General features: G+C 37.9%; 1 protein-coding gene across 5 annotated transcripts; it reads right to left on the reverse strand.

Moving 5' to 3' along the window:
• Positions 1–127,643: 127,643 nt before the first annotated feature.
• NAV3 (neuron navigator 3) lies at positions 127,644–726,644 on the reverse strand. 5 transcript variants are annotated; one of them, XM_081248288.1, is made up of 40 exons: positions 726,292–726,644; positions 392,603–392,720; positions 391,915–391,967; positions 363,478–363,550; positions 359,421–359,604; positions 337,054–337,122; positions 333,753–333,892; positions 320,862–321,888; positions 305,088–305,203; positions 288,820–288,928; positions 287,768–288,151; positions 276,660–276,779; positions 218,324–218,456; positions 217,393–217,663; positions 215,776–216,484; positions 213,275–213,763; positions 209,520–209,561; positions 207,959–208,119; positions 202,253–202,441; positions 200,606–200,658; positions 194,494–194,517; positions 192,225–192,302; positions 183,326–183,409; positions 168,717–168,828; positions 163,269–163,390; positions 162,280–162,300; positions 161,428–161,600; positions 159,698–159,851; positions 158,035–158,209; positions 152,995–153,092; positions 150,376–150,471; positions 149,928–150,096; positions 148,537–148,772; positions 142,110–142,264; positions 140,994–141,065; positions 140,216–140,412; positions 139,167–139,285; positions 134,802–135,005; positions 130,107–130,238; positions 127,644–128,563 (listed from the first exon to the last, which is right to left on the reverse strand). In XM_081248288.1, the coding sequence occupies exons 1-39, from the start codon at positions 726,361–726,363 to the stop codon at positions 130,119–130,121; spliced, it is 6,921 nt and encodes a 2,306-aa protein (XP_081104414.1). In that variant the 5' UTR covers positions 726,364–726,644; the 3' UTR covers positions 127,644–128,563; positions 130,107–130,118. The 5 variants fall into 5 exon arrangements, with proteins under 5 accessions (XP_081104414.1, XP_081104413.1, XP_081104417.1 ...); XM_081248287.1 differs by having other exon boundaries at positions 127,644–130,238; XM_081248291.1 differs by lacking the exon at positions 213,275–213,763 and having other exon boundaries at positions 127,644–130,238.
• Between the last annotated feature and the right edge of the window lie 426,789 nt (positions 726,645–1,153,433).

The raw sequence follows: 1,153,433 nt of genomic DNA on the forward strand, positions 1-1,153,433 counted from the left end.
TCTTAAAGTTCAGGCTCTATGAGTTACTCTGTTGCTTCTAACGAGTTACTTAAGGTCTTTAGGCCTGAACTTCCTTACGTGTAAGGTGGTGTTTCAGATGTCCGTTGCCATATAGCAAACCATCCCAGAACTCGAGGGCTCTAAATGAGTCACTGTGATCTCCCCTTGTTCTGTAGGTTGACTGGACACAGCTGGGCAGTTCTCACTTGGGGTCTGTCGTGCAGCTGCAGATAGATGTTGGCCTAGAACCGCAGTTATCTGAAGACTTCCCTAGGCTGATATCCAGCATGATTTACACACACGGTTGGCAGCTGATTCTGGCTGTGGGCAAGGACCTCAGCTAGGGCTGTCAACTTTGGCCATTCCATATGGCTTGGGTTTCTGCAGCATGGCTGCTGGGTTCTGAGAGGGAGCACATCAAGCATAATGCTCCCAGATTCCCAGGTGGAAACGATGAGCTTTCCTATGAATTAACTTTGGAAGTCCCCAAAGGTTACTTCTGCTGTGTTTTACTGACCTGATTTAACAGGATAGTCCAGATTTAACAAGAGGAGAATGAGATATCACATCTTGATGTGAAGATCAGCATGCACATATAGCTAGGGAAGGACTTGGTGATGACCATTTTGAAATTTACTGACCACAGTCTGCCCTCTGGCCACTGCAATATATTCACCCTCCTCCCAAGAGCTCCACAGGCTCATCCCATTATGGGATTGATTTGAAGCCCCGGATCTCTCATTTCAATCAGCCTCAAGTGCAATTCCTGGGGGACAGTTCTTCTCAAACTGCAGACTTATGAACCAACAAGGCTTCTTTGCTTATCTGTTCCCCACACACCCAACATACAATGGTGAAGCAAACATAGGATGACAGCCAAAGATAATCCTATTCAAAAAGGAAAGGGACGGACAGCACAGAGCTGTCATTGGTCCACAGCAGTCATTAACACCCTCCAGATTTGACTTAGGTGCCCCACTTGCATGATCATAGAGTGCCATAGGCTTATCTTCATCATTAAAATTATTAAATTCCACATAATCGCTTGTTTTCTAACCTAGCTTATCCACTAGGTGGCAAGAGTTTTGAGAGCAAGGACTGTCTTATTTATCATTGTTCACCTACTGCCTAGCACTTAATAGCTGCTTAATCAGCATTTGTTGAGTAAATTAAAACCAGAAACATGGAGTTGTCTTTGCTCCACTAATGTGTGACCTTGTATTGGTCACTTAATTTCTCCATGGTTACATTTTCTCTACTGGAAAGCAAGGAGTCTGGATTAGATCTCAAGAATTATGGCTAGTTGCATGATTCCATTCTATAATTTCTCCATTATCATGCCAGGAGCTCCAGCACCAACACTACATTCTTCTCAGATACCACAACTGGTTGGCATTTACTTCAGAGTGCTCTGACAGGGGCTGACTGAAGGAAGCAAGGTGGCTTTGAACAGTACTTCACAAAGCAATGAGAAATGAGGCTCAGGTGCACAGCCACATTGGGCAGAGGGACCACTGAAGACCATCAAGCTGAAACAATGCTCACGTTGCTCCTCAGACATCCTACACATTCATCCTAAGGCTGGAGGGCAGACCTCAGGAACACAGTCCAGACAGAAACACCCCAGCTCAGTCACCTGCAGTACTGACTCCGAGACCCCTCAGCAAGGTATGGAGACGGGAGCAATCTATGCTCATCTCTACCATCATCCCAATGCTCAGAAACACCTGAAGTTTCTACTCTTGGTTGTATTAGGAAGCAGAATGTGGGCACAAGGCCTCTTTTGACCTTCTCTTTGTGTTTTGATTTCTGTCCTTTTGCCTCTGCATTCCTCCACAATGAGGTACAAGAAGACAAATGCGCACCTTTAGAGCCCTGATAGCGTGTCTAAGTCATATCATTTCCTAAAGACTTTTTTTTTTAAGATGACCTTTCCCTTTGTTTTTCTATCACTGTTCCACTTTGTTCCTTAGAAAGAGAAAGCTCTGCAATCTCATTCATAGATCTCCCTCCTTCTCCTTCCCTTTATTTAATCGTTTGCAGCTCTAGGGCAGTGGTTTTCAAACTTTAATGTGCATCAGAATCACCTAAGGCTTGTTAAGCCTCATACTGCTGAGCCCCACCCAGAGATTTTTAGTCTATAGATGGGTCCAAAAATATGCATTTCTAACTAGCTTCCAAGAGATTCTGATGCTGCTGGCATGAGGACCACAGTTTAAGGACCCCATGGCTTTAGGGAATACACCAAGAACTGAGTTTAAAATTATTTTCTCACTCTTAAGTATATTTTTAATGACTAAATGTTTTACTGCCTCCAAAATATGGTTTGCTCAGAGCTCAGATTTTGAAAGCCTGGAATTTCTTACTTTATGTGAAAACTAGACCTGTTGGCTTACTTGTCTAAATTATCCAAAGTAACAGGATATCTGAACTGACATCAGAGATGAGCCTTGGTGAGGTAATGTCCCATCCACTTTGAATTGTTTCCCTAGGAATTTCAATCCAACAGAGAAAACAGTTCTCTGTTTTCTCATATATTCTGTTTGTTTTCTCCCCCATGACACCATTCAGAACATAATAAATCAATACATTAAGATAACTAAATTCAGAACATTAAGAAAAAATAGAAAGCCCAATTCTACCAGGTGAAACTGTTCCCCAGATTTCCTATTCATTGATTATTATCAACTCAAACTTAAACTCCGGTAAGGTGGACAGCACTTTTTTTAACCACTTAGAACCTGAAGATATTGGACAGGTTATTTAACCTCTCTGAGCCTCAGTTGTTTTGATGGGGTCCACGGCAGGCTGCCCCAGAATGTGCCACTTTGGCATGTGGATTATTTTGAGCTGAAGATAATCAAGGCTCAGCAGACTCAAGAAGAGCTTTTCACCTCCCCCTTAACTGCTAAAGAATTTAGACGGTGGGGGGGGGGTCTGGTCCAGGAAGAGAACTATCACCAGAGATAACTACAAAGAGTGTGGGATAGATGTGGTAAGGGCGGGGTGGGGGGGGGCGGTGAGCAGGCAGGGTCCATTTGTTCAAAGTCCTCTCTGTGTGCCGTTATCTCTACATAGCATGGCAAACACTGGTTTACCAAACACTTGCTCTTTCCGTCTTCTTGTGAATTGCCTTCCTTTCCTTTGAAGCCCTGACCCTTACCCCCTTCTCCTTAGCTCAGGATGGCATATAAGCCTCAGTTGCCTGACTGTCTGGGAGACTCATGTATGTGGGGCTCCCATATATATAACACTAAATTTGTTTTTCTCCTGTTAATCTGTTTTATGTCAATTCATTAGACCAGCCAAAAGAACCCAAAAGGGTAGAGGGAAAATTTTCCTCTCCTATACCTTCACTTATAAAGTGAGAGTCATGCAACTTGCCTTCTAGTATTTTTAGGACTAAATCCCTAACGGTCCCCATCGCCAAGCCCTGAAATACTGCTGATTGCTCTTTCTCTTTCTTCTCTTCCTTCTCCTATCTCTGATTATCTTAGTATTTCATAAAAACAAAGATAAAAACAAAAATTATGGAGAAGTGTTGTCTTGCTTTATCATACTTTTGTTTTATCTTGGAGTAAAGTACAACTGTTGTAAATTCAAGACCTCCATTGATTAAGTATTCTTTAATGCTATTAGCTTTCTAACTTGACTTTAATTCAGTCCTTATTTTTTATTTTTTTTTTTTGCGGTACGCGGGCCTCTCACTGTTATGGCCTCTCCCGTTGCGGAGCACAGGCTCCGGATGCGCAGGCCCAGCGGCCATGGCTCACGGGCCCAGCCGCTCCGCGGCATATGGGATCCTCCCAGACCGGGGCACGAACCCGTATCCCCTGCATCGGCAGGCGGACTCTCAACCACTGCGCCACCAGGGAGGCCCCAGTCCTTATTTTTATTTATTAGATTTTAAATTAGTTGTCACTTCATGTAAAAATCCTCTCTTCTTTTGCATCTTAATCAATTCCTTTTTCAGATTTTATTGCTTCCGTAAATTATTGTCAAGACCTTGAGAGCAGGGAAGGAAAGGCTTAACTCACACCAGTTTACCTGTTATTCTTCATCTTCTCTGGGTTTATACTAAAAATATAGTTAAGAATTTCCAAGGTTTGATACAGAGAAGAAGCAATAACACACATTTTCTGAGCACTTACTACATGACACCCATTGTTCAAAGTGTTTGCTATACACGGCCTCCTTTAATTTTTGTAACTCTTTCAGATAGGTATTATAACCATCCCAATGATAATGTGGAAAATGAGGAACAAATAATTAAGTCGGATGACACACAAGTCTAGGAATATGTTTCAGACCCAAAATTTTAATCCTATCTATCTAATTCAAAAGATCACAAGCTTAATTATTATGCAGATTCCTGTTTAAACTTAGAATAGTGCTGGATCATTAAAACAATTTCCAACTATTATGTAAGACAGCAGTTCCACAATGACCAACCACATCATTGCTAAATGGGATTTTTACCTGGTGCTACCAAAGAAAACATCAAATTTTTCATCAAACGTAGGCGCTATGCTCTATACACATAATCAAAATATGTTTCAGAAAAAATCAATTTTATCAGCTACCATATATTAAAGTCTAATCCCTGCCATTACATTTCTACATATTAGATGGTGGCAAAGGATGAAGCCATGAGAGTTTATAGCCTTGTCCGTCCTTTAAACCATTGCCATTAGAGTAATATCTCTGTCTCCTAGATGTGAAAGCAAACATGAGCAAACAATCCATCTCTTCTAAGTCAATTATTTCATGTAATGCTTCAGAAATTATATTTGCTGCTATTAAGACAAGCCAAGATCTCCTATTTTTCTATGACCAGAATCTTTCAACAGCTTTTGACCTAAAATTGCTAAAAAGAAACAAACTCACTAGTTACTGTTCATTCAGACTGCTATGATTTTTAGGAGGATGGCAGATGCTAGCCATAAAGGATATTGATAATTACAAGGGGGAAAAAAAACCACATGGATCACTAAAATCAGAAGCAAAAGAAGAGACTGCATTTGGCAGCCAGCCCTTTTCTATATATTCCATTTGGTTGACATTCCTCTATGATCAATTCTTAGTTAAACCTAGAATTTTTTGGAGGAAAGGCCAGAAGTTGCAAAAGCTGTGATTCAAAAAAAAAAAAGAAAAAAAAAGAAAAAGAAAACCTTAGAGGTTTTAAGAGACATAAACAATATTCTATCGAGAAGAAACTACATTTTATTGACATAACACCTGGCATACTGAGGTTAAAGAAGGGAAGGCAGAGAGAGGATGTAAATTAGAAGCAAAAGCCAATGATGCTAAAGTTGGTGGATTTGGAGCAGGATGATGCATAACCGCCAAAGGAGAATGTTTGCAGAAGGAAGCAGGCATAATTCAAAGCCAAAGTCAAAATGATGGCTTCCTCAATTTGTAACTAGTTTCTTCTCTCCTAGAATTCTGCACAGGCTGATATGGGGGCGGGCGTGGGAGAAGGGATGCTGGCAAAGCAGCAACCATCACATATGAGTCAGATCTGGTGATCCTCTGTGCATTAGTTTCCTGTGGCTGCTATAACAAATTACCACAAACTTGTCATCATCAAACAGACAGAAACTTATTCTTTTCCAGTTATGGAAGTCAGAAGTCTAAAATCAAGGGATCAGCAGGGTCAGCCTCCCTCCAGAGGCTCTAGGGGAGATTCTGTTCCTTGCTTCTTCCAACTTCTGGTAGCAGTTGGCATCCCTAGACTTGTGGTTGCATCACTCCAATCACCCCTACATGGTCACATCATCTTCTTTCCTGCTGTTTGTCTCAAACCTCCCTCTGTCTTTCTCGTATATAGACACTTGTCATTGGATTTAGGGTTCATGCAATAATCTAGGATGATCTCATCTCAAGATTCTTAATCACATCTGCAAAAATCATTTTTCCAATGAGGTAACACTAATTGGTTCCAAGGATTTAACATGGATGTGTCTCTTTCTCGGGGGAAGAGGGGGGCACATCACATTTCAACCAACTACACTTTGACTGAATATTCCTCACAAATAGAGTCACTGAAGAAGTGAAACAGTCTGTTCCTGGTGATGATTCTCTCTCCTTCAGATGAGTTTGAGCTTGGTCTTCTCTTCGTGTGGTCAGGGGGCTGGGGTAGAGGAATGGAATAGAGAGGTGTCCAGCTGTACTTTACACAGATGGACCTTTTCTCCAACACAACTCAAATAAAATCCTGGCTCTGTGAGAAGTATTCTAAGGATGCATACTTAATATTATTAAGGTATTACCAACAGATACTTATTCCCAACAGACAAATATTTCTTTAAAAACTTTTCCATTACCAAAAGCAATTTTCTTAGGAAAAGTTGAAGTTTACAGCAAGTCTCCACTCTTTCAAGCCACCAAAGATCTACTGAGTGTCTCTAATAGTCATAAATAATCCCAGACTTGAGCAAACAAAAAGAAAAATGTACAATATACACCCAAAACCTGGAGTAAACCATGCCCTTGAATGTCTGGCTTGATGTGATATTAAAATGTTACTGTCTATCTTTCTGCAATAGGCATACTGTATCATCACCAGGGATGTTAGAAGCTTAGTCAATTTCCCAACAATAGACGTGGAGGATTAATTTTTGCTGACCACACAAAGGGTTGCTTCTTTATTCTTATCTAACACAATATTCCTCATTTTCTTTCCTAAAGCATATGGCTAAGGGCTTCAGAAGGAGATATGAATACTAATTACAGTTAGACCCACAAATTGAGTTTTGTAAAATCAAATTATAAATAATGGAACTGACTTTATGAAAGTTACAAAGTCATATTTCATTTGCCATATTTCTTGGCAAACTGATAGTAGATATGCAGGCATAAAAATTCTAAGATTTTAACTCTTGTAACCTTTATTACATCCAGAAAGAAGCCAAAAAAAAAAAATCAAACCACAAAAATAGGAACAAGACAAAAACACCTGAGATCCACTTGCAAAACCTATGGAATATCTTGCATCTTGTCTTTTTCATCACTCATATAGGAATACCCCGAGACAAATAATTGGCAATAGAAAAAAAAAAAAAAAACCCAGTCGAGTTTAGTTCCCAGTTTAGTAATTTTTTTAATCTGCAGATGCCTTTCCTCTTGCTTCAGTATTAACGCCATCACAGAGGGCCTTTTCTATTTCACATTCACTTCATAACCTTCATCTGTATGCCTCTTTAAAGACAAAGCTAACTTACAAAAACAATTTGCTTCACTGGAGGGGATAATACAGCACATGTTGATGTAGGAAATTTCCATCTCTAACTCTAAGGGGTTAACAGTTGCAAAGAAGGCAACAACAAAGGGCTGTCTCCCTCTGTCTCTCCCGCTGTCTCTCCCGCTGTCTCTCTCCCCTCCCTCCATTCTCCCTCACTCTCTCCTTCTCAACCTTTGTGATTCCTACTCCCCTGATTCTCTGCTCGCTGCTTCCAACTGAGAACTTAACTGTCAGCCTTGTGCTACAATGCGAAGGGTGCCAAGGACATTCTACTAAAGCAATGAGCAGGAGGACCGTTGATCACTGTTTTTCCTCAGTCTTTACAGAGACTCTCTGGGCAAGAGAATTGTCTTTGCCATGCAGGAAGCACTGAGAGTGCTGCTAGGTTTTGGCTTTTCGGTACAACACAGGAAGCTTATTAAGTTTGGAATATTCAGGAGGTTAAAATAGCTGTTTGCTTTTCATCATTATTGCCTCAGTGAAAGAATATACATGTTTACATCCAAAAGCCTAAATCCAGAGTCTCTGCATAGCAAATATAGGGAAGCAAATCTTTACCCCCAACAGTTCTGTATTGAAGCCGCACAAGTGACAAAACAAAACACTCAGGCATAACCATTTTAGTCTGATAACTGCGCACTTTAGAGACAAAAAGAACAAAAGTAAAGAACACTCAAATTACCATTTGCAAAATAGCCATGAATTTTTAGCATACAGCCTGAACCATGAAAGCAATACAAGTTGCTCTTTAAAAGCTTTGGATAAGCTTTTAAAGTTATGGATCTGCAACACAAACAAATTTAAACCTAAGAAGACATCCTGTTGCCATGACAATATGATACACCAGCTCCATCATGATGGATCGTGGGCTTCAGGAATATGATCATGCCATTGTACCTCAGGATTCTCTGATAACAATGTGCTGCTTTTAAATCTTATTAATGTATTACTCAGACATTTGGTTTTGGTCTTAAAAAATAGATATAATGTCACAGGCAACTAACCTAGCATAAATAAAAAGTATTATGGATATTTCTTTCACAATATGTTTTTAACCCATGTTTGTAATAACTGAATGTACCTACGAGATCTTTAGATTAGAGAGAGAAAGGAAATCTATTGTTCAAAAGTGAGAAGTATTGTTTGTCAGAATCACTAGTTTTGAATGCTTCCATGAAAAGAAAACCATTTACTAATCTGAAGCCTCAGAAAAACTTATTGTGATATGTTATTCATTACATAATGGTGTCAACAAATATGCTTTAAAGACAAAATAGAGGCACAGAGGACAGGCCCTAAGTTGTTACAAACAACATGAATCAAAACCAATCTCTTCTGAAGCACATAACAAACAGGGAAAGAGGTTTCTTTCTGTCAAGTCTGATGGCAGCTTATCACCAGCTCCTTGCCTTCCTCCTGTTTCCTGAGTTTCCTTGCCTTCTCCTAGCCTTTTTATTTTGGAAGTGATAAGAAATGAAAAACTAAACTGCATTACCCTCATTCATTCTATCAGTAAACATTTAACAGGCATTTTTTAGGAGGAAAAAAAGACCAGAGAAGAATAAGCTCAGCCTACGGAGGAACACAAATGTGAGAAAAATAATTCTAATGGAATCTTCTTAAAGGCTGTAGTCCTGAAGTGTGAAGGATTTCATAAAATCACAAAGGCATGTAGTGTCTTGACACAGGTAATATCAAGAGAGAAAGTTATGTTTGAGGTGAGCATTTTCCCAGGCAATGAGGTGTGAAAAGGAGAAGGGTCATTTCAAGAAAAGGACATGTACAAAGGTACAGAGTTTTGGAAATCATACTCTATTTTGGGAAATCCCACCAGGTCTGTGTACCTGGGGTGAGGTGCATATGGGAACACAGTATGAAAAATGTTTGCCATAATATGGAGTTTGTACTTTGTCCTCTACAGGAACCCATCAAAACACATACGGAATTACAAACCATGTGAAAGCAAAGTCCAAAAGTATTTGAGAAAGCTCACTTAAACAGAATGTTGGATTCATTTGGGTTGAAGTGAGACTGAAGACAAAAATTAAGTGGCTCTTCCAACAATCCAAGTTGAGAGAGACTTGAACGAAGACAGCATCTATAGAGAGATCTGGGAAACATTTGAGTGGTGAATTTAACAAATCTTGGTAATCTACTGAATAGAGAAGTTAAAGAAGAAATATTTCTGGCATGAATGATTGGATGAATGCCATTACAATTTTCCACAATGAGGAATACGATTCAGGAGGCTCAGGAGACCGTCATGCCAGTGACAGAAAAATTCCAACCAGTGGGCTATAAGGAGTGAAGAAGGCAGATCAAACACCAAAGGATACTAATAGTTACACCAAAGAGATACAGAGGAAGAGGATACAATAGAGGGAAACAAAAGAGATAGTCAGAAATTGGTAGCCTTTCTTTCAACAAAGGCATTTCAAGAAGGAAAGAGCCTTCCACATTGAAATGTATTTACATGATGTTTTAGTGTGCTAAAGATATCTGCTAATATTTTTAAATGTGTATGTAATATTTAACTCTTTATAGTACATCCTTGTACAATGTATAAGCATCATTTGATCTCAACCACAAATCTATGTAGCTAGACTGGGTATTATTATTTATCTCACTATTTCATGGAAGAGAAAACTGAGGGTCAGAGAGATTAGCTAACTTCCCCAAGGTTACACAGCTGGTAACCCAGGACTGCTGAATCAATTTTCTCAAGGTATTTCATTAAATAAGCTAGTTATACCTAAACTGCATGGAGAAGGTTATTTCATTAAAGTATTTAGAAAACTATGTCATTAGCTAAAACCAATCCACGTCTTCTCAATTATAGAAATGATTTAAATAACTAAACAAAGACTATTTGGAGATAATTGTCTTCAATACAACTATAAACTCATTTTTTTGTGGAACTGAGATATGACAGTTATAAAGAGTTAAAAAAGACTAGAAGAAAGTGTCATAAACATTTTCTGTAGAAGGTATTTTTACTCAAATCAGAGAATCAATGTAATTTTTACTCTCAAGTGAATATTGCCAGCCTCAAGCTGATAATAATTATCCATTACCTGCTTCAGATATACAAACAGGATATTCAATTTTAGACTCACTAAGTAATGTGGCAACCTATTAACTGAGCCAAAAAAAAAATCAATAGAAAGAATAAAACTATTCCAAATAGTTCCTTTAAAAACATTCAAAAATAGCACACATAAGTCTCTTGCATAAATGCATAAAAGATAAATGGTAAAATGCTTGGGAAATGTGGCCCTCAAAAAGTGACACAAAAAATAATGGACAGGTCAAATGAAGAACTGAAACTAAAGCCACATATGCACAAACATCTTTCAGAACTCTGATAGATCCTGCAAGAGCCATAGAGAAGTCAGCAAGTATCCTAAGATCCATCCTTATTTCAGTGTGGTCTTTAAGAATATCTTACTCTTATGAATCCTTTGCAGTAAAGAAAATTATTACTTTTGAAGATTAACTAGTATTTTATGTCACTTTACAATTTTTTTTTAGATTTTAGCCTAAAATTTTTTTTGGTGATAGGTGAGTAGATATTGTTTCCACCATCTTCAAGATGAAGAATCAGTGGCTGAAAGAGGTTGAGGTTGATATTTGCCCGGTTTTACCAAAAGGAGAAGGAAGAAAGCCATAAAGTGAATTCATGTCTTCTGACTAAATCTATCAAGTCACTATACTACTCTATGCTCCCTTTAATAAACCTCTACTTTAACACCCCCATAAAGCCCATGAAATGATCTTTCACTAGGTAGGATTAAATCAAATCATATTGAGATGTCAACTGTCTCACAGTTTTATTTTGTTATGTTTTATTATGAGGTTACTCATCCGGTCCATAGATGGCTAATTCCTTTTTTTCTCTAAACATAAAATATGTTCACAAATAGCCGAGTGTGTGCGTCCCAGGTTGTACTAAGCCACTAGTGTACTACTACAGGACTCAGAGACTCTGCATTGATTTCATAACTCAGTCCGATGGCAAATCACTACAATAAACACTTCAAAAGAAGTCTCGTCTCTTTATGCATAATGTGAGCATGAAATACAATGACCTTTCCCATATTTGCACATTAGTCATTGTATTTTAGTAAGGGTTCTGAATTCCTTTACTTCTTGATTTGCTCCTTATTTATGTAAAATATTAATCACCTGGTATTCAGAAGTCTTTCTTTATAAGTCAAATTCTAAAGTCGCTCTGCTATAACCAAAAATATAAACGTGGAATTCTCAGATAATAACTGTGGATTCCCTAAGCTTCTTAACAATATTTCAAGTAGGCCAGTTAAAACATGCCTGCAAACAGAAAAAAAAAAGTCCACTAAGGCTTTATCCCCGGGACATTTTCAGGGAGTAGATCGGTTCTGAAAAGCTTCATTGGGCTTCTTCAGAAAGTCATATAGACTTGTGCATACCGTCATCAATGTTAGGCTTCCAGAGTGAGGCAAGTATTTAAATTATTGATTAAATTAGGTTTAGGCTGTGTTTGTGAGATGTGTATGTATTTCTGTCCATAAATCTCCCAGAATTAATGAGACCTGAGTTTGAACAGTCAATAGGTATACTGTCCAAAACAGGAGTACAGGTTCACACACTGTAATTATTATTATATGATAATTATATTTATATAATGTTACTTACATAACAATTAACTAGTTATTGTTATTCATGTCTCTATTTTTTCTTCAACAATTGTTAAGCACCTACTATGTGCACTCTGCTAGGTGCTGGAAATACAAGGACAAGGACCAGAGCCTCCTCTCAAGGAACGAACATCATTAAATATGTCTACTAGCAAGTTATTGTCATTATCAAACATATCTTTACATAAACGTAATTTTGAAAAAAGGGACTCCACACTGAAAAACAATTTCCCCACAAATAAATTAAAACATTTCCTCCTGAATTCTCAGGATTTTGGATGCAGGAGGGCATTTCTACCTATTTTCATCTTACTCCTATTAAAAATTATATTGCTCAATTAACATTTTGATGGGAGAGATCAATCCCTAAGGCCCTATATGAGAAATACAACTTCCAGGCGGGCTCCTAAATGCAATATTACAGCCAATTCTAAGAGCTGGGGAGGTAAATGACACAGAAAAACATACAGGAAAATTGCTGGACAATTTGTAGAAGTACGGAGGAAGAGATGAAGAGAGAGGTAGTAAGAAGGATCACAGAGTGTATGAAGAAAAGAAAGACATAACTAAAGTTATCAGACAGTAAAGAGACAGTCAAGTGACGTTCCCGTCAGTGGCACCATAGTCTGCCCTGTGGCTAGTCACTAGTAAGATGCAAGATGCGATGTCTCAATTCTGCTTACGCTACATTATTTATACTTAAATAAAACTTTTGCACACCTATTATTCCAAATATAGTTACTCGTAATCATTTCATAAAATTTTTAATAATAATAATTACCATTTATTGTTTTTTGTAGGTCCAGTCAACATGCTAAATGCTTTAGGTACACTACTTATTCTTAATATGCACAACTCCATGAAACACATACCACTAATATGCCAATTTACAGAGAAAATGTAAAACACAGGGCTTTCATCATATTCCTTTCCACATGTCGCTACTCTTCCCCAAAAAGCTTGACATAAGTGCCAGAGTCTAAGGTAAGGTTCAGGCAATTAACTGTGTAATTTTGGATGAGGTATTATACCTCTCTAAACCTTAATTTTTCATCTACAAAATGGATATAATAAAATTGAGTATATCATACCATGGTTGTGAGAATTAAGTAAGATAATTCACATAAAAATTTTTCTTTATATCTGGAAAATAAACAGTAAATAAAAGAAGTATTCTCATTACCATCATCATCTATTTTTTTAAATAAATTTATTTATTTATTTATGGCTGCATTGGGTCTTCATTGCTGCCCACGGGTTTTCTCTAGTTGCGGAGAGCGGGGGCTACGCTTTGTTGCAATGCGAGGGCTCGTTGAGGACCATGGCCTCTAGGTGCACGGGCTTCAGTAGTTGTGGCACGTGGGCTCTAGAGCACAGGCTCAGTAGTTGTGGTGCATGGGCTTAACTGCTCCATGGAGTGTGGGATCTTCCCAGACCAGGGATCCAACCCATGTCCCCTGCATTGAGAGGCACGTTCTTAACCACTGCGCCAGCAGGGAAGTCCTCAGCATGGCTTTTAAAGGGAGAGCTGACGAGATCTGCTGGAGGGTTCGGGAGGATGACATAAATGGTTTGACAAAGGTCTGGGACCCTTCATGCTCCTCTGCAGGTAAAGGTTTTCCACAGTAGGGGCAGAATTTGAACGTTGCTTCAATACCTTTGCCACAGTCGGGACAGGAGATCATGCTTCTCAGTTGCCCCGTGAAAACTTCCTCTTGCGCAGAAGGCGCTGTGCACGCATCCTTCTCCCCCAAGGGAAGACTGTGTCCATGCAGCCTACATGGCCTACACAGACCTCCGGACTGCCCGCCCATCATCTATTTTTATTTTTTTATTTTTTTAACATCTTTATTGGAGTATAACTGCTTTACAGTGGTGTGTTAGTTTCTGCGGTAAAACAAAGTGCATCAGCTATATATATACATATATTCCTGTTTCTCCTCCCTCTTGCATCTCCCTCCCAGCCTCCATATCCCACTCCTCTAGGTGGACGCAAAGCACCGAGCTGACCTCCCTGTGCTATGCGGCTGCTTCCCACTAGTTATCTATTTTACATTTGGTAGTGTATATAGGTCCATGCCACTCTCTCACTTCGTCCCAGCTTACCCTTCCCCCTCCCCATGTCCTCAAGTCCATTCTCTATGTCTGAGTCATTATTCCTGTCCTTCCCCTAGGTTCTTCAGAAGCTTTTTTTTTTTTTGATTCCATATATATGTGTTAGCATACGATATTTTATTTTCTCTTTCTGACTTACTTCACTCTGTATGACAGAATCTAGGTCCATCCACCTCATTACAAATAACTCAATTTTGTTTATTTTTATGGCTTAGTAACATTCCATTGTATATATGTGTCACATCTTCTTTATCCATTCATCTGTCGATGGGCATTTAGGTTGCTTCCATGTCCTGGTTATTGTAAATAGGGCTGCAATGAACATTATGGTACATGACTCTTTTTCAATTATAACTCCTTGGCCCAGTAGTGGGATTGCTGGGTCATATGGTAGTTCTATTTGTAGTTTTTTAAGGAACCTCCATAGTGTTCTCCATAGTGTTCTCCATAGTGGCTGTATCAATTTACATTCCCACCAACAGTGCAAGAGGGTTCCCTTTTCTCCACACCCTCTCCAGAATTTATTGTTTGTAGATTTTTTGATGATGGCCATTCTGACTGATGTGAGGTGATACCTCATTGTAGTTTTGGTTTGCATTTCGCTAATGATTAATGATGTTGAGCATTCTTTCATGTGTTTGTTGGCAATCTGTATATCTTCTTTGGAGAAATGTCTGTTTAGGTCTTCTGCCCATTTTTGGATTGGGTTGTTTTTTTGATATAGAACTGTATGAGCTGCTTGTATATTTTGAAGATTGATTCTTTGTCAGTTGCTTCATTTGCAAAATTTTTCTCCCACTCTGAGGGTTGTCTTTTCATCTTGTTTACAGTTTCCTTGGCTGTACAAAAGCCTTTAAGTTTCACTAGGTCCCATTTGTTTATTTTTGTTTTTATTTCCATTTCTCTAGGAGGTAGGTCAAAAAGGATCTTGCTGTGATTTATGTCATAGAGTGTTCTGCCTATGTTTTCTTCTAAGAGTTTTATAGTGTATGGCCTTACATTTAGGTCTTTAATCCATTTTGAGTTTATTTTTGTGTATGGTGCTAGGGAGTGTTCTAATTTCATTCTCTTACATGTAGCTGCCCAGTTTTCCCAGCACCACTTATTGAAGAGGCTGTCTTTTCTCCATTGTATATTCTTGCCTCCTTTATCAAAGATAAGGTGACCATATGTACGTGGGTTTATTTCTGGGCTTTCTGTCCTGTTCCATTGATCTATATTTCTGTTTTTGTGCCAGTACCATACTGTCTTGATTACTATAGCTTTGTAGTATAGGCTGAAATCAGGGAGCCTGATTCCTCCAGCTCCGTTTTTCTTTCTCAAAATTGCTTTGGCTATTCAGGGTCTTTTGTGTTTCCACACAAATTGTGAAATTTTTTGTACTAGTTCTGTGAAACATGCCATTGGCAGTTTAATAGGGATAGCACTGAATCTGTAGATTGCTTTGGGTAGTATAGTCATTTTCACAATGTTGCTTCTTCCAATCCAAGAACATGGTATATCTCTCCATCTGTTAGTATCATCTTTCACTTCTTTCATGAGTGTCTTATAGTTTTCTGAATACAGGTGTTTTGTCTCCTTAGGTAGGTTTTTTCCTAGGTATTTTATTCTTTTTGTTGCAATGGTAAATGGGAGTGTTTCCATACTTTCTGTTTCAAATTTTTCGTTATTACTGTATAAGAAGGCAAGAGATATCTGTGCATTAATTTTGTATCCTGCAACTTTACCAAATTCATTAATTAGCTCTAGGAGTTTTCTGGTGGCATCTTTAGGATTCTCTATGTATAGTATCATGGCATCTGCAAACACTGGCAGTTTTACTTCTTTTCCTGTTTGGATTCCTTTTATTTCTTTTTTCTTCTCTGATTGCTGTGGCTAAAACTTCCAAAACTATGTTGAATAATAGCGGTGAGAGGTGGCAAACTTGTCTTGTTCCTGATCTTAGTGGAAATGGTTTCAGTTTTTTACCACTGAGAACTATGTTGACTGTGGGTTTGTCATATATTGCTTTTATTATGTTGAGGAAATTTCCCTCTATGCCTACTTTCTGGAGGGTTTTTCTCATAAATTCGTGTTGAATTTTGTCGAAAGCTTTTTCTGCATCTATTGAGATGATCATATGGTTTTTCTCCTTCAATTTGTTAATATGGTGTATCACATTGATTGATTTGCATATATTGAAGAATCCTTGCATTCCTGGGATAAACCCCACTTGATCATGGTGTATGATCCTTTTAATGTGCTGTTGGATTCTGTTTGCTAGTATTTTGTTGAGGATTTTTGCATCTATGTTCATCAGTGATATTGGCCTGTAGTTTTCTTTCTTTGTGACATCTTTGTCTAGTTTTGGTATCAGGGTGATGGGTGGCCTCAAAGAATGAGTTTGGGAGTGATCCTCCCTCTGCTATATTTGGGAAGAGTTTGAGAAGAATGAGTGTTAGCTCTTCTCTAAATGTTTGATAGAATTCACCTGTGAAGCCATCTGGTCCTGGACTTTTGTTTATTGGAAGATTTTTAATCACAGTTTCAATTTCAGTGCTTGTGATTGGTCTGTTTGTATTTTCTATTTCTTCCTGGTTAAGTCTAGGAAGGTTGTGTTTTTCTAAGAATTTGTCCATTTCTTCCAGGTTCTCCATTTTAGCGGCATACAGTTGCTTGTAGTAATTTCTTATAATCCTTTGTATTTCTGCAGTGTCAGTTGTTACTTCTGCTTTTTCATTTCTAATTCTATTGATTTCAGTCTTCTACCTTTTATTCTTGATGATTCTGGCTAATGGTTTATCAATTTTGTTTATCTTCTCAAAGAACCAGCTTTTAGTTTTATTGATCTTTGCTATTAGTTCCTTCATTTCTTTTTCATTTATTTCTGATCTGATCTTTATGATTTCTCCTGCTAACTTTGGGGATTTTTTTTTCTTCTTTCTCTAATTGCTTTAGGTGTAAGGTTAGGTCGTTTATTTGAGATGTTTCTTGTTTCTTGAGGTAGGATTGTATTGCTATAAACTTCCCTCTTAGAACTGCTTTTGCTGCATACCATAGGTTTTGGGTCATCATGTTTTCATTGTCATTTGTTTCCAGGTATTTTTTGATTTCCTCTTTGATTTCTTCAGTAATCTCTTGCTTATTTAGTAACATATGGTTTAGCCTCCATGTGTTTGTATTTTATACAGATTTTTTCCTGTAATTGATATCTAGTCTCATAGTGTTGTGGTCTGAAAAGATACTTGATACGATTTCAATTTTCTTAAATTTACCAAGGCTTGATTTGTGACCCACGATATGTTCTATCCTGGAGAATGTTCCATGACCACTTGAGAAAAAAGTGTATTCTGTTGTTTTTGGATGGAATGTCCTATAAATATCAATTAAGTCCATCTTGTTTAATGTATCACTTAAAGCTTGTGTTTCCTTGTTCATTTTCATTTTGCATGATCTGTCCATCGGTGAAAGTGGGGTGTTAAAGTCCCCTACTATGATTGTGTTACTGTCGATTTCCCCTTTTATGGCTGTTAGCATTTGCCTTGTGTATTGAGGTGTTCCTATGTTGGTTGCATAAATATTTACAATTGTTATATCTCCTTCTTGGATTGATCCCTTGATCATTATGTAGTGTCCTTCTTTGTCTCTTGTAATAATCTTTATTTTAAAGTCTATTTTGTCTGATATGAGAATGGCTACTCCAGCTTTCTTTTGGTTTCCTTTTGCATGGAATATCTTTTTCCATTCCCTCACTTTCAGTCTGTATGTGTCCCTTGGTCTGAAGTGGGTCTCAGGTAGACAAAATATATACGGGCCTTTTTTTAATCCACTCAGCCAGTCTATGTCTTTTGGTTGGAGCATTTAATCCATTTACATTTAAGGTAATTATTGATATGTATGTTCCTATTAACATTTTCTTCATTGTTTTGGGTTTGTTATTGGAGGTCTTTTCCTTTTCTTGTGTTTCTTTCCTAGAGAAGTTCCTTTAGCATTTGTTGTAAAGCTGGTTTAGTGGTGAATTCTCTTAGCTTTTGTTTGTCTGTAAAGGTTTTAATTTCTCTGTTGAATCTGAATGAGATGCTCACTGTGTTGAGTAATCTTGGTTGTAGGTTTTTCCCTTTAATCACTTTAAATATGTCCTGCCACTCCCTTCTGGCTTGCAGAATTTCTGCTGAAAGATAAGCTGTTAACCTTACGGGGATTCCCTTTTACATTATTTGTTGTTTTTTCCTTACTGCTTTTAATATGTTTTCTTTGTATTTAATTTTTGATAGTTTGATTAATATGTGTCTTCACGTGTTTCTCCTTGGATTTATCCTGTATGGGACTCTCTGCACTTCCTGGACTTGATTGACTATTTCCTTTCCCATATTTGCGAAGTTTTCAGCTATAATCTCTTCTAATATTTTCTCAGTCCCTTTCTTTTTCTCTTCTTCTTCTGGGATCCCTATAATTTGAATGTTGGTGCATTTAATGTTGTCCCAGACGTCTCTAAGACTGGCCTTAATTCTTTTCATTCGTTTTTCTTTATTCTGCTCTGTGGTAGTTATTTACTCTATTTTATCTTCCAGGTCACTTATTCGTTCTTGTGCCTCAGTTATTCCGCTACTGATTCCCTCTAGATAATTTTTAATTTCATTTACTGTGCTATTCATCATTGTTTGTTTGCTCTTTAGTTACTCTAGGTCCTTACTAAATGTTTCTTGTATTTTTTCCATTCTATTTCCAAGATTTTGAATCATCTTTACTATCATTACTCTGAATTCTTTTTCAGGTATGCTGCCTATTTCCTCATTTGTTTGCTCTGGTGGGTTTTTACCTTGCCCTTCATCTGCTGTGTTGTTTTCTGTCTTCTCATTTTGCTTAACTTACTGTGTTTGGGGTCTCCTTTTCACAGGCTGCAGGTTCATAGTTCCCGTTGTTTTTGTTGTCTGCGCCCAGTGGGTAAGTTTTGTTCAGTGGGTTGTGTGGGCTTCCTGGTGGAGGGGACTGCTGCCTGTGTTCTGGTGGAGGATGCTGGATATTTTCCCTCTGGTGGGCAGGGCTGCATCCAGTGGTGTGCTTTGGGGTGTCTGTGAACTTATTATGATTTTTAGGCAGCCTCTCTGCTAATGGGTGGGGTTGTATTCCTGTCTTGCTAGTTTTTTTGGCATGGGGTGTCCAGCACTGGAGCTTGCTGGTCGTTGAGTGGAGCTGGGTCTTAGCATTGGGCTGGAGATCTCTAGGAGAGCTCTCGCCGACTGACAGTATGTGGGACCGGGAGATCTCTGGTGGTCCAACGTCCTAAACTCGGCTCTCCCACCTCAGAGGCTCTGGCCTGACACCCGGCCAGAACACCAAGACCCTGTCAGCCACACGCCTTTTGGGAAGTCTGTGGTCTTCTGACAGCATTCCCTAGGTGTTCTGTAGGAGTTCTTCCACATGTAGATGTATTTTTGATATATTTGTGAGGAGGAAGATGATCTCCAAGTCTTACTCCTCCGCCATCTTGAAGGTCCTCTCTCTTCACACCTCTTGTTGCTAGAGGATCCACATTTCCTCAGGGCCACCAGCCAGCAGATCTCACCAGGCCATCCATTTCCTGGTCAGTAGCTCTCTGCACAACTGGTACCCTGGGTCCTCATTCTTAAGAAACTTTATAAACATTTCATTATTATATTATTTCTAGTCTGGGAAGGAATGGAAGAAATAAAAGAAAAGAGCCCAAATGCCTGCTATTCCTACAGGTGATTCTGAGGAAAAAGTCCATGTTCACTGCTGCCTTCTGACTGGGCAAGTGGCATCCATACCATAGACAGCTGTGCCCTCCCCTTTAACCAAAGTTGACTGCACCTAAAATGTTTCTCCATTTTCTGACCTCCTGGGTATCTCTAAGTATTCTCTGAGGAGCCAGGAGTCAATCTGGAATGTCTTCAGCTGAATTATTTTGAATGGCTAGCCCTCACTGTCCAATTTTTCACAAGCATGTTGGCTATGCCCCCTTGACTTTACCAAAGTATAGGACAGCCACTGGTCTACTGTGACAAAAAGCCCTGCCCATCGGGTATTCCTTGAACCAGATGGTGAAGTTCCAAATGAATCAGATTCTCCTGTAACTCTAAGGCATGCAGAGAGACTCGGATAATAGTTGCAAAAACCTTGAGAAAGCAGATGCTATGATAAACATAAGCTAGAGTGATGAATAGTGAAAAAGTATTTATAGATCCCAGAATCTTAGAAGCAGAGAGACAGGGAGAACAAAAAAAAGTCACCCAAATCATAGAGCACTAGAACACCATGCAAAAATGTCTGCTTCTGAGGAATCAGTGAGTTCCCCTGAACAATCTTCCAGCTTCCAAATGTCAAACCAGTCTCCATAAGGCCTGCTTGAGAGGCAATTGCTGCCTTTCACAAAATTTAGCTGCCCTTTCCTCCTGAAAATCCTTATAATAAGCCTCCATTACATATCCCTTTTCTTTGCAACCTAAAAGATTCAAACAAAAAAGGGACACCTAGGTTTCTGAGTGAAAGAGAGAAGAAACTCAACACATTATATAAAACTTGAACATCTATATTTCTTTCCCCAACTGCCACCTACAAGCCAAGTCCTGACTCCAGACTGCTGGGCAGGAGAGCTGACTCAGCCCCACACTGTTCTGAAGGCAACTGCTTGCACCTCCAAATGTTTCTGTGTCCTATGGTGTGCAGAATGGGTTTTGGGTATATGCTGCTTACGTTCTATTCAGCTCACTTTTAGTATAAGGGTGATGAGTATATGCTGCCATTTAAATAACCAAGGACCTACTTGAACCATTAATAAAGGACAATAAATTATTATTTAAGTGTTCTTAATTTTTTTTTCCTGAGAAACTCTTTTTTTCTGGCCCACAAAGTATCCCTAACCATCTTTGGAGGACCAGGAATCAAACTTGCAGTATCTTCAGTTGCATCATCTTGAGTAGAAGCACCTCACGATCAATAATACCAACCAACAGCCTGTGATATCCATCATGTAAACAGGTTTGGGTAGGCAAGGTTATCACTTCAGGGGTCATTGCTATCTGAATTGAACACACACAGGACTCCAATGAAGTTTTATGCATTTCTTTACTCAAGGACATAGGCAATTCACCTAAGCTGTAGAGGTTTAGCAGGAGGAGAGGTGTAGGTTATTATACCGCACCCTGAGCTAGACCTCACTCCCTCCCTCCCTCCTTTATCCTGTGGTGTCATTTGAGTGTGTTGCTAATTCTGTCTCTGCCCTTTACTTCCAAAACGTATCTCTAACCCCACTTTTCTCCATAAGTCTTATTATACATTTCTGTAGACAAAGAAATCAGGTCCTACTTGCTGTTACCTTAAATTTTTCAATTTCAAGTGTTTGGTAAATATCCATACATAATTTCTGCTGGCCCTGAAGATAGAAACAGGCATTCTTTTCTCAGTCTTTCCTTGTTCTGTAAGAGAAAGAAAGTAGCGAATTCTGGTCTAGCTTGCAGGGATGAGAATGGGAGACTTTTACTCCTGGCTTTCATTGGTTTTCTTATTCTTATCCTTGATCCAATGGTGACATTGATTCATTGATGATGGCTACTGGAGCTGAGATGAGGAAGACATTGAGGTAGCCACCATTAATGAGTCAATGTCACCATCCCTGTGTAGAAAATGTGAAGAATGTCATTCTGTTTATAATAAGATAATTACATGGCTCTGATCAAGGCAAATAATGATTGCTCATTCCCATTTAAAGCATACACACTGAGTGGAGAAGCCAGCCTCAAAACATAGACCTTTTGGACCAAGTCAAAATACAAAATGAGCATCACTCCCTGGACTAGGAGTTGGCAATACAGACCACACATTTGTTTTCCCCTCAATGTTGTCATAACTCTTCTCAACACAGAGATTAAAGAGTTTACTGACCAGAGTCCTGAGGTTAGGAGCCCAAAGTTATGACTTCTCCAATTTTATTTATATCCCCCTTTTCCAGTCCCTGGCACTGATACAGTAGATAAACTTTGGTGATGTATTGTACCATGTCAGTAAGAGAATCTGTTCACTTATATCAAGAATGGCACAGCCTTCACCTTTCACAATCTAAACACAATACATGAGAATTTACAGAAGTTTCTACTGAATAAAAGTTTAGAACTTCTTTCCCAAACCTTCCCAAAGGGGGAATAAAAGCTTGAGGAAATCTGAATCATATAAACCAAAGCATTAAATAAACAGATTATCTTCTTTTCTGCATTCATCTCAGACAAAGCAACACTGGCATTTTTACTGGGGAAGATCAGGTTTTAGAAAGTAGAAGAAATTGTATCCTCTTAGATGGAGTTTGGGAAGAATAATTGCTTGTCTGTGGAAAAATTCTACTTGGAAAGAAATATAAACTAAATGCTAAATCAAAAGTTTTCATGTAGGTTTTAGCACAATTCTGATAGTGGTTGAAAAGAAGCTGCCCTTTTTATTCCTTTTAGAAAATTTTGATAGTAAGAAACGAACCATAAGAAGAGAATATTATGCAGCCCAAGGAATAACCAAGTTCACGTAAAAGAATGATACCAATATGGCCTTCCAGCATATCAAATACATGCTATAATCTAACAGACTCCAAATGGAGCAATTCAAGTAAAAAGATAATCTGAAAAATGGAACAAGGCAATATAAACAAAAGATCCTACACATTCAAATCATAAAGTACATATCACAATTTTCCTAACAACACATTTCATTATATATAAGGCTGAATGGGGGCTTCCCTGGTGGTGCAGTGGTTAAGAATCCACCTGCCGGGCTTCCCTGGTGGCGCAGTGGTTGAGAGTCCGCCTGCCGATGCAGGGGACACGGGTTCGTGCCCCGGTCTGGGAAGATCCCACATGCCGCGGAGCGGCTAGGCCCGTGAGCCATGGCCGCTGAGCCTGTGCGTCCGGAGCCTGTGCTCCGCAAGGGGAGAGGCCACAACAGTGAGAGGCCCGCCTACCGCAAAAAAAAAAAAAAAAAAAAAAAAAAGAATCCACCTGCCAATGCAGGGGACATGGGTTCGAGCCCTGGACCGGGAAGACCCCACATGCCACAGAGCAACTAAGCCCGTAAGCCACAACTACTGAGCCTGTGTGCCACAACTACCAAAGCCCGCATGCCTAGAGCCTGTGCTCCACAGCAAGAGAAGCCACTGCAATGAGAAGCCTGTGCACCGCAAAGAAGAGTAGCCCCCGCTCTCCGCAACCAGAGGAAAGCCTGTGCACAGCAATAAAGACCCAACGCAGCCAAAAATAAAATAAATAAATTTATAAAAAGACTGAATGTTCTTTAAATAATTGATTTTTCATGAATTATTTTTAAATAAAATGCTATCATTTTAATCATAAAATAGAATATGCCTATTTTAAAAAATGAAACACAAAAAGCTTAAAAAAAAGCAAAATTAGTAGAAATCTAAAAGTTCAAAAATATAATACCTGATATTTGGCTATTTTTTCAGAAAACCTTTCAAGTTTATACACTAATAATATTACATATGTTTGATCCAACAAGCAATACAATCTCTAACTTGTTTATTAAAAGTAATAATACATTATGGGCAGCTTTTAATATCCATAACTATCAATCAACATAATTATTTAAAATAGTGAGTGTTTCCCTGGTGGCGCAGTGGTTGAGGGTCCGCCTGCCAGTGCAGGGGACGCAGGTTCGTGCCCCGGTCTGGGAGGATCCCGCGTGCCGCGGAGCGGCTCGGCCCGTGAGCCATGGCTGCTTGGCCTGTGCGTCCAGAGCCTGTGCTCCGCAATGGGAGAGGCCACAGCAGTGGGAGGCCCACATACCGCCAAAAACAAAAACAAAAACAACAACAAAAAATAATAATCCCTTGTGTGAATATATCATAATATATTTAACTATTCCTCTACTGATGAACATACATTATTTTCAGATTTTATCACTATAAATTTCTGAGAACATCCAATGTATGCATTGCATGTATGTCTGATATTCTTCATGATAAATTTTGTTTAACTAAGTATAATTGACTTATAATACATATTAGTTTCAAGTACACAACATAGTGATTTAGTATTCTTATGCATCACAAAATGATCACCAAGACTAGTCTAGTTATCTGTCACAATACAAAGTTATTACAACATTATTGACTATATTCCTTATGCTGTACATGCTGTGACTTATTTTATAACTGCAAGTTTGTACCTCTTAATTTTCCTCACCTATTTCACTCATTCCTCCACCCCTCCTGTCTGGTAACCACCAATTTGTTTTCTGTTCTATGAGTCTGCTTCTGTTTTGTTATGTTTATTCATTTGTTTTTTTAACATTCCACATATAAGTGATAATATATAGTATTTGTCTTTCTCTGTCTGACTTATTTCACTTAGCATAGTGCTCTCTAGGTCCAAACATGTTGCAAATGGCAAGGTTTCATTCTTTTTCAATCAGAGTAACATTTTATTGTGTGTGTGTATGTATATACACATATATATGTGTGTGTGTCTATATAAATCACATCTTCCTTTTCCATTTATCAGTGGACACTTAGGTTGCTTCCATATCTTGGCTACTGTAAATAATGCTACAATGAACATAGGGGTACATATATCTTTTCAAATTAGTGTTGTTATTTTCTTTAGGAAAATACTCAGAAACAGAATTGCTAGGTCACTTGGTAGTTCTTTTTTTTTTTTTTTTTTTTTTTGAGGAACCTCCATACTGTTTTCCATAGTGACTATACCAGTTTACATTCCCACCAACAGTTCATGGGGGTTCCCTTTCCTCATGTCCTTACTAACACTGATTTGTTGTCTTTTTAAAACAAATCTATTCTGACAAGTGTGAGATTATATTTCATTGTGGTTGTGCATTTCCTGATGATGAATGATGTTTAGCATCTTTTCATGTGTCTGTTTGACATCTGTATGTCTTCTTTGGAAAAATGTCTATTCAGGTCCTCTACCCATTTTTTACTCAGGTTGTTTTTATTTCTTTGATGTTGAGTTGTATGAGTTCTTTGTAAATTTTTAATATTAACTTCTTATTGGATATATCATTTGCAAATATCTTCTCACATTCAGTAGGTGGGTTTATTCCTGGGCTCTCTATTCTGTTCCATTAATCTATGTGTCTGTTTTTGTGTCAGTACCATATCTTAATTACTGTAGCTTTGTGTAATAATTTGAAAACAGGGAGCATGATACCCCCAGCCTTGTTGTTTTGGCTATTCTAGGTTTCCATACAGACTTTAGAGTTATTTGTTCTAGTTTATGAAAAATACCATTGGTATTTTGATAGGGATTGCATTGAATCTGTAGGTTGCCTTGGGGAGTATTGTCATTTTTTTTTTTTTTTTTTTTTTTTGTGGTACGCGGGCCTCTCACTGTTGTGGCCTCTCCCGTTGCGGAGCACAGGCTCCGGACGCGCAGGCCCAGCGGCCATGGCTCACGGGCCCAGCCGCTCCGCGGCATATGGGATCCTCCCAGACCGGGGCACGAACCCGTATCCCCTGCATCGGCAGGCGGACTCTCAACCACTGCGCCACCAGGGAGGCCCTGTCATTTTAATAATAGAAACTCTCCCAGTTCATGACATAGTATATCTTTCCATTTGTTTCTGTTGTCTTCAGTATCTTTCATCAATGTCTTATAGTTTTCCAAGCACAGGTTTTTTACCTCCTTGATTAGATTTATTCCTAGGTATTTTATTTTGTTTTATGCAATTGTAAATGGGATTTTTTTCTTAATTTCTCTTTCTGATAGTTCATTTTTAGTGTATGGAAATGCAACAGATTTCTTTAATTTTGGATCCTGGAACTTTACTGAATACATTTATTAGTTGTAATAGGTTTTTGGTGACATCTTTAGGCTTTTCTATATAGAGTATCATGTCATTTGCATACAGTGACAGTTTTACTTATTCCTTTTCTATTTGGATACATTTTATTTCTTTTTCTTGTTGGATTGCTGTCACTAGGATTTCAAATACTATGTTGAATAAAAGTGGTGAGAATGGGCATCCTTGTCTTGTTCCTGATCTTAGAAAAAATATGTTCAGGTTTTCACGATTGAGTATGATGTTAGCTGTGGGCTTGTCACATATAGCCTTTATTATGTGGAGGTATGTTCCATTTATATACACTTTGTTGAAAGTTTTTATCATAAATGGATGTTGAATTTTATCAAAAGCTTTTTCTGCATCTATCGAGGTGTATATGATTTTTATTCTTCAAACGTTAATGTGGTGCATCACATTTGTGAATACTGAACCATCCTTGCATTCCTTGATAAATCCCACTTGATCTTGGTGTATGACCCTTTTAATGTATTGCTGAATTTGGTTTGCTAATATTTTGTTAAGCATTTTTGCATCTGTGTTCATCAATGATATTGGCCTGTAATTTTCTTTTTTGTGGTGTCTTTGGTTTTGGTATCAGGATGATGTTGGCCTTATGGAATGAGTTCAGAAGCATTCCTTCCTCTTCAATTTTTTGGGAATAGTTTGACAAGGATAGGTGTTAATTCTTCTTTAAACATTTGGTAGAATTCCCAAGTGAAGCTGTCTGGTCCTAGACTTTTGTTCGTTGGGAGTTTTTTCCTTCTGATTCATTTTCATTACTGTTAATTTGTGTGTTCTTATTATGTATTTCTTCCTGATTCAGTCATGGGAGGTCGTACATTTCTAGGAATTTATCCATTATACATTGAATCCATCTTGGCCACTCTTCGAAATATGTATTCTTTTGTAAAGTGGCAAAAATCTTGGCTGAATTATTTCCTGCTGTTGAGTGGAAAGTGGAACTTTAAGCCACAAGCTTGGATAATTAGCTGAGGAGATTTCCTAGCAAACTGTTGAGGATGTAATCTGGTTTCTCCTTGTTGTGTATAGCAAATGAGTGAGAAATAGATAAATTTTAAAAGGAACAGTTAAGCAAAAAGGAACTTTATGTTTTGGAAATTTTTCAGCTTGTTCAGATAGTGTGATCTGAAACAGGGCCAAGGTCTGACTGTACAAACTTTTGCTGGAGATATTAGACATGGATCCAATCAGTCACTTAAGCAGAAATACTGCCAGCTTGGACTGAAGGAGGCAGAGGTGGGATGAAATAAAGAAGGGTGTTGGGATGCTGGGACTCTCCAGACAGGACATGGACCAATAGATCCACTTGGCTATGAACATGTGTAATCCTTCACAAAAAAATTAAGAAGTAATAAAATATCTCTAAGGGTCACTCAGAGATCTCCTTCACTTTTATGATTATCCTCCCATTTGTGGGTTGCCTACTCATGAGTGTGGGTGTTGACTGTATCACATCCCTTCCCCTCCTACCTGTCTAATTGTGGTTCCTTCTTTATATCTTTAGTTGTGGAAAATCTTTTCTGCTAGTCTTTAGGTCATTATCATATAGTTACTCTGTAAATAGTTGTAATTATTGTTTGCCCATGGGAGGAGGTGAGCTCAGGGTCCTCCTATGCCACCATGTTGGTTACCCTTTATGATAAATTCTTAAAAGTAAAATTGCTATGTCAAATTTTATTCATTTTAAATTTGAATGTACATGCCAAATTACTCAATAGGAAAACTGGAAATAAATGTTCAAACAAAATGCTTCATCATGGGCCTCCCTGGTGGACAGTGGTTAAGAATCTGCCTGCCAATGCAGGGGACACAGGTTCGAGCCCTGGTCCAGGAAGATCCCACATGCCACAGAGCAACTAAGCCCGTGTGCCACAACTACCGAGCCTGCATTCTAGAGCCTGCGAGCCACAACTACTGAGCCCACGTGTCATAACTACTGAAGCCTGCATGCCTAGAGCCCATGCTCCGCAACAAGAGAAGCCACCATAACGAGAAGCCCGTGCACCGCATGAAGAGTAGCCCCCGCTTGCTGCAACTAGAGAAAGCTCACATGTAGCAACAAAGACCCAATGCAGCCAAAAATAAATAAATAAAATTTTAAAACATGCTTAATCATAATTTGTTAGACTGTAAATTTCTCAAACTCAGGGAGTGCTACTGTCTTGGATTTTGTCCTCTTCTCAACGTCAGAACTACATCTAGCATGCAGACAGCACACAATAAATATTAGTTGAATAAATTAATAAAGATTACATAGGATTTAAAGAATTTAACTTCTACCTAATTACTTTTATATTTGAAACTGAACCCCTTCTCTTCAGTATATCCACTGAGGACATTTTGGCTAGGAAATAAGGACAAATTCTCTCTCCTCAGACTCTACATGAATTATGTATCCATTGTACTCTACCATTTACCAGTTTGCATGACCTTAGGCTAATTGTTTAATATCTTTGAATCTCCAATTTTCCATCTGTGAGATGAGTATAATAAAACCCCACTCTGTCTGCCTGTCAGAAATATTGTGACCGCCTGGAGGGGTGGGATGGGGAGGGTGGGAGGGAGGGAGATGCATGAGGGAAGGGATGTGGGAACAGATGTATATGTATGACTGATTCACTTTGTTATAAAGCAGAAACTAATTAAAAAAATAAATAAATAAACTTAAAAAAAAAAAAGTGGAGCTAATAAGAGAATGAGTAAACTAGCCCCAGACTAGGAGAAAATATTTGGAAAAGATACATCTGATAAAGGACTGTCATCCAAACTACACAAAGAACCCTTAAAACTCAACAATAAGAAAATGAACCAATTTAAAAATGAGCTAAAGACCCTAACAAACACCTCACCAAAGAAGATATACAGATGGCAAATAAGCATATGAAAAGATGTTCAACATCATATGTCATTAGGGAAATACAAATTAAAATGACAATGAGATACCACTACATGCCTATTAGAATGGCCAAAATTCAGAATACTGACAACACTAAATGCTGATGAGGTTGTGGAGCAACAGGAAGTCTAATTCACTGCTGATGAGAATGCAAAATTGTATAGCCACTTTGGAAGACAGTTTGCAAATTCTTACAAAATTAAACACACTCTTACCACACACACACACAAAAAAAAGAAATATTGTGAGATTTAAATGATACAATGTGAGGTAAAGGCACTTTGTACAAAATAAAATGGTCTACAAATAAAAGAGATTAACAATTAAAGACAGGTTTAATGTTCTGGAAGGCATTACACTTCATTCATATTAACCTGAAAAGATTTCTGCAAACAACCTAAAGCTCTAGGCTCAAAAGCTACCTTTTCCGGTGCCCACTTGCAGATGATGCCTCATAATGGTGATTTCTTATAAGATAGGGAAATGGCATTTGTTTTCACTTTTATCTGTCATACTTAGCTAAACAATGTTTCTCATTGATTTGCGGCATCAAAGTGACTTCCCTGTTCCGAGCATGGCATTTATTATTTTCTCTTTGTAAGCACAGAAATCTAAAAGCAACACTATAAAAAAATGAAAAATAAAACACCCATAGCTTAAATATTGATTAAAAACAAGCTTGGTTCATTAAAAACACTGCTGGGATTTGAAGCACTCAGAGGTAATCTTTTCCTCAGCATTAAAAAATATAGTGATTTACAGATCTTAGTGGGTCTGAGAAGGAGTTAGTTGTTATTTAAATAAGCTTTGGATTTAAAAAAAAACAAGATTGTAAGTTAGAGTCCAAATTTCCCCTTATTCCATTTGGTACCTATATATGGGGAAGATGTTTCCCCTTAAAATAATAACAATATGTCTAATCAACATTTGTATAGCACTTTTTCTACATAAGGATCTTTCATATAATGCATCTTATTCTTTGCCTCATCCTGGAATTTCTTGGTTGTCCTCCAAAAGGGACAAGGTCAGGGATGTGGTAGAGGTAAGCTGAGAAGCCACTAGCTACTGTCTTTAGGGATCCTCCCAGAGAGGGAAAAGACCTGTGCTCCTGTCAAGAGGAAATATGTGTTCCTATCTCAACTGCCTGCATCGTGCTCCTCCTTCCAGTCAGGTGTCATCTTGGTTGGAGGGAAGAGTGGTGAGTCACAGGGTGACCCAGACCCTTTGCCCTCCTAGAAGGACATTCAGATAACACCACACTCTAGACAAAGGGAAATAAAAGACATTGTTAATTGAAATAATTCCTAAACTTGCTTAAAACTCCTTGAGAATAAGCTCTGTCATGGATTCATGTGTTTAGTTTTTTAAAAAAAAACATTTTAACACTGATTACCCTGTATATCAGTGGTCTTAATCTTCAGTTTTAACACACATCCATCACAGTGTTTTCCACATCCATGTATCAACTATATTATTACTGTCTTAATTACTTTATTTAAAATGGACAGATTTTTACTTAAATTTTATCTTAAAGGGAGTTTCAAATCTATCATCCTTTAAAACCATAAATATAGAAAAAAAGGGGAAAAAACCCATAAATATAAAATGATTATAAACAAAAATGCAACAAAACCAAAACACTGGTAAAAATCCCACTTTGTTATTATTACCTGCCCAAAGCTATTTCTCTCTCTTTTTAAGAAGGACAATGGTAGAAAAATGTTAAGAGGAATAGAGTCTCAAAAATGCTTGATCTGAGTTGATCAGAGGATTGAGAGAGAAGTGAAAATGGAGTTACGTTCTCAATCGTTGCTGTGTAACATCTTGTCCATGTACCAACTAAAATGATCTGTCTCACATGCGGTGATACTTATCTTACCCCTGGGGAAGCACAGTAATGCTGTATTTTTTTTTCATGATGTATCTTTTGAGCCTGTTTCACCTCCAAATCTGGTGCTCCTACTTAAACGGATAAGGCAGAAGACACATGACAAGCATTTTTACTGAGCAGGCAAAATATCCAAAGTAAGTTTTCCAATTTTCATCCAGATTTATTGATATTACTTAGGTGTAATCTCTGTCTATGACTAAAACACTGGAACAAAGCCCATAGGAACAAAAGGCATTTTAGGCCTATTATCCCAGAAAGATCTTCTTCAAAAAGAGCCTGGGGTGCAGAAGCAGTGTGCCATGCTTCTCAAACTTTCATGTGCATGTAAATCACCTGCAGATGTTGTTAAAATGCAAGTCTGGGTGGGGCCTGAAATTTTGTATTTCCCACAACTTTCAGAAGATGTCAGTGATGCTGCTTAGTGGACTTCCATTGAGTAGCAAGTGTGTACTTAAAGGACAGGCTGTGAATTCAAGCTCTGAAGTTATAATGTCAACTGAATGCCACATTCAAAACATTTTCAAATTGTGTGAATATGGACAAGTTATGTAATTTCTTGCAGCCTGTCCTCATATGTTAAGTGAGATAAGAAAGAGTGGGGCTACTCCACTGGATTGTCATGCAGAACAAATGAGTTCGTACATGTAAAACACATTGAGCTACACCTGGCACTTACTACTACAATTCTACTATCAACAGATCTTGGAAAACAACTGCCATATCCCATCATATTTATGGCCATCCCTTGCTACACTTCTTTAATAGCCCCACTAAGTCTACATGGTACATTCTCAATCCCTTGACAAGGTCATAAAGCTTAAGCTGGCTTGTGATTGTCCCACTAATGCTAATTTCTAGTTCTCACTCTCAAACATTCTAATCCTTTAGTCAGACCAAACAATGTCAGACTAAATAGGCCATGCTTCCTCATATCTCTGTGCCTTCAAAGATTAGAGCACTGGAAACCTAGCATTTTTGCCCAGTGAATTTTACCTTCCAGTGGAGAACTAGAGCATCTTCTATGGAATTATACCCTTACCATCTTGCTTTTTTTGCCAAAATACTCTTTATCATATGATTTTTTTAAATGGCATATTAACTCCTTGATTCTCTCATTATTATGTGTTATATACTTTGGGAGCAAGAACCATGAACCATGCATCAATGTACCACTAGCACGAGGTAATATAGTGAGAACTGTAATTTCAGCATTCATTATACTGCTTGGTGCAGTAGTACTAAATACATGCTGAATTAATGAAAATCAGGAATTAAAATGATATATGCATACTTATGATATCCTTCTTCTCACTCATTCAGACAAGCTTTCATTCACTGGGGAAAATAATAATGTTTAATAATAATGTTAACCACTGCTTGATATATATTAGAGGATCACTATTTTAAAGAATTTCTAAAAGGATCCAAAATTTACCCATTACTCATAATCAGTAATTCTCAAATTCTTCACAAAAGAACTTCTGTTGTGTCATGTTTAAAAACTTTTGTACGTTATTGCATAATATATGTTTGTGAATTTATTTTTAAATGCAAAGGTTTTATATTAATTATCATAAAAGAATTTTTAAATTTCATATCTACTTCATTAATTAATGATGCCTTTTAGTTCAGCTATCAACTCCAAAAATATGACTGAATTGAGAAAAGCCCACATTATGTATCAGATTTTTATGATAGGCAATTTTTTCTGTTTTCCAATATTTTGAGATCCCAAGTTTAATTTTAAAAAAACTATTTTTCTTATTGTATGGAACTATATATAGTTTTATAGTTCATATAGCTTCATATTGTTAACATTTTGGCATTTCTGAAATCAGGAAGCATTTTAAAATTTTGACATAATTATAACTGATAGCATTGTTTTCTTTATATTATGATATAAAACATTTTATTTCTTAAAATCGAGGTTATCTTAAACACAGTAAAATTTAGTATGTGGGAAAAAAATGGCAAGAGATTAATATGATCACACAGGAGTAATGACCAGAGAATTACTGAAAACATGATGTAAAATGGGTCACTAATACTGGAAATTTTGATGTACATCTCATAAGGAGATAAGTTACATAAAATTGCTATGAGTGTCTAGGAACCACTGACTAGTAATGTTGACTGTCTCATATAAATACTAGTTGAAGTTTTTCTTAAATGAAGAGGTAAGAGCACCACTTTTAATTCTGGCTATAATGAACTAGCTTGTATCAGACCAATCCTCTCACCAAAAACAACAGGAAAAATGGATAATATACATTAAAAACATCTGTTTGAAGAAATGGGAGAGCTGCTAAGGTACTCAAACTTATACCCAAGATCCTGATGAGAAGTGCAGAGGGATAGTCTGACATTTAATACATTTTTTTGTCCTGGCAGCATATGACTGTTCATCAGTGATGGATGAGCCACTGAGTAGCCTTTAGCAGTTTCAAAAGGCTAGAAAGAAGAAAAACAAAAGGTATATAGAGTACATCAATGAGGAGGGAACCTGGTGACATTCTCAAATTTTCAATTGGGATGCTCGAATGGCTACACCAAAGAATTAAAGGAGAATCAGAAATGGTCTTCACAATGACAGAAAGCCAATTTAATCTGTGATAGACTTAAATGATCTCCTAGTCTAAATCCTGCTACAGGCAAGAGGAAATCCTCAATGAAGAAAAACAACATCTTCAAAAGATTCAAGTTATATCTATAATTTTTCATATATAATTTTCAGCATGCAATCAAAAATAACCTGACACAGCAATAGACTACACTACATTTGACACATGAATTACCACAATCAAGAGTTTAAAAAAAATCTGGAGATTCTGATATTAGAGATATCAGGCTTTGACTTTGAGGACGCTATGATTAATATATTAAAGAAAATTGGGGGAGAGGTTAAATGGTTAATATCAGCATATAACCAGGATCTATGAAGAAGAATTACTATGGAAACTATGGAAAACCTAGATGTAAAGAATACAATAAATATCAAAAATAACTCAATGGACGGCACTGACAACAGGTTAGACACAGCTAAAGAGAAGACTAGTTGGAGATAGATAAGTTAGTACAATATATTTAGATTAAAGCAAAGACAGTAAAAGAAAGGAAAATACAGAAAATCAGTCTATACACCAAACTACAAAATATTTTTGAGAGATATTAAAGATTGCAAAAATAGTTGGAGGGATTTTCATGGATTGGAAGACTCAATAATGCAAAGATATCAATTTCCTTCAAATATATGCATACAATTTCAATGAAATTTCAATTTAAAATCCAGACTTTTTTGTGACATCTGACAAATTGATTATTAAAATGAAGTGAAGATGCAGAGAGACAAGAATAGCCAGACAATTTTGCAGAAGAAAAATAAAGAAGATATACAATGACCTTAACGTGGGTTATCATACCAGTCTGTTTTCATGCAAATTTGACAATTTTTTTTTTTTCAGTGAACAAGCTTTTTAAAGAATCAATGCCAGGGACTTCCCTGGTGGTCCAGTGGTTGAGGCTTCACCTTCCAATGCAAGGGGTGCAGGTTCCATCCCTGGTCGGGGAGCTAAGATCCACATGCCTCGCGACCAAAAAAAAACAGAACATAAAAAATCCCAGATGGGCCTCCCTGGTGGCGCAGTGGTTGAGAGTCCGCCTGCCGATGCAGGGGATACGGGTTCGTGCCCCGGTCTGGGAGGATCCCATATGCCGCGGAGCGGCTGGGCCCGTGAGCCGTGGCCGCTGGGCCTGCGCGTCCGGAGCCTGTGCTCCGCAACGGGAGAGGCCACAACAGTGAGAGGCCCGCATACCACAAAAAGAAAAAAAAAAAAAAATCCCAGAAGCAATATTGTAACAAATTCAATACTTTAAAAATGGTCCACATTGGAACTTCTCTGGTGGTCCAGTGGGTAAGACTCTGCACTCCCAGTGCAGGGGTCTGGGTTCAACCCCCAGTCAGGGAACTAGATCTTGCATGCATGCCACAACTCAAGATCCTGCATGCCACAACGAAGATCCCACATGCTGCAACTAAGACCTGGCTCAGTCTTAATTAATTAATTAATTATTTTAAATGGTCCGTATCAAAAAAATCTTTTAAAAAAATCAATGTCATCTTTATATATCCTATCTTTTTTCATCATGTAGTTTATCACCCTTCATTCTTCAAATTTTCATGTTATCACAGATATCATCATAAAATATAAATATATCAAAGACAAATAAGGGCTTCCCTGGTGGCACAGTGGTTAAGAATCCACCTGCCAATGCAGGGGACACGGGTTTGAGCGCTGGTCTGGGAAGATCCTACATGAAGAGGAGCAACTAAGCCTACGTGGCACAGCTACTGAGCCTGCACTCTAGAGCCCTCAAGCCACAACTACTGAGCCTGCAAGCGTAGAGACAGTGCTCCGCAACAAGAGAAGCCACCGATCGCAATGAGAAGCCTGCGTACCGCAAGGAAGCGTAGACCCTGCTTACCGCAACTAGAGAAAGCCCGAGCGCAGCAACGAAGACCAACGCAGCCAAAAATAAATAAATAGAATTAATTTATCCAAAAAAAGATGAATGAAATGGACAAATAATTTATATTAATAGTGTAATCCAACTGTAAAATATTCAGAATCACCATAGTCTCTCAACCGCTTGTGCCGACACATTTTTCACTACATTTAAATTGTAATTATATAGCATTGTTTAACAAAGACTATTTTTTAAAATTTACTGCTTCATTTTGACCCAAACATTTTTGTCCATTTCTATAATAGTTTAATAATAATTACAATAATAACGACCTAAGAAGGCAAACTCATATACTAATCTAGAACTTAACCATCTTAGGTAGCTCTAAAGCTGACCTTGAAATAAGATTCAAGCAATTTTTATTTGCTATTTTGATCAAGTTATTATTTTATTATATCCTATAAAAACACTTTTCTTCTTTTCCCTATATTTTGGTGATTGTCATTTAAATTCATGATTATTATGTTATGGTTATTACTACAAAAAAAGAGGTGAATTTATATAATTTTTGCTCTGGGGGATGACATTTCATTTCTTGTATTTATATTTTAAATAAGCATGTAAGTACATCCTACTCTTCATCACCACCTACCATCAAGTCTCATGTTATGATTAGAATGATGATAGTATCTTCTTTGCTATTGTCTTAATAATTTAATGCTCCTTTGAACTTTTTGTATTACGTTATATATTTTAGCAAATTCATTCTCATACTTCTGTTTTTTACTTTCTTAATTCCTGAATTATTGTTTCAAGTTAACACATATTTTTAAAATAAGGCATAGTAAAATGGTAAATTATTGATGCAACTAAATCACAACCTTGGACTATTTGGTACTGTCACTGAGAAAGTGGAACTAAACAATACAACGTGTAACCAAAAGATCTGATCTATAATAATTGCAGCAGGAGGATAGGTGGAGTTTTGAGAGTCAAGGTTTTTTTTTAAGTAATTAAAGTGAAAACCAAAATTAAACTGGTTTATAAGGTGATAAAATTTTCAAAAGAGACTTTTTAAAAATAAACTTATTTATTTATTTTTGGCTGCATTGGGTCTTCGTTGCTGTGTGCAGCCTTTCCCTAGTTGCAGCAAGCGGGGGCTGTTTTTCATTGTGGTGCACGGGCTTCTCCTTGCGGTGGCTTCTATTGTTGTGGAGCACGGGCTCTAGGTGCGCAGGCTTCAGTAGTTGTGGTGCACAGGCTCAGTAGTTGTGGCGCATGGGCTTAGTTGCCCCGCAGCATGTGGGATCTTCCTAGGCCAGGGCTTGAACCCATGTCCCCTGCATTGGCAAGCAGATTCTTAACCACTGCGCCACCAGAGAAGTCCCCAAAAAGAGACTTTCAATGTCATCCTCAGTAATTTCAATAAGCGATTATTATAACACATCCATGCCATACATTGGCATATTCTAAAATAGTATACCCTATTTACATTGATACAACTATCCCACAGAATTCCCTAGTATTACAAAAGAACGCACTGTCAAAACATATCTATGAGATTGGCTGACGTAGTAAAGTGGGATTCTACTGATGTTGCATATGAGTGAGCATTAAAATACCATTAAAGAGAATATACATTCAAAAGTATTTTTCTCTAAATATTCAGGGAAATTTGGCATTGAACTGAAATGTGCTTTGGTTATCCTACAGCTGTGAAAACTCATTGACATATTTGCATGAGTTGTCATCTGGAAGATACTCTAGTTTGAGAAGTATGACTCTGGGTGCTCTGAAATCTGCCCTTAGATGAAGCCAGGCCACGGGAGAACTAGCTACATAGAATACATTCCTCTGTTCTTCTTTGGTCTCTTTAGTCAAACTGAGCTTTGGTATGATGCCTTCCCTGAATAAACAGAGAGAGTGTGAGTATATTTTATGGATGTGTTCTAGCTAGTAATGCTCCTTGATAGAAAACTCATACTACTTTAAGAAAGTTCCTTGTAAGATATACCTGGAACTATAAGAGAGAAGAAATACCAGGGAAATCTAAGAATATAACTGGGAGGTGTTTGGTGATCAAGACTGACTTCGTTCCTTCACCCTTACTCTCTAACCCCAACTTATGCCAACTTTGAAGCATAAAATATAAATTAGTAGAGCAGATGACTGCATGTAAAATTAATACAAAAATGTTTAATTTTATAATTCAGTAGAATGACTTTAAAAGCTGGGACTATAAGGCACACATATATCAGGAGAAAATATTTAAAATTCAGTAAGATACTATTTTATTACTTGTAGGAAAAGATTCTAACAGATAAGAAAGAAAATATAAACAGAATTCAGAGTTGAATGTTTTAGAAAATATATTAGTTACATCCAAACAGTGGCATAATCACCTCACAGAGGATTACAGACTCTAACCTGACTTGTAATTTAAGCAATTTGATAAGGCTCAAACCTTTCTTTTTGGTTACCTAACCCAGTGTTCTCTTCAAATTTTGGAGTCTGTGGTAAATGGCTGTAAGAAGGGGTTCCATTAGAGCTGTCAGAAGAATGCAAAAGAAAACACCCAAATCACCCTGGTTCTGAGCATCTTTAAGTTGTATTCCCGAATTAGATCTCTGGTTGATAAGCAATATTTGTTAGCTAAGAAGGTAACCCTAAAAATATTCCTTGTGGAGACCCTCCTAAGTTAATTATAATGGATTAGAAGATTTATCTCTTAGGTAATTGAAGTACAGAAAGAAGAAATTTAATATTTTAAAGTTTATAATTACAATTTAAAATATTTAAACGGATTTAATTTTCCAAATTTAGGAAGGAGACTACATATTAATCAAAAACCCTCTTAAAAGTGATTGTTCATGTTTGTTAGACTTGCAAGCAGAATAAAAGTATTTATTGGGACTTCCCTGGTGGTGCAGTTGTTAAGACATCGCCTTCCACTGCTTGGGGTGAGGGTTCAATCCCTGGTCGGGGAGCTAAGATCCCACATGCCCCGTGGCCAAAAAAAAACCAAACAAACAAAGAAAAACCCACAACACCAAACAGAAGCAATATTGTAACAAATTCAATAAAGACTTTAAAAATGGTCCACACCAAAAAAATCTTTAAAAAAAATATTTGTAAACTAAGCTTAAATTTTTAAGATCTAGCTCTGCTAAGAAATCAAATATATATTTTAAAAACCAAAGTGGACCCCTGAATAATCTTTTGTGTCTGCAAAAGTCATTCTGAAGCCATCAAACATTTACTTTAACAATAAGAAACTTCAAAGTTGGTAAAATATTTATCATTATCATGATCTGCACCTTAAGTAACTTATAACAGTTATTGTCAAACACAGTGTGGGTTTTATTGTGCCTCTGTAGGGAAGCAAGTTTTCACATGCAATTGATCAGTCAGAAATCTTCACTGGATATGGTATGACCTATGAAAACTCATGTCGCTAATGAAAAATACTTTTGTCAATATGAAATAAAGTTACCCAATTTGCCTTATAACTAGGGATCAGGTATTTTCAATGGCATCTTTGTTACCTTATTTAAATTTCAAATGTTACATAATACAAATTCAAATTTTTAATTTTACTCTTTGTTGAGTTTTGTACATGAACACACTGGTTAGGACCAAATGTCTGTGAACTGCACAAGCCCAGGAAATATCAATAGTTTTCATATTGTAGTTTATATAAACAGTAGTACTTAAGATTGGCAGCTTGGTCCATAATCATGGTACCTTTTCAAATATGATACATTTTTCAAGAAAAAATTCATGAAGTTACTGAATTTCAAGTGTTCTTTGCTTCCTGTAGTTCATCTGAAACATTAATTTGTCCATCTAGCACATTTTACCTACAAGCACAATATTTTTGATCTCCCAATAGCATGCTGTTGTAACTAGACAGATTTTTATTCTTTTACAGCAAAGTGAATTTAGGATTATCTAATTTTGCTTGGTAATGTTATGGAAGGAATTACAGGTATTGAAGTAATGCACATTACTCTGAAATCTTTCACCTTACTGTGCAGTCAGCCAAATTATATATTTATTAATTTTGTTAAACTGGCCTCATGAGTCAATAGATTGAATAGAGTCCCCATTAATTAAGTTTGCTGATGAAATGACTAGAAGCTTGGAGAATAGCTTTGGAATTAAAAATGAGTTTAACCGGCTGGAGGCGATTTATGCATTGGATGAGGATTGGACCAGATGACCTCTGTGGTCTTTTTCAACTCTGGGATTCTATAAAAGACTGAGAAATCAATATAACAAAATTTATATGAAAGGAATTCAATATAACAAAAAGTTAGAGGGAATGAATTCATCATATATATATATATATATATATACTCACACACACACACACACACACATATATACAGAAAATCAAAATCAGAAATAAATGGTAAGCACAGACATAGCTTTGATTCTAATAGAGAGACAGTCAAGATAAGCTGACTTAATTATGATACTGAGATGCCTTGCTTTCTAAAAACCTTTCTATAGAATATTTTTTAGTATGTGCCAGAGATTGACTAAGTGTTCAAACTTATAGTCTCTACATCCTGGCTAATCAACAAGATTATAACTTCTTACAGTTAATGGAACTCCTGTAGCAAAATTAAATTTTGACCAATAGAATGTGTGGAGAAGTAACATCAATTTCAGGCCTTCCCAATAAATGCATCTTCATGCAATCCTACATTCTCTTTCCTTTCCTTGTTTTTTAATTGGCTACCATGGAGTAACTTCCAGGGCAAACTCGGATATCCTATATCAAAGGTAGACTCAGGTCTAAAAAGATACACACACGTGCACATATACATACATTTTTTTCTTACTGCACAATAAAAAACAGCAGAAGTCATGAAGAGGTATTTAAAAAGAGTATATCAAAATATCCAATAAGGGTATGAAAGGGTACTAACCTTCATTAGTAATCAAGAAAGTGCAAGTTAGAACCTCAGTGAGATATCTTTATATACTACCAGAATGGCTACAATTTTAAAATAACTTACAAGGCCGAGTCGTGGTAAGATTGTGAAAGAATAGAAATTCTTATACACTGACAATGCAGGTATGAACTGAGAAAGAGTTTGATGATACTATTGAAGTTAATCATACACATACTCTATGATCGAGCAGTCCCTCTCCTAGGTATTTCCCCAATAGAAATGTGCACATAGCTTTACGAAATGATACATACAGGAATGCTCAAAACAACTTTATTCATAATAAAATGGAAAAAAGAAAATTCATCAACAGTAGAATGAGTAAATAAATTGTACTATATTCATACAATGGAATATGATAGAACAAAAAAGTTCCTTTAGCCAAAGCTGAACTATGTAATATTGAACAAAAAAGCCCAGAAACAAAGATAAACATATATAATTACATTCAAAAATAGGAAAGTTCAAAAATAGGAAAACTAATTAATATGTCTATAAATAAGAATGGTAGTTACTTTCAGTGTGTTTGTGGGGTGATGGGGGAATACGGAATTGGAGGGAATTGAGGGCGGCTTCTGTAATGCTGAGAATGTGGTATTTTATTTTGATTTGGGTTGCAGTCCCACTATATTTATTTGTAAAAATTCATGGAGCTTTAAACCTAAAATTTGTTCACTTCACTGCAATGAAAAAAAAACAAGTTTAGGGCTTCCCTGGTGGCGCAGTGGTTGAGAGTCCGCCTGCCGATGCAGGGGACACAGGTTCGTGCCCTGGTCCGGGAAGATCCCACATGCCCGCGGAGTGGCTGGGCCTGTGAGCCATGGCCGCTGAGCCTGCGTGTCCGGAGCCTGTGCTCCGCAACGGGAGAGGCCACAACAGTGAGGGGCCCGCGTACCGCAAAAAGCAAAACAAAACAAAAAAAAAACAAGTTTACAAAAAAGTTATAGTCTAATGATTTTAGGTTAAGTGTGCCAAATACACATCTGAAATATTAAAACAGTAGAAATGTCGTACAGTTGCCTTTCTCAAAGGAGATTCAGTGGTTTAAGTGCAATCATGCCCAGAGGCAGGCTGGGAGATTAGATGACCTTTCTGGGTTCCTTTCAGCCCTATGATCCTAAGATATTGCATATGGTGTGTTGTTTTTCTCAAACCCCCCCTCGGTCTTTCTATTTCTCTAGTATTGAGTTGTCCAGGACTGAATTTAATACTCTAGGGGGTTTTTCACAAAGGCAACATAAGTAGAAAGTCTGTCACCTCCGTAATAGGTAATATGATGGAGTTGTATCCAGTGGGAAAACTCAATGGCATTTTCTGCAGCCCTGATTCAGTTGGATGGATAATGCAAGGTCATATACAATTTTCTCTCTGCTCTCAACTATGGATATTTTAACATTATTTCTTCACAAGTTTTCCTTCCTGTTGCATGCTTTGCACTAGATTTATTTTTCCCCCCAGAGGTACTAAATTGACTTCCCTTTTGTCAACTTCAGAACAATTTTTTTAAACATTCTAAGTCTGTAAATACCATATAGGAGAATACTGGTGATTTCAAGAAATTTTGTGGAAAAAAAACCAGTGGATTATTTTATCATTATGTAAACAAGAGGATTAATTGACCAAATAAATTATTTTGCTTTTAAACACATATTAGTGTCATGAGGATGCAATCGAAGAGAGAAAGCCAAAGAGATGGGAAAAAATACTTACATAAAATGCACTTATCATGATCCCTTTTGTCAACTTCAGAACAATTTTTTTAAACATTCTAAGTCTGTAAATACCATATAGGAGAATACTGGTGATTTCAAGAAATTTTGTGGAAAAAAAACCAGTGGATTATTTTATCATTATGTAAACAAGAGGATTAATTGACCAAATAAATTATTTTGCTTTTAAACACATATTAGTGTCATGAGGATGCAATCGAAGAGAGAAAGCCAAAGAGATGGGAAAAAATACTTACATAAAATGCACTTATCATGACTATAGAGATTTGAGATTTCAATTATTAAATTTTCTCTTACAGGAATTTTAAACTTTCCTATCAATGATACTAGTAAAACCCTTGATTAATTCAGCTTCAAATATTTTTTAAATGAACTAATTCACACTAAAGAATATGACAATGTGAATAAAATATTAGTGCTAAAATATTTGCAACTTGAAAATAAAATTTAATACTAATCTCCTTCTAGTTTATGAAATGCAATACATATATTTTGCTTTGGTATTGTTGAACATCCAAAGAAACAATGAAGAATTAGCTTCCTCTCAACATAGACATTTTAGGAACATTTTTAGTTGGAGACTTCACTGGGTACTAGAAGCCTATTATTTCTGGAAGTTTCCCAAGTAAAACATGTACTCTGGAGAAATAAAATCCCAGATTTGAAGACATCTACATTAATTGAAACGACACAATTTGTTCCCAGGATTTTAAGGCTCTCCAAAGGCTGTAATTTTAGGACACTCATTTAAACTTTATGCCACTGAATGGTTTGGGGCAACTACAGAAACATAGCATTCCACTGGTACTGTGCATCTGTGTACATAGCAATCTCTAAATGCAGATAATGGAATCTCAGCATGAAACCAGAAAAGATTTTTCCAAACTCATTACAGTTGCCAGTTACTCTAGTTGAAAAATTGATTTTGCACTGGAAAGTAAAAACCTAACTTCACTATGTCATCAATCATTGGGAAAACATAACTGAGACCTGAATGCAAAACTTATCCCTTCACAATTCATAGGAAACCTTCATGTCATTCAAATACAACCAAAATAGCAATATAATTTGAAAGAAAACTTACAGGGATGCAAACAGAAAATTAGTATTTGTTTCAGAGAAAAAACTTTTAAAAAATACTGGTCAATTACTGGATATTCTAGTCCCAGGAAAATTGTAAGAGAGTGCATAGTAACCAGAATTAATTTACATTCAAGGAACATCTCCTTCTTTGTATGATTAATGTCAGAGCAAAGACTCCTAAATTATACCCATCATATCAGCATGCTTAACAGGCAAATGAGTGAGTTTCATTTATTCACTCATTCAGTGATTCATTTAACAAAAATTTTTTTTTAGATTTAACTGCTTAAATTTCCCAATAAAAAATAGATTTTATAGGGCTTCCCTGGTGGCGCAGTGGTTGAGAGTCCGCCTGCCGATGCAGGGGACGCGGGTTCGTGCCCCGGTCCCGGAGGATCCCACATGCCGCGGAGCGGCTGGGCCCGCGAGCCATGGCCGCGGAGCCTGTGTGTCCGGAGCCTGTGCTCCGCGACGGGGGAGGCCACAGCAGTGAGAGGCCCGCGTACCGCAAAAAAAAAAAAAAAAAAAAAAAAAAAAATAGATTTTATAAACCTCATGGCTCTAAACATAGAGTTATGTGAAAATATTTCTAAATACACAAGGATTTTATAGACTGAAAAACACTGGTCTGGTTGATATAAGATATGTTTGATATAAGATAAATAATGATATCCTCTTAAAGAGCTTTGAGAATTTAGATTCCATAACCATGCCCAGAACCCTGCCGCCACCTGCCAATCACAGTTACCATATAAGTCAGAGAAGAATTTTTCATTAATGCTTATTGCCTTTATTTATGGACCTGGTGTCTTGGACATCTTAGACTTTAAAGTTATACCTAATCTGCTGGAGGCAGCCTCCAAGATGGCTGCCAACATCCTGCTTCCTTGTATTCCCACACTGTGTCCCATGAGTGGGGGCTAGACTCATTAACTTACTTCTAACAAATAAAATACAACAAAAGTAACAAGAATTTCATTTCTGAGATTAGGTTGTAAAAAAAGGACTGTGGCCTCCACCTTGGGTGCTTGTTCTCTCTCCTTCTCTCGCTCATTTGTTCACGTGTTGTTACATTGTGAGCTAACCTATGGCAAGGAAATAAAGAAGTTCTCTGGCCAATAAACGTTAAGGAACTAAATTCTGCCACCTGAAATGAGGAAAGTCTCCTGCTAACAAGCCATCAAACAACTGAATTCTGTGAGGAGCTCAATCCTACCAACAACCATGTTACTGAGTTTGGAAGTAAATCTTCTCCCACTTGAGCCTTCAGATGAGACCAAAAATGACAGGCTGTCTGAAACATCAGGAGAGACCTTGAAGGACAGGCACCCAGCTGAGCTGTGCTCAGATCCTAGACCCAGAGGAATTGTAAGATAATAAATGTTTGTTGTTTTATGCCACTAAGGTTTGAGGCAACTTGTTACACAGCAATAGATAATGAAATTACTTTTTTATATCCATAGCAAAGTGCAATTAGCTTGTTATATTACATCTTATGATTAGCTTCTGAGTTTTAATATGCCTCGAAAACATGCATTGTTAAAGTTGGATTATGAGTACATCGTAGTTTATGACACTCTTTACCTTAGTATATTTTAAAAAACCACAAAAGTTCTTAAAATGCTGTATATAATTAGAAAGAGATTCCACATTTCCCCTTTTTTTTCCCTCAGATAAAACATTATTTCCAGGGGTGGTGGTGGTGGTGGGATGAATTGGGAGATTGGGATTGACATATATACACTAATATGTATAAAATAGATAACTAATAAGAACCTGCTGTATGAAAAATAAATAAAATTCCAAAAATCCCTATTATTTTCTTTTACATTTTCTCATAGGAATTATTCTTTATCTTTTTAGTTAGTTTTTTCCATATATTTTAGAGTATATTGAAATAATTAGATACCTTAGCCCCAAAACATCCTGGCATTAAATGAAAAAAAGCCTTAATAGATTTTTATTAAATGTAGGATCTGTAGGGGAAAGAGATTTCTAACTCACAAGTATATGTAATAAGTACAAACTTTATAATAAAGCAAACCTGAGTTCAAAACCATGCAAGAATAGTTAATATTACTTATCTTCTTTTTTTAATTATTAAAATTGATTTAACAAAACTTGCCTCATTGGCCTGGGATAAAGAGTATTAATGTAATAGTAGCTAACATTTGGTGAGTACTTATTGTGCATCTGGCAATTGTTTTTCTTGTCTTTTTAAAATCTCATACAAACCATGAAGGAACTAATGAGATAGATTCTGCTATTTTTCCTATTTACTAACAGGGAAACTAGGCAACAAGGTGTTAAGTAACTTTCCCAAGGACAAACAGGTAATGAGTGATAAAGCTTGATAAAACTTAGATTTTGATCACTGAGCTATACTACAAATGAGATAATATGTGTTATATACCTAAAGTAGTATCTAGCACAGAGAACGCACCAGTTTAATTTCTTTCTCTTCATCATCCTCATGCAAAGATAGATTTGAGAGACAGTGAGTTAACGATCTGTATTTGTCAGGTTTCTGCTGACATATTCTGTATAACTACCCCCAAATCTCCATGGCTTAAAACAAGAATTTATTTCATGCTTATAGGTCTATAGGTTGGCTGGGAAAGCTCTATTTCAGACTGAAGGTTAGGTTCTGAACCATGTATTTGTCATTCTAGTCCACCAAGTGCCCAGGGCAAGTGCTTCTCATTTATGGGGGGAAGGATCTCCAAGAAGGGTGTGCAAAACCATTTAACATTTCTTGAGACTTCATCTTAGAGTTGGTACCTTCTCACTGCACCATCATTTCATCCCATTGCCAAAGGAAGTCACATGGCCAACACCAAAGTCAATGGCCAGGGAATTACACTAGGACCACAATGAATCACAACAGGGAGGGGGAAGGAAAGATGAGTTATAGATAAATAATAATACAGCATTATGGCAATGTTATTAAATTAACATTGAATAAATACTTGGAATAGTTGATGTTTAAATGTTATATGCTTGCATATATCCTAAAATTTTACCCTAAAATTAGCATAATTTAAAAATTGCTTCCTAGCTCATAAGTCATTCTCTGCTTAATGTGTCTATTAACACAAACCAACATTTTATTTATTTTTAAATCCAATCCTTTTTTAAATAAGGAAAACATGGATTTTAACTATTCTCAGGAAACTGTTTATTCCACAATTCCTCAGTGTAATGACTAACGGTTCTAAAGTAATAGCTATAATTACTAAATCATTTTAGAAATTATGTCCTTAGTCACTGTAAATTTAAATGTATTATTTTTTTTAGGTACCTCTGAGTAAAAGCTTTCATAATTTTAGTCTGATTTCCATGGGTAGAGTACAACTGATACTTGTCTTAATGAACTCTACATCTGACCGCTTTTGCATCAAAATTTAAGGAACCTCAAAAGACTTAGTGTTCAATTAAACCCTGTTGTTCATTATCCCTCCTTCACTATCAAGGACACAGAATTGCCATATTTGTCTTTTCCCAGGGATATCCCTCTTGGTGTTTCTATTTTACTCGTTGTTTTGTTTGTTTGTTTGTTTTAGAATGAATGGTTCTGTCTGTATCCCTCACTTACATTGTAAATCCCTTCAAAGAAGGGATTGAATATCATTTTTCTTGGTATCATTTGTGCCTGTTGCAGTACTTAAAACCTAGTAGGCACCCAATACATACATATTAAAGAAAGACTGGATGAATGAATAGACAACATAATTTTTCACTATACAGCCTGCCTCTCAAAGTTATAGTTGAAAGTTCTACTTTGAAAATAAAAGTTTTTGAGTCGGAAATATCTCATTTAGTTATGTAGAAAATATAAAGCTTGAATTATCACCAAGGAAGATGAAAAAAGACCATCATTTATAAAACCAGCAGTGCCATTTCTTATTAGGTAATACTAATCGGGTTAGAGTAGTTTGGGACCACACATCTGTGCTCAAAAGTGCTCAGAAGGAAGAAACCACCTCATTTTGTATCTATCTCTTAAGGAAGAGACCACATTTTCCAACAGCTCCAGAAAACTCTTCCCCTTTTATCACTATTGTATATTAGAGTATGTGTTTGTAAGGGAGCAAAATTTGCCACCCCAAAATACCTCTTCAGCATGAGGATTATTCCCAGCTGAAAACAATCAAGGCTAAAAGACTCAAGAAGAAGTTTTGACCTTCCCTCTAGCTGCCTAAAGAATAGAGATAGAGGACCTGTTCCAGGGAGGGAGCTGTCACCATAGATAACTATAGTATGAACTTGGGGGTGTAAACAGGGAGGAATCTAGCAAATTCTACTGCTTAAAATTCCTCTCTGTGTCCCACAGTCTCTGCTTGGCCCAGCAAACATTTGTTTACCAAACATTTTGCTTTTCCATCTCCATGTGAATTGCTTTCCTCCCCTCTGAGGTTCCAAACCATTATCCCCAACATCCTTTTTTTTGTCTTTAGCTGAAGATAGTATTTAAGGTGAGGGATTCAGCCATTTTGGTGAGTTACTCAGTTTTTCTGGATCTCTCCCATGTATATATGTTATTAAACTTTTGTTCAATTTTGTCCTATTAATCAGTCTCATGTTGATTTAATTCTTGGACCAGCCAGAAGAACCTAGAAGAGTAGAAGAAAATTTCTTCTTCCCCAACATGTCCATTCATGAAGTAATTATTGTGGCTAGGAGAATTATATGTGCCACAGGCTTAGATGTCGGTTCCTCTAGCAAGATCGATAAAGAAAAAAGTATGTAATAGTAAAAAGAAAAAAAAAGGGCTTCCCTGGTGGCGCAGTGGTTAAGAATCCGCCTGCCAATGCAGGGGACATGGGTTCGATCCCCGGCCCGGGAGGATCCCACATGCTGAGGAGCAACTAAGCTTGTGAGCCACAACTACTGAGCCTGTGCTTTAGAGCCCGTGCTCTGCAACAAGTGAAGCCACGACACTGAGAAGCCCGCATACCGCGATGAAGAGTAGCGCCCCCTTACCACAATTAGAGAAAGCCTGCTCACAGCAATGAAGACCCAACACAGCCAAAAATAAAAACAAATAAATAAATAAATTTATTAAAAAAAAGAAGGATATAAATAAACAGTATTTCTTAAAGGGGCAATATGGTGATAGTAGTCTAGAAATTGTTTTTTAATCATAAAAGAATATTATAAACCACTTTATGTCAATATATTTGAAAGGATAGATGAAATGAGCAAAACTGTATACGAAATATGTTACTAAACTTGATTTAATAAGTAGAAAACCTGAATAGACCAGTAGCCATTAAAATTTAATCAGATGGAAAAAAAAAACTTTCTCTAAAATTGTCATTCAATCCAGATCATTGCAGAGTTAAGTTTTACCAGACCTAAAAGTATAAGTAATTCCTATATTACCAAAATATTTTAAAGATAAAAAAATTGTTTAAAAAACTATCTTACTCATATTGTGACTCTAATGTAACATATATGGAAAGCAGGCAACAGCATAAAAATTAAATTATAGTTAAATCTTATCTTTAAAGAAACAAGAAGAAATAAAAAGAAATCATGGAAATCAAATTCAACCCAATAGAATATTTAAAAAGAACTCAGAAATGCCAAAAAACGTTTATTCTGGGATACAAGTTTGGTACAACACATTTTGTTTTTTTTGTTTTTTTTTGTTTTTTTGGTGGTACGCGGGCCTCTCACTGTGTGGCCTCTCCCGCTGCGGAGCGCAGGCTCCGGACGCACAGGCTCAGCGGCCATGGCTCATGGGCACAGCCGCTCCGCGGCATGCGGGACCCTCCCGGACTGGGGCACGAACCCGTGTCCCCTGCATCGGCAGGCAGACTCTCAACCACTGCGCCACCACGGAAGCCCTAACACATTTTTTTTAAATTGGCAAGTCAATATAACACATCTATTCAACTGAAAGGTTATATGATGAAGAAAAATAGGTGCAGAAAAAATCATTTGAAAAATTCTCAGCAATTTTAGAATCAAAGGGAACATTTTTCTAATAAAGTTCTAACAAAAATCTATAGGAATATTATATTAAAAGTAAAATGTAAGGATCATTCCTACTAATATCAGAAATAAAACAAATGTTTTGTTATCATTCAATTATTGAATGCTGCACTAGACGTTCTGGCCAATATTTTAATTAAAAAAATATATAAATATGAAGCATACAAAAAAAAATTTTTTTTTTTTTTTTTTTTTTGCGGTACACGGGCCTCTCATTGTTGTGGCCTCTCCCGTTGCGGAGCACAGGCTCCGGACACACAGGCTCAGTGGCCATGGCTCACAGGCCCAGCCGCTCCGCGGTATGTGGGATCTTCCTGGACCGGGGCACGAACCCGTGTCCCCTGCATCGGCAGGCAGACTCTCAACCACTGCACCACCAGGGAAGCCCCCCAAATTTTTAAAGTCACAAAATAGTTGTTATTTACACAGAAAATCCAAGACAATCCTAGACATCATTCAATCTAATAGAGAGTTTAGTAAATTTGCTGGATACAAAAACAACATACTAAGATAATTAGAATTCTTATAAATAAGCAATAACAAATTGGAAAATGCTATAAAAAATGTAAACATTCACAACAGCAATGAAAGTTATATTTATCTTTACTACCTATTAGGAGTAAATCTAATAAAAATTATGTGAGGCCTACAAAGGAAAAGTATAAAATATTAAAGAGCACAAAAGATGAATAAGTGAAGAGATACATAGAGCAAAACTTTAACATGTCAGTATTGGCCAATTTTGTATGGTGGCCACCTGGTATTTGTTATGTTACTTACTGTACCTTGCCTTTTCTTTTTTTTTTTTAACTTTTCAAAACAAAGACAAATCAGTAAAAGGAGCTTCATGTTTCTGCAGAGAAAGATATATTTTACTTCATGAATCAATGGCATAAATTTCCTACTAATGCTGTCTTATAAGTGAAATTTGAGACAAGAATTCTATTCTTAGAATGGAGACAGAAATGTTTCATCTGGGGTGCCTGCCTAAAAACACTTGCTGTTTGAGACCAGGAAATACTGAAGTCTATTTAAAGTATACAAAGAGAATTGAACAGTAGGATTAAAATCTTAGATAAAAACTTCCAAAATGATTTTCTGCTCCCTTTTTTATTAAAATGATTATGTCAACATATAGTATCAAGATGAGTATATGAAAAAATTGTGACAATTTTTTCACTCATTCAGAAAGAAACAAATAAGCTAATATGATTGAAAAGTATTTATGAAACAAAGTGAGGTGAGTTTTGAGGAAAATACTATTTTTCAAGTTTTATCAATGTATTTTTCTTAACAGTCTCTGCCCTACTGCAATGAAGTATTGCATTCATTTCTGCTAAGACACTGAATTACATATATTTCTGTTGGAAAGTTGTATTAACACCTTTCAGAGTACCCATAAAACAGGATTATTTTTTCCATGAGAATTAGTGAAGGATTTTTTTCATATCTTATTTCAAACATTATTAGATATTTGATGCTTTTGGATGATTTAAATGACTTTCGATGAGTCTGAGATACGGTTTTATCACATTGCTCTCTTGAACCAAGAGGAAAGAAAATTGCGTACTGGTTTTATTTTCTCAAGACTAGATTAAACTAATATGGGAATAATAAAGTTTTGTTTTGTTCTGTTTTTAACCAAAGAATGTATCTTGTAGGGGTCAAATACCAACATGTATGGGAACCTTGAATTTAGTTGTTCTCTTCACAAGAGCTGGGAGTTGGGAAATCATTGGTGGTTAGATACAGGATTCCAGACAGTCACACAGCAATGAACTACAAATCCTGAGTGTTTTCCTGCCTAAATGTGTAACACTATTGTCTCAACTACCAAAATTCTATGCATGATTAAAGTCTAATTTAAATTTTATTGTCTCTAAATGTTTTCCCAATTGACTAAAATTAGATATGAACTCTGAGTGAAAGCTGATTTGAGGGTATGTGTGAGCCATGCTTAGAATCACACTGTGCTAGATTTGGAGAGAACATTTGGATTATCTAGGTTAAGCTTCTTCCCAATGTATAAATGATTTCCTTACATAACAATGCTGGTAAATAGGCCAGCTTGTGCTTAAACACTGCCAAGTGCTTACAAACTTCAGCAGACACTCCACATGACTTAATACCCAATACCAATACTCCCCATTTCTCCTTATTCCCCCAAACCAAAGACTGAAGTGTCAAACAGAAACAGATCTGGACTTAGATAAGGAGAGACTTTATTTAGAAGAAAGACTATTGCAATAGGTAGAGCTCTTCAATCTCAGAAATCAAAATCTCCAAATCAAACAGAAAAAGGGCTTTCTTTAGAAGGAGGGGGTAAGCAATAAGTAAGAGAAGTCAGCAAAAAAGGAGGGAGTATGCAGTCTATGTTCTGTGAGGGTGGACAGGGAATGTGTCTCGTGGTCCTCCACTTCTCAGCGTAAGCTGATTGGTGGGAGTGTGCTGCATTTTATTGCTAGTTTAGGCTTGGAGGCAAGCTGATGTTCTGGGACTTCTGGGAAAGAGAGAAGTCTGACTAAAGTTTGGTCAAGACAAAGCAGAGGTTTAAATGTGGGAAATTATGACACTTGGTGAGAAACAATGATGTGTAGCTGGAGGGTGGTTATGTGATGTAGTCCTGCAAGCAGAAGATGATGTCTGCTTTTGCTTTCCTGATAAAAAGAGACCCACTTAGCTGGCAGACATCTTTTACAAACATGATATGTCTGTAAGTAGACCAACAATCTAAGAAGTATGAGGAACAAAAACACAAATGAAGGATGAGAGAGGGACTCAGGTCACTGTTGGCATCACTGAGTCAGCATAAATGTCTGGACTACCTTTTTTTGCAAAAAAATTAAGTGCTATTAGATTAAGTAACAGTAGTCAGATTTCTGTTGCAGCCAAACACAATCTTAACTGACATGAAAAAAATTTTTTAATAATCTATAAATTTTCCAAAAATCAACATTAATTTTTTACTTTTTAAGACACCTACAATCTCCACTGCACTATCTTTTTAGTTTTCACATGTATACATCTCTAGTCCTGTGGATTTCCAATGACTTTTCATAATTATTTTCAAAGATAAATAATTCTTATCTTTATTTTTTAATTCCTAGCCACATATTTCTTTTATGATCCTTATATTTTGCCTTTCATTTTAATTACTGACCTATATATCTTAATAAATATATATTTATATATTAATAAATGTATATTTAAATACTAATATTAATAAATATACCATGAAGCCAAATGTTTAGTTACTGTTAGTATATATTTTTTATTCTGCATTCTGCCAGTGCTTTTCATTTGGTAGATACTCCATAAATACTTTTGAATAGTTCCATGAAATTTCTAATTCTGACAAATTATAAACATTGAGAGGACTTGGAAAGCTCTCATTTAGTTTTAATGGTATTTCAAAACATCACCACTGTGCTAATAGCTACATGACAAGAATTTACCAAAACTAAATATGGATATCTTTCTGAAAGTCTTTTTTTAAGTTAATTGAATTATGTCAATTACATTAGAGAAGTACAATATTTAAAGAAATCCTGAGGTGAAACCTTTTAGAAATGTAATAAGTCTCCTTTCATTCACCCATAATTTATCTGCTGGGTTTTTGTATTGCTCTAGGCAGAATTTGGAAGACACGAGCGCTTGCTATAGTCAGTTATATAAGATTTAACCAGGATGTCAGCAAACGATTAGAAGAGTTGTCAGGGAGACAAAGGAGAGGCAAAGGGGAGCTCTGAAAAAAAGCCAAAGCTCTTCCAATCAAGAATTCTAGTAAACAAGACGATTTTAACTGGAAGCAGCTTGATTCTACTGACCAGCTTTGCCCAGGGTCAGTCTACGTACCACTTTATGGTCGATGTAAAGCTCATCCCCTTTGTAAATATGCAACTCTCCTGGCTTATTAAGATCCTCCTTGTATCTATGTAGTTTTGAATTTTGAAGATTCCTTTTTTTTTTTTTTTTTTTTTTTTTTGCGGTACATGGGCCTCTCACTGTTGTGGCCCCTCCCGCTGCGGAGCACAGGCTCCGGAAGCGCAGGCTCAGCGGCCATGGCTCACGGGCCCAGCGACTCCGCGGCATGTGGGATCTTCCCGGACCGGGGCACGAACCCGTGTCCCCTGCATCGGCAGGCGGACTCCCAACCACTGCGCCACTGCGCTACCAGGGAAGCCCCGAAGATTCTTTTTTATCAGATTTTTTCCTCCATGTATATTTTGGGGTTATCAATCTGACAGATAGAAGATCTGATTCAAGGCTTGATACCGCCTAAGATACGGTTCTGTAGGAACTGTATGGTATTGTATAAGGACAGTCAGAAAGCTAAGTCCAGACAATATATCCTATCACTGCCATAGTTAAACAAATTTCCTTAGGGAAGACACACATCAAAATAAGTTTTAAATGTGGTTCTAAATAGACTTACTTATTGCATGCTCAATGAGGAAAAAGATTAATCCAAAGAAGAGAAACTTTAGAATTTTAGCATATATCAAAAAATCATATCTTTCAAGCAAATTGAATGACTATAAAAGGTTAGCATTGTTCATTATAGGTACATGGAATACACAGAAAAATGGTTTATAATTAGGAATTCAATTATTCATAAGTAAACAAATGCTTCCAAATTTCATGTGTCTAAAAACAACATTCATTATTATATTTTAATTCTTTTAAAACATTTCCTTGACAATTAACTTTGCATAACTCATTTTGTTTAGCAAAGCTTCTAACCATGACATGCAAAGTTAAACTTCACGTTAGGTGTTACATGAAAAACAATACCTTCTCAATTAATAAAATCTCAATTTAAATATGTGTAATACTGAGTTTTCTATCAATATATTATACTGCTCTTTACATAAAGACACAAAACAATAGAAATTATTGGTGAGTAAAATTTTAAAACATAAAAAATCTATCACCAAAGCCTGGAAATAAAACTGTCAAATATCAGAAAATATCTGATTATTATTTGAAAGGCATTCTATTCTAGGCACTTATAAACAACTTCCCCCTGAAAGGAGAGATGTGTTTATTACAAGGCTTTTACAAAGAAAGTGCCAGCTGTTTTTAAACCATTTTTGTAAGCAGCATTCAACTGTTATATTGATCAAGCTACAGTACAATTTGCTCTGCATTTATAGCCAGGACTTGTGACCATAAGCACTCTGCAAATCGTCTGTATAATGTTTATTGCAGATTGAGTTTAGTGAGGAATAAAACAAAGAGTAAAGAATTGGAAGTCAACTAATAAAACACACCTGAGGTACAATAATTGTGACTGTATATTTAATATTGAACAAGTGAGAATTATTCTGTCACACCTGCAATGTTTTTGTAGATCAACTGGCAATTATTTAAGGAGAGGAAATATTCTTGTACATTTGGATTTAGTCATTATCTCTTCAGTCTGTCTCAGCTTTTATTACTTTGAAAAATCTAGGAAAATAGGCCATTTGCATTACACAAGTACATCAGTGGACTTGAGAGTTTCAGCATTGCTTCCTTGGAAAGCAGAGGGCATGTCAAGCCCAATCGGTTATGGCGACTAATGATTACAGTCCCTGTGCCTGGGCTGGCCGCCCTCAGCTGAAGACCTCCGCCACCTGTCATTATTATGGGCTGTCTACTGGCTGGCTGGCCCCAGCTTCCTTCTGCTCCCACAGCCCTTTAACACTCAATGATTAATGAACTGGAAAATAACAACCAGCCTTTGAGCAAGCCAAGATTCCTTCCCATGAATACTGAAAGGAAATGCGAAGTTTCTTCCCTGAAGTTGTCAAGATTTTATGGGCAGATTTTCCTTTTTCTTTTTTTATCCTCTAGCTCTAGTGAATGTTTTGTTGCCAATCAATGTAGAAACCAAAACTTCAAACTAGATATTCAAAGACCCTAAGGTACTGCTTATAAGTTTCCATCAGTTTATTCAAAACTGTTCCAAGTACTGTGATTCATGATTAGCTTTTTCAAAACTTCCATCTTGGGGCTGTACTTTGGAACAAGGGGCTTGGTGAAGAGAGGTAATGCAGTGAAGCAAATACTGTTTGAGAGCAGGCTGACATCCTCAAGCTTACAGAACTGAGTGAGAATGTTCGATGTGCATAGCAATGTTTTTTCTAATAATAATATTGTTTCCTCAAAGAAAGGAAAGTGCCAATACAGTGAGATCATAAGCTAAAGGGAAAAGCCACAAGCTCAGGAAAAGAGAAAATAAAACAGAAACCTAAGGAAAGAAAGATGAGACCTGGTTTAATGCTAGCACACTGATTTCTAGACATCTCATCCAAATTGCATTTCCCAGGAAACCCTTCTTGCTTAAGAATTCAATGCCAATTGATTTAAAAGATTATCATGGGACTTCCCTGGTGGCGCAGTGGTCGAGAGTCCACCTGCCGATGCAGGGGACGCGGGTTCGTGCCCCGGTCCGGGAAGATCCCACATGCCGCGGAGCGGCTGGGCCCGTGAGCCATGGCCGCTGAGCCTGCGCGTCCGGAGCCTGTGCTCCGCAACGGGAGAGGCCACAACAGTGAGAGGCCCACGTACTGCAAAAAAAATAATAATAATAAAAAATTAAAAAAGATTATCATGGATCTTGAGTATGAACAACTAAAAGCTGACTTTAGCTTTCAGTAAACTTGGATTTAGCAAACATTTTGTAATTAAGTTCTTCTATGAATGAAATAAATTTCTTCTCTTTTGCAACCATGCCTTCTCATCCTCCTTTTTATTATAGAAAAATAGTAAATGTGAAATAACTCATAATGCTCAATTAAACCCTTATAATTATATCACTGATTTATAAAGTTGCATTGGCCAAAAAACATATTTTTCATTTTTTCTTTTGCATTATATTGTATGGCTTTTGAAACATTTAAAATTCCATGCTGTATTCTTGCTTATATTTCAAGAAAAAATATTTTGTGTTCTCTGAACTGAAAATAAAATTCAAAACTCCTCAAGCATCTTAACATGAAAAAAATTTTTTATCTTCCTTCCAGCACACATTCTTCCTACCAGTAAACATATGCAGTTGACCCTTGAACAGCACAGGTTTGAAATGCATGGGTCCACTTACAAGTGGATTTTTTTCTCAATAGTAAACACTACAGTACTTCATGACCCAGGGTTGCTTGAATCCTCCATGGATATGGAACCTCAGATAGGGAGGAACCGAATATTTATGGATGGCTGACTTTAAATTATTCATGGATTTTCCACTGTGTGAAGGGTCATGGCACTACCCCTGCATTTTTCAAGGGTCAACTGTAGTAGATTATATTACTGTAAAAATAATAATTTTTTCTGAGACTTGTGAATTCACATCATGACATATCAGGATAGCTCAACATTTCGAGAGAGTACAAACATTATTTGTGAGAATTTAGAACAAACATTATTAGTTACTCCAAAAACTTTAGTCAATAGCCTTGAGATATAGTGGCCAAAGAAAGAAAGAAAAAAAAAATCTAACTACTTCAGGCATCAGAAAATATCTTAAAATTACTACTATTTATGTTTCCTAAAAATAAACTTTGTTAAAACAGAAAAAAAATTCCCATTTTTACATTCTGATGAAAGTGTAGCTTTAAATGTTCTTACCTATAGCTTTAGAGTCACAATTATTGTCTTCAACTCCTCAGTACAGTGGAAGCAGGAACATGAAACTGACAGTGATTGTGAATTGACCCATTTAGGATCAGTGCAGGTGTTTGGACTTTTAAAAACTAACATCTGTTGTAAAATTCAAGATGCCTAACAAAATAGCTAAAAATGCTAAGTATTCAGATTTTTCAAACCCATGTATTCCTCGAATGGATATGTTCCTACTGATAGGAACAGAGTATTATAAGTATTATAAGGAACGGGGCATTATAAGTAAAAAAAAAAATATGGGAGACCCCTGTAAGTTAATGATTACTTAAGAAAGGTTTGCTTAATCATGAAACCAAGCAGACTTGCTTAGCAACAAAACCATGTAACGGAAGCATGAGACATGCCCCAAAACAATAAAACAATGGTGGCATGAGACCCACATCCTGCCCAGTGAGCTCAGTAAGTTAATGACCTCTAGGACATGTTCTCTGCACACATAAAACACAATAATTTCCATAGCGCCATGATAGTCCTGGCCTGACCATGTAAGGACAAGAAAACTCCCCTGCCCAACCTGGAGGAGGAGCTAATGATGGAAGCATGACATCTACTCAAGAATGAAAAAGAAGGTAGTCTTTTCCCCCTCCCCACTTTTCCTTTGATTATAAAACTGTTGCCCAGTAAATTCTCGGGCATGGCACCCGCTCACCCACCAGCTTGTAAACCTCACAAGTGTCCTATTCTAATAAATCACTTCTTATCTACCACTTTGCCTCTCACTGAATTCTCTCTGCCCTGAGACATAAAGGACCAGGCTCCTCAGAGCCCCCCAAAATGACACTTATCAGTTTCACTACTATCATAATAGTTGGGGTACTCAAAGATATGTAACACAGGCTTAAAAGCTCTATTCAAAGTTACCAAGTTTTTCACAATTGTTTCAAGAGATGAAACACTAGAACAAAATTTTTTAAAGCTCAGCACGTTTTTTGTTTGTTTGTTGTTGTCTTTCCTTTATTTCTACCCATTCTCGGACAGCTTTCTCAGAGGACAATGCTCTACAGCCAGGGCACAAGATAACAGGAGTACCCTGGTGAATCAAGGGAACGTGGTCACTACAGCAACCACTCTCCTCACTGGGTATGTGGTATCAAGTTAAGAAAGCAACTCATTTTTTGGCCAGGTTCTCCTTGATAGCCATCGACCTACCCATTCTATACATATACCCTAGGAACAACCTATGTCAAAGCGGACAAAAATGGAAAAATCACAAAAGAGAACAACAGAAATATATTCTTTTTTACCCTTCTGTTCACTTCAATATCCTCGTATGAAAACAAAATGAGCCATATACATTGTATACTCGGTTCATATTTTTCATAAGAATATATTAAGGATTGATTTATGGGTACCAAAATTGGCCAAGGTTTAGGATTTATACCTGTCAGTTCTTCAGATAGATGTCCTGTTTATATATTCATTCATTCATTCACTCATCCAACAGTCTATTAATAATATGTGGATTCATAGGCATTCTTCTATTTGCTAAGAATAGAGTAGAATACAAAGACAAACATTGCCTAACCCCAAAGAACTTCCATCTAGAGGAAGACAGAAAATATAGAAGTTGACCAGAAAAGTGATAATTTCGTAAGTGCTCTGAATGAAAATAAAACATGGTGCTGTAAGACTGTGTCTAAGGTAGGAGAGAAACTAGTTTTTTGAGTAGTTTAGAGTAACTACTCTAAAGTGGGATACAAGAAAGGGTTTTCTAAGAACATATCATTTGATTTGTGACATGAATGTTGAGTAGGAGTTAGTCATGCAAAAGTTAAAATAATCCACGCACAAAGGGTCAGGGAGGAAGAAATTCTCCTCTACCCTTCTAGGCTCCTCTAGTCTAAGAATTAAATGGACGTGAGACAGATTAACAAGAGAAAATCAAACAAAAATTTAATAGCATGTATACGTGGAAGAGACCCAGGAGAAGTGGGCAAAGTGCTCAAATGTCCGAAATTTTAACCTTAAATACCATCTTCAGCTAAAGACCAAAAAAAAAGGATGTTGGGGGTTTTGGTTTGGGACTTCAAAGGGGAGGAAGGCAATTCACATGGAGATGAAAAAAGCAAATGTTTGGTAACCAAATGTTTGCTGGGCCACACAGAGACAATGGGACATAGAGAGGAATTTTAAGCAATAGACTTTGCTAGGTTCCTCCTGTTTACACACCTAGTTAATACTATAATTACCTATGGTGATAGCTCCCTTCGTAGAACAGATCTTCTATCTACATTTTTTATGCAGCTAGGGGGAAAGTCAAAAGTTTCTTCCTGAGTCTTTTGGGCCTAAAAAAGAATCAGCCTAAATTAATTCTCATGTCAAAGAGACATATCTTGGGGTGGCAGATTTTGCTCCCCTACAAAGGAAAGGGCTTGAGTTGAAACAAAATTGAAGAGTTCAAGAACTAAAGAAAGTTTAATATGGTGTGGCTTTTTTCTTCCTTACATGCCACAGTTTAAAATTTTGCGAAGGGAATAGGACTCAGTATGCTCTGAGCTTTTCAGGGAACAAGATCCTAACTTTCTTTTTCTTTTTTTTTTTTTTTTTTGCGGTACACGGGCCTCTCCCGTTGCGGAGCACAGGCTCCAGACGCACAGGCCCAGCTGCTCCGCGGCATGTGGGATCTTCCCGGACTGGGGCACGAACCCATGTCCCCTGCATCCGCAGGCGGACTCTCAACCACTGCACCACCAGGGAAGCCCAAGATCCTACCTTTCTTGCTTAAGGATAATAGACTATTTCAAATTTTGAAATTGATTCATCCAAAACTTTTGGTAATGACTGCTTTTACAGCAACCATTATTTTGGAAGTGAATTCTGGGCTTGGTCTTTAGCTAAGTGACCTGAGCCCAAGTTCACAGGCCACATCATTAATATTTATTTTAAATGGTGTCACATGCATAAGCACATATGAACCTCAGAACAAGCCTATGAGGTAGAATTAATTCCACTTAAAATTTGTCATGAAATGTTGGGAGTAGTTCTTAAATATTTGAATCAAGAATATTAAATCCCGAATTACTAATCTTCTAAAACCCACTCTTTTGTGTGTATATTCTTGTTCTCTCCATTTCTGTTGCATAACTTAACTCATTTTTCCTTCAGAGTGCCTTACATTTTTTTTTCTAGTCCAACTATTATTCTCTGATTTTTCATCACTTTATGTTTGTTCCTAATTTTTAATGCCTTTTCATCTGTCTCTTTCTGACTAAATCCTACTTATCTTTCAAAGCCCAGCTTAAAGCTCTCCTTACCTTGATGTCCCTCCTAAGATCTAGGCCAGAAGGAATACTGTTTTATGTCTCTGACACTTAGCACTTTAGGTATCAGTTTCCCTCCTACATGAGGTTGTTTTAGGGCCAAGGAATTTGAATGTTCTGGCTGTGCATATTTCCCAAAACTTGGCAAATCACCTGCCCAGAACAAATACTAATGGAGAGGGCAGACATGGTGGAGCTGGAACCAGTTCTCTATCCCATACGTTTCCTGCAAAGGGAGGAGAGTGGGCAACCTAGGAGAGAAAAGTGTGGAGGATCCTGGAGGCCTCTCTCTCCTTCCCAAGGAGGAGAGGCGACTTATCTCAGTGGTTAATTAGGGGCAAGAACCTGAGCCTGTCAATCCCTGCTCCTATATGTCTTGCCAGGAGTTTAGCCTCAAGATGCATGCTTTCTCTGCTTTCTGAAATCAGGCTCTGTATCTGTCAAGGGGAGATGACTGCATTTCTGAGTGAATGGATTTTATTTTGAAGGAAAAATCTTCTAGGAAGCCTGATTGGAGCTACATATCTGAAATACATTTTCCAATTCAGTTTATTAGTGATTAAGCTGTAGTATTTTGATCTCCATCTCTCTGACTCTTTTTCTATCTTTGAAAAATAAAACAACTTAATAAGGTCTTGATGAAGGAGGGAGGGAAGGAAGGAGGGAGGGAGGAGGGAGGGAGGGAGGGAGGGAGGAGGGAGGGAGGGAGGGAGGGAGGGAGGGAGGAGGGAGGAAAGAAAGAAGGAGGGAGGGAGGAAAGAAGGAAGGAGGGAGGGGGGGAGGAGGGAGGGAGGGAGGAATGTACACCAAGTAGAGGCTGATAACCCATCCACCTGTCTCAGCCTTCTATTTGGGTTTATTAAGTCACTACTCTTGGAAGTTTCACAACATAAAACAAGTCTAAATCAGTATCTCCTGTATAAGAAATACTCACCTGGCAGCCAAGATAGCACAACAGTGTGGCACAGTTATGTTTTTATATTTAAAAAAATTTTTTCCAAATAAAGGCCCTCTCAACTTTAAAGAATAGAGGGCTGAGTGCTAAATATCTTTTCAACCAACATTAATGAAAAGCTATATCAGGTAGAATACTTTATATACAAAAAGAGGCAAGTTTTCTGTATTGCTAATTAGCCAACTGTCCCCATTAATTTCAATACAACTTTGTGTGCCCAAAGAGTGACATTTTAGAAGGTAGGAGCTTGAAATTCTCAAGAAAGTGAAATAACAGTAAGTATCCCATGATTAAATAATTGTTACATAGGAAATTAATATCTAATATTCTTTCATATAAACCAGAAACGATGCATAACAAATACTTCCCCAGACCCTCATTAGGTTTATGGGAGAGCCCCTTCTGTACTATAATTTCACTCATTATGGAAGGCTCACTGGATTTGGAAAAAAAGAAAGAAAGAAATATTTAGCATCATCAGAGTTAGTTATTGGGAATAATAATTCTCAACATCAATGCAGTTGTTAAAAACAGCTCTGCCAAGAGAATTCCCTGCATCTCATCTATGTCTAAGTAGTATATTACTAAAATAAAAACCATGAGTCATGCCAAAAAACTAGAAACCTGAATTCAGCAGCAAAGCAAGGTGCAAGTGAAAATCACTTTGTCTTTTTTTAAGAAATGACTTTCAAAACTTTTCCTCTAGTGCTCTTAAAGATTTAATGTTTTCTAGTAGTGTTTCTTTTCTAGAGTGGTCACGTTTCCCTCTGTAATAAGCAACAGACAATTTCTTGGGAAGAAATATCATTCTGTTAGAATACAACAATTACCTAACAATTTAACTGTCACTGAGAAATAAATTAAAAATAAAAAATTCACTACATACAACACAATACCCTCTTTTTTCTTGCAGGACTTTAATTTAGATTTTAATTCTTGTATTCCACCCTTTAGAACTTTTCCATTTACCTCTCCATGAATCTGACATTTGGATTTGAATCCACTGGAAGGGAATTGAGGCTTAAGCCATTACAGCTGGGAGCAATTATCGTATTAACCACCAGTACACAGGCTCACCTATTAACAATTTCCCACAATGTCCGAGATGGAAACTCCACATCACAGAGGCTATTCTATTGAAGCCAGGCCCCCTTCAGCTGAGATCTCACCCTCTAATCACATTTTTCACAAGTTATAAAAAAGGCAGTGCTTGTTAGGTGAAAGAAGTAACAAGCTTTTCTGAATCTAAAAATATCGTAATCAAAGAAGAGGAAATTTATAGCTGTTAGCCACTTGCCATTGCATGAATACGACACTGCAGTAAAATATTACCTCTCAACCAAGAATCAATGATTCTTTCATAAATTTGTATACCATCACATGTTCTGAGTGCAAATCTTTACCCATCCAGACATCTGTTAGCAACCAGCCCCTGGTGAAGTCTTGGCCTTAGAGGAAAGGGATATTTTCGCAGCTTTTGGCATGACAACGTTGCTCTGAAATTTATCACTTTTTTTTTTTTTTCTTTTTGTGCGGTACGCGGGCCTCTCCCCGCTGCGGCCTCTCCCGTTGCGGCGCACAGGCTCCGGACGCGCAGGCTCAGCGGCCATGGCTCACGGGCCCAGCCGCTCTGCGCATGTGTTATCTTCCCGGACGGGGCACGAACCCGTGTCCCCTGCATCGGCAGGCGGACTCTCAACCACTGCACCACCAGGGAAGCCCTGAAATTTATCACATTTCAATGAATTTCCTAAGGAGGAAAATTCAGAACTCAGACTCTCTCTCCAACTCACCCATCTGTATTTTTCTCCATAGGATCTAGGTTCAAGACTTCCCCTGATCCTGGTCATGCAGGAGCAGAGTGGAACTCAGGCGTGTGCTCTGACCTGGCTCACCCATGGGTTTGCACTCCTCCATCATGGACAGTCCTAAGGCCGTTATGTTTTGGTGCTGTTTTCTTTATCTTTCCAAAGTCTACTTGACACCACCACTCCTCTTTTTGCTCTAAACAATGATCTACTTTTCCACCCATTACCTCGTCCATAGAAATCATCAATAAACAATCTATAATAGGAAAAGAGTTTTATTTGAGCCAAACAGGATTATAGCCCAGGAGACAGCCACTCAGATAAGATCCTGAAGAAATACTCTGGAGGAGCATGGTTTTCAGTACAGTTTTATATGTAAATTAGAACAAATAACATCAAACAAGTCAGGGATACATCATTTAAAGGTTTTAGAAAACCAGATCAGCATGTATACAACAGTCGGAGTCTTATCATCTAAGGAGTACTAGCATTGGCAACCCAGGAAGGGAGGCATTCAATCTTCATTTTTAACATGTATATTTTTACTTCTGGTCCATTCACCCTTTAATAATTAAAGCACATACACAATATATGTTTGACAACCACAAACATGCTGTTTTAGCATAAAATTTGAATTAGATCATGTATAAGCCAGAATGGCTTCCCCATACCTCAATATGTGAAAATTTCTTTCATTAACCTATATACTGAATTATGCATGTTTTGAAAATATGAAAGAAAAATCTTAATACTTTACTAGATTTAGTCCTTCAGGCTTGTTTAAAAATACTACTATGGGGGCTTCCCTGGTGGCGCAGTGGTTGAGAGTCCGCCTGCCGATGCAGGGGACACGGTTTCGTGCCCCGGTCCGGGAAGATCCCACATGCCGCGGAGCGGCTGGGCCCGTGAGCCATGGCCGTTGAGCCTGCGCGTCCGGAGCCTGTGTTCCACAACGGGAGAGGCCACAACAGTGGGAGGCCCGCATACCACAAAAAAAAAAAAAAAAAAAGAACAGATATATGAAGAGATTGTTTCAATAAGTAAAGGTCTAACTTAAGGATACACACATGGGAAAGTAAGAACTAACAGAAGTAGTTCCAACTGCCACACAGTCAAATTTCACGGAGGAATGAGATGCTGACGCCTAAAATCAGCTCCAGCAGCACCTCAATTAACTCAACTATCTTCTGCCCTACCGTAACGGTAACTCAACAGCTCCATTTCTGTTTCTCTCTCTCTCCAGGCGCTTCCTTTTTCCTATTCTGCTCCTGGTTGCCTTTACTCTTCTTCATGACTTCGGCTTTCTCTAGACATCAATTGCCTCATGACTTTTGTTACAGATGAGCCCAACTTACAACATCATTGACTTTCTGGCTCGTTCAGAGTCAAGCTGTCACAGGTTGATGGATTGTTGTCTTCATGCTTTTGACTTCATCCTACTCTCATGGTATATATACCAAGCAATTTCTTTTTCCTGGAGCAGACTTTCTTTGGCTCATCCTGAAACCTCTCCTTTGATGTCTCATCGTTTGATCCTAATTATTTCAAAGAAAGACAATGCCTTTGATGATATCCTTACTTGGTTTAGAGGCCTACAGATTTGCTGTAAGACACAGTATGTAGCCGCTTGGTTTAGTTTTTTTGACTTCAGTGTCAGCCCATCAGTTTTTCGTTTTGTTTTGTTTTTAATCATCATTGATGAGGCTGTAGTCAACTAGTGTAACATGCATTAGAATAGCCAGCACAATTATACAGGCGTAAACCTCTTTTAATCATTGTTGCATCGTAAAATTGGGAGGTACGGTTGAGCCGTCTAAGTCAAAACTATAGTTGCTTTTCTCTATGGACATATTTTCCTCCATCACTTCTTCTAGTGATACATCCCACCTTCCTATTGTTGGGGAGGGGGAAATTTCTTTCTCTTGAGTTCTTATGGCTGGACCAGTAATAAAATTGACACCAGACAGATGAACAGGAGAGAAACAAATTTTAATTCATGGGCATGGAGGTCCCATAGAAATATAACCTAAGTTGCCAAAGTAGGCAGCTTTTATACTTTTTAGAAAGAAACAAATTTGTGAGGAGTTAATAGAACAGAGAAACTTAGGTTTGGGGTGGCCAATTAGTGAAGAATCTAAACAGAGGTTGGGTTTGGGGTAGTAACTTAAAGAATTAACAAGGTATATTTATATAGGCCTCTTGGCCCCAAATCCCCTGTCTCTGGCAATAAGGGTGTCCTTCTACCTGCAGATGCAGGGAATGTACCCTTCACATGAGAGATTTACTTCCTGCTTTTAGGGAGACAGAAAGCAGAGTCAGAGTGCTTCCCATTTCTCAAGTAACTTTAATTCAAAATAATCAATATACCATTGGGGCACATTTGGGGTGGCCTACCCTGGACCCCAACACTATCCACAGAGATGGATTTTAACCAGAGTGTCCCTTGCCCCTGACGACACTGAGTGACCCAGGAATAGATCCATGACCCACACCAAATCAGTCAGAGACCTTTCTCAGACCAGATTTCATGGAACTAGCAGTTGCTCTTTAGAAAAATTCTCTAATGATGTGATTCCAAAGTTGTTCAGCAATTACCATTTTTATCACAAGAGAAAAGTTAGTCTACCATAGAAGAAAACAGGACCAAAGGGAAACAAACATGGAGAGACACAGGGACAGAAAGAGATGTGGCTGTGGCCAAGCCCCAGCTTTATTCCTCAAGCCCCCAGAACTGCCCGAGTCCTGAAGTTTTAACCACAGAAACAGCCCCATCTGGCCCCATCCTATTTCTAATGAGATACTGAGTTGTTTTTCAGAGACATAGAGCAAAACTGCAAGTCATACAACTGAAGCACGGGCAGAGGAGAAAATTTTGACTTCAAATAACACTCCCTTTTCCCCTCCACAGAATCAAAGGGCAGGCACATGACTAGAACCTGAATGCCGGAATCCTTTCAGAAGCAAAGGGTCCATTATCCAAGAAGATGTGGTTCTGGAGCCTCTTAACCATATCTTACCATAAAGGACCAAGTTCCAGAGCCCTCCAATCAAAACCTGCCCACCAGCACTTCAGCCTACCTCATTCCCTAACTCATAAAGGTTTGATGGAACCCCAGGAGGGGCAGACAGATTTGAGCCATGCCTCCTGTCTCCTTGCCAGTCGACCTTGCAATAGCTCTTTCTTTTCTCAAAAGCCAGTGCCACAGTACTGGCTTCTATGTGACTGGGCAGTGAGCCCTTGCTCCGTAACAAAGTTGTTCCTTCATTGTGTGAACTACCCGAGTACTCTCCCAATAAATCTTTATTGCTTAAACCAATTTGAGTTAGGTTTCTATCGCTTGCAACTGAAATAGTCATGATATAGCGTCCCTCTTAAACTATCACACATTTGTCCTCCCTAATCCAGAAGACCCTGATTGTGTCTCTCAAACTCTATCAAGTATAAAGCATCATTTAACAGACTTCTCATCCACAGCTACTTGAAAGTGCCTCTAATTCCCCACATGTAACAAAAATTCATTCTTTTTCTGTGATTACTTTTCCTGTGTAACTTCCTATGTGGATCAGTGATACTGTTTTTCTCAAAGAAGCTAAAAAAATCTTACCAAAGTCTTTTCCTTTGTATCTGTCTCACTTCATTCTTATCCATTTTCCAGTGTCTCTTAAATTTCTCACTTCTTGTCCATTTTCTCTAGAATTGCAGTTCAGATTGTTATACAAATCTGTGTATTTGATTTCTGTCTCCCATGTTCTTCTACAAGTCATTTTCAGAGTAATCTATTTAAAATGTCATTTTGAGCAACACTGCTCAACAACTTCAGATGAAGTTTTAAAATCTATAGGATAAACTAAACTTTTCAACTTAAAATTCAAGGCTATTTTGTATCCTATAACAACCATTTCTATCTAAACTTCCGTTGTTTTCTTTCAGAAATCCCATAATTACCCATATAATGTTTCCTAGTCTTATTATGTTTCTATCTCTTCACCATTCATTTTGCCTAGAATGCCTTCCCTATTTCCATCTTATTTTCTAAGCTTTGTCAAGCTCAAGCACTTTTTTCTCCTTGGAGAATATGTTTGCCTTGAGGCTAGATAAACTAATCAAGAGGAATTGAACCTAAATGCGATGAGGGAGGAGAAAAACATGGAGATAAATATGTACATCAATTTACTATGGAAAACAGTAGCTATAACACTGAAGGAAGGAAAACACTGTGGGTGGTGCCAGTGAGTCATATGAGAAAACAATTGGACCCAGAACCAGTCAGTATAACCCCAAATGTACCGAGAACCTCAAATGCAAATATATATCACTGTGCTGGTCCCAAGTGATGTGAATTTAAATTTTAAGAAAAAATCAATTTGTAGACATGGTAGACTTTTGTAAGAGGGGAATACAGTGTTAGAAGGGCAAATAGACCTACTAAGAAATGGAAGAGGAGTGGCATAGTTTTAGGTCCACTAGAAAACCAAGATTCTAAGAGGTAAAGATTACTTAAGAACATCTAAGAGGTAATTTTTTTAAAGAACAATAATTAACCCATGAGATTTGCTTTGGAGTTAAAGAATGGATCATCAGGGTTAGTGTTAGCGTTAGGGTTCTGTTAAGGGGTAAAATTAGGATTAGGGACACTAAATGAGAAATAAGAAACACAAGACTTAGTAGTTTGTTGAAAGAATCCTTTGATTCAAAACAGAGTGTCTGAAAATTTCTATATTAGCTTTGCTGAAAATTAAAACTCCCAGAGAGAGGGGGTATTAACTAAGGGAAATCATTTAGAAGCTAATTATGACCAATGAGGAGGACTGGATGGTGAAATGAGTAAGATGCAAAACTGCAACGAAGACCCAACACAGCCAAAACTAAATAAATGAATAATTTTTAAAAATGGTACACATAATATACACATAATTTGCAAATATATTCTGTCCAGAATATTTCCAGTTTTATATTATCTGATGCATATTAATAAAAAAGGATGCCTGTATTTACAATCATTGTATGAGGATGATAAAACCCTATACTACAAGACTAGATATGAACAACTAGATATGAACAACTGAAGAAAGAAAAGTAATGCAGGAACTATATTCATGAGTATAGATATAATAATCCTAAATAAAATATTGGCGAAGAGTGCAGCAATGTACATAAAAATATCACAAAATTTGATTTACCTTAGACATGCAAATATTATTTAATATTTGAAAATGTAAACCATGCTAAAAGATGAAAGAAAAAAGCATCATTACAATAGATATGGGAAAGGAATTCTAAAAATAAAAAATAAAGTTTTTAAAAACTATGGTCAAATGGAAAAACTTTCTTAACTTGTTAGAGGGTAACTGCCAAAAACCTACAGAAAACATTATGCTTAAAAGTAAAATATTAGAAGTATTTTCTTTAAAGTCAATAACAGAATCTTGCCATTACCACTGTAACAGTTAAACAATTGTTACAAACAAACTACCTCACAACTGAGTGCTTTAGGAAAACAATGATTATTAATTCTCATGATTCTGTGAATTGACTGGGCAGAGCTCAGATGGGATAACTTGTCTATTTCACTTAAGCCTCAGCCGGGCTTACTAATATGGCTTTAGTTTGGAACGAAGAATTCAAGATGGCCTCACTCACATGTCCAGTCCCTTATCTGGGATGGCTGGGGCGCTCTCTACTTGTAGACTTTCATCTTCCCAGACCTCTTTCCTGTCATAGGCTTTCACTCCCTGGAATCTTTTTCTCTGTGTGGCCTTTTCAGTAGGATAGCTCAAGCTTCTTTACATTGCATTTCCGGAATCTCAAGAGGGCAAAAGCAGCAACCACAATGTTTCATAAAGTTTGGGCATTTGAACTCAGACACCATCATATCTACAACAGTCTATAGCTTAAACCAAGCTAATACCCAGGCCAGATTCAGTGTAGGAGGAGATTACACAAGAGTATGAGTACAGAGAATTGTGGTTCATTGGGGGTCATTTTGTGACAATCTATCACAGATACCTCATTTCAAGTTTGTTTATGCATCATACTAAAATGAGGAGGAGGAGGAGAATGATGCTGATGGTGATAATGATGATATTAAGGATTAGAGAGAACCACATTCAGGAATTACATAATTGCCTTTAGAATACTGACACAATGGAATAGTATACAGCTGCAAAACTTAATCAATATGAGCTATGCTTATAAACACAGATAAATCTCACAAATATAAGGTTGAGAGGAAAAAATAAAAGTAAGTTGCTTGAGGGCTGTATAATTTGATACCAATTATATAATTTTTAAGTATTCAAATCAAGCAAAGTAATGCTTATATATTACCAATGTGTGTATATTTAGTAAAACTATCTTTTGAATGAATAAAATTAAAAATATTCAGCACAGTAGTTAGTTCCGTTTCAAGTATATCTATAATGCTTTATTTCATAATCTTGATGGTAGACCTATGGGTATTCTTCATAGTATTATCTAGACTTTGTGTGCATGCCCTTGAAGTATTATAAATGTTAAAAAATAGAATTATGGAGATTAAGAAACATGCTGGGAACTTGTAATTTGCCAAATGAGGATTTCCTGTTTTTAAAAAGAAAACAGATTTTTCCTTCGTTTTTTTTTTTTTAATAAATTTTAGTTTATTTATTTTTTCTTTTTGGCTGTGTTGGGTCTTCATTGCTGCATGCGGGCTTTCTCTAGTTACAGCAAGCGGGGGCTACTCTTTGTTGTGGTGTGCAGGCTTCACATTGCAGTGGCTTCTCTTTGTTGTGGAGCATGGGCTCTAGGTGAGTGGGCTTCAGTAGTTGTGGCCCTCAGGCTCCATAGTTGTGCCTTGCGGGTTCTAGAGTGCAGGCTCAGTAATTGTGGCTCACGGGCTTTGTTGCTCCGCGGCATGTGGGATCTTCCCAGACCAGGGCTTGAACCCGTGTCCCCTGTATTGGCAGGCAGATTCTTAACCACTGCGCCACCAGGGAAGTCCTGTCATTCGTTTTTTAATAAGTATGTTATACTTCCATTACATGTCAAACACTGTACTAGGCAATGGAGAAATAATAATGAAAAGTAAGGCCCAGCCTCTTTCGTAGTATTTATAATAAGCACTATATCACCTACAGAGAGTTGGCATTTATGTTGCTCTGAATCAAAAATTTTATAACCAATGTTTAAAGTGGTGGCTCATGATAAAATAGAACAAATCTTACCAGATTAACTTTATTTAGTTAAGGCTAACTTCATTTAGCTCTTTTAAGGATTATTATTATTATTATTTTTTATAGCCAAGAGAAATATGGTTGATGTAGTAAATCTGGAAATCAGCAATTCTATGACAACATATGGATTAACTGATATTTATCTAAAGTTAAGGTGTTAGGGGGAATATTGCATAGCCCAGTTCTCTACTTTCATCTATTAAGAATTTGTTGTTGTTTTATTTCTTTTTATTGGTTTGGGCAAAGCTATAGCTCATAGCTTTATCTTTATTTTTCCAAATGAAACTTGAAGAAATAGAGAATATTGATATGCTAGTTAATATCAATATGCTAGTTAATATCAATATGCTAATTGTTAATATACTAGTATACCAAATTAACCAGTAATATGCTAAAATTATATTTTTCTCTTAAATCACACTGCTTGTCATCAATTTACAAATACTCTCACAGCATAAATATGTAACCCTTCTTGGGGGAGGAACAAAATAGGGGTAGGGGATCAAGAGGTACAAACTGCTATGTATAAAATAAATGAGCCAAGTATATATTGTACAGCACATGGAATATAGCCAATATTTTATAATAATTATAAACGGAATATAACCTTTAAAAATTATAAATCACTAAGTTGTACACCTGATGCTTGTAAAATACGGCAAATCAACTATACCCCAAGTAATAAATAAATAAATAACTATGCTGTGATTATAATATATATACATAAATTTTAATATATAGCGATATATATTATATATAAATTATGTATGTAATTATATATATATATATTTTTATATATATAAAATATACTTATATATATATAAATATGGCAAATCAACTGTACCCCAAGTAAAAAATAAATAAATAACTATGCTGTGATTATAATATATATACATAAATTTTAATATATAGCGATATATATTATATATAAATTATGTATGTAATTTTATATATAAATATAAATATATAAATATATATATATATAATATATTTATATATATATAGATATAAAATCCCTTCTCTAAACTTGGTGGTCATCAATTACAGTGGCTCACATGGATTGTCTCAACTAGTTATGAGTTAAGTTGAAAGTTATATGCCTACAACAAATGATAGGCCCCAAGTTTTGAAATGATTTTCTAAAAGAGCAAAGGGAATAGATATAACATATCTCAGGAGAGAATAAATTGGTAATTGCTACCTTACAATATATATTGCTGCCACTTTTCATTTTACTTGGCTTTTGATTTCAGCTTCTTCAAAAATTTTTCTCTTACAAAAGAGAAAATTCACTTTTTAGTTACCAAAATTTAATAAAAAGAAAAGATACATAGCAGAACATTTTGGCAATCCATAAACCTTTAGTACACACTGGAACACTTCAGGACCAGTGAAAAGCGTATCACAAACAAGTCAGGTTTATGCCATGCCAAATAACGATTGTCACTTGCCATCTGCCTCTACAAGTATTAGGTCATTAGCCACTGCAGTCACTGACTTTCAACACACCCTGAAAGGAATTCAGGGTGGAGATCCCTCTGTGATCTGGTAAAAACTGGCAGAACAGGCCTTAAGATAGTTAAATATTTTCAGGAGGAGATTTTATGACCCCAAATTCTTGCATCTTCTCATATCTAAAAAAGCACTAAAATCATTAATGGAGACATCTGCTCCTTGTGACCAGCAGCCAGCCTCTGCCAAAATGTGTGCTTGATGCACGCCTCCCCCTTCACTAAAGTCATATATAATACCCACCTTTCCCCTACCTCTTTGGAGCAGTTCCTCAGAGCTATCTGAGAGGCTGCCTCCAGGGCTACAGTCTTCATTTTGCCCCAAATAAAGCTTAACTCACAACTCTCACATTGTGCTTTTTTTTTTCAGCTGACACCCAGAAATTCACGGATAGTTTAACATTGGGAAATCAATTAATGTTATTCACCATGTTTACAAAAGAGAAGGGGAAAACTATGACCATCTCAGTCAGTGTAGAAAAAACACTTTAAAAAATTTAACACTAATTCATGATGAAAACTCTCCACTAAGAGCAGACGATAACCCCTTTAAACTGATAAAGAGTATCTTAAAAAAAGAAAAAAAATTAGACTTAGCATCATGCTTAATAAGGAAAAACAAAATATTTTGCCCTAAGGTGGGAACACCAGGGCACAAGAACACCCATTTGCTATTTCATTATTCTTTGTACTGGAAGTCCTAGCCAGTGCAGTAAACCAAGGAAAAAATATGTACTAGAAAGAAAAAAGTAAAATTATCTTTTTATAGATGACATTTTTGGACTTACAGAAAATCCTAAGGAATCTACCAAAAGCTACTGAAACTAATAAATGATTTAGTAGAGTTCTGTGTTTGTATAAATTAGCAACAAACATTTGAAAAATGAAATTTTTAAATTACCATTGACAAAACATCTCAAAAATTAAATACAAAGGGGAACATTTAACAAGATATGTAAAAGAGATGCACCTCGATAAATATAAAACATTGGTGACAGAATTGGAGAAGACCTAAGTAAATGGAGAGATTTGTCATGTTTACGGATTAGGAGAAAAAGAATATTGTTAAGATATTAATTCTTCCCAACTTGATCTATTGAGTCAAAGTAAACTCGATCAAATTCCAGCAGCTTTTTTGGTAGAAATTGAGATACTTGATTCTGAAATTTATATGGAAATATAAAGTTCATAGAACAGCCAAAACTATGTTAAAGTTTTTCCAACATTAGAAGAGTTATATTACTGATTTTCAAAACTTACTATAAAGCTAAAGTACTCAAGACTGGGTGATGCTCATGTAAAGTAGATGTATAGATGATCAGAACAAATAATTCAGAAAGAGAACTGCACAAATGGTCAAGTGACAATGCAGAGTAATTCAGTGAGGAAAAGATAGACTTTCCAACGAGTTGTGCTAGAAGAGCTACATATTCATAAGGAAAAATAATGAACATTAACCCTTACATCAACCTACGCACAAAAATTAACGGAAATGGATTACAGATTTTTAAAAAAACTGTAACTACAAAATTATTAGAAGAAAACACAGAAAATCTTTGCATCCTAGAAGCTAAACAAATATTTCTTAGGAAACAAAAGGCATTTCCTACAAAGAAAAATATATATCAATAAAGTCTCACAACTAACAAACTGTAGAATTTGTACTCAAACTTACTCTGACTCCTAAAATTAAGTCTATAACGTTATGCACGTTTTCTCTTATATTCCTTTTTTTTTTTCTTTTCTTTTTTTTCTGATTCATGTGAACTTCAGGACATGCATAAGAAAAACAATTCCTGTTTGGAATAAATAACGACAAAACGGGACTTCCCTGGTGGTCCAGTGGTTAAGACTTCACCTTCCAATGCAGGGGGTGTGGGTTCAACCCCTGGTCAGGGAACTGAGATCCCACATGCCTCTCAGATGAAAAAAAAAAACAAACAGAAGCAATATTGTAACAAATTCAATAAAGACTTTAAAAATGGTCCATATCAAAATAATAATAATAATAATGACAAAACATTTTTCATTCCTCAAAAAGTCCTCTGATTTCTTTGGATTTCTAGTAAAGGTTTATTCCCACTTTGAGTTCCCCGTAAATGTTGGTGAACACAAAAGTGTTGCCAAACAATTGCACACAGTAAGTTTCTAATGATGAGTCCTACTTACGAGGGCTTACTATGTATGTACCAAGCGCAATTCCATGTGTTCTATATGTATTAACTCATTTAATCCTAAGAGTAAATCTATGAGTTTAGGTGTTTTTAACATCTCATTTTTACAGATGAGAAAACATAGAGTACAGAAAGGTAATTTACCCAAGTTGACACAGTTTAGTAAGATTCCCAAACAGGATTTGAATTCACGCAGTCTAAACCCCACAGTCTATGCTCTTAACCATCCACAGTGTACAACTGATGTTATCATACAGCTCAGTGTTCCCCAAACTTAAGCAGACAAGACAATCACCAGGAAGCCTTGTTAAAACATACCTTCTGGCCCACCGCCAGAGATTCCTCAGGTCAGAGAATTTGCATTTCTAAAAATAAAAGCTTTCAGGTAGAGCAGATTCTGCTGATCCTCAGACCATGGTATAAACCATGTTGTGGTGGAATATGGATGGTTAAAACCATCTCACTAAAGATCTTTAAAACAGGAGAAACTTTATCAGGCCAGTGTAGTAAACTATAATCTCACTTCAGGACAGCAAGATGGAATAAACCCCTTTAGATCCTATGATTCAATGAAACCCTTTCCTAAATCAACGTGGTTTAATGCTTAGAGATAACCAAAACATGGTTTATGTAATAACATTAAAAGCATTCTTTGCCTCTCAAAACACAGAGGAAAACAGTGCATAGAAGATTTTCCTTATGACCACTGTACAATGAAAAGGAAGGTAACAAGACAGTAAGCCTCCACACTTCTGAAATCTGTTGGGTTTAAGGGCTAAACTCTGTCCTCTGCTAGCTTGTGATACGAACTCTAGAACTAATATTTCAGCCAAGACTGAATTCTGCTCAGGAAACAAGATGGGCATTTTATATTAGAAGCTCCTCACATATATTTTTGTTTCTAAAAGAGGAAGTTAATTTGGGGGAAGCGTGCAAATCTTAGCTCCCAGGATGGAGTGGGGAGGCTGCTGTGAGCAAAGCCTGAACATTACATTAGTTAGGTTCTCCGGGGCCCAGGCTATCTGCAGAAAGACAGCTGCTTGAACCTAAGCCCCAATTAAAGATGTTACAGGCTTTAGTCACTTTCTTTCCCAAGAACAGTCTACTTGTGTACTTAGAAAGTAGATCAACTGAATATTCTATTTTAGGGGGCAGGGAGGAGACATATGCTGAGGGTCTTTTAACAGGAGAAGCAAATATTGATGGAAATAATTTTAAAATAAATTGGCAATACAGTTTGGATATGAAACCTCTTTACCAAGTGTCAGCTGCATGTGCCCTAAAATGGCCAACTTGTCAGCCTCCCTGAAGTAAACTAGACTTGAGAACTTGAAGGGTCATGCCTTAAAGACATAATTTTCTAGCATTCTTTGTCTTTTTCTTACTGCGATGTCTTGGCACATAGTAATTTCTCAGAAGTTAGAAAGTTGGGACTTCCCTGGTGGTGCAGTGGTTAAAAATCTGCCTGCCAATGCAGGGGACAGGGGTTCGATCCCTGGTCTGGGAAGATCCCACATGCCACAGAGCACCTAAGCCCATGCGCCACAACTACCGAGCCTGTGCTCTACAGCCCGCGAGCCACAACTACTGAGCCCACGCGCCTAGAGCCCGTGCTCTGCAACAAGAGAAGCCACTGCAGTGAGAAGCCTGAGCACCGCAACAAAGAGTAGCCCCCGCTCGTTGCTACTAGGGAAAAGCCCGCACACAGCGACAAAGACCTAATGCAGCCAAAAATAAATTTTAAAAAAATTAAAAAAAAAAAAAAGGATAAGGCTCAAAAAAAAAAGTTTAAAAGTTTGTGCATTGTTACTTCTGTTTTGGGAAAGAACTTCCTTTGAGACCCGTATTTCCCATATTTGCAGGTACAGTGAAAAATATTTCTTGACGTTTCCACTGGTTAAAAATAAACAAGAAGGGCTTCCCTGGGGGCGCAGTGGTTGAGAGTCCGCCTGCCGATGCAGGGGACACGGGTTCGTGCCCCGGTCTGGGAAGATCCCACATGCCGCGGAGCGGCTGGGCCCGTGAGCCATGGCCGCTGGGCCTGCGCGTCCGGAGCCTGTGCTCCGCGGCAGGAGAGGCCACAACAGTGAGAGGCCCGCGTACCGCAAAAAAAATAAAAAATAAAAAATAAACAAGAAAAGGGGTGGGTGTGGGGAAGGAAAATACAAGCATTAATCCGTACCAGTTCACACTATATGTCTAGTATGCATTATTCAAATGTTATTAGCTATTAAACCTGAGGAATGGGCTCTTGCTTTGGGAAACAAAATGTAGGCATACATAAAATGCTCATAAATTATATGAATGAATATTGATGAATACAAGTGCATATCTTACAAGAAGCCTATGAAAATGTTCATGCTAATGGTTAAAGGAGCTTAATGCAGCTTTGACCCTGGAGACAGTCTGCCGAAAGTCTTTTTCCACTCGATTTCTTAGACAATTCAGAATGTACCCAGATGATTCCTCCATAATCCAGTGCCAAGCCCAGGAGATGCTGTAATTCTTCTAGGTTAAATCTGTTTTATTTGTCTCTCATTACTGAGCACATAAGCACTAATAAGAGAGGAGAAAACACCTATTTAGCACTCGTTTGTGCTTACTGCCATGTCCTAGTTACCTTCAGACTGCTGTACTAGAAGACTGATTTTGAATCTTTACATCTGGGACTCCAGCAAATATCTGTTGTGAGGACTCCTGCAATATTCAGGACAACCTCTTCTGGGGAGTCCATCGAAGAGCTTTATGTCCAAGGCGGGGAAGGTTTTAAGGTGGACTTTGAAGGCCTCCTTGCCCCCTTATAGCTGCTTTAAATCGTGGCAAAAAATAGCTACATTCATCTATCCAATAAGTTTCAAAAGCTACTTAAATGCATATTTCTTGCATAAGTGCTAGAGAAGAAAATCATAGAAGTATCCAACGGAGTTGAACAAGGGCATCTTACTTGGTAAAGATGGAAGGTTTCTCTCAGGAACCGAGTTTTAATCTGAGCCTTTCTAAATGACTGCTAACTAGCTAAGGAGGGGGCAAGTGGAAAGGATAAGGCAACAGTGATCCAGCCACAGAGAACATGGGCTGTGAAGACGGGGAAGAAAGATGCAGTAGACAGAGCTTGAGAAATGGAATAAAAGTCACTGTGACGAATGTGGAGAAAGTAAGGGGAAAGAAAAGCATGACAGGAGGCTGGTAGGGGCTGGATCAAGCAGAGCTTTGTCAGAGATACTGAAGATTTCGGTCAGTACTCTAAAAGAGATGGGGAATCATTGAGGGTTTTAAGGAAGGCCAGACTATTACAGTATCTATCTCTTTAAGAAAACCTTCCTCGGGACTTCTCTGGTGGCTCCGTGGTTAACACTCTGCCCTCCCAATGCAGGGGGCCCGGGTTTGATCCCTGGTCGGGGAACTAGATCTCACATGCATGCCACAACTAGGGAGCCCACGTGCCGCAACTAAGACCCAGCACAAAAAAAAAAAAGAAAGAAAAAAGAAAACCTCCCTCCATGCTGTATGGAGAATTGATTGGACAGGCAAGGGAGGAAGCAGGGACCACAAAGTAGACTTTTCCTTAGTCCAGGGAAGATGATGGCACTGTGCGCCAATTTAGTGGGAGTGGAGACGAACAAAAATATTTATTTAGAGAGGAAAAATAGACGGAATTGAAGAATAAGGAAGGAGTTTTCAAGGATGATTCCTGTATTTCTGGCTTAAGAAACAGTAAGACATAGAAGTAATAACCTGGACCAAGAATGGGGTTTATGCATTTATTCAACAAATATATATTGAATGCTTGCTAGATGCCAAGCACCATTCTAGATGATTGGACCTGAAAAAGAGACTGTATCCAGAATAGTAATAGTAATCATATCTAATATTTATGATTCCTTAATGAGTCCCAAGCACGTGTGTGGAGGGGGGTGTGTGTGGGGGTATATATATATATATATATATATATATATATACCCCCCCACACACATATATAAATTCACTTAACCCTTAATAAGTGTTATATAATGGGAACTATTATCTCCATTTTACAGATGAGAAAAATGAGGCATAAATATTTAAGAAACACATAGTAAGTAAACATCAGAACTGGAACTAAGCATACTGGCTCCAGAGTTCACGCTTTTAAACACTAAAGTATACCACAGAACAGAATGTATCATTGCACAAATATGTTTTGAGCCGTTAGAAGTAGCAAACCCCATTCTGTGCTCTCCAGGTCTAGGTCAGGTAGGAAGAGTTAGTAAGTATTATAGTTGACACACCTATGGAGACACACTTGCAGAGCCTCCCGATTGTAGTGGAATTTCATTATGCAAATACTTAACTTTTGCAAATTCACATATATATGATTGACTCTAAAGGCGAGGAAAAGAAGCAACCAATTCAATAGTGTGGAAGATTTCTGCTGCTGTTCCAATCAACGGAGATTATCCCTGGGGTCAAGGTGAAGTGGGAGCGATGCACCCCCTGTAAACTCAGTCTCCGTTCCCAACTGTCTTCCCGAAATATGCACCTCTCCCAGAAGGGTGTGATTCTTGTGTTAGAAGCCATGCTCACTCTCCTCAAATACAACTACTGCATCAGTTGCACATGTAGAGGAACTGAGGCTGCTCACCTGATCTCCAGGCTGAGAAATCATGTATTACGACTGTGACACCTCCTTAAGTGACACTGTGCTGGATTATATTGTTGCTATTTGTACGGCAGATTTAAATTTTTTTCCTGTTATTTTCTACACTCCCAGTATTAGCATCATTCTAATGCACGATTAGTATAATGCTACGATTGCATACGACCTGCAGTGCCTTCTTTCCCAGGGGAAGAAGCGTACTTCCTATTGGCATGGACTTGATGCTTAGCCATGTGATTTGCTTGGGTCGGTGGAATGTGCGCAGGATGACACTTTCCTTAACTGAACATAATCTTTTTTTTTTTTTTTTTTTTGCTGTACACGGGCCTCTCGCTGTTGTGGCCTCTCCCGTTGCGGACGGAGCACAGGCTCCAGACGCGCAGACTCAGCGGCCATGGCTCACGGGCCCAGCCGCTCCGCGACATGTGGGATCTTCCCGGACCTGGGCACGAACCCACGTCCCCTGCATCGGCAAGCGGACTCTCAACCACTGCGCCACCAGGGAAACTCAACTGAACATAATCTTGAAGAGCCATCAATGGTTTCCCCTTTGCCCCTTTACCCTCTACCTCAAGAACGGTACTTCCTGAGAGGAGCGCTCCTGCAGTATGGATCCCAGAATGAAGAAGGCAAGTGGAGCCAATCTGAAAGCAACTCTAGCCAACAACTAACATGAGAAAGAAATAAACCTTGTGCTTAAGCTGCTGAAATTTGGGGGCTGTTTATTACTGTAGGACACCATAGTCCAAGTTGACTGATACAAAGATTATGGCTACTTTTGCCTAAATTTGAATATATGATAATTTCACTTGAAATTCTACCTTTAGAACCTAATCCCACATAAAATGCAACTCCAGGTACTTTTAGGGAGTTTCTATTACCTCTCTTACCTACAGGTGGGCTCAGATCTCATAACTGAGGCAATTAATGGAAGACCTACAAAAAGGGCAGATTCAACCCCCAAATGATAAACATTGTTTCTAGTACCCCCATCAAGAGCTTAAAATGTTCATAGGGGCTGGCCCTCCCACATGTTGACTACCAGCTCAAGTCATGTGTACTCCCGTCCCCTATCCTGATCTTCTGCCTACAGAGTCAACAGCTTTCGAAGTTTTATTGTGGAAACTTTGCTGAGGGAAAGGGACAAGCAGCAGTCACACACACACACACACACACACACACACACACACACACACATTTCTTGTCCATTTGTTCTCCCTGATCTTGGTTTCATGATGAATATCCCATTTTCACTTTTACAGACAAATGTCTGGCTGCTTACCACGTTTCTTAGACTGGAAATCTGATTTATGCTTGTATTTTGCCAGAGGTAATAAATGTTTTCCTTATGAAGTCTGTGCTAATACACCATAGACACCTTCATAAACTCAAGGTTCTTATAGAAACCGCTGGGGTTTGCTAACTTTTAGCCTTAACATCAACTAACTTCAGCCTTTGTCAGTATCTCTCTCTCTCTCTCTCTCACTCACACACACACACACACACACACACACACACAGTGAGCAAGTCCACAGGCCACCTGTCATTCAGTATTTCTGAATGTTCTCCTCAGTATCTGATGTCTGGCAGTCTACTCCAGGGGGGCACAGGTGGAAGAATTCAGATCTAGGCACGTGACAAAAGGTAGAAGTGGCATCAGTGCAACACACCTGAGAGACCGGGTCTACTTCAAGTCAGCATGAACAGCCCGAGATATGAGAAGAGGATGACAGAGGGAAGAGACTGTGGGATTTTTCTCCTGATGACTTATTACTCACTATAACAAGATGGCTAGTTGGTGGGCCTGAGCACCAATTGTCTCCTCAGCCCTTGATTTTTCTACAACACATCAAGTCACATAAAGAAACAATCCTAGGTAGGTTTACCCAAGGAAGGACGGACTGTATCCCTAGCAGTACCAGTGATTTGAAATTAAACAACCAGTCCTAAGGAAATAAGCCCAAATGAAATTATCATTTGACTTGAGCTCTGACAGAATTTTGTTCACCGCTTTTCTGGATATTGAATGGAAAGAAAGTGACTCTTTTCCTGAACACTCTTCTCCATTTGTATGCCGATCTTGCTCATGAGCTGCGTTTTTTTCCCTTAAAATTGAAACACTCTTTCCTCCTACCCAGAGGACAGAATGCCAAATGCTATTCTCCGATCAGCTATTGATGTGGTGCCATCTGTTACCTTTGAAGCATGATTTCAAGGCAACAATGGTGTGGCATCTCTTAGCTTAAATTATTCCAGGCAACCCCTCTTCCTAAGAGCTAGACACAACTTGTTTGTTCCCTGTCTGCCACCATGACTTGTTTACGAATTTTTATTTTTCATAATTTACATCTAAATGGATTCACAAAATATAAGGGAAATTTGCATTTGAGTTGATAGGTTGCACAGAAGGTTTTTAAACCATTATTTTCCTCAATCAGGAGGTTCTTATGGACAGGCCAGTCACCCAAATGAGCTTTCTATAAAACATCATTTCCTGTAAGTTTTCTCTGCTTATTTCTGGCAATGTTAACCCTTATACCCTCCTTGGGTAAAAAAAAAAAAAAATGTCAGTGAAGAAAATCTACACCATTCTTTAATTTGAACTTCACCATTTACTAAAATAGTGTGGTGTCCAAGGATACTCTTCAAACTGCTGGTCAAAATAGAAGTTTGATGTAATGTTATCATAAGAATCATAATTACACTCATTTTAAACATACAGCAATGAATGAACTGAACATGTGCTATTATTTCACATGATGTAATTTCTACTTTCCTACATCTATGGCTTTTCTCTATTTACATAACCATCTATTTTACATACATTTTCTAATTATGTTTCCTTTGTTTTCAAAGACGAGAAATATATGAAGCCAAATCAAGAAAGAAGATGTGGGGTTATTTTTATCATCATAAACATGGTAGTTTATTGAACACAGAAATAGAAACTGAAGTACCATTGTATCTACTTGGGACCAGGACAAGAAAATCAAGCATTAAGATGACTGTTTTTTTCTCTTGGGTCATACTGTCTACCACACATATATATTGAGTAACCTCTATGTGTCACACACTGTCTAGGCAGCAGAAATGAGAAATTGTCTCTGCCCTCTTGGCACTCACAGTTTTGGGGGGGGTGTCACAGGCATTAATTAAAATATTTAAAAATTAGTAATATTGTACAAAGAAGAAATATTAGACACAGAGCCCAGCTGATTTTGAGAGGATAGTAAAAGCTTCTTAGAAGTGAAGTTGAGGTTGAAATATTAAGAATAAACAGAAGGGAACCAGGTAGGTGATGCTATGGACTTTCAATTAGTACAATCGTGTGTGGCCTAAACCCCTCCTTTTGACATGTCTGCTTTATACTTCCGCCTATGCAGTTTCTTTGGCCTATTTACAAGTTTTGCAGAGATCCAAAATATAGATGACTTCAAATCTGGAAATCACACAACCATTAGGCTATTACATGTAGCCTATGGTCTCTGTTGTTAAAGTGGAGAATCTGACTGACTTAGCCTGGTCCATGCAGGGTTTGACTAACATTCAGTGCTGCCACTGGTGTGATCGGCCTCTGGAGGGGGAGTGGAGCCGGGAGGGTCTTGAAGTAAATGGCTGTGGTTGTGGATATGCAAGAAGGAATGTGGATTATAGCAGGTGAACTGGTTGACAGGTCTGGAATACAGATGATTTATGCACATACATATATGCAGAGTCTCATGGACAGTACTCTTTGTCATTTCTCACTGGTGGTGAGCAGACGTACACACCCTAATCCAGCTTTCTGAATGATTACTGTGCAGCTTGGGGCAGGAGCTGAGGAGTGGCCAGAGGCACTAAGAGATTGTTGAAATAAGACTGACTTCCTTGGGAAAGGAATTCATGACCTTGACTTGACTCGCTACAGTCTCTACTCCTATATGAATTGCTATTGCTGCTTTGAAAAGAATTATGTTGAATGTTACATGACTTGGATATGCACAATAAAAGTTCTCTATCAGTATTAAGCTAGTAGTAAATTGTTGGGTTCTAGAGCCAGACAGACCCCAATTTGAATCCAAATACTGTAAAAGTTACCTAATGTGGTTAAATCATAGGATTCTTCACTCATAAAATTGAAATAATACCTGTGTACCAGTTAAGAATTCTCTTGAATAGCATATAGTAGAGTATCTAAAGTAACAGTGGCTTAAACACATATGGATTAATCTCTCTCATAAAAGAAATACAGATAGAAGTAGTCCAAAGCTTATGGTAGGGTAGCTCCAGGAAGTCATCCAGAACCTAGGATCCTTCTATCTTTCTGCTCCCCCATGCTCAGCACTGGCTTCCATCCTCAAGCTACCATAGTCCACACTGGCTACTGAGTCATTAGACATCACATCTGCATTCCAGAGAGTAAAAAAGAGAAGGTGGGGCTAGAGGGTGGGCTCAAAATGAAGCATCTCCCAACAGCCTAAGTTCCACACAACAGCTCTGTGCACATCTCATTGGCCAGAACTCAGTCACATAGCTGCGTGAAGCTACAAAGTAGGCTTGGAAATGGAATCTTTTAGCTGACACTTTGTCACTTTAGATAAAATTGGGGTACAAAAGAGGAAAAGGAAAATTAGATTGGTAGCTAACCTGCAGTTTCTGCCACAATGTTCCTCACAGGATTACTGTGCAGATTAAATGAGTTAATCCATGTTAAATTCTTAGCACAGGAGCCTGATCCATTGTCAGCACCCAGAAGCTACCATTATTACTGTTAGCCAATGACCAGGGACATCAGATTCTATTATTTAAAACTCATTAAAAAGGAAATTATCTATAATTCTGGAATATATAAATTGCTTTATTCTATTTGGTTCTGATTAAATTTTAAAGGCAAGGATTTTTAAAAGTCATAAACGAAATATGCAGGAAAAACAGTTTAAGCCAGTAGTTAAAATTTATACTTTGGAGAGCTTGTCAATGAACACAAATTAAATAAAAGATCCAAAACTGGGAAATGGCAGAAAGCTAAATATACAGAGGAGGAAAATGGTTTCCTTGAATTCTAGAATAATTTTTATTAAAAAAATGATAATAGGGCCTCCCTGGTGGCGCAGTAGTTGAGAGTCCGCCTGCCGATGCAGGGGACACGGGTTCGGGACACGGGTTCGTGCCCCGGTCCGGGAGGATCCCACATTGCTGCGGAGCGGCTGGGCCCGTGAGCCATGGCCGCTGAGCCTGCGCATCCGGAGCCTGTGCTCCGCAACGGGAGAGGCCACAACAGTGAGAGGCCCGCGTACCGCAAAAAAAAAAAAAAAAAGTTAATAGACTTGGGGCTCTTTCTCGTACTTCCCAGATTTTCACACAGTTCAGCCCGAGTGTTACGTGGGTGGAGAAGGAAGGGGAAGCAGCAGTGTTCCCACTCTTCCTCAGACGTCTCTAGTCTCCACTCACTGACTCTTTCTAGTTTCTCCATCCTTTCCTTTTCTCCCTTTTTCTCCTATTTCTTTTCTCCTTTTCTTTACATTTTCCTCTAGGACTCTTCTGTCCTGCTACTTTGCAATGTTTTTGAGGTTTGATGCAAATCATAATCAATGTTCTTTATTCCTTTTTAGAGGATACATGATCCTAAATCACTGTTTCCAGGCAAAAGATGGTGTCAGGTTCTCTCAGTGCTAATTGTCTCTTTTAATGCTCTCTCAAAACTAAAATGGAGACATTCTGCTAGGAACCTAGTAGCAAAATAAGTTCAGTATCACACAGACCTAGGTGTGTGCCACCTTACAGGAAGCGAGTTAACTGTTATCAGCCTCAATTTCCCTTTCCCTAAAGCTGATATAATAACAGCATATGTTACATAAGGACTTCTGTTAAGGATTAAATATGGTAATGTATGTAACTTCATAGCATGACAAGAAACATGGAGCAAATATTAGCTCTGATAATGATAATGATAATAATGAAACTAGATACAGAAAAGCCATAGCCCAGCTTCTAGCATCTATACAATATTACTGTTAAATAATAATTATTCTACTATGCTATTAGATCAATAAGAATTTTCCACGTGGAGAGAAACAAATAAACAAGAACTCAAAAACAAATATGGTACATTTGATTCATCTATTGGGTAAACTTTATTACCTGATAGGACACTGCGAATTGTCCAAAGTCTGTCCTTGTGACTACAGTCCAATAGCCAATACTGTTACACATTTTCTGTATATGAAATACAATGTCGGGAGATTGGTTCAAGATGGTGGAATAGAAGGATGTGCTCTCACTCCCGCTTGTGAGAACACCAGGATCACAACTAACTGCTGAACAATCATTGACAGGAAGACACCAAAAAAGATACCCCACATCCAAAGACAAAGGAGAAGCCACAATGAGACCGTAGGAGAAGTCCAATCACAATAAAATCAAATCCCATAACTGCTGGGTGGGTGACTCACAAACTGAAGAACACTTATACCACAGAAGTCCACCCACTGGAGTGAAGATTCTGAGCTGCACATCAGGCTTGCCAACCTGGGGGTCCAGCAATGTGGAGGAATTCCTAGAGAATGAGACTGGAGGCTAGTGGGATTTTATCGCAGGACTTCAACAGGACTGGGGGAAATGGGGACTCCATTCTTGGAGGACACACACAAAGTAGTGTGTGCATCGGGACCCAGGGAAAAGAGCAGTGACCCCATAGGAGACTGAACAAGACCTACCTGCTAGTGTGGGAGGGTCTCCTGCAGAGGAGGGGGGTGGAGCTGTCTCACTGTGAGGACAAGGACACTGGCAGCAGAAGTTGTGGGAAGTACTCCTTGGCTTGAGCCCTCCCAGAGTCCACTATTGGCACCACCAAAGAGCTCAGATAGGCTCCAGTGTTGGATCACCTCAGGCCAAACAAACAAGAGGGAGGGAAACCAGCCCCACCCATCAGCAGGCAAGCAGATTAAAGCTGTACTGAGCTCTGCTCACCAGAGCAACAGCCAGCTCTCCCCACCAACAGTCCCTCCCATCAGGAAACTTGCAGAAGCCTCTTAGATAGCCTCATCCACCGGAGGACAGACAGCAAAAGCAAGAAGAACTTCAATCCTGCAGCCTGTGGAACAAAAACCACATTCACAGAAAGACAGACAAAATGAAAAGGCAGAGGGCTATGTACCAGATGAAGGAACAAGATAAAACCCCTGAAAAACAGCTAAATAAAGTGGAGATAGGCAACCTTCCAGAAAAAGAATTCAGAATAATGATAGTGAAGATGATCTAGGAACTCAGAAAAGAATGGAGGCAAAGATCTAGATGATACAAGAAATGTCTAATAAAGATCTAGAAGCATTAAAGAACAAACAAACAAAGAAGAACAATACAATAACTGAAATGAAAAATACAATAGAAGAAATCAATAGCAGAATAACTGAGGCAGAAGAACAGACAGATAAGTGACCTGGAAGACGGAATGGTGGAATTCACTGCTGCGGAACAGAATAAAGAAAAAAGAATGAAAAGAAATGAAGACAGCCTAACAGACCTCTGGGACAACATTAAACGCAAAAACATTCACATTATAAGGGTCCCAGAAGGAGAAGAGAGAGAGAAGGACCCGAGAAAACATTTGAAGAGATTATAGTAGAAAACTTCCCTAACATGGGAAAGCAAATAGCCACCCAAGTCCAGGAAGCACAGAGAGTCTCAAACAGGATAAACCCAAGGAGAAACAGGCCAAGACACATAGTAATCAAATTGGCAAGAATTAAAGACAAAGAAAAATTACTGAGAGCAGCAAGGGAAAAATGACAAATAACATACAAGGGAACTCCCATAACGTTAACAGCTGATTTCTCAGCAGAAACTCTACAGGCCAGGAGGGAGTGTCATGACATATTTAAAGTGATGAAAGGGAAAAACCTACAACCAAGATTACTCTAACCAGCAAGGATCTCATTCAGATTCGATGGAGAAATCAAAACTTTTACAGACAAGCAAAAGCTAAGAGAATTCAGCACCACCAAACCAGCTCTACAACAAATGCTAAAGGAACTTCTTTAAGTGGGAAACACAAGAGAAGAAAAGGACCTACAAAAACAATCCCAAAACAATTAAGAAAATGGTCATAGGAACATATATATCAATAATTATCCAAAAGGGGAATGGATTAAATGCTCCAACCAAAAGACACATGCTTGCTGAATGGATACAAAAACAAGACATGTATATATGCTGTCTACAAGAGACCCACATCAGACCTAGGGACACAAACTGACTGAAAGTGAGGGGAAGGAAAAAGATTTCCCATGCAAATGGAAATCAAAATTAAGCTGGAGGGGCTTCCCTGGTGGCTCAGTGGTTGAGAGTCCACCTGCCAATGCAGGGGACACGGGTTCGTGCCCCGGTCCGGGAAGATCCCACATGCCGCGGAGCGGCTGGGCCCGTGAGCCATGGCCGCTGAGCCTGCGCATCCGGACCCTGTGCTCCGCAACGGGAGAGGCCACAACAGTGAGAGGCCCACGTACCGCAAAAACAAAAACAAAAAAAAAATTAAGCTGGAGTAGCAATACTCACATCAGATAAAATAGACTTTAAAATAAAGAATGTCACAAGAGACAAGGAAGGACACTACATAATGATCAAGGGATCAATCCAAGGAGAAGATATAACAATTATATATGCACCCAACATAGGAGCACCAAAATACATAAGGCAAGTGCTAACAGCTATAAAAGAGGAAATCAACAGTAACACAATAATAGTGGGGGACTTTAACACCTCACTTACACCAATGGACAGATCACCCAAACAGAAAATTAATAAGGAAACAGAAGCTTTAAATGACACAGTAGACCAGATAGATTTAATTGATATTTAGAGGACATTCCATCCCAAAACAGCAGATTACACTTTATTCTCAAATGCGCATGGAACATTCTCCAGGATAGATCACATCTTGGGTCACAGATCAAGGCTCAGTAAATTGAAGAAAATTGAAATCATATCAAGCATTTCTCTGACCACAGCACTATGAGATTAAAAATCAATTACAGGGGAAAAAAACGTAAAAAACACAAACACATGGAGGCTAAACAATACGTTACTAAATAACCAAGAGATCACTGAAGAAATCAAAGAGGAAATCAAAAAATACCTACAGACAAATCACAATGAAAACACGACGATCCAAAACCTATGGGATGCAGCAAAAGCAGTTCTAAGAGGGAAATTTATAGCAATATAAGCCTCCCTCAAGAAACAAGAAAAATCTCAAATAAACAATCTCACCTTACACCTAGAGGAAATAGAGAAAGAACCAACAAAACCCAAAGTTAGTAGAAGGAAAGAAATCATAGATATCAAAGCAGAAATAAATGAAATAGAAACAAAGAAAACAATAGCAAAGATCAATAAAACTAAAACATGGTTCTTTGATTAGATAAACAAAATTGATAAACCATTAGCCAGACTCATCAAGAAAAAGAGGGAGAGGACTCAAATCAGTAAAATTATAAGTGAAAAAGGAGAAGTTAAAACAGACACCGCAGAAACACAAATCGTCCTAAGAGACTTCTACAAGCAACTCTATGCCAATAAACTAGGCAACCTGGAAGAAATGGACAAATTCTTAGAGAGGTATAAACTTCCAAGACTGAAACACAAAGAAATAGAAAATATGAACAGACCTATCACAAGTAATGTAATTGAAACTGTGATAAAAAATCTTCCAACAAACAAAAGTCCAGGAACAGATGTCGTCACACGTGAATTCTATCAAACATTTAGAGAAGAGCTAAAACCCATCCTTCTCAAACTCTTCCAAAAAATTGCAGAGGAAGGAACACTCCCAAACTCATTCTATGAGGCCACCATCACCCTGATACCAAAACCAGACAAAGATACTACAAAAAAAGAAAATTACAGACCAATATCACTCATGAATACAGATGCAAAAATCCTCAACAAAATTACTAGCAAACAGAATCCAACAGCATATTAAAAGGATCATACACCATGATCAAGTGGGATTTATCCCAGGGATGCAAGGATTCTTCAATATACGCAAATCAATCAATGTGATACACTATATTAACAAATTGAAGGAGAAAAACCATATGATCATCTCAATAGAGGCAGAATAAGCTTTTGACAAAATGCAACACCCAGTTATGATAAAAACTCTCCAAAAAGTGGGCACAGAGGGAACCTACCTCAACATAATAAGGGCCATATATGACAAACCCACAGCAAACATCATTCTCAATGGTGAAAAACTGAAAGCATTTCCACTAAGATCAGGAAGAAGACAAGAATATCCACTCTCACCACTATTATTCAACATAGCTTTGGATGTCCTAGCCTGGCAATCAGAGAAGAAAAAGAAATAAAAGGAATACAAAGTGGGAAAGAAGGAGTAAAACTGTCACTGTTTTGCAGATGACATGATACTATACATAGAGAACCCGAAAGATGCCACCAGAAAACTGCTAGAGCTAATCAATGAATTTGGTAAATTTGCAGGATACAAAATTAATGCACAGAAATCTCTTGCATTCCTATACACTAATGATGAAAAATCTGAAAGAGAAATTAAGGAAACATTCCCATTTACCATTACAACAGAAAGAATAAAACACCTAGGAATAAACCTATCTAGGGAGACAAAAGATCTTTATGCAGAAAACTATAAGATACTCATGAAAGAAATTACAGATGATAACAACACATGGGGAGATATACCATGTTCTTGGAATGGAAGAATCAACATTGTGAAAATGGCTATACTACCCAAAGCAATCTATAGATTCAGTGTAATCCCTATCAAACTACCAATGACATTTTTCGCAGAACTAGAACAAAAGTCTTAAAATTTGTATGGAGACACAAAGCACCCCGAATAGCCAAAGCAGTCTTGAGGGAGAAAAACAGAGCTGGAGGAATCAGACTCCCTTACTTCAGACTACACCTCAAACCTACAGTAACCAAGACAATATGGTACTGGCACAAAATTAGAAATATAGATCAATGGAACAAGATAGAAAGCCCAGACATAAATCCACGCACCTATAGTCAACTCATCTATGATAAAGGAGGCAAGAATATACAATGGAGAAAATACAGTCTCTTCAATAAATGGTGCTGGGAAAACTGGACAGCTACATGTAAAAGAATAAAATTAGAACACTCCCTAACACCGTACACAAAATAAACTCAAAATGGATTAGAGACCTACATGTAAGACCGGACACTATAAAACTCTTAGAGGAAAACATTGGAAGAATACTCTATGACATAAATTACAGCAAGAACTTTTTTGATCCACCTCCTAGAGTAATGGAAATAAAAACAAAAATAAACAAATGGGACCTAATGAACCTTCAAAGCTTTTGCACAGCAAAGGAAACCATAAATAAGACCAAAAGACAACCCTCAGAATGGGAGAAAATATTTGCAAATGAATCAACGGACAAAGGATTAATCTCCAAAATATATAAACAGCTCATAAAGCTCAATATTGAAAAAACAAATGCAATCCAAAAATGGGTAGAAGATCTAAATAGACATTTCTCCAAAGAAGACATACAGATGGCCAAGAAGCAAATGAAAAGCTGCTCAACATCACTAATTATTAGAGAAATGCAAATCAAAACTACAATGAGGTATCACCTCACACCAGTTAGAATGGGCATCATCAGAAAATCTACAAACAACAAATGTTGGAGAGGGTGTGGAGAAAAGGGAACCCTCTTGCACTGTTGTTGGGAATGTAAATTGATACAGCCACTATGGAGGACAGTATGGAGGTTCCTTAAAAGACTAAAAATAGAATTACCATATGATCCAGCAATCCCACTACTGGACATATACCCAGAGAAAACCATAATTCAAAAAGACACGTGCACCCTAATATTCATTGCAGCACTATTTACAATAGCCAGGACATGCCTAAATGCCCATGACAGACAAATGGATAAAGAAGATGTGGTACATATGTACAACGGAGTATTAGTCATAAAAAGGAACGAAATTGGGTCATTTGTAGAGATGTAGATGGATCTAGAGACTGTCATACAGAGTGAAGTAAGTCAGAAAGAGAAAAACAAATATCGTATATTAACGCATATATGTGGAACCTAGAAAAATGGTACAGATGAACTGGTCTGCAGGGCAGAAATTGAGACACAGACGTAGAGAACAAACCTATGGACATGAAGGGGGGGAAAGCGGCGGGGGTTGGGTGTGGGTATGTGATGAATTGGGCAATTGGGATTGACATGTACACACTGATGTGTATAAAATGGATGACTAATGAGGACCTGCTGTATGAAAAAATAAAAAATATATATTCCTTGGGGGGGATAAAAGTAATACAGTGTCTTATTCTCAGCCTTACACCATTTGGTACAACTCAGAAATATATCATCTCTCTGTTTAATTATTTCCTTTTATCTTAAAATTATTTCCTTATTGTTCATCATTCTACAGACAGAATAATCCAGACTTTATCAGGTAATATATACAGTTATCAGTCCTCACTGATATACCTTTAGTGTAATTAGTGTGGGTATGTTTATTCTTTGCCTGACCATATGAAATAAATGTTCCCACTCATTCACTTCCTTTCAAAGTACATATGGTGTTTTTCTGTCTAACAGTCCTTTTCCCAAGGTACTGACATATCTTGACAGACTTTCCCTATCTCTATCAAAAGCAAAGTTTCTTAAACTGTTTTGGCTGATGGATGTTTCTGAAAATCTGATGCAAAGGACAGATGTTTTATCTGGAAAAAAAAATGACCGTGTCCCCTCCGAACTTCATATGTTAAAATCTTCCCATGGTGATGGTATTAAGAGGTGGGGGCCTTTGGGAGGTCATTAGTTCATGAGGTGGAGCTCTCATACATGGAATAGTGTCCTCATAAAAGAGATCTGAGAGAACTCCCTAGACTCTTCCACCATGTGCTGATAAAACAAGAAAATATCCTGGAAGAGGGCCTTCACTGGACCATGCTGGAACCCTGATCTCAGACTTCCAGCCTTCAGAACTGTGAAAAATAAATATTTCTTGTTTATAAGTCACACAGTTTATGGTATTTTGTTATAGCAGCCCAAACAAACAAATTGCCAAGTGGCTTTTCTCCCTTCCCTTTGGACTTTTTTCTCCCCAGAAACTGTGCCTTTCAGAGACCGCCTCTTCAAATCCCACATACTTTCAAACTCCTTCCTGTTGTCTATGCGCTGATCTACCAGGCACATTTAGTATTTCCAGACCTCCTAGGGTGGCTTAGTCTTTCTGGTGGTAGGTTTGAATCAACCCTAGGCCAATTCTAGCTCCCATCTTCCCTCTCCCAGAATGGTTCTATGCCTCTTTTGCTTACTGCAAGGCCTTGCTCTAGGAGGTGCTGGATGGTAGCATGAGACCACAGGCTGGATTTTGCTGTTTCAGATGTCTGTCTTAGAATTTATATGAATTTCATTATTCTCTGTCTCTAAGTTATGCTGAAGGTATTGTTTTATTTTATCCTCCATGTTCATCCATACTGTTTTTGGAAGAAATATTAGGAAATATGGACATAGGCAGCCACCACTGTCTTCAACTACCTGGAATTCCTGAGATAATTATTCTAACAGTGTGAAGAATGGATTGGAAGAGAGGCTAAAAAGTGGAATGACACATTAGGAAGCTATTTTAATAATGTAAGTAAAATATAATGAGGGCCATAATTAACATTGTAGATGAAAAGGATATGGTGGCTTCAGATGATGTTAAGAATTTGGTAAGTGTCAAGCAGCAGGAGGAGGGAAGGGTGACCCCTACGTTTCTGGCTTAGCCATTGAATATCGTTATGGTAGAACCATTCTGAAATAAAGAAAATAGGATGAGGGGCTGATATGTGCAGATAGAAATTGTATGTAGAAGGAGTTCAATGAATTCAATTGCAGAACTAGGAGTTTGGGATGCCTGAGAAATATCCAGGTGGATTTGTTCACTGGGGATTTAGAAATACTGTATTTAAATACGGTTAACTATTGTAACTAAAGATAGAAATCTGGGAGTCCACAACATAAAGCTGTTAGGAGAAACTATGTTCATGTGAGGAGTTTTCAAGGAAAAGGGAGTAGAAAAGAGGAAAGGATGCCAAGATGAAAGCATCACTTTCATGGATGGTGTAGGCAGAGGAAGAGACCTGGAAAAGAGAAGCCAGTGACACAGGGGGAAAACAGAAGAGGCCCATCTTGGAAGCTGAGGATGAAATCAACTCCTTGATGGAAGAGTTGGTCCACCTTCTAAACACTGAACAGAAAATAAAGAAGGAAGTGAAGGTATGAACATCAAGTTGCTTGAAGACTTAAGGTCTATTGAAGTTTTCAGCATTAAGAGGTCGATGATGTTTGCAAAGCACATTTCTTAGAAGCTGGTGAGGATGAATATCAGATTACAGTGGGGTAAGGGATGAGTAAGAGGTAAAGAATGGGAGACAGAAAGTATAGACCCTTTAAATCTATAGTGCCTCATCCATTTCAGTACATGAAAAACACAATAAGGGCAACAGTGAAAATAATACAGCTAATAATATTCTCATAACATTTAGCACTCTTGATCTGTAGCACTTCTGACTATATGTGTACCTACCTTCTCTCTCATTTTAAATGGAAAGTTCCTTTATGTAAGGATACGTATCTAAATCAGAGTTTGTATCATTCAGTAGTGAGCAACCTATGATGAATTAGTAAGGATCTGTGGGCCAAATGAATGAACCAATGGAACAATTAAAGAGCCAAGACTCAACTCTGTTCCAAATCCTAGGCATAATATTTAGTCCCTGTTTCCAGGTGCCACTTCCTATAAGGATGTTTAGCTTCCAATTCGAAACAATGAAGAGATTCTGACTCTTATTTTATGACTATGTAAATGACAGTCCCTGGCAGCCACAGTAGAGAAGCCATTAGGATGCATGGAAGACTCTGACAGCCAGCTGGGGTCTGTAAATGGCCATTCTGAGAGCCTTCCTTGAAAGGGGCTTTCAAATCCTAATGTGCTTCACCATTTATCTGTTCTTGTACAAGTAAAGAAATATTTTTTCATATGTAACTACCCTAAGGCACTTATTTAATTTTATTACTGCTCTCTGTAGTGCTGCCAGGCAAATATTCTTTGAGCCTATTTTGATTAATAACACCATTTGCATTTGTTGTTTGATTTCCAAGCCTATCTCGAAGTGAGACTCCAGCGTGGACCTCCAGATCTTCTCCACATCAGCTCTGTTTTGAAAGGCTCTGACTGATATAGGTTTCAGAGAACACACCACTGAGTATGAATATAAAAGCAACAGCATGTACCCAGAGCCGCAGAAAGGAGGAGAAAGCATCCTAGAGCAAATGTGTTAGAGCTTAGTTTTTAAGGAGAAAGAACCAAAGGACAAATGTGGATTGAAATATCCAATGCATGATTTCATAATCCTTTTGACTTTAACCCCAGGTATGGTTTCCAACATAGGCCAACAATTTTTTTGAAAGCCAGATAAAGAAGTAAAACAGAAAAGTTTCCGTTACACTGTAATCCAAACATCTGGACATACTTAGTTTCTCCAGCTGGCTTTGGTGGCCATATTCTTAATATATTTGCATGAAATTAGCTTGAACGCCTTAAGTCCCCTATGATTATTTGGGTAGAGATGTGGTAGGCAAGCCCGTGTTTCTCTGTGTCATTTCAGCTTAATTCTCACTCTCCATCACCAGTTACACCTCCTATGTGTGCAATCCTTTGTTCTATGCCCCACTGACCCATTGAGTCACACGCAGATACTTTATTCTCTCAAATTCCTCCATCCCAAGGTGATGTATATTTCAGATTTGACTTAAGAATTTAGAGATAACAAGGAGAGAGGTAGGTTTACTTAGCTGTACAGCAGGACAACAACTTAACATTGACTATTAGATACCTCTGGCCTTGAAACTCCTTGAACTTACCTAGGGAATTTGTGGTGGCCATTTTTCCAGCTAGGATTTTAGCATTGCAACATGTTGCTGCCCCCATTTCTCCTCAAACCAAGCTCACTCACCTGGAGCTCCCACCCAGTGTTCAGATAATTTCTGCTGCAGAAGTGTTTAGCTATCCCTCTGTTTTATCACAAACCATCTGCTTGTGCCCAAAGGGCCTCATCCTCATATTTATGACCAAACTCAACTCTTCTCTCCCTAGAAGGAGTTCTGTGCCAACCTTTAAAGTGATACAATTTTTTTTCTTCCTCTGCTACTTCAAACTAAAGCTTGCATGACTTGGGCTCTCTGTTACAGATATTCTGTACTTACATCATCACATTCTCATAAAAAATAAAAAAGAGATAGAAGGACATATTTTACTTCTTTTGCTTTGTCCTCCGAAAGGATTTATCCTAATCCTTCCCATCTTGAACTAATCTCTCCTTCAAAAGTCCCAAGAAAATGGTTAAAGAAGGAAAAGTAGAAACCTTTAATTGTGAGCACCTCCCCTTTCAGTTCCCCAACCTCCATCTTGATTCACTATAGCCAGAGGGTTTATTATATCCTTGTGATGGTTAATTTTATGCACCAACTTTTTTTTTAAGATTTTCGCTAACATTTAGTTTTATCCATTTTTTTTTTTTTTTTTTTTTGCGGTACGCGGGCCTCTCACTGTTGTGGCCTCTCCCGTTGCGGAGCACAGGCTCCGGATGCGCAGGCTCAGCAGCCATGGCTCACGGGCCCAGCCGCTCCGTGGCATGTGGGATCTTCCCAGACCGGGGCACGAACCCGTATCCCCTGCATCGGCAGGCGGACTCTCAACCACTGCGCCACCAGGGAAGCCCAGTTTTATCCATTTTAATGTAAGATTCTTTAACAACCTAAACAACCAAAATACTTGGCATATTTTGCACCTGATTTGAAAGATACATACTTCTATTGAATAAAAAGTTTTCAAAACACACCTTTTAAATCCAGCATACCTTAACACTTTACATAAAGCTGCATTAAGATATTTAGAATTTCTTAATACTGGGAAGAATGTGGTGTCTCCTATCCATTCCCACAATGTCCAATACTGCATATCATGCATAATTTTAAAATTAAAATAAAACTCGGGGTGCCCAGATGTTGGGTCAAATATTATTCTGGGTGTGCCTGGGTGTGCTTTTTAATGAGATGAGCATTTGAGTCAGTGGATGGAGTGAAGCAGATTGCCCTTCCTAACGTGGGTGGCCCTCCTCCAATCAGCTGAAGATGCGACTAGAACAAAAAGGCTGAGAAAGAACTCAGTAAGGGTGCTCCACTCTGACCTGACAGCCTGAGACGAGACATTGACTCTCCTGGGTCTCTGGCCTTTGAAACTGAATTGAACCGGAACTTACACCAGCCACTGGAACAGCTGCATGATATTGTTATCAATCTTTATCAACATTTCTCTTTACTCCTACCCAAATCACACATACACACTCAAAATTGTCCCTATTCTAGATTCTCATAATTTGAAGAGCCAGCCTCCCCAGAATGTCTGTTCTCACCTAAAAGTATTTATTTATTATTTATTTATTTATTGTGAATAATGCCTATTATGGAAATGCCTGTTGAAGTTCTATTATCACAATGAGTAATGGCCCAGTTCAGTCATAGGTTTGCTCTGAGGGCAAGATCACCATTGCCCTTACATCACTCTTTTATCTCATCAGTTGTCTTTCCTTTTATTTTATTTATTTTTAAATTGTCTTTATTCAGATGATATGATTTTTTTTTTTTGGCCGCACTGTGCAGTTTGTGGGATCTTCGTTCCCCCACCAGAGATTGAACCCACACCCCCTGCATTGGAAGCATGTAGCCTTAACCACTGGACCACCAGGGAAGTCCCTTCACCTAGAAGTAATAAAAAGTCCTCCAATATAACAGTTGAGAGTTTCACCACTGCTTGATCTCCTCCAAGTAATACACCATGGACATTCTCTTTACAACATTATTATCTCTGCATTTCATTGCCCACTGCATTCTGTTTTTGAGCATTTGACTTACAAAGATCCTAGGTGATTGAAAAAGGGACTGGGGGAAGGAAGAAAAGGGGAGGGAGGAGTGGTCTAAATGAGGCCATTTAAATAAATGCCAGCAAATTCTCTGAGCACAGGTGGGCATCTCCTGGACAAGTTCAAGCAGCAGTTTTTGATGAAAACTCTCCTGGCATTGACAAGAACTGCTAATGAGGCCCCCCAGCACCAGGAACACAATAAGATTGCTCAAGTGGCACCAATGGCCTGCAAGCTTTGGCTTGTCTCCCTCTCTGCTTACTGGCACAGGAGACTGAGCGCTTTCAGCAGTCTCCTGGTGCTGACTATTATTTCTGATGTCACTGCCAATTTGGAAGTCAAACACTGAAACTTGTCTCTTTCTATTTGCACTCCTGGCACAACAGTCTTATTCTCCAGGCAATGTGCATGCTCTGACTGACTAGGGGAAGACTCGTGTACAAAGAAGTTCACATTCAATATTTCACTGTACTATCTCACTGTATAAAGTACCTACATTTCCCACTGCACACATTCCCCAGTAAGCAGTGGACAAGTAAGTGGCAAAATAAGTGAGAAGGAGCAAATTTAAAGACAGGAGAGTTTCCACATAGGTCTGTATAATTAAGGAGATCTTTAAAAATGGAGAGGGGAATAGAAATCTGTAAAAGTTAATTCCTCAATTATTTGGTTATTTCTACCTCCTCCTCCCCAAACATGTCTTCTGTTCTTTAAGAGTATAGATAAATCCACAGATAATCTTAGATGGCTTTTGCTTCAGGGTCTAATCCTCGGGATCGTTTTAGAGTTTCCTCTCTGTCTAGTAAAGATTCAAAACAATCTATGTCAGCAAATCACAAACCACTTATCTGGTTAGTGCTCTTAGTCTTACCCCCAAGTTTCCAACAGAGCTTTGGTTACCATTTGGCAGGGAGAGATGTGCCTATTAGGGCAGATGGGATAAAGCTGAAGGGAAGTGAAAAAAACTAGGTGTTGGGAGAATAGGGAGGCTTAGAAGTGGTTTGCAGGTCAGTACAGATATTAACTGTCACAAGAACTGCCAGCCTGCAATTGCCACCTGTTCTTTGGTGTCCTGAAGATCAGGTGTTTTGCAGTTTCAATGGGGACATGACTCATGCCATATTAACTCAGCAACAATTTTTAATATCTACTTTGGTGCCAGCCTCTGTTCGAGATATTGGAGCTCACATTCTAGTGTTTGCAGAGACATACACAGTGACTCTATTATGCTGATCCTTCTGTTCTGCACTAACATGGAGCATGGCATATTGGTGTGCAAACGTTGTTCCCCAGGACTCAACAATCCTGGGTTCTACTTCATGAACTTCCTTTAAGCAGGTCTATAGGTTATTCAGTGCATAAAGTCTCATGTTTCTTATGTGTAAAATGTGGATATTAGTTTAGCACCTTAACACTTAAGTCCTTATAAAGAGTAAATACAATAATGCATTAAAATACTCAAGGGAGAATCAACTCAAATGAAAATTTAAAGGTACATTCAAGAAATACAGGAAAACAACCAAGAGAATAAAAATGACATAAAGAAAGAAATGAAAAGGATCTGAAGGAAAGCAGTGGAATAGAAGACAGGCAAAGAAGGAATAACATACGTATAATCAGAGTCACTGAAAAAGAAAAAAACACAATGGAACAGAGTTAATATTCAAAACTCTAATCCCAGAAAACTTTCCCAAAATATAAAAAGAGACCCAAATATACACATTGAAAGAACTCAAAAAATTACCTTGAAAAGTGAACCCACATCAATCAATTCTGAGACATATTCTAGCTAAAACTATTCAATTTCAAATAATAAGATAAGATCTTCAAGACATGCAGGCAAAATGTCATATAAAGATATCTGAATTTTCAAAACATAAAAAGCAAGGCAACAGTGGGACTTCATTTTTTAAAAATTCAATGAAAGAATATATGAACCAAAAATTTTGTATCCAGCCAAGCTGTCCTTCAAATAACGAGGATGTAAAACAAAGCCAATGAGCAATTTTCAATATACAAGAACTTAGGGAATTCTGTATAAATCAGACCTTTTTGAGAAATTTACCAGAGTACTATCTGGCAAACTATGGCCCAAGGTGCTGTTGGGTAAGGTACAGTCACACTCATTCCTTTACATAGTGCCTGTATCTACTTTCACACTATGATAGAGTTGTTGTGACAGAAACAGTTTATGGCCTCTTGGTCTACATAGCTCCAAATTTTTACCATCAGGCCTTTTACAGAAAAAGTTTGCTGACCTCTGCCAACTAGAGGATGAGCTTTATTCAACCAAATAATAATGAGGAAAACTTCAGCAAAAGGACTGAATGCAAGCACTTTAAAATATAGGCATATAAGGGACTTCCCTGGTGGTCCAGTGGTTGACTCCGCACTTCCAATGCAGGGAGCACGGGTTCAGTCACTGGTTGGGGAACTAAGATCCTGCATGCCATGTGGCTCAGCCAAAAAAAAAACAAACAAACAGGAATATACATATAAGACTAAAATAATGTTGGAAGTGAGAGTGTAAGACTAATACCCAACTGTTATATATTGTGATAAATCAGAAATATTGCAAATAAAAATGGGAAGAGAGGGAAAAAGAGGAAAATATAAAAAGTTCCTTGTTGTATCGGTCATATGTGGGTGCTAAAGGATACTTACAAAATAAAATGAAAATTGATAAGCTAGGTGGTAAAGGGTAAAATAAAGAGCATTCAAAAGATTATCACTAGGTTACCACTAGACAAAAATACAGACCTTCTTGTATACTCCCCCAATTTTTTCTTTTTTTCTTTTTTTTTTTTGCGGTACGCGGGCCTCTCACCGCTGCAGCCTCTCCCATTGCGGAGCACAGGCTCCGGACACGCAGGCTCAGCAGCCATGGCTCATGGGCCCAGCCACTCCACGGCATGTGGGATCCTCCCAGACTGGGGCACGAACCCATGTCCCCTGCATCGGCAGGCGGACTCTCAACCACTGCACCACCAGGGAAGCCCTCCCCCAATTTTTTAAAATAAAAGAGCAAACTATATGTAACTTATACAGAAATACTCTCATAGGGCAACACATGTAATGAGTAAACTATGCATATCACAAAGAATTGAAATGAAACATATCAGTCACAAAAATGATTGTGAATGAGGTTAATTCACTGTATTACTTTGCTAGGGCTGCCATAACAAAACACCACAGACTAGGTGACTTATACAACAGAAATTTACTTTCTCATAGTCCTGGAGGCGAGAAACCCAAGATGAAGTTGTCAGAAGGTTTGGTTCATTCTGACCTTGGCTTGTAGGTGGCTGCCTTCTCTCTGTGCTCTCACATGGTCTTTCCTCTCTACATGTGCATCCCTGGTGTCTTTCTTTATGCCCTATCTCCTCTTTTCATAAGGACACAGTCAGATTGGATGAGGGCCCACACTTGCAGGCTCATTTTAACTTAATCTTTTACTTAAAGGCCCTATCTTCATATTCAATCCCACTCTATACAATGGAGTTTAGAGCTTCAATATGAATTTTGGGGGAACACAATTCAGCCTAAAACATTCACCTACTGAAAGAACAAAGATTTTCTAGTTGGCTCACAAAATAAAACCCCACTATTGACCCCATTCAAGTTTGAAATTTGAAACAGACACATTTTTTAGAAGAAATAGAAAAAAAAATTTTAAACCAACTGATAAAACAGCACCAGGCCTAGGGGTTTTTACAGAGGAATTTTACCAAATTTCTGAAGACCAGATAGTTCTAATACTCTAAAGTTATTACAGAGCATTGAAAAGGAAGAAAAACTTCCTAATTTCCCTTATGAAGCAAGAATAATAATCTTATTTAAACCAGAAAGAGCACAAGGGAAGAAAATTAAAGACTAACTGCACTCATAAATAATGGTGAAAATTTTTTAAACAGAATTATTAGTAAGCAGAATCCAGAACCACATTAAGAAAATAATATACCATGACCAAGTGGGATTTATTCCCAGAATGTAAGGTTTAATATTAGGAAATCTATTAATATCATACACCATATTATTAAATCTAAGGGGAATATTATTATCTTCAGAGGTGCTGAAAATATCTTTGACAAAATTCAACACCCAACTATTGCTTAAAAAAAAAAAAGCCTCAAGAAAATAAGAAGTGAGACATAGATATTTTCTTAACATATGTGTGTACCTTACTCCTTAAGCTATTATCTTATTTAAAGGGGAAATACTGCATGCATTTCCACTATCTCTTTTCCTAGTTGATATTGTACTAGAAATATTAATCAGTACAATTAGACAAAAGTAGTTGACAAGAGAATAAGAATGGAAAAGGAGTGATATTATCTTTATTTGCAAATAATATGATAGTATACCTGAAAATCACCAGAGAGTCATTGATAAACTAACTCAAACAATAAAATAATTCAGTGAAGTAACAAACGATAACATTAAGATACAGAAATCAATAGTCTTCATATAAACATGTAATAAATAGTTAAAGGACATAAAGATAGAGAAAAACCCATTTAAAATTTTATTTTAAAAGGTAGAATACTTGGGAATAGATTTAACATAAAATGTATAAGATCTCTATGAGGAAAATTGTGAAACAATCCAAAAGTCACAAAAATAGACTTGAAATAGACATTTCCTCTTCTTGGATAGAGTACCTCAACATAAAGATGTCAGTTCTCCCTCAGTTAATATATAAAATTAATACAATTCCAATAAAAATGCAAAACTGCTTTTTTGCAGTTAGACAAATTGCTATTAGAGTTCATATGGAGAAACACACATGCAAGAATTGCATGAAAAAATGGCTAAAGAAAAATTTTGAGCCCTATGCAGTTATTAAAGTCCATAATTGTATGCAAATACACATGGTGGACTTCCCTGTTGGCACAGAGGTTAAGAATCCACCTGCCAATGCAGGGGACACGGGTTCAATCCCTGGTCCGGGAGGATCCTACATGCCACGGAGCAACTAAGCCCATGCACCACAACTACTGAGCCTGTACTCTAGAGCCCATGAGCCACAACTACTGAGCCCACGTGCCTACAGCCCACAAAAAGAGAAGCCACCACAACAAGAGAAGCCACAGCAATGAGAAGCCCACGCACCACAACGAAGAGTAGCCCCCACTCGCCACAACTAGAGAAAGCCTGCGTACAGCAGTGAAGACCCAATGCAGCCTAAATAAATAAATAAATAAATAAATTTATAACAAATGCACATGGCAACTTAATATATGACAAAGACAACATTCCAAATCCCTGGGTAAAGATGGATGTTTTTAAGTAAATGGTGGTGGGTCAACTAAGGAGCCATTTGGAAAAAAAAAAAAAGATAAAATTGGACCCGTATCTCACACCTTAAATAAGAATAAAGTCCAAATGGATTAGGAGCCTAAATGAAAAAAATTAAACCACAAATAATAAGAGAAAACACAGATGAATTCCTCTTTAACTTCATCATAGAGAAAGACTTTCTAACTATGACTCAAAATTCAGAGGCAATAAGAAAAAGACAGGTAAGTCTGACAACATTTTTTTTTAATTTGCATGGAAAAAAACCACCATAAACAAAGTCTAAAGGAAACTAACCAACTATGAAAAACTATTTACAACATACACCACAGACAGACGGCTCATATCCCTAGCATATTTTTTTAAAAACCCTTAAAATTAAGGGGGAAAAAACAAAAACTCAATAAAAATGTCAAAAAATACGGAGATTTCCCTGATGGTGCACTGGTTAAGAATCCGCCTGCCAATGCATGGGACACAGGTTTGAGCCCTGGTCTGGGAAGATCCCACATGCTGTGGAGCAACTAAGCCCATGTGCCACAACAACTGAGCCTGCGTTCTACAGCCTGCAAGCCACAACTACTGAAGCCCATGTGCCTTGAGCCCAGGCTCTGACATAAGAGAAGCCACCACAATGAGAAGCCTGCACACTGCAACAAAGAGTAGCCCCTGCTGGCCACAACTAAAGAAAGCCTGTGCGCAGCAACAAAGACTCAACACAGCCAAAAATAGATAAATAAATAAATAATTTTAAAAATGTCATAAAAAATGAACAGACACTTCTCAAAAAAAAAAAAAAAAGATACAAAAAATTCTCCTCAAATAGGGAGAAAATGTTCAAGCTCACTCATAATGAGAGAATTGCAAGATGTCATTTTTGATCTATTAGAGGCTGGAAAAAATTTTAAAATACAACAGAACATTCTGTTGGTGAGACTATGGGGAAAAAGACACTCTCATACATTACTGATAGAAATGCAAATATATATAGCCCTTCTAAAATGAAATTAAAATGCCTAACAAAAGTATATATGCACATATCTTTCAGACCAACAATCCCACTTTTAGGAATCTACCCTCAAAATACACTTCCAATAATACAGAAATACATATGCATAAGGTCATTCACTGTAGCATTGTTTGTAATTACTTAATATTGAAACAACTTAAATGTTCATACATAGGAAAGTGGTTGAGTAAACTCTAGCACATCTATACAACAGAGTCTTATGCAGCTGTAATAAAAGAATTAGGAATACACTTATGAATTGATACAGAATGATTTCAAAAATATACCATTAAGTGAAAAAAACAAAGCACAAAAGAGTATGCAAACTTCACTTAAGAAGAAAAGGAATATAAGAAAATACACACATTATCTGTTCATCTGTGTGAAATAAATACTGGAAGGATAAACCAGAATTTAAAAACAACATATTACCTATAAGGACTGGTGAAAATTGTTGTAAGAAGTGGGAAATGGGAACAAGGTAGCAGGAACAGGAGGGAGTGGCACTTCTCTGAGTAGATATATTTTTTGCATAGCTCTAACCCAGAGACCCATAGTAATGTTTCACATGCTCAAAAAAGGAAACAAACAAACAAACAAAAAACAACAGTAAAACCAACCAAAATGGGTAAGAACCCAAAACCGGATACAAATACTACAAAAGAACTCTAAATGTATTACAAATGAATAGTAACCACATTCATTTGTGATAGGGAAGAAAAAAATTAACCTAGGTAACTTGGAAAACAATGTCTAAACCGGATATAGCATGACCAAAAAACTGTACCTAAGCATTGTTATCTAGTTGATAAAAATCTTTCTCACAGGGATATAAGTTAGGAGTTCAGAAACTATCTATGGGTATACTAGATTTAAACAAATAGGTAACCATATGGGAGATAATAAGAGCCAGGTTTCTCACTGTTGGAGCAAAGGGAGAAATCTAAAAATGAACACTTGTTATTAAATTGGAATTCAATATCTCAGAGAAAATTCATGGTTTTAATATATATACAAGGAGATGGATACCTATATATAGATATTTGAGTATGCCTGAATTACTATACATATATATGTATATGTGTGTGTGTGTGTGTATATATATATATATATATGACATCCAAGTAGCAATACGCACACATAGTACCCAGATCTTGGTTTCTAAACACTATCCTCCAATAAGAAGAACCAGGGATCCTTAGGGAAATAGTTGATTCCAGGACTGGGGCAGTGAAATATAAGATAAAACTAAAAATTATGTAATATCAGATAGTATGAAAGTATTCAAAAAAAATACTTCTCAAAAACAGGCACCCATCTGAAGCAATTCATAATGGCCAAAACTAGAATAATTTGAGCCCCCTCTCTCAAAAAAAACCACACAAAAATAATAGTATTAAGTTATAACCCATAAAAAATAAATATCCATGAGTTCATAGTGATACAAATATATAATCAATTAAATAAATGCATAAGGAAGAAGAGATAGCTCTTTAGTACAAAAGTCCAATTAAAAATATAAAGGGAAATATAAAATCACCACTGGCAAACACCACAGTAATAACTGTTGCAGACAAGATCAACAGATAGAAGCTAAAATTACTGATTAAACATTTGAAGAGAAAGTGGATTTGCACAGTATCAAATTAGCACCCAAAGATATTCACCATTACAAAGGAAAAAATATTAACTTTACAGTGGAGGAATCTGGCAGAAGCCACCTTAAGCAAGTGATCGAGGTCAACATCCCCAGTAAAGAAACTTATCAATATCATGAACCCCATGATATGATGCACTGAGAAGGACATATCATTTCTGTGATATTCCTGTCAAAACACATAACCTCAATTCAATCATGAGAAAACTTCAGGCATCCATAAATTGAAGAAGATTTGACAGTCATTGATCAATAGCCTTCAGTAGTATCAAGATCATGAAGGACAAGAAACGACTGTTATGAAAGATAAGGAAAAACTGAGGAACTATTACAAACTGCAGGAGACTAAGGAGAAATAAAATTTAAAAGCAAACTTGGATCCTGGATGGAATTCTGGAACAGACAGAAAACATTAGTGGAAAAACAGGTCAAATTCAAATAAGGTCTTTAGTTCAGTTAATAATCTTACACTAATGTTCATGTCCTGGTATTAGTAGCTGCAATGTAGTTAAGAGTATGGAAACTGCTATTTTTGCAAATTTTCTGTAAGTCTAAAATTATTTCAAAATAAAAGGTTTAAAACAAAAATGGACTCTTGATTTATCCCAAGAGCAATGTTCAAAAAAAATCTAATTGTTTCTTTTTGCAACCCAACATATTGGAACTATCCTATGATTTATCCTTTAAGAGTTCTGGTTGTTCAACTTTCCCTGTGAGTGTGTACACTGCTGCCCATAGCTACCCAATAAATACTTTGTTGTTGTTGTTCAAGACAGCAAAATCAAATTCTGTTTGCTGGTAGTCAAAGAAACATAACTGACATTGGAGAGTTATGTTTACAGGACAGACTTTTAAATTCTCTTCAAGGTTTAGTGTTTCCATGTACAAGTGGAAAATTTACTAAAAGAAAAAACTAAAGCAGGTTCTTACGTGAGCTTTCTTTTTTTCTTTCATTTAATATAAAATGCTCGCAAACTGCTGTCTTAAGAACAAAAACAAGCTTTGAAATTTAGGAAAATTCTTAATTATAAATACAAGGATGTCAATAAAAGAAGTGGTAATAGAAGACAAAGTTGACTTTTGATAGTAAATTTTACTGCTCTCAATTTTAATATGCCATGACTTGACTTCTGTCTGACTATGCCTGGGAGCTTCTTCTGCACTTTGCTATATAAACCCAGGAGTGATGTCAGAGTGGAAGGTATTTACTTTTCTCATTGTGAGTCTTCAAGCCCAACTTTCTCTCTTATTTTTCTCTTCACTCCTATCTCTGCATCTCTTGGCATATACTGTGGCCCCTCAAACCTTTCTGTCTCCACTGGAATTCAAGAGCATTAATTTAAAAAAAAAGTTAAAATAACTTCTACCTCTATGAGTTTCCAATAAAAATTCTCTGATTCTGATATCGGTCTGTATCAGAATGTAAATATATTTAGTGATAGGACTAGATTCAGAACGAGGTAAAATTGTGAGGAAACTGAAATTTATCCACACTTCTTACCCTCATCTTCATTTTTTATTCACTCAAACATTTATTTATTCATTTGAAAATTATATACCTATAGACAAATGAGAATACACCCACTAGGATCTCATACTTTGGCAGGAAGACAAACAAGCAAATACAGTATTATATAAGGGTTATAATATTTGTACGAATATTCTTTGATTTAAAGAATAATCTGAATAAATTATGGGCTTTTAATTACAAGGTGTGCATTTTAGCTTAATAACAGTAACAACAGCAAAAAAGAAATGATGGTCTAGACCCAGCAACCATTAATTTAAACGTTTTATTAATCCAGTTGTAATTTAAATGTTCTCTTCCAGAACACTATTATTTTTATCTTTCTTACGCTAGTCATAGCAGTCTGCATTGTCTAAAAGTTATCTTCAGGTAACTGCTTTCTCCCGTACTTTTGTGGTATTTTGAAGGTGAGGGCTATGCTGTATATATCCTCCTGTTTCTAGCACCTGGAGATATGCTATCTACACTGAGAATTTTTGATTATGCACAAATATTTCTAGACCAAGCAACAAATTTTATTTGATGAAATCATTTTGGTTTGGTGAATCTAGCCAAGCAAAGATACTGAATGGTTCCTATGTTTAATTTCCTGTTTTCTCTGATAACACATCTTTCTGTGGTGATAGGCAGAGGAACAAGGATATTTATTTACTTATTTGTTTCTACTGAGAATTCACATTGCTGTCAACATGCAGTCTAGAGCTGCCTAGAAGTCTAGAATAACTCCTAAAATTATTTCCTTGGGTTGTAACAGCTCCTCGAAACCTATAATTTTCTAAGTAATGGTTTTGCATTCCTGTGCACTTAGCCAGGAATGGGGAGTTTTATCTATTAAACATGATCATAAGTGATTAACTTTTGGAGTAACAAATTGGTGCCTATGTAAAGTGTTATAAAGAAGCCTACCATGGTGCTAAGGTATGTAGTGGTTAGGGTGGAAAAGTCACAAAAGGGGGAAATTTGAACTGTTTGGGGAACTCAAGAAAGGCTACTGGAAAAGTTAGACTTAAGCTGAGATGTGAATAGTGAAAATGAATTAACAAGACAGGAAGATGTGAGAAGTGTTCTGAACACAGGGATTAGCACTTGCAAAGGCCTAGGGTGAAAAAGAAGTTGGGGGTAGGAAGAACTTAAGGCCAATGTGACTGAAACCAATCAAGACCCTGTGGGGCCCTCCTAGGTACAAAGCCTTTCCTGTCCATGTCCCGTCCCCCCCGGCCCCCCAGACCTTCCTGAACACTAAAGAGTAAATTCAAACAGTAGCTAATCACCTAATCATGGAAGGGAGGGGCTGAATAAACAAAGGAGGAACAATCAAGAAACAATAGTGTAGCCTTGGGCCCTGGTCCCAGTTCCTCCTCAAGGGACATACATAACAATATCTTTGAATTCTTCTACAGGAACTAAGACCTCCGCCCAGGTGGAGGATGGTAACTTCAGGCTGAGCACAAGATTCCTAGAGCACCACACTGTTACCTTACCACCAACCAATCAGAAGAAAGTCACACACCCTGCAGCCCTCACCCAAAATTTTGCCTATCTTCTCTCAGAAAACTATCAAGGAGCACAGGGTTTTTGAGCACGAGCCACCCATTTTTCTTGCTTGGCCCTGCAATAAAACTTTCTCTGCTCTAAACTCTGACATTTTGTTTTATTTGGCCTCACGGTGCATTGGGCACATGAACTTGTGTTCTGTAACATAGGCAACATGTTTAAAGGCACGTAAGAGTTCATCTGATTGAATGCAAAGTTCAAGGTGGGGGCAATTAGTGTAGGATGATTTTTTTTTTTTTTTAATATTTATTTTTGGCTGTGTTGGGTCTTCTCTGCGCGTGGGCTTTCTCTAGTTGCGGCAAGCGGGGGCCACTCTTCATGGCGGTGCGTGGGCCTCTCACTGTCGCGGCCTCTCTTGTTGCGGAGCACAGGCTCCAGACGCGCAGGCTCAGTAGTTGTGGCTCACGGACCTAGTTGCTCCGCGGCATGTGGGATCTTCCCAGACCAGGGCTCGAACCCGTGTTCCCTGCATTGGCAGGTGGATTCTTAACCACTGCGCCACCAGGGAAGCCCCGGATGATTTTTGATTAATTACGAGTTATAAGTTGCCTTACTGAAACATTACGCTGGATAATTGTGAAGGCTTAGAAGACTTTTAAGAAAGGGAGTGACAAGGTCTTATGTCCATTCTAAAAAAAATAAAATCACAGAGTGAAATTTAGATAATGTATTAGAGCGGGGCTAGGGAGAGGAGTGGTTGTTTCTAAAATGATCTTGTTTACAAGAAGATAACTCTCAGTGCTACCGTGTCTTCTTAAGGAGAGATAAAAGGTCAATAACATTATGAAAGATGGGAATTTACTGTTTGTACATTAAATACAAACAAAAATTATTAGGAAAAATGTGATTATAGGTTTCTAAGACTGTGTTGCACTGAAATAAAAAGTCATTTTGAAGTAATAAACAAATATAATTGTAACAATGACTTGGGCTCAGATGAGAGCTGAGGAACTAATTATTTTCACCTTCTAAAGTGCCTACTGCTCTTTAACAAGTTTGCAAGATGAATGCTTTATTATATTTACATAAATCCCCTTGCAGTACCTTCTTTATCAGTGCACTTACAAAATGAATTGATTTTTCTAACACTTTCTAACTTTTTTCAATTAGCATATACTTAAATTTACATTTTATTAAATCTGGCTTTTCTTCAGGTAAAGTATCTTATCAACTTAGCCCAAAAAAGTGTGGATTCCAGAATGAATCAAAATTTGAACATTTCATTTCCTCCCTTATGGATAGAGTCCACCTCTTCTCACCTTCCACATGAGGGTCACTGCTTTTATTAAATCAAAACTGGTAACTCTGCCTGCATTAGATTTAGCTGCCTTCTAAGAACTGAAATATTAAATGGCAGGTTGGTACAAAAGCTCAGTATATCATGAAGAAGACTGCTGGAGAAAGTGTTTTAAAAAGATTAAACTCTTCAGGTATGAATTTTTCTAAAAGGGAATGCCTCCTCTTCTTCAGAACATAGATCTTAGTAAGTTCATTTGTAATACTACGTTTCAATCAAGAATCACAATTACACCCTTTATAGTGCTCACTAAATATATCAGACTAGCAAGTATCAGCATACACTTCTGTTCTGATTACCTTCTTTAAGCACCTCCTAGAGGAGGATGAAACGGCATTTGAGAGATGGGAGGAAGCAGCGGAAGGATGTCATGAAACCTTGAAGTACATTAAAGAAGAGGTTAGATCTACGGTGATCTATTACACAAAGAGCTCTTAGCCACCCCTAAATATTAGCCTGGACAAGAGGATAGCTGCCTCTTTCTCATTCTTTCTCCTTGGGTACAGAGTGACTCAGATTTGATTTATTGGGCTACTGTTTCTAGCCACTTCTGAGCCTTATGGGTGAGAACTGACACCACCCACCTGGGGTCTAACTCCTCAGCTTAACTAAAGTTTAGACAGTTTTCTTCCTAACTATAGGCTCCTGATATCCCTTTTCTTAGAGCATTTACTTAATCCTTTCTCTGACCCTTTAAGATATAAAATGAACCTAGAAAAATAGTACAGATGAACCGGTTTGCGGGGCAGAAATAGAGACACAGATGCAGAGAACAAACGTATGGACACTAAAGGGGGGAAAACCGTGGGGGGTGGGGGGGTGGGATGAACTGGGTGATTAGGATTGACTTGTATACACTCATGTGTATAAAATGAATAACTAATAAGAACCTGCTGTATAAAAAAATTAAAAAACAGAATTTTTTTTCTCAGGGACCTATGCAGAGCCATCCCTTTGAAATGTAATCATCAAGAAAGATGGAGCCTCACATTAAAATATGCTCAACATCACTAATTATTAGAGAAATGCAGATCAAAACTTCAATGAGGTACCACCTCACACCAGTCAGAATGGCCATCATTAAAAAGTCTGCAAATAACAAATGCTGGAGAGGCTGTGGAGAAAAGGGAACCCTCTTACACTGTGGGTGGGAATGTAAACTGCTGCAGCCACTATGGAAAACAGTATGGAGGTTCCTCAGAAAACTAAAAATAGAGTTGCCGTAGGATCCAGCAATCCCACTCCTGGGCATATATCCAGGCAAAACTATAATTCAAAAAGATACATGCACGCCTATGCTCATAGCAGCACCATGTGCAAGAGCTAAGACATGGAAACAACCTAAATGTCCATCAACGGATGGATGAATAAAGAAGATGTGGTATATATATATATATATACAATGGAATACTACTCAGCCATAAAAAAGAATGAGATAATGCCATTTGCAGCAATATGGATCAACCTAGAGATGATCATACTATGTGAAGTAAGCCAGAAAGAGAAAGACAAATACCATATAATATCACTTATATGTGGAATCTAAAACGTCACACAAATGAACTTATCTATTAAACAGAAACAGTTTCACAGACATAGAGAACAGACTTGTGGTTGCCAAGAGGGAGGGGGAGTGGGAGAGAGATGGACTGGGAGTTTGGGATTAGCAGATGCAAACTACTATATATAGAATGAATAAACAACAAGGTCCTACTGTATAGCACAGGGAACTATATTCAATATCCTGTGATAAACCATAATGGAAAAGAATATGAAAAAGAATGTATATATATGTATAACTGAATCACTTTGCTGTACAGCTCAAATCAGCGCAACATTGCAAGTCAACTATACTTCAGTAAAATAAATTTTGTAAAAAAAGGAAGAAAGATGGAGCTTCCATCTCCCAGTCTCTGTGAGAGGATAGGAGCCGAACTTCATGATAAGCACCAATTAGCAACCTTAGATGGCTTAATCACATTGACCGACTCCACCAAAAGTTCTCCAGTACTTTCCCTCTAGCTCACCTCAGTGCTTAAAACTCTCTCACCGTTTGTTTCAGTGAAATTTAGTTCATTCTCTATCCCTTCTTACAACAGTCTTGACTCCTATTGTAATAGTCTTAAAGTCATCTTTTCCTCTACCATCAGGTACAAGTTTTTTTGAAGAGGCCACACGCAGATGTCCCCCACTGAGGAAAACAGTCAGAGGCTTGTTTGAGCATAGCTTTAATGAATAAGCCCCAAAGAGTAACAGGAATACAAGACCAGAGGTTTTGAGTATGTGTGTGTTGATTGGGTGAGTGAGGGAACATGTTTCCCTTGATTTCACCTTTTCATCTGCAGGTGCTCCAGTGGATAACTCCCCTGTCCCATCCCCTCCCCTCCAGGGGAAGAGGAGTGAATTGTTTATCTGGTAACCTTGGGAATAAAAGATCTTCTTGACTACGGGGTAGACCAGCCTGAGAGAGTAAGCACTATAAAAGTATTTGTTAAATTAATCAACTAAAAAAATCAGTAAATAGGTTTCAAACTCAGGCAAGGAGCAGGTAAACCATTTTTGGCATCTTCAGACACCAAGAGTTGGTCAAGTTGGTGCTTAAAAATTGAAGATATTAAAATTATAAATTTTGTTTAAAATATTTTAGGGGATTTAATTAACGAAGTTGCTCAAGGAATTCATTGTTTAAGAGAGTTTAAACCATTAGGCTTCAGCTAATCAAATTTAACTAAAGGATAAGTAAACGAGGAGAGGTGACTGTTCTTTCTCAAATAGAATTTATTAGATTTATGTGACAAGATAAAATTTGTGAAAAATAACTTAAAGGCCAAAGGAAAACATGATTTTTGAATGTGGAACTCTAATAAATTGATTGTCAATTTAACTACAAAACGTAAGAATATATTCATTGCCAAAAGGCATTCTATGAACTCACATCAACTATTAAAATACTTTACTGATATATTCAGTCTTTCAGATATTGTTTTGAAAAGCATGACCACAGATGTGAATGCCACTAAAAGGTCAACAAAAAGACTCTGAACATTAACTGTGGGGAAATTATCTGTACAAACTCCTTTGGATAGTTTATTAAAAAGGAATCAACAATCAAAAGATATGGCTCTTTACGTGGTACCACGGTAGGAGTGATGCTGTGCCTCCAGAAGCCCATTACATAAATGGTGCTGTGGATGCCAACCTCCCACCACCCTCTGTCTCTCTGTTAAGTAACTTAATCCTGATGTAGACAAATAAAGTTGTTATTTGTACAGAAAAAAAAAAAGACATGGCCCTTTAAAATAAATCTTCTGTAATCTAAAATATCAATAGAAATACCATTTGGTGATTTTAATTGATATTTACGTTAGCAAGCATATTGTTAAAAACAAGAAAATAGGCACAAAATGGAGACGCTTATGCTAAGACCAGTGTCGCCAAACTCAGACGAGTTAGTTTCTTCTCTTCCAGAAATGGAATCTTAAACCAGTCAATTAGGAATCACCTGATAAGCATTAGGTAAGCTGCTGGATAGACCGCCGCCATTCCTTAAAGGAACATGACCTCGCAATAACCAACCTGATATTTTAGTGTAGTATAATTTTCTTGTTCCTGCTCCCTTCTGCCCATAATTCTTTCATTTCGTATGGCTCCTCAGAGCTCCTTTCTATCGGCTAGATTGCACGCTGCCCGATTCACGAATCACTGAACAAAGCCAACACGATCCTTAAATTTTCTCAGTTGAATTCTGTTTTTTAACAATATAAAATTTCAATAGATCCTTCATGCCCAGTGACCCAGTTCTACACATGGGTAGAATTTTATTTTTTAACGTTGTTGAACCAAACTAAAACACGGTTGCTTACGTCTGAGACAAAATGGAGTTGGCCATTTAAAGCAATGCGGGCGCATTAAAGAAAATGAAAGTTAACTTTACCTAACAGAAGTTGCAGGAATTTACAGCGCTTCTCAGAAATCAGCAGAGGATGCCAGCCAGTCCCCAAACGCCAAGTCTGTTTACGCCAACTCTGGACTTCCTTGCTCCCCGACTCAGCTACCCGGATCCAAATGAGGAACGAGACCACCAGGCAACCAATCAGCTGAAAAAGCCAAGTAACTTCCACGTGTATCTCATAAAAACTCCCTAGCCTGTGAGCAACTCAGAACTCATTGCTCCTGTAAGCCTTGAATTTCTCAGCTTGCAGGTTGAAACCCTTGCAATAAACTCATCTTTCTGCTTTATTTTTTTCCGCTCAGTGTGCAGAGTTTGGCTGTTGACAATATTTTAAGGAATATGAGACATCTTTGTACTAGAAACAAGCATGATTGATTCAAGTGTGCCTATTTAGAGCATTTCCACCTAACTTTACAATTTTAAATCATTATGGAGGCAGGAGGCATTATGCTAAGTACCTTAACCTAATCCACTGTTTCTATTCTAGTTATGAGTGTGGAGACACACATACAAAATATTATTTAAAAAAACTGATATGAGAGAGCTAATACTATATAACACATAGTAAGATTTCATTTCACTTCATTTCTTACTGGGGTCCCCAAAGAATCGGTTGCATTTGTTCTAACTCTTCTAGAATTGCTAGGAACTTGAATGTGACCCAAATGTGTTTTACATAACTAAGTGTCTGTTATCACCTATATGACTTACCCAGTCATACAATTGTTCCTGTGGGAAATAGGATGCATTTCAAGAAGATCTGATTTATTCTAAGTTTCAGGAAATAATTTTGTGAGAAAATGGGAACTCCTTCCTTTCAGACCTCTGAAGGCAGGCCCTGTCCCCTCTTTGAATAAACATGTCACAAAGATAACATTACCATCTAAATGGATGCCACCAGTGGGAAGTCAGCAGCACTTAATAAAAAAGCTAATTGCAACACCTTCAAAGAGGAAAAACCTGGAGAGACTTCTCAGAAGGCTAAGTGAAAAATAGATGTGGGTTTAAATTTAAAGGGAAATAAACTAAGCAAGGATGAAGAATGCAGGAACCTGGGAAGGTGACAAGGCAGAGTGGGAGATGACAGAAGACATTTGCAAGTGGATTTGAGGGAGGAGAGGAGGAAAAAAGGAACAAGTTTCACTAAACTGAGCCTGGCAGTTACTAAAGGCAGTTTGGTTGCCCCCATAAATAGCAGGGAGAGGCATTTCTCAAGGCCACTCCACGTCACAGGAAAAGAGGACACCGGAGAACACAGCATGCCCCAAGGCCAGCCTGTTTTACCCAGCAAGGGTTGACCCAGCTCTGTGAGCTCTTGCAAAGAACTGCACAGGCATAGCTGAGCGAGAAATTCAGTCTTTTTTATTTTTCATCCAGTTAAAATAAAAACCAGGACACAATCAACATAACAAAAGGTATGCCGATAACTTAATATAATGCAACTGCATTCATCAAAGCCTTTCTCTCTTTAGAAGCCTGTTCTCTGCAAGTAGTTAGGTGTCTCACAGAGCTAAATGTAATGCACCATCAAAGAAGCGCTTGTATCCACGGGCATTTGCAAAAGCGTAGGCAGGGCCACCTACTGGATATGCTGTGAAGTGCAAGGAGAGGTTCCCCATTTAAAAATACCTCCCTCATGGGCTTGTTACTGTGCAGAAAATAGGTACCCCCAGCCCGGTCATTCAGGCTTAGGTATGCTTTTCTGTGAAGGCTCGGGTAAAATGTTAAGTCTGCTAACTGAAAGGAAAACTAGACTTCTTTTCCAGGCATGATTCTCATCTCTAATGGTTAATAGCGTTGTAGATGGCAACTTGGGAGTATCTCCCCAGCTTTTCTTCTTTGTAAAGTACCTCAATTAAATGAGTTGGCCTGAGAGAAATATTTAACTAGTGTGAACCTGCCATCCTAATCATAGGTCACTGGACAAGTGGAGATACATGATTCAAGCTAGGCCAATCAGGATCTTTTGCTCAATAATTTATACTCAGATACACAGAAATTAGGAATTGCAAATTGAGATGAATGGAGTATCTCTAGGATTTTTGTTTTCCAAATCTGAGTCATGGAGGCACACTTTTTTTTTTTTTTTTTTTTTTCACGGTACGTGGGCCTCTCACTGCTGTGGCCTCTCCCGTTGTGGAGCACAGGCTCCGGACGCACAGGCTCAGCGGCCATGGCTCACGGGCCCAGCCGCTCCGCGGCATGTGGGATCCTCCCGGACCGGGGCACGAACCCGTGTCTCCTGCATCGGCAGGCGGACTCCCAACCACTGCACCACCAGGGAAGCCCAATGGAGGCACACTTTTAAAGGAGGAAAATATCATGGAATCTCAGTATGATCATAATAATTTTTTACAATGTGACAACCATGGATAAGTATAACACTACATTTGCATGTATAGCCACTATCCATTTATAAGGTCAAAGATAATTACAAATACAAACAAAATTATATAATCAATGATAGTCAAATTAAAGAGCATAAATTTCCTATGTAGAGAATGCTATTTTGCTTAAAGTGAATCACTGACTTCTCAGTGTGTTATGTTGATAAACCAATTTTCCCATGACTGAACTTTCAGTCAGCATTTTTGACACCATGGGTTGATATCACAGACATCTTAAGTGCCCATTGTTTATGGAGAGACTTAAACTCTGTTCTTTTATCAATGGCCCTCAACATTTAGAGTAGCACTGCCTGGTTGGAACTCCATTATAAACATCCAAATTCAAGGTCTTAAATCACGAACAGAAATCAGTTAGCAATATTTGGTTTTAAGACAGTTGTCCAAATGATCTGGAATGCATTTAAAAAAAATAATCATCATGCCAAACATCTCAAATATTTAAATCCAAATAAAGATCACAAAATGTATCCATGTTTTCCTAAGTCTTTGCTGGTTCCCATTTGAGCCTCATTGCTCTAGAGAAACACTAATTGAACTTTCTGTGATAATGAAAATGTTCTATATCTGCATTATCCAATACAACAGTCCCATGTGGCTATAGAGTTACTTGAAATGTAGCTAATGTGACTGGTCAATTGAATATTAAATTTTATTTAACTTTAATTCAAATTTAAATAGCCACATGTGGCGAGCAGCTACTGTAATGGCCAGGACAGTTATATGTTTTTTCTGAACCCCTGTCAAATGCTGGCTCCCATATATTACCAAAACGTCTTCTTGTGTAACAAAAATTACCCACAGAATTTAGTAACTTAAAACAATAAGCATTTTTTTGCTCACACAGTTTGCATGGGTCAGGAATTGGAGAGCACCTTAGCCAGGTGGCTCTGGTCCAGGGTTTCGTGAAGATGTTTGCTGGGGCTGCAGTCATCTGAAGGCCTGACAGGGGCTAACTCTAAAATGGCTCACTCACAAGGTTGTTGGCAGAAGGCCTTGGCTTCACACCAAATGGACCTCTCCATAGGGCTGCTTGCTGTGTTCTCACACATGGCAACTGGGTTTCTCTAGAGCATGCAATCCTAGAGAGGAGGTTGAAGTGCTTTTTATGACCTACTCTCTAAATCCAAACCCGTCACTTTCTCTTTATTTATTAAAAGTAAGTCACTACATTCAGCAGAAGCTCAACTGGAGGGAAATTGAGCTCCAACTCTTGAAGGGAAGAATGTCAAAGAATTTGTGTACATTATTTAAATCCACTATACAAGTTAACTTATCTAAAGCAATGGAGCTAATAAGTGGAAAAGCCTGCATTTGAATTTGTTTCAGTCTTTGTGTGGACCAGATGTTTTAATCACAGCTCTCTACTGCCTGGAACGTCTATACATTTGAACGCATGATCTCTTGAGGGCACATTTAGAAACCAAATGCAAGTATCTAGTTCAATTTTTGTTGACTTCAAAAGGTATGCATTTAAAACATCTATTTGTTAGTTGCCAAATGTTATTTTATAATTTCATATTTTGAAAAAAGTCCTTTCTCAAGTAATTAAATTCATATTATGCTCACAAAGAAGGTAGCAGAATCAGCATGGTGTTTGGAATTCCAGGATCCATTGCAGTACTGAATAATCTAATTAAACTGCTCCCTTCTAGGGAGGCTCAGAGTGATGTTCGTGCCCAAACTCCTCTTTGCCTGTCCCTTGTATAAGCCTATTTAAACTGTGTTCCACATGGTTAGGCTAGGGAAGTTTCACAATCAAAGAAGCATGGTTCAAATGATGTTTCCAATCTTCGCCTAATCTCTCAAAGAACAAAAAAAAGGATCCATGTACATAGTCAACAAGAATTCTTACGAAAATTCCCCATTTTCTTCTATTCTCTAATATCGTGAAACACTCCTGAGCCTCTCATTATTCTGACAGAAGAACTATTCCCATCCTCTATGCCGTTCCATGCCCCGCTCTCTCCCCTTCTCCCACGCCATCTACAATATGCTGCTTTCACAGGAGCTGTTCTTTGAGTTAACGACCCCTGAGTAAATTAGCTATTCTTTCCTCATTGCTATTGTTGAAAAGTTTGGCAACAAAGCTGTTGTCCCTTCTGTCTTTTCTCTCACAGACTCTTCATCACCACAACCTGAAGCACCAATGACCTTAAACGCAGAAGAGACAGCAAAATGATGTATTTATCTGCAACCTACCTTCACAAGCATGCAGTAGGGGAAACGCAGGCTTACAAGTGTTTTCTCTGCCATGCTAGGCACAGCTGAAAGAGCCACACTTAATGGTGATTGGGAAAACCACTCACATCTTTTCTTTTAAATTTAAATGTGAAGCACTTAGCAAGAAAATAAGTTAGTAGAGAGAACAGAAGCAAAGAGATGAAGAGCTATATGGCAGTAAGTCTTGCATAAACATTAGACCGGAGGCAGAAAGAAGCAAAATAGGTTTAAAATAAAGTCTAATTAACTGAGGCAACTCAATTGTGCCTCTTCCCAGCAACCCAGAGGAATCTAATATACATATTTAAAGGGATAAAAATTGTTATTTTCCAACAAGTTTTATTTGTGGTTTCTTATTTCCTTTTTTTAATCTCAGTGTTAGCCCCAACATGGATTGTTAGAGTAGTAGTGATGGCTAACATATCCTGGATTGTTACTATGCATCAGGCACTGTTCTAAATGCTGTAAATATATTAACACATCTTCACTGTCATCCCCATTTTACATTAAGATTTTAAGACAGAGTATATAATTTACTCCAAGTCATATAGCCAGGAAGTGGAAGAGGTGGGATTTGAACCCACATAGTCTGGCTCCAAAGGCTGACTTCTAACTACTGTACTCTTCTGTTGCCCTAAATGAGATTCCCTGGCTGCCATAAGATAATTTCTGAATGTCTTACCCTGACAAGTAGCACCTCCACAATCTCACCCACAACAACCTTTAGCTAATTCCATTACTTCAACTCTTATCACCTCCAGACTTCCCTCCCATACTCCCCCCAAAACAAGCAGCAGGCTTTGCACCACCTCTCTGTGCCTTCTGAAACTGGAAAACCTAACTGAATGAAGGTGTGATCACAGAGAGGCCAGCACACAAGCAGTGGGTCTCCCAGCTGCCACGGTTTCAGACATGTGAATTCTGAGGCTGTAGAATCCAACTTTGATGAACAATGTGATCTGTCAGACTGTTTTATAAGTGTTTGTTTAGACTCTGAGCTGAAGAATAAGGAAAATGAAGTTTAGTGCTGAGTTGTGTGAACATGGTCTGACTCTTGGATGATTTATTTTTTATGACAGATTCCATTTTCTGCTGCTGTCATGATTACACAGGAATACATTTGTCCACTGAGAGTACATTTGTGTCTTTTGCATGGGCTAACTCAGTGGTAGCATTTAATTTGTGCACTATTATTCACTTATCAGACCAAAAGATGGTACATGCTCAGAATTACTAAGCTTATTGAAATGTTATTACAAGAATCAGTCTCGAGAGGCAAAGGAACATCAGTGCCAGCTTGAGATTATCTTGTTATTGTCAAGGCACAGATATCATTGAGTTTCCAGGACAAATTTAGGTTTGAAGAGGTATGAATATGTACTCTGTCAGGAAGGTTGTGTTGCAGTATTGTTTATTTTGTAAGGCAGTTGTTGAAAACAGAAATATGTACAGAGTGAAAGAGGGTGGATGTACATGAATGGCGATTGGTGAATGCTCTTCTGAAAGAGGCCATCACTTGTCAGGTCCAGCCAATTGTAATGGTGGAATGTGACCCAATGTTGCTGGAAATTCTCCTTTTAAGAGAAACCAGATTTCTGGATATCTATGTGAAGTACCCTGATGTTTAAATGTTGGTAAATATGGCAGGCATAATTTTAAGAATGACTCCCAATGACCTTCCATGTATCATCCCATCCCCTTTGAATGTGAATAGGATCTATTAATGTGATACTTTTTCCATGACTTTTGTATCATGGAGCAAAAGGTTGACCTAATCTAATGACATAGCATCAGAGGGGGAAAGCAGGACAAGGGTAGATATGACAGCCTTTGCTGGCTTTGGAGCTATAGAAGGCCATGCCCAAGAACCCAGAAACCTCTAGGGGCTGAGAGTGGTCCCAGCGAGAAAATAGGGATGTCAGTCCTGCAACCACAAGGAACTGAATTCAGCCAACAACCTGAATGAGCTTACAAGCAAATTCTTCCTCAGATCCTTGAAGGAAGAGCTCATCTTAGCCAACACTTTCATCTCGGTCTTGTGAGACCCTAAGCAGAGAACTGAACGGAGCCCAGCCTAACTTATGACGTACAGACTATGAGATAATAAATGGGTGTGATTTTAGGTCACTAGCTACGTGGTTGTTTGTTACCCAGCAACAGAAAACTAATACAGTAAGCAATTACAATTTTTAAAAAATCATTGGTAGGTCACTTAGTACCTTATCAGTCAAGAAGGTATTAGTTTGCAGCCTCTGTTATAAGTTAGGTGAGGTGAATGAGCTCAGATGGAAGCGTTTTTCCATCTTGTAATAAACGATACAATGTGCTTCTTATGGTCATCACTTAAAAGCATCCTTAAAAGAAATAATCTTTTGATTTGAAATGCAAACAAAAATTATCCACATTTTGGATAATGGGTGAAAGCATAAGGTGATGGAATGCGTAAGCACATTAATAGACAGTTTATTGGCTTTGTGGATGTTTTCTGCCTGTGTTACTTTGAGGTCATTGAGGTAAGTCAAGGGGAAGGAAATTTTCTGTTATATTTTTTCCTAAAAATAAATTGGGAATGATTATTTTCTTAAAACTATTTGTTGAATGCATCCACAGATGTGCTTCATTTATTCTTGATTGAGGATATATCTTTAAAATAGGTGGCAAAAATTGGCATTCCCATACGTTCTCTAGCTTCAATAGCAAACAGTAAATACAGTTAACTTCAGAAATTCCGTAAGAGGTAGTTTCTCTTGTGGTAAACAAATATTGGAAGATTATTCCAAGTGGCCCTGGAAATAAACTTATTCTCATATCATGGTCCCAATAATAATGTTCTTTGGCTAAAGTGGTTTTCAAATATACAAATGATTAATTAATAAGTACCTTTTCTTGCGGCCCTTATAAGACTCTCCTTATCTATTCAGCACCTTTAATTGAACACCTATTATGTTCAAGGCACTGAATTATGAATAGAATTCTAAGAACAAAGACAACTAAAAAGATATGATAGCTAGCTGGCTTCAAGTCCCTTACTATCTACCTTTTTTTGTTTAATCTTTCTGTTGTAGTTAGAAGTGGACAAGTATGGGTTCTATTAAAGATGCTATCAAGATTTCCTAGCGACCCGTCTTCACCATCACACACATAAATGCCAATTTGAAGACAGAAGACATTTGGACTCATTCGGTTGCTGGTGGAGAAGCTGGGGAACTTCAACATCTTTCCAAAATCTCCTCCCACTGCTTGCAGAGACCCTGCCCAGGGATGCTTACTGCATAAAAGCCGGTGAACTGGATCTGTACACAAGTAGGTTTGAGACCATTCTGCTCTCCTTGGCAGATAAATGTGAGCAGCTGCTTGTATTACCATTCACATAAGTACTCCCACTTCGGGTGGGTTCAAGTAAGGGGTAGAGCTTTTAAGAGCAGGTTAGGACCCTGGAGAAAACCTGAGGGAAACCTGGCTAATAGTCTTTACATGAGGGTTTTACAAACACCACTTGTTTGGACTTTGACTTGGCCACGTCACCCCACCCCTCCTTTCCAGAATACTAGGCCATTACTTGTGCAAGGCCCTTACCTTGGGGGTGGAGATGGAGAAAGAGTCCCTCAGCAGCTCTTCCCAGGTGAAATTTCTATCCCCTATGGCCTAAGGCCAAAATGTGGGGAGAGGAGAAATGTTATCCTTTCATTAGCACGTGTTATGTCTTGAAATCAGCCATTTGTATACTCAATGCGCTCATAAGATAATGGATGGTCAATAGATAAAACAAATGTCTTACCTTTAGAAGCCACAGATGATTCTTAATATCTGTTTAGAAATGCTAAAGTGTACATAAAACTATCACAGTATCACTGTTGTTTCTTTTGGAATTTTCCAATTAGTGTCCCATACATATTAAAAAGGCATCCATTTAACTAAATTGTTCCCTTTGATTGAAAAGTAGTGTTGATTCTGGGATTCCACTTTTTCTTCAGTTTAGGTCCCTTGTTCTACATGAAGAGTAATATAAAATTACTTAATAGATATTTTTGTAGATCTTCTAAAATTGGTTACACTTCCTTGTAGACAGATCTCTATGATATTGTTAACATTGTAATATGCTAGAAGTTACAACTGTTTGGCCACAAGATATTTTCTTTCTTCAAATTAACATGGGTTAATTTCCCAATAAATGGTAATGATTTAAAATTGTTTACAGGGACTTCCCTGGTGGTGCAGTGGTTAAGAATCCGCCTGCCAATGCAGGGGACACAGGTTCAAGCCCTGGTCCGGGAAGATCCCATGTGCCACAGAGCAGCTAAGCCCATGCGCCCCAGCTACTGAGCCTGTGCTCTGGAGCTCAAGAGCCACAACTATGGAGCCCACGTGCCACAACTACTGAAGACTGCATGCCTAGAGCCCATGCTCTGCAACAAGAGAAGCCACCGCATGAGAAGCCCGTGCACCACAACGAAGAGTAGCCCCCGCTCGCCGCAACTAGAGAAAGCCCACGAGCAGCAACAAAGACCCAACGCAGCTTAAAATGAATGAATAAATAAATAAATAAAATTGTTTACAGTATTTTCCTATGATATGTTCAAACTCCTTTTCCGTTTTTGCCTTAGTAATGTTGAGACGTGATCTGCAACTTGACCTTTCTTTGAAATTAACAGTCACAATATAACTGTAGGCCGGCTTCTGGCAGTATCAATATTTGCCGGGCTGGTAAAATGTTTTCCTCTGTTTGCACATGATCTAGTTTCTAGTTTCTCTGGCGGTCCTGCATATCTTCTGTAAATCATTCTGTGAGAAGGAAATTTCCAGAGCATGCTGCAAATCCATGGTGTCCTGCAAGGAGTAACACAGGAATTGCTCTCACATAGTTACACTCGCCAACTGGCTCTTGTGACATTCTTTATTTTAAAGTCTATTTTATCTGATACGAGTATTGCTACTCCAGCTTTCTTTTGGTTTCCACTTGCATGGAATATGTTTTTCCATTCCCTCACTTTCAGTCTGTATGTGTCCGTAGGTCTGAAGTGGGTCTCTTGTAGACAGCACATATATGGGTCTTGTTTTTGTATCCATTCAGCAATCCTGTGTCTTTCGGTTGGAGCATTTAATCCATTCTCGATTAAGGTAATTATCGATGTGTATGTTCCTATGACCATTTTCTTAATTGTTTTGGGTTTGGTTTTGTAGGTCCTCTTCTTCTCTTGTGTTTCCCACTTAGAGAAATTCCTTTAGCATTTGTTGTAGAGCTGGTTTGGTGGTGCTGAATTCTCTTAACTTTTGCTTGTCTGTAAAACTTTTGATTCCTCCAACGAATCTGAATGAGATCCTTGACAGGTAGAGTAGTCTTGGTTGTAGGGTCTTCCCTTTCATCACTTTAAGTATATCATGCCACTCCCTTCTGGCTTGTAGAGTTTCTGCTGAGAAATCAGCCGTTAACAAGGGAGTTCCCTTGTATGTTATTTGTCATTTTTCCCTTGCTGCTCTCAATAATTTTTCTTTGTCTTTAATTTTTGCCAATTTGATTACTATGTGTCTCGGCGTGTTTCTCCTTGGGTTTATCCTGTATGGGACTCGCTGCACTTCCTGGACTTGGGTGGCTATTTGCTCTCCCATGTTAGGGAAATTTTCCACTATAATCTCTTCAAATATTTTCTCGGGTCCTTTCTCTCTCTCCTCCTTCTGGGACCCCTGTAATGCAAATGTTGTTGTGTTTAATGTTGTCCCAGAGGTCTCTTAGGCTGTCTTCATTTCTTTTCATTCATTTTTCTTTGTTCTCTTCTGCAGCAGTGAATTCCACCATTCTTCCAGGTCACTTATCTGTTCTTCTGCCTCAGTTATTCTGCTATTGATTCCTTCTAGTGTATTTTTCATTTCAGTTATTCTATTGTTCATCTCTGTTTGTTTCTTCTTTAATTCTTCTAGGTCTTTGTGAAACATTTCTTGCATCTTCTCGATCTTTGCCTCCATTCTTTTTCCAAGGTCCTAGATCATCTTCACTATCATTATTCTCAATTCTTTTTCTGGAAGGTTGCCTATCTCCACTTCATTTAGTTGTTTTTCTGGGGTTTTATCTTGTTCCTTCATCTGGTACATAGCCCTCTGCCTTTTCATGTTGTCTATCTTTATGTGAATGTGGTTTTTGTTCCACAGGCTGCAGGATTGTAGTTCTTCTTGCATTCTGCTGTCTGCCTTCTCAGTCAAGATCTTTCTTGTGGGGAAACATCCCAAAGTGAAATTCACATCACTTCTCATCTTTATGCTAAGGATTCCTATTTTGATCTTCCCAGTCCCCACCTGTCTTCTGGGCTCTAGCATTACATTTCCAACCTCTTGGTGTATTTTATGTCTTCCCCTAAAAAGCCCACATATTTAAATTGTGCTATATACAATAAGACGTCTTCAAAGGACTTGAAAAGCAGAAAGAAAAAAGAAAACTTGGTGGAAGGTATGTAGTACATTATATCTAAAGGGAAAAAAAAAATCCCAAGCGTGAGGCATTATTTTGTACTGGATGACACAAATCCTCAGGTTATCCTCCTCCTTCTGTGGTCATTAAACAGTATTCTAATTATTAATCTGGCTTTCCAGGGAGTTCTACCTGTAAAGTGGTTCTTCTCAAATTTAATGCTTTTGTTTACCATAAACTGAAGTTCAGTTGCTGTCTCCATGTTCAGAAATATTTTTATTCAATACATGTTTATTGAGAATGCACTATATTCTAGGCCCTGAAATGGAACATGATAAGTGACTCACAATATATACATGTGGATCTAGAAAAGCAAATAACTCAGATTTTTGACCTAGTCTGTGGGATCAGAGGGCTTGTCTAAGGTAATGGCATTGAGAATGTTTAAGGGCCTTGGGGTAAAGGGAAGTAAATTACAGTAAAAGAAATATTATTCTAAACCTGGTCTGGGACAAAATGTTATTGCTTGATAAAACTAGTAATCTTCTTTGAATAAATTAGAACATTGATAAATGTTTAGTAATTTTCAATAATTGCCTAATTACTTATGGGATTAATATTTGATTTGGGAAACCATCTACTCACCCATCCACCTGACAGTCAAAAGGCTGGGAATCTTTAAATAGGTTTTTTTTTGGGTCTAATCTACATTTTCTATAAATGTTTCTCTACTAAGAGAGAAACTTTTAAATTGGCGTACCAGAAGTTTTTTCCATACATCAAATTATACAAAAATGTTGATGCATGCTCATAGCTAAATTGTCTGGAAAACTGTTGTTAATGTTTCAACAATTACTTCTAGGTTTTACAATTAGGCTAAGGTAGAGAACAGACCAAAATGGTGGCAGGGGACATGGTGAAAAAGGAAGTCAAGGGATAAGCAAAATCCAGACTGAGCAAAGAATTGTCCTTTGACATTTGAACCTTATCCCTAAAAACAAAATGCAAAAGAGGTGAGGGAGGTAGGTGATCACATTTACGTTTTATAAAGACCAATCTTTCTATAGTAGTGTTATCCAACAGGAATAGAAATATAAAGTGAGACACAAATATGAACGTCATATTTAATTGTGGAATTTGTAGTAGCCACATTAAAAAAGGAAAAATAATTAGGTGAATTAATTTTAATCCTACAGTTAATATAATCCAATATACTGAAAGTATTTTCATTTTAACATGTAATCACTGTAAAAATTATTTACTCAGTTGTTCACCAGCTTCAACTGTACCGTGCTAGTCTAGAATATTCAGGCAAACTTTAAAAATTCCAGTGATAAATAAAATGTTTACAAGTTTTTTACAATTTTATGGAAAACAACTTGAGAACTTTCATTTTTCTCTAATGAGATTCTAGTTCAGAAAGTGCTGTGTTTAATTTCTATAAATTTGTTTTCTTGCTGATGAACTCCTGAGTAACTAAGAGATAATGTATATTTCATGTGGAGAAGAGAGCCTACAATGATTACTTATCCAAATCATCTCCACTGAACTAAAAATTAATATTGAATTCAGTAATGCAATATTTTATCTATCAGTCGGTTCCCCCACCCCTGCCCACCAAGCAAAACACCGTTGAAGCTTTTTAAACGTCTTAACTGATCAAAGACATAGATTTAGACAATTTTTAAGGTGGCTTATTTCTTATAAAAATACTGTGATTTGTTTTTTTTTAACATTAAAGTCCAAAAGTCTGAAATAAAGGTATTTGAACTTCTCCAAATTTAAACACAATCCACTGGTATTGTTGATTCTACCAGTGTCTGAATATCTTTCAGTCAGTATTCATTGGATCTCTCATTGGTCACTCTCTATAATAGAGAGCTTAGGTACTCATCAAAATAAGAAGCAGAAACCCAGTTGTACTAACTGTAAGTCACTTAGGTTTGTGGCCTGAGTGTCAATGATTCTGAGGCCTAAGAAAGTTGCTTGGCACATATTAGGTGTATAATATAAACATGTGTTGAGTAATAGTAATAGCCAACATATAGCAGTTAAGACGTGACAGACTTTTCTGAGTGCTTCACGTATTTTAAAATATTCCATCTTCCTAAAAACCACATGAAAACATGATCAACATCACTAATCATCAGAGAAAAGCAAATCAAAAGTACAATGTGGTATCACCTCACACCAGTCAGAAGGGCCATCATCGAAAAGTCTACAAACAATAAATGCTGGAGAGGGTGTGGAGAAGAGGGAGCCCTCCTACACTGTTGGTAGAAATGTCTATTGGTACAATCACTATGGAGGACAGTAGAGGTTCCTTAAAAACTAAAAATAGAGCTACCATATGATCCAGCAATCCCACTCCTGGGCATATATCTGGAGAAGACTCATGATGCACTCCAACGTTCATTGCAGCACTATTTACAATAGCCAAGACATGGAAGCAACCTAAATGTCCATTGACAGTGGAATGGATAAAGAAGATGTGGCACATATATACAATGGAATATTACTCAGCCATAACAAAGAATGAAATAATGCCATTTGCAGCAACATGGATAGACCTAGAGATTATCATACTAAGGGAAGTAAGTCAGAGAAAGACAAATATCATATGACATCACTCATACGTGGAATCTAATTTAAAAAGATATAAATGAACTTATTTACAAAACAGAAAAAGACTCACAGATTTCAAAACAAACTTACGGTTACCAAAGGGGAAATGTGGGGGGAGGGGGGAGGGATAAATTAGGGGCTTGGGATTAACACACTCACACTACTATATATAAAATAGATAACCAACAAGGACTTACTGTATAGCACAGGGAACTCTACTCAGTATTGTGTAATAACCTTATAGGTAAAGAATCTGTAAAAGAATGAATATATGTATAACAGAATCACTTTGCTCTATACATGAAACTAACACAACATTGTAACTCAACTATATTCTAACAAAATTAAAAAGTAAATATAAAAAAATAGAAAATATCTAAAATAAATAAATAAAAGATTTCATCTTCAAAGCAATCTTATGAGTAGATACTGTAACTATCCCATTTTACAGATTAGGAAACTGGATGAAAGATGTACTTTTCACAAGACTTTAATATTACCGTGAATACATTTACAAATTGAATCTTGAGAGTATTTGTTACACTACTGACATTATTAATTTACTATAATGGCAGTGCTAATACAGCAGCTGGCATTTATTCAGTTTCCTGAGTGCCAGGCATTGTTTTAAGTGCTTTACAGATCTAAACTCACTGCTACCAACAGCGCTATGAGGTAGGTAATATTACTACCCCCATGTTATAAATGAGAAAACTTGGTTAAAAGATGCACTCTTAAAAAATTTTTTAAAAATACTGTTGACCCCTGAACAACACAGTAATCTGTGAGAAATGGGTATTATTCTGATCATCATTTGATAGGTGAGGAAACTAGGCATAAAGAGGGTGAGTAAATTGGCCAAGGTCAAGGTCACATGGAGAAGAATGACAGACAGGTTGGGATTCACACTTATGCAGCCTGATGTTGCATGTGTCAGAATTATGTTCCAGTTTTGCCTTAATTCAGTGTTTATCTGGATAAGATGAGTTGTGGAAATCTCCCAATCTCCTAAATTTTAATCCATTATGGATACTAGACCCATTTTAACTAATATATATTTTTTTGCTCAATAACTGTTCTAATTTTCCTGTTTTTAGAATTAAAACCCTATTTAGAGTACCCAAATAAACATTCCAATTACTGGGGTTGGAGACTGAGGTGCTTTGAAAAAATTCTCATTTTAAAGGGGGTTCTGTTTCTTTTTATAACCTCTATTAAAAATAAAGCACCACCAGAAAAATTATTTTATGTTAAAAGCATCTTTAGAGCTAAAAGCTTAAAAAAAGAGTTAATGGAATAAAAACAAATAATTCAGTGAATATCAACATTTTATTTTATATTAATGCTTATTTTATAACCATTTAGTCAGAGTTTTCTAAAAATATTCACTGAATAAATACTTTTCATTTAAAAAGATATACTTAGTGCCTTCAATTTATTTCCTTACTTAAAAGCTATGAGGTCCTTTCTATAAGGAACGAAAAATAAAAATTCACATGCATCCCTACTTATGGCATATTAATAGTGCAAGCAACACTTTAAAGCTTGATACTTCCAGTGCATAATTATTCAATTTTCTCCATATATAGACGCCACACCATGTTGTCAATAAATAATTCCACTTTAATGGCAAAGTAATAATTTAGACAGATACAGGGTGCACATTTGCAAAAAAATATATGCAAGCTGGTTTACAAGCTAGAGGAACAATCAACCAATAGAAAATACATCACCCAGTTATGTCCACTGACACCAAGTACTTGTTGTCGGGGCTTTACAAAGACTACAAAACTTTTCAGATGATTTATTTCACTGTTTCTATTTACATGATATGTTACATCAAAAATGTACAAAATATAAAATGTATACAGACAAATGTTTCACAAACTAGTTTAAGTTGTAAACTAGGCGGACCTACTGGGATGTATTGCAGGAATTTGTTTATGACCGTGTTTGGACTGTGTTTCTCAAAACGGCAGGGAAAGATTAGCAATTTTCTTAGATCACATATTATACAAGGGCCACTAGTCACTCATCCAGCTACATATATTGATGCTTCACCACAGATGTGATCCACGTTTGAGGCTTCAAAGTCAGGGTGACCATTCTATGTGCATAAATTCAGTTCCGATTTCCCTTAGGGCAATAGCACCGTGGAGGACCTATGGACTGAGTGACATTCTGACAACTGCACAGATGTCTCGTGTTGTTATTGTTCTACAGCAACTGACCCGTGGGTGGTCACAGAGAGTAGCACCAATTGCACGTCCTGAAAGTAGCACATTTTCACATGCATGGGACAAGTCTACACCATGGCCTAGCCCTTGGGTTGATTAATTTCAAACCTGTCCCCTGTGTGTGGTGGGAACGTCTCCAATCACTCCCATCAGTTTTCATGCACTCTCTTGAAAGCCTGCCACGACAGATGCACTTTCAGACATTTTTACTTTTCCGAAAATGGATTGGCTTCATGGACAGTTTTGAAGCATGCTCACTCTAGCACTGATAGCTCCTGCATGGTCATCACAACTGTAAATACAGGACAAACACACCAGATAATAACAGTGTTGAGGGTTTGCATTCTGTATTTGCAAAGTACAGGAAATCTCAGCAAGTGAAACATCTCTTAACACCCACAGGATAAAATACAATTTTTTGTGTGTGTTTGTTTTGATTTGTGCAAGTTTTTAAAATGATTATTTACAATACCTACCCAGTAGACTGTGCAAATCTAACGTCCTTTTACAGTATAAACGCTTCCTCATCCACAGTGACTTCACTGCATCAGTGTTCTCGAATGCTGAATTTCTCATGTACAACAATATCCATCAAAACAACATGCTCAAAACTCATAATAATTAAAAAAAAGAAAAAAGCATAGGGGAGAAAAGCGGAATCGTTGTGCTCATGCTGCATCTAGTGCTTCCAGCTCTGCTGGATAAGAAATCACAATCTCCCGCCTTCTGAAACTCTTTCCCCTAGAGCTGGATGAAATTTAGCCACATGGCTTTGCTTTTAAGTGACAGTCAAAGAGGGTTTCTGGGTTTACTTGAGTAGTTTGGAGGATAGGCAAAGCAATCTATTCACAAGGTAAAAATACTGATCTTTCTCCTATCCGTTTCTTCAAAAACAAACACAAAAATAGAGAGAGATGAGGCTACTGCGTTAACCGGTGTTGTAAATGAAAAGACAGTGGAAATTACCAATGGTTTAGGATTTAAACCAACCGCTAAACTGTTGTAGAAATTGGTTTTAAGGCAGTAAGACAGCACCATAGGAAATGTTGCTTCTTTTCACTGACAAGAGGCTCAAGCAAATAAAGCCCTAAAAAAGCCTTTTATCAGTGTTGACTAGTAATTGGTATAAAACTCTTTTTAAGGGAGTGGGCAGGTGGTTTACAAAGACCACGGTGGTAAAAACAACCTTATCAAACCCGTGACTCAGACACTAAAAGTGGGTGGAGCACATCCTGCGATCATGGCAGTTGAATGACACTGGCACTTCTCCAGCTTGTCACAGCAGTGTTTCCCTGGGGGTTGCACAATTCCATTTGTGCTTGTGGAGGCCTGGCCTCTTCATTTAGGAATGGGGTGAGCGCACAACACAAACACTACTGGGGCTCCGTGACCAGCACCACGTGGCACAAAGGAGCTTGGACGGATCAGAAGAATGGACGCTGCTTGGGGAGAACAGCCCCTCAGAGGAAACCAAAGGAAGGAACAACAACGAAAAAAGGTCTGCATTGTAAACTTTTAAAGAGGAAAAACAGAAAGTCCAGTTTGGCTATCCCATGTGCAATCTATTCAGTTGCCCTGTCATTAGGGTCCTTTCCAGTTGAGTAATGGAGCCTTACATCACTCCACGGATATAAAAATGCCTAGAAAGGAAAGCAAGTTACACTTCCGGGTCAATTTAGCATCTTGGCGGTTCAAACTTAGTTCTACAGCCTCCTTGGAGACCACAGCCCTGGATCAGGGCCCTGGACAGGGTGCTTTCATATTGGCAGTGGTTTAGTGAAAATACCTTACTTTTTAACCTTTTTTTTTCCTAAAGCATAGTCTTTTCCACTAACTTTTTTCACCCTCTAGAGGGTAGATTCAAGAGACGAATCCAAAACGTCTTCATGGTGGCTGGTGCTATCACTGTCGCAGCCTTGTGTGCCCGAGTAATTGGCTGCTTCTTGGAGTTTCATTAGCATATTCATCTGAAGAAAGAAAAAGAGACATCGATGGAGGCAATGATGCATAGAGGAAGCCAGTCCCAGAAAACATACTGCCCCGAGCCACACGGACGACCCATCTCATCCCCTCCAAGGGAAACGGAAAAAAATTTTAGATTTTTACTAGTTGTCCCTGGCTCCTACACTGTTTCTCCCAAACATGACTACAACAGCAAACCATAAGGACAAAATAGGGCCTCCGGATACGTCTTTTATTTGTAGTTGTGAATGAATACAGCTCCAGCAGGGAGACTGGAAAAGAAACTGTATCACAGCTGGACATCTGGGCTCGTGGCTGGAGAGTACACCAAGCTGCCCAGCTCTTTGGCTGCGAGAAGCACAAAGCACTGAATGACAACTGAAAGTCCTGAATGTTCCTACAGGCAGATGCACACACAGGCTCCCGGACACGGTCCCTGGAGAGGAGGTGGGGATGGAGTGGAATGGAGCCCCCCACCTGCTGCTTAGGAGCTGACCTCGAGAGGTGACCAAGTGAAGCCGACCATGAACGTTGGAAGAGGGAGAAGGGAAGAATCACTGTCAAGTTTCTGTGGTTGTTGACTGTCTGGCTAAAATATGATGGATATCTCACTGAAAACTAAAACCACCTTCTGGAACAAGAGCGGCTGTCTCAAGTTTCCCAGCCTTATAGGACAATGGCAATGTTTGTTCTCATAAAAGGGACGTAGGCATGAAAGCAGCTGGGGAGAAAGACAGCTAGCATTTCCATGTATTAGAAAATAAAAGGCAGCCACCTTGCTTGGAGTTTGATAGATCTGCAGATCCACTGGTAGGGATGGAAAAAGAAAGACTGTTTAAAAGTGAATCATGAATAAATGGTTCAACAGTTTTAGACAGCACAGGAAAAATGGCACATGTCTTCGGGAGGGTAGTTTTCTTATCAAGGGTTTCTGTAAATTGTAATAATCTTCGTATTGTTTAATGCGCGCTAACTTTGTTATTTCATAATGTAATCAAAGTTTTTTGGTTTTTGGTTCCAACTTAGAAATATAGGGAATCTGATGCCAAAGAAAGGAGAAATCTACAAAGGATTCCTTAGTCATATGTGAGGCTCTGCATGCTTGTATGCTCAGCGTAACATGTGTGTTCAAAAAAGACCTGTGAAATAAAATGACAAACTGGTAATTACCGATTCCAGCAAGGATGCCTTTCGACGAAGAAGCTACAGTTATAGCATATTTTAAAGTCATTTTAATATTCTTCAGGACAACATTTTTCAATATAATTTTTTGTCTAATTCCCTGAATTTATTAACTAACTACATAAAGATATGAAATTAAAGTAGTTGGTGATAACCTCTTAATCCCAGTGAGTCAAAAAGCTAAATGTCTCCATCAATATACTGTTTCTCTCTTGCCCTCTCTCTCCTCTCTTCGTTTCTCTGTCTCTCTCGTGCGTGTGAGCGCATACACACACACACACACACACACACACACACACACACCCCTACCTTCATGCACATTCATATTCTCTTTTTCCTTTCTTTTGTCAATCCCTCCCTTATTAGTAGCTGGCTGTGTATTCAAGCGTCTGGGTGAAGATGATTTGTAAAAGAGAACTGTGTTTTGAGCACCTTCCAAGAGCAGAAATGGTTTCAAGGGTTGTGCTTCTATCTCAGTCACAAATGTTTGAAATCACTTGAATGCTGACTGTTGTAAAAGTTTTACCGTGTAATAACAGTATTATTAAAGTCTTAATTTTTGAAAATGGTGCCATAGAGTAAATATGTTCTATCTGAATAAGTTCAGAATCTCAGATTCATAATAAATACATATGAAGGCTTTACTCTGCCTTCTCATAGGGTTGCTTTGTACATTCAAGTCAAAGGAGATTACAAGAGGGAGGTAAGGTTCCATACCATTCAGTAGTCACTCGGATAGATCATTATTCTCTACAAAAGTACTTCCTTCTTCTCTTCCCGCCTCCTTCTTTCCCATACCCAGGGTCAGAAATATAATGTCTTACATTTCTAACACCTCCGTCAGGTCCTTATCATCCCTGGTATTTACACATCTGCTGGTCTCCCAGCCTCCATCCTCTCTCCTTCAATCTGCCCTCTATTCTATTATCAAGGTGATCTTTATAAACCGAAAATCTAATGAGATAAGCCCCTTGCTCAAAAACCTTTGGTGGTTCCCCATTGTCTGTGTGATAAAATTTTAACTTCCTACAAGATAAACAAGGCTTCACATGATTTTACAATTGCTGACTTCTGTAGCTGTAATTCCTCCCGTCCCTTTTGTTCTAATCCCAACAATCTGTATACAGCTCCCCAAACTCATCATTTTGACTGTACTGTTCCATCACGTTTCACATGCTATGTTCTTAATTTTGGATCTTCTCCATCCAACCCCAAGGTGAGTTTCTATTCATCCTTCCAGACCTAGCTCAAGCCTTTCCTCCTCTGGAGCTTTCTCCTAATCACTTCCTCAACAGACTCACAACTCTATCTAGGACGTATCTATCTAGGATATACTTCTATCATTATTTTACTATAATTTATATATATACATGTCTCTCTCCATGGCTGGACTGTGAGCTTCTTAAGATCAGAAATGAGATCTAATTTATTTTCTGATCACCAGGTCTTAGCTTTGAGTGCATACCTATTATTTACTAATATTTACTGAATGAATGAAATTAATGAGTTTGTTGATGATGAAGACACATTACATTTTTAAACACTGTGAGATGTGCCAAACACTGGCTTCCGTGTTCAGATTCAAAAATATATCACTGACATTAAATAGTAGATTTTTTTCTGATTTAGATTGGACTGCAAATATGTTTTTACCTATGTCAATAATTATAAAAATATAGAGCAATAAACGCGGAGAGATACTTACTTCCCTAACAGAATGTGCCTAATTCAAAGATTTTTAGATGATAAGGTTTTTGTCATTTAACATGTCAGATATCATAACCCCTTGTTCCTTAAGATGTTTAGGTGAGCAGCAGGTTAGGAATCAGAGATTATTTTTACCCAAATTCTCATTCAGAATGTGGAGATCCTGATCTCTTTTCCATACTAGAAGACAAGAGCATTCTGAGCCAGGGAAAGGAGTGATTAATGGGTTTAGCTGACCAGGGCTATGGGAATTGGGAAAATTTAGGACATCCCTTAAATGTCCCATACTCTGTAGAGTAACCCTGAAAACAAACCTTATAAACACCTCACCTTTATCAGGAACTGTTTTAAAGTCTGCAAAAGGAGAACTGGAATTTATAAAAAATTCAGAGGAAATAACCCATATTTGTCCTCTAAGGCTTAATTTTACTCTATTACATTTTAATCATCCTATCAGGAATTACTTAGTGTCTGCTCACAATTATGCAGAATTCAAACCAATTCCACCACCACTGTTGATTTCTAGCTACGTATGAGCTAAAGGGTCAGATACTTGTTATAAAAATACAGCTCCGGGCCCTTAAGAAGTTTATAGCCTAGATCAAAAGTCCTAAATAAGAGATCCCTGGGTAGGTCAATGTTTGTATCTCTGTGACTTTATGGAACTTTTTGAAATAGTATGCAAAATCTTCTGTGTGTGTGCATTTTGTTGGGAAAAAATCATGAAACTTTATCAGATGGTTCACATATAAACCCCAAAATGTTCAGAATGATCAGCTGAAATGATGACGACATATACATGTCGGGGTTGTTGGTATAAGGGTATTCCACAAGATAGCAAGTCATTTTCTTCTTTAGGTATAGTTATAGATTATGATTTTAATCATTTCCTTTTTTGTTTGTTTTAAGTAACATAAAGACCTTTATCTCAGCACGTCTTCTTTCTGTATTGGTTTCCCGGTGATCCCTTTAGTCAGAGAATGGTAAGCTAACAAACACATTACGTTTGACACCAATCTATGGAAAGTCATCTCTAAAAATAAAAAATACATACAAAAATAAAGTCATTTTACTAAGAACATCATGTACTTAATATTTTCAGAGTATTCATACTTTGGAGTTTTACTGACTTATATTAAGCCTTCCATGATTGCAAACTGAGCAAGGCAGAGAATAACGACCCTTTGATTTCAAGTCAGTTTATTCTTCTCTACTGTTGCCAACAGAGAACTAATTCTAAATTTAGTCAGATACGTGTAAAACATTCTTTAGTTCTTCAAGCATACATTAGACTATATTCTTCAGGTTTCTTTCATTTTAGAACAAAATTCAGTTTTCTCCTACATAAAAGAAAAATTATGGCCGCAGAGTTCAGCCTGGTTTCAGTGTTTTTTGATTATTTTTAAGCATATGAGTTTGGTCTTTCATTTTAAGAGTTTCACCCAATGAAAGTAGGCCAAAGGTAAAAATTTTAAAACTGAGTACCAATATCAGGACAGTTTCAAATATTACCTAGGATAACTACTGTCTCTGATGCATAAATACTGATGACCGCACACTATAGTCAAGATTGTATAGGAACACTGCCACAATTATATAAATGTGAAGTCTAATAAAAACATTTTCACACTGAAAAAAAAAAAAGATTATATAGGAAGAACCAAACATCAGCTTCTTACCAGGGGATCCCCCTCTGTGTCAGTTTGTGGAATGTGCTTTGAGGTTGTAGCTTCCTTTGTGGATATGCAGCCCTCATACCCAACATCTTCTGGTCTTAATTGAAGTAATGCTGGGCCCTCCTGAGGCAAAGATGCTGAGCTCCATGGGTATGTATCAAGCACCCACTTTGAGGGATCTTCCCAAGGTGCTCGTTTCCCATACATCTAAAAAGTGATCACAAATTTAGCACATACAAAATGCATTTCTATTCAGTACAAAAGTTAACTACTAATTGATTGATTCCTTTGCACACTGAGTTCCTATGGGACTCAGGGGAATGAAGTGTCCATACACAATTTTCCAGATTTTAAACATATATCTCTCTATATAGTTCACTTAAAACTTGAAGGCTAGACAAAATAAAGCTGGAGACAAAATAAAGCTGAACATTTGGGATAGACTGCCAACATTTGGAGGAGAGCATGAGGGAGCTTTATTTTAAATACATGAAGAAATGGCTGCCACATTTATCTTTGTTAGTAATTTTACAAACTAAAAGAAAGCTCATCATTGAGAAAGGAAAGTTCCAGTAATGGAAAAATTAAAAAGCTAGACACTAAATAGCTTTCTTTACTAAAGTGCACTTTGGAAAGATGATGAATAAAAGAGACTTCTTTTCTCTGTCCACTTCATTCTACTCAAATTTTCCTTGAAAATAAGAATCCTTTCTCCGACAACCATTTCCCTCAGATTAACTTCCTCTATAATCTCACTGCTTCCCATTAAAACTCTTTTTAGATATTTTTTATAAGGCCACTAGTAAAAGAGGAAAATCATGGGAAATGAAAGATTTGTCAAAACTCATATGGAGGGAGAAAGTTAATAGAAAGAGATTATAAAGCCTGGTTAAAGTGCTGGTAGTGGAGTAGAGGGCAGATGAATCCAAGCGACGTTAAAGAATTTATAAGCTGAAAACAAAGCCAAAACCAAACTGGGAAGGGCACACTGAGGAGAAAGAGGTTGATGGGACTTGGTAAAAAAAAAAAAAAAAAAAAAAAGTATAAGCCGCAGGGGCACAGAAAGAAAAGTTAAAATTAAGAGAAAAAAGACAGTAACATGGTTACGCTAGTTCTTTAATGGACTCTCCTATTCCACTGAGGGCAATCCTGGTTACTAGGTGTATACACATCTTGGTCCTGGATGGCACAGAACACAGTGTTAAGTGTTCTATGTGTCTTCTGGTGGTTCAGTGAGACAAAAGCAAAATGGCGGACACTGAGGCCATGAAAGCCCATGGCTGCCTTGGAACTGTCTTTTGAGTTTCTCTTGGAGAAGTTGTATGACATTGAGGCAGCTTGCCTTAAGAAAAAAAAAAAGTTCAGGTCTTGATAGCTGTGCATTTCTTTAGGGGATGATGGTAGGGGTGGCAATGGTTAGTTTTCTTTTCTTTTTTTTTTAAATAGTTCTCTTCTTTTAGAGCAGAAAATTTCTCTGTTAAAAATCTACTTTATTATAGAGGATGTAAAACATAGCTTGCTATACAACTTAAACTAATTGAAGGAAAGCATATAATTCTTGGAAAGGAAATGTTAACCAAAAAAATGTGTAAGTCTAGTAGAATCAATAGATGCCAGCCTTTTAAAGAATCATCAAGGACAGCAAAATTGGGGGTGACCAATAAAAAGCTAAACAGGCTCAATTCTATATTTCAGAGTAAAATAGATGCTATAGAAGAAGAATTGAAAGAAATGAAATTTAAACATCCAGAAGGAGATAATCTGATTGTTGACGTTTCAAGAAAGATAGAATCATCAGAATAAAAATTGGAATCCAGTGCATCACCAGTGTTTTTTTCAACTAGAACATCTGGTAAAGAGTATTCCCCATACGGTTCCCCATCAAAGCATCAGCCTTCATTTGAAGAGAGATTTTTCCGTTCCTCTCAACTCAGATTTTCATCTTTGCAACCATGCTTTGTTTTTCCACCTCTTGTTCCAATTCATGGTTTTTTGTTGCCAGGAGATCCAAGGAAATAGTTCATGACGTGTGTGATTCCTTTTTTTCCTGTTCCTCCAGAAGTCACATATGGACCATCCCAAGAACATCATCTGCCAACAGACTTCTGGTCCAGCATATCCTTCAGTAGCAATGAGAACTCTCTACTCACCAAAGGGTTTTCCTTTTTCTCTCCAAGTGCTGAATTCCTCCTGCCTCCTGCCACCAACCCCCACCAACACCCAGCTACTCCCTACATCATGGTTGAACCAGCTTTCACACTAACCTACTACTAGACATCCAGAACCACAGCAAAAAACTTGAGATCTTTTAATCCCTCCTCAAAAAAATATTTTGAAGTATCTCTCAGTTTGGGAAACTGGTATTACCTTAGTGATTATGCCTTTGTTTAAATGGAAGCTTTATCGTATGATAATTCTCAGGACAGTGTTTTAGAAATAATATTGATTTAAATATTAAAAACACTATGTACTTAAAAAAATGAGATCTAAGGATTTTTAGGTATTATGGTTTTTGAGTTTTTAAAACGCTTCTAATTCTTTCTAAACATCAGCAAATGAATACGAAATAAGGAGAATTTCATATATAAAGATTTGGGTCATAGTTTATTAATACTGAAATAGTATCTAAAGAACAAATAATTCATTTAAATATTTATTTTAAAATTATGACTGTGAATATTTTAAATACATTTTCATAAAAAATATATATGTATATATATATATATATATATATATATGTATATATATATATTTTTTTTTTTGGTAAAAATGGTTGAAACAAGAGACCTAACTCACATCTGAGATAGCATAATAGTTTTAGAGGAATCCTCACATGTGCTATGTTATACTTGAAAAATAAAAATCTTTGGTACAGTCTTTAATTTTGTTGGAGACACTTTCTGGGGCTAGTCTGGCTTATACCCTTAAAAATATGAAATTGAGTTATTTAAATATGGATTAGAACCAACTGATTAGCATTCTCTAGGATCATTACCTCTGAATGTTCAGAACATCCTCATAATATGATAGTTCTAAATCACTGCCATGCCCTTCTACTAGGTGAGGAAAGCATGATGGTAAAAGGAAGCAAAATGAAGTAAAATAGAAAATCAATTTTTTAAGACAGTAAAATAAAGACTTAACACAGTATTGCAGATGACAAAATGTGAAAAGCATGAAGTATATCTGAATTCTAGCAGCAGTTGTGATAACCAGAAATAGAGATGCCTAAGCAAAATACTGCCTAAACCTTAGCTAAATTATTGTAAAGATGACTGGATTTTTCTGCCACAAGTTTGGTAGTTATACAATATCAATCTTAAAATATTCACACGTAAGTTTTATAATTCTACAATTTCATGAAATTTCAACTTCATTATAAGGAAAAAACCAAGACTGATGGAAAAGGGATGATACATTTTATTTAAGAAAAAGGGTTTTCTTATTAGTGATATATTTTGACTTCTTAGTGAAGAGTAAATAGAAGGGGTGGTTGCAGGATCTCAGATGCAAGGTGGATGACAGGGACAGCAGGGGCGCTCCTAAACCCGCCTCCCATAGATTTTAAAAAGTCAAATGCCTTAGATTTAGAGCACTCTCATAAATAGTAAAGGATCTTACAAGTGACGTTAAAGGGCTTCAAACAACGGAATATCCTAAAGCAAGGAAACTATAAGCAAAAACTACTTGTTGCAGATTAGATAAAAAGAGAATAAATGATCAAGGTCCACATAAACATGCCTTTCTTGTAAGATGTAGAACTGTGCAATTAACTAGCTATCTAATAAGAACAGGTCTGGGGACTTGCCTGGTGGTCCAGTGGTTGAGAATCCATCTTACAATGCAGGGGACGCTGGTTCGACCCCTGATCAGGGAACTAAGATCCCACATGCTGCAGGGCAACTAAGCCCATGTGCCACAACTAGAGAGTCCTCATGCTGCAACTAATGACCCTGCGTGCCACAACTAGAGAGAAGCCTGCGCACTGCAACAAAGAGCCCACATGCCGCAACGAAAATCCCGGGTGCTGCAACTAAGACCCAGTGCAGCCAATAAATAAATAAATAAATAAATAAATAAATAAATATTAAAAAAAAAACCAGGTCTGTAAACACCTATGGCAAAAAATTTGGCCTTCAATGTGTACTTGTTAGAATAACTGTGCTTTCTCTTTCTCCTACATATTTATTCTCAGAACAGAAAAAAAGCAGTTTATACTATTTGTTCTTTCAAACTTTACCACTATATTTATATAGCTCATGCCTTTATTTTTCTGCACAAATACTCAGAGAAATGAATTATTTTTGCTTTTAAAGGATGATTTTTTTCACTGTTTTTGAAAACAGTAAAGAAAATTGAGTACTATACCTGCAGACCTTCTCTCACTGCCTCCAGAATATAAGGTACCAAAGAATAGTTCCAGAGATCCATGAACCATACTCTAGAACCTTCTACATCCATGGGGCAAGGAAGGAAAAGTCGAGGACCTGAGAAGAAACAAATAACAAAACATTTTGAAGAACCATTATATGTAGCAATCTATTTAGACACCATTTGGGGGGAATGTTTCTTAGAGGATTCTTAGAAAATTATAATCTTGGCCAGTTTGATTATTATTAAAGTGTGTTTCACTGAAGATCCAATCTCCAGGACCCTACTTTCTTTTTACACTAAAACCTTAATCTAAAACATAACATTTTAGCATTAGGAGAAACCTTAAGGGTCATAATCCAGTCAATCTGCCTCATTTTACAAATGACAAAACTATGCTGGAATGAATTTTCAAATATAAAATATGTCATTATTTGCAGAAGTGGGTCTCTGCCTTGGTCTTCTGATCACAAATATAGAATTGTTCTTTTCAATTTACACTGTGTCTTTAGTGAGTATGTATTTATGATCCACCACAATGGGAAAGGGACATTTTTTTCGTGCAATTTAAGAAGGAATACAAAAACAAACATCTTTATGCCAACTCAAGAAAATAATTCAAACAATTTTGTCTTCATGAAAAATGTAAAACACTTAAATTACCTCTAACTAAAATCTTCTCTCACAACTATATTTGATAAGAGCCATAAACTAATATTTGTTTTTAGCATAAAAAAGGTATTCTAAACAGATACAATTTATTTCAAGTGGTTATCTGATTTTTAGATATTTGTCTATATTAAACTTATTTGATGTCAGTAAAATCTTAGTAAACCAGAGTAGTCAGACAAAATGAATCTAATTAGAAATATTTATACAAAGCTTGGAAGAAGGCAAACTTTCAGAAGGAAAAAAAATGAAAACTTAAATCTTTGGAAGCTTGAAAAACATTAGCTTCACTTGTTATTTTCTGCCCTCCAATCTGGCCGTCTTTACCACGTACTCGTAGTTCCTGGAAAATGGCATATTGCAATTTTGGAACTCACCAATGGTAACATCAGAAGAACTGTGTGTTTCCAAAAAACTGTTGAGATGATGCCATGTCTTAGGAATCCAATCTATAATTTTGACTAGGTCATTATTGCGTATGTTCCTTTCAATTTCCATCTCTATCAGTTTCCTTCGAAGATACCTGCCTAAAAAGCCTTTTACTGGTTCTGTGTGGTTTGCACATAGTACCCACCTACAAAAATAGAGAAAAAAACCAAAAACTCAGAAATCTTTACATAAATTAAACTTTTATATAAATTAAACTTTAAGTCCACAGTGATTCTCTTTCCAATATAAAGTAATAATGTTCCTAATTTAATTGGTGGCCATATGCTAATGATCAAAGGGATGAGGTCTATTAGCATTAGAGCTATACTGTAACTAACTTTTCATCTTGAGCTAAAGAGAAGCTCATGTGCGTCATAGCAGTGAGTGGGCAGGTACAGGCTGAGCACTCTTCTGTAGGAGAATCACAAATCCTGAAATAGGAACCGTCTTCACATTTCTCACACTTAGAAAAACAGTGCTCTACGTTAGCCAGTGACATTGTGAGCAGAAAAAACATTTCTTTTTTCTTCTTTTTGAAAGAAACACTTCTGGTTACAGGTTGAAGATCACAAAATGTCTGCTTGAGAAAGAGTGTCAGAAGAAGTGAGAATTATTTTCACACCCCAGGTCACCACTGGCAGGATTTGTCAATGTACAAATGGAAAAAACAATAACCAAAAGCAAACAGAAAAGAGACAATATGAAAAAAATTCAATTTATCTTCACCTGAAATTGTGATGCAGCTCTAGATTTGGTGATGAAGAAACTCCCTGATTCATTGTTCCAATAATATATGGACTGGGGAAAAAAAAAGAAAATTTACATGTACTAAAGGTAAAAGAGATTAATACATTAAAATTGTCTCAGAAAACAATTTAGATAAATATGGATTTTTCCATTTTAACATTAAGCTGTAAAAGGGTAATTTTGTAGTGTTTGGTTGGAAAATGACAAAGATCACTGAACTGGAAATTAAGATTTGAGGTTCTAATTTCAGATCTGGCATCCTAAGCAAATCATTTTCCCTCTCTAATTCCACGTTTTCTCATCTATGAAATGAAAAGATTAGACAGAATAATCACAGTGATCTCACTCTACTCCAACATCTTATGATTCTTGTGCTTATAATCTAATTCACCAAGTTTTTCTTTTGTTTCATAATTATTTCAAAGGTTCTTAATAACATGAAAGAATTTGTATTCTTGTTTCAATATTTATTTTATGCTGATTAATTTTTAACATTTAAAAAATCTCTAGCAGAGATAACTGGGTTCCTTGCACCATTAAAACTAACATTTATGTTGTTCTTATATGTCCTTTTTTAGAGGCCATACTATAGTGAATCTTAAGTGGGTTTTCAGATTTTTTTTATACCCTACTTTAACCTTTTCTTTCATGTAAATAGTTAAAAATTAGAATCACTAGTGGAGAGAGGTATATCTGAATGTATTAAAATTATTTCTATAGGAAGGCTGAATTTAAACTTTAATATGGACTAAGAGTGAAACAAGAGCTCTATAGCTTCGTTCTAGTTCTTAATTTCCCTGATTCAAACATTCCATCATTGATAATGGTCTCCCAGACTTTCAGCATACCTGTAGAAGTTAACATCATCAAGTAAGTAATGTTGCCATAAAAGTGCCTGGGACACAATTGCTGAATGAATAAATAGATGTTCTAATGAACACATAGAGGTTCTTTGGAAATACGGTATAATAGTAATGAAGGCTTCTCAAATTAATAGCATCCACTATACGTCTTAAAAGGTATAAAGGCACAAGAATGCATATTTGATCACCATTTTTTTCATATCTTATCACTCGAAACATTTCACAAGCATACCATTTGTTGTATTTACAGTTGAGAAAACCATTGAAGATATCACTCAAAGAGCCCACATGATGAAGATTATCAAGAATTATTACAACTGGAAGCTCTACACCGTTATTATCAGCACTGCATTGTTCAGCCAGGTTAGCTAGATATTGTTGCAATTCCTTCAAAAAAAAAAAAGAAAACAAATATGTTAATGAGAAATTTATACCAATGGAAAACAATTCATAGTCTAGAAATGATACATTTTGTCTTCCATCCAAGTTCTTTGATTAAAACTCACAGATCATTCCATTGATATAAAACCTTACTCTACAAAGCAAAAAAACATACAATGTTGAGAGGATACACTTTTAAAGGAAAGAGAAAAGCCAGTACAGGACACCTGAAGTAAATATAAAGCTGTAAACACAAGGACATACTTCTCAGTTGTTTTCTCCCTGGAAGAAAAGTGAAAAAAAAAAAAAAATTCTGGATATGAGCTCATATGATAAACCACAAATACTGAGATTCATTCTTGTTTTTGGTATTACAATGATAAAGATGGATTTTAGCAAACCTTATAATTTCAAGTATAGACTAAATCCAAAATGGCACCCCTAAGTTTCCATTAAGACTTTAAATATTTTAATTTCAATTCATTTCGATGAGGTGCATCTGAAAATACAGCCCTGGGACTCAAATAAAACTGTGGTTGGTTGGTTGGTTGATTTGTTATTTATTTATTATCTGCTTGCAATTGTTGTAATTTATAACAACAGACAAAATGTGTTATATTTCATTGGGTCACTTGACATTAGCATTTAGCATTTATGAAGCTTCTTGGTTCTTTACAGGTATAATTCCTTTCTAATCGCTTTTAATCTAAATATGATAACCAGTTCACTGATTGCTCTCACAGATGGGTAGGCCAGAAATATAATTAGATTTCTTACAATTATCCTAATCAGTAAGAGCATTTCCATAATATTTGCATATTTACAATGACATTTTCAATTTGTACATCTTGAGCAGGGTTAAAAAACAATTTCATGATGGATCTTGAATAATGAATAGAATTCCAAATGATAAGTAGGTAGTTTTTTACTCTTTCAACATAGCTTTAGCAAGCGCCTACTATGTGCCAGGTACTCTGGCACCAAGGATTTAGAGATTACTTCTATATTCAGGCATTAGAGTTGATAGAAAGGCAGGCCAACAAGTAAGTCTCAAGGCAGTGTGATCACTGAAATGCACAAAACACTACAGAAAAACTAAAGAGAGGCATCTAATCCAGATTTAAGGTTCATAGAACAATAGGGTATGAGGGCAGGAGGTATACTTGAAGAATAAAGAGTAAATCGTAAGAGGTGGAAGATACAACTGTGTGATGTGTTGGGAGAAATATTGGTATTCTGCATTTGCAAGAGAAATGGTCCGTGGCAGTAGTGATCTCAATGAAAGGGGAAATCGAAGAGACTTTGAATCCATGCAGAGGAATTTGGATTTTACTATATAAACATGTGCACCATTCGTATGTTGTTGTTTTCCCCAGGGTAGAGAAATTTATTTATCGAAGGAAACATACATGTGAAGGATAGGATGATTAATTAGAAATGGAAAACACATTCAAGATGCTTACTGCCCAGAATAGGTTAGGCATGTATATAGATAACTAAAATTCACAGTGAAAATTAATATGTTACCTCAAAAGAATATACACCAAAGATTTTGTTCAGAGCATGTAAAGATTACTTGTAGCTTCTGGGAAAGACTTTCTGGTGGCAGTATTATTTGCTATTAATCCTTTATTTTAAAGATTAGGTAATACTGTGATGCTTAAAAGTGGAAGAAGAGCTTTCTTCATAGATGGAGAAGAACAAAGGCAGAAACATAAAAAGATGATATCCATGTAGGAAAAACCCAGCAGTATATGTTTTGTGAAAGAGTGGTAAATAAATTGGAAAGGAAAGTTTGCAACCTTGAATGGTTGCTAAGACTACTGGACTTTTCCTACTGACAGTGAAGAAACATTGACTGTTCTGGGGATCTGAGTGATGTAGTCAGAATCATGATTTCAAAGTGTGGTAAGTATATGGCAAAGGAGGAAGAGAAACCAGTCAAGAGATACTGAAATTGCTGAAGCCAAGAGACACTGTGGGACTCAAGAGGAATAGTAGAAGTATGGGAAGATTTTTGACCTAGAGCAGAAAGCAGTGGGGAAACACTGCAGGATTTTAATGTGGTCAGCTTTTAATTATGAAAGAAGAATTATAATGAATAGAAGACATTCTATTTCCATGAGGTGCAAGGATAAAGAGGCAGAGAGAGAAGGGGAATTTAATGCAAGTTGTAAATCAAGCAGTTAGTAAACAGTTGCAATAGTCCAAGTAAGTGACAGAGTGTTTATTTGGGTGGGAGGGTAATGGTAGTAGAGATGGATGAAAGAAGATGGATTTGTGATATATTTTCACAGATACATCACAAATATACAAGAATTGAAATTGGCATTCCTAAACATGTATATTTAGTATGCTAATGAAAACATACTTGTAAGCTAATAGAAATGCCTACCATATGGAAGAGTGGGCACAGCCAATAGTGTCCAATTGGAGCCAATACAAGTTGAAACAAGGGAGTTATCCAGATGAGATCAGAAGTGGGAGGGAACAGAATGTTGGGGATATTTTCATTTACTGGAAGGTAAAGGAAAAACAGTCAGTGAAAGGCACTGAGCAGCAGCTTACTAGAGGGTAGGAAGGAGACAAGGAGAGAATGATAATCATGAAAATCAGAACAATTTCTAGAAAGGGGGGATCAATTGTAGCAATTTAGTATATACGGATCAAAAGAGGGAGAGAGAGGTGGAGGCAGAGGAGGAGGAGGTGGAGGTGAAGGGGGTGGGGGAGGGGGACAAGTTTGAATTGAATTTGGTAAAGAAAAGTCACCGGGTGATTTTGGAAAAGTAGGGCCATTAGATTCTATTGTGGTTCTCTCTCATCTTGAGAAGGGTAGTAGATCCCTTTGGGAATCTAATGAAAGCTATGGACCAGTCACAAGTAGAAACAGGCATACACAAGTAATTTGGTCATACAACTTGAGTTTTCTCAAACCTCTTTGAAATCACTTCCTGATCCCCACTCTAGCTTAATCAGGGTAAAATCTTAGATTGAAGTACTGATACATTAGCATTAGAAGTTTCATGTCCAAGATCTAATCAGGCAGAAAAAAACAGGTATATCTACTAGATGGACATTGATAATGAGACGAATCCCATGCTTTGAAAATATACACAGAACACAGCAGTTATATAAAAACCATTGATCATTGCTATCTCTGATTTTGACTCCAGACACACTCAAAATGAATCTGCCAAGTCCAGCTTTCTGATCTTTTCCCACCTAACATTCCAAGTGGCTTCAGTTGGCCACATATTCTTTACTAAACCCACCTCTAGCCTTCTGGGCCCACCATATCAAATGTCACAAAGTGTAACTGTTTATGTATCCTGTTTTTAATCAAAATATTCCAGCTGGCACCTCGAGGGAGGGCTTGAGGACTGGGAAGAGGAAAAGAATGTAAAATGCAGGGGGAACAAGAACATGAAAAGATTTTTCTCATTTGATGGTTTATTATTGGATTTTTTTGGAATCAGTGAGTGATTTGTGGCTTTGTCTCTTCAGAGCTATCAAAGGCATCACAGAAAGCATGTCAGCAGTTACACAGTTCCATTTCACAGGAAAAGAATTTACTTTATACCTCATTCACCCTTTACTTAAGTAAATCTACACTTGGCAGCATCCTTCCTACAATTCCAACCTGTCATCCCTATTTCTCTATACCACTCTCACATACCATCAACCCCCCGGAAATAAAGTGTGGATTCTCTGACCATTTGGCAAGAATTGGCCAAATTCTCTGGCCATGACTTGGTATCCAACATTACTGACAGCTCATTCAAATCTTACAAACCTAAAGAAACAATAAGCATTTGTTAGTTGTAGTTTGTGCTTTCTTGGTGATGAATGCCATGTGATTTGTCCATGGATTTCTTCCTATTACTGTTTACTAGCATCATTTGTTCTGTTCAAAGGCTGTTGGCAAGCTTTATTTTTCATCAGTTTGTAATAACAAAGATTGAACTGACCTCATAATGGTACAAGTGATTTTATTCAGAAAAAGTAGAAAATAAGAGTGCTGGATATATTTGATCAAATTTTAAAGGACATATAAATTATTATTGACTAAGAATATCTCCAAGTACTAAACATTTTTTTTAACTGAAATAAAAAGAACTTACATATAACAGTATTTTTTGGAGTGATGCAAAGTTTAGAACTAATGTTACGTTACCCTACTCAATTTTAGCATGTCGAATTATATCCAAGTCAATCTATCTGACTCAAAACTTGATTTTAAGTGCTTCTCCAGCTTTATCAAAATGCCTGTTTCCTCTAATAAATCTGTTCTTCTCCTATCTTCCAACCACTTGTTCTTTTCATAACAGATGTAACTTCTAAAGAGCTCTGTCATATCAACACTGAGGGAACCAAAGAGGGCACTGAGGGTAATTAAGACATGTCCGTTCTTTCATCATTGTGGCTGAAAAGAAAACAAACTGTGCTAAAAGCTTTTAAATAAAGCTATGAGGAGACCCAGAATTCACTGCAGGCACTAAAGGTGTAGGCTGAAGCAAACAACTGTGCTCTTCCTGCTTCTGCTTAAAGAAGAGTTCAGGGCTTCCCTGGTGGCGCAGCGGGTGAGAGTCCGCCTGCCGATGCGGGGGACGCGGGTTCGTGCCCCGGTCCGGGAAGATCCCACATGCCGCGGAGCGGCTGGGCCCGTGAGCCACGGCCGCTGAGCCTGCGCGTCCGGAGCCTGTGCTCCGCAACGGGAGAGGCCACAACAGTGAGAGGCCGGCGTACCGCAAAAAAAAAAAAAAAAAAAGAGTTCAATATTCTGCCTCAGGGGCCATGTCTCTCTCTACTTGAAATGAGAATGGGTGATTCAACCACAATCCGAATAGTGTTGAGTTCCAAAGAAACATTCGGATTTCATGTGCTGTATTGAGTCCACATTAAGAGATCCCATCATGCTTTATACACACCTTTGTTCTCCTTGAAAAATACGTATAAGCCGATTTTGAACAAAGATCCGTGTATGTGATGGGGGTGGGTGGTCTGTATGTGTCTGTGTGTATTTGTGTAAGAAACCCTTACAGTAATGGGAACCAAGAGCTATAATTAATAACTGCAGGCAACCCTTACGTGGTGCTTGCTACTTGTACTATTCTCTCCCTCTCCCTGCTTCTTTCTGTCTGTCTGTCTGTCTGTCTCTCTCTCTCTCTCACACACACACACACACAGATACACACCCATTTAGTCCTTACCACAACCCCACTACTTTTTCCCATATTACAGCTGGGAAAACTAAGGCACAAAGAAATTCAACAATCAGCCCTAGGTCCCACAGTTGGTCAGTGATATGGACTTAATGAACTACTCCTTTAAGACATTTTTGTTCACTAAATTAAATGTCTTGTTTATGTCAAGAAACCAGTGGGTTTGGGTTGCTTTTGGGAGTCATGTTTCTTTGCTAAAAATTTGCAGGCCAGAGGTTTCTGTGAGACTGGGTCAGTTTCGATCATCTAACCGGGTTATCTCTGGAAAAACAACATGACCCAGTATCATCTGGATATCTTCAAGGTATTGCTTATAACAGATGTAGTTTCCTAAGAGAAACTTAGGTTGCACTGATTGAGAATGTAAATGAATAACTATAGGCAAAAATAGTCCAGTGTTAGGAATATATCAGGTATCAACTATTTCCTTCTTAGGATTCTTTATTTCACTCTAAATATACGAAAGTCCTGGCTGAGTTTTATAGCCCCTCATGCGTATTTAAGAGCTGAGAGCATTCAGGATGATTATGGTACATTAAACCTTAGTAGATGGTGAAATGGAATATTGTTCAGTTTCCTAAGGTTCCTAAGCAGAAATCCTATAGAAATATGATGTAAACAAATTGCTGCTCCCAGAATTTCTGCTTAGAATATATTAATTACACCCAAATCCCCATTGCTGCAACATCCCAGTTAATTCCTACTTATTTATTATGACCTAGACCAAGTATTGGCTTTTATAAAGCTCTGATTCCTGCAGGAAGAGTCATGGCCTCTTGTTTCTGTGGTATGGACGTCTACGAGGAATCAGACAACGGAGACTCTGTCCTTCTCTTCTGTCCATTCTCAATGCTTGTGAATACCTGATACCTGAAGGTCACTGAGCAGCCTTGTTCAAATTCATGAAATAGGGTTTAGTCATTCACCAGATTCTAGTTTTAGCCGAAGAGCTGGATATGTTTCCATGTACAATACGGAAGTTTCATATAATCTTAAAGCTTAGTTGCTTAAGACACGGATAAATAGCAGCAGTTGTCTTAGGAGTCTGCGACTTACCTTACTAGACTTGTGGTCCACATTAAAAGTGGCAATTGCATCCTCTGTCTTTTTCCTCCCAGACTTGGTTATTACATATTCAGCAAGTTTGTTTGCTAAATAGGTCTTTCCAGTACCACTAGGTCCTGAGAGTATAATTCTGTGATGCTCCATCAACAAGTTAAAGTACCTTTGGGTAATTGGTTTAGGAATCAGCGTATCAAAAACAAAACTGTCCAAACTGTTTTCTTCTACCCCTGAAGGGAGAAACAAAGGGAAGAGTGTGGCTTATTGTTCGACGTAAGCTTGAAATTAAAATATAGTGTCAACTGGCAACTGGGCTTTGTCAGCCATTGGAATGCAGTCCTTGCAAGATACTTTCCTTGACATTTCGATCCCACGTGTGTTGCTATTTTAAGACAGAAAACACCAGTAATAAGGCAGAGTGAACATCCAAATGAAAGCAGGATTTTCCTCTTTGCTTAGACTTCCCTCATCTATTTCATGCTTCTCACTTATGCTTCCACAAAGAGATGGAAGCATTACTATGAATTCTATCATAAAATCCTCCTTCTCTTTGAAGGTGGTAGTTTTGTTAAGAATAAATGTAAAAATTAAAATAAAAAGTATAAAAGTGTGTATGTTCTTCTCTTTTTCTTCCTTTTTCCTCCTTCTCTTTATTTCCCTCTAGCTCTCATTATACATCCCAGCTGTACCACCCCTTAAGCTTTTGAAAAATACAAATATAATAGGTATTTGGCAAGGAATTAAGAAGGAGAGCAACAGTTTCTCCTTTTACTCACCCAATTACCTTAATCATAAAATCAAATATTGACAAATCCCTCTATTAATCCATAGTTTATATAGATGTGTTCTGACACTTTAACATATATGAACAAGGAGTTATGGATACAAGTATACTTTAGATATTCCATTTGCCTAGAATTTGTCACATTATTCAAAGCAAAGAGAATTTCTCATCCCTGATTCTTAACTTCCATTCTCTATCCCCAGTGGGTACTTACTGGGTATACATATTTTAAAATTAAAGGTAAAAGAATGAATATATTACCTTGGAATATGCAACAAACTTTTTGCATCTCCCCTAAATCTAAGATGATAATGGAGAAAATCTAGAAAATTGAAATTCGCTACATCACATTTGTTTTTCTGAGTCTTGGAGAAACTTCAAAATTACACCTCAAAACTCAAAGAATTTCATTTACTTGGATTTTAGTGTTTTTAGTAGGATTTTAGTGTTTTAAATATAAACACAGCTCATATCACATCAAAATGATCAAAGTGGTTAACATAGTTTTCAAATATGAAAATTTGAAGGGAAACTGCAAAAACGAAAAGAAAAGAAATGTTGGTAAAAAAAATACAACTGTGCTTTTCATTTTTATTTTTACCTTTCAGGTTCACAGTGATGATATTATTATCGCCGACAAGGTATCCACAAGGCAGCAGTTCAGGCACTTCTAGGTTATGGGATCTAATTAAATCTCCTATACAGTAGCTGGCAATGCAGTCAGAGCTCAGACCAAGGCTAGTGGATGTATCAATTCGGAACACATATTCCTGAAATGGTATACACAAAAAAAACGAAAGTCAAAACAGAGGTCCAACTCCCCTACAACAAATACAAAACTCATGGGGATGTGAAGCTAGCTATCAAGAATTTTAGAAATGGGTAATATAAGAACAATTAATATCAAACATCATAAAGAGAGAAAACTTTCCTTAATATTTGAAATGGAAGAGAGGAAAAGCAGATATCTCTATGCCATTAAAGCTAAGGGAAGCATCCAAAATGAAACACATTTGAAAATTAATATCAGGATGTCTCACACAACTTACCTTAAAGAGACGTCTAATTACACCATCTAAGACATCCCACTTGGTTTTTCCACTGACACCAATGGATCCTATCAAATATGCCTGAGACTTCTGATCCTAAGTCAGGACAAAATAAAACAAGATAAAATCCAACTGTGTGTCTTTTTTTATTATGATATCTTCTACTAAAAAATATTAATATTAGTGGTGATTAACACTAAAATATATATTAAACCTATGGGTTTTATAATAACAGACATACACAGTGGATTATACAAAATACCCCAACAAACAAACAAACTAACTAACAAAGTAACAGGATAGCAACAAAAACAAGAGAGAAAGAGATTAGATGAAGTGGTATGGTCAAGGAAAACTGATTCGTGACCTGTTCAGTAGAAGGGAAAGGGCCAGGAGAGAACAAGTCTTCCATTTTAATGCAGTGGGTGCATTCCTGAAGAGAAGCAACTTGGTAGGAGGGAAATGGTGATAGAGGTGGAACAGAACTATATCATGAGTCCTAGAGCCTCATCTTAAATGTTTTTGTGATCTTATCTTTGTTAAGTCCAAAACTCAGTTTATTTTTTTATTTAGGTTATCTCTAAAATCCAATCCAGTTTTGAAAAATAAGTTATCCACGGTAGTATGGCATTCACATATTAACAACACAGGTCCCATTTTGAATTTATCAGAAAATTCAATATTTAGAAGAACTTGCCAGGGAATCCTACAGGATTCACTTTGTCAAGCAAAGAACTCCTTTATAATACAAACAATGGCCCAAATTTATCCCTTTTGTAGGATGGGATTTTGAGGAATTTCTACATATATTAGAAAAGTAAGCAATTCAGTTTATAGTCTAACTGAAGCCATTTTTATGTTGACTGGAATGGTTACATGAGATAGGGATCATGACACCAGTATATATAATTAGACAGTTGATATATCACAATCCTGATTCTAGTCACCAACTTGCATAGTCCTTAAGAGGTGGTAGAAAAATAACTGAGTCAGGTGTTAGAAGACATGGATTCTACAACACACAACATCTACCATGTAATTAAGAAATGTGATGTTAGTTCAAGTCGCTTAGCTGGCTCAGAGCCTCAATTTCTTCATCTGCAACATTTAACTTTATAAGGGTAAATGATTATCAGCACTATTTAGATATAACCTGAAGCCAATATCTGTTACAGAAAAAGTTGAGAAATTCACAGCAAACCATTCTTATTTTGTAACAACTGTTATAGACTGCATGTTTGTGTTCCGCCCCAAATTCATATATTAAAGCCTCAACCCCCAATCGATGGTATTTGGAAATGGAGCCAGCAGGAGGCAATAAGAGCTAGATTAGGCCATGAGAGTGGGTCTCTCATCATGGGATTAGTGGCCTTCTAAGCAGGGGAAGTAGGAGAGAGATCTCTTTCTCTCTCCCCAAGTACACCCACTGAGGAAAGGCCAAGTGAGGACACAGGAAGAAGGCAGTCATCTGCAGCCCAAGGAGAGAGCCCTCACCAGGAACCAAATCAGCCAGCACCTTGATCTTGGACTTAATAACTGTGAGAAAATAAATTTCTGTTGTTTAAGCCACCTAATCTATAGTATTTTGTTATGGTAACCCAAGAAGACTAAGACAACTACTTTCCAATGTTCAAAAATACTATCTTTCAGAATTATTTTGAAAAAGAAAACTTGTTTTACAGCGTTATTGTAACTGGGTCAAAATGGACATGCATACTTTTAAAAGCAGTGCTTTTAAGCAGCTGCTTTCAAATCAGAGATCATTAGACTATCTAAGCTTTACTAAGACTATTACAGTCTTTTACATAAAGACCCACTTCGGAAATTCAGGCACAGATTTGCAGCTCAAGCAGAAATTTTATGACATTAGAATTCTTGGAATATATGCTCAGTGTAAAAATTCACAATTGCTCGCTCACTTTTCAAACTTAAATACTTCAATTATCTTAAAATTCTAAAGATTTTTTTGTTTTTCTGTCTGATAAAAAATGTTTGGATACTTACAAATTTGTATTTTTGGCCACTGAACTACAATTTCAACTTGAAATAATAGTTTTAGTTTCAAGAAGAGGCTAGGGTCAGAATGGTATTGCCAATTTGAAGGCAATATTTGATTCCAGAAAAATTAGAATATTTGCCTTATCATCTAAGACCTTGCTTTAAAATGATACACACAAGTAGTGTCAATGGAATTTGTCATACCGAGTTCAATAAAATATATCTTTCCAGTTACTAGAAGAGCCATATAACTTATAGTCTCTTCTTTGTACAAAGACCATCTTGGCAGCTCTAGCAACATGTTACTATACATCATAAATATCACCTGTATTTAGTTAGACAAAATGTTAATGTCAAAGGAAGCAATGTGCTTTTTTGGTTTTAGAAATGAGGGTGGCTGACAACCAATACTGTTTTCAGTGAATGAACATGACATACTGAGACACATTTTTACCTATAGGATGATGTCATTTCTTTTGAGTCTCTAACTTTCATGCTTTTATAATAGATTAGGCCAATGCCAAGACAAACACTGCTGATAGTACATTTACGACAAATACTTATTTGGTTCATGGTCATTCTCATCTTTTAGTGATAAAGAACTTAAGGTTAAAGAAATACCTTTGCTCGACCGTAGCCCTTGCTTATGGAGACTATAATTTTCACGCTGCGGCCATCTTTATGTCCGGTTGCATCACCAGCATCATCGAGCAAAATATCTACCAAATTTTCAAAGAAACATACACAAACATACACACATACAATAGAGTCACATTAGCTTGGATTTCTTTACTGTCATCGTTTTCTCCCTCATAGTTTTACATCTTTCAATGGGAATATTCAGATTTTCTGCCACCCATGCTAACCTAACTGGTTTGAAAAACCTCAGCTTCCAAGAAGATGAGTGACTGTGTTGGGTTAAAGTTTCCATCTAAGAATTTATTTCTCCTTCCAAAGATCTTCACCCAAGTGTTGGGCACCCATTGCATTTAGATGAGGAAATAAGGGGTTCCTTTTTTCTATTATGCACAGGTCTGAGTAATACCTGAGTAATAGTCAGTTACCATTATAACCGTGACAAACTGAAAAGCAATCTGGTTTTTCTATCCAACCGAAAACATCCAAGCTCATCACCCATGTGATTATGAATGCGAAGGTGGTGAGACTGACTGTTCAACTGAAATGATTTTCAAGAATTTGGCACATTCTCTGCTATATGACTACTCACCTCGTATCTACAATTTTAGGTAATGTTTTGAATTTCAACCACAGCATTATACTTCCCCGCAGAATTATATTAATTATTGCTTTCCTGTTCTCTTTATGCTTATAGCTTCAAAACCAAAATAATACTTCTAGTAATCAGCTAAGAGTTACAGAAGCATGATAAAGCTAGCTAACCTTTAACCCACCAACCTTAAAATGTGATTAAAGATTAATTTTCAAAATATATTATATGAGATTAATGTCCAGTTTGGAGAATGATTAAGGCAAACTATCCCACATATATGTTTTCCTTTGACAAGGATGCTATTATGTTTAATATGAAGATAGTTTTCTGGGGACAAAGAAAACTTGGTTACATGTTGAAGAGCACATGTGCCTGGTGACAAGAGGACTCAGCTGCTCAAAGTGTAAAGTTAGAGAGCCAAGGACTGTGACTGTACCATTATAGAAGCAACAATTTCATCAAGTGCCTTCTGAAAATAAAATGCTTCTATTATCTTAATAATTAGGAACATGCAATTCTGCAAAGGAAGGAGTTAAAAAATGCCATAACACTATAACAATCAAAAGCACATTTAGAGTTTAAGGAATATGGAGGTTTTTTGCTAGAAATTTTTAAATTGTCAAAGACAATCTCCCTTACTGAAATTTATTTATTTATTTTTTACTAGATTAACATCCTCCCAGTCTCTCACCATTTTTCCTATCCAACTCAAACCTCTTCCTTAAGTGTCATTTTAATTCTCTTCTTGCTCTTTTTCTCAAAAGTTTAAAGTGGCTTATCGTTCACATCTAAATATCTTGTAATTCATGACCAAATTACCTCTTTAGTACTTTGCTCAATTATTCATAACTTCATAAATATTCAAAAATATTTATTTTAACTAACAGTTTATTAAGCATCACAGAAATCAGGAACTGTGGATTTCCCTGCTGGCGCAGTGGTTAAGAATCTGCCTTCCAATGCAGGGACGTGGGTTCGAGCTCTGGTCTGGGAAGATCCCACATGCCACGGAGCAGCTAAGCCCGTGCCCCATAACTACTGAGTCTGCGCTCTAGAGCCCGCCAGCCACAACTACTGAGCCCGCATGCTGGTACTACTGAAGCCCGCGTGCCTAGAGCCCGTGCCCCGCAACAGGAGAAACCACCGCAAAGAGAAGCCCACACACCACAACAAAGGGTAGCGCCCACTCGCTGCAACTAGAGAAAGCCCAGACACAGCAACCAAGACCCAACGCAGCCAAAAATAAATAAATTAATTAATTTTAAAAAAAGGAAAGAAAGAAAGAAATCAGCAACTGTGCTGGGCATTGGGAATGAATACCATGGTGAGAAGGAAGATGAATTCCCTGCTCTGTTGGCGTATACATTCTCAACAAGGTAATCTTGAATGTTTTAAGTGCTTTAGCAAAATGAATACAGTAGTTAAGAGTCAGGCACTGGAATCATCCAGATCTGGGATCAAATATTAGCTCTATCATTTATTGGATGCATAATCTTGAAAAATTATCATAATCACTTTCTTAAGTCTTGGTTTCCTCATCTATAAAATGGGGCACAAAAGCACCAGCTTTGTAGGGTTATTGAGAACATAATAGAAAACACTCTTAAAGCACTTTATCCTCCGTGTTTAGTAAGTTTACCTGTTCTAACCATTACTCCTTTTCTCTGTGTGTTTATTCTAACTCCTCGTGTTGACAGTGGAAGGAGCACATCATGACTCACTCTGGGTCCCCCCTGCCCCCCACCCAGTACATTGACGGGATGGTCACCTGAACAAACAACTCTGAGTAAAAACAAATAACAGCCAGTTTGAAATAAGGGTTCTCTGTGTTGTTTTATGGAAAATAAGTTAGAGTCCTCTGTCAACATTTTGAAAAACGATTTGCCATTCTGGTTACAGTCAAGTGAAATTCTGACAAAAACTGAAGGTTTTTCAAACTTCTGTCTTCACTGGATGTATGGAACATGCACTATTATTTCAGGAACTGGACATTTGTCAATTAGTCTCTCTCCTGCCTACTTCTTTTTTTTTAAAAAAAATAATCATGAACTCTAGAAACCTTTTCTATTAAAAAGCCTCAGCATAAAGGCACTTTTGATTTCCAATTTTGAACCCACTAAACGAGTGAAGGCAAAGAAAACTTGACTTGAAAAGTATCCTAGTCAAGTGATGTCAAGTGATTTACATTTTTCTTGCTAGTTCAGACACAAGTATCGCTATTGAAAAATAGTTGAGGAAATAAAATAATATAGGTCTAAAAATAAACCATGAAATGGGTAATTATAAAGCACATTTTTGAAAAAAAAAAAACCTCTCCTCACCAAATTGCCCCAAATTCTGAACCATGGCCATCAGTTAGATGGACACAGAAAATGTAAATTAATTTCTTTGCTTTTATATTTATCTTTATGAGTCCTAGTCTTTCCTAGACATTAATTTTGGTTTCATTTTTATATGGCTGTTCTTCCTAAACTACCTTCAGTACTAAATTTGCCTCCTTCAGACCTTATCATATTTCCATAGGCTAAACCAAAATCATGTAACAGGCAGGAAAATCCCACCATTAAGCCATCCTATAAGGTACCAGTCCTTTTCTCTCCTTAGAAGTGAAGCTCCAGGACATAGGCAGGCACTGACTGCCATTAGGTGTGGATCCTACCTCACCTCTCTCAGGTTCATCACCGACAAGCCAATGTATAGGATGTGACTCAGGACTCTCAGATTCTATACATTTAAAGTTTTTGTTCTTTCTTTTTCCCCATCTTTTGAAGAATGTGGATGATAACACTTCATAGACAATTTACACATTCAAGTTATTACTATATTTCCATAGTTTTATTTTACCTAATGATTTATAAGTTCACTTAATTATGACAGATCTATTTTTTCTTAGCTACTAATATTTCTTTTACTTGATGTGTATTCTCAAAATTCATTTTCCTTCCCCAATCCCTGCCAAATGGTATAAACGTTGTTTTCATGAACTTCAGGAAATTCCTACTTGCCTTTTAGTTTCTAGTTACCTTTTACAAGAAGAAAGCAAGTATGCATTTGGGCCATTCATTTTACACCATGAAGGGCAGATATAATTAGTAGAATTTTAAAAATTCTGACCTTTTAGAAGCAAGAGATATGATTCATTAAAATATCATCAATATCAGCTTGCTGTATTTCTGTTTCTTTTCTTTTTCATTTTCATCTTTATCTTTTTCTATATTTTGGTGTAATTTAAGGCAAGCCGTGAAGTTTCTCAATTCTATCATGGGATCTAAAATTGCCCAGGAACATGTATACATATTATTGGTTTCCAAGCGTCATCTAGTGGCTGTGCTTTGCAATCACTGCAGATCCTCATGTAAATCTTTCCTCAACTAAGTCTTATATACACAGAATGATTCGAAGCCATAGGAGCAGTTATACTTTATAACTGAATAGTTCATCAGCTATTAAGACAACATTATGCCATATGATTCTATTTGCAATTGAATAAAACTGTACCCTTGTTCCATCATTAGTACCATTGAATACAATAATAGAATCCATTGTGTTCTTTTTGTTTGCTGAAAATCTAATAGAGCTGCAGTCTGGATGATGTAGTAGCATTATGTTCGCCCTGGGTCACATCATGCAGGATCATCTAGTCAAATTTAGGGATAGGTCCTGATATACGTGTATACGGGCTTCGTACACTTAAAACACTATCAAATTGCATGGGGTTCTGAGTATTATATTCATTAGTACTAACAATCATCACTGAGAATATTACTTTTTCATCCTATTTGTAACCCTGGAGGAAGTACTTCTCAAACACAAGTAATTGTTTTAAAAAATGATATGAAAACCGTATCTCTATGTCTTTTTACTCTTTCACACAGAATGCTCTTTTAAAATGATAATGAAGGGGTTTCCCTGGTGGCACAGTGGTTGAGAGTCCTCCTGCCGACGCAGGGGACACGGGTTCGAGCCCTGGTCCGGGAGGATCCCACATGCCGCAAAGCGGCTGAGCCCATGTGCCACGACTACTGAGCCTGTGCTCTAGGGCCCATGAGCCACAACTACTGAGCCCGTGTGCCCCAACTACTGAGCTTGAACTCTAGAGCCCGTGCTCCGCAACAAGAGAAGTCACCACAATGAGAAGCCCGCACACCGCAACGAAGAGTAGCCCCCGCTCTCCGCAACTAGAGAAAACCCGTGGGCAGCAATGAAGACCCAACGCAGCCAAAATTAAATAAGTAAAAGAAATTAAAATGATAATGAAGTAAAATAAATTTATAAGAGGAAAAAGGACTATTTCTGAGAACTAGGCCGTTAACATTTTAAAGAGGGTATGGGTGAGAGCTGCAGCGGGTAAGGGTCTCCAAATTCGAGGTCTCCAGGCTTGTGAAGTCAGAGGCATGCTTTGATTCAGGCAGGCATGTGCACAAAATCACCTGAGGTAACAGACTCCGTGATGTTCAAATTGTTCAGAGAGAGTCCTAAGGACTGGCGTGAGGATGAGGAGGAAGTGCTACTTGCGGACTCAGACGGGGGCCGAGCTGGCTTCGCAGCGTTCCCCGTTTCTGCTTTCAACCGGTCGTTTTCAGCCTTCAGTATTTCAATCTCATTCTGTTGTGAAGATGGAAAACATGAAAAACATAGAGCTAGCTTGACTGAGAAAAGGGTACCAACTCTTTTAACAGGGTTAATCGGTTCATTTATTAAATAAACCATGTGGTGAGATATTAAATAAACAAACATAAATTATGAAAACAGGATTTCCTTCCAAAGAAGGAAAAGTAATTCCTTTTTCTGTCTCTCACATACACATGTTCAGCTATTCACAAATACACACACTAACCAGTAGAATTTTTTATAATTTTTAAAAAATCTATCATATATTTGAGGAGTTTTCCAAATATGACATGGTCTTATGTGAATTAAGAATAACATAATTGAAAAGTTCATACCATTCCTCATTTTAAAAGTAAACATACACACTACTACATATATAAAAATAGATAATCAACAGGGACCTACTGTATAGCACAGGGAACTATACTCAATATTTTGCAATAACCTATAAGGGAAAAGAATCTGAAAAAGAATAGCTTTTTATATCTATATCAATCTATATATGTATATATATATTCAGTTATATACATATAACTGAATCACTGCGCTGTACACCTGAAACTAACATGACATTGTAAATCAACTATACTTCAATAAAATAAAAAATTTTTAAAAACTTAAAAAAAAATTTTTAAATGAAAGTAATGTTAACATCTCATAGAAAATAATGCCGTTTGTAATACTCTGAATTCAGGGAGAGTTGAAAACCACAGTAAAACAAAAGTAATATAAATAAGGTGATTTAAAATTACCACCTCAGAATCCTAGCTAACGTCTGAAAAAGTTTTTGTTCCTTCAAAATGGGGCATTAAGCTCATAAAAACAACACAAGCCTATTGGTGAATATCCATTGGCAGATGAATCTGCTCAGCAATGAGCTTTTCCTATTTCAGTCAGCTGTGGTACCAAGTGATTACTGGTTGACCATAATAAAACGAAAACTTAGTCTGAGCACAGACTGATCCTGAATTTAGCCTTCAGATGCTTCCAAAAAATAGAAAAGCTTTACTTCTACAGATGGCATTCTACATCACATTTACTTTCATATTTAGAGAGCTTGTGTTATATTTCTGTTGATTCCTCATTACATTTGTTTTTCAATAGAAAACAGGTAAAGGTGTTTGAAAGTCAGATTTCAAAAGAATAGGAAAAAGTTACCATAAGGGTAAATCATGGAAAAGTGAAGAAGCAAGGGCTGTAGTAGTTTCTCTAAAACCTTAGCTCTCAGCGAATCCAATCACTAGTACAGTGCCTTCAATGGTCCTTGAGTGCAACTGGCCAGTTTGCACTTCCACTTCCAAACCTGGATTTGACAAAATTCTCCATCCAGTACTGAGAAATGAGGTGCAGAGACTGAATAAACAGAGTGCATTTCCAAAAAGGATTTAAACATGAGATTTGTTTTTATAATAACTAAGAGAAGAGAATAAGCAGCATTTTAAATCTCTCCTGTTTGTTCCCTGAAGGTGCTTTCGGACCGACCTGCATCCGGTTCATGGCTTCCCGGATCTGATCGAGATGATGAGCAGAGCTGAGGGCCTCCAGCCGAATATCCGTTAATTTTAATTCCTTTTCTCTGAGCTCACTCTTCAGCTGCAGAATTATCTCTGCCTCAGCCTCTGTGCATTCACAGATCCTGAAGAAAGAAACAAGCACAAAATCAGTGGCTGGGGAAGCCAGAGGATTACGAAAGGCAATGTTTCTTTTAAAAGCTGAACTGCAATATCATCCAGCAGGTACAGAGATTATTTGCTGCTGGCAATACCTAGAGAAAAGGAAAAAGAGTTTTACAGACAATAGTACATTCACAGGTTCAAAACTGAAAATAGTAGCCGTCTCTTTTAATCTTTTCTTCCTATTTTCTGAAGTTTAAAAACAATCTATCTTTACTGTATATAAAGTGATCCTCAAAATTCCCTTGTTGCTGATGTTTATGGAGCTGAAAAGTCATAATATTACTACATCTCATTCTACCATTTTTCAAGGGACTTGAGCCTCTATTTGCAACAAACATGAAATTTGTTTAAAGCAAAGTTCTTATGTCCTTAAAATGTTGACTTCTTGTTTTGTAAAATTTTGCAAAGAATAACCTTATTCGTCACAATACTATCTTCAGGTTACGATAAAATTCAATATAAATATTGTAGAAAGTAAATCAGGGAGATTAGTTTTGGACATTTAAATAATGGATGAGTGGTATATAATCCTCCTGGGAGGCTCAGCTGATTTAGGAGATCAGCTCATGAAACTGAATCACAGGTTTCAACCCCAATGAGCAGGCTAGTTGGGGGCTGCTTGAAGGTAATATACATTATATCCTATTGTTGTTCTGTAGACAGCTTCGTAGGAAGTATGTCAAAAGAATTTGTTTTATGTTACTGAATATCTTTTCCATTTAAGATGTGAGGACTAACTGCTGGTCACAAAGTGATAGTGCTATGTTCTTTCCTCTAAGTCAGGAAATTATACAGGGTGTACAAGGGTCTTAAATGGTTCTATTAGTGGCCCTGCTTTCTATGAGTTCTGGGTGAGCCCGTGTCTTGGGCACACAAGGAAATCTCATTTAAATAGTATATAGAACAAAGAGAGTTATCAGAGCGCATGTTTTACATTCTAAATGGTTTATTCTTTCTTGTAACATCAACTAGTGGGATGCTATAAAAAAACATTATGCTAGATTATCTAACACAATTAAAGGAAAAAGGATTGAAGTTTGGCTGGAGGAAACCAAATTTTACTTCCAAAACAGGAGGACAGAGAAGGTAGTCATTGTTGAAATGCATGCGAGTGATTTTAGAAAAAGCAAGAGTGAACACTGCTTAGGTTAGAACCAGGATCTTTGCAGTTCTCATGCATCACACTCCATTTTACCGGGATCTATGCTTGTAGATCACAGGGCCATTTTGCCGTTTCTTTGGTGGCCAGACAAGGGGTAACCTGCATTTAATGCACAGTTAGACAGATCCATGGACAAATGCAAGTGAAAAGAAGTGAAAATAATAACTTAGAAAAGGGGAGAATGAAATCAAGAACGCTCAATTTCTAATGTATGGAAAGCAGAAGAGAAACAAATGCTGTCTGCTATTCTAAGGAAGATCTGAAAATAATCGGTATAGAGGTGGTGCTGCAGTTCCATGTAGAACACAGACCTAGGCTTGGCCTCAAGTTGTCTTTAACAAATACTTCCGCAACCGGCAGAGACAGTGACTTACGCTGAGGCGGACTGCGAGGGCTTCATGGAGGCTGGACCACAGTCACCCGCATTGTGGGGCAACTTGGGGGACGCTGGAAGGGACGAATCAGTAAGCTCTTCAATGTCCGAATGTGAGGATGGAGGCTTGGTGGACTTTTTCTTCCCAAAGGCTTGTTTGAATGAGCTTCTCAGCTGCAAGAAGGACAGAAATTACCTTCCTTGTCTATTTGCACTGGGGGCATCTTGCTTTGGGCCGTTAGTTTGCAGGTGCCATCCTAGCCACTGCCTGGGGTCAGTATGTATAAGCAAAGGATTAACAGCTGCAGCACAGTATCTCTAAAAAAAAAAGATACCGTGTTTTGTGTTTTTGTTTTATTCTTGTATTAATCCAGCGCAGCGCAAACATGGAAGGCTTTTAAACAGTGCAGGGTCAAGGGCATGGCTGTCAGAACACTCATTTAAAACGAAGTACCTTGAAGGGATCTCCGTTCAGAAGGCTCCTCTCTTCAAGGCAATTCGTTTTAAATGGCTGCTTAGGCGCTACAGTCAAGTCAGGGCCTGCTGACAACATAAACTTAAAAAGCAAAATGAAATCAAATTCACCTAACACTTCATTAATTGTGAGTTTCTATTCAAAATTTCAGTTCCCGGACTATGAGAAACCAGAGTTGGTATGCCCTACAGCGCTATGCAGAAAGTGGTTTTACTTCTCTTTAAAACTGGAGATTAAAATGAAAAGACACAAAGAAAAGACATACAAGGTAATCTGTTTTTAAAAGGTATAAAAGCCTCCTGCCAAAATGAATAGCATTCATGCCAAGGGTGGGTATTTTTATAGATGCATGCCAAATTGTCCATGGTTTATATTCACCTCACTTCCTCTAGAGTTCACCTTGCAGAAACATGAAAGAGTGTGGAATTACAAATCAAGGGAATGAAGGCTGATCAGTATTTTAAAATATTACCTGCATAAACATTTTTTTTAAAACAGAAAAGATATTTCGCTCATTATTTACAGAAAGCACTCCAGTAAAATCCTCTGCTAGTTATATTTTGGATTTCATCAAGAGTTCTACTTATTTAAAATCTACTTTTCTTGCATGGCATTAAAATAAATCCTTTACTTCATTGTTTTGAAACATTTTGCAGTGATAGCGTCTTCCCCTCAGTTTTTCAGCAATTATTTAATATCAATTCTATCTCTAGCAAACTTAAGGGACAGTTCTGTTAAAGTACATTTCTATATTTATCCTATGTTCTTTTGATAAAAATACATATAGTTGATTTCTTATACAGTGACACTTTATTCACGCTATAAACCCTGTTGATGCAAGGGGTGGAGAGGCTTTCAAGGTCTCTTCTTTCCCTTTTACTTTTTTTATTCCATTGTTTTCTCCACTTCCTCCATCCACCAGCACCACCACCATCACCACCATCAGCATCACCATCATCTTTTTCTTCTTCTTCATCTCTACCTCCACAGTAAGCCCCTGCTCGGAGCCATTTATTTACACGTTACCCTATTTTTCTTTACAGTATCTCTATAAAGTCAGTATTGATTATCCAATTCTTACAGATGAGAAAGTTTAGTCTCCCCAAAAAGGTGAAGTCACTTGCCTAAGATCCAAATAGTAAGTGTCAAAGTTGGGATTCAAATCCAAGTTTAGTTAGTGCCAACTCCAAAACATTTGCTCTTCGGCACCATGCCGCCCTAATCTTGGTGATGAGTGTAGCCTTTGAGGTGTCAGTCACTTGAATGAGACACTGTAAACTGCTGTGGATCTCTAAAGCCCAAAAGGAAAAAGCCTGACTCACTGTGCAGTAATAAGCTTCTGAATTAGATGAATGCTAATGGCTTACCCAGTTTTTCTTTTTCTTCTTCTTGGAGTCAGCATCGTTACCACTGCCAATGCTGGAATGGCTTGTGGCACTGTTGATACTAGAAACGCTTTCGGAGGAATGCTGTCTTCTGATGCGGAGATCTAGCCACAGATAGACAGTATCACGTTTACTCATAAAAACTTGCAATCTGAACAAACAAGACTTTTAGGCTTTCTGAGAGGAAGTCCTCTAATAAATGTCAACATGGCTTTGTACAGATTATTTCGATGCAGTTTTGGTCTTATAAGCTTAATAAAGTACAACCACATTTGCTTTAATTAACTGGGTTATCTGTATTAAGATTCGATGGGAATCTCAAGTAAGTCTGTAGCACTGGTGTTTTAATGAATTCTGAGTTTTGTCCCAAAATGAACTGCTATGCTAGTGATTTTTACTGAATACCTGGATCAAACAGCACTTCCAAAATGATTTATTCCAAATGATTTGTTCCATGGAGTAAAAGGAAACTCTTAATAGCATGATAATTAATTGTGTGTTTTTAATATTTGTCCTTTGAATAAAGCTACCGAAGCCAAATATATTAACTCTCCATTTCATGGAATCATACCCAGTTAGAGCCAAAACAAACCTTGCAAGTCATCTAAGCACTTCATACCACAGATGGAGCAATTGAAGTGCAAAGAAGTTAAGTAACCTGACCAAGGTCAAAGAGCCAATGGGGCGAAGGTCCTCAAGAGAGAATGTGGGTAGACTGCATTTGTGAATTAAACAGAAATCAGACTTAAGACAGTACAATTCTTCCATCATACCCCTAACCCCTGTCCATGACTTGGAAGAGTAATAGTAGTAACAATAATAACAGGTAATAATAAAGTTAGCTTTTACTACTCTGCTCTGGGAGTACCTAATTTTAAAGCAAACCACTGAAATGAGTGTAATTCTTAAATTTTCCCTGTGGTCACGTGGCTGAAAAACAGTGGAGCCAACTTGAGACTTAGAAGTATCCTACTGTCTATTGTACTAATTGCCAGGTGATATGGCCTCTATATACTCCTAAAAAGCATGGAGTGCTTCTCTAGATAATAAGGTATTTTGAAGAGGATACCATTTGATACTAAATCACTTTTGGAACATATTCACTTACTCCATACAATCAGCTTATAATATAAGATTTATTTATAGTCATTAAAATGAAAATTGAAATGATTTCTACTCACAGTGAACTTAAGTGTTAGTGGAGACACTAGTAATTCATCAAATTATTTTAAGGTCAAATATGCTTTTAGGCCATTTCTATTGTCATATATAATTGGTATCAATGCATATTAGCCAAGCAAAAAACTCTCAGTGGAATTTATAAGATGTCAGAAATTATTATATAGCTTTCAAAAAGTTCCCATAGAAATAATAGTATATAATCAAAGCTTTGCAGTTGACTAATTTAACAGTAAAATGACTGATGGCAATGGAACTGTAACTGGTTACTTTCAAAACATACAATAAATAAGTATATGTGTGGGTGTATAATATGCATATACATGCCTCCATCCTTAATCTCATGTACATACATACCAATAAGTACTTTAAGTTTTCCATTAAGAGAATAACCATGTTGAAAAATTTTACAGGAGGGTAAAACCAGAGCTGTTTTTAAGAATCCCCAGAGTTTGGTCCAAAAGTATATATTTTTTAATGATGAGAACATTTACTGTTTTTGCATGCCCAAAACATTACCAGTACCAAAATCTAAATCAAGGTATTTATGTGTGTTGCTTTGATTCAACAATAAAGGAGCACAGTATCCCTTAATCAACTAATATGGAAATTATATGAATAAGCAATAAAAGAACATGTGTAGGTATCTGTGTTTTAAATTTCTGCTACAGTTGGCTATAAGCTTTTCTGAACAAGATTAGTATTTGCTATTTTTCCCTTCATAACTGACTTTTACAAATAAAACAGATGTATTAAGCGTTAAAGTATTCCAGAGTTTTTATCATATCCAGAATTAATAAATTTTATTTGACTTCAAGTAATCCCAAATTTTAAAAAGACAGGTAAATTCTTGTTAATCGTAGGTCAAAAGTAGTCCTTGGAGGTATTAGTTATGTTCAATTATGACCGCATTTCCAATAAAGATTGGCAAGGGCATAATTTCCATAATACCAGGAATGAAGGGAATGCATTTTACTTTTTTCTGACAATTCTTTTCTTGTGTTTGTAAGTATCTGATTGAGTACTTTTGGCATTGCAGAGCTCAGTAAAGAATGGGTGACCAAATGAATATCAACAATCTGAATGAAGGGAGCTTATTTTTAAAATATCAATTTCAGTTATATGTTTATTCATTCATTCATTTTCCACTTCCCACCTTCTGCACCATCACTGTTCTAGTTCAAGCCACCAACATCACCTACCTGCTCTAAGAAAGAACAGCTGTCCAACTCACCTTCAAACCATTCCACAAACCAGAGTTAGAGAAATTTTTTTACAGAAAAACCTCACCATCACTCCCTTACCTGAGACTTCCCAATAGATTTCCATTTTACTAAGAATAGGAAACATTTCAACTCTTAAATATGGCCCAAAGGTTCCTCAGTAATCTGGTCAGTACTTATCTCTCCAACCTGGTTCTACTCACTTTATCTTTGGCCATTATCTTCCTTGTATCAGTTCCATAAAGGCACTAATCTCTTTTCTGTCTCAAGACCCTCCTGGAATGCTCTTCTCTAAATATTTACAATATGCCTTGATATGAGTTTTAATACTACAGAAATACAATCTGAATATTCTATATACATTCAAACCTCTATAACTATTTGTTTTTGTTAGTTTTAAATCTTATAAAATTATTTTTAAATCTTTCTTAGCCAAGTTGAATATTAACTGTTATTGTTTTGTTCATTTTAGGTATCCCTCCCACATTTCTGAGCAAAGGAATTCCTATTTTTCAATTCCAGTAGATATATTAAGCTACCTGTTGCCTGAGATAAAAGGAATCTTTCCAGAAAGTTTTACTTCAGTGACTTGTACTGTGGTAAAGAAAGGATTAAGCCTTTTTAAATCCCTTCTGGACCTATTTACTGACATGAAGATTTAGAACATAAGCTGCTTTATTATAGCTCTAAGATAAGCTTTAAATATGCAGTAATTTTCCATGCCACATATACATTAACTCCCCCACATGGAAAGTTGCTAAATTCTTAACAGAAGTAGCCCCTAGAGAACTAGTTTGTCCTTCAATTTAAGTATATCTCACTTTATATAACTGTTTTTCTATAAGTTAAATTTCAAGTTATAAAAAATTGTATTAGTCCTTTCTATAAAATTTGAATAAGCCCCTTTTATGTGCAAGCCATCGTCACAGCCAGGATTAAGGATTAAGAAAACAGACCACCCTGCCATCGACCAGGAAAGGCAGACCATAAACAAATTAAGGCACCAAAGTGTCTTAATGCAAATTTTGATGAGGGAAGTACAGTTATTTCCAGAAACATATCACAGAGGGACCTCATATAGTTTAGGAGACAAGCAGGCATGTTTAGGCTAACTCTTGCAAGATCTCAAAAAGTTTTTATGCGGAACAAACAGGGTAGAAAGTTCCAAGTAGAATAAAGAGAATATATAAAGAATTTTTGAAAAACTGAAAGAAGTTCTGGATAGCTGAAACATGAAATACACAACACGACAAAATAGCAAGACATAAGGTCTAGAACAGTGTCTAGCACACAAATGGTAATATCAATAAATACTTGTTGAATGAACGAAGCTGCCGAAGAGAGATTATGTCATGTTAAGGAGTTAGTATTTCATCCAAAGGCAATGGGATACCTTTTAAGTATATATTGTTAGACAACTGCTCTGGTCTCAGTGTGAAGAATGGCATAAGGAGGTGAAAGATGAAGAGCAGGAAGGCTCCTTAAGACTAGGAGTTTGTGGTCATAGTTCAGGGGAGATATGAGGAATGGTGATAGCAGGATCAGAGAAAAGGGAATAACATATATTTAATGGATGGAATCAATAGAACTTAGTGATTTACTGTGTACGAAGAGGAGGATTTCTGGCCACATGGAAGGATGGTGATGCTGTTTACTGAGAAAGGGACACTGAAGGTAAAGCAGGTCTGAGAAGGAAGAAGACAAGTTCAAATTTGGAGATGTTGACTTTCAGGTGACAAACAGACATCCAAAGATAACCTAATGGAGTTTTCTCTTTGGCAGCTAGATATACAAATCTGTAACTCAAGAGATGAGCCTGCCCTGGAGAGATATATTTGACAGTTATCAACACATAAATAAGAATTATAGGTAGAGTACTAGATGAGCTTGTACAAAATTTTAGATAGGATGAAGAGAATCATAATGTATAAAATCATAATGGAAGACACTTTAGGACTGCATTCTAAGAAACATCAACATTTAACAAATGCATACAAACGAGTGAATCTACAAGAGAAACTGTGAAAGAAATTTCAAAGGAGCGGAAGAAAAACTAAGAATGTGGATGTCATGAGCATTAGAAGAAGTGAACGTTTCAAGTAGGATGCAGTGGACATCAGCATCAAATGCTATTTGCACAACAAATACAATAAGAATTTTAAATTTTGTACTGGATTTAGAGTCATCTAAGTCATTATTGATGCTGGAGAGAACAGTTTTGGTGGAGTAGTAGAAAGAGAAACCCCACTCCCATGGTCTGAAGTGTAACTGGCTGTTGAAGACATTGAATGATTCCATCAAGCTTTCCCAAAATTCATCTGGAACTGCGAAGAGAGATGATGACAGTGCACTCAGGATTTAGGAAACCATTTTTCAGCTGGTAAAGAGTTGAGCATATTGAACGCTACTGCAAAGAGTCAGAACAGGAATAAGTACAACCTATGTAAAGAAAACAATGGCATGACATTATCACAGAGTATTTCTTCAGTGGCAATTTAAGGAGTGGGGTGGTGGCAGAGAAGATGATTTTATCATTGCTTCCAATTGCTGAAGCATAGTAATAATTAAAAACACACCAACTTTTAGTCCATTTTCTTACTGTTTTGTAAGTTCTCTACAGAAAATGTACCTTTTTATTGCCCCCACCCAGGACGAGTTGCTCCCAGTATCCACTACTTCAGCATATTGATTATTGTATTTTTACATACAGGTCTAGATCTTCATACTCCTTCTCAGGTTTGTTTTGCTTGAAGGCAGATATGACTACATTAACCAACCTCCTCAGACCCACCTTCACCAAATCAAGTGGAGAGAAAAGTGCTGGACGGTAGAAGCAATTTCCTTAAGGTCAGTTTGATACTGAAGCCTACTGTTCTTAAATTCTGAGATTCTGACTGCCTTAGTAGCAACTTATATTGATATATTATAAAAGGCAGTGTGACTGAGTAAAAGCAGCTTTGCTCTAATTAATAAATAAAAATAGATTCCTAGTAGATTGGATGAAAAATGGCAAGATTTCTAAACATACCTTTGGGAGGGTGGTCTGGACCATTGAGCGCTCCCTGAATGGCTGCCTGGGCAGCAGAGTTCTGGGCCTTCAGCATTTCAATGGTTTCTCTTAGTTCGATCAGTTCAGACTCCTGTGAAACAAACAGAATTTAGGAGCTTTAAAAGTAAAAGATTCTTATTCACAGCTCACTATCAAATGAGTTTGATTTTATGTAGTGCTAACGTCCTGGTAGATTTAGATGCGTGGCTGACCTTTCAAGTTGTGTCTTACAACCTCTTACTTGTAAATGTAAGAAGGTAAATGCAATAGAGAATTAAAAAATAATGTCTTGGTTATTCTCTTATAAACGTGGTCTGAACAGTCTTTATTTATTTAAAAGGGTGGTACCCAGAGCTGACCAGTACCATATAAAGCAAGATATCACACTGCTCATTTTAGATACCAAACTTATTAATACTACCCATGATTATATTACATAGATAAATACTATTATTGCATTGGTACATCATATTGCATTTACTGTTAACTGAAAACCCTGAGTTTTTGTCAAATGAGTGATTTTAGATTTTCTCATTTATTTTGCACTTAGGAAATAGATTCTTTATATTCAAGAACAAAACCTAGAATTAATTCCTAACTCACTGCTATTAAATGCCATATGTCATCTTAGATTCTGGCACTTTTCACCCAACAAAATTCCTAGTATGAAGATCTAGTTTCACCAAGCCAAAGCAATACAGGAATTTTTAAAAAGTGAATAGAAATAATATGTAATGTATAGTCCTTAAAATAGTTAAATTATTTAAAAAGCTTACAAATCAAATTTTTATAAAACATCTATTTTCTTATTGAATTAAGGGTAATTTTAAGCTATATCTCAATGAAAATCCGTGTATAAATTTGATCTCCCATAGTTATTTAAATGAATATCTTTACCAGAAATAAAGGACTCACTATTAGGAAGATAAGATAACAGCACCAACACAACAACAAGGAACTGGAGTGCTGTTTCATCAGAAGCAATATTTCCAACAGGTGCACAAATACAAAGAGTATCCTTCTTGGCAGTGATAGCAATCTTAAAAATTAGAATTCTTGTCAGCCTCTGGGGGGGGCAGAATTCCTCCATAACGTGTTTGTCATTCATCATTTTCTCCATTTTCTTTCTTTGGCAGAAAGCCAAAGAATCAGGCTTGGGTTCTTCACTCTGTGGTAAGCAGTTTATCCCTACTTAATGTCTCCCAGTATATATGAAAAAAGGCAGGACAGTGACAACTGCCGCTGCAGGAAACTGCTTCATACATGAGAATGTCCAATGGCTATCCCAGCCTTAGACATTTTTTTAAAAAAAAGATAGATGGTGCTAATTGAAACGATATCCAAGTTCGGAATAGATACTTGGCATCTCATATATCTATCTTCTCTGAGTATCTGGCATATTCCTGATAAAAGACAGTTAGGTATTTTTAAAAAAACAAACCCTCTTATAGACTTTTAATAGCTTATAAGTCAAAGAATCTCATAATAGAAAATCAATAGCGACCTCCTGGATTCATAGATGGATCTTCAGATACTTGAGTATAATTTCATTTGCATTTATTTATCATAAAGGAAAAAGAACATGTTTGTGAAAACTGACAATAACATGACAAATTCAAATACAATTCATCATAATTTCTCAGTCTCTCCAAGTTTTATCTATATTCTGTCCCTTGCCCAACTAGTAATAGATTATTGTACCAAAATTGAATCTACTTCCCATTTAAAATAAATCTCCGAAGTGATGAAATATTTATTGGAAATCCATTCTGCTTTTACCAGGAATTTATTCACAAAAGAACACCTATAGTGCATACTTAGTGAATCACATAATTTAAATAGTTAATTTTATAACATATAGACTAAGATGAATGTTAAATTTTAAAAAAAGTCAGATTTTCATCCTTGAATTTAAAATCAACAGTGCTTGTACTTCGGATTAAAAATCTACTAAAACATTTGGCTTTAGGTTTAAAGAGGAAAAATGAAATTGAAATCTCATACAAATGTCTAAAAATTTAGCTTAATTTTATGGGTTGGCTGACTTATTTTACTGTCAAAATTCTACTCTTTTCTAGAGAAACCTCTTCTAAAAACTTTTTTTTTTTAATTAGAAGTAAAATGTTCAGGTAATATTGATTTTTCAGAAAACTATGTTTAATGAAATAGAAGAATGATCACTTTCTAAAATTTTAAGTATATTTTTAACAACAACAGATATTAGCAGGGTAGTTGTTACTCAGTGTGGCACAATAAGCCCAAAGGAAGAATAACTAAGTAAGAAATATATTCGTTATATAATGTGGGAAAAAAACATCTATGAAATAATTAGTTTAGCCAAATTCAGATTAGCAGTTCTTTTGGAGAACTTTGTAAGTATAAATTGTCTTTAATTAAAAAGATAGTTAAAAAAAAAAAAAGATAGTTAGAGAAGCAAGAAGAACTACAATCCTGCAGCCTGTGGAACAAAAACCACATTCACAGATAGACAAGATGAAAAGTCAGAGGGCTATGTACCAGTTGAAGGAACAAGATAAAACCACAGAAAAACAACTAAATGAAGTGGAGATAGGCAACCTTCCAGAAAAAGAATTCAGATAATGATAGTGAAGATGATCCAGGACCTCGGAAAAAGAATGGAGGCAAAGATTGAGAAGATGCAAGAAATGTTTAACAAAGACCTAGGAGAATTAAAGAACAAACAGAGATGAACAATACAATAACAGAAATGAAAAATACACTAGAAGGAATCAATAGCAGAATAACTGAGGCAGAAGAATGGATAAGTGACCTGGAAGACAGAATGGTGGAATTCACTGCTGTGGAACAGAATAAAGAAAAAAGAATGAAAAGAAATGAAGACAGCCTAAGAGACCTCTGGGACAACATTAAATGCAACAACATTCACTTTATAGGGGTCCCAGAAGGAGAAGAGAGAGAGAAAGGACCCGAGAAAATATTTGAAGAGATTATAGTAGAAAACTTCCCTAACATGGGAAAGGAAATAGCCACCTAAGTCCAGGAAGCACAGAGGGTCTCACACAGGACAAACCCAAGGAGAAACACGCCAAGATACATAGTGATCAAATTGACAAAAATTAAAGACAAAGAAAAATTATTGAGAGCAGCAAGGGAAAAATGACAAATAACATACAAGGGAACTCCCATAAGGTTAACAGCTGATTTCTCAGCAGAAACTCTACAAGCCACAAGGGAGTGGCGTGATATAATTAAAGTGATGAAAGGAAAGAACCTACAACCAAGATTACTCTACCTGTCAAGGATCTCATTCAGATTCGATGGAGGAATCAAAAGCTTTACAGATAAGCAAAAGCTAAGAGAATTCAGCACCACCAAACCAGCTTTACAACAAATGCTAAAGGAACTTCTCTAAGTGGGAAACACAAGAGAAGAAAAGGACCTACAAAACCAAACCCAAAACAATTAAGAAAATGGTAATAGGAACATACATATTGATAATTATCTTAAATGTGAATGCATTAAATGCTCCAACCAAAAGATACAGGCTTGTTGAATGGATACAAAAATAACACCCATATATGTGCTGTCTACAAGAGACCCACTTCAGACCTAGGGACACATACAGACCGAAAGTGAGGAGATGGAAAAAGATATTCCATGCAAATGGAAATCAAAAGAAAGCTGGAATAGCAATACTCACATTAGATAAAATAGACTTTAAAACAAAGAATGTTACAAGAGACAAGGAAGGACACTACATAATGATCAAGGGATCAATCCAAGAAGAAGATATAACAATTATAAATATATATGCACCCAACATAGGAGCACCACAATATATAAGGCAACTGCTAACAGCTATACAAGAGGAAATCGACAGTAACACAATGATAGTGGGGGACTTTAAAACCTCACTTACACCAATGTACAGATCATCCAAAGTGAAAATAAATAAGGAAACAGAAGCTTTAAATGACACAATAGACCAGATAGATTTAATTGATATTTGTAGGACATTCCATCCAAAAACAGCAGATCACACTTTCTTCTCAAGTGAGCATGGAACATTCTCCAGGATAGATCACATCTTGGGTCACAAATCAAGCCTCAGTAAATTTAAGAAAATTGAAATTATATCAAGCATCTTTTCTGACCACAACGCTATGAGATTAGAAATGAATTACAGGGAAAAAAACGTAAAAAAACACAAACACATGGAGGCTAAACAGTATGTTACTAAATAAGCAAGAGATCACTGAAGAAATCAAAGAGGAAATCAAAAAATACCTAGAGACAAATGACAATGAAAACTGGACGATCCAAAACCTATGGGATGTGACAAAAGCAGTTCTAAGAGGGAAGTTTATAGCTATACAAGCCTACTTCAAGAAACAAGAAAAATCTCAAGTAAACAATCTAACCTTACACCTAAAGGAACTACAGAAAGAAGAACAAACAAAACCCAAAGTTAGCAGAAGGAAAGAAATCATAAAGATCACAGCAGAAATAAATGAAATAGAAACAAAGAAAACAATAGCAAAGATCAATAAAACTAAAAGCTGGTTCTTTGAGAAGAAAAACAAAATTGATAATCCATTAGCCAGACTCATCAAGAAAAAGAGGGAGAGGACTCAAATCAATAAAATTACAAGTGAAAAAGAAGTTACAACAGACAATGCAGAAACACAAAGCATCTTAAGAGAATACTACAAGCAACTCTATGTCAATAAAATGGAGAACCTGGAAGAAATGGACAAATTCTTAGAGAGGTATAACCTTCCAAGACTGAATCAGGAAGAAATTGAAACTATGAACAGCCCAATCACAAGTAATGAAATTGAAACTGTGATTAAAAATCTTCCAACAGGGCTTCCCTGGTGGCGCAGTGGTTGAGAGTCCGCCTGCCGATGCAGGGGACACGGATTTGTGCCCCAGTCCGGGAAGATCCCACATGCTGCGGAGCGGCTGGGCCCCTGAGCCATGGCAGCTGAGCCTGCGCGTCCGGAGCCTGTGCTCCACAATGGGAGAGGCCACAGCAGTGAGAGGCCCGCGTACCACACACACACACAAAAAATCTTCCAACAAACAAAAGTCCAGGACCAGATGGCTTCACAGGTGAATTCTATCAAACATTTAGAAAAGAGCTAACACCCATCCTTCTCAAACTCTCCCAAAAATTGCGGAGGAAGGAACACTCCCAAACTCATTCTATGAGGCCACCATCACCCTGAAACGAAAACCAGACAAAGATACTACAAAAAAAGAAAATTATATACCAGTATCACTGATGAATATAGATGCAAAAATCCTCAACAAAATACTAGCAAACAGAATCCAACAACACAATAAAAGGCACATACACTATGATCAAGTGGGATTTATCCCAGGGATGCAAGGATTCTTCAATATATGTAAATCAATCAACGTGATACAGCATATTAACAAATTGAAGAATAAAAACCATATGATCATCTCAATAGATGCAGAAAAGGCTTTTGACAATATTCAACACCCATTTATGATAAAAACTCTCCAGAAACTGGGCAAAGAGGGAACCTACCTCAACATAATAAAGGCCATATATGACAAACCCACAGCAAATATCATTCTCAATGGTGAAAAACTGAAAGCATTTCCTCTAAGATCAGGAACAAGACAAGGATGTCCACTCTCACCAGTATTATTCAACATAGTTTTTGAAGTCCTAGCCATGGCAATCAGAGAAGAAAAAGAAATAAAAGGAATACAAATTGGAAAAGAAGAAGTTAAACTGTCATAGTTTGCAGATGACATGATACTATACATACAGAATCCTAAAGATGCCAACAGAAAACTAGTAGAGCTAATGAATGAATTTGGTAAAGTTGCAGGATATGAAATTCATGCACAGAAATCTCTTGCATTCCTACACACTAATGATGAAAAATCTGAAAGAGAAATTAAGGAAACACTCCCATTTACCACTGCAACAAAAAGAATAAAATACCTAGGAGTAAACCTACCTAGGGAGACAAAAGACCTGTATGCAGAAAACTATAAGACACTGATGAAAGAAATTGAAGATGATACAAACAGATGGAGAGATATACCATGTTCTTGGATTGGAAGAATCAATATTGTGAAAATGACTATGCTACCCAAAGCAATCTACAGATTCAATGCAATCCCTATCAAATTACTAATGGCATTTTTTATGGAACTAGAACAAAAAATCTTAAAATTCGTATGGAGACACAAAAGACCCTGAATAGCCAAAGCAGTCTTGAGGGAAAAAAACAGAGCTGGAGGAATGAGACTCCTTGACTTCAGACTATACTACAAAGCTACAGTAATCAAGACAATATGGTACTGGCACAAAAGCAGAAATATAGATCAAGGGAACAAGATAGAAAGCTCAGAGATAAACCCATGCATTTATGGTCAACTAATCTATGACAAAGGAGGCAAGGATATACAATGGAGAAAAGACAGTCTCTTCAGTAAGTGGTGCTGGGAAAACTGGACAGCTACATGTAAAAGAATGAAATTAGAACACTCCCTAACACCATACACAAAAATAAACTCAAAATGGATTAGAGACCTACATGTAAGACCAGACACTATAAAACTGTTAGAGGAAAACTTAGGAAGAACACTGTTTGACATAAGTCACAGGAAGATCTTTTTGATCTACCTCCTAGAGTAATGGAAATAAAAACAAAAATAAACAAATGGGACCTAATGAAACTTAAAAGCTTCTGCACAGCAAAGGAAACCATAAACAAGACGAAAAGACAACCTTCAGAATGGGAGAAAGTATTTGCAAATGAATCAACGGAGAAAGGATTAATCTCCAAAATATATAATCAGCTCATGCAGCTCAATATTAAAAAAACAAACAACCCAATCCAAAAATGGGCAGAAGACCTAAATAGACATTTCTCCAAAGAAGACATACAGATGGCCAAGAAGCACATGAAAAGCTGCTCAACATCACTAATTATAGGGAAATGCAAATGAAAACTACAATGAGGTATCACCTCACACCAGTTAGAATGGACATCATCAGAAAATCTACAAACAACAAATGCTGGAGAGGGTGGGGAGAAAAGGGAACCCTCTTGCACTGTTGTTGGGAATGTAAATTGATACAGCCACTACAGAGAACGTTATGCAGTTTCCTTAAAAAACTAAAAATAGAATTACCATATGATCCAGCAATCCCACTACTGGGCATATATCCAGAGAAAACCATAATTCAAAAAGACACATGCACCCCAGTGTTCATTGCAGCACTATTTACAGTAGCCAGGTCATGGAAGCAACCTAAATGCCCATCGACAGACGAGGGGATAAAGAAGATGTGGTACATATACACAATGGAATATTTCTCAGCCCTAAAAAGGAATGAAATTGGGTCATCTGTTGAGACATGGATGGATCTAGCAACTGTCATACAGAGTGAAGTAAGTCAGAAAGAGAAAGACAAATATCATATATTAATGCATATATGTGGAACCTAGAAAAATGGTACAGATGAACCGGTTTGCAGGGCAGAAGTTGAGACACACATGTAGAGAACATACGTATGGACACCAAGGGGGGGAAGCAGCGGGGGTTGGAGGTGGTGGCGGGATGAATTGGGCGAATGGGATTGACATGTATACACTGATGTGTATAAAATTGATGACTAATAAGAACCTGCTGTATAAAAAAATAAAATGAAATTTAAAAATTTAAAAAAAAGATAGTTAAATTCTACACTGATAGTCTGTTAAACCTGAACTAGTTATCTCTCCATATCTGCAAAAGTCCCTTCCTTTTTTCTTACTTCAGTTAATGAGATCCACCCTCACCATCATTCAAACGAGCACCACCTCTTTCTCTGAGTCTTTCCATGTGATTTCCTCCTGTGCTTTGAACATCCTTCACCCTTAAGGGCCATGGTGACACGTCTCCATCCACATGACACCTCTTAGTTTTCCTTTGAGGAAAAATGAACAGGTTCCTTCTCTATGCATCCAGACCATTTAATGCATTCAGCTTGTTTAGCTGTCCAAGAGTTTATCTTTTCACCTGATTTATGATCTGATCTCAGTAAATGTTGGGACGATTTTGTTCAAATGTCTGGTCTATGTTAAACAGGTGTTTCTTCTCTTCAAAGAATGATGTAAAACTTCAACTCCACTGCATATTTTAACAAGAGGGTGTCTGATCACTTACGATGCTATATACTAAAAACATCAATAACTTTATTATTCATTATAAAGTGAAAGTCTCAATGTGGCTAAATCAGTGGAATCACTTCCTTTGGATGGCAACAAAGTGGGTTTTCCTTTCTCTCTTTTCCAAAAGTGTATAGTGATGAATATAAAGCATTTTAGAATGAAAACTGGACTGAGACAGAAATTTCTAAATAGTTTATTTCTAGCCTTCCTTTTTTCCCCTTTGTAATTATAGTTGATTGCCCACATTTATTTTTAAGGTACATATTCTCTAAGATGTCTATAATCATGGAGCTTGCAGTGCCATCGCCAAGGACAACTATGGACTCCCTGTTTTAGTTTTGGCCGTGGCAGGGAGTGTGGATTAGAAAAATAATTAGAAGTGAGTTCCAGAGATAACCAACTATAAAATCGTTTGATAATCTGAAATATTTTCACATAGTCTTTTCATTTTAAAGGTGACCTAATAGAAGATAACTTAAGTTTTGAGAATCCCTATTAAACCTTCAGAAAGAACCTGGAAAAGGTAGATAGCATCAAGAGATGAATTTGAAGTTTGTTCCTCTAATTTAGTAGTTTTCAGTTTCCTACTCTTCTCCCAAAGAGAAGATTGGGGCTGGAGTAACTCTTCAGAGGGTCTTGGGAATAAGATGATCAGATAATATTTTATTGATATTTTCCACTTTTCAAAAATGATACTTTAAAACGTGAGAACCGAACTCAAATTTCATTTACCTACAATGAGCCATTCAAGATAATGATGCCCCAAACATAGGCTGACCACGTGAGATTCCAGTAATGTAGTCTATGTGAGTTTCTTGTGTATAAGAGGCTGGATGGAGTCAGTATCTCTTCTAACTGTTTTGTACATGCCTCTGAGGCTAAACAAGCTATCAAGGTCAGACTTGAAATGCTTCAAAATAAAGTGATCAAATGATCAAATATTGTGTCATAATACTGGCGTTGCTCCGTGTTTTTCCAATCTAACTTCCTAACGACATCTGACCTGTTTCCAAATTTCTCCTGGACACAGGCCTTATTGAGAATCTTACAGCTTGGCAACAAATCTCATCAACCAGCCTGACCTTCTACTTGACCTTCTAGGCAAGGCTCTTAAAATTTTTCCACTAAACCAGTCTTTTGCTTCCTCACATTGACACAGTTAATCTCACATTATCTAGCTATAGTTGCTTTGAACACAACCCACTCTCCAACCCTTCGTATGTGTCTTGAAATTTTGTGAAGTTTTCTGCTGAAAGAACCTGGCCAGTCCTGGTTCTAACTAAATGAACTGAATTCATCAAACCCCCGTAGCACAAGTAACTTGAATCCATAAGTAACTTACAGATTCAAATTATCCTATGCCCTAAAAGGCTAATGAATATATTTTCTGAGTCTAGTGATAAATTTTAAAAAACACTTCTAGATGATGAATATTTAACCTGAACTAGGAGTTAATGTAAAGACCCAATTCAACTAAAATTTTAGCTTCTACATTATCTATTTCCAGAGAGTTGGTTTTGAATTTTCTAAGTTTTAACATTTAAGTGTCTATTCATCTAGTCATCCAAAAAAGCAGTTTCACAGAGGTAAGCATGAGCAAACCCTAGACTTTATAGTTAGCATAGAATCAAGATCTGAGCTCCACTACTCAAACAAAAATATATTCCTCTGTCATGCTCTGACCTTCTAACAAGACTAATCTACCACACCTTAACATATGTTCTAATTGCCTCTGGCACTACAGATATAAGGAAGTGATTTGAAAGTCTTCTAATTATCAATGAGTATATAGCCTTAGTAAATTTGCAAGGATTTAGCAGTAGTTGTGTAAAAATTTCATTCATAAAAATATAGATTTGCAGAATTCTTATCATTTTGATGACCTTTATTGCAGCATAAGAAAATAAAACCCTGAACAATAATTTGAGTGACAATTTTTTCATTTCTGATACGAATGGTACGTAGCTAGTACCACTCTAGATGCACTGAAAAGAAGCCATTTCATCACATATAATAGATGCTTCAGGGCATTCAGTCTTAATTCTTTTAAAGAATCTGGGTGGAAAAGTACTAGTTAAGGGACAAGGACCTGAAATCCAGGTAAAATTCTTGATCAAACTATGTCACCATCACAGTCTGTTGAGCCTTAGGTACAGGGGATACCTAGAGATAATGTCACCCTCTGGGCAGCATTACTGACAATTATCTTAATTACTCTTATTTATAGACTTACTGTTCCATAACACATGGTCTTCTGGCAGCTACAGGGAATGCTGTTAAACTACTGGGAAATGCTGCTAGACTGATCTTCATTAACTAACTTTTATCATGTGAGCCTAGTGTCAAAAAACTTTGAATGGCTCCCTGTTTCCAAGGGCCAGATTCCTTAGATATCCTTCAAGCCTTGGTTCCACATTTCCCTCCACATTCCTTCTTTTTCCCTTAATGTCTCCCATAATTTCCCTCCTTGCTGTTCACACTCATGGTGTTCCTTCCTCTATGACACGTGGTCCTCTATCTCTCCTGAATTAATTTTTTTCATCCTCCCAGAGCCTGACAAGGCTCCTCTTGGCCACCTCTCCTCTAAAACTAATGTAAATAGACAAACAGACATAGAAAACAAACTTATGGTTACTAAAGGGGAAAGGGGAGGGGGGAAAAAATAGGAGTTTGGGATTAATATATACACATTACCATATAAAAAAGAGATAACCAACAAGGACCTGCTGTATAGCATAGGGAACTATACTCGATATTTTGTAATAGCCTATAAGGGAAAAGAATTTGAAAAAGAATAGATATAACTATTCTATAACTATATATATAACTGAATCATTTTGCTGTATACCTGAAATTAACACAACATTGTAAATCAACTATACTTCAATAAAAAACAAAACAAAACAAAAAACCACACACACAAAAAAAACCCAACCCCCCCCTCCCCCCCACCAAAGCTAGTGTGAAAATGCAATGGTTCTCTGTGAGAACACTCAGGACATTGTCCTGTTATATTTCTAATTGCACCTCATATTTTATGCCTCCTGAGTTATTCATACATGTCTTTTCTTTCTTTTATTTTTATTTGTTTATTTATTTTTACCAGGCTACAAGTATACAAAAGCAGTGTTTTGGCACATACATTTAGCAAGAGAATCGGTGTGACTTGGCATCTGGAAACAAGGAAAAAATTTAGAACATTATTCAAGGGAGTGATTTTGGTCTATAAACCTAACTAAAATTTTGATACAATTTTCAGGCTATTAATGCCATATGATTGTTGAAAATCACACACTGAAGCAGGAGTCTTGGATCTGAGTCCTAGTTTAGTTTATCTCTTTCTTTCTTTCTTTTTTTTCTAGTTTATCTATTTCTTAAGTAGATACCCAAGCACATGCACCCAACTTGGCCTTTGGTTCTTCATGTGTTAGCATCCTACCTTGCTTCCCAATATACTCATTCTTAGCTTTAAATTTTTCAGTGGTCCTTATTTTCACCTGAAATTCCCATATAGTTGAATTATATTTTTATCATAATCTGTCACCTACTAGAATATAAACTCTATTTTATATTATAACTGGTTATAAACTAGCATATAAGTATGTGTGTGTGTATGTGTGTGTGTGTATTTCACTGCTGAATTCTCAGTAGCTAGAACAGTATCTCATACACAACAGAAATTCATTATAACTTTGGTGCATAACTAAATGGACAAAGGAACCTTGGAAGTCTAGGACAGAGTTTCAAAACCTCTGCTTTATATTCTCTGCTCTTTTTTCCCAGGATTGTTGGATCACCAGAGAACAATATGCCCTTTTATCTCAGCTCCCTGAAGAAAACGGCTTTCCTGAAATATATTAAATGTTATGCCCTCAGCTTTTAGAGAAATGTCTATTTGAACAGAGATTTTGTCTTTTGTTATTTCATGACCCCAATTTAAGAAATTTTACAATAAATTTGTCCTTGAATTCAGTGTCTGAAAGTTTGTCTCTTCAATCTAAATTATGCTCTTCTGGTCAGAAAATGAAAACTAAACATGCCAAGCAATGTCCCTTTGTGCCTTAGCTTCCTTGAGATCAATTCAGTTCAGTGAATTTCTACTTTGGGGTGGTAATTACCTAGGCTCAAGCATCTTGTTATATACATTCCTCTACTGGTTTTCACTAGATTCTGTCATTGAATTGTGTTATATCATAATCCAATAAACTTTATAAGATTCTCAAAACCACTCTGGAAAAAAGCAAGTTATAAATCTCAGATTACTAAAATAAACATTGTTAAATAAATAATATAATGAAATAAACATTGTTAATAAAATATAATGCTAATGTGAATGTTAAAAAACCTAATGTTGAGAAAATAAAATAAGCATCGTTTTGTGTGTATACATATTTCAATTAAAAGAGCAACCATTCTACTTTCACTTAAAAAAATGGCAAGGGCAATTGCAGACATCATGATATCTTCTGAGAAAACTTTACAATTTTGGCAATGTTATTTCAAGGATAATGTGCAAACAATTATATAATTCTTTGTATTATGGAGATGTATTCTAAAATATTCAGGAAATTTCATAGACATTATAAATTAACAAACATGTATATATTTCCAATTTCGATGAGAAATTTGCCTACAAATAAAAAAGAGCTGAAGGAAACATGGAGAGGCAAAATATATAAATTTTGATTTTTTAAAGATATTGAGACTTAAATACTAACCATGATTTCTAGCAATATGCCTGGCATATAACCAATGATGAATTTGGTTTATCTTACATTTTTTAAGGAAAAAGAGAGAAATATAAAGAAAGGTAACATTTGTTGACTATCCACTACCTGTGGCATATTACAGTATCTCACTCCTCAGAATGATTCTACAAGGTAGTTATTATAACTCTCACTTCTATAATGACAAAATTGAGGGTTACGAAAGGGAGATTCTCCAGTTCTTGAGAGACCTCGCCGAGATTCAAACTTGACGCTACTGGACTCCAACATTTATAATCTTTCCCACCTGTATGCCCTTAAAAAGGCCTTGTAATCCTATTTGCTGAGTTCTTATGTTACATAGTGAAATGGTAAATTGTATCCCCCCCAAAAAAAAAAGATTAAGACAACATGTATGTGGTCAAAGGAGTTTGTTATCTTCTCTTTCAGAGCAGGCTTGACAGGGATGGACAGTGTTCTCTTTCATGGGCAGGGGAGAGCTATGAAATAGGAGAATGAAAGATAAGGGCAAACAGAATACAGTTCTATAATTATACCAGGCAACTATACGAATATTCGATTTTCTCTTTTGGTTTAATTGGACTGTTCAGTTTTGTTTTTTTTTTTTTAACTTTAAAAAAAGTAGTAAACTGACAAAACTCAATAACACATGCTAGTTCTTTAAAGCCAAAGCCATATTTTACAGAACTGAAGCCAAAATCGAAGCCATCCCTATGGAAAGATATAGGAACTGATTCTATATCAGTTGAAATTATCCAAAACTATTTAGATATGGATCTTTTTGAAAATTAGATGAAAACTATGGAAATCTGCTCATATTATGCACATATGCCATTTTTACAAATATTTCCACACAATTTTAGAGACTTTTTAGACACTCATCCAAGGACTCAGGTTAGGGCCACCAAATTAATGGCAGGGAGGTAAGTTACTGGTCATCATATGGAAAGTGTCCAGATCCTTTCTATCCAGTGTGGACCTTTTGATATTTCTGCCTTTGTGAACCAAATTCTCTGTTGCTTTTTTTTTTTTTTAAACCATTCCTTCTTCTACTCCATAAAATCCTTCACGTTTATTTTAAAGCTTTTGATGTAGCTTAGCTTTACTTCAAAGACAGCATCCCCAGATGCCATCTAGTCTTGTTACTCCAAAATTATGCAGGACTGTTCCTTGTCTCGTGGATACTGTAACGTAAGGCCCCTTACTTTACAGAACCCTAACTTCTGTTTCAGGCCTTCTTCATGAGTATCTCAGATCACAGCCATGGTCTATAACTGGGCTTATAGACCATGAATTTGTGAAAATTCTTGTCAGAGTGCAATTCTCATCAACTGCATTAAATTATTCCTAGAATATTCTAACTCTTCTCCTGTTTCTTTTTCTTAACATTTGGTATTCTTTCAATAGTTCCAGTCAGAAGTAAAATAACAGACTGCCTGAAAAGAACATGTGTGTGTGTGTGTGTGTGTGTGTTCCAATATAGGTTAATCTGAATCATAATTCTTTAAATTAAAATCTGAAAAGAAAAGGTATTATCTTGCCATTGTTCCAATTTACTTTAGAATGGATCCTCTCAGTATTATTTCTAAGGAGCTGCATCTCAGGTATTGTTTAAATACCCTATGCAACTTCCTATCTTATTTCAAGCCCCAGTGGCAATTCCTGAACATACCTTCTGTTCCGCTGTCATGGTTAGACTTTGCAGTCGGCCAGTCATATTCCCTAAACTCTTTTCAAAAGCTGCTACGAGGTGAGCCTGTGAACAAAACGGAAGGAACATATCTTAAATGTCAGAACCTTACGTGGATGGATGAAAACCCCTCTCTTTACAAAATGCTTAATTTCAGGTATTCTTACTCTTTAAATACTATGACTGTCATGTCTGGCTTTCAGTGCTGACTCTCCGTTAACACAAATCTTCATCTATTATTTCTAAACTTCAGCTTAAAAATCAGTGTTTCAATCTTGACATTTAATGAGTTCAACTTCTGAAAGGGAATGGCATTTTGCAAATAAAAACACCTTCTAACTTGCACATCATGGAGGATTTGACACCCAAAATACTGGATAAAGTTCTGAGTTGCCAAGTTTTTAGACTCAAAGTCCAAGAGGAGGTCGTAGCAATAGTCAATGGACGAATGTTCCTCATTTTATACCTGCATGATGACCTTTGAAGATATTGTTAGCTCCTCTGTTGAAATGATGCTCTTCCTCCAAGTGCCAGAAATCTGCTGACAGCTATAACATTATCTTTCCTCTTTTTCTACTAACAAAGAATTGAATTGAAAAGAGTTGTCTTCACTTTCCAAACTCTTTTCAATAAAAAGGGCTTTTATTCCTACTTTTTTCCCTTCCACTAAGGAAATGTAGGTAGGCCAGCTAGAAATAATATTCAGTCATATTTTATTTAAGTTTTTGTGGCTCTGGGGTTTTATTTTAAATCTCAGAGAATTATACATATTGCAGTACATAACCATAACTCTTATGATTAAGAAGTATTTGAAAATCTTATTATAGTTCTAAAATAGGCCAGTTTCTATTGACATGCCATCATGCAACAGCTTGACCCACAGAATATTATGCATGAAGAGATGCGTCAACCTTTCACTGTGGCTTGATGTAGAACCACAGGTATGTTCTCCAATTTTATCGCATCCATAGAAAGATACAAGTACAGAATGTTTTACAACCTACATCTATAATAAACTATGTGTGGGGGAAAATTTGGCAAAAGATTGTTTTTTTGAGAGAAGGGAGTGAGAGGATGCAATTAAAATAAATCGCCTTGTAACTCTAGCAGAGCTGAAAGGCTGAGGTACCGATTATCAAATGGATCACAGGAGTCCTAAGAATTAGGGCGCTAGAAGATTATTTCATTATTAGTAACAGCCAGAAGTTTATTCCATTATTGGTAACAGCTAGAATGTACAAGTTCCTTCCATTAGCATCATGATACAGAGGTGTCTTTGTTCCCAGCTCTGAGCTCATCCTGGGATGCCTTTGTTTTCCTGACACTGTAATATAGAGAAAGATAATTTATAGAAGATGCTATTAATCTTCAGTCCATCAGTAAGTAAAACTCTATTCTTTCCCACCTAGCTACAAAACAGAAACAGACTCACAGACATAGAGAATAGACTTGTGGTTGCCAAGGGGGAGGGGGGTCGGGGAGGGCAGGACTGGGAGTTTGGGGTTAGCAGATGCAAACTATTATATATAGGATGGATAAACAACAAGGTCCTATTGTATAGTACAGGGAACTATTCAATATCCTGTGATCAACCATAATGGAAAATAATATAAAAAATAATTTCTATATAACTGAGTCACTTTGCTGTACAGCAGAGATTGGCACAGCATTGTAAATCAACCCTACTTCAATAAAAAAAATTTTTTAATAACCAAAAACAGCCTCTGTTCTTTTCCACTCCCTTCTCCCTCTTTCCGCCTTTCCCTCTCTCTCAGACACACACATACACACGGCCTTGAGAACTGTACTCCAAGGTTTGTTAGCAGGTTTTATCGGATAAATAACACTCTTTTAAAAAAACAAATAGTATCTAATAGTTCAAAACGTTTCCAATGACAAGGAATGTCATTACATCAGACTTAGTACCCTCAGAAATTAGCATAAGGTTATGTCCCACTTTCTCTATACTTAACCTTCACACTATGTTAAAGGTGAATAGAATGAAAATGTACAGCTCACTGGTTCATCGTTGCGAATATTCATGCACCGGCAGCCAAGTCAAGAAAGAGGATTGGAAGACCCTGGAAGTCCTCCCTTGCCCCTTCCTCATCTCTGTCCCCTCCCCCTTCTGAAAAGATAACCACTAGAGTGACCTGTGTTATGATTATTTTCTTGCTTCCCTATATAGTTTGGCCACCTAAGCTTGCATCCCTAAACACTATGTTTTAGCTTGACCTAGTTTTAGGAATCACATGGCATGATTTTCCTGGTGACAGTTTTCTTTTGCTTAACATTGTGTTTTGAGATTCATCCATGTGGTGTGCAGCAGGAGTTAGAACTTGCTGTAAAGCACTGCTCTGTGTGATTTATAATTTATTTGTCCATGACGACCATTAGTGCTGATTCCAGTTTAGACTGTTAAAAATAATCCTGCTAGGAAGATACAATGGGTTATTAATTCTAAAGCTAAAATTGCTTGCTTTCCTCTAAAATAGAAGAACTTTGTTAATATTCACTACAAGAAATGCAAGACTCTACATAACATTGAAGAGTTTCAATTCTCCCAAATAACTGTAAGGTTTAATTGTTGGACAATGAGTCCTTGAATGTATATACTTATAGAAAATTGCTTCATTTTACCAGCTGTGAATATTTTATCAGTTTAATAGGAATTAAAAATATGACAAAGAAAGCAGGACTGTGAAGAATATGCTGCACAAATATATTGCTTATATTTGGTATCTATGAGTAAATATAAAATGTTCACCATTAGAAGGTCAGTTTTCAATCTTTGGAAAATTGTTCTTCATTAATTATTTTCAAGAACATATATAACTAGTTACAAAAGAACATTTTAATTTGAGTCACATTGTTCTCAGTGAAAAGTTGGTTAAAAGTATGTTCATGAAATGCTGCTTTAAGTTTATGTCCTCTTGACTTAGTTTATCATAATAGCTTTGTTACTTTGAAGTAAATAAAAGGGCAACTTTCGCACCAGTTGGATTCATGGAAAGGCACTACAATAGGTGAAATAAAGGAAGGCATTTATACCAGTGATAATCTTTGTCACCTTACTGGAGAAAAAAATGGAATGTAAGACTGATTAAACTAGAGGAAAATATATCTTGTCTAAAAACTTTATAAAATGATAACTTTAAAAGAACTGTGGATTTTTAGGGGGACTGTTAATCATAGTTTACATGGTTCTGACTTTTCTCTTAATTTTCTGCACAATTTTCAAGCCACAGTAAAGTTGTATCAATATGTTGATGAATATTCCCTACTTGTGTTAGGTGAAGTCTGTGAAGGTAATAAAATAGACAAGATTGAATATTAGTTAAGGGAAAATATTTTTAATACATATTGTCTTTAGTTTTGGAATCACATAACATAATCTGAATAGACATGTAAGGAACTGTGGTACTAAAAAATAAGATGGAATATCATTATGAAAAATGCCTGCATTGCATTTGTTCACTCAGAATTCAGTGACAGCCCATCAACCAAATAAAAAATACTCTTTACATAGATGTATATGGGGATAGATAGACAGATTAGATAGATAGACAGAAATAGATGACTTTACATTTGAAAATCAATAGTTAGATGAACTGAAAATGACTCTGAAACTATCATAAATAAGATTTCACATTTCTTTTACTGTATAAAATTGTCTCTTCAGTGTCTGTTATTGTTAATTATGTGCAAAATAGTTTTCCCTTAAAGGAGATGCAGAAAAACAAAAGTAACTGCCGGATTATATAAAAATATTAAATAGAGCAAAGATATAGGACACAATCCCAAGGAAAATAACACCTGAGAGATTTGTGGTTAAAAGACTTATGCACTGAAAGGCAAAAAAACAAAACACACAAAAAACAAAAAAAAACCTTTTTTTGGTTACACATTCATTCAGCGATATCTTTGAAAAGTGGTAGCAATAACTAGCCTTAGTGCCCGTTTCCAGATTACCTAAGGGCTGAGATTTGTAAGAAATACATTAAATGCATCCCACCTGGCTTGGCAGCATGAAGGTATGGGTGAGAGGCCAGGGGGCACCTGGCTGACTGTCTGATGTGACTATACATTCCCGGGGGCCTTGGACTGTGTGGCTCCCGTTCTCTTCCTGTTTGTTGGTGGGGTATTGATTCAAAGAAGGCCAGGCAATAGCGCTGGCCAACATACCCTCTCTCCTTTCTCCAGACATCCTAGTGGACACAGCTCTATAAAGAAGCTTCCCAGGCTTTCTGCAGCTCTGCTCAGAGAACTTCGCAAGGGGAGGGGAAGGCTCAACGTACCTTCTACTGAATGGAGGTCATATTCTGTCAGGCAAATGAGAGGTGAGCTGACTGAATAACTTTCTGAGTTACCACTGCCCCTTTTAACAAAGGGGGAGAAAAAGCAGAGAAACAGATGTTTCAAATTTAAATATTAAAACCCAGATTATTGTCCGGACTCCATATAAATATAATCATGCTGCCAGGTCCAAACATGTGACACATCAATTACAAAAAGAAAAAAAAAAAACCCAAAAGCCCAAATTAAGGAAAACCAATTAAGTCCTGATAGAATTATTCATATATTGAGTAAAACTGAATAGCTGGATCTTAAAATGATTACTAAATAAACGATAATAATAACAGTTAATGATATTTTCTACAGAACCAAACATTGTAATCTGTCTTTATAAATCATGGCTATTACACTTCTATACAACAATGGTCATTGTAGTGATCCCATTTCACCAAAAAGTAAAAAGTTTACTTGTGGTCTGAATAAAATAATAAATAAAAGGCATATCTTTACCTCCAAACAGGAAATGTACAAGATTAAAAAATTTTTTTCACTTACATTGAAGAAACTCTACAGAAAAAATTTTCAGTCTTATAATTAATTTCATTTCTGTACAAGTATATTAAAATATATGCATATATTACATACATCAACAGAAGTTAACTCAGAGGCAATGACGTGAAACACACTCTGAAAGAAATTTAAATGCAGTATTTCTTAGAACTGAGAAACCAAGTGTTTTCTCAAGTAAATCCTTTGATGACTTATAATGGTGCACTGAATCTAAAGTGACATTTTAAACTAAGTGCTAAAGAGAATGAGTTCAAGATGGTTTGCACCTTATAAATAATTCAAATTTCTGAATGTGTAAAGGAGATTATATCCTTAAAGATACAAACGGACATAAATATACAAGACTCCATCCCTAGTAATTATAATGATACTGTTAAATGTTTAAAATAGGACTGACCTTAAAATTATTTTGTAAACATTTATACAGGCATCCACTTACACAAGTTCTTAGTTACTGCCATAGTTTTAAAGTAAATTTTGAAAAACTGCTTTGTAAAAGAATAGAAGATACTACATATCTTCATTACCTGAATCTTCTGACTTTTATCTTTTGACAGTTTCAGCAATACATTTATCTGATGGTAAAAAGCTTTAACAATCCATATCACCACCGAATAAAAAAAGCACTAAATGGTGAAATAAGATTTAAATTCCCAAGAAATTAAAAATGAGACATCACTTTTAAAAATTGTGATAGATCTTTAGGTGTTTAATTTTTAAACCTGAAATAATTATAGATTCAAAAGAAGTTTCAAAGAGAATACAGAGAGGACTCTTGTACCCCTTTATCGAGTTTGCCTCAATGGTTACATTTTATAAAATTATAGTATAATATCAAAACCAGAAATTCATTATTGGTACACATATGAAGATTCACACATGTAAATAACCACCTTTCATCACCACAAAGCTCTTCCTATTGCTACCCTTTGTAGTTACACCCACCTCTCAGGAGAGAGGTGACCACCTTCCTTAAACCCTGGCAACCACTAAGTTGTTCTTCATTTCTATAATTTTGTCATTTGAGAATGTTGAATAAATGGAATTATATAGTATGTGACCTTTTAAAATTGGTCTTTTTTTCACTAAGCTTAATGCACTCGAGATCCAGCCAAGTTGCTGTGTGTATTAATAATTTTACTGCTGAGTGGCAGTCCATGGTATGGATGTATCTATCGGAGTTTGTTTATCCATGGACCTATTAAGAGACATTTTGGTTGTTTCCAATTTTTGCACTATTAAAAAATAAAGCTGCTGTGTACAGGTTTCTGTGTGGGTCTGAGGTGATTTGAGAATATTTCTAAAATGCATTATGAAGTAAAAAAAAAAAAAAGAAAAAGAAGCAGAACATACCAAATAGGATATATATTAAGCTCCCATCCACGCGCAAAATGTACTACTAATGATAACACAGATGTGGACAGGGAAGGCTGGAGATATTTGGATAGTTTTTCCAAGACTAGCACTTTTTAAACAAATTTATCAATTTGGCACCGATTTTTCTAATTTTATGTTTCTTACTTTTTTTTCTTTATCACCCCCTAGGGAGACATTATAGATTATTTTTTTCCTAATTGTCCCCTTCCTCCATGGCCATTTTAATGTCACAGATATGCTGGATACCTGTTTATCTACTCTCTATATATCTGTGCTTTATGCATAAAAAGAGTACTTTAAAAAAAAAAAGAGTACTTTTTTTTTCCCACCATAAGAAACACTATTCATGCTTTGACGATCATATCAATGCCCAGCTGAGAATACATAGTCCATAGTCGTGAAAACACAACAGTGAAAATAGTGTGGCATGTATGACTTGAGAGAAGTGGCAGATAGCCAATGGCTGACATCTTTGTAAAGTGTTTGGTACCTTTCAAAACAGTGGCATCGAGTTGTCCCCCAGGACTGTCCTCCTATGTTAGAACTTGGTTTCTTCTGTGTGTATATGTGTGTGTGTGTGTGTGTGTGTGTATGTGTATGTGTATAAGCCTTTGCAAATGTGTACTGTATATATGTATTCAGGGGTATACAGAAGAACAATGTTGAAAGGAAACACAAGAAATCAATAACCAAGAATGGGAATGGGAATCTCAGAGGGAAAAACAAATATATATCTTTTATTAAACACTTCTTTTAATTTCAGTTTTTCTTTTTAATACAATATACATGTACATTTGTCACTTGGTATCTGTGGGAGATTGGTTCCAGGACCAAAATCCATGGATGCTCAAGTCCCATAGTTGGCCCTCTGCATCTGGATGTTCCACATCCAAGGGTTCAATCAACCATGGATTGTGTATAGTTGACCCTTAAACAACATGGGTTTGAACTACGCGGGTCCAGTTATATGCAGATATTTAGAAATGCGTGGATCCACTTACATGCAGATTTTTTAAATATCCATGCATAAGTGGACCTGCACAGTTCAAACCTGTGTTGTTCAAGGGTCAACCGTATTACTTTTTAAATGGAGACAGTATAAACATTATTGTGTAAAAGCCCAAATTCCATTATGTATAGCAGCCATTTATTAATCCAACAACTGATATGTAAGTCCATGCAAGAGACATTTACAAAATAAAACAAAACTCTGAGTAATCATTCAAGACATTTATATCTTTACTATCCAGCGCATAGGGTCTGTCACTGAGCCTTCCTCATTGCAGACAAACACAACCCAGTGTGTTCCGGCTTTTACACTGCAACATGTCCTCTGGGTACAAATTCAGGAATCTAGACAGGAGTGCTTTATACTACTATACATATAGCCTGTAGTATAAAATTTAGAGTGGCTTCTGAACTATTTAAGAATTATTCTTAGACAAAAAATATGGGTTAAATAGTACTGTTCTCTTCCAGTATTGTCTAAACAGCTCTCTAAAACCTGCTATTATTTTAAGAATCCCCTGACAACATCTATAAAAAATAAATATAGCCAATCCCAAATTAATTTGATTCTCCCAAAGTTAAAAAGATAAAGTCAATCCAAATACAGTGCTAAAATGAATGCACTGTGAGTGAAATGACTTACTTATATACTGTGGAAGGTACTGGATTGGCCAAAAAATTCGTTTGGGTTCCTGATGGTATGGAAAAACCCAAACAAACTTTTTGCCAACCCAGTATATTGCACAATAACTTTTATTCTTAAAATATCTCCTATTTAAATCATACCCAGTGGGCCCACATTTGCTCACTCTTGCTGTGTTAAGCTTTGCTGAGCAGATGGAAGAACTCCACGAAGAGCAGAGTGGTGAGGCAGGGAACAGGCCCAAAGCCACCCAGTGGAAGTGAGCAGACTGATGTTGAGTGAAGGTGTCAGGACATATGGCAAAATAGCGGGAGCTTCCTCAGCCCTCACTGCTGCTTCTAACACTGTTGTTCTCCCTAGGACCAGGCACAATGCCACATGTTCGCCTTTATTTCTGCTCCTACTCTGAGTATACTCCAGGGCACATTGAAAGATCTTCAGGAAATGTTAATATAACTGATGGTTTTTGACATCCTCAGCTGCTTAAACTGCTATAAGGAGGCTACCAAGGTTTTTGAGAGAACTGTAGTTCATTTATAATATAGCTAAGAAACCCAAATTTAGAGAATTAACTGGCTGCTTAACTAATTGTCCAATAAATTGTGCTGAAGCAGACAGGGCACAAGAATTTTTTATACTCCACAGTTAATCACTGTCAACCCCTCATTGTCTTGGAGCTGAAGAAAGTCTTACGTATGTGGGGCTGGGCGTCGGTAACAATGAGAAATAAGAAAAGAAATAAGACTTGTAGCTTTTACTAAAGTTTCCAACTTTACATGAAACAAAAAGCCATTTTAACCACATTGTGATTCCTCATCAATGTGGATTTACGTTTGATTACCCAGCCTGCAGGAAAGTCCCACTATTCAGTGACTTAAAGTCTGTATAATTTTGGACATTTAAAGTTTGTGAGTCTGTTACTAAAATTATCCCATTTACTATATAAACATCTGTTTTAATATATCAAAAAAATCAAAAGTGACTTACATTTGCTGAAAGTTGAGATGTGAGAGTGGCAACTTTTTCTTGTGATGCAACGAGCTCTCTCCGTAGTTTATGGATTTGCTGAATGTAATTAAAAAAAATCAAATCAATATGCTAGTAGATTTTAACTTAAAACTAAGAATTCAGTCCAAAAAAGCCAATACTATAATTAGCTCATCCTACCCCCCACTAAATATACATATATATTTTTTCTGGGTCTTTTAATTTTTCTATCCATTTTTTGTATGTTTATTTTTATTTCCTATACTTTGGCAACTTCTCAGAAGCTGTAGAATATCCTGCAGTCACTGAAAGTTGGCTCCAATTCAACAGTTAATGATTCCATATTTGAAAATAATTTTATTGGCTGGAGTTTTAATTCCTAACACTCAGAGAAGCCTTCCCAAGTCTTTGTTATAATGCCCTTTATTCAGTGAGTTACTATGAGCTCTGGACAGAAATGTTGCCATAGATAATCCATAGTTTCAAAAAAGGGGAAAAATTAGTAATACTGTAAAAATGGCTAGATAAACCACCAACATAAATATGCTAAACTGTTTTCCTGTTTGGTTAGGTCTACATTCAAATAAAAGTGAACCAGAAAAAGATGAGAGAGTATATATCATACTTAAAATTTTAATTTAAGCACTTTCCACAGTTTAATCTGCATGTTTCACGTTTCCATGAAATATAAACAGTGATTAGTAAGGTTAAGATATTTATAAGCAACTGAGACTAAGTCTACAAGTATACTTCTGGTCTCAAGGGATTTTAGCTACTTAGGTGCCAAACATTCTACTCTGATGATTCTCATTTCTTCAAAAACAAGTCTTCTATTGTTGTAGTTAGACTTTCAAAACACTACCTTAGTTTGAAAGAGCATTCTTGACACAGCTCATTAACTGTCTTTTTTTTTTTCTTTTTCCTACCCATTAGATTTTTGTGGAAAAGAAATGGTGGTAAATACGGAAAAGACTCTAAAAAAGAACTAAACTTTAAACTGGAATTAGAGACAGGGGACATGTACATAATTTTAGTAAATGTGATTCCATTTGACTCTGTCCTTTAAAAAAAGAGATACACCCAGACCCAAAGAGCATTTGAGCTGCATTCAAATGATGATGACCGCAAATGGTTCCAGAAAGCAGAGAACATCTATTTTATTCTTAAAACAATACAAATTAAAAGAGGCTTTCAAAAATTGATAGTCTATTACATGATCTGATTTCCTTTAAAATAGAATCTAGGAAACCTTAAAGTAATATAAATCATTAAAAAAGAACCATAACCTACTATGGGGCATAAATAATTAAAGGGGAGGTGGATAACTACTAATACAGCAAACAGATGTGGTATTTCTATGCCTTAGTAGCTAAACGTATTGCGGTCGATGGTAGAATTTTGACATGTCTGTGAGATGTAAATAGTTTAGGTTTTTCAAAACCATATTTACTCTTTGGTCTAGCAATTATAAAGATAAAATTGATATAATTTACACTTTTCCAATTTTTTAAAAATACAGCACAAATTTTACTTTAAAAGGCTAATAAAATAAAACGTCAGAGGGAAGAGTTCCTTTGCAGAGGCTGTTACCAATGCATTTTTCTTTGCTCATGGTAAAGCCAATCAAATAGTCATTAGCACACCTTGAATAAAGGCCTAATTAAAGTCTCCCTGCTCTCCTTGGCCAGGACAACTCTTATACAAAGGGAAAGAAAAATAATGTTCTCTCCAGGCTGCAATCTGATTTGTACGTGATTGCGATGAAATATTTGTGAAATGTGCGTGATTAGAACAATATACTACACTATACATCAAGTGATTAAAAGCAGCAAAGTCCTGGCACCAAACAATAGATGGGCTGGGATACTGGTAAATTGTGTTGTGGAGGTCTAGTGCCTCAAATTCAATACTTGCCTTAATCCTATGCACTTAGTCAACAGGCAGTGGGGGAAGAGACTATAATATAATAGACCACACATTCATTCATTCATCCAAAGATTTGTAAGTGCGTACTACTAGAGACAACTTATTAGATGTTGAGTTAAGACTCCAAGCTAGAACGTGAGAAAAGAGTTTGCTTCTAAAAACTTCGTTTCATTTTCTTTTAAGAGGAAATATCCAAGACCATTTATCACTAGCTGGGTCACTTCTATTAGCAGTGTTGGAGAGTTATGGGTTGTATCACAGAGCCCTCTAGTGGTCGAAACACTCATTTCATCATAAATGTAAACGAAAACAGTCAAATGTAAAAATGCTACAAGGTTTTTACCTCTGAATGAGCCTTTTCTTCAGCCTGTAAAAGAAAAAAGGAAAAAGAATTTAACTATAAATAATTAGTGTCGATTCATTCTATAAGTATGAAAGAATAAAATAATTATACTGTGTATTTAAAATGTTACTTTGGTCTAACATAAGAACATGGTAAAATATATGATATTATTAAATTAAAACAGTAAAAACAGGAACCTGTAGGACTGCAAATGAATATTTTGTTATATACAAACCTAATGGTATTTTTAAAATATCAGTTATTTCATTTATGGATATGTACTATGTCTTGAAAGCAAAGGATAGAATTAAAAAATGGTGTTACCCTAAGATCCAGACCATAAGCAACAAAAAGAAAAGTTATAAAATTATACTTTAAAAAAGATGAGTGCAGAAAAAAATAATAGAGTAGATCTTTTTTCATACAGATTTTAGGAAATTTATACTCCAAGAAATTACAGAGATTTTTAGCCAAGACCTAGGAGTCGGAATTTTATTCTGTGATATATAGATCACAAAGAATGCCAAATAAGACTAGAGGAAAAATATTGACCTGTACTGACAACCACAGAAAATCTGCTGATTAGTTTCTATTTTATTTGCTTTTCTTAATGATCATTTAATAAGTTTATTGGGCTCCAAGTCAGCAAAACATTAAAACACCCAGTGGTAAGGCGGTAATAAAAGTGGCTGACAAACATCGGCTCCACAGATAATGGAAATGAGCACTGCTGTAGGACCTCGAGGGGTGTTTTGGCCTCAGCTGTAGAAAACTCCTAGCTCTGTTTTTCTTCCTTACATTGGGCTGCAAAATGCCAGAAAATGAATTATGTGTGCCATTGTATTTGGGAAGCTCCCTCGCTCTGGAAAAAGCTGGAGAATGCATAATATTGCTGAACATTACAAGTCTGTTCATTGCCTTGAGCAGATCCAAAGCTGAAAAACAATCTCCTATCTCCTATCTCTCCTTTTGAGACATTTACTGATTGACACAGAAGTACCTAAACCACTTTTTATCTCTTCTTTTCCTCCAGAAAACATAAACTAAAACAAAGTAAAATAACCCTCAGGATATTTTTTATGCATAAGCATCTCTTTTAAACTGGATTTTTTTCTATCCTATATTTTCTTTATTCTTAAAAAATATGTATAGTTATTAATATAGTGGTTAAATGAAGAGTGGTTAACTAGTAGAATCCTAATAGTCTTTATAAGAAAACTGTTTTAAAAACAAATTCTGACATAAAGCTTTAATGTTTTATATCTCAACTTTTTAAAGTGAAGATTCAATATTTTTTTTTTTTTTTTTTGCGGTATGCGGGCCTCTCACTGTTGTGGCCTCTCCCGTTGCGGAGCACAGGCTCCGGATGCGCAGGCTCAGCGGCCATGGCTCACGGGCCCAGCCGCTCCGCGGCATATGGGATCCTCCCATACCAGGGCACGAACCCGTATCCCCTGCATCGGCAGGCGGACTCTCAACCACTGCGCCACCAGGGAGGCCCTCAATATTTTTAAGTTATAATAATTTCAATGTTTCATATAAAGTTTGATTTTTGAATCAGACAGAATGAAGGAATTTTAAGATAAAAATTTCATGGATCAAAAGCTGGAGGTTGTTTGCCTTGAGACGTATGGCATGACTAACTTTGACGACTTGGTTTCCCTGTTATTTTGCGTATTTACTGCCAGTTTCTGTCCAAATCCTGCTTCTAGGCTTGCTAGGCTTATACAGAACTGATACTTAATAAGTAACTTGCCTATTGAAAACAGCATTGTATGCTATTTAAAAAAAATAGTCAAGAAAGACAGTCATCACATTTTTTCATTAAAAAAGCCCCGAATAAGTTACACACACTAGTTATATGCATAACCATCACATATTAATTCCATATATACTGTACAGAATGACTTTCTCTTCGCTGACTTTTCAGAACTAACTTTTTCTTTAATCTTTGCCTTCTTTCATATCCTGTGGTTAGCAATACTGGGTAGGTGTTACCATAAAGTTGAAGCAATGAGCCAGAATATTAATATTTCTTTCAGTGGGTTAGGCATGGATTGATGACATTATGATGGAATATGATTACTTGCCATTTTTAAATGATGGTTTTGAAGCTGGCCCAATGTCCTCAAGGGTGGTAAACAATACAAAACACTTAGCCTAAATAAAAATATATTAGATGATTCTTTATTCTGTAAGCCATTACTTGGCCATTCATTCATCCTTTCAAATTTACTAATCAAAAAATGTTTACTTTAGGGCTTCCCTGATGGCGCAGTGGTTGAGGGTCCGCCTGCCGATGCAGGGGACACGGGTTCGTGCCCCGGTCCGGGAAGATCCCACATGCTGCGGAGCAGCTGGGCCCGTGAGCCGTGGCCGCTGAGCCTGTGCGTCCAGAGCCTGTGCTCCGCAACGGGAGAGGCCACAACAGTGAGAGGCCCGCGTACCGCAAAAAAAAAAAAAAAAAAAAGTTTACTTTAGTATTAGCTATGTGTTAGGAAATATGCTGAAGGGCTCCACAATGAACTAACATAGCCCTCACTCACTCTTATTAAATCAATACAAATTAGATTCCAAGTACAAAACGGGTTCAATACAATTTTTAATATACAGCCACTCAGAAAACATCTATTGCAAGGATCAAAATTTTAAATGTTTAACAGGACTAGACATACAAAGAATAAAAAGAGCCCTGGGTATTAAAAAAAAAATCACACAGCCTTCCTAGGTTATCTGTTTTCCCCACTTTTCATAAAGATATGGATACTGAGGAGTATTTCTTTCCTGCAAGAAATGCAACAGCACAATAATAACTAACAGTGCAAACTCAGCTTCAGTGTCAGGAGGAGAATTGGTGGAGGCTGGGTCTTGCCTGAGATCACATGCCAACATCTAAAAGGGGCGATGCTGTAAACCTGGAGGAATTTCATCTCCGTGTTGCTAGATATTCGGATTACTTTCAAAAGGAACTGAGAAATTTGAATTTTTAGGTAAAACTCCATATTTTTTCAGTGTTGGCTTAGATTTAAAAACAAACACACAAACTCAAAGTTTGCCAAAGGTAACAGCTTGGCAGGTCAGATTGGGTCTGTGATTTCCAACCAGTGTGTAATCTCCCTGGATCTTTCTGTTCAAAAATTCTGTAAGATGATTTACTCAGCTTTATAACAAGGTACTTTGGAAAATTTTACCAAATTATAATTGGTATAATTCAAGAGTTATATGTGAAGAAACAATCCTTTCAGTTGGATTTATTATATTGTAATTTGACAGGTAAATGTTCTTTGCAACAAGTCATCTTTGTTAGTTTAATTTTTTTTTTTTTTTTTTTTTTTGCGGTACGCGGGCCTCTCACTGTTGTGGCCTCTCCAGTTGCGGAGCACAGGCTCCGGACGCGCAGTCCCAGCGGCCATGGCTCACGGGCCCAGCTGCTCCGCAGCATGTGGGATCTTCCCAGACCGGGGCACGAACCCGTGTCCCCTGCATCGGCAGGCGGACTCCCAACCACTGCGCCACCAGGGAAGCCCTAATTTAATATTTTTAAGCAAAACATATAATTCTATAAGTTGCATAATTAAAGACTTTATATTCATGGTTAGGAAGAGCAGTATATTGCCTCATAATAGCAAATAGTGTCTAATAGTCCTTTAAAAAAAAAAAGAATATTTTTTCCCTAAACACTTTAAGTTTTTTTTTTTTTCCCCCACACCGCGTGGCTTGCGGGATCTTAGTTCCCCAACCAGGGATTGAACCCAGGCCCCTGGTCGTGGAAGTGCGGAGTCCTAACCACTGGATCGCCAGCAAATTCCCTAATTATTTTTTGAAGGGATATCATGCACAACTGTGTTACTTGCACATGGCATAACTTCAAAAGGTGCAAATCACAAAGACTATGATATAAAAGGTGCTCCCATGCAGTATATAATTTTTTGTGATTTATGGTATATAATGAACCTTATCTTCTCTTAACTATTGCAGAAATCCCTTGGGACAGATGGGATAGATTTGGCTGCTGTTTGCCAACTTTATGTTGCAGGTACAGTCCAAAGAAATTTAGCAACTTGCCTGATGTCACACAATAATTCCTGATAGTCAGGCAAAAATGTAAATCAACTGATCCTTTATCCTGAGTCCTTAAGGAGGCATGAAGAAAAATGATAAAGTGATTTTTCACTTCATAGTTTGAAAAGCACTTTCACAGGTATCTTTTCTTTGCCGATTAACTATCAGTGCATGATAATGGGGGACTGGAGACAGAAATGACTCCTCTATCACCTGCGATTTTTCTCTTTATTACTCCTCCACATATGCATTTATTTTAATTGTCTTACTACAGGTTGTCAGTTCAAGTATATAATTTCCATCATTTCCAATAGAACTATTTAAATTTCTTAATTTCCTAATAATATCACCTTCTCATGTGATTTGATCACCTAATCCATTCTTTTCACACTTAACATGAGGGTCTATTTCATCACATAAATATGTGTGTATAGTCTCTTTATTTGCATCTCTGTGCCTATTTCATAGTGTACTCTTAATACTTCTCATTTATACTTTCTAATTTATCCTTATTATTTTGACATCTGCTCCTATCAATCTATAATTTTTTAAATGTACCTCCTTTGTTCCCTGTAAACCTGTAATATCTAGTATAGCAGCCACAAGGCACGTGTCTACATAAATTCAAATTACTTAAAATAAAAGATGCACTTCCTTTGTCATAGCACACACAATTCAAATACTCAATAGCCACATGTGACTAGTGGTTACTGTATAATCTAGTACAGCTATAGAATAATTTTATTATCACAGAAAGGTCTATTAGACTCTTGTATACTAATTAGCCATCTGTTTTTCCTCAACCCATGCTCTTTTTCTTCTTGAGTTTTTCTCAGGCTTCATGAAGGTAGTTTCTTATCCAAATATTGTTTTTTATATAGTTAAAATATGACTATAATGATGCCGCACCTTTTAATGTTATATATAGAGACTTCAATTGCAAGGGTTTAAGTCAGAATATCTCTCCCGTCAAGCAGTGGCATTGGCCCAATAGGAGGAACACGACATATTTCTTTTGTTTTTTCCGATACATTTTTACATTTCTCACTTCTTTATCTGTTTGCCTAAAACAGCAGATTTATCTAAACGCTAACAGTGATTTCATTATTCATAGAATCGATTGGCAATGTTAATCATTAAAAGGCGAAATGAGAAGAAAAATATTGCCTCTGCCAATGATAGTCTGATCTTGAGTAACACTTTAAAGCAATAAATATAAAAAGAGGGCCGTAACATTTGAACTTAATGAAAACGAATGAAAAAATTAGTATTGTCCTTAATGCTTAATTATTCAGTGACAGCTGAGGCTTTGAACTTTTCATGAACCTTTCGATACAGGATTAGGGATTATTCATAGTGCTCAAGACTCAGTGAGATTCATAAACTAAAATATACCCCACTCTAACCTAGGATGAAAGAACCTTTTCGTAAAATGTAACTGCCTGTAGACTATTTTTTTGAAAATGATGAAATTTTAATAAGTGGACAGAAAAATCATCTTGGCAAAAACAAAATATAATTTCACACATTGGGAAAATACGTTGATACACTGGCATTTTCTCTTAAGAAATGAAGTTTTTAAAATCACACTCTTTCAGAAGATACAGTTTAAAAAATCACCAGGCCTTTTAGGCTTTTACCCTTTGGTGTGATCTTCTCAAAAAATGAACTTATAAAAGAAAATAGAGAGAATACCATAGAACAATTACCAATCATGGCTCAGGGAACCGAACGAGGAAAAGTGGTCAGTATTATAAGATTATGGTGGATCATCATACATGGTTTCAGGGATTCCGAGTCATAGCCCATCGAGTTTTATGAGATTCAGTTTTCTATTCACTCATTGATTACAATGAGTACATAAAAGTCAAGTGGAAGCACATACAAATGAGCCATAGAAGGGCTGGGAAAGCACCCGCCACCTTATCAGTATGCTGGAGCTCAAAGTACACCCTTATTTAATTGCACGGCTTCTGTGTAAATGCCAACCTATTTAACCATTTGTGTGCTTGGCAAAGGCAAAAGCATTTTCTTAACAGTCAACACTTACCGTAGAATAAAGAGAAGAAGTGCTGGAGACCAGTGATAATGAAGAGCCATGAACTGAAGAAAGCAAAAAAGAACAAGAGGTGAAGTAATGAAGTCTGCTCAGAACCACCAGACCTTTACTGAAGAGTGAAGAAGAGGTGGTTAAGGAAATAAAAAGAACATAAGAATCTGAGAACAAGTCTGCTGTCATTTTTTAGAGATCGACACGTTGAGCCATGGAAAGGTCCCTAAAGTACCTCCTCCACCACGTTACAGAGAAGAACTGATAAGTGCAAGCCCTTCTAGCAGCTTTGCACGTATTGAAAACTAGAGTAAGCTGCCACATAATAAATAATCAGAAAATCATGGACACCTGAAGTTGCCATGAAAGTTTAAACTTTAAAAAAACTTTATGTATTTTATTTAATTTCATTTTTATACAACAAAGATCTATTTTCAATTTTTTTCTCCATAAACTTTCAGGGAAATAAGCTCTTCCAACATCATCTGTGATGAGCTGATTATACCCATTCTAATGGAGAGGTATGGTTTCCTTCATAATTTTAGTAACAGATTTTAGTTTAGATTTCACAGCTCAATTTCACAGTTCAATTATAGTCAGAAGATACTTTAAATAGGAAGGTAGAAAGAGAAGGGAACAGAACTATTCTTGACTCTGTTTTCATCCTTAGAAATTACACATACAGAAATCGGGACTAATAAAGTTACAAAACTAGCTCATGTTCATACCACAGATAAATGGATGACCAGAGGTTTAAACCCTTGGTATGCTTCAAGATCTAGAGCCCCTTTTTTTATACAGACTTACTAAGGACTAGGATAGTAGGGCTGATTACACATCTGATTTTATTCTAATCTATTTGAACTTCTGTGTTTACCTTTATTTTATCCTTAGCTGATATGCTCTATAATATGTGTGCCACAATTTTCCTTCGTGGGTACTTAAAAATCATTCATTAAATCAAAGAAGAAATTCTCTCAAATATTATCATCAAGTTTGACATTTGAGGTTATACAGTTTAGAAAATTACATACACTTGAAAATCAATTAAGCCTCCTGAGTTTTTCGAAGAGTTTTTGTTATAAAGTATTCCTGTAGAACTTTACAACTACAAAGACATTTATTAGGTCAGGTGAGAATCTTAATGTAATGGATAAGGAAATGTAACTTATAAAGCAAAAAGCAGGCACAATATGAACTCTAAAATAATATGATAATAAAAACTAACACCAGAGGGAGTTTCTGAGAATCAAAGTCGGAAGCATGTGGTTGTCTCATAAGAGAATTTTTTCTGGTTTATGTATCTTTTATGGTTTTTAAACTGAGGTGTCAAACAAAACAGTCACTTGGATATTTGGCACACCAGGGTAAATAGTCTCTAAAATTACACAGATTTCTGTATGAGAACACCAGACTTACTCTGAACTGCTCTATAGCCAAGTATTAATCGAAACAATTTCTGGCATATTTCCAAATACAGAAAGAAACAGAAGGTAATGCAGACTAAAATTTCTTCAAGCTTCAGGGCTCCCAAGTGAGAGTTATACTTATTTACTTTGTTGAGGGAATCCTTGTGATGTGAGTGCTGTGAGTTTTCATGTCTGAGTTAACTAAAGTAACTTCATCTTTATTTCCCCCGATGCCTACCTTCTTCCATGCTGTCCCTGAATGAGCCTGAATGGCTGATGGCCCGTGGCCTCTCCTCCAGAGATGTGGCACTCCCACAAAGCTGGGAGTCGTCGTAGAGATCGAAGGACGAGTCTTGGGCTGGGATGCTGTTTGAGCGCATCATGCTGGGCCCAGGAAGGTTAAATTGAGACAGATTTGTCGGGCTCACTGAAAAACAAAGCACACACAGCCTATTATTCTGGGCTGTCTGCCTCTGAAATTTTCGATAGCAGTTACAGTGGAGTCCTCTTTTTTTCTAGCACTTTCATGGCAAGCAGTATGTCCATTTTTAAAGCGGTATTAAACAAAACCATCGCGTCACCTCTACTGTTTTTTGCTAGAAATAACATGGTATTTCCTGCTGCCCATTATGAAGAAAAGATTGTGTTCCTAGAGGCTGCACATTTCTTTTTAGAGAAAAATAGATCACTTTAATGGGAAAAGCAAAAATAGAAAGGAATATAAAATACAAGAAATCTAAATTTCCCAGGAAGAAACGTTTGAAGCTTCCAACCAAAGACTTTCAGTCATTTTGAGTTCTAAATTTTTGTCCGTTCATAATCAGTACCATCATTATTATCAAAGTTAGGTTATAATAGATGCAAATAAAAATGAAATATAATCTAATGTATGTGGTATCCATAGCTCATCGTGAGGTTAATCACATAAAACTACTTTCTACTGTGTCTAAGATGGGAATGTCATGGTGAGACTGTCAAAAGTCATAAACTTGTTTTTCCAAAGCAGTACCTTAAGTCTGCAATTTGGAATATGAATTTATTTACCTAGTGCTTATTGTCAAATAGTTCTAATGACACTCAACCTTTTAGGCCAACTGATAATCATCAATTTAAAGAAAGATGTGGTTGACTGAATGTGTAATTACACTGCAAAACAATACTGCTTTAAAATTTGGAATAAAAGCAAAGCAGAAAAATTAAGAAATATATTTATCATAAATGCTCATATTTAAGAAACGCAAGTTGTTACAGGCATATGAGAAAGCAGGCAGGAAACTCTTAAGATAGGAAGAGAACTGCTGGGTACTTTAAAAGCCTCGGGGAATTTATGTCTTTGGCTTAGAAATACTCTGATATCGTTTCAAAATATGCTATTTTTTTCTGTGACACAGAGACTACATTTCTTAATGTAACTACTGGATCTCAGAACAAAGTAAAATAGGAGGAGTACATACTATGAGATAACTTAAGGAGATTATCTCCTATTTGCCAGGCACTATGCTGGATATTTTACAGGTATGAATGAATCGATACACAGAACAACTCTGATACAGCCAGCTGTGAATTACGGTAAAAAAAGACCAAGAAAAGAACTAAAAAACCTAAGAACTGTATCTATGCGTGCATCTGTGACACATAATAAAGAAAGAAAGAAACGGGATTTGCAAAGTCCCCAATCCATTGGAAGGAGGGAAGGAAGAAGAAAAGAAGAGAGAGCGAGAGAGTGAGAGAGAGAGATCTTTCAGGCACATTCCTTCAGTCAGCAGTGACAATCAATCTGATTGCTGAGGACAGCCAGAAGATACTCCAAAGGACATTCTAGACTTGAATGTTTATGTTTAAGGTATCTGGATTGGGGTAAATCAGACTCTTCTAGGTCCACAGTATGAATTGACTTTTTGCTAAATAAATGAAGTATTCAACGCAACGAAGTACATCATTTTAATATATGTATATAGCGGTTAGAAAGACATTTCATTCACTGTTTGGCTTTGCATAATTCTTACAGAATGGTTGCAGAGATATCCAAGTAAGTGTCCTTCTATAATTTTAAAACATAACACTTAGCTCATTCAAAGTGAAATAGTAATGAGGATCAGGGTAGATTTTAAAAGGAATAGTTTGTATTTATAAGCACTTCTGATAGCTTCTCCATTGGAAATGTATTCATTTTATTTAAGAGTGTTCAATTAAGTTAAAATCTGTGACGGGTCTGCTTTTTTATTATTGTGGTTGAATAGAAAGATAAATATGGCAAGATCCCTGGCTTCAAGAGTGACCTCTAGGAGAGGTGACTGAAAGGTAGAGAAATTAATAACATAGAAGAGACTGAGAAAAGTTATGCAATAGAAGACAAAAGTACGACGGACAGAGAACTTTTGCAATGGGACACAAATTAGTACAGGGTTTCTAGTGGTGGCTTTGCTTTCCATTTGCTTTAGGCAAATACCTCCATTTCTACCCTTCAGTTTCTTCATGAATTAAAAAAAAAAAATGGCAGAATAAATGTCCTCTAAGACCCATTCAAAGCCAGGAGAAGACATGTAAACATTTCTAATAGGACAGATATAGGTGTGACTATATATTAGGGAAAAGAGGACTACTGACTTTGTCTTAAGCTATATATCATACCAAAGCCACTGTTTTTATTAAATTATATGTTTATCTGTAATGATTTGAGGAGGACAGGAACTGACAGAAATATGGAGTGGGTTCTTAAATACCTCCAAGTTGCCCCCTGACTTTGCTGCCACATCTAGACCCATCAGTTAGTGAGTTTATGATGTTGTTTTAATAAGAGTTGTCATATGTAATTATTAATTTATTTTGTGGAATTTGGGAATATAACTGGGAACTAGGTGGAGATTCAAGAAATGTTTATTTGATCATTTAAAGAACTTCAAAAGTGTGATATATCTAGATTTAGGTAGTTTCTGTCATTGGTGGGTTTAGAGGAGAAGCTAGAGCTGTCGTTAGAATTTACATAATAGATGCACGATTGAACCAGATGTAGGTCTCTTCCAACTCTGAGATTCTATTCTTCCATAAGTATAGAAGAAAGGGCTTAATTCTGAATGGCTTGAAGGGTGAATATGGAGAGGGGAGTAGAAGGACATTCGAGGTAGAGGGACCTTTGGGAGTAAAGCAAAGAAACTTCCTTTACAAAGGTGTTTAAACATCACTCTATGCAAAAGGGTCCATCAAATATACAGAATTTGAAAGTGACAGGTTGATAATAATGCTTCTACATGGTAACCCTTGAGACAAGGTGAAAAATGAATCTGAGCAATTATCATCACTCGTGGGACTATGACAATGAGTCTCACTAGGTTATGGGATGCCTCCCAAGGGCTGTGACCAATAGTAAGTGAAATTGCATCCAATAATTTATTATTTTTATATAAATATATTCTGTTATGCTTTCTTGGGTAGGAATGGTTTCTAACATAGCTATCATGCCAGAAACTATATACAAACCAGAGTTTACTTCGGCAGTAGCGCACAGTAGTCTACTAATAATGACATAATAGTAGTGATCTTAAATTTTAAATGTTTGTTATATATATATATATGTGATTTTTACAGTAATATTTCTAAAAATTTTATGTATTAACATATTTTTAATGGGTAAGGATAAAAAAACATGGATACTGCAACTCTTGAATGTTAGTAATAATCACTTATCTTACTGATCATTCAGAAAAAATAATGATCAAATTGAAAACAAGTGATGACCAAAGTAAAACGTAGGACAATGCTATCCATATTCAAATTAAAGAGCTACATTTGATATATTTTTAAAATTTAATAATAAAGTAACTCTTATTTATGACTGCATTTTAATAGTATCTACTTTCTTGCCTAATGATTATAAGTTCCAGTGATCTGGAAATACAACCCAAATTCTCTAAAAGTAATTTTCATGATTTTAAAATTAGTCATCGTTTTCTCTTGTAAAATAATACAACATAGAGATCTCAGAACGCCTGACCTGAATCCACATATGCTTATAAAATATGGCTAGGCACATGAGAGTGTGTTGACATATATGGGAAGATCTTTCTTCATAAGTCCCACTGGGTGAAAATGTTGAGAGATTTGAGTAGAGGCAGTAAGATCAATTTGAAATCTACTGCAATTGTCTCTGACAGTGTAAGACATCTCTTTCCAATAAAAATGATGATGTAGCAGAGTCCACCAAATCTGATAATCTCCTGTGTCTTTGCACACATTAGTCATGCCTCACAATATAACCTAGGTATTATGAACCCATTCAACAGATGAGAAAGTTGAGGTTAAATGACTTGCTAAGATCAGACATAGTAAGTAGTGAGTTTTTTTTCTTCTCAAAGAAAGATGGAATAAATAGAGTCAGAATAACAACAATGGGAAAATAATGGAGTAGAGATTCAAATACTCAAATTAATGTCAATTAATGAAAAGACTGACAGGAGACATGAGATACCCAGCAAACTCAGCAAACTAGGTGACATGGGTTTGATTCCAATGTTGCATAAAATTAGATTTTGCTTCATATGCCTATGACTCTATAAAAACATTTTTATTTCATTTTTTGAAGTCAAAGTTTTAAGCTTCCTGCTGTGTTTTATAACTACAACTCAAAGTAAAAGTTATACCATTCTTTGCCATTGTGAGGCAAAGAAGTCTCATCATTGTGCAGGTTTAGCAACAAAAACTTGGTGTTTGATAGATATTCGTTAGTGCATGTGGAACCATGACCAAAATAATTGTTTTTTTCATTGCCAAAAGCTCTATTCTGTATAGCAGGAATAGTTACAATAGCAGAGAAATAGCTTTGACTATCCCTACAGGGTGGAAAGTTAAAAAGTCCAAATTATTAAAGAATTTGGACAATCTGTTGGTCTATCATTACAAAAAAACTTCTCAAGTGAAAAGAGAAAAAAAATGATACCATTTTAGATGTGACTTTATAGAAAAGAAATCTATTTTTGTCTTTTTTTTTTTTGTGGTACGCAGGCCTCTCACTGCTGTGGCCTCTCCCGTTGCAGAGCATAGGCTCCAGACGCGCAGGCTCAGCGGCCATGGCTCACAGGTCCAGCCGCTCCGCGGCATATGGGATCTTCCCGGATCGGGGCACGAACCCGTGTCCCCTGCATCGGCAGGCGGACTCTCAACCACTGCGCCACCAGGGAAGCCCAGAAATCTATTTTTGAAAGCATTGGATCTATTAAGTGATAACTGTCATGTTTAGACTTTATTTTGTCACTTTCCCTGTGTTTTCTATGACATTTACACAAATGATTTTATATTTCATACAAATTATGCTAAACACAAAGTAATCCAATGGCTCAAATAGTCATTTCTTTTCAGTGCATTTATCCAAAAATGTTCACAGGGTATTATCTTAATAGGAATTCTCATATGCATTTTAAGGAGAGTTTTAACTTTAAAATGATCAAAGAAGTGATCGTGGAGTCATGGAATCACATATTTTTCTTCTTCCTAATTATTTCTATTTTCTACAAAAAGATAATTCATTTTCTTATAAGGATTAAAAAAAATTAAACAGAAAATAAGGAGGTGTTTTACTGGTTTTTAAGAGGACTCTGAGAAAACCCCTAGACTTAAAGTCAGGTGTTCTGGCATCAATTACTGCCTCTGCCTCTTAAAAGGGGTGAGACTTTTTTTTTTTTTTTTTTTAAGTCAAATAATCTCTTTTTGCCTCTGGATCTTAGACTATAAAATAACAACAGTATTACCTATGTCAACTTGCTGTCATGAGCAATAAATTGCATAATGTTTGGAAATTATTTTGTGGACAGTAAGGATACAAATAAAAGGTACTGTTAAGGTGTCTTTAAATCCTCTTTAAATGAACCATTCTTATGGAGAGATGTCAGGGCTCCTGGGAGAGTAGGTGGTGAAAGGAACAAGATGAAACTGATGTTTTAAAATATTTTACCCAAGTTGGAAAAGTGGTATTTTCCCGTTGCAGAAGATGACATGGCAGAAGGGGAGACCAGGGGCGACTGATTGCCAGTGTCCTGCAGTCCTCCAGTAGAATGGGAGCGTAACCACTCTTTGCCCTCTTCTTGGTTGGCCTGCCGAGATGACGGGGTATATCTGCAAAACAGCACAGCTAAGACACTTCAGCACATCTGCAAGGGCAAGGCAATATTGAGACGAGAAAACAATTGAGAGGAGCTTACTAGTCAGACTGAGCAACATTCTCAAACAGATTGAATCTAATTATAATTGCTTAGTTCTTCCAGATGATTTGGCACCATCTGTTTGAATCTCACAGGGAAAAAAAATAAAGGATTTTGAAAAGAAAATTATGCTTCTGTGAGATATGTAGTTGAAAATCATAAGCAGTGAGCAGACAGCCAGGTTAATTGAGAAGGGCTCAAAAGCACAGTGTTTAGAAGGATATGAAGAGGGTGGAAAAACAGACTAAATATGGCGGACAGTAGTAGGCCAGAAGCCAAGGGAATTGCAGTGATGCTCACAGTAAGACATAGGAAATAGAACACAAATTGACAGATCATTTTTTTAAAAAAAGGAAAAACACTTTTTTGGTTAAAATGCCACTTGACACCATGTCTGGATCTTCTTTTAAAAAATGGAGAGAGAACTGGGCTTACTTTATTGGAAAATAAATTTCTGGAATGAAATCTTAGAATGGAATAATTGCAAGCTGTTTGCTCTTGCTAAGAAAGTGGAGAGGAGGAGGATAACAGAGAAAGACCTATTTGGCCAGAATTCACATTTTCCAGAGTAAGTCAATTCTTAGTACCAAAGAGCAGTCGACTTATGTTCATATAGTGTTGTATCTCTATTCATAGTTCCTTCCATATCTTCTCATCAGATAACAGTGTACAGTAAAGGATGGCCATGCATTCGATTTTCATTTTATTTTTTATGAGGAACTGAATAATTATTTTGATATTATGATGTAATACTAGACTAATTCATGTCTATATTGATCTGATAGATACCAGCACTCCTGAAAAATAGAAAATAAAGCTCTTCTGAGTTTTTACCAAAAGGATTCTTTAAAAATTATACCTTAATTACAGTATTTGTCATCTGATGATGAAAGTATGTTTCCTTTGATTCAAATTAGAGCATCCTTCGACTTTTCAGCATTCACTGGTCCCATCTGTAGACTATATGGGGCGAGGTTTTGCAAGCATACGCCTCCAAGATGCGAATGTTAGGAAAATTAAAATTTTGTTTTAATTTTCAGAAGTGAGTTCTGAATTCGACTAAAAGTTGCTGCCCCCCAAATAATGGCTTTTACATTAGATTTAATTTACTGAGTTTTGGCCTCTAACAAAATCTCTACCTGAGGGCCATCTCACCAACTCCTCAGGCCAGAGAAAACATCAGGATTAAAAGTGATTTCATCCTCAACGTCAGGTGCTTCTTCGCAAACAAAAAAGGAAAGAGGTAAAGAGACAGCACAAAAAGTTTACGTAACAACAGAGAAAGGCAGCAATTGTGCTCAGAGAAATATATACCTTAGTCCCTTTTTGGGTAGTGTATTTCTGTCAAGCTGCATGCTGTTAAAACAAAGAAAACCCCTAAGGACATAATGTAAACAAAATTTCGAAATTACACATCCAACATAAATGGTTCTGTTTGAATTACACAAAATCAATCTTTTTGTAACACATATTTAATGCTTAACTCATCGGAAAAGGCCAACCAAAGGAGAACAGATGTCCATTGCTGTGACACCTTCGATGATAATTTAGTGACAGGACTATGAGAAGATAGATTATATGTTAACATAATTCTCCTCTAGATTCTATTTACCTAGTCCTGTGGTAGTTTTTCCTTCCCCATGCAAATAACTAGACTTCTGCTATGATTTCACATGCAGGAGAATCATAGAGGTGGAAATAAGAAAGATCTTCTCTGCCTAAGTTCAAGTGACAACTTCCAATGGACAGAGAAGATATAAAACACCTTTTAATACTTATTTTTTGCATTTAAACTATCTTCAATAAAAATAAAGGCAGATGTAATCCCACTTACACATAAGAGAAGAAAAATAATACATAGTATCTGCTTGAAATGTAATGTTTCTGGCATCATTTAAATATTTTAAGGAAATTAAACGACGCCACCTTTTAGAAATTATAAATTAGATGTTTAAAAGGCTATAAGTTTTCAGTTTCTATTTTTAAAAACTCCCAATTGGTCTTAGAAGGGGCAGAAAGAATGTGTCTGGAGAAAATGAGAAGTGGCCTTCCTAAAAATAGAGGAAGAGGGTGTCAACAACTAGGTGGGATAAGTCTAGGAATTTCTGTTATAATCTTTGATGTGGCTAAGCAAATAATAAAATTAATTTGAATTTGCAGAATGATACATCTCTTCCATTAGAACCTCAAGTGATCAAAATTGAATACACATGATATGCATAATGGGGATGATACAACATGAATGCAAACACATTGACTTGAAATTTAATCACTCAAAATCAAAGCTAAAATGTTTTCTTCTATGTGTACTCCATTATTTAGCACTGCGATAGAAAGCATCCAAAAGCATCATACAACTTTTACTTTATGTTTTGGGAATGTCCACATAGGGTAATTACTATATTATGTAGAGGCCAGTTCTAGCATACATCTTGACTATAGATGTGTTTTTAGTAGTGTAGATAAACCAACAAACAAAAAGGAATCATACTGAACAAATATGAGAGACCTCCAAATATAAACTACACAATGCTGAAACATTAATACAGTCATAAGCCATTTTAAAAATTATCTCTTTCACGTGTGCAAATTTATTCAATTTTAACATTTCAGAGTACATTGAAAATAGGCATTGTTTTGCCCATGTTATTAATTGTATAAACATTATGTGTTTGTATGATGCAGAGAGTTTAATGAAAGAAAAAATCCGGAAAAAATTTAAGTTTACCAATATAAGTTAAAACTTTAAGCGGAAATATCTGTTTGAATCTGGATATTAATGATTTTATAGTATAGACAGTTTTCACAAACCCTGAAAAGTCGAAAACTCCTACGCCTGCATAAGCGAAGGAGGAATTTTAACCAACAGTCTGAAGAAGACAGGCACTGTTTCAGTGCACGGTTATAAAGGCAGGGGAGCCAGATCTGATAGCTAAAAGCAAGCCAGAAATTTTAAAATTTGGCTACAACTTTAAATTATTTTTAAGGTTTGGTTTGGTCACAAAAAACAAAATGAACAAAACAAATGTGAACTATTAATAGTTATAACCAAAGGCCACCAATGATCTAGAGCAGTTAGAGGAAACATTGTTAAAGAATTTGTTTGTTTGTTTATGATATTTTAATGAGAAGAAATTTAGACTAGAATTAAAATCTGAATGAAAAACTATTTAACAGTACTAGGATAATGAGTATCAATAAAGTCTTCTGAAATCGTAGATGAACAGGTAAGTCGTGAACTTACATACATCTCTATTATATCTTTCTAACTACTTTGTCTTAAATATTACACTTTGGCACATTTTCTCTTAGGCATGGCTCTTTGGTTTCCTTGATGTTCCCAACATTCTGCGGACTTAATTATGATTAAGCCAGGATCTCTGATAGGATCTAATTTTCTCTTCAAGAGACCATAAAGTTCTTGGGTGTACTTTAAAGGATTAGAATAAATTGCTATTGCTTGCAAATTTGTTCGCAAGAAAGAAAAAGCACAATTTCTTATATCAAAAATTATTTCAATCCAGTAATCTATTGGAAGAAACTAATTAAATATTTATATTATATAATATACCTATGAAGATGATTTGCTTTTCAGTTTAATATTCATCAATATATTTTACTAAGAGTCAAGGGCAGAATATTCATTTATTCAAAAGTAATTTATTTAAAATTTATTTTAGAAAAATTATTTATCTGGCTATTTATAATACAGCCACCTGTAAAACTGGTCTATTTCAAAGACTGAAAAAAAAAAGATTTGCTTAAAGAGAACATGTAACTGTATATTTGCCAGTGTATTTCTATAGTGAGACTATATATATATATACTGACTTCTGCTAAAATATATATCAAGGTAAAAAATTAACATTGAATTTATGTTGCATAAAACTCATCAATCTTAACATCCAGTTTTATTTGAGGGTTACTTGGTTACAGATAATTACTTGACCATTTTTCTGTGTTTTTAATGTATCAACGCCAAAGAAGTAGGTTGATGGTTAAATGGTCAACTTGTTGTAGTCATATTCATGATTAAAAACTAATCAGTATCTTGGAGGTTGATTCTGGGTAACAAACAATAACCTATTTGCCGTGTGCTTAGTTGGAGGTGGTATGTCAGCATCAATAATAGACTGAACAAAAGTTTGGGAAAGGTATCAGGCATTGTCAGTGACCAGTGGTGCTTTCACAAATAACTCAATTAAGATATACAGCCAAGACCGTTTCTGAAAGCTTTAGGTGTGCCAAGAAACAAACAGCATTAAGTTCATCAGGAGAAAAGGGGCAGTTTTAAGACGTGTGCCTGAGGGAAAGAGTCAGTACCAAAATATCTGAGAAAGGATTTTTTAGGGAAGAGAATCTAGAGCCATTCTGGTCGACAGAGATGCTTTCTGGTAAGTATATTAGGTAAGGAATGCCTCATTGTGGTCTTCATTTTAAGTTTAGAAGAAAACAGTAATTCATTAAATCAATGAGAAACACCTTGTAACGTGGTTTATTTTTAAAGGGCTGACTAAAAATGTCACCGGTGTTGTAATTTTCTCTAAGAATTCATATCTGACAACTGATCTTTCTTCCGCTTCAACTAGGATTCCCAGTGATCCATTTGCTATTTTTCCATAGAAATGCTAATAAAGCCAATTGAACATTTTGCTCTGAGCATGATTGTAGAATCCATTTAAATTTGGTCTTTAAAAATGCTTAAATTATCCTAAGGAGCTGTGCTGCCTGGAGCTCAAGCCAAATCATCGACATGTCTTGAGAAAACACCATTCAATACATAAATACATGCTATGAATTTTACTTAAATTGCCTATTGGGTATATATGTATGCATTCATATTAAGAAACTAATTATTCCATTTTTTATGGATCCTTAATGGTCTTTTCCTTCTACAAACTTGGTAATGAGACCAAAGAAAAGGCCCAGCCAGTCTCATCCATCTGACGTCCCTCTGCAAAGTGGCACTCCCCCTGAAATCAAGGGAATTGAGCGGGGTGTGGGGAGAAGTAGGCACAGTGCAGGGAGGGGGGGGTGAGGACTTCATCGACGCCTCCAGGAGAGCTCACCTTTCTGAAAGAGTAGATCTCACACTACCCGTTCTCATGAGCAGGCTCTGCACCTCGTGAGTGCCTGTGGTCAGTCCAGACAGGGAGCCGTGGTGGCTGAGGGGGAGGTCAATGGACTCAGAGCTCGTATGGAGGCTAGTCATGGACTGGTAACTTGGAGTGTCCTTGCTGCCAGCAGAGGAACTGCTGAGATTGGCAGCCCACACGAGACCACCTGACGTGAAAGAGTGAACCGATGCTGGGCTGGAAGCCAACGAGTGACTTAAGCTTATAACATCTGTAGTTAAGTCTGAGGGTTTATTGAAGAGAGGGCTGCAGCTGCCACTTAGCCCGCCAGCACTGCCCATGCTGCCCGTACCAGACGACGGTGATTCCAGACTGCCTTGCCGCGCTAATGTGGTACTAGGACTGGGCATTACAGAGGAGGATTTCACACCCTCAGTATTAGGTGCAGAGGCAGATTTGCCACCTGCCTTGGCACCAAACAACCTAAAAGAAAAACAAATAACAACTTCAGTTGTTCCGAGAAACTAATATCCACATTTAATATTTAGGGTTACAGTACATAGAGCCAAGTGTGCTTTGGCGGACCGAGCTACCCAGCACTTCCTGTCTCTATGCTAATGAACTTGATAAGCTTGAACTTCTAGTGCCAAAACTCTCTCATATCGCCAAAAGGGTAAGTCGGTCCCGGGCTGCCACCCCAGTGGTGGGGGGACATGGGCCAAACAAAAGGAACTGTAAATCAAACACGAAAGTCCCTGGTTTTCACAATTAAGCGATCATGAGAATCTTTTGCAAAAATTAAATAGTTTGCACGTACTGGCTGCTACCTATTTACAGAACCATTATAATGAAACAACTTCTACGCATTCGGTATATAACATGTAAATTAGTTTTCTTTTCATTTTTTTAACAGTTTATTCAAAATCTAAAAGGAATGCTTAAGGCAAGGTTTAGGGGTTATGTTGTATAGCTGGTGGCCTGATTGACTTTCAGAGAGCATTTGGTTAGAAACAATATTGGACACTGACAGCAACGTGTTGGTTTGTCCGTATTTTCCCCCAAGAAAGACCAAAGGGTTTTATGTCAGTTGCCAGTGCTATTCAAATACATATCTGTAATAGTGATTTGAAACACAGTTGGTGCTAAGTTAGATGCTGGAGTTTAGTTCAGAAAACATTTTAGTTTTGTAAATGAAGCAGATGATATAATCGAATTTATGTAAATATGGAAATAAAGTGACATGAAGTAATGGCATCACGATGACTAATTAAGTTGCAGTGGAATCCGTATTTCCTATAGTGAAACATTTTGTGACGAATATGAGAAATTGTTTCATAGGTAAGGGCCACTGGAGGGCACCACTGGCTTCTACTTAAGCAACAGAGATATTTACTCCCACTACTAGCGACTATTCTTTGCAACGCGAGGCAACATTTCAAAAAACCAGCTCTTCAGGACTAATATTGCTACTGAGAGATATAAAACCTCTAGGCTTTGCAAACAGCCATGTATCTATCTGAGATTGCCTGAAATATAAAAGTAAATGTTTCAAGACCCTTGATATCTCCCAGATTAGTCAGTATAATAAAAACATTAAAAATACTTAACATGTCATGAAAGACAAATCATACTCTATCATTTCATAGATGAGGAAACAGACCCAGAGAGGTTTGACTATTTGTCTCAAGTCTTGCACTGTATGTATTTTCCTGCCACTTAAAACACATCAGTATTTAAAACAGTGATATCTCGAAGGAGAACTCTGCATATGCAATACCAAAGACAGTCCCGGTGCAGAAACCAAGTCCTGCTGCTTATCAGAGTGATATCAAAGAGAGCTGATGAAGAGTTAGAAAACCTAGCCCATTTCTTAGTAATAATCCTGTATCGAACATCCAAAGTTTTTCAAATTCTGTCAATCATATCATACCTTGATTTTCATTCATATGTCAAGATATGGTACTATATACATCTGTCCATTGTGATCCAGTACTGTACAAGGAACACAACTTCATCCACACTCATGATCATCAGCTCATTAAGAGCCAGCAAGATAATATAAACACTAGAAATGAAAACCAATAGTCATAAAGACCTATTACGTTCTATTTTATTTTTAAGTGTGGAAAGATGAAAATCTATGGAAATTTTGCAAGCTGCTTTATCACTCCCCTTAGGTACTGCCATCTGCTTTTAAGTCTCTCATAAATGCTATTTGTGTTGCTAATATGACAATGTTAGTGAAACTACAAAGTTGAAGCATTTCCCAAAATGAGCGATATTTCTTTCACTAGCTATTTATATCATCAGCTTCATAAAACGCATTTTACTCAGAAACTGAATAAAACGTTCTAAGATATATGTGTCATAGAATATATATACTTAGGACATATATGTTTAGGATATACATCTTTTATACGATAGGATATAGGACACATATATATCCTAAGATATAGCATTTTATATTTTCTCAGCATCATTTTACGCTTTCTTACCTTCGAAATGTAGGTGAGGCAATGTCAGGATACTTGGACCCTGGCTGCCTGAGCCCTTGTGTCCCACAGGCACTAGCAGACGTGGGGCTGGATTTGGGGGAACCAGACAAAGAAACACTCTCTGAATCTGAGACTGCTACTTTTTCCTTTTCCTTGTCTGTCTGGTTGACAGTGACGGGACTCGAGCGCCCTGAGGCGATCTTCGTGGGTTCTCTCAGTTTCGAGGTAGTGGCACCAGCTGACTTACTGCTGACATTGGAATCTATACTGCTGGTGCTGGATCTGTGGCCACCTCGGCCGGGAATGCCACTGGTGCTGGATTTGGATGGGCGGGGCAAACTGCGGTATTGCAGGGAGGTCTTCGAGCTGACATGCAGCACAACATCGTCCTGATTCTGTGAACCGTCCAAACTGGTTTTTCTCCCGGCATTTGACTTCCCACCAATGGCAGCAGATTTGGGGATTTTACCCAGTGTTGCTGAGCCACTTGTTATGGTGGCTCCACTGCTTGTGATCATGGCAGATGACCCTACTCCACTTGGCTTCTTAAATCCAAAAGAGCCAGTGGCCGTTGATCTTCCAATGCCTGAGGGGGGCTTTTTCCCCTCATCACCACTGCTTTTTCCTGCATCTGAAGGAGACCTCTGTAGAGTCGATCCTTTCAGGGGAGTTTTCCCTTTCTCAGAAGCTTTGGCATCATCAGTTTTCCCTAATGAGTGAAAAATACACACATTTATGTGCCTGCACATTTTGATTTCACAATATTTCTTTAAACAAAGTGTAAAATGTGAATACATCTTTATATTGCCTCAATTCCTAAATATTCACTGTTTTAGATTTAAATAGGCATGTTCTCTTAATACATTCAGAGGATTAACTACAAAGCTATAAAAATATGGCTGTTAGAGGAAAGCGACGAGAGATCAAGGAGATAAAATGAAAACACCTATTTTAGCTATTTATTATTGCCTTCTATCTTGCAACTCCCTTCCTTTATAAAGACAGCGCTTAATCTCATCAAACTAAGTGCTCAAAAAGGAATTCATTTGAATATCTCTGAGATGATTGTATTTGGAGTACCCTGTTACATCAGCACTTCAGGTGGCACTATTTAAAATGAGGAACCATTTTTAAAATAGGGAGAGAGTCTTTTATAAAAAAAGGAGAGTACAATTTGCACAATTCTTTCACTCTCTTTTTGCATCAAGTCTAATTCAGAAATGATGTTTCAAATCTCCAGCCTTCCAAGTAGATTATAGTGACTGCTCTTGCTCTTAGAGTTGAAAGTGAAACATAGGGGCAGAGTTCACATAAATATTCCAAACTTTCATAAGAAAGTCAGAATGAAGGCAATCTTAGGTTTAGTAGTAAGTAGGCTTATTTTATTTCCACATGATCAGAAATGACTGTGGCAAAATAGACACTCACCATATTATGAGGATGCCCTCTAGAGGATGCCTGGAATGTTACATTCATGTGGATGCATATGACAAAGCATGTGAAATTTAGCATGAAGAAAAATCTGATTTAATTAAGAAAAGCTACTATGAAAGACAAAAAGATCAAATGGAAACAATAAAACAATTTGGCATAACAGCTGCCAGATGACAAGCCTACCAGGGGTCTTGAGCGCACTGGTTCCAGCTTTTTGCCTAGATGGTGCTCCTCCCTGGGCTGACATGCCTCTTCTCCAGGAGCCTGTCTGTGAAACAGACAGGGAGGCTTTCTGCCCTGCCTTGTCAGGGTCTTCAGGAAGTCCGGAGGAAATGCCCTTCCACTTGCCACCTCCATCCCCATGGCTATCAAAGTCCTCCTCTGTTTTTTTCACCTCCTCGGTACTATCCCAGGGCTCATCTGTTGCAGATCGTTTCTCTGAATCCGTCTTCAGCTATGAAGAAAATAGGACAGAAAAACTTTGTGCAGAAAAGTCTATCAAGTGTGAATTGGGCCCTGGAATGTCCTTTCAGACAACTGGTTAAAAAAAAAAAAAAAAGCAGTGATTTGTATTTCTAAACAGTTCTGAAGACTCCTCTTTTTTTTTTTTATCTCTGTCTTCATTTAAGTTTCCTTAATTTTAGCCCTATAATTCTCAATTGCACATATTAGAGAATGCCAGAAGAAATGTGTGCAGAAAACCCCAACTGAACACTCCAGAGAAGAAGGCACTTTCTATGTCAAATCCAACAAGGAAAAGTAAGACAAAATAAAACTTAATTACCTAATAATATTCATTCTCGATTCACCGTTCACAAGAGATCCAGCAATGTGTCTCAGAGATCAGTATAAAATTAATCAGGAACTATCCAAAATTAGACTATTAAAATCATTTTTGGAGTTCTAGACACACATATTATTATAAAGACAGATATGACAACATAAGGCTTTCTGGGTTAGACTGTAATCAACTGAAAAAATACATATACGTAAGCTGCTTCAGTTTATGCAGTTCCTTCAGATTAAGAGGTTGTGCTATGTTTTAATGCAATGCAACATAATTTGGGGGAAAATGTGGCAGAAGCCCTGGGGAAACAGAGAGGGCAATTCTCACCTGCACGTTCTTTCGGGACGGGGCAGTGGCGTTGGAGTAAGAGCTGACGGAGGATGTGGTGTTCAGGTCATCGGTGCTGATGTTGTCCAGGGTGTCACTGAGGCCGCTGCTCACCGAGCTGCTATCATCCCAGCTAAAGGCAAAACAGGCAGCAGTAATGAGCTAAGCACACGAGGCACGAGGCAAAAGTCACCCGCACTCCCATTTAACGTGTGTCACGCGTTGGGAAGAGAATTCTTATTTTTATAATCTTATGATGAAAAATGTGCACTTTCCATTCTTGGCAAATCATCCTGCTAAGAACTGAGCGCAAACCTGAGAGTCATCTTATCGGAGGTTTGCTAAGAATCAGTGTGTAGAGCAGATCCAGGGGAATTTTTGCAGAATGAATGAAAATACTGCTACAAATACTGCATGGCATCAGGAAAGAAGAACATTATCCATAACCTTTTTGTTCCCCTGAGAAGGCAATCAGGAGTCACATAGCATTCACCCGTTGTGTTAAAAATTAAAAACAAAACAAAAAAACCGTGCTTTGGTCAGGAACCAGAAAATCATTCCTCATTCTTTCTCCTACCAATAACCATTCCCAATCATTTACCAAATCTTGAAGATTGAGACTTATTCTATCATATCTTCCCTCCTGCCATTTCTGGCCTGGGCAACGTACAATATTCTTTTATCTGGCCTTCCTGTCTTCAGTCTTTCTCAATGAACTTCATCTGCTAAATTTGGGTCAGTGCTCGAATGTTCACATCTGATGTCATTTCCTTATGTACCACTCTTCAAAGACTTCTCTTTACCAAGGTAGTAGATTCCAAAATGTAATGCACCTGCCCGGCGAGGTGCACAAAGTAATCCCTTGGGGCATAAGAAAAATATCTGAAATTCTGAATACACCTGTTCTTCATCTAAAGAAGAAGAAGCAAAATAGGCTATATTAATATTCATGTGCAGGCTAACATAGGCACCCTCACTTAGTCAGTGTGTCAGAAGATGCATAAATAATGTAGGGTGAGCAGGGTCACCTGAATGAGAATGGGAGCTCCACAGGGTGAAGGGTTGAACCATGGTTCTCTCACTTACTGGTTGGTTCTCAGTCTCCTATGATACACTGCTGCTCACCTGCACTCTATTCATTGAATTCATGTAAACTGGATACAGATATTAGATACAGACAGAAGTTAAGTCTCATAAAATAGACAAGTGGCTTTAAAAAAAATGCCTGCAAATAATCCACACATTGAAGAGAATATTTGTAACGAAAGCGCAAGCTAACCATAAAGGAAGGGTGAACTGGTAACTCTTCCTGCTCTGCTATGTGTACTTTATGAGTCTCACCATACATTCCAAATAAAAGTGAAGTGTTGAGATCATGTAGCAAACCAACTAGAAAAGTAATTATCAAGAAGAAAATTTGAAACTTGAACTTATAGAAAATATCATTAATGATGATCTCCCCCCAGGTGAGTATTTTGCTTGAGATGTTAGCTACTGAGAGCTTAAAACATGATGACCAAACACATTTATAAATCATATTATTACCAATAATAATTGTATTTTTAATGACAGCAAAAGAGTATTTTGTATCACTGTAGCAAATACCTGCCATTTGCAGCTGCTCAGATCTTTTGAATATCTTCCCTACATCTTATTTTGATAATTTCCCACATTATGAGTCTTACCTTCCGAAGGTAGACTGCAAAAACCTCACATTTCCAGACTCCCTTATAGACAGATATGACATATAACAAAGGGCCTACAGAGTCACAAATGAGAAAATCTTCTGGCAAACACAGGAACAGTCATTCAATTTTTCTCTTGTAAACACTGGCAGCTATCTGGTCTCTATTTCCAAGGGTCAGAGGTGCCAAGTGGAGGAAGCGGTGATGCCCTAGAGCTATGGTTGGCTAAGCACCTACAAAGAGCCTGGTCCTCCAATCACCCCAATTATTCAGAGAGCCTTCTTATATCACTTCATTCCTTAAATTAGATAGTAGATTCTGTAGTTTGTAACCAAGAACCTCTATCAGTACATTCATAATTTAAAAAATATTATTTCTTCTTTAACATATCTTTACATTTTTCATGTTTATATATGCAGTGTAATACATATATTATCTTCTCATAGGAATGCATGCATACAATCATACAATTATAAATATACACACTTGGGCAATCACTAGTCTAAAGCAAGGTTCAGGCTCCTTTAAAAGACATACGAGGCTTTCCATTATGTGGCCCTAGCCTACCTCTTGAGCTTAAACTCTTTACACCCCCTGCCTCACTTTGTGCACTCTGACTTCGAGCTGTATTCAGTTCCCATCACCATCACATTATTTCCCACCTCTGTCTTCAATCAAGGTACCCCTGTGTGTACCTGATTAACTCATACTTACCTAATAATGCAGTTCTAGCATCCATCTTCTGGGAAGCCCCTTTTACTTGCCACTGTTGGGATGAATTAGGTAGCTTCCCCTCTGCACTGCCATAATACTATGCAGACTTATAGGACTGGATTTAGCACATTGTTTTATAAATCTATAAATATGTGTCAAAGTGGACCATTAGCCTGTGAGTTTTCTAAGCACAGAACTGTGGAGTAGTTTTCTTTTAATTTCGACTATTTATGGCAATGACTGACATAAATGTTGAATAAATTCTCATGTTTTATTGAGATTAAGAGAAAGGCAGTTACAGACATAATCTTTCATAGTCATATGAAATGAATTTTTAAGAAATACCACAATATATTCAGTACTCAAAGAGCAAAATTAAACAAAGAGGAAATTTTACCTTTCTTTAAAAATGAATATTTTTAAAGTAATAATTTCTCTGGCAAGGAAGATAGAATCAATATTTCTAATAATAGCTAAAAATATTTCTAAAATATTTCTAATATTTCTAATAATAATGTAAATCCCGGCATTAGCGACGAAAAGTAAATGCATCAACTCTTACTAGAATTTAAAAAACTCAGTTGTTTTAAAACCATTTAAAGACTCAGATGAACACAATGGCTTTGTAGTTAAAATGATATAAGTGAAAGAATCCAAAATAAGATATAAAGTTTCAATCTCTTGATAGAAAAATGAAAATATATCAAACTAACAAACATCATAGACATGAAGAACAAATTTCCAAATTTATCCTGGTGTAATGTAAAGCACAATGGATTCCTAAAATTAAAGACTTTCACTTGAGCCGTTTTTAGAGGGCCATAGCTAGTATATTCACTTAAACTTGCTATTCTGATCTCCCTATCTCACAGAGTAGTGTGGGAAGCAAATGAATCATTTATATGAACCATCTGATAATACTTTCCATTTTTCCATCTCCTCAAACTGCTTTACCTCTAAGATCTCAAATTTTGCAATCTCATGTTTTGATCACAGTCTTCTACACTTCCGGTGCTCTAAAATCTACTGATTTCCTAATTTTTATGTCTAGTTTATAGCTACTTCCTATTATCTATTTTTAATGGCCTTCTTGTGTTTTTTACTCCACTGAGCTCTTTACCAAATGATGCAGGATCCAAAGATGCTGGAACAACAGGATCGCTAAAGTCATAATCGAACCAGTACTCTGTTCTAGTTCTTGCCCCCATAATGGTCTTCCATACCGGTCCTGTCTCTATGTTAATTAAACATGTTTTCTCCATTATTATTTTGGAAAATGACAGCAAATTCAACTAATCAGAATGACTAATATAACAATATTATTGTATATTTCATAATACATAATAATTATGACTGAATGCATATAGATTCAAGTTATCTAACCTCAGGTGATTTCTCAGCACTACTAAGAAATTCTGCCTACTCCAAAAGTGGTTTTCTTCAAATTCCAAAGATATAGCTTTGTTTCTCTCTTCTTCCTCTGGATTCCAAGATCTTCCTCCTAATACTTTAGTGAAACTGCTTTCATTGAGGTCAATAAACCCATGGACTGAGTGCTTACTATGTGTCCTACTCTTTTAAATATTTTATATAATCTAATCCCAAACAAAACCATGGGACAGGCATTGTAAAGATAAAGGGGTTCAGGTAGTTTGAATGATGTGCCCAAGGCCCATGATGGAGCTGGGATTTGAACCCAGGAATTATGTCCCAAAGCTTGGTCAGTATTCCACTCCCTTGCCTCCCATCTTCTCACCCCTTTTACCTTGAAATACACCAATGATGTGCATTTACAGGCTCTTTGCAAACTTCACCAGTCCACAGAACCCTTTACTTTCTCCTCTTCTTTGGGATTCCTTTGAATTCCTCAAAATTCAGTACTTAATCTTAACTCACCTTAGACATTCTTTCTTGGAAATTTCTTAGTCTTTCACAACTTCAATATCACCTCCATGATTATGACACTCAAATTCACATCTCTAATCCAGACTTCTTTCCTGATTAATTGATCAGCATTTCCAGCCTTCTACTGAACACTTTCTCAAGGATGTCCTGTCAACATCTCAAATTCACTCTACCTAGATTCCATCATTTCTCGTTAACAATTCTTCTCCCTTTCAGTTACTGGCTACCTGTTTATCCTTCTGCCATAAAATATTAGTGTGATTACCTCTCTTCTCTCATCTGGATCCACTGTTAATCAAGTTGTCTCTAATCCCTGAAAATCCATCTCAGCTATAGGTGACATGGCCCTCCTTGTGTTCCACATCGCCACTCTGCACGCCTGTCCCTCCTTCCATAAAAGCTATTAGTAAGAATCTGCTCTTATTCATTAAGTGATGCATAAATTATAGCTCCTCTCCTTTGAAGAACTCACTGCTTATTGTGGAGGTCAGAAGTTTAAACAAATTGTTATAATACAAAATGGTAAGTGTTGTAATAGAGATGAATGTTAAGTGTGTGGCAGGACAGAGCCACTACCACTCATTCGAAGAATTCAAGCATTTCCTCATGACAGAGATACTGCAGAGTGATCAGAGGAAATAAATGTTAACCACTGTATTATAGCATATATCACTTGTTACAACATAACCACTATTTTGGTATTTTTCTATCTTCTTGGCCATAATCGGAATTACCTGAAGCCAGAGACTATGTGACACTTATCTTTATAATTCTAGCATGCAACATGGTGTCAACTATTGAATAGATGACTAGTAGACGTTTGTTAAATAAATGAAGCAGGTTTACTTAGGATGATGCTTCTATCCAATAAAGTTAAGTCAGATTGAATGCAATAATAAATGTAGAATTTGAGAAAAATGTGTTCAACATACTTCTCTGCTAAACAATCTTAAAGGAACAAATTTTGATTGATGACAACATCATTTTCCTTATCTTAAGGTTCTGTGTTTTGACTTTCATCTTTGGTTTTGTAGAGCCAGAATTCTCCCTAGGTAGGATGTAATTAATCTTGCTTATTATGGAACACTTAATTAAGTTAAAAACTTCATAGAAAATAGTTTTTCTAACAAAAATGTTAATTTACTCACATAATTAGCCCTGAGTAGTATGTTTCAAACCCATCAATATATTTTCTTTATCCTTTAATTTTTAAATTCCTTAAGTGCTAAGAATTCTTGACTATATTCTTTATAAAAGGTCAAGTCTTTATCACCTCCAAGTTACAGATCTATTGATCTGCTAAATTCTTCTCAACAACCTAGGACAGCTAAAAAATTACAAATCTGAGTATCTTATCCACATAGTTTGCATTTACACACTGAGTTACTGCCAGTTTTAAAATATTATGAATAAAGCTGTTAAGAACATTCACATACATTCCATTTATGTGGCATTCTAGAAAAGGCAAAACTATAGATATGTAGGAACGATCAGTGACTGCCAGTGGATGGGAGTGTGGGAAGATTTGTGGTGGCTATTACATGACGATGCATATGTCAAAACTTAGAACTGTAGAAAAAAACACTGTATGTAAAGTAAAAACAAATGTAGCCAATTTACCTGTTGATAAATTACAATTTGAATATACACTAGATTACTCATTATTCTAAGAAGAAAAGGATTGTTTTGGTATACCTTTTACTATTTATATTTTTAATGCTTAATATAACCTAATGGGGCCAGGGATCTATTTTATTTATCTGGTTGTGCATTTGTGGCTCTGACCCCTACGTTCACCCCTGGAGTTACATTTAGAAGCAGACCTGCTTGAAAACAAATGTGTTATATATTGAGAGTCTTTTTTTGTTGCTTTTTATGTTGAAGAATTCTGAAATATTAAGTAAATAAATATTAAAATAATTTTGCAGATTTAAATCTAATTCCAGAGGAAAATGCTAGTCCTGTTTGTAAGTAATTTTTCAACACACTCCTGTTTTTTGGTGTAGTAACACTTCATTTAGCAGGTATTCAATCAGGCTCTTTGATAGCTTATATTGGCAGGTCAACTGTACTACTTATACATATACATATAAAACATAGAGAGTTTCTTTCAATAAAAACTAATTTCTATACTTCAGGCGTTCAACAGTAACCTCAGTCTCAATTTGCCAGCTCATTAAATATTTCATTAATGAAATAAACAAACATGCTTCCTTTAGATGTACTCAGTTCCAACCCTAATTCAACTACAATCATGGAAATGCTGCCCACTAAGGTGATATTATCTCTGATTGCTATAAAAACACCTTCTTATACCTAAACTTTTAACAATATACTATTTTGTTAGTTTATTTTATTAAAAGATAAAATAAGAAATAGCCATATAAACAATGTTTGTGCATCTTTTAAAATTATTTGATTATACATTGCATGTTTTTTAGAAAATATGGATATTTAATATTTGTCAGTATCCGAGTGTTCTCAGGCCAATGCTGTTGGAACACTATGGAACCAAGTGCCTGAGGTTTACCATCAACATACGGTTCTTCCTCCAGGGTACCAGCATGTCTTACTCCCTCATTCACGATGATTCTTGCAATATGTACCTGATTCTTAATGCTGACAGTAATCACCTGGTCGGACTCCACATGTATCACCAACCACAGGTTACTGTACACTGCTTTAGATTTGTGGATGCCACTCTCACTTACATCTCAGTCCTCTGAATATCACTTAGATATATAGGACAGGTCTCGAAACAAGTTCTAAATCTTTCCCCACAACATCCTCATTCTGAACTCTAAATTAAAACTCATATATCCTTGGTTCCATTTTCAAGTACTTCAAGAACATAAAAAGTTTTAAAATGTTAAGCAAATTCAACATTTTTTATATATGATTTAAACGAAAATTCTGGAGTTGTTTGCCATTGGTAGATAATGCAGATAATGTAAATAAAGTGTTCATTCCAGTGCCTGAGACCTGTGGACATTCCACAAACATAGAATTTGATACACTGGAAGTATTTAGGCACTGCAGACACTTAAGACGAATGTGGAGATTCCCATTTATTCCACAAGTGTGTACTATAAAATAGGGATTTTTAAAGATGTGAGGTAGCAGAAACAGAAAGAAATCTAGAGGCTAGAAGAAAAGGAGATACATACTCCTAACAGTTCATTGGTATATTAGAGGTCCAGAGTTAAAAATCTCATAAGATAATCATACTGAGAAAAATTGCTCTCTTCCAACCTAAATATTGGAAAACATAATAAGATATGATAAAGCATAAGTTCTAAAGATTTTACTAAATATTTCTTAAGACAAATAATCATTTCATGAAAAGAAAAACGAAGTCTCCGTAGCTATCCATAAGATCACTGTGTAAAAACTTCTGGATAGGCTTCCTGTTTCTGAGGGAAAAGTAAATAACATTTGCCTAAGAAAATAAAGTCACCACTTAAAACACAACTCTATCACATTCCAGGATAGCTTTGCTTTCCATTCCCATTGTTTATGCCAATTTGAAAAATACACATAAGGAGATACAGGTATCTTAAAACTTTAGACATAATGAGCTTTGCAATAATAATTTTAAAAATACTGAGAATCAACTGTCTAGGCTTTGCACTTTGGTACTAATATGTTAAGTCAATGATATTTTCCTCAAAACTAAATGAGCACAAAACCACTTAGACCTATGCCATACATTTTTTTTTTAAATCAGCAAACACAATACACTACCTGCCACATTTGAGCATTGCAACTGCTGAAGTGTAAATTCTATATTACTTCAGGGTCATTGATAGAAAGCAATGGCGTGTATTTCAACAACGATTTATTCAACATTTCCCTGGAAAAATATTTTATTACCAAGAAAATAAGAATATCATTAGAAAAGACTTTAGAATTGTAGAAACCTAAGTATATAACAACATCAATATACATGATTTTATGTTAAAAATATTTAAAAAAATTTCCTTCTACTTTTAAAGTGTTTCGTCCTTCCACTGTTCATTAACTGTGCAGTGGAGCATAAGCAACTGGTTTATAATCCAGTTGAAACGTCATTTCCTCTATGAATCCTTCCATGATTTCCAAGGAAACATTAACTCTTCCATGTCTGTATTTACTACAAGTATGCTCCCACTGTTTTGTAAATTATCTGCTTGCAAAGTGGGTTCAGCTACAGGACTGTGGTTGAGGGCAAATAGAGCGACTTCTCTTTTGCAGTTTCAGTGCTCAGGTCGGCATCTGGCCCATGATAGGTTCCTAGTGTTTGGGGAATAAATCAATTGTGAGTGAAAACATGTTGCCTGCCATATCAGTAAACAAAGGATGTTGCAGCCATCAAGCCATCACATTAGAGCTGCCCCTCAGGATAGAAACAGCTTGCCCGCCATCAAGCCATCAGCCCTGCAGCCACCTCCCAAGGATGCTCGCTGAGGAGACTCAGGATGGGAAAACACAGGATACTGGCCCCAGATAGCTGAGGTACTTATCAAAGGAATGATTTCAATGCGCCCAGCCTTTTGCATCTTCTCATACGTAGAAAAGCACTAAATTCATTAACCTGAGATGTCTGCTTTTCTTTAATTAACGGTCATTTTTTGACGTTCTGACTACCTGATCTTTTTGCAAAAACTCCTATATATCCTGGCTCTGCCCTTATCTCTTTGCAGCAGTCCCTCAAAGCTATCTAAGAGTCTGTGTCCAGGCTTAAGTCCTCAGTTTTGTCTACCAAATAAAACACAATTTCAATGCTTAGGTTGTGCATTTTTTCAACTGACACAATAAATTATCTAGTTTTACAGTCACAAACTAGAGCCTTAATCTGTGATTCATTCACTCATTCTAACACTCAAATGTGCGTATAATTATGAACTGTGGTTAAAACTCAATGTGATTATGTGAGAGAAAAACCAATCAGAAAGACCTACTACCTCTGGGTGAATAAAGAACGGCCTGTGAGGAGGTCGTTGTAAACAGTCGTTAAGTAGACAGCTGAAGGGTGAAGGAGAGCCATCTGTGAAAAGGGTGGGGAAGACAGCAGTACAGGAAGAGGAGACGGCCAGTGTAAAGACCCAGAAGCCACACGGTCAAAGGGCAGCAGGACTGTGCAGCAGCAGGCGAGGGGAAAGTGTCAGTTCTGAGACTGGGAAGGGAGGCAGGGGCAGCCCTTCAAGGATCTTCTAGACAATGCGAAGACGTGAGAGTTCCTTAGAGATATGACAGAAATTCATCAAATAGCGCTAAGCAGTGAAACGACATGAGCAGATATAGGTTTTAAACATACTACTGTAGTGTTATGAATATATTAGAGGTCAAGAAGCGTAGAAGTGCGAAGCTCAATGAAGAGGCTACTGAAACATCCTTCAGTTTTTGATGAGGGGTTTACAAGATCATTAAAAGAAGGCAGTTTCAAGATATATTTGGAGGTAGAGAGGACAGGATTTGCTGTTGGATGGTATAAGATAATAATAAGATATATATATATTTGCTTTCTGTCCCCAGTTGCTGATTCAGAGCTACTAAAAATTTTGTAATTTTCTTAGTGATAGATGTGCTAGAACCTTTTGTTCTAATATTTTTGTTCTAATGTTAGAGACTTTTGTTCTAATATTTAGTCTTGGACTCCGGTGCCTAACACAGAGCTCCTAAATCCCTTCGAACTTCCTGGGTGATAGGAGCATCTTTTGTTCTAATAAGACAACTCTTGGTTGGCTCCTGGATAGCCCACTGGTCTTTAGTGTAAAACCACGATTCATAACTATTTGCACACTTACATATTAGAATGAGTGAATGTATCACAGATTAAGGCCTTAGTTTGTGACTTTGTAAGACTACATCATTTATTGATTTATCTCACACCTCCATCCTCTGGGAGGGAGAGAAGCTGAAGATTGAGTTAATGTATTATGCCTGAATAATGAGGCCTCCATAAAAATCCATAACTTATGGGGTTCATAGAGCTTCCAAGTGAACACAGGGAGGTGCTCGGAGGGTGGCATGCCAAGAGAGGGCTTGGATGTTCCATGCCCCTCTCTATACCTTGCTCTATGTGACACTTCAATTGGCTGTTCATCTATATCCTTTGTCATATCCTTTATAATAAACCACTAAATATAAGTAAATGTTTCCCTGAGTTTTTTGAGCCATTCTAGCAAATTTTTGAACCTGTGTAGGGGATCATGGGGGCCCCCAATTTACAGCTGGCTTAGTCAGAAATATGGGAGGTCTGGGCTTACAATTGGCATCTGAAGTGGGGCAGTCTTATGGGACTGAGCCCTTAACTTTGTGGGATCAGATGTAAACTCTGGGTAAATAGTGCCAGCACTGAGCTGAACTGAATTGTAGGGTATGCAGCTGGTGTTGAAAAATTAGTTGGTGTGGGGGAAAAAAACCCCAAACATTTGTTGTCAGAAGTATTTAGTGAGTGGGTTGTATAGAAAACAGTTTTTCTTTAGTCGGAATGTGGTAAAAGAGAAAACAAAAAGACTCTAGATCTCTTGCATAATTTTAATCTTAAATTTTGTTTGCACTTAGTACCATTATTTTCGTATATCAAGGGAAGCTTATATGAGTTTAAAATATCATAGTTTAAGTGTATAACTCTTTACAAAACTGGCAATTCACGTCAACATGGGGTTAAAGTCTCTCTATTTTCATTATTTTTAGTGTGCACAAAATGCTATATATTTATCCATGAAATATTTAGAGAGACCACCATAAATACCGTGGGGATTCTGGGTAAGGAGAGCATCAATAAACTCTATGCATTGACCTTTCATTCCCTTTTCTTTTCTCTAGAAAACAAATAATGAATATTTACGACTATTCTATTATGGTATCAGATACGGTAAGATAAACAAAAGAGAAAAAGCTCTTGTTCTTTATAAGAAAAAGCCCTATGTAGATTTAATTAAATGTGATGAATGGTGTTAGCTTGAAATGAATTTATGCAATCAGGCAGATTTTTTGTTTTAATGTTATCTGAGGCAGATAAGAAACATCTATTTTTGTGTTTATTACTATATGGGCTGAAATCACGAGATACAATAATCTTATTAAAATTACTTCGCTGAACCACATCACTGGAACGATTATTATGGTTTTGCTAGTTTATTTCAAAGCCCATTTTCACGATGCTGTTATATGGTTGAAATGTGTACAAGTTTATTTAAAGGTTTTCTATTAGTGATAAGCTGAGAATATAACATATAACTCATATGAAAGCTAACTCAGGATTCATTAAGGTCCATTTGGTATCTTTTTGTATTAATTAAAAGACCAATACGTGCTCATTGTTGAAAACTCCAAAGTCCAGAAATATATAAAAGAGACAAAGTAATTCATCTGTAATCCCACCTAAAAGTAACCACCGGTAACGTTTTATATCCAGTCATTTTCTGGATGTACAATATATACATATGTAACATACCTGGTTGAGACCTTGCTGATTATACCTGATTATATATCTGATTGTACCTTATTCATTTATTTTATATCACCTTATAATGATTTTTAATATCCTTAAATTTTCTTTGACACAAGTGTATTATATGAATTATTATATATTTTACCATTTCTGTTTTAGGATATATGAAATACTTCACAATTTTTTTTACTGTTGTAGTAATACTGCAATGAATATTTTATATATAAGTATTCAGGTTACATTTATGATTATTTTCTTAGGATAAATTCCTAGAAAGAGAATTAGTGATTCACAGAATACAAACATTTGAAACACTGAAGATGTAGCATAATAAATGAAGAACACATCATTTCACACTCCTGCCAGCCATGTGAGTGCCAATCTTACAAAACCTGGATACTTTCAGGTATGTGATTTCCTTCAGTAATTCAAAAATTTCAAAATGTGAAATAGTTGTTTAATGTAGTTTTAATTAAATTGAGCAATTGTGAGATTAAATTTTCTACAGGTTTATTTGCTATTTTTATATCCATAAATTGTCAATGTCCTTCGTGTATTTTTCTAATAGAGTTTAAACAACATATAGGTATTAGATTTTTTTTTTTTTTTTTTTTTTTTGTGGTATGCGGGCCTCCCACTGTTGTGGCCTCTCCCGTTGCGGAGCACAGGCTCCGGACACGCAGGCTCAGCGGCCATGGCTCACGGGCCCAGCCGCTCCGCGGCATGTGGGATCATCCCAGACCAGAGCTCAAACCCGTGTCCCCTGCACCGGCAGGCGGACTCTCAACCACTGCGCCACCAGGGAAGCCCTAGATTTTTATATATTTAAAGTATTTCAAATACTTCTCAATCTATTTCTTGGCTTTTAGTTTTATTTATTATATTTCAATGTATAGGGTTCAAAAAAATCAATCTTTGATCTTTTCTTCTACAATTTCTCCCAGAAAAATTTGTATATATAATCTGATTTCTCCTCCTCCTTTTTATATTCCATTGTTATGGTAAAGTAAGAAACTATTTTTTTAAACAAACAGTGAATTTCAAAGAGATCATTTATTTTATTTATTTATTTAGTTAGTTAGTTAGCGGTACGCGGGCCTCTCACTGTTGTGGCCTCTCCCGTTGCGGAGCACAGGCTCCGGACGCGCAGGCTCAGAGGCCATGGCTAACGGGCCTAGCCGCTCCGCGGCATGTGGGATCTTCCCGGACCGGGGCACGAACCCGTGTCCCCTGCATCGGCAGGCGGACTCTCAACCACTGCGCCACCAGGGAAACCCCAAAGAGATCATTTATTGGTAACTATTCCTTTCTATTTATTATTATAGTTCACTTATCAAGTCTCAATATATGCTATTTTTAAATGATTATGTATGTAATACCACATATACATGTAATAGCATGCTGTTCTAGTATAGTGAGGTCCAGAGGTTTTTTAATATTTTTTTAAAGACTAAAGACTACAACTTAAAAATATATATTTAACTAAGAATTCAGGCCTTTTAAAAAAACTTTCTCAAAATTTCCATGCATAGCTTTATTCACTAGTGCATGAAGCATTTATTGAATGGTATCATTATGGAAAATATTGAGAATACAGAAATCAAAAAGATATTATAGGGCCTCCCTGGTGGCGCAGTGGTTGAGAGTCCGCCTGCCGATGCAGGGGATACGGGTTCGTGCCCCGGTCTGGGAGGATCCCATATGCCGCGGAGCGGCTGGGCCCGTGAGCCATGGCCGCTGGGCCTGCGCGTCCGGAGCCTGTGCTCCGCAACGGGAGAGGCCACAACAGTGAGAGGCCCGCATACCGCAAAAAGAAAAGAAAAAAAAAAAAAAAAAAAAAAAAAAGATATTATAGAGACACAATTTTTCCTTTAATGTAGAAAATGTGTAATTCTCACTTTTGAGAACTCAGACTTCTTTTTTGATATCTGAACATTTAGTTATAGACATTTTACTTAATAAGTAGCAATCACAGCTACTGATCCTCAGCTAAATTGTCTCCCCTCTCTAAAACCTCCTTTATCACTTGAAATATTTTTGGCATTAGCCATCTTTCAGAAGAAGAGAAGTCCCCAAATTACTATAATCTCATGGTTGAGTGAACAAAAACGTTATGTAGAGATAAAAGAACTTAGATAAAACCCAACAACTTAGCTACAGACCTAACAGCAAACAAGGTTGAAAATGGAAATCTGTTCCATGATATCTTGCTTGAGATAGCATACATTAAAGTAACAAGAACTCAATAAAATATTTTTAAGAGAAATATTATTAACAATGAAGAAATATTTTTGCTCTGAGATACATAAAATATGTTATATAAAAACATTCCAGATTCTTCCATTCAACTTTCGGAAAACTGCCTTGGTAAAGAACATTTTTTTACAAGCCACTCCAGCAAGTGAATATCTCTAGGAGGGGGTGAAAGATAGTTCAGAGTCAGAGAGATGTTTGCCAGGAAATTCACATCCCAGCAGTGAAGAACAACAGATAGCAGCAGTAACAATGAAAACTTGCAGCAGATCCTGGCTGGCACACTTTCAAAATAGCCATTTGTATTTCCCACCACAAACAGCTAACTGCTGTCTCCTTGTATCGTATGCATGGATATAAAAGAGAAAAAAATGCAAGAATGACAGTTAAATTGCCTTGACAGGGAAAGGATTAAACCTTAAAAGCAAGAGTGAAGTGCTGATGTGACCCTGGCTAGGTGTCTGAGTCTCCTGAGATTTCCCAGGCACCTAACTCATTGCTGATGCTTTGCCTAAACTATCTCCGGGTCTGAAACGTTGCCAGCTGCTCCCAATCTACTCTCTCACTTTCCACACCCCATCTCTCTGTCTCTGAGCCCGGCTTAGTATCTTCTATTTGATTTCTGTCTTCTTCCAGATGAAGATTTCATCCACAGATTTTTGTTGCTAATCCTGGATCATAATATCTGACCAGATTCATCTTGTGTCCCACCCAGGAGGAACTGAGGATTCAGAAAAGGTGACACTTCAAGACGAGGCGGTGGTTGGTACACAGATCATCTCTCACCTCAGGCAGGTAAAGTGGAGTCAGGGCACACCAAAAAAGAGAGGCCAGAACAGAAGCAAGCAAGAGAGGTCACTGAGTCATCGCACACTGGGGAGTCAGTGGATTTATAGGAGCTGAAAGGCTCAGAACAGGAGGAAAAAAAAACGTGATACTCAGTAACAAAAAAAGATTTTGACAAATGGGTCAGTCTTCCATCTGAAACAGAGAGCATTTATATCAGCTGAGCAGAAATCAGTTTCCCAGGATTTAGTAAGGGCAAACAGAAGAGCCTGAGGGAATGATGTAAAGCCGTGGAGAAAAGCATCTCCTTTTCAGGTAGTTTGGGATGCAAGTTATGATGTTATTCCTTAGTCCTCTCAAGAGAGGAGAACTCGGTTTTATTCTATAAGCTTGGAGGAAGTCAGGTAATTTTGCTTGGGGCATGTCCTATGTGGTACTGATTCATGGGATTGATTTTGAGAATTGTATTTCTCTTTTCCACATAGTGGATTTAATACTGTCTTGTCTTAGCTTCAGGCATAAGATAGATATATGGAAGACTCTTCTCAGGCTTGCATGAGTTAAAATGTTAGGGTCAGAAAATGAATTTTTTCAGCAGTGTTTAAACCAAATTTACTGCATTTCCTATATTCCGTCTGGGTTACATCTAGGGCTGTCAATAGCCTATGTAGGACTTCCCTGGTGGCAAAGTGGTTAAGAATCTGCCTTGCAATGCAGGGGACACGGGTCTGGGAAGACCCTGGTCTGGGAAGATCCCACGTGCCGCGGAGCAAAGAAGCCCGTGCGCCACAACTACTGAGCCTGTGTGCTGCAACTGCTGAAGCCCGCGCTTCTAGAACCCGTGCTCCACAACAAGAGAAGCCACCACAATGAGAAGCCTGCGCACCGCAACAAAGAGCAGCACCCGCTCGCCGCAACTAGAGAAAGCCCGCACGCAGCAACGAAGACACAAAGCAGCTAATAAATAAATAAATAAAATAGCCTATGTAGCAAGTGTATTTATATAATTCCACAGAAGCATGGCTTTGAAAGCAGTGTGGTCTGGATTTCAGCTCCACAGTCATTCAGCTGTTTGTACAAGTATACAGCTTGTATGATCCTATATGCTCATGGAAGCATATGCCCAAGACAAAAACCTAGATTTCTCCATCTTGTACGACCTAAATCCAATTGGTCACCAAGCTCAATCTGATCTCTATTCCCTCCATTTGCATCGCTTCATCCCCATTGTCACTGTCTTAATTAATGATCTCACTACTTCTCAGTAGACTAGTACTATCTCCTAACTGTCATCTTGGCCTCTGGTCTGGTCCAGTGCATCCTACAAAAAGCCAGAATAAATTACCAAGAACTTAGCATGGTACAAAGACTCTTCGAAGTCTGCTCTTTGTGTTTTAGCCTAGGTTCCCATTGCTTCTCTACCTATAGTCATGTGGAGCTACCTTGCACTTTTTCAAGTGTTCTCTCAATTTCATAAATTCATGCATTCCTTAATGTATTTTTCTATATGTACATTTCCCCCAGACTGTTACATGTCTTTAGTTCCTTCTCAAAAACCTTCTCGAACACCTGAGGCTCTTACATAACCCTCCTGTGTATTCTGTGAGTATCCGTTCAAATATTTATACTCCTCATTATAGCACTTCTCTCACTAAATTGATATTACTTATTTTTTAATCTATCTTTTTCCTTGGGATGCGATCTGCTTGAAGGTAATTTCTGATTGCATGTATAATAAATTCTGTAACCTTGTACAAATATCATGGGTTACATTAACAATACGTTTATATAAGATTGGGAAATTTCATTCTCAGAAAGCTAAAATATGATAATCTCCCAATCTTTGCCTGTCCTTCAGACAAAATCTCTGAAAAATAAAATGCAGCAATTTGGTAATTTTTTACTCTTCAAATGTTAACACATAAAAGACTGGGTTGAGTCCAGTAAGAATTCATATAAGGCAAAAGATGCAGATTTTGGCATTCCTAAGCCGAAGTCTTTCTACTGATCTTCCTTTCTTTATCCCTAGGTGGTCTCATTCAGTCTCATTACAACATTTGCAATTTATTCATTTCAGCCTCATAGGAAGCAGCTAGGTTTTACTGAGGGGCCAAAATATATGAAAGAAACCTATCTTCAATCCTAGAATCATTGCTTGTCTCACTCTACAGACAGAACTCTCCCATTTGTGCTCACTCTGAGGTCTGGGCTCTTTGAGTGGACTGGTGAAATAAAAACACCAGGAACCCTTCAACTGTGTTTATAAACATATATGTTCATATTCTTTCTCTCTTTTACCCTTACACTTCCTTTAATCCTTGAGCTTGAGTTGATTGAGGAAGTTTACAGAAGTCACTTTCAGCAACTGGAATACCTTCCTGTGGAGCCTACTTAACTTGCAAGGCTCTCTGGGACTTTGGTATTGACAGAGGTAATGCATAGTATGAAATGCAGCAATATGCTGTCCATCATATCAAGAAATATTTTTAAATATCTTTCATGTGCAAGACACTAAAACTAGGTGTTATATGCTTCTGATTTATAATCTGGTAATTATCAATAAAAAACACATTTTCTTTACTCTTCCTCATATTCTTGAGGGTTTTTTCTAATAATAACTAAAATAGTACACATGTATAATTGTGTAGTTACAAAGTATTAAATTATGACCTTAAAAGATCAAATGATTTAGGATATTCATAATGATATGACAGGGTTAATGTCATCCTCCAAGTTTAAATATGTAATTTGCAATCATCTCAGTAATTGTTGCTACTTAATCAGGTATAGTTTTTTGATTTGGAGAATTATTTTCTTCTCATTAAAATGTTGTATTGATATCATTATATCCATTGAGTCATTTTAATTAAAAATAAACAGCCCATAACTTAACAAACCAGACATACTGTTATACCTTGGGCATTTGAAATTCGTATTTTTTAGATTGCCTTTGGGATAAGGACGAGCAGACTTCATAGCTGCATGTTGGAAGGAAATTCCAATCTGGCCCAAGTCCCCGCAAACAGTCAGCTTCCCAGTGTTTTTAGATAAACTCAAATGAATGGACATGGTATGAACGTCTCATCCTCCAACTGTACTCAAAATTGGTGCTTTAGAATTTCTATTCAAAAATTCAAATGGTAAGAAAACGATTATTAAGACGTCTTGGTAAACGACAGTCTTCTGAATATGCCCTAGAATAAGTATGTCTTCTAATGTAAAAGGAAAGATGACTTGGGGTAGGAAATAATGTTTACCGGGAAAGAAGAAACTTGTCTGTTTTCCTGCGTGATGCACCGCTGTTCTGTTTGTTTGTTTGTTTGTCTGTATTAGTTCCTAGAGTCCCTGTGTTTTGTCACACTGACACAAGGAGCATATGGCCTCTGGCCCCTACAGCTTGCTTGTCCAGTGCTTTGCAAGTCTTTATACGACGGTGATGTGTGTTTTATTTCCCAACAGTTAATAGTTGGATTTGTTGTATTATTTCCATCACCACTTCGTATACCATGAGATTTAATGGTACTTTCGATTTCCTAATCAAAGCTTAAAATGCCTCCTCTGTTCTTGTATTCCATTCTTGATGTATGAGCGCCTTCTAAATTCCAGGCTCCATACTAATTGCTGTTATAATAAACAAAAATGAGATTGTGTCCTCAATAAGCAAACAGGATGCAGAAAAATATAGATGGGTAAATATCTATAACTGAGAACCTGAATTGTAGCTTATGTTTAGTCAATGACAGAAAATTAAGAATGTGTTATGGAAAATCTACCCCTGAATTTGTTCCCCAAACAGGCAGTCACAGATGTAGCCACAGAAACTTGAAAATGTTACTCAGTGAATCATATTCATTGTTTATAAAATAATTTCTACTTTCATTTATTCATTCATGCTCCAAGGATTTGCTAGGTGCTTATTCAGTCTATGAAGATGAAAGGAACAAAATCCAGCCCCCTAGTATTTGACCAAATGGAAATTATTGTGGGAACTAAACATGACTTGGCAAGATTCTCTGGAGGATTTGACCAACCAACCAACCAGATAAAACTTAATCAATATATGAAAGCCAAATACATACCTTACTCTGCACTATGCAACAGGGAGAAATAAAATGTCTGCATCTCCTTACTATGGAATAGCCTTAGAACTTGGTTTAAGGCCCAAGTGAATATGGATGAAACAGTTGGGAAAATAATACTTTCAAAGGTTAAAATGAGTTTTTTTTCCTGGCATTAGAAAAATATTACCATACCAAGCATGAGCACATCTTTAAAGATGTATTTATCTTATACACTGTAACACTCCCTCGATATAAGCCAAGTATTACAGATGGGGCTGACCACTCCCTGCTCCCTTGTCTCCCAATTTTCACAGGCACCAATGTGAAATGTTACTTAAAATATCCTTGAACTTGAATGTGAACTCTGCATGAATTCAAGAAATCCTGCAAGAATCTGGGCTATATGGAACCTGTGCCCTGCATTACTGTATCCCCAGCTCCCCAGCACTTTGTATATATTAGGTTTGGATATTTGCTGAAATAATAATGAATGAATGTCACAGGTTGAAAAATATCAGGAAAATTAAATAAGCATTTTCCTTCTTACCCTTATGACTGCTCTTTAACTTAGAGTGAGTGGGTGCTATTTTGATAATGAACTGAGCATGACAGTGATTCTTCGTATTTTGTCCAGACTTTAAAATGAAAACTCAAAAAGGTAAAAAGGAGGAACAATAAGAAATGTAGCCAAAGAACAGATGAATTACTTGCTAGACCCTGATTAAAACACTGTTTTCACATAACATTTACCTTGAGTTAAGTTTTCGATCTCTTGAACGTGCTGAGTAATGAGGATTTATCATAGAATCATTTCCTGAATCACTAATTTTTAACAATTTTAAAACTGTCAACATTAATCAAAGAACAATGTATTTTAGCAAGAAAGGGCCAATAGTGCACCTCCAAAGAACCCATTATAATCCTCTCCTAAAACCAACTTTGTTTACAAAGCTAAGGTTATTATTAAATGTTACATCTTCAAATGAGCTTTCAAATGTCAAAACATCGGAGAGACCTTCAAGATGGCGGAAGAGTAAGACGCGGAGCTCACCTTCCTCCCCACAAATAAATCAGAACTACATCTTCATGTGGAACAACCCCTACAGAACACCTACTGAACGCTGGCAGAAGACCTCAGACCTCCCCAAAGGCAAGAAACTCCCCACGTACCTGGGTAGGGCAAAAGAAAAAAGAAAAAAACAGAGACAAAAGAATAAGGATGGGACCTGCACCAGTGGGAGGGAGCCGTGAAGGAGGAAAGGTTTCCACACACTAGGAGCCCCTTCGCGGGCGGAGACTGCGGGTGGCGGAGGGGGAAAGCTTCGGAGCCGCGGAGGAGACCGCAGCCACAGGGGTGCGGAGGGCAAAGCAGAGAGATTCCCGCACAGAGGATCGGTGCCGACCAGCACTCACCAGCCCGAGAGGCTTGTCTGCTCACCCGCTGGGGCGGGCGGGGCTGGGAGCTGAGGCTCGGGCTTCGGAGGTCGGATCCCAGGGAGAGGATTGGGGTTGGCTGTGTGAATACAGCCTGAAGGGGGCTAGTGCGCCACAGCTAGCCGGGAGGGAGTCCGGGAAAAAGTCTGGAGCTGCCGAAGAGGCAAGAGACCATTGTTTCGGGGTGCACAAGGAGAGGGGATTCAGAGCATCGCCTAAATGAGCTCCAGAGACAGGTGTGAGCCGCGGCTATCAGCGCGGACACCAGAGACGGGCGTGAGATGCTAAGGCCGCTGCTGCCGCCACCAAGAAGCCTGTGTGCAAGCAGAGGTCACTATCCACACCTCCCCTCCCAGGAGCCTGTGCAGCCCGCCACTGCCAGGGTCCTGGGATCCAGGGACAACTACCCCGGGAGAACACACGGCACCTCAGGTTGGTGCAACGTCACGCCGGCCTCTGCCGCCCCAGGCTCGCCCCGCATTCTGTACCCCCCCACCCCGCCCACCCCCGGCCTGAGTGAGCCAGAGCCCCCGGAATCAGCTGCTCCTTTAACCCCATCCTGTCTGGGCGGGAACAGACGCCCTCAGGCAACCTACACGCAGAGGTGGGTCCAAATCCAAAGCTAAACCCCAGCAGCTGTGCAAACAAAGAAGAGAAAGGGAAATCTCTCCCAGCAGCCTCAGGAACAGCAGATTAAACCTCCACAAACAACTTGATGTACCCTGCATCTCTGGAATACCTGAACAGACAACTAATCATCCCAAAATTGAGGCGGTGGATGTTGGGAGCAGCGATATATATATATATATATATATATAATTTTCCTTTTTCGCTTTTTGTGAATGTGTAAGTGTATGCTTCTTTGTGTGATTCTGTCTGTATAGCTTTGCTTTTACCATTTGTCCTAGAGTTCTCTCTGTCCGTTTTTTTTTTGGTTTGTTTGTTTTTTAGTATGGTTTTTAGCACTTGGTATCACTGGTGGATTTGTTTTTAGTTTGGTTGCTCTTTTTTTTTCTTTTTTCATTACATTAAAATGTTTAAATTTTTAATAATTATTTTTTATTTTAATAACTTAATTTTCTTTCTTCCTTCCTTCCTTCCTTCCCTCCCTCCCTCCCTCCTTCCTTTCTTTCTTTTTTTCTCCCTTTTCTTCTGAGCCATGGGGCTGACATGGTCTTGGTACTCCGGCCAGGTGTCAGTCCTGTGCCTCTGAGATGGAAGAGCCGAGTTCAGGACGTTGGTCCACCAGAGACCTCCCGGCTCCACGTAAAACCAAATGGCGAAAGCTCTCCCAGAGATCTCCATCTCAATGCTAAGACTCAGCTCCACTCAACGACCAGCAAGCTACAGTGCTGGACACCCTATGCCAAACAACTAGCAAGACAGGAATACAACCCCACCCATTAGCAGAGAGGCTGCCTAAAATCATAATAAAGTCAGACACACCAAAAAACACCACCAGACGTGGTCCTGCCCACCAGAAACAGAAGATCCAGCCTCATCAACCAGAACACAGGCACTAGCCCGCTCCATGAGGAAGCCTACATAACCCACTGAACCAACCTTACCCACTGTGGCAGACACCAAAAAAATTGGGAACTAAGAACCTGCAGCCAGTGAAAAGGAGACCCCCAAACACAGTAATTTGAGAAAAATGGGAAGACAGAGAAATATGCAGCAGATGAAGGAGCAAGGTAAAAACCCACCAGACCTAACAAATGAAGAGGAAATAGGCAGTCTACCTGGAAAAGAATTCAGAGTAATGATAGTAAAGATGATCCAAAATCTTGGAAATAGAATGGAGAAAATACAAGAAATGTTTAACAAGGACCTAGAAGAACTAAAGAGCAAGCAAACGATGAACAACACAATAAACGAAATTTAAAATTCTCTAGAAGGAATGAATAGCAGAATAACTGATGCAGAAGAACGGATAAGTAACTTGGAAGATAAAATAGTGGAAATAACTACTGCAGAGCAGAATAAAGAAAAAAGAATGAAAAGAATTGAGGGCAGTCTCAGAGACCTCTGGGACAACATTAAATGCACCAACATCCGAATTATAGGGGTCCCAGAAGTAGATGATAAAAAGGGACTGAGAAAATATTTGAAGAGATTATAGTTGAAAATTTCCCTAATATGGGAAAGGAAATAGTGAATCAACTCCAGGAAGCACAGACAGTCCCATACAGGATAAATCCAAGGAGAAACATGCCAAGACACAGATTAATCAAACTATCAAAAATTAAATACAAAGAAAACATATTAAAAGCAGCAAGGGAAAAACAACAAATAACATAAAAGGGAATCTGCAAAAGGTTAACAGCTGATCTTTCAGCAGAAACTCTGCAAGCCAGAAGGGAGTGGCAGACATATTTAAAGTGATGAAAGGGAAAAATCTAAAACCAAGATTACTCTACCCAGGAAGGATCTCATTCAAGTTCGATGGAGAAATTAAAACCTTTACAGACAAGCAAAAGCTAAGAGAATTCAGCACCACCAAACCAGCTGTACACAAATGCTAAAGGAACTTCTCTAGGCAGGAAACACAAGAGAAGGAAAAGACCTACAATAACAAACCCAAAACAATTAAGAAAATGGTAATAGGACCATACATATCGATAATTACCTTAAATGTAAATGGATTAAATGTTCCAACCAAAAGACACAGACTGGCTGAATGGATACAAAAACAAGACCCATATATATGCTGTCTACAAGAGACCCACTTCAGATCTAGGGACACATACAGACTGGAGGTGAGGGGATGGAAAAAGATATTCCATGAATATGGAAATCAAAAGGAAGCTGGAGTAGCAATTCTCATATCATGCAAAACAGACTTTAAAATGAAAACTATTACAAGAGACAGAGAAGGACACTACATAATGATCAAGTGATAAATCCAAGAAGAAGATATAACAATTGTAAATATTTATTCACCCAACATAGGAGCACCTAATACATAAGGCAGATGCTAACAGCCATAAAAGGGGAAATTGACAGTAACACAATCATGGTAGGGGATTTTAACACCCCACTTTTACCAATGGACACATCATCCAAAATGAAAATAAATAAGGAAACACAAGCTTTAAATGACAAATTAAACAAGATGGACTTAATTGATATTTACAGGACATTCCATCCAAAAACAATAGAATACCCTTTCTTCTCAAGTGCTTATGGAACATTCTCCAGGATAGATCATAACTTGGGTCACAAATCGAGTCTTGGTAAATTTAAGAAAATTGAAATCATATCAAGTATCTTTTTCTGACCCCAATGCTTTGAGACTGGATATCAATTCCAGGAAAAAAAAAAACTGTAAAAATACAAACACATGGAGGCTAAACAATATGCTACTAAATAACCAAGAGATAACTGAAGAAGTCAAAGAGGAAATCAAAAAATACCTAGAAACAAATTGCAATGAAAACAAGATGACCCAAAACCTATGGGATGCAGCAAAAGCAGTTCTAAGAGGGAAGTTTATAGCAATACAATCCTACCTCAAGAAACAAGAAACATCTCAAATAAACAACCTAATCTTACACCTAAAGCAATTAGAGAAAGAAGAACAAAAAACCCCAAAGTTAGAAGAAGGAAAGAAATCATAAAGATCAGAACAGAAATAAATGAAAAAGAAATGAAGGAAACAATAGCAAACATCAATAAAACTAAAAGCTGGTTCTTTGAGAAGATAAACAAAATTGATAAACCATTAGCGAGACTCATCAAGAAAAAAAGGGAGAAGACGCAAATCAACAGAATTAGAAATGAAAAAGGAGAAGTAACAACTGACACTGCTGAAATACAAAGGATCATGAGAAATTACTACAAGCAACTGTATGCTGCTAAAACGGACAACCTGGAAGAAATGGACAAATTCTTAGAAAAGCACAACCTTCCAAGACTGAACCAGGAAGAAACAGAAAATATAAACCAACCAATCAGAAGCACTGAAATTGAGACTGTGATTAAAAATCTTCCAATAAACAGAAGTCCAGGACCAGATGGCTTCACAGGCGAATTCTTTTTTTTTTTTTTTTTTTTTTTGCTGTACGTGGGCCTCTCACTGCTGTGGCCTCTCCCGTTGTGGAGCACAGGCTCCGGACGCGCAGGCTCAGCGGCCATGGCTCACGGGCCCAGCCGCTCCGCGGCATGTGGGATCTTCCCGGACCGGGGCATGAACTCGTGTCCCCTGCATCGGCAGGCGGACTCCCAACCACTGCGCCACCAGGGAAGCCCCACAGGCGAATTCTATCAAACATTTAGAGAAGAGCTAACACCTATCCTTCTCAAACTCTTCCAAAATATAACAGAGGGAGGAACACTCCCAGACTCATTCTCCGAGGCCACCATCACCCGATACCAAAACCAGACAAAGATGTCACAAAGAAAGAAAACTACAGGCCAATATCACTAATGAACATAGATGCAAAAATCCTCAACAAGATACAAACAGAATCCAACAACACATTAAAAGGATCATACACCATGATCAAGTGGGGTTTATCCCAGGAATGCAAGGATTCTTCAATATATGCCAACCAATCAATGTGATAAACCATATTAACAAATTGAAGGAGAAAAAGCATATGATCATCTAACAGATGCAGAAAAAGCTTTCGACAAAATTCAATACCCATTTATGATAAAAAACCCTCCAGAAAGTAGGCATAGAGGGAACTTACCTCAACATAATAAAGGCCATATATGACAAACCCACAGCCAACATTGTTCTCAATGGTGAAAAACTGAAAGCATTTCCACTAAGATCAGGAACAAGACAAGGTTGCCCACTCTCACCACTATTATTCAACATAATTTTGGAAGTTTTAGCCGCAGCAATCAGAGAAGAAAAAGAAATAAAAGGAATCCAAATCAGAAAAGAAGTAGTAAAGCTGTCACTGTTTGCATAGAGAATCCTAAAGATGCTACCAGAAAACTAATAGAGCTAATCAACGAATTTGGTAAAGTAGCAGGTTACAAAATGGAGAGAGGGCAGGGTAAGCTGGGACGAAGTGAGAGAGTGGCATGGACATATATACACTACCAAATGTAAAATAGATACCTAGTGGAGAGCAGCCGCTTAGCACAGGGAGATCAGCTCAGTGCTTTGTGACCACCTAGAGGGGTGGGATAGGGAGGGGGGGAGGGAGACGCAGGAGGGAGGGATATGGGGACATATGTATATGTATAGCTGATTCACTTTGTTATAAAGCAGAAACTAACACACCATTGTAAAGCAATTATACTCCAATAAAGATGTTAAAAAAAGTCAAAACATCAGTAGGAATCAATAGATATTATTTATATGATCTTTAACACTTCAAGCACATAACTTAAGTAGGGTCTCCTGAATTCGCTACGTTAGTAATCCATTGTATTTCAAAAAGGCATTTTAAGATATAAACTACACTCTTTTCAATTATATTATGCCATTTTACAATATAATAGTTACTTGAGTAAAAAGCTAAATTTGTATCTCTTTGGATATGTTCACACTTACACACACACACATGCCCACACAAAGCTCAGAAATAGCTCCAACTCTTTGCAAGATGCCATTCATCTTTCACTTTTATTGTTAAGAGTTTGGAAGTGAAAGGATGGACCCCATGCAGAGGGATTCTCACATCTTTTTAACTTTTATCTTTGAAATCAATGGATTTTAGAAATATGAAAGTAACTACTGTAGAATCGTCTTTATCACTTTAAAGATAGGTCATGAAGACTTATATGGGGCGTCAACCACAGCAATTTCTGTTTTAGAGAAAATTTAAAAACATATGTGGAGGTAATTTTAAGAAGAACCTATAAAAGCAGTGCCTAGGGTTACTCTGTAATAAAGTCCACAATATACTGACAACAAAGGTCTATTTAATGTCAATGGTACCATGATCAGTGGGAAAATATTCCAAGAAGCTCACTCATCATATACTTTATATTATCTAGCAGTTTGGAATCATTTAAGGCACAATTCCTACGGTGAATTCTAACAGGCATCATCAGGCAATGTGGTTGATGTTAGTAGCAGAGGCTTTAAATTCAGACAAGCTTAAATTAGAATCTTGGATAAATTTTTTTAACACCTTTGAATTTTCATAGCTTAGTATTATAACAGCCACATTTATCTGCAGTAGTGGAACCAAAGAAATATGGATATAGGAACACTTGCAATTTAATTCAACTTTCAAAATATTTTTTGAAGGGGCCTGAATACAAAGTATGTTAGTTATCGCTTGATGCGGAGGATGATGGAGATACAAAAGAAGGAGAAACCTATGTATGATTCTAATTTTGCAAAATGCTGAGTTGAATTCATAAAATAAGCAAACAAAATCATATAAAAGTTATGCAGTGCAGAGCAGAAGAAAGCTTAAGTCAGAGTTTGAGAGGGAGGTAGTTTTGCATAGATACAGAAGACAGCGCAAAGACACCAAGCGATTGAAGATACCAGCCAGGCAGGAAATCAAGGCCAAGGCTGAAGAAGAACTAGAAGGTGATGATACACTGAAACATTTGGGATCTGAAATTATTTTGGATTAGATGAGTTAGGTAGAGTAGCTACGGAAGTATTGCCAGGTAGTATATATGGAGATTGGTGACCACAAGCATCAGTCTACGTGTGGTGAGGAGGCAGAAGGGAACCAACCTCCCATAAAACACCGAGCATCTCGCATCATAGCCCCAGAGTCCTAATTCCACTGTTGACCCTGCCACTAATTAGTGCATTCAAATCGGATTAAAACCTCAGAAGTCATTCAGAATGCTAAACCTAAAAGCCATTATCCAAGCTAATAAAACAACTGAAATGAAGTTTACTTCATCTTAAAAATAAGGGAAGGAAATTAGAGAAAGGAAACCTCTGGAAAACCAAATGTAGTATATCTATGAAAAGGGTAAGTACTCTGGAGATTTATAGCTTATTTTTTGACAAATCAGAAACAACAGTTATGCCTATTTAACCAAGGCAAAGTGCCTTGGTTCTTTTAATTCGTTAAGTAAAATGGAGTTTCTTAGGTGTGTTAACATGTTTATCTGAATATTTTATTAATAATTATGGCCTTCTCCATATGGTTTAGCATTTAACTCTTTCTCATTTGTTCCCCTGTATTAGCTTTCTCTCTCCACTTGAATTAAATCTCAGAGGGAAGAAATCTGAGCTTATAAATAGGTGAATTCTATAAGGTTTTTTGTTTTGTTTTGTTTTGAGGGGTAGGGGGAAAGGGGTGGGGGGGCAGAGAATCAGCTGGTTGACTAAATCATAAATTTAAATGATCAGACCTGCCATGTTTGCAAAGAGAGTGCAATGCACAAACATGCCTCTCATGCCAATTTCAAAATATATAAAGAGTAGAATCCATTAATAATCTCAAATTCTAAGAGATCAATGTGCAGTTACTGACGATGAACTGCATAGTTTCTTATGAAAGGTCAGAAGTTAAAACTCCTAATCTAAATGCCAGTAAGAGATTTTGGGGGCTGTAATATAAAAAATTTTTTGGATCCCATCTTTGCTAGTGCAACATGTCTGTCTTGGATCCACTCTGCAGTGATATGGGACACATAGCCATCTTCCCACTCATGCTCTCACATTCTGGGTGAGCCATCCCATCTTCAAATTCTCTGGGGACCCCTGTAAAAGCGAGTAGTTGCTGCCTAAGAGAAGCAAGGCCTAGAAAGTTGCAGTGGTTGAAAAAGCCATAGCATTTACGTAGAGTTCTGGATAAAAGGATTTATTTTAGTTGCTTCCTGAGTTTCTCTCTTGAGAGGAAAACAAAAGGAGAAAGAAGTGAGATGAATAACTTTTGATCTTCTCTTCTAGAGAGGACATTATTAGCATTGCCTGTAAGTTTATGTGACAGTGAATTTCAATAAAGCACTGAACTTCAAAAGTAAAAGTTGCCAAGCTAATTTGATCATTGGGTCTTCCCCCTTTGTTTGCCTAGTTGAGATAATATTGTTTGCAGTGATAATCCATTCACACATTCTATAATGATAGAATTTTACGTTTTGTTGGAAAGGTGTTTGGAAAGAAAAGACAATGCTTGAATGAATTTTATATATTACCCTGTTATATTCTGTTGATAATACGCTACCTGTAGATTTATTTTTCTTCACATGCATTTCAGAATCACTATTTGATTTTAATGTATTTTATGTATTACATGAACTATACAGCTGTGACAATAAAGATCAATTCTAACTATCATAAGAAGCCTTACATGTTAAGTGAATAAGCAGCATATAAAATTGAATGAACCTTATACATTATCATGTAGGTAAATACAAATATGCATATGAAAAAAGATTAGAAAAGAAAAATGATAACATCAGTTGTGCTTAAACAAGAGGTGGGGATTTTTTCTATTTAGCAAAAGTTCTCTATGATGTTATATTGCTTTTGCAATAAAAAATAATAGTTCATATTAATCATGTTGATCAATAAGTGAATATTCAAATTAATTTTCTATTAGGATTTCATCTGCAAAACTAAGGAAAATCAATATATCCTTAATTAAATACAAAGTCTCTGTAAGACTATAAAAATTAATTAGCTGGCCATTTTGATTCTAAAATACTCTTGCATAATATACAGGGAAAACAGTCAAAAGAGGACAATTCATTTTAGAGGCTGCATTTTATAAACTATTATTTCTAGAAGCAGACAGGAAGGTGAGACCTTATACTTCATGATAAGTCTACTTGACCATTGCTAGATTACTTTACCACCCACTAACATGGCTGTCATTAAATTAAAAAAAAAAAGTCAAACAACATAAAACTGCATGTTAAATTCCACCCAGGTCACAACCCCACCTTCTAAACACCCATTTCTTGGCTGTGCATTGCAACTGGGAAGGGGAGGGCAGGGAGGTTATAGTGATAATGTACAGATACTTCTGGATTCCTTCTGAATGTACAACCTCCAAACGCATCTGCCCAATACAGGACAGAATACACACGTGGATACCAAGAGAACCTTTAATCCTCCCTGAGGCTGTTGATTTTCAGTTAGAAGTTTGATTTCTAGAATTAGATCATACACGTCAAGTTCTGTTACAAAACCAGCTCTCGTAGATTCATGTATCTTGGCAGCTTAGCAAAGAAATCCTCGATATCAGTGAGATCAACAGAACCATTTTTAGAAAATCACTGCCAGACCTGAAGCTAATTTCCTTTAATTCTGCAACATCTGTAAGCCTCATATGGGAGTCTGGGTTTTAATTAGCTCTGCAGTCTAAAAAATGGCTAGTGATGCTTAAAAAATATAAACACCAAAAACCATTTCACAGGAAAACCGCAAGATAGTATAAAAGAGCAATATGGGCTACAGACTCTAGAATACATATTGTTTCACTGACAACTGTTAACACTTCATAGTCAGTTAATTCAAAAAATGGGAAAAAGTGTTGGTATAAAGAGAATCTTCTTCACTAAAGAATATTTAATTTTTTTTACTAGTATGAAAGATGGCCAGTGAAGCCATGATAACCCCAACACACAGATATATCTCAGTGGAAATCACATCTCAATGGAAAGAAGTGATAATGCAGAACAAAATGTAAAGTGAATCTGGGCCACAAGTGGGCTGTAGAAATACTGACAGTAAAACAGATATATCTTTTCAAGTTTTTAATTCTAGCCAACTTTCAAGAGTTGTTTCATTTATTTCTTTGAGCTAAATGGAATAGTCCTTCAGCAATGTTTCATCCCTTCAAAATTTTTTCATTACCATGACTTCTTATGAAGCATAAAAACGTAAGAAGCTGAACATAAATAGTACCAACACCATCCAAATAGCCTTTCAGAGTGTCAATGTGATAAAAATATTGGTAGCAATAAATATGCATGCTGTACAGCCATACTCTGACAAGGAGCAAGAAGTGAGCATTTGGGTGTAATTAATTTAAAAATAAATGTTATTACTCAAAGTGCTGCACATATATTATAATTGAATTTAATCTTATTTGCATTTTCACATAATTGGATAATAATTCCAGCCATTCTTGTTAAGTTGTCAAAAGAATTATTAACACGAGTAAATAAAAAAACATATGCTTCAAGAAAAAACTTTGAGAAAAGCAAAGATAAATAAAGCCAGAGTTAATGTTTTCTTTTTGTAATTTTGTTAACAGCATTACTATCACCAGTTCAATATTTAAAACAAGCCAGGAGCTGTCTGAGCATTTTGCAAGCAAAATCTCATTTAAGCTTCTCAACCATCCTATAAGGTAAGTGTTATTGTCACTATTTTGCAGAGACGAAACAGGTTTAGGGAAGTGAAATAATTTGCCCAAACTGAAAGAGTTACAAAATGGCTGAGCGGTAAGGTAAAACTGTATCTTGGACTCCTGAGCTTATGTTTTTAATTTTTATGCCATATTGTCTTTCTGATAAATTCACAAAACTCAGAACTTACTTGCTGAGTAAGTCTAGGTGACTTGATAGTGAATCACCAATCCACACTTGTATCAGAATACATTTTACTCGGAGCTTGGATTTTTGTAATTTGGGAACCACCTACTCTATTTCTTAGAGTTAAATCCTTTATCTCCTTTTGCCAAAATGTAGGTGTTTCCAAATGATCTGTTCTTGGCTTTGTTCAGAATCTCCAGACCTGACCTTTTCCCTAAGTGCTAGTTTTCCATTTCAAACTGCCTGTCTGACATCTGCTCCTGGATGTTCAGCCTACACAAAATATGTTTCTTACTGAATTCATCTTCTTCTTTCCCCAATCCATCCTTTCTACTAGATCTTCTGTTTCTGCCCACTCTTTTCACAATCACTTAGGAGGATAGGAACTAGCAGTTTGAATTACCCCTATAGTAAATGGTATACTTGTTCACAAATATTCTATCCCCTTCTCTTTTGGTGGCTTATCCATGTTTATCCCATTGACTTTGACCTTGGCCATGTGATGGTCTTTGGCCAACTGGGTGTCAGCAGACATGACGTATGACACATCCTTTAAGTAGCAGTGCACATTTCTGCTGGCTTTCTTGTTCTTCCTCTCTGTCTTAAGAAAAGATACTCAAACAGGGGCTGCCTCTTCAGCCTGGATCTAGGAACAAGAAAACAAAGGAAAGCCAAGCCATAGCAGTCAAGCCGCAACTGTGGCATGTTTTGTAAGCAAGGAATAAATGCTTGTTATTGTAAGCCACTGATATTAGTAGGTTATTTCTTGTAACCGAAACCATACATTTTCATTTTACTCTCACCTTGACATCAAATCCATTGCAATTTCCATTAGTTCTACATTTGTAATGTATCTTCCATCCTTTTTTTTTCTTTATATTTTCACCACCACTCTCCTAATTATGTTGATCATTACCATCCCTTTTGATGATCTGCAATTCCTTAGGCCTGTCTTTTACTCTAGTTTCTATCAAGATGACTCTTCCTCAAGTGAACTTTGAGCATCTCACAAACATCATATATGATTCTCTAAGGGGCAGAGGAAGGAAAGGTCTCACAGAAGACTAAGCAACCCACTTATCAAATAGTGCTGATAGGTCAGTCAGAAGAGGAATGAGAAATGAACGCTGGATTTAGCAACATGTATTTGACCTCAATGAAAGTCATTGCTAACCCTAATAAGCAAGTCATTTATTACCTCAGGAAGAAAAGATTTGCAAGAGTGGAGTCAAGAGTCAACAGGATGAGAGAAATTGGAGATAGCAAGAGAATTTTAAAAAACATTTTTCAAGCGTTTTGGTGTAAAGAAGAGCAAAGAAGGTAGTGGCTCAAGGGCAATATGGACTTTGCAGAGGGGGCTTTGTCTTATTTGTTTATGGTGAGAGATAAATGTCAACATGCCTGTGTGCTGATAAGAATAACCTAGGGGAAACAAACAAACAAAAATCTGAAGACCCAGGCAGCTTAGAAGTAATGGAGCTAAAAGTCTGAACAGAAGATAGGGGATGGGATCCAGGACTTAACTGGAGTGTCTGGCCTTGCATAATAGCTGAGACAGACTAACAGAAGATAATATAAGTGAGGGGTAGGTAAGTAGAGACCTAAGGTGGTGAGAGTTCTATTTAAGGTGCTTCCATTTTCTCAGGGGAACGGCAGGCATGCTAACTGGGAGTCGAATCGGGAAGGGGAGATAGGAGTATGAGGAGAAAGAAGAGGGTGAATTATCTGTTAAGAGAATGGAAGGATGAGGGAATAAGGGAACACAAGGTTTCTGGGCACACTAGGAGTCCACTTGAGATCACTAGTCATGAATTTGCTATGAAATCAGTCTGCATGATTTTTGAAATTTTCTGGCCACATTCAGCTGGGCAGACGCAGAGTAGAGGAAATGTTGGATTCAACTACAGGTTGAAGTTTTTGCTAGTCAAATAAGCAAAGGGAGAAGGGGGCAGTGGAGTAGGGAGGGACATCCATAGCCAATAAAGGGATTTTTTTTTTTTTTGATGAATCATGGAATCTAACTCGCAGGAAGAAGACTATAAGGACACAGTGAAGCTGTGGGATTCTGACAAGTTTGGAATTAAGGGATTAAAGGTCCTGGTAGAATTACATTACTCTTGGGGCTGGAATAATAAAAGGAGGAAACTGGAGGAGTCAGAGTGATTGTTATCACGATACTCAAAACTGTTCCAATGCAGAGGGTGAAACTTTTATCAACAGCAAGTTCTAGGAGGGGAGAGTGGGAGCACATGGCTAAGAGAATGGAAGGCAAGACGCCTGCAAGGTAAGGTATCAAGGTCCTGAGAAGCTAGGCTGTTGGAAAGTGTGTGCAGACACTGATACCATAATGGACTATGACAGGAGTGTAAGAGAAAGTGACAAAAACTGAGTTAACATCTTGCATACCTGAGGGAGAGTGGCTTGAGGTTCTTGGAATGATAACACCAAGAAGGGGCGGCAGGGGGTCTAGACGGATAGGAGGGGCTTCAAAACTGGATGTTTGTTGGAAAGAGAGGGGAGTGGGTAGACGAGGAGGACGTGGAACCTACACCCAGGCCCAGTCGCAGGAGGTCTGTGGGCGAAGAACTGTATGGAATGAGAAGCCTGGGGGGAGAGGCAGTTTAGAGTGAAAAGACGGTGAAGGGTGTGATTCAAGAAGAGATTACTGATAGAGGCAATTTAGCTGACAGTGGTTTTAAATTCTAAGAAGTGCTGTGAAAGGATTTCAGGTATCTATCGGGAAGGTGTGGAAAAAGGAGTTTGAAACAGGATTTACAGGACTATATAGCCGTGGGGTATAGGTATGAGGGAGAAACTTAATTGTCACACTAAATGTATGTCTTGAAAAGTTTGATGTATGTAACAACACAGTTTGTAAATCAAACATCTTCTTTTAAAATGTTAACAGTAGGAGGACTACATCACACACTGCTTTTGTTTAATAATAGATGAACAGAAAGCACACGGAGCATGTCTAAAACAAAATACCAAAGTAGTCAAGGTATAACTGGTTACCCTCATGTTAAAACTTAGCAGAAAAAAAGTTAACTAACCCAAAAGAACATGTTCTCCTTAAAACTCGTGCACAGATATTTTCAAAACAGATCATTCATCTGGCAAAACAACGGAGGTAAAATAATTCATCGGCCCGTACATTTATATTTGAAAACGCGCATATGCCAGGGAATGAGATAAATTAAAGAGCACCCAGGGAAAGGACACATCCACGTGCTTGTCTTCAGGAAGTTTTGCATTTTAAAATGAAACATTATCTTTACAGGTGGTCAGAAGCAGAAACACACAGCACAGGTTACAAAAACACGGGGCTGGTGAATGTGGAGGGCTCAGCACTCAAGATGCCTGACCCTGGGGACCCTGGGGGGCGTACCAGGTAGCCCCTCTCTTGGGACTGGGAGAAACATCATCATTTGCACACAGGATGAACAGCACAGTGCCTCAGACAAACTCTCTCCCACTTCCAGCCCGGACCCTCTCAGATTTCCCAGGTGTATGAAAAGGCCTAGGCCAGGGTTTTAAGAGAGAAAGCGGCAAGAGGCAAGGAGAAGAAATGACTGTGGACAGTGAGCAAGAGATTGTCAGCAGGACAGACAGCTGACATAGCTGAGAGGAGCGTGAAGGACAGACAGCACTTCCGCCATGCATCTCCTGCCACTCACATCCCGGTAAGGTTTGCAGTCACCACCTTGGGGCCCTTAGGTGTGCTGAGCCCCAAGCTCTGCGTCTGCACCAAGCCTGCTATGAGCCTTGCAGAGCTGAAGTAACAGGCTCATTAGCTGCACCTATAAAAGGCATCAGAGTGTCTGCTGACTCTGACCAAGAGAGATTCTTTCAAGAAAAGAACATTCCTTTGAGTCTGAAAAATCAACCTCACTTTCTCTTAACATCTTATAATGTTATACAGTTTATAAGATATTAGAGATGTAACAGTGTAAGTAACTGAATGTTTCAAATACACATTGAAGGAAGACTTATAGATCTTGATGGGTTTTTCTCCTAAGGGGGAAAAAAATCAAATTCTGACGTCTCTATTTCCTGCCTCATTGCCTTTCCTCTTCATACCTGCTAGCTTGTCAAGTAGATACAATCTCTAAAATGCACCAGACCACGTTTATGATGACTAAGTTGCCTGCGGTTGACAGTACGTTGAATTAGCCTATTTGTTATTATTGTGTGCATGTGCTCAGCTAAATGAAGTCATAAGACAAACAACTTTGAGACAATTAGATGGTGGTGATTGTGCCTGCGGCATGCACTTGGCTCTCATGATTATTTCTGCAGTGAAGACTACCCATACCGCTGCATTCTGCAAAACAGAGCATCACAGTAGGAGAAAACAGTCCTGAGTCCCTATGACCATCAGTATCCATTTGAACACTATTATCTTACCATAAGTCCAATATCTTGGAAAAACTCCAAGGTAGCAGCCAATCAAGAGTTATGATCTATTTTAGATAGAAATTAAACCATAATAGGCAAAAGTGGTGGTGTGATGAATTGGGCGATTGGGATTGACATGTATACACTGATGTGTATAAAATTGATGACTAATAAGAACCTACTGTATAAAAAAGTAAATAAAGTAAAATTCAAAAATTAAAAAAGAAAAACCAGATATCTCAAGTTAAAAAATAAAAATAAAAGTCATAATCAATACTGACACCACTGTGTTAATGAGCTGCTGTCCTTATAATAACAATGCTGTCAGAAGGTTCAGAAAAGTATCTCTTCAGGGCTTTCCTGGTGGCGCAGTGGTTGAGAGTCCGCCTGCCGATGCAGGGGACGGGGGTTCGTGCCCCGATCCGGGAAGATCCCACATGCCGTGGAGCGGCTGGGCCCTTGAGCCATGGCCGCTGAGCCTGCGTGTCCGGAGCCTGTGCTCCGCAACGGGAGAGGCCACAGCAGTGAGAGGCCCGCGTACCGCAAAAAAAAAAAAAAAAAAAAAAAAAAAAAAAAAAAAAAAGTATCTCTTCAAAGTGTGCTGATTAAGCCTTTAATCCAAAGAGAACATTTACTCAGGTGAAAATTTATTTTAAAAGCATGTTTCAAGATAGAAAACATTTAGGGCCTCCCTGGTGGCGCAGTGGTTGAGAGTCCGCCTGCCGATGCAGGGGATACGGGTTCGTGCCCCGGTCTGGGAGGATCCCATATGCCGCGGAGCGGCTGGGCCCGTGAGCCATGGCCTCTGGGCCTGCGCGTCCGGAGCCTGTGCTCCGCAACGGGAGAGGCCACAACAGTGAGAGGCCCGCATACCGCAAAAAGAAAAAAAAAAAAAAAAAGATAGAAAACATTTAAAGTTAATTTAAGGCTCATTCCATATATCACACAGACAACCTAATTTTACAAAAAATTAATTAATTTTACAAAAATTTTACAAAAATTAAGTTGTCTTTAGAAAACAGGAGAAAGAGGCCAGCTCTGCTTCTGCTGCCTGCTTGCTAAGGGGATGTGATACTCTCCTTTTCCTCTTCCCACTGGTTCTTTGTACTGTTATACCTCAACCTACACCATGTGAGTACCTACTATGGAAGGGATACTTGTAAGTTAGAAAACTCTTAACTATATCCAATCCCTAAACTATTGTAGTCTGAAACAGCAGTCAAGAAAGCCCAGGTATGTGGATATAGTTTGAGATTCTGCTGTCAACGGAATGTGTGTGTGTGGGAGAGGGCAGGATCATGTTCATAAGGTATTAAAATATAAACAAAACGCTTTTGGCATATGGTAAATGTGTTCATTCTCCATGCTTCGGTTGCCTCATTTGCAAAATGCAGAATACATTACTTTGGTTATGAATATAGAACACTTGGCATGGCATCTGGCCTGTAGTTAAACAGTGTAAGTTCCCTTCCATTTCTCTACTGCCATATGCAGGAAAGGGAGTAACCATCACTTACCTTGCATGGAGTGACAGAAACTCCATTTGGTAGACAGGCCTAATCACTTCTCCAGCGTTCTCTTTGAAGATGCTTCTATTCTAGAGGTATGATCAGTGCACCAGGGTATCTAGTCATTCTCTAGCTAATTAAAGAGGTCTCATGTTTGTTTCCATATTTTTAAAGATGGGAGAGTTTTAAAAAATTAACAGTTCTCTGATGAGAAGGAAAAAGAATTGTGCTTGGCACTATATAAGATTACAACTGTCCTATTAAAGTAGGTTTGGGATGATGGAGCAGGTATCAAATGCTGAATATCAAACAACAAATACCAAAATATACTGCTTCCTTTTGCTGATAAAAATGTCATCAGTCATGAAAATAATACATGGATCAATGGAGCCTAATAAGACTTCAAAGAGAGAGAATACGATGCTCTGTTGTAAAGCACATTTCTTTCAAAATTGATGACTATGGACCAATTTTTCCAAAGACAGTTTCAGGCATATAAGCTACAAATCTGAGCTTTTATATCGAAGACCCTGACATGGTCTTTTCATTTAAACTTTGAAAAGAAACCTCTTTAGAATCCCTGTGCTAACCTACCCTTGCCCCAGCTGTATGACTCAGTGGCATCTCGGCTTTGCACGCTGTGACACAGCTCTAGTTACAAAAGGTACGACACTTCCGAACAACAAGGCACGGTCACAGTTGGGGATTTCAAAGGACACTTTTATTTTAGAGCCAATTCTGTCTGCTGCTTGGACACAGGAGGGTGTGATTGGTGTGGGTCTTCTTCTTGATATTTTTAGGGAATCACAGAGTTAAGGGTCTTAACCAGCAGAATATTTGTTAGAAATACGATGACAAGAATTTTCTTTATCATTTTATTTTTCTACATATTGCTGCCCATTTTCTCAAGTGGTTAAATATTCAGGTGACTGATACGATGTCATATTTTCTTCTGGGTGTTTTGTAGGATTGAAATGGCAAGTCTTACAGGGTCATCTTTCCAGTTTCTTGGTTCAGTTCTATTTGTTTATTATTAGCATGCAGTGTTACTGAGAGAGAAGCTATGGCTTGACATTTAGAAGGACAGAAAGAGTACTTTGTTACTCTACCTCCTGGTGGCAATCAAGTTTGATGTAGTACAAAGAGAATGAGAATGTTATGGTTGAACTGTGTGCCACTCTCCTCACCCAGCCAAAATTCACATGGCATAGTCTTATTCCCCCAGCATGTTCAGAATGGGACCTTCTTGGAGATAGGGTCTTTACAGAAGTAATTAAGTTAAAGTGAGGTGATTAGGGTGGGCACTAATACAATATGACTGATGTCTTTATAAAAAGGGGAAATTTGGATACACACACACAGAGCAAGACCATGTGAAGACATGAAGAGAAGACAGCCATCTACAAGGCCAGGAGAGAGGACTAGAACAGGTCCTTCCCTCACAGGTCTCAGAAGAAGTCAAACTTGCAGACACCTGCACTTCCTGCTTCTAGCCTCCAGAACCGGGACATTACATGTCTATTGTTTAAGGTGCCCAATTTGTGGGAGTTTGTCACAGCAGCCCTAGCAAACTAATACAGAGAATAAATGTCAGGTCTAAGAATGGTCTAGAACAGGAATCACCAAATTATGACTGTGGACCAAATTTCTGGTTTGAGTATCTTGACCAAAATATTTTTAAGTGATCACCAGCTAGAATCAAATCCACACATTTTACACCTTAAACTTACACAATGATATATGTCAATTATATCTCAATTTACAAAAAGAAGCAAATAGCAATATTCTGGATGATAACGATTTTCAAAGACATTCACACATAATAAATTCTTCCATAATGCCTTCAATGTTAACATTCTTATTTACATGCTTCTTTTTCTACCTATAGTTTTAAAACAAGCTCTCCACAAAATAAAGCATTTCATTTATTCACTCATTCAAGTAAACATTAATAGAGTACTAACAGTATATCAGGCTCTGTATTAGATGCTGAAAATATAACGTTGGATAAGACATGGAAAAAATATTTTCAATACCATGTGGAGAGTATTGTATAATACAAGAACGCACAAGATAAAATGGGGTTTCAGGACAACAGATGTATATTGACAAGAACTGTATTTGAAACTGGAGGTAAGAGGATGAATAGGACACGGTCCCTGTCTTTGGATATATCATAGTCTTGTGGGAGAGACAGACACATAACGAGAGTCTTCAAAATAATATGATGAATTTTAAGATTGAAGTACACCCAGTACACAGAGAAGGAACACGGAGCCTATTAAGGTTTTGAGGAAAGTTCACAGAGAAAAACAACACCTGAAGTAACTCTCAGCGAATGAGTAAGCATTATGAAGGAAGACAGAAGGGTTGAGTATGGAATTCCAGGCCTAAGCAAAGACATGGAACAGCTGATTTTAGTATGATGATATGTGTATATGTGTGTGGAGGGGGAAGCAATAAATAATTCAATATTTCCAAAGCATAAACTGTGAGGTCAGGCCAGGTCACATATGAGGTAAAGCTGTGGGCAAGACGCCAGGATGCCCAGCTTTGGAACAGAAGAAGGGAAGGAGTCAAGAAAAGGGTGCAGTGGTAATTGTACAGATTACGCACGTTAAGATACAAGTAAGAACTTAGGCAGTGAAAATGCTTCTTTGGCCATGGTGACTAGTTCAAGAATGTGCATACCATAACCTGCCCAAGTTTAGTGAGTCTTAGGAATGTCGCAGAAGCTTGCTTCTGCACTGAACTTGAACCTTGAATTATATAGGACTCAGATAAAGGGAACCAGATACTGTTACATGCAGCCGCATTCGAACTCTGAGATACTTAGGGACCTCTCAGTTATTGGAACAGAGCATGCTTTTTTTCTTAATTCAGTTTTAATATGACTGTCTGTCATTTACCATTAAAAGAGGCCTAAGAGTGTAACTAGTTACTACTAATAGATCATTCATTTCTGTAAGTCTAAAAATGAGGCTAAGAGAGTTATGTAACTTTCCAAAGTCACACAAACAGCCATTGTTTAGCTGCGATCTGAAGCCAGGAATCCAAACTTCAAAACCCTTTTTAATAACTAATTATGCTAAATTCTAGATCACGATACCATATTTTTTCCAAATGTATACTGCCTGTAGTGATTTAAGAATTTATAACCAGTAAGCATACGGCAGGTACATGGGGAAAGTAGAAGGTAAATGATGGTCCTCATTAGATGGACTCATACCTGTTGCCTAAATTTAGACTTAGGGTCTAAACTGGAGGAAAAGCTGGGAATCTCCATGTTTATTATGAAAACTTCATTTAATTACCCTGTGGTCAGTCCTCCTCTGTGTCCCACACAAATTCTATTTCTTTTCTCCTCCCCAGAAAATAATCTCCAGTCTTTTGCTAAGATAGAAAAGGGGCAGGTGCCCAGTTATTCACGTTTGGGTTGGGGATCTGGGGATCTGACTGCTTCTTAAAAACCTTTTAACCCAGTTCCTCATACTCACCCCTAAATCCCAAGCTAATTAATCCTAAAATTCCCAAGCCTTTTGGGGTTCCCATGGTGTAAACTGCATTGCTTCCTGCCTTCACCCTTGGCACGCTCCATGCTTTCACGGGGCTGTTAAATCAATCACCATTCTCCCTCTGTCGTGCCATTTTCCCAGCTTTCCTGCTATTGCTGCCTTCTGTGTAGTTGTCCCCTGGTATCTGCAGGGGGATTGGTTCCAGGAGCCCCCACCCACCCTCCTAAAATCCAAGGATGCTCAACTCTGTTGCATAAAATGGTCCCAGATGGGGAACCTGTGGATTCAGAGGGCCAACTGTACTCTGAGCATTGTGGCTTTATGTGTTTTAAAACTCTTTTCACTAAAATATTTGGAGAGTTTCAGTAGCAGCAGAGCTGGTATGATATCTGAATCTTAAAAATCAACTACACCAACATATTCTCAAAATGTAGTAGTTAAATGGAATTTGGGCAGAACTTCTATTGGTTTTTACTATGATCAACCTGTTCTAGCCAACAGCCAATCAAACGGGCTTAGACAAGAAGGACAGGGGACAATCAAATAACTTAGTCAAAACTAAAGCTGGAAAAGATTTAAAAATTAAAAAAAAATACTCATGAATGTTGTTTTTATAATCCACTTGTTTTGCTTCACCTGGGTTTAAATCCAGCTCTGCTATTTACCAGTGGTGTGAACTGAAGCAAATGATTAATCTCTTTGTGCTATGGATGCTTCATTTGCAAAGAGATGACAACTACTGTTCCAAATACAGAAGGTTGTTATGAGGATTAAATTAGTTAATGCATGTGAAGTATTAAAAACTATTTCACTGGTTTCTGTGCTTATGCATATTTTCTTATTTCTTTGGGTTTAATTTGCTTTTCTTTTCCTAACTCCTTGAACTGCAGAATTCCTAACTTCTTGTAAGCTTAGCTCATTGATTTTCAGCCTTTCTTGTTTGTTTTATAAATTTAAGTATTTAAGGCTATAAATTTTCCTCTAAACATGACTTTAAGCTATATCCCACAAATTCTAATATGTAGTGTTCTCTTTATCATTCAGAACAAAATATTTTCTAATTTCCATTGTGATTTCTTCTTTTACCCAAATGTTATTAAGAAGTACATTTTCTAATTTTCAAACATACAGAGATTGTCTATCTTTTTTATTAATGATTTCTAGCTTAAAGCACTGTGGTCAAAGAACATACTCTATAGTATTTCAATTCTTTGAAATCTGTGGGGACTTACTTCATGGCCCAACACATCTTTTTTTAATATCCAATGTGTACTTGAAAAGAATGAATTCTACTATTCTTCATTCTGGTGTTCTATACATTGTACATAAGGTCAACTTTCTTATTGTATATGGGTCAAATCTTCTATATATTGATTTTTTTTGGGGGGTGTCTTCTTGTTCTATTAGTGACTGAAAGAAGTATATTAACATCTCTGAAGATGAAAAAAAGAAATATGTCTAGCACTAATGAGACCCTCAATAAAGGCACTATTATTGTAATTATTTTTATTTTTATTTTATTTATTTATTTATTTATTTTTGCGGTATGCGGGCCTCTCACTGTTGTGGCCTCTCCCGTTGCGAAGCACAGGCTCTGGACGCGCAGGCTCAGCAGCCATGGCTCATGGGCCCAGCCGCTCCGTGGCATGTGGGATCTTCCCAGACCAGGGCACGAACCCATGTCCCCTGCATCGGCAGGCAGACTCTCAACCACTGCACCACCAGGGAAGCCCTATTTTTATTTTTATCTAGTAAATATTTGGGTTATCAAGTGGATGTGCCTTGTACAAACTGTCTGGGATCAGAATAGATTATATTGTTAGAGAAACAAGTGATAGGGTTTTGTTCTGTTAAGAAGTAAAGCCCCTTTGGATATTTGCTTATGTTTGAAGAAGAAGCAACACAGTTTCAGGCAATATTGCTTACCACCTATTTTGTAAGAAAACCTGGCTGACAAAGTATTTTAAAATTATATCAAACTCATGAATTCTAAGAGTTTACAAAGCCCTAAATATACACTTGAAATTTCAAAAATCTAAAGTAAAAGTAAATTATAAAACTTAATCTTAAGCAATGAGATTCGCTTGGAGAAATAAAATTAAATTCCAAATGCACCTGTGTATATACATACACACACATATATACAAATATGCACATGTGCATATGTGAGGTGTTTACCTTTTAAGAAAAAATACATATAGACAGACAATCAGATAAGTTTCTCCTAATGGTCTTGCCAATAAAATCCAAAATTTGATGTATGTCTTAAAAATTTTATGGTTGATTACACAAACTCCTTAGATAAAATTTATCCCATGTGATAGAAGAGCATACAATCATTAAAAGTCATATTTTGAAAAAATGTTTAATATTATGGGGTAGTGTTCATTACGTAAGTAGGTGAAGAAAGCAGGATAATCTATTGTATAGATGGTATAACCCAAACTGTGCAAACAGGGTGGATGAGTAAGCCTGGGAGGAAATACAATGAAGCAATATTCTTGATTGTTCTGGGGATGGGAGGATTACGAATTATTTTTAGATTCTTCTTTATACTTTTACTTATTCTGTGAACTTTCCTCAATAACCACAGAAAAGCTTTATAATAACAAAATAACTAATTCAGAGAATAAGCACTCATTTGTAATGAAAACACTTTCATTCGCAACTTATCTAAAAAAACATATGGAAGCTCTGTTGATGCTTAAAAAAAGAAAAAATACAGCTCACTGCAGATAACTTTAACCATTTCAAACACAAATTAAGTCAAGCAAGAAAAAAGAATATAAACGGAGCACATATGACTCTAATAAATGTCCATGCCACCCACTCAAACAGCTGGAATGAGGAAGGTGCAGAATTTATCAACTGCCAGAAGACCTCAGTTTAATGATCCCAAGTTGAATGTCTCACCCCATTAGTTAGCCTATAAAAAAAGAATTCATCCATAGCTTTTGAAGGGGGAAAAAAACTGTTTCATGTATAGATGCAACTCTTAAATCAAATTAAACAATTAAGTTCATTGACAAAAACCTCTCCCACTTTATTGCTCTTTGTAGGACAGAAAAATCATGTAATATAAAAGGTCCACATTGTTTTTCCCTTCATATAAGTACACTTTTATTAGTATTTTTCTGTATATAAGATGAATCATATTTCTACCCTTTCCATTTTTCTATTATTTCCTTGATGCTGTTAGAAATAGATATTTCAAAAGACATTAGATTTCAAGATTAGGATAGATTTACATGTATAAAAGAACAAAACACTGCTAAATTGCGTTACTGATGAACAAACTAGCCAGCCTTTTAGAAGCTCTAATGCATGTGAAAATATTGTTCTGTCAATCGTGTTTTTACATTTACTGACAATCTGCAGTAGAAACAGAAAATGATTACATGCTGAAGGAAATTACCAACATTTACGAAGTTGAATAAGAAAGATCTATTCATATTTTACAGGTATGTTTAGCCAGAAAGGGACAACTGAAATAATTTTAAAAATCAGAGTATGTTATCCAGGCATGATAAAACCCTTATCCATATTAATAATTTTATGAGTAACAGTAAGAGTACAGGAACTGGATTCAAATCCAACCATTACCACTTATCAACAAAGTGTCTCTAGGCAAGTTACTTGATCAAAGGACTGCCTGCCTCACTTATAAAACGGCAGTAATAAAGTCCACTTCACAGGGCTGCAGGAAAGGTAAAATAAAACAACGTACTTAACTAGTATGGTATGTTGGTTGCACTACTCGATCCTCAATACAGAGAAATACTCTGGCTGTTTTTACTGTAACAGTCATGACTCCTCCTTGTCTTCAACATCATCATCACCGTCTTCATAAGATTCATTAGCAAATTGTTTTGGAAGGAGATAATGTAAAACTACTCCATAAATAAGAGTACTGGGGACCATCTCCTCTATTGGGAGATGTATTCTGTAATGGTAAAGTTTAGCCATGGCCAAGTTTAATATCAGGGGCAGTCTTACAAAGGATGGTAAAACTTACAGCCACCTGTATGTATGTTTTAAAAGATACTAAAGGGCTTCCCTGGTGGCGCAGTGGTTGAGAGTCCGCCTGCCAATGCAGGGGACACGGGTTCGTGCCCCGGTCCGGGAAGATCCCACATGCCGCTGAGCAGCTGGGCCCGTGAGCCATGGCTGCTGAGCCTGCGCGTCCGGAGCCTGTGCTCCACAACGGGAGAGGCCACAGCAGTGAGAGGCCCGCGTACCGCAAAAGAAAAAAAAAGATACTAAAAGGTATCCCAATCAAAAATATCTACAGAGACTTCCGGGGAAGATGGCGGAAGAGTAAGACGCGGAGATCACCTTCCTCCCCACAGATACCCCAGAAATATAGCTACACGTGGAACAACCCCTACAGAACACCTACTGAACGCTGGCAGAAGACCTCAGACCTCCCAAAAGGCAAGAAACTCCCCACGTACCTGGGTAGGGCAAAGCAGAGAGATTCCCACACACAGCATCGGTGCCGACCGGCACTCACCAGCCCAAGAGGCTTGTCTGCTCACCCGCCTGGGCGGGCGGCGCTGGAAGCTGAGGCTCGGGCTTCAGTCGAAGCGCAGCGAGAGGACTGGGGCTGGCGGCGTGAACACACCCTGAAGGGGCTAATGTGCCACAGCTAGCCGGGAGGGAGTCCGGGAAAAAGCCTGGAGCTGCCGAAGAGACAAGAGACTTTTTCTTCCCCCTTTGTTTCCTGGTGCGCGAGGAGAGGGGATTAAGAGCGCCGCTTAAAGGAGCTCCAGAGACGGGCGCGAGCCGGGCTAAAAGCGCGGACCCCAGAGACGGGCATGAGACGCTAAGGCTGCTGCTGCCGCCACCAAGAGGCCTCTGTGATAGCGCAGGTCACTGTCCACGCCCCCCTTCCGGGGAGCCTGTGCAGCCCGCCACTGCTGGGATCCCGGGATCCAGGGACGGATTCCCTGGGAGAACGCACGGGCGCGCCTCGGGCTGGTGCAACGTCACGCCGGCCTCTGCCGCCGCCGCACGCTCGCCCCGCCTCCGTGGCCCTCCCTCCCCCCCGGCCTGAGTGAGCCAGAGTCCCCAAAGCGGCTGCTCCTTTAACCCTGTCCTGTCTGAGTGAAGAACAGACGCCCTCCGGCGACCTACACGCAGAGGCGGGGCCAAATCCAAAGCTGAGACCCGGGAGCTGTACGAACAAAGAAGAGAAAGGGAAATCTCTCCCAGCAGCCTCAGAAGCAGCGGATTAAAGCTCCACAATCAACTAGATGTACCCTGCATCTGTGGAATACATGAATAGACAACGAATCATCCCAAATTGAGGAGCCAGGAGTCAGTGCTGTGCCTCTGAGGTGGGAGAGCCAACTTCAGGACACTGGTCCACAGAGACTTCCCAGCTCCACATAATATCAAACGGCGAAAATCTTCCAGAGATCTCCATCTCAACACCAGCACCCAGCTTCACTCAACGACCAGCAAGCTACAGTGCTGGACACCCTATGCCAAACAACTAGTAAGACAGGAACACAATGCCACCCATTAGCAGAGAGGCTGCCTAAAATCATAAAAAGTCCACAGACACCCCAAAACACACCACCAGACGTGGACCTGCCCACCAGAAAGACAAGATCCAGCCTCATCCACCAGAACACAGGCACTAGTCCCCTCCACCAGGAAGCCTACACAACCCACTGAAACAACCTTAGCCACTGGGGACAGACACCAAAAACAACGGGAACTACGAACCTGCAGCCTGCAAAAAGGAGCCCCCAAACAAAGTAAGATAAGGAAAATGAGAAGACAGAAAAACACACAGCAGGAAAAGGAGCAAGATAAAAACCCACCAGACCTAACAAATGAAGAGGAAATAGGCAGTCTACCTGAAAAAGAATTCAGAATAATGATAGTAAAGATGATCCAAAATCTTGGAAATAGAATAGACAAAATGCAAGAAACAGTTAACAAGGACCTAGAAGAACTAAAGATGAATCAAGCAATGATTCAAAACACAATATATGAAATAAAAAATACTCTAGATGGGATCAATAGCAGAATAACTGAGGCAGAAGAACGGATAAGTGACGTGGAAGATAAAATAGTGGAAATAACTACTGCAGAGCAGAAGAAAGAAAAAAGAATGAAAAGAACTGAGGACAGTCTCAGAGACCTCTGGGACAACATTAAATGCACCAACATTCGAATTATAGGGGTTCCAGAAGAAGAAGAGAAAAAGAAAGGGACTGAGAAAATATTTGAAGAGATTATAGTTGAAAACTTCCCTAATATGGGAAAGGAAATAGTCAAGTCCAGGCGGCACAGAGAGTCCCATACAGGATAAATCCAAGGAGAAATATGCCAAGACACATATTAATCAAACTGTCAAAAATTAAATACAAAGAAAACATATTAAAAGCAGCAAGGGAAAAACAACAAATAACACACAAGGGAATCCCCATCAGGTTAACAGCTGATCTTTCAGCAGAAACTCTGCAAGCCAGAAGGGACTGGCAGGACATATTTAAAGTGATGAAGGAGGAAAACCTGCAACCAAGATTACTCTACCCAGCAAGAATCGCATTCAGCTTTGATGGAGAAATTAAAACGTTTAGAGACAAGCAAAAGCTGAGAGAGTTCAGCACCACCAAACCAGCTTTACAACAAATGCTAAAGGAACTTCTCTAGGCAAGAAACACAACAGAAGGAAAAGACCTACAATAATGAATCAAAAACAATTAAGAAAATGGCAATAGGAACATACATATCGATAATCACCTTAAATGTAAATGGACTAAATGCTCCCACCAAAAGACACAGATTGGCTGAATGGATACAAAAACAAGACCCGTATATATGCTGTCTACAAGAGACCCACTTCAGACCTAGAGACACATACAGACTGAAAGTAAGGGGATGGAAAAAGATATTCCATGCAAATGGAAATCAAAAGAAAGCTGGAGTAGCAATTCTCATATCAGACAAAATAGACTTTAAAATAAAGACTACTAGAAGAGACAAAGAAGGACACTACATAATAATCAAGGGATCAATCCAAGAAGAAGATATAACAATTGTAAATATTTATGCAGCCAACATAGGAGCACCTCAATACATACGGCAAATACTAACAGCCATATAAGGGGAAATCGACAGTAACACATTCATAGTAGGGGACTTTAACACCCACTTTCACCAATGGACAGATCATCCAAAATGAAAATAAATAAGGAAACACAAGCTTTAAATGATACATTAAACAAGATGGACTTAATTTATATTTATAGGACATTCCATCCAAAAACAACAGAATACACATTTTTCTCAAGTGCTCATGGAACATTCTCCAGGATAGATGATATCTTGGATCACAAATCAACCCTTGGTAAATTTAAGAAAATTGAAATTGTATCAAGTATCTTTTCCGACCACAATGCTATGAGACTAGATATCAATTACAGGAAAAGATCTGTAAAAAATACAAACACATGGAGGCTAAACAATACACTACTTAATAACGAAGTGATCACTGAAGAAATCAAAGAGGAAATTTAAAAATTCCTAGAAACAAATAACAATGGAGACACGACGACACAAAACCTATGGGATGCAGCAAAAGCAGTTCTAAGAGGGAATCTTATAGCAATACAATCCCACCTTAAGAAACAGGAAACATCTCGAATAAACAACCTAACCTTGCACCTAAAGTAATTAGAGAAAGAAGAACAAAAAAACCCCAAAGTTAGCAGAAGGAAAGAAATCATAAAAATCAGATCAGAAATAAATGAAAAAGAAATGAAGGAAACGATAGCAAAGATCAATAAAACTAAAAGCTGGTTCTTTGAGAAGATAAACAAAATTGATAAACCATTAGCCAGACTCATCAAGAAAAAAAGGGAGAAGACTCAAATCAATAGAATTAGAAATGAAAAAGGAGAAGTAACAACTGACACTGCAGAAATACAAAAGATCATGAGAGATTACTACAAGCAACTCTATGCCAATAAAATGGACAACCTGGAAAAATGGACAAATTCCTAGAAATGTACAACCTGCCAAGACTGAATCAGGAAGAAATAGAAAACATGAACAGACCAATCACAAGCACTGAAATTGAAACTGTGATAAAAAATCTTCCAACAAACAAAAGCCCAGGACCAGATGGCTTCACAGGCGAATTCTATCAAACATTTAGAGAAGAGCTAACACCTATCCTTCTCAAATTCTTCCAAAATATAGCAGAGGGAGGAGCACTCCCAAACTCATTCTACGAGGCCACCATCACCTTGATACCAAAACCAGACAAGGATGTCACAAAGAAAGAAAACTACAGGCCAATATCAGTGATGAACATAGATGCAAAAATCCTCAACAAAATACTAGCAAACAGAATCCAACAGCACATTAAAAGGATCATACACCATGATCAAGTGGGGTTTATTCCAGGAATGCAAGGATTCTTCAATATACGCAAATCAATCAACGTGATACACCATATTAACAAATTGAAGGAGAAAAACCATATGATCATCTCAATAGATGCAGAGAAAGCTTTCGACAAAATTCAACACCCATTTATGATAAAAACCCTCCAGAAAGTAGGCATAGAGGGAACTTTCCTCAACATAATAAAGGCCATATATGACAAACCCAGAGCCAACATTGTCCTCAATGGTGAAAAACTGAAACCATTTCCACTAAGATCAGGAACAAGACAAGGTTGCCCACTCTCACCACTCTTATTCAACCTAGTTTTGGAAGTTTTAGCCACAACAGTCTGAGAAGAAAAGGAAATAAAAGGAATCCAAATTGGAAAAGAAGGAGTAAAGCTGTCACTGTTTGCAGATGACATGATACTATACATAGAGAATCCTAAAGATGCTACCAGAAAACTACTAGAGCTAATCAATGAATTTGGTAAAGTAGCAGGATACAAAATTAATGCACATAAATCTCTGGCATTCCTATATACTAATGATGAAAAATCTGAAAGTGAAATCAAGAAAACACTCCCATTTACCACTGCAACAAAAAGAATAAAATATCTAGGAATAAACCTACCTAAGGAGACAAAAGACCTGTATGCAGAAAATTATAAGACACTGATGAAAGAAATTAAAGATGATACAAATAGATGGAGAGATATACCATGTTCTTGGATTGGAAGAATCAACATTGTGAAAATGACTCTACTACCCAAAGCAATCTACAGATTCAATGCAATCCCTATCAAACTACCACTGGCATTTTTCACAGAACTAGAACAAAAAATTTCACAATTTGTATGGAAACACAAAAGACCCCGAACAGCCAAAGCAATCTTGAGAACGAAAAATGGAGCTGGAGGAATCAGGCTCCCTAACTTCAGACTATACTACAAAGCTACAGTAATCAAGACAATATGGTACTGGCACAAAAACAGAAAGATCAATGGAACAGGATAGAAAGCCCAGAGATAACCCACACACATATGGTCACCTTATCTTTGATAAAGGAGGCAGGAATATACAGTGGAGAAAGGACAGTCTCTTCAATAAGTGGTGCTGGGAAAACTGGACAGGGACATGTAAAAGTATGAGATTAGATCACTCCCTAACACCATACACAAAAATAAGCTCAAAATGGATTAAAGACCTAAATGTAAGGCCAGACACTATCAAACTCTTAGAGGAAAACATAGGCAGAACACTCTATGACATAAATCACAGCAAGATCCTTTTGGACCCACCTCCTAGAGAAATGGAAATAAAGACAAAAATAAACACATGGGACCTAATGAAACTTCAAAGCTTTTGCACAGCAAAGGAAACCATAAACAAGACCAAAAGACAACCCTTAGAATGGGAGAAAATATTTGCAAATGAAGCAACCGACAAAGGATTAATCTCCAAAATGTATAAGCAGCTCATTCAGGTCAATAACAAAAAAACAAACAACCCAATCCAAAAATGGGCAGAAGATCTAAATAGACATTTCTCCACAGAAGATATACAGACTGCCAACAAACACATGAAAGGATGCTCAACATCTTTAGTCATTAGAGAAATGCAAATCAAAACTACAATGAGATATCATCTCACACCGGTCAGTATGGCCATCATCAAAAAATCTAGAAACAATAAATGCTGGAGAGGGTGTGGAAAAAAGGGAACACTCTTGCACTGCTGGTGGGAATGTGAATTGGTACAGCCACTATGGAGAACAGTATGGAGGTTCCTTAAAAAACTACAAATAGAACTACCATGTGACCCAGCAATCCCACTACTGGGCATATACCCTGAGAAAACCATAATTCAAAAAGAGTCATGTACCAAAATGTTCATAGCAGCCCTATTTACAATAGCCTGGAGATGGAAACAACCTAAGTGTCCATCATCGGATGAATGGATAAAGAAGATGTGGCACATATATACAATGGAATATTACTCAGCCATAAAAAGAAATGAAATTGAGCTATTTGTAATGAGGTGGATGGACCTAGAGTCTGTCATACAGAGTGAAGTAAGTCAGAAAGAGAAAGACAAATACTGTATGCTGACACATATATATGGAATTTAAGAAAAAAAATGTCATGAAGAACATAGGGGTAAGACAGGAATAAAGACACAGACCTACTAGAGAATGGGCTTGAGGAGATGGGGAGGGGGAACGGTAAGCTGTGACAAAGCGAAAGAGAGGCATGGACATATATACACTACCAAACGTAAGGTAGATAGCTAGTGGGAAGCAGCCGCATAGCACAGGGAGATCAGCTCGGTGCTTTGTGACTGCCTAGAGGGGTGGGATAGGGAGGGTGGGAGGGAGACGCAAGAGGGAGGGGATATGGGAACATATGTATATGTATAACTGATTAATTTTGTTATAAAGCAGAAACTAACACACCATTGTTAAGCAATTATACTCCAATAAAGATGAAAAAAAATCTACAACTTGGGCTAGTTGTACTGACTAAGTATCCTTTGAATCTCAATGGCTTTTTAGGCTTCATTAATCCCTATGTTTAAATTAATCAAGCCTAAAAAGCCCTTCTAATGTAAGACCTTTGAGAACAGGGTCCCCCAGGATTGAGCACAGAACTTGGCAGAGAGCAGGGTCTCAATACACGTGCACACATTGTGTACATGTGTACACAATGTGTTCACATGTGTACAGTGTGAATTAATTTTATGAGGGGTATTACTTAAAAGTATTGGAAGTTTGTAAGATTATTCACAATGGGGTCAGGTAATGCTGAGAATCAGGACACAGGAGAGAAGTTTAGCACCAGTGCATAAGCCTGCAAAGATGAGTAAGGTAGCAAAGGGAAGTTGAGGGGGGCAAATAAAACGTTTTCTACTTCTCCAGTGTTTTGCATTGGTCTCTCCCTACTTAAAGAAAGGAGGGCCAAAATGGCAGGCCATTTACTTATAAAATGAAATAATTATATTTACTTTATCTACTTTAATCTCAGCCTATTAATCTTTTTTGTGTTTGCTTTTAATTACTATGGAAAGCCAGTGAGCTAATGAAGGAAATACTTCAGATATGGGAATATACTGATTCTGTGATTATGCGGGAATAAATCAACACAGAAGAGAAGGAATTATTAGAGTGTACATAAACTAGTGACAAGCATCATGAAGCCAGACTCTGGAGATATCTGCTTGGTGGCTTAGGAGAAATCTCAGTTGCCTTCACTTCTCGTTTGGAGAAGTCGTGAAAATACCAAAGGCCTCCTACCCTTAGAAATGACTCCCCACCTGATTTTATGGGAATTTTCCATGAGCCTTTTTGTAGAGGCAGTGCAATTTTCTACACATTGATGAAAACTGTAGATTTAGGGTGAAGGGATCCAAAATATACCCCTGCAAAGAGCTTTTTCTTTCTTCCTAAACTCCCCCTGTCTGCCTGAAAGTGTCTCCCAAAAGAATTCAATTTTCATAAATCTCCTCCCTGGGAGTTTCACACCAGACAGGATTGACTCCTATCACCAGAGGAAAATGGCACCAAATAAGAAATTGCCTAAATAGACACTGTCACAAAACTATCATATCTCCCATCTCTTCTTCTATGGTCCCATTTATCTTTCCTGAAAGTCATTTGTTTTCCCAAAAGTGTCCTTCTCCCTGCCCCCTTTTCCCTATGAAGATGTCCCAATTTCTAACCATCTCCCCTTAAATCACATCTTTCTGTGATCTCCTGCATACATATGTGTATAAAAGTTTGTCTCTTGTTTTTCTGTCAGAGTAATTCGCGGGCCACCAACCACTAAACCTGAGAGAAAAGAGTTCCTCTTCCAGTAGGGGATTCACTATGACTAGATGCTTGGAACTAGACCTCCCTCAATATAGTAAGTTATAATGACTGGCAATCTAGAGACATGTAATATGATAATCCTTAATGCCTTTTGTAAACTCGTTCATCAGCTGTGATTTTAGTTTCGCGATTATAGTATCATAAATGAAATCAATTTTTCATTTAATACAATACAAAAATAATTTCTATGATATATTATGTTTTTATATTTTCAAAAAGTCATGACTAAACATGCAAAAAATCAGTAAAAATATGAATAGTTAAATTGATTCGTTTATAATTGAAATGAGCAATCACTATATTTAAGAATATACTTTAGATAACAATGTAATAGACAATCCAGAAGAGACCTGGTGAAATCTATTATTACAATTTGAGGAATTTGTCAGTATTCAATAAAGACTGGTACCTGGAGCTTTGTCTTCCTCTCTTTTTTTTTTTTTTTTTTTTTGCGGTACGCGGGCCTCTCACTGTTGTGGCCTCTCCCGTTGCGGAGCACAGGCTCCGGACGCGCAGGCTCAGCGGCCATGGCTCACGGGCCCAGCCGCTCTGCAGCATGTGGGATCTTCCTGGACCGGGGCACGAACCCGTGTCCCCTGCATCGGCAGGCGGACTCTCAACCACTGCGCCACCAGGGAAGCCCTGTTTTCCTCTCTTTTGAGACTCCTTCTGTCATCATGAGTTAATGGCCACCTGGATAAATCATCTGCATAACCGAACTTTGACTTCTACGACGATTCTACTCTAGTAACTCAGGCGATGACTTACAACTTGCTTAAATCATCCAGGAAACTTTACCTCTCAAGTGTGAAACTTCATATTATTTTACTTTATTTTTTGCATAAACTCTCTTCACGTAACTTAACCTCTCCATGTTATTTGACATTGGTGCCGATTCCCTCTTCTCTCCATTTTAAAAGCACCAGTTAACCCTATTTGTCCTCACCTTTGTGTTAGAGCTGATCTCTGCCTTCTTCAATGACTGCTCTTCCCTTATCCCCTTGTTAAATGTCAAGAGTTCATTCTCAAGGCTTGTTTTCTCTCTCTACATCACCGATCCAAATGAGCTTTTAGCCTGCACAGTGTTGATCCTCAGAGTGTTTTAAACAAAATTAACTATAGTTGCTGCCATAACAGGCCTCACAGCCTCCAGAGTGATGCTATGGCTGGGATACAGACCTTAGATTGGTCCTATCTTGTATTAAAAACTTAGAAACGTGCTCAGCTAGTTTTGCCACAATTCCTTGCACCCACCGGGCAGGCTTCTCACGAGTGGCAGCATTCTCATTCTGTACAGCAGGTATCACCACCAGCATATCTCTTTGGGAAAATTTAATGGACCTAGGAGGTTTACATGACCATATGTGAGAATGTTCATGGTTTCTTGCTTTATATAAGCTTCTCTGTGATTTCCTAGATTATCTGACTGAAAAAAATGTGTATCTTTAACTTGAAAAAAATGTGTATCTTTATCTACTGATCTCACAGATGTGCTAAGACAGTTACCAATACTTAAAAATTGGGAGAGTTCTCAAAAAAGTCTAGACTCTTGGCTGCACTTTATGGTTATCAAAGGGGAATGTGTGGGGGGGAGGGATAAATGAGGAGTCTGGGATTAATATATACACACCACTATATGTAAAATAGACCACCAACAAGGACCTACTGCATAGCACAGGGAACTCTACTCAGTATTCTGTAATAATCTATATGGGAAAAGAATCTGAAAAAGAATGGATATATGTATAACTGAATCACTTAGCTGTACACCTGAAACTAACACAACATTGTAAATCAACTATACCCCAATATAAAATAAAAATTAAATTAAAAAAATCAAATGGTTTGCAATCCTCAGCCCTCCTTTCTACATTTGTGCATTTCCACAGGCAGCGACCTCTACAGTTGAGGGTAGATGCCCACTTGGACTGGTCATGTTTACCATGTGTCTTCTGCTTCACTCATTTCATGTGATGTTCCTGATCCCTGTAGGATTTGGGCTTATGATATGCATAATACATATATTCGCTACTTTAATCCAGCACTTACAGAGAGACTGAACCTGTATCTCCAAGGATGAAACCACCTGGGAGTTACACAGTTTTATGGACCGAATTATGCCCGTCCCTTCATCCCCCATCACCACCAAATTCATATGGTGCAGTCCTAATCTCCAATGTGCCTATATTGGAGATTGTGCCTTTACGGAGGTAATTAACGTTAAATAACATCATAATGGTGGGAGGAGGCTAGTCCAATACAACTGGGGTCTTTATCAGAAAAGAAACAGGCACTAAAGATCTCTGTCTTTCACTGCAAGAGAGCACAGAGAAAAGGCCATGTGAGGACACAGTGAGAAGGTGGCTGTCTGCAAGCCAGAAAAATGCCCTCATAAGAAAATGAATTTTCCAGCACTGTAATCATGGACTTGTAGCCTCCAGAACCGTGAGAATACAAATGTCTGTGGTTTAAGCCACCCAGTCCGTGGTACTTTGTTATGGCAGTCCGAGCAGAGTACTACATACGGACCAAACCCAAGTGCCTCTCGAAATGATGCCCTGCTTTTGTTCTGCAATATCTTTGAGTAATACAGTTGGCTGCTGGAAGCCATCCTCTTTTCTTTGGGGCCATTTCAATCTGCTGAGAAGAGGAATTCAGCTATTCTCTATTGCCCGTCACATTTTCTCCAGAAGTTGATCAAAGGGGAGCGTATAACCTTCACTACAGCAACACGAACAATTCAAATCCATTGCCATACCAGCCAGCTGGGTACTTTGCCATTATATAAGTGCATTTTTCCCTGATATACCTTTTAGAAAGAATATCTAAGAAGTATGAAAACACTGCTGATTTTTTTGCATTTAAGCTTTCTTGTCAGTGAACTGTTGTAAGCCCTATTATTTACCGATTTGCTAAAATGAACCAATCACTGATACATTTTATATTATTATTATTATTTTTTAAAAACCTTGACTAAGGTAGCTGGGAAACTAGAAGTACAGGAGTAAAAGACTTAACTCCTCACTCTTTTATATCCACTAAATGAGAGCATTAGGCTAAATGAGCATTTCTTAAAATATTATAGGAACAAATTATCATTATAGAGAAAAAGGTAGGGGAATCGATGAAGAAAACTTAAGGAGCAATGAATTAAATAAAGTTAAGCAGGTTTTATTTTAAACTGCAGGACTTCTCAGTACCTTTAGCCATTCTTGTCAATCCTAGTTGGAATGGATATCAGAATTAAGAAAATTTTATGAAACGTTATCCTTTATAAATTAACAGGACTTTCACAACTTTAATATCTAAGATTATGCATTTTAAAACAATAGCATCTTGAATCACTTTCTGAATATACAATTTTAAAAGAGCTTGAGATTTAGCTATAATAAAAGAGAAAATCCTAAAACTCCTATAGTAGGATTTTCACTATAACCCTATTGCTGTTTAATATATAAAAGTGACCAAAGCATTTTTGTATTCCTCAAATTACATAATTCTTTCAAAAACCTTCTACATAATTCTCAAAATCTGAATCTGAGACAATTTATTTCAGGTGCAACACATCATTATTTGATCTAATTTAAAGATTAATGCCATTGTTATTTTGATAGTCTCTTTCACTTGACAAAGCACAGCTAATGAAGTAAAATTTTCCAAATGTTATTTTATTTATTTATTTATTTATTTTGTGGTACGCGGGCCTCTCACTGTTGTGGCCTCTCCCGCTGCAGAGCACAGGTTCCGGACGCGCAGGCTCAGCGGCCATGGCTCACTGGCCCAGCCACTCTGTGGCATGTGGGATCTTCCCGGACCGGGGCACGAACCCATGTCCCCTGCATCGGCAGGCAGACTCTCAACAAGTGCGCCACCAAGGAAGCCCCCAAATGTTATTTTTTATGTTTACATGTTTATGTTAAATGTTTACGTTTTTATAGGCCTGGCATCTATTTGTTCATTTTAAGATAGTGTTTCATTAGTTTTGGTGTATATATGAGTCACCTGGTTAAAGCTCAGATTGCTGGACCCCAGGTTCAGCAAGTCTTAGATGGAGCTGATAATTTGCATTTCTAACAAGTTCCCAAATGATGCTGATGCCGCTGATCCAGGTACCACACTTTAAGAACTATGGCTTTTGCTGGTCCCAATTTATTAGTTGAATACCTGGGTTTTTCCGTTGGTCTGAGGTTCCTCAGCCCGGCTCCAATCTGGAGCCTGGAGAGCTGGTTATCCCAAATGCCTCCAAAATAAGTCACCTTTGTACTGATTCCTAGCTTCTTCTATCATAAATATCATTTCCCAAAGACCAACAGATTTTTTCCTCTCCTTTAATGTTTTCCACTGTCAGCTAACAATGAGCTGGTCATTAGTTTCAAAATGTGGCCCACACTTTGGATTTCTTTCCCTCTAATCACTCCTTCCTATTTTCCCACATAACTCATTCCCTCTCTTACATAATATCCTTGCGGTATCTTGTCTCTTTTCCCAGTCTTATTTGTCTCTTTAGTCAACTGGAAGCTATCACTAGCCTATATGAATATATAGCCTATAGTCATTCCTTTGTTCATTCACTCCACAAGCATTTGTTAAAAGCTCAATGTATCGTAAATATGATGAAAAGTTTGCATTCCTGAGCTTACACTGTAATGGGGGAGATACAAAATAAACATGTAAACAATAATTAGGAGTGATGTGTACACTGAAGAAAATAATAAAAGATAATGGAAAAGAAAGTGACTGGAAATGAAATGTACCTTAGCTACTCTGGAAACACTTCGCTAAGAAGGTAACATTAAGCTGAAACAGAAATATGATGGAGGCAATAATGCAAGGAATGTAGGAAAGGGCATTCTAGGCAGAGGAAGCATCAGTGTGAAAGCAGAAGCCCATCGTGTTCGAAGTGAGTGAGAGTCAGTGAGGGAAAACAGCTGAAGAATAGTTCAGGTCGGGGGTGGAGTGAGCGCAATTTTTCATAAGCCTTTTGTAACCACATGCTTCACACAGACACCTAGGCTGTAGCCTAGGAGACTAGCGATTATACAGGATGAGAGCTGGCCAACAGGAGTTAAAACATCAACAGCATTTGAGTAAGGAGGAATTGATGATGAATATCAGAATTCACTGTCTAGCCTTTGGAGTTGGCTATATTAAAATGCACTATGAATTGTACACAGTTCTTATTTCAGAATGTGCATACGTTAGGTCTTACCCTTTCGTCCCCTTCATAAATGTTGAATTAAAGAACTACTCTAGGTATTGATTTACAGTAGCTCTGGAAATAGGCAATCCCTTCCTGCTTAAGAAATTAAAAATTCTGAGTGAAGAGGGAGCAAAATCAGGTCAGAAGTATGTCTCACAACATTATTTCACAAAGACAATATTGTCAAACAGCAGTGATTCTGATAAAATTGGCAAAACAATTCCCAGCAAAATAATAAGCATATGAAACACAAAAACCTGTAAGCAATTTGAAATATGAAAGAGATTAGCTTAAAGCAAGAGTTGTATGCTTTCAACAAACCCCTCCAGAAAAGCATCAAGCTTATTTTACCTGATAATTAGAATTATGTTTTAATCTTTATGTCATTAGCCCCCAGGTAGATCTGAGAGCATCTGAATTGAAAGGAATTTATCAGCCAGGGTTCTTTTCAAGTGAGGAACAGAAATCTATGTTTATAATTTTGCTTTTGCAGATATGAAAATTTGCCACCATGTAACCTGAAATTTGTTAAATGTTCTCAACAGCAATGCAGTTTCTTTTAGTGTACAGAGCTAAAAGTCTTGTAAGCAAAAGCACTTTAGTTTTCAAAATGTTCCAAAATAAGTATTATATCAAAATAAAAAGTCCTTCGGTTTAATACTGTAGAACTCCTAGGATCTCACTTATAAAATTGCTTTGTGCATTCCTCACCATCAAATACGCTGATGACATTACCTGTCTGCATCCACTGTCAGGTCATGAACCCCTCTCTGGATGACATCCCTGGAAGTCGCTGTGTCTGGTATTCGGTTCAGACTCCTAGTATACAGGTTGAGTCCTCCATCTGTCATGTACCTGAAAATCAATGCCTAATTAATCAACAGAAAATTAACTGACCTCAGCTGTATAATTTAACTTAATAAACAAATGGTGCGCAAAATTTTTAATAATTATGCAAATATGCTCTAGTATAGTTTTTTCTATATGAATACTCTACTCACCAGGAAGTATTAGAAAATCTTTTCAAGTTTATTAGGAAATTAATCTTCCTTACTGCAACAAGTAACTAGCCTATTATAAGACCTTCCTTTTTCTCCCCTTTGTTATCAATATTTTGAACAGACTTAGAGATGATGTAACTCTTAGCAAAATAAGAGCATGATTATTTCATTTTGTAAACACTCTCTTTGAAGCATTGAAGGTCACAGGAGTAATCTTAAAATTAGATTAATTTATTTGATAAATAAAATATATACAGCAATTGACCACTATCATAAAATAATTACTAAGATGTATTAAATGTTTAAGATGTTGTCAGGAACCGTTCTATATAGTTTACATGTAATAACATTATTATCCCCACCTTAGTGATAAAGAAAATAAGTAAGCACGAAATGGTTAAGGACTTACACAAGGTCACTCAACCAGTCCCAGCGGAATTGAGAATAAATCTAGAAAGTCAGCTTCAGAAACCATGACCTTAACCACCATGCACTGCTGTCTGAACTGAAGGACCACACTGCCTGCCCGTTTCCTGTCTCTGAGAACTACTTCTTTGCTATCACAGGACCACCATCATCACACAGGGCTGGTAGACTCCCATAGTCATGTTACTATTTGATAATCTTTTCTTGGTAATGGGGGATTAGAACAGGTGTTAATCTCCTACCCCATGTGGGGCTAATCAAATGTTTCTTTCTTGAGAAATGGGATTAACAGATAGCTCATCAGTCTTTCTATGTGGAAAGAGTTTATGATAATGAAAACCCAGGAGCTTTGGGTATTTATCTTCACCAGATGCAAAGAGGCACAGAGAAAGCTGATCAGCAAAGTAGAAAGAATGACACAGGTGCACAAAAAGCACACTTGGCCATGTGGTTTCAGCTTCACAACTTCTCCTGGGGTTCTAGGAGATATCCCTGCTTCCTTATAATAAGATCCCCAATTTGCTTAAACAAATTTGAGTTAATTTCACTATTTGGAATAAAAAATTTAATCATGACCATATTAAAGATCAACCAAATAGTTAAAACTACGATTATGAAGTTGGCTAATTGCTTACATGATTAGTAAATTCTGTCCTTATTAGTTGAAGGACCTTAAACAAATTTCTTAAACTGTGCCTCAATTTCTGCCTCAAAATGGGAAGAATAAAATTTACTGAAGATAGGTATTATGGTAATTAAAGGAGAAATACATAAAGCTCTTAATATGAGAACCTGATAAATAACAGTGACTTGTTATTCACAAAGTCTCTCCCAACATATGTTTAAAAGGAAATATATGAATTTTATACACAAAACAGAAAGTCGTGCTGTATTATCCTCATAAGGTACTCTACATGGTTAATTTTCCTGATAACCAAAGAATTTAATCCCACCAAAATTAAAACAGGGCTTCCCTGGTGGCGCAGTGGTTGAGAATCTGCCTGCCAATGCAGGGGACACGGGTTCGAGCCCTGGTCTGGGAGGATCCCACATGCCGCAGAGCAACTAGGCCCGTGAGCCACAATTACTGAGCCTGCGCGTCTGGAGCCCGTGCTCCGCAACAAGAGAGGCCGCGATAGTGAGAGGCCTGCGCACCGCGATGAAGAGTGGCCCCCGCTTGCCACAACTAGAGAAAGCCCTCGCACAGAAACGAAGACCCGACACAGCAAAAATAAATAAATTAATTAATTAAATAATAAAATAAAATTAGAGTTTACCAAGCGATCCACCAATTCCATTTAAACAAAAAAAAAATAAAACAGTAAAAAGAGTACTTTGGTTCCAAAATGTGCCGATGACATACTCTTTTTTTTTTTTTTTTTTTTTTTAGCGTTACACGGGCCTCTCACTGCTGTGGCCTCTCCCATTGCGGAGCACAGGCTCCGGACGCGCAGGCTCAGCGGCCATGGCTCACGGGCCCAGCCGCTCCGCGGCATGTGGGATCTTCCCGGACCGGGGCACGAACCCGCGTCCCCTGCATCGGCAGGCGGACTCTCAACCACTGCGCCACCAGAGAAGCCCCAGGGAAGCCCCAGGGAAGCCCCTGACATACTCTTTTAAACAGGGAATACTAGATATGACAACTTTGTTTGATAACTAATTCATGATTATGAGCATCAATTTCCTGTATCATATACAGTGATACTAAATGAGATAATTAAAGATTAAAGGATATTTGTCCTTCGTACTTTTTAATTTGTCAGCTGCCATATTGATGCTGTCAGTGTTCTATTGTTACTCTTACTTCCAATTTCTTATCTTATTATATTTTCCACATAGTTCTCAACCAATTCTAAATTTTTTTTTTTTTTTTTTGCGGTACGCGGGCCTCACTGTTGTGGTTTCTCCCGTTGAGGAGCACAGGCTCCGGACACGCAGGCTCAGCAGCCATGGCTCACGGGCCCAGCCGCTCTGCGGCATGTGGGATCTTCCTGGACCGGGGCACGAACCCGTGTCCCCTGCATCGGCAGGCGGACTCTCAACCACTGCGCCACCAGGGAAGCCCAATTCTAAATATTTTTATTGCTTCTTTTCTTAAGGTGGAGTATATGAAATTCCTGATAAAGTGTTTAGTGAAAAATGTTTTTCTCATTCACTCTCCTTTTGAATTTTTTTTTTCTATTTTATTTATTTTATTTTTGGCTGTGTTGGGTCTTCATTGCTGTGCACGGGCTTTCTTTAGTTGCTGCGAGCAGGAGCTGCTATTTGTTGCCGTGTGCAGTCTTCTCACTGCGGTGGCTTCTCTTGTTGCGGAGCACGGGCTCTAGGTGAGCGGGCTTCAGTAGTTGTGGCTCATGGGCTCTAGAGTGCAGGCTCAGTAGTTGTGGCACACGGGCTTAGATGCTCCGCGGCATGTGGGATCTTCCCGGACCAGGGCTCGAACCCGTGTTCCCTGCATTGGCAGGCAGATTCTTAACCACTGCGCCACTAGGGAAGCTCTGAAACTGTGTTTTAAAAGTTTGGGGATGATAGAAATTTTCTCTCCAGATAAGTGCGATACTCCTTTTTTAAAAAACTATCAACATGCTTGATCCTAAACTTAACCTCAGGAGGAAGTTAAAACAATGTATACATGTTAAGTTTTACGTCTTATTGGTCTGTCTTATTCATTGCTGTATCTCTAAAAGTGTTTAGTAAAGTGTTTTGTATATAGTTTGGTATCAACAAATATATTAAACATTTGTTCAGCTGAATTTAAAAGGCCTCCGTACTGCAGGAAGAAACCATGACAGCAGATCTCAGCATTTTAACCATAATGGTGATGCATGTGAACAAGAAATAAGATGAAGATGACTTCTATTAGAAACATAACCTTTCAATTATTCAATGCTTACAGAAGAGTAAGTTCTATAGACAAAGGTTAAATGCTTTGAAAACTAATTTTCCAAAGAAAAAAACAACTTTAAAATGTCAATGAATTAAGGAAAAAACCCAACCTTTTTAGGAAGCATTTCAAAAGATACTCATTTTCCTTTGACCCTGGGATTTTCCAGGTAATATCAAATAGGTTTACAACAGATATTAATTGAACCAAAAATAGTCATCAGTGTCTATTTCCTGTTTACAGACACTGTCTCACTGGAATGTTCGTAGGGCATTTTCATAACAGAAAAGTTTGTTATTTGAAAAATATATATGGGCATCACACAAGCAAATTTCTCATTTAAATTTTTTTCTTGAAAATTCTTCCTTCTTTTCAGTTTTCCTGAAGGATTTAAAAATCTAAAATAACATGCGTTTCATAGTTCCTCTAGAAAAATTTGCTACAATCCAGGAAATATAAATGTTAGGAGATCATTTTGAAAGAATAATGTAAAATTAAAAAAAAAGATTTCCTAATAATGTTATACCTAAACTTGTAAACCATAAGCTAAGCTGAGTTCAAGAGTTAATAGTCACAGGATGATTGGTACAAACAAAAAGTTGCAAAGGAAATTTGTGAAGGTTACTGACAGAAAGTAAAATCTCTCAAACTATGGAAGTCTTAGGATAATTTTAGCCATGTTCAAATTCTATAAGCTATAAGATGATTCACATAAAAAACGCAATAGTCTCCCAAAGCGTTTCTAACTCTTCCTCCCTTCCACTGCCATCTCTCGTCTTCCTTCTGTTGTAGAAAAACTTTGCATACTTTGGCACATTTTCTTTAGGTGTGTGTTTTCCATATTAATATTTCCAGGCCATAGTGCTCCACCCTGCACTAGAATGAAATATTAAACTGCTTCCTGTGCACAGATACGTGGATTTCCCATAACCACCTCAAATATAGCATAAACAGACCATATATTGCCTTTACCACTAAAGCTCATGCTCCTTTGGTATATGCTAATATAGTTTTAGGGAAACACACCATCCGCCTAGTTAACAATCTAGATAAATGACTTTCTTCTTGTCACTCACCACCCTCAACGACTATAGGATGGAGTCTGTTCAGACCTGTGAATCAACATCATTATGTTCTAATTATGTCTGGAATTCACTGAAATAGGAAGAAACTATAAACATCTTCTTTTTGTATGCTATTCAATCCCATTTTCTCAATCAACATAAATACATACAACTCTACCTCCACAGCAACTCCATGCTTTTTCAAAAAGAGCTTCATATTTAAATACATCATATTTTTGCAAGAGTATAAAATGTAACAGCACATTAAATAATAATTAAAAAATAATATCAGTTTTCATGTACCCATAACCTGGCTTCAGAAAGAGAACATTTCCAGTTTCTTCAGTGACCATATAGGCTCTTTCCAGTCCTACATTTCTTTTTTTTTTCTTTTTTTTTTGCAGTACGCGGGCCTCTCACTGTTGTGGCCTCTCCCGTTGCGGAGCACAGGCTCCGGACGCGCAGGCTCAGCGGCCATGGCTCACAGGCCCAGCTGCTCCACGGCATGTGGGATCTTCTCGGACCGGGGCATGAACCCGTGTCCCCTGCATCGGCAGGCGGACTCTCAACCACTGCACCACCAGGGAAGCCCTCCAGTCCTACATTTCTAAACCTCCCTTCTAGAGATATCTATTGCCCTGGATTTTGTGTTAAGCATTCCTTTACTTTTCTTTATGGTTTAACCACATGGGCATATATTCCTAAAAATACACTGTTTAGCATTTCATGCATGTGAACTTCATATAAATTGAATCACATTGTATATATTCTTTTGTGACTTCTTTCCTTCACTCAAAGTTACATTTTTGCAAATCATCTATCTTGATGTGTATTATTGTATTTTTAATGTTAGTGTTATACAGCTTCGTTTTACAAGCACACTAGTCTATTTATCCGTTTGACTATTACAGACATTTGAGCTGTTTTTAGATTTTTTTGCTGTTACAAACAACTCTGCCATGAACATCTGTATATGCACATTTCTTTATGCTCACAGGCAAGAGCTTGTCAAAGGTCTATATCTAGGAAAGGAATCATTGGGTCAAAAGGGATACATACACATATTCAAACCCTACTAGTCAATGCCAAAGAGTTTTCAAAATATTTTCAGAATAAACTTCTACTTGTCTATGAATAAGAATTCTCATGTTGGCTTTAATTTAAAAGTTCCAGATTACCAAGCAGGTTGATCATATTTTTACTTTGTTATAGGCCATTTATGTTTTGTCTGTGAAATGTGAAATGTCCGTTTATGACTTTTGCTCATTTTTCTATTGGATTCTATGTTTAGTTTTGTTTTTTTCTTTCCCCATTGATAATAATCCTTTATTAGTTGTATGTCTTGTATATGTTTGTGGCTTATGTGGGGTTTTATCCTGACATTTTTCTCTTACTTATTTTTATGTGAACTTAATTCTTCAGAATAAAAAGAAACTTGATCTAGATACCTTTCTAACCTCACACAGTAAATGCTTCTGTTATTTTTGTGTAGTGTTTTAGAATGTGATAATTAGCTTTTTTGAGATTTTTGGACTCTGTTCCCATCTCCCACTTTTATCTGGACCTTCTCTATCTTCACTTTTATTGCTACATCCTGTTCAATTTGCTTCTACTCCTGGAAGTTTTCCCTCAGTGTGGGGTCCTGTCCTGGAAGGGAGCTGTGGCTGGAGAGTTTAATGAATTCATGGGGACAAGATTGTTCCACTCCCTTCAGATATGACCTTCAGCCCTTACTGTCCCTGGTGGGTCAAGTGGTCAAAACCTTCCCAGCTTCAGTTGCTATCTTCAGATAGGCCCTGTGTGTTTTCTAGTCAGTTTCTCTGGGCTATTTTGTGGTTCTTCTGTTCTCAGTGTTATCAGACGCCCCACTACTACCTTCTCTTTCTTCGTACATAGATGCTGGTATCATTCTGCTCCTTTGGCTCTTGACTGTTTTTCCTTCATTGCTTATACTTGGGGTTTGAGGTGATACCTTGTCATCATCTTTTTTCAACAACGATCATGGTTTTTTCCCACGGTTTTGCTATCTAGTTGTTTTCTCTATTTTTGTGGGTATTTGGAAAGATTCACCTATGCCCCTACCATATCTTCCTAGAATTCCGTTTTTACATTCAATATCTTATATCAGAAATTGTATATAACAATTCGCTATTTGTTATGACATGAAAACACAGGGCATCTAAAATGTGTGTGTGTTTTTAACCTCCAAGGAACTTTAGTTCAGCACCTAGAACACAGATCATGAACACAGATAATATTAAGGATCATCCCCTTGATCAAAGGTGCTAGCTAAGAAAACTATACTAATAATGAATGATGGCTGTGAAGCTCTGTTATGTTTGTAAAAAATCAACTCCTAGGAGAGAAATGTGGACAAGTAGACATGTAGACAACTTCACAGGGTCAGTATGTCAAGATGGTTAAGAGTGCAGACTGGAGCCAGACTGCTTTTAAGTTCAAGTCCAGCACTGCATGCATCAAGAAAGTTTGAATTCTCAGAATGCCAATGAACTAACTTTCTGAGGTCTACCTAAAGTTACTTAACCTATCTATGCCTCAGTTGTTTCATCTGTAAAATGGAGATAGTAATGATATGCTTATCGCTTACAGTTATGGTGACCTAGCACATAATAAGTGCTATATAAGTGTTGACTAACGTTACTGGCTATTTTTTCCATTAGAATTTCTACATGCACTAAAAATAACTCTCATATCTTGCATATGAAATGAATAGAAGCATTGTGATTAGGAATATGTGGTTTCCCATGTACATCCTTTAACCCAACTCAAGTAACCTGCCCTTCCCGATGTCTTGAATGCTTCAGTCATCACAAAGTTTCCTAAAGGAGAATTGTGGGAGGATCAGGGGATTAAAGCAGCATTAAAGTATCCACCTCCCTTTTAAAAAATGTCATTCTCCAGAATTAAATTACTTTGCGTTTGGGCCATTTAAATCAGGATTTTAGGTTATATTCTTGGCCCAACTATTATTCACTGTGACACCTGCAGATAACTTCAATTTCCACCCAATTAAAATATGTAACTTTTCCCCCAGTTTTCCAGGGTGTTCCGTTTTTTGCTTTACACATGGAGACTTTTTCAAAGAGATTCATTATAAGTAAGAGGCCTTCCTCTGACTAATTCCTAATTACTGGCAGATTCACATCCCCAAGTGCTTAAAGTAATTTTTAGAAGAGAAGAAAGAGATAAGCCTTTGCATGCTTCAAGAAATCTCGAATTCTCAGAATGCCGATTAACTAATTTTCTGAGTTCTACCTGGAGTACATGAAAAAAATGAAAACTCCTTTCCCATTTACTTCATGACATTCCTTCTTGCATGAGAAAAAAATTCAAGATTAAACATCTTCATTCATTGCTTTGTCTTTTGAGCCTTTTTTGTCCCTTTAATCACTAAAACATACTTTAAAAAGTTGGGAACAGACAGTTAACTTTGTGATTCAGATTTTTTCATGAATTGTAGCACAGACTTTTCTATGCCCTTTTTTCTTAAAGAAAACATCAAATTAAAATTCCCCTGGGACATCCTCCTTCCTATCTTTTAACTTTAGGCTGATAAATCGGGCTGCATCCTACTGATGTTGACAATGGTACACTACATATGCTGGTGAGCAATGAGGGAGTACAGCACATCCTGGGTGTCCTCCCCATAACACCCCAGTCATCCTTGAGCTGAGGCCAGTGACACTGCCTGCTGACCACGTCTAGTCATGCTCCATCCAGGGGACAGAACTCAGTCATTCTTTAAATTTCAGTGTCCTGTACTCTACCATGGGAAAGAGAACATGTATAAGGCCAAGCAGGTAAACATCATTAGAGGAAGTTTTCAAATAGGATTTGTGTTATTTTTACTTAGTTTTTTTTTTTTCTTCTTCTTTTTCTACTTTAGATACTGAGTATGAATGACTCAACACAAAGCACGCAGACCACTAATGCGTTCTTACATGGACTCATTTGTGGGACTATTCAAGACCTCCTCTGAAAGGCCAACAGAGAACAAAACTGGAGAACAGACGTGAGAATCAGGTTTCCAGTGAGGCAGGAAACAAGTAGGAAGTACAAAGAATATACCAGTATCTTAAAAATGTCTCATTAGTTCTGCAGAGATGAGCCAGCTCTTATCAAACCAATTTCCTCTTCCTCCTGGGCACAAAGATGAACATTGGTTCCTGGCCTTGCTGTCAGTGAGATGGGGCTGCAGCAGTTCTGGGTAAGGAAATGTGGGTAGGAGTCATACCCCCCACTTCCAGACCTGGTACATATGAACTATTCTTACACCATGGTTCTTCCTCTCTTTTGTCATCTGTCTGTTGAAATCAACACCCAGGGTGACGTCGGCAGTCTGGTTGGATAATAGAAGAGTTACCTACCATCCATCTTAGTCCCCAACTGATGATCAGAAACGCCAGGATGGGTTTTATGTGAAGGAGGAATTAACTTCTTTGTGTTAAGTTACTGAGATTTTGAGATTTCTCTGTTACAGAAGTTAGTTGCCTAATACCGCTAGAGTCCTGGAAAATACAAAATGCTCCTGACTATAGGTATGCTGGTAAAATACACTACTATAAGCAGAGCTCAGTTTAAAAAAAAAAAAAGACTTTCAAAAACCCCTTATCTAAGAATGTATATACATACACATGTACATACATATGTACACATATTACTATTCATTTATTGAATAAATGAGCAACTATAAAAATATAAAAACACTAACATGTGAGTATACGTGGGCCAGTACTGTGTCTACATTGTTCACCACTGAACACACAGTGCCTAGAATGTTGCTTGGCACATAGGAAGAATGCAACAAATATTTTTGAACACATACATACATACATACGTAATTCAGCTCATGATCTCTCTTCTCTATTCTTTTCCCAGGATGCTTCACACCTCTCACAATTTCTACTATCTCCTATATAAGATCATATCCTATGATTATGAGGTTATTAATCATTAGGTTAATAATTATTACTGATAAAAATGTAATTGTGATGATGATGATAATTTACTGAACACATATTGTGACAGGCTTTGTGCTAAGTACAATTTTGTGGGTTATTTTCTTCATTCCTAACAATTTCATGAAGATTTTGCAATTTTATCCTTATTACGGAAAGGAATTTGGATACATTAAGCTCTCAAGGAGTTGGCAGATAGCAAATGGTAGAAAGAGACATAATTTAGACACTCCAACTCCAGCGGCAACTCAACTGCTTCCTACCCTAATTAACAATAACCTGTCTCCCTAATTCTAGACCTTTAGAAACTCAGAGAAGGTGGCCACCAGGAATGAACTGGTGGGTATCAGGATATCAAAGCAGAGCTGTTAAGTCTGATCAAAAGCTCTTTTGTACTTTTTAAGGTCTTGTTCCCATTCAAACAAGCTTTTCATGACTGAAGTCAGGAAAGGTTACTTGTACAGAAGAATGATTTCAGAGACCAGTCCTCTCAGATACATAAGGACAAAGAAGAGGTAAAAACCTGGACTCACATGAAAAATGTAGATAAAGTTAGTTGGGAAGCTTTTCCTTTTATTACAGAGCCTAGGTTTTGAAGTCAGATGTATCTGAGTCCTAATGCAAGTCTAGTCTTTGCTTAGCTTTAATACAGTTGGGGCCAAGTGGGATCAGTTTCCTTATCTGTAAAACAGGTATAAAAATACTTACCTCATAAGGGTTGGTGGTGGGGCGGGGGTCAAATGAATTAATGTTCTTAAAGCACTTAAAAAGAGTGAAGTAGGTAATAAATTTTCAACGTGTCAACTACAGTTATTAATAGAAGTAGTTTTAATAGAATATCCTATTTCCTCCATTGGGGCTCATCCTCAGATTGAACTAAATATTCCAAATTGCCAAAATGCTTTTGAGAGTTTTATAATTACAACTCTTTTTTGGAATGTAATAGAAAACAGAAGGAAAACAGGGGTTAACATAAAAAATCTGATGCCATCAAAAGAGAATAAATAGATTGAAATGTTCAGATCTAAAATGATTTTCTCTCAAGTTAGACCGGAGGTGTATAATTGAAGAATGCTAGAAAATCTGTGTTCCTCAGAGCAGTTACAGGCAGCTTTGACGAGCCAAAAAAAATCAAGCAGCTCAGCAAAACTCCTCCTGTCTCCTTCCCACGCCCTTCACTACAAAATCTGTTATTTAAGAAGCATGTGAAAATCACTCTGAAAAACACAGGGCACATGTGTTTCTCTGAACTAACAATAGAAAAAGTTAATGGATTATAATGAAAAGACTTTATAGAAATTTTGGACATTTTTACTGTTCATGAATGATTAGAAGAGAAGGCTGAAATACCCCCAAGTAACGTTAGATTTCTCACATTTTCTAATGACTTTATTAACTAACCTATATCCCCTTCCTACAGCTACTGCATTGTAGTAGACGACCTCTCTTTACACAATTCTGTTAGAGACCAGGGCCCAGGGCCACTTACCCACTGTTGATGTCATCAGCCCTGAGACTTTTCCCAAGGATATCACCGTCACTCATATATCCACCAACATCAACTTCAGAAGACATGTCCAGGTCACTGCTTGCTTTCTCACTCATGTCAACCTGTGACATGTTTCCCAGCCGAGAGACAGCAGCTCGACGGAGAGGCGTAGTGTACATGAACCTTGAGGGGTCTGTGTGGATGAAACGACTGGTACTGCTGCGAGGGTAGCCAGCACCCAGGGAGGGAGCATCTCCAGCCTGAAGTCTAGGACATGCCTGGCCCAACCTCCAGGTCATGGGAGTGGGTCGACCTGTCAAGTTGGGTATGGTCCTGCCATTCACTTCCGTCGTCACAGTGCTGTCAAATGTTGTCTCCAGGGTGCTGTCAAATAAAATAGAGAAATCACTATATTCTGGTTCACCTGGGGCCATGGACCCAGAATGCATGAAGACAGGAATGCCTACAGTTGAGAGTCATTTCTTAGAAGTATGTCCATTTTCATGAAAGTCAAATTATACATTCATTTTGAGATTCTAAACACCTCTGCAGGTATCAAAATGTAGGAAGGGGCATTCATCACAGATTTTTTGCTTTCAAAAGAAATGCCATCATTACAGTTTAGATAAAACAAAATATTGTTTCACATTCTCAACCAACCCTTAATTTAACCCATTGTAGCCTTCCCAGAACTTTTCTGGAAGTTAACTACAATTATGTTTGAAAGACTCTCTACCACCTCTCCTCAGATGCATTTTAATTACAACTTCCACCGTTGTTATTTGAGGCAGGCGTGAAAATCCATTTAGCAGTGATGGTGTTAGTTTCAGTAGCTAATTCAGTTTAAATGGGAAATTATACTGAAGAAGAGATGGATAGGAGAAAAAAATCACTGGGTAGGGCTGCGAAGTCACCAGTTGACTCTCATATAAAATTTAAGTGAGAAAATAGTAAAGGAAAACTAAAATTCCTTCTTTTTCATTATAAGAAGTTAAATGCTTAATTGTAATTTTTTCTTTATTGGCCCCAAAATAGGCAGAATTGAAGAAGACCTGTGACTTATCTGGGTCCCACGAAGACTGGACATAGTCTCTTCTAAATTCTGCCTCAAATCTGCTATGTTTTTAACTGTTCTCATTCTTCTTGTTTCAGGGTCTTCACCTAGAAAAGTAACATAATAATAAACTTGTTATTCATGCCATTTACTGTCCTGTGAATAATCTGAATAATTATATAGATATAGATATAGATATGAGTTCCTTTTTGTAAAGTAAAATAATAGGTAGAAAATTCCAAATGACTATTATTATCTGAAATTATAATTTTTTCTACAAATAAAATGTGAATAGAAACAAATGTAATGTTACAAGTAATAATTTGAAGTGGCAGTAATACAATAGTATTTCGTAGGTCTATGACCTTAATTACTGCAAAATGAGAGAGTCATTTGGAAATATGCTGTACTCCATGTTTCTAAGCTTAATTTAAATATCTGAAACATTTGGATCCTAATTACTTTCATAATCACCTATTTCAAAGTGTGCTCAGAATAGCTGAGATAAACTTGACTTATGTAGCAAGTATACATTTATAATCTGGGGAATCAGACAGAGGCCTTTTCTCATAGAAGCAATATCTTTTTAAGTCTTTTATTTTATTAGACTCATGAGCCAAGATCCAAGAATTGGACAGCTTTATTTTTCATTATTTCTCCACTTTCTACAGGAAACCAAAATATCCACATGTGACACCAGAGTGCCAGTAAAGTCTTAGGCATCTAATCCAGCAATAAGTCTACACATAAAATAAACAGCTCTGCCAGGGTGACAACTGTTGGCCTTGTTCAACCTCTATCTGTCATTTGGGGGCAGAGGTGCCATTAAACCATTTTGTTTATGGCCATGTAATAATTCCCAGGCCAGTGGCCATTGAAATTGGTGAATCTGGATAATAAGAACAACATGGAAAGGAAGGAGAGGAAACATAGTCTTAATTCTGTTCAATTTGGACTCAGGAGGATGTCCAGTGATGAGGAATTTTTTTTTTTTTTTTTGCGGTATGCGGGCCTCTCACTGTTGTGGCCTCTCCCGTTACGGGGCACAGGCTCCAGACACGCAGGCTCAGCAGCCATGGCTCACAGGCCCAGCCGCTCCGCAGCATGTGGGATCCTCCCGGACCGGGGCACGAACCCGTGTCCCCTGCATCGGCAGGCAGACCCTCAACCACTGCGCCACCAGGGAAGCCCGAGGAATTTTAAATAAAAAGAAAGAAGGAATAGAAAAAGGGAAGGAAGGGGAATGAATGGATTAAGGGGTGAGAAGGTACAGGAAAGAAAGAAAGGAAGAGGACGGCAAAGGAGGGGATGGTAGGGAGGGGAAAGGAATGCAGAAGGAATGGAAGGAAAAGAACAAAAGAAGGAAAAGTGAAGGTAGAAAGTGGCATGTATTAAATTCCAGTATGAAAACTGCCACATAGACAAGTCAAGATGCATATCTACCATCAGTTTTAAGAATATAGGTAGATATTCAACCTGTTCATTTTTCTTCCACAATATTCATGCCAGGTTAAAAAAACACACACACAACAAATGCACACATTTAACATCTATAATAGAATCTTAGAGTTGATGGGGACTTCAGAGATTGTCTTGCCTCACCTCTCAGCCAATGAGGGAAAACTCTTTGTGTCACTAGTGAGGTGGCCACGGGTCTCTGCCTAAAGCCTCCAAGATCGGAAAGGCTTCCTCCTCTCCAGTAAGAGGTGACTCTTTCCAATATTAGGCCAATTAGGTCTCATTATAAAAACAGTTCTGAGGACGAGTAATGATTTGCCCCCATTTAACTTCCACCCAGGGGTTGCAATGGCTCTGAAACCAAATGAATAATTTTATATCACTTTACCATGGCAGCCACTCAGAAAGACGAATGCTAATTTCTTCTTCAGCCAAACACTACTACACTGTTCATTATCCTTCATCCTGAATGGTTGCCAAAACAACCACCACTCTGCTGCCAGTCTGTAAATCTCTTCCTTTTAATTTACCAATTATTTGAATGATTGAAATGCTTAATAACTGTATTATTATTTCAGATTTAGAAAGTACTGAAAAACTTCCCTAACTTCCCTGTGTGTGTGTACACATACACACACACAAATGGAATATTACTCAGCCATAAAAAGGAATGAAATAATGCCATCTGCCATCTGTAGCAACATGGATGGACCTAGAGATTATCATACTAAGTGAAGTAGGTCAGACAGAGAAAGACAAATATCATATGATATCACTTATAGGTGGAATCTAAAAAAATGATACAAATGAACTGATTTACATAACAGAAACAGACTCACAGACAGAGAAAACAAACTTATGGCCACCAAAGGGGAAAGGTGGCAGAGGAGGGAGTAATATATACACATTACTATATATAAAATAGATAAGCAACAAGGACTTACTGTATAGCACAGGGAACTATACTCAATATTTAGTAATAACCTATATGGGAAAATGATCTGAAAAGAATATATATGTGTATGTGTGTGTGTGTGTGTGTGTGTATAACTGAATCACTTTGCTGTACACCTGAAATTAACACATTGTAAATCAACAAAAAAATAAATTAAAAAAAAGAAATAAGAATATGTTGTACATGGCACAACTTTTCTAACCCTAATTCAAGTCATACAACTTCTAACCTCATAGATTAACATTATTTTAAAATTCAGAACTGTTAATAACCCTTAAGACTCTAATTATATTTTCTCTGGAAATTCTTCCCATCCTTCTCCTCATAAATATAACACAGCATATTTGAGAGATGGCTAGAAAGAAGTCTACCTCTTATTTCCAAACAATCTGGCAGTATGCTGAAAGAAAAAGAAGGCTTTGTAAGGAAAATCTTGATGGGCAGAAAAAAAGATCATTACAGTCAAAGGAAAGGCAGAGGTGAAGAAGAGATTTTACCTAAAATGGCAAAAGTAACAGTGAAGGATGAGACCAAACCGGAGACACATTAAAGCTAATATTCAGTAGTTTATCTAAGATTTCACACAGTAGAGAAGCCTAAGATTCTAAGGGATGGTAAGAGAAAAGTCTTAAAGGAGAAAGTGCTGAGATGACTTTTATTGGAGGGAGGAAGGAAGGCAAATCATTGCCCTTACACAAGTTCCAAAAATACACCATTACAAGTTCCCTATCTCCGATCTCCTAGCCCCTTCCTTCGGGGAGAACTTTGACTTTGTAATCAAGCTGCATCTCAACTACTTGCCAATTGCATAATATTAGTAACACTGATATTTGAATTACTTTCAATATCTTTTTTACATAAACTTTAAGAACAGTGTATTTTCAGACATTCCATTTCACTCAGTATTTTTTAACACCTTCTTTTTCTCCTTTTAAATTTCCTTCTTCCAATCCAGCAGGCATCTTAGATCCTTGGATTCTTCCAATTGAATCCATTGTTTGTTTATACAGCTTCCCTCATGTTTCAGAACCATCACTCTCTCTCTCCATTGTTTTTTCTCCTCATGACATCTACTCATGACACTGCACCACTCATGACAATCAGACAGATGGACCTTTTCCTCCAACACTTACTGAGCAAAACATAATTGCTGCCTCATTCATGTCAGGAAAGATAATAACCAAATCAACATTTCTTGCAGCAAATGTTCTCAATGACCCATGAAAGGCAAGATAAAGTTAAATGCACTTACAACCCCCCTAAGGATTGCACAAGCCTGAAAGATCCTGTAAATTTGTATCCAAATCCCATAAGTAAATAGAGAAATGGGGGCAGGGAGGGAATCACAACTGTGAAAAGGCCAAATGTAAAAGCGCAAATACCATTAAATATTTAGTAACAAATAAAAGTTAGCAGACAAATGCACATGAGAAATTTAGTCACAAAAATGTATCCCCTTTCACTTTTATCATCTCAAAGTCAGCTATTATTCCTGAAAGAAGCCTCCTGTCAGACAAAATCGTAAGGGCTTACACACATTTTCCAGAATGGCATATTCTGCAATTTGCTTTGAGTTTTTGACATCAGTGCAAACATCTCTTCTATTAGGACAGAGTAACAGGCTCAGTTCGGTGCTTTTGCGTTTTTACTTAATGGCAGACGGACCATTTAATCTGTGCGGTCCTGCCCTTACTTTTCAAGCTTTAATTACACACACTGTAATTAAAACCGCCAGCCTTTGTCATCTTTTAGGAGGAAATCAAATTACATACGAATGAACCTGATTCACAAAGAATTATGTCCTCTACACCAGCTATATTACAAATGTTATTTTTTAGAGTACAGCTGCCTGATTTATTTGGAGAAATCACCCTAGTTTTGTGGATGACCCCCCAAAGGTGAGTTGGATAGAAAATTTTTCAACTCATCAGGTTAAACCAGACACTTTGGGGGAAAAATAGCAAAGTATGGCTAACAGCTTTACCACTACCTTTTAAATATTCTCCTATATAGTTATAGCACAGACCCTAGTCTGTCTGATTTATTAGGATATCCAAGAATAAAGAGTTGAACTCAGGGAACTCTGCCTAAAAACTAACTTGGAAGAAGCCATTTTGAGTCAGAAGCAGAACCTAGTCAAGCACGTAGCAGAAATCCTGCAATTCTTGTGTGCTGTGGGCTTGGATATATTTACCAACTTAACATGCATCATTATTTAGGGAATCGCATTGCAATGCTTCATTATCCTGATATGATTATTCATATCAGAGCTATTTGAATAAACTCTTCCTCTTACTTTCTCATTTGCATCTTTGAATACTGGCATATGCTGGGGGAGAAAAAAGCCTTAAGGAGAATAATCCCATAAATAAATTAGCAGATGCTCAGTTTAAAAACCATGGAATACACAGACACCTATTGAGACATGACCCTCTGACAGTAATGCTCCAAGTTATTTATGTACAAAAAGGCATATGTCATATACACACCCAGCCACAGCAGGCTATAATTTAACAGAACAACCAACACATGCTTTCAGGGGACTTTACTCTGGTCATATCTTTGAAAATACTTACCTAAGAGGTACTTAGAACAAGATAAATGCTACCATTTTCAAGGCAAAAGACAAATATTATTTGATTCTACTGTTTCAGAGGATCAAGAAACGAAAAAAGATTCTTAAGGATTAAGACTCCCTCTCTTGCCTTTGTACTGCATGCAGGGATTTTTTTTTTTTTATGAGAAGCAGTTCATCACGGAAGGCACACAATGGTGAAGAAGTGAATCTTCAGTGTCTGAGCACCTGGTGTATTCAGATTCAGAAATCACTATTCCTGCAACTGTGGAAACATTACTCTTTTAAAGCTAAACTAGCAAGAAAAATTGAGCGATATTCACCTCTGCTGTCTCTCTAAGCTTTCTTCTTCTAAAGCTGTTCACTAAGATTCCAGAAAATCTCATAAAACCTCTTGTAACAGGAGGGTCTACATAGAGAATAAAAACAAACCTATATTTGGCTTCAGTTGTATGAATCAGAAACAAAGGGATCACTGGTCTGGTTTAATTCTTTCAAATTTAAAGAGTCCTATATGAAATCCTTTGTGGAAATACACACTGACATAAAAGAGGATGTGGTCAGTGGTTTAATGCTTATGACTTTTTGAAGAAGGCACCATATGATATAATGATATAAATATGCTACAGTAGAGTGCTGAACTTAGATATAACAATTAAAACGTATACAGTTTAGCTATTCAGGCAGGTGGCAAAACTGAAGAATTACTTCAGACATTGTCATATCTAATTAATTAAAGATTATTATCAGAAGTTACTCCTAAGAATCATGTCATCAAACAGGCCTACTTTGTAAAGTATCAGAACAGTTCACATGCATCTACATAGTAATTTACGTAGTTATAATGTACACACTCAGAAGTATTTTTTGCCAAACACTTCAAAAAAAAGTAAGTGAGTAAAGCTGTCAGAAGAGGCCTCTGCATTTCAAGTATAACTAGAATGTATGGTACTTGTCACCGAGGTACAAACAAGGCCATCTCTTCAGACACCACTGAGGCAGAAGAAACCTGACTATACAACAAATTTACCCACAAGGCCCTTCACTCTTCATTCCAAATCTGTGGTGAGGTCACCTTGAGGGAAGGTGAATAAATAGGCCCCGTTAATGACTAAGTAAAAAACAAATTTGGAGTTTTAAATGTTAACACTTATTTATGGATGTCTAGAGTGTACTAGACTCCAGGCCAATAATGCCCAGGGCAGGTGGTTGCTATTTACCTTCTCCATGTACACTTTACAACTAGTTCTCACAGTTCAGTTTTCTGAAGACAATCATTTCAAGAAACAAGGAATTAAAAATTGTTTTGAGTAACTACGGTTTCGAAAACATCAGTCGGAAGAACAGAAGCTATTTGGTTTATGCAAAGAGGCAGCTTCTGAAAAGTTCATCCTCCTTTTGGGAGCAGACCCCACTTACCTAACAAGTCAGTGTAAAGGGCCTGTTCCAGGTCGCCCAGCATTGTCAGGATCACATCCTCGTCCAGATGAGCTGTGCCTTCCCGCAGGCAGCTTTCTCCCTCCTCTTCGGCCCAGCTCCTGCCGATGCTGCCAGGCCTGGAGGACACATTTTCATCTTCGGAACGGCTGTCTTCATCACTCTCACCTTCCAAGCCTTTTCTGGAAGACCACTCTTCTAAGCTCTCACCGCCTGCATGGCTGACGGGCAGCAGGTTCCAGGCCCCCGGACCACTGGTGTGGTACAGGGACTGCACGGACCTTGACAAGAATCTGGACAGCGAGCGCCTCTCTGCATAGCTGGATTCTCTCTGGCTGGCCTTGGCGGCATTTCCAAACCAGTTGGAAATGCGCACAGTGGGCCGCCTCTCCCCCTCACTGGTGAGGGACAGATTGGTCAGAGACTTTTGCTTCTGAAGACAAGCTCCCTTTGGCCTTACTGTGCTCTGAAACACAGAGAGTTCAGCTGGCCGCTGCATGGCTCTCCTTATTGGCTTCTTCTTTTTCAATTGGACTTCATATTATCTTTCTACACTGAGATGCCAACTGGCCCCTTTGATTTTAATGAACACTTGCACTTCAATAAAAGCTCAGGCAAGGCTCAAACATTCACCTTAGATTCTAGAGCTATAGTACAATCAATGAGTTGCCCACAATTCAGCTTGCCATGTCATGCCCCTCATCAGCAGTACTTACAAACATTTTGCTTGTATATATCGGAAGCAGAAAAGAGTTCATCAAAGACACTGCTCCAGCTGTAAAGTAGCACAGGAAGCCAACTACGTTTTCCAGTCTTTATCCAATCACATGTCTCAGCAGGGCGATGGGTCCACATTTCCCTCTATCGCTTCTGTATTCCCAAACGCGAGGTAGTGAAGCACCAGCAATGTCTCTGGCTTTGCTTTTTCCCTGCCTCTCACCAGCCTTTCACTGATCTATCTGGGTCTGCAGCCCTTTACTCTAGAGGAACTGGCAAGATGCAGCATGTAGAGCCTCCACATCAGAGCCCCGTTAGAGCAGATTAAGCACTGAAGCCAGCCCTGCACGCGCCTCTCGTGTTTTAGTATTCCACCTGCATTCTCAGATCTATGGCTCTTCCTTGCTGCAGTGGATGCTGCTGGCTGCCATGGCAGCAAACATCCTGCTAAATTAAAACAGAGGCACAGAAGCGGCTGTCCAGCCTAGCATGCCACAGGTTTCAAAGCCAAGCCTGGATGAGATGCTACATGATTTAACCCTATGCATGTTTAAATCACTCTTGGCTACCCCGCCTCAGATACGGAGAGACACACACACACACGACATACACACTGACTCACGTACATAACACACACTCCACGACGCTGAGAATGACAGACTAATTCTCTATAGCTGCAGGCAGCTGAAGCAGGCAGATCTGTCTTCTGAATGTTGGGATTTGTGCTGTAAAAGCACAAATCAAATTCAAGAGTGTAAAGGACCTAAAAAACGGAGCATGACACTCTCCACCGGCAGACAGATAATGCTTTAAAGGGAAAGACTTCACCTCCTCTTTTAAAGAACAAATCCAAGGGTGTTTTATTCTGAAGATATTTAGTACAATCCTAATCTGACAATAAAAATCAAGATTTATTCCTATACAAAAATAGCACACAAAAAAAACCTCAAACATTTTTTTTCTTTTTTCTTTTTGAGAAAGAATATTTTCACTCAAAGCGTATAATTGAAAGATGATGGCCAAGTGTGTTGAAGATAATGATGTGAGAAAACCCATAAACTGTATATTATTATGTTTTCTGACAGAGCATTTTTCTTAGTCTATTCCATAAACCTATTACTGTATAATCAGCTCTTTAATATTTTGATGAAAAGCAGAAAACCTAAAGGGTAAATTTCTTATATTTATCTTGTACTGGTTATAATTACCATCCTGAAATTCTGATTTTAGGAAAACTTCTAAAACACTTATCAGGCATAGTAGAGACCATGTACCACTGAGAGCTAATGAGAAGAGCATCAAGGAAAAGCTTTTCAGGTTTTTCTGCCCATAAACATTCCTCACTAAAAGGGGGCAGCATGGTGAAATAGATGAAAATATTCGTGTCATTCAAATTGATATAATTCCGTAGCATTTTCTGAGCTAATATCATCAAATTAATTCTGATTTTTCACCTCTTGTTGCTAACTTCAGCTAGGGGGAATGCTCAGTCTTTTAACTATGTAAATTAGCATTATAATGTACACTGCCTATACCTTTACATATGATAACAGCGTACTTTGCAGAGTTAATTATTCCTTCTGCTCAAGCTCAAGGGTGTATGTAAAAGGGAATTAGACGGAAAGAAGAACAATCATTTGTGATAAAAGTCTTTGCAATTGAACAAACCTGTGAATTATGAATACTGATCCTCAATTCTTCATTCTTCAAAAATAATTTATGTTTATATAAAATGTGCTTAAATAAAATGAGGGTACAAAAGCTGAATCATAGAAACTGACAATTATCCTTCTAAAAACATCATTTTATAAAGTGTTTTTCAAAAGATCAAAATGCTACCCCACTTTGGATTTTTTCTTCATTTGGAGTTATTGTGATCCAGTAAATCAACAGATTATAAGACTAGAGTAAATTTGTTAAGGTTATGAAACTTTAATGTGTTTGATCTGTATTACACTAAAGGACACATGCAGCATCCTCTAAAGTCTTACAGATTCACAAAAAATGGAATTCTTACGCTTCAGGCATCAAAAGTTAAACTTGAGCATTATAAGTGAAAGCAATAATGATGCCCTCTCCTTATACAAGGATACTTGTGTACCAGTCAGCTTAGACCAGTGGTTCTCAAACTTGAACGTTCAGAACCTCTCCGAGGGTTTAATACAACGTAGCCTGCTGGGCCCCAGCCCCATCTCTACTCATTCAGTCGGTCTGAAAGGGGCTTGAGACTCTGCATCTCTAACACATTCCCAGGTGATACAGATACCTGCTAGCTCTCGAACAAACCCCACTTTGAGAACTTCTAGAGTGAGACTAGAGACTAGTGGTTTTCTACTGGGTCCTCCCGAGGGGACATTCAGCAGTATCAGAAGATAGTTTTGGTTGTCACAAAGGGGGGTGTGGTGCTTCCGACATCTGAAGGTAGAAGCCAATGATACTGCTATACACCCTATAACGACAGGAACCCCACTCCCCAAACAAAGAATTATGCAGACTACATGTTGATAGTTCCAAGGTTGAGAAATTCTGGCTTGGACTACATTATACTGTACTTACAAATGATTTAGAAATTTCAGCGGCTTACAGAAACAAAGATGCACTTTGCTCACATTAATGTCCACTCTATGTTGGCTGCAGCTCTGATCCAGGTACCCTTTATACAAAGACCCATATTGAAAGAGCAACTTCAGTCTAGGATATATTGATATCATGATAGAGGGAAAAAGAGATAAGAAACCTAAGCTTCTGCCCAAGAATGGCCCACGTCATTTCTCCACTCACATGTCATTGGTCAAATGAAATCACATGGTCCATTCTGATTCAGTGGGGCGAAAAGTATAACACACCTGTAGGGGTGAATTGAGGAAGGGACTAAGTCCAGTGGAGACAGCAGTGAGGGGCTGGCTAGTTTGAAGATACAGCCCGAACAGAGAAAAGCACCAAAAGGGCATTTTTGCTTGTTTCTTTGTTTAGAGATATTGTCAACTTGCAGTTATAGTAGTTTTCTCCCTGGGAACAACTACATGGGTCCTTAAGTTTACCTTGAACAACAGCAGGGAACCCAATTATTGCTTCTCTAGAGGCAGTTATCTCTGCTTGCTTTGGGTGTACATTCATACATGGGTGTATTTATACTTACTTGTATTTAATTGTTTATTTATTTATTTTTAATAGATTTATTTATTTACTTATTTATTTTTGGCTGTGTTGGGTCTTTGTTGCTGCGCGCAGGCTTTCTCTAGCTGCGGCGAACGGGGGCTACTCTTCATTGCGGTGCGCGGGCTTCTCATTGCAGTGGCTTCTCTTGCTGTGGAGCACAGGCTCTAGGCGCGCGGGCTTCAGCAGTTGTGGCTCACGGGCTCCAGAGAGCATGCTCAGAAATGTATGTTACACAAGGTGGAGGAGGAAGCCTCAGTGTATGAGACACATATGCTCAATAATGAAAATGTGAATCGCTCTAATTTAGCCAAGACCTCACATAAAGTAGAGCTACTATAATGTTCTGAAAAGGAATGCTTTTGAGTTCTTTAGTAAACATAATTACAAAGTAGCTATTTAAGTAAAAGATCTAAACTGATTTAAAATGACCTGAGCTTGATCATCTTAATCTTTATAAACATCCAAGAAAAAGGCAAAATAAGTGATCATTTACACAGGTCTTAAATACCAAGTATTTCCCATTATTCAATACAAAGTCTGGGAAGTCAGAAAAAAACACATGTGGCCATTAGTTTATCTCTCTGTTCAAATTAAATTCTTACTTCTAAAATGATTTCCTGAATTCATCCAATTATTTAATTACTTTTTTACAAATGACATATTGGCTTCACTGATTCTGATTCAGTCTGGCATCTATCACCATTTTTCAGTGGAATATAAATTCTAGATAAAGGTTAAAAAGTGGATTAAATAAATGTTATACGTGTTGGTAGACAGTCTTATGCAAAACAAGGGGCATGTGTGAACCTATGTATTAAAAAAAATCTAAAAACTTTCTAAATGATTCCAGTGGAATGAAAAACAAAGCTCACTTTGCATTTGGCAGGATCTCTTGGCACTTGATGAAAGGGATGGTCTCTGAAGCCAAATTCTTTTTGTCAATGAATGAGAGAATGAAACCCAAGCCAAAGCAGTAAAATCTAAACCATCAATTCAGCTGGACTTGTAATATTGAGGTCATGGCATGAATCTTATGGATAGGCTGGAAGCAAGAAGCTCACTCGATCTTTGCCACAAATTATATAATGCATACCACCTGACTGTAATAATTAATAGCACCACCATCAACAGATTGGGTAAATATCACAGTTTCCTCCCTAAGAACATGACAAATAATGGGAAACTTGAGAGAGATACATAAAGCCTTTAGAGGGATAAAGTGTCTCCAAATTGTAAAAGTCTTGAGTTTTCTCCAGCATATGCCATTTTATTGTGTAACTCATTTCTGATACTTATCTTCACACCACAATTTAACTACGTTTTTAACTTCTGCTACCATTTAATCATGAAGACACTGTTCTTATAAATTCAAATGAGTTACTGCATAGAGGAAATGTAAAGAGCTAAGCCTCCTAACAAATCTGCTTTTCAATGTGAACTCTTCAAGTTTGCTCCTTAACAGTATCATAGATCTTTACATGTCATGCATCTCACAGGTCATGCAATAGGGATGCTTTTCACATTTGTTTAAGTACAAAAAGGGATTTCCCTGGGTAACACAACAGAAAAGTGCAGGGAAGGAGGGAGACAGAGTCTCTGACGTGGCTTGTCCAGGGGCTCAGACATTTTCTACAAAGACCTTGAGCTAATATTCTTCTGCTTTAGGTTCTGTTTTCTCTACGTTTGTTTCACTCGAGGGTGAAGGTAACTGCCAGCAGCTCCAAGCTTTCTTCTGATTAGCTTCAGGTCTAGTGGCAAAATGGAGTGTCTCTTTCCTAACAGCCAGGAAAAGTTCTGAGACTGATTCTCACTGGTTCTGATTGAACTGAATTGGGTCAGTTGTCCACTCCTGAAAGAGTCACTGTGGTCAACGGAATGGGTTGTTCTGATTGGATCTGCTTGGGTCAATTTCATTTGAACTACGTGAACAGAGATTGATGGGGCTATGGTTCCCCAAAAGAAAATCAAGGGGCTGTTATTAGCAGATTCAGCGATGGATGCTGGTCAGGCAAAACTATACCAGGACATCAAGGTACGTCTACTGTGAAGCCAGTGGTGTTTAATATACAGAGCTTCTAACTTGGTTGAGCCAATATAACTTTGTATTTTTTAAATTATTTCCAGGCTCCTCCAAATTGTATAGGCTTCAAAAATGCACAGAACCTGGATCTTATCCAGCCAAGACTAACTCCATCAGAGTTCTCTATTATTTAGGCTACTTCACTTGGGGAACAGGACAAATTTACTCCCCACTGAGGTCCCCACAGCAACCTTTAGCAATAAGCCTTCAACAGTAGCACTGGCATTGAAACTGGCATTGAAAATCACTGAGCTACCAAAATCCCAAATGTACCCAGTTTTTCAATAAGAAACAGACAAAAATAACAAGTAAAACTTTTTTTCAAATTACTTCCATTGAAGTTGTTTCTTCCTGAAATATTATTTCCTGACTTCTTTACCCATTAGAATTCTACTATACACATGTGTGATCTTCTTTTAGGCCCTGTATAAATCTTTACAGTTAAGTTAGTTGTTCCCATAAATCTAGTAATTCAATTATTTGTGGTGTTAAAGTTTATTTGTCACTTATTCCTCCATAGGAGAACTCATGTCTTAGTCATGTTTGTTTTCCCTATCCTTGGCATGCTTGGCATTTACAACGTACCTGGCAATGATTACTGAAAAGATGGATGGAAGAATAAAACCGTATCTCACAATAATCCTGAGTTTATTAAGCATCACTATAGTCACCTCACAAAAAAGAGAACTAAGGGACAATGCAAACAACAAAATAATGGCAGTGCAGAGGCCAGGATTAATTTTTTCTACTTCCTAGAACACTTACCTCCTCATATCTCATGCTGTCTTTGAAGCAATATTCTAAGGGCTAGTCTAAGACGTGGCACTAAATTCAAGTGTGTATGTGGTTTGTGGTTTCCCTAGCAGCCAGAATATAGTAGCAACAAGAGAAATTAGATAGAGAAAGAAAGCTGTGGAAGGGGTCAAGGAAGGTTGTTCTGTTTTGTTTTAAATTAAGATTGCAGAGATGGCAGCATCCTGTGGGCTAAAGAGAGTGGTTTGGTATAGAAGGAGATAAGGTAGAAAAGAAAGTAATCCAAGGAAAAGTGAAGTAAATAGGTATAAAATGCCATACATGGGTAGATATGGTGGCAGGGGTTTGTGAAATTCTTTTCTCTCTGCTTAATTTTTTTTTAGTGACATCAACATCAAGGTCATCAGTTAAGAGAAAGGATGGGAGAAGTGGCACTGTAGCTTTGTAAAGAAGAGATAAGGTATAAAATTGTCATCTAAGAACAATCTCAAGTTCTTAGATGACAAAAAAAGAGTAAATGCGCCAGAGAAATACAGAATGATTGCCGGGCAGCATTAACTACTCACTCGAAGCTGCTGGTCATGAATGTAAAGCGAATGACATCAACATGTGATGTGTTTTTCTACAGGTTCATTCATTGCTGGTATGGACTAGGTGGAGACCTGGATGTTACTAGGTCTGTGGTTTCATCCAATGAGAACAATGAAGTGAAAGAGGTGTAAGGGAGTAAAGGGTATATGTAAAAGTAAAATCACATTCAGTCACTACAGGAATTCATCTGATTAAGGAAGGAAGAAAGGATATGTAGAGTCTGGTGAGGGTAAGTAAATGGTGGTGGGATCAATAAATTGGAAATCTTAGTAGAACCAGTGTCAGAGTCAGAGAATGAAAGGAAGGGCATTGAAAGGACAGGAGGATGTCATCAGTAAGAGTGAGGTGCATGGAAGTGAGATTATAGAGAAGCTGCAGACTCCAGTGGCGCCCAGATGTAGGGTAGGAACAGGAGACTAAGTAGCTCAAGGAGGGATTAGAAGGCGAGCTCATTAGAAGAAAGGCCGGGGTATAAATGCCAGCTCTGCTCTTGTCACTGGCCTACTTCCCTATGACTGTCATCCTCTCATCACTGGTCTACCAGTATACTCTCATCTACATTTCTCCAATTATGGTACTCAATTTATAGCTTTCTAATCATAAATATCTTTCTTTCATGAAATCTCAAGTTTGCACTGAGAGAAATTTTCAGCACTCCACTATAGACTCATTTTAAACAAATGACCGTAGGAATGACATAATCAGATAAGCCTCATTTCAGCACTTATGTGCTGTTTGCTTTCTTTTATTCCTATCTAAATCATAGCTTCAAATCTATGATTCTGTATCAATACTTACTGACATAAATTAATATTATACTTTCTAATAAATCCATCAGACTATTGTATTATGTTAAAGTCTAGTTTATTTTTCACTTTCAAATATTCTATTAAAAATCAGAACAGTAAATGGAAATTAAAAATGGTTTTTTCCAGTTTTATTAAGATATAATTGGCATGTAGCAGTGTATTAGTTTAAGGTGTATAACATAATGATGTGACTTACATAAATGGAAATATTAACTGGAAGTATAAAAAATGATCAAATGGTCAAAAGAATGAGAAACTGGAGGATAAAAGATCAAACATGGGTTACTGATTCAATCAGAGATACTAAGCGATATACTGATTTCAGAAAAACAAGGTTTCTTTGTGAAAATCACATAAAAATTAGAATTCAAAGTGTGCTTAAATGCATCTTCTCCTACAGATTTGAGGTCTAGTATTTTGTAGGCATATTGATACTAATTGAAGACATGCATGAGTAAAGAAATGTGTGAAACATTCCACACTATGTTTAAATAATATCTAGTCACAATACACATACATATCATCACTCTCCAAGGGGCTATCTGGAGCTATGGAAAACCAACACTTTCTCCAAGTGCTTGAAAAATCTACAAGTATCCCTAGAGCTATGCCTTGGCATCACCATTTCTGCCCTTACCCTGAACTGGTCCACTGTAATCTCCACATGAAAACTCTGAAGCCTATGATACCACTGATGTTACTTCCAAAAGGAACCCTTGGGATGTTCTGCTGTCATTGTTGTCAATATCCATTGATGGATACTGCAGTAGCTGCTAATGCTTGCCAAAGTGTTACAAGTCTGCTGAAGTGAGGGAGTTTCTTAACCTCCAAATGTGTGATATGGCTACGCTCATGAGCTTCAGAGCAATACTTTGAGTTCTAGGAGTACTATAGTAATTTTTAAAATTTAAATAGTTCTTTTAGTTTTTTCCTTAGGAATATACAAGGGCTGAACCAGAGATTTATTGGACCAAAAGACATACCTCTACTGCCATGCATTCTTATACTTGGAAACACATAAAATGTTCCTAAACTGTCTTTCCCCTTAGGAGCAGTATATCACGTTAAGAGCCTACTTAGTTCCTATATTATATATTATATAGGTCCATATGGACCTATATATAATAAAATTATACCAAAGGCCTTCCATATGTGCCTAGGCTTATCCGGATCCTAGGAAAAATAGTGGACTAAAGCTGAGAATCTGACAAATTGGGTCTGGAGTATGTATATGTCATTTTTCTTACATTATGTATATATAATGAAATATTTCCATAATTAGATTTTTCCCAGAACACACATTTGGAGCCACTATGTAGGAATGTTCAAAATAACACAGAATTGTAGACAGAGCAGGGTTGGAGGCCTTGGAAATTTTACATTGCCATCTTATATTTTTTTAAATCTCTAGATATATTCAAGAACTGCCTTATTAACAACAGAAGATTCTCCAGGTCTTCTCTGATAGTATTCAACTAGACTGAGGGCAACCATGACTTAAAATCTCAGCCTCTGAGAGCACTACCATTCTTTACAGAATTCATTACAGAGCAACAAAGAGACCATTCTAAGCAGAATAGTCAAATACCTAAGCATCTCTGAAGCATGAAATGTACACAGTCCATTTATGCCTAAGGGAAAACAGTACAGCATAAATATGATTTAATAAAAAGACTTATGGAGAGATCATAAAAATTCTGAGTTTGACCTACCCACCAATCAGGTCACTTACCGGATATCTCCTCTAGGCACTGCTTAGCTGTCTTACTGTATGATAAATCCATCTTAGTAGGACTGGTACAGGAATCGGCAGGTGGTAAAGAGGTACCTTCATTTTCTGAATGTGCTCTGAAATTAACCAAGAAGACAGAAATACCAATTGCTGTCACCAGCGACTCATCAAAGTTCTCTAGTACAAGAAGAAATCAAGGTATTAAAAGTTTTCTGTGAAGGTAAGTGAGCATTTCTTTATGTCTGGGACATTCCAAAGCTGTCTATCTACAGGAGAATTTCCTTACTTTTCATATACAACCCAAGTGGTAGTGAGGTATTAAATCAGATTTCTTAGACTTTTTTAAGTTTGAAAGCTTGTAATTACCAATAATTGACTGCACTTTTTCTGGGCAAAAGACTAGAAAAGATTCTTTTTTTTGCTGTCTTAGAGGAAGTCTGGCTAAACTGTGTTCTTCTGAGAATAATAAAAGCACTGAAAACCCCCCTAAAATTATTTTTTCCATGCACATTCTATAAAATATATCCTAAAATACAAAGTACAAGTAAAATAAATATTGACTTTGCTATGGGCTATAAATGTCACTATGATGTCTTGATTTCAGAAAAAGTAAAGTCAATCAAAAACAAATTCTCATTCTGACAACCCCCTTTTATAATACGTTTTATAGTTGTGTATATATGTTCATGGGTATGTATTTGTGTCTGTGATTAACATGTAAAGAGTAGGTCTAATCAAATAAAAAGCACTCCACAGAGGGACTGCATACGTTTTGATATTCCAATCTTCATGCATTGCTTCTTTCTTTTATGCACAGGCAAACGTTTTAAGAGGCACTATCTTTCCTTATGCAGCTTCAAAATCTACATATATTTGGTCAAAAACACCACATCTTTAGAAAGTCCACAGCGTGAACTACAAGAGAAAGAAGGAGACAAGACAATACACCATTGTACACTGGACTTTGTTCTTTATAGTTATCTCATTTGCTTGGAGTCCCATTCCTAGTACTGAGTTTGGACCATGGCAAGTGATCACTAAATATTTCTTACTTTAAAAAAATCTAAAGAGAATATTTATATGTGAAACAAAAATTCAGTATATCTTTAAATCAATTTTCCCTTACTATGTTACTTTTATTCTAAATCCTGGTTTTGTTTGAGAGAAAATAAAGTGTAATCATTGATGCCAGAAATATTTTCTATTTATCTGATGGATCTAAAAACTCTGAAATGCTCATTAGGATTTTAATAAATCATGGAAAACTATATGCTGTATGTGTGTATGTATATAGGAATTGACATATTAAAAGAAAGAGCCATGCAAGAATTCATACAAAGCTGTGCCTTGACCTCCAGTGATTTCTGGCAGACATTCCTAGCTTATTGTAACTTAAAACTACATATAAGGAGCACAGCAGAATTCAGAAGAGGACATGCTGTTCGAATGACAGGATATACCATTAAGGCCAGTAAAAATTTCAATGGTGTGAAAATCAACAGACATTTTTAGTCTTCACCTTCCTTGATATCTTGGTAGCATTTAGAATAGCAGACCATTCCTCCCTTCATGAAACTCTCCTTCCTTGGCTTCTATAATAAAAATTTTCCAGTTTGTTCCCCATTCTCTCTGGATGCTACTTTTTTTCTCTTTGTTCTCTTTTACCCAATCATTAAATGTCATGGTTGTCGGTAGTAAAAAAGAAGGGCAAAAGTTGGGGGTTCCTCAAAGCAATATCCTAAGCTTCTTCCAGTTTGCATTGTACAGTCTCTCCAGACGATCTCAAACATACCCATTGTATTAGTGATTGCCTATCCACACATGAAGTCCAAATTCAAACTCTAACCCAAAACTTTTCTCTGAATTCCAGATGTGGATCATAACTGTCTAATTGACATTACCTCTTGATTATCACAGAGTTAACTCAAACCCATCTTGTGCAGAACTGAACTTGTGATATTTTCTCAACAAACCTGGTCCTTGTTCATAGTGTCCCTGGGTGAAACCTTTAGGTAGCCTAAGAGGTTTTGCATGGTCTGATCTCTGTCTACCTCTCCAGTATCATCTTGCACTGAACTCCCCTTATCTCTCTCCCCTGTGGTCACAAGAATCTTCTACCCACATTCTATAGCTTCTGGCCTCAACAGGTCCTTTCTACTTGAATAGTTTCCTTCCCACGACATCCAATTAAATTTCTCCCTTCAAGTCTCAGCTCAAGTGACTCTTTCTTAAAGAACCATCCCAAATTTTCAGGTGAAGTCCCATGTTACAAATACTTATTTCTCCCTGTACCTATGTTGAGCACTTCATACTCTCGTAACATGACATTTGTGTAATTATTTGATAAATGTTCATCTTCCAAACTAGAGTCCATTCTCGATGTTTAAGCTCATCATTGCACCCCAATGCCTAGCCACATGTCTAGCAGATATGCTGTACTCTGCAAATATTTGATAACTGAATGAATAAATCTTATCAGTAGTGATCATAAAATAGTGTCATTGGTGGGTAAAGCATACAGAAGGAAGCATGGTATAATGGTACATGCTTTGCATTTGGTTGTAAAACTTAGCTCTCTCGCTAAACCGTTATAACTCATGTGACCTCGCTAAGTGACGTAGCCTCTCTGAACCTCAATTCGCTTATGTGTAAAAGGCAAAGAAAAATATGTTCCTCGCAAAATAATTGTGAGCTCAAGTGTTATTACTACTAAAGGCCTGGAAAGGCATTCTCCTGAGGCATGTGGGATTCTGGCCAACGTTAAAATGTGGGGAATATATCCGGCTCTCTGGGCTGTTTCTTTTCTTCTCTGGCCCACAGGGTCTCCTATGTCCCCTGTCTATTGCCCCTCCCCACTCACTTCTAAAGTTCATTATCATCTATTCTTCCACTTGGGCTCTTTTCTTGTGAGCCACTGTACCTCCCTGGCTTATTCCTTAGCCTAATGTCCAAGAACGAGGGGAAAAAATTCCTCTGAAGTTTTCTAAGGATTGTTATTACTTGCTGAAGCCATTTAAATGGAGAGTATGTAGTAAGATAGGACACCCCAGGGAAAGCTTACTGGCTGCTGGCCAAGAAGCCTCAGAGAGGCATGGTGCCTGGATGAACTGGCTAGGAGCCAGGGTTGGCCTACAGTCATATAGGCTCAGAATTCACAGACTGGTTTCTCAGATGCTGAGTCACGTAAAGTAGTTCACTGGGATGGCTGTCTAAAGCCCAATGCCAACTGATTTTGACTAGAACAAGACCAGAGCAATTACAGGAACCAGAATACTTGTAGCCATGTTAGTTATAAAGATGCAGAGCATCTCCCTCTAGGAAAATCTCTATGGAGCAAAAGAATATTTAGAATGTGTTCTGGGAGTAGACTTTTTTCTTTGCTGCAAATATGCAGATCTTACAAATATTTCTCAGTGTACGGCTATCTTTCTCAATGTGTGAAACCTAGTACTCAATTCCATTGGCTAAGTCCCCACCCTCTGATAAAAAAGTATTCAAACTTTGGTCTTAGAAACCTTTGTTTTACTTTATTTTTTAATGTGGCAGTGAACATTTCTGGCTGATTTGTTCTTTAATTTTTTAGTTTAGGTCACAAGAGGAAATCTTATTTATACCATATTTTCAAGTTCTTTGGTGTATGTTTCACAGTGTTTCCTATCTGAGTTACCTACATTAGAAATGATAGGGCAACAGATTGATCAAAGGAAGGAACATGGTGAAGTTAAACTTCAAATAATTATAAAGAGATCTCAGAAATTATCTTTGGATTGTATTCACATGTAAATGGGTCCAGATCCCCTGCTCTATATATGTTACAAGACATCGATTTCTCCAGGATTTCTACCTCATTATTTGTTAAAGTGGAATCAGAGTTTAACTCCAGTCTCTAGAGGGACAATCAAAGGTAACTGGTAAAGATTTAACTTTTATACAAATGATCAAAGAAGTTCAGTTTAATCTCGGAAGGCTCTAAGCATGTCTTCTATTTCTGTGCATGCTTCATTCCAGTAAAATAACAGGTTTTGGGCTTGATTCATAAAACAATTTACAAAGACTTCAGAATCAATAGTGTTTTCTAACCAAAAGGTAGATATTGCAGTGGCATCATTCACCGTTCCCATGTAAACCGATACTGCATTCCTCTCATATTGACTGGGAAAAGGAAAACATGATTCAAAATATTTAGAAGATATCATCCTGTGCAGACTATCTTACCGTGCATTTACAACATGGTCAACATGATATAAGCACTTACTGAAACTGTAAGATAGGGCATTGCCAAAGCACCATTTCATTTATTTAGAGTTCTAATAAGCTAGTGCTAGTGTCTGTTACTAAGAGTCCTAGTAGCTAAAGGTCTAGGTTTCACCAATAATTAACATAAAAGCTAGTTCCTGTTTATGTGCACTTACTATGTGCCAAGTACTATGCCTAGTGTTTTATCTAGGGCATATCACTCAAACTTCACAACAACTGTGTTGCTATGGACTGAATATCTGTTTCCTCCCAAAATTCATGTGTTGAAACCTAACCCCCAATGTGATGATGCTAGGAGGTGGCGCCTTTGGGAGGTGATTAGGTCATGAGGATAGAGCCCTCATGCATGGGGTTAGTGCCATTACAAAACAGACCCTGGAGAGCTCCCGTGCCCCTCCTGCCATGTGAGGGCAGAGTGAAAAGATGGTCGTCTATGAACCGGGAAGCAGGAGCTCACCAGATACCAAATGTACTGGCACTTCGATCTTGGACTTCCCAGCCTCCGGGACTATGAGAAATGTTTGTTGCTTCAGCCACCTAGTCTGTGGTGTTCCTGTTAGAGCAGCTGAACAGACTAAGACACCTGTAATTTAGGTGCTGTGGATTAATTGAGGCTTCTAGAGGTGTAATAATTTGCCCTGTGTAACAAGCTGGGAGATACTTAACCTGTACTTAAACCTGGAAGCTTCTAAATATTGTTTTATTAACCACTACCCTACAAGTTAATTCCATCCAAATGTCTCTGGACACTGAGCATGTTAATGTATGTGATGTCTCCTTAGCTGACAGATGGCTTAGTCACTAAGTTATTAACAGGCAGTATTTGAATGTGACAATACCCAATGGCCTAACCTTAATTTTGCTCTTTACTACCTTAAATTTTTACTCCTAAGAAAAGGAAGCTATTATACATGACATTTAAAGGAATTCAGCACTACATCTAGATACTATCAATCTTCAGATTTCCAATTTCATAAATAGGGGTGTTGCATATTGGTTTATATTAAAAATATAGCCGTATGAATTCATCTTGATATGGATATACTAGACACAAACACAACTGGTTTGAGTCAGCAGCATTAACTAATGGTCTTATAGTTCCTGCTTTATAAACCCAACCTAAAAGAAAGAAAAACAAATATCTTTCCCAAACCAGCTCTCTCTTTCTTGGTGGGAAGGCAGACAGGTGACAGCCAGGGCCAAGGCCAGGAATCTGTCAGAGTGAAGAGTAGCCCAGTGTGGATGGGAGATTTGTTAGATTCGTATGCTGGGGGTCAGGGGGCTGAGCAAATAAGAAAACATATTGAGTATAATGGGAGCCAGGTTTCTCAGTTGACAAAGGAAGGTGCAAGTATGGAAAGGAGAAAGCAAGCATAAACTCTGTGTGTTGATTTGGAACTGGAGGCACTGTGAATTTACAGTTATATACCCATCTCTCTCTCTCTCTAATAGATAGCTCATTGATATTGAGATAAATATGTGTGTAGGGACTTCCCTGGTGGCGCAGTGGTTAAGAATCTGCCTGCCAATGCAGGGGAGACGGGTTCGAGCCCTGGTCCGGGAAGATCCCACATGCCGTGGAGCAACTAAGCCCGTGTGCTACAACTACTGAGCCTGCGCTCTAGAGTCCGCGAACCACAGCTACTGAGCCCGCGTGCTGCAACTACTAAAGCCCGTGCGCCTAGAGCCCATGCTCCACAACAAGAGAAGCCACCGCAATGAGAAGCCCGTGCACCGCAATGAAGAGTAGTCTCCATTCTACGCAACTAGAGAAAGCCCGCATGCAGCAACGATGACCCAACGCAGCCAAAAATTAATTAATTAATTAATTTTAAAAAAAGGAAATAGGTTTGAAAAAAATATGTGTGTGTTTCTATGAGTGTGTGTGTGTGTGTGTGTGTACCTACATATATTTTACTATTTAGGAAAGCTAGGAGCAGTGAGATCTGGTTCCTAAATATTACTCTTCACAAAAGAAATCAGGGCACCTTAGATAAAAGCTGAAGCCAAGGCAGTGAGAGAACAAGGTGAGCCTAGATTCCTTGAGCCAAAAAGAAACAGTTCTCAAAGAATAATGGGGCAGAAGCCAGCTGGAAGGGGATCCCAGCAGCCAAATCTGGGAAAGTCTAAACATCAAAATAAATAATCCTATTGATTTATTATAATCCCCTGAAGACAAGAGGAATCCATTAGTCTACAAAATTCAAAGAGAGGGAGAGGGAAAGAGTACAGGAGAAGGAAAAGGGGGAGGGGGGAGGGGGAAGGAGAAGGGGGAGGGGGGAGGGGGAAGGAGAAGGAGGGAGAGGGGGAGGGGGAAGGAGAAGGAGGGAGAGGGGGAGGGGGAAGGAGAAGGAGGGGGAGGGGAGGGAGGAGGGGGAGGGGGAGGGGGAGAAAAATAAGAAAGGGACATCATTTTCTTATAGTTGAATGGCAAGGCATAAGTGCAGAAGGAATAATGGAATGAGAAATCACATGACATCCATTGGCGTAAAGTATTAATTTAGGCAAGAAACCTCAGTGGATGCTAAAACCTATGGGTGAAAGCAGATCAACTGTGGCAAACATCATCCCAATCAAGCAATCAAATTCAACACCACCAAAATGGGGAATATCCGTAATGTTGATACCTGATAGGAAGGCAATGGAAAAAACACAGTATCATTTCTGTGACATTATATATATATATAAATATATATACATTTATATATATATATCTGCAATCACGAGAAAATATCAGACAAACCCACATTAAGAAACAGTCTATAAAATGCTCGCCTTTAACATATCAATGTCACGGAAGTCAAGGAAAGATTAAAGCACTGTTCCAGCTCGAGGGATGTTAGGAAGACATGACGACTGGGTACAACGTTCATCCTGAATCGCTAAGACTGCTACCTCTGGGACAACTTGTGAAACTTGAAAAAGGTCTCTGGGTGCTCTGAGTTAAATGTATATGGGAGTTCTTTGTACGATTCTTGCAAATTTTCTGTAACGTTAACAGCCTTTCCAAGAGAAGATAAAATACAGAAAAAAGAAACAGTTGTGGTTTGGTTGGGCAATCTGGCGCTGAACCTCGTAAGCTAAGTACAGAAAGGGCAGCTTATCAAGCTTCTCTGTGGGGAGAATGCCAACTCATAGCAGTCTTCTACACAACAGACCCTCTTCCAGCATTGGCTCTGCATTCCAGCTTAAAAATACTGCTGTGTGAGGGACGTTAAACTGCTACCCAATGCACAGATATATATCCAACCCAGCAAAAGACAATTTTGCAAGACAAGCATTCAGTAAGCTTTAGTTTGTGCTGATAACCAATTATGCCCAGTTCACATAAAACCACAACTGCAGTATAATCTGTAATAATAGCTGCAGGGCTTACAAAAGCTTTATCTGAAAGACGGTTCTACGCTCCACGTTTCAAACTTCATAGACTCACAGAGCCTCCTACTCAATCTACTGGTTCAACAAATGAGCCAAACTTAAAACCATGTGAGTAAGCATTTTCAAAACTAACGTTTTGTATTCTTTGCCTTTCAGAATATAATATATTCAAGGGCCAATTTTCCATGTCACTTTCTAGGTAAATCCGAAATCTCACAAACACTGTTACAACAAAAATCTTTCCTGAGAACCCTTGATGCTGTTATATAAGACAAATCATATTATACCAATTATATATATACATATACATAGGAGTAACAAAAGGAAATCTCTAAATTCAGACTTTCTTGACCTAATTTTACAAATCAAGTGTGTATGGAGGGTTTCTGCTTATATTTAATTAATGGGTTTAAGAAGCACAGTGATTTTCTTCTCTGTTTAACAATGTTTTGCCTTATCTAAAGGTTGGGTTCCTTTTTTTTCTTTTGTGAACTATCTTCACCCTGATTCTCTCCCTTTGCCTTTAGATGTTTGCGTTATGTCCAATGCACTGACTTCTTGACATTTACTACAAATGGTCAGAAAATAACAAAGAGCATGTAGACCTCAAACTAGCAAGTTATGAATCTGGTTAATAGCTATTTTGAAATTTATTGGGGGCTGTTAAAAACACTGAGGTTTAGAGAAAATGTGCACATCTTTCTTTCCTCCTTGACTAAGGAATCACTTCACAACTTTACTTCACATATCTCTGCAAGCACAAGAAATATAGCTGTGAAGTAGTGAAAGTAAAAACAATGGAAGGGGCTTCCCTGGTGGTGCAGTGGTTGAGAGTCCGCCTGCTGATGCAGGGGACACGGGTTCGTGCCCCGGTCCGGGAGGATCCCACATGCCGCAGAGCGGCTGGGCCCGTGAGCCATGGCCGCTGAGCGTGCGTGTCCGGAGCCTGTGCTCCGCAACGGGAGAGGCCAGAACAGTGAGAGGCTCGCGTACCGCAGGAAAAAAAAAAAAAAAAAACCAATGGAAGAAGAAAATGGCGCATCAAAAGAGGGGAGGCAATCTTGAAGGCCCAGAGGAGGTGAGGTAACAATTTTTGAACTCCAGGCAAGGAAAGCAAGTTTGAAGAATACAGCATAAAGGGCAGACACCAAGAAAGAAGAGGAACAAGGAAAAGAAGTAGCCTTTTTCTTCTTAACTATGCTCTTCCTCTTTATCTTTCTTTCCTTGCTATAATTGGTACCTAATTCAAGTCATAACAAATCAAACTCCGAAAGTCTGTAAATTTCTTCTTCATCCAGCCATTGAACCTGGTGTATCCTACCCTGACCTCTCCCACTAACAATTCATTTACACAATAAAGACATAGTAATTTTCCAGATTGTGCTGCACACACACACAAAGTCCAAGTTCTTGACATTCAAGAACTTCTACTAACACACCATTGTAAAGCAGTTATACTCCAATAAAGATGTTAAGAAAAAAAAGAAGAATTTCTACTACAATCAGGCTCCAATCAATCTTCATTTTCCAGGAAAGCTGATCTCCTTGCCAACCACCTTACACATCTTGTGTTTACCCTATTTATTTGGTTCCTTTAGTCTTACATTTCCTTTCCTGTCCCCCTCATCTTCGAATGCCCAAATCCCACTTCTCTTTCAGAATTCAGCTTAAGTGCCACTTTCTCTGATTCCAACAACTAGCGGTAATTTTCCATTTTTTGAAGTCTCGGTATACCAAATCTGGTTCACTGCTCGGGGGGTTTACATTTCCTGCTTCATTCTGTAGTTATGTTTCAGTCAGTCTCTTGCTTACTACATTGTGGACCATGGAAGGGAAATAACATATGGGATGTGTGATGTTTCACTCTAACCCTGATGCCTTACACAGTAAATGTATTTAGTAGGTAGTCGAAAGAGGAGAAGAATAAGTGAATGAAGGTCCCAAAGAGAAGATATGGTTTCATTCTATAAACATTTTAAAGCTGTTTATATTTCAACTAAACCCTACCATTTATAGGAATAAAAGACTTCTGAATTTTTCTTATTCCATTGTACATTTTTGGTAGTGTTTCTATTCTTCTATAGCAGATGAGTCTAACCCATGATGATGGTGTTTCATTCAACAATTTTTATTTGGTTCCTACTGTAGGTAGGCTCTGTCCTGGACAATTACGCTACTAAATAAAAAAAGACAAGATGCTTGTCTTACAATGAGTTTATGTTATAGTCGGAGGTGGCTGAAATCACACTTGTTAATAAGTAAACAAAAACCCAGTGGATGGTGATAAACTCTATGAATAAAATATAAGGGGACAATGGCGTATAATTCTGGCAAGAGGCATTGTGTTTTCCTTCAGACTAGATGGTTGGAAACAGCTTGTGTGAAGAAGTAGCATGTAAGCAGAGTTCTGATGAGAAGGAGGAGGCTGCTTTTTTTTTGCGGTATGTGGGCCTCTCACTGTTGCGGCCTCTCCCATTGCGGAGCACAGGCTCCAGACGCGCAGGCTCAGCGGCCATGGCTCACGGGCTCAGCCGCTCCGCGGCACGTGGGATCTTCCCGGACCGGGGCACGAACCCGTGTCCCCTGCATTGGCAGGCGGACTCTCAACCACTGCGCCACCAGGGAAGCCCCAGGAGGCTGCTTTGATCCAGAAGAGAGTCCTTATACGCAGAGAGAACATCTATGACAAAGTCCCCAAAGCAGGACAGGTTAGTTTGTTAAGAAACAGAATGAAGGCAGGGAGGCAGTGAGCGTAGTTTAAGGGCTAGAGAGAGGGCCGGATTATGTAGGAACTTGTAGGGCTTGGTAAGATGCTTAGGTCTTACTTTTCAAGTGTAATGTAAATCCAGTAGATGGTCTCATGAATTTAAATGACATACCATTTATACTTTTAGAAGATTAGAGCCTGTGCTGTGTGAAGGATGCTACTGGAAAGGACCAAAAGTGAATGCTGGAAGACTCGTTGGAAACTAGGTGAAAGTTGGTGGTGCCATGATCGGGGAAGGCAGGGTGGAAATGGAAAGAAATGCCCAATTGAGGGTATGGTTCGCAGCACAAGCCAATAGGACTAGCTGGAAATAAGATGTGTTGGGAGGGAGGGAGCGAAAGAGAAGAACAAAGTATGGATTCATTCCAAATTTTCTTCCTAGTCTCCCATTCAAGTAATCATGAATTCTAACCTCTAGTCTTGAGCAGTTTTAGTTACTAGCATTTTGCATAGCACTTCGTAATTTGCCTGTTATTTTTTCCAACATGCTTGGATTGTAAAATTGTAGAATGTTAAATTTGGATGATTCCATAACATTCCTCCTTCCACCTGACAAATTCTAACTCATCCTTTAAGTCTCATCTCTTCTCTTACCTCTTCTGTAATGCATACACTGACTCCACCCTCATGTAAGATTCAGGAAAACTCTTCTACCTTATTTGTTGCATACACTTCCATGACAGCAATGATGTTTTAAGTTCTTGATTAAATTCTTTTCATTATCACTAATAAAACTGAGCTCCCAGAGAGCAGATAATTTTTTTTTCACTCTTTGTAATTCTTATGACCTAGTATTTGCAGAATGAGTGATGAGTACATAAAAGAAAAAAATATTTGGTGAATTCCTTAACTTAAACTATGGCAACTGGTCACTGTATCGCTTCTTAACAACCTCCGGTAGCCACGTGCAGCACTTAAAAAAGGCAGGCTATTCCATTCACACAGGTCTACTTATTGGGAACTTCTTATAGTGAGTTAAAATCTTCTTAAAGTTTTCACCTTTGATTTTAGTTATATCCACTCATTAAATGGATAAAGATATGCCCAATTCAAAACTACTTTTATCACATAGTAGTGATAAATGAGTTATAAAAACTTAATATCGAATATCCTTGCACTGTGCAGGAAGTAGGAGTAAAATGAAATTCATTAACTTTCAGAACGCAACAATATATTTATAGGACTTTGAACATTCAATTTGCAAGAAAGAGTATTATGAAGCATATATTAATGTCCCAGAAGGAATAATTAATAACCAGCATGACCTAGAAGTGGGCTGAGAACTGGGGAAAAATATCAGCATCACCCATGGATCTTCCCATTATATAGAGGTTATTTAATTTTCTTTAAATATCAAACATATGTATGTTTATACATATACATACATATATATGTATTTTAAAGTTATTCTACTTAAAAGCAATTAAGTATTTCCCAATATAAATGAATTCTGATTGTGATATCTGCAAATCTGCTATTGACATTTTCCCAGCCAGAATTTTCCTAGTAACAATACCTCTTATTTCTACACATACAGCAAGAACTGCTAAGCAAAGGAGGGCACACTACAGACTCAGGCATATATGGATTCAAAGGCAAACTCCTGCCAGGCCTGTGACTGTAAGAGATTATCATTATTCTACCTTGAAATCGCTGCTTCTTCATCTCTGTAAAATGGGGTAACATTCCCTTGTCATGGGTTTATGACACAGTTTAAATGAAAAAATGAACATAAATTTTGTAATACAGACTTGTACTAAGTAAGCACTCAACAAAAACCATTATAAAATAGTAAATTATTACTATTATCGTATCAAATGATTAGCACCTCCAGAAAAGTCTGTCAGGGATTTTGCAAGAGAAATTCTTAAATGGTGTTGGAGTAGTCAGAGTGGAAAGGACATCAGGGGTCACATAAGCCAAATGACATGACTCTACGATATCGCTTTCACTGACAGTTAAGAAACTTGAATATTGACTACTCAACCTTAAGAGCACTTATATTATCATTTATAAAATTATTCTGAATTTATAAAAGACTCCAATCAAACTTTTCCTCATATGTAGACTATGATGTGACATTTCTTATTAGATGGTTTTATTTATTTTCAACTACTTTATATTATTGATAATAAAACAAATAATTACTGACATTTATAAGCAATTTATTCTGAATCTGGCTCTGTGCTAAAGACTTACACAAGATTGCCTTATTTAATCTTTAAAACAACCAAATAAGGTAGATATTCTTCTACCACATTTTACAGAATTAGAAACTGAAGTCTGGGGAAGGTCATTTACTGTGTGGCAGGTACTGTTCTGAACCCTGTATAAATATCAACTCATTTAATCTTCAAAACAGCCTTATGAGGAAGCTTCTATTATTATCATCTCCATTTTACAGATTATAAAAATTGAGTCTCAAGAGTCTTTAAATGCATTACACAAAGTCACATGACTAATAAATGGTGTCATCAAGATTCCAACCCAGGCAACCTGGTTCTTGGGGCCATTGTCTCAATAATACAAGGTGCAGTTTCTGAACCATGGTAGAGCAATCGGACTCTACAGCCTGTAATCCTAGCTACTTGGCTATATTACCTCACTTTTATAATCTCCGTTTTAAACAGGGCAAAAAGAAACTCAAAGAGGCTGGAGAATTTGGCAGTCACACGGTTGATTCACACTTTAACCTCTAAACTGTGCTGCTTCCTGTTTCAGATAGCAAAGGTTACCCTGTCAAATGAAAATCACTAAATCTGTACCCACTTGGACATGTTATTGCAAACAACCAAAGCAGTTTGCTGCTACTTACAGAAAGAAGCTTGCTAAACTGGTGGATATGTTCTTTTTGCTTAGATTTATACTTTCCTGTGAAATTCATCCATGGTGATTTGAAATAACTGATGTTCTTACAGAATACATTGGAGAGTGACAAGTGTGCTGAGTATGACATATTTTATTTTATTTATTATTATTTTTTTTTGCTGTACGTGGGCCTCTCACTGTTGTGGCCTCTCCTGCTGCGGAGCACAGGCTCCGGACGCGCAGGCTCAGCGGCCATGGCTCACGGGCCCAGCCGCTCCGCGGCACGTGGCATCCTCCCGGACCGGGGCACGAACCAGTGTCCCCTGCATCGGCAGGCAGACTCTCAACCACTGCGCCACCAGGGAAGCCCTATGACATATTTTAAACTTTATAACTTTTTCTTATATTTTTGAAACGTGGATTATGATTTTGACATCTGAAATTCTCCTTTGTCAGATAGGGTCTCTGGAGCTAGAAGGATCTGCAGACTCCCATTGTAATACAGGTGGGACAGGTGCGACCTAGAGCAGTCCCCCTCAGCCATTGGTTGGTGTCGCTCTGGGCCCCTGCCCCAAGCGAGCGACCGTTAGTGAGCAACCGTCAATGAGCAACTGACTGTTAATGGTCCCACTCAGCCATTGGCTGGCACCACAGTGGGCCCCTCCCCCAAGCAAGCGACCGTTAGTGAGCAACCGTCAATGAGCAACTGTTAATGGTCCCACTCAGCCATTGGCTGGCACCACAGTGGGCCCCTCCCCCAAGTGAGCGACCGTTAGTGAGCAACTGTCAATGAGCAACTGACGGTTAGTGGTCCCACTCGGCCATTGGCTGGCACTGCAGTGGGCCCCTCCCCTCCCTTCTCTGTAGAAAAAGAGCCCAGAGAATGCGGACTGAGGGAAAATGTTTTTTTGTGATGAGGGTGCCATCTTCTCGGTCTGCTGGCTTTCTGATTAAAGTCGTTATTCCTTGCCCCAACAACTCATCTCCCGATTTATTGGCCTGTCATGTGGCAAGCAGAGCAAGCTTGGGCTCGGTAACACCATGTGATGCAGATACAAAGGTTTTAAATGAATTTTTGCTATTAAAGGCAGAATAGCAGCCTTAAAGGAGGTAGCTATTTGAGGTAGACCTGAAATTCAATAATTATACATTTGTGTGGATGAGTATATAAAGCCCCAGAAAAAATCCCTTAAAGCACTTGGGCTTTTCACTGAGGGAAAACAAATCATTATAATTGTTTTCTTTACTTAAAAACTCACATATTTAATAAATTTAATAAAATTTGAAACTATATAATCTTGACCTTTTCCTATTTGCAGCAGATCCTACATCCTGTTTTTCCTGTTGATGAACCGTACACCTGCTGAAGTCACAGGCATTATTCCTCCCTAGCCACCTCTTCACAGAAAGGACAGTGGATAAAAATGGAGACACAGCAGCACTGACATAGTCCTGATCGAGTAAAACTTACCACAGGACAATAGGCAAAATGTGTTCTTTTTACAACTGTTTAGTAGGATATATATTTTAAAATATAGCATGTGTTATGTTTTTTTGTTTTTTTTTTTTTTTGCGGTACGCGGGCCTCTCACTGTTGTGGCCTCTCCCGTTGCGGAGCACAGGCTCCGGACGCGCAGGCTCAGCGGCCATGGCTCACGGGCCCAGCCGCTCCACGGCATGTGGGATCTTCCCGGACCGGGGCACGAACCCGTGTCCCCTGCATCGGCAGGCGGACTCTCAACCACTGCGCCACCAGGGAAGCCCTCTGTTATGTATTTTAAATGAAAAATAATATAAATATATAACAAAAAATTTAGTAAAGTTAAATATAATAATCATATAGATTATTATTTTTGCCTGGAAACAACAGGCCTAGCTGTGGAAATTAATATAAATTTTATGTTGGGAAAGCAATGCCTTATAATCAACAGTTAACAAACATGTACAATGTGCCACAATATACAATAAGCATCTTATATGCATTATGCCTGTTACTCTTCCCAACTCTACACGGTAGATACTATTATTTCTATTTGACAGCTGACAATGAGACTAAGAGATGTTAAAAATTCTTTGTTCAAAGGCATATAGCTGGTAAGTAGCAGAGCTGGGCATCAAGTCTATATCTGCCTGATCCCAGAGCGTGCCCCCTTAACCATTATGGTTTACTTTTTCTCATGGGTGAAAACAAAAATATGTCTAAACTCTATCAAAATGAGAATTATTTTAAAAGACTAATAATAGAAATAATAGTCGTAAAAGTAATAGACACAGGGAAAAGTCATGACATCTGGGTTCTATGTTGCCTTTGACGACAAGTAGGTTAACTTTCAAAGGCCTCGGTTCTTGAGTGGGGGGGAGGGGAAGGAGATGAGGACTAACAGATTGGAGGATAGGGGAGGCTTTCTTTTAAAAATTTTAATTCTAGGCCTCTCTCTCCAGAATGAAACACTGTTCCAAAATGACTACGTGAAATAGGACTCCGCAACCTTCCTTATTATGTATACTCTGAGTATGCAGACCTGTCAGTGTTTGCAGCTGTGGACCAACGGAGCTCGCCTTACCTATAAATGAATGGAGCCACGGTGGCCGTATTCGGGTGGCTGTGTTGCTGCTGCTGAGGGAGCTGGACAGCACCGTTCCCCACGCTCTGCCCACTGCCTTGCGCCGCTGACCCAGCACAGGAGCCAGCCAAGGAGGCGTGGCTAGCTTCCCTCCCTTCCAGAGGAGCAGGGCAGTTGGACGTGCTTGCTTTCTCCGTCGCTACGGGCTTAGGGAAGCACTGGGAAGGGCTTCCCTTGGTAGTCCTGAATTTTTCAGACTCTTTGCTTGTTGAGCCTCCCGGTGAGACAGTTTGTTTTGCTGTTGGCACCTTGGAGCCCGGTTTTGGAATCCCACTGGAAGAGGGGATTAAGCTTTCCTTCTTGGCGGCTGTCGTCTTGCTGCCCTTTGGGATGAAGCTTGCAATTTTAGAGGTCTTTTTTGGAGCCGTCTCCGCCACCTGATCTTTCTCGTCCTTGACTGGTTTTTCAGTGCAAACTTTATTTCTGTCCCTGTTCTTTTCCTCTTTTTCCTTTGGCTGTAGCAAAGACTTTTTATTGCTGAGATTTTTGCTTCCAGCTTTTGGAGGGGCTAATTTCGGTGACACCTTGGGGCTGCTATTTGTTGAGCCGCCGCTATTCAGACCGCTGTTAAAGCCTTCCATCTCACCAGGCTCAGAAAAGGCCTCGTCCTCCCTCCCACCATCGCTGGGTCCGGAACTGGCTGGCTGCAGGGGGCGTAAAGCCGTCCGGGCGTTGACCAGCTTGAACTTCTCGAGCATGGATTTCTGCCCCGAGGGAGCTGCTCTGCTCCCGTCCGAGGCAGGGGGCTTCAGCCTGTCTGCAGGTGGTGTGGGAGAGGGGCCTGGGCTCGACTGCTTCACGGTCAGCATGGTGGAGGTGGCGCTGTGCTTGGCATTCATGGACTTGCTGCGCCACGGCTTGCTGGCGCTCGGGGACGGGATGGCCGAGGCCGGGGGCTGCCCAGCGGCGCCGGGGGGCTGCGTGCTGCCACTCACGCCTGAAGATGGTTGAGGTCCTTTGGAGGAATCTGGACGTGGTTAAGAAGAAACATTTTAAAAAGGCTGGTTAGTTTTTGATCACTTATGTCACACCACGGAGTATTTCTAACGGTAGGCACAAGGAAATTTCTTTCCTCTGAACTGGAAACGGACATGCTATGTGGCATCAACCACGTCTGTAATGTGGTGGGTTTTGTACCATATATCAAACATTCAGCGTCTGAGGGACAGTGATGTTGGGGAAAAAACACACAACACTTTTTTTCCCTTCTAAAATTATTCATAGCCAAATGAATTTTGCTGGTCACAGAGGTCTAAAGATGAATCAAACACTATCCCTCCCCTAAGCAATTCTCTGTATTCTTCCAGCTACTACTGTAGCTCATAGCAGTGAATGTATAGTCCACCTTGCCTTATAAAAATAATGAATACTGAGAGATTGCTTTAACCTACAGGGAGCCTAGCTTATTCTTATCTGATTAAATATGTTTTTGAATCATAATTTAGCTTTTTGTTAATATTGTTTTTATTTGTACAAAATAAATATTGAAAGGGATGTTTATATGGGTCAGATCATCTACTAAGAGATATATAAAATATGTAATACAAATATGTAATACTACAAAATGTGTAATACATAATATGTATAATCCTTATAACAACCCTACAAGGTATGTATTGATATTTTACAAATAATTCTTACAAATAGTAATTTTATAAATAACTTTTAAAAATTCTACATAACTTGTCCGAAGTCACCCAGCCTGGACCTGAACTGATTTCAAAGCCTGTGCTCTTAACTAGCACACCTGCAGGCTCCTGTAGGGATCTGAACAAACTTTAAATTCTAATAAAAAAATCAAGCTACTTTTTGGGGGCTATAAGAAAATAAGGCCAATTGTCATATAAGTACTTATAATGCACAAGTGTTTACTTACTTTCCACTTAGAAATCACATTATGATATGAATTTCTATACGACTGTTATAGCACTGATTAATGCTTGATTACAAGTCTTATTTTTAAGCATGAAAAACTAAACCAAAAAGAGATTTTATAACAATGTATAGAATTAAAAAAAAATTGAGTTTGGAGTTAAGAGATCTCAGTATAAATGATGACACTGGAGAACTATATAATTCTGGTCATGTCATTTATCTTAAATTTCATCTACCATAAATACCTCCCTCTTCCATTCTCTTTTTCTTTTTTTTCTGAGAAATGGAGTGAATGATTAAATTAGATATTTATGTAAAAGAGGCAACGTTGATACTGTTAACATACCAGATATTGTCAAATAAAGGCTAAGCTGTTTTTGATGAAATGTCCAAAGGAAATATTTTATTAATAAATCCTTTCATAATATTCAGGAATTGGAGACCATTAAATTCCATTAAATATTCATAGATCTAAAACTACAATGCTTTCACTTTTAAATGTTTTTTCCAACAGTATCAAAATGCATGATAAACAGTAGGTAATTAATCCAATTGGTATAGAATACTTGTCTTACCCATTTTTCAGAAGAAGAAATTTACATTAAAAAGTTAATAAAGAAAGTTAGAGATAGGAAAACATGTTAAATTCTTCATTAAATATTTGTGTGAGTTAGGTTTTTTTTTAAAAAAATAAGTGTGCCTAAAATAATATAATAGATTTGTGAAGTTTATATTAACAATGCCAATAATATAGACAAACGTAGATAACTTCACTGTGATTGCCTGTTTCTTCTACTGCACTGTCGATACAGTCCATGAAAGCAAAGACCACACCTGTAATGCATAGTTCTACATTACACACATAGCACCTTCTGTGTGACAGGCACTAAACTAACTTTTTGAAATACATTAACTCAGTCCTTCCAACAACTGCATAAAATTTTCATTATTACCCTCAATTTGCACATGAAGAAACTGAAGCACAAAGAGGTAAAAGAACTTGGCCAAAGTTACACAATTTGTAAGTGACAAGCCTGAGAACTGAACTTAGCTTGGGATTCTAAGTTAATTCTGTCAACCACTATGTTATACTATTTTTTAAATGTACAAGAAGTTCAATGGCTTATCAGTTATAACATTATTCCTTGACTCTAGAAACACAAAAAATAGTGAATGTCAAATTCATGCCTTTAATAGAATTGTCAAGTAAACTTTATTTCTCGATTACCTAGATTCAACTGGAAACTAAGAACATCTCCAAACAAGATGCATTTTCTCAAGTTCAGTGAATTGTGTACATGCCCGTGCATTTCACACAGTGACCTTACTGTTTTGCAGATTTCTGTCCAACATATATGCCTCTATTTTTCTACTATTTCCAGAAATATTAATCAATGCTACTCAGTTCCTATAATCTCTAGGACTTGAATCTAGGCATAACATCTGTTAATATTTACTGAGTGGCTATTCTGTGCAAGACTCCCCAAGACACCTTACAATCTAGTCAGAGGAAAGAAATCAGACTCACAGAAGATGAATGGCATATATTAAATGTTAAACGAGTAGGAGGCGGGAAAGAAAATGGTAGAGATCAGAAGTGCACAAAGGGCTGTACAACATTAAATAAGATCAAGACAGATGAGCTAAGGGAGATATGCAGGCATTCAAGGCAGGAGTGGTATAGAATTTTTATATGAAACTATGTGGAAATGTATTCTATTTATTTACATTTTAAAAATATGTACATACGCATAGTGGGACACAGAGTTAGAAATAAAGTACCCCCAAAATGAAATCACAGTCTGTTGTAGTATTGTTAAGAGGAACATAATGGCCTCATATTGAATTTATCTTCACTTTCTTACATTGATCTCAAAAGTTATTTGCAATATTTCTTATTCTATAATGAAAATAATATTAATAATTATTACAAATATAATAATGCCTACTGGCATTTTATTGAAGATTCTTTAACTATATTATCTCACATTAGTGCTCACAACAGCCTGATGAGATGGGAAGGGCTCCTATTTTTTTTTTTTTTTGACAATTTCATAATCACTTTGCCTATCTTTTTTTGGAAGGGCTCCTATTTCTTTTTTTTCTTTTTTTTTTTTTTCTTTGCGGTACGCGGGCCTCTCACCGCTGTGGCCTCTCCTGTTGCAGAGCACAGGCTCCGGACGCGCAGGCCCAGCGGCCATGGCTCACGGGCCCAGCCGCTCTGCGGCATGTGGGATCCTCCCGGGCCGGGGCACGAACCCGTGTCCTCTGCATCGGCAGGCGGACTCTCAACCACTGCGCCACCAGGGAAGCCCAGGGCTCCTATTTCTAATTCACACTTGTGGAAACCCAAGCTTTGAGGGTCTAAACAACTCATTCAGTGGTGCACAGCTAGTGAGGAATGTGTGGTGTGGCTAGGATTTGATCCCACATGTGTGATTCTAGAGCCCAAGCTCTATAATTATCGTAGAATGTCTGACATTTTAAGTGTTTAACATAACAGTCTCAGACTTTAACGTGTGCTTAAGTCACTGGGGATCCTACTGAATGTACGTCACATTGTGCTTCAGCATATCTGCAGGAGGCCCCGCGATTCTGCATTTCTAACAACCTTCCACATGATACCAACGCTGCTGGTCACAGACCATGTTCGGCTTTAAAGAGTTATTTCTTATGACAGTGTCCAAATTGGCTAAATTCATAAAATGTTCCATAGCTGTGCAGCATTAATATTCTTCGCTCTGTGGACTTCTGGAACCTTGGTCAGTTCTGCATTCCCCCCGGATGCTTGGCAATCTGTGGTGAGAGATCACTAAAAACAAAAGAGGTTTTCCTAATGTCCTTTATTTCATCATTTCCGCCACATACTTAGTGTATATCTTCTGTGTTTCTGCAACTAGAAACCAGGGGACTCCTACCCCTGTAGGCCTGGGAGCTTTGGTGAGGATGAGAGAAGAGGGCAGAAAAGGACCAGTCAGGATGCTCTGTAAGTGTGCTGACATTAGCTAGATAGACTGCTATCGCAGTTCAAGTACATAGGAAATTCAACATCATCACACCCAAATATGAGACAGGAGGGACTCCAAATTATGACATCAACATCCAGCCTACAGTAACGGTCACAGCAAAATCTATAAAATCGTTCTCAGATAAGTACACACATAGAAGACACTTCTCTGAACTCAACTCTCAATCTGTGCCCAGCTCCTCTCTATAATCAGCAATGAGGTGCTTCAGGTTTCACGAAGAGTGAAAATCCTAAGTCACTGTGCATCAGGAGAGCATTAGAATAATGAGTGTCTCTCTGGACACCTCCCAAGAGAGGGTGCAGAACGACAGCTGCTGGAATGGCAGCCTCTGCGGCGTCGGCACAAATTCTGGTCTCTGTGCGACTTACATATTCAATAGTAAGTAGCCTGATACATTGCTGAGTGTTGTTAACTCAGCTGCTGACTATAAATGAACTGTTAGCTGGGTATGGTGGAAAAGCACAGGTATCTAATGCACATATTTAAGGGCATTCCTGCAACCAACCTGTATCTTGTGTTTGCAGGGCCTCTCTGCCTATAGCTGTTCCTTGTCTCTGGCCTCCAAAGAGAAAGTTTCTTCCACTCCCTCTCCCTTTCCTCCCCTCCTTCTTCCACCTCGCATCCACCACCACCAATTCCATTACAACCAAATACTATTATTTATCAACTGCTTACTTTTCCCAAGTACTTTGATACATGGTATCACATTTAGAGCTTCTACCCATATGCCTCTTATTTAAACTCATAATAATCTACAATATACTTATTATTTCTCTTGTTATAAATGAGAAAACTGAAGCTTAGAGAAAGTAACTTGCTCCAAATCATGCATAACGTAAAATTTAGAAAAGACAAAACCAGAATTGGAACCGAGGCTTATGTGACTACAAAACTTGGAGGCTTCTGACTCTGCCTTCTTCCCATATGTTTGCTTGCCCATCCAAAAATTCTGCCGGTTCAGTTCTCCAGAATGTCACATGTTTGTCACAACAGTGAAGGCAACTGGGTACCTCCCCGAAATATGGCTTCCTTCTTCCTCAATGAGCAGAATAGAAATGGGGAGAACATGATAGATACCCACTATTCAGTTACCTATGTACTATCTCCTGGGGCATCCTACTGGCACCATCCTTTTGAGTTGATGTAAGAATAGATTTTAATTCCTGCTTAGAAAACATCTAAATTCAGAGAGTTAATTTTTAGTTATTTCATATGCAAAAAAAAAAAGTAACTTTGATGACCTGGAAAAATGCCAACCTAGTTCTAAAATTAATACACGGAGGTAAATGTGGCAGTCACAACAGGCATATGGGAAGTTTAGATAAAGATGATTCTCCATGGAAATTTGGCAGGTTAGCTTCAGAGCTGAGTGCTATGTTGCCAATGGTGCTACTAGCCTGAGAAAGGACTAGGGAACATCCTCAGTTGTTTATTTCTTCTTCCTCACTGAGTAGTATGCTGTTTGCATGGAAGCAAACCAGCTTTCAGTTCACAAAGTAACAACACAGAAAGTAGCAGCAACAATAAAAATGACAATGGCACCACTCTTTTTTTTTTTTTTGGAGCCTGTGTTAATTTTATTTTTTATTTTTTTTATTTTTTTTTTATCATCCTAATAGGGATGCTTTTTTTTTTTTTTTTTTTTTTTTTAGTTTCTGCTTTATAACAAAGTGAATCAGTCATACATATACATCTGTTCCCACATCCCTTCCCTCATGCATCTCCCTCCCTCCCACCCTCCCCATCCCACCCCTCCAGGCGGTCACAAAGCACCGAGCTGATCTCCCTGTGCTCTGCGGCTGCTTCCCACTATCTATCTACCTTACGTTTGGTAGTGTATATATGTCCATGCCTCTCTTTCGTTTTGTCACAGCTTACCCTTCCCCCTCCCCATATCCTCAAGTCCATTCTCAAGTAGGTCTGTGTCTTTATTCCCATTTTACCCCTAGGTTCTTCATGACATTTTTTTTTTATTTCCATATATATGTGTTAGCATACGGTATTTGTCTTTCTCTTTCTGACTTACTTCACTCTGTATGACAGACTCTAGGTCTATCCACCTCATTACAAATAGCTCAGTTTCGTTTCTTTTTATGGCTGAGTAATATTCCATTGTATATATGTGCCACATCTTCTTTATCCATTCATCCGATGATGGACACTTAGGTTGTTTCCAGCTCCGGGCTATTGTGAATAGAGCTGCAATGAACATTTTGGTACATGTCTCTTTTTGAATTATGGTTTTCTCAGGGTATATGCCTAGTAGTGGGATTGCTGGATCATATGGTAGTTCTATTTTTAGTTTTTTAAGGAACCTCCATACTGTTCTCCATAGTGGCTGTACCAATTCACATTCCCACCAGCAGTGCAAGAGTGTTCCCTTTTCTCCACACCCTCTCCAGCATTTATTGTTTCTAGATTTCTTGATGATGGCCATTCTGACTGGTGTGAGATGATATCTCATTGTAGTTTTGATTTGCATTTCTCTAATGATTAATGATGTTGAGCATTCTTTCATGTGTTTGTTGGCAGTCTGTAGATCTTCTTTGGAGAAATGCCTATTTAAGTCTTCTGCCCATTTTTGGATAGGGTTGTTTGTTTTTTTGCTATTGAGCTGCATGAGCTGTTTATAAATTTTGGAGATTAATCCTTTGTCCGTTGCTTCATTTGCAAATATTTTCTCCCATTCTGAGGGTTGTCTTTTGGTCTTCTTTATGGTTTCCTTTGCTGTGCAAAAGCTTTGAAGTTTCATTAGGTCCCATTTGTTTATCTTTGGTTTTATTTCCATTTCTCTAGGAGGTGGGTCCAAAAGGATCTTGCTGTGATTTATGTCATAGAGTGTTCTGCCTATGTTTTCCTCTAAGAGTTTGATAGTTTCTGGCCTTCCATTTAGGTCTTTAATCCATTTTGAGCTTATTTTTGTGTATGGTGTTAGGGAGTGATCTAATCTCATACTTTTACATGTCCCTGTCCAGTTTTCCCAGCACCACTTATTGAAGAGGCTGTCCTTTCTCCACTGTACATTCCTGCCTCCTTTATCAAAGATAGGTTGACCATATGTGCGTGGGTTTATCTCTGGGCTTTCTATCCTGTTCCATTGATCTATCTTTCTGTTTTTGGCACCACTCTTTTTAAATTATTCACTGTACAGCAGGCATTGTGCTCAGTGATACGTATGGTCCCTGCTAATTATAGAACTTCAGCATCACAGATCATTATGGAAGGAAGGAAATGACTGATCAATGAGGTGATGGCAATTAGTTTGGTAAATAATTAACTTAGACTCTCATTTTACAATAATATACCAAAATACACTGAACATTTCAAAAGTTAAAAAATGTAGCATTCAAATTTGTTTTCAGTTGTTTTGTTACCAACTGGCCCCTTGTTTACCTCACCACACTGTCTCCCATTAATGATGGCTTGCAAAATGCCTCAATCATCAATTTTATGATGAACAGAAACATGGAATGCTATTACAGGGACTGTAGGGGCACTGTCCATTCTGCACATGTGTATATTGTACCATTAGTAATGTGAGAGTGACACTTTGTGGACTATTGAAAAATTTAGGGAAGCTTTAACTCACCAGCCAGATTTTTTAAAAGTATGTAATTTATGTACAGGCATATAAAATACATGTACACCTCAATATGTAAGCATGTATACATAAGTAAACAACATATATGCCCAAGTCTATTAAATCATATCACTTGACCTATGTACTTAATTGGTACCTCATAAACATCCTCAAGATTAACTTGAAATTATGTCATTATAGGTTTATATAATTATTAAGGAAATAAAGCAAAAAGTCATGGTGGAACACATAATGAAATCACCCATAAAGAGATATAATGAGTAAAACATATTTGCATTGCATTGAAAAGGAAATAAAACAGTTCAGTTCTGTGGTCTTAAGAGTAATTTCAGAGTAATTAAAAAAGTACTTAAGAACTAGATAACTATGTTTTAGCTGTCAAAACTCCATGACTAATGCAACATTCACATTAAACCTATAGTTTTAAAAAGTTCAATTTCAATTGTGCTAAATTCTCCATATCAATCACACTAAATCTATGTTGAGTGTAAATGAAAGAAAACACTTTCACACCAGAAGATACTTCATTAGAACCTAGGAGAACAGAAAGGAAATCTCCTCTTCCACAGATGTACAGGTACCATGTAAGAATCACATGGGAGAAACAATAAAGAGATGCGAGCATGCCCTCTGGTACTGTGGCATGTTTCTTAGCAACATAGAAAAACATCTCTCTGCTAAGGAACTCTGCCAAGTAATAAGTGTTTACAGATCATAATTCAGAAAGTGAATTCCAAATAGAGCTAGGGACATTTACATTCCTAATAATACTAAACTGTTAAGCCTTTTTCATATTTATCATGCCGATTTAATAAAACAAGAATTATTTCTTAAGATAATTTGCTTCAGGCATATAAAATGTGTGCCCAAATGAACCAGGCCATTTTTTTCCCCAAGATCCCTGATTTCCACTGAAAAGATATTTGATTTTTCTTTAAAGCATACATCTGTCTAGAGTAATCTCATAGGGTGCATTGGCAAATTGATAAATGCTAGTGTCGGAACATATTATTTATTCATTGTCAGTCTCTGCATGTCAGGTCACCAAGCGAAGAAACTTGGACTCCCCAAATAAATGCTTTTCTACAAACAATATACTATCTTCATTTCACCATTTGTTCTGAGAAATTTGTTCCTACATTCCATTTCAACAGAATGGTGGGGTGGCATTGCTTTCTATTTTAACATTTCTATTTCAGCCTTCTCTGCAAGTGATAATCTATGGCCATGTTCACCGATATTTTAATCCATTTGGTGAAATGAGCACACTATTTTTTGGATTATTATTAAAATGGTATTAGATGTATCTTTTGAAGTGCAGTTTGTGGTTCTCTTCTGATTTCCCTTTATTAGATAAGCCACACAATTCGTAAATAAGCTATTTTTACCATCCCATACATGTGAGAAGCTACTGTGCTTTCAACAGTATGTTTTTTAATAAGGAAGTGAAATTGTTTTAATTGTGAATAAACCTTTACTATCTATTACAAATTCTAGAGATTCCCCAATTGATTCATATAACTCATCGTTTAAGACTTCTTAAAAAAGTAGAAAGTACATTTTTACTTAGAAGCATTCAGGGAGCACATTACAGATAGCATGATTATTTCTTTTGAGTAAAAATATCTTAATTTATTAAATTTAACTGTTATACTTTCTAATAACTAAAAAGGAATGGCAATTAGAATACTCAAGTTAGTAATTTCTGAATTCTGTCATTATAATATTGTAACCTTTGAAAATTCTTGTTTAATTTTCACCTTATTTGGCCATACCTAGGATATGTATGAACTATATTGTCACAGAGATCAACCTGTCATCAGATGGAATCTTATATTTTTATATGCTATGCTAACATGAAAAATCTCCACGTCAAAGGTTAAATAAAACATTCTTATCCAAAAATATGTACCATTCGAATAGTCTAAAGAATAAATTATAAACTGTTTCATATGTGATGTCTATATTTGTTTTGTTTGCTCTATAACTTAAGCTAATATTTTGGAAATATAAAATAGCATGACACAATGATTAATTTAGAGATGATATTGGATATACTGATATGAAGTTGTAACTCCACATTAATAGAAAATGCCATATAGCATGTAAAACAAATTCCAGAAGGCTGTATTATATAATGCAATTTATGCTTTAATTATTATTGACAGTTTACAGACATTTAATGCCTACATTTGATATATAATATTATAAATATTTGTGAATGTGAGATCATACACTTTAAATGTTTTGGAATTTTACTTTGTTGGAATTAAAAGTAATGGCTAATTCACCATGAAAACTTTTGCTCTTGATACCGACCTAAGGAAATCTGCTTATGGTCAAATACCTCGTAATGTATGTTATCTGTCTCCACCTTGTGGTTATTATAAATATTGCTACTTTCTAATTTTGCACTACTTCCTAGACATACATAAGAGAGGTTGAATGGCTATGGAAAGATATGAATACTTGGCTACCTCTGGATTTTTACTTTTAGACACCAGAAATACAAAAAGTATTTCACATGATCAAAAAATACATATTGATATCAAAGCGTTGGGTCATCTAAAGCATTTCTAGGTTTCTTTGCCAATGTTATTAGTCATTTTTTGCAAAACTCTTATACAACTGTATTATCATGTAGCTAAAATCAGACACTTGAGCAGTCCACTCAGCATATCTTAATGTCTAAACGTGTTTATTTTCCCTTAGAATTTCATAGCACATATAGGCCTTTGTATGATGCTTTCTAGGAAAGTCACAAAATGAGGGAGATGTTTTTCTGATACGAAATTCTTGTCCCCTTTCTCTCCAGGAGAAGTGTAAGTCTTCAGTGACATTTCTTAGGTTCTCCAATCAAAGGTTTTATTCTTTATTTTAAAGACAAAATCCTAACTTCCAAACACATACTATTTTCTTCTTTTTCCATTCAACTCAAGAACTGGGGATATTACAGGGATCAAGATACAGTGCTTTGCTTACAGGGATTTACGGTCTGTCCAATTTTGTTTTAATGGGTAGGAAATTTTCATGAAAGTGTATAATTCATAGATCACTCCTGTCAATTCATGTCTGAGTAAGAGAAGTCTAATCAGATAACCCATATGAAACAATTGGAAATGATCTAATCTGAGCCAAAAAGTTTCTACCTGGTTCAATTAGTCAAACCAAATTTGCCAGCTATTCTACTAAGCGTATTTGTGACTTTGGAATTTCATGTCTTGTTGCATGGAGAGTTAAATACCACACAGAGAAGTTAAAGTGTTTTTGTTGTTGTTGTTGTTGTTTTGCGGTATGCGGGCCTCTCACTGCTGTGGCCTCTCCCGTTGCGGAGCACAGGCTCCGGACACGCAGGCTCAGCGGCCATGGCTCACGGGCCCAGCGGCTCCGTGGCATGTAGGATCCTCCCGGACCGGGGCACGAACCCGTGTCCCCTGCATCGACAGGCGGACTCCCAACCACTGCGCCACCAGGGAAGCCCAGAAGTTAAAGTTTTATTGATTAGAAAATACTACCTCAAAATCCCGCAACACACTGCTCCCAACAGCAGAGGTTCTTGATTGTCTCATGGTTCAGATGTAAATTACACATCCTACCGTTTGGATGCAGGCTCCACAGGGATATGCATCAAGCCAGCACCTCTTTAAATATGCACTGTGCACATTAGAGAGAACTGTGTATCATACAGTAGTTAATATATAATCTCCTTTAACACACACTTCCACTGTGTCCTTTCTTCCTGATCAATGTGTGATTGGATATCTCTATCATACACTCGTTCAAGAAAATAAAACAAACATGAATAATTTGTCTCTTATAGGAAAAACTAAGGTCATAATATTTATCTGTCCTGCTGCTGTCAAAGACTAAGTACCCTTCATAATTATGTCTTAAATTCTGATGCTCCAACCTTAACTTCCTCAAACATGTATGGCACTTAATGTTAACTAAATCCAAGGATTTGAAAACATTTCATGTAGTTTTATGATTTCAAGATAAGTGTTCATAAAACACGAGAAAACAAAAGAAAATGCTATTTACACACATCCAGGAGGAACTTTTTTTGAGAAACAGATTTTATACTTGGGGATAATCACTAACCACTTTAATATAAATGACTATATTTCCTTAAAGTGTTCTTCAGATAGAAAAGGTCCTGAAGAAAGCTGGAATTCAGGAGGAGGCACTTAGGCAATATAAGAAAGTCCACTGATAACATTTCCATTCCAAATGCTGTAATACTGCTTAAATACTAGATTTAGCATGTAATTTGTTAGGCTCATATGTTACGCTTGTGCCTTAATGATGTAATGGGCGAACACTCACCTTTTTCATTGCCATTTGCATAATTTGGAGGCTTGTTTTTATCAATGCTGTTAAAGCTCTGACTTCTCCTATTTAAATTGGAGGCTCCCTGGACCTTGCTGCTGCTGCCTGCAGCTGGCACCCTAGAGGGACCTGGAAGCCTGAAATAGTACAAGAAAAATTACATCATTACTGTACATTATAAAAAGATAGGGAACAGGAGGTTCTGAGCAGGGAAGAGTTAATGGGAAAATCAGCATTTACGACATTCAGCAGAAAATGTTGGTTTAAGTGACAAATAGCTAAAAACAAGGTTTGAAAATCTTCAGAAAAATCTTGTTTCATATGATATAACTTGCCTCCAAAGTATATTAATAATGCAGGACAATTAGAAATAAAGTAATTTTAACTAAAAAGTCATGCCTATATGCACCTGATGAATAAAACTTTGATTTAAAGGTACTGTAACAATTACATGAAAAGCAAGGGAAAAATAATACTTAACTAGAATCTATTATATTCTCAGGGTATATTAACCAGCTGCCTGCAGTTGTTGTTAAGTCGTTCTTTTCAATATACGGGACATTTGTTTTTATCTTAGGTGGCTGTATCTTAGATGAACTTGTACATTAATAAAAAGAAGAATAAAGTTACATACAAATTGCAAATAGCAAATGCTTACTGAATATCTAAGGTAGTTAATTACTCGAAAACACGGTGTGGAGACCAAGGTCATGAGTTTGTTCATACTTGACTGATCTGTCTCACATGAAAACTTTCACTCTCTTGCCAAAAGTAAGCACCTAGACTCTAGCTGGTTATCTCACAAGTGTGGCCAACTGATCACACAGGCCATGCGACAAGGATGCAGGTCTCAGAAGAAGAAAATCTATGCTAGTAGAATGACAATTTAAAATACACCTACAGTGATAGTAGCTTTAGCTACTCATTGTGTATGAAGGACAAGACATGAGGAAATGTAGGTAGACTGTATTAGAATTAGGGGAAGTTTGATAGCAGGTAATCATCTGCAGTTATTTTATTTGAACTATAATTAAACATCAGTTTGGATCATTTATTTCACTGTTTAAACAGTTTCCATATTAAAATTTCAGGTATCAATTATTTCAAGAACTGTGTGTAAAATATGCAATTACTATATTTTATTTTATACTAATACTAATGTATATTGTGTATGTATAGTAAACTCAATCCGCATAAATGAAAAACTAGAAATCAAGAATTAATATTGGCATCTTAAGACATATTTAAAAACATGATATTAAGGGTTGCCAGCATCTTTGCTAGTATTTGCTGCCACCATGTGAATGTCACTATGTACTGCTCTGATAAGTTCTATTTTAAAAGAAAAATAACAAAAACAATCCATAACTTATAAATGTAGCAAATAATTTTTTCTTGTTATACAAAATGTTTAAAATAAAAGAATGTTTATATCTATTATATTGGTACCCAACATATCACAATTTCACAATCAGTTGCTACAATATTCAAATTTTAACTCACCTTATTATACTACTTGACACATTATTTCCATAGATTATCAGGAAATCAAACTCTTAAATGTATACTATAAATATTTTATAATAGTAACAGGTATTGCGGAATGGAATGAACATCAGGAAAACACACACGCCAGCTTAGACCAGAAATGTTGATATCTTGGAATGGTTAATAGTTTCAAAATGTTGACTGTATTTTGGAGTTTAAATACATATGGCTAATAAATAGTTCCTTCAGCTATTTTGCTAATTAGAGGTTGTGTCATGCACAAGATTAGAATCTTTTCCAAATGACTGCAGCATTTAACTTTTACTCAAATGGATCTACAGGGTTTGTAAGTCTAGCACAATAACCACAGACACCAGGAATTTTGAATACCAGTGATTGCACTATGTAGAAGGAACTCAACTAATTAATTTGGCCAAATGTCCCATCATAATAAATCTGAGAACTAGTCCTATAGACACAGCCATAGACTTAGAAAGTTCATTCCAAACTCACATTTATAAACAAATTTTGTCACAAAATTTGCCCTGCTTGCAATGAAACTTGACCTGTTTCTAGAAAGCAATTGAAATACATTTTGATCTTGACTGTGACCCATGAAGCCAAGTGATCTTTAGTCCTCAGAAGAACAAATTAAAACAAATTAAAAAATCCATTTGCTCTTCTCATTACCCTAATCTGACAGTCAGCCAGAGCTCAAGATCATTCATCAAAGTAATAAAAAGAGAAATGAGAATGAAGCCAAAAAAAGAGATGTTCTATTAAATCAAAGAAGTACTTAAAATATATTTTATATTCATTAAGTCTTAGAAGTAGTAATAAAAAATGCTTACTGAACATGGCAGGTCACTGTTCTTTGCACATCCTAGTTTATATCATTTCTTTTGATTTTTAATTAAATACCCTTTTAATTTGCCTTTTCAGAATCAGTTTAATTACTATGGAAATGAACATAACTTAGGAAACCAAGGCAAGGGGAAAAGCACATAACCTCAAGTTAAGGCATCATAAGTAGTTCTTTTGGTCAAACACTGCATAATATGATTCATTATTAGAGTAGTGACTAGTAAACCACTACTGAGATACTTCCCCAGTGAGTGAGATGGCACATATAATCACATAATAATCAGGGGGGCAAAACACATTTGCTGTGGCTTCACTTAGCTGTACCATCATGCCTCCAGTAAACTAACATTAAAAAAAATCACTTTCCACACATTTTTCTATACCAGTATTTTCCAAACAGTATATAACGCACTGTCATTTACTATAATAGACTGCCTTTAAAATACATATGTCATGAAGAAGCAAAAATTTAAATGATTAAAGATAAAAGAATGGTTCAGGCTGAGCTGGTGCTAATTTCCCCACAAAAATCTGCCAATGTTTTCTCACTTCTGCTTCAAAATGTGCAATAATTAATGCGTACCCATTTCAAAAAGCAATTACAATCTTGTTTTACTTCCAGATTTGTGGCCTGGAAAGAATGGGGTCTTCAAAGTAATTTTTTTCCTTGACTTTCTCTAAGCCTAGAACCTAGACTTCAGCCCAGTCATAGCACTATGTATAACTAAACTGAATTAGAAGAACCCAAGACCCATTTCATAATCTAACACAAACATGCTCACCCCCAAGAAGGCGTATGGGAATCTACTTGGAAGAATTCTTTACTCTAACCTTTTCATCCAGAAGTATGTCAGTTTTTGAAAAAATTTAGAATGATAGGACAAAATATCACTGGGCATTTACTTTATTATCACTAACAAGCAATAAATTAGAGATATTAACTGACCTAGTAGGCTTTTTTTGACTGGTTGCAATTCCACTGTGATTAGACTGAGTTGCATATCTGGCTGCCAGACTGTATGAGGAGAAACAGAGAAATTGAATTAAAGAGATTCTTTGAACATGGAAAGAAAGTACAAACTTACAAGAAAACTATGAGTTAATGAAATGCAATTAGAACATGTATAAACATGTATAAAGAATAAATTAGAAAATTATGATAATGCAACATATATACCATGACCTTTGATTATGGACATATTATGAAATAAATAATGCTGTGGACCCCTTAATAAGTGTGTCATCAATGAATTTTAAAAAATGGTTGTGCGACAATATTAACATTTTTAAAGTAATATTATTCCATCTTAGAAAAAATTCAACCTTTGTAAATGACAGTGAAAACTTCAGGAAAGCTAAAGTTTGACTTAACACCATAGCAAGATCTCTTTCTCAGAAAGATTCAAATGCAAAAAAGAGCATGAAATGAGAGTCATTATTTTCTTTTATAAACTCTTCTAGTCTGTTGTTTTAACCTAAATACTATTTTGAAAGCCAAAAGATTAAAATATCTGGTTTCTGTGTAGTAAGTTATTGTTCATCTCTAGTCCTGGATAGAATATGTTATGGAAGTGATTAATACAAGATGTTTTTCTAGAGAAAGATCTATGCAAAAAACTAAGATTAAAATGGAGTCAAATTCTTCAAAAACAGACTGAACAACTGCTGATGACAATTTCTGGGCATTCTTGGATTACAATTCTTAATGATTTTTTAAATCACAATCTTTGGTCAAAAACACACTGAAAAGCATTATGGAAACCAAGTTTTGAAGAGCAGTGGATACTTTATAAACTAAATGAACATTTGTGCTTTAACTTGAACTGATTTCTGAATTACCTAATGGTTCTGAAATTAGTGTTCTGAAGGATATCGTAAGACTCAGTGGGCCTAAACACGTTCACATGTGCTGTGATGGTCACGAGTTGATGTGTGAGTGGAGAATCACTCTGCTGGTGAATTGTGATGACTCTACATGAACACATTTGTTGTACATGCACAGTTTCCAAGGCTTCCAAGGAAACAGGAACAACATGGAGTTGTTGGAATCAGGGTGGAAGGGTCATGTGGAGCCCTGCTGTTAATCCAGTTGCTTTGCTGCCAAGTAGAGGGTATTTAACCAAGGGAAGGATCCCTTAAGATGGTGACATGTTTCCTAAGTAAACTCTTACTCCATGCAGCCAGTCTGTGGTGGGAGTATGCAGGCCTTTGAACTGCCTGGCTAGAGAGGAATAAAGAATTCCTCATATCTAGACAGCTTTTCAGAGCACTTGTTTTTCAAGTGGACATGTGATATATTCTTATTTGCAGAGAGTGCATTCTGTATTCTAACTGTACTGGACACTGAGACAACTGGCTACCACTGGCCAAACTACCTCAGCAACAATAATATCAGAGGACAATTTAAAAGTAAAAACCAAAGCACTCCAATGAAATATTAATTCAAAAATTAAAACTAAAAGTACCCAAAGTGAAAAAAAAAGAATCTTCTGTGAACATGTCAGTCTGCTTTGTCAACCCAAGAATAAGAGAACTACCTACAGGTTCACTATGATGTCTTCTATCCTGTACCCTCCAAATTGAACACAAATATTAGCAGGAGAGATGCCAATAAAACAATGTACTTTCCCTCGGGGAACTGAAGCCACCTCATTGATTTTTTCTTCCATGATTTTAAAGATGTATCATTCTAGTATAGAAGTGGAAAACCAACAACAAAATCTAGAGGTTAATCGACTTGGTCAAAATCAATCTGATTTTATCGCCCACTTGTGTTTTCTAATTATTATGAGAATACTCTACTAGTTGCCTATATTTTTGCACCAAGCCATCCTACTTTAATTCTTTGAAACTGGGCTTCTGCTCTATACTATCCTTACAAATGTGAAACTGTTATTTGAAGAAGCGTTTGATTCAACTCTCACCATATTCTAATATTTTTGTATTTGGCCATATTTTTCCCTCTGCCTTTTTAATTTCTCTCTTTCATAGACTGTCATACTAATAAACTCACTTGACCTACCCACCATCATTCTTATCCATTTTCTCTTTCTTTCACCAGGCCCTCTTCCATTACCCATCTCTTAAAAGCATGCTTTGTCATATGTCATCTTTCCTCAAACACTTGTATGCATTCTTTCATTTGATTCTTACCTAAGATTTCAGGTGAAATCTACTAGAAACTAGAGTTAATAGCTGCATCATACTCCCAGTCATCAGTATCAACTGAATAAAAGACATCTATTTCCATGACCTTCAAAATCAATTACCACATCAAACTCACCATTTTCCTTTTTTTAATCCCCCAAGTTCTAATCAGATCCTTCCTTTCATTTCATGATTTCTGTACACAGGGGCACCATTTTCTTTAGGTCTTTGGGCTTGAAACCTCAATAGTCAACACTTTCCTTTTTCCTTCCTTTTAATTATTGTAGATGTGCAATCAATACCCTGCCACGCTGATTCAACCTCTACAAATTTATCTATGTTCTCCTTCCACCTAACTCAAGCCCCAACACTTCTCACAATGCCTCTAGCTCCTTTCTTTCTTTCTTTCTTTCTTCCTTCCTTCCTTTCTCTCTCTCTCTCTCTCTTTCTTTCTTCCTTCCTTCCTTTTTTCCCTGGCCCTGGCTCTCTACGCAGCAGAAACAAATTTCTTCCCCCGCAGTGCTTGTGATACCATGTCCCTAATTTCAGATTTACAAATGGGCTAGTAACAAAGCAGGTGAGTAGGTACAGCCAAAGCAGTTTATTAGTGAAATAGACACAAGGGACATGTAGACACAGCTCTGAGGCAAGTGGGGGTAGATAAATAGAGTCAGAACACCACTAAACTAAGGATTTGCAGACATCTGGTTAGAAGATTATGTATTCTTTTCCTGAAATGTTGTCAAATGAAAATGCTTCTAGCTAATGGGTGGCAAAAAGCATCAGAAACAAAAGCACAAAAAAATAAATATCTTGAGACACACTGTGGGTTCTACAAAAGGAAGTATCTTCTCATCTATCCTGTAAAGTAGAATATCAAGGGAAAGCTTTTTATTTCCCCTAACATGGAAGGGAAGAGGAGGAGATTAGAGAAAGTCAATTAAAAAAAAGGATGAAACTCATCTGGTGTTCAATACACAGAAGGATCCAAACTGCCAGAACTATCCAATACAGCTTCAGTGCAAATCCCCATGTAGAACTGTAATATCCATTTATTATAAGGAAAGAAAGCTTCTCAAAGTAAACCGATCCTGAATTGCAATCACCTATTTTTTTTTTTTTTTTTTTGTGGTACACGGGCCTCTCACTGTTGTGGCCTCTCCCGTTGTGGAGCACAGGCTCCGGACGCGCAGGCTCAGAGGCCATGGCTCACGGGCCCAGCCGCTCCAGCGGCATGTGGGATCTTCCCGGACTGGGGCATGAACCCGTGTCCCCTGCATTGGCAGGCGGACTCTCAACCACTGAGCCACCAGAGAAGCCCAACAATCACCTATTTTTATTAACCACCAGAGCCTCACTACTCAAGGTGTTGTCCACAGACGAACAAAATGGCATCACCTGGGTCTTGTTAGAAATACTGAATATTAGGTCTCATCCCAAATCTACTGAATCAGAATCTGCATTTTAACAGGATTCCTATGCATAATAAAAGCTGTGCTCTACAGAACATCCACAGATGTCCAAGCTTGGAAGAAAAACACTTGTTTCCAAAGTCAAAGAGCATAATCTAAACATCTCAAGCCATGCCTCATTTTCTATTCTGCTGCTGCTGCTTTAGATAGCGCTGACACCCTCCTTCCTCTAGAAATCCTCAACTCACTTAGCTTTCTTAACACAACAGCTGTCTCTTGAGTTACTCCTCCTCCTCCTTCCAAGACACAGGTCCACTCACCATCACCCCTTCTAAATTTTGTACTATGCCCATGAATATTTTCAAAACCATAACCCTAGGTATCAGCTAGTATATCCCTCCATTCTTTTTATATCAAATCTGTATTTTATAGTCCAATCTCATTTCTAAACTCAGAGCCTCTTTTCTAAGTATCTCATTATCTCCTACATATTCTACCTGGATCTATCAGCTATATTGCTCCCAGATATCCCCAAAATGTTCAAACCTTAACTCATTATTCTTTCAAATCACCTCTCTCTCTTTGACTTTGTTATTTAAATTTAGTGTCACCAACTTTTTTTTTTTCCATTGAACAAAGAAGAGTTGTCTTCTTTGACATGACCCACTCCATTTCTACCTCTGTGTCATTTCTCTCATGGACTCTAATAATGCCCCTCCACTAGTCTCTTTGTTATCACCCCTTTTTTATTGCCAACCAAATCCAATCATTCTTCTCACAGTCAACAGAACTAACTTTCCCAAGAAAGAATAGATGTCAATCTGTTTCTTTGAAATTGCTGTTGACTCCCCACTGTCTGTAGGATATAGTCCAAGCTCTGTGATCTGGTTTACTGAGTGTTTCCGTGTGTCTCCTCAGACTCTCTTACAGCTTCATCTCCTCTGCACGTCCTCCATCCCACGTTCTCCACTGTCATCACACCTCTGCTTCTGGCCTGAGACCTCTTCTCCCCCGGCTCCATGGCTTTTCTCATGAGGTTTCCTTCATCTGCAACACCCTGGCTTCTCTTCCCCACATTATGAAATCTTACTTCTGCTTTAAGATCCTGCTCAAGTGTCACCTCCTTCTTGAGGCATTTCTCAAGTCTTGTAGAGTTAGTTTTGTCCCCCATTAGTCCCCAGGTCTTTATTCATCTCTAAGGATTAGGTTAACATGGAAATGTATCAGGGTAAATGCTTATCTCCTGAACAGATTGCATTGTTCACCAGGACAGGAATTACGGTATGTTCATTTCTTCATTCTCAGTTCCTATCATGGGTTGGTATGTGTTCAGTAATTAACTATTGATTGCTAGTTACTGGGTAGTATTATCAAAAAATGGTATGTCATATCACCATCTTTTAACCAAGGGAAATTGTTTTAAGGATGGAAGTATCCGAAGTATACTAAAGGAAGACACTTGTCTTCATTGTGTCCTTATTAAGTGACAGCTTACCTTTATTTTCTCATTTATTACTCACAATAGTCCTGCAAAGGTGATACCCTACTCCTGACTAAAAAATATGAAACCGCCTTTAAACATTAAGTAACTTGTACAAGTTATACATCTGATAAATAATAGTACTGAAATTTAAACTTTCTTCTGTTGGATTCTATAAGCTGTGCTATGTTCTACTATATCATATCATTTTCTTGCAAAGTACAACTTGTGATACTTTAATGCTTCTTTTGCTATTCATTGCATTTTGGATTTGTGAGTATCTCCAAGACATTATATGATAATAACTTTATATTGCCTTCAGAGTATCATCTCTTCCAGTGTCAAATAAATCTACTTTCAATAGACACTCTTCAGCATTTAGATAGGGAATTTTAAATAATTTCATCCAACAGATGACTTTATGTAGAAATAGGAAATAAACAGTAAAACAAATTTTAAATGGTCTGATGCTTTTAATGTCCAAGCAATTCTCAAAAATCTTCCAAGTAAACACTATCTTTTAAATGTTTAAGCCACATTTTAGTAAGAGCTAGAAAATTACGGCATACTATTTATAACTTGCCACTCCCATGTTCATTGCACACATGACTAATTAATCAATCACAGAACTTTTTTCTGCTGAGTCCTGTGGTAGCCTCAAAATCCTTGGCTAGGATTCCAGCAACCCTTATTAATCAGAACACTTAGAATGAGAGTAAAAACTTACTCGATCTCTTCCTTATGCTCTCATCAAATATTGTTAAGAAGATTTTGAGTGGCTCAGTGCAAGATTTTTGTGGAAGGTTCTATTTCTGTTGTAGTTATTCTAGCAGTGGACTTCCATGCAGAAGTAAAAATTATATGATCTTATTCCTTAGCTTTCATCTTCAAAAATCAAATTGGACCCAGATATAAAGACATGTGCGTCATTAAAAGTCATCAAAACATAATATCTGAGCGTCACACGTCTATCATTCTTTACCTCCGTTGGCCACTATCAAGGTTCTTTCAAAAAAAAAAAATCTCAGTTGAGACAGTTAATATTTGAATTGCCTTAACTGGTATTTAATTCCTATGATAGTTAAAATATTCTTTTAACAACTACTAATTGCCCAAGTAAAAAGTTGGAGAGCCACAGTAACTTCCTAAGAAATTGAGCCTTTGTCATGACCACAACAGAGAATACCAAAAGGTTTAAACTGCAGAATAAATAATAAATTCCCAGATTAGTGAGAACCTTTTCTTTGATATGTAAAGAAGAAATTGGGGGGATGAAAGAGGTTGGGATATTTAGCAAGCCTGGAACCAGGAGACCACATAGGAAATCACTGCTACAATTCAGGCAAGATTTGATGAGGGCCTGAATGGAGGCAGAGGCACAGGAAATAAGAGTAAATGATTAATGAGAGAAGTTATAATCATGGACATAGGACTTGAAGGGAAAATCTAAGATGGCTCTGGGGCCTCTGGCTTGGGTTGCGCAGTACAGTTACATGGGAACAGAGGGCAGGAAAAAGAGTTTTAACATCCCTGATAGAGTGTAAAAAGAGAAAAAAAAATCAAGACTCCACTTTTAAGTTATGTCATTAGTCAAAGGGTGAATAAAGTAACAGGAAATACTAGGAAGATGGATATTCACAGGTGAATAAATCCATTTTCACAGCAGAGATAAAGTAAAGATCACTTTATGGTCATATCATAATAGCTCTTTTTTAAAGCACATAATAGTTTTGGATATTGAATAAATTAATAAGAAATTGACTTCACACCCCTAAGGTACTTAAAGTGGCAGACAGACATAGATATTGAGAAATCTGATTTAGTTTTGTGTTCCACTTATTCTAATAAGCATATATTGATTGACGTTATCCACCAATTAATAAACCATTAAAAAGGTTTTTATTGACCACCAGCATGTATCAGCAATGTGCTAGAACGATTTAATTTGGGAAAATTAGTTTTTTTTTTTTTTTTTTTTTTGCGGTATGCGGTATGCGGGCCTCTCACTGTTGTGGCCTCTCCCGTTGTGGAGCACAGGCTCCGGATGCGCAGGCTCAGCGGCCATGGCTCACGGGCCCAGCCGCTCCGCGGCATGTGGGATCTTCCCGGATCGGGGCACGAACCCGTGTCCCCTGCATCGGCAGGCGGACTCTCAACCACTGTGCCACCAGGGAAGCCCCCACCTATCACTTTTGATGCTACTACATTCTTACTCTAAGACCCACAAGCATGGACATCTCAGGACAGTGCCTGAGCTTTTAACTCTGGCTCAGTCTCCTGGTTTATAATTACTTTGAGACCCGATTTCGTGCAAGCAAATACAATTGTCTTATTCTCCCTCAAACCTCTCTGGATACTACTCACTCTTCTTGTTTTCTAAAGTCAACAATATCAAGCCCTATAGGTCCTAATCTTATAAAGAATCATCAGAAAATTGCCCCAATAGGACATCCAAGAACCAGCATTCCCAAAACAACATGCACAGGATGAGCCTTCCAGAAACTACAATTCTCAAAACTGTACATAATCCCCAAAGTATCTCAAATACAGAATTTCATAAATGTTCTGTTTTGTGATACAGTCATTAGATGAAAATATAGTTTTGATATGCTTAATGCTATAGTATATTTGCTTTAATATTTCAACCACAGTTTTGTGTTAGATTTGCACTCTAAATGTCACAACTAATTTGAAAGACAGGGGTAAAATGTGTCAGCAATTGAGGCAGTCCTCTATAACAACAACAAAAATAATTTGCCTTTAAGAAGGTAGCAAACAGGCCTCCATGATTCTGAATATATTGCAAAACAACAAAAGGAATTCTCTTGTTTGCTCACTTGACCCATAAATGTTTGTAGTCTCCAGAGTTTTGTTCTGAGCCCTCCTTTTCTTCCCTAGCTTTATACTCTCTTCCTGAGTGATCTCTTCCATTTCTATAGTTTCAGTCAACAAAACATTGCTAAGCCGATGTTCCCAGGTCCATATATCTGGCCCTGACCACTCCTCTGGGCTCCAGAGCCTCATATTAGATATCACCATCTAGAAGTCCCACTGAAATGTCAAATTCATGAAGGCCAAAGCTGAACTTCCTTCTCTGCATCTCCTTCTCATCTGTTTCCACCACAGCATTACTATTTTTTCCCTTGTTGAAATACATCACCACCAGTGAGTCAACAAAACTAGAAATGTGATGATTTCTTTGGCCCTTACCTCCAAACAGTCCCCAAATCCAGCTTCCTCAGTCCCACCCTCATGCCTATTAACACTAAATTGCTCAAACTCTTGCCTCTATAGCTATAATGTATGACAAACCCGCACCCTTTCACATTTCTCCCCAAAACACATTTTTCTCCACCCTGTCACCAAGGTCATGTTCCTAAGTTATAAGCAGCCTCATTTTCCTTCTGCTAAGGAAATTCCTGAAGCAACTTCCTTTACCTTCAAGAAAGAACTCCCAGCTCCTAGATGGAGCATCCAGAGCCCCCATGAATTGGCCTCTGCCTACTTTTCTAGCCTCCCTCTCATCATGCCCTGTGGCAATTTAAACCCAGAGCTACAATCAATTATTTGATGCTCCTGTCATTAAAAGGTGAGATCTCTATCCCACCCACCCTCCCTTTGAAGCTGGGTGGAATTGTCAGTCCTTCAACTATTGGGTCACAATACATTTGGGTCACAGTACAATGTCCCTGAGACAGCCATGCTGGTGAGGCCATATGTAGTCACTGTTCCAGACACGTGAGTGAAGAAGTCACCTCAAAAGTGGATTCTCCAACCACAGGCTGCCATGGGGCAGCCTGTGACACTCCCGCCATTCCACCCTTCCCTGTGAAGGTTGCAGAAATAGTGGAGTGGAGACAAGCCATTCCTGCTGCGCCCTGTCTGACTCCTAAGCTCACAAAATCCACGAGTATAATAAAATCGCTATTGTTTTGTGCCAATATATTTTAAACAGCAAGAGATACCCAGAACACATTTCCACTTTCACTTTCTGCTCAGCCAAAAAGTGGCAGTTTCCTGAAAATGAAATGGCATTTTCCTCACCAGTGCCTTTGTATGGGCTTTTGCACTCTGTTGAAGTAGTTAGCACACCTCACTGAACCACCTGTTTAAACATCTAGGTCCTCTGTTAGATGACGAAATAAAAGGCGAAATAAAAGGTTAAAGCATCACCAGATCTCAGCTGCACATCTAGCATAATTCCTGGCACATAGGGGGGGCTGAATCTTTATTTGTTGAAAGGTCACATCTGAACTTTCAAACCACCAGTAAGAAAGAACCCTGTGCTCTAAGGTAATATATGGAAGATCACTAGAACAATATTGTTTTTCATTAAGCCATGTGGTATTCATGGACTACGCACAGCGACTGGTTCATCAAAACATAAAAATAAGCACAAAACAGTAATTTTTTAAATGGATGTACTTAATATAAATATGATAATACACTATGTTTATCAGAGCAATCTTTCATATTCTGTAGGTTTTTATAACTCCTCATCTATATTAAGAGATTTTACAGAAAATTGTTTTAGAATCAACCATCTTTCCTCCCTTCAGTCTACTTAACTTCAGCCTTGGAATCACACAAATAGGAGTGGAAATCCCTATACAGAATCCCTCTACAGTCACACCTTTAGTACTCTTGATTCCCAAAGAAAGAGAAAAAATGCTTAATCATAAAATCACATTTGGGGCTTCCCTGGTGGCGCAGTGGTTGAGGGTCCGCCTGCCGATGCAGGGGACACGGGTTCGTGCCCCGGTCCGGGAAGATCCCACATGCCGCGGAGCGGCTGGGCCCGTGAGCCATGGCCGCTGAGCCTGCGCGTCCGGAGCCTGTGCTCCGCAACGGGAGAGGCCACAACAGCGAGAGGCCCGCGTAACGCAAAAAAAAAAAAAAAAAAAAAAAAGAAAATCACATTTGTTCTACTAACAACACTATTCCCAAGGAACCAAGGAGGAATACAAAGAAGCAAATTACACAATATGAGGTAAGAAATTTCTTGGGCATAAATTTTGGTGGAAGTTTTTTACCTCCCAATTTTACTTTTCTTTTGTAAGATGGTATGTGAAGAAGACAGGAATTATTTCCTCTCAAATTTACTAAAAATGCCTTGAGAGAAAATTAGGGATAAATTACCCAAGGTGTATTATAATTAAGTACATTGGAAGAAAGTCTTAAACTAAGGATTTTATATAAAATAACAAACATTGAAGATAGTAGAACATATTCACTAAAATTTTTAAGGCTGAGATAGATTGAAATACATTTCCTTATATATCCTATGATTGCTAGAAATAAAACCGTATCTTCAGAATTAATATTTAAATAATTCTTTAAACCAAATTCTTCCTTTAGTATATACAGTTTCCCTTCTGTAGGATCCTTGTGCAATGTTATAAAATGATAACTGACAAGCTAATAGCTCTAAAAAAGAGGAAAGTGTTCGGCCACTTCTGCAAAATATCTTTTGTACCTTAAAACTATATACACTCCTTCAAAAATATTTAAGACATTTTGTAACAACTATACTCACATCAGAGTATGTGATAAAAATATGTTGTCCCTATACATAAATTTTGCTGAGACTTCACTAAAAACAGTTATTGCCTAATCCATAAATGAGTCAGAAGCTTAGCCTTCATCCACATGTGTTTCTTTTTAGCAGCTGGGTGGCTGAAATATCATCCTGATTACATGTGAGACAGGTTACTGTGATAACTTATCCCATTAGTGAAATATGGCATGTAAATCTATTATAACCTCTGTCTTATCTTAAATTTTAACTGACAGTTAATAAGGCCACCTGCATGGTCTGCTTTTGAGGGATCTCAAAACAGTAACTAAAGAGGGAGATGCCTGGCTAGGATATTACTGCATCAAAGTCTCATGCTCTTTCAGGAATGGAGAACTTCAAGATAAAGAACTCAGGAAACCAGGCTCACATTTCTCTCACAATGTTACCATAAATTAGATTTTCACACTGCTTTTACTTACATGTAGCTCAAAACACTATGCTGCTGCATGGATCTTTTCCATTTACAACTTTCAGTGTGGAGTAAAATTATATCGCAATGCATTCAGTGCTCCATTCTAAAAGCCCATTTTAATGCAACCACCTTAAAAAAACTGGACCCTTGGGCTTCCCTGGTGGCACAGTGGTTGAGAGTCCGCCTGCCGATGCAGGGGACACGGGTTCGTGCCCCGGTCTGGGAGGATCCCACATGCCGCGGAGCGGCTGGGCCCGTGAGCCATGGCCGCTGAGCCTGCGCTCCGCAACGGGAGAGGCCACAACAGTGAGAGGCCCGCGTACAGCTAAAAAAAAAAAAAAAAAAACTGGACCCTGAATACCTCTAGACAAAACTATTTTTTTAATTTAACTTTTATTTTATATTGGGATATAGTTGACTTCAATGTTGTGTTAGTTTCAGGTGTGCAACAAAGTGATTTAGATATACATATATATATCCATTCTCTCTCAGATTATTTTCCCATATAGGTTATTACTATTTTTTAAGCTAAAAATGTAAACAAACTTTGGCAAAGACTACCCTGGTGAGTGAAAAAATCTGGATTATTTAATACTCCTGAAGATTTAAAAAGTAAGGGGACACGGGTTCAAGCCCCGGTCCGGGAAGATCCCACATGCCGTGAGCAACTAAGCCCGTGCACCACAACTACTGAGCCTACGCTCTAGAGCCCGCGAGCCACAACTACTGAGCCCGTGTGCCCCAACTACTGAAGCCTGGGCACCTAGAGTCCGTGCTCCGCAACGAGAGAAGCCACCGCATTGAGAACCCGCGCACCACAACGAAGAGTAGCCCCCGCTCGCCGGAACTAGAGAAAGCCCGTGTGCAGCAGCAATGAAGATCCAATGCAGCCCAAAATAAAATAAATAAATAAGTAAATAAATAAAAGTATTGTAGGAAGCACAGACTATGTTAAACTATTTCCTAGTACCCATGTTCATGAAAATGAACTTAATTATTATACTTATAAAATAATTATATAAATGTTTGAAGATCTAGAAGAAAGTCTATTTTAGAGAGTCCTTATAATTGGGCTCCTTTCAATTTACTCCAAAGCAAATGTAATCATTAAGACAGTCAGTTTCATATCATTTAGGGGTAACTGGGGTCTCAAAACATCTCTGATGGTGGACTCTGGTCTAGAGTCTGCCCCCACTTGTAAGGAGAGAAAGCTGATTTTATTTACACATCTTTTGAGACTGAGAAGTCAGTTAGAAAGGGGTGGGTGCTATGAGTGTGGCCAGAAGCACAAGCACAGGAAATGGGAGTGTGAAGAGACAAATGTTGACAGTGCGCTTTGTAATGAAGAAGGACTTTTAACCAATGGCAAGACTATCTCAGCTGCAGAAACATGCAAGTCCCCCAAATTCAATTCTATGCTCACCCAGTCATCCCCTGATTACAATTTGTCTTTCTCTGTAGACCTGATGACAGGAAAATATTCAATGGTCATACTGACAAAATTATTATAGTTTTTGTGACAGGTGCATTTTTCCATTGTAAGACAATAAGTTGAACCTTTGAGAAAGATTTTCGTGGAAAACAGATTAATACCTAATAATTTCATATGGTATAAAATTGCAGATATAATAATCAACTCTACATTATCAGTGCTCTATTTGAGAAGACAGTGCCCCAGAAATAGTAAAGATCAAATAGAACCAAACAATTTCTAGTGTTTGGGAGACAATGTTCATGCAATATATAAACAGGATATCAAAATGTCCTGGAGTAAAATGTTAAAGAAATAAATCACAAATTAGCTATTCTGAGTAACAGCTCTGTGATGATACATGAATCATATATTTGGTAATTATAAGAGAAAATTATGAAACATTGGCTTACCATTGTTTTTATTGAGACATTTATGTCAGAGAGCACAAGTCAAATTCTCTAAATTAGGAGTGAGTCTAATCCTTTATAATATATATTATATTCTCACAATTCCCTTGGAAAGATAGAGTATAACTGTGATGTTTGCATTTTCTACCTGGAGAAATCAAGCTCAGTTAATTGATTTTTACTTAGTTAAAGAAAAGAAAAAACAAAGTTATCAGAATGAAGAATGGTTCTGTCAATGAATGTGATGCCATTAACATGTTGATAAACAATAATTAAGGTTTAAGTTCACAACATCAAAGGATAACATGATAGATAAAAGGGGCCATCAATGACCAAGAGACTTCAGCAGCTTTTGGAGAACTGAAACTAAATGAAGTATTTTTGATGTGGAACACATAGCCTCCATGTGTTCTCCATCAAAAATGAACACAGAAGCCTCATCCTACTATACGCATGGAGGCCTCCATGTAAGAATGAGGGAGGCTGGACTAGGAAATTTCAGATAAGATGAAGGAGATATAAAAAGAGGGAGCTTAATGGAACATCCATGTCAATTACTACTGATGACCACTCCATGGCCAGACGCAAACCAATTAACCATCCAAACAAACAAGAAGCGATTTTAACTATAATAACTGAATAATCAAAGAAAAAAATGCTGGCAAAGAGGGGTCTCTCAATTTACCTGGACTGATATACCTCTAGAGCATCATTAAAGGAGCTATGGCCTATTCTTTTTTTTTTCAAACCAAAGTGTATTGCTCAGCCATTAAAAAGAATAAAATAGTGCCATGTGCAGCAACACGGATGGACCTGGAGATTATCATACTAAGTGAAGTAAATCAGACAGGGAAAGACAAATGTCGTATGATATCACTTATATGTAGAATCTAAAAAAATTGATACAAATGAACTTATTTACAAAATAGAAACAGACTTGGAGAACAAACTTCCCCCAGGGGGTAAGGGTGGGAGGGGGGGAATTGATTGGGAGTTTGGGATTGATATGTACACACTGCTGTTATTTATTTAAAACAGATAACCAATAAATTAGAATTGCTTTCTAAAACAAAAAAATAAATAAATTGAAGTGTGTAGTTGATACACAATAAGTTTCAAGTGTACAACACAGTGATTCATAATTTTTAAAGGTTATATTCCAATCACAGTCATTATAAAATACTGGCTATAGTCCCTGTGTTGTGCAATATATCCTTGTAGCTTATTTATTTTATACATGGTAGCTTGTACCTCTTAATCCCCTACCCTTATCTTGCCCCTTCCCCCTTCACTCTGCCCACTGGTAGCCACTAGTTTGTTCTCTGCATTTGTGGATCTGTTCCTTTTTCTTTATATTCACTAGTTTGTTTTGTTTTTTTAGATTCTACATGTAAGTGATATTATGCAGTATTTGTGTTTCTCTGCCTTACTTACTTCACTTAGCATAATACCCTCCAAGTCCATCCATGTTGTTGGAAATGGCATTATTTCATTCTTTTTTATGGCTGAGTAATATTTCAGTGTGTGTGTGTGTATGTGTGTGTGTGTGTGTGTGTATACATATATATACACACACAATATCTTCTTTACCCTTTCATCTCTTGATGGACACTTAGGTTACCTGCATATCTTGGCAATTATAAACAATGCTGCTATGAACACTGGGGTGCATGTATCTTTTCGAATAAGTGTTTTGGGGTTTTTTGGGATAGATACCCAGGAACGGAATTGCTGGTTCTATGACCCCCTTTGCTCAGTATCATCTGAGTGAGGACTTTCCCAGAAGCCTGTTGAAATGTGCAGAAATATGGCTCCTACACATCTTACTTCTCCTTTTCTGATTTATGCCTCTCTACCATCAGTTGTCCAATTACTAGTACATATTTAATGTTTTAATTTTTTGTCTATCACTAAATGTAAGCTTCAAAAGGGCAAGGATTCTTCGATTTCTTTTGTCTGCTGTATCTCCAACGCTTAGAAGAGTGCCTGGAACACATTAAGTGCTTAATAAACATTTGTTGAATATATTAATGGGGGATGGGAGAGATGGGAGAGTGTGTACATCAAAAGATAATGATCAAATTAATGAATAAAAATTAGTGGTAGTAGTATTTTATTTAGCTATAAGGGAATACTTACTAAAGGAAATACCTAAAATAATTAATGGGGTTACCTCTCTGTAGCTAGACCAGGCTTGGGAAGGTCTGAGCATTGGGCCGTCATTTTTAAATCATAAGGATATTATTACTTTGAATTACATTTATGTATTTAATAGAAGTTAGAAGTGTAATGGACAGAATTGATCAGAGAAAGTGAGAGAGGAAGGAACAGTGATGAGGTTGACTTGAGGTTTTTAATGTGGGTCAATATACTTCATTATATATGTGATATGACCTAGAAGTGGGAGGAGGAAAGATGAAAGTGGCTGGTTTGAGTTCCTGTTACATGCTAAGGGCTGTGCTAAGGAGGAACTTTAAACACAAATTATGTCAGGTGGTCTTCTCAATACCCTTTTGAGAAGGCTACCACTATCCTAATATAAGGTAAGAAACCTGGTATTTGAGAAGATTAAAATTACTTGCCTCATGCCACATCACTGGGAATTGGTTGGCAGAATTGAAAACCATATTTGCCTGACTCTAAAATAACCAACACTATACAGATGCTGCTTCGTCATAACGACAGAACCATGAGTGGTTGTCAAGCTTTTAAAATCATGGACTAGAAGCACAGAACATAAGCAGTGTGTGTATGTGTGTGTGTACATACTCTTAGTATTACACCCTCTCTTGGTTTCCTCGATCAGTCAATTAAAGAATAATTTCTTTCCCTTCAGTTATTTCTCTCTAGGAATAAAAAATCCTGTTATTTAAAAGGAGATTCATGAATGTCATTTTTGTTTCTTTCATTTTCTTTAAAGTTTAATTGATTCACTGTCTTTTATGAAGAGCACACTATAGGCCACAACACAGAGCTCAATTAAGCAACTAATTGAAGCCAGGTTCACGAGGGCTTAAATTACCAGAGCCTTCCTGTCATCTTAAATTAAACTTCCTTATATACTTCTCAAGATTTATAACCCCAGGCTGAAAAGCTGTAAACCATCCCAGTTTCAGAGTGAATCTCCCAGAAGGAAATGATGTTTCCTGGAAAAGAGGAAGGCAAATGTCCTCCATGGAAGAAGGCTCCAAAAGCAATGTGTGTGGCAGGGGTCATGGGAGCCTTGAGAAGGGGATGCAAAGGGAATAGACAAGTCACTCAAATAGCATATGCCCAGAGAGTTTGCAATTTGACTTGTGAGTCCTATAGGAAGGAGCAAGTTCATCTACACAGCAAGCGGACACATTCTTGGCTTTCTCCTACAAAATGAAAAGCAGAAGGGCAAATGGTTTTCTGTGGAGATCATAATCTCCCAAATTCCCCAAATAGCTCTTATTTTAGTTGAGAAAGACTTATTATCACTGCCTTTAACGCACTATCACCTATCTATGTAATTTCTTACCTACACTTTCACATGCATTTTGTTTCTTTTTTACATGTTTTAATTCTCTATAATATAAAAGTACTCGTTCATGTGATTCAAAAATCACTGTTTTGGGATTGGTACAATTCACCAACTATTTACTAACGGGATGGGAAATCATTTAATAATGTAGACAAAAATTAAGCTAAAAGGCCTGTATTCTAAGGAAAATCACCTCCTTTTTTAAAACTTTTAGCAAATAGAAAACATTTTTTATGTATACTATTACCCTAACATCTCATGTATAACCAGACCAGTACATAAGAAAAATGAATTTTCATTTTATAATTTTCCTTCACTATAATGCTTTACTAGATATTCTCAGGAAAATTAGACATTCATGACATGATTTCTGCCCAGTGCTGACTGGACTCATGTGCCAGGCACTGTGTATGGTTTTGGTGAAATTGAACTTTCTGTTACTTTTCATGTCAAGTAGAATTCTGTCAAAACACATATATGTGAAAATATGATTAGCAGAAATATCCTGAATGTCTATGACATATTTACTGATGGAAATAAATTTTCTGAGCTTGAAAATTATAGGAAGTACTATTTTCCCCATCTCCTGGTTAATGCCTATAGAAAATAACTATGATCACAACGCTTATATAAGATTTTTAGTACTTTATATTAAAACAGTTCTCATATTTTTTCCAGTTGGTTAGACAAAGGGCCTTTAATATACTCTTTTCAAAATAAAATGAAAAGCCAGAAAAATAAAAGAAATTGATTTTATATTTTATATTAAATAAATGTAAACAGGATACTTAACATTCTTTAATATAGCAAAATGTTTAAACTTTACCTATGCAAAGTCCTTCCAAAGATCACTGAAATAGAGAAATTACTTTTTATATGAAATATGTTCAAATTTTTGAGATTGCTGAAGGACTGAAGAAATTTAGAATGAGTCGCAGCTTTATTTTAATACACATACTACAAGTGGATAATTCAAGTCAAATGATAAACAGATCAGTGATCAAGGAACAAGACTGCCCTCACATATCATCACTAAACTTACACCAACCATGCCATTTTAGGGTTAATTCAGAACATAGGTCTTTCAACAGTATTTTTCCCCTTGTAATATTAGTTTATGTTGACAAGGTAAGGACTTCTGTATTAATATTATTTATTAACAAAACAAATTAGTAATTTGGACATTTTAAAGATAATACGTTCGTGTCGGATTAGTTGTGGCATTCATTTTTTTAACCAGCCTTTAATTAAAAATTTTAAACTCTGTACCAGCTGCAAATTAGAGGCATCATTTCTTAATACTAGATCAGATACCTTCTTTCGTTGTCTAAACCAAACATGACAGAGAAGACAGGAGTTATAAACATGCAAGCCTTTAAGCTATCAATGATATTTCATGGCCCAAACACTTCACTCATGTTACCTATTACTTTTTGTGGTAGCAAAATGCTAATGATCTTGGTAATCTGCTTTCTTATCCCGCAAAACAAAAACCACATATTGGTAAAGGGATGGTACTCCACAGAGGCAGCAACACTGGTAGCAGTGAATTAATGAATGACAGCCAGAAAACAAAGGGAACAAAATATTTACAATAAATAGGTAAAAGACCAAAGAGGTATATAGTCATGCATCAGTGAGGATGGAAGCAAATCGTTCCATCAGACCTGGAGAAGGTCTGATGGTTCCACTACATATCATTCTGAAACTAACTGTAGTTCAATATCATGACCACCCAAGAATCAAGAACATTTTATCTATATTATAGCAGTTTTGTAATACACACAATTCTCATTTTAAATGACGTACCACTGCAATTGTGAATGTTAGAAAGTTTTCCTACCTAAAATTAGAAGCAACTATAATAAAGGTTCATTCATTCTTACTTAACTCATTTCAGAGATCATTACTAAGGATGTACTGTGTGTAAGGTTCTGGGCTAATCCCTTGAAATACAGAAGTGGTTAAAATGTAAAAATACTGCTGTCCTCACAGTGGCAATAATAAACAATGAATATAATAAATAAATTGTAGGTTAGAGAGGGGTTAGAGCTACAGAAAAGAAGAAAAACTACAGCAACGATGATGTGGAGTGCGGATGGGCAGACTGCAGTGTTAAGAGAGAAGTTAAGGTCAGCATCAGTGAGAAGGCAACACTGGAGCAGTTGACTTGCAGGAGGTGAGAGATTCAGCCAAGTGGCTATCAGAGGAAAAGCATTCCAGGCAAAGGAATCAGCTACAGCATATTTCCTAAGTGGGGAGCAAGCCTAGCCTATTTGACACCACGGCAGGGCTTTGAGCAAAAGAGTGGCATCTAACAGGTATGTTCAAAGAGTTTTATAGATACTGACCCACTGAACCCCCAAAACGACTTCATGAAATCGATGCCATTTTTTATACCCTTTTAGCAGATGAGAACCTGAAGCATAGAGAAGTTAGGTAAGTTGCCCAAGGTCACACAGTTAGGAAGTGGTGGAACTGGGATCCAAGTGCAGGCAGTCTGATTCTAGAGGTGAGCTCTTAACAAGGAGATCTTCAGTCCTTGAACAGGACACACATTGGCACGCATGCTCGCTCACATGTGCACAAACCCCCCCACACACACACTCAAGAGTGGAGAGGAAGCTGAGAAGCCAGAAGAGGAGAGTTTGTTATCCACATTCTATGTCTCTTGGTCCACATTTTATTTTCTCTCTTGTATATTTTACTTGTTAACCTTTAGATCAAAATGTCTGTTTAAATGAAAGATGTTCAAATTGATTGAAAACATTTCGGGTTATTCTCCAAAGGGCAAAACAAATTAGCAATTCTTAATGTATAAAATAAATATTGTGGAAATATAGAGAGTTATGTCAATTTACTTTAAATAAACAAAGAGAACAAAACAAAAATACTCTCATGAAACAACGTGCACTACAATTATTTTAGGTCTACAGAGAAAAATACAAGAACATTTTTCTGGCTAAATATCCAGAATAATATAGCCACCAGTCATTTAAGCTATTCACTTGGGAAGAGCTTTGGAGTCAACAGAAAGGCTTCATAAATCATGATTTATGACTCTCATCTCATGTAAATGAAGATAATGTATCATTGAGATTATTTTCCATGTTAATTATCTTGGTTCTATTGTATAGGTACTTATTCCTTTCCTATGTATACTATCAATATAGGCTTTGAAAAATGCTTAGATACATCGTTATATTTAAGTTCACATAGATTATAATTCATACACTATTTCACTATGTCAAATCTATACAAATGTAAATAAGTATTAATGTCTGAAATATAACATTCTCCAAAACATAGAATAAATTCTGTTAAAATGAAGACTTGGGGCTCCTCTTTATCATGGTCCTAACTAAGTACTACCCTACCTTCAGTACAGTAACTACTCTGAATTTATTAAATTAACAATCCAAAAAGTAATTAAATCCTTGGGCTTCCCTGGTGGCGCAGTGGTTGAGAGTCCGCCTGCTGATGCAGGGGACACGGGTTCGTGCCCCGGTCCGCGAAGATCCCACATGCCGCGGAGCGGCTGGGCCCGTGAGTCACGGCCGCTGAGCCTGCGCATCCGGAGCCTGTGCTCCGCAACGGGAGAGGCCACAACAGTGAGAGGCCCGCATACCCCCCACCCCAAAAAAAAGCAATTAAATCCAATTTATCAAAAGAAAAAATTATTTAAGAGTCTATCTCAGAATTAAAGGACACTGGTGAAAAGAATGCTTTTCATAACCTTTCACTGAAAAAAATAAGATAGCTCTCCCCAAGATGGTATAAAATGACCATGCCTATTATATATAGGTCTATATTTTAAAACATAATACAGTTTCATAATATCCATGCATATCCAGCAAGAAGAGAAAAAAATTTCCCCCAACGGGTCATAACCACTGAGAAATGTGGGGCAAGAAACTCCACATGGCAGATACAGAAATAGAGTGAGGGAAAGCAATGACAAATGATATCTCGTCTCACTTCCAGAGTCAACATCCTTTGCACAATACCACTTCACTTCCTGTATTTTTCCAGCTACTATTCTTGCTTCTTGTCCTTTCAAATGGCTTAAACCAAACTCTAGGAAATATTATTTCTGGCAGTTCTCAAAATCTAGATCTCTTTCTACCAACCACCACTCCCCCCAAAACAATTAATAATAAAAAATTTAAAATATATATTTTATTTTTTCTCCTTCTCTATTCTTAAGGAAATCTAAAGAACTTATACTGTAAAGAATGTTTTTTTCACTTTGATTCCTGCTCAATTTCACATGACATCACAAAATACCAAGACAAGCTTAGAGAACAGAAGCACATCTGCATTACTTAGTAAAAACAACTATCTCTTATCATTCCATGGCCTTTGTAGTACACTCCATATTTTTTGGTAAAACTGTGATTTTTCTTTATTAATAATTCACTAATGAGTAAAATTTGCCAAAGGAAATGAGTTTACATGGTTGTACAGAGATAGAAATATTGCTTAATATGAAGTGAGGGATGGTTGACAGATGAAAGAACAGGGGATTTCTGAGCTGCTGAATATTTGACAATAAGTGGGAAGTGGTTTGTGGATATATCTTGGAATTTTATGTTAGCTTTCTGAGTCAATACTAATTGCCAAAAACAAACTCAAGGCAAACTGTATTATTAGGTTTTAGGCTTGGCTTCTAAGATGGAAAAAGTTAAATATTTACATATGTGTGATACAATGCGTATATTTTAGTAGACGATAAAAGAGTATTTTCATATTGGACATTCTCCCTCCTTAAGAAAAATGATCATAGCTATGTATGCCATAGAGCTAATGATCTGATAACCCGAACATTGATCAGAAACATATGAGTAATTTGCATGAAACCTGTTAACTTAATTACGTTCTGTGATCATTTTTTGATGTGTCAACTTAGCTAGGTTTATTTAGTTCCACTCAACACGAATCTGGGTGTCCCTGTGAAAGCATTTTGTGGATGTGGTTAAAGTCCATAGCAGTTGACTTTAAGTAAGGGAGATAATCCTAGATTATCACTAGGATAGTAGGCCTGACTCACTCCTTGAAAGGTCTTAAAAGCGGGAGTGAGGCCTCCTTGAGAGACGAAATTCCACCAGTTTATAGCGGTTTCAGCTCGTGCTAAGAGTGTCAGCCTGTCTTCCTGCTGGGCTGGCCTCAGGATTTCAGAGTTGCCTATCGAGCCCCCATTATCATGTGAATCAATTCTTTAAAATAAATCTGTTTGCACTCTTTCTTACTGATTCTGCTTCTCTAGGTGAATCATGACTGATATAGTTCCAAACTGGAAAAAAGCAGGAACGAAAGGTAAAGGAAGCTGCAGTGGTTTGTCAGCACCCCACACCAGCTGTGTCTACATGCATCCACAGACTCAAGGCAGACAAACAATGTGTGTATACAAACACACACATGTATACACGCACATGCATGCACAATCTCACATCAAAACGGTATGTTCCCAAACACTCACACTCCTATGTTTAACAGACCTGAAATTTTTGACAGATTTAACGATTTAATCAATCAAAAGCATCAACCAAAGAAAACTACACAACTGGAGACTAGGATTCACAAAACGCATTCTAAACAATAATTTGTAGAAGGAAGGAACTCTGATACACTACTTACAAGAAAGACATTTCACACATATTGATAGAAACCACAATCATCTTCAGAAAATAAATACAAATATTTCACCTAAAAAGTGATGTGTTGGTCATCCAACCAATAGAAAAGTGGTTTTAAATTCTATAACATTAATCAAATAATCCCATCACTTTGATACAACTATATAAATATGTTTTCCAAACTCGCAAACAAAAACTTATTAAAAACAAGCTGCATCAAGATAAATTCATTCTAAGCACATTCCCCACTTCCCTTCCTTACCTGGACTGCATATCTTGCTGGGTTTTGGCCTGACTGGCTTCTGCCTGAGGGGAGGCGTGAGTGACCCGCTGCTGAAGCTCCACCAAGGACTGGTAATACTGCTGCTGCTGATGCTGCTGCTGTTTGTAGCGAGACAAACTGAAAAACAGCCCTAGAATGGCTTTTAAGTTTCCATTTCTTATTTCTGTATCAAGTGGAAAATATAAAAACAGTATCATAGAAAATGATTATTTTTTACAAATGAAATTCTAGAAGCAAGTCTCTTAGGCTAAATCTATGGAGACAGAAATACAACGTGATTTTCTCAGTCACAGATTTAAGCAAATCTGATTTTCTGAAACATGTTAGCATTTCCAAATAGCTTGGAAATTTCAGGGAGAGAGGGAAGGGATGAAGCGTAGAGAGAACAAAGCTTACTCAAGTGATGTTCTTTGCTGACCCTGAATGACAGTTTTTCTAGAGTTAGTTTCTTCATGGAAATGGATGGGTTCTCAGTCTTGTGCTAATCATTTGGTTTAGCACTCTGCTTCCCTCACAAGCACACACATCTGTTACCAACACAGTGGTGGCTATGAGCTAGAAAAAGAAAGCCACTTAAATGCTGGTTGTCCTACATTACAAATGCTATGGGTGCACCTCATAATAGCAACTAGATTTATAACTGTTAGCACAATTCTAAATCACCCACCAACCAATTTATTTTAAAAAATATATGTATATGTCCTCCAAAAAGCAGACTACATCATAGGTATCCATTTTTAATGCTCCAATTCTTTTATTTTTAATTTATGTTACATATTAATAAATATTAAAGATCACCTTACTCGTGACTTTAGATGACATCATTGAATAAATGTAAGTGGAATTCCTAGTTCTAACACATGGGGCTCCTGTGTACGTTTTTCTAATATTGAATAAAAAATTAAATGCACTAAGTAGGCTGCAACATGAGCCTACGTTTTCCTCCTGCAGTTATAATTCTAAAATTAGAAAAATGAGATGCAAGTAAAGCTTGATATAATGCTACACAACCTATAATCATAATTTAAATGAAACTTGCTATTGGCAACAAAATATATCCTCCTTTGAGGTCAAGGTTTTATGTCTCCTTTTTGGAATTTAGAAACATTAATAAACTACTTAGATTTCTTGCTCTCTGATGGTTTATAATGCCACACACACTATGCCGTGGAATTATTCATATAAAATGAGGCTCAATTGTTATAAGCCCCCAATCCTCCTCACAGGGGTCAGAACATGTAAGTGTTGGATTGATCAATATAAAGCTACAGTGATAAAGTATTAATTTTCTCCTGTAAACCTGAATGATCTTATTGAAAGAGGTTTTTTAAACTTATTTTATTACTATGCATGTTTAATCAATTTAGAAAATCATTTTGGGCATTCATATATTTTTAGGAGATAAATAAAAAGCAAGAGGTTTATGTTAATAAAAGATATCATGTTACACTCCCTAACACCATACACAAAAATAAACTCAAAATGGATTAAAGACCTAAATGTAAGACTGGACACTAAAAAACTCTTAGAGGAAAACACAGGCAGAACACTCTATGACATAAATCACAGCAAGATCCTTTTTGACCCACCTCCTAGATAAATGGAAATAAAAACAAAAATAAACAAGTGGGACCTAATGAAACTTAAAAGTTTTTGCACAGCAAAGGAAACCATAAACAAGACGAAAAGACAACCCTCACAATGGGAGAAAATATTTGCAAATGAAGCAACTGACAAAGGATTAATCTCCAAAATATACAAGTAGCTCATGCAGCTCAATATCAAAAAAACGAACAACCCAATCCAAAAATGGGCAGAAGATCTAAATAGACATTTCTCCAAACAAGATATACAGATTGCCAACAAATACATGAAAGGATGCTCAACATCACTAATCATTAGAGAAATGCAAATCAAAACTGCAACGAGGTATCACCTCACACTGGTCAGAACGGCCATCATCAAAAAATCTAGAAACAATAAATGCTGGAGAGGGTGTGGAGAAAAGGGAACCCTCTTGCACTGTTGGTGGGAATGTAAATTGATACAGCCACTATGGAGAACAGTATGGACGTTCCTTAAAAAACTAAAAACAGAACTCCATATGACCCAGCAATCCTACTACTGGGCATATACCGTGAGAAAACCATAATTCAAAAAGAGTCATGTACCACAGTGTTCACTGAAGCCCTATTTACAATAGCCAGGACATGGAAGCAGCCTAAGTGTCCATCGACAGATGAATGGATAAAAAAGATGTGGCACATATATACAATGGAATATTACTCAGCCATAAAAAATGAAATTGATGTATTTGTAGTGAAAGGGATGGACCTAGAGTCTGGCATACAGAGTGAAGTAAGTCAGAAAGAGAAAAACAAATACCGTGTGCTAACACATATATATGTAATTTAAAACAAAACAAAACAAAACAAAACAAAACAAAAGGTTCTGAAGAACCAAGGGGCAGGACAGGAATAAAGGTGCACATGTAGAGAATGGACTTGAGGACACAGGTTTGGGGGAGAAGGGTAAGCTGGGATGAAGTGAGAGAGTGGCATTGACATATATACACTTACTAAATGTAAAAGAGCTAGTGGGAAGCAGCTGCATAGCACAGGGAGATCAGCTTGGTGCTTTGTGACCACCTAGATGGGTGGGATAGGGAGGGTGGGAGGGAGAGGCAAGAGGGAGGGGATATGGGGATATATGTATACATATAGCTGATTCACTTTGTTATATAGTAGAAACTAACACAACATTGTAAAGCAGTTATACTCCAATAAAGATGTTTAAAAAAAAAGAATATGAAAGAACAAAACAAAGCAAAACAAAAAGATGTCATGTTATACGGAAGAGACATAAAACGAATAAATGGTAACATTTCTCACCAACTTTAACCACTTCGAAAGTAAAGTATTATCCTGGAGGATTTTATCAAATTTTATTCTAAGTAACAGAACCATGAGTTAGGTTTGAACATAAGTTTTTTGCCATTAAATATGTAATTTAATATTAAACATCATGATGACATATACAGATAAAGGATTAAAGAAATTTAAAATAAAATTTAAACAGTGAAGAAAAATTGACAAATGTAAATAATTCTAGTACATGTCTGTAATATTTCAGAAGTCACACAATTCCTCTTTTTCCAATGGCAGCAAACTTTGAACAGCTTAGAATTGTCTAATATTTCTACTATCTGTGGGGGAAAAAGGCTTTTCAGAGTAAACTGACTGTAGTAGAAACAAGAAGCAACATAAATTGTCAGAAGTGTTTAATCATAAAATTCTAATTAAAAATGGTTGTTGCTAATACAGATCTCAAAGGACTTGGTATTTCATAACTTTAGCAATTGTTTTTTGTTAATAGTACTAAATTGAAAATTTTGCAAAGGCTTCCTAAAAATATATGTGGAAGAAAAAGAAATGCAGAAAAAAAAATATCAGATCTAGTTTTCTTTTTCCACTTTTCTATATTTCAATGTCAGTGATGATCTTTTAAACATTTAATAATTTTAAGGCCTTTACAAAGAACAGTTATTAATACTGGTAGTGCTAATTAAGTAAGAACTCCTGATGACTTATTTAAAATTAACAAATATTTAGACTTGGACTACCAACTTGATCAAATTATAGAATTGTTACTGATAAAATATTTGAGCATTAATTACACTATTTTAACTGTATTTATGTCCATCTACTGTATTTATCATCCAGCATTATCTATCTATCCATCCATCTACTTAAGACTCTAAAAACACTACCAACTGGTAATAACATAAAGATATTTTGTTAATATGTCCCCCTCCCATATACTCCGTAATGTAAAGAACAATTTTGGCAAAATCTGGAACATACCTACATAAGGCGTACATTAATAACCAGTGAATTTATGTTTCTATTATTTTGGAAACTTTACTGATTTCCTTTCTTGTATTAAGGGGCTATGTACTCCCACTTTACATTTACAGCGTTATAAAAAGTCTTTTACAAACATGGATGCCATTTGTGACAACTGTACTTTTTCTTACCTTCAGCGGATAGACCTTGAACATTTACTCCTCTGGCTGCTAGAAAACTAAGGCAGACATCAACATTTTCAATCTGTAACATGAAAAGCAGTGAAAAAGTAACTTAGAAGGTTATTTTTATATAAATAAATGAGCTAGAATGAAGCCAGAGAGAAAGATAAAGAAAGAATGAATACTTTACATTCATTTCATACTAGAGATCTTTAACAAGAGTTTAACTAGAATTATTTTGGCTAATTGCAGAATGAATATAAAGATTGCATTGTCCGCTTTAGTACTTACAAACAATTCATAAAGGCCTGACCAAGAATGGCATTCTTACAGATTAGCAACCCACCTACTTAACATAAAACCAGACTGATTTTGTGCTTCACAAACAAGTCTCAACTAAAGCATCCAAATAGGAGGAGACGCCTGTTTCTGTGAGTTAGAATACTAGGATGTGGGTAACTGAGATTCGAACAGTAATATTTGGTAAGTATGCCAAAAGATAAATAAGATGGAGAAAGGGTTGATATACATGAAAGAAATGAAGCATATTTTCATCCTAAATCATAGAAATTCTTTATTTTAAAAACCGTATTTGTACTTCTACAGTTGCTAATTCTCTGCTTAAACATAGGTATTGCCTTTGTAATTTAAAAGAGTGATGCCACTGCTTTTGAACCGTTCCCTGCAACATGATAGCCAGTGATTAACCATTTAGGGTGAGAAGCAAAAAAAAAAGACTAATTTATGTTAATTCATGGGTTGATTTCAGTATTAGCTATGGCATTATGTAGCAAAGTTAAATAGCTAAGACTTTTTAAAAGAATGTAGGAAACTAGAAAGTTCCAGTTCCTTGTGAGTCATCTCCCTGGGTTTTGTGGTATTCCATAAATCTTGAAATTCTAAAGTAAATAAGAGATTTAAAGTTAATACTTGGCAAGGTACTGTTTTCTGTCTTAATAAATTCTCATCAAAAGCTATGCAGGAGGACATACAAAGTTTTGCCAATGTCCTCTTTAGCTGAGCTTCATAGGAAGGTTAAAATGTCTGTTAAAGAAAATAAAAAGAAAAAAAAATATATTCCAGAATCTGTCTTTATAAAATGGACAACTGATTACGTTCCTTTTTAAATGTAATTTTGTGCAAAATTAAAGTAATAATATCCAATGAGAGGTTCTTTACTTTAAAATGATTGCAGCCAAGGTATACACATTTGCTTTGAGAAAAAAATAACTTCTTGATTCATTTCAAAATAAGTTTTACTGAATGATAGAGTTGAAGACGCTGAATGTTACATGACCAAGTGGACCTTCTCGTTCTACTTGTCAACGTCTAAATACCCAAAAAACCTATGGTTCTGGAATCCACTTCAAATTCTTTCCTTCACATTTCATTTTGCTATTAGAAAATAAGATAACGTAAAGGAAAGAAAAAGAAAAGTGTAACAAACAGAATATACTACTGTGTCTACCCAGTGTGTTCTTTAAAACATTATTTTTCAGGTTGATTAAAAATAAAAGATGCCGGGCTTCCCTGGTGGCGCAGTGGTTGAGAATCCGCCTGCCGATGCAGGGGACATGGGTTCGTGCCCCGGTCCGGGAAGATCCCACATGCCGCAGAGCGGCTGGGCCCGTGAGCTATGGCCACTGAGCCTGCGCGTCCGGGGCCTGTGCTCCACAGTGGGAGAGGCCACAACAGTGAGAGGCCCGTGTACCGCAGAAAATAAATAAATAAATAAATAAAATAAAAGATGCCAAATAATTATGGTGGCCTAATATTAAGACAGAGAATTGAGCTGAGTATTTTTGAATGTTTGCTGTAACAGTCCTGATATTATTAATTTTACACCAATTATATGAATTTTATAGAAAGTAAGAAGATTTCTGGCCCAAATATATATAATTTACTGCAAAATGTATTTTTATTATACATTAACAGATTAGTTCATTGGAAGACCAAGAAAATATTCATGAACAATGTCTGTAATTAAGTGTGTAAAATGGCTTTTTTGGCTGTTCAAACAGAATAAAAAATAAAACTGCTGTCTAGATTGGGTATTAGAGACAAACAACTCTCTCTCAATATGCACCATAAATTAGAAAGGGAAATTAAAAGGGTCCTAGTAGAGGAAAGAAAAAAATACTCAAAATATACCTTACATTCCTTTCATATCTATTTATCAGAAGCATTCAACCTTTTGTAATAGTCCTTTACAGTCATTCACTACGAGCACCAACAATTTGAGGTAGTTAATTGTTTCCCATCTTACTATAGCAGGTAAGTAACAGCAACAGAATAAGTGCTTGAATACAAAATCTCCTGTATGACTATTAAAGGATAGTTCATTACAATTTATTTATTCACCAATTTTTGTTTTCGGTCAAAATTAATTTTCCAACAATGTAACAACATAACAAACATAACTTAAGAAAATAATATCCTCTCCCTACCTAACTCCAAAGTCATCTATAAATTCAATCATGCTTGTTGGTACTACTTACATTTTTTACCCAGCGATAAGTTATAATGAAAGAAAATGGCTATGAGAAATGTTGTTAAATGTCATTTATATGTTTAGTTTCCTTGTCAGAGGCATACTCAAATAATTTGAGAATACTTTCTACCTATATAATAATATATTTTGGTTAATGATTATTTTTATTTTAATAAATTTGAGATATTAGTTTCTCATAATTCCTGCTTTAAAATAATAGACTGTCCCCTCACATTTCCCAGTTAAATATCTATAAATACTGTTTTAGTTCCTAATTTTTTTGTCATGTCAAACCTCAACTGTTCTTTGAACTAAAAACCTCTAAACATTTTTGAAATCCTAAACAGATAAAAGTGATTTTGCCATCAAATTTATCCAATTAACTGAAGTGAGTTTTATTTTTTCTCAGTATTATTTGAATCATATACCAAATAAGCTATCAGAATTCAAAGTGTAATTTTAACAGCTAATAATTTGGATCAATTTTTAATTAGAATAATTTCATGTACTTAATAAACTAATAAACAACCCAATGCACAGTTACCTAAATATAATGGAAACAAAAGTTTCATAGATCAGTACTTACACTTACTACATGAAATCGTTTGTGATGCTTTCTACTAATAACATTGTCTTCTCTTTTCATTAATTAATTAATGCTTTTTAATTGGTATTTAAGTATTGGTTAAAATCCACTAGATGAATTTCAGGATCCATTGATGGACAGTAATCCACAATTTGAAAAACACTGCCCTGAAGAAGACCAGAGCATTGACACATCTACAGTACCTTTTCTTTTGGGTGGTGGGGGTGGGCGCTATATTCAATGATTAATCAGAAAGTGGAAAATTATCCTCACAAGCGAAGTCTCTGCATGGATTTAATTACATCAGTTAACTGGCACAAAACAAAAACAAAATTTTAAAAATACTGGTTATATAATCACATGGTTTTTAGGATGTGTTTACAAATGGTGTTCAAGATCTGAAAAAGAATTTTAACTCCTTTCAATCCCCTTTAATTTGTTTAGATACCAAATCATTTTGAAAAGGAAAGCAACTGAGTTGAAATTTGAGTCAATCTTTTATAAGCAATCAGTTATTTGACCAAATTTAAACAACGATTTCAAAATTACTAGGTTATTTAACAAAGTCAATCATTTCTTGATCTCTCTCTCCTCACTCCCTCTATTTGGTTTGCAGGTAAATAGAGATGTTTGTTGAGTTTTCATAGATTTATTTATTTATTTATGTATCTATTTATTTATTTATTTATTTGTTCATTCAGGTTTTTTGTTTGTTTGTTTGTTTTTATGAAGACATGGGTTTAGCGAAGCTCTAAGCCTCTGAGAGACAGGAACTGAATTTTGTTGACTCGTGCACCTTTGGCAGCCTAGCATGGTGTTTGGTGTCCTATAGATGCACAGTACATACTTGAGGAAGAAGGGAGGAAAGGAGTGTCGGCCAATTGGTCCTTGTATTTTTGGAAGAAATGAGTCCAAGAAAAAAAAAAGAGAGACAGAGATAGAGACAGAGGGAGACAGAGAGTCATTTGATCCAGAGGCTACATGTTATATTCTCTTTGGGATCTTTTCAAATATACGACTTCCCTGTGTCTGACCCCAGACAATAAGTATCAGAAATTCTGTGAGTTGGGATTGGACATCAGTTTGTTTTCAAATTTTAGCTCCTAATCTCAGTCTACCCTCATCTTTACAGATTAAGCAACTGACCTCCAGAGAAAGTCTCAAATAAAGATGAGCAGGGCTTCCCTGGTGGCGCAGTGGTTGAGAGTCCACCTGCCAATGCAGGGGACACGGGTTCGTGCCCCGGTCTGGGAAGATCCCACATGCCGCGGAGTGGCTGGGCCCCTGAGCCATGGCCGCTGAGCCTGCGCATCGGGAGCTTGTGCTCCGCAACGGGAGAGGCCACAACAGTGAGAGGCCCGCATACGGCAAAAAAAAAAAAAAAAGATGAGCAAAAGAAGCTAACAAAAGAGTATATACTATATGATGCTCAATTTATGAAATTCAAGATCAAGACTAAACAATGAAAACAGACATTAGAATAGTGACGAACTTTGGAGGGGTACAGTCTGGAAAGTGGCACAAGGGGAACTGACATGCTGGCAGTATCCTGTGTTTTGATCTGAGCGGTGAGTACACAGGTGTAGAGATATTTAAAATCAATCAGCTATATACTTAAGACTGGAGTATTTTATACACTTTTTATGTTTGCTTTACCTCAAATTCTATTAGAGTATTTATACGCTTCTATGTATGTTTTACTTAATTTAAAAATAAAAATAAAACGATTGGTCCCTCGCTTTGTTGAGAATAGACTCCAGGCATATAAAGATAGAAGTATGGAAACTTGTCAGGTAGCTCGTGCAAGTAATTCAAGTGAAAGATGATAGTGTTTCAGACAATGGTGGCGGCAGCGAGGTGATGAGAAAGGATCACCTTCTGGATCCGAAAGGATCAGATTCTGGATATACTCTGAAGGAATCTAATGGGAAGATGTGGCATATAAGAGAGAGGATTCAAGGATGACGCCAAGGTTTCTGGCCTCAGTAGCAGGTGGATGACACCTCCAGCCATAAGATGGGAAAAGCCACAGACAGATACAAGGGGTTAATTTCTGGACCTCTTATCTAGTCTCTTAGACACCCAAAGGGATGTACAGACCTTTGGACACACAGTCTGGAGTTCAACTGAGAGGTTTTGGAACAGAGATCTAAATTTCAGGGTTATCCTCATACAGAAGGTAATTAAAGCCATGGGGCTAGATTAAATCACCAAGGGCGTGTAGCTATAAAAGAGAAGAGGAACAAACAGTGGGCCTGAGGCAACTCACAGGAAAGAAGAGGAGGGACCAGCAGAGGAAACGGAGGAAAAGCAACCAGGGACATGTCAGGCAAATTAGGAGAGTATGGGACACAGAAAGGCACCTGAAGAAAGTACATTAACTCCAAGGGAGACATGAGCTCTAGCTAAAGCAGCTGGTAAGTAAGATGAGAACTAAGAACTGACTCTTAGATTTAGGATTAACTAAATCAACTCATAAAAGCCTCAATCCTGGGCTTCCCTGGTGGTGCAGTGGTTGAGAGTCCGCCTGCCGATGCAGGGGACACGGGTTCGCGCCCCGGTCCGGGAGGATCCCACATGCCGCAGAGCGGCTGGGCCCGTGAGCCGTGGCTGCTGAGCCTGCGCGTCCGGAGCCTGTGCTCCGCAAGGGAAGAGGCCACAACAGTGAGAGGCCCACATACCGCAAAAAAAAAAAAGAAGAAAAAAAAAAAAGAAAAAAGCACCAAAAAAAAAAAAAAGCCTCAATCCTAGTACTCCCTGCCTCTCATGCTTGCTGGCACTTGGGCTCTCTCTTTCTCTTTCTCTCTCTCTTTCTCTTTTTCTCTCTCTCTCTCTGTATATGTATACACACACATAGAGAGAGTAAGAGTACCTTAGGCATGCCATCAACAACTGTTGAGGGAATGAATTAACTACACAGGGATAAAATGATGTTTTATGCCTAGATCATTCAAATAAAAAAAGACATAAACAATACTTTATAATACTATTAATAATCAAATTTAGCGTTATCTGCCCAGGCAACTTAGACTTCTTCAGCATCCTAAGCTTCTCCTCTCTAATGCCCATCACACTCATCTACACTGGAGGGGTCCAGCATCTCCCCTCTCCCATTTACCCTTCTATGGGAACTTGTTGACATTATATTTTAGGATTGATAGAAATAAATAATTTAAAAGAATTTCCGAAATTGAGGAGCCCATAAAGATCATCTTATCTGACCTTTTCAAATTAAATACTGAGATGAGAAACAGATAATATACATCATTACTTAGAGGACCCAATGAAATTGCACATAAATATGTACATAGTACAATGCACTGCACATAGTAAGAACTGTAATACACTCAAGAATAAAAAAGTAGCTGTGATTACTGTACCAGTCTTTAATATTAATAGCAGGTGGGCTTCCCTGGTGGCGCAGTGGTTGGGAGTCTGCCTGCCAATGCAGGGGACACGGGTTTGAGCCCTGGTCCGGGAGGATCCCGCGTGCCGCGGAGCAGCTGAGTCCGTGCGCCACAGCTGCTGAGCCTGTGCTCTAGAGCCCCGCGAGCCACAGCTACTAAAGCCCGCGGGCCACAGCTGCTGAGCCTGCGCTCTAGAGCCCCGCGAGCCACAGCTACTGAAGCCCGCGGGCCACAGCTGCTGAGGCCTGTGCGCCTAGAGCCTGTGCTCCTCAACGGGAGAAGCCACCGCAATGAGTGGCCCGTACACCGCAGCGAGGAATGGCCCCCGCTCGCTGCAACTGGAGGGGGCCTGCGCACAGCAATGAAGACCCAACACAGCCAAACATAATAAGTAAATAAAATAAATTAAAAAAAATTAATAGCAGGTGGTAATGGTATAAAATAGCATTATAGCATCTTTTGCTTTTGGTATTACAGCAATTTTTCTGAGAATTATCCACACTGCACAAAACCTGCTTTCCAAACTTAATTCAACAGTTTGCACACTTTGCTACACATTAGAATCGCCTGATGAACTTTAAATGTATACATGCCCAATTTACACCATCATCAGTTAAATAAGAATGTCTGTGGAGAGCAGTTATCAAAAACTGTTCAAAGTCCCCAGGTGATTCCAGTTTGCAGCGATGCCTGGAAAACGAAGCTTCCACCTATGCTCTTCAAAGAAAGTAACTGAATATAATTTCAATTTACCCCATGTGAATGCAAGAACTGCACTGTTCACACTGTAGCACTATATTGTCTTTTGTGTATTTGAACCATTATACTATATAATTCATGTGTTTTACACTTATTCCTTTGGTATTAAAATATATCTTTGCCTTTGTAGTAGTAATACAAAGAAATCCATTCTGTTCTTTGGACACCCCATTTCTCATTTGGCTCAGGTAACAGTCATATCTGCAGCTCATGGACAACTCCCAGGACTTTTACTTGCCTATTTTATGTCATGCACTATTTCTTGGGTCCTTCTGTTTGTGGCTTACATTTTATTGGCATGGAACACCTACGTTGCCTCTCTTTTTCCTGATAAATTTGAGGATGGCTAAATAACTATAAAAGTATTGACTGTATACTGAAAATAAAACCAAAAGTTTCTAAATTCTAGAAACAATCAATGCTTTCAGAAGTTTTAAAATGTTTGGGAGTAAAAAAAAAAAAAATGTTTGGGCACACTGAGCCTTCAGGTTTTTGGATTGTATGAAAATAATGTTACCACAATGGCCTAAACCAAAATACAGTTTTTCTACAGGAAGTAAGTAAATTGATAATTGCGTGTGTTTTCTTTATTAAAGATACTAAATAAATTCAACAGAAGTTGATTCATATTTTTAGACATGAATAATTTCTATTTGTATAACCAATATTAGTATCTTAAGCAATACCATTTAATTTTGTTTATGTTCAAAAAATCAAACCATTCACTGATTCATCAATTTTTAATTATTTTTATTTTTTAGTTTTTTTGGTTTAAAAATTTTTTTTACCATCTTTATTGTAGTATAATTACTTTACCATGTTGTGTTAGCTTCTGCTGTATAACAAAGTGAATCAGCTATACATATACATATATCCCCATATCCCCTCCCTCTTGCGTCTCCCTCCCACCCTCCCTATCCCACCCCTCTAGGTGGTCACAGAGCACCGAGCTGATCTCCCTGTGCTATGTGGCTGCTTCCCACTAGCTATCTGTTTTACATCTGGTAGTGTATATATGTCCATGCCACTCTCTCACTTTGTCCCAGCTTACCCTTCCCCCACAGACCCAGGGGGGTATTTTTTAGATTCCACACTTATGTGATGGCACACAGTATTTGTCTTTCTCTTTCTGACTTACTTCACTCTGTATGACAGACTCTAGGTCCATCCACCTCACGACAAATATATCAATTTTGTTTCATGTTATGGCTGAGTAATATTCCATTGTATATATGTGCCACATCTTCTTTATCCATTCATCTGTCGATGGACACGTAGGCTGCTGCCATGTCCTGGCTATTGTAAATAGAGCTGCAGTGAACATTGTGGCACATGACTCTTTTTGAATTATGGTTTTCTCAGGGTATATGCCCAGTAGTGGGATTGCTGGGTCATATGGTAGTTCTGTTTTTAGCTTTTTAAGGAACCTCCATACTGTTCTCCATAGTGGCATTATCAATCTACGTTCCCACCAACAGTGCAAGAGGGTTCCCTTTTCTCCACACCCTCTCTAGCATTTATTGTTTGTAGATTTTTTGATGATGGCCATTCTGACCAGTGTGAGGTGATACCTCATGGTAGTTTTGATTTGCATTTCTCTAATGATTAGTGATGTTGAGCATCCTTTCACGTGTTTGTTGGCAATCTGTATATCTTGTTTGGAGAAATGTCTATTTAGATCTTCTGCCCATTTTAGGATTGGGTTTTTTTTTTTTTTGATATTGAGCTGCATGAGCTGCTTGTATATTTTGGAGATTAATCCTTTGTCAGTTGCTTCATTTGCAAATATTTTCTACCATTCTGAGGGTTGCCTTTTCGTCTTGTTTATGGTTTCCTTGGCTGTGAAAAAGTTTTTAAGTTTCATTAGGTCCCATTTGCTTATTTTTGTTTTTATTTCCATTTCTCTAGGAGGTGGGTCAAAAAGGATCTTGCTGTGATTTATGTCAAAGAGTGTTCTTGGGCTTCCCTGGTGGCGCAGTGGTTGAGAGTCTGCCTGCCAATGCAGGGGACACGGGTTCATGCCCTGGTCCAGGAAGATCCCGCATGCTGCTAAGCGACTAGGCCCGTGAGCCATGGCCTCTGAGCCTGCACGTCCGGAGCCTGTGCTCTGCAACAGGAGAGGCCACAACAGTGAGAGGCCCGCGTACGGCAAAAAAAAAAAAAAAAAAAAAAAAAAAAAGAAAAAAAAGAGTGTCCTTCCTATGCTTTCCTCTAAGAGTTTTATAGTGTCTGGCCTTATATTTAGGTCATTAACCCATTCTGAGTTTATTTTTGTGGATGGTGTTACGAAGTGCTCTAATTTCATTCTTTTACATGTATCTGTCCAGTTTTCCGAGCACCACTTATTGAAGAGGCTGTTTTTTCTCCATTGTATATTCTTGCCTCCTTTGTCAAAGATAAGATGATCATATGTGAATGGGTTTATCTCTGGACTTTCTCTCCTGTTCTATTGATCTTTATTTCTGTTTTTGTGCCAGTACCATATTGTCTTGATTACTGTACCTTTGTAGTATAGTCTGAAGTCAGGGAGCCTGATTCCTCCAGCTCCGTTTATCTTTCTCAAGATTGCTTTGGCTGTTCGGAGTCTCTTGTGTTTCCATACAAATTGTGAAATTTTTTGTTCTAGTTCTGTGAAAAATGCCATTGGTAGTTTGATAGGGATTGCACTGAATATGTAGATTGCTTTGGGTAGTATAGTCATTTTCACAATATTGATTCTTCCAATCCAAGAACATGGTGTATCTCTACATTTGTCTGTATCATCTTTAATTTCTTTCATCAGTGTCTTATAGTTTTCTGCATACAGGTCTTTTGTCTCCTTAGGTAGCTTTATTCCTAGGTATTTTATTCTTTTTGTTGCAATGGTAAATTGGAGTGCTTCCTTAATTTCACTTTCAGATTTTTCATCATTACTGTATAGGAATCCATAAGATTTCTGTGCATTAATTTTGTATCCTGCTGCTTTACCAAGTTCATTGATTAGCTCTGGTAGTTTTCTGGTAGCGTCTTTAGGATTCTCTATGTATAGTATCATGTCATCTGCAAACAGACACAGCTTTATTTCTTCTTTTCCAATTTGGATTCCTTTTATTACTTTTTCTTCTCTGATTGCTAGGGCTAAAATTTCCAAAACTAAGTTGAATAACAGTGGTGAGAGTGGGCATCCTTGTCTTGTTCCTGATTTTAGAAGAAATGGTTTCAGTTTTTCACCATTGAGAATGATGTTGACTGTGGGTTTGTCATATATGGCCCTTATTATGTTGAGGTAAGTTCCCTGTATGCCTACTTTCTGGAGAGTTTTTATCATAAATGGGTGTTGAATTTTGTCAAAAGCTTTTTCTGAATCTACTGAGATTATCATATGGGTTTTATCCATCAGTTTGTTAATATGATGTATCACACTGATTGATTTGAGTATACTGAAGAATCCTTGCCTTCCTGGGATAAACCCCACTTGATCATGGTGTATGATCCTTTTAATGTGCTGTTGAATTCTGTTTGCTAGTATTTTATTGAGAATTTTTGCATCTATGTTTATCAGTGATATTGGCCTGTACTTTTCCTTTTAGGTGACATCTTTGGTTTTGGTATCAGGGTGATGGTGGCCTCGTACAATGGGTTTGGGAGTGTTCCTCCCTCTGCTATATTTTGGAAGAGTTTGAGAAGGATAGGTGCTAGCTCTTCTCTAAAAGCTTGATAGAATTTGCCTGTGAAGCCATGTGGTCCAGAGCTTTTGTTTGTTGAAAGATTTTTATTCATAGTTTCAATTTCAGTGCTTGTGATTGGTCTCTTTATATTTTCTATTTCTTCCTGGTTCAGTCTCAGAAGGTTGTGCTTTTCTAAGAATTTGTCCATTTCTTCCAGGTTGTCCATTTTATTGTCATAGAGTTGCTTGTAGTAATCTCTCATGATCCTTTGTATTTCTGCAGTGTCAGTTGTTACTTCTCCTTTTTCATTTGTATTTCTATTGATTTGAGTCTTCTCCCTTTCTTTTTTGATGCGTCTGGCTAATGGTTTATCAATTTTGTTTACCTTCTCAAAGAACCAGCTTTTAGTTTTAGTGATCTTTGCTATTGTTTCCTTCATTTCTTTTTCATTTATTTCTGTTCTGATCTTTATGATTTCTTTCCTTCTGCTAACTTTGGGGTTTTTTTGTTCTTCTTTCTCTAATTGCTTTAGGTGTAAGGTTAGGATGTTTATCTGAGATGTTTCGTGTTTCTTGAGGTAGGATTGTACTACTATAAACTTCCCTCTTAGAACTGCTTTTGCTGCATCCCATGGGTTTTGGGTCATCTTCTTTCATTGTCATTTGTTTCTAGGTATTTTTTGATTTCCTCTTTGACTTCTTTAGTTATCTCTTGGTTATTTAGTAGCATATTGTTTAGCCTCCATGTGTTTGTATTTTTAGTTTTTTTTTTTTTTACCTGGAATTGATATCCAGTCTCATAGCGCTGGGGTCGGAAAAAGATACTTGATACGATTTCAATTTTCTTAAATTTAACAAGGCTTGATTTGTGACCCACGTTATGATCTATCCTGGAGAATGTTCCATAAGCACTTGAGAAGAAAGGGTATTCTCTTGTTTTTGGATGGAGTGTCCTGTAAATATCAATTAAGTCCGTCTTGTTTAATATGTCATTTAAAGCTTGTGTTTCCTTATTTATTTTCATTTTGGATTATGTGTCCATTGGTGAAAGTGGGGTGTTAAAGTCCCCTACTATGACTGTGTTACTGTCGATTTCCCCTTTTATGGCTGTTAGCATTTGCCTTATGTATTGAGGTGCTCCTATGTTGGGTGCATAAATATTTACAATTGTTATATCTTCTTGGAGTGATACCTTGATCATTATATAATGTTCTTCTCTGTCTCTTGTAATAGTTTTTATTTTAAAGTCTATTTTGTCTGATACGAGAATTGCTACTCCAGCTTTCTTTTGATTTCCATTTGCATGGAATATCTTTTTCCATCCCCTCACTTTCAGTCTGTATGTGTCCCTAGGTCTGAAGTGGGTCTCTTGTAGACAGCATATATATACGGGTCTTGTTTTTGTATCCATTCAGCCAGTCTATGTCTTTTGGTTGGAGCATTTAATCCATTTATCTTTAAGGCAATTAACAATATGTATGCTCCTATTACCATTTTCGTAATTGTTTTGGGCTTGTTTTTGTAGGTCTTTTCCTTGTCTTGTGTTTCCTGCCTAGAGAAGTTTATTTAGCATTTTTTGTAAAGCTGGTCTTGTGGTGCTGAATTCTCTTAACTTTTGCTTTCCTGTAAAGCTTTTAATTTCCCCATTGAATCTGAATGAGATCCTTGCTGGGTAGAGGAATCTTGGTTGTATGTTTTTCCCTTTCATCACTTTAAATATATCCTGCCACTCCCTTCTGGCTTGCAGAGTTTCTGCTGAAAGATCAGCTGTTAACCTTATGGAGAGTCCCTTGTATGTTATTTGTTCCCTTTCCCTTGCTGCTTTTAACATTTTTTTCTTTGTATTTAATTTTTGATAGTTTGATTAATATGTGTCTTGGTGTGTTTCTCCTTGGATTTATCCTGTATGGGACTCTCTGCACTTCCTGGACTTGACTATTTCCCTTCCCATGTTACAAAAGTTTTCAACTATAATCTCTTCAAATATTTTCCAGACCCTTTCTTTTTCTCTTCTTCTTCTGGGACCCCTATAATTTGAATGTTGGTGTGTTCAATGTTGTCCCAGAGGTCTCTGAGACTGTCCTCAATTCTTTTTCCTTCATTCTGCTCTGTGGCAGTTATTTCCACTATTTTATCTTCCAGGTCACTTATCCATTCTTCTGAATCAGTTATTCCGCTATTCATTCCTTCTAGAGAATTTTAAATTTCATTTATTGTTTTGTTCATCACTGTTTGCTCTTTAGTTCTTCTAGGTCCTTGTTAAACATTTCTTGTATTTTCTCCATTCTATTTCCAAGATTTTGGATCATCTTTACCATAATTACTGTGAATTCTTTTTCAGGTAGACTGCCTATTTCCTCTTCATTTGTTTGGTCTGGTGGGTTTTTACCTTGCTCCTTCATCTGTTGCACATTTCTCTGTCTTCCCATTTTTCTCAAATTGCTGTGTTTGGGGTCTCCTTTTCACAGGCTGCAGGTTCTTAGTTCCCGTTTGTTTTTTGGTGTCTGCCCCCAGTGGGTAAGTTTGGTTCAATGGCTTGTGTAGGCTTCCTGGTGGAGGGGACTGGTGCCCGTGTTGTGGTGGGTGGGGCTGGATCTTGCCTTTCTGGTGGGCAGGGCCACGGCTGGTGGAGTGTTTTGTGGTATCTGTGAACTTGGTATGATTTTAGGCAGCTTCTCTGCTAATGGGTGGGGTTGTGTTCCTGTCTTGGTAGTTGTTTAGCATGGGGGGTCCAGCACTGGAGCTTGCTGGCCGTTGGGTGGAGCTGGGTCTTTGCATTGAGACAGAGATCTCTGGGAGAGCTCTCGTTGACTGATATTACGTGGGGTCAGGAGGTCTCTGGTCATCCAGTGTCCTGAACTCGGCTCTCCCACCTCAGAGGCTCAGGCCTGACATCAGGCTGGAGCGCCAAGACCCTGTCAGCCACACGGCTCAGGAGAAAAGGGAGAAAAAAAGAAAGAAAAAAAAATAATAAAAAGTAAAATAAATAAAATAATTAAAATTAAAAATATTTAAATAAATAAATACATACGTAAATAAATAAAATAAGAAGAGAGCAACCAAACCAATAAACAAATCCACCAATGATAACAAGTGCTAAAAACTATACTAAGGTAAATGTAAGAATCAAAAACAAGTCAGTCACAGACAGCAAACCCCAAGTCTACAGGTGCTCCCAAAGTCCACCACCTCAATTTTGGGATGATTCATTGTCTATTCAGGTATTCCACAGATGCAGGGTACCTCAAGTTGCTTGTGGGGATTTAATCTTCTGCTCCTGAGGCTGCTGAGAGATTTCCCTTTCTCTTCTTTGTTCGCACGGCTCCTAGGGTTCAGCTTTGGTTTTGACCCCACCTGTGCATGTAGTTTGCCCTCAGGCATCTGTTCCCACCCAGACAGGAGGGGGTTAAAGCAGCGGCTGATTAGGGGGCTCTGGCTCACTCAGGCCGGGGTGGGGGGGAGGGAGGGGTAGGGAATGCAGGGTAAGCCTGCGGCTGCAGAGGCCAGCATGACGTTGCAATAGCCTGAGGCGTGCCGTGTGTTCTCCCGGGGAAGTTGTCCCTGGATCACAGCACCCTGGCAGTAGCGGGCTGCACAGTCTCCCGGGGGTGTTTGGATAGTGACATGTGCTTGCACACAGGCTTCTTGGTGGATGCAGCAGCAGCCTTAGCGTCTCATGCCTGTCTCTGGTGTCCGCGCTGATAGCCGCGGCTTGCAACGGTCTCTGGAGCTCATTTATGCAGTGATCTGCCTTCTGTGGGCAGACAGGGAAGGAATCCCCTCTCCTCACGCACCCCGAAACAATGGTCTCTTGCCTCTTAGGCAGGTCCAGACATTTTCCCGGACTCCCTCCCGGCTAGCTGTGGCGCACTAGCCCTCTTCAGGCTGTGTTCATGCCGCCAACCCCAGTCCTCTCCCTGGGGTCTGACCTCCGAAGCCCGAGCCTCAGCTCCCAGCCCCCGCCCGCCCCGGTGGGTGAGCAGACAAGCCTCTCGGGCTGGTGAGTGCTGGTCGGCACCGATCCTCTGTGCGGGAATCTCTCCGCTTTGTCCTCCGCACCCCTGTGGCTGTGCTCTCCTCCATGGCTCCAAAGCTTCCCTCCCACCCACCCCCTGCCTTCACCAGTGAAGGGGCTCCTAGTGTGTGGAAACCTTTCCTCCTTCACGGCTCCCTCCCAGAGGTGCAGGTCCCGTCCCTATCCTTTTGTCTCTGTTTTTTCTTTTTTCTTTTTCCCTACCCAGGTACGTGGGGAGTTTCTTGCCTTTTGGGAGGTCTGAGGTCTTCTTCTAGCGTTCAGTAGATGTTCTGTAGGAGCTGCTCCACATGTAGATGTATTTTTGATGTATTTGTGGGGAAGAAAGTGATCTCCATGTCTTACTCCTCCGCCATGTTGAAGGTCTCCAATTCATCATTTATTAAACTTTATGCCTGGAATTGTACTCAGTGCTACAGATATAAATTTCAAGATATAGCCACTATTCTCGTATATTCTAAAGAGCACTGATTTCTTTCCAATATTTTCCACTATTCCCACAAAGAATGGGAGTCATTTTTCAGAAATTTCTTTGATTGTCTGATTTCATTATTGTACATTTATCTTGACCCTTATGAGCTTGCTCAGTATGAACATGGCTAATTGTTAAATCACAAACTGGATTTCAAGTGAGGAAAACAAGAGTTTTCATTATCTTCACTTATGAAAACTCTAGACAGTTATCAGTGTATATATGCTTTCACATTTTTTTTAAACCTGAGGGTCAATATGTGTTCTCAACATATTAAACACAGAGTGTGTATTGCATGTATTTGGACTTATTCATTTCAGTGTTGAATGAAGTAGTCCTAAAAAAGAGTAGTGTTCTTAATTAGCACAACTCTTTTTTTTTTCCACTGTCTACAAGAGACTCACTTTATTTATTTTTTATTGGTGTATAGTTGTTTAACAATGTTGCATTAGTTTCTACTGTACAGTGGAGTTCCCTGTGCTATACAGCAGGTTCTCATTAGTTATCTGTTTTATACATATTAGTGTATAGTGTATATATGTCAATCCCAATCTCCCAGTTATTGAACTTATGAACTTTAAGTGGCACGTTTGATGCCACCCAGCCTTTGAGTATTTTTACTACAAAACTAGGATAATCTGTTTTGGAAGATGTAATTGGAGGCATCTTTCACAATATTAACAAAATTATGCCTTGTCTATTCGTAGGTTTCTTTCATTTTTACTTATGGATATTTAATGGAAATTACATTCTGAGTATGATTAGTATCAATTGAGATCAGTGTGTGATTAAATTTTAACCATGGCACCAACACTTAACAACAAGTAATCAATTCATTCAGCCACTATTGACTGTTTACTATGGGCAAACAGCTCTACTAGATGGTTAAAGGATGTAAAAATGACTATAAAGTCTTTGCCTTTGTGAGCTTTGTGAGCTGTAAAATAGCTGAAGAGACGAAAAAAGATTCATAAATCACCATAACACAAGGCGTAATAGTCCAAAAAAGAATTATAGAGAACACTATAAGGCAGTGAAGAGAATGCATTTATCAATTTTCACTATGGATCTGGCAAAAGCTTCAAAGAAGAAGTGTCATTTGGATGCACAGGAGAAGTCTGATTCTGAGAAGGTTAAACAAGCTTCAGAAGGGGGAGCAGCCATGCCCAACAGAGCAGCTTAGAGCAACACACAATTGCTCAAAAGGATGCCTGAAACCAGACCATGCCAGCCTTTCCTTTCTGCAATTATGTTTACAGAGCTGAATTTGGCCTGGAACTGAAAAGGCTCTGATGCCCCCTGGGATCCTAAAACCACTGCAATATAAAAAGTTAAATAATTGTAAACCAGGTAGTAGGCATAATATTTCAAAGACTGAGTTCTCTCTACAGACACAATGCATCCTGGTTAGGGCATGTCTGAGGTACTGCCGCTGTGAATCATACACAGAGAATATGAAGAAGAATATAAAGCAAACGTAACTTTCATTCTCTCTGACAGTAAGTTCTTTTGTGACTTGTGCTATTTTTACTTAATGATTCTTCCTATTTGTCATGATAAACATACACTGCTAGTATCATTATATAAATTAATTACATTTGATTTCCACCAAAAATAAATAGATACGATGGCTCAGTTTGAGCAAAATCCCATCCTATCATAAAATTCAAATTATATAGATTTTAGCCAAAGATGTTAATATAACTCTTTTAAATATAAATGTTTGAAGAATTAAAGTAAAATGCAACAGTGTTTTTGCATTGGTTAAAAATTCTTAAGATGTTTGCTTTCATTCACTCCATAACAATTATTTATTCACTGAGACATGTCCAAGCTCTTAAAAATATATATAGTCTCACAGGAGAGATAATTCCAATGTAATGTGATGAATGTTATAATTAGAGAAACACAGACTCCTAAAGAAGCATGCAGAACAGTCTATTCATGATCAGAGGTAAAGGGACTAGGAAAGGAGAAAGTAATTAGTAACTAAGACTTCTCTATCATGGTTACAAAGATACCTTCTTCTGAAGTTGCCATAATTATAGCATTTTTCCAACGATAAAAGTGTTGATCAGAGAATTAAACTGAGATGTTCAAGGTTACACAGAGAGAATATGTCAAAAACAGAGCCTGTATCATTAACTCCCACATTTTTTTTTTTCTGCTTCAAGGGAAGCCTGAGCTAGTCCCTGAAAGGTCAGCAAGGGTTAACCAAATAATAGGATGTGGGGTGAAGTGAACCCAAAGAAGGAGCAATATGTGAACTGGTCAGGGTTGAGAAACACCGCTAGTTAAGGGACGGGGGAATTCAGAATAGCCAGGAATATTAAAAGTTGAACCCCACTTAAATCTTTCTCCACAACGTCTTTGTTTATCAATGCGAAAACAGGCCCCTCCAAAGGCTGGTGGCCTTCAATAGGTTTCAAGAAACTGTGTTAGAGGAGAGATCAGGCTGAAAGACTCCAGGAACAAGTATCTTGAGATCTGGAAAATCTAGTGGCAGAAGACGAGGCCATAGAGATAAACAGGGACTAGATGTGGAACATCTTCCACATCTTGCTAAGGGCCTGGGCTTGATAGTAAAGCTCAGGGCGCTAATGGTGTGTCTGATGCGAAAGAAAGAAATGGTCAGCGTTGCACTGAAGATATCTATTTTATATGACCACACAGTATATACATAGGTTTATAGATAGAAATTAATAAAAGTTTCACAAGTCAATTTCTACCCATACTATCTGCAATGCACTCTGATTTTTAAAAAGTCTATTTTAGTGTATTTAATTTTAATATGTCATTTGTAAAATATTAACTTCATAACACACTAGGTGAACAGGCCGCACTGTGATGAACTGGACACTACATGTCAAGAAGAGAAGCACGGGAAATGGTTTGAAAGCCACTTTTTCCTCCACTACTTAACAACCCAGCACAGGAAGGGAGGTCATACACAGTTTTTTGTTGTTGTTGTTGTTGTTGCTGTTTTGCGGTACGTGGACCTCTCACTGTTGTGGCCTCTCCCATTGCGGAGCACGGGCTCCGACGCACAGGCTCAGCGGCCACGGCTCACAGGCCCAGCCGCTCCGCGGCATGTGGGATCCTCCCGAACCGGGGCACGAACCTGTGTCCCCTGCATCGGCAGGCAGACTCTCAACCACTGCACCACCAGGGAAGCCCCATACACAGTTTTAAGCATGGATGTTATTTACTCCAAATGCAAAACCCTTTTTTCATCTTTACCATAGACTCTGGTAAATGTGATATTATTTTGGCCATTCAGTAGAGGCTTAGAAATGACATACTTTGTACAAGTTTACACAATTAATAAATAGCAGAGCCAGAATTCAAACTCAACCCTGTCAGTCTCCAATGAAATCACCATTTCTGCCACATTATGCTTTCTACCGCTGTAATTTAGACATTCTGACTGAGCCATTTCCAGCTTCTGACTCAAGCTCTCTACATGATCGACAGGCAGTTAGGATATAGGCCTGGCACAAGATAGGTGCTCCACAAATATGTGGTTGAATGTAAGGATGAAATTGTGTAGTGTGAAAGGAAGGACAGAAAGAGTATGCAAAATCTATTTGTTCCATACATATTCTAAGTTCATAAGGTTTAAATGATTCCAAATTATTCCACAACTAACCAATGCATTTTTATCTCCCGGTAGATGAACATACAGAATGACTGACGTGGCCACAAGCCAAGGAACGCTGGCAGCCACCAGAAGCTGGAATGGGCAAGGAATGGATTTCCCCTACAGCCTCTGGAGGAAGCACAGGACTGCTGAAGCCTTGATTTTGGCCCTGTGATACGGATTGCAGACTTCTGGCATCCAGAACAGTGAGAGATTAAAGTTCTACTGTTTGAAGCCACCACATCTGTGATAATTTGTTATAGCAGTCACAGGAAACTAATGCAGCAGAGCAGTAGATCCCAAAACTTTAGCAAGCCTAAGGGTCAGCTGGGATCTGTAAGCATGCAGAGTCCTAGGCCTTGCCCTCTGAGGTTTGATTTGTTAAGTCTGTGGGGAGGGGAGGTGAAAGGTACAGTTTAACTAGGTATTTCATGTCATCGAATGCTATGTCCCATGTTTTCCTCTCCTATCTCAAGTTAGTTTGTGTTGTGGGATAGGGAGAGGTAGGAGATAGAAATTTTGTTTAGCTCTTCAGTTTGTTTTTGTGTTTAATTGGTCTGGGGTTAGCTACAAGGAGTCAGTTCATTAATTAAGCACTGTAGTATAACTGAAAGCTTTGCAGTCAAATAAATCTGAGTTTGAATCACAGTTATGAAATTTACACACTGTTAGAAATAAAGTTTTTACTCTCCTGAAGGCTCAGCTCCCTTATCTGTGAAATGAGAATGGAAGCAGTTCCCACACAATATATTATGTGAGGATTACAGATGTTTATGAAGAGCTTACTCCATACTAGGCATATGTGTATCTATGTCTGTGTGTACGTGTGTGTATATACAAATTTTCATACTAGGAATGCTTTATACAAACACATATATAACAGAAGTGTGTATGTGACTAGATAGATAGATAGACAGATAGATAGATAAGGGTACAGATATGGAAAATTTATTAGAATTTTATCAGCTAAAAATCATCTTTTGTTTAAAATTCTATATTCTGCTTTAACTGACTTGGTGATTAGAGAATAATGAACATCATTTAATATTAGTTGCCAATTATAGATGATGTTAAATCTTCATTATAGGCTACAATTGCCAATATAAAGTGTTATAAATATAAAATTATAAAATACTATGTCAGTACTCATTGACCTGAAAATATTCTCTGTAGGTTTTTTTTTTTTTTTTTTTTTTTCTGCGGTACACGGGCCTCTCACTGTTGTGGCCTCTCCCGTTGTGGAGCACAGGCTCTGGACACGCAGGCTCAGCGGCCATGGCTCACGGGCCCAGCCGCTCCACGGCATGTGGGATCTTCCTGGACCGGGGCACGAACCCATGTCCCCTGCATCGGCAGGCGGACTCTCAACCGCTGCGCCACCTGGGAAGCCCCTCTGTAGGTTTTTAATAATTCCTGCTTCTCGGTTTGTTTCAGAGAACAAAACAAAACAAGGAATCTTACTCTTTTATTACGAAGTTATAAAACCATTCTAAACAAATAATATCTGTTTAGATATAGGGCTAAAGTTACATATAACAATTAATTATTTTCCAAATGCGTAATTTCACCACAAAGTTTATAAATCATTATTTATCTCATATGCCCACACCCTCTCCCAACCTAACCAAAGCTTTTATTCCTGCTATAGATGGAAGAAACAAGCATAATATTAAAGAAAAATGCTCATGTATATTGCAAGTTTGGAGGGAGGGTAGGGAGAGGAGGGATGCAAACTTTAAAGAAGAAGAGGAGGTGGGGAAGGAGAAGGAGGGGGAGGGGAAAGAAGAGGAAGAGATCAAAATCTCAAGACTTGAGTCCCAGGCCCTATTTTTTTAAATGCATTTGTTAATACGTTTTAAAGCAATTTGGCCTAGACTCAAATAGACATGAGGCCAAACACTGATTCTTCCACTTACTAAATAGGGACAAAGGCAGCCTCAGTGAGACAAGTTCTTTTGTAGGTTTGCTATGATGACTCAATGAAAAATGCAAGCAAAGCATCTAGTGCAGCACTGGATAAAGATGGTTGACATTCAACCTGCAGATGAATCAATAAGCGCTACTGATATGGCTGAACTCTCAGGTCCATCTCTAAAATTTGATGCTTCTATGATATGATTTCATAATATTTTTTTATGTTTGAAACAGGGCTAATACAAATCAAACGGGCAATACAATTTTTCAAAGTGTAACCAGACATGTCATGAATTTTGTCTGTGGCTATCCACACAGGTCAGTTTAATTTAATTCATATTAAAATCATTTAAATATAATATCATAAAACAAGTAGATTGGGTACATCTACTGATTTTCCAATAATTTATTTTATCAAAGATATACTTCCCAAATGATTATACTGAGATCAAGTGAACAAGATTCCCCCATTTCATTTCCTTTTTCTGTCCTATGGAAGAATTTTTTTTTTTTTTTTTTTTTTTTTTTTTTTGCTGTACGCGGGCCTCTCACTGCTGTGGCCTCTCCCGTTGCGGAGCACAGGCTCCGGACACACAGGCTCCGCGGCCATGGCTCGCGGGCCCAGCCGCTCCGCGGCATGTGGGATCTTCCGGGATAGGGGCACGAACCCGTGTCCCCTGCATCGGCAGGCGGACTCTCAACCACTGCGCCACCAGGGAAGCCCGGAAGAATTTTTTAAAAACATTGTTTAATCACCATAGGTTTTTAAGCTAAGAATATCATAGGTCATATTTAAAATGGCTTCATATCTTAGTAATATATGGTTTTCTGAACTAGGGTTTTAAAAACTGCTCTTATTTCATATTTTTTAGTACTGAGAATTAAATTTCTCAGTTAACTTTCTATTAATTTCAAGAAGGGGGTTGAAAAAGATGGAGCAGTAAGTTCTCTCTCTTTAAAAAAAAAAAAACTAGATTAGTGAGGGTAATAAAACTAAAATTATGAAAGGATTGCTACAAAATATGTTTTCTAATACAAGGTATGATGGTATTTTGTGTTTACTCAGATAGTGGCTTATCAGTGGGAAACAACTTACAGCATTTTAAGTCAAAACTATCAGGATAAATGTTTAAGAAAGTGGTTGGTATTTAAATATATAGTAGAAATATTAAGTACATTTGCAATTTTTATGTACTTTTTATGTATGCAATTTTTTATGTATGTAAAGCTTAATAACTACCTGCAAAACCAGAAATATTTTATATCTTGTCTCCAGAAAAAAGGAAAAAATTTGTATGTGGAATCTGGTGTCCAACCCAAAGGGGGTTACTTCAATTTTTATTTGTCCTACTAATGGCACAAACCAATTTAAATATTGATACTCATGAGAAAAACATTTATACTATTTATTCTATAATATAAAATTAATGTAGAAAAGCATTCTTGTATCTTCAGCATTTATTTAATTTCTGAATGGCAGACCAGATAACTTTCATAAAAATACTGTTTTTCGTTGTAAATTAGACATAATATATTCTAAGAAATGTCTTTCTTACTTCACTATGTAGTTTTAAAAAGCTATAAAGATTGAAAACCCAGGTATATCTATAAGATGAAATATTGAACAGAAACTGTGGTCTTTGGTGTTTCATTAAATCAATCTAGCAAGTTGGAGTTCTAACAGACTTTAATCAGTCTAATTTCCTCATTGCAGAAATGAGTGAAAACTCTGAGCATTTACTGAATTCTTTTTCCTGGATCATCTAATCAGAATTAGAATTCCAGTGACCACTGTCCTTTCAACATGACACACTTACTCTCAGCACCCCCATGTTATTTCAATTACTTCATTCAAACTTTACAAGTATACAGAGCAACTTCTAGAGACAAACTCAGTTTTAAAAATCATCAGGGTGATATTCTAATCATTTAATATAAATTTCCTAATACTTATAGCTTACGCTTATTCTTCTGAAGTGTGAGCCTAAATAAAGATAATGAATCATTAAGGCAACTACAAAGTAGAGATTTTCAGTTAGTATTTCTTTAGAGATCAGAGCTCTATTTGTAGGAAAGCATTTGTCTTCATTAAGCTATCTTTTTCTAGACATTCCAGAAGATGAACAGTTTCAAAATGGCAGGGGATCATGTGAATGGACTAACTTAGCAATATTCCACTCCTCTGAGTCATAGTGCTAGAATCCTGCAGCGTGCCATTTATAAGATTTTATTAAACCTTTAGAGCATTCCAATATTTTATCTCTTCCCTATTTGGTTAGGAGCCTCATCTTCTTATCTTACCTAAATAGATCCTTTAAAAGGGCAGCAGTAACAAGCAGTGGCTGAAAGAATTAAAACTTAAAAGGACAGCATAGTGATAAAAGAACAGGATACTTCTTCCGTCAAGAATAGTTTCACTGTCTGGATTGCTGTCAACTATAGCAATGAAATAAAGATGCCTGTGAAATCCATGATGGTAATTATTGTGGCAGCCATAACCCTGTGGGACATGGAATCAGAGAATTAAGGGAAGACTAAAACCTAATTTTTCATCTCCTAGGAATAGAAAAGGGTAAGAGGCACGAGTTTTCCAAAAATCCGCATCTCAGCAAATTTCAAACAATGTGATATGATAGAAAAGAAGGGAGAATGCTGTGGCTGAAAAATGCAGTCGAGCTATTAGAGTGAGGTGAAGGGAGGAAAAGGGAGGAAGCAGCGAAGAGGAAGGACAGGCTGGGAACCACACCCTCACCTCTGCCCCACTATCTAATTCTTGGGTTGAAACTATTTCACATGATCAAATTTCCTAACCCCTCCATGCATTTATGAAGATTACTAAATATCATGGCCTAGTTTATTAGCACCCCACTCTAACCAACTGAGCTAACTGGCCAAGTGCTCTAATGGTCTATTTTAAAATAAAGAAAATTTTGTTTTCAAAACAGCTTTTCCTCTACGTGTCTTACATTTTTGTCTAAGAACCCTGCACTTGTGCCTCTGCATTTCAAATACATGTTGGGCATTTTTTTTCTGCTATTTTTAATCTGTTGGGCATTCTGGATGTTCCTGGTATTTATAGTTGGCTAATTTATTTCCTCATGTAATCTCACCAGAGTTGTGGCATGCAGCATATATTTTGAATCCTGATACCACCCACCTAGAAATTACTTAACAGGTGTCATCCATATTAGTAACTTCATCTTTGGATGAGGTTAAATATAGTGTCGAATAAGCTCCTACAAACTTAGTTCTGTTTTTTTCAGGATGAGTTTGGTCTCAAACTTACTAAGGAAAGACAGCAATAGATAGCAGTTGAAACTTGGAATAAATATGAATCAACCTCTCAATAATCCTGCTAATAAAGACAAGTTCATATTTTTCTTAAATATGTGCCCTTTAGCCAATGATATTTGAAAGAATTTTTGTTGAATTTTCTTTATCTGCTATAAAATACTATAATCAATGTTTTTTCTTTATATTATAAGGTAACCATTAGAGAATGACATGGAAAAGAGCACATTAGTATTATCTAATAGTCTGAAGTCATTATCATATTGATTTGAATTCCTTCCATTTCTATGTAATCCACTAACAAATATCACCTCTTCAAGCAATCATATCCCCTTATGAAAGGGAAGAGTATCCCCATTGTTTTCCAACATTAAATCTTCCACACAGACTTCAAATTTCCTCCTCTGCCACGTCCCTGAGGATCTGGCATGGTCACTTGTCTCCCCATTCCCCTGGATCCTCCCCTCTCCCTATTGCTTCCTCCTTCTCTGCCAACTTCCGCCCTTGCAAAAACTCCCCTCACCTTGACTTCCTCTCAAACTATATATTTTTTATTCATCCTTCAACAGGAAAGTCCTGGAAAGATCATTCAAGACTCAGTGGATATCTGCACCTCTCAGCTATTCTTGAACACATGATCACTCTACAGAAGATGTTTACATGAAGGTCATTAACGCCTGTCTAATTACCAAAACTAACCCTCCTGCCTTCTGGTATACCAACCCATTGACTAGGTAGCATTTGACAGCATCTGCCACATTTTCCTCATCTTACTTTGCCCTGTCCCACGGGGTTAGTCCAAGTGTGTACTACAGCTTAAGCTACCATAGCTACCCTAAGGATTAACAATCCATATCTGTTGATCCACTCTCTCAGTGATGGGCTCACTTTCTCACCACTCTTTTCACCCTTTTCTGACTCCTTCACCTCTGCTTATCACATACATGTTGGTATTCCTCAGTGTGAGAACCTAAGCTTTCTTGCTTTCTGACTTTACACAGACCTCCTAGAGATCTCATCCTTGGCCACGGCTTCAACCATTACCTACGCAGTAGGTATATTCTAACCAATACCTTACTTCTGGCCTTAAGAATCACATGCCTAATTGCCTCCAATAACCTCCTACTTGACGTTCCAATGGGTACATCAAATTCTACTTGTCAAAATCTGAATTTGTCCTCTTCCCTTCTTCACCTTTTAGCCTGTTTTCTCCCTCCATAATAATCATCTGGTTTAATGGTAACTATTTACTCATTCAGGCCAAAAAATCGGGGACCACTGCACAGTCCCTATATTTTTCATCTCCCATACCCAACTGAAGGCCAACACTTAAGTATTCTACAATGCCCAGAAAGCACCTGGGGTGATCATTTTTAATATTTACATCAAGTCACAACACAGCCCAGCTTTAAAAGTCCTCCAAAGGCTCCTCAATCAGCTTAGAGTAACATACAAACTCCTTCCTTTGGTCCTACAAAATCAGGCTTCTGTCATCCCCCCCAATCACCTCTCACTGTGCTCAAACCACAGTGGTCTTCTGCTCTGGAACACACCAGGCTCACTTCCTTCGCATTCCTTTTGTTCTTCCCTATTAACACTGTGGCTATTATTTATTTGAATATTTGCTCCTCTGACCCTCAAGTGTCCCTACACCTGGTGTCTTATGTGCTCAGTTAATATTGCCTAAATATGAATAGCTGGCTGTTATTCATCAATATACCGTACATTCATACCATGAGAGAACTTCTATTACTAAAGGCTGAAAATAATCCAATAAAGGTTACCAAGATTGAAATTAAAAAAAAAAAGACAATTTGTAACTAGAAACAGTAGCAGACCTAGTTTTACCTTATCTTTTGTTACTAAACATGAACGCCAACCAAAGGCCATGAAAAATCAGATATATAAAAAGCATTGGCCAAGTAGTTCTATGAGTAAGGACAGTGCTCACTGTTACTAACACAGCACTGCTCGGTTGTTACACAATAAAGAAACAGGCAACATCCTGTTTGGAAAAGATATATGAAATTTATAAGCCTAGTCATGCTATCATAATTCTCTTTCCTCTACTTTCTTGTCTCAGTTAAAATCTGGAATTTTTATTCATTAATAACATAGTACCGATGCCAATTCTTAAGAACAGAGGCAAAAATAATTCAGCCAAAAAAGTTACATTTGTGTCATATGTATTCTTCTGAATCACCTTATTGAAGGCATGCCAATTTCAGGTTAGAAATTCAACCACATCAAAAAAAATGAGGTTACAAGTCATTGTTACTCAAAATTCAGTGTAATTCTGACTAAAACTTTTTGGCTGGAAAAAAAAATCACCTATTTTATAACATTTGCATTTCTCAGGTTTTGGTTTTTCTGTTTTTTTTTTTTTAAATCAGAAGCAGAAATATCAACATAACATGTATACTAGATGTTGCATGACATTTGGGGGCTAATAAGGAGCAGGAAATAATAAAATTAAGAGAGTCTTATACCCATGAGAATATTTTCAGATTTGTAGAATCTTAGGCACAGATGTTTCAGATAAATATCTAAGGACCGCATCTCTATTTATAGTTATGAGTTTTGAAGGTTTATTTGTTTATTATCTGTCATGAAGTAATAACTTGGCTATTTATTGAACTGTAATCAGAATCAAATTGGAATACCAGCAGAGAACATAAGAGTTTTAGTATCCAACATCTCTTTAGGGTTGAAATAATGAAAGTAAAACCAACAGTGTTGGGTTTGAGAAATAACATATGATATTCAGGGACTATAGAGCTTTTTAATATAAAGCCTTAAAAATTTTTAGCAGGTATTAATTCATGAATGTGCTCTTTATAAAGTTTGTAGCAATACTACTCTGCATTTCCATGTCAGTTTAGGTAGTAAAGAATGTCCATAATTATATGTTATTATCATATCATAATTAGGGTTCATTTTACAGATGAGAAAGTTGAGGCTCAGAGAAGTTACATGTCTTTCCCATCATCGTGCAGCTTTTATTATAGCAGGGCCTAAAGGTATTATAACTACTTCCAGTAAAACTTCAGGAAATAACCATAATTAATTTTAATAGAGTCGTCTTTGTGCCCAGAGTAATTAGATCAGGAAGTTTCCTTAAAACTGAAATGTTTTACAGAGAATCTTTCTTTATAGTGATTTTTTTTCACAAGAGCGACACAGAGTTCATGTCACTGTAGTAGGTCCTTAGAGGAGTGCTTAAACACACACACACACACACACACACACGCTAGTTAATCACTCTTTAAAAATAAATTATTTTTATTATTTTGGATTTCAGTTTTCTGACATTAAATAAAGCAGGTCAGCAGGTCAAAACCGTTCATCATTTTTTTCATTCTTCCAGTTTCTGTCAATTAAGTACTCATTATTTTTATTTTAAATGTCTATTCTATGCTAAAAAGAGTTTTGGAGGAAACCTCATCTTGTGGATTTTGGCTGTCATTCCTGATTATATCTGCTGACATAACTTCAGTTAAGGCATTTTGGGTTCACGTTGTCCTATAAAATAAAGTTGTGGCTATTTAATTAAGAAAGGGGTGGGGTTTTATCTCAGCAGTTTATTAATCTATTATTTTATTATAAAACTCTAGGCTTTACCAAGTGGTAAAAATAAGAGAGGGCTGGGGGACAGACAGACCTCTAGATCGACAACTTTCTAGAAAAGGCTATGAATCATATCTCCTAGTCAGTCCCTGCTCAGCAAAATTCCAGCAGCCTGCCTTTAGAGTTACTTCCAAAAGTGTTGAAGAGTCCATGTGTTTACATTGGACTTTGTTATGAGCGAAGGAAATACTATTCATATATTTTTAAAATGCACATGGCAACTTCTGTTCTTCAAACCAGTTGTTCAGACAAAAAGGCTCCACTTAAAACTGGAAATGGGATTTATTGCCACCAAGACCAGTGTTAAATTATTCAGACATCAGAACAACAACAAAACAAAGGTCAAGGATCTGATAAAACACCTGGAGATTGGTTCTTCAGGAGTCATACATATTCAACTGTATCGTTGTTACCACTTCTTCCTAAATTTCCCCCCAAGAAATATATATGATAGAATATGATCAAATGGTTTCTTAAACAAGGAGAGAGACATGCAAAAGAAACTTCTAGTTCATTTATAAATGCAGTTAACTCTGGAAGTGAAGACAAGCAATATACTTAGAATAAACATGATTCTTACCATCTGAGATTGACTCCTAGGACATCCATTGATATCTTCAACTTTTTCATTTGCTAAAGCCAAGAAATAAAATAAAAGAGAGAAAAAAAGAATGACATGCTTAAGCCATGAAGTGAAACACACAAAAAGGAGACTAAGCAAAAAAGAAAAAAAAAAAAAAAAAACACCAAGCAAAATGCTGGTGCTACATCCACTCTGCCTCCTAAGCCGTGTACAAGAAGACACTCTTGTTAGCAGCCGCCAGGTCCATATGCACAAATCAGGCAAATAGAAAAAAAAAGTGAGTGAGAAGGAAGTGGCTGCTAATTCCTTAGCTTGTGCCAAATGACTGCTGGCATGAAACCTTTCACAATTGTCCCTGCTGGATCAGGATATAGTTTCAAGGAATCTCAGAGTGTATGAGTTGCTCCAGCTAACGAAATGCACACATGGGAGACATATGGTTTAATGAAGCGTTCATTTCTGACAATTCAGTGTATGTAAAGATACAGTTTTAGCCATTTAAAAGTATGGCCAAACTGCCTTTTTCAAACATTCTCACATAAACATTTTAATTAAATCACGGGGAGAGCTGCATTAATCTCAGAGACACATGGACCAAGTTCTTAAGCATCCAAATTAAATTGTATTTTACCAAAGTGCGTGGGCGCAGAAACTTTCATGGCTTTTCTCAGAGGGCAGATCTTACCAATGATCTGGATGATTTCTGCTAGCAGTACTCCATCTGCAATGTCTTGCTGCAAATCCTTGATCAGCCGCTTGTGGCCCGATTTTGCCAGGTAGTGGTTGGCCCAGTCCGTGTAAATCTGTTGAACAGAGGGAGGGAAGAAGTGAGATGGGATGAGGGAAAAGAGAGGCAATAAAAATGCTTAAGACAAATGTTGGATTCAAAGGGAAGTTATTCTGGATCACATTCCAGCTTAAGGAGTCATAGCTCCAAAGGAAATAGTTGTAAAATAATTTTTAAACAGCCCTTTCCCCCACTTATCTCTTGTTTCAAAGGGGGATGACTCACTCTTTTTTCAAAACCGGGTACTAGTCACTTGTGACACAGCAAAACTCCCTTCCTGGATGACTACTGAGGAAGCTCCTGTTTGCAAATCAGTTTGAGTTTTTACTCTCCTGCCCCTGGTTCTATCATATTGAAAATAATCTGCCTGTCCTTGTAAAAGGAAGCCACCTGGATTGATTTATACCAGAATCTTACTATAAAAATGTGTGTTTCTCTGAGAAGGCTTTATTAAATTTGTCATGTGAGATACTGTATGTGACAATATTTTGGCATCATTTTATGAAATAATTGCAAATGCCTAAGCTATTTTATTTGAACTCTGTCATATCCCATTTCAGCCTCTTGAAATGCATTTATATAAGAGAATAGAGGAAGCAAATGCAGTTATTACACAGAAATTATAATACAGAATTGAGGAGCAGATTATGAGCCATAAGGTTGGCAATCTACATAAAGTAGAGGTGTCTCTCCAATAACAGATTATGATAGAAGAAAAAACTGAAACCGTTCAAAAACTTCACAAAAATAAAATGTGACTAATTTTTCAAATGCTATAGGCACTAACTGATGTAACGCAATCTAAATGTAAGGAAATAAATATGTTAAGACTTGAATTTCATGAATGGCTCATATGGACATATTAATACATTTATTACAAGGCAGACTATAATATGGGATATGATAGAAGAATGCAAAATTTGAAATGAGAATAGAGGAGGACAATTAACTGAGAAATATACACATAAAAATGTGTTATAGAAGCACTGGAATTAGAACTGGAAACATAATAGAACCTAAAGATAGGAAGTGAAGGAAAGGGCTTTCCCCACAGAGGGGACAAGATACAGAAAGGCAGAGGAAAAAAGGAATCAAGGGCACAGTGGTAAATTATATAATAAGGCAGGACGTCTGAAATTGTGACAAATTAGACTGGAAAGGTAAATTGAGCCTTGTAGTCATGAGCACTGAGTGCCAAGCAAAATGTAAAAAAATGCTTTTTTAAAATTTCTAACAAAACTAATACATGTTTTTATAAAAATAAAATAAAATAGAAGTGTAGAAACTGAGAAATGGAGGTTTCCCCACAACTTGCAACCCCACCCACTTTTGAATAACTTGGTATAAATAGTTCTAGAATTTTTTCTATGCCTACACACTTCACCACATGACACAATATTACACACACATACACACACATACACATACTCATGATAGAATACGTGACCAAATCTAGCTCAATTTTACTTATCACTGCATTTTTCCGTTTTTTATGTAACAGCATTTTAATAACACTTCTAAAACCATTTTGCATATATTTTCTCATTATTTTTGATGTAATATTATATATAATATCCATCTCCTGTTGAAGGATATTTAATTTTTTTAAAATGTTTCCACTGCATCTAAATTTGTAAGATACATCTTATATATGTATCTTGGCACATTCATATACTAGTATTTTTTACAGGACCAACACCTAAAAGTGGGACCATTAAGTTTTTTTAATGTGTCCTAGGTACAAACATTCCAAAATACAACATAGAAGAAAAAGAGGGTGTTTCTTTATTTTAGAAAATACAAAGTGGCATCTTAATGCATATGTAGTGGTATTAAGTGTCCTGAAAGACATAAATAATTTGAAGCATCCTGTTGCATAAGAAAAACATATATGATAGCAACACTACATCTTTCTCCATGTTCATGATCTTCTTTATACTGAAGATATTAAAGTGTGAGAAAAATCACTTGCACAACTGTCTCCTGAGTTAGAAAACAAACGCATGATTTCTAGATAGACACTTTTATTTAGTGATCATTTTCCTCAAGATTTTAGTCTGCTTGTGTTATTGTAAAATTTTAATTTTATAAGGACTTATACTGCTTAGAATATAAAAAAATTGAGCACTTTCCCTTCATCTACACATCAATCAAATGATAGCATTAATTGTTTGGTTTCTAGTAGAAAATTTCAGGGCAAGCTAGGCTTGATTTGTGCCTATCTCCTAGGCGGCGAGTTATAAGCACCGTTAATTGACTTTAAAGGAACCACAAAGATGAAGAACATGAGTTCTGCAGTCAAGCAGACCTGGCTTTGAGGCCCAGCAGACCGCTTGCCACCCCTGGGACACTGAACAAGTTGCTTATCCTTTCTAAACCTGATTCTTCATCTGCAAAATAAGGATAAGGATAATACTTACATTATAAAATTGTGTCAGGAATAAATAAGATAGCACTTGTAAAGTGCCTGTCACAGAGTTAGCCCTGAAAAAAGGTCTGCTGTTATTACCATTTTATGGCATCTAAGTGTTATTTGCTATGATGGCTTTCCAACAAATATGTTTTGATGTTATCATTTTGCAAAGGTTAAAAAATTTGAAAGTATTGGCAGTCAAAGACTTGAGAAACTGTACTCGTTGCTTTCTTACACTACTCACATCTCTGACTCCTGCTATCTAATTCACTGGGGCCACAGATCTGTCTGCCATCCAAACTCAGAGGAATGTATCCAATTTTAAGGCTGTGATGTTCTCATCCAGGCCTGCAATGCCTCCATCGTGACACAACCTCCAACAAACTCCATGTTGCATGGATTCCTCTTTTTTAATGAAGGCATTAAATTATGGAAAATATATTCATTTAACATTTATCTAAATATACACAGAATAGAATGTATTAAAAATAAAAACAATAATCCTTTTATTTTCCAAATGCATGTCAACAGTGCCTTAGCCTCTATCCAAATCCCTCCTGGGACTCAGGTGAGAAAACAGATGGGAAACCAGCTGGTTGGCTTCAAGACCTTGTTGGGATAGCCTCTGGCTGAGCTCATGGAACGCATTTTCACTTGGTCCAGGATTCCTTCTAGAGGAATCCCAAGCCCGAGTGCTTTGACTCGTCCAGCGTCTCTAACATATGAGACTTTGCTCAGATAGTAGCTCTGACTTAGCTGCAATCAGACAAATCTATTCAGACTAAATAAATGAATTTAAAAACTAAGTCCCATGCACTTTATTTACTTACTCTTTCTAACAGACATGTGTAGAAGATACCTGATTCAAGTTAATCAGTGATTTTCAAAGGGTTATAATCTAGATTAGGAAATATACAACAATTACAAAGCAACTTATACATATATTTAAAATTAAATATATATAAACTTATATTTTCCTGTCTTTTAAAAAAATAAAAAGTTAAATTTAAAAAAGTGGACATATGAACTGTGTCTTTTTTTTTTTCTTTTTTAAAAAATTTTTATTTTATTTTATTTTGTATTGGAGTATAGTTGATTCACAATGTTGTGTTATTTTTAGGTGTATAGCAAAGTGATTCAGTTATGCATGTGCATATATCTTTTCTTTTTCAGATTCTTTCCCCATTTAGGTTATTACAGAATATTGAGTGTAGTTCCCTGTGCTATACAGTAGGTCCTTGTTGATCATCTACTTGAACTGTGTCTTTAAGGAGACAGTTTTCAAGCAAAGGACACATGGTATATAAATATATTTAAAACTCATCAATAAACTTTCTGTAATAACCTGATGAGAGAAGATACAAACAACCTGTCAATCATCATTAGAATCTGTTGTTCAAGTAAACACAACAGAAGGGTGAAATCATGTCCGGATTTTGGATCTGAGCTCCAAAGTTGCCCTTGATTCATTCCCATAAAAATAATCACAGCATTTAACCTCTTAGCCTCAGTTGAATGAGTGAAATGTGTGGTACTTATTTTGTAGGATTATGGTATGAATTACAGTTGTTTTTTTTTTAGTGAAGAAACTGATATAATTGGAAATAATATCATAGCAATCGTAAATCAATATTTGGTATTTTCTACAGGATCATTAAGTGTTTAAGTCATCAAGGTTGTGACCAAAGCTTTAAATATCATTTACCTTAAAACATCTGAGGAAAGCTGGCTTCAGATGTTTAAACTTCAGTATTATGAATATAAATGTCATCTCATTATAATTATATTTCAGTTAATGCAGAAGAACTAATGATATTACATTTACCAAAGTGCTACTTAGAAACTCTAGCACAGTTGTATGTTTAATAATGCATTTACAGTAATTTAAAATAATAGAAATTAAAGGCACCATGGCATACTTTATATTTCATATTTATCAGCATGGGTTTTAGGGCCTATTGTGCAACAGCAGGTATTCTTTAAGGAACAGTCTATATGGTTGGAATTTCTACTCTGCCACTCGATATCCATGTGGATACCAACTGAACATTTATTTCCTCTCAGTGTAAGATTTTTCTCATCTGTAAAATGGCAATAATAGTATTAACTATTAATGGGATTATTGTGAGGAGTTAATAAATTTATACTTTTGGAACATGGCCTTTCACTTACTAAATATTTGTTAAATGTCAAATAGCATTATCAGTTCACATTTTCATTAATCATAATTAGTTTATTAACATTATAAAACAGTATCTTCGTCAAATCCTTAAATCTTAGTTGTCCACCCAAAGGTAGTTGACCTAACTAATTAAGGAAAACTGCTGCAAGTTGTAATGATCTCTTAATTATTTGATCTTATAATATTTCTTTTACAGTGAGTGCTAATTTTTAAATTATAAAATAATAGGGTCAAATAGAAGGCAATATTCCTGATTTCAAGCTATACTATAAAGCTATGGTCATCAAAACAATATGGTACTAGCATAACAACAGATAAATAGACCATTGGAACAGAATTGAGAGCCTAGAAATAAAACCATGCATATATAATCAACTAATATTTGACAAAAGAGCTAAGAACACTCAATGGAGAAAAGACAGTCACTTCAATAAATGCTGCTGAGATAATTAGATAGTCACATGTGAAAGAATGAAACTGGACCCATATCTTATGCCACTTAAAAAAATTAACTCAGAATGGATTAAGACCTGAAACCATGAAACCCCTAGAAACAAACACAGGAATAAATTCCTTGACATGGGTCTTGGGAATGAAGCTTTGGATATGACACCTAAAGTACAAGAAACAAAACAAAACAAAAAACAAGTGGGACTACACCAAACTAAAAAGCTTCTGCACAGCAAAAGAAATCATCAACAAAGTGAAAAGACAACCCATGGAATGGGAAAAAAATATTTGCAAACAGTATAATCTGATAAAGGAATTAGTACCTAAAATATATAAAGAAATTGTACAATTCAATACCAAAAATACAAATAACCCAATTAAAAATAGGCAAAGGATTTGAATAGACATTTGTCCAAAGAAAATACACAAAATTCCAACAGGTATAAGAAAAGATGTTCAATATCACTAGTCATTAGGGAAATGCAAATTAAAACCACAATGTGATAGCACCTCACGCCTGTTAGAATGGCTGTTATCAAAAAGACAAGAGATAACAAATGCTGACATGGATATGGAGAAAAGGGAACCCCTGTGTACTACTGGTGGAAATTTAAATTGGTATAGCCACTAGGGAAATTAGTGTGGAGGATCCTCAAGTAGTTAGAAATAGAACTACCATATGATCTAGCATTTCTACTTCTGGAAATATATGCAAAGGAAATAGAAACACTAACTCAAAAAGACATCTGCAACCCTGTGTTCATAGGAGCATTATTTACAATAGCTAAGACATAGAAAAAAACCTAAGTGTCCATCGATGGATGAATGGAAAAAGAAGTTGTGGTACATATATAGATATATAAAATATAGATATATAAATTTATACACACACACACGATGGAATGTTATTCACTCATAGAAAATGAGGAAATCCTACTATTTGCCACAATATGAATGAAACTTGAAGGCATTATGCTAAGTGGAATAAGTCATACAGAGAAATACAAATATTGTATAATCTCACTTACATGTGGAATCTAAAAACAAATGAAAAAACCTCATTGAAAAAAAGATCAGACTTGTGGTTACCAGAGGCGGAGGGTGGAGGGCGAGAGGGAATTGGAGAAAGGTGGCAAAAGGTACAAACTTCCAGTTACAAGATAAATAAGCACTAAGGATGTAATGTGTGGCATGATGACTACAGTTAATGCAGCTAATATATGATACATAGGGAATTTGTTAAGAGAGTTAATCCTGTGAGTTCTCATCACAAGAAGACTCCCCCTCCCATTTTTTTCCTTTTACTGTATCTATCTATATGAGAAGTTGGATGTTAACTGAATGTACTATGGTAATAATTTCACAGTATATGTAAACCAAACCATCAGGCTGTATGCCTTAAACGTATAAAGTGATGTATATCAATTACTTCTCAATACAACGGCAAATGAATAAATAATAAATATGGCTGTAAAAAAAATAGAAGACAAAATATAGACATCATATTGCTTTTATCCTGTTACAGTAAAACAACATCAGAAGATCTACTTTGGTTCTCCATGGAGTCTTAAACTTTTGTTTATGATGAATTTTTTTTTTTTTACTACTGACAATATAATGCACTGCTTTTGTGTATCACAGCAAACTGCTCCTGAATTTTTTAACCATAATTCAGTATTTGATGAGTGTATTATAAATAACCTGACAGTTATATAAAAATTATTATGACTGTTTTTGTTACTGCATACACTACACTCTGAGGTATACAAATGTTTCAATGAGATACAATAATTTATTTTTAATGAGTGCTAAATGATCAAAGAAATGTAGAGAAGTAGGTGGGGAACAACAGACTCTTCAGTCAAGAGCCTATTTTAACAGAAAGACACTAACTTATAACCTACTTAGAAAATATTATAAATGAAGTCAGATGATTTTAAATATTAGTTGAGCTGGTTTCAACCCTGCATTTATTTATACACATTAGTTTCTCCCCAACATTCAAGGAGTAGTGATATATTCCCGTAAGCACTGCTCTCTGGTTTATTCAAATTATAGGTTTTGAGAAGTCAAATAGGCTCTTCTAATCCATAGCAGAAAGAAACTGTTTTGAAAACCAACAATTTCAACAGTAATAATTGGGTTTTCACATTACATAAAGTAGCAAAGGACTAAGCACATAAAAGATAAGCCATAAATGGTAGATTAGGGAAGAGTGACCAGTGATGAAAATATATTTTCCCACAAAGAGAAGAATTCGTCCCGGGAAGAGAACTGGAAGGAAGGAAAGGTGCTAAGATTCGACCCAACAGGCCACCTTTCTGGGTAGAGTTTCATAGTAGCATCTGGACCTGAGAAGGACTCACAAAGCATAACATCTACCAAAAGTTTATGGGAGAGCATCCATTATTTTCTTCCAATTCCTGAGAATCATATGGGATTTTCTAAGGGAAAGCAAGTGAGCCCAGAGAGTATTTGAAATCAGGACAGGAAGGATGCTTAGACCTAATATGGGAAAGGACAAAAAGCAAGAAATATGTGAGCACAGGTTATGATAACTCCAGTCTGACAGACATCATAAATTTCACCACTTACCGGACAGTGGCACTGATGGGTACTGACGGCCCATAAGATGTGGCATCATGGTGCCGTGGTAGTAAGCACCCTTGTTCACCAACCCTCCCCAGATTATCACTTCAGGGAGAAAGATGTACAAGGGAAGGAGAAGAATCTGAAGTTGACTGGGCCTTTTCTGATAGGACTGACCTTTAAACCAGAAGTAACTGAATACTTTGAATTGGGAAAAATAAATTTTCTCCTGCTGTACAGAAATAGAAATTTGAGAGATGAACTTATATATATATTCTTTTTAAAAAAATAGAATCTCTTTGCTTATTATTATTATTATTATTTTGGTCACACTGCACAGCTTATGGGGTCTTAGTTTCCCGACCAGGGATCAAACCTGGGCCCCCTGCAGTGCAAGAGAAGAGTCCTAACCACTGGACTGCCAGGGAATTCCCTATATATTCTTTTTAAAAGCTATAATTTTGTACACCTCAGTGTATTATTCAAAAATCCATGAGTGATAGGCAATGTTGGGCAAAGGAGATTAGAAAAATTACAGTATGGAATTAAGACCTGAAACATGCTATTTTTACTCAGTTTGAAATCTGATCACAGACTGGATCTTCAGTTGCTATCACAGAACTGATATGACCAAAAGATCCATGGAGTTCAATGTCATGACTCTTGCAGACCTTCTAGAAATCTCAATACTGAGGGCTATGAGGGACTATTATAAAATGAACCCATTAAAAGTTTTTGATAATATAAACATCATCACAATATATGTAATAGATTCACCAAGTAAATGGTTCAACACAGCTAGTTTATTTCTCAGTTTTTACATCAAGGAAAATACTGTTAATGAACTTTTAAAAAAATTTTCAAGTTTGAAGGTTGATTAAAAGTGAATATTGATGAGTCAACAACCCCAGAAAATCAGAAGATCTGTGAAAGCAGGTAAATTCTAAAGTAACCATAAAATAAACTCTAATAATTTCCTTTTGCTTTTTTTCTTTATTTCTCACACCCAATCTCTGACCCAGTTCTGTTAATTCTATCTCCTTAATATCTTTTGACCCTTCGGCTCCATTACTGCTGTAATTATTCTGGTTCAGCTTTTCATCATCTCTCACCCAAATTGCTTTAAAAGTCCTAGAAACTGTCTCTAAATTAGGCAGGGTATGCACTAAAGTATTCTATACACTATAGATAGGGACTGCTTTAAAATGCAAGTCTGATAAAGTAATTTACCTTCCTACCTAAAAATCACAGGATAGCTCCCACTTGACTTCAGAATAAAAGTTTCCGTATGAAGCCAATTTACTCCAGTTCTTAAAAGTGAATTTGTTTAAAGAAAAATGGCCAAAAAAAAAAAAAAAGAGAGAAAAAAGAAAGCCACAACTATGAAGGTCCTAGAAGAATGATGAAAGATTGAGGAATGCCATCCAAAAGGATGAGCTTTGACAAGCAGAGAGAAGGGGAAAGCATATTCCATATATATATATATATATATATATATATATATATATATATATATATGAGGAGGGATAGTGAAACTTATTAAGGGGCAGAGGTGTATTTCATATTCTGAATTCTGAATCCATTTGGTCTGAATAATTCCATTTGGTCAGAGCACGGGGAAGAGGCACATGGGAAAGCTAGAGAGAAGAGGACAGGAATCAGGCAGGGGTCCTATGTAAAGAGGGCTGTATCAATATTTTAGGTAAAAGCTTATTTTTATGTAGGAGGAGGCATAAAAATGACAGATATGGCTGTATTTCTAAACTCTAGCTCTGGTGTAGCTATGAGGGATAGAGAAAAACAATAAAGGGAGACTGCTTAAGAGGCTAAGACTTAAGACGTAAGACTCCCACTTTCTGGATGGTAAAATAAAAACTTTTCCACCCTGTATTTTCTAGGAATTCTCCCTTAAGACAGCAAGAACAAAAACTGAAAGCTCCAACTCAATCTCCTATGACTGCAGTATATGAATATGGAAAGCAGCTAAAAGATGCATGATTTAGCAAAGAGGAGTAAAGGACCATCAAGCCCACAGGAGCCTGCGGAGAGAGACATCAGAGCAATGCAAAGAGATTTTCCCATAGGATCCCAGAACAGCTCAGGAAGTGTGGGCAACAGACCAAGTGACAAGTTGGGGTGGGAGAAACCAGAGACAAGAGCTACTGTACCTCTTCCTCATACCATCAAGAGCCAGGAAGTACAGACCAGGGAAAAGCCAGACTTAGAGATATCAGTCAGACAGGAGGGTGGAGGTATAGGAATGAAAATGAGGGATTAAATGAAATTATGCATCCTGATACTGAGACTCCAGCAAGTGTCTTCCTGTCCTAGGTTCTTTCTCCTTCAGAAATGCAAGATTATATCTCCCCCATCCGCATTCCAGCCAGAAATGGGAAGTCCTTCTCAGACAACAATTATCATCCCTAAGACCAACAGACATCAACATTCAAGGTACCCAGTGGATCAACCAGCTGGCCAGTGGATGACCTACAGTGAATCCCAGAGGACACTAAGAAATGTGTGGATGTGTGAACATAGCTTTTTAGTGTCTCACACTTGATACATACAGAGTTGAAGGTTACCATACAGTTGATGAAATCCTCTAAAATAAAATACAGACACCAGATGGGTAGATAAAAAAGAACAAAATAGTGTCAAAGGCAGGAGTAGAATAAGACTTCGTTATAATGTTGGTGTCTACCACTTAATAGGTCTACCCAAAAAAGCCTGGCTCACAGCCTTTTGGTCCATCTATATACAATCCATATACATAATATATACATGATATACATGATGCTTTCATTTTTAGATTTTAAGAAAATACAAATATTTCTTACTTTTAAAAAAAATATTTGATTTTTGGTTACAAAAAAGAAAACTTCTTAATGATGATTAGTATATCAAAATTCTGGTCCATGTCACATATATTACTAATAATATATTCCATGTGAAGGGATTACCAGTCTTAAGTAAACATTAAAATTCATATACATGCAAAAATATCACTTTCCATTATTACTGCATTTAACCTTTCAAGTTCTCTGAGAGTTATTTCCTACCTGAGAAAAGAATATACCTTGGCTGCCTACTGTACTTATTTTGACCATAAGCCAGATGGAGCAAATAATCAACATAAATATTCTCAACTTTCATGCTTGCAACCCTACCCATCCCAGTGACACTTCCTTGGCGTATAGCTGTCAAATGTACCACTTGATTCAAGTTTCAGATTTTATTGAAACTGAAGTTATATTGATATTTTCATTTACAACTGCATTTATCTGTTTAAATTTATAGCCCAAGTGATTACCTTGGAATGTAATGACATCTCCTTTTAGGCATACCTCGGAGATATTATGGGTTCGATTCTAGACCATCTAAATAAAACAAGTATCTCAATAAAGCGAGTCACAAGAATTTTTTGGTTTCCCAGTGTATACAAAAGCTATGTTTAAACTATGCTGTAGTCTATTAAGTGTGCAATAGCATTATGTCTAAAAATACAATGTACATACCTTAATTAAAACATATTTCATTGCTAAAAAATTCTCACCATCGTCTGAGCCTTCAGCAAGTCGTAATCTTTTTGCAATAGTAACAGCAAAAATCACTGATCACAGATCATCATAACAAATGTAATACTAATGAAAAAGGCTGAAATAGTGCATGAATTACCAAAATGTGACACAGAGACACGAAACGAGCAAATGCTGCTCAGAAAGCTCAATGCAGGGTTGCCACAAACCTTTGATTCGTTAAAAAAAAAAAAACCCAAAACACACAAAAACCGCAGTTACCTGTGAAGTGCGATAAGGTGAAACAATAAAATGAGGTAAGCCTGTATTTTCATACAGGAATAAGAAACTTTTACATGAGCAGAAAGAGACCTAAATGTAATCTAAAAGGAAAACAAGAGATAGAGTTTACTATGCTAACTACCGTATTCCTGATTTTTTTTTTTTTTTTACCTGCAGTTTATTTGTAGGGAAAATAATGAAACCAGAATACAAACTGGGGCATGCATCATCAAATCAAATCAGCCAGCACTGATTGCACAGTGCTGCGCTGGGTACTGTGGCCACATTAAAAAGGATAAAACACATAGTTTGTCCCTGAGGAGGGAAGCAAGGACTGGGCAGGCAGCAGGTTAGCCAATTTTGAGAACCCACCAGGTGTTCCTTGCAATGATGATTGCCTCGTCTCTCCCCATCTTGTCTATCTGGTGACATTCCAGCTACCTCGATCCTTTTTCCAAATCATCACTCCCCACACTCTTGTGAAGACTCCCTGGCATTTAGTTGCGGTCATATATGTCACTCTCTGATCCTTCTGACCACTCCAAATGTACTGATTGTTTTGGTTTTTGAGTCATATTTTCTCCTCTAACCTTAAGTGTCATCATCATCCTGGGCAATTTCCTCATCAGTGGACAATCCAATAAACACTCTGCCAGAAATGAAATATATAAAGAAGAACCATCTACCCTGTCTTAAATTCACAGCGCTTTTTAATGATCTTTTCTTCTACAGAGAAAATGACATTTTGTAAATTTTTGAAAAAGGAGTTGGATATTATAACCATACAGTACAATTCTGGTACTAATTTAACATTTTTTCACTTAACTTCAATCGCATTGCCACTGCTACCAGCAGCATGACCAAAAAAAAAAGGCTTTATAGTATTCTTTCTCCAAGATGTAGTATCTGCTAATAATATTGTTGAGAGTAAGGCACTATTTTAAACACGTTAAATGGTTTAACTCAGTCAATCCTCAAAGCTTCCTAAGAGGAAGATCCTATTATTCCATTTTAGATATGAGGATCTTGAAACAGAGAGGTGAGGTGTTTTCCCTAGGTCTCAACATAAGAGCGCCAAATAATCCAGATATTCTGGCTCAGAAGCTGTCCTCTTAGCTCACACAAAAGGAGGTATTTCATTTATGAGCTTCCCTAACTCCAGCCTCCTACAGTTATTTCCATTGCATCTGACATGCATCTCAAAATATGGGGGAAAGGCTCCTTTATTTGACTGCTACAACATCTGGCATTTATAGAATGCTCTATGGGGGAATCCATCCTAACTGCTTGCAAAATTCTAATAACCCAGGTGATAACATGTACCAAAGAGTATTTTAGAAAACCAGTTAAAAGAACTTTTACTTCTCATACTTTTCTAGGGAAAAAAAAAAAAGCATGATACCTGAAATTCTTTTACCTTCTTTTTATCTCAGTCTGATAATTGATGTAAGTTAAATTCAAGGTAAATATTAGCAACCGTCCTTCAAAGAAGAAATAATATGGCAGAAAAATATGTGTAAGAAAATAATATTAATGAAACACAGAGGTAAGAGAGAATAAACCTCGATTAGTCTTAGCAATTCAGTTTCTAGGCTTCTGACCTGGGTATTTCCACTCACGTACCCATAATTAGCAGTGAGGAATTGACTGTTAGAAACATTAAGCATGGACCAGTAATTCTCAAAGTATGGCCCCTGGACCAACATCGTCAGAGTCATCTAGGAACTTGTTAGAAATGCAAATTATCAGTCCTCACCCTAGAACCACTGACTCAGAAACTCTAAAGGTGGGGACAGTAATCTGAGTTTTAAAAATTCTCCAGGTGATTTTGATGTATGCTAGCTAATATTTGAGGACCACTGGCATAGACAATAATGTTCACACGTAAAAATGGATTTATTTCTAGCACTTTAAACTGTGTTTCACTGTAAAGATAAAGTTATTTCAATGTAACTTAAAAGTAACAAAAGACTCACAGCTTATATAGTATTTTCCCTTACCTCCTAAAATTCTCCTGCTACCAAAAAAAAAACACCCCAAAACTAAAAAACACCTCACAGTGAGCCCAGAAAATACTGACTACAAGTGCTCTTTGCAAACCATTCATTCCCACATTAAAAACTTTAAATTTTTAGTAATAAAGGTAGGCATCCATTTCAAAGTTTTTTCAAGGTTAAAAAACATCTATTTATTTAGAAGGAGGTGAACAGCAGGTGGTTTATATTTACTTAGGCTAAAAACATAAAACTTGGAAGCTGAGAGAGAACACACTTCCTGCTGTGCTAAAGAGCTGCAATGAAGAGTAATGGAAATAGAAGTGCATCACCCCAGGGGCACTGATACATCCAGCCAGCCACTGCTAGTCTGCAGGAGTGAAATTTCTGGGGACAAAAAGAGACTTTTAAAAATATTTGTTTTCTTGCCATCTTCTTTTTTGTCGTTGTTACATGAATTATAAGCAAACACAATACTATTTGGAAGATTTTGTTGATCCCCATGGGGCCATATCCTATTTTCATAAATATCTGAAATTTTTGAAACTATCATGAATTATAGTAACACACACGCATATATGTGTATATATACACGACACATGGTGATATGTGTCATGTAGTTTGCTGTTTGCTAAGGACACTTTGATGGATCCAATTTATATTCCAATCAGACACAATTATTTATTGGCTTCCTGCAGATGGTTTCTCTACAGTGACATGCTGTAGCTCCAGATCACCACAGGTAGGGGCTAGAGCCACATAACTCCAAGACCATCAGCTGGAGTGCATCTACTGTACAGCTTTGTCATGCTGCAAAGTAAACCTGCTCACCTAATTGGACAACCACACTAGTGGTCTCTTGACCCCGGCGAGAGCACCAAGATTTTAGAAGTCATCACACTGACAATCACCATAAAAATCTCCAAATTTCATTCTGAAATCCTTTCATTCTAAATGTACCACAACAGGTAGACTGCTAAGGATTCAATTTAAATCCCTTATAAGTTATTACACTTCATTAAGTAAAATGGAAAATAAAAATGAAAAAAAAAGGCAGACTGCTCACTATATGATTTCATACTGTATTTATATACAAATGCAAGGTAGCAAATAGAAATCAAAGATTCTAATTTGGCTAATATTTCAAGTTCAAGCCTCCAAACCAAATTTTACCATCTATTTTCTTATAAACCTATTCCAGTGATTGAAGTTGTTCCCCAAGAGGATGTGAAACATGGTCTAGAACATTCACCCAACATGGACAACTCAGGAAGTAAAACTTCTCACTAAGCAAGTAAGCTGATCTCAGCTGATGTTGTTCTCTAACTCCCAACCCCTCTGAGAAAAAAAAATAAAGTTAAATTTTTGAAGGGTTTCAGAAGTAGAGCCTGGAGTCAGAGATTCTGGGCTCCTTTCCCAGTTCCACCACTTACTACTGGATCTTGAGTTTCCTCCTCTTTAATGCAGGGATCATACATATCCTTATCTACCCTGCCTATCTCAGAGGATTATTGTGAGGATTAACTGTAATAGAAAACATTTGCAAAAGCAAAATATATTATACAAAATAAGGCATCATTATTATAATCCATGAAATGTTACCCATTAATTACGTTTAAAAACATATTCCCCCAAAACAAACATAGAATCATTTCAAAGAACTATTGCACATGCATACTGAGATCAACTATGTTTTGTTTTTTAATTGCATTAATGAGACACAAACGAATTTATCTCCACAAAATGCCCTTATCTCGAATTTCTTCTCTGCCCATATCTGATGTATTTCCTAGTCTATTCCAAGAAAGGTCATACATCAGCTATGTATTATGACAATGGATGATTTTTATGAAGAGCTGACCTAACTAGCAATGCCTTTCCAGCCGCTTCATGATTATAAGTGACCCGACTCCCATCCCTTGTCAGAAAACCTATTACATTTTAGCTACTGTTCACCAAAACTGGTGTTCCAGTTTCCACAGCATAGAGTATCCTCTAGCAAGCAGCTTCTCACACAGGAACTTCATTTCCAGCTCTCCTCTTCTTGCATTTAGGTAGGAAAATGTAGACTTCTTCTCACCAATGGGATGTGAACTAAAGTGATATTCATCTCTTCCCAGCCTGGCCCATAAAAATACCCCACACCATATTCTCCATCCTTTTTGCCCTCGGTGCAGCTGGAAGTTCATATCTAGGTGGAATATGGAAGCCACATGATGAAAATGGCAGAGCTATCATTAGTATAAGTTCTGAGTGACTGTCCAAAACAGAGCATCCCTGATTCTACAACCAACAAGCAGGAAACACCTTTCACTGTGGGAGTGAGAAATAAACAGCTACTGTGCTAAGCCCCTGGAATACAGGTGTTTGTTACAAACTGGTGTTAACTGAAATTACAGAGATATTCTCCTTGCAGCCAAAGACTCTTCACAGAACAAATCCCCTGTGTCCAAGAATTTGATGATGATGCCAATGGAGAAAAATAGGAAATATTCCTATTTCCCTTCCAGAGACCATTGCCCTGTACCCACAGTCCTTACCAAGGACTTTCTCTTCATTCCTGATAATCTTTTCATTAATTCATTTCATGTGTATCTTCTGAGCACTTACTATGGGTTCTTCATCATTAGGAATGCCTCTCTCTTCCTTGTGAAGCTCTGACCGTGGGTCCTCAGCAATTCCATTCAACTTGCTGCTACTGTCCCTGGGATGGGAATGTGGGCATACACTGGTGAAATTTCCACAACTGGAATCCTTAGAACCTGGTATAACATTTTTTTCTTTTTTCTTTTTTTTTTTTTTTCCGTACGCGGGCCTCTCACTGCTGTGGCCTCTCCTGTTGCGGAGCACAGGCTCCGGACGTGCAGGCTCAGTGGCCATGGCTCACGGGCCCAGCCACTCCATGGCATGTAGGATCTTCCCGGGCCAGGGCATGAACCAGTGTCCCCTGCATCAGCAGGCAGACTCTCAACCACTGTGCCACCAGGGAAGCCGCATTTTTTTCCTTAATGATGATTAAAAAGAGAACTAAGTATTAAATACATTTATTTATTTTTCTTTATATGATCAAATTTATTTAACTCCTCAATGTCACACAAAATGAAGTCTAGACATACTTGGTATTATGTTTCTGTTGTTCATTGTTTGTTTATTTGTTTTAAACATCTTTATTGGAGTATAATTGCTTTACAATGGTGTGTTAGTTTCTGCTGTATAACAAAGTGAATCAGTTATACATATACATGTGTTCCCATATCTCTTCCCTCTTGCATCTCCCTCCCTCCCACCCTCCCTATCCCACCCCTCTAGGTGGTCACAAGGCACCAAGCTGATCTCCCTGTGCTATGCGGCTGCTTCCCACTAGCTATCTATTTTACATTTGGTGGTGTATATATGTCCATGCCACTCTCTCACTTTATCACAGCTTCCCCTTCCCCCTCCCCATATCCTCAAGTCCATTTTCTAGTAGGTCTGTGTCTTTATTCCTTTCCTGCCCCTAGGTTCTTCATGACCTTTATTTTATATTTTTTCTTAGATTCCATATATATGTGTTAGCACATGGTATTTGTATTTCTCTTTCTGACTTACTTCACACTGTATGACAGACTCTAGGCCCATCCACCTCACTACAAATAACTCAATTTCATTTCATCTTTTTATGGCTGAGTAATATTCCGTTGTATATATGTGCCACATCTTCTTTATCCATTCATCTATCGATGGATACTTAGGTTGCTTCCATGTCCTGGCTATTTTAAATAGAGCTGCAATGAACATTTTGGTACATGACTCTATTGGAATTATGGTTTTCTCAGGATATATGCCCAGTAGTGGGATTGCTGGGTCGTATGGTAGTTCTGTTTTTAGTTTCTTAAGGAACCTCCATACTGTTCTCCATAGTGGCTGTATCAATTTACATTCCCACCAAAAGTGCAAGACGGTTCCCTTTTCTCCACAACCTCTCCAGCATTTATTGTTTGTAGATTTTTTGATGATGGCCATTCTGACCGGTGTGAGATGATATCTCATTGTAGTTTTCATTTGCATTTCTTTAATGATTAATGATGTTGGGTACCCTTTCATGTGTTTCTTGGCAATCTGTATATCTTCTTTGGAGAAATGTCTATTCAGGTCTTCTGCCCATTTATGGATTGGGTTGTTTGTTTTTTAGATACTGAGCTCCATGAGCTGCTTGTAAATTTTGGAGATTAATCCTTTGTCAGTTGCTTCATTTGCAAATATTTTCTCCCATTCTCAGGGTTGTCTTTTCATCTTGTTTATGGTTTCCTTTGCTGTGCAAAAACTGCTAGGTTTCAATAGGTCTCATTTGTTTATTTTTGTTTTTATTTCCATTTCTCTAGGAGGTGGGTCAAAAAGGATTTGCTGTGATTTATGTCATAGAGTGTTCTGTCTATGTTTTCCTCTAAGAGTTTGATAGTGTTTGGCCTTACATTTAGGTCTTTAATCCATTTTGAGTTTATTTTTGTGTATGGTGTTAGGGAGTGTTCTAATTTCATACTTTTACATGTACCTGTTCAGTTTTCCCAGCACCATTAATTGAAGAGACTGTCTTTTCTCCACTGTATATTCTTGTCTCCTTTATCAAGGATAAGGTGACCATATGTGTGTGGGTTTATCTCTGGGCTTACTATCCTGTTCCATTGATCTATATTTCTGTTTTTGTGCCAGTACCATACTGTCTTGATTACTGTAGCTTTGTAGTATAGTCTGAAGTCAGGGAGCCTGACTCCTCCAGCTCCATTTTTTTTTTTCTTTTTTTTTTTTGCAGTACGCAGGCCTCTCACTGCTGTGGCCTCTCCTGTTGTGGAGCACAGGCTCCGGATGCACAGGCTCAGTGGCCATGGCTCACGGGCCCAGCCACTCCGCAGCACATGGGATCCTCCCGGACCGGGGCACAAACCCGTGTCCCCTGCATCGGCAGGCAGACTCTCAACCACTGCACCACCAGGGAAGCCCCCAGCTCCATTTTTTGTTCTCAAGATTGCTTTGGCTATTCGGGGTCTTTTTTGTTTCCACACAAATTATGAAATTTTTTGTTCTAGTTCTCTGAAAAATGCCAGTGGTAATTTGATAGGGATTGCATTGAAATCAGTAGATTGCTTTGGGTAGTAGAGTCATTTTCACAATGTTGATTCTTCCAATCCAAAAATGTGGTATATCTCTCCATCTATTTGTATCATCTTTAATTTCTTCCATCAGTGTCTTATAATTTTCTGCATACAGGTCTTTTGTCTCCTTAGGTAGGTTTATTCCTACATATTTTATTCTTCTTGTTGCAGTGGTAAATGGGAGAGTTTTCTTAATTTCATTTTCAGATTTTTCGTCATTAGTGTATAGGAATACTAGAGATTTCTGTGCATTAATTTTGTATCCTGCTACTTTACCAAATTCATTGATTAGCTCTAGTAGTTTTCGGGTAGCATCTTTAGTATTTTCTATGTACAGTATCATGTCATCTGCAAACAGTGACAGCTTTACTTCTTTTCTGATTTGGATTCCTTTTAGTTCTTTTTCTTCTCTGATTGCTGTGGCTAAAACTTCCAAAACTATTTTGAATAATAGTGGTGAGAGTGGGCAACCTTGTCTTGTTCCTGATCTTAGTGGAAATGGTTTCAGTTTTTCACCATTGAGGACGATGTTGGCTGTGTGTTTGTCATATATGTCCTTTATTATGTTGAGGAAAGTTCCCTCTATGCCTACTTTCTGCAGGGTTTTTATCATAAATGGGTATTGAATTTTGTCGAAAGCTTTCTCTGCATCTATTGAGATGATCAGATGGTTTTTCTCCTTCAGTTTGCTAATATGGTGTATCACATTGATTGATTTGCATATATTGAAGAATCCTTGCATTCCTGGGATAAACCCCACTTGATCATGGTGTACGATCCTTTTAATGTGCTGTTGGATTCTGTTTGCCAGTATTTTGTTGAGGATTTTTGCATCTATGTTCATCAGTGATATTGGCCTGTAGTCTTCTTTCTTTGTGACATCTTTGTCTGCTTTTGGTATCAGGGTAATGGTGACCTCGTAGAATGAGTTTGGGAGTGTTCCTCCCTCTGCTATATTTTGGAAGACTTTGAGAAGGATAGGTGTTAGCTCTTCCCTAAATGGGATAGAATTCACCTGTGAAGCCATTTTGTCCTGGGCTTTTGTTTGTTGGAAGATTTTTAATCACAGTTTCAATTTCAGTGCTTGTGATTGGTCTGTTCATATTTTCTATTTGTTCCTGGTTCAGTCTCAACAGGTTGTGCATTTCTAAGAATTTGTCCATTTCTTCCAGGTTGTCCATTTTATTGGCATAGAGTTGCTTGTAGTAATCTCTCATGACCCTTTGTATTTCTGCAGTGTCAGTTGTTATTTCTCCTTTCTCATTTCTAATTCTATTGATCTGAATCTTCTCCCTTTTTGTCTTGATGAGTCTGGCTAATGGTTTATCAATTTTGTTTATCTTCTCAAAGAACCAGCTTTTAGTGTTATTGATCTTTGCAACAGTTTCCTTCATTTCTTTTTCATTTATTTCTGATCTGATCTTTATGATTTCTTTCCTTCTGCTAACTTTGGAGTTTTTTGGTTCTTCTTTCTCTTATTGCTTTAGGTATAAGTTTAGGTTGTTTATTTGAGATGTTTCTTGTTTCTTAAGGTAGGATTGTATTGCTATAAACTTCCCTCTTAGAACTGCTTTTGCTGCATCCCATAGGTTTTGGGTCATCGTGTTTTCATTGTCATTTGTTTCTAGGTATTTTTTGATTTCGTCTTTGATTTCTTGGTTATTAAGTGATCCCTTGGTTATTAAGTAGTGTATTGTTTAGCCTCCATGTGTTTGTATTTTTTACAGATCTTTTCCTGTAATTGATATCTACTCTCATAGCATTGTGGTCGGAAAATATACTGATATAATTTCCAGTTTCTTAGATTCACCAAGATTTGATTTGTGACCCAAGATATCATCTATCCTGGAGAATGTTCCATCAGCACTTGAGAAGAATGTGCATTCTGTTGTTTTTGGATGGAATGTCCTATAAGTATCAATTAAGTTCATCCTGTTTAATGTATCATTTAAAGCTTGTGTTTCCATATTTATTTTCATTTTGGATGATTTGTCCATTGGTGAAAGTGGGGTGTTCAAGTCCCCTACTATGATTGTGTTACTGTCGATTTCCCCTCTTATGCCTGTTAGTATTTGTCTTATGTATTGAGGTGCTCCTATGTTGGCTGCATAAATATTTACAGTTGTTACATCTTCCTCTTGGATTGATCCCTTGATCATTAATGTAGTGTCCTTCTTTATCTCTTGTAATAGTCTTTATTTTAAAATCTATTTTGTCTGATATGAGAAGTGCTACTCCAGCTTTCTTTTGATTTCCATTTGCATGGAATATCTTTTTCCATCTCCTCACTTTCAGTCTGTATGTGTCCCTAGGTCTGAAGTGGGTATCTTGTAGACAGAATATATGCGGTTCTTGTTTTTGTATCCATTCAGCCAGTGTATGTCTTTTGGTTGGAGCATTTAATCCATTTACATTTAAGGTAATTATCGATAGGTATGTTCCTGTTACCATCTTCTTAATTGTTTTGGGTTTGTTTTTGTAGGTCTTTTCCTTGTCTTGTGTTTCCTGCCTAGAGAAGTTCCTTTAGCATTTGTTGTAAAGCTGGTTTGGTGGTGCTGAAGTCTCTTAGCTTTTGCTTGTCTGTAAAGGTTTTAATTTCTCCATCAAATCTGAATGAGATCCTTGCTGGGTAGAGTAAAATTGGTTGTAGGTCTTTCTCCTTAATCACTTTAAATATGTCCTGCCACTCCCTTCTGACTTGGAGAGTTTCTGCTGAAAGATCAGCTGTTAACCTGATGGGGATTCCCTTGTGTGTTATTTGTTGTTTTTCCCTTGCTGCTTTTAATGCTTTTTCTTTTATTTAATTTTTGATAGTTTCATTAATATGTGTCTTGGCATGTTTCTCCTTGGATTTATCCTGTATGGGACTCTCTGTGCTTCCTGGACTTGATTAACTATTTCCTTTACCATATTAGGGAAGTTTTCAGCTTTAATCTCTTCAAATACTTTCTCTGTCCCTTCTTTTTCTCTTCTTCTTCTGGGACCCCTATAATTCTAATGTTGGTGCATTTAATGTTGTCCCAGAGGTCTGTGAATCTGCCCTCAATTCTTTTCATTCTTTTTTCTTTATTCTGCTCTGCAGTAGTTATTTCCACTATTTTATCTTCCAGGTCACTTATCCGTTCTCCTGCCTCAGTTATTCTGCTATTCATCCCTTCTAGAGAATTTTTAATTTCATTTATTGTTGTTCATCACTGTTTGTTTGCTTAGTTCTTGTAGGTCCTTGTTAAACGTTTCTTGTATTTTCTCCATTCTATTTCCAAGATTTTGGATCATCTTTACTATCATTATTCTGAATTCTTTTTCAGGTAGACTGCCTATTTCCTCTTCATTTGTTAGGTGTTGTGGATTTCTGCCTTGCTCCTTCATCTGCTGTGTTTTTTTCTGTCTTCTCATTTTGCTTAACTTACTGTGTTTGGGGTCTCCTTTTTGCAGGCTCCAGGTTCGTAGTTTCTGTTGTTTTTGGTGTCTGTCCCCAGTGGCTAAGGTTACTTCAGTGGTTTGCGTAGGCTTCCTGGTGGAGGGGACTAGTGCCTGTGTTCTGGTGGATGAGGCAGGATCTTGTCTTTCTCGTGGGCAGGTCCACATCTGGTGGTGTGTTTTGGCGTGTCTGTGGCCTTATTATGATTTTAGGCAGCCTCTTTGCTAATGGATGAGGTTGTGTTCCTGTCTTGCTAGTTGTTTGGCATAAGGTGTCCAGCACTGTAGCTTCCTGGTCGTTGAGTGGAGCTGGATCTTAGCGTTGAGATGGAGATGTCTGGGAGATTTTCACCATTTGATATTATGTGGAGCTAGGAGGTCTCTTGTGGACCAGTGTCCTGAACTTGGCTCTCCCACCTCAGAGGCACAGCCCTGACACCTGGCTGGAGCACCAAGAGCCTTTCATCCACACGGCTCAGAATAAAAGGGAGAAAACATAGAAAGAAAGAGAGAAAGAAGATAAAATGAAATAAAATAAAATATAGTGAAATAAAATAAAATATAGTAAAATAAAATAAAATAAAGTTATGAAAATAAAAAATAATTATTAAGAAAGAAAAATTTTAAGTAAAATACAAAGAAAAACAACTTGGACAGACAGAACCCTAGGACAAATGGTAAAAGCAAAGCTATACAGACAAAATCACACACAGAAGCACACACACACACACTCACAAAAAGAGAAGAAGGGATAAAAATATATATACCTTTGCTCCCGAAGTCCACCTCCTCAATTTGGGATGATTCGTTGTCTATTCAGGTATTCCACAGATGCAGGGTACATCAAGTTGATTGTGGAGATTTAATCCGCTGCTTCTGAGGCTGCTGGGAGAGATTTCCCTTTCTCTTCTTTGTTCGCACAGCTCCCGGGGTTCAGCTTTGGATTTGGCCCCAACTCTGCGTGTAGGTCGCCGGAGGGCGTCTGTTCTTCGCTCAGACAGGACGGGGTTAAAGCAGCAGCCGCTTTGGGGGCTCTGGCTCACTCAGGCCAGGGAGAGGGAGGGGTGCGGATGCGTAGCAAGCCTGCGGTGGCAGAGGCCGGCGTGACGTTGCACCAGCCTGAGGCACACCGTGTGTTCTCCTGGGGATGTTGTCTGTGGAGCCCGGGACCGTGGCAGTGGCGGGCTGCACAGGCTTCCGGGAGGGGCGGTGTGGAGAGTGACCTGCGCTCGCACACAGGCTTCTTGGTGGCGGCAGCAGCGGCCTTAGTGTCTCATGCCCGTCTCTGGGGTCTGCGCTGATAGCTGCGGCTCGCGCCCGTCTCCGGAGCTCCTTTAAGCGGCGCTCTAAATCCCCTCTCCTCGCGCACCAGGAAACAAAGAGGTAAGAAAAAGTCTCTTGCCTCTTCGGCAGCTCCAGACTTTTCCCCGGACTCCCTCCCGGCCAGGCCAGCTGTGGTGCACTAGCCCCCTTCAGGCTGTGTTCATGCCACCAACCCCAGTCCTCTCCCCGGGATCCCACCGAAGCCCGAGCCTCAGCTCCCAGCCTCGGTCCGCCCCAGCGGGTGAACAGACAAGCCTCTTGGGCTGGTGAGTGCCGGTCGGCACCGATCCTGTGTGCGGGAATCTCCCCGCTTTGCCCTCTGCACCCATGTGGCTGCGCTCTCCTCCGTGCCTCCGAAGCTTCCCCCCTCCGCCACCTGCAGTCTCCGCCCGCGAAGGGGCTCCTAGTATGTGGAAACCTTTCCTCCTTCACAGCTCCCTCCCACTGGTGCAGGTCCCATTCCTATTCTTTTGTTTCTTTTTTCTTTTGCCCTACCCAGGTATATGGGGAGTTTCTTGCCTTTTGGGAGGCCTGAGGTCTTCTGCCAGCGTTCAATAGGTGTTCTGTAGGAGCTGTTCCACATGTAGATGTATTTCTGATGTATTTGTGGAGAGGAAGGTGATCTCTGTGTCTTACCCTTCTGCCATCTTGAAGCTCCCCGGTCCTAAATATATTTAATATCCCAATTTTGCTTTATAATTTACAAGTGAGTCATCTCACTTGTTCCTCACAATACTTTTTTTTTTTTAATATTTATTTGGTTGCACCAGGTCTTAGTTGCAGCTCGCTGGCTCCTTAGTTGCAGCTTGCCAGCTCCTTAGTTGTGGCACGTGGGCTCCTTAGTTGTGGCATGTGAACTTTTAGTTGTGGCATGCATGTGGGATCTAGTTCCCTGACCAGGGATCAAACCCAGGCCCCCTGCATTGGGAGTGTGGAGTCTTATCCACTGCACCACCAGGGAAGTCCCCTCACAATACTCTTTTGAGTTGAATAGAGTAGGTGTTATAATTATAGTCCTACTTTACAGACCTACAGAAGGGGTAATATGGGCTCAGATGCACTGTTTGGGAAAATTAACCATCATTTATAACATTGTTTCTATGGCGATGGTGGTTCCAAATTTCAGTAAAATACATTTTTTAAAAATACATTTTTAAAAATTTGAAAGATGATCAATTTCGTTTTTTTTTTTTTTTTTTCTTCGCAGTACGCAGGCCTCTCACTGTTGTGGCCTCTCCCGTTGCGGAGCACAGGCTCTGGATGCACAGGCTCAGCGGCCGTGGCTCACGGGCCCAGCCGCTCCGTGGCATGTGGGTTCTTCCCGGACCGGGGCACGAACCCGTGTCCCCTGCATCGGCAGGCGGACTCTCAACCACTGCACCACCAGGGAAGCCCGGAAGATGATCAATTTCTAAATCCATCACAGCCTCTCATCTATTTTAGTTCTGGTGTGTGTGTGTGTGTGTGTGTGTGTGTGTGTGTGTGTGTGTGAAATTAAATTCAGTGTCTTATAAATTATGTAAAAAATAAGCATTTGGTTTTTAAAATTCAGAACTCTTCACTGTCATATTTTAGGTGGTAGAATTCTGGAGTAATAGAATGTTTTTGCTTTTTTTTTTTTTCTCAAATTGGCTTTAGGCTTGCCATACACCCCTGTGATATTCTTTATTCTCTTTTTAATGTGCATTTATGTGCCAAGAAAATGTCATTTGTAATATGAATTATAGTATTTAAAAATAAGAATTAAAATAAAACCCAATCGGTAAATTATTATTAGTAAATAAGGTTTATTCACCCTAGGAAATATTAAGTAGCCATGAAAAATAGAAATTATGATGCTTATATACGAAAATGCAAAAGTATTAATATGATGCAAAAAAGTTGACTATAAGACAATCTTTACATGTGCATGTAAAAATTACTAGAAGCAAATGCAGGGAATAACAGTATTTGTAATGAGGGTGATTAGATTTACAGATTTTTCTCTATATTTAACAAAATTCTGTAATATTACATTTCTCATATAATTAAAATTGATTTAAAATCATTACCTCACAGGTATAAGATGAGTAAAAATACTTTAAGAGAATTTCTTGGTCTTCTTGAAAAAAGAAGATGCAGTGAGTCTTTGAATTCAAAGCAGTAATATGAACACTCATTACTACTTATCACTCCCATAGAGAGAACTACAGGTAACCAGAGGGGTTTGGGACCACATAAAGTTGAGGGACACATACCAAGGGCACAAGAGTGAAGCCAGTTCTGGACAAATGTAGGCGCCAAAGTTGGCAAGTAGTCTGAAAGCACTTCAGGGTGGCCCATCTATGACCAACACTTCTGCAGGATAACAGCAGAAGGCGGGCACAAGGGAGCTGCAAAAGTCTGAAGAAATACTGATGAGGGAATTTCCCAGAAGTAAAGGCGTGGAGGCAATTGAAGAACTAGAAGATCAAGGGATCAGACAAGAACCAGGATGTTCATAAGAGCCCGGTGACCAGAAAAGCAATTAGGAGACTGAATACAAAGCATTAGCCTCCAAAAGGGCAGAAATCTTAAAAACAGAAATCTCTCTGGTTCACAGCTCAGAGATTTTAAAACACTGAGGCAGGGAACCACCCTAGGGTGGCTATTCTGGCACTTTCAGGAAGAGGTAATTGGAACTGATGGCTGATTTAAGGAGTGTCTTCAGGGCTGACAGAGCCAGTAGCTTTCTTTAAGCAAATGACCAGAAGCTCTTGTACTCAAGTTCACTAACGCAAATATTCAGAACAAGCTCTGATCAAACTGCCACGTTCCCACTAAGATATGAAGGACACCCGCCCCAGTACAGCATTTACTCCCACGAGTTGGGCACTTTACAGGTATTATTTCCTACATCTTCCAAAGGATCCTATGAGATGGGCATTGTTATATAGTTGGCCCTCGGCATTTGCAGATGTTGCATCCATAGACATGGAGGCTGATTATGCTATGCATTTTATACGAGGGCTTGGTGTTTGTTGAGAGTCCTGGAACTAATTCCTCGTGGACAGCGAGGGGCCACTGGATTTATTTTACACAGGAGACAAGTGAGGCTCAGACCACTTTACCAACTCGCCAAAGTCTATAAATAGTTAGTCACAGAGCCAGGTTTGAAACTGTTTCTCTCTCTCCTATACCCATATGTTTTCAATGACTCCATACCATCTTCTCTGTTGGTATAAACAAACAAAAAAGGGTAATATTAAAAATGTTCAAAATGTTTGCCCTGGTACTGCCTTTATATGCCCATAAAATAGCTGGTTCTTTTAAGAATATGTCACTTTAACCCTATGTTTTCCAGTAAATTTTTCATCTTTTCACATTAGAAGGCTCATGTTAACTCCATGGTAAAAGGACTTAGCTATGAGAAAGAACTTACTGTTGGACAGTCTTTTCTAAATCAGTTCCAAGCTGCAGCTATTAATAGCATTTTTTTGCTCTAATATATTTGGATTAATAATGATCACAATTTGTTGATTATTCCAGACTGCTAGTGTCTCTGACAGGGTATATATGGCTAATTCTGGGGTGCAGGATTATAAAGTACATTGTTGCCACATGGCTATAATTCTTCAACAGTTCTATCAATAGTAAAAATGAAATTTGAGTTTCATCTCTATGACTCCATCAACTATATGCAGTTGGTATGGACTTAGCAGAACATTTATTAGTCTCTAAACTTTCAAATTAAAGTTTGAATAAAAATTACATTTACAGAACTCCGTATCTTGAAGATACATGTCCTCAGTTACTAGATTTATGATGACAAAAAAAAAAATTCACATCTTTTCTCAAACTAGCCTAAATTTAAGGTTAAGCCTTTGTCAGAAAGTCTGCTGAATACTTCACATACCTCTACTCTTAAATTTCAACTTCTTAAAAAAAAAAAAAAAGAAAAATTTCAACTTCTTCATTGGCAGTTGAGTCTTGGGAATGGGTGTCCTTTTCATGTTCTTATGATGCAATAATTAGAAGCCCACTTTCCTAACCAAAATTCTCTACTCAGAAATGCCTACAGCCTTCCATTCCCTTTTTTGACAAGGACATATGGGCAGATAACCCAAAAGAACCTGAACAGTGACCTTTAAAAGTCTAATACTCTCCACATTCACAAGGTAAAACAATTGTCAGTGTCACCTTATTCTTTGATAATCTTGTCTTTCTCAAGACAAGAAGCATCTAATGTAATTTTTTAATATAATTTTTTGTGACAAATATTGCTGTTAATATTTGGATTTATACTTTCAAATCAAGTAGAAAAAATGGCAAATATTTGGCTGCATGAGCAAGAAGGTGTTTGAGCATTGGTACGTTTGCCAATGTACCAAATATGTACAAGTACATATTTGTACTTGTCTTTCCGATAGTTCTAATTTTCACAATATATATTTCTCTAAAACTTTAATTTTCCACAATACCGAATTAATTATGTTTCCAGAAAAATGCTATGAAGTATTTATTTGTTCTATGAACTTTCTAAGTAAAAAGGTCACTTAGGACTTACTTCATTTTACAGTTTGGGAGCTTTTCATTGTGTTTTTTAAATTTATCTTTTCCATTTTCTTCATGTCCAATGTTAGACCATTCATTCCCAAAACAAACTCCAATTTTTTTCAAACAAGAGAAAACAGCTTGAATTGGATAAAGTAACTGAGAAAATTACGTACAATATAGAGCAACGTATTCTCTATTCAAATTTGAATTACGAGTTATAGAGTGCTAATTATATATAGTTGAGTAACAGTAATAACAATAAAACATATGGATCTCTTACCATGTGCTAGGCACCGTGCTATGCTCTACACAGGGACACTTAATGCAATTCTCAGAACCATACATTAAAGACAGTGTTATTACTGTTATTTTACAGATGAGGAAGCTAAGGTTTATATACATTAAGCAATTTGCCAAAGTTCACACAGGTAGTAAGTGGCTGAGCCTAGACTCTTCACCAAGCCAAAAAAACTCTGAAACTTTTCATACTATGTTATATTTTAAATGCATTTGATAAATAACGTCTAAAACGGTGGTAAGTTCTAAACTTGCTGTATGTATAGTGTCATTGCCAAAACGAAATACAAATGATGGTTCAGCCCTCTATAGAAATCATCGCTGGTTCCCTTCAAATTCTAACCACACAGCCCAACAATGACAAAAGGTCACCAGACAATCAAAGCTCAATTAGGTTTTCATAAAGTTGAATAAACAGTGGCCCTTTGAGAGCCAGAATTCTGTTGATTTGATCAAATAAAAAGCAAAGAGAGTATAATTGCCATTGAGAACACTGTCCAGGCAGATTGTCTAGATAGAAACACATTGATTCTCCTACGAAAATAGACGTTTGATAAAATAATATGAATTCTGCCTTGAAAGATACAAAAGATGTCCTTCAGTGGTTGCTATGTAACATAGTTCAGTTTAAGAAATAACCTAAATTACAGACTTTTGAATTTTAAAAAAATCATGTATTTTGGTAAAGCAGGGCATTAAAAAGTAAGGCGCAAGGCAATGGCTTACTTAGACATGATGCATTCCTTGCTATCCCCACTTCTACTTGTGCAAAGCTGCAACAGTTCTGCCTGAGTATTTTTAGAAGTTAAGCTGGACCCCAATAGTTGAAGTCTATACCACAATATTTGAATTCTCCTCCTCCACTTCCACCCCAATAGTTGAAGTCTATACCACAATATTTGAATTCTCCTCCTCCACTTCCACCCCAATAGTTGAAGTCTGTACCGCAATATTTGAATTCTCCTCCTCCACTTCCACCCCAATAGTTGAAGTCTAAATTAACAACACTCATGTGGGTCTTCTGGTAAGGAGGTCTAAGTGACCTAATTCACATGTATTTACTCTATTTGTTGGTCCATGTTTCAATTCATGTGGACAACTGGTCAAGATTTAACAGAGCAAAGAAATCTTTGATCACACTTTAACCCCCCCTCACCTTAATTCATGATTAAGAGCCTGCATGCCAAGCATCCATTTCATTTTGCCCATAGACAACAAATGTTTGTTCTGTTTATTCTCCTTCTGTGATATGTATACTCATTCCAAACCTAAGTTTCTCTCCCTTGTTCATTCACTAAAGATTCCAATTCTTCCTCTATCTTGTTGTCTTTGAAAATATTCTTTCTCCTATGTTCCCTTCAAACCAGCTCTTGGGTTCATTCTTTCCCCTTCCTTGAAGGAATCACTTGGCCATTTGTACATATTTTCTGTGGTAGAGTGTAATAATGTTGTCCACTCTCCCCATAATGATATGGAGTCACTCTTTAACTTTGCATTGGGGTTGGGCATTTGACTTGCTTTGCCCAACATTACTTTAGCAAACATGACACAAGCAGAGCCTAGAAAAGCACTTGTGCAATAGACACTGCTGCTTGCTGCTCTTGGAACTCTGAGCTGCCATGTGAACAAGCTTGGACTATTCTGCTGGATAAGGAAAGACCATGTGGGATGAAGTCCCAGTCATCTCAGTTTTATCAGATAAGGCCACTGTGGGACAGCTTGACAAAAGCCACCCAACTCTCAAAAACAATCACTTAGCTGTCTGGCAGCTGACCACGAACATGAGTGACCCATGGAACACAGTTAAATTGCCTTGATGAGCCCAAGCCAATTTGTCGACCCACAAAGTTGTAAACTATATAAATAGTTGTTGTCTCAAGACATGGAGTTTGGGTTGGTTTTGCAGCAAAAGCTACCCGATACATCTTCCAATAACTCGAAATAGGTATGGACGTGCTAACAGAATCAGTAGCTAACAGCTCTGGACTAGCTGATGTAAAAGGTCCCCATAATATAGACTGTAATCATACTCAGCCAAATAGTTTCTATTTTTAGATCACTGGCTAACAGAATGTAGATGTCATATGCAAGATAATAGAGTCCCTAAAAGAAAACAGCCTTGATCATGAAAAGTTGTCCAAAAGAAGGGTCACAAAGTGGTGCTTAATATATCTCATTTAAGAAGAGCTCTAGGGGTTTCTCTGGTGGCGCAGTGGTTGAGAGTCTGCCTGCCGATGCAAGGGACACGGGTTCGTGCCCCGGTCCAGGAAGATCCCACATGCCGCAGAGCGGCTGGGCCCGTGAGCCATGGCCGCTGAGCCTGGGCGTCCGGAGCCTGTGCTCCGCAACGGGAAAGGCCACAACAGTGAGAGGCCCGCATACTGGAAAAAAAAAAAAAAAAGGAAGAGCTCTAATAATTAAAGCAAGGGGAATCCCTAGGATCGTGAAAGAAGAGAAAAATATCACAATTGACCATTCCATACTGAAAGACAGAATATTATTCTTTAGGTATAAGTTAATGCTTAATTTTGATTAGTTCAGTCTGGACTTCACATAGTTTGTTAGCTCTTCGGCTAGAAAACAATGCTGCTGACAATGTGCAGGTAAATGAAAGTTTTTCTAAATGCCATCCCATGCTTTCCACGTTTCAGAAGAGAAACTGCAGATTAAAAGGATCCATTTGGTCACTGCCTTTAGATGCAAAATCACAGTATGAGTCAGGGTCCGTACAGTCAGAAAAATAGAAATCACTCTAGAGAAGTAAGACTTTAAGAATCTAATCTGTGGCCACTGAACAGCCATGAAGACAAATAAAGAATGTTTAATCCAGATTTTAGCAAGAGCAGGAAACCATGATCACCTCTACAGCAAGGGGGAAAAGAGGTGTGGTACTGCTGAATCCTAGAAGCTAGACTTCACTGATGGAAGCTACAACTGACGAGATATGAGACCACAGAAGAGAAGACACACTCACTGCATAAAATGCCAACCTACCATCCACAAGTGATCAAAGATTAAAATATACTGCACACAACAGAAAAAATATATTAGGTAGATTTTGTCCTTTAGACTTTTGTTGAAATGTTCAGTAAAATCTATGGAACACCTGCCTCCCTCCTCTTTCAACTAATGCCTAATAGCCTTTACTTCTAACACAATCTTCACACCATCTGTCCCTTTCCTGGTAGGATTAACCATTCCTTCCTCTTTGCTTTGGTACCTTTTAGTTGAAGGAAATGGACTCCCACAAGGTACAACCAGAAAGGAGCCTTAGTCTTTCCCTTCAAAACAGTTTTCTGGATTTATTCTTTATTCTTCCCAAAACGAAACATTGGACCGGTAGCACATATTTTCCAAAGATTTTCAAATAATAAATAGTCTTGTAGTTGCAGCATTAAATAAAAATTGCTGCAGTTTATGTATCATATAAGTCCCATCCAGCTTCAGGGCATTGTATTCACTGTTCCTTTGGCTCATAATGCTTTTCCATCAATAAGTCGTTCACTTAACCATTCATTTGTTCCCTTAAACATTTCATTCATGTCTCTGCTCAAATCACCATCTCAGAGAGGTCTTCCTTAAATTTCTTGATAAAATACTCTCTCGCCATTGCAATTCTGTCACTGCCTAACTCCATCTATTACTTTATTTTCTTCAAGTGCTTAGTGTCATCTGATACCCTAAAGATTTGTCTCCCAATTACCTCCACACCCTCATTAGACTTTAAGTTTCATGTCATCAAGCATGGTCTTGCTCACTGCTGTATCTCTAGTCACTTGGACTAGGTCTAGCCGATAGGAAGTGCTCAATAAATACTGACGGGATAAAATGAATGAATGAGGAATGCATGTGGCCACAGAGTACACATAGCAAACATCTTACCAAGTTTACAACTTCCTTGTCTTTATAGTTCTACTGGAGAAGACAATGATGCAGTCAACTTAATTATTTCTCAGAGATAAAGTGATTATCTTCAAAGATCAGAAAAAATTTACCCTCCTGGCCCTGATCAAATTTTGCAGATGTAAAATGGCAAAAATTACATAAAAAGATGCAAAGAATACACTGTTCAGTTGAATTACTTGATTCTGGCTGGAAGATCTTTTCTTTCTTTTAACATGAAGAGACCCAGTGGGAAATCCCTGGCTTGCATGTCTGTTTTTGTCAAACATTCAACAGTAACTGATAATCTCTACATCTGTTATTTATTTGACAGATCTCCAGAGGGCCATACAAGTGGAAATTTCAGAAAAGCCCTAAACAAACTCCACAGCTCTATGCAATGTCAGGAAGAATATTTAGCCATTATATAAATGTTAGGTTTAATTTAATGTACACACAAATGGCTACTTACTGATGCATTCTTCTGCATAAAGCATGAAATGTGAAATTCTGTGATGTGTCCACTATGGTATTTTAAAAAATATTAATTACATATTGAAATTAAGCCACTTGACTCTGGGAGGGGGCAAAAGTCAAAATTTGCAGCTGGTCAGGAAGTAAATCCAGGGTGGAGAAATTTCTGCAGAGCTCAGGAAGAGAGGAGGATTGTAAGGCATGAAGGAAGACATTTAGGTTTTGTTATGGTGTTTTCAAGATTCTGACAGCTGGAATCAAAAAGATGCAAGATATCTCTTAAACATACACTGCATAACTAAACTAAATGATCTTCAGAAATTAATAAGCTGCATTTGGCTTGGACTTTTAAAAGCCATTTAAATGACTTATACTGTAAAATAATACGCATGTGCAACACACGCATTAGGCATAAAATGGAAAAACACCAGATCCTGAAACAAAGACAAAGCACCTACACATTTCCTAACCTGGTAACGGGTTTAAGTTTATTGTTTTGAGTTTTAAGTGTCTGTTTTATGAATGAGAACAGATATCTGAAAATTGCTTTCTACAAACTATTCAACATTCATTTTAGTGCACAACAGACTAGGCAAGATCCCATGGATTTTCACTCCATATTTGTGCAAGGAAAATAAAAGCAAGATATACAGGTTATCCCATAGGGCACTAGCTAACCCTGTGAGGGAATTTAATCGTACCTGTGACCATAATTTATTTTAATGGTATCCCCCAAACAAGAAGTTATCCTTCAAGTATGACTTTTAGATAAAAGCAAAATCATTTATCTTGCAATTTCATGACACAGAAACATCTGTAGCAAAACACTAGAGAGCACCCCTCACTAAGATATCAAAGTAGCTGCTAAACTCAGAGGCCAGCTGCAGTACACGCAGTAGAAATTTACCTCCCAAAACCTCCTTACACCTTCTCCCATGATTGACTGATTGGCTGCTTGATGAGTGAATAAACGACTGAAGCTTCTAATAGTGAATCAAAGGCATACTCTCTTCACATGCCAATAAGACCAATAAGCATTCATCTGCAGAAGAGATTGTTGGATGGTTCTCTCCTGAAGCAGCTTAAAAAGTTGGCATAGATACAAAATGTAAAAATTGTGGGACACATTAACCAGCTAAACATCTGCTGAAATTTTCATTCAATTAAAAGCAGAGCATCTTAAAACCTCGACTTGGCTTCCTTAAAATGTCATGGCTCAGAGGTAAAGAGGGACTTCTGCACTGCATATGATTAAGGCCCACAAAAAATTAAGAAAAAAAAAACTTAACATTCAATGAATCTGTATTATATTCTAGGCACAGTGCTAAAAAAAGCTGCCTGAGAAATCCAAGATCCACATCAGACTGAAAAAAGGATATGTACAACAGACAGAAAGAAGAGGCACAGAACTAAGAAAACACTTTAAAAATCATCTGTAAAAATGTCTGAAGCCCAGCATAAAAATTGTGTAAACATTTTAATTAGTTATATTTAAAGATAGAACTTAAGTGAGAAAAGATAAAAACATGCAAATCCTATTTTGCTTCTAGCCTCTTAAAGCCTCATTCACAAACATATTCCTTGAATTCAGAATCTAATCTGCCAATAAACTACAACCTAAGTCAAATGATCCTAACTAAAAAAAATCAATTAAATAGAGTTAATACGGTACCTACAAAACTCTTAGAATAATGCCTAGAACATGGTTAAATACTAGATAAGTGTTCTGTGATGATCATCATAATCTTACTTCTTCTTATTCAAATACATTAATCTTCTAGTGGTTTACTGGATGGAGCACCCGTTTCAGGGACTGTTGAGAGTTTTCTACCTGCAACCCAATCACCAATAGTGACTTGAGTGCCATTGGTCCTAGGCATGTTGTGGACTTTCCTCTGTTCCGTCCTTTAGTGTAGCTAAGTGGTTCTCCTCTGAGTATAAGAATTGCTGTGTACATAATATACAAAGTGAAAGTATATGTGTACGTATGACACGTACCATGTACACATGATATATTGGGGCCAATTAAACTACTTTAAGGATATTTTTTTCACTAGGCACATTTTTTTCATATCTTAAATGGACTTTGAAATTACATTAAACAAAAGAGTGATTCAAGTGTAACTTTGAAGTTACATTAAACAAAAGAGTGATTCAAATGTTAACCGGTAACCTGGAAATGGAAAACATGATTGAGGGTCACCAAAATAACTGAAGATAATAGAAAATAACAATTAAAAAAATTATCTAGACACTTTACACTAAAGTCTTAAAGTACACATTGCTATTTCCTAAAGTTCTTGGGGAAAAAAGCATGTGTTTAGACCATGATAATCATTATCACCATCTTTTAAGAAACAGAGATTGATGCAATTTTTCAAAATGGGGGAAAATGTGTATTTGCAGATCACTAGCTTGATGCAGATTTATGGAAAAATTCTAGTGTGAATTACTAAGTAATTGATTTATGAGTATTTACATAGTAAAAGATGTTTCTAGCAATCAGACTATTTACTAGGAACAAATCAAATTAACACCATATCATTGTAATAGGGTTACTAGGCATTCCTTGGCTTGTAGACCCATCACTCTATTCTCTCTCCATGGTCACATGGTGCTTTCCCTATGTGTCTGTGTCCAAAGTTCCCTCTTCTCATAAGAACACTAGTCATTGGATTACAGCCCACCCTAACCCAGTATGATCCCAACCTAACTGGATTATATCAGCAAAGATCCCATTTCCAATTAAGGTACAGTAGGTTAGGGCTTCAACATACATTTTGGGGGGGGTCACAGTTCAATCCCCAATAGTACTTTATTCCAGGTAGTTGACACTATGTTGCCTCAATTAATGGTTGCCATAAACTCTGTGGAGTAGGCATCACTCCCTCTTGACTGATGAAAAGAAAGCTCGTTAAGATTAATTTACTTTTTTGGAAGGACACAGCAAGTAAGAGGCTGAGTCTCATTTAAACGTGGAAGTGCCTGATTACAAAGCCTTTGTTTCTGAAACTGGGGTACGAACATACGAACATCCTGGAGACAATGAAATGTGTGATTGGTGGTATAAAAACCTTTCTGATTAACATGCTCTATCTTTCATGGAAATTAACTTTACCTAATGATAAGTGAGTTAAAACATTAATTTTATTTTAAAATCAACACATTTTGTAATGGAATGTTAAATTCACATAGGGTATCATAAATAATTTTAGCTTCAAAACAAGCCTGGAGAACTGATTTCTGGCACACTCTTATAAGTAAATATTCATTCCATCAGTCTCTAGATATTTTTTTTGAAATTAATTAAAAATAATTAGAGAAACATTGCCAGAATGATAGTTTTGCTTTGTTTTGTTTTTTGTTCTTATTTGTTTTAATATATAGGCTGGATCATCATTTGCCAGGCTGTTGCAGAAAGTCCTGGATAGGATTCCATTCTTTGAATCTAAATTGATAATAAACCAAAATATCTTTTTTCTCTTCTTATTAGTTAATGTTTTAACAAAAACAAAGACACAAGATTGAGTGAAAATCTTAAAACAATTCTGGTATGATAAATCAAGAGACATAAATTTTTCATGGCAAAGTTTCATGCTCTCACTAGTCAACAAGTTGGATAAGTTTTATGAAAATGCCAGATTCTAATCCCACTTCCTCAAGGAAACTCTAGAACATCTAAAGGTTAGTATAAATCCCATTTGTAACCTTCATTTGTCATGAAGTCTTGAGGTACTTCATCAGTTATCTCATCAAGATGGCTCTTCACTCTTTCTTCGGACACATGGGTATTAAGTTATTCAACAGCTAGTGTTTGGTTGAAATAACACAGTACTGCCCTAACGGATTCATTCATTCTTTCTTTCTTTCTCCCTCCTTCTCTCCCTCTCCTTCTCCATCTCCCTCTCCCCACCCCCTTTTCTCCCTTCCCTTCCCCTCCCTACCTTTCCCTTTCTTTATTTCTTTCATTTGGCATCTCTTTATTATGCCCATACTATCTTCTAGGCACTATGCTACAGGCTGATAGAAGTATAAAGAAGGTGGCCATTCAATTCTATCCCAAATACAGAAGTTTTGGGAGTTTTCCCCTCTGCTCTTCTGTTGTTTCTCTCTACTAATTAGTATCTATACTACCGCAGTATCTAGCTAGCTTGCTTGCACTCTCTCTCTCTCTCTCCCCAATCCCCGCCCCCCATGGCTTATTGCTTCCCATGTTTCTTTCATCCCTCAGCTTTCAAGCAAAATGGCATCAGAGACACACCATCAGCCTATTGGGTGCCCATTTTCTCTCTGAGCTCTAGGGGAACCTCGTGAATATAGATAATAGGGCATACTCTGTTAGAGCTTTTCAGTTCTATTCTTCCACAGAGGTCATCTGTTTGGGGTGCCCAGGACTTTCCCTGTCACCAATTTCGGGTGCAGAATGACTTGCTGGAACCACAGTTTCACAGAGATGAGGGTTTAATGCTTCTTGTGACCAGGTCCTAGCAAGTTGCTGAAGTTCAAAGCAAACATACTTAGACAACGGCAAGAGAGAGTTTTTAGATTATGATACCCTTATTAGAAATCTGTTAAACTTAAGACTACTCCAATTCTATTAAACATTAGAATAGCTAAATATTATTCATCCTCTCTAACTGAACTCCTTCTGGGGCATAGTTTAAGAATGCCTTAATAGTAAAATAGTGCTATTCCGAAAAGAACTTTAAAATAAAAAAAGTAGGAACACTGTAAAGATGTCTCAAAAATGACAACAGTGAAAACATTTAAATGATAGCTTAAATATCATGAGGTATTTTAGTCCCTAAAGGTATCCACACCACCATGGCAAATGTAAACACCTTTTAAAAACTTTTTTTATTATTATTATTATTTTTTTTTGGCCGTGCCGTACAGCATGTGGGATCTTAGTTCCCTGACCAAGGATCGAACCCACACCCCCTGCATTGGAAGCGTGGAGTCATAACCACTGGACCGCCAGGGAAGTCCCCAAACACATTTTTCGATATTCAATTCTTTGTTTAAAGTAAATTGTTATACCTTTAAAAATGTACCTAGTAACTGTAGACTTTGACGTTAATCCAATCATTTCAATAGCATCTGATATTTATAAAGATTGAAGAGACTATTCCACAATATATAAGCATTCATGAAAATTATCTGTATAAGAAAACCATAAAATAAATTTTCCATTTCCATTGAGTCATATTAGATAATGGGTGACACGTTCAAAAGGCGACAACTTCATGCCAGTAGCTGATTTTAAGAGGCAAAACACTTGTGATCATTTGAAGAACTGCTTATGCTCCACTGAAGAAGTAGTTCTACTTAAAAGATACTAAACAGGTTGGTCTCTGCCTTTTCTTCTGTGACGACAATCACTAGCATGTAGTACCACAACCTCCTCATAACATTTTTTCTCTTTTTATAGACTTTGAGTTGGCATCTCTTGTGCTCCTCCCTCTTATCTGTGAATCAGCCTAGAACCCGGGGGGAATGCAGTCATTATCTGGCTGGAAACAGGCTTAAGTTGCACCACTGTTTTAGCAAGATCAAAGGAGAAAAAGGTCCCCGAAAATTTCTCAACTATATATGTTCAGATACATTTACTGATTTGTATTTCCTGTTTTAAAGTTTATGTCATCTTTAATGATCAGATAGTTATAAAATCTTATACCTACAAATGTAACTCTGATAACAGTAGCCACATTTTGAGCACCAGCTACAGGCTAGGTACTATATTAGGGGCTTTAAATCGAGAATCTAGTTTAATCCTCCCAGCAAAACTATAAGGCAAATAGTATTAGTCCTGTTTTAGAGATAAGGAAACTGAGGCTGAGACAAGTTAAGTAGCTTGAGCAGCGTCAAACATCAAACGGATGGGGGGGCTTCCCTGGTGGCGCAGTGGTTGAGAATCTGCCTGCCAATGCAGGAGACATGGGTTCGAGCCCTGGTCTGGGAGGATCCCACATGCCGCGGAGCGGCTGGGCCCGTGAGCCACAACTACTGAGCCTGCGCGTTTGGAGCCTGTGTTTCGCAACGGGAGGGGCCGCGACGGTGGGAGGCCCGCGCACCTTGATGAGGAGTGGTCCCCGCTCGCCGCAGCTGGAGACGGCCCTCGCGCAGAAACGAAGACCCAATACAGCCAGAAGTAAATAAATAAATAAATAAGTTTATGAAAAAAAAAACATCAAATGGATGGGTCATGATTTGAATCCAGTCTGCTATTTCCACAGCTATAGTCTATGTTCTTTTCCCTGAACTATGTATGGTTTGTTTTGACTTTCAGATTCTTTAAATACAAACTGTCCAAAGCTATTTTTACAGGCAAGGATGAAGTGCTGTCATTATACAGAAGGAGCAATCTGATCTATAAATTATGCAAAGGAGAAGAAAAATCTGAGAGTGGTATGCTGAATGCTTCCCTGAAATACTGTAAATAGTAAAGCAATGGAAAAATCCAACTATTAATCAAGGTCTTTTAACTATATCTAAGCCACTAATCAAAGCAAAGTATGAATTTTTATGATGAATATTATTTTCAGAAAAAATAGTAGAAAGTCTAAACATTATTATAAAATGGAATTCATATGATCACCAAAAACTGTTTAGACACCAGAAGCTAGAGATTAACAAGGATATATTCTTTTTTTTTTTTTATATTCTTTTTAAACTGCGTTTTCTCCCTTTTAAAAATATTTGTATCATTGTTTCTTTTTCTTCTAACAAATACATTTGTGTACATTTTGCTGAGTGATGCCCATTTGGAAACTATCTTATAGTTCTAAAGTAAATAAATAAAAGACTTCCAAACTTTCCAGTGAAGCATAATATATTTAGCCCATACGAAGTCATAAACAATATGTCAGCTCCAATACTTTCTAGAAGCATATGTTGTTGGTTTTATACCATATTTACAATATGGTGATTTTAATATTTATGTATGTTTTCCAATATGTAATTAGTAGTCTATGTGGAAATAAGCAATTCTGAATACAAGTTATTTGGAATAGCCTGCTGACAAATAAATATATAATTTGTGATTGCTACTTACAACCAAGGCCTCATTATGTTTTAAAATAATGAATAAAATATAACAAAACAAGCTAAAAACCACTGCTAACCATAATTCTATAGTTTCTATGTGGGAGTGGTTTACTTCTAGCTTTTTCCAGAATATTATGGAAGAAAATATGAGAGGGTCACTGTGTTTAGTACACAGGCCAGAAACTATTCAGCCACTCACACAGTGAAAGGAAAGTTCATATAATCCACACCTACTTACAAGTATGTGGCACGCAGGTAATGTCATTCAGATATGAAATACTGCTGTCAGTTAATGTTTATTGAGCTTGCTCACTTGCTCAGCATCATGCCTATGTCCAATATACTGGATATATTAGCTGCCTCTTAGGTGTTTACAGTCTTAAGAGACGGTGCTGAAGTCTTAGCTTTCTTAACTGAAAAATCAGGTGTAATAATACCTATTATATAGAGTTGTTGTGAGGACTCACATGTGTGTGTGGGGGTGTATGTGTATATGTGTATATATATATATATATATATATATATATATATATATATATATACACATACACCCCCCCCACACACACATGTTTCCCTATCTCTATGTATATATAAAACAAATGAATACCACATATAAGTGTAAGAGAGAGATAACCAGTGACTTGCGTTACTATTCATCACAAAGCCAGAATCAGGAGAAGTCTGGAGCATGTGAGAAAAGCTGCATAGAAGAGATGGGACTGAGCAAAATCTTACGAGATGAAAGAGCTACCAACAGCTCTCATCTGGGGGCTACTAGAAACCACACCAACCAAAGCTCAGCCTGTAGAAAGACAGGGAGGAATGGCTTTCCACAGAAATGAATAAAACTCTCAAAGACTCAGACTGGGAATAATTACATGCTATCTGAATGAACGCTCATCTCTCCTGAACTCAGGCTTCTGTGCATTCTGTTCCTTCTGACTGGAAGGCCCTTTTTTGCCTTTCGATACATTCTTTGAGTCATATCTTCCCAGGGAAGATTTTCATGTCTACTGAGCCCATCTTCTCTACCCCTCCCTCTCCTCTCCTCTCTAATCAGTTATCTTGATTGTTACTCATCCACCAAAGAATCTAAAATCTGAATTCAAATCTAAAGTGCTCTGTCCAGCTTTCTGGATCCTTTGCAATCTGATTTTCAGTCACCCTCTTCTCTTATATCATGGAGCGGTAGAGAAAGCATGGACACTAGAGTTTATTGGCATGTCTACAGATGAGCTATCAAAGGGATCCTGGAAACAGGATGCCTAATCTGGGGGACACCCCTCCCTCCCATCCTCTCCCCTTAATGTCATTCTTCCTTCTTTCATGAGGGTCAATTGACTTTCTCAGCTCTGCAGGTCCATGGCAAATACAGGTTTGATGTTTTTGAACTAATGAATCCAGTGTCTAAAGCTAACTTACTTACACTCATGGTCTACAATTTCCAGGGAGAAGAAACAGAATTGGCATAGCTTGGATCAAAAACCCACCCTTTATCTAAACAGAAGTGACCAGAGGAAGCAATGTCCCAAGGCACGCTGCCTACTTAGTAGATTGTGGAAAAAGTACTCAGTGAAGTGAAGGAAGCTCCAGGTACCCATGACCTGTCTACTTCAGTATTCAATACCAATCCAAAATGTTCTAGTTAGCTCAGCAAGTTTCTACTGTGATCAACACACAAAAGTTAATTACTGTGGTAATTTTTGTGCTAATATTTTTTGGTGTCTGATCAGCCACAGTTAATATAGCTTTTATTAAACAATAAAATAATTACTATTGTTATAAAAGATAAACATATTATTTCTATACTGAGTTACATTATTATTAATTCAAAAAGCTTCCAAGAATGAGAAATGCATTAACTTTGGAGATAAAATCCAGTGGGATGTAAATATATAATTGAAAACTGAAAACATAAATGTAAACTGAAAATATAAACTTAATATATTTGAAAGTAAATGTGAAAAAGGAAAAAGAATACACACAGTTATGGCACCAAACTTCTATAACCTTGGACAAATCAATCAAGTTCTCTAGGCCCTTGCCAACCTATAATTTGACAGATGCAATTTGTAGGTCTCCCTACTTTAAAAACTATGACGCTTTTCCCCCATACACATATAATATTTGAGATAATGATATAAAATCTAGAGAATTTCTTTCAAACAAAATGACTTACTGATGATATAAAGAAATAAGTGCATGGCAAAGAAAACCCTTTTTCCCACTGGCATACAACCAGTAATGAATGCAAGTAGATATATTTGCTTTTTCCCCCAAAGTAATTTTTATAGCTTATAATATATCAATCCATTCTGAACCTGAATATTGAGACCTCAGTTGGTATTAAAAATCACCAAATCCCTGAAGACATAGATAACATTTCGCTATGCCAAAAGGTGAGTTTTTAATGAAATAATTTCAGATATATTCAAAGGCATTTACAGACCAGGGGGATAGCATATTGACTTTGCTATCACTGTAGCAGTTAGTATGAGAATAACTTTTCATTCCTTGATTTATGCATTGGCACCATTTATCCATGCTTATTTCAGATCTCTTTCTTAGTATTTTTTTTTAAAAATAAAGTACCTGATCAAATGAAAGCAACCATATGGCACGACCAGCACAGCAGGAAAACAAAACACCAACACTTGTGCAGATAAAGCATAGAAGGAAAATTAGAATAGATAGACGTATAATGAAATAATCATGAAAGCAACTTTTGGTCCTAAACCCAAAATAAGTTAGAATAGAATTCAGAGAACCTGGCAGTAGTTCTAAAGTAAATTTAATAAGTAGTGCTGTGCCTTTCTATTCCCTGTTGGCTTGGTTTTCAAGACCACTACCTTTTGGGATAATCTTTAGTGCATGTTTCACAAGCCCAGTATTACAGGGGCTGTCTACACACGTAAAAACAACACAGTGGTTCATTCAATCAAATGGCTGGGCACCAGCCAAACTACTGGTTCAGTGGGACTGGCCGCTTCATAGAGTGGGCATGATCTTCCCAGAAACCAATTTCAGGTACATCCTAATTAAAGATAATTAAGTAAGGGGGATAACTCTGAGAAATTCCACCACCAATAAAACATCTAGTCAAAGTGTCGGGAGACGATTTTTGAAAACAACATATAACAACTAAAATGTAATGCCAGAAATAAAAAATAAGAATATAAATCACTTGTTTCAGAGAGAGAAATGAGAGTAAAGATAATTACAATGAAATCATTTACTATAGGACCATCTCTTCTTCCACAAGCACCCTACCTACAATCATATGGTAGCCAACTATTGCTAAATCCAGAGGGCACTTGTACGTGCCACTCAGAAAGACACCACTGGATAATTTCAGAGCTGCATACTCAAGCAAACCCAGAGACCCCAAACAGAAAGGAAAGAAGAGAATCTTCTGCTTTAAAGAGCCAGGGTAGCTCAGCTGAGACTAGTAGAAAGGGTAGCAACAGCTCAGTCTGAATATGAAGCAGAGAAGAAGGATAGAGCTACGGGAAAGACTGATGGGTGATTCAGAGAACCAGAGAAGGAAGGATCTCCGGCAAGAATAGCCCAGATCTGGGGAGCTGTACAGAGTGAGCAATCTCCAGGTGAGCTTCGTTTTCCACATTCAGCTCAGGTGGACGTTATAACTGCTGACGTGACCTGCGTTAAATTCCCTTCATGTTCAGAATCTGTGCCTTCTCTTGCCCTCAAGAGGACAGTGCTGTGAGAGCAGAGTTAAGGACAGCATATTGAAAAAGATCAAATAAATCAAACAATAAAATGGCAAAGTTCTCCCTCTATAAAGAAGCAAAGAGGCGGGCACCAGGTCCAACCTGCATGGAAGCTTTAATGTGATTCTAACGTAGAAGAAATTCGAGAACAAAGCTGTCTATTTTTAATAGACAATATTCAATATGCTAAATAGACTTCGAGAACAAGAAGTCTATTTAGCATATTTGGAGGTGAAAGGAACAAAAGGGTCAAGATTTCAAGAAGGTAGCCATTTCAAGAAGGTAGCCAAAGAAAAGAAGGACAGTTAATACATGACAAAGAAAACATGACAACAAACAGAAGAAAAAGAGATATAAGGAAGAGAAATTAAGTTGACTGTATTACGGGACTTTTGTAGCTAGTGGATGAACAGTTTATTTTGAAAAAGATATACAACCCTAAAAAATTTGAACCATAAAATATGCTTCATTTTATGATCCAGATATCATTAAAATTTTAGACTTTGCACCCTTCCCTGCTCCAAAATTCACACTTACATCTTCAGAAACGATCAGTTTGTACCTGTCCCCTCAAGAAGCCTTGGAAAGATCAACCTGCATCCTCTAGCATCTAATCCTCATAAAACTCTGTCCATTGCATTTTATGACCCATCTTCCATTCTCCTGTACACTGCCTTTTTCAAGGTCAATAATGACTTCCAAGTGTTAAATTCATGGGTCATTTTTTCATTCTGATACACTTGACATATCAGCAGCTTTTGATGTAGTTGATCATTCTCTCCTCCTTGAGCCCTTTCCTCACATGGCTTCCAGGGCACCACATTCTCTAGGTTTTCTTCCTGCTTCCCTGACTGCTCCTTCTTGGTCTCCACATGTTTGTTGGTTTTTTTCCTGCATCTCCCTGATCCTTCAACACTGATGGTTCTCCAGTATCAGTAGTCAAACCTCTTCTCTTCTCAATTTACACTTTCTTCTTTGGAGAATCCATCAAGTTTCATGACTTTAAATACTACCTGTACATTACTGACTCCAAAATTATTAACTATAATTATCACCTCTAGGGAGATGATATATTCATCTATATTCCAGATTCACAGATCCACCTTCCAACCCACTGTCTCTACTTGGATATCCAGAAAGCATCTTGTGATGGTTAATTTTATGTGCCAACCTGACATGGCCACAGGATGCCCAGATATCTGGTAAAACATTATTTCTGGGTGTGTCTGAGGGTGTTTCCGAAGAGATTAGCACTTTGAATTGGTGCACTGAGTACACCAGATGGCCCTCCCCAAAATGGGAGGGTGGTGGGAAGCAGGGCTGGCATGATCCAATCCACTGAGGGCCTGAATAGAACCAAAAGGCAGAGGAAGGCTGATCTGCTCCCGGCCTGACTGAATAAGCTGGGACGTCAGTCCTCTGCTCTTAGCACTCCTGGCTCTCAGGTCTTCGGACCTGGACTGGAATCTACCCCATTGGCTCTCTGGCTCTCAGGCCTTTGAACTACACCACCAGATTTCCTGGGTCTCCAGCTTTCAGAGAGCAGATAATGGGATTTCTCAGCCTCCATACTATTGCAAGCCAATACCTTTTAATAAATAATAAATTTCTATAAGCAATCTCATCACATATTATATATGTGATAAAAATATAATGTATATAAAATACTCTATTGGGGCTTCCCTGGTGGCTCAGTGGTTGAGAGTCCGCCTGCCGATGCAGGGGACACGGGTTCGTGCCCCGGTCCGGGAAGATCCCACATGCCGCGGAGCGGCTGGGCCCGTGAGCCATGGCCGCTGAGCCTGCGCGTCCGGAGCCTGTGCTCCGCAACGGGAGAGGCCACAACAGTGAGAGGACCGCGTATCACACACACAAAAAAACAAAAACAAAAACAAAAAAAACTCTATTTCTCTGGAGAATCCTAATATACATCTCAAACCCAACATTTCCAAAATTGAGCCGCTGATCCCTACCTTACCGAAACTGGCTCCTCCTGCATTCTCCCCCATCTCGTGTGCCATCTCATTTTATCTTTCCAACTGGTCATTCTAAAACCCTGGTGTCATCCTTGACTCCCCTCTTCCTTTTATATCCTGTGTAGTACCATTTGTTAGCAAATTCTGATAACTTTACCTTTGTAATAGTTAACTATGTATTTAACAGGATGCAAACTTATATTCATTCAGTTTGACTAGTTTGATGATAACTGAAATGAGATGAAATGCAAATGGATTATAAGGATATTTCTGTATATGCTTGCCAGAGAATATGTGATGTAACATGATTCCAAAGAAGTACCAAAGGCCAGAAATTCAGCGTTGGTTCAAGTGTGTGTGATCTTAGTCACTTAGCTAATTTCCATAATCATCATATTCTCTAGGGACACCTAACCTGTAATGGTTATTATAAGAAACAAATGGAGTATAGATTTCAAAAGCAACGAAAAGCCAAATAAGAATAGGTACTTATAATGGAAATTATTGATGTCCCAGTATTAGGTCAGCTGAGATGTGGACCACTTGGACACCGAGCTCTAAAGAAACAGGGTTGTGAGATTGGACGTTGAGCTCAATGAGTGTAGGATCCATAATAAAATATGTACACAGATTTTGTCTCTGGAGACCTCACTGGAACTGTACAATTCCCACAGCACTTTGAACACCATGAATACCAAAGAACACAGACGTATTATATAAACATACACCCTACACACCTGCCAACCAGCCCCCGGAACAAAAAATATGCCAATATAAAAGAAAAACAGGACAAAATAGGAGCTTAGAATGGGCTGATGGAGACTACCAGTACAGTTCATGATGAAAGAAAGCAGAAGAAAGAACCACAGAAGCCAGAGCAGTACTAGGCCCAGGGCAGCCTACAGGCTTCCCATTCAAATTGCTGTGACAAAGGAACTGGAAGTTGACGTCCACAGAGGTGTACCCAAGGCCCAGCTAGGGAAAGACCACTTTGTTTCTGAGTAAAATAAATATGAGAGAGTAGATATGAGGCAAACTGGCAAGAAAGGGCAACAAAGAATGAGGTCAGAGCTCCAGGATGACACGGAGAATGCCAGTAAACACTCGAATATCCTATCAAGTTAAAGAATGATGTGATGTGACAAGAGGTACTAGTCATTTACTGAAACACCCTGAAGTGGTTTCAGAAGATTTATTTCCAGGCAAGTTAAGATGGGCTGTTCTCTAGCAGAGACCAAGAATCAACGAAAATGGTCAGTGGGCACAGAAAAAGCACCAGAAGAAATCAAAGGAAGGGGCCCAAAATTCAAAGTCACAACTTTTAGAGAAAAATCAATTTTTTTCTTTTTGATGCTTCCTAGGCCAGAGCTTGTCAAATGCTTCTGAGCCTACAAATCACTTGGGACTTATTTAAATGAAGATTCCTCCTCAGGAGATCTAGAGCAGAGCCTGAGATTTTGCATTTTTAACAAGCTCACAAGCGACAGGTTATGCTTCTACCACTGGTCCACACTTTAGCCAGTGAGGTACTGGTGTGTAAGCAACTGGAAAGCCTGACGTGGGTCTTCTGTGGCTGGTCATTGGCCTCCTGCAGCCCAAGACCTACAGCTTTGCTCTGTTTGGCCCACACAATTTAAAGTCTACAATGAGAAAGCACGAGACTATATGTAAAGATTGGGTTTCCTGGTTCTCTTAGAATCTTAAGACAGCTGGCATCACTGCACCTGTCAACCATCAGTTGACACTGGAGGGGAGGGAAAGTTACCCCTTCAGAGGAGGCATGTCCCATCCAATTGCCAACAGCCTCCTTCACTACCAAGTACATCCCTGACAGAGGCAGAGACCATTTTTCTATTCATCATGCAATTTTTATGTTGATTTTGTTTAGAAGAGCGATATTTTTCCATCCCCATGTCTGTCAAAACTGAGGAAACAAATGTAAACCTAGTTGTATCACATTGTGTACTTTTTCCATATCAATCATTTATATTATCTGCCCATCCCCTTCACATTGTTGACTTTGAAATACATGGTTGTATTCATCTATCTACTTCCAGTACCTAAGACAGAGCCTGGCAAACAGCAATATGAAATGAACTGCTAATAGAACACAGAGACTTGGAATCAACAGCCTTCTTTTGGAGCCCTTTGGCAGTACCCTGTTTTGTTACCTTAGTATTTCCACTGGCTTGGATGTACAGGCAGATCCATGAGCTATACTCACATCTGCCTACAGTGAATCTATAGATTCACAGTCAATCTTTTAGATGAAGTTTGTGGCCTGACAAACTAGAGAATAGGGCTATAGCTATCCTGAAAAAGATCTTACTCACTGTCATCAGACATGATGATAAAATTAAACGCACAACTTTACTATAAATTGCTTACTTCATTAATTTTCTAACATTAGCACCACTTTCTCAGTTTTGTGACAGATTTCCATTGTCCTAAGAATAGCATTAAAAGAATCTTTTTTTTTTTAAACTGGAAATTGAGATCAAAAGACAAACTAAATGACCAAAAAAGTTCAGAATAAAATCAAACCCCACTTTCAGTGGTTATAAATCATAACGTATACTTTTATATGAGCTCTTTGCAAAAGAGTGGGAAACATAACTCCCCTTATCAGATCTGTGTATTTTGTTTAAAAAAGAACATTTGTGTAAATGTTTCCGGACAGAATTTTTTTAAATGTGTGTGTGTGCGCATATATGTGTGTGTATATATATATATATAATGTTGGTATAGGGTGGAGTGGCGTATGGAAGGAAGGCAGATCTGAACCAGAACCATGATGCCTACTCAAAGCAGACGCTTTAAAATATTTTTTTTTACAAACGAAAACATAAAACTTAATACATTTTATACAAAGCTCTGGAGTAACATTTTGCACTGAGAACCGCTGAGAACATTAACAACATAAAGTCAAAGCCAAATAATAGAAAGGCAGGTTCTAATCAAAATACTTATCTTGTATTTGGAGACTATAAGTTTTATATTCAGGAGCACGTCCAAAACTCAAAAACTGTTCCCTTTACTGTTTATCATGAAAGCACTGACCAGAAAGTTTTGAACATTATACCATCCACAGTCTATGATTCCCTTTTTACCTCCTTCCCACAAAATGCACATGTACACGCACGCGTGCGTGTGCGCACACACGCACGCACGCACACGCATGCACACACACACTTCCCTTTTTAAAATGTGTTTTTAAAATCACGTCAGTCCCAGACAAACCAGCAAGTCTCTGCTGACTTCTCACTCTTTGTTTCTATTACTCTGTTCGTATTTCATACCCCTAATTCCTTTCATCGTACCCCATCACAAGGGTCCCAGCCATGCAGGGCAGTCATTGGAGGAATCCAGGAAAATAACATATTTTTCAAGAAACACTGCCGTACTTTTCTTATCCCTCTTTCTTTGATCAGACTCCATCATCTCACATCTCTTTCAAATGTGCCCTAATTTGCTAATATTTTAATGAGTTACTCCTGTACAGGTGAGGCATTTGGTGTCAAGAAAATAAGAATGTGTGAGAAATATCTGTGAGAGCAGAGGTAGGCAGTCAACTGGATCAAGCCCTCCAAAGATGCTTTGTTTCGCAAACACAGTGTCTTAAAAAGATTTTAGCTAGTTTTGAAAACTCAGATTATTTCAGATTTCTGGCTTCTTTTGAGAAATGGGAAGACCTAGCAGCACTAGATCCACATTCTTGCATGTCAATAATGACCACTTTTCAGTTAACCAATCCTCTTCACCGTTACCTGTAGTTTCATATCATCAGCCCTTTTCACATATTTACTCTTCTTGTCTGGTCCCCAGAGACATTTCTTTGACTTTACAATTCCCATACTAGGTATTGGCTAATCCTTTCTAATTCTGCTAGCTACAGTTGGTAGGGATGGTTAAAATAATGCAATGCCAAGGATTTGGTTTTTTTCTAATAATCAATCCTGTTCCACTTTCCGTAGATTATTGTTTTTCAAACCCAAATTACTGAAATTTTTATATTAACATGAAATACCACTTAGAGCAAGATTTAAAGATCTATAACAGATGTATATTTTCTCTAACTTTTATCTTGGCTTATAAACTATTTTGAATCTTATTTTAGAAATAGAACCTTCCTAGGTTGCGTTCATAATTGTCATGCTGAGAGGGCAGTGACAACACCACAGTGTTAGTCAACTGGAAAAATATCTAGGAAAGTGCTGGGCAAATTTCCAAAGTCAACAAACCAAAGTAAAACTGCTATAGTTTCAGGAAGTCAGGAGGTGAGAGGGGAACTGAAGTTCTGGGACCCATGAGATCAAGTCACGCATTTGAAAGGGGACAGGTAAGTGCCAAGGGTTAGAGAAAGGCAACAGATGGGCAAAAACAAGTTGCCTTTGACATCCTTGGTGTTTTCTGCAGAAAATAGGTAGCTGTTTGTCTACTCTTTAGAATATGTTAGTGTAACTAGATGTCAATTAGGAGAGCAATATTATAATTACAGCTGAAGGTTTCATTCAACAGCTAAAAGGAAGTTCTTTGCGCATCCTGAAGACGCTTCTCCAGCTCTGACAAACTCACTCTGCTTTAAACACCACTGCAAAAACTCTGATTTAAGTTGCTGAAGTCACTATTCCAAGGCCTTACTGGAGCAAGGTATCATTCTCGCCTCCTAAGTCTACGATCCTGGCCCCCTGATTTTGTCTCTGAGCAAGGCTCATCCTTTAAAAGTCAGATTAAGCTTTTGCCCACACAATTTCAGATTTTCAACCCCCCTTCACTTTTTCTTAGATTGGGTATCTGATTTTTCTTACATTAATAGTCTTTATTTTTATCAATTCACTTATAATAAGATGCTTCGTTTATTAATATGTGCATATGATCATGCCAATAGAAGTACTCTATGCAGTTCAACTCTAATATGAATACATTGGCATCATGGACTTCTCCTAGATCTTTCCTTTTTTCTTATTTTCAAGCAAGCTTATGGAAGCAGCCTAAATGTTCATCAACAGATGAATGGATAAAGAAGATGTGGCATACACACACACATACACACACACACACACGCACACACACACACATATACAATGGAATATTACTCAGCCGTAAAAAGAATGAAATAATGCCATTTGAAGCAACATGGATGGACCTAGAGATGATCATACTAAGTGAAATAAGACAAATACCATATGATATCACCTACACATGAAATCTAAAAAAAAATGATATAAATGAATTTATTTACAAAACAGAAATAGACCCACAGACACAGAAAGCAAACTGATGGTTACCAAAGAGGAAAGGAGCGGTAGGGATAAATGAAAAGTTTGGTATTAACTTATACACACTACTATATATAAAATAGATAACCAAAAAGGACCTACTGTATAGCACAGGGAACTCTACTCAATATTTTGAAATAACTTATAAGGGAAAATAATCTGAAAAAGAATATATATATATATATATTTATATATAACTGAATCACTGTGCTGTACAAGAGAAACTAACACAACATTGTCCATCAACTATAAGTCAATAAAAATAAATATGTAAATAAATAAGTAAGAACAATTTAAACAAACAATCTTAATTACTCTTCTGAGTTTTATGCTTGAGGAAAAAGCTCATGTTGAGCAGCAGAGAAAGTCTGACTTAACGGTAAACTCCTAAGAAAATGTTTAATTTGGTAGAAGGGGACCTCCATAAACTTTGACATTAGAAGATTTGCAGCATGACGTAAGTTGTAGTTTGTTATTCAGCGCATTCCTGAGGTTCTTAAAGATAACAAATTTCTTTCCTTAGTTCCTTTATGTTCCTTTGAATCCTATATTTATAAAGACATTTTCCACACCATGTAAGAAAAATGCTATAGTTAGATATAAAGTTCTTATAACTCTTCCAGTATTTCTAAGCACTGATCAGAAGACTAACATCCCCTGAGATATTAATATTTGTTACTCAATGGCACTGAATGATTAACATGAAACTCATCACTTATGATATTGCTTCCTTACTTACATAACTAATATCAAAGTTAGTTACCTACCAACTATTCATTACCCTGCTCGCCTTTCCTTTATAATAGCTACATATATTTATTCCTTTGTATCAGGTACTGTATCAGCACTTCATTCCTATTTTCTCATTATTTGCATTTTGAAATAAAGAAAATGAGGCTTATCAGGTTTAAATAATTTTCTCAAAATCATACAGTGGATAAATGGTAAAGCTGAAATTAAAACAAGAGACTCTGATTCAATTGCTTGCCTCCTTTATGAACTTAGGGAAACCTTTGGTGATCCTCTGACGTATAAAGAAATAATTTTCCATCAGCAAGAAGATATACGCAGCATTCATCAACTCACCTTTGCATTAAATGCTTCTCAGTGATTACAGGCTATGACATAGGCTTACAACTTTAGTATCTTTATTGTATTGATATATAAAATATGTCACATTTTGATAATTTATTAAGCAATTAATTTATGAGACCATTTTTGCCCTCTAATGTTAGTTTGAATTATTCCCCTCTATTATTGTATCTTGTTAATATACTAATCTAACAAAAAAGTGTAATTATAAAAGTGTTCCATGGTCAAATACACCTGAGAAATGTTGGTGTAGGTCAATGTCTCTAAACCCATGAAAGCGGCAGAGTGGATGACTAGCCTCCCAGAGGCTTCTGCTAGATTAGTAGATGAGGAAGTACACCTGCAAGGCTGTTGGTCACAGAGCAGCAAAGGGGAGAAATTGATGGAATCAATGACACCTTTCCTGTGAAGGAAAATAAATGGACAAGGGAACAGTGGCACTTAGGATGAATGTCTTGTCTCTGGAAGGCAGCATAGTGTTAAACAAGCCTATTAGACTGAAAAGCAGGGTCCAATGCCATTTCTATGGCTGCTGGCTTTTGGAGTTGTGCATAAGTCCTTCAACTCCAATTGTTTCAATGAACAAGTGTTTGTTAAATTGCTAGCTGTTTGTGATATACATGATAAAGTGCATTATATTAAGTGCATTATATCACTGAACTTAGGTTGTTCCTGTTTCAAAAAATGTAAAGGGCCAAAAATAATAGGACTAGAAATTTGTTAAAGAGTTCTTGAAAAAAAATATAGGCATACCTCATTTTATTGTGCTTTGTTTTATGGCGCTTCGCAGATATTGCAATTTTTACAATATGAAGGTTTGTGGCAACCCTGTGTTAAGGAAGCCAATTGGCGCCATTTTTCCAGTAGCATTTGCTCACTTTGCGTCTCTGTGTCACATTTTGGTAATTTTCAAACGTTTTTGCTATTATTATATCTGTTACAGTGATCTATGATCAGTGATCTCTGATGTTACGATTGCAAAAAGATTATGACTCAATGAAAGCTCAGATGATGGTTAGAATTTTTTAGCAAAATAATATTTTTTAATTGAGGTAGGTATTTTTATTTGACATAATGCTTTCCATACTTAATAGAATACAGTATAGTATAAACATAACTTTTATATTTACTGGGAAACCAAAAAATTTGTGACTTGCATTGTTGCAATATTTGCTTTATTGTGGTGGCCTGGAGCTGAACCTGCGATATTTCCAAGGTATGCCTGCATCTAGATTTGAGTGTACGAGAAACAAGACTGCATTTACCCCAAACAGACAACATACGTATATTTGTCTGCCAAGAATATAAACAAGGAGGTGAGAGACAAAAGTGCCTTCTGGAATATATTGAGTTCAACATAATATGAAATCAATGCTCACCACATAAACATTTACTAAGTTATTATCAAAATAATCTTTGGTAGTACATTTATACCGAATCACAGCATAGGTACAGAATACCCTATCTAAGTCACTGAGAAAATATATTTGATCTAAGTTATCTTGTCATTTCCGTTTGTTTCACTTACCAATTTTTAAAGCAGAAATACCAAGGAAAAGTGCTAATATTTCATCAGGAACGCTAAATTAACAAGGAGTCTTACTTATAAAACAGGACAATCTTGCTTAAGAGAAGAAAGGGCAGAAAATATTTGACTAAGCACAGGCTACTCTGGAGAACTATCTTGTGTCTAAATTATTAAATCGTTTATCATATTAGAATATTGAGCATGATTCCCTCCCTTTGAACTAGTTTCTGAAACATTATATAGGCATTTCAGATGTTGATGTGACCTGACGCTACTTTCAAAAGAACTGGAAGCTTTTCTACAGAGTTTACAGATAGCTGTTTAAGACACTTTGGGATATATTCACATTGTGGAGTACCTACTTTGGGCAAAAAGTCATCTTCATATTCAATACTTTAAATTCTAATATTATAGCTGGCATATTGAGATTTAGGGATATCTTTCTAAGTCAAAATAGAGCAGGCTATTTACCCTCTGAGGTTTTTCATAAATATCGGAGTATAACAGATGTTCTCTAAATTAAAAAGGAAAGGTAAAAAATAGACATGTTTTTCTAATTCCAACCATGGATAACCACATATGAATTAGAGATGAGCTAAGGCATAAAAATTATATTTGTTATATTTCTTTACTTCATAATTTCCTTAAAATTAAAGAAATCAAAATAGGCTATAAATAGCAAAGTTCTCAGGAAGGTCATTCACCAAAAAAATTTAACCAAGAGCTAAGATTTGATTGAATATGAATTATAATTTGTTAGAACAAGAATTTATAAAATGAAGGCTTATGAGACTAACATAACATAAAATTCAAAGATTAAGTTCTAATTCTTAGGTTTTTCTCTTATTCTACCTACCCACTGGGTTTGGTTTCAGTTATGAATAAGTAGATAGGCTTAAGACAGCTACAGGATAGGAGTGGTAACTACTGCATGTATTTATAGAGTCCAAATATATAATAGCTATTCTTCATATATCCTGGAGAAGTTACCAAATGCAGATAAATGGTATGACTATTGGACATATTTTTGTATGCTTATGTGAGGACTAGAATTTTCTTTCACCCTAAAGATATGAACTGTACTTAGGAATGATATTAAGAAGAGCCCAAAGTTATTGGTTCATGTATATCTCTAATAACAACTGGGTTTCAACAGCTCAACAGCCATTAACCCTAAACTGTAATTAATGATGATCAAGATTAATGACAAGATTCTTTAAGTTCAGTATAACATGATTTGTTGAGTTCAGTATAATATTATTTATTACAGAGTAAAAGAGTATTTACTGAGTTATCATTGAAATAATTTATGGTAGTTGAAACAGTTGCATTTACCATGGATTGTCCAGCATTTAAATTTTAATCCTAGCTAAATCCACCTGTATAAGTCAGGGTTCTCTATGGAAACAGAAGGTATACATATAATGAGATTTATTATAAGGAATTGGCTCATGTGATTATGAAGGCTGAGAATCCCAAGGTGTACAGTCAGCAAGCTGGAGACACAGGAGAGTAGGTTGTGTAGTTCCAGTCTGAGTCCAAAGGCCTGAGAATCAGGAGAACCAAAGGGGTAAGTTCTAGTCCAAGGGCAGGAAAATACTATGTCCCAGCTCAAGCACTCAACCTTTGTTGTATTTAGGTCTTTAATTGATTGGATGAGGCTCATCCACATTAGGGAGAGTATCTCTACTCAGTCTACCAATTCAAATGTCATCTCACCTGTAAACACTCTCACAGTCACACCCAGAGTAACATTTGACCAAATGTTTGGGCACCCTGTGGCCCAATCAAGTTGGCACCTAAAATGAACTATCACGCTACCCAAAAGGTGGATGTTCTTTCTAAACTACACCAATTTTTAAAGATAAAATGAGGTGTTTTATTTCTCTTAAAGTTTACTGTTTATTCTAAAATAAATTAAAGCATATAAATTGATATCTAGTATCTAAAAAAGATAAGTCACAAGTTACAGGAAAAAATGAACTCAGAATTAAAGATCACAAAAGCAGTGTAAATATCTAAATAAATCTACTGAAGGGGAAAATCACATTAACATGTAATAACTCCTCTAATCCTTCCAACAAATATTTATTGAGTTCCTATTAAGTTTTGGGCATTTTACTAAAGGCTAATGATGTAAGAGTAAACAAAGTAGATATGGTCTCTGTTATCATGGAACATAATCTAGTGGAGAAAACAGGCATCACATAATCACACAAATACAAATTTTGATAGAACTTTACTACATCCCTAAACACAGGGAGTCACTGTCTTTCCCTGGATACTGGTTCTCAAGTTACCACATAAGGCACACATTACTCACACTCAACGTTTCCCTTGAAAAATGCTGAAGTTTCCCCTAAAGTAGAAGATGCATAGTTTTAAGTATACAAGTCTATTCTATTAGTCATGTAGAAACTGAAACCAAGAAGGGATTCAACTCTTCCATCTCATGATGGAATGATGAGCTGAATTTTCCACAGCATTTGAATTAATTTCTTTCATTATCTACTCCCAATTTCTCTCTTTCACCAGTGCCTATAAATAAAGTTGTCTAAATTAAATGCACCTATAATGGGACACCACTGTGAGGGGTGCATCTGTTTCTTGAGAACAGGATCTTCTTTAAAGCAAGGTCAAATTTATATTCTTAGCATGTAACATTGTAGCTGGAACTTAAGAACTGTTCATTTAATTAGCATGGAAAACTGTTGTCAAAACTCCATGAGCCTAGAAGAGAACTTTTCTTTCTCAAAAAGCTTGGAATCCATACTAAATGAAAACAACTGAAAAATCTCACCCGAAGACATTTTAACTTGACTATGGTGACTGAAATCAAGGGGTAAGTTGTATATAAATCATGTCAAAAGGCAACACCAGACTAGAACCACAATTACATACCTCATTTCAGCCTAGTAATTATTTATGGAGAGCTGGCTACGTGGAAGGCACTGTGCTAGATATTTATTTAAGAAGAACAGATTTTTTAAAAAGTACCTCCAAGGAATAAAGATGCAGATGTAGAGAATGGACTTGAGGACACGGGGAGGGGGAAGGTTAAGCTGGGACGAAGTGAGAGAGTGGCATGGACATATATACACTACCAGATGTAAAACAGATAGCTATTGGGAAGCAGCTGCGTAGCACAGGGAGATCAGCTCGGTGCTTTGTGCCCACCGAGAGGGGTGGGATAGGGATGGTGGGAGGGAGACGCAAGAGGGAGGAGATATGGGGATATATGTATATGTATAGCTGATTCACTTTGTTATAAAGCAAAAACTCACACACCATTGTAAAGCAATTATACTCCAATAAAGATGTTAAATTAAAAAAATAAAAATAAAATATACCTCCAATTCCAGAAAGATGAAGGAAATGACATTAAACATGTAAAAAATTTAGCAGCTTTTATTCAGCAAGCTACAACAGTTAAAAACAAGAATATCAGAAAAACTGTGGGATGTAACTACAGCTTTGAGAAAGAAGAATTCAGCAACAAGTTATCCAGGGGTGGAAGCAACAAAATGCTTAAATGACATCTAAGACCAATTTGAGATATTTTCAGACAAAAAGAAATTACACCCTCATTGAAGAAATATGAACAAAGCACGGTTACTATACTTGAGGGACTTATACTCTGTGTTAGACTAAGATGAAGATAATATAAATAAACATAATACGTTAAGTCTAAGACACAGACACGCTGTAGTGATAGTGGGAAGATAAAGAAGTTCAAAGGAGCTAGAGGGAAAAAAACCTGAACCACTAAACAGCAGGTTGTGTGAGCAGAAGCCATTCAGTGTTACTAGAGCAGAGAAATGATGCCATAAATGAATGCAGGGACCAGATCATGGCTTTTTTGTATACCATGCTGTGTAGATGGGAATTCACCCTGTGGCAATAGGGAGCATTCACCTGGATGTGGTGTGGTAAAATGGACATTTCTCAGGCAACAGTTGAAAGATTGGTTGGGAGGCGGTAGACTGGATTGGGACTATCAACAGGGTGACTTCAGAGAGTACAGTTGAGCGATTACGATGATGGGAAGCAGGACGGTGATAAAGAGAGAAATGGGAGAGGGAAGGGTTGAAGAAATATTTAAGACATAAAATAAGCAGGATCTGGTGACTGATCTGATACCAGGCATGAAGAATAGATATTTGGCTTAAATAGATAAATGATGCCACTTTTAACTGGGAGGAGGAAATGCCAAAAATAACTTATTGTTTGTTTAAACAGAAATATTCTTAAACGGAAAGATTTAGTTGCTCCCATTGTCAGAAATGGTGAGAAGACTCGTGGAACTAGAGTTATATCTCGCTTCGGATTAAAATTAGTCTTAAGCAACAGGACAGTTAGGGAAGGACTCAAATTGCAAGTTGGTTCCTTCATAGCTTCAGCTATGTTCTTTCAGGAATGTGACCACTCCAATGTATTTAAGTGCATGTTAATGATCGTTAACTACTCAGCTGAGAAACTAATGCAAGGAGATGGGCATAGGCAGAGAAATTTAGAATGAATATTAGACGTCACTTCCAATTAAAGATCAGAGCATATTCTTGAAAATTCTGATTCACAAAAAAATACTCCTCTGGGGCAGATACAACCTGTAAGAAGCAAGGGAACCTTCATATAGGACCAACATAACTTTTATTTCTATGTAGATGTTTATTATACAACAAACTAATGTGCATTTATTGAGCACTGTTCTGTACAAGGTATTGTTGTGCACGGCTACATTTTTTTCTGAAAATAAGAGGCACATATGCATATATAGCTACAAAAAAACAAGTAACGGTAAAAGCTGTGACTAGGTAGTCTCTTTAGACTTCAGATTGATCATTTGTACAATTAGGCCACTGAATTCTAAGGGCCTTTCAAACTCTGTGACTCCGTGATTCTGACAAAAATCGACACACTTCACTGTAATAAATCACTAACTCCTAGAAAAAAAGCTTAAATATTTTAATTGTTTTTTCCCTTACCCTCTATAAGGATAATCTCATGTTTCCAGGAACAACCATGAGACAACTAAATGGTTACCCTCCTTTACTTTAAAGTAAATGACACAAAATTTGACAGGATATACTCTCCACGGTAGATTTACAGTCCATGAATATAGACTTTTCTAACAATAAAGATAAGATTCCAGAAATGTTCCATCCATTCATCATCATCCTTATTACTATACTTATGATAAAACATACTTAGCATTTCTGAAAATGGGGTGCATCTCATAATAATTTGGCATTGTCAACATTTATTTCCTTCTTCTAAAGTTTTACTCAATTGATGGGGAATCTGAGAATTGCAGAAATAAAGAAATAATCAGAGCTATCATTTGGAGCTGCTTCTAGGCACCATGCTAAATGGCACCCGGTTATTAAATGAACCAACTGGTTTTAGAAGCCAGCTCTGCCTTTTAGCTGAATGAGCTATAAAGTTTTAAAGCTATAGTAGGTGCTGGGCTTCCCAGAGAGGTTACTTTTGGCTTTATTTCAAATTACTACAAGATTACATGGAAAAAATATTTCAGGTGGCCAAATGTAATTTTTGTACCTCTTTTTAAAAATATGACATGAAAGTATAATCAATCTTTTCTAGGAAAGATTTCCAGCTGGACCTGTGATTTCCAATTTCCCTGTGGTATACCGAAAGTTAAAAGAGAAAGGGAAAAACCAAGTAACTACAGCAAAAACGTAATGCAGCAGAGACCATCTTTGAGGAAAAGAAAAGAGAAAAAAATTCTCTTTACTGTGAAGTATGTTAGTCAGTGCACATCCTCTCTCTCGCACTCTCTCTCCCAGTAAACATGTTAGAAGAAAATAGCTGTTTACCCAAACAGTATATCAAACGATTTTGTTGAGCAGTGGATAAAGCTGTAAAAGACTAACTGCCATTTTCCATGAATGCTGATGGATGATGAAATCTGATCCTGATACGCAGTTTATGGAAGATTCCAACTGAGCTACTAACCATTTGCAAACACTGTAATGACTTGAGATTTCACCTGGCAGCACAGTGGAGCCAAGTGTTAGAATGGGGCAGGGGGAGAGAGAGACCCATGTTAAAGCCAGCTCCTAAGGTCAAAATCACCATGACAAAAAATCCCTTTAAAAAAGGTTATGCCGATAATAAACTCATATTTATGCACGCTTATGTTTGAGATCCACAAAGGTAGCCTAAAGGGAAGCACAGCTATCTAGGCATTCTGCCTCAAAACAACTACAAAATAGCTGGTCATTAACTGGCAGGGTAGGTGGAGACAGCAACAATGCCATGCACAACTCCAGAGGATGCCATTTACATGCTGTCTATGTATCAATAGATAGTATCTACCAAAGTTGGAGCAACACAACACTGAGGCTCTGGATGGAGAAGTTTAAAGAAGTACTACTTGCCTGCAGGGTTTATCCCACTTCTAACAAATACAGAACCTCTATAAAGGAAAAGGTAACTGCATACTGACAGAATTGTCCATTTTCCTGACAATTAGGGGAAACCACGTTTTACAAGATGTGACTCCGCTATGAGACAAGCTATGTGCCAAAGAAAGATTTCCTCCCTCAGGCCTTCTCTTCCTAGAATGAGAAATACAATAAGAGGAACAGAATTATGCCAGTCACTGTGTCTTAATTACTTAGAAATGGAAGTTCAGGCATATTCTTATGAAGTGCCATTGGGAGGCCGGAAAGGCTTGGGGCTCCTATTCACTCTTTCTTACCTACTGTAGAATCGTAAAAGGAAAACTCATATCATAGTAACTACTACCATTTATTAGGTGCCTAGGATAGGCGCATTTTTACAAATATTATCACATTTACAATATTGCTGTAAGGCAGAGATTATCGCCATTATGTATCAATGAGGAAAATGAGAGTAGAGAACTTAAACCATTTATCCAAGGTCCTGACTCGTAAGTAAGAGGGCCAGCATTTGAACCCACATCTGTGGGACTTCATCATTATTGGAAAAGAGGACTTTGACTTAACAAGAGAAAGTGCTTTTTACAAAGTTATAGCTCAGTAAGTGAAACAAACTGGTTTGTGAAGCAGTAAACTCTGGTGAGCACACATAATAATTATGTACATCCATATGGAGTACTTTACAGTGAGTGGTAAAATAATTTTCACATACATGATCTCATTCAGCTTACATAGCCCTGTGGATCAAATATTCTTTTAATTCCCATTTAACATGAATTCTGTGAACATGAGTCTTGCATTATGTAGAGACTTGATTTAGATAGCTACGAAAACAACTTGCTGTTTTAAAACGCTATGGTTCTCTGAAGGTATGGAGGAGAAATTTTTGAGCCTGGGGACTTTCCAGGGTTACTTGCTTAATCTAGACTGTGTTGTAACTCCCTTCCTAACTCATAAATAGTTCCTCTGCCTCAGCTATATTTGGTGGCATAGAGCTACCGACCTCCAGGCACTGCCACGTTTTGCCCACTGAGAGCTGCTTCCTGCTACGAGTCGTTGAAAACTAAGAAATGGCTGTCTGAGACAAAGCATGTGCAGACGTAGTCACAAATATGCTCAATGGGGACTGAAAGTCTACAAATTCAGGTCTCTCCCCTGTAAACACCTTATTGAACTTTATGAGACAGAGGTGAGGGTTAGTTTTTCTCAGCCATTCTCAGACAGCAATTCAGGTCGGAATTTGATGGCCAAAAGCTACTTCGAGAGCAAAGAGTGTGTACCGTGGGAACTCTAACAACCATTATACAATTAAAGTAAAACAAATCTAACCAGAATGTCTAAGCTCCACTTGCCAGAGACCTCTTAATCAGATCACGTTACCTTTTTTTTTTGTAATAGACAGTGTTTTAGAATAGTTTTAGGTTTACAGAAAATTGAGAAGACAGTACAGAGAGTTCCCATATACCAGCACCCAATATCCTCTTTTATTAACACCTTACATTACTATGTATATTTGTTACAATCAGCAAATCAATATTAACACATTATTATTAACTAAAATCCATGTTTCATTCTTATTTCTTTAGTTTTTGACTAACGTCTTTTTTTTTTCCTGTCCCAGGATGTCATTCAGGCTACCATAATACTTTTAGTTGGTATGTCTGCTTAGGGTCCTCTTGGCTCTGACCATTTCTCAGACCATGGCTACAAAATAGTGATAGAAACATAAACCGATTGCATTTCCACATTTACTTTCATATCTATATTATTTATTTTAGAATTTTGATGGAAATAAGAACAGTAACAGCTCACAGGGCCATTGTCATGCTACCCTATGCCCTGGAAAAAGACTAACCTGAAATGCTAAGTGTTTCTCCAGTACGTCCTATTTTTCTCAGAAGATACGAGGGCAAAGAGGAAATTACTGTGGGTCTCTCTAAGTATTACCTATTGACAGAGGAACATGCAAATGGAGACAAAGAATATTATAGACTACTCATTAATAACGTGTTTGCAATGTATTATCTACCATGTAATTTACATACAGCTTAAATACGTATAGTCAATAAAATACATCACTCATATGAGCAGGGATACAATCAAAATACTGTCGATTTAATCAAATTCCATAACCAAATAAGAACTCCTTTTCTCATTATTACTAGATTCAACTTATTCATTCATTCATTCATAAACTCATTCATTTAATAAATATGTATTGTGGCTGTTCTATATGCCAGGTGACGCTTTAGGTAGTGAGAACACAATAGTGAATACTCCTTGTTCTCATACAGCTCACATTCCAATGCGGAAGTTAATTGATAATTATAATGTATTGATAAGTACTGTAACTTATCAAGCAGAACAATCAAACAGGATAATAAGGAGCAGCAAGGTGTTTTCTCGAGAAGTGTAGTCAGAGAAGATCTTTTTAATGAGGTGCCACTGGAGCAGAAAGTTGTATAAAATATATAGAGATGAGCCTTGGGTAACCTAAGGGTAACAATCACTACAGAAGTCCTGAGGCAATCATGCATGGAGTGCTTAATAGTGTAAAATAGTAATTTAAATGTTTACACTGTAGTTTGTTGCCAGTTTGAAGAAAAAGGGGCTTTCCAAAAAATACTTCTGGAGAAAATATACTTTCAAAATGTTTCTTCTGTATAAAAACCAACAAAAGACCAAAAAGACCTTCCTTTCACCTCTACTGGTGGCAGCTAACGTCTTGCCATGAAAAACTTTACTCTTGCCCAATGGCTTGTTATTTGTAAAGTTAAAATAAATGCATTCTTCCTATAAGAAAATATAAATCTGTTGTGTGACTTTTGTGAGTTTCCTCTAATGTGTATGTGTGTATATATATATATATATATATATATATATATATATATATATATATATATTTTTTTTTTTTTTTTTTTTTTTTTTTTGCGGTACGCGGGCCTCTCACTGCTGTGGCCTCTCCCGCCGCGGAGCACAGGCTCCGGACGCACAGGCCCAGCAGCCATGGCTCACGGGCCCAGCCGCTCCGCGGCATGTGGGATCCTCCCGGACCGGGGCACAAACCCGTGTCCCCTGCATCATCAGGCGGACTCCCAACCACTGCACCACCAGGGAAGCCCTAATGTATATTTTTATATATTTATCATGGAAGCTGTTAACATCAAACTGAGTAACCAAATTTATAGAGAGTACAGAGAATGAAATAATCATTTATTAAGCCAGATACCCCTGTATGCTTAATTCATTTACTCATTATAATAACATAATAAGGTAGGTATTATTAAACTCATTTTAGAGATCAAAAATCTAAAGCATCACAGCCTTTTGTAACTTGTTCCAGAGGGACTCCCAAAAGGTAATTATAGTATATAAACCCATTCTGAGAGATTCCAAAGCTTAAAACCTACACACATGAAAGCACTCACCAGTAATTAATAAAATGCAAATAAATTTGGGTGTTTTTAAAATCTACCCAACCCATTTGAAAAGATTAAAAAGAATGTTAGCACCTAGTATCCTCTAAGTTATAGAGAAACAGACACTCTTACAACATTACAACATTGAAAGAACAAATTCATACAATATTTAGAAAGGGAAATTTCATATAATATGATTTAACATGCTATAATATGATACAATATATAGCTTTTAAAATGTTAACAACATTTGGTCTTCTAGATATTTACCCTAAATAAAAAAAAGTAGTCATGGTTCTTTGCTATGACATTATAAAATTTTGCAAACAAAAATTACATGTAACAGATGTTGAACACTAGGCACGTACTGAGAGAAATTTTAACAGACCTATGGTAGGAATTCTTTCAGTCATTAAAAATCAACTTCCCAGTTCAGAAGATGCATGCACTCCAGTGTTCACAACAGCACTACTTACAAGATCCAAAACATGGAAGAAACCTAATGTCCATCAACAGACATATGGATAAATAAGATGTGGTATGTGTACATATACACATACATATATATGCCAGTGTGTGTGTATATACATACACAGTGGAATATTAACTGCAAAAAAGAAGGAAATAATGCCATTTGCAGCAATATGGATGGACAGAGATTATCATACTAAGTGAAATAAGTGAAGGAAGTCAGACAGAGAAAGACAAATATCATATGATATCACTTTTATGTGGAATCTTAAAAAAATGATACAAATGAACTTATTTACAAAACAGAAGCAGACTCACAACATAGAAAACAAACTTTTGGATACCAAAGTGGAAAGCAGGGGAGAGATAACTTAGGAGTTTTGGATTAACAGATACACACTATTTTATATAAAATAGATAACCAACAAGGTCCTACCGTATAGCACAAGGAACTATACTCAGTATCTCGGGAAAACCTATATAATGGAAAAAAATTTGGGAAAGAATATATACACACACGAACACAAGCACGCACACACACTTATAACTCAATCACTTTGCTATACACCAGAAACAACTAACATACCTTGTAAATCAACTATACTTCAATTTAAAAAAATCAACTTCCTCAAAATATGTATGGATATGGAGAAATATTTTAAAAATATTAGTTTAAAAGGATAAAATATGTACAAAATGTATATCTTCTTATATGTTAAAACTAAAGGTAATTACTCTAATAAATTTAAAAAGTAACATCTGAAAAATGGGGTTAGAGTTTTTTTTTTAACTTTCAGTTATATTTTTCAAGTTCTCTGAAATGAGCATACATTATATTTATTCAACACAATAGAAAAAGAAAAATGATATAAAAAAACAGATCCACATTGGTTAAAGCCAGAGCCATAATCACATATTTAGAGGGTTCCAAATTTTTAAAAGTCTACAAAAGAGTAATATTAATATCTTGGCAAAGATGATTTAAGTTGCAGTGGCCAAGACCTCAGCTTGAAGAAAATAAAATGCTTCAACTGACTTTTCTCAGTAGTTGTGCCTCTATTATACACTTTCTTGGTTCCCCAAGATTGTCATTAACTAGTGGTTCTGTCCTAGAACTTGGCCTTCTGTCCTAGAATCTCCAACCAGAGCTTTCTCGAGTCTGAGGTATCTTTCCCAAGACCACGGTCTTTCCCCAAGTACCAACATTTCAGGGTGTACCCTCAGCTCTAGTGTATGCAGTTCCACTAATACTCACATCGGGTTATTCTCTGAATGCTTTTGTTTCTCAGAAATTTAGAACTTAAAGTGAAGTTAAAGTATATGTAAAATGAACACAAATACCACTCAGGCAGCATCATGTATGTCATTTATTTATTTATTTTATTTTTGGGCGTGCTGCGCAGCATGTGGGATCTTAGTTCCCTGAACAGGGATCAAACTCGTGCCCCCTGCATTGGAAGCATGGAGTCTTAACCACTGGTCCGCAGGGAAATCCCTATGTCATTTATCTTTAATTTTTCGTATTAGCTGGTCTCAAATATAAGCTTACCTTATTTCATGTTCAATTAAAGAAAAGGCAATCTGCACTCATGCTTAAGGAAAAAGAAAACAATAAATTGTACGCTAGTATAGTACACAAAAGTATCATGTGCGCTAGTCTTCAATTTAAGAAAATCTCAAAGACAATTTTTACTAAAGTTTATTTTCTACTTATATGCTAATATATAGAAGTTATCTCTCATATAAGAGATATAATAAGAGATATAATGCATAAGATTCTATCTACTTAGTTCTGTATTAAAATGTATTTCACGTATTTAAATTGACTACAAGCTCCTAACAAGTGAAGCTGGGCATACACATTTTTCAATACCCTTGTAAATGATTGGATTTAAGAGCTAAAGCTATCATAAATGGACTTTCTACTATGTTCACACAGGCTTTCACCTTGCTTTTAAGTTGAGGATGATGTATATCCTTGAATTTCGTGAAAAAGGACTGGTGATTTTCAGAATTTGGTTTAAATACTTGCCCTCTCTCGGTTTGGTTTTCAAGATCCTCATGGATTAACTTTTTCTTGTCAGGTCTCCCACTATTTTCCTCTACAGAATTATCATTAAATACTGGTTATTTTTCCCACTCTGCTCACTTCCTTGCCCTTCCCCAGTGTGTGGCAGATTCCCCATCCGAACATTCTCCAGCACCTGTAGCAGAAGCACCATGACTAACTGACTCATCTACTTGATAAAATTTCATTTCCAGACCCAATATTTCTCCCTGATTTCTATTACTAAATGTCTCACTAATAGAAAGAAAATGTCCCAATTATCTAGGCTTTATTCTGACTTAATCACCTAAAATATAGTAATTTGATCTCTATACATTCTTGTCTGAAATTATATAGAGATGTGATGATTATTAGTAATTTTTGTATAGCCTATCTTTATATAGTATGTTGCAATAACATATTCAGATTTTTTTTTGGTAAACTGTCATAGATATAAAATTTGAGTTAGGTAACAACAAAAGACTATTTATGTATTTACTTATTTCCTACCCAACACAAAAATGATACACAAAACAGAATTGAACACACATCATTCATTCATTCATCAAACAGTATACACCTTGTATATGTTAAACACTAGAAATATATTGGTTGGCAAAAAAATCACAGGTTTTTCCCCCATAAAGTTTGTGGTCTAGTGGGAAAAATATATTTAATAAATAATTATACTATTAAATGTATTATGAAAAATAGAGATAAGGGCTTTGAATGAAAGGAACACGATATCAGGAGAGCATAAAGCAAAGGAAACTAATCTAAATTTGGATGGTGGAGGCAGGTGGTCCAGGAAGTTGGCCCTGAAGAAGTGAAGTTTGAACTAAAATCTGAAAATGAGTAAGAGTTAACCAGGTTAAGGGTAAGGGAAGAAAACTCCAAACAGAAACAGCACTTCCAAAAATCCTGAAGAGGGAGGGGCATGCCATGTTCAAAATGGCTGACATGGTCAGGTTCACATCCATTAAGACAAATTTTCATTTGCTCAACAAATGATCGTAGGCATAATATGTCAGTACATTAGCTGATGTGTTTCAGAAAAAATTATCACTACCAAAACATATGTTTCAATACAAACTTTTTTTGACTTGACATTTATTTCCCCAAATAGCATATTTACTTACTATATGTCAAGAACTTTATATTGTTATTTAATGGAATCCTAGTACAGCTGGGAAATCGATGCTTAGAATGGTTAGGCAATTTGCCCAAGGGCATAAGGCTGGTAAGGGGGGCAAACCTAAGAATAGAATCAGCCCTGCCCAAAGCCCAGCTTCTTGCCACTTGACCTCATTTCCACCGTATCAATTAAAACATGCATTCTCAGAAGTAGGGCAGAGAATTCTCACTCTTCTTAAATAATCATTTCAAATGGCTGGTACAGATCTGTAAGTGTCGTTTCTGCACGGTGACGTTTAAGGCTCTCATAACAATTATTTAAATTAACCAGACTTCATGCAAGAGTTGAGGTTTCTAGGAGTACCTATTTTTAGTCTATAGGAACATATTCCCCTGGCTCTGTTTCTCTCCACATTATAATCTAGCGATCCCAGCATGCTGTTTTTTCTTCTCAAGTTCTTCCAAATATTAATAGTGCTTTGAGTTAGAGCCAACTAAAAAGTTTGAAGGCTAGAAGAAAATGACAAACTTTGGTTTACAATAGAACGAGCACATCCACAATGCAGAGCCTGTGCCTGAGATGAAGGACAGTATCTGGGGCGAGCGGACTCCACTCTCTGGTTTTCCTCAGTGCTTTACCTAAACACATCCATTCTTGAGGGGCCTCAGCATCCTGCAATCTACTAGGTCAGTGCAGCCCAGAACTGTAGGCTGCCTGCTTTTTATACTATTTGGGGCCTGAGGGGGTGGGGTCACAACACCACCCTAGGGTTTACTCTATCATCATGAAGAAAGATTTTGCTATACTACAATTACTCAAACTAATTAGTGTTTTAGTTTTTATTATACCTTTGGGTCTACTCAAGGGTTGAATGTCACAGCTCTAGAAACGGCCTGCCTGCCATGCTTGGGAATGTTCACATTTTATTCTCATACTGCAGAATATTCTACAGCTTTGATTCTGTTTGAAAGCACATCATGTGTTCCACTCCATCCCTCACACCCATCTATTCATTATTTTTCAAGGGTCATTCAACACTCATCTCCCTGTAACCATCAAGCTCAGCTAAATTTTAATTTCACTTACTTTAAACAATTACCCTTAGGATTTTATATACTAACCTATATTTTAATAACTCACATATTTTTTAAATGTACGTTAGCCCTGCATATGCATTTCAGCTTAGAAATGCCAAATATTCTTTTAGAGGAAACGTTAGAGGAAATCGATATGTATTAAGAAATACAACAGTCAAGAGGAACAAAGAATAATTATGTATCTTGGACTTCATCCACTTTCAACTTGAACAATTACATTTATCATGTCTAAACACTGACTTCCTTTTAAACTGTTAAATTTATTGCTTGTTTTGACTGTCACATTACTAAATTTAATCCTTGCCATGTTATTGGCATGTTCTAAAGAATAAATGTAGCTGTTAATAATTTTATTTGGTTACACTGAAGAGGAGGCTAAGTATAAATGATACATTTTCAAGAATTTATCTTCATTGGGAATCTATGTTTCTTGTTATTTGATGGGCAAATTTAGCTATAGACCAAAGCTTTCATTGGATATTAAGAGGATTTCTTTCCTTTTATAATTATTAAATGAGCTATTCAAGTTACTCGCTGAGTTATTCAAGAAGAATATAGAGTAAATATATACCTTCTATGCCACAAACTTAAAAGAGATTTTAAATCTTAATCAAATGGCAAACTTCTTATAAATAACCAACAGAGTAAATCTGTCACTAGGCCTTTCTCAAAATTTTTCTGTGATTGTAATTAACCTTAGTTATTGGTCTTGATGTTAGATGAAGAAAATGTTTGGTTCGGTATCCTGTGGTTGCTGGATCCTCCAGCTTCTCTGAGTCAAATCAAAGTGCCCTTATGGCCCCATAGAACAGGAGGCCTGTGCAATTTGCATGAGCCAGCAGCCACTTAGGCTAACTTGTTCCTGTGGTACCAAAGTCTTTTAAAAAACTCCCTTCCCTACAAACTTCCACTTATAGAATAAATAAGTCATGGGCATGTAATGTACAGCATGAGGAATATAATCAATAATATTGTTTCAAGTTTCTATGGTGACAAATGGTAACTAAACTTATTGTGGTGATCATTTCACAGTGTATACAAATGTCAAATCACTGTTGTTCATATGAAATATTATATTGTATGTCAAATATACTTCAATAAAAAAGAAAAATAGAAAAACCCAATAAATAAAAACGCCCTTCTTCTATCCAGCAGCACTGTGTAAACCTCAAAACCATTCTAATTAAAACTTAAGCCTTATGTACTCAATCTCAATTCTCCAATAGAATGTAGAAAGATAATACTCTAACATCCCCATAATTTCTCTACCACTATTCATATTTTATCCAAGTTGACAAATAATTCAACATCAATATAACTGTGCTCAAGAATTATGTTTTTCTTTTGTGTTTGGATTTTTACTTTTTTAAAGTTAAAATGTGGTTTCAAACAATATGCTTAAAATTTTATTAATTACTCTTCATAAAATGTATTTGGTAAACAAATACTGGAAAAATGTTATCACATATTATTTTGGTGGCAAACTGACAAACTCCTATCATGTGAGGCCAATGGGAACATCCCTAAGAGCAGTGGATTGTCTTTTCATGCATCTTTAAAAAGAAATGAAAGTGTATACTGATTACTTACTAGGCACAAAGTAAAGGATCTCAAAGCTTAGGGAAAAAGGGGGAAATAGGAAAGTTTGTTTCACAGTAGTCACTAAGCAAACATATTAGGATGACAATAACAAAACATTTGTTATTACAGATTGAGATACATACCAAGAAAGAAAAAAAAAAGAAAGAAAAAAAGAAAGAAAGAAAGAAAAAAAGGTAACATGACACATAGTGGGTGGGCAGAGGGAATTTTAGATAGGAAAAGGATTGCTTAAGAGGTGAGCAGAGACTCCACTGGTATATATAGTTCGGAGGGATGTCTACTTCTATTCAGACTAGCCTTAAGAATTTCTATAATCTTTGCTCTCTCAGCCATCTCAGAAATTATAACCAACCGCCTCAAAGCTTTATAAATGCTTACTATAGAGAGTAGCTTTTGTTTAGCAAGTTACTCTGCTGCACCAGGGAAATTCTTGCAGTGAACATATGCTAGTGGACATGTGATATTTGTAAGGTAGTTAAAATAAGGATTACTTGTTATGAAAAGGACTCAAAGCCATTTCATAACGACGTATGTTTGAACAAATTTCACTATTACACTTAGATACACTGGCAAACCACTGGGCCCTACTTCTGAGAAGATGAGGGACTGATAAGGAAAGGGGAAGTATAACTTGGTAGAACTCAGTAAAGGACTGAAAATAGAAAAAGAAGATATAAACAAGGGGTGCATGAAGAAGCTGTAGCAGGATGAAAGTACAAATCAAATTTGAGATGCCCTAATCACAGTATTTAAACAAATCTTTGTATTTAGGTATCTTCTAAGCTGTACCAAAGATGTTCATTCGTCCTGCCCCCATTTATATTTATATTATAATATCTGCCAAAAGAGGCATATTTTTACAGAGACAGATGAACTGAAATATTAATATATATGTTGGAGAATTTGGGGATCTGTTACTATTAACTTGATTGCCCTGAGTGACTCCCTTAAATGATTTTTGTCCCTGTCTTCTGGTGTAATAGCCCTATTATTAAAAACCAACAAACAAAAACCACGTAAAATTAAATTGTGAGAAAACTGTCTTTAAGTATATGTCTTAGTTCTCAACTTTCCTACTTTGAAAGGTCAGTCAAATATTCATTGTAGCCTTAAAACACGACTCTTTCCGACTACAGAAAAACTTCTTTTCCCTATGTAGTCAATTCAAACTTTTTCATTCAAAAGGATAATTTAAGACTATAAGAATAATGCAAACGGAATGAATCCCATACATACTTATGCCAATGGGGAATGCAAAGGATCATGATAAAAAGAAAACTGAAGACTTAGACATATCACGACCCAAACCAATCGATTTTTTAAAATATCTTGCTAAAATGATCAGTAGAGTAACTTATGCTATTATTTATTTTAGAAAAAAAGTAGTTAAAATTCTTAATTAGGAGGCCTTCAAAAAGTTGTCTACCAAATAGTGACTATAAATAAGGAAATATGAAGTGATTAAAAAATACTTGGGTGATTTGTACAAGTTTAACCAGTAGTCAAAGTATCTTCTCAACATATCCCCTGACATCTGAAGAGAATTGAGCTTCTAGGACTTTAAATATAGATGATTCATTTTAACAGTCTTAGATAAATAAGTTAAAAGCTAACTCTGTCAAACAAGTATGTATTCTGATCTACCTATCTTTAGCGGAATTGTTATTTGTTTACACTTTGCACTTCGTTTCTCTAGTTGGCACTCCCAGCCCTTACATTTTAAATATAAACCTGTTGTATTTGGTATGAGCAGATGCAATTTAACACAGACTTTTCAAGATGTCCATTTCTTAAGAATATGAATACAATTATCAAGTCACCAGAAAAAAGTTTTCATTAGCAAAGAAGAAAGGGAATTCAGAATGGTAACATGCAGTGTTTATGATACAAGTAAAGAAAGGGAATGCTTTAGCCTTTTTTTTTTTTTTTTAAAGATGAGAAAAAAAGGAAGGCAAAGGTTTCATGACCTTCTAAAATTGAGTGTGACAGTATCCTCCTTCATCCTGTCCCCATTCAAGTCCTAAAATAAATAGTTGCTTCATCCAAGAAACTTCTGCCTGATTAATATGGAAACATTAGATAAGCTATCGTTTAATCAAAATAATGTTTTAAAAAAAGGTCACATATCACCACCAATGAAACAATACTTTCCCTTTGGGCTTTCATTTGTTTGATGAATTCCAACAAAAGGAGAATAATGATGCTGTCTTTTTAATAATTTTTTGTTATCATTTGCTTGGTACACTCACTGGACCTTGCTACGAAGGATTACAGGAAGGATTATGAATTTAATATATGTTTTCACTTTTGGTTCCATTACAAAATAGAACATCAAGCCAAAGGAAACAGTCTCAAATTATTCAACAGATTCTACAGGCTGGCCATAGTGGATTCTGCATCAGTTTCCGTTGATAGTCCAACTTTCTGTTCACCTCCCCCCAAACTCCTTTGGCATTACAAAACTGGAAACAAATTCATCTTGTTGACAAGCAGAACTGACTCAGGGAAGGCAAGATACCTTACTATCTTTGTCATTAAACTTTAGGTAATTAACATGTCACACCAAATTTTCCTTTGTTCAAAAGGCTCTTCAGGGATAACTGATGAACTGCTCGTCTCTATACACTTCACTTGAAAACATTTTAAAAACGTTATTTTAATGATATAAAAAATAAAATTAATAGGCTGTTACTTTATTCAGTACTCCTCCAAAGACCCATGAAGAGAAACATAATTCATTTTAATGTGTATCCCACATCTGCAGAAACCTCTGAAGAGCTGTATTTGCCTGTTATTTAAAATAACAATCATCACAATATTATCCACTGGAAAAATTAGAAAACATATCAGAAATCAGGCAGCAGAAAAGTATCTTTTTGTGTGTGTGGAATCCTTTCCTGACTTTTCACTGTATATTTTAAAAGTACTTTTAGACAAACACAATTTATATCAATTGATAAAAATGACTGAAATCCTACCTAATGTTTATTCACATTGATATTAGCTTGGGAAGGGAGTGACTATTTTTCTAATGGCTCAAAAAATGAACTTCGTTTGTAGAATAATGGAGTTTAAATATAATATGTAATAGAATATAAACTAGTAAACATCCTTCAGAAAAATTATTTAAGATCTCAGGACATTTTATAGTCTCCTTTAAGATTTCAGGAGCTTTTTCCCATAATCTACCTCCTCCCCAATCCCAACAATTTAAAGACAAATTGGCTTCCATGATATCCGGCCAAAAGGTAACAGGAATTCTAACTTAGACATCTTATTGCTTATATAGCAGGTTGCAAAAGTCCAGGGGATTCAGGGGGCCATATTTCATGTTATTTAACTGTCTGATTTATTTTATCAGGATACAATATGAAACTCCACTTGCAACGCTGAAGCATTTTCTTAGTGTGCTTTTAAGAGAGACATACAAACTGGTTTCATTAGAACATCATTCCAAATTTCTTAGTATTTGACCAGAATGTAAATGTTATTAATTTAACCCATTAAATATTGTTCTCTCTAATCATGACTGATGCCATATGATAATAGAAAACTGGACAAAAAGTCACAAAACTTCTTGTTGGTTGTGGTTAATTAAGAGAGTTTCATGCAGATGAATGTATAGAATCATCTGCATAAAACAGAAGAAAAAAAAGAGGAAGAAAATTTGAGTTTCTCTTTTTAAGCCAGGAAACATTTTAAACAATTATGACCCTGTAAATACCACAGGGCTATATGATATTGCAATCACTTGCTAACTTTATCTCTACTACATAAGAGACAACCATGGTTATGGCATCAAGATGAAGCATACGAATGCCCCGAACAAATGTCTCTGTGATCAAGAATGGAATTAATGGGATTTACCGATGCTCTGCTTTTAAATGACTCTTTGTCGTTTCTTCACAAACACATATCAAATGAATATTGTATCATATAGTTAAGTAATTCAGACTAAAATGATCATGCTTACCCATTCTGTGAAGAGCAGTTTTGATCCTCAAGCCCTTTATATCCCTTTTATAGGCCAATTAAAGCAGTTTGACCAAGAATTACTGAAATGCTAAGTTCACTGCCATTCGAAATTGTATGAGACACTGCCAGCATCCCTTCCCATTCAATTTGAAACCCATGTGGAGTTCTATTTAATATTTTAAACCTGACTTTAGGCATTCACATCTGCACCCAATATTTTGACAGTAAAAACTAACCTCATTCTGTTTAAATGTCAAATACAGACTTGGGAGTATTGTATTTTATTCAAATAAAATAATGGCAATTTATTCCAACCCCAAAGTAATAATGCTTTATTGAATACTCACAATTTGTGCCCTACACCCAGAAAACATTTAACAAAAGAGAAATATTTTCCTCCCTCCCTCCTACCCTCCCTATCCCACCCAAGAGGGAAGAGATATGGGGATATATGTATATGTATAGCTGATTCACTTTGTTATAAAGCAGAAACTAACACACCCATTGTAAAGCAATTATACTCCAATAAAGATGTAAAAAAAAAAAAGAAATATTTTCTAGTAACTAGAAAAATAAATATTTTTTGTTTGTTTGAATACTCATGATTGCTACTGTGCAGTACTACTTTGGAAATGGCTATTTCTAATTCAAGTATGAAAAAAGATTTAACGATTAGTAGTTAAACCTCAGCAACATTTTAATATTCTTTGATTTTAAATAATGTGCATAATAAAATTTGAAACAATACAAAGTGCATATATATATGTGTGTGTGTGTGTTTACATGTATAACTTTATATATGTAATAAGTGTATATATATACTTGTAGATATATGTGTGTTGTACATGTATATGTGTATAATTATGTGTGTACTTTACTTATATATATATAAATTATATATATAGTATATATATATAACAGTGTAACACTATATTATATTATTATATATTACAGTAAAGTAAGACCACCTCTACCCTTGAGCACTAAGCTTCTCAGTTTCCTTTCCTTCCTTGGAGGCAATCACTGTTACTATTTTCCTATGTATCATTCCAGAGCTGGTATATGCATAAATAAATACATATGTACATATACATGCAAATATATTTTGTGTGTATTTGATTACAAAAATGGAAGCATCCTATCCACCATGTTATGTATTCTACTCTTTGCAGTTAACATATCTTGAGTCTAACTCATTATCAGTACATGTAGATCAACCACATTTTTTAATGAACAGGGAAATATTTTAAATGTGCTTCACTTGTTAGCAGGAATTGATTCCACTTATGAGGAAATACAATTAAGCATAAAAAATAAAATGGTGACAGTGTAAGCAAGAGAAGGAAAAGAGAAATACAAGAATGACAAGTCATATCAGAGTTCAAATTCAAGGCTAAGTTACCATTTTAAATATTTTCTTGAATATCAGAAAGATACAGCAAGAAAGGTTATCAATTTAGTCTTTGCTATCAAAAAACTGTTCTCCCAAGAGAGCCACATCTGATTTTCCTTAAGCCTGAAAAAGTACTAACTCTGTCATAGAACCTTTGCCCTGAGGGCCAAAAGACATATCTCTAGGGACTATATATTTCTCTTAGACAAAACTGAAAAATTTGAAGACTGGAGTTATATTTTAAATTGTTTCTAAGACACATTTGCAATAATAGTTTCCAGGGTCTTACAATATAATCTCTAAGGTTGCAATCTTGGAATGTAACTGTATCCCAAGGAAAGCTTACGGGTATAATAAGATATGCTAAAAGTTTCATGAATTAAAGAAAAATCACAGCTAAACTGGAATTTTATTCTCTTCTCTAAAAGATCTCAACCAGTTTGAAAAGAGGTCTCTTGAAAAGAGATCTCAACCAGTTTTTTACAACTTCTACTTCTCATTCTTGGATAGGATGACCAAAATGATTTTACTGTGAGTGACACACCCTTACTCATTTAAAAACAAAGTAAGGAGCTACAATTTCTACAGCTGTAATGAAAATAAACTAGAAGAAATACCTGTCAATATGCAATGCCAGTCAATAAACACAAAAGGCTTATGATCTTAGGTTGGGGTAAAGAAGCTTGCATCTCTCTCAGCAGGAAACCATAACAGAATTATCTAGGGCAACTCCTCTGCTAAGCACTGCACATGCAGTTGTATACTTAATGAGATTTTGTAAGATTTTATTTGGATTGGTTTGGGTTTGGGTAAAGCAGCTATTGTTATGTGGATAAGCATGCTTATACAGCAGGATTTTCCTTTTAAATATTTTCCTGGGGTCCAACAGGAACAAACTTTTGATTTGTGAGCTTTTGCTTTCCCTGAAGAAAAGTGGTCAGACTGAAATGAGAGTAGAGAGGCTCCCCTGGTTCTGGAAGCAGAATTCCCACAGTGTGAAAAACCGCAATGAGATAGTGGTAATAAAATATGGCTGTGAGTTCCCAATCTGTCTTCAACAGAGCTGCTTTCTCACCAATTCTCCTGGTAAATCAATTGTGTATATAAACAGCCGGAGTCTTAGATATTAACTTTAACATGGTGGTTGTACGCATCATACTTCCTGAGTACCTGAGGTATTGCTGAGCCTTTGTAAATCTTAATTAACAACACAGTCTTCCCGAAACATTTCCTGGAACATATGTATTTTGAGTCAAATTCTTCATGCACATGGAACCCAATCCCCCTAAACCCCCTGTCTCCCATTTTCATTTTCTTTTCATGTTTTCCACCCCCCATGAATAGCAAATTTTTCAAGCCATACTCCAGAGCTTAAAATACTGCAATGTACTTTACAGTGTGAATGATGGATAACTTTTTGAAATATTATAAGCTATTGTGTTTTATTTCAGAAGCCACTGCCAAAAGTAAAAATCACAGGCCAGATTCCTAACTCCCTTAGAACTCTCCTATAGAAGTGACCTCTTGAAATTCCTAAACCCGCGAAATAAATATGGATTGTATTTTGTCTCAAATGTAAAATGTGTTTTTAGTCTTGGCAAGATGCATAGATAACGTTTGTTATCTAATGTGAATTTTACACTCATGTCCTTACAAAGATAGTTAAAAAAAGAAAAAAGTAAGGCAAACAAAACAACAACAAGACTCATCAACTTTGTGTCACAAAAATGTAACCAACTCCATAGCATTGTTAATATAAGAGTTTATGGGGTGGATCATTTTCCATCTACATAATACATCTACATGATACAGATTTTTATTATCCTCAGTTTTAAGACATGGCTTTGTATCTGAGCATTTAATTAAATATTTTGCAAGAACATTTAAATATGAGTAATTCCTTTGAGGAAAAGATTATCCAAGGAAGACTTTTTCCAAAACCTTGTTTTTTTCTTGTCCTTAAAAAAATCCAAGAAATGTCATACATAACTAAAGATAATGGTTTAAAATTCAGAAAAAAGGAACTGTTAGGAACCAAAATAATGATATTTTAAATTCACTATTACAAGTATTGCTGAATATTTGAAGATAACAGAATTGATTACATTTTGATTTTAGTTGCTGAATTAATGAGACTTTTAATTTTTTTAAAAAAATTTTGTCGCAACCTTCCTATTCCATGCAACCATCACCACTAAAAATAAAACAGAAATCCCACAATTATCATATAAGTTCAAAGAAAACTGAAACTAAAATCTAAGAGTATATAACAATAGCTATTATTATTATTATTATTATTATTATTATTAAAGGCTCAACTTATTCCAATCACTATAAAAAGATATCTAACACTTAAAAACTCTTCATGAATGTCATATTATGATCTCCATTTTAGAGAGAAAGGACATGGAACACAGAGAGGTTAAATGATATATTCAAGGTTACTCTTTTTTTTTTTTTTTTTTTTTTTTTTTTTGCTGTACGTGGGCCTCTCACTGTTGTGGCCTCTCCCGTTGCGGAGCACAGTCTCCGGACGCGCAGGCTCAGCAGCCATGGCTCACGGGCCCAGCTGCTCCGCGGCATGTGGGATCTTCCCGGACCAGGACACGAACTCGTGTCCCCTGCATCGGCAGGCGGACTCCCAACCACTGCGCCACCAGGGAAGCCCTCAAGGTTACTCTTTTAATAAGTGGCAGGGCTGGAATTTATATGTAAAATTGGCTGGTTCCAACTTTCATGCTTGAATTCCTCCGCAAATTTATCAGAAACATGTAGGTTTGAATTTCCCTTAATTGGTATCTCATTTTACAGATTATCAAAATGAATGCATTTGTTTTAAAAAAGTTAAAGATGTATTCTATGCAAAACTAGAAAAATAGTTTTAAATATTTGATAATGCTAAATGAAGTCTAAACAATTAGAACTTAACCATTCTTATCCTTTCACTGTCCAAAGTAAGTGTAAAAATTTTAAACCATTTTAAGATCTGTAAATATCTTATTTTCAGAAACTATCATTTCTTTTTTTTTTTTTTTTTTTTTTTTTGGCCATGCGTCATGCAGGATCTTAGTTCCCCAACCAGGGATCGAACCCACACCCCCTGCAGTGGAAGGGCATCTTAACGACTGGACCGCCAGGGAAGTCCTCAGAAACTATCATTTCTTATTTTCAACTCAAACAGTTCAAATTTTCAAATGTTTACTTTCACAATGTTTGGGGAAATTTTTTTTAAAAAGCCATTCCCTAATATTCAAATATTTAATGTTATTTTAGAAAAGAAAGTAGATAATTAACTTTATTTTTCCTCTTTTCAACTTTACATTTTAATGTCTCTTTATTTCCGCAAATTGTAAAATAATATACTAGTAAGAATTTTATTTTTACTATTTTACTTTTTATTACATCAATTTAAAACTCTGTGATGACATTCTTTCCACTACAAAATTTTCCAAGGGAAAGTTTTTCAATTATTTCTGGATTTAAGAACTTTAAACATTAAGTTAAGCCAATATAGTCTTAATTGAAACAAATCTAGATTTCCAGTGTGTATCTTTACACTTTAGAATAAAGACAACAAATTTTGGGTGGAACTTCTGTGTGAGAACATAGCCCTTGGGGCTCAGAAGATGCCAACAGCCAGCTTTCAGAATTTATGAGCAATTTATCAGTATTTACTCCTAATTTCACCCTGTCATTATCATTTCATAAACTGGTATTTATGTTCAGACTTAAACAGCTAAAGGTAACAAGAACAATAATAAGAATACTCTAGTCAATAGAAGCCCAAGATCTACAAGCCCTGCGTTTTTCCTAAAAGAGAACAAACAGCAGGGACTTAAAAGATCTTAATGTACATCCATTGGTAAAAAGAATTATAAAGCATTCCTTTGTAATCCATGGCATGCGTGCCAGAAAAAATGAATTTCAGAAAAATTATATTGATGTGAAAACTGTAATATTCCAAAATGTATAGGAAAAAGAAATTTTAATAATAAAACTTACATGGAGATAAACTGTATAACATTATTATGAAAATCCAGTACACATCAGTATCAGTTAGCATTTACTATAAAATATTATACATTACCAAAAATTTAGTAAATTGAAACAACCACCATTTTTTAGCTCATGACACTGTGTGTTGACAACGTGGGCTAAGCTCAGCTGAGCAGTTCTTCACTTGATCTTGGCTGGTCTCACTCAAGTATCTGCATTGTGCTGGTAGTCGATGTCTCACTCATTGAGTGAGTTTGGCATTAGATAGCTGTTGGCTGGATACCTGCATCATTTGCCATTCATTATCCAGTGGGCTAGTCCAGGCTTATTCACCTAGGGTTCCCAAGAGCAGCAAGTGGGAAAACCACTAGGCTCAGAATTCTTAGAGTGTCTCTTCAACTACATCCTATTGCTAGAAGTAAATTTCAAGGTCAGCCCAGATTCAAAATGGGGGTAGCATCCTGCCCCGCACTTTGATGAGAGGAGCTACGATGTCATGCAGGATTTTTATACTATACCACAAAGTCATTAAACAAAGACCTTATGAGAAAATAGGAAAATATGCAGTGCCCTTTAGGGATAGCATAGGTTCACTAAGAATAGATTCTATCAAACTAACTTTCTTTCATTTTGCGACAGTGTTACTAAGTTGGCAGCCAAGGGAATAAGTCATAGCTATTTTAATTTTAGCAGATTTTTTGGATAAAGATTTCACTAATTTTTTTTCGCAAAAAATATACTGAAATTCAGGCTATACAATAGAACAGTTTGGTAATTTATAAACGTGTGTGTGTATTACAAAGCAGCTGTGGAATATATTATACATATTCAATTTTATATCTCAAATAATGTTTTTCATTAATAACTAATTATTATTAGTGTTCTTCATGAGGTATATAATAGACCCTGAGGCCAGAATTAGAAAATGTTTTCAACATTCTAGGAAACAAATATTTAAGAGTAAGTTGTGAATTTTACCTAATCATAACATATATTCATTGTAGTTAGGTAGGAGGGAGTGTATTTTTGAGATATTAAAACAGCACATTTTTGTCCTTATTTATTTCTATTTCTTAGTTGACATATGGTTCCTCGATTCATTGAAACAATGATATTTATTACTTCAAGAAGACAGAATTCAGCATATGACAAGGAACTCATTGCTCAACTGTATTTCAAATATCTTTTTAAGCCCATAGTGACAAAATAGTTTTGAAAGTTAGGATTCATTGAATGAGAGTATTTTCCAGATTGCAAAAGCTTCCTTTTACCTACCACATTGAAAAGCTGAACATAGGGTTCACATAAAACACAATGCAGAGGATGCAGGAGATATTTTCAGAAAGACTAACTGTGATGGTGAGAATTTTTAAAAATTCCAATAGCAGGTAGGAAGCAAGGAGATTCAGAAGGGGGTATGTCTAAAATACGATACCATTAGGATCCGAGATGGAAGACCATGACTCCATACCCTGGGGAGTAGTCCCAGGATTGACTGTTGGTTAAGAAGACTTCCCAGATACGTTGAGGATCAGGGTGAAAGCTAAGAGGACTTGCATTCCATTTCCCATCTGGTAGCTGGGAGGGCTAAAATGCAGGGTGCCCCTTGCCAATAACAAGAGCCAAAGTACAGGGAAAATGGCAAGAGGACACACTTAGCCAGACAGAGCTTGAAACAGCATTCCTGATATGCACCAAATCCAGAGTTTCTATGTATGCCAGTGGGGATATGCAAAAGTGCTGAGAGGACTACGTATCCAAAGAGAGCTGGCATTACGGCAAGGCAGATGCAGAATGTAGGCAATGGTAACCAGCAGTGGGTGTCCACAGTACCTAAAGCCCAACTCTCAGCAGAAAGTGGCACAGCATGTCCAGTGACCAAGCTGTATGGGGCCATCACAGCACAGACCAGTAAGGATATAGATGGTTGCAAGCAAACCCGAGAGCCTTTCCCACTCCATCTGCTATTACCTTGAGGATACACAAAGTTCCCTAAATATACTGTGTCCATCTGTCAGATGATGCCATTTCATAAATGAGAAAAGAAGAGAGAAACCTCATAGAGAAAGGAAAACAGCACTGACAAGAAGTTTCACCTTCAAATTACTAAATATTTACTCTAATGAGGCTTTCCTAAGCAAACAAACAGGAAAAGGAGTCTAATTTAGGTTTCTCCCATCCTCACCAACCTTTACTACCACTATCAGCAGGAATGGAGGTTGGAGAGCAAGAAGAGATATGTTATAGAAGATACTGAATTATATTTTCTTATACTTTGGAGAAGTAGTGTATCTTAAAGCCCTTTAAGTCAAACATAAAAATTACAATGCACTTGGCTGAATTTACTACACTACAATGGACCTGTGATTACTTACAGGATGATCCAGATCATACATCACCCTAGGCAAGGAAAACTGTATTAACATCCATAAACCTACTCTGGCGATAGAGCATGGACATTGTTGCTGAATAGACTGATCTCATCAATTATGTTCTAACTGACAAGGAAATCAAAGAATGCCAAGATAATCTGAGGGGCTGGAGCATGCCTGGAACATCTCCCATCTCCTTACGAGTCCTCCAGCACAAAGCAATGGCTGGCTTTCTGTGAAACGATGAGTCTTGGATTTGCTGTTAAAGTCATAATCATTTTTCTCAAGCCGGATTCTTAGGGTAAACTAAGTAATAGTTAACAACAACTGGGACACTTAGGTCAAAGACTTCTATATTCACTTTTTAAGATTATATGGCTTTATGATGGTCCATTTCAATTTGCTGGGTCTTGATTTTACCAATGTACAAAAGAGATACTTGTATTAGAATACCCTCCACTATCCCTTCCACTATTAATATGATACATTTCATGATACAGATTTAGAGACATATGAAACGACCATTGAACCGGGATAGATTCACTCAAGATGGACTAGTATACTATACTAAAGCTAGAATGAGGAAGATTTTGACCTTGAATTACTCCAAGAGCAGAAATATACCAAAACAGTAGAGCCAATATTTATATCCTAGCAATCACGAACAGCCTCTAGGATAGCTCCTTTTGAAACAAAGTCATCAGGAGGCAAATCATGAGTTGAAAAAAATAAGATTACAAAAGTCATTATTGATTTTTTTAATTCAATGAATATGTTTAAATTCTTACTGTACCCAAGGCATTGTGTTAGGGATCTCAGGGGATGTAAACATGAATCAAATAGGCCTCTCCTTAAAGTAAGAGTTTAAATGAGAAAATTCATTTCAATTAGATTAGGGAGAACTTTGAAAGAATGCCAAGATTCCCCACTGTGCTGGGGAATATTAATTTGTCCACGGCATCTAGGAAGGACTAGTATCACTTTTATAGCCACAAAAATCAAAGAAAACATGGCTGTTATACAGTCATTCCTGAGAGATTCTAAACGTATGATCTATAAACCTCAGTGAACTGGCAACATAGCACAATCTCTTTTTTGGAATATATATCAAATCGAATGGCATCACGCTGAGAAGACTGAGGGCTTCAGTCTTTATTAAAGAAATTTATCTCTATTTACCTGGGTTCTGCCCCCTAAAATAAAGAACAGCAATGAAATGTAAATCATCTAGTGTTCCAGAACATATGGCAAAAGCAGCACTCATTTTGTCCAACAGATAAAAAGGCAGGTACCTCTTTAGCCTTTATGTCACTGCCAGAATAAACTGTTCCAAGTATTTAGTAAATTATGTGTTGTATTAAAAATGGTGTGAGCTCCTTATTTATTTTTTGTGGTGGAGGACAAAGTTCCTGTATGTCTCCAACTTGACTGTTTCCAGCAGAGAAAAGTTTTGATTTACTTGGACTAAAATACTTGGCATACAACGGAAGGAGGGTAAGAACTTCCCACTGATTTTTCCCATTAAGCATTCTTGGGCAAACCTGAGAAATTACTCCACAGAATGGATCTTATATTCATTCAGTGGCCCAGCTTTGCCACTAGTAGCAAAATTCATAGGCTTAACTCAGAGCAGTCCTGTTATTTTAACATGGCTGTTTCTATTTATAAAGTTACACAATCCAGTTGGTTCCTTCTTCCTCCCTGTCTGAAACACAGTTTACAGAAAGAAACCACAGTCATTACATAATTGTATTGCCAGGAAATCCTAGTGTTGTTTTCTGGTAGAGAGTATAAGACCCGCACCTTGACTTATGCCTTACTCATCCTAAATCACATCTGTTCTTTGGGGCACTTTCTCCTGGCTCAAGAATGTGCTCTGAAATTTTACTATGTTTATTAGAAGGCCGGTTTTGCTATTATGACTATTCATGTTGTGGTTTTACAGATGTCCTGTAAAGGAAAGCCCATTGTACAACAGGAACTAACCGTGGCCAAGTCCTTTGGAGAGCAGTGACACATCTACAAGAGGACCCAGGTGGTAAGACATGTGAACAAAAGTTTTACACAACTGCACTGGAGAATAAGAAAGCAAAAGACAAGGCAGCCATTGGGACTTGTTCTAACTCTCCTTTCAACTTAAAGGCAGCTGCACCAACTGGATATGTTCATGAGTCACCATTGTGATAGGGTGGTATAGACAGGAACTGTCCTCTGGAAGGTGAAACGAGCTACAAATGCAGCAGAATGAACACAGGGATATGATGTCCAAGATGTTCTTGCAACTCCTTAAAATATTAACTTTAATTAAAAGTTTACTTATTACTTGATCAAGGCTGCAGAAGAGAAAGGGACATACCAGTGCTCATGATACCCTTACTCCGCATAGCATCTTTTCTCATATTTCATGCAGAGTGAGTTGTAGATAATGTCAGCACCTGGTCCACTATCGGCCTAAAAGGACTTCTTTCCTGCTGAAACCTCTGCAGCCTTATCTTTCAGTTGGATTTTATCTTCTCGCTCTTTCAATTCTCTCAGCTTGCTTCACACAGACCAGACATAAGAGCTAAACAAAATGTGTTTAGTGCCTGAGGGAATTAATTTTCTGCCTAGGATAACTAGACAAAGTGTGATGCAATTCCTCCCCTGAATTTAAAATGCTGTGTTATTCTGAAGGCAATCTTCGTCATCCAATAAAAACAGAGACGGAAAACGGGTGACCTTAAAAAACATTTTTCTGAAACCTAAGATTCTCACACCTACACAAATGCCTCTGATAATTTTGGGTGTACACAGATGCTCTCTTCCTCTCTGAAGTTCCCCAACATTTTGTCAATGGTCTATTGTTCAAGTGTGGACTTTCTCCCAGACCACATCCTGTCTGTCTTATGGAGAAGGATGCTGCTGGAGTGAAATGAAAGTCCTGTTTTTCTGTGTAGTCTCTAAGGTGGAGAGAAAACAAATCAACCTCAAGAGAGCTCTAAATTCAACTCAGGACCTATAGGACTTATGGTGGAAATTACCTGATGAACTCTGGGAACTAAGTATGTTTGTTTTATTGACAACTCTAAGTCTTTCACACAAAAGGAAACAACAGGACATTCATTATTGCCAACACTAGTTAAAATGACACAGATAAGGAAGGACCAGGTGTTAAGTATCTGAACCTCAAAAAAAAAGTTCTTCTTTGAATAACTAAAACCTCCACAGAAACTACTTCTAATTTGAATAATTGCCATTCAAGAAAGGACATGTTCTGCTAAATCTCACTAGAGGACTGACAGTCTGGCAATGAATTTTTAATTAAATGAGGCAATGTTTTAAAATCAATAAATATAAAATACATTTTCTACTACTACAAAATTAGAATTAATAATTAGACAAAAATGCAATAAAATTAAAGAGGAACACATGAAAATCTGATTCAGAATTAGTGGGACCCACCATCCCAGTGTGCCCTGGACTGAGAGATTCCCAAAACAAGAACTTTCAGTGCTAAAATCAGGACAGTTCTGGGAAAGCCACTATAGCTGGTCACTCTATGTAGACTTAATAATTTCTTTTATTTTAATGGTTGCTTATAGAAAATGGGGGTCAGGGGAGAAAACAGTAAGTAAAATCTGGAATAAAAAAGCTATCAAGAAAATTTTTGTTTTAATTACACAGTAATGTCTCTGTATGCCCCTAGGAAATATTTCTTGCACACCCAAAAGCAGACAAAGATGTGAACCTCCTAAGCAAATATTAGCTCATGCATTGGGCACTGATTAAAACATCACTTGCTTAACCTTTACGTATCACCAACTCAAAAGCTCATATCCAAATGTGCAGATGAACCCTAGTAACTACACAAAACATTGCAGCACAAATTTTATACACCAGCTCTTTCCTCTGGCTTTATCCTATTCTATTATTCTTTTCTTCTTATAATCCTATCTTATTTGCACATGTTTTGAAATCTTATATGTTGCATTTTAAAATATTCTACTAAATCTTTTTTTCAAAAGAGACAGTATTTAAATCAGTGATACTAAACTGAGGGCAATTTCTCCCCCACCAAGGGGAGGCAACCTCTGGAGACATTTTTGATTGTCACAACTGGAGAGAATAAATCTGTTCGAAATGAAACAAACATACCTCGACTGTATAATCACAGTTACGATTATTGGAAATCTGAATAATTGTTTCTGATATTTCTAGGTAATATCAAACAGGAATTTAATGTTGCCCCATATAATAAATATAAATTCCTAAAAAGAGTCCCAGTTGTTGCTAGTATATTTCCCATAAAGCCTATCATGTCAAAATGAGCTTTCAAACATACATACACACACACACAGCCACACACACTTCCCCTTGTACACAGTAAGTAAACAATGAATAGTTGATGATGAACTAATTGATTAATAAAGATAAGAGGGACTTCCCTGGTGGTGCAGTGGTTAAGAATCCGCCTGCAAATGCGGGGGACACGGGTTCGGGCCCTGGACTTGGAAGATCCCTCATGCCGCGGAGCAACTAAGCCCGTGCACCACAACTACTCTAGACCCTGCGCTCTAGAGCCCGCAAGCCACAAGTACTGAGCCCGTGTGCCACAACTACTGAAGCCCACGCGCCCTAGAGCCCGTGCTCCGCAACAAGAGAAGCCACTGCAGTGAGAAGCCCGCGCACCGCAACGAAGAGTAGCCCCACTCCCCGCAGCTAGAGAAAGTCCGCGTGCAGCAACGAAGACCCAATGCAGCCAAAAATAAATAATTTTTTTTAAAAAAGATGATTCTTTTAAAAAAAATAAAATAAAGATAAGAAAAGTCACCTAGGATCCATGATAAGAGGCAGAAGTAGAAATTGGAAGGATTTACATTTGTGCAACAGCCACCTTGTTTTAGAATACAATACATCTAGCCTGAATGAGAGGAAAAGAGCAGAGAGAACATATTGTTGCAGATGATAAACCTTGTGTTCAATGGAAGAAGGCAACACACAAGTGTGTATATCAAAAAGTCAGCCAAAGGAAGGAAGAAAGAGCTATAAAAAGCAGATGGTTTGAAGAGAAAGGAAATGTAAAACAGAATCCAAAAAAATATATGGGTCAAAATAATAACATAAATGGTTCTGGCAAAAATATCACTCTGTAGAAATCCAACGAATTGTCAAAAAAGAAAGGCACAGCAAGATTAAAAATGTAAGCATTCGGGGGCAGTAAAGAGAAATGTCTGTTACCTGCCTACGTTTCAGAGTCTAAAAACTGAACAACTTAAATTGATCCATGCTAAAGCTAAATAGTAAACACTGTGAAAGAGAAGTAGAAACCTGAGTAGATAATCCCAGATGCACAACTAAATCTAAAGACCAATTAAGTCATTTAGAAATTTACCTTGCATTTGAAAAGAGGTTGCTTTATGCACTCTGCTTTATGTTTGCTCACCAAGGTCTGAAAGGATTGTAATATGAGTTGCTTCTTTCAATACCAGTGGTGGGTTTGTCAATGACCCATTCATACTTTCCCACTAGGTCCTTTTTGGAACCAATCCGCAATGTAGTGACAGAAGCTACATGGTGTCTCCAGGCCAAGAGAGCAGATACCCCCTCATACAACTATGCAGCCACCCATTTGACATCTAGAAGCCAGCAAATGCCTCCTTTCTGCTGTGACGCCTGACTCCAGCCTGAATCTTTAAATTTCACTTCTAGAATTCAGATCTGACACTGTCTTGGCCTTTCTGGCTCCCAGCTTGATGGAGAGTTTCCAGGTCCCACAAGAGAAGAATGCTACAAGCTGAGTAGTAAAGCGAGTAGAAACAAGGGCACAGGACCAAGAGAGAGTTGCTTTCAGGATGTGAGTTTGGATCACCAGGTTGGAACAGGAGAAACTGAAGGTGGTTAGCAAAATCATCAAGTGGGAAGCAGCCTGAGGAGTCACAATACCACAGCGAGCTTTCTGTATGATACATGTGTGTAGATGGGCCTGGTCCATTTTTTAAAAGCAGAGTTAACTACAAGATATTTTCTTTCTGTACATTGAGAAACTTGAATATAATTATGGTCTTCCAGACATTCAATGCTTTGCTGTTAAAAACATGTTCTTATAATTCAAGGCAACATTTTGACAACCTGCAAGCCACTTCTGGGCCCTTAGAATATTTTTCATATGGCAATTTTTTGCCTAATGTTGAACATCTGACTAATTAGACAGTCATGGGCTAACTAAATTCTGGCTAATAGCTCACCAAACCATTTCTGGGCACACAGCTAGACTATACTTCCTAGCCTTTCTAGCAATTAGGTATCATATGACTGGGTTCTGGCCAATAGAACTGAGTAGAAGTGATATGTGGAATTTCTAAGTCTCTTACACAATCCTCTATTTTCTCTCTTTCACTGTTGGTTAGTTAAAGGTGGGATGGTACAACCACAAGCTTAAAAAAAAAAAATCTGATTTCCTGAATTACCATACACCTGTGTCAGCAAACTTTCTGTAAAGGATCAGAGAGTAAATATTTCGGACTTTGCAGGCCACACTGTCACTATCATAACCACTCCACTCTGCTGCACAGCACAAAAGCAGCCATAGACAACACAGGAACAAATGTCCTGGCTGTGTCCCAATAAAACTTTACTTACTAAAACGGGGCGCCAACCCAGATTTGACCTATGGCCCACCGTTTATCTACCCCTGATGATACAAACAGCCAAGAGAACGAAAAATAAACTCCTACTGTGTTAAGCCACCGAGACCTTGAATCTGTCTGCTAGAAAAGTTAGCATTACCTTGACTAACAAAATGCCATTTTCACTGTTTACGAAGTTTACTCTAACTCATGTCCTGATGGGAAATTATGAGCCTGCCCACCTCAGGTTTTCAGTTTTACAAAAGAGTAAACATCAAAGAATAACTTCAAGAGTGAACATCAGTTTGACAACATCCAAATACAGCAAAAAGAGATGGCCTGCCGTTTTTGTTTCTTTGGGTTTTTTTCTTTGATGGAGATCAGATCATGTTATGTTATTGGGAAAAATTAGGTAAATTTTTGTCACTGCCTTTTCATCTGGTGCCTTTATCTCCAGGCAGACTTGTAACACTTTTTAACAAATCATTCCATTTCCCGGGAACAGTGGAGAAATTCTGCTATGTGTCCAATTAATGATCTCTCCCACAGATATTGAATTTCTCTATTGGCTCTAGTGACTAGGAGTCCAAAGGAAAGCACTCTTAAAGCAAAAATGGAGTAACAGTGGGAGGAAGAAGAATGCAAAGTGAAATCTGTCAAAGATTAATTCAGCCCCCCTGTAAGAATCCACAGTTTTCTTTGTTTTCCCATTATGTGACTCAGAACCCACAAAAAGAAGAAATAATAACATTGATTTTGACTGTGGTTTATAAACTGTTCTGAGAGAGAGACAGAGAGGGAGATTGAAAAGCAAGGACTTAAGAGTAAAATAGACCTAGGTTGGCATTCCCGCTTTATCCTAGTACCTCTCTGAGCTCAGTTTCTACATATATTTAATTGTAACAATAATAAATTGGGTATAGCATCCAGCATGTGGTAGGTACTCAGAAAGTATTAATAATTATCATTGGTTGATTGCTACTTGCTGCCAAGTTCACAAATTATCATTTCCAAATAAACTAAGTTTTGCTTGAAGAAACATGTATGTGTTCTTCAAGACACAGAATTCTGTGTTTTGCTGATAATTAATGTTAATCCAAACAGCTACAGCTTATTTCACTAGATGTGTCCCTCTTCCGTTGCTCTTGAGAGGGACATCTTAGACAAAAGTTTGGGCCATCACACACTCCTAATATTCTGATTTTTGAACTCTCCTCTTAATGGATATTTTCCACATTTCATTTCATCCTCACCCTTCTAAAATACAGACTTGATCATATCTCTTTGACATCCTTCCCCTCATCCTCTATAGACTAAGTCTAACCTCCTTACTGGGCATTTAATGTCATCTTCCCATAGCCTCATCTCAACTGCATCTCTCTTATCTAAATCCTAGGATTGCTGAATAATCTGTAGTTTTCTAAACACAGCACAGTATTTCATACCTTGATAGATGCTATTCTACCTAAGATGTTCTTTCTTCCATATTTATTTAGCTAAAAAAATTCATTCTTCAAAACATGGCTGAAATGTTACTTTACTTGTATATGGAAATTAGTCACTGTCTCCTTTGTTCTACTAACAATGCTTAATATTACTACTTTTGGTATAAACTATTAGATACTTTTATAGTATTATAATAGGTAATAAGTTGACCACCAACTACGTACAGCACTCTGCTGGCATACAGTTTATATGCAAATGTTATGTGGTTAGTTTACATTATTGTCCTCATTTTATAGATGAAGAAGCTGAGACTTAAGTATTAATTGACTTGCCACAGTCACTTTGTTAGTGAATATTGGAGCATTCTAAAATGAGAATTGTGGTCAGCAGACGTCAAGTGCTGTAAACAGGATGAAAACAAGAGGTAAATACGAGTCAAGAAACTGTGTCTTTTCCACCCCAAAACACACCACCAGACGTGGACCTGCCCTCCAGAAAGAAAAGATCCAGCCTCATCCACCAGACCACAGGCACCAGTCCCCTCCATCAGGAAGCCTACACAGTCCACTGAATCAAACTTAGCCACTAGGAGAAGACACAAAAAACAATGGGAACTACGAACCTGCAGCCTGTGAAAAGGAGACCACAAACACAGTAAGTTAAGCAAAATGAGAAGACAGAGAAACACACAGCAGATGAAGAAGCAAAGTACAAACCCACCAGACCTAACAAATGAACAGGAAATAGGCAGACTACCTGAAAAAGAATTCAAAATAATGATAGTAAAGATGATCCAAAATCTTGGAAATACAATGGAGAAAAAAAAGAAATGTTTAACCAGGACCTAGAAGAACTAAAGAGCAAACAAACAATGATGAACAAAAAATAAATAAAATTAAAAATTCTCTAGAAGGAATCAATGGCAGAATAACTGAGGCAGAAGAACGGATAAGTGACCTGGAAGATAAAATAGTGGAAATAACTACTGCAGAGCAGAAGAAAGAAAAAAAATGAAAACAATTGAGGACACTCTCAGACACACCTGGGACAACATTAAATGCACCAACATTCGGGCTCCCCTGGTGGCACAGTGGTTGAGAGTCTGCCTGCTGATGCAGGGGATGCGGGTTCGTGCCCCAGTCTGGGAAGATCCCACATGCCGTGGAGGGGCTGGGCCCGTGAGCCATGGCCACTGAGCCTGCACGTCCAGAGCCTGTGCTGCGCAACGGGAGAGGCCACAACAGTGAGAGGCCCGCATACCACAAAAAAGAATAAAATAAAATAAAAAAATGCACCAACATTCGAATTATAGGGGTCCCAGAAAAAGAGAAAAAGAAAGGGACTGAGAAATATTTGAAGAGATTATAGTTGAAAACTTCCCTAATATGGCAAAAGAAATAGTAAATCAAGTCCAGGAAGCACAGAGAGTCCCATACAGGATAAATCCAAGGAGAAACATGCCAAGACACATATTAATCAAACTATCAAAAATTAAATACAAAGAACAAATATTAAAAGCAGCAAGAGAAAAACACAAATAATATACAAGGGAATCCCCATAAGGTTAACAGCTGATCTTTCAGCAGAAACTCTCCAAGCCAGAAGGGAGTGGCAGGACATATTTAAAGTGATGAAAGGGAAAAACCTACAACCAAGATTACTGTACCTGGAAAGGATCTCATTCATATTTGAAGGAGAAATTAAAACTTTTACAGACAAGTAAAGCTAAGAGAATTCAGCACCACCAAACCAGCTTTACAAAAAGTGCTAAAGGAACTTCTCTAGGCAGGAAACACAAGACAAGGATAAGACCTACAAAAACAAGCCCAAAACAATTAGGAAAATGGTAATAGGAGCATACATATTGATAATTGCCTTAAAGATAAATGGATTAAATGCTCCAACCAAAAGACATAGACTGGCTGAATGGATACAAAAACGAGACCCGTATATATATGCTGTCTACAAGAGACCCACTTCAGACCTAGGGACACATACAGACTGAAAGTGAGGGGATGGAAAAAGACATTCCATGCAAATGGAAATCAAAAGAAAGCTGGAGTAGCAATTCTCATATCAGACAAAATAGACTTTAAAATAAAAACTATTACAAGAGACAGAGAAGGACACTATATAATGATCAAGGTATCAATCCAAGAAGATATAACAATTGTAAATATTTATGCACCCGACATAGGAGCACCTCAATACATAAGGCAAATGCTAACAGCCATAAAAGGGGAAATCGACAGTAACACAGTCATAGTAGGAGACTTTAACACCCCTCTTTCACCAATGGACAGATCATCCAAAATGAAAATAAATAAGGAAACACAAGCTTTATATGATACATTAAACAAGATGGACTTAGTCGATATTTATAGGACATTCCATCCAAAAACAACAGAATATACTTTCTTCTCAAGTGCTGATGGAACATTCTCCAGGATAGATCATATCTTGGTTCACAAATCAAGCCTTGGTAAATTTAAGAAAATTGAAGTTGTATCAAGTATCTTTTCTGACCACAATGCTATGAGACTAGATATCAATTACAGGAAAAGATCTGTAAAAAATACAAACACGTGCAGGATAAAGAATACACTACTTAATAACCAAGAGATCACTGAGGAAATCAAAGAGGAAATCAAAAAATACCTAGAAACAAATGACAATGAAAACACGATGACCCACAACCTATGGGATGCAGCAAAGCAGTTCTAAGAGGGATGTTTATAGCAACACAATCCTACCTTAAGAAACAAGAAACACCTCAAATAAATAACCTAACCTTAAACCTAAAGCAATTAGAGAAAGAAGAACAAAAAACCCTCCCAAAGTTAGCAGAAGGAAAGAAATCATAAAGATCAGAGCAGAAATAAATGAAAAAGAAATGAGGGAAACGATAGCAAAGATCAATAACACTAAAAGCTGGTTCTTTGAGAAGATAAACAAAGTTGATAAACCATTAGCCAGACTCATCAAGAAAAAAAGGGAGAAGACTCAAGTCAATAGAATTAAAAAAGGAAAAGGAAAAGTAACAACTCACACTGCAGAAATACAAAGGAACATGAGAGATTATTACAAGCAACTCTATGCCAATAAAACGGACAACCTGGAAGAAATGGACAAATTCGTAGAAATGCACAACCTTCCAAGACTGAATCAGGAAGAAACAGAAAATATGAACAGACCAATCACAAGCACTGAAAGTGAAACTGTGATTAAAAATCTTCCAACAAACAAAAGCCCAGGACAAAATGGCTTCACAGGCGAATTCCATCAAACATTTAGGGAAGAGCTAACACCTATCCTTCTCAAACTCTTCCAAAATATAGCAGAGGGAGGAACACTCCCAAACTCATTCTACAAGGCCACCATCACCCTGATACCAAAACCAGACAAAGATGTCACAAAGAAAGAAAACTACAGGCCAATATCACTGATGAACAGAGATGCAAAAATCCTCAACAAAATACTAGCAAACAGAATCCAACAGCACATTAAAAGGATCATACACCATGATCAAGTGGGGTTTATTCCAGGAATGCAAGGATTCTTCAATATACGCAAATCGATCAATGTGATACACCATATTAACAGACTGAGGAGAAAAACCGTATGATCATCTCAATAGATGCAGAGAAAGATTTCGACAAAATTCAACACCCATTTATGATAAAAACCCTGCAGAAAGTAGGCATAGAGGGAACTTTCCTCAACATAATAAAGACCATATATGACAAACCCACAGCCAGCATCGTCCTCAATGGTGAAAAACTGAAACCATTTCCACTAAGATCAGGAACAAGACAAGGTTGCCCACTCTCACCACTCTTATTCAACATAGTTTTGGAAGTTTTAGCCACAGCAATCAGAGAAGAAAAAGAAATAAAAGGAATCCAAATCAGAAAAGAAGAAAAAGAACTAAGAGTAATCCAAATCAGAAAAGAAGTAAAGCTGTCACTGTTTGCAGATGACATGATACTATACATAGAGAATCCTAAAGATGCTACCAGAAAACTACTGGAGCTATCAATGAATTTGGTAAAGTAGCAGGATACAAAATTAATGCACAGAAATCTCTAGCATTCCTATACACTAATGATGAAAACATCTGAAAGTGAAATTAAGAAAACATTCCCATTTACCATTGCAACAAAGAGAATAAAATATCTAGGAACAAACCTACCTAAGGAGACAAAAGACCTGTATGCAGAAAATTATAACACACTGATGAAAGAAATTAAAGATGATATAAATAGATGGAGAGATATACCATGTTCTTGGATTGGAAGAATCAACATTGTGAAAATGGCTCTACTACCCAAAGCAATCTACAGAGATTCAATGCAATCCCTATCAAACTACCACTGGCATTTTTCACAGAACTAGAGCAAAAAATCTCACAATTTGCATGGAAACACAAAAGACCCCGAACAGCCAAAGTAATCTTGAGAAGGAAAAACAGAGTGGGAGGTATCAGGCTCCCTGACTTCAGACTATACTACAAGCTACAGTAATCAAGACAGTATGGTACTGGCACAAAAACAGAAATGTAGATCAATGGAACAGGATAGAAAGCCCAGAGATAAACCCACACACATATGGTCACCTTATCTTTGATAAAGGAGACAAGAATATACAATGGAGAAAAGACAGCCTCTTCAATAAGTGGTGCTGGGAAAACTGGACAGGTGCATGTAAACAAATGAAATTAGAACACTCCCTAACACTATACACAAAAATAAACTCAAAATGGATTAAAGACCTAAATGTAAGGCCAGACACTATAAAACTCTTAGAGGAAAACATAGGCAGAACACTCTATGATATAAATCACAGCAAGATCCTTTTAGACCCACCTCCTAGAGAAATGGAAATAAAAACAAAAATAAACACATGGGACCTAATGAAACTTAAAAAGCTTCTGCACAGCAAAGGAAACCATAAACAAGACCAAAAGACAATCCTCAGAATGGGAGAAAATATTTGCCAATGAAGCAACCGACAAAGGATTAATCTCCAAAATTTACAAGCGGCTCAATATCAAAAAAACAAACAACCCAATCCAAAAATGGGCAGAAGACCTAAATAGACATTTCCCCAAAGAAGATATACAGATTGCCAACAAACACATGAAAGAATGCTCAACATCATTAATCATTAGAGAAATGCAAATCAAAACTACAATGAGATATCATCTCACACTGGTCAGAATGGCCATCATCAAAAAATCTATAAGCAATAAATGCTAGAGAGGGTGTGGAGAAAAGGGAACCCTCTTACACCGTTGGTGGGAATGTAAACTGATACAGCCACTATGGAGAACAGTATGGAGGTTCTTTAAGAAACTAAAAATAGGGGCTTCCCTGGTGGCGCAGTGGTTGAGAGTCCGCCTGCTGATGCAGGGGACGCGGGTTCGTGCCCCGGTCCGGGAAGATCCCACATGCCGCGGAGCGGCTGGGCCCGTGAGCCATGGCTGTTGAGCCTGCGCGTCCGGAGCCTGTGCTCCGCAACGGGAGAGGCCACAACAGTGAGAGGCCCGCGTACCGCAAAAAAAAAAAAAAAAAAAGAAAAGAAACTAAAAATAGAACTACCATACGACCCAGCAATCCCACTACTGGGCATAAAGCCTGAGAAAACCATAATTCAAAAAGAGTCATGTACCAAAATGTTCATTGCAGCTCTATTTACAATAGCCAGGACATGGAAGCAACCTAAGTGTCCATCAACAGATGGATAAAGATGTGGCACATATATACAATGGAATATTACTCAGCCATAAGAAGAAACGAAACTGAGTTATCTGCAGTGAGGTGGATGGACGTAGAGCCTGTCATACAGAGTGAAGTCCGTCAGAAAGAGAAAAACAAATACCATATGCTAACACATATATATGGAATCTAAGAAAAAAGAAACATGGCCATGAAGAACCTAGGGGCAAGACGGGAATAAAGACTCAGACCTACTGGAGAATGCACTTGAGGATATGGGGAGAGGGAAGGGTAAGCTGGGACAAAGCGAGAGAGAGGCATGGACATATATACACTACCAAACGTAAGGTAGATAGCTAGTGGGAAGCGGCTGCATAGCACAGGGAGATCAGCTCGGTGCTTTGTGACCGCCTGGAGGGGTGGGATAGGGAGGGTGGGAGGGAGGGAGACGCAAGAGGGAAGAGATATGGGAACATATGTATATGTATAACTGATTCACTTTGTTATAAAGCAGAAACTAACACACCATTGGAAAGCAATTATACTCCAATAAAGATATTAAAAAAAAATCCCTGCAATTTAGAAGTATATAAGGTAAAAAAAAGAAAAGATGTCTTTTTAAAAGCCACTGGTAACCTCTCAGAAAACAGAGTCAGAAATCAAGAAAAGTAAAACAAATGTAAACCTTGGAATAGTGGGAATGGACACAAAGTACTCTTTAAAGAAATATATCTGCAAAGTTAGAAAGAGTGATCATCTGAAGCACGTTGAAGGATATAATAATAATTATTATTAAAAATAGTAAAGATCTGAGCATTTTTGGAAGCTGATTCTAAAGCAGTGTTTCTCTACAGAGTTTGACTTCACCTTCCCCACAGATGCATTTCACAAAGTCTGGAGGCATTTTTGGCTGTCACACTGGAGAACACTACTAGCATTTAGTAGATAATGGCAGGGATGATGTTAAAGATCCCACAATAGTAAGGCTATTCCACTAAAACACAGAATTATCAGCTCCAAAATGTTACAAGTTTGAGAAATCTGGGTCCAAAGAATCCATTGGATTGGAAGAGATTGAAAAAATAAGAGAAATGTGATAACTGATAAGACAAAATCAGGAAGAAGGGGGGTAGATAATACAAATATTCTCCTTCGAAAAGCTTTACCAAGAACTATTGTCCTCAGTTCTCGTTCATTGTTTACAGATAACAGAGATTGAAGTCGAGACAGTTTAAGTGACTTATCGTTTCAAAATCTAGCAGCAGTTTACTTCAAATCTTTTGAGCTCCTAATTTGATGTTCTTTTAACTATGACACCTAGTATTTTAAGTTCAAGAGTGACTGAGGGTAATTGTTGGAGATAATATGACAGCATAAATATCAACCATGAAACAATTATTTTGTTTAAAAATTATGACGTACCTAATGATTTTATGTCTCCATAGACAATAGACTTAGTGCCTTCCTTTTTATTAAAGGAAAGAAAAATGTCTATGACACTGGAAAGGAAGAAACTAAGAAGAATACATTTGGAAAATCAGCATCAAATACACACTCAATATTGACACTTGCAGAAGAACAATTTAAAAGTTATATGAGGTTCTGAATAACATTTAATCACATATACTTTACACCAGAAATTCTGGTAATTTCATAGTTTAAAGCATTACATATAATTCTTTAAAGACGTTATAAAGCACAAACTAAAATAATAGACAATAGTATTAGACTGTCACATTTCTATAAATTGTGACTTAAGGGAAATAAATGTATGATACTGAAAATCTGAGCCCTCTGCCAGCAGAGGAAAAGTTAAAATTCAAGGGTCATTACAGCATTCTTTACACGCTACTGCTACCACGAAGGCAAAAGCAATTAAAACAACCATTAACAGCTTCACTATAAAACTTAGAGCATGAAGTATAACCAGAAAAAGAAATCATCATGTTTCTTTAAATACAAATAACTAAATGTGCAAGCACAGCAGAAACAGGCAAAGCAGGCGGAATCATCTAGAGACCTGAGGGCTGACCTATGCAGCTGTGGGCCTGGCCAGCTCTGGAAGTGCTACCATGTGAGTGAGCCAACAGGGGTGTCCACAGTCCTCAGCAATCAGGCATCTTCGTCATGAAGGAAACAGCTGGAGCCCAGAGCCTGTCATCTACTCTATTGACATCTGCTGCTATATATTTCTCTTCTGGGGTTTCTTTTAGTCATTTCTGTTTTTCAAACAATTCGGTGGAGACCCTGTGTCCACTTAATTGTCTTCTGATAATTCTAGGCACTTGGGCATACCAATGCTTTATTTGCAACTCACGAGCAATGCTAATTAAATACTTACAGCAAACCTTACTTATATATATATATATATATATATATATATATATGGAAATCAAGTCAACCAATAGCGCTTCTTCTCTCCCCCTGGCACCAGAAGTCCCCATTGTTACAATGTTGTTTATTAGTTAAGAGTAGCATCTTCTGGAACCACACAGTTTTAGTTTGAATCCATTTTCTACCACATTAAGATACTGGCAAGTAATTTAACCTCAGCCTCAGTTTCTTCATCTGTAAAATGGGGGTGATAACAGTCCTTATATTATAAGACTATTGTGAGGACTGAATGCAATACTCCGTGAAATGCTTGGTCCAGTAAATGGCATACAGCAAGCCTCTACAGACATTAGTTAATATTAGTCCCTTTCTGCTATTACTTCTCCTAAATGTCATTCACCGTGTAATTTTGTCTCATTTTTACCAAAGAGCCTTCCTCATTGTCTTCCTAGTGAAGTCTGCCTACATCTATAATCTGACCCCAAGCTGTTCATTTTCACTAACAGTCTGCTCAAACCATGATGGTTTACTCTCTGGGTGCTCCTCTATGAAACCTTCTCCTCAAAAGAATGCTTTTTCCTCTCTATATATGAGCCCTATCTGCCCATTAAATTACAACTACTTGATGAAGTATTTTCTGAATGTCCCAACCAAACAGGATTTCTCTCAAATGTAAATTATGAAATAATTGCCCTCATTAGCAATATTATCCATATATTTGCTTGTCTATATCACAATTTATGTTTTTAAAAAATATTCAATTTAATGCTTTTGAGTATCTTCTGTTTTCAAAGCATTAGTGTTAGCACTATATGAACAAAATAGTAAGCAATAATCTATCTTGATTGTCCTTACAACTAATAGGGTAAGAACGTTAAGCAAGTATCCATTCTACCATGTATATAAATTCCATTATTCATTCAAGAATTTCCTTTGTATCTCCCCAACTGGATATAAACTTTCCTTCCTTTTAACCTCCCCAACAATTTATTATTTTCTTTGACTTTTGAAGTGAGCCTTAAAAAAAAGAGGTGAAACTTAGAGAAAAGGTTATAACTAGAAAAAATATTGCAAGTACATCATGACGAGAGAGTGTAATGTAAAAGACAATCAAGGCTTTGTAGAGACAAATCTTGATTCAAATTCTGGATTTTGATACTAGTAGTGTCAAAATTAACTACTAGTTAACTGTCTGATCTTACGAGTGTCTCCCATTCTATCTAGGCCTCAGATTACTTCTCTGTAAATGTGGATACAGTGCCTTCTTTGAAACATTGTGAGAATAAAATGAGAAATTTCCTATAAAGTACAAGATAGGTGCTCAAAAAATTAATTGTTTTCTATAATAATGTAAAAATAATCTTGAGTTTGCATAGGTAATTCAAGAAAGAAGGGGTGAGCAAGCCCAAGTCTGAAAAAAGTTAGAAATGAGAACAGAGGTAAAATTTAGGTGACAGATCAAGCCGAAAGGAGGATAGGGATTAAAAAGTGAAGGCCAGTTTTCAGTGGTAGGTATGGCTGAGGAACTTTTATGAACAAGGATGTCTAATGCTCAACTGTATGTTATTTGGTGAACCATGACAATGTAAAACACTCTTTCTTAACCTTAATCTCCAGATTCTTAAGTAACGTTTCCAAAGCAAAGTTACTCTCTTTCTCATTTGGGCGAACGCCCAGGAAGAAAGGAAAAACAAATCCATATGAGGAGAGACTCTAGAAAATTCAAGGAAAGCAAGAAATCAGAACAAGAGGTAAATAGAAAAAATAGGCCTTTTAGATATCATGGTGGAATTTGAAAATAGGCCATGGAATCTGTAATTAAAGTTATTTATTTAGACCACTTTATTTATAAAGTCATTTATTAAGACCACAACAAGATATCACCTCACATCTGTCAGAATGGCTATCATCAAAAAGAACACAAATAACAAACGTTGACAAGGATGTGGAGAAAAGGGAACCCATGTACACTCCATGGGAATGTAAATTAGTGCAGCCACTATGGAAAACAGTATGGAGATTTCTCAAAAATGTAAAAAGAGAACTACCATATGACACAGCAATTCCACTCCTAGGTATATACTCCCGCTAAAAAACACTAATTTGAAAAGATCCATGCACCCCAATGTTCATAGCAGCATTATTTACAATAGCCAAGATAGAGAAGCAACCTCAGTGTCCATCAACAGATGAATGGATAAAGAAGATGTGGTATATATATATATACAATGGAATACTACTCAGCCATTAAAAAGAATGGAATTTTGCCATTTGCAGCAACATATATGGACTTGGAGGGCATTATGCTAAGTGAAATAAGTCACACAGAGAAAGACAAATACTGTATGGTATCACTTATATGTGGAATCTAAACAATACAACAAACTAGTGAATATAACAAAAAAAAAGCCAACTCACAGATATAGAGAACAAACTAGTGGTTACCAGTGGGGAGAGGGAAGGGGAGAGGGGCAATATAGGTGTAGGAGACTAAGTACAAACTATTAGGTATAAAATAAGCTACAAGGATATATCGTACATCATGGGAAATACAGCCAAAAATTTATAATAATTATAAATGGAGTATAGCCTTTAAAAACTGTGAATGACTATATTGTACACCTGTAACTCATATAATATTGTACAGCAACTGTACTTCAATTAAAAAAAAAAGAACAGTGAGATTAAGCAATCTGAAAAATTTGGGACACCCAAGAACGAGATATAGAATAGCTAGATAGAGCTATGATAGAAGAAGTGACAATTAGGAGACTGAAATGCCTGAATTAAAAAATTGTAAGACAGGGCTTCCCTGGTGGCGCAGTGGTTGGGAGTCTGCCTCCCGATGCGGGGGACACGGGTTCGTGCCCCGGTCCGGGAAGATCCCACATGCCGTGGAGCGGCTGGGCCCATGAGCCACAGCCGCTGAGCCTGTGCGTCTGGAGTCTGTGCTCCGCAACGGGAGAGGCCACAACAGTGAGAGGTCCGCGTACCGAAAAAAAAAAAAAAAAAGTAAGACAGAGAAGAAAGTAAAGTTTTTTCTTTAATCAGAATGGTAAATGTTTTGGATGGATGTGATGGAGACGAGACCAATTTGGAATTATTACAGAGACAGAAAACTTAACAAGGGCCAAAGCATGAGGATGTGCATAAGGGGATAAATCCAAGCTGTAGTACAGAAGCAAAATCTTCAATTTCTAGCAAATTATGGAATGTGGAATAGCGATGTATATCACCAGAAATCAGACTAGGAATTCAAGATTAGATGCCTGGAATGATGGCATGTACACTAACCAAAAACAAGGACAGGAGAAGGGAGTGTTGGACTGAAGATACATTTCTGACACTGTCATATACAGGTTTGTTCTCTCTCACCAGACTGTGAGGCTGTTTGGTGCAAGGACCATCAGAATACTCCACATAAATGTTTCTTAATGACAGTCATCTATTGTGGGTACTATCAATGGTCTCTTTTCCTTAGAAATAGAACCCATCAGTTTTAGTTGGGCCTAGAATAAACTCTACATTTTCCGGTCTCCACTGCAACTAGATAAGGCCTTGGAACTATCAACAGGCCAAACGGATGTGGAAGAATCCTTAAAGAAACAGGATGTGTCTTTTTCTTTTTTTTTTTTCGGTATGCGGGCCTCTCACTGCTGTGGCCTCTCCCGTTGCGGAGCACAGGCTCCGGACGCGCAGGCTCAGCGGCCATGGCTCACAGGCCCAGCCGCTCCACGGCACGTGGGATCTTCCCGGACCGGGGCAGGAACCCGTGTCCCCTGCATCGGCAGGCGGACGCTCAACCACTGCGCCACCAGGGAAGCCCAGGATGTGTCTTTTTAATTGAGTGTAACTCAATTATTCACTCAAGACTGAGAGATGGATGCCAAAATGACAAAAAGAGAGCCTGGTTCCCTGACAATTTCATGAAGTCACCACACCAGTCATGGATGGCTTACTTCCAGATATCCTTTAAATGAAAAAGAAATAAACTCCTATCTTATTTATGCTGTTATGTTGATTTTTTTTTTTTTTTTTTTACTATTTGCAGCCAAATCTAATTTTCTCTAACACAACGACCTTGATCATTTTTGCTGTTTTCTTTAGTTCTATTTTTTTTCAGAAGTTTATACAAATCTTAATTCTTTTCTAACATTTAGAAATATTCTGAAATGCTGACCAGGTATTCTTTACATTTGTTTGAAAAAGTTTTCAATCTGATAAGCAGCATGGTAAAAACATCTCTATAAATACAACATTGCTTACCACAGAGTCTTATTGGAATATCAGATGTATGATTGATATGTTTGCTAACCAAAGAGACCAACCAAAGTTCTATTGCAAATAGTACTTACAGCGGTCAAGTCTTAGGCCAAGGCCATTTATCAAAGTACAAGTTTGAGTAAACCTGCAGAGATGATAGCCATGGTCAGGAGAGAAAAGTGGTTTCTCTTCCATCTAATCCAGACAAGTCATTGTGGGTACACAGAATATTAGAAGAGAACGGCATGCATTTGTTTTAATTATTTGCATAAAGTTAAATATTGTTAGTCTTTTATTGATAATTTACACTTCCCTACTTTTACCCTGAATTGCTTATGTTGGACTGAGAACTCTAAGCCTAAAATTAAGTATTTTCTTTTAATTGATTTTTTCTTGGGTAGATAGTGTTGTCCTAAAACACAAAAGGAATAATTTTAGAACTAGAAGTACTTTAAAAATCATTCATTCTAAACCTTACGTTTTATAGATGGAATGATCCAAAGAGACTAATGAACATAACTAAATCTTTCTCAGTATAATTGTTCATTCATTGATTCATTCATACATGTATCAATCCATTCAATTACTAATTGTTATGCCTAAAGCATTGAGGAGAGGGAGTTGTAGCACAGAATAAGGTCCTAGGTTCCATATATTTTCAATTTAGTGGGGATAGAAATAAATTATCCAAATAATTAAAACGCAATATAAATTAAGGTGTCGTAGGCATTACTGCAGGTGAATAACCACAGGAAAGGCGAGGAAAAGGGTAACTAGCAAAGACTTCATGAAGAAAACTGCATTTGGGCTGCACCTGAGAGGATTTGAACAGGTGAAGACAGAATGGACATTTCAGACAAAAAGCGTGACTTTCTTTTTAACTTGTAGAGTTGATTTCTATATGAAGCCTTTTCAAAAATTATTTTAGATTACATTTGGGTGGGAGAGTAAAATCAAATCATTCCCTAAGGAGCCAGAGGTGAGAATGGTGACTTTGTAAAGCTTGATGCCATAGTTAATGCTGCATTAAAAAGTGATGCTCATCTAGGTACAAAGGAATCCCTGTGGAGGTCACCAGCTGAAGGGCCACGCTACCCCTCAGCATCTGGAGAAAACGAGTGTAACATGGCTTAAAACCCAAAAGCTATGAGCTACTGCTCACAAATGTCATAAATTAAATGACTGAAAAAGATGTCAGTAATAAGTCAAAGAGTAGGTTTTCAACTTACAAGTGAAAACCCAGACAAATGTGCAGTATCAAGGAAAATCATACTTCATTTTCCTTCATACTACAATGAACTAAGCAGGCTAGGATTCACATATTCAATCAGAAAGTGTTTAAAATGCAAACGACATTTAGAGAAAAGTGATGGTGTCTGTACTAGTTCTCACAAATAAATCTTTTTTTTACTTTATATCTGAAAAATAGCTCCCCTTTTCCTCATATTTGTGATCAATTACAGTTATCAGTAAGAGAGTTATCTAGGATTTAACTAGGCACTTCATCAATAAGTAGTACTGATAACACAGGCATATTCAGAGAATTTCGTTCACAACTTTTACAACCATAAATTATAAATACAGTTCTGCACAGGCTAAATATTCAGCTTTCAAACTACTTACTTTCTTACACCGGTATTCCTCTACTACTCCCCACTTCACAGCATGTTTTATATTCTACCTAAAAGGAAATTTGCATTTCAGCTTTGTAAGTCTGTAGGCAACCTTCAGCCACTAACCTTGCTGTCTTCTGTCTCCTTAGCTTTTCCTTGGAGGGGTTTCTTCTCTTCAAATTCACAGGCTGATTGTAATGTGACCTGACAAGAAAGCATTGAGCTCTCTGATTCAGTAAGTTCCAGAGGTCTTGAAGAATAGTGCTGTGACCCAGTAGTGCCAAAATTTGGTATCGGAAGAGCAGTATGAATAGGCTTTGACCCAACAGCTGGCTGCCTCAGTTTTGAGGCAACCCCAAGTACAGGCATGGCTTCTATAAAAGTATCTTCTTGCTGCCAAAGAAAATGCTTCTAACCTCAGTCTGGTAGACTCCAACTTTAGTATTTCCAGAACAAATACTTTAAACAAAACTAGCAGTCAACATGATTAAAAAAAAAAAAACAAACGGAAAAAACACAACTAATAATATAACTTTCAGGAAGAGGCAAAACTCCCCTACATCTTTAGTTAAGTTTCTTTCTTGCTGGCTTGAATTCTCATATTCTCATTCTCTCATATATCCATTCTCTCTCTCTCTCTGTTCAGTGAGTCAGTGTCCATGTAATATTAAATATTCCTTTGGGGAGGAAACTTTTCTTGAAGGTAACTGCTACAAAGCTCCTTCTCTAGGATTAAAGAGCTCCTAGTTTTACCTTTTCTTCTCACTACACAGTCTGAGTCTGAGCACTGAGAGTGAAAAAGAACAAAAGAAAAGCCCTTCAGTCCAACTGTCAAAGCAGCCAAAAGATCACAATAGTGGAAGGACAGGCATTCTTCCTAACTTCAGAAATAACCAGCCTGCATTCTCTTTTTAAAGAAAATTGTATTTCCCCCAGCTTAAAAAAAAAGAATGGACACGATTAATGGCCAAAACAAACAGCTGTTGGAAGAACTTTTAGCCCGGAAACAATCTCAGCAATGAAGCTGTTGGTCTGATTTCCAGCTATTTTTCACTACTGACAGCCATGAACCACGGTGTTCATTCTGTTTCATCCCATGAAATCAGGTTAAATTCATGCAATAGCAGCTAAAGCTGCTAAATCATTCAGCGGATTATGCCTGCCTAGGTTATGGAAATACAGTAAACACAGAGAACAGGGCACCAGATATATAGTAATCATTTAAAATTTAATAATGGCGATAATAAAAATATTTAGAGCTAATACATATGGGAAACGTACTACATAGCAGTTACTGGGCAAGCACTTCATCCTAAAAGAATCCACCTTTGAATAGGAGACAAAGGCCCTTAGAAGTAATTAGCTTAAGGTCACAGAAAATGGGGTTTCTCAAACTGGGTTCAACAAACCACCACCTGGAGTGCTTGCTAAAAACATAGATTCCTGAATTCATCCCAAATCTACCAAATAAGAATCAGGAGGGAGAGGGAGAAGTTTGAGAACTGAATTTAAATGAATTGATTGATTCTCCTAGACACTAAAACTTATGATCTGTATTTTACTTAATTTGTAGCTTTACAGTTCAGGGAATGGACTCTAAAAGGCTTGACTGCCTGTAGTCAAATCTTTGCTTCCTCACTTACTAGCTGTATGAATTTGGCAGTTGCTATGACTCAGTTTCATCTTCCGTAAAATGGGAAAAAATCAGTGCTTCTTTCACAAGGTAGTTGTGAGAATTAAAGAAAATAAATGGATGAAGTCATTAGAACAGAGTCTACTATATAGTAAGTGCTCAATGAATGTTAGGTATTAATGTTATTAGAAATATAATAGCCTTGAGAATTATTGAGGTAAGGTCAAGAGGCATAATTGAAGAGTTTGGCCAGGATCATAGGGTTAACATAACTGAACTCGGTAAAATCCTGAAAATAAAAATAAGATAAATTTATAGTCATTTTTTCCCATCAAACCTAACAGGAAAAGCAGCAATGACTCCTAAAACACATTGCCTTTTAAAGCCAAGCTTAAGTTGAAGGCAGTAAGAGAATTCTAACCAGGCTAGATTTTAATATCAGTGATTTTGAAAATATATAATAAAACCTCATGACGTGACAATTTGCTATTATTCATTTATAAGAAAGAGAGAGAAAAAAGAACTACTATGAACACTAAAAACATGCTTGTGAAAAGAAAAAATATGATTGGTTAGTCAACTCTGATATTTTCTAAGATAGAGTCACACTCCTATATTTAACAGCTTGAAGTAAAATTTACACATAATAAAATTCAGCAATTCTAAGGAAATAATTCGTGTCACCAGCACCATAATAAAAATGTGGAGTATTTCCTTCATCCTAAAAGCTTCTTTCATGCCCCTTTGTAGTCAACATCCCACACCCAACTCCGGCAACCCATGAAGTGCTTTCTGACACTGGTTTTGCCTTTTCAAGTACACGTTTAAACGAAATCATGCAGTATTTTTGTCTGACTTTGTTCACTTAGCATAATACTTTTGAAATCTGTCCATGTTATGTGTATCAACAGTTCTTTCTTTTGTATAGCTGAGATGTATTCCACTACATGGTATGGCACAATTTGTTTATGCATTCTTCAGCTGCAGGACATATGGACTGTCTCCAGATTGAGGATATTATGAACAAACCTCTATAAATATGTGTATATGTTTTGTGTTGATATTATTTTATTTTCTCATGGATTAATAACTAGGAGGGGATCAGCATATATTTAACTATATATGAAACTACCAAACTGTTTTCCAAAACATACCAGTAGCAATACCTCACACTGTCAATCTTTTAGCCATTTTAGTGAGGTACATAGTGCATCACTGCAGTTTTAATTTGAATTTTTCTAATAATTTATTGAGTAGCTTTTCATATGTTTATATGCCATACCATCCATATATCATCTTTGGTGACATATCTGTTCAAAATGTCTACCAATATTTTTGTCTTATTATTGAGTTTTAATAGCTCTTTATATATTTTGGATACAGGTCCTTTCTTAGATACATTTTTAAAAACATATTCTCCTAGTATACAGATTGCCTTTCATTAGGAGAAAATTCTCTATATATTTTTCACATTTTTGCAGTCTTGAGAGCAGCGGCCATAACTAACTGTCCTTTTATGCTAAATTATCTTTTCTAGGATTCTGAGTTGTAAACAGCCTCGGAAGTCTTCTATCTAGAAGCAAACAGCCTTGGAAGATAGGAATGGTGTTTCCCCTGAAGCAAAGAGTAGATTTATTTGCTGTATATTTTAATAAAAATCATGTCTCCCTCCAGGAAAAAAAGGTGACACATGTTTGCTTACAACTAATTATAAAAGATTTGTGTTCCCTAGGCTCAAAGTTCTTCTCCTGTAACCCAACCTACTGCATATACAGACATCACCTGGCCCTTGTCACACTGTCCTGTAGGAACTGAGGCTAGAGAAACCTACAGAAGAAAATATGATATTCTGGCTACTGCTATTACTCTAAGTAATAAACCATCTCTGGTCTCTGATAGAGAAGTCTAATGTCTTCTGCCAACACCCATGAATATACGCCAGGTTAACTTATTAGCTTTCAAACAGAGTAAAGTCTCAAACATCTTATAGTTCTTGACACCCTTTAGTTATCTTAATATTGTATTTTAACAATATCATCAGTTTTTGCTTTATGTATTTAAAGTTTTATCACTGGCTTCATAGACATTTAGGATTATTATTTCTTCTTGATGAGCTAGCTGTCTCCTTTAACAACCATAATGAAAATACTTTCTTTATATTTGTTAGTATTTCTTATTCTAAAGTCTACTTTGGCAATATTTTGATATTTTTTTTTGATTAGTGTTTGGTATAACTTTTCCATCCTTTGTGTCTTTACAGCTAAAGTGGATTTCTGTTAGGGTATACATTTTTAATCTTGTTCTTTTATTATCTCTGACAATCTGTGCCTTTTAATTGGAGTATTTAGATCACTTCAGATAAATGTAATTATTGATATGACTGGTTTAAGTCTACCATCTTTCCATTAGTTTTCTATTTGTTCTCTATTCTTCTTCCCCTTTTTTCCTGTCTTCTTTGGATCGATTCATTTTTTTTATTATTCCCTTTTATCTCTGCTATTGATTTAATAACATACAGTTCTATGTCTTAACATTTTTAATGGTTTCTCTAGGGTTTACAATTTAAACCACTAACTTATTATAATATATCTTCAAATAATATTAAACCACTTTATGTATAATGTACAGGCCTCACTATTTTATTTTCATGTTCCCCTCACATTTTTTGTTATTGTCATACATTTTCTTTACATACATTAAAATAGCATATTACGTTGTTCTAAACTGTCAATTTCCTTTTTAAAGAAAAACAAAAATGAATAACAATGCATTTTATGTTTATCCACATAATTTGTTTCCGTTGGTCTTTATTCCTTTGTGTAGATGCAAATTTCCATCTGGTATCATTTTCCTTCTCCTTGAACAACCTCCGTAAAATTTATTTTATTACAGATTTGCTAGTGATTAACTGTCTCAGCTTCCATTTGGCTGAAAAAGAGTTTGCTTCACCTCCGTTTTTAAAAGAAATTTTTTTCTGAGTATAGAATTCTGAGTTAAAATTTTTCCTTCTTTGATACTTTAAAGATGTCACTCTGTTGTTTCTCATTTGCAGAGTTCCTAAGGAGAAGTCTGTTGTAATTCTGATCTTTGTTCCTCCCTGTGTACTGTGGCTATTTTATCCAGATTTTGTTATGATTTTCTCATTTTAGTCATTTTTAGCAATGTGACTTTTGTTATGCTTCTTTGGTTTTGTGTTCATTGGCAGTCTTCAGAGTTTTGTCAAATTTGGAAAATTTAGAACAGTTATTTCTAAAAATATTTGCTGCCTCCCACTTTCCTTCTGAGGCTCCAATTACATATGTGTTGGACCATTTGTTTTTGTACCACAGGTTACTAATGCTTTCATTTATTCTTTAGGTCTTTTTAACTCTGTTTTTCATTTTGCAATCAATTAACCTCTATTGCTATATTGTCAAGTTCACCAGCCTTTACTTCTATAATATTTAATCTGCTGTACCTCATCTAGTGCATTTTATTTCAGATAATGCATTTTTCTTCTCTAGAAGTTCCATTGAGTGTTTTTTGTATCTACCATTTCTTTTCTCACCGTATTTATGTTCTCTTCTACCATCTTGCATTTATGAGGAACATTAATATTAGTTGTTTAATATTCTTATACATGAATTTTATCATCTCTGTCATTTCAGAGTATGTTTTTATTAATGGACTTTTTTTTTCCTCCTGGATATGACTCATGTTATACTGCTTTTTACATGTCTGGTAATTTTTTCCTGGATGGGAGACATTTTGAGTTATACATTGTGTGCTGGATTTCATGTGCTGTATGACTTTGTAATGGCACAATTAAGTTACTTTTGAGACTTTATTACAAGCTATTTTTAAAAAGGTACAGAGCAGCTTGTTGTCTAGGGCTAGTTTAACACCACCCCTAAAAGAAATACAATTTTTTGAACTCAAACAAATGCCTATTAAGTGGCCTCTCCACTCTAGCTGGGGGAAATACCCAGTGTCCCCAGACTTACGTGAGTTCTGGGAATTGTTTATCATACTCCTTTCTGGTGTTTCTTTCCTTGACCTTTGCTTGTTTCTTCTCATACAAGTATAGTGTAGTCCTTTACCAAACACTGGAGGAAACGCCTCTGTAAGTTTCCAGGGTTCATTCTCATTCTCTCTCTCTCTCATTCATTTTTCCCTTCCTTCCTGGTACTCTGTCTGAAAAGTTTAGACCTCTAGGCTTTCCTGAACTTTGATTTCAGTCTCTACAACTCAGCACAATGGCTGGACTCTACGTGGGTTCTCCAGACCTTCTCTGGGATCTGGATATTGCCTCCAGACAGTAAGCTGGCACAATAATAGGACTGGTTTTTAATTACCCTTCCCTTGGGTACCACAGACCTGTGCTGCCTTTTATCCAATGGCTGAATAATATATTTTTTTATACTTTTGTCCAGTTTCTAGTTGTTTAAGACAGGAGATTAAATCAGATCCCTATTAATCTATAATGGTTAGAAGCAAAAGTAAAGAGTCAGATCTTAATTTTTTTCTCCAATCCATCCTGAAAACTGTTTACTGTTATTAGTTTTTCACAATATACCTCAAAACCTTTATTGGTTTGTTAGCCTCCTTCATTTAGCTGAGAACTTCCCTTAAACCTTAAAGAAGAAATATTTTGTACTGACAGCTTGCAAAATGTTTGATTGATTGGGTTAGACTGTCTGCCAGCTCTAATGAGAAAATTCAAATAATAAAAACTAATACAGGATACAATGAGCATGGAGTTAAAACTCTTCTCCAAACTTGGCTTGAAGCACTTAAAACACTAAGATCTGTTTTAGAATGTCTTTCCAGAATCCCCATTGGCACCATTTTTTTTTTCAGATATCTGGGAAAAATTTGATGCAGAGAGAAGTATTAGCCATGTAGTATATATGAGGGAGCAATAAGCCAAGATATGCCTTTATTGTGGTATTAAGCAGGGGAAAAGAAGGTAAACCAGATGGTTCAAATATAAACGTAGGTGAGGAGTACAAAGGAGCCAATAATAGAAGTTAATGGACATTTGGAAATGCATATCATACCCATTAAAATGAGGAACAATTCAGGAGAGGTGAAAACTAATTACATTTGCTCTATGGCAAATATTTAGAATCTTACAGGATTCCTTACAATATACTACTGATATAGTTAACTGAGCAAATAAAATTCACCAAATTCAGAAGGCCTCTTAACCACAAAGTACAATGAAAAGCAAATGTAGTAAGCTTTGAAATGGCACTTCACGTTGATATTCTCCCTTTCAGAATATCATCCCCCAGAGACAAAAATATACACATCTGGAGAAAGGATAGTTATTTTATTAAGACAAAAATCTCTTTGATAGTCTTGCCAGATAAATTTCAGTGCTCCAACAAGACAGCAGACCTTACTGAAAAAGGACATTAATAACTTAAAAAATAGTTACACTTGAAAGGACTACTCCTATTGGCATATAAGTACACAAACACACTGTGTTATGAAGGTAAAGAAAGGGAACTTAAGCCAAGTCCTGACAGTTTGGTCCTGGTAAATGCAGCCAAATAATTTTAGGCATAACAATATATAAAAACACTTTTTTATAAAAGTATGGGTTTTTTTACTACTGTTCTCTTGCCACTTTTCATTATTTTCAGCTATTTTTGAATATTATATATAAATACGAGTTGGTTAAAATAAAAAGAGATGACTGTTTAAAAGGTATCAATAAAAATGTTGTTTGCAAAGGTTGTACTTACTAGTTGTGAAGAATTTATAGGAATATCACTTGGAACATTACACATTCTCATATCCTGAGCATCCTAGGGCATGATATATAACCATTGCTCTTGCTCTTTCAGAATCAAAATGTTAACTATCCCCTACTTTATTTCAGATATATTGAGGGTGCACCAGGATTCTTTCAGGAATTCAGGAGAAATATTTTCTAAAGTTCTCTTTTTAACTTTATATTTTTATTTTAACCCAAAAAGTGAGTTAAATTAATTGTTGCCTGTGATTAGGAGATATGTCCCCTAGTTTTAGCAAAGGGAATTTCAGATATAACTAACTTTCATCTCCATTCTAGGAGACCACCCAGAAAACCCACCCAAATCAATAGCTTCGCAAAGGTGGTCTTTATCACATCATGCAATATTTTACTAGGAACCCTGGGGATATTTCAAAACAGCTCTGTGTGTGTGTGTGTGTGTGTGTGTGTGTGTGTGTGTGAGAGAGAGAGAGAGAGAGTGAGAGAGGCGGGGAGGAGATGTATGCAATGGTCCTATTCTCAATAGCCCAGAAATAAAATAAGACTAATAACTGGAAAACCATGTTTTTGTATCAGGGACATCTAATCCATTGGATTCAGAATATATATAAAATACACCATAAAAGATGCAAGCTTCAAATATATTCTTTAAAAAGTCTGAGGGAACACTTCAAAGTTTTCTTTTTCTTTCTTATCTGCCTTTCACCAAAATAGTTTTCTTTATATATTTCCTTTTAGGCATTATATTCATCCTGACCTTGACATCTGTTTTCTTTCCCAATCAGTTTTCTTACTAAAATATTGATGTTCAAATATACATTCCCTTCACTTCCACATTATCCGAATCTCAAGGGTTACTTTTCTTGAAATTTCACAAAGGAAGAATGATTTCTGACAGCAGTAGAAACAGTTACCTAAATCTTTCTTACATATTTCTGGTCATTGTTTTTTTTTTTTTTTCCGTATGTGGGCCTCTCACTGTTGCGGCCTCTCCCGTTGTGGAGCACAGGCTCTGGACGCGCAGGCTCAGGGGCCATGGCTCACGGGCCCAGCCGCTCCGCAGCATGTGGGATCTTCCCGGACTGGGGCATGAACCCGTGTTCCCTGCATCGGCAGGCGGACTCTCAACCACTGCGCCACCAGGGAAGCCCTGGTCATTGGTTTTATGAACAACACATATGTTGCCCTAAATATCTTCCTCTTTCCTGTTTTAATTGCTTGAAACTTGAACATGGTTAAGTAGAAAAGTATACTGTTGATAAAGTACGATAGATTTCTATAAAGATGACTTTTAATTAATTAATTTTAATTAATTTAGTTTAGGAAATTCTTTATCATTATCAACGTAAGATATACATGAGGAGCTTCTAATTTTTAACAAAGCTGAAAATTTAGGCTAAGGTTAAAACGTTTTGTTTTATTTTCCTCATTTTATTCCTTGTACCCATATTCTCTTGCTAAATATTTTCACAAAAACATTTTGTTTCTCATCCCCCCCACAATGCTTCCACAAAATTTTTATAAGCATTAGGGGCTAGGCAAGGATGAGAATAAGGGGGAAAAAAAGGATAACTAAATTTGGTATCTAAAACATCAGCCTACTTTTCATTTTTCAATAGCCATATTTTTAAGAATTAGATTCCTCAAACTTAGAAGAAATGAGAATTTTAAAATTTGCTAATAACATGCTACTAAGTAGCTGGTGATAAGGCAGATTTTCATCTAATAGAAGAGAAAGTTTGACTTAGTAACCTCAGCTTAAAATCCTCACTATTAGTCAATTCTTGTACTTTCAGGATGAGTAGCATATTTATACCACGGTTATGTTAATAGTCAGTCAGACAAAAAGGAAAAAGAGGGTGAGGGGAGAGGGAATCACCAAAAAATTTATAAATTTCCCACTGGTCTCATAAAAAGTTCACAGAAACATCTATCGCTGCCACGAGTCTTCTCTTTGCCAAGTTCTATAACAGTACCAAGAAGGTTTGAAATCAATCAATTCCACTATCACTGACAGAGATTTCCTTAGTCACTGAAAATGCCTTCAATGGATTTTAAGAATATGGAGAAAATTTGCACAGTCAAAATAAAATAGAATAAAATACTATTCGCTTTGCTGAAAATGGGATAGGCCGAAATCTATCAACTGGCATGATACATCCTACATGTGAACTTGGAATATAGAAACAGGGGAATGAACAGTTTGCTAAGTTTTAAAATAATCTCACTTTTTATTACTTAAACTTGGCTTATAATAAATGTATTTTCATATTCTTTATCATAAGTAAAACAAAATCTCTCACATATTTTCTGGAATTAACAGAAAAGAACTGTCTCCTCTTAGATGCAGGCAGGATGAAAGAGGAAATGTTAAAGATGAAAGGTAATGTGTTATTTGTCTCCTCTCCTCTAAACCCTGTCTGATGGAGACCATCAGATGCTAACCTGGATGAGGTCACTGAAAACAAAGGGTTCACATACTCTTAGTCTTGGGGACAACACTGCCAACTTTCCACACTTTCCAACTTTCCACACTTTCTGACAAAAAGCAGGCAAACAAAACAAGACAAAACACTTTGAACAAATGTAAATGGAAAGTTTCATAATTCGAATTGGATGGGATAGATTCTTCTCCCATGAAGCCAATTTCCCTGTTTCCTATTAAGCATTAAAATTACTCATTAGAAATATATCATTTTCATAGGACAGTTTTAAAAACCATGCCCCAAAGGATGTGCATTCTAGAAGTTTTATTTCTGTAATTCTTTCAGCAATAACGGCATATTTGCATTTTGTATTGTACATATCCCAGACTCTCATGAAACAAGATATCTGGGATTTCTCTAAGAAGAGCATTATGAGAAACCAATTCAATTCAATTGTATGGCTTACTCTAAGTTAGTTAAATTATTAAACTCCCATGTTCTTTGAAGTTGTTTTTCTTTATACTCATCAGGAAGAAATCCTTACATGCCCTCTTCCCCAAACACAAAAAGCCCAGTTTCTACATATATTTATTTCACCACACCTCAGCTTCTAATTCATCGGCTTATTGTATCTTATCTAAAAAGTGCTACCTCAATAGCCCAAAGCTATTAAGTGATAAGATCAGGTTCTATATTGTAGCCTTCTTTCTTCTTTCTAGAGAGGAACTATACAACAACATTGCCTGATCCTGAAAGATGCTTAGACGCACATTTACCCAGATGAATTTACCTCTGAGGGTTAAAAGGAGATAAATGAGAGACCAGTGGTGATTTTTTCCCCACCAGCTTGCATCTCTCAGCTGGGTTTTAAAAGCTATCTTACAAAACAAGCATATGGAGACCGTAACTGCTATAATGTACATAAACAAGAAAAATAATGACAATAACATGCCACGAAAACTACAATAAAGGTAAAGTGACCATTTAATTGCACATCTGGCAATGTTAAGAGCTGAAAAGGAGAAAATGCTGAAGAGAGGTTAACATTTGCCTCTGCAGTAAAAAAGTAGAGTGTGCTCTTGACAGAATCACTGGAAGAACTTTGCAAAGCATTTTAATCAACAAGCAGTGCCGTCAAGGAAACTTCAAAGTATAAAAAAAAAAACAACAAAAAAAACCACACAAAAAAAAACAACTCAGGTAAACTCAGCAGCTTCTCCTCTTGAGTTTTTCTCCAAAAGATCTGACTTAAACAACGCATCTATGGCAAAGAACAGGGCTTATTATTCCTTCACAGAATATTCAGTAAAAGGGTAAAATTATTAGTAAATCCTAAAGTAGGTACAGCCATTCCAGGCTCACAACCTTAAAACAGTGAGCTCCATTTAGATACGCTTTAAAGTTTGGTTGCCCACTTTCTTTCTCTCCAATTTACATTTTATTGGTATATTTTCTTTCTCAGTATCTGAGCTCCTACAAGCATCCTTTCAAAAATTGATCACCAACGTGTACACAGTAAACTAGGTTTAAGCATCAATAACTAGCCAACCAGAAGATGGAAAGAGTATAATAAATTGGAAAAGAGAATGAAAAAATGGAAATCAACAGGAGCAACCACAATTTGACGGAAGCATGTAAGATACCAGCTGTGCAGACACAGAGTCACAAAATTCAGTTTGTCAATCAGCAAGAATCCATAGAGTTGTTAACATATAGATGGCACTTTATTATTCTCTATGAACTCTTAGCATTAAACGTTCACTGGAAAACAGTGAAAATTCCCTCCATACGTTAGAGATCATAAAGATGTTTAGAAGTGAGCTGAAACATAAAGCCCCAAACCCACATTATTTACTTCAAATAACGTAAACTATTTGCCTACTGATATAATTTTTTTTCCCTCCAATTCTGGCTTAGGGAAGTGGGGAGAGGAGTGGCAAATAATAAAACGAAGTAAACATAAAGCTAAATGGAAAAAGATACTGTGTTTGTAAGTAAAATTCAAAGCTGACTAGGCACAAAGACTGTAGCGTCCATAGCTGGGCACCATTCAAGAGACAGGCAGATAACACTGCATGTCACAGGCTACCTGGCGGCTTCATCTTTCATCTTTTCTAGTCATTTGTGCTCACATTGGATAAAGAACTTCTAGATAGTCCTGGATGATAAACTCACAGGAAAGGGAGCAAAGGGATATAAATGCCATTATCTTAGAGCTGATCTGAAAATACTGACCCAGTACCAATTCTGCCCAGAAAGTGAAAACAGTGGTTTTCCAGTGTGTTCACTTTTCAGAAGGCTGACAAATTCCTTCTCTCTGTACAAATGCACCTTCTTCTCTGACTGAACTAAAACCACTTATTTACATATTGATCATAGTGGAGGGTGGTCATCAAGTCTGAAAATATAGATGAATACATTAGATGATACATGGATATTAACAGTACAAAACATCATTAAAAACAGCCTATGTTTCCAGACTTCCTGCTTCTAGTATTTTTTTAACAGTCTTCATTCTTAACCCCTTCCAATGAATACTGTGTTCATTTCCCCCAAACATGCCTTGTAATTATATACAAACCTCCACCAATTCATTCTTAATTACTCTCCCATCAAGTTTCTTCCTGCCTTTGAAATTCTATCTTATGTTTCCTCAATACTCCTGGCTCTTATTCCCTGTCCTCTGAAATCATTTGACATATGAGACTAGCTTGACACATAATATAATGTATTTCAATTCCCCACCTCCGCTAGTGCATACTCATATATTAAGAGGTTCCAACATACCATAAAATATCAACAGAAAATTATCCAGTTCTCCTTAGACATCAGATTATTATTTTATTGGAATATCCAAAAATTACTAAGTACCACACCCAAGTTCTAGTTCTGATAGATCATACTTGGCAATCTAAAAATTACAGTGTACAGTTCAGAAAGGATGTGGAGATGAGATGTAGGGAAAAAAGATTGGATGAATTATGACAGCTCAGGAAGCCATGACCACACTTTATATTAGAACTAAGATGTTCTAATATAAAGCGATAATTTTATGAGACTACAATGTAATTTTAAAAGCTACAACTTACTGGAGATGATATACATGATAATTTAAAAAGCCATACATCAAGGGGTGTATCAGGATTGCTTTAATGCACCATATTTAACCTATCTACTCATAGTGGAGATCGTTAGCCTACCCAAATATTTAAAATGAGAGGTCAGTATTTACTATGTGCTCCTGAAAATGCATATGCTGTAATTCTAGTAATGAGAAAATAGTAACATAATAACATAGCAGCATCTTCACAGAACAAGATGTTCAAGTTTCACCACTTGGATTTTTAAAGTAATTGTATCTCTGCCCACTCTAGTATCCTCCGGATCAAGGGAGATCCTTAATTGCTTCAATATAAACAATATAAGTAACTGTCATGCCATAAATAAAAAACTGCACTGAACTAAATAGTAAGTTATTACTAAAATTACTGTCTACAAATTATTTACTTTTTGTATTATTTATTTATTCAGCCTCAAACTTTACTTTGAAATAACGAAGAACATCTGACTTGTAGTGAACAGAGCCAGAACTAAAATTCAAGAAACGTGTATCCCCTGGTCCACCATCAGCACTCACCACCTTGTCAATTACATTGCCATGCTCTGATGTTCGTGTCAGTTTCCACCCCTGACGGGCTTCAAGGATCCCCTCCATTAATGGTGCCAACTTAAATGATAGCAAAATCAGCACATCTTGCTGCATACATCTTAATACTTTGGGAAAATTTAAAAAACAAAAACAAAACATCTCTTCCTCTCCCTAAGTTGGGGATTCACATTCCAACCGCACTGATTAATAGCACCAGCAGAAGCAACTTTCTAATCAACATTTTAAAACCATGAACCATCTTAAAAGTCTTAACTTGTTTTCAAGCTTGCACATCCAGTAGCGTACTGTGTTTTGCTGGGTTTACTCACAGGTGAGTCCCACTAATGGGCAATTCCAGTCTAATTAAGGAGGAAAGTAGGCCTGTGCTCATGAGGACTCACTTTCTCAGTTTACAAACTGCTTCTCCGCACTTCTTTAGTACTTTCCACAGGATCCAGTGTTTTCCCTGTTTCAATAACTGCCTCTGCTTACCAGAATCAGTTGTTTTTATTGGCTCTAACCCACTCATTCCCTTTGAATTCAACCTTTCCTCCTTGTTGATGTTTTCTTGGTATAACATTTCAAATAAAGATCTCCATCGCTTTGGTGTTGCTTTATTTATTTCTCTTTCGATTTGCATGGTGTAGAGTTTGGTGGAAGTAGAGTTCAATGCCAGGCCATGGCAGAGAAAGCAGAATGCTTGATTTGGAGACCACATCGTCCCAAAGGATTCTTGAGAAATTCATCACAGGGCAGGAAATGTTCTCCCCTGATCAGTTTTTCCTCAAACTATGAAGGGCCATGAGTCTCCCTGAACAATGACACATTAATTCCCCTGGGATATTGGACTTGTGAGTGTCCACCAACCTCTGGCATATTAGGTCAGTGGTCCTTTAATGGTAGTGGGCTTTGGAACCACCTGTAGGGCTTCGGTAGTGGGCTTCGGAACCACCTGACAGCTGGCCGGGCCCCACCCCCAGAGTCTCTGAAATGATAAATCTGGGGGTGGGGCCTGAGAATTTGTTTTTCTAACAAGTTCCTAAATGCTGCTGATCTGGAGACCGCACTCCATGAACCACTGTTTTGTAGTGTGCAACACAGACAAGAGCAAGAAAGAGGGTTTACTTCTGAGAATAACTTAGATGTATTTATACTAGATGCCAGAAAAAAAAAAATAACTGAAGGAAATGAAGACACTGAAGTTCTAGAATTTGCCATCTTTCCTGAAATAGTTTGGATTAGTGCCAGACTCCAATTTTTTTTTTTTTAAAGAAGATGTTGGGGGTAGGAGTTTAATTAATTAATTTATTTTTGCTGTGTTGGGTCTTCGTTTCTGTGCGAGGGCTTTCTCTAATTGTAGCAAGCAGGGGCCACTCTTCATCGCAGTGCACGGGCCTCTCACCATCGCGGCCTCTCTTGTTGTGGAGCACAGGCTCCAGACACGCAGGCTCAGTAGTTGTGGCTCACGGGCCTAGCCGCTCCGCGGCATGTGGCATCCTCCCAGACCAGGGCTCGAACCCGTGTCCCCTGCATTAGCAGGCAGATTCCCAACCACTGCGCCACCAGGGAAGCCCCAGACTCCAATTTTTTTGAGTAATTGCTATCAGTCCTGTGAACCAATCTAGTTCTGGCCCTGTGGTTGGTGACTAGTCCTATCCTTCATAATTCCCTATGAACAGTCTCTTAGATACACATTTAATTCTGTCTTCCCTAAGCCCTTTTATTTTGATGGGTTCATCTTTCTGCCAGGCAGTTTTCTGTAGGATAGCTTTAGGATGTGGGATAGCCTCTCCATGTATGAATATAACCATTGGAAGGAGGATGCAGAGGGGATACAAACAGAACTGAGGAAAAAAACAAACAAAACAAATCAATCAGGTCTGGTGATCTGAGTGGCAGGAACTGATGGGTACTTTCTTCAGGGCTTCCTAAGATCAATTTCAGAGTTTTTGTTACTCTGTTCAAGGACTGCATTCCGGGAAAAAAAAACACTTGATTCACAAAACTTGGGTCACATCCCTAGTCTTGGCCAGCAAAAGTAGAGTACCTTGATATAGCGTCCTATCAAGACAGTATCCAGTGTCTTTGATGGCTGGTTCCCCAAAGTAAAATGAGTGTGCTGTCAGCAAAAGAATGAGTAATGAATGTTGGCAGGTGAAAACAAAAGATGTCCATGGCACACAGGCTCCTTGCTTGTATGTAAACTCTGCCCAGGCACCAATGGCTGAGAGAATTCCAGGACCCTTAAGAGTTTGGTGACTTTTTATTTATGAAGACTGTCTATGTCAATCCCTGAGTTTTGCTCAATGAGCAAATGTGATTTTTGTTACATTAGAAAAAAAAAGTTCCTCTATACTTCATTGGGACTAAGCTCTGATCTCTGAAATAATCATGGAAGTCAGGGTGGGTAGAAAAGAATCATTTATTAAATAGCATTTCATTATTTAAGTTATTTATCTTCATATTTAGCCAATCACTTAAAATGCCATCAGAATAGGCTATCCAGGTATCTCCAGTCCAAGGAGAGGACAAGGGAAGTTAAAGGAATAGAACTGAAGCTGAAGTTTGTTACAATTAAAGAATTTGAATGGCATGGAGTTTGGCAACAGGATGTGGGGCTGTTATTTCAGGCTAGGGCAGTAAAAGAAAACAGAGGAAAATACATGTCTCACTGAATGAAGAAATCCTAGAAGAATGGAATAAAATTCTCTATGCTATGCTTACCAATTTGCAGAATATTATAAAGAAATGTCAAGGTTAAGTGTAAATAAAAATGTGATGATGGAATCAGGCTCTGAAATTAATCAGCATCTCCAAAGTACAGAATCACCTTACCAGGTTATTCATCTGAGTAGTAAGAAGATAAAAGGATTAAAACAAACCAAAAAGTAAACTTTGATTTTAAACTCACATACAGTAGAAAATAATTTTAATAAGATATGTTTGTGAATAAAATAATCATAAACTTGAAAATAATTTCTCCATTAATGCAAAAATTAACAAAATGAATAGTCATAATATTCAAAAAATGATCTTATCTTAGGATATCTAGGATATCACATATTTGGTCATAATTTGCCCTAAAATCAGCATAATGTCATAAAAATATGATCCAGCAATTTTATTCCTGAATAGATAACCTAAAGAATTAAAAACAAATAATTCTAAAATTTGTATGGAAACACAAAAGACTCCAAATAGCCAAAGTAATCCTGAGAAAGAAGGACAAAGGCTGGAAGTATCACTCTCCCTGATTTCAAATTATGCTACAAAGCAACAGTAATCAAAACAATATGGTACTGGAACATAAACAGATACATAGGTCAGTGGAACTGAATAGAGAGCCCAAAGATAAACCCACACTTATAGGGGCAATTAATCTATGGTAAAGGAGGCAAGAATATACAATGGGGACTTCCCTGGTGGTGCAGTGGTTAAGAATTCACCTGCCAGTGCAGGGGACACGGGTTCGAGCCCTGGTCCAGGAAGATCCCACAGGCCACAGAACAACTAAGCCCATGTGCCACAACTACTGAGCCTGTGCGCCATAACTACTGAAGCCCACGCGCCTAGAGCCGAGCCCATGCTCCACAACAAGAGAAGCCACCGCAGTGAGAGGCCCACACACTGCAACGAAGAGTAGCCCCCACTCACCACAACTAGAGAAAAGCCCACGCACAGCAACAAAGACCCAACGCAGCCAAAAATAAAATAAATAATTTTTTTTAAAAAAGAATACACAATGGGGAAAAAGACAGTCTCTTCAATAAATAGAGCTGGAGAGCTACATATAATAGACGTTAACTGGACCTTACACCATATGAAAAAATAAACTCAAGATGGCTCAAGGACAAATGTAATACCAGAAGCCATGAGGTTCCTAGAAGAGTCTTAGCAATAGTTTATGGAGTTGTCTCCTCAGGCAACCCACTGAATGAGAGAAGATATTGACAACTAATATATCTGATAATGGGTTAATACCCAAAATATACAAAGAACTCTTACAACTCAATATCAAAAAATGAACAATCTGCTTAAAAAAATTGGCAGAGAACCTAAATAGACATTTTTCCAAAGAAGACATACCCATGGCTAATAGGCACATGAAAATATGCAGAACATCACTAATCATCAGGGAAATGCAAATCGAAACCACAATGCAATATCACCTCACACCTTTCAGAAAGGCTGTTATCAAAAAGTATGCAAATAACAAGTTTTGGTAAGGATGTAGAATAAAGGGAACTCTTGTGCATTGTTGGTAGGAATATAAATTGGTACAACCACTGTAGAAAACAGTCTGGATATTCCTCAAAAAATTAGAAATAGAACCACTATACGACCCAGCAATTCCACTTTGGGTATTTATCTGAAGAAGACAAAACTACTAACTAGAAAAGATATATGCAGCCCTATGTTCATTGCAGCATTACTTACAAGAGCCAAGATATGAAATTAACCTAAGTGCCCATTAACAGATGAATGTATAAAGAAGATGTGGTGCACATATACACAACACACACACACAGAGGAATACTACTCAGGCATAAAAAATAATGAAATTTTGCCATTTGCAACAATATGGATGGACTTGGAGGGCATTGTGTTAAGTGATATAAGTCAGAGAAAGACAAATACTGTATGATTTCACTTATACTTGGAACTTAGAAAACAAAACAAATGAGCAAACATAAGAAAACAGACACAGAATCATAGATTCAAAGAAAACAGGTGGTTGCCAGAGGGGAGAGGGGTGGGAAGAGAAGGGAAATAGGTGAGGGAGACTAAGAGGTTCAAATTTCCAGTTACAAAATAAATAGGTCACAGAGATGTAACGTACAGCATAGGGAATATAGTCAATAACATTATAAAGAACTTCGTATGGTGACAGATGGTAACAAAACTTAGGGTAATCATTTCATAATATATAAAAACACATTTTTGTACAGCATAGTGTACAAAGCACTATGCTGTACACCTGAAACTAATATAATATAGTAAGTCAATTATACTTTAGTAAAAATAAATAAAAGAAAATTCAAAGCATGAAACAATATACTAAAAATTACATGTGCATTCATGTTCACAGCAGCATTACTCATAATAGCCAAGAGGTGGAAACAGGCCAAAGGCCCATAGATGGATGAATGGATAAACAAATTGTGGATATACATACAATGAAAGATGTAGCCTGTAAAAGCTATGAAGTACTGATATATGCTACAATGGGAATGAACCTTGAAAACATTGCACTAAGTGAAAGAAGCCAGATACAAAGGTTATACGTCATACAACTCCAATTTCTATGAAATATCTGGAATAGGTAAATACACAGAGACAGAAATCAAACTGGTGGTTGCCAGGGGCTAAGAAGAGGCGAGGAAATGAACAACTGCTTAATGAATACAGGGTTTCCTTTTGAGGTGATAAAAGTTTTAAGGAACTAGATTGAGTTGGTGGTTGCACAATATTGTGAGTGTACTAAATGCCACTGAATGCCACTTCAAAACGGTTAATTTTGTGCTTTTATCTTCTCTTATTTTACAGCATTTCCAGTGAATGCCTTTCTTTCTTCTTTCCACCCATCCACCTCCTTCTCTTCTTAGAAAGGCAATTCACATGTCATTTACTGATTAAGACCTTCCTTGTTCATTCCAACCCCAAGTTAACTTTCACTTCTCTGAGTGTTTAGACTGTATTTCATATTCAGTCATTCAGTCAACAAATATTTGTTAAGCACCCACTATGTGTAGGGCACTGTGTTAAGTTCTGGAAAAGTTTTGGTGAGCCCCTTACAACAAATGAGAAGAATTATATTATCAAACTAAAGAAGGCTTAGCATCAAATCAATAAAAGTACTTGGAAAAAAAGAAAAATTTCTTGAGAACATATAACTAAATAGTCTGACTGAGACTTGGGGATGGAGGTTGTCAGGAAAGGGTTCTCTTAATACCCGTTTTATCATATATTCTCTTAATTATGAATTACTATAATTAGTTTCCCATATATTAGAAAACAAGGCCAAATACTATGCAAATCATCATGCTCTTAAATAATACTGAAAGAATGGAAGAATGAGTGGATGATCAGTAGATATTCATGGCCTATAGGAGTAGATGGTGAAGAACTGGATAGAGACACTACCACCTAATAACTGATAACTACAATACTAATTAACACTTTTATTCTTTAAGTTTTAAAAATTTATCTACTATGCACATTTACATCCCATTTGAGAGAAATCTTTTTAATTGAAAAGGTTCAATTTTTCCCTTTAAGAAATCTAACTGCCTTCAATATTTATTATCAGTAGTCATAGCAGGGGAATCTGATATAAAGCTATTTGTTTATTTTTATCATTCACTGCATATTTTTAAATGAGCAAGTATTTTTGTATTAAAATAAGAAAGCTTAATAAAGCTGATTTAACACAAAACTTTTAAGTGGCAATTAAAAACAAAAGAATTTGAAGATTGGGCTACTTTTATTCATAATGGCTTGGCAGAGATATTTGTTAAGGAATAAAAAGAATTTAAAAAATTTTTAAGAAACATATTTGTTGACATTATACCTGAAATGTCTTAGTTCTATTTTAAATAATTGCCCTAAAGTATTTAATCCTGGAAAGAAAAATCTGCTTAGCCTTGTTGGTCTGTAAAATTATGCTAAGTTTTAAAGTATTTTCTTTTTCTAAAACAGTTATCAGTCTGTAAATGGAATCATATAATATCACTTTAAAACAGTTATTCACTAAGTAATAACAATCAATTATTCACTAAAACATAAAAACACATAATGGATCTTGTAGCAAAAAAAATGTGTAAAATGACTAAGAAGTTCAGAAAACTGACCAATAGAATTTGGAATTAAACTGAAAAAGAAGGCAAAACACGGATCAATCCTGAGCAGAACAGTCTGAATAGTCAGGCATTTGAGAATCTGGTTTTAATAGATACTTGATTTAGTATTTTTACAACAGCAAAGGTGACAAGCCAATAAAAATATTTTGCAATTCAATTTTTGCTGTACTGGAGCAACCAGGAACCCAACCAAAGGCAGATCTGATACACAGACCAACTACATATCTGCCAAACATTAAAGCCAAAATGATTTGTAATTCACCATGGAAAAAGCCACACAACGGTGGTTTTGCTATGAATTTGAAATTAGCAACCTAACCCAATTTAAAGGACAGAGTTCAAACATAAAGAATAAACAACCCACATCAGCAAAGTATTTTTTATTCTGCATTTTTTTCATAACTAAAAAAAACAAAAAAACAAGAAAGATAGTAACTCATTCCTCAGTTCACTGGCTAAAATGTAAACAATATACCAAGGAAGAAAGCTAGACAATGTGACATTGTCATTAAAATATCATCGAATATAGGATGTTGCATAATAAATGTACCCTTTAAATTGTCTGAAGGAGTTTTCAAAGTACTAGGCACACAAGAAGAATGTAATTTTTAAAGCTTTTTTTGGGCTTCATTAACACAGTTTACTTGAAACACATTTATATTACCCTAGTATCCACTTACAGAAAACAATTATTTGACTCTCTCAGGAAAAAACTGTTTTCCTTTTGAATCCCTGGGAATAAGAGCAAAAGCATTTCTTCTTTTTCCATGTTTCCTTCCTAAAAATCAGAGATAAGCTTGACTGAGTTATAAATGTAAACCACACAGTTAATCTAATATGAAATTCATGACACACCTAACTTCTCAAATCTCTTAGGTATGGTTTTCCTAGAGTCAGTTACTGTGGGAGGATTAATTGTATTTGCTATAGAAAGTCATTCATGTATTTTTAGCTGATTTCTGTCCAGTAAGCCCTGAACATCTAGGCTAACTTGGGAAAGAAGAGAAGAGCAGAAAAAAGTGCCATTCTACAAATATATACCGAGCATCAAAATATATAACAAACCCTCTGGGCAAGAATCATTTCTCATATTCTTATATTCATGGAAACACTTTAACGCCAAAGGCTTCTTTTAAACGATGTATTCTTTTAAAGAGTGGTTTAGCCCACTTTTATATTTATATGTACAATTCTAGGATGTTCAACATGGGGCCCGTGAGAGACTACATGCCCATTCGTTCATTTATCAAATATTGAGTCAGCAGCAGCTATGAGCAAAAGTGCTATAAAGAGCAGAGAGAGATGTAAGGAATGTCATCTCTCCCTCAGTAGCTTACTAACTGAAAAGGAATCTAAGACAAGACCTTTTCACTTAGAAATCATGAAAGAGTGAAGATGAACATTTCTGATGGGCTAAGCGAGTTACCCCCAAAGGGCTGAAGAATGAAGAATTTTGGACATGACGGGCAGCTCTTAGTTTTTCCAGGCATTAAACTGAAGTCTTGGGGAGCAAGTCACAGCAAGCATTCCAGGTTGACTTATCATTAAGCAGAAAACCCAAGAAACAAAAATTTAAGTTTTATATACTAAGTTTTCCAATTTGGATGGAGCACACTACTTTTTCAGAGTTTTAGTGAAATAAAATATCCCCCAAGTTCCATTTTTATTCATCAAAGAAAGAAAGAATGCAAAAAACATATTAATGCGTTCTAAGGCTCTGAAAATCAATACCGTAAGTACACACTGTCAAAACAGAAATTCTAAAATCACGGGAAAAACAAATATCCTTCTCTTCCTCAGCATGTATGTTTGTGTGAGAGAGCTGCAAATAAATGTTGAGGATGTGAATTTTAAAAATAGGAGAAGAAATTAAAATTCATGTATAATTAATTTTTAAAATCCATTACATCTCTAAAACCACTTTGAGGTAAGGTTCAGTTTTTGTTCACAATGACAGTCTTTTTAATGCATGCTATGTAATGATATAAATTACATATACAGTATTACGTATATATGTACATATATACATATATACATATATATATATATACACACACACACACACACACACACACACAGTACGGTATGTAGTCATGTAAATGGGGGAAAGGAGCTAATAGTTACTGAGTAATGTCCACGCAGCAGCCACTGTGCCACGTTGCTGTCATATACTTAGCTCATTGAATCCTGAGTGCCATACTTTGAGCTAGGTTACAATAGCAGTGTTTTTGTTGTAGGGAACTAAAACTCTGTGAGATTCAATATTGTACCCAAGGGAAACCTAGATGACTTAGAATCTGAATTCAAAACTAATTTTTTTCAGATTCTAATGCTCAGGTAGGCAAAGCAAAGAAACATATCATTTTTGGTAAGAATAGACTGTTGCCATGTCTTTCCCTAATTGCCTCTAACAAAATCATAGAATCCACTGTGAATAATTGCAATGTTTTAAAAAGTCATGAGGAGTATCCTGGGTGAATAAGTATAGAAATAAATGAGGAATTTTCTCTTATGTGTTTTATCTCACAAATCTGTGTCCATTAAAAAGCAGGTCTTTTTTTTTTTTTTTTTTTTTGCGGTACGCGGGCCTCTCACTGTTGTGGCCTCTCCCATTGCAGAGCCCAGGATCCAGACGCGCAGGCTCAGCAGCCATGGCTCATGGGCCCAGCCGCTCCGCAGCATGTGGGATCTTCCCGGACCAGGGCTCGAACCCATGTCCCCTGCACCGGCAGGCAGACTCTCAACCACTGCGCCACCAGGGAAGCCCTAAAAAGCAGGTCTTAAAAATATTCCCCCAATTAATTCCTGACAACTCATTCTGATATAAGCTCAGACATGTAGGCCACTTCCACAGATGCCAAAGTCTGTTGTTAATTCTAATTTTAAAAGCAGAGTTACATAATCATTTCTAAATAAAATCATAAATTGTTTATAGACCATAGTAGTGCCTGCTATACTTAAAAATGACAGGAAAAATGCCTATTTTCTTTGTTAGGAAATATTAGAAAACTAAGGCTAATATCAAACCAATGACTTTCGGGGGTCAAATGCTCCATTTTATAAATAGTAACCATCAAAATGTTCACATTCTCTCAAGAAAAATATAAGCCCCAAGAACATACCATTATACACTCACTAGAACCCATTTACTTTACACCACGATAGCAAACACGTGTGATTTGTAGATTTAAATACCTCAGTTTATTAGCTATGGCAGTTGACTTCCATGTTCCATTTCTGCTTTGGGAGAGTGTCATTTCTAAAGCCCACCCATAAATACAGCCAGTCCCTTCCTGCTTACCGTCTTCCCTTTTGGCCTTTACCTATGTTTTGCTGGCCAAATTGAATCTGCAGTGGCTGCCAATTCCAAGGCCTCAAAAGCCATCTCATGACACTACTGTCGATGTTCCATGAAAGTCCAAGTCTCCTACTATTAAACTATTATTCAAACCCATGGTTTGACATGTTTTAACTGTTATACCTCTCAGAAAGCAAGTACATATGATGGTGAGAATGATGCCTTTTAACACAGTGTTCTACTTGTGTCATTAATTTTTTGGGACACTGACTCACTGAGATTCTGGAAGAATCAAATAATATAACAGCATTATAACTAAGTACAGATAACGTAAAGCACTGTAATTACATACATTCATTTCATATTTAAAATATATATTATATGTATACAAACCCATGTATACACATATAAAATTTGTGACACTGTATAGCATAAATCAGAAGTCTGTGTTCTAATGTCAGACCAACAAATGTCAATTGTCACCTCTACCACTTACTAGTATATAACTCTGGGAGAACTTATTAGCCTCCTAGTATTTCACTTTCTTGTTTGATTTTTTTTAATGAAAAATAATAGTCTATGATAAGGCTAAAATAGGAGAATGTATGTGAAGAATTTAACATTGTGTGTGACATATATTAAGAGTTCATTTATTGTTAGGTGCAGTCACCATCATTAGCATCATCATCACTGGGGGAGGAATAAATTTTCTCAGTATTTATCGCCAGTCATAGCAACTAAACTTTGGCTCACTCACATTCTGACTTAAAAATTATAATGAGACAATAATTCTTAATAAAGGATCATGTTGACTTTAAAATCACGTTCAATGATTTATCCACTTTACTTCATTAACAAGAAAGCTAATCAAAGCATTAACTATAAATTAAAAACCCAATAAAGCAAGGGAGGCTCAAAAGTTCTATTTGTAGTAGCCTGTTACAAGAAAGAGCCCCAATAATCATATTTCCTGGTATCCAAACCCTTGTGTTATCTCCTCTCACACTGACTCTTCCCACATGTGCTTTGGCCAATGGAAGAAGAGCAAACACTATACAAACAGATGCCTTAACGGTACTTACACACTGGGGTGTGCCCCATCTCTTGTTGCTCTGGCCCAAGCTAGCCTTGTATAGACATGTGGTCCTGCTGAGAGCCAGCACCAACCACCAGACATGTGAGCGAGGCCATGAGGGACCAGCCAACTCACTGCAGATGCTTGAACACAGCCAAAACACAGAGCAGACAAAAGCCATTCCAGTTGAGTCACAGAACAATTTGTTAATGAATGGTGGTCTGGGGGTGTTTAGTTATGTACTAAAAGCTAATTGATAAGGTATTTCTCCTCCAGTGAAGTAATTCTAAGTTACTACTTTGGATCAAAGAGAAGTTCCATTTCATGAATTCACTAATTGGTTCATTGATACTTATTTATAGTATATAAACATTGAAAAACAAAGTCAAATCCTATATGAATCTTGCCCTCAAGGACTTCCTCATAGAAACATGAGGTCAGAGGAAAGGAAGTTCCCCCAACAGTATTCATAACAGTTATGATATTTCATTATCATTAAAAATGATAAAATAAAATTAAAATTTACATATTCAAGCACCATACATCATCTCATTTAATCCTCATGAAGCCTTATAAACAAGGTTTTACTTGTATTCTTATTCCTTGGGTGAGGAAAATGAGGTTCAAGATGTAAAATAATTTGTCTGTCACACAGCTATTAAATGCACTGATTTTCCATAATTTCTACATACAGTTATACAACTATATACATATATAAAAGTTATGTAAGACTAAATGTATTTATATATCACAGTAATAATGAGTTTTAAAAGAGAGAGATCAATGGAAATGCTTAACTTCAAATTGCCTTTACTAAAGCAAATTTATTAAACATGTAGTGTGTGTTACCTACCCTGAACTTAGTTTCTTCCTCATTTATCAAATGAAGGTATTTGAATACGGTATCTTTAAACAACTTTCTACTTTGTAAAAATTCTGTTTAACCCTTAGGTACAGAAAATTAAATCAGCAAACATGTTAGTTACAGATTTACTTACTCTAAGTATATAATGAAATAGTCACATAATTTTTGAATCAGTTTAACATGCACAAACACATATATATATTGAGAACCCACAAAAGATGCTTTTAAAGAAGACCACATGTAAATAATAGGTTATAGAAAAAACAAATCAGGTTCCTAAGACCTTGATTAATACTCTTATTAGCTCTGATATGACCTGGGTAAGTTGTGTTCTCTATGCCTCAGTTTTCTAATTTGTAAAAATGGGACAATAATGTATATTCCATGAATATTTTGTAAATGAAATAAAAAACAAGAGACACTGTTTACTTGTGCTAGGCATTGTACGTACATAATCTCCATTCTGACACATAGTATGAAAAAGCACTATTATTTTCATTTTATAGTAAGAAGTTGAAAACTTGTACCAAGGTCACACATCTTAGGTGAAAGCAAACCAATACTGAAACCCAAATATCTCTGACTTTGCTGCACTGTGCTCTGAAAAATATAAAGGTTGATGTTAAAATGACATGGTTTTAGATAGATAGCTGGCAAGATCAGTCTTCTCGATCGACAGCTAGGTGGTAGCTTGATTTCAATTTGGGGACCATTAGAAGTAAAGTGATCTTAAAAACCACCTAATTTAAATAACAATAAGAAAATGGAGTCCCTAAGAAGTTTACTTATTTGCCCAAGATTTCACTTGATAATTTGAGAGGAGAACTTGGCTATAAACAGATTCCTGACCTTAACTTCAGTTCTCTTCTTCTATATTATAAATTGGAAGCTACAACTTAACTACCTTAACACCTTAAACAGAAGACATTAAGAAATTATCACTTCTCTTTCAATCTTAGACAAAATACCACCTCCTCAATGAAACCTTCCTGATTTCAATATAATATTGCCTGATTCTTTTTATTATACCTCTTTTGTTGTTTTTTTCCTTCACAAGATTAACTATCAGCTATAATTATTTTACTTATTCACTCATTCATTCATTTCATTTCATTATTGTCTGTGCTTTCTCAGTAGAAATTAAGTTCATAGAGGTCAGCCTCATTTGGTGTATGGGTGGACCATACAACTGCAATTGACATCAGCAAGGCTCAAGAAAGGTTTTAGCTTCTTAGGGTAACTAGGCACATAGGGCCATAGGTTGCCTCTCTGAAGACCCTTGCACTGGAATCATGGAATGAACCAGCTAAAAGCAGATTTGAAGGGCCACAGTAACATGTCCACTGAGAGAAATGCCTCTTGGTAGTAACTGGTGGGAAGTGATGATTTGATGATGTCCAAATCCCCTATACATTAGTAAGGGAGTTTTTAGAAACGACACTGAGACAGGATTAAATGTGCTAAGATTTTACTATGGGAAACACTATGAAAGGAAATAGGGAGGGAGACTTAAAAGGTTGTGCCTGCCTTCAGACTGTACCAGTCTGATCCCGATGGAGGAGAGAGGGAAGGACCTTCGGGAGTGAAAGTGCCTCAGGCTGCTGGGCAATCGAAGGACAGTTCAGCAAGGTTGTGGAGAGCCCTTGAACCAGAGCTGCCCATCAAAGGAATCCCATGGAACAGGCCTGCCTTAAGATCCCTGCTGTGCTTAGTAACTGGTTGTGAGCAGTCCCCCGAGAAGCCTCCTTGTCAATGTGCTGATGGAGTTCAGGGCACAGCAGCAGGGGACTTGGTTCAGTGATGCTCCCTGTAGCTTATGGTCTGAGAGGTGTATTGTCATGGCCACCACGATCCATGTCCAAAGCCTTAGCCCTACATGATATTTGGGTACCATGTAGGTGGGTGTATGAGGGGGCCCTAATAAAGGCTGAAGATTATTTTTTTGCCAGCCTAACAGGAGGTTTAATTGGTTAAAGTAACAATTAAATTGAATTATGAAACAAAGACTTTTATTGCTTGGCACCTGCATTTGTGAACTGAGCTTTATATTTGCTGCATGTAGGAGGATAAAGAATTCCAAGCAGAGGGAAAAGCAGATGGTCCAGAGACGGGAAAAAAAAAAACAAAAAAAACCTGGAGGAATTGGAAGAAAATCAGTCTGGCAAGTAGCATACAAAGTGAGAATGATACTAATGTTAGATGATGTTGATGAAAAAAAAATGTAAGATGCTTTGTGCTTAGGTGGCTTTTACTGCAGTACATAACAGATGTTCGGTTCTGCCACATGCCTGTGGTAAGCCCTGGGCTACTCATTACCCTTTGTGAGCCTCAGCAACTCTTCTGAAAATAGGGTTGATAACAGCACCTATGTCATCAGGGACTTATGAGGACTAAAAGAGACAGTATGTTTAAAGCACCCATTATAAGTTTCTAAGGGCTAAGTCGGTTCCATCTCATCAGAGAACCTGTTCCACATGCCAGGAAAATACTCTTTTATCACTAGGACCCACCCATAAGGATGAGTCAGAAGGAAGGAATGACAAAACGAAAGGAAACCATTCTCACTGTCCCACAGGAACTAAGGAAACACCAAACTGAGGTCAGGGTTCTCGCCTTCTGCTCTTCCTTCCTTGTCCTCCTCTTTTGAAATTATACCCTAACAGGGTATAAGGGGAGAAGGGGGTGGTGGAGAGAAATATCTTTAAAAACACGAGGTAAGTGGAGGAAAGCAGCAAGGGAAGGAGGACCTCAGTCTGCAGAGGTTGCCTGAGTGGAGTGGTCCAGCAGACAGGCTGTAGGTTTCACTCCTGAAATGTTCCTACATCGTTAGACAGTGAGTTGAGAGTCACTGGGTCTGCTGAGGGGCCCCCTGGGTAGTGAATCTTAGAGGCTGAGATAAATGTCCACGATCTCAAACCATACAGAGGACGGTGCAGAGCCTCAAAGGCCAGAAAACCTCTAAAACAAGCAAAGCCTGGTCACCTGTGGGGCAAAGGTCGGCCCTGCCCAAGCCAGGAAGCCAGACTGCAAACTACACTAATAGCTGTCCCCACCTGCCAAGACCAGCAACCAGGTGGACAAGGGTCATCAACCCAGGGGTCAGACAAAACAGAAGTTTCAGAACCCAAGAACCTGAACTCTTTACCCATAAGACTATGCAGGTCATTTATTCCTCAACACCTTATACCCAGACGGATCTAGGAAAAAAGCCTAAAATGGGGCAGAGACCTGAATCCAAGATTGAATGTTTTCTCCCAGAGGTGCCGAGCATCTCCTAAAGAGCCAGCTGCATATATCTTATCTATTTTTTTCTGGTAAGTCAGAAGATGTAGGCCTTTGTGAAGGACACCAGCTCAGTTTAAGAAAGCACGTGTCGGGCTTCCATGGGGGCGCAGTGGTTGAGAGTCCGCCTGCCAATGCAGGGGACGCAGGTTCGTGTCCCGGTCTGGGAAGATCCCACATGCCGCGGAGCGGCTGGGCCCGTGAGCCACGGCCGCTGAGCCTGCGCTCCGCAAGGGGAGAGGCCTCAACAGTGAGAGGCCTGCGTACCACAAAAAAAAAAAAAAAAGAAAAGAAAGAAAGCATGTGTCCACCGTGCATCACAGTTACAGTTTGTAGTATGAGAAAATGTGCTATCATTTGTTTTATGGTTATTTATATTGCGAATGACAGTAGGGGCACCAAGGAGAGGCTTGTTACCGCTGATGCGAGTTAGTGGGCAGATGAAGAAAAGTAAGGTGTTCCAGACAGTGGGGACAGGAGGATAAAGCTAGGCAGCGGGTACCAGAAAAAAAGTACTGAGGAAAAGAAAGTAGTTCAATAACAGCTAGAGGGTAGAGGGCCAGGGGCCAGAGGAATTAATGACTAATAAACTAAGTGGCAACGTAGGCAGGAGGCAGCTGATGAAGAGCTGGTAAGAAAATGGAGATATTTATTAGGGGAGGGATATGACAATCAGACATAATTTCCAGGAAATCCCACTCTGGCAGAGAAGTGGAAAATTCATTGGAAGGATTTGAGATCAGAATAAGGAAAGTAGGTTAGCTGGCATAATCCAAGCAAGAAATGATTAGAGCCTGAAGTGAAGCAGTGGCAAAAGGACAGGGAAGCAGAGGATGCACTAGTACGTCTGTTAAATAGCAGAGTCATGACGTGGCTACTGGATCACTGTGGATGGGGTGGGAGGTCAGAGGGACACTTCTACTGTGGCTTCCAGTTCTCTGGCTGCAGAAGATGGAGTCGAAAGGGATACCATGCACAAGGTGAGGGACTGAGTTTGGGGAGCCAGGAAACAGAGAACTTCGGTTAGGAGACAAAGTCTAGTTTTCGTTTTGTTTTGGTTTGGTTTTTTTTGCGGTACTCAGGCCTCTCACTGTTGTGGCCTCTCCCGTTGTGGAGCACAGGCTCCGGACGCGCAGGCTCAGCGGCCATGGCTCACGGGCCCAGCCGCTCCGTGGCACGTGGGATCTTCCCGGACCGGGGCACGAACCCGTGTCCCCTGCATCGGCAGGCGGACTCTCAACCACTGCGCCACCAGGGAAGCCCCCAAGTTTAGTTTTATTTTTTTATTTTGTTATTGTTTCAATCTACTAGAAGAAGTTAATCTCATGTAATCTCAATTGCTATGTCTTAGAAATGGAAATCCTATTATTTAACCATCCTGAAAGCAGTAGTCAGGCCTGGTATCTCTACAAATTCTACATAATAGAAGGAAGAAGAAGGAGAGGCGGGCGGGAAGGAGGAGGAGGAAGAGGAAACACCTGAAAAAGCCTTTGCTTGTTTGTTTTTTTTAAAAAAAAGGCTAAATGCTTTCAAGAACATTCCATGTGTAAAATGCATTAAGTCAAAGTCTATTGAAAGATTCATAGACTTTTAGAGCCGAAAGACACCTTAGAGATCAGGTAATCCAAGTTGGCATATTTATAGATGGGACAACAGGGGTACAGAGGGGTTAAGAAACCTGGCCAAGCTCACACACGGGACCCCACCTCAGGACTATTCTTCCACGCCTGCCAGGCTTTCTGCCTCTGCTGACCACACTCAGCATTAACTTAAGGCCAAAACCATCACAGACTGAGAAATGAACGCGGCACATTTTTACCTGCTGCATTTCTTTCTAACATCCAGGATTTCTAATTTTACTACAAATGTCTCAACATCACTCCGAATAACTCTTAACAGTAAGAAAGTTGCGTATATGCATGCGATACACTTCCATAAAATCCACAGTAAAGACATTATTTGGGTCTATTGATACTCACTACAATCCCATGAGGATTATCCATACTTGATGAAAACAGCAAGGCACAGCAATGTGAAATGTCTTGCCCAAGATCACGGAGTTAATATGAAGTTAGGACTGGAACACTAGGAATCTAGCTCTAGCATCTTGAACTGTATAATATACCGTCTCTCAGTCATCTCTCTCTCTCTCTCCTTTTTTTGTTCTCAAACTAACAGGGCTAATGAAATATTTTAATAATACTGAAAATATTTTCAAACACGTTGCCAGTTAAATCTAGATCTAATCATTATCAAGAAAAGTCCATGAACAATTTTAAAATGTGTATATCTGTAAAACTATCAAACTGCGCACTCCGTATTAACTGTATGATGATCTACCCAACAATCTTGGTAAATCACATTTACATAAAATGAACAGTTTCCCAAAAAACTGCTAAATAACAAAGAAGATAATCTTTAAAAACTGCTTAACTTAGTTCAAGGAATCGCTACGAGGTGGAGGCTTATGAATTCATATCCATTAGACAATGAATACATCCTAAAAGAAACAATGCCAGTAAAATTCGCAGGTCACATCAGTGTTTGTACCTAAGCTACCCTCTGGGCATCTAAGCAGGTGCTGCTGGTTTAAAGGACAGGTAGGATGGGTGAGCCACACAAACAAGAACTCTGTTTCTCCACAGTTGTCCCTGGCGTTCACCAGCTCTTCAACCTCAGGATGACATTGTCCAATAAGACGAGAGGATAAAGGGAGTACTTTTCAATCAACTTAAAGTAATAAAAAGTTCTTAAACATCAAAGCTCTTCTCGGGTATTCTGCTATAATGGGGAATAACAGTTTGAGCAGAGAAATGGCATGATGGAACGGAGGCTAATACGTGCTAAGAAACAGAAGGCCAAGACATCCTTTAGAAGAACAATGTGATTCTAAGACCTTAACACCATTGCTGGTAGCATTCGGAAAGAGAGACCCTGAGCAGTCAGAAATGATAAAAGCTGGTGATGTGGGGATAGGAAAAAGGGAAGAGTTCGAGATTCAGGGATTTCTTCTATATAGTCCTTCCATCTGTAACCCCAACTCTCAACATCAGCTTTAATAGGATCTTTTTTTTTTTTAAATAGGATCTTTTAACAGGAGCTTTTCCAAGGATCCACCTTGTACGCTGCCTCCATCTGAACTGCTTCAAAATGTTCAAAGAAATTATACTTATTATTTGAACTACGTGGCTGTTGACATGCTGCCCAAATGAACAAAAATATTTTATTTGGCCCACTTTACAAAAAAATAGAATGATGTTTCAAAAACATTCTCTTTAAATTATCCTAGTATTACAAAGACCAAAAAAAAAAGCAGTCACTTCAGTTTTAACATATGAACAACATTAAAATGACATATGAAGAATATTAAAACACATGGATAATAGTCACCATTTGGAAATGATAGCAGGCAAAGGGGTATATGATGAACAATCCAAAAATATAAAGTTTTAACTCAGGGAAAAAAAAAACCAATAAAATAATATCAGTGTTCTCGTATTTCACCATAATCAGAATTATCTTATTCTCTATCATACTTCTCGAAAAAAAAATAAGTAGTGCCACAGAGCAGTTAGGAGCATAACGAAATAGCCATTTTCAATGATTTTTGAGAAATGACTTAAATAGGGACTCTTTTTAAGAGACACTATTTGGCAAAAATCTCAACTGCAATCATTTTTATTGGAAAAATTTCATGGGCTCCCACAGCTTAGGTGAGAGAATTTGATCTCAAACTCCAAGCTAAAATTCTTATAAATCTGCACTCATCAAAAAAAGATCATTCAGCTCCTGCTAAGCCTTGACTTAAGGTTTAACATGACAAACTTCTCCTCATCTCAGTATACACAGGCTCTGTTACTAAAGGATTTGGAAGGAGGAATGGCCACAGGTTTCTTGGGTTTCCAAAGTATGTACTTAGAAAATTGCCCCCTGATAAAAGGCATCTTGACGCTACTATAGGAGCCTACCATTATTGCTGATGGCGTTCAGGGTAGGCTGCCCCCAAAATGCCACTTTGGCATACTGATGATTTTGAATTCGTTACTTAAGAAACAGCCGGTACAAGAAGAACACTCTGACCCTCCTCTGTCTGTCTCCCTTTACCCTCTTTAGCTCCCTTCCCCCCTCTTCCTACTTCTTTACCTCAGTGCCTCCTAGGCAGGTATCTGTGTAACATGCAAACCCTATTCCAATTAGCATCCATCTCTGTTTAGGGGATCTCCATCCTCCCCCATTGCATGTTGCCTTAGGAAATAGTGACTACTTCTCACTAAGGACGTCAAAGTAGTAAATATCTTCACGACCCTGTTCAGGACAGAAAGGGGCCAGGCGTGGGCAGAGTCCAGGTCAGGCTGAGGCTCTCTGAGGTTCTTCAGGGCTGAGTAAGTGAGACAACAATTAATATGGGAATAATTGGAGTTCAGAGTGGAGGCATGAAGACCACGTGACCTTCAGTGTGGTTCCTGCTCCCTCACCCTGTACTGTGCCTACAGTTCCTGTCCATTTTCCAAGTCTGGACCTCCAGGTTCCCACTGATCCACTGAACTTGCAGTATCCTCACTAATTCACTGAACTTACACTATCCTTATTAATTCCCATTTTACTTTTGTGAGTTAGCTTCTGAAGCTTGGTACTAAGATCATTGACAGACACATCTCCCAATGTCAAATGCACCCAACTTGATCCTTCCAACATATTGCTCCTCCAGCCATACAAGAAATGGAAAATGCAAGAAACTAGTTCAAGGAACTGCTTCATTGACCAAACTGATTGATTCCGGCCATAGGCTGAGTTCGACTACTGACTCTCACTGCACCTCTAACCTTGGCATGCCTTTAGCAGGTAACTTCCTGCTTTTGATGATGGGATATTAGTTATATCATCCTTCCTTTAGGTAACATCGTCCTAGTTTTGCGGTCCCTGCGTGGCCTAACTTCTGACAGCTGTATCTGCTCAACTACCAATAGTTTCAGATTCTGACTTTAATCAGTATGTAGTCTGAACTTCCATTCATCATGTGTATCTTAGTAAGTCTATCAGTTTTCAGATCCTAGTGTTATTTAGAAAGATAATCAAAGGTTAATAGAAGGGATAAAGAACCATCACTCCCTTCTATCCAGACCAAGGAAGTACCGTCATAGATTCCTCTTTGAACAACTCATAGTTGCAGGCTCCTAAAAAGTCTCTCCCAGCCTTGATACCTCAGGGAATTCATTCTGAATTCACAGGATTTCCATCTCCTTTAGTTTCCCTGTGCTTTCTGTTGCCTCATCTCTAGATCCTTCCTGTCTTCATTGATAATTCTGTTGTACACTCTTCTATATGACTTTGGTTTACGTTTTTCTCCATGAGATCACTGGACTCCCTGCTCAGTCCAGTGTTCTAATCCACTTGGCAATAAGCTCAATACAGCAGGGACAGCTTCTACTTACCTGGGAGAGAGGGAATGTTACATCTCCACCAAAAACTGAAGAGATTTATTGTGTTGAAGTTAGTGGTATTACCATCCTTCTCTTTAGCATGATCATAGCTACTGCTCACAGAATGTTGCTGAGTGGCAGGTACCAGCCTAAGCACTTTAGGTCCCTAATCTTATTTGATCCTCAGAATGCTTCAGATAAATTTGCATTATTGCTCCTCATTTACTGATGAGAAAACTGAAGGTCAGAAACATTATGTATTACACAAGTTCATGTAGCTTGTGGACGGCAGAGTCAGGATGGAAACCCAAGTTACTCTGATCCCAAAGTCTGTGGTTGGAATCACTATACTATAACTCTAGTCTTCTCCCCACACACACACCCATGAAAAAAATCAACAAGTCTTAACCTGGTGATTAAGCCCGCCCCCCACCCCCTATGATTTGCTTCTATTTGCCTTTCCAGAGTCACCTCTCCCTTTGCCCCAACTCTCTAGCTCAGCCACATGGAATCTGAACTCCAGGCAAATTGAAATGCATGTATCTACAAATAAGCTATACACCTCAAGCCACAGATGGCCATCCTTTTATTAATGCAGTTTCCTCTAATGTAAAACATTCTCACCCTTATAAAAGCTCCATTTTCAGTCCTATTCATTCCATATGATCCAGATCAAACACATCCTTTCCATGAAGCCTGCCCCATTCCCCCACTTAAAAAAAAATGTGCCCCTTATTTTAATTCCCATAACACTTTATTCACTCTCTACATAATCCACGTCCCTCCAATTCAACAAGATGCTGAGTTCCTTGGAAGCTCACACTGTGGTCTACTCTTCTCCATAGTCTTCTCTGTGTACCATACTCTTCCTTGGTAGTTTCCACTGTTGCATTCACTTAAGTGTGCTTCTGCCTGATCACATTCCCAGCACATTGTGAGAGAAGACAATGTGGTTGCCAGACACTGGTAATCAGGGGCTGAGGCAGGAGATAGACGGGCCCCAGGCTGAGCAGCTGGAGTTTGTCCCCTGTGGACAGATACTCCAAAATAGCAGGAGCGAGCGTGAAGCTGAGCCCTGCCCAGGTAAGAGACCACAGATTTCTCATTCTCAAGGTTAAGGAGACCTTCCCCACTCTACATGTGCAGAAAGGCTTCTTGGAGGTCAAAAAAAGGGAGTGATGTAATGTCAACCTACCCATAGGCCTCTTCACTAGAATGCATCTTGGCTAAGAGATGCACACACACACATGAGAGGACCCTGAGGTAAACCAAATACGGAAACAGAACCAGGCAGAGCAAGATGATTGGCCAAAGGAAACCCGGAAGAAATGCCCCACATATGTGATTCAAACAACCACCACAACGCAACTCTTTCTCTGAGTCCGCCCGTGTGCCTGTCCACACGTACCCCTTTTCCTCCTAGTAAACACTTTACTTGTTTCACTACTTTCCATTTCTCTGTGGAAATTCATTTTCTGCAAAGCCGTACGGGCCAGGGCCTTGTCACTGGCCACTAGTGTCTAGGATTCAGCGCTCTCCCTGCTGCGGCCTGACTTCAATCTCTGGCTGGGAACCACAATCCTGCTTCAAGCCGCTGCAGGCCCAGGCCACCTGAGAACAAGGCCACCAGACCTGCACTAGCTCCTGTTCCTTCACAACTGCAGGCTCCATGTGCTCGGTCTGGGGAGGTTCTCCCACCAGGCCTGGAAAGGTCATGTGCTTACACTTTATAAGTCCAAAGGCAAGGATTGGTTCCAACAGTCCTAATAAGTAAAACATGAAGCAGCAGCTAGAATCTATACTCCAAACTGGACTTAATACAGTACGTTTTAAAATGGCACCTTAATATTATAAATTGAAAAATAAATAATCATATATAGAGTCAGTGGTATAAGCGAATATAAAAAGTATGTTCCAAGGATAACTTGTGATGGGTGGCTTAACAACATAATGAGGAAAACAACTGCTAAGGAACTGCTCCTTCCCATGCTCCCTCCCACCTCCACCTCACCTCCAGAGAGTCTGTAAACACAGCCTGGGATACTGTGTCAGCATATGCTCCATTTTCACACTAAGATGGAAAAGAGAACTTTGCAAATAAAAAGTGGGGAAAAATTAAAGTATGTTCTCCACCGTGGAAAGCTCAACTAAGCAATAAATAGTCTAGACAGAGAGCAATACGTGACTTGGTCCTTTTTCACCTGGATACTACTTTCAGGTCCACTAGAATTTTCTTACTTTCCTATTTCGAGCGGGATAATTTCTTTGAGAAGGTACAGCTATGAAAGATGCAAGGATATGCAGAGGATAAAAACTCTGTGCAACATAAGCTACCAGCTTATAGGCTGTTTGCTCAAGCTAGGGAATCTTTAAATTCTCTCTAGGACAGGTCACATCATAACTATGTGACTGGTCAAATTCAGAAAGCTAAGCTTTAATTCATGAGACAAGTTTTCACTTTAAATTTTATTTGAATCATAGCTTTTCCAGCTAGTGTGATCAAAATTGTTATCTGGTGTGGTGCATTTTTTATTATATTTTGAAGGAAACAGAAAAACTTCATTAAAAAAAAAAGGAAAGAAAAAAGAGAAGAAAGAAAAAGACAAATTTCATAAGGAACCTCAACATGTTGTTTAGGTTAAAGCAGATATAGGGAACCAGAGCTCTGTAACATGAAGACGTCACCTCCATCACCAAACTTCTCTAGAAGCAACTTGAGGACTCCTACACATCAAAGGAAACTATTACTCGTGAAATTGCTTTAATTTTGCAAATGAAAGATGTGGCGCATAGATTGTTACAGAAGCCTCCTGGTATTTACATCTCTATGTAAAAGCCTTCCACAGAGTGTGCATGGAAAAAGTGAGGATTCTAACCAACAGACTACAGCAAAGGTGATGAGATGTCATTTCCAGGATTACACTATGTTATGCAAAACTTTCCTTGCTAGCCACCTTGCTCTAGGATCTCTGTCTCCCCTTTTTCACTTTGATGAAGCAAAATGCCATGAATTCTACAGCCAAAGAGAAAGGAATGCTGCCAAGAACCATGCCAGTGGAGGAAGCAGATGTTTCCACAGTTGAGGTTCTATAAGAAAACACAGTTGTGGTCAACACACTGATTGCAACAGAGCCTAAGCAAATCTCCGACCCACAGAAACTGTGAGATAAATAAATGTGTGTTGTTTTAAGCCACTAAGTGTGGTAATTGTTACACAGTATAGAAAACTCATAGAGAAAAACTAACATCCCCAAAATATACCTAAGCAGAGCCAAGGACAAAACCTACCTCTTATGGTTAGGATTCTCTATCTCCATGCTGTCTCCAAGGAAAATGAAGGTAACAAAGATGGCCTTAAGAATCCCCTCAGCATCACTAAACTTTAGACAGATTTCTTCCTGACTTTTGGCCTCTGCCTTCTCCTAGAGGATCTGCTTTTAAAAAAATTGAATTTGTAAATTCTTTCTCTGCCCCTTTGAGATATAAATCTTTTCCCAGCCTCCAGCTCATACTACTACCTAAGAAGGTCTTTCTCAAGGACCTGGGAAACATCCCTTTGAAATTTTATCATCAAGAAAGAATTGAGCCTCAATCTTCCAGTCTCAGGGGGGAGGGTAGGAGCCTAGATTAGGTAAACTGCCATATTGCAAACACATTGACCAACCTCCCCACAAATGTCCCACAAACTTTTCCACTAGCTCATCCCAGCATTTAAAAATTCTACTGCCTTGGGCTTCCTTGGTGGTGCAGTGGTTGAGAGTCTGCCTGCCGATGCAGGGGACACGGGTTCGTGCCCCGGTCCGGGAAGATCCCACATGCCACGGAGAGGCTAGGCCCGTGAGCCATGGCCTCTGAGCCTGCGCGTCCGGAGCCTGTGCTCCGCAACGGGAGAGGCCACAACAGTGAGAGGCCCGCGTACCGCAAAAAAAAAAAAAAAAAAAAATTCTACTGCCTTTTGGTTCTTCAGAATTAAAACAATCTCTCTCCTCTACTGTATAACCTTGAATCTTATTGCAATAGTCTTGACCTCTAATAGTCACGAATAGTAAAGTCTTCCTTGACTGTTTAACTCCACCCAGTGTTTGCCCAATTCTGGAAGCTACTTTTCATACTTTATTCACATTGAACTTCACTGAGTTGTGCAACATGGTGGCCCAGCTGTGTATATATTAGTTCTTTCCAACAAGCAGTTTAAGATTGTTGTAAATTCTCTTTTTCAGCAGTCCTGGATGGTCTGAGTATATACAAGCTACATAGAACTTCAATTTCAGAATACAGGCACCTTGGAGATATCATGGGTTCAATTCCAGACCACCACGATAAACTGAATATCACAGTACAGTGAATCACACAAATTTTTTGGTTTCCCAGTGCGTAGAGAAGTCATGTTTACACTGTACTATAGTCTATTAAGTGTTCAATAGCATTATGGCTAAAATAACAATGTACATACTTTAATAGAAAAATACTTTATTGTTAAAAATTGCTATCATCTGAGCCTTCAGTGAGTTATAATCTTTTTGCAATCATAATATAAAAAATCACTGATCATAGATCACGGTAACAAACATAATAATAATGAAAGAGTTTGAAATACTGTGAGAATTACCAAAATGTGACACGGAGACATGAAGTGAGGAAATGCTATTGGAAAAATGGTGCCTGTAGACTTGCTCAACACAAGGTTGCCACAAACGTACAATCTGCAAAAAAAATGCAGTATCTGCGCAGAGCAATAAACGAAGCACAATAAAATGAGGCATTGCCTGTATGTCCATTTTACTGGAATGGTTGGTTTTATACCCCTTGAGATATTATTTTAGTTTTAGTTTCGCCCTACTCATGGGTAGAAGCCAAAAGTTTAATTCATACCCTCTGGGTGAGATTTTTCAGTGTCGTGACAAAATTTCAACTCAAAACCACAAATCTCAGTTGCTTTATAACATTTATCCAAAATTGACACTTGTAGCAGAAATAAGTAATGTGACCAACTGCCACAAAAGTGTCATTACAAAGCAATGTATAAGTATAGACTCCAATAATTTATTCTCACATATGCAAAGTGGCACAGGCTAGTATCAAAGAGACCTCTTTTTTAATTTACATTTTCAAAGCCTATTAATGTGTGTTTTTATTTTATTTATTTATTTATTTTTTGGTACACGGGCCTCTCACTGCTGTGGCCTCTCCCGTTGCGGAGCACAGGCTCTGGACGCGCAGGCTCAGTGGCCATGGCTCACGGGCCCAGCTGCTCCGCGGCATGTGGGATCTTCCCGGACTGGGGCACGAACCCGTGTCCCCTGCATCGGCAGGCAGACTCTCAACCACTGCACCACCAGGGAAGCCCAATGTGTGTTTTTATTAATAATTTGAGAAAATTACAAATGCCAACGCACAATATACATCACAGCTTAACTTAGTCACTTGAGACATTCAATCTCAATAATCACTAAATTGATCTTTCTTTGTCCCAAAGACAACAGTTGATGCTATATAATTATATACACATTTGTTAGTGAGGATTGAGAACTCTTTTTGCTTGAAAACGACAATTTTATACTTTACTAATATATACAATTTCCTTTCTCCAGCAAACTGCTTTTATAATTTTAAAATAAACTTTTTTCCCATTTCATATAAAATAATACATGTTCATTATAATAATGTGGAAAATAAAATGGTGTAACAAAAAAAATTGATCTATAATTTTATCAAAGAGAATCACTAATATTTTTGGTGTACTATCTTCTCGTTTTTTAAATACATTTTTTAAGAAAAAAAATGTTGCAATCATACTGATTAAACACTTACATAGTCTACTTTATTATCTTAACAGTATACACCAAGCATTTTTCCCTAGATGGTTACTAATTCTTTTCATTCTTTTAAGTGACTATATAATAGTTCACTGAATAAATGTACAGTGATTTACTTAATCCTTGTTTTCCTATTAAACATATGCTTAAGCATCAGAATATGCTAAGTGGAATCTGAACTACTGGATTACATGGATAAGGAAATCTTCACATTCATTTCTATTAATCACTGTGTGAGTAGTGTAAAACTGCTCCTGTTTAGACTTGTTCAGAGGCCATATTCATCAGTGGTGCAATCCCAGAGCATGGCTTTGATGAGCTTAGGGATTGATGATTTTGAGACCGGATCAGAGAGGTGCAGTACCTTCATCAGGAGGTTATCATCATCCTTCTGAACAAAGGACTGAGAATGAATGAGCTCTCCAAAATCAATAGTTGGGGTTTGTTTCTGAACATCTGGTAACCTGTATGAATCCAATTAAAAAAAAAAAAAAAAATATATATATATATATATATATATATATATATATATATGCCTATGCCTTTGTGTGTTTTTCTGTAGAGGGACCATAGCTTTCATCAGATTCTCAAGAGGTCTATGACCTACCAAAAAGTATTTAGCTATTAAATGCAGGAAGAGTTCAATACATATCAAAGTTGTCATATCTTTCTTTTCTGTGAGATTAGAAGTGCTTACTTTTGTTCACGTGTTTACAAAATGTCACCAACCTAGAATTTACCCCATCAGATCTCAATCTAGTTTTCCTTGGTCAGACACATGTGGCAGATGAAACTCACATGTAACACACTAGTAAGGTTTCCATGAATGGCCTGGTAGGTTATGCCTTTCCCAAATAACTCCTGGTCTGAGAGAGATGGGGACCAAAATCCTTGCCACACCTTGAGGACAAAAGTATGAGACCTGACCTTAGATTGTATCCTCTAAGAGGACATAATGTCCTTTTTTAAACCATAGAAAGGTACCACATGGGCTAGTGGCAGTCATGTATACACATAAGGACAAACTTCCATTGACATGCTACTCCCAGCATTAGAAAGTGAACGATGGTCTTCTTTAAGATATCATTATAAGGACCATCTAGTAATTGTCAATTCATGTCAAAATGTAAATATTTTGCTATTATTATTTAATTATGTTTGGTAACAAAAATATTAGCATTTGTGACTGACCTGATGATATACTAGTATGCAATGCTATTGTGATAAGAAAAATGTCAACCAATATAGATTTTGGAAGTTGATTATTCATTTATTTTTAATCTTACCTGTTCCCAAAGTTCGAAGGTGGTCTATATAGTTATATACAATAAAAAATATATAAATTTTTAAATAAATAGATGAGGAAATAGATCAGAGGGAAAATGAGAATAAGAAAGGTAAGATAAAGTCAGGAGTGAAGGTGACAGACAAGTACACCTTGCAAGATGAGATCCACTGGCTAGAGCTTGGTGATGAATTTAAATTTTGCAAGAGACAGCTGAAATTGACAAATAGACCTTTTAAGTGGAATATCCATGTCTAAAGCCACCAGCTCCTTCTATATAATGGTACAAATTTACTTATTTTATTCATAAGATAAAATCATCCATTTGTTCATAGTATAAGCTCAACTAACCTTGGTACTAAGATCAGAGAGAAATTTCTCCCAGGGATCCCCATAGGAGTGTTCTGTGATATATAAATATAGTAAATAGAACGGCAGGCTTCATAAATCTTTATTTTTTAACTTCCTCAATGTAGACTGTTATATTCACAACACATCAGAACTCAGAAAATTATATTTTAACAGAGATTGGAAAAAATGTGGTTTAGGTATCTTAATCAGATACCAGCCTATTGTAATCAGAGGAAGATTTTGGTCACTTAAATGCACGGTTTTAAGGTGGTCATCTACTTGCAGAAATCAACCTTCAAAAAGTGTTTTGTGGAGTGAGGAGTAACTGTGCCTAGATGGCCATGTGACCCTCCAGGAGGCCACAGGTCACATATTTGCTTTCATTCAATTTTGTTACTTTCTTGGCTTCTCTAGTCCTTTAAGTTTGTAATTGCGAGTCTAGAGGGGTGGATGATCTGTGCCTCCTTCAAGGAATCCTCCATAAGTACTCTTTTTCTCATTCCAGCTTTTGATAAACATTTGGAGCAGTGACATCAAAATAATATGCTCTGAGATGTCTGTTGAATACACTGTTATACATTGCTGATTGAGCAGTGATTATACAGGAAAATAAGACTATGACCAGCATCAACTTATGAAAGCTAATAAAGTCTACCCCACCTCTTCACGGAAGTGGGGCAAAGGAGGGCGATGATTGGATAACTGCAGACACTTCCTGTTATGCCTTTCCCAGTGTGTGAGAACATAACCATCTGAGCATCTGAGTAGAAGATGATATGTTCATTCTTTCTAGCCTCTATAGCTGGGCAGGCAGCTATGCATCACTGTTCACTTGAGCATGAAAATCACAACTAGAAACTGCTATGTAATTCACAAGAAAATTATTTCATTCACATTAATTCAGTAATATTAATGTAAAAATGTCACGTGAACTCAAGCATTTTTTTTTTTTTTTTTTTTTTTTTGCGGTACGCAGGCCTCTCACTGTTCTGGCCTCTCCCGTTGCGGAGCACAAGCTCCGGACGCACAGGCTCAGCGGCCAGCCGCTCCGCGGCATGTGGGATCTTCCCGGACCGGGGCACGAACCCATGTTCCCTGCATCGGCAGGCGGACTCTCAACCATTGCGCCACCAGGGAAGCCCGAACTCAAGCATTTTTAACCCATGACCAATCCTGATCGTGAGCTTAACAGGCAAGGTAAGGACAACAAAAACCTAACAGAGTTTTTGGCAACATAATACAAAGTATTGCAAAATCACCATATCTAATGCTTACCAGTTCCTAAGACAGAACAGCAGCTTGTGAATCTGCCAAATCCTACTTATTTTTTGTTCATTAACAAAACAGCAGGGGTTGGTAGACGTAAATATAAAAATAGCATATAGTGTGATGACATAATTAAGTAAATAAACATATCAAAGTTACATAATATGTACACTGGGAAAAACAGCATATAAAGTTGTCAAAAGACATATTTGAGAGTTAATCTTTGATAATTAATCTATTAAAATTGCACCTCCTCAGACTCCGCAACAGCATTCTCTATTTGCCTTTCCCGCCTTATATTTCCCCATAGCTCTTATCACCATCTAACATATTATGTAGTTTACTTATATATCTTACTTATTGTCTGACTCCCCCACTAGATGTTAAACTCCATTGGGACAATAATTATTTTTCCACTTCACTGAGCCAGGGATTATATATTTCCAACATGTGTAAGTAAGTATTACTTACTAGAACTTAGTAAGTATTCGATAAATATCTGTGAATAAACAGAATGACTTGCAGTCAATTTTCTTTAAAATATATAGAACACCTTGCAAAATCCAAAGTCAGCTAATAGGGAGATCAAGTAGAATATTCCAATGGAAGATGTTATTGTTTATATTGCTTTTCTTTTGCAATCTTGGTGGTAACAGTCACAGTCTTTTTGCTTTTGTCTACAATAATTTCAATACATTCTTATCCCTGAGGATCATCACTAGAGAAAACAATAAAAAGCTGATGGTTTGGGCAAAAGGAGCTCTGATGACGTGATACAGTAAATAATCAACACTTTGGGGGAAAACAATCTCTGATTATTTATTACTGAAGTGCATGTCAACCAGCTATATATCCCATAATGATGTCATATCTATGACATTGGATGGCTTTGTAGCCAATAGAAGAACTCATCTGTTTCTGCCATTTAGGATGATTAAATATTGGAATGATAGAGTGTCAGAAACTAGCCTATTTTTTTACCATTACAGTTTCTTCACATAATATATATGCTATTGAAATGCCCAGATTTATCTGTTGTTCATGAAAAGTCATAATGCAAACAACTAAAGAATGCTGGAACAGCTGGTAGGAAAGACCAGCAATGTGTTTAGTTCATTAAGTCAGGTCTGGGTGCTATCATGTAACATGTGTGTCCCACAAGCACATTTTGCCCATCAAGTCATTCTAAACCTCAGTAAGAATTCAACACAGATTCCAACTGCTTGAACCATCAAGGATTTTCCTTTTAAAACAGCTTCTCATGTGACTGTGAGTTTACCCGCTGAAACAGAACCTATCAAACCAAGAACTTATATTGAAGATAAAAGGATAGTCAAAAAAAAAAAAAAAACCTCAGTGCAGCTTTTAATATGAAAATTGCTAGCATCTTCTTACAAATTTTACTCAGTGAAGTCAATTTCAGTGTTAATACTATTTATCATTAGCTTCAGCAAGGATCTGATTCTGAGATTTCCTTACAGAAAGACCTATACTATTCATAAAAGGATTGACAAGTACGGTCAAAGACTTATGAATAAAAATACTTAGTTTGGTGATAAGTCATTGCTTTTTCCTAATTAAAAGATTTCAAAATTAATCTTTTCTTTTATTTTGAAATCATCTTTGTGTTTTATTGTCCGTCGCTCAGAGTACAAAGCATACAAAGTTTTTGAAAAGCCTTCACAGAATCAGTAGAACTTAGAGATCAGACAGACCCAAGTTTGAATACTGGTTTTGCCCCTTGTTAGTGTTGTCACCTGGAGCAAATTACACACCCTCTCCAAGTCCCAGTATTCTCATCTGTAAATGGAGCTAATGATATCCACTTCAGGGTTGAGGTAAGGTCTAAAGGAGATCATTATGCAAAGCCCTTAGCACAGTGTCTGGTACATCATAAAAGAATGATACATATTAAGTATTATTAGTAGGTACCAATGTTGAATATATAGTATTAATTTTTCATACTTGATCATACCCTGGGCTAACCTAAATCCAAATGGTAAAGTCTTAGACTTCACATAAAAGCAAGGAAGGGTGGGCAGGCTCCAGAAGCTGTGGTACAGGTGTGATGGCTAGGCTATCATTAACTACTCAGACCTGAAGCTCTTGGCAGCTGTTGAGCCAAGCCACCTCTAAGTCAACTTCAACTTTCTAGGTCTATTTTTCAAGAGCTCTTAAGTAGTTCAGGCAAAAGTCCTCACTAAACAACACTCACCTGGTTACCTGGGAGGACAATTTATTGATTGGCTCAGTTCCTTGACATGTTCAATCCCAGTGACATCCAAGTCCAAGGCTTGGAGAGAAAATTCAGGAGAGAACCTCTTTTCACTTAGAATTGCTCCATCTCTAAGACTGCAAACTGACAATCTACTCTCCTCCTACAGGGATTTAGCTTTTTCTCATTTCTGATTTTTCCACTCCTATGAATGCTGTCCTCAGTGTCAATATTCTTTCTTATAAACTAAAGAAAGACCCTCGCCCCCAGCCTCTTAATACTTCCAATGACAAAAAAACATTTTTAAATTAAAAAATAAAATCTAGAACTCTAGCATGAACAAGTTTCTTGTGTCTTGTGTTTTCATATTCCTACTGGCATCCAATAAAACATACCCAAATTCAAACCCATCATCTTCTTTAAAAACAAATTTCTCCTTCTTATTTCCTTAACTCCATTAAAAAAAATTAACCTGAATATCCCAGTTATTGGTCAAACATTCATTTCACTAGATATACTGAAGTTACTGAAAGTAAACCATTTAAGTTGAGATTATTATTAAATCATTCTAATGATTCAAGCTTTACTAATTCACGAAAGTGTAGTAGTTCCTGTTTACTAACCCATGATCAGAATTGTCTCTTCAAACATTCCTGTGACTCTTCTTTGATGAATTTACTGTTTACTCTTTTAGGGCAAGGAAATGTACAGAAAAAGTCTCAGATGTCAAAGTAGTTATCTGGCTAACCATACAAAACAGATCAACATTCCTCTTTTCAAATACAGTAACTACTGCACTATCAGAAAATGCTTCTGACAGATGGCATGACTGCTCTGGGATCTGTGCTCTTCTGTTAGTTATTACTGACAAACTGGGCATTTTACATATGTCTGAAGTTATATTAGAAATTATATTTGAAAGCTTGGAAGCCATCTATAACTGAGCCTTATATCAAATATAATTTATATCAAACACATATTTGACTAAGAATTATTTCATAAATACACAGCAACTATATGTAGTAGTTTAAAACACAGGTTCTGGAGCTGACCTGCCTGGATTTCAACCTGGGCTTAGTTCTTTATTTTATGAGTGACTCTAGCAAATTATTTAACCTCTCTACGCCTGTTTCCTCAACTATAAGATGGCATTGAAAATAATACCTACCTACCTCAAAAGGTTTTTAAAGAAGATTAGATACATTAATTCGTGTAAAAGACTTAAAACAATGCCTTGTTCATAGTAAATTTTCATTCAATGTCTGCTATTAATATGTTCTTGAGAAAAGGCATTACCACTGAGCAAAATTAACTTTAGGAAGAAGAGAATCACAAATATTCACTAGGCACACATCATGTGCCACATTTGTGCTGGCTATTTTACCCAGATCATCTCATGTGGTTCTCACAACAGTCCTGTAGGAAATTATACCTACCCATTATGAAGAGGTCAAAATTGAGACTTAGTTCAGGTAACTTAGGTAGAGATACAAAACTACCATACCAGAAGCCAAGATTGGAACCTACCCCTGTGACCCCTTGACTTTCCACCACACTTCCTACTAGTCATTTCATCCTTTTCATAAAATTCTTAATTGCTTAATTTTAGTATCCTTGAATTTTTAGCTAGAATACATCTTGGATAGAAGCTATACAAAGTATCATCTTTAAACATAAGAGGAGACAGACCTATGCCCTTCACTAAAATTAACTCAAAATGGATCACAGTCATAGATGCGAAACACAAAACTATAAAATTCCTAGAAGATAACATAGGAGAAAACCTAGATGACCTTGAGTATGGTGACGCATTTTTTAGATACAACACCAAAGACATGGCTCATAAAAGAAATCATTGATAAGCTGGACTTCATTCAAATTAAAGGCTACTCCATGAAGAAGACAAGCCACAGGCAGGGGAAAATTACTGCAAAAGACACACTGATAAAGGACTGCTATCCAAAATATACAAAGAACTCTTAAAACTCAACAATAAGAAAACAAACCACCCAATTTTTAAAAAATGGGTCAAAATACACAGAGTGGAAGATTGGACAAAAAAAAAAAAAAAAACAAGAACCTACAATATGCTGCTTACAAGAGGCTCACTTCAGGATGAAAGACACACACAACCTCAAAGTGAGGGGATAGAAAAAGATATTTCATACAAATGGAAACAAGAAAGTGGGGCTAGCAGTACTCATATCGGACAAAATAGACTTTAAAACAAAAGCCATAAAGGAAAAAAAAAAGGGCCAAAGACCTTAATAGATACCTCACCAAAGAAAACATATGGATGGCAAGTAAGTATATGAAAAGTTGCTCCACATCATATGTCATCAGGAAAATGCAAATTAAAATGAGATACTACCACATATCTATTAGAATGACCAAAATCTGAAACACTAACACCACCAAATGTTGGTGAGGATATGCCACAACAGGAACTCACTCTCATGCACTACTGATTCAAATACAAAATGGTATAGCCACTATGGAAGACAGTTTGGCAGTTTCTTATAAAACTAAACATACTATTACCATACAATCACCAATCACGCTCCTTGGTTTTTAGCCAAAGGAATTGAAAACTTATGTCCACGCAAAAACCTGTGCGTGGAATTTTTGCAACAGTTTAATTCACAATTGCCAAAAGTTGGAAGCAACCAAGATGTACTTCAGTGGACGAATGGATAAACAAGCTGTGGTACATTCAGACAATGGAATATTATTCGGCATTTAAGAAAATTAGCTATCCTCTGTGGTGACCTAAATGGGAAGGAAATCTAAAAAAGTGTGGATATATGTATACATATAACTGATTCACTTTGCTGTAGAGCAGAAACTAACACAACATTGTAAAGCAACTATATTCCAAAAAACAGAAGAGAAAATAAGCTAGCAAGCCATGAAAGACATGAAGGAAACTTATGCGCCTATTACTAAGTGAAAGAAGGCCATCTAAGAATGCTGTATATTGTATGATTCCAACTATATGACAGTTCAGAAAAGGAAAAATTATGAAGACAATAAAAAGATAAGTGGTTTCAGGGGGTTGAAGGGAGGGGAGATGAACAGGCACAGCACAGAGGAATTTTAGGGCAATGAAAACACTCTGTATGATAGTATAGTGATGGATATATGTCATTATACATTTTTCCAGACCCACTGGATGTACACCACCAAGAGGCAACCCTTTGGTAAGCTAAGGACTTTGGGTGATTATGATGTGCTAATGTAGGTTCATCCTTAGTAAAAAAATGTACCATTCTGAAGAGTGATGCTGATAATGAGAGAGACTATGGGTCAGGGGGTATATGGGCCATCTCTGTGCCTCCCTCAATTTTATTATAAACCTGAAACTTCTCTAAAAATATCTATTTTTTAAAAAAGCTGGAGGAGACTGAAGCTCAGAGGGTTAAGGGACTTGTCCTGAGGCCATGTGGCTATCCTATTTTTTACTTTCTTCAGCTATATCAATGTTTTTTATACGAAAACCATCCTCTTTCAATGTTAAAAACATTCTCTTGGCCATTATCCATATTAGACGGCGATCCGATGAATATGTGTGAGGCCATGATAACTGGGGAATGAAAGGGCCAGCCACTAAGGAAAATGCTGAGCCAGGTTCCGAGACTGAGATAAAAAGAAGACCTTTGTCGGTGGATTACAGTCATGCCAAAGGGGGAGTTAAGTTTCACTTGGAAAGGAAATGGAGAGAAAAAGGTGGTGTTGATGTGCAAAAGGAATTGCCAGATTTTCCACACCTCCTTTAAAAGTAACTACAATCTCTTCGATTTCCTATACCTTCACCATCTTCCTTTCCTCTAGCTCTTCTCGCCTGTGGGATAAATGTGATCTAAGTTTTTCTCTCTGGGAGCAAAAAAGTAGCCTGTCTGGATGAGACTTCAGTTCCCAATTCCCTGCTCTCCTTCCTCCTTCAACAAATTTGACCATTCAACATCTCCTCTTTCTCACATCCCTTAAATTTCTCAAACAATGGCCATTTCTCTTTCCCAACCAGTCAGCTGAAACAGATGTAGCTCTGACATTCAATAATCACTGCACACTTCTCATTTGGTTTCATGTCCCTCCTTCAAAGTTCACCAATGATTCTTTCCTCCTTCATTACAGTTTTCTCTTCTTATTTCTGAGTTATAATCTTCTCTTGGTTCTTCTTCTGTCATTCTTTGATGTTGATGTCCTCTTCTTATCTAGTCAGTTTCTTCAGGTTTCATTGTTGGTCTTCCTTCTATTCTCAGTCTGTGTGCCTATCTTGAATTTCCTTTTCTTCCACTGTACCGGCTCTACCTTTTCAGCATCAGCTCTTACCATCTCTCACGTGAACTCTAGACTCCAGCCATACTCTTCCTCCCGTACCCCATGTTCTCTCAGAACTGCACGCCTTTGGTCATGTTACTCCTTGCATTTGCATGGCCCTTTTCTTCTCTGGCTTCCTGACTTAGCTTAAGAATCATCTTAACTGAATGCCTGAAACACAGTCAGCTGCTGCTGCTTCTATATTTTCAAAAGTCTCTGCAGCACCTATCGCCTTCTTTTGTAATTGGACCTCTCCTCCAGTGGAATGTGATCTTCAAAGGCACATCCTTGCAATAGATCATTTACCTTCATAGCCTAAGTAATTGGCATGATACCTAGATACCACAGACCCATCTACAATCCGTTCTTGGTAGTCTGATCAGTGAACAATTGGAGTCATGGGGTAAGCAGCTGACACGGACATTTAGAGAGGCACAAGAGCACAGAGCTGAGGCCAAAGTGGCTGGAAAAGAGATTTGTGGCTGAGGGTCTCAGAAAGGTCAAAGAACTTTGGAGACTGAAGAATTCAGGTCTGGCAGCAGCACTGTTGTCAAAAGTCTTCCTTCAGCTCTGGGTATGAACATACTAGCCTCTTCCAACAAGATGTGAATAAAGAAGAAAGTTTAAAAGATTAGGATTTCTGGGGATTTCCACCTTCCAAACACCATTTTTTAATTTAATAGCCTTCATAATGTTTTATGTTCATGAAAACTTTTAAGCAGGTTTCTTAACCTAGCATAATTGACAACATACCATTAAGAGATTTTACAAGAGGGCATGGGGAAGACTGGCTGGCTGATGCATACGCAGATACTTCCTGGATGAGGTGTAAATGTTATGTGAACTGGGACAGCTTCCAAAACAATGACCCAGACTTGCTTTCACAAATGTCACTTATATATTGACATGAATATGTAGAAATTTATGTACCTACTCACTCCATTTATAAAGCAGAGGTCTGCTAGCTAATTCAGAGCTACAGACCTCCTATAAGATGGTAAAATAGTTAAAAGCAGAACAGAATGCAATAAAGCCATGTAGAAGAGCAGAATTTACCACCCCAAAATGTGTCTCTTTGGCATGTGGATTATTTCAAGCTGAAAATCATCAAGGCCCAGGAGACTCGGGAAGAACCTTTGGCCTTCCCCCAAATGCCTAAAAGATAGAGGACTTATTCCAGGAAAGGAACTAACACCATAGATAACTATAGTATGAACTAGGTGTGGTAGACCAGGAGGAATCTAGCATAGTCTCTTTGTTAAAATTCCCCTCTGTGTCCCGTTGTCTCTGCGTGGACCAGCCAACGTTTGTTTACCAAATATTCGCTTTTCCATCTCCATGTGAATTGCCTTCCTCTCCTTTGAAGTCCCAAACCACTACCGCCAACATTCTCTTTTGGCTTTAGCTGAAGATGGTATTTAAGGTGAGGGCTTTGGCCATTTTGCCAAGTTAGTTTTCCTGCGTCTCTCCCATGTGTACATGTTATTAAACTTTTGATTGATGTTCTCTTATTAATTAATCTGTCTCATGTCCATTTAATTCTTAGACCAGCCAGAAGAACCTAGAAGAGCAGAAAAAAATTTCTTCCTTCCCAACAGCTAACAACAATGCAATGGTTTATTGGGTTTAAAAACAGTATAAAACCAATTTAATAAAAGTCTCCTTTTTTAAATCTCATGAAGTAATAAAGAAAATTAATTTCACGTTCCAATCAACTAAATACCAACTTAAGTGAGGTTAAATTCTCCTTTGCAACTTGAGTAAAGTGATCTTAAAACACTTCAGGATTAAATTTGTCTTTATAAACTCCTAAATATATAAGAATAGCTCATTTCTATCTTCCTTTCAAAATAACCAATGACTGGTCCCAATTACAAAATGCCCAGAGTCCTCTGTGTGGGCCTTAAAACATGTACCAAAATAACTATGATTGCCTATGTGGTAATATTAGCATTTGATGAGTGACAACTGGGGTGATTTTATTGATTTTGAACAGATTGTATTACTAAGGATATGAATGCCAAACAAACATATAAACAATGCAGACGACAGTTATGTACAGTTAAATTAGGAAGGACAGTGCCATGCACAGATGGTCACACACATAAAGGAATGGCATCTACAATGTTTTTATACTTCAGAAGGCATTCATCTACTTGTGGGAAGACTGGAAGAAATTGAGAAGGACAAGAAAAGATGACTTAGAACCAAGAAGAAAACTTTTTACACAATTAAACAGCTCTAATGGGCAGTGCCACCTTTTACAACCAGGCAAGTGAGGCCCCTGTCCTGGGCCCCAGTCTTCAGGGGCTCCGACACTTGAAGTGCCTTCTTTGAAAGTTTCTTTTCTTCTTAAAATAACTTTATTGACGTATAATTGATACACAAAAAAACTACGCATATCTGATTTACAGTTTCATGAGTTTGGACATATGCATAAAGCCAGAAAGCCATCAACACAAAGTAACAGATATATCCATCACTTCCGAAAGTTTCCTTCCTGTTTTGTGTGTGTGTGGTAAGAACACTTAACATGAGGTCTATCCTCTTGACAAACTTTTAAGTGTGCAATACGGTATTATTAACTATAGGTGCTATGTTGTACAGCAAATTTCTAGAACTTATTCCTCTTGCATAACTAAAACATTATACCACTTCACTGAAATTTTCTCAAGAAGCCCTTCTCTGGTGCCTGGAGCGTGCCAGAGTCTGCAGTGCTATCTGGGTGTGGTACCTCGAATTCAGACCAGAACTGTGCTGGACCTATTCCTATTTCCTCTATTTGAGGTCTTCTCCAATGCTTTATCCCAAGTATGGGGTGAACCAGTTGTTCCGATTAGTTTAGGGATTCACACCTATTTCAGGGCTTAGTGACCTTGTTCTAGTTCCAGGAGAGCAGCCTGGAAAAGGATCCCTCCCACTGGTCCGTGTACTATTTCTTCCATAAGGTTGTACAAGGTTAGGTTGCAAAAATGGTGCAAACGTAAATGATCTTGAACGATGTTTACTCATGTTGGACAGAGGGCAAGTTCAGGTTCTGGGCAACCAAAGGTCTACCACTAGCCTTGAGCTTCGTGGGCCCACGCATCAGTTTGCCCATGTTCCAACTGTGGTGATGCTGCTGGTCTATACCCTGCAGCATTAAGGGTAGCAGGGGTCCACAGCAGGATTCTTTAACCTGTGGACTCATGGCCCAGTGCATCCAGAGCTGTCATCTCTCCCCATTTGCTAATTGTCAGACAGTCCTCTAGCAGTGGCCATATCCATCTTCTCAAAGGCCTTTCAAGGCCGTCTTTCCCTAATGCTAATGAGTCCTTGTGATCAACATCCTCTCTTACTTCCCACTGATGTGCTTCCCCAGGTCGGTCGTCAGCTGTATGGCCAAGGGAGAGATATGCCTTGTATGAAGAGGCAACTTCTCTCTCTCTACCCAAGGTCCCCTCACCCCTGCCCTATGGGTGGCCTTGTGTAGAAGACAGGGGCACGGTTAACATTCAAAATGATCACAATCGGGGCTTCCCTGGTGGCGCAGTGTTTGAGAGTCCGCCTGCTGATGCGGGGGACACGGGTTCGTGCCCCGGTCCGGGAGGAACTCACATGCCGCGGAGCAGCTGGGCCCGTGAGCCATGGCCGCTGAGTCTGCGCGTCCGGAGCCTGTGCCCCGCAACGGGAGAGGCCACAACACTGAGAGGCCCGCGTACCGCAAAAAACAAAACAAACAAAAAATGATCACAATCTAGGAATGCACTTCTTATGGCCTAAAGAGTTCATGAAAAGATATAATTGAAAGATGGATGTGTTATTCTCAGTTCACACTCTAAATTCTAAATTTAACATGACTAGGAAGCAAATTATGGTTCACATTTCCCTCCACATTCTGAGTAAGAGGTCCATTCGTGGTTATTAGTGTTTATAGGAACAACCTCTGAGGGGGCCACCAGAGGCCAGTATTCATGGGAAAAACAATGGATAATACAGTGTCGTGAATAATCCGATGAGCATTTAATAAATGGCATCATGGAACTGTAGAGGCAATATGTATGTTGTTTCAACATAAATGGGTTCTGAAGATTTATGGCACTGAAAGTAATAACGGTCATGTCACAGTGGGGAATAATCAATCAATTAGCATAAAATTGTCCATTTAACAGTAAAGAACTTGAAGAGACAGGTGGAATTTTAAGGAGGAAGAGTTCTGTCAACTAAGAACTTTGTAGCAGTCATCCCTGTTCATATGTGGAACAGCCATCTTTTGAACATTTCCATGATAAGAGAGTTCAAAGAACACAAGCGTCAGGGAGGTTGGGATTTGATGCAGTGAAACAGATGATCTTCAGGATGTGAAAGAATGACACGTCTCCCATCTCTCCTTCCTGGGGGGAGACAGTGGAACTCCCAAAGTGGTTTCAAAGTAGTTCTCTATGTAACTCCAGGCTTCAGCAAGGCATTGCCTAGGGTCTCTCAAAATAAAAGTATGAAGCAGATAGAGATTTATGAGTTAAAAATAGTAATATGCACATAAGCTGCCAAGTTTGGGGAAAAATCCCATTGAAATAGAATTTTAAAAACCTTCTAAGATTGTTGTTCTTCCATTATTCTGGTAAGCTAACTAAGCCACATGGCTTTGTGCAATGACTGTGAGCACTCCTACTACAGTAACAGGGAAACCGTGCACGGTAGTTTCTAGAATCTGTGGTTTATTCTGTTTCCTTCACTCTTCTCTCCTCTGAATCATCCAGTTCCATCACTACCTTCATGTAATTCCACCGTTCAGCAGGTAAAAGTGTAAGTATTCTGGACAAAAACATCATTATCATCATCAGCCTAAGATATTCTCAAATATGCCATCTCTTTATTTTTAAAGATATATATTTGATTTTGAAGTAAATTTGAATTCAAATGGAATTATTAACAGTGCCACTATATATTGTTCTCTTAACATGTAACAACCTAGCAGAGACCAGCAGAGTGAAAGGAGGGAAAGTTGAACTAGTGAACGTGTTAGGCACTGTACTAATATAATCTCGGATTGGCTTTTTTTTTTTTTAAATGGTAAACTGTTTTTCTTATTCATATTGTTTTTAGGATCTACCTTAGGGGGTGATCTATAGATACGCCTGGTCTCTTGCTACTAGGTCTAGAAGAGAGCCAGTGTACTCTATATGTCCATGACAACCAATCACAGCAGGGGTCACTGCAACCACTGACTTTCAGGTTGTGTGCCTGGATCAACCTTGGTTTAGATGATCAGTACTCTCCTACACTCAGTCCTATGGTCAACTGCCAGGACACGGTGCTCCTCGTAACATGTAGGGTCCTGGATTGCCCCCCTCTTTTCTTGTGTCAACCAGTATCCGTGCATAGGGAGATAGTCTTCCTGATATTCCCTATCATAGTCGTAAAAAGATTTGGGTTACTGCCACATGTCCCCTAAAGTTTCCCTGATTCATGACCATGCCTGAGATTTTGGACTTTTCTGGGACAAGAACCCCACTTTGAAATGCATTTAGTGATGGGCACTCAGAAACCCCTCTAATGTATGTGAAGCACTCTTTGTGGATTAGCACCTTGCTTTGAATATGTCCCCCATCTCCAGCCTACACGGTCAAATACCTGCTACTTGCTGTATACCTGCACTTCCTGCTGATATGCTCAATCAAACAAAACAAAACAAAACAAAAATGACCGCTTGCAGAGATGTAACTAGAAATTCTCGCTTCCTGGGGAAGCCCACAGAAGCTTTGTGGAGGATATGGCCTCTTCCGGAATTCTTTAGTTTCTCGCATCTTTGCTAATGCTAAGTAGCCTGACCTGAAACCTGGGGTAAGCTTTAAGGTCTCAGTCAGAAAGAGAGCAGTAGGAGGGTGAGTTTTCTTTTGCTTTTAAAGTGGTCAGAGCTTAACATTGCTTAACTTTGTATCCTAGAAATCCATTTGCCTGGAAAAACCTTATCACTCAGAACTAACTATGGTCCTAACTCCTAGTACACACAATTTCTTGAGTCACATTTGAGCTTGGTAGCAGTTTTGGCATCCTAGTGACCCAGGGCTGGGACCTTCTACCTTCCTTCCAGTCTCTGTATGCTCCCTGTTGTCCCGGGTTCATACTGAATCCTACCCTGTAAGTCAACACTGAAAAAGTCATAAAACTTTTATGATAATGTTTCTCTTGCTTTGACCAAGAATTTCATCTAAAATGGAGTTCATTTTCAATGCAACTTCTTCAAAATGATGGCTTTGAAGTTCTACTTACTGACAGCTAGAGTAATATTAAAAACAAGGCTACAGACGCCTTTGCAAACTCTCCAACTGCTGGTAGTACAAGTGTCACTAAACAATAGCCAAAACCAACAAGGAAGGCTTAGAGATGCTAAGGCAGGTTAACGTTTCACTTTGAAATTCACATGCATGGCCAGAAACCCTGTCTCCAAAGCAAACTCGCAGGCTGCTCTGTGGTTCCCAGAAATCCATGTGCCCATTCCTATTCTGTTCAGGACAGTGGGACCAAGGCCAAGGTATTTCCTCAGCATAAAAATGATCTCCACCTGAATGTGTAACTACAATCCTGACAAAAGGAAAATTATTTTAGAGTAAGATTCAGAACTTTTTTTACATGGCTACTGAGTGACTCAAAAGATGCAGCTTTCCTCATACACATGGATATTTCCTGCCGTATCTGGATTTCATATTGGTGCTAATGGAGATTCAAAATATTAAACCTATTCTGTACCAGAGATCTTCTGATGCTCACAATGTTCCACAGTCTAGGAGGTTCGAATCACCACTAAAAAGGTTCCAGCTCCCTTGGATTTAAAACTGATCCTGGGAAAGAAGCACTTATACATTAATATATACAAACAAGGAGGACACTTTCAAGTCACTCTTCGGGCTTCTGCTGCAAACAGGAACCCACCGCATACTGAAGCATAACTTCAAGCAGAAGTTATGTGACAGCACTTTAGAGTCCAGAAAAACAGCAGTACAGGGCAGACGGACTACTAGGAAAAAGTCTTCGATTCCTCTAGAATCAAAATGAAATATAATCTGGAAATATTTTTAAAATCAGACAGTCTTCATCAATAAGCAACCTTATTTAACTCCTGCATATTTGTTAGTAGAGTGGTGAATATCTACAACAGAGTTAATTAATACTTGCTCATTTGAACAAACCTAGCAGATAACCAAAATAATGACATTTAATCCATTTAGAGCCCATTTCTCAGGTTAACTTCAGCTATATTGGGCACCAGGGGTGATTTTATTTGAGGAGTTACCTAAGAATCAGAGGACTATATTTAGAGTTTCACACTCATTTCAATTAACATAGTTTCACTGCCTATGAAATAAAGTTCAATTTATAGCTCCCTGAAATCTCAAGACCACTGGCCCTACATAAATTGCTAACTCAGTCAAAAACAAAGATCTGAGATCCCTGCTCCGCCACTTAAAGCTGTGTGAGTCTGGCAAATTTTGGAAAACTTCTGGGCCCCCTTTTCCCTTTAACGTATCTTCATATCTTTGTGAAGAGCTAGATAACATTCATAAAGCAATTACTACAATCCTAGCACACAGGTGGCTCTCAATAGCTATTAGTTATGATAAATATTCCTGCTAATCAAAAACAGAAATTAAAAATGATGAAACGCTGTTTTTTGTCTGTTAAACTTGAAAAAAAAATAACATGATAGCAGTGAAATAAAGATACATTGAGGGGCTTCCCTGGTGGTGCAGTGGTTAAGAATCTGCCTGCCAATGCAATGGACATGGGTTCAAGCCCTGGTCTGGGAAGATCCCATATGCCGTGGAGCAAAGCCTGTGCGTCACAACTACTGAGCCTGCACTCTAGAGCCCGTGAGCCACAACTATTGAGCCCACATGCCACAACTACTGAAGCCCGTGCACCTAGAGCCTGTGCTCCCCAACAAGATAACCCACCGCAATGAGATGCCCGCGCACGGCAATGAAGAGTAGCCCTCGCTAGCATCCTCCTGTATTGGTGTGACCAGTCAGATTGGAACTGTAAGATCCGATATGGTAGTTATCAGTCACAAGTGGCAATTGACCGCTAGAAATGTGGCCAATCCAAGCTGAGAAATGTGGTAAGTCTAAATACACATCAGATTTCAAAGAATTAATATCAAAAATATAAATTATCTTATTAACAATTTTATACTGATGATATATTGAAAATACACCTTGGCTTAAATGAAAAGCCTTATTAGCTCCTTAAGTAAAATGCCTTAGGTTCTTAAATTTTTCAGATATAGTGAAATTTAACTTCATTATTAAATTCACTGCTCTAAATTCAAAGTACTGCTTGATTTTTTTTCTTTTACCTATTTTCCAAGAAAGGAAGCAATTTTACTACCGTCTTTAGCCCAACTGCTTAAGTGCAGTTTACATTTCAAATAAACCAGTTTCCACCTATAAGAAATAACATTTAAAAAAATTATTTTAAAAAGTAATATAATCATGTATATTTTATAGTTGTTAGCAGTTTATAGCTATTTAGACTGCATTCAACTGGGTAGTGAGGATTGGTTCAAGATGGCGGAGTAGAAGGACATGCTCTCGCTCCCTCTTGTGAAAACACCAGAATCACAACTAACTGCTGAACAATCATCAACAGGAAGACACTGGAACTCACCAGAAAAGATACCCCACATCCAAAGACAAAGGAGAAGCCACCGTGAGATGGTAGGAGGGGTGCAATCACAATAAAATCAAATCCCGTAACTGCTGGGTGGGTGATTACAAACTGGAGAACACTTATACCACAAAAGTGCGCACACTGGAGTGAAGGTTCTGAGCCCCACGTCAGGCTTCCCAATCTGGGGGTCTGGCAATGGGAGGAGGAATTCCTAGAGAATCAGACTTTGAAGGCTAGTGGGATTTGATTACAAGACTTCGACAGGACTGGGGGAAACAGAGACTCCATTCTTGGAGGGCACACATAAAGTAGTGTGCACATCAGGACCCAGGGGAAGGAGCAGTGACCCCACAGGAGACTGAACCAGACCTACCTGCTGGTGTTGCAGGGTCTCCTGCAGAGGCGGGGGGTGGCTGTGGCTCACCTCAAGGACAAGGACACTGGCAGCAGAGGTTCTGGGAAGTACTCCTTGGTGTGAGCCCTCCAAGAGTCCGCCATTACCCCACCAAAGAGCCCGGGTAGGCTCCAGTGTTGGGTCACCTCAGGAAAACAACTAACAGGGAGGGAATCCAGCACCACCCATCAGCAGTCAAGCAGATTAAAGTTTTACTGAGCTCCGCCCACCAAAGCAACACCCAGCTCTACCCACCACCAGTCCCTCCCATCAGGAAACTTGCACAAGTCTCTCAGACAGCCTCATCCACCAGAGGGCAGACAGCAGAAGCAAGAACTACAATCCTGCAGCCTATGGAACAAAAATCACATTCACTGAAAGACAGAGAAGATGAAAAGGCAGAGGGCTATGTACCAGATGAAGGAACAAGATAAAACCCCAGAAAAACAACTAAATGAAGTGGAGATAGGCAACCTTCCAGAAAAAGAATTCAGAATAATGATAGTGAAGATGATCCAGGACCTCGGAAAAACAGTGGAGGCAAAGATCGAGAAGATGCAAGAAATGTTTAACAAAGACCTAGAAGAATTAAAGAACAAACAAACAGAGATGAACAATACCAATAACTGAAATGAAAAATACACTAGAAGGAATCAATAGCAGAATAACTGAGGCAGAAGACTGGATAAGTGACCTGGAAGACAGAATGGTGGAATTCACTGCTGCAGAACAGAATAAAGAAAAATGAATGAAAAGAAATGAAGAGAGCCTAAGAGACCTCTGGGACAACATTAAACACAACAACATTTGCATTATAGGGGTCCTAGAAGGAGAAGAGAGAGAGAAAGGACCAGAGGAAATATTTGAAGAGATTAGAGTCAAAAACTTCCCTAACGTGGGAAAGGAAACAGCCACCCAAGTCCAGGAAGTACAGAGAGTCCCATACAGGATAAACCCAATGAGAAACATGCCGAGACACATAGTAATCAAATTGGCAAAAATTAAAGACAACGAAAAATTATTGAAAGTAACAAGGGAAAAATGACACATAACATACAAGGGAACTCCCTTAAGGTTAACAGCTGATTTCTCAGCAGAAACTCTACAAGCCAGAAGGGAGTGGCATGATATACTTAAAGTGATGAAAGGGAAGAACCTACAACCAAGATTACTGTACCCGGCAAGGATCTCATTCAGATTCGATGGAGAAATCAAAAGCTTTACAGACAAGCAAAAGCTAAGAGAATTCAACACCACCAAACCAGCTCTATAACAAATGCTAAAGGAACTTCTTTAAGTGGGAAACACAAGCGAAGAAAAGAACCTACAAAAAGTAACCAAAAACAGTTAAGAAAACAGTAATAGGAACATACATATTGATAATTACCTTAAACGTGAATGGATTAAATGCTCCAACCAAAAGACATAGGCTCGCTGAATGGATACAAAAACAAGACCCATATATATGCTGTCTACAAGAGGCACACTTCAGACCTAGTGACACATTCCGACAGAAAGTGACGGGATGGAAAAAGATAGTCCATGCAAATGTAAATCCAAAGAAAGCTGGAGTAGCAATACTCATATCAGATAAAATAGACTTTAAAATAAAGAATGTCACAAGAGACAAGGAAGGACACTACATAATGATCAAGGGATCAATCCAAGAAGAAGATATAACAATTATAAATATATATGTACCCAACATAGGAGCACCTCAATGCATAAGGCAACTGTTAACAGCTGTAAAAGAGGGAATCAACAGTAACACAATAATAATGGGGGAATTAAACACCTCACTACACCAATGGACAGATCATCCAAACAGAAAATTAATAAGGAAAAACAAGCTTTAAATGACAATAGACCAGAGAGATATAATTGATACTTATAGGAAATTCCATCCAAAAACAGCAGACTACACTTTCTTCTCAAGTGCACACGGAACATTTTCCAGGATAGATCACATCCTGGGTTACAAATCAAGCCTCAGTAAAATTAGGAAAATTGAAATCATATCAAGCATCTTTTCTGACCACAACACTATGAGACGAGAAATCAATTACAGGGAAAAAAACGTAAAAAACACAAACACATGGAGGCTAAACAATACGTTACTAAATAACCAAGAGATCACTGAAGAAATCAAAGAGGAAATCAAAAGACACCTAGAGACAAATGACAATGAAAACACGACAATCCAAAACGTATGGGATGGAGCAAAAGCAGTTCTAAGAGGGAAGTATATAGCTATACAAGCCTACCTCAAGAAACAAGAAAAATCTCAAATAAACAATCTAACGTTACACCTAAAGGAACTAGAGAAAGAAGAACAAACAAAACCCAAAGTTAGCAGAAGGAAAGAAATCATAAAGATCAGGGCAGAAATAAATGAAATAGAAAAAAAGAAAACAACAGCAAAGATAAATAAAACTAAAAACTAGTTCTTTGAGAAGATAAACAAAATTGATAAACCATTAGCCAGACTCATCAAGAAAAAGAGGGAGAGGACTCAAATCAATAAAATTAGAAATGAAAAAGGAGAAGTTACAACAGACACCACAGAAATACAAAGTATCCTAAGAGACTACTACAAGCAACTCTATGCCAATAAAATGGACAACGTGGAAGAAATGGACAAATTATTATAAAGGTATAACTTTCCAAGACTGAACCAGGAAGAAATAGAAAATATGAACAGACCAATCACAAGTACTGAAATTGAAACTCTGATTAAAAATCTTCCAACAAACAAAAGTCCAGGACCAGATGGCTTCACGGGTGAATTCTATCAAACATTTAGAGAAGAGCTAACATCCACCTTCTAAACTCTTCCAAAAAATTGCGGAGGAAAGAACACTCCCAAACTCATTCTATGAGGCCACCATCACCCTGATAACAAAACCAGACAAAGATACTACAAAAAAAGAAAATTACAGACCAGTATCACTCATGAATACAGATGCAAAAATCCTCAACAAAATACTAGCAAACAGAATCCAGCAACACATTAAAAGGATCATACACCACGATAAAGTGGGATTTACCCCAGGGATGCAAGGATTCTTCAATATACGCAAATCAGTCAATGTGATACAAAATATTAACAAATTGAAGAATAAAAACCATATGATCATATCAAGAGATGCAGAAAAAGCTTTTGATAAAATTCAACACACATTTATGATAAAAACTCTCCAGAAAGTGGGCATGGAGGGAACCTACCTCAACAGTAGGTAGGTTCAGTAAACAGTAAAGGCCATATATGACAGACCGACAGCAAACATCATTCTCAATAGTGAAAAATTTGAAAGCATTTCCTCTAAGATCAGGAACAAGACAAGGTTGTCCACTCTCACCACTATTATTCCACATAATTTTGGAAGTCCTAGCCACGGCAATCAGACAAGAAAAAGAAATAAAAGGAATACAAATTGGAAAAGAAGAAGTAAAACTGTCACTGCTTGCAGGTGACATGATACTATACATAGAAAATCCTAAAGATGCCACCAGAAAACTACTAGAGCTAATCAATGAATTTGGTAACGTTGCAGGATACAAAATTAATGCACAGAAATCTCTTGCATTCCTAGACATTAATGATGAAAAATCTGTAAGAGAAATTAAGGAAATACTCCCATTTACCATTACAACAAAGAGAATAAAATACCTAGGGATAAACCTACCTAGGGAGACAAAAACCTGTATGCAGATAACTATAAGACACTGTTGAAAGAAATGAAAGATGATACCAACAGATGGAGAGATACACCATGTTCTTGGATTGGAAGAACCAATATTGTGAAAATGACTATACTACCCAAAGCAATCTACAGATTCAATGCAATCCCTATCAAATTACCAATGGCATTTTTTACGGAACTAGAACAAATAATCTTAAAATTTGTATGGAGACACAAAAGACCCCGAATAGCCAAAGCAGTCTTGAGGGAAAAAAACAGGGCTGGAGGTATCAGACTCCCTGACTTCAGACTATACTACAAAGCTACAGTAATCAAGACAATATGGTACTGGCACAAAAACAGAAATATAGCTCAATGGAACAGGATAGACTAGAGCCCAGACATAAACCCACGCACCTATGGTCAACTAATCTATGACAAAAGAGGCAAGGATATACAATGGAGGAAAGACAGCGTCTACAATAAGTGGTGCTAGGAAAACTGGACAGCTACATGTAAAAGAATGAAATTAGAACACTCCCGAACACCATACACAAAAATAAACTCAAAATGGATTAGAGAACTAAATGTAAGACTGGACACTATAAAACTCTTAGAGGAAAACATAGGAAGAACACTCTTTGATATAAATCACAGCAAGATCTTTTTTGATCCACCTTCTAGAGTAATGGAAATAAAAACAAAAATAAACAAATTGGACCTACTAAAACTTAAAAGCTTTTGCATAGCCATGGAAGCTACAAACAAGACGAAAAGACAACCCTCAGAATGGGAGAAAATATTTGCAAATGAAGCAATGGACAAAGGGTTAATCTCCAAAATATATAAACAGCTCTTGCAGCTCAATATTAAAAAAATCAAACAACCCAATCAAAAAATGGGCAGAAGACCTAAATAGACATTTCTCCAAAGAGGACATACATATGGCCAAGAAGCACATGAAAAGCTGCTCAACATCATTAATTATTAGAGAAATGCAAATCAAAACTACAATGAGGTATCACCTCACACCAGTCAGAATGGCCATCATCAAAAAATCTACAAACATGGGCTTCCCTGGTGGCGCAGTGGTTGAGAGTCTGCCTGCTGATGCAGGGGCCATGGGTTCGTGCCCCGGTCCGGGAGGATCCCGCATGCTGCGGAGCGGCTGGGCCCGTGAGCCATGGCCACTGAGCCTGTGCATCCAGAGCCTGTGCTCTGCGATGGGAGAGGCCACAACAGTGAGAGGCCCGTGTACCATAAAAAAAAAAAAAATCTACAAACAATAAATGCTGGAGAGGGTGTGGAGAAAAGGAAACACTCTTGCACTGATGGTGGGAATGTAAATTGGTAAAACCACTATGGAGAACAGTATGGAGGTTTCTTAAAACACTAAAAATAGAATTACCATATGACCCAGCAATCCCACTACTGGGCACATACCCAGAGAAAAGCATAATTGAAAAAGACACATGGACCCCAATGTTCATTGCAGCACTATTTACAATAGCCAGGTCATGGAAGCAACCTAAATGCCCATCAACAGACGAATGGATAAAGAAGATGTGGTACATATATACAATGGAATATTACTCAGCCATAAAAAGGAAAGAAATTGGGTCATTTGTAGAGACATGGGTGGACGTAGAGATTGTCATACAGAGTGAAGTAAGTCAGAAGGAGAAAAAGAAATATCGTATATTAACGCATATATGTGCAACCTAGAAAAATGGTACAGATGAACCAGTTTGCAGGGCAGAAATTGAGACACAGATGTAGAGAACAAATGTATGGACACCAAGGGGGGGAAAGCAGTGCCAGGTGGGGGTGGGGGTGTGATGAATTGGAAGAATTGGATTGACATGTATACACTGATATGTATAAAATGGATGACTAATAAGAACCTGCTGTATAAAAAAATAAATAAAATAAAATACAAAAAAAAATTGGGCAGTGACTTGGAAGATAAATATAGATATTCCGTAATTATGTCTCAGTCACCTTTTCTGGTATTGAGCAATAAATAGAAGATACGAAGAACCTGTCTTTTTTTCTCTGTTTAATCTTATTATTTATTCTCCTGAATGATATAAGTTAAATTTATTTACTCATCCATTACTAATCACCTACGATGGGCCAGGAAGCATTGTAGGTGGTAGAATGCACAGTATACAAAATAGTCTCTGTTCTTATGAAGTTTAAATTCTATAGGGAGGAAAAATTCATAAACCAGTAAACAAACACACACATATATACATGTCTAGTGATGATAAATCAAAATAGAAAACATATGTCAAGTTAAGAAGTTACAGAGAGATAGGTGATATCTTAAACACAGTGGCCAGAGGCCTTTCTAATAAGATGACATTTAAGCAGAAAAAAATGATCAGACAAGCCTTGTAGATATTTAAAGAAATAACATTCCAGTGGGAATGTCAGTAGCAGAAGTGCCAAGCCTGGACTGTGCTTTTTGTGTTTTGGATTATCGAGAAGCCCAACGTAGTTGGAGCAAAGTAAGCAAGGGTGAGAACCATGGTGACAGATCATCGTGGAGTTTGTAGAACACAAAAAGGGCTTCTGTTTTAATTCTGAGTGAAATGAGAGTTCCTAGAGGGTTACGGTGGAAGTGATACAAGATATGACTTGCTTGAAAATTTATAATGCATCAAGGTGATTGACCAGGTGATTCACATGTTTTGTATAATCCCAGAGTATTGAGGAAAAGGGAGATCAAGGAGAATTAATAACTAAGATCACATTGCTAATGAATCACAGAGGTAGAATTCCAATCCCATCTCTCTTTAAAAAGTCCAAGTCACTCGTCCTCAATGGTGAAAAACTGAAACCATTTCCACTAAGATCAGGAACAAGACAAGGTTGCCCACTCTCACCACTCTTATTCAACATAGTTTTGGAAGTTTTAGCCACAGCAATCAGAGAAGAAAAGGAAATAAAAGGAATCCAAATCGGAAAAGAAGAAGTAAAGCTGTCACTGTTTGCAGATGACATGATACTATACATAGAGAATCCTACAGATGCTACCAGAAAACTAATAGAGCTAATCAATGAATTTGGTAAAGTTGCAGGATACAAAATTAATGCACAGAAATCTCTGGCATTCCTATATACTAATGATGAAAAATCTGAAAGTGAAATCAAGAAAACACTCCCATTTACCATTGCAACAAAAAGAATAAAATATCTAGGAATAAACCTACCTAAGGAGACAAAAGACCTGTATGCAGAAAATTATAAGACACTGATGAAAGAAATTAAAGATGATACAAATAGATGGAGAGATGTACCATGTTCTTGGATTGGAAGAATCAACATTGTGAAAATGACTCTACTACCCAAAGCAATCTACAGATTCAATGCAATCCCTATCAAACTACCACTGGCATTTTTCACAGAACTAGAGCAAAAAATTTCACAATTTGTATGGAAACACAAAAGACCCCGAATAGCCAAAGCAATCTTGAGAACGAAAAATGGAGCTGGAGGAATCAGGCTCCCTGACTTCAGACTATACTACAAAGCTACAGTAATCAAGACAGTATGGTACTGGCACAAAAACAGAAAGATAGATCAATGGAACAGGATAGAAAGCCCAGAGATAAACCCACGGACATATGGTCACCTTATCTTTGATAAAGGAGGCAGGAATGTACAGTGGAGAAAGGACAGTCTCTTCAATAAGTGGTGCTGGGAAAACTGGATAGGAACATGTAAAAGTATGAGATTAGATCACTCCCTAACACCATACACAAAAATAAGCTCAAAATGGATTAAAGACCTAAATGTAAGGCCAGACACTATCAAACTCTTAGAGGAAAACATAGGCAGAACACTCTATGACATAAATCACAGCAAGATCCTTTTTGACCCACCTCCTGGAGAAATGGAAATAAAGACAAAAATAAACACATGGGACCTAATGAAACTTCAAAGCTTTTGCACAGCAAAGGAAACCATAAACAAGACCAAAAGACAACCCTCAGAATGGGAGAAAATATTTGTAAAGGAAGCAACTGACAAAGGATTAATCTCCAAAATTTATAAGCAGCTCATGCAGCTCAATAACAAAAAAACAAACAACCCAATCCAAAAATGGGCAGAAGACCTAAATAGACATTTCTCCACAGAAGATCTACAGACTGCCAACAAACACATGAAAGGATGCTCAACATCTTTGCTCATTAGAGAAATGCAAATCAAAACTACAATGAGATATCATCTCACACCAGTCAGAATGGCCGTCATCAAAAAATCTAGAAACAATAAATGCTGGAGAGGGTGTGGGAAAAAAGGAACACTTTTGCACTGCTGGTGGGAATGTGAATTGGTACAGCCACTATGGAGAACGGTATGGAGGTTCCTTAAAAAACTACAAATAGAGCTACCATATGACCCAGCAATCCCACTACTGGGCATATACCCTGAGAAAACCATAATTCAAAAAGAGACATGTACCAAAATGTTCATAGCAGCCCTATTTACAATAGCCCGGAGATGGAAACAACCTAAGTGTCCATCATCAGATGAATGGGTAAAGAAGATGTGGCACATATATACAATGGAATATTACTCAGCCATAAAAAGAAATGAAATTGAGCTATTTGTAATGAGGTGGATGGACCTAGAGTCTGTCATACAGAGTGAAGTAAGTCAGAAAGAGAAAGACAAATACTGTATGCTGACACATATATATGGAATTTAAGAAAAAAAATGTCATGAAGAACATAGGGGTAAGACAGGAATAAAGACACAGACCTACTAGAGAATGGACTTGAGGATATGGGGAGGGGGAAGGGTAAGCTGTGACAAAGTGAAAGAGCGGCATGGACATATATACACTACCAAACGTAAGGTAGATAGCTAGTGGGAAGCAGCCGCATAGCACAGGGAGATCAGCTTGGTGCTTTGTGACCGCCTGGAGGGGTGGGATAGGGAGGGTGGGAGGGAGACGCAAAAGGGAGGGGATATGGGAACATATGTATATGTATAACTGATTAAATTTGTTATAAAGCAAAAAAAAAAAAAAAAGTCCAAGTCACCTTTTGGCATCACAAAAGGTGAGTGAAAAGAGTATCATGGAAAACATTATGAAAATGATTGAATATGTATAGACATATCAGGAGGACAAGAGCTAAGCACATCAGTAGATTCTTCTTTCAGTTTATGGTCCTTAAGATTAAAGTCTGTACAATCACTGACTATGGGGAATATATAATAGTTAATGCTCAATATATGTTTAAAAAGTGAATACGTGGTATTTTCCAATTGTAGCGAGGAAGGCACATTTCCACATGTCAAGAGGGCAACACTGAGGTAGTGTGGTGGACTAGGATTTTGTCTAAACATGTTTGCTGCTCCCCTCCCCTACAAACCAGGCCCACTGCTGCAGGAAGCAGTATTTTCCATCACATTATCATCAGGCTTGGCCATGTGACTGACTTTGGCTCATGCACTATGAGTGGAAAAGATATGAGACACAGGCCTTGTGCGAGAAGAAGCTGTACTAGCCAGCATGTGGTCTCACAATCTCTTTTTCCAATCTGTCACCATCTTGGCATGGCCCAGGAAAGGGTGGCCCCTCCGCTGGTGTCCCACCATGAAGGTACATGAAGAGGAGCCTCACACAATACTGAAGATGAGCAGGAAATAAAGCTCTGTGTTACTGCAGTATAAACTAGGAAAGGCCACCTCATAGACGTCAACGGTGTGTCGAATACATTGCAAACTGGGAGGTTTTAGTCTTAAGGAAGTAGTAACAGAAATCTTCAGCTAAGAGTGAAGTTAGGAGTTTCTAGCAAGTTAAATAACAAAGAAGAATCTTTTCAGGAATGAGATAAATCTACTAAATGTCATTTTTTCTTAAATGTCAGGGAACAGTTAAATAAATAGTGTAGCTGTATATATGTGCCACATCTTCTTTATCCATTCATCTGTTGATGGACACTTAGGTTGCTTCCATGTCCTGACTATTGAAAACAGAGCTGCAATGAACATTGTGGTACATGACTCTTTTTGAATTATGGTTTTTTCAGGGTATATGCCCAGTAGTGGGATTGCTGGGTCGTATGGTATTTCTGTTTTTAGTTTTTAAAGGAAACTCCATACTGTTCTCCATAGTGGCTGTATCAACTTATATTGCCACCAACAGTGCAAGGGGGTTCCCTTTTCTCCACACCCTCTCCAGCATTTATCGTTTGTAGATTTTTTGATGATGGCCATTCTGACCGGTATGAGGTAATACCTCATGGTAGTTTTGATTTGCATTTCTCTAATGATTAGTGATGTTGAGCACCCTTTCATGTGTTTGTTGGCAATTTGTGTATCTCCTTTGGAGAAATGTCTATTCAGGTCTTCTGCCCATTTCTGGTTTGGGTTGTTTGTTTTTTTGATATTGAGCTGCATGAGTTGCTTGTATGTTTTGGAGATTAATCCTTTGCCAGTTGCTTCATTTGCAAGTATTTTCTCCCATTCTGAGGGTTGTCTTTTCATCTTGTTTATGGTTTCCTTTGCTGTGCAAAAGCTTTGAAGTTTCATTAGGTCCCATTTGTTTGTTTTTGTTTTTATTTCCATTTCTCTAGGAGGTGGGTCAGAAAGGATCTTGCTGTGATTTATGTCATAGAGTGTTCTGCCTATGTTTTCCTCTAAGAGTTTGATAGTGTCTAGCCTTACATTTAGGTCTTTAATCCATTTTGAGTTTATTTTTGTGTATGGTGTTATGGAGTGTTCTAATTTCATTCTTTTACATGGAGCTGTCCAGTTTTCTCAGCACCACTTATTGAAGAGGCTGTCTTTTCTCCATTGTATATTCTTGCCTTATTACTCAGCCATAAAGAGAAACGAAATTGAGTTATTTGTAGTGAGGTGGATGGACTTAAGAGTGTCATAAAGAGTGAAGTAAGTCAGAAAGAGAAAAACAAATACCATGTGCTAAGACGTACATATGGAATCTAAAAAAAAAAAAAAAGGTTCTGAAAAACCTAGGGGCAGGACAGGAATAAAGATGCAGACGTAGAGAATGGACTTGAGGACACGGGGAGGGGGAAGGGTAAGCTGGGACGAAGTGAGAGAGTGGCATGGACATATATACACTAGCAAATGTAAAATAGATAGCTAGTGGAAAGCAGCCGCATACAACAGGGAGATCAGCTCGGTGCTTTGTGACCACCTAGAGGGGTGTGATAGGGAGGGTGGGAGGGAGACGCAAGAGGGAGGAGATATGGGGATATATGTATATGTATAGCTGATTCACTTTGTTACTAAGCAGAAACTAACACACCATTGTAAAGCAATTATACTCCAATAAAGATGATAAAAAAATAAAGTAAAAAAGAATTAGACTAAAAAAAAATAGTGTAGCTGAAATGTACCTATTAACGACAGGTGGAAAGACTTGGTGGACACTGTATATGCCAAAGACGTCCAAAGTACATCTGTATTTTGGTTATTAGGAGCTCCTTACTTTCAAATAAGAAAATAAGAATAATGCAAAATAATTACATAATAATTCAGAATGTCAATTTTAAACCATTACTGAAATACTCAATCTCAAAAGAAAGTCGACCAAGAATCTTTATATAACCTCCAGCCATAAAATATAGTTATGGATATTTCTTTTTTATATGACACTCCAGACTCATAAACTACACAGCTTCTGAAGGAGCCTGTCTTACTGACATCACTGAATGTAACAAGAGAATGGCCAAGACAATCTAGACATTTTCAAGCACTCCTTTATTTCCATGTCCAGAATAATAAGGAGGACAACATACTGCGTGGAAAAATAAAAATACATGCTTCCTGGAGATAAGAGGGAATTGAAATTTTAAAAATAAATTTGACAGTCAAATAAGTATGACATACATAAACTTAAAAAGCCATATAAGCCAACATTCTGAAAGATTATTCTATCCTATAATGTTCTAGTTTTTATAAGTCTACCTAATTTCCATAAGCTCTTGTTTTTAATAACATTGGCAATAAAAATAAAGGCAAAATGCATTAAGAACCTACTGGGTGGTAGTAGTTATGCATATTATATCACATAGTTCTCACACACCTCTATAAAGGTGATACTGTTATTACCTCTATGTTTTAGAGAAAACAAAATGAGAATGCAAAAAGGCAAGTGTAATTTGTGCCTGTTAAGTAACAGTGCTAGGATTCCAAAGGTGATATTTCTATTCCCAAGCCCATTCTAAGTTAGTATTTTAGGCTTTTTCCTGTGCTTTCCTATAGTGTATTAAGATCTTTAAAGTAATTTTTATCCTTAAATAGGTCTTAAAAGGATTTCTAATTTGACATTATTTTAACCCATTAACGTTACTCTCCAATAGTTTCTCAAAAAGGAAACTGTAACTCCCACCAAATAAAGGCAGAGGGCTTTGTACCCTTCACATGCCCAGCACATAGTTGGTAGATGGTAGATATAGATGAGCAAACAGGTCAAAATATATGTAGCCTATATTAAATTAAAGTCATGTATTTCCTATTTGCAAGGCAGGAATAGAGATGCAGACAGAGAATGGACGTGTGGACACAGAGGGGAGGGGGGGTGGGGTGAATTGGGAGATTAGGATTGACATGTATACACTACCATGTGTAAAACAGATAGCTAGTGGGAACCCGCTGTATAGCACAGGGAGCTCAGCTTGGTGCTCTGTGGTGACCTAGAGGGGTGGGATGGAGGTCCAAGAGGGAGGGGATGTATGTAACATATAGCTGATTCACTTTGTTGTACAACAGAAACTAACACAGCATTGTAAAGCAACTATACTCCAATAAAAGAAAATAATAATAATAAAAGAAGAGCCTTATTAGAAAAAAATAAACTGGAAATTATTAATTGTGATATAAGAGATCTGCATCAATTTCAGAAATAGTCTATTAGGAAAAAAAAAAAAAGTCTGAGTAAAACAGATTTCAGGAAAAAGAGGCTTAGAAATACCAAGATGGTGAGGTACACATCTGTATGAAAAGGTTTACCTGTAGGCTTACCTTCATAGCTAACTGAGAAATAAGGGAAAATTAAGTTATTGGGTTTTTGTTTTTTAATTCAGGAAAGAAACTTATCGTTTAGGATATCATATTTAAATCTTTTGATAAAAGATTCTCTATTCATGCCAACAATTTTCACCCAACACTACCTGATTACGTCTTTGAGTTTAGTGCAAAATCAGGAGCAAAGTAACAATATCATAAGGAACACAACTCTGGCAACACTTTTTTCCAAGGCAGAGGGAAAAAACCTCATAGCATCATTGGTCTCATGAGCAATACAGGCAAAGTTTCACATAAACAGCTAATTCATTGGGAGCACAGCCAAAAGGAACATTAACGTTTTCCTGGGATTTTCATAAAGTCTCACTAATACTGGTTAACAGGCCTGCCTTCCTGCCTATTTTAGTAGCAGCAAGAAACACGAAATTTTGATTAAGAAGCTTGCTTTCTGCAGCTACCCAATTTTAGTAGGTAAGAATTAGATATTCAATTAACCTCAAAGTCTGGGCTGTACAGAAACAGAGAACTACATTTGTATGCTATGGATTGAGACCATGGAAGAGAAAGACTAGGTAAAGGAGTTCTTTAGGAGCAGTGAAGGTCACCATAATGATCCAATATAGGGAAATGGTAATAGCCATTGCTTGTATTGGAGTATAGCTGTAAAAAAAACTCTCACATATATTGTTATTCCCTTCCCATGTGAGCATGAATGGGGAATTAAGCCAACAGATAATTCAGTTAATCTCTTTGACACTGGTTCCTTGTGACTGGAAGCTTTGGTATTCCTAATCCTATGTCAAGATCAGCTTGAGGAGAGTGAAAGACCTGAGAGTTAATGGCCAAAATAGGGGCTCTAAATGGCTAAAACTGACAGAAAGGCAGGGTGATACTGAATGATGAGATGCCTGTGACATGCCTCTGGAGAAGCTCATTCAGAAACATGTATCATTTCAGTGATAAACTAAAAATTATGAACTGCTTCTGAAACAAACAAGTGTACTAGCCTAATTTTTTTCCATATGTGAAGACTCAAAATCACAGTTAATTATGTGGTGCTAAAAGTGGCACAAAATTTAGGGGCACTAAACGTGGCTGTCTTACGATGTGAAAAATCTTGAATTTCTGTTAGTGAACCATGTGTAGAATGACAGAACATCTTTTAGTTAATTCTTCTTTGAATATAATTCGATGCATTATTACCTCAATAAGCACTCATTATCTTCATCTGTAAAATAATTTCACTTTAGACAAGAATTTTTTATATAATGTGTACAACTTTCATGCTATTTCTTAAGAAGCAATTAGTTCAGTGTTGTAGAACAATAGTAATGGACCTCCCCCCTTCTCTCTCCCTTTTCAACTAATCTGGGGCAAAGGATTGAAAAAGAATACAACATTTCATTTTTAATGCTATCATCATTCTCAATATGACCTAACCAATAAAAACTGCAAAATCAGCAGTAGATCCAGACCTAGGGATTGTCTTTAAAAAGAGAGAGAAGAGAAACACACATGAGCTGCATCCAAGAAGCTGTCATTAGACTTAGGGATGAAGTTCGCTTTTGGCTACTGCTAAGCTCAGCAATTGCTACTTCTCCACTTCTGACTGGGTATCTACTTTTAAAAGAAGAAATTTAGAGAATCTTTGAAAAGGAATCTTCACTGTGAAAAGCTTGGTCATAAACTTCAATTGAAAAAACCATTTTATTAGGTGTCTACAATGTGCAAGGCAGGGAGCTCATGAGAATGATTAAGTAGTTTTCTCCACTGTGAAGGTCCTAGACACTCAATAAATATGAATAAATGGCTTTATTTGACAGGTAAAAGTTGGTCGGAATTCTTTTTTTACTGTTTTATGTGGTTTCAATTTCTAGCCCCACGTAGCTCTTACAGAAGATTGAAAAATTTCCAAAGTACGGATGAACTGAGCTTACTAGACCTAAATTATTCATAAAATATGACTGAATGGTTCACATATTAGAGATGTATTAGCACCTTCAGGTCACAGGGTTACCATTCAGTTTGCTAGATAATAAGTAAAGACTATGTCATTGACGAGGTAAGTTAGAGCAGGGTGACAAAGAGGCCAGAATGTCAAAAACTAACCCTCCGAAGACCCTAAATCCCATACTCTTGCCAAAAAGGAATTTAACTTGCATATTCAATTCTGAGAGATGAGGAGAAGAAGGAAGAGGCTACTCTGTGTCAATCCCTGTTCTAAGCCACTTACCTTAATCCTTCCAAGAGCTCCGTGAGGTTGAAACTTCTGATATCTCATTTTACAGTTGAGACAACAGACTCAGGTTAAATAACTTGCCTGGGCATATATGTGGTAGAGTCAGAACTCAGACTCAGGCAGTCTGGATCTAAAACCTGTTCCGGCCTTTTAAAATGGATTGCTTTGCATTCCATTAAACACAGACATTTTGATGTGTCTTTACCTGCTTTTACCTATAAACTGAGAAAAACGGACTTGGCTACATTTTTTTTTTTTTAATAGCAGTGCCAACCCTGAACTTGTGGGTACTGGTACATTCAGGTAGCAGTTCTATCCCTATAAGAGCAACACAAACATCCTGTCTATATGTCTCTTTAGAGAATGTCAAGCAAATAGTTTCCTCCCCAGATTCCAGGTCAAAATGGAGTTTGCTTCATGTTTTACACCAAAGACAGGACCTGTGCCAAGTTTAAATTAAGAACAAAAGTCAAAGTAATGGTGCATCAGTTGTGGGTTTGGCAATAGCAAGAAAGATAGCCTCAAAGAAAACTCATACCTTTTATGGAAACCAAATATTGACCACAATTGGCACATAGAAAACTGCACAGACAAACAAAACTGCTGGATAAACAAATCAAAATTACATAGGAAGCTGACACCCATTCTTTACAGTGGAAAACCAAAGATAAAAATGAGTCACAAATTTTATATTCTTGGAAAGGATAAATGTTCACCCATCTAGTAATGTTTTTAAAAATTTCCCTGAAGATGTCTAATATTCCCAATATTTTCTTTAATAACAAACTAAGAATACCTACAATGTGTTAATGTCACAGGACAACTGACTATAAACTCGGTTGTGAAAGAAAAAAAACACAAAACCTTGACTTGAACAATGTGTCATTTAATAACACAAACTGTATTATCAGATTCCTATAACATTTCTAGATTATAAAAAGAGTATGTGTATACTTGTGTGTGTCTGGAAATTGGACTTGAGGGAGAAAAAAGCGTTCTTTCAACAATAGCTTTATCCAAGACTGGCATTTTTGAAGTAGAGAGGCTTATAAGGGTGTTAACACATCAGTCATCCTTTTTTGTCTCTTTTGTTATCCAGTGTCCTTATATTTCCTTTGCCCTGACCCACACTGAATTAAACTTTCATACACATAACAGATTCTAAAGAAATAAGAGGATCAATTTGTTCAAACTAAGATCTACTACATCTTTGTGAAACTCTAAAGAACAGAACCCATCTCCCTGAATATAAACAAGAAGGAGAAAAAGAAAATTCTTACAATTTGCCATGAGACTGTAGGAATCACTAAGAGAATTATAAAGGCAGTCAGGTGGCCGAAGGCACCTTCATGTTCAATTCTAAGTGAACTACAGTGTAAAAAACTATAATCCTGTTATATATAGTTCATGAAAACCTTCAAAGGGGATAGACCATTATTTCTTGTGAGTTCTGTGTTCTGCCTTTTTTATTGTACTTCGTTGCGTTGCTTGATTTGGGAAAAAAATCCACGTGAAGCTATTTCTGACTTTCCCTTTTTAATGCTAACAGTATACCCCTTGCGATATGCTCCTGTACCACTTGACACTGTATCACAATTAAGTCCAATTCAGGCTTTAAATGGAGAGCTGAGGTCCATACAATGTGCTTTAATAGGTCCAGAAGCTAATCAAGAGTGAGACCCTCCAGTCACAGCCTATCTCAGTTCTTACCCAGGATTGTCTTTCTTTTTGCTTTCTCAAATCTTAGATTTATATTGAATAATCATGGCATCTTTGACTTTTAAAAGGAAAATAGAAGTTATTCCTCTTAGTCTCTACCAACCAAAGATTTCTCTTTATTGTATCTCTCTGGCAGTGGCTGCCCATGCCTTCCCAGGAGAATCAAGTCTGCTTCTTGAAGCTTTTACTTGAAAGAAAATAATTCCAGCATCTGTTCCATCGGCAATTTGAGTATCTGAAGAAAACTGGTCAGCCTCCAGCCTCGTTTGGACCCACTCTGACATATTAAGCACTCTTCTTAAATCAGGGCTCATAGAAAGCAGCCCAACCCTCTGGATGCGGCCTGCACATCACAGTGTGCAAAGTGTCTAGGAATTCTTTTTTTTTTAATCTGTTTATTTTTTTGAAGTATAATTCATTTACAACGTTGTGTTAGTTTTCGGTGTAGAGCAAAGTGATTCAGTTATACTATAGGTAGGTAGATAGATAAATAGGTAGATAGATATAGATATATATTCTTTTTCATATTCTCTTCCATTATGGTTTATTATAGGACATTGAATATAGTTTCCTGTGCTATACAGTAGGTCCTCATTGTTTATCTACTTTATATATAGTAGTGATATCTGCTAATCACAAACTCCTAATTTATCCCTCCCTCACCCCCTTTGCTTTTTGGTAACCATAAGTCTGTCTTCTATGTCTGTGAGTCTGTTTGTTTCGTAAACAAGTTCATTTGTGTCGTATTTTAGATTCCACATATTAGTGATATCATACAATATTTGTCTCTTTCTGACTTATTTCACTTAGTGTGATAATCTCTAGGTCCATCTATGTTGCTGCAGATGGGTAGTTCATTCTTTTTAATGGAAATAGTTCATTCTTTTAGTAGTATCCCATTGTACATGTACACCACACCTTCTTTATCCATTCATCTGTCAATGGATACTTAGGTTGCTTCCATGTCTTGGCTACTGTAAGTAGCGCTGCTATGAACATTGGGGTGCATGTGTCTTTTTGAATTAGAGTTTTCTGCAGATATATGTCCAGGAGTGGGATTGCTAGATCATATGGCAACTCTATTTTTAGTTTTTTGAGGAACCTCCATACTGTTTCTCATAGTGGCTGCACCAAAATATATCCCCCCCAACAGTGTAGGAGGGTTCCCTTTTCTCCACACCCTCTCCAGAATTTATTATTTGTAGACATTTTAATGATAGCCATTCTGACTGGTGCGAGGTAAAAATATGGAACACTACACAAATGTGCATGTCATCCTTGCTCAGGGGCCGTGCCAATCTTCTCTGTATCATTCCAATTTTTAGTATATGTGCTGACGAAGCGAGCACTGTCTAGGACTTCTCTTGATCTTTACTATGTTTCTATCGTGCTCAAGGTTTTTATTTTTTAGCAGCTGCTTCACACTACTGGCTCATATTAATCTTATAGTCATAAAAAAATACCCAGATTCACCTTTTTAAAAAGCGTCATTTGCTATCAAGCTGTGTTTCCACTACCTTAAAGTTGTCCAAACTGGTTTTTACAATAAATATTTACCTTCAAATTTAATCCCATAATGTGATGCAATCCATCAGTTGAAGCTATTAACCTTGTACACTGATGTTCTCATCCATATTAATGCTCCCTCCCATATTTCTATCATCTGCAAAAGTTAATTACCTATCTTTCATGACTTCATCTAAGTTTTAATATTTAAAAATGTTTTTAAATGTTAAACCGAGTCTCAGGGCTGAATCCTTCATGGTCAGATCCTCAAATATCCCTCAACGTAACAGAATCGTTAGAAACAAAAAGTGCCGCCTTTGCCGTTTACAATTATATTTCCTCCTCTGTTCATCTGATGCCCATCAGTACAGTCTGGTTAGAATCACTCTTTTTAGAACTGCAGTTCATACCAAGTTCTCCTTCTTGTGCCTGTCATCATTAAAGAAGAACATCTCTTTTCAATAGCCCTGGGTAAGATTGGGGGGGAGAAAATTTCCCACTTCACTTTATGTCATTGAAAGTTTATTGTCAACACTGTGGGATGGCTTAACATCACATGTGTCTTAACTCAGAAGGCCAACTTGAATCTTACCCACCGTCTTGAAAGTGTGATATACACAAATTTTTGCTCAACTAGAACCACAGAAATCTTGAATTTGATATTGAGCAAAGTAAAACACAAATTGACTACAGTAACCAAATTGCTCAGGCAGATTTACAAAGACACCACCATGCCACTGAACAACGGATGATGTAATTTTCCATCTAGAATCCCAGATTGTATTTTACTGTCAAATTACTGGTAGGACGTGATAGAACTAGGCCCTTCCAACATACTTTCTATGACAGCAAAGTGGAACCAATTTATAATCCTGGTTTGTTTTACATGTTGCTTTCTGATTACGTTCCAAATATGGTTTAACAATTTTAAATGACCACTTGAATGTGTCAAACACTAAGTAGGATTTATCCACTGGTCTTTATTTTTCTTAGGTAGAACTGCCCAAAATAGAATTAACAGACTTAATCTACTGCCACATAAATTTATTTTATAATTCAAGAAAATATTTAAGAAGAAGAAAAAGGGGTCTGTATCAAATACAGCAGGACACTACTTTCAAGGCATCAAATATTTTGGGAGACCATTATCATACCAGTCAAAATGTGACTGAGTCTGAAAAGTGTCCATTTAATTATTTTTCCGACTTTTATTAACTATTCAGACTATGACATTTAGCAGAACTAAGCAGTAGAAATAATCATCCTGGAAAAATGAGTCATTATTTCATCTTTCCAAAGCACGAGAGTAGCTGAAATGCTACACGTGAGACAAGAGTTCCCAGTTGGTTACTGTCTCAAACCTCAAGTCCAAAGGCAGAGAAATCTTCCTGCTTGGTATACAGGCAATTCTGTACTCAAAGTCATTCAGTCACCTTTGTAGCAGTAACTCACTGTCCAACTACATGATATTTTATAAGTAACCTTGGTAGCAGTAACTCACTGTCCAACTATATGATATTTTATAAGTATTTTCATTCCTCCAGTCTTCCTTTTCCCATTTCCTTCTCCAAATAGATTGGCAGTTCTTGGAAGACAAATTATTTCTGTAATTTCTATATGTTTCTCATAGGGACTAAAGCAGTATTAGGTATATAGTATCATATACCTACACACACACACATACATATATACAGACATAGATACCTGTAGGTAGATTGAAAAATCTCTTCAACATCCAGGAGGCTAGGAAGTTCATTTTTACAAGGATTGCAACACTGTTTATACTGATACATTTTTAACCTTGACTTCTAATGGGGATTTCACACAAGTGTTCCTGGGCAACCACCTATGGTTTTCAGGTCAATGCATTTTCAGATTGTCTAAGGCATATATACTATCTAGCCCTGTAAGAAAATGTTTGCCAACCTGGATTTAAGCAAAACACACAACACAGAGTAGCCCTCAACTAACAGGAGTAATGGGATAGACTAGCCTGATAGATGTTCTCGTGACTGCTCTTTCACTGCTGTCATTATCAGCTTGCCAACTGGGCAACAGGTTACCACTCTTTACTAATGCCTCCTAGATTATGTTCTTATATTTTGACCTTAAGTATTTAGCTAATCTTGTGGAGCTACATGGATTTCTAGTCTGTTTTCAGTATCAGGCGTTCCTGACCCCTGTTCCATTTTCCCATATAATTCCTTGGTCTCCTATCCACTTGAGAGCTCACTGTTGTCCCAGTTATTTTATTTTCCTTTTTCCCCCTCTGTCAAGGACTACCAGAAAGGTTGCAAAGCCATTGTAATTGACTCAGAATACACATGTAACCACACCAAGACCTCTCTATTGCTTAGCAAGCCTTTAATTCTCTCCCGAATGACTCCTTGTTGCATTCTCCTCCACAGTTGACCCCAAACTTTACCATCAAAACTTCTCAGTCTTTCTTCCTCCTCTCAGTACCCTCAAGTCATTCCAGGAGTATTTACTGAGAAGATAGCCTTGCTTCTAAATTTACAGGGAAGACGATAGCCCCTAGAAATAACACCTTGCAGTCTCCTTCCTCTCCACCTGAAGATGTGGCTGGCTTCTTCTGCATGTATCCTTTCACTGAGCTCTACCTTCCAAGGCTCCTGAGCTTATCCCCAATCTTCTCATAGGCAATTTGTTCCATCAAAGGCTTTTTGCTCCTTTATCACTGTTTTTGTTTCCCTCACTCACCTAACTGACTCAAACATTCCCAGCTTTCACAAGAGCCAATGATTAATACCTGGTTAAGTGGTGTAAATTCTTACTGGGATAATAAGAGGACAAGAGACAGCCTCAGTTTCATGCAGAATGAATGATGTTATACCACGAACAATGTGTTGGTTTTAGGTACTAACTCATTTGACAAAGTCTAATGATTAATATTAAAATCAGCAAAAATTACTGTAACACTAGCTTTTAACCAAAAGCAACAGCTTAGTCCCAGATTATAAATTTTTTAAAATAAAATAGGGAGTTCCTCATCCCACTTACTTGACACCTCACTGTACAAAATAAGACGCAGAAATACAGTTATTGTTCACCCCTTGAAATGCAAATCTTACACAGAAAGATGGAGCTACTTAGTAACCAAGGATATTCTCATGACCTGTCTTAGAACCACTACATTCTTAAGTTCATATCTTCCAAAAAAGCCCATTATGATTTTTTAAGTTTACATAAAGTAAATATTATTATATTAGTTTCCTGACACACCTTCCCCTGACTTTTTTTAAAATTAATATACTATGAAAAACACTGAAAAACAAACCCCACCACAATCAAAAACTAAGTATGGCAAAGAGCCTATAAAAATTTTAAGAAGTGCTATATTCTACAAGCTCCCTGAAATTAGGCTGAGGAAAAATAACGTGTCTTATATATGCTTCCACTTGTTAAACAGAGAAGTCCCTTCACAATACACGAGGCTTCTCACTTACTCCTATAGCTTTCTGTCTCAACTCAAAACTCAAAGTCTTTTGTTTCTGATGCCTAGGATAAATACCTAGGAGTGAAGTGCTGTGTCATTTGAGAGGTATATGTTTAATTTTATAATGATGGTGTATCATTTACACTGCCACCAGCAAAATCAATATGCTGTGACAAATTAGTTCAATCAGGACAGGCTACATATATATTAACATTGTACCAGCTGAATTAAGGACACAACTGATATGATGGTTAAAACTGTAACACAGAGGTCAAACTTGAAAAACTCACAAGCAGAGTGAAAAAGAGCAAAGAGCTAAAATTACGTCAGAAGAAAGTTTTTATAGAGGTAACAGAACAGATCATTAATAAAAGATTTTAGGTATACTGAATGTGGAAACCAGAAAAATAAGCAATAGAGTCTCAATACTTACTGAAGAATGAGTGGTACTTATGAAAGAAAACTTGGTGAAACTATATGAAGATCAAAAGAAGTCCACTGTGTTCTTAACAAATTCAAATTAACTAAATAAGAGGCTTTTTAACCCTTCTGCCTAAGAAGAGCCATACACTTCTTAAGTTTATTTTTTTTGGTACAATGATAAACTAATGTCAAAAATCATGAAGTCGGGAAAATAATGTTATTAATGAAAAAAGAAAGACATTAATCTGTTATCATACCCATCTGCAAAACTGAATTCCTAAAACAATACTGAGCACTGCTCAGTTTTAATGACCAACCAATAATTTTATAGTTAGCCACATTTTTAGCCATATATAAAGGCAAGAGAAAGACTTCTTCAGTAATTCAAACTTCCTATTTATTACACAAGCTATTTGAATACATACTCTAGGTGACTGAGTAGTAAGTCAAATTGAAGAGATCTTAAATAAGGAAGTGATGACATATAATACTGGCAGGGAGAATAAAAGCCAGTTAAATAAAAGTTGTTTAATTGTAGTAAATATAGTAAAAAAAAACTGACAATACAAAAATTAAAAATTGGTATTTATAGAATACAAATATATAATGTAAAAATTAATAGCTTGTAACAACAACATAATTCCTAAACCTCAGATTATTGTATGCATATGTAAAACAATGGAAAATAATGACTAAATTGATGGGGGCAGGTAAAGAAAAAGTGCTAAATGTATCACACTTTATAAGGATTTTGTTTTTCTCTGTCTCTCCTTTTTATTCTCATTTTTTTCTTTCTCTTACTATCTTTGCCAATTAAATTTTGTTGTTGGTATTTCTAAAATCAAGAAATGTTAGTTCCAATTCTTTATACCCAGGAAAAAATAACATTTCAAAAAATACTTTCCCCATAAATGATTTTTTTTTTTTTTTTTTAAATATTGGACTCTCCTCAACTGATAACATACAATCTACCTGGCAAACTTCTGGGCACTTCTGTTGGTCTGAAAGGCTAAGGGTCAGAAAGTTGCTTAGGAATCCTCCACTCCCTCTCTCCCAAGGAGGAATCCTCGGTCATCACATTCCCTGACACGGGGTCACCGGGCTTCTGCTGAAGTAGTCACAGTATTTGCAAGTTAACTTCCTTGCAAACCACCTTACACCATGGTTGCATAGCACTAACAGAAAATGATGCTTCTCTTCCACCTCCCAGTGTTATTCACCCATTTGCTCCTCTTCTGCCATCATGTAGTCTACTGGCAAGCCTTCTCCTTTCCAGGGTAATCAGAGCAGCTTATCCTCACTGGAAACCATGAAAAACCTCTTACCCGTCCAGTTATCCTCTTAGAAAATGACCCCAAGAAATGGAGTCGGTACTTCAGATGTGGTCTTGACCACAGAATGGGATTCATCAGTACAGTACCATGGGTAAAACACTCCCTTTAACTGGAAATATACCTTTATCAATGTATGATGAGTCCTAATTTCATTGTTATTTTTTCATTCAAACTGAACTATTTAACATATTATTTCAAAATTAATTTGTAAAAGAATAATTATCCCCTCCCCCCATACATGTCATAAACGTCCCCCCCCTTTTTTATTTTTGCAAAATCAGATTTCGTCCAACCAATAATATATGTTTTTGACTTCTGTAATGGCCCATTTTTTGGTTACATATCACCTTATCACTTTCTAGATGGTTATTTTCACAATTTTTAAAGCATTCTGGTTCTACGTACCAGTTTTCCACATATTAGAAACTTCAAATTAAAGAGGAAAATATCCACACATTCAGTGAAGCATGTTTAAGCTTGAAATTGAGTGCTATATTGTTAGTTTTCTCATGTCTACAGGGGGATAATAATTACATTGCAATAGTTTTAATAAAACCTGTAAAATCCACCAAGTATAGGAATTGAAAAGTAATTGGTATGTAATAAATAGTAATTATCAGTTCTAATCCAAGAACTGGGAATCAAGTGGGATCTTTTTTTCTCTTTACTGTATAACTGAATAGAAAATGTTGCTAATTAATAATACGGTTACCGTCAATTTAATTTAAAAAATAAACTTTGTAATTTTCTTTTAAGGCATTGATGACATTCTTTTAATTAATACAAATGACTGTTAAATCAAACAGATTTTGTACTTCATATTAAAATTTGATTTAAACAATTCAAATGCATAATGAAAAAGGTCACTGTGTGAATCATTTTAAAACACTAGGACATTTGTCTTTTAGATTTAAATGTTTAAAGCTCCAGAACCATAGCCACTCTCTACTTAGAAGAGACAATTATCCATGTGGATTTGAAATTTCCATCATCTGACATTATTCCAATTTATTATTACTGTACTTTTCTGGGATCTGAAAGGTTGAGTAGAATAGTTGAGGTTAAAAGAAAATCCATTTACTTCTCACAAACTTATTTTCATACCATTTTAAAATTTGCTGCTAAAGGAATAATTATTCTTTGGGTAGATTTGATTTAAATCAGTCAGATACAATTTTCACTACTAGTTAGGAATACCCAATTTAATCAGTTTTTACAATAAAAACTGTCTTTTGATCTGGTATGACCTTCTTGGTGAATGTTCAATGAATGTTGATTTTGCTCCTATTAAATGTAGCATCAGGCTAAATGCTGGACATACACAGAGGTAACAAAAAAGTATAAAATCTTTTTCTCTGCATGAAAAAAGACATTACCTAAGTAAAGATACGGGATATACAAAGAAGACACATACCCTAGAAATATGTAACGCCATTCTTTTAAGAAAACATATTAGAAAACAGTAGCTAACATTTATATGCTATTTAAGATGTGCCAAGTACTATTTTAGATTACTTCCTTTAGTCCTCATAACAACTCTATGAGATAGGTCCTTTTATCCAGATCTAACTACTGAGGAAACTGAAATAGAGGCCAATCTCTTGCCTCAAATCACACCAACAGTTAGTTCTGGAGCCCGGGTTTGAACCAAAGTCCAGTTCCAGAACCCACAATCTTAACTGCTCTACTGCCCTGCTTCTCATGACACCTTTTCCGCCCAGTAATTTACTGAGGTATGATTTACATCTAGAAAATGTATACATCTTAAGTATACAGCTTGAAAAACGTTGGCAAATGTATATGCCTGTGTAACCACCATCCAAAGCAAGATATACCTATGTGTGCCTGTGTGCTTCTGTGGATGTGTGTGCACTTGTGCACTTTTGGGTCTGGCTTCCATTAATTATATCTTGGTGAACTTATTTATAAACTTTGGGGGAAAAGGAGGTGTCATTAGGAAGTAATGATAACAGCTAAAGCCTTCTATACGCCTCGTAATTGCCCCATGAGGAAGCTATTGCAATTGTCTCCATTTTACAGAATAGGAACTGAAGTGCAGAAACATTAAGGAGGAAGCAGTAAGACTTGGCATTCTCACTCTACCAATGATCAATCAGAAAGAGAAAGAGGTAAAAAGAGATGACAAGACGGACATTAGGAGAGATGTGTAAATACCAAGAAAAAATTCCATAATTCACATTTATATTTGATTTGCCATCAGAATCCAACTGGATATGGACTAGACTGTATATCTTGAGAGATTCACTATGGAACAAACAGAAAGAAGCTAAAGTTAAACATCCAGGAACCCAATGAGGAAGAATAAGTTGGAGACAGGACGTATATTCTTAAAGGATGCCAAAATTAAGATGGATGGGGTGGGACATCAAGGGAAGTAAAGAGAGAAGAGGGAGCAAGGGAAAAGCTAGTGAAATTCGCTGTCACTCAAAAGGGAACTAGAAAAACACATGAAAGCATGTTTGAAAGTTTCTAGAATGTGGTCAGATTCAGTCACCAAATCAATGAGAAACACTTGGAAATACTGGTTATCTCTAGAAAAGCAGTGGCTGTTGAATTCTTGCAAGACAGACGGCATACTAGTAGTTGAAGAGCCCGATGAATGGCTATGAGTCCTTCGCAGAAATTACATATGTAAAGTTATCCTTTAATTTGTGGCAGTTGCTAGTATTCTGTAGTTGCTCTTGTCACCTTTAGAGAAAATTATCGGGTCGGGTCTTGTTCATTTGAGTTCTGTTTCTCCTGGATGGAATGCTCACCCTTCTTCCCCTTTCACTTGCCTTTAGTGGTTCTTAGTCCTGGGGGTACCTCAGAATCTCCTGGAGAACTTTTAAAACGGTATCAATGTCCACATCCCCTGGGAGAGGATGGCATATCAAAGAAGTACCTGGGAGTTTATTCAAAGTACACATGCTTCCTTCTCCACCCCTGTGATGTTGGGAAGCAGGATGTAGAGTTTGCAAATGACCCTTAGTGGATTCTGCTATTCTTCCCTCCTCTTTAAGAAACACTGTTCTACGCATCCTTGGACGAGCTCAATCTCTCCTAAGGCTTCAAACACCAGGTGTACCCTAATGACTCCTAAATCTTCATCTCCATTCCGGATACCATGTGACCAGTACATATTTCTGCCTGTACCTCCAAAGAAACATCAACCTCAACACATCTTTTTTCCTCTGCCTTCCTCATCTGAATGAATGGTGCTACCATGCACAGAATCATACTGAATTTCTCTTTTTCCCCATATCTTTATTTCTTCACCCACTCCCAGAGTTAAATGGAGGCCAAATGAAATTTTAGGGAAAAAAATAAAAGTAGCATAATTTTAGGCTCCGATCACTTCTTACCTCAATATTACTGCACTACTTTTGAATTGGCCTCATTAACACTAATCTTGTTCTTCCGAAATCCGTCCTCCACAGTGCTGCCCAAGAGACCTGCCTGACAATTTCACTCATTTACCTAAATCCGTGCAATGGGTTCACCCATCGTGGGCAAACATCAAAATTCTTATGGTGACCGACAATGTCTCTGAGAGCCACAAGAATACACAGTACATCTTGAATTTAATTTCTTTAGAACAGTAATGACCTTGGTGGCCCCCAGGAACCACAGGTTTCAGTATTCGTGTCTTTGTTGTAGTCCTCTCCCCGTGAATCTGTCCTTGAGCAGCAGATGGGAAGTGTAGACATCAGAAGGATACAGGCATACCAATTAAACGTACGAATGAGGGTGTTAAAAAATGTTGTTGTGATTTTGGTAACTCTTTTTAAAGATTTTGTTTTATTTTTAAACGTATGTAGTGGTATATGTACTCATTTATTGCACATGGCACTTCATTTTATGAAAGGCTGTGTTTGGAGTTATAACAGCAGATTCAAATGACAGGTATTTCATGCACCATTACTTTAAAGTAAAACTGCATATAAGGAAGTAATTTGTCTTTACAAGATTAAAAAATATATATATTTCTGATGATAATAAAATATCTAACAGGGCAGAAAAATTAAAGGAATATTGGAAAATTTAGAGAAGAAAAATAATCACCCTAAATAGTAAGAAAGTCTTTAATCAAGCTAAGAGAAAGAAGGGACTCCTGCCAGGGGTCATCTGCTGTTTACAGGAGGGTTTAACATGTTTTCCCTCTTATCTTTATATCATTCAAATTCAGCTAACCATTGTTGAGCTCCTACTGTGAACAGTGACCTGCACTTTCCTTTATGTTAATTCATTTATTATTAATATTTTGCACATACTAGTATTGACATTAAAATCCTATTTAAGAATAACTGAACAAAGGGTTTATATTCAAAGGTAAGTATCATTTTTAGTGCCCTATTATTATTATAAACAATGTTCAGTATACTAATTTTCAATACATATCAGACATTAAAAGACCCTGTCAAAATTTGCATGATGCCTCATTTTTTTTCTTTAAAATATCTTCTTTGTCCTGTTGTGTCTAAATCTTTGCAATTATGTGAATAATATCACATTCTTGATATCTGTGCAGAAGAAAAGCTTATACTATCATTCAAGTGCACATACACAGTGTATATCACCAACATTTATGTATCAATTTACACATTATTAGCTTTTTCAGAGAGAAAATTGATTCAACTTCATCCATCCTTGGTAAAATGAGTTACATCTGACTGTTCATGTAAAACATCAAGGCTATCAGGGAATAAAACACACACCATATTTTCAAAGGCAAATGAAGGAAGTAACCTTACGATTGCCTTCAATAGTAATTCTGTTGTGTTTGCTTCTAAATATTTCCTTTTACTTACAGGAAGCAGTCAAGGTTGACACATTAGGCGGTCTTGCCTAGCAGAGAATATTTTTAATAGTGATTTGCTGGAGGCATGGCTTTGGGCTGTGCAGTGTCCCTGGAACTGGCTGTTTAAAATCCCAGATGGGCTGACTCATCCCTTCCACTTTTGGAGGTTAAAAAAAAAAGAAGGCACATCTTACAATTTACTGCAGGCAGATAGATCTCTGAGGCCAGGTTGTAGATCATCTGCTCAGACTGCAAAATTATATCCAAATACGCAAATCAAAAACCTCAAATTTAGTTGCTGTGACTCTGACTTCTATAAAGGTCATCAGCCAATGCTTCAAAACTCAGGGGTTTTTTTTAATGCCAGGTATTTCTCATGTATAGATCAAGGTATCAGCCAAAGATTAAAGATTATCACATGGCTAGCATACATATTGAATCTGAGGAATTAGAAGGACAAAGGGACATGGTCTCTGGTTCCAAGATAAAAAAGTATTGTGATTTATAAGGCATATGTATTTGGTCATTTGGATGACCTAAGGATGAGGCTGGCTGCCAATGGAGCTAACCACGTGATTAGAATGTTGGAATTTTCAGTCCCACTCCCTGACCTCTGGAGAGGACCTGAGGGTTGAATTAATCACCAGTGGCCAATGATTTAACCAATCATGCCTTACATAATGAAGCCTCCATAAAACCAAAAGGATGAGGTTCGGAGAGTGACTGGGCTGGTGAACATTGTGGAGATGCGGGAGAGTGCCCACCTAGAGAAGGCACGGAAGCTCTGTGCCCTTTCCCCATACTATGCCCTATGCCTCTCTTCCATCTAGCTGTTCCTGAGTTATATTCTTTTATAATAAAGTGGTAATCTAGTAAGCAAAATATTTCTCTGAGTTCTATTAGCTGCTTTAGCAAATTAATTAAACCCAAGAAGGATGTTATGAGAACCTCTGATTTATAGCCAGTAGCTCAGAAGGAAAGATAACAACCTGGGCTTGCAACGTCTGAAATGGGGGTGCAGTCTTGTAGAACTGGACCCTTAAACCTGTGGAATCGACGCTATCTCTGGGTAAACCATCAGAATTGAGTTGAATTAATGGACACCCTGTTGGTCTCTAAGAATTGCTTGTTGGAGTTGAGGAGAATCTCCCCACATGCACTGGAAATTTAAGCATGCAATTAAGTTATTAAATATCAGAACCAATTTAAGTATGCAAATGAAAAGACCACAAATACAACAGGAATCCGAGAAAGGAAAAACGATTGGTTCATGGAAGACAGGATAGGATGTAGAAAAGTAGAGTCTATCAAGTGGACAGATTGCTAGACCCTCTCCATCACGTTCCTACTTTCATCCTTACAGCATTAGTGAACAAAGATATCTCAACTGTTTTCTAAGTCAAATGGCCCCTTTTGTACTCTGGATGCTATCTTTTCCCATTGAAATGTTCCTACACGATTCCTTTTTTGCTCAGAATCTTCAAATTCATCTCTCTTTTCTGACTCCTTCCCTTGAGTCTCTCTCATCTTAAAAAAAAATCTTTTGACCCTATTTTTCCTCACGTTATCTCCTAGCTTTGGGAAATGTCTAGTCTACACAAATTGGATTTATTTCCTCACCTCTCTTTAATCTATAAACTGAAAACAAGCTCTTAACCCAACTTCCTCAACGAATCTAATTAAACCAAGTCAGCAATGGCTTGCTAAGTGCCAAAAGATCTAGTGGCCTTTCAGTAAAATTTGATCACTCTCTCCTTGAAATTCTACTCACTATTCTCAAGCTTTCATGAAACCATTCTTTGTTGGTTTCCCTCAGATCTTGGCTCCTCTTCTATCTCCTCTGTGGTCTTTGTTTCTAGCTACCATTTAAATGTGATTTCCCCCCAGTTATAACCACATTTCTCTTTACTGTTTAGTTTATATCTGTCAAATGATCCCAGATGATGTTTTTTGTTTGTTTTGGCTGAGTTGGATCTTTCTTGCTGCGTGTGGGCTTTTCTCTAGTTGTGGCGAGCGGGGGCTACTCTTCGTTGTGGTGCGCAGGCTTCTCACTGCGGTGGTTTCTCTTGTTGTGGACCACGGGCTCTAGGGTGCATGGGCTTCAGCAACTGTGGCACTCAGGCTCCGTAGTTGTGGCTCGCGGGCTCTAGAGTGCAGGCTCAGTAGTTGTGGCGCATGGGCTTAGTTGCTCCGCAGCATGTGGGATCTTCCCGGACCAGGGCTCGAACCCGTGTCCCCTGCATTGGCAGGCGGATTCTGTGTCACCAGGGAAGTCCCTGGTGTGTCACAAGGGAAGTCCCCCATATGATGTTTTGTAACTTTGCTTATGTCCCTGAGACGGTTACACCAATGTCCAATATGTGCAGGTGATTTATACAGGTGAAACCGAGACTCAAATACATAGGTTACACATCCATTCATCCATTCATTCATATTCATTTCTCTCTCTCTCTCTCTCTCTCTCTCACACACACACACACACACACACACACACACATATTAAAGCAACCAACCACTGCACATTTCCATCTAGAAGCTTCCCAGGTCACAGAGAATTGCTATATCTCAAACTGAAGACATATTTTCCTTATCTCCCCCATGCTCTTCTTCCTGGTTTTCTTATATAGGTGAACGGTGCTTCACCTACCTAGTTACTCAAGGCAAAAACAAAGGAATCATACCCTTCGTCCCCTCGTCCAATCTTTCACTAAGACCGATTAAATGTACTTCCTTAACGCCTGTCCTATTTGTCCCCTCTTCTCTGTGCCTACTTTTTACCTCTATCAACATCAGTTTCTTAAATGCTCTCATCCCTACATCCCCTCTTCAGACTTTTCCAACAATCTTCTATAATGTCAGAGGGCCCTTTCTAAAACAAATCCAATCACATTATTTTCTTACTTAAAATCCTTCAATGGCTCCTTCTAGCTATCAGGCTAAAGCTCAGAGGTCTTCAATATGACAAAAAGGTTCTTCATGAACTAGTTTCTCCGATGTCTACAGATTTTTTTTCTACCAGTTTCCCACATGTCCCCTTTATATTTGCATCCTAAATCCTATGCTCCGGCTCTGCTTAATTACTTTCAATTCCCCAAATACACTCTCTTTTTTCAACCTGTGCACTTGCTATTCCTCTGTCCACAGTGTAGTTAGAGCTAACACAGGATAATAACTAACCACACGTGATCAGGAGTCAGGTTACTTAGATTTAAATATCAGCTCCTCCATTCACTGGCTTGGTGACAAGTTGCTAATTAAACTCTGTGTCCCTTGTTTTTCTTTTTTGTAAAACAGGATGAAAAAGAACTTTTACCTCGTAGAGTTGTGACAAGGATTAGATGAGACATACCATATGAAGCAATGAAAATATGGCAGCAATAACCTCTCATTAACGTCAGCAGTAATCGCCAAACATATGTGTAATGACTATCTGCAGGAAGGACTGAATTCTATCCAGTGTGAGGAGTATGTCACCAAAATAATCAAGCAACGGAGACACAATGTTGAGGTCCTGTAGCTTGGTTCCACTCACCCACGGAGGCACCTTCAGAAACAGTGAGGAGAGCCTCCCTTCAAGTCTCCCTGCGCAGATGAATGTTCTCTTTCAGTCCAATTCTTCTCAGGTTCAGTTAATGTCCAACTCCTTTCCTACGTTCCTCTTCATCTGTCTTCATTCCATTTCAACGCCATAACCTTTTTTGGGAAATGCTCATCAACTGATACAACCCTACTTCATCTCCCCTGCACAAGAGCTGCAAAGTAGGCTATTGAATTTTGGGTGGGAAAGGCACCAGGGATCCCTAATGAGGGAGAAGAATATCAACTTGCAGGGACCCCAGTCCACTGCAGTGGTCCCAATGCAAACTTTACTATTTAGGGATTTCATTTGTGGGTTCTCATCTTTTTTTGCCTGGTTTTCAAACTCTTCCTCTCTCCTATTTCATTCTCTGTGTCCTATAAACCGATTCAAACATCCCCCACGCTAAAGCTGCTAAATGCAGCAATAGATCCTCACTTTTCTTTATTCTGCCTCTTATAGCTTAATTCTAGCGACAACTGCACATTTCAGACTGCCTCAAGCATTCCTCATCTTTTTTTTTTTTTTTCTTGTGGTACGCGGGCCTCTCACTGTTGTGGCCTCTCCCGTTGCAGAGCACAGGCTCCGGACGTGCAGGCTCAGTGGCCATGGCTCACGGGCCCAGCCGCTCCGCGGCACGTGGCATCTTCCCAGACCGGGGCACGAACCCGTGTTCCCTGCATCGGCAGGCGGACTCTCAACCACTGCGCCACCAGGGAAGCCCTCCTCGTCTTTTTTAATTAATAGAATCCAAATATAATTTTATATTCAAACTGTTATATGCAAACTTTTTTTTAAAGTTAAATAATACTGGAAAGGTTTTAATAAGAACAGCAGTCCTCTGTGTCAACATGGAGTTCAACTCCTTGAAAGGCAATCATTTTAACTCTTGGTTAATTTTTCTATAATTTATCTCAAAGGTACAAACAATATCTGTGCTATTTCCTATTATTTCAAAGTTCAAGAATCCCTTGAATTCTTACACGGAAGATGAGGATTTTTCTTTCTCCTATGACTTGACTCCCTAATGAGCGTTCTCTCATGGCAATTTGGATAGAAATCACTGTTTGGTGGTTATATTACAGTAACTAAGTAACTTTGTTTATTGCTGGGTCATGCACTGCATCATAAAATCATTTACTTTATTGTAATTTTATTTTCCTTGGAATTAATTGCCTCTTTTAAAATATCTGCATAGTTTTCTATGTTCCTGCCACTAAATTCTTCTGTGAATCTTTATGGGGGAGCACGTAGGCTAATCCATCATTTTAACTTTTCATTTCCTCTGAAAGACCTCCCCCTGGAGCCCTCCCCTATACTCCAGCAGTCAGCACTGGTTGCTCTGTAGTTTGGTACACAGGTGTCACCCTTGCCTTCAACTTCATTTTTCTGGGAATTACATTCACCTCTCTTCTGGGTTAGATCTCTTCATTCCTGAATCTCACACGTAATCATCATTCTTGATTTTATTCCCTTGATTTGATGGACCATAAATGAGGTGAGTGGTAAAAATTTCAATGCCATGTATTTGCTCAAATACCTTTCTTTTTCTTTTGTTTTAATCCTCATATTATTCAGAGATTAGCTAAATATCAAAATCTAGTTTGGCAATCGTTTTCCTTCAAGTACTGCAGGAATTGTTCCATTTTTTTTCTGGCTTCTAGCACCCCTTTCAAGAACGGTCTTCTTTATTCATTTTTTTTAACATCTTTATTGGAGTATAATTGCTTTACAATGGTGTGTTAGTTTCTGCTTTGTAACAAAGTGAATCAGCTATACATATATATATATATCCCCATATCTCCTCCCTCTTGCGTCTCCCTCCCTCCCACCTTCCCTATCCACCCCCCCAGGTGGACACAATTCTTTATTCTTTTTTGAAAGTTACCTTCTTTTCTGAAAGCTTTTACATTTTTCTCTTTATCATGACTGTTCAAAATCTCATCATGATGTGCCTTTCTTTTTCTTTTTAAAAAAAATTCATTATACTATATAATTCAATGAGCACTTTCAATCTGGAACCTCAATAACTCAGGCCAAATTATCTATGTATTATTTCACTCCTAATATTTTTACTTGTATTTTCTCAATTCTGTCTCATTGGAACTCACTATCATAGAATTTTATTTTATTCACTGCAATATCCCAGCATCTAGAACAATAGATGGTACATAATGATGCTCAATAAAAATTGACTGGATATATTAATTAGGATACTAGACTTCTTGGTTTACTTTACTTTCCTATTATGGTTCTCTTGTGTCTTTTTTAGCTGTTACTGTCTTCCTCACTTTTAACTGCCAAACCTTACATTATTATTTTTTAAATTTCTTGGAGTTATACTTTTTCATTTCTAAAAATCTTGTTTGTTCACTAAATGTTCTGTTTTAAATATCTCATCCTATTATTATTTCATGTATCTTTTTTTCCCCTCTGAGCTTATCAATGATTGCTCTTTAAGTTTTCTTTTGCTATATGTATTATAAATGTTTTCATTTTTTCTGAGCTATTTTCCTGATTTTCCCCCCACTCTCCTTTCTTGAGAAAGAAATCTATCATTCTCCCAGTAAGGGAGCTAAAAGCTTGGATGCAGCTTCTGTAAAAGGAAGGATTTCATGGTTTCTCTATTTGGAATCTACATTGCCAATTACTTGTTTTCAGGCCTTCTATTGTGTCTGAAATTATTGTATCAGATACAACAGTGTGTCTGACACTATTTCTGTTCAGTTTCACCAGGGAGTAAACTTCCTGCCTTATTTCAGGATTGAGGAGGAATTGTCACATGGCTGCAGAGGGAATCTGGGAGACTAAATAGCTCATTAGGAATTTCAGCTATCATTCATCCCCCATTTCGGTGATTCTTGTCATCTCCGATTCCTGAACCATGCCAGGGTCTGGAGGCAAAACTCTATTTCTCGTTGGCTCTTCCTTCTTCAGGTAGTTATATTTCAGCTTTCTGTACTCTACTGACCATGTTTCCTTTGCATTTCACTCTTCAACGTGCCATAGATCTTATTCATATCCTTTCCCATCTCTTTCCTGGTAGGTTTTTATTCTTTGCTAACGTTTTAGTGAGATTTGAGAAGTAAAAATAAACATGCGAACTCAATCTTCCATGTTTAAGCAGAAGACTTCCCTTCCCTTTCCAATTATGAAATCAGGCTTCTATGCCTTTCTTGCTGCTAAAACTGTTTTAGCAAGGATCAATAATGACATCTTACATTCTAAAACCAACATACTGATGATTTCCAAACCTATACATATATGAAGCCAAAGACTCTCTTCAAGTAAACATATACAAATGTGCTCTGGACATCATTTACAAAACTGGACTCACTGTTTCCTCCACCCTCAAGCTATTACTGCCTTAAACGATACCACTACAGTATTCAACTTACTACTCAAGCTGGAGACCTGGATATTTTCTCTCTCTCCCTCATCCTTCCCCAACTAATAAAACAATTCAATAGGTGTGACTAAATTACTGTGTTTTATATCATTGTCTCCCCTCTATCCTCAGTGGTAATGGCTTAGTCCATTTTTAAGCAATGTGTAATCTGGGTTACAGAAATAATCCTGCTATATTCTTTCTGTCTCTAGTCTTGCATTTTCCATACTGTTGCAAGTGAGTGTTTTCCTGTACACAAATCTAACCGTGCCACTGTGCGCTTAAATGCAATAGAATGCTTTTGATCACAAGCTAGAGTAACCAACTCAGACAACCTTAGGCATTTCTTGGTTCCTGTGACCAAATTGCCAAAATGGGATGCTTGCCCCCGACGGACTGGAATGAATCAGGTATTGGAATACCTCCAAAAGACTCACTAGATCTCTTCTCTGCTTCTCTTGGTGTGTTAGGTTTATGAACTACACTGACTATGCCCACGAGGCTGGAATCATAGTCAGCTGCAATCTGGAGCGTACATTCCACCAGCTATGCTACCAGAGGAGTAAGGATTTGTACCCTTTTATTCCCATTTTTAATCCTAAAGAAAGATACTGATGAGGCCAGTTTGGGTTTCTTGCCTACTCTGATCGCCAGTGGGAACGCAGACGATAGACAGAATGAATAGGGCAGTGGCTTCCCACACAAGGAAGAATTAGAAGGACGCTGAGCAACAGCATTTATCCCGCTGTGTAATACAGACCGTCTGGACTCGAGTTCCAGCACAACTCCCTAGCTGTATAACTAGGGCAAGTTACTTACCTTCTCAGGGCCTTACTTGTCTAAAATAAAAAGTGAGACTAAGGACAAGGATTACTTCATAGACTTGTTGATTTAATAAGGGTAAAATTCTTACAACAGTCTCAGCTTCGTTGTAAGTACTAAACAAACATGAGTCATGCATAAATAAATCAAATTCTTCTTGCCGTGACAAAGAAAACCCATTACGACCTGGTCCCTGCTTGACAGTTCAGCATTCTTTCTTATCCCGTTCCTCACACTGACACTCCCAGACTATGCTGAACAATCTATGTCTCCGTGCCTCTTGGCCCTTGGTCACGCTCTCTCCCTGGAATGCCCGTCCCCAGCTCTGTCTGCCTATGTGCCATGTAAGTTTCCCTTCAGTATTAAAATATTTATACCTCAACTTGGTAATGGTACTTCTAAATGATACCCCCTCCAAAAAAAAAAGTCAAAAATTTATGCAATATGTTAACTGTTCCTCTTAAGAGATGAAATAGGAAAGGGCTCCCTTTTCCCCTCCTCTTTACTTCAGTCCCATGTTTACTGTTGCTTTATACAGACTAAAGACACCCACAGATATAGCTCCAGCCCAGACTAAACTCTCAGACCTTGAAAAAATTACTAAACTCCCCCCTTGAAGCCCCACATTGATGACTCAAAGGTCTCTCAAACTCAATATACCCAAGGCTGAACTCAATCTTCCTACTACAACTGCTCTTTCTCTGCCTATACTTGTTCTTATGAAGGGAGACGACCTCCCCATGGCTCCTGCCACCCTCACTATTCACTTCATCATCAACTTGTGGACATTTCTCAACACAGCCTCCCTCCTCCAGTTCCATCTCTGTTCCCTTCACTCATGAATGGCTGCAGCCAGAGGGATCATTTTGAATGCGATCTTATTGTATTTCTCCTTTGATTAAAAGGGTTCAATAGCTTTCCTTTGTCTTGAACACAAAGCCCAATAGGCTCACCCTGGCAATGTGACGTCTTGCATGATCTGGACTCTGCCCACCTCTCCATTTTTATCTTAAGCCATTCTCCTGCTCACCTCACCAAGGAGGAGATTTCTCTGACTTCTTCAGATTCCTATAATTTGCTAAGTAGCTTCCTGACGTGTGGCCTTTACCCATGCTCTTCCTTTTGCCTCAAACACCCCTCCTCACTTCCTAACATGTATAAATCCTTCCAGCGTTCCAGTCAACTTAAATGTCACTTTATCAGGGAAAGTATGCCTAAGAATATTCTTCCCATTTTTATGGCACCCTGTTTTTCATTTTCATGCCCAAGTCACAATTTTAATTAATTAATTCTTTGGTTAATCCCTTACTTTCCTTTCTTTTCCATTTTCCCATAAGTTCCTGAAAGGCAGAAGCTTTGTCTTATTTATGACTAAAGCCTCATTTCTTCGCAGAATACTTCTAACATAATTGGAACACAATAAATATTTTTTGAGTAAGTGAAACTGCCAACATTAGGTGAGTACAGTAAATTCTTTCATCGTAGTATTGTGTGGCTGTGAAAAGATGTATGCTAAAAACTGCTGATGTGAGAAAATGCTAAATTATACACATAGTATTTCAATTCAGTAAAAAATGCACAGAAGATAGATGTGGTAGGCAGAAGAATGACCCCCCCCCTCCCCAAAGATGTTCACATTCTAATCCCTGGAAACTTTGAGTATGTTATATTACAAGGGAAGGGGTAATTAAGACTGCTAATCAGTTGACTCTGAAATAAAGAAATTATTCTGGATTATTTGGCAGGGCCCAGTGTAAGCACAGGGTCTTGTAAATGTGGAAGATGCAGCAGAAGAGTCACAGTCAGAGCCAAGTAGGAAAGGAGAGACTCCATCAGCCATTGCTGGCTTTGAAGATAGAAGGAAAACACAAACCAAGGAAGGTGGACAGCTTCTAGAAGGTGTAAAAGGCCAGGAAAATTCTCTCCAGAGCCTCCAGAAAGAACGCAGCCTTGCATTCTTAATTTTATCCCAGTGAGACCCATTTTGGACTTCTGACCTCCAGAACTGTAAGATAAAATACTTCAGGGTCTTAAGCCATCAGTTTGTGGTAATTTGTTAGAGCAGCAATAGGAAACTAATACAATAGGGTGTATGAGGACAGGAGAGTTGACATGTTTTTGTTTTCATATTTTGTACGTTTTTGTAGGCAAGCTCTCTGCAGCTTCTCCTTTCTCTGATTTTAGCCCCGTTTTACCAGTTGGCAGCATTGTGCTTAAGACTGCCATATTTCTACTGAACCCATGAAATTAAAAAAAAAAAAACCTGGAGAAATTATCTGGCTTACAGATGCAAGTTTTTGGGGTTTTTTTCTAAACACATGTTAAATGAAAACGTAGATGGCAAATATCCTAAGAATATTCAGGGAAATTGCATAGTTTTTCTTGCTAAAATGAAGAACGAATAAATTTTCATCCATTACATTAATATTACAAAAGGACTTTAGAAAGTATCTATATAGCTGGATGACTTTTAGCACTGAAAGACAGAAACAGTTCCCAGGATAATATTATTGTCCTTTTACTATTTTATCCTCTTTCTATGCCTTTATAGCAGTAATGAAAATAAGCACTGGATTTAGGAATCTGAGAAGCATGTTTTAGTTCCTAATGGGAAAGAAAAGGGAAATCCTCGATGGAATTTTTTCTAGATGCTTAACTATCTTGAAATAAGCTATCTGAATAAAATACACATGGATACCTGGTATTACTTTATATCTAGGAAACTTGGAAGTCAGTGAAGTCTTTACGGTTAATAAATTTACTTACAAGATTAGAAAATGTACTCTAGAATTATGCATTAAACAATACCATTCTTGGGCTTCCCTGGTGGCACAGTGGTTAAGAATCCACCTGCCAATGCAGGGGACACGGGTCCAGAAACATCCCACATGCCACGGAGCAACTGAGCCCGTGTGCCACAACTCCTGAGCCTGCACTCTAGAGCCTGCGAGCCACAACTACTGAGCCCACGTGCCACAACTACTGAAGCCCGTGCGCCTAGAGCCCGTGCTCCGCAACAAGAGAAGCCACCGCAGTGAGAATCCCGCACACCTCAATGAAGAGTAGCCCTTCCTTGCTCGCTGAAACTAAAGAAAGCCCACACTCAGCAACGAAGACCCAACACGGCCATAAATAAATAATAAATTTATTTTAAAAATACCATTTTCAATTCCATCTTATTTTGAAGTGGGTGTAAATTGACCTTTGAAAGATCTGAAATTTAAATTAGAACATATGGTTTACTTATAAACTTGACTGAAAAGATGAATTTTTATACAGAAGCATAAAATATTTATCTTCAATTACATGACTGTTATGTTCTCAAATAATTCATGCAATTTTTTTCTAAAACCTTTTCTAGTTATTTATTGGTGAATAAACAGATTAAAAATCTGCTTTTGTTTTTGCACATGGACAAATCCCTGAAACTTTGTAGATATAATATTGAAACCATATGAAAACCTGTCACTGAACGGAGGAAATTATTTAGAGAGAAAGAACACCACCGAGCAAATGGAAAAAAACCAGTGCAAAGTATCCATAGAGCTGGTTTCATTTCCCTCTAGCACCTTCTGGTGGTAAACGCGGTGTATTGCTGAATCCTCTAGCATGGACAGAAAGAATTTACTGCAAACATTATTTAATGCTCAGTATCTTGATTCTCCCCCAAAGCAGTCTGAATATATTTTTAATTTTTTCTGTAGTTACTGTTATACATTCATAATATGATCATATCAGAAAAGATAATTTCAAAATTCCTGCCAGAACTTTGAGTTAATTTATTTGCAGGTACCGTGAATTTTTTGAATGTCTGCACTCAAAAATAAAATTGGATAAGGTAGAACCAAATAACAGGACTGTAGACAAATACATAAGTACCCACATATGTGGTCTCAGCCTGGATTATATATGAAAGAAGCGATTTTAAGATAAATGTGCCTTTATTTTTCTTTATTAGATTTAGAATGTGGTATTATTTAGTGTCAATAATATCTAACATTTCTTGAGATCTTACATGAATGCCTGGAATAATTTAAAATATGTTATACACAATCTCATTTGGTTACACAATAAGCTAATGAGATACATAAGTATACATATGTGTGTGTGTTTATTATCTAATTTGATGGATACAGAAAAGTAATCATTTATTTGGCATATTTAAAAATAATGAATAGAAAAACTTAAGAGACAGAGACTCAAATGTACTCTCATATTCAAAGAATAAATGAATGGATAAATGTATTCACTACTTAATATCATGTATATATGAAGGACCAAACATTGGGAATTTAACATGAAAAAGGCTCTTCACTATATTGAAAGCATTTACTGTATAAGCTGCAGAAGGTAGATATGAAAAAATATCATAGGAACTGTCATAATAGATACATATGTACCAAATGTCAGAATTGCCAAGAAGATAAGCCCCTAAATCTGCATGAAGACACAGAAAGCGCATCAGCTGGCTAGTGATCAGGATCTGCCCATTAATCCTCTATTTCCATGATCATTAAGCATCCAAGGAATTAAAATTTGGCTTTGCACCTGGATTTCCTGCAGGGAGAAGATACATAAGCCAGAAGATTCAAAAACCTTCACAGTATCTGTCATAATTTAAGTTTTGAAATGTATGTACATTAAGTGGACAAAGATCATCTCTATTTTGTTTATCACTGACCTCCCAACAGCTGACAGATTGCTGGGCACACAGTGCGACTTGCTCAATATCTGCTCAATGACTCCACAGGGCCTCTGAAGCCTGCCAGCCTCCTAAAGGAACATCTCATAACCCCTCACACATTACCATCCTATGCAGCCAAATATGTTCAATACTTTTCAGTAGCATTAAGTGTAACAATTAAGTGATGCGATTCTGAAAAAGTGAAAGGTTAATGCATACAGTGTTTACTGTAATCATAGGCACTTCATTAGAGGCAGGGTTTGATTTGAAAGGAAAGGGGACTGAGAGGGGATGTTTTGGTAGATCACGCAATCTCCCAAGAGGGCAGAGATCATGCCGTTGTCACGTCTGCATCCTAGTAACCCACTCAGTGTTTGGCACATAGTACACAGACAATCAAATATTTGTTGAAGAATGAAGAACAATAAATATATGAAACAGCTTATGTTTTTTAAAGAGAGTTAATCACAAACTAGAAAAACACTAAGATTCTGAAACGCAGAAGAACTATTTAAAATCACTAAAGCTTGTCACACAAAAGCTACAGCCGTACCCCTATACAGAGTTAGAAACAGAAAGAAACTCTGCACACATTCATCTGGACTTAAGATTCATTGAGGCTTATGCCAAATATGCATGGCAAAAAAGGAGAAAAAGAGCAATCGTTGGAGAAGTCGGAGAGCTGAACTTCATGAGTAAGGTTTTGGCTAGAAAATTGCTATCCCCGTAAACATTGCATGATTTCCAAGGAACATGACAAAATTTCTATCAATAATGCCATAAGATAAATATTTGGCTTAATTCAAGAATAGTTCAGATTTTTTTTATTTAAACCATTTCCCCATATAAACAAAGCATGGAAACAGCCTGGACGCTCTTCAAAAGACTCTAAAAGAACTCAACGACCCATATAATAACATTATTTAACAAAATTTCTCCCAGACTATAGCAGAATATTTTTCATTTTTTCCATTTGTGCAATTTATGTGTAATATGAATACTGCCCATGAAAAAAAGTCTCACAGCCCTTTAGTAATCAAAAGTTATTGCTAAACAGCATTACCAGTATAATGCTTTATAGAAGCAAGGGTTTAAACAAAAGGCTTCAGCTACCACATACCACATCAACAACAGTTTTTACACTACCTGGTACTTTAACATAGAAATACACAGCATGTACTTTGCTTGAAAGGATACAAGTATATTAATTACAGGAAGTCTTAAACCCCCTTTTCCCTCAACAAAGGGTGCTTATAATTCCTATCAATTGAAGTATGTCAGTCACAGCCCGGTGGGCAGTGTAGAAAAATAGTAACATACACAACTGGAGTCATTTTCATGTCTTTCATTTTGTATAGAAATCCCACTTTCACAATAAAACGAGAGAATAAACAAAAATGTGCATCATGTTGAAAGGGTTGTTTGTGGGCTCCACCACTGCTTTTTTCAGTGCAAACATTTGTCCAGCAGAAAACTGAGTTTCAGTTCCATTTAAACACACAGAGCACATGGTTTATGGCAATTGTTGGCACAGAGTAAAAATCACAGTTCTTCCAAGTGTTTTATTCTTGAATTTCTTGCCCAGAGAAAGCCTGAGCGGTGCAGTGGTTTCCAGACCTGGTTAGGGTTGGCTCTCCTGAATCAGAAAAGCCTCTTTTCCTTTAATTAATAGACTTTGAGATTTTACCTCCCACGAATCAGATGATGGCCATGAACTGCTCTGCGTGGCTTGACAATGTGCTATGTAAACTGCTACATCCTCACAGAGCACTTTCCAAAAGTGGCTGTTCATGGGCTGATATGCCTTTCAGCATTTCAGATCTTTAATGTAACATCTTCATTTCAATATAAAGGATGCATAATAAGGATTACTGATTTTAAAAAGATCAACAACTAAAGCTACTCTCTTTACTCTCCATTCAATATTTCATGTTCTTACACCCATGTTTCTTACTTACAACTAGCATTAATTTAAGTGTAAAATATCTACCTAAATTATTGAATTATAGGATTTCTAATATCTGAAATGGATATGGACACATTCACATATGTGTGGGAATTAAAACAAATATAAACAGGAAATTTAAAATTTTTAATTACTCAGAATTTGCAGTAAACCCAGATTTCTTTATTATGCTAACACAGGGCAAAGTAGCTACTGTCAGAATGAGTCAATTGGATCAATTAGGCTTGGGTAAAAATCCACGTGTTCAGAATATATCCTATAGGCATGACATACAATAAGATTAGTTTCATGTTTTACATTCTTACAATGGACTTACAAAAGTAACTGATGAATATTCAACTAGTATCCAAATTTTGCAAATGGGAGATTAGAATTTTAGAGATGTTAAATGACTGTCTCTTGTTTCCCAGGTTAGAGTGGATCCACTGGATCTGGATGTGGACCATGATCCTCTCTATTACCAAAAACAAAAACAAAAAAGAAATTTATCTCTAAATCAGATTCAGACCACATGGCTGGGCTCACAAATACAGAATTCTGTAACACTATAACAGTGGTGCATAAATAACTTTTAACTCTGGTATAGAAGTTAAAAGACAGAAGTATAAAAGGTAACTACAATAATAAAATTATGCTAATAAATATACAATAAAGATATAATTTGTGACATCAATAACCAGTATAGGTGGGGTAAGAAGTAAAACAACAGAGTTCAGTATGTGATTGAAGTTAAGTTGTTATAAGTTTTAAAAAGATTGTCATAACTATGTTTTACGTAAGCCCCATGGAAACTGCAAAGAAAATATTTATAGGAGATACACAAAAGAAAAAGAGAATAGAATCAAAGCATATCACTTTTAAAAAAATCAACAAACCACAAAGGAAGAAGACAGCAGGAGAAGATAAAATGGACAAAACAACTACAGGGCAGAAATCTATTCACAAAATGGCAATAGCAAATCCATAACTATCATTAATTACTTTAAATGTATAGATTAAACTTTCCAGTCAAAAGACATAGTCTTCCAGTCAAAAGACTAAACTGATTTTTTAAAAATCTAATTATTTGCTCTCTACAAGAGACCCACTTCAGATTTAAGAACACACATAGGCTAAAAGGGAAAGAAGGAAAAACATAATCTATGCAAATGGTAATCAAAAGAAAGCAGGGGTAGTCCACTTATATAAGGCAAAATAAACTTTAAATTTAAAACCTGTCACAAAACAAAGAACATTATAAAATAATAAAAGAGTCAAGTTAGGGACTTCCCTGCTGGCACAGGGTTAAGAATCCTCCTGCCAATGCAGGGGACATGAGTTAGAGCCCTGGTCCAGGAAGATGCCACATTCTGTGGAGCAACTAAGCCCATGCACCACAACTACTGAGCCTGCGTGCCACAACTACTGAAGCCCGCATGCCTAGAGCCCATGCTCCACAACAAAGAGAAGCCACCACAATGAGAAGCCTGCGCACCGCAACAAAGGGTAGCCCCGCTTACCACAACTAGAGAAAGCCCATGCGCAGCAACAAAGACCCAATGCAGCCATAAATAAATAAATAAATAAATAATTTTTAAAAACAGTCAATTTATAAGGAAGATACAAAAATTATAAATACAAATTCTTCTCAAGTGCACAGGAAATATTCTCCACGATAAATGATGTGTTAGATCACAAACCAGTCTTACAGGTTTAAGAAGATTAAAATTATACCAAATATCTTTTCTGACTACATTGGAATGAAACTAGAAATCAATTATAGAAGGAAAACTGGAAAATTCACAAATTTGTTGAAATGAAATAGCACACTCTTGAATAACCAATGGACCAAAAAAGAAACCAAAAGGGAAATTAGAAAATATACTGAGACAAATGAAAACACAAAATACCAAAATTTATGATATGCAGCAAAAAAAAAATTCACAAGTTGGATAGTTTAGAGTGGTAACTGCCTACATTTAAGAGGAGAGATCTCAAATAAACAGACTAATTTTTCACCTCAAGGAAACAGAAGAACACATTAAGTCCAAAGTTAGCAGAAGAAAGGAAATAATAATATTAGAGCAGAAATAAACAAAACAACAAATAGAAAAACCAACAAAACTAGGAGTTGATTTTTTTAAAGATAATATAATTAACAAATCTTTACCCTGACTAACTGGACAAAAAGGGAAGACACAAGTAAACAAAATCATAAATGAACAAGGAGATATTATATATATCTGATGCCACAGAAATAAAAAGAATTATACAAGAATACTATGAACTGCATACTAAAAAAACTGAATAACCTAGAAGAAATGGAAAATCTGAACAGACCTACAACTAGTAAGACTGAGTCAGTAATCAAAAACCTTTCATCAGGGGCTTCCCCGGTGGCACAGTGGTTGAGAGTCCGCCTGCCGATGCAGGGGACGCGGGTTCGTGCCCCGCTCTGGGAAGATCCCACGTGCCGCGGAGCGGCCGGGCCCGTGAACCGTGGCCGCTGAGCCTCCGCGTCCAGAGCCTGTGCTCCGCAACAGTGAGAGGCCCGCGTACCGCAAAAAAAAAAAAAAAAAAAAAAAAAACCTGTCATCAAAGAAAAACCCAAGACCAAATGGCTTCACTGGTCAATTTTACCAAACATTTAAGGAAGAATTAATACCAATTCTTCTCAAACTCTTTCCAAAAATTGAAGAGAAGGGAACAGTTCCAGATTCATTTTATGAGGACAGAATTACCCTGATACCAAAGCCAAGCAAAGATACTATAAGAAAAGAAAACTATAGGCCAATATACCTGATGAATATACTTGCAAAAATCCTCCAAAAAAATACTAGCAAACCAAATTCAACAGCACATTATAAGAATCAGACACCCTGAACAAGTGGAATTTATCCCTAGGAGGCAAAGATGGTTCAACAATGGAAATCAATCAATGTAATATACCATATTAACAGAACAAATAATAAAAATCACATGATCATCTCATGAGAAGCAGAAAAAGTGTTTGACAAAATTCAACACCTTTTACGATAAAAAAACTCAACAAACTAGGACTAGAAAGAAATTGCCTCAACATAATATAGGCCATATATGAAAACCCACAGCTTATGCTCAGTGGTGAAAAACTGAGAGCTTTTCCTGTAAAATCAGGAACAAGTCACAGATACCCACTCTCATCTCTATTTAACATAGTCTGGATGTCCCAGCCAGAGCAATTAGGTAAGAAAAAGAAAAAATTGGTATCCAAATTAGAAATGAAGAAGTCAAATTAACTCTGTTTGCAAATGACATGATCTTAAATGTAGAAAAAAAGATTTCACATACACACAGACTCTTTTAATGAAAAAACAAATTCTGTAAAGCTGTAGGATGCATAATCAACATATAGTAATCAGTTGTACATTTATATGCTAATAACAAATATTATGAAAATCAAATTAAGGAAACAATCCCATACACAGCAGCACTAAAATGAATAAAATAATTAGGAATAGACTACCAAAAAGAATAAAATACTTGGGAATAAACTTAACCAAGGAGGCAAAAGAACATACACTTTTGAAAACTACAAAACACTGATGAAAGAAATTAAAGAGGACACAAAAACGGAAAGACATTCCATGTTCAGGTATTGGAAGACTTAATATTGTTAAAATTTCTAAGGTGATCTACAGAGTCAATGCAATCTCTACCAAAATCTCAATGGCATTTTTGGAGAAATAGAAAAAAAATTCTAAAATTAATACAGAACCACATAGGACCCTGAATAGTCAAAACATCCTTCAGACAAAAGAACAAAGCTGTAAGCCTCATACCCTCTGACATTAAAACATATTACAAAGCTGTAGGAATCAAAAGAGTGTGGTACTGGCATATAAACCAGTGAAACAGAGTAGAAAGCCCAGAAATATACCCATGTATATTTGGTCAAATGACCTTTGACGAGGGTGCCAAGACTACACAGTGGGGAAAGGACAGTCTCTTCAACATATGGTAATGGGAAAACTGGATATTCACATGCATGAGAATGAAAGTGAACCCTTATCTTATACCACACACAAAAATCAACTCAAAATGGATAAATGATTTAAACCTAAAACTATAAAACTCCTAGAATAAAACATAAAAGAAAAGCTTCATAAAATTAGTCTGAACATAACATTGCAATAATTTATTGGCTAGATACCAAAAGCACAAGCAATTAAAGCAAAACTAGACAACTGGGACTATGTTAAACTAAAAAGCTTCTGCACAGCAAAGGAAACAATCAACAGAGTATAAAAACAACCTATGAAATGGGACAAAATATTTGTAAACCCTGTATCTGCTAAGGGCTTTAATATCCAAAGCATGTAAGGAATACCTACAAATCAATAGCAAATAAATAACCCTATTAAGAAGTGGCAAAGAACTTGAATAGATATTTCTCCAAAGAAGACATACAAATGGCCAACATGTAAATGAAAAGATGCTCAACATCACTAATCATCAGGAAAATACAAATCAAAACCACAATGAGTTATCATCTCATATCTGTTAGGATGGCCACTGCAGGAAATAAAAACAGAAACTAATTAATGTTGATTAAGGATATGGAGAAATTGGAACCTTTGTGCACTCTTTGTGGTAATACAAAATGATACAATCAGTATGGAAATCAGCATGGAGGTTCTTTTAAAAATTAAAAATAGAACTACCACATGACCCAGTAATCCCACTTCTGGGTATTTATTTTAAAAGATAACTGAAAACAGCTCTCAAAGAGATATTTACACTGCCATGTTTATTACAGTATTACTCACAATAGCCAAGAGGTTGAAACAATCTAGATGATGGATGAATGGATAAAGACAATGTTATATATACAGGTAATGGAATATCATTCATCCTTAAAAAGGAAGGAAATCTTGTCATATGCTATAACATGTATTAACCTTGAGGACATTATGCTAAATGAAATAAACCAGTCACAGAAGGACAAACACTGTATGATTCCCCTTATATGAGGTATCTAAGGTAGTCAAACTCATAGAAGCAGGAAATGGGATGGTGCTTGACAGAGGCTGGTGGGGAGGGAAATGGGGAGTCACGGTTCAATGAGCACAGAGTTTCAGTCATTTAAGATGAGAAAGTTCTAGAGATCTGCTGTACAACAATGTGCATATAGTTAATAATGTACTGCACACTTAAAAAATTAAGAGAGGACTTCTGGGTAAGATGGCGGAAGAGTAAGACGCGGAGATCACCTTCCTCCCCACGGATACACCAGAAATACAGCTACACGTGGAACAACTCCTACAGAACACCTACTGAATGCTGGCAGAAGACCCCAGACCTCCCAAAAGGCAAGAAACTCCCCACATACCTGGGTAGGGCAAAGCGGAGAGATTCCCGCACAGAGCATCGGTGCCGAGCGGCACTCACCAGCCCGAGAGGCTTGTCTGCTCGCCCCGGCGGCGCTGGAAGCTGAGGCTCGGGCTTCGGTCAGAGCGCAGGGAGAGGACTGGGGCTGGCGGCGAGAACTCAGCCTGAAGGGGGCTAATGAGCCACAACTAGCCGGCAGGGAGTCCGGGAAAACTCTGGAGCTGCCGAAGAGACAAGAGACTTTTTCTTCCCTCTTGGTTTCCTGGTGCGCGAGGAGAGGGGATTAAGAGCGCTGCTTAAAGGGGCTCCACAGACGGGCGCGAGTCACGACTGAAAGCGCGGAGCCCAGTGACGGGCGTGGGACGCTGGGGCTGCTGCTGCTGCCGCCGCCAAGAAGCCTGTGTGCGAGCACAGGTCACTGTCCACACCGCCCTTCCGGGAGCCTGTGCAGCCTGCCACTGCCGGGGTCCCGGGATCCAGGGGCGGCTTCCCTGGGAGAACGCACGGCGCGCCTCGGGCTGGTGCAACATCACGCCGACCTCTGCCGCCGCACGCTCGCCCCGCCTCCGTGCACCTCCCTCCCGCCCGGCCTGAGTGAGCCAGAGTTCCCGAAGAGGCTGCTCCTTTAACCCTGTCCTGTCTGAGCGAAGAACAGACGCCCTCCGGCGACCTACACGCAGAGGCGGGGTCAAATCCAAAGCTGAGACCCAGGAGCTGTGAGAACAAAGAAGAGAAAGGGAAACCTCTCCCAGCAGCCTCAGAAGCAGCGGATTAAAGCTCCACAGTCAACTTGATGTACCCTGCATCTGTGGAATACATGAATGGACAACAAATCATCCCAAATTGAGTAGCCAGGAGTCAGTGCTGTGCCTCTGAGGTGGGAGAGCCAACTTCAGGACACTGGTCCACAAGAGACCTCCCAGCTCCACATAATATCAAACGGCGAAAATCTTCCAGAGATCTCCATCTCAACACCAGCACCCAGCTTCACTCAATGACCAGCAAGCTACAGTGCTGGACATCCTATGCCAAACAACTAGCAAGACAGGAACACAATGCCACCCATTAGCAGAGAGGTGGCCTAAAATCATAAAAAGTCCGCAGACACCCCCAAACACACCACCAGACATGGACCTGCCCACCAGAAAGACAAGATCCAGCCTCATCCACCAGAACACAGGCACTAGTCCCCTCCACCAGGAAGCCTACACAACCCACTAAACCAACCTTAGCCACTGGGGACAGACACCAAAAACAACGGGAACTACGGACCTGCAGCCTGCAAAAAGGAGACCCCAAACACAGTAACATAAGCAAAATGAGAAGACAGAAAAACACACAGCAGGAGAAGGAGCAAGATAAAAACCCACCAGACCTAACAAATGAAGAGGTAATAGGCAGTCTACCTGAAAAAGAATTCAGAATAATGATGGTAAAGATGATCCAAGATTCTATTTCCCAGATCCAAAATCTTGGAAATAGAATAGACAAAATGCAAGAAACAGTTAACAAGGACCTAGAAGAACTAAAGATGAATCAAGCATCGATTAAAAACACAATAAATGAAATAAAAAATACTCTAGATGGGATCAATAGCAGAATAACTGAGGCAGAAGAACGGATAAGTGAGGTGGAAGATAAAATAGTGGAAATAACTGCTGCAGAGCAAAATAAAGAAAAAAGAATGAAAAGAACAGAGGACAGTCTCAGAGACCTCTGGGACAACATTAAACGCACCAACATTCGAATTATAGGGGTTCCAGAAGAAGAAGAGAAAAAGAAAGGGACTGAGAAAATATTTGAAGAGATTATAGTTGAAAACTTCCCTAATATGGGAAAGGAAATAGTTAATCAAGTCCAGGAGGCACAGAGAGTCCCATACAGAATAAATCCAAGGAGAAATACGCCAAGACACATATTAATCAAACTGTCAAAAATTAAACACAAAGAAATCATATTGAAAGCAGCAAGGCAAAAACAACAAATAACACACAAGGGAATCCCCATTAGGATAACAGCTGATCTCTCAGCAGAAACTCTACAAGCCAGAAGGGAGTGGCAGGACATAATTAAAGTGATGAAGGAGAAAAACCTGCAACCAAGATTACTCTACCCAGCAAGGATCTCATTCAGATTTGATGGAGAAATTAAAACGTTTACAGACAAGCAAAAGCTGAGAGAGTTCAGCACCACCAAACCAGCTTTACAACAAATGCTAAAGAAACTTCTCTAGGCAAGAAACACAATGAAGGAAAAGACGTACAATAACGAACTCAAAACAATTAAGGAAATGGGAATAGGAACATACATATCGATAATTACCTTAAATGTAAATGGACTAAATGCTCCCACCAAAAGACACAGATTGGCTGAATGGATACAAAAACAAGACCCACATATATGCTGTCTACAAGAGACCCACTTCAGACCTAGAGACACATACAGACTGAAAGTAAGGGGATGGAAAAAGATATTCCATGCAAATGGAAACCAAAAGAAAGCTGGAGTAGCAATTCTCATATCAGACAAAATAGACTTTAAAATAAAGACTACTAGAAGAGACAAAGAAGGACACTACAGAATGATCAAGGGATCGATCCAAGAAGAAGATATAACAATTGTAAATATTTATGCACCCAACATAGGAGCACCTCAATACATAAGGCAAATACTAACAGCCATAAAAGGAGAAATTGACAGTAACACAATCATAGTAGGGGACTTTAACACCCCACTTTCACCAATGGACAGATCATCCAAAATGAAAATAAATAAGGAAACACAAGCTTTAAATGATACATTAAACAAGATGGACTCAATTGATATTTATAGGACATTCCATCCAAAAACAACAGAATACACATTTTTCTCAAGTGCTCATGGAACATTCTCCAGGATAGATCATATCTTGGGTCACAAATCAAGCCTTGGTAAATTTAAGAAAATTGAAATTGTATCAAGTATCTTTTCCGACCACAATGCTATGAGACTAGATATCAATTACAGGAAAAGAGCTGTAAAAAATACAAACACATGGAGGCTAAACAATACACTACTTAATAACAAAGTGATCACTGAAGAAATCAAAGGGGAAATTAAAAAATACCTAGAAACAAGTGACAATGGAGACACGACGACCCAAAACCTATGGGATGCAGCAAAAGCAGTTCTAAGAGGGAAGTTTATAGCAATACAATCCCACCTTAAGAAACAGGAAACATCTCGAATAAACAACCTAACCTTGCACCTAAAGCAATCAGAGAAAGAAGAACAAAAACATCCCAAAGTTAGCAGAAGGAAAGAAATCATAAAAATCAGATCAGAAGTAAATGAAAAAGAAATGAAGGAAATGATAGCAAAGATCAATAAAACTAAAAGCTGGTTCTTTGAGAAGATAAACAAAATTGACAAACCATTAGCCAGACTCATCAAGAAAAAAAGGGAGAAGACTCAAGTCAATAGAATTAGAAATGAAAAAGGAGAAGTAACAACTGACACTGCAGAAATACAAAAGATCATGAGAGATTACTACAAGCAACTCTATGCCAATAAAATGGACAACCTGGAAGAAATGGACAAATTCTTAGAAATGCACAACCTGCCAAGACTGAATCAGGAAGAAATAGAAAATATGAACAGACCAATCACAAGCACTGAAATTGAAACTGTGATAAAAAATCTTCCAACAAACAAAAGCCCAGGACCAGATGGCTTCACAGGTGAATTCTATCAAGCATTTAGAGAAGAGCTAACACCTATCCTTCTCAAACTCTTCCAAAATATAGCAGAGGGAGGAACACTCCCAAACTCATTCTACGAGGCCACCATCACCTTGATACCAAAACCAGACAAGGATGTCACAAAGAAAGAAAACTACAGGCCAATATCACTGATGAACATAGATGCAAAAATCCTCAACAAAATACTAGCAAACAGAATCCAACAGCACATTAAAAGGATCATACACCATGATCAAGTGGGGTTTATTCCAGGAATGCAAGGGTTCTTCAATATACGCAAATCAATCAACGTGATACACCATATTAACAAATTGAAGGAGAAAAACCATATGATCATCTCAATAGATGCAGAGAAAGCTTTCGACAAAATTCAACACCCATTTATGATAAAAACCCTGCAGAAAGTAGGCATAGAGGGAACTTTCCTCAACATAATAAAGGCCATATATGACAAACCCACAGCCAGCATCGTCCTCAATGGTGAAAAACTGAAACCATTTCCACTAAGATCAGGAACAAGACAAGGTTGCCCACTCTCACCACTCTTATTCAACATAGTTTTGGAAGTTTTAGCCACAGCAATCAGAGAAGAAAAGGAAATAAAAGGAATCCAAATCGGAAAAGAAGAAGTAAAGCTGTCACTGTTTGCAGATGACATGATACTATACATAGAGAATCCTACAGATGCTACCAGAAAACTAATAGAGCTAATCAATGAATTTGGTAAAGTTGCAGGATACAAAATTAATGCACAGAAATCTCTGGCATTCCTATATACTAATGATGAAAAATCTGAAAGTGAAATCAAGAAAACACTCCCATTTACCATTGCAACAAAAAGAATAAAATATCTAGGAATAAACCTACCTAAGGAGACAAAAGACCTGTATGCAGAAAATTATAAGACACTGATGAAAGAAATTAAAGATGATACAAATAGATGGAGAGATGTACCATGTTCTTGGATTGGAAGAATCAACATTGTGAAAATGACTCTACTACCCAAAGCAATCTACAGATTCAATGCAATCCCTATCAAACTACCACTGGCATTTTTCACAGAACTAGAACAAAAAATTTCACAATTTGTATGGAAACACAAAAGACCCCGAATAGCCAAAGCAATCTTGAGAACGAAAAATGGAGCTGGAGGAATCAGGCTCCCTGACTTCAGACTATACTACAAAGCTACAGTAATCAAGACAGTATGGTACTGTCACAAAAACAGAAAGATAGATCAATGGAACAGGATAGAAAGCCCAGAGATAAACCCACGGACATATGGTCACCTTATCTTTGATAAAGGAGGCAGGAATGTACAGTGGAGAAAGGACAGTCTCTTCAATAAGTGGTGCTGGGAAAACTGGATAGGAACATGTAAAAGTATGAGATTAGATCACTCCCTAACACCATACACAAAAATAAGCTCAAAATGGATTAAAGACCTAAATGTAAGGCCAGACACTATCAAACTCTTAGAGGAAAACATAGGTAGAACACTCTATGACATAAATCACAGCAAGATCCTTTTTGACCCACCTCCTGGAGAAATGGAAATAAAGACAAAAATAAACACATGGGACCTAATGAAACTTCAAAGCTTTTGCACAGCAAAGGAAACCATAAACAAGACCAAAAGACAACCCTCAGAATGGGAGAAAATATTTGTAAAGGAAGCAACTGACAAAGGATTAATCTCCAAAATTTATAAGCAGCTCATGCAGCTCAATAACAAAAAAACAAACAACCCAATCCAAAAATGGGCAGAAGACCTAAATAGACATTTCTCCACAGAAGATCTACAGACTGCCAACAAACACATGAAAGGATGCTCAACATCTTTGCTCATTAGAGAAATGCAAATCAAAACTACAATGAGATATCATCTCACACCAGTCAGAATGGCCATCATCAAAAAATCTAGAAACAATAAATGCTGGAGAGGGTGTGGAAAAAAAGGAACACTCTTGCACTGCTGGTGGGAATGTGAATTGGTACAGCCACTATGGAGAACGGTATGGAGGTTCCTTAAAAAACTACAAATAGAGCTACCATATGACCCAGCAATCCCACTACTGGGCATATACCCTGAGAAAACCATAATTCAAAAAGAGACATGTACCAAAATGTTCATAGCAGCCCTATTTACAATAGCCCGGAGATGGAAACAACCTAAGTGTCCATCATCAGATGAATGGGTAAAGAAGATGTGGCACATATATACAATGGAATATTACTCAGCCATAAAAAGAAATGAAATTGAGCTATTTGTAATGAGGTGGATGGACCTAGAGTCTGTCATACAGAGTGAAGTAAGTCAGAAAGAGAAAGACAAATACTGTATGCTGACACATATATATGGAATTTAAGAAAAAAAAATGTCATGAAGAACATAGGGGTAAGACAGGAATAAAGACACAGACCTACTAGAGAATGGACTTGAGGATATGGGGAGGGGGAAGGGTAAGCTGTGACAAAGTGAAAGAGCGGCATGGACATATATACACTACCAAACGTAAGGTAGATAGCTAGTGGGAAGCAGCCGCATAGCACAGGGAGATCAGCTTGGTGCTTTGTGACCGCCTGGAGGGGTGGGATAGGGAGGGTGGGAGGGAGACGCAAAAGGGAGGGGATATGGGAACATATGTATATGTATAACTGATTAAATTTGTTATAAAGCAAAAAAAAAAATTAAGAGAGTAGATTCCATGTTATGTGTTTTTACTACAATGAAAAAGAAGCGTAAAAAAATCAGAGATGTTCAATAATTCCCTTCATATACACATATGCACATACTCATGCACAGACATATGTTTAATTTTCAGCAAGCTGCGAAGGACAGTTGTTTTACTCTCTTTACCACAGTGCTCCGTTATAATAAACATTACAGGCAGTTTCCCGAAAGCCATATTCTATAGGATTTCTGCTGTCAATATGAGGTGTATAATTTGCTTCCCAGATGGAATGTGCTTCACGCATATCCCATTTAATATTCATCAAAATCTGGTGTGGTGGGAATTGTACCTCCCTTTTGACAGATAAGAAAGTTGAGGCTTATAAATGTTGAGGGAATAAATAGCATAGTTTAGATTGAAATTAGATATGCGGAACTCTAGTCTAGGATTCTATCCATGATTTTTGTCCAAGAGAAAAATTGAGAATTTAGACTTATTCATTGGTAACTTGATTTGTTACTATATAACCCTGAATGAGAAATGATTTCAGTTTCTTTGATAAGGTGCTTATAAATTTCTGTGTCATGACTGAAAAATGTGCAGGTAAACTAAAGGTCATAATTTCTGCTATTCCTCTAAATGCAATTGCCCAGATGTGTAAAGAAAAGAAAATCTCATTATTTCCTTTTGAGAAATGCAATTAGATTTCTTGAACTCCAAAACTTACCCTAAAAAAGAGATATTATAATATTTAATTTAACCTCTTATTTAGAAAAAAATACTGATGACCTCAAGATTTACATAGATTAGAAAGAAACTTGGAAAAATGAGACTAAATTTCATTTTAAGAATTTGACAAATTCTAAGAGGTTCAAAGTTACAGGTTTTGTACATTGTAAATATAAATATACTGTACTTGTGAAGTACAATGATTTTTCTTTTGCCTGTAAATCTTGATAATGGCCTCAGCTCTACACAGCTCTGAGAATTTGCACTGTAGGTATGAAATGGTACCTATAAATAAACCTAAGGTATAATTTTATAAAGACCTCATTTTCTCATGATGTAAATAAATGACATCCTACAAAAATGACTGAAGGCTACCATAACTTTTTCACCATTCAACAAAATGGCACACTACACAGAGAAAATACACAAGAAGTAAAAAAAATGGCCAAGTCAGCAAAGCTTTGCTACTCAGCCCATATGCGCCTACTTAGTTAATGAGATACCCTGCATACAGTAACAAAAGACATTGAGAAACAGACTTTACTTCAAAACTTATCAATGGTTTAAAATATCTAAAACTAGTGTCCTCAGTAATGGTAGAGTTCATTTCAATAACTTCTATAGCAGAGTAATTTAAAAATCCTATTTCTTTTGGGGTAAACATTTTATCAGCTACAAATTTTGAAAATGCTATCTTAATAATCTATTACATATATACACAAGTGTGTATATATACATAAATATTTGTTGTTTTGGACATTTTTTAAAATATTGGACATTCATATTCAAAAAGCAATAAAAATAGATGTAGATATAAAACAAACATAGAAATCAAAGTTTCAAAGTTTAATACTTGAAATATGTACTTTTTTACTTAAGATTTGATTCCACTATATACCAACTATATATTAATGAATGTTAACCGACTGAAGAGGTCATTTTCTTTTTTTTTTTTTTTTTTTTTTTTTTTTGAGGTACGTGGGCCTCTCACTGTTGTGGCCTCTCCCGTTGCGGAGCACAGGCTCCGGACGCGCAGGCTCAGCGGCCATGGCTCACGGGCCCAGCCGCTCCGCGGCATGTGGGATCTTCCCGGACCAGGGCATGAACCCGTGTCGCCTGCATCGGCAGGCGGACTCTCAACCACTGTGCCACCAGGGAAGCCCTGAAGAGGTCATTTTCTATGGTATGATAGACAGGATACATTTTTAGCATGGTGACTATAGTTAAAGTATTGTACTGCACATTTGAAAGTTTCTAAGAAAGTAAGTCTTAAAAGTTCTCACCACAAGAAAAAAATTTATAACAATGTATGGTGATGGATGTTAGCTAGATTTACTGTGGGTGTCATTTCAGAATATATACAAATATTCACTGATTAATGTTGTACACCTGAAACTAATATAATGTTATATGTCAATTATTCCTCAAAAAAGAAGTGTTTTATTCAAGTTTAATTGTGAAATCATACTTCTTATGAAATACTCTCTTTTGTCCTATGAATTAAATATCACAATTGCTGGAATACCAAAACAATCCTGTTGACAGATAGGATTATAACTAATGTTTTATAATTCTCACTGTTACAATTTCAATGAGAGAGCCAAATGTAACCTGCCATTTATCTATACTTATATGGCACTTAATACCCTAGTATTCATCTAAATTAAATTCTTGTGGGTTAAAAAATTATGAAAAGTAAATACATTCTTAAGATACTTTGTGAATCTGAAAAATATGTTATACACATTATACATATTTAACTCTTTATGCCAAGTGGAACTTTTAATAACTTTTATATAAACTTACTTTCTACAGTCAATTTAAAAGGCAAACATTCCCTAATTGTAAGGGATACTTTATAAAAGGAGTGTCTTTGCAAATTTCCTTCCAGCTAGCACATGGGATTTGAAAGCAAAAATTTTAATTAAAAAATTAAAAATTGAATTCATGGATGTTTAGAAATTTTATTATAAACAAAACCATAGACAAATGCTATTGAATCTAACATATTTTAATTTTTTGATGTCTAATGGGCAGATGTCTTTTACTAGATCCTATTATAGAAATCCTTAAAGAAACCAATGTTCTAAGGTGGCCTTAGTCAAATCTGTATTGGAGAAATAAAATAAGAATGTAATCTCACCCATAGGTCGGGGCTGTGCCTTCAATTCTAAAGAGATCTGTTAGGCTGTAGGACACAAAGCTGAATAAAGTCAAGAAGATCAGGAACTAGATCTGTTAATCAGAGATTGTGCACAGGGCTCATTACAGTTAAGCATGTAGCTAGCAAACTGAAAAAAACAACAAAATAATAGCCTCAGCTAATGAATTTCCCAGGATAAATCTGAGTATAGGGTAGAGTTGCACTGGATCTGCTTCTCTATCCATCGGTGTGGTATTATTTTGGATATTTCTTCATAGCTTCATTTCTCAAATTTCTACGTTATACATACTTGACATCTCTATGCCTTATACCCTCAATCTCTGAGAAAGGTTTTGAGAAGCAGAGTCTGTAACATCAATTTCTTTGGAATTTCTCCAAATGCCTGTCACAAGCCATGCATTATACATATAATAAACTATATTCCCAGAAGAAAACTGAGAAAATGTTATCTTTCTTATCTCCGTAAAATAGAATATTTTTTACCATTCAGAAAAAGATAAAGTATTTCCTCAATGTAATAATATTATAAAAATATACTGGGACTTCCCTGATGGTGCAGTGGTTAAGAATCCGCCTGCCAATGCAGGGGACACGGGTTCGAGCCCTGGTCTGGGAAGATCCCACATGCTGCAGAGTAACTAAGCCTGTGCACCACAGCTACTGAGCCTGTGCTCTAGAGCCTGCGAGCCACAACTACGGAGCCTGCGTGCTGCAACTACTGAAGGCTACGCGCCTAGAGCCCATGCTCCGCAACAAGAGAAGCCACCGCAATGAGAAGCCTGCGCACCGCAACGAAGAGTAGCCCCTGCTCACTGCAACTAGAGAAAGCCCATATTCAGCAACGAAGACCCAACGCAGCCAAAAATAAATAAATAAATTTATTTTTTAAAAAAAATATATAATAATAACAATAACAGCAACTAATGCTTATTGGGCACTTAATTTTGCTAGGAAATATTATTTTCCCCATTTTAGAAATGATGAAAATGAATCTAACTGATTAATTACTTAGTCCACAACATCCACTGAACTGATAAATGTTAGAGATAGGATTCAGATCCAGATTTTCTGACTATAAAGCCCATGCTGTTACCCACCACAAGATAGGATATACATTTGTTTTATTACCATTTCTGGCTTGCACATTTCCATAATTAACCTTAGATTAGAGAGAGATAAAAAGCAAGGATGCAACAGGGGAAATAAAGACATCAAAAGGTCATGAAGAAAAAGATCAGGAAGGAAGTTCATTAAAGGAAACTTTAAAACATGATAAAGAGTATAAAACAGAATAAGCATGAGTGCTTCCACTCAACATTTCATGAGCTTCATGTACTCTATAGGTTACTCAACACCATTTGTACTTCTCAGTTCACTGACTTTCACTTAAATGTGTAATTAAGAATAGATGTATTATTAAAATCAAGCTTTGGAATACTATTTCACAATGCAAAACTGGTCACTCTGTAAGTTTCAAACAGTATATAAAACTGAATATTCATCATAAATCAAATTTTAAAACTGTATCACTACAGGAGTAGATAGGTAGATATAGAGCATAGATAATTTCTTTTTTTTAACAACTTTATTGGAGTATAATTGCTTTACAATGGTGTGTTAGTTTCTGCTTAGTAACAAAGTGAATCAGCTATACATATACATATGTCCCCATATCTCCTCCCTCTTGCCTCTCCCTCCCACCCTCCATATCCCACCCCTCTAGGTGGGCACAAAGCACCAAGCTGATCTCTCTCTGCTATGCAGCTGCTTCCCACTAGCTATCTGTTTTACATTTGGTAGTGTATATATGTCCATGCCACTCTCTCACTTCATCCCAGCTTCCCCTTCCCCTTCCCCATGTCCTCAAGTCCATTCTCTACGTCTGCGTCTTTATTCCTGTCCTGCCCCTAGATTCTTCAGAACCATTTTTTTTTAGATTCCATATATATGTGTTGGCATACGGTATTTGTTTTTCTTTTTCTGACTTACTTGACTCTGTATGACAGACTCTAGGTCCATCCACCTCACTACAAATAACTCAATTACATTTCTTTTTATGGCTGAGTAATATCCCATTGTATATATGTGCCACATCTTCTTTATCCATTCATCTGTAGATGGACACTTAGGTTGCTTCCATGTCCTGGCTATTGTAAATAGAGCTGCAATGAACATTGTGGTACATGACTCTTTTTGAATTATGGTTTTCTCAGGGTATACATAGCATAGATAATTTCTGAACACACCATATTTTTGTCAGTAAAGATAATTTTATAACTGGATAGAAAAACAAATGCTGAAAAAAAAATCAGAAACCAATGCATACACACATCAATCTCCCTCTTTAAGATGAAATCAATTGCTTATTGTTTTCTTCCACCTAAATGAATGAGTGAACACACAGAGCTGGCATGCATAGGTATGGCGCTTAAGTCAACTATAACCAACCGAAAGGGCCATTTCTTGGTCTCAGTGGAAGAACACTGGGCCTGACCTAGCGTCCATGGTGACCTGACTCCAGAGGGTGGTAGGACAGTCAGTATCTGAACTAAAGGGATCTGGGCCCACAGCCCCAAGTGGCAATGAGCTCTGGAAGAACCATCACAGAAACAGTCCCACAGGACTGAGTCACTTGTTCACTGTGTTGAAAAAAACAGCTATTAGCTCTGCAGCCAGCCAAAGCTGGTTATGAAACTTAACCGCATGTAATTGTGTTAAGTGATTTCCATCACCTTGCTTGCCTGTTTATCAACATGAATAATTTGCATGTATAAGTTTGCTTTATTTCTGTGCAAACTCTGAAGCAATGGTTACTAATTCGGAGAGATGTGAATTGCTTGGCACTTTATATGAGTTAATTAAGCCCCATTTGAAAAGAAATGTCCATAGTTGTGGACTTACTACAACCAACAATTAATAAGAATCCAACAGGCAAAACTAAGATTGTAAGCACCTTTGGGCCACTGTAAACATATTCTGGCTAGGACATCAGATTAATACTTATCTTACTGAAGTCTCAATTCTAATTAGAAGTGGACTTTCACTGGGGACACGTTTTGGACCCCAACATTTGTTGGCCCTGGACTATCAGAGACTGGCATCTTGTTTCCTAAGCTTTGATGTAAAGATAGGGCTTTAAATATATTTCACTTTGGAGGGAGCCTGTACACATTTAAACTGGTACTTTCTGGAAACAGTGAGTATTCTTACAAGTGGAGCAAATTCAAAAGGGGAAAATATTATATAAAAAACATACAATGATATCTCCCTTCTACTTAAGCTGCAGTATCTTTCATTGGTCCAGCATTTTTTTTCCTCTTGGCTTCCCCTTAGCCTCTGCTGCTTATTTTCATAAAAACGTATCTCTATCTCTCTGAAAAGGAGACTGGGGATTAAGGGGTGTACCAAAGTTAGACATGATAAAATGCAACAATAGAAAATAATACAAGACAGCTAAAACCATTGTTCGCTTCTAACATGCTCAAGTTACAGGTGGTTTAAATGACGGGGGCTGAAGGATAGATGCAGACAGCCCTCAGTCGAAGAACTAAAAGCTTTTATATGGAGTTGTGGGTTTTGAAAAAATAAAATAAAAAGAGAGAGAGAGAGAGGAGGCAGAATGGGTTCCTTGGAAATAGTGAGCTCTACAAACAGCCCACCAGAGAAAGGATAAAGCCAAACACAGGAGGCAATGGATAAAAAAACAGGAAGATCAAGCTGAAGGGAGAAAGAACCTCCGCTCTCTTTATTGGCCCAGAGGCTGAGTACCAGAAGGCTAATCAGAAAATTTCCCGAGAGCTGATTTAGTGGCTGATTAGTGGCTACTGGGATAGTGGCTTTTATCTCAAGCTACAAGAAGATATCTAAGACTGGAAATGAAGACATCTTTTCCCAAAACCTATAGTTCAAAAAGAGCTTGGTCCACGAGTAGTGTTCCAGATGAGAGCCTAGAACTGGCAGAAAAGAATGACAGTAGCATCCCCAAGCAGACTGTGAAACATTGCACGCCTGCATCTCACTGGGTATAACCAAGTCACTACATCTGATTTACTACAAGCAAATATAGTTTTCACTCTGCACTTTCCTCCCTCTGTGAGAAGAAAGGTTCAAGGACTTACAGGACAGCTTTGGACCCCTGGGAGGGAAAGAGAGAGAGAAGCAACAGACAGGCATCAAGGGCTTGAAAGGACAGCTGCCATCTTTTGTCTCCCAGGGGATGGTGATAAAAAATTATCATTAGATTCACAGCTATGAGGATTCCAGCTAAAAGCTTCCAGTCTGCGGACACCTCCCTCCCTCAGAGATCCCCTGTCCCACTGACATCCTGGATAACTTTCTTCAGACAGCTTAAGAAACAAGACTGACAGGACATCAGGAGTGCCTGCCTTTTAGCTACCCTTGACACCACACTCCATGCCACAGCCAGAGATCAGATCCTATTTGTAATTTCCCTCAGTTTTTAAGCTATAATTTCAAGATCAGTTCAAAGTTCTTGCCCCTTCTCCCAGATTTTAAAAGTAAAATGACGAGAAAAGAAAATTATCACGATACTCTTTCTGCTTTCACTGATTCCCTTACAGTCAGGGAAAGAAAATCGTAACATGTTAACACTAACAGCAAAGACTGGAAGTGCCCCACGTAACTAGTGATGCACAGAGAGCAAAAGGCAGGGCAGAGGTCACAGCAAAAAATAGAAGAATAAAAATTAAAAAACAAGCAAACAAAAAACCAAGCAAACAAAAAAAACCTACTCCAGTCCACAGCATGGGGTTAGGTCACATTAACAAGGGTGAAGACCACATGGGTCTCTGAGGCTCCCGCTAGTAATTCTAATGCAAAGTCACAGAGGGTCTGCAGATGACTGGGGGATTCTAAGTGGGTTTGATGTTTCACAAAATGCAAAGCACTCAGAGAGTTTTGTTGTATATTGAGACAGTTCAATTAGCAATTATTTCCATAATGCACAATGTCTAGTTACTTTATTTCTTTGAGAAGTGCAAAGTGACACAGTATTTGAAGAGGGTTTGTTGTTTTATAAGGTCATTGGTTTGAAATGGAATCAAGAAATATGGTACAAAAGTTCTGACCAACAAAAATTGAATAACTTAAAAATTCTTAGAAACAATTTTTTTAACTATGTTTAAAGGTAGCTGCCAAAAAAAGAAAACCCGACTCAAAGAAATTTTGCCAAGTATATTAGATTAGTTCATTTAATCCACTGCCAAGAGCTAGAACAAGGAAAACACTCGAATTGTTTCTAGAAATAGAAGTAACTTGAAGTGCTGTCTTTCTAATATGTTAGTGGAATTCTATGAGGATTCAAGAGAGCTGGAACAAAGAACACAAGTCCTTGTCTATGTGCATGTCAGAGACATTCTTCCAGGACTTTGTTCATGAACAGTTACAGAATCACATCTCTATTAACTTGTTCATTAAACTACGGTTGTGTAGTATATTTCTAAGCACTTGTAAGTAATTTCTACTGGTACCTATGAGGGGAAAGCAAGATAAATCCCATTAACATCCATTTACCAGATGTAAAAATTGGTACAAAGAAGACAAGTGAGTTTTAACCTCACGTAGAACACTGGCAGATTCAAACTGGAACACAGTCTTCTACTTCTGCTTTTAATCCGTGAGACTCAATAAACTATAGGGCATCCAAATTGTTAATTATTTGACAAGAGTTCCAAATAGGTAACAGTTGCCCAGAATCAAGTCCAGGAAAACTCAAAAGTTTTAGATTTACGAACTATGTCTATGTTCAGACTTAACCATTTTTGCTTCATAATCAAGAGAGTCCATGCAAAAGCATTTTGTTTCTGAAGTGATTTTTCAGTGTTCTGGAGAGAGTTTATATTTGAAATACATTAGGATATTTAAAAGAAAAAAGTGTACACCCTAACAAGAATAATCATCTACTGATTTTTTTTCGGTTAGGATCCATTTAATAACTATTGGCTTTCAAAATGCAGCTTTCTAAGATATACACTACTATGAAAAGTAATTACTTTAAAAATTAATGTTGGGGTGCATGTATCTTTTCAAATTATGGTTTTCTCTGGTATATGCCCAGGAGTAGGATTGCTGGGTCATACTGTAGTTCTATTTTTAGTTTTTTAAGGAACCTCCATAATGTTCTCCGTAGTGGCTGTATCAATTTACATTCCCACCAACAGTGCAGGAGGGTTCATTACAGCACTATTTACAATAGCCAGGACATGGAAGTAACCTAAATGTTCATCAACAGAGGAATGGATAAAGAAGATGTGGTACATATATACAATGGAATATTACTCAGCCATAAAAAGAACAAAATAATGCCATTTGTAGCAACATGGATGGACCCAGAGATTGTCATACTTAGTGAAGTTAAGTCAGACACAGAAATACAAATATCATATGATATAGCTTATATGTGGAATCTTTAAAAAAAAAGGGTACAAATGAACTTATTTACAAAACAGAAGTAGAGTCCTGGCTGTAGAAAACAAACTTATGGTTACCAGGGGATGGGGGGTAGGAATAAATTGGGATTGACATATACACACTACTATATATAAAATAGATAATTAACACATATATGTGGAATCTAGAAAAATGTTGCAGATGAATCTATTTGCAAAGCAGAAATAGAGACGCAGACGTAGAGAACAAACATATGGACACCAAGGGGGGAAAACGGGGGGTGGGATGAATTCGCAGATTGGGATTGACATATATACAATACTATGTATAAAGCAGATAACTAATGAGAACCTGTATAGCACAGGAAACTCTACTCAGTGCTCTATGGTGACCCAAATGGGAAGGAAATCCAAAAAAGAGGGGATATATGTATACATATAGCTAATTCACTTCACTGTGCAGCAGAAACTAACACAGTGTTGTAAAGCAACTATACTCCAATAAAAATTTTTAAAAAATAAAAAATAAAAAAATATATAACTAATAAGAACCTACTGTATAGCATAGGGAACTCTACTCAGTACTCTGTAATGACCTATATGGGAAAAGAATCCAAAAAAAAAAGAGTGGATATATGTATATGTATAACTGATTCACTTTTATGTACACCTGAAACTAACACAATATAAATCAACTATACTCTAATAAAAATTTAAAAAGAAAAAAGTAATGTAAGCTGAGATTTGTCTCTGCTGATGCTCACATGAGGTCCACATTAGAAGAGCTCAAGATTCCAGATAGTTCTTCTGGGGCCATGTTGTATAACTGGGTATACTGAGTTTGGCTCAGGCTTTAACATTAATAAATTGAACAGAGACAGATTAAAAGATAGCTGGAAAATATATATGGAAGGAAAACACACACCTTTTAATTAAACAAGCATTTATTGTTTACTCCACGTCAGGCACAATGCTAATTGATGGAAATACAAAATCAGTATTGAGAAGGTTGCAATTTAACAGGAGAGTAGGAAACAAGTGCAGTAGAAAGAGTGCTCATATTCAAAATCCTTTTTTTCCACTTTTTAAAAAAGTTTATTTTATTGAAGTATAGTTGATTTACAGTGTTGTATTAATTTCTGCTGTACAGCAAAGTGATTCAGTGATACATATACTTTTTTTTGTACATCAGATAAATAATGTATTTTAAGTAAATAAAACCACAAAATAAAACATCAAGAATGGGCAACTAATGGCATTAAGTTTTATATAGCAGAAGGGCATGAGGGAAGTATACTAAGATGTGTTTAAATTTATGATTCCAGGGAGCTAAGAAATGGGTACGTAATCTCCTCACAGTATTCCTTGCTGACAGGCCTACTTGGTTGACCTCTGTGAATGGCTGAGCCACCACCCTGTCCGTTCCAGACCATGACAAGGGGCATGTTCCAAATTCTCAGTATCTCAGGTTTTAAATGATCAAGTATGGATATACCTAACTCACAATTTTATTGTAATTCAGCAGAAAGTCCTTTTCATACATAAAGGACTTTTTAAAACACTATGTTTGATATAATCCCTTGCTGTACCTAGCAACTATCTTATGGCACCCAGAATACTTTACTGAATTTATATTTATATTGTTTGCCTTCCATTCTATTGCATGTCTCTTAAAGGCACTGGATGTTTACAAACACAATACCTTACAGAGCAGACACACAGTAGGCACCCAGTCATTGTAAATGAAAATGCTTTGAAACATAGAAGAAAAGAAAGTTAAAACTGCTTAGTAGTAAAAGAAAAAAGGTACAGGACACGGTGCAGGGGGGAAGGGTAAGCAGGGATGAAGTGAGAGAGTAGTATTGACATATGTGCACGACCAAATGTGAAATAGCTAGTGGGAAGCAGCCACATAGCACAGGGAGATCAGCTCGGTGCTCTGTGACCACCTAGAGGGGTGGGATAGGGAGGGTGGGAGGGAGGCACAAGAGGGAGGAGATATGGGGATACATGTATGCATATGGCTGATTCACTTTGTTATACAGCAGAGACTAACACAACATTGTAAAGCAGTTATACTCCAATAAAGATGTTAGTTTAAAAAAAAAAGAAAAGAAAAGAAAAAAGGTAGAATTCAAGCTGGTCCCTTGTAAAAGAGTAGGAATTTAGTAGATAAATGAAAGCAGGCAAAACATGCATAGACCTGCATACTATCAGCATGCAAAAAAAGCACACCTTTTCCCCCAGATATTCTAATCCTGGGTCTGTTTTATCTTTTGATTTCCGGTGTGAGAAGAGTGCTCAGGGCCAGGGAAGACAATCACAATAACTTACCATTTGGCAGGTATTAGACTATGCACATTAAAAGTCGAGTTTCAAAGAGGTCTCAGTAAGGGATGGAGGACATAGATCAACAGGTTGAGTTTGTCCCTCATTTGAAGAAAGTCTTTTTACATGAAAAAGTCATTTTTCATGAAAAAATGAAAGAACGATCTCAAAGTCTTTGAACAACTATCGGAAATATAGTATGTACTTCTAGAAGTTTAATTTACTCATTAAAGTTTTAATATTATTTTTTCACCATTCATAATGGAGATCTGTTAATGTTAATTGAGTTCTCCAAAATGATTAACCAGGCTTTCTGGAGTCTGCACAGTAATAAGTCTACCTGAAATTTCATTAGCTTTTTATTAAATCATATCTCAGCTACACAACAGGGTAATCTTCTTTGATTTGAAGTATGAATCATAAAAGCTAGAGGTTGTTCAATAATAACTTTCCTGTCCTTTATAAAAGAATTATACTTTCTCAGTTATAGATATCATGGACTGTGAGAACAACCTCTATGCTAATAGCTTTAATGGAGAAAATACAATCAAAATGGATAAACATATCAAAAACATTCCAATTGAAGAAAGAAATACATGTGAAAATATGCAACTTAAAATCAGAAATAAGATAGATATTGTAAATATCTGAAAACTCATATAAGACTATGAAAAAATATCAACTGTAGTCCAACTATTAAAAACATCCATTATTAATAACTGACAGCTCTACATCCTCAAACTGTGGCTAGGACACTAAGCTCCTTGATGGCATAAACTTGGACTGTTCGTTATCAGCATTAAAAACAGTACCAATGATTTCACTGAATCCATCCCTAAACTTAAGGTCAGCAAATGGCCTGGGTGAAACCAACTAATGTGCCATACCTGGTTGGAGCTGCCAATAACCATAGGTATCTCCTTTTTTTTTTTTTTTTTCAAGAAACTGTGTCCAAAAATGGAGTCATACAGAGGAATATAATGCTAAGAAATGGAGAGATAATATCTTAAAATATAATTTTGGGGACTGGGTCTAAAGCCATTTCATAATTTTAAATTTCTGAGTTTTGTGATAGCCAATAAATTTCCTTTGAATTTCAAGCCAGTTTTCCTTTCATTTATTTCACTATCATGCAAGAAACCATCATAGTTAATACATATGCAAATATGACAAAGATACAGTCTCCTTTAAGCTAACATAGAAATATGGTTAGTGTAGTATCAGGGCAACAATAAGATTCCTCCATTAGCTTACCACTGTCTCTTGCACCTTAAAAATGCTTACAGTGTGCTATTAAGTTTCTAAAATTGTATCATAAAATCTTTCATTTCACAAATATAAACTAAATTTAAAATTCAAATATCCTAAAAAGAAGTAATGTTATTCCAGAAACTCATATATGAGTGGGAAATTACCAGATAATAAGGGTCTTTGATCTGATAGGACAGGTCATAGAGAATAGACATATAAATGGTTCTTAGAAATGTGAGAAATAAAATATCTCACACAACTTCTTTAGTTCATTTAGATTTTTTTGTAATACAGCTTTTAGCCAACCTAGTTTACTAATGTCCAGTTTGTTAAAGTGGAGTCCAGTTCACTCCACTTTAGCAAATATTGAGAATTGGCTTATTATTATTATTATTATTACCCTTAGCTATTAATGAGTATAGGAAAATCCACAGGCTCATTAACAGGAACATTTTCCCCTGAAAAAAAAAGCTGATATGTTTTGCTATCTAAAAGGCAGTTTTTATAGAATTGCCTGTAATTTTTAAAGGATTTAAGAGCAACAATTGCTGGATTATCATGGAATTTCCAGAGTAAGTGTACCCAATACTATTTTGGAAATCAAGCAAATAGGACTCAGGGCTGCTTGACTGACTAGCGTTTGGGATATGGCAGCTTTCGTTTGTGCTTCAAGGTGTAAGTTCTGCTAACAATACCTTATAAACTCCAGATTGGCACTACTGCTACTAATCCAATCTATGTGAATAACTTCCCAATTATTTTTAAGTGCTACACACGCATACACATATATAGACACACACACAGAGAGAAGCGAGTCTCTAATCTTAAAGCTTTTTAGTAGCTTTAAATATTATTAAAATTAACAGAGAAGAAAAGTCTTTATCCAATTTAAAAGGAACAATGAAAAAGAAGCATGAAAACAGAATAGAAAAGATCCTCTGAACATTCTTTTAAATGTGTTCATTCAATACATGTTTAATTGATCTACTATGGCTTAGATTAAACTCAAAATGGCAGGGATCTCACCAAGATCATCCATTCCATTCCTCTAGCATTTCAAGTGAGAGAAATGTCACACAGAGAAGTCCAGTGTTGTACAGAAGGTCATGCAAATAATCACTGGCAAGAGTAGTAGTATTAAAATAAAATCCTGTGGTCCAACTGTCTTTCTGCTTCTGCAGCATTTTTAAGTGATTTACACTGCAGAAAATATCACTATTTTCATCCATTCAGCAACCATTTTTCTATTGTCAGGATCTTATTTCATTTAGAAATTACTGCTTTCTCAATGATTTTTAACTTTGTGGAATTGTCAAAAAGGGAATTCTACTCTCTCCTGACCAAGGTGTGCACATATGGCTTAAACCAGGCCAACTAGACTTGTTCCCTAAGGAATCTGATCCCTCATAGTTTGCTCATGGAAATGAAAAATGTTACAAATATTTTGCAAAATTTTCATAGTTTCTTTAAAGTTAAACATAACTTGCCATATGACCCAGTGAGCTTACTCCTAAATGTTTACCAAGATAAATGTAAATACTCTTCTACAAAACAATCTGCATGCAAATGTTCAAGGCAGCTTTATTCAGAATAGCTAAAAATCAGAGATGACTCATACACCCACAGCTGATGAATGGATAAATTGTGGTAAATCCATAAAATAGAATACTCTTCCACAATAAAAGTAAATACATTACTGACATATGCAGTACATGGATGAACCTTAAAAATATGTTAAGTAAAGGGAGACACAATCTTAAATACTATATAATTCCATTTATATAACATTGTGGAATAAGAAAAACTTTAGAGACAGAAAACAGATCAGTTGTTGCCAGGGGCTAGGAAGGGAGAAGGGGATCAAAGATGCATGAGAAAACTCTGAGGGCATAGGGAATGTTCTAGGTTATAAGGAATATCTAGATTACTATGGTGGATAGAGGACTATACATATTGGTCAAAACTTATCAAACTCTACAGCTTAAAGAATGACTTTTAGGTATTTATGAATAAACCTGTAAAATAAAAAATTATTTTAAAAAAGGAAAAATAAAGGGTTTGGTTTTTTTTTCAGATAAACAGAACTGGAGGAAACTGGTCACCAGCAGACCATTCCATTGCAAAAAAATTTTAAAGAAACTTCTTCAGGCTGAAGGGAAGTAATACCAGATGGGAATAAAAAGAAATGAAAATTTCTGATATACAGGAAAATATAAAATACTATCTATTTTCTTCCTGTTGAAAGGCATATGTTTATTTTAAAGCAAAATTAATATTTATAGTGAAATTTTTTGTTTATAAAACTAAAATATATGACAACAATAGCACAAAGAACAACAGTAAATATAAATGTACTTCTTTATGGTTTTTATATTTTATGTGAAGTGATATAATATTAACCACAAGTAGACTGTGACTGTTAAGGATGAATATTTGCAATCCCCAAGGCAACCACTAGAAAAAAAAACAGAATGCTATAATCAAAAAGCCAGTAAACAAATTATAATGGTAGAAAAATTTTAAATTTGATTAATCTGAATGAAAACAGGAAGATAACAGAGGGAGGAAAATACACATGACAACTAGAAAATGAATAGAGATAGTAAACTTACTGCCAAGCATAAGAATAAATATAATAAGTATAAATATACTAATACTTCAATAAAAGGCAGAAATTACCAGACAGGATAAAAAGGCAAGATTCAATTATATTCTCTGCAAGAGATGCAGTTTAAATAGAAAAACACAGAGGTATAAAGAAAAAAAAAAAAAGGAAAAGAAATGAAAAAATTATACTATGCAAATAGTAGGCATATACTATGCACACAGAAAGCAGGTATGACTATTTGATGTCAGACAAAGTAATCTTCAAGACATAAAGTTTCAAGACATATTACTGGAGTTAAAGGAGGACGTTTTGTACTTATGAATGGGTCAATTCATCGAAAAGACAGAAAAATCCTAAATGTGAATGCACCTAACAACAGAACTTCAAAATTCATAAAGCAATTGAAAACTAAAGGGAAAAATTAATAAATTCACAATCACAGTTGGAGATATTAATAGCCCTCTTTATGGTAATGGATAGAACTAGAAAAATCAATCAAGATGTAAGAAGAATAAGTAGTATCAACTAACTTGAATTACATGATGTATATAGAACATTATGCCCAATAACTAAATATTTTGTTCCATGTATACATGGAACATCCACCAGGGTAAACCATATGCTGGGTCATAAAAAAATTTAAATCTTATAAAATATGTTCTCTGGCCACTAAAATACTTGAATTTAAGGAATTAATAACAATAAAATACAAAGCAAAGCCACTCAAATTTGGAAATTAAACAACACTCTACTAAAAGAAACAAACAACAACAAAAGAAAAAAATATGAGACAAAGAAGAAATCATGATTGGAAATAGAAAATAATTTGAACTCAAGAATAACGAAAATACAACATAGAAAAATTTGTGAGATGCACCCCAAATAGTGATAGAGGGAAATTTATACATTCAAATGCTTATATTAGAAAAAATGATTTCTCAGCCTCCTAATTTAAGAAGCTAGAAAAATTAGCAACTTAAAGCAAATTCTGTTTTCTGTAACTATACTCTCATCTCTACTGCTTTTTAACTTATAAATTCCGTCTCATCTTTCAAGGTCCAGTTCAACTATCTATCATCTCTTTGGGGAAGCCCTTAATCCATAGCTTACTGTTCCCATCTCTTTCTTCTCAAGCTCTTGACACATATTTTATTTCTTAACTTATGGCACTGTATATGATTTTATTCCTTTCGTTCTAGTCTGTAAGTACTTTGAGGGCAGGAATAACATCTCATTACTCCTCTTATCCATGGTGTTTGTCATAAGATCTGCCATATGTAGGCACTTACTAAAACTTTATTTAATGCATGAGTGATTAAGGGAACGAGTCAAAGTGAAATGCAAATCCATGAGTGCACACAATTCTGAAACAATGAAAATATGAAATTAAAAGGACATTTCTGCCAGCTTAAAGTGAGAAGCGGAACTTGGGGCCAAAAACCAAAGAATCATCATCTTCCTTTTACAGACGAGTAGATTGAGAAAGTAAGATTAAGCAACTTGGTCATGGTTATAACTCACAAGGAATCTGGATTTATATCTAGGACGGTCTGACTCCCATGTCCCTGATTTTAGCTACCATGTTTGGTCAGTTAGTTGAAGCCATTGCAACCTGCTCATCGCTATTGGGAGATGCCCCAAGACAAGCCTGAGGGCAGTTGTAGGGAGAAGAAAGAAGATACGGATGATGACACAGAAATGGTGCATCTAGAGGCACAAAGAGGGCTGGAAGAGTAATGGGCTCAAGGAAGCCTGGAGAGAGAGGTGACTGGAAGGTAAGAGGGTTGTGGGAGCTAATTACACAACCCAGGCTCTTGCAGGCCAGGAGAATTACGTAGGATACCAAGATGTGCTGACTCCCCTGCGAGAAGGAAACTGGGTCAGAAGCAGAGAAATGCCGCTCTGTAGTAAGGCGAAGAGCTCAGCTGACGGAGGATACCAGCAAGAGGCTTTCGATTGTATCGCCAAAGATGAAGCTAGTGAGCTAAATATATCCTGATTTTGAACTGGCAGTAGTTGGAAATAATTACACAATGTACATGAGTTAGTGATAAAGCACAACTGCTTCCAGTAGGTTTGTGTTCAAGCAGCATTCGATTATAAACAGGCGAACAGATGAGTGCAGGAAGCCTATGCATACATCACTCCATGTCGTTATTTACTCACGCAGCAAATGTATTTGCACCTATCATGTCTCAGGCGCAAGGATAGTCACCTTGTGACTCCAACAGGAAGAAAGAGGAATGGCCCCTTCACTCAAAGAGCTCAGAGTCTTGCCACAAGTCACAAAGGAGAAAGAACAAGAGCATCACATCATGTACATCCTGGAGAACCAGAAGATTCTTACTCAGCAACAACAGAGAAAGGCTACTTTAGTTATGTTTGGGAATTTTAAAAATATCTTCAGGGAAAGGGCTGTGACTTACTAGAAATCCCTACTTAGGATGGAGCCAGTGCCACTTGTTAGGAAGCCAGAGAAAGTTTCTAAAACCAGGAAGCACCCAGCTAAGGGTCTTTCTGTGTTGGCCACAGTTCCTACAGAAAATTCAGAAAGCATGGATGGTGCTCAAGCCCTCATTTACTCCATCAGATACTGAGCCCTTTGGTAGATGGGATAATGTCTTATGCCCAAGAGCAGACATGGAATCATCTGAAAATCCTCTTCAGTGGTTCTCATTCTGTGAAAGGTACAAGAGGTCCATGAGCATCAACCTACTTTCTACCAAACACCTACAGTTCCAAACCCAGGATGTGGCTCTTCTAGAACAAAATTCACCGCAGGGATGAGGTGGTTGTCACAGCATACTTTACTGAGAGCACACCAGCCATGGAGAACAGTGCCTGAGGTAGAACAGTCCCAGGGGAAGATGGGAGACAGCACGTGAGTACAGACAAATTGGTTCTACTTATTTAGTCTCCCAATTCTGCCAAAGGCTAGCCTGATATATTACTCATCTATTGCTGCTTAACAGATTACCACAAGCTTAGCAGCTCAAAATAACACGTTTATTATTTCACAGTTCCTGTGGGTCAAGAGACCTGGCAGAATTAATTAACTGGGGCCTCTGCATCAGGGTGTATCCCAAGGCTGCACTGAAGGTGTTGGCCAGGGCTGGGGTCTCATCTGATGACTCAACTGGGGAGAAATCTGCTTCCAAACTCACATGGTTGTTGGCAAAATTAAGTTGCTTGCAAGCTGTTGGACTAAGGGCCTCAGTTCTTACTAGCTGTTGACCAGAGGCCCCCATTTAGTTCCTCACCACATGAATCTCTCTAACATAGCAACTTGTCCTAAAAACCTTAACTCAAAACAATACCAATAATTGTGGTACATGGACAGAGGATGCCTTTTTAGGCTACAGGCCTAGATTATTTAAAGTGGTAGCAGATATTTTTAGCAAGTAGTGTCCATAGGTTTTCTTCCTTTTAATATCTATTCTGATGAAATGTGAGTTTTATAGTCATTCATTTAACAAATATTTATTGTTTTAAGAGCACTGTTTTAATTTTAGGAAGTACATTGGCATTAAAATGGACAAAGCCCTGTCTTTAAAAAGCCTACATTCAAGTAAGGGGAGAGCTTCTATGATGATTTGGGGGTTTGATAAAAGATTATACTTACTGTGTGCTTACTGGGTGCCAGTCAACGGGTTAAGTGTTTTATGTGCATTTTATCTTTAAATATCTCTTCTACTGAATACAGTATATAATTTAATTTCCTTATATATTAGATACTATTCTACATCCAGTTTAGAGTAACCTATCTGTGGTGGCGTAATAAGCTGTGGGTATATGTTTTGATCGCTGGTCTTGTTTGATTCCAAAGTCGCTAACTTTAACTACTGTATATACCACACTTAGTTCAGAGAGCCATCAGTTTGGGAAACACATGAACAGGACCATGAAAAAGACCAAAGTATCAGACACTGACAAAGACTCTGATCAAACTTGAGACAGGCCTCTTTTTGACCAAGACGTGTCCTTGGGCCCTGTCATCAGCCTGCCTTGTTCAGGTGTAGCAACAATCCTACTAAGTCCGTTCAGTGAGAATCCCCCCACCCGTGATATCTGACCGCTCTGGCCTGACGTCAGCAAGAACCCCTCCCCCTCCCTTCATGCCTCCTCTTAATCTTTTCTATCCACTGATGCTTCCTCCTGCTCTTTGGCTATAACTCCCCCTTGTCCTTGCTGTGCTCAGAGTTGAACCCCATCTCCCCCCCTTATTGTGGCAATCTCGATGCCTGTCCCAATAATCCTGAATAAAGTCTCCTCACCATTTTAACAAGCATCCAAGCAATTTTTTCTTTAAAAAATATTAAGTATCTAGGAAGGCTACACAAACCAGAGATAAGGAGAGACCATTCATGTTAACGGTAGTCTGGTAGTTGGCTTTCATTTGTAAACACGTGGTCTGGACACTGAAATTGGTTGTGAAGGTTTGTGTGCATGACAGATGATAGCTTCAAAAGAAGGAGGGACTCTTTTTATAACCACCCTTGGGGTAGAAAATATTGACCATGATGACATTCAATCACTAAATTCTACTGCAGGTACTAGGACTAGAGCAGAGAAAACTGAGATACATAAGAGCAGAGATCACAGACACTATAAAGCTTGGTAATAAGGACAGAGTGGGGAATTGAACTGCTAGAGCAAAACCCCAGGGACCTGCATGGTGTCCCAGTGATTCTGCTGGTAAGAGACATGGCATCCTAAGTATTTCTCATGTATTCTATTAGAACATTGTGTCAGTTGGGACTAAAGATTGTAAGCAGAGGCAGATGCTCTTTCATTTGAAGGACATTAAAACGGTCACCCAGGGCTTCCCTGGTGGCGCAGTGGTTGAGAGTCCGCCTGCCGATGCAGGGGACACGGGTTCGTGCCCCGGTCCGGGAAGATCCCACATGCCGCGGAGCAGCTGGGCCCGTGAGCCATGGCCGCTGAGCCTGCGCGTCCGGAGCCTGTGCTCCGCAACGGGCGAGGCCGCAGCAGTGAGAGGCCCGCGTACCGCAAAAAAAAAAAAAGGTCACCCAGAGACATAAAATGAACTAACTTCTGTGGTCCAGAAAGTCATAGGGAACGATATCTTTTGGGGAGAAGAGTGACAGTCCAGAGCAGGAGATAAAGTGGATAATTTCTGTGAGCATAGCTACCAGGACAATAATACTATGACCCTGGCGTTTTCAAGGCTAATGAGGCATTGGAAGATGGTAACAGGTATCGTCCAGTAACATAAGAATGTTATGGACTATACAGTATGAAGGGCTAATTCTAATTCCCAGAGTCCCCAGTAAGTAACTAGAAGCCATAATAAATAACAGGTTGTCAGTAAAGGATCTGCCACCTATGAGTGGTTCCATGGTTATAGCATGAATGGCGTCTTCACAAAGTAGCCATTCAGCTGATTCTAGATAACGGTGCTGGGCCAAGTGATTTCTAGATTACAGGCTGGATCCCCAGGTACAGAGAATTGTAGATGCAAAGGACGACAAGATTTTCTCAGGGCCAAATAATGATCTCCTCATTCTTTGGGCTCCTAGGTTGAAACGTTGCTGTAGTGGTCCTTGCTCGTGGGATATAGGGATCTAGAAGTCACACCCCAGCATTCTGCATGGCTTGGTCCCTGACAACCTCTCTTTACTCTCTCCCTTCTTCTCTTCACTCTGGACACTCTGGTTTTCTTTGTCATTTGAAGGGCCTTTGTACATGCTGCCCCTCTAACAAGAATGTCCCCACCACATTTTTCCCCACCACATCTGCTTGGTTAACGTCTATTCTTCAGATCTCAACCCAGACATAACTTGATCAGAGAATCTTTCGCTGATCTCCCAGATTAGGTCAGTTCTCGCTTTTTATTATGTTCTTAAAATTATGTGCTTTTCCTTTGCAGCCTTATCATATTATAATTTCTCTGATTCCTTGATTAGCATCTGTCTCTCCCAATAGATTATAAGCTTTATAACGGCATAAATATAAACTTGTCTTTTAAGAATTATATCTTTTTGCACATTATTATCTCTCTTGTATAGAACAGCACTCAAAAACAACCAAAAAATAAATGGCTGAATGAGCTAATGAAATATAATTACTATACCTTTATATATATAGCTAAACATGCTTCTTTGTTCTAAGCATTCACTATAGCTCAGAACTATCACTCATAACGGTGATGGACGGTGACGGGAAGGAGCTTCTGGACCCACCATGAGAAGTACACAGTGCCAGACGCAAAGTATACTGTACACCATGAGCGATAAAGTGCTTCAACAAATTCATCTGATCCTCACCACAATCCTATAAGGATTCGTTAATAATACCATTTCCTTATTACAAATTTGGCACACTATGGGCTAGAGAAGAAATGATTTACTAAAAGCCATGGACCTATTAAATGGTGGAGCAGTGACTTTGACACAAGTTGTTCGAGTCTTAGTCTATTTCTCATTCAAAAATAGCAATATTTACAAAATGAGTTCTATATTGTAAAACTATTTATGTAAAATATTTCATTAGGATTTCTCATGTAACTTTAAAATTTAATCACTGTATCCCTATGTGAAATAATAGACTCATTGCATAAACGGATATATTTCATACTTAATACTCTTGGCACTCTTGTCCTTCATTTATATATTCCAACGTAATGTTTATTTGAGACACAATCTTAGGCATAGAAATGTCCCAACTAGGTCATGTACTAGAATCCCTGGAGGGAGCTTTATACAAATACAGAGGAACATGTGGCACCCATGGATAAACATTTGGCATCATTGCTAAAGGTGAGTCCGTGATGTAGAAGGTATAGTCCCTATATTAAATGAGCTTAGAGTTTAACAACTTAAATATATGTGTGTGTGTGTGTGTGTGTTTATTAAAACTTGACATAGGAAAGTGATGTGGGTAAGACCTTAAGTGCTTTGACTTCTGACAGATCTGAGTTCAAATCCAAGATCCTCCAATTACTAGGTGTATGCTGTGGGGGAAGTTACTTTCTAAGCCTCAATGATCTCGTCTATAAATAACCAACCTCACAGCATTTTATCTAGTATAAAGCAATCACTCAAAAATGAAAACAACAGTAGTAAGATACACCTTAATAAAGGCACAACATTACATGAAAATTCAAAGAAGGAAAAATTACATTTGTCAGAAAGGGTCATTTTCATTAATGCCCAGCCATTCATATGAAGCTGTATTAACAAATTAAAAACAAATTAAAACAAACAAAACATAGACATCACAAGATTTTTAATTAAAAGTATGAGATGAATTGTTTATTTTTTCGAAGAATCACTTTTCGTTTCACAATGGTACCCTAAATCTTATACGTTTTGTGGGTACTTCCTCTCAGGAAATCACACTGTACTACTTTCTATAGAGGTGATGCCAAAACCCACCACGAGTTGCCATTGTGATACCTAAACTATTAAAGGTTCAGGTTCAAATAAACCAAGCAGAAATAAAGGATGCCATTTACATGGGAATGTCACACAGTAATTGAATTCTAAAGCCATAATTCATGACAATAATTGAGTTGTTAATGGCCCTAAAAGAACTTGCTCTAGAATATGGTCAAATCCCTTCTGACCAACTTGCCACCTGTTGCCCCTCTTATAATATCTGATCATTTGGTTTTCTCTACTATTTTATTTTGACTTCAAAACTGTAATTTTGTATTTTAAGTGCTATTTTAAATGTTCTTGATTTTAAAACAGACATGAGACGGAAGATGTTCACTCAGGTAATCCTTATCAGAATAATATTACTTGCTTCCTTTTAGTAGATGCATGACAGTAGCCAACTTTCTCCTCTATTAAATTAAGGCTTCCATTTAATCTGATTTCATTTTTCATTTATCAAGGTTTGATTGACTATTCACTCCATGTACTAAGCAATTTTGCAGGTGCTAGGAAAACAAAGAGGAATGGATTGATTCTACCTTAGCGTCCTGAAATAGTCTGTTTCTTGTCTGTAATATAACTGTGATTCAACAATATTTTCCGGTGTTATTTCATCTAGCATCTTTATTTTTAATAACTGTATTATTAATATAAAAATAATGTTATTTAGTTTGGCTCAGAACTGGAAAATTAATGTAAGGAAAATGATGGATATAATTGAAAAGCTATATGAATTTAGAACATAATTTATTGCTAGCATGTAGGTGTAGTTTAAGAGGTTGGTTTTAATTTTAGCAATCTGAACTACTGAAACATAAACTCAGAAAAGCGTTCACACTGAATAAGTGCTCCTTTTTATACGAGGAAGGGAGGAAAAGGGGGCAATTTGTGAGTGAGTATTATTCTAGGCATCACACATATATTTTATTATTTATTATTCACAACCATCCAGGACTGTAAATAAGACAACACCCACTTTAACAAAGGAGAAAACTAAGGCTCTAGAAAGGTAAATAACTTGCCCAATATCCTTCTGCTATATGACAGAGTTGAGAATGGAATGCACAGCCATCTGGCTGCATAACCGAGGCTCCTTCCATTCCACTATATTGCCCCATATACAGCAGAGATGAGATAAGAATGCCTTTGACAACAGAAAGAAATAAAAATGTAAGTTTCAGGAAATTAAAATGTATTTATATTAGAATGATGTTTACAAAGTATAAAACATTTTAAAGGATTTATTGGATTTTAATTACCTTGTTAGAAATGGTAACTAAACATTATCCTTTATAAGAATGGATTTTCTAGACATTTTAGCAGTGCTTTTATGTACCCAGCCTCATACAATCAACACTAAATTTACCCGCCTCCTTGGGAGTCTCTCATTTGTCAAAGTGACCCAAGACTTCCCTGGGGCACCAAACTGAGACAGTTTGTTTCTCAAGTGGTGTCTAGGAACCATCTGTATCAGAGTAACTTGTGAAACGAAAAAATATTCAGCCCCACTGATTTGGAATGCTTGAGAAAGGGACCTGAAAATCTGTATTTTATCAAGCACCGTAAATTATTCTGATACAGGTGGCTCCTGAAGAACCTTGAATGTTGAATGTTAACATACCCTGAAGTATGAGAACCACTTATCCGAGAGGGAGAAACAGCTCCATGTCGGTGATTACTCAATTTCATTTCAGAATGGCAAATGGAAAAAAAACACCTACTTCTGATCATATTTACTCTTGATATGATCATTCCTCTTGGAGACAGAGACTGCAACTAATATTTAGCACTCCCAAATCTAACAGCTGACTTGGTGATAACTAGTCCTACTATGATTTCTGAAAATATTGAAATATTCCATTGTATCATAAAAGTCAAGTAGTAAAAAAATAGATGCATTACTTAAAATGTTGACTCCCCATTTTAATTATTACCTTAAATAAAAACAGCTAAATATGAAGCTCTCCTTTAGCAATGGTCATTTGGAAATGTTACCTTTTTAATAAACCCTTACCTCAGTTTAGGTTCCTATTCATTTTTCTTTTTTACTGCATCTAAACACGAGGACAGTGTTTCTACAATCAGCTCTCAGTGAAAAACATCTAAGTATAGTACACTGCTACAGTTGCTAAGGTAACCACCATCTGCTAGTCCCTTAAAAGTTTTGAGCTCACAGACATCTTAACCCACCTTCCTGAAACATCCAATATAAAAGCCACTGCCCAGAGAAATTTGGGCTCCTGTGTATTGGTTATACATCTCAGACTAGACAGTCTATGGCATCAGAAGAGGCTGATATTTTTAGTTTACAATTTTCATTGCACTTCAACCGTTGGTAGAAGACTATATATGTTCTAAAATGGAATCTTGGATGAGCTCATCTTGATTCATTCAGTGACTTTACATTGCTTTGGCTTGAACACTGGTATATAATGTTGAGCTTTCTGAGATTTTTTTTTTCCTGGCAGCAGATGTTCAAGACATGAGAATACCATATTTTGCTTAGAAAAAGCAGCAGGAGTTTCAGCAGGAAATGTTATATTTTTTAGACTTGTTAAATACTTGGAAATAGTATGCTCAGTGTGTTGAGATCTTCCATATTCCTACTGATAAGGTCTTTAATAATGCTCTCAACCCAATTGCCTCCTTAACCTTTCCGCTATTCCAGTCAAATCCTGAACTTCCCCCATTTTACACTTCCTATTATCTTGGTTTCAGCTGAGCACTTCCAGAGAAACTTATGGAACTATGTAAATTTGGCCCACTGATCATTCAGATTTTCAAATTTCAGCTGGCTTCTTATACCGTCTTAGAAACCCTTTCATTCACCCCTTACTGATTATGGAATACACTGCCCGGAGAAGTCGGCCATATGTGTCCTTGCCCCCCACGCCCATACACCCCATTTCACTGAGCTTCTCTTTTCTGTTACCGCCTCTCCTTTTTCATTACCCATCAGTCTTTAGTATTCTCTACAATCTAACTTCCATTAACTTCCTTCTACTGAAACGTCACTATCCAAGATCTTGCATTTGCAGTAAATCACTTCTTGTAATAACTGTGCTTTATTTGAACACTGCTGTTTGTAATACTTCACTCTCCTAGTTAACGTTTCTGTCGGATCTTACACTGTCTCCCTCACTTACTGATTCCTCAGTAAAATTCAACTGAACAAATATTCATTATGTATGTACTATTATCCTGTTGCTAGACTAGTCCTTCGAGATCAAACAGTGAATGAGATAACAAGGTCCTTATCCTCAGGGTACCTACAGTCTAGTGAGGAAAGGAGACAGTAAAAACAGTATTAAGAAAGAAATAGCACAGGGTACAGTGAGCACATACGGTAAGCAGGTCTCACCTAAGCCAGGGCGTCAGGAATGGTCTTGATGAGGAACAGACTGAATCTTCCTTAATCAAACACCATGTGCACCATATCTTAACCTAATTAAGAGGTTTCACATAAATTTTGAGCAATCATAAAACTTTAAATATATTAATGTTGTTTTGAACTTTGTGGACCAACAATAATCATGTGGGAGAAGTGAACTGGAAGGAAAATTTCAAGAAGAAAATATACAACTTAAAATTTCCATCTCTTAAAATTGAGTTTGTACATATACTATTTAAATAGGTATCAGTGGGTTTCAATTGGCTATGATATTTACACCCCATTGGATATAATTAAAAGTGTGATATAACAGTTCTATGTAAAATCAATATTTATGATATGCTGAAACATTTATCCTTAGGAAGATGCAATGAAAAATTAAGATGTGGACTAGAGTACATTTTTTATAAAAATAATTTTGAGGGAATACTCGGTCCAAAAGGTTAAAAACCCTATATGACGTACTGATGTTTTTTAGAAGCTGTTATTATGCAATAAGGTGATGTATAAAACTTTGTCCTGATCCTCAAGTAGCTTATAATCAAGAAAGGTATTACCATCTCTTTAATAGAGAAAGTTTATGGCACCTACCTAAATTCACATTACGATTCAGTGGTAGAGCCTGAGAATCCAGTTTTTCTCATGATTTTTCCTTTTTACTGTGCTAGAATGCTTCCATATGCTGTTCTTTTTTGCTCATACTTGGCCTGTTATTGGGCAAGTAAATAGTCCATTTAAACTCTGGCAGATATAAGTTTGGTTAATTAAGTTTCTTTCATTATCTCTAGGCATTTCCTGGGTCTATTTCCCAACTCTGGATTGTCTACAGATTCAGACATCTGAGGTATTCTTAGATCTTGGATTCTGAGAAATGAGTTTGGGATGGACCCAGAAGCAGAAGGATAAAGTGTACACTTAAGGACTCGGTGATAAATACGGGCTCCACAGAGCTTTCTTCCATATGGACACACACACACACACACACACACCCCTTTCTCATATATGAACACATAGTGTATCCAAATAATGAAGAACATCCCTAATAAAAATCAAACAGCAGACCTAAGATAACAAAATGCACCAGGCTACTTCCTTCTGTTTTTGTAATGGATTATCTGTCATAGAAAAAACAAAGAGAGAGAGAGAGAGAGACAGAGAGAGAGACAGAGAGAGAGAGAGAGAACACTGCACATCAACTGCTCATGTTCTTCCAGCCTGGAGATATAAAATTACAGGACTGGGTTGACCATAGATAAGACTCAGAAAATGTTAGTAAGAAAAACCACATTTTGTACACATATCAAATCATGTTGCATATGTTAAACTTACACAATGTTGTATGTCAATTATATCTCAATAAAACTGAAAAGAAATGAAAATATTGTAACCAGACTGAAATGTGTATATGCTGGAAATGATGGATTTAGTTAGTACAAGATGCAGAATGGCTGACAGTGAGGATGCAAAGGTTGCTATGGAAAAGAGATCCCACTAAGAGGCAGTATTGCGTTTTAGACATGTACACATTATTTTTTTTTGACATGTACACATTAATTTTGTTTCTTTTTTTAAAATTCTCCTATAACTCTATGTTTGTATATTACAACATAAATCCTAATTAGAAAAGATCTGAGATTTGAAAACTTCATCAGGGTTTTTATGGAGAGCTATTTTAAGAGAGTAAGTGTCTGAAATACAGAAATAGGCAGTAATGTGTATTAAGAGCTTGTTATGAAGTCAGATGGACCTGGTTAAAATACTGGCTTCACTCCACCGTGTACTTATGATCTGGGATATGTTATCTCAGCCATCTAAGTACAGTGTCATCATCTATACATGGGGATAATAATAAAAGGAAATAATACCTGCAAAGTATTCAGCAGTCATGGATGCTATGTGTGGGCTCATCAATGACTTTGAGGCTTAAAATGGCCTTAGAAATTAGTCTTGTAATTCAAATATTTTATATATATATATATATATATATATATATATATATATGGTATAAAACTCATTTTACTAAAAAGAGCCAAACTACAAAACCCACTTTAGAACAAAGTATCTGATTTTAATGCAAAAAAAAAACCAAACAAAAAACTTAATGATCATTATGGCTAAGCTTAATCACTATGGTAGGCTCTGGAGAGTCATATATCAGGACTCAAAGAGGAGGAAGGGAGATCCCACATGTAGATGGCTTAATCAATCAACCTCTCTCCAATTAAATAGTGACTTTCAAAAACTAGACATTTGTGTTTAGATGGCAATGCTAAAAAGACCCTACTAGCAAGTAATAGCTCCATGCCTATAGTAAACATTATCAAAGTTTTCTCAAGTTTCTTAAGCACTCTAAATGCCAAGAGTCCACAGGAGCAAAATAAATTCAATGTCTAAAATTTTCTATTTAAAAATTAATATGGGGCTTCCCTGGTGGCGCAGTGGCTGAGAATCTGCCTGCCGATGCAGGGGACATGGGTTCGAGCCCTGGTCTGGGAAGATCCCACATGCCGTGGAGCAACTAGGCCCGTGAGCCATGGCCGCTGGGCCTGCGCGCCCGGAGCCTGTGCTCCGCAATGGGAGAGGCCACAACAGTGAGAGGCCCGCATACCGCGATGAAGAGTGGCCCCCGCTTGACGCAACTGGAGAAAGCCCTCGCACAGAAACGAAGACCCAACACAGCCAAAAATAAATAAATAAATAAAATAATAATTAAAAATGAATATCTGTTTATAAAAAAAATTATGTATATAAACAACTTTTTAAGTTGTTAATGGATGCTACTCCCTAGTAGGCTTAGAGACTACATAGAGTAGCTTAAAACACATTGAAACTAATTATCTTTAACGAGGTTTGAAACACACTGGCAATGACTTGACAAAAAAGCCATTTTTAAGAGTTCTCTGAGGTGTACTCAGAGTAGAGATCTGAATCTTCAGGGCCAGCCCAAAAGGCTCTTGGGAAGGGAAAAGAGTGTTAAATTTGGCAGTTGGGTAGAAAGGATGAAAGTGGATAGGAAGCCAAGATACAAATGAGATATAGAAATAATGGTGTGTTTATTTGCTTGTGTGTGTGTGTGTGTGTGTTAGAAGTATGTTAGTGATTGGGCTAGATAACCTGTCATTGAAGGCACAGAATGAACAAAGAAAGGAAGTTAAGAGTTTATCATTTTATAATGCAGTTGGAAACATTGATCAGCAGATGGCACACTTGTCAGGAAACCTGTTTCACTGCACTAAAGAATTGCTCAGATGCTTGACAAGTTTCATGGCATGTCACACATTGCTTCTAGGAAGCACAGTGAAAAGATGCACGTATATTTACATATTTGAATTCTTCAATAACCCATTCACAGAACAGTCATTTTTCAATTAGAGCAGTGGAAGAATAGGAGGCCCCACATAAGTACAAAGTAATTATAATTAAGAATTCCAGCTTCAGAATCTTGAAAAGGAATAATGATGTTAGAGGATTAACATGATCTGATTTTAAGACGTACTATAATGCTAAGATAATCATAACAGACTGGTACTGACATAAAGACAAAAAGATCAATGGAACAGAGTCCATACATGACCCAAATGATTTTGACAAAGGTGTCAATGGGATTCAGTGGGGAAAGGAAGGTCTTCCAACATATTTTGCTAGAGTAAATAGATATCTGTATAGAAGAAACTGGGCCTTGTTTCATACCTCAGGCTGCATTCAAAAATTAACTTAATCAGGTCTGGATTACAAACCTAAATGTAAAAAAACATACTATCAAGTTCACTGAAGAAAACATAGCAAATTTTCTTTGTGATCAATTAGAAAAAAAATTTTTAATAGAACAAAAAAAGAACGAACCGTTCTTATAATTTTAAGAAATTATAATAAATCTGACTTCATCAGACTTAAAATTTCTGCTCATTGAGAGACATCATTAAGAAAATGAGAGGGAGGGAGATGCAAGAGGGAAGAGATATGGGGATATATATATATGTATATGTATAACTGATTCACTTTGTTATAAAGCAGAAACTAACACACCATTGTAAAGCAATTAGACTCCAATAAAGATGTTAAAAAAGAAAAGAAAAGGAGAAGGCAAACCACAAAATGAGAAAATATTTGCAGTACAAAAATCATATACTTGTATCCAGATTATCTAAATAATACCTACAAATAAATACTAATATGATGATCAAACAAGTCAGTTAAAAAGGGCAAAAGACTTGACACTTCAGAAAAGTGTATATTGGAATGCCAACAAACACGTGAAAAACGTGCATCATAACCATCGGGGAAATGCACAATAAAACCACATGAAGATATGACTTCACACTCATTAGAAGGGCTAAAGTTAAAGTGTAATAGCATTTAATGTGGGAGAGAATTCGGAGCAATGGCACTGCTCAGATATTACTGGTGGAAGTATTAAACTGATCCACATCTGTGGAAAATCATGAGACAGTTTCTTATAAAATTATAAATATAGCTACCTTATGATCTATTAAGTCCACCCCTATGCATTTACCCAAAATAAATAAAAATGTCTCCCAAAATATTACATACAAATATTCATGGTAATCTTATTCATAATAACCTAAAACTGTAAACAACCCAGGCATCCATCAACAGGAAAAAGAATATTCAACTGTAACATATTCATACAAAGAAACACTATTCAGCAATAATAAAGAATAAGCTTATGATGATGGTAAATGGATAAATCGCAAAAACTTTATGCTTAGGAGAAGCCAGACATAAAAACATACCTACTGTATAACCCATTGTTGCAATGTTCAAGAACAAACAAAATCATTGTAGGAAGCAAGAAATCAGAAGAGCCATTGCCCCTGGGAGAGAGTGGCATAAACTGGAAAGATGGCAATGCTACATATCCTGATTGAGGCTTTGGTTACATGGGTGCATACACTTATCAAAACTCATCAAACTACACTTGAGATCTGTGAATCTTACTGTTTGAAATTATACCAGCAAAAAAGGAGAAAATATTCAATTGAACAGAACACCTTTTGTCAGAACTTACTGAGGAAAAAAGGTTGACTATTTAACATGTTACACTGTTAGTTCTTACCTCTTCTCAACTGCAAATGCCACCCACATGCAGGTGTTTCAACCCAGGTGAGATTCTCTTTTGAATTAAAATTTTAAAAGAGACATTTCTGTAGTAAAAGAAGCCTTCATGTTACTGAAAATACCCACTGGCTACTGTCCTGTTGCTTTGGTGCTCTTTTTCCTTGCACTTACAGGACACAAAAGGAATGCCAAAGACTTCCTGGGCCAGAATTCCCATTCACTAAAGGTTTGATAGATTTGACATCACCAACATAAATAACTCTTACCTGCCTTTCACCTAAAAGATATCTAAAGTGTGTTTTTCTGAATTGAACATTATTTTACCTAGGCTTTCAATATCATTGCTCTGAAGGGAGATGAAGTAAGTTGGGGATCCACTGTTTTGGACTGAAATATTTTCAAAATTAGAAGACAGAATAAAGTGCTTGCCACAGAGGAGTGATCAAGCCATCTTGGAGGTAATAACAATAAAGATAGGAATACTGCATATATTTAGATATGTAACAACAACTTCAGAAAAATTTAAAGATAGATAAAATCCCAGTGCCAGAAGTCTAAGAATGTGACAAAAATTATTATCTTATAATCTTAGTCAACCCTGATAAAAAAATTAAAAGGAAAACTATTTTAATAAATTCTTGCCTCCACTAGATCAAAAATGCCAGTCAGTACTTTTTCTTTGTGTCCACATTTCACTCTTCAGATTTACTCTATTCCAGACCCCTTCTCCTAGTATTTGCTCTTACCTCCTACCTGAAGGCAAAACGTCAAGATGCTCTTAACTTTCCATTTGCATACATATGGAGATATTTTATCTTTTATAGTCAACCATTTTCCACACATCTTAGAAGAAAAGTTTGCTGAAAATCAATAAGGGGCACACCAAGAAGAAAGGATGCCTCTTCCCTAGCTGAATTCTGACCCAGTTGAGAAAGAAGACAAAAATCAATGAAGTCCAAAATATCATCTTTCTTATTGTTGAAGTTAACGTTGGAGACAATGACTGAAGTGTGAGAGTTAAATAAAGCTTCTAATATCGAAAACCAAAACTGAGCAGTCTTACCAACCCAGTCATAGCAATAAGAAGTAAAGGAGAATTCACAACAGAAAGTAAAGAGGAAGAGCGGGCTACGAACACCCAGCTTGTCCAAATTACAGATTAAGTAAATTATGCCTCCTTCTTCCGTTAGGGGAGTAGCGGGTAGAAGGTGGAAAGCAGTGTCACCCTAGTTAAGTATTCTCTCCTTGTGGTGGGAAACACCACCACTGGGTGGGAAAGAAGTTCATCTCTATTTCTCACCCTCATCCCTGCTGCATCCCTCCCCACTGACATAAAAATATCTGTCCTAAACTTTTACCTGAATTGAATCCAGACACTAGCTCCAGAACCTGTTATTTTCTCTCCCCCTCCATCAGTGAATCCTACCTTTTCCCTGTAACTCCTGGCTTCTTTCCTCCTTCAGTGTGATAGGATGCAATTTCTATTGTTAAAAACCTTTCCCCTCACCCACACACCCTCTTGTGTCTATAAATCGTCTCTTTGCATTCTCAGCTCAGTTTCTGAAGGACCGATACATGATGTTCGCCTCCATACTGCCCATTACTTCTCCATCCGCTGTAATCTGGCCTTCCTCTCACCGACCCACTGATAGTTTGGTACAAGTCAGCAACTGTCTCTGAGTTATCAAAGCTACTGAGTGTATAACACTCCTTATCCTACTGGACTTTTCAACATCAGTTAACACAGTTGACCATTCTTTCCTTCTCAAAGATACCTCGTTATTGTCTTTTCTGACACTGTCTTTTCCGGCTTCCTTCATACTTCTCAGGCTGCTGCTTCTCTATTTTCCCAGCAGTTCCTCCTCTTCCTCCAAGGGTTGGTGTTCCTCAGTGTCTCATCTCTAGCTTTCTCTTCTCATACTGTACCCCTTTGCTGAGTGGTCTCTTTCACCCCTCTGGAGTCAACTATCACTTAAATATGGGTAACTCTTGGGCTTCCCTGGTGGCGCAGTGGTTGAGAATCTGCCTGCCAATGCAGGGGACACGGGTTCGAGCTCTGGTCTGGGAAGATCCCACATGCCGTGGAGCAACTAGGCCCATGAGCCACAACTACTGAGCCTGCGTGTCTGGAGCCTGTGCTCCGCAACAGGAGAGGCCATGACAGTGAGAGGCCTGCGCACCGCGATGAAGAGTGGCCCCCGCTTGCCACAACTAGAGAAAGCCCTTGCACAGAAACAAAGACCCAACACAGCCAAAAATAAAAATAAATAAATTAAAAGAAGACTCAACATTTAAAAAAAAAAAAAGGGTAACACTTGTACTTTTTAAACTGTCCTTTAAGTCCCTCTCCTGAGACCAAGACTCAAATACTTCCCTCCTACAAGTGAAGCAGACTCAGCAGGGCCTGAAAGGAATGCATTGTCCTGTTCACCACCTTGTACGTGCTCTCCCTCAGTGAATGGCATCAAACTCTGCTCATTCATTTATAAGTACTCCTCAAGACTCAACCGCTCATTCATCTCATCATCTCCATTCAAGACTTATCAATGGAGTCCTAATATCATCCTACCCTTCATAGTTTCCCCAGAATCTCCATTAGGCCCCTAACACTAGCAGAGGCCTTCATCAACTCTTACCTGGACATTTATGATATTCAAGTGCACCACCTCAGTCATACTGAAATTAAAAAGAGCTAAATATAAAGTCCTGAATTGGGGTTAGAAACAAAGAGAAAGAGCCAGAGCTTAGTGAACTTCAAATTCAAATGAGTTAACATTGAACAGTAACTGCTCAGAAGTCTAATACAGACACAATCATATTTAAGATGCCTTTGTTCACAAGTAAAAGAATGCAAATGCAAACGGTTTTTTGTTTTTTTTAAGTTTTGGAATTACTTAAAAGATAATGAGATACTTAAAGAATCTCAAAGGAAGCAGGACCTCACGAGGCTCTAGAAACAGAAGCCAGAAAGCCTTCAGGAATCTGGGCACACACTCTTCATCTTTTCTCTCTTTCCTCTCTGTCCTTCTGTTTATTTCTGATCTCTCTGGGACTAGATTTCTCTCCTTCTTAGGGTACCATATGGTATAAGATAGCTGAGGTACTGCTCCTGCATTTTTACGGATCTCTTAATTCGACCCACATAAAGAGACTGACCAGAATCAAATTATTTAAAAAAACCCTGAGAAAGGTGGGAGCCACAGAAACAGACCTACTCACATCAATTGAAGGGCTCTTAGAAAACAGAGGTTATGCCAACAAATGAAACAAGTACCAGATAGCATTCTGCAGAAGCCTGGGGAGCTTCCTTGAAGAAATAAGGAATTCCTATGTCCCTTTTTTGTCCCCAAAGAGAAAACAGTTAAGGCATGATATTCATACAGTAATAACCTTGACTTATTAATAAAAAACTATGCTTAGTACATTCTGTTTCCTGAATCAAATGGCTGCAATACTTAAGATTTCCACAGAATGATAATTTCCACTAAAGTACCTTAAAGCAAACATTACAAGGTTAAGCGCTTAAACGTCAGTTATGAGAAAAGTTCACTTATCCATTCCCCTGGTATGCCGAATGGTTGAGGTATTCTGCTTCCAATCCTTTCTCAAATAAGGTTGATTACACATTTTAAAAATACAACATAACTGTATAATGTCTACTGCTTCCTCCTAATCTACCCACTCCCATTTGCCCACCAGCTTCATCCTTTTCTATTTACTGGAGTTTATATGTACTTTATTTATAAATCCCTATCAAATATTAAGTACTTAAAATAGAAACTAAATTGTCAAATTCCTAACAGCAAACCAAAGCCAATAAGGCATAATATCAGAGCCTGTTACTTCTCCTTTAGAAAATCATACAATTTAGCAATCTTAAAGTTATAAGAAACAAAATATTCCAAATTTAAATTTGTGAGAAAATAACAACAACAACCTGTTTACTTGCTGTAAGAAAACTAACCAGTGGCTAGAAAATAGAGGTTGGCAGTGTTAGGGTAATATCCTAGAATTTTAAAAAATGATTTTATATCATTATTGCTTTAGAACAGTGAATTTATTTGCTACTTTAGTAGATTGTTAAGGCCTAAAAAATAGTTTGGCTCCAAAACACATTCATTTACGTATTAGTAACAGCAGCAGCAGCAGGCTTGCTAATTGCTGAGTGATGCGCTAATTACTCTATGCACACATCTCATTTATCTACACAGCAAGCCTATGTAGGGGGTATAGCCCCATTTTACAGATGAGACAGTGAGGTTTATAGTACTTAAGTAACTTGCCGGAGAGCTAGTAAGTGAAATCAGAATTAGAAGGCAAATCCCTCTGTTCCTGTCTGGCTACACAATTTGCTGGACGCAGCACAAAATAAAAATGTGAGGATGCTTGTTCCAAAATGATTAAGAATGTTAAGATGGCCACAGCAGAGCATTAAACCAAGCGTGGTCTCTTCTAAGTTCACCAAGAGTCAACCCTGCCTCTGCTCCATCAGATCACAAAATGCATGAAACTCTCTTTTTTTTAATCTAAATTATGTTCTTCAAAGAATAAGTCGTTGTAATGGCTAATTAGCCAATTATAAACTAAGACTCAGAATTCATATTATGGGCTGTGCCTAGATACACTCAATAATATTTGTTGAATAAATAAACTTACTTCTTGGCCTCAAACTGAACCCCTCTCTTCAATAACTCACATTGAAAATGCCTCTGGTTAAACGTAGGGATGTGTTAAGAAAAGATAAACGGATCGTAAGGAATCCATCCACACCACTGGTAGAAACACTTCATGTTCCATTTGTGCTGGCTTGGGAGTTTTTATGACTGTAAAGAAGCTACTTTACGATCTAATTATCATTTCTATCTAGAGTTGACATTTAAATTCTGGGGCTCTAAGTGAAGCTTAAAGAATGTACTCCTCACTTCCCCACCTCCACCCCCAGAACACACCACCCTCATCCCACCCCTAAGCCCTTAACTTTCCCTAATAAATAGTTTACCAGCAGAAGCATAAAAAGTTCTTTCTCCTCAGTCTGTGCCCGGTGAAGGACAATGTGATTGATACTTAAACTCTGCCTTTCAAAGGACATTAAAGGGTCCAGTTTGCAAGCTACACAAGAAGAGTTCTGCAAAAAGAAAAGAAAGCCTACCTCCTTCTAATCCTGGGGGATTATAGGAAGGAAAAAATAAAAACAAAAACCAACATAAGACATGCTTGTTGGCTCTGCAGGGGGAGCATGGAAAACACTGTACCATCTTCCTGAAAGAGGTCACAGGAGGATGCCACTCTGATGAGCCAGGGAGCCAAGATATCAAGGTGGTAGAATCCTATCAGGCAGAGGATAACATTAACGCTAGCATTCAGAATGCTAACCTTCCCGTGTCAGGTTGATGACATGTTGAGAACCAATGGGTTTACCACTGAGCCCTCTTGGTGAGTGAGGGCCTATGGAATCTCCCAAGCCAGGATCCAAATGGAGGATAAAAGAGAGGTCAGGAGGTCTACATGACTAGCCACTGAGGGGAGTGTCTAGAAACACCGGCCAAAACCAAGTACAAACAGAAGAGCATGCATCAACCAGGTAGACCAAGAATAGAAACCTGGAGGGTACAAACACCAGCTGGTGTGCGCACACACACACACAAGGACCAGCATGGGAGGGAGCACCACACCCCTCCCATGACCCCAGGTCTCATAAGGCATAACCTTCCCAGAACACTCACCCTCACAGACACCTGGATGCCGTCATAGACAGGGAAGTGGGTTAAAAAGGGAGGTACTTCAAGGAACACATTTTTCTCGAAATGAGAGCCTGAGGTTGACCTAAAAGGACTATTTAAATGTCCATATTGGACAAATTTAAATTGTATTGGTGTGATGGTCAGTTTTATGCCTCAACTTGGCTAGGCCAAGGCTAGGCCAGAGTTCCCAGTTATTCAAACACTAACCTAGGTGTTGCTGTGACGGTATTTTTTGAATATGGTTAAAATCCATAATCAGTAAACTTTAAGTAAGGGGGGCTATCCTAGATATTCTGGGTGAGCCTTTCAGTTGATAGGGCTACAAAGCAGAGCCAAAGGAAATCCTGCCCTCAGATGGCAGCTTCAGCTCCTGCCAAGAGCACTAGCCTGCCCTATGGGTGTGCCAATGGACTTGTCTAGCCTGCCCTCACAACTGTGTGAGCCAATTGCTTGTAATAAACCTCTTAATATATATTTCCTCCTATTTCTGTTACACTGGCTGAACTCGGACTGCCATAATCAAATAACCACAAAGAAAACCAAAATAATGATAAAATATTACATTTCTCCACACATCTTAGCTCGTGGCACGAGTAACTTAATATATGTAAATAAGACCTGCATACCGTGAGGATTTTGTGCATATTCCCCTGCTTTGCCTGAAATGCACTTCTCCTATTCTCTATCCTTCTGGTCCCAATCTAAAGATCTGCTTCCTTCAGGAATGCTTTCTTTGACTACCCATCAAATACAGATCCTGCTGTTAAATATGCTCGTGACACCTGTTCTTCTCTTGTAGCACTTATTACAATTGAAATGAATGTTTCATTATTTGACGTTCATTTGTCTTCCCCTCTCAAGTTTAAGCTTTATGAAGACAGAGCCAGGTTTGACTTGGTCAACAATATATCCTTACTATCAAGCACACTGCCAAGGACATATAGTGCATGCTCAATAAATATTAAATGAGTGAATATATGGAGATAAAGTTTAAAAAAAACACCCTGCATTCCACATTTGATTATAATTTGAAAACATGTGCTTTTGGCAGTTGATCCTTAGTGATATCTTTCAAAGAACACTTGTGTAGGATTCAGAATGTGGAATTTAGAGGTAAGAAATGCAGGTGTTATTACTGTTGCCTGTGTAGATGGCCCACTGAATGCCACTGTCAGTCAGTTGGGCTGTTATAACAAAATACCACAGACTGCATAGTTTATTAACAACAGAAATTTATTTCTCATAGTTCTAGAGGCTGAAGACCAAGATCAGTGTGCCTGATGGTCAAGCAAGGATCCTCTTTGGGTTGCAGACTTCTGGTATCTTCACTTGAGGGAAGGGGTAAGGGATCTTTCTAGGGTCTTCTTTTATAAGATTGCTAATCCCATTCACGACGACTCCACCCTCATTACCTAACCATCTCCCAAGGCTCCTCTCTCAATACTATCATCTTGGGGGTTAAGTTTCAACATATGAATTTGGGGGGATACATTCAGACCCCAATACATTCAGACCCAACATATGAATTTGGGGGGATACACAGCAATTATGAACTCCTTTTTAGTTAATATGACCCAAATCACATGAGCTAAAAATGGCCCAAAGCCAGAGCTGCGTGAAGAAGACCTCGTAAATTGGTTTGCCAATTCTACATTTATGCAGAAACAGAGATTTTATGGTGAGACAGCTAAATGGCACCACATTTTATGACATTCTTAATAGTATTTTAAGATCCCTTTGGAAATAATGATTCACCTCATACCTTGGGATATTAATTTGGAAGTTAAAATTAGGTAATGAGAACTTAGGGAGTTGTAAATATTTTTTGTAAATATTTTAAATAAAAACCTATATTCGCACTCTAAAGACAAACCAAATTCTTCTTATTTTGGCACAATCTAAATATTAGGCATTGATCATAATATATTAGCAAGAAAAGTAGATATGAAATAGAACCTCCTTATAATTCTATGTATTCCACAATTTAAGAAATGAAATCTTTCATGTTGAAAACCCTTTCCATGAGAAAAGGATCTTCAACTATCTTCTCACTTATTTCATTTTTAAGTACATAAATCTGAGAAAAGGCTGAAATCAAACACTCCATACAAAAACTCAGGAATAAATATTTACTTTCAAATGAATTTGATGCCACTGGTGAATCACAGTATTACTTGGATGTGTGTTCAACAAATTAGTGCATCTTTCATATTCACTAAGATAGATAACTTTACTGGCTTAAGGAAGGCTTCATGCTTGAAAGGAGACTTAGGAACTTTAAAATGTATGTTATGCTTTGGGTATAATGTTGAGAGAAAATCTTCTTAACTGTTATAGCTAGTATTTACTAGTGCTACCCCTTTCAATGCATCACAAGAAATTACTATTATAGCTATTAAGCTCTGTTTAATCATTCATACAGTACTCAGAGTATGAAGGTCTTGCAATGCAATTTGATTATAAAAGACTAAATTTTAAATTCAAATATGTATGTACAGTGAAAACAAAATTGCCAATGGAGTTTTTTAAATCAAAATGAAGGAAACATCATTCAACAACAACAACAAAAAAAGATGAGTAAAAAAATCGCTATTCCCATAAGTTAATATCTCTGATTTAATGATTAGGTGTAAACATTGAAAACAATTTGAATTTGTATACCAAACTATACTTGATTACTGCTAAATATGAGCAAACACAAGTAATAACTACTAATTTCAACAAAAGTTATTAATGTGCAGATATACAACAGTTTTTAAAAACTGGGGAAAGGAAAAAGAATAGGAAGAACAAAGGGCAAGCATATTTTATTAGGAAGCCATTAGTTTGTTTTTTTTTTCTTTTCTCTTACTACCCTTCAAAATAGTCAAAAAATTTTTAAATCCAATTTCATACTGACTAAAACTACTCCTTTCCCACAAAATTCCTTGCATTCCCCATTTACCTCCTCTGTGATTGGGAATTTATCTTTAGGATTTGGACATGGGACTGATGAATCTACAAGAAAAAAAACCCTTTGCACTCTGAAAATTAGTTTTTAAGTTATCCTTTCTGAGTAGTAATACTCACAAACCCCATTTTAGTCCATATAATCTGTGCTTAATAAACTCTTCAATATAGGATACCATTAATTGAAATTTTTTGGCTTCTTTAAGAAGTTAAATAGGAAACGCCCAGAAAACAAATCTGCTTCCAAAAGAAACCCATTGTTACTCACCACGATAAGCGACACACAGAAAATGTTCAATAGAAGTATAACAAATCAAATCAAACTTACGAGAACTTCTTTCAAATTTTATCCTCCTATCTAATGTTTCAAAGCAAAATTCTAAATCAAATAAAAATACGTAATCCAGATAGAATAAACTTCAAAGAAGCACAATACATACCTTTAAATACGAGGATTTACTTCATCATTCAATTTAATACCTTTAGCAGAATATTTAGACTTACTTAGCACAAGTCAATTGCTCTACAGTCTTTGAATTCATTCTCAGGAAGTATTAAATTAAAACTATCATTTTCTTGTGGAGTCTTTTTTCCCTAATAGACAATACTCAGGAAGTTGGCTTCTTATGTAACATACATCAGATTAAACGACTCGGTCCCTTCATTTAAGTAATCTGACTTTTTTGTAGTCTAGCCCAGTATAAAATTCATTCATTCACCCATTCATTCTACAAGTATTTGTTCCCTGTCTGCTATGGACAACGTGTTTGGTTTAACAGGAGTAGTGATTAAAATCACAAACCAAGGACCACGGTTGTGCCAGTAATTTGAAAAGGAATTGTTTATGGATGGTTTGAAAGACTCAAGAGAGAAGTCTCTGGATAACAAACAAAACAAGCAATTGATTGGAACCACCTGGGGCTGGATTTGTCTGCATGAATACACCTGAAAGAATTTAATATATTTTGTAAAAACAGAGGAGATTGGGAATAAAATTGTACTTAAATTATGTTTAATGGACAATAAATTATATTCATAACTTCATAGGCTCCTCAAGTTTTCTTATCTGCCAAGTAAGGCAGATAAGGTCCTAAACACTAGGTAAATATTGAATAAAGGAATTAAAATGAAATGTGTAAAGATTGTGAGCATCATAGATGTGTATTTCTTTTCTAATTTGAGAAACTATCAAAGTAACATTCCCTTGGTAATTCTAGGCAAACCATTTTAGCTTTCAGTGGAATGGTTACAATTAGAGGCTGAAAGTCAGAAAAACTGCCAGGGAATCCCCATCTGTTCTCTAATAACTGAATAATTACTGATTGAGTAATCCTGGGAAAGTTACATCAACTCTCTGGCCTCAGTTACTTCAACTATAAAATAGGAATGACTGTGTATACCTGTTATAGGTTTAATGTTTGTGTATCTGCCCCGTGCCCACTCCTCCAGCCAATTAACTGGTTGAAACCTACCCCCAAAGTGATGGTATTAGGAGGCAGGGCCCTAGAAAGTTTGTTAGGTCATGAGGGTGGAGCCCTCACGAATGGGATTCATGCCCTTACAAAAGAGACCTCAGAGAGCAATCCTGTCCCTTCTTCCTTGTAGGACACAGCAAGAAGATGGCTGTGTATGAACCAGGAAGCTTGTCTTCACCAAATACCAAATCTGCCCAGTGCTTTGATCTTGGACTCCCCAGCCTCCAGAACTGTGAGAAATAAATTTTTGTGTTTCAGCCACCTAGTTTATGGTGTTTTTGTTAGAGCAGCCCGAACAGACTACGACAACTTCTAGGGTTTTTATGAGGATGAGTGAGATGATGTCAATAATGTGCTAAATATAAAGCCTGGCATGCAGCAAATGTTTGTCAATATTTATTTTTATAACTGAATTTCAGAATATAAAATCTTCTAAAGATATATAAACTCTACACAGTTTTTATCTTCCCAAGATACTGGGATATATGAACAATAATGGAGACTTCCTCACAACTTCCTGGCAGAAAAGAATATTGTCATGATAAGAAAAACATGATGAAGAGATACTGCTCTCTTTTTTCTTCCAGAGTAACTTTTTAAAAATTTGTAATCTTTACATAAAATCCATAATATGAAATAGTGCCACAAGGCCCATAATAATTTGGTCCTTAGAACTAAAAATGAAAAACAGAAAAGGCAATACGATTTCTGTGAGGCTGACTAAATACAAGAAATTATGAATTATTAATTATCTCTGATTTACACACAAATATTAGAATTGGATTTCTTAGTAGGAAGAATTAAACCATGGATATGTCCTTGATTTAGCTTTAGGGGATCCAGTGATCTAAAGGAACTATATACAAAATTGTATTTGCATAAGAGCCTAAATGCTTTTTTCAGATGAAAAGGGCTTTCATAGATTACTTTATAGGTTCTCAAAAGGGTCCATAAACCAACCATAAAAGGTCAGATATCCCTGCTCCAAAAGTGCTGACATAAATCACAGCTCTTAGGAACAGCAAAACATTGCAAACTTGTTTACAGGAACTGTCACTCAATGTTTATTTTTAGTGTACAAGGATAACATGTTATCAGAGAAGACTCTACATGGATCAACAAGATTTTAGTATGCTTTTTTTTGTTTTCTTGTTTTTAATTTAAATAAATATAAATAAATGGAGAGGCAGTTAAGGTATCCCATCTTAACTGATAAAGAAGTCTGAACAGAGATTTATAGAGTAATAAGTACTTTACTTTTGAAGTACAATGAAATATATGACTTAGGAATTATAATAGTACCGTAAGTGAGAAGATTATCATCTATGACTTTAGCAGAGTGGTATTAAAATAATATATTTTCACTAGATCATATTTGTCATTAATCATGATACTGTCAAATTACCTATTACTTTAATATATTACAAGTGCACATTTAAAAACATCAAAAAGTATTTTAAAATATCTTCAAGCATTGTGAGGAAGCAATGGACACAGATCTATTGAATATTAAGCCAACTCTTCCAGGGAATAAAAACAAGAATATGTTAAATAGAACTTAATTCTTCATTGAATATGACAATTATTTGGTACAGGATGGAAAATTATTCTGATATATGTTAAGCAGGATGACTATGGGTATTTAAAAGAATGTGCAGTTCTCATGTTGCTAAAATAATTTGGATCCAGAATCTAACATAAATATTAAACATGTTATTAACTATTCATAAATGTACTTTACCACTGGCACACACCAAGACCTGAATAATTTCATGGCTTATCAGTTTGGCTGATTTTGTTTCCCATCATGTTTACCTTCATCAAACTTTGTAACAAGCTAAAGGGTTAATAATAAGAAATGGTTTACATACCATCAGCTCTGAGAAATATTACACCAGGGCATTTCAACCAAATTTTATAAGGATAGCTAAAACATATTGATCACTTTCCATATACCAGTCACTGTTATTCAAAAAATATGTATATACTGTTTTATATATATATGATGTATATACATTTACATAGATAACACAGGCACAAATATTTGTGTCAGTGTATGCATATGTGTATATGTAGATAGATAGATGGATAACAGATAGATATAGCACCAACACACATGCACATACCTACCCACATGTATACATCGTGTTAAAATGATAAGTACATATCTATTTCATAACAACCCAAGAAGGCAGATACTACTATTTTCTCCATTTTGCAGATTGGAAACATGGCCTCAGAGAGCATAAATAAATTGCCCATGATTACATAGCTAATAAGTGACTGAGCCAAAAATGTGAACTTAGATAATACAGTCCGGAGTCCTGGCTCTTACCCATTGCTTACAGCTGCCTCTGGGAGTAATGGTAACAAATAGGTAAGACAGTTGGTGAGGAGAGATGGGTTGTTTGGGAAGTGGTGGCAACATGAAGAGATGCCAATTTGGTAAAAGCTCTTGAGCTAATGCTGATTATATTGATACTTTAGGTGTGATATTAAAACAAACATGCAACTGAGCGCAGTTACAGATATACACCCAGGCATGGTGCAGGCTCACCCACACACACTTGAAAGAAATGTTGCTTCACATGCAGGATAATCCTCACTTGTACTGGAAAAGGTTAACTTTGTATGTTGTACTTTTTGTTTATGTTTGTTTACTTTTTTCTTTGTGTCCTTAATTTCCAAACTGATGCAGTTTCAGAGCTGACAAATTGAAAACTCCATAAACCTGTCTTTGGCTTGAAAAGTAAGGTATGTTTTGACACAACTCACATAGTAGTCAGATGATGATGTATGTTTGGCATTATATCAATTAACACTGTGGGGAAAACAGGTGTTTGTGTTCTATGCAGTTAAAAATCTTCACTCAGAAATTATTTAAGGAAAAAAAGATCTTCCTAGTAAAACATGAGATGTTTAAAATGACTCAGATTGTTGGTTAAAAGAAAAAAAGCTGAAGGAATAAAAAATATTTGTATCCAATGTATTCTAAAAGAGTGTAATTTACAACATTTAAGTGAAAATTAAATAGACGCACTGTTGCTGTAAATCACAAATTATGCAATAAACATGATATGGCATAAGCATTTTTCTTTCATGAAATAAAAACCTGACTGTAAGGAATGCATTCTTAATGCACTGAGTGTTGATCACATATTCACCTTAAAATACACATCCTTTTGGAAAAAAAGAAAAAAGTTAATCTTTTCACCAAAATGATCTTGAATAAAACAACTCTTATTTTATTGCCAACTTTTGTTTTGTTTTGTGTTGTTTTCATATTGTCTGTACAGCCTAGGAATGGAGTCTAAGGTAGGAAACATTTTCAATGTAATTGTAATGAAATGTAAATATATAATCAAACCTATGTAAAGTCTCATTTTTATAAATTTAAAGTACCTGTTAACTATAGTTAGAAAAAGCATAATACTCTGGAGAAATACATGCAAAAATCCATTCCATCACCCAGTAAGCATGTATGAAGTATTCATTACATGCTAGGCATGGGTATCTACTCTCAAATAGCACACAGACTATTTCTGAGAGACATCCAGAATAGGTATCTTTTTAAAGTCCTAAGGGTTCTATGAAAAACTACTAGAACGAATAAATATGTAGTAATTTTATAGGGTAAAAGATAAATATAAAAATCAATAGCATTTGATATATGAACAAACTAAAAATAATTAAGAAAACAAATTTTTAACAATAGCATTAAAAGAATAAAATATTTAGGAATAAATTTAACATAAGTGCACGATCTGTAAACTAAAAACGATAATACATTGCTGAGAAAAACTTTAAAAGACCTAAAAAAAGGTGAGATATGCCACGTTCGTGGATTGGAAGACTCCATATGATTAAGATGGCAATTCTCCAAGCTGATCTACAAATTCAACAGAATCTCAATCAAAATCCCAGCAATCATTATTGTAGAAATTGACAAGCTAATCCTAAATTTTATATAAAAAGGCAAAAGACCTAGAATAGTTAAAACAATTTCAAAAAAGAAAGTCAAAGTTGAAGGATGTATACTCCTTGATTTTAGAGGTTAATAGAAAGCTCCAGTAATCAAGACAGTATGCTATTTCCATATAGATAGACATAAATACCAATGGAACAGAATAGAAAATCCAGAAACATACCCGTCTAATTATGTCAACTGATTTTTGATAAATATGCCAAGGCAACTTGAGGGGAAAAATGAAAGGCTTTTCACTAAATGACATTGGGATGATTGGATATTTATATGAGAAAATAAATTTAAAATCTAGCCTCCACCATTTACAAAAATAAACTCAAAATGGAACATATATTCGAATTAAAACTACAAGCCACCTAGAAGAAATAGGAGAATAGGAAAAACTGGAGAAAACCCCTGACTTTGGAGTTAGACGAAATTTTCTTACATGTTATTCCAAAGGCATGACCCATCAAGAAACAAACTGTTAAATTTAAATTCAGCAAAATTAAAAACCTTTCCCTTCAAAAAACACCATTAAGTAAGTGAAAAGATAAGCTATAGACCATGAGAAAACATTTGCAACTCACATATCTAATAAAGGTGTTGTTCTCTCTACAATTATATATGCAAATTAAAACCACAATAAGATACTACTATTTACGCTAGAATGGCTAAAATCAAAAAGTCTGAAAAACCCGTTTGTTGAGGATGTGGAAAACTGGAACTCTTAATAATTGCTGGTGGGAATGTAAAACAGCACGTCCATATTGGATAACAGTTGGCCAGGGATGGGGAGAAGGACGGACTGCAAGGGGGCACAGAGGAATTTTTGGTGAAGACAGACATGGTCTAAAATTGGACTGAGGCCATGGTTACACAATTGCACATATTTCTTCAAAGGTATCAAATTGTAAACTTACAAGGGTGAACTTATGTACAATATACGTCAATAAAACTGTTAAAAACAAAAGGAGTACCTTTAGATAATTCATGTAGACACCTTGTGGTATAAACATGAAAAACTGTCTAATCCCTTTGAAGGCACATAATTGATTCATAGAAGTGAACCTTTCTGACTTTCCCCAAATTCCCAGCTTCAATAGCTTATGACATCATGGGCTTCCCTGGTGGAGCGGTGGTTAAGAATCCGCCTGCCAATGCAGGGGACACGGGTTCGAGCCCTGGTCCAGGAAGATCCCACATGCCGTGGAGCAACTAAGCCCGTGAGCCACAACTGCTGAGCCTGTGCTCTAGAGCTCATGAGCCATAACTACTGAAGCCCATGCACCTAGACCCCGTGCTCCACAGCAAGAGATGCCACCACAATGAGAAGCCTGAGCACCACAAGGAAGAGTAGCCCCGCTCGCTGCAACTAGAGAAAACCCGAGTGCAGCAACGAAGACCCAATGCAGCCAAAAATAAATAAATTAAATAAATTTAAAAAAACATACTTTTTAAAATCGCAATGACATTGACATCGCAATGTTTGACTTAAATGCTGAGATAAAACAAATTCCATTCAAATGGAAAAATGGGACTAACACCTACTTGCTGAAATTTTTCTATCCTATTTACCAAACCATATATTTAAACTGATGATGGTAGTTGAATAAAAGAACTTCATTAGACTTTGCTCCACCCACCATAAGTAATTTCTGATGCATTATATATACATATGGCATACACATACACACACACACACACACACACACACCATAAAAAAAGATGGCTATCTGGTATTCTTCACTTCAGGGGATATCTGTATGCTTCTTCTTTATTCAGAAAACCAGAATTTTTCCCAATACCCTTCCCACATAGATTCACATGTTTGCAAACATGAACATAAAGATATATACATACATCTATACAGTGCTGTAATGCATTTATGTGTAACACATATATCTATATATGGATATACAGAGATAAATAATTTATTTTGTATTCACACAGTACTTACTATTTGTTAACCACTGTTCTTAGTGCTTCTAGTTTCACTATTGTTCCAACCTAAGAGAGGTAGTGGTAGTATCTTATTTTATAGACTAGGATACTAGAGAGAAGTTAAATTCCAAAAGCAGAGCAGAAAGCTACTGTTTTTCCCTTCCTGTATCATTCCACTTTCTTCTGGTCATCATACACCCACTACTACTTTGAAAACTACTCTTTCCATACTAGTACCTGCCTTTCACTAGCTACAGTTGAAGAACTGACCAAAAACAAGCTAACTAGATCTCCCCTAAAATTAGATCCCCAAGCATAGGACACAAGTTGCTGCTACACACATCCCAAAGCACCTCTGACCCTTTCTTATTTGAAATCTGGATCTTCAGCTGTGCCTTCTGCTACATGAGCTGCCCGACATCCTTTTAGTAAATTCAATTTGTGTTCAAATGATCACATTTTACTCTGTCATATGTAACTGAAGTAGCCTAAAAATAATAAACACTAGCTCAGCTAAAATTCTGATTCTAGCCCCTGCAGCCTTAAAAAATGGAAGGCGCACTGGCCATCTGATGCATAGTCACCTAGTCACATATCCTTATGCACCACCTGTGGACAAGGGTTCAGGAAGTTAAGTGCAAAGGAAAAGTCTGCCTAATTATGGACCAAATTTCAGAGTTTTTTTTTAAGGTATTTAAAAATCCTCGTGGCTGTTAAATAATCTACTCCAATCATCATTCATATAATCAGCTATATAAGAACAACTTTTAAAAAAAGCATGGGGAAGATTTTTGGTAGTAACAATCACCCAAAAAAGCAGAGAAAACACAAGAATGGATCAGTCAGTGTAAGTTTGAAAGGATTAAGGGCTCACAGAGAAAAAGCAGTTGAAATTTTACTTCAATATTTTTTAAAGTCAATATAAATATGGTGGGGAATTCCCTTAAGTTTCAATGACCAAAATTTTCTAAGGAGTTGATAAAGCTAGCTTTGCCAACAGGTAATTATGCAAGCAGCTTGGCTGAAAAGTAGAAAAGTTTTACAATTAATTTGACTCAAAGGGACTGTGTTGTCTCAGGCATTCTTCATTAAAATATATCAGCAATGGGCAACATATTTGTGCTTTGATGAGTCTAAAAGGCCAAGCAGCTAGTTTCAATAACAATCTGAGTTATCTGGAGGAATTTCTTCTAGATTTAGTATAGCTGCTAAAAATTTATGAGAAATAGGATTTTCGATCCTCAGTACTCATTCAATTGGATCAAATCACTTGAAAACATGTGGAAAGTTTGGAAACTGCTCCTATCATTAGCAGTACCTTTAGTTTGACTATTAATCTTATCATTAACCTAATAATAGGTATTATAAAGATCATCTCTATGATCTTTATTAGCCTGTTATTAAGCAATACCATAAATGGGAAATGTAAGAAATTAACGTTAACTAATGTTTACCTGCCACTGATATCAGGCTCCAAGAACATTTTCAGATTTATTACCCCCACGAAACAAAACATCCTCTACAAGTGAATTACAATTTATATAATTTTTCAGTTGAAATAATAAACCACACTAACTCAAGTCAAGGACATGTAGAAGTATTATAATGGTTCATAACATATGGTAAAATGTTCTCTTACCAGAGTTTTGCACTTAAGACAAATCCTCTCTCTTCAAATCATGATTAGATTAATTCAGCATACCTAATAACAAGGCTTCCAGCTGTATCTCCTTGAAACTCAGCATCACGTGAAATATCTCCTGACATCAAAGAAGTGGCGACTAGAACTTCTCAAGTTCTTTGTTGTTCTCTTGAACGCTCAAGGTTTAGCTTAAATGTCGAACTTCAGGGAAGATTTTTTATTCCACTCCCTCCTCCACAGCCTAGGGTAACTTCCCCAATTATACCTCTCAATATACCTCATATTTCTCCTTTCAAGATATTAAAAAGACGATATCAAATTACTGTATGGGATTGTTTAAGGAACATTTTTTGATTATCAGATCAAAGGGGGATGTGATTAACTGCTTCACCACTGCACCCCTAGAAGCCAGCACAGAGCCTGGCACTTAGGAAATATCTAAAAGGGAGGGAGAGACAGAAGGTTTGCCATGGGCCAAACCTGGAGGAGACAAGCTTAAAAGACAAAGAGAAACAGGGTGGAGGGACACCAGGGCCACACCGCTGAAATTAAACAACATACCTCGATATATCTGAACAGAAAGATCTTTGTTTCAGCATATTCTGGCTCAATGATTCATGAAGGGACCCAAACTAAAATGAAAGAGGAACTCAAGATGATCTTGGTAAAGAAAATAAAACTACTGCAAAGGGAAGCAAACAGTATAGACTGTCATTCTGAAAAGAAAGAACTATGAAATCATTCATTTTCAAAGGCATATGTAAAAATCTTTAGTCATACCAAAGATAGCGGAGAACAAGTGATACTGGCAAAATGATTTTGTATGTGTCATATTGCAGAAGATTGCTCAAATTTCGTCTATTATAACAAAGTCATTTTTAAATAAGATTACAATAGAAAGGTCATGATGATGTATAGTTACAGTGCACATGAATTTCACTCTTATTTTAAAATTCAAATTGAAAGTTTCTTTATATTTCTGATTTACTCTCCCTTGTTTGTATGCTGAAGTCACTTTGTGAATCAAATATAATCCAAGCATTCAGCGGCATAATTGATGCAAACAACATGATGTGCTAATTTATGCCTTTTAATTAAATAAGATAAAGTAAAACTTGAAATAAGTATCAATCGAACAAAAATTAATATAGCATATAGTGTATTACTATCCAGGGGTTACATTTACCCTATTATCTCTATCTCTTATTACTAATACTCAGTATAGAACTTGAAATACACAATTACCATCAGACTTGAACAATCTAAGGTCAATAACAACCTATGTTTTATTCACTAAGTTATCCTCATGCCTAGTAGAATGCCTCCCATATAAGAGATGTTCAATAAATGTTGATTGAAAGAATGAATGATTTTTTTCACTTCCAGTCTAGGTCCATCTATGTGGCAGTGGTCTCTCTGCAGAGCCACTGGCTTGAACAAGGTCTAATCCAAACTAAATATATTCTGAAATTTATTTAAGAAATTGAGGAAGGAACAGCACTGCGGAAGGCCAGCTACTGGGGAAAAGCTATGATCACAGCTTCTCATTTGAGCCTGATTCTATCTGAACTACCTCCCTGGTACTTTCCTACTTCCCAAATAGCTTACTCTATGACGTGCTGAAAGAATTAATAACATCCGAAACAATATGTGGTAGAATCAGAGAATTTCTAATCGACTCTGAAAGAAAAAAAAAAATTTCCTCACTAGACACCCTAACCAATAATATCTACTAGCGAAAAGTTCAGGAAGGTTCACAGAAAGTAGAGTTGAAAGAAACTTTACCAGCCTCGTCAGCTCTACCCTTCACGCACGAAGCAAACCTGAGATCATTATTAGAGCAAACAGTCATCAAAATTTTATGTCATATATTAGGGGACTTGCTGGTTGTAGACTTCTTCACAGTTTCTCCACAGTCGGATGAACGATACCATTCAGAGGAGAGCCGTTCCACTGACTGCCAAGCTCATCATCAAGAAGCAGAAATACTTGAATAATCAGTTTGGCCCTAATCCAACTATTACCATTTAATAACCAGTCAGGGGGCTTCCCTGGTGGCACAGTGGTTGAGAGTCCGCCTGCCGATGCAGGGGACACGGGTTCGTGCCCCGGTCCGGGAGGATCCCACATGCCGCGGAGCGGCTGGGCCCGTGAGCCATGGCCGCTGAGCCTGTGCGTCCGGAGCCTGTGCTCCGCAACGGGAGAGGCCACAACAGTGAGAGGCCCGCGTACCGCAGAAATAAATAAATAAATAAATAACCAGTCAGTAATAAAGTCTAAGGCTCCGTAATTTGTGAGATATAAATACTGTTATTAAATTGCTTGTCTGCAATGTTCACCACCCTTTGATGTTTTTGACTTAAAACACCATACATGACTTAAAGTCTCCAACCAAGAGCCCAATTAATTAAGTAAAATTAAGGGTGTCTGGCTGTCTGCGTGTACATGTGTATTTGTCACTGAAAAGATAATAAAGATCAGGTCTCTAACTACAGCTGAATTATAACATAATTCAGGATCAGACATTGTTTGATGATAAATTCCAGCAGCTTCTTGGCTTTTATACTCCTCCAAAGAAATTCCTTTGAAACCAGGACTTTTACCGGACAAATCTGCAATACTCAGTTATACTTTGCATGTCTTCCAAATAGTCATGATTTTTCAAATAGGCCAAAATCTCCGTTTGGGCAATGACAGAGAGTCTAACATCAGGGAAAAATCAGGATCTGTTTTCTTCTCTTTGTTATGTCATTACTTTTGAACAGCTGCCAGGTTTCCCCTTGGTCTTGAGGGCCCAAAATGTAATATTATTGCATTTCCCCATCTGTTTTAGGAGAAGTCGAGATGTACACTGTAGATTAAGGTACAGAAAACCACATTTTTCTTTTATATGGTATAGGAATGGTAGAACTGTGCTTTGAAATCAAGCAATTTCCTGACTGGCAGGCTCTATTTTTCTGCAGTAGTAAAACACAATACAGTAGTACTATCACTAGAAAGAGTGGTGCATCTATATTACTTCATTCCATCCCTTAGGGTTGGCACAGTATAACAATAGTACTGCTTGTAAAATGTTAATAAATCACTTCATTTTCTATCAAAAAGAATCAGAAACAGCACTAAACAAGCAGTGACTTGATTCTGATCACGTGCCTTTTCAAGTGTTTCTGAAAGGATGGAAGGAGGGTAAAACGGAGGGAAAAAAATCTCAAGTCCCAAACTTTCTCAAATTTCTGAGATTCAAGAAAAATGTCTATTCGGTTTCAGCAAAGAAAAACGTGCTACAAGTCTACAGCTGGCTGCAACACAGAGCTGTTTCAGAAGACTAATGACTTAAGCTTATTGTTATTTTAGCTGATGCAGAAACAGAGGAAAATATAATTTGGTGTACAGACTAAGACATGTAAAACCTTTTTAATGCACAGGGGAGCCGCCCTCCCTTTACCAAGAAATGTCACCCCCCTAATTCTTTTTTTAACTATAAAGAAGTTAAATGCTTGGCTTTTTAACTCTTCATTGTATGAATATGCAATAATTTATCCATTCTCTTCTTGATGGCATTATTTAGATTATTTCCAAGTTTTGCTACTACAATTTTATTTCTTGCACACATGGACAAATGTATCTAAGAAATATATATATATGTGTGTATATATATATGTGTATATATATATATATATATATATATATATATATATATATATATATATATAAAAGACCATCTGAAACTGATGTTTTTGTAGGTCAAAAACAGCTAAGTGTCAGCAATTTCAGACAGTTCCACTTAATAGGAGTAGAATTGCCGGGTCACTTCAGGATTACTAGGTTTTACCAAATTGCTCTCCAAAGTGGTTTTGCAATTTATATATTCTTTATCAGGAGTATTTTAAAGAAAGTTTTGCTTTTCTCCAGGCTTTTCTGCAAAATGATGACTCATCCCCCACTGAAGAACTGCTTTTTCCTGTGTGTTGCAAGACAAGTCTCTTTCTCTCTGCTCCGCGTCCCTGTGATTAGCTTTCCAAATTCATCATTTCCTTTGTGCAGTACGCTTGGCAATTACAATCTTCTACTTCCCTGGTACACTTTAATACCATAAAACTTAGTCAAAGGAAACAGACAGCAGCATGTCTAAACAAGGGTGAAGATGCATGAAGCAAGACTCATCAACCAGCCTTAATCTCTAAGAACTGGATCCAAGAATCAGATGATGGTCAGGAAGATTCTACACAAGTACCTATGCCTGGGCCGTTCCTTCGGCCATGGGGCTTCTTCTCAACTCTCTTCCATAACCAGTGTCCCCCTTTTGAAAGCTCAGGTCGAATGTTCCTCCTTGTCATGTCTTTTTTAGGTCTCCAGGCAGACTTTGATCTCTGCTACCTCTGTTTCCGCGGAGCAACAGTGCACGTGCTATATTTCTGTGTGGGCAACTGTGTCTGTACGTGGGGCTTGTGCAGGGAAGGAGGGGGCTAAGATCCTAGAGTCTTGGGTTTTAAGGCTGATGATTGCTTTGCGCAGTCAGACATCCCTTCCTTTAGGAAGCTATTCCTCACCTCTGAAATCTGAACCTGGTATTCTTTTTTTTTTTTTTTTTCGATATGCGGGCCTCTCACTGTTGTGGCCTCTCCCGTTGCAGAGCACAGGCTCCGGATGCGCAGGCTCAGCGGCCATGGCTCACGGGCCCAGCCGCTCCGCGGCATGTGGGATCTTCCCAGACCGGGGCACGAACGCGTGTCCCCTGCATCGGCAGGTGGACTCTCAACCACCGCGCCACCAGGGAAGCCCGAACCTGGTATTCTTCTTTGTGCTTCTCCTAGTACCTGATTTCTGTCTGCCGTTGCATGTAGCCAGCTATCAGTGGACTTGCCTCTTCCCAAAGAGGCTTTCCTACCCCCTGTGGTTCCCATTCGTCTTTTTACACCTGGCACTGAGCACCCTCACACTTAACAGATGAATAAGAAATATGTGTCACTTAATTTTTCTCCTTCGACACTGACTTCATACCATGAGCCAGCCAGTGTTCTAGTAGTGGAGCTCCAGCAACGAACAAGGTAGACAAATCCTTGCCCTCATAGAATTTACAGCCTGGTTGGTGCAGACAGCCAACAAACAAACTGGTGAATCTACAGCGTGTCAGATCATAAAGAGTGCTACAGATAAAAACAAAGTGTGTTGAATAAATGAATGAATGAACCTTTCAGTTTCTGCTTCAGTGTTCCTCTAAAGACTATAAATTGCACAAGAGCAGAGAGTGGGTCTATCTTGTTCATTTCTGAGTCATTTATACCTAGACAAGTTCCTGGCACCTAGACTAGATGGCTGACTGACTAAATTAATGAATGAAGGAATCTCAAATATTCCTTTATACATAGAAGATGAGGGTAAATCAAAACTTGCTTATAGATCCTTGATCTATTGCCAATCCAGATGGAGATCGTCTAGCTACCCCAAATTTCATCTCGATGGGTATTTTCCCTGCATCTACCTCAGTGGTTCTAAACCAGGATACTATGTGCCTATCACCAATTATTTTTCAATGTGAAAACCTTTTGCTGAATATAGATACAGTTACTCCAATGTCCTTTAAATAGAATGGTATGTCCTTAGAACATGCTATGTGGAGTATACTGGAGGTTAAAAAAAAGCAGCATGGGTTCAAATAAATATTCATCCTTCCTAGAGTATGTTTAAACATTGTCACCTAAGTACATTAGAGAGCAGGTTCAAGATAATCAAGGGTCCTTCTCAAATAGGGTAACAAGGCAAAGAATAAACAAGTTCACCTGATATCTCGGATCTGGCCACTGCAGACATTGCTCTGGTGATGCCACTACAAATAGTACTGATTTTATCGTTGTTTAGAGAGTTTTAATCTATTCAAGTACGATGGCCAAACTATTAGTATAAAAATTTCACAAGTTCAAAAAATAGTGTAAGAATCCTCTCTTAAGTGGCTCTATTCTCCAATCAGTATTTTCAGAATATTGAGAAGGTACTTAGCAAATAAGAGAATTGCTGCTCATGCAGTATGGTCTGTAGATTCCTTTGAAAGACTGTGCACACTCAATACACACATAAGACCGTGACTTCTCAGAGAAAGGAGACACCCACACTGGATGTGGCCGCAAGGCAAAGGTATAAAGTACAGAAGTATCACGAGGTGGTAGGAAGCTGACACGAAGCACACGACATGGATTCCCGGTCTTTAAAGAGAATAATGGTGTAGGAGAGCAGAGTCATCCTTTCTAGGGGCTGTTGAGATACATGAAGAGAAATTCCAAGATTTTATCCTTTGTTTTCAAACAAAGCAGCAGAAACAATTGCCCATTATCCTCGAGACTGCAGTGTAGAGTGAAGTTTGGCAATTCATAAAAATCATTCAAAGGGCCTGTTTTTTAATTAATGTATTTAATTAGGACCAGACATTAATGTCTCTCCTAAGACTTAGCTATGCTATGTTTTTCAATTAATTATCAATTGCTAAAGAAGTCCCTATAGACAAGAAACATTATGTTCTATGCTCTAGTGCACAAAGAAGATGACAAATGGCAGCAAAGCACGCCACAGAGGTTACTTCATGATGCATCAAATAGTGTCTGTTGAGAACCTTTGACTTGTTAATTAAAACGTCAATTAATTTAAAAAAATTCTATGACAGTAAAATAAGGAAATAAAAAAATACTAGTGGAAAACATGATTCTGTCATATCAGCACAATTTTAAAAAATAATTACATTCTTTGAAACTACTGCAGGCATACATGAGCTACTTAAGAGAACACAGAACATTGTAAAATATATGCAATACATTTAAAATAAAGCACTGATTGAACTACTAAAGTAAGCATTTAGATGATATGTATGAAAGGCAGCATTGAGCATTTGGAATTAGACAGCCTAGATTTAAATCTGATGGCCATATTTACTATGTAAACATGAGCAAGTGTGCATGCTTCATTTCCTTTTCTATAAGATGGGAATAATAATAGTGCCTGCCTCATGTGAATATGGGGATTAAATAAGTTAATATTTATAAAATACTTAGGATAATCTCTAGAAGATAGCAGTTACTATGTATCTGTATGATAAAAATTACTTTTAAAATACATACATCTTTGGAAAAAATGTATGTTTTTGTCAATATTGGAAATTGCTTCAACTCTAGCCTTGAGGAACAAAAACTGTAAAAAGGCTGCAATTTTCCTGATCATGAGGATATCTTCCCCCTAAAATTCTAAGGAACACCTCTTTACAATTCCAAGCGTCATAAATAAACTTTAAATCTCTGTGATGCTTTAAACATTACAAATTCTATGGTCAATTTTTTGTCACAAGCATTAGTAATCACCTAAAGTCAAACATTTATAGTGTTGATTTATTTTACATATTAAATCTATTATGTACCCTTAGATGTTCATAAACTAGTTGAACATTTTTTTTTTTTTTTTTTTTTTCTTTTTGTGGTATGCGGGCCTCTCACTGTTGTGGCCTCTCCCGTTGCGGAGCACAGGCTCCGGACGCGCAGGCCCAGCGGCCACGGCTCACGGGCCCAGCCGCTCCGCGGCATATGGGATCCTCCCAGACCGGGGCACGAACCCGTATCCCCTGCATCGGCAGGCGGACTCTCAACCACTGCGCCACCAGGGAGGCCCAAGTTGAACATTTTTAAAGAAAAAATATTTATTTCTATAAAATCACTATTTCTGATGTAATGAAGTAGTAGAATGTAGAGAAGAGGACGACTTTGGAATGAAACTAAGATGCGAGTACTGTATCAGCCTTACATTAATTCTGTAACTTTGGGAAGTTTATTTAATTCTCAGAGCTTTAATTTTCTCATCTTCAAAACAGGAATAATAATTGCTCCTACTTCAGGGTATTTTTGTTGAAAAGATTACATAATTCAAGGATACTGTTTAATCTCAGAACCTGGAACAGAGTAGTGTTCAATAATATCAATATTATAGATATTATTAGTTTTTATAGTCAAATGCTCTTAAATCAGTTTTTACATGCCTCTTCAGTAAGGTAGAGAAATTAATCAGTCCCACTTATTAGAAGGTCTCAGGTAAAGTCACATTATGAAGGCTGAGGGCATCTGAAAACATCCTCTGTATTTTATTTTTTAATCAACTGTTGCTATTAACACAAAACTATCATAGAAACATCTCAGGAGAAAACATGACCTAATATATTTTCCCAACTTAAATTACTTTTCTCATCTTACATAACCATCCCTCTCACTTAGAAGGCAAAACTTTAAAATAATCTTTGCTAGGGTTATGACATAATCACCATTTATAAATCTTTAAATACGAATGCTTTATTTTCTCATTGTTTTCTTTCAGACTTTTATTGTCTCAGTAAATTTTATGAGTCACATAGATAATATGTTGTTTTAATTACTACTAAAATCTAAGAATGTGTAAGAATGGATTATAGAATTCTCATCATTAACATACACACAGAATATTTTTAAGGAAATTCCAAAAATGGAAGAAAGGTGACACCTACTCCAAAGTTTCACACGATGAGTGCCATGTTTTACATGTTAAAACATATATATTTCTGTGCTTAAGGATACAGAAATTGTCATCTATTAAAGGTGAAGAAGTTGCGAGGAAAAGAGCATCTCTTTTCAACATGTTTAATAACCATCTTTAAATAATTAACATTAGTTGTCATCCCCAATCTAGATTACATTGCGATTGGTCCCTTATAGTACTGTTTATGGTGTTGACAGCCTTTAGAACAAAGAAATTATTGCTCACGCTGTTTCACAAAATGATCAAAAATCATCTATGTAAATGCAACTAGCATGTAATGGCAGAAGTCCAATAAATGTTATTTAAAAGTAAAGTGAATTTATCAAACCATCAAAATAGCAGTGCATGCAATCCAATGATGAAGAGAATGTTCTATAGATAAAGACCATGCAGCCTGAAAGTGGAACCTTACGTTATGAAAACAGCCACTGCTTACTGAGGACTTGCTCTGTGTCAGATATCATTTAAGTTTGAAAACAGCATATCTCACTTTAATCCTCTCAACACCTCAAAGGATTCTTGTAAAACAACCTGAATTAATGAGATTTGCCAAGGTGCCTGGAAACAAAATTAAAGTACACATAAAGAAGTGAGAAATAGAAGCAGGAAGAAGTATTCCATTTACATTAACAACAAATCTATTAAATACCTAGAGATGAATTTAACAAAACAGAATGGGATTATATGAAGAAAACATCAATATATCTTTGATGCTTAGAACAAGATATAGAACAAGATCTGAACAACTAAAAACTCATTTTATATTCTGGGATGGGAAAATTTATCATGAAAACATTAGATCTTCCAAAATAATTATATACATTTGATTCAATTCCAATTAGCATTCCGATAATATTGTTTTTCAAATAGAATGAGCATATTTTACCTTACCACACTATGTCCTTACCCAAAAGAAAGAAGTGGCAAATGGAAATAATTATCGTGCAAACTCCTTCATTGAAATAATAGTGTATAAAGGAAATATTTTTGACTTTGAATTTCACATTTACAAGAACTATCTAGCATTTTAAGAAGAACAGCTCAATGCTAACATGCTAACAATTTTTTACTATTTCCAACCTCAATACTAACATAAAATGTTATTTGGGGATGTAAATTGGTTTAGTTTCTCCTTTAAAAGTTTTAAGTGAATTCTTTAATTTTGGAAAGAATTTTGTTTTGAATCTTTTAGATTTTTTTCTGGCATGGTCAAGAACAATATCTAGTTTTCTTTGATAAACATCTTTATGAACTCATCAGAATTGTCAATTTTGAAGAAAAATGACTATTTTAATTTCTTCACTGTGAACAATATGTGATATGCAACAACTGTAGATTAACTTTAGCAAAAGAAATGTTATTTTATATTAGGTATACATTGACTTTAACAATAAGTATTGAGAAAAAAAAGTTTTTAGGAGCCTAAGGACTGTGTGGGGGGAGGGATAAATTGGAAGATTGGGATTGACATATACACACAACTATATATAAAATAGATAACTAAAAAGGACCTACCGTATAGCACAGGGAACTCTACTCAATACTCTGTAATGGCCTATGTGGGAAAAGAATCTAAAAAAGAGTGGATATATGTATATGTCTAACAGATTCACTGTACTGCACACCTGAAACTAACACTGTAAATCAACTATACCTCAATAAAAATTTAAAAAAAAAAAATTCTAAGGACTGTAATGATGACTCATCTTTAGAACCCTTCATTCTGCTTATGTAAAAAATATAATGAAATAGTTACAGATTCATAAGAATATTACAGTGATGATGTACATTTAGGATACTAAATGGACATAACAACAGAACATATCTCCTAGGGATACAGTGAGAATACAATGAGATAATACACATAAAGCATTTAACGTGTTGCTGAGCATATTATTTTTTAAAATTAATAAAATTCATTAACTAAATTTATTCTGATAGAAACATTTTTTCATTTCTCTCTGAATATGAATCTCTAAGTCAAAATTAGAAATACCTAGAAAAATAATTTTGTTCAAATTAGTGTCATTGTATGAAAGATAAGAGGAGACCAGCCGCAATGACAGTTAACATTTCTGAGTGCTTACTAGGCACAATGCTAAACATTAGTAAAGATTTTAAGTTATGGGATATGCATGTATGTATCTCCTAAAATATATTCAACATACAAGTATACAAAAACATTTATACATACTTTATTCAAAAATCAATATATGTATGTGTATATCTTTTTATATATACAGATACATATAGATATAGAATATTCATAGATATTTATAGAATAGAAAAAAGAAAACCCCAAACTTGATATATTGCTTTCAAAAGATTCTTCATTCCCGGTAGTATAAGGGATGGACTTTAGATTTTTTTCTTTAAAATAGCCAGTAAAGATAACAGAGGTAATAATAAACATTTAACAGTGATATATAAATGGTATATACTTAGTAGGTTTTTTTTTTACAAAGAACATCAAAATATTGCAACCCCTTTGAAAAAAATGCATCAACATCACCATTCTCATTTTAGTTAGAAAAACAGAGGAATAGTAAAGCTCCCCCGGTGTGTCTCTTAGTAGAATGAGTAGGAAATAAAACAATTTTCTTGATTCACCACCTGATCTTAATCCTTCCACCAAGCTCCAAATCACTTAGGCAAACACCAGGCAGATCACTACTCCAGTTGGCATTACACCCATTACCCAACTGACAATTAGAAATGGAAAAGGTACTAATGATTCCTGGGTGCCTGCAATGTGTCAGGCTACACAGGTTATTTAGCCAGACAATACATTTTAGTGGTTTATGAAAATGGACTAGGCCCCGGTGAACTATACTTTCTTTAAGGTCAGAAGTGGTCAATGCTAACAATTTAATAAGGTTCCACCAAAGAAAAGAGGGAAACCGATCATGCTTAACTTATAACCATTGTGCCTTGACATAATCACATAGAGGGGTGATATAGAATAAGAACCAACTCAATATCAAGAGTATCATCCTCACAATGGGGGAAGCTATTTCCAGTCTCAGCCTTAGTATATGGTGACTCCAGAATTTGAACTTGGATCTCTGAATCCAGAGTCATTGCTGCCTCCTCTATAGCATGCTGTTGGCCACAATGTCCGAGACTCTGCTGAAAATATCTATAAGCTTTTCTCTCCAGAAAAAACTGGCATAATGCCAGTCCTCTTTCCAGGGACATTTTATAAATTAAAGCAACACTGATTTAATCGCTATGAAATGGCTTTCTTTTCCCCCTATGATGGATTAGTTCCTGGAGTAGCTACTCGCCAAATGGTACCCTCGTGTCCTGAAAGACTTAAGGCAGCTTGTATATTTGCATAATTTACAACCAGGCAGTAGCTGGGGACTAGGAGAATCTGGTTCAGTAGGCCATTTAGAAATTCATTAAAATTTATTCACTCTTTATGCTTTTCCTGGTTATGACTAGTACCTAAAAACATCAAAAATGTGTTTCCAGAAGTAAAGTACAAAATAAGGTAAAACCAACATGCTTACATCTGTAACTGTAAACTCTTAAATCACCTCATGGTTTGAGGGCTTTTTCCTTAAACACAGAAACTTATTCATATATTCACATTAGGCAGTTAATTGAACAGAATAGAGGTTGCTATGGAAACAGTATGGTATGCCCTAGTACTTAGTGAAGAAATGAACACTACGAATTATCACCAAATGTATGACATTTCTGCTTTTGTACTCTATAGTTCTTAATGTACAATCTGGTTAATGAACAGCAAGTTGTTCACCCAGCATGCACAGGGTGAATGAGACCTTAAAATAGATGATTAAATCATCAGGTGTGAATCTGCCAATTCTACTGAAATAAAGCAATAAAAGACTTGTTTTTCTCCCACATATCATAACAAGAATGGGAGGTTTATTGGAGCCTAAAGCCTTAAATATAAGCAGTTAAGACAACAGGAATATACTGCCAAGAAAAAAAGAAGTCTGGTTCTTCCCTCACTTCATTAAAGTATTTCACATAACCAACGCACTCAAAAAGGCATGTACTGAATGCTTACTATGGGCCAGGTACCGGGGTGGAATGGAGGCCTGGTCTTAAGGTACATGATTTTACTCTGTTACAAAGCCAACTCTATTAGCTTCCATAAAAGAGTTACAAAAAGCATGCTGTTGGGAACACAGAAGATAAGCAGATTAAATCCAGCCCAGGAGACTGAAGAAAACAGTTTTCAGCCAATATCCTTGAAAGACGGTGAAACTCCTGGCCCACTGAGGTGCTCATAGCTGCCAGAAGGAATAACTTGCTCATCCTCAGGCCTTGAATTCCACTAGGAAGACGGTACGGACGCTGAATTAGGAGGCTCCTTCACCATGAGGGAGAGGAATCTGCAACTGGATGGTCTGCTCTTCACACTCCTACGTCCCGGAGTATGTGAATGAGAATCTGGCTGCAGCTTTCCTAACTAACTTTGACCCTGGTCATTTGAGTTCTGGAGTTCACTGTCCAATTCCTGACTGAGGGTCTTCTCTCACCTTGCTTCCATCACCTCTGGTGCTAAACCTATGGGACCTCCTCCTACAACTACTTCGGTAACCACTCTTGCCATGAGTTGGCCCCAATACAGATTCCCTTAAAAACACCTGGATTATGTAAGAATGGAAATTTTGAGACTAGTACAACCTGGCGAGGACTCATCTGTTGTGTAGGTTAGTTACTCCCATCTTCTCCCAAGCCTGCTTTATTCCTACTTTCAGCATGCTAGGCATTCCCAGCACACCCAAAAAAGCAAGGTAACAAGCAGAATGTCATTTTAAACAGAGAGGAGAGTTTTTAATGTACAAAAATGAATGTGGCTTACACACATTTAAGCAGTAAAGTATATTAAGACAGTAAAATGGGATATTACTACATAAATAGCTTGGAAAAGTCTGTTGGTACCACACTGTAGACAATATTTAATGTTTTAGATTTTATTCCAGGGAAAAATAAGAATAAATGGTATTTCAATAGTCTAAGCAAGAGATAAAAGGAACCAAAAAAAGAACCATATTTACTCACAGCTTTGCAAGTGAAACGCCCAAGCTCCAATCACAATGCACATTAAATAATGGGTACTGGAGAAATATTTGTAGATGATCCCAATGTTGTCAGGTCAGCTTCAAAATGGCAAACTAAAGGACACTTATCACAATCACAATTTAAAAGCCACTATTTTCTGCTCTATTTGCTTCATTCATAGAGCAGTCTCAGAATTTCTATGTCACTTCACTTAGCACATGAAATTTATAATTAAACATTAATCAAACTGCAAATATTTATTGAATACTTACATCCAAGCCTGTTGGAATCCTATTACTAGATTCTAAAGAAAGACAGTATTTAAGGGCTTGTAAATAAGTCAGCTATCATTTTTTACAGCTTTATTATTTCTGTGCTAGGATAAAATTGTTATTAAGTAGTATAAGTACTAATCAACATCTTATAAAATTGGGTTTTAGGTATTCTTGAGAACTTTTTTCAATATGATAGAATTATTTTCAACTATATAAGCAATTAAGGTTTACTTACTGTGTACATTCATTTAATACCCTCAATGTACTTGAGAATGCTATTAATTTTTTTTTAATTCTGGGAAATGCAGAAAATATACTTAGATTTGGGATTCCTCAAAAGCAACTTACAAACAGAAAAAAGAAAAGAAAACAGCAAATGTGTGACAATTATACTTTAATGATACAAATAAAAATTGAAAAAATTGTCTCTCTTGCTGATATTACGTTTCTTCTCTCAGGTTACAAATTTAAGCATGTTGTTAGGCAAGAAAAGTCTGATATAATTTTTAACTTTTTACATATGAATTTATCTATTGAGTTTTGTTTCTTTCCATTAATTTTATACAGAACTCACTTTCTATTATTCATTTTGGCTTGTTCAGTTTACGGATTATTCAGGTCTTCTGTTTCTGAAACTGCCTCTTTTTAAATTCAAATCACTACATATCTGTTCTTATTAGCAACGGTATTAATAGATAATAAAAATCATTAATGCTTATTAAGAACTTACTATGTGCCAAGCATTGCTCAGAGCATTTTATATGTAGTAAACCACTAAATCCTCACAATGATCCTCTAAAGTAGGCAATATTATTATTTCTAATTTACAGGTGAGGAAAAAGAGGGTAACTAATTTCCTTAAAGTTGCAAAGCTCATGAGTGGTGATGTCAGCATTTAAACCCAGGCAGTCTGCTTCTAGAATTCACACTCTTAACAACTTCCCTATTATTTATAATTCATTCCTTCAAAAGCATTTCTTACATGTATTTTTAAACCTCATCCTACATACTGACTGTTTACAAAACTACAGAAAACCAAAGCCAAAGGCTGGAAAAATCTCCAATCCAGAATAAGCCACTAACACACGAAAATATGCTCAACATCATTAATTATTAGAGAAATGCAAATCAAAACTACAATGAGGTATCACCTCACACCAGTCAGAACGGCCATTATGAAAAAGTCTACAAATAACAAATGCTGGAGAGGGTGTGGAGAAAAGGGAACCCTCCTACACTGTTGGTGGGAATGTAAGTTGGTGCAGTCACTATGGAGAACAGTATGGAGGTTCCTCAGAAAACTAAAAATAGAATTACCAGGGCTTCCCTGGTGGCACAGTGGTTGGGAGTCCGTCTGCCGATGCAGGGGACACGGGTTCGTGCCCTGGTCTGGGAGGATCCCACATGCCGCAGAGCGGCTGGGCCCGTGAGCCATGGCCGCTGAGCCTGCGCGTCCGGAGCCTGTGCTCCGCAACGGGAGAGGCCATAACAGTGAGAGGCCCGCGTACCGCAAAAAAAAAAAAAAAAAAAAAAAAAAAAGAATTACCATATGATCCTGCAATCCCACTCCTGGGCATATACCCAGACAAAACTATAATTCAAAAAGATACATCTTTTCATGTGTTTGATGGCCATCTGTATATCTTCTTTGGAGAAATGTCTATTTAGGTCTTCCACCCATTTTCTGATTGGGATTTTTTTTGGTTTTGAGCTGCATAAGCTGTTTGTATATTTTGGAGATTAATCCTTTGTTAGTTGCTTCGTTTGCAAATATTTTCTCCCATTCTGAGGGTTGTCTTTCTGTCTTGTTTATGGTTTCCTTTGCCGTGCAGAAGTGCTTTTAAGTTTCATTAGGTCCCATTTGTTTATTTTTGTTTTTATTCTCATTACTCTAGGAGGTGGGTCAAAAAAGATCTTGCTGTGATTTATGTCAAAGAATGTCCTGCCCCCATGTCTGGATTCCAGAGTCTGTTTTTAGCCACCACACTAAGCAGACTCCTATTTTTAACAGATATCAGCTCTAAAAATTACTTCCATCTCCCCAGAAGACTGCCCATACTAGTGAGCTTATCTTATTATTTATAGTAAATTTTGTTAAAATAGAAATTTTCTAACAGTAATATTCACTGTACTTATCATCAAGCTATTTAACGAGTATGCTGTGTTATTTTTAAAGTTATATTTGTTATAAACATATTTAAAATATGCCTAGTAATATTTATATTAGTAAAATATTGATAGTGGTAAAAAAAAAAAAAAAAAGAATGTTCTGCCTATGTTTTCCTCTAAGAGTTTTATAGCGTCTGGCCTTACATTTAGGTCTTTAAGTGACACAGATGTAGAGAACAAACATATGGATACCAAGGGGGAAAGGGTAGGGTGGAATGAATTGGGAGATTGGGATTGACATATATACACTACTGATACTACGTATAAAATAGATAACTAATGAACACCTACTGTATAGCACAGGGAACTCTACTCAATGCTCTGTTGTGACCTAAATGGGAAGGACAGCCAAAAAAGAGGGGATATATGTACACGTATAGGTGATTCACTTTGCTGTACAGTAGAAACTAACACAACATTGTAAAGCAACTACACTCCAATAAAAATTTTTTAAAAAGATACATACACCCCTATGTTCACAGCATCACTATTCACAGTAGCCCAAACATGGAAACAACCTAAATGTCCATCGACAGATGAATGGATAATAAAGATGTGGTACATACACACAATGGAATACTACTCAGCCATAAAAAGAACAAAATAATGTCATTGGCAGCAACATGGATGCAACTAGAGATTACCATACTATGTGAAGTAAGTCAAAAAGAGAAAGACAAATACCATATGATATCACTTACATGTGGAATCTAAAATATGGCACAAATGAACCTATCTACAAAACAGTAACAGACTCACAGCACAGAGATCAGACTTGTGGTTGCCCAGGGGGAAGGGGGGAGGGAGAGGGATGGACTGGTAATTTGGGGTTGGTAGATGCAAACTATTACATTTAGAATGGATAAACAACAAGGTCCCGCTGCATAGCACAGGGAACTATATCTAGTCTCCTGGGATAAGCCATAATGGAAAAGAATATTTAAAAAAGAATGTCTATATGTGTATAACTGAGTCACTTTGCTGTACAGCAGAGACTAGCACAACGTTGTAAATCAACTATACTTCAATTAAAATAAAAGAAGTAATACAATAAGCCACTAAAATATCCCTGAGAATTAGGAATGTCTGCCTTTAATTACAATGCAATGTTTGAAAGGGCTTAAAGAGGTTAAATGGTAGATAACGTCAATTTTAACTTTGCAATAACATGTTTCTCAAATGAACATCCCATAAATTGAGAGTAATTCATAAACCTTGGAGTCCTACTTGATTCTTCTCTTTCTCTCCCACCCTACATTCCATCCCTCCCTCAGCATATCCTGCAAACTCTATCTTCAAGAGCCACTTCACAATTCTGCCCTTTCACCTGTCCAAGTCAACCTCTGCTTCCACTCTTGCCAGGCCAAGAAAACTACAGAGAGTGTAGAGTGATCCTTTGGAAACGTTTGTCAGATTGTATCCCTTCTATACTCAGGATCTTGCAGCGGTGTTTAAGGTGCCTCTGAATATAAGCCGTTCTTTGGGCTAACACGGAGTTTCCACCTCTCTGGGCACTTAGCTGCCTCTCCCACTTTGTTTCTACAACTTTCCTCTTGCTCTCTGGTCTCCTCACTGGTCTTCAACATGACCATTATCCTAGAACTTTTGTTGATCTCTCTGCTTAATATCTTACCCCACACATATTCATATGCTGACATCCGCCCTTTATTCAGTTTCTACTCAAAACGCCACCTCCTCACGACGGTATTTTCTTGGGCTGCCCCTTTAAAATAACCCTTTGTCATTTTTCTATCCACTTAACACGTTTTCCTAGTGCTTAACTACACTACCTGGCATTATTTATATTGTCTTCATTATTATCATGCAAGTTCCCTTAAGACATTGTTGTATGCTTAATTCCTAGAGCAGTGTCTGACACACAATGAATGCTGAAAAAACATCTGCTGAAAGAATGGATGAATTCAGAAACAAAATTTCTTCTTATAATCATTTCACTAGTACAGTAATAAATGAATCTAATTCTTCATCATCTTATTTTCTTTAAGGAGATTGAATCATAAGCTCTTGCCCTGAGTTTTTAACAGATATTTTTTATCTATAATTCTCCCCTGTAAAATGCTGTCAATAGTGTAAACGTTGAAATGTTTGTCTTTATGTTACTGCTAAGAATTATCTTCCTCATTCTCTTCTAAGAGAAAACTCAGGGAAAATCCTGGCATTTGAGTATTTTTTAAGACAAGAACAAGAACACAACGATACCTCCATCTCAGAGAACGTGGTAGAATGGTGCACGGAAGTAAAGCAGGCTCCCCTGACGTCTCTCAGCCCTTACTACGTTGCCTCTTAGATGACATCCCCCCAAACTCCCACTGACTGAGTTACACAGTTCACTCAAGGGCTGTGCCTGCACTTGGGATCAGAAACTCTCTGTTGTGCAGGAGATCTCTCATAATGTAGGATGTTTCACTTTCCAGATTCCCACCAACTCAATTCCAGAGGCATCCCCCAGGGATTGTAACAACTGAAAACATTTGCAAACATTTCCACACCCCCACTTAAGAACCTGTGATAGTCTGTAGACACTTGAGGTTCATTCTTATTCTGTAATATTCTCCTCCCAGTCTGACTTAATTCTGTTGGCTTATAATCCACTGAATATATTATCCTCAGATTAACCTCCTGAAGCACAGCTCGAATCACGATGCCCTTCCCATGGCTCTCTGGTGCTTAAGAGACAATGGGTAAAAACAGGCCTTTGTTATCTTTAATTTTAGTTTAATGTATTATTCTATTTTTAGTCTTATAGTATTTTAATAAAAGAATCAATCCATTTTCAGTAACAGAAAAATACTATATCTTAATCTGAAGAAAACATACTCATGCTGATACAAATGTGTTCTGGCCTCAAAACCATAGTATACCAAGACATCTAAAGCAGACACTGTGATGAGTCATTCCTCTTCCTGCCCTGATATTTGCCAAGTCACACTTCTGTCAATACAGTTTGGTATCCATTACTTTCTATTATGAGACTGTCTAACATGAAATGGTCTGACAAATATCATCGACTGAAAATCACTATGTGTTTATCACATTCTCCGGGTACATACAGATAGGCACTTTCACACCTACCTAGATGACAAAAGAATTGCTATGTCTGCATCTAACTCTCAGTACTGTTTCAGACACCAAATACATTTTTTAAAGTACATAAATTATAGATACACACATACATATTTCATCCAACTTTATGCTTCATAAATTCTCCACATCAACATTCATTTAGCAAATGGAACAAAATTAATGTGATTGATAGAACACACTGTATGGAAGCCAGGAACTAAAACATGAGGACTTTATTGCTTTTCTCAATATTTTGGAACAAGTACAAGTAGCCTATGCATCATGTTTTCTTGGTGCTTGGCTGCTCATTTCTCCTCCAACCTCCACTGAACACTTCATAAGGATGAGCATCCTGTAGAGCACGATGGACCTTGATTGGTGTGGTGTGTGGTGGGAAAACACTGAAGACTTGAAATTCAAAGCTGTGAGTCTCCTGCCTCCTCTGCTCGTTTTCCTCATTTGTATAATTAAATAATAATAATAATGATGGCTGGGGCAAGTGCTCTGATAGAAAGATAAGGGAACCAAAACATTCTTGTCAAAAGAATGAGAACATTAAATGTGAAGTTGTCCACCATTCCCCACCAGCATCACTGAAGCCTATACATTTCACCCAAATATGATGTCTCAGGTTCTAAGATACAGAATGATGTAGTGGCAGGCAGTAAAATGGAAACTGTGTGACCGTCATTTGGGGTGGGGGATCATCTTCTTTTGATGAGACTTCCTGAGCTCACAGGTGGTATGCAACGCAGCTTTGTGGTTGAAAGGGAGAGCTCAATGACAGTTGTATTAGCTTCTGCTTACTTATTTAGGGTTTAAACAAAATGATGGTTTTATCCAGAGGCTACAGTGGTTCATTTCTCACATCTGTTGGGCTGTTGGGTGCTTTGTTGGGTAGAGCATTGCTTATATGCGCCAGTCCCTATAGCTCCATTATCAAAATAGGGCCCCAACGTTGTAGGAAGGCTTCTTAACTACCATCCCCTGGGGTTTCATAGTGATTGACCCAGAAAATATAGGAGAAATAATTTTATAAATGATAAACTTGTAAATGGCAAACATAATTGTTTGCTTATCACTTCTAGTACGTCTCACAGACTGAGTTTCAGAATGAACTCAAATACATCAAAAATCCAATCCTTCTTCAAGAACAGCTTTTTAAAAACTTGAGCCACTTGTTTCACCCCTCCATCAGTTTCTCCAACTTCTCTATACCCATGCTGCCATGTCTATGCCTGCTTCAAACTTTTACTATGATGTCACCTAAGTTTCTCAACTCTTTTTTTGATTCAAGTATTTTATGACTTTTGGTTTTCATAACGTCCAAGTTTTTAACTATTCATTCAATTCATTCATATAAATGCCAAAATATTTTCCTTCTGTACTCCTTCAGCAACCAGCCATTTTGGTCTCTTTTTCATAAAATGGATGTTCAAAATCAGAAGTGTTATTTTGAAGATTGGGCACAAGCACAAGTCAATCTTTGTGGGCATGGCTTTCACCGGGGTATCTACATTTTTGTCTCAGTAACACCTGCCGACATCATCGTGAGTAGAAAAAACGACCACATTTACTGAGCAACTACTATACGAAGTAGCATGTGATAAAGAAGTTTTCATCATCGATTATCTTCAAAAAACCCCATTATAAAGATTAGGAAGATGAGGCTCAGGAAGATAAGTTGCCCAAGGTTTCATCGGTAGCAAAGTTGGGCACAGGCGGAGGGAAAGGCTGAATCTCAGCTATGAGACTAGGACATCTCTAGTTTTTCCAAAATGACACTTATTTGTATGCTTTGGTCTGAAAGGTACTCTCCAGATGGAAAGTATCCTTAAGCTTACAATGAAGAAAATCTGTTTGTTTCTATTTTGGCAAAGGAAGCAAATTCAGAATCATCTGTCTTTCACATCCTCTGAATAAACCCATTACCAGAAGGGTGTATAAACATTTGAAATCTTCCAAACTGGGTGTGTGTGTGTGTGTGTGTGTGAGCGTGTGTGTGTATGTGTGTGTAAGAGAGACAGACAGACAGAAAAAAAGAAACAGACATTCCAAATTTGCAACGCCTCTCCTCTCTTAAGAACTCCTTTCAGGGGCTTCCCTGGTGGCGCAGTGGTTGGGAGTCCGCCTGCCGATGCAGGGGACACGGGTTCGTGCCCCGGTCCGGGAAGATCCCACCTGCCGCGGAGCGGCTGGGCTCGTGAGCCATGGCCGCTGAGCCTGCGCGTCTGGAGCCTGTGCTCCGCAACGGGAGAGGCCACAACAGTGAGAGGCCCGCGTACCGCAAAAACAAAAACAAAAACAGCTGCTTTCACTCCAAAGTCATTTTGAGAGTGGAGTGCCTCCCTGTGTTCCTCTTTTTTTTTTTTTTTAAGAAATACACATGAAGAAAAATGGTGACTTAAATAAAGTAATTCACACACGACAACTCTACTTACTCATTTTTCTTTCCCCCGTGTTCCCTGTGATAGCAAAAGCATTCATTCCGTCAATAGTCCAGAAACAATTAATACCATACATCATGTGTGAATCCAACTGACAGGACACACCATCTGCAGCAACCGTGAAATGCCTGCTTAGAAGACCAAGCACACCTGCCATCAAAGCTCCAGACAAGAAAATGTGCTAAGATTCACAGCTATGTTTTTAATACATACATTTAATTTACTTTACCAATAAAGAAAGTTGTCAAAGTAAGAGGAAATCATGAAAGGCAATTGCTCTAGTCAGAACAAAGGACCAGCAGAAAAGACTTAGAGTCTGATTTCTGGATCTGTCTGATGTGGTTTATGGTCTTAATCAGCAGCAGCTTATGGAATCTAAAAAATATTATTGATGAATACACATTCCTTTTAAATATTTCAGGAAGCTTTGTGGCTTTTGACAGTATTCATAAACTTAAGTAGGGTTAAAGAGACAGCTTTATTTTCTGAGGAAGCATGGAGAATCATGGTTGGCAGTGATCATTATGTTATGCCAATAGAATAAACCACTTTTTCAAAAGATGGCGAAGTAAAATTGTTTTATGAAGGAGATGTACTGTGCTAAAAGCACAATAACATGCGCTAAATACTAAAATGAATACTAAAAGCATTCGATATACTACTAACTTGGCTAATAAAAACGTATTTTCAATGATTATTACAACAAGATGATCATTTTGTGAGCAAATCGCCTGAGTCATTCTTTAGGTCCTTAGGTTTCAAAGCTACACTTTTTGGTTACACAATACAAAGCTTATCCTAACAACGCAACTAAAAGAAACATAAGCCCCTTGGATACGAGAAGGAACCTCTACCAGGCTATTGACAGTCAATGTAGACTCTGTGCTTTCAATTCTGGATTTGTAGCTGAGGGCTATAATATTTATTATTTATTGCCCCTCCTTTCTTCTTCCTTCTGTCCTTATCTCTCTGAGGTATTATAAGATCAGTGACTAGATCTCATGAAATACGAAGATAAAAGTAATATTCAAGGATTACAACCATTGTTTTTATTAAGCGGGAATCTCTTCAAGCTATTTTGCTAATATTATGAGATATCATATAAATGTTAAAACACATTGTAACAGTTTAGAAGTGAGTTTCATTCAATAGGTTATAACTGCCTAACACTTCAGTTTTATGAATGTTTTCCCTGTATCTCCTTTATTTTAAATTAAAAACACTCAATGACCATCAGCAACATCAATTAAAAGAATCACTGTTTAATTATACTATTGGCATAGGTGAACCAATCAAAGGTGTGTGCCATTCTGAATAGACAAAAACAGGTAGAGCACGTAATATCTCACTTGTGTTTTAACAGCACCTGACTACCAACAGGTTTAAAAGCATTTCAAATAAACACTATATGAGTTAATTAGTGCTCAGTATAACAAATTATCCTCAGAACTAGTGGCTTAAAACAGTAAACATGTACTATTTTTTGGTGTCTGTGGGTCATGACTTTGGCAGCAGTTTAGTTGGGTGGTTCCAGCTCAGTATCTCTCAGGATGCTGCAGTCAAGACCGTGGCCAGCGTCTGCCGTCATCTGAAGGCTTGACTGTAGCTGGAGGATTCACTTCCTAAATGGCTTTCTCACATGGTCTAGACAGGCCTCAGTCCCTTACTATGTGTCTCTCCATAGAGCTTCCTCATAAGATGGCTGTGTCATAAGATGGCAGCTAGCTTTCCCCCAGGACAAGTGATCCAAAAGAGCACGATGGAAGTTTTATGACCTAGGTTTGGATGTCAGTCCCTGCCTGATAGCAACATCCTTGGTTACACAAATCAGCCCTACTCCATGTAGGATGGAACTTAAGGGCATGAATACAGGGGACTACAGGATCACTGGGGAACATTTGGAACCTGTCTACTACAATCACCTATCCTGTAAAATGGTCAAAACTTAAGGACTGTCGATATACCCTAGCAAATTCAATAGTCATTTGTCCAAAGAGCTTCCAGTAGGTGTGGAACTCAATGAGCAAAACTGTGAAATGTGTCAAAGATCAAGTCACAGAAGATGTCCTGAGGAAGCTCATAAGAATGAGCAAGATAAATGATTATTCAGAATCATGTTAATGCTAAAATGGATTCTAATACATTCTTCTTGAATAATTAAAAAGAGGATTAAACTAGTGAAGAGTTTAAAGTCCACTGGCAGTAGCTTAGGATCATAAAATATAAAAGAAATAAAGAAGAGATACTGAGCTTTTCTGCAGAACACCATCCTACCTTCACAGTTAATAAGAGGTCTCTGAAAAGGAGATGCATGACTGCACAGGATCCACTTTAATATATGATTGTGTATGTAGTAGAAATAACAGGCTTTGAAGTCAGGAAGACCTGGTTTCCCTGCCCAGTTCTGATATTTACTGGGTCGACTTAGGCAAGTAATGATATCTCTGAGAACAGTTTCCCTACCTCTAAAATTGTCCTACCTACCCCATGGGTTATTATATGGGTCACAGAAGCCTATGGATGTGTTGGAGATTGCACTAGGCTTTATATATGTTAGGAACGGGTATGGTTTATTTTTGAATATTATACTTGAATCACCAGGGCAGCTGAGCATTCATCAAGAATTGCCCAAGGATGATTAGATCCCTATTCTCATATAAATAAGATAGCTAACATGGAAATGAAAGACAGAAAAAAAAATCCATTAAATAAAACTTATGCTTTGACATTATTTGTAAAGAAGCAAAAGGAAGTTGAAAATAGCCAGGCTTTCCTGAGTCTGTGGTCAGAAGGAATTCTAAAATTAGACAAGACTATCATATAGTTTTTATCATATAGTTTTCAAGGAAAAATAAGGTTTTCATTTAAAGTCAATACTTCATTAAAATGGTATAAAAATACTTTGTGAAACTTCTAATAGCAAAATAAACTTTTATAAAGTATAAAGAGTTGTGGCCTGAGAAATACAGGGTGAAAAATAAATATTACTTTTTAAAATACTTACATGATACTTATTTGTTTCTATATCACAGATTAGACATTTTTAAAAAAAGGTAATACTTCTGCTAGAATGCTCTTCCCTCCTTCTTCTTCACTTCACCTCATTACCTTTTGGGTGACCTAGTCCTACAGGGCTCAGCTCAGGGCTCATCTTTTTTAGAAAGACTTTTGATGTTGCTATCACCCTCCACTCAAGATTAGGTGCTGCTCTCCTGAATGAGCACAGCACCCATAATAATGTTGTTGATGAAGATAATGATAATATCCACCACAACTAACATTCTTTAAGAACTTACTGTGCACCAAACACTGTGCTAAGTGCTTTACATATGATTTTGTTTAACCTTATCAAAAAATATATGAAAGGGGGCTTCCCTGGTGGCGCAGTGGTTGAGAGTCCGCCTGCCGATGCAGGGGACACGGGTTCATGCCCCAGTCCAGGAGGATACCACATGCCGCGGAGCAGCTGGGCCCGTGAGCCATGGCCACTGAGCCTGCGCGTCCGGAGCCTATGCTCTGCAACGGGTGAGGCCACAGCAGTGAGAGACCCGCGTACCGCAAAAAAAAAAAAAAAGAAAGTATATGAAAGTAAGCAGTACTATAACTATCATTTTACATATGATGAAACTGAGATACTCACTGGTGAAGATCACATAGCCAGAAATGCTGGAACCAGTCCTTGAACACAGGCAGTCTGACCCTAGGACACACACTCTTAACTACTGAGTGAATGCTGCCTTATTTATCTTAAAATACTCATTATGTAGGACAGTGCCTGGTCCACATAGGTGCCCAGTTGCATTTTTCAAAAAATAAATAAGTGATTTAAAATATTAGAGTAATTAAATTTTAAATATTATTAATAATTAAAAATTTCTTCTCACTATTATAGTCAGACTGAGAACAAAAGGTTTCTAGAAAATACAGGACTCCTAATGCCACAATAAAGGATGACACTTGCATTATAAAGGCTATGTGTTTAAGAGATATCCATGCACAGACTTCCTTTCCTTACAGATCAGAAGTTCTCAACCAGGGGTGATTTTGCCCCCAAAGGACCTTTGGCAATGGCTGGAGACATTTTTGGTTGTCACGACTGAGAGGGTAGTGCTACTGACATCTAGTGGATAGAAGCCAGGGATGCTGGGAAGCAATCCACTCTGTGGAAAATAGCCACCCACAACAAAGACTTGCTTAACCTAAAATGTCAGTAGGTGTTATAGACCAAGCTAGTCTTGAATATATATTCCCTCCTAAACTTTAATATGCTGATTAATATTTAAGGAATCTCCACCAGCCTCCAAATTCCATAATGTTTTATATCCTAAATAGCAGTTAAAAAAAAAAAAAAAAAAGAAACCACAATATCAAAGAGCAAAAGAGAGAGATACCAATGCTTTGGAAAATGATGACTTCTGGGAAGATGAACATTGACCTCAGAGGACACTAGAACATCAAAAGTAAAGGTTGGTGCAAATCAAAACTACAGTGAGGTATCACCTCACACCAGTCAGAATGCCCATCATTAAAAATTCTACAAATAATAAATGCTGGAGAGGGTGTGGAGAAAAAAGAACTCTCCTACACTGTTGATGGGAATGTAAATTGGTACAGCTACTATGGAAAACAGTATGTAGGTTCCTTAAAAAATTAAAAATAGAACTACCATATAATCCAGCAATCCCACTCCTGGGCATATAATATATGGAGAAAAACATAATTTGAAAAGATATATGCACCACAATGTTCACTGCAGCACAATTTACAAAGGCCAAGACATGAAACCAAGCTAAATGTCCACTGACAAATGAATGGATAAAGAAGATGTGGTATACAATGGAATATTGCTCAGCCATAAAAAAGAATGAAATAATGCCATTTGCAGCAACATAGATGGACCTAGAGATTATCACACTAAGTGAAGTAAATCAAAGACAAATATCATATGATATCACTTATATGTGTAATCTACAAAGAAAAAAAAAAGGTACAAATGAACTTACAAAACACAAACAGACCCAACAGACAGAGAAAACAAACTTATGGTTACCAAAAGAGAAAAGGAGGAAGAGATAAATTAGGAGGTTGGGATTAACATATACACAGTACTATATATAATACAAATAAACAACAAGACCTACTGTACAGTACAGGGAACTATACTCAATATCTTGTAATAAACTATAATGGAAAAGAATCTGAAAAAGTATATATATATATACACACACACACACACACACACACATATATATGTATAACTGAATCACTTTGCTGTACACTTGAAGTTAACACTGTAAATTAACTATACTTCAATAAAAAAAGTTATATTAAATAAGAAATTTAACATGGGAACAATTTTTTTTAAAGGAATATATAGGTAGCAGAAAAAAAAAAAGCAAAGGTTGGTGGGAAGGAGAGTTATTCACTGAATACACCTACTTGGTATTCAGACCATGGGCTAGGCATCTAGAAACATTACAATACCCTACAATGTTTCACACAAGAAGGGATTGAGTTTTAGAAAGACAAAGTGGCTTTGCTGGGGTCACAGGTTCAATGAAGTGGCAAGGCCTAGACACATAGATGCCTGGTCTAGAGGCCCAAGCTCCCCCTTTTCATGATCACAAACTTCATGTTATATGGGGAAAGCCCAGCCAGAAGAAGACCAGGCCCCCTGGTACCAAATCAACCAACAGCTGCCAGGTCAACTTGGTTTGTAGTTAAATATTATAAACGGTTTCTTGGAGAAAAACCCTTGAGTCCCTAATAGACAAAAAGACGATCCCACAGAAAAGTGACAAAATTTCAGTGAACTGTCATACAAAGCATAGAAACAAATGACATCATACGTGGGTTTATACTGTGAAAAGGCCATTTATTCCCCACATACTCCTTCCAGCCTCACCCACAAATGCTGAGAACAAGGCCCTTTTGAAAGCCATGGGCACAAGTGTTGGAAGAACACAGGCTGCCTTGAATACCAGGAATTTCCCTCTGCTATTCTCTACAGAGTGAACACCAAATAAGGGCAAAAGACAACATGATGGGAAACAAGACAGCACACTTCAAGGACGGAGGACACCGGAGTCCCTGGAGCACAGTTTTCATGTAAAAAGGCCGTTTACTCCTCCTTGAGGCTAAAGGTTGCTAACTTCACTTCCCAGACTTCGCTTTACTGCCATGTTCCCAAACCCTCCCAAACGACACACCAATATAATCAACTGCCTTAGACACTGAAAACACCAATAAAGAGAAATGAAAGTTGTCGTGTTCCTTTTTAAACAAAGAACAAATTTTATGCACGTAGAGGACTCATACGTGCATAAAAATCCACTCACTGCAGTGTTAAGAATTCTGAGCAAAGTGTGCAAATAACTGGCCAATAAACAAATAAATAAAATCTAGTTTATTCTGCTTCCAAGGCAAGATGAGTCTAGAGCTCAATGAGATTGGTAATTGCCACTAAAGGAGACTCTTTTCAAATTGCAGGGGGTGGCATTTTAAAAATGAGAAGAAAGAATATAGATCAAAACTATTTCCGAAAACTGTAATTCTGTAAAATAATAAAGCAACATTAGAGAAAAATATCTCCTTGCTCCAAAATCTGTCAGGGTGCCTTCTAAATCCACGAGAAGTAGTGATCGGCTTAGATAAACGCATGCCCTCATCAAGCCAAATTGCCCTGGAAAAGCAACACTGATACCACCAAGGTGCACCTGTTCTCCCCTGCTGCTTCCCACCTCCAGGTGGGGAAGGAAGCGCTAATTCTGAAGAGTAGAGGATGCAAAGAGCGAGAGCGATTTGACAAGATCTACCTGTGAGAACATACCATTTGCTTTCATATAACCGCCTCTGCCAGGAAGAAAGACATAATGACAGAAATTACAGATTTATTATCCAACAGTGAATCAGATACTTAAGTTTTGCTCTATAAAAACTCAAAATTGCGTATTTTCTACAATGTAGATCATCATTGGGAGATACCCTCCACATGAATGACTGAAGAGTGATTCTTCCACAGCCAAAGCCAAATAATAGCTGTATTTTCACCAAATTCACATATTTCAAATAATATTGTAATATAAAATAATTTCGCCAGCAATTACACTTCTACAAGTCTGTTTGCACTATTTATTATGGGATTATGAACTTATAAGGTCTAGTCTTTTCTGACAAATAATCTAAAAATTAGTTTTGCTAATAGTTCATTAAGAATTGAAACTAGAGGGGCTTCCCTGGTGGCACAGTGGTTGAGAATCCACCTGCCAGTGCAGGGGACACAGGTTCAAGCCCTGGTCCTGGAAGATCCCACATGCCGTGGAGCAACTGGGCCCGTGCGCCACAACTACTGAGCCTGTGCTCTAGAGCCCGCGAGCCACAACTACTGAGCCCGCGTGCCACAACTACTGAAGCCTGTGCTCCCTAGCCCGTGCTCCGCAACAAGAGAAGCCACCGCAACGAGAAGCCCGCGCACCACAACAAAGAGCAGTCCCCGCTCACCGCAACTAGAGAAAGCCTGCGTGCAGCAACGAAGACCCAACGCAGCCATAAATAAATAAATTTATATAAAAAAATTGAAACTAGAAATGTACAATGAAATCATAACAATAAATACCATACAAAATGTCTGAGGTGATGTTTCTGGGGTCATTAGCTCATTAACAGCATTTATAGATTTTAAAAAAGCAATGAGTGGTAGCAAACATCCTTGAGTAACTTCCTAAATCAACAATTTAAAACATGAAGAGATGTTTGTGCCCTTTTCTCCCAAGGGATAGAGTACTGTTAATCCGTTTCAGGTTAAAAAAAAAAGTACATTTGATAAGCGATCCTCAATTATTTATTTCTTCTGCTTTTATTACAGCAACTTTGCTCATCATTTTTAAGTATGCACTTTCAAAACACTTTAGGAAAAATATCAAAGCTTTGGAAAATATATAAAGCATGAGTCAATTTCTGGTGTGTGTATGTGTATTTTATATAAACTGAAAGGATACACAAAAACCTGTTAATGGTGATTGCCTCTGGGGAGTAGAACTGGCGATTGATGGAAAATTTCCTAAAGAATTTTCATTTCATATATTTTTAAGCATTTGAACTTTCTACTATGTGCACATATTTTTCTTAAAATAAAACTGTTTCAACTTTTTCAAAGTAAGAATGTAATATTTTATAGGAGAATAAATAGCTAGTATTTATATTTATCATTTCATCCTTTTGCCCAGTCTCATCAAACTCAACTGAAATTATAATTCTTTTTCCCCAGAAAAGAGAGGCATTCTAGGCATTGCAACTAATTTTCTCCAACTCAAGGAAAAAGCTTTCTGAAAGGAAAAGATGAACAAAATGGAACATTAAAATAAATGGAAAATTAGAAAACAAAATTGCTTTGTCAGGAGGGAGATTTCACCGGGAAGCGCTGCCCTGCAAGGTGCCCTGGTTAAAGTACTTTTTTTTTTTTTTTTTGCAGTATGTGGGCCTCTCACTATTGTGGCCTCTCCCGTTGCGGGGCACGGGCTCCGGACGCACAGGCCCAGCGGCCATGGCTCATGGGCCCAGCCGCTCCGTGGCATGTGGGATCTTCCCAGACCGGGGCACGAACCCGTTTCCCCTGCATCGGCAGGCGGACTCTCAACCACTGCGCCACCAGGGAAGCCCCAAAAGTACTTTTATTTCCACCTTCTGATGTGGGTTATTAGGTACAAGAGAATAAACTCTTCTCACACTGACATATAAAATGAAAAAGTATTATTAAGGTAGTCAAGATGCACAAACATGAATGTTACTATTAAGCAGAACTAAAAAAAAATTTTTTAAATAGGACTTTTCAAAATTACCTGGAAACTAGACATCCTCCAAACCCCCATCAAGGGTTTAGTTTTTACTTTTCTCTTATTCTAGTTTCTTGTCTTCTTGTCTATTTTATTTCTAAAAGTGTACAGATCGCACACATCTTGGGTCAAATATACTTAAGTCTCTTAAAATATCCCACTTTCCAAAGAAAGAGGCAAAAAGAGGCGTTTTACTTCTGAGTCCATGGAGACTGGGTTCCCATTCTCGGGCCTTTCAGCAGAACTTGACTCTTTTAGTGCTCTCTGGAGGTAGGAAGCCCTATAGGTCCAAGCACAAATAAGATGGTCTTTGAAATTTTCTTCTGAATCTCAAGAAATGGAGTCCAACTGATTCCAGACAGACTTTTAGGATGAGATCTCAACTACAGAGCTACTGATCCATCACCAGTCCCTTCCATGACCAGCACAACTCTTTCATCGTACCTGTCTCCAGTCCACAGGTACTCCTCCCATATCACATTGCATGCCAAAGAAGAACATAGCCAGAATTTTCAAAGAGAGGATTGATGGGACTTGACAAATGATTAGATGAGGAGAATGAAATGGAGAATTCCCAGTTTTCTCTGGAATGTGACTGGGGAAATCTGCTACCAGCCTGGACAAATCAAGGTAGAGACCTAGAAAATAGCTTTACTATGTACAAGAGGGCAAGACCTCAGCTGCTTAGCATGTTGAGCCTCAGCAAGCCAAAAGATTCTTTCTCTTATTAGCATCTTGTTATGGCCCAACTGCACATCTAAAACAAAGCAAATATTTTGCACATAGGATATAACAGTCTGTTTCAATTACACGGAAAGCATAATACTGTCTCAACTGACACTTGTGATTAATTCTAATAAGGACTTGCTTTAGAAGGTTTTTGGCAGAATGTTTGAAGCTGACAGTTCACAAAAGACAAAGACTTCACTGTTTACAACAACAAATATGGAAACAATAATGACACTGTACTATCTCTCTTCATCTCCCTGCATCTAATTGAGAAGAATGTTTGAATAGCATATGATAGTATGTCCCTATCTTGACATTTTTATGAATTTTATGGAAGTAATATAAATGCAGTGACACACCCATAAAACTTCTTCCTTTATTATCTAGTTGTTTGAAAGTCATTAGAAACCTGGCATCAGAAAAGCAGGGAAAATAATGGCAAATGGTTCCATTCCCTTTGCAAATCTTTTAACAGTCTCCTTTCTTACGGATCTTTTTCTTTGCATGGCAATATTTAAATTTTAATCTGAGTTTCTCAGGGGAAAAAAAAAGGTGAGGAAACACTTTCATATCAGTGTGATCCAATCACCTTTGCCCAAATCACTGTGAAAGAGAACATTTGAACCAATTCTCACAAGCATTTATTCAGCTCCAATTATTTACAATACACCTCTACAAAATGCTGGGGTTAATTCCAGAAGACAGGAAAAAGTTCTTGCTCTCAGAAGGTTTACACTCTGTTTAGCGAGACAATATACGCAGATGAAAACAGTTAAATGATAATGCAAAGCAGTAATGCAAAGGCAGTAAGAGAAGAATGGATCAGACAGTAGGATTTGTTTGGGGTTGAAACGGAAGAAAGTGGAACTGCCACGGAGGTGAGTACTTGATAAACACATATTCTACAAGTTGATGACTTACGTTTCATGCGTGGCACCGCCCCTCCCCCTCCCCTCCCCCCGCCCCCGGGCAATACTGGTTTTGGCTTCCTGGCTACCGTCCCTCCCCCATCCTCAGACACTTCATTCACTCATCTGTACTCTTGCAAAGTTTAAACGCTCACACAAAATCAAGTTTTTCAGAAGCCTAAAATATCTGGGATGGCTCTAGGCAAAACTGCATCTGCAAAGTTTGTTTCCTTCCATTTTCCCTTATCCAGTTATTCAGTCATTTTCCTTATTATCAAAAGAAAAATCCATTCCTTGTTGAAGGCTAAAATTCCTCATAGAGTTAAGAGGATAGGTTGGTGGAGATGGGGGTGGTAGAAGATTTTTCCTAAATTGCATCATGAAAATAAGTGTATACAGTATAACTTTTGCTAAGCTAAATCTTGGATTTCAGTTAATTGTGTACAGCCAGAATTATTATTAACAGATTTAAAACTATTTGTGTAAACACGTGGACAACTATTTTTGAACTATGACAGATATTTCGGATTAAACAAAACCTTTTAAATGTTCTCATTTCACCCATCACTACACTTTATTAAATAAAAGGCACAAAAGCTAATTCCATTCATTAGCTGTAGTAAATATTTTTTATAACATCCCTGCATTCATTTGTCTCCTGACTCCAATCATCTTTTAGCGGCAGCACATAATCCCAGCAAAGTCAATCTGCAGATTCTAGGCCTGACCACAGTCATGGGTTGAAGAATGGCACGTGACCTAAAAGAATCCCATTGGAGTGAGTTTCAGGACTGTTTCCAGCAGTTTGGGACACAAACCCTGTCTTCTGTCCTAAATCTGTGAGGGTACCTATCACAGCCTGAGGGAAGCAAGCATGAGGGTGAAGTTTGTGGTGGGAGTCTTGACTGAATTACACCTAAATTAAGTCAGATTCCTTTTATAGTGCAAGGCATTTTTAGCAGGTTTTCCCTTTTCCTGCAACTAAAATACATACTGACTCTTGAATTCAGCAAATATACAATGAGCACATGCTATGTGTTAGGTTCTAGGAGTGCAGCAAAGGAGAAGACAAAAATTCTTCCCTGAAGTTGCTCACATTCTAGCAGAAAAGTTAAAAAAAATACAAAAACACAGCTAAACTAATATAGTGTGATAATGAATTAAGAAGGTAAACAGGATGACAGAATGTTATGAAAGAAGGGGACATAATCCAGCACTGGTTTAATAAAACCTACTTTAAAAAATTAACAGAAAGTCAGAATAAACCACATCATTATCTTACATACAGTACAACCATCCACCAGTTAACAGCGCGGCTAGTCCCTCTGCATTCAGTATGAATTGCCTAAATTTAAATGCCAAATACTAATACTGTCACCCAACACTGAGCCCCTTGAATTCACCAGCTCATTCCTGAAACAAATTGTCATTTACTGTGTAGCATGATGAAGACATTCCAGTGAATAAAATGCAAAGTATTAACTCCTAGGCCACTACTAGGTAACTCATTTTACCTGAGGGGTTTTTCAGAAGGAATCTCTGGGGACCTGAAGGTCAACAAACTCAGTGAGGCAAAAATTAACTGCAATTTTTTAAAAACCACAGTGGTAAAATAGTAGCTGGATGTTAAGATATATTCCTCTATAAGCGAAATGTTCCCTGTGGAATCATATGCAATAAAGGATATGAAAGCAAGTTAAAGAGTATAAAGAACTCAAGACAAATGCTGGTTATTGACATTCTTCTAGAGTGTACACTGTTACTATAATCAGAGACTCAGGAAGTATTGATTATTTCATGCACTTACCTCTTATATCTTTAATTTTAGAGGACAAAATGGACGTGTTAAAGAAGGCCCAATACAAATTAATGTGCAGAAATAAAGAACTGATATCCTACTCTTTTTACGTGGGTTTGTACAAATAAAACCAGATGGTATGGTTTGGAGATTTGTTTCCTTGACTTTTTGTCATTCAAAAAGGAATATAATGAGAGTCAATTGATTAACTGAATCTTCTAGTTTAACAGCAAAGTGGGCAAGAAAACTAATATTTAAAGGTAACTACCAAAGGGTAAGTGCTGTCAATTTTATTTTTATAACTACCTTGTTTGGATGATTATTCCCATTTTACAGACAAGGAAAGTGAGACCAGCTTTCTAGTTCATAGAGAAAATATCAAACAGGAACTCTCCCAACTTGTCACCTCAAACATCATCTCTAAACTTATCCAATACGGACTATTTTCTTATACGCTTTGCTCCTATCTTTCTTATGAAGGACTCCCTCCACGTACTAGACATCTCCCTCCTATGCTTTAAGCAACTCCCTTCGCACCGGCTCCTTCCTCTGAGACTGTAAACACATTTAAAACTTCCACGTAGGAGGGAGGAAGAGAAGAAGGAAACAAGGAGGAAGCCGGGAAGAAGGAAGAATATAACTCATTGGAGACTTGTCTTCAATTCAAGGTCCTATCCTGCCTCTCTTTCCCTTCATCCTAATCATCCATCCAGCTTCTGTTCATCAGCAAAAAGTCTTTGAAAGCATCAGAGTCTACATTTTCTGTCTTCATTTGCTCAGTTTTTGTTCATCTACAGCTCAGTGGGCATTACTTCACAAGTTACAATCCTCCAGTTTCTACTAGGACCAGTGCACTGAAACGCCTTTTCCTGAAATCACCAAAGAGTTCATTAATGTCATACCCCACACCTAGTTTTAGTTCTCACCTCAACTGATCTCTGTTCAGCACTTGTTCAATACTCACTCCTTCCTGGTTCCCACATACCAATGAGCATGGATTGTTGTGCTTACAGGTGAACCTAAGGGCCACTGCCTATGAGTCAGTTCTAAAGTCTATCACCTTAAAAGCTATTTCCTTAATGATATATTGCAAGGAATTGAGAGACATTATTTTATTCAATTCTCTGAATTAAGGGCTAAGTGCTTCAATATTACTTAGAGTTCCCTGTGGCACTGGTCTTTGCTTCACATGAATAAAGTGAGCAGTAGACTGAGGCCATGTTTCAAGGCCATTGTGACTGGACTCTTAGGGAATCTGGAAGCTGTCTTCTTTTTTTTTTTTTTTTTGTAGACTGGAGTCACCTTTATTTTTTTTATTTTTTTACAACTTTATTGGAGTATAATTGCTTCACCATGGTGTGTTAGTTTCTGCTTTATAACAAAGTGAATCAGTTATACATATACATCTGTTCCCATATCCCCTCCCTCTTGTGCCTCCCTCCCTCCCACCCTCCCTATCCCAACCCTCCAGGCGGTCACAAAGCACCGATCTGATCTCCCTGTGGAAGCTGTCTTCTGACAGATGGTAATCTATGCAAGGATGTTATAGACTGCTGCTACGGGAGTAGTGGAATGGGTTCCACACTTAGAAAAAGAAGCCTAATGTCAATCTTCCCCATCTCCCCCTCTTCTCTATTAACCTTTCTGACTGGCTTCGCTCTTATCTCCTAGCTACTCCTTCCAAGGTTGCTGTCCTTTAGATTCTGCTGTCAGCCTTTAATCTTCACTACTAATGCCCTCCCCAGTTCATTTGAAACAGCAATAAATTGCTGATGACTGTCAAATTTATCTCTGTCATTATCAAAATCCTTACTCCAAACCACCTATTGGACATAGCTATCAGATAGTCTCAGAGACACTTAAAATTTTAAATATCCAAAATGGAACTCATGATCTCCCCATGTCTTCCTAAATCTGTCCTACCTCCTCCATCTCAGATCTCTATTAATGTGGTCATCAGACACTCTGTAGCTGAACTACTAAGTATACCTCAGAATTCATTCTCCCTCTTTTCCTTTAACAACGGAACCCCCAAGTTTTAGCTGCGTACATGGCCATCCAGAATAAAGACTATAATTCCCAGCCTTCCTTACTTCTAAAAACGGTTACGTGACTAAGTTGTGGCAATAGAATGTGAACAGACTTCCTGATCATGCTTCTTCCTATTTGATGGACTGGTAAAGAGACTTATTCAACCATATGAATGAGGGTATCCCCCTAAGGGAAGGTAGAGAACCCAGAAAATATATCTGAATCTGCAAAACCACAGAACCCCATAGTATCTCTAGACTGCGAAACCTGGATTGTTTCCCTGAAAGAGAAATTAACTTTTGCCTATATTTTTTAATAATTGACAATTTTAAATTATACACATTTAAGACAGACAACTTGATGATTTGATATATGTATGCATTGTGAAATAATCACCACAATCAAGCTAATTATCATATCTATCACCTCACAAGTACCTTTTTCTTTCTTTTTTTTAATGTAGTAATGCTTAAGATCTATACTCTCTTAGCAAATTTCAAGCATAAACACAATACAGTATTGTTAACTGTAGTCACATTGCTATACAGAAGTTCATCCTGCATAACTGAAACTTTGTACTCTTTGACCAGCATCTTCCCATTCTACTCTCTGATTCTATTTGTTTGTCCATTTTAGATTCCATATATAGCTGAGATCATACAGTATTTGTTTTCTGTAACTGGTTTATTTCACTTAGCATAATGTCTTCTAGGTTCATCCATGTTGTCACAAATGGCAGGATTTCCTTCTTTCTTAAGGTTTAATAATATTCCATTGTGTATATATACATATCACATTTCCTTGACCCATTCACCCACCAACTTCTGCCTTGTTTAAAACTAACAAAACGTTGTAAAACAGCTATACCCCAATTTTAAAGAAAAGTATTGTTAAATTGGATTTTTGGTACAGCAGCCAACCAGAATTCTAAATAATACACACCCCATCTCAAGATAGAAATTTCAAAGGCACTTCTCATCAATATATTTCATCCCCTACCTTCAATCATTTATCAAATCTTATTCATGCTATCTGAGAAAAAAATATTAAATTCAAAACAGTATGGTACTGGCACAAAAACACACAGATCAATGGAACAGAATAAAGAGCCCAGAAATAAACCCACACACTTATAGTCAATTAATCTACAACAAAGGAGGCAAGAATATACAATGGAGAAAAGACCGTCTCTTCAATAAGTGGTTCTGGGAAAACTGGGCAGCTACGTGTATAACAATGAGATTAGAACACTCTCTAAGACCATATACAAAAATAAACTCAAAATGGATTAAAGACCTGAATACAACACCAGAAACCATAAAACTCCTAGAGGAAAACATAGACAGAACACTCTTTGACATAAATTGAAGCAATACTTTTTGGATCTGTTTCCTAAAGCAAAGGAAATAAAAGCAAAAATAAACAAATGGGACCTAATTAAACTGAAAAGCTTTTGCAGAGCAAAGGAAACCACTGACAAAACAAAAAGACAACCTACTGAACAGGAGAAAATATTTGCAAATGATATGACCAATAAGGGGTTAATGTCCAACATATACAAACAGCTTATACAACTCAATGTCAAACAGACAAACAAACAAACAACTCAATTAAAAAATGGGCAGAAGGACTGAATAGACATATTTCCAAAGAGGAAACGCAGATGGCCAACAGGCACATGAAAAGATGCTCAACATCATTAATCATCAGGGAAACCCAAATCAGAACCACAATGAGATATCACCTCACACCAGCCAGAATGGCTGTCAGCAAAAAGAATGCAAATAAAAAGTGTTGGTGAGGATGTGGAGAAAAGGGAACCCTGGTACCCTGGTATACTGTTGGTGGGAATGTAAATTGGTACAGCCACTGTGGAAACAGTATGGCAGTTTCTCAAAAAACTAAAAATAGAACTACCATATGACCCAGCAATTCCACTCCTGGGTATATATCCAAAAAAAAAACAAAAAGGCTAATTCAAAAACATACATGCACCCCAATTTTCATAGCAGCATTATTTAAAATTGCCAAGATATGGAAGCAACCTAAGTGTCCATCAACAGACAAATGGATAAAGAAGACATGGTGTGTATATGTGTACAGTGGAATACTACTCAGCCATAAAAACAAATGAAATTTTGCCATTTGCAACAACATGGATGGACTTGGAGGGCGTTATGCTAAGTGAAATAAGTCAGACAGAAAAAGACAAATACTGTATGTATTCCACTTACAGGTGGAATCTAAAAAACACAAAAAGCTAGTGAATACAACAAAAAAGAAACAGACTCACAGACATAGAGAACAAACTAGTGGTTACCAGTGGGGAGAAGGAAGAGGGGAGGGGAAATATAGGGGTAGGAGGATAAGAGATACAAACTATTATGTAAAAAATAAGCTACAAGGATGTATTGTACAATACCAGCCAATATTTTATAATAACTGTAAATGGAGCATAACCTTTAAAAATTATGCATCACTATATTGTACACTTGTAACTTACACAATATTATACATCAATTTTAAAAAATCTAAAAAAAAAAGTTTTAAAAATCTCAAATTCAATTCCTCTTCTCCAAGTGCAGGGACACTGTTTGAGCTCTAGCTACCAAAGCCTTTGGCTTAGAATTTTCTAAGTCTCATATTTGATGCTCCTTACACTATGGTCTATTCTCCAACAGCCTATAGCAAAACCTTCCTATCAAATATAACCTTTGCTATCAGTCTTCAGCATCAAATCTTCTGAAGGTTTCCCAGTATCGACCAAATATAATCCCAATCTCTTAGCTTGGTATACATCTATCTTCGGAATCCTTCTCACCTCTTATCATCCCTCACTATGCACCACATGCTCCTGTCACACAGAAGTTCCCCTTATTTTCAAAATGATCTCAGCCTTCTTATGACACTATGCCTTTGCTCTTGAAGTCTAATTGAAATACCCCCTTTCCTCTTCTTGGTCATGAAAACACCTACTTAACCCTTAAGTCCCAGTATAAATGTCACATCATCAATGAAGACTCTTAGAAATCTTTCCATAGAAATTATTGCTCTATTAACTGTGTTGTATCTATTATATGAGTTAGCTCAGACTTCTGTAACGCAGTCATAAATTGTATTTTAATTTACTTATTTGTATGCCTGACTTACTCTAGATTTCTGAAGGACAGAAATCATTTTATTATTTATCTTTGTATCTCTGTCACCCTGGCATGTACTGAACAGTAGTAAATATTTTTTTAATAACTGCATAAATCCTTCAAAAGTTTAAGCAGCACGTCTACAGAGACTGATTTATGAATCTAAGGAAGCATCCTACCAGTATTAAAATAAATAATGGTGACAGTTCTCCCTTATATCAGCCAGGACTCCCCCATCAAATCTCTCTTTTTGGTTACAAAAGGAAAAGCAATAGCTGACATGGTAGCTTAGGAATCGTAAAGTGCAGGAGCTTTGAAGTCACAGTGCCTGGTTTCAAATCCTAACTCTGCCACTTACCAGCTGTATGACCCTGGGCATGTCACTTACCCTCTGTGCTTCAGATTCCTCATCTGAAATGAAGAATTATTCCCACCTAATACGGTATTTGTGAGGATAAGTTTGAATATGTAATGAGTTGTAAATATATAAAAAATGTAAATGCATTGGGTATGTAATGAGTTTCCATATACAGCACTTAAAACAGGAAGTGCCACACTAAGCACTATATTAGAGCTAGCTGTTCTTACAATTTCAAAAACAAAATGTCACAAGGAAGGCTAAAGAGGGTCCTGAGAGATGTGAGTGAACAGTAGGGATGACTAATTATTTGCTATCTTTTCTCATTATTATCAGGTAGGGATACATTTCTAAAACTGGCTAATTATTACATAAGTAATTAAGTTTCTAAGGTTACAGGACGCCTGGAAGAAGCCTGCTGCTTGAAGGCCCAGAACATGTAAAGATACCTGTAGAGATATCTGTAAAAATACTGGAAGCCAGAGCCCAATGTCTGCTAGATGGGTCCTGAACTGGACCTTTATTCCTATCTAACAATCACCCATCATCACTTGTCCTGGGATGAATCCGACTCGTCTCTCTGACCAAATTTCTGTACTTTCCTTTCCAGCTCTGCCATCCAGTGGATGCTTTTCCTTGAGCACCCAATTCATATACTCATGCCCTGATTTATGATGTGGTTTTTTTTTTGCGGTACGCGGGCCTGTCACTGTTGTGGCCTCTCCCGTCGCGGAGCACAGGCTCCGGACGCGCAGGCTCAGCAGCCATGGCTCACGGGCCCAGCCGCTCCGCGGCATGTGGGATCTTCCCGGACCGGGGCACGAACCCGCACCCCCTGCATCGGCAGGCGGACTCTCAACCACTGCGCCACCAGGGAAGCCCTATGATGTGTTTTTAATCCCCTTCTGAGATAATGCACTTGCCAGTTGTGTTTCTGTTAAGTTCTCGTCTCTGACATGTAGACCGTATCTACATTGTGGCTTTACCCTGTAGTCCAAAGAGTCTGTACCTTACTGACTTTCCCGATTCCTACATCGGAGGCTGAGTATGAAGCTTGGGAAAGACTTGAAAGTGGAAAGATGGGTTGGAGAGAACAGTCAGGAGGGTAGATGGACCTGTGTTGGAAACTTCATCAAAAGAGAGAGCTAAGATGTACTGGGCAGTGGTCAGTACTAGATGACAGACGTAAACCCAGTATATCAGTAATAATATATAGAAAAAAGATGAAAGAAGTGAACACCAAAGGTCTGCTTTACCCATTCTGCCTAGAGCTGGCCTAGGTACTAAATATTTAAGCACAAACATCAAAACTCTAGTTTTGCTTTCCCTGGGGTAAACTTACACTTAACGCTGCATTACTTTGACCGCATGCGTTACACATTTGCTTAAGCATCAATGTTTCTAAATATATTCTGACAGCAACCAAGCGGAAGAACATCTGTGATGTTGTGTACTTTTTCAAAGACCTGACAGTCTTCTTTAAGAATTAAAAAGCTGCTATACTGGCCTAAGGGCAAGATATTTCTGCAAATTGACTTTCCATTCATAGTGTGAGAAGATTGGACTAAAAACTGGATAATCCTGCTCTATATTTCTTGGGTTTGTTTGTGTTTAGCTGATAAACTGGAAACTTACCAGATTAAAAATTTACAATCCCTCAAATGTAAATCACAGCATTTTATTAGAGAAGGAAACTTGATGTGAATCTTCCTTTAATAACACTAATATGTTTAAAGAAATAAGAAAACCTGAGGAAATACTAGGACTTTGTAAATTACAATTGTCAAGAAGACTACGATAACTGATGATAAAAAACAAGGGTTTGAAAATACTTGAATAAATATGTATCACTATTACCAAAAAGTTAAATATTCTATCTTGAAATGGTTTTCTACAGAATTTTGTTTTATTTTTGACTAGTGAGAAATTTATGGTATGCAAATTATATTTTAACAAATGGACTCAGCATTATCCTTATAAGTCACATTATTGGTAAGTACACCAGATAAATGATCATAGAATAGAACATTCATAAGTCATGCTTAAATCCTACTTCTGGGTATACATCCAAGAAAACTGAAATTAGCATCTAGAAGAGATATCTGCACTTCATGTTCACTGTAGCATCATTCACAACAGGCAAGATATGGAAACAACCTAAATGTCCATTGATGGATGAATGGATAAAGACAATATGGTAAAGAATAGTGTTCAGCTCTTAAAAAAATTGTTTTTTAAAAAGGGAAATCCTGCCATATGCAACAACATGCATAAGATTTGAGGACAAAACACTAAGTGAAATAAGCCATTCACAGAAGGACAAATACTGCCTAATTTCACTTGTATGAGGCATCTAAAATAATTAAACTCATAGAAGCAGAAAGCAGAGTAATGATTGCCTGGGGCTCAGGGGAGGAACTTATTATTCAATGGGTATAAAGTTTCAGTTGTACAAGATGAATAAGTTCTAGAGATCTTCTGTACAAGACTGTGTCTGTAGATAACAATAGTGTATTGTGCAATTTAAAAATGTGTTAAAAAATGTCTTAAAAGGGTAGATCTCACATGAAATGACCTTAACACAAAAACAAAAATCAAAAAAACAAAAGAGCCTAAGGAAATATGTGGTGGTATGTCTATTACCTTGATTGTGGTGATAGCCTCATGGGTGTACGCATATGTGCAACCTCATCAAACTGTATACATTAAATATGTGCAGTTTTTTAATATACCAATGATACCTCAATTAAGCAGTTTATAATTAATTAATTCAAGTTATCCTTAAAACTATTCCAAGATTTCTGGAGGACAATTAGGCACTATTATAAACTCTTCAAGTATATGCATAACTATTATCTAACAATTCCACTTCTACAAATCTATCCTAAAAATGAAAGACGTGTTGAAAGATTTAGCAAACTTTAGTTGTGAATAATTTCAATGGTGTGATATATCTCAAATAAAAATGGAAATAAAGTCTCAACAACAGTGAAATGGATACCTGATTGGGATACATCCATAAAGAAAATTCAACCATTTAAAATGAGGTTGTAGAATAATTCTTATGTATTTTTTGAAGGGCTACTTTATTATGAGATAAAAATTTCCAATGACAAAACAGCCGGTATAATAAAATCACAAATTTGCTGAAAATCTACATATAAATATATTCAAAGAAATATTCTGAAAAGAATGGCCTAAACTTCCACAATAGGTATACATGGCTATATAATTTTTTTTAAATTTTAAGCCATTTGTAGGAAGTTGGCATGGATTTTTACACAATTGAAATACAATGGTTGCCAGGCATGCACTTGTTCAGTGCTCAGAGACTTCCTCATGAATTTATTTAGATCCATCTTGTTCCCACCTTTTCTCTTTTTCCTTATCCCCCCTTGTCAGAGATGTAGGATGGTTTTCATCCTCCCTTCCAAGACTAACTCCACTATAAACCTCCTAGTCCAGCCCCTGCATATTAACCTGAAAACTCATATCTTGCTACCATGTCAAATGTTCCATGACTCCATCAAAGTTTTCTGATCATCTCAAGCTGACTCGGGTACAGCTTTGTCTTACTGTATTTTGTACACACCTCTGTTTTCTTATCGTATTTCAATTGTGTGCATGTATCATAGGGCAGAAACTGGAAGCTATTTGAGACAAGAAAGCATGTATTTTCATGTGTATACTCCCAGCATCCAGGACAGTGCCCAAGACCCAGTATTTGTTCCATGAATTTCAAATAAAAGTCTATTAAAATCCGTCCTTGAAAATACAATTAAGTAACTCAAGATCCTCTAAAATTTAATCACATGCCTAATCACTATGCTAGCCAAAATTTTATTCAATTGGTAAGAAATGATGTTTCCTTAATGTCACTGAAAATGACTAAGCCTAGAAGATAAAGATGTTGGATAATTATACAGTACGTGCTCTGTACACTGGGGATATCAAGACTTCACGGCTTAGTGCAGGAGACGGGCATAGAAACAAGTCATTTCATAGCATATGACTAGTACCAAATAGAGGCCAGTAACATTTGATGTGGGAATACAGAGAAGTGAGTAATGACATATCTTATTGGTGATGTCATACTTATCCCAACAAAGAGAGAACAGGCTGAAGAAAGGAGTTATTATCACTACTTTGAACCCTAACTATCATTTAACTCTTACCAACAACTGTTGCCTTCTAAAGAGTTCTTCAGGGTCTCCACATTAGACATTAGATATCATTTTGTGTCTTCAGCTGGCCAATGTTGCCCAATTTTAGAATGATGATATACACGGATCTCTATCAGCATATTGCTCTTTGAGTTAAAGAAAGTGATCGTGATTCCATGCTCCTGAATTGGCAGAGAATCCAATCAATGGAGACACAGAGAAGTAGCCACGCCTTGACTATAAGCCATGCCATGATCTCATTTTTAACAACTTTATTTTACTTCTCTCCATCCCACCTATCAACTTTACTTCCTGGCAAGGTCAAATTGCATATGGATGCCCAAACACACCAGCCTAGTTCAGGTCTCTGCACCTCCAAACACAATGCCCCCCTGCCAAAATCTACTTAAGTCCACCCCTCCAATAGTTAGTCACGGGCTTCCCTGGTGGCGCAGTGGTTAAGAATACGCCTGCCAATGCAGGGGACACAGGTTCAAGCCCTGGTCCAGGAAGATCCCACATGCCGTGGAGCAACTAAGTCCGTGCGCCACAACTACTGAGCCTGCGCTCTAGAGCCTACGAGCCACAACTACTGAAGCCCGTGTGCCACAACTACTGAAGCCCACACGCCTAGAGCCTGTGCTCTGCAACAAGAGAAGCCACCACAGTGAGAAGCCTGCGCCCCGCAACAAAGAGTAGCCCCCGCTCACTGCAACTAGAGAAAGCCCGCGTGCAGCAGCAAAGACCCAATGCAGTCAAAAATTAAATAAATGAATAAATAAATAAATTTATTAAAAAAAAAGTTAATCACTACTTCCTCTGTATTACCTCTGTACATTACACAAGCTTCTCTTGTCTCATTGATTAATCTATTACACTCTTTTTCTCTTAGTCTCTGAGAAACTGTCATTTATATCATCTATTCTCAGCACCTAGTGCAGCATCTGGAAATGATTGCTTAAAGAATAGATTGTTTAACAAATCTTTAATTTAAAAGTATAAAGATTTGCTAAAATATTCTGACTTACTCTAGCTATAAGCTATGAAACTGGCTGAACATGTGATTATCTGAAATAAATCTGAGAAAAAAAATTTAAGCAATTTTACTTGATAGCTAAGAAATCTGAACTGTCAATTATAGACCCTGGTAGCATTACATTTAAATTTTTATTTTACTGGTATTTAAAGAGTAAAATATTTATGCTGCAATGTACTAATCAATAAATATTAAAATGGATTTGATAAAAGTCTACATTTTTTCAGATTCTTTTCCTATAATAACCTATCATGGAAAAGAATCTGAAAAAGAACATTCATATATATATAAATACAATGTTGGAGAATTATTCAGTACCTGCTATATATATATATAGTTGAATCACTTTGCTGTACACCTGAAACATTGTAAATCAACTATGCTTCAATAAAAAAGACTAAACTTTGATCAAATCCAGGGTCTGTACAAACAGAACCTGTTATTTTGATATGCTCAAATAATCAAAAACTACCATTTTCTGAGTTCTTGTCATATATCTTGCATTTGTAAAGGCTTTATGATACACTGCAACCATCCCATGAGAACTATTATTATTCTCCTTGTGTACACGAGATTCAGAGAGATCAAGCCTCTTGTCCAGTGTCAAACATACATGAAAGTCGTAGAGCTGGCATTTGCACTCGGATTTGCTTGGCCTCAGATCCCAAACTCTTAGTCACTAGTTATGTGACTAAAATGACAAGCTGCTCAGAGATGGGCAGAATGGGCCAGACCGTTGAATAAAAACTATAAATCCACTAACTCTCCAGCGTGCTTAAGGCAAGTTTCTCCCTACCTGAGATAAACAATTTCACGATTCAGTGCATTACTTTCCTGCTTATTATTTATCTGCCAGACAAATGTATCTGTCACAGAGCTAATGAGAACTACATGAATATGACAAATATTCAAGTTAAACATACAGAGATAAGCAATACTTCACATTTGTATAGGATGGTTTACTTCTTCCATAAACTTCTTTTTTGACATGATAAAAGATATGCTGAAAATAAATTATGGAGGGATTTGTTCAATAAGTATTCACTTAATAATCTACTATATGTAACTGGATAGAATATAAAAATTGGTACGATATAGTCTTACCCACAAGGTAATCTCAGTCTCTTGGGAAATCCAACTTAGAAGGTACAATGAATTAACTACCACAATTGGAGGTATACAAATAAGTAGGTCATGCCAACATATCCTACCATTCATGCTTAGTACAATTGACCATTTCCTTGGAAAACGTTTTTTGTTAATGTCCCACAAGAAAATAATATGCTACCACAAGATCCTTAGAATTAAATAAACAACAAAAATATCCACAACATTTTATGGTCTCAAGCACAATTTGTAGCTTATAGCCCTGTGAGACAGAACACGCTGTGTACTTTTCATTGTTGTCAAAATCACACATTTATGAGAAAACATGCAGATACACATGGAGACATGCTAGATAAGAAAGAAGCCCAATGACTATTTATCATAATCAGTACTGCATTCCAGTCAGTAGGATCTTATGTCATAGATGCACTTTCTCAAGCATTATATTGATACTGAATTCCTTTTTTTCTCATAATTGGGTTTTCCTTACTTGGCATTGATTAAACAAAACTGCATTTAAGAAAAAGAATAGATGATTACAAATCATATGATGGAAAAACAATTATCCTATTGTATATCGCCTGGATTCCATTTGGAACTCCAGTAAGGTGGTCCTGGAAAAATGTCCTCTAACCTTCAATCCATGTGTGAAGAGCGTCTCATCTCTTCCTCTTTTTCTTTTATTGATGCACTTGCTTGTTGCCAACCTATGTGTTTTAGGCCCAGAGCAGCCTGATCTGGCACTTTAGCGCCCTAAAACCCAACAGCGAACTTACTCTGGTTGGGGAACATTCCTTCCAAGTAAATATCCAGGCTGCTCTGCCAGATGTTCAACTAACAAAATCAATTACTGTACAGTATTTCTGTTCAGTCTTGCCGTCGGCAGACCATTATTATACACAAGGATTTTTGACAAGTCAGTGGAAACTGGTTAAAATAATTGGGTGCATTTATTTAAACACTGGAAGAAGAGCTAAGCTGTTTTGTTTTGTTTTGTTTTGTTTTTCCTTAGAACAGACAGATGATTATAGATTGATGTTTATAGAATCTTGAGTGGCTGTTCTCTTCTCTGTGACAGTATTTTCAGGACAGCAGACCAGCTACTTCCTCCTATCCCCACCTCCCCCATGGGCAGTAGGAATGATTAAATAAAATGTCTGTAATTATAAATGTGTGAGAAAATACCCATAATTCCTCTGCTAAAAGACATAAAATGTATTAGCATCTTTTTTGTTGTTCCAACAGCAAAAGGTCTTAGTAAGGTTTTCCCTTTAGGATTTTGTTAGTCACTGGCATTAAGTAGACCTGCTGGCTGAAAATGAGAAAGAGATATAAATTATGTGAAATTTGTTCAACAATTAGTAAGTGAATATTATGTGACATAAATTGTGCCAGTATATATGTAGTTTCATATGCTGAAGATTGCAAAGGTAGAAGAATCATGTGATATTAGAGAGGAGAGGAAATATTGAGAAAGGAGCATTAAGACATTTGACAAAAAAATAAAAATAAAAGGCATTTGACAATGTAACAAGCTATAAACATCTACTTTCTCTTTCTTCTATCCAAAATACTGCCCCCTCCCCCCACAAAAAAAATCACACAAAAATATAACACTTAGGCTATTTGGGAGAGAAACGGGGTTGGGGGGGGAGAGAAAAGAGGAAGAGGGGGAGAGAAATTGAGAGCGAGAGAGAAGTTAAATATGTTAGAATAAGATGTAATCAGCTTTATATTATTTAAACCTAAGGGATAAAAATACATACACGCACACACATGGGGGTACATACATGCATGCATACACACACATATGCTGCACAGAGCTAATGAGTGTTAATAGTGTTGGTGTAATAGTGGCATTCCTTTTCAACAGATCCATTATTTTTTCAACTATGATCATTTCTAGACACCCAAGAGTGATTTGGGTTTCTCTTTTCTCTGCCAAACCCAGTCTTCTCTGAAAGCTGGCTTCCATCCTTGCTGCAGGCTACAAAAAAGGAGGACTGTTTGCATGGCACAGCATCAAGCCCTTTAACTCAGAGACTTGTGCCACTTAGCTCAGTTTTTTACCACCTCCATCTGCTGCCCAAGAAGAATTAGATCCTGATTGTCTCGGCCACTGAGAAAGAATATTTATAGAATTCCTCTGGCATTTCCTAAGGCCTCTGGCTTTTCCATTCAAATGTCAGCATTTTCTTTTCACTCAATAGGCTTCGCTAAACAAAAATATGACACTGTGTGAAATGGTTTGATACAAGTAGGGTGAATTCAGAATACCCAGTATATGGGTAAGCTGGGTAATCACCTGCCAGAGGAGATCATTCAGCCAAAATATTTAGAGGAATTTAGAAGAGTTTTGCAATTTAGCATAAATGAACAAATACAACATATGTAGCAGCACCAATCAAGATAGCAGACCAAAGACTAGGAACAACTGTTAGGCTACAGGGCATAAGCTGATTATCTTCATCAAGGAAGGTCAGAAGATAAATCACCCCTTGAGGCTTTACTCTATTACAAAAAGGATTGGGTGGGCATGATGAGACCCCTGTTGTAAAGGGAAAGGACAGGGAGCTACTTCGATTAAAGCTTCAGAGTAACACAAGGGAATCTCTTTATACAACCATAATAATGTTTACATGAGATCAAAGAATGACATATGGCATGTGACATATATCTACAACAATAGAACATTCCGGAACTGATCTATTACCTCTCTGGGGCTGCTTGTAGAGCAGGAGCAGCATGCAGCAAGTCCTAAGCAGCATTAGCATAGGCCCTCTCTAGGTGACCCTTTCATCAGAGTGTGGACAGTGCCCCATCAGCCCCCAGCCAGCTTCCAACTCCATGTTGACTTTCAATAAGCTTCCTAATGTCAGGCAGCAGCTGGCCTTCAATTTTCTGAGGAAGAAACCTGGGAGGAAAGCATAATGAGCCAGGCAGGATCCAAAGCTGGTTTTGGAGCCAGATACTGTGCAAAGCACCTGCAGTGTCTGGCCATTAAGAAGCCCAGAATTTCTAGTTTCTAACAACTGTGCAGCCACCTACCATTGACTCCTGTTTCAGAAGGCTTGCTTCAACAGGAAAGTGTATTTTACAATTCACAGACCATCTCAGAAATTCATAATACTCTTTACATTTTTACTAAAATTTGGGTAGACTTTCTGATCCATCAGTAATAAAGTAAACATGGTATTGTACTTAGACACATATGTATACATAGGGATATATAGGAACATGTACATATACACATATATAGAAACACACATATAATACAGACACATACATCCAAGCTTATATAAATATATATGTGCATATATTTTTATATTTACATAGGATTGCCTCCTGGTGCACTCATTTTTAGATAGGCATATCTAGATTAATTTGCTTTATGTTTAAGTGGTTTAGAAATCAAATGACACATCTAAATAAGGCTGATCAAATTGTTATTCATAAGGTTTCCTGACCACTCAATTTCCTTCTATTGGCTGATTCAAGAAATTAGCAGCACCAGCTTCCTCTGCTTCTGCCACCAGTGTACAGTTGCCATGTATATTTTAGAAATTTTCCAGAAATATCTCCAACTTCAAAATTTGTACAAAATAATTAAATAAGGAACATCACAAGCATTTCCCCCATGCTGTAAAGTTTCCCACAGCAAATAAACCTAAAAACCTACAAAGGAAATCTGGCAGGTAAGATATATCTCATTGTCCATAAAAGTAAATTAAATAGACAAACATCTTTCAATGTATTTGAGATGAACTGAAGTAACATATTTTTAAATTACAACTTTCTTTTTAAAAAATAAGGTTTCAAAAATGACAGAGATTAAGAAGATAGTCACTTTAATGAGCAGGGAATTTAGAAAAAATAACTACTATACATGAGGAGAACTGTATTTATCTCATACACTTTCTGCTTTCTCCTCCAACTTGCCAGTTCAATGACTGCAAGCAGCATTCAAGGGAACCGATGTGATGAGTCACCACTGCCTGTCTGATACCGTTTCCTCCTCTTCCTCTTCTCCTTGAGCCATTCTTACACAGAAAGCACTATACAATGGGGCTTCCATGGCTTATCACCCTTATTATAATAACCATCTAATGAGGTGGGTATTATTATGACTCCCATCTTTCAGATAAATAAACTATAGCTAAAAGAGCTATAATCACATAGAAGAGAAAGAGTACTCTTGGCACTCATACTCAGATCTGTAGGACTCCGCAAGCTTCTCTGTTAATCACTATAAAATTCTGTCTTGGGGCTTCCCTGGTGGCGCAGTGGTTGAGAGTCCGCCTGCCGATGTAGGGGACACGGGTTCGTGCCCCGGTCCGGGAAGATCCCACATGCCGTGGAGCGGCTGGGCCCGTGAGCCATGGCCGCTGAGCCTGTGCGTCCGGAGCCTGTGCTCCGCAACGGGAGAGGCCACAACAGTGAGAGACCCACGCACCGCAAAAAAAAAAAAAAAAAAAAATTCTGTGTCTATTCACAAATTCCACGTAAGCTTCTACGTATACTCCTGATGATCCATCTCCACGAATGCGCACACTGACGTGAATAATTAAAACCACAAGGTGGGGTCTTAACTTCATTCCTCCATTTGCTATTGAGTCTTCCCATCTTAATCATGGAGGGAAGGCCTGAGCAAAATGCAGGCTAGGAGCCTAGCCCATCACTGATGAGGCATCCACAGTCCCATCTCCCAGTTGTCCACGTTCTGCCATTCCCTGACCTAAAGTGCCCAATGCAGATACAGGTCCACCACCTCTTCCCTGAATTGTTATTTGTCCCATGGAATGATGACTCTATACCTAGACAGCTTTCTGTTCCCCACAGAGCTTTGAGGCTGTTTGGGTCTTGTATCACCCATGAATTATAGTAACCACTAAACCCTAATCTATACTACCTGCTCACTCTGTTCCAAGTTTATGTGAATTGTCTTCCTTCATGTTCTCAAAAATCCTGTAAGGAAAGACTATTACTGTCCCTACTTTACAGACAAGGAGGCTCACACACAAAGATTAAGCAACTTGATCAAGGTGATTCAGCTAGGAAAGAGCAGAACTGGTGTTCACACCCAGCCTGCCTGACTCCAGAGCCCAGGTATGTTCTGTAAAACATACCTGGTGGACAACTAAATTCAACTTCAATTGAAGATGTTCCATATCATGGTTCTTCATATAGTTTGCATGCAAAAAATAAGGCTTCAGCAAAGACTCTATACATTTGATGATAAAATTCAAGGAGATCAAATATGAGTTAAAACTATACTTTCCAGAGTCCACTGACATCTTTGTCATGGATGAGAATGTTGTGGCCCTTTTCAGGGGCCTGTGGACAATTATCCTCTTCCATAATCATAGGACTCAACTAAGTGTCACAGAAGTCCAGAAATAGGAAGAAGTTCTCTCCATAAGAGCATCGGGAAATCATTTCCAAGAAGAGTGTAATTTTAATTTTCTTTTTTTTCAATTTATTTATTTATTTTATTGAAGTCTAGTTGATTTACAATATTATATATTAGTTTCAGGTGTACAACATAGTGACATTATTTTTATAGATTATACTCCATTTAAACTTATTACAAAATAATGGCTTAATTTTCTTTTGAACTATGACCCAAATATAAGTTAATGCTTTCATATCTTAATTCAATAGGCTGATTTTTCTTATATATGATATCTGATTATAAATTTATCTGTCATTTTCAGATACATTTGGATACATGCAATGTATATGTGTATACTCATACTCTATTAATCCAAGCATGGACAAATATTATTTATAAATTCTTTTTTTTTTAAGAAAATGTACTTTTGCAGTTCCCTTTTTACTAAGCTAATGTCCAATATATTTTTTGGAACCCCTAGTTTGACTATCATCATCTACAAAATAGAGATGATAAACGTGATTTAAAAATAGCATTCACATTTTCCTTATGTCAGAGAATGCTCACTAACTAGGAGTCTCTGAGCAGGCCATGGTCTGAAAAGGGTAATTAACACTACAAACCCATTTTACGAATGAGGTAAGTTGAAGCTCAGTGTGGTTAAGTCACTGAACCAAATTCACAGAGCTATTAAGTAAAGGAGCCAGGATTTAAATTACTGTCTCCCTCTCTTCAAGGCCTGTGTTTTTCCTACTCTTTCATACTACCACAATCTTCCTACAGGGGAAAACTTATAAAATGTTTCCTTCCTAAAACAATCTTTGTCTCAGGATCTAGATCCTTTATTTCCAGCCTCAGTTAATCCAGGCTGCTTTGGCTTTGATGGGGCTTGACGCTCCTATATCACCTATAGAAGCTTAGGTTCTGGGATGCTGAGCTGTCTTTACTGAAAGCTCTAGTATATCACCCATCTGGATAATCTCTTCACTCCTTCCTAGGTTTTATTTTGCTGTGCCTACTCCTAACTTGTAACCACTGCCTTCATCTCCTACTGCTCAGTATCCAGAGACCCAGCTGAAACTCCATTCAAAAGGGATTTAACATTTGAAAAAGAGAATCAAAGTTACCTAATTTTGGTTTTCTCATCAAACAAAAAGCAATATTGTGTTAAAATTACAAGTTTGCTTTTAAAAGAATAGAAAGAAAAAGGTATTTTTGCAAGTCAGCCCTATACCTTTCATGTGAATTTCTTTCTTTATAAGTACGCACCAAAGTAAGATCTTTATTGGAGAGGAGGTTATGATCATTCATTCGTTTATTCAGCAAACACTATAGGTAGTCTGCACTAAGCCTGATGCTAGGCACTGGGGATACGGGGGTACTTAAGACCTAGGACTTAAAGTTCCTGAACCCCTGTGGTTATAAGCAAAGGTGTCCATTAAGAACTACATCACAAGTTGGGATGTGGACACCACTGTCTGAAACTGCCAAGGAGACAATGAAGGATAATCAATTTAAGTGCCCTAGTGGGTTGTTTCTATCTTATCACCGGTCACACGTAACAGTAAACATGTACTGGCTTGTAACATTAAGACAAGCTTCTCTGTATTAAATTTGGGAATGACTGGTATACATAAATGTATGTTTAAAAAACATGTGAAGATTATAAGCTGTTAAACATTGTAATGGACAGTCTAATTTTTAAAAAATCTCCTTGATGGAACTGCAGCTATTAGTCTATATGTGTCTTTGATCACAGCTCTGATACTATGACCTTGAGAAAGTTATATGGCCACTCTGGGCCTTAGATTTCTCACCTTCAGAGGGAGCTGTGTAATCTCTAAGATTTTTTTTTTTGGGGGGGGCTTTAAAATTCTGTAACTATTACATGGAACACATACTTCAGTCTATTAAGACTTAATATTCCTGGTAAATTAGGTATTCATGTAACATATTTGTATTATTAGTCAAACTCTATGCTATTCTTTCATTTTTAATGAATATAATGGTTTTGCCAAGCTTTCCATTTTGTACCTAAACTGGTCTGATATTACCTCACTGAAAATGGGCTTCTGTAATACATATTTTGGACCAATGCTGCCTGGAACACAAATTTACCTAATGATGCCTTTGCTGACTGGCTAACATTTTATTTGTTCTAGCTTTGGTAAAATTTCTGTCTAAGAGAAGCTTAGGAAACATATTGGCACTACTGAGCTTATCTTTTGGCAAGAAAACAATAAATATATATAACAGATGAGTTGAACTACAATATAAATGGGTACAATTATGATTTTAAATCATTTGTTAAAATGATGGAAAATAGGGCTTCCCTGGTGGCGCAGTGGTTGAGAGTCCGCCTGCCGATGCAGGGGACACGGGTTCGTGCCCCGGTCTGGGAAGATCCCACATGCCGCGGAGCGGCTGGGCCCGTGAGCCATGGCTGCTGGGCCTGCGCGTCCGGAGCCTGTGCTCTGCAAGGGGAGAGGCCACAACAGTGAGAGGCCCGCCTACCGCAAAAAAAAAAAAAAAAAAAAAAAAAAATGATGGAAAATATTATGCATGCATTTTTGTAAGTATTTTACAGTTCTTTTTTTGACCTCAGTACCTTTGCCCTGACACTAACTAATTTGTTGGCTGACCTTATTATGTTGTAAGATTTGAAACAGCATTTAGTTCCCCGTGAGATCGTGGAAAGCAATTTTGGAAAGTCTTCATTTTATTGCAGCAGTGAAAATTTATTATCAAATAATTTATTATGGATAATCATTTATGGTATCTCAATGTTTTCTTTATATATAATGCAAAACTAATTATCTCACTCATTGTATGTTTCTTCTTAAGATAGGGAGCTTTGGGTTTTTCCACGTAAGCAAGAATAAGCAATATAAACAGTTCAAATATTAATTTGGTAATTGGTCTAACTGACCTTTAAGATCCTCTCACTTTGCTCACTAAATTTATGGCAGGAGAAAAGGTTATTGTCCTCTTTATCACAGAACAGTGATGGCCTCCCATTCCAATTTTGTGCACTAAAAGATGACAAAATATCTTCCATGAGTGCTTTTTCCTTTGACTTGCATTGGTCTATCTCTGACTCTGACTCCCCTAATATCCCATTATCCATGGCATTTTAACCAGGACAACATTTCAGCAGTGACGTCCAACAGAATTTTCTGCAACGAAGAAAATGTTGTATATGGTACTGTCCAATATGGTAGCCACTAGCCACAGGTAATGATTAAGCACTTAAAATATGGCTAGTACAACTGAAGAACCGAATTATTTAATTTTAATTAACTTAAATTGTAATATCTACAGTGGCTAATGAATACTGTATCAGTAAGCACAAAGTATTCAAAGCTTTTCTAAGCTCTGGTTTCTATTCTGCAATAGTTGTTCTAGCTTTACTTGCTCTTAGAAATAAGCTTAAATTTTTGTCAGGTGCTCTCTAAGACTTTTAGAAAAAACTAAATAACACTTCAGTTAATCAACATTCTGTTAAAATTAAGTTCCTCTCTACAAAAGCCTATTTTTAATTATGTTTGTAAACAAGAGTATGAAAGCCCATTATCTCTGAAAAAAAAAATAAAACAGCAGTGCGTGCTAATGGACCCCTAGTCTTTCTGAATATCAGAAAGAATCTAGTCATATAAAACTAGCACAAAAAGGGCTGATTACATTTTCTTACCTGGGAAAGTGCTCTCCTAAGCACTAGCAATAAAGTCTTTCTTCCAGGAAAAAAATCTTAATACTTTTGGCCAATCGATATTATAAGATCTTACAGAATAGAATTCATGTAAAAGAAACTGATGGTCAGTGTAAATTACAAAATAACATTACAGCAAGTTTTTGAAAATGGACACGCATAATATTTCAGAGGTAAAGAAATCAACAAACCTAATGACATCATGTATTTTATACAGTAGTATGGCTCATCAGAGAATAATTATTTTTCATTTCTGTGTTTTCTCTTCCCCAGCAAAAGAGTTGTTGGAAATTATCTTGAAGTCATTGAAATTGATTCTAAGGTCTAAGGAAGTTTTACTAGAAGCCCACTATCCAGGTAAAGAGAGTATAATCAAGCACATTGCATTTGACAGTAGAAAAAAAATGGTGGCTGATGTCTAAGGGTAAGTGCCTGGAGAGAAGAGACCTTGCAAACAGGTGTGATGCAGTGTCCCTGACACCAGCTAATACTTGGGAAGTGAGTATATGTATGTGACCTGAAAAGGAGGAACAGGGAACAGTGCAGCTTGGGAGACAAGATTGGAGAAGGGGAATGAAAATAAGATCACACAGGGCTCCGTAGGCCATGTTAAGGAGTTCGGATTGTACTCTGAATGCACTGGAAAGTCACTGAAGGGTTTTAGGAAGGCAAATGATAAATCTGGAGGCACTGTGTATTTTTAAAAAATCATTGTTACACTCATGAATACTCTTAGTGTCATAAATTAGGCTGGACCGCTAATTTAGTACCTGACGATGGCTATGAAAGACATTTTATCAATAGCAAGTGCTACAGAAATATTAAGGCACAGTTTTTATTTAACATTATTTTGTACTTTTCTCCCGAAGTAATGTGGAAATCACTGCATCAGTTCATAATTATATAAAAATATTCTACAGAGTGAAGCAGACTAAGACATTAATTACAAAATTCACATTGCTTTTAAAGTTTAACTCTAAATCCTTTCCCACTGTTAATTAGAGAATACATGTATACACAAGGTGTTGTCTATCTGTTATTTGCAAACATTATGATTTGCCAATACCAGCAACTGTTAAAAGATAGAGGTCCTTCTTACTGAGATAGCATAAGGTAAAACTTCTACATTGTACATAGCACAGTTGTTTAATCAAGGAGCTGGTAAGGGTTTCAAAGGAAAACATCTAATTTTAATGAAAAATATAAAGTATAAAATTAACTGCCAGCAGCAAAATGTGAAAAGCAAGCAGGAAAATTCATGTAGTTTCCATCACCTTCTTAAGAAGAGGCAGCCTTGCCTCAGAACTGAATAGCTACATTTTGATTAGTACGCTATAGCTATTATTAGCATTTGTTGAAAACACAAACATTAGGAAAATGTGACACCTGTAGCCAGAGAACCATTGAAAAATATATCAAAAAAAGTAATTAAAAGAACCCCCCCCAAAAAAAAGAAGAATATCAGTAGAAAATCAAAAGGGCCATTTATGTCATTGAAATTACTCATCTTCATTTTGCATCAAACAAATCAAACATACAGTAAGTTAGGTCTAAAGATGGGCACAAATCCATTATATTTTATTTTCTAATATCCCCTCAAAAATGACGTGACTGTGCCTGGAAATGGCCAGCAATCTTACCTCTGGCATGGGCCCTGCTTCCCGTTCATTTCCACCAGGGTGAGCATTCATTCTGAATGTGAATGGGGTCCAAAAGAACATCCTGCTTCACTACAGGAGAGCAAGGCGGCTCTTATACCTGCGTGTCCTCACATGTGTCACTGGCACAGCCAGGAGACCAGGTAGCCAAGCTTTGTGCACTATCCGGTGGCTGATGAGGATAGCAAAACTGAGAAGCTGAGATGGAGTGTGGCCTTACCTGTGTGGACTGATGATTTTTCTCTGTGTAGCCCGTCAAATTTAAACATGACCTGTGTTCCTTACAACATATTTTCCAACAACTAAATGAAGCTTCCTAATGTGATTTAATGAAACCTGTCACCTTTAATAAGGTAGAGAACGTTGAATCTAAGTTCCCGAATGTGACAAGTGTAATGTGACCAAGCCAGGTTGAATGCCAACAAAGAACTGCAGTTTCCCAAATCTGGATTCTCATTTTTGACACATTTTCCAAGTCGTTTTGGAGGTAGCTTTTGAAAACTATTTGCTCAAAGAAAGTATATCATACTCAGACTCATATATCAGAAAAGTTGAATAGAAAACTTGAAAGGCTTTCGTAGATTTATATCCTTCAAACAGATTTTTAATAAAGCATTAATAAATGTTTTTAAGAAAGAAGAGAAAGTATTTGATATATAATTTCCATGCACATAGAAAACATGCTAAACATAGGTAGATAAAAATTTTAAATAAAATCATAGACCACCAAGCAAAAAAGAAAGATGCAACCTGGTGAGTTCTCTGACTTTGGGCAAGTCCTTCACAAGAATGGACGTAAAGAATATCTGACCTACAGCTCCACTGAGCTGCAAGGGTGGACAGAAATGCAAGGAAAAGTGCTTTGTAAAATAGAGGTTGCTATTCAAATATTAGCTTGGAGCCTAACCCACTTTGTTATGCAAAAGGAATGTGATGGATATAAATGGATAAACTCTTTAGTAATGCAGTTAACACAGTAAAGTGTATTACTGTTACCTACCACAGGGCACTAGTCGGCACTCCATAAATACACAAACGCACAGTGAATTCAACCAAAATACTGTATCATTCAAATCTGTGCACAATTCATAAATTGATAATTTCCACCTTCAAACAAAATATTATGCTAAAATAAAATACATAATACAACTAAGGGCAACATCACCAACCTGAATCTACTAACCTCCATCTCTCTCTCTGACACAATCACTTTTCAAAACCTAGTTAATTAACTGGAAGGTATCAAGCAATATGTAGAGCCTTCTGAATACACTGTAGAAAATTCTTAGCCAAGAATTGCACCCACTGGGCACTGATGAACTATTTTACCATTATGCAAAAATGCTTATAAGAAATAGCTTCTACACAGGCAATATAATATTGCACATTTTAATGTACTTTAACCAACTACACTGTCCAGTGAAATATGTGTTGAGAAGCATTTATAATGGAGTTTATTTTACAAAGTATGAAAAACTGATCATAGAGAATGATTCCAAAAATGATAAAAAGTTATTTATTTTTATTGCATTAATGCTTGGAACTGACATTTCCAGACTCAAATTGGAGCACAATAATCGTGCCCCTCTATGAAACATACAAATGATCGAATATACAAAATTTATCTCTAAGTCAAGGAAAACTCCATACATATGGGATGGAGTCCTAAATCTGATTTTTAAGTCCCTTGCTGAAAACTGTGTGTTTCCCATACATATCATGTAACAAATGCTGCTTAGAATCCCAGGAGAATGGAAAAAACTACCTAGTGCTGCTAAAAAGACTAATAACAACAGTCTCCCTTAACTCCTCTAAAATCCTCTAAGCTCTCTTGATTCCCAAGTTACACCAAAGAGAAGGATCAAACTTGGGGAAGTAAGGCAGAAAAATTATAAATATGCCACTAGACTGTAAATACTTTGAAAACAAGCATTACATCTCATAAACATATCCCCCCATGTTGCATGTATTTTCAAACATACAGAAAAGTTGAAATAATTTTACAGTGAACACCTACATACCTACCACTAGACTCTACAATTAACATTTTACTACGTTTGCTTTATCACATATCTTTGTGGTATACAATTTTTATGTTCTCAATCTCACTTTGGAAATGAGAGAGATAAATCCTGAGTTAGTTGATGTATTGAGAATTTTCCCTATGTTCAATGTTCTTTTACTCTTTGAAACTGAAATAAAATCCATACTAATGTTTAGAATTTAGAAGGTAAATTTTTATTTAAAATGTACCATGAATTAAGGGTAACTTTGTACTTGTCCACATGCCATGGCCAGAAAGTATTTTGGTTTAATAATTCGTCATCCTAAGGGAAATAAAGCCTTTGAACTCACAGACTTTCTTTTGACCAGCTCTAGGGTTGAGCTCTAGTCACATATGGCTGACCCTGATCCATATTTTAGAATGAAATATGCTGAGCACCAACTATTCTCTCTCCCTCTTCAGGAAACAGGCAAACTGAGCCCTGGCCTCAGAGGAACTACTAATACCAAGTGTAACAGAAATCAGGAAAGAACACTGGGACCCACAGGGTAATTCTACCCTAGGGCTAGTGTGGAGAATTGAAGACTGATTGACAAGCTCCACTTCCACCTCTTCGTGTGTGTGTGTGTGTGTGTGTGCGCGCGCGCACGTGCACGCGTGCGTTTTGTTCCCACTCCCAAATAAAGAAGCCCTTCACCTTTTGGGGACCCTGGCGTTAAGAGTGACTAAACTGTTTGTTAAATGCAGATGGGAGAGAGAAGTCTAAGATGGGCTGCCGTGATTGCAGCTAACCCGGAAGTCATTCGACATCAGCTCTTCCAAGGCTTCAGAGGAAGTCAAACGATGAGAGGGTAGTGACATTCCTGCCCTTCGGCTCACATTCTGCCTCTGTCCCCAGAGGAGGGACCACGTTCAACTCCTTAGTTCACCCCCAACAGCCACCAGTTATTGAGAGTTTCTGCGTGGGAGGCACTGTTCCAGATGCTTTGTATATGATGATTTTCACTACTCCCACTTTAAGAAATAACACAAAAGAGAAGACTAGGAGAAGACAGGAGCTGAGTAATTTGACAACGTGCCAAAGCCAAGAATCAAACTCAGGCAGTCATTCTAGATCCTTTGCTCCTAACTATTTTTACACTACTTTTTACTAGACCTTACCAAAGACGTGGCTAGCCTACTGGTCAAGTCATGAGTGAAATAGTGGGCCATGTTTTATTACTGGGCAGTGTTTTTTTTCTGCTCAAGGTAGGGTCAGGAGCCTCAACATTTTTCCTGTTGTACTGCTCATTTGTGGTAAGCTCACTAACAGGGTCCTCCTCTTCGGGAAGTCTCTCTCTGTCCATTGTCATCCACACCACTAACTTGGTTAGTATATTCAGGTCTTCTCAGTGGAGCAGTGATTCTAGCTTTGCAGGACTAGAAAACCCAGATTTGGCTTCTGGACCTAAGGGACCACATCTTCTCAGAGATGATCTACTTTTAGGACAGTTTAGAAGCATTTATATATATATATATACATATACACTCTTTTTAGAATGCTATTCCTTTGTTCCCATTTACCACAAAACAGTGGTAAATTTAGCTTCCTCAGCAGGGAAGCTTAGAGGTAGAGAGGAGAGAATAGGAGGACTTCACATAAAATCTCACCTCAAATCCCAAGCACCAGATTCAGTGAATGATTGTGTCCGGTTTGCTTTTTAGTAAATCGGGTAATGGCAGGAGACGGGCAAAGGTGCTGGCAGCTTCCTCAGCAACTGCTTGGGACAATTTCAGCTGCAGAGACCATCAACAATGGGGTGACAGTGGGAGGAGGTAGCAGCTGTCCTGTGAATGGGTCACCTGTCAACTGAGGGTGTGTAAGTCAGGGCCAGCCATACTGCGCAAGTGTTGGTGCTATCATCTATCTGGGTGTGCACTGGGGGTGTCCAAGAGTACAATGGGAATGAATAAAAAGGAGAAAAGAATTCTGGAAAAATTTAAATTCCAAGCAGCTGTGTTAACACAGAGCCAAACGCGAGCCCAGAACTCTCGATATAGAATGTCTTAGTTTAGGTTTCCACAGAGCAGACCAGAAACGATTCAAATGCAAGGAGTTGATCTGGCTGACGATTCCAGGAAATATGGGAGGGGAGTCAGGATGGGAGATTAGAACCAGAAGACAGAAAATAAAGGGCATCTTATGACAACAGGAGGTCCTTAATCCCACTGAGGACCTCTCAGACACGGTCTCTAGGGCAGTGCTTCTCAAACACTGTTGTGCATCAGAATCACCCATAGGTCTTGTTACAAATGCACATTCTGATTCCGCAGGTTTAGCGTGGGGTCTGAGCCTGCATCCCTTACACGCTCCCAGATGAGAAAGCTGCGGCTGCTAGCCCTCAGAACACTTTGAAGAGGAAAGACGTTGATTTCTTGCTTATGTCTCATTCGATTTTTCCAAATTTGCATATAAAATTAACAGAATTTCTTATGTCCACTGCTTTCACCACCTATTATTACATCTGCTTTGTTTCGTGTAACTCTTATCCCAGGCATTGCATCCTCACTGAATATCAGCGGTCTTGGAAACATCTGGTCAGTCTTCGTGGAAGGAAAACACGAAGAGTTCTGTCCACCTGGTCCTAGTGCTAGTAAATCAGGCGGCCCTGCTCATGAGCAGGGAGCGCGCTATCCACAGAAACGAATCAAGCTGCTCAGAGCACTCCCAGCCCCTCTGACTCTTCTCTGCGAACACATTTGTTGTTGCTCCCCACTCCATTCGAGTGCCAACCTGTACCAAATCTATGGTCTTTGGAAATGAGAAATAAATCTGTTTTCCTGATTTTGATACTCAGCCCTCTTTAATAGTATGTATTCATGCATTCACAGGTTCTCACCCACGTGGCTACCTCAGGGTAAGCTTTCTGGAATCTCAGTCTTCATGTTTATACTCAGCTGGAACCTCAAGAGAGGCAAATGGACATGGTTGAACTATTGTTTTAAAATTATTGTGCAAATGTACATATTTCTACAGTCAAATGGAGAACAGTCCCAGCCCCTTTAGAAACAGAATTTTAAAGAGAAACTAACAATGATATGATTGGGCATTCAAGGCAGGGCAGCAAATATTACAATATTTGCTTTTAAAAGTTACGTATTTATATATAATATGTATAAATATATGTTTAAAATATAATGATATATGTATTAAAAGGTGAGAACAAATCTGTGCATTAGCGTAGTACAAGTTTTCTACATTGTATATGTACATATTTTTTCAATATATTTTAGAAAAAGATTAGTCTCAGGCATTCCGTCATGAAGTAATAAAAGCTTGAATAACTCACGTGCTAATGTCAAGACAGAGGCAGGTATTTATGAAAAAACAGGAATTAAAATTTACTAAACCTTATATGTTTGTATTAATACTGAGATCATAATTTATGACAATAACCATAATAACACTTTATATATAATTCTGCCTTCAAAATGTTCAAAACATATATAATTCAAGTATCATATATTTCAGACTTGTCTATTTTGTCTCTTTATTTATATGCAGATTATGTGGTCATTATACCTGTTGACGCTTTAAATCCACCAATCAGGAAAAAGAACATGGTCTAATTTACAACAAATGAGAAGAACCATGAAGCATGGAATACAGTGTTTACTTTTATCTAGTTCTAGCTTTTTCTGTTATCCCAAGTCTGTTTACACTGAAAATACATGTAGTCAGAAGCAAAAAGGCCAGTGGCCATACAAATTTTCAGAAGTCTATTTGAGGAACACGAATGATATAATAGAGGAAGTTTTAAAGGAGGTTCTATCCAAGTTCAGATTTGAAAGAGAAGCTTCTAGAATCACTTCTGAGCAGAAAAAGAGCTCACCTTATCTAATTCATCCTTAGAGAACTCCAGGTCAAGTGGCTTAGAGACGGCTGTTTATAGCATCCTTTTATAAAAGACAAAGGGGCGGAGGAAGAAATTACGGGCAGTCGTAATCGGCATCACAATGTGCCACAACACCAGTACTAGTTTCCTAGTGAACCTGATATTCATATTTGTGTCTATACCTGTATTCCAGATTTATATAATAACAGTTCAAAATGGCTGCTCAATGTACAGTTGTCCCTTGAACACACAAAAGTTAGGGGCAGGGCTTCCCTGATGGCACAGTGGTTGAGAGTCCGCCTCCCGATGCAGGGGACACGGGTTCGTGCTCCGGTCCAGGAAGATCCCACATGCCGCGGAGCGGCTGGGCCCGTGAGCCATGGCCGCTGAGCCTGCGCGTCCGGAGCCTGTGCTCCGCAACGGGAGAGGCCACAGTAGTGAGAGGCCTGCGTACAAAAAAAAGTTAGGGGCGTTGATCCCCTCGCAATCAAAAATCCACCTATAATTTTCCACTCGCCCTCTGTACCTGAGGTTCTGAGTCTGAGGATTCAACCAACCATGGACGGTGTACTGTAGTACATACTCACTGAAAAAAATCTGCATGTAAGCAGACCCACACAGTTCAAACCAGGTGTTAATAAAGGGTCAACTATATTTCAAAAATTAAAAGTTTGAATCATCAGTAACAGGATGACTAGTCAATTTTGTTGAAACCCCCGGACAATCCATTCCTATTAGCACTCATGCTTCAGGACTGGACGATCAATAAACGATGTGGTTTTGCTGCAGAAGCCTCACCCTCCCTCACGGTCCTTTTAACATATATTGTAACACACTAACAAAAAAGAAGTCAGGCTGACTTATAAAAATCAAGCCCCGTGTAATGAGTCCAACCTTCAAGAATATCAAAGAATGAAGGGCTGAATCTACCCTAAGCCTCTCTTCTACAGTGATTTATCTTTGTATTTTATCTTAAGAAGACAGATCTTTAATCAGTCTCCAACATAATTTCAAGGAGTCCTCAACACCTGTGAGAATAATCCCAATACAGTTCTTAACTCTTATACGATGCTGTTTTACCATCACTGCAAGAAAATGCAACAAATGTAGTCTAAATTAAAAGAATCAGCACACTAAAAGAAAATAAAAATAAATATTAGGCTAGTTGTAAATTGATAAAGTAGTTTTACTCTATAAAGCAGTGGCAACCATAAGTGGGTAAGACTTTTCAGTACAATTATTAGAGTAGCCTAACACAGTCATATACAGATACACACCTGGATCATACTTCTGCATGACGTCAACAGAAAAAAAAAGAACAAAACTAGTTTATGTGGATAGACAGTGGTGAAGCACTCACTGTCACTTACAGATGATGCTTCCTCTAACTCCCCACTTAAACGTGATTTTAAGTCCACAACATCACAGGGGCTGCCCTTAAAATAATAGGCTTGCTCCATCAGTATTCCCTTTTCTATTTATAAATACAATCATTGCTCTCATTTTCCATGATTTCCCACATCTTAAACACTCTTATTCACTACACCCGGAGTATGTCACTTCTGAAGTGTGTCATCTCTTAGAAAGAAAGACATGATGTGTTGTTGGAATTTACGTTGAGTCTTTTTGCATGGCAGTGTGAAAATAATGCTAACATGTGAAAGACATGATTTTAGGAAGTGACAAACTGAGATGGCATCCATCTTGGACATTTCCATAAAAGTAAGTACCTCCGCATATATGCAATAATACTGCTCATCCCTTTCTGGTTTAGAGAATAGAGAAACAAAATAATTCCAACAGATCACTATACATTTATTGTATGTCACTGCCATAATTTCAAAATGTGTATCCTGCTACCCTTTTTAGCAGTACCTACTAAATTGTTGACTATGACAAATTGTTTGGTTTAATATACAAAATATTCATGGAGCAATAAAGCAGTGTCCCAGGGCTGTCTGGACAGCAAACTGCTGCAATTAGACTGACAGTGAAATCTACTGAGCTGTGCTTTTCAGTTCAAGGTCACAAGTAATTATACAGAAGTGACATTTGTACCTTAGGGCTTTCACTGTTGCAGGAGCTTTTGCAGAAATAATTCCACGAAGCAATACAATTAGTGGAAAGCAATATACCAACTTCCCTGGCATCAAAGAGCAAACAAGGGTCAAAAAGTAAAGTTTCCAAAAATAAACACCTCATTATGGGCATTCAGGAGCTTTTGGATGCCACCATAATTCTCCCATCTGGGACATTCCAGAAGCTGAATGCCAAAAGGAGGATTATGGACCAATACTAACTGAAAGGTCTACTGATAAAAATCACAGGAATCAAAAAGACAACTGAATTCCACCTAGTCCTGCACTAATCCAAGTTGATTTGAAATTCTTACAAGTATTCTCAATTCCTATAAGGGCCACATTTCTGGCTTATCCATAATGAAGAGCAGTTCAATATAGGATTTGTGGAGATGATAGCTTTTTAACTTTCAAGTATGTTTTCCTATGTTCAGACTTAGTGAGGTGATGAGGCATCACTTAAAAGAAGTCCCAGAGGGGCTTCCCTGGTGGCGCAGTGGTTGAGAGTCCACCTGCCGATGCGGGGGACACGGGTTCGTGCCCCGGTCCGGGAAGATCCCACATGCCGCGGAGCGGCTGGGCCCGTGAGCCATGGCCGCTGGGCCTGCGCGTCCGGAGCCTGTGCTCCGCAACGGGAGAGGCCACAACAGTGAGAGGCCCGCGTACCGCAAAAATATAAATAAATAAATAAATAATAAGTCCAAGAGAATTCACACACAATTTTGAACCCTTTAATTTTGTATAATAGTGGGTGTATGTATGTTTTAGTATATATATTCTTGAGGAACTGATCATTAATGTTTACAGAACCGAGTATTTTAAAGAGGTAAAAGTAGTTTTTATCTTTGTAAGAAGGTACTTTCTCAGAAGCAGAGCAAAATAAGTACAAATCCACATATTTTAAATTAAGAACAAAAGCTAGTGAACCATTTATATACTGAACAAGAAATCGGTTGTGCAGAGTACAAAACAGGAGCCTATATTCAAGCCAGTTCAACACACCTTGCTTTGAATGTCTACCATACATATGTCAAACTGTGAAAAGGACATATTTTTCAGTAATACCAGAAAAATGTTTCACCTTTGTATTTTCAAGTTGTGAGTTAGAATTGATGCATTTTATTTCACTGATGTAAAGCATTGTGCCTGTTAAATTAATTCATCACAAAGGACTACAAACACTTAAAGTAATTACATGAATGATCTTATAATCTCTACTGGCAATTGTGTGGTGTCAGGGCTGTGCCCAAAGCTTAGTCTATAAAGATTTATGATGCTACATTTCATATTTCTCCTTAATACAAATTCACAAATCTGTCATTAGACTAGGTATTCCTGCTGACACTTAACAAATTGAAATCTTAAGTATTGATCAACTGATCAATCAACATCTGAGTTTCTGACTTATTCACTGCAAATGCCTACACAAATTGGGTGGCCAGGAGATCATTTGAACCCCATTTTCCATCTTGATACTGCTCAATGAAAATGTTCATTCCTCCCCATCTTCCTACCAACTAGAAGGTAAAACTACAGGGAAATAGGGATTCTCTTGTACCACAACAACAAGCTGTTTTTTTATTTTTTTCCCACAGAATCATGGATCCACATAGTTTGTCTAAACTTTTATATTCTTTATTTATATTCATATATTCTTTATGCTAAACAGTCCTTTGTGAATTGGCCTGGGCAACTAAGCATCATTACAGACCATTATTTAAAGTTCCATTCAAGAAATTTTCAGGGCTTCCCGGGTGGTGCAGTGGTTGAGAATCTGCCTCCTAATGCAGGGGACATGGGTTCAAGCCCTGGTCTGGGAGGATCCCACATGCCACGGAGCAACTAGGCTCATGAGCCACAACTACTGAGCCTGCGCGTCTGGAGCCTGTGCTCCACAACAAGAGAGGCCGCGATAGTGAGAGGCCCGCGCACCGCGATGAAGAGTGGCCCCCGCTTGCCACAACTAGAGAAAGCCCTTGCACAGAAAGGAAGACGCAACACAGCAAAAATAAATTAATTAATTAATAAACTCCTACCCCCAACATCTTCAAAAAAAAAAAAAAGAAACTTTCAAAATGCCTTTACAATTCATTCCATTCCATTTCATTCCATTCTTTAGCTTGCAATCCACTCTGTGTTTGCAAAAATATCTCTTATTTGGGAAATGAAAGAGAATAGCACTTGTAGAGGTACTTTGCTTTCTTGCCAGAAAAGCAGGGCTTCTATCAAAAATCAGAACTCTGTAGTATTAATTGCTTACCTACCCCACTTCCCTCTTGTCAACTGAAAAATAATGAACAACCTAAAAGTTGAGAATTATGTTTTATTCGGGCGGACAAAACTGAAGACTTTTTTGCAACAAAGACCAGGCAGTCAAAACATCAAAAGGTTATTGTTAATTAAAAAAACCAGATATCTCAAGTTAAAGAATTTAGCGCTTTTCTATGTATGAGAAGATGCAAGAGTCAGGGCTGACTGAAGTCATTCCTTTGATATGCACCTCCGTTATCTGGGGCCAGCATCCTGTGCTTTCTCAACCTGAGTCTCCTCAGGGTGCACCTTCAGGGGTAGTTGCAGTGGCTGATGGTGGGCATCCTGTTTCTATCCTGAGTTCCCTCAGGGCTCACTGCTGGGGCAGCTACAGTGTGATGGCTTGATGGCTGCAACATCCATATTTAATGATATGGCAGGCAGTATTTTTCATTCACACTCTTCACTAGCCTAATACAGTATGCAAATTACCATCAGTGTGAAGGACATTTTAAAAATGTGAATAGAGAAGAAGGATTAAAGGCTCCTCAGTAGTTAAGAAATTGAAGGGCACGCTTTAGATGGAAACTTAGCTTTGCCGACGCTTTCGGATTAACACCCTTAATGCCAAGAACAGCAATAAAAAGATGCCGACCGTTTAAAACACCAACATCATTCTTGGTAACACACTTATTTGTGCAGAAATTTACACCCACAATGAACTGAAAACTGACCAGGCATCTTGGATTTTATAGTACTTAGTGTTTTCTGAGATTTACTTATACTGAAGGTAAACTCAATGAAGGAACCAAACTGGCACAAATAATCCATCCATTTCTACCTGGATTGATGCAAAGGGATCCGTGTAGCCCCCAATCCAGTGGCACTGGTCATAAGATCAGAACAAATTAATAAGCTGTTGACTCTTTATGGCCTCTTCTAAATTTCTTACCTCTAAAACTGTGAAAGAGCTAGGTGTCTTCTGGGAGTACAAAGTGAGTAGTAAATAATTTCTGAGACAGATGTAAAAACAAACCTTAATCATGCCACTTAGATCCAGTTCTAGCTAAAAATCTTCTATTATCTCACTATTCCTTGCTTTCAAGCCTTAGCCAGTGGGTCCCCACACACATCTCCTGTACTAATGGATTCAATGAAAGGCACCACAAAAGAGAATATATTTCATTATGAGCAGGCTTTCTCTTCTGGGCACCATCCCTGACCCTTCTGATAAGTGCTCTCACAACAGTGCAACAGTTTAGCAGGTAAGAGTTTCTAAAAAGGTAGAAAAATTAGGTTGAAATGCAACCCTCAGTATTCAATTCCCAGCTTCCTACTCAGAAGCTCTCTAAGACCATTTTAAAATATATATTAGCGCAATCCTTTCTTGATATTTTCCATTAGTTCCTTAGACATCACACATGAAGAAGCAAACCAAAGCTCACAGTTGCCTCACGACTCTCTTTCTAGGCTAGCTAGAAAAATGAGAAGCTGATGTGTGCACCAAGGACATGAAATCAGAGAATTTCAAGTGCCAACTATGCCTCCTAATAACAGCAAGGCAGGTGTTCTCTTTTAGGAGAGCTCTAACTTGCTCCATTACTCCAGAGATGGCCCAGGACTCACACCTCATCCTGAATCTCAGAAAACTGTTCACATGAGGTCAGGCCAGCATGTCACTAGAATCAAGTCAAGGGTGGGCAAACACAGCAGAATCTTTTACAAACCCACTGGATGGATGAATTCAGAAGACTTTAGAAACAAAACCACTAACTGATAATGAAATCCAGACCCGTAGCAACACTTGGCTACAGGATTAATTTCCATGAAATACTATGTTATTTTATCTCTCAAAGCACATTCATTTTCAATTTATAAAATTCTATGTAAGCAAAAACAAAAATGACCAAGCAAAAGGAAATGTATTTGTATTACCTTCTTCTGATCTTCTAGCTTGTGACTCACTGGATTCTTTCCATGTCTGTTCATCTCTGAAGATAAATCCATCACATTAGGTTCTTACCCTTCACAATGGAATCTCTTCAAAAAAGCAGCAAACTAATCCAAGATGCAATCACTAGGAAAACACTGGAGTGCCACATTTCCCATCACGCACCGTCTCTGAACTTCATCAACTCCAAGGAATGATTAAAAAATCCATTGATTGAATGGAAAACATGAATTGTGTAATTTACTCCTGGGACTTTCCAAATCAGCATATGGTTTTAAATGCGGACTTCTCAAAAGCGAAATATTCATCCAGGAATTTTAACTCCAACTGCTATCTTTTCCTTTCTTCACAGTTTTCCATTTTAACAAATAATTACGCAGTTCCTGTAAACCTGTGATAAGAAAAAATAAGCACACAGTTAATTCTCCCCCACCGCTTACAGTACAATAAATGAAAACTTCTTATCTGAAATGTCCAATTTGGAAAAAGATTGTAGGCATGGATTATATTTCACATAAAAGTAACAGCAAGTGAAAGGCATTATTCTTTAACCCTATGGCCTTTAAAATACCAATTATAATACCTGAACCAAAAGAGAACATTAAAACCAGGGATTCATAGCACATCAAGCAAAAAATCAACAGAGAATACACATACATTCACCAAACGTGTATATGCTCCATGGTCCCGCTCATTAATTTCAGCATTCATAGAACTACAGAATTCAGAAAAGAGCCCAAAATAACTAGACACTATGCTAGACTGATACTTTTCATAAACAACGTTATTTAAACTTCAAAATGAATCTATAAAATGGTTCTTATTACTCTATTTTAAGATGAGGAGACTGAGAGGGTAAGTAAATTTTGTAAGTCTAGTCAAACAAGTGTAACAGGACTAGAATTTGAATTCAGATACCTTTGGCTCCAAAACACATTCCTTGTCCTAGACATAGTTGTGTCAATTCATATTACATATTTTATTGTCCACAAGGATACCAAAAATAAGTTTATTAAGTGCCTTGCTAGATTATGAATGCACAGGGCACTCTCCTTATAATCCAGTGGTTTCCAAACCCAGCCAGAAAACTGAATCTACTGGTAATAATCTTAATCACATAGATTCCTGGGGTCCACGCAACCCTGCTAATTCAGAAGCTACAGGGCAGTGTTGTTCTGGGTTTTGTTGTTGTTTTTCCATCTCTTCTAAACAATTCTGATGCAAGAAAACCACAGAAGAGTTGAAATCTCCTGCTAATACAGGGCACTTCCCAAGCTTGTCTGCATTTTGGAATCATCTGGGAAGCTTCAAATACTACTGACTCTTATGTCTCATCTCCAGAGACTATGATTTAATTAGGCTGAGATATGGCCTGAGTCTTGGAACCACTGACCTAATACATATATATTCCCTTTATGTAACTGACCAACCACTGCATGAATACATCAAAGAGGAAACTTAGTGTCTCAGAAGGCAGCTCTTTCCATACTGGAGCAGTTCCAGTATTTAGATTGTTCTTCCTAATTTGGAGATGAAGTCTGCCTTCCTGAATGTGTCTGTACATTTGCAATTATTTACATCCTTGTAGTCCTCAATGTACACAAAATCTTTTAAATTTCCCTTTTCATCTGACAGTCCTTCAAGTATCACCTTAGTGGGTTAACCATCCCTAGTGCCTTCAACAATTCCTCATTACCCTGGTTATTACTTAAAAGGCTTTACTTTTGACATGACCCATAAGATGTACTATCCAGAAATGAGCACAAGGGTCAAGCATGGCACGCTCTCTTTAATAACTCACCTCCAGGTACCACAAAACATGCCAGGCCAAGCATACAATAAATGATAAAGTAGACAGATAATGCTTGAAGATCAGCTCCTGAACTGTTTCCTGACTAGTCATTCTTTTGCCAAGCCTTGCTCCTTCTACAATTCCTCTGCTCTGCTGTGTAGGTATTTTTACTACATACTATGTAGTACATAGTTTGTGTACTCTGTGAATGTTACCAGCAAAGGAAACTGCACGGGCAAAGGCTTGGACATAGGAGAAAGCATAGTCCATCCGAGGAATTCACAGAAATTCAAAGAGAAGCCACTGTAAATGTTTAAGAAAGAATGTAACATAAAATATTTTTTTATTTTAAAAGTTTGTCTTAACTAAAATATGGAAAATAGGAGGGAGAGAACAAAACCGGTGGCAAGAGAAACCTTCTAGGGATTGTTAGAACCATTAAAGAGACAACAACATTCTGAACTAGTGTAGGAGCTGACCGGTGGGAAAGAGTGACAAAACTGAGTGATACAGTACATGAAAGGAGGAGTTGACGGAATTGGTAATTGATTGGACATGTGTGTGGTCTAAGGGTGCATGAGCATAGGGACAATGATATCATTATCTAAGATAGCAAATCTCACAAAGGAAGCACTTTAGACATGGGGAAGATGAAAGAATTTGTAAAGCAAACAAAAGATGCTTACTAAAATCCAGAAAATTCCAAGCCAATCTCACTGATGGACATAGAAGTAACTGTCCTAAAGGAATACTAACAAACTGAATCCAGTAAAATATAAAATGAATCATACATCAATTCCAGGATGGTATCACCCTAGGAATAAAAGACTGGCTTAAGATTTGAAAATCAGTGTAATTCACCACATTAACAAAACAAGGAAGAACAATGATATGTTCATCTCTATTGGTGCAGAAATATAATCTGACAAAGTAAACATGGATTCATGATCAAAACAAAAACCTCTTGGCAAATGAGGACTAGAAAGAGACTTTCATGATCGTCCTTTATCTGATAAAGTATATTCATAAAATATCTATAGCAAACACATACTTATGGGTGAAAAGTTAAAGACTTTCCATTTGCTCAGGAATAACACATAAATACCTTCTAACATGATGTCTACTCAATATTGTACTTAAAGCCCTAGCCATGCAGTGAGACAAGAAAATATGAGAGAGGGAGAGAGACAGAGACAGAGACAGAAGGAAGGAGGGGGAGGGATGGAGAAGGATGCAGGCAAGCAGTATAAGCATTAGAAAGGAAGGAAAAAAACAGTATTTGCAAATGTCATGATGATATATATAGAAACTTCTAAAAAATCAAGAGATAAATTACTAGAATTAATGTGTTCAGCAATTTTCCTGGATACAAATATACAACATTCCTTTATATTTCTTTATAACAGCAACAAATACTCAGAAAATGAAACTCTAAAAAGATACTCTTTTACACTGTCACTTAGAATAACAAATATCTTGGAATGAATCTCATAAAAGATGGTAAAAACTTTATAAGGCAATAAAACACCATCAAAAAATAAATATCTAGATGAACAGAGGGCTTATTAATAAACGAAGATTCAGTATGGTAAAAATGCCAACTCATGCCTAAAGGATTTATAGATTCAGTGCATTACTAATCAAAATCCCCAGTTTTCCTTTTACAACTCTAGAAGATGCTCCTAAAATATATATGGAAATGTAAAAGACCAAGAAAATCCAAAACACTCATGAAGAACAAGTTGCAACTATTTGCTTTATCAGATGTGAAGACCTATTATCAACCAATAGTAAATAAAAAGGCATGTAACTGGTACAAGGGTAGACAAGTTCACCAATGGAACACAAGAGCCCAGAGAAGAACTCTTAACACATATGATCACATGATTAATTACAAAGTCGAAATTGCAAAGCTGTGGGGAAAAAGTCTTTTCAATAAAGAGTTCTGGGTCAATTGGCTATTCATATGGAAAAAAATAAAATTTGACCTCTACTTCACACCAATAATCAATTCCAGGTGGAGTGTAGACAAAACAATAAGGCTTCTGGGAAAATATTTTCATGATCTAAGGGAAGCGAAAGATTTCTTAAACAAGAGACAAAAGTCACTAAACATAAAGAAAAAAATATAACTAAGATTAGATTAAAATCAAGAACTTTTATTCATCAGATTGTACCAATAAGAAAATACAAATGCAACCCATAGAGTAGGAAAATGTACTTGTTATACATATAACTACATGTAAAAACACCCCAAAATCGAGCAAAGACAGGCAACAGTGAAAAATATTTGAATAAGCACTCCAAAAGTAAGAGTAAAAATAAAGATGGAGAACAGATTAGTGGTTGCTACAGGCTAGGGATGGAGAGAGAAGGTAAGGTTGCCTAAAAGGCATGACACAAGGAAGCCTTGTAGTAAGAGAACAATGTTGAATCTTGATTGCAGAAGTGGTTGTATGAACCTACAAGTGTGATAAAATTGCATGGAACAATACACATACACACACAGATGAGAGTATATAATGCTGTTGAAATAGGAATCAACTCAGTGGATCATACTGATACCAATCTCCAGGCTCTGACATTGCTCTACTGTTACGCAAGATGTCACCATTGGAGGAAACCAGGTGGTAACTACTTCTACCACTTCCTGTAAACCTGCAATTATTTAAAAATAAAATTGAGAAAAAAGAGGATGTACAAATGGCCAATAAGCACATGAGAAATGAACACCCTCCTTAGCAATCAGAAAAACGCTAATGTAAACCATAATGAGATATGACCTTTCATTTACCTAAATGGATCAAAATAACAAAAAATGACAAAACCAACTGTTGGCTAAGACACGGAGGAACAAGAACACTGCTGGTCAGAGTATAAATGAGTACAACTATCTTGAAAAAAAATTACTATTTCCTACTACATTTGATGATACTTACACTATACAACTCAACAATAATACTCCTAGGCACGAACTGTTGAAAAACATATGCATAGGTGCATCAAGAGGTACGTACAAGAAAGTTTCTTCAGAATGGTAAAAAAAAAAAACACAACTGGAAACAACACAACAACATTAGAATAGGTAAATAATTTGTGGTATATTTATACAAAGGATAACTATACATTAAATAAAATGAATAAACTATAGATATACATATCAACATGGATGAACCTCAAAAACACTAAGAATCTAAAGTCCAAACAAAAAAAGTGTATACTATATGATTCCATTTTTATAAAATTCAAAATCTTGTAAAACTCTACTATAGTGTTAGAAGTCAGGAGAGTGGTTACCTTTGGTGAGAGGGAAGGAAGGGGTTTTGATTGGAGTTTGGAGTGTTATCAATATTCCATTTTTTGACTTGAGTGGGCATTACATGGATGTTAGCTTTATAACAACTCATTGAGCTGTAAATTTACATTCTGTGCAGTTTTCCTGATGTCTAACATATTCATAATAAAAAATTTAGCTAAGAAAAAACACAGATACATCTATGTCTTTAGTATTCCCATGTCTTTAGTCTCCCCAGCAAGCAACAACAACAACAAAAATTCAAGTTAGACTAATTAAACTTGTTACTAGTGGGCATTGTTCTTCTTTCTTAAGGTTATGGACCAACTGTTTGATTATGGCACAGAGTTTTGTCTGAAAACAATGTCAGCCTTACCAAGATATGGTCTATTAACTGTCAAAAAATGTATTCATCTCTTGACTTCAAACATCTCTCCTACTTTCTTTAGAGTGATGAGTTATTGTAGTCTATCAACCATACTTTTTATACATATATATTTATATCTGTATAAAATAGAATTTCCAAAGTACCATTAATGCTCTAAGTTATTTAAATTTACCCACCTTACCTAATACCTTTAGTTACAGTGTTAAAAGACATCTAAAAGACACACAGCACTGAGTGCCTAATATGTACTCAACATGGTGCAGGCCCAAAATAGTCAAATTTCAAATCTAGCCCTTGTCTTTACAGAGTTCACAGTCCAGTGGGGAGTCAGATTTAACTAAAACCAAGGAGTATCAGCGTACTCTTCAACTTTGTCCAACATCAAAACCTAAGCATACAGATGAGTTTACACCAATGGTAAAAGGCAATTTCACGCGGACAGAATTTATTGAATACTATGCATATAAAAATTAATTTGAATATGACTTCAGTTCATTTTAAATGCATAAAGAATCTAATATAACTTATGCTTACTTTCATGGAATAAAAACCATTTATAATAAAACTAAACTAAGTGGCCAAAAAAGAACAGATTATGTATACTGAAAAGATTCTCACAGGTTATTCTCTCATATGGAGGTAACTGTCAATATGTCATATTAATTCTCTTCTACTCTTACTCAATAGAATTCAGTGGTTGGGTTCGGTAGTGAAATCCATTTACTTTATGCGTAAGTATAAACACTTTCATTTTTCTATAGCTTAAGAGAAGGTTTCCATCTTGCTCAAACTCATCTAGAAGTCCCTCACTTAGATTCAGGATGAAAAAGATCATGAATGTGAGATTTTTGAAAGGATTTTTGAGTGACTGGGGTATGTGCTACTTCCTAAAATATCCTTCTCACGAGGATTTTAAGGGGACCACTCAGAGAGCTTCCCTGCATTTGTATGTTCCCTGCAACTGAGAAAACACAGAAGCCCAGTACCTGAGTGAGGTAAGGTGGCCTGTGGTGGCAGGGTAGGGTAATGCATTTGAGAAGTACACTGTAGTCCTGTCTGATTGTAAATCAAAGATGTATATGCATCTTAGGATAGGAATTGTGGTAGGAACGTTTGCCTGAATTCACTTATGAAAGGAAAGGGATCCTGCTCAAAAGAGTAATTTGCCAGGGTAGGTAAGGGACTCCTGCAGGAGGAGGCTGTAGGTACTGCTGGGAAGAGAAGCAAAGGAGAGATCCGAAACGTTCACTCACTCTCAAGGAGAGGTCATTACCCAGATCACAGGAGGTGAGATCAGAGGGACCTGACAGTGAAATCTTCAAACATCTCAGGCAAATAGCCAAAAGAGTAAGTTTTAAATATCGCCCAGGCCTACAGACAATGAAGCCATTAAGCCAATACTGGCCATAAAGCCAGTATCAGCCAATAAGAAATTTCTGCCTCTATACCTCTCGTCTCTTCCTCACCTCCCCTACAAAGACCCTAGTGAGTGGGTGTGGAGGTGAACCAAGAAGGTTCTTTCCAACTGGCTCAAGTGGGGCAAGGAGGGGCACTGGTACCCAGTCTTGGTTTGGTTGAAGAGGAAGAGCTTTCGAATAATGATGTGTTTATAAACATATTGAAATAAATATTCTAAATTTTGAATTGAAACTTGTTTTGTGACCTAAAGTGATCATAAAGCTTATATTATCTAAAGGTGAACAAAAACAGGAACTAAGCCAAATTTCCATCCAGGGACAGACAAGCAATTCTAATCAGAAATCTGAAGAAAAAGGAGAGAAGTTTGGAATAGAGATTTGGATTTAGGAGTCATCAGTCTAAAGAGATCACTCATAGAAGTTACATAAATTGAGAAAAGCACCAAAGGCATACCTCCAGGAAAGATTGAAATTGTCTTAGGTACTACTGCCAAAATTATCTCAAAAAATGCAAACATGGTCATGACACAATTCAAATTCTTCAACAGTTTCCTAACCCCTAAAGCCAAAAAGAAAATCAAAAGCAAAATTCCTTAGCATGTCATTCAACACTCTACCCTATCGTGATCCCTTCCTAACTTTCCAGCTTCATATATTACCACTTCTGAGCTTATTTTTTTTTTATAGTTACACCAAAAACCTTAAGTTCCTGAGTACAATAACTCATTCTACAACTTGAGCATTCTACAACTTGGCCATAAGTGTCACACATCCACTTTGCAAACTCCTACTTGTCGTTAAAAAGTCTCCTCAAATCCATTTCCTCTCCAAAGGCTCCACTTTCTTTATGCCCCCAACCCTACTCCAGACAAGTTGTTGGCCGCTTCTTCCCCAATGTTCTACTAGTACTTATAGACTTCCCCCATACTATCACGCTTACCTAGCTACTCGTCACCCACTGGACTGTCAACCCCTATATACTTTCTCAGAACCCCCAAGGTCTAACACAACGCCTGGAGGCTGGTAGCCATTCATAGAGTGATTCTTATGATTCTGAACATATGAAATACATATGAAATATGTATATGTACATACATGACTGTATAAATATATACTCCAACCAATACAGTTGGCCCTGACCAACATGGGTTCTAGGAGCACCGACCCTCACACAGTTGATAAACCACTTTGCAGTCAGCCCTCCACATCCGTGGATTCAACCTACCATGGATCATGTAATAGTGTAGTACATATTTGTTGAAAAACATCACATATAAGTGGACCTGCACAGTTCAAACCTTTGCTGTTCAAGGGTCAACTGTAATTTCCTATAAACCCAGAAAAGGCTGTACCAAAACTGTCTCTTTTCATCAAAAACATATATATAACTTAGAAATGGCAATAAGCCCTTTCTGAAATTACTTTAGCCATTCTCTTTTTATTTAAGGCATCACACTCAAAGTACAAAAATCTTAAGTGTACATAGCCTATGATTCACTCAGTTAACCACCACCCACATCAAGATACAAAACATTTCCAAAACTCCAGGAGACTCCCCAATTCCCCCTCTCCCTTAATAGTCCTAAAGGTAACCACCGATCTGTTTTATCACCACAGATCTGTTTTCTCTGTTCTTGAAACTTCATATTAAGTGGAATCATACAGTGTGTCCTCAATTTGCTTTTCTTTTGTTCAACATTAAATCTGGAGGATTCATCTGTGTAGTTTTACGTAGCAGTAGTTCATTATTTTCTTTTGCTCTATGGAGGGGTGTCTGTGCTTATGTGTCCCAATTCATGTACTTGCCCGAAATAAAGCCCAGCTCAACACTGGGATTTTTAATCATCCGGAACTCTATATCCTAATTCAGGCTTTCTGGACTCTTTTTGTTTACAAATGAAGAAAATAAAGAGGTTCACTTTATTTCACATATTTTTCCCAGGCTCTAGGACCTCTATTTAAGTCAAAGAGAATGCAAAAGAATCAACAGTCCCTGTGTCCATACTGTTGAGTGAGTAATAAAACCAGATCCAGAAACCATTGAAAACTGACTGGAAATTTCTTTTGGAATTTTAACCACTAATCAGAGGTGAAATGGCCATTGTTTATGCTTTGAATTCTGATAATGAATTGTCAAATACAGTTGACCTCTGAACAAAGTGGGGGTTAAGGGACCCAACCCCTCCATGCAGTAGAAAATCCCAGCATAACTTCACAGTCAGCCCTCCCTCCATAGCTATGGTTCCACATCCAGATTCAACCAATCTTGGATAGTGTAGTAACGTAGTGTGCATTTAGTGAAAAAAATCCACAAGTAAGTAGACACACACAGTTCAAGCACATGTTGTTCAAGTGTCAACTGTAATCTCTATGTAGCTAAGTCAGTATTTTTAAACACAAAGAAAAGGATCCAGGCCCAAATGGAAAGGGTTAAGATAAGAAGTTGCTCCAGTAGAAAACGGCATTGGGGCCAGAAGTTCTCCTTGTCCTCCTAACAAAGGGTCCCAGACCAGTGACTCCAGTGTTCCATGTAATAAAGAACTCTACCACTATACAACTATTAGAAAACTACTGGAATAATATGACTATTGCAAAAAATGTTTTAAAAAGTTTTTGATAAACATCAAAACCCATTCATGATTTAAATGTAAGAACAAAATTTTAAATAATAGAAATAGGAATAGAAAGAAGCCAAATAAGTACAGCAGAGAATATCATATTAATGGTGAACAGAAGAATACATAGAATGATACCATTTATATAAAATTTAAAACAATGTAAGTCATTGTTAAGCAATATTTATAAATAAAGATGTAGTTAAAGTATATAACCATGAATGAAATAAGTCTCTTAAAAGTCAGGAATAAGATAAAGATGTCTGTCACTCATTCAATAAACCTTTATACCATATGCACTTATCACCATGGTAAGACAAAAAATAAAATAAAATAGTAAGAATAGAAAAGGTAGAAAAAGTATTTGCATATAATATTATTGATTATATGGAGAGTTTGAGAAAATTTATTTTTAAATTATTTAGAAGAAATAAACAAGTCTATCATTTACAATACACCAACAAAATATACACCTTTATAGCAGCAACAACAATAAAAATAGTGAAAGAAAATATAATTTTAAAACCAATTCCATTAGTAAGAGATACATAGAATATAATATCCTTATAGATAAAACTAGAAAAAAATTAAAATTTTTATATAGAATGGTCTAATCTTAAATTGAAAGGCATAAAAATTATCTATATAAATGGAGAGATATAACATGTTCATGGGTAACAGGACTGAATAGCTTAAAGATGACAGTTGTATTCTAATTATTCTGTAAGTTCAATTCAGTTCCAATCCAAATTTCAATGTATAATTTTTATGTAACTCAAAAGGATTATTAAATTCATATATGAGAACAAAGGGATAAGGCTAGCCAAGACAATTTTGAAAAATGCATGCTTTCATAAACATCAAGATTTACATAAAACAAAGATATTTAAGACATAAAGGTATTGGACAAAGTAAAAGATCAATAAATACTGGAATAAAATATATAGCTCAGAAATACAAATACACATACCCACATAAAGACTATTTAATAAGTAATACAATGTGGAAAGAAATGACAATTTAAAAAACTGATCCTGGGATAAGCGGTTATCCACATAGAAAAATATAAGACTAATAGCAAAAAAATTTTTACATAATACAGAAAAAACACTAATCTAATAAAAGAGATTGAAAAAATTGACCACAGCCATTTGTACAACAAAAAGTAAGCATGTAACATAGAAAAGCCAGAGACTGGGAAAATCTATTTACAGTATACATATACATATGTGCATGTGTACATACTAAAAAGAGAACTCTTACCAAAAAACTACAAAGAAGACACAAGACCCAGTAGAAAAAAGGAGCAAATCATATGAACAGGCAATGCCCACAACAGGAACCATGGATGGCCGATAAACACATGAAAAGTAGTAACTGGGGAAATACAAAGTTTTTAAAAACAAATTATGTCCCACACAATGGATTGTTTAAAATTTTTAAATGTTACCAACAGTAAACGTTGAAAAAGATAATACAAAAATTTTCATGAACTGCCAGTGGGTGTGTAACTGCTGTGTTGGTATAGGGCAAGCACTATAGTGAGTAATCTGGCAAAACTTAGTATAGTTAAATGTCAGCAGATCTTCAGTTGAATTCCTACGGACACATGTATACACTAAAGGAAGTGTATGAGAATGTTCATTATAGCATCCTTGGCACTGATTTAAAAAAAATTAGAAATATTCTAAATATCCAAGTATCAGAAATTTTAAATAAGTGAACTGTGGCATATATTTGTATTACATGGTTTATAGTTTTTAAAATGAATAATCTAAAGCTCCACATGTCTCACAGACAAATCTTGATAACATAGCCATGCATCAAGTAAGGAAGCTGAACAAAATAGAGTTTAATATCACTTATAATAAGTTTAAAAACATGTAAAGAAACACCAAATACCATTTAGAAATACACAGAAATATGGTAAAAGCATAAAAACATGTAAGAAATGAGAAATCTGAAATCGAGATAGCAGGTTTTGTCCTGGGGTGAGGATACAGAAATGAGATTGGGGAGGATTGCAAAGGAAGCTTTAATAATGATGCAGTAACCCATGTCTTCAAAAAATTTCTAAAGACAAATGTTAAAATGCAGCAAAGCTAGATGTTGAGTACAGAGAAGTGTTAATTCCGTGTATTCTCTATGCTATTCACTGTGCTTTTCTTAATACTTACAGGAGTTCACAGTAAAAACAAGAAATGTTAAAAAACAACAAGAAAAGTGAGAACTTACAGAACGCAGAAGTATTTATAATAGATAAATCAACCAACCAACCAACCAACCAACTTTGGAACTATAGCAAATGGTTTTCTGCAGGGCTAGAACCTCCCCATAGGTGGCACTTGACAATGTGCAAGGAGGAGAGAGCTCTTTTTGGTCGTTCCATTTAACTGGTGACACTGCTGGCATTTACTGGGCGGGAGGGGGAGCATGATAAATGTCTTGCAATGTGACTGGTACAACCCAGCACAAGGGAAAATTGTCCCTACATCTCCCACTGACAGACACAGTCACTATACCAAGCAGCCCTGGTACATGCCTGACTTGACCACTGTGTGAGTTCAAGATCCCCACCATGAGAAGATGACCTCTCCCTTGGGACTCTTCCTTTAGTAATGTTTTTGTTTTTTTTTCCCCAGAGCCTCCCATGTGTCAGAGCTTGTTCGGGGACCAGGAAGAGAACAGATGCTTAAGGCTCTGTCCTGCCCCCTCCCCCTAAGCTGAGTTCCCAGCTCATCCTCTCAGCTCCATCAAGTTAACCCCAGGACATCATTATGCTCTGCCTTACTCTGCTGTACACAATGAAACAGAGCCTTGGTGCTACCGGTTGCCCCATAAATGCCATCCCCCCCCCCAACACACACATAAATGTATCTCTTTTTAGGTATCACAGAAAACCTGGCAACCAGAAAGTCAACACAGATTTTGTGGGTTTTCAGAAAACTGCAACGCAATTTTGTAAGACAAAACAAATTTTTCTCTTGTATACCACGTATGCAGGAAAATTACTGAAAAAAACGAAAAAACAAAAACCTCCTTGCATCACGCTTCACAAACTACGTTCCTGTACACTTCCACCTCTCCCACTGGTGATACACAGGAGAAGTCATAACAGCAGGGAAACATTATGTTCCTTGCAACATGGCTGCTCTGCGTCGTTTCTGTAGAATGGAAATGGTACGTTATTTGTTGTATCAGATAAATTGGCTCTGCAGCCCACATTTAAAAGAACATACATGGGTTTTCAGGAGGAAGTTTGGACTTGATTAGTGCAAGATAAAAGGATGCAAAGAGGGTTGAATATGATTCAGAGCCAATAACCATATCTGTAATGGAGACGGAACAGTATAAAACATTCATATTCTTAGGTACTAATGATAAGTTGGAAAAAAGCTTGCATCTTTTAGCTAAATTTGTTTATTGCCTGAAAACTCAATGTAGTAATTCAAGTCCAAGTGACAGGAAATTACAGTTTCCTGGCTGACATCAATTCAATCTTCAGTAATAGTTCTGAAGTGGAGTTTCTAAGTTCTGAAGAGAGAAGAAAAACACACACATACACAATATTTTCAATAACTCAGGTCACAACCCAGATGATATAGCACACGTTATATGGATAAAATTATGATGTGTGCTTATAAACATGCAAGGCCTTATTATGTCATTTTAATCAAATTTTTCATTTGATCAGGTTCTCACATTTAGTCTGCACATGGACTTGGTTATTTAGAAAATCCAGGCTCCCATAAGGGAGATTTGAAACACATGGCTGTTCCTTGTTACAAAAGCAAATAGACAATCATTTAATCAAGGTAATCATAAAAGTTATACTGAAAATTGGTGAGCTAAGAAAAGTTTCAAAAATCTTTTTCATTTTCTTGCCGTGGAAAGACTGTCATCTACATGGATCCTCCCAAGCGTAAGGGAGCATTTTTCTTCTTTTCTATCCATGCTCATTCCCCCATATATACAATTAGTTCAAACTTTCCTGAAAGCAGAGACTGCTGATTGTCACCCAATATCTGTTCTCTGTTTATCCTCAAGGTTTTACCTGTATATAGGTCCCCAAAATGAGAGACTACATTAACCAGTTTCCCTGGTGGCAAGGTCTCACCATTTCATGATGCTATGGCCAATGGAATACAAGCAGAAATGACAGTGCCACTTTCAAATAACTTCAAAAGGAAATTGCTTGTGTGGCAATTTTCTCTCTTCCCCCAATTCCCATGGGCTGGAATGTAGTGTCGTGCTGGTCAGAATACCATGTAACAAGGACACCACACTATGGAATGTCAGAGCAATGAGATGGAAGGAACCTGGGAACCTCGGGTGCTACTGGTCCGTGAAGAAAGAGGAAATATATGGAGAAAACCTAAATCCCACCCATAGCATGATGGCCAACTCGGTCAAGCCCAGCTTGACCCATTAACAAAAAAGTAAATGCTTACTGTTCTAAGCTACTGAATTTGGGGGGAAGAAAACAGGAGAGGTTAGGCAACATTATTGAACCAATATATAATACTGAAAAGAAAGAAGACAGGATGCTGTATTAAAGAAAACAATTTGAACTTCATGAATTTGGAATTAGAAGTTTTAAAAACTTTTATGTGTAACTGTTCATGGTTTCAACTCAATTTCTTGATCTTCAAAACAGAAGGGTTAAATAAACAATCTCTAAGGATGCTTACAACTTTAATATTCTAAGATCTTGTACATTGTCTCCCAATTTCTGTCACTTTCTTTTTTTTTTTTTTTAATGAGTGCAGGGTTTTTTTTAATCTTTTTTTTTTAATAAATTCATTTTATTTATTTATTTGGCTGCGTTGGGTCTCTGTTTCTATGCGAGGGCTTTCTCTGGTTGCGGCGAGCAGGGGCCACTCTTCATCGCGGTGCGCGGGCCTCTCACTGTTGCGGCCTCTCCTGTTGCGGAGCACAGGCTCCAGATGCGCAGGCTCAGTAGTTGTGGCTCACGGGCCCAGCTGCTCCGCGGCATGTGGGATCCTCCCAGACCAGGGCTCGAACCCGTGTCCCCTGCATCGGCAGGCAGACTCTCAACCACTGCGCCACCAGGGAAGCCCCTCTGCCACTTTCTTAACCAAGGCCCTTTACTCGTTTGATCAGTGGATTGCAACCTACAGATACTCTGAGTAGAATAACACTTCCCTTGTTAAGAGATGATTTCAGATCATCCTAGGTCATGATTTGTCACCATTTTATAGCCCAGTGGTCTACACTTTACTTTGTATTATATCCCACCTTTGGACAGCAGTAATAGAGTTTATGATATTTAATAATATAAACTCTGTATGAATTAGAGAATCAGAAGTCTGGCCAGCATATAAAACTGTGGAAACTTTCTACTAGAGGGACTAGTGATATATTTTGAAGCATCGTGAAATGGTGAGACCTTGCCACAAACAGCCCAAAAATTTTTTTAAGTTTCTAGTTCTGCTAGAACACACAACCTGCCACTGCACAAGTGTACTCTTGGAGTGCTCAAGAAGAGTACTCAGGAAGATGTAAGGTATGCTTTATGCAGTTATTCAATTTCCAAATGGACTAGAGTTTTACAGAATCTTAATCTCATTATGGAAAAGTTTTCCATAGTTACTAATAAGTTGTTTTAATATGCTCATACATGTTAGGTATCAAGAAATAAAACTGAAACGCAAAGATACACTCTTTTCTGTTTAAACATTCACAATGAGTATAAATAACTTGAGAAACAGGAAATATAGTCAAGTGAGATATATCCACTCCAGTACCCCTCTAGGACAATGTTACTTAGGGACAGCTGAGCCTATCTTATTTTTACTCTTCAGGAGTAAGTTATCTTAGCACGCAGTTTAACAAATGATTGTGAAAATATGATAGGAAACAGATAGGAAGAGAGGGAGGGAGGAAGGAAGCCTGTATTAGCCAACCAAAGGCATTTAATGGTCAATTATTTTGTGAAGGATTATTCTACATTTGTCTTTCTGAAAATCTAGCTCTGTACATAATGTAAAGATATTTAACAAAAAAAGACTGTTTAATAATGGGGAAATACAGTATTTAAAATATCTGAATCACCAGTAATCCATCCACACTAATAATTTACATTCAGAAATCAGAATTACATTGGACTTAATTTCTCTTTAATATTAGTTTTGAAAGGAATCTCAGAGCAAATCAATAGTATAAATAGTACTTCAACAAGTACTAGATACTTCAAAGCACTTCAGCTCCATGTAATTTGTTTACAAGTGATAAATGTGTTAATTACAGACGGCTCTTACTATTCCTAAATGAACTCAGGTATTCCTTCATTCAGTGAATATGCACTGAGTGCTTTACAAGAGCACAATAAAATGACATTTTCTCAAATGTATTCTAGAAAACAGACTTTTGATCCCAATCATCTACTTCAGTAAAATTTTGGCAAAATTATTGTATTTAAATTTTTGTAGCATAACTTCAAATGAAAAAGGACCCTGGGAAGGGGTTCATGAAGAATGACAGATCTTCAGCTTAGATCAGGGCTTATGACAGCCTACCTGCCAGAAATTTAAGCATCAGAGAGTGTATGTTAGGCATGTGGGCTATCAGGAGGGCTGTTATAGTTTTATTTTCTTTCTTTTGTCTGTTTTAATTGTTATTAGGCAAAATATGCATTCTCAATTTCTAATCTGTCTGGACACTTGCTATTATCTTAAAACTAGTCACTTCACACGTTCATAATAATGATCTAATCCCTAAATATGATTAATGCATTTGACATCGATGTTGTAACTGAGAAAGGTAGAGAAGAGGAAAAAGTTTCCAAACAGAGGGACTGAGACAGAGGAAACAGTTTAGGAATGTTTGGGGAGCAAGAGTGGACCATACTGACTTTTGATTCGATCCAGAGCCATTCGTGAAGAATGAAGGCATCACTTTCCTTGTTAAATGGTGCAGCTTTAATCTTGACAGTCAACTTACAGAGAGCAGCTAGCATAATACAATTGTTAAATTAAACAAAAGTAAATAAAGAACAACCAAAAAACAGGTGACCTTGGTGCTATTCTCTGGAGGAAGGTACTGGTTCCAATGGATAGCATGGCCTTAAACTGCAAACAGGAAACACTATATAAATATCTGCCTACTTCTGTTTAAAATATGAATATGTATTCTATTTACATAAATGAATTCAGCAACATTAAGTCACATGATAGACTACTATTTTAGTTTAACCCCAAAAAATGGCTATATATGTAGTTTAAGATACTACTTACATTTTCTTTTGATGTCCTTACATAAAGGCAATTTCTTACTCAATTTGTTCAGCAACAGTACAGAAAAACGTTTCAGCATCTCAATAAAGATAATTCCCTGTATGCTTACAAGGACTAGCTATTATTCTTCTAGGACCTGAAAACATATAGTGAGCCCAAATAAAGGAACATGAATTCTATCTGATTTAAACTCTGTTTGAATGGTAATCCTATAGAAGAATGTGTATTGTTGAAGTGGGAGGTGTGTTATTTTTGTTTTGTTTTGTTTTGTTTTGTTTTTGAAGGGGAAAGAATAATCTTTAATCATATTTAGCAATTAAGTTTGGGTCTTTGAAATGATTCAAGGTTTGCCAAATATTTCTCTACACACAGCATCCATCAGATACTTTTCAAAACAAATGAAACAGAGGAATATTTTCATATGAAAAAAGTACATTACTTAACTTCTGAAATATGTGGATGAAATCAATTATTGACAATCACACTAAATCCTAAAGCCCCCAAATCTCTATTTAAAACACTGTACAAATGAATGTACAACTTGATTCAAATACATACTTTCGAACATGAAAATTATTTTTTCCTTTTGCGCATGGCATGTCATTCCATAAATGGAATAAGATGTACAGAACCCACAATTTCTCTGATGAACATTAAAGAATCAGCTTTAATGTTTCTTTTCATTTTGTGCTTACATTAATATGATGGACCTTTATTCACAATTCATACAAAAAGAACAGATGAACACTTTTTACAGATAGTGTTATTCATCCTAATACTATTCTTTCAAAGGAACTACAGGCTATAACAATAGCTTACACATGTAGCATTTTCTATAAGCCATGCTCTACACCAAGTACCATCTCATTACCTCCTCACCAAAAATCTGTGAATTGGGGACTTCCATTCTCTCCACTTTACAGACAAGGAAACTGAGACCTACGAAGGTGAAACAACCTACCAAAGGTCATATAGGTAGTAAATGGTGGAAGGAGGCAGCTTGGTTCAGAGTTAAAAGTGTACCTTGAACCATTTTACTCTCCCTCCTGGAACAGTGGGTTTTCAGGAAATATTTGTTGGATGAGTGAAAGGAATGCAGTAATAATACCTACATCATAAATATAGTGAATAACTGATTTTTGAAATGAATTAACCACTTTTGTATATTATAATTTTCAAGGTATCTTCCTATCTCTTATCTCATTAGAAAACCCTTTTAAACAACAAATCACTGTACAATAACAAACAACATAATAGCAGCAAATAGTTATGATTTAAGTCAGTTGTATCCATCTGGTCTTCAGATTCCTCCTCAGTAAAATAAGAAATCTAAAGGCCATCTAAGTTTCTACGAATCTCTAACTCGAAATGGTTTGTTCATGGCTACCCAGGAAAAGGGCACGTTTTTAACTGCAAACCCAAATTTTCCTATGTAAATCTCTTTGCCACACATCTCCTCAAGACTTGCTTCCTTAAAGTCCTGAGCCGTTCCACTCCAGCTAATGTTCTTTTGTTCTCTATCCTTTTCCTCCTGTCTATGTACCCAGAGACTCACCTCTTTCTCTTAAACACTTAATTTCCCATGCCAACATTTCTTTAATATTACATTTCTTTAGTGGCAGATTAATCAGATAACCTCAGAAGACATGACTCCCAAGGAACAAGCTACCCTTCTCTTTTATAAAAATTTTTCAAAATGTCACTAAACATATATGGGCCCCCTTAAGAGTGGTCTTAGAGGGAAGGGCTTCGTGGAATTATTTCATAAGGAAAAGCTGTCTCTTCTCCACAATTTATGTATTCAGTTATTTACATCAGTGGGGACAGCTGCTTTATTCTATGAGTTATAATTCATTACTCTCATCAATTATTTTCTTGTTCAATTTGTTTCGGATTTGACCACTAGAAGCTCCTTCGAATTGGCACTTACATCCTTTCAATACTGCTCATCACTTTTTATCCTGATAAAATATAAATAACGTAAAATTTACCATCCAAACTATTTTTGAGTGTACCATTCAGTGGTATTAAATACACTGACTTGTCTGTGCAACACCATAACCACCCATTCCTATAACTCTTTTCATCTTGTAAAACTGAAACTCTATATGTATTAAACAATAACTCCCCAAACTCCCCTGCCCCCAGCCCCTGGCAACCACCATTGTACTTCCTGTCTTTATGACTCTAATTACTCTAAGTACCTCATATAAGTGGAATCACATAGCGTTTGCCTTTTTGTGACTGGTTTATTTCACTTAGTATAATGTCCTCAAGGTTCATTCGTGTTTTAGCATATTGCAGACTTTTCTTCCTTTCAAAGGCTGAATAGTATTCCATTGTAAGTATATACCACATTTTGTTTATCCATTCATCTGTCAATGGACACTTGGGTTGGTTTCACGTTTTAGTAACTGTGAATAATGCTGCTATGAACACGAGTGTACAGATATCTCTTTGAGACCCTGCTTTCAGTTATTTTGGTCCTATACCCAGAAGTAAAATTGCAGGATCATATGGTAATTCCATTTTTAATTTTTTGAGAAACATTCAAAATGCTTTTCACAGAAGCTGTAACAGTTTATATTCCCACCAAGAATGCACAAGAGTTCAAAATTTTCAACATCCTTGCCAACATTAACTGTTTTCTGGTTTGTTTTTTTAATAGTAACCATTATAATGAGTGTGAAGTGGTATCTCACTGTGGTTTTTATTTGCATTTCCCTAATGATCAGTGGTCTGAGCTTCTTTTCACGTGCTTACGGGCCACTCATATATTTTCTCTGGAGAAATATCTATTTAAACCCTTCGCCCATTTAAAAAATCTGGTTGTTGTTTTTTTTTTTTTTTTTTTTTGCGGTATGCGGGCCTGTCACTGCTGTGGCCTCTCCCGCTGCGGAGCACAGGCTCCGGACACGCAGGCCCAGCGGCCATGACTCACGGGCCCAGCCGCTCTGCGGCATGTGGGACCCTCCCAGACCGGAGCACGAACCCGTGTTCCCTGCATCGGCAGGCGGACTCCCAACAACTGCGCCACCACAGAAGCCCAAAATCTGGTTGTTTTGTTGTTGTTAAGTTTTAGGAATTATTTATATATCCTAGATATTAATCCTTTACAGGATATATGATTTGCAAATATTTTCTCTCATTTAGTTGTTTTAATTTTTACCCTGTTTATAATGTCTTTTGATGAAAAATTTTACAAAATTTTTCATGAAGTCCAATTTGTCTATTTTTTACTTTAGTTACCTTTGCCTTTGATGTCATATCCAAAAAGTCATTGCCAAATCCAGTGTCATGAAGGTGTGTCCTATGTTTTCTTCTAAGGGTTTTATTGTTTTGGGTCTTACATTTAGATCCTTTTCCATTTTGAGTTAATTTTTGTATATGGTGTTAAGTATAGGTCCAATTTCATTCTTTTGCATGTGGATATCCAGCTTTCCCAGCATCCTTTCTGAAAAAGACTGTCCTTTCCCCACTGAATGGTCTTGCCACCTTTTCACAAGTCATTTGACCATATATATGAGGATTTATTTCTAGGCTCTCTATTCCTAGTCCATTGGTCCATGTATCTGTCTTTATGCCAATACCACACTATTTTGATTACTGTAGCTTTATAGTATGTTTTGAAATCAGGAAGTGAGAATTCTACAGTTTTGTTCTTTTTAAAGATTGATTTGGCTATTTGGGGTCCCTTGAGATTGCAAATGAAATTTAGGATAGGTTTTTCTATTTATGCAAAAATATCACTGGGATTTTGATGGGGATTGCATTGAACCTATAGATTGCTTTTGGTAGTAGTATAGACATTTTAACAATATTGAGTCTTACAATCCATGAACATGGTATATGTTTTCATTTATTTATGTCCTCTTTAATTTTTCACAATGATTTGTAGTTTTCATTGTACAAGATTTTCATCAGCATGGTTAATCCCTAAGTATTTTACTCTTAATTCCTAAGTATTTTATTCTTTTTGATATTGTTGCAAATGTAATTGTTACGTGATTTCCTTTTCAGATTGTTCATTGTACATAAATATAAGAACAAATAATTTTTGTGTGTTGATTTTGTATCCTGCTACTTTGCTGAATTCTTTTATTAGTTCTAACAGGTGGTTTTTGTGGAATCCTTGGGGCTTTTTACATATAAGATCGTATCATCTGCAAACAGATAATTTCACTTCTTTTCCAGTTTGGATACCTTCTCTTTCTTTTTCCTGCCTAACTGCTCTGGCTCAATCTTCCAGTACTATACTGAATAGAGGTTGTGAAAGTGGGCATCCTAGTTCATTCCTGATCTTAGAGGAAAAGCTTTCAGTAGTCTTTCACCATTGAGTATGATGTTTATTGTGGGTTGTTAATATATGACTTTTATTACACTTATGAAGTTTCCTTCTATTCCTAGTTTGTTGTGTACTTATATCATGAAAGGGTTTTGAATTTTTCAAATGCTTTCTATGCATCAATTGAGATGATCATGTGAATTTTTTCCTTCATTCTGTTGATGTGGTGTATTATATTGATGGATTTTCCTATGTTGAAGCATCCTTGCACTCCAGGAATAAATCCCATGTTATGGTGTACAATCCGTCTAACATGCTACCGAATTCTGTTTGCAAGGTTTGAGGATTCTTTGTATTAATGCTCATAAGGGATACTGGTCTATAGTTTTCTCGTGTTGTCTTTGTCTGGCTTTGGTATCAGGGTAATGCGGCCTCTTTGAATGAGTCCAGAAGTATAAACTCCTATTCAATTTTTTGGAAAAGTTTGAGAAGGATTAACTCTTCTTTAAATGTTTAGTAGAATTCTCCAGTGAAGCCATCAGGTCAGATCCATGGTTTTTTTTGTGTGTCAGGAGATTTTTGATTACTTATCCAATCTGCTTTCTAGTTATAGGTCTATTCATATTTGCTATTTCTTTATGAATTAGTCTTGGTAAATTTTGTGTTTCTACTTATTTGTCCATTTCATCTATGTTATCCAATTTGTTGATATATGATTCTTCATAGCTCTGATTCTAACCAAAACCATTAGTTCATTCTAGCCTTCTCTTCTGCCTTTTCTATTTGTAACTTCTTTCTCTGATGGTGAGAAATCTGGCTCTCATTATCCACAATATATATATTTTTTCAGTTCTAATATACACATGAAGTAGTTCAGAATTGCTAACCCAAACCCCTCTGAGAAATGTATTTATTAACTGGAGCACAGTATTTGTATAACATTCTTTGTCTCTAACCTTACAGTACACAGCCAAATACTGTTTTCCAAATTTACTTAGTTAAATCTCTTTCCCCATCTCCTGCATTGTGGTTATGGCACTCATCCATAATAGAGTTATGTTCATTTGCCACTTTTTAAATTCCATTTTGGGTTCTCCCCACATCCTGGTTGATTCAAATTGTTTATTTGGAGAGGGGGAGTATGTGAAAGATAACCATGCTTATAAGAATCAAAGCTACACAAAACGGGTATTAAGAAAAGTGTCACTCTCATGTCAACCATCTTCTCACTGTAGGTAACAATCTCAGTAGTTTCGGGCTTATCCTTACTACGTTTCTTTTGGGAAAATAAGCAGACACACTGTATTTTTTTATATTTACTATTTGTGATATAAAGTATAGCACAATACAGACAGCCTTTTGCACTTTGCTCTTTTACTTTTTTACTGTTGCATAGTATTCCACTCAACAAATATACAATAGCTTATTCAGCCATTCTTGTGGAGGGGTGGGGGCATTTGGGTTGTTTCCAGTATTCTGCAATTCTAACTGAAGCTGCAATTAATAAACTTGTATAGATATTTCCAGAGTACTGTAGTTACAGGGGAGATTCCTAAAAGTGCAGTTGCTGGTCAAAAGGTAGTAGTACTATCCAATTCCCATTCAGAAGGATTGTACCAGCTTGCATTCCTACTAGCAATGTTGGAGAGCACCTGTTTCCTCACAGCCTCATCAATGGGATGTGTCGTCATACTTTTAATTTTCACTAACCTGAGAGTTGAAAAATGGCATCTCAGTATTATTTTTACTGGCATTTATCTAATTATGGGTGAATTTGAACTTTTTTTTTGATGTTCAAGTGCCATTTTTGTATCTTTATTTGCAAGCTTGAATTGTTGGTTCATAACTTTTCCAATTTTTTTGGTTTTAGTCTTTTATTTCTCAGCCTCTCAGAATTCTTTGTATATGAAGGATGTACCAACGCCTCTGTTTGTGGCATATGTTGCAAATATTTACTGCCAGTTCATAAGTTGTCTTTGCTCTGCTTACGGGGTTTTATCCCATGAGATGTGTATGTGTGTGTGTGCGTGCATGTGTGGTCAAAATTACCAACTTTTTTCTTTTACTGACTTTAGATTTTGAGTCATACGTAGGTATGACTTCCCTTACACCAGGGTAAAAGAGGAAATCACCCATGTTTTCCTTTAGTGTGTGTATGGTAACAATTCTTTTTTTTTTACACAGATATATTTCTACCAATTAAATTAGTCAAATGATATTAACTTAAAAACAACAAAAGAGGGCTTGCCTGGTGGCGCAGTGGTTGAGAGTCCACCTGCCAATGCAGGGGACACGGGTTTGTGCCCCGGTCCGGGAAGATCCCACATTCCACAGAGCGGCTGGGCCCGTGAGCCATAGCCGCTGAGCCTGCGCGTCCGGAGCCTGTGCTCCGCAACAGGAGAGGCCACAACAGGGAGAGGCCCGCGTACCGCAAAAAACAAACAAACAAAAAACAACAAAAGAGGAAAATTTTTGTTTCTTTAAATAGAAACAGTCTGTTTATGTTAAAAAGGAAAATCAAAAGTATCTATTTTAATTACTGCTTAATCTTTAATAGTTTCAACCTGTATTTTCTATTTTGTTTGGAAGTCATCATTAAATAAGCCAGAACTTGCAGCAATACTTGAGATGAAAGCATAGAAGAAATTTCTGGGAAGTTTCCCCAGATCCTTCATATGCTCTGCAACCTAGGCTCCAGATCCTAAAGGAAAATAAACAGCATTCGTAGGTTTTCCTAATCAAAATGAGCATCTTTTACTGTTCTGGGTATACAAATGCTACTTGCTCTCATAGCTGACATATAAGAAACAAAATTTTTGTTTTGTATAATTCAGTTCTTGTCTACAGGGAGCTCACAATTGAGTAAATAAGCTAAATTATAGACAAATACAAGGTAATAATTGGTAACTGTCAGAATAAAAGGATGGAGAGTAAATTGCAATAAGCAGGAGACTATGATCAGAGCTAGGCTTGTTTCCTACCCTCCTGTGACATCAGACTCAGTGGGCTCATCAGTAAAAAAAGGGAAAATAAAAACACCCTTCATATCCAGAAGACTAAACAGTATAATGTATATGAAAGCACCTACCCTCAGGAATTGTCAGAAATATGCAAAAAGCTCAAAATATATTGTTTAAATGAATCAGATACAGACAACATTTGCTATTCAGGTCAGAGAAAAAAGACTATAAAAGATATGCCATAAATAGCCTATCTGCAAAAATGCACAGTTATTTTTACCAAATACAGTACGGAATATTTTCCTGCTCTCACTATAATTACAGCAAATTGAGTATGTTTAAACTTTCTCTATAAATTATTTTCCCCATTTATGTGCTTTTTATTGGAGCATACCAGAACATTTATTTGCATACCAGAACAAACTAAATAAACCCTTTACATTTAAAGGTATAAAAGATATATTTCCCAGTAAAGCAATTTAGCTTGTATTTCCCTAACAGGAAATACTTCCGTCTAGTGTAACATCACAATGTACACATGTAAATACACACACACGCACACATGTACACACATGGAATCTGAATTATATATGTACAATTAATATATGTTAATAAATATAATTACAATATATTTTATATATTTATTTATTTAAGCATGCTTTAACGTATGTTTGAGGATGGAAAATACCTGGATATCACAAAGGGCAATTTGTTATGTAGACTACACAAACTTTTTAATGTAATGTTGTTTCCTGAAGTACTACTAGAAGATATGACTGAAAACAAAAATGAACTCATGCAATATAACTTAAGAATCATATCCCTGCACTGTGAAAGCTTGGCAAATCCTGAAATTTACTTTCAATGTACAATAGTGAACTCTGAAGTTACATATGGTGTTAAAATTAAAAGGCAGAATACCTCTGTTTTTGAGGAATGGTTTCAAAGTTATCAATGTCAGGGTTCAAATGTAGGCTATATTGAGATGTACAATTTAGGTTACATTTATATTTGCATAGAAAATGATGTACTTTCCGTAACTCATTATCTATTTTAGCCTCACACAAGGTTCAGAGAGAAAGTACGTGTCTTGGAATACCAGTTTGAAATATTAAGGGAAATTCTACTGCAAAAATGAGAAAATGAAAACAAAACTTTTTAAAGAACATCATGATTTAAATAATTTAGGCCCTTATCACTTTTACCTTATATGCTTTCCCTTCTTTCTTATCCTCTTAAAGGATATGTTTACAACTGTTCCTTCAGTATTTATCTATTAGTGATAAAACACAGGCTAAGAGTCGTGTTAAGCTTTGGGAATATAAAGATGAATAATATTCAGCTTCTATGCTCAAGAAACTCACGATCTAGTGAGGTAACTGTCCTTGTTGCTTTTCCTCATGCAGCACCCATGTCAACTTTTTAAGATGTTACCCAGTCACTTTCCGGAATGTGGTCCTTCTCCTCCTGCCAATTATAGCAGGTGATAAATGATATTCCTCAGGCCCAATGACTATCAGAACCAGTAGCTTGGACTCATCTAAGGCATTGGTTGATGCCTCTGCAAGAGACCACTGGTGTTCCACAAACACCAGTGCATCATCCTCTTCTTTTAATAGCAGAAATACCAAATTGAAGTTTTCAAATTAAATAGCTAAACAACTGCCTAGCTAGAGAGACTAGTGATCATATTACTCATTTCTGGCTAAGGGAACCTAGGCAGAACTGATGTGTGCTACTGCTCTTAGAAGAAATGGATATATGCTCACCTGACCTCTCCTCTTCCCATGACCTGAAGTATACATACTGTGGCAAGAGCCAGAGCAGCCATCTTGGACCATGACATGAAAGCTGCATATTGAGAAGAACATAACAGTAAGACTGAATGAGCCTGAGTCTCTGGATGGCTGTCTGAGAAGTAACACACCAGCCCTAGTCTACCCTTGGAGTGCCATGTAAGAATAAAACATACATGTGAACATACACACACACACACACACACACACACACATACATGCACACACTCCAAAAACTTCTCTTATTAAAGCTACATTATGAGGGGTGGTGAGAATTACTTGTAACAGCAACTTGGACTATACCTTAACTGATTCCCATCCTTACTCCATGGGACATCTCTCTAAGAGTATCCCTGTGACAGTCCTCTTCAGGATTTGGGTCTACACTACTCCCCCCCGTCTCTGCTTCCAGAAAGCTGAACCATACTCCTCTTCCCCAGTTTTGCTTAGATAAATGTGTTGGCATGACTTAGCTCAGAATCCTGATTTAGTCTTACACTCTGTCTCATTATTCCAGATCACACGCATGGACCACATGGGCTGGCTGTGTCCTGGAAGCACTCAGCAATGTCCCAGCCTGAATATGGCTGTGCAGCTCTTACATATTTCATCAAAGAAAGAAGTTTGTCTCGTTTTCTAGGTTCTTACGGTCACACATATTTGCCCTCGTTCTCCTTTCACTGAAGCTCTTTCCTGAGAACACATTCAAATGACAACCACGGAAGAGAATCGCTACACTAAGAGAAATGAGACGGACCCTTGGCAGTCTCATGTTTAATATTCGTAGTTCCATCACTTGATTTTCAACTCTTTCCAGCAACTGATGGGGCCGTGGCATTTAGTGATCTGTTCATTTTTACGTTAACTTAGTCATCATTGTTTTAGAACTGCACGTTCTAGGACAGAGGGGATAGTGAGAGGTAAAAGGAGGTAAAGAGGGTGGGGGGGGTGTTTAAAGCAGAAGGGATGAAAGGAAGAGAAAGAAGAGGGAAGAAAAATAAAGGGAGAAGAGAAGAGAGAGCAAGGAGGGGAGAAAGGGTGATGAGACAGAGGAGAAGACAGAGAAGGGAGGGATGAGAGCTCTCAGTTCAAGGCTCTTTGTAGCTTTGAGGTCTAGAAAATAAATCTAACAAGACGTAGAAGATGTGTTAAGAGGCTAGGTTAACTGTGAAATAAATCTGCACTTCTGCTGTCATAGCCAGAAGAGGGAATTAACTCGAATACTCCACAAATCCCGACCTTTCCAAAGAAACTCAAAGCAATTTTAAGAAACAAGTTGTATACCTTCCTCATCTCAGAAAAGACCTTCTCCCAGTACCCTTCTCCCAGTGAGCAAATTAAAAAGAAGTGACTCCAAGCAAATTCCTCAGTAAGAGTGCCCAATTTCCTATAAAAGCAATGTTTTCTACATCTATTTCTATAAAAGCAATGTTTTATTGATCCAGATATCAGAAAATAAAGTTCTCTTGCCAAGTTGGAGGAATAGAGGCCTTTATACCTTTATCATTCTGGCTTGCAAACTAACCTTTAATTTAGAAAGAAATACATTTCCCCTTGTTAAAGGAAAATCAAATTCAGAAAGGAAGAATATTAAGAGGGAATTAGGTCTGAGAAATCCAACTCATAAAAATCAAATAGAGAATCCAGAAACGATGTTTCAGAATTTGACTTTGATTAAAAATCAGTCCCTCTGAAAAAACCGGATTCCTTATTGCCAAGGAGTAATTCAATCAGACATTTACTTTAAGCAAGCTACCAGCTTAATGTGGGGAGTGCCCTAGGTCTGTTGACCTTTAGGGCTGGCTCAAAGACTGCCTTGCTTTGGTTTGGCAATATATATATTTTTTAAATTGTTGTTACTTTTACATGGGTCCAGGAATCAGTGGAAATTTTCAACAGAAATTTATTATACAACAACTGAAAATTTAAAGCACATAATAATTTTACCAATTTCTTACAGAGTTTGAGTTGGAGAATTAAAATACAAGTAGACAAAACATTTATACTATGAAGTGATACTTGGAGGAAATGTTAAACCTTTTACTAAATGTTTAGATATCTTCTAATATTAGAAAAACACTTGTGGAATTACAGCAAAAGTCAATATAAAGTGATAGAATATAAAAATACTAAAACGAAAAATCACTTACTCCTTAGTTGTAGTCAACCAAGCACAGGTTTTTAAAATAGCCATTAATGAAAAAAATCATGAATCATAAATTATGTTTATGCAGTGATATCATTTAATACTTCCATCTACAAAACCAAGCCAGCAACTCACCTGAGAGTATGATTCATAATAAATCTAAATTTTTAAACATAAAGCTTTTTAAAATCCAGGTTGGGCTTTAAAATATTTTGCTCATACATAAAATATTTTATGTTCCTGCCTTAAACTGTGAACAAACTTTGGTTACTGACCTTGTAAAAAATATACACAAATATGTTTGCTCCAAAATCCTACAATACAACTCACTCGTGCTTTTGCAGTGTAGACTGTTTGCTCAGCATCATATTTCCCTTTTCTCTGTGTCTTGTCCCCAGAGCTCAGTGCCCAGAACTGCTTCACAAGCACCACATCAAAATTTGTTACCACTGCAATGTAGGAATGATAAAATAACACTCAAATGTTAATAAGGAATATATAAGGAATGAAGGTTTACCATATATAGGCATGAAGTGAATGCATGTTATCTGAAATGGTATACCTTCGGTGCTAAGGCCTTTGTATTTTCCTACTATACCGAAAAAAATTTCAAGAATGACTACCCAAGCAAAGGAAGGCTAGTCCTAGGGACCTGGGTTGTACTGAGGAAAGGCTTTTAGAAATAAGCAGCCATTTGCTTCATGAATCGAAATGAAATTCCCATAATCAATGAGATTATTTTCCATACCAGGGCCTAAACTTTCCTCTGGTGTTGTGAAAATCAACGTAGACAAGGGCCAACTGTACCAAGAATGCTTCTCACATACTTTTAAGGGATAACACCATTCATGCAAAGTTAAAATCATGTGAGTTTCTGCTAAGGACCTCAGTTAAAAGATACTTTTAAAGTAAATAAGAGAACTATAATTAAATCTCTTTAAAGGAATTATCCTTCTAGAAGACTTACCTAACACCTGTAGGATCCCTGGAATCATGGTAACTAAGGATCTGTCCTGGAAATTCTATTCTTAAGAACTTTTTTTTTATTGCTTGGGGTATGGAAAAAGAACTTGTACATCTGAAATTGACACACCTGGGCTTGGGGAAGATGATATGGAGAGGGCAGAGCAAGTGGAAGCAGATGGCAATTCAACTCCTTCATTTCTCACTCTCTGAGTTAAACACTTCGAGGTTCTGCTCTGTTTTCCCTCCACTTCTTCTTTCAGAGGAAGAGGGAATAACATTACAAAGAAAAAGAGGATGAGAATAAGGTAGCTTCCCTTGCTTTGCTATTTTTTCCCACATCTCAGCCCACAGAAGATATTTAAGCTAAGTCTAAACATCACACCAAACACAGGCAAATTCTAAGTTTTAGCCATGGTTTAGTGTCAGTGTATACAGCAATTAATTGTGTTTTGGGCCTGAACCCCCTCCCCTCCCCCGCCCAATGAGTACACACCTGGCTTCACTTACTCACCAAACCTGACCATCCAGGGACAAGTCAACAAAATTCAAATGGTCACTCTGCACAGGAGTCTGCCAAGGGCATTTGAGAGAACAACCTGAGTCTCCATTGAACTCAGACTCTCTACTTTGGGGTGGTCCAATTTTGTCTAAATAAAAAAAGTATGAGTATGTCTAAGTGTATTTCTGTGCATATGTCTGTGTGCAGAAGAAGAAATAATTATCTCTGAGAAGTGGAACTAGAGGTCTTTTTATTTTACTTGCAGAAATTTTCAAAGGATATAAAAATAAAGTGAACAGCATAATGAACCTCTATGCACCCAAAACTTACAAGGGCCAATACAGTTTCATCTAGACCCTCACCTCTTTGCCCGTCCAACATTATTTTGAAGCAAATATCACCATGTATCATTTACTCACAAATTCATATCATTATTTTTATTGTATATATTTCCCAAAGATTTTAATGTGACTCTTTCTTTTATATTAGGGAAAAAAACAATGAATGTAATCAAATAAAAATATGGAATCCAAGGCAGGACCAAGAGACCATTAAGTGCTAAGTAGAAACTGTAAACCAATATTAATAAAGAACACAGCTCAGGATTATAACACTTATTGGCTTGTCACTGGAGACTTCTTACTACCATTTCCTATCTCAATTACCTTTTTACCTCTTTAATGGTTTGCAGTTTGGGAGGACACATAGGCCTTTAAACTGTTGGTAAACACTTGAAATTAAGATGAATATCCACAGCAAAGATACTGACTTCCTCCTTAATACCTGGATGTATATTTTCCTTCTGCTCTCCCTGCATGTTGTGACATCTATCTGCATGGCCTTTGTACAATCCAAAAAGAATGCAAATGTTGAAGGAGCCATGACCTAAGGTATTTATTATTTTAAAACCTAGTGAGAATTAGGCACAATTCACTGTGTAGCTTCAAAATACATATTTTGTTCAAAAGCACTATCTGGGAATTGAAACACACATTTTTTTAAAGGTCTAATGTCATGCCCCTTTAACAATCATGTTGAATTTGAGATCTGAAGTTGGAAGTAAATGAACTTTTCTAAAACTACTACCTGAATCCAACAGTGACTACCTGTTGTAAAATGAAAGGGGATTTGTATTAAGTAGGCTCCCAGAGAGGCCCTTCATTACAAATACATCTTTGAAGAGATATGAATTCACTGTACTCAATCCTACTCTTCCAGCTTGGGTCAAGGTGTTTCCGGGGTCAAGTACAGAATATAGTAAACTGAGTTCTTCTAAGAGTGATAGGGAAGGACCAAGTGGGATACTAAGAATAAAAATGAACACACTCTCTCCAAAATGTTGTCAGCTGACGGCAAAAATCTAACCTCTAGGCTGATGCAGTCAATGTAATGCAATTACATACCCTTCATAATCCATGCTCCTTACTAGAAGAAAAGCTTGAAGGGGCGGTGGGGGGCGGGGCGGGGAACAGTACGATCTTGACAGGCGAAAGGTGTGCTTCTTCCCACTGAAACTGATTTCTATCTAAGCAGTTCCACTGCACAGCACAGCAGTTTCACAGAGGAATGAACTTCAGAGCATAACCAAAGATGCCTTCTAGTTTAATCCCTAGTTCAACTAAACACTCACAGAAATCCTACTAGGTGCCATTTTAAAATTGTACCCTCTGCCTTCTTTTTTAGGCCTACTAAAACAATCTAAATGTGATATCCCTAGTCTTCCTAATTAAAACCAAAAGGAACCGTTGATGAAATATATAAATAACCCTCTCTGGAAAGACCTGTCTGGTCATTTTTTTCCTGATTATGAAAATGTAGCTTGTGTCACAAGCAAGCTCCCTGCTGAAGCAGACCATGAAGTGAGTATCTTACTTGCCATGTTGCTTTTACTTCTGGTTGTTGTCAGCCTCACAGGCCCGGCTACTCATCATTCTGAGGTGGATTCGACTGATCAGTTACCAGGCACTTAACAAGAGTCAGGGGTTGGCAGCCGTTGTCACAATCAACCAGAGACAGTAAGAGACACACATGTCCTTAACATGGCAATTGGGTAAGTAGCATTCACCCCAGACCACCTTTGGTATCACAACCCGAATTTCACATCACTCACATAAAACAATTAAGAAGACCAGTCCTGACAGCTGTTAGGCAAAACAACAGAGAAGCCAGAACAATAAGTTGTGGAGAACACCTGGCTTATTTTGAGCCACACAGATTCTTAGGCAGCAACGTGGAGAAGAGAGAACGTATTATTTATTGAACACACATACTACAAGAGAGCAAGAGGGCAAAATGATGTGTTAAATGAAATAACAAATCAATAAAAATTCACTCCCTTCTACTTCAAAGGAGAATGTCAGAGGATTGTTCCCTGATTCTGTAATAAAAAAGGTATATTGCTATGTGCTAGTACTACAATAACAATTCATCTCCTATACTTCTTCCTATTTCAGGGACAGGCAAGGGATTCTTAACATTTTAAAATGAGATGATTCATGTGATGTTTCGGTTGGCCATGTAAACAGTATACTCCTATTTCAGTTCATACAGTCCCATATGTTAATATTAATTTATAATGGACATTCATCAGATTATGCTATTTCTTTGCGGATCTCATGATTCTTCAAATATGAAGTTCAATTTTAACAAATCTACATCTAAAGAGCATTGTCACCACATAAAATTTTTAGCATACCCTAACAAACAGACATAAAAGATTCAGAATAATATGCCACACTGCCTGCACACACTAATTTTCTTTTAATAAACCGCTATCTTTGGTTAAAAAAAATTCACAACCTACCAGTTTACTTTCGCTAAAGATGCAGACTTTTAGAGGTGAGCTTTCCTATGAAGACAGCGCTTTCGGGGCAGGGGTTAGACAGCCTTTCCCCAAGAATGTATGGGTCCCTTGACAGGAATTTGACTGTCTCTTTAAGAATATCAAACGTTTCCGTCTTATATTCTCTCACACATCGCATCCGGCGCATCAACGAGCATCAGCCCTCAAACCAACACCCAGAAGAATGATGCCTGCCTCTGCACTCGAACGTGGTGCCTTTTGCCCCCCGTGGTGCACAGCTCCATTTCTCTTGCACCATCTCCTTAAAAAGCTCACACATTTCTACTGTATTGCAACATTCTGCTTTTAATTGACTTCGGTTGTATTTAAAACAAAAAACACAAATACAAAACTTAATACATATGAGACACTGTACTAAGAGCTTCACAAATACTAAGTTACCTCATCTTCATAACAACCCTGTAAGATAGACGATATTACTATCCCCTTTTTACAGAGGAGGAAATTGAGACGCAGAGCCTGGTATTTTCCCAAGGTCATATGGCTACTAAGTGGCACAGTAGAAATTACCACCCAGGAATTTAATGCCATAAAAAAAATTCTAAGGCTTTCCACTACTCATGCATAATATTGATGAGGTGAAGCCACTTTATATATTTTTTTCAGAAATCTTAATTTAGAGTGATAAAATGACTAAAATTCACTTGAAGGTTAAATATATATGAATAGTAAAGAAATTTCAGGAAAAAAGTAATGCTTTTCCCTACCAGTTGCTTAAAAGATAGAAGAATTTAGTGTACAAAGGTTCAGCTCAAATCAGCGATGAGAAGAAACATCCAATAAGTGGTATATAGGGGCAACTAGCTAGTATTCAACCTGGGAAAGCAACTTAAGATGTCTGTAAATATTTCATATAGTATAAATTTTGTTTTGGTATATTAAAATATATTAACTACAGTTAAAGCATGATATTCTGATACTTTGCATTTCGGATCCTGCCAAACCAAAGGAAGAGAACAATCATACATTTTGCCACCAAAACACAGGTAAAGATTAAACAGTATCTGCTTTATACATTCAAAACAATTTTGAAAAATAACCGCTGATTTCATAAACTGAGATTTCTAGTGCTCACTCATATATGGGTCTCCTCTTCTAGGCACGTAGAGTTTGGTGGGCTAAGTGACTGCTTCTGACCAACAAGCCAGAAAAATTAAATCACAATGCTGTGACTGAAAATGTGGCCTGTCCTAGATGGTGCTGGTAAGTCACAGTGGGGCTCCATCAGCTTTGACGATTGAGTGGCTGTGGGCAGCAGAGCACAGGATCACCTTAAGTTCACCAGGTAGCATGAGAAGAAATACACCTGCACTTTTTCCTTCAACACAGACTATTCCATCCTGTTCAGCACAAATGCTAACAGAATAAAGCAGTACACTAAGGGGGCTTAGAAAGAATGGTAAGTCATTCGTAAAGCCGTGGTGGCATTCAAAAGAACATTAAGTAATAAACAATGTAAAAATCAAATCATGAATTATCAGTCAAATTTGCCAGACTTTCCAAAAATGGAAAAGAAAAATACAAAAGTTGACTCCAACAAGTGAATTAATAATATAATTCAAGATAACTGATTTTCAACAAGTGGATAGTAGGTATTTTCTTGATGAAGAGACTAAGACAAATAGAACAAATATAATAATCCAACATACTAAAACATTAGAGCTAAATAAGGACCTGCATGATCAGTCGAAAACACTCAACACATACAAGTCAAAATTAATAAAAGAATAATAGGGCTGAATTGGGTTAAAGAAACATTCCTATAGGGACATATGCAAAGAAAAAAGAGAGAGAGAGAGAGAGAGAGAGAGAGAGAGAGAAATCAGGCCAGAGTCATTTGCTCTGAAATAATACAGTACAAAAGATAAGAAATAAATAAAACGGATACCAAGTATGACCCCGGAGCTCAAAATTTTAAACACTGAGTCAACCTGTATCCATAATGCAAGTTTGTCTAAAAATGAAAATATGTATAGGATATGTAGGAAAGCAGAGTTTGGTTTGTTTCCTCTTATCTTGTCAAAATCTTTAAAGACCCCACAGTGGAATCCCAGGTACAAAAAAAGAGATGCTTTACGCAAAAAAAGACTGCAAGAGAGCATAGAAAGATTCTGAGTGTTTGACTATTAACTCAGAAATGCTTTGCATGTAAGAGCTTGTACATGTAACACTATCAGCTGTCAACATTTATGCGCTCACCTAAGAAAAATGTAAGAAAGTATCATGCATTTCACTTTCTTCATATACTTTTCTTGATGCTACAGTAACATCTTTTCAGCTGGCAGGGAATTTCAAGCTCACCATGGGCACTAAGAAACACTTGGTGTGAGACAGATCTGATCGGTTGGGATTTATTGATAGAGACTTGATTATATTTATTTCAGAAAGCTCTATCTGCTGCAGTAATGAGAAAATAATTACTGGGCAAAAACTCTTATCAACAGATCCTTCATTTATTGGTGCTGTGATACAGTTGATATATAACAACAATGACAAATGTAGTAATTTCCTGATAGCTTTTTTACACATTAATGTTGAAAGTAGGATTAATTTCCCCCATATCTAACCTTCTAGGCCTGGAGTATGTGTTTGTTGTTTTAACTTTACATAATATTTATCCTTGCCAGTATCCACATTTAAATTTTATGTTACAGACATTTTATGTGGTCAAAAAAAGTATCTTAATAAGATACAGAAGGAATCGAAGCTAAGGAACACCCAAGTGCTTAATAATAAAGGTAATGAGGGTAAGGCAAACACAAAGATACATGAAAATATAAGCAAAACCTCTACATAATTCAAAATGCATGTGTGATAATGTATGTTTAAATGCCAAACGAAAATTAGTAATTTTTAAATGACAGAAATCAGGAAGGCTTCAAGGACTAGTTGAAAGGATATGTATAAATGCATTTTTTATGTTTAAGTACATTAATAGTATTGACATAAAATTTGAAATGTAAAACTTAAGAACAAAAGAGTTGATAACATCCTATGTAGCACTTTGCCAGGCTCCAGCATGCTAATTTTCATGTCCTAGAGATACCACGGGGGTTGAAAATGGTGCATAAGCATCATTCAATTTATGGCCATCACGGTGCCTGGCACCACCAACTGGACAGTTTCCAGGTCAGACACCTATGCATGAATCCTCCAAGTCCCCTCTTCCTACTCTACTGCATTCACTTAACCATAAAGCCACACTCACTCAGCCTCTTAAACTCCTCTGCTGCCTCGAGCCGACCTTCAGCCTCCTTCACTTCTCACTTGGATCACTAAGAACTTTTCAAATTGTTTACCTTACCCTTTTGAAATCCACTATTCACACAGAGAAAGAGTCACCCCTTGAAAGTACAGATTCCAGAATGGCAATTCCTTCTTTAAACGGCATTCACTGACTCCCTATTTGCTCCAAGATGAAGTCCCAACTCTATAGTATAACTTACAAAGGTCCCTAAGAATCTGGCACTGGGTATCTCTCCACCCACACCCCTGGGTACCCTGCACCCCACCCAGCCAGCTCTGCCCCAAACACAATGCAACACTGAACACCAGGTCCAGTAAGCTCACAAAAGAGCCCTGTGAAATTACTATTATGAGGTTATCAACATAAAAAAGTGAAACTGGCACCCTCGTCTTGGCTAACAACTAGGACAAGAGATCACTTTATCCCTGTCACTATTTTAACTTGTCACTATCAGGATTAACACTAGCCTAGGGTTACTCTGGAAGACCTAAAGCAAACGAGAAAGACTCACTACACCTAACTTATACTATTAGTTTTCTAATATTTTGTGCTTTTCACATCTCCTTAAATAAACAAACAAATGTAACACAATGCTAATAGGAAAGATGTATTAAGCACTGAATATGTACTGGAATTTTGCTGTGTGTGTCTGAAGTAAAAGGTAATATAGAAAAAGCAAATTGGTCGTGGCAGAATAGTGGAACTTTTTATTTCAACACGAATTTTTATTGCTTCCATCATTTCAAAACCTATATATGAAAAATAAAAAGACCTACACACTGAAGACTGGTCTTCAACTAAGCTGCAGTTCTAAATTTTTGGTATTGATAATCTTCTTCTATCATATTATTAAAAGAATCGAGGCTGATGTCATCTCTGGCAATGAGAGAAGGACAGAGAAACATGAAAAGAAATCCAAAAACCCTAACAGTTACATTTGTACATCACATATCGGAAAAGTTACTTGCTGTCAACACCAGCATTTGAAGATCCATGGAAGTTCTACCTATATTTCCTGATCTCCCTCTTACCTATCCCTTGACCAAAACCCATATACAAAATCAAACACAAAATATAGAAGGAAAAAAGTTGTAAACGAAAGCTCATTGTATTATAGTAGAAACTAACAACCACTTTTTTTTTTTTTAACTCTCAAAATGTCAGACTCAACTTGGTTCAATGTGCTTTTTGATTTAACACTGCTACTGAAGCTCCTCTTTTTGGTACCTGCCTAGATGATCCATACAAAACACAAGAAAATAATTCATCTTCACATTTTTTGAGAAAAACAGAACTGAGTTCCACTATATGTTCCAGGCAAAAGCTTATGATATACATTATCAGCTAAAATAAACTATTTTTAAAAATTTCACACCGCATGCAATCTTTTATTACATGGAATATATGCACGAGATACGTTTCTGTATTCTTTTTTTTTTTTTTTTTTTTTTCTTTTTGCGGTATGCGGGCCTCTCACTGTCGTGGCCTCTCCCGTTGCGGAGCACAGGCTCCGGACGCGCAGGCCCAGTGGCCATGGCTCACGGGCCCAGCCGCTCCGCGGCATATGGGATCCTCCCAGACCGGGGCACGAACCCGTATCCCCTGCATCCGCAGGCGGACTCTCAACCACTGCGCCACCAGGGAGGCCCTTCTGTATTCTTGAAATTGTGATAATGCCCAGGTTTCTGAATAAAAGTAGGGTTTCTTGGTCCTTCTGTTGACCATTTACCAGTATTTCTTCAGAAACTTTCAAAGCACAGAAGAAATAGGATTCTCTTCTCTTCAAATATAATTTATTGGCACTCAAAGTAAGAACATACATACCAAGACAATCACTTGAGTAACCCAGAAATTTGTTTAAGAAACACCTTTCAAATTGAATTTTATAGATAATTTGGCCTGAACAACTGTCCACTTCAATCAGTATTGCAGACATTCTAAGCTTGTGATGGACTGATTCCAGTATCTTATAAAAGCTGTAGAAATTCTGTCCAATTTCAATAGGCTGTTCACACCGCTATTGGGAGACTATGTTCCATGAATATTTTCACATTTCTGCACACTCAGGGACTTCTGGGTAAAAATTACTGGCAACTGGGCTTCCCTGGTGGCGCAGTGGTTGAGACTCTGCCTGCCAATGCAGGGGACACGGGTTCGTGCCCCAGTCCGGGAGGATCCCGCAGGCCACGGAGCGCCTGGGCCTATGAGCCATGGCCGCTGAGCCTGCGCGTCCGGAGCCTGTGCTCCACAACGGGAGAGGCCACAACAGTGAGAGGCCCGCGTACCGCAAAAAAAAAAAAAAAAAAAAAATCTCAGGACCTTTCCTTCCCCTCCCCAGACAGGATTTGTCTCTCTCCATGGGGGAAAAGGGAAAATATGCTTGCCGCCTTATACAACCTCTGAGTTTCATAATTTAGGAGTTCCTGTCCTTTGGCAAGTCCATGCACACACAGATGTGTCTAGCCCACACTGCAATGCCCCATGGGGAACTGGAACACAGGGGAATTAGCACTCTAAGATGTGAGTAAATGCTCTGTTCTCTGATCAAGAGGTCTCCTGTTTTTAAGTGTTTATACAGGCACACTACAATGGCAGGTGAGCTCTTGGCTTACAAGAAGCTTCCTCTCTTTTCAAAATTTTTAATTGAAGCATAGTTGATATTCAATATTATATGTTACAAGTATAGAAAATAATGATTCACAATTTTTAAAGGTTATACTCCATTTATAGTTATTATAAACTATTGGCTATATTCCCTGTGTGGTACAATAGATCCTTATAGCTTATTTTATACATAGGAGTTTGTACTTCTTAACCCCCTACCTCTATACTTCCCCTCCCTGCTTCCCTCTCTCCGCTGGGAACCACTAGTGTGTTTTCTGTGAGTCGTCTTCTCTTTTCTTACATTCACTAGTTTGTTGTATTTTTTAGATTCTACATACAAGAGATATCATACAGTATTTGGCTTTCTCTGCCTGAATTATTTCACTTATCATAGTACCATCCATGTTGTTGCAAATGGTAGGATTCCCTTCCTTTTTATGACTTCTGACTGAGTAGCATTCCATTGTGTATATATATACCACGTCTTCTTTATCAATTCATCTATTGATGGACACTTAGGTTGCTTCCATATTTGGCTACTGTAAATGATGCTGCTATGAACATTGGGGTGCATGTATCTTTTCAAATCAGTGTTTTCATTTTCTTTGGATATATACCCAAGAACGGAATTGCTGGGTCATGTGGTAGTTCTATTTTTAGTTTTTTGAGAAACCTCCATACTGTTTTCCACAGTGGCTGCACCAATTTACATTCCCACCAACAGTGCGCAAGGGTTCCCTTCTCTCCACACCCTCGCCACCTTCTGTTATTTGTGTTCCTTTTGATGATAGCCCTTCTGACTCCAAGGGGAGGCGAGGTGGATTCTAGGAGCAGGAAGAGGAATCACCAGCAGAGAGAAAGACCCTTCAGTATCAGATTGAACATCTTCCCACCAATGTTTTTTAGTCAGACTCATGATTTTTTACCTGCACTATTGCTGTAGCCTATCTTTTCCTCCAGAGGTTTCCTGCACATTATTTTTGCAATATCGTCCTTAAACACATCTCACATCAATCTATATCTCCCCACTTTAAAAACTGTAACAAAAGGCAGTGAAGTACCACATTAAAAGCAGAAGCTTTGGAATCTGAGACTGGGTGGCTCCAAACCCAGCTGTGCAGGTCTTTTGCTATGTGACTTTGGTTAAGTTACTTAACCTCTTAGTTTCCTTGTCTACTACATAGGAATAAGACAATACATGCAAATAACTTAAGCAACCCATTGCCCATGGTTAACCCTCAATAAATGGTGGTTACTATCATCACTGTTAGCACAGCTCTTCACCACCTTGAGAATAAAGTATGAACCACATAAAAATTCCTGTTGGAGAACATCATAATCTGGCTCCAAATGTTCTCACTTATGCAACTCAAAGTCCAGACATGCTGTATCTCTCATCATCCACAAGGCATGCTCTTCTTTCCCAACTCCAGGGCTTTACTTGTGCTCCTTCTATTACTTAGAGGCATTTATCCTTCTCTGCCATGGAAATGACTGCTCATCCCTGACCCAGGTCCTCCTTTGTCTGCCTTTGGCAGGCAGTCACTCCATCCTCTGGGCTCCAGCCCCACAGCTCTATCTAAGCCCTCCTTACACTGACTGTAATCATCATTATTTACTTAGGCAACTGTCTCCCACACTATAGGAGCTGTAAGTGTGGTGATGACCTGAATCAAGATAGAGTGGCCCATCTGCTAGGCTGGATTATATACAATATGGAGTCATGGTGGCTGAAGGCCAAGGGGTGAGAGGGTCTGAATCTTGCCTGAGTAAGGAGGCAGAGTGATGTAGCTACAGAAACAGTGTTCATTGTCAGGTATCAGGGTCAAGGTGGAGCTCCAAATGCAAAATCAAATCAGAAAATCACAAGGCAATATACAGATTCAATGCAATCCTTATCAAAATACAAATGACATTTTTCAAAGAACTAGAACAAAAAATCTTTTTAATTGTAAGGAAACACAAAAGACTCCAGGTAATCAAAACAATCTGTAAAAAGAACAGAGCTTGAAGTATCATGCTCCCTGACTTCAGACTATACTACAAAGCTGCAGTAATCAAAATAGTATGGTGCTGGCACAAAAACAGACATACAGATAAATGGAACAGAATAGAGAGCCCAGAAATAAACCCACACACTTATGGTGAATTAATCTACGACAAAAGAGGTAAGAATGTATAATGGAGAAAAGACAGTCTTTTCAATAAGCGGTGCTGGGAAAACTAGAGAGCTATATGTTATAAAACGAAATTTAAACATTTTCTAGGACCATATAAAAAATAAACTCAAAATGGATTAAAGACGTAAATATAAGACCAGAAACATAAAACTTTTAGAAGAAAACATAGAACAGTCTTTGACATAAATCAGAGCAATTTTTTTGGGATGTTTCTTAAAGCAAAAGAAACAAAAGCAAAAATAAACAAATGGGACCTAATTAAGCTGAAAATCTTTTGCAGGTTAAAGGAAACGATCAACAAAGTGAAACGACAACCTACTAAATAGGAGAAAACATTTGAAAATTATATGATCAATAAGGGGTTAATAGCCAAAATATACAAACAGCTCATACAACTCAACATCAAAAAAAAAAAAAAACAAAAAAACCTGATCGAAAAATGGGCAAAAGACCAGAATAGACATTTTTCCAAAGAAGTCATACAGATGGCCAACAGGCACATGAAAAGATGCTCAACACTGTTAATCGTTAGAGAAATGCAAAATCAGAACCACAATGAGATGTCACATCACACCTGCCAGAATGGCTATCATCAAAAAGAATACAAATAACAAATGTTGGCGAGGATGTGGAGAAAAGAGAACCCTCATATACTGTTGGTGGGAACATAAATTGGTGCAGCCACTATGGAAAACAGTATGGAAGTTTCTCAAAAAAATAAAAATAGAACTACCATATGACCCAGCAATTCCACTCCTGGGTATATATCCAAAGAAATGAAAACACTAATTTGAAAAGACATATGCACCCCAATGTTCATAGCAGCATTATTTACAATAGCCAAGATATGGAAGCAACCTATGTATCCACCAACAGATAAATGGATAAAGAAGATGTGGTATGGACACACACACACTGGAATACTACTCAGCCACAAAAAAGAATGAAATAACTCCATTTGCAGCAACATGTATGGACCTGGAGGGTGTTACACCTAGCAAAGTAAGTCAGAGAAAGACAAATACTAGATGATATCACTTATTTACAGAGCCTAAGAAGGAAAAAAAAACTAGTGAATATAAAAAAAAAGAAACAAACTCACAGATATAGAGAACAAACTAGTGGTTACTAGTAAGGAGAGGAAAGGAGGTAGGGGATTAAGAGATATGTTACTATGTACAAAATAAATAAGCTACAAGGATATATTATACAGCATAGGAAATATAGCCAATATTTTATAATAACCATAAATGGAGTATAACCTTCAAAAATGGTGAATCATATTGTACACCTGAAATTATACAATGTTGTAAATCAACTATACTGAAATTAAAAAGAATATAAATTAAAAGATAAAATTATTTTTTTAACATCTTCATTGGAGTATAATTGCTTTACAATGCTGTGTTTCTGCTTTATAACAAAGTGAATCAGCTATACATATATATATCCCCATATCTCCTCCCTCTTGCGTCTCCCTCCCAATCCCACCCCTCTAGGTGGTCACAAAGCACCAAGCTGATCTCCCTGTGCTATGTGGCTGCTTCTCACTAGCTATCTATTTTACATTTGGTAGTGTATATATGTCCATGCCACTCTCTCACATAGTCCCAGCTTACCCTTCCCCCTCCCCGTGTCCTCAAATCCATTCTCTATGTCTGCGTCTTTATTCCTGTCCTGCCCCTAGGTTCTTCAGAACTATTTTTTTTTTAGATTCCATATATATGTGTTAGCATACGGTATTTGTCTTTCTCTTGCTGACTTACTTCACTCTGTATGACAGACTCTAGGTCCATCCACCTCACTACAAATAACTCAATTTCATTTCTTTTTATGGCTGAGTAATATTCCATTGTATATATGTGCCACATCTTCTTTATCCATTCATCTGTTGATGGATATTTAGGTTGCTTCCATGATCCTGGCTATTGTAAATAAAGCTGCAATGAACTTTTTTTTTTTTTTTTTCGGTACGCGGGCCTCTCACTGTTGTGGCCTCTCCCGTTGCGGAGCACAGGCTCCGGACACGCAGGCTCAGCGGCCATGGCTCATGGGCCCAGCCGTTCCGCGGCATGTGGGATCCTCCCAGACCGGGGCATGAACCCATGTCCCCTGCACCGGCAGGCGGACTCTCAACCACTGTGCCACCAGGGAAGCCCTGCAATGAACTTTTTGAATTATGGTTTTCTCAGAGTAAATGCCCAGTAGTGGGACTGCTGGGTCGTATGGTAATCTTATAGCCTTATGTTAAATAAAAATATATTAAACTCTGAAACATAGGTTTATTATCAATATCAATCTCTTTCCTCCTTCTCCACTTCCTCCCCATCCTTTTTATTCTCCTCCTTCTCCTTCTGTCTGTCTCTGCTTCTCCTTCATTTCACTCACATGTATATACAATGATGTTGAAAAATACCAAATATACTTTTGAGCCTAACTACCCACTATAAAAACATTTTGTGATACTTTAAAGCTATGACCAGAATCCATGAAATTATATAACACATGAATTAAAAACTACTTAGAGTGACACTTGCATCCTTCTCAAAATGTTCAGATATATCTGCATTCAAGCCCTCTCTGAACAGAATATCAAGTATGGAAACTCTATTATTGGCTAAACTCACCTTACATATACTTTCATTAACAAGTGTTAAAAGCTGTGATGTTAAAAACAGAATTTAGAAAAAACTTGATAATGTTTTTCTCTATGTAGAAAAATGTGGTAACTGCCAAATCTGTAAGTGAGAATCTGTTATGTATGCATTTCATAACATTTGCTATAAATTATGGAGTTGTGGACACTCAACATATATAACAAAGTATAACACAGCACGGATGGTGAACTAACATTGAGGTCTTCCTTGTATCATTCTTGCCAGATAACCTCTAAAGGATGTTATGCCTCCTAATAAAGATGAAAACATAACAATTTTCTTATATTAGTATAGGCCATATTATTGGTATAGCCATAGAAAAGAGGTAAATTTTTCATCTTTGGGCACATTTATATCCTTGGTCAATGAAATTATTAAGATAAATAAAATAGACTCTAGTCATCTTAAACTGATTATTTGCAAAATCTTTTTGTTTCTGCCAATAGAATCAGACATGTGATTATATTAAGCAATGAAATTACTCTAGGGTTTCGTATATTCTCAAATAAAACTACTTATATACAACATTAGCCATTATTTAATAACTATATGCATACAAACATATAGTGGCTTTCGTGACTACACATTAAAGAATATACTGAATTTTTTACCTTTACCAAAAAGTTACTGAATATTACAGATACATAAAATTCAAAACTACCAAGTCCCACGAGCAGAAATGGTGACAGAAAGCAACTAAGGCCATGAAAACATACCAAAGTGCCCCCCAGACCTGTTCTTCCACATTTATCTTAACTCATTCTTCCTACTTTGTCACTAAACTCATTTGCATTGCTTGCTTTAACTCCTTTCCTTGATAATTGTATATTATTTAATGGATACATTTGTCAAAATAATTACTTATATCTCACTCTTTATATCTTTTTTGTATGTTGAGAATAGTAGGTGTATTTTTCCCAAAAAAGGGAAATATAAGAAGAGGAAGCAACCACCTACATGGAGAAAATAGATTTTCTGCTTTTAGCTGAATTAAATTACAATGTACGATGATGTTAATTTCTCCGAAGTAAAACACAACAGAATGTTACGATTTTATTCCAAACATACAATTATCTTTGAACAATTTTAAACATACAGATTAAAAATAGACTATAACTTTTAATACTATTTAAATATCTAGAAATAAGTTCTATTATTAACAAATATACAGAATACAACAGGCCTTATACTATTCTTTACTATTGTTCTTTACTATTCTTTACTATTGTTGCATTACTCTAAATAGCAAATCAGCTACTACTATTAGAGCCTCAAAAACTATAGCATTAAATCACCAAATTAAGCGAATAAATGTATTCTTATACGGAAATTAATGGCTGTGCTTTACGCAGTTTAGTATCTCTGTTGAAATGACATCCAATTTCAATTCAGAACTTTCTTGTCTCCTCTGACCTCTAGCAATTTTGTCAGCAGAGGTGGAAACTGAGGCTCTAAGCAAGTGAGTTTCGTGAATAACAAAATTGCATCAAGTTATCTTTGCAACTTTTGCCTAGCACGTGGGCTGTCATACACTAGGTGCCCAATAAATGCTTACTGACTTGAACGACTGCAATTTTTACTAAACAATAATTTGTGCTCCCTTCTTTTGGTCATGGCTCCAGAAAGAGAAGGAAGGCCCAGATCTTCCACACACTGCACCCAGAGGCAGCAAAGGGTTAAAATCACTCTATATACCAGTAAACCACATCACTATGGAAAATCGAGGCCAAAGGTGCACTCCTCTCACATACAAGCAGGTACATGAGCCTAGATCCTGACTTCACTCTTTCTTGTTTTTTTATTGATATAAAGAGTGAAAAATATATTGATATATAATTCACATACCATAAAATCCACCCTTTTAAAGGATATAATTCAGCATTTTTTAGAATATTCATGGAGCTGTGCAACGATCAACACGACATCATTTCAGAACATTTTTTCACCTCAAAAAGAAACCTTGCAGCCATTAACAGCCATTCCCCATTCCCTCAGCCCTCCAGTCTCTGGCAACCACTAATCTACTTTCTGTTTCTGGGGATTTGCCTAGTCTGAACATTTCATATAAATAATCATACAATATGTGGCCGTTTGTGACTGACTTTTTTCACTTAGCATGTTTTCAAGGTTCATCTGTATTGTAGTATATATCTCTACTTCATTCCTTTTTATTACCACATAACCTATTATATAAATTATTACATTTTATTTACCCATTCATCAGTTGATTGATATTAGGGTTGTTTTCACTTTTTGGCTACTATAAATACTGCTGCTACAAACTTCTGTGTACAAGTCTTCGTGTGACATAGGTTTTCATTTCTCTTGGGTGTATGCCTAGGAGTGCAACTGCTTAACTCGATTCTAAACATTTCAAGGAACTGCTAACCTGTTTTCCAAAATGACTGCACCATTTTACAATCCCAGCAGCAATGTTTAAGATTTTAATGTCTCCACCGGCTAACAACACTCGTTATTGTCTTTCTGATTTTAGCCATCCTAGTGGGTATGAAATGGCATCTCATTGTTGTTTTAATTTTCATTTCTCTAATGACTAATACTGTTTTCAGGTGCTTACTGACAATTTCTGTATCTTCTTTAGAGAAATATACACTCAAATATTTTACCTACTTTTAATTGGGTTGTCTTACCATTGGATTGTACAAGTTCTTTATATCAGGGGTCCCCAGCCCCCCATACCAGTCCGCGGCCTGTTAGGAACCAGGCTGCACAGCAGGAGGTGAGCAGTGGGCAAACAAGCAAAGCTTCATCTGCCGCTCCCCATTGCTCCCCATTAGCGCCTGAATCATGCCCCCTATCACTCGCATTACTGCCTGAACCATCCCCCTGCCACCCAACTCCCCGCTCCGCCCTCATCTGTAGAAAAATTGTGTTCAATGAAACCGGTCCCTGGTGCCAATAACGTTGGGGACCGCTGCTTAATATAGCATGGATACTAGTCTCATCAGATAAATGAATTTCAAGTATTTCCTCCCATTCTATGGGTTATTGATTCACTTTCTTGATGTTGTCCTTTGTAGTACGACAAATTTTAATTTTGATAAAGTCCAATCTATTTTTCCTTTTGTTGCTTATACTTTTGGTGTCATATCTAAGAAACCATTGCCTAATCCAAGATCATGAAAATTTACTCCTACATTTTCTTTTAAAAGTTTTATAGTTGTAGCTCTTACATTTAGGTCTGGAATCCATTTTGAGTTAATTTTGGTATACTTCACACCATATACAAAAGTCATTCTTTTGCATGTGGATATCCAATTTTTCTAGTACCATTTGTTGAAAAGACTCTTCTTTCCCCACTGAATTACCTTGGCAACCTTGTAGAACACTCTATAGCTTCTTAAAGGCAAACGTTTATCTGTTTAGATAGTAACGGAATTTTCTAATTGCTCTACCATTAGATTTAAGGTTGTAGTTCATTTTTATAAGATTTTCTTGTGGTTCGATTCTCAAATCCTCTGTTTAAACTGGTAGCAAGCCTAAATTTTTTTTTCATTTCAAAGACAATACTGTTTTAAAATCTAAACTTCATTTTCTAGGTGTATTGTGCTAAGCATAATATCACATTGACTCTTTGGGATAACATTATGAAGAAAGTTCTAAAACATTAATTTAGTTATAAGCTCTACTATGGTTGTTCACTCTTTTCAAGAAGAACTATGAGCAGAAGCAGGACTCATTATGCAAAGCCAGACTGCCCTTAAATTTACTAAAACAGCTAGTGTAGAAGATAGCTCTTGCCTTAGAGCTGCCTGATAGATCTTTGCTTTGCTAACAGTACCCAGGTTTCATTTTAGGAAACAACTTTCCTTCCCTACAAGATATCTTGCTGGAGCAGTAAATCAAGGTGCTATGCGCTCCCACTACAGACCCCCCAAGGAGTGCCTGAAGGTCTTATCATGGGTCTTTTCCTTTTTCCATCCATATAAGGATAAGTTGTGGCAACAACCTGAAGTACAAGCTCTTAGAAATTCAAGCGAGGTAATGCAAGGACAGAGTCAGCAATCTGAGTTCATACATCCCATGGAGCTGCCAGGGAAAGATGATTAAAATGCTCCTACTCCCAAAAGCCATATTAATATGCCTGGCTCTGGTCTATCTGAAGCCTGGTTTATGTTACTCCTTTCAATAATGGAAACTACACCATAAACTTCAAATAAATTAATTTATTTGCTTAAGCTAGTCATAAAAATTCACTGATTGAAAAAAAAGAACCTTAACTTATATAGTCAATTCCAAAGATATCACTAGAGATTTTAATCTTGTTTTCTAATATGATTTTTTTCCATAAATGAAAACTGATAAGCTTTCTCAGAGAGTCTGTTTAATAGCTGGGTCAACACAAATTACACAATTGCTTGATTTAATGAGCTTGTTTAAGCAGGTGGTTTCTAGCATCATTAATGTCATCATAACTTGTCTCCTTGTCTGGGACACACTATCCCACTAACTTGCATAGAGCTTTGTACATGTGTATATTCCTTAGATGCTTTTGACTTAAGTTAGCCAAACTGCTTTCCAAGTACTTTTCGAGGGAATATTAATTAATGGCAGACACCAAAAAACAGAGAAAGAACTGAATTTTGGCATGTGTTTTTAATTTAAAGATAAGAAGAAAGTGATGAGTTACAAGATTTTTTTTCCTGCCAAAATATTGTGGAATAAAGACTCAGTATGTGGGAACTACCACTCAACCTGATGGAGTAAATTTCCATGATCTTGGGTTAGGCAATGGCTTCTTAGGTATGACATCAAAAGTAATAGCAACAATAGAAAAAAAAAAAGATCAATTGGGCTTTATGAAAAGTAAGGAAGTAAGAAGGCTTTAGAGGATTCCATCCACTAGCCATTAAAATAGCCCCTGACTTTCTAATCTAATCTAATCCAGTTAAGGCCTCAGACACCATGGAGCAGAGATAAACATCCCCACATTTGGACTATGCCCTATCTAAATTTCTGACCCATGTATTCCATGAGCATACAAAATGATGACTGTTTTATATCACTAAGTTTTGAGGGTTTTTTTTCAATAGCAACAGGAACAGATTTTGATTCCTGTAAGTGGGGTACCACCATAACAAACCTAAAACGTGCGCCAATAGATACCCAGAACAACAGATATGGTCTTGTCCCTTCCAATCTATTGGGAGGTACAGACAAGTAAATAAGCAACAGCAATAAAGAACTAAAAAGCACCACGATAAGATGAAATGACTGCACCGGAATGTGAGCATGAACGCCTCTCCTTGTCTGTGGTTCTCAGGGAAGATTTCCTCTGTGTAGTGGCATCTAAAGTGAGGACAGAAAAGTAGGAAGACAGTGTTCAAAACCAAAGCAAGATCATGTGTGAAGGCTCGGGGGCCATATAGCCATGCAACATTTGAGAACATATATTAAGTTTCTGTGTGATCGGAGCTCAGAATGTGAGAAAGTAAGAGGTGAATCTAAACTGAAGAAAGGGGTGGAGGTCAAGCTCTGAAATACTTTATACAACATTCTAAGTAGTTTTTTCTTACCCTAAGGGCAAGACCACCGATGTTTTAAGCACGGAGACAGCATGATTACACATCATTTTGAGTAAGGTGGGGAGAATGCATTGAAAAGTAGTGGCAGAGAGAATGCAGAAAGCCACCACAATGATCTAGGGAGATAGTGGGCTGAATTAAGTAGTTGCTACAGAGATGGAGAATCCTGAACAGATTCTAGAACGAGTTAAACAGTAAGACAGAGAAAAGTAGGAGTCAAGGATGAAGACCAGGTTTTTGACTTTGGCAAGGGATTGAATGGTAGAACCAGAGCCTGAGAAACGGAACCAAAAAAGAAGAAGAGCTGGTGGGGGAATATGGAAAATCATAATGAAGTGTTTGGCTCCTTCTATATATAAAATGAAAAAACTTATAAACATAAGAAATTGACGGATTTCTCATATATATGAATATTTCTTCAGGAATGTTTTTAAAAATAGATGCTTAAAGAAAAAATTTAATAAGCATCAAATATTTGTACATTAAATATTAAAACACTTAAGAAATGTTTTTGACTATGTGGGAAAGGGATCAAGCCCTCCCTCCCCAGAATCAATGGTTGCTATTTTCAGTTTTAATATTCAATACATAAATATTCACATCAGAAGGAAGAAACTGTCCTTTAAGAAACTGCTTCTCCAAAAAGAAAAGATACCCAGATTCAGCAATCTAGTCTAGTCTTTCAGAAAATGGGAAATCAATGAGAATCTTCATGCTGGTGTGTTTGGAATTACTTAACAAGCCATCACGTGGCCACTGAACCAAATTCTCTCTCATCTCACAGCCCAGCACCCCTACACTGAGAGGCCAGATTAGCTATACTCATCAACTAAAAATAAACACTTCCTTCCCTACCACAATTTGCCTCTTAACTCAGCTGGACAAAACAACACAATATTCATTGTGATTGACAGAATACTTTCAGATCTAATTATAATTTCCACCAGTTTCTGAACATGTTTTGTTTTCAATATGAATTCCAACACAACTGGATGATTCACACATCAATATGAATCGAGGGCTCTGGTGATGACAAACATCTGTACTGTTGCACATGCAGATGATAAATTGGTAGGATCAGAGTTTGTTTACCTTGTTCACAGAATAATGTCAATAAGGCCAAGGTCAAAAGCTGACTCCTTTTTGGGGAATTCGAATTTGCTTTCTTTAACCTAGCACCCCTAACAGAGGCTAATGTGTTCATAAAAGCATACAAATGATTCCAAGGGTATCCTCGTATCAAGGCTGTATTATGAAAAACCCATGGACACTTCCAGAAAATCAAATTAATGTTTATTCCTGGGTGACTCTGTATCAGGAGCTCTCAGTGTGTCCCACATGCTGTTCAGTCAGCACCACACAAAAATAGTGTTCTAACACCTTGGCATTTTTCACAGTCTTACTATTGAAGCTTTTACCTTACTGTGTTTCCTGCCATACTTCACTATTGTCTCCTAGTTCTGTACGTTTGTGATTTTCTGATTTGTTTTTGCATGTAGAGTTCTACCTTGGCCCTAGTACCTGACAATGAGCGCTATTTCTGCAGCTACATCGCTGTACCTCCTTACTCAGGGCAGGATTCAGACTCTCTCACCCCTTGGCCTCCAGCCACCATGACTCCATATTCTGTATAATCCAGCCTAGCAGATGGGCCACTCTATCTTGGTTCAAGCCCTCACCACACTTTCCCTTAAAGTTCCTCAAGGAAAGCCAGCCAAGACCTCCTTCTAAACTTTAGAGATGAATTGCCAATGGCCTATATAATACAGCCACTTGAATGTCTTCCAGGAATCTTAAACTGAAAACCACATTTGGACCCTATCTCCCATCTCCCCACCCATCGATCAATTCCTTCTTCTGAATGGTTGCTTACACCAGAAATAAGGGAGACATTCTTGGGACTCTCCTTTCCCTCACCACACACCAAGGCCTGTCTTGTCAATTCTGCCTCCAAAACCCAGTAGAAACACTCCTAACTACTCTCCAGTTACCTGACTCTTAGATTAACTGATATTTTCCATTTCTTCTATAAAAAGACACTGACTGGCAACCATGGCACATTGAATGCTTGCAACCAATACAAGGTTTACTTCTAGCATCACCCTGCATTTTTACTCCCTCCCATCAAATGGCATCTGTGCCAGAAGTCAGTTGTATTTTTCTCCAAACTTGCTGATACCAATATGCACTTATTACTGAAATTATATATTTCAATTATATACTACATAAACTGGTTAATTTTGAATTTTAAAAAGTTTGGCTCTACAAAAACAAGGTAGAATGTTTTGGACGATTACCAAGAAAAATTGCTATATGAATTTTTAAATCCCATAATGGACAAAACTGGAAAAAAAAAAAAAAGAAGCTAGAAAGTTCTGTGCTGGCATTCTCAGCCCTGCTTCATAAAGACATTTACAGATATCTTTCAATTCTTGCTTCAGGTAAGGGAGCCCAAACCGGAAATAATGGAAGATGTAACGATGGGTATGGTTCACACAAAAGCAAATCCAACAAAATCAGTTCAGAACTCCAATTCACAGATTCACATTCAACGAATGGTCCCAAGCTGTTTCAAAAGATTGGCAATGAGTACTTATATTCTTTAAGTTAAAATAAAATATAGGACCTGCGTATATATATTTTTTAATATTTCTCTTTAACCAGATTTTTCAACTAAGTAACCAACTAGTGCAAATTCCATTGGATAATACAAATAATAATAGTAGCTAATACTTACTGATATGAACCCTGTACCAAACACAACTATCCTCATTTTACAGATAATGAAACTGAGGGCTGCATCTGTATATCCTGACTCTGCCCATCACTTTGACCACCCTTGTATTCCTTCAGTAGCCTCTTAGCCAGTCTCTACACTTCCACTCTCACTCCTTCACCAACTTTCATCAATCAATGAATAGCAGAAAGTATTTTTTAATTCAACCCTACTCATTCCATCCCCTACTTAAAAGCTTTTCAATGTCATTACACTTGGAAAAATATTCAAAATCCTTACAAGGTTCTTCTTGACCTGGCAGTTACATATTTCTCCCTCTTTCTCTCCTAACCCATGCTTCCTTGTTCACTGCATTCCAGTTACCTTGGCCTTCTTTTAGTTTTCAAAATGTGTCAAGACCTTTCCCATTTCTAAGAATTTTTCCATGCTGTTTACTCTGTTAAAACGATTCTCTTTTTTAGTTTCTCTTCATCCTTCAGACCTCAACTTGAGCATCAACTTGTCTCGGAATTCCAATTTAATTACCTCTTCTTGCTAATATTTAAACTCATTAGCACTCAATAATTTTCTTTCATAAGACAGGACAATTGAAAAGTATGTATTTATTTGTGATTATTTTACTCTCATCTTTCGGGGGTAAGAGCCATATGTATTTCATTCACCTCCACCATACCTCCCACAGTACCTTTAATCTAGAAGATAAACTCACAAATAATTATTCAATGAATCAATCCATCAATGTTCATATCTGAAGCAGAGAACAGAGGCAATGCCAAAGAGTTTTCAAGTGGCCATAAAACGTCCACTACCAAAGGGTTTCCTAAAAATGGGTGATGGTCACTCTCCAGTGATGCTGTGAAATATCTCCAGGTATGAGACTCCTCCACCACCTACATTATATTCTGTTTCTATTTTAACCATCATTATATTTGAGATGTCTAATTCATGAACTCAGAATTGTATCCCTCTTTATCACAGATCTAGTAAATATACCAAATAATATCTATGTAACATTAGCATTTGTGTTCACTTTCTTAACTTAGGCAGATATTAAAAATATTAAATATACAGGTCATTTGATTGTATATTTAGAATACTGTTCCAGAAATCAAAATAGTTCCTAAGGCAGCCAGTAGCCCATCTACATACACTAACATCTCCCTTATTCCATGAACCGCACTTGAGGAGAAAACATCAAGTCTTCACTCAAGCTCTAATGTTATTTTAGACACAATCCCAGCAAGCATAGCTTGCAGTCAGAATCAGCAAATAAAGAGGATTGGCTTTCTAGAAGTAGGCACATTGCCAGTGGTGAGAAATAACAGTAGACATGAGAATTCACCAAAAGACAGCTGTCTGGATCCATTTAGTACATGGTCAAGCAGGGCTACATATTTTAGTATATCCTGAGGACAGTGTCACGTCAGTGGGCAGTGTAATAATAAAAATGCCTAATGATGACCTTGTATTATGAAGGAAATTTATATTATTTTCACTGTATACTGCTTCAAAAGACAAGGAAGAGAGTACTACATCATAGGGGGGCAATCACCTGAAAAACATGTATTTATCTGGAATATGTCATTTCCTGACAACATGTCACAAAATCAAGGTATTATGCTATCTTGGAGTTTTTCATTCCATGCCTTATTAAAATAAAATAAAAATAGGCTCCATAAAGTTTCAAACATAAAACTTTCCTAATATTCCTCTAAAAAAGGGGCATAACATAAATTACCAAAGTAAAAGATTAATCGTTCTGCTTCAGTGATTTTTTTTTTTTTTTTTTTTTTTTTTCTGTACGCGGGCCTCTCACTGTTGTGGCCTCTCCCGCTGCGGAGCACAGGCTCCGGACGCGCAGGCCCAGCGGCCATGGCTCACGGGCCCAGCCGCTCCGCGGCATGTGGGATCTTCCCAGACCGGGGCACGAACCCGTGTCCCCTGCATCGGCAGGCGGACTCTCAACCACTGCGCCACCAGGGAAGCCCTTCAGTGATTTTATAATTGTGAAGTGCCATCTTCTGAGAATAAGACTTAGATTAATAAGGAACATAAGAAATAGTGCAGCATAAAGTTTTAACAAGATTTTCCAAAGTAGTAAAGCACTTTAACCTAACAGTCTTCCAAACAGATGAACTAGGTTGAAAGTCTAACGTTTCCAAAATAATAATACAAAATGATTACATATTATATGTACTTATGTACTTATGTATTTATATTTATATTCCCACTGTACATTATCTTTGGATTCTCTCAAAGCATATTCTTCACAAACTGCTACAATAGGAGCCCAAAGTAAATACAGTAAATGGAAACCTGCTTGATCAAGAATCATGTAGACTAATTCAAACACTGATTACTAGAAATTTAACTACCAATCAAAATTAAATAGATTATAAAACTGCAAAGACAAAAATTATAACAGAAATTATGTTCACTATGTGCCAGATATTGTTCTAAGTAAGCATATTATCAGAAGGATCTCATCTAATCCTTAGAACAAAGCTAGCAAGTAGGTACTATTATAATCCCCAGTTAAAGCTGGAAAACCTAAGGCACAGAAAGGTTTATATGTTGCTTTAAACTTGCACAGCTAGTAAATGATGAAGTTGGATAAGATTCGTGAAAGTCCACCTTCAGAACATACTTTTAACCATACCAAAATACTGTCAATGAGGTCTTTAACTATGCACATAAAAGACATAGCTATATTTCATTTTTAGAGAGTTGTTATGTGGAATACACATAAAAGTGATATAAAACAAAATTTTGGAGAATGCTTTTTTCCTCAAGTGTTTGTTTTATATGTGAAGAAAAGCACAAAGTGCCAATGATTTAATACAAAATAAGATGCATTCAATGATCTTCAAAACATTCTAATTCAATGACCTCAAAATATTTTACTGTTTTAAACTAAAGGTTATAGAAGAATAGCAGTAGCTCTTCTTCAAACTGCCTCAAATCCCAGAAGCCAGTAGTCTATAAAGAGTGTGCTACTGTATACATTAACAATATAACACAGGGTCATAACCAGTGTTTTAGAATCAGCAGAGTCCAAGGCATGCACTAGAGATGTAAATTTTCAATGTAGACAAAACAGCCTTCTGTCTATCCTAGAAAATGCCATCTAGGATTTTCATAGCTAGAGAGGAAAAGTCAATGCCTGGCTTCAAAGCATCTAAGGACAGGCTGACTCTTTTGTGAGGGGCTAATGCAGCTGATGACTTAAAGATGAAGCCAATGCTCATTTGACCATTCCCAAATTCCTAGGATCCTTAAGAATTATGCTCAATCTACTCTGCCTGGGCTCTGTAAATGGAACAACAAAGCCTGGATGACAGCACATCTGTTGACAACATGCTCTGATGGAGATGTACAAGATTCATGTTGTTTTCACGCCTGCTAACACAACATCAATTCTGCAGCTCATGGATCAAGGAGTCATTACAACTTTCCAGTCATTATTTAAGAAACACATTTTCTAAGGCTACAATTGTCATAGATAGTGATTCCTCTGAAGGATGTGGGCAAAGTCAATTGAAAACCTCTGGAAAGGATTCATTATTCTAGATGCCATTAAGAACATTTGTGATTCGTGGGAAGAGGTCAGAATATCAACATTAACAGAAGTTTGAAATAAGTCAATTCAAAGAGGGGTTCAAGACTTCAGAAGAGGAAATAACTGCCGATGTGGTGAAAATAACAAGAAAACTAGAATTAGAAGTGGAACCTGAAGATGGGACTGAATTGCTGTAATCTCATAATAAAACTTGAAAGGATAAGGAGCTACTTCTTATGGATGAGCAAAGAAGTGTTCTCTTGAGATGAAACCTACCCTGAGTGAAGATGCTATGAAGATTGCTGAAATGATGACAAAGGATTTAAAAATTACATAAACCTAGTTGTTATAACAATGGCAGGGTTTGATAGAATAGACTCCAATTTTGAAAGAAGTTCTACTATGGGTAAAATGATATCAAAGAGCATTGATGCTACAGAGAAATCATTCGTGAACAGAAGAGTCAATCGATGCAGCAAACCTCACTGTGGTCTTCTTTTAAGAAATTCCCACAGCCACCCCAGCCTTCAACCACACTGATGGGTCAGCAGCATCAACACTCAGGCAAGACCCGCCACCAGCAGAAAGATTACATCTTGCTGAAAGCTCAGAGATGGTTAAGATTTTTTTAACAATAAGGTACTTCTAAATTAAGGTACGCACATTTTTTTACACATAATGGTATTGCACACTTGATAGACTACAGTGTAAATATAAACTTTTGTGTGCACTAGGAAACCAAAAAATTCATGTGATTCCCTTTATTGCACTGGGCTGGAACCAAACCCACAATGTCCTGAGGTGTGCATGTAAACATTTATTAACTGCCTTCTATGTCCCACTGGCTCTGCCAAAGGTGGCGATACAGCAGTGAATGAGAGGGCCATGGTCCCTGACTTCAGAATATTTGCAAAATGCCTGGATGGCTTTTGCAAGCACACGGCAGGCACCCAATAAATGGTTACTGATACTGTCACTGTTATTAGTATTTATTAGCATTATTCTGGCCCAGCAAAATGCTGACAATATTGAGATGAGAGCTAGGCCTCTCTCTCCACTAGGAACATCTATTCCATTACTCTCTACAGTGTGTCTTGAAGTAAAGGAAGTTTAAATGAGGGTATATGTACGAAAGAAGAAAGGGAGATAAAACCACTGAGCAGACCCACTGGGACCCCACAAGCATAGATACAATTCCATTGTGAAAAGCATCTTGGCTTTATATAAGATGTAGAAGCCTCCTCTTATGGGTCTTTACTTGAGGCTGGGGAAATAGTCTCAAGGTAAGGGTAAAAACCCTTCTCCACTATGGCTGGATACTCTTCCTCCTTCTGTGACCAGAGAGCAGGACTACATCTTCATTTAAAAATATTTATTTAGTTCAGATGACCAGGTGGTCTTTCTCAGGAAAAAGAACAAGTAACCTATTCTGGGAGAGGTATACTCCTCTTGTTCCAATTTTCTATTGTCCAGAACAAGTACAGATTTCCCTTTGGGGACCCAAAGGGTAGGGTGGTTGGAGAAAAGAAGGTCATGGACTGACCAAACAGGCCCCAAACCAGTTACTAAAATTGTCAGTGGAGAACTAACTAAAAATACACAGCAATCATCCATATGAACAGTGCCAAGGCTATTACACTGTCTCACTATAGCAGACATTCCTGTTCCATTCAGATTCATGGATAAGTACCACACATTAATGGAAGAGGAAAAGTCATCAGTTAAATAAATGAAGAAAATTTAAAAAGCAGGATACTGTGAAAGGTTTTTTATCTATGTCAAAATTTCACTGAATATTCAAAGTTCCTGCAACATCCAATGAACTGATATTTATTAAATAAACACTACGTGTCAGTGACTATCAAACTCCAGTGGGATAAAGCCCATTTGACTTTAAAATTAGAGATAATGGGTAACAAGGACACAACAGTTTCAAGGACAATCTCTTCTACGGATAGAGAGCTACCAGCAGAAGTCAGAAGGAAATTGGTTTCAATTTGGCAAATGAGGATATAAAAGAGGGAAATGTAACCTCTTCTTTTAAGAGATTTAGGAGAAGAATGAAAGACTCAGAGACACAGATAGACAGACTCAGTCCTTAAGCCTCAAGCTACTTGTCTGTGTTTGCCTGAAAGTGAGAGGATATGTATGCATGGGTGTGTGGACGTGCACACACACATAAGGGGGGCCCTGCACACATGTTCGTTTTAAAGCTGAGCCAGACAGCTTGTTTCTAGCCTTCGTGAAGAAGGCTGTATTAAGGGAGATGTTGAAAATTAAACAAAAAGAGGAACTAACTGAAGGAATCAATTCTCAGAGAGGAAAGGAGGTAACTGGACCAAGAGGAATTAGCCTTGGATAGGAGAAGTCTTGTAGATAATCTTAAAGCAAAGGTCTTTGGGGGAAAAATATAATTCTTGATGTAGAATTTATAAAGTGTATGATGGAGTAAAGAAAACTAAAATACTCTTATTTCCAAGAATAAATAGAGCTCCATAAATGGAAAGACAAACGTGAAAAGTACAGCCACATATCTTCCCAGATACAACACAAAACGCCACTTACAGTATTTTCCCTTTATTGTTTATATGAAACAACACTCATGAAAGAGTTTTTTTTTTATTGGATTGCCCTAAATATATGTTCCCTTTGGTATGAGAATTTTCATCTTATAGTAACATCTTCCCTGTCACCAGTTAAAAGCTACCTAATTTACAGTGGAATCTTTGGTCTGTTATGAAAATTAAACTTCACTTACAAATCATAATAATGTATCATTTGAATGTTTTAATGAAAGTTAAAAAAGAACCTTCCTACTGCACAGATTTAAAAGGTGTATTTGGGTTTGAATAAAAGAGAAAAATCAAAATGTAGCTCTCTTTTTATAATACAAAATTATGCTCTTGCTTCCAAAGAATAGGACACAGATGGGGCAAACAAGAACTTTCCAGTCAAGCAGTCTAGCAAACACTACCTTAGCCAAGTGATCAAAGTTACTATCACCAGGAGTAAGTGATGTTGATACTATGTACCTCCTGATAGGAGGTGAGAAGGTAGGAACTGGGCTACGGTGGTATTCTTCACCAAGCCTCACAACTCAAGTCTAATATTATTCGAAACTAAATTGAGGAATACTTTATAAATCACCCACCAGTAACCCTGAAAAAACGTCAAGGTCATGCAAAAGAAAAGGCTAAAATACTGTCACAGGTCAGAGGACACTAAGTCATGATGGGTAAATGCAATGTGATAACTTGGACTGGATCACTGAACAGAAAAAGGGACATTAGTGGAAAAACGTGTGAAATCCAAATAAATTCCGGAACTTAGTAAATATTAATGCACTGGGGGTTTCCCTGGTGGCGCAGTGGTTAAGAATCTGCCTGCCAAAGCAGGGGACACGGGTTCAAGCCTTGGTCCGGGAGGATCCCACATGCCGCCGCGTACCACAATTACTGAGCCTGTGCTCTAGAGCCCACGAGCCACAACTACTGAGCCAGCAAGCCACAACTACTGAAGCCTGCTCGCCTAGAGGCCGTGCTCTGCAACAAGAGAAGCCACCGCAATGAGAAGCCAGCGCACCACAACGAAGAGTAGCCCCTGCTCGCCGCAACTAGAGAAAGCCTGCACACAGCAATGAGGACCCAACACAGTCAAAAAAACCAAAAAATATATTAATGCACTAATACTGGTTTCCTAGTTTTGACAAATATACCATGGCTAACCTTAGGGGAAATGAGTAAGAGGAGTAAGAAAACTCACTACTATCTTCACAATTTTTCTACAAATATAAAATAACCCCCAAAATGCAAAGTTTATTTAAAAATCAACTTACTTTAAAAAGAAGAAATTAAATTAAAACCCGGTCTCTATTTCTGAATTACCTCAAATTGTAATTGAACTGCTGCAACAGAAGCACTCATGTCCCCAGTTAAAGCATGAGAACAGAATAAAAGGTTAATTTTGAAGTACAGTTATAAAAATCTTGAATTAAAATTAGCAACATGAAATCTGCTGCCTACATTGTAAGAGCCATTCTGTTTATAGTTTCTTTCCTTCTGCTCTGAAACTATTTTTGCCATTTTATTGGACTTAGTTTTAGATGTCTTTCTGATATTTCTGAAAATACCTTTTTTATATTAATTGGCTATATTCTTATGGACACAGATTCTACACAAACTTGGACCAAACTGCTATGCTATAGTTGTGCTCTTCAGAATGTGAAGGCACCTTGGGCTACAACCCTAATATGAAAAGTAAACATGTAAACTAGATCCAGAACACAAAGACTGTCACTTGGTTCATCAAATGATAGCATTTATTTAATACTTCCATATGATCCTTAAATATGTATCTCCTTTTTTAAACAGCCTTATGGAGACATAATTTATACAGTCTAAAATTCACCCACGTAAAGTGTACAATTCAGTGGGTTTTATTATATTACCAGAGTTGTACAACCATCACCACGATCTAATTTTAGAACATTTCATCATCCAAAACAGAAACCCCATACCCATTAGCAGCCACTCCTCATTCCCCATCCCACCCTCAACCCAGGCAACTGTTAATCTACTTGACAGCTCTGTAAGTTTGCCTATTCTAGACATGGCATATTAATGAAATCAAACATGTGGTCCTTTATGACTGGCTTCAATTAACATAATGCTTTCAAGATTCATCCATGTTGTAGCATGTATCAGCACGTCCTTTCTTTTTATGGCCAAATAATATTCCATCGAGTGAGTATACCACATTTTGTTTATCCATTTATCAGCTGATGGACATTAGGGTTATTTCCAATTTGGGGCTATTATGAATAGAGCTGCCATGAATATTCACTTGTATACAAGTTTTTGTGTGGACATATATTTTCGTTGCTCTCAAATATATACTTCAAGGTAGAACTGAATTGCTTCATCAATGGTAACTCTATGTTGAACATTTCAAAGAACTGCCCAACTGTTTTCCAAAGTGGCTACACTATTTTAAAGTCCCTTCAGTAATAAATGAGGTTTCCAATTTCTCCACATTCTCACTAACACTTGTCATTGTCTGTCGTAAAACATGTATTTTCAATACTCATCACTTCTCTTGGTCATGTTACTCCCTATTAAAATTGTTTGTTGTCTTCTGAACTCCTTTCCAAGGAAGCTCCTATGTTGCCAAACAACTCTACAAAACAAGTTTTAAATGATATGAAATATACTAAATCCATAATCATCTTAATTCTATTATTTTCAAAGTGTTTTATTTCATTCCCCTCTGACCTAATCATTAACCTTCTTTCTTCCATTAATAATGACTTTAATATGACTTTTCAAAATATAAATTCCCACTAAAGTAATTCTTAGCAAAGCAATTAATGTGACATGCATTTATATGGGTGATAGGAGCAAAATTATTAATTTAGCCACGTTCATAGACTTCTCTCTTTCTCCAGTCAAAGAAAATTGTGTGATTCAGTTTCTTATTGCTGCCCAGGACCCATTAATGAATCATAAAATCAATTGGATGGGTCGTAACTGAGATTTTTAAACAGAGGACAGAGGAGAATAGAGGGGAAGGGTGGAGTGGACCAAAATGGAATGGAATAAAATAGAAATGTTAGAGTTCACTGCACTATTTTCTGATACTTTTCACTCATTTTATATGTTCAAGAAAGTTTGAAAGCCACTGCTGAAATCACAAATTTGATTTTCCCTTACCTCTTAAACAAGAGTAATTCTTTCCTAAATTGAAAGAACTGAAAAAGGTAGAAAGGGAAGTATTTTTAAAAGACAGATTGTGAAAAAGAAATTTGGAGAATTAATCTGAAGAGAAAAGAGCTGTGAGTTAGAAAAGGAAATTTTAATAAACGCTGATAGTGAGCTACATATTTAGCTTATTCTTATGTCTGTTGAAGGTCAGAGCAAGTAAAGAATAGGATATATTTTTAATTATTTTGGACTATAAACTTTGCCTCTTGCATGCCATTCTGCTGATACTAAGTAATGAGTTTCTAGGTTATTAAAAGCCACATAATATATTCATACTTACAAATATATGTTCATTTATGTAAACAGGCATTTATTATGATTGGAAAAGATGACTTAACAACTCTCTATGGAAAGGGAATTTGTCTTTTTTAGAGATCACAGTAGCTTATAGTTAAGAGCATAAACTTTGGAGTCAGGCAGACTTCAGCTTATCCCAACTTTACTTCCAATTATATATGGTACACTGGGAAAATGACTCAATTTTCTTCAGAAAACCCATTAGGTTGCCTTAAAAATCAAATAATATAAGTCATATTAAAACAAACTTAGTGCAATATCCTACAACCCAGCACATAGTATCAGTAAATGGAAGCTATTTTTATTCAAATTATTTTATAAGTCTTAAAAGTATTTGAAAGCAAATAATCCAAAGATATAGTCCATTTTAATCGAGAGAAAGTGAATGGATACATTAGAAAATGCTGCTGGTGTAAGCAATCAGACAAGGATCAGCACCATTCAGTGATTCTATCGACTGCCAGTTCCTGTGATTACTGTATTCATTACAGTTTTTAAAACTGACATATGACAAGAAAAAAAAAAGAAAGAAAAGAAAAGAAAAAAACAGATTATTCCTTGTGTTCCAATTTCCAATAATAAAAGGTAATTATAGCTGAAATCAGCTCTATAACTGTCCCCTGATAGCACAGGAAATCTGTGTGCATCAACCAGGTAAAATTATAAGGCATCAAGACATATACAGGAATAGAATATTGAAAACAATTATAACTTATGCATTTTATATAACCTTGATTAAACTACACCATACCTCTGGAAAGACAAGAAGTCTGGCACAAACACCATTTGTTAAATGTGAAGCAACCGGGGAAAATGGAGGTGGAAAGAGCTGATCAAGAAAGTCTAGGAGGGGCTGCCCTGGTGGCGCAGTGGTTGAGAGTCCGCCTGCCAATGCAGGGGACACGGGTTCGTGCCCTGGTCTAGGAAGATCCCACATGCCGTGGAGCTGCTGGGCCCGTGAGCCATGGCCGCTGAGCCTGTGCATCCGGAGCCTGTGCTCCGCAACGGGAGAGGCCACAACAGTGAGAGGCCAGCGTACCGCCAAAAAAAAAAAAAAAAAGAAAAGAAAGTCTAGGAAATCAACTGCAAATTAAAATATTGGAATAACTACTTTAAACTCATGCTCCTGTTGTAACCTGGTTGAAGTCCTTTGCAACCAGTTAGTTCACTTAGAAAATGTCACTTCTGAGAACCTCAAACACTTGCTCATACAAGGGAATTACACACATGTCAGAGAGCTTCCACTGTGACTCATAATCCTCCCCAGGCTGCCTACAAAGCGTGAGGTTTCTGAGACACCTCCAGCTTATCTAGTAAATTGCACAATTCACTGGTATCTGATTCTAAATAATTCATCGATATCATGACCAAAAGTAAATCTGCAACAAAAATCCTGTCTAGTCTGGTGTCTGACACATAGTAGGTCCTCAACAAGTGTTTATTACAGGGAGGCAAGAGATCAGGAACAGTAAGATCTATTGTCTTAAGTAACAACACCTATTTCATTTCATTCTCTAACAGAATTTTCCCCGAATTCTAAAAGATTATTTCTTCAATTTTTAGAAAAAACTACAAACATTCATTGCTGTGGACAAAGGTGCGTATTAAATATTGAAGATTAACCTATTTAAAAGAAGTAACAGATAAAAGGGCCATTTGCTCCTAATAACAGGAGCAAAAAGGAAGAGAAGGGATAAAGAGAAAAGCAAAATTAACTGGATACCACCAGGGAATGTTAAGGTACCACCTTATTTTTCCAAAAATTAATGAATAAAGAGAAAAATATAAAACGTATGATACTATTCCTGTTTAAAATGTATCTCACAGTAAATATGAGACAGGTTTATGTAGGGAAATCCTACCTAATAAATGCAAACAGAAGGAAAGAATTAGACTGCCACCATTTTTCAGTATCTAATAAAATAACTGATTTGTGCAATCAATAGCCATCAATGAATGGTAAAACCACTGGGAGCAAAGTTGATGGCAAAGTTCAGGCTGCCACCTGTCACCATCTGAACCCAATCTAAGTATCACCGAAAGTGAAACAACCAGACATCGTTTACCACTGATGTGATGAAATGTGAAATACACAGCACCACTTAACGAATTATTCTTGCAAAAAATATATGTAAATCTAAATAAGTCTTCCAATCTAACTTCCCGTCTACGGAGAACATGTAGAATAGGGGAATGAGTTAAATGTCTGGACAAAGGAGTAGTGAGAATAATCTAAACTCCAAAACGTGGGACTTTCTACAGGACAACTAACTGACTGCTTCTACAAAATGAACGAATGGGAGAGAGGGAAGATGGGATGAAGAGAGGGAAGGGGGAAATGAAGAAGGGATGAATGGAAAAAGGAAAGATGGAGGGATGGTGAGAAACGGAGGGAGGAAGGGAAGGGGGAGGTAAGGAGAAGGGAAGGAGGGAGGGAGGGGGGGCCGGGAGATGAAAGAAGTTAGCGGGTAGATCCAGAGAACCCAGGAGACTTAAAGAACACAACCAGATCCAAGGTATGGATCTTGTCTGGAACCTGATTTGAAGAAACCAACTATTTAAAACAAACACACATTTCTTAGACAAACAAGTAAATGTGAATTTGACATGAACTGAGAATAACCTTAAGCTCATTTTATTTGAGGTTATAATTAAACTGTATTTAGTGGTCTACTAATGACGAAGTAATAGCTTTAAGTGCTATACAGCTGAAAGGTAACTACAACAGATGAAGACAGGAAGCTCCAAGGGAGGGACCACGTTTACTTTTCTCTCTGCTGTGCCCTCTGAGCCTAACACAGCGCCCACACTGAGAGACAATGGGCCACTCAGTGATTACGGAATGACTGTATCTAGGATAGTCTAAGAGCACATCTCAGAAGCTTGCCGGGGAACTTTAACAAGTGAAATACAGCAAATAACAGAAAGCTCTTGAGAACATTCAAACTGCTTAAAGTGGCTAGAATTTCACGCACATTCGGAAGAAAAATGAGAGAGGCAGCTGTAGTAGCAAGGAGGAAGCAAATCCTAATTACGCTCCATACGTTCTGCCATGAACTGTGTGTTTTACCCTTTTGGTCCAGGGCAGTCATGGAAAGGGTTGCACTATACATAAACTTGAATGAGGTTTTAAAAAGCTTTCCTTAGAACAGTTTTTCAATACCTGCACTGTTGACATTTTGGCCAGGTAATTCTTTGTTGTCTTGCGCACTGCAGAATGTTTACCAACGTCCCTAGCCTCTCCCATCTAGATGCCAGTACAACCCAGTTGTGACAACCAATTACATATCTCCAGACACTGCCAAATTTTACCTGGGGGCAAGGAGCAAAATTTCCTCCAGTTGAGAATCACGGCACTATAACTTTCGTGAATCAGAAGGTGAAACTCAAGGCAGGGAAACAGATCAGAAGGCTACTGCACAAAGAGAGTAAGTACCTGAACTAACGCGGTAGTGTGGGGAATGGAGAAAAACAGATTTGAGTGACAGTGGAGAGGTAAACATAGCAACCAATTATGGGTAGTGACTGAGGCTTAACAATGGTCAAAGACAATGCCCAGCTACCTCGATTGAGCAACTGGATGGGAGGGCTAATCATTCAAACACGGACTAAAGATGAGAGGGGGCTCATTTATTCATTTATCCAACAACTAGCGGGTAACATGGTGAACAACAAAAAAAATACCAATACCCTCCTTCTTCTGGAACCGATTTTCTAATAGATGTACGCAAGTCAACAAACACAGGAATAACCTAACTTCTGAGAACGATCATTGCTATAAAGAGATGATGCCTGTGAAAATGTTTAAAATCTGAAGCTGGACACATAGAAAGAGATATTAGTATCGTACAGTTGTTTCATCATGCAGGCTTGGAATGGGAAGACATGATCTTTCATTCCAATTCTGCTATTAATTGGTTGCGTTACTTGGAAATGTTGCTTGGCCTGTTTAAGTCTCAGTTTCCCCCAATTGTGACATGAGGATAATAACAGTACTTATTTAATAGGGCTGTTATGAGTTTTAAACAGGAAAGAACATAGTTGTGGGTGTACATGTCTATATGGCCACGTATGTGTGTAGAATCTTACTGCAATGTCTGGCACGTATAAGAACTCAATAATAACTATTATCATATAATCATTCAGTTGCGTGTGGGGAGGGAGAGGGCTAGGGCTTAACAGCTTTTCTCAAAGCCATTCAGCACTTAGGTTTTTCATGCTTTATGCCTTCATTCAACAAGTTTTCATCGTGTGCATACTCTGTAGTTGATACTGTTCTAAGAGCCAGGGACCCAGCAGTGAACAAGACAGACAAGGTTCCAGGCTTCAGCACCAAAGCTGTTCCTGGCAGCTTCATCCTTCTCAGCAGCTGGGTCTTTCCACTTCACAGGCTGCCTGGGCACATCCTTGATGTACAATCAGCAAAATTCCCATCATGACTTCATACTGGTCCATTTCAAGGGCAATATATAACAGCTAAAAAGCTTCACCAGAGTCTGAGGATATTTAGAAAATTAGACACCTGTTTCCCCCTTGCCAATCTTTGATGATATTAGGTTGAAAGTTGTTTCAGAGAAAAATGGCTTGGCTCTATAGAAAGCAACTCCAGTCAACAATGGTAGCCACGCTGAAATCTTGCTAAAATTGCATCCTGGGGCCAGTTGTGCTCTAAATAATGATATTTACATCTCCTAAGTGGGAGCAAGGGGAGGAACAGCTGAGAATAGAGAACAGATTAATGCTGCAGACATCCTTGAATTGATGGATTCCGGGAGCTGGAGGGCTGCTCACTGCCGTCCTATATCAGCTTCTGAGTGATTACTGGGTCAGGATCTGAGTCAGTGGGTCTCAACCTTGGTCAGACATGACTGTCACTTGGACATATCTTAAAAATAGGCAGACCTGGGCCCTCCCCCTCAGACATTCTCATTTAATTAGATTGGGTGGGGCCTGGGTGTTGGTATTTTTATAAAGTTCCCCAGACGATTCTAAAGTTTATAACTTCTTCTGTGGACCATCGATCACAGCAAGTAATAATCAGTGTATGACTTCAACTGAAATGTTTTCAAAAAGGAGAAGGTATGAAGTTGTCAAATTAATTAGAAGAAAAACTGTAAGTTATTTGATCCACTCCTCCCTGGGTCATCCTTAAATTATCATAACTTCTTTTAATCCCAAGTCTCAACAGAAGAATAGTGATTATTATTGAACTAATAATCAAATTCATTAACAATAATTCATATTAACCTAGTAACTATTTTTAAGAAGCTGCATTTTTTTGATATATGGTTTAAATAAACTAACACAGAGAAAAAATATAAATCAGTTTTTTAAAATTCCTAAAAATAACTTTAGCCCTCAAAATTTAATTTCTTATCTTGATCTCTATCATCTTTCCTTCACTCTTTGTTAAACTGGATGCCAGGTTCCCATTTAATATAAAATAGGTGTTCTGTATTGGAGGACAACTGTACCCAAAAGCAGCCAATTAAGAGGATACTGTAATCTTATAATAAATGACAGAAATTTGGATTGATAGCATTCATTGAAAATAAAAATAAAAAAATAAGTTATATTTTAAATGAACCAAAAATAAATATAATTTCAGAGGCACTATTTTTCTGACAAAATTGCACGAAAATATTACAAGACATTGTTCACTTCATTTCTGATTCACTCAAAAAAATGATCACTTCATTTTCCAATGATTCGCATCATTTGCTTTATATTTCACCAAGCAACTGCTCATTGTGAAATTTGATATCAAATGCAAGAAAAGATGGCATCTTAAGCACAGGAGATATTTGAATGGAGACTAATTTTTGAGGTAAATGTCAATAAACAGCTTCATGTTATAGAAATTTTTTCTCCCTACTCAACTTTATATATGGATAAGGACTGTGTGCATTATTCTAAAATTATTGTCACAGAGCAGAATGAGCCAATTAGTCACGAAAACCATAGGTGATCAGATTAGTAAAACACTCAAAGAATCACGTAAAATGTGAACTTTACATACAAAATAGCCATCAGCCCTAACAACAATTGATATCAAGGTCCAATATTATCCTGAAATCAACTATTGATCTTAAAGTAGAATATATATGAGATACAAAGGTTTTTGTCTACGCTAGAAACAACAGTCTATCCCAGTTGCTGACAAATAGTATTAAATGATAATTATAATGTGATACTCTAATGCTTTACATAGTGTTTTATTGTTTACATAATATGAAGACATTATTACCCTGCTTTATAGATGTGGAAATTGAGGCTCAGAAGTGCTAAGGAATGCACCCAAGGATGTTGGGTTACAAGAGGTAGATATGAAATTCAAAGCCAAATCTTGGCTCCAGATATAAAGGTTTTGGTTTTCTAAATGGTACTTCTGCGACTTTTAAGAATATTTATAAGTATTTTTAGCAAAAAGGCCAGAGAAGTACCTTTCTTTATTATTTCTGTGGGATGGGAACATTTCCTTCCAACGTACGGGGCCAGAAACACAACTTTATTTTTACTTTATTTTCTAGGAGGGAAAAGTGGGCAGATATATCATAAAAATGACAGAATTTACCAAGAAACACTGTTTTTAAGCAATTCCCACCACCCTTCAGTCACATCTGTCCATTCAAATTAATACACAAGGAGCAAATTCTACAAAAGCACTCAAAGCATCTCCTTCATCATCAAATCTGTATTTCAGCTCCTTTCTAAAGTTTACTTAGCCAGAAGCTTACGATTATTCAATTAACTCCCCAGACCCCAAAACACTCACGTAAGTAATGACCTTTACACATCCGTCATAGCAGGAACCGTCGTCTACTGATTTAAATTATTTCAAGCCTGGCACGAAGTAGACGCACCTTTGTTAAGCTAAGTCGCTAATCTCCTCATTATGTGCTTTTGTGTATGAGATGTAAATTCACATTTGTCTGAACGTTTAACTAATCTAACCCCTCCTGTATACTAGCCACTCATGAGGGCAGCACTGTACCTTTTTCTAGTAGTAATTATACACCCAGAACAGAGCATGCTGCCTGGCACACAGTTGGCCCTTATCCCGTCACAAGATTTTATATACAGTCCTTAGAATAATGGAAGACTTGCAGGCCTATAGCAAGCACGCTAAGTGTTTACTGTCATTGCTGGGTTTGAATCAACGAATGAATCGTTGACAACCTTATCACGACCTGACGTAGCAGATAAGGAAGCTTTTACAGTCTATATTTTTACCAGATTTTTTTTAACTTAGAGAAATAACATAAGTTGACCAAAAATACTTGGCAAGGATCTATCTTGCAATGACGTATCATAGAAATTAAATGAATCAGACTAAGATCTGATTAAAAGAAGGGAGACATATCTAATCTTGGCAGTTCCTAAACTATGAATCCAATCAGAAACTTCAGACCATAAGAAGCAGACAAGCCAGCCCCCCTGAGTGTATCTCAGTCCTGACTAGCATTCAACTCCTTTATTCAGCATGGCAGGCTGTTTTTCAAAGATGCTGGCAACAGTATCTTTCTTCCCACATGTTTATCTCCAATGGGACCTACTTACTCCTAAAGTCCTAAAATCACCCCTAAAGGGTCAAGTCTAATCCCCCTCCCTTTGATGCTGGGCTTTCCTTAGTGATTTTTTTTTGACCAAGAGAATATGGCAGAAGTGAAATTCGGAGTCAAAGAAGGCTAGAGAAGAAACCCTACAGCTTCTATTTGGGCTTCTTGGAACCACCTAGCTGGACCCAGACAACTCCTCGGACCACAAGAGGTCATTAATAAACTATTAATAATGTGTTACTAAGTTTGAGAATGGTTTATTACACAGCAATACGTAACTTGAAAATTCAGGAAAAACACGTGATCCCTACTATATATATATATATATGTACTGTGCTAGCTTGTACTGTGTGTTACAAGACTGTATGGGGTAAGAATGGAATTCAGAGTTAGTGCAAGTATTAACTGAAAGGGTCTGACAGCCCCAGCTAATCACATCCTCTTATTCCGTCCTCTTGCAGCTTAACACACATGTTGCTTACTTCCATGTGATTATTCTATAACCTATCTGGATGCTCTGCCTGGAATGCTCAGCCCATCACACCTCCTTCATTTAGCTGATCACTAGTCAGTCTCAGACTTACTAGTTCTCCTTTTTAACACACTCATAAGACCCTGTACTTCTCCGTTGCAGTACTGTTCACAATTCTAATTAATGAATTATTTGTGTCATTATTAGCTTACCATGTATCCCCAAAAACAATGCAGTCCATGAGAAAGGAGACCATGGGCTTGTTTATCACCACATTCCTAAGATACTGTAACATGCATGGCACAGTACTCTGTACATAGTCCAAAAAAAAAAAGTTTTGTGTACAATTAATGAATACATGAGATGTCACAGTTATAGGCCGTTGGGTGGGAGAAAGAGGCCTTCCCTCAAATCTGAGGCTTCCTAATTTTGTTTTTATCAAAGATGACGACTGTAGTTTCCAAGGAGCTCCGAAAGTTCTAGCAAGATGACAGGGCTGGCCCCGGTAGGTAAGCCTTTGGGCAATAAAATGTGGCTGGGTGACAATGGATCAGGAAGACAAACAGCCAACATCATCAACTTCCAAGCGACCACCTTGCAAGCTGCCTTAAAACCTCAAATACCCAACTTGGCAACATTGCTCAAGGGGATAATTGCACAATCTTTAGAATCAGATGAACTCAGACAGATATACAGTCAGATATACAGTCACATACTAGCTCTGCAAATCACTAGTTGTGTCATACTGGGCAATTTTCTTCTCTGAGTCTCAATTTCATAATATATGAAAAACAGATAATATATTTTCATGAAGTTACTATGAAAATGAAATAAAGTAACGTATGGACAACTCTTGACATGCAGTGACTCTAGGTTACTGAATGAAGATAGTTCCCCCTCTTCTGGAATTTGTAACCGCCATTCTGCAGCATTTCCTCATGGAGAGCACACTGCAATCCACCATGAAAATAAAAGTTAAAACATGCATCAGTGTAAGAATATAGAGCACCGCTGACTGAATTGGGATCTATCAACTGTAAGTCACTCATTTAAAAATGAAAGGAAACAACCGGAAAGCCCTATGTTTAAGATGCAGGTTAGGTGAAGTAGTACCAGGCTAGCTGGAGGTTCCCTTCTGCAATATTTTCAAGACACACCAACTCTTGCCTATGCCCTTTCAGACTGAACCTGGGATTAGGCTTCACATTCGAAATTGCAATTTGGAGAAGTAGCTCATATTCCAGAGAAGAAACAGATAATACTTCACACTTCACACTGACTACACATCTGAGGAAAAAGAATGACAGCCTCACTGTCAATGTTGCAGAACCTGGAATTGACACGTATGCCAAGAAGCTAAGTTATCCTCATCTTCCTTCTCTTACTACCAATTGGCATGAACATATGAGAAAAATGCAAATGAGGCAGACACAGAAAGTGTCAGGGGAAGAAAGTATATAACTTTGATTGGAGTATTACTCCTTCCACACGATAAAGCTCTCCAGGCTCATCAAAATGTTTCTCTACAGTCACAGCTCTTGTCACTCAGTATCCAGTATTTTTGACTACTAACAATGCGTAGTCAACCTAGTGTTTAAAGAAAGAATAGATTTGAAGAGTTTTTCAATAAGACCATTTAAAACAGAGTAAGATCAGTTGACATACAATTTCTCAAATAGAGATAAGAAACCATTTAGAGAAAAGGAAGAGAGATCCTAGGAAAATGGTATTAAACCGTCCTACAATTGAAGAGCGAATTCAGCACTCAGCTAAATTTTGTGATGGATTTTATAGTTCTCCGTCTGCAAGCAAGCTCATTTCAGAGGCAGATTTTGCTGGCATTAAATCCTGGGAAGAATGTATTTTGTGGATCCTTACATGCAAAGGGAGATGTTAGAAATGGGATGGAAACTATCTTTAGAACATGGAATAGCAAAACTATCTTCTTAGAGCCATTTCTTATAACAACCTTTGATGAACACTTAGGACATAATAATAAATAATTTCATGAAGCTTAAATAATATGTTGCTTCCTGAAAGTACATCCTAATGAAAAATTTAGGGAAAGCAATGAAATATTCTCATTAGTTACTTTAGAACTGTGGTTCCAAGATAGCAGGAATTTCTAATGAGTAAAATCAGGGGTGAAGGGAGAAAAGAACACCAGGACAGGGGGCTGCCACGTGTTATTTTTGTCAGATAAAGATACTTTTAGGTCTATCATTGTAATCACCTCAAAAAGAAGGCTATTTTATTTTTTTTAAATCTTTATTGGAGTATAATTGCTTTACTATGTTGTGTTAGTTTCTGCTATATAACAAAGTGAATCAGCAGCTATACATATACATATATCCCCATATCTCCTCCCTCTTGGGTCTCCCTCCCACCCTCCCTATCCCACCCCTCTAGGTGGTCACAAAGCACCGAGCTGATCTCCCTGTGCTATGTGGCTTCTTCCTACTAGCTATCTATTTTACATTTGGTAGTGTATATATGTCCATGCCACTCTCTCACTTTGTCCCAGCTTACCCTTCCCCCACCAACCTGTGTCCTCAAGTCCATTCTCTACGTCTGCGTCTTTATTCCTGTCCTGCCCCTAGGTTCATCAGAACCTTTTTTTTTTTTTAGATTCCATATATATGTGTTAGCATACAGTATTTGTTTTGCTCTTTCTGACTTACTTCACTCTGTATGACAGACTCTAAGTCCAACCACCTCACTACGAATAACTCAATTTCGTTTCTTTTTATGGTTGAGTAATATTCCATTGTATATTTGTGCCACATCTCCCTTATCCATTCATCTGTCAATGGACACTTAGGTTGCTTTCATGACCTGATTATTTTAAATAGTGCTGCAATGAACACTGTGGTACATGTCTCTTTTTGAATTATGGTTTTCTTGGGGTATATGCCCAGTAGTGGGATTGCTGGGTCATACGGTAGTTCTATTTTTAGGTTTTTAAGGAACCTCCATACTGTTCTCCATAGTGGCTGTATCAATTTACATTCCCACCAACACTGCAAGAGCGTTCCCTTTTTTCCACACCCTCTCCAGCATTTATTGTTTGTAGATTTTTTGATGATGGCCATCCTGACCGGTATGAGGTGATACCTCATTGTAGTTTTGATTTGCATTTCTCTAATGATTAGTGATGTTGAGCATCCTTTCATGTGTTTCTGGCAATCTGTATATCTTCTTTGGAAAAATGTCTATTTAGGCCTTCGCCCATTTTTGGATTGAGTTGCTTGTTTTTTTTGATATTGAGCTGCATGAGCTGCTTGTATGTCTTGGAGATTAATCCTTTGACAGTTGCTTCATTTGCAAATATTCTCTCCCATTCTGAGGGTTGTCTTTTCATCCTGTTTATGGTTTTCTTTGCTGTGCAAAAGCTTTGAAGTTGCATTAGGTCCCATTTGTTTATCTTTGTTTTTATTTCCATTTCTCTAGAAGGTGGGTCAAAAAGGATCTTGCTGTGATTTATGTCACAGAGTGTTCTGCCTATGTTTTCCTCTAAGAGTTTTATAGTGTCTGGCCTTACATTTAGGTCTTGAATCCATTTTGAGTTTATGTTTGTATATGGTGTTAGGAAGTGTTCTAATTTCTTGCTTTTACATGTAGCTGTCCAGTTTTCCCAGCACCACTTATTGAGGAGGCTGTCTTTTCTCCAGTGTATATTCTTGCCTCCTTTGTCAAAGATAAGGTGACCATATGTGCATGGGTTTATCTCTGGGCTTTCTATCCTGTTCCATTGATCTATATTTCTGTTTTTGTGCCAGTACCATACTGTCTTGATTACTGTGCTTTGTAGTATAGTCTGAAGTCAGGGAGCCTGATTCCTCCAGCTCCGTTTTTCTTTCTCAAGATTGCTTTGGCTATTCAGGGTCTTTTGTGCTTCCATACAAGTTGTGAAATATTTTGTTCTAGTTCTGTGAAAAATGCCATTGGTAGTTTGATAGGGATTGCACTGAATCTGTGGATTGCTTTGGATAGTAGAGTCATAGAAAGGCTATTTTAAATGGCAAAAAAAAGATGGCATTATTAAGTTAAAATGTTAGTCCTTTAGTAAATTTTATAAAATGTCTGATAAGGTCACCTCATACTTCTAACACCCTCTTTTGTTTTCCCTATGTGCCACTACCAGTGAAACGTTTGCCACAGAATAGCACCAGAACACAGACATTTGGGAATTACCCCCTCAGACGATTTTCCTAAAATAAAGAGTCAACTTCACAGGTGAGTGGTTCATGCAGTCTCACGGGTCCCTGTACTCAGAAGGGCCTCTCACTTGGGGGTTTAAGGCTCTGTGTTCATCATCTTCAGCACCTAAAAATGCAAAATGCCTACTGTTTCCATTTTGCCTTGGGCATCCCCAAATTATGTAGCCAGTCCTGCCTAAAATATTGCAGGCATCATGTATGTTTTAAAGTAACCTGCCTAGCAATCAATTCAGGATTTCGTTTCGAGTGAGTGCCCAAAGTACAATAGTGTCCATTGAAAGGACAGTGAAAGCCTTCAGAGGTAAGAGTAGGAAGTGGCAAGCAGACATTTTACAGTGAAAACTGTGGCGTCTAATGCCACCCAGATCAAAGGTTATTTCAGCTCTCAACAGGTTGCCGAATGCCTTGGGAGAAAAGGCTAACATTTTTCTAAAGGAATAACAGCTTGAATAGCTCAAATGATAAGACCAGTAATAAGCTGACACTGCATAGGTCTGTATCAGGAAGCATGCAAAAAAAATGTTGAGTTGGGCCAGGAAAATGTGAATATCCTTTATTATGACTCTCTAGCACACACCACCACCTCTTGAAGGGCCTGCCAGAATGAATGAGCCCCAAAAGGGACACTTAAGTTGTCTTCCCAGCTGTGCCGCTAAGAAGAATTATTTAATCTTGTCCACACAAACTTGGACAATTTATGCCCAAAACTATCCCTAAGATTTGGCAAAGCTGAAGTACAAATGTCCCTCCTGACAGTAATTAGCCTAAGTGTGATATGGCTTTGGAGCAAAATCAATATGGAATTAAGCCCAGCTAGCTCTGACACTTAAGTGCTGTACCACCCCAAGCAAGGGATCTTCCTTTATCTCCCTAAACCTTAGTTTCCTCTACCTGTAAAATGGGTATGGATGAGGGTGGTGACTAAATCAACATTTTAATCTAGTGGCTAAGAGCAGACACTCTAGAGTAATCCTGGCCCTGCCACTTACTGGTTGTATAGTCTTTGCCAAGTCACTTTATCTCTGTCTCAGGAGTGCCTACTCATTAGTTTTGAATCCAAAATGACCTGTTCGTTGTGTGCCCCACTATAACTCTTACCAACTCTCACTGTACTGGGAATGTACACCCAATATCACCTTTGTTCCAAGGCTATCGGGAGACCCCCTGGCTGACCCAGACCTTGCACTGTCAGACCTTTTACAGATATCAAACAACATACCCCTGCCTGTTTCCCCCAGTTTCTCATGTCTCAATGTATGAGACACTGACTTTGCACAAATCAGGTAGCCCCACACACATCCATTCTGATGAAATAGGATACCCCTAACTGGGCCCAGGCTGAGAGTCAGGTGTGTCTAGCATGTGATGACCTTCACTTCATACATCTATAGGTATGGATTACTATCCTCCTGGGATTTAGGTCGTGTTATATTGAAATTACCCGTGCCTGCCTCCTGCCAGAGTTTAATTCCTTGAGGACAGGGCAGTGTCTCTTTCATCAGCTTTGTTCCACCAGTGCTCATCATACAGCACACTTACCTCACATGGACTGTAGATTAAATGTCTAAAAAGGAACTAGTAAAGTACTCAATGCAAAGCAGACTCTCAATAACTATCAGTACCCCTCAAATTATACCTTCCTTTTCTTTGCAACAAAGTAAGGCTGGGCTAAGCTTTTGGTCATTTATTTTTGTGCCGAAGTATTTTACTTGATGTTTAACTCTTTGAGTATCATTAAATCATGTATGTCATACAAGGGGATAATTCAGTTCTACAATAATTGTTTTTTCAATTCTAGCCTAAAGGTTGACACCAGAACAATGCTTTCCGAATACGGGCGTACCTTGGAGACAATGCAGGTTTGGTTCCAGACCATTGCAATACAGTGAACATCGCAAGAAAGTGAGCCACACGAACTTTTTGGTTTCCCAGTGCACAGAAAAGTCAATGCCTACACTATACTATAGTCTATTAAGCGTGCAACAGCATTATGTCTAAAAAATCCAATGTACATACCTGAATTTTAAAATCCTTTTTTGTTAAAAACTAACCATCAGGGACTTCCCTGGTGGTGCAGTGGTTAAGAATCCACCTGCACACGGGTTCGAACCCTGGTCCAGGAAGATCCCACATGCCGCGGAGCAACGAAGCCCATGCGCCACCGCTACTGAGCCTGTGTTCTAGAGCCCGCGAGCCACAACTACTGAGCCCACGCACCTAGAAGCCTGTGCTCCGCAACAAGAGAAGCCACCACAGTGAGAAGCCTGTGCACCGCAAAAAAGAGTAGCCCCTGCTCGTCACAACTAGAGAAAGCCCACATGCAGCAACAAAGACCCAATGTAGCCAAAAATAAATAAATTAAAAAAAAAAAAAAAACTTAACCATCTTCTGAGCCTTCAGCAAGTTGTAATCTTTTTGCTGCTGGAGGGTCTTGCCTCATTGCTGATGGCACTGAGCAGGGTGGTGGCTGCCGGAGGCTGGGGTGGCAGTGGCAATTTCTTAAAATGAGACAACCATGATGTTTGCTGCATCAATTGACTCTTCCTTTCACTTGAACACTTAGAGGCCAATGTAGGGTTATTAATTGGTCTCATTTGAAAACTGTTGTGTCTCGGGGAATAGGGTGGTCTGAGGAGAAGTAGAGAGAGGAGAAGCAGTGAAGCAGTCAGAACACACACAACACTGATCAAGTTTGCTGTCTTATACAGGTGTGGCTCATGGTGCCCCAAAACGATTACAATAGTAACATCAAAGTTCACTGATCATAGGGCTTCCCTGGTGGCACAGTGGTTGAGAGTCCGCCTGCCGATGCAGGGGACACAGGTTCGTGCCCCGGTCCGGGAGGATCCCACATGCCGCGGAGCGGCTGGGCCCGTGAGCCACGGCCGCTGAGCCTGCGCGTCCGGAGCCTGTGCTCTGCAGCGGGAGAGGCCACAGCAGTGAGAGGCCCGCGTACCACAAAAAAAAAAAAAAAAAAAAAAAAAGATCACTGATCATAGATCACCAAAACAAATATAATAATAATTTAAAAGTTTGAAATACTGTGAGAATTACCAAAATGTGACAGAGACACAAAGTAAGCAAATGTTGTTGGCAAAATGGTGTCAGTAGACTCGCTTGATGCAGAGTTGCCGCAAAGCTTCACTTTATCAAAAACGCAGTATCTGCATATCTGTGAAGCACAATAGAGCAAAGTGCAATACAATGAGCTCTGCTTGTACCGGCTGCTTGATAAACAGTTGATGGATGAATGAGTGAGTAAATGACTGAGGACTCTGCAGTCTCCTCTATCACCTCCTGTCCCGTTCACTGCAGATGTGGCTAAGAATTTATAGCGAACCAGCAACTCGAAATGCAGAAAGACCAAACCACAGAGACCTGTAGGAGTGGCACCAGTAACTCCTGCTCTTATGCACATTCCCATGCTTGCAGGCAAGTGCCGTTTGTTTTGCAAGGAACCTTAGAGTAACCAAGCCAAGAGAATTCCTCCAGGGCTTATGCAAAATCAAAAGATTTAGCTTCTAAGGCTCAATCATAAGGGGAGCTTCTAGTGTGCAATATGGAGTTAAAAATCTCTGGCACTCCATCATTTCATTAAAAGCTCAGCTGAACAAATCTTGTGTCCATTTGATATATTTCAACTCTAGTAAATTACTATGAGTTTATAAAGTCCTAATAGATGAAGATATATACACACGGATAAGAATCACAAAGGAACTATGTAAAAGTATGTTAATGGTTTCTAATTCTCTTGGTTTTCTATTTCCTTCTCCTAAGCTTTCAAAAAGTAGAAAGTCTCTCAAAAGGAAGCCTTGGTAAAATAGTAAAGTACCGCATGGGGCAGTGCTTCTCAAACTTCAGTCACTTCAGAATCACCCAGAGGACCGATTAAACATACATGGCTGGGCTCCAACCTGAGTTTCTCATCCTGTAGATCTGGGGTAGCACCCACATGTTTGCATTTCTATAAGCTTTTAAGGGATGCTGATGCTGCGGGCCTAGGAATTATACTTTGTAAAGCACTGGCATAAGGCAGAGGTAGTACTCAGGCTGCAGAGCCTCAGGGTTGAGAGCACCAGCTCTGGACCAGACACATAGGTGAGCGTTAGAGTTTCCCAACCGTATTAAACGCGGCAGATAGCGGTAGCCTATCTTCCTTTGAATAACTTTTCCATATTTGGAAGTATTCCCATGTCCCACGTCCCCAGTGCTGAAGTTAAACTCAAGCTGCAGCTGCATCCCAGACATGTGACCTGAGCTTCACTCATCAGACGTACCCACTGAGCTATCAATTCACAAGTGAGCAATGTGTGGAAACAGGCTCTCTGGGCAGCTTCCATACTGCTGACACTGGGAATGGTAGGCACTGGTAGGCATCCAGGTTCCTGGGGCCTCAGTGGCTGCCAGGTCAAGTTCCTGATGTTCAAGAGGCATCAGTGTAACAAGGTCAAGTTTCTAGCATTAATTGCTTGGTGCATCAGCTTCCTCAACAGGCCAGTTAAGCAGCGTGACTTCAGTCACTGTCCCAGGGAGTTGATACCTGAGTCCCAGCTCTAGCTGCTCAAATGTTCTTTGGGCCACCTAATATCCTGTAATTAACTCCTTTCTGCCAAACGGGTTCTGAGGGTCATAATTAAGAACTCAATAACATCCACATTCTAGTACTGTGACCAATAAATATCAACATAGCCTCAATGTCCTTCTTCTTACAATGAAAATACTACAGAATGGAGAGTGGTCTGAAAAAGTTTACATGGTATGGATTAAATATATATTCTGAAAGACATTTTTAACTTCAAACATATTTTGTTTTGTCACAAAACTCCAATTTCATGACACTAAATAATCCTACAAAATACAGTTCATAGGTAATTTTTCACAAACACGAGATTCTTTTAACTGACATCAGCTAGCCAGAAAAATGAATTTATGTTGAAGTATGTTTTTCCTCTCATCTTTTCTCCTCTGAGAATTTTGGATATTTTCAAATGAAATATTCAATATATCAAACTGAAAAACCGTGATTAGTGAATTGCCCGGAAGAAGCAGAAAACAGGATTCAAGGTGATGTTTCCAACACACAGGCTTTCCCTAGGCTATGTCTGTAAGAGAAATGGAGAGAACCCAAAACGTGCTTTTCCGCTTCTCCTTTCTCCACAGCCCCACAGAGACCTCCTGGCAAGGTGTCACATCTAATCTTGTCTTACATTCCTGCGTGCTGTTTACTAAACTCTTATTTATTTTCTTTGATTCAGCTGACAAGCTGGCGAGCACAACTGTAGCTTCTAGTTTTGATTGCAATTTTCTTTTTCCTTCTGACCCTCAGGATACATGCTCTTGTCTGATGATCTCCCTACGTGAACCCATTTGACTGATGTCGAGTGCAAAGTAGCAAGCTGGGCCAAACATTCACCAACCACCTCCAGTCCTCTTCCTCCTTGTCAGTCAAAGGCCAAGTTCCTCGAGGTCATGCTGGTTTCAATCAAGGCCCAGGATGCACAGTAGAATTGTCACAGGCCTATATTTTAAGAACACTGAAGCTGGGAGAGACTTTGCACGTTTGGCCACAATCACACGCCGATTACAAGTACTGGAAAGAGGGTCTGATCTCAGATCTCCCTGACTCCAATAGTCCCAATTCTTAACCATTTTTGTAATATTTCCTCTTTCAATGAACGTGAAATAGGAATTACATTTATTCTGTATACCTCTTGAAAGCCTGACTTATTAAAATTTTTTAGAATACAGTAAATATTTACTCAGGTGGTAGTCACCTGGTCATCTATTAGAATCCCTGTTTTGATAAGAGACTGATATCTTAATCCTAATTCTTTAAAAATCCAAGTCTGAGACAAATATTCCAGGCTGAGGCTCGAACAGAAGGGGCAATTCCAACGCAGCAAGTCTGAGGAGGAAGGAGAAAAAGCAGCTAAGGAGGGAAAGAAAACACAAGGTGGGGGCATTATGAAGCTTATAAGGAAATAGTCAGTGGCGCAGGTACACAGCGGGGGGCGGGGGAAGTCTTCAGAGAGGCCATGTGAAACCATGGCACCTTGGGACAATCAGGAGAGAATTTTATCTACACACCTCTTCTGGTCATAGCTTCCTCGTTGGTCACAGTCAGCCCCGTGTTACAGTAACCCTCTAATATTTTCTCTTTTCTTTATCCTGCCCTCTACATAACTGCTAGGACAGAAGCCAGACCCTATGTATCTTGGGACTGCACGTCTTCGGAGACCAAAAGCTGTAAGAGGACCCCTGTGAGTCTTGTCAGTCTGGCCCTAGAGGTTGGACTTGGGTGTCAGAGCCGCTATGGCCGGGCCTCACTCCAGCAGGGGAGGTGCTAGGAGATGCAACAGTGGCGGTGGTGGTGAGGCCTTCCATTAGGCAAGTTACCAAGGCCTGCAGAGGCACAGAGCTGGGTCTAGAACAACTGGTTAGACAGTGTCTTATGTCTCCTCCAAAGGATTCAAAATAGTCTGTGATTCAAAACATGCCAGTGGGGTTAATGACCCGCTGAAGATCGAACAGCAAAGTTAGCAGCAGTTTGCAACGAGCAACTCCCGAGAGCTCCTCTGGTGTGCTTTCCACTGCAGCACAGTTGCCTTAAAACTTCCCCAGAATCTTTTTACATCCTCGCAGTCCTTCAGACCACAGGTAGCAAGCAAACACCTAGAAGGCCCAGACACGCACCACCAACTAGTAAACTGTGCCAGCTGTTTGCACATTAGACCACAACAAAGTATCCTATCTTTTTTTCTTTAAACATTTCATCTTTGGACTTACATTTCCAACTTTGATAGAGCAAAGAATGGAGAAATGTTTCTTTGCCATAAGAAAAATAATGTAAGTGTGATGATAAATGAACACTCCCTGTGGTAGGCTCTAGCCACCAGCTCACACCAGATTGTCGGAGCATCTTCCCTACTCCTTGTTCCACTGCTTCACACTGGTAACCTGAAATCAGCCACTGCGGAAAATCATCAAATGCTACAAACCTGGGTTCTTCCTTTCTGCAGAGCCAAGTAAACACTGACCACCATAACACTGCACACGGCCTCACTGTTAGACAATAGAAAGTTATGGGGCCTGTAGACGAGGGAACACACTCCCTTTAAAGATGACAGTGAGGGCTTCCCTGGTGGCGCAGTGGTTGAGAGTCCGCCTGCCGATGCAGAGGACATGGGTTCGTGCCCTGGTCCGGGAAGATCCCACATGCCGTGGAGCGGCTGGGTCTGTGAGCCACGGACGCTGAGCCTGCGCGTCCAGAGCCTGCGCTCCGCAATGGGAGAGGCCACAGCAGTGAGAGGCCCGCGTACAGCAAAAAAAAAAAAAAAAAAGACAGTGAGACTGACTGAGTCTTAGAAAAATATTGCCACACAAGAATGTAGGCTCGACCTTCCAAGTCTTCCAGGAAGTAAGAAACCCAAGGATTTAAATTAAAACCTCTAATTTTTAAACGTCAGCTAGTTTTTTCCCCTAAACATCTCCCTGAGACAAACTGGGACTCCTGGCCTCAAGTTTGCAAATTCCAGTTTAAACCAAGTGTGATCCCAAAGGGTTGCATGCTAAACACCTTCAACTAAAAAAACACCAACATGGAAGATTTGGTTTGAATTTTTCTTTTCTGAGAAAAATAGCAAAAGATACTCCAAGGACTTATCCCATATTAACTATCCCTTTATTTAACATAGCAGCAGCATCATTTGGTATTTATCTGGCTGCCAGAAATGCACTGACCTAACTAGGAGTGTTGTGGGACTAACATCTTACGCTCCCTCTTCCAAATTCCTTTCTTGGGCAAACTTCATCCATATTACTTTACAAAGTTCCAGATGACTTGCAGGCTGCTGATTTTAATATTAGCCTTTACTTGAGCAGGCTCCCAGTGGGATAATTGGCAACACATGAAACTATTTTTTTTTAATCCTGCTTGAACTATCTTTATTATCCAAAAATGACAATAGATGGAAAACACAGGAAAAAAATCTGGTTTCCAAATTCTAAGTTTTGTTCTACTGGAAATGCCATTGCTTGCAAGGATGTAGCGACATCCAAGAATCTCTCGTAAGATCCACAGATACATCTACAGGTAGGTGCAGGACAGTGGCTCCTTGCCTTGTAGATGGAGTTGCAGTGAGCCTAGTTTGCCACTGTTTGCAACTTAGCTTCACAGATTCCTGGTGAACTTGAGCTTTTATTCTTTTTAATTTGACAAGAATGAAAGACTGTACTGTTTAAAAAAATTAAAAAGACATGGAAGCAGCCTAAATGCTCATCGACAGATAAAGAAGATGTGGTACATATATACAATGGAATATTACTCAGAAATAAAAAAGAATGAAATAATGCCATTTGTAGCAACATGGATGGACCTAGAGATTATTATACTAAGTGAAGTAAGTCAGACAAAGGCAAATATATGGTCTCACTTATACGTGGAATCTGAAAAAATGATAAAAGTGAACTTATTTACAAAACAGAAACAGATGCACAGACATAGAAAACAAACTTATGGTTACCAAAGGGGAAAGGTGGGGGGCAGGGATAAGTTAGGAGTTTGGGATTAACATATACACACTACTATATATAAAGTAGATAACCAACAAAGACCTACTGTATAGCACAGGGAACTCTATTTAATATTCTGTAATAACCTATATGGGAAAAGAATCATTTTGAATCACTTTGCTGTACATCTGAAACTAACACAACATTGTAAATCAACTATACTTCAATATAACATAAAAAAAATTTTTTAATTGCATACATTGACATGATACTATACATAGAGAATATTAAAGATGCTACCAGAAAACTACTAGAGCTAATCAACAAATTTGGTAAAGTAGCAGGATACAAAATTAATGCACAGAAATCTCTTTCATTCCTATACATGAATGATGAAAAATCTGAAAGAGAAATTAAGGAAACACTCCTATTTCCCACTGCAACAAAAAGAATAAAATACCTAGGAATAAACCTACCTAAGGAGACAAAAGATCTATATGCAGAAAACTATAAGACACTGATGAAAGAAATTAAAGATGATACAAACACATGGAGAGATATACCATGTTCTTGGATGGGAAGAATCAACATTGTGAAAATGACTATACTACCCAAAGCAATCTACAGATTCAACACAATCCCTATCAAACTACCAATGGCATTTTTCACAGAACCAGAACAAAATATTTCACAACTTGTATGGAAACACAAAAGACCCCGAATAGCCAAAGCAATCTTGAGAAAGAAAAACAGAGCTGAGGAATCGGGCTCCCTGGCGTCAGACTATACTACAAAGCTACAGTAATCAAGACAGTATGGTATTGGCACAAAAACAGACATATAGATCAATGGAACAGGATAGAAAGCCCAGAGATAAACCCACACACATATGCTCACTTTATTTTTGATAAAGGAGGCAACAATATACAATGGAGAAAAAGACAGCCTCTTCAATAAGTGGTGCTGGACTTCCCTGGTGGTGCAGTGGTTGAGAATCTGCCTGCTAATGCAGGGGACACGGGTTCGAGCCCTGGTCTGGGAAGATCCCACATGCCGCGGAGCAACTGGGCCCGTGAGCCACAACTACTTAGCCTGCGTGTCTGGAGCCTATGCTCCGCCACAAGAGAGGTCGCAATAGTGAGAGGCCCGTGCGCCGCGATGAAGAGTGGCCCCCGCTTGCCACAACTAGAGAAAGCCCTCGCACAGAAATGAAGAGCCAACACAGCAAAAATAAATAAATTAATCAATAAGTGGTGCTGAGAAAACTGGACAGCTACATGTAAAAGAATGAAATTAGAACACTCCTTAACACCATATACAAAAATAAACTCAAAATGGATTAAAGACCTAAATAAAAGGCCAGACACTATAAAACTCTTAGTGGAAAACATAGGCAGAACACTCTGTGACATAAATCACAGCAAGATCCTTTTTGACCCACCTCCTAGAGAAATGGAAATAAAAACAAAAATTTAAAAATGGGACCTAATGAAACTTAAAAGCTTTTGCACAGCAAAGGAAACCATGAACAAGATGAAAAGACAACCCTCAGAATGGGAGAAAATATTTGCAAATGAAGCAACTGACAAAGGATTAACCTCCAAAATTTACAAGCAGCTCATGCAGCTCAATATCAGAAAAACAAACAACCCAATCCATAAATGGGCAGAAGACCTAAATAGACATTTCCCCAAAGAAGATATACAGATTGTGAACAAACACATGAAAGAATGCTCAACATCATTAATCATTAGAGAAATGCAAATCAAAACTACAGTGAGGTAACACCTCACCCCAGTCAGAATGGCCATCATCAAAAAATCTACAAACAATAAATGCTGGAGAAGGTGTGGAGAAAAGGGAACCCCCTTGCACTCTTGGTGGAAATGTAAATTGATAAGCCACTATGGAGAACAGTATGGAGGTTCCTTAAGAAACTAAAAACAGAAATGCCATACGACCCAGCAATCCCACTACTGGGCATACACCCTGAGATAAACCATAATTCAAAAAGAGTCATGTACCAAAATGTTCATTGCAGCTCTATTTACAATAGCCAGGACATGGAAGCAACCTAAGTGTCCATCGACAGATGAATGGATAAAGAAGATGTGGCACATATATACAATGGAATATTACCCAGCCATAAAAAGAAATGAAATTGAGTTATTTGTAGTGAGGTGGATGGACTTAGAGTCTGTCATACAGAGTGAAGTAAGTCAGAAAGAGAAAAAGAAATACCGTATGCTGACACATATATATGAAATCTAAAAAAAAAAAAAAAAAAAAAAAACTGGTTCTGAAGAATCTAGGAGCAGGACAGGAATAAAGATGCATACGTAGAGAATGGACTTGAGGACACGGGGAGGGGGAAGGGTAAGCTGGGATGAAGTGAGAGAGTGGCATGGACTTATAAATACTACCAAATGTAAAACAGATACCTAGTGGGAAGCAGCCGCATAGCACAGGGAGATCAGCTCGGTGCTTTGTGACCACCTAGAGGGGTGGGATAGGGAGGGCAGGAGGGAGACGCAAGAGGAAGGAGATATGGGGAATATATGTATATGTAGAGCTGATTAACTTTGTTATAAAGCAGAAACTAACACCCCATTGTAAAGCAATTATACTCTAATAAAGATGTTAAAAAAATAAATAAATAAAATAAAATTTTAAAATTAAAAAAAATTGCATACATTTAAGGTGTACGATATTTTTTTTTTTTTTTTTTTTTTGTGGTACACGGGCCTCTCACTGTTGCGTCCTCTCCCGTTGCGGGCTCCGCGGCATGTGGGATCTTCCCGGACCGGGGCACGAACCCGTGTCCCCTGCATTGGCAGGCAGACTCTCAACCACAGCGCCACCAGGGAAGCCCCCATATGATGTTTTGATATACATAATGAAAAGATTACTACAGAAAGCTAGTTAACATATGCATCTCTTCATATACCTTTGTGTATGGGTGGATGGTAAGAGCACCTGAAATCTACAATCAAGCAAATTTCCAGTATTCAGTACAGTATTATTAACTATTGTCATCATGTTATATATTACATCTTTAGATTTATTCATCCTACTTAACTGCAATTTTGTACCCTTTGACCATTATCTCCCCGTTTCTTCCACCTCCCCACCCCTGGCAACCATCATTCTACTCTCTGCTTCTAAGTTTTCAAAGCAACTTTTTTAGATTCCACATCTAAGTGAGAACATGCAGTATTTTTTGTTCTATGTCTGGCTTATTTCACCTCGCATAATGTTCTCCAGGTTCATCCATGTTGTCACAAATGGCAGGATCTCCTTCTTTTTAAGGCTAATAATATTCCAATATATTATAATTATACTACATCTTTATATACATATATATGTGTATATATACATACACACACATATATAGTGATATATATATATATATATATATATATATCACATCTCACAATTTCTCTATCCATTCATCAATTGATGGACACTTAGGCTTTCATATATTGGCTATTGTGAATAGTGCCTCAATAAACATGGGATTGCAGGTATCACTTGAAGATACTGATTTCATTTCCTTTGGGTATATATTCAGAAGAGGCACAAAACAATGACTCTAACCCTAGAATTTACATTCATGCCCAATGGGCGGGCTTTTCCTTTAATTTCTGATTATATTCTTTTTCTGAATTCTCTCTGGTTCCACAAAAGTCAGCTGGCAGGATGTCTTGCTGTTAGGTATTCCATATACATACCTAGATCAGTGGAGTTTCATTAGTAAGCACAGCTGAGGCAGTCTGGATCCTCCCTCGGTAGGGAGCTGCATGGTGCTGAGTAGAACACATAGGAAATATGGATGCAACTGCATGAGCAGTCGGATGTAGATGAAACACCTCTCCAGATTCTATGCCAACCTTATAAAACTTAGTTTAATATAAATCTGAATGCTCTTCAACACATTCTGTCTGCCAGTCCACAACAACTTTGGGGCTAATTTTTTAAATTTATATTTAGCATTCACTTGCTACCTAGATGGTAAAATTTGGTAATATCTCTCAACTTTGCACGGTCAACCAACATATTTGTAATCAATATATATGTACAGAGTGTCTGAAAAGTCAGGAAACATAGGAAAAACTTATTTTTAAACAGTTTGTTAGTTACATTTCTAAATATGCTATCCTCAAGGTATTTTACTTCAACTCCTAGAAAACATTTTGGGTAAAGTGTCCCTAATTTAAAGCAATGGGTACAATTGTTAATATACTACAGAGTGTCCAAAATATGTGTAAACACAGAGAGAAATGTGATTTTATCTTTTGTGATGAACAATTATTCAGACCCTGAGTACAATCAATATTTTACCCTCATTCAGTGGAGAAAAAAAAAAAAAGGTTATTCAAGTGATCATATACTTTTTTGTCTCATTTAGAAGGAAAATGATGCTATCCAAATTCAAAATTTTTTTCAGTCCTTTCTTTACAATGAGACATGCAAAGACAATATGCCTAAAGCACTGCAAAATGGACACAAATCCAACTGGTTTGAGTAGACCACAACCAAAACCTTAGCATCACTATATTTTTTCTGAGCTTGTGAGTAATCAGACACAGTCAGGAAGAAAAAGGAGACAAATAAAACAAATGAGCTATTTCTCAAATGCAAATATTTTGGCTCAAGTTGAAAGATTATATTGTTTATAGACACAAGATACGTTAAAATAGCAAAACCAATATTCTCTTAAAATACACCACATGCTGAGTAGAAAATATGTAATCTGTTCAAGTATTGAACAGAAAATCTTTTCCCATAGCACACAACCACATGTATGAGGAAGATTAATAAATATTACTTTAAGGTTACTGGAGAGAAAATTTCCTATTGGGAAACTTTATTATCCAGAGTAGGATACACTGATTACCAACTTCCATTAAGCTTATTTATTAAGGCTACTTTATATTCTACTCAGAGTCTGTTTACCAAGTAAAATGCAAGGAAGCAAATTCCCATTGCATTGACTATCTCAGTGTCCTAGACGTTAAAGATTGCACGGACAGGTTTTGCATTTCGCAGCTTAGATCACCATTTAAAGATTATGCACGTTACCTAGTAACATCAGGCTTTTCTACTGCTACATCACAGCTCAGTTATTTCTGTGTGCCAGAAAATCTGAACTTATTTACCTTTGTTATTATTAACAGAAACGTGCTTTGTCATAATGTCCTTAGAATTTATAGACTTCATCGGCACACATATCCTTTCTTGAAATACTAGTACTGAAAATAAAACACAGCTTTACCATCCATCCCTGGGTATCATCAGTCAAATATATAAATAGCGAGCAGGATGATTGATGTATCCATGTTATATTAGGCAACTCAACAAGCCTTCATCTTCCAGAAAATACTGAGTCTCTAGTCCAAAACAGACTTGCAGTTAGAAGAAATACGTGCACCAATAATCAAAGAAATAACCCAAATCAAATCATCTTATAGTATACCTTAAACTTATACAATGTTATATGTCAATTATGTTGCAATAAACTGGAAAGAAAGAAAAGGCAGGAACCCCAAAGTTAAGGATGTACTACTATGAAACTCAGTGGGTATAAATGTCTCCAGGAGCTTCTGGATATAAGAAGCTGGGTCAATTAATGCTAAAGAGAGTTATAACAGGTTATAAATCAGAACATTCTTGTTGGGGTCTCAGAGGTGCCAAGAGCTAGAGAAGAAACATATGCTCACAGTGTGGAAGGAAAAGTTAACCAAGGTTTTGCCGAGAATCTTCAGGACAGAGTTTCAGAAGAATGTGCCAGATCCCTGAAGGATTCTTTTTTCAAAAGACAGCAAGCCAGTGTTTGAGGGGCAGGGAAAAGGAAAGTACAATACTGCCAGAGCTTTTGAGAGCAGCCTTCCCTTCCGCCTGCCCCAGAGGGGAGAGCACCACTGTCCTTTCCTGCAGGAACTGTCTGGATTCAGACTTCTCTGGCTGCAAATCTAATACATCAGTATTTGCTATAAAAATGAGTATCCACCCTACTAAACTCCTACTAACTCAATACCCAGGCAGACTGTCCATCTGTCTAAGTATTGCCGTATTTCATATGTAGCTACCCATTTCCCTTTCCAAGTCATTATTTACTACACACACACACAGGAAGGGTCAGCAGGGGAGACACTGTGATGGGATGATGTTTAAGTTATCAACTAACCCCATCCCCTTAATAATTCTGCCCGCCTTAAAACTAAATTGCTGTTCATAGCTCACATTCCACAAACCAACTCACACGAGTTATAGGAAAGGCCCTGCCGCATCAGCTTCTGGACTCCTTTGAAATCTGCAGATTCCATTGTGGTAGCACCGCCATGGTGATATGTCCCTTCAAATCCATTCAACCCCAGAAGATCTTAGTGTTTGTACACTTCCCTGTGTGTGTGTGTGTGTGTCTAGTGTAAGACCTGACAGATGTGAGGTTTTGTAATGCAAGTGCCTGACTTAAGCTTTGATTGCCTGTGGGCTTTCATTTCAAGGAGGCATCCACCCCAAAGTCTGCCATCTCATATAAACACACTGCCAGCCACTAGGCTGGATAAAGAGCCAGGCGACCTCCCCACAGTGAGGCTCCTTTGTTTTAGAGATCTTGGTTGATTTCAAAAACTGACTGGGCTACTTGCTTTTCTTCTCTTCCCACTCTTTACATTCCCGCTCTTACGCTTTGAATTCACCTACAAAGAACGAGCCTAGGAAACCCTAGGCACCCATCCTCCATGCCAGTAAAAGCAAAACCACAGCCCCTGCTGCTCGCTCTCCCCCTCAAACCCCAAACCTCATTGTGTGCATTGCAGTTTCCAGGTCTTTTAAGTAATAAACGTCTATTTTTATCAGAGTTTCCTGATTTAACCATCAGGAAAGCATCTTGCAATCACAGTAAGAACCACAAGGGCTGGTCCAACTATAACACTGGTTATTGATAGGGTGAGACCAGCACAAAACAGTGTGTGTGTCCTTGTGTTCAATGTGATTTTCAAAGTCAACCCGTTGAGTAGAAGTACAGGGGAGAAAAGTAGCAAATTGCTATAAACTGAATGTTTGTGTCCCCCACCAACTCATATGTTGAAACCTTATTCCCAATGTGCTAATAGAAGGCAGCACCTTTGGGAGGTGATTAGGTCGTGAGGGAAAGTCGTCATGCGTGAGACTAGTGCCCTTATAAAAGAGACCTGAGAGAGCTCTCTCACCTCTGCCATCTGGGGACACAGCACGGTGATGGCCATCTATGAACCAGAAAGCAGGCCCTGACCAGCCACCGAATCTGCTGGCACCTTGATTTTAGACTTCCCAGCCTCCAAAACCATGTGAAATAAAGTTCTATTGTTTACAAACCACAGTCGGTGGTATTCTATTATAGCAGCCCAAACAAAGATGCAAATACTACTCCAAATCCATTTCTTATCATCACAACCATGAATTCAGCCTCTGTTCCTCCGATAAGGTTTGGGGACCCACGCCACATGACAAGAGCCCCATCGCAACCTCATGCAGGAGCTTGGCTTTGGGAGGGCCAGCTTTGCCAGGCTGTGGTTCTTACCTCCCATTTCTTGGATTTTCTCTTTTTTCTCCCATATAATTTCCTCCTTTCTTCTCTATGACCATTATCTTTACTAACTACATCTTATTCCTTTCCAAAGGACTTTGTATTAGACTTGACTCCTCGCCTTTTGATCCACTAACTAGCTTTTCACTATCCTCTACCTCCTGTGAAGCCTGTTCATAAACCTGGACCTCCCTCTCCCCACTCCACCCTTTCTTCACACGTTACCAATCCTTTGTGCTTTGCTTTTCATCTTCCCTTGCATGTGAGATTATCTACTTCTATTCTCCGTAAAGCCTTTGTTCTCATTTTGTTATTTTCTAGAGGAAATGTCACCTCTGATCTTATTCTCAGCTCTTCAAATACCTCCTACTTTCTTTCATGATTAATTTATGTTAAGGCTGGGATATATTACAGTTGTCTCCAGCCAAATCACTAGAGTCTGTATAATATAAAGGTAATCAATTAATAATTACAAATTGCTAAAAAATGTTTTCCAGTCTCTGCATTTCAAATGCATTTTTAAATGGAGAATTATTTAGAAAAGGAAAAAGGAAATAAGGCTTCACCACCTGATACCTCTTGTAAACAAATAATGGAACATATACTTCTTATCATCCCAAAATACATGAAGGTGGGACTATATTACAATTCTGATCTCTTTAAACAAGGAAAATATCCCTTGGAAAACAAAATAACATAGATTTTAGGGTGCAGATCATTAAACTAGAGAATTTCATTATTTTTTCTCCCATGGAAAAGTGAGATTGAAAATCCTATGTATAAGCTACACCAGAAATGAAGCTTCCTGGATAAATTGAAGTTATTTTCACCACACTCTTTGAATAGGTGACCTTGCCAGAAATATGTCATCAAAGAACAAGACTGTGCAGCCTCCAGACAAGTTATGTTAATTAACGTGTCATTTGCAAGTTATGTAAATACTTCATTAAAAAGTGTAAAGGATAGGGCCTCCCTGGTGGTGCAGTGGTTGAGAGTCCGCCTGCCGATGCAGGGGACGCGGGTTCGTGCCCCGGTCTGGGAGGATCCCACATGCCGCGGAGCGGCTGGGCCCGTGAGCCATGGCCGCTGGGCCTGCGCGTCCGGAGCCTGTGCTCCGCAATGGGAGAGGCCACAGCAGTGAGAGGCCCACGTACCGCAAAAAGAAAAAAAAAAAAAAAAAAAAAAGTGTAAAGGATTGTCATATTTTAATAATGAATATTGTAGACTCTCATAATTCAATTCATTCTGTGCATCAGACACACAGATTCCTAATTAGGCATTTACTATAATGTGTATTTGAACCAACATGGCAGGCTTTCTAGCCAACTGTCCTGATATTCATTTCACCAACTTTATTTTGATTTTTGGGCTTTTCACATAAAGGAAATAAACACTGGCAAAAGTTTAATCTATTTTGGGGTAGGGGAGGTAGAGATGTCATGATCCCTTAGAGAATTAAATAAAAGGCACAGACTCTCTTCCCTGAGAAGCATATGAGAACCTGTGCATGTACATATCATACATCTGCACCAACACAGAATTTTATCTATACTTTGGGGGATTACCTGGAGTTCCTAATTAATCATAGCCAGAGTAAGATCCCAAGGACACAGTGCAACCTTAATAACACTGGGAATATCTTGTTAAATTTTCTAAACAGTCTTTCACACTATATATGAAAGAACCCTTCTAAGATGATAAATGGCAACATACAAACGTGAGAAATGCCCAGAAACTGTGTGTGCTTCCCCTTCTAGAAGACAGGAAAGAATACTTTTTTATTTAAAAATCCCTAACTTCACTGTCTTATACAGTCACTAGTAGATACCAAGCACTGGAAATGTGATTATGAGTCTAAACCGAGATGTACATTAAATGATAATTAACCAGATTTCTAAAATTTAGGACCATATATATATACACATATATGTGTGTGTATATACACACACATATATATGTACATATATATATGTGTGTATATATATATGTGTGTGTATGTATGTGTGTGTGTATATATATATATATAAAGTAGCTCACTAACAATTTTCAGTTTATTATATGATGAAATGTTTGAAATCTTGGGTCAAGTCAATTATATGACTATAATTAATTTCCTCTGCTTTCTACTGTTGAGATGCAGCTACTAGTAAATTTTAAATTGCATATGTGGCTTGTGTTATATTTCTACTGGACAGGGCTGGTCTAGAAATATAAATCAATAGTTCTTCATTATATACCTAATTCCGCAATAGTATTAGGTGGCTATAATCTTCCACCTAGAGGCAGTAATTCCATACCTGACGTATATGGCTCATTTCCGATTTATTCATGTGAAAAACCACTATCGTTCACTTCCCTTCTCCCCCCTCCTCCATTACTACCAATAACCCTTCTGCGGCTTTTCTCTCTGCCCCCTTCTCTTCTTCCATCACTGTCTGCTCCTGGCCATGATTCTCATTGGTCCTGGCCACTACTGTCTAGCACTAGAAGACTGGACCATCCCTACCGTCAAGGCCATGTGGACTTTTAATATTGTTGGACTTAGAATTCTTTCATTTTCCTTCTTCATTTTTCATAGCATGATACCATTTGTATTATGGCGCATTAGCCTCAGAAAAGATGTTAATTCTGGGGATTTTCTACATTCCTTATCCTGAAGAAGTTTACCATTATATATAAGACAAGGCATTCAAATATAAAACTAGAAGATAATTAAAAGTTTTTAGAAGAATGTAATCAAGGGTTGAAATGTGTTAGATGGACCATAACCACAGCTCATAAAGATTTCTTTTTAAAAAAGTATAAATTATTGCCTAACAAGTTTTCCATCTGAAATGTCACTGATAAGACCAGAGTCTACAAGATTATATTTCTATACTGTTCCAAAGCAATTGACTGAAATGTGAAAAAAAATGGGAAAATGTTTATTTATAGGAAAACAAAAAATATTTAAGTTCAATACCATGATGATTAGAAGCAATGATTTGAGTATTATCTCAGAAGTCATATAATCACATATAAACTCAAGATTTTTTTTTAATTGCCTGCAAGCAAATGGAATGTCTACATATGAAGAATTCAGGTTCCTGAGAACTGAAAGAAAACAATTCTGAGGAAACTTCAAAGTGGGAAACCAGAAAAGTTTCATTTGAAACTTAGAAGTGTACAAGCCAGAGTTCCAATTCCTTTTTTTTTTTTTTTTTGATGAGAACTCTTAGGATTTACTGTCTTAAAAATTTTCATATATAACATAGGGCAGTGTTAATTATATTTATTATGTTGTACATGACATCCCTAGTACTTATTTATCTGATAACTGGAAGTTTGTACCTTTTGACCACCTTCATACAATTTCCCCTCCCCACCCCTGTGTCTAGTAACCACAAATACAATCTCTTTTTATATAAGTGTTTCTTTGCTTGTTTGTATGTTTTCGTTTTTTGTTTTGACCTAAATGGATGAAATATTACCTTCTCACTGTTGTATTTGGTACCTTAAAGTTGGTCAACTTAAGTCAGTTCACAAACTTTTGTCAGTGATGTGTATTAATCACCAACAATGAGATTTATTTTTTAGGTAATGATTTTTTTCAACCACTTTGTTTACAGTTCAAACAATAGGTATTTAACAAGGGGGTATGCCTGCCTGTTACAACAGACTTTTAATCTTGGTCAAACAAATGTGTACTATGTAACAGGGCAAAGTTCACAATCCCTCCATCTTCAATCTCCATCCTTTCCAAAAAATCCATATGTCATATAATATTCCAAATGCAATTTGCCTTCTAGCTTAACCTTGGCCTTTGCCCATAATTATTAAAAGGCCTGGATGATGGCAGTAATTCAGTTTATTATTGTTCGTGTGGCAGGACAATCAATACTGTGGCAGCATTTCACACATCACCTGCTATCTTCACTATTTCCATGTGGAAGCATCTGCAAGAGTCTGCAGAGGGTCTGTATCTATGTACTCATGAGTCAAACAGCAGCCGTCAAGAGACAGAGGCTCATACAAAAAAAAAATAGCAACAACAAAAAACTCTAAACACTCCGAGATAAAGAAATAAAAATATTACAGAGGAAAATAAAAGTCCAGGAGAAATTATTTCCAGTTTTTGAAATCTATAAATGTGAGATTTTACAGCAATCACAACAATATTCTATATGTATGTATTAGAAACTTGCTGGATAAGAAAATGTGAGCATACCATATTGCTTGTTACTATACACATGAATTCTTTATTTTTCTATATTTGTATTTCTGTATTCTAATTCCTGTATCTTCTTCTACATTAGAAAATACCTGGAATTATGTTTACTGTGCTGTATGCACATATAAATCTAGAATGGACATACTGCAATGAATTTCCAATAGCCATGCTCCATAAACATGATTTTACCTATATGACACCTATAACACACAGGTATCAATAACTGTTTGTTGAATGAATGAATGAGTAAATAAATACCTAAGTACAGAATCCAGGATTTTTCTTTAAATAGTATTTACTGAAAACTACTAATTAATTGGGCTGTACGGACACAATGTAGCTCCCCACTGGTTCCTTTCCCCCTAGACAATGAGGTGGAGAAATTTTCCAATACACACTCTTAATTGAAAATCAATGGGTGTGAAGAGGGGTAGAGGCTGGGAGGGTGGACAATTCAGCAAGTCAGTTTTATAACATCTGCTTTCTGTAGCAATGAGCTCACCAGCAAATCAGATTGGGTCTGTTGTTTTATACTTTAATTTAATGATTTGGAAGGAAAACAAATTTAGCATATGACACTTTCTAGATATACTGCAAAACCCCCCTGTGAAGTCACCGAAATGGAAAGAATATAGTCGAATATCAATAGGAAACAGAGATCCTCCCTCAACTGAACTGTGGTCGAGGAGAATCCAAGACAAATACACATGCACACACACACACGTACACACTCATGACAGGAAGAGTCAAATTAGAAATAAGTGTGTAGTCATGTAATAAACCTTATGCCTAATAGTGGGTATGGCTCATTGAGGTATTCTCCACAATTTCATTTAATCCACTGTGGTATTACAAACTTAAGGATATGTCTACAAGTATCTAAACTGGATAAGAAAGGAACAATATTTCTGAAGCATATACATATCCATAATTAACCAAGTTGAATTTCTTTCCCAAACGTAGCTAAGGAAATACACAACAATCCTCTGCAAGCTTCTTTTTTTCTTTAGATAACCAAAACAAAAGCCAACAGTTATTTCCCAAAGCTTCTTGAATTCTCTGCACTAGAAGAAAAATGGACTATTATGTAAGACAGTGGTCTCAAATGATTTCCCTAGCACTTATTCATTCAGGGAAAACGTGTTCTTGTGACCCTTGCTTTAGAAAATTAAAATGAATAACTGGAAAAATTAGTATATAATTGAAAGCCATAGCATGTATACTGGCAGCTTAACAACATCTAATTTTACCTTTCATGTACCCCTCACAAATTCTCTAATGCAAGGGTCCCCAGCCCCTGGGGCAGTGGACCGGTACCAGTCCGTGGCCCCTTAGGGACGGGGCCACACAGCAGGAGATGAGCAGCGGGCAAGCAAGCGAAGCTTCATCTGCTACTCCCCATGGCTCACCATCACTCTGCATTACAGCCTGAACTATCACCCCTCCCCCCATCCATGGAAAAACTGTCTTCCACAAAACCAGTCCCTGGTGCCAAAAAGGTTGGGGACTGCTGTTCTAATGAACATTACCGTCCAATGAATTAAGAAACAATGACACAGGGCTTCCTAAGATACTCAACAACAGCATTAAGCCCTTTCCAGTATAGAAGACAAAATTCACATGGGAATAACTGGATTACAATGCATCGATGGCTGAATTTCTGGTTTTGCCCTTGCTATAGAGAAAACTGTATGCAGCCTCAACTTCTTTACTTTTAATTTAGTTATCAGCAGGTAAAACAGTTCACATGGTGATGGATGTAGCCCTTAATTGGACACTAATGAAGAATATGAATCTGAGAGTCTGCTTTTCTACACTTTCTTTTTGTTGTAGAACACATAAGACTACTGGCAACCATGTATCATGCTTGTCTTTTACCTCTTCATTTATGATTACTCTACATTTTTCTTCCTTCAGTTATTTCATATTAAATATTATTTCCTTTCTCTGAAGAAAGCAAATATATATCACTGGCTCACCAAGATCAATGCTTATAGTTGAAGAGATGAACAAATTAATATTCATAATCAAGTGTAAAGAAAGCAGAAGGAATAAGGACCCTTCTTAGCTATGGGGAGAAGGCAGGCTAGAAGGAGGTGTGGCCTACAGAATGGGCTTTGTACCCGATTCAGCCTGGGGCTGGCCTAAGTGAATTTCCTACGTGTGGCTCAAAGGCCACTTCACCAAGCGCCATAGTCAGAAGTAGAGCTGTGGCCTGAAGGACTTAGCAGGATCTTGCCAGGAATCTAACTATAAAGAATATTTCGTGGTTAATAATAATAGTGACATTTTATTAGGGTCACACGATATACTAGGTATATCATATTCATTCAATCAGTAAAGCCTAGCTACAATCCTATCACGTAGATACTATTTTCATCCTTATTTTGTAAATTAACAAACAGCCTCAGAGCGATTAAGCAACTTGATTAAAACCACACAACTGGAAGTGGTGCGAGCAAAAAAGATATCTCCTGTTCTCTAGATGCATGAAAGACCATCAAAAACCAAAATTATGCTAGTAAAATAGTAGCTGAGAAGATTTAGGAAAACAGCCTCAGGAGGGAGAGTCCTGCACGTGACCAAGTTATTGTTTTTATATCCTTCCAACAGTTCCAGTATAAGAATCATATGCACTGAGGTAGATCTGCCTCAAGCAAGAACAGTCTTCCCATTCAATAAAATGAATATAATGCATTCTCTGGCATTATCCACACCCACTCTTAAGGATTTGGTAGAAAGGGTCAGAAAGTCAAATTCAAATTTCTCAGGAATGAAAAGAAACTAAATGTAGTATGGCATTTCAGCAGGAATGTCCAAGAAAGAGACTTATCTGGAACGAATGATCATGGGAGCTGTGTCAGTACAGAGCAACACGGGCTGTAAGGCCACTCTTGGGAGAGTAGGTACAGGGACTTCACAATAACAACAACAACAGCAACAACTATTATACATGTTAACATTTTATAGGGTGCTTCCCATGTGCCAGGCATTGCTCCAAGGGATTTAAGTGAATTAACTCATTTAATCTTCATAACAACTCTATAGGCAGACATCACTATTAGCCCCATTTCTTAAATGGGAAAACTGAGACACAAAGTCATTTAACTTGCAAGTGGTTGGAACAGGGATTAAAACTCAGGCCACCTGGATTCTAAGTGTGTGCTCAAATTCCAGAGACAATGCCCATACAGCAACCCCTCATCCATATATAATATTTTTAGATACTAGGTATTTAGGTGTTATAGCATGGGTATTGGTATAGAACAGAGGTCTAATCTTTAATCCATCACATACTGTAAACTGTATGACAAAACCAAATGAACTCTTTGTTTCTAGTGAGTAAATCAACTTCTATGTGTTATTGAAGGCTTCCGATGATGATGATTTGAATTATTACCTGTGTCAAGAAGTACAGTGCCTGAAAGTGTGCATTTCAAGCAAAAGAAATAGAAAAAGAAACTAGAAATATTACTACTGCTTTTGCTTTGCATTTAAAGAGAACTTTCCCTTCAATTAACTCTAAAATCACTTCTTATGTACATCACCATCTATCCTTTCAAATTGTTAAGGCCAAAAATAAAGGATTAAATATAAAGGAGTATACACTCAACTAAAGAATTAGCCAAACTGACACAGCAGGGACTTCCCTGGTGGCACAGTGGTTAAGGATCCGCCTGCCAATGCAGAGGACACACGTTCAATCCCTGGTCCAGGAAGATCCCACATGCTGTGGAGCAACCAAGCCCGTGCGCCACAACTACTGAGCCTGCGCTCTGGAGCCCACGAGCCACAACTACTGAGCCCACATGCCACAACTACTGAAGCCTGCACACCTAGACCCCGCGCTCCACAACAAGAGAAGCCACTGCAATGAGAAGCCCGTGCACCGCAACGAAGAGTAGCCCCCGCTCGCCGCAACTAGAGAAAGCCCACAGGCAGCAACAAAGACCTGACGCAGCCAAAAATAAATAAATAAATAAAATTTAAAAATAAATAAATAATGACACAGCAGTTTTACAAATGTTGAAATTAAATCCAAATTAATTTTAAAGAAAAGTGCATGGGTAGTATGATGTTTGAATGTTTTGGGCTGTGTTCTTAACCTCATCTTTTATTTTTAGAAAACTAAAATGAGAGTCAATCTATGTGTAGATAACACCATGGAAAATATAAGAAAACCAATGAAATCCCTAAGACAGAGTTTAGAACTCTTATCACTCAAAGCCACCATCTGAAAAGCATAATGAAGCATTCACATTCCGCCCAGAAGGCTTTAATTGCTCCAGCTTCATTAAGTTTAACATTTTTCTAACTCAGATCACAGCTATGAATCTTGCCACTGATCCTGACTCAATATTTTCACAGTAGTTCATTGCTAGTCAGGTTTGCACCTGCTTTCTGATTGCCTGCACCCATTTCCAAGTTGAAATCAATGAAACCTATTAGCATGTTCTCTACTCGGCACTTTAATTTTGGATAGCGATGTATTATTAATGTAATCATCCCGGCAAGCCTGGTTCAGCGCAGAAGTAAAATTGAAGGGTTCACAATAGAGAATGTTAATAAGAATGCTTATTAAATTGTATTGAAATCTAAATAATTGAATGCATATTTGATACAAATTTTAAATTGAAATGGATCACACCAAAGAAGAGGGCTGTCAGTGGAGAACAGAGATCCTTTACACTTTTAAAAGACAAAACATGATTCTAACCATGTACCATTGCATTCATGACATATAACCAAGATGACTTATTTCTACATCTGAAGATGACTGCTCCCTTTCTTACGTCTTTACTATGCTTGGCACTTTCTATGAATAAAACAATCCTTCCCCAAGTCAGGTAAAGATGATGTAGCATCACTAGATGCCAGGTACCGATTAGGTAAGTGTGAAGACCCTCAGGAGAAAAATTAGTGAAGAAGTTGATGAACTCATGCATTGTCAAAGAAGAGGGGAATTTCAATATAACAGAATTAAAAATTTAAAAAGACATTTGGTTAATTTGTTATTTAATATTTTTCACCAAGAACCTCCTACTATTTGAGGATTAATATTTACTTTCCTTAGCACTTGCCTTAATAAATATTAATGAGAACATGCTCCTCGTAATTGAAATAAATTTATTGATTTCCGACATGAACATGTTGTTTAAGCAAATTTACTTTCTATACTCTAGGCGCCTATAATCTAAAACAGTCAACCAAAATAGACACCATAGAAGAGCAGCAACAGAGGGGTATTAAAACAATGGTTGGGGCTCCCCTGGTGGCGCAGTGGTTGAGAGTCCGCCTGCCGATGCAGGGGACACGGGTTCGTGCCCCGGTCCGGGAAGATCCCACATGCCGTGGAGCGGCTGGGCCCGTGAGCCATGGCCGCTGGGCCTGCGCGTCCAGAGCCTGTGCTCCGCAACGGGAGAGGCCACAACAGTGAAAGGCCCGTGTACTGCAAAAAAAAAAAAAAAAAAAAACAATGGTTGTCACATACATAGCGGCTGCCTACTTAGTCTGAGCATATCAAAGTAAGTACCAAAGCCAGGGGAAGAACTTCTTTAAGTTCTGTATAGGGGGAAAAAAGGCTATGAGGTCATATGACATCACCCAAATTCTCCGAGAGAATTCAGAGGCACTTTGCTGGGTCACGGAATTTGAGAAACCTGCCTGTCTTCTGATGGGGTTGACAGTTTGGAGCTAGGGATTAATGATCTGATGCAGTAATTCACTCCACATATATAAGGCGCTTGCTTTATACTAGAATGGTGCACTTCTCCACTCAAAGTTATGGCAATGTCTCCTGATAAGCCTCATGGTTTTGTTTTGTTCAACAGTCTGCCTATATTTCTTCTCCTATACAAACCACCAGTCACCAGAGAACATATTTGAGGGGTACCAAACGGAAAAAATACTTGAAGGTTATTTGTTACAGGAGTTCAGATAAATTATGAGAGCTCAAACCAGGTTAGATGCAGTGAGGACAAACAGGAAATACCTGAAATATAGTTATGAGATCAAAGTAACTAGGATTTGTGATTGACTGCATATGTGCACGAGCAAGAACGTGAAATTAAGTTTGAAGCCAGGTCTGTACTTTGGGCAAATTAATAGATAGTGAATTCCTCCAACTGAGAAAAAGAAAACAGAAGAAGCAATTGGCTAAGGAGGTGATGGATTCAGTCCAGGACCTCATAAGATGCCCAGGTGAATATCCAGCAGGATTTTCACACTTGAAATCCCAGTGAGGGGTTGTTCTAGACTGGAGACAGAGATTGGGCAACCATCAGCGTCTTTTTTTTTTTTTTTTAAGATTTTTTTTGATGTGGACCATTTTTAAAGTCTCTATTGAATTTTTTACAATATTGCTTCTGTTTTATGTTTTGTTTTTTTGGCCACGAGGCACATGGGAGCTTAGCTCCCCGACCAGGGGTCGAACCTGCACCCCCTGCATTAGAAGGCGAAGTCTTAACCACTGGACCACCAGGGAAGTCAAAAGTGTTCTCATATAGAAATATAATTCAATTCACCTATGAAATTTAAAATCTTCTAGTAGCTCCATTTTTAAAAGTAAAAAGGAATAAATGAAGTTATATTTTATTTTATTAAATGTATGCAAAATACTTTTTCAGCATGTGGTACTAGCTACATTTCAAGTGCTAAGTAGCCAAATGCACTTAGTGGCTACTGCATAGTACACCGCAGACTTGGGAGAAGTTGAAGACTTGAGAATGGGTGTGTTACATAGAAAGTGTAAGTAAAATAAGAAGGAAGGACTAAAAATAGAACTCTGGATAACACCAACAGAGATGATGGAAAAACAGCCTGCATCTGAGATAAGGATGAACTTAAAAAATAACCACACATACAAACACAAAAACCAGGAAAAATGAAACCAAAGGAAAGAGATTTTCACAGAAAAGAGATTAAGAAATAGAGTTAGGTACAAGAAGACCAGTTAGGCAAAACTTAAAATCCTATAGTCACTGATAATTTTAGCATCAACCTATCAACAATGTATGGCAATAGAAGTTTGGGCAGATTCAGATTTGGGGGGACTGAAAATTTAACCAATTTTAGAATCCCGTTTAAAAGGACAAAATTATGAATACAAAATTGTGTAGGCCCCTATGAAGGCCTAGCAAAGGGTTCATGTAAATGAGGGGCCCTGAAGTTTACGCCTTCATAGCTTCATGGAAAATCTGTGGTTAATGGGTGCACAATTTCAATGGAAGGAAGGTAAGAATATGGAAATGTTTTCAGACATGTTTGAAAAAACTGGAAGCAAAGAAACTGCAGGGCACCCGTAGGATTAACATGAAGGTTCAGACAGAGTAACCAAGCTACATAAAATTTAGCATGAGTTGACAGGTCAGAGGGTAGGGGGTGCCACAGAGGCAAAAATGGAGCTAGCGATGTAGCTTAATGTCATGGAAAGGCAATCCATGCTAGAACGCCTGCAGACTGTACTCCCTCTTAGATATTCAAAACGTAAAAAGAACTCTAAGAAGCACTAGCTCTTCTTTCCAAATAATTCAGATTATGCAAAAAGGGTCTTCAAGTTCCTTTACATTCTTTAACGCCTAATTCTTTAATGTCTCATTTAAAGACTCATTAAAGAAACCAGACATCTAAGATTCCGTCAGCCTTTACCCCATGCTTCTCCTAACCACTTACAGCCCACAGAACTTTTCTACCATCCTTTTACTTTTACTTAATTTTCAGAGTTCGCAAAAATAAAATGAAAGAAAATCTCGATTGCCCTGAAACAGTAAACATAGGCTTACATCATGTGACTCCTTTGTGATATTTATTCTTAGAATAAAGCTACATATCGTGATTCTGAATAATTTAGAAATCCAGCCAAGCATAAGCATCCACAAATTTCTGAGTAAAGCTTTTGGGGACTCGCATGACAAAATGAATGAAAGGCTAAACATGAAGATTCTTTGCAGTTTCAAAATTAAAGCTTTCATTTAGAGTGGTCCTCTGCCATATGGGACCACCTGGCTGCTTAGAGCAAAATCCTATCACCATGACTACTGAGCTCCAACTTTCCATAATGTCTTTGGGATTCTTATGATACACCCCTTCCTCCAGCCTATTTTTTTTACTCCCCCAAGTAAGTGTAGCTTGTTAAAGCTGTATTTCATGACAAACCATTCCTATACCGAAACAGAAAAAGCAGTTATCAGACTGTCCTTCAGGGAACCAAAAGAGTAACCAACACACAGAACACATTCTACAAAGCTCCCTCAGTTGAATCAAAATGGCCATGGATTGCTGAGAAACTTCAGAAGTATTCAAAGAACTCAAACGGGAAGGTTAAAAAAACCAATAGTGTAAAGCACTTTAGATTATATACAGCAATTATACGTAAATCAACCTATTCAGACCTCAAACAACCACTAGGAGGTAAGAATCATTTTCCATAGGAAATGGTGGATCAGAGAAGTAAGTGACTCGTCTCAGTTTGGGAACAAGAAGGAGAATTTGAGATTTCTTGACAACACAGCTCATGATCTTCCTTACAATCACAGATTTCAATTAGTCAAAAATTGAGTCAGAGCTACAGAATAAAGAGGAATTTACTGGCTCATCCATCCATTCACCTGCCAGGTACCACGTACTGAATTCCAATGAAGAGGCTAGATCTGTTTTTGCAGGAAGCCTGTATCAATGCATGCAACTTTTCAGCCACATATGCATTAAACTGGTACTGATTAACAGCAAGAGTGTTATTCACCCCAAAAGAAGGCAATTGCCCCACTAAAAAAAAATAAAAATAAAAAGTTAAATGACTGCATCACATTTATTTATTATCTTATTCTCCTTCATGTGCATTTTCCAGTTTGCAGGTTTCCTCACTCACTCTCCCTTTGAAAACATTCGGGCATTTGGTCTTCAGAATGTTTCAGCTCATTAACAAAAAAATTTCATAAATCCCAAGAGAAGAATTAAGGGGATAGGATCCTTAACTATCTCATATACATGTTTAATCTGACATTCAGTGAACAGTGAAATTATTATAGCCCCACCAGTTGTGACATGCAATACCTATGTAAGCTTAACCAAGAAAAACATATCAAAGTCAGTGCACTGGGTAAATTATAGTATTCAGTCATCAGAGAAGGTTCCACATCAAAGCAAAATTAATTCCATTATCATGGGCTTTTCAAAGTGAAATTAGAAGTAAGGCTTAAATAACAGTTGAAGCAAAGGCAAGAGAACTGCCACAAGTAAATGATGTGAATGATACTTATTCTTATCCAAAAGGCAAACACATCTGCCAACATTTAGAATGACAGTAACAAAAAAGAAGGGGGGAAAAGACATTTCTCTAGTGAACTGTTCATGAACATCAGTAGAAAGCCCTCTTTCTAGGTCTCTCTGATATTTGTCTATGGCCAACCTGTGTTCACTGTATTATAATGGTCCAATATTTGTAAGCCTTGCCTTTTCTTAATCCTCCAAATGGAAGAAATAGCTCCTCCAAGGAATGCTATTGCAGAAGAGGCCAGAAGGTGTGCTGTGGGGCTCTCCCTCCTATCTCACCACTCAGCTGCTCTACAGGACAGGCCAGGGAGTTCTATGATCCCTATTAGAGAGGAGTGCTAACCACTTGGAGTTCTTTAGTTGTCTGTTCAATCATGGAAAAAAGGACTGGCCAGAAAAGTATGGAAGCTATGAAGGCCTCCCTGGTAAAAGACCTGTTTAGTGCTACCCAAGAAGATAAATTTTCTCAGGAAGAGAATAGGGCCCTGATGACAACAGCATTTTTCAAGACAGTATCTTGAAACCTGCTCTAAACAATTTGGGGTTAACATTCAATAGGATCTCCAACCTAGACATCATCTGGACCTAGACCTTACCTTCAAAATGACTATTTTGTCATATAAAATAAATGGATATTCAAGTCATGCTGCATCCTAGGACATTTCCTAAAAGGCATTCAAATTTATTTTGACAAAATAATCTGCTGAAATACTGAATTGTCTTCCCTTGTAATTTCTTATTTTGGAGATTTGGACTGGCCCACTGAAAGTTATTTTAAGAAGAACTAAGGGAGGGAGGAGGAAGATTTGCTGAGACTAGGAAAGGGACAAAGGTCCAGGGCCTGGTACTTTGCTCTGTGTTAGGGACGTAGTCGGGCCAAGGAAGGGAACTGCTGTGTGGGACACAGAGGGAGAGGCGCTCTTAGCTTCCATGGCTCCTGGATTCTCAACTTTTCTTAAGGTTCCTGAACCCCAGTTCTAGCATGGAGTTAATGGAGTGAGGACCCCAAGGAAACCTCTGGTCTGGAAATGGGGCTGTCCCACATAGTCACCACCACTGCAGTGATGACCAGTGACAGGAGGGCCCACAGCATTGTCTTACTGGGTTGCATAACCCTGGGACCTCTGAACAACTGAGGAGGAAGGAGAGCACATAAAATGTTTAAATGAGCTTGGATTTCCCATCATGCCACCAGGTTCTGCAAAAATGGAATTGTTAGAGAATATGAAGGAATGAAGCATTTTCAGTAGTTAAATTTTTGGAAAGTGATTCAGACTAGCTACCTACTTTGATATTTTTCTTAAAGTGTGTCAAATACTTGCTATGCTAAGCCCTCTCACCATCCTAGCTCCAAAAAAGATTAGGGCATTCAATGATTTTATGAGTCAACTGTAGGACATTTTTCATTTCACATTATCATTCAAATGGAGTCACCACTCTAGGACCCTGCTACTTTCATATGACACAAAAACGGCAAATGCCTCAACATTTGAGGGATTTTTAACAGAATACCTTACCTTTGGTTTATGTATGTGAAGATCACAGGTAAATTCTTCCTAAAGCCCTGACTGAACCAAATTTGACAGTTTTAACAACTGAAAAGAAGCTTTTAGCCAATGAGACAACACTACTACAAACCTCAAAAAGAAATATCTTGTATAAATAATTGATATATATAAACAGAAAAATTTTGCCTATAGACAACAGAATATAGGAAACATTTGCTTCCTCATATGCCTTGAACGATAACAATTACCATTTGCACCGCCCACAAAAGCTTAAGAACATGGAATACAGAGTCTAAATGGGAAAAAAGAGCCACCTTCAGAGACTCTGTCATTCAGTAAAACTCAGAATGGAATTCTAAAACCATCATAGCACGTCAAACCGCCAAGCATCAAGTACTCCTAATTATTCATATGAAAGCAAAACTCAGAAACTGTCATGATCCAGAGAAAAACACCTCTGGACCTGAAATACATAGTTAGCTGTGAAGACTTAAGAATCAGACTGCTTGCCTCTCAGTCCCAGCTTTGCCACTTACCAGCTACGTGAGCTTTGCCAAGTGGTAGGAACCTTTCTGTACCTTAGTTTCTCCATCTATAAAATGGGGATAATGATAGGGTCTAAATTTTAAGATTATTTCTTAGGTCGACATGAGACCTCAAAATGTAGGTAAAGCACCGTGCTGAGGCATATATGGTTCCTGGCACACTGCCCCCAAAACACATTACAGGGTGGTGGTGGTGCTGCTCTTATTGCTCGTAAATAGCTGTAAATGGAAACCACGAGGTGGCTCTGTTTTCTGAGTGCCAATTCATTCAACAAATATTTTTAAAGCACCTACTATATCTATATACATATATACGGAGTACATGGGGCTATAGATATAGAGATATAGTGGCACCAAATACAAAGGCAAGCTCCCTCCTTCTGGATCTTCCATTCCAACGGTGAGGTGGAGACAGACAGACAACAGATACACAAAGAGCGTGCGAGTGTTCTGCTAAACAGCTGAAGTGACGGCAAGTGCTGTTTTAGTTTGTGGCCTGAAAAGGAGTCTCTGCAAAGTAAATATTTGAGCTGATTTCTAAACAACAGAAAAGTACCTGCCTCAAGAAGATCTGGGTCAAGAGCTTCTGGGGAAGAGAATATTAAGTTCAGAGGCCCTAAGGCAGAAAGGAGCCTCAGAGGCCTTTGGAAGAGTTTCTCTCACACAATGATCCTGACAGGAGAGGAGGTATCAGTAGAAACTGTTTTGTTGACATGCAGCGTGAGCCTTCCGGGAGCGGTGTCTGCTTCTTGGTGCTATGCACAGAGCCAGAAGTCTAGATCAAGAATCTCCATAGGGCCTCCCCTGGTGGCGCAGTGGTTGAGAGTCCGCCTGCCGATGCAGGGGACGCGGGTTCGTGCCCCGGTCCGGGAAGATCCCACGTGCCGCGGAGCGGCTGGGCCCGTGAGCCATGGCCGCTGAGCCTGCGCGTCCGGAGCCTGTGCTCCGCAACGGGAGAGGCCGCAGCAGTGAGAGGCCGGCGTACCGCAAAAAAAAAAAAAAAAAGAATCTCCATAAATTAGCACAAGCATTCTTTACCACAGTAGAGGGTACATAATGGGCCACAGTATTTATTCCATCTCAAAGCTTTGCAACAATCGCACCTCGCCAAGAGCTGACATGCTGTTTCTTCTCACCATGGGTATAAACCTACCATATTTAAGTTTGGAAAATTCATGAACTGGTGTTACAGGAAAAGCTTTATCAGAAGTCCAGGCTCTTGTTCAACTCATCCAAAAGAATGTGCGTGAGGAACACAAAGGAAGAAACACAAAACACAAAGGAAGAAACACACACACACACTAAGGCTGAGGAGCAAAGAGAAAAAGAAGCAGTTTAGGGCAGAAGCGACAATCACGCAGTCGAAGAAGAAGAGTGTGGGCCTCCTCGCAGAGTGAGGGGCCCCCTGCAGGGTTGTTGATCCCCCCTTTTATCTTATTTTTAGGCCTTTGAATGGGTGGGGGTCTTTTTGATTAGGGGTGGAATGTTCACTGAGGTGAGGGTTGAGGTGTGGCCTGGATTGCAGCAGGTTGCATCGAATCCCGGTCTTGTGCATTTGTCACCCGAAGCCACCGTACATGCACTCTAAGAGCTGTTTTCCCTTAAGTTTTCCCCTAGTAGTCGAGCGCCACGTGCAGAGGGTCATCAGCAACCTTGCGTTTTCACTGCGCATGCTCCATGGTTTTCAGCTTCTTGCTCAGATGCTAGAAAATTTCTCTTTTAGATGCCATTCCCTCCAAGCGTCATGGCCTCATTAAGTGCAAAATAACTAGATGCTGTTGCAGGCATAAGAGCATCATAAAACATGAAGGGTTTTACAAACAGAAAGTATCATTTCCTCTCCTTTTTTAACAACAAAAATAGAGAGACTGAAATTGACAGTAGAGTAGGAAAAGTGTGGATTTTGACTGAATTCTTCCAATTATAAAAGTGAACTTAAAAAAAATCACCTTCTGTCAAATATACATTTGACAGAAGAGTGTTCTACTGGGTCTCAGCCTTAGAACAAACCCTCATGTAGGTGTCTTTCAGGCGCATCCCCACCTGACATCTGTTACATCTGGAGCAAACTAGAGTCACTGATCAAAGTCCCTCACGGATGCCCACATTCCCAGGAATCTAGGAGTTAAAGACACTCCTTCCCCAAAGTAAGCAAAAAAAGCACTGTACTTTTCTGCATGGAGGAAATGGATGATTTTAAAATGAAAACAATATGCATACACACACATATACGTATATACATCCACACGTAGACTTTACCAATATTAGCTCAGGTGAAAATAAACCCCTGAACTATCAAAAATAAATCAGGTTCCACATATATGCGTCAGCATACGGTATTTGCTTTTCTCTTTCTGACTTACTTCACTCTTCATGACAGACTCTAGGTCCATCCACCTCACTACAAATAACACATTTAGGTTGGTTCCATGTCCTGGCTATTGTAAACAGTGCTGCAATGAACATTGTGGTGCATGTCTCTTTCTGAATTCTGGTTTTCTCAGGGTATATGCCCAGTAGTGGGATTGCTGGGTTATATGGAATCTAAAAAAAAAAAAAAAAAAATGGTACTGATGAACCTAGCTGCAGGGCGGAAATAAAGAGGTAGATATAGAGAATGGATTTGATGACATGGGGTAGGAGGGTGAAGCTGGGGCGAAGTGAGAATAGCATCAACATATATACACGACCGAATGTAAAATAGTTGCCTGGTGGGAAGCAGCAGCACAGCACAGGGAGATCGGCTCGGTGCTTTGCGATGACCTAGAGGGGTGAGATAGGGAGGGTGGGAGGGAGGCTCAAGAGGGAGGGGATATGGGGACATGTGTATGCTTATGGCTGATTCATTTTGTTGTGCAACACAAACTAACACGGTATTGTGAAGCAATTATACTCCAGTAAAGACCTATTTTAAAAATAAATAAATAAACAAATAAGACATGATCAGTCTCCTAGGAAGCTTGTACTTCATGGGAAAATATATTTATCATATGAATTATGATATTGTGATGGTTAATTTCAAGTGTCAACTTGAGTGGGCCACCAGGTATCCAGGTATTTGGTCCAATATTATTCTGGGTGTTTCTATGAGAGGGTTCTTAGGTAAGATGAACATTTAAACGGCAAGACTTTAATATTCAGTATTTTTTCTCAGTTTCCTCACCTTCAAAATGGGGAAGACAGTTACACCTGCAGGGCAGGGTTGGGAATGATAAGTGAAAGAATTAATATTTGTTAAAACTTACAAGGCTACCTGACATATACTTGTGTTCTATGTCTGTGCTTATTAACAATACCACTGGTTGTAGTATGTTGCCTAACATCCCACAGCTATTATGTGGTAAAACTGAATTTTGAACCCCACTTCTGAAAAAAGTCCAGCTCCTAACCACTCGTCTACACTGCCGCTCGTTATAAACAAGGGGGACAATGTTGCAGGAAGAGTCCATCGAATAATGTGTTTGCAGAACCTTCCTCCATAAGACATGAGAATGATGGGCCATGATTAATTGTGGGGAGGGTGTAAAAAGAAGGAGCTAATTTCTAAGGTGAAAAAGGCCTAGATTACTTAGGGCTCCATCGACCATAACCAGCTTCCTGAATTGCACTTGAAGGCAAATTGGCAGCCAGAGCTGAGTGAGTGAAGAGCCTCGGTATAATGTGCTCCCCGCGGCTCGCTCACTTAGCACTTTATACCACCAGAGTTTGTTTTATTTGCTTAGTTTAGAAGTCAATAAAACTGTGCTGTAGAGCTGCTAAGCACACGTAAAACATGAAAATACAACCGTAGAGAAAAAAAAAATAAATCAAAGAAAAACAATATTTCCCTTCCTTCTGAATCCTTGGGTTCCAGCCAAGGTCCATAAAGGTCTCACTGACAAAAATATGCCCTTGACATCTTCCTGGAGGGTAAAAGTTTCATGCTGATCAACAAATCCCTTGAAGACAATATTAGTTACACAGAGTCTGTTGAAACAGCTCCTAGATGTGGTCGTTAAATACAGCTGAATAAAGAGCTACTTGGAAACCACGGATAAAAAAGTTACAACACTTGGACTTCGACTTTAGCCCTTTTTCAGGAGTTCTTGACACAGATAATATGAAAGAATATGGCTTAAAGGGAAATGTATTCCATCACATGAGCTTTTAATCCTAATATCATGAATCCTTATACAAGATCACCCAGCAGGCATACTGCAGTTTTACGATCTAGATTTACAGCTCTCCAAAAGTAAGGAGGAGAAAACTTAAGGCCTGCACCCAAGTCTTGTGCCTCTGGCTCCCAGACCAGACGCCCCGCAACAGGGGCTAGTATTAACAACAGCACACGTCCCCAAGAGGTGGCAGTATTAACATAACCTCATGACCCACATCTGTTTCTGCACATGTAACTAACCATCAGCGTTTCACATATACTTTTGATGATATACAAGAAAAGCACTTGGTAAGACTCAAAGGTAAACTGGCCAATCACTACAAGTATTTTCAGAGTCTTCAGTGATTGTCAAGGTCAAGGTGTGGGAGTCGAGTTGAGCTCCATTACGGCTCAGTCTAACGCTGCTACTTCTCAGTGTTTAGCAAGGAAATGTCCTACTTACGCTGCTACTGTCCTAGTTGTTTTATATGTTCTTATGATTTGGAAGGTGCAAGTCATTAAATTGCCTTGAGCCTAATGGGGTTGTAATGCATCTGATAATCCCTCAGGTCTAAAAGCAATAAGGAGGACACTCTGCCACTTTTGTTTCTTAGCCTGGGGAATCCAAAACCCTCTTCATCAAATGAATTAAGAATATAGAGAATAAAGAATGACTAAAAATCATGCCGAAGAACCAGCGGATGTCAAACCGACATGGTCAATTGCCTTAGTGTAAGAATAGAGATAATATCTGACCTCTGGAGCACAAGCCTCTTGAGAAATAACTGCTAAAAGCTCATCATACAACAAACAGGTAAGATGTACCATAGGTAACCTACTAGACAAAGCTTTAGATAACGAGAATCTCAAAGTCAAATATGAAGCTGTTGGAGCTTGTTCATGCCTAAACTGGGAACAGTTTAAACCTACCATTAAATCAAAGGAGAGTTTAATGAGAAGTCAATAGATTTCACAAAGAAATATCTCTGCAGTTCTTATGGTTTCTAAGACATAACACAGCTTCAGCAGTTTCATGGTGCCTGTCTGGAGGCAGGTGCCTTGTTTTTGCCATCCCTCCTACTGTGCTTCCAGCTGTCAAAACGAACTTACCCACAGGCAGGACGTGGCCATACAAGGCAATCTATGAAAACAAGCATAATGAAAAGATCAACAACATTAAGAAAACTGGATTAAATGCAATGACAATGATATTGTTTCAAGCTGCCCATGGATATTTGGTAACTATTAATGAAATCTGTGGCAGGAGAAATATAATGAGACCTTCACACCATTTCCTAGGAAGACGTTTTCCAGTCCTCTAGCAATCTAGGCGGGGCTATGTGACTGAATTCTGACCAAGAGAACAGCAGCAGAAGGGAATTCTATCACTGCTAGAATTAGGCCCTTAAATCTGCCAACATGATCCTATAGACCCTCTCCCTCACTGCCCAGCTGGATGGGGGGTGGGGGGTGGGGGGAGGGCTGGAATTCCAGTTCGAATTCTAAGGATGCTCTAGGGCACAGATAGAACCACAAGAGAAGGATTCTGGATCCTTAAGTCACCACGTGGAAAAGAACGACCCAGGTGAGCCTCTTGACTTGCAATTACCACTAACGATCTGCACGAACACTGCCGTTAACGTTCCAACGGATTCTGAAATGCCCAAACTCTATCACAATGTAGGGAGGATGTGACGTTATACATCTAAAAATAAAAGCTAATATTCACTGAGGACTAGACACGTGCCAGGCACTTCCTAAGTGTTTCCTGTCCATTATGGCACAGTTCTCAAGAGAATGGATGAGCCTTATGATCCCCAGGAGCACGCGGAAGCTAGGGGAGATTCAGTAAACGCCCAAAGTTATAGAGCAAGAGAAGGCAGAGCTTGGTTGAAAGTAGCGGCCTCTCTCCAGAGCTCACAGAACAACACTTCACGGAGTCACTGCTCAGTACCTCCCAGGCACTGTGCTAGGGACCTGGGACCCAGAGAATACGTAGGGCTCCTGGCTGAGCAGCTTACAGTCAAGTGGGGAAATGACTGAAAGTAAACACTGAGTGTTTTCACTACCCTAATAAATAATAAGGAACCACCTTAAGAAAAAAATAATAATAAAAGCACACATGAAATTTTAAAACTTCCAGGTACGTTTGGAATGGCAGCTTCATGAGAACACTGTCCCTATTCTTCATTTGACTGTACATCCCCAATGCCCAGGCATTACCCCGAGGATTTCCCAACCCTGAACCCCTGGAGGAACCAGCTGAGGAACAGAATCACCTGACATCCATTTCTTATACCCTGGCTCTTAGAAGGACTTCTCTATTAAGGCTTCTAAGCAGCCTGGGGTTTAGTTACAAATTAAGTCACCTCTTGGTTAATTGTTGCCTGCCCATTTGGTGGACTGCTGCTGATTTCAAGGAAGCAAATGCCACATTCTTTAGCCTCCAGGTGTGTCCTCTTGAATGCTTCAAAAGTCTCTTTGGTCTATCCTACTGGCTGCTTCCTTTGCTAATTACACCATCCTGTACTCAGTCTCCTTTCCTGGTCAATCAAGCTACAGCCAACTACAGTGAGAGGTCTCTGACGATTAAGGGATGACTGCCCAAGGGCTTGACACTAATATCCGTTCTAAACTCTTAATTTTAAATACACTACAAAATTCATTCATTTCATAAATATTTACTGAATCTCTGACTACCCCACAGACTGTGCTAGGAAGAGGCAGGAATATAAAGATAAGTAAAAACACATGTATTCCCAGCCATCATAGAGCATAGTTTAGCAATGACTAGACACTAATGAAACAACTCTAATAGGTGTAAACTACGATTATGACAAGTGCTACGAAGCATTACCTAACGCCTCAAAAGTACAAGATATAGTATAATAGGATAATTAGGATAGGACAGAGACAACAAAGGGTAAACAGAAATTAATTAGGCTGAGATTGGCGGGAAACACATTTTATATTGAGGGCCCAGCTTGTGCAAGGACTACGTGGGAAGAGAGAGCGTGGTAAACAGAAGGGGATTAAAGAATGCAGAGAGTGAGGGGAAGGCAGGACAAGATAAAGCTGTAAGGTGGGCAAAGGCCAGATCACATACGGACTCATAGGTTCTGTTGAGAATGAGAAGTCACAGGAGGTTTTAAGGAACCCTACAACTGCTTCTAAAAATACTACCACTAGATCACGTAGCTCTCAGAAAACTGCAGAAACCTATATAAAAGGAGGTTACCCTCATTACTTGGGTGAGCTTCCCAGAGGCCTAACTGACTTGTTATTTATACACACCCTGTGTGCAGTTTTCCCTACAACAGAAGCCACCTAATTAGAAAAGGTGGTGTGAAATCTATCCCTGACTTTAGCTGAAGTGATCAGTGATACCACCTACGCCCTGGAAGGCATTCAGGTCAGCCTCACCTCACTGGCCAAGGCTATTATGGATGACAGAAATACACTAGACTTAACAAATTCTGGGCCAAGGCAGAGTATATACAATCACTAATATATCCTGCTATGTCTGGATTAATGCCTTAGTCCAAGTGGAAAGATCAATACACAAATTTAAGGAGAAAGCACCAGGTTTTCTAAGATTGGCCCTGATATTATATGGGATTTGTTCAGTTAGCTAGTTTGGGACCCTGGAGTTGCACGGCTGGAGCCCTGGAGGATGAGTTTGGCCTCATCATGCTGCTTGGAATCCTGTCGATAGTAGTCTTTTTTTATTTTTTTTAAATAAATTTACTTATTTATTTTTGGCTGCATTGGGTCTTCGTTGCTGCGCGCCGGCTTTCTCTAGTTGCGGCGAGCAAGGGCTACTCTTCGTTGCGGTGCGCCGGCTCCTCATTGCAGTGACCTCTCTTGTTGCGGAGCATGGGCTCTAGGCGTGCAGGCTTCAGTAGTTGTGGCAGTGGGCTCAGTAGTTGTGGCACACGGGCTCTAGAGCACAGGCTCAGTAGCTGTGGCACACGGGCTTAGCTGCTCCGTGGCATGTGGGATCTTCCCGGACCAGGGCTCGAACCCGTGTCCCCTGCATTGGCTGGTGGATTCTTAACCACTGTGCCACCAGGGAAGCCCGATAGTAGTCTTAACTAAATACTGTATGAGATAAATTAAACAGATTTGATGCAGCTTCTGTTGGTCAGATTAATTAGAACGGCCAGTGGAGTGACATACTCTTGGCAAAATCCTCTGGAAGCCAAGATGGAGTAGAAAGGAAAGAAGACTATTACTGAAGACAATTTTCTATGGGGTCTCACATTCACACATATCTGACAAGCAGAAGCACAAACAGCCTTTGTTCTGGACTATCTTTTCAAGGATGTTTGTGTAGAAAATAGTTTTGAAAGATAGAAACTGTATCTCTCTCCAAAGCAAAGTACAGATTTATTTACTGTCCAGTATAATAAAGACAATGACTCTGTCCAAGGCAAAGGTCAGGCAGATTTGCTTAGAGGACACTGAAAAAATTCAGTTCCCCTAATCGTGGTTGATGTGTTCCTTTTCTGTAATGCAACCCACTGCATGTACAGGCATTGTCAGGCCCTATTCGAATTGTCCACGGGGATAGGGGCTCAGGGAACTAGTGTGAATGCTAATACTCCAGCTACTGCTATTGCTATGAGTAACAAAATCCTTTATATCTGAATCAGAAGTCTTGTGTCTGCCAGCAAACATAAACTGTAGCAGGGTAATATATTAGCTTGCAAGTAGAGTAAAATCTCAGACTCTCCTTATTTCTCGACATTCATAACCTCAGAGGCAGACATTTTTCCGATGAGGTTCTGCCTAGTTAAGTGTGGTATCTTAAACCATTCAGTTAGTTCTTTTTTAATCAATCAAGCTGTATCTAAGTAGTATGAATCCAGGCATGATGGATGTAAGGGGAATCTATGCCCCTGGGATTGATCTCAAATATTCTTGTCCTCCAGATACTCATTTTTTAATGTGCTAAATTTATTTATTTATTCAAAGACAAGTGTTTCTACTGATGAGCTCTAGCCCCGCTCTATGCCAATTAGTACATGAGTTTTCCTTAGCCACAGGGGTTGGCATGTAGTCTAAGTTGTTTCAAATAAAGTAAATTCTAAAGCTCCTGTTCTAGGGTTTAGAAAGAGTATACTCTGCACCTTTGGATGGTTTGACAGAGGGTATGAGGCCTAGCGTTAGGGCAGCTATTTTCCTAGGAGAGACGGTATTCTGAAGAACAGACAACTCAAAAAGAATGACAAAGCCAAGATAATCACAGATAAACGGTGCTGGAGCTGAGATCAAACCACAACTGAAGAAAACATATTGCTGGACTTTTGGTTACATGAGTCAGAAAAACACCCTTAATTAAGCCACTCTCCAATACATTTTCCAAAACTTGCAACTCTAGGGATACAGTCCATCTGGCTTTAGAACCCATCTTCATAACCACTACACTATCCTGGCTCTCATTTTTCCCACTGTCAGACACCCAAAAAGCTATTACTTGTGGAACACTGCACAGAATCAAGAAACGAGATTTAAAAAAAAAAAAAAAAGGACAATAATCAGCAAATAATTATCCCAAAGTTTTTACATGGTATGGAAGAAACAGGGTTTTCCTTGTCCAGGGCTGCTGGCATGAAAGTTATTCAAAGCTGATACACTGATAAATAACTACTAAGAGCAAAGAAGGAGAAAACACTAAAGAACAATCACTGAAAGCCATCTAAAGCATCTGGCAAAGGAAGGCGTGAGCAGTCTTCTACCTATTAATATGGTTATCAGACATCCAGAAATAGATATCAGGATGCTATAGCCAGATTTTCAGATTTGGCTTCAACTGATAAGAGCACAGAATGTTTGAAGAATTTCAAGTAGTGGAATGTTTATACAGGATACAGTAGTAGGAAATTAATCTGGAGAAGCAGGTACGTAGGGATCAGATCATAAAGGGCATCATGATTTGATGTGTGGGCTGATCGGTTTCATCTTTATCCTGAAAGTCAGATGTTTTAATTTGGAAGACATAGACCATAGATGTGGTCAATGAACACTCTGGGACTATAATTACTCTGTGTGTGTGTGTGTGTGTGTGTGTGTGTGTGTGTGTGTGTGTGTGTGTGTGTGTGTGTGTGTGTGTGTGTGTGTGTGTGTGTGTGTGTGTGTGTGTGTGGTGCGTGTGTACAAATACCCACTGGAAAAGGATCTATAACTGTTTTTAAATTCTAAAAGGGGTCCGTGAATGAAGAACGGTTATGAAATCTGCAGGGAAATTTTCCTCAAGTTATGCGCTGGAGAGATGAGTCTGGATCAAGGACTGAATGTAGACTGAGCAGACAGTAAATGACACTGAAGGAGGGGAAATCAGGTCAGAGACTGTAAGACGTGCCCAGGCTAGAAAAGATACAGACAGCACTGAAACCAGACAGCTCGGGGTTTCTGTTGAGAACAACTGACAGGCAACAATATCCTTGCTATAATCCTGTGTACCATAACGAGTACATATACATTTTAAATCTCCAAGGATACACTTACAAAGAAGAGCATTATATACAAGTAGTTTTCTGGTAAGTCTCTGGATTAATTTCAGTTATCAGTAAGTCTGAGAATGGCTTTTTTTTACATCTTGATAAATGTCTTTCAGTTTGCGGACAATACTAAGTATTTCTGGCTAGCAAAATGTCAATCACAGAAATAAACTGCAAGAAGACTGCACGAAGCTATGGGAGTGGGAAGAAATGTGAGCAAATATTCTTAGCCAAAATAATCCAAGTTTTACTTGTACAATGGTTCTTACAATGTAATCAGAGAATGATTATGCAAAAGGGCACTATACAAATGAAAAGATGATAAACTTTACTAACAGTAGGGAGAAGCACAAAACCTTTAATATTTTTACTACTCTGGATATAAAAGTCTGATAACATCGGGTGTTGACAAGGAAGCTGACCAATTCTTGCACGGCTAGCGGAAGAAAGACTTGGTAAAACAGCTTTGGAGAATGATGTGTTAACACCTAGTAAAGTTCAAGATACGTATGCCCATAGTAAGGCAAAATAATGGCCTCTCCTAAGATGTCTACCTTTTTTTTTTTTTTTTTTTTTTTTTTTTTTTGCTGTACGCGGGCCTCTCACTGCTGTGGCCTCTCCCGCTGCGGAGCACAGGCTCCGGACACACAGGCTCCGCGGCCATGGCTCGCGGGCCCAGCCGCTGCGCGGCATGTGGGATCTTCCGGGATAGGGGCACGAACCCGTGTCCCCTGCATCAGCAGGCGGACTCTCAACCACTGCGCCACCAGGGAAGCCCAAGATGTCTACCTTTTAATCCCTGAAACCTGCATGTTACATTACATGGCATGAGGGATTTTGCAGATCTGAGATGAGGGGACTATCCAGGTGGGCCCAATAAAATCATAAGAGTTCTTATAAAAAGGAGGAGGTAGGAAGGTCGAAGTGAACAAATACAGCAAAATGTTGAATTCTGGTAAAGGTGAGCCGTGAACATGTAGCTGCTCGGCATTCTCCTTCCTTGACTCGTCGATGACTTCAAGAGTTGCAGGCCCAGTAATCTGCTGCAACCTGCCCACTCCAGACCACCACTCCCTAAACCAGTCAAATAGCCCTGGAAAGGTGTAAGAAAACAAGAGTGTTCCTTTTCTGACCTTTTTTTAGATCAGAAAACTAAACAGAAGTATCAGAAAATAGTGATAAACCTCGCATACCCAGAGGCTAGAACTCAAAGAAGAGATTTCAAGGGAATACAAGCTTAGAAAGCCTTATGAAATGTGTATAAGGCAGATCTTCTCAAATTTGGGGGTTTCAGAACCCCTGAAAACCCTTAAAAATTACTGAGGACCATAGTGATCTTTTATTTATATGGGTTGGACCTAACAACACTTACCTATTAAGAATTAAAATTGAGAAGCATTTAAATATTTGTTAATGCAGCTTAAATAACAATATTGTGCCAACTGCATGTTAAAACATACAAATGTATCTTTTGTGAAAAATAACTATTTTCTAAAACAAAAATAATTAGTAAGAAGAGTGGCATTATTCTACTTTTTTGTAAAACTCTTTGCTATCTGGCTTAAATAAAAGCCCATTGGATTCTACTGAGCCATATTGTTTTGGTTGAAGTATATAAAGATAATCTGACTTCACATAGATCTGTAGTTGAAAAAGAGTTGGTCCACTCTGTGGGCCCTTGAAAACTTTGGGAGACCTCCAGCATTCCTCAAGACCAAACTCTGAGAACCACTGGTAAAGGGAGTATTCTTTATTCCCAAAGGCTAAAGAAGAATATGACCAAAGTGTAACAGTGTTACATAAAAACATGTTTTAAATTATCTGGTCAGCTTAATACTAATAAAATTACAGAACTCCAGAACTATAATTTCTGCCAACCCCACACACACATTGTGAGGCTTAAAAGATAAAGTTTTTTGGACAAAAACAAGGAAGTGCTTCTTTTATCACTAGGTGATCGACTTAAGCTTTAACAACAGAATGTAAAAAAAGATAAATGGTTTTAAGAGAATTAAATAATTCTGATTCAAATGACTTTGAAATACTCATCGGTACTAAACTCATAATGGCTAAGAAAACAGTACAATTTCTATTCCCATAAGTGCTCCACACCCAAAAGAAGTGAATATGTGCTGAACAAGTAGAAAGAAATAGTTCTTCATTTTGTGTTCTATTTACTTATAAAGGAGAAAAATCAGCCAAGAAAAGGAAGGTCAGAATACCACATTATCTGCAATGCTATTATAGCACTTTCTGATAAAACTGAATTAGCCCTATTTTGCACGTGTGTTCAAAGCAGCATAGTTTACTTCTGCACTATCTTTTATTGTAATATTTTGATGCCACACCACATACTTTTTTTTTATGTCTTTATTGGAGTATAATTGCTTTACAATGCTGTGTTAGTTTCGGCTTTATAACAAAGTGTATCAGCTATATGTATACATATATCCCTGTATCTCCTCTCACCTGTGTCTCCCTCCCACCCTCCCTATCCCACCCCTCTAGGTGGTCACAAAGCACCGAGCTGATCTCCCTGTGCTATGCGGCTGCTTCTCACTAGCTATCTATTTTACATTCGGTAGTGTGTATATAGTCCATGCCACTCTCTCACTTCGTCCCAGCTTACCCTTCCCCCTCCCCGTGTCCTCAAGTCCATTCTCTACGTCTGAATTAGCCATATTTTAAGCAATAATAATTTGCCACAGTAGATATATTTCAATTTAAATGAGTACTTGGATATCTAAATAAGGTTATTTCAGTTCAGAAATCAGACAATGAGAGTTATGAAAAAAAGCAGTGAAAACAGCAACAATGGCAGCAACCACACCACTCCCACCCCCCTTGGTACTTTGGGGAGCACCACAGGCAAAAAACTGCCATCACGGAGAACCATAAATAAAAAACAGCTACAAGTTCACAGTCTACTTTCATCCTCTTAGCATACACCTCAGGGTACCCAAGCAACATAATCTGGGCCAGATCCTAATAACTCCTGATAGAAATATAAGAGCCTGGGGCTTATTGCTAACCTAACTAACCTGGAGTTTATTTGGTAAAGCTCCAGAAGGGATGGGGTGGGGACAGGGAATTCTTACATATATAGGTTGTCCCTTATTCTGGAGGTATTTAACTCTATGTCAACACATGCACAGCTCCAATATATGAGATTCTTAGTTTAAATATTAATTGTGTAACACTGCCAGAAAATAAACTGTTACATTTCTGCAAATTAACAATTTAAAAGCCTGCCATAGGTTTGTTTTTGAATAAGCTTTCTTTCGCCTTTTAAAAATCAAGTGAAGAAATTAACCAGATGAAGTGTTAACAGGAGCTATATCCGAGATAAAAGAAAAAGCTCAAGAAAAGCATTATTTTTAGCATCACAAATTAAACAAATTAGTAAATTAGCAAGGCTTCTAGATATATACAGTAAATTTTCCCATCACAATTTGTGTCTAGCATAGCTGAGGTCCAGTGCATCTTAATGGGAATCCACTACAATTAGCATCGTCTCCCAACTTCCAAATTCATGTGCTCCTATCAACACTGTAAATTTAAATTCTGGAACAATGCCCGGAATTATTTTGTTAACTGAAAACCAAGCATATCCCTGAAAGAAAGAGGTCTCCTCTCTCCGTGGTTCATGCACGTTTTGCTTCTCAACAGTTTGGGCAACACATTCTTGGAGACTATATTTTTCTGGCCTAGCTCTGTGACATCAATTCTCAAAAGTGATGTGTGTTATTAGCACAATGGGTGGGCAATTTTCAAAAGTACTTTAAACAAATCACAGTTAAATATGATTCATTTTAATTTTCAACAAATATTTGACACCTATCACCATAAAGAGAGAAAAAAAAGGTCATAAAATCATCTGGCCTATCATAGGAATGCAAGACTGCAGCACTCAGGAAGCTGTCTTTTCCAAACAACTGAGGTCAGACTGATGCGGAACTCAAAATTTTTCAGATTTTAGGAAAGTAATATGGTGATATTCCATATGTTACAGAACTCTTTCTGGGGGGTTAGAGTATCATGCTATCGTCAAACATTAATATCCTGTAGTGAAACATACAACATACATTAACTATAAATAATAGCCTCACATCAGTCCAGGCTAGGTATTACAATTAAATGAGAGGTGAAAAAAATGTTTCCAATCATGCCACTTGAGCTGCATACAAACATGGCAGCAAAAAGAGAAAAAAAAATGAAAACAAATAGAAAAAATGAAAATATCTGAGCAAAAATTAAATGACATGAAGGAGAAAAGATTAAAGAGAACAAGAAGGAAAGTGAGAAAGATTCAAGCACTCACTGTATAAACATCCAGGTGGGACTTTTTTTTTTAAGATTTCATGGTCCAACATATCCAACGAGCAAACAGAAAGATCAAGGTCACCAACTGGCTAGTGGAGAAGACTAAAGAGGACGTGGGAGAGCTCGTTGCTTTTACTGCCATTTTAGTAGGCAGAATGGCACTCACAAGGCAGAATGTCCACACCCTAATCCCTGGAACCTGTGAATACATTACACGGCAAGGGTGATTTTGCAGATGTGATTAAGGTTGCAAACTTTAAAACAGGGGCTTTAGTCTGAATTTTCCAGGTTAACCAAAACTACTCATACAAGTTCTTAAAAGCAGAGAACTTTCTCTCCCTGGTGTCAGAGAAATGTGAAGTGTGAGAGGGACATGATCCATTGCTGCTGAGGGTGGAGGAGGAGACACTAAAAAGCAGAAAGTAGAAAGAATGTGAAGGAATACAGACAGATTCTGGCAGCAAGCACTGGCCCCTGGCTGACAGCCAGCAAAGAAAGGGCGGCCTCTGTCCTACAGCTGCAAGAAACTGGACTCACCTATGAGCAAGAATGAGCTTGGAAATGGATCCATCCCCAGGAAGAAACACAGTCCATCTAACATCCTGATATCAGCCTTGTGAGATTCTAAGCAAAGAACCCAGCTGGGTCACACTGTACCCTGGATTTTTGACCCACAAAACTGTAAGATAATAAAAGGATATTGTTTTAATTACTAAGTCTCTTGTAATTTATTATGGCAGCAATAGAAAACTAATACAGCCATCACTTTGAAAAGTGATGTTGGCCAAATTTAGTTGGTGGCTGGCTGCAGAGAGAGAAGCATTATTAAGTATGGGCTAGTGAAGTTAAAGAGAGAAAAAGGCAGCAGGGGTGACTAAACCTGGCTGTAGTAAAGTGAAATTTAAATATAGCAAAATATTTTTTAAATTTAATATCTACTACTGGCAGAGAATACACTGAAATTTATATAAACAACTCTTTGCATTCCTCATGGTCAAAGTTCTACTTTTCTATTATTTGTGGTATCACCATCAGTAGGAATTTTAACACCACAATTCTTTTACACAAACTGGTTTACAAAACTGAATACACAGGGAGGAAATAAATCTCAGTGAAAAGCATTGAGTATGTGTCACAGATAAACCAAGCTAGTCTAAGGGCAAAGACTGTTATTCAAACTGACATTTTAGCAAACATTCAAATATTGATTTATCAAGTGATTACATACGAAAGACTATTATTTATGGAAGATGGAATGTTATTTAAATCAGATATGACAATAATTTGGACTTTAATATATAAATAAGTTATCTTGTCTCAACAGGTATGAATTACCTAAAATTTTGTTTTCATTTAACTGAACTAGAGTTGACATACAATATCAAATTAGTTTCAGGTGTATAGCAAAGTGATTCAACAGTTATATAATTTTGATCACTACAATAGGCCTAGTAACCACCTGTCACCATACAAAGTTACTGCAATATTATTGACCATATTGCCTATGCTGTACATTACATCCCCGTGATTTATTTTATAACTGGCAGTTTGTACCTCTTAATCTACTTCACCTATTTCACCCAACACCCCCCCAATAGCACTAGTTCATGCTTTGTTTCTGTTAGTTTCTGTTTTGTTTTTTGATTCCACATATAAGTGAAATCATATGGTATTTGTCTTTCTCTGACTTATTTCACTAAGCGTAATACACTCTAGGTCCATCCACATTGTTGCAAGTGGCAAAATTGCATTCTTTTTTATAGCTAAGTAATATTCCTGTGGTGTGTGTGTGTACACACCACATCTTCTTTATCCATTTATCTATCAGTAAATACAGGTTGCTTCCATATCTTGGCTATTGTAAATAATGCTACAATGAACATAGGGATGCATGTATCTTTTTGAATGAGTATTTTCATTTTCATTGGATAAATACCCACCAGTGGAATTCCTGGATCATATGGTAGTTCTATTTTTAATTTTTTGAGGAACCTCCATACTGTTTGCCATAGTGGCTGTACTAATTTGCATCCCCACCAACAGTGCAGGAGGGTTCCCTTTTCTCCATATCCTCACCAACACTTGTCTTTTCAATAATAGCCATTTTGACAGATGTGTGGTGATATCTCATGAATTTGATTTGCATTTCCCTGATGATTAGTGGTATTAAGCATCTTTTCATGTATCTGTTGGCCATCTGTATGTCTTCCTTGGAAAAATGTTTATTCAGGTCCTTTGTCCATTTTTTAATTAGATTGTTTTTTGATATTAAGTTGTGTGCGTTCTTTATATATTTTGAATATTAACTTCTTATAAGACGTATCATTTGCAAATATCTTTTCCCATTCAGTAGGGTGTCCTTCCATCTTCTTGATGGTTTCCTTCCATCTTCTTGATGGTTTCCTTCACCGTGCAAAAAGCTTTTTAGTTTGATGCAGTCGCATTTGTTTATTTTTGCTTTTGTTACCCTTGCCTGAGGATACAGATCAAAAAAACAAATAGTAAGACCAATGTCAAAAAGCATACTGCCTATATTTTCTTCTAGGAGTTTTATGGTTTCAGGTCTTACATTTAAGTCTTTAATCGATTTTGAGTTTATTTTTGTATGTGGTGTGAGAAAGTGATTGTTTTGCCAACACCATTTATTGAAGAGATTGTCTTTTCTCCACTGTATATTCTTGGCTCCTTGGCTCATAAATTAATTGACCATATAAGCATGGGTTTATTTCTGGGATCTCTATTCTGTTCCACTTATCTTTTTTGTTTTTGTGCCAGTACCATATAATTTTGATTATTATAGCTTTGTAATATAATCTGAAATCAGGGACCATGACACTTCTAGCTTTGTTCTTCTTTCTTAAGATTGTTTTGGCTATTCAGGGTCTTTGTTGGTTCCACACAAATTTTAGGATTTGTCCAGTTCTGTGAAGAATTCCCTTGTTCTCTGATAGGACTGCATTGAATCTGTAGACTGCTTTGGCTAGTATGGACATTTTAACAATATTAATTCTTTCAATTCATGAACATATCTTTCCATTTATTTGTGGTATCTTAAGTTTCTTTCACCAATGTCTTATAGTTTTCTCAGTACAGGTTTTTCACCTCCTTGGTTAAATTTATTCCTATTCTTTTTGATGCGATTATAAATGGGATTGTTTTCTTAAATTCTCTTTCTGATAGTTTGTTATTAGTGTATAGAAATACAACATATTTCTGTATATTGACTTTGTATCCTGTGACTTTACTGAATTCATCTATTAGTTCTAATAATTTTTTGATGGATTCTTTAGTGCTTTTCTGTATATAGTAACAAGTCGTCTGCATATAATGACAATTTTCCCTCTTCTCTTCCAATTTGGATACTTTGATTTCTTTTTCTTGTCTGATTGCTGTGGTTAAGGCTTCCAGTACTCTGTTGAATAGAAGAAGTGAGAGTAGGCATCCTTGTCTCGTTCCAGATTTTAGCAGGAAGGCTTTCAGCTTTTCACCATTGAGTATTATGTTGACTGTGGGACTGTCATAAATAGCTTTTATTATGTTGAGATATGTTCTCTATACCCACTTTCATAAGCGTTATCATGAACAGATGTTGAATTTTATCAAATGCTTTTCCTCCATCTATTGAGATGATCATGTGGTTTTTGTCTTTTATTTTGTTGATGTGGTGTATCACACCAATTTCTGTAGGTTGAACCATCCTTGGGACCCTGGGATGAATCCAACTTGATTGTAGTGTATGATCCTTTTTATATGTTGTTGGATTCAGTTTGATAATATTTTGTTGAAAATTTTTGTATCTATATTCATCAAAGATATTGGCCTGTAATTTTCTTTTTTGGTATTACCTTTGTCTGGTTTGGGTATCAGGGTGATGGTGGCTTCAACAGAATGACTTTAGGAGTGTTCCTCTTCTTCAGTCTTTTGGAAGAGTTTGAGAAGGATCAGTATAAGTTCTTCTTTTTATGCTTGATAGAATTCCCTAGTGAAGTCATCTGGTCCTGGACTTTTGTTTGCAGGGAGTTTTTTTAAGTACACATTCTATTTCACTTTTAGTGATCGGTCTCTTCAAATTATCTATTTCTTCTTGATTCAGTTTTGGTGGGCTGTATGTTTCTAGAAACTTGTCCGTTTCTTCTAGGTTGTCCAGTCTGTTGGCATATAATTGTTCATAGCATTCTCTTAACGTTTTTTTGTATTTCTGTGGTATCAGTTGTTATCTCTCCTCTTTCGTTTCTTATTTTGTTTATTTGGGTCCTCTCATTTTTCTTCTCAGTGAGCCTGGCCAGAGGTTTGTCAATTTTGCTTACCCTTTCAAAGAGCCAGCTCTTGGTTTTTTTGATTTTTTTCTATTTTTTTAATCTCTATTTTATTGACACTTGTTTCAAAGCCTAACATGATCCCAGAGAATGTGAAATTTAAACGAATGTGCATTCTGCTGTTTGGGGATGGAATCTTCTGTATAAGTTCATCTGGTCTAATGTGTCACTTAAGGTCAATGTTTCCTTGTTGATTTTCTGTCTGGATGATCCATCCACTGATGTAAGTGCTGTAAGTGAGGTGTTAAAGTCCCCTACTATTATAACTATCAATTTCTCCCTTTGTGTCTGTTCATATTTGCTTTACGTGTTTAGGTGCTTCTATGTTGGTTGCATATTTATTTACAAGTGTTATATCTTCTTGTTGGACTGACTGTTTTATCATTATGTAATGCCCTTGTCTCTTGTTATAGTTTTTGTCTTAAAGTCTCTTTTGACTAATATAAGTATTGCTACTCCAGCTTTCTTTTCATTTGCATTTGCATGGAATATCTTTTTCCACACCCTCACTTTTTGTATTTGTCTTTAGATCTCAAGTGAGTCTCTTGTAGGCAGCATATATCTGGGTCTGGTTTTTGTTTCCATTCCACCACCTTCTGTCTTTTGATTGCAGCATTTATTCCATTTATATTTAAAGTAATCATTGATAGATATGTACTTAATGTCACTTCGTTGATTGTTTTCTGGTTGTTTTGTTGTTCTTCTCTGTTCCTTTCTTCTTCTTTTGCTCTTGGGATTTGATGACTTTCTTTCATGTTATGTTTGTTTCCCTTTCTCTTTACTTTTGTGTATCCATTATCAGTTTTTGGTTTGTGTTTACCATGAGGTTCTTATATAACAACCTGGGTATTCAGCAGTCTGTTTTAAGTTGATAGTCACTTAAGTTTGACTGCATTCTAAGAGCACTACCTTTTTACTGCCTCCCCATGTTGTTTTTGCTGCCATTTAACATCTTTTTCTTTTGCATGTCTCTTAACTAATTATGGTAGATATGGATGATTTTACTACCTTTGTCTTTTGACCTTCACACTTGCTATCTTTTTGGTTGACCCACTACCTTTACTATATGTTTGTCATTGCCAGTGAGATTTTTTTCTTTCATAATTTTCTTGTTTCTGGTTATGGCCTTTTCTGTTTAAAGAAGTCCCCTTAACATTTCTTGTAAGGCCAATTTAATGGCAATAAATTCCTTTAGTTTTTGCTTGTCTGGGAAAACCTTTCTCTCTCCTTCAATTCTGAATGCTAACCTACTAGGTAGAGTATTCTTGGTCATAAGTTTTGTCCTCCTATACACTAAATATACCTTGCCAGTCACTTCTGGACTGTAAAGTTTCTGCTGAAAAATCAATTGATAGTCAAATGTGGGTTTCCTTTTACATAACTAGTAGTTTTTCTCTTGCTACTTTTAAAATTCTCTCTTTAACTTTTGACATTTTAATTATAATGGGTCTTGATGTGGGTCTCTTTGTGTTCATCTTGTTTGGGACTATCTGTGCTTTAACTTGGATGCCTACTTCCTTCACCAGGTTAGAGAAGTTTTCAGGCATTATTTCTTCAAATACATTTTCTCTCCCTTTCTCTCTCTCTTCTGCTTCCAGGACCCCTATATAATGTGAATTTTAGTATGCTTGATGTTATCTCAGACGTCCTTTAAACTCTCCTTACTTTTTTTCTTTTTGCTGCTCCAGTTGGGTGATTTCCACTCTGTCCCAGATTGCTGATCCATTCTTCTGAATCCTCTAATCTGCTGTTGATTCCCTCTACTGTATTTTTCATTTCCATTATTGTATTCTTCAGTTCTGATTAGTTCTTTTTTATATTTTCTATCTCTTGTTGAAGTTCTGAGTTCATTCATTCTTCTCTTGGGTTCTGTGAGCATCTTTATAACTATTTCTTTGAATTATTTATGCAGTAAATTGCTTATTTCCAATTCATTTAGTTCTTTTTCTGAGGTTTTGTCTTGTTCTTTTGTTTGAAGGTATTCCTTTGTCTCCTCATTTTGCCTGTCCATGTTTGTTTCTATATATTACACATATCAGCTACATCTCCCAGTCTTGAAAGAGAGGTCTTAAGTAGAAGGTGTCCTGTGGGGCCCAGTGGTGCAATCTCCCTTGGTCACTAGAACCAAGTGCTCCAGGGTTATCCCCTGTGTGGGCTGTGTGCACCCTCCTTTTGTGGTTGGGCCACTACTGTTGCAGGTATGCTGATGCGTGGAGTTGGCCCCCAGCCTTGCTGGCTGAGAGGTCTGGCTGTGACTACTGTAGGCATGCTGATATGTGGGGATGGACCCCCAGAGCAGAAGCCACTTTGGAAGGTGCTGATGCTGGCCTGGGCTGCCCTCCAGGTGGGGCAGGGTGGGAGCTACTTTGGAGGGGCTGGCCAGGGCAGGTGGGCTGAGTGTGACTAGTCCTCAAGGGAATTCCCAGGCAAGTTATACAGTGTTAGCTAGCATGCTGAAGAGTGACAGAAATGGCCCCTGCCAGCACTGGGTGAGCCAAGTGGAAGCAGAATGAAAAAACAGTGGTGCCCACCAGTATATCCACCCCCAGAGGAAGTTCCACCAGATCCCTGCCACTCTCAGCACATGGTCTAAAATCAGTCAATCAATCTCCTTCTTGTATGATCCAGATGTTTTTCAAGCTGCTACCCTGCACAGGGATTCGACACAAGTGAGTTTATGCACAAGCTCTTCAAGAATAGAGTTTCAGTTTCCCACAGCCCTCCAACTCTCCCAGATGTAAGCCCAGCTGGTTTTGAAAGCCTGGTGTTATGGGGGTCTCTTCTTCCCAGTGCAGGTCCCCATGGCTAAAGAGCCCAACATGGTGCTTGGACCCCTCCCTCCTCTGAGGGGATCTCTCTGGTTGTGATTATCCCTCCCACTTGTGGGTTGATATCCCTTCCACTGGGGATATGGATTCTGACTAGACTGTGTCTCTGCCCCTCCTACCCATCTCAATGTGGCCTATTCTTTATATCCTTAGTTGTAGAAGATCTGTTATGTTAGTCTTCTGGTTGTTCTCAGAGACAGTCGTTCCATATGCAGTTGTAGTTTGGGTGTGTCTTTGGGAAGAGGTGAGCTCAGGATCTTCCTACTCTGCCATCTTAATCCAGACAACTTCATTTAATGAATCTTACAAAACCTGCAGAGGATCACGTAGATATAACCCATTATCTAATAGCCCTGGATCATCTTACCATAGTTTAAACCATATCAGCTAACCTATTATGAGTATATTGATCTCTCCTATGATTCTAGATCTTAGAACCCAAAACCAAAGGCAAAAGGAAAAATCCATTGTATATCCTCCTTTGGCTAATTGCTTTTCTAAGGAAAGGTCTGTAAGCATAAATTAAGCAAGTTGAATATTATAAAATATTGGAGACTGCACTCAAATTCAACATTCAAGTGCCTAACTTTTTATAGAAATGACCATATTGTATTTAGCCATTTTCAGTACTACATAGCATAAAAATTTCCAAAGTTCACAGAAGTCAAGGAATCCAGTAACCAATTTTGTTATATGTTATTTAACATGAACTGAGTACTATATAACCTGAGTTCTGTTGTTTTCTCATCAAGCCTAGTACTATAAAGTTCAAAAAAGACTCTTCAGCAACATTTTGACAAATATCCTCAAACTTATTTCAGGCATCTCGAGAATTTTTAAGCCTTTTCCTAGGCATATTTTACTTTCTTTTAGTTATAGATTCCCTTATAGCAAGCCTACACTTTCCAAATCAAGCTGTAGTCTTTTTTTTTTTTTTTCCCAGCCGCACCATGCGGCTTGCGGGATATTAGTTCCCCAACCAGGGTTGAACCCAGGCCAAACAGTGAAAGCACTGAGTCTTAACCACTGGACTGCCAGGGAATTCCCCAAGCTGTAGTCTTTTTCAAGCATATTCAAAGTAGGAATAGTCTTCTCAAAACTGGCTACGCAAAGTACAAACTCCCTTCTTGAGTTTGCCAAGTAGTATGTGCCTGTATATTTCTAACTAGTTACATTTGCTTTTTATCTAACCCATTAACTCAAATTTATTGAACTAGAAAATTAGAAAATAAAAATAGACAGCAAACAAAATAAAATTTAAACCTAACCATAAAATGCTGGGTGTGTGTATTAAAATGTATTAGTATAGATTCAGAATATGAAGGAAATGTCATGGCCAAAATATTAAGAAAAACATTCAACCAGCAATATATATTGACATTCAAAGGATATTTAGTAACTACCACTATGTATTCAGTAAGAAAAGAGTGTAATTGATAAAATTCAGGAAGCAGCCTCATTCTAATAGCTAAATTTAGGTTTAGCCCTGCATTATCTCATGTTAGTGTTTGGTATTTACAATATATTTCTTCTGAATTGATGCAGTAAGCCAACAAAATGGGTCACCCACCACATTCCATGCTTTCCTAAGTCATTTTCCAACTGCATTTGTGGTTTTCGTGAGTAAAGTTCCAACCTAAAATGTTTAAAATATCTTCCTGAGTAAGAGTCACATTCTTTCCCTTAAAGACTGCGTAAATGCAACTAATTTAAAATAGGTTTAAATTCCCCTACAAATAAGCATTGGTCCAGAGTATGAACCTGGCCAGACTTGAAAGTCAGCAAAAGAAAACCAAGAATATGAATAAAAGATGATGACCACCCACCCCCAAGCCCAAGAGCTAAAGCATATGCCTCAGGACATAGACATTCTCCGCCGATGATTTTGAAAAATACAAAATAACATTTTTGCAGACTGATCTTTTACCAGGATTAAATCATTCTGAAGCAATCTATAAGATTAGATATCTTCTTGGCCCTCAAGGTAGTTTACAGCTGTATCAAATGTGCACTTTTGCTTAAAGCAAGCAGTAGCCTATCCAGGTTTTCGACTGGAAGAAGTCTGCATCACGTTAATCATATTCTGCCCAGGTAGTTGGCCCAAAGAAGAGGTAGGTATAGCAACGTACTCATTAATCCTGGTATCAAGCCCACTATCAGATGATAACCTGATATTTATCTTTCATTTCTCACTACCCCATTAAAGCAAAAGACACCTTACATTGCTAGTGGGTCATTTTTCTCACATGAGAATGTCTTACAGAGAGATACATGTAACAGCAGAAAAGCGAGGAACCAGCTTTTTAGCGCATACAGCTCAATGACAGAATGAAAACTAGCATTACATAAATGAAAAGTAAAAAGCTGGGAAAGCAAGCAGAAGATGAATTCGAACGGAGCAGAAGCTAGCCTCTAAATTTCATCATGTGTAGCTCATAGATTTGAAATCTCCTGCAGCTGAAGGTTAAAAAATGAGGGCCGGGGCTGTGATTCTCTCTTGGTAAAGCTACTCGGAGTACACTCGAGTCGGATAAATCCAAGATTCTCATGACCCCTGGCAGCATTCACATCTCATCACCGTGAGGAACATCCCATCAATGGTTTGGAGAGCATCCATCTCATCAGCACAGTCCGCCCTTGCTGTAAACCATGTCTATGATTTATCGGCATCGGCAGAGGGACTGTGCCCTTTCAGCTCTGCTGGTCACAGAGGGAACGTCTGGAATCATTTTGGTGAAAGAAATTTGTGTTGGCTGCTCAAATTCTAGCTTTCTGTGAGCTGAATTCTCATTATCGCACACACCTAGCATGGATTTTTTTTTAATAAATTTATTTATTTGTTTGTTTTTATACTTGGCTGCGTTGGGACTTCATTGCTGCGCTCGGGCTTTCAGTTGTAGCGAGCGGGGGCTACTCTTCGTTGCGGTGCGCAAGCTTCTCATTGCGGTGGCTTCTCTTGTTGTGGAACACGGGCTCTAGGCACACGGGCTTCAGTAGTTGTGGCTCACGGGCTCTAGAGCGCAGGCTTGGTAGTTGCGGTGCCCGGGTATGGTTGCTCCGCGGCATGTGGGATCTTCCCGGACCAGGGCTTGAACCTGTGTCCTCTGCATTGGCAGGCGGATTCCCAACCACTGTGCCACCAGGGAAGCCCCCTAACAAGGATTTGCCTGTAAGGTTTAAGTGCCTTTCAAGACCTCCCTCTTCCCTGCAAGGAGTGCCTAAAAAACTTATCACAAAGTGATTTTGTAATTTCCTGTGTGCATAAGGTAGCAATTTGGAGTTTTATTTCTGTCAAAGAACTTGGAAAATAACATCTATTTTATGGATTATCATCTCGGACCTACTTCCACTGGGTATAGCCTCTCCCTCCTGAAATCAAAAGAAAAAAAAATTCTATGACTCCCTAATGCATACAGGGTTAAGTTCTAACTCCTTGAATCAACATTTTCGGCCCTCCACAATCTAGTTCAGGATTTCACCACCTCAGCACTAATGACATTCTGGGCCAGAAAATTATTTATGTAGGACTGTCCTGTGGATTGTTCAGTATTTAGAGGAGCATCCCTGTCCCTACCAACTAGATGCCAGCAGCACCCCATCAACCCTCCAGCTGTGACACCAAAAACACCTCCAGACATGGTCAAATATCACCCCCTGTTGCAAAAATCACTGATCTAACACAAACCACCTTGCTGGGAATTTTTACGAACAGGCCCCCCCATAAAGCTTCTAATCTAGCAAAACAAAATCTCAATTATAGTTTAGAAAATTGTTAGACTTTCTCATTTTCATATTTTTCCAAAATATGGTACATGTATCTTCTTCAAGATCCACCTTCAATTCCAAATTCTAAAAATTTTTTCTCTAGTTTGAATGCTAGAGTTTATTTTTTAAAGATCTTGATTTTACCCCTGGTACCACACTTAGTAATTATGACCTCATGTAAGCCTCCTAGTCTCTTTATCATTACTTAATAAGGATAATAATAGCTAGCCTGTGTACCTGGTTATTGTGAGAAGCAAATAAGATGAGGTACGTGGAAGTGTTTTGACAACTGTAAAACACAAAACAAATGTAAAGTACTATCAATAAACCATAAAATGCCTTCTTCTCTTTCTCCCTTCGAAGCTGTTATTTAGCTTTTGCACTGTGATTTATATATTCACATCCCCATCAAGTCTTCATTATACAAAGGCAAAGAAGATTCCCAGATTATAAGTGCTTTCAACAATGACCAGGACAATGTCACGTTTAATAAATATGTTTCAACTGCTTCATTAGTTTAATTCTTGAATCACAGCTATTTCAGGAAAAGGTAATTTAACTTTAGATTCCCTATCTTCCTATAGTTACCAATTCTTCACACCTAAAACAGTTCCATAGAGTACACAAGACTGTTTGGACTACCCCACCAATCCTGCTTACCACTGCCCAAAATAACCCGTCTGGTACTTCATTAGGAAACTTGAGGCCCATTCTGAGAATTTAGGAAATAGCACTGAGACATATTTGAAGGAAGAAAAGGGAAAATAATCAGGACTGGGGTTAGGTAGTAAATGCTGGTTCAATCTCCCCCTCGTCTCCCCTATTCAGCAAACAGCAAACCTCCACTCTTCTTTGTAAATGTTTGCCTCCTTTGGCAGTGGCCAAGCTGTTTATATTTATAACACCCCCAAAAGTCATCCATAAGTATGGCTCCAAAGCTGCACTATCTGTAGAATCTGCATCACTGTCCCATGAATATCTTCATTATTTGAAGAGGGTTTTAATTTTTGGTTATAGCCAAGTCACTCAGACAAAAGTTCATGAATGAGGTTGGTGATTATTTTGGGTAACGCTGTGCTTTATGAAAACTTAATTCTATAAAGTTAACCTGCAAGACTCAAGCTCTCTAACCACAAGTGACAAAAATGTTTAGGACAGTAGCAATATTTATTGATTAAGTGATGATAATTGTAAAGCAATATGCATCTGTATGTTTTATTTTTAATAGTTCATTACAAAAATAGTCATATTACAGAAAGCCAGAGCTCGCATGGGAAAAAGCAACAGGTTATATGCATCATCTTTGAAAGAGAAGTTAAGATGCCATGGAATCAATCCAATTGTATTCTGTATTATAAGTTTGTTCCTGAATAAGTTAAACTTTAGTTTAAATGCTTATAAATCTGATCATTGCTTTTGAAGGATTTTTTAGTAAATACTGTGACAGAACACAGAATCTTTTTTTCTAATTTTGACCATGAATAACCTAAAATTCCCATTGAGTTAATTCACTCAAAATAGACAATAACCAATACAGATTATTGTAAATAAGTAAAGCAGATTTATTTTTAAATCTTTACCATCTCTAATGTTGAAATGCATCTTTCTAGAATGAAACACACAGGGAACTTCCCTGGTGGTCCAATGGTGGAGAGTCCGCCTTCCAATGCAGGGGACGCAGGTTCAATCCCTGGTCGGGGAACTGGGATCCCACATGCCGCGGGGCAACTAAGCCCACGTGCCCCAACTGTTGAGCTCACGTGCCACAAACTACAGAGCACACGCGCCCTGGAGCCCGCGAACCACAACTACAGAGAAACTCGAGCAGACCATGTGCCGTGATGAAAAGATCCTGCATGCCTCAACAAAGATCCCATGTGCCACAACTAAGACTCGGCGCAGCTTTAAAAAAAATGAAACACACACTCTAAAAATAGTGCCTATATTTCCTGCTGGCATTTAACAATGAATCCTCATGGATGACCCATTTAAAAAACAGACCATAGTTCACTGCAAATTGTACTCCAGTATCATATTGGCAAAGGATGAGGAATCATCTGAGTCACTGATCAAATGTGTACATAAATATACAGAGATACTCTTACGGTTTATAAGTTTTATTGGATAAGAGCCTTTATTAAAAAATCAATACGTTTCCTAATTGATCCACTAGAAGTTTCATTTTGATGGTGATGAGTAGAGTCATAAATAGTATCTGGTTGATTTTATTCAGCACTTTACAACAGTGGACCATGATTCAGATGTGGTTAGAAAGAAGTCTATTGAGATTTAGAGTTGGATTTTAGAGGCTATTTGATTTCTCACGCAGCAAACTTAACAGCTAATTGATAACTTGGAATTGTAGATGAGTTGTAAAGTTAGGCCAATTTCCCTGGAGTTAAAGAGAGAGGTCCTTACAAACCCCAGTCCTATAATAGATCTGCATAAATACATTTCAAAAATATCAGGGTATGAGAACCAAATCATTTAAGTCTGTGTAGATCTAATGGGGGAAAAAAGGTATTTTTACAGCCTATGAAATCAATTTTTTAAATATTCAACTAATGGTCTATGGACTCTTAGAAGGTAATATTTACTGGCTTTCTGTAGTGCTTGGTCCAGTGTTATCACATTTACTAAAGCCAGAAGAATGCTTTTATAATACCTCAGTATCAAAAATTAAGAAAAATCTAATAGTTTAAAAGCACTTAGCAAGGAAAGGAGCAAGTTACAGTGCTCTTCTTATATAAAATTGTTTTAGCTAAAAAGAAATACCCCAAACTCCCTTTGCACCCAAAAATATATAAAGTATAAATTGGCCACATATTAGTATTATCAAGGGTCATATCAACCCATTAGAGATTACCTATATTCAATATGTTGAGGAAACTTGGTGAAAGTAAGGAACATTCTGTCTATAATTCAGCCTGTCTCCTCTAGACATGAAGATTATTGTCTTTTCAGGGAGGCAACTCTGCGGAAAAAGGTTTCTGTTGAAGAAAGGAGTCCGAGGTCAAGGGAAATAAACCTAATGCAAAAGGCTCGAATTAGTCTAAATAAAATAAGCAGTCGCTTTCCACAGAGCTTGTCAAATTCCAAGTGTTTTCATAGTTCATGGAAAAAAGGACTGTGACTTTTAAAATCTACAAATAAAAGCTGCCGCTAATATGGCTGTTACCTTGTATCAGACTCTTCTCTAACTTGCAATTTACATCTATTTAACTGTCTCAACAACAGGTAGTGTGATTACAACCTACAAATGGCAGAAACAGGACTAGCCCATGCTCTCAGCCACTACTGATACTGCCTCTGCTAAAACAAGCAACTACACAACCATAAGGAAAGAACAGAGTCCAATCCTTTCTAAATTAGAAAAGACAAGCAATTACAAGCAAGAGGTTTACATCCAAACAACAGATGCACATGGGAACCCCATTTACCACAGGGATTTAGGAAATAATTAGTTCTCTGGGGACTAAATCTAAGGTAACAGTTACCCCTATCCCCCTATGGAAGAGTTGGAAAGTATAATTGGTTAATCAAGTATTTAGTGGATACCTACTAAGTGCCCAGTACCACTAGGTATTATAGGAAATGAAAAAGAAGTCAAAGGCATGTTATGTGCCCCATGGGACATTAACAAACTTTATTCCAAATATCTTACTAGATGCAAGAAGAAACAAGGCCAGAAACAATTAAAGAATAAGCTCACAGGTAATGAGGTGCAAATAATTGCAGCATAAACAGGAACTACCCTAAAAAATCGAATTTCTACTTTGGGGGAGCACTGCTAAGTTGTCAACGTTTACCTTGACCTATCTGCAATTAATGAGCTCTCACACAGCTGCACTAAGACATCAAAAAATCTACTAGAACAAATATTTATAGTCCATCATAGAAAAGTACAACTGTAGGAATAAGTAGGAAAAGAACATCCTAAGTTTATTTTAAATGTGTATTAATGCAAGATTTGAGCTAATTTAATAGCGGTTATTTTCATGGCTTTCCTGGCTTTTCTCACCTCCTTCACCCAAAGAGTGCAGGTGGGGAGTGCAAAGGATAGTTAAGTGTAATTTTAATGAGCTCCTTGTTTCTATAAGGGGTCTGTCTACAAGGAGCTGAAGGAGGTGGTGAAAACAGAGCTCCTATTTTCTTTTCTTTTTTTTCTGTTATGCAGACGGCTGAGATTTTTGCTATACAAGAACCAGAGAAAAATTATCTTCTGCCTGAAATGTTTTACTTCCCCCACTGAATACACAAGCCAGAAAACTCCCATTTAATCTCTATTTCTATCTTAATTAACAGCACCCCATCTCCTGTCCTCCTGGGCCCAGAAAAAAAACAGACTCATGGATTCTTCTCACCCCAAATCAATGTCAAATTTAGAGTTCCTAAGCAGAGCAAGCTACGGTACATTGTTGTGGCCCAAGAGCAATGGTGGTGATACAGGAGGCTAGGGAGTTGTATAAATGTGTAATGACTACTGTCAGTCCTCCGGGGACAGAGCTCATTATAAACCTTGTCAGGGTCTTAATATCCAAAATGCAAAATTTTGTTAGAAAATGCAGTCACCAACTGCAGATGTACCGAGTGAAGTTGCAGACCTACTGTAAACTTCAGGCAATGAATAGCATTAAAAAGTGAGCACCCGGGTTTCCCTGGTGGCGCAGTGGTTGAGAGTCTGCCTGCCGATGCAGGGGACACGGGTTCGTGCCCCGGTCCGGGAAGATCCCACATGCCGCAGAGCGGCTGGGCCCGTGAGCCATGGCCGCTGAGCCTGCACATCCAGAGCCTGTGCCCCATAGCGGGAGAGGCCACAGCAGTGAGAGGCCCGCGTACCGCAAAAAAAAAAAAAAAAAGTGAGCACCCACAAAATTGTATGATGGTTTAACTCTTTTCAGACCTACTCTAAGCTCTTAATGATGACACCAACTCTCTGTGCCAGCGTGGAATGACTAATGTAACAGTGCTCCAGAATGTGTACTGTGTAGAAACCTTTACATTCATTCTTCATTTATTTACCAAAACAACTAGAATATTTTGCCATTGAATGTTACTTCTGAAAAGCTAGTTATGGGAGGAAACTATAGACTCAATCCATTTCTATAGTTAGTACTCAGAGTCCTTGTAGAGGTGAGAACTCCTTGAACATGATGGATGGGAACACTTTCTCAGTCAAAAACCTTGACCTCTATGTAGAGATACTTGACCTTCATCATGAATAACTGGGGTTTGCTAAATGCAAGCTCCTTCTCAAGGACAGCAGAGATTACTTCCCTAAAGACTCTCCAGTCTGAGGATTTCCAAAATAAACTAGTTTCTATTTCATGGATACGTGTGGTGGTGTTTATATTTTTTCCTGGTATTGAAGAATCAAGGACGTTCTCAATGAGAATAATGTTAATGATTAAGGCTAACAATCACACCTTTTAAATCTGTGAGTGCCTGGCATTGTTCTAAGCAAAATTAACTCAGGTTAACTTCACCACAACTATGTGAGTACTGTAGAGGTGCTACAATTATCTTTATTCTATAGTTGAAGAATCTGAGGCACAGAAGCTAACAGTAAGGAAGTGGCGGAGCCAGGATTCAATCTCAGGCAATGTGAGTCCAGAGTCTGTGCCGCTCCTCCCACATGCTTCTCAACTGCACCCTAAAGGCCATCCCTATGCCACCTGATTTTAGTCAGTTGAAGAATCACATGAGAACATACTATAGAACTGAATTTTTTTTTTTTTGCGGTACCCAGGCCTCTCACTATTGTGGCCTCTCCCATTGTGGAGCACAGGCTTCAGACGCGCAGGCTCAGCGGCCATGGCTCACGGGCCCAGCCGCTCCACGGCATGTGGGATCCTCCCGGACCGGGGCACGAACCCGTGTCCCCTGCATCGGCAGGCGGACTCTCAACCACTGCGCCACCAGGGAAGCCCTAGAACTGAATTTTTAAATGTCTTTTTAACTGTAATTGTTCACTATTTACTTCTCAACATCTTTCCTGAAAATACATCTTCCCTGAAAATACATCTTCCATAAGGCTACTTTGTAACATTTCTACAATAAAGTCAAGGTCCAGCAGGAACATCTCCTCAATGGAATTTAAGAATTAATTATCCAATTTCAACTATTAGAACTCTAGGGCTTCCCTGGTGGCGCAGTGGTTGAGAGTCTGCCTGCCGATGCAGGGGACACGGGTTCGTGCCCCGGTCTGGGAGGATCCCACATGCCGCGGAGCGGCTGGGCCCGTGAGCCATGGCTGTTGAGCCTGTGCGTCCGGAGCCTGTGCTCCGCAGCGGGAGGGGCCACAACAGTGAGAGGCCCATGTAACGCAAAAAATAATAATAATAATAATAATAATAATAATAATAAATAAATCTTAAAAAAAAAAGATTATAGAACTCTAGCACCTTTTTATCAGGTATCTTTTTTACAGAACCCATGACCAACCATTATTGAATGGATTAACTGGTCATGATAATAACTGGCTCAACCCGTTATACGCAAAAAAGTTACCATGAACACAACTTCTTAATCTAAAGGACCGAATACTATACATAGTATTTAAGGCTATATTGTCTCAAGAAAGTTTAGTAAATGAAAAATAGGACAAAAGAAATGCTGTGTTTTGAATGATATACCAACAGCAACAAAGACTTCAGGAAACTAATTGGGAGCCTCTCTTTAGACCTGGGACCTTACACTTGGTGATTTGAGGATGGAAAGGAACTGAGGTGGGCTGGTAAGTGAACCTCTTGACCCAGTGTATCCAAACTTGAAGTTTTTTTTTTTTTAAACTGTGTTTTGCTGGAAACCAACACCTCTACAGACTGAGTTCAGATTGTGTGTGTGTCAATTCCTAACTCCTGCTTCAAATATTATTCTCACCTCATAGTTCCCCACCAAGGACCTCACATTTATTACTTTCCCCCCACCCGACCCTTTATTTCGAAAGAATGTGTTCCAACTTCAGCCCAAACTAAAGAACTTAAATAGTTTATGCAACAATAACAATGATAATTATGTTGTTTCTCGTAGAGTTTTTGAAAGATTAAAAATAATTTACACGCTCCATTAGAGAGTGGTTAAATGCAGGCTCTGGGACCAGAACAATATTGGCACGAATCTCATTTCAGCCACAGTCACATACTAGTTAGACAGACAATCTTGGACTGGTTTCGTGACTTCTATGTATGTCACTTTCTTTCCTTGTAAAAAGGGGGAAAGAGAGCGACAGCAGCGCCTACGTCAGCAGACTTCTGGGAGGAGTAAGTGAGGGAGCGCTTGATAAGCCCAGCACCCAGTGAGTCTTCCACAAAGACGGGCGACCACACCCACCATCTGAACACAACTGATTCCTGAAAGTCTCTACACTGACCACAGATAAAACCACTACCTTGAGGTCTTCTTTCAAAACAAAAAAGTTCCCAAACAACCAATTGGATTAAGACGTCTTCTTATTCGTTTATTACAAAACCAAGTGCTTCAGTGGAATAGTGTATGAACAATTGGCAATCCCTTTCAGAAAGGGTTCATTTTAATGTATGATAAATAGGCTAATCAGGGTTTTGATGCAATCTTGACAGATGTGTCTTACTTTGACACTAAGCTTTAATCCCCCATTTGAAGTTTTCACTGCTTCTTCTTTATTATTTCATTAAGGCAACATGTTTTAAAGTGTTATACTATATCTTATACCGTTTTTATTACTTTATGCCTCCATGTGGAAGAGCCTTGAGTATCATCTCCTGTGATGTAACATGGGCAGCTTCTCTTAAATTTCACTGCTGTATCCATACAACCAGGCTTAAACCACTGCTGCTATTTCCCTTCTGAAAACTAGTATGATCTATCAGGTGGGAAGAATGGATGCATTTGGGTTTGAATGCTAGCTATCATCTAGTTTGTTGATAAATCACCATGCACCGGGCCTGGCAGGAAACACTTCACATGCACTAATTCTTACAAAAATTCTCCAAGGTAGATGTGATTATCACCCACATTATACTGAGTGAGAAACTGCAACAGAGTTACATAACCTGACAAAGTCCACACAGCTAGAAAGTGGCAAGGCTTAGATTCAAATACAGGCAACTTGTTCCAGAGCCTGTGCTCTTCCCTAGTATATATGCTACTTCCTATCTGCACTATGTGAATCTGGTTGGAAGCAATATCTAAGCTCTAGGTCTGAAATTTCTTATCTTGTTCAAATACGTCAATACCTAACTCACAGTCTGTTACAAATCTAAATAATATAAGTGAACTGTGTGGTATAATGGCTAATACAGAGCTGCCATTAAATAATCTTTAAAATCGTTCTCTTCCTCTATTCTCTGAAGATGGGGCTAAGTTATACACAAAGCTCCCCCTACAGAATATTTCCTAGGTACTGTGCAGAAACCATTCAACAAAAATGCCATTTTATGCTGGAGAAGGTGTGGAGAAAAGGGAACTCTCCTCCACTGTTGGTGGGAATGTAAACTGGTGCAGCCACTATGGAGAACAGTATGGAGTTTCCTTAAAAAACTAAAAATAGAGTTGCCAAAGGATCCAGCAATCCCACTCCTGGGCATATATCTGGAATATAGCCAATATTTTGTAGTAACTGTAAATGGACTAATGTGAAAAGATACATGTACCCCAATGTTCATAGCAGCACTATTTACAACAGCCAAGACATGGAAGCAACCTAAATGTTCATCGACAGGTGAATGGATAAAGAGTGGTACATATATACAATGGAATATTACTCAACCATAAAAGAAGAATGAAATATTGCCATTTGCAGCCACGTGGATGGACCTAGAGATTATCAGACTAAGTGAAGTCAAGTCAGACAGAGAAAGATAAATATTATATGATATCACTTACATGTGGAATCTAAAAAATAATACAACTGAATCTACATGCAAAACAGATACAGACTCACAGGCCTAGAAAACTTATGGTTACCGAAAGGGACAGTGAAGAGGCAGGGATAAATTAGGAGTACAGGATTAACAGATACAAACTACTATGTATAAGACAGGTGAGCAACAAGGATTTACCGTACAGCACCAGAAACTATAGTCAGTATCTTATAAGAACATATAATGGGAGATAATCTAAATATATATATTTTTAGATTATTATATATTGTATTTATTATACAGATAACTAAATCACTTTGCTGTACAACTGAAAATAACACAATATTGTAAATCAACTATCCTGTGATTTAAAAATGCCTTTTTAAAAGATGTGCTTATTGCATTATTGACAATTGCCAAGATATGGAGGCAACTGAAGTGTCCATCAACAGAGGAAAGGATAAAGACGATGTGGCACATACATACAATGGAATACTGCTCAGCCATAGAAAAGAATGAAATTTTGCCATTTGCAGCAACATGGACAGACCTGGAAGGCATTATGCTAAGTGAAATAAGTCAGAGAAAGACAAATACTGTATGATATCACTTGTATATGGAATCTAAAACATACAACAAACTAGTGAATATAACAAGAAAGCAGCAGACTCACAGATATAAAGAACAAACTAGTGATTACCAGTGGGGAGAAGCAGGGAGAGGCAATATCGGGGTGGGGGAGTGGAAGGTACACATCACTGGGTATGAGACAGGCCACAAGGGTGTATTATAGAACACAAGGAATAGAGCCAATATTTTGTAATAACTGTAAATGGACTGTAACCTTTAAAATTATATAAAGATAAAAAAAATTTAAAGAATGAGTCAATAAAAAATGTGCTTATTTTTTTCAAAATTGGTGCTGGAACAACTGGACATTCACAGGCAAAAAAAAAAAAAAAAAGAATCTAGACATGAACTTACACCCATCACAAAAATTCATTAAAATAGACCACAGACCTAATGTAAAACACAAAGCTATAAAACTCCTAGAGAAAAATCTAAAAGAAAATTTAGATGATTTAGGGTTTGGAAAATGACTTTTTAGATATAACACCACAGGCATGCTCCATGAAAGAAAGAACTGACAAGCTAGACTTCACTAAAATTAAAAAATTTTTTTCAGCAAAAGATACTGTCGAGAAAATGAAAAGACAAGCCAGAGACAGGGAGAAAAACATTTTCCAAAGATGTATCTAGTAAAGGACTATTAAATTTCAATAATAAAACAACCTAAAATTTTAAAACTGACCAAAGATCTTAAAAGACACCTCACCAAAGAAGATATAAAAATAGCAAATAAGCATATGAAAAAATTCTCCACATCGTATGTCATCAGGGTAATTCAAATTAAAAACAACCATGAGATACCATGACACACCTATGAGAATGGCCAAAATCCAGAACACTGACAATACCAAATGCTGGTGAGGGTGTGGAGCAATAGGAACTCTCATCCACTGTTGGTGGGAATGTAAAATGGCACAGCTACTTTGGAAGACGGTTTCATGGTTTCTTACAAAACTAAACATGCTCTAACCATATGATCCAGCAATCATGCTCCTTGGTATTTACCAAAATGAGTTGAAAATTTATGTTCACACAAAAACCTGCACACAGATGTTTACAGCAGCTTCATTCATAACTGCCAAAAATTGGAAGCAACTAAGATGTCCTTCAGTAAGTGAATGGATAAACAAACTGTGGTACATCCAGACAGTGCTTTTTCGACAGTGCTGAAAGAAACAAACTATCAAGCCATGAAAAGACATGGAGGAAACAAAAATCATACTACTATGTGAAAGAATCCAGTATGAATAAGCTACATATTGTGTGATTCTAACTACATGACATTCTGGAAAAGGCAAAACTATAAAGACAGTAAAAAGATCAGTGGTTGCCAGGGACTAGGGGGTCAGAGGGAGGGATGAATAAGTGGAGCACAAAAGATTTTCAGGGCACTGAAACTACTCTTTCTGATACCAGAACAATGAATACATGTCATTATAAATGTGCCCAAACCCGCACAATGTACAACACCAAGAGTGAATCCTAATGTAAAGTATGGACTTCAGGTGATAATGATGTGTCGGCATAGGTTCATCAGTTGTAATAAATGTCCCACTCTGGTGGGGGACATTGGTAATGGGGGAGGCTGTGTGTGTGTGGGCTCAGGAGATGTACAGGAAAGCTCTGTACCTTACCCTCAATTTTGCTGTGAACCTCAAACTCTCTAAAAAATAAAGTCTATTCTTAAAACGAAGAGATACATATATATATTTTTAGGAATGTATGCTCCTCAAGAGCAGGGATATATTTTCTGTATGTTCCATTGTGCCTACTGCACTGTAAACACTCAATAAATACTGGTGATAAAAGGCAGTGAGTCTTGATGATAAGAGTGAGAAATGTAAATCTCAAAACAAAAAAGGTAGCTGTTATATTCACATACATGCGTGCATGCATGTGTATGTGAGTACACACACACATATACATGCATGCATATGTATATTCATATATATTCTTTTTGACTAACATAACAAAATTGATTAATGAAGGTCCCCTTGCCTCTGGTGATTCTGGGAAACAACTTAAGATGTTAGAAGGGGTTTGTGGTAGATGGGATTTCTGTTCATCCACAGGTTTACTCTGTGGCAACTTCTGTGATGCCCCTCCCTGCAGGAAGACTTGCCAATTTAGCTCAGCCATAGCTACATGACTTGACTTGGCCAATGAAATGTAGGCAGAAGTGATATATGCCACCGCTGGCTTTGAGAACCAGTGCATTAACTCTCTCTCTGCCACAAGACCAGCAATATTCTACTGCCTTTCAGGCAGGGAATCGATTGGAGAAACTGTGGAATAGTGTTGCAGCTGAATCACAGTAGAAATGTTCTATGAGCGAAAAATAAACTTTTATTTTTGTTAAAGTGCTAAGATTTGGGGGTTGTTAGTGCAGCATACCCAGGCCTATGCTGACAGTAGCGTGCCATCAGAGCTTAAAGTTTGGAGGTTAATAAATATATATTTTTCTCATAGTCCTGTTGTCTTTTTCCCAACTTGCATACACGCTCTACAGCCAGAATACTGTAGCGAAGAAGTATGGCTCCCTGACTCTTTTTTTTTCTGCCCTTAGGATTTTTCTTTTACTTAACCTTCCTATAGGTTTTATTAATGTTATTTACGGGGAGAAGGAAAGACAAAGAAATGACAAACCACATTCAAACTTTCACACCTAAAATCGTGAAAGCTTCCAAACATTTAGGTCCTGTGTTTTATTTAAAAGGATGATCAAAACTTAAAATTATAGGATCCATGAAATTATTCTAAGGACTTAAGATAAGGAATCACTTAACTTTTACCACATGTACACTAGAAGGAAGCCTTGATGTGGAATCAGAAGACCTGGGTATGGATTTTGGTCCTGCTCTATAGCAACTACATTTTGAGACACCAATCCTACCCACATCCTTTATTTGGAAATGACCCAAACTTACCACCCTGTGAAAGTGCAGTCATGTTTGTGAAGGTGAATGATTTATCTTTATACCAAGTGACTTCAGACAACCAGCTCCCAGTCTGCGAGGCCAGGTCCAAATGGACTTCATTTCCAAGGTTTCAATGTCTATGAGATTGCATTATAACATATCTCTTATGATAGACTGAGAGGCCTTTTAAAAGAAAATTGCAATAAAAAGTCTTGATTAAACACGTGCTTTAAGTGAATTACTTTCTGAGCCTGGGTCTACTGAGCTGTAGAATTGACTGAAACATCCTTGCTTGGCTGTTGGGAGATTCAAATAATGTGAATATAAGCAACTATATGGGCATATGATCAATTTGAAAAGAAATCTGAGAGGAGCAGTTCAAATCATTCCTAAAGTAAACATTTTTCTCATTTCTCAGGCAAGGAAATTACTGGTAATCAAATATTCATTGTAACAACTATACCTGCCATATATATTTGAAGTATTTTGAGTATTTAACTTAAAATTTTGAGTATTTAACTTAAAATATATTAAAACCCCCTGTATAATTAATAGAAGTATAGTATTTTAAAATTCAGTATACATGTTTTTAGTATTTTTAGACAACAGTGAATTTTAGCTGGAACTCTTAATATTATTACCCTTAATTGTTTGTTAAAACTATCTGGCCCTTGTTAAGAAACTCAACAACCTTTGAAAGCAATGTTTTTTTGGAAAAGTATAAGGAGCTTTAAGTTTCCTGGAATTGCTTATAGCAAAAATCTAGAATTGAAAGGAACCCACAGTTGGGGAAAGAGGAAGGAGTACACTGGGCTTAAGCATACATTTCAGGTGCCTGGGGGATTTTTATTTTCTCTTCCTATACACAACCTAGAAAACAACGTTTCCTGGATGAACTGTCATTCTGGTTACCTACTTAACCTCTCGAACATCATGTTTAATATGCACCATCTCTAGGCAGGTGATGTTTTCTTTGAAGGAAAACATTGACATTTCCCCCCAAAATGACGTGAAGAAGTTTAGGAAATATTTCCAAAAAGTCTATTTTAATACACTGGATAAATTCTAAGTGATTTATGGCTCTGCTTCCAAAAGCAAGACAGGAATATTAACTGCTCACTAAACATGAATCTCACTTTACATACAATCTTGTTCTTTAATACTCTTTTTTTCAGGACCCCAAAGGTTGTACCCAACTGTCCACCATGTTTTGAATTGCCTTGTCCTGTGTTTTCAACAGAGGACATTATTTTACTGTCCTATATCACCTTCTTGTGGATCCAAATCTGTAGAGTTATGGTTGGCTCCATGAAGGCCATTTTAAATAAAATACTTTAATCTTACAAATACTTTCAAGTTATCTCCTTCTTTTGTGTGCCTGAAAATTGCTTGAGAATGTGAAAATTGCTTGGATGTCTCCTCCTAAAAGGACATTAATGTAGCAGCATCAGCATGGTGAAGTTTAATGACTAAAGTAGTGGCAATTCCAGCCTGAGCTTGATCTATTTAAATCTCAGCTACATAGGCACAAATAGACAGAAAGCATTTACAGCCATTCTTGGTAACATTTGTTATGTCTTAAATGTTACTTACTGCATAGTTTTCTCAGTTCCCTTTTCACATTAAAATGCTTAGGTCACTGGAATTTTCCCAGGAGTCAACTTAAGAGAATTTAACCAACACAGTACTGATCAAATGGAACAAAGTATATGGGATTATTCAGAAGAAATAAAAATCTTGGACTCAGAGTCCAAAAATATATCATAAAGACAAAATTCTGCATTAAATATGCAATATAAATGGCTTCCTATCTTCTTTAAACACCCCAGAAAGTTATTCTACTCGCAAATATGGCAGGCAGTTATACAGCTCATTAGAATATTTTAAAATCAAAATAAAACTGTGTTATTTCCGAGGCATTTGAAGTTCCAAAGCAGTGATTATCATAATGAGGTCAATGAATCATTGTTGGTCTATTGATATCCACCAGGTGGTGTTTAAAAAGACATACTAAACTATTCGTGTTTTGAGTATATTAACGAGTGCATTAATTAACTTATTATAATTGCTACTGATGAGGCATTAAGAAAGAACAATGTCCATCACCCCACTTGTAGTAGTAAACATCTCTCCAGTCTTTGTGTTATCTCAATTACAAGCAGAAATATTGGGTTGGCCAAAAAGTTCATTTGGGTTTTTCCATGTTACAGAAAAACCCGAACGAACTTTTTGGCCAACCCAATATATGCCATGACCGCCCTCCCACCCCCCAACCCAGTTCTTTTGTCTGGAGTACTGAAATATTGAAAACATTTAAAACATCAAATATCAAAGTGTACTTCAAAAAAAAAAGCATTCTTCAATGGAAAGATAGTCTGACTTAGGTCATATGGACTAAGCAAAGATTTGATCCTTCTGGCCAACGGGGAAGACTTGTTCTGCTGAAGGAGCCATAGCAAGTTACAGGGCAGCAATTATATTCCACAGAGAAGAATGAAGAACCTTAACTTCCAGCATTCCACAGAGCAGAGCAGTAGTAAAATATATGGAACAGCAGGTAAGACAATAAAACAAGAGTTAATGAAGACCAGTGTCTAAGCTTTCATCAATTTCAGGAAGAGAAACTAAAAACATTCTGCAATTAGCCTATTAGTTGTAACAAAGACACGACTAGCTTAAGGCAGTGCTGTCCAACAGAACTTTCTGTGACAATGGAAAGGTTCCATTCTGCCCTATACAATATGTAGCCACTCGTCCATGCGGCTATTGAGAACTTGAAACGTGGCTAGTGAAATTAAATTTTTAAATTTTTATTTAATTGTATCTAATTCAAATAGCCACATGTGGCTAATGGCTACCACATCAGACAGTGCAAGTCTAGGAAACTTTATCATGGAACGTAGGATAACATGGTACAGAGAATGAGTGAGAAACACAAAGCAGGTAAATAAGGGAAGAAAAGCATCAAGACCAGAGGAACCCAAATGAGGCTAAGGGGTGAGAAGGAGGGCACCAGTTTCTTAGGTAGAGGAAGGAGTTGACTATGTCAAAATCACATTAATATTTTCATTTTAATTTGCTAAGTATGTTTTCATATTTGAGCTGTTTAGCCTACTCCTTTACCATTCCATACCAAATGTGGGTTTAAATATTTCAGCCACATGTATGAATAAAATAAGACAGAATACAGCATGTAGCACATCTACTGTATATTGTAAGTACTTGATAAATGTTGGCTCCTTCTTTTTCAATATTAGAGTAACTCTTTTAGATATTGGTAAGGAAAGCTACCTGAGCCAGATGGAGCCAACTGAAAATTACAATTGGGATTCTGTGCCTCAAGCGTGCTCACCAGGTAAGTAACACTCCCATCCTATTTACAGAGATACCTGTACAAGGTGTGTTCCTGTTTCTGTGGATCACATGCTGCAATAACTAATTTTAATACTTAAAACTTGCACATACATTAAATTCATACAAACTGGGAATTTTTTTTTTTTTTTCTTTTTGCGGTACACAGGCCTCTCACTGCTGTGGCCTCTCCCGTTGCGGAGCACAGGCTCCAGACGCGCAGGCCCAGCGGCCATGGCTCACAGGCCCAGCCGCTCTGCGGCATATGGGATCTTCCCGGACAGGGGCATGAACCCACGTCCCCTGCATCGGCAGGCGGACTCCCAACCACTGTGCCACCAGGGAAGCCCACACTTTTTAATAATGAATTGAGAAAGAGAACTTCATGTTCAGGCTGAAAAATGTTACATTACTCACTATCAGAAATAAAGTGATATTTCAAAGAAAGCAAAAGTGGAGTCTTGGCTCTTTGGACCTTGAAAGTTTTGAGGCTCCTTAGGTAAAATTTTAAAAAATGACTCAAATATGGGAATCCCATAGACCTCAGAGCACCGCACAATTTTTACAGAAGGCTCTAATCTCTTCAAGGTATAGGCTACATTCATGCTAGGGTCTTCCTGTCTCCAACTAAACTTCTTAGACATACTATTTTTGAGAACGTAAAAAGAAGAAGAAAAAAATGCCACTGATATTAGGCAGAATATACATATATATATATATATATATATATATTGAGAAGAGGAAGGCATGAATTCATTTCTGAAACATTAGGGAAAAGTAAACAACACGTTTTTTCAAGTTGAAGTTTCATTATAGTGCTCAGTCTATTTGTTCCACCTTCATTATCATTTTTGCTTCTTCATATTTCTGTATATGTGGAACCTAGAAAAATGGTACAGATGAACCGGTTTGCAGGGCAGAAATTGAGACACAGATGTGGAGAACAAACGTATGGACACCAAGGCGGGTAAGCGGCAGGGGGTGGTGGTGGGATGAATTGGGAGATTGGGATTGACATGTATACATTAACATGTATAAAATGGATAACTAATAAGAACCTGCTGCATAAAAAAATAAAATAAAATTCCCCCAAAAAATTTCTGTATATAAGAGTTCTTTGAATAATAAAGAATCTAGAAGATAAGACAACATTAACAATAATAATAACAACAACCTCCAATAAAGCACCTACCATATGCTAAGCGTGATGTTAGGTGATCTATGTATATTTTCTCTCCTTAAAACAACCCAGTACAGGTAGGTATAGCTATTCCATTTTACAGACAATGAAATCACAGGCTTGACAAGGTTGAATAGCCTGTCCAAGGTCATTCGGCTAGTAACCAGGAGAGCTAGAAATCAAATCAAAGTTGGCAAAAAGCCCTTACCCAAAGACTAAGGGGTTAGACAAGCTGTGATATGGGCATAATGGAAGGAATAAGGGGATGATGCAACAAGACGACAGTTATTTTCTCTTCCCGGCACCATCTCTGTCCTGATGCTAATTCCTCTTCCACAGCAGCACTCTCTACAGCATGCTGTAACAGCACACGTACCTAACATGACTGCTACAGGCATCAGTCAATCCTGGTATTAAGACCAGGGTCCTTGTTGACAACAAAAGAAGAAAAAAATCTACAGTATGGTGTCACTTTGTGTAGGAAATGCAAGAAGTGAAGCTAAATCTTGAGACTCTGCTTTTGAAAAGGAGCTTCAATGATCATTAACATCTCTTACCTTTTTTTTAATATATATAATTACACAAACAATAAAAAACCCAAAGGCTTTTACAACACAGAATTCTTGGAAACACATTTTTACCAGAACAATCTATGTGATGTGTTAAACTCAGTATTTTTGCTCTTTATAAAAATAAGCTTATACGTATTAGAGCTAAAACATAAGAGTATTAACAATATAAGTGACTGCATATAGTGGATTTTCCTCCCACAGATGTTTTATCATTTTTCTCATGCAAACCAACATTAATACAAGGACCCAAGCATTGCAAGAAGTCAAGATGGTCCTTGGGCACCACCACTGTTCACAGGTGCCCACTAATCCCAGATGCCAACACAGAGTTCACGGGCATGCATTTTAACTCTCAATGCAGATTCCTTTCCCTTAATATTTCCTAGAAAGAAAATTTCTCCCAGAATATCTTTCATACTCTATTAAGTCTCATTTTTCAATTGTCTAAACAGAAATTAGTAGGGATGCTGAACTCAAAAGCTATAGTAATACTGCCACTTAACACCTTGACACCAAAACCACAAACCATAAAATTAAAAAATTGATGAACTGGATTTAAAGTTAAAACTCTTCCACTTCAAAAGACACCAATAAGAAAATTATAAGATGAACCAGAGACAATCAGAAATTATCTGTAAATCATATATCTGATAAAGGACTTGTATGTGGAATACATAAAGAACTCTTACGACTCAACAGTAAGTAGACAAACCAATTTAAAAATTGGCAAAACAATTCAATGGATATTTTACCAAAGAAGAAGAATGGCTAATAAGCATATGAAAAGGTGATCAACATCATTATTCATTAAGGGATGCAAACCAAATCCACAATGAAATACCACTATAGGTCAGCTAGATGGATGTTATCAAAGACAGACAATACCAAATGTTGGTTAGGACATGGAGAAACTGGGTCACTTGTACATTTCTGGAGAGAACTGGTTCAGACACTCTGGAAAAGGTATTGGCAGTTGCTTAAATATTAAACATAAACAACCTAGCAATTCCACTCCTAGGAACCTAAGTAAGAGGGAGGAAAACATATGTTCACACAAAGACTTGTACACAAATGCTCACAGCAGTATTACTATTCGTAACAGCCAAAAGAATGGAAACAATCCAAATGTCCATACATAAGTGAATGTGAATGACATATCAATACAACTGACCAGTATTTAGCAATAAAATAGGAATGAACTACTGGTAAGTGCTACAACATGGATAAACCTCAAATGTTTATGCCAAGTGAAATAAGGCAGACACACAAAAAACTACATATTCTGTGATAACATTTATATGAAATATCCAGAAAGTGTAAATCTATGGAAAAACATCAATGATTACCTGGACTGTGACTGCAAAAATGCACACAGGAACTTGGAGGTTGATGGAAATTTTACAAAACTGAATTGTGGTGTATTGTGGCACAACTCCATAAATTTATTAATAATTATTTGCATTGTACATTGCAGTGGGTGAATTTTTCAATATAGGTAAAATTGTATAATATACCTAAAAACGTTTTTAAAATAATAATGCCTTTCATGACTATACCACATTTTTTATTTTCCCAGTGGAAAATAAAGTTGAAATCCAGGGACTTCCCTGGTGGCGCAGTGGCTAAGGACCCGCCTGCCAATGCAGGGGACATGGGTTTGAGCCCTGGCCCGGGAAGATCCCACATGTCGCGGAGCAACTAAGCCCGTGCGCCACAACTACTGAGCCTGCGCTCTAGAGCCCGCGAGCCACAACTACTGAGCCAGCGCGCCACAACTACTGAAGCCCACGCACCTAGAGCCCCCGCTCGCCGCAACTAGAGAAAGCCCACGCACAGCAAAGAAGACCCAACACTGCCAAAAATAAATAAATTTAAAAAAAATAGTTGAAATCCAGAGAAACTCAAAAGCTAACATGAGAGATATCGTGTCAGTCACCCAGAAATAAAGCATGTTGACATGTTTTAAAGTAGAACTATTAGACTTCTCTGGTGGCACAGTGGTTAAGAATCTGCCTGCCAAAGCAGGGGACACGGGTTCGATCCTTGGTCCAGGAAGATCCTACATGCTGTAGAGCAACTAAGCCTGTGTGCCACAACTACTGAGGCTGCACTCTACAGCCTGCGAGCCACAACTACTGAAGCCCACGCACCTAGAGCCTGTGCTCCACAACGAGAAGCCCCCGCGCACTGCAACGAAGAGAAGCCCCCGCTTACCGCAACTAGAGAAAGCCAACACGCAGCAACGAAGACCCAATGCAGCCAAAAAATAAATAAATGCTCCTTTAAAAAATAAATAAAGGAGAACGGTTATCATCCAAAAACTTCCTAAGTAAGAGCAGGCAGAAATAGACAATTAACTAAATCCATATATAATTAAGTCAACTAATCAAAATGAAAACAATTTTAATAAAGTTCTAATTTGGAGTCTTTCCACTTTTCCAAGTTTTAGTGCATTTAAAATTGACAAGCCAACCAGAATTCATTTCTTTCTATAACTCACAGATAATTCCAAAGAATTAAAGGCTGTTAGAAAGTTTATTCTTTTTGACAAGGTATATGATGTCAGTCAGAATGTTGGAATCCTCCTTCTTATAGGGAAATCCTAGTTGCAGATTTGACAATATTATGCACCCCCTTTGTTCCTGTCTCTTTCCTTCTATGCAAAATGGAAAAATGTGTCTTTTCTCCTTCACGGGGTTATGAGAGGGCATCACAGCCAAATTATATTCATATCCTGTAAATCCGCAACAAAGATTTGAAAGCTGTAATAAATCAGACGTAAAACTTCCCTTCACTGGTTATTGAAAAAGCCCCTCAAAATTACTGAGAATGTTGTTCAAGCTGAACTACATGAGTCAGGTGATGGCTAAGATTAGAGATACCAGTTAATAAGAGGCATCTCTGTCCTCAAGGAACTCACGGCCCAGAGGTGAAAACAAATCATTTCCATGCCATATGGTCAGCTCCTTTTTTCTGTCCACCTAATACATTTATAGATTACACTTGAATATATCTTTTTTCTGGTAAAAGTTTCTATATGCGTAAATGGTTTCAGTCCTGTCAGACAAAAGTGCCACATCACAATGTGATATGACTTAGACGGCTACCTCCCCATGAAAGTAATTGCGGAATGCTTCAAGACATTCTGGATGGGGTGGAAGACATATCAAGCTGCCTACAATAAGGATCTTAATTGGATGCCCAGAGAAACAATATGCTGTTGCCTGATGACAACTACCTCGGCTAACAATGAGTTACACATACAAAATGGAAGACCTAACGTTCTGAAAACAGTTTAATTATTTATACTTAAAATTGGAAGTCCCGGCCTTCCCTGGTTGTGCACAGTGGTTAAGAATCCGCCTGCCAATGCAGGGGACACGGGTTCAAGCCCTGGTCCGGGAAGGTCCCACATGTCGCAGAGCAACTAAGCCCGTGTGCCACAACTACTAAGCCTGCGCTCTAGAGCCCACGAGCCATAACTGTTGAGCCTGCGTGCCACAACTACTGAAGGCTGCACGCCTAGAGCCCGTGCTCCGCAACGAGAAGCCACGGCGATGAGAAGACTGCGAAGAGTAGCCCCCACTCAATAGGGCTTGCAACTAGAGAAAGCCCACACGCAGCCAAAAATAATAATAAATAATTGTTTTTAATTTATAAAAAATAATAATAAAATAAAATTGGAAGCCCCAATTCAAGGGAAAAGGGGCAGTTCCAGTCCTCAATGGGATTTCTAATGAAAAGTTTGCTCTAAGCTTAGATGAGTAACCCAAATACATTTGCACAGCTGCCCCAATTAAACAAGGATAACTTAAATAAACAAAAACTTCTGCATATGATCTCAATAAAAACAACCACGTCTTGTGGATCCATGCTTAGGACTGAATCAACTACATGGTCATTCCTCCCAGAAGTTAAACGCACACCACAGTGGTAGTCTTTAATATACCCTCAAATCTGTCTTCTTTTCCACTTCCAAAATGTTAGGAACTGCTTGTGATTGGTAAAAATGTTCCACCCAGACACTATTGTTTGAACACTGGTCAATGGTGTGCATTTTTGAGATGATGAGCTGCATTTCCATTTATCAGCCAGATATTAAGAACATCTCCTTGGTTGAGCTCAATGGAGGGGAAACATTGGTTGGCCACTGCAAAGGGAAGTTTCTATCCAACCCAGAGATTCCCCTGCTGTCCAATGTTCTGCTTTTCCCTAATAAACTTGAATGAGTAGAAAGTTCTTGGCTTTTTCTCTTTACAGGGAGTAGCCTCGAGTACGATGATAATCATTAATCATAATACAAGGTGTTACATTTCTATTTTGCTATTAATCTGAAGAGACTGAAAAAATTTTAAGATATACAGAAGTTTCAACATCCATTTTTGAAACTGAGCCATTACTGAGGCAGAAGAGAAGAACCCATCAAGCCCTCCAGATTTACTCTGCAACCAAAGAATACCACAGGCTGGATGACTCAGTAGAGGCCCCCAGGAGGCAGTGAGAAGCACCGTCTAGTGCTGTGGCTTTCCATTTCCGGAGAACATGTAACCTTTCAAACTGCTGTCTGGCTCTACAGAGTGCCCACGTAGTTTCCCTATGAATCTATACATCAAGAACATTTTCATTCAATTCAACAAATGCTGTGCCAGGCACACAGAATCTTTGGGGCACTATGATGTTAAATATAAAACAAACAACAGTGAGAGCTGATCCTATTTTTTTTGTTTGTTTAATTTAATAGCAATAACATCCACAAAACTCAAAACAGACACATTTAATGAGATATTTGAGCCTGGTAGTTTGGAAAATCATCAGTCTGGGACCTAGAAGTCAAAGAATTCATGTTTAGTCCTGCACAGTTATTTGACCCGTGGTTAGAGAGAAAGCAGGCCATCTTCCTCTTTTGGGAGACCACGGAGGCGAAAGGGCATCGCTAAGCTAGTTCTATCTGTAGGTACAGAATACTGAAGATAAAAAATTAGGAGAAGGGCCATAGAATTAAGATTAAGAATCCACGCGCAGAACCATTTAGTGATTCTCGCTGTAACTGAGCAGGACCCTATAGGGTCTTTCCAGGACAGATCCCCTCGCCCATACCCTCTGCTTTAGCTCCTTTCTGAAGTACCCAGACAATACTATCTGATGCACGTTTCCTAAGTTGTTTTACAGATGTGAAAAACCCCATCAAATGGAAGATGTTAACTACTTGACGGCCATGAGCACATAGCCCCCGGGCCTACTGGAGCCTAAAGATTGAAAACGTTAACCCCTCTGTCACCGCCCTGTTACCCCACCATCAACCCATCGATCGGAGAACTGCTCACAAGCTGATCACATAACCTGCAACTCCCACCCTCCCTCCTCTTGCCTTTAAAAATGCTTTCCTGAAACCCATGGGGAGTTTGGGCTTTTTTAGCACAAGCTGTCCCCAACTACTTGTATGGTTTTATAATTAATGCTTCACTTTCCTTCACCACAAGCCGGGGTCAGCAGCTTGGCCTTACTGCACTCAGGAGAGTGGACCCCAGTTTGGTTCAGTAACATTGGGATATTCCGTCAGTGGAAAGCTGTAGGAAAATTTGACTGCCGTTTCCATATCTGGGGAGAGTAAATATGTCTAAAAGCCTCCACAATTCCTCGGACTGGCCATATCTTCATGACTCCAAATGGGTTTCCAATAGGTAGGACAAATAATCATAATATTAATATAATATTAATATAATATATAAATATATATTTAATATATAAATAATAAGAGTTGCTCTTGCAACTCTTCTCTACAAGAGCTAGAATCATCCCAATTCCATATCCCATTCAAAAGTGGGGCCAGGCTACTCATTTAAGCATCTCTCAGCTGATCTGTGGTTCTTAATGCTATTAAGAGCCCCACTCAATGACCTCATTTTCCAGACTTCTTATAGTGAAGATGGGTTTAGATACTGTTCCACCTCTAACCTGCTAACACAAGTGGAGTCACTAGGATTTTTCCTCATATAATTTGGTACATGGCTTCACATTTCCTCAAGTTGATATATAATCAGTAATGTGGCATTGTCTCAAAAATAAACAGGGGCTTCCCTGGTGGCACTGTGGTTGAGAGTCCGCCTGCCGATGCAGGGGACGCAGGTTCGTGCCCCGGTCTGGGAAGATCCCACATGCCGCGGAGCGGCTAGGCCCATGAGCCATGGCCGCTGAGCCTGCGCATCCAGAGCCTGTGCTCCGCAATGGGAGAGGCCACAACAGTGAGAGGCCCGCGTACCGCAAAAAAAAATAAAAAATAAAAAATAAACAGGATGTGCATGTTTTCAAGGTCCAGAATAATAGCTATGTATCATATTTTTCTAACCACAGCCATATTGGGGGGGGTGTCTAAAAATTCCCCAGGGGATATCAGGCAGAGTTTATCACTGGTTGTTTAGAATGTTTCCTAGGTCTGAAATATGGCAATAAATAATGTGTGTAAAAAGTGAAGCAAACATGCTACTTTGCTTTGTTTCAAGAGAAGGTCACTTGCTTTTTATTAATTTCAAAGTAAATCAAATTTGCTGGGTAAAACATAGAATTCAGCCCTCTAATCAGAATTTTCTTACATTTGTCATGAAAGAAATTTGCACTCTCTTGAGAAGGGCTGACTACCTACAAGAGAGTTTTATAAATCCTAAAACCTTTGGTCTACTCCCACGGGCCGTAAATTACTTTTGTAACCATTAGATTACCGTAACTCTATAATGACATTTTAAATAAGATCACATGGTTTGACACTAAATTAGTTTCCAGTGTTTTCCTAGGGAACATAATTCTTGGAGATGATTATAAAACAATTCTGTGGTCAAGTAATTTTGGGAAACACTGTGGCCTCCTGCTGGTTGTTCTCAAAGCACAATAGCATATTCAAGGCTCTGAGAAGTTTTGCAGAAAAGAACATTTTAAACTATTTAACCCAGCATTTTGTCCATTTTTGTAGCCCCAGAAACCTTTTCTCACACGATTACAGGTCTCCAGCATCAGTGTCCCTAAAACACACCCTTCACTAACTGTGCTGCTGCTTTAATCCATGAGATTCTCTAAACTATTTAAATAATTGAATAAATAATGATAGAGATTATTCAGAGGGTTGGTTGCTACTACCTGGCTTATTTGTCTGTACCTCATCACTTGACTTCAGTGAACATGTTCTAAACGAATGAATAAACATCCTCCACATTTCCAGCATGAGACGGTGTTACAAGTTGAACTGCATCCTCCAAAGAAGTTATACTTAAGTCTTAGCCCCCAGTACCTCAGAATGTGACCTCAATAGGAAATCAAGTTAAATGAGGTCTCTAGGGTACACCATAATTCAATATGACTGCTATGCTTATAAAAAAGAGAAGCTTAGGGCTTCCCTGGTGGCGCAGTGGTTGAGAGTCCGCCTGCCGATGCAGGGGACGCGGGTTCGTGCCCCGGTCCGGGAAGATCCCGCATGCCGCAGAGCGGCTGGGCCTGTGAGCCATGGCCGCTGAGCCTGCGTGTCCAGAGCCTGTGCTCTGCAACGGGAGAGGCCACAACAGTGAGAGGCCCGCGTACCACAAAAAAAAAAAAAAAAAAAAGAGAAGCTTAGACAAAGAGAAAGACATGCACAGAGAGAAGATGATGTAAAGATACACACAGAAAAGATGGCCACATGACTGGAATGATGCATCTAGAAGCCAAGTAATGCCAAGTCTTGTGGCAAACACCAGAAGCTAAAAGAATCAAGGAAGGAGTCTCCCCTATAGCACCTTTATCTCAGACTTCTAGCCTCCAGAATTTTGAGATAATAAATTTCTTTTGTCTTAAACCATCCAATTTTTGGTACTGGGTTATGGCAGAGTTCTAGGAAACTAATACAGATGGCATAACTACAGATACTTTATATCTTTTTATATATTGGCTTGATATAATGAACTAGGTCAGTAATAAACTGTCTTAACAGCCTCTTTCATAATAGATTCATTTATATAATGTATTTACAAGTTGAATTTTAGGTTTCAATCAGCAAATCCATACCCACTGGAGAAAATCTAAAAGTCAAGGAAAATGAAAGGAAAAAAAGGAAAGTAATAAAAAATAAACCAACGTCATATGAGTATCACTCTGTAACAGAAGAACTCTACAGAGAGGATCTCATTTCACAACATTCTCATTGAATATATGATGCTTGATACGCTCCACATCTGGAAAATTTATGTATAAGAATTACGTCGTTCCATACGTGCGCCAACAGGCACATGAAAAGATGCTCAACATCACTAATTATTAGAAAAATGCAAATCAAAACTATGAGATACCACCTCACACCAGTCAGAACGGCCATCATTGAAAAGTCTACAAATAACAAAAGCTGGAGAGGATGTGGAGAAAAGGGAACCCTCCTACACTGTTGGTGGGGATGTAAGATGGTGCAGCCACTATGGAAAACAGTATGGAGATTCCTCAGAAAACTAAAAAGAGAGTTGCCATATGATCTAGCAATATATCTGGATGAAACTATAATTCAAAATGATACATGCTCCCCTATGCTCACAGCAGCACTATTCACAATAGCCAAGACCTGGAAACCACCTAAATGTCCATCGACAGATGAACAGATAAAGAAGATATGATACATATATACAATGGAATATTACTCAGCCATAAAAAAAGAATGAAATAATGTCATTTGCAGCACATGGACGGACCTAGAGATTATCATACTAAGTGAAGTAAGTCAAAAAGAGAAAGACAAATACCATATGATACCACTTATATGTGGAATCTAAAATATGACACAAATGAAGTTATCTATGAAACAGAAGCAGACTCACAGACATAGAGAACAGCCTTGTGGTTGCCAAGGGGGGTGGGGAAGGGATACAGTGGGAGTTTGGGGTGAGTGGATGCAAACTATTGTATAAAGAATGGATAAACAACAAGGTCCTACTGTATACCACAGGGAACTATATTCAATATCCTGTGATATACCATAATGGAAAATATAAAAAATAATGTATGTGTGTATATATATATATATATATGTGTGTGTGTGTGTATAGATGTATAATGTATAATCATTTTGCTACACAGCAGAAATTAATGCGACATTGTAAATCAACTATACTTCAATTAAACAAAAAGAATTATGTCTTTCCAGATATTGCAGTGGGCATTTCAGAAAATATAGCTGTGCAGAATGCTGGCAGAATTGTCCTTTTTTTTTTTTTTAGACAATTCTAGGTCATGATCAGCCTGTTTTGAAGCAAAGAGATATTATCATGAGAGTAACACAGTTATGTATTATTGTCAATGTTTCTAAAGAGATATTACTTCATGTTGTCTGAGTTCTTTTCATTTTCTTAATGCACACCATGAAATTCCTCACATGTGGAACTGAGGAAGAGCTGTTCAGGAGCCACTAAAGGTACATAATAGCTGATGGATGCAGGGTTCCACACTTTCAGGCAGAAAAACTGGGTCTACAATTCAGAAATAAAGCGGTCCATAAAAAAAAGTGCTACCTGAATTTGGTTTCCTTTCCATGTACTCAGGTACAGTCAACTAGGCAGCATTTGTTTTTACTAGTCTTTTCTCAGAAGTGGTGACCTCCAATCCTAGAGTCAGTAACTAGGGTCCTGCTAGTTGTGGCTACTTAGGGCCGATAACCATGGTGGTCAGAAAGTAGGCCACTGGTAAGGCCCACATCTGGTTGAGGAACAAAGGGGGCAATTTTCTCTTACACTGTCAAGGCTAAACTGTACAAAAGTTCACTGTCAAAAGTTAGAAGATGAATTTTTTTCTTCCACTATTTCAATAAAACCAATTTTCAATATCTGTACCCTAACACCTTCAAATTGCAATTGTTAATACATTATTATATTTATTAGTGTGTGAAGGTACTATATACACATATAAATATATACACATACATATATCTTATTGTGACATATATTATCTCATAAAACTCTAACAACAAACTATGTAATCCTTGCTGAATGTCCAAACTTCCTTGCGTGGTAGTAACAAAAAAATTTTTAAGTAGACAAACAGCCAAAGAATAATTTTTTTAAAAAAGCAAAGATCTAAGAAATAATTATTTCTGAGTGGTTCAAACTTAAATTTAGCATTTGTCAGTAAGAAACAACAGTAAAGAATTATACATCAAATGCCTAATTAAGATTGTCTTAATATTTACTCCATATCTTTGTACTGAACCACTAGAGAGTGTCTTTATTGGTTCCGCAGTGTCTGTCCCAAGAAGAATATATATACTTAGGGTCCACATTTGGTTTCATGTCTGTAGATCAAAGGTTTCTCCTCCATCTAAGGGGGGCTGATCAGTTTGAACCCACAGACACTGTCAATGATTTAACCATTTTAAGATAGAAACTTCCTACTTGTAAGTATTTGCAAGTCATCAGCTGCATATAGAGCTATTTCCTGATCCACTACGGCTGGTCGCAACCTGTATTCAAAAATGTTACACAGTGAAGAATAAAATTCCAATACTCCAGATTCAACATCTCATTATTTATTCATTAGGGATGCATATCTAATGTCTCAGCATGGCACTGATAATGTCCTAATGCTAATGAAATGATGGCTTAAAAGTGGTGGATATTTAAAACCTAGCTCTGGAAAGCAATTCAGCTCAGTCACCAGCATGATAATGACCTTCTAACCTTGGGCTCAAAACCCAGACTTTGTAATGGTTTGCTTTGTTTAAAAGCGAAGAAATCTCAACCTACGTCTCTAATATCACTACATTTGAAAATAATACAAGAAACAGGAAGCACCAAAATACTTGAAATTTCATGCTGCCATTGGCTCCTCAGGATATTACCACTTCAGACAAAATCAGGACTGTCTGAGCACAGAGAAATCCCAGCAATCTTTGATGTTCCATGTCAGACAGGGAAATGCTACAGACTGTCTCCTGCACAAACATCAAGCTACACGCCCTGGAACAATGCCAGAGAGAAACAAGCATTAATGAGTTATTTTCTATTGTTACTCATTCTATGGCAGTGCCTTATAATTATGCAAACTACTGAAGGGACAATTTGAAATCTAATCAGGATTAGGAAAAAATCCTTACATTATCACATTTTTTATAAGCCACATTTGTTTTAATATCTACTTAGCTAAGCTCATTCACAATATGCCCCTCCTATAATAAGTCAATTTGCATTTATTCTGTCTTTCATGTTTCTTTATGCAGTGCCAATAAAATGAGTTAGAAACTGACCTCCCCTGGAAAGATTAAGTCAGACCTAATTACTTTATACTAAATTGAGAAGAACCTGAATCAATGTGATTTTAAGGCTGCACTTTTTGTATCCACTTTAAGCATTTGAATCCTCGTAAGATACCAAATTAAGTTGTTTCCAAAATGCTTGAATCCCAATGTAGAACACTAGATTGTTTAAAATAAAAGCACCAGAACAATCACTTCTAGACCAAACTTCACACACTGAATCAAATTCAACAGAGTATGCAGGCTTTTGAATTGATTTTGTAGTACGTGTCTGGCAAAACTTCAAATGACTACACTCTAAGATGTTGAGCCCCTCCCCCAAAATCATTTTTTGCATCCAAAATTTAGAATAGTTAGCTAGAAGGTAATACATTCCCTATTTACAAATATTGATAGAAGTACTTTGAAAAAGTAATGGCTGCTCATAACAAAAACTTCAGACAGCACAGAAGGGTGAAAAATCAAAGGCCTTCTCTCTTCCAGACCCCATTTCTACTTCTCAGGAGTGAACCACTTAATAATTTATTGCATATTCTTTGATACATTTTCTGTACAAAGAAGAGCATCCTGCAATTTTTTTCCACTTAATACGTCTTGGATACCTTCCCAAGGATATCTATGTCGTTCTTTGTAATGTCTATTCATCTCACTGTATGGATTTGCTGTAATTTAATCAGTTCCTAATTTATGAGCAGTCCAGTTGTCGGCAGTTTTAAATTTTACAAAACAATGCTATCAGGAGCCCCCCTGTCCATGTATCCTAAGAACTTATCCTTCGGCTGCCCAAGCACATGAACGAACGGTACTGCTGCGTCAAAAAGACTGCCAAACTGCCTTCTATAAAGCTTGTCCTGATTAATGCTCTACCAAGCCCTGGTATGTGAAAATTCCCGTTTCTCCACGCCCTCACTCAGGGGAAAGGATGAATAACTAAGTTCTGTTGGCCCAACTTCACATAAGCATCTTAAAACCTGTTGTTTCATTTATTCCTCTCAATACAATCCTCTAAGTTTTGTATTATCCTCATTTTAACAGATAAGGAAACTCAGATTTAGAAAAGGTGAGCTGAGGCAAAACCAAGATTAAAACCTGGGGTGCCTAGTTCCTAGAGACAAGCTTTTTCCAATCTGCTAAGTTCCTATGTCAGTCAACAAACTGTGGGTTCATAATTAAAATTCAGGAACTTTTCCCACCAGCTGTCTGGGGAGGTTTCACCAACCAAGGCAAGCAGCAGATGACTGAGATGCAATAGTAACTTCAGAATAGCTATTTAGAAGGTGTCCAGAGTCAATACTCTGATTTTATTTGCCTCAAAAATGGGAGTAGAAGTTAGGAGACAGGACAAGAAATATTTTCACTTTCTGTCTTGATTCTATCAAAAATCTAATCACGACACTTAGGAGAAAATGACTTGTAAGTACTTGCCATTTGCCCTCCTGTGCGATGAGAAATTATCAATTACCACCCTCTCCCAGCCTGTGATAATAAAATCTGTAGGTAGAGCATTATCTCAGCATCTTGTGGGTATTTTGTTTTACTTTGTGGTCCAAGGATACCAGGAATCAATAGTATTTTTAATCAAATTGGTCCCACATTACCCAGAAAAGTGCCATGATTTATAATCTGTTTATCTGACCAATGGCTTTCAATTTCCTAAGACTTCTCTCATCAAATTTGGAAACAAAATTTCTGGAATGGAGAACATATCTGACCAGTTTTCTTAAAGTAGATTTAAGTTACAAATTCCAACAAGTAAAAAAGAAAAATGGTCAGGGTAATATCAGAGGAACAAAGAAACAATAAAAACTCAGTCTTGATCTTTAGAGTTGAACGTTTTCCAGGAAGGTCTTAGAATAGGCATATGCATATTTGGGAAAGTGGGTTTTTTCAGAGTTAATTTTTTTTTAATTCTACTTAAAGCACTTAAAGAGAATCACCAGAAATAAAAATAAAATGCAATCAAGAGGTAGAAAGAACATAGTAGAACACGGAGTCAGACCTAGGTTTCAGTGCTGTTCCAACAAAACTACCTACCCTACAAATTATGAGGAGGCAATGTAGCTAGTACATATCTGGCCTTCCATAAACATTTTCCCTCAACTACTTTCATTTCATAAATACTTTCTAAGCACCTACTATGTGCCAGTTATCATGCTACGTTCTCAGCTGCCCAATACTATAGCCACTGCTCACATGTAGCCATTGAACACTTGAAATGTGGCCAGTATGAACTGAGACGTGCTGTAAGTGTAAATACACACCAAATTTCCAAGATGTCGGAAAAATACAGAACATCTTATAAACATGTTATAGAGATATGTTGAAACGATCATTGTCTGGGATATACTGAGTTAAATAAGATATATTAAGTTAATTTCACCTTGCTTTTTAATGAGTCTACCAAAAAATCTAAAATTACACATGTGGCTTATATTCTACTTCTGTTGGACAGCACAGTTCTAGATTCATGCTTCCCAAATTTTACTGTGCATCAAACTCACCTGGGATCTTGATAAAATGCAGCTTCATGATTCATCACGTCTCGGGTGAGGCCTAGGGTGCTGCATTCTAACAAACTCCCAGGTGATCCCAAGGTCTGGTCTGCAGGCCTCTTTGAGCATCCAGGCTCTGGACATGTGCTACCCAAATGTGCCATACTGAGCAGTGCTGGTCTGCAAGTATCTATTATCAGTCCAAAAGGAGGCAGGAACATAAATGGAAGAAAATGAGAATGAAGGTTTAGAAACTATTATTGTGATCTGACACTGTCACAAGATCCAACTACAAGATCACTGGACTCATCCTACTGAACAAGATACAGGTCAGTTGGAATGTGGTCGGACTCATGTGCTACAAGCTGTGTATTTGTCATCACTAGTGGCGTATTATGACAGCAGAATTTTTCAAGTTGGTATTTCACCATAGTAGTTTCAGAAGCACTGCTCTAGAGTTTGAACCATCCTGGCCAAAGAGGGTTCACAAATACCACTGTGTGGTGTATTAGGAAATGTAAAAAATTCCCAGTTAAATAAATTTTTTAAACTTTAGGTTAAAAATGATAGAAATGAACTTATTTACAAAACAGAAACAGACTCACAGACTTCGAAAACAAACCTACGGTTACCAAAGGGGAAAGGTGGGGGAGAGATAAATTAGGAGTTTGGGATTAACACATACACACTACTATACATAAAATAGATCATCAACAAAGACCTACTGTATAGCACAGGGAAGTCTACTTAATATTCTGTAATAACCTATATGGGAAAAGAATCTGAAAAAGAATGGATATATGTATATGTATCACTGAATCGCTCTGCTGTACACAACACACTAACACAACATTGTAAATCAACTGCACTCCAATATAAAATAAAAATTATAATTTTTTTTTTTAATTTAGGTTAAACAAAGTTGAGTTGGCCTTTTCGCTGCAGGATTTCTCATAGTCTTCAATATGCTTATGTGCTTTTGTATCTCCAAGAGAAGAGAGCACATAATGTTGTCCAACTATTTTTGTTATCAAAACCCCTCACCTATACGAGCATCATTACCACACCTCAAGAAATAATGCTGTGTGGAATACCTGTGTATGAAATCACTCTCCTAAATGATTTAACTGAGGTATCTTGCTTTTTCAGCCATTTGAAAAATACTGATTAAGTACTAATTAAAATTCACCTGGGGTACATTCATTACCACGATCCCGAACAGTTCAAGCCATTTTAATTTTCAAAAAGTTATTTATGTTTCTCTAAGATGAGACTTGGTCTCTTCACAGCAGAATGGCTGTTGTGGCACTTAAATACATCCTACAAAACATAATTTAAGTTAAAAAAAATACCACAATCACACGATATCACAATATTTTAGGGGCTTACAGAATTACTGTTAACAACTTTATTATAAGGCTAATTGGGAATTTAATTTAGATAACAGATTTGTGATTACAGAGTCTATCCTCTCACCACTAATGAAACCATAATGAAATATCACTGCTCCACTTGGTATTCAAAGTTACTAATTAGGCTGAGCTCTCTTTTTACAAAAATCACACTTCCTTACTTTGTAAGCAATTAGAGACTTTTAAGTGTAAACTGCCCCTAAGTTAGAGGGGATGACCTGTATGTTCAATTTCTTGACAAACTTCACCTCCACACCTAAAGGAATTTCAGGGCAAACAGAATGAGGCTGAAAAAACATTGATTACGAAAGATGGTCCTCGGCATCTTTTCTTTTAACCACCACTGGTAGCAGGAATACCTTTGGCCATAAAAACACAAGTTTGGAAAATATCCATGTTCATTTTGCTAAGACAATACAAGTAATAGACTTTTTGTTTGTTTGTTCATGAATGACTGCTAATAGCTGCAGCAAGCTCACTTTAGTCATATGATGTCAAGAAGAATATTGGCTGTCATTTCATGAATACACCCCTTGGCACCAAGCATTCAACAAATATGTTTCGATAAATATGTAGGGCTCTTCTATGAAAAACAACATTTTAATACCAGCTGAGTATGCATTTGTTGTAGAAAGATCAGAAAGAATATGGGAACAAAAGCAAAACATGCTTATAATCCTCACAGTTTACCTTTAACATCCATTTGTACCCTAGTGCATATACTCCAATACACTTACTTTTTCAATAAACGTGGAATCATTTTATGAATAAATGAAGTTTAAGAAATGGCTCTACTGTTGAGGACAAAGTATTCCTCCTCCCTTATCATTTTCCGCTTTGTCTGGAAAGAGGCACTCTTTTGGTCAAACCTTTGTGCACTCTCTAACACTTTCTTTAGGAACTATTCCTGAAAGGACGTGTACCTTGTAAAGCCCTTGTTAATGCATTTCCAAACTATCCTTCAGAAAGGCTGTAACTTCTCACAGCACAACAAGCAGTACAGAAGACTCATCTTCAGAATTTTAAATAAAAGTCAGAAGCTATAACTCAAAAACTCCACTTTTCATAACCTCCTACCTCAACATGGAAAAATGGCATGCATTAAATAATGGCTGTGATGGCCACTATAAGAGATTTTAAAAATCTAACCTCTCCTTCAGGAAAGCAACCATATAACAATACTATAAGACAAGGACCTGGCCCTTTAGGTACACAGGAGGCAAAAAATCCCAGCACTCAGTACAGAAGAAATAACACAGTGTGAAAAAGTACGAGAATAGAGGAATGAGTTTTATCAGGTAAAAATTCAGTTTTCTAATTCCGTGCCAATGAGAGTATTAAGAAAATAAAACAGTGAAAAATTACTCATTTATCTCACTCAGGGGAAGTCAACTTCTATGGAACGTTTCAAGGAGTAAAGCTGACGCGCTTGAGGGGAGGAGGCAGTATGTTCCATATCTTCTGAGGTGGAAGAGCCCAAGTAAGCAGACATGGTTAATGCTCTTAGCAAAGAACACTAGAGGATATTCCCAAGAAAAAAACTGTAAATTAGAACATGGGCACATCAGAAATAGTCATATTAATTTAATGGGCAGTATCAATCCTAGCACAGTAAACACAAGCCTCTAGAAAGTTCAGTAGAAAGATCAAAACTTTAAGGCATAAATTGATCCAATTGATGTTGACTGATTCATGTTGATGGACATGACAGTTCTTTGGGGCATGACACAAAGATTTCCATCTATTCACAAGTCTGTGTATTGGTCTCCAAGCACCCAATGTCAGTCACCTTCTCGCAGAGTCAACATTAGCTGCACCCCATCCCACCCAACCTACACACCCAACAACCCCAGCTAAGTTACTGGTGAGCTCTTACGACCTGACTTATAAGATCTTTGTACCAGACCCAAGACTAGGTCACGCTCTTACTGAAAATACAGCCATTAGCTGATTTGGAGGCCACCAAGGTCTAAAGGGAGGGTCTAAGAGGAAGGTGATGAATTTAGGAACCGGGATTCAATGAGACTTTGGAGTATTAGTTTGCTTGAACCTCAGTGAAAGGCCGGGAAAGGGGGGAGATGGATATGTTTATTTGTTGTTGTTGTTTTCTAAGCCTAATTATCTTTTCTGCAAGAGGCACGGCTCCTGCACAGGAGAGAATACACTCACCCCTATGCCTATACTGTCTAGGGCTCCCAGAGGCTCAGTCTCTGTGAGGACTCTTGTATAATGTGACATCTGCAGGAGGTACAATAGTGGCTGATTTCAAAAACTGGGGAAAAACTGTGGAGGAAAAGGAAGGTCAGGAAAAAGAATGTCAGGAAAATATCTGCTGATTTCCTCTTTCACATAAATATTCACAATACCACAGATTAATCTGAATACTGAGCTTTCATTTAAACAGTGTATAAAACTTCCATGATGGCAAATTCTTCAAGCATTTTTCAAGACATGTAACGTATGTTTATTTTCCTTTCACTATAATTGGGCTGTTATTAAAAAAAGCCATTGGATCACTTCTCTACCTTGGTGAAAATTCCCAGTCATATGGTTACAATCAAGGGTCAAATTGCTAATGACACCAAAATCAATGAGAGCCCTGAAATTAGAGGGTGGAGCCCCCTTGACTGCCACACCCATATTAATGCGTTCTTTTTAGGATAAGGAGAGGCTTTAAGCACTCTGGCTTCTTGGTTGATTTATCTAGAGCTACATGACAGCGCTCCCAATTCCATATTCCATGTTTGAATTTTCCTTCACCTCCACTCCCTTACACACACACACCAAAAACAAAACAAAACAAAAAAACAAACAAACAGAAAAACACCTCAAAAACTCAAGTATCTTCTGACCTCATGATCCGGAAATAAGATATAAATTAGTAGGTCTGATCTAAAAACATGCCAATTTCATTTAGCTTAAACCAACTGAATAACCTTAAAGAGGCTTTTCTGAACTTTCTTTTCTAAAAATAAAGAAATCAAAATATATGTTTCATTGCCTTTAGTAGAGATTAAATAACTCAATTTTGAATCTACATCAGTATCACTTTTTACCTGACAGTTGGTGAAACAGAAAATAATTATCAGGAAAATGTAGAGTTTAAAACAAATACTTTTGACACCTGATTACAGGAATAGGAACAAAGCCGGCTGGTTGAGGAAAGTTTAAAGGCTTACTTTGGAAACAGTTTCATCTTGTATACTCGTTTTCTTGATTATAAAAGGATATTTTTCTTTGGTTAGTCTGCTACAGCCTCCTCTTTGTTTTCCATCATCGTCCTAAATACCATCAAAAAGCTAGCTAGACTGAAAATCCTTGTTTCAACAGTAATGTTTTTCTCCATACTATAAAATGAATTAATTAATGAATTCAATAAGTATTTATTGAGCACATTCCTCTATGCCAGGCACCATTCTGGAAATTAGAGGAAATACAGACAGTAAGAGGCAAATATCTCTGCCCACAGAGAACTTTCATTCTTTGGACTAAATTTTGGCTGAAAACTCACTGTGTTCAGACATTGAACTAAACAGCAAATACATTAACAGTGAAGAAAACACAATCTCACCCTCAAGAAGTTGCAATTTACTTGTTTTTTCCTGCTAACTTTATTTTGGGTTCTTTTTCCCCTATATTTTACTTTTATAGAAAGTGAATCCTAGGATACTTAGGCCCAAGTTAGCCTGACTAACAAAATATCTTATTAGATAATAATTTACCAAATACCAAGAATTTCCACTCATTTGGTTTTATAAAAAGTGTTCCTAACCTCATTACAATAACCTAAACTTCAAAGTTATCTAGAAGCAAGTGTTAATGTTGACAAATTTGAGTCATTTAGAGATGTTGATTTCTGGAGACTCATGTGAATTCTTAAACCATTTTTGTCAGTACCTCCTATTTACCTTTTCACACCCCTCCCCTCATCCAGGACCTACAGGCCAGACCATTCTCTCATTTCTGCATTTCAATTAGGTGATACCTTGAGTTGAACTGCCTTCCCTACACTAAGGCCCAAAGTATACTTTCTTTGATTCCTACTTAGAAAGCACATCAAAAGATAAGCCTCAATTAGTTTACAGATTCAAAATGATTCAAAAAGGAATTTACTTACGTTTTTTGAGTGTAAAAAAAAAGGGGGGCGTATTTAGCATGATGGGATGAAAGAAGGGCTCTAAGCAGAGTTTCACATAATAATATTAGAAACATTTTGCTATGCAAGTGATAATTACGTGGTCTCTGCTTTACTATCACAGAATTGGAACATACAAAAGGATCATGTATGCAAAGCACAAAAATGAAAACAGTTACAAAATCTGAATGCATTGTATGAGAAACTGTAAAGATGAAAGCCTGCTACTATTAGCCAGCTATTATTTTGATGTTAATATCCTAACGCTTAAAAATAACTGAAGAAAGAAGGGAAGTTTTTCTCTGAAATTTTGACTAACCGAGAGTGTAATAATGAAGAAGAATAATTAACACTCAGTTGCAGTTTTATGTTCCATGGGGATTTCACACTAGCTAATCAGTGATAAAAGAAAATATACATACAGACACACATATATACACAAATATACACGTACTCATATGTGTGCGTTTTAATCATAAAGACCTATCTTTAGATCATGGAACTGTGAGAGTTAGAGATGCTGGATCTAAACCCATATAAAAAATTCCCACTGCAAACAGACTATCCAAGAAGCCCAAACAATACGCAATCATGACACAATGAACTTAGTTTGCAGATGTGAGCATGTCCTTTATTAGAAGGGTTACTTCTCAAGACGGTGCAATAACACCAATTACTCTCCATTCCTGAACCTCCACATGCACAATGACGGGATCAGGACTTGAAACAGTGCCATGATATAAAAGGGAAATGACGGAGGAGAAGAAATGGGCGTTGGATTAATGAGCTGGCATACACACGGCGGCCTTAATGGGCAGCGCTGACAGGGTTCAATTATAGTGGAGTGTGCAGCCTCATTACTGCCAGTGGCTGTCACTTAGGGCACTGGTGCACAGGAGAATCCAACTGACTGCAGACAAAGGGAGAGAGAAACACACGAAAACAAAAGACATTTACAAAGCGTCTTCAGGAGCAAAGATCCTACCCTCACCCCCAATACACACACACACACAAATACGCACACACACCACCGGCAAACACCATATGCTCCTGAGCTCTACTTACAAATCCAGCACACACACAGGCACGAGGTCTTTGTATTTACACACAGTGAAGTTTCCTCCAGCTTGGCTTGCTCATTGCTTATGACGTGGAGGGCTTTTAGGCAGAAATATAATTAAGAGCTAGTGTCAAGGCGATTTTTTAAAGTGGGACCTTAAATACAAGCCCTCCAAAAAAATTAATTCCCATTAAAATTATTACTCTTTTGACCGGTGCCTTCTTGTCCATTTACTCCACACTGTCTTACTAACGATGATCACCCTATATGACATAATTTTCACTACAAAGTCAAAATTTAAAAAGTAAAAGGAAGTATTTTGAGTCCATGAATAGTTACGTGTAAATTTTCTAGGCTATTTAAATTCTCTTCATGTCCTGGTGTCTAAATGGAGGGGGAAACATGCTAAATGGAAATTTGATAAGGCCTGACTAATAAAAGTTTCAGCAATGTGTGGGATCAAGTCTTGCCACAGAAAATCCATTTCTAAAATGCGCTCCATGAATTCACTTATGAAAGACAAAAGGCTGCCTCTCTTTCCCTTGAAAAATCTTCTAAAAAATGAGTATACATTTAGCTAACTGATTCGAAAACAGAGGCTTGACATGAATATCAAAAATAATCAAAGTATGGATATAAAACAATAGTACATCTACTATGCATTTATTCAGATTTAGTCTATAAATTTTAACACACAACGTACATATTCAGTGCTTGATATGCAGTATAATCTTATGATAGTTACTTGAACAGTAAATTGTAAGCTGACATTTTTTCTCCTAGAAAAAATCTTCTCCAGGTGAATTTTAACAACCCCCATTTAAATAATAATTGGGTTACTTTTCAATTAACTATGACCATTCAGAAACAAAATCAATCTTAGCGGAGATAATTCAGGAAATGCTTTAGTGTCTTTTAAAAAGAAGCAATAGAGGGCTTCCCTGGTGCCACAGTGGTTGAGAGTCTGCCTGCCGATGCAGGGGACACGGGTTCGTGCCCCGGTCCAGGAAGATTCCACATGCCGCGGAGCGGCTGGGCCCATGAGCCATGGCCACTGAGCCTGCACGTCCAGAGCCTGTGCTCCGCAATGGGAGAGGCCACAGCAGTGAGAGGCCCGCGTACCACAAAAAAAAAAAAAAAAAAAAAAAAAAAAAAAGCAATAGAAAACTACCAGGATTACTCAGAGGATAGTTTTCAGCTCCCCCTTCTGAACCCATAATAAACTTGTACAGTTGAAACTGATTTAAGCCTAGGAGTACATCCCCCAAATCAGAAGGAATAATACATAAATGCAGAGCACAGATTACTGGGTTAAATGAAGCTAAGATAACAAGAAACATGCAAAGGGTAAATATCTCAAATGAACTACTACAAGCTACCTCTTGAAAAAGACCTATATGCCTTCACATTAAAAAATGGCTAAAAGTAGTCATCTTTCTACAAGGGATTCGTACTAAGACCTTTTCTAATACAGGTGGATGCTAGAAATAGGCATAGTTATGATTCTGAATGCAAAACACAACAGAAGCAACTAAAAGATGAACATTTCCATCCATTTCTATATTACAGCATGTATTCTCATTCCAACATTTAGAGGTAAGCAGAACCCAAACAAGATTAACTTATGTGGATAAAGCATCCTTTTACCAAGCACAGTTATGGTCTGGTGGGAATTTCCAGTTTGAAATATTAACTTAGACCAAAAGCCTCCAAGTCATCCTAGTTATTCACAGCCCAGCAGCTCCTGCTGTCATATTCTGCTTGTGGCATCAGGACCATGAGGACCAGGGAGATCGAGCCATTAGCTGTCTGATCACAAATGGTGTGTCATCCTCACATGTCTGGCTGGAGTCTACCCACACTGCCTCCTCACTCCACCATATTTACCTCTCACTCAGACTCACCATTCCAGTCGAGTGAATAACCTCAGCAGTTCCTCACTAGCTACAATGTCTAGGAGTTCCACCATGGGTAGACAACGAAATACCAATGAACAGAAAAAACGGGCCGTGTAACTCTCACTGTGTACCAAGAAGAGCCAGAGACATTGCTTTAAAGGGCTCCATATAGCACTGAGTAGCCCACAAACACGACAAAGGCAAGTCACTTAGTCCTGTACATTTACAGGTGGAGAAATTAAGGCAATCTTTACAGAGTTTTAATAGGCTATAAATACAGAAAGAGCAAACTGTATCTGGAGCATCTATGTGCACAGCCTGGCTATTGAAAAACGCTGATTTTCCTCTCCCTACCCTTTACCGTAATGCATGCATGACTTCATTATGTCTTAAGACCCGCAGCACTTTGTGGCTTACTTCTCAACTCAGATCTGCCAAGCTAAACCACAAGAGTGTAGGATGAGGACCGCCACAGCTTAAGTGCTATGCAACCACTAAAAATATATTTTATATATACCTCTGATCTCAATAACATAATTGGTAGAGACCAAAATACACTGCAACCCACCTCATCATTTCCTGCCTACAGTGCTAGTAGTTAAAAGAAAAATCTTGTCCTTTGGTCTTTATTATAGTCTTAAAAAGCCCTATTCAATTTTTATTCAGAAAATTTGTTACTAAAATATGCTTTGTTCTCTTCTAAAAATTGCAAATGCTATCATGAGTAAGATTAGTTTTTCCTCCTAAGATATGGAAAACTGCATACATACCAAGCCGTAAGTATGGTTACCAACGGGAAGGAAGAGAAAATGAAATTAGGAGGGAATTTATATAAAGAGATACAAATATTTTTATATTAATAGTATAGATTGATTTAAATTTTTACTCTTTAAACTTTTATATTACCATGTGTGCATTTTTTAAAGTAAAATTAAGAAAAACATTAAAAATTTTTAATTTAATTAAAGTTAAATTTAAAATTAACAAAAAATAATTATTGACATTTCTCCAATTATGAGATGGGCATCTTCCTGTTATTTCCAGTAGAGAATGTATGTCTTACTGCTTCTCTTATCTCGGCTTTTAAAAAAAAAAAAGCATGAGGTTTTGCTAACTAATGTTTCCATCTTTGGGCCTGCCCTCAAAGACCCAGCTCACTGGCATCTGGAGAAAATGTATGCATGCCATAGTTACTTATATGACCTGGAAGACAGACACAGCTAAGCCAGACTCAGCAAACATCCCACCAATAAAATGCCTTTTCTCTTGGGAGCAATATTTGATTGGTTTTTCACTTCCAGAAGGCTGAACCACCTTCAGCCAACAACATTCATTTCCCCAAACTTCATTCAGCTGGGGTCTTCCATTCTCACCAGATATCCAAGTTTCTGATCTGTAGATCAGTATTCCTCCAACTTCAATATGCACACTATTTAATTCAGGCTTCTATAGCAAAATGCCATACACGAGATGGCTTATAAACAACAGAAATTTATTTCTCACAGTTCTGGAGGCTGGGATGTCCAAGATTAAGGTAGCTGCAGATTCAGTGTCTGGTGAGGACCTGCTTCCTGGTTCCTAGAAGGCAGTCTTCTAGGCATGTCCTCACATGGCAGAAGGGGTGAGGGAGCTCTCTGGGGGGTCTCTTTATAAGGGCATTAATCCTCATCATGAAGGCTCTGTCCTCATGACCCAATCACTGCTCAGAGACTCCACCTCCAAATACCATCACGTTGGGGGTTAGGTTTCACCATATGAATTTTGAGAGGAACACACCAACATCAGTCTATAGAACATAACAACCACCTCAGAGGCTTGTGCAAAATGCAGATTTTGAATCGGTAGATCTGGGGTGATGACTCAGGTTCTGCATTTTTTTTTTTTTTTTTTTTTTTGGCTGTGCCGTGTGTAGCATGTGGAAATCTTAGCTCCCTGACCAAGGACTGAACCTATGCCCCCTGCAGTTGAAGCACGGCGTCTTAACCACTGGACCGCCAGGGAAGTCCCTCAGATTCTGCAATTTAAACAAGCTCTCAGATCATGGCTAGGCTGCAGGTCCCGCTAATTTGAATAACACATTTCTCTACATCCCTCTTAGTTTCCTGGACCTTAACATTCCTAATTGTTAGTTATCCCTTGGTCTTCCTGTATGCATATTCCTCTTGCTAAATATGAGGTACCCTGGTCCCTTCCCACAAAATCATCAACGACATCCCGACACAAACATAAGGCCATGGTTCTGCAATACCTAGGCAGCTATTCATGGAAAAAATCATTTCAGATATTTTAGGTCGTGAAGCCCAATCAAAAACTCATCCTCATAATCATCATCTATATTCAGGCTATTAGAAAATATTAAGTTGCCCAGCCATGTAAATTAATTTGTGTTAAATATACAAACGAAGAGATATGATCCAGGTCTCATTCTCATACTGTGATCACATGCATGCCCTAATACAGTGGTCACACAATTATATCACTGACATCTATAGGCATGATCAAGATTTCCTGTAAGTTTCTAAGCTGTGGAGCACTTGGACATCACTCTACAGGAAACAGCTCAGGATTCCTTGACGCCACGGCTGCTGCTTTTTCTAACAATTGCACAGGTTATATCGTAATAAGATAATCTGTGTATGAGCAAACCACATGCTCCCTCACGATCCTCTAAGGACTCTTTGGCATGAACATAAAAAATCAGCTCTTTTCAAAGGATTTAAGGGAGAGGAGTGTCAAACAATGTTTAACACCACAGTTAGCAGCTTAACTGCCCTAAACCCTCTAAGCACACATAAATAAAGCAAGATTTCATTATGGGTCTGACAACGTTGTATAGCTCTACATTTTTTATTTGATTTCAATCCCAGGAAAAAGCATAGAGGAAGAAAAGAGGTGCCTGTGGCCTAAAAGAATGCATCATAAAATATCATTCTAAGAAAGAAAGAAACAGAGAAAAAAGAATGACAGTCAATCAAGAAATGCCTTCAACGTATTTAGCACTTTCTCAAAAATATACAAAAATTGTATCTAACACATTGCTCTCGCTACATTTTAATTGGAGCCCCTCATTCGGGCCATAGTTTCAGCATTGGAAGTCTGATTACAAAAAATGCACATTTTTCAGCGGTGATTTTTAAATCAATGCGTTCTCTTTGCCCACAACTCCTCTCCATTACATTATGACTCCCTAGTCATATTCTTTCATGTCTTGGGACAGTAGTGACTCCTTCCAGTTAAAAACAGCTTATTGTGGTTTGCCTCTTGCTAGATAGAGTATCTCTAATGTACTCAGGAGAGAATCCAGCAGAGTCTCTGACTCCTGGACTCTGTTTTCTGAAACAACCAATACCATGGACCTCAGGTTTGCTTCTAGGAGGACCTGATCCTCTCATCACACCTCTGCAGAAAAATGGATACAAGTGACACAAACTTTAAGAACATGGGTGTGTATTTACCACTTCACTGGTAAGTGAAAAAAATTACAACAGACCTCGGAAATAATTGGGTCCAGGGCCCCCCAAATCCTGGGACTTCACAGATAGGTAACTATTTGTCCTTTTTCCAATGCACTACAGAATCTGCAGTCTCTCTGGGCCATTACTACAAGTCTTCAACTTTATTCCCAACACAAATTTCTCCTGCTGTTTTATAGGATTTTCTTTAGTATTGAGAAGAATGGATGACATTTACTGTCCTCCTTCCAACTGCTCCTCCTGAACTTACAATTTGTTATTTAAATCATTTATTTATCTACATATGAAATAATTCTCAATTCCTGTTCACTTTTACTCATAGGTCCTATTTCCCAAACCATTAGTCATGCTCCAGATGCTTCCAACAAAGAATATTAGAGAAGGATTACTTGTGATTACTGTATGCTACATTTCTGTTTAAACATCCCTACTTCCAATTTAGTAGAAGTAAAACTGCATTTAATCAGGGGATAAGAGATGTGTCTCTCAAGAATGGATCCAACTACATTAAATCATGGAGAACTACCACTTCTAAATACCAATAAATGTTTAAAATTTTGATTGCAAGTTAAAAAATTTTTAATAAAAATCAAGTCACAACATGTAAAGTTCACACTGCCATGAAGAGAAGAGAATAAATGCAAATGACCTAATTTTAATTGGTTCCTGTGAGTCATGTTAGAAGTGTAACTTTTAGAGAGTGATTAGCACAAAAGGAAATTCCCACACTTCTAATCTAGAATTTGCAAGCATTTTTAATCACTGTTCTGGAAACTCTCATACTTAATGTAAATAAATCATTCATGAGTTCCTCTAAATACAATAAACTCTGGAATTTTCTTCCTAAAAACGATAGCACTGCATTTATTTTTCTAATAAGAGGGAAGAGGAAAAAAAACTGTACTGAAAGAAGTTATAAAATTGGACGTAATGCAACAAGATGACAGATTAGGTGTGGCAATGCTTATATTCCCTTCGTGATTCTGTTCTTGTTTTTATAAACCAAAATCGAGGATATTAAGTGCCAGTCAGACACAGTCCACCTGGGATCTCTTCCTGCTTATACTACTACCACGGTAATAGGAGTTCTGCAATCACTTTCCATCACTGACAGCTTTGGGTATAATGCAAGAGAAAGAGTCTAGCTCTTCCTTTGGATTTAGATCGCTTCTTTTATGGTCACAGCAATGTGCACTTATTTTATTTTTCCTGTAAAAGAGGTCGGTATGAATCAAACACTGGCTGATGAGAAATTCGGTCAGAATGTGCCACTGATACATGATCACTTTTCTGGACACCATGATGTTTTAATCTCAAACCAGTCCTGCATTTTCTGAAGTTGGCTACCATCCCCGTTGTTATGTTACCCTTTCACTTCTACACAGAAGTCCTATCTGTTGTGAGTTGCCCACTGAATCTCTAACTGGGAAGCACACCCCTTATCTTGGCTACATTCTCTCTAAAGCTGTGGCAAGACTGACAAGACAGTAATGACTGGCAGCCAGGAACTCTGAGGCCTCACTCCTGTGTCTGCTCAAGCAGCAATAATCGTTAATCAACTCATTCTCTCCCATTTCATCGCTGCTGTTCTCCTCCGATGCTAGAGGTAAACTGAAGAATCCGTCTTGGTCTTGGCAGTAGGACTAACTGGGCCATCTTATTTGAAAGAGGGAGGATGGGTGCTCACTCTCACCCTAAAGAGGCTCCCTCTTTTTTTTTTTTTCTTTTTTTTTGCGGTACGTGGGCCTCTCACCGTTGTGGCCTCTCCCATCACAGAGCACAGGCTCTGGACGCACAGGCTCAGCGGCCATGGCTCACGGGCCTAGCCGCTCCATGGCATGTGGGATCTTCCCAGACCGGGGCACGAACCCGTATCCCCTGCATCAGCAGGCGGACTCTCAACCACTGCGCCACCAGGGAAGCCCAAGAGGCTCCCTCTTTAATGCAAAGAAATAAGAATTTTACAAGCAAAATTCAGTTAACTAGGATTGCAGAAATGGCTTCAGAACAAATCCTATTCCTAAAAAAAAAAAAAAAAAAAAAAAACCTAGAAATAGCAAGAAGACACACCATTAGAGACAATGTCTGCTTTGATCCACTTTAGAAATTATGTAGTCTCATTCCCTCATGTGATAGATATGAAACCAGAGCCCCAGAGAATAAACATCACTTGCCCAAAGTCACAGAGGGAGCTGCAAGCCAGAGACGGAACTCAATCTCTTTACCACTTAGACATTTTACCACCAGGAATACAGCTGATTATATTAAACCATCATTAACAACCCACCTCTAATCCTCCTGTCCGGAGCCGGAGCCTCTCTCTCAAACTTGGGCCATTTAGCATCCCAGACCTCCTCTGAAGAGGATGGAGGTGGGTAGAGTTTACCCTGAAGACCCCACAAAAGCAAAGGCATGCAGGCCCACTTGTAGGTAGGAGGACCCTCCATGAAAGTAGAGCCTGCCCTAGAATTTTAACCTGTTTTATTTATTTATTTTGGTCTTTTCCGTAGTCTGGAAAAGAGCCAAGAACCGCACGACCTCTAGATGGAACTTAAACTCAGAATCGATCTTTCAGAAAAGTTGAAATGGGGCAGGGTGTTCTAAGAATCCATCCAGAACAGAAAATGAATCCAGAGGCACTATGGGCTCTTCCCACACTGGGAGGTAATTTTCTGCTCCTCCTCCTGCCTTCGGTAACTTTCTCTGCAGCCGACCCCACGTGGAGAGATGTCCAGAGCAAAGGGCCCTCGTGTGCCATTTGTATGCCAAGCCTGTGGGTCCCTAATATTGTGTATTGGCTCCATTCTAATCACCACGCTTTTGCAAACTAAGAAAGGCAAACTATAATTTGGAAACGGCTGCTGCTGTTTGTTTGTTTCCTCTTTGATAGCCATAGCACACAGCAAAATGCCTCGCATATTGCAGGCCCTTAATAAAGGCTTGTTGAAGTATTTCTTTTCTTTTTTTTTTTTTCCTTGCGGTACGCGGGCCTCTCACTGCTGTGGCCTCTCCCGTTGCGGAGCACAGGCTCCGGACGCACAGGCTCGGCGGCCACGGCTCACGGGCCCAGCCGCTCCACGGCATGTGGGATCTTCCCGGACCGGGGCACGAACCCATGTCCCCTGAATCGGCAGGCGGACTCTCAACCACTGTGCCACCAGGGAAGCCCTGAAGTATTTCTTTTTAATGTAATGTTCTATTGGTAATCGTAGGCCCTGTTTTTTTTTTTTTTAAGTTTTTATTGATGTGGACCATTTTTTAAAGTCTTTATTGAATTCGTTACAATATTGCTTCTGTTTTATGTTTTTGGTTTTTTGGCCACGAGGCACCTGGGATCTTAGTTTCCTGACCAGGGATCGAACCCGCAACCCCCTGCATTGGAAGGCGAAGTCTTAACCACTGGACCACCAGGGAAGTCCCTGTAGGCCCTGTTTCGACTGCATCTGTACTGGCTCTGTTGACATGTTTTTAAAGATTATCCCAAAAGAATTTTGGAAATAATGAAAGAGGACAGTGATCCTCCTAAAATATTACCCCATGATACTTTGTAACATCCAGAAAGAAAACAAGACCTATGAAAGCTAATTAATCCCATGAAAATGTTGTATTTTTTGTTTGTTTTTATTGAAGTATAGTTGAGTGACAATATCATGTTAGTTTCAGGTACACAGCACAGCAATTCAGTTTTATACACACACACACACACACACACACACACACACACAATGGGTCCTTGCTGGTTATCTATTTTATATTACAGTCGTGTGTAGACGTTAATCCCAACCTCCTAATTCATCCTTCCCCATGAAAATATTTCAAATGACAAATTCATTTTGAATCGAACTCAGATACCTGTGATTCCTAAGTCTATGAACATAGAATACATTCAAGCATGAAAGGACAGGAGGAAATACGCCCAAGTTTTTGTCTAAACAACAGTCATAGCCAGCAGTTGTTTCTGAAAGTTACATGGTGTTCACTATAATGAAATACAGAGAAGAGGGTCCTCCTATTGCATTTTTGGTATTAAATAGCAAACATTCCCGCTTTCCCAGCTTCTCAAGAATGTCATCCTGTAATAACAGAGTATTAGACTCGGAGGGGAGCAAGCCAATACTCTCATTTTACAGATAATAAATAAATCCTCACAGCACTCTTATGTGAGAGCTTTCAAATGTTTTACTACAGTCTCTCTAATCTTCCCTCAATCTTCTTCAGAATGTCCTCACAGAAGATTTTTTTCCAGCTGTCTTTTCTCCTCTAAAGTTATTTAAATCTTCAGAATAAATTAACTCTTTCCCATAACCAGAACCACACCACCACCCTCTCCAAAGCCTCCCACATAACTCATGCAATTTTTAAACTGCGTTTCCGGCCTCCAGCAGCTTTCAAAAATGCACAACTTGTACCACTACTCAACACCCTTATCCACTTGCAGACCACGAATATGGGAAAGTCTCATCAATACCAATAACAAAAAAATTAGTATAATTAGAAGAAATGATTATACCCAATAGGGGAAGACTCCAAGAAGCTACAAGACGGCAAGAAAGTGAGACAACCTCTATTTTAATACTTTTGAAATGGATGTTGGTTGTCACTATATAGAAAAAGTGGCTGGCTGGGAAACATAACTTATGAAGTGCAAGGAACACTCATAGCTAAAACTATCTCACCCATCTGCTGAAAATTCTGCATTTCACTGTAGCATAACCCATGAAACTTATTTAAGTTAGAAAGTTTTACTCTTAACAAAATGCAAATGCTAAAAGGAGCAATACAGTGTCTCCTATGAATTACAGTTGGCCCTTGAACTACGTAGGGGCTAGGGGCGCGGATCACTGAAAATCCATGTATAACTTTACAACCGGCCCTTCATATCTGAGGTTCTGCATTCGTGGATTCAACCAACCACATGTAGTACTGTAATATGTGTTTTTTTAATCTGCATAAAAGTGGACCCACAGAGTTCAAACCTGTGTTGGTCATGGGTCAACTGTATTTCTAATTTCACATAAATTAGATTGATTATCTGGCTCCTCTAATAATTAGCTGAGATCCAATACCTATGGAAGTCCTTATAAAGTGAGGATTGACAGTAAAATGGTTTGCATTATAGAGGGTAAATAAGGAGTAAGTTTGAAGTTTGGGAGAGGGAGCATTAGGAGATAAAAGAAAGTAGAAAGCAAGACAAATGTCACTTGCCTCAGAACGTTGACAAAACTCTATCCTTCCTTTAAAAGGTTGAATTTCCTTTGATAAAAAGAGCAAAAAACACTACTTTTACTTTCTGCAGATTGTTGTGGCCCTTGACTTTTATAATCATTGAACACTTTTGAAATAGCAAAATAGCGCTTTAGTAATTCCTTCAACCTAAGCAAATGGGTGTGCTCAAGAGGGAAAAGGAGGGAGCTGAGACAATGAATGGCACTGAGAAAGGAAGAAATAAATGAGAAAAGTCAGTCATTAGTTAAAGGAAGGCAGTATCCAGCACATAAACCTACAGCAGGGGTTCTCAACCAGCGGTGATTCTGTCCCCAAGGAGACATTAGGGCAATCTGGAGACATTTTTAATTGTCACAACTAGGAGGGAAGGAATGCTCTGGCATCTAGTGGATGGGGTCAGGGATGCTGCTAACCATCCTACAATACATAGGACAGCTACCCACAATAAAGAATTATCCAGCCCATGGGTGGACCTGGAGATTATCATACTAGGTGAAGGAAGTCAGACAGAGAAAAACAAATATCATATGCTTGCTATCACTTATATGTGGAACCTTAAAAGTGATACAAATGTACTTATTTACAAAACAGAAACAGACATAGAAAACAAACTTATGGTTACCAAAGGGGAAAGCGGAGGGAGGGATAAATTAGGAGTTCAGAATTAACAAATACACACTGCTATACATAAAATAAACAACAAGGTCCTACTGTATAGCACAGGGAACTACAATCAATACCTTATAATAACTTATAAAGGAAAAGAATCTGAAGAAAATACGTGTGTGTGTATATATATATATAAACGTAATCACTTTGCTATACACCCACCAGAAACAAACACTACATTGTAAATCAACTATACTTCAATAAAAAATTTAAAAATAAAAAAAAAAAAGAATTATCCAGCCCAGCGCAGACTGAGAAACTCTGGTCTAGACTTCTATAAAGCATGAAAAATGATTGCAGGAACAATGAAACAAGGGTCTTTTACCAGGTACAAAAAGCTTCTCCAGGGAAGATCTCGCTTTGCTTGTGCTGATCTGCATAGCCCAGAAGCAGGCCGATGTTTTCTCCAAAACTTTGTTAAGACAAAATGCTTTGTGACCACCTAGAGGGGTGGGATAGGGAGGGTGGGAGGGAGGGAGACGCAGGAGGGAAGAGATATGGGAACATATGTATACGTATAACTGATTCACTTTGTTATAAAGCGGAAACTAACACACCATTGTAAAGCAATTATACTCCAATAAAGATGTAAAAAAAAAAAGTTGATAGTAGTGTAAAAGAGTATCTAGTTGCTATCCAAAGCTTCACCCTCAACTGACCAAAGAATATGAGTCACTGCAATGGCACCCAAATATGCAAAGTGATTTGGTAAGATGAAGAGTTATGGGTTGGAGAGGTACCAAAATCTTAAGAACTGCATCCATATTTAGAGATGAAACAGAAGTAGACATTATACCCTTGGGATTTTCAGTCCATCCTATGAAAAGTATGACAGTTCAAATGAATCCAGATAATAATAATGATGACAACAGCAGCCAGCATTGATTCAAAACTTCCTGTGTGCCAAATACACGCTAAATTCTTTACAGGCACAATACTGTGTGGTTATTATAAAGTATTCATTTTATAGTTAGGAAAACTTAGGCTCAGAGATATAAGGTAATAATTACAAAGAGCAAATTTAGGAATCAAACCTAGGTATATCTGACTCCAGAGTCTAGGTTTAACCACTGTGCCATACCAATCTCCTAATGAATCAGAGATCCAAAAGAAAGAGAAAAAAAACAACATTCCTCCATTTATCCCTCAATTATCTGAGTGCCTCCTGAGAGCTAAGAAGAAGACAGACAAGATACCTTGATCTCAGACAGCTAACAAACCAGCGGGGATAGAAAACTCCAGAATGAGACTCTAGGGGTTAGCTGGAATCTTTGATGATAAAGTCCATAAGGACAAAGCAGAAACAAGAGCTTTCTACTTGTTCAAGAAATTTTGATTCCCTTTAAGTAGACCCAGTGCAAAGCACAGCTTAATCATGTGCTGAGTCCGCTCGTCTCTTAAAAGCCAAAACTAACCCTTGCTTCCCCATACAGATAGAAAGAGCTCTCTCCCCACTAAAGACCCTTTGATGGCAAAATCCAAACAAAGATTCTATGCAAGGACTTGCCACTCTCTAGCCATCCAGCTCTAGGGAAAAAAATAAGTTTAAGGCTTCCTTAAGAATACGAGGTCCTCAGATCCCAAACTGCCAGTCACATAGAAAATGATGAGAGGCATCAAAATACTACAATAAACAAAAGAAGCTGCAGAAGCAGTTGTCTGATGAAACAGCTGCTGCCTGCACATGAAACAGTCTCATACATTATGAAGAACATGGGAGAGCAAGAAAATCCCCTGGATTAGGACACAAAAAACTGTGTTTCAAATCACAGCTTTATCACTTCCTGGTTGTGACCCTGGTCAAGTAAATTAACCCTCCGAGAATGCCCATTTCCTCTCCTATTAAATGAGAATAATAGCTTCCCTGCCTACCTTACAAAAACGCAATAAATAAAACAATACGTATGGAAGGGCACTGTAAACTGTCAACGTTACCCATTACACGGGGTATCGAATTTCATCCATCTCCAATTGTTAGAGGCGAAATGCTTGGTTAGAAATGCTTGGTAGTAAACACAACACAACACCCCCATCCAAGCGCCACGATCACCAAGTGCCACCAGCAGAAGCATGGTCACTGCAGGGTCAGAACCGGACTGCGGTGGTCTCTCCACAAGATGGCACTAGAGCTTCCTCATTGTCAGTTTCCATCTTCAGTGCTTTGCTTAGAGACACAGAACCAGTTGATTTATTGACAGTCATGATCTCTCAGGTTTCATATTTCAGCCCATTTCTCATAGGTATATTGCACAACATCTCCCCTCCCCCACCCCAGTACGTAGGAAGGACTCTATAACCCGAAACAGGGAAGGGGTCGTTTCTCCTCTCCCCATTTGTGCCACCACAACAAGCCAACTTTAGAAAAAAACAAAAAAAGACTGACAAAAGCATAGGTGGAAAAGTTATCTGACATCTATTCAAGTAGCACTGAAATATTCTGAATGAATGCCACACATATAATGTAATGAATGATACATTTATGTAGCTAAGGGCAGACACTCGGTTGCTAGTATATCTGATTTCAAAACTATCCAAATTTCATGGTCCTTCACAGTGAGGTTTGCCCTCTTCCCAGTGTAAGTTCAAGATGCCTGTAATAGTGTCCGAAAGAAACTATTTCAATTATGCAGCAATGGTTAATAGTGCAGGCTCTGGATCAAACTATCCAGGTTCCTGTGCACCTTAGACCATGTGACCTTGAACACATACCTGTGTGACCTTGGACAAGTCACTTAACTTTCTCACTCTCCGTTGCTTTCTGTGTAAAATGAAGATAATAATAGTACCTACTTCCTATGGCCATTGTGAGGATGAAATGAGGTAATCCAGGTCAACTATGTAACACTGCCTGACATTACACTATACATTCAGGAAATGTTAACAGCTACTTATTATGACTGAATGATCGTCAGCTGAGACATATGCAAGGTCTTACTAATTTCCAGATAGGTAAATGATCTAAAAGAACTCCTGATTCCCAACTCCACTTTAATTTCTAAGCAAATATTCCAAACAGTGAGCACCTGAGGGTAAATTTTCAAAAAGCATGACATCTAAAGATAACAGCAACAACATGTTAGGTGTAAGAGTGACCAGTCCACAGAGAAACCAAGCCACAGCAAGTCAGGCACTCAACACAAAGCAGGGAGCACAGGACTGAGTTCCTAGCAGCCCTCGCATTTAATGCAGAAAAGGCCCAAAAGGAGAGGACAGGACGGAAGGCCGAAGAAAACCCTGGGCCGCTGACAACGAAGCCGGCCACTCAGGAGCGCCCAGGGTCGGAGACAGACAATACTACCACGGGGGAAATTCCCCCTGAGGTTCAAGGGGGAATACTGAAGAGAACAGAACTGACAAGAAAACCAGGAAGGTCATGAAAGATCAAACAGACTTGCTAGAGTTTGAAAGAAATCATAATGACCTTATTTAATGGCAAATTATTAAAAAGATGCTGGAGACGGAAATGGAAGCCATAGGCTGGAACCCCAGCCCATATCTCCGGCCCCTCCAGACGTCCCTTGTTACCCTCCAGAGGCACAAGCCAGCCAGTTCTGCTACAGCTCTTGCTGTGAAAACATGAATTTGTTCCAACGTAACTGATTATATCAGGAAACAATTTAAGCATAAGCAAATCTTGCACTTGATTACATGCCACGTCATCTTTGGGAAAGACTAGGTGAGCAAAGAAAACAGCAGCTGGCTGAACCAAGCCAGGTAGAAATACAAAAAACTATGCACACCACACACTTCAGCATCTACCAGCTCCCGTAGCTCCTGTATTATGAGCCTCACCATCCACATCTGCTGTTACAGTTTTCACTCCCACTTCAGATAACCCTCCAGGCAACACTCTGCAAAAATTTACAAGCTACAACCCTTACGACAGCAACTTCCACAGCTAAACTTCAGATTCTTTTCAAGGAAATGTGCCACATTTGCTATGGTATTTCTATATTTCTTAACCTTTTAACTTATGCAAAACTGTGCTACCATGTTTATTAGGTTTCTATCTTTTTCCTTATAAGTCACTTAGGAAGCTTTTGAGCTTTCCCATAACCCATGTGGTTTTTCATTGTGCAATTCTGCAATAGTGATTTTTAGGAATGCGTAGGTCACATTATAGCAGACCTGACTGTATCTTGGAATTACCACATAAACTCTGATGTTTTACATGACCGTGTAAAATTGTTCCCATTGGCTAGAGCGCCACCTGCATCTTAGACTTCTGCTCACTCTTTCTTTTCTAGTTAAATCCTACTTTCCCTTAAAATTTAGCTCTTTCAGAAAAGGCTGGCCAGCCCACCTACTTATGTGCTCTTTCTCTGAGCTCTCACGGCACTTTCCATGCACGCTTCTATCATTACACATACCATGAGGTACAGAAATTATACCTTTCCAGGTAACTCCACCACTGTTTTCAATCTCAAAAGCATGCACCCATTTTATGTATTTGGGCCTCTTCAACATGGCATAGCATAGGCATGTAAGAAATGTTTGCTGAGGTAAATGGAACAACACAAAGCACTTTTGAGTTTAACAACCCATTTGATATCTCACAACTCAGCAACAATATCTATACAGAATCTCAGGAAGGAAAGAAAAACTAGAGGAAACAAGGATCATTCAGAACAAGCTGCGTATGTTCAAAGTTGCCAAATCAGTAAAAAGGATGTAAAATTAAGCGGAATCGATAGGAAAAGTCCACACCAAAGGAGACACTGATGAATATCATATTTATATGCTGGGAGAAAGTATCTGAAAACACTGGGATAATGTGTTGATAAATAACTTGTGAGCTTCATATATGGAGAAAGAATGAGACTTGCACCTACACAGTGACCTTTTGCCAGAAATTTCAGAATAGCTGCTACATCATGTTTTCCCCTTACTAAGCATCCTTTTAAGTAAGATTTTCCATATATGTTATCGGAAGGGCATTTCAGGGAAGGCTTTGACATGAGCTATGTTTACCCCAACGAAAGGGTCTATTTCCTGGTCTTCCCTGAATGGAGACTGAGATGAGACATAATAACAGTTTCATTTTAGCTAGGCAATGTATACAATGAGACAGACTGATGTTAAAAGCTTTACCACAGACTCTGATAAAGTACGCAGAAAAGAGCCTAACCTAGTGACTGCAAAGAACTTTTGTAAAGGTGAGAACTACAATCAAATTTCACCAAATGAAGATTACTCCTTATATTGCTTTTAAAGCTGCACGCTGCATGCAATGCAACAATTGTCCTTGAAGCTGACATGCATTCACTGCTCGAATGCAAACAGGAATAAGACAATGTAGAAGCTGAATTAAATGCACTTCAAGCCTTTCATTTTACTACTTAATGAAAGAAGAATTTTCCTCCAGTTGGTAAGAAATGAAACAGGAAAAAGCAGAAGGACATAAAGCAATGTTGTAAACAAAGGGGGAAACTCCATTCACAAGAGTAAGTTCAAGAAACAAAAGCACTCCGAAGAAATAACAGGGTGAGTAGATAAATAACATGAAGGAGAGTGCAAACAAACCCAGAGTCTGATAAACAAGCTTTATTTATAAAACCTGTTTAAGATGAGATGGTTTTAAAAGGCTGCCAGAGGCTACCATTGGACTAGGAAACTTCAAGGGCAATTTAAATTAACTTATATGATTATTATCTGTGATAAAGGAATGAGATATGTCCTTGGATATGGAGCAGGGAGGGTATAGTAGATGAGAAATTCAATGATACAGTGAATAAAGAAATTACTATCAGAATCAGATTTCTTTAAATTTATATATACTGCACAAAGCAATCTTCAATGGCTATGCAGATCTTTATCAAAAACCCTAATCAATTCCTACTTCTATCTGTTATACTCTGATGCCATATAATTCAGTGTTGTTGATTTTTAATGATTTCTAATAGCACTCGAGTACTTTCCCCATGCCAGGTACTATTTTAAGTACTTTATGTATATAAACATTTAATTCTTAAAGAAAGTGATTATTACTGTTCCCATTTTACACATGAGGAAGCTGAGACCCAGAGAGAGATAGGCAGAGCCAGAATTTGAACCCAAACCATCTAGATCTAAAGGGCTTGGGATTAACACATACACACTACCGTATATAAAATAGGTAAACAACAAGGACCCACTGAATAACACAGGGAACTATACTTAACATCTTGTAATAACCTATAATGGAAAAGAATCTGATAAAGGATATATATATATATATACATATATACATAACTGAATCACTCTGCTGTACACTTGAAACTAATACAACATTGTAAATCAACTATACTTCAATTTTAAAAAAACCTTTAAAAGAAAGTCTACACCACCACTGACTATACCAAACAATAAACGTATTCTGTTTAAATGTATCCATCCCTCAAAAAAAGTATACTTAAGAATCTATTTGAGGGCCTCCCTGGTGGCGCAGTGGTTGAGAGTCCGCCTGCCGATGCAGGGGACACGGGTTCGTGCCCCGGTCCGGGAAGATCCCACATGCTGCGGAGCGGCTGGGCCCGTGAGCCATGGCCACTGAGCCTGCGCGTCCGGAGCCTGTGCTCTGCAACAGGAGAGGCCACAATAGTGAGAGGCCCGCGTACCGCAAAAAAAAAAAAAAAAAATCTATTTCAGAAGTGATATATAAGACCAACAGACTCATGTGTCTTTTTATGTGAATTCCTATTGTCCTTGTATGGTTCAAGGGGAGAATGTGTAGCCAACATGGCACTTGCAGTTACTCAGCTATAACCCTAGGACTGGAGCCAAGAGATGCACCCCAATTTGCTGGAGTGCAAGAGAGTGTCATTCACCCAGCTGGGAAGAGAAAGTATACACAGCTACTAGGACCAGCTCCAAAATGGAAAACAGTATGTTTTAAATTATCATTTCTCTAGAGACAACACTTCTTCTCTATTCAAAACTGCTAACAAAAGTTTCCTCTTCTGCCCCTGAGTAATTTAAACAACAATTTGTCAATAGCCAGAGAGCTAGCTGAGCCACACACAACCTCACCTTAACCACCTGCCTCCTCCAACACTCCTTCTGGCAACTGTAGTTGGCAAACATTGATGGCAGTACTGTTCCCAGCTGGCCTAAGGATATAGGGGGTGAGGGGGGGGGATAGAGCTAGGGGCCCTGAATAAACATGCCTTATGGATTTCTTCACAGATTCCAAGAAGAGTTCTTTGGATGCTTCATAGTGTTAAAGATGTAATGCCAGAAAGAGAAAGGACAGATTGCTAGAGTAGTGAGGTATAGAGTCGTGAGGACAGACTTGGAAACCCATGGGTAAGAGCCAAATACCCACATCCAAAAGCACAGAAGGGTTTTTTTATATCCCAAATGATAACTCAGTAATATCAACAGCTGAAGTTCTCACTGCTTCCAAGAAATTATTCCTGATCACCAAGGTTACTCTAGATGCCCTCAAAGAACCACGCATTCACTCTTATCCTGGTACATTTCATATGACAGCGTGATCGGCAAGTGCCTGTTGCCTTGGTCCCCACGTGAGCTCCGTGACGGCAGACACTGTGTCTTGTCACCATGTATACTCCATGACTGTACTGGACCTGGCACATAACAGACACCCAATAATGTTTTTGAATGAATGAACGATACAGGCCAAACCAGCTGGCATATTCTAAACCCAAACTCATCTTGAGGTCCAAAGATAGCATGAGCTGGAGTCAGCTCCTAAAGAATTCAGGATCACCTAAAGGCAGTTCAAAGCTAGCACAAATCTTTTTTTAAATGAGAGAAGAAAAAGGTGGCTGTTTGCCCCATGGTGGTGCTCGTGGAAGGATGAGATAGGATGCTTAATAATAGGGAAAAATGGAAAACACTGCCAGAAAAAAGGTGAACGTGGCAATGACAACTCTGACGGAACCTTCAGTCCACACGAATGGGTTAAGATCTAAAGAGAATACACATACCTGATAATCAGGTGAGATTTTTGCATCACTTTATTTCTGCTTTATATTCTGCTTTACCTATTTGCCTACATTTTATTTCATGGCTTGTGTACTTTAAACTGAGTACCTACTTGGAAATCATTAAAATCTGGATTTAACCGAGTTTGGGTGTGTTCTAGAAAATTAGGGGAAGAGAAGAAAGCAGAAAGTCTAGGCAATATTTTTATAGATGAACAATTTCATCTATATGCCCTTCCCCGAGTAACCACTTATGGTATTTTAACATTTTTAATCTGTTTTTACTTTGCAAGAGTGAAGCCAAATGGTTCTCAGAATTCTTTAACTGACCATTTGTAAAATAATTTCAATCATACATACTGAAGTTTTTATAGGCACAAAATGTAGAACTTCAAAGGACAGGGAAAAAATGAAGAAAAAAGACAAAAAAGCATTTACTCCACGACACACAACATCAGTTAACATAAATATACAAAGACTTGTGTTTTGCTGTCATATTCCAGAGCCTGAAATAACTGGCCAAGCCACATGAACCTACAATCATTTTAACCCTATGAATCGAGAACTATCGTTCGTAACATAACAGTGCTAAGAGAGCTGTCTGTCCATCACCGGCCACCGTCACAAGTAACAGATACTCACACGTGGGAAACAAACGGTAAAAAAAATAAGGTGTTCCTCTGAGTCACTAGCACATTAAAAACGAGTAGAAGCAAGTATGTTTCAGAGGTGTGCATTCGTTCATGCAGATACGCACTAGTTCAATTAACCGATGTTTCTTAAAGCGCTAGCATGCATCAGGCATTGTGTTGGGTTCTGGGGATATAAAATACAACACTGCTAGTTGCATGGTTCATAATCTACTGAAGGGGGGAAAAGTCTATGGAAAGTAATTTGAATACAGCTAAAACAAATATATGTATATACACACACACACGTAACATATATACATATGTGTGTGTGCCTATATATGCACACACACATATATATAACTGTGGTGAGTGGAGTTGAACAGAGGTTTGTTCAGGAAAGATGGAAGAAGTGACACGTCAACTGAATCGTAAAAGGCCTAAGAACCAGCAAGTGTGTGTGTCTGCTTGTTTGTGTGGGATGAGAGTTATGTGGCAGGGGTAAGGGAAGGAAGGAAATGGGAGCACAAGGGGAGGAAGGGCATGAATAAAGATATGAGGGCAAGAGAGAGCAGGGTACATAAAACGGTGCAGTAAAACTGAACCTGTGAGGCACGAGTGCTTAGAAATGGAGCATCACAAATGGACAACGCTGATGGTGAAGGGTCTTTCATGCCATGTTAAGAAACTTGGACATTTTCCCATAGGCAATGGAGGGCTCATAAGAGGTTTTTTTTTGTTTTTTTTTTTTGCGATATGCGGACCTCTCACTGTTGTGGCCTCTCCCGTTGCGGAGCACAGGCTCTGGACACGCAGGCCCAGCAGCCATGGCTCACGGGCCCAGCCGCTCCGCGGCATGTGGGATCTTCCTGGACCGGGGCACGAACGCGTGTCCCCTGCATCGGCAGGCGGACTCTCAACCACTGCGCCACCAGGGAAGCCCAGAGGTTTTAAACAGGAAAGTGAGGTGGTCATAGTTGTGATTCTCAAGTGACTGCCTCAAATAACGCAACTCTTGTACAAGTCATTATAGCATCAGGTCAACATACAATAAAGCTTTAAGGTGCAGCAAGACAGTGTTCAGAATGTGAATGTTCTGAGTGGTGAGTAGATTCCTGATGAGGTCCATGGGGTTGGGAATGGATAGAACCCTGATTCACATAAGGGATCCTAAAATATACGTGGAGCAACCCCCATTGCCAGGAATTGGGCACTCTGACACACTGCCAGTGGGACAGTATGTTGGTAAGATGATGGTATTATACAATTTAGAATTACGCAGCAAATCCCTTAAAAACATTCATACCCTTTGACTTAGTAATTATGCATCTGGAAAGATAACCTAAAGAATAATCTAAATTTAGGGAAATGTTTATACCCAGAGATGTTAATCACAGCAATTTTACAGTAGCAAATATTTGGGGGGGAAAACGTCCAACAATAGGGAAATGATTGAATAAACAATAGTGGATTTATTCAATGAACTCATTATAAAATCATTCTAAGTATAATTTTAATAATACCAAACAAGTTTCCTTTGTAATAAGTAAAAAAAGCAAGATACAAAATTGTATATAATATGATCACCTCTAAGAACACAGCTACCTGTATATTAAAAAGTGAGAACTGGTATACGTACATAAAAATGCTAGGACTACTTAATTTTAAGTTATAAGAATATGGGTAGTTTTTTCCTTAATTATAATTCTGTGTCTCCCAGGTTTTCTATAGTGTGTATTTCATTATTGGCAAATAAAATAATATTTAATTTTAAAAAACACTATTTTGGTTTCTTGATACCACCCAGGATGGTGTAAGCCCCCTATACCCTCTCTCTCTCCCCATGGTTGATTATAACTGAAGGTTCTGGACAAGACACAAAATGCAACTACTTGAAAACTCTAAGAAATAAATAAGAGCAGGTGATTTAGGGAGGGAAGTCAAAACTTAAAGACAGTACAATGGTGGTTTCTAGATTTTACCCCTCTTTTTTTACATTCCTGCTTTGACCCAAGGCTGGGCCTGAATCCCAGAACTATACAGTGGGTACAAATGGCAAAAAAAAAAAAAAAAAAAGCTCCAAAAGAAAGCACTCTCCTTCTCTCCAGAGGACTTGGGAAAGAGACCCCTGCAAACAGGAGAGTATGGAGGGAATCCTTCCTTTTTTTCCTCTTCCAGTCTGGCCTGACACCAGTTGCAGTCCCAGCATTGCACTTCTGCCACAGCTATGACTCCAACATTAAGATCTAGAGAGAAAACGCATCTCTTGACTCAAAGGAACTGGGCAAATGAACCCAAGTGGTCTGAAGAATGTGAGGGTATCCGCACTTCTCTTTCTGCCTCTCTCTTCCCCCAAACCTCCCACCCCACTCCACCCCCGTTGCTCTATCCCTAGGGTAGCCCAGGGGACAGAACTATACGATAGCACAGGGAACTAACTTGAAACACCAGATTTTTTCACCAGAGAAATAGACAACCAGACCCCTAGGAGTCAGAGAGTATTGAGGAAAATCCAATTAGCAAAGATCTAGAGAAGGGGATCAGCTAATGCTGTATATAAACCAACACAAGTCCCAGTCCACCCCAACTGTGCACTTTGTGACACAGACACAAAGAAACCCAACAAAGGTTCTGAGAATTAAGCTATGATCCAAACCACCAACCGAGTCTGAAATGAAACCCAGTGTGAGGAATGCATGAAGTGGACCCAAAGCAGCACAGCAAAGGGTTGGAAAACAGGACTGACATTGGGAAAACCACCTACTGAAGTGGTACAAACCTAAATGGGTTGACTGCCTGCTGAAACAAAGAAACAAAAGAAATCGACGTTCTCAAGGGGACTTTAACAAGACTCAGAGTGTCAGAAAATAATATTCAAAGAGTCCAGGATATAACCCAAACTCATTCAACATCCAAAACACCAGGAAATTCTGACCAATTCACAAGGAAAACAAACAATAGGGACCAGCCCAAGATGATCTTAAAATTAATAAAGATTTTTTAAAAAGCAATTATAACTGTGGTAAATATGAACACACTTTTGAAATGAATTGAAAGGGAAAGGTCTCCACAGAGATCAAGAAACCATAAAGAGGACTTCCCTGGTGGCATAGCAGTTAAGAATCTGCCTGCCAATGCAGAGGACACGGGTTCGATCCCTGGTCCTGGAAGATCCCACATGCCGTGGAGCAACTGAACCCGCGCGCCTAGAGCCCGTGCTCCACAACAAGAGAAACCACTGCAATAAGAAGCATGTGCACTGCAATGAAGAGTAGCCCCCTGCTCATCACAGCTAGAGAAAGCCCGCGTGCAGCAATGGAGACCCAACACAGCCAAAAATAAATAATTTTTTTTAAAAAAAGAAAAGAAAAGAAACCATAAAGAAGAAAGGGCAAGTTTACTAGTTTTTTTCCTCTTCTTTCTTATTTTGAAGTAAGTGCAGTTAAAAATTTTTGAAGCACACACACTAAAAAAAACCTGAAATTTAAAATTTTGAAATTTAAAAATTCAGTGGACTGTCTCAATAACAAAATAGAGATGAAAAGGGAAAGTGTCAGTGAACTTAAAGATAAATCAATAGAAATTAACCAATCTGAAGAAGAGACAATGATTTTTTTTAATGAACAGAATCTCAAGGACATGTGGGACAATATCAAAAAGGTAAACATTTGTGTCACTGGATTCCTGGAAGGAGAGGAGAATGATAAGCGTGCAGGAAAAAAAAATAGGAAGACATAATGGCTGACAGAATCCTAAATTTGGTGAAACATTAATTTACAAATTCATTAAGCCAAGTGAACCTCAAAAAAGGTAAACTCAGAACCATATCCAGACACATTGTAATCAAATGGCTGAAAGCAGCCAGAGGAAAAAAGAACATTAAATACAGGGGAGGGTCCAAATGACTGTGGATTTCTCATGAGAAACCATGGTGAACAGAAGACAATGGAACGACATTGTTAAAGTACTAAAGGAAAAGAATTATCAGGCTGGGATTATAGATTCCGTGAAAATACACTTTAGGAATAAAATCAAAATTAAGGCATTCTCAGACAAAGGAAAGCAAATAGAATTTGTCACAGCAGACTAATAATAAAAGAAATGCTTAAGGAAGGTCTTCACGTTGAAGGGAAATACAAGGAATGAAGGAAGACCAAGAGAAATAATAACACGGTAAATAGATTACTTTTCTTCTCAAAGGTTTTAAAAATATGTATGACACATGAAAGCAAAAATTCTAGCACAGTGAGGGTAGGAAGGAGAAAGACGTATATAGTAGACTGCAAAAGTCAGCTACGTACGCTAATTTTTTAAAAACCCTATGAATAAAATAAAGAGGCAACTAATAACATACTAAAATTTCAAATAATACAAAAGGCGGCAAGAAGAAGTACCAGAGAAGGGAAAAAAAACAGAAGATAAAAACAGAAAATAATACAATGTAGACCTAAATCCAACTATATCAGTAATTATGTTAAATGTAAATGGTCTAAACACACAAATGAAAAGATTAAGTATGAGACTAAGCAACAATAGTAACAAAGACCCAACTATATTTTATCTACAAAACCCCACATTAAATACAAGGATATATGTGAGTTAAAAGTCAAAAGAAAGAAAAACGTATCATGCAAATTCCAATCACAAGAAAGCTAGAGTAGCTATATTAATATGAGGCAAAGAAGGTATCAGAACCAAAAAATAAGGATTAAAAGGAACGTTCCATGATGACAAAAGCATCAATTCAACAAGGAGACATTTTAAAAAAGAAAACGTATTGTTTTTTATGCGGCTAATAACAGAATACCAAAATACATAAAGCAAAAGCTGATGGAACAGAAAAGAGGAATAGATATACCCATAATTATACTTGGAGACTTCAACACTTCTCAGAAACTCATGGAAAAAGTAGACAGAAAAATCGATAAAAATGTAGGAGAAGTGAACAATACTACCAATCAACTTGAACTGACATTTTTATTTATTTATTTATTTATTTTTGCAGTATGCGGGCCTCTCACTGCTGTGGCCTCTCCCGTTGCAGAGCACAGGCTCCGGACGCGCAGGCTCAGCGGCCATGGCTCACGGGCCTAGCCGCTCCGTGGCATGTGGGATATTCCTGGACCGGGGCACGAACCCGTGTCCCCTGCATCGGCAGGCGGACTCTCAACCACTGCGCCACCAGGGAAGCCCCTGAACTGACATTTTTAATTCACTACACCAACAACAGCCAAATGCCTATTCTTTTAAGTGAAGAGAAAATATTCATCCTGGGGCACAAAACAAACAAACAAATTTAAAAGAAATTAAATGCTACAAAGTATGTTTTCTGACCACAACAGAATTAAACTAAAAATCAGTAACAGAAAGATAACTGGAAAATGCCCAAATATATGGAAATTAAACAACACATTTCTAAATAATCCACAGGTCAAAAAAGAAAGTCTCCAGGGAAATTAGAATATACTTGGAAATAAATAAAAACAAAATGAAATTACAGCACATCAAAATTTGTGGGATTCTGGTAAAAAGAAGTGCATTGAGGGTAAATGATATCATTAAATGCTTATATAAGAAAAGAAAGTTCAAAATCATTAATATAAGCTTTCACCTTAAGAAACTAGAAAATGAGCACATTACACCTAAAACAAGCAGAAGAAAGTGAAATAATAAAGGCAAGAGCAAAAATTAATGAAACTGACAACAAAAAACAATAGCAGAAAAAGAAAAAATAAATGAAACCAAAAGCCAATTCTCTGAAAAGACCAGTAAAACTGATAAAACTCTATCAAAGGTGATTCAATGAAGAAGATTTACAAAGAATAAAAGAAAAATACAATTACCAATAACAGGAACGAAAGAGATAGTACCACTACAGACCCTACAAACATTAAGAGGATAATAAGGGAACACTATAAATAGCGTATTTGACAACTTAGATGAAACGGACAATTCCTTGAGAGACACAAACCATCAAACTGAAACAGGTAATGTGAACAGGCCTACAGCTATTTTGAAAAATTCAATTCACAATTAAAATCCTTCCAACAAAGACAACTCCAGGCCCAGATGGTTTCACTGAGAAATTCTACCAAATAGTCAAGGAATAAATCGTACCAGTGTCACAATACCTCTTTCAGAAAATGGAAGAGGAAAGAACACTTCCCAACTCATTTTATGAGTCTAGCATTACACTGAGACTAAAACCAGACAAAGACATTACAAGAAAACTACAAATATTCTTTATGAATATAGATTCAAAAATCCTCAAAATATGAGCATATCACATGTACGTATATATACACAAACACACCATATATATATGTATAGTATTTCATAATTGGGGTTCATTCCAGTAATACAAGTCTACTTTAACATTCTAAAAATAAATGTAATTCACCATATTAACAGACCAGTGAAAAAAATCTGATTACACCAGTAGATACAGAAAAGAGCATATGACAAAATTTAACACCCATTCAAAATTTTTTAAAAATTATGTTAGCAGCATGAAAAGGAATCCTCTTAACCTAATAAAGGGCATCTACAAAAAAAAACCCTACAGCTAACATCAAACTTGATAACAGACTGGATGCTTTCCCCTAAAATTGGGGAAAATGTAAAGCTATCTGCTCTCACCATTTCTTTTCAACATTTCAAAGTTCTAACAGGTGCAGTAAGATGAAAAAACAAAAGGCATACAGACTGAAAAGAAGTAATAAAACGATTCCTATTTGTAGACAACATGTTTGCCTGCATTTTAAAAAAGAAAAAACCAAGAAATCCTCATAAGCAGCTTCTATAACTAGTAAGTAAATTTTACTAAGACCATAGGAAACAAGTAGAAATGCAAAAATCAATAATTCTATAAGTAGCAATTAGAAATAAAAAAGGTTTTAAACTACTATTTATAATAGTACTCTCTAAAATATTTAGATGATTAAAACTTTAACAATAGGCAGTATCTGTATGCTAAAAATTTACAAAACACTGATGTAAGAGAAATAAAAAATAAAGGGAGAGATACAACATGCTCATAGATAGATTCAATATGATTAAGATGTCCATTATCCCAAACTGATATATAGAAACTGCATTATAGAGTCAATACAACTTCTATAAAAATGCCAGCAGAAAAAAAATTTTTTTTCAATCAAACAAGCTGATTTTAACATTTATACGGAAAGGCAAAGGAACCAGAATAGCCAAAACAAGTTTGAAAAAACAAAGTTGGAGTACTTCCAGTACCTGATTCTAAGGCTTTCTGTAAAGTTATGGTAATCAAGAAAGTGTGGTGTTATCAAAGGACTGACACATGTATCAGTGGAACAGAATGGAGAGACCAGAAGTAAAAGCACACAGCTACAATCAATTCTGACAAGCATGCAAAGGTGATTCAATGAAGAAGAATTTTTTCAACAATTGGTACTAGAATAATTGAACATACATATGCCAAAAAACCCACAAAAAACAAACAAAAAAACCTCTTGCCATATATTCTACACCTTATACAAAAAATTAACTGATAATGGATTATAAATCTAAATATAATTCCTAAAACTATAAAACTTTTATGGGAAAACATGGAATTTTTTTCTGACCTTGGGTGAAGCAAATAGTTCTTAAATTCAGCATTAAAAGTATGACCCAAAAAAGAAATACAGATAAACTGGACTTAAAATTTAACACATTTTGCTCAGCAAAAGCCTCTGTTAAGAGAATTCAAAGACAAGCCACAGAGTGGGGAAAAAATTTTTTTCAGGTCACAAAATTGACAAAGGACTTGTATCCAGAGTATAAGAGGAATACTTAACAATAAGAAAACAAACCTTTTTTCAATGTGCAAGAGGTTTGAACAAGCAATTCACTGTGGAAGACATATAGATAAGCACATGAAAAGGCGCTCAACATTAGTCATCAGAGAAATGCAAAAGAGAACTAAAGTGAGGTATTATTACATACCTATTAGAACAGCTAAACTTAAAGAAAAAGAAAAAAGAAAATACCAAGCGCTGACAAAGAAGGAGAGCAACAAAGACATTCATACTTTGCTAGTGGGAAGAGTTCGAAATGTTACAGTCACTTCAAAAACAAGTTTGGCGGTTTCTTATAAAGTTAATTATACACTTACCATACAGTTCAACAATCCCACTCCTAGATGTTTATCCAAGAAAGATAAATACTTAAATTCACATAAAAACTTGTATGTGAACATTTATAGCAGGCTTATTCATAACTGCCCAAAACTGGAATCAGCCCACATGTCTCAACTGGCATATGGGTAAGCAAACTATGGTAAATCCATACAATGGAACATTACTCAATGAAAAGGAAAAACTGATGCACACAACAGCTTAGATGAATCCCTAATGCATTATACTGGGCAAAAAAAGCCCAACTGAAAAGGCTACATATTATTCCATTCATATCACATTCTGAAAAAAGTCAAATTATAAGGAAGGAGAACAAATCAGTGGTTGCCAGGGGTTGGGGGGCAGGGGGTGGGTTTGACTACAAAGAGGCAGCTTGAGGGAATTTCTAAGAAAAGGAATAGGAATTTCTAAATAGAAGGAAGAGAAGTCTGAACATTGACTGTGCTGATGGTTACACTACCCCATGCAATTTGTCATAATTCACAGAACTACTCGTCAAAAAAGTGACTTTCGACATATGTAAATTTCAAAAATAAATAACTTTTATATTTTCATTAAGTCTCCTGTTGCCTTTTATTCAGCTCCCAAATCTTATAAGAAAATGCAGCACTTTTGGAACAAGACAACTGCACACACATCAAACAATCATAGCGTTCCCTGGTTCATCAATAATAAATATTTCCGTTTCAACTTCTTAGAAAGCAGTGTATCAAAATATATGTGATAGTATGACTAGGATCAAGAAGCCTAAATATAAAGACCTGTTTTAAACTTAGTTTGGCTCTGCAAACAGTAATGCTTAATTGTTTACCATTGGAAAGGCAAAGTTAAGATAAATAAAACATTTCAGTAAAAGGGTGAGTTTCATCTAATAGAAACAAGAATTTCAAGCTACTGCCTGTTGTTCAGAACTGAAAAGGGATGATAGAGGAAAAGTCAACGTCATCAGAATTCCTATCCAAACATCTCTCACGTGGCCATTCTGCTTTAAGCATTATCTAAGATAACAAAAGCTTCAGAATTTTATCTCCTTTCTACACACATCCATAAGCTTTTGAAATAAAAACACACACAAAGGCTTCCCTGGTGGATCAGTGGTTAAGAATCAGCCTGCCATGCAGGGGACACGGGTTCAAGCCCTGGCCCAGGAAGATCCCACATGCCGTGGAGCAACTAAGCCCATGCACCACAACTACCGAGCCTCCGCTCTAGAGCCCGCGAGCCACAACTACTGAGCCCACGTGCCTTGAGCCTGTGCTACGCAACAAGAGAAGCCACCGCACCGCAACGAAGAATAGCCCCTGCTCACCGCAACTAGAGAAAGCCCACACGCAGCAACGAAGACCCAATGCAGCTAAAAAATAATTAATTAATTTTAAAAAAACACAAAAACTGCTGAGTTAGGTTGATTAAAAAAATATAATACACAAAAAACTCCAAAAACAAAGACGATACAGCAATTAGACAACTAAAGTTATTACAAAACTGAAACCTTTTAAATATTTTTTAAACTAATCCTTTACTATAAAAAAGCTCTTTCAGTTAATCAAATAATTGCTATCTATTCAAAGGAACGTTAATCACTCTGGCATTGACATGAAGTTGGACCTGCGACCCTAGTGGCCCTCAGTAGCATGGTGCCCGCCTCTCTCCACACCAGGTATGAACTAGGCCTTTATTTCCACTCTACTTGGAGTGTCCAGGTGTGGGAGCTGCAGAACCAGGAGCCTATCATTTAAAAGGCCAACATAGGGCTTCCCTGGTGGCGCAGTGGTTGGGAGCCTGCCTGCCGATGCACGGGACGCGGGTTCGTGCCCCGGTCCGGGAAGATCCCGCATGCCGCAGAGCAGCTGGGCCCGTGAGCCATGGCCGCTGAGCCTGTGCGTCCGGAGCCTGTGCTCCGCAACGGGAGAGGCCACAACAGTGAGAGGCCCGCGTACCAAAAAAAAAAAAGGCCAACATAACAATAACAGCCCAGATGAAAGGAAACAACTGCCCACCCTTGTGTAGCCAGGTTTGTAACAAAATGTAAGAGGAGGTAAAAAAGTATAAAACCTAAGATGTTGCTCTGAAGAATGAGATGACAGGAAAACAAAGGCAGGCAAATCAACAGAAGCGGACAGGGAGGTGTGACCCCCTGGAGAAACGATAGGGATTAGCACATTAGCATTTGCCTTCCTGATTCTAATCACCAGGATTCTCTTCTGCAAAGGCTCCAGGGCTGACACTGGGAGACCCTCAGGGCTCAGCTGCAGATTTAGGTTTGGGGAGAACAGTGTTTCTCATTTTCTCTTCCATATTTGCCTCCAGTGGTCAAGATAACAGCTCAGTGTCAAATGTATAAACGGAAAAAGAAATTAATCTCTAATAAGAAATAAGAAGATATAAGTACAATACCATTATTATGAATGTCACATACTCGGTGAATGTATTATATACAATGGAATTTCAGGAAAACGAATACTGACCCTGATCTAACATTTTTTGGCTTACTCTAACCTATCCTTTAGCTGTTTTATAATTGGAAGTGTCAGCAAATAAGAATGGAGATGAGCAGTATCCACTCCACACCAGGTCCTCAGCATCCACTACCTCATTCGATCCTCACTACAACATGGCGAAGTAGACGTTATCATCTCTCCCCTATAGATGAGGGAACTGGTCCAGAAAGGTAAAAGTTGTTTGCCCAAAATTAAAGAGTTAAGCACTACAGGATAAGATCTAAAACCAAACCCCAAATATGACTGCTTAAGCATGATTTTCTTACCCTAATCTGCCTCCATGAGAGCTAAAGGTACAGGTTCCTCCCTTCCCCATCACCTTCTAAGCGTACCAGTGGAAGTGTACCATTCCAAGAAGTTGCTTACTTTTCCTTAGTGATCTTTATAGTGACACCAAATGGAATTCCAGAGGCCTGAACTTGGTTACATTTTTTCTAGTACCAGGTACAGTGTCTGAATGTGAGCTACACAGCACAAGTAGAAAGACCCAAATATACACCAAAGAAACTGAAAGAAGTTTTTCCATTTATTCATGTCTTCTTTCTTTCATCAACATTATATAGTTTTCAGTTTATGAGTCTTACACTTCCTTGATTTATTCCTAAGTATTTTATTCTTTTTGATGTATTTTAAATGGGATTATTCTCTTAATTTCCTTTTTGGATAGTTCATTGTTAGTATATTGAAAAGTAACTAATACAATGTTATGTCAATTATACCTCAATTTAAAAAAAGAAAACAGCAGCTGATTTTTGTATGTTGATTTTGTATCTTGCAATATTACTGAATTTGTTAATTAGTTCTAACAGTTTTTTGTGGAATCTGTAGGGTTTTCAACATATAAGACCACGTGATCTTTAAACAGATAATTTTACTTCTTCCTTTCTAATATGGATGCCTTTTACTCCTCCCATGTTCATGGATTAGAAGATTTAATATTATTAAAATGTCCATACTACCCAAAGTGGTCTACAGATTCAACATGATCTCTATCAAAATCCAAACAGCATGTTTTTACAGAAATGGGGGGAAAAAATCCTAAAATTCATATGGAACCTTTTTACAAAGAACTCCAGAGAGCCAAAAGAATCTTGAGAAAGAAGAACAAAGCTGAAGGCATCACACTGCCCCATCTCAAATTACAGTGATTCTTGAACAACATGGATTCAAACTGTACAGGTCCACTTATACAAGGATTTTTTTCAATAATAATTACTACAGTATTACATGATACACAGTTGGTTGAATCCACGGATGTGAACCATATGTATACAGAGGGCCAACTATAAGTTATACTAAGATTTTGGATTGCACAGAGGGTCAGCACCCCAACCCCTGCATTGTTTAAGGGTCAAGGTTATGTTACAAAGCCATAATAATTAAAACAGTAAGGTACTGGCATAAAAACAGACACATAGACCAATGGAACAGAATAGAGAGCCCAGAAATAAATCCAGGCACATATGTCAACTGCTCTTAGACAAGGGTGCCAAAAACACACAATGGGGAAAGGATAGTCTCTGCAACAAAATGGTGTCAGAAAAACAAAAAGAATGAAATTAGATTCTTAGATCATACACAAAAATCAAATCAAAAATTGATTAACAATTTAAACATAACACCTGAAACTGTAAAATTCTTTCAAGAAAACAAAGGAGAAAAACTTTATGACATTGGTCTAGGCAATGCTTTCTTGGATATGACACAAAAAACACAAGCAATAAAAGCAAAAATAGACAAGTGGAACTACATCAAATTTAAAAGCTGCTGCACAAAAAGCCAACCAATGGAATGTGAGAAAATATTTGCAAATCATATATCTGATAAGGGGTTAATATCCAAAATATATAAAGAACTCCTACAACTCAACAGTAAAAAAAAAAAAAAAAAAAAAAATCCGATTAATAAATGGGCAAAGGACTTGAATAAATATTTCTCTACAGACAACATACAAATGACAAACAGGTATATAAAAAGATGTTCAGCATCACGGATCATGATGGAAATGCAAGTCAAAACCATAATGAGATATCTTCTCCTACCTATTTGGATAGCTATTATCAAAAAACAAAAGATGGGCTTCCCTGGTGGCGCAGTGGTTCAGAGTCCGCCTGCCGATGCAGGGGACACGGGTTCGTGCCCCGGTCCGGGAAGATCCCACATGCCATGGAGCGGCTGGGCCCGTGAGCCATGGCCGCTGAGCCTGCACGTCCGGAGCCTGTGCTCCGCAACGGGAGAGGCCATAATAGTGAGAGGCCCGCGTACCGCAAAAAAAAAAAAAAAAAAAAAAAGATAACAAGTGTTGGCAAGAATGCAGAGATACCGGATGCTATTGTATGATATTGGTAGAAATGTAAAATGGTGCAGCCATATGGAAAACCATACGGAATTTCCTCAAAAAGTTAAACATAGAACTACCATATGATCCAGCAATCCCACTTCTTGGTATATAGCCAAAAGAATTGAAATAAGGATCTCAAAGAGAGACCTGCCCTCCCTTGCTCAATTGCAACATCAATCACAATAACCAAGACACAGAAGCAACCAAAGTGCCCACTGAGAGATGACAGGATAAAGAAAATGTGATACACACAGACACACACACAATGGACTATTATTCAGCCTTAAAGAAGAAGGAAATCCTGCTATATACAGCAACATGGATGAACCTGGAGGACATTATGCAAAGTGAAATAAGCCACACATAGAAAGACAAATACTGCATGATTCCACTCAGTGGTTGCCAGGGGCTGGGGCAGGGGGACATGGGGAGTTGCTATTTGATAGGTATGAAGTGTCAGTTACATAAGATAAATCAGTTCTAGAGACCTGCTGTACAACATTGTGCCTATAGTTAACGATACTGTACTGAAGACTTAAAATTTTGCTAAGAGGGTAGATCTCAGGTTAAGTGTTTTTAACCACAATAGTAAAAAGCAAAAAAGAAACGAGAAGTTATGCCTTCTTGAACACTCATGCAAACAGTACAGAAAAAAAAAATAGAAGAGCATAGACTTCAGTATCAGAGAGAACTGAGTTGAAAATCCAGCTCAGCCACTTTCTAGGCATTTAAATCTTTCTTAGGTTAGGCTCTCTTATCAGTAAAATGGAAATTATAACGCTTCTCAGGATGGCCCTCAGGATTAAAGTACACTATATGCAAATACCTGCCAGAGTACCTGGCACACAAGGAGTGAGCAGTATTAGCATCCTTCCTCTACAGGGTATAATTATCCTGAACTTCTTCATAATTTACAAAAATGCTAGTGCAAGTGACCCTGAATATGAATCTAATGCAAAAAGAATATGGAAACTGAGACTAAGCAAAGTGAACTGAGTCAAGATAACTAGTAACGCCTAACTGCTGCCTTTATAAACACTTTCAGGCAGAGCCCTCAGAAGCTAGCTGGTTGGCCCCAAGTCCTTCCTCTCCAGCCTGCCGCTTCGACTCCGGCCCATAAATGGTGCAAAGCAGTTCCCCATCAGCCAGCTGCTTGGCCTCCCACGTGAAAAGGAGCGCTCACCATCCAGTTCAGACTCCGCTGTGCCCCCGCTTCCTCTGAGCTCCACTACATTTCAGCAGCAACGGGCCCCTGCTGCAGGTTGCCCTTCCAATGAAAAAAAAAAGGGATGGCAGGGAGAACCTTTCTTTTTGAAACCTGCTACATATGTGCTGTGCCTCTTCCTCTGCTACTCACGAAATATATTGATTCCAGCCTCACTCAGCGGATAAGAAAGGAGGCAGGAAACGCCTGAGGGCTTCCCTCCTTCCCTCCCTCGGTCCCGCATTCCTTCCTGCCTTCTAACGCTGAGGGAGCAAAGTCCTTTGCTCAGTGCAAACCTTACAGTGTATTTCGCCTGCCTGTTGTGGGACAGGATGTTTTGAAGATGTAACAACGATGGCCGTGTGCTTAGTAATTGAATGTTGGATCACTCTTTTCAAAGGAGGGAGAAGGAAAGGAAGAAAATTCAAATCCTTGGGAGGAAGATGTAGGAGTGACGGCCCTATTATGCTCTTCATGAGTTTTTCTCTCTCTTACGAGGGGATTACCACAGTCACTGCCATTAGCGTTTGGTAATGCCCTAATGACTAAATTAGGTCAGTCGAAAGAAAGAGGTTAAAATTCAACAATAATTATGAAAATGCTAACAATTTTATTATAATAATAAATGTGGGGTTTTCCTCCCCTGCTGATTAGTTCTAAATATACGTGCTTTAATAAAATGCTAAACAACTATGAGTAAAATAATTGAAAATGCTCACTACCACTCACGACATTCATATAAAATGTACCAGATATACGAATTTCGTTTTTAGGGAAAAAGTTGTGGTTATAATTCTGAGAACGCACAGTTAGTTCTTATAATTAAAAATATTACCTTTCGTAATGTTGGCCTTATATTCTAATTGCTTCACAACAAATTCGTCAACATTTTTACCCAGGTGCTACCTGTATCTAAATCTAAACGTCACATTATAAAATTTCAAAATATAATTATGTGCATGTATTTAAAAACAATGTTGAAAGAAAGCATTATCTCAAGATCCTTTATTTATTCCTATAATCATAAAGAAATTGTGTCAAACAGAAGTACTGAATACTGTGTTTCAATAGCTAAAATATTAGAACAAGTGATTTTAATCAATATGTATAAAATTACATGCCTACATGTAGACCTCAGCATGAAATATCTCATTAGAAAAAAATGTTTAGTTTCACAGTGTTGACAAGTTAGGTTTTACCTTTAAAAAGAAAAGCTGCATGCTACTGTATTCTGCCAATTTATATTGATAACAAGTTCAAGTCTCCATTATGATACTGTTTTCTCCCAATACAGAGTCTGAGAGCAGTCCCTTTCAATCCACAAAGACAATAATAGGATCATATCAAATCTATAATGTCAACAGGTTTATGATCACAAACACTTGATGAGCTGAACACTGTACCTACCCTTCAATAACGCTTGCAGTGTGACAGGACCTGGTGGTTACCATAGCGATCATGTGGCAGCTTCTGATTTATTACCTTGTTCCCGGGGACTGTGATGGCTCCTTGGCTATACCTTCAGCAGCTATTTCAGATTTGAGAGCTACACTATGATAAATGTCCACTATCTGAAAAATATACTCAGCAGACGGTAACCTTGGAGAGCAGTGCTTTAAATGCAAATTGCCAGCTTTGCCTTGCTCTTAGACTATGAAAGAGTGATTCCAAAGCCATGAAAAGGGGTGACCTCTGCCCCCTGACACATGAATTCGTCTCCTAAGGGACTGTCATTTTCAGGGATACCACCCAGTGAATAGTTAAGCAGTCTGAAATAGAAGATGAGGCAATAAATTCTGCTGAGGCTAGCCCAAGTCGCACATTGATTATAAAAGCAGGCATGCGTCTAAGCAATTAGTGAGGCATTCAGTTATGTGGCGGCAAATGTTCAATGTATTTAGAAAGTTATCACCACCAGTCAATAAATTATGTCATTTCATTTCAACTAATTGACACAGCTAACGCTTTCACACGGAGCCCTGAAAAGAGCATTTCAGGGAATACATCTCCCAGCCGGGTGTCCATTTGCCAATGCTTCCTAGTTATACATGCCAAAGGATGATGAGTTCTTATAAAAACTACCAGGTTTTATCTGATTTTTGCTTTAAGAAAACACACCATCCACAATACCAGTGATTTGTCACAGGAGTTTGTCACGCAATGAGGTAGCACGGAGATGTCCGCTGTTGCCACCACACGTGTGAATTAACATCCTAGGAAGATTATGATATACATCATTTCATTCCCTTACACTGTTTCTGTCTATTCTGTCATTTGACGGCATGGCAATAAAATACTGAGAGAATATGGCCTTTTAAACTTATCAAGCTCATAAGCACCATACACTGATTTGTGTATTAGCAAGTCCCACATGGTAACCAAGTTATGGATTCTGCCATCTAAATCCCTTGTTTTGACAGAAAGGATATTGCTTTTAGGATAAATAAAACAATCTCCACAATCATTTATGTTCAGTTCTTAGAGCTCTGTTTGCAGAAATCTTTTATAAGGATGAAAACACACGCAGCATTTTCACAACATAATAGATCAGCACAAATGGAGACCAGTTTACTTTCTCTTTTGCAGGACTGATATAAAAGCCTAACCATGGCCAAGTATGTATTCTTCCTGACTCACAAAACCCAGGGTTGAAAATGTGTTTTCCATTTTCTGCTTTGTTGATTCATCAAATCTGTACAATTCCTGTCTGTGCAGTACACTAATGGGCTCCCCATAAATCATGGCTGACCTAACCAAAGAATTACTTAATACTAAGTCTTATTTTGTTTTATTGGTAGATAGGGTAGAGAGGAAGATCAAATAAGTCAAAAGACCTCCCCTTTTCAAATAACTGTATTCACAGAATAGCTTCAAGAACTACCTTCACATTTCAAATCATACATCCTAGTTTAAGGGTTTTTTCGGGGGATGGGCAGAAATTGATTGCCTTGGATTAGCTACTTGATTTTGTACTGGGTAAAGAAAACTCAGTAGATTACAGAAAACTCTCCACCCACCCACTCTACCCGCCAGCTCTTCATAGCAAATGGTTACATGTCAGTGAGCAGAGCGAGCTATTTAATTGAATCTGACCTGTCTGTTCCCACAACTAGAAATTCACAGGTACCTTGTGTATGAGACCGGTTGGGGATTAGTATCTTTTTACTGCAAATCAGATACACAAGAGGGAGAATTCGTATAATAAGGTATTAAGAAGTCACAAGATACCAGCATCCAGAATGAAATATTTCATTACTCTAGAAAACTGTATCCATGTATTTGGTATTAAGAAGTCCCAAAGGAATTCTTATGTAAATATAAAAATCATAGCAGTTCTCCTGTGAACAGCAATAAATTAGGCAAATGCATAATTTGCAAAGCTGGCTTGACCTCAACTGTGTAAACACTGGACTAGTATTTTCTTATAGGTCTCCACTCTGCTAATGTCCTGGGAACCATGGCAATCACCCCAACATTTCCAGAAACTCCTCGTCCAAAACCGTTTTCCAGGTCCTAGTCCTCATCAGTAACACAGTAGCTCCACCTCCCCACCCACAGCCAGAACCTGCTCTCTAAGGAACAGGACAAGGAACACACAATTGGTTTTTACAGCACCTCTTTATCCTGTTTTCTTTCCCCTCTACCTCTCTAAGACCTCGAGCATAGTGAGCACATGTGATTACAAGCAAAATGGAATGCAAAACTACCAATCCCTTCCTGTCATCTAATTCTGAACCAGTTAGATCATCACCCATCCAGACCCAATGCTAGAAAAGGAAGGGAAAATAAGTGTTGACAGAGGTCCCCAGTCTTCAACACCTGCTTCAGCAACTCGTGCAAATTCCATCACTTTCCTTCCCTTACCTACATAGCCCACTAGGAGTTAACAACTGTCAGCCAGGCAAGAGTCATTCTGACCCAGAGGTCAGCAATCATACTAAATCCCTGTGCCACCACTGGGATAAAGTAATGCCCACACTGTTCACTGCAAGTCAAGGGGGAAGATGATTGAAGAGAGAAAGAGACAAGCCAGAGGGAAAATGAAAAGAGCAGGAACTGGATGGGAGCAAGTGGTAGAGAGAAGACCTGCAAATATGTTCTCACCTAGACTGTTCCTACCTTTCTTCTTAAGAGTTCACCAGTCAAGAAAGCATTTGGTATAATTAAATAACCACTGCAGTTGGGAAACTCCTCTAAGAGCACAAGCTTACATTTTTGTAACTGATGTCATTCTACTGTGAATACACAGCCCACACCCAGAAGGAATGGTGCAGTCATCCTTTGGCATTTTGTAGACAAGTGCTAAAATTTTGCAAGTACGAAACATATTGACATTTATTTTTATAATGGCAATGCTCCAAAAGACAATGAACCGTCTTTCATTTTAATGAGCAAGAATTAGGCTGGAGCAAATGCACATGATACAGCTTCTCATTTTTTTTTTTTTTTTTTTTTTTGCGGTACGCGGGCCTCTCACTGCCGTGGCCTCTCCCGTTGTGGAGCACAGGCTCTGGACACGCAGGCTCAGCGGCCATGGCTCACAGGCCTAGCCGCTCTGCAACATGTGGGATCTTCCCGGACCGGGGCACGAACCCGTGCCCCCTGCATCGGCAGGCGGACTCTCAACCACTGCGCCACCAGGGAAGCCCCACAGCTTCTCATTTTTAATCTCATTTATGTATGCTAAATACATATTAAACAATCTTTCTAGCATTAAGTCTCAACTATGCAATTACAGGTTCATGTCCCTACTGTTTGTGTTTGTTCGTATCTGACAGAGAAGCCATGATCATTGAGTTTGGTGTAAAGATCATAATAGTAGATACAGAGGCCTAGTGACCATTTTCAAACACACCATAAAGTGAAGAAAAGTGATGTTTGCCTCATTTGTTAAAACTTTTACTTCACAATGCACAAAACTTCACTTATCTCCAGAGAAAACCTCTATGAAGTCAAAACTACAATGAGGTACCACCTCACACTGGTCAGAACGGCCATCATTAAAAAGTCTACAAATAACAAATGCTGGAGAGGATGTGGAGAAAAGGGAACCCTCCTACACTGTTGGTGGGAATGTAAGTTGGTGCAGCCACTATGGAAAACAGTATGGAGATTCCTCAGAAAACTAAAAGTAGAATTACCATATGATCCAGCAATCCCAGTCCTGGGAATACACCCAGACAAAACTATAACTCAAAAAGATACATGCACCCCTATATTCATAGCAGCACTGTTCACAATAGCCAAAACATGGAAGTAACCTAAATGTCCACCGACAGATGAATGGAAAAAGAAGATGTGGTTTATGTATACAATGGAATACTACTCAGCCATAAAAAAGAACGAAATAATGCCATTTGCAGCAACATGGATGCAACTAGAGATTATCATACTGAGTGAAGTAAGTCAGAAAGACAGGGCTTCCCTGGTGGCACAGTGGTTGAGAGTCCGCCTGCCGATGCAGGGGACACAGGTTCGTGCCCCGGTCCAGGAAGATCCCACATGCCGCAGAGTGGCTAGGCCCCTGAGCCATGGCCGCTGAGCCTGTGCGTCTGGAGCCTGTGCTCCACAGCGGGAGAGGCCACAACAGTGAGAGGCCCGCGAAACGCAAAAGAAAAAAAAAAAAAAAAAAAGAAAGACAAATACCATATGACATTACTTATATGTGGAATCTAAAATATGGCACAAATGAACCTATCTACAAAACAGTAACAGACTCACAGCATAGAGATCAGACTTGTGGTTGCCCACGGGGAGGAGGGGAGGGAGAGGGATGGACAGGGGTTGGTAGATGCAAACTATTACATTTAGAATGGAGAAACAAGGTCCTAATGTACAGCACAGGGAACTATATTCAATATCCTATGATAAACCATAATGGAAAAGAATATAAAAAAATAACATATATGTGTATAACTGAGTCATTTGCTGTATAGCAGAGACTAGAACAACGTTGTAAATCAACTATACTTCAATAAAAATAAATAAATTAAAAGAGAAAGCCTCTATGATTATATCCAAGAATACAACTTGCTCTGTGCTCGTACTGTCCAGATATTTTTTTTTGAAAGTAGCATATAACAAGAGAGACAGATCTAAAGATAATAGGATAGTAAGGGGAAACAGCCACAGCATTGACAAGCAGTTCTAGGCCTGTGGTTATTTAACCTGGGGAAGCAGATTCAACCCGAGAAGAGCCATCTATGTGAGGGGGATTAGATGTGCTCTTGATGGCACCAGGCATCAAACTAGCAGCAGTGAGCAGGAGTTTAGGCAAACGAATGACAATTTAAAATAAGGAAACTTTCTATTTTGAAAAATCAGCATTATTTAAAGATGGAAAGAGCTTTGTAGATTACTGTGTAAGGATAATCTAGAAAGCTGAGAAGGAGGGTATAGAGAAGATTCAAGCTTAAGAAAAATGACTCCAAAACATTTCAGGTCCTTTTCGATAGACTATGATAGTTGATCACTGGAAATGTTATTAACCAAGAATAGAAAAATGATATACTCAACTCTGAAACACTGTAAGGACTAATTAGCTACCCAGTTACTTGCTGCCAATGCCAACTGGCCAACTACAAAATTTAAATTATTAATGTTTATTTCCTTTCCTCTAAAAATAAGGTTTCAAAGTATGGTAAAGCAAAAAAAAAAAAAAATAGGGTTAAGCAAATGAACCAATAAAATGCTCTAAACCTTCAATATGGCACCAAACACAGCTCAAATATTTCATTTCTGTTTCTTTCTCCTAATCCCAACACCATTTTCCACTGGCAGAGAAGATGGAACAGAAACAGGCTGAATAAACACAACAGAAGAATTGGTTCTGATCTCTCCAATCAACAACAAGCCACTTTTGGGCCCCTTCAGCTGACATCACAAATCACTTTAATATAATGTAATTTTCTGCAGTTCCCATATAAACAATCCTTTAAGTTGTAGGCTGAGTGAGGAAGTGCTTGAGGAATCAGTATTTTCTCACTGGTGTTTCACAGTTATATGCTTCCTGTGACAATTTCTGAATATTCTACTTACTGACATGTATGATACTTACTTGTCAGCTGTTCTGTGGTAGAGAAGCTGGACTATACATAGCTTTAAGTTCCATTCCAAACCCAAGAGTTTATAAGCTCATGCAACTTGGAAATTAAAGCTGAATCAAACTGCAAACAATATATCCAATCTGAAGAATTTTTAAATACTTATTTTTTTCCTCTCCCCAGGAAAGCTGAGTGTTATAATTATTCACGTTTCAATATTTATTGAGCACCTATTATGTGCTAGACATTATTTCTGTATGCCCAGTTCCTAGAACAAACTAAAGGAAGCCACTGTCCTGATGAGCTTATATTCTAGGGTCGCATTTAAACAGTTCGAAAGTATTTGTGTCTGTGACAATGTTTCTGGATAAGATTAACATTTGAATCAGTAGACTGAGTAAAGCAGATTGCCATCCCAAATGTCAGTGGGCCTCATATAATCTGTTGAAGGCTGAGTAAGAAATAAATAAAGTACTTGAACTATAAAAAAAACTCAAACCATTATAAACATTCATTTATATAGAAAGGCTACACAATGTATATATGTATATATGTGTGTATATATATACTTCATACATAAATCGTGTGTAAAATATGAACACAGAAGTTAAAAAAAAGGGAAATTCTATGTTAATAAATTAACAGATTAGACACAAAATGGATTAGAAAGATATATAACCAAATACCCAAAAGCTAAAGAGCATTATTCCAAAGTCCATACACATGGACCCATCAGGCACAGCCTATGTGATCAGGGACAACTTCCTGCGAATGCTTTTCTGTTTATTATGAGCCTTTAATCATCAGGTACACACTGGGTGCCTAATAGTTATTAGCTCTACTACCCTTCATTCATTATGCTTACTATGTGCAAGTTACTATGGGAGTATATAAAGATAAAAGACATGGTCCCATGTTCAAGGGACATAAAGTATGCTAGCCAAGATTAGATACATACATAAATACAGAAATCATAATACAGTAATGAAAAAGAATACCATAAGATAGGAAGTTTGACAGTAGTGGACGGTGCAAAACTGTTGGAAAAGTTAGAGGCAGATTCTAGACAGCATGAATGCTAGGCTAAGGCTAAGCTGCGTAGTGTTTAAGGCACGGTCTCTGATGTTTGAATCAGAGCCCAGGGCAGAGAGTAAAGAGAACCGAGACCACAGACAGGACCCAGCCCCCACGTGCAACAGGCAGGACCAGGTAATGATAGCAGAGCTCAAACGGGTTTTCCCCAAAGAAAGGCAGAACATGGGTCCAAGTGTCTGGCATCAGAGAATAGGTCTAGATACACAAGATACAGGCCCTAGTCAGGGAGGATGAAGGCAGACACAGCCTGGGTCCTGGAAGACCTGGGCAGAGGTTCTGACATGATGAGATAATGCAGACATAGCTACTGACACTAGGTTCAAAGTTTGTTCACAAGAGAACCCAGTGAATGGAACCCAGACTTTGTAAACAGCGGGACAAGAATCATGGTTAATTTTATGCTTAGCCAATCGAGATAATTGCCTGGGTTTCTGAAATTCCCTCTAAGAGATTCCCCTCAGAGACTGAGATGAGAATAAGCCTGCAAGCAAGAGCTAAGGAGTCTCAGCTATAGAACAGCGAAGACTGGAATTAGAGGAAGCCAGGAATCCAGATGTGTCCTTTCAGCTGTCCTGAAAGAACTCTTCATCTTCTGATACAGTGAAGGACAAAACTACTACACTTTTCATTTGTAGTAAAGAAATAAATAAATTTCTTATATAGATACTTGTAGCAAATACAAGATAGAATTTTCCTCCAACAACTATGTGATTTAAATTCATATGAAATTCAGAGTAAAACTCAGTATCTTCCTCTAAAAAATGCAGTCTTAGAGAATTACTAAAAGATGTGTGGTCTGGCCTTCTAAGAAAAATATGTGTGTTTATTTCATGGAGAAATTAAATAAAGAAAAAATGACCTTGAGCAAGTAACTTAATATCACCGAACCTTCTGTAAATTGAACATGATGATAGGCTCATTATGAGCACTAAATGAGATACTAAGGGAAGAGCTCACTCAGGTACATACTATAGTACCTTTTACTGCAGTATTTCATTAAATATTCTGTGCCACCAATTGTAAAATTATTATAAGAAGAAAATAATCTGAAAGAAATAATATACTATAATAGGGAAGAAAAGAAGAAGACTGTCAATTAACCATAATGCATCACTGATTTTAAGATATATCCTGACTTCAGAGATTTTTTTAATGTGGAAAAATGTGTGGTTTAGCATTAAAGAAAAAATGATACTAAAAGTAATTAAATCAACAGCTTCCTTTAAATACACGACCATACCTGAAGGGAAATTATCCATGCTTATGGTGAAGATTACTCACTCAACTTAATCAGAGAACAGAACATCATGATGCAATGTCAACTTCAGCAGCACAAAAAGCACTATATCGGCCTTGAAAGGGATCTTGGAGAATAGCCTTCTTGCCCCGGACCCGGATTTTGTACCTTCCAGATTCCCATCCCCTAGGAGACAATTACTCCCATTGTTACAATCTGCATGTGTTTGTTTTTCCTCCCAGTTAAGAAAGTACAGCTGTGCTCTACAAGCTTTTAAGCACCAAACTATGTTATTGGCTTCTAAATTCTAGCTCTGTGCCTGTCTGATGAATCAATTAATGAATGACTCTTCAAGATACCTGAAACAACCAGCACAACCAGCTTAATACAACCATCAAGACTGGTCTGGAAATAGCAGGATGTAAAAGCAGGGCATAAAGGCAACAAATACCTTAATTCACACTTCTCAACCCCAGTTGCTAGGGCTGAATTGAGTCCCCCGAAAACCTATGTTGAAGCCCAAACCCCCAATGTCATGGTACTGAAATGGGGCTCTCGGGAGGTAACTAGGGTTCAATGAGGTCCTGAGGGTGAGTCCTTCATGATGGGATTAGTAGCTTTATAAGGAGAAGACAGATCTCCCTCTGCCAAGTGAGGACACCGAGAGAAGGCAGCTATCGACAAGCTAGGAAGAGCGCTCTCCTAAGGAAGGGAATCTGCAGGTACCTCCAAGGACACGGAGGAAAAGGAAATATGTGTAGAACAAAACCCTAGACAAATCATCAAATGTGAGTGGTGGGTTGGGGCTTTCTCCCTGAATGATAGCATAAAGGTAAACAAATGCGGTCCACAACTGAATTGTATTTAAAACATCTATCAGGTCATTGGATGAGGGCATGTAAAAATTAAGACGCTGTTAGCAACTAGAAAATACTTCAATATTACTCTCAGGCCATCACATAAAGTGAACACAAGATGGTCCCAGTCTCTCTAACAAGCACAATCTAAGGGTATGAAATCTGCTAGCGTATGTATTTGGAGATGGGGTTATACAGAGGTGAAGTCCTGAGTTACTGGCAAACAGGAATCGCCAAGATGTTTCTTATTGCCAACGTGGGTAACAAAAGAACTGTTAAGTTCTCATTTTCCCGTGTGCTTAACTATATGACAGGTACCGTACGAGTGTTGCACATGTAAAATATAGTATCTCATTTAATTCTCACAACAATCTTTTGCTCCCCATTTCTACTATGCTAGTTACCAAGTCTTGAGGATCACAGCACCTACGTTTCTGGTTAGCCGCTTGTCCCCTCCGTCCCCTCTGCCACCTCATTAACTTAGGCCCTCATCACCTCTAACTTAAACTGCTGAGTGTCTTGTCTTACTAAGTTCCTACTCTCACGTCTCAGCCCTCTCCTGACTCATTCCCCACACCACTGGAGCACTTGTCCTTAGAAGACACAAGTTCATCATTCTCTCCAGTGCCACAGGTTCTAACCCCTTAGCACGGCACGCACGTGAGGCTCTATGTGGTCCAGTCCCCGTCCGCCTTTGGATACTTGACTACCGCCCCCGTCCAACCATGCACGCTAGGCTGCAGCCATGTCACGCTCCCAGTGTATCTTCAGTACCCTACACGTGCCATGCTGGTTCACCCCTCCATGCCTCCTGCAAACTCTTACAAGTCCTACAAGACTCAACTCAAGCCTCACCTCCTCTTCTGAAGACTTCTATGACACAAACCCTCCCCCTGCAGCAACTGCCACCCACCAAGAATGGCAACCAGAAAGGACACATTTCCGCTTCATGCTCCCACAGTGCACGGCCCATTCTCTGGAAGTCTGCTGGGAGTGTGGGGTGTCTAACAGGAGCGCCTGGATGCCCACCCAAAGGGTATGCCTTAAACTCAGTGAATTTCACCACAATTCAGGGCATGGTCCTTATTGTAACTCAATTCCAACAGTGACAGGCAATGTTGCTCAGACTGGAGAAGCTAAACTACACTCACTAACCAACCAAAGACTTAATGATATAAAGAGAAAGTCTTCAGCCCGGCTGCTAATCAGGACACAAAATTAAGTAAAATAAAAATATAACACGTGAAATGACAGTGCCAACAGATTTCTTGTCTTTCTTACATCTAACTGACCTTCACTGGCTTCTGACCCTATTCATGCCCACTGCATGTCTTATTTTTATAGCTTCATTGAAGCAACATAGATGATGTCTTTCTTTGTCTGCTCTGCCTTGAGAGACAGTTTTCCAAAAGCCCAATCCTTATATTCCTTTTCCTTCTCACTTTAACCATCCAAAAGACATACTTTCGCCACATCACGCCAGGAAATGAGTAAATATGCTAACTGCACCTAAGAAAATATGCAAAGTACTAACATTTCTGAAGCCAAGAAGGATTTTTAACACATTGTCTTTATCTGATTTCCCTCCTAAATATAAAAATTGAGTGACTGTGTACCAGGAAGTTTATTTTTAGTGGGTAAATATATATACGTATATACGTTCCACTTTACTCCAGCTCTTCCTAATTTCTTCCAAGAAACTATGTACTCATATGAAGCTAGTTATTATGTTTATTGAAAATAAACAAAGTCAGCATTTCAGCAGTCATACACATGAGTGTCTATTTCTTTCCCCTGAGCTGTGTATAATACCCCAATATTTCAAAGTATCTTAGGTTAACACTGTGGTTTATTATCTGCTTATTGCCACTAAGCTTTAATTTCTATCACCAAAAAAAATTCCTTGAAAATTTTAATGATACGTTTAGATGCTCCATTATCAAGTTACCCTAGTGTACAATTCTTTTGGCTAACAATATAGACAGTGCTGGATAAATCCATTTTTCTAACCAGTATGTAAATGAAGATATCAATTACCTCAAAATTTCAGACAATGCTGTTGTAGGGGAAAAAAATTAAAGAAAGGAAGAGAGAGGCACATTAAATTCTAACGAATGGGATATGGGAAAGCTTCATCAGATGGAGATTAACAATTGCCTCAAAATCATGGCATAGCATTGTTATTTGGATAATGTTAGCCGTGGGAGACAACACAGTACACAAAGGCTGTTCTGAATTTTAAAATCTACTGACTCTGCTAATTCACATACAATACACTGACCACTAGCACCCCACGGATTGTGGTCAAATATCCAGCAAGCCAGCTGGGCCAGGAACAGATCTGAGAACATCTGGGAAGTCAACAGTATGCAACAACATGGTTCCTGCATACCAAAGTTACCCAAATATGCTTTCTTCCAACTCTTTGGCACTGGAAGAAAATAACGTAGCACTGGATAATATCTTAAATAGGCATACAAGCAGGGAATCATCTTAAAATTTTTATCCCTCAATATCTTAAACAGTCAGTGCCTTAGAGAGCCAACAACGGTGAGGACACAGATCTTTCCACCTTGCCTCTTAAAGAAGGTTTGTGGTCAAGAGGGGATTAATATCCCTTCCCTAAGGAGTCTGATTACCTCAATTTCTTAAGATTACCAATAACGAAACATGGAAATGCAGTCTTAGGGAGTTGAGAGATCCAAATTCTTTCTCACTTGGTAACACTGGGTAACTCATTTTTTTAGACATGAGTTTTTTCATCATTAGAGAAAGAGGTATAACTAACTTATTCTAAGATTCTCTCCAATGTATACAAAGAGCTTAGAATTTACTGAGCACTAGACTTCCACATTTTTTCACAAAATAATTAGGATAAAAATACAGATTTTTATGTATCTTTACCTGTTTCCTAGAAGACTGAACTCTAGCCATCCCATAAAAATGATGATCACTATTTTCCTTGGAACTCTCCACGGGAGACTCCATAATCTTCCCTAGCAATAAGCTCCCATACTTAAGAGAAGCAGCTAAACAGAATGTTGTACAAATTGCCCAAAATAACTGCATAGATGGAACCCTGGATGGCACAAGTCACAAGAAATGCCATTTTAACATTTGGGGTGGGAAGCAGAGAAAATGCATCAGCTCACAATGAAGATTCAAAGTATTGAACCTGTCCTATATCTAAATCACTACACAGACAGTTAGGAACAGAAGGCGAAATCCTGACTTTGGTCTCCTCTTCATTATTATTGCTCTAAAAGCACCATTTCCCAAACAGTGCTCTATGAGATGTCCACAGATGCTTTGCTGGAAAAGGAGCTCCCACGGCCCTCACGGCTGAGTGAAACAGTTAATTAAATAGGTTTCTCTGCCACTGGACTTTTCAGAGCCCTGGAATGTGAATACAGATCCTGTATCTCCCAGAGAGGAATAAAGAATGCATCATTACCCTGCCTTTTCCTTCCCTTCCCCCTGCCCCTCTCAAGGGATCCCTATTAACCCTCCTTAAAAGGGAAGAACACTCTCACCTACTAGAATACAAACTAAAATCTTGATGTCTGCTTTCTGTCAAATTCCCACCAGCCCATCTATTTCCCCATAGGCAAAATTTAAATTCTACTACAGGTTACTTATCATCAAGGAAACACTGGACATTAGTGCATATATTGGGGCTGGCCAGGAAGTTCAGAACAGAAACACCCGAACAAACTTTTTGGCCAGCCCCAATGTAATGCTTGAATGAAAAAAAAAACCTTCTCTTTCACTGTATTGCCCACAGCTTTTCCAGAGCATGTCAAAATTACTGCATTAAGAATGAGATTGAATTTAACATTATTTCAAGCTTTTGGGGGGGGGAAGCAGATGACATAAATATACTATGATACTGTGACACTGCTCCAAAAATTATACTCAACCATCTACTTATTTCTCTCCTCACCACCCCTCACCTACACACGCAAACACACACACACACACACACAGAGTCATACAATTTTATGATAAAATAACTCAGGAACAGAAAAGCAGCACAATCACAGTGTTACTCCAACAGCTTCTCTTTATACAACCCGCAGCTTAAGGGAAGGTCAGTGGCACACAAAAAGCGATGACTTTGAAATGTATGTCATGAAACAGAGCCATCTATCAATATGCCTGACAAGAAGAACGTGGGAGTCCATTTCAGCTGGCCAAGAATGACTGCTGTACCTCACATTCGGAGGCAGTACGCCAAGATGGAATGAGGATCACCAAGTTGTTACGGTAACTAAGTTGTGGCTGGTTCCATTAAGCATTAGCCTTCCATGGCAGGGACCGTGTTTAAAGTTCAACGTGAGCCAGGGTCCCTGCTCCAACTGAGGCAGAATGGGCACCTTCACCGACAACCAGCCACTCCAAGAACAAACCTCACTTGAGCCGAGGAGCAGCCACCATCCAGGCGAGCTCAGCTGCCCCGGGCCAAAGGCTCTCACTCGTTAGCTCTCAACGCTGTGACACCCCAACCTCAATGACAACCTTCCCCACCTGACTTCACCAATAAATAAGGACCATCCAGAAAGGGAAACAAAACAAACCAACAGACCAAAGGACACAGTAACTACAGCTGAAAGCAAAAATCTCAGATAGAACAGGGGTCCAGTATCATCAGCACATATGGAAGAGCATTTCAGACTGAGGCTCTGGAGTCAGAGATTCAATCTGAATATTGACCCTGTTACTGACTACCTACGTGACCTGGAAAAAGCACCCTCTTTTCACCTAAGCCTGTCTGTACAAATGAGGTAACTGTGGAACTGCATAATGGTTAGAAGTGTGAGAACGAACAGCATGGATTGTTATCCTTTGTCTGTGGCCAACTAGCTGTGTGACTTCAGACAAGTTACTTAACTTCTCCAAGCCTCAGTGCCTTCAGCTGTAAAATAAGGATAACAATACCTACCCCTTACGGTGGTCATGAAGGTTAAAGACGACCTGACTGGAACACAGTAGGAACTTAATACATGTCAGCTATTGCTGTCATTCTGGTGGTGGGAGCTATGACTACCTACGGTAGGCAGTACAATGGTGCCCTGAAGATGGGCACATCCTAATCCCTGGAACTGAAATGGAGCAGGACCCTATGGTCCTCGTCCTCCACATCCTCCGCCTGCCTTTTGTCTGTGGAAAAACTTTAGCCAAAGAATAAGTTTAATCAGAGAAGTGAGAAAATGCAGAAACAAAGGAAAACAGTCAAACAGGACAAAATAATAATAGTTTAGTCATTAAGCACAGTCAAGGACCTTTAGTTCCTCCTCAAGGGCTGTAGATAATATTCTGAGCCATATCCTGTGGGCTGTCTTGTAGATACTGAAACCCCCAGCAGGTGGAAGAAGTTAACTACACGATGGCCAGATTGTAGCCATGACTTAAGCTGCCACAATTCCGAGAATGGGCCTCAAGGAAATGGGAACAAACCGACTCTGGAACTGAAGATTAACTGTACTTAACACAATCAAGGTGACGCTGGTCAGACCACCGCATGACCAATATCAAGATGACTGTCAGAGCTGACTGGGCTGTTTCTGCATGGAGCCCCCCCCTCCTTTCAGCAATAAAAGCTCTTCCCCACTGGTTGGGGTTGGGGGAGGAGTCGGCCTTCGGACAAGAGTCCGCCCTCTCTCCTGGCCTTGCCGGTTGCCAGCATCCAAAGTAAAGCAACTTTCCTTTCCACCAACCTTGCCTCTTTATTGGCTTTAGAGCGGCGAGCAGCCCATCCCCACTTCCAGTTTCAGAACCTTTGGCTATATTACCCTACAGGTCAATAGGAACTTTGTAGATGTGATTATATAAAGGGTCTTGAGATGGGGAGATTATCCTGGATTACCCAGGTAGATCTGATGTAATCACAAGGGTCCTTGTAAGGGAGAGGGAAGCCAGAGAGCCAGGGGTCAGAGGAGATGTGAGGACAAAAGCGGAGGCAGAGAGAGAGAGATTTGAAGATAACATGCTGCTGGCTTTGAAAACGGAGGAGGGGGCCATGAGCCAAGAAATGTCTGCAAGCTTCAGAAGCTGGAAAAGGCAAGAAAGCAGATTTTCCCCTAGAGCCTCCAAAAGGGACACAACCCTGCTGGCACCTTGATTTGAGGAATTTTGACCTCCAGAACTGTAAAAAAAAAAAAAAAAAAAAAAAAAAAAAAAATTGTGACCTTTTAAATTTATAACTGTAACAAATTGATTATGTTGTTTTAAGCTACTACATTGCTGGTAATTTGTTACAGCAGCAATACGATACTAATATACTACCTTATCAATATATTAAATGGGAAAGTATGTACAAAATGCATCGCACAGAACAGGCTCTGAATAAATGATGGCTGTTGAATTCTATTGGACAGACGCCAGTGACCAGAAGGACTCCATGACTCTCAGAGAAACCACAGTCATGTAGTTTTCCATTGCAGCTAATGTCTGTTACCTGTAGCAACCTGTATGCCTCCTACCACATATCAAACAGTTACAGATAGATATCATCCTCTAACCATTCATTCTCAGATAATTGCACCTGAAATAGTCCAGATAACTAAATGAACCAGAAATAGAGGTGCCATCAACAAAGAAGCTTCTGAACTTTGAAGATGAGCAAACCTAGACAGGAATATCATTAGCCCAAGGGCGGTCCTGTAACTCAGAGCAGAAAAAACCCATAGTGCTTTGAAAAGAAATAACAAAAAGCATGTCTACTTGCCTCAGGTCAGGTCTAAGACTACTGAGCCTACAAACCTGATGGCATCCATGACGAGGAACCTCCAGATGATCACTGAGAAGGGCTGAGACATAGAAATTCAAGAGCTTGCCGCCACAGTTAATAAAACACAAAATTGGGAGGATCAATAAAAATAGGTTTCTCCTTTCTCCTGTTCCAGTAATGCCCAGCGTGGATGGAGTGTTACAATCACTTTTGGCACATGTCTGCCAGTATGTGGAGGGGCGTGTTGACTTCATTTCACCTCCTCTGCGAGGGGCTTGAATTCCTGCTGCTGGATGTTGCAGACCTACAGGAGAGGAGGCTTTAATCTGGAGGACTACACACAGTGATTAGGGCAATCTTGGGAATAACACTGCCAAATCACATGTGGGAAGATGGACAGAAGATCTGCAATGAAGAGACAGGAAAGGGAAAAGAATACAGCAGAGAAACGTGGGCACAGAGAACACATGAGAGAATTAACTGATTATTCCATTTGGGAAATTCGTAGGCAAATCAGGGCTGTTACTTTCGTATGTGCCTTCATATACCACCCTAAAAATGGCCTTATTATTATTTTTTTATCATATATGACCTAGGGTCTCAGCAGTGGGACGTTCTTCTTGATGATTATGGAGGGTCAGGGAACAACCTGATCACTTTCCTGGACACACAGAACAATTTCTGATTTGATATTTGTTTTTCAAGGCTATATCTGTATTTCCACCCTTACGTTTATATTCTGCAGGTTCATGTCTTTCAAACAAGAAAACAATAAAAAGGTTAGAAGAAATGAAATTATCCCAAGCTCCTACTCCAATGGAAAGACAAAATATGAGATTAAAAAAAAAAAAGTCACAAACAAGAAGATGAAGCCCCAAAGGAACACCTTAGATGAGATTATATCCTTCTTCTGCTAGAATTTGCATTTGCCTATTATCTTCTGGACATGAAGATGTGGTATGGGATTCCAGCTGAGGGCAAGTGATGGGTGGAATATACTCATGGAAGGTCAGAGTTTTCAAACCGTGCTCTAGGGATCTCCCGGGATCCTTGGGTGGGGTGTGTATGCGGAAGGGAGGGTGGGGAACTGGAACCCTGCCCCTGTCCATGCTGCAGAATGAACTTTCATTTTACATTTTGGGTTTCTTGAACAAAAAAAAGTGCTTAAAAATATCTAATTTAATCCAACTATCTCATTTCACCAACAAACATGGAGAACTGAAGACAGGGTAAGAAATCAGACCAGGACAGTCGGGTTGATGCCTGATGACCCACTGTAATTTTGAATAGCAGCTCCATAAAGTGACAATAAATTATATACTCACCCAAGCTGGAGAAGTTACAGATCTGCCTAAGGTCCCACACTCCTGTGTGGTTCAGCCAGTACCAGATCATGGCTTGGAGGATTATTCCTACTACTCAGACCTAGCTCTTATCAGAAAGAAAATTTGTTTATTTGCTTTTTGTTTTTGTTTCACTGACAGGGGAAAGAATTCCATTATAACCTAAGAGCAGGCATGGAAAAAATTTAAATGGTCACTGAGTATTTTTTCTTATTTTATTCTACACTGATTCTTTGCCTTAGATATTAATCAAACACCACAGAGCCTGTTTGTATGACCCTTTTGAAAAGTTATGTTAGACTTCTGGATTTTTTTTTTCAGTATTTCTGACTTAAACTGAGGTATAAAAACTGTCTAGAAATGAACCAGAGATGTGTACTAGAGGGAATTCCCAGTATAAACAGTGTCCTTATTTCTAGATTTTCGATTTTACTTGTTTTTTGTTTGTTTGTTTGTTTGTTTGTTTTTGCGGTATGCGGGCCTCTCACTGTTGTGGCCTCTCCCGTTGCGGAGCACAGGCTCCGGACGCGCAGGCTCAGCGACCATGGCTCACGGGCCCAGCCGCCCCGCGGCATGTGGGATCTTCCCGGACCGGGGCACGAACCCGTGTCCCCTGCATCGGCAGGCGGACTCTCAACCACTGTGCCACCAGGGAAGCCCTATTTTACTTGTTTTTGAATAATGCAAATAACAACACAAAAATTAGGAAGTTGAATGCAAAATCTGTATTCTTTTTTCATATGAAATGTGAGGTTTCACAGCAATTTTCTACTTGTTTCCATAAACCAGCCCCATGAAACTTAGGGCATGTATTTACCATCTTTTCCCATCTGTGAGTTGATAAACGTGTCCAGGGGTGTTCCATAACAACTCTTTATGGCCGACACCCCTGACCCGCCATGGGGATCACTATCATTGCTTTTCAGAGTGAGACCACATCCATTTATAGTCTTCCTTATTTTGTGTCTCTCTGAAAAAGGTGTTGCCTTTTCCCCCAACCCTTAGGACCAAGTCCCATTTGGGCCATTAACATCCAACCAGACCTTCTGGCTAGCTAGGGGAAAGAGAGTTCTGAAACTCACTCGAGATGAGATGATGCCTTGCCCTACAAATGCTGACCCAGCCACGCCACCTCAGTATAGCCATGCTGCCTCCATACCCAGAGGCATGCCTGGAAAATGCAAATGCAGACCGAAAAGAACAGGAATTATGACAAGCCCCTTATCAGTATACATACTCCGAACATTGTATGCTTCCAGGTTCCAAGCAATATGTAAGCTGTTTACGTGAGAAAATCCTGTCAACCTCTACTATTTGACTAATGCTCATATGAAACCTTACTGGTGACAGAAGAAATAGTAAACAGTAGAAGTAGACAACAAGCACTGGAACAGCAATGAGAAAAGCTAGGGCATAGCTTCCAGTAGACCTGGGATTAGAACAATGTTGTTTTCTCAGATCTTGCAGCCTTAAAAAATATTTATTGCATGTGCTCGGTGTAATAGATGCCTAACTGAGATATGACTGCCTATTGTAACTGAGACTGGGCTGTAAGTAGGAAGATGAGTAGATTATTTCACCTTGGCAACTGCATTACTTTTCAATGTCCTAATTTAAATGCAAAGATCGGGAAGCAAACAGACCTGTACTCCTGTCTCCACTGCAACACCCACCTGCTGTGCAATCTCTATGCTCCCTGGGCCTCAATGAGGTGAACTTTTATGCTACTAACTTTGCAGAATTACGTATGTTGACGGCTTTGAGAAATATCTAAAGCCATATACAACTATCTGACTTTAAAGGACCGCAGATAGACCGCACACTCTTTTCTACACACTCTTGTCTAAGGACCAGGAAACTGTCCCTATGACAAACTGATGATGTCACCAAAAAGACAGGTTGTGCTCTTGGCCTTCTGAGCCTCAGGACACCTGAAGACTTGGAGAGAAAAGGTTAATGCACGAAAGGAAACATGGAGATCAGGGGATTCTACAGCAGGGATGGGGAGGGGAGGAAATGCCAAATCAATTTTCTTGCCTAAACACAATCAAATGTTCCCATATTCCTCCCAAAGTAACGGGCAACCATTTCAAAAACTGAGGCATATACAACTTTAACCTTGTCAGATGGTTTCCTCAAAGGACTATTTTGTTGGGGGGGAAAAACCATTCAGGGCTTCATACTTTTAGAATTATTCCTCCCCAGTCATTTGTTTGGCATGAAAACCTGATCTGCTTTATGTAATTAGCTGATTAAAAGTGATATTTGATTGAGCCCTAGCTATACAAAGTGGTCTTGAGCTGATTGAAGGACACGTTCAAACTCTTCGATTGACAGTGTTTGTGTTGGGGATAATATATCTTTACTCAAGGAGGGAATTAACATTCCTATGTGAACAATTTCACCACCTATGATAATGTACTTATTCATTCCAGAGGCGGGTTTTATTAGTCCCTTTTGAGAGTGAAAAAGAAACACAGTGATACTTTAAATCATACACTCCTTAGAAAAAATGGGTAAATTATCCACAACGATTATTTACAGTGAGAATGGAGACAAAAGTTATCATACTTGATCCATTGATGATGTATAGAAGGAAGAGACTGCATCATGTAACTAAAATTCACCATCACTATCGACTTTGCAGCCTGTGTCAAAGATGAGACACACTGACTCCAAACACAAGCAGAAAAGACGTGCTTTGCAGAAGGATATATTTTTTCCTTCCATTCATGCCTCCCTAATAAAACAAGCAGATCATGCTTTTTTTCCCTTCAACTGTCATTACTAATTTTAAAATATGTATGGCTTCCCCCAATGTTACAGAAGTATAGTTAAAGTCCTACCAGGTTGAGAATGCCCCAGAAGTAATGAGTAATAGAATCCTTGCCCCATTACCTTAGCAACTATATGCCTTTCTTGATTAATCATAGATGTCAATTCAAAAGTCTAGACATTAGTGGAACTGGGTTCTAATTCCACTCTACCACTAATGACTGTTCTGAATTCAAATAAACCACTGAACTTTACTCCAAGCCTCAATTTAGTTACATGTAAATTGGGGCAAATACATGTACCACGTACCTTCCAAATTTAAAACCATCATATGCTAAAGTACTTCAGAATAAACCAGAAAGACTACATAAATAAAACTGCAACAAATACCAAATAGGTATTTCCTATTAACATTAAATCGCCATAGGAAGAGTAAAATATCCTTCTGTAGTCCTCCTGGAGATTTTCTATAAACCCATTTGTAGAAAGAGGAAATGACTTATTGTATCTCATGTACTTTAAATGATACCATTTTTAACTTGTTTTTAACTCAAGTAGAAAATAGAATTTGAGTACTTTGTTGCCAGGCCTTAGGGGCTCTTCTATCACCTCTCAGAGATGGCCTGACCCTGGCCATAGGCTATTTTCATTTACCCCCCATTGACACAGCTAGCTATCATGGAGACCCAGCACTTGATCAAATCAAACAGGCCCTCGGGCAAAATAAAACCACTTTGAACAGGCAGGGAATGAATCTGGTTTAAAAGTCAGATAAACTTACAAAAAAATAAAAGACAGTTGGCTGGAATAGCATGCAACTGCACCTCCTTATACATAAAGTTAATCAATTAGCTGTAAATTGTTAGAACTTGACCATTTGGTCTGATCATTTTGCAGCTTCCAAAGCCTCCCCCTCTGGCACACAGCTGTGAACTCCGTTTCTACTAGAAACAGACCCTGGAAGTTAAATGCTTTCATCCACCTGTATTTTATCCTCTTTCGGTCCAGCAAAGCTTTAATACCTGTGTGAAAACAGACTCTACACTAGTTGGCTACACAGACAAGAAATAAAAATCCGTATAACTATGATTCTAACCATAAAACCGTTTGCCCACATGGTATTCCCATCATGCCCAAAGACACAAACATGTTTGGAGGTTGAAATGTAAATGGGATTATTTATTTGCTGAGCATGACAGGAGGAAAAATAAAATGTACTGCTACAGTCCTCACAACTAGAACTCAGTCACTTTATTGTCCACTGTCAGGGTGCTGAATTTCAATCTGTTCTTTCAATGTAACACATACACACACACATGCACCAAGAAGAAGAAAAAAAAAAGGCTGAGCATGAAGCATACAACACAAATTCTATTACACAGAGAGCAGGGAAGACATATAATGAAATCTTTTTCTGTCTACAAGGTCATCCTTCTAATTCATGGAATTCATTTCATCCTGGGGTCCAATTCAATGTGTCCTCTTCTACAAATAAATCCATGCAGGTTCCTAACAAGAGCTCTGATAGGGGGTTCAGAATGCAAATGAGAAAAGCAACCATAACGTAGCCACTGGTAAATTGCTTTTGCGGGGGGTAAGTACCACAAAAGAAGCATTTTTCCACTTTAAGTATCTTTTAGAGGGCAATAAACTGCTGTATCCAAAAAAATTTAACTCTAACTCTAAGCAAAAAGTGAAACTAATAACATGTGCTAGAGGTTAATTTTCAAGGGCTTGGATCTATAATTTACCACCCGCTTCTTCATTAGCGGCACCAACTCGTCATTAAAAACTTCTCTAGACTGTGCCTTCCTTTGGGACTCGTGATTCATGTGACTGGGAGAGTAACAATTATTCATCATGCAGTCTTCAGTAACTGCTCATCAAAAAGGACCAAGGTCTGACTTCATCTTTGTATCACATGTGACAGATTTTATGAGAAGCTACAACCATTTAAAAGTCCTGCTGTTTAGATTAATCTGATGAAACAGAACATCTCAATATTCATTGTAAAGTCAATGAAATAAAACCACTCCTCCCACCAAAACAACTGTCATGGTTATTACCTTAAAATCTTGCTACAGTAATAGGGACATAATTCAAAAACACTCCTCAAAACAGCAAAGAGAACATAATTATCAATTAATAAAACAGCAGATATCCTATGAAGTGTCAGTCTATCTTTCCATCTTACAAAAATATTGTTTGATTTTTTTCTCTAACAGAGAGACAAATGATATATATGTCTTGGTATACAGGAGTTCTCCTACTGTCAGAATGCCTTTGTTTGTGAAATGCTTTGTGCTCACTCACTAATGCTACATACACGTTTACCAGCTGAAGCATAAATCTGTGTCTCATTCTTGTCTGAGAAAAATGTATTACATTTAAGTGGTTACTATCAGCTGAACTGTAATATCTAAGTATGATACGAGAGGGATTTTCAAGTGAATATTCAAACACACAGTTCTGTGGTTATCCACATTTCACTGACAGTTACTCGGCCTTAAAAGGCCGGCAGAAGTCATGCCAAACCCTTACACCATTTTGGTGCCCCAGGCTTCAGCTCACATTTCTCTGGATCAACTGAGTCATAGCAGAGGGAGCTCTTTCAATCTCAAACATTCCCTGTTTTCTGTTGATTGCCTCACATAATGACTCTACCTTTGCTTGTATCAGGACACAGTAATGCTGACTGTGGAGTGGGATTTCAATATCCTCACCCAAATTTGCCTAATCCCAGTCAAGGTCCCACACACTACTGGCCATGCTACGATTCATTTTTGCTTCCTACCATACCTCATTTTCTAATGACCCTTCCTCAGGTAAACAAGACAATCTCAGATTTCAAGACATATTTAAAATTCAGCTCATGGCTTTGGCCTTTATTATGAACTTAAAATAAATACACGCTGCAACTGACTTTTAAGGATCCTTTCAATTGCAACACTGCCAAGTTCTTGCTGGACATCAAGTCTTTATTCTTAATAAAATCAAAATGCATAGTAAATGTACACTTAATTATTGTATATTACTATAACAGCTGGGTTCATTAGCAACAATAGCCCACCTAATTCTCACATCAGTTCTGCAACAGGTGCTATTATCATGCCCACTTTGCAGATAAAGAAACTGAGACATGGAGAAGCTACATAATTTGTCCATGCTCACACAACCTATAAGAAGTGTTAGCATATTGTGATGACTCAGCTCTTAGATGACACTTCGTATTGCTTCTGCACCAAACAATGTTACATTAAGATGTTATAATTCTGATATCTGCTTTCAAAGGGAATTATACAAATGGCTTCCCTGTTTAACATTCTTCAATGATCACTGATACTTGCAGAATAAAGTACTAACTCCTTGATCTAGAATTTATACACTTTTTTTTTTTTTTGCAGTACGCGGGCCTCTCACTGTTGTGGCCTCTCCCGTTGCGGAGCCCAGGCTCCGGACGCGCAGGCTCAGCGGCCATGGCTCACGGGCCCAGCCGCTCCGCGGCATGTGGGATCTTCCCGGACTGGGACATGAACCCGTGTCCCCTGAATCGGCAGGTGGACTCGCAACCACTGCACCACCAGGGAAGCCCTAGAATTTATACACTTTCTGGGTTGCCTACCCTTCCACCTTCATCACGAGGCACCTGTCCCTGACACAGAATTTTGTTTGTGGGGACTGACTGTTCCCTAACTTTTCATGTTCCCTTATGTCTTTGTACACTTGCAGACTCACATCCTGAAACATCCTCCTCCATTGTGTCCATCTGGCGGGTTCCCACTCATCTTTCATGACTCACTTCAAGCATCTTCCCTCTGGGCATTTGTCCCTGAGGCCCAGCCAGCAGGCAGAACAGTCACTCCCACTGCTGCTTTCCCAGGCCCCCTCTTCATACGTCTAGTACAGCTATGAAAATTTCATACTAAAACTGTTTGTCTGTCTCTCGCCAGCAGTGACCTCCTTAAGAGCGACTATTTTCTCCGTCATCCTTTCAGCAGTACACATGCTTCAAAAAATAAGCAAAGGAAAGAATGTATAAGTGGCATTATTGGAGTTGAACAACAAACATCACCTACATACAAGCTCTGGAATTCTAGGACTTTGTGGCTGGCAAGACTGAACAACTAGGAAGATGTGAACTACAGAGAGTCATTTCTATGTCTTAAGAGGAGTTCTTTAAAAAATACTCAATATGGGGGACTTCCGTGGTGGCGCAGTGGTTAAGAATCCGCCTGCCAATGTAGCAGACGCGAGTTCGATCCCTGGTCTGGGAAGATCCCACGTGCCACGGAGCAAGTAAGCCCGTGCGCCACAACTACTGAGCCTGCGCTCTAGAGCCTGAAAGCCACAACTACTGAGCCCACGTGCCACAACTACTGAAGCCCGCACACCCTAGGGCCCACATGCCACAACTACTAAGCCCACATGCTGCAACTACTGAAGCCCACGCGCCTAGGGCCCATGCTTCACAAGAGAAGCCACCACAAAATGAGAAGCCCACGCACCGCGAAAAACAGCAGCCCCCGCTCGCCGCAACCATAGAAAACTCGCACGTGGCAACGAAGACCCAACTCAGCCAAAAAAAATAATAAAAAATAAAAAATACTCAACATGGAAATCTCGTTGTACAGAAACTATACCTGTTAGCATAGGTCCAAAGTGGAAAGAGCATGACACTTGTAAGACCCTACGAATAGCTCAGCATGGCTGGAATGGGAGGTGAAGATGGTCCGATGCAAGAAGCCGCAGGACCAGAGCCTAGAGGTGCATATGCCACGGAACAGACTGAATTCTGCTTGAACGCTGTACTAGCCTTCGTGGTTCAAATGCCACTTCCTCCTTCAAGCACTCTGTAGTTTCCCCATCCGGAGGAAGCCTTCCCCTCCTCCATCTGCTCCTCTCCATGGATACCTGCACTTGTCTACAGAACTTGCCACCTTTTCCTCTGCACAAGTCTTACCTGCTGGACAGAAACTCATGAAGGGCAAAGTCTATGTCCTTCTTCCTGTCACTTACTCCCAGAACATAGCCCAGAGCCCAGTACATTGTGGTGTGAAAAATCAGGCATTCTCTAGGTTCTGAAACTACTTTTAATATGTATATATTTCAACTAAAATTCAGTAGCGTCTATAAGCATTACAACAAATTTTGTTTTTGTTTTGTTTTTTTTTGCGGCACACGGGCCTTTCACCGCTGTGGCCTCTCCCACCGCGGAGCACAGGCTCTGGACGCGCAGGCTCAGTGGCCATGGCTCACGGGCCCAGCCGCTCCGCGGCACGCGGGACCCTCCCGGACCGGGGCACAAACCCGTGTCCCCTGCATCGGCAGGCGGACTCTCAACCACTGCGCCACCAGGGAAGCCCCTGAAACTACCTTTAATATGTATATATTTCAACTAAAATTCAGTAGAGTCTATAAGCATGACAACAAATTTATGATTATGCATCATAGCAATTACAGGATAGATTTCAAGTAACAAAATTTCTCTCTGGAATTCCCAATATGCTAGATCTTCATTTGGGCACAAAACTTTGCATAAATAGCTATCTTGTTATTGATTACATAGACATGAGGTCTCAACACAGTCTCCTGTCTAGGGTAAGTTGTAAAGCTGTATTTGATTCACAATCACGTCAAAAGCTTAGAAAAGGTTTCAAATGCATCATCCTGAAAATGTTGGTGAAGAAAAGCATTGTGTTATGGGTAGGGGCAATGTGGTTGTGGAGATAAAGAGGACCTTTATGTCCTTAGTGAGTAAAAAAGGTTAGATTCACACATTAGGTCACAAACCACAGCTCAAAACCTACCAATTTTCTAGAAGAGGGAAAAACAATAACACAACCACATAGGGGCCAGGCAGAGTAAGACTCACCCTCCTAGCATGTGGGCATCAAAGGAATCAATAGGAAAACTGATGTTCCTGAAGATTCAGCTACAGATCAAGGACAGTGTAAGGTGCATGCTCGAAGTTAGCATTTCGATTTGAATCACAGCTAGTATCATCATGCCGAAACATTTCACTGAAAGCATAACCTTCAAATGTGATCATTTCATAATCACGGAATCTACTACAAGGACCCAGCATCATAACAAAATAAATACTACCTTTTTCGTGTGAACGGCTGCCCCTTATTCTAAAGTATGCTGTATACTTTGTGGGTTATTTTGTGGGAAAATTTCCTTATGTAGACTTTGCCCTGGATTCTGCCATGAGAAGAAGCAGAACATGGATATTTCATCACTTAAAAAAATTAATGTAATTAAATGGTTGACAATGAGGTACATGGATGAGCCCAAAGGTACCCAGCCTTTGTGTGGTGAGACATTCACTCCAGATGCCACCTCCCTTAGAGCCATACACACTGTAGAGACTTGGGATATAGGGGAAGGATTCCTGGCAGCCAGAAGGAAGAAGCAATCCTGCTGCCACATTCACAGAATCGTCCTGTGGTATTTCCTCCCCACCAAACCTGCTAGAAGGAAGGAGGGACAGGAGGCAGCTGCTCGGTAATAAATATCAACAAGGACCAACGAACATTTGCACAGTACTTTAGAGTTTGAGTCCCGTCACATACATTACCTTAATCTGAATCATGGTGAACTGAGGTCTACAGTCAGCCAAGCTGGCCAGAGCCATCATCGACCAGTGTAAGGTCCATAAAGGCAATGGACACGCATACAAAGAAATCAGCAAAGTTGCAAGTACTAGGACGGTAACAACTACAAAGCTTCCTTCTAAAGAACTCTTCCTCCCACGATTAATTCAAACACCTTAAGGTCATCCAGTTAAAACATCAACATTTTCAATTCCTTTTACAGGCCCACAATCCCTAAGTGCAATTCATAATCCAAAAAGCTCTGAAAATCCAAAGGTTTCTCATAACTGAACTTGAAGTAAAATAAGGTTATACAGTCTTTATCTCACTGTATCAGTTTTCTATCAGTGCTGTAATAAGTTACCACGAATGTAGTGGCTTAAAACACAAATTTACTGTCTTACATTTCTGGAGTTCAGAGGTCCGACAGGGGTCTCACTGAGCTAAAATCAGACCATCAGCAGGATGGCATTCCTGTCTGGAGGCTCTAGATGACCATCTGTTTCCTTGCCTTTTGCAGCTCCTAGAGGCCATCTGCATTTCTTCACCCATGGCCCCTTCCTCCATCATCTGCAAAGGCAGCAAGGTAGCATCTCTCTGTTTCCACCACCACAACTCCTCCTCCCACCAAAGCTGGGAAAGGTTCTCTGATTTCAAGGACCCTTGTGATTACACTGGGCTCACCCAGACAATCCAGGATCATGCCCTCATCTCTAAGTCTTTAAACCTCAGTCACAAATGCAAAGTCCCCTTTGGCCATGAAAGGTGACATATTCACGGGTTCTGGGGATTGGAATGTGGACATTTTAGGAAGAGGACATTATTCTGTCTACTACTCCTACCAACTCTGAATATTCATAGATTTCCTTACAGAAATAGTCATATGTTTGACCAAGAGAAGCTGCCCCAGCCCACACTGGGATTGTTACATGACACGTACACACACACACACACACACACACACACACAAATTGTCTTTCTAAAATATGAACAAGCCCAAATTCTGAAACATTTCTTATCCCTAGGGTTTCAGATAAGATTGTGCCCTATACCATGATGTATCTGTACTACTGGATCTCTCCCTCCTCACCAGGGCCTTTTCTGTCCACCCCTTCTAAAGAAAGAATTGCTCTTCTAATAGGTCAGATACAAAAACAATGACCAGAGTTTAATTATTAGTGAGCAGGGTCACCAAGCTTTAAAGAGCACAAAACCAGGGTCTAGTCCCTCTCTCTTTCTACTTCCTAGTTTTATATGGCTGTTAAGAGGGGTCCTAATTTCAACTTAGGACATGACCATTCCTTTCTCTTCTTGACTTAATTCCCAAATTATGGCTAGACCAGAGCATATGAAGACTAAAAATCTATATTTGGACTCAAGCCTAGAGTATGTGCTCCAAACCACCTTTTTCCAAAGAGCCCTGAATCAAGGGTAATTGGCACCAGCTCAAGCTCTTAATAAAGTGGTATTCTGATTACCATTTGGCTGCCACTGGCTGCATTTACCTTCCCTGGGGTCCCTTCACAGGGACAGAGGTAACTGGCAGAACAGATGCAGGTATGTCTGGGACTCTAACACACTACTATTTAAACTCCACCTCGATCCTTAAAATATACAATTAGCAAGCACACATATCAGGAAATTTACTTGAATGTTCATAAAATGCATTTCCATTCTGGCAGGGAAATATATATATATATATATACACACATATATATATAATTCCAAAGTATGATACAGACATTTGCCCTATAGGGAATACGCTGAACAGACATTCCTAGCTAGTTAGCTAAAAAGGAAAGAGCTATATATGTAATGGCATAATTTCTAATGCAACTTCCTGTGACATTACTGAGAGGTTATCTGCTGTAGGCAGAAAAGCCTTTGTGGTTACTGAAGCCACATATAGGAGACTTTCAAAAGAGCATTAGCATTCATTAACAGTGTAGAACTCAGGATAACTCTCAATTATGGTAACATAATTTAACTGGATCTTGTGTTGAGTGCAGCCTAACCATAATAAATTGTAAAGTCTAGCTATAAATAATCAGCTGAACACTCAAAAATAAAAAATAAATTTTATAATTAAGCACATTCCAACTTTCTCTAGGGCAAGGACCTTGTCTTACTCATTTCTGTACCCGTTACCCTCATCACAGCAGAGAAGGCATTAATATATATATCTATAAACTTCTTGTTAAAAATCATGTTTACTTCACGGGGTAAATTAAAGCCATGCCAAATGTGCAAAGGACATAAAACAAGTACACAAGATGAACACATTATCCAACAAAAACAAAAACCTGCTTAGCAGAAGACATCTATAAAAACACTCCCAGACTCTATACACATCTGCTATATAGCCTTTTCACCGGCAACTAAGAGTAGCTTAATTTCCACATATTTCACAAAGAACAGAAAAACCAGACCAGACGTGTTGCTTATCCTCAATTCTAAAGGTAGTTCTTACTACACACTGCTCAAACATAAAAATATCAAGAAGAACTAGTGACTTCATTATCTTTCTCCTGAGGCTTGTGATGCAACTCATTTGTGATGTCCTAAAAACTAAATTCTGAATGTCTACTTATTGGTTTTCCTAAGTCCTCCCAGCTGATGCTTGTTCAAACAGCAAATGTACATGCCATGGACCAAAAAAAAAAAAAAAAAAAAATCAATTTCAATTCCCAGAGAGCATGATATTGGTACAGGTCAGTGAACACCATCACTGTTTTATACCAAGATAACCTTGGATCTGAAAAAATTCCCGGGGGCAAAAGAATCCTATTTGTAACCCTACCTAACAAATTAAATAGCAAAAGTACTAAAACCTTATGCTCCAAAGCTGAAGACTAACAGCTCATTTATGAAAATAATCTAATATTCACACCAATCTAAACGCTCAAAAACCTTACTTCTGGGCTTCCCTGGTGGCGCAGTGGTTGAGCGTCCACCTGCCAATGCAGGGGATACGGGTTCGTGCCCCAGTCCGGGAAGATCCCACATGCCGCGGAGCAGCTAGGCCCGTGAGCCATGGCCGCTAAGCCTGTGCGTCCAGAGCCTGTGCTCCACAATGGGAGAGGCCACAACAGTGAGAGGCCCACGTACCACAAAAAAAAAACCTTACTTCTTAGTGTTCTCCAAGCTCCTAGTACCTACTTAATATATATTAAAGATTCAATCACCCTTTGAATTTTTATGGGATAATTTATGCAGATAAAATCAAACAGATCCATGAAAAAAGTGAGGTTATTGTCTTTTTTTGGTTTTCTAATCCCTACCATTTTGTATGTACCAAAATTTTACTTATATAGAATTTATTCTACATACAATAATATCCAAGTTTTAGATTCCCTTAAATTTGTAATATAACAATGAGAAAAACAGATCGATACATGAAACCCAGAACCATGCTTAAGGAGGGAAGCCTAACAATATACACCAAAGACCAGAAGTGGAGACTCATGAAGAATGGCTACATTAGGTAATATTACCAGGGCCTCATTTGGAGCATATTCTATTTTGGGAACTTTTATCTTACCTAGTTCAGAAGATAACAGAAGAAAAGATTCTATGGTAATGAAAGCCTAAATTTTAAAGGCCTGTGCATTTGGGGGTGGGGGGAGCTCTTTGGGGGAATAACCTGAAAGTAAACTATGATACTAGCTTAAAGTTTACCCAAGCATGGCTAGAGCACGTCCCAGTCCTCCATCTCCAGCCCCTACTTTCTCTCAAAATTCCAAAACCGTTCAGTTTTTCAACAGATACTTTGCCAAATGGAAGTGCTGAGATTAAGTTCCAAGCTTGTAACCAATAGAAGAAGAGACATTATACCTTCTGCCCTCATTTAATTATGGATAATGTCCACAAAAGATTCATTCTGAGGAGTAAAAGCTTAAAAGAAAGCTAGGATGCCAGAAATTCACTGTGGTAAATTCAGATTTAAACAGCATCCTGTCAGCTAGAATTCTATTCACTGGCACTTCTACCTACCTATAGAACAATGATAACTAGTTATCGATATTTATAATAACAACCCTGAGGCAGTTTAAGGTTTTTGTAGTGCTGCTGCATAACAAATTACTCCAAAATTCAGCAGTTTCAAACATTTAGTAACTCATGCAATTCCTATGGGTTATGAATTCAGAAGCGGCTTAGCTAGTTGGTTCTGGCTTATGGTCTCTCAAGAGGATACAGTCAGTGTGTTAACAAGGACTGCAGTCATCTGAAGACTTCACCAGGGCTGAAGGACCCTCTTTCAAGGTGGCTCCTTCATGTGGCTGGTAAACTGGTGCTGACGGTCAGCAGAAGGCCTCACTTCCTTGCCACTGGAATCTCTATGGCCTGCGTGAGTCCTCACAACATGGCAGGTGGCTTCTCCCAGAGTGAGTCACCCAAGAGAGCAAGGCAAAAGTGACAATGTCTTTTATGACTTCACAAGTCATACACCATCACATCTGCCATATTTCTCTGATCACATAGAAACATGCTTTCAAAATGTGGGAGAGGGCTTCCCTGGTGGCGCAGTGGTTGAGAGTCCGCCTGCCGATTCAGGGGACGCGGGTTCGTGCCCCGGTCCGGGAAGATCCCACATGCTGCGGAGCGGCTAGGCCTGTGAGCCAGGGCCGCTGGGCCTGCGCGTCCGGAGCCTGTGCTCCGCAACGGGACAGGCCGCGACAGTGAGAGGCCCGCGTACTGCAAAAAAAAAAAAAATGTGGGAGAGTAATTTACAAGAGAATGAATAGCAAAAGGAAAGGATCATCTGGGGACCATCTTGGAAGCTGGCTTTTACGATCTTGAAATAAGCTTCCAAATGAAAGAAAGATAATGCTCAATATAGTTTTAGAACTGTTTATTATAGCCCAATTTCTTGAAAATAATTCTTTTTTTTTTTTTTGGCCATGCCATGCAGCTTGTGGGATGTAAGCTCCCCAACCAGGGATTGAAGGTGGGCCCTAGGCAGTGGGAGAGCAGAGTCCTAACCACTGGACTGCCAGGGAATTCAATCTTTAATATGATAATATGGCATCAATCCTACTGGATGACATCTTTGAGGGAGACATTTCATAAATGTCTGTTGAACCAAACTAATCTCAGAGTTTTAAACCCTGACACTGCATTTGCTCAGTTCCAAAACATTTCTCATGTATCATTTTGTGTATATTATTTTGTTGGCTTGCCACTAAATACTCAGTGTTATAATAACTCTATCAGTTTAGTATCAATATTTCTGATAGTATCATTATTATTTAAAAAGCATATATTCCAGATCCTCAAAACCAGAGTGAATCAGAATTTCCATGGTCAGAGAATCACAGAAATCAAGAAGAATCTTAAGAGGTTACCTAATTTGTTACAGTTGAATGATGGGTCCCAGGGAATCCATTATACAGTCCTTTCTACTTTTGTTTTTAATTTTTTTTTATTATGCAAAGTTTTCAATAAAGAGATATACTAATCCAATACATTCATTTTGCAGATGAGGACATACCCTCAACATGTGAAGAAATTTACCTATTCAATGCAGCTCTTAATACTAGAACTCATGAAGGAAAAAAAAAAGCAAGGATGAAGCATCACATCTTTAAATAAGTAATATTTTCTCATCAATGAGACTTCAAGTGACTTCACAAAAAAAAAATTACTCAGCAACCTTCTTCAGCAAAAGCTTGTAGCTTTAGGATTACATTACGGTAATAAGAGGCAGCTAGCTATAGCCTGTGAGTAAGCAGAACTCTAATACTAAAGTTAGAAGCTTTACATTTGTTCAGTTTTTTAAGCTGATGTATTATATTACTACTGGAGCTAATCCTGATCTCGAGTTTCAATTTTTGAACTCAAAAAAATCTAGGTATAGGAGGAGATTCAAGATGGCGGAAGAGTAAGATGTGGAGATCACCTTCCTCCCCACAAATACATCAGAAATGCATCTACATGTGGAACAACCCCTACAGAACACCTACTGAACGCTGGCAGAAGACCTCAGACCTCCCAAAAGGCAAGAAACTCTCCACGTACCAGGATAGGGCAAAAAAAAAACCAGACAAAAGAATAGGGACGGGACCTGCACCAGTGGGAGGGAGCCGTGAAGGAGGAAAGGTTTCCACACACTAGGAAGGCCCTTCGCGGGCGGAGACTACGGGGGGCGGAGGGTGGAGGGGGGAAACTTCGGAGCCACGGAGGAGAGCACAGCAACAGGGGTGCGGAGGGCAAAGCGGGGAGATTCCCAACAGAGGGTCGGTGCCAACCAGCACTCACCAGCCCGAGAGGCTTGTCTGCTCACCCGCCGGGGCGGGCGGCGCTGGGAGCTGAGGCTCCGGCTTCGGTCGGATGCCGGGGAGAGGACTGGGGTTGGCGGCGTGAACACAGCCTGAAGGGGGTTAGTGCACCCCGGTTGGCCGGGAGGGAGTCCGGGAAAGAGTCTGGAGCTGCCGAAGAGGCAAGAGACTTTTTCTTCCCTCTTTGTTTCCTGGTGCGCGAGGAGAGGGGATTCAGAGCGCTGCTTAAAGGAGGCTCCAGAGACGGGCGCGAGCCGCGGATATCAGCGCGGACCCCAGAGACGGGCATGAGACGCTAAGGCCGCTGCTGCCGCCACCACCAAGAAGCCTGTGTGCGACCACAGGTCACTCTCCACACCTCCCTTCCGGGGAGCCTGCACAGCCCTCCACTGCCGGGGTCCCGAAATCCAGGGACAATTTTGCCGGGAGAACGCACGGCGCGCCTCAGGCTGGTGCAACGTCACGCCGGCCTCTGCCCGCGGCACGCTCGCCCCGCCTCCGTGCCCCTCCCTCCCCCCCGCCCCGGGCCTCAGTGAGCCAAAGCCCCTGAATCAGCGGCTCCTTTAACCCCGTCCTGTCTGAGCGAAGAACAGACGCCCTCCAGCGACCTACATGCAGAGGCGGGTCCAAATCCACAGCGGAACCCCGAGAGCTGTGCAAACAAAGAAAAGAAAGGGAAATCTCTCCCAGCAGCCTCAGAAGCAGCGGATTAAAGCTCCACAATCAACTTGATGTACCCTGCACCTGTGGAATACCTGAATGGACAACAAATCATCCTAAATTGAGGAGGTGGACTTCGGGAGCAACTATATACATATATATTTTTCCCCCTTTTTCTCTTTTTGTGAGTGTGTATGTGTGCTTCTGTGTGTGATTTTGTCTGTATAGCTTTGCTTCTACCATTTGTCCTAGGGTTCTGTCTGTCCATTTTTTTATTATTTAAAAATTTTTTCTTAATAATTACTTTTTATTTTAATAACTTTATTTTATTTTATTTTATCTTTTTTCTTTTTTTCCTCCCTTTTGTTGTAAGCCGTGTGGAGGACAGCCTCATGGTGCTCCACCCAGGCATCAGGGCTGTGCCACTGAGGTGGGAGAGCCAACTTCAGGACACTGGTCCACAAGAGACCCCCAGCTCCAAGTAATATCAAACAGCAAAAGCTCTCTCAGAGATCTCTATCACTAAGACCCAGCTCCACTCAACGAGCAGCAAGGAACAGTGGAGGACACCCTATGCCAAACAACTAGCCAGACAGGAACACAACCCCATCTATTAGCACAGAGGTTGCCTAAAATCATAATAAGGCCACAGACACCCCCAAACACACCACCAGATGTGGACCTGCCCACCAGAAAGACAAGATCCAGCCTCATCCACCAGAACACAGGCACCAGTCCCCTCCACCAGGAAGCCTACACAACCCACTGAAGCAACCTTAGCCACTGGGGACAGACACCAAAAACAATGGAAACTATGAATGTGCAACCTGTGAAAAGGAGACACCAAACACAGTAAGTTAAGCAAAATGAGAAGACAGAGAAACACACAGCATATGAAGGAGCGAGGCAAAAACCCACCAGACCTAACAAATGAAGAGGAAATAGGCAGTCTACCTGAAAAAGAATTCAGAATAATGATAGTAAAGATATCCAAAATCTTGGAAATAGAATAGAGAAAATGCAAGAAACATTTAACAAGGACCTAGAAGAACTAAAGATGAAACAAACAATGATGAGCAACACAATAAATGAAATTTAAAATACTCTAGAAGGGATCAATAGCAGTAAGAGGCAGAAGAACGGATAAGTGACCTGGAAGATAAAGTAGTGGAAATAACTACTGCAGAGCAGAATAAAGAAGAAAGAATGAAAAGAATTGAGGACAGTCTCAGAGACCTCAGGGACAACATTAAAGGCATCAACATACGAACTATAGGGGTTCCAGAAGAAGAAGAGAAAAAGAAAGGGACTGAGAAAATATTTGAAGAGATTATAGTTGAAAACTTCCCTAATATGGGAAAGGAAATAGTTAATCAAGTCCAGAGAGCAGAGTCTCACATAAGATAAATCCGAGGAGAAACACGCCAACACACATATTAATTAAACTATCAAAAATTAAATACAAAAAACAAATATTAAAAGCAGCAAGGGAAAAACAACAAATAACACACAAGGGAATCCCCATAAGGTTAACAGCTGATCTTTCAGCAGAAACTCTGCAAGCCAGTAGAGAGTAGCAGGACATATTTAAAGTGATGAAGGAGAAAAACCTACAACCAAGGTTACTCTATCCAGCAAGGATCTCATTCAGATTTGAGGGAGAAATTAAAACCTTTACAGACAAGCAAAAGCTAAGAGAATTCAGCACCACTAAACCAGCTTTACAACAAATGCTAAAGAAACTTCTCTAGGCAGGAAACACAAAAGAAGGAAAAGACATACAATAATAAACCCAAAACAATTAAGAAAATGGTAATAGGAACATACATATCAATAATTACCCTAAATGTAAATGGATTAAATGCTCCAACCAAAACACATAGACTGGCTGAATGGATACAAAAACAAAATCTGTATATATGCTGTCTACAAGAGACCCACTTCAGACCTAGGGACACATACAGACTGAAAGTGAGGGAATGGAAAAAGATATCCCATGCAAATGGAAATCAAAAGAAAGCTGGAGTAGCAATACTCATATCAGACAAAATACACTTTAAAACAAAGACTATTACAAGAGACAAAGAAGGACACTACATAATGATCAAGGGATCGATCCAAGAAGAAGATATAACAATTGTAAATATTTATGCACCCAACATAGGAGCACCTCAATACATAAGGCAAATACTAACAGCCATAAAACGGGAAATCAACAGTAACACAATCATAGTAGGGGACTTTAACACCCCACTTTCACCAATGGACAGATCATCCAAAATGAAAATAAATAAGGAAACACAAGCTTTAAATGATACATCAAACAAGATGGATTTAATTGATATTTATAGGACATTCCATCCAAAAACAACAGAATACACGTTCTTCTCAAGTGCCCATGGAACGTTCTCCAGGATAGATGATATCTTGGGTCACAAATCAAGCCTTGGTAAATTAAAGAAAATTGAAATCGTATCAAGTATCTTTTCCAACCACAACGCTATGAGACTAGATATCAATTACATGAAAAGATCTGTAATAAATACAAACACATGGAGGCTAAACAACACACTACTTAATAACCAAGAGATCACTGAAGAAATCAAAGAGGAAATCAAAAAATACCTAGAAACAAATGACAGTGAAAACACAATGACCCAAAACCTATGGGATGCAGCAACAGCAGTTCTAAGAGGGAAGTTTATAGCAATACAAACCTACTTAAGAAACAAGAAACATCTCAAACAAACAACCTAACCTTGCACCTAAAGCAATCAGAGAAAGAAGAACAAAAAAACCCCAAAGTCAGCAGAAGGAAAGAAATCATAAAGATCAGATCAGAAATAAATGAAAGAAGAAATGAAGGAAACGGTAGCAAAGATCAATAACACTAAAAGCTGGTTCTTTGACAAGATAAACAAAATTGATAAACCATTAGCCAGACTCATCAAGAAAAAAAGGGAGAAGACTCAAATCAATAGAATTAGAAATGAAAACGGAGAAGTAACAACTGACACTGCGAAAATACAGAGGATCATGAGATTACTACAAGCAACTATATGCCAATAAAATGGACAACCTGGAAGAAATGGACAAATTCTTAGAAATGCACAACCTGCCAAGACTGAACCAGGAAGAAATAGAAAATATGAACAGACCAATCACAAGCACTGAAATTGAAACTGTGATTAAAAATCTTCCAACAAACAAAAGCCCAGGACCAGATGGCTTCACAGGCGAATTCTATCAAACATCTAGAGAAGAGCTAACACCTATCCTTCTCAAACTCTTCCAAAATATGGCAGAGGGAGGAACACTCCCAGACTCATTCTATGAGGCCACCATCACTCTGATACCAAAACCAGACAAGGATGTCACAAAGAAAGAAAACTACAGGCCAATATCACTGATGAACATAGATGCAAAAATCCTTAACCAAATACTAGCAAACAAAATTCAACAAAACTTTAAAAGGATCATACACCATGATCAAGTGGGGTTTATCCCAGGAATGCAAGGATTCTTCAATATACGCAAATCAATCAATGTGATATACCATATTAACAAACTGAAGGAAAAAAACTATATGATCATCTCAAAAGATGCAGAAAAAGCTTTTGACAAAATTCAACACCCATTTATGACAAAAACCTCCAGAAAGTAGGCATAGAGGGAACTTTCCTCAACATCATAAAGGCCATATATGACAAACCCACAGCCAACATCATTCTCAATGGTGAAAAACTGAAACCATTTCCACTAAGATCAGGAACAAGACAAGGTTGCCCACTCTCACCACTATTATTCAACAAAGTTTTGGAAGTTTCAGCCACAGCAATCGAAGAAAAAGAAATAAAAGGAATCCAAATTGGAAAAGAAGAAGTAAAGCTGTCACTGTTTGCAGATGACATAATACTACACATAGAGAATCCTAAAGATGCTACCAGAAAACTACTAGAGCTAATCAATGAATCTGGTAAAGTAGCAGGACAAAAAATTAATACACACAAATCTCTTGCATTCCTATACACTAATGATGAAAAATCTGAAAGTGAAATTAAGAAAACTCTCCCATTTACCACTGCAACAAGAAGAATAAAATATCCAGGAATAAACCTGCCTAAGGAGACAAAAGACCTGTATGCAGAAAATTATAAGACACTGATGAAAGAAATTAAAGATGATACAAATAGATGGAGAGATATAGCATGTTCTTGGATTGGAAGAATCAATATTGTGAAAATGACTCTACTACCTAAAGCAATCTACAGATTCAATGCAATCCCTATCAAACTACCACTGGCATTTTTCACAGAACTAGAACAAAAAATTTCACAATTTGTATGGAAACACAAAAGACCCCAAATAGCCAAAGCAATCTTGAAAAAGAAAAAAGGGGCTGGAGGAATCAGGCTCCCTGGTGTCAGACTATACTACAAAGCTACAGTAATCAAGACAGTATGGTACTGGCACAAAAACAGAAATACAGATCAATGGAACAGGATAGAAAGCCCAGAGATAAACCCATGCACATATGGTCACCTTATCTTTGATAAAGGAGGCAAGAATATACAGTGGAGAAAAGACAGTCTCTTCAATAAATGGTGCTGGAAAAACTGGACAGCTACATGTAAAAGAATGAAATTAGAAGACTCCCTAACACCATACACAAAAATGAACTCAAAATAGATTAAAGACCTAAATGTAAGGCCAGACACCATCAAACTCTTAGAGGAAAACATAGGCAGAACATTCTATGACATAAATCATAGCAAGATTCTTTTTGACCCACCTCCTAGAGAAATGGAAAGAAAAACAAAAATAAACAAATGGGACCTAATGAAACTTAAAAGCTTTTGCACAGCAAAGAAAACCATAAACAAGACGCAAAGACAACCCTTAGAATGGGAGAAAGTATTTGCAAATGAAGCAACGGACAAAGGAATAATCTCCAAAATATATAAACAGCTCATGCAGCTCAATATCAAAATAACAAACAACCCAATCCAAAAATGGGCAGAAGACCTAAACAGACATTTCTCCAAAGGAGATATACAGAGTGCCAACAAACACATGAAAGAATGCTCAACATCATTAATCATTAGAGAAATGCAAATCAAAACTACAATGAGATATCATCTCACACCAGTTAGAATGGCTATCATCAAAAAATCTACAAACAGTAAATGCTGGAGAGGGTGTGGAGAAAAGGGAACCCTCTTGCACTGTTGGTGGGAATGTAAATTGATACAGCCACTATGGAGAACAGTATGGAGGTTCCTTAAAAAAATAAAAATATAACTACCAAACAACACAGCAATCCCACTACTGGGTACATACCCTGAGAAAATCATAATTCAAAAAGAGTCATGTACCAAAATGTTCATTGCAGCTCTATTTACAGTAGGCAGGACATGGAAGCAACCTAAGTGTCCATCAACAGATAAATGGATAAAGAAGATGTGGCACATATATACAATGGAATATTACTCAACCATAAAAAGGAACAAAACTGAGTTATTTGTAGTGAGGTGGATGGACCTAGAGTCTGTCATACAGAGTGAAGTAAGTCAGAAAGAGAAAAACAAATACCGTATGCTAACACATATATATGGAATCTAAAAGGAAAAAAAATGTGATGAAGAACCTAGGGGCAAGACTGGAATAAAGACACAGATCTACTAAAGAATGAAATTGAGGATACAGGAAGGGTGAAGGGTAAGCTGTGACAAAGTGAGAGAGTGGCATGGACATATATACACTACCAAACGTAAAATAGATAGCTAGTGGGAAGCAGCCGCATAGCACAGGGAGATCAGCTCGGTGCTTTGTGACCACTTAGAGGGGTGGGATAGGGAGGGTGGGAGGGAGGGAGATGCAAGAGGGAAGAGATATGGGGACATATGTATATGTGTAACTGATTCCCTTTGTTATAAAGCAGAAACTAACACACCATTGTAAAACAATTATACTCCAATAAAGATGTTTAAAAAAAAAAGCAAAACTGGGAATAAAATAAGTATGACTTAGAAAAAAAATCTATGGAGAGTGTTGATACTGCATATAGACTAAGCTTTCCTGGAAACAAGAATGGATCCCCTCCAAATAAATGTATTCTTGTCTCCCAGGCATCTGGTCATTACTTTCAGCTTGAGACCTTAGGGAAAAGCTAAGGGGGCGGGGAGGGGACAACTCTTATGTGGACAAATATTATGATGTACGTTCAGACTTAGAAGGAAAAATCTAAACAGAAAAATAACTGGACTTCTGATACTGCTTCTGTTGTTGAAATGGAACAGTAATAATAATAGTAGTGAATATGCAATATTTTCTACATGTCAGGAGGAGTTCTAAATATTAATATTCTCTTCCATTTAGTCTTTACAGAAGTCCTTCTCAACACCTTTTACGGATGAGGAAACTAAGACTCAGATCAAAAAAATTACCAAAAATAACCTACATGGTAAGTACCAGAGCTGGGATTCAAACTCAAGCATTCTACTCTAGAAGCTAAATCTTTAAGTGTTGTGCAATACTGCCTAAAAATGGATCAATACAATCAGGCAGCCATGGTGTTGGATTCCATCTTAATTGGTAGCATAAGACGGAGTTCAGTAACATAAATGTTTCTTTTGAACGGAAAAAAACTCCTAAGGGTATGACTTTGTGTTCATATTTGTAATTGCAACATAAGTATGTAAAAGGAACCATTTCTTCCTCAGTGCTATGCCTACAAACCTACCAAAAGCCACCAAGTAAGGGCTGGAGACTTAGATGATGCTCCCCAATAGAAAACACTGAAAGCTCAATATGAGTTATACATATAAATGGACTGCATATAAATATCTACAAAACAGGATGAAAGAAATACAAAGTTTTCAAATCTTCTTGACTATACCTGAACTGTTCTAGATCACTTCTTGTCAAAAATGCTGACTTTCCAATCTGCTCGCTAGAAAACGTTGGCCCTATGTCACCGGTAGTATTTCCAGACCTTTAAATCTCTATCTAGGTCCCCATTATCTCAAGTACTTACCCAAACAAGCACAACCAGCAATCGTCCCAACCGCGACGTTTCGTAGAAAATGCTGTATAGATTAGCAAAAAGGAGCATTGTACAAACACTGTATAATCTAATAACATGAACAAGCAGCTTTTAAATCCTTACAGGGACCAAGCTAATTCTAAAACAACTTTACAATGTTTAAAGAAAATAAGATAATAGTAAACAGATAATTCTGAAGACCTGGAGCTTTAGGAAAAAAAAAAGGAACCACTGAGTTACATAACCAACTTGAGTGATACATTGAATTCAAAACCTATGCAACTGCAGTGCTTGTCCTGAGACTTCATCTGGGACAGAAGAGGAGGATGACCTGTGGAAACATCACCACCAGAGGCTCATAACAGATATTACTGTTGACAGTCACACTTGGGAGGAAAAATGAAGTCTGAGCAGAAAGATAGCTCTGGGGATTTTTCCTATCCTGAGGTCCACTTAACCTAACAGAGAATTACTTTTCGTTACAAAATGGGGGAGGGGCAAGAGGAGATCTTAAATGGTTAAAAAAAAGGAAATTTATTCCTCACTTGCATTCATGTCAGTAAAAGGGTGATACCTGCTGGGGTTATTCAGTTCTGCATATTATGTTACATGATTAGTCGCTAAGCATCGACTACCTATATCCACAGAATAGAGAGTAATATATTTGCCTTTTCCTGAATGAAGGAAATATTCAGCATCATTACCCATACGTCAGTGGTATCAGGAAAGATTTCCTTTCTCTTTTCGGAAGTCTTGTCTGTTGCCTCTGAGTGTGTGTGTGTGTGTGTTTTAGTATCCACCATTGCTACACATGTACACCTGTGTTTATATATGATTATGTCATATTCACATATATTTGAGAATTCAAAGACAGGAAAAAGATTACTATGCCCATTTTTCTTCTGGAGAAGACAAAGTGACATCTGTGAACAAGGAGGCCAGCGCAAGAATCACTCTGCGACGCAGTCAGAAGGAAGAATATAACCTTGGCCTCTTGGGTCCTATTTCCAAACACACCTCCCTGACTCCCAACATTTTAAAGTTGACACAGCCTCCCATGTTTGATTTGGTGATGTTCTCACCCTAATTATCCTAGCTACACACAAAGTCAGTTGCATATACACACTTCTTTATAAACTTTTCAATTAAAAAAAGGAACCTGTGTTTTCTGAAAATTTTATAACATTCAAGTGAAAGAGGAGCTAAAGGGGAATCGCAAAGCTGGGAATCGTTGTTCTGACTAAAGTCAAAAAGTTAACACCAGTCCATACAAAGAAGGCAGCACGCTTTTCCTATCAGGGATCATTATCCCTGAATGATCACAAAGTGTGGATCTGGGTCCACACTTCAGCTTGCACCCAGGACAACCATTTCCTGTTGCCATGGGTTACAAGGATGAGTCACTTGGAGCCCTCCAGACAACTTGAGAGACGTCTTATCTTATACCAATGTCAGAATTAACAAAATATATTCTTGGTAATTAGCAGTGCTCAGCAATACAGTCTATTAAAATATCAGATCAAAAACATCTGTTAATCCCTCTGCATGAAAATGGGGACCTGAGGTAAGTAAACTTGAGGGATTTTTTTCCTATTATAAAGCAGATAGCTTATCATTCCCAACCTTTCATTAACTGATCCATATATAGATGCAATCACAAGGGGGAGAAAACAGTTTCAGGATCAATGTACTATAAATAAGAGAGTAATTTGTGTCTTGTCACTAATATACCTTTTAACCTCAAATCACACAAGGCTTAATCAAAACAGGCTTTACGTTAAATCCTTCACATACACACACGAAAAGGAGCATTCACACCAAAAACATTAAGTGTCCAGGAGGGAATGACCTCTTTTAAACCAAAAAGAAAAATGAACATTTTATTGCATCTACAATTAATCATACTTTCAAGTTCCATGCAGCCTGCCAGGAGTATCCTGTAAACGTGTCAGGAGCAACCCACCCAACCAAGGAACACCAAAAAAGCAGAAGTCAGGTGCAAACAATAATGTGGGACCATTACTACTATCACCGTTCACTAGAAGAAAACGTTGTAGGAAAAACATGCTTTTTGGATGTCACTGGCAAGGGGATTTATGTCTTTTATAAATATTCATTTGAAATGCATAAATATGACCTCGGGTCCAAAAAGTATTAGGTGTAGAATTAAGAAGAGGAAAATACATTTAAAACCTACAGCTCCTTAATTGGCTAAAAACAAGGACAGTGTGGGGTGACATGGCAATATTTATCTTTTCTTGGTTTGGGTATAGTTTCCATTATATCAGTAGTTTCTCTTCTTCCTGACCCATTCTCTGCTCCAAGATCCTTTATTCTACATTAAAAGTTGAATTTAAAAACAAATGTGCAGACAAAGGAAAGGAGGCAATGGGAGCTCTCTAAAACAGAGACCTTTTTCTATATAAACTACGAACATCACTGAAACAGAGTGGAGGAAAATCATTGATTAGTATTGTTTTCACCCATGAAATACTCTGACCTCAGGAAAACTTGAGAGCATAACAACTAGGTCTTTTAAGAAACAAAAGAAATCCGTATAAATCCTATTTCTGATTAAATAGAAGTCATCCCTTTTGCACCTTTGTTTCCACATGATACAGACATCTTAAGTTTCAAAGAAAAATAAAACCATAGTGAAAAGCACCTCAACATAAATAAGGCTGAATGGGTTCTATAGTATAGGGGCTCTGTTTTCAAATAAGTTTTAACTTATACCTACCTAGTATGGTGATACACATGCTAAGAACCAAAGGCAAAAGTCTGATTTTATTGTATTTTCATGTCTTCAGTACTGAAGTCTGAATCTAGTTATGTATTTTACACTAGAGTTGCTATGCCTTTTCTATTCTTTGGCAGGTCTCAATTGTCTTGCCCCCACCACCCCACTTGGTTCTTTTAACCAGCCTCGACTTTTGGAAGCAAGCCTCTGAACCTTAATTATGATGTATCTACTCATTCCAGTGACTAAGAAGTGCAAAACTGAGTGAGGTTTAAAGAGATAATTAAGGGAATTGAAGTTGCATGTTCCTCATCAACTGGGAGAAAAAAAAAACACACACACCTGTCTCCCAATTCCCCTAAAATTAAATATCTAAGAGGGGAAAGAGCTTATCAATAATTTAAAAGGGAAGTTTCTCTAGACTAAAACTAGATTTTTAAAAAGATTTCTTTATACCCATGGCTTATGTGGATTTAAAATATATGCAGCCCTTACAATACATGTCATACTGGGAGCACGGAAGGAAGCTGCAGAACTCTGATACTGACATAGACGCCCAGCTTAGAATGCAGTTCTGCAGAATCAAGGGAGATCAATAGATTCAGGAAACAAATGTGTTGATGCATGAGGACGAGGTTGAAAACGACCAAGTTGAGGCGGCCACGCTGCAGGTTTCACTGCTCTTCCCATGCTGTCAGAACCAAAGGTTACAAACGACTCCCTTTTATTGTGAGAGGGAAAGGAGAAAAGGAAACGAGGGGAGGAAAAAGGAGGCAAGGAAGGGAACAGAATGGAGCCAGTCATGAGGAAAGGAAGAAAGAAAGGAGAAAGGAGGAGAAAGAGAGAAACCCGGAGAGGGGCGGGGGAGTAGGAAGAAAAGCTATGATGTATGGACGCTCGCCAGCCACCCAGCCGAGCGCTCCATCACCCCCAAGCCTGCGTCCCTCGCTCGCTCGTCTGGAAACGTGGGGGTCCCCGGTTCCGCCGCCCTGGTGCTGACAGCCCTCCCCGCGACCCAGGCCGGCGCACCCAGCGCCGAGATGCCCAAAGTAGCCCAGCAGAGCGCAGCCACCCGAGCACGCCACTCCCTGGACCGCGCTCGCCACCCACCCCCGCCCCGACTTCCCCCCGCGCCCCCCATCACTAGTCTCGGGGAAAAAGCCGACGAGAGCGCAGAGATGGGAAAATCAAAAAGAGGAGGGGAGGGGGGCAACCAAAAGAATTATTTATATATATATATATATATAATTTAAGAAAAAATTATATATATATATATATATATAATATTTTTTCTTAAATAATGTGGTCATGAGTCCTGGGGGAACAGCAGGGGAGGAGACCCGTGGCAGGCACCTGGGAAGGAACACGCTGTTGCAAATACCCCGGGCTGCGTTGGGCTGGGCGATTTTCCACAAAAGGAAGTTTGGAAGAAGCGCAGCGGTTTGCCTTTGCAAAGAACGAAATCCCAGCGTTACCTGACTGAGGACAAGCCGGCGGGCCGCGGAAATCCTCAGGTTTGCGATATTGAGCCACTTGATCAGGTTACTATGGAAATCGTTTTAAGGAGAAAAAAAAAAAAGCCACCAGCCAGGCATATCCTCGTCAACCCCGAAGGAAATTGCCGGGGCCGCCGAACGCGGGCGCGGGACCGGGCGCGGCGCCTCTCCCGGCCCGGCTCGCTCTTTCTTCCCTCCTCGGCCGGGCCGCGCCTCCCCGCCCCGCGCCGCCGCCGCCGCCGCCGCCGCCGCCGAGCAGCCCGCGGGCCGAGCGAGCCCTCCGCGGCGCGCAGCCGGGAGAGAGAGCGCGAGCGAGCTCGCAGCCGCCTGCCAGCCTCGGCGGCGGGCGGCGGGCGGCGCTGTTTCCCAGCAGCGCAGCTGGAATTTAAAGAGACAGGCGCGTCGTGGGGTTAGGGCCCCGGCCCGCGAGAGGAGCACGCCGGACGCCCACCGTCTCCGCCCCGGCCGAGTGGCCAGAGCCGGCCCTGCGAGAAAAGTTTCCTACGGGGATAGCGGGAAGAGCGCTTGAAACCAGCCTCGGCCTCCTCTCCCGAATGCAGCACACAGGCTGCAAGGAGAGTACGAGGGATTTTTTTCCCCTCCCCTGGAGACTAGGGGGGAAATGATTTGTATGCTCAACAAGTCATGCACCTATTTTCAGCCGCGCTCGTTTCCGTCCTTGTGCACCGACTTTTTTCACTGAAAGCACAGGGAGACAAATGGGGGTTCACTCCTCGTTTTATGTCAGACTCCAAGCAGAGACTCATGGGTTTGGAGGGAAGGTGGTGGCGGGAAGATACAGCTGTCAAATATCTTGGAAATTTTTTTTTTATTATTTCGTCTTCCTCTCTCAGCCAGCGAAGCACCTCCTTTTCCCTTCCCCACCCCCCAGCCCTGGAGAACAGGCTTGAAGGTAGACTCCAACCTCTAGTCCAGCATCATCCGACAAATTACCTTCCCGCCGTCACCTTTTCTCTGCAGCGTTGAATGCAAGCCTGCTTCTGTTGCCGAGAATAAGCAAGAATCTAGCAGAAAGAAGCATCTAGTCTGGCTGGCCCTTTTCAATCCCTAGCGGAAAGCCAGTTTTTCAGTGGGCAGTTCTCTCACTGCTATTGCAAATAAGGCTCAGATTTGTGCTGTTCCCAACACAGAGCCCAGAAATAATGTGTTTATAAATTTACATGGTTTAATACCACCACGGATGTATTTAGAGTACCAGAGAAATTATGATCCAGTCAATTAATTTTGCTATTCTAACCATCACCTTTCACTGCATTATATACTAAACAGCCATCGTGGTACCAGTTCAACCCAGATTTTCCCCAGGGAGTAAAGAATAAGGAGACTCTCCCTGTGGTCTTGTCCAAATCAATCAAACTGAGTCCACAGAGTCACTCTTCCAAAGAGTAGCAAATGCTCCATAAATGGGGATGGCACTCTATTGGGTTGGTAGAATGTATTCTCAGAAGGAATGAATTTACTACATCGAGATTATCAACACCTTGTGGGCAGGAACCATGTATATTTCTCTATCTTTATATTTTTATGAGCCCAGCACAAAGCAAGGATGCTACATTCTAACTCAAGTGTCTGAAATTTCTTCCCTGTCTCTCCTTACAGACTTACCTCCAGTACTGATACCTGCTCCACGCATCCATCTTGCTCGTCTTTTACCCTTCTTTCCGGGTAAGCCTTCAAAAAATAATAGTCTTACCTAAATCCTCCCATAGTTCCCCCATTTCCTTCAGGAAAACAGACAAATTTCTTATCATGGTATAGGACAGGGTTTATCATGCATCCGAATCACCTGGAGAGCTTATTAAAGATTTCTAGGCCCCATATTCCTGTTCAACTTTTCCCCTTTAATGGGTCTAGGCTGGGGCAGAAGAATTTGTAGTCCTAACAAGACCCCAGCTGATGCTGATGCTGATGCTGATGCTGATGCTGATGCTGATGCTGATGCTGACGCTGATGCTGACGCTGATGCTGTGGATCTGGGACCCACCCTTTGAGAACCATCTTTGATGAGGTAGCCCCCAGCCGACTCCTCCTGTTTCATCATCCCTCACACCTGCCCCACAGTTGCCAAGCCAGTTAACTTACAGATGCCATGCTTTCTCAGACAGCACCCACTCACCCCCACTTGTGCACATGCTGGTCTCTGCCAGGAATCCCCTCCCCCTTCCCTCGTCCTTCCCCACCACATCTGGTCACTTTTGCTCAAGCCCCAAAACTAAACTTCAGGAGGCCTCCCCAGACACTCCCAGGTCCCACATCTGAGTTTAGCACCACACCTTGTGCTGCCACTGTACCCACTTTTCACACCTAAGGTATAATAATTGTATGTTTACCTGTCTGCTTCCTCGCTAGACTGGGTGTGCTAGGGGCAGGGGCTGTAGCTTATTTATCTGAGCATCCCCCAGTGCCTAGCACCTTGGCCAAGATATTGCAGCTCAATAAATGTGGAGGAGGGTGAGGAGAGACAGGGAGAAGAAGAGGGACATTTCTGGTTGCAGATGATTATGATGATGATCAAAGACAAAGGACAGGGTGACATAAGGGAAGTTGTAATAATATTAGAAAGGACAGAGGGAAAACAAGGAATTGATATTTCTGAACTTCTAGCATGTATCAGATACTGGGTTAAATGCTTTGCACGTCGGCTATAAACAATGTTTGTGTCTCCCCTAAATTCATATGTTGAAACCTAATCCCCAGTGTGATGGTATTTGAAGGTGGGACCTTTGGGGAGGGGATTAGGACAGGAGGGTAGAGTCCTCTTAAGTGGAGTTTAGTGCCCTTGTAAAAGAGATTCCAGAGAGTTCCCTCACTCCCTCCTCCACATGAAGACACAGTGAGAAGATGGTCATCTACTAGGAAGCTTGTCCTCGCCAGACACCGAATCTGCTGGCTTCTTGATCTTGAACTTGCCAGCGCAGCCTCCAGAACTCCAAATAACACAGTTTGTCATTTAAGCCACCTAGTCTTGGGTATTCTTGTTAGAGCAGCCGAAAAGTTTAAGACAACGTTACCTCATCTCTTCCTCAGAGCAACCCTGCAAGATCTGTATTACCTGAAATCTAAGGCGAGGAAAAGTTAAGTAGCTTCCTCAATATCACACAGCTATTTGGTAGCTGTTGTGAGTGAAGCGAGGGAGGTTATGCTTTACTGCAAGTGCCACAGAGACAGGTTTCCACAGGTATAACTGTGTTTAATGTATATCTTGTTAATGTTCATGAGTTTTGGTGCCTTTGATGAATACACTTGACCTCTCACCTCCCTTCCTGCCTCACAGGCTAGGGCAGGGACCTCGAAGGCCTTATTGATGCTTCCCTGCCTCAACAGTCCAGCGAGGACTTCTCTGACTGCTGAGTGTCGTTTCTGTGTGGTCTTGCTCAACCTACATATGGTATCCTTAATGTTATATAAATCTGTAACCGACCGACTAAACCAGACAGGTAAACATCCATTATAGTGACAGGGCCAGAGTTCTTAACTTGTCTATCTTTCCACTATACTACATTTTACTATAATGGAGGTAAACATTAACTGGCAAGAAAATATGTGAATAAATTAAAAAGTATGGTAGATAGAATTATTTGTGCTCCCTTTTGGATATTTGTCAAACATATACATATGTACATACACACACACACACACACACACATAGAAGTGAGTTTGTATGAAAGTAGATTTTACAGACATTAGGGATAAGGCTTCAATCAAAAATTCAGCTAATTTGTTATAAATAAACCAACTCTCATAGCTCATAAAATCAGTTCAGTATAAACTTGGCAAGCATACAAAGACATAGAATAAATTAGTATCAAATATTTCTCTATAGGAATGTTCATTTTCCTTGAATGTGTGTCTTTTACATAGGATTATGCTAAACTCATGACATTCTTACAACCAGAAGGTATCTTTAGGGCAGTGGTTCTTTCTTTAGCTGCATAGTAGAAACACTTGGGGGAGCCTTCAAATACCTGAATGCCCAGGTTGCACCTCAAAGCAATTGTGTCAGAACCTCTAGGATTGGCATCCAGGCATCAGGGTTTTTAAAGCCTGCCAGGTGATTCTAATGGACAAGCAGGATTGCGAACCACTACTTCTGAGATGAGCTGCAGTGGAATTCAAACCCGGCTCTTCCTTAGAATCACCTGTGAAATGTTAAAGGCTACCATGCCCAGGCCCACCTACAGAGATTCTGATTTGGTTTAGGTGGGGCCCAGTCCTTTCTACACCTAAAAGCAACCCCAGGAGATTCTAATGTTGAGCCAGATTTGAGAATTGTGGTCTTAGACCAATAGTTCTCAGAGCAGGGTTCTCAAAACAGCTCCATGAGCACCACCTGGGAACTTGTTAGAAATACAAACTCTCATTCCCATCCCAGATCTAGTGAATCAGAAATGCTCGTGCTGGGGTCCAAAACTCTGTATTTCCACAAGTCCTCCTGATTATTCTGATATGCCTTAAGTTTGGGAACCACTGCCTTACAACATGGTATTAATGGCATCATTCTCCTTTGGAATTAAGAACTCAGCGTTATCTTCAGCAAACATCTACTGAATCCCTACCATGGTAGTTCTAACAAGTTTCCAGGTCCCAGTGATGCTGCAGGATCAGGGATCACAGTTTGAGAGCCACTGTCCTATTATGTGCCAGGCCCTGTAATAATTATTAATAATCTTGAAATTTGTTTTATTTTTTGTTTTCAAGAGGAACCTATCCCAAAATAAAACCAATGTGTTGTGGCTCCATCAAGCTTATTAAAAGTCTTATACCTTATTCCCTAAGTAAAAAAGTACAGGATTGTGTAATATATATATATTTTTTACCTACTTTGACTTACCAGGTCAGAAAAACCTTTTGCATTCAGCCCTAAAAGCTACGGGCACCATAGTTATGGATGTGTTAGTAAAAAGTCCCTTTACTATACTAGATTGCAGAAAAACCCCAGGGGAAAAAAAGAAAAAAAAAGATAATCCCTCTCCCCTCAAACCAAAGCATCAGATCCAGGGCATAAGAAAGCTGCTGATGAAAATGTTGCCCTCTCTGGCTACGCAAATGAGCCAATTTGCCTTCCCAGAGAGGCTACTCTTCTTCCTGTAATTGCTTTAAGAAGAAGGAAAACCCTGTTCATTCTCAAAAAGCAAAAACCATTCTCAGTGCCTTGGTGTAAATGTAGCTACATAAACTCTGACCATCCTAACCCACAGACGGTAAAAGAACCCCTGGTTCCCACAGCCTGAGCTTCTTTCCAGGGAAAAGCACAGAAGTGCAGATGACTGAAAGCAAGCACTGTATCACTAATCTTCGCCTCTAGTCAGGCAGCCAAAGAAAACCCCCCACCAGAGCACTCAAAAGAAGACACCCCAGACCATGAAATCTCCTTTCATCCTTTTAGCTGCTTGAACTGATTTCAGGCTACTAACCTGGATCCTTGAGGGAGGATCTTTTGGGGATAAGCTTCTTTTTTTTTTTTTAAATAGTAAGAGACCCTACCTGTACTTGGCAATTGCTTTTGAAAAATTCTGAAATAGACTGCTAAACTGCATTTTCTTTCTGATACTACTTTAGGATCAATGGCATTTCTCTGCTTTAACAGATGAGAGCTCCAGGGAGAAGATCCTTAAAGAGCTCCGAGTTGCCAGCCAAAACGTCAGGTGCTGAGTTGCTGACAAGAAGAAGCTTTCTAAGGGTGATCTACCAGCCTCTGTTTGCCTCTGGCTTTTCAAATGGCCACAGTGTTATTTACCACATCAGCCACTAAACTACTTACTCTCCAAAGGTCTTAAAGTTTGAATGAAGTCTCCCTCTACCAAGGCTGGAGGCAATAAGAGTCACTGCCCTACAGCAAAATGTCACCCAGATTTTTTATATACCCTTAAATAAGCAATGCAGCTCCAAGAAATGTAATTAAGTTGCTTAAGTGAACAGAGAACAGCAGTAAGTGGCCTTTTCAAATATCAATTGGGAGGGGGGAAATGTAAAGGGAACAAAAAGTAGATAAAGATGACGAAAAGAAAGGGAATGTAAGAATAATTGGGAAGGGAATTGCTGTGAGTGGCAAGACGGCCTTCATTTGGAGAGTGTCAGTTACAGAGAGACAGCTGGGGTTGTTTCAGTGTGGAGTGGATCTCTTTGGAAAAAAATAATAAGCTAAATTTTCAAATCAGAGAACTCTTAAAAATAGATTACTACCTGAATTTGAAAGTAGCAGTGAGGTTACATAAGAGAATATCCCTGTTCTTAGGAGATTTCAGCTGAACTTACACTAAAACAGCTACAAAAATAATAATAATAAATGCTTATATAAGAATAAGAATGTGGGGACTTCCCTGGTGGCGCAGCGGTTAAGAATCCACCTTCCAATGCAGGGGACACTGGTTCGAGCCCTCGTCTAGGAAGATCCCACATGCTGTGGAGCAATTAAGCCCGTGCACCACAACTACTGAGCCTGCGCTCTAGAGCCCGCGAGCCACAACTACTGAAGCCCGCCCACCTAGAGCCCGTGCTCCGCAACAAGAGAAGCCACTGCAGTGAGAAATCCGCGCACCGCAACTAGAGAAAGCCCGTGTGCAGCAACGAAGACCCAACGCAGCCAAAAATAAATAAATGAATAAATAAATTTAACAACAACAACAAAGAGAATAAGAATGTGTTTCTTATTCTTATATAAGAATAAGAATATGATAATTTAGGAGTTTGGGATTAACATATACACACTACTATATATAAAATAGATAACCAGCAAGAAGCTACTGTATAGCACAGGGAACTGTACTCAAGATTTTGTAATAGCCTATAAGGGAAAAGAATCTGAAAAGGAATATATATATATGTGTGTGTGTGTATATATGTGTGTGTGTGTGTGTGTGTGTGTGTGTGTATAAAACTGAATCACTGTGCTGTATACCCGAAACTAACATGATATTGTAAATCAACTACTATAAAAAATTTTTTAAGAATATGTTTCATATATGGAGAAAGAATGCAAATGTGACAAATGTTAATGAAAGGTATATGTAGGTGAATCTAAATGAATTGTAATAGAATTATAACTTCTCTGAAGATTTTACAGTTTTTCAAAATAAAAGATTTAATTAAAAAAGAAGAGATTAGTAGAAGTTCTGCAAAGTTAGTTACTCAAAGGAACAATACAAAAAAGAGTTTAAAATGAGGGTCCTGAAAATAGATTTCTAGTCTGTTCTAAAAACCGTTAACAGGAGACTGGCAACGTGTTCCCCTCTGGTATGACAATTACTGTCATTAGAGATGTGGAGAACATGTTTTAGCGCATCGTTTCTTCCAAGTAATCAGCACACTACTCTGTACCATGGTGACCTTTTGAATATTCTGCAAATTGATTTCCAGGCCATTCCTGTTCCCCCTTGTTTATATCCTTGGTTACCTAGAAGACAATGAGCAAGACTGGCCAGCTGTGAGGCCTGCATTTCTCTGCTCATCAGCGCTCAGAATCATATTTTCTCTCTCTCCCAGAGGCCTCATGACAACCCTTACCCTTGCTCTGGAGAGCAGTAGCCCCGAGAACCTTCTATTAGTTCAGGTTTAAGAGCTACAAGCAGTTGGGTGAGCTTCTCAGAGGTACTCAGTAGAACACCAGGAGCAGCACAGTTATACTTTTCTGTATTACAAACTATGAGAGTAGAATTATAAACCTCTCGACAATCTAGATGCACATAATCCTTGAAACCATGGTATATCCAAATTATTCATATATTTTTCTATCATTAAATCATCTTTACCTGTTGTTTTCATGAATTTTTAATCCATGTCCTTCCTTATGCTAAATCTTCATGGATGCTGATGCCACTGACCCACACTAAACTTTCCTCTAAAAATTCCTGCAACAAGCAATCTCAAACCCTGAGTCACACCTAGATCATGAAATAAGAGAAAGTCAGCACCTATCTTAAGCTTTATGAATTAGAATTCCCCAGCAGACACAAATTCCCACAAATAACTGACAAAAATGGAATCAAAACAAGCCAGGTGTACTCAATTTCTGCAAGGCAAATGGCCAGTTTCTGTTAGAACAATCCTGATTTTCTAAGTGATGGGGAGAAAAAAAGATTCTGATTTCCAGTATTTGGTCAACCCTTACCTGCATAGGTTTCATATCTTTGGGGGAAAATAAGCAAAAATGGAAGAATTAGCTAGCATGAAAATAAAATGGAACAGAGAGTGATTTTATCCACATGTGGGAGGATATAGAGAAAAGATAAAGTTAGGAAAAGTTCATCACTTCTTGCCACACACTGACAGCACAAATCAAAATTCAAGATGTGCTTGCTAGGTAGAAACATCAAGAGAATGTTCTCCTTTTCTTTCAGAAATAAAGAATCAGGTAAGGGAATTTCTATTTGAATAGCACAATATATAGGGAGAAGAATTATACATTCGATTGTCCTTATCAGTGAATACAAAACCACACTCCCACGGAACACTCAATAAGCAAAACATAAGTGATAAATAGAAAGCTAGGATCACCTCTTATTCAGCCCTTTAGAGAGTCTAAATTGAATATGTGAAAAGTTCAGAAATAGGAAAGAGTTTTTGTTCCTCAAATCTACAGATCTTTGTAAAATGTGTCTCCCCTAAAGGGAATCCTGTTTACTTACATGCATTCAAAGTTCCAAAGCCTAAACTGGATACTTCCAAGCATTCAAAGTTTCAAAGCCTAAACTGGAAGTTATGTGGAACAGGAGAGCGAAGGAAGAGTCCTGAACTCTGGTAGTAACTGGGGGCGGGTAGGTATTAGTGGAAATTTACTCATTTTTATTCCATCAAGCACAGTGATAGGAGTATATCTTTTTCTCCTACCAAGGGATTTGCGAGGGCCAGTTCGGGGAGGAATTTCATTAGCATCCATTAATGGGTTATTGGTTTCTTCTAATGTTTTTAGCAAGGTGCCTTTAGGAACTAAAACACCAGTATAAACCAGCTTATTGATTTGCTTATTCCACTCACAGAATGCTCCCCTAACCATAGCTGTTGGGAATTCAAACATAGAAAAGTTAACTTATTACAAATAATGTGGAAAATACACGAAGAGCAGATATAGCCCTCAGGCAAAATAACTATTTAAAAATAGCATGAAGACAGCTTTTCTTCCATAACTTCATGTAATCCAAAGCTACTTATCACTTCATGCAATCCCAAAATACTCAAGCTACACATTACATTTTATGTAATATATAAAGATATAGACATAAGAGATAGATAGATAGATAGAAGTGTATTTGAACCTACACTGTAAATCTGATTTATTGCATGGGAAACTTTCAGAGTTCCTAATACATATATGCGAGGGTTCAGTCTACATGTTTGAGGAAAATGAGCTATAGCATATTTCTGATTTATGTTTCATTAATATCTACTGTTTAAATGTTTCCTTATTGGTACTCAAATAGTATCAAAAGCGTGTGTATGAGAAAGAGTATGCATGCACACATTGGCTTTAATTTGATTTCCTACTCTCAAAAATTCTCAAACAAAATTCTCAAACATCTTCTGCTTCTTAAAAGGAATGTCTTATTTAGCTTGATAAGAACACCAACCCTGTTTATAACAAACCGAGATACTTCATTCTGAAACCCCTAACATTTTACTCACTATACAACTCTTCTGCATAAACACTTGATTCAAGTCACAGTCTGCAATCTGAGATCCTGAAAAGATGGATAGGCCCTGAATCACATGATATGTAATGTGGAGTTGTATCTCACCTCCTATAATAGCTGTCATAGGAGAGCAGATGTGAGATGCTAATGTCTGTCTCCTTGATGTTTTGCAGACTAGTGAGGTTCTCCTGGTAATTTATAAACTTGTTGAAGTCATGAGCGCTTATGAAGCCAGTTTTATTTCCAGCTTAACCAGGAGTCTTACCTAAAAGGGCAACACTTAATACTTCTGTCAACTACTGTGTTTGTTCTATGTTAATACCAGTTATCATTAATCTACCTGAGAATCAAACTTTATTTAAGTCTTCCACTCTTAGTTGTACACAGTATCCAGTTAGAATGACAGATGCCAGTGCTGGTGAAGATAAATAGTAATTTCCTTTACATAAAATTTGCACTAATTTCTTTAAAAACATCTAGATAAGAACCATTTCTGTCTTGCTAATGCTACCAAATAGGGTATGAGTGGAGAAATATAAATTGAATGCTGCTCATAAGAACACATGCCCAAAGACTATCTCCTTAATGTAAAAATGAAGTAAATTGAACAAAAAGCTCATAGAGAATGATGGGTATCTGATGAGAAAATATATGGTCCTTCCAATTTATTTCCCGAACTCCGAGATCTCTAAGAGGTGATGAGACTTTCACGAGGAAAAGTTAAAGTGACTGCAGACATAGATTTGTTCCATTGAAGGCAAGTGCAAACCCTTGGCAAAGCACATATTTTGAAACATATCTATCCATAAAATTTACTCAGGAGCATTTACTCTGACTTCCTTTGAGAGTTTTAAGAAATGACTCAATCAATATACTCATTTGAAAACTGAGATCCAAAATCTGTAGTCAGTATTTATGACCATTTTATTACTTTTTTTTTTCTAAAATTTTCAACATCCTTTCTACAGGCTGTTACATCCTGATGTCTGTGGGAGGTTTCCAACTCTGTTTCGAAGTTCTCAAAAGAAGAGTGTTTACAGCATGTTATTTCTGTAGACCGCCTAACTTTTGAAATCCTTCAAAACTTTAACAGGAACTCTCTGCAAGGATGTATTCTACCCATACAAGTTGATAATATTTGTATCCAACAAATCAATTTAAAAGAATAAGTTTGGAAGTAATTGTCAGGATTATAACCTGTTATTTTGTGACTGTGAGTTTTCCAGAACACATGCATAGTAATCAAAGCAATAATACATATTTTTCCCTAACCTGGTTCATAAAGCCTAATTCAGATTTATATTATTTTTAAAATAGCAAAGACTTTTACTTCTTGCTTTAGCATTGTAATTTAATAATTCAAATACAGCATTTTATTCAGATTGCCCAGATTTCCTCACTTCAGTATATTTATAATTTTGCCTGAAACATTTGTTTCTTGCCAAACTGTAAATTTAAATGTATCTCATGAGTTCTCATGTAATAGAATGGTAAGAAGAAATCTCTTAAGAATGATTAATCAATCAGCAAATTTAGTGTGGACCTACTATGTGTAAGACAGATTAACCCCACTACAAGAGATTACAAAAGTTGTAGGGAATCATTCCTTTACTAAAATAGCTTTCTATCTACCTGGGATTACATTTTATGAGAATGAAGCGTTTAACTAGTGATATAAGAGAACGTACACTTCAAATGAGCAATCTGTCATTAAGAACAACCAAAGGTAATTTTCCAGCCCTTAATTTGAATGTTCTGAACAAATGGGGTTAAAGTGAGCTAGTGACTTTTAATAAGGCCTTACAGAGTCTTGATACTCAAAATGTGATCCAAAGGACCAGCTTCCAATGCATTACCTGGAAGCTGGTTACAGATGCATGCAGTCTCAGGCCTCAACCCAGACCTATGAATCACAATCTTCATTTTCATATCATTTCTTTTCAAAATCAATCATATACCCATTAAATTTGAGACTGTTATGAACGAAGTAGTCCTTGATCTAAAAGAACAAAATAGGTAAGATTATAGTCGTAAGCAGAATCAGAAGGTGAAGGGCCCCGAAAGTTCAACTGAATCCATTTTTCTGTTTGCAGTGGTCAAGTACAGAAAGTATTAGAACACAGGTATAAAGGGAACCACGACATCAATTAGGAAAACATAGCCTAAGGAGACACACCATGTATTTTGGTGATGGTCCGTGCAAGTTCTCTTCTTCTATGAGGAAAAAGAGCTAAAGGTAACATTCTTACATGCACCCAAAGGAGAGAGTAGTGAATCCAATTGGTCAGAGCCTGAGATTCATTGAGCTATGTCTTGTAGCGGCCCTAAATTCTGTTCCTCAAAAGAATGAATTAGCCTGGCTGCCCTTTCACTAGAGAACTATCCTGTACTTCTTGTTTTTGTGGAATAAAAATACCAGAGCAGAGTTTGCATATCCCACCCATGGGAGGGGTGGGGAGGAAGGGGCATGGTGGGTGAAGCTGGAAACCTGTCCTCCTCTGTTTTGCATAAAAATGGGCACGTGAGGAAGCCCATTTTGTTTAAGTAGATTCTTATTGGTCAAGTAAATATTTGTTTATCAGGTAGGTTCTTGTTGGGCAAGTAGATTCAAAATATGCAGGATTTTTGTCTGAGGACCAAAGTCCCAAGATCTAGATTCCTTATGGAAAGTAAAAGGCCCTCCTCAACCCCAAGCCCCAGAATTGGGGGTTTATAGAGAGATTAACAATATATCTTTCAAACTAGAATACCTTTGAGGGTGAAAAGAGAAAAATTCTTTAAAACCACACCAGGACAACAGGTGTAAACTAAGACTATCCTAAGCAAATCTGTGTTATCATATAAATTATAGTGTGATTGCACAAGAAACTGGTATAAAATGCCCTAAAATCTCAAAATGTAAATACAATGAAATCTCTTTCACTTCTCCAAGTAATATCTTGAGCCCCTAATTTCTTTATTAGTAGGAAGTCATGTAACTTCTTCTTTAGAACCCTCCCTTCATCAACCAAAACCTCCGATGTTCACACAGCCCAACTTGCACATTCAATCAGGAAGAACACTGGAGTCTTGTATATTGCTTCTTACGATGTGGTTGGCCCTACTGAAGCTGGGTGCTACAAAATTCCACAGTCAGTGCCAATCCACCACTGAAATAATGGCTTGATAATCTAGATCCAAGCTCAAGCCACTGTCATTCCACAAGGAAGCAGGAACCCACTTCCTCAGTGCTAAACAAGGGCAAGAGCACCTCTCTCTTGATCTCCCAACATTCCTAGGTCTTAGCTGCCAACATTCTGGGGTCTGGATTGGTTCAATGTCACCCAACCAGAGACCACTTTACTTTCCCTCCCCAGGGTGTTGGACAGTTTTTCATCTTCTATTCCCCAAGCACAAAGTTGTTACTCTTCTGAGGAAGGTAATACTCTGTGAATCAAAGATAGTTTACCCTGCTATTGAAGAACGCTTCTACCTTTACAGGAAGATGAAATTTCATGATACCTTTTATGATTCCAAAACTAAATTTTAGCACCTCTCGAGAGAGATTTTTTTTGAATTATAAGATAAATAAGTACAAGGGATGCAATATACAACATGATGACTACAGCTGGTGTATGATATATAGCAAAGTTAAGAGAGTTAATCTGAGAGTTCTTATCACAAGGAGAAAAATTATTTTCTTTTTTCTTTTTTTCTTGCTTTTCCTTTTATTATATCTATGTAAGAAGATAAATGTTAGCTGAACCTATTGTGGTAATCATTTCACAATATATGTAGATCAAACCATCATGCTGTATGCCTTAAACTTATACATGTCAATTATTTCTCAATAAAATTGGAAAATAATTTTTAAAATAACTAAAAAAATACAGCTTAAAAAATTTCAGAGAGAGAGAAGGTACCAACATTATTATTTTTATTTTTCCCTTTTTTATCTAATAAAACTACGGCTTGCAAAAAGAAGTAGTACAAAATAATTTTTTTAAAAAAGGTAAACTCTGATGGTATGCTCTGCTGTGCAGAGATTAAAAAAATTGGAACGTGTCTCCTATTTGCCAAGTAGGTGTCATCGTGATTTAACAAAGACCTGGGAGAAAAGGTATTAACATTGGTGTTGGGGATGGAAATGACAATGTCAACTAGAGTCATTTCCTAAGAAAAATTTTACTGTATTATGCAAGTGAAATAAGATAGAAAAAGATAAACACTATATGATATCACTTACATGTGGAATCTAAGAAATACAACAAACTAATGAATATGACAAAAAAGAAGCATACTCACAGATATAGAGAACAAATTAGTAGTTACCAGTGGGGATCGAGAAAGAAGGAGGGCCAAGTTAGGGGTAAAGGATTAAGAGGTACAAACTACTATGTATAAAATAAGCTACAAGGATATAATGTACAACACAGAAAATATAGTCAATATTTTATAATAACTATAAATGGAGTATAACCTTCAAAAATTGTGAATCCCTATACAGTACACCTGTAACATATAATATGGTACATCAACTATAATTCAATAAAAAATGAATAATTTTAAAAGGCATAATTGACCCAAAAAAACCCACTTTACTGAACATAGAAACTGATTAGGCTTCTTAATAAACCAAAAATAAAATATGAAAAGAAAAAATAAAGTGTGAAACCAAGTTTTAAATCTGAATGATGAGAAAAATATTGATGCCATGAACAAGTGAAAGTTAAGCAAATGTAGCTGGTTTAAGTGAGATGATTAATTCACTTCAAGAAACATTGATTTCCAGCTTTTTAACAGTAGAACATCCAAATGGAAGTATCTATTGGATAGTTTGAAATTTTAAAAAATAGAGCATGGTTAAAAATTAGAAGTTACTGTACAAAGTTGAGAGTCTTTTACTTCTTAGGGGATTGTAGCCTCATGGATGTTCTCAGTAAGGGTAAATAAAGAGTGGGGTGAAAAAGATGTGCCATCAAAGAGTCAAAATGGGACTTCCCTGGTAGCGCAGTGGTTAAGAATCCGTCTGCCAATGCAGGGGACACGGGTTCGATTCCTGGTCCAGGAAGATCCCACATGCCGCGGAGCAACTAAGCCCAGGCACCACAACTACTGAGCCCACGTGTCACAATCACTGAAGACCGCGCACCTAGAGCCCATGCTCTGCAACAAGAGAAGCCACCGCAGTGAGAAGCCCGCGCACTGCAATGAAGAGTAGCCCCCACTCGCTGCAGCTAGAGAAAGCCCGCACGCAGCAACAAAGACCCAACGCAGCCAAAAATAAATAAATAAACAAATAAAAAATTTTTTTTAATGTTTAAGAAAAGAAGTCAAAGAAAGTACAGGCACCTCAGAGATACTGCAGATTCGCAGTAAAGCAAATATTGCAATAAAGCAAGTTACACCAATTTTTTGGTTTCCCAGTGCATATAAAAGTTATGTTTACACTATACTGTAGTCTTCTTAGTGTGCAATATCATTATGTTTAAAAAGTAGTGCATACACCTCAATTAAAGAACACTTTATTGCTAAAAAAGGCTAACCATCACCTGAGCCTTCAGCAAATTGTAATCTTTATGCAGTAATCACATCAAAGATCACCATCATAAATATAATAATACTTTAAAAAGTTTGAAATATTTAGAGAATTACCAAAGTGAGACCCAGAGACACAAAGTGAGCAAATGTTGTTGGTAAAATGGCACCAGTAGACTTTCTGGATGCTTAGCTGCTGCAAACCTTCAACTTGTCAAAAACAAAATACCTGGGAAGCACAATAAAGTAAATCACAATGAAACGAGGTATGGCTGTATGATCAAAAAGACAGTCGTGTACTGTTGACTTGGAAATGGAAATTAATGTCAGTGTAACAGAGAACTTTGTAAAGAGAGATAACATGGAAAACCTAAAGAGAAATTCAACCAGTTGGAAGTCAACAGTATTAAATGTCATGGAAAGATAAGAGGACACAAAGAGTCTAAAAATAAGCCCTTGGATTTTATACAAAGCAAAAGGTACAAATATTTAAGTGCCAACTATTTCCTAGGTGCTTTTACTTACATGAAATACTTTAAGAGGAAACATTGAACAGTGTCCCTGGATGTGGAGACCAGACAGATAATTTTGGCAGGGAAAGAACAGAGCAACATGAAGTGGTGACTCAGGGGATCAAGCTAGATTCTCTTGTAATCAAGATGGAACAATCTCTACTTGCTTGAAAGCAGGGAGGAAGAAACTTATAGGGAGAGAAATTGGAGGGGTTCTGATAGAAGCTAAGTGATTGCAGTGGTAAATGTTGAAAAGTTGAAGTTTTCTCATTATTAGCAATAATTAGCAATTTCATGTTCTCTATCAAAGAGTTAATTTTGTTTAATTATGCATGGAATGAGCCTATGTTTCTATATCAGCTCTCCTTGTCTCCCTGCCCTTTGCTTTTATGGCTTTACATTCTTAAAAACAAATTCTTTTTCATTCCACTCTAACCTTGTGAACAGTTAACTAGTTTTACAAAGAAATATAAATTTTGAGTAATCAAGCCTCATTGCTGACCCAATCTTACATTTATAAATTATATTAAAACAAATCCACCAGGGAATTTCAAATCTTCCTTAAAAATCAACCAGATGTTGCTCATATAGATTATTATAATAAAATTTTTAAACAGGTTTTATCTCATAGCAGTGATTCTCCTGCTTCCCTCAAAATCATCTTGCTTCATTAGACACTGATGTATTCTAAAATTATATAAATGTATCTGTGAAGTAGAATAACTACCAAAAAGTAATTTCCTCATTTCTTGCATTATGAAGCTCTTCCAAATGCCAAGTATTACAATGCAGTATTCTAAACTGGCAGTTTATTTCCTGTATTCAGAGTAATACTGTCTTATCTAAACCAAAAGACAAGTACCTTCTAGCCCTCATCATTCCTCTAAGCACCAGCCACCCAATTCTCTACAATTGAGAACCAGTCTCAGCTGCATCTGCTGCTCCCTTGACATCTCTTGGTTAACCTCCCATGCCTAAATGTCCCTTGGGCAAGATAAAATTTCAGTGTGATAGGATATCATTTTCTCTTACAATTAAATCCTAGACAGGCAGATACAATAGCAACTTCATCTCTTGCCCAACAGCTAGCCACTTTTGGATGATGATTACTAAGCAGAGTTACTTCCCCAGAAATAAGAAGCAGAGACTGTCAAATGAATCGCACATGGGTATTTCCCTATTACACACAAAAGGAGCTAAGTGGGCTGAAAAGAAGAAAAGAAACAGCTATTGATTTCATTGCCACATCAAAGAGAAAGCTGATTTCTGCATGCAGTTTAAGAAATCTTTCCCTACTTCAATGTTATGGAGATTGTTTTCTTCTGCAAGTTTTATAGTTTGAGATTTTCCATTTAGAACTATTATACGTTTGGGACAAATTTACAGATATAAAGTTGTTCTAGCATTATTTGTTATAAAGACTTTATTTTTCCAATTGAATGAGATTGGCCCCTTTATGACAAACTGAATGATTAAATATGTGTGGGTACCTTTCTGCACTCCTTATCTTGTTCCATTGATCTGTTCCAGGTACATCTGTCAATTCCAAATGTCCTTGATTGTTCTACCCATTAAAAATTGCTCACCTTATTCAAAGTTTCTGGTATTTCATAAAAATTTAAGGATCAGCTTGTCAATTCCTACTAAAAAGTCTGCTAGGATGTTATTAATACCTATAGGTTAATTTTAGGATAATTGGACTTTCAATCCATGAACATGGTTAACTGTTCCATTTTTCTGTATCTTCAATTTCTTTGAGCAGTGATTCATATTTTTAGTATAGAAGTCTTAGATACCTTTTATTAAATTTCTTATTAGTATAAAATTTTTTTTAAAAAAGAGAGAAAGCTGAGCAAAATTCAGTCATCAACAACCACAAACCAATCTAGCCTTGGTTGGGCAATAAAACTAAAAATAATTGAATAATAAAATTATTTGAGCAGTGTCAATACACACACATTAAATTTAAATTCATGCTGACTTTTCTGACTTGAAAAGGTGAAAATACAAGTGAATAACTGTAAAAGTATTTCAGAAGAAATACCCTATAGCTATTTCATAAGCTTGTTGAAAGAATATCATGAGTTATTAATGTATGTTAAGCTACTTAGAAAATTATAAAGTGCTATATAAATGTTAGCCTTAGTATTAGAAAATCCAAGATATTATTATTAAATGGTCATTACTACTAGCCATAGTTTATCAGTTGTGAAATCCACTGTAAATAAATGTTAAAATGTTTGGAGCTGCTTACATTGACATCCATAAGATTTATCTGTAAAATTAATTTCAGAAATCATCTGGTTAATGCTTAAGGATAAGCAGATGTCAACTGTGGTATATTACTATTTAGAAACTGGTAAATCTAGAAATTTTCTAGGAATACAAATTTCAAAGGTAAAATTTTTTCTTCTTGTCTTTGCAAAATTATTCACCAAATGTTATGCAAAGTGCAAAAAAAAAAAAAAAAAAGAAAACCCTTTGTTACAATCTCCCTATTATGTCTCTCCTGAAGTATTAATGTCAAATAATTATAAGGTTCTTTTGTATTCTTCTTCAGGAACACAAATTATAGGCAAAGACTTCAAAATAAAGTGCTTCTCAAATTTAACGTGCAGAAAAATCACCTAGGCATCTTGTTAAAATGCAGATTCTGATTCAGTAAGTCTGGGCTGAGGCCTGAGGGCCTGAGATTCTTCATTTCTAATGAACTCCCAAGTGATGTCAGTGTTGCTGGTCCAGGGCCATATTTTAAGTCTAAAAAAATTATCATGGTTGGGTGCTGTATTAGTTAGCGCTCCACAGAGAAACAGAACCATCCTATCCTATACATAGATGAGAGAGAGAGGAAGAGAGATTGATTTATTATAAAGAACTGGCTCACACAATCATAGAGGCTGAGAAGTCCCAAGGTCTTCAGTTGGAGACCTAGGAGAACCAGTGGTGTATGTCCCATCCAAAAGCCTGCATGCTTGAGACCCAAGAAGAACCAATGTTTCAATTCAAGTCCAAAATCAGGAAAAGACTGATATATCAATATCAGCTCAAGCAGTAAGGCAGGAGGAGCTCCCTCTTACTTGCAGGAGGGTCAGGCTTTTCATTCTAGTCAGACCTTCAACTACTGATGAGGGCCAACCACGTTAGGAAAGGAAATCTGCTTTACTCATTCTAACAATCCAAAAGTTAGACATTCAGAACCAGTCTCACAGACACACCCAGAATAATGTCTGACCAAATATCTGGGCACCCCATGACCCAGTCAAGTTGACACATAAAACTAACCATCTCAAAAACAAATATTGTATATTAACGCATGTATGTGGAACATAGAAAAATGGTACAGATGAACCAGTTTGCAGGGCAAAAGTTGAAACAGATGTAGAGAACAAATGTAGGGACACCACGGGGGGAAAGCCATGGGGGGGTGGGGATGGTGGTGTGATGAACTGGGCGATTGGGACTGACATGTATACACTGATGTGTATAAAATTGATGACTAATAAGAACCTGCTCTATAAAAAAATAAATTAAATAAAATTAAAAAAAAACTAACCACCTCAAGTGTTATAGCAACTCTAATATATATGTTCTTTATTTCAATCAAGTATTAATAATCTAATTAAAATAATTCCAAAAAGCTTATTTCAAACCCCTAATTTATTATAAGCCTGACCCATAGTAAGTTAAGGAGACAAGTAGTGTTGATTGACTGTATTACCTGCCTTTAGAGGTAATAAAAATAATCTTTCTTATTTAAAGATGGCAATGTTTATCTCAAAAATACAATTTTAAAAGTTAAGATTGGCCTATATTGCATGTCTTTATCAAAACTGTGTTATGAACTATAATAGTATGAAAAAGACAAAATTAAGTCATCCTAAACATAATGTTTTATAGGAAAAGGGAAGGGTTATCATACATGTATGTGAAAATTAAACCACTTCCTTTACTGTAAAACTTCTTAGAGTCTTTAATCTGCTAATTATTAGTGTCTCTATATGCTTAATAGGTAGACATATATATCCTTCTATATATGCCAAGAGGGAAATATATCATATTTCACTGGATCTAAAATGGCCATCTAATGTTAAGATATATTAATTTAGGTACAACTAAATAGAAAATAATGACACCAATTAAATATGACACAATGTTTTGTGAGTCACCTGAATTTTAAGATACTTACTGACTGAGCTCTTGTAGATTTATAGGTGGATTTAATCACATACCACCCATATACATATATAAAAAGGAAAATATAAGTAAAGGACATTGATTATAGTATTAATAAAATGTCTTCACATTCAGTCTGGCTCTTCTGAATCACTTTTCAACTGACTTTCACTATAGTTTTTCCATATGATATTTCCTCTGTGACATCTAGAGCACTGATGATGCAATATTTCTTAAGAGTGCTTCAATATTGTCTCTAGAATATTCTTCTAAGCCATTTACATTGGAAGCTTTGGTTGGTGTTGGTACTTTTTTGACCAGATGTCAAATAAAGTTTCAGAGACTAGTCAAGTACTCAAATAGTTTGTAAATTGACTTGAATATAGAGAGGTTTTCATTTTCCAGTTTGGTATCAGGAGTAATAATTAAGTTCACCCATGTGTAGGCAAGGACAGCTATATCACAACTGCTACTTGGCCAACAGCATTTGTAAGATATATCTTGAATTCAGAGATGTTAAAATTGAACACACACATTTCATCTTAAAATCAATGGAAATATTATTATTCCTAAACTTTTTTTTTTTTAATTATTTATTTATTTATTTATTTATTTATGGCTGTGTTGGCTCTTCGTTTCTGTGCAAGGGCTTTCTCTAGTTGTGGCAAGTGGGGGCCACTCCTCATCGCGGTGCACGGGCCTCTCACTATCGCGGCCTCTCTTGTTGCGGAGCACAGGCTCCAGACGCGCAGGCTCAGTAGTTGTGGCTCACAGGCCTAGTTGCTCCGCGGCATGTGGGATCTTCCCAGACCAGGGCTCGAACCCGTGTCCCCTGCATTGGCAGGCAGACTCTCAATCGCTGTGCCACCAGGGAAGCCCCCTAAACTTGTTTAACGACAGAAGAATCCCTCACTTTTTAAAGAACTATCTCAAGGTTCTAGTGTTTCCTGAATCTTATTTTTGAAAAATACTCCCTTAAATGTATTCCTTCTCTACACCACATTACCCTTTGGAATAAGTTGATTTAAATGATTAATTTTTTTCTTTGTATACAATCATTCTGAACAAGAGATTATGCCTATTTCTTCTCCTCTCCGCCCTCCCCTCAGTGGCTAGGACACCTTTCATTACACTTTAGGTGGTCAATAAAAGTTCTCAGATGAAGGCCCAGGACTGAGCATCATGGAAGTTTTCCCAGCGCACTTCCAAAACAATTTTACTTCTTACATTCTGTCTTGTGACTAAAACTTTCTTCCTAAAATGTCTATCAAAGAATTTCTTGCCTTTTAATCTCATATAAATAAATACAGGCATAACTCAGAGATATCAAGGGTTCAGTTCCAAACCACTGCAATACAGCAAATATTGCAATAAAGTGAGTCACACAAATTTTATGGTTTCCAAGTGCATATAAAAGTCTTATGCATACTATACTGTAGTGTATTAAGTGTGCAAAAGCGTTGTATCTAAAAAAAGTATATACCTTAATTCAAAATGCTTTATTGCTAAAAAATGTCAAAACAGTTAGTTACAATAGTGACATCAGGGACTTCCCTGGTGGCACAGTGGTTAAGAATCCACCTGCCAATGCAGGGGACAAGGGTTCGAGCCCTGGTCCAGGAAGATCCCACATGCCGCGGAGCAATTAAGCCCGTGTGTCACAGCTACTGAGCCTGTGCTCTAGAGCCCACAAGCCACAGCTACTGAATCCGCGTGCCACAACTACTGAAGCCCACGTGCCTAGAGTCTGTGCTCCACAACAAGAGAAGCCACTGCAATGAGAAGCCTGCTCATCACAACAAAAAATAGCCCCCGCTCGCTGCAACTAGCGAAAGGCTGCATGCAGCAACGAAGACCCAACACAGCCAAAAATAAACCAATTTATTAAAAAAATAGTGACATCAAAAATCACTGATCACAGATCACCACAACAAATATAATAATAATGAAAAATATTGAAACATTGCAAGAACTACTAAAATGTGACACAGAGACAGGAAGTAAGCAAATGCTATTGGAAATATGGTGCCAATAGACTTGCTCAAACAAACCTTCAATTTTTAAAAATGCAGTATCTGCAAAGCACAATAAATTGAGTAAACCTGTATCCACTTTTCCTGATGTTCTTCAGCGATCATTATTATAACCCTATTCTAATGGGCTGGTGTTTGCAGACACTTTGTCACCGAATAAGGGTGAAAAAATCTGAGTTCTAATCATAGCCCTGCCATTTGCTGACCAAGCACAATACTCCTCCAATCTTCAGTTTTTTCATAAGTCCGAAGAAGATAACACTTGTCCAACTAGCTTCACAGGGCTGTTTAATAATCATTGGAAAATATATATAGCAAAAAGCACCCTAAAGGCTACAGAGTGCTGTCTCTGCTTTTATTATACACCTTTAAATCTGTGCAACACTCGATTTGGCTTCAGTTTTGTTATTCATCTGACATAAACTATAAGCTCCCCAGAGAAACTTTATGAATACTTCCAGAGTATCCTTGCCACTGAAAAACATCATTAAACAGTAATGGTCATGAAATTTCCATGAGATAATAATCATAAACATTTGAGATAATAATCATAAACATATAAAAGGGAGTCTCCTGTGACTCAGTGCATCCATTCATTGTGGACTTCCTAACTACATTCATTAAAAATCAAAGGTTTGGGACGTCCCTGGTGGCGCAGTGGTTAAGAATCCGCCTGCCAATGCAAGGGACACCGGTTCAATCCCTGGTCCAGGAAGATCCCACATGCTGCAGAGCAACTAAGCCCGTGTGCCACAGCTAACTGAACCTGCGCTCTAGGGCCCGCGAGCCACAACTGCTGAGCCCACGCGCCTAGAGCCCACGCTCCGCAACGCAAGAAGCCACTGCAATGAGAAGCCCATGCACCACAAGGAAGAATGGCTCCCACTTGCTGCAACTGAAGAAAGCCTGCAAGCAGAAACGAAGACCCAACGCAGACAAAAATAAATAAAAATAAATAAATCTATTTAAAAAAATCAAAGGTTTGCATTTGTTTCACTAAAGAAATATAGGGATAATAATTATGAAAGCCTTTACGTTACTATTAAAGATCTCAAAGTATAAAATTATTTGACGAACACTATCTCATTGGAATTTTATAAAGCTCTGGCAGGAATTAGTGTCATCATGCTTTAAAGATGAAAAAACTAAAAAGCTCCAAGACGTTTTATTGCCTGGGTTAAATCATCTTGCTCACAAACTCGTGGCAGAGATAAGGTTTTAATCTCACAATGTTAGGCTTTCTCACACATTAGGATTTCTCAGCCTCCGCACTATTGACATTGTAGGCAGGATAATTCTTCGTTTGGGGACAGGGGCTGTCCCATGTATTGCAGAATGCTTAGCAGGACCCCTGGCTCTTTCCACTAGATAGCAATAGCACCCTCACCCATTTATGACAACAAAAACATCTCTAGATGCTGCCAAATGTCTCTTGGGAGCAAAATCACCCCACTTGAGAACCTGTCATATATCATGCCACCTTTATAGTAGCACTTTTATAAATTTTCAAATAATTCTCACAAGCTTAATAACATTATCAAGGTAGATAACAATGATAACTTAGAATCAGAGGGTATTGGTTTCCTGTGTTTGCCATAACAAATTACCACAAACTCGATGGCTTCAAATTAGAGAGTTATTCTGGAGTTTTGGAGGCCAGAAGTCAGAAATCAAGGTGTCAGTGGAGCCACATTCCCTCTGAAGCCTTTAGGGAAGAATCCTTCCTGGCCTCTCCCAGCTCCTGGTGGCTCCAGGTGTTCCTTGGCTTGTGGCTACATCACGCCAATCTCTGCCTCTATGTTCACATGGTCTTCTTCTCTGTGTCCTGTTCTCTTCTGTCTTCTATAAGTACACTTTTCGTTGGATTTAGAGTCCAGAAAGGAAACCAGAATGATCTCATCTCAAGATCTGTAACTTAAATACATCTGCAAAGACATTTTTTGCAACTAAGCTCTCACTCACTGGTTCTGGGTAGATGTAGCCTTCGGGTGGCTACCATTCTACTCACTTCACAGATTACATGTTTCCCTAAGAATTTCAAACACTTTCTCGATAATCTATCATCTCATTAATTTTACAAATGCTTTAGAAAATGGAGAGAGAGGTAAGAAAATGAGGCACAAAGAGATTAGGGGCAAATTTGCTACAGTCAATGAGTTACAGATTTACTAAAATAATCTTCTCGTCCATGTTCAAGGCCTTCCTCACTGGATCTATATCAGGATGGTGAGAGAACCAGTTGAATTGCATCCTGCTCTATGAATCATACAATTTTGCAGTTTAGTTCCAATGGGAAATAAAAAAGCAAAAGAGAACACAGCTGGATTTTTAGATCCTTTTGTTGGTTTTTTAAAAGATCAGCTGTAGATTTCTAAAATTAATAGGATTTCTGGAACCTGATGAAAGCAAACAAACATGGAACCCCATTTAATAAAGTTGCTTCTCAGTGTGTAAGCATCTTTTTAAATTCATCCTGTGTGTTTTCATGTTAATTAAAAAAAATCTGTGGTTATAGAATCATGAATAGAAATACAGAGCATTAGCTTTCATCATGCATGATATTAATCACAATCTCATATACTGCAAAAAACTATGAGATCATGCTCACTTAACAGAGCTTGGTCACAGAGTAACGGTCAGCTGATTTCCCCAAAATATTGCATTTCTCTCTTTGATTCCTCTGCATTTTCATTCTAAGCGATGTTGACATTTTAACCAGAGTATCCAGTAAGTTATGAATCACCAGCAGACACCAAATGACTCAGTTACAGAATTACAACCATGATTTGTATAAAAAGTCTTTTTAAATATATCATAACTGAACAATCCCCTTCTTGGTTCTCTTGCAATAGTCACACTCTTTCTTCTAAAGGTTAGCAGGAAGGTGTCCATCCAGTCACTTACTCATTTTTTTCTGATCTCCATTTGTAACTGTAAGCCAAATTCACCAAAATTATATCCCTATTATATCCTTTGTTGCATGTCCTAGATTTTATTTGAACATTTTTTATTTATTAAAAAGCAAGTTATTCACATGGTTTAATTTTTTAAAAAAACAGCAAATGGGGTTATAGTATACAAAGTGTAAATTTCCTGTCAAGCCCAGGTCTCTGTCCTAGTCCTCTGTAGCAATCAGTGTTGACAGCTTTGAATGTATCTTTCCAGAAATATTTTACATACACTCAAGTCTCCTTGTAAAGAGAGCCCTTTTGGGCTTCCCTGGTGGTGCAGTGGTTGAGAGTCCGCCTGCCGATGCAGGGGACAGGTTCGTGCCCCGGTCCGGGAAGATCCCACATGCCACGGAGCGGCTGAGCCCGTGAGCCATGGCTGCTGAGCTTGCATGTCCGGAGCCTGTGCTCCGCAACGGGAGAGGCCACAACAGTGAGAGGCCCGCGTACCGCAAAAAAAAAAAAAAAAAAAAAAAAAAAAACACAGTTCTCAAGGGCAAAATTTGAAGAGTTTTGATGTTATATACACTCATGTAACCACCACTCTAGTGAAGATTTAGACCACAACAGAAAGTTTCCTCATGTTACCTTCCAGTCGATTCTAACCTTCCTATAAATAACCACTTCTCTAAGTTCTATCACTAGAGATTAGTTTTGGCTATTTTTCAAGTTCATATAAAGAGTCATACAGTATATATTTTTTTAGTATTTGGCTTCTTCCACTTTGCATAGTATTTTTGAGGTTTATTCATGTTGCTGCCAATGCATTCAGCTGTTCATTCCCTTTTTTATTGCTGAGTAGTATTCCATTGCATGGATATACCACAGTTTGTTTATCCATTCACTTGTTAATAGACATTTGTGTTGTTTACAATTTGAGGCTGATATGAATAAAACCGCTCTGAATATTCATGGAGAAATTTTTGTGTGGACATATGTCTTCATCTTTTGGGTCAATCTGAATTAAAAATTATGTGTATAGGGCTTCCCTGGTGGCGCAGTGGTTGAGAGTCTGCCTGCCGATGCAGGGGACGTGGGTTCGTGCCCTGGTCCAGGAAGGTCCCACATGCCGCGGAGCAGCTGGGCCCGTGAGCCATGGCCGCTGAGCCTGCACGTCCAGAGCCTGTGCTCCGCGACGGAAGGGCCACAACAGTGAGAGCCCCGTGTACCACAAAAAAAAAAAGGTGTATATTTACTTTATAAGAAAAGAGTTTTCCATTGTTTGTATTATTTTATACCCCATAACTGGTGACATTTTGAGAAATACTGAATGATATTTTAGGCCTTCTCTCAAATCACACCACTCAACTAACTTCATTTAGGTAAAAGATTAATCCTGAAAGAAATTACTCCTGAAAGAAATGATTTATATATCTTTCTTCTAGCCAAAGTGTACTGATGCCCTAACACCCCATTCTACTGATGAAAAAAACAGAGTTCAGGAAATATTAAAGCTTGCCCAAAGTCAAACAGCTAATAGGTGCAATCAGGATTCAAACTCAGCTCAGCTCCTTTTACAGCAAAACCGATGGTCTTTCCTCCAAACAAACTTCCAAAGCGTAGCACTAAAAAAACCCTAGCTTTAGCCAGAGGCCAGAGGCTCAGGGAGAAGAGGCTTGAAATTCAGTGGCAATCTTTTCTCTACTTTCTACAGAAAGGAGGGTGAGACCCCCTGCTCTTCCGTATCTACCCTGCCCAGGTCTGCTCTTCAGTTCCCTCCCCTGTCGTAGAAACGATGCGGATTTGTAAAGGAGCTTCTGTCCACTTTATTTGTTTTTCCCTCTTCCCCAGTCTAATGCTAAGAGATTATCATTGTTACTGTTATTGCCAATTAAAAGGTAAGGAAACAGAGTCTCTGTTTATATAGTTTGTCTATACAAATTACAGATTAGTGTGTCTTTCTTATTCATTAGTTTTTGGCTTCTTGAAAACAGAGATCATTACTGTCTTCCCTTAATATCCTCACTGCCAAGCACTGTGTAGACTAAAGGCCAGGCAAACAGTAGACAGTGTGAATGAATGGATCACAAACAAGTTTTTCTGGCTTCAAGTTCAGAAGTCTTTTCATTAGGCAGTATATACTAAAACCTTCTTTACCTCAAATTCTTAAAACCAGGAGGTTGAATGAGATGACCTCCAAGATTTTATTCAATTTAGGAAGGCTAGGATTCCATGTGTCTGCACTTAATACAAACCTTATAGGAAAGGAACCAGTATTTTTCTCTGATAACACCTTAAAATTATCAAAGAGAGAGAGAGACAGATGAGCCCTTGAATGTAGGAGGGGAACCTACTGCGATGAATGAATAAAACGTCCCACAGGATGAAGTCTGTCAAGAAACTAAGAGCCCATCCAAAGGTGACGGTGAACACACGCCCCTTCTCAAGCAGCACAAATAGGAGATGTCTACTCCTGGTGGGGTGACAAGTTCTGGAAAAGTCATTTTCATGAAAAACATAAGCTCCTTATTTGCATATATGACAACAGAATTCTAGGAAAAATAGAATCAAGAAATATAAAATAGAGAACAAGAAAAAACTACGCACCAAACATATAAATCAACGCTCAAAAAATAAGAAAGAACAATCATCTCTTGGTTGTGCATACAACTCCAGACTGTCCCTAATAGCATCACATTCTTCCCTTTGGTTCTTTGTCAGCTTCACTGCCATGGTGTTCCCAAACGCTGAAGGCCACCTGCTTTGCAACAGATTAGGCATTAGATTGAAGACATCACTTTCACCAAATTGCTGTCCCTGTTATCAGCCAAGTGTCCTTCTCTAAGGCAGAAACCCTCGGAGAAATGAAACCCTTCACTGCCTCTGCTTAGTAGAAATCACACCAATCCTATCCTTCCAATCCATGATTACATTTTTGGTCTAGACATTAAGGTAACTGATAAAAGTCCCTTTCTTTTTATGTGAAATATCAAGAAATAATGCATTATTCAGTCTCTTTATTGCACATGTACCAACAAACTTTAATCTATGGATATAGATCACCATGAACATTAAGTTTCTCTGATATATTTTACATAATTTAATGGAAACTGTAGCTTTCAATCCACTGGGAGTATAACATAACCATCTTCAAAGTGTTTTCCTAAACACAACACTCAATCTCCCTTCAAGATGAAGGGTCTTACCCAAGGTGATAATGAAAAGACCTCAAAGGTCCTTCAAGTAAGCAATTTATACTTTTAGAATAGACTGATTTATCTCTGCTTTTGGGAAGGTTTCATTATGTACAAATTATAGCTTCATACTTCATTTCAGAATCCTGTTGTTTCTGAAAAGAGAATACACTCTTGCTCCTGTGGAGAGTAAAATCAACCCTATTTTTATGTCTGGGGTAGCTCCTATTTGGGTACTTTGGTGTGTTTCACTGTATGTAACAACAGGAAATACTATAATTTTCTAACAAATAGTAGCTTGAACTGAAAAAATAAACCATAGACAAATTATATCATTTTAAATGGGCCCTCCACCCCCAGTTTCCTTCTTAATTCTGTCAATGGCTTCTAATTATTATTGGGGTAGAAAACCACCTTGTGCCTCCACCCTCTGGTACCTCACGATCTCGTAAGTCGTTTCCTTCCAGGGACTCCCCTGCTTCCATCTCCCCTCTCTGTCATCCACCATATGCCCCTCCCTGCAACTTCTCCAACAGTCCTCACTTCCTTCCATCTCCGGGACTCCAAACACATTGAAAATCTATCTCCATCTCCTACCCACAGACGTACCCCGCCTCCCAACTGGTTAGGGAAACTCCACTCCTTCCTTCAGATTTCAGCTCTGTGATCACATCCTACAGGAAAGGTCTCACTCAGCTCACTCACCAGGTTTCATTGTTTTCATGTGTTTCTCCTTCATTATACTTATCGAAGTAGTCACTTGAACTTATTTGCTTGATTCTTTGATGAATATCATCATCCCTGTTCCATGAGGCGAAAACCATAACTTTTTTGTGGTCATTAGTACATTCCCAGCACGGTGTTCAATAAATATATTTAGTCAAGAAACTGAATTTTTAACTGTAATCTACATAAAGAACATAAAACAAATTTTAATGAGAAAAACCGTAAGCAAGGGAGATTGGGATTGACATATATACACTAATATGTACAAAATAGATAACTAATAAGAACCTGTTGTATAGCACAGGGAACCCTACTTCATTTCACTGTACAGTAGAAACTAACACAACATTGTAAAACAACTATACCCCAATTTAAAAAAAAACTGTAAGCAAGGATAATTACAATATATAAAGAAATGCTTCTTTTTAGTAAAGACATGGAGGAAAACACTATTAGAAGTCAAAGGGAAACCTAACTAATATTGGCTTTAAAGAAGAAAAATTACGTGATTTTGTTGGGGGGAGAAGGGCTTGTGTAAAAATTGATTTGCTGATTCTGTATCAAGATCCTTGGTGTTTTGCTTGGTTATTTGTATAAAAAGTGACTCATTCTTCTTTTCAAGCAACAAAAGCTCAATTTCACATTCAAAAATGTCTGCAGCACAATTGCTGCTCCAACATTTGGACTTGAAAGAAAATATTTATAAAGCTGTATGAAAGATATTTTCTTCTGACTTGCCTTCTTACTCAGGACCAATAAACAACCTATTTGTAAATCCCAAACCTCAAAGGCATAGGTAACTCAGCTTAGCTGTTTTACACAAGTAGGTATAATAATCTACAGGGACTAATAACATGGGAAAACCCAAAAATCATGATGAAAACTGAGGTTACCAACCTTTACTTTGCTTTTCACTGAAATCTCATCTTTACATTCTTTGTGGGTTTTTTGTTTTTTGGTGTGAAACTGCTGAGTGTCTAAGATGTGAGTATTTTAGAGTAAAGTGAGCAAAGTTATAGTTATAGTAACTGACTCAGAAGCAACCATTCAAGATGCTGCATTGAATTGAAATGGATTCTAAATAAAGGGGTGTGGAACACAGGTGGAGTCCTCGGGTCACCACCCGTGGAAGGAAGAATTCCTTCTCTCCCACCTACCCAACCACTACACCTAGCACATATGTTGCTCATTTTTTGTTTGTTGACTGAGTGACTAAATGAATGAATTAATGATTTTGATAGCATCATAGCATGCATTCATAGTACTGTACAGAGTATATCCAAAAAATATTATCTACTTAGGGCATCAGAACCTTACCTCAGGGAATTTGACAAAACCTGGAGAGGGTCTTTAACTTAGAACACTTTAGGGGATACAAAAAGTCAAGAAAGAATAAGTAAACCTAAAAAAAATGAAAATTTTAGAATAAATTTGACCATATTTCATAGTTTGTCATGGTAAACAGTATCTAAGGATTTCTGCCAGGAAATCCTTATTGGTACGTCTATTCTATTCTAGTTTCTATTCTGGATTTTGGTCTGAACACCTTTTCTTGCATTTTGCAAGCTCTGCTGTTCCTCTTGTGTGATTTATTAGTTAGGCTGATTGTTGCAATGAACAACCAACAGACTGTAAGTACCTTAAACCAATAAGGGTGTCTGTCTTGTTCAGGTCACCATCAATGTAGATTCAGTGAGATGGCATGGTGGTCCGCTCCACACAATCACTGAAGGACCAGGCTCCTTCCCACTGGTGGCCCTCTGGGGCTCTAATGCAGAGGCTGAACGTCAGAGCCTTTACTGGAATCTCTAGATGCAGACCAGCCAATAGGCAAAATTTGAGAAGGATCTGCATGTTCTCATGCGAGGAGTATGAGCTAAGCCTGAAAATGGCACGCATCCCTTTTATCCCACATGCCATTGGCCGGAACTTGGTCACGTGCAAGGGCGGGGTGGGAAATTTAGAAAAGTGAAATACCAAGGGAGAGAATTTTAAACAGCTAGCTAGCCAGTTTCTTCCACCATGTCCCCCATTTCCTGGCCACACGTTGCCCTGTTCTGGGATGTCACTTCTTTGCATCAGGATATCATTTTCAATCTCCATTTATGGACTTGCTGAAAGTTGACTGGACTTAAAATTATGTATCCATTTTTTATCCCTAAGTATATTTCCTCATGCTCTGTAAAATGCTTGCCACGAATTATTTATTAACCCAGAATGGCTTTTCTCTGTCTAGCTCTGAAAGCCTTCTGTTGTGGGTCTTCCTGATGCATATTCCTGGCCTGTAGTGAGGAAAGGGTGCTTGAAACACTCTCTTAGTCAGGAGAAGGGAGCTAAATATGGCCTTTATCTCCTATTGAGTAGAAAAGCCCATTAAAAATACCCTCCCAGTGGCAACAACCACAAAGCATTCCTTCCCAATCTGTTTTATGGCCTCATTTTATAAAAAGTTACTAATATTTATGATTGTTCATTTGTTTTTATCTGAGACATCTGGGAACCTTTACTCTGCAAACACGAGTTTTCCTTCTCTGATGTACTGTATCCCTAGGCTCAAAAAATACTGATGAAGAATAGCCTCAAACGAATCTGTCTCCTGGATGAATTGCCCTCGCAAATTAAAAAGCTTCACTTACATTCTTATATATTCAGTTCAGTAGCATGGTTAACCCAAACCCTTGCACTTTTTTTCCAATGAGAGAAATGAGAAAAGAAGTGCACTTTAGGACTTCCCTGGTGGCGCAGTGGTTAAGAATCTGCCTACCAATGAAGGGGACACGGGTTCGAGCCCTGGTCCTGGAAGAACCCACATGCCACGGAGCAACTAAGCCAGTGTGCCACAACTACTGAGCCTGTGCTCTAGAGCCTGCGAGCCACAACTAATGAGCCTGTGTGCCACAACTACTGAAGCCCCTGTGCCTAGAGCCTGTGCTCCGCAACAAGAGAAGCCACCGCAATGAGAAGCACGTGCACTGCAGTGAAGAGTAGCCCCCGCTCACCACAACAAAAGCCCAGGTGCAGCGATGAAGACCCAACAGAACCAAAAATAAATAAATTTTAAAACACCCGCACTTTAATTTTATTCCAATGATAAGAAAATTAGTTATTTTATACTAAAAAACCTTAATATGGTCTGAAAATCTCAACAATTTTTTATCATCTGAAAAAATTTAATGGATTTTCTCTAGTATGCCATTAATACAAATACATTTTGATTTATTGAGGTCAAACTACATTCCCTTGTCTTGCTCCCTAGGATTAGGAAATTAGGTAAAAATTAGCTCACTGTGGTTATATTCATTTTAATATTGCTGCATAAAGGAGAGGACTAGCAAAAGGGCAAGCTGATACCTCACAAAGATCAAGCACTTTATATTAAGTCAGAGTTCCTGTGATGTGAGGGGAAATTAAGAAAGTAAGAAAGACAATCTACAAATAAATGAGTGAAAGCACCACTGAAGGTAGTGGTTATTGACTTTTGAAAGCTTTCCTTAAAAGTTAGCATGTGTTTTATGTATAAATGCATTAAGTATTAAGCCACTCAGAAAGTCAGCTTTGAGTGCTTCATTTCTCTATATCCTCTTTAGCTACAAGTAGAGCTAACTATAAATATATTTTTTCTTCCTATAGGTGTCATTTTCCTAAGAGCTTTAAGCCTACTTTATCAGTTCAGTTACAAGTTAATTAAGTACTATACACACACACAGTACAAATATATAAGGCACAATTATGCTTTACATGGTATAAATACACACATACATGATACAAATACATATATATACACACACACATAAATAAATACCACCCATACATGCTGGATATTGAAAGTTAGCTTTAGCTTTCTCAAGCTCCCTTTTATCTTCCTTCTAATTGGAGAGACTGGAAAACCTAAAGCTAAATATTTAGACTTCCCTGAATCTAAGATTCTTAATGCGAATCTAAGGTTCTTGATGCAAACAAGATTCTTGAATGCACCTTCGTGAAATATGGGAGACAAAGAAGGATCAAAGAATCGGTCTGTTCCTTTTTGGTTCTTTCTGCTGTCAAGCAATGCATGGAAATGGGAGTTACTTTCAGCAGCAATGGCCAAGGCTCTGTTCACAAGCTGTCCAGGTGTTAAGAAATGGTTGGGTCAGCTTCTTCTGGCTTTGTGATCTCTGGATCACAGCTGTAGGTCCATTCTGCAGATTCCTGGGGGATGAGAAGAAGTTGTCCACAGCAGCAGCTTCATTACAGACCTGCTTTATTAGAGATGACTAATCTTGGGATCAAAGTTATGGGCTGTGTTCTCGAACTTATACCACCATTTATAGCGTTAGAGTTGCTAGCTCCAAGTAAATTATGAACTCTTCTGGAAGTCATTCCTGGAGGCCCATCTTAGAACCCACTTCTTCCTCCCTTCTCATAATTTATGAGCATAAAATTTCATGTGTTAAATTAAAGGCATAGAATGTTTCCCATTCCTTGCACTGAACCCTGACTGATGTAACTGTATGACATTTTATGTAATTTTTCAGTGTATTCAACTGTTCTCTAATTCACTGGGCTATAACTGTTGCACCTGGTGCAACTCCGTACAAATCTGCTCACAACCTCCCTCAGGATAATTTGTCCCCTCCAAAGCCCTACAACCAGTTTTCTGTCATTGTCTAAGGAATTCTAGGGACATCTTTGTCAAAGAGCTTCCTCTCCCACATCTTTCTAATTTCAGTTTAGACTCTCTCGCTTTTTGCTGCATTCCCACTTACAGCCCCTCTCAGTCTCAACCCTGATACCACTTTTACACTCAAGGTATTTAATGATGCATATTTTCTGCAATATTGATGAGGTTTGAGTTTTTCTCTTTTATCTTGGGTAAACAGAAATTTTACAATAAATCCCTCTGCTTTGGGCTTATGGAAAAAAGAATAGCCATAACAATAACAAAGTAGCAAAAACAAAGTCATTCTATATGATCTCCATTCCCTTTGTGGGAGAAAATAACCAATCAAAAAGGTGAATCAATAATTCAGAATTAGATCCAGGATGATTTTTTTTTTAAGTCTGCATTTCTTGCTGCTTTTCTCTTCTCTCCTTGGAAGGTCACTGGTGATTTTCCTACAAATGTTATCCTTCCTTCTACTGCTGGCAAGACTCACAGAGACACAGCTTGTCAACCCTGTGAGCTAAGACCCTTATGACAGACTATAGGAGAGAAAAGCCTCTGCTGCCGCCGGGACCACAAAGCAGATGGAATCAAGACTAAATGCTACCTCTACAACAGGTGAAAGAAGTGTCTCCAAGGAGCAGTGGTGGAGTGGAAATATGTTATGGCTACTGGAAACCTTTGTGATAGTCATCCATTGTTTCATAGTGAGGCAATATATCCGTTTCTTTGGGGAACTGCCTCTTATTCACTCCATGCTGCCTGGTAACTATCACTGACAATATTCCACCACGTGCCGCTTACAAGGTGGTTTTTGATTCAAGCTAGGCCAATCCTCCTCTCCCTTCCAGGTGTGTGAAAACTTAATAGAGACCCACAGGAACCGAAGACACTGGGACTGAGACATCCACTGTCAGACCCTCCAGGATGGCCTGGGCTCCTCTGCTTGCCTCTCATCCTCAAACTTAGTTGTTTTTGTGAACATTTTTTTTTTAATTTTGTGAGCTCTCTAGTACTATTTTTTTTTTTTTTTTTTTTTTTTTTTTTGCGGTACGCGGGCCTCTCACTGCTGTGGCCTCTCCCGCTGCGGAGCACAGGCTCCGGACGCACAGGCTCAGCGGCCATGGCTCACGGGCCCAGCCGCTCCGCGGCATGTGGGATCTTCCCGGACCGGGGCACGAACCCGTGTCCCCCGCATCGGCAGGCGGACTCTCAACCACTGCGCCACCAGGGAAGCCCCTCTAGTACATTTTAATAAGCCCCCTTTATTAAAATGTTTGAGACTGAATTTTGTTTCATTTTAACTAGAGAACCCTAACCAATCTTCCCCTCCCCTAATCCATCACTCCCTGTCTCTCTTCTTTTCATTACATGTGGTCCAACTGACTCTTCACAGGCAGTAAAATCCAGCTTCCCATTGCTGGGCAAAAGCATCCCATCATTTATTCATTCAACAAACACAGATTAAGATTTCACTAAATGACACATGCTAGAAATACAAAGATGGCAGCTTATACTCTAGCAAGTGATAATGCAATACAGAGTAAAATTTAGAGAAAGAATTATCAGAAGAAACAACATCTGAACTCTTGAAAAGAGTTTAGACATTTTATGAAATACAAGGGAAGGAAGGAATGTACTCCAGACAAAAAAAAATCTGGCAAAAGCAGGAAGGAGTCTAGCCTTTGAGCTCAAACGACTAAACGACTGTGTTAAACTAGAACCCAGATTCAAACTGGAAAGTGATGGAAAATTGGACTGGAATGGGAAAAGGAGCCAGATTAGCAAAACCAGATTATGTGCTCAGAATACAATGGAAAGATAAGAACGTACAGATACCAATAGTTGCCCTCTCCCCCTATTTCTCCTCCCTCCTCACAGTGTCAGCACTCACAGTTTTAAACTGGACTCATCAATGCATAGAACGAAGAATGCATTTGCCAGCTTCTCTTAATAGTTAGATATGTACACGTGACTAAATTCTGGCCAATGCGAAGTGAGCAAATTACTGTCTGCAATATGGGGGTCATACTCTTTAGGAAGGAGCTTGCCCTCTCCTTCCCCACTTCCCCTCCCTACTGGGAATGTAAACATAGTGATGGTGAGGCAACTTGGACCATGCTGATGAGAGCAGCACCTTGAGGATGGGGAGCAAATAGACTAAAGTTTCCTGGGTCTCCAGCTTCATGGAGCTTCCACACATGCCCTGGAATAATTACACTTCATCTATTACACAGAAACAAATATCAACTTTAACCCAGTTTAAGCAATGTACAGTGGCCACCTGTCACAGCAGGTGAATCAGTAACATAACTGTAACAAGAGGACTTAAGGATAGAAAATGAAGACATAACAATTAAATTTATGCTTTAGAACAGGAGTTAGCAAACTACGGCCTGCAAGCAAAAGTCAGCTCATTTCATGTTTCTATATGACACATGAGCAAGATGTTTTTTACATTTATTTTTATTTTTATTTTTTATTTTTTTGCAGTATGTGGGCCACTCACTGTTGTGGCCTCTCCCATTGTGGAGCACAGGCTCCGGACATGCAGGCTCAGCGGCCATGGCTCACGGGCCCAGCCGCTCCGTGGCATGTGGGATCTTCCCAGACCGGGGCACGAACCCGTGTCCCCTGCATCAGCAGGCGGACTCTCAACCACTGCGCCACCAGGGAAGCCCTGTTTTTTACATTTTTAAATTGCTAAAAAGAAACAAAAGAAGAATAATATTTTGTGATATGTGAAAATTATATAAAGTTTAAGGCCCATATAAACGTTGTATGGGAACACAGCCATGTTCATTCATTTATGTATTGTCTATTGCTGCTTTCACATTACATCAACCTGGTTGAAGAATTGGAAGAGAGATCACATGGCCCACAGTCTAAAATATTTACTGCCTGGTCCTTTACAGAAAGAGTTGCCAATTCCTGCTTTAGATGATCACCTCAATGGATGCACCAAATTTCCTGAAGAATGAAGAGAATAAAATCAAACAAGAGCAAATCAGAAGGAAGAGTGGTTCAGGATGGCAGAGTACAAGGACGTGTGCTCACTCCCTCTTGTGAGAGCACCAGAATCACAACTAACTGATGAACAATCATCGACAGGAAGACACTGGAACTCACCAAAGAAGACACCCCACATCCAAAGGCAAAGGAGAAGCCGCAATGAGATGGTAGGAGGGGTGCAATCACAGTAAAATCAAATTCCATAACCACTGGGTGGGTGACTCACAAATAGGAGAACAATTATACCACAGAAGTCCACCCACTGGAGTGAAGGTTCTGAGCCCCATGTCAGGCTTCCCAACCTGGAGGTCTGGCAACCGGAGAGGGAATTCTCAGAAAATCAGACTTTGAAGGCTAGTGGGATTTGACTGCAGGACATTGACAGGACTAGGGGAAACAGAGACTCCACACTTGGAGGGCACACACAAAGTAGTGTGCGCACCAGGACCCAGGGGGAAGGAGCAGTGACTCCATAGGAGGCTCAACCAGACTTACCTCCTAGTGTTGGAGCATCTCCTACAGAGGCAAGGGGTGATTGTGGTTCACCTTGGGGACAAGGACACTGGCAGCAGAGCTTCTGGGAAGTACTCCTTGGAGTGAGCTCTCCCCGAGTCCACCATTAGCCCCACCAAAGAGCCTGTAGGCTCCAGTGCTGCGTAGCCTCAGGCCAAACAACCAACAGGGAGGGAACTCAGCCTAACCCATTAGCAGACAAGTGGATTAAAGTTTTACTGAGCTCAGCCCAACAGAGCAACACCCAGCTCTACCCACCACCAGTCCCTACCATCAGGAAGTTTGCACAAGCCTCTTAGATAGCCTCATCCACAAGAGGACAGACAGCAGAAGCAAGAAGAACTATAATCCTGCAGCCTGTAGAATGAAAACCACATTCACAGAAACCACATACATAGACAAAATGAAAAGGCAGACGACTATGTACCAGATGAAGGGACAAGATAAAACCCCAGAGAAGCAATAAATGAACTGGAGATAGGCAACCTTCCAGAAAAAAAATTCAGAATAATGATAGTGAAGATGATCCAGGACCTCGGAAATAGAATGGAGGCAAAGATCAAGAAGACGCAAGAAATGTTTAACAAAGACCTAGAAGAATTAAAGAACAAACAAACAGAGATGAACAATACAATAACTGAAATGAAAACTACACTAGAAGGAATCAATAGCAGAATAACTGAGGCAAAAGAACAGATAAGTGAACTGGAAGACAGAATGGTAGAAATTACTGCCCCAGAACAGAATAAAGAAAAAAGAATGAAAAGAAATGAAGACAGCATACGAGACCTCTGGGACAACATTAAACACACCACATTCGCATTATAGGGGTCCCAGAAGGAGAAGAGAGAGAGAAAGGACCTGAGAAAATATTTGAAGAGATTATAGTCAAAAACTTCCTTAACATGGGAAAGGAAATAGCCACCCAAGCCCAGGAAGTGCAGAGAGTCCCACGCAGGATAAACCCAAGGAGAAACACTCCAAGACACATAGTAATCAAACTGACAAAAATTAAAGACAAAGAAAAATTACTGAAAGCAACGAGGGAAAAATGACAAATAACATACAAGGGAACTCCCATAAGGTTAACAGATGATTTCTAAGCAGAAACTCTACAAGCCAGAAGGCAGTGGCACGATATATTTAAAGTCATGAAAGGGAAGAACCTGCAACCAAGATTACTCTACCCAGCAAGGATCTCATTCAGATTCAACAGAGAAATCAAAAGCTTTACAGACAAGCAAAAGCTAAGAGAATTCAGCACCACTAGACCAGCTCTATAACAAATGCTAAAGAAAATTCACTAAGTGGGAAACACAACAGAAGAAAAGAACCTACAAAAACAAACCCAAAACAATTAAGAAAATGGTAATAGGAACATACATATCAATAATTACCTTAAATGTGAATGGATTAAATGCTCCAACCAAAAGACAAAGGCTCGCTGAATGGATACAAAAACAAGACCCATATATATGCTCTCTACAAGAGACCCACTTCAGACTTAGGGATGCATACAGACTGAAAGTGAGGGGGTGGAAAAAAGATATTCCATGCAAATGGAAATCAAAAGAAAGGTGGAGTAGCAATTCTCATATCAGATAAAATAGACTTTAATATAAAGAATGTTAGAAGAGACAAGGAAGGATACTACCTAATGATCAAGGGATCAATCCAAGAAGAAGATATAACAATTATAAATATATATGCACCCAACACAGAAGCACCTCAATACATAAGGCAAATGCTAACATGTATAAAAGAGGAAATCGACAGTAACACAATAATAGTGAGGGACTTCGTAACACCTCACTTACACCAATGGACAGATCACCCAGACAGAAAATTAATAAGGAAACACAAGCTTTAAATGACACAATAGACCAGATAGATTTAATTGATATTTATAGGACACTCCATCTGAAAACAGCAGATTGCACTTTCTTCTCAAGTGCACATGGAACATTCTCCAGGATAGATCACATCTTGGGTCACAAATCAAGCCTCAGTAAATTTAAGAAAATTGAAACCATATCAAGCATCTTTTCCAACCACAACACTATGAGATTAGAAATCAGTTACAGGGAAAAAAAACATAAAAAAATGCAAACACATGGAGGTTAAACAATACGTTACTAAATAACCAAGAGATCACTGAAGAAATCAAAGAGGAAATCAAAAAATACCTAGAGACAAAGGACAACGAAAACAGGACAATCCAAAGCCTATGGGATGCAGCAAAAGCAGTCCTAAGAGCACAATCCTACCTCAAGAAACAAGAAATATCTCAAATAAACAATCTAACCTTACACCTAAAGGAACTAGAGAAAGAAGAACAAACAAAACCCAAAGTTAGTAGAAGGTAAGAAATCATAACGATCAGAGGAGAAATAAATGAAATAGAAACAAAGAAAACAATAGCAAAGATCAATAAGACTAAAAGCTGGCTCTCTGAGAAGATAAACAAAATTGATAAACCTTTAGCCACACTTATCAAGAAAAAAAGGGAGAGGACTCAAATCAATAAAATTAGAAATGAGGGACTACCCTGGTGGCACAGTGCTTGAGAATCTGCCTGACAATGCAGGGGACACAGGTTCAAGCCCTGGTGTGGGAAGATCCCACATGCTGCTGAGCAACTAAGCCCATGATCCACAAATACTGAGCCTGCACTCTAGAGCCTGAGAGCCACAACTACTGAGCCCATGTGCCACAACTACTGAAGCCTGCGTGTCTAGAGCCTGTGCTCTGCAATGAGTAGTCACCACAATGAGAAGTCCACGTACCCCAATGAAGAGTAGCCCCTGCTCGCCACAACTAGAGAAAGCCCGCATGCAGCAACGAAGACCCAACACAGCCATAAATAAATAAATAAAATAAAAATAAACACCGTGACAATCCTATGAGGCAACGATTGCAACCCCTTTTTGCAGAAGACAACAGAGGGTCTCAGAGGTCCAAAGCCACAGAGTTCCTAAATGGTAAAGTTGGGATTTGAACCCAGGTTTTTCTGACTGTGCTTAAGGAAGAAAAGCCAGCACTCAGGCCAGGCAGCAGAGTCAGACCCAGCCACGTGTGACTGGTGCTGGACTGCGAGCATTCGTGGTAGCACCAAGCACAGGAGATATCAGATGCTAAAGAGAGGGGTTTGTCAGACCCCTGGTAGGAGGTATACTTTTTCACAGTTGGAGGCTGACAGGTGGCTGCATGGCAGCAAGATCACATGGAAACCACGGACCAGAGAGTGCGGGTGAAGAGGGGTCTTGGACAGAGCTGCTGGGGCACCCAGCCTGCCCTGCGGGGGACTGCTTCTCACCCTAGATACAGAGGGGCTTCCTTGGGACCCTCACAGAGCTTGAGGTGTGCCCCCTGAGTGCCACAGGGATGGCACACTGGCTGGTGTCTGCCTCAAGCCCTGTATCAGCTGCGTCACACTTTGTCCCTAGCTCAGCAAAGGGAGTGTGTCTCCCAGGGCACAAGGTGGGCCAGGGCCAAGCGAGCCAGCCTGGGGATTCTCTTAGATTCATGGGCTACCAGGAGGGGCAAGCGGCCCAGGGAGGAGGACGGGGGTGGACCGTGGATTTCTGAGGCTCAGTAGCAGAAGGGAGAGCAACAGGACCCTGGATGGGGGCCCCAGAGTAGCCACGAAAGTGCCCAAGAGAGGACACTTCACACCCTTCAAGCACCCAGAGATAGGGCCCGTGTCCGCAACTCCTGACGGGCAGGACTTCCCTGCCCCTTCCCACTCCTCCTGTCCCCTGCCTCCACCGGGCTGACACGTGGGGACGCTCGAAGAGGGGATCTGAGGAGAGAAAGAGGGAAGAGGGCCCTCATCCCTTACTCTTACCCCAGGGCGCCAGGAATAAGCTCAGTGTGAATCAGTTCTGAATCTTGGCTGTGACTCGGGTTTGGAGACTTGAAGAACTCATTTGCGATGGTAAGTGACCGCAGGGCTCTGCCTTGCTCAGAATGGCTGGAGCAGCTCGAGGCCCGGAGGAATCTCTGCACACCAAGAGATCTGGGCTGCAGGAGAATCACAAAGTTGCTTTTGGATAATTCTGTGCATCCTGGTGCAGCTTAGGCCCAGACAGGCAACGGGAGGAAAGCATTGCAAGGAGCCTGGCGTATTTTCTGCAGGAGGGACAGATTGGTGGCAGAAGGGAGAAGGGGCTGGAGGTGGCTGCTGTTTCTGATGCAGGTCTGAAAGCAAAGGAGGGAGCAGGAGATGCAGGGAGAATTTGAAGGTCGAGTTCAGGGGGAGTTTTTCTAGATGGGAGAACTGTGAGCCTGTGTCAGTGTGGATGGTATGGGACCTGGGTGGGGGGTAGGGGTGCACCCCTGTTGGGTGAGGTCCATGGTGAGTGGGAGGAGGCTGGGAGCAGAGCCAGCCAGAGGAGGACTGGGAACCCGGTGCAGCAGGGCGTCTGGGAGGGCTCCACTCCCCAGGGCCACCACCGCACTCCCACACAACTGCAAGCACACAGAAGCTTGAACTGGGTAGCGTGGGCTATGCCCCCAGGCCCAGCCCACTCCTACTTTGCAGGAGATGGTCTTTTCAGGGATGGTACATCCTCCATCCCTCACTTATTGGCAGCTCCAGGGACTGCTAGGAAGCCTACTAACTACTAACTAAGCCCATGAGGCACAACTACCAAGCCAGCGCTCTAGAGCCCACAAGCCACAACTACTGAGCCTGCACTCTAGAGTCTGCGAGCCACAACTACTGAGCCTGCGTGCCACAACTACTGAAGGCCGCACTCCTAGAGCCTGAGCTCAGCAACAAGAGAAGCCACCACAATGAGAAGTCCACTCACTGCAACGAGGAGGAGCCACCACTCACTGAAACTAGAGAAAGCCCAGGTGCAGCAACAAAGACCCAATGCAGAAAACAATAAATAAATAAAATAAATATTTTTTTTAAAAAATACAATGAAAAAGGAGATGTTACAATGGACACTGCAGAAATACAAAGCATCATAAGAGACTACTACAAGCAACTCTATGCCAATAAAATGGACAACCTGGAAGAAACGGACAAATTCATAGAAAGGTATAACCTTCCAAGACTGAACCAGGAAGAAACAAAAAATATGAACAGACCAATCACAAGTAATGAAATTGAAACTGTGAGTAAAAATCTTCCAACAAACAAAAGTCCAGGACCAGATGGCTTCACAGGTGAATTCTATCAAACATTTAGAGAAGAGCTAACACCCATCCTTCTCAAACTCTTTGAAAAATTGCAGAGGAAGGAACACTCCCAAACTCATTCTAGGAGGCCACCATCACCCTGATACCAAAACCAGACAAAGATACTACAAAAAAAGAACATTACAAACCAGTATCACTCATGAATATAGATTCAAAACTCCTCCACAAAATACTAGCAAACAGAACCCAACAACACGTTAAAAGGGTCATACACCATGATCAAGTGGGATTTATCCCAGGAATGCAAGGATTCTTCAATATACACAAATCAATCAATGTGATACACGATATTAACAAATTGAAGAATAAAAACCATATGATCATCTCAATAGATGCAGAAAAAGCTTTTGACAAAATTCAACACCCATTTATGCTAAAAATCCTCCAAAAAGTAGGCACAGAGGGAACCTGCCTCAACATAATAAAGGCCATATACAACAAACCCACAGCAAACATCATTCTCAACGGTGAAGAACAGAAAGCATTTCCTCTAAGATCAGGAACAACACAAGGATGTCCACTCTCACCACTATTATCCAACATAGTTTTGCAAGTCCTAGCCATGGCAATCAGAGAAGAAAAAGATATAAAAGGAATACAAATTGGAAAAGAAGTAGGAAAACGATCAGTGTTTGCAGATGACATGATACTATACATAAAGAATCCTCAGGATGCCACCAGAAAACTACTACAGCTAATCAATGAAGTTGGTAGAGTTGCAGAATATAAAATCAATGCACAGAAATCTCTTGCATTCCTATACACTAACAAAGAAATATCAGAAAGACAAAGTAAGGAAACAATCCCATTCACCACTGCAACAAAAATAATAAAATGCCTAGGGGGCTTCCCTAGTGGTGCAGTGGTTGAGAGTCTGCCAGCTGATGCAGGGGACACAGGTTTGTGCCCCGGTCCGGGAAGATCCCATGTGCTGCGGAGCGGCTGGGCCCGTGAGCCATGGCTGCTAAGCCTGCGCGTCTGGAGCCTGTGCTCCGCAACAGGAGAGGCCACAACAGTGAGAGGCCCGCGTACCACATATAAATAAATAAATAAATAAATAAATAAATAAAATAATAAAATGCCTAGGAATAAACCTACCTAAGGAGGTAAAAGACCTGTATGCAGAAAACTATAAGACACTGATGAAAGAAATCAAAGATGACACAAACAGATGGAGATATGTACCATGTTCTTGGATTGGAAGAATCAATATTGTGAAAATGACTATACTACCCAAAGCAATCTACAGATTCAATGCAATCCCTACTAAACTACCAATGACATTTTTTTACAGAACTAGAACAAAATATCTTAAAACCTGTATGGAGACACAGAAGATCCTGAATAGCCAAAGCAATCTTGAGGGAAAAAAATGGAGCTGGAGGAATCAGACGCCCTGACTTCAGACTATACTACAAAGCTACAGTAGCCAAGACAATATGGTACTGGCACAAAAGCAGAAATATCGATCAGTGGAACAAGATAGAAAGCTCAGAGATAAACCCACACAGCTATGGTCAACTGATCTATGACAAAGGAGGAAAAGATATACAATGGAGAAAAGACAGTCTCTTCAATAAGTGGTGCTAGGAAAACTGAACAGCTACATGTAAAAGAATGAAATTAGAACACTTCCTAACACCATACACAAAAATAAACTCAAAATGGATTAAAGACATAAATGTAAGACTGGACACTATAAAACTCTTAGAGGAAAACATAGGAAGAATACTCTTTGACATAAATCACAGATCTTTTTTGACCCATCTCCTAGAGAAATGGAAATAAAAACAAAAATAAGCAAATGGGGCCTAATGAAACGTAAATGCTTTTGCACAGCAAAGGAAACTATAAACAAGATGAAAAGACAACCTTCAGAATGAGAGAAAATATTTGCAAATGAATCAATGGACAAAGGATTAATCTCCAAAATATATAAACAGCTCATGCAGCTCAATATTAAAAAAACAAACAACCCAATCCAAAAATGGGCAGAAGACCTAAATAGACATTTCTCCAAAGAAGACATACAGATGGCCAAGAGGCACATGAAAAGATGCTCAACATCACTAATATTAGAGAAATGCAAATCAAAACTACAATGAGATATCACCTCACACCACTCAGAATGGCCATCATCAAAAAATCTACAAACAACAAATACTGGAGAGGCTGTGGGGGAAAGGGAACCCTCTTGCAGTGTTGGTGGGAATGTAAATTGATACAGCCACTATGGAGAACAGTATGGAGGTTCCTTAAAACCTAAAAATAGAATTACCATATGACCCAGCAATCCCACTACTGGGCATATACACTGAGAAAACCATAATTCAAAAAGAGTCACGTACCACAATGTTCATTGAAGCACTATTTACAATAGCCAGGTCATCAAAGCAACCTAAATGCCCATCGACAGATGAATGGATAAAGAAGAAGTGGTACATATATACAATGGAATATTACTCAGCCATAAAAAAGAATGAAATCGGGTCATTTGTAGAGATGTGGATGGACCTAGAGACTGTCATACAGAGTGAAGTAAGTCAGAAAAAGCAAAACAAATATCATATATTAATGCATATATGTGGAATCCAGAAAAATGGTACAGATGAACCAGTTTGCAAGGCAGAAATAGAGACACAGATGTATAGAACAAACATATGGATACAAAGGGGGGGGAAGCAGGGGGGACGGGGTGGGATGAATTGGGGGATTAGGATTGATATATATACACTAATACGTATAAAATAGATAACTAGGACTTCCCTGGTGGCACAGTGGTTGGGAGTCCACCTGCCGATGCAGGGGACACGGGTTTGTGCCCTGGTCCAGGAAGATCCCACATGCCGTGGAGCGGCTGGGCCCGTGAGCCATGGCCGCTGAGCTTGCGCGTCCGGAGCCTGTGCTCCGCAACGGGAGAGGCCACAACAGTGAGACGCCCGCGTACCGCAAAAAAAAAAAAAAAAAAAAAGATAACTAGTAAGGACCTGCTGTATAAAAAATAAATAAAATAAAATTGAAATTTTAAAAAAGTAACATAAAAAGAACAAAATAAGATATTTGAAATAAATCCAAAAATACTGGTAATTACAATCACAATCAGTTAAAAAAAAAAAAAAAGAACCAATCAGAAGGTTATCCAGTGGTCTACGTAAAAGAGATAAAGGGGCTAAACCAAATTATTTATCCCCAGTGGGGATAAACACAAAAGCGTATATTAAAGATCTATTTAGGGCCTCCCTGGTGGCGCAGTGGTTGAGAGTCCGCCTGCCGATGCAGGGGATACGGGTTCGTGCCCCGGTCTGGGAGGATCCCACATGCCGCGGAGCGACTGGGCCCGTGAGCCATGGCCGCTGGGCCTGCGCGTCCGGAGCCTGTGCTCCGCAATGGGAGAGGCCGCGGCAGTGGGAGGCCCACATACCGCAAAAAGAAAAAAAAAAAAAAAAAAAAAAAAAAAAAGATCTATTTAGATAGTGAAATCAACACAATTAAGAAATTTCATCCCAATAGATGTATTGAGATCACAGTGGAATATGTCATTTTCCCAAATTTCTATGTACATGACAAATTACTAAAATAAAAACCTTTGCCCCATTCAAAGTTGATAACTGTCAAGCCTCCTCAAGGGATCTGCCAGAGAAGCCCAAATTCATCACTATTACCCTCTCTAAGCTTTACCAACATTTGTTTTCACTCATCATATTTAAGTCCTCACTTGACCCTCAGCAGAAGTTTCTCCTGTCTGCTCTTAAGTGACAAGACGTCTAGAACATGTCTTCCTATCTCCTCTCACACAGTCAGCAAAATAGACACCATGTCATCTTCAGACAGCTTTCTCTGTACCCTATTTACTTCTGACTTTAAATTAACTGTTGTTCTCAGTTTCAAAATTTATACTCATTGCCATAAATACTTGATATTTATGGAAAACTGGAACCACATAAATATTAACATGCCACCATGCATGTATATTCTATAAATAATAGCTAAGTCATTACATAGATATTTTAATCAGTCAACTGAGATCAATCTGTAAAGTCTCATTTTAAGGCCTGCTAATCAATGAGTGACCAAAACAAAACACATGTACTTTCCCCTCTGCCGTTGTATAGAGCGCTGATGTTTGATTTACAACAGATGTGATCTGAAATAAGAAAGAGGCTGTATTTCAAATCCACCTGAGACGATGTATACATTGTTGCAGTTCATTCATCATTCATTCATTCATCAATTTAACAAGTTTTTATCACATGCCTATTATGATCCAGTAGGGATGTCAGACACTGGGATACCAGACAGATAGGGCTTCTTTCCTTAGAGAGCATAGGAATTAGTGAAGGACCCAACCAACAGGCTGTTGCAACACCCTGTGGTGAACGCTGAGCTGTAAATGGGGCAATGGATACACAGAAAACAACCTAGCTCAGGTAGGGGGAGATGGGGGAAGGCTTCCTATTGGAAGTGATGTCCAAGCTGAGGCCTGGAGTGTGAGTAAGATTTATCCAAGAGAAAAAGGAAGAGTAGGAAAAAAGAACAGCATGTAGACAGACTGGGAAGAGAGGGTGTGAAAAAACAAATGGCCCCTTTGTACCATAGGCACAGTCAAAGTCTGCTATCAGGTGACACTAGCAACCTTCTCGTCCCCATTGTGGTCTGAAAAGGCACTGCTTTGGAGATGTGCTCAGGACCGCAGGTGTTCCCCCTGCCCCTGACACTCCCTCCCCACCCCCGCTTCCAGATACACCACTGTTTTAGTCAAAGTGAAAGAAGCTCCGCCTGGCTGAAAATGAAAGTAAGAGGAGGGTATGCCAAGTAAAGCAATGACAAGGACGGCATGCAGAGGACCCAGTATTATTTAGGATTTCTGTTTCTTAGCCCTTGCCCTGCCTTACCACCAATCCATTTGACTGGTGAATCCCTGAAGTGTCCATTCCTGCTTATTGCTTGGTCGACAGTCCCCAACTGGCACTGGCACTAGAGACTACCGTGCCAGGGCTACTCGGGTTGATGTGTAATCATGTGTGCATCTAATGTGCTGTCAGTTTTGACTTTTTCCTTGGAAGGGAGTTTAGGTAGAATGCTTTCTTTGTGAGACACATAGCTGGGCTCTAGCTTCTGGGCTCTTCCAAAACAACATGGAAAAACATGAAAGGGAATTCAAATCATTGCTTTTTTCAATCAGGAGGAAGCATTAATAGGAAACTAATCTAGTTCACCTAATTACATTTCCTAATTTACATCCAACTTGAAGGAAAAAAAACATGCATCATTGTTACAAATATTATTGTGTTTGACTTGTTTTTCCCCTATAACATTTGAATATTCTACTTCCCTTCCTCGGGTCTATGGTACAATGATTTGTATTGTTCCTGAGTGATGTTTTCCACAACAGGTGGAGGAAGAAACATAAATTAAGAATTTCCTTACCAAAAATTTTAGAATAACAAAATGTTTAATGAAAATTGGTTCACATTGGCTGGCATCCTGGCAAGTTTAACTCAGAAAGCATCCACAGCATGGGAAATTGTACTGGTGACTTTTCGTTGAACTTTCTCAGCAGCCACCAATTAAATTCCATTTTCCCTTGATGGATAAGTGAGCTCAGGCTTCAGTGAGTTGATGTGGAAAGAAACATAGCTTCCTTCTCTTAATAGCTTGAGACAACCTAGATGTAAGTAATCAAAACAAATATTCGTAGAACTTTCAAGCAGCTTCATCACTTGACAGTGCCTGGGCAACACACACTGGAGAGCACATACAGCCGTAATTTTTCAAAAAAAGGAGTAACTAGTCTGTTTTCAATTATACCCCCATTGAGCCAACAGCTGAAAAGGGTGTAGGGGGAAGTACATAGATGTTGTCAAGTCAGTAAAGAGAAGATTTGGAGTTATTTTATAACCATTGATCATACTGTAAAAATGAGAGTTTTGTCTTCATTACTTGATATATAAATAAATCACCTCTTCCATTTCTCTCCTGCTTCCAACACCAAACACTAGGTTTGGGTCAATGTGTGTCTCCCTAAAAATAAAAAAATACTATAAAGATATAACAAAGTAATTTATGTATATTTCACATAGTAATGCTGTGTTCTTATTTTCAGTTAAGTATTTTATATTATGACTTGAAATATCTGGTCAGGCTATAGATGTTAGTAAAGTTGCATCGATCAGTCTATTCATTGATATAGGAAATAATGCTTCCATAATTAAACTAGTCTAGATGAGGATAATAATTATAGGTATCAACTTTGATCTGAAAAAAGTTACAGAAGTTACAGGTATGCTGCACACACACACACACACACACACACAGAGTCACTGTGCCAGAATTGCTATATTTTAAAATAAAATAACTTACATTCTGAGAAAATAGCCTCTTTGACATCAGGAAAAATCAGGATTAAAAATCATTTTTATAAATTATTTTTAATAAATGTGTTTTCATTAATTTCAGGTACGTTTGGCAAAACAGGACAGTTCTTTTCAGTCCACTTTAATTACGTAATTATGATCATAATTTTTTTCTTTTTTATAAGTTTATTTATTTTATTTTATTTTATTTTTGGCTGCGTTGGGTCTTCATTGCTGCGCGCAGGCTTTCCTCTGGTTGCGTCAAGTTTGGGCTACTCTTCGTTGTGGTGCGCGGGCTTCTCATTGCGGTGGCTTCTCTTGTTGTGTAGCACGGGCTCTAGGCGCGTGGGCTTCAGTAGTTGTGGCACATGGGCTTAGCTGCCCTGCGGCATGTGGGAATCTTCCCGGACCAGGGCTTGAACCCGTGTCCCCTGCATTGGCAGGCAGATTCTTAACCACTGCCCCACCAGGGAAACCCCTATGATCATAATTTTATGTATTATTTGTAAACAGTTCTTCTAAGATGATGAAAAATTTGTAATAAGAAGCATTTGGTTGAGGTCTTATTATGATGTTAATTTCTTTAAGAAATATATTTTCTAAAGATTGTAAAAAGGCCTTCTCTTTGTATGGGGATTTATTGTTTACAGACACTTCTACTTACATGTTCTCACTTATTCCTTAGGATAATGCTATGAGACATTTAAATTTTCCCTCCTTTTCACAGATGCAAAAAAACAGAGGCTCAGTAGAGTGAAGAAGCTAGCCCAAGGCCACACACACAGAAGTGACAAAGTCAATATACAAACCCATTTCTTCTTACTCTACAGCTCTTTCACTAATGAAAAAAAGTATTAGCCCAGCTGGCAACCAAATTACCACTATTTCTTCATTAGTGGAATGAGGTAATGAGGTTTCACTTTATCATTCATAATTCAGAGATGCAACCCTAAGGCCTGTACAAAAATGGCATCTACCATTATGGTAACACATTACACTCACGGTAACACATTATACTCATTGGCCAGGATTCAGAAGGCAATTTTTACCTGTTATTTTTTTAGTTAAGTATCTTATGATTTGAAATATCTGGTTGGTTTACAAAATATTTCGAGCCCTCGAGACATTTTAGGAAAACTCAATTCACTGACCTTCTTTTCTAATGACTTCTTCCACATCCACCGCCACCACTCACTCTTCTGTGATCGCGGAAGCTGTGACTCAGAACAAGACATCCTGCTCTTTGGCACAACTTTCCTGTTCGACAATTTCTGCCATGACCCTTTAGCCTTGTCAGGCCCTGAAGTCCATGATAATGGGAAAAATACCAACCCTGATGTACCTAACCGCCTGCTTTTTCTATGTCTCCCTCCATGGATATGAGCATCACTGGAGAAAGTCACTCAGCAGAACAACTGGCACCACTCTAAGTTCAAGGTTATTGGTTATCATCCTCAAATTGACTCTCAACACCACCTGGAATCCATTCTGGATTCTATAGTCTATTCACTCTCCCACCTTCAGGACTAGTGGAAACCTTCTCCACTCTTCAGTAAACCAACATCCCCAATTTCCCCTCACCTTTGGCCTTAGAAGATGACCTCTATTTTATTCCTTTGAGAGAAAGTAAAATCTACTGAAAGGAAACCTTTCTACCTCCCTCTGTCAAATGTACACGGTAGATATATCTGCACTCACGCTTTATTCTTTCCATCAACAAATGTTTGTAGAATGCCTATCATACTCCACGTATTGTCCTGAAAACCAGAGCTAAAGCTGGGAACAGGACAAAGACATTCTGTCCCATGGAGTTACCTACCAGTGACTAAGTATATAAGATAATGGCAGAGAGTGAAAAGTGCTGCTGTGAGGAATAAGAGTAGGATGATGGCTTAGGCCATGATTGGGGATGGCAATAAAAGGTGGCAACATTAAGATATGGTGCTCTGTGAGGAGGTGGCATTTTAGTTATGACTCAGATGACTAGAGTGAGTCAGTCATGGGAAGATCAAGGGAGAAAGCAAGAACCAAGGTCCTGAAGAGATGCGTTTAGTATATGTTCAAGGAACAACAACAAAAAAGCTCCGTATGACTTGAGCACAGTAAGCAAGGAAGAGGATGGTATGAGACAGGGTCCTCTACTTACCCCTTAAACTACAAGAGAGCTGCTCTGAACGCAGTCTTTCTATCTGGGCTCTCGAACCCACGCTCTTTGCCTTCCCAAGAACGCTCAAGTGCTGATATACTAGATCTGTCTCCTCTGTACTCTCTCTCAATCTGCTCTTTTCTATCAGCATTTAAATATGTTCATGACGCGTTAAAACACATCCCGATCTTCTCCTCCAGATTCAGAGCCTATTCAAACTTCAAAAAAGAGTTGTAAATTCTTATCCTTTTCTTCCCCTCCCACTCATACCCCAATACTCTCCAGTATATTTCCATCCCAAGCCTTGACCAAAACAGCTTTCTCTAACGTCGAAAGTGATCTCCATTTCACTTGATCTCCTGACTACATATGACTCTGTTGACCTTGACCTTCTCCTTGAATTTTTCCATCCCTTTCCCTAAGGACTCTAATGACTCTCTTGGTTTTCCTTCTACCACCTGGCAAGCAGCTCAGTCTCCATCATCTTTACAAACACGTCATCCACCGTTCCCTTATCAGTGGTTCTCAAACTTGAGAGTGCATCAAAACCATCTGAAGACATGTTGCTGAGTCCCACTCCCAGAGTTTTTGATTCAGTAGGTTTATATGCTTTTCCAGTAGATTCCCAGGTGATTCGAATACTTCTGGTCTGGGGACTATACTTTGGGAGCCACTCTATTAAATATAGTTCCTCAAGGATTAATATTAGCTATCTCCTCTTTTCACTTTCTACTCTATTGATAATTTCATGCAAAGCCATAGCTTCAATTATCAGCTTTATATTGGGTTAGCCAAAAGCTTCATTCGGTTTTAAGTAAAAATAAAAGACACATTTTTCATTTTCACCAAGAACTTTACTGAACAACGTATTCACTACCAGAGCGAACTTTTTGGCCAACCCAACATCAATGACACACAAATGTACATACCTCTTGTCTTAGATCCAGACCCAAATATCCAACTGGAGTCAAAAACCTCCACTTGCACCCAGCAAAATCACTCCCAACCTCCATGTATGCCTCAAAATGAACTTGTAATAAACCAGTTAGTTTTTCAAGGTTTCCTATCCAAGGAAATCATGCCTTGTCATCCTATTATGGAAGTCAGAATTTAAGAGTCATCCTCAAGACCTCCCTCTCACTTGCCACCCCTATATCTAAAACTTTATTAACTTCTATGGATTTTACCTTCTAAATCTCTCTCCATGAATTGTTCATGGCTCTGCATGTACTTCACTACCATCCTTGTCTAAACCTCCATTCTCTTTCCTGGGCTACTGGCTATAGCAATCTTCTTAACTTCTTCCAATATATTCTTCACATTTTATCCAGAGCCATCACTTCAAATGGCTTATATCATCCCTCTGCCTAATTTTCCCTTTGTTTCATGGAATAAAAAATTCTTGTGGCCTGCATGTTCTGGTGCCTGCCTATGTGTCTCCATCTCACTTCATATCATATTCCTTGCACTCTGCCCATCAAACATCCTGGCTCTCGCGTTTCTTTTGTGTGTGTGTGTGGTACGCGGGCCTCTCACTGTTGCAGCCTCTCCCGTTGCGGAGCACAGGCTTCGGACGCGCAGGCTCAGCGGCCATGGCTCACGGGCCCAGCCGCTCCGCGGAATGTGGGATCTTCCCAGACCGGGGCACAAGCCCGTGTCCCCTGCATCGGCAGGCGGACTCTCAACCACTGTGCCACCAGGGAAGCCCGTGGCTCTCGCATTTCTTAAAGCACTATGCTTCTTCAGGCCACAGGCTCTTTGCACATTCTTTCCCTTCTAACAAGACTTCTATTGAACTCCTGAGTCATCCCTCCTATTCCCTCATCACCCTCACCAGTCAAGGTCAGTGTCTTCTATTATATGCTTTCACAGTATCAGTTACCTTTACCAAAGCAATTTCACAGTTTGTAAATATATTTATTTATGTGAATGTTTCATTAAAATTTGTCTCCTTCTAAACTCCAGGAGGTCAGGAACAGAGTCTGTATTTTCTCACCAGGACATCTCCAGGGCCTAATGAAAGTGACAGAAACAAGGTCCATGATAAATATATATTGAATGAATAAATAAATGAGACTGACTGTTTACTTTTTAAATAAGGTATTGACCCCTGTTTTCCTAGAGGGCTTTGTTCTGACCCTTAGGGGAACTTCTTCAGCATCAGAATTTCATTAGCTGCTATCAGCATCTTGGTTACTGTTATGCAAAAGCTACTAAGAGTGTATTCCTGAAGGCTGTATTTTGCTTAGACTCTCCTAGGAAATGTGAGTGTGTGCACACAGGCTGTGGGTATTTCATATTAACTGACCTCCTACTGTGTTGCTCAGAAAGCAACTTGTGGTTTGCTACCAGTCTAATTTTCTTACTAATATTGTATCACGACTTCCGAATCCTCAGTGGGTTTAGAGCAGCAGTTAGGGAATATAAGAAGTAAAATTTGACTGTGTATGGAAAATTGGCCTGCATATGAGACAAACAGCTTTAGTTTCTTTACTGCGTTTACTGTACTACAATTATCTGAAATCTCAACCTCAATGGATTGCAAGAAACTGCAGCAGCTTTAATCAATGCTTTTGCCACCACTCCTAGTGATTATTGCAAATGCCTGTATGTCTTTCCAAATGTTGTCTTCTGAGGGTTCTGGGTACTTCAAAGAACCTCCACTGTTGCACTGCTCTCTTGCAGCTCATTAAACCTCGTATAATAAATGACCCCTCTGGCTCTTATTTCTCTATGCTTGACATCGTCGGGACCCATGCTGGTTTCAGATCTCATCCTGCCCCTTGTTTGGAGAATCTGTGCTTTTCTGCAGTTTAGCCTTTGCATTTCTAGTGATTAATTCAAATGTCTTTCGCAACCACATTGTTTAGGCGCTACGTGGTGCAAGCTTCTTGCATGTGCTATACTCAGAACACCATTCTAAGATTTGCCAAGTCAAACCATCAATTTGCACATAAAAATTCAGTGGTGTTTTGACCCTACGTTTTGAAAAAGCAAATTCCAGCACTGCTTTAAGACATCTCTCTGGTCTTTTTTTTTTAGCTTCTTGCTGACATGTTTAGGAAGAATATATGAGAATAGATGCATTATTTAAATTTCCAGGTTGTCTATAGCAACCCGTTTTCTGTCTAATTAGGACCAATAGGTTGCGAAATGCCTAAAGCAAATCCATTAACGCTTAACTACTTCTCTTCTGGATCTATACTACACTGACTGACAGAAGATCCAAGCATCACATTTTTCAGGAGGGCTAATGACTTGATAATGTATTCATTGTGTCAGATGTCAGGCATACAGGAGGACTGTGAGAACTACAAAGAAGAAAAGAAGAAACAGCATTTGCTAATGTCTTCGTCCCTTCTGTCCCCATGGTAGTGTCACTGGCAGAGCAATCTCCAGTTCATGTAGGGGGTGACAGAGGAGGGACCTTCAGGATGAAGGGCACCTTTGCAATGATTTCTGTCTAGATTAGAGTCATAAGGATTCTTGTTCACCAGCTTAATGTGTCAGTGGGGGTGTGTGTCAGCCTAAGCTTTGTGTTTGTCAGCTACATCCTCATCTTGTGTGGCTAGGTAGTCATGAGCCCCCAGGGAAAGAAAGGAAGTGAATGCATTTATTCTCAGTGCGCCCAGTGGTCAGGTCAGGTGTTTTCGTGCTATGGTATACGGCAAGGTGGGTGACGTTTAATGAATGAATAAGGTGACCTTTTAGAAGAGTCAGTGCTGCTTCTCACATGAGTCAGTGACAGAGTCAATTGTTATAAGAACCAAGAGGGACTATGAGAGGAGGAGGCAAGGGGGTAGGGCAGCTACCCAGCTGCTCAAAGAGCTAGAAGGAAAGGTCTCTTTCTCCCTCTCTCCCCCCTCATCTCTGTCTCTGTCTCTTTCTCTCTCTGTCACACACACACACACACACACACACACACACACACACACACACACCTCCTTTTCCTGTGCATTACTAGAATTTAGTGGTGCTATTCAATTTAATCACCTTTAAATGAGAAATTATAAATCAATAACAATTATGAGCTATAACTACAAAGTAACATGGCTGACTTTTTAACAAACATAACAGACTTTTTACATTACATAAACAGGTTTTGTCCGTTTTAAGAAAGGAAGCTATAGGTTTATTTCAAGGATTTTATTGGCCAGTCTTTTGCAACTCTTATTTTGGAATGGCCTTTGAAACCTGTGACATATTCCTTTGCATATCGTCCAGGGGAGCAAAGCTGCATCTCTTCAGGGTGTATCTAAATTGTGAAAGTAAACAAAAGGCATTCGGAGCCAAGTTCAGTGATTAAAAGTATATGTCCAAACCGGGTGATATAATGCGGGCTGTGAAGCGAGGTGCAGTTCTAGAGTAAAGCATCCCTGATTGTCCTGCGCAGGCTCCTCTGCTTGTCTCCTGCCCACACCCCCAGCACACCTATGAACCTGCTGGTGCTCATTATTATCTAGTAATACTAGACAACTTAGCTTGTTTGAGGTCAGCAGTATTTTTCAACTTTATGTCAATCTCTACCTTATTCCCAATTTATAGATCTTGAATCCAGAACTTGATTCTACTTCTGGCTCTTTTAACTGGGTATTAGCAATGATTTCCCCACTGCTTAAGCTACTAATTGTCCAAATAAAGTCTGACTTAAATTTTTCTCTTGCCTTTGGATGCTGTGTGTTTGCTGACAAAGGACTCCCTACTCTACCTTGCTCCCCTGGAAACCCCAACTCTAACATGAGCCATGTAGTCCACAAGCTTAGAATTCCACTGCTGTGAACACAATTTCAAAATATGTGTTTCGGGCTTCCCTGGTGGTGCAGTGGTTCAGAGTCCGCCTGCCGATGCAGGGGACACGGGTTCGTGCCCTGGTCCGGGAAGATCCCACATGCCGCGGAGCGGCTGGGCCCGTGAGCCATGGCCGCTAAGCCTGCGTGTCCGGAGCCTGTGCTCCGCAACGGGAGAGGCCACAACAGTGAGAGGCCCGCGTACCGCAAAAAACAAAACAAAACAAAAGAAAAAACAAAATATGTGTTTCATTAAAAATAGAACTACCATACGACCCAGCAATCCCACTACTGGGCATATACCCTGAGAAAACCATAATTCAAAAAGAGTCATGTACCACTATGTTCATTGCAGCTCTATTTACAGTAGCCAGAACATGGAAGCAACCTAAGTGTCCACTGACAGATGAATGGATAAAAAAGATGTGGCACATATATACAATGGAATATTACTCAGCCATAAAAGGAAACAAAATTGAGTTATTTGTAGTGAGGTGGATGGACCTAGAGTCTGTCCTACAGAGTGAAGTAAGTCAGAAAGAGAAAAACAAATACCATAGGCTAATACATACATATGGAATCTAAAAAAAAAAAAAAATGGTTCTGATGAACCTAGGGGCAGGACAGGAATAAAGACACAGACGTAAAGAACAAACTTGAGGACACTGTGGGGGGGGGAGGGGAAGCTGGGACGAAGTGAGAGAGTGGCATGGACATATATACACTACCAGATGTAACATAGATAGCTAGTGGGAAGCAGCTGCATAGCACAGGGAGATCAGCTCGGTGCTTTGTGACCACCTAGAGGAGTGGGATAGGGAGGGTGGAAGGGAGACGCAAGAGGGAGGAGATATGGGGATATATGTATGCGTATAGCTGATTCACTCTGTTACAGAGCAGAAACTAACACAACATTGTAAAGCAATTATACTCCAATAAAGAGGTAAAAAAATTTTAATCATGATACTGATAAAGAAAGGGGTAATTATATGAATAAATATATTTCTGCTTTTTAACAACAAAAAAATGTGTTTCAGAGCTATTTTAACTACTGGTGCTGCTATTGGAATAAGTATAGAATAAGCATAATACCTTCCAAGATGACTACTTTTCCAATAATACTTGAATGTGTACATTCAGATATGAGCGCTTTATTTTTTTCTCCAACTTTTTATTATGGAAGATTTTAAATGCTTTTGCCCAGCTTCAACAGCTTTCTCGTCTTCTTATTTCATCAACCTCCTTCCAAATTTTTTCTGGAGTATTTTAAAGAAAAGTCCAGGTATCATATCATTTCTCCTAGAAATATGTCAGTATTTCTATCAGTATGTCAGTATTTATGTCAAACTGATAAGGGAGTTTTAGAAAACAAAATCACTGTCCTATTATTAAACTCAATAAAATTACTGAAATTTTTTAATACTGTCTATATTCTAATTCATGTTTAACTTCCCAATTATCTCAAAAACGTCCTTTTAGACCTGGTGTTTGAATCAGGATGCAAACAAGGTCTATACATCGTATGTAATGTGTCTCTGAAGACTCTTTTAATAGGTATTTTTGCTATAAATAATCACATACATATAATCTTATACATTACTGTTATCAACTTACCTTCCATAGCTAAATTTTAAAGAGCTAATTTGTTTATTTATATATAAGTATGAATTGCTTGTTTTCATTGAGCATCAAATTCCTGTATAAAGTAGTGAATTTCCCTCAGCGGAGACTAAAGAAAGGACTCACGTTCACCCGCTGTCTACATGGGGTGGGCATAACAGGCAGGGCCTTGATTGTGATTACTTCAAACTCTCCCTTCTTGGCTTTTGATTTTGATTCCATAAAAATGATAATTCATCATTTCTGTAATAAATTCAGTGTTCACAGATATTGTTTACATCACTCTGTCTCAGATTTTGCAATATGAGCTCTCAAAAGGAGAGTTTATTTCAATGATAAATGGCTCTTCATCATGTTATTTTTCTACTCCTTTATTGCCAAATAAATCTGTTAACTCTTAATAAACAGCATATTGTGGAACATGAACATTTCAAAAAGAATGGAAACCATCTTCCAACATGCTATCCAAATGATAACAATTTCCTTTAATTTATAAAATAAAAGCACAATAAAATCCTAACTCCTTGCCATTAGCTTTATAAAAAAGATACACATTTATGCTACCTTCTTATATCTCCAATTTGCATAGCCCTACTCCTGGGTTTTTATGCTAAATCCTTCTTTTTTCATTTAGTGTGGTTTCTTTCTAGAAGCATATATAAATATGAATTCAGAAAGAACTGTACTATAAAAATGCATAGTTAGGAAAATCTTAATTATACACCATTAAAAGATAATACTCATTTAAAAATCAGTGCTCATTTAACCACATATTTCAGTGCATTAATAGTATTATTGTGTCATGATCTGCAAATTCATTATTGAATCATTTTCAAACTAGTATGTAATATATACAAATGCAGCCCAGAAATAACAGGTTAATAGTCTTGCTTCAGCTGGAACTAATTCTATGTTCAAGTCATTCTCCTTAGGGGCGAAAAAAAAATTGAAGAATTTAATTGAGCATTTGGAATACCAAAAGAGAAAATTGATGTATTTAGGAGGAGACTGACGCAAATAACATTCCACTGCATTAGCATTTATTTGTACAGCAGTCTCCAGTCGAGCTCCTGTGCCTTAGCTTCTTAAGGTAAATATCTTCCTTTGCTTTAGAAGAGATTTCAATCTGGCTTTAGAAAGCATTCCAACCTGGCAACTGGAAATAAAAGACCCAATTCTATACCTCACATTCCCATGACTAGAGCTCACTGACACCAATATTAAAGTTTTATTTATGAAAATCCCCTACTTTTTTTTTAAACTGAGGAAATATAACATTGTCATCCCCACTGTCCTAACTACACACAGTGTGTGGGTGTGTGTGTGTGCACGTGTGCACATAGGTACATGCATGTTCACACATGCACACACAGGAGCACGTGAACACAAAGAATACAAGCAGTTACAATTTGGCGGGCGTTATCTTATAGGAGTAGGTAATTCTCCTACCAATATTCTATACTTAATATTCTACAGGCTTCGTATTTTCAAATTATAAACCAGTAAATCATTCCACTCAAAATCTGTAACAGTTTCCTGGCCAAAAATCCATCCTTTGGTGGTAATGAAAGCAATTCAAGAGATGAATGCATATCAATAAATATTTAATATCTGGAATTAAAACTCCTGCCCAAGATCTGAATGACAGAAAACTGTAAGGAATAACCATTTTGAGGAGCTGTTCAATTACAATAAAAATTCCCTTCCTAAAAAATGTCTGGAAAGGATTCAATTTACTTACTTTCTCAGTAAGTCTTCCTGAAAATTTCAAGCAAAAAATTGTGGCCATCAGTTTGGGTTTTATTGCACAAGGGAGATTGATTTTTGCAGGAATCTCAGGGTAATTCCCTTTGTAAATCCCTCCCTGCCAAAAATCCTCTACCACGTGAATGATCTATACAATATTGCCTTGCGAGTTTGTCTTTGTAGTAAAGGTTTTCTTAAAAGAAGGCTATAGTGATAGCCTCCACATTGTCTGCAGAAAAATAATGAATTCTGCAGATTATCTAGAACAGCTGAGCAACTGTGGCTTCTCCACCTGAGACCTCAGCAGGTTACAGAGCCATGACAGCAGGGAAAGTCACCAAAGGAGACTCAGGTTGAAGAACAGGAGAAATGAACGGCCTGGTTTTCTAAGCAGGTACCTTAATGCTTCCCAAAGGTAAATACAATTTATTCTTATAAATTCTGTTGTTTTAAAAAATCTAATCTAATTTACCCCCTTTCCACAACCCTTTCAACTACTATTGACAAAAGAGAGAAAGTCACACCGTATCCAGTGGCACACAGTGTTCTCATTCATTGAATTATTCATTGGGCTTTAAACACTGAAATGTAATATTGAAATTTAATGGCTTTTTAGTATCCTAAAAGTTACAGAGGTTAAAAGACATTATGGAAGGTTATGCATATTGCTTACAGAATGCAATAAAGATAAACGTAATTGAGAAATTTGAAATACTAACGTTTAAGTTTTTTGGGTTTGTTTTTGTTTTAGAAAATTAGTCATATTTTGCAGAAAGACTCTAACATATTAGTCCCCATACTCCACAAAATAAAATTATTTCTAGCCACAGACAGGAATGACAATGCAAATTAATTCTGATTATTCTCTACTGTGGTTTGGACAGAAGATGGCATTTCCCTACTAGTCTAAGATTTGTTTGTTTCTCTGTTTAATTTCTCGAGATACCTAGAAAAGGCCAGTAAACATAGAAGGTGCTTAGAAATAGCACTTGTATTCGTAATAATACTGCTTAAGCAAGAGAACAGTTTCACAGAATGGCCTAAAGCCTTCACCACTCAACCAATTTTTTAACCACATGTCTCTTCCTGGGGAAGAGCAAAGAAATAAAAATAAATTGTTATCCTTCACCACTTTTTTCTACTTCTATTGTTAATATCCTTTGGATGAGTGGCTATTTGCAAAGTTAACACGGACTATTTGTTATTTCCATCAGATATTAAAATATTTTCTTAAAGTTAGCCTGGGAATAACAATGTTAGGTGTATAGCTACCAATTTCCTTACCCTGTTAAGTTTAAACTTTATTAAAATATCATCCAGTAGAATGTAGACAACCCACAACCACCCATAAAAGAAAATCTTCGTTGCAGCATTATGAAGCAGGACAAAGTATAGAGAACAGATTTTGTTTATATTTTTCAATAAAGCAAAATTCACCAAGGATGACTAGAATAGCCTAAGGAAAGCTCCCTTCGCTCAACATTTCTTTCTGTTGGTACCAGTTCTTTCTGCTGACAGATGGCTAGGCTTTCAAGGCCTTCCTGGCACTAGACTTGTACAGCATTTAAAAAGAGACGATATTATTTTGCCTCTAAAGACTCACACCAGAATACTTACTGTTCCTATACAGACATACCTCGTTTTAATGCACTTCACTTTGTTGAGCTTCACAGACACTGTGTTTTTTACAAATTGAAGGTGTGAGGCAACCCTGCGTCGAGCAAGTCTATGGGTGACATTTTTCCAAAAGCATTTGCTCACTCTGTGTCTGTGAGATTTTGCTAATTCTTGCAATATGTCAAACTCTTTCATTATCGTTATATTTGTTATGGTGATCTGTGGTCAGTGATTTTTATGTTACTATTGTAATTGCTTTGGAGGCGCCACAAACCACAGCCATATAAGACAGCAAACTTAACCGATAAATGTTGTATGGGTTCTGACTGCTCCACCAACCAGTCATTCCCCTCTCTCCTGCTCTCCTTGGGCTTCCCTATTCCTTGAGGCTCAACAACGTTGAAATTAGGCCAATTAATAATCTTACAATGACCTCTAAGTGTTCAAGTGAGAGGAAGAGTTGCTCATATCTCAGTTTAAATCAAAAGTTAGAAATGATTAAGCTTAGTGAGGAAGGCATGTGGAAGGTCAAGATAGGTTGAAAGCTAGGCCTCTTGTGCCAGTTAGCCAAGCTGTGAATGCAAAGGAAGTGTTCTTGAAGGAGACTACTACTCCAGTGAACACACAAATGATAAGAAAGAGAATCAGCCTATTGCTGATGTGGAAAAGTTTTCGTGGACTGGACAGAAGATCAAACCAGCCACAACACTCCCTTAAGCCAAAGCCTAGTCCAGAGCAAGGCCCTAACTCTCTTTAATTCTCTGAAGGCTGAGAGAGGTGAGGAAGCTGCATAAGAAAAGCTTGAAGCTAGAAGAGGCTGGTTCCTGAGGGTTAAGGAAAGAAGCTATCTCAATAACGTAAAAGTACAGGGTGAAGCAGCAAGTGCTGATGTAGAAGCCGCAGCAAGTTATCCAGAAGATCTGGCTAAGATAATTCATGAAGGTGGCTACACTAAACAACAGATTTTCAATGTAGACAATACAGCCTTCTATTGGAAGAAGATGACATCTAGGATTTTCATAGCTAAAGAGGAGAAGTCAATGCCTGGCTTCAAAGCATCAAAGGACAGCCTGACTCTCTTGTTAGGAGTTAATGCAGCTAGTGACTTGAAGCCAGTGCTCTTTTACCATTCCAAAAATCCTGGGTCCCTTAAGAATTATGCTGAATCTACTCTACCTGGGCTCTATAAATGGAACAACAAAGTCTGGATGACAGCACATATGTTTACAACATGGTTTACCAAATATTTTAAGCCCACTATTGAAACCTACTACTCAGAAAAAAAAGATTCCTTTCAAAATATTACTGCTCACTGATAATGCATCTGGTCACCAAAGAGCTCTGATGGAGACGTACAAGATTCATGTTGTTTTCATGCTGCTAACTCAACATCCATTCTGCAGCCCATGGAGCAAGGAGTAATTTCAACTTTCAAGTCATTATTTAAGAAATACACTGGGCTTCCCTGGTGGCGCAGTGGTTGAGAGTCCGCCTGCCGATGCAGGGGACACGGGTTCGTGCCCCGGTCCGGGAAGATCCCACATGCTGCGGAGCGGCTGGGCCCGTGAGCCATGGCCGCTGAGCCTGCACGTCCGGAGCCTATGCTCTGCCACAGGAGAGGCCACAGCAGTGAGAGGCCCGCGTACCACAAAAAAAAAAAAAAAGAAGAAAAAAAAGAAATACACTAAGTAAGGCTATAGCTGCCATGCACAGTGATTCCTCTGATGGATTTGAGCAAAGTCAATTGGAAATCTTCTGGAAACGATTCACCATTCTAGATGCCATTAAGAACATTTGTGATTCATGGGAAGAGGCCAAAATATCAACATTAACAGGAGTTTGGAAGAAGCTGATTCCAACCCTCATGGATGATTTCAGTGGAGGAAGTAACTATAGAGGTAATGAAAACAGCAAGAGAACCAGAATTAGAAGTGGAGCCTGAAGATAGGATTGAATTGCTGTAACCTCATGATAATACTTCAAAGGATGAGGAGTTGTTTCCTATGGATGAGCAAAGAAAGTGGTTTCTTGAGATGGAATCTAACCCTGGTGAAAATGCTGTGAAAATTGTTGAAATGACAACAAAAGATTTAGAATATTACATAAACAGGTGATAAAGCAGTGGCAAGCTTTGAGAAAACTGACTCTAGTTTATTTTTTTTAACGCAAGGAACATTCACTGAGCAAACACTATTTGCAGAACACTGGATTAGATGCTATGGAGCTCATTAATCGAGCCCCACTGGAAGAGGAGTGAGGAGGATTTGCAGGAGATCATATGCACCACTGGGGATTTGGAGAAGCTTCTTGTAAGAGACATCTGAGAGAGGCTTGTTATAAGATATGAGGGGAGGGGGCTCAGGGCCATGGTAGGGATTACATGGGCATTGTAGAGTAAGTCCTGTCATCTCCTGCCAGACAAGGTCCTGATGGGGCCGGATGTGATACTGGATGGGCAAGGAGCCATGAAGCATCTTCTCTCCCTCTTGGAGCTGGATCTGCTGAGGATTGACTCTAGTTTTGAAAGAAGTTCTACTGTGGGTAAAATGCTGAAGAATAGCATTGCATGCTACAGAGAAATCATTCATGAAAGGAAGAGTCAATTGATGCAGCAAACTTTATTGTTCTCTTATTTTAAGAAATTTCCAAAGCCCCAAGCTTTAGCAACCACCAACTTGATCAGTCAGCAGCCATCAACCCTGAGGCAAGACCCTCCACCAGCAAAAAGACTACGACAGTCTGAAGGCTCAGACAATGGTTAACAATTTTTAGCAATAAACTATTTTTAGTTAAGGAATGTACGTGATTTTTCAAGATATAATGCTATTGCACACTTAAGGCTATAGGATAGTGTAAACATAACTTTTTTTTTTTTTTCTTTTGCGGTACACTGGCCTCTCACTGTTGTGGCCTCTCCCGTTGCGGAGCACAGGCTCCAGACACGCAGGCTCAGCGGCCATGGCTCACGGGCCCAGCCGCTCCATGGCATGTGGGATCTTCCCGGACCGGGGCATGAACCCAAGTCCCCTGCATCGGCAGGCAGATTCTTAACCACTGCGCCACCAAGGAAGCCCCTAAACATAACTTTTATATGCACTGGGAAACCAAAAAATTTGTGTGACTCGTTTCATTATGATATTTACTTTATTGTAGTGGTCTGGAACCCAGCCCACAATATCTCCGAAGTGTGCCTGTATATAACATACAAATAAAAATACATTTAGAAATATACAGAAATGGACTGTTCCTATGTATATACTATAAAAGCACTATTCTTAGAGCTGTTATTCTAGGGAGTGTACAGAGCTGGTATCTCTTGCTGTTCCACAGAAGTGGATACGGAGCTCGTAAGTACATAAGTATAGAACTAGACCTCAACATAACAACGCACAACACACCTGAGGCAGATCTGGGTATTGCCCACAAACCACAGGACGATACAGTTCAACACGTTACCCCCTAAATTTCTGAATAAATGTCTTAGTTCTCTGGGTCTACAGGAAAGCAACATACTTCCATTAGCTTCCATGCTGTGGTCTTGCATATATGGGGGTGACTTTGCTTTTAAAGTCTGCTCAACAAAACACAAACTGAAAGCTATTTAGGATAAAGGAGTCGGGTGCTATATATGATGTCATACAAGACATAATTCCCCACAAATGCTCCCGGTGATAATTGTATGTGCAGGTAATAGTGCCATTTTGAAATATTGTTAAAAGTCAGAACCCTGCTGAGTCCAAAGAAGATAAAATCCCTTGAACAAGTTAAGTTATTCTCAGCTGGTGCCTTTTCAACTAACTCATCTTGCTCTATTATTTTAAAATTTAAAGCCTCTGAATTCCCACTTAAAATACTGCCTAACAAACCACCCTTGACACACACTGCACCATCGCTCCACTAGATTATACAGAGGCATAGAACAAACAAAAAAGAAACAGAAACACCAAAAACAAGTGCTGATAATCACTCTGCTTCCAGAATCAGGGAAAATTATTCACTGCAAGGTCAATGGAACCAGACTGGATGATCACATCAGTGACTTACTCCTGCTACACAACCACAAAAGGGCAGGCCTGCCTCCTTATAAGTAGGCAGGTGACACTTTTTCATCCTCTGTCTTTCCTGGTTTAGAAACACAAAGTTTGTACCAAGCAGAAAACTAAGCAGCTATGTTTCCACCATAGGGATAGACAGAGAAAATCAAAGTCCCACCGTCCTTGTTCTCACTGCCTACACACTCCACCCCATGTCCAACTGGAAACTGTAAATGCCAGAAGCCAGAGTACAATGTTATGGACAGAGGTCAGGTATGGAGATAGTTCAGAAGATAGCTCAAGGGATGTCCCTGGTGGCACAGGGGTTAAGAATCCACCTGCCAATGCAGGGGACACAGGTTCCAGCCCTGGTCCGGAAAGATCCCACATGCTGTAGAGCAACTAAGCCCACGCGCCACAAGTACGGAGCCTGCGCTCTAGAGCCGTGAGCCACACCTACTGAGCCCACGCGCCACAACTACTGAAGGCCGCACACTTAGAGCCCACGCTCTGCAACAAGAGAAGCCACTGCAATGAGAAGCCTGCGCACAACGAAGAGTAGCCCCCGTTCGCCGCCACTAGAGAAAGACTGTGCACAGCAACAAAGACCCAATGCAGCCAAAAATAAGTAAATAAATAAGTTAATCAATTTTTTTAAAAAAAGATAGCTCAAAATCAAGAACCCAGGAATGGTAATAAAGCAGGTGAGAACTAAAACCAGTTTAACATAATGCCATGTGAATGTCATAAATTTGGTTACCAAACTGAGTCTACATATAAATGATAGTACTTAAAAAAAAGTATGTTATTAAAACCTAATTTTAAATGTATAATTTGGGCTTTAAATCCCAGATTATAGACACAAACAGGGGAGTGAGGGTAACTGCTTCGGCCCCAGAAGTTAGAAATATCCTCATCTCTGCTCTTCCTCTCACGCACCATATTTACTCCCTAAGCAAATACCGCTGGCCTTCACACCTGCAAAATACACCCAGACCTTATCCCTTCTCACCTTCTCCACCAAGGCACCTTAAACACACACCTGGATTACTGCAGTATGCCTGCTAATCCATCTCTCCATATCCTATTTTCCCCCCTTTTGCAGTCTCTTATCAACACTGCAGTCAGTGTGCTCCTTTTGAAAATATGTCAGGTATAATCGTTGTTTTGTCCACATCTTCAAATTGCTGCCCATCTCAATCAAAGTAGAATTCAAAGTCCTACAGTGGCCATGGGGCCCTATAAACACTGGCTCCTACTGACTTTTATTTTTTAATAAATTTATTTATTTGTTTGTTTGTTTAGTTATTTCGTTTTTGGCTGCATTGGGTCTTCATTGCTGCGTGCAGGCTTTCTCTAGTTGCAGCAAGCGGGGGCTACTCTTCGCTGCAGTGTGCAGACTTATTGTGGTGGCTTCTCTCATTGCGAAGCACAGGCTCTAGGCGTGTGGGCTTCAGTAGTTGTGGCACAGGTGCTCAGTAGTTGTGGCTCGTTGACTCTAGAGTGCAGGCTCAGTAGCTGTGGCGCATGGTCTTAGTTGCTCCGTGGCATGTGGGAATCTTCCCCGACCAGGGCTCGAACCCATATCCCCTGCATTGGCAGGCAGGTCCTTAACCACTGCACCACCAGGGAAGTCCCCCTACTGACTTCTGCAACATCATCTACTCCTCTTCCCTATGCTCACTCCTTCCCTTGAACATGCCAGACGCTCTCCAGCCTCAATATCATGTAGGCACTGAGCATATGTGTGAGGCTCTTCACATAATCCATATGAATGACAATCTTGAAAGTGAAGCAGTGTATGAGTGGTCTTACTCACTCTCTCATCTCCTTCAACTCTCTGCTCAAAAGTCACCTTCTCAGGAAAGCATCCTTTGACCATCCTACTTAAAAATGCAATACTTCTCCAGAAATTCCCATCTCCCTTCTCTGCCTTCTTTCTCCGCAGTATTGATCACCGTTTGACATACTACAATATTTCATTTAATGTAAGACATCATTAACTATAAGGCTCACCATTTTAAAACTATTCTACTCCAAAAATCATGGCCAATTAAATGTATCACCAGTTGTAAGAGGCATCCTGATTTCAAAGATGTTAAATTGTGAAAAAAAATGTACTTCTTTGAATCAATGAAAAATGATCATTTACTTGTTTATCATCTCTCCCTTAAGCTCCAAGAAGGGAGAGATTTTTATCCTTATTTTTCACAACTTGAACAGTGACTAGTGAACCGTGATAGGTATTCATGAAGTTTTTTTTTTTTACTTTATTTTTTTATTTTTATTTATTTTTGGCTGCATCAGGTCTTCGTTGCTGCGTGCAGGCTTTCCCTAGTTGCAGCGAGCGGCGGCTACTCTTCTTTGCGGTGCGCAGACTTCTCATTGTGGTGACTTCTCTTGTTGTGGAGCACGGGCTCTAGGTGTGCAGGCTTCAGTAGTTGTGGTGTGTGGGCTCAGTAGTTGTGGCTCACCAGCTCTAGAGCGCAGGGTCGGTAGCTGTGGTGCACGGGCATAGTTGCTCCACAGCATGTGGGATCTTCCCAGACCAGGGCTGGAACCCTGTCCCCTGCATTGGCAGGTGGACTCATGAGGAAGACACTCATGAAGTTTTTTTTTTTTTTTTTTTTTTGCAGTACGCGGGCCTCTCACTGTTGGGGCCTCTCCTGTTGCAGAGCACAGGCTCCGGACGCGCAGGCTTGGCAGCCATGGCTCACGGGCCCAGCCGCTCCGCAGCATGTGGGATCCTCCCAGACCGGGGCACGAACCCATGTCCCCTGCATCGGCAGGCGGACTCTCAACCACTGCACCACCAGGGAAGCCCATGAAGTATTTTTAATTGAATGAATGAAAGCAAGTAAAAGTAGGTTTCCTTATTTTACGTAAGGAAAATTTACAAGATGATACTTCACCTTTGACATTTATAATTGACTATAAATGTGAGTTGAATATTTTTTAGGTAAAATGCTATGTAATTCGAGATTTAAAAATCAAAAGGTACAATATCCAATAAAGAAATAAAAATCAAGAACCTTAACAGACTGAAGGGTATGGTCCCAAGTGCACACTTGTGTGCACACACACACATGCACACACCAAAAACTGGTTGAAACAGAAGGAAAAATAGATAAAAATATAATTTTTGAGCGAGACTTTAAAATATCTCTTCCTGCCTTTGAGATGTTTAAAAAGATATGAAATAACATGGAAAATGAATAATACAATTGAATAAATTGAACAAATAGTTATATAGTTAGCTATGTAAAAAATCTTTATCTTCAAGTGTCAAGGAAATATTTATAAAAAATGTTCACATTCTTTTCTTGGTCACAAAATATAGTCTAAATAGTCAAACTATAGTTTAAATAGCAAAAGTCAGAACACAAAATAAGTAACAAGGCAACAACAAAAACAAACAAACAAAAAAGCATGAACTATATCAGGTATAACTATGTATAAGTAATTTAAATTTCTGTACTAAACAATAAAGATTCAAGTCACTCACTCTCTTTTCCATAATTGGTAGGTAAAAAAATCCATTTTTTCCTTTCAATGAGAGTCTTTTCACTTTTTTAATCTTTTATGACATAAACTGTGTTTATTAAATTAATTTTTATTGGAGTATGGTTGCTTTACCATAAACTGTGCTTTAATTACTTTTATTTTTAGTTAATTAAAAGGTATGTATCACATTTTAATTCTACTAGTTGTCATCTTAAAGATATACGATAATGCTAACTAAAGGTAATCAACATATGCTAACAAAAGACATTCAAAACAGAAAGACATAGGAAGCTTAAAGTAAAAGTATGGGAATAATAAATAAGAAAAACAAAGGACAACAACAACAAAAACAGAAACAGAAAAAGCAATGGAAAGCAGGATTCAAAACATAAAGCAAAAATCAATGTCTCAAAATACAGCAAAACAATTAGATAAAAAGAGCTGATTCTTGGCTCAAAATAATGAAACAAGCAAATCTCTGTCAAATATAAATTTTGAAAGGGAAAACAAATCAACAATGAGAAATAGAAGGGAACTAGAAGGCCCCAAAGACCAGGCTGCTGGAAAGCAGAGTTGCAAGCTGAAACTGTGGCTGATCTTGGACCCTCTCCTGATCTTGAAACCAAGAGGCTAGGACTTAGCAGCCACCAAAGGAACAAGAAAGCAAGCAAGGCACTGGGACCTAGCAGGAGAGACTTACAATTGGGACCACTTCACATACCTGGGAAGACTATATCCTCAAGGAAGCATGGACCACAAAGAAGACCACTACCAGCAGAAGAAGGCAAGAAATTGTCTGTATACCAGACTGAGCTCTGAGCAGGGGTATAACATGACTGCCAAAGAATTGATAACTACGGACCTGCTCATATGAGTTTGGTGTTTGATTTTACACAACATATATAGTTCCAGAAACCCCAAATCAACAAAACTTAAAGTGGTCCCCAGCCTGGTAAAAGCCTGCTCCACTAAAAGAGAAAAAATATTAATCCTGCATGGAGGGATGCCTCCCCCACAAGATTCTCACATATGAAGCCCCAGTAAGCATGACTTCACAATCCTAACTTACAAAACACATGAGAAAATAAGACTCCCATGAACAAGGGTCAAGAGAAACAACAGCAGAACACACAGTATTAGACTGTCATGAATTTCAGATATCAGAATTATTGGAAACAAACTATAAAATAATTATATTCAAAATATCTGAGATGGGCTTCCCTGGTGGCACAGTGGTTGAGAGTCCGCCTGCCGATGCAGGGGACATGGGTTCGTGCCCAGTCCAGGAAGATCCCACATGCCGCAGAGCGGCTGGGCCCGTGAGCCATGGCCGCTGAGCCTGTGCGTCCGGAGCCTGTGCTCCGCAACGGGAGAGGCCGCAATAGTGAGAGGCCCGCGTACCGCAAAAAAAAAAAAAAAAAAAAAAAAATCTGAGAGATAAAAGTTGGAATGGAAATCATGAGAAAGGAACAAAAATCATTTTCTTTTCTAACATGACAGACAAGATACACTGAATGATAGTCACTGACTGAAAGAATTAAAATGCTGGACACAACACAAAGAAAATATTTTTAGCATATTATTGAACTGGTACAAAAGCAAAGAATCTGCAGGTCCTCAAAACTCATTGAAACTTGAAATTCTAAAAGGAAAGTAACACCAAAACTGGCTATTGTCCTGAGGATTTCTGCTGCTCCTCTGGAGAGGAGCAGGGAATTCTCAGGAAACAGAAGGTAGAGTCCTGGGACCAAGTGAATTAGGAACCTAATAAGGGATCCTAACTAAACGGAACCCCACAGGCTATCCCCTCAGTGGGGATATGAATTAGAAATAAATCCATCACACAGAAGGGGAAAGCCAGGAAATTTCCCTAATTTAGACTTGCATTTGGTGAAGGAGGAAAAAAATCCTCTCCTAAAACTTTTTATCCACAAGCCAACAAACATGCAGGTTTTTATTGCACATTCATACTACTTATATGGTAAAAAAAAGTCTCTAAATAGAAAAATTAAAGTGATTCTGGGTTAATTTTGCCAAGTGACTGTTAAAAGCAAATGAAAATCCTCTTGGAGGAATTCACCTTCAACTGGAGCCTCAAAAATTCCTACAGATAAAGTTCCAGAAATAAAACAGTTTACATTAAAATGTCATGAAATACATGAAATAAAAAGGTATCATGAGTGAAAACAAGTAGAAATAACAGATGCAGAAACAAACCTGCAAAGACATCAGATATTGACAATGTCAGAATACCAAAAATACTATAATTAACAAATTCAAAGAATTTAAAGGGAAGCTTGAATATATGAGCAAAGAATAACCAAAAATAACCTAACAATACTTCTGGAATTAAAACAATATTTCTGGTTGAAATAAAAATACTCAATGATAATTAAGCAATAGATTGACAGAATGTAGCCAAGAGAGATAAAGAGATAGAAACTATGAAAGAGAAGTTAAAAGACATGAAACTTAGAAAGAGATGGTCTAAGGTACATCTATTCAGAGTTCCAAAGATGATAATAGAAAGAATGGAGAAGAGATCTCTTTAGAGGGATAATGGCTTGGAATTTTCCAGAATTACTGAGTGACACTAAAATCCAGATCAAAGAAACCCAACCTACTCCAAGCAGGATAAATAAAAAGAAACCCACACCTAGAGAGACCACAGTGAAACAAGAGAACATCAACTTAAAGGAGATCTTAAAACCATTCAAAGGGTAATGAGTAATTACTAACACAGAAATGGCAATTAGGCTGAATGTTCACTTGCTGAGGGTAACAGTGGGAGCCAGAAAACAGTAGAATGGTAGCTTCACTGTATTGAAAAAAAAAAATCAACATAGCATTCTATATCCAAAGAAACTGCCTTTGAAAAATGTAAATGGAATTAAGGCATTTTAGACAAAAGAGAGTTTATCACCTAAAAACCTTCACTAATGGAAATTCTAAATTTTATATCTATCAGAGAGATGAAAAATCATATTGTTTAGGGCAAAACTATCAAGAGAAACATATATGTAATTTTATAGTTTCTAGTAGCCACATTAAGAACATTAAAAACAAACAGGTGAAATTAATTTTAAAAACAGTGTATTTAAGCAAATGTACTAAAAATTATCATTTTAACAGGTAATCAATATTTTAAAACTGACGAGATCACTTACGTTTATTTTTTCACGATGTCTTTGAAATCCAGTGTGTATTTTGTACCAACATATTGCAATACCAATGCTAACATTTAAAGTAAAATGTAGTCCTAATCAAAACAATAAATTATGTTTTAATAGAAGACCTTTTTCCACTTTTTTGCTTTTCTAATTTAAATTTAAGTTAAATAAAATTAATAAAACTTAACATTTAATTCCTCAGTCTCACTCACCACATTTCAAGGGCAATAGTCTCATGTGGCTAATGGCTACCACAGTAGACAATGCAGGTTTGGAGGATTTGTGATTTACAGTGGAATGATGGGGAGCTATGTTGATAAATAAGAGGGAAAACTTAGTTCAGCATTGCCTTAGGAAACAGTGACAATCATTACCATCCTCACTGATATCATCATTATCACAGAGGATATGGAAGCAGCCATGAAATGGGGAAAAATAGTTTATAATTGGGTGGGAGGTGATTAGAGTGAAAGCATTCTAAAAGCCTTTTATTTGTGAGAGAGGGGTGAAATCTTTCAGACTTTGTTAGATTAAATATGCAAGTTAAAATATATAGGATAGGGTCATGTCAGAAAAAATGGTAGGGCAGAGACCTCCAGGAGCCATCCCTCTCAAGAAACATTAAAAATTTGACGGGCTTCCCTGGTGGTGCAGTGGTTGAGAGTCTGCCTGCCGATGCAAGGGACACGGGTTCGTGCCCCGGTCCGGGAAGATCCCACATGCCGCGGAGCAGCTGGGCCCGTGAGCCATGGCTGCTGAGCCTGTGCATCCGGAGCCTGTGCTCCACAACAGGAGAGGCCACAACAGTGAGAGGCCCACATACTGCAAAAAAAAAAAAAAAAAAAAAGATGCTCAATGAACTCAGGAAAAGAATGGATGAACACAGTGAGAAGTTTAACAAACAGCTGGAAAATGTAAACAAGAATCAAACAGAGCTGGATAATACAATAAATGAAATTAAAAATATACTAGAAGGAATCAACAGTAGATGAGGATACAAAAGAACAGATGAATGAACTGTAAGACAGAATAGTGGAAATCACCCAAGTTGAACAGAAAAAAAAAAAGAATGAAAAATGAGGATAGTTTAAGAGACCTCTGAGACAATATCAAGCATGCTAACATTCACATTATAGGGGTCTCAAAAGAAGAGAGAGAGAAAGGGGCAGAGATCTTATTTGAAGAAATAATAGATGAAAAATTTCCCTAACCTGGGAAAGGAAACAGACATCCAGGTCCAGGAAGCACAGAGAGTCCCAAACAAGATCAACCCAAAGAGGTCCACACCAAGACACATTATAATTACAATTCCAAAAATTAAAGATAAAGAGACAATCTTAAAAGCAAGAGAAAAGCAACTAGTTACATACAAGGGAGCTCCCATAAAAGTATCAGCTGACTCCTCAGCAGAAACTTGGCAGACCAAAAGGGAGTGGCATGATGTATTTTAAGTGATGAAAGGAAAAAAACTACAACCAACAATACTCACCAGGAGAGGCTAGCATTCAGATTTGAAGGAGAGACAAATAGTTTCACAGACAAGCAAAAGCTAAAAGAGTTCAGCATCACTAAACTGGCTTTACATAAAATGTTAAAGAGACTTTTCCAAGCAGAAAAGATCACCACTAGAAATATGGAAATTACAAAAGTAAAAATATCAATGGTAAAGGCAAACACACAGTAAAGAGTAGATCAACCACTATAAAGCTAGTAGAAACGCTAAAAGACAAAGGCAGTGAAATAATCTATATTGACAAAAAGTGTTAATACACAAAACAAAAAGATGCAAAATATGATGTCAAACAATTAAATGTGGGGTTTGGGGGGCAGTAAAAATGCAGTGTTGTTAAAATGTGCTTGGACTTAAGGGATCATCAACGTAAAATTATATAAACCTCATTGTAAACACAAACCAAAACCTATAACAGATAAACACAAAAAGGAATCCAAATGTAACACTAAAGACAGTCATCAAATCTCAAGGGAAGAGAGCAAAAGAAGAAGCAAAACACAAAAACAAACTACAAAAACAGCCAGAAAACAATTAACAAAATAGTGACAAGTATATATATATATATATATATATATATATATATATATATATATATATATATATATATATATATATATCAATAATTACTATCAATGAAAATGGACTACATGCTTCAATCAAAAGACATTTAGTGGCTGAATGGATAAAAAACAGGACCCATATACATGCTGCCTACAAAAGACTCACTTCAGATCTAAAGACACACACAGCCTGAAAGTCAGGGGATGGAAAAGGGTATTCCATGCAAATGAAAAAAAAAAAAAAAAAGAAAGCTGGGGTAGCAATACTTATATCAGACAAAATAGACTTTAAAAGAAAGACTATAACAACAGACAATGAAGGATATTACATAAAGATAAAGGAATCAATCCAACAAGAAGATATAAACTTGTAAACATATATGGACTCAACATAGGAGCATATAAATGCATACAATAAATAAAAGAAGAAATTGACAATAACACAATAATAGTAGGGAACATTAACACCCCACTTACATCAATGAATAGATCATGCAGGCAGAAAATGAATAAGAAAATTGTCCTTAAATGACACATTAGACCAGATGGAGATATATATGTATATGTAAAACTTTCCATCCAAAAGCAGCAGATTACATGTTCTTTTCAAATGCACATGAAACACTCTCCAGGACAGATCATTTCCTGGGCCACAAAACAAGTCTTAATAAATTTAAGAAGACTGAAATCATATCAAGCATCTTTTCTGACCACAATGTTATGAAACTAGAAATCAATTACAAGAAAAAAACTGTAAAAAACATAACACATGGAGGCTAAACAACATGCTACAAAACAACTAAATGGGTCAATGAAGATAGCAAATTGGAAATCAAAAAATACTTGGATTCAAATGAAAACAGAAACACAATGATCCAAAATCTATGGAACACAGAAAAAGCAGTTTTTAAAGGGAAGTTTATAGCAATACAAGCCTACCTCAGAAAATAAAAAAATCTCACAAAAACAATACAAACTTACACTTAAAAAACTAGAAAAAGAAGAGCAAACAAAACCCAACGTTAGTAGAAATTAATAAATAATAAAGACCAGAGCAGAAATAAATAAAATAGAGACTAATAAACAACAGAAAAGATCAGTGAAACTGAGAGCTAGTCCTTTGAAAAGATAAATTGAAAAATCTACTTTTTTAAAAAAAATTTTAATAGATCTTTATTGGAGTACAATTACTTCACAATACTGTTAGTTTCTGTTGCACAACAAAGCGAATCAGCCATATGCATACACATGTCCCCATATCCCCTCCCTCTTGAGCCTCCCTCCCATCCTCCTTATCCTACCCCTCTAGGTCATCACAAAGCACAGAGCCAATCTCTCTGGCTATGCTGCTGTTTCCCATTAGCTATCAGTTTTACATTTGGTAGTGTATATATGTCAACGCTACTCTCTCACTTCGTCCCAGCTTACCCTTCCTCCCCCCGTGTCCTCAAGTCCATTCTCTACGTGTGCATCTTTATTCCTGTCCTGTCCCTGAGTTCTTCAGAACCTTTTTTTTTTCTTAGATTCCATATATATGCATTAGCATACGGTATTTGTTTTTCTCTTTCTGACTTACTTCACTCTGTATGACAGACTCTAGGTCCATCCACCTCACTACAAATACCTCAATTTCGTTTCTTTTTCTGGCTGAGTAATATTCCATTGTATATATGTGCCACATCTCCTTTATCCATTCATCTGTCAATGGACACTTAGGTTGCTTCCATGTCCTGCTTATTATAGATAGTGCTGCAATAAACATAGTGGTACATGCTTGTCTTTGAATTATGGTTTTCTCAGGGTATATGCCCAGTAGTGGGATTGCTGGGTCATATGGTAGTTCTATTTTTAGTTTTTTAACGAACCTCCATATTGTTTTCCATAGTGGCTGTATCAATTTACATTCTCACCAACAGTGTAGGGGGGTTCCCTTTTCACCACACCCTTTCCAGCATTTATTGTTTCTAGATTCTTTGATAATGGCCATTCTGACTGCCGTGAGGTGATACCTCATTGTAGTTTCGATTTGCATTTCTCAAATAATAGTGGTGTTGAGCATCTTTTCATGTGCCTCTTGGCCATCTGTATGTCTTCCTTGGTGAAACGTCTATTTAGGTCTTATGCTCATTTTTTAACTGGATTGTTTGTTTTTTTGATATTGAGTTCTATGAGCTGTTTGTATATTTTGGAGATTATCCCTTTGTTGTTTCATTTGCAAATATTTTCTCCCATTCTGAGGGTTGTCTTTTTGTCTGTGTATGGTTTCCTTTACTGTGCAAAAGCTTTTAAGTTTAATTAAGTCCCATTTGTTTATTTTTGTTTTTATTTTCATTACTCTAGGAGGTGGGTCAAAAAAGATTTGGCTGTAGATTATGTCAAAGAGTGTTTTTACTGTTTTCCTCTAAGAGTTTTATAGTGTCTGGTCTTACATTTAAGTCTTCAATCCATTTGGAGTTTATTTTTTGTATATGGTGTTAGGTAGTGCTCTAATTTCATTCTTTTACACGTAGTTGTCCAGTTTCCCCAGCACCACTTATTGAAGAGGCTGTCTTTTCTCCATTGTATGTTCTTGCCTCCTTTGTCATAAATTAGGTGCCCATATGTGTGTGGGTTTACCTCTGGGCATTCTATCTTGTACCATTGATTTATATTTGTTTTTGTGCCAGTACTATACTGTCTTGATTACTGTAGCTTTGTGGTATAGTCTGTAGTTGGGGAGTCTGATTCCTCCAACTCCGTTTTGCTTTCTCAAGATTGCTTTGGCTATTTGGGGTCTTTTGTGTTTCCATACGAATTGTAAAATTTTTTGTTCTACTTCTGTGAAGACTGCCATTGGTAGTTTGATAAGGATTGCATTGAATCTGTAGATTGCTTTGGGTAGTATAGTCATTTTCACAACGTTGATTCTTCCAATCAAAGAACATGGTATGTCTCTCCATCTGTTTAGGTCATCTTTGATTTCTTTCATCAGTGTTTTATAGTTTTCTGAGTATGAGTCTTTCACCTCCTTAGGCAGGTTTATTCCTAGGTATTTTATTCTTTTTGTTGCAATGGTAAATGAGAGTGTTTCCTTAGTTTCTCTTTCTGGTTTTTAGTTGTTGGTATATAGGAATGCCAGAAATTTCTGTGCATTAATTTTGTACCCTGAAACCTTACCAAATTCACTGATTAGTTCTAGTAGTTTTCTGGTGGCATCTTTAGGATTTTCTATGTATAGTATCATGTCATCTGCAAACAGTGACAGTTTTACTTCTTCTTTTCCAATTTGTATTCCTTTTAATTCTTTTTCTTCTCTGATTGCTGTGGCTAGGATTTCCAAAACTATGTTGAATAAGAGTGGCAAGAATGGACATCCTTGTCTTGTTCCTGATCTTAGTGGAAATGCTTTTAGCTTTTCACCATCGAGTATGATGCTTGCTGTGCGTTTGTCATATATGGCCTTGATTATGTTGAGGTAGGTTCCCACTATGCCTATTTTCTGAGAGTTTTTATCAGAAATAGGTGTTGAATATTGTCAAAAGCTTTTTCTGCATCTATTGAGATGATCATATGGTTTTTATTCCTTAATTTGTGAATGTGGTGTATCACATTGATTGATTTGCATATATTGAAGAATCCTGCATCACTGCGATTAATCCCACTTGATCATGGTGTATGATACTTTTAATGTGCTGTTGGATTCTGTTTGCTAGTATTCTGTTCAGGATTTTTGCATCTATGTTCATCAGTGATATTGCTCTACAATTGTTTTTTGTTTGTGATATCGTTTTTGGTATCAGTGTGATGGTGGCTTCATACAATGAATTAGGAGTGTTTCTCCCTCCACAATATTTTGGAAGAGTTTGAGAAGGATCAGTGTTAGCTCTTCACTAAATGTTTGATAGAATTCGCCTGTGAAGCCACCTGGTCCTGGACTTCCCGAGATTCTGGATGATCTTTACTGTCATTACTCTGAATTCTTTTTCAGGTAGATTGCTTATTTCCTCTTCATTTATTTGGTCTTGTAGGTTTTTACCTTGCTCCTTCATCTGTGACTTTTTTTTTTTATGAGTGGGATTGTGTTCCTGTCTTAATGGTTCTTTGGCCTGAGGTTTCCACCTCTGGGGTTTGTTGGCTACTGGGTAGAGCTGGGTCTTGGTGCTGACATGAGGAACTCTGTGAGACCTCACTCCAATGAATATTTCCTGGGGTCTGAGGTTCTCTGTTAGTCCAATGGTTTGGACTCAGAGCTCCCACAGCAGGAGCTTCGGCCCTACCCCAGGCTTGTGAACCAAGATCCCACAAGCTGTGTGGGGCAGCGGAAAACAAAAACAAAAACAAAAAAACAAACTAGAAAATAAAATTAGACTAGGAAACTAAGAGGTATGTTAGGAAGAATACAAAAATAAAAATATAGATGAATCAACAACTGGAAGGTACATTACCACAATATTAAAAAAGAAGAGGAGGGGAAAAAAAGGGGGGAGGCTTTGGCTGTGGAGGGCAGGGTCTAAGCGAGGGTGAGGTTTTGGCAGTGGGTGGGGCCTATGCTCAGGGCCCACAGGGCTGGAAAAGGCCCTGGGCGTTGTGGGGGGTGGGGCTTAGGCTCAAGGAACAAAAGAGGCCCAGGCATTCCCCCCACCCCTGGTCTTTGAGGGCAGGGGACCTCACCTGGGAGCCCAGCAGGCTTCCTGGGCTCAAGTGGGTGGGGTAATAGCCCTCTGCCCCTCTTCGGCTCCTCCTGGAGGGCCCCTCCCATCTGCCTCTTTTGCTCTCCCCTCGGCCTCCTTCCTATGCCCCCAAGGACCCACGTGGCCTGGAGGGGGGGTTGGAGGTCAGGGGATCAGCCTGGGAGCTGAGCAGGCTCCCTGGGCCCAAGTGGGCAGTGCAATGCTCTCTGCTCCTCTCTCGCTCCTCCCAGAGGACCCCTCCCGCCTGCCTCTCCTGATCTTCCAGCCTCCCTCCTATGCCCCCAGGACCCACATGGCCTGGATGGGGTTTTGGAGGTGGGATACCAGCCTGGGAGTTCAGCAGGTTCCCCGCCCAAGTGGGCCAGGTGACCCCCTCCTCTCCTCTCTGGCTCTTCCCGGAGAGTCCCTCTCGCCTGCTTCTCCTGATCTTCTCCACTTCAGGGGCACCAATCCTGTCTGGCCTCCACTTCTCCTCCCCTCTATGTCCTACTGGTTCACCTTGGGGTTCCTCCCATCTCTTTGGGTGTCAGAGTTCCCCACAAGTGGCCGGCAAGTGCCCTAGTTGTGGGGAGACGCTAACTCCACATCTTCCCACACCGCCATCTTGACTCCACCTCCCCAAAATGATAAATCTTTAATCAGACCCATCAAGAAGAAAAGAGAGAGAGCCCAAATAGAAATGAAAAAAAGAGAAGTTACATTGACACCACAGAAATGCAAAGGATTATAAGACATTACTACAAACAATAATGTGCCAATGAAATGGGCAACCTAGAAGAAATGGATAATTTCCCAGCAATGTATAATCTCCCCAAACTGAGTTAGAAGAAATAGAAAATATAAACAGACTAATTACCAGTAACGAAATTGAATCAGTAACCAAAAAACTCCCAACAAATAAAAGTCCAGGACCAGAGAGCATCACAGGTGAATTCTACCAAACATTTAAAGAAGAGTTAACACCTGTCCTTCTCAAACTATTCCAAAAAACTGAAGAAGAAATACTTCCGAATTCATTCAATGAGGCCAGCATCACCCTGATATAAAAACCAGATGAAGACAAAGAAAGAAAGGAAGAAAGAAAATTACAAGCCAATATTACTGATGGACACTGATGCAAAAATTCTCAACAAAATACTAGCAAATTGAATTTCACTACACATTAAATGGATCATACACCATGATCCGGTGGGATTTATCCCAGGGATGCAAGGATGGTTCAATATCTATAATTCAGTCAATGTGATATACCACATTAACATAATGATGGATAAAAATCATATGATCATCTTAACAGATGTAGAAAAAGTATTTGACAAAATTCAACATTCATTTATGATAAAAACTCTTAACAAAGTGGGTATAGATGGAACATACCTGAACATAATAAAAGCCATATATGACAAACCCACAGCCAATGTCATACTCAATGGTGAAAAGCTGAAAGTATTTCCTGTAAGATCATGAAAACAACAACAATGACCACTCTTACCAATTTTATTCAACATAGTACTGGAAGCCCTAACCACATCAATTAGACAAGAAAAAGAGATAAAAGGCATCCAAATAGGAAAAGAAGTAGTAAAGCCATCACTGTTTGCAGAAGACATGATGCTGTATGTAGAAAATCCTAAAGATGTCACCATAAAACTATTAAAGCTAATAAAGGTATTCAGTAAAGTTGCAGGATAAACACCTAATATACAGAAATCTGTTGCATTTTTATACACTCACAACAACCTCTAAGAAAGAAAAATTAAGAAAACAATCCCATTTACAATTGCATCAAAAAGAATAAAATACCTAGAAATAAATCTAACCAAAGAGGTAACAGACCTATACACAGAAAACTATAAGCCATTGATGAAAGAAATTGATGATGACACAAACAGAAACATATACCATGCTCATGGATTAGAAAAATTAGTATTTTTAAAACGACTATACTACCCAAGGCAATCTACAAATTTGATGCAATCCCTATCAAAATATCAATGGCATTTTTTCACAAAACTAAAATAAATAATTCTAAAATTTCTATAGAAATACAAAGGACCATGAATAGTCAAAACAATCTTGAGAAAGAAGAACAAGGCTGGAAGTATCACTCTCCCTGATTTCAAACTACACTACAAAGTTACAGTAATCAAAACTGGCACAAACACACACACACACACACACATAGATCAATGGAACAGAATAAGGGCCCAGAAATAAACCCACACTTACATGGTCAAATAATTCATGACAAAGGAGACAAGAATATACAATGGGGAAAAAGTCTCTTCAATAAATAAAATTGTGAAAATTGGACAGCAACATGCAAAAGAGTCAACTGGACTGCTTTCTCACACCATATTCAAAAAATAAACTCCAAGTGGATTTAATACTTAAATATAAGACCTGAAACCATAAATCTAGAAGAAAACATAGGCAGTATGCTCTTTGACAATAGTCGTAGCAATATTTTTTTGGCTATGTCTCCTTAGGCAAGGGAAACAGAAGCAAAAATAAATGAGAATATATCAAATTTAAAAGCTTCTGCACAGAGAAAAAACTATCAATAAAATGATAAGGCAGCCTACTGAACAGGAGAAAATATTTGCAAGCAATATATTTGATAAGGGGTTAATTCCCAAAATATACAAAGAAATCATACAGCTCAACATCAAAAAAACCAAACAACCCAATTAAAAAATGAGCAGAGGACCTGAAGAGACACTTTTCCAAATAAAACATACAGATGATCAACAGACACATGAAAAGATGCTCAATATCATCAGGAAAATGCAAATTAACACCACAATGAGATATTGCCTCACACCTATCAGAATGACTACTATCAAAAAGACAACAAATAACAAGGGTTGGCAAGGATGTGAAGAAAAGGGAACCCTTGTGCACTGTTCTTAGGAATGTAAATCGGTACAGTCACTATAGAAAATAGTGGAGGTTTTTCAAAAAATTAAAAATAGAAGTACCATATGATCTAGCAATTCCACTTCTGGGCATTTTTCCAAAGAAAACTAAAAGCACTAATTTGTAAAGATATATGCACCCTCATGTTCATTTCAGCATTATTAACAATATCCAAGATATGGAACCAACTTAAGTATCCATAAATAGTTGATTGTATAAAGAAGATGTGGGGCTTCCCTGGTGGCGCAGTGGTTGAGAATCTGCCTGCCGATGCAGGGGACACGGGTTCGTGCCCCGGTCCGGGAAGATCCCACATGCCGCGGAGCAGCTAGGCCCGTGAGCCACAATTACTGAGCCTGAGCATTTGGAGCCTGTGCACCGCAACAAGAGAGGCTGCGATAGTGAGAGGTCCGCGCACCGCGATGAAGAGTGGCCCCCGCTTGCCACAACTAGAGAAAGCTCTTGCACAGAAATGAAGACCCAACACAGCCATAAATAAATAAAAATAAAAAAAAAAGAGTTCCAATTTCAATGGTCAGATACTCTTAAAAACAAACAAACAAACAAACAAGAAGATGTGGTATGTACACACATACACACACACACACACACACACACACACACACCCCACAATGGAATATTATTCAGCCATAAAAAAGAATGAAATTTTGCTATTTGTGATAGCATGGATAGGCCTAGAAGACATTATGCTAAGTGAAATAAGTCAGACAGAGAAAGATAAATAAGCTATGGATTTTACTTTTATGTGGAATCTAATAAACAATCAACTATCACAAAACGGAAACAGATTCATAGACACAGAGAACAAACTGGTGGTTGCCAGAGGAGGAGAGCATGAAAAAGGTGCGTGAAGTTAAGAGGTACAAACATCTAGTTATAAAATAAATAAGTCACAGGGATATAATGTACATCATAGGGAATATAATCAATAACACTGTAGTAACTTTGTATAGTGACAGCTGGTAACTAGATTTATCGTGGTAACCATTTTGAAATGTATAAAAATATCAAATCACTGTTGTACACCTGAATCTAATATAATTTTGTAAGTCTATCATGCTTCAATAAAAACAAGGCAGTCACAGACAACGGTGCCCACCAGCACCAGTGTCACACAGTGGAAGGAGCTCCCAAGAATGGCTGTAGCCAGCGTCCATGTCCCCAGGGTGAGCCACAGCCCCCACCACCCCTGCCTCTCCAGGAGACTCTCCAATACCAGCGGACATTCCTGGACCTTGGAACTTCTGCTGTTTCAACAGAATTGACAGTCCCTATAGAGAGAGGACGGTAACTCATGGTCTTGAAAGATACTATACAGCTACTGACGCGCCAGTCATCACCCCTGTGTTCTAAGCAGGGAGCGGAATTAAGGCAAAGGATTGGTCTTGGCCAACGGTTCCCCTTTTAAGGATTCTTCCTGGATGTTTCACCCAACAACTTTTGCTGATGTATCATTAGAAGGATCTCAGTCACGTGGTCACCACACCTATAAGAACAGCTGAAAATATGGTATTTGAATGGTCCTGAATAAAACTGGGATTCTACTACTGAAAAGAAAATGAGTCATACTTTGACATCCCTATAAATACTATCCTTAGATACAGTCTAGAGGTGAGAATGGCTTCACCATTTGCAGTGTAGACTTGGTCAACTCATTTAGCTTATTTGTTCCTCAGTTTCCTAATCTGTCACTTGAGAGAGTTTAATAAGATGGTCCCTTCCATCTCTAAAATGAGCACAATTCTATGATGCTGTTGATGAGTGACATTAACTAGGGATGGCTGACACTACTAAATATTCATAGTATTCATTTTCAACTGAGCCCTCATTTATACTCAATAAGTATTGTATGCACCCCTTAGTATATTATTTATAGTAATTATCCCAAAGCCTCACCAGTCTCCTCAAGTCCTCTCCCATTCCATCATCCACATTGGGCAGATATAGACCCAAACTAATGAAATCTTCAGGTAGACACAGACCAGCTCCTAGCAATTGGTTTGTAAGAAGCAGGCAGCATGAGGATACCTCTCAGGATAGTTTTGGTACTATTTGATACTGAAAAGCCACCACATGCACACTGATGATGAAATCACCATTTGGAATGCAATGCTTTTTCTACATTTTGATTCATCTGTCATCTTTTTCACATGTGTCTATATGAAGACCAAGTGTTGGAAATATACATAATGTCACCAAAAAAGGTTGATGGTATACCCATTATGTTAATTAAAATCTACCCCCTTATTTTTGTTCTAAGAAATTGCTAAATGATCTAAGTGTTAAAATTAAATGGTTGGTCCTGAGAGTAGGGCCATTTCACAGTAACAGTGGAATAGAGAGAATATGTTAAAATTAGAATAAGCTTAAGAAAGAATTATACACTCTGACCAAGGTGAGAAAATTAGCTGAAGTATCTGCCAAGAGAAAGTAGAAAGTTCTAAGATACCAGATGTCTCTGTGGGCTCCAAATTTGGAATTCTTTGTCACCTTTTCAATCTTCCTTCAGAAGTATCAAGGCTTACAATGCATGTGGTTTAGCATATGGGCTGTTATTTTGCATTTCTAGACTCTGAGTCTGCCTTTCAATCAGCATCCAAGCTATTTTGCTAAGTTCTATGATATCTTAGGATATATGGCTCTCAAGAACATGAAGTAAAGAAATAATTACTTGTTCTTTCCCTCCTTCATTTCATTATGAAGATCCTCAGACAAAATTTAGGGCCCAAGGAAGCATAACCACTATCTTTCATTTCTTTCTGGAAGTCCTTTTGAATGTTTTTTTGTGGAAGAAAGAGCTTTAATTTTTTGAATATCAAATTATCACAGAGGGCGGTCTGGGATCTCCCTTTCCAGCCATATTTCTCTCTTCAGCACCAGCCCCTCCCTGAACCTCCCCATTGAGAACCAACTATGACTCCTGTACCTGATTTCAGGTGATCAAGACAATGGGAAAATGTACATGAAAACCAATTATTCATTTAGCAATGACAGTTAAATTGAAAATGAATAAATGATGGGAGAAGAAAGAACAATTAAAAGCCAAATGAGAAAGACCTCTAATATAAAATATAAAAGAAGCACCCATTTCGAAATTAAGACATTAATTTTCATTTATATCTCATTTTTCTTGATCTTGGATTGCAAGACTATTCAGGATTGTTCAACAGATGTAATAATTATGTTGATGGCAAATTACTGATTTGTAAACATCACATAGCATCCTTGAACATGCAGAACTTATGTTTGTCTGCGTTTTCAATTGTTTAGAAATCAATTGTTAAAATAAAAATAAAGTCTAAATGGATAGTTTCATACCTTCCAACTTATCAATAGCACATGAATAATGTGAAATGCCTAAAAAATATTCCTTTCTTCTATCCGTGAAAAAAACTGTTACACAAAATTGAGGTTAGGACTGTTTTTTGTCAACATGCTAATGCTATTTTTACTAATTTTTTTATTTTTAAAAATTTATTTATTTCTTTATTTTTGGCTGCATTGGGTCTTTGTTGCTGCACACGGGGCTTTCTTAGTTGCGGCGAGCAGGGGCTATTCTTCGTTATGGTGCGCGTGCTTCTTATTACAGTGTCTTCTCTTGTTGCGGAGCACAGGGTCTAGGCGTGTGTGCTTCAGTAGTTGTGGCGCGGGGCTCAGCAGTTGTGACGCACAGGCTCTAGAGAGCAGGCTCAGTAGTTGTGGCGCATGGGCTTAGTTGCTCCACAGCATGTGGGATCCTCCCATACCAGGGCTCGAACCTGTGTCCCCTGCATTGGCAGGTGGAGTCTTAACCACAGCGCCACCAGAGAAGCCCTAAAATGCTATTATTAAAATAGTGACAAACCTCTTTGGAAAATGACCTCTATAATGAAGAATCAATTCTGGCAGGATCATTATGCATATTAGTTAAACATTCATGGGAAAGGTGGAGCAGCCTGCAGAGTGTTTAAAAGTAGAAACAAGAGAGCATAAATGTCCTATGTCATAAACTATATCCTGGCAGAGGCTTATGGGTCCTGAAATTAGAGAAGACAACCAAAAGTTACCAGATACAGAGACTTTTCCTCCCTTTTATTTTGTATCCAGGTAGAAGCAGCCACAGGGGAGAAAAATGTTTTTAAAAAAATAAAAGCATATTCTGAAGCTGGAATCTCTTAAGTTTAACAAAAATGAGTTGAGAAAGTATATAAATGTAAAGTCGTGAATTGTACGTGACAAGCTATGGCATAGTGACTTAGAACTGCTTTTCTCTCCGTATCAATAACGAGGAGGTTTTCTGATTGGAAAGCTAAAAACAAGGTGAACGTCCAGAAGATTCCCACTGCTGAATCATATGAGATGGAGGGAAATGTCATGGAAGTCACAGCTTGGGAAACTAGCAAAACTTAATTATTCAACAGCCCTTCCCCCTTCGTCTTTGCCAAAGGAATGGATCATCATGTTGGGAGAGGAGAGTGTGTCTACATGCTCAGCCCCAGGAGATGTCTGTGGCTTGTTTAATACAATCATAGCAATCCTAGCCTCCTTTGCTAGTTAATCATCAAGCCAATATTCTGTGCATCTTTGAGGGTGGAAATGGGGGGACATGTGATCCAATTCTTCTAAGGAGGCACAAAGGAAGGCCTAATGAAGAGCCTGGGAGAGATCTGTCTTCCCGACACAAGAAAAGCCCCTTTCCTTCAGCCCGTTCTCCGAAACAAACATGATGTCACGAGGTCATAATGCTTCCTCAGGAGCCATCTTGTAGCTTAAGGACCAAAACATCAACAAGCTGAGGATGGCAGAGAAGAAACGTAGAAAACTAGTTCCTTGATATGAACTTTGGGCTTCTTTACCAAATCTAGAACCACCTACTCCCGGAATTCTCACTCTGTAGGAAAATTAAAGTCCTTTATTTTTGAGTCTCTGTTACTTGAGAATTGTGTAGCTTGCAGCTGAGCGATGCTAACTGATAGAAAAACATAGATTGTAAAAGTAAGAGGACTTCGTGATTCTAAGGCTGGAGAGTCAACTCCCACTTTGCAAGGGCCACCATGCAGAAGAGAGTGCAGATCAAGAGATAAAGTTCTGCTGATAAACAAAGGATAAAGCGGGAATGCATGTTGGGGTCCATCTTTGCGATTTCTACCTCTGATAATGAAGTTTTCTGCAATCAAGTGTGAGGGGATACATGCTCTTCATTAACAGAAGCAATACCAGAGATGGAAAAATCACTGTTAAAATAGTCAACAAATCTTCAATCAGTTCTGTGTCACTCCTGTGACACTTTATTTCACTTGGCATTTCTATCAGTAAGTTTGTTAGAAACAGACATTTGTTTCTAAGAGACATCAGGGAATTCAGTAATGCCTAGAGATTTCCTAAATGATGGTTCATGTGTATTGAGTCTCACATATGTTTTATGGTTTCATTTAAATATGTGTGTAGACACAAACACACCAAGACACAGACTGTATTTAAAGAGTTAATTCCCCTTAGATTCTAAATTTCTGGAAGGCAGTGAGTGTCCACAGTTTAATGCATTTACTGGAGAACTAATATTAATTGACTGAAAGGAAACTTCCAAAATCAGATAAATATTCACTTTATACTGCAGACACACTGTATTATCTAGCTCTTTATATATATAACTTCTTACACTTATACTCAGTATGATGTTTTGTGTTTCCTTAAGTATCTGAGGAAGCCAAAAAAGGGTGATGCTAATAAAAATGTAAATATAAATAAAATAAAAATGTAGTTCTCTGCGTAACTTGAAGCTCTGTTTTATCACCAGTCCTCCATTCCTCACTTTGACTGTGATATTGACATGGTATATAAATTTTCTTAGCTCTTCCTTTCCTTGCAAAGACTCCACCAATGCCCAACTTCGGTCTTTATCCTTTTGCCTTATTATGAGTATGAAAAATAGGCTGGAGCACCATTTTTTAGAATGAAAAAAGTTTTCACACTTGCATAACTCATGCAGTTGAAATGGCCTGAAATCAACAGTCCCCAGAAAAGCAACTTTGAAAAGACACTGAGGCTGAAAAGCAGTAACTGCAGAGGTACTTTGAAAAGGATAGTAAGGAAAAGCTCCTATAAAACTGTATGGGAGAGAGAAAAATATCTGGAATGAGAAGGCATTCACTTTGGAAATTTTACAGTTTTGAAAATGTTATACATCTAAGTTTTTTTAATCCCTAAAGTTTTCCTGAGATTACAGATGTTTGAAGCTCCCAAATTGGCTTTGCGATTCTTGGTAGGAAAATTTGATTTCCAGAATAGCTTTCTCACTGCATAAAATATTAGGATAATTACTTAATTGGCAGAATAAATCAGCAAGAATTGAGCATGTCCAAGTCCCCCCAAAAGTAAAGATGTGAAGACAGGAGCAAAATGAAGAGTAAAGGAAGAGGCAAGTGCATTGGGTTTGGAGGAGCCGGAGAATAAACAGGTAGGCACCAAGGGGGGCCAAGGAAAAGGGGATGATTTGGGGAGACTGGGTCAGAAACTCGAGAGAGGGTTTCCTCTCTAAGGAAGAGACTAAAGTCAGAGGTTAGAACTTACTCCTCTCTCCACCTCTCTCTGATTTACATTCTTATTCTCTCTGTGTTTCTCTCTCTATGCCTCTCTGTGTCTGTCTGTCTGTCTCTCTGTGTCTGTGTGTGTGTCTCTCTCTCTCTCTCTCTCTCTCTCTCTCTCTCTCACACACACACACACACACACACACACACACACAGGCCATAGAAGGACCCTGTCCTGCAATCTCTATAGGATTTGGTCTGGAAAAAGGAAAGCCTTTAGTGTCCATGTGTGGGCAGATAAGGGGAGCCTCTGTGTCAGTGAATGTTCCCAAGAAAGCATGGCTGCTAATAGGCTTCCTGGTTCCCCCAGGACAAGGCCTTGGGCGTGTCACTGTCTGATTATGGCAGTTATCTCTCTTACATTCCCACGCAACCCTCTGAAGATTTGTGGGAATTCCTTTTTCCCTTTTTTCTCTCTCTGCCCCATCTGGAAAATATTGCAATGTTTGTGTTCACTTCCTATGGCCCTTGTCGTCCCAGGGCTGAGCCAGGTCTTGCTGCTCTCTCCTTTCACACAGGCCTGTAAGGTGTGTCCTCTCCTCTGCCTCCTTCCCTCTGCGGTAGTTGTTTATAACACAGAGCCTCCTTCGCTCTTTGATTCTCTTCATCAAAAACAACTTCATTACCTGCATTTGCCTACGGTCTTATGATGTCAATGAAACCCTGAGCTGTCACCCGTCAGGGTCTAGTACACGTTGGGTGTGCTCAGGTGTGAATACAAACCAGGGTGATCTTCAATCGTCTGAACCAATCTCAAGTGATGCTTTGTCCTTGGAGCTTTGGGGTGGTCACTAGCTCTGGACTGGGGTGCATCAATGAGGATCTCCGGCTGAAAAAAATTCTGCCGAACTTAAACATAAAAAATGTGTTGGAAGAATACGAGGGTAGGGTTGATATATTCCCGGATGCACAGAAGATCAGAGGAATGAGGCTCTGTCCTGGACAGGAAAGAGAGTTTGGGGGACTAAGAAAGAAAAATCTCAGCAGTGGCCTCATATTAGGGACATCCAGGTCATCATGAGTAAGGGCCAAAGAGCACTCTTTTATATGATTCAATTAGTTACGATCCAAAGGGCCAGTAAAGACCCTCTGATGGGCTGAACAGAGGTTACACGCCTTCTCCTGGGCAAACAAGATGAGGAGAGAGCCTCTAGTTCCAACGAGCTCCAGTGTAAAAGGTATAAATCTGGATTTTCCTGCACTGAAAAACTAAACACACAGAAGAGATGATTCCCCAAAATAAAATTATGATGCTGTGGAGAGCTATGCAGCCCAAAGTTTTGAGGTACATTACACAGGGCGCCCTTTCCACTTTTACATAAAGGTTGTGGTTTCCTAAGGCTGCACAGTGCTGGTACATGGTAGGTGCTTAATAAATATTTGTTGACTGAGTGGAATAGCCCCATCTCCCAGAGGTCCTGGTGGAGGGTGGTCCTGGGCCAGATTATCCAAGCGATGATTAATGTTCAGAATAAATCCTTCCTGAAGCCTTAGTCTGAGGCTATGCCAAACCAATTCCTGAGGCAAGAAGGTCCAAGGTAAGATGTGGATTAAAGGAAAAGCTGGAAAAGATGAGGATTAAGGCAAAACTGATTTCTCTCTCTCTTTCTCTTTAACTGCATATCAGATCCCACTTTTATTACCTGCCTTAAAGCAGAACAGAGGTTTAGTGTTATTTACTGAAGACTATTGCAATATCACAGGTATTAAAAAAGATCATAGTACAATTAGCCCTGAAGAGTTGACAAGAATTGTTCACATGCTCAAACCATTCATCACTGGGATTCAATTTGTTTGGCCATTACAGTGTATTTTCTTTAGTGCCCTTCAAAAAATAAACTTATTTTCTTTCTGTTCATTAGAACAAAGAGTTATCACTGGGAAAATGAAGATACTTTATAGCAAGCTCTTGCAGATCCAGCATGTAAGGAAGATTATGTACTCTTCATAATTTCTATGGTATCCTTCTATTATTTGCTGGGCAATCACTCAAATATATTTTGGAATATAAACTTTTATGTAAGAATAGTTTTAAATAAAGAAAACCTTCCTTGTTTTGTGGCTAGTTGAACCACTAAATAAAAGATATCTTCTTTATTTTCTCATGGAAACTGATTATAATCATTAGTAAGCACTATTTTGACGTTCCTTCTCCTATCACTATTTCTACAAAAGTTGAAACAAATAGTTGAAAGAAATTTTGTCAGTAAGAATCAATACTGGGCATCTTTGAGTCCTAAACAATGCCAGAATACCATTAATGATGGGTGGAGAAAGCAAAAGTGGAAGACGCAATTATTATTATTGTATTTTATTTTTAATAATAATAAATGTTTAATTATAACACAATTTAGAGAATTATTTTGACTTTAAATATGATCAGAATTCATCTATGTATGCTATAATCAAGTGATAAAAATGAAGAATATAAATTGGCAACCTGATTTCAATTTTCTTTTTGACTCCAGAGATATAATGTCACTGTACAGATATATGTATCTTCTGTCTCCTTCAGGACTAAACACACCTGGTCACTCAGCTCTTACAGTGCTTGTTGCAATTCAGTTCAACAAGATTTACTGAGTGAAGTTTAGAGTAGGGTGCTATGTTAGGCAGAACAAGACATACAAAAAGGAATAAGAGAAATGACCTGTCCGCAAGAGGTAATGGTCTGATAGGGTGGAAGAGGCAAGTACAATGATACCAGCCAAAAGAATAAGTGTCAAAGTGAGGTACAGAGTTCTGTCTTCAACTATATGAAGGACAATTCTGTGGAGAAGGAGAGAATATGTTTTCAGAATTGCCCAGTATGTCACAACATATATAAACCCATTCATTGGTCAGCTGCCTGGGAAATACCTGTATTGTAGAAATAATTTGATCATGGCCACTGGGAAACCTCTGGTTTCAGATCTCCGTAAAGTTGAGGGAAATAGGAGGAACCAAGATGGCGGAGTAGAAGGACGTGCTCTCACTCCCTCTTGCGAGAACACCAGAATCACAACAAGCTGCTGGACGATCACTGACAGGAAGACACTGAAACTCACCCAAAAAGATACCCCACATCCAAAGACAAAGGATAAGCCACAATGAGACTGTAGGAGGGGTGCAATCACAGTAAAATCAAATCCCGTAACTGCTGGGTGGGTGACTCACAGACTGGAGAACACTTATACCACAGAAGTCCACCCACTGGAGTGAAGGTTCTGAGCCCCACATCAGGCTTCCCAGCCTGGGGGTCCGGCAAGGGGAGGAGGAATTCCTAGAGAATCAGACTTTGAAGCATAGTGGGAATTGATTGCAGTATTTGACAGGACTGGGGGAAACAGAGACTGCACTCTTGGAGGGCACACACAAAGTAGTGTGTGCATCGGGACCCAGGGGAAGGAGCAGTGACCCCAGGGGAGACTGAGCTAGACCTACCTGCTAGTGTTGGAGGGTCTCCTGCAGAGGCGGGGGGTGGCTGTGGCTCATTGTGGGGACAAGGACACTGGCAGCAGAAGTTCTGGGAAGTACTCATTGGCATGAGCCCTCCCAGAGTCTGCCATTAGCCCCACCAAACAGTCCAGGTAGGCTCCAGTGTTGGGTTGCTTCAGGCCAAACAACCAACAGGGAGGGAACCCAGCCCTACCCACCAGCAGACAAGAGGATTAAAGTTTTATTGAGCTCAGCCCAACAGAGCAACACCCAGTTCTACCCACCACCAGTCCTCCCATGAAGCCTCTTACATAGCCTCATCCACCAGAGGGCAGAGAGCAGAAGCAAGAAGAACAACAATCCTGCAGCCTGTGGAAAAAGAAAACACATTCACAGAAAGATAGACAAGATGAAAAGACAGAGGGCTATGTACCAGATGAAGGAACAAGATAAAACCCCAGAAAAACAACTAAATGAAGTAGAGATAGGCAACCTTCAGAAAAAGAATTCAGAATAATGATAGTGAAGATGATCCAGGACCTCGGAAAAACAATGGAGGCAAAGATTGAGAAGATGCAAGAAATGTTTAACAAAGACCTAGAAGAATTAAAGAACAAACAAACAGAGATGAACAATACAATAACTGAAATGAAAAATACACTAGAAGGAATCAATAGCAGAATAACTGAGGCAGAAGAACGGATAAGTGACCTGGAAGACAGAATGATGGAATTCACTGCTGCAGAAGAGAATAAAGAAAAAAGAATGGAAAGAAATGAGGACAGACCAAGAGACCTCTGGAACAACATTAAACGCACCAACATTCACATTATAGGGGTCCCAGAAGGAGATGAGAGAGAGAAAGGACCCTAGAAAATATTTGAAGAGATTAGAGTTGAAAACTTCCCTAACATGGGAAAGGAAATAGCCACCCAACTCCAGGAAGAGCAGTGAGTCCCATACAGGATAAACCCAAGGAGAAACACACTGAGACACATAGTAATCAAATTGGCAAAAATTAAAGACAAAGAAAAATTATTGAGAGCAGCAAGGGAAAAGCGAAAAACAACATACAGCAGAACTCCCATAGATTAACAGCTGATTTCTCAACAGAAACTCTACAAGCCAGAAGGGAGTGGCATGATATACTTAAAGTGACGAAAGTGAAGAACCTACAAGCAAGATTACTCTACCCGGCAAGGGTATAATTCAGATTCGATGGAGAAATCAAAAGCTTTACGGACAAGCAAAAGCTAAGAGAATTCAGCACCACCAAACCAGCTCTACAACAAATGCTAAGGGAACTTCTCTAAGTGGGAAACACAAGAGAAGAAAAGGATCTACAAAAACAAACCCAAAACAATTAAGTAAATGGTCATAGGAACATACATATCGATAATTACCTTAAATGTGAATGGATTAAATGCTCCAACCAAAAGACACAGGCTTGCTGAATGGAAACAAAAACAAGACTCATATATTTGCTGTCTACAAGAGACCCACTTCAGACCTAGGGACACATACAGACTGAAAGTGAGGGGATGGAAAAAGATATTCCATGCAAATGGAAATCAAAAGAAAGCTGGAGGGCCTCCCTGGTGGCGCAGTGGTTGAGAGTCCGCCTGCCGATGCAGGGGATACGGGTTCGTGCCCCGGTCTGGGAGGATCCCATATGCCGCGGAGCGGCTGGGCCCGTGGGCCATGGCCGCTGGGCCTGCGCGTCCGGAGCCTGTGCTCCGCAGCGGGAGAGGCCACAACAGTGAGAGGCCCGCATACCGCAAAAAAAAAAAAAAAAAAAAAAAAAAAAAAAAAAAAAGAAAGCTGGAGTAGCAATACTCATATCAGATAAAATAGACTTTAAAATAAAGAATGTTACAAGAGACAAGGAAGGACACTACATAATGATCAAGGGATCAATCCAAGAAGAAGATATAACAATTATAAATATATATGCACCCAACATAGGAGCACCGCAATACTTAAGGCAACTGCTAACAGCTATAAAAGAGGAAATCGACAGTAACACAATGAGATTGGGGGACTTTAACACCTCACTTACACCAATGGACAGATCATCCAAAATGAAAATAAATAAGGAAACAGAAGTGTTAAATGACACAATAGACCAGATAGATTTAATTGATATTTATAGGACATTCCATCCAAAAACAGCAGATTACACTTTCTTCTCCAGTGCGCATGGAACATTCTCCAGGATAGATCACATCTTGGGTCACAAATCAAGCCTCAGTAAATTTAAGAAAATTGAAATCATATCAAGCATCTTTTCTGACCACAACGCTATGAGATGCGAAATGAATTACAGGGGAAAAAAAGGAAAAAACCCAAACACATGGAAGCTAAACAATATGTTACTAAATAATCAAGAGATCACTGAAGAAATCAAAGAGGAAATCAAAAAATACCTAGAGACAAATGACAATGAAAACACAACGATCCAAAACCCGTGGGATGCAGCAAAAGCAGTTCTAAGAGGGAAGTCTACAGCTATAGAAGCCTACCTCAAGAAGCAAGAAAAATCTCAAGTAAACAATCTAACCTTACACCTAAAGGAACTAGAGAAAGAAGAGCAAACAAAACCCAAAGTTAGCAGAAGGAAGAAATCATAAAGATCAGAGCAGAAATAAATGAAATAGAAACAAAGAAAACAATAGCAAAGATCAATAAAACTAAAAGCTGGTTCTTTGAGAAGATAAACAAAATTGATAAACCTATAGCCAGACTCATCAAGAAAAAGAGGAAGAGGACTCAAATCAATAAAATTAGAAAGGAAAAAGGAGAAGTTACAACAGACACTTCAGAAATACAAAGCATCCTAAGAGACTACTACAAGCAACTCTATGCCAATAAAATGGAAAACCTGGAAAAAATGGACAAATTCTTAGAAAGGTATAACCTTCCAAGACTGAACCAGGAAGAAATAGAAAATATGAACAGACCAATCACAAGTAATGAAATTGAAACTGTGATTATAAATCTTCCAACAAACAAAAGTCCAGGACCAGATGGCTCTAAATGTGTGAATTCTATCACACATTTAGAGAAGAGCTAACACCTATCCTTCTCAAACTCTTCCAAAAAATTGCAGGGGAAGGAACACTCCTAAACTCATTCTCTGAGGCCACCATCACTCTGATACCAAAACCAGACAAAGATACTACAAAAAAAAAATTACAGACCAATATCACTAATGACTATAGATGCAAAAATACTCAACAAAATACTAGCAAACAGAATCCAACAACACATTAAAAGGATCATACACCATGATCAAGTGGGATTTACCCCAGGGATGCAAGGATTCTTCAATATACGCAAATCAATCACTCTTTCACATAAATCACAGCAAGATCTTTTTTGATCCACCTCCTAGAGTAATGGAAATAAAAACAAAAATAAACAAATGGGACCTAATGAAACTTCAAAGCTCTTGCACAGCCAAGAAAACCATAAACAAGATGAAAAGACAAACCTTAGAATGGGAGAAAGTATTTGCAAACGAATCAATGGACAAAGGATTAATCTCCAAAATATATAAACAGCTCATGCAACTCAATATTAAAAAAAACAAACAACCCAATCCAAAAATGGGCAGAAGACCTAAATAGACATTTCTCCAAAGAAGACATACAGATGACCAAGAAGCACATGAAAAGCTGCTCAACATCAGTAATTATTACAGAAATGCAAATCAAAACTACAATGGGGTATCACCTCACATCAATCAGAATGGGCATCATTAGAATATCTACAAACAACAAATGCTGGAGAGGGTGTGGAGAAAAGGGAACCCTCTTGCACTGTTGGTGGGAATGTAAATTGATACAGACACTATGAAGAACAGTATGGAGGTTCCTTAAGAAACTAAAAATAGAATTACCATATGATCCAGCAATCCCACTACTGGGCATATACCCTGAGAAAACCATAATTCAAAAAGAGTCATGTACCACAATGTTCATTGCAGCACTATTTACAATAGTCAGGTCATGAAAGCAACCTAAATGCTCATCGACAGACAAATGGATAAAGAAGATGTGGCACATATATACAATGGAATATTACTCAGCCATAAAAAAGAATGAAATTGAGTCATTTGTTGAGACATGGATGGATCTAGAGACTGTCATACAGAGTGAATTAAGTCAGAAAGAGAAAAACAAATATCGTATATTAACGCATGTATGTGGAACCTAGAAATATTGTACAGATGAACCGGTTTTCAGGGCAGAAGTTGAGACACAGATGTAGAGAACAAACGTATGGACACCAAGGGGCGAAAACCGTGGTGGGGTGGGGATGGTGGTGTGATGAATTGGGCGATTGGGATTGACATGTATACACTGATGTGTATAAAATTGATGACTAATCAGAACCTGCAGTATAAAAAAACAACGAAAAAAACCCCACAACTAATACTAAAAAAAAAAAAAAAAGAAGTTGAGGGAAATAATGCTTACAATCTCTCTGTCTTACAGGCTTATTCTGTTGACGGATTGTACGATATTTTTAAAGGTTCAACTTTCAGGAGGACACCATAAAAATGAAATCTGATTAGTCAATCTAATGTTTTAGGGTACATAAAAATGTTATGAGTGCTTCCACACATTTCTTTATATAAAAATCATCATAGGGTTGAAGATGCCACCTTATATTCTCCATAAACTCTATATAAAACACTATAACCTTAAACTAAAAAGGGTTTGTCTCAGGTACAGAATCAAAATGGGCAGAATTGGCAGGGCAAATGAAGACAGACCTATGCCCTGAGTGACTTCAGGTTCCCTGTAGATGCAGGAAAGGAAGATTAGCCTGAAGAATCACTACACGTCTTAGAAACAAAGGCTATTACATCTTAGTATATAAATTTTGATTGAAAAGGTTGGTATCAAGTTAATGGCAAAAAGTCAATAGTTAGTTGAAAGTTGGTATGTGAAGCTTAATTGACGATCTTGGGAGGAAAGTGATGAAAAAATAAAAGAGTTAAGAGGAGAGTAGGGTAACATAACAGACATGATAGTCATCTTCAAGTATATAAAAGGCAGTTATGACCCCAGAAGTCAGCACTTGGACAAAAAGTATGTGTAGAGCTAAATGGAGCAATTTTGATTGACTAGAAGGAATACTTTCTAACCATGATAACTTTACAAAATTAGAGTGGGATACCTTAGAACATAGTAGTTTTCTATCACTGGTAATGCTCAGATGGAGGGGTAAGAGAAGGAGGGGTGGGGGGAGGAGGAAGCAGCAAAGCTATTTGTTGAGTTCCTCATCATGTGCCAGGCTCCATACTAAGTGCTTTACATGCATCATCTCATGACATCCTCACCACAACCCTATGTCGTATATTATTATTTCCATTTTAGAAAAAAGAACCTGGCGCATGGAGGATATAAACAACTTTCCCAAGGTCACACAGGTAGTATGTAGTTAAGCAGGGATTTAAATTTAATTCTGACTCCCAAGTCCATCATATCATACTTTCTTTCACTGGGGATGTTGTGTAAAACATTTAAGCAGGTTTTTATTTTTCCCTGGGACAGGAAAATCAATGATCTGTTGTTGTTGTTTATCTTTCAAACTTGGAGATTCTACAACTCAACAAATATGAGGCATAGATAGATTAAATGATGGTGAATGTTATCGAATTCTAGTTACTGCTAGAACTGTGTCTAAAACCTACTTCCTGGATCTCAGTCAGTTCAGTGCTCTTTTCACAATTATCATTCTGCCTCCCAAGTATGGATCTGGGTATAGGGACAAGGGAAGAGGGAATAAACAACATGGACAAATTCTCTTGGACTAATGCTGAAAACAAGCAAAACTGGAAAGGGCAATTGCCCCCCAAATGATAGGACAACCTATTTTAAAAAAAGAATGCAGAAAACGACTTTGTGTTTTAAAAGTATGTGAGAAAGCTCCTTAAAGTTTGAGAAGATCTGAAATGCTGAGAGAGAAAGACATGTATGCTAGATCTAACACACATTCAATTTCTCTTTGAACAGTAAGGATACTTGAATGGTAAGAGTAATATGATAATTCTTCCCTGGACTTGGAAACCCTGCGTTAGATGATCTTGCTTATACCCAGCATTTCTTATATCTTTCCATATTTGTTTTGAGGTTAAAGTACTTTTGCATTGTTTTTACATCAAATCTTCATAATAACCCTTTCAGTAAATGAAAAGTATGTTATTAGCCTGTGTGTGTTTTATAAGTAAGGAAACTGAGGCCCATGAAGGTGATTTAAATGAGTCAAAGTCCCATAGTTGGTGCATGACCTAGCTGAGATCAGGCAGATTTGTCAACTCACAGAGCAGTGCTCTTTCTCTGATACCACGTTGACTTTCGAGACTACAGGACAGGATAATAGAGAGGACTTCAAAAGCAAGTACAATAGCCATATGTATGTCCTATAGTACATTTCCTTTATATGCTACTTTATTTTTCAAAAGAGAGAATCTGGCTTAGAGTATTATAAATATCACGTTTACTTCATCCATCCAGGTAGCATTTTTATTCCTCAAATGTATATCTATTTAAGGTAACATAAAGATAAAAAAAACAAAAGGACATATGTGAAAACTTCTATATGTAGATTAACCTATGTGATCATTTGTAAAAAGAAAAGATTGCTAGATAAAAGCACTGAATAGACTACATTCACAAGGAAACAGGAATAGGCATATTTGTAATTTTAACAGGACTCAATGGCATATCCCAGTGGAACATGATTTTTAATTTGGTGTTTTATTTTGTTTATCAATATCTACTTTTTCACCCGCTAATAATTAAGAGTGAAGAAAGTGATTTTCTCAAGGGCAATGAGATAGACATTGTGTGTACTCGTAGACCACCATACATTTGTAAAATTTAGGGCCAGAGGAAACAAACAGATTTCACAGTGAATGAGCATCAGGAAGGCTAATATTGAGGGTCTGAAATGCTATCACCATCTTTTTATTGAGGTCAAGGAATCCAGACTCCCTAAGACAGAAGAGTGGGAAGGAAAGGAAAAACTAGTTTATATCAATTGGAGATGGCAGGTTAAAACTCTCTCTCTTCAATGTATTTTATTGTTTGAACATAGTAGCAACTCCAGAGGGACAGTCTCCCCACCCTCTTTGAACTGCTAAAGCAAGCATGCTGAAAAGAAGGAAACATCTTTGGATTGTTTCTCTTACCAACAGAAAATAAACTTCTTGCTTATAAAAACTAGTGACCACAAAGACTAGCATTCAGAGCAAAACTGTGGAGAAAATTTTCTGCTTCTATGACCAAAAAAAGTCTATAAAACAGTTTAGGAATAAAAACCCACATCAAAATTTTAAATATACGTAACAGATTGCTAGAGGTAATAGGCTAATTCTAATATGTTGGATACTTGCTTTCTTGAGGGTAAGAAGGTCATGGAATATAATGAACAACCTCGGGACATTCTAACCAATGGTGTGAAGGCTGGGTTTCCAAGGTAACCACACAATACATGCTCTAGAAAACTGGATTAAACCAATAGGGAAGAGGTAATTTAAAATGAAACAGTGCCAAGGAAAGACATTACTTGACATGGTCATAATTGTATATACAGCCCACCCCCTTTTAAAATAGAATACGCCAAAAAGAAAATTTATAAATCCTAACAACAAAAGAATATATGTAGATTCTGGAAGCATCCATAGGGCTAAGAGGCAAGAAGTTAAAAGTGTATACATTCTCCCTATCTTAAAGACAACTAAATGAAAGCTCTCTGGGGTTAAGTAACTTTCCCAAGGTTATGCAACTGACAAGTAAGTGGTAGAAATCATTTAACCTAGTTCTTAGGTCCAGTATCTGTACGCTTCCCACCAAGATGCCTACCCCTAGACCTGGGGCTGAAACATGTCAGGGGCCAAGTGGGCACCCCTGTGAATGGAAATCACCTTATTTGTTTCAGCTCAGGTCCAACAACTATGCCAATAGCTGCTGTGCTTGGCTATGGAGACCCAGTAGCTCAGGAGAAGGGTCTGGGCTCTAGAAACAAACATGCAAGTCATACAACTATAAATGGCACTTTAAGCGATGGGTTTTTGTTTTGTTTTGTTTTGTTTGCGGTACGCGGGCCTCTCACTGTTGGGGCCTCTCCCGCTGCGGAGCACAGGCTCCGGACGCGCAGGCTCAGCGGCCATGGCTCACGGGACCAGCCGCTCCACGGCATGTGGGATCTTCCCAGACTGGGGCACGAACCCGTGTCCCCTGAATAGGCAGGCGGACTCTCAACCACTGCGCCACCAGGGACGCCCTAAGCCATGGGTTTTGATGTACCAGAGATCATTAACAAGTGAGAAGACCAAAGAGCTAACATAGTCTATGGGAAATATGTATGTTAAGAGCTTCAAAGAGGGAGAAACCACAGGGGAAAAACTTAGCTTCCAGGAAGAAAACCAAGAATGAAAGGTCTGAATGTTAGGAGGAAACTCAGGAAAAACTAGCTTTATAAAAGTCCAGTGAGGAGACAATTCAAGAAAGAAGAAGTGGTCAACTCTGTAAAATATTACAGAAAGGTCAAGTATTATTGAACAGTTTTCATAGGACAGATATAAAGTTTTTATAGGACAAAACCCAACCTCAGAAACATTTCTAAACCTAAAAACAAAAACCTCCAGACCCTCCAGATTATAAGACTACCCAAGGTAGAAGAGAGACCCTATGGAATGGCTTTTTCATCCTAATATTTATGAAGAAACTACCGTACCCCTGAGTCTGGCCACAATTTCTATGGATAGGAAATGAGACCACACAGGTCTCTTCAGCTCTCTGTACATCACATCATGCAAGATTTCCAACCCTCTTCAAACTTCCTTTCCTCAATGACTAGTTTACGATGCCCCTAAAGTGTGTCTCACCTGAGCTCCCCAAAGCCATCCTTTCATCTCCCATGCAGCTCATCATTTTTTTTCCTCCCTTGCTCCTCATTGCTCTGGTGTTGTCTTATAATGATATTAGTGGTACTAATAATAATTCCCATTAATTGAGCACTTACTATATGCCAAGTACTTCACGTGCCTTATTTGTAATCCTCAGAACAGGCTCGGAGAGGTTAAGGAAGTTGCCCAAGGCTATACATAAGAAAGGAGCTGAGCCAGGATTTCCAGCAGGTCTGTCTGGAGCCCCAGGCTGCCTCTCCACCACTGTACCATACATACGACCCCTGTGAAGACAAACCACAGCCGACTTGGTTGCCAGTGGAGGGATGGCACAGCTTCTGTGAACACTGTATGCGTGGCTTCCTTGCTTTAATGTTGGAAGACACTACTATCTTCTATGTCTAGATGTAGGCTAACAAGCTTCCCCTGTAAAGGCTACTATGTCTGCTTCCTTCACAAATAATAAATATAAATGGCATTTTCACATCCTATCACTAGCATCAATGCAAACACAGTTCCTCATCAAAGATTCCCCCATCATTTTTTGAAATAAAGCCCTGGGAAGCCAGCCCCAATGGACCCATGAACTTGTCTAGGCATGTGTGAGTCCAAAAGAGAACACAACTTAAACCTGAACTAAAATCTCTGACACATATAAATCTTCTCGAAATCTAGTTGGATGGTTTTTAAATACTGAGTTGCAAAGAAATTTGAGCTTTAAGAAAGGGAGACAAGGTTACAAAACACAGCTTACAGGACAAATAGGAGGACTGGGGGCTACCATAAACAGAGAACTCAGGTCCTAAGCTTGGGACAGACTGGGAAAAATTGAAAAGGATCTCTTTTTTAGAAAGAGAAGTCTTAAAATGCTTAAATGCTCAAAGGAGATTTGCCTTAGGAGAGGGAGAACTGGTTCAAAGGGCCAATTTAGGGTCATCTATAAGTTAAAGGGAAAGATAAGCTAAGCTTTATAACACAAACCTTCAGCTAATCAGAATTTATAACTTAAATTGTGAAAATTCCTTTATTTTCTCTGATAAAAAGAATTAGGTAACCAACCTAGCCTCACTTTCACCGTAGCTACCCAAAAGTTCAGTGCCAAATTTGAGGCTTAATTATAGCAACAATAATTAACAATGTGGGTCTTTCCAAGCCATGTCTTTTTCCCCTTATAGAAAATGTTACCCTATTCCTAAATTTTACATTTAACCATTTAACTATATGTAAACTTTGGGGGACAGATTTTCATTGTAGATAAATAATGGTGGATGATTGATAGATGATAATAGATAAATAGATACATAGATACAGAAATGATGACTGAGAGATCAATGACAAACTGGTATAGAACAGGAAGAAACTCACCAGGCTTTGGTGACCCATTGTGAGAATGTGGGAGATAAAAGAATTAAAAGACCCAAAAACGATTCCCAGGTTCTCTAGCTCCAGTGGCTGAAGAGAAGGTGGAGTCAATTCAGAATGAAAATACATCCTGAGAAGCTGGGAAGGATAATGAGTTCAGTTTGTACATGTTGAGCTTGAAAGGCCTGGAAATATCCAGGAGGTAGTTAAATATACAAGTCAGGTCTAAAGCTTGGAGAAATGTTCTGAACAGAAGATACAGATTTTTTTTTTAAGCTGCAGTATAAAGAATGCAATTTAACATGAGAATGAAAGCAATCACCCAGGGAAAAGTCCCCTCTTCCTGGACTTAACCATAATAAGAATAGAAACCATCCAAGGGCAGAATTCTCATAACACCAGCATTGAAGGGGAAAACAACATAGGAAACAGGCAAAAAGTACTGAGTGGAACCAGGAAAGGACAGTGCTTGGCAAATTAAGGAGTCGGGGTGTCAAATGAAGCAGAGAGCTTCAGTTAAAAAATACTGAAAATGCTAAGAAATCTGGGCAGTTAGAAGATTACTCATGGCCTTATGAGGAGCTGACTCATTAACATGATGGCAGCAGAAGCCACTCTTTTGAGAAGTACAGATAGGAAGAAAGGAAGATACAAAAGGCAGAAACACCCCCCCAGAAATCAGAGAATTTGAAGGGGATGTTAAAAGCAGAGGCAGGCTTGTGCTCTGCCTTCTGGCTGGAAGTCTGCATGGAGACCCGTGATAAGGGATTAGAAAGGGCTGAGCAAGGTAACTGGAAGTTCAGTAGCACATACTCCACCATGGCACAGAGTAAGTGGCTGAGGGGTCTCTGTTTTGCCACCCAAAGGGTACACAGAGCTGCTGAGAGAACCAGTAAACCAGGAGGAGCTTGGGATAGGGTTGAGAAGGCCACAGAATGCACGTCCCATAGGAAGGGCATCTGTGGTGGGTGCTGCTGGTTTACGTGAATACAGGACACCTTTCCCAGAGAGTCAGGCTCGATCAGCTGTACCCCAGCCAACACCAATGCCCAGGGGTAAGATCAGCTTAGCCACACTGCATCTAAAGCTAGAGGTGGCCCTGGGAAAGCTCAGACCAGGAGCTCCTGCCTCCATGCCAGGGGGTCTGTTAGCATCACCCTGAACACTGATTATCTTGAGAAAGAGGAGAGGAGAGAACTCCTGTTAAGAAGAGGGAGACACTGCCCCAGTAAGGAGTATAATTTTGACTTGAATGACCATATAACCAAATGATGACTCTAGAACAACACAAAAAATAATTTTTACAGTTTGAAACAACCCCATAATTCAAAAGGATAAATTTAAGGTTTGGAGGGTTTTGTTTTCTGGTTTTATTTTTCCCACTATGAGGGCAATGGAGGTTAGAGTGCAAGATGAGAGCAATTATAAAAAATTTTTTTAAAACTCTAGTTTTGCCCATGTTAAATATAGGGAATAAATTTTTACCCTTCTCTGCTTGCAAACAAAATGTCCTTGCAAATACAGCCAGGATAATGGTAGAATTTGTGTTGGAGAGGATGACAGTGAAAGAGTTGCCCACATTTTTAATTAACATGAGGGGCTAACCAATCAGAAAGCAGGTGATGGGGATAAAGGACGTCATTTGTGACAGCAGAATCGTCAGAGCAGCAGAATCTTTCTTTGTGAAGGTGGAAGAATGATAGAATCAGAGATGCCATTCTTTAGAGAAGGCAGAAAACTGACAACTTCCTTCAACTCTATGGTTCCCTGCATTTGAGAAGATGTAGTGGAAATGACACATTCATGGGAAAGCCATATTTTATTCTAGTAAAGAAGAGCAAGAGCATTCTGTAAAGAAAGTGAGGATGTAGGAGAACTGGTTTGCGATGGAATGAAGTTTGGATAGGTGGAGCAGTGGAGTTTGGGTCCTCTCTCATAATGAGAAGCACAGATTGACACCAGGCAAGAGATAATCATAGAGGGGCTTCCCTGGTGGCGCAGTGGTTGAGAGTCCGCCTGCAGATGCAGGGGACACGGGTTCATGCCCCGGTCTGGGAAGATCCCACATGCCGTGGAGCGGGTGGGCCCGTGAGCCATGGCCGCTGAGCCTGTGCGTCCAGAGCCTGTGCTCCGCAACTGGAGAGGCCACAACAGTGAGAGGCCCGCGTACCGCAAAAAAAAAAAAAAAAAAAAAAAAAAGACATAACCATAGAAATGAGCATGTCTGGGGCATAAGGGATGAGCTAACTCTGATTTTTCAAAGAGAATTCTGGTGTAAATGGCTTGAGCACAAACATTATTTGAGGTCCCAGATAGAGTTGGAGGCCTTGTGAAGCCAGCAATAGTTGGCCTAATTTGACATCACCAAGGTCAAACCAGGCCAATCCCTCTCAGGTATAGAGGCCTGCTCTGTGGCTTTTGAGGCTGATTCTAATGAAGGTCCTGGTTAGGCACAGATACAAATTTCTCAGTACAGATGTGAGGCTGGGAGCAGTCTCTGCTCTCCTGAGCAGCAAGCCCAAGCCCCCTTCAACTCTCACCATCTGGTGGTAACAATCTCCATCACTGACCAAAGTGTGGACATTTTCTACATCTCCAAACCTTTCACCACCCAAAGTCTCTTTTATTCTCTTTCTCCATCAGACCAGTTTTGTAAAATATGATCTATTACTGAGAATCAAATATTGACCAGAGGGGGAAGTCAATTATTTAACAAGTGGGAAAGACTTCAAAGCATTCAGCAGTACATTCTGGAAAATGTCATAGATCAGTCAGAATTTCTAGAGAGAGAGTCAGACCTTGTGGAGAGAGAAGAACAAAAGAAGAGCAAACTGGCAGAAATGTGGGGTGGTTTGCATTCTTTTAACCTCAAGAGTGAGAGTAGCCAAGAGCACAGAAAGAGTGTTACCGAGGAGAAGCAAAAAGCCTTCCCCAGACTCGGCTGTCCATGTTCCACTCCTGGTTGCTTCCACCTGATCATAACGACGTCGCATGAAGGAAATGCAAAAAAGAATCAGATGATGATTAGAGGTAGGGTTCCGCTCGGTCTCGTCAGCTCGGACTTGGAAGAAGGACTACGGCAGTGTTCATGTTGGCTGCACATTGGGATTACCCGGGAGCTTTAAAGACGCTGATTTCTTTCTTTTTCATCTTTATGGGAGTATAATTGTTTTACAATGGTGTGCTAGTTTCTGCTTTATAACAAAGTGAATCAGTTATACATATACATCTGTTCCCATATCTTTTCCCTCTTGCGTCTCCCTCCCTCCCACCCTCCCTATCCCACCCCTCTAGGTGGTCACAAAGCACCGAGCTGATCTCCCTGTGCTATGCGTCTCCTTCCCACTAGCTAGCTGTTTTACGTTTGGTAGTGTATATATGTCCATGCCTCTCTCTCACTTCGTCCCAGCTTACCCTTCCCTCTCCCCATATACTCAAGTCCATTCTCAAGTAGGTCTGTGTCTTTATTCCCGTCTTACCCCTAGGTTTTTCATGAAATTTTTTTTTCTTAGATTCCATATATATGTGTTAGCATACGGTATTTGTCTTTCTCTTTCTCACTTACTTCACTCTGTATGACAGACTCTAGGTCCATCCACATCACTACAAATAACTCAGTTTCCTTTCTTTTTATGGCTGAGTAATATTCCATTGTATGTATGTGTCACATCTTCTTTATCCATTCATCCAGTGATGGACACTTAGGTTGCTTCCATCTCCTGGCTATTGTAAATAGAGCTGCAATGAACATTTTGGTACATGACTCTTTTTGAATTATGGTTTTCTCAGGGTATATGCCCAGTAGTGGGATTGCTGGGTCGTATGGTAGTTCTATTTTTCATTTTTTAAGGAACCTGCATACTGTTCTCCATAGTGGCTGTATCAATTTACATTCCCACCAACAGTGTAAGAGGGTTCCCTTTTCTCCATACGCTCTCGAGGGTTGTCTTTTCATCTTGTTTATGGTTTCCTTTGCTGTGCAAAAGCTTTTAAGTTTCATTAGGTCCCATTTGTTTATTTTTGTTTTTATTTCCATATCTCTAGGAGGTGGGTCCAAAAGGATATTGTTGTAATTTATGTCAGAGTGTTCTTCCTATGTTTTCCTCTAAGAGTTTGATAGTGTCTGCCCTTACATTTAGGTCTTTAAGCCATTTTGAGTTTATTTTTGTGTATGGTGTTAGGGAGTGTTCTAATTTCATTCTTTTACATGTAGCTGTCCAGTTTTCCCAGCACCACTTATTGAAGAGGCTGTCTTTTCTCCATTGTATATTCTTGCCTCCTTTATCAAAAATAAGCCACGAAACTTTTGTTTCTCTTACTGGTCTTGGTTAAGTAATAAATCATGCAGTTGCCTGTTACAAGGATTCATGTGATGTATGCAAGAGCATCACCTCCAGGAAGGGGACTGGAGAACCCTGGATGGGAAACTGCATGTTCACTCTCCTGGCATCCAAGCATGGGAACACCATCAGGGAAAGCCTGGCCGCTCTCCTTGCCCTCATCTCTCCAGAGGACCAGGCTCACGCTAGCTGGGGAATATGATAGGGAGTCCACATCATGCAGTGGGTAACCACTGACTTACTCACGTCTTCTCATTTGAAGCCATAGTATTAGTTCATGGTAAAATAACCAGCATCCCACTGGAAAGGTGATTCAGAACTGAGACTAGATAAACATAATGAGGTTCCAGGGGCACACAGGCAGTCAGAAATGATATGGTACAGTTGGAAAATGAAGCTAAGGGCAAAAATACAAAGCTATGTCCCAGATGAATAAGTGTAGAATGTTCTTTCAGTTCTCAAAATTTTGAAAATAATTCTCTGATGCTGGTAAGTCATTTAAGAGCCTTAAGGACACAGATAACCCAGGAAGGAATATCTGGTCTCAGAGGAGGTAATTACCTGCACGACACAGCCAAAGACTCACTTATCTAATTTAACATCGGACTCAGACCCCTCCACAATGACAGTATTTGGCCACATTTCTAGTGCTCCTTCATTTTATGACTTGGTTTCTTATTTGTTTGTTATTTATTCTTATCCTGGCAATGTGACTTGTTACATTATGTCAGATGTGTCCTTCTCTGCACTGAAGAAGCAAATTAGCTCTGAAGACTTAGCTCTGACACCACATCTAAATTATACAGGACTAAGTTTTCAAATATTCCAGATGAGACAAACAATTAAGCAAATATTGCACACAAGGGGATTTAGGAAATGTACGCGTGGCTTTTAAACTGTGGCAGTCTAAGTTATTTATATGAACTTCTGCCTTGGCCAAGATGACAATTTAATCCCTAAAAGAGCTGATGTATGTGCAAGTGAGCGGCCCAGTGCCTGGTGGGTTGTTGACACTCAGTTGTCTTAATGAAATCTGAATGTGAGTCTTACTCTGAGAAGGAAGCCGTGGATGTGATTCTGAGCATCCGAACTGAAAGTGAGAACATTTGGGACAAGATGACTATGCACTTTAAAATTAGAAATGCAAAAAAAGGCAGATGGTAGGTTTTGTCTGATGTGGTTTGGCTGTTTCAAGCACAGCTTAAAAGGCAGATGCCAGAAAGTATTCAGGAGATTGAATACAACTTACCAGCTTCAAGTCAGACAGCCTGCTCTGACCCTACCATTACTACCTTTGTTTTTCTCACTTGCTGCCTATTCTATCTTTCCACTTTTGTGAGACTCTCAGCTCCAGACACTCCTGTCTCAGTCCTAAATTGCATCTTACATTTTCCGGACATGGACTGACACCTCTGTAGTTCTGGTATTTGACAATGTACCTTACTTGGCTCAGTCTTGGGAAGCCCCATTATCTAAGAACCGGCCTCACAACTGACACAAATGTGGAGCAAATTCACAGTACTGGACCAAACAACTTCAATCAGACACTTTCCTTAGACTTCAGACAGCCAATTTTTTAAAGTGCTGAGAAGAGAAAACCGTGTTCCATGGCACCTCCAAAATAAATAATAGGGATCAACAGCTCAATGGGGATAGTAGACTCTTTAAAATAAAATTGTATTGACACATTTAAATATTATTTTCCCTTTTTCTCTTCCCTATCTTTAAATGTTAGAATGCCCTGGGTTTGGTTCTTAGCCATTTCTCTTCTTTAACTGGACTTCAAGGGATTTTATTGAATGTTGTGGCTTAAACATGTTAATTCACAACTGACTTTCAATTTTATATCTATAGCCCACCCCCTCCTCTGGACTCCTATCTTATATATGCTGCACCTTGACCTCTTCACTTGGAGATTTGTAAATGTTTGAAACATGACATGTCTTCATCCAAAGCCTACTCTTTCTTTTAGTCTTGCCCATCTCAGTGAATGTATCACCATCCACAATGTTGGAAGGAAGGAAAAACGGAAGGCAGGAGGAAAGGGAGAAAGCAAGGGAGGGAGGGAGGGAGACAGTAAAAGAATGAGGTTTTGGGAAAACAACCAATTAGTAGGAGTATAATGTGGTGCTGGAAAGTATGGAAGCAGAAACTAAGTTTTAAATAGAATTTTGGGGACCAAACACTGTGGGAATTGTTTATGCTTTATGTATTGATCCAGATTTTAAACGACATTTTAAGCATGAGAGACAGGGATCACAGAGAATCAACACTTTTAAAAAAATGAATGATAGGGTCAGCAAAGTCCATTTAAAATGTCTTATGACTTAACATGCAATCAAGCTTATCAATACTCTGCTGATGTAAAGAAATTCTCCTGAAAACAATACTAGCTATTTGTTGAAACATGATTATTGAGATATAGAGATGGAGTAAAGTCCAGAACAATGTGAAATATTAAGTAAAGTAGGTTTAGGGTGCAGCCGTTTGTGAAATGTTGTCTAAATGCGTGTGGGGTGGTGTTTGCTTATTTTAAGGCACGTTTTAAAACCAAATCTGATGGATAAAATGTGCTAAGAAAGAAGAAAGACAAGGAAGAATCTCCAACACTGTTTCCTTATCTCTCTCTTCATATGTACATAATCATCACTGAGTACACAACCCTGCCCATGAATTCAGCCCCATAATGTTTGGCTATGATTAGCATTTCTACCCTTGGTATATCAGGACAACAATGGAACAACTTAATTCCCTTAATTGCCCTCACACACCATCCATCACATCCATAAATATTTACTGGGTACCTTCTGGTACTATGTTCTGCAAAATAATCTCTAACTTTACTCTTTCTTGGAAGTTGGCACTCTATATTGTTATTATTATTATTATCATCATCATCATCATTAATTTTAACTCAAAATCTGCTACAGAGCAAGAGTTTTATCAAAACATACATTTTACAAGAGAGAACAAACTATTTGAAGCATAATTAAGGCTTGAACATGGTCCTTCGCTCACCTCCGGAGAAATTTTTCTTCCTTCGTTTTGCTCTGTCATGCAACTGGAGTGCAAGCTGCCTCCAGCAATTTCACCAGATACCACAGACTAATGGCTGTGGGACTGCTGCCAGTGGCCCTGTAGACATGTGCTTCCCATTGGCTTATCTTTACTCATTATTCTGTTCTTAATATCACTGTGCAAAGAATCTGAAGATTACGAAATAACAAGGTTCTCCAATATGTTGCTGTGTTTAAACATGTGATAAATTAACAAGGGGATAGTGCCATGAAAGCATTTGCATTTAATTTCCATTCGAGGCACAGTGAATACAGCACTAGAGAAAAAAAAAGCGATTTGGTTTATTCTCAAGAGTTTGGGTGAGCACAAAACTAAATAAAGCTGAACCACAAAACGGTAGGATTTACTAAATCTACACAACCATACAGTGACACCCTAAACAGTGAACCAAACTGCCTTTCCCCTTGCTTTCAAATGGTCAGAGCCTAGAGGCAAGATTCCATAAATCTAGAAAAATGTCACAATGAAAAAGCATTTTGTAAACCAGTGTCCCACAGATACATATTTTTAAGGAAAATTTCCACTAAAAAAAAAAGGTAATGAGAGTTACACAAAAAAAGGGGAGGGGCTTCTCTGGTGGTGCAGTGGTTAAGAATCTGCCTGCCAATGCAGGGGACTTGGGTTCGAGCCCTGGTCTGGGAAGATCCCACACGCTGCGGGGCAGCTAAGCCCGTGTGCCACAACTACTGAAGCCTGCGCGCCTAGAGCCCGTGCTCCACAGCAAGAGAAGCCACCGCAATGAGAAGCCCGTGCACCACAACAAAGAGTAGCCCCAACTCGCTGCAACCAGAGGAAAGCCTGCACGCAGCAATGAAGACCCAACACAGCCTAAAATAAAATAAAATAAATAAATTTATTTTTTTAAAAAAGGAGAAATTTTGATCTCAGTTTTTTCACTCAATCATCTTGGTAAACTCATGTATTCTGCAGGGTTTTATTTGCCACTTATAAAAATATTACAATAAAACAAAACCATCTTTCTATTTATCTCATGGTGAAAATGAGTTTTCTGAGGATACACTTATAAAGCACATTTAACTTTTTAAAGGGTTTTTAAAAAAGAAATGTAAGAGCAATAGAATAGTTTTTCAATTATGTATTAATAATTCAATTGGAAAATCAGCATTTCTGTAGATATTCACTACAGGATAGTTTGTACAGGATTTGTTGGATGGATATCACTGTTTTGATAGAACTAGGCTCATGTCCAAGAACAGAGATTTAAATCTTAAATATAAAACAGCCCTTTGTTTTGCTTTTCTCATTCTTTGCAAAGCTCGTTTTGTGGCTTTAAAAATATTTACTCAAGGGCTACTATCCTCAGGAACCATAACCAAGAAGTTGCCAACCTGATACTATTTCAGGGGGTACCAAAAAATACCCTTGCAGAAGAAGTCTCCCCAGGCCCCCCTTGATGCCTGAAATCTCAACATATGTGATTCCCTCAGTGGTACTGACGGTTGACATCCTCCTACATTAACCCTGTGAGGTTGGAAAGGGGGGAAGGAGGTATGACTGCTCAAACAACCACGAGGTCATCACAGCGCATGATCATGCAGCCTACCACATTATTCACAAAGGTACTCTGATGTTTTCGAAGGGTCTAGTGAAACCTAGCTATTTCATTTGTATAGTATGTGTCCCCAAACTTACTGAGAAGAGGTTTCTTGAGAAGCCCTTAAATGAAGCTGAAGGGATGTTGGCATCTAGGGTTTTCAGCCGAGGAAAGAAGCAAGGGGCCCTACTGTGCTCACCTCTACACTGTATAACCTGTGAACCCACAGAGAGGGAACTCAGACTGGCTTTTGGTAAATACTCCATTTGCTTCTAAAGGCTCATAAATTATATTCTGGAGAATCCTCTTGAGAATTTAACCAGGCATTCCCCTCTTCAAAAAAAAAAAAATCAGGACATCTACCCATCACGTATGCTTTCTCGTTCTCTATTTCTCTCACTCTCATTTTCAGTGGCTGTTTGGAATTTCAAAGTGCACTAAAATGAACCTAAAAACTTTCTTCAGCATCCCTAGATGTAAATTGTTAAGGCCTTAATATCTGAGTTCATCTAAGGAGGTTGTTGTGTTCTCTTTACATCTTAACCTATAATATCATCTTAGTAAACTGTAATTTATTCTTTATGTTGTGTTATAAATGCTTTCCTGTTTCAATACCACTGTTTATATCAGAGAAAACAGAAGCAAAACAGGAGTTAATTAGCTCTGCCTTCTTTTTTTAACTGTTAGCATCGATTAATATAACCAGCTTCCCCCAAATTAAGGGGGGGAAACTGAAGTCTTTGCTTTATCTTAATAAATCTTATAGGATTAACTGCCTAATTCAATGATCTGCATATATAAATTTGATTTTTAAATGCTAATCAATAAGGAAATTAAAAAAAAAGAATTAGTGGCCCTAATTTTATATCATTCTGAAAGCATAGACTCTATTATTTGAAGAGAAATACTTTATTCACAATATTTTTTCAGGTTTGGATTAATTTTATTTTTGCAATGCTCACTAGGTTCTGAGCACAAAAAGAATAATGAGAAGATTTCTATATCTTGATTACTATAAATTCCCAGGTGTCATTATCAAAAGGTCTCATGAAATTATTTTATGTAAAAGAGCACTGCTGTAAAAAAAAAAAAAAAAACACCTAAATGTGTGGAAGCAATTTTGGAATTAGGTAATGAATAGCAGTTGGAAGAGTTTTGAGGTACATGCTAGAAATATGGATGGTAAGGCTGAATCTGGTGAAGTCTCACATGGAAATGAGGAACATGTTATTGGAAACAAGGAAGCCAAAGGGGCAGGGCCACCCTGCAGAGCCCTGGGGGTGACACTGCCAATCTAGTGGGCCTGGAAGGCGGGACCTTGAGCCAAAGAGGGTTATTCTCAAGCCTTAAGATCCAATGGAATTTGTCCTGCTAGGCTGTGGACTACTTGGGACCTGTCACCCCTTCCTTCTCTCTTATTTCTCCCTTTTAGAGTGGGAATGTCTATCCTATGTCTGTCTCACAGTTATATTTTAGAAGCACATAACTTGTCTAGTTTCACAGGTTCACAACTAAAGAGGAATTTTGCCTTAGGATGAATCATACCTCAAAACTCACTCATATCTGATTTAGATGATATTTAGATGAGACTTTGGACTTCAGAGTTGATGCTGAAATAAATTAGGACTTTAAAGGCTGTTGATATGGAATGAATGTATTTGGCATGTGAGAAGAACATGAATTTTGGGGAAAGAGTGCAGAGGTAGAATGCTATGGACAGTTGTGTCCTTCCCCAAATTCGTATGTTGAAGCCCTAACCCCCAATGCAATAGTATTTGGAGATGGGCCTTTTGAAGGTAACTAGGTTTAGATGAGGTCATGAGGGTGGGGCCCTCAGGTTAGGATTAGTGCCTTTATAAGAAGAGACACCAGAGGCTTGTTTTCTCTTTCCCTCTCTCTCCCTCTCTCCACCTGCATTCACCAAGAAAAGGCCGTGGCCACACATCAAGAAGGCAGCTGTCTGCAACCCAAGGAGATAGCTCTCACTAACCAGACACTAACCCTGCTGGCACCTTGATCTTGGACCTGCAGTCTCCAGAACTGTGAGAAATACATTCTTCTTGTGTAAGCCACCCATTCTATAGCATTTTGTTATGACAGCCCGAGCAGACTTATATAAGCACCGAGGTGTTATTTCTTGTAGTTTCTATTCTTTTCCTCAAGAAAAAGAGGAATGAAAACTTAAAATGATAAGGTTAAATAATGAAGTCAATGGGTGATAAAAAGAGATTTGTTTATCCTTGGACTAAGCAAGTCAAATAGCATGTTTCCCTTATGACATAATAGTTACCAGTTATTAAACCATTTCTTTTTGTTATCAGCAGAAAACAAACAAAAACTACAGTACTGGTGGTGATCACTCTTTTCCTTCACCAAAGGGGACATTTCATTTATCCCTGCCTCTCCAGCATGCTCACTGTTCTCTGTGGCATGAAAATCTGATAAGTCTCAGAAGGGATAGAAAAACTTAACTTCAATATTTTCCTGCTGAGCTTGAGAGTGCTTTGCCGACCCCAGCAAGACGAAAATCTCAGCTGCAGCATCAGAAAGAGAACACCTCACTTTATCCCTTCCTAAATTCCTATCTGTGTCAGTCAAGGAGCTCTACAGAAGGTACTGATTAAGAAATTCAAGGTGGGTTTTCCTTCATGTTTAAAAGGATTATCTCTGAAAGATAAGTTTGTTTCCTCCATCAGCTTTTTATAAATAATATCCCTTCATTAGAATCAGTTTCTTTTTACTCCCCTTAAGCTGGAGAGCTTGAGAAATTTGATTTATTGACAACTTACCCAAAAATCGGTCACAGTGGAATACTGTTCATTATTATGTATGGAATAAACATATTGCTATGTAGCTGGAGTTTCAGAAGAAGGCTCATCTTGCACAACTACTCCTTGGATTGGGAGGCAAGAAAACAGGGAGGCAATAACACACTCTTAGACATCCCACAGATGACAGTTAGCTTCCCAGCTGTGCCGTAGCATTAGCTGTTTAACTGTCAGTGAATTCACCTCTCTGAGGCCGTTTTCTCATCTGCAAAGTGGGTTGCACTATAAGTGTCATAGAATGTTGTGAGGAACTAAATAACATATGAAGCAGTCCTGCCACATGACAGGCATTTGATCACTAGCAGTTGTAGTTATTATAATAAGAACAATAATAGCTTTATTATTATTATCCTGCCGCAGACATTCACCACTTGGTGGCAGTTACCAGTCTCCTCCAAATCTATGGAAACTTAACAGTCCCCTGGGAGAATCCCTTAGGACTAACAATGTGCTCAAGATGGGAGGAGAACAAAAGACACCAGCAGAACACCCTCTGTAGTCAAAGTCACCCGCGGTGGAACAGGCTTGGAATTCTAAGAAATGGAAGCAACTAAAAGGAAACTCCTGTCCGTACTAAATAAGGATATTGAAATGTCCTCAGAAATGCTTATCAATGGGTGATTTAAAAACAACAAAAAGTCTCTGGAGATGCTTATCTGAAATCATACTGGCAGAGGAAGGACTATAAGAAAACTGTCAGAATGAGGCTGCCGGGCTTCCCTGGTGGTGCAGTGGTTAGGAGTCCACCTGCCAATGCAGGGGACACAGGTTCAAGCCCTGGTCTGGGAAGATCCCACATGCCACAGAGCAACTAAGACAGTGCACCACAACTATTGAGCCCGCGTGCTGCAACAACTGAAGCCCATGTGTCTAGAGCCTGTGCTCCGCAACAAGAGAGGCTACTGCAATGAGAGCCTGCACACCGCAACCAAGAGTAGTCCCCACTCGCCGCAACTAGAGAAAGCCAGCACACAGCAATGAAGACCCAACACAGCCAAAAATAAAATAAAATATTTTAAAAAATTAAAAAAAAAAAAAAAAAAAAGAATGAGGCTGCCATCCTTGGGAACCTGGGAAAAGAACTGTAATGAAGGGGGAGCCTTGGGTGAAGACAGCAAGGTACCAGTGTGAGGCCATAACCAGGGAGGGGAGCAGCAATGGCTCCCAGCATCCAGTGGGCCCCACAAGGAGGCAAACCTGCAGTAGTGAGCTCACATGAGCCACCTCAGGGCTTCACCAAGAGAAGGGAAGGGCATGGTGGGGGAAGGTCTCAGAAGGGTGTAGGACAAGGTTGTTTCTATGGTTACCATTGTTACTATTCTGACCTCTTGATGCTCTGCCTTTTCTGAGTCTGAAGTGGCCTGAGTCAGCATCAGACGTTGCTGTGAAGCATACATCTGTATGTTGAACTTTTTCCTATTTATTTCCAATAATCATTTCATTTACTATTCTTCTTCTGTATTCTTCCCCAATGGATAAGAGGCAGCTTACAATAAAAAGTATACACACATAAACACAGTAGGGCCCCATTAAAATAAGAAAGAACATGACCTAATATACAAAGGGAAAAGGAAAACTATCTGGAGGATATTTAGGATATGTTTAGCCTACAATTAGCTGCTCTGAGCTTCTGTAGTCAAAAGCAAAAAGAGAACTGTAACAGCTTTCATAGCATTCAGATAATACTGAAGATGCCAACAGAGGATACTGCTGGTGCTCACCCTTCCTGATCTCCACTTCTTCCTGAGCACACGGAAAATTACACCTCTTAACCGCTTAACCAGTTGGGCAGGGGCATGAGACTGGTTTTGACCAATGAATTGTGAGCAGAAAAGACACATGTCTCTTCTGGATGAGGAACTGCAAGGCCCTGCATCTCCTCCATGCAGCACATACATTGACTGAGAGGAGCCACCAGCTCCCGGCAGCTTGGGTCACAGAGGAAAACAGCTACTCTGGAGAGTTCCCTGACTTAGTATGAGTGAGACATAAACTTTCTGTGTTAAGCCACTGAAATTTTGGAGTTGTCTATGACTACAGCATGAGCCTAGCCTGTTCTAAATAAAATACCAAGTATGGTGCCTGACATAGAAGCCACTCTCTTACTTATCCCTTTAACCAGTAAAATAAGATGTGTGTGCTTTTCAAGAGCAATATAAACTTTTCCATGGAGCTAAATTCTTGAGAGGAATTTATTTCATGTACCTTTGAGGAAAGAACAACAAATAATCTAGTAAAAAATGCCTTCAAATGTGTATAATACAAAGGGTAGAGATACTTTCTTTCATCTCACCGTTTAATAAAAAACAAAACAAAACAAAACAAAAAACAAACAACCTAGGCACAGTATTGCATTGTAATTCCTCTGGAGGATCCAAGGTAATATGGATCAGGTAGTTTCTGGCAATCTGGGAAGATGCAAAGATGGGGCTGAGACAGAGGTCACAAGTCTAGACTGAAGAAGTATTTTGCTTGGCCTGCTGTGTTTGGACATTTTTTGAACTAGTTGCCAACATCAAAACACCAAGAATGTCCACATAAAAAAAATCTTGATTTCTGGTTTCTCTTTTTTAAAAAAGTTAATTTTGGCACCACTGGGTGTCCATTCCCAAGTGGTGAAAAGTCAGCTGGAGTGGAATAGCTGCTGCCCCCTTAGCAACAGCTTGTTCTCCAAGTCTCCAAAACCTTTCCTCGGCCAACGCATACCACTCATTTTCATTACCTGACTGGCTCTCCTGGGCATGTACTTTATGCCTCTAGGCTTAAAAGCTCTAGAACACTGGACCACCATAGAACCTCAAGGGCACCTGTTTTGATAGTTTAGGGAACTGGGCTCCAAATCCTATTCCTTATTTTAAACCAATGAGCTCCAGCAGGAAACAAAAAGATCGCTGAAGGTAAAATATTTGAGGGTTTAATCATGTGTGAACAGGAAGGTAGGGAAACCATGGGGTTTAGGACAGTACTCTGGGCCTGAAGGGGGACCAGGGGAGGAAGTGGCCACAGAGAGGGCTGTGTTGTGAGGAGGGCGACACCTGGCAGGAATAGTGATCTTAAGAAAAGGGACTCAACCAGAAAGCAAAGGAGAAACCAGGGAAAAGAACACCCCGACCTCACCTGCTTTCTGCCTCTGGTCTCTTGTTGCTGCTTGTCTTGTCATTGACTGAACCCAAGTGAAAGCCAGAGAGCAAAGCAATCCATTGATTTTGTTCATAGAGGCACCTCCTGGAGCACAGAGCAGGGAGGAAAGGGGCAATAAAAGGATAAGGAGGGGTGAACAGATGATAACCAGCATGGCTTTCAGGAAGAAATCTGGGGAAGAAATAGTTCTACTGCTGTTAAATAGTAAATCAATAGATAGAAAGATATAGATAGACAGGCAGACTATTAATCTAGATAACCAGATGACTAGCTATATTAACTTGCTAGGGCTGCTATAACAAAGTACCATAAACTGAGTGACTTCAAGCATAGAGATTTATTGTCTCACAGTTCTGGAAGCTAGAAATCCAAGATCTAGGTGTCAATAGGGTTGTTTTCTTCTGAGCACGGTGAGGGAGAATCTGTCCCATGCCTCTCTCCTAGCTTCTGCTGATTTGCTGTCAATATTTGGTGTTCCTTGGCTTGTATCACCCTGATTTCTGCCTGTCTGCAGATGGCATTCTTCCTGTGTACTCGTCTGTCTCTGTGTCTAAATTTCCCCTTTTTACAAGGACACCGGTCATATCGGATTAAGGCCCACCCCACCAATCTCATATTACTTTGCTCATCTACAAAGACCCTATTTCTAAGTAAGGTCACGTTTATAGGGGCTGGGGGCTAGGACTTCAACATCTTTTAAGGGGACATGATTCAACTATAATGCTAATTTGATTCTTAGACCAGTGGTTCTCAGCTGATGGTACATTATCAATTGTGGGATGTGACATTTACCAGATGGAATGGTTTTCATAAAATTTACTCTTACTTTGTGTTTTCTTAAATCTCCCCCTTAACAATAAAATGTATGTAATTACATTAATGTAATGTAATTCCTTGCCTTTGTGTTTTCCAAGTTACTATAGCATTCAACTGTATGCTCTAAAGTATTATTTTTATTTTAAAACACTAATGTAATTACTGTTTTGGTTTGTTTGTACATTAAAGTTTAACAATAACTCCCAACAAAGTAAGTGCAATGTTTATTTCCTTTAAAAGGCATAAATTATATCTCCAATAGTAGGGTCCCTCTAAACATATATATATATATATCTTTTTGGAAAAAATGGGACCCGGGTTGCCTGATAAAGACAACTTGAGCTCTAATATTTGAAAAGTTATAAATTACTGCCTATGATCCCTCTCAGCTCCATCTGATTTCTGTTGTAATACTAGAGATCAAAAATTGGACTTCAGATAGATTTTAAACAAACTCACACTTATTAAAATCACATATTTAAGGAAACTGATACTCAAGCGATCTAGTAAAATGACCCTCTATAAGTACCAGAGGTGATTTTATGAACAACATCCAGATTCCTTTTGAGGTGTTGCTGCCAGATTTCTACCTTTATCAGAAAATGTCCTGCCAATACTTCTCCCCAAACCACATAAGCAATTGGGCAAGGACTTACTTGAGAAAACTTCTGGAGAATTTCAACTCAGTCTGGAGTGGTGAAAGACCTCACTTCAAATATTTCAGTCATTTTAATTGAATATGCTATTTTAAGAAATAACTATGTCTGAGTACCTATTTTCATATTTTATTGCCATGTTCCAAAGCAAAGTCAAAGCCTAGTTATTTCCCCCCAGAGTATATTCTTTTGTCAGTCTCCATCCTCAGTCCACTTAGAGAGATCTTCGGGGACAGTACTTAGTCTGCCATTCATTCATTCATCCCCCTTGATTTATGGAGCACCCACTATGGGCCAGACTCTCTTCTCTTTGCAAATTCCAAGGGCATTACTGTTAGCATTGCCCTCTTGGCCAGTAACTAGGACTGGCCTTCCAGAACATTAAAAGCTGCTCTAAATTCTTTCCCAATTCTGGTTCTCCTTTTTTAAAGGAGCTAGAAGTATTTGGGGACTATGCAAATGCTGAACACCATGGGGATTTTGTTGTAATTGTTTTTTAATTGCTTGTGAGAGATTTCACAAGATTCATGCATAAATAACTTTGGGTGTTTTCTAAAGGCTTAGTTCCAACATGATGGCTGTTCATTCATCCTCTTATGGATGGCTTCGGTACTCTCAGGTCTCAACTAGGATGCTAAATCAGTTTTAGAAGATATTTACAGTAATGTCCAATAGAGTAAAACATTGGATATAAGTCAACTAAAGTGGATATGAGCGTATAGGTGGGTCCTAGACCAGGAAGAAGGAATTACAGAGCAGATGCTGAGGCAGAAAGAAATAGGCAGAAATTCAGTTACCAAAACAAGTATCAAGATATGAAGTTGGACCCAGAAATAAGGCAGAAATTCACAAGGTCACAGTTGGGCTGGTATTAAGGAACTGTCAAGCTGAGTCACCTGCTGGTAAAATAAAGGCCCTTGGATTGCTCCTGTCTTTACTCAGGATGGGCCTCGGAGCTCAGGTGGAGGTAATCCTGCAGAAGAGATCAAGAAAGGGACACAGTACAGGTCGCAAAGCAGGCCCTGACTGCCCTAAACTTTCATTCATTGATTATCGGTTCCAAAATCTCACATGAACACCCACCTAAGACTTAGTTTGGGCTCTGCTTAGCACCAAAGCCAAAGGAGGACTTCTTCTTAGGCTCAGGAAAATATATAAAAATATTTTTTTGTGCATTTGACAAATGTATTGAGGGCCTACTCTTGCGCTCAGCATTCTGCTGCGGATAAAGTGATGAACAAGTCAGAAAGTACTTGTACCAGTGAAAGAATGGGAGGAAATGGGGTCAGAGAGGAAAAGCAGAGAACAGATCATGCAGGGTGTACGCGCCAGGTCAAAAAGTTTGTGTTTTCTTCTCAAAGCAGAGGTTTTTAGACGGGTCAATGATTGGCTGTGAGTTGGCTGGTTTCAGTAAATGTCACTTGGCCACCAAGCAGAAAATAGATTGCAGAAGGGCAAAAATAACAGAGATAGCTTAAGTGATTTAACTTACCACATACCAGACACTTGGAAGTTATTGCAGTGATCGCAGTGAGAGGTGTTGGTGCCTTAGACTAGGTAGTATGTAATGGAATAGTGATGTTTTATATATATATATATATATATATATATAATAGGATTTGTTGAAGGATGGATAAAGGAAGGAAGGAGAATAAAATACGAATCCAAGTTTTTGGCCAAAGCAGTTGGATGGATGGCTGTTGATACCACACTCTAAGGTGAAGAAGAGTTGTGAAGTTGTGAAGGAGTGGGTGTGAAAGAAAACAACGATATGTTTCTGCTTATAACACATTGATATAGAGATGCTAGACATTTAAGTGCAGCTCGCATATACACCAAGAGTAGGAGAGGTCAGGGCTAAAGAGAACTTAAAAGCATGTCCTGGTTTTCTTCCTAGTTCTATTTTGACCTTGAAATGTCATTTAACTTTCTCCTATTTAACTTATTCATCAGTAAAATAGATATTTTTAAAATACATAAAATAGGACTTGCTACATATTTATCAATGCTTTAAAATACTTATTACAACTTCTTTCCCTAAGACATCTGAATATGTGACATGGAAAATCTTTATTTTTATAAAAATTAACAAGTAAACAGTGTAATAAAGATGAAAACACAAGTCTCTAATCTTTACAGAGTTCAAGTTTAAAAAATTAAGAAAATTATTATTTTTTTAATTACCTAATGCTAATACTTATTTCTTATGAAATTAACTGGAAGTTACTGCACATAATTTTTTACTCGAATTGAAAGCATATTTTCACTTTAAGACAAAAATAGTTACTGCCAAAATTAGACAGTTATGGGTATATAGCAGAAAATAACACATTTGTAAACAATTTGGCATATGCCTATGTTCCAAATTTATATGAGCTCTGAATACTTCATACCTCCTTAAGACAAATGCATAGTTCATATTTAATTACCCTTTCTTCACAAAGGTGCCTCTACATTTAAGCCCAGTCTGATAATATATATACATCCCATGTGTAATAACGAATATACATATGAATCATACCAAGGAGGCTATAAAAGAAATGACATCATTCTTTTTTTTGTCTTTCCTTTCTTCATGAGATCTTCCTCTAATTGACCACATAGAGATAAGAGTAGCCTGGTTGAGGCATGTTACTTGATTTGCCAAGATTGATTTAACTGCTCTAGCTGAGAGGCAGCTGCCCTCTCTCTCTCTCTCCCACCTGTTCACTGACCCATCATCAAAAAAAGGAGGCTCCTACCCAGTGCCCTAGACCACTGAGACCAGCGTTCACATCCCAGATGTGGAAAATGGTACCATTTCTACTGATCAGTACTAAGTGAAATACAGTACTCCAGAAAGCTAGAAGGTCCTTTTATTCTGGTAAGGAAGTTCATGTGCAGTGTTTGAAAAAGTCTGCGGGAGCATGAAAAATGTTAAGAGGTGCCAGGGCGGAATAACATATCAGGCATCACAGAGAGCTTGCGTGATTTAACTTACCACACACTGGACTCCAGGGGATTCTCGATTCACCATTGTTTATCACAAGATGAAGTCACTTCATCTATACATTATGGTCCTGCATTTACTATTCTCTCTCTTCCAATGACTAAGAAGATATTTCTTTCTTCTAGGTAAAGAAAACAGAATCTCTTGGGTAATATGTCCACACTTACTTCTCTCTTGCTGTAAAATGTATTATGTGTTTGTTTACATATGAATTCGGAAAAAAATTTCTGGTGGGCAAGTATTGCTATACATAAACAACATTCAGAGACATTCCTGCTGCAAAAGTTTCTAAATTATTTAAGTAGTCTTTCATAACCAGAAATACTCTAAAATTCAAAGTCTTGTTATAATATTACTAACTTTTCCTTTTCTAAATATTGAATTATAACGGCACTGGTATTATATGAAATCACATATGATGAGTTTAGAGAGCATCCTCCATTGTAATTGTCAGGATGCGTCACCTGGCAGTTTATAAGATTCTCCATTTCATTGGGCCTTGGAGTGGCCTAAGACCCGGAATAGCAAACACAGCTTTTCTGTTTACAGAGCTTTTGTCAAGTTGCACCGTGATCTTTGTGGTCCCAGCACCAAAATGATGGGGAAAATGGAACTGGGATTATGTAGGGCACCTACTCCCACCCCACCTTTTTCCTTAATCAACTCATCCACATCTCTCTTCCCTTCTCACACTGCTGTAGTCTCACCTTGAATAATCTCAGTCAATCCTAAAGATTTATCTATTGCCTACCTACTGGTTCCCAAATGTGTGCCTCCAGATCTTTTTCCTGACTCATCTCAACCTGGACCTCCACAGACACAAAACGGCTTCACCAAAATGGAATTCGTGCTTCCCGTTCCACGCCCTCCTGCTCCTATATTCTCTATGACAGTACATGTCAATCCTGACAGAAACCTGGGTGTCATCCCAGACTCCTCCAAATCCTTCCTTCTACCCACAGCCATTCTCTGACTGAATCTGTTGGCTTGACTCTCCACATCTCTCGTATCTGTCTCCATACACAGCTACAACAATAGGATTTGTACACACAGGTACAGTTAGGCATAAAAAAGAGTATGGCCAGATCGACTTGGGTTCAAAGGAGGTTAGGAACGTCCTCATGAAGAGGGTGACCTTTGAGCTGGGGCTTAAAGGGAGGTACGTATGGAGGCCATGCCAGGCAACGTAGGGCTGGACAAGACACAACTGCAAGCCTTTCAGTTTCGTTAGGACATAAAGCTAAGTGTCAGGGGGAGAACTTGGCAAGAAAGGAAAGTGAAGCAGTAGGCAGGGCCTTGGGAGTGCGGGTCTGTTCGTGCAGGCAGGTGGGAACCACTGCAGGGACTTAAACAGAGGAAGGACAAAATCAGACTTGCCTGTTAGAAAGCTGTGCGGTGTGGAGGGTGGATGAGCCAGCCTGTAAGAGGAGACTGTTGCTATAATCCAGGTGCAGGGGAGGCCAGTCTGCACTACGAGGGTAGCAAAAGGATGACAGCGACAGAGGCAGTGGTGAAGAGCAGGGCCCTAGCCCCACTCTGGCTCAAGCTAGAGCAGCTTTGCCATCTCTGGCATATACATTAAGCTTCCACATAAGCTTTTCATTTGAAGAAATGTTTCTGCAGTTTGAAAACCTCTATCTTCTGGGTAAAACATGGCCCACGGAGCCCTCAGTCCTGTGACCTCTGCCCAGCTACTCTCCCTCTTCTCTCTCCACTCTGCCTGGCCCTCCGCCTCCAGCTACAGGAGCGGCTGCTGGTCTCCCCACATACTGCGTGTGCTCTTCCTTGCCACTGTGCCTCTCTGCTGGATGTGCTCATGCCCTCCCTATTCCCTTTGACCTGTGTAGCCACCACCTCTTCTAAGAAGCCTTCTCTGATCCCCTCAAACCCAAACTTCCATCCCTGCCCCAGCACATCCTACATCCTCTGAGATCAGAATCTTCTCACTCTATAGTGATCCTCTGAGCATTCATTGTACTTCTTTTTTAATCCAATGCTTAACACAAATGGGCTTTTCTTTCTAATGTACTTTTCATTTGAATGGTTTTTAGTTCTTAGCTCCCCTAATAAATCCCAAATCCCTGAGAGCAAAGTCAACGGCTTTCTGGTTTTTGTTTGTTTATTGTAAAGGAGGGAAGATGTATCTTCGTCACACCTGGCTATATACACTGTACTTAGCAATGAGTTTTTAAATTCTTACTGATTTAATTATCTTGTTTCTCTCCCTCTCTCCTCTCTCTTCTGCTCCAACACATTTTTAACTCTCCAAATTATACTGAATATTTGATGTCTTTGTTGGCCATGTCACAAGAGCAGATTACAAGTAACATGATGTCACAATGAATTTATTTCCCATTTCCCATTCTTCCACTGACAGATGTTCAAGACCCTGCGCAAGGTTTATAACCGACATATGCTACACCACTATGGACTGAACTGTGTCTCTCCAAAATTCATATCTTGAAGCGCTAACCTCCAATGTGACTGTATTTGGAGGTGGGGTTTTCAGGAGGTAAATAAGGTTAAATGAGGTCATAAAGGTGAGGTCTTAATCTGACGGGACTGAAGATATAAGAAGAAAAAAATCTTTCTTGCTCTTTCTCTCTCTCCTTACACACACACACACACACACACACACACACACACACGTACACACCAAGGAAAGGCCATGTGAGGACACAGTGAGAAGATGGACCACTGCAAGCCAGGCAGAAGGCTCTTGCCAGAACCTAGCACCCTGATCTCAGTTTTCCAGCCTCCAGAACTGTGAGAGGATAACTTTCTCTGGTTTACCGCCCAGTCTATGGTATTTTGTTATGGCATCCTGAGTTAACTAAAACGTACACCAAAGTCAGGGCTGTTGGAAAACTTCAGGGTAAAGGATTCCAGACTGTGCAGAGCTTCTGGCATGAGGAATACATCTGGAATATAATCCTGGATACTAAAGGCCATCACACTGTTTCAACCTGAAAATTCACACCCTTATAAACTCAACACAGATAACAAGAGATAATATAGGCTTAGATGAGAAAAGGATTTTATATATAAATTCTCAAATAGAAAATTAAAATGCTTAAGAAAAAAAAAAGTTCTTGAAAAGACAGTTAATTCAAATGTCTTCTTCCCTTGAAGGTCAGACTGTTGTTTCACTCTTCCTAAATGACAGCAATCAACTCTCAGAGGGTAATAGGCACTTTGTTACTTTCAAATTATGGGAAAGAGGTTGTAGTTCTCATGTAATAGCATCACAGATATCTAAGGCCACGCAGAAAATAAATGATGTTGGGATGAGATTGGTTCAAGATGGTAGAGTAGAAGGATGTGCTCTCACTCCCTCTTGCGAGAACACCAGAATCACAACTAACTGCTGAACAATCATCAACAGGAAGACACTGGAACTCACCAAGAAAGAAACCCCACGTCCAAAGACAAAGGAGAAGCCGCAATGAAATGGTAGGAGGGGCACAATCAAACTAAAATCAAATCCCATAACCACTGGGTGGGTGACTCACAAACTGTAGAACACTTATACCACAGAAGTCCACCCACTGGAGTGAAGGTTCTGAGCCCCACATCAGGCTTCTCAACCTGGGGGTCTGGCAACAGGAGAAGGAATTCCCAGAGAATCAGACTTTGAAGGCTAGCGGGATTGGACTGCAGGACTTTGACAGGACTGGGAGAAACAGAGACTCCACTCTTGGAGGGCACACACAAAGTAGTGTGTGCATCAGGACCCAGGGGGAAGGAGCAGTGACCCCATAGGAGACTCGACCAGACCTACCTGCTAGTGTGGGAGGGTCTCCTGCAGAGGCGGGGGGTGGCTGTGGCTCACTGTGGGGACAAAGACATTGGTAGCAGAAGTTCTGAGAAGTATTCCTTGGCATGAGCCCTCCTGGAGTCCACCATTAGCCCCACCAAAGAGCCTGTAGGCTCCAGTGCTGGGTTGCCTCAGGCCAAACAACCAACAGGGAGGGAACTCAGCCCCACGCATGAGCAGACAAGTGGACTAAAGCTTTACTGAGCTCAGCCCAACAGAGCAACACCCAGCTCTACCTACCACCAGTCCCTCCCATCAGGAAGTTTGGACAAGCCTCTTAGACAGCCTCATCCACCACAGGGCAGATAGCAGAAGCGGAAGAACTACAATCCTGCAGCCTGTGGAACAAAAATCACATTCACAGAAAGATAGACAAAATGAAAAGGCAGAGGACTAGATGTACTAGTACCAGATAAAGGAACAAGATAAAACCCAAGAAAAACAACTAAATCAAGTGGAGATAGGCAACCTTCAAGAAAAAGAATTCAGATTAATGATAGCGGAGATGATCCAGGACCTCGGAAAAAGAATGGAGGCAAAGATCAAGAAGATACAAGAAATGTTTAACAAAAACCTAGAAGAATTAAAGAACAAACACCTAGAAGAATTAAAGAACAAAGAAACAGAGATGAACAATACAATAACTGAAATGAAAAATACACTAGAAGGAATCAATAGAATAATTGAGGCAGAAGAACGGATAAGTGACCTGGAAGACAGAATGCTGGAATTCACTGCCACAGAACAGAATAAAGAAAAAACAATGAAAAGAAATGAACACAACCTAAGAGACCTCTGGGACAACATTAAATGCACCAACATTCGCATTATAGGGGTCCCAGAAGGAGAAGAGAGAGAGAAAGGACCTGATAAAATATTTGAAGAGATTATGGTCGAAAACTTCCCTAACATGGGAAAGGAAAGAGCCACTCAAGTCCACGAAGCACAGAGAATCCCAGGCAAGATAAACCCAAGGAGAAACATGCCAAGACACACAATAATCAAACTGACAAAAATTAAAGACAATGAAAAAGTATTAAAAGCAACAAGGGATCAAAAAGAAACATGCGTTACAATGTTCACTGCTATTTACAATAGCCAGGACATGGAACAAACCTAAATGTCCATTGACAGATGAATGGATAAAGAAGATGTGGCACATATATACAATGGAATATTACTCAGCCATAAAAGGAAACGAAATTGAGTTATTTGTAGTGAGGTGGATGGACCTAGAGTCTGTCATACAGAGTGAAGTTAAGTCAGAAAGAGAAAAACACCGTATGCTAACATATATACATGGAATCTAAAAAAAAAAAAAATGGTACTGATGAACCTAGTTGCAGAGCAGGAATAAAGAGGTAGACATAGAGAATGGACTTGATGACATGGGGTTGGAGGGCGAAGCTGGGGCAAAGTGAGAGTAGCATCAACATATATACATTACCGAACGTAAAATAGTTGGCTGGTGGGAAGCAGCAGCATAGGACAGAGAGATCAGCTCAGTGCTTTGCAATGACCTAGAGGAGTGGGATGGGGAGGATGGGAGGGAGGCTCAAGAGGGAGGGGATATGGGAACATGTGTATGTACATGGCTGATTCACTTTGTTGTGCAACAGAAACTAACACAGTATTATGAAGCAATTATACTCTAATAAAGATCTATTGAAAAAAAAAGCAACAAGGTAAAAATGACAAATAACATACAAGGGAACTCCCATAAGGTTAATAGCTGATTTCTCAGCAGAAACTCTACAAGCCAGAAGGGAGTGGCATGATATACTTAAAGTGATGAAAGGGAAGAATCGACAACCAAGATTACTCTACCCGGCAAGGATCTCATTCGGATTTGATGGAGAAATCAAAAGCTTTATGGAAAAGCAAAAGCTAAAAGAATTCAGCACCACCAAACCAGCTCTACAACAAATGCTAAAGAAACTTCTCTAAGTGGGAAACACAAGAGAAGAAAAGGACCTACAGAAACAAACCCAAAACAATTAAGAAAATGGTAATAGGAATATACATATCGATAATTACCTTAAATGTGAATGGATTAAATGCTCCAATTAAAAGACACAGGCTAGCTGAATGGATACAAAAACAAGATCCTTATATATGGTGTCTACAAGAACCCACTTCAGACCTACAGACACATACAGACTGAAAGTGAAGGGATGGAAAAAGATATTCCATGCAAGTGGAAATCAAAAGAAAGCTGGAGTAGCAATACTCATATCAGATAAAATAGACTTTAAAATAAAGAATGTTACAAGACAAGAAAGGACGCTACATATTGATCAAGGGATCAATCCAAGAAGAAGATATAACAATTATAAATATATATGCATCCAACATAGGAGCACCTCAATACATAAGGCAAATGCTAACAGCTATAAAAGAGGAAATCGACAGTAACACAGTAATAGTGGGGGATTTTAACACCTGACTTACACCAATGGAGAGATCACCCAGACAGAAAACTAAAAAGGAAACACAAGCTTTAAATGACACAATAGACCAGATAGATTTAACTGATATTTATAGGACATTCCATCCAAAAACAGCAGATTACACTTTTTTCTCAAGTGTACATGGAACATTCTCCAGGATAGATCATATCTCGGGTCACAAATCAAGCCTCAGTAAATTTAAGAAAATTGAAATCATATCAGGCATCTTTTCTGACCACAACGCTATGAGATTAGAAATCAATTACAGGGAAAAAAACGTAAAAAACACAAACACATGGAGGCTAAACAATATGTTACTAAATAGCCAAGAGATCACTGAAGAAATCAAAGAGGAAATAAAAAATACCTAGAGACAAATGACAATGAAAACAGGACAATCCAAAACCTATGGGATGCAGCAAAAGCAGTCCTAAGAGGGCAATCCTACCTCAAGAAACAAGAAAAATCTCAAACAATCTAAACTTACACCTAAAGGAACTAGAGAAGGAAGAACAAAGAAAACCCAAAGTTAGTAGATGGAAAGAAATCATAAAGATCAGAGCAGAAATAAATGAAATAGAAACAAAGAAAACAATAGCAAAGATCAATAAAACTAAAAGCTGGTTCTTTGAGAAGAAAAACAAAATTGATAAACCTTTAGCCAAACTCATCAAGAAAAAGAGGGAGGAGACTCAAATAAATAAAATTAGAAATGAAAAAGGAGAAATCACAACAGACACTGCAGAAATATGAAGGATTGTAAGAGACTACTACAAACAACTATATGCCAATAAAATGGACAACCACAAAGAAACGGACAAATTCTTGGAAAGGTACAATTTTCCAAGACTGAACCAGGAAGATTTACAAAATATAAACAGACTAATCAGAAGTAATGAACAAACATTTGGAGAAGAGCTAACACCCATCCTTCTCAAACTCTTCCAATAAATTGCAGAGGAAGGAACACTCCCAAACTCATTCTACGAGGCCTTGATCACCCTGATACCAAAACCAGACAAAGATACTACAAAAAAAGAAAATTACAGACCAATATTACTAATGAATACAGATGCAAAAATCCTGAACAAAATACTAGCAAACAGAATCCAACAACACATTAAAAGGATCATACACCATAATCAAGTGGGGTTTATCCTTATCCCAGGAGTGTAAGGATTCTTCAGTATATGCAAATAAATCAATGTGATACACCATATTAACAAACTGAAGAATAAAAACTATATGATCATCTCATTAGATGTAGAAAAAGCTTTTGACAAAATTCAACACCCATTTATGATAAAAACTCTCCAGAAACTGGGCATAGAGGGAACCTACCTCAACATAATAAAGGCCATATATGACAAACCCACAGCAAACATCATTCTCAATGGTGAAAAACTGAAAGCATTTCCTCTAAGATCAGGAATAAGACAAGGCTATCCACTCTTGCCGCTATTATTCAACATAGTTTTGGAAGTCCTAGCCATGGCAATCAGAGAAGAAAAGGAAATAAAAGGAATACAAATTGGAAAAGAAGAAATAAAACTGTCACTGTTTGCAGATGACATGATATTATACATGGATAATTCTAAAGATGCCAGCAGAAAACTACCAGAGCTAATCAATGAATTTGGTAAAGTTGCAGGATACAAATTAATGCACAGAAATCTCTTGCATCCTTATATACTATACACACCCCTATGCCCCTCAGAAAGAGAAATTAAGGAAATAATCCCATTCACCACTGCAACAAAAAGAACAAAATACCTAGGAATAAACCTCCCTAAGGGGGTAAAAGACCTGTACTCAGAAAACTATAGGACACTGATGAAAGAAATCAAAAATGACACAGACAGATGGAGATATGTACCATGTTCTTGGATTGGAAGAATCAATATTGTGAAAATGACTCTACTACCCAAAGCAATCTACAGATTCAACGCAATCCCTATCAAACTACCAATGGCATTTTTTACACAACTAGAACAAAAAAATCTTAAAATTTGTATGGAGACACAAAAGACCCCAAATAGCTAAAGCAATCTTTTTTTTTAATTTTTAAAATTAATTAATTTATTTTTGGCTGTGTTGGGTCTTCGTTGCTGCGTGCACAGGCTTTCTCTAGTTGTGGCAAGCGGGGGCTACTCTTCATTGTGTGCATGGGCTTCTCATTGTGGTGGCTTCTCTTGTTGCAGAACATGGGCTCTAGGCACACAGGCTTCAGTAGTTGTGGCACACGGGCTCTGGAGCACAGGCTCAGTACTTGTGGTGCACGGGCTCAGTTGCTCCGTGGCATGTGGGTTCTTCCTAGACCAGGGCTGGAACCTGTGTCCCCTGCAATGGTAGGTGCATTCTTAACCACTGTGCCACCAGGGAAGCCCGTCAATGCAATCTTGAGGGGAAAAAAACGGAACTGGAGGAATCAGATTCCCATACTTCATACTACACTACAAAGCTACAGTAATCAAGACAATATGGTACTGGCACCAAAACAGAAATATAAATCAATGGAATAAGACAGAAAGCCCAGAGATAAACCCTCGCACCTATGGTCCACTAATCTATGACAAAGGAGGCAAGGATATACAATGGAAAAAAGACAGTGTCTTCAATAAGTGGTGCTGGGAAAACTGGACCACTACATGTAAAGAATGAAATTAGAACACTCCTTAATACCATACACAGAAATAAACTCAAAATGGATTAAAGACCTAAATGTAAGACTGGACACTATAAAATTCTTAGAGGAAAACATAGGAAGAACACACTTTGACATAAATCACAGGAAGATCTTTTTTGACCCACCTCCTAGAGTAATGGAAATAAAAACAAAAATAAACAAATGGGCCCTAATGAAAATAAATGATATTGGAGAGTTGAAACTCCATCTCAGCACTAATTAAAACCACTCTCTTGGGTGTAGGCACAGGGGGAAAAAAAAGGAAAAACATCTCAAAAGTTTTCTTCTTGTGGACCAACTAAAATTTTTGTATACTTATAGAGTTTCTAGTGCAGAGGTGTGATAGAGGGTATCTAGCCACAGAGAGCCGAAATGCCTTCAATATTACTCTTGACAGATGACGTAGCATCCTTCTCTTGCGTATAAACTCCTTAACTTCTAAGTCAGCCAATTCTGTTGTTGAACATTAAATCTTAGGATCTGACGTTTAACAAAAACATGTTAAAAAAAAAAAACCTTCTTTTGCAAATTCCCTCTGAAGCAAGATAAAATGCTGATTCTGTGGCTGTTACGTCCCCAAAAATGCCCATCAAATATTTAGTGAGTACAATAACAGTCATGCCCAGTTAAACATAGCCTATTCCTTCTGGTCTAAATCTTTTGTATACTCATTTATAATGGTAAATTTCTCAGTTTTATGATATTGGGAAGAATTTCAGGCTATGTCTTATTTTGATAAATAAGACTATGAAAAGTGATGAACAGCTTTTAAAATAGTTGTCAGCAGAGCTTGGCTTTTTTTTTTCTTTTTTTTTTTTAGTAAACTTGCAAAGAAAGAAATGGGAAATATGCAGTGGTGTGTGTGTCATGGGAGAAGAGAGATTCTCACCTTCTCTTCTTTAGTTTTCCCCTTAATCATTAATTACTCAGACCAACTACAGAACAACTCCACATGGCGGGTGGGTGCAGGAGAAGAACCACAGACCCCCTGAAAAATGAACACATGAGTTTATTGTCCACTGGATTCTCAAAGGAGCCCAAGAATCCAAAAAGGTTAAGAATCCCTGAGGGAAAAAGCCTTCAATAAACCTAAGACTCTAGAATCAAAGGGGTTAAATGTATTAACAGTCACCAAGTTGGTTCAGAGATAGAAATAAAGAGATTTTATTGGGGTTTCAACCTCTGTAGACAATGGAAGGTGTTTGTTAGGTTAACTTTTCCAAAAACGACTTCCTGCCAAGCAGTGGGCTGCAACGCTTGCTCACAATAGTCTACACTTCCCACACAAGCCGCTGAGAAAACCCTGATTTCCGTGGACTGTTTCTGAGTGGTGCCATTATATTACAGTCGAGAAAAGGAGTGGGAGGAAGGAGGGAAACACTGCATTCAATTCTCCTGCGATCTATTTTTAACATGCTTGAGAAGGTTTCGAGCTATTAATGTAACGAGGCTAGATTTAAAAACAAAAAAAGAGCAGTAGGGCAGCAAAGGCCCACCGTGGAGGGAGTAGTGGCTGATTCCTTAAGGATGCTAGCAGTTATTTCAGTATCACATGGATGTTCACAATACTCACCACCTTACATTTAATTAGAGGAAATCTTGATAAAAAGCAAATGTGTAATATGAATGACTTAGCTTCTCCCTGATTATGTTTTGGTGTTTTATAACTCTCTGCAGTCCATCTACTGAATTCTATGTTTCACAGGCTTATCAGGGGAAATTTCTACAATCCTCCAGCCTGGTATTGCTCTAGGTTCTTTTTTTTATGTAAAAAAAATAAAATACAAATTTGATCACCATGGCTAGGATTCAGGACAGGTATTGATTGCTAAAACACCGAAAGAACACCTTAGCTAGTGTAGCATCATTCAAGGTCAAGATGTACCAAATTTTATGACACCATGGTGGCTACACAGTAATGCTCTGCTCTTAAACTTCGAAATGACAATACAATCAACAGCCACCACTTAGTACAAAGTGGAAACCTTAGGTGTATTACTTTTTAATCATTTTTGCAAGTTCTCTCTCTCTTCATTTTCCAGAAGACCAGCTTGTCAGCCTGACTACTAGCGAACTAAGCAGGTATTAATTAAGAAAATTATAATAGTAGTCATAATAGCAGCTAGAATTTGTTAAATGCTTGATAGTGATAATATACAATACTGAGCACTTTACAAATGGCATCTTGTTTAATCCTTGTTTCTCCCATTTACAGATGACACAAGTGAGGTTCAGAAAAGCTAGTTACCTGACAAGGCAATACTGCCAGTAAATGGTGGAGGTGAAATTTAAATCAAATTCCATCTTTCTCCAGAGTCCCAGGTTCTTAACCCCTGTGCTATACAACTTTCATCTATAGTTGTGGTCCACCATGTGACTCACAAGAAACTTACACCAAGCAAGATAAATCACTTTCTTCCTAGAAAAATTTACCTGGCACTGAGTCTCAGAATTCACTGCCCAGCCTCTCCAGTCTCCCAGTGGACGTGAAGATGGGGGAAAAGAGGAGGTAGATGAAGGGAGAGAACATGTCATCCAACGCCTCTCATCCTGCATGGCTGGCATCTTACTTTTCCTTGGTCATCTCAGTCGTGAAGCTAACACTCAACCTAGGAGAAGCAGCTTCACGCAATTACTCCAGCTCCTCTAAGTGGAGTTTAGTAATCTGCCAAATACCAAACCATCCTACTAGTATTGTTCCTGCTATGATTATATCGGTGACTGGTACCCTATAGAATAGACAAATGACATTTCTTAACCAGGGGGCTATTTATTAGGTTACTTAATGTTCTATGTGCCTTTTATTTTCTTTTATTCTCTTTATTATAAATGAATAAGTGCATAACTTGAACTTGTCTTAAACTTCAGGAATAATTAGAAATGGGAATACTCGGCAACACTTTAGCATGAAAGAGAGGAGGCTGAAAAAAAAAAAAATGAAGATTGCCCAGATTCATACAGAGACTTATGGAACAGATTTCTGGGATGTGATTCTTTTAGCCAGTCTCGATTCTCAACTCTCAGCTTCTCAACTTTCTCTCCTTGGCCCACTTGCCTTCTGTTTTGAGCCTCCTACCCACAGATCCTTACGCCACAATATAAGCTAGAACAAAAATTATGCTTACTGATAAATGGACAATTTCAATAATATTAAAGGAAAAAAACCCTGAAATTTCTATGTGTAGTCAAAACAATTTTAAAAAGTTGTTTTGTTTTCATATATACTTATTACGGATAATTTAGAAAACAGAGAAAATATAAAGAAAATGAAAACCACCCATATTCATAGAAAGTGGAGATAACCACTATTAATATTTTCTGTACTTCTTTTTGATATTTACTCTCTGTATAAGTTGATGAATTCAGTCATTTAACAAAAATTATTGAATAGCTACTATGTATCAGGCAATGTTCTAGGTGTTGAGGACACAGAAGTAAAGAAAACAGGCAAAAACTTCTACCTGATACAACTTATATTCTAGTTGGGGAAGACAGATGATAACGCCCCCCCCCCCAAAATGAGTAAGTTATATAATATATTAGAAGATGGCAAGTGCTGTGGAGAAAAATATAGTGGGGAAGAGGGATCAGGTGTATTGGACTGGAATGAGGGTTGTCATTTTTAATTAGGGGGTGTCAGTCACTACGAAGGTGACATTCTAGCAAACCTTGAAGGGAGCAAGAGACAAATCCATACATATATCTCACAGAACAACCTCAAACTAACATGGAAAACCAAAATTAGTATTTATTTCTTGCTCAGTTTTGTTGGTGACCTGGGGTAGCTTTGTTGCAGGTGGCAGTCACTGGAGTGCGTTCTCCTCTGCATGTCTCTTATCCTTCTCTGAGACCAGGAGCCTATCAAAGGTTTTTTCTTTTCATGACAATGGCAGGAGCACAAAAAGGCAAGAGCCACAACTTAAGCATATTTTAAGCACTGGCTTGCACCACGGATGCAAAGATACCATTTGCCAAAACAACTCATATAGCCAAGCTCAAGGTCAAAGTGGCAAGAGATACTCTCTTACACGGAAAAGTGGTGGTGAAGGAATAAAGTGAATATTTTTAAACAATAATCTAACCTATCATAGTCCTCTCTGTTGTTCACAAATAGTCATATTCCTTTCATATGCAAAATAAACTCACTCCCATCTCAAGTCCCCCTCCCAAATCTAATCCCTCAGATAACATCAGACTCAAAATCCAGGATCTCACGACCTATTTAAAGTCTAGATGTGCCTCCTCTTTTTCAGAGACCCATGATCTAAATAGACAAACTATCTCCCGTATCTCATCCAAAATACAATAATGGAACAGGGATAGGATAACCACAATAAACAATCCCATTTGAAAAAAGGGGAGAATGAGAGGCACCTGTCAATCAATGATCTGTAGCACTTCAGAAAGCCCACGACAAATGTGTTGCCATGTTCTTTTGAAGAAAGAAAATGTTCCTTGATTTGGTCCAAGTTCTGATCCCTGGAAGTCTCTGCCTAGTCCATTATTCTCCAGAACTGTTGACAGAGCCCTCCATGAGTGAGGTGGAGATCCTTCCTTTTACATTCTTTTCCTTGGCCTTCTGACAAGGACATTGGAAAATATACCATTCTAGAATCCTGAGAAGCCTTCTCAGCCTGCTTCCTGACACAGAATGTTAAGATGTCATTTTTATAACTCATATAGTCTTAGTCCCTTTTAGTCCAGGCTGAGGTTAGCCCAACACAATATGCTCAAAGACTTTGGGGATATTTCCATGTACTTGATTCTAATCAAGGTCATTTGCCAAAAACCACATCCACCATTCTTCTTGAGACACATCCCTCTTTCTAGACTCAGTTATAAGTACTTCAGGCACCTCAGCTTCTCTGAAGCACACAGTGCAATACAACAATAACTATTTCTCAATTACAAGTTTGCAGGTCATTTGGGGCAGCTCTGCTTTAGCATGTAGTTTCGCATTACGGGGAAGCTGGGGTAGCTCTGCTGCATGTGTCTTTTATTCTCCTCCTGGGACCAGCAGACTATCCAGAGGTCATGTTTTGCGCATGGCAATGGAAGAGAAGCGTGGCCTCCAAGTGCACTCTGGAAGTGAATGAAGGGATGGGAACACAGACATCTAACCTCCTTGGCCCCGATGTGGCACATCCCTTCAGTTCCCGTTCCACTTTACCAAACCAGTGATGAGGCACCACATAGCTGCAAAAGGACTGAGAAATGCAGTCCCTGGCTGGGAAGCTGCTTCCCAACAACAGCGCTACACTGTGGAAGGAAGCTCAAATCTTCAGAACTCAACTGGCCTTTTCTGCCATGATAGAGAAGCATTTCACTATATAGTCTTATGTAAAAGAAAACACGTTAAGAAATATATACAATATAGGGACTTCCCTGGTGGTCCAATAGTTAAGACTTCGCCTTCCAATACAGGGGGTGTGGGTTCGATCCCTGGTTGAGGAGCTAAGATCCCACATGCCTTGCGGCCAAAAAAACCAAAACATAAAACAAAAGCAATATTGTAACAAATTCAATAAAGACTTTAGAAATGGTCCACATCAAAAAAAATCTTTAAAAAACAAAAAGAAATATATACAGTATAATGTCATTTCTATGATCTATAGAGAGAGCTTGATGTTGATGTACTTGTAGATCTAGATAAATAGAGAAAAAATCTGGAACTATACATTGACAGTGGTTACTGATGCATAGTGAGATTACAAGTAGTTTTACTTTTTCACTTATATACAAAAAAGAAAAATTTATACTTTAAGAAATAAAGTATAATTTTTATAATTAGAAAATAATACAATACTATAAAGTTCAAACAAATTTCTTTTTTACAGCATAGTGATATTTGCCATTTTCACTAAGGATCTGTAGTAAGACATTGTCATTCTTTTTCACTTTTTCCTTCATTCTGGAAAAAAAAGTACCCATTTTTAATTTCTGTCATTTCTTTGAAAAAAAATGATTATGCTTTATTTTTGGTTTGCCACTGAACTTGGTCCTTATTTTGAGAATGTTCACAAAACCCTACATTCCTCTGGGTATGCTGATAGTTAAGGGCATTACCTTTCAGCACACAGAAAGAGCAGGGATAAAAGCCTTTTTCCATGCCATTTTAGAAGGAATTATTTCAGGTGGTCTTGGTGTCAAGTTCTATGCCAGAGGATATGTTCCCAAGTGACAGAAGAGCTTAGAAATTCTTAGGGGCATAGAAATTAATGTTCCAATTTTTCACCTGTAGTCTATTTTTAATAGATTCATATTGACAAACAGTCACCATCATCTTCCATTTGGTCATCTCTACCTACAGAAGGAGACTGAATGTATACTATCCAAACCATTCATTTAAACTGCTTCTCATGAAGGTAATTTGTTAATAACTACAGTTCGAGAATTTCCTTTATAAATGATTTCTTACCAATATTGAAAATGAAGTCTTCAATTACCAGAAGCTGAAATAAATCATGAATTTAAAAGTTTTATTTCAAGTTTTATTTGCCTAAATCTAATGTTTTAGGCCCCATCTTATTTTTCTGTCACAAAACCCTTGCCAATTATCTCCAATAAGGAGTATACTTTTCAGAGTATTATAAAGTATGGAGGGGTAAGGTACAAAACAAATTAGCAGTTCATTTCTCCAAGAAAGTTAATATCTAATTGGGAAAATAAAGCATACGTAGAAAATTATCTAAAAACTACAAGAACAGTATTATCAGTATTGTCACATTTCATGTGATAAAAAAGCATGAAATCTCCCTCATGGAGCTCCCAGTCTCCCTCTGAATTATTCAAAATCCTAGAGGTTTACATGGTACAAAAGAGGATCTGTCTGCCATCTCCTGCCTGTTGGAGACATTGTTTATATCTGCAACATATGCAATAGCTAATAATGTGGTCTCCGAAGAGAGACTGCCTGGGTCTCAGTCTTTGAATTCTGGTTCTGTCACCTCTCTGGGTAATTTATCACCTCGCTTAGCTTCAGTTACCTAACCTAAAAAATATGTAGTGAGAATTTAATAAATTAATTCTTGTAAAGACCTTAGAACAGTGCATCGTACGTAGTAAGTATGCAATGAATGTCAGTTCTTAATAGGCTCCTAGCTGCCACATGGTGTTATTGTTGCAAACTTGTCCTCCAAAGTCTGACAGGTGAAGCTGCCACTCTATGATGGTACACCACTAACTATTACCATGCATGTCATCTCAGTTCTCCAGCACAGGACCATCCTACTTCCTCAGAGCTAAGCTTGGCAAAGGATGACCCCACACGTGGACTCCATAGGGTTGCAGCTTTGACTTATCATCTCTTTAGGGACCACTCCCAGCCATCTCACAGGATGATAGCCTTCATCCACAGTGCTTGATTGGCATGAATCAGATGGTTACCTCTTCAAAGACCCTAACCACTGCCCCTTTCCCTTCCTATAAGAGATCCATGCAAAGAATTAAAACAACTCTTCTTTTTAATCATAAATTCATGACACATGAAGGATGTAATAATACACCTGTCATCCTTGGGCAAAAGGTCAAGACCTATTGCACCTGGAGAAAGGGAAGAGAAAAACATTCTTCTGTCTCTCCAGGAAGGGCAGCAAGTCATCTGGGCTCAGATGATTAGTGGTCTCCTACAAATAGGGAAAGGGAAGCATCATTTGAAAATCCTACCCCCAAGGCTCAGACACACAGTACTTACCTATGACTGAGGCTGAACTAGTACAACAGAGAATACACTGCGTGACTATCCTGAACAACCAAGCCAGCAAGCATTGAGTAAAAAGTAACAGCAGTCCACTGCTGGGAGGAGGACAAGAGATTGGAAAGAGACACTGTCTGAGGCACAGGCACAAAGGGAAAGCTGAAGATGGAGCAGATATTGAGAAAAATTCTCCAAAAACCAATTACCACCCTAAGGACATGGAATTTAAACCTGTGATGTGCTGAGGGTCATAATAGCAATAAAACCACACCCAGCTCAACTCCTGATTAGATTAATTCAATATCCCCTCCCCCTCTACAACCTAGCCCAAAAAAGGTGGACATTTCCAAGCACAAATAATATTAATTTGTCTTTACTGTTCTATATTAAATGCCCAACATTTAAATAAAACATACAACACACAAAGAAGCAAGGAAAAGTAACACAATGCCAGTAGACAAAGCAATCAACAGAACCAGACTCAGATGTAACCTAGATTTGTAATTATCAAAGAATTGAAAATATGATTAATATGTTGAAGGCTCTAGTGGAAAAAATGGACAATATGTATAAACAACTCGGGAATTTCAGCAGAAAGATGAAAAAGATAAATCAAATGTAAATGCTAGAAATGAAAAAAAAAAAAAAGAAGGTAACAGAAATGAAGTATGCCCTTAATGGGTTAATCAGTATACTTGAAGCAGCTGAGAAAAGAATTGGTGAAATTAAAGATAGGTCAATAGAAACTACACACACGCACACACACACAAAAAAAAAACCATGAAGAGAAAAAATGTTTAAGAAAAAGAGAAAGAGCAGAAGAGAAAATCTAAGAGTTGCACAATATTAAACAGTCTAACAGTCATGTAATTGGAGTCGTAGGACATGAGAGAGAAAGAGGCAAAAAAAATAAACTATGGACTTTGGGTGATTATGATGTGTCACTGTCAGTTCAGCAATGTAACAAATGTACCCTCTAGTAGGGGGTATTCATAATGAAGGAGGCTATGCATGAGTGGGGGCAGGGACTATATGGGGAATCTCTGTACCTTCCCCTCAATTTTGCTCTGAACCTTAAACTGCTCTAAAAGACGAAGTCTTAACAAAAAAATTTTTTTAAGTTCAAGGAGAAATAAACAAATCCACAATTATACTTAAAAACTTCAATCCTCTCTCAGTGATTAATAGAATTAGTAAACATATATGAGCAGAGATATCACTAACATCATGCTTAATAGTGAAAGACTGAATGCTTTTCCCCTAAGACTGGGAAAAAGACAAGCATATCCACTTCTACCACTCCTATTCAACATAATACTGGAGGTCCCAGGCAGTGCAGTAAGACAAAAGATATAAAAGAGAAAAGAAAAAAAAGGCATACGAGTTGGAAAAGGAGAAACTCTATTTGCAGAAAACATAACTGTCTATGTAGACTATCCCAAGGGATCTACACACACACACACACACACACACACACACACACACACACACACACAATCAACTAGAACTAATAAGTGAGCTTAGCAAGGACACAGGATACAAATTCAATATACAAAAGCAACTGAATTTCTATATAATACCAATGAACAATTGGAAATTACAATAAATAAATAAATTGCTTGCAAAAATAAACAATGTCTTTTCCCAACTGATCACTCTACTAATTAAAGTAAGAAGCCAGAATAGTACTTAATATTTTAAATATATAGATCAAAAAAGTCTTAGTGTTAAAGTTTGGAAAAGATTACTTTCTCCCTGCATTGTGAATTAAACTAGATTATTTGTGTTATTTTAGAAATATTAAGCAAACTATTTCCAAAAAAAAAATTTTGTTTCAAACTCAATTTCTTCTACCAGCTAAAGAAATACAAAGTATATTTTGATCTTTACTGTCTCATGTTCAACAGTATCTGTATTGATAAATGTTGTTCTTATCTTCATTTTCTACATTTGAAATAGTATAGTAAGAAAATGTTTGTGGAATGGACATTTTAAAAATCATATTTAAGGTGACTTGCCTCAAAAAAATCCACTGCTGTGTTGCCTACTGCATTGTAGACTATGGTGTAGCAGTTATGACAAACGTTTCCCTCCCATGCCCACAGCAGGTATCACTAATCACAGCATCTTGGTCCTTTATCCTTTGACTAGGCTTAGAATTCTTCTCAGTACAGCCACCATCTGACAGCCATTACCAGTCAAACAGAGTTGACACGCAAGCTGAAATCTATTTAACATCCTAGAGTTACACCACCAAGTCCAAATTTCTTTGGAAATTAAGGCTCCATAATTGAACACATCCTAACCTGCCTATCTGTCCAGTAAAATTTCCTTTGGCCTTCTCTCTGCCTTTTCCAAATTTGCCTTTCTTCCAGGCCTAGCTCAGTCTCAACATCAACCATAAAGCCTTTCCTCAAATACTTGGGTTTACAATGAGTATTCACTTTTGTGAGCTCCTATCCCACACCTGAGCAATACCACATTTTAATACTAATCTGTCCTACTCTGGGGTCATGAGTTGCGACTTTGACTCCCCAAATTGACAAGTGTCCTGTCCCATGATTACTGTATAGTCTGCCCGTCATAAAGCTGAAGGCAATACAGGAACTCAATAGCTACCATAGGTAACTTGTTCTGTTAAAATGGTAATGCCTAATGAAAAGGACCCTGCCGATTGTGTGTAAATGAAGAACTGCTGCTGTTTGATGTTCACTAAACACTGTAAATACTCTGGAACAACTTGTTCTAAATTGTTCATATCATTCTCATTGTGTTCATGCACCTCTACATTTTTGTTCCAAGCTTTCCTGGAATTTCCACGTCTTCCAAATATCTTCACAAACATCATTGTAGTGGGTGCGCTGCTTCATTATATGCATATTGGGGGTAAAGAAAGATGGGAATGAAGTGAACCAAATTGTTGACAGTGATTAACGTTCAGTGGCAAATTTACTGTGATATTTATTTCCATCTTTGTTTTTTATCTTTTACAAATTTTCAGCAGTTAGAATGTACTATTTTTATACTTGGAAAAATAAAGGTAATTCAAAAAATACTCTCGCTCTTTACTGTATGAGGCTGAGCTTCTTATTGGTAACAGTGTCCCTCCCATACTGGATATTTTTAAGATTATTGAGGTTTACTCCTTGTGGTAAGAATAAAGAGAAAGATGATGGTCATTTCACTAAAAGAAATAGAACATCTAGTGCTTTCACAACATACACAGACACACACAGAAACACATACACACAATAACTTCTTCTTTAAACCTAAAATTAGGTTTCTCTGTGGGACAATTACAAATCAGTATTTTTTTAAAAGTCCCCTTTAACAAATTATATATGCTGCCTCTTCATTTTAAAATGTTTGCCTCTATTCTTTCATTTTACACATTTCTCGTCACTTTTTCTCTGCTTACTCTTTGATGGCAGAGAAATATTACAATTAATATCCTAGGTTTATTTTGCCAATATATGGTATTACAGTATGTTTATAGTCTCAGAAATTACAAAAGCAGATATATTTCCCAGTCTTTAAATAATACCATGCAGAACTTGGGAAGAGAGAAAGGTAAACAGGTAGGTAGGTAGATAGATAGATATCCGACATTAGTTAGCAAGTTTCAGCTAATGAACCTAAAGAAAAGGAACAAAATTAATTTTACCATGGAAATATATAAAAGGAATATTAATAGAGCTTACTCTTTTGTTCCCATGAAGCTCAGAAATGATTACTCAAATGGCAGTGCATAAATCCTAATTTTAAAAGAGGTACCTGTGGCACCTGAAAATATTTTCATAATTTTAGTTCATTCCTATTTTGTGTTAATTTTTGTAATATACTGATAGAAGTTTTGACAAATGGTGATCTGTCTTTTCAACAATAACAGAAATCAAACAAACAAAAAAGAGCTGAATTTTATTTCAGTACATTGACCACCCCTATATCTACATGCATATTTTATATATATATGACCCCTAGGAACTAAGGCCAAATAAGACGACATTGATCCCATTTGCCCGAAGAACTCTTTCCGGTTCTGTCTCTTTGCCTGGTTGTCTGTTCCACAACTGAGTTCATTTAGTTTGTAATTTCTCTGTTCACAGCAGAACCTGCAACTTTTTGGATGACCACAGTAATCCCCTAGAGCCACTGTTTACAATGATTTTTTATACAAATGCTGTCACTGCAGGGAGTTTTCTTCTCAAGTACACTGAACTTTTGACAGTCCATATGGTCTCAATGAATTTCCCAGGTGCTGAACACCATCTAACCTGTATTTGTGGCAGCCTGCAGAGGTACTTAAGCCTGCCTTTGTCATTCTTCCTAATGCTGCTTAAGATGTTTTCTAGAGGAGAAAGTTTGAAGTAGGTGGTGGAAACAATCAAGCTTTGCCTGCTTACATTATCAATGTAAAAGTACTGTCAAGGAGAATTCCCTTCTGAGAGAAGGAAACAAAGCTGTTCACTTAATAACTATAGAGAACTATTATTGGAATACGTGTTTGAAATGTTATTTTATACTTCTAGATTGAGTTTTCTGCCTTTAGTCCACTAGAAAAAGTAGTGTACAATATTTTCTTCACCTAACTTATAAATCTGGGTAAGTTTAGAGTGAGCACAAAATTGGCCCAATTGTCAACCTTGCTTATTATGGAATTCCAAATTAACTTTAGAGTATTCGCATATATTTATTGGCTAGCTGAACTGAAATAATGGCTTATCAGTTAATGATACGGATGGACAGATACTATTAAGACCACCTAGAAAGGAAGAAAATATTTTAAAATCTTCAAACTACATTTAGAAGTTAATGTGTAAATCTATCCCTTTTTTCTCTATTTATTAAGCCTCTACTTTACAAATGTTGCCCACAAAACCCCAGGAGGTAGGCATTATGAATACATTTTATGGAGCAATGACTAGAATCCTTTTTTCTCTAACTCTAAAACCATGCACTTAAGCACTTATGCTATTTTTGCCCAATCTGAAAAATATGTTGGTCATTATAGTGCATATTTTTGGCATTTTTTAAAAATGGCTGCTCAGAAAATGAACCCCCTGTCCATGCTTTCGGTCCAACATTGTGCAAGTCAGCCTTCGCAGGAGACAGCTCGACCTCCCATTGCCAATGCCTAGAAGGCCAGACACTTGTGCTCCCAGACAGTTAGGGTTCAGACTCGTGTTAAGTTCAACATTCTGGTGTCCCAACCTGGGATTCTGAATCTGGCACAAAGATTCAAAGAAGGAGAGAAAGTTTAAAATTCATTTCTAGCTTTGGCAGCATCCAGTACTTAGTGTCCAGTGATGATACTCACAACAAAATCAAGAATGTAAGAGTCTAGGGGTGATGTCACCAGTGGCAGTATTATAAGCAGATCATTCCATGGTGTGATTTGCATGTGTCTGTGGGTGCATTGTCTTGAGCCTAGTTTTGTGCCTCATTCTCCAAAATTTTCATCAACTCTATGATGTCTAGCCAACAAGTATCTTCCCAACTTCAGTTTACCGTAACTGGTGTCTGTATCTTACGTACTTACAGGTTGGCAGAGCTAAAGGATAATCATCTGCTTACCCCTACACCATGTTATTTCTCTACTCCCTCAGTGTTACCAGCAGTCATTATAGCATTATCCATTACCTCTCTAAAATCCATCCTTCCCTTTTTTGCTCAATTGTAAAAACTCTGATTATTGGCCAGGCAGATGGCCATTCAACCGAAGACAAAATTTCCCAAATTTCCTTACAGCTAGGTTGGTTCATGTAACTAAGTTCTGGCTGGTGTGATGTGAGTGGAAATGACTGGGACAACTTCTGCATCATGACAGTAAAGGAAAGAAGCATTCTCTCCACTTCACCTTCTTCCCTCACTGCTGACTAGAAGGCAGACATGGCAGTGAAAGTTGAAGCAGCTATTTCAGACCATAAGACGGATACCACAGGTTGAGAAGGCAGAACAACAATGCAGGTGTGTGGGTCCTGGATGAAGTGCAGCCTTCAGCCCTGGTCTGCTTACCCTTGTACCATTACTCATGAACTTCTTTTTTTTTTTAAGTCATTGTTACTTTGCACTTTGTTGCACGGCCAAACTAATGTGGCCACTGGCATTTTCAACCATATTCTACAACTTCTCACCAGTTATCCTCTACCTTGGCTCTGTTGAAGCTTTCTCATGAGAAGAGAAACACTGCTTCATGTGCCTCCCACTTGAACTTTTTAAAATTCATTTACTTTGTTAGCTACTCAGCAGTAACAGAAGTGAGAAGAAATGACAGGGGGATTGCTTGGCCACTTGTGCCACAACGGCAGAAACAGAAGCCCCAGTGTAGCATGAAGAGGTGTAGCAAATTCTAATGAGCATGGAAAGGTCAGGCCTTAGTTTTACATGCTTCTTGAAAAGTGGTATGAGGCCTTTTAGCAGAACTTAAATAACGTTGTTGTGCTGGCTTTCATTCTGAGGTTCATGGCACACTACCTAAATAGAAGAACAAATAAAAGAAAACAGCTGTGTTGTGGTTTATGCTATTCACATTTGCTATTGACAAAACTGCAGTTGAGGTTATTTTTTTATTAATCACACTGAACAAAGGTTCCAAAAGTAAGTCTCTCTTTTTCCAATTAAACATAATCTCTATTCCATAAATTAAAATTTAAAAGGTCGAATGCAAAGCACTTACGAAGCTCTTCCTTTCTTTTCTCAGCTTACAGTCTGACCATTTCCATGTGCATAAGATAAGAGGGTTGGGAAACAAGTGGCTTTGCTAAACATTTTGGTATGCAGAGAAACCATTCCGGCACCAATGCTATGGGACTGCAGTAGAGTCCACACACAAATGAAACCCGCCTACTGTAATAAATTACTGCACACATTAGAGCCTTGATCTGACCCAAAACGCTTCATAATGGGTGTTTTACTATGTCTAAATCTCTGCTTTTTTGGGGTGAAAAAAAAAGAAAAAAACCCTGAATCTTTTCCCACCTGTGGTTCATGTTCTACAGCTAAGGGGAATAAAAGAAACTATTTCTGTGCCGTTGCAAGAATGTAAAAGTTTACTGCTTCCAGGAGGTCGGATCAAGTCATTAGTCATTATAAGCACTAAAATTACTACCACTGTTAATTTTCTTTACCCACCCAAAATTCTAGAACATTTTTAAGTACAGCTGAAATTGTCATTATAAAAGACATATGCACACACATTACATATCATAAAGTCATCTTCTTGAACCATTATCAATTTCCTTCCATAGGTACTAGAAAATCCAAGAGATTTGATAACTTCTTCCCTCTGTTCTGATACTTATCAGGACAAGTGTCTCTTAATAGTATGAAGAGGACCAGCTAAGAGCTCAGCTGCCAAAGATGATTGCTTTAAAGTCCTTATAATATCAGCCTAAGGCAGCCTACAAGATGAGCAAAGTGATTAATCACAGACCTGTGAACATAGGTAAGCAAACCACAGCCAAATGGATAATGTTTCACAAAGAACGTGTAATCTTTGGAAGCTGGGGCTTTTTCTACCACACACATTCCATAATGGCTATAAATTCCTTTACCACTAAATACCCACTGAGCTCTGAGCCAAGAGAAGGAATGAAATCCTGTCTATACAACGTCAAGATGGCCAACTGATTTAGTTTATTTCAACAAATATTTACGACTACTTTCTATATGCCAGGCATTAGGCTAGGTGATAAGGATGTAGCAGTGAACTAGACACAGCTCCTAAACTCTACATTCTTACAGGCTTTTGGTGATTACAGACCCTGAAACAGATCACTTCAACGTGTAAAGAGCACAGTTATTAGCACACAGACAAGTAAAAGTGCCTGGGTTCAAATTCTAACTCTACCATGTACTCATATGTTACTTGAATTTGCAATGCCTCAATTTCCTGATCTACAAAATGGGAATAATAATTGTACCTGCCTTAAAGAGCTGTTGTGAGGATTAAATGAGAAAATATAATTAAATCACGTAGAACAAATCCTGGTTAGAGTAGATACTCAATAATTATGAACCACGGTCTTTGAAGTAAAACGAAATTGTCCAGGGAGACAAGAGAAGAGGGTCCTAGGATGCAACCATAAGGAGCTTCAGCATTTAAAGATTAGGAAGAGAAGGTGAAATCTTCAAAGGAAAATGAAAAGTAGCCAAAGGTGATTAAAAAAAAAAAGTCAGAGGGTCTCACAGAAATGAGGGGTAAAGCATGTTTATCAAGGAGATGATAAAACATACCAAAAATTAAAAAGAGTTCAAGGAAGGTGGAACTGAATATTGTCCTTTAGGTCCTTGGTGGTCATGACAAGAACCAATCAATGAAATGGTGTGAGTGGAAGTAAATGATGCTCAAATGAAGACTCCAGGGGAGATAAGGCGGTCTGGCTGTGAAGAGGAGAGGCCTGATGGGACAACAGATGGAAGGTCTTAGAGGACCCCAGGAAGACTTTTTTAAGATAGAAGAGTCTAAAGTATGTTGAAATCCTGCGCTCCATGAATGGGTGGCAAATGTGGAATCCTGAGCACAGCCTTCTCAACTTTCAAAGCATAGAAAACTATCCCTACTTCTCAGGCACCCTTTCTGATACTCTAAGTTAGGTGACGTAACCATAGAAAAATGTCTGCAGACCTCTACTAAACCACTTACCATGCTGAAATTATTGGTTTACTTGTTATTGCACTCACTAAAATAGAATGCACTTCAGGGCAGGGATTACTTATCTACTCCCATGCCTGACGTGCTCAATTCACTAGTCAAACAAGAAAGTCTAACCCATGAGTAAAATCAGTTCTATTTCACTGTTAAACACAAATGTCCAATTCTCCTCATTTTCAAAAAACAGTCTGGCCAGAGAAAGACTATGAACTTTTTAAAAGGCCTAGATAAAGAGATTTCTAATCTAGACTTAAACTTAACTTTTTAAAATGTGTTAGAACAGATAAAAGCTACACAGACTGTAAGATTTCCTCTCTATCCTGTAAGTACTATATTTTATGCACTTTTGTATCCTCCACTGAGTCCAGTAAGGCACTAAACATAAAGTAAGAGGTTCAATAAATATTTTTTATATAAATTTATTTATTTTATTTATTTATATTTGGTTGCATTGGGTCTTTGTTGCTGCGTGCAGGCTTTCTCTAGTTGCGGCGAGCAGGGGCTACTCTTCGTTGCGGTGCGCCTGCTTCTCATTGCAGTGGCTTCTCTTGTTGCGGAGCACGGGCTCTAGGTGCGTGGGCTTCAGTAGTTGTGGCACACAGGCTCAGAAGTTGTGGCTCACGGGCTCTAGAGTGCCGGTTCAGTAGCTGTGGTGCACAGGCCTAGTTGCTCCGCGGCATGTGGGATCTTCCCGGACCAGGGCTCGAACCTGAGTCCCCTGCATTTGCAGCCGGATTCTTAACTACTGTGCCATTAGGGAAGCCCCAATAAACATTTATTGATTGATCTTTCTTTTACCTTCATGAAATTTTGTATATACAAAGCAAAAACACTGCCACTGAATACTGTGGTGAAACAGTCATTTCTCTTCAGTGTTGGTCAAAACAGCTTGTGTCTCCCATCAATTTGACAAAAGAAAGTTCACGCAGAACAGCACGTAAATGAATCACGGTGAATAAGACCATCCATTTGCCTCACAACATAGATGTATTGGTCTCTCTGCAATACGCAGCCTTTTTTCGCTGTCAGGTGATTGAATTGCCAGCTTAAGTTCTAATTGTTTAAATTTGTTGTGTTGGAAATGTATAATAAAGTTAATCTACTCTCAGGAACACCTCTGATGGGCAGAGGAGTTGTACAGCAGCATAAAAATAAGATCTTTCCCAGTAAGAAGCATATACACGGTGACCCATCCATTGTGCTCCAGGATGAATCAGTACAGGGCAGTTTCCTTCTGTGCAAAATACAGTCATTTTAGTTTGTGGCTTCTGTTCCTTCTGCCTCAGGCACAGATGCAGTAAGAAAGCTAAAAAGTCAGAAAAACAGCTAGAACTCAAGTGTGCTGACATTCAACCTTTCTTGACTAAAGAAACCCAGCAAAGGATGATATTTCCAGTCCCAGTACATAAGAAAAGTGCCACTAAATGCACATTTCTGTGGCAGAGGTCACTGATGCATCTATAGCTGTGTTTTCAGAAGTAACATAATTTCTTCTGGAAGAAAAAAGTTTAATAGGAACATTTCAAGCTGTCAATTCAGGAAAATACTTGGTTAAAAACATGGGCCCTATCATTAGGTGAAAGATATTTTTAGGTCTGGGGCAGAGGAAAAACCTTCTCTCAGTCATTCTGGCACAGCTGGGGACCCAAAGAAAGTTGAGAACTGCATTCTTATTTCAAGTTATAAAATAAGCTGCTGTGCTGCACTAGGGCATTCAAAGTCTAGGTGATCTCTGGGAAAGATAACTATGTAAGCACATGCATCTAGCTCTCCTTCTAAAATCCTACTGAAGTGACCAATGGAATATTTTTTTAACATCTTTATGGGGGCATAATTGCTTTACAATGGTGTGTTAGTTTCTGCTGTATAAAAAAATGAATCAGTTATACATATACATATGTTCCCATATCTCTTCCCTCTTGCATCTCCCTCCCTCCCTCCCTATCCCACCCCTCTGGGTGGACACAGAGCACCGAGCTGATCTCTCTGTGCTATGCGGCTGCTTCCCACTAGCTATCTGTTTTACATCTGGTAGTGTATATATGTCCATGCCACTCGCTCACTTCATCCCAGCTTACCCTTCCCCCTCCCCATATCCTCAAGTCCATTCTCTATGTCTGTGTCTTTATTCCTGTCCTGCCCCTAGGTTCTTCAGAACCATTTTTTTTTGTTGTGTTTTTTTTGTACATTCCATATATATATGTAGCATACAGAATTTGTTTTCCTATTTCTGACTTACTTCACACTGTATGAGAGACTCTAGGTCCATCCAACTCACTACATATAACTCAATTTCGTTTCTTTTTATGGATGAGGAATGTTCCATTATATATATGTGCCATATCTCCTTTATTCATTCAACTGTTGATGGAAACTTAGGTTGCTTCCATGTCCTGGTTATTGCAAATACAGCTGCAATGAACATTGTGGTACATGATTCTTTTTGAATTATGGTTTTCTCAGGGTATATGCCCAGTAGTGGGATTGCTGGGTCATATGGTAGTTCTATATTTAGTTTTTTAAGGAACCTCCATACTGTTCTCCATAGTGGCTGTATCAATTTACATTCCACAAAAAGTGCAAGAGGGTTCCCTTTTCTCCACACCCTCTCCAGCATTTATTGTTTGTAGATTTTTTTACGATGGCCATTCTGACCGTGTGAGGTGATACCTCATTGTACTTTTGATTTGCATTTCTCTAATGATTAGTGATGTTGAGCATCCTTTCATGTGTTTCTGGCAATCTGTATATCTTCTTTGGAGAAATGTATATTTAGGTCTTCTGCCCATTTTTGGATTGGGTTGTTTGTTTTTTTAATACTGAGCTGCATGAGCTTCCTGTATATTTTGGAGATTAATCCTTTGTCAGCTGTTTCATTTGCAAATATTTTCTCCAATTCTGAGGGTTGTCTTTTCGTCTTGTTTATGGTCCCCTTTGCTGTGCAAGAGCTTGTAAGTTTCATTAGGTCCCATTTGTTTTTATTTCCATTTCTCTAGGAGGTGGGTCAAAAAGGATCTTGCTGTGATTTATTTCACAGGGTGTTCTGCCTATGTTTTCCTCTAAGAGTTTTATAGTGTCTGGCCTTACATTTAGGTCTTTAATCCATTTTGAGTTTATTTTTGTGTATGGTGTTAGGAAGCGTTCTAATTTCATTCTTTACATGTAGCTGTTCAGTTTTCGCAGCACCACTTATTGAAGAGGCTGTCTTTTCTCCACTGTATGTTCTTGCCTCCTTTATCAAAAATAAGGTGACCATATGTGTGTGGGTTTATCTCTGGGCTTTCTATCCTGTTCCATTGATCTATATGCCTAATTTTGTGCCTGCACCATACTGTCTTGATTACTGTAGCTTTGTAGTATAGTCTGAAGTCAGGTAGCCTGATTCCTCCAGCTCCGTTTTTCTTTCTCAAGACTGCTTTGGCTATTCGGGGTCTTTTGTGCTTCAATACAAATTGTGAAATTTTTTGTTCTAGTTCTGTGAAAAGTGCCACTGGTAGTTTGATAGGGATTGCATTGAATCTGTAGATTGCTTTGGGTAGTAGAGTCATTTTCACAATGTTTGGATTCTTCCAATCCAAGAACATGGTATATCTCTCCATGTGTTTGTAACATCTTTAATTTCTTTCATCAGTGTCTTACAGTTTTCTGCATAAGGGTGTTTTGTCTCTTTATGTAGGTTTATTCCTCGGTATTTTATTCTTTTTGTTGCAATGGTAAATGGGAGTGTTTCCATAGTTTCTCTTTCAGATTTTTAGCTATTAGTGTATAGGAATGCAAGAGATTTCTGTGCATTAATTTTATATCCTGCTACTTTACCAAATTCATTGATTAGCTCTAGTAGTTTTCTGGTAGCATCTTTGGGATCCTCTATGTATAGTATCATGTCATCTGCAAACAGTGACAGTTTTACTTCTTCTTTTCCAATTTGGATTCATTGTATTTGTTTTTCTTCTCTGATTGCTGTGGCTAAAACTTCCAAAACTATGTTGAATAATGGTGGTGAGAGTGGGCAACCTTGTCTTGTTCCTGATCTTAGTGGAAATGGTTTCAGTTTTTCACCATTGACAACGATGTTGGCTATGGGTTTGTCATACATGGCCTTTATTATGTTGAGGTATGTTCCCTCTATGCCTACTTTCTGGAGGGGTTTTATAATAAATGGTTGTTGAATTTTGTCAAAACATTTTTCTGCATCTATTGAGATGATCATATGGTTTTTCTCCTTCAATTTGTTAATATGGTGTATCACATTGATTGATTTGCATATATTGAAGAATCCTTGGGATTCTTCCTGGGATAAACCCCACTTGATCATGGTGTATGATCCTTTTAGTGTGATGTTCTATTTTGTTTGCCAGTGTTTTGTTGAGGATTTTTGCATTTATGTTCATCAGTGACATTGGTCTGTAGTTTTCTTTCTTTGTGACATCTTTGTCTGGTTTTGGTATCAGGGTGATGGTGGCCTCATAGAATGAGTTTGGGAGTGTTCCTCCCTCTGCTATATTTTGGAAGAGTTTGAGAAAGATAGGTGTTACCTCTTCTCTAAATGTTTGATAAAATTCACCTGTGAAGCCATCTGGTCCTGGGCTTTTGTTTGTTGGAAGATTTTTAACCCTAGTTTCAATTTCAATGCTTGTGATTGGTCTGTTTATATTCTCTATTTCTTCCTGGTTCAGTCTTGGAAGGTTGTGCGTTTCTAAGAATTTGTCCATTTCTTCCAGGTTGTCCATTTTATTGGCATAGAGTTGTTTGTAGTAGTCTCTCATGACCCTTTGTATTTCTGCAGTGTCAGTTGTTACTTCTCCTTTTTCATTTCTAATCCTATTGATTTGAGTCTTCTCCCTTTTTTTCTTGATGCGTCTGGCTAGTGGTTTATCAATTTCGTTTATCTTCTCAAAGAACCAGCTTTTAGTTTTATTGATCTTTGCTACTGTTTCCTTCATTTCTTTCCCATTTACTTCTGATCTGATCTTTATGATTTCTTTCCTTCTGCAAACTTTGGAGTTTTTTTGTTCTCCTTTCTCTAATTGCTTTAGGTGTAAGTTAGGTTGTTTGTGATGTTTCTTGTTTCTTGAGGTAGGACTATATTGCTATAAACTTCCCTCTCAGAACTGCTTTTGCTACATCCCATATGCTTTGGGTCATCGTGTTTTCATTATCATTTGTTTCTAGGTATTTTTTGATTTCCTCTTTGATTACTTCATCTGATCTCTTGGTTATTTGGTAGTGTATTGCTTAACCTCCATGTGTTTCTATTTTTTACAAATATTTTTCTTGTAATTGACATCTGGTCTGATAACGTTGTGGTCGGAAAAGGTACTTAATACGATTTAAATTTTCTTAAATTTACCAAGGCTTGATTTGTGACCCAAGATATGACCTATTCTGGAGAATGTTCCATGAGCACTTGAGAAGAAAGTGTATTCTGTTGTTTTTGGATGGAATGTCCTATAAATATCAATTAAGTCCATCTTGTTTAATGTATCATTTAAAGCTTGTGTTTCCTTATTTATTTTCATTTTGGATGATCTGTCCATTGGTGAAAGTGGGGTGTTAAAGTGCCCTACTATGACTGTGTTACTGTCAATTTTCCCTTTCATGGCTGTTAGCATTTGCCTTAAGTATTGAGGTGCTCCTATGCTGGGTGCATAAATATGTACAACGGTTATATCTCCTTCTTGGATCGATCCCTTGATCATTATGTAGTGTCCTTGTCTCTTGTAATAGTCTTTATTTTAAAGTCTATTTTGTCTGATAGGAGGATTTCTACTCCAGCTTTCTTTTGATTTCCATTTGCATGGAATATCGGTTTCCATCCCCTCACTTTCAGTCTGTATGTGTCCCTAGGTCTGAAGTGGGTCTCTTGTAGACAGCATATATATGGGTCTTGTTTTTGTATCCATCCAGCGAGTCTATGTCTTTTGGTTGGAGCGTTTAATCCATTTACATTTAAGGTAGTTATCGATATGTGTGTTCCTATTACCATTTTCTTAATTGTTTTGGGTTTGTTATTGTAGGTCTTTTCCTTATCTGTGTTTCCTGCCTAGAGAAGTTCCTTTAGCATTTGTTGTAAAGCTGGTTTGGTGGTGCTGAATTCTCTTAGCTTCTGCTTGTCTGTAAAGTTTTTAATTTCTTTGTCAAAACTGAATGAGATCCCTGCTGGGTTGAGTAATCTTGGTTGTAGGTTTTTCCCTTTCATCACTTTAAATATGTCCTGCCACTCCTTTCTGGCTTGCAGAGTTTCTGCTGAAAGATCAGCTGTTAACCATATGGGGACTCCCTTGTATATTATTTGTTGCTTTTCCCTTGCTGCTTTTAATATTTTTTATTTGTATTTAATTTTTGATAGTTTGATTAATCTGTGTCTTGGCATGTTTCTCCTTGGATTTATCCTGTATGGCACTCTCTGTGCTTCCTGGACTTGACTATTTCCTTTCGCAAATTAGGGAAGTTTTCAACTATAATCTCTTCAAATATTTTCTCAGTCCCTTTTTTTTTCTCTTCTTCTTCTGGGACCCCTATAATTCGAATGTTGGTGCGTTTAATGTTGTCCCAGAGGTCTCTGAGACTGTCCTCACTTCTTTTCATTCTTTTTCCTTTATTCTGCTCTGCAGTAGTTATTTCCACTATTTTATCTTCGAGGTCACTTATCCATTCTTCTGCCTCAGTTATTTTGCTGTTGATTCCTTCTAGAGAATTTGTAATTTCATTTATTGTGTTATTCATCATTGTTTGTTTGCTCTTTGGTTCTTCTAGGTCCTTGTTAAACGTTTCTTTTATTTTCTCCATTCTATTTCCAAGATTTTGGATCATCTTTACTATCATTACTCTGAATTCTTTTTCAGGTAGACTCCCTATTTCCTCTTCATTTGTTTGGTCTACTGGGTTTTTACCTTGCTCCTTCCTCTGCTGTGTATTTCTCTGTGTTTTCATTTTGCTTATCTTACTGTGTTTGGGGTCTCCTTTCTGCATGCTGCAGCTTCATAGTTCCTGTTGTTTTTGGTGTCTGCCCCCAGTGGCTAAGGTTCATTCAGTGGGCTGTGGAGGCCTCCTGGTGGAGGGGCTGGTGCCTGTGTTCTGGTGGATGAAGCTGGATCTTGTCTTTCTGGTGGGCAGGACTGCATCTGATGGTGTGTTTTGGGTTGCCTGTGAACTTATTATGATTTTAGGCAGCCTCTCTGCTAATGGGTGGGGTTGTGTTCCTGTCTTGCTAGGTGTTTGGCATAGGGTTTCCAGCACTGTAGCTTGCTGGTAATTGAATGGAGCTGGGTCTCAGTGATGGAGATCTCTCAGAGAGCTTTTGCCGTTAATATTACATGGGGCCAGGAGGTCTCTGGTGGATCAATGACCTGAAATTGGCTCTCCCACCTCAGAGGCTCAGGCCTGACACCCGGCTGGAGCACCAAGACTCTGTCAGCCGCCCAGCTGGTCTTCTTAAAACCAGGCCGCCTGCAGCAGCCTGACCAATGGATTATTCAAATTGGAAATGTTGCCTTAGCACTGGGTGCTAGAGGAGATCTCCATCGTTCCATATCAGAAATAAAAAAGTATGGACAGCTCCTGTGGCAATCAAAATATTGGGTAATAAGTAAGGGTATATTTCAACCACGCTTATTAACTATAGGGAACATCCAGAGACAAGGGCAGAAAACATGACCATGGGTTGATTTCTTCGTCTGCTGTTATAGACTAACAGCACAGGACCACACGGCCAACAATGGAAGGTTCCATGGTTTGCTTCTAGCACAGGTAGAACCAAAGCAGTCATGGAAGTAGGCACATGTAATATGGGAAACAACTAATTCATAATATTGCACAGAGACATAGCTCTGTGCCATGATGTCCCCAAGACCCAGCTCCCTCTTTGACCCTCTATACTGGTAATTTACTGTGGTATTTTTGTTGATTTGGTTGTTTGCTTCTTCCCTACCTCCTTCTGTCTAGACTTGAAGGAACTCTGCAGAACATTTTGGGAGAACACGAAGCACACCAATTTCTATTAGTGCCCACTCAACTCCTACAAAGGTTGGCAAGCATAGATAACCTTCTGGGAGTAAAAGAAAACTAAAAAATCATGAGACCTAAAATTTTTAAGAGTATAAGTGAAGGGAAGCACTTAGAAAAATGACACATCCATTGACTCAACAGGTAATTTTTAAGCATCTAGCATGTGCCAGACACTGTGCTAGCTGAAAAAAGAAAACAAAACAGCCCAGACATCTTCCTTCTTTTGAGGAAGTAGCTGGCTACCTCAAATATTGATTTACTACCAGGATCAAATAAGCCTTTAGAAAATGTCTAATCCATGCATCAGCAAGATTTAAGGGACCACTGAGTTGACAGTGCAGTAAGAGGACAATTCTAAGACTAAAAACTCATTGAAAAATGAAAGCAGAGTCACTAAATTGAAGCCACAATGGAGGCAGTTAAAAACAGAAAATCAAACCACTGTAAGATAAATATGAGAAATTCACCCAGAACTCCCATGAAAGCCCTACAAAATGTAAACTATGAGAGAAAATGGGTAAGAGAGAGAGAGAGAGAGAGAGAGAGAGAGAAAGAGAGAGAGATCCTGGTGCTTCAACCTGTGGTTCATAGGAATTCCAGAATTCCAGAAAGAAAGACAGAAAATAACCAAAATAGTAATAGCAGAAAACTTTGCTCATATAAGGCTTTACTTCTTTGTGAAATTGACAAGCTATTTCTAATGTTCACATATGAAAATTCTAAGCATCTAAAAAAGCTCAAAACTTGAAAAAGAACCAAGTTGAGGATTAACATTATCTGATTACAAGACTTCCTATAAAGCTACAGTATTCAAGATAGTACTGTATTGCCATAAAAACAGACAAATACTGTATTGTACTGGGACAGACTGAGGAGTACAGAATGGACTCACCCTTGTATGTTCTAAAGGCTTCTGACAAAGGGAAAAATCAATTCCATGGGGGGAAGGAAAGTCTTTTCAACAAATAGCGGAGAAATAATTGGCTAGTCATAGGGAGAGTCTTGATCTTTGCCTGCCATAGCATACAAAAAATCAATTCAGAATAGAGTGCAGGACCAAATTTATAAGCTAAAATTATAAAGCTTCTAGAAGAAAACACAGAAGAATATTTTCACAAGTAGAGTTGAGGTAAGGAAATTATTCTTTTACAAAGCAATAACCATAAAAGAAAAAATTGAAAAATTAGACTTTATCAAAATGTAAAACTACTGCTCATCAAAAGACCCCATTATGTAAATGAATAGGCAAACCATAGACTGGGAGAAAATATTTACAGTACTAATATATAACAAGGTATGTATATCCAGAATATATAAGAAATTCCTACAATTCAAAATAAAAAGACAAACAATACAATAAAAATGGGCAAAAACTTAGACAACTCACAACTGAGATACACAAATAGCAATGAGAAAGAGAATTTTGTGCAATACCATCAGACATTAGGGAAACGCAAAATTAAACCGAACAAGTACATACTACAAATTATAATAGATAAAATAAAATAGTACTGACAATCCCAAACTAAGGATGTGAAACAATTAGAATTCTCCTACATTTCTGACGGTGGTGTAAAATGGTACAACTGTTTCTGAAAATAGTTTGGCAGTTTCTAACAGTATTAAAAATCCACCTATTCCACTGCCCATATATTTTCCCAGAGAAATAAAAACGTATGTCCATAGAAGACTTGCATAAGAATGTTCATAGAGGTTTAGTTCATAATACCCCTAAACTGATAACAACCCAAATATTTAGCAACAGATTTTTGTATTTAACTCTATGTAAATTTTGCATCAATAAAAATAAAATTAAAATGAAGAAAGGCCTGAGTCTGAAAATTCATAATGTGCTTCATGTCCTAAGAAAACCTAATCAACAAAATCATACTTAGTATAATTTTCCAATTACAAAATAAGGAAGAGTCAGATGGCCCACAATGGAATAAAATCAAGTTGCATACAGTTTTCTTTCAGTAACACTCAATCATAGAACACTATGTAACAGTATCTTTACCATTATAAATTAAAGGGTAATGGTGTCAGAATTCAATACCTGGCAAAGTTGTCATTAATGTGTGAAGTCAACTAAAAGACAATCTCAGCTATGGAAGGACTCAAAAAATATACCAGTCACCTAAATATTCTTCCAGAAAGAATCTAACCCAGTGCAAAACAGTGGGGTGGGAACATGAGGCCAAGGATTAATTAAGAAAAATGTCATAGAAAAAAAAAGCTGACATTAAAGTTAAAATACATCTAAATACCAGTAATCGTTTTAGGTATACACACAAAGCTGATCACCAAACGCAATGTTTTAAAGTAAAAGGGATAATTTACAACAGGAGACAGAAAGCAAGAGTCTAGGTTTATAACATCAGCTTAAATTAACAACAATCAGGAAGAAATTGGGATAGGAATCCAAATCACTGTAGGAAATAAAACAACTAGTACAAAAAAATTAGATTTTTTTTTAAAAAAAGGCAAGAAACAACACATATGCAGGTGGAGAAAATGCGACAAAAAAAAGGGAAATGACCTACAGTCCTTTATTGAAGAGATTCTAGAAAGGATTGAGTAGCTGGTATATACAGAAAAATGTGAGAGGCAATTCTATTGCATAGGAGAAACAGAAAATCATGCTGATTTCCTATTTACCACTTCCATGTAGTATAAACAAGCTTCCTCCTCTGTAAAGCAGAGGCTTTCACGTCCCTCATGAGGCTGACCCTCGAAGACTGTGACTTTGACTCTTCAATCTCAGTTTCAATATCTTTTTCCTGCCTTTACTTCATAAAAAACTCAACTCATATCTCACTCCCAGAGGACCTAGCCTTCTCTTGGTTGCAGACTGTGGTACAGAGGAAAGAGAATGGGATGCTGGGAGTCAAGGAAATCAGAATTTCAGTCCAAGACCCGGTCATTTCCTGGCTTACCCTAACATATATGTATTTTTTCTGAATCCAATTTTCTCTTTCATAAAATTAAAATAATATACCCTTCACAAAGGTATTGTGAAAATTGAGTGATACCCGAGTATCAATCATAAATATGGTGATTAGTGAGAAAATGTGTTAACTGAAAATGTTTTGAAAGATTAACTTTGGGACATTTGCCTTTCAATTAGAGTTTTGATGTGTATCAAGAAGTGTGCTAAGGGATTTCATATAAATTAAATCATTTCATTTAATTACTCAAAAAGGAATGCATTTCTAAAGGTAGAACTTTAGTTTGTGAGTGAGTCCTGAAACTTGGGCCAGTTTATGACATTTCTGTGTCCTCTTGATAATTAAGAAGATATCAAGAATCTAGAAATGAGAATTTAGAATTCAGCTCCTTGGAAACTTATATTTTTGTAAAATCATGTGTCACGGAATTGAAGTCTTGAGAGCTGTCCAAAGAGCGTAATTATTATATATGAAAGCAAACACCAAAGAATATTTATCTGTGGATAGAATTCAGCTGCACCTAAGGGAAATAAAAGATGTAAAGATATTCTTCACTTCTGCTCTGCTGAAACTTCTCTACCAATCTTTAGCAGAACGATACAGCTTAGGAACAACCTAGTGAGTGGGTTTTTTCAAGTGTTTTGTTCATACAGCTCAAGAGAGGAGATGGTAAAATAAATCTCTTGCAGTTAGAAATAAAGTGGATCAAAGGATCTTGAAAGAAGTCACAATATCCCCACACTAACTGGACTTCGAGAAGCTCCTTCACTTGAATTTACACCCCTATGTTAACATCTAAAGTTAGACAATATTTAGAAAAGATTCAACCTTCCATTGTCCCAATTCCCAAAAGTTAATTAAATAAGGCTCAATGAGCATGCCTGGGTCAAAGTGTTGAAAACCTCCCTTTGATCACAGTAACATCTCTCTTCAGTTTCATGCTTTTTAAAATACACTTGAGTTCTTGCCGTTTCCAGCATTTGTGATCCATTAAAATCTCTCAATCTCACTGTTCTTAGTTTGCTCCTAGGTAAAAAGGGATTTGTAATACCTGTACTACTCACCTCACTGACTTATTTGGAAAGATCATAAAAGATAATATAGGGGCTTCCCTGGTGGCACAGTGTTTGAGAGTCCGCCTGCCGATGCAGGGGACACGGGTTTGTGCCCTGGTCCAGGAAGATCCCACATGCTGCGGAGCGGCTGGGCCCGTGAGCCATGGCTGCTGAGCCTGCGCGTCCGGAGCCTGTGCTCCGCAACGGGAGAGACCACAACAGTGAGAGGCCCGCGTACAGCAAAAAAAAAAAAAAAAAGATAATATAAATGAAAGCACTTGAAAGTAACCTACTGCAGCAAATTGCAAAAATGTCTCCAATTTCTTCCTTCCTTGTAGCCATTACTCTTTGCTATGTATACTTGTATCTTCTCCCATCAAGAAGTACATTTTCCCACCTCTAGAATCTGGACTGACCTTTTGGCTTGCCCTGACCAATAGAAGTGTCAGAAATCCTATTGTAACAGTTATGACCTAGGCCTCAATAGACCCTGCAATAGTATGATGCTGGCGGGGGTGGGGGGGTGGGGAGCTGGGAATGGTAGTTACCGTCCCCGTGAGCCTGGTCAGCTGAGAGTAGCTAGCCCAGATCTTCAGAGCTCCCTGGTCAACTCAGACTCATGAGCCCTACATGGTCTACAGAGCTGATGACAGGCCAACTCTAGGAGTTTTTGCTTATGCTTTTTTTTTTTAAATGGTGATTGGCATCTTTAAGGGGTTAAATATGAGTCTGTAGAGGATGAGACACAGAACAATCCATGGGACAGAATCTGGCCTAATTCATTAAATTACAGACCTGTGAAGTCTTCTTGTTAACCTCCCATGTAATTCTTCCCAGACATATCCTCCTGCCCTTAACAATTTGTTGCAAACTCAATTATCTTCTTTGGGAATGAGTTCTTTCCCCCAAAGCACCTGAACTTCTCATGTAGTGAGAACAAGGGTTCCAGATAAAGACTTAACTTGTACTTTTTTTTTTGAAGTGTCAGAAAACTCTTGTAACCATAGAGAAACACATAAGATATCCCTCCTACAAGGGGAGAGTAAATGAGCTTTTGTGTGGTTTCTAATGTCTGTATTTTTTCTAATAAACAGATCTATTGTTAGGGAAGAGCAGTAGGGTGAGCATTGCTTATAAGTTAAGGATTGATTGGGAGTGGCACAGTGGTACCCAGGGAGGAAGATAGAAAGAAGGAAAGGGGTGATGCTCTGCGTCTGAGAGAGAGCAGATAACTGAGCCCAGTTCTGGGATCCATCTAAGGTGTAAGAGGTGTCATGGGCAGGTCTGCCATGAACAACATGATGCTGCCGGGATGCCAGCTCCGACCAGCCTAGAGGACCCATCCCAGCACCCTAGTTTAGAAGAGGTGACTCACCCAGTCAGGCATCTACTCTTCCCTTACATTGATTCTCTGGTCACCCTCCTCTAGCATACCCCATCATCACCTTTCAGCCCTGGAGACTTTGCTACTTCCCAGCAACACTCCTGGACAACTAACAGGAAGGGAGGGAGGTTCCATCAGAGCTGCTGCTCCACTTATCAGAAGGTGAGAAAGTCCAGTACCTTGGGACCAGACTCAGGACATTGCAAACTCTAAACCAAGGCTAGAGGGCAATGAAAACCATGACTATACACTTACAAATGGACACTGGGAAGTACTACTCCCTTCCCCAACCTCCATAAAGTCCTATGGCCATTCCAGGCAGCATTGAATCCTATGTCAAACACAACTTACACTCAGTCTGGTCTCCCCATATCATATTCAATCCTTCCAGATGACAGGCTTTAAAATACTTGATAGCAGCCACCATGCCCCCTCTGTCTTCTTTCCTCTGGGCTAAGTTTCCCTTGATCCTTCAATTAGAAAATAAGTATGCCTGAATGGAGCCATTTGAACAAAATTCCCAGCAGCCTCACTGAAGCAGGGAACCCCATCTGTAACCATCAGTGTAAACATTAAATAGGGAAATCCCTCGGATACTGTCTACAAGACAGCCATCAACACAGTGGGCCCTGTTAAACAAAGTCATTGGAGTGATGAGAATTATACAAATTAAAAAGCTACTCCCAAGTGAACAAAAGATTATTTTGTTTTGCAAGTGAACTGTCTGGCATTGTTCAAAATGGTTTCCTAGGCACTGGTCTTAATGCCCATGAAACTGTAAGCTCTCTGAGGGCAGAGCCAGCATTTCCTATCACTTCCCTGTGACCATCCTGCCCAGACGTGGACACACAGTTTTCACTTAGTACATCCTTAACGAGATGTTTGTGAATTGAATGTATGCTTTTTCTCCATTCCATCATGTTTAAAGCCAAAGGACAGAGGTGTCTACCAAAGACTGCACTGAGGTATACATTTGTGCTAAGAAACTGGCATGCTGAATGGTGGGACTCCAAGATGGAATAAATTCACTTTTATGCAGAACAACCCAATGCACATACTTCCACATGGCCCTAATGAAACTATACCTTGTATCTGATTAACACTGGAATTATAGACCTGAAAATGTGAATGAACTTTAATTGAAGAGAGTGTTAGAATCCTGTTTTCCAAAAGGATCTACATAATCAATAGGATAACATTTTTTCCAGTTTTAATAAAAAATAATTGACCTATATCACTGTTGTTTAAGGCGTACAGTATGATGGTTTAATTTATATACATAATGTATAACAGTAGGTTCAGCAAAAATTCATCTTCTCATACAGACACAGTAAAAAGGAAAGATGAAAAGAAAAAGGGAAAAATGTCTCCTTATGAAGAGAACTCTCTTAACTTTCCTATATGTCATACAGCAGTGTTAGCTGTAGTCATTGTGTTGTACATTACATTCCTAGTACTTATTTATCTTATAACTGGAACTTTGCACCCTTTGACCAACTTCCTCCAACTCCCCCTCCCCCAGTCCTCCACCTCTGGTAACCACTTTTTTGTTCCCTGTTTTTTTTTCTTCTTAGATTCCACATGTAAGTGAGATCATATATGTCTTTCTCTGTATGACTTATTTCACTTAGCATAATGCTTTCAAGATTCATCCATGTCGCAAATGGTAGGATCTCCTAGCTTTTTATGGTTGAATAATATTCCTCTGTGTGTGTGTGTGTGTGTGTGTGTGTGTATACCACAACCTCTTTATCCATTCATCCGTCAATGGACACTTAGGTTGTTTCCATGTTTGGCTACTGTAAATAACGCTGCTATGAATATGGGGGTGCAGCTTTTTATTTTATTTATTTATTTATTTATTTATTTATGTATTATTATTATTTTTTTTAATTTTCTTGGCCATGCCACATGGCATGTGGGATCTTAGTTCCCTAACCAGGGATCAAACCCACGCGTCTTTCATTGGAAGTGCAGAGTCTTAACCACTGGACCTCCAGGGAAGTCCCTGCAGCTATCTTCTTAGGTTAGCCTTTTCATTTCCTTTGGATATAATCCCAGAAGTGGAAATGCTGAAGCATATATCAGTTCTATTTTTAATTTTTTGAGGTTCTTCCATATAGTTTTCCATAGTGTCTATGCCAATTTACAATCGCACCAACAGTGAACAAGCATTTCCTTTTCTCCACATCCATACCAGCATTTGTTCTCTCTTGTCTTTTTTAAAAAATTAATTAATTAATTAATTTTTGGCTGTGTTGGGTCTTCTTTGCTGTGCACGGGCTTTCTCTAGTTGTGGCGAGCAGGGGCCACTCTTTGTTATGGTGCGCGGGCTTCTCATTGCAGTGGCTTCTCTTATTGCAGAGCACGGGCTCTAGGCACGTGAGCTTCAGTAGTTGTGGAGTGCAGCCTCAGTAGTTGTGGCGCACTGGCTTAGCTGCTCCGCGGCATGTGGGATATTCCCAGACCAGTGCTCAAACCCGTGTCCCCTGTATTGGCAGGTGGATTCTTAACCACTGTGCCACCAGGGAAGTCCTCATCTTTTTGATGATTGCCCTCTAACAGGCATGAGGTGTTATCTTGTGGTTTTAATTTGCATTTCCCTAAAAACTAGTGATGCTGAGCATCTTTTCATGTACTTGTTGGCCTTTCGTATATCTTCTTCAGAAAAATGTCTATTCAGATCTTTTGCCCATTTTTTAATTGGGTTATTTGGTTTTTTTGCTATTAAGTTGTATGAGTTCTTTGTATGTTTTGGATATTATCCCCTTATCTGATATATGGTTTGCAAATATTTTTCCCATTCCATAGGCTGTCTTTTCACTTTGTTGATGGTTTCTTTTCTGTGCAGAAGCTTTTAAGTTTGATGTAATCCCACTTGTTTATTTTTTATTTTGTTGCTTGTGTTTTAGGTGTCATATCTGAAAAGTCATTACAGAGACCCCTGTCAAGGAGCTTTGTGCCTATGTTTTCTTCTAGGAGTTTTATGTCTTACATTTAAGTCTTTAATCCATTTCAAGTTCATTTTTGTGAGTGGTATAATGTATGGGTCCAGTTTCATTCTTTTACATGTGAATATCCAATTATCCCAGTACCATTAATCAAAGAGACTGTCTTTTCTCCACTGAGTATTCTTGGCTCCCTTGTCAAACATTAGTTGACTGTATATGCTTAAGTTTATTTCTGGACTCTCAATTTTGTTCCATTGGTCTAGTTGTCTGTTTTTATGCCAGTCCCATACTGTTCTGATGACTATAGCTTAACAGTATAACTTGAAGTGTGATACCTCCTGCCTTGTTCTTCTTTCTCAGAATTTCTTTGGCTATTCCAGGTCTTTTGTGGTTCCATATACATTGTAGGAGTGTTTTTTCTACTCCTGTGAAAAATGCCTTTGGAATCTTGACAGGGATTTCATTGAATATATAGATGGCTTTTGCTAGTACTGACATTTTAACAATATTAATTCTTCTAATCCATGAATACAGGATATCTTTCCATTTTCATTTGTGTCTTCTTCAATTTCTTTCAACAATGTCTTGTAGTTTTCAGTATGAGATATTTCACCTCCTTACTTAAATTTATTCCTAATTAATTTTTGATGCTTTTGTAAATGGGATCAATTTCTGTATTTCTTTTTCAGAATTTTTTTTGTTTTTGTATAGAAATGCTAACAATTTTTGTATGTTAACTTTGTATCTTACAATTTTGCTGAATCCAGTGATTAGATCTAATAGTTTTTTGGTTGAGCCTTTAGGACTTTCTATACATAAAATCATGTCATCTGCAGAGAAAATTTTAATTCTTCTTTTCCAATTCCAATACCTTTTTATTTCTTTTCCTTGCCTGATTTTTCTAGCTAGGACTTCCAATACTATGTTGAACAAGAGTGGTGAGAGTGGGCACTTGTCTTTGTTACTGATCTTAGAGGAAAAGCTTTCAACCTTTCACCATTGAGTATGATGTTAGCTGTGGGCATGTCATATCACCTCCATTATGTTGAGATATTTTCCTTCTATGCCTAATGTGAATGGGATAATATTTTCAGAGAAATATGACATGGCTTTAACAAAAAATGAGGATGAAACAGTTTGAATAATTTCAAATGTAGTTACCTATCATAAAACTAATGTAATCATGTATATCTTTATTTATTCAATACATATTTAATACTTGCTATATGCCAAAGAACTAGCCTGAAACCCTGAAAAAGATTAGTCAGCTATTGCTAACAATTGCTAATTTAATTAGTCAACTATTGGTGCAATAATTCTGCATAAGAAAAATAAGCTCGAAATCTCAGTTGCTTAAACAGCATTTATGTAATTTTCTTGATCATAGATCTGCACATTATTAAGGGTTCAACTGGGCTTGAATGCAGGTTGTACTGAGTTCTGGTTTACACCAAGTGTTTTCATTCTGAGACCAGGAGCTACTCATAGTATGAGCTTCACGCAGAGGACTGCAGGAGGGACCAGTGGAAACACACCAAGCCTCTCAAGGACAATTCTAGAAACACTTATGTCTACCTACTTTCCCTTGGCCAAAGAAAAGCATATGGCCAAGTCCAACATCGGTGCAATAAGGAAATAAAATCTGCCTGCTCTAGTGGGAGGGGCTAAAAGGTTACATGGCAAAAGATATGGATATAAAATTTTTTATACAAGAAGCAACAAAAGAATTAAGAAAAAATAATCCAATCTACCATGAAGGCATGACTGAGTGCTCATGGAGCTCAAGTAAGAGGGGAAAAAATTCTAAACAAATAATTATTAAGTTCAGTGGGAATTCACTATGTAATTTTAATGGAATTAATATACTGAATATATTTTAGGATGATATTTGCTTGTGAGAACAAGGGGCAGGAAGGTAAGCAGGGAGACCAGTTAGAAGCCATACAGCTAATGATGGCCTGGGCTATGATGAAACCAGAGATGATGAAGAGCAGTGGACAGAGTTAAGGTAACCTTTAGTGGACTTGGTTAGTCATTATTAGATATTGTGGGTGGGGAAGAGGCATGTTTGAAGAACCTCACTTGAGTTTCTGGCTTGGATATCAAAGGAAATGGTGCTGAAATGGGGAAATATGAAAGGGAGAGTGTCATAGTCTTCATGGTTAATCTCTTCAATTTATTCCTTCATTCCTACAATTGATTAATCTAAGCCAGTCGTCCTAAACAAGGCATGCTCTTCTCTGACCCCTCGCCCCCCACTGCCCCAGGGTGGGGGGTCTTAGAACAATGTGAGGTTGGGGAAGTTTGGGCTTTTCCCAGTGACTGAGAAGTGTTACTAGTGTTTTTCATTCAGCGTTCCAGAATGGTAAACACCCTGAGATGCATGGGTCAGGCTCACAAAACAAAGATTTGAATTGTCCTGTCCTGCCTGAAGCACCAATACACCCTGTTGAGAAACCCTGGCCTAGGCCTATTATGATAATCCCATTCCATGCACTAATAATTAGGTTAGGAATAGACCTGGGGCTCTGTCCCGACCAGCTTTATATGAGGAGAAATGTTCTAGAGACCTTCGATGAAAGGTTCCTTCCCCATAGGAGAGAGACAAAGGAAGAAACAGTCTTTTTTCCCTCTGAACACTGTTTGGATGTGATGCCTAGAACTTCTGCGGACATCTTATGAACAAGAGGGAGGCCAATCTGAGGGCAGAGCCAGTGAGGATGAAAGAACAAAACTGTGAAAGGAAATAGGACCTTGGCAACTTCTCTGAGCTGCTGAATCAAACAATCCCAGTTCCCCACCAACAATCATGATGTTAGATAATACGTCTCCTTATAGCTTAAGTCAGCTTGAGTTGGATGTTTTTTGTTACTTGAGTAAGAAACCATCCTAAATAACAGAGGAAGGAAACAGGTTTAGCAGTCAAAAAAAATTGAGTCCCATTTTGTGAGAGAGCAGGATATGTGAGTCCAGACTTTTCAGTATGTGGGTTTGGAGTGTATAAGCAGGACTGGACCTACCCTTGATATCAACACTGGAAGACTACATGTAATGAGTGTGTGTGTGTGTGTGTGTGTGTGTGTGTGTCTATATATATATATATATATATATATATATATATATATATATATATAAATATAAATAAAATGGAAAGTACAGCAAACCAGACCTTCATAGTTTATACCATTAAAGATGGCAAACCTAAGATCACTGGGCATTTTGATGAATTATTCTGGCCTTTTCCTACAGGGTAGGCAAGATAATCACTCATCTGAAAGTCATGAAGCCATACACTTATTTATGTCTTCTGGTTGTTCCATGGATACTTGGTTGCTTCTCCCCAACTAAATCATAATATGCTAAAATTATTTATTCCATATCTACCACAGCACCAAATAAAATGCAAGGCACTCAACAGGTACTAAACAAGTGTTCAATGAATTAAAATTGTTCAAAACATCTGTTGCCTTTTTATAGTTGTTAGATAAAGAATAATTTTGTGGACTACATCATGTGCCTTTACTCAAAGGCTGCAAACCGGAGACCAACAGGTATGTCATTGTGTGGCTTAATGGTTCAAAAAGTTTGAATTATGTAGTCACCAATATTTAAACACTGGGAGATTTCACATTAAAATCTGGATGTTTGGCTTCAATTGATGATCTGACAACAGTGGTCCCATTCTCTTCCCTATCAATGAACTAGAGCTGAGAAAAGGGCCCTGCCCACCATCGGCCATTTCCAATAGCCAACTTCACTCACATTTGAGTTAGTGCCCCTTACGTAATCTCTCTGGGATCAGGGCTTACTTCTGTACTGTCAATGGGTTGAACCAAGTGATCTTTCTAACACTGTGTGCATCTAAAAGGCTGTTTTTACAATAATAGAGTAAATCAGTGAAAATCAGATTGTTTTTCCCTTCCTGTCCATCTCTCCTGAGACAGGCCACAATACTGCCTGTCCCTAGTTTTAGCCTACATGTACTGCCTGATGAAAACAGAAGAGTCAGAATTGTTCTAGTCAGCCTCCATATGGTTTGGTTAAAGATAAAGCTACATTTTTCCCTGTTTACCACAAGAGAGCGCCTTCCATTAGTAAGGTGAAAATCTAATAAACGGGGTAAAAGCCAGACAATGCTCTCTACTGAAATGACTCAACCAGCAAGAAGACAAACAGACTCGTCCCTCCCTCTCTTTTTAATACTGAAAGAAAGAGAAATAGCTTTAAAATATTTTTTTTACCTGTGTGTTGATCCATTCAAAACAAAAATTTAATTACTTATAAGTCAAAATAAATGCAATAATATTTATTATTAGATTAATAATAGATAGCTCAACTGGATACTGTGAACTTTATTTATGACACCCTATTTTCTTTTTCGATGAAGGAGTATTACCAATTTTCAATCCCATTGAGATGCTCTAAGAACGCATTTTCCAGCTCTTGTGCCATCCTGCTGTTCTATTCACTCTGTCGCACTAACAGTCCTCCCTCATTTAATCCATTTGAAAGACACACAAAGAGGTGAGATGTCAGGATTTCAGCTTATTTTCCCTTCTCACCTAAGGTTTACTAAAATAAAATGAAGCCATGGCCAATAGGTATATTAAGCAGAACTGTAAATTTTTGTACAGGGGTACCTAGGGCTACCCTCTTCCTAACTCTGGAAACCATGTATCTGAAAGCCTCTTCTGCAAAGCACTGTATTTAAAGGCTTCTGACACCTAGTAGATGATACTAATGTAAAAAAGCAAGATTTGGTGTTTCTAACTGCAGAGAAAATAGGAAGCCAACGCTCCCGAGAGCAATGAGTTAGACAAATACCCTTCAGGTCATTTATGTCAACCAAGGCAAAAAAATGTAGGGAAGGAGAAATGTAAATCAGTTGCTCAGACGGTCATGGAAACACTGTGACTGTTAAGGTCAGCCTATAATAAGGATGAAAAACGAGATCACCACTCCATTTGTCTTCAAAAATGTTTTTTGCTCTCCTGAACATATAATATCCTGATGCTTTTACTGCACAAACACAATGCACTCCTTTTTATCCTCACTCAACAATGTGCTTAAACAGTGTGCAATTAGACAAGCAGCAATAAGTAGTAATAGAGAGAATGATCTTTTATTCATTCAAAATGTTAAAGAAAAGATGACTAAGTTTTAAGATTATGTTGACTTGAAAATTTTTTTCAGTTATGAAAGAATGTATTTAAAATAGAGAGTGCATTTAGAAGTTTTCAAATGTTATTACACCAAGGAGCGATTATACAAAACAAGTCTCAACTTCCATATACAAAGAGAGATACCTTTTACTAAGATATTTGGAAAAGACGCTTTAGCTTCTACATTGTCTAAACACTGCAGCTAGTATGTGATGTGATTCATGAGCATAACATTATCTGGAATAAGCCTTCATTCACTATTCTGTATTCCACTTATGCCCTCCCTTGAAGAGACAACAGAATGTCCAATAAAGCTTGAATCAATAGAAGAAGACAAATTAGCACTGGTGAAATGCCTGCTTGTCATTGTCTCAGACATAGATTTAATGCCTCAGAATGCTTACTTTATCTGCATTTTGATAAATCCCTTTCACAGTTATATTTTCTACCATCTTGGGCCAGTTCTGCATGTTTTTTAAGCTTTAAGAATACAATTTGAATCCCACTATTCCAAATTGAATATTTTAATCTTTTCTACGTGTATTGGAAGAATATAAGTACCTACTCTGAGTATAAATAAAGTATATATTACTGACGTAATCTAGAATATAGGAATGGAGTCCATTATTATAACTTTATTCTGGAGCGATGTAAATATTCAAATTAAAAATTTGTCCTATGAATTCTTTGGTTTAGAACTAAATGTGAAATTGAGTGATTTAATGATATTAAATGTAGATGAGACAACAATTTTAAAATTCTTAGGGAGCAGGTTCAAAACCAGGGCTATATAATTATAAGAAGGTAGAGAACAAACCCATAACTGTTAAGGTCTTCTGGATTAATAAATACATGATATAAGTCAAATACTTAAGAGCTTCAACCTTATTTTAAAAATAAAATATGGTGAAACATTTAAACTTATTCAGAGAATTCCCTGTGTTGGCTACTTAATACTTTTATCTCTTCACACATTCATTCATTCATTCAATGTTTATTGAACCCTTACTGAATGCTAGGACCTGATAGAAGTTTAAAAAATACTAATTGAATGACATTTTCCATAATCATAAAGTGTACACACACACACACACACACACACACACTGTTCTTATGTTCCTGTATCTGTTCATAAAAAATATAAAACATTTACTGATCTAATTAGCCAGCCATGGAAGTAAGCAGGATAACAGAGTATGGCTTAGCACTTTTGCTGCCTAGAGAGAAAGCTTTGGAGCTGCCATCTCCCTGGGGGAGACGCTGTCACATAAGCCTTTCTGGGAGGGATTAAGAAAGCCAGAGCAGCTGGGACCCATTTTCAAATATAAAACTGGCAAGAAAGGCTTTATGTGAATGACTAAAATGCTAAGTTCAAATAAGCTGGAAGAGCCTAAGAAGGGGCTGTCTTGGTGTTAAACCAAAGAAAATTGATTAGATCACAAAATAGGCAGGTTTAACTTCTGATTCTGTAAGCCTAGGAAAACGAAAAACAACGATCTGCACCCTTATTTATCAGTCTTCTTGCATATTATAGTCAGAAGATGATAAGAATTGAAGGTTATATAAGAAATGCAACAGGCTGAACTAAAATAATCAATACTATGATTTGGGTTAAAATCTTTCACTTTCCAAAATTTTAGATAACTGTTGGTGTATCTCATTTTTGAAATTTAAAAGATGAGGAGCTTTTTGCTAAGACAAGGTAGCATTTGCCACTTTCTATTCCTTTGTCATCTCCTCCGGGGAGTAGCCCTTCACTGGTTAAGTGGTACTTTTTCTTGAGCATCTTTATACACAAGAAGAGTTTAATGTCAACTTAAAATAGGTTTTTATGTTATATTCTTAGATATTAAAGTATTTTGGCCCTTTGTTTAAATTTGAATTTTAGTTAAATGAGATGTAAAAGTCCTAGGAGTTTAGAGTGGGGTCAAATTAAAGTGAAAATAATGAGACAATCCTATTATACTTCCTGTCTCTCTATAATCGAGTGACGACAGTGATGATTATTAGGTTTCTAGATATTTGGAAACACAGCACCTATGAAACAGCACTTTGATGTTTCTGAAGGGTCAATTTCCTAAAACAAATATAGAAACCCAGCAAATATCACAAGCACTTTCCACCATCACATTGCAGAACTGTATCAAATTAGTAAAAATAAAGAGAAACAGTACACTACTTAATAGTTGATAGCCAGAAATGTTTGTTCATGAACGCTTTGCTGATTTTTGTTATATACAGCCTCTTCCTGAGCCTGGCTCGAGATTCCACATGGTATGAATACCATAGAACTACAGGTATCATTTAAATGTCATAACTTCAGGTTCTGAGTAAAAAGCCATTTCTAAATTACACACTTTTCAGTTACTTAGAGAAATAATCATTCCAATGTTTTTTGATGGTAGTAACATGTAATTCTCATATTCTCTAAATTTTTCTTCTGCTAAGAAACCAAAGAAACATTCCCATTCGTGAAGGAAGTGGAATTATTAGTGTTGGGGGGGTTCTAGAAAACCTACTCTTTCATCCTTTCCCCTATGGGTTCTGATGAGCTAGAAAAACAATTAAAAGTCCGCCTGCCGATGCAGGGGACACGGGTTCGTGCCCCAGTCCAGGAAGATCCCACATGCCGCAGAGCGGCTGGGCCCATGAGCCATGGCCGCTGAGCCTGCGCACCCGGAGCCTGTGCTCCGCAACGGGAGAGGCCACAACAGTGAGAGGCCCGCATACCGCAAAAAAAAAAAAAAAGAAAAAAAAAGAAAAACAATTAAGGGAGACTAAATGAGGATCAAAAAGAACTACTGAATGGATTTAGCACTCTCTGGTACTGGCTACGTTAGAGTACTAGTAAAGCTCCCTAATACTTGTCCCACTCTTTCCCCTAATTTAGACCTTGGAGTCTATCTTGGGAAAGGTTGAAACTACTGAGCTCTCTTAGCCAAACACCCATGTGGAGCACCATAGACTATAATATCCCCTGTGGCAAGTCAGAGACAGGGATGCATGGTGACTTCACCCACTGATTACCATAAGCCAATGAATGACTTCCTGACCCCATCTCATCAATCAATATGTCATATAGAAAGAAATCAGCGAGTGACATAGAGAAAATCAAGACATTTGCCCTTCAATACTGCCCTCCTTTCAGGGTTTAGGGTGCAGGCTTCTCAAGAAAATCAAAGAAAAGATAACTAAGTATTCCCCCCAAAGGTAATTTTGTGAAAATTTATCATAATGCTTTCATGTTACTTGTGTTCTTAAAAATAAAAAGAAATTCTATTGTTTTGCCACAGTACTTTCCAAAATTAATAGATTAAACAAGATCATTTGGCCATTTTCTCTCTTCCGCAGTGAAAGTCACTAACAATTATAATGACAGCATGAGCCATCTGTTCTATTGACTTGATAGAAAGTCATCATAGGATGTGCAAATTTTATCATGTACATCACTTCAGGTGTGCATCTGAGTGTTTGTCTGGTGAGAACCCTTGTTTGTTTAATGGCAGCTGAGATGATCCTGAGGAATACGGGCCTACATAGAAACACTGGAGGAAGCTTTCTTCCAAGGTTCCTTCGTGCATGGATTCACCCGCCACATGCCAGTCAGTGTTCAAAGCACTGGAGCAACAGGCAAGGCCCTGTTCTCATAGCCTTTCATTCTGGAAGGTGGTTATAGTCAATAAGCAAAAGAAATACATAAGCAAGATAAGTTTATGTAGTGATGAGTATAGTGGAAAACACTAAATCCACTTGATGTAATAGCGGAAATCAACTGGAGACAGGATAAGGGGAGGAATTTGGAGTAAGTAACCAAGAAAGCCTCTCTAAGGAGAAACCATTTGGGCTGAGAACTAAATTGAAAGGAGCCAGTCAGACCCAAAAGGGAGCACATTAAAGGTCCTAAGACACCAAGGTCTAGAAATGAGAAGCTACAGTTTCAAAGACAAGCCTATTTTATTCCAAGAAAATTGCTCTATAAGATGTTACCATACAGTCAGACAGCTTACTGCTTTGTAAATAACACATGGTAAACCCGTGGGAAATGGCAGACAACTAATGATGAATCCTGTGGTGCTGATCTGTGATGAGGGATGAATGAGTGAACACATACCCACTGCCTACTAAATACCAGACTCTGATCATGGTTGTTTTATACTCTGTTCCCTGTGAACAAATACATCTGTCGTTCATTCAGCAAATTTGTATCGAGTCCTCTGTGTGCCAGGCACTGTACATGGCATTTGATTCAATTGTGAACCTGACACAGTACTCCCAACAGGGCACTTGTGCTCTACTGAGGGAAGCTGGCAATTAAACAAGCAATTGTGATATAGCTTCATCAGTGCCATCAAATGAGTAAAACAGGTACTACAGGTGCACAGAGAGTTGCTCTTAGGCTACTTGGGGAGGAAGGTCAAGAAAGTCTTCCTAGATGAAGTGACACTTAAACAACGTTTTACAGAGGTGCTGGATATAGCCCGGCCGGGTGCCTAGAGAACAAAAGAGGTTAGGGAATTATACGTTCTTCTCCAGGTCTGGAGCCATAGAAGGTAAGAAAAATTGTTAAGAGAAAAGACTGTAGGATCATCAGTGGCAGATCAAACAGAGCCCTATATGCTGAGCTAAGGCTTTATATGGAGGCAAGAGGGAACCACAAAAGAGCTTTAAGCAGGGGATTGACACGACAGACTTGTGAGTTAACAAAAAAAAAAAAAATCTCTCTAGCTTCAATGTGGAGATTCCAAGCTGGGGAGGAAGAAAAGCAGGTTGAACACAAAGTGAACATAACCCATTCAAGTAGTATGCTATGAAAACTTGAAAGCCTCCATTGAGCTGGATTTCTGCTTAAATCTCACAGTGCATTGCTTTAAATGAGCTTAATCCACACTTACAAACTTCGCTCACATTTTTAATACTCAGGTGGTGAATTTAATCACTTGAGGTTGCATTGTATTACCGACTTCATGTATTTTGAAATGTGCATTTTTCACTGAGTCAGCACGGCCATATCGTTTAGCTCAGGAAAACGTGTCAGTCCTTATGCCCCTCAAAACTTCCATTAATACGCATGGCATCAGATTTTTCTAGGTGATGTAAAATTAACTCATGACTCTTTGCAATGTATTCTAATCAGCAACTCCATTAATTGTTTTCAAACGGTAATCAACTTAGCTCCAAATGAGCAGTTTCATATTCAGCTCGCTCCATGAATTCTATGAATGCATTTACCATTACAAGTTATAATTATATTACTTTCAGAAGTCATTTACAGCAATTGAACAAACTAAGAAAAATTCTAAAAATCACATGTGACAGTGCAATTAAACAATATGAACTGCAAGACTCTACTTCATATTAAAAAATTTAGTTATGATGTATTTTCTGAGAAACGATATTTTTGGAACAAATATAGACATTGTTCAGGTTAAGACTTTATGACTTTAAATTATGGAGCACCAAGCAAAATGATCAGATAACACACTATATTTTGTTATATGCTAAATCAAATACACCTCAAACAGAAAGAAATCTTCTCTTTTAATAGGGAGGCAGGTGGAAATGTCTACAGCAGAAAGACTGCTTGGGAAAAGCTAATTATAATTTTACAGCACCTGCTATGTGCCAGGCACTGCACTACGGACTTTATGTATTTTGACCTTTGTCATCTATTTCATCTGAATAGATAGAAGAACACATCTTCCCCAAATCAGAATCCTTCAATTTCAGGTAGTTAGGTAGTTTATAAAAGAGACCACAACATTATTTCAATTATCCACTGCTACATAACACACCACCCCCAAACTTTAGGAGCTTAAAAGAGCAACCACCATTCATTATCTTTCATGATTCTGTGTGCTGACCAGGCAGTTCCGCCACTGTGGGGATGGCTGGGGCACTGGGTCAGCTGGAAGGTCTACAGTGGCCTTGCTCACATGGCAGGGAGCTGCTGCTGGCTGCTTGCTGGGAGCTCAGATAGGAGTGTTGGCCAGAGGCCTTAATTCTTCTCTATGGAGGCCTCTCTACATGGTTGCTTAGACTTCCTCACAGTATAGAAATTGTGCTTCAGGAAAGGGAATTCAAAGAGCAAGCATTCCAAGAATAGAAACCCACCATGCAACACTTTGGGGGTAGGTAGTATAATGCCCTCTACAAAGACACCCATGCTCTAATCCTCAAAATCTGTGAATATGTTATCTTACATGGCAAAAGAGACTGTGCAGATGTGATTAAGTTAAGGTGAGATGGAAGATTAGCCTGTTATCCATATGGTCCTAATGTAATCACAAGAGTCCTTATAAGAAGGAGGCAAGAGTAAGGGAAATTTGATAATGTTATACTAATGGCTTTGAAAATGGAGGAAGGGGCCACAAGCCAAGGAATGCAGGGAACCTCTAGTGCTGGACAAGGCAAGGAAATAGATTCTCCCCTAGAGCCTCCAGAAGGAATGTGGTCCTGCTGACACCTTGATTTTTGGCCCAGTGAGACTTCTGACCTACAAAATTATAAGATAATAAGTCTGTTTTAAGCCAGTAAATTTGTGTAATTTGTTAAAAAATCGATAGGAAACAAATACATTTGTCAAGCCTCTGTTATTACTCCCTTTGTTAATACCCCGTGGCTAAAGCCCAGAGTCACTGGACTAAATTCATGGACGCATGATTCATTGTAACAGTCCACTAAGAAGTAACAATCCAACACAAGTACCATTGTCTTCCAAATATTTTCTTTATTTTTTTTTCCTCTTGCTTTACTGTTTTAAATTTTAAACACAGATAAAAGTCCAAGTCATCACATAAAATGACATAGTCGAAGTCATTCAATCACTATGCTTTCATTGTTTATTTTGAGTCCTCTATTTAAAGGCAAGAATATGTCATACCACAGGGACTGCAGATATAATAGCATCCTAAGTGAACTGGTATGATTCTTTCTTTTTTTTTTAACTGGTATGATTCTGAATCCTCATGAACTTGTTCTTGAAATGTATGTGTGTAGATGGGTCCACAGATGCCTGAGACCAACTGTACAACTGGGAGTCAATGTCCCATTCTGCAAGTCAATGTCCATGTAGGATACAAAATTTACTAAGTGATCATTAACAAAAAGGTGATAACTTCCAAATAATTTCTGATTTAGTTTTCTGTTGCTACTGTAACAAAGTACCACAAACTTGGTGACTTTGCGCAACACAACTTTATTATCTCAGTTTCTATAGGGCGTAAGTCTCACATGGGGTTTGCCAAGCTGAAATCAAGGTGTTGGCAGGGCTGCACTCCTTACCTAGAGGTCTGGAGAAGAATCCAGTTCCGAGCTCATTCTTGTTGTTGGCCGGGTTCAGCTCCTTGGGGTTGTAAGACTAAGGTCCCCATTTCCCTATAGGCTGTCCACCAGGGGTGGTCCTTAGCTCTGAAAGCTTCTCTTCAGTCCTCACATGTGACCCCTTAGATCTCAGAATGACTGACAGTGCATAGAATCCTTCTCACACTTGGCATTCTCTGGGTTTTCCTTCTGCTGCATCTTCCTCTAGCTGGAGAAAGTTCTCTGCTTTTAAGGGATCATGTGATTGGACTGGACCCACCCAGGACCATCTCCCTCTCTTAATATCTGTAACCTGAATTACCTCTGCAAAGCTCTTTTTGCCATGTAACATAACATATTCACAGGTTCCAGAGATGAGGGCACAGACGCCTTCAAGGTCATTATTCTGCCTCCCACAGTTCTCAGCAACCAGAATCTTCGTGGCAAAGAGAAGTTAGAAATTCAGCACTGATCTAGTCTGTGCTGTCTAGGAATGAGCCCTCAAAGGCACAATTAGTACAGACAATCTCACCATTCTGTTCGCTGCCTCCGACAGCATCTCCAGGAGACAATGAATGTGAGATGCTACTCCTCCAACATCAGTCACAGTTGGGTATGTCATAACCGCCTCTGCTCCATCGTTAAAGGCCAAGGCTTCTCAGAAGAGCGGCAATCCTACGTTTTGCAGTAACCTCATAAAGTGCCCTCCATGACAACTCAAAAAACAACTGATTAAAAATGATCTCACGACATCATACGGTGGACTATGTACCGATGGTTGCATCCTCACACTCCTCTTTACTCTCCAAGGATTTGGGACCTTTTGTTCAGTACTCTGAATCTACTAATGGCTTCTTTATTGATAAAAGCAATGTAATTAGAGCATCTGGGGTGAATGTGGTTATGCTGTGTTACAAACATCAGAAATGCCTCTTACTTATAGATACATAGATACATAGAATGCCTCTTACGTACAAAGAGGGATCGGTAGGTAGAGGCAATAACTACACTTTCAAAAATCCAAACGCCTACTGATTCATCTCAAAATATTAATTTTTTAAAGACTGCATTGGATATTTAAGGACAATCTTGAAAAACAAAGCCATAAGAGTTAAGCTAAGGAATGCTGAGATAGCCCAAGTTAGTGAGGAGAGTTTTAGCCTAACATTTTTATTAACTGTTATTCAACTAGAAGAGAAATATATGACTGAGCTGGTGGAAGGAAAGGACACTTTACACTCACTTCTTATCCATGATGCAAACTTAAATTCTGTTCCTCCAGGGAAAATTTCAGGGCGCTGTCCCTGCCACCACCAGTGATAGAGACGGCTTGGGAAACATCAGAACCACCTAGGAAGAAGTAAGTTTAGAACTTTTTAGTCTAACTTTATACAGTGAGGTGGGAGGGAGCCTCCTTCTGGTCAACTAAAAAGAAGAGAATTTTGTTTTGCTCAGAAAGTTCTTCTTTGCCTATTTTACAGCTGAAATTGCAACCAGCTTCTCTTATTGAAAAAGTTTCTGCAGTATTAATACAAGAAAAGCAAAGAAAATGATCACTCTGCACTACCTCAGCAGAAATGTGCCCAAACATACATGCACTTCAAAGTAAAGGAAGTTCTGCACTGTTTCAATTACTAGATAATCATTTTACACAACAGTCAAATTCCAAAGAAAACACAGCCTACACATATGTTCTCAAATTATGAGTAGATTTAGGACAAATCTTATAAGCTAAATAACTTGAAAGTGAATTTTTTTTTCCCCCACTAGCAATCTATTTTACATTCTGTCGTGTATATATGTCAATGTTACTCTCACTTCGTCCCAGCTTACCCTTCCCCCTCCCAGTGTCCTCAAGTCCATTCTCTACATCTGCATCTTTATTCCTGTCCTGCCCTTAGGTTCTTCGGAACCTTCTTTTATTTTTTTTTGAGATTCTATATATGTGTGTTAGCATATGGTATTTGTTTTTCTCTTTCTGACTTGAAAGTGAATTTTTTTTTTTTTTTTTTTTTTTTTTTTTTTTTTTTTTTTTTTGCATTATGCGGGCCTCTCACTGTTGTGGCCTCTCCCCTTGCGGAGCGCAGGCTCCGGACGCACAGGCTCAGTGGCCATGGCTCACGGGCCTAGCCGCTCTGCGGCATATGGGATCTTCCCAGACCGGGGCACGAACCCGTGTCCCCTGCATCGGCAGGCGGACTCTCAACCACTGCGCCACCAGGGAAGCCCGAAAGTGAATTTTTTAAATGACCTTTTCCTTTATTAAAATATTCATTAATTTAATGTAGCCTAGATGTAGACTTCTAATATATTTTTTAAAATATGGACTGCTTCACAAATTTGCATGTCATCCTTGCACAAGGACCATGTTAATCTTCAGTGTAAAATATATTCCAATCTCAGTATATGTGCTGCCAAAGCGAGCACTAGACTTCTAATATTTATTATAATAAATGTACTATAGGAGCATAAATCCCGATTCATATATTTTAAGTTACAAATATATCAATTTGATTGATGGAGTCATTTTTCTGTCCAGTCACATTAAATTACATCCATAGCCAAATCTCTGAAGTAAATTATGAACTCATTCAGGAAACAGCCTGCCAAGAGAGTCTTTAGCACACAGTAGGCAGTCGAAAAATACTGAAAATAATAAACATATATTCTATCGAGGTGTACATAGTATAGATTTTCAACCACATGTAAACTCTCCAATTGAAATGTTAACAACAGTCATTAGTCCCTCATCCAACACACCTGAGAGTTGCTTCCCCTTCCATTAATTGAAATGCATGCTGGAGACAAACATTAACTAATAATAATCTAGCTTACTATGAAAGTAAAGCAATGCTACCACCAATGTACTCTGAGACCATATAATAATGATTTTAGAGTCACTACATTCCTTGTTGCCTCAGTTTATGCTGATATTGAATTGCCTGTCGCAATGTAGAAATAATCAATTGTCAAGAATAATCAGGCAGGGTGAGGTTCAGATGAGTCCTTTCCCATAATCTGGGAAGGCTTCCTAAATATTTCATTCATGGATATTGAATGGGGGGGAGGGTCCCTTACTAGATACTGTGCTAGGCATTGGGTAAACAGAAGTAAAAAGATGTGGTTCCTGTCCTCAAGAAGCTTATAACCTAGTAGACAGAAGTTTAAGCTCATACGTGCAACAAAGTATTATACGAAGTGCTGAGGGAGAAAGAATGAAAACACAAATGAGGAAGTTGTCGGTTCAGAGTTAGGTCTACGGGAGAAAACCTGGAAAAAGTGCTCCCATCATACCTGAGCACATTAGTTCCCTGCTGTAAAAGGCATCTGAATGTCTCCACCTTCCTGTGAGAGCTGTAGGAAATGTTAAAGAAAATTAAATGCAGGAAAAGAAGGCCTGAGACAACTTGAGAAGGACTCAAGATCAAAGCACGGTTTGCCATAGGACATATATTAAACAACAGGCATAAATTTTCAAAAGCAAATAGAAGAATCTAAGTTCCTACAGGGTGCTGCACGTGGGCACCGCTATGCACACGTGATATCCTGCCTTATACTGTAGATATATTTTCACTTTGGTTTTCATTCACCAGCCTTGGAAATAATCAAGGGATGGGGTGCTGACTCACCAGGGCCAAAGCCCCCCCCCATTTTCCCCAGCCAGTATTCTAAAAAGATTTGTATGTCCTATAGAAAAAGGGTTCCTGGATGTATGTTTCAAAGTCCCAAATTATCTGAGTTCAAGGGCCCAGTGGGCTCCCTATCCCACTCCCACCTCCCAGAAGGCTACCCCCAGCCAGCTCTGACCACTAGCATGTGGACATGTCATCCCCAGCAAGGATTATGTTTCATACTTCTTTCTTGGTATCCTCCTTAGCTCCTGCCACAGTGTCCTGCCAGTAGCTCATTAGATGATTGATAATAATGATGATAACAAACACAGAAACTCTCCAAAGATGACCAGAATGGTAAAATCACAAGATTTTTCCATGTGTTAGGAGTACTGTGAAATGTGTGATTGGTGGACAGGATAGCCTATTAAATACATTCTATTTATTTTCTATTCCCATTCTCTCTTCCCGACAGTATCACAGATGATAGCGGGTAGGCTGACATATGTGTTCTCTATTTACGCTGCCCACGAAGAAACACGGAGGCTCCTGTTGGTACCAAATAAGGCATTTTATCTGCTTAACATAAGTCACCATATGGAGCAGTTTCTACCTGAGGCCTGCCTGAGTGAAGTCCAAGTCAT

The sequence above is a fragment of the Mesoplodon bidens genome (assembly GCF_964165515.1).
Source record: "Mesoplodon bidens genome assembly, chromosome: 11".
Taxonomy (NCBI): domain Eukaryota; kingdom Metazoa; phylum Chordata; class Mammalia; order Artiodactyla; family Ziphiidae; genus Mesoplodon; species Mesoplodon bidens.

Excerpts from the sequence above, each read along its gene's own strand:
- NAV3 (XM_081248288.1), bottom strand. The coding sequence starts at position 726,363 with ATGGATTTATCTTCAGAGATGAACAGACATGGAAAGAATCCAGTGAGT. Across the intron at positions 363,551-391,914 it reads CTAGGAGTCAATCTCAGATG|ATTGAAAATGTTGATGTCTG; the intron begins GTAAGAATCATG and ends TTCATGTTACAG. Across the intron at positions 139,286-140,215 it reads TTCTTCTGATGTTACCATTG|GTCCTCGACTTTTCCTTCCT; the intron begins GTGAGTTCCAAA and ends GTTTCTTCTCAG.